Here is a 1,063,790-nt window from a genome sequence, read left to right as displayed (position 1 = left end):
TTCCTTAATCAATAACACTAGTTGACACGGACATAACTCACACGAGGTGCCAAGCACTTCACATGTATTGTCTTGTTTCACCTTCCGAGGGAGACACTACTGTTCCCCCCTTTTCCAGGGGAGGGAAGGGCCGCTACAACCTGGACAGAGGATGTTGGGTTCCAGGGACCATGACATCCATCGCTGTGCTATCCTGCATGCCTTCCTGACTTTCTTGTCCCCTCTCTTTAATGTTTAAGTGTGTAAGTAGTACATTAATATATCCACATGGTAGAAAAAATCCAGAAACAAAGTAAAAGTCCACTTTAATCCAACTTCCACTCAAGTACAACTTTCTTTCTTTTTTTTTTAATCCTCACCTGAGGGTACCTTTACATTTATCTTCAGAAAGAGTGGGAGGAAGAGAGAAAGAGAGAGAGAGAGAGAGAGAGAGAGAGAGAGAGAGAGAGAGAGAGAGATGTGAGAGAGACACATCAACTCCCACATGACCCCAGCCAAGGCCGAGGACGAACCACAACCAAGGTACATGCCCTTGGCTAGAATCAAACCCGGACTCTTTGGTCTGCAGGCCGACACTCTAACCACTGAGCCAAACCAGCCAGGGCTCAGGTCCAACTCCCTTCCGCAGAGGTAATCACTGCTATTTGTTTGCTATTTCTAGACCTTTTCTCTTTGTTTACATACATATATACATTCTATGCATGTATGGATATACACAGAGATACTTTTTTTTTTTTAAGACTGCTGTTCTCATTTAACAATTTTATAAAAGATATTTCCACATCTATGTATAGAGGTCTGTTTTATTCTTTGCTGCATAGTACAGATATAGTCCACAGTATGGATGTCTTATAGTTTAGTTAACCGTTTTTCTTTTGTTGATCCTTTACGTTGCTTTTAATCACTGTTACAAATAATGCTACATTGAATATCCCTGAATGTGTCCCTTTACCATTACTTCCAAATACGTATTTAGGAAAGACACTTGCAAACAAGATGGCTGGGGATGAAGTTGTGTCGCTTTCCTTTGTACTGGTGACTCACAGGCGCCGTCCAGCGAGCAGTGACCTTTACTGCCATTCACAGATGAGGGCTGAGGCTGCCGGTCCCCAGGAATCGGTTCTGGGCGCAGCACTCTCCCGCTGTGACACCGGAAGGAGAGCCAGGACCGCTCTCCTCCCCACCGTCTTCAGGAGGGAGGCCTTGTGATGTACGTTGCAGGACGAACAAGGTCCTTGAGGGAACCCACCGCGATTCCCACGACGGGAGGTGGCAGGCCTGGCGGAAAGGAACCTTTCTATGGGAAAAGTAGAGTGGAGGAAACTCTCTGTCTCCTCCTGAGTCTCTCTTTTTCACATTCTGTGACCTGCGTGGTGAGACCCAGTCTATGAGTGTCCCCTCACGTCTGACAGGTCACACTGGACAGGGCAGGGTTCAGGGTTAAGAAAGACAGAGTGAGCGGTTCAGGGAAATTATGCTCTAATCCCAAGGAAGATGAGGGTGAAGACCAGACAGGATGAGGACTAAAGATTTAGCGAGAGGTTGTCAGCGTGCAGTTGCCTGGAGGGTCCCTCATGCATCCACCTCTCATGCCACCAGAAAGTCACAGTGGCAGCGGCTCGAGGTTGTTAGTGGCCTCGGAACCCCTTCTCGTGAGACATAACCAACAGGCACTTGAATGCATTTCTTTCCTTCAGTGGTTTTAAAGTCTGATTCAAGTACTGCTGTTATTTTATATACGTCATGTATACTGCTATTTTCAATGTTCTTTCCATATATTATTTATAATGCTATTTTAAACTTAACCTCCCTGAAGGCACTCTTAGTATACAGAGTAAGTTGCTGTTACCCTATGAGCACTTCTGTGTTGTTTTTTTTTTAATTTTAAATAATAAATGCAGTTTCATCCTTCACTTTCACTGGGTGCTCTAATGATAACTAAGCTGCATTTATTTTATTTTATTTTTTTTTATCTTCACCCGAGGATATTTTTTTGCATTTATCTTCAGACAGAGCGGGAAGGAGAGAGGAAGGGAGAGAGAAACATCCGTGGGAGAGAGACACACCAAGTGGTTGCCACCTACGTGACCCCAATGGGGATGGGGACAAACTGCAACCGAGGTACATGCCCTTAGCAGGAACCGAACCCGGGACTCCCTGGTCCACAGGACGACGCTCTAACCACTGAGCCAAACTGGACAGAGCACTAAGCTGCATTTAAAAAATATTTTTTCTTTATTTATTTTAGAGAGAGAGAAAGGGAGAGGGAGAGAGAGATGAAAACATCGATGAGAGAGAACATGGATTGGCCGCCTCCTGCATGTCCCCCACTGGGGATTGGGCTCACAACCTGGGAATGTGCCCTGACCGGGAATGGAACCAGCGAACTCTTAGTGAATGGGTCAATGCTCAATCACTGAGCCACATTGGCTGGGCACTAAGCTGCAATTTTTTTTTTTTAATCCTCACCCGAGGACATTTTTTGATATTTTGTTCAGATAGAGTGGGAGGGAAAGAGAGGTAGAGAAAGAAAGAGAAATATCGGCCCTGGCCCGTTTGGCTCAGCGGTTAGAGCGTCGGCCTGCGGTCCTGAGAGACCCAGGTTTGGTTCCCGCTAAGGGCACGTACCTCGGTTGCAGTTTGTCCCCGGCCCTAGTTGGTTGTGCGGGTGGCAGCCACTCAATGTGTCCCTTTCACATCGATGTCTCTCTCTCTCTCTCTGTTCCTCTCTCTCCCTCCCACTCTACCTGAGCAAAAAATGGAAAAATGTCCTCGGGTGAGGATAAAAAAACAAAAAAAAAAGAAAGAGAAATATCGGCGTGAAAGGTACACATCGAGTGGCTGCCACCCGCACAACCCAACCAGAGCCTGGGACAAACTGCAACCGAGATACATGCCCTTAGTGGGAACCAAACCCGGGTCTCTCTGGACAGCAGGCTGATGCTCTAACTGCTGAGCCAAACCGGTCAGGGCACTAAGCTGCATTTTTAACATAAGATTAAAATTGCAGCACTGTCTGTCATCAACCTAAGTGACTAAATTTAAAATCGTGTAACCAGAGCACTATTAGCATCACAGTCTAACTTATTAAATTGCCAAAATCCAAATATGCTCTTAAAACATGTGTTTTTTCAAAGAAAAACAAAGGCATTTATGGCCTAATAGTTTTATTGGTACTTTTCTCTCTTCTATTTGGATTACCTTAAATATTTCAGTTCTTATCAGTAATTCTAGCTCTTTATCTGGCTAACACACACTTAGTAATTCAAAGCATAAATTCTATGGATGTTCTGCTCAAGTAGGGCTACCCATCTCTGAAACTAGGAAGTGAGACTGTCCTGAGTTTTAACACCCCACCTTCAGGACTCTAGTCTTTATTCGAGAACTCTAGAATGCTAAAAATAAATTTCATTTAGTTGCCCCCCTAAAACAGTTTCTACTAATTTAACAGACTCTGTACCAGATCTCATGCTAAGAACTGTGATGCTTTTTTCACTACTTATTCCTATAAAATAAATCTTTATTCGTAGACTCAGTCATTTGTTCTACCAGGAAAGGAATAATGAAAAGGTAGATTTTAATTGATTTGATTATTAAAGGAACAGAAGGAGCTAACCACAAAAAGAGCAAGAAAAAGATCGCTTCAGATAGGTGCACATACTATAGCTCTATATGGATGGGGGTGGGGAGGGGTGGGGGAGGCCTTGGCACGTTCATGTACTAGCAGGCTAACCACTGTGAGCGTGACGAGAACATAAACGACCTTGAATGGTCACACACTTCAAGTTGGACAGATACACAGGGACCAGATAAAAAAAACTGCAATTTTATTAAACTAAAAGTAAAGAAAGACAAAATTCACTTAAAAATTTAAAGCAGGCAAATGATGTGATCAGATTTACAGCTTATGATCACTTTTTTGCTGCTACATGGAGACGGATGAGGGGAAGGAAGGTGTTTGGGTTCGGACCTTCAAGGGGAGGTTTGGGCCGAAGATGCAAATCTCAGATCGGTTAGCATAATGCTAGCGTTTAAATACATGGAAACCAGGGAGATTGTTTTGAAGCTAATATATGAAAAGAGGAGAAGACAGCCCAGGAATGACTGTTGGGCAGTGCTGACATGTAGCAGGGGAGAGAGGGAGGAAGAGCCAGCCAAAGAGAAGGGAGGACAGCCAGGAGAGAGTGGTACTGAGTAAACAAACCGGGAGCTCTGTGCAGGGAACATTGTCACTTACACCAACAGCATGCGAGTAAGTGTTTAACAAAAGGCAGTGGTGGGGGAAGGCTGGTTTGCAGCACTTGCCGATTTCCATGGTCTAAATGCTCTCACCTTGACTCATTTCAAGCTACCAAGACGTCTTCGCTGACCTTGGAGCTGGAAAAGGATGCCCGCAAACAGCTATGAAGGATCATGACTGCTGGGCTCCAGGACAGCTCTGCGGTTGAGGGGCATGAGGTGAAGATGCGAGAGCGTGTGCTGAATCTGACATCGTGCAGGGCAGTAGCAAGGCCTTTCTGGACCACGGGGACAGAAGCCAAATTAAAGCCAGTAGTGGAGTGCAACGAAAGTGGAGGGGAAAGGCAATGCACAGCTTTCTGCGGAAAATGAATGGCAGCTGGAGGGAGAAGTCGAGATTGAAAAAAGAAAAAGCTCCAGGAGATTTAGATTTTTACGCTGGGCTGCATCAATTATATGATGGCGATTTTGAACCCAGGTTTGTGTGACCTAAAATGTATGCCTTATTCAGAGCTTTTTGGACCATCGCTCTCTAAACATAGAATTATAGATGATGTTTCTTTTCATATTTTTCTGTATTTTTCCATTAAGAAAATAAATTGCCTTAATAATCATAAAAATACTTAATAGATTTTATATTTGTAGAATAAATCATTAGCTAGTCAGGTTTGATGTAAATAGCACATTACCCAATAGTGCCACCTAGTGCAGAGTTTACTTCTCAGATAAACATTTCAACTTGCATGCCATTTCATCTTATAAATCAACACACATGAAAACATCTGTGCACTAAAGTACCTAAAGGTGCTACCTTCAAAACTCATGATTTCATAGATTCTAATTCTTAAGTGGTTTCACAACATCAGAAATTCAAAGGGACTGTGTCCTATGCTAAGAACCCTGTCACCGCTCAAAAGGTAATGAATAATGGTGGTGGGGACCGAAAAGGGATGTCACTTTTCTGTTAAAAAAAAAACAAAAAATCAAAGGCTCTTGCATCGAAAGACAAAAGAAATTATAATTATTCTTCTCTGGAATACAGGATACAATAAAGGAATAAGTTATTTAGGGACTTTATTGAATTTATGGGAATGTTTTTACTTTGGCTTTGTAAGAAGACGGACCTCTGTGATAAGAACAAGCATTCTTAGCAGAATAGGCAGGGGGTACAGTGCATGAGTGCAGACACAATAGATCATTGAGATTCTATTTTTACACAATTCTGTATTGTATCATTCATGTGTAAATATGATTACAAGGTTATAGCTGTATTTTTGGATTACAGAATGAAACTATTATAATGACAATGGTTTTGAGCAAATAGGAAATCTCATACTAGAAAAAAATTGTTTTTTAAGAGCATCAATATAATTATTCCTTTTTCTTAATACTTACATTTAATAAAGTTATATTTAGTTTTTTTAAAGTAGAGGAGATTTGTTGCTCTTTTAAAAAAGTATATTACTTGCAGATATGTAATTGTCTATTATAGCTGCTGGCTGGGTAGCTTGGTTGGTTAGAGCATTGTCCCAATATGCCAAGGCTGTGGGTTTGATCCCAGGTCAGGGCACATACAAGCAACTAATGAATGAATAAAGAAGTGGAACAACAAGTCCACTTGATTTCTCTCTTTCTAGAAATCAATCAATAAAAAATTATCTATTATAAAACCCATAAGCATTTATGGTAATACAACCTAAACAATAGAGTATGATCTAAAACAAAATAAACATAAAAAATCAATAGCTATCTTACACATCAGAAATAGTCTACTAGAGCCCTGGCCAGTTTGGCTCAGCGGTTAGAGCGTCGGCCTGCGGTCCGGAGAGACCCGGGTTCGGTTCCCGCTAAGGGCACGTACTTCGGTTGCAGTTTGTCCCCGGCCCTGGTTGGTCGTGCGGGTGGCAGCCACTCGATGTGTCCCTTCACGTCGATGTTTCTCACTCTCTCTCCCTTCCTCTCTCTCCCTCCCACTCTATCTGTACAAAAAATGGAAAAATATCCTCGGGTGAGGATTAAAAAAAAACAACAACAACAAAAAAACAGAAATAGTCTACTAGAAAATATAAGGAAAAATCCTATTTAGAGTATCATGAAAAGCTACAAAATTCTCAAAAATATCACTAGAAGTATTAAAGGCACAGTAGCTTACTAGAGTTGGACCACTTGGGGCTTTGGATCTGTCTGATGGTGGGTTGTGGAAAGATAAAGACGGGATTATATTTAGTTTTGCACAACTTCAAAATTTATCTCTTTGGTGAAATTTGCATTTATATAAAATTAGTATTCTTAAAAAATTTTTTATTTTTAATCCTCACCTGAGAATATTTCCCCATTTATCTTCAGATAGAGTGGGAGGGAGAGAGGGAGAGGGCGGGGGCGAGAGGAGAGAGAGAGAAAGAAACATCAATTGGTTGCCACCGCATGACCGACCCCAACTGGGGCCGGGACGAACCACAACCAAGGTACGTACCCTTGACCGGAATCGAACCCAGGACTCTTTGGTCAGCAGGCCGATGCTCTAACCACTAGGCAAAACTGGCCAGGGTTTAAAAATATTTTTAAATAATATTAATAGCCTTATTAAACAATATAGGATAAATAATACAGTAATTAACTTGGATTTGCCAAGCAGCTCTCATGAAATTATTTGATTAGACTGCCACCTACAGGTGGCAAGAAAAGCCGAGTGGCACTTTTACAATGTCTTGATCAGGTTTTGTACTAAAAAAAGTACAAATCGGTAGTCACAAAATAGTCTCAGGGATGTGAAGCACAGCAGAGGAATACAGTCAATAACACTGTAATAACTATGTATGGTGCCAGGAGGGTACTGGGAAGATCAGGGGAACACTTCGTAGAGTCTATGATTGACTGACCGCTGTGCTGTACACCTGAAACTAATACAAAATAATACTGAGTGTAAAAAAAAAAGTTACTAGGTTTGGAAAAAAAAATGGTAGGGTTGCCAGATAAAATACAGAACCTCCACTTAAAATTATTTTCAGTTATTTTTGTAGTATAAGTTGGTCCCAAATATTGCATTTGACATCAATACAGAAAAAAATAGTCATTGTTTATCTGAAATTCAAATTTAACAGGGCATCCTGTAGTTTTATTTTCTAAATCTGTCATCATGAAGAATGGAGGTAATAATGCTGACCATACTCAGCTGCTTAGCCCCTTCAGCCGTCTCTCACTGGCCTCAGGACATTGGCATGGCATGTAAGAACATTCGCGTCTCCAGTCCCGTCCTGCTCTGCCCACCGTAGCAGCAGCTCCCCAACAACGTCCAAACCTTTCCTTTGCTTAGGCGGCCCACTAGGCCTAGAATACAGAAGTTCCAGGTTTCTCTGTCTTTCAATATCGTTTATCATAATTTTATTACGTACTCACATTTTACCTTTGGACTTATTAAGAATGTCAAAGTTATAATAGCCAAATAAAATGAAACGATAATTCCTTCAAAGAGATAAAAACTAAGAACACACACATAACTTACATAAATATGACCTTGGAAAGACACATTGGAAAATATTTCATTTCCAGTGAATGTTGTGTTATTTAAATGTCAATAAAAGAAAAATTTCTAGTGGACTTAAATTGTACATGTACGTGTGTGTGTGTGTGTGTGTGTGTGTGTATCTGGCTATGTAACCTGCAGGGCCTCATGAAACATGAAAATGTGGAGCCTCTTGTTCAAAAGTGATTAGGAATTCCAAATGGTAAGAGCACAGCATTAACCTGGGCTTGGGCCCCTTCTGAGAGCAGGGCCCTGGCTGCACAGGTCACCTCCCTGTACATACATTTCCCCCAACTGAATTGACTTAGAATTGAAACTTCTCTAAGGGAAGTTCCTTTCTGTTTAAACTAGGAATCTCTGAGTGACTTAAAATTTGTGATGTTTTGAGATCTTGCTAAGTGGACCTACTACACTATAAGAACATAGACTTTGCAGCCAAATCAAGGCCTGGCTTCAATCCTGCCTGGAAGACTCATGGGTTAGCTTTAGAGATCTGCAAACTCCCTCGAAGGCCCTATGATCAAAAGTGTGTGCGCATACACGTGCGTGCGTGTTTGTGTGCACGTGTGTGTGTGTGTGTTTACATGTGTGTTTTTCAGGGGGAAGCTTTCACCTTATTCCCAAAGGGATCAGGAACCCAAAAAAGACAAGAAGCACTATTCTATGAAATTATTTCTCTTTATTTTGAATTTATTTCTCTGGCCGGCCATGCTTTTAAAGCAGACTCTGCTGGTAACTGGTTTAAAACTTTAAATATAAGGAATTATGTATATTTTTATAAGTACTTTTATTTCAAAACATAGAAGAGAAAACCATAAAAGAGAAATATTTTTAAAAACCAAATACATCAGGATCCCAGTCAGAGAAATGAGATCTGAAAGGATCTACATTAAACCTTCACTTCCTAGCTGCTTTCATTAGAAAACTTGAGATAGTCAAATTAATTGTTAATTGCAGTATTTCTTATGTAATAACATATAACATTTATGGACCACTTATCATGTGTCAGACTTTGTACCAATAGTCACTTACAGCTATTAACACTGTAACCCACACTGTAGACATGAGGAATCAGAGCAAAAAGAGGTGAAGACACTTGCCCAAGGACACACAGCGAATGGTGGAGACAGGCTTTGAATTGGCCACCGAGTCAATATTCTTATAAGCTTTACTTTCTTCATTATTTAGTAGGTCCACTTAGCAAGATATCAGTACTTCGTAGAACTTTCACTTCACAGGTATCAAGATTAGAGAAGTAGAAAACTGAACTTTTTCCTTCCAGAAAACATGTTTCACTTGGCTTGCTTCCAGGATACCACTCGTGTGTGTGTCTTCCACCTCCTACCGGCTGTTCCTTCTTCAGGCTTTTTGTGGGATTCTCCTCTTCTTCCCATTAGTCCTTGAAACTCTTCTTCCTCCATCTATAGAGACTCTTAGGTAAACTAATCCAGTCCCAGGACTTTAACCGCTGTTCACGAGTTGATGATTTTCAAATCTATATCCACTTTGGGATGCTACATTGAACTCCAGACAGGTGTATTCAGCTGCCTTCTCAATATCTCCATGTGAGGGTCCGATCAAGTCTCAAACTAACCATGGCCAATGGACATCTGGTTCCCCTCTGCTGAGGCTCCCACAGTCTTCTCCATCTCATCAAATGGCAACCCTATTCTTCTGATACTCAGAACAAAAACCCTTGGAGGCAACTCTGCCCCTTCTCCCTCCACACACTCCGTATCATCGGTCAGCAAAAGAGGTCAACCTAACCTATAGCCATTTGAATATTAGGTCAAAATTCATCTACTTCCTTAATCCAAGCACCTCGATCTCTGTTACCTGGATTATGGCAAACGTCTCTGTGATGGCCGCGGAAATGGGCCTCTACGACCCCCCCCATGAGGAAGCATAATGGAGAGGTGCCCCCAGCTGCGCTGTATTCTGAAATCCATGCCTGTGTTCACGCTGAAGCCAAGGTCCGCGCCAGCTGATGACAGCATGGCAAGACGGGGGACTTCTCGGATGGGTGACTGGCTCACGGACTCCCCACTGGCCTTGCCAAAAGAACATGCAGTTTCACTCTCCCTCCCAACCCTCCCATCCCCTTTCTATCCTGCACCTGGGCCACACCTGCACTTCAGGCTGAAGACTCTCCAAGCCTATCTGGCACCTTCTCCATGCCCCTCACAGGTGTTCCTGTTAATCAGACTCTTAACACCTTCCATCTCAACTTGGCTTTTCAGAGGACCCCGGCGAACACAGTCTCCTGACCGGTCTTCCTGCTTCCAGCAATGACACTCCTACATCCCCTTCACGCAGCAGCCGGAAGTGATCACATTGAAACTGATCTCACCTCGCCTGTACCACCTGGCCCTTACCCCCCGCGGATCTCACGTCCGCTTCGCTGACTCTGCTACGGGCACACAACTCTCCTGGCTATTTCCTGATGCATTAGGCGGAGTTTGCCTGCCTCCACACTTGTCTTTCCTCTGGGAAGCTTTGGCCCCAGACATATGGATATCTTGACCCCACCCCTCATTCAGGTCTGTCGCTCCCTATCCTCTTATCTGCTTTATTTTCTCTTCATGGCATGTAATCACCACTGACCTATTATATATCTACTTTATTTGCTTGACCCCCTTCCCCCACTACAACACAAGTGCCATGACTACAGAGACTTTGTGTGGTTTATTCATACAAAGGAATCAAGATTCACTCCCATAGCCCCAACCCAAAGAACAGTACCTGGCACATAGTAAGTGTCAAATAAATACATGAATGAATGACTGGATGAATGAATGAATTAATTAATTCTTACAAAAAAACATGTATAGGGTCATAAACATCAATAAAATGTATAAACAAGTTTGATTAAGAAAGTCTGAGTTTTCTGAAGAATGAAAACACAACTAGAAAAATTACTACCATCACTAATTAAGGACACGTTTTTATTTTTGCTGATTATACAAAACAATGCTGAGTTTTTATAAAACAAAATTCAAACTACACATTAATCACTAACCTAGTTATTATAAAATATGAAGTAGCATTTTATTTCAAGCAAACTCAAGCCACACATAATTAGCTGGGTTATAACCAGCAAAGTGTGAAAATGTCAAGGGAGTGAAATTTATCTTTCTACGACTTTCAAGAGAATAAGTGATACTAGGAAAAGGCTGGCAAGTCTATTTTTTTTTCAAGCACAGTGAGGAAAAAAAAAGAAAACACTGAAGAATCTCCCTAATGCTGGGAATACTTGACAGCAAATTAACTTACTGACTGTAATGAGAAATAATTGGAACTATATCTGAAATTTGTGGTAATTAATAGAACTGGAACTTTGAAAACACTTGAGATTAATTTTTAAAAATATCCACGTTCTAGTGAAACCCAAACCTACTTTCTATTCCTACCCCCACTTTTCTAGCTATATTCTTAAGGAAGGAAAAAATACTATTACATAATTACATTCTTAAAACCTGAGACCAAACTGTAGGTCAAAGGGCACACAAAACTCTAACATAACAGTCACATGCATCCAAATGGCAGGCGACAGCATGGAAATAGAAGTCCTGAAGTGTCTCTTCGGCAATCCGCCCTTCTCTGAATATTACATTTAGAGACAACTGACTGAAATGCAGGCCCTAGATCCTATCCCTGATTCACCGCACAGGAAGGTCAGAATTACTGAAGCCTTTAAAGGATTTAACTAATACTGGGAACCCTATGTCATTCTTGTCAAATGGTTAAAAGAAGGCAAGTAGAAATTACATTTCTGGTTTTGTCACTAAGCAATTGTACAAAATTGAACCAGTCATCTCTATCCTTCTAAATAAATAAATAAATAAATAAGCATGCTTTAGAAATGCTGATGCATTACTATATGGTAAGGACAAAGTAAATGTTTACCTTATCGAATTTTATTCTGCATTCCATGAGGAACAATGGCCAAGCTTTCATTTTATTTTGCCTGTGGAAAAACAGAATTACCATCCATTAAACATTTTCAGATCGTCACTAACACCTTCTGAATGCATGGCTGTCCTGTACAAAAGAATTCCAAGATACGCCAGAATACAGTGTGACCTCCTAGAACGCTGAGTTGAGTCAGGAGCCCTCTCTGTTTTCATTGGAAATCCGCCCACTAACTAGCTTTGTGACTTTGAGTAAGTTATGAAAACTCTTATTATTATTTATATTTTGCTGCTGAACACAAACGAGCTCAAACATTGTGGCTTAAACCGCAAACACGTATTGTATCTCCCAGCTGCTGTAGGTTAGGGATTTGAGAGCGGCTTATGGGGTTCTGGCTCAGAGATTCTCATGAGGTCGCCATCAACATCAGCTAGAGTTGCAGTCATCTGAAGGCTCGACTGGGGCTGAAGGATCTGCTTCTAAGCTCATTCACATGGCTGCTGGCAAGAGGCTTCAGTTCCCCACCACGTGGGCCTCTCCGTAGGATTGCTCGTGATATGGTAGCTGGCTTCCTCCAAAGTGAGTGACCAAGAGTGAGAGAGGAACCAGACAGGAGCTGCAGTCTCCTTTAGAACCTTATCTCAGAGGCAACATCACTTCTGCTATCTTCTCTTGCTCATGTAAGCGACCCTGGTACACTCTGGGAGAGGACCACACAAGCGTGTGAATACCGAAAGGTGGGGGTCATTGGGGAATATGTTGGAGGCTGGCTACCATGCTCTCTGACCTCAGTTTCCTCATCTATAGAGTGAGGTCTTTTAACTAGATAAACTTAAGGATTAGTGACCTCCTCTCTCCGAAACCCAGATCTTATCACTCTTATGTAGGAAGTCCTACTCCTTCTAGCTTTCAGCCATATGGCAGTACCTCCTCCACCCTCCATGTTGCTGTCATTTATATACTTCCTGGTCACTATTATCCCCATCACTGGGACTTAGCACCTGGCTTACATGTTCTTCCCACTCCAGGTCTTGCTAACATCGTAAGACTTCCATATCTTTATGAATGACCCATCCTTCACCATGGTCTCCAGTTCCCTAACCTCCTCATCTCCGATGCCCTTCCCATCTGGTCCATGTCAGAACCCATTTCACACCAACACCATGATCTGTCAACACCCAAACTGTTCAACTTTGTAAACAATACATCTCTCCCTTTCACTGTAACTTCCTAGTTTTCTAATTATCTAATTAACTTGTCCCAAGATGGGTCCCCAGCCTTGGTAGGAAACTCCAGGAAACTGTCCCATCTACTTTCTCTGTAGCACATTCCTCCTGTATTCACTTCGTCTACACTTCAACTGACATTTTAGAGACCATCACTTGAACCACTTTCTGGATAGATTAACTCCATTGTCTCATAACCTTTCTTTCACACCTGCCTGGAAGAGTCTCAGTTCTGATTGATTTCAACTGTCTTGTACCTTCTTTATGACCTAAAACCAGGTTACTGAGGCTCCTCGAGATGGGAGGTAATCGTTTAATTATTTGTGTTTATCTAGTGAAGAGAAATTCACCTGCTTGGTCATATGGCCCAGAGGCAGAGCAACTTATACTGCAGCCTGGACCTGACATAATACCTTGTATTGTTTTAGGGCCCCACTCAAACCTGGCAGCTTTTTGGGCCACTTGGTAAATGGGTCAGAGTACCATGCAAAAATGAGGTATATTTTGCCTCCAAATTCCAAAGAGGCCTACTAGGTATTGCACCCCTTTCTTCATGGTTGCAGGGGAAGAGATAGCAGCTTGTCTTTCACATGAAAGAGAGATCTTGGCATGCTCCAGACCACTGAGCCCCTAAGTTTTTGTAGGATATATTTCCCACCTCTTGGCACATATGTATGTCAAGAACACATATAGAGTTGTTGTTACCTTCTGCTTAGCAATCAGCAGAATATCATCAGTACTAGACCAGCATGATGTCCAGTGGAATGAGAGTGCTCAAGGTCTCTGCACACTAGGCCATGCCACAGGGGCAGAGAGTTGATATAGCTCTCAGCTAAGGCAGTGAAGATGTATTGCTGACCCCACCTATTGAAAACAGACTGTATTTGATCTTTACAAAAGGTAAGCAAACCATGGCCCAAAGACAAAATCTGGCCCACCACTCGTTTTGGTAAATAAAGTTTTATTGGAACACATGTCCACTCATTTACATATTATCTGTAGATACTTTTGCACTGCAGTGTAGAATAGAGCAGTTATGACGGAGACCTATGGCCTGCAAATCCTAAAATATTTGCCATCTGGCCATTTACAGAAACGTTGCCTATTCCTTGTCTTTATTAGCAGGTATAAAGGAAAACACATATTAATAGCTATAAGCCAGGCACAAGAGAATATGTTGATTTGCCCCAGCAATGAAAGCACATCTGGAATAACAGCTGCGATTGGAGTCAGTACCTGATTAAGCTTACAACAACTCATTATGGCTATCCAAGATACAGCATCTTCTGTAAGGCTGAATAAGCAAGTCTAATGGAGATGTGGTAGGAATCACCATCCCTGGATCCTCTCAGTCTTTAATGGTGGCACTAAACTTTGCCCTCTTTCCACAGATATAATATTGCCTTACTATTTTCATAAATTGAGGCAGTTCTAGTGGCTTCCACTTGTCCTTTCCTGCCATAATAGCACTCACTCCGTGAGTCAGAGAATCGATGTGGGAATTCTGCCAGTAGCTGAGTATGTCTATTCTGGTCATGCATTCCAGACTGGGCAAGTAATGACAGGGAGGATTCAGGTGTCTGCTGAGACCCCTATAAAAAGACCCTGAGCCAAAAATCCATTAATCACCTTTTATTTCTGAAGGTCCTATTCTACTATTGAACTACAGTGACATTTGTGGGTCTCTAAGAATTAGAGACAGTTCAGACCTAGTATCTAGTAATCTCTAAAAAAGTCTGACTCATTTTTTCTTTGATTCATATTTGCCTAGTATATATTTTTTCTATCCTTAATACAGTTTTTCTCTTCCCCTGTTTTAAATTTGCCCTTTTTAGAAAATATGGTTACTAGATTTTTTTTTTTAATCCAATGTATGCATTTCTGGCTCTTATTTGGTAAGTTTAGCCATTTACATTTACTATAATTAACAGAGTTTTTTTTTTTTGTTTTGTTTTTTTCCATTCTTTGTAAGGTAGAGTGGGAGGGAGAGAGAGGAACAGAGAGAGAGAGAAACATCGATGTGAAGGGACACATTGAGTGGCTGCCACCTGCACAACCAACCAGGGCCGGGGACAAACTGCAACCGAGGTACGTGCCCTTAGCGGGAACCGAACCCAGGTCTCTCAGGACCGCAGGCCAACGCTCTAACCGCTGAGCCAAACTGGCCAGGGCTAACAGTTATTTTATGCTTCTTCTTTACATATTTTTTTCTTTTTTCCTACATTCTATTGGTTTGAGAAAAAAATTATACTGAGCCTGAAAGCTATACTTTGAACTTTTATTTTTCTGGTGGTTACTCAGAATTAAACACTACATTTCCCCTTTCTTTCCCAACCACTTGGGTGTGGTTGTGTAAGTCCTGGTCAGTGAAATTCTAGCAGAAGTGTGGAACTTTCAGAAAGGATTTGTTAAAAGGGATTAACAAATTTAAAAGGTAACTTCTTTTCTCTGGCTTCCTCCTGCTACTATCCTCAAAATTGGTAACGGGAGCTCCAGCACTTCTGGGGGACCATAAAGGGACCTTAAATATGGCTGTGCTGGGGCCACCATGAATTCCTGCCCGCCTGCCAGGCAAACTTCTTGTATGTGAAAGAGACGGACGTCTTTAAGCCACTGCTGTTTGGTGTTTGTTTGTTTGTTTGTTTGTTTGTTTTTGTCACATGAAGCTGGACCTACTAGAGCACTGTTCACTTTCAGGAATGTTTTCCCTTTATTGTAACTTCCAGCCCCTAGGGTGAAGGTGTACCCCCTCAGTCCATACCCCATGTGGGGCACTTGGCTTTCCCTCTGGGCTTCTTCCATTCTAACTCCCCACACCGCGGGTTTCCTCCACAGAAGAGCCTGAGACAAAGATTCGACTCTACGTAGTTGACTTCAAATCCCAGGAAGTGAAGGAGCGAGAAGAGTAAAAACGGAGGAGAAGTGTAACAGGGTTACTGAGGTCACCACTGTGGTCAGGGGGTACTTGATCCCACTGGGCCCTCCCGAGACGGGTCCAGAATACTTCCTAGAACTGCTTCCCATCAGAGAGACAGGACGCTGGGGTATTTATCCACCCGGTTCCATCCTCCGCTGGCTCAGGGTTGCCCCTCGGACTTTACCCCACCGCGCCTTCGGAAGGCCGGCGGCTCAGAGGCTGCAGAGGCAGGCATTCCGACCAGGGTATTTGCAGCAGGTGAGATGCTGTCATCATGAGGTCAGCCTGAGCTTGCCCGGAACTGCCCACCGCCACTGCAATCAGAAGTGGGCCAAGGTGAAGTGACACCAAACACCAGAGGTGTCTGCTGTACTTGCCAAGGACTTTTCAGTGTGTACGTTTCTGAGCTCTGTCAGCTCCCTCTTGTTTCTGCGGCAGCTGCAGGGTTGGGTTCAGGAGATGAAGCCTGTGGCCTATGCCAACTCACTGTTTTCTTTTGAACCAGCCTCCCAATTTTATTTTTTTATTTTTTATCCTCACCCGAGGATATTTTTCCATTTTTTGTACAGATAGAGTGGGAGGGAGAGAGAGGGAGAAACATCGACGTGAAGGGACACATCGAGTGGCTGCCACCCGCACGACCAACCAGGGCCGGGGACAAACTGCAACCGAGGTACGTGCCCTTAGCGGGAACCGAACCCGGGTCTCTCCGGACCGCAGGTCGACGCTCTAACCGCTGAGCCAAACTGGCCAGGGCAACCTCCCAATTTTAGAAACTCACTTCTCCCTGAACTTCTTCCCAATGTTTACCTACCTTTTTGACTGTTTGTTTTTCAATGAATTCCTCTTCAATATCCCTATCCTTAAATCCTTAAGTTTGTATCTATTCTGTCTTTTTTTTCTTTCACTATACCATTACACTGAACTATTCACTTATTCCTATATTTCCATCTCTTTTTTAAAAACTATTTTTCAGTTATAGTTGCCATTCAGTATTATTTTATATTAGTTTAAGGTATATAGAAGAGTGGTTACACAATTATATAATCGATTAACATCTTTAAGAGGTGACTCTCAAATCTTTATTTCCAGCCCAGATCTCTCTCCTGACTTACTAATACAAAAGTATTGATCCATACTGGACATATTCCCATAGATGTCATCATATAGGTAAGCAAACCTAACAACAAAAACTCATCTCATTCTTTTTATACATCTCCATATTCCCTATCTTAATTAATGGAATCTTCACCTACCCTGATCCAAGCTAGAAACTCCAGCAACATCTTTGACCTCTTCTCACTCACTCCTTATATTTAATCACTTACAAAATTTGGTTGATCTCACCTCATCTTTCAAGTCTACCATGTCCTTCCTATTCCCACAGTTATTGACCCTTATAATTTCCTGTCTGAACTTTCAGAACGCACCAAAAATGGTCTGTTGCCTCTAGTTTCTCCCCTTGCCAAGCCAACTTTGGGCACATTAATTACGCCAGCACATTGTTTAGTCAAGAAATTTTACAAGGTTTGTTTTGAAAGCCCTTGTTCTTCCTCCCAAACTCCCAGTTTCCTGCTCCACAGAGGCAACCTTGTTCAGCACTTTGAGTGGACCCTTTTGTCACTTCCTGTCTTTAAATAATACTATGGCCAAATCTCATGTTTTAAGCAATATGGAATGTTTCCCCACAACAGAGGATTTAGCTCTTTCTCTCTCACATACACACCCCATTCCCACCTCCAACACACATCCACCTTTTCATCTTTCCACTGTAGCAATATTATCATTTTAGTGAGATCAGTGTTCACAGTATTATGGTTATGTCAATACTGTTTATATTGGAGCCACTATCCCATGATTACTTGTTCCTGCATCCTATTTTATTTTTCTTGGTGTTAATAATCTAAATTTTTTTCTTTGTATTTATCAGTAATCCAATATCAAACTCTACTTCTCTATTGTATATCTGCTCAGACTCATACAGATATCCCATCTATTAGTTTCATCTTCTTAAGGAACTCTCTTCTGACCTGCTCCAGTCTGGGCTGGTTGTTGGCCATCATGGCTTGATGCATAGCGTCATCCTGGGATTCTGCTTCACCATCATCCTGGAAATTTCCTTCTGATGGTGGGCTGCATTACCTAGTTCCTTCCTCTGTTGTTTTCCTTTGTCTTATTCCCTGAGTTTTGATGGAGCACAGGTTCTGATACCTTCCTGAGAAAGACAGCAAGGCAGAAATAAATTTCAACACCTTGCACATCCGAAATAAATTATTTTACCCTCATACTTAATTGACACCTGCTTGGTAACAGAATTCTAGATTGAAATTCTTTTACCGCAGAATTTTGAAGGCATTGCCTTCTTGCTTCCCATGCTGTTGTTGAAAAGTATATGTCATTATAATTCTTGATGCCTTTCAGATCTATAAAATTACATTGACTTATTAGTTCAATGATCTCCTCTCCCTATCTCTGCAATTATTCAGATGTTGGATCTGCTGGGCTGACCCCTTTGATTTGTACCCGCCCCCATGCTTCATCCCTATATCAATTTGCTGTAGTCTTTGTGAAATTTTTTCAAGTTTATTTTCCATCTTTTTAATGTTGTTTTAAAATTCATGTTATCATATTCTTGATTTCTAAATGATCTCTAAATGGTGTTTATTGAAAATAACATACCACTCATGTTTCACTGATGCAGTATCTTCTTTTATCTCTCTGGGAATAGTAATGACAGTGTTGTTTTTTGTTTGTTTTTTATTATTTAAGTTTTCTTCCCCATGTCTCCCTATCTGTTCAATGCAAGCAACTCTGTTTCTTCCAAGGTTCCTTTTTGTCCTTTTTTTTTTTTTCTTTGTGTCTCCACAGTAACGTTACAAGCTTTCTTCCAACTGCTGATGACCCCAGGCTGTCTGATTCTGTTTTAAAAGAGATACATGAAACAACAGTTTGAAGCTCCGAACATGGACAGAGCTTATCAGCTGAGGGCCGCACTGCAGACTCTGGGTTCCCTCCGCAGGATCGTAGGTCTATTCTTTCGGTCTGGAGCTTCTCCAGAGAGGACTCTTCCTGTTCTCTATCTGGAGAGATCAGCCTGATGCCTAGAATCTGAGCCAAGAGGACGATGAGGGTTGGGGACGTGTATCTCAATATTTACAAGGTTTATTTTCACTTAATTCTCTTCTTTTTTCCCTCAATAAGGAACCACTGTACTTTCCGGGAATGCATCTAATCTTGTACCAGGGTGGGAAAGGGGCAGTTAGCCAATAATCTTGCGGAATGGGGAGAGTTCTATCCATTTCTAAATAAACTTCTAATTCATTCTGCTACTTTTGGTCCCACTATTGTTTCCACTTGCAGAGGTACCTAAGACCACCAATTCCTGAGCCATTGAGAACTTCTGTGAATGTCTTAATGCATCACTTTGGTTCTTGTTTTTCTTAATTGTTGCCTTAGGCTGCAGTTGTTTTGTTTACTTTTTTAGGTCAGCCACACCACTTACCTCCTTTACAGAAACTTTCCAGTTCTCAAAATTATGTTGTTGTTATTCCCTGTCTTAATTTATTTGTCCTTTTGGGTTTATACCTTAAAACCCCTTGAAAAATCCCCTTAATTTTAATGGCATTTGGGGGAGGCAATGTTGCTAAATTCAATGCACATATTTAACCAGAAGTCTGCCAAAGTCTGAACGTAGGCATCATCTAACTCCATTTCCTCTTTCTGCCCCTTTCAAATCCATCCCAACTGAGTTTCAATTTCATGGATTTTTCTGTGTCCTCGCTGATTAATTCAGAGGAGAATTTAACAAATTCATTCACCCTGAGGTGTAATTAATGGCAGTGTTTGTTATCTCTCCCAAGAGTATTTTAGTTTTAGAAGGAACTAAACTTCTTATCTGGCTTAAGTTAAAGGCACAATCGAGGAGTCTCAGGCAACCACATATAAGGGTTTTGGAGGCCAAGGGAACCCTCCGTTATGCTTTCTCAAATCACACTTCCTCAAGGTAGGTTCAACTCTGTCCATGCATAAGGCAGGCAGTAATCTTAGTGCCACTACAGGTATTCTGGGATGAGAACAGGAGATAAGATTATCTGCTCAATTACAATTCTAGTCAGATTTGTATGTCTTGGAATCTAGACATCAGGTAATGAATCATCATCCTAAATATTGCTATTAATCTCGAGTAAAAGATATATTTTATTGTGTTCATTAGTACACAAAAACAGGCATCATCAAATGCATACAACTCAGGTATGCCTGTCTTACAGACTTCCCCATACAATTAGTGGTTGTGAGGCATTATGGAAATGCAAAATATCATATAAATGTAGGACAATTAGGACAGGAAAAATAATTATGGTTAATAATATGACTAACCATCTTAAACTGTGTGAATAATAATAACAATATCCATCATGGACTGTTGGTTGAAGCAGACACAAGTAGCCAAAATTCGGTTAGGAGCACATTTTAGTTTTTAGCAAACAACAGAAGACGTCCCGAGCATTCTGCAGGCCAGAACACAGAACATTAAGGTCCAGTCTACCTGCCATGCAAAGATACAAGCAACATAAACGGGAGAAAAAGAAGACAAAACAGAATGCACATTACTGGAACCTGGAGTTGAGAGGCCAGGCAGCCGCTGGCCTCCCAAGTGTAGGCAGTGTGCTACATGAGGGGCAACTTTCTCTAACACCACAAGGGTCTCTGGCCCAATGAGTGCAGTTTGATAGTAATCCTTGCTACAAGTGTGAAAAAAAAAATTTTTTTTAAATATAATAAAGTCTCCTCTTTAAATTTTTTATTTCTGGCCCTATTTTTGTTGTTGTTAAATACTAATATTGCTAATAATAATGATGATGATGATACCAAATACATATGCATTGCTTACTATGGACTGGGCACTGTTTTACATATATTAGTAAAATTCCACACAACCTCGTGCCAGGTTTTTTTTTCTTTTTTTGGTACGTGCCCCTAGCGGGAACCAAACTCGGGACTGTCTGGTCCGCAGGCCGATGCTCCAACCGCTGAGCCAAACAGGCCAGAGCTCATGCCAGTTTTAGAGACGAGGGAACTAAAGCACACAGTGGTTAAATAACTTGCCACAGTGATCAGCAGAGCTGGTTTTCAATTCAGGCTCCTGTCCAGAGACAGTCTCTTAACCATTCTGCACTGCTGGTGGCCACTCTGCCTTTTCTCAGCTCAGCAGCAAATCCGTCTTTCCATCCCTGGCTGTGCAAAACTTCCTCCACCCTCATCTTATCAATACTTAATGGTATTTCTGATGAAATAGCAAAACTAACAAAACAAGCACAAAGTTCTCCAGGACCTGAACGTATTCATCATTTGTATCAACTCGCCCTAAATTTCACCAGCCCGAACTGTGCTCCGAGGAGGCGTGACTAATTGACACTGTTGCATAGTGTTTAAGAAGCCTCCGTTCTAGTGCTTACACCGTAGCGACACTCATCTGTCCTGTGCATTTCCTAAAATCCCTTCCGAGTCTTTCCAGTGCCATCCGATAAGCTGGATGGAAAATGCTACACTGGATTCATTGCACCTGAGTATAACCCAGGTCACAAATGATTAAGGGCCTACCTTACCATTTGTCCGTTTGGGACTTCCTATTTTAATGTGTAATGACAGTGATATCTTTGCCAGTTTGCAAAGCCGTTTGGCCAGCATTAGCTGCCTTGTTCTGATGTTTAGCCTTTACACCCACGGTGCACTCTGCGTCGGGAATGCTGTGCTTTTCTTACCGTTCTCCAAATCTGCCCTGAAAAGACGGACACGGATGGCCCCGCCGCCCCACAAATCGGCTTGTGGCCTCCACCGGCAGCAACACTGGGCCTGGCTGCATTTTAGAAACGTAGGGAGCTGGTCCGAGGCGGCCCGCAGCCGGGAGGGCGGCGGCTGCGCTCCGGCCGGGTCCCGCCCCGGGCCGCGGCCTCCCCGCGCTCTGCGCCCCCGCGGCGCCCGGCCCCCGCCGCAGGGCAGGCCTGGCGGGGCTCCCCGGGCCGCGACGGCGCCCCCTGCAGGCCGAGGCGGGCAGAGCGGGCGGAAGGAACCTGCGCGGGGCTGCCACCGTGTCCCAGCCGGAGGGAGCCGCGGCCGCCGGAGCGTCGCGGGCCCCAGTCGCTCGGAACGGCCTCGCCGCCGCCCGCCACGTCCCCGCGCCCGCCGGAGCCCCGCGCCGCCCGCGCCCCCGCGAGCGCCCGCCGGCCCCTCGGCCTCCCGCTCGTCCTCCGCGCCCGCACCGGCCTTCACTCTGGAGCGGCCCCGGCAGCCGCAGCAGGGGCGGCGGCGGCGGATCGAGGAGCTCTCGAGGTCGTCCCGGGAGAAGCTGCTGCAGTCCCGGGACAGGATGTTCTCCAAGCTCGCCTTCATCCTGCAGCACGCCGTGGAGGCGGTAAGGCCGCGGCCCCGGGCGCCACAGGCCGGCATGGCGGCGGCCTAGCTCCTGCCGGCCTCGGCCCGGCTCCCCGGCCGGGCGCTGCCGGCTCGTCGGGGCGCCGGCCTCGGGCCTGCTCGGAGCGGGCCCCTCCTCTCCGGGCCCCTTCGGGACGGGGCGGCGGTGCCCGGAGGACCGCCGCCGCGGGGTCGGGGTCCCCTGCCGCCCTGCCGGGGACGGGGAGCCGGGAGCACCTGGCGGAGCCCCGGGCAGCGCCCCGGCTCCTGCCCGTCCGCCTTCCCCGGCGGAAAGCGCTCAGCCGTGAGCGAGACAAAAGAAACGGCCCAGCCCGCTCGGCCGGTTCGGTTGGGGTGGGCGAGCGGGAAGGTGCGCTCCTACCTGGGGCGACCCTGGCGAGGGCGCAGCCCGCCCGCCCCTGCTCCGTGGCCTCGCCAGCTTCTGCTTTCGCAGGCCCGGGGCCGCACTGGGCTGGACCCGCCTGACCGAGGTGACACCCAGGAGTTTGCAGGGTCCCGGCGAGTCCGGTTTGGGCAGCCCGAGCCCTGACCGGCCCCGGCCATCTGTTTCCTCCCCGGCCTCCTCTTCCCGGACGCCCCGGGTTATCCTGCCATTGTGCTCCCCTCCGAGCACCCGGGACCCCGCGCAGACACTGCCCAAGGTCCCAGCAGGCGAGCACACGAGAAGGAACTAAACATGTCTGTGGCTGTGTGGATAATAAGACGTCTTCGTGCTTTACTGTAGTTGCTTGACTTTACTCTGGGGGAACTGCCCACACCGAGAAGTGCTCCCTGCAAGAAACTATTACTCTGCTCATTTTTAAAAATGGCATTCTCTCTTCTGTGTTAGATTGTGGGATAGAGCCCATGAAAATCCGCACAGCTTTGTTAAAAATCCAGTGACAGTACAACGGTTTTTACTGCCAGATGATAAAAATAACATGATTTTTTAAAAAAATCAGTAATGAAAACAAGCTTTAGGAGAATTATTTGAAGTGACAGGTGGGAAATGTTTTAAGATCATTTGCTTTACTACTAGTTCTTGGGAAAACGTGTGTATCAAATCAAGAATGAAAGTGTTCATGAATGAAGAGCAGTATCACCCATGAGGGAGGTGAGAGTTTTTGGCTGAGGCAGCTTTTATTTGTCTTTTCTTGATTGTGCACAGTCAGTCTGCAGCATCTTTATGTTAAAAGAATTTAACTTAAATGTGTAAAAACAGTGACATCTATATTTTACGTTATTCCTTAACTTAAAACATCAACAAACATTTAATTTTAAACACTGAATACAGCTTAATAGTGAGATAATTGGGAATAAAAACGTACTACGTTATTTAGGTCCTTTATCTATCAGTCTTATATTTATAGAAATAATTACTTAGAAAAAGATGGCTTTCATCTTCACCCAGTAAAAACCCATTTATGTCCCTGAGGCCTGTGTTTTTAGTCCTCATTATCTTTTTATAATTGTACATGTTAGCTTCTACCAAATTACCCATGTAAATTGTCTGACTGGTTCTGTAATATCCAGGTTCTCTACTTTGCTGAGGTTAGTGAGAAAGAGTGGATTATATTCACTGGTCCTCAGAACTAACGCATTAAATTTAGAAATATATTGTTTTTATTGGCTCAGAGTTGATGTTTTCAGCTGCAATACTTCCCAGTTTACCTTGATATGACATTAAAGCTCATGAAAAAAATTCGGCATACTAATTTTTTTCTTCTAACATATCTCTTGACATACCTAATGACTCATACCTAATGACAAATAAGCCATCTTTGTGGTACTTGAGGAATATTTTTTTTCCTAGCCCAAGATTGGTTTCCATTTATTCAGTTCCATTTATTTATTTATTTGCTCAACATTTTTTTTCTATAAATTCATCTTAGCATTCCTCAGTTCATCTCATTAGCTTTTCTCTGTATTCCTTTTCATTTGTATGCTCAGTTAGTATGTTCTGATATAGTGTTACAATTAACCTAATTATCAGGATTATGCAGAGACAGGAGATAATCCTGTATGCAAACAGTGACATGACCTTTTTCAGTTTGTCATTGTCTGACTAATGTTTTCCCATTTGGTATTATTATATTTAGGTTTCTTTATTCAATTGGATCAGCCTTTGAGAGTTTTTTGAGAGTCGACCAGATACATATCCATTTAAGTGAGATTTAAAGGTAGAGTTTTCCTTAGTGTTTAATTGATGGTTTCTCTTCACTTCCTATTAACTGCTTACAAGAAAAAAAAAAAAACTAAGATATTTTCAAAGGTCAGTATTTGAAGATGTGTCATTAAGCGGATAGACTGCATTTTGAGTTGAGGAGAGAAATTCTTGATGAAAAACTAAACTTGTCATTCTTTTTTTGATCCTCACCTGAGGACATTTTTCTATTTATCTTCAGAGAGAGGTACCTGAGACCCTTTGGTCTGCAGGCTGACACGCTAACTGTTGAGCCAAACAGGCCAGGGCAAAACTTGTCATTCTTGTGTCTCTTTTCAGAAATGACAGTCTTCCTTAGCATAGAAATGATCGGCCAGTAAGAGTTATGAAATGAATCTGTTTTGTTAGTTGCACATGCCACAAATCGAAATCAGGCCTCTCTTGTTCTGAGGTTGGACTGGGTCATTTTAGTACAAATTCTCTAAAGGGTAAATAAAACACCTTCCAATTAGTGCAATTCAGTATTTGTTGAGGACCTAGTCTGTGATAGGTAATCTGCCAGGGACTGGTTCTCTTTCAATTCCAGCCAGTTCCATCCTTTGAGGGCAGACTTAGTCCAAGAGGATAAAGGGCAGTGCCAGGGAAGAAAGTTTTATTCATTTTAACTAATTAATGCAATTAAAGTCATCTTTCAGAATTGGAAATTAGAGGGATGATTTGGGGTTCCAGCAATTCTTAAAAACAAACAAACAAACAACAAAAAACTACTCTGCCCGGGGAATAGAAGTCTCAAATAAAACATATGCCCTGTTTTCTTAAGGATATTCTTTTCCAACAAGTGATTTCTAACTTAAGTCCTTGGGTCATTCAGCAAAAGTTAAATGAGCTCAGGGTGAAAGCATGGCACAGGGCAAGAGGAACAAGGTGTGCCTGTGCCATGGCCACAATGTTACCAGTCTAATTTGGGATACAGAACATAAATGCACAAGTTAAAGTATAAGGAATGCATGAGAGTGTGGCTCAGCCCTTAGAGCCAGACTGGACAGGGTTTCAGTCCCTAACTCATAGAATTGTGAAAATTTAAATGACCTAATGTACCTTAAGTGCTTAGTGCAGTGCCTGGCACATAGTAAGAGCTTAGTAAATGTTAACCATTATTATTATTATTATTTTATTAGTTGGGTGGCCGTTCAGCCAGTGAGCTCTAAAAGGGGAAGGGAGGAGGTACTTAGGATTGGAGTCGTTGGAAAAGGCTTGCTGGAGGAAGTGAGACTTGAGCTAGACTTTAGAGGCAGAGAAGAGAGGAAGGGCATTAGAAAAGTTGGGGGAAAGAAGCATTTTAAAAGATCTAGGCATGGTTCACAGTACAGGCGAGACAGTACGCAGATGTGGTTTTGAGAAGACTAGTTCTCGTGTGGATTATCAGAGTCCATTCTTTGTGCGGTAGGTATTTTGAAGAAAGACAGTCCGGGGTTTGTTATAAGCAGTGTTTCCTTGGGCAAGTCAGTTATCTGGCTTTGGGTCTTAATAGGAGTTTGTCTGGGAAAAGTAGGATTTTATTGTGAGAATTTAAGACTACACAGGAAGTGTAAACTTTGTAGCATATCACCTGGCACATAACTACTTATCAAATGTAGCAGTTGCTGTGTCCTTTATTTATTCACTCAAGCAATGTTATTGAATGGTTACTATGTGCCATCACTGAGTAGGAAACCGGGGATTCAGTGATGATAAAGATGACACGACTCCAGCCCTCATAGAGTTTACAGTCTGGTGGAGAAGATGGATAATTCCACAATACAAATATGGGGTGAGGCCTAGGAGAGGGGGTGCAGACTGGTAGAGGTTCTGTAAGCATCGTGGAAAAGACTATATCCTAGGCAGGGAGTCTGACAAGACTTTCCAGAGAAAGCTGTAGATAAGTTAAGCATTTATGTCAAATTTTGGTTGAGATAGTGATTGCATGAATTTTCAAAAATTGAATCTCTGTGTTGTTAAAGTTAACTCAAATTAGAATCTGCTCATTTTAATTTACACATCTCTTCCCCCATTGTTTTTATCCAGAGGATTAATGTTTGTACGCAATGATAAAGCAGATAATTTGCATGTTAGAATTAGGAATGAAAGAGGCAAGTTTACTAGGAAGTTTTACATAAATAAGGAAATTTACCCATGTTCGAACAAGATTGTTACTGAACTAAGTTATTAGCAATTTCTAACTGTTTCACTGGCTACTTAAGTAAGTTTTTTTCTTTAAATCAAACTCCTGGGAGAGAGGTAGTCATAAGTAAGCAACAACAGCCTCCTTTGAATTTGAGTATAATTACAAAGGTCCTGACACAAATCCTATAAGACCTCTGATTTAGTGACTTACCCTGGAAATGGATTTAAGTCCCATGGGTAAAATAATTTGGAACAAGGATGCTGTGATCTTATATACTCAGGAGTTTCCCTCAAACAAATTTAACAAATCACAACACTTATACTTAAGAAACTAGGTACATTTCTTGAAATGCCAAATTTCATTTAGGTTTGTCCCAGTTGTTAACATACTTAACTATATTTAAAGCTGGTATATTAAAAAACAAAACAGGTCTAAGAAATAAGAGATATTTTATGTTTTGAAGAAGATTCTAAAATTAAACAGATTAAAACAGATTTTTTTTTATTTAATCCAAAAATTTCAGGAAGATTATTTTTCTAAATTAACATTTTCATTCTTATTTTTCTTTTTAATTTTTTTCTCAGTCTCCCACAAGTGATTTCTCTCTCCATGTTCTTGAAGTATAGTATCCTAAAGGTTTTAACTCCCTTGTTAAAGATCCTAAAGTGTTGAAAATTTCTTCATAATATTCTATTTGAAAATGAGATGAATCCTTACATTCTCTTAATCGGAGCGGAATGAATTATTCAGAGCTGTATGAATGGGCAAGTGTGGAAGAGTTCGTGTTAAGATGATGAAAACCGATAAAACATCCTCGGGATAAAACATCTCCCGAAATGCATTTCATCTTCTAGATCGAAACCAGTGTTTATCATTTGCCCAATAGTCTGGAAGTTGTTTTCACATGGTTGCAAACTTTGAGCTCTCTGCTGGGAACACCAAGAAATCGAAAGGGAGCAAGTAGAAGTATAGGAGTAATGTGACCTGTGAGGTCGTCTGTCTGGGTGAAGTACATGAAATTGGAAGGTTATTCTGCCAGAGTTTAGGTTTCCAGAATAGAAACCTATTTGCTCTTAAGTGAGCTAGCTGAACTCTGTCCTTTCTGACCAAAATTTATTAGCAATGCTGGGGTGGGGGGAGGGAGATCAATCTCTCTCTCTCTCTCTCTCTCTCTCTCTCTCTCTCTCTCGGCAAAAGAAAGTGTTGAAGATATACCAAGTTTTTCCTACCCATTTAACAAACATTTAAAATACTTGTAGGTTTGCTGAAGGGCTATAATTTTTGTCTTAAAACCACTGAAGTAAATTTCAAAGCTAAAATGTAAAACGTTTTTTACTTTGTGGACTTTTAATTGGTAGTGTCTTATTCCCGTAGTTATTTTGCTGAAGATATGCCCTGCCTAAGCTAGGCTTAAAAAAGAAAAGATTTACATCTGTATGTCACGGAGAGTAGGGAACAGTTTTAATCTGATTACGGGGTTGACTCTGGTATATGTTCCAGTAGTGGTAACTCATTACCTAGCAGCATTTCTCTGTTTTAAATGTCAAAGTCCTCGGTACAAAGATCCCTGGTTACTGATAATTCCATTTTACTGATACTTTAGTAATAGAGTATCGTGTGTTTTCATTTCACACAGTTACTTTTGAGGCCATATGTAGTTACTAGTTTCAGGGGAAAGGAACAAATAGTACTGCAATTTAATAATAATGTTGATAAATGTGTGTTTCCTCTTTCTTAATAAATCATATTTACTCTTGGATTTGACTCACGTTGTTTCTCTTTGATATCTAGCATATGGAAGCAAATTAAAGCTCACCCCTTATTTTTATGTTGTTTTTGCATGATCAGTAGACAAATACAAAGGCATATTTTATGGGAAACTTGAATGCTGTTTTACTAATTGTGGTCTTTGTGTGTTTGTGCAGCTAGCACCTTCTCTTCCTTTACAAGAAGATTTCGTTTATCACTGGAAGGCAATTACCCATTACTACATAGAGACTTCGGGTAAGAAACAATGCTAATGTCAGTTCAACAGGAAAACTTGTGAAGTACTATATTATATTTCAGATAACTCTTCAGTTATTGTATATTTAAGTTGATAAACAATTTACTTTTAATTCTTCTTTTTGATTCATGAAAAATATATACCTATTGAGCACCTACTATGTGTTGGCATTGTTTTAGGCATTGGAGGATTGAACCAGCAAACAAAAAAAATCCATAACAGAGCTAATATATTGTTTGGGGGAAGCATACAATAAATAGACCAATATATACAGTGTTTCCATTGAAAATGTTAGAGAAAAGGCAGCAGGCTAAGGGAGATTGAAGTGTGTACGGGGGCTGACAGGTGGCTGTTTTAGGTTAGAGAGAGCCCCGTTGCCCAAGCTGAGCGAGCTGAGCTGAAGTGAGAAGGAGAAAGGAAGCAAGTCTGGGAACGTGGCAGGAAGACCTCATGCACAAACCCCAAGGCTAGGACAGGCAGCATGCCGGGCAGGTTCCTGGAATTACGGCTGCCTGCGTGGCCATGGCGAGAGTGAGCGTGAACGAGGGGAAAGTGGTAGGAGATGACATCACACAGGACCCTGGACGGCATTGTGAGGGCTTTGGCTTGTACGCTAAGGTGGGCAGCCATTGGAGGCTTCTGAGTAGAGGTGGAACAGAACCTGTGTTATAGGGATCACTTTGGCTTCTGTGAGAATTTAGGGGTGATGCCGGTTGAACAGTTAGGGAACTAGTGCAGTGGTTTGAGAGGTGATGGTGGCTTAGACCAGGGTGGAGGTGGTAAGAAGTGATTGTATTCTGGGTATGTTTTGAAGGAGGTTTTGTTGATGGATTGGATATTGGATATGAGAGAATAAGAGTCAAGGATAACTCCAAAATTTTGGCTTAGGCAGTTGAACTGGAAAAATAGAGAATGAGGAGACGGCAGGAAGAGAGATTTGTTTTTTTTTTTTTTTATCCTCACCCGAGGACATTTTTCCATTTTTTTGTTCAGGTAGAGTGGGAGGGAGAGAGAGAGAAACATCGATGTGAAAGGAACACATCGAGTGGCTGCCACCCGCACGACCAACCAGGGCTGGGGACAAACTGCAACCGAGGTACATGCCCTTAGCGGGAACCGAACCCGGGTCTCTCAGGACCGCAGGCCGACGCTCTAACCGCTGAGCCAAACCGGCCAGGGCAGGAAGAGAGATTTGAAAGAGACTTTTCAACATATTAAGTTTGAGATGCTCATTATCCAGTTGCATGTGTCAAATAGACAATTGGAAATAGACATCTGGAATTCTGGGTAGAGGTCTAAACTAAGGATATGAAATTGAGGGTCATGAGACTAGATGAGATTATCTAGGCAGCAATGATAGATGGAAGAGAGAAGGTGTTCAGGAACTGAGCCCTTGGACTCAACGTTTAGGGGCTAGGCAGATGAGAATAATAGTTAAGGAAACCAAGAGAGGGTGGTGTCCCAGCGTCAGGTGGGTTGCTGCCTTGGGGAGTGTTGGTGCGAAGGGAAGCTGAGAGATGGAGGAGCAGCCGAAGGGAGAGGTGGCATCAAAAGGGGGTTATTCTTCTTCTTATTTTTTATGGTTGAAAGTATTGCAATTTATAACTTGATGGGAATGATCTAGTAGAGAGGGAAAGTTGGGTGTAAGAGTCAGATGAGATCATTTCTGAGCAGTATCCCTAAGTAGCAAGAGGGGATGGGATCTACTACACAAGTGGAGCCTTCGTCTTAAATAGGCTTGTGGACAGTTTCTCCAAAAAATAAGGTAGAAAGGAGAAGGTTGGGTATAAATGCAGGAAGGGGGTAGATGTGGTGTAGGGAGACTCCAGAGGTTACCGTCTGGTTGTTTCTATTTTTCTCAGTGGAGAGGGAGGGTGGAGAGTGAATATCGGAAGCAGGAGTAGTTAGGTCGGGGATTGGCAAACCTTTTCTGTACAGGGCCAGATGTAGGTCATACAGTGTCTGCTGCAACTACTCAGTTCTGTTGTTGTAATGCAAACTGGCCATCAGTAATATGTAAAAGAATAAACATTCTTTTGGTCCAATATAACTTTATTTATCGAAATAGAAGGCAAGGTGGTCAAGTTTGGCAACCTCTAAGGTAGGGAAACACAGTAGCACCGGTTAGAGCTCTTGGGCTCCCTGAGGAAGGTGTAGGCAAACACTGGTGCATATGCTTGTTGGACACAAGTCATTTCACTGAAAGGAAACATAAAAACAGGTAAGTAGTTGATTTGGCAAGCTGATGGGGTCATGGGTGATTTGTCTGAAAAGAAAAAAAAATCCTTTATATTTGTGCAATGAATAAAAATCACACTACATATAGGTAAGTAGGTAGGTAGATATATATCTAATTTTAGATGTAAAATATAACTTTTAACTTTATTTGGATGTTAGACCGCAGATCTACAGGAGGACTTTTGAGAGGAGCTATCTTTTCAAATGACTCTTCTTAGCCCTTTTGAGTTTTTAACCGTTCTGCGGCTTTAAGGAAATGCTTTAAAGAAAGGCTTGAAGTTCTTGCCCTAAATGATTTTTTGCAATCTGGTAGCAGAAACAAGTGTGGTAGGGGACAAATAAGTCTTTGTCAGGCACAGAGAGAGGACAAAGGGAGAAACAGGAGGAGGCAGTGTTTGACCTGGGTTCTAAAGGATGCATAGGAGGTTGTGAGGAAGGAAGGAGGGCACAGGCACTTACAGGCAGACGAAACAGCACATGCAAAGGCACAGAGACCTAAATGTAGCCCAGGAGCTAGGGTTTTAATGCTATCAAGTCTAATTTACAGTTCATTTATTTCTCAATTTTAAAAGCCTGGTCACGTTTTCTTCATAAATAACTATAATGAAACCATGCTTGAATAGTCATTCTTTCCTGGAATGTTTATAGAAGTCTTCAGTTACAGGGGAAAAGACAATTTTAAAAATTAAATTTTAAATAAGCTTACAAATTATCTTTTATTAGCATTAGGCTACTTGTTTTAGAAGAATATGAAATGAGTTAATGTTTCCTGCATCCGTACTATGTGCTAAGGCACTGGGCTTACCCATATGAATTCCTTGGAATCATACACCAGCACTCACTGGTGTCAGTTAGCTCAATATTACAGAGGTTTAAGTAGTTTACCAACATCATCCATCTAAGTAGTGAATTTGAATCTAAGTTGTCTAACTCTTGGTCCCATATTTTTAATAACTGGTCAACACTATTTCAAATTTGAGACTTATGTCCTCCTGGAAAACAACAGAGACAATGTCTTTCCAGCTGTTTTCTCCTTAAGGCTGAGTATTATAGTCTCCTCTCTGTGTATGTGGATTCATACGTGTGCATACATACAGGCTAGGCAACATATCATCAAATACACAGCACACTGGGGTTGTGTTGTACAAACTATAGATGTACTAAGTATAGGCCCAGAGAGACATAAGTAAGAACTTGGCATTTCTGAATATATTTTGTACTTAAACACTCTATAAAACTTCACATTTTAGTAAGAGTAATTTAACCCTTGTATAATAAGAATAGGTTGATAAAACCACGTGATTTTTAAGTCCAACTGTGATATGTAAAAAGCGTCATTTAAATTTTATGTGAAAAAAATTAATGTTTAATAAGAATTCTCCTGATAAGCAGCTTTGACTTTGGGAATAGCTGTCAGTTAATAAGAGAGATGTCAGAAATTTTATTTATTTATTTATTTATGTTTATTGTTGTAAGTATTACAGATGTGCCCCCTTTTTTTCTATTGACCCCCTCCTTCCCAGCCTTTTTCTTTGGGCTCCTCATGTTTTCATGGATGGAGAAGAGTTAGGGGCTTTAGGTGTCTGACTTCCCAGTGTTAAGAAGTAATTCAGTAGCAATCAAAATAGAACCTGTCCTCTCTGTTTTCTAGGTTATTAAGTTTAATGTTCAAGGCCAACCTATTTCTATATAAAGATATTTAAATTCAGACTTTCTAACGGATAATTGAAAAAAAAATTTTAATTACAAGTACATACAAAATTATTTTACTACGTGTATTTTTCCTGATCATGTTCTATTTTCTCCCCAGTGGCTCTTATTTCTACATTATTATGCATGAAAATTAGGTTTATAGTTGTTTAATGGAAAATAATACAACAATTAATAAATAATAATACAAGATAAACTGTTTCGCAGACTCACAACTGTAAACTTACTTTTCCTCCACCGTGTATTTCACACTTGATTCAGTTTTTGAATAAGATGCCAAAAGCATCGTCTAAATTCTGGCAAAAATAACTATACCACGACTATACAGCTCCCCTAAGTGTGTAGTTCAGGTTTCTGTCAGTTCGAATAGGAATAGGGAAATACAAAGCGTATTTAATTTAAAATATGCAGTTTAATACTTAGTAAAATATTTACTTTACATATGCAGTTTAAAAATGTTTGTATGTTTGATGAACATTTTTGTTGGTTTAGATGACAAAGCCCCAGTGACAGATACAAACATTCCGTCTCATCTGGAACAGATGTTAGATATATTGGTACAAGAAGAAAAAGAACGGGAATCTGGAGAGACAGGGCCGTGTATGGAATATTTGCTTCATCACAAGATCTTGGAAACATTGTATACCTTAGGGAAAGCTGATGTAAGTTTTTAATCCACATCGTGTTCTTGGGCTTGTAATGCATGCATTCATGTCTTAGAGATAAAGAAGCTGCCAGGTACTAAATTTAATTACAGAGGTATGTATTCAGCATGGCAGGGTTTAAGTCAGTATAGTGAAGAAAAGGAAAGCATGCAGCCTGTATGAATATCTCTTTACACAGAGATCGCAGAACTCCCAAATGCTCAGCAACTGGTACTTAGACTGTGTAGAATTCAGTGTAAACAGATATGAAAATAAGTTCAAGTACATGTGCTCAGAATCAAAGGAAATAAGAAGGAACCCAATGAAAATGGGTTACAAAAATAGGAATTATTTTTCATAAGGCTGAAAGAGCATGTCACTGATTATCCTGACATTAACTCTACTAAGTAGAGACCATTCGAGTTTTTAGGCCTAATGAATCTTGAGAAATCTTTGCAAAGCTGGTATAATATAAATATCCTGTTTCACAAAACTTTCAGATTACTTATCAAGAGAGGTTTCAAACCACGCACTGCTCTGAGGGTAGGTTCGGGTTAGGAGGCCTGGTTTTGTCACTAATATACCATGACCTTCAGCAAGTCCTGTAGATCAGTCTTCCTCAGAACAAGGAGGTGATCACCATGTGGCCTCCTCAACTCGAAAAATCTGTGGTTCTGTTCTGTGAATTTCTATACTATGTGTGAAAATCAAACTGAAAAAAAATAAAAACAAAAACCCAAACTAATAGATACGTTTAACCACCAAATAGAGTAATGAATAATAGCTTAATGACATGTTCCTCTTAACTAATCTGTTATACCAGTTCACTTTTTTTGTGTGTGTGTGGTATGTGCCCCTAGCGGGAACTGAGCCTGGGACTCTCTGGTCCGCAGGCCAACGCTCAACCGCTAAGCTAAACTGGCCAGGGCCCAATTCACTTTTAAGTGGAATTCATTCAATTTATATTTTTCTAGGCAGCACAGCTCCCTGATACCCTGTAGTTTATTCCCGTTTCTTCTTTTTTCTGTCCTTTGGGGAGAGGGATTGTGCAACACTAAGCTGAATAAATATTCATTGTTTTTTGAGCGAATGTTAGTAATGGTACTACTAGTAAATATATTTTGATATAGGTGATTGTAACTATTAAGTGTTTTATCTGAATAATGCAAGGTATTTGCTATCTTAAAAAATATTGTGCTTAAGATTATAGTTTATTCTAATCCTGGATAGCATGTCTGAGGCAGTGTAAGTAGGATAATTATAGAACATATAACATCAATTCATACTCTTTTAGTTCACAATGTGAATAATCATCAGGTTTACCTACTTTTAAGCAAATATTTAAAACAACAGGCATGTTATAAAAACTTCATTATATATTAATTGCCTACAGTCATAATTTAAATAATTTTGCAACTAGTTTAAAAACAGCATTGTTGGACTTAATCATAGACGTTTATACCATAGGAATCCTTTCATTTACATATATGTGTTAGGCCTCATTTACTCTTACAGATATATGATGGAAAGTTATTGATTACCTGTCATTCATGTAAGAACAAGATTCTGGCTTTCCTTTGCCCAGGAGGTAACTGTAACAGTTTCGTGGCAGTGGTCCTCAACCTTCCAAATGCCGCGACCCTTTAATACAGCTCCTCGTGTTGTGGTGATCCCCATCCATAAAATTATTTCTGTTGCTACTTAATAACTGTAATTTTGCTACTGTTATGTCTTAGGCGACCCCTGTGAAAGGGTCATTTGACCCCCAAAGGGGTCGCGACCCACAGGTTGAGAACCGCTGCTAGGGTTTAGACTATACACAGGCTGATGTCACCTGAACTAAACAGATCTCCACAGCATGTTATCACCATGCTGTTTATAATTACATCAGCCTCTGGTCCCATATGCTCTGTTAGAGTCCCAGATGTCATTTTATTTCTAGACTACCAGTCATTAATAATTGAGTGAGAGTTTTATCCTGGCTAATTGCATTGACTCATGAGGGTGGAATTCATGCACATTCATTGTCTCTCCTATGAGGAAGTGAGTTTGTACTGTCTGTTCTTTCCTCGTTTGCTTTCCTTTTCTCCGAACTCAGTGTCCTCCAGGAATGAAACAGCAGGTGCTGGGATTCTACACTAAACTCCTGGGGAGAATCAAGCAGCCGCTGCTCCCGCACATCAACGTGCACAGGCCCGTGCAGGTAGCGTGTCCCCTCACGGAATTATTTGGTTAGATAGAATTTTATATAATTTTTCTAAGAGTAACAATAATACAGGAAGTTATTCTAAAAATAACATGCAAATTAGCAAACACGAGCTTTCTTTGATGTATAACATGGTATTCAATGTACTTCATGTCTTTATATTTATCTTTAAATATTTTCTACATTAATTTTTCCTTTAACTTACCTCCATGATATCTCAAGGAGAGTTTTTTAAATACTTCACTAATATGTTTAGGTTAATGCATTTGAAAAATGTACTACTAGCACACTTATTTTGATATCAGGGGTTGTAAATAGTGTTCTTTCTGAAAAATGCAAGCTGTTTGCATTATTTGAAGAATTTAAATATCCTTAAGGTACATGGATAGCTGTTTGCATACATGTAAAAAAATAACCTAACTTAAAACATTTTTGAAAAAAATTTTGGCAGAAATTGATTCGACTCTGTGGTGAAGTCCTTGCAACGCCAACGGAAAATGAAGAAATTCAGTTTCTCTGTATTGTATGTGCAAAACTGAAAGAAGATCCCTATTTGGTTAATTTTTTTCTGGAGGTATGGTATACTTACACTCTTCAAAGTATGCTTACACTAAAGTTGTTAAGAGAATTGACTATTCATATACTTTTAATGTCAGTTATTATAGTTTCCCTGGTATCAGAGTTTGTTCTTCGTTTTTTATTAAATCCTCACCTGAGGATATTTTTCTGTTTATCCTCAGTCAGAGTGGGAGGAAGGGAGAGAAAGAGAGAGAGAGAAACATCGATGTGAGAGAGGCATCACCTGGCTGTCTCCCGCACGACCCTGACAGGGGGACCAAACCAGCACTGACATACGTTCTCTTAACTGGAACTGAACCCAAGACTCTTCAGTCTGCAGGCTGACGCTCTAACCACTGAGCCAAACTGGCCAGGGCTGGTATCGGAGCTTTTGTTTTTGTTTTTAATCCTCACCCGAGAATATTTTTTCCATTTATCTTTGGAGTGCAAGGAGGGGAGGGGGAGAGATAAAAACATTGATGTGAGAGAGATGCATCAAATGGTTGCCTCCCGCACAACTTTGACCAGGGCTGGGGACAAACTGCAACTGAGGTACGTGCCCTTGGCCAGAATAGAACCTGCGACTCTTTGGTCCGTGGGCCAGTGCTCTAACCGCTGAGCCAAATCAGCCAGGGCAGGTATCAAAGTTTCTATATGCATTTTACTTTCTCCTGCGGGTCAATAAGCTCCTCAGGACAAGGACCCTGTTAGTTAATTTTTGGGTCCTCACTGCTTCTCTGGTACCCAGCAGTGCAGAAGAACTGTTGAATGAACACTTAATGAATGAATGAATCTTTAGAGAAATGCAGCTTTATTACTTGTAAGCATAGATGGTCACAAAAGTCCTTTGCAGTTCTCAAACATGTACCCCTGAGATCTAATCTGTATTAGATACTATATCATCTGACATATGCATCTACTCTGGGATAAATGCATATGCTAAATGAGTCAGACTGTCTTTGCCCGAAACGAGTTTATAGGCTGGTGACGAAGGTAAGACTGATATTCAGATACAGTACATAATCTAAGGTAGAGTAAGATGAATATCATAAGAAAGATGCAGAGATTACATCTGTTCTAGGTCATCAGGAAAGACTTCTTGGAAGAGATTATCTTTGATGTGAGCCTTGATGTGTTTGGATGAGAATGGGTGAGCATAAGGAAAGAGAAGTTTATGGTGTGTCCAGGAAATGGTATAATTTGGGTATGTGGTAAGAGGAGGGTCCGGACAGATAGACTAGGACTTGCCAAAGGTTTTGGATGGCAGGATGAGGAACGTGTGCTTTCTTGCAGCCGTTGGGGAACCATTGAAGATTTTGGAACAGGGATATTATTACGCGATGGTCCCTGTGCCTTCAGAAGTTGAATTGGTGGCAGCTCTGGTATGGTGGATCCCTTGAGAGGAGAGAAAGGCAGGGAAATGAACTTGGAGGCTGACGAGTGACCCAGACGAGAAGGAACAAGGACTGGAACTAGGTTGGAAGCCGTGGGCTGGAGTGAAGCGAGTCACCTGGGAGGCCCTGGCGGTAGACTCCGTGTGGTCTTGTGCAGCAAGCAGGGGAGGGATGAGCGCCCACATTCCTGACCCAGTACGGCTGCCCTGCTGGAAAGGAGGGAGCCCCGAGGAAGCGTATTTTGAGGGGAAGATGGTAATTTTGGTTCTGGATGCTTTGAGCAATCATCTTATCCTGATGGGAATACTTTAGCAAATCTGCAATTTGGGAGAAAAGTCTAGGTTTAAGAGATTCAGGGGTTGCCCTGGCCAGTTTGGCTCAGTGGTTAGAGTGTTGGCCCACAGACTAAAGGGCCACAGGTTCAATTCCCAGTCAAGGGCACATATCTGGGTGTGGGTTTAATCTCCGGCCCTGGCAGGGTGATGTGGGAGGCAACCAATGTATGTGTCTCTCACAGTGTTGTTTCTTTCTCCTCCCCCACCTTCCCTTCCACTCTAGCTAAAAAGAAATCAATGGAAAAATATCCTCTGGTGAGAATTAACAAAAAAAAAGAGAGAGAGAGAGAGAGAGAGAGATTTGGGGGTTATTTGGGAGTTATGTGCTGTGGGTACCAATGAAATCTCTAAAGTAGAAAGGAAATAGTTTCAGTAAGAACCAGAGTGCAGGAGAGAAGGCAGCAGGTTCTTGTCCCCTAGGGAGCCTTTTCAGAGATGCGGGTCCCTTGGCTCGCCTCCAGATAGCTCGTTTAGAGGGACGAGGTGGAACCGGGAATCCGCAATTTTAAACAAATGTTCCAGAAACATTAGTGTAAGGAGCGCTGTTCTACATTTATTCTTCCTCTTGCCATTCTTATCTGATATACCGCTCCCAGCAATGTGATTAGTATTTTGCTGGAATAAATGTTTTCATTCATAAACACCGTGATATGCAATGATTTTATAGGAAATTGGGGAGTCGTTTGGAGTATTTATTTAGTCTCATACAATTGTTTTCTTCTAATATATGTGCTATCAGCTCAATTTCTCAAGAAGATTGGTCTACACTATGCTTTTAACAGTAATACAAGTGTAATATAACTTGGGAAGTAGAACTTTGAATTCATTCAGCATTTAATGTACTTCTGTGATAGGCCCTATGGAGAAGCTGGTTCATGATGAATTCAGAATTGTGTGTGCGACTTGATTTTCACTCTTAACTTCGGATGGAGAGCAAGATACTTTTGCCTTGAAATAATAATCTACTTCAGTGAAGATTCTCTAGCTCTGGCCGTGTGGCTCAGTTGGTTGGAGCGTTGTCCCGTATACCAAATGGTTGTGGATTCCATTCCTGGTCAGGGCACAGGCCTGGGTTGTGGGTTCACTCCCTGACCAGGTTGCATATGGGAGGCGGCTGATCAATGCTTCTCTCGCACATTGATGTTTCTCTCGCACATTGATGTTTCTCTCTCTGTCTCTCCCTCTTCCTCCCCCCTCCTTCCCTCCCTTCCTCTTTCACTTCCTCTAAAATCAATAAACACATGCTCGGGTGAGGTTCAAAAAAAAGATTCTCTTTGTGTTTAGGGGGTGTAGGGAGGGGCCAACATTTCAAGCAAATCTTATTTTTATTTTTAAAAACAGTCATAAAAATATCCTCAGAGTATTGAGTTCTTTTTCTATGGGGCAGAAGTATAAGGAAACAACTGAGAAAAACCATCTTCGAAGACTCGGCGCTGAGGTTATATATTCCCGTAGCCCAGCGAGGAGAAAGCTGCAGTCGCGGCCTCCGGACCTTGTTATTCCACCGCGGTCACTTGTTTCTAGTAGTCGGACAGGTTTCACTGTGCTGTTCGTTGCTCATTGTCAGAGGAAACATTTCATCAACAGTGTGAAGTGCATCAGAAATTCCCCTGCAGTTTTAAAATGTCTAAAACACAGTTTGTAGAGTCGGAGTATTTTCATTTGTCAAAACACGCTCATCCATTGCCATGCCGGCTAGACATGGAATGCTAATGATAGGAAAACCTATTAGATCTGATTTCTGTCTCCTACGGCTTTTGATGTGACTCTTACAAAGCATGTGTTCCTTTCCAGAATAAGTTGAAATCATCGGCTTCCAAAGGAGCTGCCAGTGTAATTGCAGAAGACACATTAAAAGGTCAAGACTCCTTGTCAACAGACACGGGGCAGCCCTGCCGGCCACAGGAGCTGTCTGCGGCTGCCGGAACGGAACAGCCGGAGTTCGACCCCGAGCCCCCGCGGCAGGTGGACGACCTGTCCACGAGCCTGGATAACCTCAGTGTGACTTCGCTGTCGGAGGCCACAGTGGTTCGTCCAAACCAGGACTACAACCTAGTGAACTCTCTGTTAAATCTCACTAGAAGTCCTGTGAGTCGTCATCTTTAATTTTCCCCCCCTAACATGATCACAGTTATATGCATTTCAAAAAGAAAAAAAAGCCCTGGCCGGTTTTGCTCAGCGGTTAGAGTGTCGGCCTGTGGTCTCGAGAGACCTGGGTTCGGTTCCCGCTAAGGGCACGCACCTCGGCTGCAGTTTGTCCCCGGCCCTGGTCGGTCGTGCGGGTGGCAGCCACTCGATGTGTCCCTTTCACATCGATGTTTCTCTCTCTCTGTTCCTCTCTCTCCCTCCAACTCTACCTGAACAAAAAATGAAAAATATCCTCAGGTGAGGATAAAAAACAAAAAGAAAAAAAAATCTATTCTCATTCTAATGTAAAGCATTAAATCCTTTAAAGTTCTTTTTTTTTTTTCAAACAACTCGTGGGGTATCTGATTCGGGGATTGAAGGGGTGCGTGTTTCCGCTCAGGACGGCCGGATCGCGGTGAAAGCCTGCGAGGGCCTCATGTTGCTGGCGAGTCTGCCCGAGCCCGCGGCCGCCAAGTGCCTCACGCAGAGCACGTGCCTGTGCGAGCTGCTGACCGACCGCCTTGCCTCCCTGTACAAGGCCCTGCCTCCGTCGGTGGACCCCTTAGATATTGAGACGGTGGAAGCCATTAACTGGGGGTAAGAGCCGTTACTTGTGTTTTCCCATAAAAGTGATTTTTCACACCTGTCTATTTAAATCCATTTCTATTTTGCAATAATAAGAATCTTTCACTTGGAAACACGTAACATTGCTCATGATCATTAACTGGGATTATTTTGTGATGCTTGTTTTAAATTTATTATCAGTGGTAAGGAATAGGTTTGGGGATAACCCCGCTGTTAACAGTTAAACTACTTTGCCTTTGTTCATTTTAGTGATCCATCAAGACCTTAATTATATTAAGACCAATAACTTTATCTGAGATTTTTTTTAATCATAGAAAAGTAATCTCCTTTTTTATAGATGAGGTCCATGGCCCCTGGGGCAGTCTTGTATGTTTCATGGCCTTCTGTATAGAATCTCTCGTCTTGCCTTGTTCTCTCACCCCTTCTACACATCTTCTAGGGCTGCCCCATTGATTCTTATAGGGAAATTGTGGGACATTTATAAGTCATCAAAAGTATAAAGCAGACTTGGCCGGTCTGGCTCAGCAGTTAGCGCGTCAGCCTACGGACCAAAGAGTCCTGGGTTCAATTCCAGCCACGGGCACGTACCTCCATTGCAGTTCATCCCCAGCCCCAGTTGGGGTCGTGTTGGTGGCAACTAATCGATGTGTTTCTCTCACATCAGTGTTTCTCTCTCTCTTCCTCCCTCCCTTCTTCCTGTTCTATCTGAAGATAAATGGAAAAGTATCCCTGGGTGAGGATTTTTTAAAAATTGTTTTTTTTTATGTATAAAGCAACATAAATAAAATCACCCATAATCCCATCATCTATAAGCAGGATAATATTTTGACATAATAACCTATTGCTGTTTTCCTGTGTATTTTTGACCCTGCTTTGATTTTTACTTGTTTTTTCCCACCCTGTACTCTGCCAACATCTGTCGGGCAGACCCACCTGTTAGCTCTACTGGCTCACATTTTAAGGCGGGAAGAGAAGGAGGATAGTCATTTCTTCTGCAGATCCTTCTTTACCTTCCTGTTCTTCTCTCCCAGCGCTGAGAACCTCCAGCACTTCATTCCTGTTACTTGGTCAAGTTTACGGCACAGCTACGAGGACTGTGTGATAGTTTCCCTCCTGCAGCTCCGTTCTGCTTCAGCCCCTCTCTTCCCACATGAGGATGAAAATTATTTATAGCTCTTATTTAAAAGATTTCCTCTAGTCTTTGGCTTTCTTTTATAAACCCTCTCTGGTAGGCATGCTGCATTGCCTCCGTAAATACATCATACTGTGTGAGTTCATTGACGTGCCTTCATTTTTCCATATGTACCGAACTGGATTAACGCGTTTGGATAACTTAGCATTTCTTCTGTGTCCTACAGTCTGGACTCATATAGTCATAAAGAAGATGCTTCGGCATTTCCAGGAAAACGAGCCTTAATTTCATTTCTTTCCTGGTTTGATTATTGTGATCAACTCATAAAGGAAGCACAAAAGGTTTGAATATTTTTTTTTTGTTATTAGTCATTTAGAAATGTAAATGTCTATCACGTGAAATCTGAATCCCCAGTTTATGTCTCCAGATATATCTGAATTGTCTTAGAATAGCGCAGTTAGTAAAATAAATAAAACCAAACAGAAATGTGTATATATGTATATGTGTGTGTATTACAACTCTAGACTAAATTACAGTTCGAATTCTGCCTTTATAGTTCTTTAAGTATTCTAGTACAGCCCTTTCTGAGATAACATTAGCCTCCCTTTATTTCTCTTCTTTGGGAAGATGTTACTACCATAAGGTGATTGGCATAATATTTTTATCCTGTTTGTCTTGTTCTTGGAAATTTAGATAAGATGTAAAGAGCTTAATAACTAATGTCTGATCTAAGTTGGTATGCCATCAATGAGATGGTCAATAGACAGGTTTGTTTCCCGTACTAATTCAGGTGGAAGGTAGAGACCGATTTATTGATGTTATAAATTAATCTCTCTTTTCCATTAAAACTAAGATAATGATGCTTGTGTTATATTCCAGACTACTGCTGTTGCTCTTGCCAAAGCTGTTCATGAAAGATTTTTTATTGGTGTTATGGAACCTCAGTTAATGCAAACGTGAGTGGCCTCTTTACTTTAAAAAAAAAAAAATCCTTGTGTTTATGTTATGTTTGCCCACTAATTACCTGTTTGTTATGTAGTTCCGAGATGGGTATTCTGACATCAACTGCTTTGCTTCATCGTATTGTTCGGCAAGTAACCTCCCAAGTTTTGCTTGAAGAAATGGTGTTTTTTATCCTTGGAGAACAGAGGGAACCAGAAACTCTGGCAGAAATTAACAGACACCCTTTAAGACACAGGCTAATCGAACACTGTGATCACATATCTGATGAGGTAAGCTACGTAATGATTTTGAATTTGACTTAGAGTCTTTGAAATACTGATGTTAACATACGTTTGATGTTTTGAATACAACATCTCTTTTATGTGGCTTTAAAACCCGACACCATGACTTATATAGAATGGCAAGGAGAATACTTTATTTAAAGACAGTTTTCTGTTAGCCTTTATCATTTTTGGTTTCAGATAAGCATAATGACACTAAGAATGTTTGAGCATCTTTTACAAAAACCCAATGAGCACATTCTTTACAACCTGGTCCTAAGAAATCTTGAAGAAAGAAATTACACAGAATATAAGCCAGCGTGCCCAGAAGATAAAGATGTGGTGGAGAATGGGCTGATCGCAGGAGCAGTGTGAGTCTCTGGCCGGCTCTGAGTTTAGCATTTCATATAGAATCCTCCTTTTCTCCCTCCTCTTGTTTCCCTTATTCATAAAAAAGAACCTCTAACGGTTTGAAAGGTTAAAAAATAAAATAAAACTTAGATGTCTTACGATTACTGTCCCGTAAAATTACAAGTGGTATTATCTACTCATTAAATCCAACAAAATCACTGTATTCTCAATGTTCGTATAAAACGTTAATTTCTCTGTACTATAAATACAAATATAATAAACATAAATACATTATTTCTTAACTTTTTAAACAAAATTATGTAAGAATAGAATGATTTTGAAGAACACAGCAGAGACTCTTGGTTTAGAAAATGTAATGAGATGTTTTTGTTTTTTTATACATCATTCAATTAAACTTAGAGATCTGGAGGAAGATCCATTATTTACTGACATTTCACCAGATAACACTTTGTCAAACCAAGAGTGGCTTAGTTCTTCCCCTCCTGCTACTCCGGAGCACCCCAAAAATGACGGGAAAACTGAAGTCCACAAAATTGTGAACAGGTGAGTTGCCATGTAAATTTGACTCACGTCTCTTCTGCTTGTTTTTATAACAAAGAGTAGCTCTGCTCTTAGGTCAGTACAAAGGTACAATATGAGCTCAGTCTTCCCGTATTTCCTCTAAGGGTGAGGTCGGCTTTCCGTTATGCCTCTAGCAAGGGGGCTCCTCAGGGCAACTCTGCAGCCGAGAGAGGCTGCCCCTGATGGAGACATACACGCGCCGGGTAACGGAGCTGCAGAGCACCTGCTTGGTGTATGTAAACCATTTAGGCAGTTCCCAGTTGCAACAACATTGAGAATCTCCAGTTTGATAAATGGTACTTATTAGACATGTATTCATTATTAGACATGTATTCATATATGCTAAGCACAAGGTTATTCCTTTTTGTTTGTGTTTTTCCTTTTTTTTTTAAAGTGCCCTTTCTGTGGCAATTTTCTTCTTGTTCTTCCCTTGTGGTGCTATTACTGATATGCCTGGTTCTGTCTGATGGCTAGAGAACACTGCATGTCACTCAAGATGTAAAATTAGGCCCTGGCTGGTTTGGCTCAGCGGTTAGAGCATCGGCCCATGGACCAATGAGTTGCAGGTTCGATTCTGGTCAAGGGCACGTACCTCGGTTGCGACTCGTCCCCGGCCCTGGTTGGGGTCATGTGGGAGACAGCCACTCGATGTGTCCCTTTCACATCGATGTCTCTTTCTCTGTCTCTCTCTCTCTCTGTTCCTCTCTCTCCCTCCCACTCTATGTGAATAAAAAATGAAAAATTTCCTCAGGTGAGGATTAAGAAAAAAAAAAAGATGTAAAATTAGGATGCATGAAAATCTTAAATTCACTTACTTGAAAGCCAATTTCCTGAGGTTAACAAATATCATGGCAATCTGTCATTGTGTTGTAATGTAAAAAAAAAAAAAGAGTCATTTTAGGTTAACTTCTACTTTAAGAGGAATGAGTACTTTTTTAATAAAAGCTTTAATGAAAGAGTACTTGATCAGTAAGACTGATTCAAGTTAAGTACTTAGGAACATATAATTTCATTTATCAAATTTCCACTTGCAATAATTCTTGACTAAACTGAAGAGATTGCTAGATATTTTAATACATATAAAGATACTGAATTGTGAGAGTACTATGTTATTGATTATGGCTTTTTTCATTTAAGTTTTCTCTGTCTGGTACCGGATGAAGCGAAATCATCCTACCATGTTGAGGGCACTGGGTATGACACCTACCTCCGCGATGCTCACAGGCAGGTAAGTCTAGTCACTAAGCGGAAGTGAAATCTAATGGGTGTGCACCCGCACACCTGGTCACATTGTCCACAGTCCCTTCTCTGCGAGACCTGAGCTCCACTCTGACTGCCTCCACTTTCTGCAGGCGACCTTTGCATCTCACTGTGTCCGTCTCAAGGTGTCTCTTTCCCTCTCTCCGCTTCCCCCTCTCCCTCTTTCTTCTCCTCTTTCCTTTCTTTCTGTGCTTGACATTCTAGCTCCCCCAGATCCTTTCCCCTGCTAATCCAAAAGGTGATCTTTAAATGATTCTACTTACCACCGCCCTTGCTCCCACCCAGCCCCCTCTCCTTCCCTCCCCTGCACCACTGCCTTCCACATGCAGTGGTCTCCACACGCTGTCCCTCTGTCGCCCCCTCTCCTCCCCTCCCCTGCACCACCGCCTTCCACACGCAGTGGTCTCCACACGCTGCCCCTCTGTCGCCCCCTCTCCTCCCTCCCCTGCACCACCACCTTCCACACGCAGTGGTCTCCACACACTGTCCCTCTGTCGCCCCCTCTCCTCCCTCCCCTGCACCACCGCCTTCCACACACAGTGGTCTCCACACGCTGCCCCTCTGTCGCCCCCTCTCCTCCCCTCCCCTGCACCACCGCCTCCCACACGCAGTGGTCTCCACACGCTGCCCCTCTGTCGCCCCCTCTCCTCCCTCCCCTGCACCACCACCTTCCACACGCAGTGGTCTCCACACGCTGCCCCTCTGTCGCCCCCTCTCCTCCCCTCCCCTGCACCACCGCCTTCCACACGCAGTGGTCTCCACACGCTGCCCCTCTGTCGCCGCCTCTCCTCCCTCCCCTGCACCACCGCCTCCCACACGCAGTGGTCTCCACACGCTGCCCCTCTGTCGCCCCCTCTCCTCCCCTCCCCTGCACCACCGCCTTCCACACGCAGTGGTCTCCACACGCTGTCCCTCTGTCGCCCCCTCTCCTCCCTCCCCTGCCCCACCACCTTCCACACGCAGTGGTCTCCACACACTGTCCCTCTGTCGCCCCCTCTCCTCCCTCCCCTGCACCACCGCCTTCCACACACAGTGGTCTCCACACGCTGCCCCTCTGTCGCCCCCTCTCCTCCCCTCCCCTGCACCACCGCCTCCCACACGCAGTGGTCTCCACACGCTGCCCCTCTGTCGCCCCCTCTCCTCCCTCCCCTGCACCACCACCTTCCACACGCAGTGGTCTCCACACGCTGCCCCTCTGTCGCCCCCTCTCCTCCCCTCCCCTTCACCACCGCCTCCCACACGCAGTGGTCTCCACACGCTGCCCCTCTGTCGCCCCCTCTCCTCCCTCCCCTGCACCACCGCCTTCCACACGCAGTGGTCTCCACACGCTGCCCCTCTGTCGCCCCCTCTCCTCCCCTCCCCTGCACCACCGCCTTCCACACGCAGTGGTCTCCACACGCTGTCCCTCTGTCGCCCCCTCTCCTCCCTCCCCTGCCCCACCACCTTCCACACGCAGTGGTCTCCACACGCTGCCCCTCTGTCGCCCCCTCTCCTCCCTCCCCTGCACCACCACCTTCCACACGCAGTGGTCTCCACACGCTGCCCCTCTGTCGCCCCCTCTCCTCCCCTCCCCTGCACCACCGCCTTCCACACGCAGTGGTCTCCACACGCTGCCCCTTGGTCGCCCCCTCTCCTCCCCTCCCCTGCACCACCGCCTTCCACACGCAGTGGTCTCCACACGCTGTCCCTCTGTCGCCCCCTCTCCTCCCCTCCCCTGCACCACCACCTTCCACACACAGTGGTCTCCACACGCTGCCCCTCTGTCGCCCCCTCTCCTCCCTCCCCTGCACCACCGCCTCCCACACGCAGTGGTCTCCACACACTGTCCCTCTGTCGCCCCCTCTCCTCCCCTCCCCTGCACCACCACCTTCCACACACAGTGGTCTCCACACGCTGCCCCTCTGTCGCCCCCTCTCCTCCCTCCCCTGCACCACCGCCTTCCACACGCAGTGGTCTCCACACGCTGTCCCTCTGTCGCCCCCTCTCCTCCCTCCCCTGCACCACCGCCTCCCACACGCAGTGGTCTCCACACGCTGTCCCTCTGTCGCCCCCTCTCCTTCCTCCCCTGCACCACCGCCTTCCACACGCAGTGGTCTCCACACGCTGTCCCTCTGTCGCCCCCTCTCCTCCCTCCCCTGCACCACCGCCTTCCACACGCAGTGGTCTCCACACGCTGCCCCTCTGTCGCCCCCTCTCCTCCCCTCCCCTGCACCACTGCCTTCCACACACAGTGGTCTCCACACGCTGTCCCTCTGTCGCCCCCTCTCCTCCCTCCCCTGCACCACCGCCTTCCACACACAGTGGTCTCCACACGCTGTCCCTCTGTCGCCCCCTCTCCTCCCCTCCCCTGCACCACTGCCTTCCACACACAGTGGTCTCCACACGCTGTCCCTCTGTCGCCCCCTCTCCTCCCCTCCCCTGCACCACTGCCTTCCACACGCAGTGGTCTCCACACGCTGTCCCTCTGTCGCCCCCTCTCCTCCCTCCCCTGCACCACCGCCTTCCACACGCAGTGGTCTCCACACGCTGTCCCTCTGTCGCCCCCTCTCCTCCCCTCCCCTGCACCACTGCCTTCCACACACAGTGGTCTCCACACGCTGTCCCTCTGTCGCCCCCTCTCCTCCCCTCCCCTGCACCACCGCCTCCCACACGCAGTGGTCTCCACACGCTGTCCCTCTGTCGCTCTGAGTCCTCTGTCCCCTGTGCTCTGGCTTCCGACTCACTGACACGGCTTTGTCCAGTCTCTCCTCTTCATTAGCAAACTGAATGGCCTTTTCTCAGTCTTCTTTACTCTGTAGCATTTTACAAAAATTTTACAAAATTCCAAATTTTGAAACGTCTCAAATCTGAAAAATCTATGTTTAATTTTTATTTAAATCCTTGGGATTTAAATGTGTATTATATATAACTAACTTGTATATGCCTATAGTTAATTTATAATGCTTTGAGCCTGACTTCAAGCCCAAATTACTATATGAATAACTAGAGTAATGTACTTTCATGTAACGATAAGGCAGTAAAATAAGGACTAATCTCAGTAGTACCAACAGGATTTTTTTTCTCTTATTGATTTTAGAGGGAGAGGGAGAGAGATAGAAACATTGATGAGAGAGAACATCGATTGGCCGCCTCCTGCATGCCCCCCACTAGGAATCTGGTCCACAACCTGGGCATGTGCCCTGACTGGGAATCCAACTGGCGACCTCTTGGTGCATGGGTTGACGCTCAACCACTGAGCCACACCAGCCGGGCCCAACAGGATTTTTAAGCTGCTTTTATTTTTTCTGTAAAGTTTCATTTTAATTTTTATTAAACTGTTAACTATCTAGGTCAGAATTTCAGAAGTGTTAATATGAAAATGCTTTACTAAATATTGGGATGTGGTTTTAAAAGAAAATTGTCTCTTGAAAGCCAAATAGTTTCAAACTCAAAATATATTGAAGAAATTGTTCTTTTTATTATTTTATTTTATTCTATTAATTTTAGAGAGAGAGGAAGTGTGAGGGAGAGAGAGATAGAAACATCAATGAGAGAGAACATCGATTGGCCGCCTCCTGCATGCCCCCCACTGGGGATCGGGCCTATAGCCTGGGCATGTGTCCTGACTAGGAATCGAACTGGCAACCTCTTGGTGCATGGGTCAACACTCAACCACTGAACCACACTGGCTGAACCCTTTTTATCATTTTAAATATGTTTTTAAATGATGAAGTTAGTGCTTCATGGTGAGAATATGTTTTAATTTCAGGTAATTTCTAAATTAGAAAGGTCAAAGTAATTTTGCTTTATTGAGGAGAATCTGAAAAGGAAAAGAATATGGAGGAAAACTATGCTAAAAATGTCTTTCATTTCAATTCAAATAAATTACATATCGGAAGATTTTTTTAAATTTACTTTCATTATATGAGATATTCTTGTGCTTGTAAAAATTTATACTGTTTATCTCAGTGATAAACTCTGTATAGGGAATGACCAGTTTCTTACCATTTCCAATCTCAGAGACCAACACTTTGGTAAAATATAATAAAAATGAATTACTAGAAAAAGCACAAATGACAAGCCCCGATAATTACTTAGAGTCAACGGATATAAAGGGTCCTCAGTTAAATTGCAGTGGAGTTTGTACGTGCTCGCCCTTGGTTCTCGTGCTCACCCGTCGCCACGGGAGCCGTTGGCAGACCGCGCCGGAGCCGCTGTTCAGCTGTCAGAGCGGCGTGCCCCGTGCAGGCCAGTGCAGGCCAGTGCAGGCCAGTGCAGGCCAGTGCAGGTCAGTGCAGGCCAGTGCAGGCCAGTGCAGGCGGTGCAGGCCGGTGCAGGCCAGTGCAGGCCGGTGCAGGTCAGTGCAGGCCAGTGCAGGTCAGTGCAGGCCAGTGCAGGCCAGTGCAGGTCAGTGCAGGCCAGTGCAGGCCAGTGCAGGGGGCCGAGCAGGGGGCCGAGCAGGGGGCCGGCCTTGCCTCCTCGGCTGCTGCAGGCCCTCCGGCTCCCACGGGCAGCATGGGAGGAGGTGAGAGTGTGGCCGGACTGACCATGATTTGAAAGTGCTCACCAGACAGGCAGTGAAAATAAGCAAAGGGGTCAGGTCCCGAAGGAGGAGCATGAGCGCAGTAGTTGAAGGTTACTCTGCTCAACTTAAAGTCTGCCTGTTTTCTCATCAATCCGTATCGGTACTGTGATTATAATCCTACGTCTGCCTCCATCAGGGTGTTATCCGAGTCATTTCTTCTCCCCTCGCCCAGGGCACCTCACCCTGAGCAGCACCCCGCATTCAAATGGGTCTTGATAGTCCTATTTGAAGAAATCATTTCTAGTTCACGTCAGTTTGTTTTGGGTTCATTCTTTAATGATCCAAATGCTTTTCCCCTAGTTCCGGGACTACTGTGCTGTCTGCTTACGGTGGAAGTGGCCGGGGTCTCCGAAGGCATTGGAGAAGTGCAATCTGGAAGCCACTTTCTTTGAAGGTCATTTTTTGAAAGTTTTATTTGACAGAATGGGAAGAATTCTTGATCAGGTAATACGTTTTGCAGTACTCATTTTCCTACTGTTTTGTTACCGTTCATTATGGGCTCATCCTAAGTCTTAGTTTAGATGTTCAATGAAGTCATTTTATTGTTTTCTTTGTTTTTCCACTAGAAGGCTTTTTCATAAGGCTTGATTGCCAACAGCTGGTGGGTTTCTGATGCGCGCGTGATGCTAAGAGCATTTATTTGGCCTGACAGTTGTTACGGAATTGTATATTTCACCTCTCATTGTAGGCCATTCTCTCAATACCTTGAGTGTGTTTGGAAGGTGATCAGAGTGCTTTTCTTTCTGGACTAACTTGGAAAGGCTGTTAGTCCAGTCAGCACAAATACAAATAGATAAGGTTCAATTCGGAAGACCTCAGATGTCATTTCAGATTGAATCTTGATCTTGTTAAGTGCTTTGATCTTGTTAAAATAACAGAACAGTATTAGATGAACATGCTTCTTCAGACAAAGAACTTGTGAGTGATACTCCCTTTTGTAAGGGGGAGGTAAAATTAAAAAAGGTACATTTGCCTACTGCAAGGTTGGTAAAGATCACCAACTTTTTAAAATTTTTTTATCCTCACCGAAGGACATTTTTTGTTCAGATAGAGTGGGGAGGGAGAGAGAGAAACATCGACGTACAAGGAACCAGGGCCGGGGACAAACCGCAACTGAGGTACATGCCCCCAGCGGGAACCGAACCCAGGTCTCTCTGGACCGCAGGCCTACGCTTTACTGCTGAGCCAAACCAGCCAGGGCAAGATCACCATCTTTATGTTGCTATATGTTTCACTGACTGTCAGGAGAAGTGAGTTTGAGATTATAGACTCCCTTCCTCCCTCACTGACAGATAAACCAAGTGATGAGATAGCTTTGAAAAGCTTTATACACTGGGATGGACACTTGAAATAAAAGAACTTGGCATAATACTTGCCCCCACCGAATTAACCAATTTGGAATTCATTTAAAATTTTATATTAAAGTACTTGTCCTTTTTTTTTTTATTATTAGCATTTTAGTTACATGTTTATGTGAGCTTAGGGAGTTATAAAAGAAATCTATGTAAGCAGGCTGTCTTCAATAACCAGAAAGCCAAATAAAGAAATTATCATTTAAGAAGGATTTCACGCCCTGGCCCATTTGGCTCAGCTATTAGAGTGTCGGCCTGGGGACCAATGAGTCACGGGTTTGATTCTCGCCAAGGGCACGCAGTACCTTGGATGCGGTTCTTCCCTGGTCCTGGTGAGGTCCTGCGGGAGGCAACCAGTCTGTGTGTCCCTTTCACATAGATGTTTGTTTCTCCCTCCGTCCCTCCCTCCCACTCTATCTGAAGATAAATAGAAAAATATCCTCGGGCAAGGATTTCAAAAAAAAAAAAAAGAGCCCTGGCCAGTTTGGTTCAGCAGTTAGAGTGTCGGCCTGCGGTCCTGAGAGACCCGGGTTCGGTTCCCGCTAAGGGCATGTACCTCGGTTGCAGTTTGTCCCCGGCCTTGGTCGGTTGTGCGGGTGGCAGCCACTCGATGTGTTCCTTTCACATCGATGTTTCTCTCTCTCTCTGTTCCTCTCTCTCCCTCCCACTCTACCTGAACAAAAAATGGAAAAATGTCCTCGGGTGAGGATAAAAAAAAAAAAAAAAAGAGAAGTATTTTACTAGGTTACACTTTAATCAGTACTGTTTCTGATAGTAATCAGTAAAGAAAGTCTTTTTTCTTTCAACATCTTAACAGCATGTGCTATATTGCTAGTGTTTGTTTGTTTTATACTTAACAACCAAAGCATTTAAATTCAGTTCGTATTTTCTTAGTATATATCCCTGACAGCATCAGGATAACCGTGCTGGGGTTAAACTTTTAACATGGATAATTAATAAAGCAGCTCATTTCTGCAGATATAATTGAGACATTATGACATCAAGATATCAAGTATTTATAACACTGTTGTCTTGTCACAGTGTTAATTGTTTAAAATACAGTATAATATGAACGGTAGTGTTCATATTTAGTGGTGATTTTAAAAAGATAGCGAGATGCTAAGATTCATGGCAGAATGTAAAGAATCATGGAAAACGTAGGAGGCCAAGTTCTTGTCCCTGCCCTGACTGAGAAGAGTTTGACTTTGGGCCACTAACTAAACCACTTGTCACATTTTCTTATTGTTGAAGTGCAGTTGATGTTACTTACCCTAACCTCCTACTTAGATTTGCTCATAAGAATTAAATGAAGACAGTGCCCTGGCTGGGTGGCTGGCTGGTTGGTTGGTTGGAGCATCATCCGAACACCAAAAGGTTTCAGGTTTGATTCCTGGTCAGGGCGCATACGGGAGGCAAATCTGTGTTTCCTCTCTCTCTAAAAATCAATGAAAACATATCCTCGGGTAAGGATTAAAAAAGAATTAAATGAAAAAAGGTAATTTAAAATACTTTAAAAAATATAAAGTCTTGTTAAATGCAGTTATTGGACATTTCAGAGACTATAAAGTTGTTGAAATTTTTCAAACTTTAATTGAAGTCTTATTGTTTTGAATATCTGCATATTTGGCCTTTAGTAGAAGGGTTGAGACTGTTTGCTGGTGGCATCAGTATGCTGTTAAGTCATGATTATTGTCCTAAATGCAGACCATGTATTTCGTGTGGGCTCAGTCAAAAGGGGGCAGGTGCACTTGACATGTCAGAAACACCTGGTTAGCTTTCATTTCAGGTGAGTACTGTGTAAAGTAGAAAACAAAAGGGTCCAAAATAATAAATTATTATTCATACTTACTATTGACAACCTCATAAAAGGTCAACTTGTTTTCAAGTTATGGCCAATATAAAGTAGAGTTCATTTTACAGTATGTTGGAACAGTTTCTGTCTAACTAAAATTTACATTTTCACGTTAGAAAAAAACTTATCCACCTTAAATTTCTTAAACAACAGAAGACATAGCTTTTGTTCAAATAAAACTAAAAACCAAAGTAACACCATATAGAGAAGGTAAAAGTTTAAGTGGCAATATGTCCTTGTTCAGAGCCAAATTATTCATTTATGTATTTAAACACCTGCAGATGGCAGAGTTTAGAGCCCTAAAGAGCTGAACTACCTGAAATGAAGTCACTTGCAATTCTGCACTTTAGTTGTATTTTGAATGATTTTGTCCACATTTTAACCTAATGCATTCTTAAAGATTATTTTTTAATGTTTCCTTTGTGCCTAAAATACAATGTGAATTTACCTTTCTTTATGAATTGAGTCTTAGAAAAGGCTCTTCTGTTGCAAATGTTATCAAGTAGGAGAATAGGCTCTTCAAACTCTCTTCAATAGGAATGGTATCTCCTTTCATTTATCTTGCTTATGGCTAAATTGTGAATAAGGGAGTTAGGGATAGTTCTTTCAGAAAATCTGTGTTCATGAATCTAGCAGTAAGTAAAAACGACTAAAATTGGACTTATATGTAACACAGGACGAGCTTTTGTTCCTATAACAGTATCTTTGATGTCTTCTGGAGCATACGGAAGCATTTGTTGTCCTCTGAAGCCGAATTTTTCCTTCTTTCTTGGTGTTCATTGTGATGAGCTGCAGAAAAGCTGCTCGGTGTCGGAGAGGAGAACATTCAGACTCCGTGGTTCATCCCAGCTGGGTCCCAAATCCCTTTCCCCTCCCGGTGCTGCGAGGTGTTTCTCACTCCTCCAGTCCCGGTTCTTCTCAGCCTCTCGCTGAGTGAGCTCTGTCTCGGCCACCGGGGGCTTCACTGCTCGAGGGAAGCTGGAAGGGAGGGAGGAGCGAGTCCTGGTGAAGGTTGTAGGCACAATCCCAGCAACTCTGTTAGCATGTGCCTTTGCTTTGCCTTTGACATTCTCTGTAAAGCACCTCCAAGCTGCTTTCTACGAAGAATAACCATTAAAAGCTAGAAATCTAGTGAAATTGACACAGTACATTAAAAAAAAAAATGTGTGGAGAACTACACACAGACATACAGTGATTTGGGGAGAGTTAATGTTCTTGCAGTAACTGAGCTGACCCTCTGTAATCACCCTATGAATCATCTCTTTCACTCTGAGGCACACGGTGGTCGTTTCTGCCCCCAAGTACTTGCATTCTGTTGACAGGCTCTGTGACTTGACTTTCTTGTACACATGCTTTCGGTAATTGGTAGTAGTTGAATAAAAGATGAGTTATGTCCTTTCTAAAACTAGACCACTATATTTAAAAAGATTTTAATACATTCCCTGCTATCTTTGGTCTTATACTTAAATGTGTTTATAATTAATATTACTTATAATACTTAGGTGGGTTTTGATGGCCTCTTGAACCATCTCATTAATTAAAACAACCTGCGTGAAACAGACATTCTGACTCTGTTATGTATTTGTTTTTGCTATATGTTACATGCATGCTTTTTGAAAAATGTTTAGGACTCTGTTATATGCGCTTTGACTAAGGCGTTTAGTTTAGTGTCGGTATTTTCATTGCAGAAGAGCGTGTGGAGGGTAGATTTTTTTTTCTTGAAAAGGAAAAATGGTAAACAAAGTGCTCAGGTATTTATATGAACCATAATGTTAAATGTGTTTTTGTTTTTTCCCTCCCCCTAGCCGTACGATGTGAATTTACAGGTCACCTCGGTGTTGTCTAGACTTTCTCTCTTCCCTCATCCACACATACATGAATACCTTCTGGACCCTTATGTGAACCTGGCTTCTGGCTGTAGGTCTCTCTTCTCTGTAATTGTGAGGGTGAGTTGTGAGTTTTGTTCTATTCCTTGGGGTTGATAGACCTGTCTGATTCACATCTCAATGTCATTGCGTGTAATCAGTGTCACATAAAGAAAAGTTTGAGATATCTACTATTTAGAAGTAATTATTTTACTATAAAATGTGGAGGAAGAAAATAAAAATTTATTATTTTAAATCGTGTGTGTGTGTGTGTGTGTATGTGTGTGTGTATTTCATTTTAAGGAATAGATATGAGTCCTTTGTCAAAGATGGTTGTGTAAATAGTGAAAGGTGACATTCTTCATTTGGTAAAATGGTGTGTTTTTTAATCCTGAAAACCCTTATGTAGTTGACTTTAGGAACTGAGTTCCTTTTGTCTCTGTGATTCAGGTTGTTGGAGACCTTATGGTTAGAATCCAGCGTATTCAGGACTTTACTCCCAAGCTTCTGTTGGTCAGAAAGCGATTGCTTGGTTTGGAACCAGAAGGCCCAGTGTAAGTCAGCGTTTTACTTTTTTTTTTTTTTTTAATCTAAAAATTCCACCGACAGTTGACAATCTGCTAATATCTTGAATTGACGTGTTGCCTCCTTGTCCCTTTCCAGTATTGACCACCTCACCTTGCTGGAGGGCGTGATCGTGTTAGAAGAGTTCTGCAAGGAGCTAGCGGCAATTGCATTTGTGAAATACCATGCTTCCTCCACACCGTAAATAGCACCTTCCAAGTAACCAAGGAAACAGAACTATTGTGTACATTTCATCAAAAGAGACTCCGCTCCACCCAGTGAAGAGAGGAGAAAAAGCCTTTTTAAATGAAGTATTGCTATAAACTGGAGAGAACCATCATAAACCCATTGAGTGGGCAATTTCAGTAAAATGTTGTAGAATATTGTTTTCATTGGCTTTATCATAAAGGCTCTATGTACAAACTTGCACATCCTTGAATCCAGGATACAATCAAAGGAACTTCAAGAAATAAGAAAACGCCTGTGTGAAAAGCCGCAAAATTTCTGATGTCATGACTTTGATATTTCTGTTATTTTAATATCCTTTTAGGTAGCAAGGCATCTTTGACATTCTCTGGGACTCAGATGCTTATATTCTTTTGGATTAATAAGTAGCAAAAAAACCGACAAACAACTAATTTTATAACTTTTTAAGATCAGAATTCTTATCAAACAAAATATGAAAAACTGTAAATGAGAAAATAATACAATTCAGGGACCATCAAATGAGTTGAGTTAATAAGAGATAAAAATGTATAGAGAACCATTAACTTTCTTCAGCTTTTCTAATAACAATTTAATATGATAAAATTCTTGATTAATATATATATATATTAATTAAAGAAATGTTCTTCTACTCTTGTGCACATAGCCAGGTAAGTGATTAATTTTCATGTATGGGTCCCAGTTTATTTAAATTGTGTCATTTTTGCAACAACGTTGAATTTGTGCTCACCATTGGTAGTGTTTGCTAAAATAGTAGTTTTAAAGCTTATTTACATGTATTGGGTTGAGAACCTTTTATTTCTCTCTCTCTCTGAAAATTGTTTCATAAAATCGCTTTATAATTTAATTTTCTTACTGAAATGCATAGTAGTGTCTCGGTGGGGAACTGACCGATAACTCTTAGGCACCAGAATGCCCAGTGGCCTCCCAAATGTTTACTTTTTTTTTTCATTTTGTTCAGTCTTTTGTTTTAAATTATTCTAAAGAGAGTTAAAAACCAACCAACCAGTCTGTCCTGTTTACATGTGAAAGAATGTGGGTGACTTGGGAATGCGCCTGAATGGGGGTGCACGGAGGAACGGGTGGGTCGTTTGGCAGAGCTGGGCGGGGCACAGCGCTTGGACTTGATTTACACAATGATGTTTGCTAATCCACTCTCTGTTCTTCTGTAAGTGATGCTTGTCGCTCCGAGATACTGCTTTGAAGCCTTCTTCACCTTTCTTCCTTGAGATGTTAAGCAACAGCACTTTCCTCTCGCCTATTGAGGGACATTTGGGGGCGCAGACTGTCAGGCTTTCTGGCTGCAGAGGCGCTCTTCACGCGGCCCCTTCTATGAAGTTGTTTTGTGCAGCGTGTTTGTGTGTATGCGGTGTGTAGCGTGTGCACACAAGCATGTTTTACACCTACTGCTAATTTTGTTGTATTCGTTTTTCTGATTTATTTTATAGTTAGTTTTTGCTATTTATTAAGAATAGTATATCAAAAGATTATGAATATTCTTGGCTCTCAAACGCTTACCACTGTTAAAACAACAAAAAGACCAAATTTCTAATTTAATGCCAATCTTTGTGAGCTCCTTCTAAGAAATGTATCAAGCAGAGTAACAGAAAAAGAAAAGTGGGAAATAGTTACTTCGTGCGGGCTCCTCTTTAAAAGATGTTTAATGATGGGAAATCATTATGCAGTTGCTGTATTTATTCATTTGTCCAAGCAAGAACACTGCAACGTCCTCAGTTTTAGATGTGGTTATAGCCTACTTTGAGGTAGGTGCATTTAAAATACGGCATTAAGAGATATTAGATATTTCTGAATGTTGTCATAGTGTTCAGTAGGTGGAATAGCACTGACGGGACCTCTCCAACTAATGCTATTTTATCTTTGATTTCACAATGGGACCCTATAGCTAATCCATGAAACCAGGCTCAGAAAAGCTTTAACTCTTATGTTTCGTGTGTATGCTGCTTCTTAAAAACATATTTTTCTAAGTTATTGTAATGACTGTGATGTGTAATCAGCTAAAGTTTAAGGTATACTTTGTTTCTCTTCTCAGTTTCTCTCTCTCCCTCCCTCCCTTGCATTCCCTTTCTTTTACTCCTATTTAGTGCAGCCCCAGAGCCAGCACGAGTTCTCCCAGTAGTTGGATTTGTTAGTGAAACATTGTACTCCATTTTAGTCTTTTTCTTGCTGTCTTTCAGAAGCTAAACATTTCTAATTCTTGGTACTTGCAAAACAGTGACTAAAAGGTACTGTGTTGGGTAGAAAGTACCAGATTAACAACTGATTGCTCTTGCAAGTTCCAAACTGAATTTTAGCCTTGCTTCACATTGGTATGAATAGCTATACACATTTATTTTAAAATCTTTCTCTCTACCAGTATAGTCTTTGGGGTTATTTTTAGAAATGAGCCACATTCTTTACTTGATAGAACTCAGATTTGTTCTTAGCCAATTATCATTGCAGTACATTATAACTATGTAATGTTGCGTAATGTAACTGTGCAATATGGAAGCTATGAGTGGATTTATAGCTTTGTGGTTTAATTGTACATTATTGTGTGTGTACATGTGTATATATATGTATATATAATAAGGACCAAAATCCTTAGCTTGCTTACACTGTTGCTAGTGTAAAAATTGTTACACTTAATTTTACAGGGCACAAATTATGGAATTACCTTCATAACCCATGGTAACATATTTTCATAAATTATTGCATTAATATGCAATTACCATTTAATTATAAAGTACATAGGTATTGACAGAAATTACAGCAAAGTGCTAAAACCACAAATTATATGGTAATTATATCTTGTACAATTAATCAAAATATGCATGTCATTATGACACTTGATGTGTTAAAACATGATAGATAATCATATTTCTGGGCCCTGTAAAATAGTGTTACTGTAATAATCTGTTTGCCTCCCGCCTTGTTTACATTAAACAAAGGACATTTGGTAAATTTTTCTATTGAACATTGTGTAGATTACTGACAGTGTTACCAAGGCCTGGAATTCTTGGGCCATCTATGAAGAAACTCTTCAGATGGTGTGACTGTGTTCCCAGGAGGTTGTGATTAAGTCCAGTTTTTTGTGCTAACAGTGCATGCAGGACTAAGAGGGATAATCTAAAAATAAATCATGTAATTTAAACAAATGTCTTGTATTCTTGTAGAATTCTAATTGGAAACATTTTATTCACTGCATTGTTGAAAACAATAATTCCAGACACACAAAAAGGTATGGCACCCAACAATCAGTAGGTCAGTAGAACATTGACTTCACGGAACAAGAAAGAATATGTTCATGTCTGTGGAGGGGGATGTGCAGTTTGAAAGACCCCCTTGGTGAGCCTCATATATATAGTATCCACCCATAGTACCACTTCCCTAAAAGAAGGAATGTTTGTACAAGTTTTAGAAAAATAATGCACTGTGGGCATTATTTCTTATATATTTATAAAACATAAAGAGCTTAACTGACATTTAAAACAGACTCTAGGTTTATTCCACTCACTTGAGTATTTGCCGAAGTCCCTTAATTGGAAATGGAAAGATAAGTAATACATGACACATCCAGAAAGAGAGAAATGTAGCTATTAATCCCACCTACCCATGATCCTTTTCGACCAGTATTATTCAAAACAGTTTTGGAAGGAAGGAAAGAGGCTAACAGGTTGAAAGGATGCAGGTGAGGTTTCGGTGTTGCAGAGTTGACATTACCCTCCTTGCCTTAAGCTGCATCAGAAGGAAACTGCATCATAGGAAACTGCAGTCAGATTCCCAGTCCGAGCACCTGGTTCAGATCGCTGTTAATTAAGAATTTTGCAGCGTTGCACCTGAAAAACTAGTGACTTCAAGAGAATTTGAAGAATTCATATAGCCCAGCCGGTGTGGCTCAGCGGTTGAGTGTTGACCCCTGCACCAAGAGGTCGCTGGTTCGATTCCCGGTCAGGGCACATGCCCAGGTTGTGGGCCTGATCCCCAGGGCGGGGCATGCAGGAGGCAGCCAATCAATGTTCTCTCTCGTTGATGTTTCTATCTCTCCCTCTCCCTTCCTCTCTTTCTAAAATCAATTTAGCAAAAAAGAATTAATGTAAAATTATTAAAGTCAAAATGTTAGAGTAAAAGCATAGTGCTTCCGCAAAAAATAACGCAGGACACACACTCCTGACAGTGATGGCGCAGGATCCATGACAGAGAGGGACTAGGTTTTAGTTGGTCTTAAGCCGGTTAGGAAAGTAGTTGCCTAGCTCGTAGGAGACTGGTTAACCACTAGATCCAGCCCACTCTCCACACCAGGGAGCTGTTGCATTCACACTCACTACTCATGTGGTTTGACTATTGTCTGTGCAATAGCAATGTTCATGTTCTAGTAGCATTTCCAAAAATGTATCAGGAATTTTACTCATGTGGGGGATAAAAACTCGTGGACATGAGCAGCAGTGTGGTGGTGGCCAGAGGGAAGCGGGGAGGAGGTGGGGGCAGTGGAGGGGCCTAATACATAGAGACAGAAGACGATTTGACTGTGTGGTGGGCACACAGTGCAATGTACAGATATGTAACACAGACGTCTACGCCTTAAACCTGTGTGATCCTATTCACCAATGTTACCCCGATACACTTAATAAAAAAATAAATATGACACGTGTCATTCAAAAACAAAATGAAACAATGATTTGATTTGCTCAACAAATATTTTTTGAGAACTTTGTGTGAACCAGGGTTTAAGGTGCTGGAAAGCAATGAGAAGCAATTTCTGCCCTCAAGAATCCAGTCTCGAGGGCTCAGCATGCGGACGCAGATACGTTACAATACACGTCGGTGGACGCTGTTCAGAGACAGCGCCCTCGTGTGGCAGAGCACAGCGAGCAGTAGATCGCCTGAGGGACACCTACAGCTCCGGTCCTGACTGATTATATATCCTTCCTTGTGAGTACAGAAATGCCAGATATCCTGAGAAGTCACAACTGTAAAGTCAACTCAGCAAGAAGTAGAAGACTTCTGTGCCCTATTATATTTACCATGATGAACTGCTTCACCTTCATTCTGAGATTGGTATAAAGCACCGGCCCAAACAATTGTGCTTTTAGGCCCATAAATTCTCAGTGGATGAACAGTAATTACCTGTGCTAATTTAAATGATCTCTATCTAGAATTATTATATAGAGAAGGCAAAAGGTCTATTGAAATATTAAAACCAAAAGATTTAAGTAGGCTTAAAAAAATGACCTGGCCTGTCTGGTGTGGCTCAGTGGATTGAATGTCATCGTCCCATGCACCAAGAGGTTGCTGGTTTGATTCCTGGTCAGGGCACATGCCCGGGGTTGTGGGTTTGATCCCCAGTAGGGGGCATGCAGGAGGTGGCCAGTTCATGTTTCTCTCTCGCTCCCTCTCCCTCTCTCTCTAAAATTCTAAAATAAATTAAAAATATACATATATATAAATATATATAAATATATATATAAATATATATAAATATATATATAAATATATATAAATATATATATATATATAATGACCTGAACATTAGGGGTAAGATCCGGTTTAGAAAAAATATTTCTTGCTTGAGCTCAATGCTCCCTTGACTACACTCTTTACTGTCGCCTGGTTTGGGGCACAAGGTGGCTGCATATCTAAGAGAGAACCATCTGGGATCGATGGCAACAGAAGCCCAGAAGCCACCTGCTGGATATGTGTGAAGAGATGGAATGTGTAAACCTCCCCGGGATTCTCACCCCAGAACTCCCATCCATCCCCAAAATAAAACCTGGGGTCAGTAGGGGTCACACCTGTGGGAGACCATTTGCATGGCATCCATCTTGTTAAGTCTGCTCTGCTGTCTCCGGCCCCAGGGCGGGGTCTCTCTGCATACAGTGTCTGCATTCCTCTAGATAACTGTTTACTCCATTCTTTGCTTATCATTTGTTCCACCTGGGGTATTTGCTGGAGTTGGCTTCAGGTGGGATACTCATTAACTGTTTCACCTGTTTTCCCCTATATATTGTGTGAACTCCCCCTGAATAAACGAGACTTGATCAGAATCCTGTCTTGTCTTCATTTCTCGTGTCTCTTGTCCCACCTCATCCTCACTCCCCCTCTGGAGTCCTCATTGATCGACCTGCGGGCCGGGTCACACACCCACCAGGGAGCAAGACAACGAGACCTGACTTCTGTCCCCTTCCCCTACCCTGTCTTCCTGAGGGAGCCTCAAGGAAGCCTGATCCTCCAGGGTGAGTCTGAGGACGGGGGGAAATTCAGCAGGCTTATCGTTTTATATTCTGACCGTACTCTTCCCTCTAATTAGACTAGTCAAGGGACCAACAGAACTTCTCTTTGTTTTTTAAAAAGGGAGGGGGAGGGGCAGTGTAGTAAGGTAAGACTTCTCCAGACTGAGTAACTGAAGCGATGCGTAGGTAGGACCCAGGAGGACTGTCAGAAACCCCAGTGCTCCCACGGGGGACTTTGCCCTCCTGTGAGGAGGGAGAGAAGGAAGACACTCTTTGCGTTTCCTAGCCGTTAGTCTCATGACAGCACCCACATAATGAGCGCTCAGTCGCATGGTGACCGTTCTGGTCGTCTTAACAAACTGTTTCTTCCCAAGGAGCCGCTGAAGGCTTCAGGGACAATACTCTGCTCAGAGGACCCAAACAAGCCACATCCTGGGCCTAAACAGACCATTCTTTTTCAAAACGCATTTTAGGTTCAGAACCGGAACCAGAACCGCAAAATTGAAGAGCTGGATGCAGTTCAGGAAATAAATAAATAAATAAATAAATAAATAAATAAATAAAGAAGGAGGCGACATGCCCAGCCTGTGAGACCAGGGAAGACAAAGCCGACGCATCGCCGTCGCTACTGCCTCGGGCCTGTAATTTATGAGGAAGGAATCATAAAATCAATTTCACTGTAATGCAGAAAGATGAGACGGCACACACATTCACTACAGTCTGGATAAAGTTATATTTCAAAGCCCTGAAGATGAGATTCATTTATGTAATAACACGAGAAATGCATTCCCCGTTCCCACAAGTAGAAGAGCATGTAGGGTTTTAATTGATGAGGTTTCCCAAGAGAACCGTGTACTGAAGATTTCTAGAGGAAAACAAATTAGCCATTCCTTAAGCGTTGTTCTCTTGCATTTGAAATACCCTGTCCCTTCTTAAATCTCTGTATCCTGTTGCTCCTGTCAACAATGCAGCAAGTCACAGGGCATGCTGTGGCTCTAGAATCCTGGTGGCTGCTTCCATTGCTGGGATGTCCTGCGATCTTTCTTTCCATCCTGATTTATTTTATTTATTTATTTATTTTTTTAGAGAGAGGAAGAGAGAGAGAGAGAGAGAGAAACATCGATGTGAAAGGGACATATCGAGTGGCTGCCACCCGCACGACCAACCAGGGCCGGGGACAAACTGCAACCGAGGCACGTGCCCTTAGCGGGAACTGAACCCAGGTCTCTCAGGACCGCAGGCGGACGCTCTAACCGCTGAGCCAAACCGGCTAGGGCTCCATCCTGATTTAGAAATGATTTAGAAAAGAGACCATCTTTTTTCTTAAGTCAGCATGGGTGTTGGGCTCCAACAAAAATGGAAGTTGAGAATAAAATGTCTCCTTTTACAATATAAATATTACCCCAATAGTCCATGTGCCTTGGCCTCCTTGACATAAACAGGTTCCATTTTATTTTATAAAGACCCACATTTTCCTTAAAATGATTCAGTGTGATGAGCTTCACATAAACCTCTCCTTGAAAAGACTGTTGGTAAGAGCACATGACTCATCGGACTCTGGGGTCAAAACCACATCCTAAAAATTACAAAGTTGTAAATGCAAATGTGCCTCGCAATTTCTGGGTGCGTTTTTTTGGAATTTGTCATTGAAATAAAAAGAATTTTGCACAGTTCTTCGTGGTGGGAGCCTTTTCATACATAGCGTGTAATGTAATTGATATTCACTGAGTATTTCAAAGAAAACTCTGATACATATCTTGCCAAGTAGTGTTGCTCATTTATTATCATTTTTATTTCAGTAGAAAGAAAAAGACCAGGAAAGTGTAATTAATTGGACACAGATAGTTCTGGGCTGAGCATTTCGGTACCAACACCATTCTAAGGCTGTTAAGAAAGTTTTGTCCTGCCCTGGCCGGTTTGGCTCAGCGGTTAGAGCACCCGCCTGCGGTCTGGAGAGACCCGGGTTCGGTTCCCGCTAAGGGCATGTACCTCGGTTGCAGTTTGTCCCCGGCCCTGGTTGGTCGTGCGGGTGGCAGCCACTCGATGTGTCCCTTTCACATCGATGTTTCTCTCTCTCTTCCTCTCTCTCCCTCCCACTCTGTCTGTACGAAAAATGGAAAGATGTCCTCGGGTGAGGATAAAAAACAAAAACAAAAATAAAAAAGAAAGTTTTGTCCTCAATGTCCAGCTTGCATTGCTGCAGTTACTGATATGAGACTATTGAATTGTGGCCCTCCCTCCAGGGAGCTGCGTGATCCATCACTCAACTAATACCATGAACTCTTAGAACAGAAATTCTCACTATCAGCCTTTTTGGGATAAGAAAGATGTTGGTTAGATGTAAATGCCTGGCTTTGGTACTGATTCTTGGGTTATTTTTAGAAAGACCTCGCAAGTTTCTCAGGCCCTGCATGCAATTATTTTTTTATGTGTAAACTCTCCTGAAATCCCCATCACCATGGAAGCTGATCTCTGCCTCTTACAATGATTTTTTTACATTTATTTTTTTAGAGAAAGGGGAAGGGAAAGATAGAAACATTGATGTGAGAAGCATCTATCGACTGCACGTCACCAATTGAGATGGAGGCCGAAACCCGGGCATGAGCCCTGACCGGGAATCAAACGGGGACCTCTCAGTCCATGGGATAATGCTCCATCCACTGAGCCACACAGGCTGGGCAATGATTTTTTTTTTTTTGTAAGTTATTTTACAGAAGTAGATAAGCTGCCCTCAGTAATTCTATTCATCAGAACACCGATAGCGAGAGGCTACTCCACTTATTCAATAGGCAAGTCTCTGCTCCCCTGACATGACTTTGCAAAACGATCCTTCTTGGAGTGAAAAAAAACTTTCCAGATAGACACATGAAACATTATAATTGGGTGCGGTGTTCGTCGATGTTGAGGTCTGTGGTTCAACATGGATTGCATTGTCTCAGGATTACAGTGACATCATCCATGATACTCAGCCACTGTCTGCTAAGACCCTGTGTAGCTATGGCAAGGAGAAACGATTTCAAGGAAGTCCTGTCTTCGAGAGGTTTGCTTTAACAGTGGACGGGATAACGCCAGGTCAGTGCAGGCCGTGACGCTGGCCGGTTCCTCCGCTTTATCATGCTGGGCTCGGATTCCGCACACTAGGCTTCTCCTTCACTGGTTGGTTCCCCAAGGCTTGGTCAGTAAGGTCCCTGGAGGGGAGAGGGAGGAGGGGAGAAGGCACGTCTGAGTTTGCTCGCTGTTCCGGACATACCCCTCGGCAACGGGGTCTCGGCAGCTGGTTTCAGCCCCTGTGTCCCTTAAGCTTCCCCAGAACCGGCCTCATCGGGGCTCAGAGGGAGCGGTCGCAGCCTGGCAGGGCCCCCTCTTGGAGGCCTGAGCCCCAGCTTTCTATGGCCCTTCCTCCAAGCGTCTGGGTCTATTACCCCCGACTCTTTCTTATTTTCTCAAGCCCAGTAGTAGCTAGCTGCTTCCTAGGTTATTATTTCTGAGTAACCTCAGTGAATGACCCTTGTCCCTCATTCAGCCCTCCAACATTGGTGTAACCAAGTCTCGCGTGAAATCTTCTCTGCTGAAGTCTCTGTGACACAGTTTCTGTTTTCCTGCTTGGACGCATCTCAACGGTCCCATCTGCTACTATTCACCACAGCCCGGGAGGGGGGAGGGGAACCACAGAATGTTGCAAGGATGCCAGAGCTCCTGTCATCGATATAGTTTCTAATACCTTAGTGAAGAGACTGTCATCCGGGCCCATCGGGAGATATGGTTGATATTCATACCAATATAAATCCACATTCCGGTCGGCCCAAGTCTTTGAATTGGTTTCCTGCATTACACCAGGAGGTTCTGGCATCGCAGTTCACTGAAGGAGGCCACCAGGAGGGCATTATCCTCATTAAGTCAACCAAGAACACTGCTGCCGCCTTCCAGCTGGGTGAGCAAACATCTGCTCCAGACCCGGATAAGTGTCCCCAATACATCTGGACTGATGTCATGTTACGTGTTATCTCCCCTGACTCCATCTCATCATACATGGCTCCCACCTCCCTCCACACTGTCCTCTCTGGGAGCCAGTCCTGTGTGTCGCCCGCACTTAACAGTAGGAGAGTTCCACTCTCATCTTGGTGGGGTGCCCACATAAATTAGTTGGACAGAAGGAAGGAAGAAAAGAAGGAAAGAGGAAGAAAAGAAGGAAAAAGGAAGGAAAGAAGGGAGGGAGGGAGGGAGGGAGGGGGAGGGAAGGAAGGAAGGAAGGAAGGAAGGAAGGGGGGAAGGGGGAAGGAAGGAAGGGAGGAAGGAAATATTGATCTGCAAAAAAAATGTGTGTCTCCCCCTCATTAATTTATTAACGGAATCCTTTGTATCAGTATTGACTCCTGGGTATTTATTTTATACGTTGGATTATAACCCAATACCGCATAGATTTTGCTGCTCAGTGTTCTAGCTGTGGCCATGGGGAGCTCTTCCGGTTGGCTCCCGTGCCCCCGGCAGGCCCCCCCCAGGCAGGGATGCTGTGTGTTGTGGTGGAGCCTCCCTTTCGACCTGGCACTGCCGGGTGCCCCAGGCTCATCCCTGCGGTTCCTGCCCCAGACTAGGAATCAGCCCTTTCTTCAAGGAGCACATTTAACACACGGAGTTCCGCAGCAATGCATTGACTTGGCATGCAGCTTTGGGCCCAAATAGCCTAAGAAAGGCTGTTAAGACTGAATGCATGATATTTTTAAAGCCCTTCCAACCTGAGCATCGGTAAGACAGGCTAGGCCATGGGCGTCCTAGAAGAGCTATTCAGAACGAGTGAGAGAGTGGGAGAATACAGAACCTATTCAGAGACAAGCGTGTCCGTGTTCACAGACGGGAATCTCCACAGTCATCAATGTTATCAGCTCTCACATGGCTGCACAAGCAATTTCAATTTTAGACTTTTTATGCTATTTCCAAAGAAATCATGTCCTGACATGATTGAAAGAACTTTTTCAAATACAGCTTTACACCTGTATCTATGACCTATGGTGGGTGAACTATGAATTACAATTTTTTTTTACAAATCCCGTAATGAGCTTGCAATTAGAGCAATTATATTGCATGACATCTTTTGGGTTAACAAATATTAACTTCGAATGATAAGCATTTGCCATCAACTACAATTTTTATGAGCTGATTTTGACCTTTCTTTGTTTAAAAATTACTGGGACACTCAAACCGTGGAGGTGACCCAGGACTCTCCAGGCCACAGAGGTCCTTGCATATAGATTTTTCCTTCCTTCTGACAGAACAGATTTGCTTAAATCTGCACAGACGAGAACACAATTATCATAAAAGAGGAAAACCCACATCCGCTCCGTCCACTTCTGTTTGCTCTGCAAAGGGCAGCATTTATGTGTTGTAAGCTGTTTCTTGAAAGCGTTTCTGTCTCGCTCGCTCCCTTGCATTAAACATGAGACACGGGAGTGCTGGTGCCGCAGGGATTCAGCGGCAGGCAGCCCTGGGAGCCCGGCGCGACCCCTCGTGGGAAGGGCCCGCGAGAGGGCTGGGCGCCGCTGCTGTGGGTTTTGACTGCAGACCGACCTGATGCGTCCTAACTGTGATAATGGACCGTTCTCCTCGACCTCTGGGGAGGCACCCGCGACATGCTGTGAGGACATGCCTTGGATCTCTGAGGGAAGGCGAGACCCCTCCTCCAGCAGGGAAGAGAAGAAACGGGAAGAAAGGATGTAGGGGAAGTGAAAAAAGATCCAGAAGAAAGGAGCTGCCGAAGAAGGGACAGCATGAGGATGCAGAGGAGACACCGTCCCCAGCCCTCCTCTGGCCAGGTTTCTGCCATCCTCTGCCTGGTTTCCAGTCCCTGCCTCCTTTTCCTCTCTGCCCCTCTGCCTCCCTCCTCCCTCCCTCCCCACCTCATTCCCAGTCCGTTCTTCACCACCAGCACAGGTTTGGTGCCATCCCAGGCTCTGGGACCAGGCCTATCCTCGGGGAACAGAAGGTCCCCAAGGGGCTGTGCGGATTCAGCTTACGTGTCCATGACTCTGGTCCTGCTCTGCCATTTGGCACTGGACCTGGTAAGCACGGATTTGACTCGTTCCTGTTCTCAGCTCCTCGCACTAACCCCGACCTGGAATTGCAGTCCAGGCCCCACTACTGCCCAGCTCTGAGGCTTCAGGCACCTGCCACCTCCTCCCCGAGCCTCAGTTTTCTCGTCTGTAAAATGGGGATGGGACTGTCCCCCACAGAGGGTTTCTGTAAGGATTTAGAGGGGGAACCCTGTTGTAGCATCACACCTCGAAGGCCCTGGATTAATAATGGGCCCCTCTGACTGCTGCTTAACATCCCCTCGGATTCCTAGGCTGGTTGAGCCATAGCTGGTGGGAGCGGGGCTGGGCAGAAGCTTTCTGGACACACTTCCTCGGTGGTTCTGGTGTACAGTGAAGTCGGTGCGTCACAGGGATTAGTCCCTGCACACACGTGGGCTCCGGGACCCAGGTCTACAATATGGACCGTTGTCCCTGCTCACCCTGGTGACACTTTCTCCCTGAGCTGTCACTTCTCACAGCCTACCCTGCCTGCCTCGGATTTCTGCCCTCACACAAGGGAAAAAGCTAAACTGAATCTTCCTAAGAGTTTGTTTTGCTAGACATTTATACCTGCCCTCCTCCTCATGCCCTATAACAATTGACACGATTTCTTTCTGTAACGTTGTAGGAATAAGTCTAGCTCAGGTCAGCATTCCCAGCGTCAATAGGCAACTCTGCAGCTTTTACCTCCAACGGTTACTCCTGACAATTAACAACAAGTCTGCACACTGTGTCCCTAGTCTGTCGCTGACATGTCAGAAAAGGGCAAACATGTCAGGAAGGGTCCAACTCAAAGGATCTTTCAAAGGGCAGGCACACGCCCAGCCGGTCATTGGCTGTAAGGGGTGCAGGCTCTCTGGGAGGCTCTGCCAAGCAAGGGTCAGAGCAGCCTTTGGGCCTGTTTGCAGAGAAACAATCCCTGGGAAGGAAGAACCAAGGCATGGCCAAGCAATTACCAAGCGTTGCCACTGGAGGGCGATGTCTCCAAACAGTCTCTTTCCCACCAGGAACCGATGCCAGGAGGTGAGTTCCAGCCTGCGTTTCCAAATTCATGCCTTGAGTTGGGCATTTGGAAATCCTGAAGCTCCTTATTGAAGTCCAGAAATATGGATATGCTAAGCTTTTAACAACAAAATAACTGAATATGGATTTTTACATTTAATCAGATATTCTAGGTCAGTGGTTCTCAATCCTGGCTGAAGATGAGAATCATTGAAAAAGGTAACACAGCTGTAGCTGCCCAGAATCCACCAAACGCCAATTAAATCAGAATCTTTAGAAGCTGGGTCAGCAGTGTTGGCATATTTGTAAAGCTCTCTGTTAATTCTAATGTTCACTCTACGAGATTATGGTTGAGACGTTGGTGGCAGACATCAAGGGAAAGTTATGAAAAAATAAATTTTATTTTATTTATTTATTATTATTATTTTTAAATCCTCACCCGAGGATATTTTTCCATTGATTTTTTAGATTGAGTGGAAGGGAGGGAGGGAGGGAGAGGGAGAGAGAGAAACGTCGATGTGAGAAAGACGTATTGATTGTTTGCCTCTTGAACGACCGTGACCGGAGCTGGGGATCGAACCTAAGACCCTTCGGTCTGAGGGCCAACACTCTAACCACTGAGCAAAACCAGCCAGGGCAATCAATTTAATTTTAGACATTTTTTGTTTGTTTTTACTGAAATATTTTCTTTTTTATTATTATTATTTTTTTAAATCTTTATTGTTGGATGTAAAATGTATTACAGATGTTCCACATTTTTCCCCACTGACCCCCTCCTCCCCCCTCCCGCACCCCTCCCACCTTTTCCACACTATTGTCTGTGTCCATTGGTTATGCATATAAGTTCTTTGGTTTATTTCTTCCCACCCCCCCCCAACCCCTTTCCCTTTGAGGTTTGTCAGTCTAGCAATGAATTTGTACTTCTTAATCCCTTCACCTTTTTCACCCATTCCCCCAACCCCCCTCCCATCTGGCAACCAACAAAATGTTCTCTGTATCTATGAGAATGTTTCTGTTCTACCTGTTCATTTTGTTTGTAGATCCCATTGTTGATAGATATGTATTCATTGCCATTTTGTTTGTTCATATATTTTATCTTTTTCTTCCAAAAGGCCCTTCATCGTTTCATATAATAACGGTTTGGTGGTGATGAACTCCTTTAACTTTTTCTTGTCTGGGAAAGTTTTTATATGGCCATCGATTCTAAATGACAGCTTTGCAGGATAGAGTAATCTTGGTTGTAGGTTCTTGCTTTTCGTCACTCTGAATATTTCTTGCCACTCCCTTCTGGACTGCAAAGTGTCTTTTGAGAACTCAGCTGACAGCCTAATGGGAACTCTCTTGTAGGTAACTAGCTGCCTTTCTCTTGCTGCTTTTAAGATTCTCTCTTTGTCTTGAACCTTTTGCATTTTGATGATGATGTGTCTTGGTGTGGGCCTCTTAGGGTTCATCTTGTTTGGGACGCTCTGTGCTTCCTGGACTTGTATGTCTGTTTCCTTCACCAAGTTAGGAAAGTTTTCTGCCATTATTGTTTCAAACAGGTTTTCGATTTCTTGTTCTCGCTCTTCTCCTTCTGGCACCCCCAAGATGCGAATGTTGGCACGCTTGAAGTTGTCCCAGAGGCTCCTTACACTATCCTCATTTTTTTAGATTCTTTTTTCTTTTTGCTGTTCTGATTGGGCATTTTTTGCTTCCTTATATTACAAATCGATGGTTTGCTCCTTGGATTTACATACTCTATCATTGAAGCTGTGTAAATTATTCTTTATTTCAGTTGATGCCTCCTTCAATTCTAACTGTGCATCCATGATTTATAACTGGTCCTTTTTTATGCTCTTGAGGCCCTCCCTAAGTTCACTGAGGTTCTCACTAAGTTCATTGAGCATCCTTATAAGCAGTATTTTGAACTCAGCATCTGTTAGGTTGCTTATCTCCATTTCGCTTAGTTCTTTTCTTGGGGTTTTGTTCTGTTCTTTCATTTGGGACCTGTTTCTTTGTCTCCTCATTTTGGCTGCCTCCCTGTGTTTGTTTCAGTGAATTACTTAATGAGAGGTATGGGGCTCACTGAGACCAGATGCTGCTCGTTTGAAAGAATTTAGGAAAAACCTGAGGCAGGATCCAAGACAAGGCCAATCCTATGGTTAAGCAAGTGGCAACAGCTTGTGTGGGCCTGAAAGTTGGGTGGGGCGGGGCGGGGCCTCAGGGAGTCACCAGGGCGGGGCTACCAGTGTGAGCCAGGCTGCTGGAGTCCCAGATATGGAGACTCCCGGGGAAGGGCTCACCAAAGGAACAAAGGCCTCTGACAGCACGTTTGTCCCGGAGAAAGCCCCCTCTCCAGCCCTCGCTCCAGTGCCAAACAGCTCAGTTCTTCCCTGGATGTCTCTGGCGCCCCTCGAGCTGCCTCCCCTCCAAGCTCAGAGGGAGAGAGTCTGACAAGTCCGTGCGCGGGCCCTTTAAGGAGCTGCCTGGGGCTCCAGTCGCCTCAGCCTCCCTGAGCCCCAGTTCCCGCTGGTTTTTCCAGCCAGAAGTGATGGGGATTCTCTTCCTGGCACTGGAACCCTGAGCGGGGCCCCTGGTGTGGGACGGGGACCCCTCAGTCCTCAGGGAGGACCTTCCCAGCCGAGGTGTCCTCCTGATTTTTATCCGCCACACATGGGTGTGGGCCCAGCCCGTCTCACCGCTGTCTCTCCTCCGCCCCTTGCGCCCCCGCCCCTCCTACCAGTCTCGATGCGGCTGCTGTTTTAATTCCGTAGCTGTAGGACTGCCATTCAGCTGGATGTCAGGCGGTTCTGAAAGATGGTTGTTCTGTAGTTTAGTTGTAACTTGGATGTGGTTGTGGGAGGGTGCGATACCGGGTTTACCTACCCGCCGTCTTGACCGGAAGTTCAACTTTAGACATTGTTATCTATGATGTTTTCTTCTGCAAACTGGGAAATCACTACTGATGACCGGTTTAAAGGTAGAACTTCCTCACTGAGCTCTGGAAGGGGCCCGAGGTTGAGAACGTGTGTGGGAGGGCATCTCGCCTCTCTCTGGAAGTCTGTTTCAATAACACCCTTAGACACCTAGCAAGGTATTAACAATTGCTTATCAGATATCAAAATAGAATTCTGAGAAAATTGAGACCAGAGGGCTTAAATTTTTTTTTTTAAGAGAAGGGGGAAGAACATTTACTCTGGCCTTTTTCCTCCTGAATATAGACTTTTCTTGAAAAGTCAGAAAGTATTTAAAAATCAAACAAAATCATCTACCACCCCTTTATCACTACTGACATTTTTGTGTGTCTTCAGTATTTTATGCACATGTGTGTATTTTTTAAAGCTGTGAGGTCTACGTAATTTTGTTGTATCCGTTTTACCTTAACATTATACTATGAACTTTTTTTGATGCCTTAAACAGTTCTTTAGGACCAATATGAATGGCTGCTTAGAATCACATGACACGAGGACACCCCAGATCACACCCCAGTGGGCACAAGGGCATCTGTTCTGTGCCAGCCGCTCGCTGTGGACCTTGGTTCTGTGCTTCTACTGGAAAAGAGCTCCATACTGATTGTTAGGTTTGCATCTTCTTTCCAAGGGGCCTGGAGACAGAGGCTGGAATCCCTTGGACTCATGGACACATTCCCAGGAAAGGGACTCAGTTGGCCAAGCTTGGCTTGGGTGTGTCACCCAGTCCGACCAACTGTGGCTGAGAAGAGGGGAGTGGGGGTGAGGTCGCACCATTCTAGAAGCTGTTGGGAGCCCACTTCTGTAACCGTGGGGATGGAGGGTGGGGTGGGGAGAGCCCTGGGAGAGGGGAGCCTGAGCAGGTGGCCCCTGGGCGTTCCCACAATACTCCACTCTCTCTGGGCTTTTAGAAGCTGTGTGAGAAGCTGTGTAGGAGTCAAAGGATTGTCCTCAAAGGAGCTTAACATTCAAATAAGGAAATGTGACATACACGAAATGAGAAGTTACATAACAGTAATATTTGCTACTTGTTACTGAGCAGATAATACGTGCTAGGTGCTCTAGATTTATTATTTTACTTACTCTTCAGAATCGTTCTTTGACCAAGGTACCAATATTGCAGATCTATAAGCCGAGAGGTACAGTAACAGTTATTAAATGTAGACCTGGACTTGAACTCAGGCAGTCAAAGCCTCAGTTTCCATAATGCCAGGAAATCTTAGGCAGCCCATGATTATAGAATGACCTGGTCTTATTGTAAGATCCAGACCACTGAAGAACTCTCACAAAATTAGGCGTTAAAATGTCTCCTGGCAGTTTGGCTCAGCAGTAGAGTGTCAGCCTGCGGACCAATGAGTCACGGGTTCAATTCATGTACCTCGGCATGTACCTCGGTTCCTCCTTAGCCCTGGTCTGGGTCATGCGGGAAGCAACCAGTCGATGTGTCCCTCTCAAATTGATGTTTCGCTCTCTCTCCCTCCCACTCTATCGGAAGATAAAAATAGAAAAAATATCCTCAGGTGAGGATTAAAAAAACAAAATAAAATGTCTGCAAGAGACCCAGCGAACCATTAATCTCCATTTACCTCTTTTCCCTGAGACTTGACTGACGTAAGCCCCCAAAATCAGGTTACAGAAGGGAACTGAGCTCACCTATAAAATGCACTTATACCAGAACGCTAGACTGAGGTATTGGCAAATAAATCCATATGGAATGCTAACACACACATGCACACACACGTGCGCGCGCGTGCACACACACTCGGGCATTACATTTTTCTAGAAAGGTAGGGCTAGAAGAAAAATTATCTCTGAAATAGACCATTTGATAGTGGTTCCCAAATACATGCATGTATACTCCATACATCCGAATCACCAGAGACACATACTTAAAATACAGACACCTGGGCCCTACACAAGACTTATTGACTCTTTGGGAAGGGGCCTCTCCTTCCCCCAGTATCAACAGATGGTTGCTCAACTGCTTTCTAAGGAGCAGTGGGTGGGCTTAACTGCAGGGTTTGAGTTTTCCAGAGTAAAGCTTGGTGGATTTTTTTAAAAACAGTTTTCTTAAGATGTAATCCATCCATTTCAAGTGTACAGTTCAAGGATTTCAGGCTCTTCAGCTGTGCTACCATCTCCACAATCAATGTTAGAACATTTTCACTGCCCCCCAAAGAAACCCCAATTCCCTTAGCCGTTACCCTCAATTCCCCCATCCCAACCCCAAACCGCCAGCCTGCTTCCTGTCCTTATGGAGTTGCCTGTTCTGGACAGCCGCATACATGGAGTCACACGACGTGTCGTTGCAGAGCCGAGTTCGCAAGTTTGGGTCGAGCAGATTTACTGCGGGCAGCAGAGGAAAGTCTTCCCCACCTAACACCAGGGGTCTCTCCTGGAAATCGGTGGGGAAGACACATTTCAAGGACACTGGCTTGCAGGAGGCCCCGTGCCGGTCATCCCAGACTGCACACAGCTATCGGCAAGGGTCCTGTGGGCACGGAACATCCGAGGGGAAGCTCCCCTCCGCTGTTTCTTCGGCCTCACCGGGCAATGAGTCACCCGAGGGGCATGTGAAACACAGACCCCCGAGCCCCTTCCTGGGACTCAGTGTGTCTTGCGTGGGGGTCACGTGCCTGCATTTTAAGGGAGTATTCTGGTGATTCTGTATGTAGGTCAGAGAGGAGACAAAGGCTTCCTTTGCGCGTACATTTCCATGTCAATCCGTCTTCTTTTCTTTGCAGTAGCTGCAGCAGGGACTTTATTTCTGTACAAGGCCATGTCAATTATCATATGGAAATACCATTCTTACAGAGGCCAGGGGAAACTTTCAAGTGTGAAAATAACGGAAATCCCTGGAAACGCCTGCAGGCTGCGGGCCAGCTGGGCCGACGGAGTGGCGGGAGGACGGCTCGGACGCTCCAGCCACTGTTCCCGGACCCGTGAGGGTGTTTGGGAAGGTTCCTCCCGGCCTCGCAGCTCCCCTGCGCGGGCCTGAAATTCGCTTTCCCAGTGAGCGGAAATGCTTTCCTCGGCCGAGTCCCTTTTCATGCCTTTGATTTACAGAAGCTTCCCCACAAATAAATACGAGCTGATTACTGGGTCACAGACTCTTAGAGAGCTTTCCAAAAGCCTTCAAGGGTAAGGAAACTAAATTGGAACAATATTTGAAAAACAATCCCCGTTGTGTGTCTGTCACTTTTCCGGGGGCTGAGACACGGATTACATCGTGGCTCCGTGCCATCATCCCACGAGGTAGACAGGGCTTTGGAAGCTACTTTTTGCAGATAAAGAGAGGAGACTGAGAGACATTAAGAGAGACACCCCAGCTTACCCAGCTGGCCAGTGGCAGCTTCCTCCTGGGTCTTCGACCCAGCTCGCCAAACCCCTGGGCTTACCATAGTGCCTCCCGGTCATAAATCTTTTAGAAAAGCCTGCAGGATGGAAGAAAGTTCAGAGATTTTTGTCCCAGTCATTTAGCCACGGAAACTCGGTTTACAGGGTTGCTCATTCAATCTGACAGCAGCTTGTCATCTGCAGAGCCTCAGCAGGAAGAAGACGGAGATTTGTACATTTCAAGGATGGCCAGCCCCGCAGACCTGCCCAAATGACCATTCTAGGGCATCTCAGAGATCTGCTAGACACACACACTCAGGTTCACAGCAGACGGACACACAGACACATACCCAGACACACACATACAGCTTTCCCCTTCCTCTCCCTTTCCCCCCTCTCCTGGAAAGATCAAACATGACATGGTTTATTTGTACGTTTACTGTAATGGCTAATCCATTTCCAAGACAGTCAAAACCTAGTCATTACATCCTACTCTTGTGTGTGTGTGTGTGTGTGTGTGTGTGTTTTGCTTATGTGTTTGCAATCACTTTTGTTTAATGACTCAGCTTGTGGTTCTCCCTGTTGGCCTGAAGGTGAGCCAGGAGCTAGGGCTCGCTGACCCCGGTCAGCACTGAGCGCTTGCCCGTGAACAAAGAGATGCTCATGGGCTTCTGCTGAGCATCCTCAGCCTGGGCAGCAACTGCTCATCACCTCCCAGGAGCCAGAGAAACTTCAGCAGCAACCTCAGGCAGGCAACTCTCAGCGAAGGACAAGGCAGAACCCGGCCCCTAGCGTTTGTCTTTTTCACAGGACAAGAGCTCACACGGTTGGAGAACCTACTATGTGCCAAGCCCTTTGCTGGCATTCTTCCTTCTGTCCTCATCACAACCCCCATGGCACACACCCCATCTTACGGATGAGGACACAAGCTCAGAGAGAGGAGACAGACACGAAATGAATTGCTCTGGGTGCAGGAAGGACTGCAAAGGACACACGAGAAGATGCTGTAGCAATGGAAGAAAGATTCGGTCTGAGTACCAGAAACACCTCCTGAGAAAGACACATCTCAGCTGGACCCAGAAGGGTGGGTGGAGGTGAGTGGAGGTGCCAGGTGCAGGTGGGCAGGAAAGAGCCATCTGGGAGAAGGTCTGGGAAGTGCGAAAGACTCATGACAGGCTGGGGCATTGGAGGCCAGTGAGGCATCAGCAGGGGGCAAGGTAGGGAGGGGAGTTGAGAGATTGGCAGGGAGAGTGGGGGCCAGACTGGCGAGGGCTTTGGCAGCTGGGGATATTGGATCATTTTGTGATATTACAGAGTTAAGTAGTTTCTGTAGATGAAATCTAGAATAGCAGGGCCTTATACGACATTCTCCCGAAAATACTCCAAGTTGTCCACAGACAGATCCCCGAGGGACTTGGACCAGCCAATCGCGGTGACGTAGAGAGGCTTTGCCAATGGCGTCGCTTCTCGTCTTCCCGCCCCCGTGGTTCTCACCGTCTTATCTACAGCGTGACTCCTCGATTTCAAAGACATCGAGCTTGTTAGAACATCCTCCCCCAGCCCCTCCCCCTACAGCCCCAGTTATTTATGACTGCACGATTTGGATTAGGCCTCTACTTGAGAGTAAAAAAAGATAAGGCATCTGATGGGTCTGTCCTGAACGAAAATGAATGCAACATTCTGTCCCATCTTAACACACTACCCAATAGATGTGCTCATACCACAGGGCAAAAAACGGTTCCCTCAGAAAAGGTGTAACTACAGGGCAAAGAGACTGGTGTCCATCCTTCACAGACAAAGGTCCATCTGATTACAGCGGCATCATGTGCCCAGTGATTCGTCCATCACACTGTAACATGCCAAGAATGAATTAACACCTGCCTCATCATTAACACTCGGGGACAGCCTGGCTGGTGTGGCTTAGTGGTTGAGCATCAACCTATGCACCAGGATATCGCCAGTTCGATTCCCAGTCAGGGCACATGCCCAGGTTGTGGGCCCGATACCCACTGAGGAGCATGCAGGAGGCGGTCAATCGATGTTCTCTCTCATCGATGTTTCTCTCTCTCTCTCCCTCTCCCTCCCTCTCTCTCTAAGAAAACAAACAAACAAAAACCAGGGGACAGCTGTTGTACTTTCAATAATAAAGATACATTGAAACAATTGCAGTGGTGGTTGAGCTGGGATACATGAGGATGCAAGTGTCAGAAACTGAACCTGGAGTAGCTTAGAACAAAGCCGATTTATGGGGAGGTTCATGGTATGATGAGGTGGGATCTGAACAGAGATGGTAGCTCCCACCTGGCTCCCACGAGCCCTTCCCAGAAGGAAGGAGGTATTCTCTGGACCAACGTGAATGTCCACAAAAGGCGTCTACTGTTTCAACTTTGAGGCTTGTTCTGTCATGTTATCAGAACAACGCAGTGCGGTAAAAGAGAGCGTGACTTTCGGGGGGGGCGGAGTCAGGCAAAACCGAGTTGGGACCACTGACCTGCAACTTATCAGTGCTGAGACCTCAGCAAAAAACTTCTACTTTCTGAATTTGGTTTTCTTCAGCTGAAGAAATGACCATTTAGGGATTTCATGAGAGTGTGTATAAAAGAACATAGAACGTTGCCAGAGGCTTAGTAAGTGCTTAATCAATGTTTGCCCCATTCGTTAGGGAATGAGGATTAATCGCCTGGATCAAATGACCCATATGTGCGAAGTAAGCACTAGGACAGTACCTGATGCATGGCGAGCGCTCGACAAATGTTAGGGGCGATGGTCGTCGTGATCATTTCCGTTTTCCCACAAGAATGCCCCTAATAAATATGACGGCTTTCCATGCGGCCCCCCTTCCTGGGGGAAAGAGCAGGAGGAGACAGTGGCTTTTCTCTCTGTCCTCTTTTCGTGTGAATGCTGGGAATCGCTCTCGCCTTGCAGTGCCCGACAGACTTTGGACACTTCGTCAATATTAATTAATGATGTTGGGTGTTGATGTGCCAGCACCTAGGCACTAAAAATTTTTATGCCGACAAAGCCAAGGTAGAATTAAGCAGCTGAGCTGCACTCCTGCCTCAGACGGAATCACGATTCACTTTGTTCAACTTCCCCACGCTGTTCGTGACACTTAATTAGTCCGGTTCTGTTGCCTTTACACTAATTGTATCGATGCACCTTCAGGGGCCCCGTTGGGAATAATCCGTCCTCATTTTTCTCTCCTGGAGTGGTGGGTATTGCAGAATCCAGGCCATCTGTCCACGGGGGCGTGAATGCAACGTGTGGCGAAGAGAGTGTAGGGAAAGCGACCACGGTGCATTGGGTATCTCAGGGCTTCATTCATCCGGACCGCTTCCCTGTCATTGTCGGTCGTCAGAGAAAACCTTCCTGGCGACGAAAAAGGGTGGTGTGGACATGGTCCCAGGAGAGGGGCTTCTCAGGTTGAAGACCGCACTTTTCTGGATGGCGGTGTGTAAACCACCGTAATAATGTCATTGAGTGTTTAAGGTAGTGTCTTGATGAAATAAAAATAACAACATTTACTAAGTGCCACGGGAATGCGATCTCATTCTGAGCATGACCGACACATATACGTTATTTAATTTTCAAAACAACTCCATGAGATTGTGATTGTTATTATCCCCAGTTGATAGATGAGGAAACAGAAACATAAAGAGGTTAGGAAACCGGCAAGGTCACCACCTCTCCAGCACCAGCCGTACGCTTTCGGGCCGGGTCAGCAGGTGTTCAGTAAATACTGATATTTTTCTTTTGTTTTTATTTGCCAAGTGTCCTTTAAAGTTTTCTCAGAAAAAAGGGAAGACACATCGACTGAGTGACTACAGTGGACCAAATATGACAGTAGGTGTTATCACAGGCTCTCTCTCATTTGGTTTTTGGATAACCCTGAAAAGTAGATGCTACCTTCTATTTTAACAGATGAGGACTCTGAGAAGCACAGAAGTAAAGAATTTTCTTAAGATTATACAGCTAGTCAAGGGGGGGGGGTGGAGACGGGATTTGAATCCTCATAAATCTGTCTGAGCCAAAGGCCATAACTCCATGCATTTCCTGTACCTGCCTGCCTTACACCACAGATGGAAACCATTGGGCCATTTTCTGTGAATTTCCCACAGCGCTGTCCTTCAGAGGTATATTTATAAGGTAAAGTAGGTACGGATATATATATATATATATATATATATATATATGCACGTTGCCTTGGTTACTATACCATGTGAACACCATTCAAAGGATGCAGAAGCACCTCAATAATAGAAAAGCAACTCCTTTCCAAGATGGGCCATGGTTGTGGCCATAAGTGACACCACCAGGAATCACAGCGTTTTCCAGTTTTACACTATAATTGGAATAAATGAGTCAATGTATGTGAAATGTTTGAAAGACCACTGACCATGCCTATGATGAAGCCCCCATGGAAATCCTTCTGAGTCAGGGAACACTGTGCACCAGGAGGACGGAGCACGCCAGGACTGGCCTTACCCTGTGTGTGTCTTCATCTGGCTGCCATTTGTTTCTTCCATCATATAACAAACCCGTAAATGTAACTTCTAGGAATCTCTCCTAAGAAAATGATCAAACGTGTGCTCAGAGACGGGGTAGGAGGGTCCCTGCAGCGTTATTCATAACAGTAGGGACATTGTGAATGATCTACTTATCCCACATGGAGGGGATGATTAATAAGTTATGGTACTGAGCATACAAACATTTCTCATATTCCTGGGGAAACATTGACTGTTCTGTAATCATGGTAACAGGTACCATTATAACCAGTTTTAAATCCTTTCTATAGATCAACGCAACTTGTTTTGGCGAACTTGCTTTGGCAAACCCACCGACCGACTGACAGTCTCTTACGTCCCAAAGTCAGCCAGTTAGGAGTGGAGTTAGTCCCACAAATATGCTTCCCAATGCCAACCAATCAACAGCAGTCTCACTAGAATAACCACATTTCTAGAGTTGATGTCAACCTACTTTTGCCCCTGGAAATGTGCCAACCCCTGAACTCACACCTCCTAGAACCCGATATAAAGTATCAGTCTGCTCCTCTGGCTGACCAGCATCTCTCTCCCTTATGACAGTAAGCAGTCAATTTAGCTCACGTGTGTGTGTGTGTGTGTGTGTGTGTGTGTGCACGCACACATGTGTCTGCATCTCTGTATAGACACACTTAGGGAACACACATATGCATGCACATACAAACATAAAATATGAATTCATTAAAATTTTATTTTCAAGGACTCTATAACAAATAAAAGTATTCAAAACACATTATGTGAGAAAACTAAGTACAAACTATGCATTGCTTGATCCTAATCAGAGAGAGAGAGAGAGAGAGGAAGGGATAGGGTGTGGAGAGAGAGAGGAAAAGGTAGGGAGAAGTTGGAAAGAAAATAGACTAAAATGTGAAAAGTGATTACATCTGAAATTTGAGCCTGTGGGTCATTTTTATCTTCTCAAGAAAAACTGTGATGACCATTTATCATTTCTATAATGAGGGAGGAGGACGGTTTCTAAACAAGAAAATCTTGATTTAGCATTGTAGCACTAAACCGGTCCATTTTAAACACCATCTCCTCATGAGTCCTTGTAAGGTTCGGTCATGGGTGAAGCAGGTCACGATACAAATCCAAAGGACACCAAATCAGGCACTCAGACACTAAGAGTGTGGTCCCACTCGAGTGATGTAACACGCCTCTGAAAACCATGTGGAAAAGGACATTTTCACAAATTGCACTGAGCATCTCAAATTGCGTCTTTCCCATCAAACACGTTCCACTGCTTACGGCCAGTGGGGACCATCAGTGTAACCAGTCAATGCGAGGAGCAAAGTCTACAGGTGTTTGTTAGTCCGGACTGCAAGCAGTGTAATGTAGAACAATAAAAAACAAAACAAAACAGAAACAGCCTGGACTGGGTATCGAAGAGTGGAAAATAAGTTTTAATTTATCCCCCTATCTTTTTCTTTAATTTGGAGGGAGAGAGTGTTCGCTGCTTCTTTTCTTAATGCAAACGGCGCCAATGTCCTAATTCCACTTTATTAAGCCATATTTCTAATGCTGAGAACTTGGAAAGCCACACTGGAGCCTGCTGGCCCCCCTATCCTAATTCAGGCAAGCAGCGCTTAAATGGGTAAGAAATGATGATTGAATATTGTGCACAGACACAATAGCTAATCTCGCGTGAATAGGCGGTGGGAGGGAAGTGTGTTTGTCTTGGTTTTGTAAGAAAGGTTTTCATGATCAAACGCTGAAAGAGGATTTTCCCCATTTTCTGCCCGCTGACAATGCATCACTGATCGTTTGACTTAATGAGGTTCTTAGATTTAATAAAATAGGAACAAGGCAGCGAGCCATTCCCCAAAATGACTTGAAAGAAGTATTTGGCAAAAATAATTGCGGTGCAGAGATTCCCGGTAGACGAAGCCTATCCATCCCCCCGCACCAGGCGAAGCCCACGTGCGCTGCGTTGGCTGCTGATCCTAGAATCTATCCCGTCTGCTGCCCGCGTGGCAGCAACTCCACTTAGCACGGGCCATTCGTCATCAGCTATGAGGTGCTAAGGGATTAATCAAAATTTTCAGTGGGTAGGCAGTAAATGGAGAGCCTGTACAATCCTTAACGATACCGCACCTCCGTCAAGTCTGCTGGAGTTTACACAGTGCTTTCATGGACCATTACCTCATCCAGTCCTCATCCTGTGAGCTGGGGACTCTTATCCCGGCTGTACAGCTGAGAAAACTGGGGCTCAGAGTGCTCCAGCGAGTAGCCCAAGGTCTCACAGTGAGTCAGTGGTAGAATCCAGGCCCAGGGCTAGTGCTCTATCTAGTTCGCCTGAACTCCACAGTTAAAGAAGCAGAAAGGATAATTCAGATCTGACTGCCTGAGCCCCTGAGACGCTGACTCTCGTTAGCAGGTGACAGGAGGCCCATCGATCAACCGCTGTGAGCCCTTGTTTTCTCGTTTGTAAAACAGAGATAATCATGCCAGGTATCAATGGATTATTATCTTTCAGCTCCAAACCCACCCTTCATTGCCATGCTTTGTGGTACTGGAGATGGACCCAGTATCACAATATAATGTTTCTCCTTTGCCGGCGGGCACAGTGTAAACCTTTGTCAGGAGAGAGTGAGTAGGGATACTGAGGGGACAGAGGCTTCCTCTCCTGGTTCCAGGGTTAGTCTTTTCTTCTTGCTCCTTTGGCCTGTCTGCAAATGGCATGCATTATACAGAACAGCCAGGGGGCTCAGACTCCTGCAAGTTTGCATGGCACTGTGGGGAGAGGCCCATGGTTCCTGGCTCACCAGCCTCTGCCCACCGGCTGGTAACCAGCCCTAGCTTGGAGCAACTCAGCAAACTTCTGCACCACCCAGTGGGCAGCAGGGATCACTCCCCGCAACCCCCCTCCCCCGCCACGAGGTCTGAATCCCAGCCTACCTTCCAAGTTTGTTCTTTTCTTGGGTACTCTCCATGACCCCCAGGATATCCTTCAGAGTTCTCTTTTATCTCCTGCTAGATGCTGATTCCCTATTACCAGTTCATAATTCTTTATATTACATTTGTTTCCTCTACAAATTTCTCATGGTATTTCTATCTCCTAACTGGACCCTGACTGATACAATAATGATACCGTGTTGAGTATTTCACAGGGTTATTATGGTGCTCAAATGAGCTAATGTTCCTGAAAGCACTTTGAAATTTGCAAAGGTTTGGCAAGTTGCTGCATTAATGTCTTGTCAAGGAATCACCCTGATAACATGCCTTCTTGGTCCCCTCACGCAATGAGTCTGGTCTTAGTCACAAGATTTGCTTTGGCCAATGATACATCCACACACGGGATACAAATGGAAGCTTGAGATGCTTTGTATATTGGGGCCCCCCCTGAGGTTGCCATGAGGCTGCCAGGGGAAGAAGCCCAGCCTGGCCCCCGAGAGGAGGGACAGCCACATGGATGCCCCTGCCTGAGCGAGACCCACAAAGACTCCCCCGTCAAACCCACACAATCATAAAAACAAAAAACCTTTGTTGTTTTAAGACACTACGTTTAGAGGTGATTTGTGGCACAGCAATAAGAAATGATGCAAATGAACTGAGATAATGGCTGGAAAATATGTTATCATGTGGATAAGAGCCTCTTCTGTGGTAAGTAACTTCAACCTAACTCTTCCTGATATAAGTAAAGAGGAGGATTTCTGGGTTTGCAGACGGAAGGGCTGAGAAGTCAGTTAGGCACAGTTATATCCAAATGCTCGGACTGTATCATCAGGGTTCAGGGGTCTCACCTGCTTCCCTTCATCGCCAGGCAGGCCCTTTCTTCACGGTGGTGAGCTGGATTCCAGCAGCTCTCACCTCCTCACAGCTCCAAGGTCAGCAGGGAGAATCTCTCTCAACAGTTACTACAAAAATCCCTGGCCTTAGATCCCCTGCCCGTCCGGGAACTGTGGCCAAGGGGGTGGAATATAATGATTGGCAAGGCCTGAGTCACGTGCCCCGCCCCGGAGCTTGGGCTGGGAGGCCCATCAGAAACGCAGGTACTCAGAGTGTTGCCCCAGAGGAAATCAGGGGGCTATTACTGGAGAAAGGATCCCACTACAGGTATCGTAATACTGCGTCATGCACCACATTATGATGTTTTGGTCAGTGAAAGACCACATGTACCATGGTGGTCCCACAAGATTATAATGGATTAAAAGCAAAATGTGTGCAATGCCGAAATGAAGGGAGGGCTCGATGTTGAACTTACTGCTCGCTCTGGGTGGTTTGACTAGACAGAGGAGGCTCAGCCAAGTGTCTGCAGGAATGGGGAGGCCGGGAGCCCCTGTCCTCAGCACCCCTGCATGCACGCAGGCACATTTGCACACTCAGGAGCACAAACCACTTCCCTTCCTCCTGTTTCTCTTTATCTCCCCATGAACCAGGAGAACAAAGATGTGGGGCCAGGAAAGAGCTCAACACAGGGATCAAGCCCTGGCCAGTTTGGCTCAGTGGTTAGAGCGTCGGCCTGCGGTTCAGAGAGACCCGGGTTCGGTTCCCGCTAAGGGCACGTACCTCGGTTGCAGTTTGTCCCCGGCCCTGGTTGGGTTGTGCAGGTGGCAGCCACTCGATGTGTCCCTTTCATGTCACTGTTTCTCTCTCTCTCTCTCTCCCTCCCACTCAATCTGAACAAAAAATGGGAAAATGTCCTCAGGCAAGGATTAAAAAACAAACAAAAAAACAGGGATCAAGGGCCAGGAGTAGGCATCCAAGGGTTGGAGCAGAACAAAGAGAATGACATGAAGCCATGAGGCAGAAAACCTAAATCCAGCTGTTGAGACTCACTGTGGACTGCACCATCCAGGGTTGTGTGGGTGCGCTCTGTGGTGTGCACACAGCGACGAAACCCCCGGAGGAAGCGCTTCTCGGCACGTACCCTCACCGTTAAACAACGCGTGGCTGTCCTACCAATGAGGCGCTACCTCGGACATTGGTTCATCGGGGATGCTCTATTTCGATCTCTCTTCATCAGGAATATTTCAAGGCCAAGACTATAAATACTTGTAACTTAGGGAAAGGGCGGAGTTTATTGGAAGCCTCCCGGAGCATCTGTTGGAAAGCAAAGGGAGGGGAGGGAGCTACGTCTCATGAAGAATCGCATCTAAGAACTGGAGAGGCTGCTACTCTCCTTCTCCCCCTCCCACAATTACATGGCTTTTTATTTTTAATCTCTGATTTTCATTATAATTTTTTACTCTCCCATTTCCGTGAGGTTTTGTTGGACTGTCCAACTTCCTGCCATAGAGGTTGTGAAGACACACCTCCCAGACCAGCCAGTCACATTAGGGCGTCTCCCTGGCCTCGGTGATCGGATCCACCTTAGTTAAGGGATCCAAGCTGGGTCAGTCAGCGTCCTCCTGACCTTTTCGCCACAGTTATCCTGAATGCTCCTTCCCCAGGGGCTCCGAAGTTAATTAGATGTCTCTGTGGCCATGAGGGCTGACACAGGAAACACAGCTGGAGAGATGAGGAGAGAAAACAGCCTAATGACATGATGTGGGTTCTCAGATCCACCGTCACCTGAAGCCTTGGCCTGTCACATGCTGAGCTCTGGGCCAGTGCTTGGGAAACTTTTCAGAGTTTACCCACCTTCACTCAGCTGTCTGAAGGGGGTACTATTTCTCCTGGGACCCAACATTCCCCATCGAAGAGAAATTATGAGGAACAACTATAGAGGAGTTTATTTTATATCAAAGAAAGAAAGAAAGAAAGAAAGAAAGAAAGAAAGAAAGAAAGAAAGAAAGAAAGAAAGAAAGAAAGAAAGAAAATCTATTTCTTTAAAGAGACCTTACCCATTTAAAAGAATTCCAACTTGAAAGTCCCTTTTCCATTCCGGTGGTATTCGTTTTCTATGCCCTGAAACAACACGAAGTTATCTCTCACTCTGGAGGTCAGAAGTAACTAACAGGTCAACAGGGTTGCGTTCCTTCTGGAGGCCCTGCAGGGTGGGGCAGGAATCTTCCTCCTTGACTTTTCCAGTTACTAAAGCCATTGGCTGCCCTGGCCAGTTCCGCTCAGTGATTAGAATACCTGCCCTCAGACCAAAAGGGTCTCGGAGTTTGATTCCCAGTTAAGGGCACGTAGCTGGTTTGCAGGGTCAATCCCCAGCCCTGGTCAGGGTCGCCTGAGATGTTTCTTTCCCTCTCTCTCTCTCCCTCCATCCCTCCCTCCCTTCCATTCTCTGCAAATCAATGGAAAAATATCCCTGGGTAAGGATTAACCAAACAATAAACATAAAAATGCACTCCTGGCTCAGGAGCCCCTTCCAGAAATGTCATCACTCCAACTTTTGCTTTCATCACCATGTCTCCTTTTCTGAGCGTAGTCTTCCTCCTAAAGATCCCTGTGATTACATTGGGCCCACCGAGACCATCCGAAATAATCTCCCCTCTCAAACTCCTTAACTTAATCACACCTGCAAAATCCCTTTGCCACGTAAGGTTCGAATGAACAGGTTCCAGGTATCAGGACACGGGCATCCTTAGGGAAGTCATTATTTAGCCTGCCATTGACCAGTATACTCATTCATCAAGAAAGGTGAATAAACAAAAAGCAACAAAGCCCTGTATTGCCCAAATAATATTGTAAAAACAATCATGAGACACGTGAAGTCACCCATTTAAAGGAAATGTTTGTCATCTAAGCAAAAGTCTCCCTAACTCAGATGTTTGTCATTCTGCTTTAACCTGGGCAGGGAAGGGACACTGGGGATTTAAAAGCATATTTGCTTTTTCTGTAGAATTGATATCGTTCCTATTTTTTAAAATAGACTCATTTTAATTTTTACACTGCCCACTGGACAGTGCAGAAAAGTGGAATAAAGACAAAAACAAGACAAGATGGAAAGATTTGAGCAAGGTGCAGAACAGAAGGTGAACAAAAATTCCAAAGCAGCGTTGCAGCATTGTTTCAGGAAGGGAGGGAGGAAAGGGAAAACAGCAAAGGCAGACCCAAAATATTCGCCGTTCTCACAAATGGGACTGGAGTGGAAGGAAGGCGTAACCTTGGACCTGGAGGGTGCGGGGCCGAGGAAAGCTTTTTTTCATTTGACCACATTTCAGAACAGTACAAAGTAAATGAGTGTTTTTTAGAGTGAATGGCAAGGAGGATTGATTTTTAAATTACTTTTAAATCATAAAATCCCACGATTATAACATCATTTTGGGCAGTCATCCGGTTGTATACCAGAAACTTTACAGGAGAAAAAAAGTCCAGGAAGACAGTTAATGAGAAGCACTGATAAACCTATGTCTCTGTTGTACTAACGCTCTCTCTTCTCTTTAGTAATTGCATTTCCATCCTAGTAAAGAATTATTTATGAAAACTGAGCATTTGAAGAGTCTGCCCTGAAAACAGAAAATAATGACATTTTATAAGTTTGATAACCACATACAAAGAGATGCCCGGTTGAGAGTGAACTTCAAGGTTTTCTGTAACGTTGATGATTGGAAGCTTTAAAAACATACCAGTTGATTTCTCTAAGCAGGCTGTGTTTTACTCAAAAGGTAGGGATTTAAATTAAACACACGTTTTTCTCATTTATGTCAGTGCTCATTCCTCTTTAATGAAAACTGAATCACTTTTGGGTGAATTACCTGAAAATCAATTTGCCAAATGCTGGTTTACAGAAATCCAATTTATCCAATGACAATTCGTCAAGTGAACAAGTTTCTAAATTTATTGAATTTATTGATTTATCAAAAAACTTGGTTTTTAAAAAAATTAATTCAGTTTTCTTACTTTTCAACATTAAATTAAAGAGTATCCCAAACAAATGAGTAGATTATCACAACCCTGCCATGTATTAAATGCAAAAAAACTTTTATTTCTAACCAGAAAAAAATTGTATACATACATTTAGTAGCGGTTTATAGAAAATCATTTTTCAATCTGAAAAGGAAAATTATTCAGCTCCTTGGAAAGTGTCCTGGAAGGAGTTAACATAATGGACTGTATGATTAATACTTCAAACTTGAGTTACCTTAACCATAAACATGAAATTATAAAGAAATAATTTTTTAAAGGGTTAAAAATCTTAAAAAGACGAAGTCAAGGAATGAACCGGAAAGTGACAAGAATGATCACATCACATAATAACTTGGAGCCGCGAATAGCTGAAAATAAGAAACATTGATTTGTTGCTTGGAAATATGCAGAAAGTATCTTAAAAGTGCTACAATATTAGAAAAACAGAAAATTCTACTTTAAAAATGACACTAAAAAGAACTAGAAAATAGTACAAACATAAAAATTCCTAACTGAAATGTTAAGGTGTTGGTTAAGGTGATTGTTGCTATTAAATATATTCCCAGATGACTAAACCACTCTATAATCCAGAATGGCAGCTATCTGACCATTCCTCAGCGAGGTTCTGTGGAGACAAACAGAACCAGTCAGGGAGCTACCCCTCTGGAGTACAACCTCGCCTTTCCCTTCCCTCTCTTCGTCCCCCCAGGTACAGTTACCTTTGCCTTTCTCTCTCCTGTCTCCAAGGGTCCTCCTTTTACCTCTGTAACTTATTTCCTGAGCCCACAAAACCCAGCTGGCTCACCTTTTCTACCTCTGTGACTCTAAATCAACTTTCTCTTATAAATAAATAAAAACATTTAAAAAGCACAGAACCAGTCGTATAAAACATCACGGTCATCGTCACAAGCTGTTATAACTATTACATTCAGTTTGAGATGCTGCAAAAATCCATTATGTGTTGCTCTAAACATTATAAATGACTTAAAAAACAAGGTTTTGGTCAATGGATAGATACACTTATTGAACAGATCACCTTTCCGGCAGAGCATGTGACTCACATGATTGAAATCCCCTGGGGATTCCTCATTGCCTTACAAAAGTCCGAGCTCTTGACCGCTGTCTTCGGGTCTCCCGCAGTGAAGCCCCACAGACTTCTCTATTCTCATCTAACGTTCAGGCACACGTGCTGGCTCTTTTATGTTGTAAAAATTCCACTTCTGCTCTTTCTGGCTTCAAGATCTTTGTTCTTACTAGTCCCTCCCTATCAAGACTCTTCTTTCACTTATGACTGTCTCCTTCTCATCTTTCCTGTTATAGCAAAAACATCACCTCCTCAGGGAAGCCCTACATGATTATCCTATATAAAGTTTTCTTCCCCAGTTTCCCTCCAATTATCCTATTCCTGTCTCTCTTTCTTTTAAACCTACCACTGTTGGAAGCTACTGCATCTGTCTGTGTCTTTCTTTTTTTTTTTTTCTTTTTTATCCTCACCCGAGGACATTTTTCCATTTTTTGTTCAGGTAGAGTGGGAGGGAGAGAGAGGAACAGAGAGAGAGAGAGAGAGAAACATCGACGTGAAAGGGACACATCGAGTGGCTGCCACCAGCACGACCAACCAGGGCCGGGGACAAACCACAACCAAGGTACATGCCCTTAGTGGGAACCAAACCCGGGTCTCTCTGAACTGCAGGCCGACACTCTAACCGCTGAGCCAAACCGGCCAGGGCTGTCTGCGTCTTTCTTTGCTTATTATTCACCTCAATCGCTAGAATAGGAGCTCTGTGAGAATTACAGTCATACTTTAAACCTGGTATCTTTTCCTGGCATATCCACACTGATGCCATGTAAATTTTTGTTGAACGAGTCAACAGATAAATACATTTATCTTTGAGAACAGAACTGATTCTTGATTTTTTAAAAAGTTGCTTGACTGGGTCTTTGAGCAGTGCGAAACAGAGCAGAGAACTTTCAGAGTGGAGACTTCGGAGACAGTGCATCTTTGGCCAGTCATCCTTACCCCATGTCCAAACGAGCAGAAGACTCCCTTTCCACTTGAGAAACATGTCCCCAGCAAATGGAAAAGTACTTGGCTCCAGAATGCACTGACCGAAGGGATCCGGAAGCATCTCTAGCAGGCTGTCTATGAAGAGCCCATGTAAGAATGACTCATCTTGTGAGAGATGTCACTGAAGACAAATCCATGAGACTGCAGGTACATGGACCCATAGGACTCCACCAATGGCCCATCTGGGAATGGTGTCTGCTCTTATATACCAATACCTTTCTTGGGAGGCTTGGTTCCCCAAAAAATACTTCAAAGACAACAACTTAAATCCTCAGGATTGCCTCAGAGAAAGAGACCACTACTTCTGCAACCTGTGTGCCCCAGCCAACCTCTCCGACTCTTATCAATTCCCACTGAACTCTTGTTACTGAAGAAAAGCTAATTAGAAGTCAGAAGGGGGTTAAGCTCCCCAAAGACAGAATTTCAAACAGAAAATTAGGGAACGTTTTCCAAGACAATAAGTGTTTGATAGCTATTAAGGTAATCTCTCAGGTTCACCTTCAAGCAAAATTTTGAGGAAAAACTAGTGTAAGCCTCAATCTATATTTACTCAATGAACAGAAAGGGAGGAAGGGAAAGAATTTAGATATTGCCTGTCCTGGGTAAATCAATAAGGAGGCTGCTCTTTTTCCAAGGCCTGTTTGGGCTTAGTGATCCTCAAATCCTGAGTTCAGAATTCAAAATATAGATGTATATAATTATTGAAAATCTCACTCAGAAGCACTAGTTTAAAATAAAAGACTCAATAAAAATGCACGTGGAATACTGACGATAAATTATCATACATATTATCATCATCTATTCAAATATTTATCTTTTCTGGGGATTACGTGCCCATGGGCATTGGTAATGAGATATTGAGCCTTTTGCCATTAATATTCTGCCTCAAACTGAGCCCAGCTTTACAAGGGAAAAGAAAAAAAAAAAGCATTGTCATCTCAGCTTTCACTGGCTGCTCTTTGTGAAGAATCGGAGGATACTGTCAGAATCGGCTCTAGGAGGAAATTGCAAGTTGAGGCTGGCTTCTACTCTCTCTGTGCTCTCATTTGTCTCTTATTTCCTTCAAGTCTTCCTATCATCTCCCCACGTTCCTGAGAGTTTGTAGTGTACGGTTCCAACATGGTAGACCCTTTGCTGAGACCTCTACCTCCCTTCCCCCCGATCCATCAAAATATGTTCTTGCTGCTCTTTCGAAGGCAGAGGAACTGAAGAAAAACACAGTCTCTTTACTGTGGCTCTCACTGCTTCCTTCAAAACCATGGAAATGAAGTTGCCTTCCCAGAGTTAAACTATGAATGCATTCCTAATGGATCAGAGCAGAGATTAGTAAGTATCTTAACGGGACCAAATGGTTCCCAGGGCAGTAAGAATAGACATTAATCAGACTGAAAATATTCATATGTATCTAAATAATCAGGACAGGGGAAGGTTTGGTCAGCCAAGGATGTAGAAATCACTTGTCAGAGACAAGACCAGCAGTGCCATCTAAGCACTGATCACGGATAGAACCCTTCCAATTGCCTTCTTATGGTAGTCCTGGGTAGATGCCACCAAATGTCCAGATTATATATCTCCTGTCTCCCACCCCACAACTCCAGCTTACCCCAGTCTTTCCAAGCAAGTGTCTGATAACTTGATTTCTCATGTAGCCCGCCTACGTGGAAAACATTCACTGATCAGACCGACACAAACCTTCAGCATGTCCAATGATTATTTTTCATATTAAAAATTATGAGCAGGTACCCTGATTATATGACAGTGCGAGGTGAGCTATACAGGTGTATCACCTCCAGAACCCCACGAAGTTTCTGAGGCCCCCAGGCTAGGATGGTAGGAATGCTCCAAAGGTATCAGTTCACCTTGGTCTGCTATGGCTGGCTGGTAGAAAAATTCTAGACATAGACGTCACATGGTCTGTAATGAAAAGAAATGCAAATTGCATAGTTGTTATGGGTTGAATTGTGTGCCCCCAAAGATACGCTGAAGCTCTAGCCCTCCAATACATCCAAATGTGATCTCGTTTGAAAATAAGGTCATTGCAGATGTAATTAGTTAAGTTAAGATGAGGTCATGTTGGAATAAGGAAGGTCCTCAATCCAATATACTGTAACTGGTATTTTGTAAGAGGGAAGGAGATCTAACACAGACAGACACAGAGGGAAGATCACCATGTGAAGACCGAGGCAAAACTGGAGTGATGCCGTCACAAGCCAATGAACACCTGGGCTCTCAGAAGCTGCAAGAGGCAGGAACGGTCTTGCCCTAGAAATTTGGAGGGAGCATGGCTCTGCTGACACCTTAATTTGGAGCTTCTGGTCTTCAGAACTAAGAGAGAATGAGGTTCCTTTGTGCAAAGCCACCCAGTTTGTGGTAAGTTGGTATAGTAGCCCGAGGAAATAACACACATATTTAAGAAGAGAGGGCACCCAGTGGCTTTGTGAGTTCACAGCGTATGACATGAAGCATTCCAGAAGGAAACAGTCTATCAGACCCAGGGCTGACATCCAAGAGGAAGTCTAAAGACAAGAGGGTTTAAGATGGAGAAGTTAGTGAAGTCTCCTCTTAGAAATAAAATCTCAAAGCATGGAACTCATCTGGATTTCCACTGACCATGACTGAATGGAGGAAGGGAACCAAAAATTGGAACTTTACAAGTTCTTAATATCTGTCAGTGTTCCCTTTGTCATTAACAGTAAGGTCCTTAGAAACTACAGAAGTAGCAAGAAAATGTAGACGGCAGGGAGCTGTAGTCTTCAGAGTTAGGTAACTGGGGAAACTCTTGTACCCTATAGCCTGGTTTGGAGGAGAATTCCGAAGGAGAGATCATGGAGCTAGGAAGGGAAAACTAGGTGTTGTTGCCACATCTTCCCCTTAGAGGGGGGGCCGGGGAGACCACTCTGGAACTGCCACTTCATCGCTCCGTGGGCAATCTTCTTCTCTCTTTCCAAGTCCTACCCAGGCCTGTAAATCATACAACTGCTCCCTTCAATTTTCAAGCCAAATCTGAGGCATCCTTGAGTCTTCCCTTTCCTCCACTCACTCATCCCCACGTCTCAGGAAATCCCAAGAGTTTACCGCCAAGTACATTTCCTTTAGTCACCATCTCCATAACTCCCCTTAGTCCGATTTTTACCATCACTTGCCTGAACACCACAATGATCTTCTAACTGGTCTCCTCACTTCTGCACTTCGTCCTCTAATCTTACAACGAAAATCTGATTATATATCTCCCCTGCTTAAAACTATCTATTTCGCTGAGAATAAAAGCCCAACTTTTCACAACGGCTTACAGAGCATTTTACTGTTGAGTCCTGCCTCTCTCTCTGTTCCTTGGTTCTAGCTGCACTGTTCCTTCTTCAGATTCTCTGCCTGCAACTGTTTCCCACCACAGGGCCTTTGCACATGCAGTTCCTTTAGTTGGAATGTTCTTGGTGACCACTCAGCACCCCATTTATTCTTTCACAGTAGGTATTAAACTTTGCAATTAATTGATCTATCCCAATCTCTCTCTCTCTCTCTCACACACACACACACACACACATCTCTGCCTCTCTTAAACATATAAGCTCCATAAAATTAGGAACCATGATTGTTTTGTCCACCACTTTATCCCTAGCATCTAGCACAGAACTACAGTAGGTGCTCAATAAATACTGTTTGAACGAATAACTATTTAGTGTAGTCACAGTCAAACAAGTCTCCAGGACTGGATGTTGGAGGGATGGTTAGAACCATTTGCTTAGAAGATATGCATGTATGTGATGCTTAGTTTTGTGTCCTCTGGACTGGATCAGGGGATGCCCAGATATCGGCTTACCCATTATTCCTGGGTATGTCTACAGGGGTGTTCTGGATAAGATGAAGATTTGAATAGGTGGACTGAATAGAGTAGACAGCCCTCCCAGTGTGGCTGGGCATCATCCAATCTGCTGAGGAACTGATGGTACAAAAGTTGAAGGAAGGAGGAATGTGTCACTTTTTTCTGCGTCATTGCGGGAGCTGAGATATCTCATTCATCTTCTGCCCTCAGACTGGGAGTTACAGCATCAGCTCCCCTGGTTCGGGAGACTTCATATGCTGATTGAATTGCACCATGGACTTCCCTGGGTCTTCGACTTGCAGAGGGCAGACCGCGGGACTGCTCAGTCTCCATTACGCATGAGCCAATTTCTCACATAAACCTCCTTCTATATCCCGTTGGTTCTGTTTCTCTGGAGAACCCCGGCTAACATAGTGTAAGCATGAAGCATGCTTTCACTCAGTACGACAGTAGCTGTCTTTTCAATCCAAATTGCTGGGGGGAAATACTGTACTTAAATACGTTTGTTGAGGCATTATTTATAATAAATAGCAAAAAAGTTAAAATGTCTCTTGACTACAAGTGCAAAAAAGGGCATTTATATGAATAGTCACCATATGGAACTTTTAAAACTATCAAAGAAGCTATGTAGAAAGAAATCTCAATGTGATCTTTATCTGTGATATTAATCTGTCAAATTAAAGGTCAACTTTTGTGGGGCTTTTTTTTCCTTTTATATTTGTAGCTTAATGCAATGACACATTGACTTTTGGTTAACAACTTTGTATATGAATCCCGATGAAATCTAAAGTGTAGACATGTCTTTCACACCAAATTACAAGTGGACGCAGAAGTTTTCAGAAGGATATTAATGGCCCCAAAGCATTGCAACTGCCTTATAAGAGGAGACGGTAGAGACTCTAAGATGGCCGAAAGCAGGGGTTCTCAAAGTGTGGCCCCCAGACCAGAAGAAATAGCAAATTCTCATGCTCCATCTTAGACCCACTAAATCAAAACTCTGGGGGTGGGGGTGGGGGTCAGCAATCCGGGTTGTTGTTTTTTTTTTTTAATCTACACGCAACTTTATTATTTTTTGTCTTTATTGATTTTTAGAGAGAGTGGAAGGGAGAGGGAAAGAGAGATAGAAACATCGATGAGAGAGAACATCAATTAGCCACCTCCTGCGTGCCCCCAACTGGGGATCGGGCCTCCTGCCTGCCCCCCACTGGGGATCGGGCCCACAACCTGGGCATATGCCCTGACCGGGAATTGAACAGGCAACCTCCTGGTGCATGGGTTGATGCTCAACCACTGAGTAACACTCGCCAGGCAGCAATCTGGGTTTTGACACTCCCTTTAAGTCTCTCTGATGCACGTTAAATTTAGAGAACCACTGGTTCAGCAGCAGAACCAATGTCCAGTTCTGTGTTTACTATGATCTGCCAAAGGAATGAAGTTCTGTCCACTCTTCTTGAGCAAAGAAGGAGCCAATTTGCCCATGGACCCTGAAGAAGTAGAGTGGGACCCCCCCACACACACTTTCCATTTTGAGCAAGCCCCCAAATCCTGCCGGCAGTGGTGAGATTCTGTCCTCCTAAACCCCTCTTTGTCAGGGATCCTGTCCTTTCTACCCCACTGGGTCTTTGGAGGATGAGACTCAGTAATAAAGCTTGCGTTGCTTTATCCTCGCTTTGTGAACCTGAGTCTCTGGATACAAAGCCACTTTTTTAGGGAGGAAAAGCTGCTTTCACCACCTCCTCTGGAACTAGAAAACTAGTTCCTAATCTAATATGCTCCCCACAGTACTTGGATTAGATTGAGCACAAACAGCTCTAGAGCTCTCTAGAGCTAGAACAGAGACTCAACCCTCCCATTATACATTTTAGGAGGGAGGGTAAGGAGACCCAGACAGCAGGGTCTCTGAGGTTAAGCCCCCACATCCCCAACCCCTGTTTGTTGCTTCTAATTCAATACACTGGTGGCTCTACTCAATTCAGTGGCCCTTATTTCCAGACTTAACATCTCAGGGTTCTACTTTCCACATCGAAGGAGGGGGGCCTCAGGAGCGTGGCCTCTGTGAACGCTTGTGACATTTATACTGATCGAAAAGCCCTGCTGAGAAGTAGGAGTCACAGCCCTTGGCTCGGGGCTGCACCTGTCGGAAGGAGAGACGCTTTAACACATTTGGAAGCCCTGCTGGGGACTCTGCAAACACTGAGGTCTGAGCCACCCCTCAGGCCAATTAGAACAAAACCTCTGGGAATGGAGCCTGCTCTTCGTATTATTTTTAAAGCTCATCAGGTTCTAATGTGCAGCCAGCGTTGAGAAACACTGTTCAAAATGATTCCCAAACTGCGTTTACCACACTGTCAGTTCAGTGTCTAATCTTCCCCTTGTCATTGAAGGCAAGAGGCACTGCAGGTTTACTCAGTGATTCAGGTTGATATAATTGAGTCATAGCTACAAAAAAGCACAGATTGAGGATGTTGAGTATCTTTTCCAATATTGTCTGAGCCATTGATTCAATAGTGTATTTCAAATGATCTTAAAAGCAAAATCTTTTAGGGATAAAGACTATTCCTATACTTAAAGCCTGACCACTAGAAACTGGAAAATGAAGTCCTGTGTTGCAAAGCAAGGAGATTTGGGGGTAGGTGGGGATCATGTTCCCCTTCTCCTGGCTTCCCAGCCTAGGCCTACAGAGCAGGAATTCCAGGCTCTTGGGGATACTGACGGAAGGTTCTGCCCCACCTCTTTTGATGGCTTCTTCCCGTGGCGAGATTTCTAGAAGCATGTTGTTGGCGTCCATCTTTGCTCAACTAGCCTGTCCACAGGACACACATGTCCTTCACCCCAGGTGACAAGGACAAGGGCAAGCCCTCCCTGCAGAGTGCCCCCCCTCAGTGCGCATCTTGGGAAAGATGAGCAGGAAGTCTGCCTTTGTCATGTTCTAGTCCAGTTTTACTAGCGATACATTTCATACTTAGATCTCCATTGGACTCCTGGGTCTATTTTGCAACCTAATGCAGTAAAAGGGTATGACTGTTCAGCCCCCTGGCACCCCGACTATTGGATCTGCATGGCCAACATGACCAGCTCTACTGCCTTATTTGTTGTGATTCCACTAAACCCATGCAGCAAAGAGGTGTGCGCCTTATTACTCCACTTTCAGTCGGACCATTTGGTTTGGGCCGAAGGAAATGACGGCTGGATTAGCAGGGTCTGGAGTACTGGTCACCCTCACCGTACTCCAGTGTTGTTGAGCTTCGGCTGATGAATTCAGAATAACGCTTCTTTTGTAATGTTTTATAATGACTCTAGGCTGAACACATGAACGCAGCCAGAGTTGATTTATAGCTCCCATAAATGGACAGAAATTAGTTTGTGGTTGGTTTTTGGCATGCAGTAGTCAGGACTGGTAAAGTCAGGATTATATCAGAATCTTCATAATCTTTACAGTCTGCATCTCATTACGATTCCTGCTCTATTGGACAGGAATTGTTGCCGCCTCTCTCCAAAAAGGGCTGGGATGCAGAAGTTCTAGGTTTATTGACTAGAACAACCAATTTAATCTTTATTGTACTGAGATGTTTCCAATTGTAAAATAAACTTTTACTGGCTGAGTAATCTTGTAATCATTGCTACCATGGGACTTAGATTATTCAATAGCTGTAAAACTAGTAGAATATTAATGAGATTTTATGCCCCAAATCCATTAGATGAGAATTTTAAAACAATGTATAATAAACTTAGCTAATCTAGGTATAGAAACTGATTGAATTAAAGATATTTTCTGGATCCTAAAAGCCACAAATTGATATTTAAAATAATGATTCACTTTTCTTCCTAAGAAACTGAAGCGATTATAATGCTTCTCAACAGCAGGCTCAAGTTTCAATCTTATGATGAAGCTCAATTTCTCCGATTTTCAATTCTGAAGACTTCACATTGAAGGAAAATTGGATTTTTTTCAGCTACAATAATTGATTAAAAGAAATTTCTGGGAACAATACAATGATGAAATTATGCAGTCAAAGATTTAGGTAAATTTATGGGCAAAGCCTCTTTAATGTCCTCAGCCTACATGATGAATAATTTAGAGCCAAATTTAGGGCACTCCACCCAGAAAGAATTACATTATCCAATTTCTGTTACGTTATCTCGAAGTGTAAGCAGCAAACCCATTAAAAATTAATGAGGTAATCAGACAAATTCTATGACTATGCGTGAGCCCTCATTAATGTTTCACTAGACAGCACTAAGAAAGACTAAATAGACTGCACTAGATTTAGAAGTAATAAATGGACTTCAAAAGCAAAGCAACTTAATGACCTTCCAGTAAACACGGAGACTTGAAACAGAGAGGATGAAGGATTGTAAAAATCTAGCAGCTAATTTTTGGCAGCATCCACAACAAAAAAAGTTAAATAAAATAGGATCAATTACTTGCTTGATTTGATAAATATTATTTTGAAATAATGATTGGACTGTCATTAACAGGTTAAAGTGCACAGTTCTCCCTTCACTAAGAACTGTTTGAGTAGAGCATGGTTTCTTAACAACAACACAGTTTACATCTGGGCCTGGCTAATTCTTCGTTGTAGGGCAGAGTCCCCGGAGATTGCAGGATATTTAGCAGCATCCCTGGCCTCTACCCACTAGATACTGGTAACATCGCCCAGGTGTGACAACCCAAAATGTCTCCAGACACTGCCAAATGTCCCCTGACATTTGTACTCCACACTGGTGAAAGAAGTCATACCTGTCACCCAGAGGCAAAAACGCCAAGGATACAAATAGCACATTTCCAGTCAGGGTGGGGGTGGGGATCTACACGGCATTAAATGAAAGGATTAACTTGCAATTATTTGGTCAATTTGGATTTCGCAGACAATTAAACTAGTTAATTCGAATCAAAATTTCTTTTCCGGGACTCGACTTATCAGGATTGGCATCTACATTAACTCAATTAGTTGACTAACTACTAGGCATATTTCTAATTTGGGCTTCAGGTTTCAAGCTCAGAAATACTTCCAGTGCAGTGATCAGATGATCAAGGCTAAAAAGCAGATGGAGCAGCACTCATCAGTGTGATTCTATTTCTTGGGCCTTGTTACTGCTCGTAAGTGCGCGCTCACACACACGCACACACACGCGCACACACGCGCACACACGCTCCTCTTCTCCACGGTTCTTCCTGCTGGTCTCTGGTTACCTGGTTCTTGCTCTGATCTCAGTACTGCTCCTCCCCAACCCCTACACCTGTCTAATCTTGTCTGTCCCAGCTTGATTTACCTGATAGCTTGATAATTAAAAGTATGTGCTTTAAAGCTAGACAAAACAGTGTTGGAATTCTGACTCTATGATTTATCAGTCCCCCATCATGTAAAACAAATGAGATCAGTCATAATGATATATCCAAGGTTGTTGTGACAGTTATATGGTCAGGAGGTTAATGCATCTGCCAATGAGACCCAGCTACAAGGCTAAAGTAGATAAAGATTAATTTCTCATGGAGATTCTGATGGAGGCAGCGTGAGCTGGTACAGATGTTCTAGGGCGTCCCCAGGAACCAAGGCACTGTCTACATTTCTGCTCTGCGATCTTGAATGAGTGATTTCCGTCCTTCAGGATAAAAGATGGCGGTTGGCTCTCCAGATGTGATTTCTTTATGCCCACCAGGAAGAAGGAACGTCTAAAGAACAAAGGAACTCTTTCAAAAGTGCTTCTTGACTTCTTTTTGTACTCATTGGTCACACCTGTGAGAAAGACTAGGCAACAAAGTTTTTAAGGCAGCTCCGGTATCTTCGATGTTAGAGCAGTTTTGTCAGAGACAGAGAATGAGTATAGAATAAACACTACCAGTCTTTGTCACTTAGAGACTCCCTCCCTGTCTCCATTGGGTCATAAGAATCCAAGACCTTACTTGATTCTAGGAAAACAAGGAGAGCCCTAATTTCATGATAATTGCCATCTTTCCTGATGCTTCTTCAACTGCACAGTCTACTGCCAGGCGCCAGTGTTTGGGGTGCCACCACGAAACCTATTGGCTGGAGCCTGCTCCGTAAGCCACGGTGCTGGAGGGTCCGGCCCCACAGGGGCACCCATGCTGCTATTCCATCAGATGCCCAGCCGCCTCCCAGTGCTGGGTGCCAGTGGGCCGCATACCGTGCCGCCATGCCCTCCCTCCCTACTCAGTCTCAAGGAATTAAACTCTTCCATGTGGGTTCACTTTGTTTCTCTCTGAACCCCCAGAAACGACGCCTCTTTTCCTAATCTAGTGTAATTTAGGCCTCAAACCCCTTTGGGCTTAGGTTTTAAGACTTCAGGTCAAATACTTTATTTTGCAACTAAGAAAATTCAAATCTTCAACATCCAAGGCTGGGTTGGTTTATTTGGGTCAAGGGGTGGGGAGCACAGAAATAATATTATTATTGGGGGTGGGGATAAAAGATAATTTTACATTAACCAATTAATGTCCTTAGTGCTTTACATGGAACAGACAATAAAAGCGTACTCATTTAGGTGAGAGAAATGCAAATTATTTTATATTGTTTGAATTTTAGAATAAGTGGAGCTTTTTCTCTCCTTTCCCCCAATGTCATCGTCATGCTAAAAGCCTAACACTTAATGAGGACTGATAGTATCCACCAAAAGGTAACTTTCTCTTTATTTTTCTACAACTATAGAAACAGAAGTCTGTGCCCCTGGGTTAATGTTGAATGACTCGCTGTCTGATCACAGGCTTGAATTTTGCCCTTTTGAAGGAGAATGCTGCTTACGTAATGAACGAGGCATCGTGGGCTTCCGAAGTCTGTTTTACTCAGGAGAACAGTGTAAATCACCGTGTTCCGTAAAACAGAGTCAGTGTGGCAGACACACGTGATCCCTCCACGGCCCTTCTCCCCACCAGCCTGGAGCCTCCTTTCTTCCTAGTGGCAGAACCCTTACTTTGTCCAAGTATTTATCTTCCAACGTCCTCAGCCCCAGGAAATCCCGGACGTAACACTCTAAACAAATTATTTTAATTCCATCACTCTTGCTAATGATTGGTTTTAACATGGGTAGTGACACCCAATGAGCCAACTTTAAGATTTCTTCCCAAAAGAGCACAAATGAGAACTTGTCCCATCCAACGTTTGGATGTTGTAACGTGAGGCATGATGCAGCCGTCTTTTGACCGTAAAGAAAGATATTGCTAGTATCTTATGAACGGCAGAGCAGAAAAACAAAGGTGCTTGGGCCTTCATCACATGCTTGGCCTTCTGAACCAACTCGGAACCACCCTGACTTGGTGTGGTAGGATAAAATTTACTGTTTTGGGCTCAGCAGTTAGAGTGTCGGCCCACAGACCAAAGAGTCACCCGTTCAATTCCGGTCAAGGGCATGTACCTCAGTTGTGGTTGTTTGGTGCGGGAGGCAACCAGTTGATGTCTCTCTCTCCTTTTTTGTTCCTTTCTCTCCCTCCCACTCTATCTGAAGATAAATAGAAAAATGTCCTCAGTGAGGATTAAAAAAAACCAATTTACTGTTTAAGCCACTTAGTGTTAGGTACTTTTGCATTTGTAGTCAAAAGCATGTTAACTGTTAAATGACATAAGATACTTCGCTGTGGAAGAAGAAACTGCTAATTGCCTGTATAATATCTGATATCCATTTTTTCCTTATTAACAGACTCCTGCTTACATTCTTAGTAGCAAATGATCACATTGACCAGCTTCCTTTAAAGCTAGGGCTCAACTGAGCTATAAACAGAAATTGATGGGTGTGACTTCTGGGGCCAGTCGGTAAAGGACACTAACCCAGCCAAGATGCTCTTTCTTTTCCCATTTCTTTTCTTTTTTTTGCCTAGAATATAGATGTAAAGGTTGGTACTCTAACAGTCATATTTGGCTATGAGTAGACACTAAAAATAGAAGCTAATCACAAAAGATGGCAGAGCAGAAAGGAAGACGGAGCGTTAGTGTCTGATTGACTGTGGATCCACCGTGCCGGCTCCAGATTATCTCGGGCTTTTTCTTGTCTAAGCCACTATTCGATAAGGCCAATTTTATAAAAAACAGAAAAATAAAAATAAATAAAAATAATTGCCTGAAAATGGAAGAAAATAAGCCAAAAATGTTAACAGTTTTGTCTTATAGCTTTACTTTTCTTTATATTTTGTCATGGTTTTTGTAAAGAACATGTGGTTTTTTTAGCCAGAAAAAACTTTATAAAATTTTTAATATTGCTAAAAAATCGCAGTTGTTACAGGCAAGGGGTCTGGAGCCAAAGCCCTCCGCCCACAGTGTCCTGGGAATTCTTGGCTTTCTGCAGGCTCTTTCATTGCTGCTTAAAATTCTGCAGTTGATCGTAGTGGCTTTAGTTGCAGATTTTGAACCTATTAAAATGCAGATTCAATGGAAGGTCAGTAATTCTTAATCAGGAATGCTTATGGGCTTTGAAAAAAAATAAAAATCCCTGGCTCCTAACGCTGAGCGATTTTGATTCACTAAGTCTGAAATAGAATGAAATGATGTGAATCTTTACGCCCTCTGCACACCCTGGGGTGAGAACCATTGCTTTACGTTGTTTCCGTCATTTGAACCTTACTATAAATGAGGATCCAAAGAAAAGTTGGACAGGGAATGAGGGACATAAAAGGACAGTAGCACCTATAACTGCAGGGATGTGGGGCAGTCAGCATCAGCGAGAAGCACAAAAGCCTACAGCTGCATTCTCCCGGGACCTGCATGCGGAGATTATAAAGGAGCAAAAAGTATGATAATATCCCCTTTATAGCATTTCAGCTTATAAGGACAATGAAACAGCCAAGCCCATGTCTCAGAGAGGTAGGATGCAATGAAGAGAAAGAGAGAGAGAGTTTGGATCTTATGATGAACAATGTGAAATCATCTTGAATGTGTCTCATTCTTGAAGGCTTACATCAGGATCCAAGGTCAGGAGAGGGTTGCTGGAGACATATCCACAGGGTGTGATCTAAGTCTCCAGATATTATTAAAAAATTGGGAGATGGTGTTAAACACAGGACACGGCTTGCTTAGGTGATTTAAGGGACCCAGCTGGGACTCATCACAGTTTCAATATACAGCCAAATTCTGCTCCATCGTTTTCATAAATGACTCGCTATGAATGGTGTGTGTACGTGCCAAGATAGGTCCTAATCTCCATCTTTGTGGATCACGACAAAGGAAGATAGCGATGGGAGTGATTTTTCTCTCTTATATCTTGCCAGAACAAAGGAGATCCATCATCAGCCCTGAATAACCAACTGTTTATATTGGTAAGTTTTTGCAAGGTCTTAAAGCTCTACATTCCATTGTGTTCCAGTAATTTCTTTCTCAGTTCTTAATTAGAGCATCACTACTTGGAAAATAAGCATATTTTTTATTGCAAATAGAATGATAATAAATCTTATAAATTTAAACCAGGAATCAAAGCCCCACTGAGTTAGGAGGAAATCAAGGGACTGTAAAATGTATTTTATTCATTTTCGCCTGGGTGGTGCGATGCTTCCAATGTCAGGCCCTGCCTGTTCCCTTGTCATGATGGGCTGAACTATGCAGGTGTTCAACATGAGATATTACATTGTACATCAGTAATCATACACACAGAATTCTGATGCTTGCAAATGGTTAATGTACCAGAGGGGGGAAGGCCTTCATTACATACCTTTACATTTATCAGCTTCTAGGACTTACCCTCTTGAATTCAGTTTGAAAAGATGTATCCAATTGAAAAATTAATGTTTTAAGTATCAAAGTTACAGGAAACAGAAGAACTTCCTAAGCACAACATGATGAAAATTAGAATTCTTTGTAGGAGTGGAAATCGATTCGTTAGTGCCCTGGTGAGCCTACATATTTTCTTTTTCTCATCCCTAGAAATAAAAGAGAATTAATTTAGATAAAAAGCAGCCATTATCAATTCTATCCAGGGACGTGATTACCATATTAAGTATTCTCACAGCATAGAGGGTTGTAGTATCGCTGATAGGTGAGTATTTTATGTTAGCTTCAGTGCAAACTAGTAGTCTTTCTCTTCCCGGAAGTACCAAGTTAAGTACTTTACACAATCACAGAAAAGCTTTTTTTTTTTTTGGTAAGTGCAAGAAAAACAATGTTGTGTTATGCATTTCTAAGAAATATTCCAAATGCTGCTTCTCTTTCTCTGGAAGAACAAAATGTAGTTCCTTCGATGACAGTTCTTCCCTACCAGAGAAGAGGGAAGAAAAAGCTATAGTCTTACGGTGAAGCCCTGAACACTGATATCCAGTTACAGGTCCAGAGGCCAAGAGCATGTCCTGTCACAGCTGTGGCCAGCTAACCACCTTTCAGAAGAGACCTCCTTCCAAGAACACACACCAAAAGAACTGACGTCATCTGCAAAGTGAACCGTACTCCGCAGCCTCCTCCCCTCCCGAGCGGGGCGGGTTATAAATAACCTCACTTACCTACACTGCCGCTGTGTCTGCAAAGCAAGCTCTCTGCTCCACTACATCGACCTTCTGAATAATGAGACCCAACGTCAGCTACACATTAGGAAGCACTGACATGCTTTCTAAAAACCTGTTCATAAAAAACCCTGCCAAGTATGTCTCTTTTCCAAGCTATGGATAATTTCTGGTTGTCATGATGCCATCAAGTTATGGCATCCTTTTTACCGCACCCCCCCTCCCCCCAATGAAATAAGTGTGTCCTGGAGTCCTGCTGCCTCCGGCTTTGCATGCCTGGGTCTAGTGCTCAGTGAGGACCCCGGACTGATGGATTGTTCAATGACTGCAGTGTGGATGAGTCAGAGTAGGTGTCCAATGTCAAATGAGAGATAGTGACCCTACTTTGAACCCTCATTGGCAGCTAACCAAGGAATTTACGTTGCATCCATTCCAATTTCTGCAAGTTATAATGAAACACTTTCTGAAACTCATTAAAGGGAGAAAAACCTTGATTTAACACTACTGGCATTGCCTTCTGCCTTTGCTTTCTTTTTTCCTCTCTTTCTTCTTGTGTCCTCCCTCCCTCTCCCTTTCCTTTCTGTTTTACACCAGAAGCATTTATTGCTGGTACTGAGCTAGGAGCTGGGGCGTATACCAGAGATGTGTTTTCTTCCCCCACAACCTGCCTCAAAGGAGCTCCCAGTGTTGTGAGCTGCCTGTTATAACAATGACAGCTCCATGCATTGCACATGTACGTCACTCCAGACCTAGTTTACACATTGTACTCGATCTTCGTAACAATCTCAAGAGGAAGTCATTTGACCATCCCATTTTATAGACAGGCAAAAAGCTCAGAGTGGTTAATTAACTTGCCAGAGGTCACACAGCTGGTGAGTAACAGATCTGGGATTCCAACCTGGATTTGTTGGGCTCCAAAGCCAATGTTCATTCCACAGTAATAGTCTGTTCCAAGAAAGGAAAAGATGAGCCCTGGCTTATGAAATATTTACCACTGTACTGACAAGGGATCTCTCCTCCTCTGAAAATGTGCGCCTCCTTCGCTCGCCATTCATAAAGCACAGGATATACAAAGCCCAGAGGCTAAGGGTTAGCTCAGTGCTGCTTCTAGCCTGACCTACAGACCAGTGCGGTGGGTGAACTGTGCATTACGAGTCTGTGATGAGAGAAATACAGAAATGGAGAGTAATCACTCTGAAACTTTTACAGCAACTTGACAGAGTAATAACAATAATAATACGTAATAATATACAATAACATATTGTAATAATAGTGTGTCATTAGATTTGGGGATTTTAAAAATTTTCATTTTCCTAGTAGTTCATTTTTATTGTACTTTACAGAAGTATCAGCCCACCTGGACTGGGTGTTTTACAAAACCGGTCCTTCACCACAAATAGTTTTAGAAGAACTGGTTTAGGTCATTCTGAATATAAATAAGATTTAAATCATGTTAGCAAGATAGCAATATGATTTTCCAGGAACACCACTGAGATGCCCAGAATAGATTTTTCTCTTCCCTGCACTGACGGCTGGGCCTGTCACTGTGGGATTTGGGAGCTCGGGCCGCTGGTGGGGCACGTCCACCCTGGAGCTGCTCCGGTCTCAGGAGGCGCTCGGGGAATGTGCAGGGAAACCACCAGTGACCAGCAGTGACCCATGAGGCAAGAGTCTCTTCTGAGCTTTAATCTGTGTTTCTTGGTGAAAAGAGGAATTAAGTGCAGACAGGTCAGTGACCCTTCCGGTAATTTCGATCACGGGACAGACGTGGAAGACACTTACAAGCGGTGCCGTCTGCACACCGTGCTGAGTGGGAGTGATGCTCCTTCTCCTACCTTGGTGAGTGTTTCAGGAGGTGATATGACGCCACACGATGCTCTCAGGCCTCTGCGGGCAGAAGAGAGATGTAATTTGGTACTTGGGAAAGACATGCTGGACAATTTATGTGCCCAGGAGTCAGAAGTGGCTTATTCATGACTTCTAAGGGAAGTCATGCATTTAAGGAGTTGGTTATTACAACTGGTGATAAAATGCTGCTGCCAGCAGAAAATGTTATTTTATGAAAGCTTTTAGAAGAAATCGTTCCCCACACCCTGCATGATAATATATTTAAGATTTCAATTGCACGTGTCATTTTGTTATTTTCAGAGCTGTGTCCCGGCCGTGAAAACATCGCCTGCGTCTAGTGGCACCTTAACTGAAGTGGATGGGGTTGATTTTCTGCTGGGCGGTGACCGCACGGACCCTTCACGGGAAACTGAGGAATTGCGCTGTCCCCAGAGACCCGCAGCGGGAGCACGAGACTGATCTTTTCTCTGGGACCAAAGAAACCAGCAGGATGACTCAGAGGCCAAGGGAAACATGCTCTATGAGCTTCTTCTTTCAGTCCCTTCAATGGGGGGAAGATGAATGATGGCAAAGTCACAGGGCAGATTATAATTCTCTTCAGGCAGGGTGCAAAGATGCACTGACAAGTCCTGTGAGGTGGGGGAGACGAGGGAGGGAGAGAGCCAGATAGCTGCTTTCAAAGCCATTTATCGGAAAAGAAAATATCTCTCAATAAAATGACACCATGTCTGAAAATCCTTGCCTGGCATCCCTTTCTGTTATGTGCTGGAGTGTGAAATAAATGTGCCTTCACAGTCATCAGAAAATAGAATTATGCACAAGAAATATGTAAATATTAGATACATATATTTAATAAAACCAGCTGGCTTGTTTTAAACTCTGAAATAAATCAAGGCTGAAATTTCATATATGGGTTTGCTTGTCTATTTGATGAATTGCAGAGACTGGCAGCTTTATTAATACCATAAGTATCCCAGCTTTCTGATAAAATATGGAATATTTATTTTGTAATATAGATAGCAGGATCTCAATATTATTCTAAAAACTATATATGTGAGAGAGAGGGAGAGAGAGAGAGAGAGAGAGAGAGAGAGAGAGACAGGGAGATGTTCCCCCTGGAATAGTTATTATCAAAAATAAATTGTTTAGGTGTGATGTGGTTCAGGACATGCTACCCCAAAATATGGCACCTTGGCATATGAGAATGGCAGAGAAGGAAGGTCACTGCCCCCTTCACCCTGAAAGCAGAAGATAAATCTCCCAGACAAAAGGTACCCTCACTGTACCAGGAAGAAAAAAGACATTCTTATCACCAGAGAGGGGAATTTGGGACCGAGAAATCTACATGAACAGACCTTGTCAGACTAACCTTTATCTTTCAAACTACTTCTTCACCGTTCACTACCCCAGCCCAAGTCACTTTGTCATGTCAGTTCTTCATGAATCTATTATTTCTCTGTCTAAGAGGTATTCAAGCTTCCTGCTCTGGTCACCACTTTGGGTCTTCATTCTCTTGTGAAGGCTCCCATGTACATGTAAAGAGAAAAAAATCCATAAAATTTGTAAGCTTTTTCTCCTGATAACGTGTCTGTCAGTTTAATTTTCAGACCCAGTCAGGGTCCACAAGAGGGTTAAGAAAAACTCTTTCCTCCTCCACAGATAAGATGTAACCTTTAGCAGGATATACTAAAACACGTCAGTTCAGCCGTTTACCGAGGCAACCTGGTCAAACCAGATGTGGAACTGAACTTCCCGCTGTTCAGCCTAAGAAACAGTCACAGCCCAGCAACACTGAGTTTGAGTCGGAGCTTAACTGAACTAAGAGCAAATTGGTTTCTTTCCTTTCAGAAACTCTGTAAAGTAGAAGTAAATTTTATTTTGAAGGAGAATGACCAGGGCATTCATGGTTAATTAGTACTTGTTCACAGTCTGAGAGTAGAATGGAAAAGAAGAAGAAAAGAAGAAGGAGGAGAAGGAGAAGGAGAAGGAGAAGGAGAAGGAGAAGGAGAAGGAAGGAAGGAAGGAAGGAAGGAAGGAAGGAAGGAAGGAAGGAAGGAAGGAAGGAAGAAGAAAGAAAGAAAGAAGAAAGAAAGAAAGAAAGAAAGAAAGAAAGAAAGAAGAAAGAAAGAAAGAAAGAAAGAAAGAAAGAAAGAAAGAAAGGGAAAACTGGAATGTTATAGGTGCAGACCAGAACTTTATTATAAAGTCAATAGAGTAAAATGCATAATATGTGTTACTCATGTTAAATAGTAAAAAATAATTTTAGGATGTCATACTCAAGTTTTGCTTTTTCTGAACTGTTTCTCCAATTTATGGCTAACCATGTGAATCAAGAAATGTTAGCGGCAAGGCCTATCTGCATAATCAAGAAATGTAGGCAGGTATGTCTTGGCTCCAAAAATAAGAACATTTTTTTATTCTCTAACTAAGCCAAAACATTGAGATGTTGTTTTTCAATTATGGAATAGATCCCAAATCACAGATTAGGAGGGAGGTCTCCAAACCTTCTCCAGCTCACCCACCCAAATCAACCTTACATTTGAAAACGTGTAAAACATTGAAAAGGGAGATCATGATTTTCCTAACTCAAGTCAGTAGTAATAGGAAAGGTTGAGGCCTTCAGGACTCTGGAGATGTCAAATGACAGGGGTGAAGCCTTCTCCCTCTGCCGCCTCTAGGCATTGTCCATGCTTGAAAAGAGGCTTTTCATTCAAGCAGGTACTAGGAGACACCCATCACGTCTGTCCCTGCATCCAGCCTGAAACCCTTCCTCGAGTGGAGAACATTATCAAACGTTTGAAGGAAACTGAAGCCACAGAATGACGTTTCCTCCGCTTATGATAGCACAGATTATTAATCAACGAAGACAATTTGTGCAGGAATGTGAATATTTGAAATATTTCAAATCCTCAGAGTCTACTTAAAAACTGATATTGGTAAATGACTTTATTTGCAGTAGTGGTCAATATAAAAGTTAGTTCATGTGCCTATCCCAGAGCGAGTGCATTAGAAACATTTGTTGTAGCAATTAATGTCAGTACATAAAATAACATAAGAACAACCAGATACACTGTGTTACTTTAGGCTACGTTAAAGACAACATTTGACCCATGCCAGAGTAGCCTGTTCTATTGTATTTGTAATTTATCTAATATATAAGGTCATATATATTTAGTTTATATTAAAATATAAATATTTATTTTATTGTCATTTAATAAAAATCAATATTTATCATTGTATAAACTGGTTTAATTTGAAAATTTATCAGATGTTCTCAATACACCTTGATAACATTGTGTACATTGCAGGGAATCAATATGCCCTGTAAATAAATGTTACAAGAGCTCGAGAGTAATTAAAGGGATCTCTTATGGATTTAAAAAGCAAACAAACAAAAAATGTCAGGTACTCTTATTTTTTTTTTTTATTGTTTTTTTTATCCTCACCCGAGGACATTTTTCCATTTTTTGTTCAGATAGAGTGGGAGGGAGAAAGAGGAACAGAGAGAGAGAGAGAAACATCGATGTGAAAGGAACACATCGAGTGGCTGCCACCCGCACGACCGACCAGGGCCGGGGACAAACTACAACCGAGGTACGTGCCCTTAGCGGGAACCGAACCCGGGTCTCTCAGGACCGCAGGACGACGTTCTAACCGCTGAGCCAAACCGGCCAGGGCTCAGGTACTCTTATGTTATACATTGTAAAATATCTCTGTCATCTCAGGTCTTTCTACATCATGTCCCCTCTTTTCTACTTCTTTGCCCTATAAAGTTTTTACATTTATTTAACCTGAACTCCTACCTTGGGGGAAGGAGGACATACTAATTCTTTTTGCTTCTTAATATGAAACTGTGCTTTTTTGATAGGTCATATGGGCCAGCTAATGCATTAGCAGGTGAACTAGCTTTCGCTGCCAAATGAGTCAGCTGAAATGAGGACATTAATTCATTTGAATGGATGAGTTGACAATACCATAAAGAGGTATTGGTAGAGCTTAATGGAACAGCTGTCGAGAAAACGTAGGTTGGGTGTGCTGTGATCTGTCAAGCGTCAGCATGTTTCCGTGTTCACAGATCTCTGTTTCCTGGTCCAGACTGCTGTCGCTTGAATTCCTCTGCTAAAATGCAAAGACTCCCAGAGAAGCAAAGCCTTCAACCATTATCAGGTGTTACTTTTAGATGGAAATTAATGATATTCAAATGTTTTGACCTACAAAAGTGGTAGTTTTATTTGATTTCACATCATACCTTCTTAGGAATAGTTCATCAGATAGCTTGTTTTGGAACTGAAGAGAAAGAGGACAAGACATCTTTGAGACAGTAAAAGATCTGGCCCTGGCCGGTTTGGCTCAGCGGTTAGAGCGTCGGCCTGGGGTCCAGAAAGACCCGGGTTTGGTTCCCGCTAAGGGCACGTACCTCGGTTGCAGTTCGTCCCTGGCCCTGGATGATTCGTGCGGGTGGCAACCACTCGATGTGTCCCTTTCACGTCGATGTTTCTCTCTCTCTCTCTCCCCCTCCCACTCTATCTGAACAAAAGATGGGAAAGTGTCCTCAGGTGAGGATTAAAAAAAAAAAAAAAGATCTAGAGTATGAAGGACTGCCTAGAGGCAGGACCTGGTAAAACCTCCCTCACTCGGGACCAGCGAGTTTCAACCTGTGTGCCGTAAGAATTTTTAAAACATGCGATGCCTTGCTGTTTAGTCAGGGCCTGACCTCTTTCCCTTAGATTGTCAAATAAAACAACCACAACAGCCAACATAACCATAGCCATCCAGTGTGAATGAATCAAAACTATATACTTTTTTTTTTGTCAGATTGGCAAAAAAAATATACGTTTCGGTGTGCCGCAGAATTTTAGTAATTAGTTTGTGTGTGCCATGAGATGAAAAAGGCTGAAAATTGCTGCTTTAGACATAATTCTTATTGCTTTCCATATTACATTAGCTGTTCTGGTGGCCATTCTATACTATTACACTCCTATGAGGCTCGGTGTAGACTGAAATCCCCCAAACTTTTCCATTTTGTTAATTCTAAATCACGTTGTCTATGACTTGCCCTTGAAAATTGGTTTTTAGCATCTATAGTCTAGGATTTAATGTTAATCTCTGTAAAAATTCATTTAAATTCAACTTCGCTCTCTAGTCTATCTGCATTGGCTAGCGGTTACTGAGCACTGGTTAAGATTACAGACTTTGGAGTCAGGAAAACCTCAATTCTACTAAATCTAACTGTCACTTAGCTGCTGAACCTGCAGCAAGTTGCTTATTCTTGTTAAGCCTCTATTGCCTCATCTTTGCATGGCAGTAACACAGCTTAGGGTTGTTAGATGAATTGCATGTGGGTTAGATGAGTTATTGTGCTAATTCTGCACATTCCAAAGAAAAGACTAGCCCTTGACTGACTCCTAGATGACCTCTGAGCCTTGGGCACATCTGCCTGATGAGAATGTTTTAGTGCGTCTGAGGTCTTTGACTACACTGTACGAGGTAGACAAGATAGTTTACACTAATGAGATGAGTTATGGTGAACATCTGTTTTTATATGCCTGCTGTCCTGGGCCACATGGCATTAGTTTGAAGTCTGGGGGCTGGAGACTATGTTAGTCATCGAGGACTGTGTGCCCACATAACTGATCCCCAATAAAACGCCTGCACACCAAGGATCAGGTGAGCTTCCCTTCACACATAGTGTCACATTTCATCACCAGAAAAATTAAGCCCTGTCCTTGTGACTCCACTGAGACAGGATAACGAAGTTTGGGTCTGGTTTCTCCTGGCACCGCATCCTGGGTACTTTTTCCTTTGGCTGATTCTGATCTGTACCCTTTTGCTGTAGTGAGTCCTTCTAGCAAACCCAGTCTGAGCTTGGTCTTGGAGACCCCAGCACGTCCACTCACTGGATGCTATCCGTATACCCTCGGTCAAATGAACTCACCTCACTTAGTTCCATGTTCCTCATCTGTAAATGGGGAAGATGATGATGATGATGATAGTGACCGTGTAGTGGAGATGTTGCACCCAACCTATACTTTATCTTATCCACAAGCATAACTTGAGAGTCACTAGAGAAATTCTAGGAAACTATAAAGTGTCAGCACACAACATACCCACAATGAAAGAGTTCCCTTAAGCAATCTCTTTAGCAAGTTCTCGCATCTCCCCTCTCCTGACACCCCAAGATATAATGTTTTTGAACTAGGAGATCTAAGTTCAACTAGTCCATTGTTTTCGCCCCTCTTGGAATCATTCTCCCTGATAGAGAAGTAGGCAAAATAGGGGCTTTGCTTGGCCTGTGTCAGCCTATTGGCCTCAAGCAGTAAATCGATCTCTTTCTTGATCTCATTTTAAAATTTCTTTTTATTTTCTTTTGCTGTCTCTGGGATTTTCTTTTACTGTCTCTGGGATTTTCTGTTTCCTATTCCCAGATCATTTGGGCTTTAGCCTTTCCGGCCTTCTTCCTACATGTTTGTGATACTTTCTAGTATTCATGTTTTATTAGCTACTCTTCCTTCACTTTTTTCCTGTTTATTGAATTTATTGGGGTGACACTGGTTAACAAAATTATACAGGTTTCAGTGCCCAATTCCACAACACATCATCTGTACACTGTATTGTGGGTTCACCATCCCAAGTCAAGTCTCCGTCCATCACCATTTATCCCCCCATACCCTCTTCCCCCCCCACTTCCTCCAGCAATAACCACACTGTTGTCTGTGTGCATGAGTTTTTCCTTTTTTCTCAATCCCTTCACCCCACCCCCTACCAGCTGTCCTGTAAAGCATTATGCTAAGTGAAATCGGTCAGTCAGAGAAAGACAACTACCATACAATTTCACTCATATTTGGAATCTAATGAACAAAATAAACTAACAAGCCAAATAGAGACAGACTCATAGAGAGAAGACTGACAAGTCCACCTTCCTTTAAAAAAAGTATTTGCTTAATTTAAAAATGCATTTTATTGATACCATTTTTCCTATTTTTAAAATAAATGTATGGTCAAAATTAAAACATTAAAAATACATTAGAAAGAAAACTTTCTTAGAAGTCTACCTCTATAAAAACCACAATATCTTTCCTTTAGATATATAAGCTCACAGCAGAGCTCCAAATGCAACCAACCCCAGGTTCCTTTACTTACCTTCCCTGTTAAGATAATTCACACGGGAGGGGGCAGCGGGCTTCCTTCCGCAGCTCTCTCAAATTTCACACAATGAAACATGCCCACCGTTTCTCTGAATTTAAAAAATACCTATGCCTGTCTCAAGTCTATGGTGCAGATTTTAGCATCCCCAACATTCTTTTCTTGGTTATAACAAAAACCATTTTTGTGTTTCAGTTTTAAAATGAGGGGCTTGGACTGCATGGTGTGTAAGGTCTCATGAAGCACTGTTTTCTGCTTCTGCCCTCTCCGGGAGATTGCACAGATGAGCAACGATGGGAGAACCGGCGAAGCATCGCTTTCCCAAGCACACATGCCCGTGGCAGGGATCGGGTAAGTGTCCATGAACACAGCCGTGGAGGAGCTGGTGGCAAATCTGCATTAAAACCTTAAATTCTTATCAATTTTTGAGTCTTATTCATTAACACCCCTTGAAGGCACATGGGTAGTTGAGGGCAGCATGGAAGTTTGTCTAGAAAGTTGGAGTCGTCTTATATAGCATTAGGTAATCTTTTCTCTCTTTGCCTCAGTTCCAAACATATACAAGGAGATAAAAGCATTTGAGGCCACTTGGAATATACATGTATTATTTGGTGTGTTCGGCGCTCTACTATTCTGGGAACTGGCACTAACTCCCCTCGGTCCACATGGTTGTCTGCTGAGCTGCCGTGTTTGTTCCTCCATTTGCTCAACAACTATTTATTGACTGTTACATCTGACACTGTTCCAGGCCCTGGAGCGATGGACAAAACCTACAAAAATGCCTCATGGAGCTTACATGTTGGTGGAGGAAATACTAAATTAAACAAAATAAGTAAATATGTGGTATGTCAGATGAGATGTGCTATGGAGAAAAAATCAAGCAGGAAAGTGGGTGAGGAAAGTATAGGGCTTTCGGATGAAATGAAGTACGATGTTCTTTAAGTGTCCGGGAGTGACTTCATCTCGAATATTTTTGGAATTGGATCAAAACAGGACGGTTTAAACCAAGAATGTGGGATAAGGAGTAGAAAATTAAGCCTTTTAGGATCAAAAGAGAAGAATGAAAAAGACATAAGAAGGTTAGCATAAAAGGAGGATGTGGGGGGAGAGAGTGAATTAGAGAAAGAGAATTTTCCAGATTCTGCACAATATTCCAATGTAATTATGATGAATCATTTAAAAAATACCCTTCTGATAAAATCCTGAGCTGGTATGAATCATTTCCGTCACCCCCCACCAAACAGTCCTAACTCGTACACACATTAAGTATGAGAATCTGTGAATTCGAGGCTTGTCCAACGTCGAAGATATCGGTTGCTTCAGAAAATTAGAGCTTGGTGCTTCTGATGCCAAGAATACAGGCTTGACAGCAGAGTAGAATTAATTTGCTGTTCTCTAGCATTCCAGAAATAAAATGTGCAAGAAATATCCATTTGTTTTCTTTTTAATCAAATTAACTCTGATTCTGTACTGGGCTTGTGGAAGATTCAAATGGAAGCATTATTTCTCACCCCTCGTTCTGTACCCCCCTCCATTCTCCACACCCCAGACTCACAGCAGAATTAGGGAAGCTTACCGATGTCTAGACACTGGGTAAAAGCTCTCTAATCTCCAAGTTATCATTGCTCAAGTGTGCTTTAAACTTTCTCTTACAGTCCCTGGAGCTCTGCTTCTATGCCAAGGGGAGAGCACAGAAATCTTTGCTGAAGCTGAAAGGATGCTTTGCTCCCTACAGTGCAGCCAAGCCATCCCGTCTGAAGTCATGCTACCTGGAAAACCTTGAAGTAGGCTCAGATATTCACTAACCCTGGGACCTGTCAATCTTTCAGTTTCTCTCTCCATATCCTCGAAATAAGTATCTCCTCTTCTGCCCGTCACAACCATGCATAATGTTTTCACTTAGCTTAGACTTTTACAATAGACCACAAAAGTAAGGGATTTCCTTTTAAGAATTTCTGCTCCTTTTCATCCTGCAAAAACTCCCCAAAGATTTTCCCCCCTGCTTTTCTTTTTGTGGTACAATATGCATAAAGGTTCCCATTTTCACCAACGTACAGTTCTGTGGCTTTAAGTACATTTGCATTGTTTTACACCCCAACGTTTTAATGAGCGTATAGTGATCTGATTGAAATGGGGAATGGGGAAAATATAGGAAGAAATAAATACTGTTCTAAAACTATTGTTTTTTTCCATGTATTTGCTGAATTTCAAAAGGGGTCCCCTAATTGGTGAATCTGAGAAGCTAAGAGCCATAATTAAGATACTAGATATTAATGTGCAAGAGGATGAGGAGGAAGGGTGGCTGGAAGGAAACTTGGGGAAACAATGAAGAAAAATCTTATCTGTCTGACAATACTCATACCGTGATTTAATGCATCTAGAGCAGAGGTAAAATGAGGAATTTTTCTCCACTCTGCCTTGTGTCAGGATCAGAACCATGATCCTGAATTCTTTTGGGGAGTGAATATCTTCTAGAGGGCCTCGAGTGAAAAATAAAGCTTACTTTTATGATTTGCAATAATGCCTTTTGATAGCTAAGCAGTGTTACTGAGGGATGCAATCCACAGAAGAGTCAGACTTAAAAACCTCAGCATTAAGAAGAATTACACGTGGCTTCTGTGGGTTGGGAGGCTGGGCGGGGCGTCAAAATAAGCCCACGTGATTTAGCTTTGGCCGGGAGTTTCCTATGGGGAATTATAAGAACGTGTATCCATTTATTCATTTCCAAGTAGTTACTTAAGTGTGTGAGGCGCCCACGGACGATACAGCAGTGAACGAGGTAAACAGGCTCCTTCCTCTAATTACCTTCAGGTGAGTTTTCATTCGAACCCGTGAATCCAAGAGCACAATACATTGAATGAAACAGTGAACCAAGGGAGCCACGGTTCTTCACGAGGCTTAGCAACAGTCAGAATTTTAATTTTTAGTTTCCTATTCTTGGATGCCGGGTCCCAGTTCTGCAAGGGCGGCGGGCAGGTGGGATGTGAAAAGATTCCCCGCCGAAAATATACGCAGACTTGGTGTTTGGGTTCGGCATCTTAAGATTTGCAGTTCTAAATGATACCGATGGCGCCGAACTAACAGTACCTAAGAAGCAAACGAGATTACGGAGAAAAACCATTTACTCCATGACAGCCCTCAGAAGGAACAGCCACCGCTCAGAACAGCCCAGGAAGACGCGGGACTACAATTCCCACAAGCCTTTGCGGCCCCCTCCCAATCAGCAAAGCTTTGAAGTCTGGGAAAGATGAATGGATGTCGGGCGCACTCCGGTGGCGTCATTAGCGTGCGACTCAAGATACAAAACTGATCTGGGCTACAAAAGCATGGCAGCTGCTGAGACGGCGCTGGTGTCGTCGTCGTCTTTGGAAACCGGCCCGGCCCCAGCCCCTGAAAGTACAGGAACAGGTGCTGCCACGGCCGCCACCTCGCCAGCGACGGCTGCAGCCAGGACGGGATCCGAAGCCATGGTCTCCAAGGCCGCTTTGGCCACTAAGCTGCTGTCCTTGAGCGGCGTGTTCGCCGTGCACAAGCCCAAAGGGCCCACTTCAGCCGAGCTGCTGAATCGGCTGAAGGAGAAGCTGCTGGCAGGTACTGCAGCCGGGTGGGGACCAGGCCGAGTGGTGGCCGCGAGAGCACACGGGCTTTTTGCGCGTTCTCGGCTCAAGAGATGAAAGGAAAGGGAGAAGGACCACTGCGTTAGATCTGGACAGAAATCTGGGGCATCTCGGGCTTGGACTTGAACTCCTGTAGCCTAGTTGGCAGTTGTCGCTGTCGAGGAAACAAAACGAAGCAAACCCCACGCACACACCAATAAACCTCAGTCTTGAGCATGCAGACCGATTTTTGTGTGATCTGACCCCGGAGAAACCTTCTGTTTAGTTCACGTAGATGAACCCCACTCAAAGCAAGCAAACACCGACTCGATACCCCCAAAGTTGCATTCAAAATATGTTGGAAATGCAGATATTACTTTGTTAACCAAGATTTAAACAGTGGTTTTCACATAGCCGGCATAAGACTTGCTTAGGGTCCCTTGTACACGTGCAGATTCCTAATCCTTGTCCCCCAACCCCCACCCCGAGATTGTAATTCCAAGGGCCTGGGGTAATTTTAGGACACTATTTTAAAACTCTGGCTCCAGGTAATTCTGATGTCTAGTGTATGGACCACATTTTGAGCAAGACTAAATATAAGTTGGACACTTCTCTAAGACCTTTCTTTTTGTTTGCTTCCTCATATCCACTGAAAGAATATTAGGAAAGCCTGAAGGTTCTCACAGTCCATCTGCCTGACAGATCATTTCAGACGGTGGCATCAAGGAACCTAAGCTATATTGGACACTTAAAATAAACCAGATCTGTGCTAGACTATAGGGGTGTGAAGATGAAAGGTACTGTCTCATCCCTTAACTGAGCTGGTAGCCTAGTAATTTCTGCAGCCTTTGGTGGTAAAACTATTTAAGTAGATAAGTAAGGCCCTCCAGAGTTTGTCCCCACTTGTTTTTCCATTAAACCAGTGCAGGAACTAACTGTCTTACATTGTTTTGTATCCCCATGCAAACTTGACACTTTTTTTTAAATGCAAAAACAAATTATTCTGATAAGAATTTATTAATTAAAACGTACACAATGCAGATTAAAATGTTTATTGGCAATAGGTACCCTCTTGCAGATGTTTAATTCCAGTTTTATCTCTACTTCTTTTGTTAAACTTTTCTTATACTTTTGTTACCTGTAGAGATGGGTGATATAGGAGATGTTGAAAGAAAGAATTGCATCAAGGGTGAGCTTTGTAGTGTTATAATGTTTCCTTTCAGCAGAATTGCTGCATTCATTTGGCCTGATTTATTAGCTAAATTGAAGGTTTTGTTGTCATTGTTAATCCTCACCCGAGGATACTTTTTCCATTGATTTTTTATAGAGAGTGGAAGGGAGGGGGAGAAAGAGAGAGAGAGAAACATAAATGTGAGGAAGACACATCAATTGGTTGCCTCCCGCATGTGTCCCAGCAGGGGCCGGGAATCGAACCTGCAACCCAAGTACATGCCCTTGATTGGGAATTGTACCCATGACCCTTCAGTGCACAGGCTGATGCTCTAACCGCGGAGCTACACCGGCCAGGGCTGAAGGCTTTTCTGATTCTCAAGGTAAAGATAACCATTCTTTTTCTCAGACAGCTATCTGGTAGGATCAAAGCCATATCATGGCTTTCTGGTTAACCTGCCTCCAAGAACTGAAGTTTCATTTCGAAACTTGTTTAAAACTGATTGTGTCAGGGTAATGCTGTGCCTTCTGGAAGCCACTCACTCAGTGTAGACATTCTCATTGACACTCTCCATTTCTGTATTGCTTGTGATGGCCTATTCTGTATTTATAGTAACTAGACCAAGGCTTCCCAAATTCCTTTCTGACTGGCTATTATAATTACCTGGGGCTGTTCTTAAAGATACAGATTCCAGGGTACACATTCTAATGCCAGCCAGAGTTGACAACCACAGTCAGTGGTCATGGCCTCTATGTATTAACATTCCTTGCCTTTCCTGACATCCATTCATGTCATACTAAACTCCCTACTCTTCTTTGTCTGTTTGCATCTTTCAGAGCCTGAAACATCAGAATTTTATAGCTAGAAAAGACCTTACTAAATAGTCATCCATGAATGGTACCTGTGGGGTGAACCAAACTCCAGTATAGTAGTGGTGGTATGTCTTCGAACTTGAAAGAGGTAAATTTGGACACAAAGGGAAGACAGAAAATTCATAACCCTTCCTACTCCAAGGAATGTCCAGTTGAAAATACAAAGAGTTCGCCAAAAGTTTTCTATACACTAGTGGATGAGAGATCCATAATGGGTTGCAAGTGAAAGGGGAAGCGTTTCAGCCTAGGTCAGGCCTTACAGGTTTCTATGAGAGCGGTCAGTCAGGGCCTTCCAGGCATGGTGATGCTGTACTCAGAGAGGGGCACTGGGACTGTGGTCCAGACCCTGGGCTTCGGTCTCAGGGGGCTGGCTATTATGTGGCGAGGCTGAGCAACCCAGCATAGTGTTTTTGGCTTCTCCGCTATTGCTTTATTTTCCACCTTTTCCTTTTATTTATTTTTATTTTTTTGTCTTCTCTTTTCATTTTCTTCTGCTATATTTTCTATCTTCTTGGTGTCCGTGGTGATAAGGAAGGTTTGGTGGGCTTGGGTGGTATGGATCAATACGGCTGTTCCTGCTTCTCCCCTTTCTTACTTAAAGTCCAGTAGCCAATATTCTTTTCAATATATTCTTATATGCCATAATAATAACAACAACTATCTACTATTAGAGTGTTTGTCACTTCCAAAGCATGCTCAGATAACATTATTTCAATCTACCTTTGCAATAGGAATATGAGAGAGACCAGATTGACATCCTTTTTTTTTTTTAACTTTAAATGCTTCAGAGATTAAGAGGCAACGTAACTGTTACCTACTTCCCACATAATCTTTTGTTGAGATTTGCTTCTTTAAGGAATTAGGAGTTTTGGTTAGGAGAGGAGGATAATGAATGCAGATAGTTTGAGGACTTGGTGTTTTTAGCAGTAGCCCTGTATGAGATGTACTCACATTGAGTCGTGGGGTTACTGGCAAAGACCACTAGGAATCAAAAGAGGTTTAGAAGTGAAACTAAGGACGTTTAAAACTAGCTGTGTATATGACAACTGCCTTCTTTTCATCATTCTCTAACAGCCCACTTCTACCAGCAGTTGACAAGATTTTTATGGGTTAGCCTGGATATTTACCCACTTTTTTAAAATGTTATTTTTCCCGATGAGAAAATGAATTCTAGTTCCTAGACCACTAATTTTGGAATACTGTATTTTTGTAATTTCAGGAGTACTGTATCTGTATATTTTTAAAAACCCATTCTTTGCCAGTACTGTCACAATCTAAATATGTGAAGTTTGTATAATTTTTAAAATTGTTTTAATACCCTCCCCCATTTTTATGAAGATTCTACTTCATCATCTTGGTATTGGTAATTACATTTTTCACCCCAATTGCTCTCCTAGAAGCTGGAATGCCTTCTCCAGAATGGACCAAGAGGAAGAAGCAGACTTTGAAAATTGGGCACGGAGGGACTCTAGACAGTGCAGCCGGAGGCGTTCTAGGTAAGAGACGTGAACGGAAGTTTAAAGTAACTTTCACTTACTAAGAAAGAAATATTTATTGAGCACAGATAAAATGAAGATAAGACAAAGCCACGCCTTTTTCCATCAACTGGCATATTTCGGATCTAATGGCTTTATAGCGCCATCTTCTACAGAAGCTGTAAATGGCGTGGGTTGTATAAAGCTATTCCAAATAGCCACGTTTGTGTGGCCAGGACTTGGAGAAGGGGTTTGTATGTGTGCAGCAAAGAGTTAACATCAGCAGGCCCCAAATAAAAATATTTAGAAAGTCTGCTAAGAGAGCTTGCCCTTGGCTGGCACCTGGGAACTTGGATTTTGGGGAGTATTCCCACCCTTCTCTATCTGATAGGGGTTGTTTATTTGGCCTTGACTGTGTGAGAAGTGTGTTTATACTGAACACCTGCTCTTCTTCGAGTCTAGAACTTTGTCCCCCACACAAGCAGAGGATGCCTGAGTGACCAACCGTCTCGTCTCCCTGCAATGAAAACTTGGGGTGCTGAGTTTCTGATGAGTTTCTTGGAGCAGGGAAATTGCATACATGTTATTGCTTTGTCCATTGTTGGAGAAGGGCACGCACCCCAGTGTCCCCTGCACCCTCGTGGGAGAGAGAATGAGGATGCCTGTGCATGGGTTTCTCCAGTGTCTTCCCCTCTGACACAGCTGTGTAACTTTCCTGTCACCGTGGTACATCTCAGCCATGTGTGACTCCCAGCGTGGAGTGGTCGTGGGGACTCCAATCTAAGTATAAGGCTTTGTTGTTTTTTTGTGTGTGTGTTTTTTTAACTTTTGGGCCTATTTAGAATCTAATCTCTGAGATCAGCTCTCTTGAAAAGATGAATCTAATAGTTCCTGAGAGAAAGTCACTTTCTCTTGGAGACATATTCGTTGAGCATTTTATTGCTTGTGGAGGAAAATCAGTAGAATTGATTGAGGAGAGAAAAATAATTTCTTTCTTTCTTTGCATCAGGTAGAGGCTTTGAAGTCTACCTTTATAGACTACTGAAATGTGTATCAACAGGCTGGAGATATTTTACAAACTTTTTCTGTAACTGCATTCATTGTCACTGAAATACATACATTGGGGTTCCCCTCCTCTCCCCCTTCCCCACTAGAAACAAACTTTTATGGAACAATACTTAGATGCTCTGGTGTTTCGTACTTTATTCTGTTTCCTTTTTTAAATGCTGATTATAATCCACTAAATTGATTTCATGATGCACTAATGGGTTGTGACTCATGGTTGGTAAGTGTGCTACAGTATCCAATACATTCTGTTAGAGCTGAGCTTAGATACAAACAAACAACAATGAACCTGATCTGAGTGATCCAAAGGAAATGAGTACTTATTTAGAAGAAAATGATAAAAATTGGCGAGGGAAATTATATTTTTCAGAAAAATTAGAAACAAGGTATGATTTTGAATTTTCTAAAATTATAGATTTTTTCATTCATATTGGCAAAATATATTTACTTTGAGGTTAAAATGGAAGCAAGCACAAGAAAATCCATTTTCCTGAATTAGAGAATTTGAAGAGACAAATTCTGACAATTTAATGTTACTATTTTTAACTAATGAAAGCCATTTATTTGTGAAACACTTTGTATTTAGGACATTCATAAATTATATACTTCATTCCTTATTATAAATCTATAGGTATTATTATCCCATTTTATAAAATAAATGAAGACCCCAGAGATAAAGTAACATGTGCACGGTCATAGTGAGTGGCCAAGTCAGGATTTGAACTCAGGCCTGCTCGGTTCCAAAGCCATTGCCCTAATCTAGGATGGCAAATACCTGGCACTCTTGCCTTTGTTTCCTTCTTCCCATCATGGAATTGCCAGTCAGTTGCATCACTCTTTGCCATTGGTCCCAGATGTGGCTTCACTGTTCCTATCAGCTCAGAACTCCTTGAGTTGAAGCCTGTTTGCTCTAATCATTCTGTCCTACTGTTTTCCAAGGCACAACACCGTAAGTACAAAAAGAGAGAGGATAAAGTCTGCTTCTTATTTGTGAATAGACCAATTGCATTACTTTCTGGTGGTTATTAGTCACTGGTATGTAAAAAGTAGTGATATTCAAGGCAGTCAATTAAATAAGTTTATTTTTAGCCCTAAACCTAAAGGATCTTCTAGTTTAGTATTGTGAAGGGTGGCACTTGGCTGAGATTTGTATGAGTGGAAGAGGTCATATTGGAAATAAATTTTCATTTGGAGGCTTAATTTATATTTGAGCACCCAGGGACTTTTATAATGATATAATATGATGATATCATTTATCATGATGATATAATTTATGTTCATATGTCAAATTTATTATTTTTTCTTCTAAAACTGATAAAGAATAAAGTTTTCAGTGAGGAATAAAGTTAAAACAAAAAAATTGGTATTTAGTCACTAATTAAGGAGTATTTGTTGGTCTAAGTTAGTATTTCTAGAAACTGTTAAGATAAGTTGATTTTTGGGCTCTAATCTTACATGAGTGTGTGTACTGACTGCTTTTTGTACTAACTATATACACCCTGGGCCAATCCCATAACCTTGATGAATCCTCATTTCTTCATCTATTTTTCTGTTTTTTAATATCTGCTAAGGGTTTTTTTGTTTGTTTGTTTGTTTTGTTTTTAAATTGATTTTAGAGAGAGAGAAACATCAATCAGTTGCCTCCCTTACGTGACCTGGACTGGGATTGAACCCTCAACTTAGGTATGTGCTCTGACCAAGAATCGAACCTGCTACCGTCTGGTGCACAGGATGACACTCCAGCCAACTGAGCCTCGCAGGCTCGGGCTTAGTTTCTTCATCTTTTAAAGAGGGGTAATATCTACCATAACTCAGAAGGTTTATTGAAGTATCTTATGAAATATCTATAATATAGAGATATATACTGTACTCTGTAAAGTACTTTATAAAAATCATTAAAAAAAAAGCCAGACCTGTGTGACAAAATATACTTTTACTTTAAACATTTTAGAGTTTTTTGCTTTTTTTAAAAAATAATATTAATGGTACAAATTTAAGAATTTAGTTGACAACTTAAGACATGATCTGAAATTAAGGTTTATAATTCTGTTAACCTATTGTGTGTGTGTATAAAAACACATATAACCTATGTAAGTCTATAAGGAGGGCTTGCAAAATTCTCAGAAACCCTGTGGTAGGCGGAATGATGCCCCCCTAAAGATACCCACATCCTAATTCCCGGAACCTTTGGAAATGTTGGGTTACATCATCACAAAGGGGAGTTAGAGTTGCAGGTGGAATTACTGTTTCTAATCAGCGGCTCTAAGGTAGAGCCTCCTGGGAACCTAAGTGGGCCCAGTGTAATCACAAATCAGTTGTAAAAGTGAAAGAGGAGCCCTGGCCGGTTTGGCTCACTGGTTAGAGCGTTGGCCTGCCGTCCAGAGACCCGGGTTCGGTTCCTGCTAAGGGCACGTGCCTCGGTTGCAGTTTGTCCTCTGCCCTGGTTGGGTTGTGGGGGAGGCAGCCACTCGATGTGTCCCTTTCACGTCGATGTTTCTCTCTCTCTCTTTCTGCTTCCCACTCTATCTGAACAAAAAGTGGAAAAATGTCCTCGAGCGAGGATAAAAAAAAAGTGAAAGAGGAGGCAGAAGAGGGAGAGGCATAGCAATGGGAGCAGAGGGCGGAGTGGAAGACTTGCTGGCTTTGTGTAAGGACGAGGGTCACAAGCCAAGAAACGTGATGCCTTCTGGGAGCTGGAAAGGGCAAGGAAACTCCCTAGGAGGGCCCGGAGGTGGGGAACATCTGGCCCGAGGGCCCTATAAGGCCCGAGAAATCAATACCAGCTGACATCACACGCCTCGCCCAATTCGCCTGACCATATAGCAGGCTTATTTTTATTTATTTTTTGTTTATTTTATTTATTTTTTGGTACATGCCCCTAGCGGGAACTGAACCTGGGACTCTCTGGTCCGCAGGTCGACACTCCAACCGCTGAGCCAAACCAGCCAGGGCAGCAGGCTACTTTTTAGGTTGATAATTCTGTATGGCCTGTGGATGATATAAATATCCAAATGGCCCTGGGCAGAAAAAAGGTTCTCCCGCAGGACCTCTGGAAAATAATGCAGCATGCAGAGACCTTGATTTTTAGTGGAATAAAACCCATCTAAGACTTCTGATCTCCAGAACTGCAGGAAATACATTTGTTGTTTTACCACTGAGTTGGTAAATTATACCCACTTATAAATCACTTAAACTGGAAACTAATCTTCTGTATACCACTTAAAATTTTTTCTTAACTTTAAAGGTTATAAAATCACAGTGTAGAAATTAGGAAATATAAAAAAAAGTTGAAAATAAAAGTTATCCATTTTTCACCTTCTAGTGATAATTGTTACCATTTTTGCCATGTTTCCTCATAGCTTTTTATGCAAATTTTCAAAGTTGAGCTGTTTTACTGTATGTACATTGTATCCATTTTTAACTTACATAATAACATGAGCATTTTATCATGTTAATTAAAAAACTCTTTGTAAACTTTTTTTTTTACTTTATCGAGGAAAATTTAACAAATATAGTTGTATATATTTGAAGTGATGAAATTGTTGTCTTCTCTGACCACAATGATATGAAACTAGAAATCAGTCACAGGAGGGGAGCTGGGAATTCTCAGATGTGTGGAATTGAACAGCACACTTCTGAATGATTAGTGAGTCAGAGAAGACATCAAAGGAAAATCAGAAAATACCTTGAGACAAATGAAAACGGAAGCTCAACATACCAAAACTTATGGGATGCAGCAAAAGCAGTTCTGAGAGGGAAGCAAACATTATTTTTAATAGCAGCTTGAGGGGCTGACATGTGGATAAAATACAATTGACTTAACCATCTCCCTAGTCAGAGTCATTGAAGTTACCAGAGTTGTGTTAGTGGAACTGATTTTGTGAGAAACATCTTTATGATAAAAACTTTTTCTATGGATTATTTAAGATACATTTCTCGAAGTGGAAAAATACAGATCTTTTAGGATGATTGCAAGAGTGTCTTTGACAAATGGTGGTAGACGCTTCCAACTGCAAAAAGCTTCAGAATTACATGTGTAATACCCCTGCCTGTCCTCAAGTGGCTCTCGTCATAAATAAGGTCTGTCTTTATGAGTTGAGAATAGAATCCTAGGCCATTTGGATAGGTTTGGAAATAGTGGGTGTTCTACAAAGAAACATTTGAGCACAGTACATTTGGGAGACCGAGAAAGGAAACAGACAGATCGTGAGACAGGGCTTGGAAAACCCTGTTATTCATTTATTCTCTTGATCCTGCACACATTTTCAGACGGTTGCTCCTGCTTTTCTTTCCAGATGAACATTCCCTCTGTCTTCGGTGGCAGAGGTCCTCTTGCCTTTCCGGACTCTGGATGTCAAACTCCATTCTGTCCTATGTTTTCGTTCCCTCACCGGCCGAAACCAGCTCTTCTTACTCCTGTACCTACACAACAAGCACTGCATACAATTTTGATCGATTGAATGGGAAAAATTTGAGTAAAATTTTGGTCCAGTAAACTGTCCCTTGAATGGAAGCTGCATAGTTAGCTGGGTTTCAACTCCAGGGACCACTCCTTTTAGTCTTCCTAAAATTCTGCTCTTACTAACCCCGAACTTCAGTGGCCTTGGTTTTCTCGGATACAAAGTGCGAGGGTTAACCTGGGTAATTCTAAGATACCTTCTTATTTCAAATTTTGTTATTCAGGATTACAGAACCAGCAGAGAAATCAGGTCAGCATTTCAACCACACAAAGCCACACACGCCAGCCTGCTCTGAAGGCCCCCTGCTCTCTCACTGATAGATCCAGTGTGCTCGTCCTTGTATCTTTAGGGCATGCTCCAGTCTTCTCTGTGTTCACATCCTGTACATCCTTTAAGGCCTCACCGGCCTGGTTGAGATGCTTGAATGAAGTGTTCTTCAGCCTCATCAGCCGTTTACAGTGCTCCCTCCTGTACCTGCTACAGCACTCACTTGTTCTCTGTGTTCGTTTTGACACTTCTCAGACACTATCATATTGTTATTTAGTGTTTTCACTTGTTAATTCAGGCAACCTTTTTTTTTTTAGCACTTGTGATTTCCCTTGTCTGCATTTTATTTTCCCCATGAGATTATAAGCTTTTTCAAAGTCAGAAAATGTGTTGTTCCATTCGAAGTCTTCTTGGGACTGTGCACATAGTAGCTGCTCTAGAAATGTTGTTGGGGATTCTTTTTTTTTTCCCTCACCCGAGAACATTTTTCTATTTTTTGTTCAGATAGGGTGGGAGGGAGAGAGAGAGAGAGAGAGAGAGAAACATCGACGTGAAAGGGCACATCAAGTGGCTGCCACCCACACAACCCAACCAGGGCCAGGGCCAAACTGCAACCGAGGTACATGCCCTTGACCGGATTCAAACCCTTAACTCATTGGTCCACAGGCTGATGCTCTAACCGCTGAGCCAAACCAGCCTGGGCAACAAAAATGTGCTCGCTGTGCAGTGAAGAAATGATTATATCCTCTCATCCTCACCTAGTGAAATGTGTTATTGTATGGTTAAATAATATTTGACATTGAGGAGATAGTGGGTCATTGTTGTAATATATATATATATTATTTTTTTTTTTTTCTGTGTGAGCATACATTCTCCTGGCTCTCATTTACCATGTATTCTTCTTTGCATTGGGGCATTGGGTTGATTTGTTATGTTTCTGTTTTCTTGATTGTAAACTGCTGGGCAATAATCATCTTTAAATGGTTCATTACCTATGATAATAGCTTTTGCTTTGTTTAATAATGAACTCTGTCAAAAGATTATCTTACCATGGTTAATTGTATCATGTATTTTTCACTGAAGCCCATATAAAATTCCAGTGAATCCTTTAAGATTTTTCTAAAACTTGTTATTATCTAAATGACCTGGTTGAGGTTTCTGCCATGTTTTATAGTTTAAGAAAGAAAAAAAAAGTCTCTCTTCCATTTCCTGTTTAGAATTTCTTAGCTGCATGACAAGTTCAACTGATGGGAGTAATGGGAGCCCTCACATTATGCTCAGTGTATGCTCTTTCCAACTTCACATTACATATGCCAGGAAATTATGACCAGAATATGTAGATATTTTAAAAACCTACTTTTCAGAATAGAGTCTCATAATATTTCTTTTTTTGATTTATAGTGGTTGGAATTGGAAGGGGAACAAAAATGTTGACCAGTATGTTGTCAGGGTCCAAGGTAAGAATACTGAAATAGTTCTGTTTTTCTTTTTTTCTTGAATGTTTTTCTTAATGACCATGTGTTGGATTTTATCAATTAAAAAATAAACAATATTAATTGTATGGGTGTCAGTCCTGAGTATTCAACACAATGACTGTCTATAATCATATCTGAGAATTAAAATGAGACTATAAATTGGAAAGTCAAGACTGAACAACAAATTTGATTTATAGAAGTAAAAACTCTGCAGTGCCCATCATTTAAAAAAATTATATTTAGTTTTTATATAATAATTATATTTCTTAGATGAAAAGGAACTTATAGATCATAAATTCTATTGGCAGATTTTATTAAACCTTGGAATTTTTATAGAACAAGACCATGCATTTTTTGACAAAACACACGCTTTGTTCAATGGTTGCAGATGTTTGCTAAAGAAAGGAATTGGGCTTTTTTTAAAAATAAGTTTTTATTGGTTTTTCAGAGAGAGAGAGGCAGGGGGAGAGTGATGGAAACATCCACGTGAAAGAGACACATTGATTGGCTGCCTCCTGCACGCCTCCTGCTGGGGACCCAGCCTGCCACCTGGCCTTGTGCCCTGACCGGGAATTGAACTGGGACCGACGCTCAGCCCACTGAGCCACACTGAGCCAGAAGGCCGGGCTGGGCTTCTTTAAGATGATAAGTTACATCATTCACCTATTAGAGTAGCCTTGACTTTTTGAGGCTCTTGAAGGGAGAGAGGGAAGGGGTTAGGCAGACGCCAGGGCGGCCTGAAGCCTGTGGATTGTGGCAGGCCTTCAGCGAGTGACCCTCAGGATGAAACAGCAGGGTAAAGGAGTCGGGAAGCAAAATGTCACTGTGGTTAACCTCTTGGGCTTCTCAGTTTCTTCTTAGAAAAATGATTTGATTCTCTCTAGGATCTCTTCCAGCTCTAAGAGATGATACTGTCTGTATTCTGACTAGTTACTAGGTTATAGTAGTTGAGGCTAGGGACCAGTGAAAATGTCCGTGGGAGGAAAATTAATATGCCATTAGGTAGAGAAGAATTTCAGCAAGTTCCTGGACTAAACTTTCTGTTTTAAAACCCTTGCTCTGAATCTATATATATCTCTCTATCTCTATCTCTATCTCTATCTCTATCTCTATCTCTATCTCTATCTCCATCTCCATCTCCATCTCCATCTCCATCTCCATCTCCATCTATCTATCTATGCATCTATCTATCTATGTATCTATCTGTCTAGTAAAGGACCATTTAAAAATTTTTTTCAGTTCATTGCAGACCAATTGATGACTTTTGTAAAATATAATTAACATGTTACGGCAATGTCAAACCGCTGAATAAGTTTCTAAACACCCTCATTTTCTGAAATTAATCTTGTCATGGGTATTGGACCTTGGACCACACTTTGAGTGGCAGTGGTTTAAGTAAGCTTTTTTAAAAATAAAGAGCCCTGGAGAGCTTAATGCCTTTGACATCACATTTTAGTTATTAACTGACATAAACAAACTGTCTCTTTCATTTGAAATGGATCTTAATGCCTTAGATAAATGGAAGAATTTCAGTGTGGTTTGCTCTGTAATCTTCAGAATGTTGGTGTTGAAAAGTCACAGAATACAAAAATTGTGTTAGGATGCATGAGTTTGACAGTTTTACAGTAAATTTGTATGGTTATACTTAAATACTTACACATGGAGTTTAGAATCTGTTTCTGATACATCTTTTGCCAGTTGCTTAATACATGCTAGTTAACTCCAAAATATAAGCCATAGTAATTTTGATATAGGATAATGAACAATTTTTATTTATTTTTTGACATGATTTGGTATTTTTCAAAATCTTTACAATGAACAAATGACTTTTATAATAACAAAAAAGATATATTTATATTAAGGAATTTGTTTGGGGTTTTCCAAGATAAAATATTTTGAGTTCATTGGAATATTTATTATCCACCCTCAACCACAAATATGCAAAACGCAATATATGTTATTGAAAGGTTTTACGTGTAAATTCCAGGCACATTTCCAGAAATACGATGGCTGGAAATGTAAATACATTCTTGGCTCTGCCTTAAGCTTTATTTATCACAAACCATTTTGGTATTGAACTGGGAAAGCTGAATGTCGAAATCACTGACCCTCAGTAACTTAAATAGAAAGTCCCGGGTGCATCTTATTACAGACACCTAGGTTTTGGGTACTTCACATTTCAAAAATAAGATTATTGTGTCATTAGCTACTTGTAGTATTTATACTTTTAATTTTAGATTATGTATTTGTTGAGAAATTAAATTATTTAAATTTTACCTTTAATTTTGTTGATTATATTTTTCTCAAAAACTGTTAATGAATTTTTAAAAATAGATTTTGTTTTTAGCAGTGAAAGAGATTATAGAGATCCTCTTATTCAGTAGCTTTCAAAACTTTTTTGACTAAGACCCAGAGTAAGAAGTTTATTTTGCATCATGACCCTATATATATACATGTATAAAAAAGAAATTTTTTATCAAACAACTTTAGTCCTATGTACAATGTACTCTTGATATTTTTCTTCCTATTTTATTTATTTTTTAAATGGAGTCTGTAGTCTCAAACAGAGCTGCTGTTTGACCCAATGTTTACTCTTTTGCCACGTCCTACTTATACAGATGATTTTTTATTTGCATCACAGAAAATTAGACTTGTCGTATGTGCAGGGTGGAGTTAACTCAAGAGTAGGAATATTTAATCCCAGGGTGGCAGCTGCTCGATGTTCACGTTTCGGCAGGGTCACAGTCTACCCTTTCTTTCCTCACCACACAGTTCTAATTGGAGACATTGCTGCTTGAACATGGCCTAACACGCTTTTCTGTTGAACAAAGAAACATGCTTAGAATCTTCAACATAATGCGGCTTCATACACCCACTGTAAATTAATGGGTGGAGCACTGACCTTTTCAATAAAATCTTCAGACCATTAGATTATTTTGCTTCCATTTTGAGGACCCGAGACTGTTCAGACCACCCAACTCCTTTTTCATGTTTCTTCCCATTCAGATCAGCGTCAGATTTAAGAAGAGTCTTTCTTTGTCTTCATCAGCTTCCTCTTCTCTCCTGTAGAACGGTTTGCTCTATACCAACGATCATGTTTCTCTTGCCATCTGTTCCTGCACTGCATTCTCTGCAGATTACATGTATAATGTGTATAAAAAGCATCTAGGTTTTCTATACATTGCCTTGTATACAGAAGTTGCTCACTAAATGCTGTTATGACTATTCTAAGTCCTTCGTCTATCCCCACTTCTCTCTCCTGAGTTCCAGGTCTGTTGTATCTCTTAACTACATGTCCCATGGACACCTGACACTTATTTTATCCAAACAACTTCTGTTGGACATCGTGAATACAGCTCATTTAATTCCTTTTGTTGCTAGCTGTGATTTCTGGTGGCCTAGGCAAAACATGGCCCTCCTCGGAGAGAGGAAGCATGCCGGTGCTCTAAGGGAGAGCCAGCTCTCTGGACAGTACAGTCGGAAAGAAATTTCCTAGTGAGAGATATCGAATGACAGATAGATGGTAGTTTTCAAAAGCAGTCTTGCAGCAGATGTACAGGTGCATAAAATGACTTAAGTAAAATGCCTCTGAGAGAAGTTAGGCTACTGTGTCCCTTTGGCCTGGCCTGATCCAAGAACAGAATCACAGAATGTAGATTACCTGGAGGAAGGCGGTGGACACATCACCTCTGCCATCTGCCCTAAATTATACTTTGTCTGAGCAGAAGCTGGACAGCAGATATACTTGGAAGTAACAGATTTTGATGAGGTTTGGGAGTATTTACTAGCTTTCTATATTGCTGATTCAAGTTGGTTACTTATATATGTTTTAGAAACCAGAGGAGAGACGGAAGGGTTGCTGTTCCATTATGAAATCACTGATGCCATGTAAAGACTCTGACTGGCAGTTTCTGGATAAGAGGCTGCTCCCATGTCTGTGCAGAGATGCACCATAGTAGTGCCTGTCAGCAAAGCCAGCATTATCCCCTCCAAGAGTTGAACAGGTGTGATTGTTAGGGTAGGCAAGCTCTTCCCCCTGGATGTGCCCAGAGGACAGCAAAGTGCTCCAACTACACAGTAGCATTGTCAGGGTAGCTATTCAGTGTCACTCTGAAGTGTGACTTGAAAAATGCCCCTGTGAAACGCAGCCACCTCTAAGATTTGAGCTTTTCTAACCCACTTTCTCCAGAGGTTAGTCCATGTCTACCTCTTCTTTATACTCTGTTAATACTCACACATTTCATAAGTACTTTATTGAAAGTTTTGAAGGGTTTATACTTATGAACTATAAAATGACTTGTTTTTATTGAAGACATTCAAAGCCACATGTTTTTGGCTTGGTAGTGTGGTTTTTTTTAACTGCTGTTCTTCATTCTAAATAATAGACCTTTGTTTGTGAAACTTCGAATTATAAGCTTTCAAAATCAAACTTCAGACAAAGCAGTGCCTAGTTGAAATGGGAATAATTATGTACATTGTCTGTAATGTAAACATTTTCCTCTCTTCTGGAGAGTACAGAAGCGGATTTGCTTTAAAGTTGTCTAGGTGGGGTTCGGGGAACTTGAGGGTGAGAGAAGCAGAGAATAGAATAGTATGAGTATCTACGAGAAACCACAGATCCCACAGAGCGCACAGTTCAGTGGAAACTGAAAAATCCCACAGGACCCCCATTTGTTTTGTTGGAGTGAAACAATGTTGTAATGCATTCACTATAGAATTCAGTTTCCAGATATATATACATCATTGAGTGCAAACAACTCGAAACCCTGACTCTGTATAGAATGTAGGCCAGTGGAAAGTGCTGGAGACCCATAAGGTAAAATGGGAGGATTGTGTATTCACATCCCCATATCTTTTTTTCTTCTATCCCATAACTTCTTGGTGGTGAGGCTTTGTGTCAGCTGAAGGCATAACTGTCTGGGTGGATTTTTCTAAGTAGTTTGTGGATTATTGAACAGAATTGGAAGATAGTTATTGCTGGGTGCCAAGGCAAGAGAACGCTGGAGATCAGCGATTAACTGAGATCAGTTTACAAAGCACAGCTAGGGACTCCGGAGGCTTTTCTAGGAGTCTGTGGAAGTCAAAACTATTTTCATAGCTTTGCCGGTTTCACTTGTAATCTCATAAGTACTCAGCGGAGTTTTTTAGAGGTTACCTGATGAGCGCTGATCAGGGCTCTGCTGGCTAAAGGAATGTGTGTATGTGTAGGAGTGCTTGAACAGTTTTCAGCTTTAATTTCTAATGCAGTGAATGTTGACAGAATTCATATGAAAAAAAGTGGTGCCAGGGTTTCTCAATAACTTTCAGGTGTGGACAGGGTTCTGCAAGCACAGTGCTTGCGGACTGCGGGTTTAGGTATTATTTCCCCTACCAGGAGTCCAGCATGTAGCCAGATTCAGCATGACTGCAGAATGCAGAGTGATTTGAAACTTGGCAGGTACGATCGGAATGTCCAAAACTATGGGGAAATATGAAGAATTACACACATTGGAACTTCTCCAGCATGTAAATGAAACTTTTCCATCCAGTAAGAAACACAGTAGAACAACAATGCAAAATCCAAGGTAACGGAGTTTATAATTTGGGAGGATAAGGATCAACATACAAAATGTACTTGGAAAATAATGAACATCTGTGGGTACTCATGTGCCAAGCAGTATGGCATGAGAACTCCTTAAGATAGACCACCCAGAACAGATGTTGTCACCTATCATCACCATCGTACTGTTCCCCTTTGCAGGTTACCTTTATTGATGTTCTCCTGCTACACTGTAACCTTCCAGAGGCAGGGGACTCTTTAAAATATATTTTTGTATCTCTCAAAAGCTCATAGGGGAATGTTTTGTATAGTCATGGCCCTTAAAAAATATGATTGAATGAACATACTAGTAAATGAATAAATAGATTATGTGGGTTTCATATAGGCCTTCATTTTTTTTTTTTTTTTTTGGTAAGAACTTGTATTGAGCCCTACCCTTAGCTGTGCTGTGGGGTTAGGTGACTGGAGCTGCGATGGGTAACAGGGCAGCTTTGAAAGAGGTGAGAGCCTTAGAGAAGAGAGGGAGCTCAGTGCCAAGGAAGTGCCAGGTGCCAAGCCATAGGACACTCAGTCCAGGGACTAATGAGCATTGCATACTTGGAAAGGCTCCTGGTTAAAACCATTACATAGCAGAATAGCTCAAATATGAAGTCTACTTCCTGAATGTACTGTTTTTCTTATGCAACTAGACAGACTACTAAGACAAAACTCAGAGAGAGCATTGTGTTGCTTTACTGTTCCTCAGGGAAACTCACTGTGACCAGCTGAGTCACTCTAACCACTGATACTATGAATCACTTTACCTTTTTCTTTTTCTTAGTATAGTAACAATGATAGTATTGTTTTGTATTGCTTACCAGAGCCAGGTACTGTTGTTCTAAACTCTGCTTCTTTTCAGGAGGCACTGTTAGTATCCCCGTTTTAAGATGAAGGAAGCAAGGTTCCCACAGGAAAGACTAACGTAACCTACTTTACCAGTTGGGGTGGCGTGAGGATTCAGACCTTTGAGTCTGTGCCCTTTGCCCTCACTCTGCTTCCTCGAGGCTGATGCTTCCAAAACAGAAGCAGAAGCGGGCTGTTCCACCTGATGAGACTGCAAGACTAAGTTTTGTCAATACTAATACAGATTTTAAATAGTTAGCCTGGCCTATTGGCTCAGTGGTTGAGCATCAGCCCATGCACCAAGAGGTCACTGGTTCAATTCCCGGTCAAGGCACACGCCCGGTTCTTAGAAGTTACTTTGTTCCCTTCAGAGAGCTACATAATTAGCTTTTCTTTAAATGCGTAATCAAGTTACAAAGATTAGTCTTAGTATTTCATATAAGAGGTAGTAAATAGATTTATTTTAAAATTAACTTTAGCCCTGGCTGGTTTGGTTCAGTGGTTAGAGCGTGAGCCCAAGAACCAATGAGTCACGGGTTTGATTCTGGTCAAGGGCACGTACCTCGGTTGCAATTTGTCCCTGACCCTGGTTGGGGTTGTGCGGGAGGCAGCCAGTCAATGTGTCTCTCTCACATCAATGTTTCTCTCTCTCTCCCTCCCTCTCTCTCTTCCCCCCTCTATCTGAAGATAAAGGGGAAACAAAATCCTCAGGTGAGGATTAAAAAATAAATAAAAATAGAATTAACTTTAATTGTGTGGTAAAATTGTTGAATCTTGTGATGGCCGTGTGGTGTTAGTAAAATTCTGTATGGCTTTCAGGACACACATGATAGATTTTCCTGACCTACAGCCTGAGTCTCCCCTTCTTTCTCTTCCTCTAGAGGTACGTCGCCGTGGGAGAGCTGGGGAGGGCCACAGACACGCTGGATTCCACCGGGAAAGTGACAGAAGAAAAGCCTTACGGTGTGAAGTTCATCTGAGTACTCTTTACAGCGCCTAGAGCATCTCTGAGCGCAGACTCTCCAACCTGACGTCGCCAGTGCCTTCCGCTTTCAGTACATTGTTTTCGATGGCAAATGGTTTATCACATTTTATCTAGTATGAGTTTGCGAATAGAGATTTATTATAATTACCTCCTTTTCTCTAGTCAGTTTTTATAATTTTCAGAATTCTTCCAAAATAATTTCCTTTCCAGAAACCATTTATTGCTGGGATTTAGGACATTTTCCCTGGTAAATGAGAAACAGCGCAGAGAGACTGTCTTGTTAGTCTGCCTGTGTCTTGCAGTTGTTTGTTTGCTTTACAGTTACTGCTTAGCCGTCGAGACAAATGCACCGTGTTTAGTACCGTGACACTAATGTCTCTTGGCTTTTGGAGAACAGAAAAAGATGCGACAGAGGGAAAGCCGTTTCTCTGGAAGTGAAGCAGAACTCGCTGGGGCCCACCTTAATGTTTCTACTACTCCTTTTTCTCTTCTTACTACTTTAAGAAAGGATAGATTAGTGAAATGTTTCCTAGCAACTCTCCCAGTGCTCATGCTATTTATAATGCAGCAGTTTTGTGCAGTCGGTTCACCTACATTATTAGGTTATCAATTGTGAGTTATATGTAGGCTTCTGGGTTGGTTTTTTTCTGCCTGTGTTTAGTGTTATCATTTCTTAACTTAGCCAGAGGCCATCCCGCATCTGGCTTCCCTGGGATTTCGTGCTGAGCATCCTCATCTTATACTTCATGTTGTCCCAGTACTGAGACCAACCTTTTCCTCGTTCACAGTGGCTTCACTTGACCTGTTGATGTTTATTTATATGTAGTTTAGTACCTTACTTGATTAGTCAAACAACCTACTCAAAAGAGAAACCAGTGATTTACTTTGAGCCATCTTAGAAATAAATGTTGAACTATTCTTGATGTTTTTCATTAGGAAATGCTAGCAGACCCTCACTTAATGGAAACCCAGCCCTAATCCTCAACCAGATAGTTTTTAAGAATAAAGAGGTTCAGGACACCAGGAGGCCATAAGATTTCCAAAGTGTACTCAAGTGTGTGTCATACATGTATAATTAGAAGAACGGTGAAGAAGCGAGTGGGTGAGACTCGTTGATTGGATGGGGTAGTGAGGGAGAGGAAGTGTCAACCATGACCTCGGGGTTTTAAAACTGGTTACGCGATGGTGCAGTTCATTGAGCGGGGGTTCCAGAAGAGGCCCGGGGTGATGAAAACACTTAAACATACCCTTCCTTCCTGCCCTTCATATTTTGGTATTTAAAAAACTACTCTGTATTATATAATTTGTAGCCTTATTTATTTATCTTAAAGAACATGTAATTTGATAACATCATCTCATTAAAATGTTGGAATAAGTCATGGAGAAACTAACATTCTTTAGGCCCTAAGAGGAGCTCCCTGCATTTTATGGAATAGTAGTTGTAGTCCCAGAAAGGGAGAGGTCAAAGAATTTTGCTGATTGACATGATTTTTCTGTGCGATTTCAGTAGATGCTTGATATTTGCTAAAGCTGCTGTAGCAGGTAACAAAGGGAAGATAAGAATAACACCTCGCCGGTGTCCTTCAGGACCTCTGTCTCGTGGAGAGCCAGAGCCTCGGTTCTCAAGCCCCTGAGACCTGATGCTGAGACCTTAGCCAGCACTTTGTAATGCCTTCTTACTGTCCTGAGAGAAATTCAAGGTACTCTAACCTACCTGCACGTTAAAAAAAAAAAAATCCAAGTTACACAATAAATGGAATATAAAGAATAAGTAAAGGTGATTTATAATAAAAATGGCACATCGATATGTAAGTGCACAGATATCACTACACTGAAAGTCTTAGTGACGTAGATGTTTACACTTACGCATATACCACTGTGAACGTCACAAGCACAAGTGCAAAGTGATAAGGCTGTGCTGTATGACTCAGAACTGGAAAATTCAGTATGTGAAAACAGTATGGAAAACACTGTGTTTTAAAATAGAAACTGGAGTTAGGTTCCTGCCCCAGGTGATTATAAACAGGCTTCGCACCTACGCAGACATCTGGCAGACATCCAGAAAGCATGTCGTGTGCGGGACAGTTCACTGTGCCACACCATCCTGCAAATTGCAGGAAATCTAGCGTCCCCTGTGAGGTCATGTGACAATAAAAAGTGCTGTTCTTCATTGGCCTGTTGGGAGCAGCTGGCAAAGGGGTAAAGGAACGAAGGCAGCGCAGTGAATGGCAGACTCTTCGGTCGTTTTTGCTCTGTGTAGGCAAATGCCATTTTTAGCCATCGTTTTAGATTGCTCCACGGTAGCTCCGAGGAGGGAGAAAATGAGTCCCTGGCTGAGCCGACTCAAAGTTCAAACCATAATAACTGAGCCCCTTTCCTTTATTCTCTTTCATCACACCTTCTGTTATGCCTAAGTAGTGTTTTTCACCATTTATAAATACATATTTGCGTGTCAATCCCTGAGCGGTGGGGCTGAGACCATGTCTCTTTTGGTCCTCACTGTGGCTTGGTTTCCAGAACAGTGTGTGACATACAGAGCACAACGTTTAGTCTAGGAATACATAGGACAGGCAGACAAGGAAGGTGACTGCCAGTTAAGTCCCCGGAGAGGCAGAGCATCTTCCTACCTTCTGCTGCACTTTCTCATCCACATCTATTAAGTATCAAGATACCGAGTCTCAGGTACCATTGCCAGTGTCTTTCAGGACATGCCTTCATTGTGCTCATCATTTGGCCACTGAGCTCAGGGCACTAGGACCATGGCTTCCCAGGCTGCCTAAGAGGTGGGCCAAGCTTCTGAGAAGGCCTTACTGCTCCTGAAATGGCAATAGCTTTTCCTGTCTCTCTTGTGACCTTTTTAATGGGAGGCAAGAAATGTAAAAGGAAAGTTGTCTCTTATGCTAACCCTCTGTTTTAAACACCCCGCCTCTTAGTCCCAAGATAGGGTATTACCAAGGTCTTCTCAAGTGGATGGTGCTAATCTTAATGGGAGTGGCTCCCCCTGGACTCTGGTTGGCTGCCCACACTTCCTGGTGCAAGCAGAAGAGTTGGATTGGGTCTCAAACTGGGGTTTCAGCAAACAGGGAACACTAGGCTCATGTGTAGCCGGGTATCAGTGATCTGTGGTGTCTTTTGTTTGTGTTTAAATCTTTTTATTGTAAAGTATTACACAAGTAAAAGTGAAGAAAACATAAGCCTGCAGCTCATTGAACTGTCACAAAGCAAATAGCCATGCAGCTACTGTCTGGTCAAGAAATAGCAGGTTCCTAGCACCCCTATGCCCCGGTCCAGTCACGGCTCCAGAGGTGACGACTCTAACGTCCCACACTGTGGTGGCAGTTCTAAAACAACAGCAAGTTTAGCCTGTTTGTGAACTTGATATAAATGGAATTAAACAATATGTATTCATGTCTGAATTCTCCCACAGACATGATTCATCTGTTCATCTATTGCATTTATCTATTTTGTTATATGTATCAGTATTTTGGCCTTTATTTTTATTGCTGTGTATTATGCCACTGTGTGAATGTACCCCGCTGTGAAAAAAAAAAAAATATATATATATATATGATGTGTGTGTACATATATAGACACACACATTCTTCTGTTGATAGACTTTTGGGTTGGCTCCAGTTTGTGGCTTTATGAGTAAAGCTACAATGTGTATTTTGTGTGTCTTTTGGTGGATACATGACTCATTTCTCTTGGATATAGTGTACCCAAGTGCAATTGCTGGATCATAGCATAAGTATATATTTTACTGCACTAGAAATGAGCAGTTTTTAAAGTATCTGTACAACATTTCTTCTTGTTTGCATTTCCACCAGCAATAAATAAGTGTTCCACTTGTTTCACATCCTTGGCCATTATGGTAAATGCACAGTGGTATTTCACTGTGGCTTTAATTTGATTGCTAATGAAATCCAGCACTTTATTACATTTTATTTATTTAATTTTTTTGTGCCTGGTCCAGGTCTCTTGCTCATTTTGGGGGTTTTAATGTTTTTTTCTTTCCCTATTGTATCACCCACCCCCCAAAAAACTGACTTATAAGATCTTTATCTACTCTGGATACGTGCTCTTCTTTTGGCTCTGTGTTGAGGATATTTCCCCCTGTTCTGTGGCTAATCTTTTACCTATCTTAACTGTGTCTTTGGAAAACAGAAGTTCTCAGTTTTAATTGAGTCTAATTTATCAAGTCCTGGGTCACAAATCAAGCACCATATGGGCAGGGGTTTGTTTGTCTATCCTGTGCTAATGCCAAACTATTTTAATTGCTGTAGTTTTAGAATAAGTCTTGATATCTGAAAGAGCAAGGCTTCCTACATTATTTCTACAGATTCTTTTCTATAGATTTTATCAAAGTAAGGATGTTGCCCTCTATACCTAACTTACTGCTGCTGTTGTTTTTCAATCATGAGAAGATACTGAATTTTATCAAATCTTTATTCCATATCTATTGATTTTTCTCCTTATTCAAATATTAAACTAACTTTACATTTCTGGAGTAAACCCAAATTGATTATGATATGTTATCCTTTATATAAATTGTTGTATTTAGTTTGCTAATATTTAGTTAGAATTTTTGCATCTTTGTGAGTGAGATTACGCTGTATTTTTTCTTTCTCTTAATGTTCTTGATTGGTTTTAATATCAAGGTCATGCTGACCTTTTAACGTGGGTTGGGAAATATTCTGTTTTTTCTGTTCTCTGGAAGAATTTATGTCAGATGGGCTTTATTTTTCTAATGTTTGGTAGAATTTACTTGTAGACATTTGGGGTTTTCTTTGTTAGGAAGATTTTTAATCATGGGTTGGATTTTTTTACTATAGAACTTAATTTTTTTTTTTTTTATATCATGTCATTCTAGATCATTTTTCCCCTAGGAATTTGTTCATTTTATCTAATTTTCAAATTTACTGGTATAAAGTTGTTTATAATATTTTTTCATGACTTTTCATTTAGAAATAATATCAAATTTAGAGAAAAGTTGCAAAAATACAGCCATATTTTTATAGTTTTTAGTATATAGATCTTTCACTTCTTTTGATACTTACAATAGAATTATTTTAATGCTATCATAATGGGATTTTTAAATTTTTATATTTCTGATGCAAGACTTTAGAAATGGAGTTGATTTTTGTATATTGGTCTTTTGTCTTTCAGTCTTTCTAAACTCACTTATTAATTCTAGTTGCTTTTGTGTAGATTTCTTGTAGGGTGGGTGTAGAGTAGACTGTGCTCCGGGTCCAGATTAGCCCTACTCCTGAGATAGGGCTTTCCTAGGGTCTCTGTTGAATGCCTTGGGTATTCACCAGAGTTTCTACATTCTGCATGGTTGGAATTCAGACATCTTTCAGCCTTGTGGAAGCTTTGGTGGAGTTCTTTGGGTAATTTTATAGCAGCCTACTGGATATATGTGCAGCTTGGAATTCAGCCAAGTCTCAGCTGGAGCCCTATAGACATCTGTGTAGTCTCCAGTTCCAGCTGCTGCTGCTTCCCGCAGCCTGGTTCTGCTTGGTGGGATCACAGTGCTTTGTTTGGGAGTCCCCTCCCCGCACAGTTCAGAAAGCTCCTCCAAGCAGAAGCAAGTGATGGCGGGCCTTGCCTTGTTTCTTTCCCTCTCTCAGGGACACACAGATTGCTGCCTGTAGTTTAATGCTGAAAACAGTTGTTTATTCTGTTTTTCCCAGTTTAACAGCTGCTCATGGTGGCAGGGCTTGTCCAATAACAGTAAACTCTATTGTGGTCGTATTGTTTTTAACTCCATCATATTGTTTGTACTTCGTAGTTCAGTTAAGCACCAATTATCATGTTGTAAGTTCACTGGAAGAGGCAATACATTTTAAGCAAATAATAATGTATAGCATGATCTCGTATGAATTAATTTTATGAGAATGAGTTTTAAAAATTAATTTTAAATGAATACTGTCACATTGATTGACTCGTTTGCTAAGCAAATAATAATTACCCACATCCTACAGCACTTGTATCATACCCATCGCTTTTGCCAGATGTACTTCTTTGGGGCTAGTTATTGGATATACTTGCTTTGGAGATTTTATTCTCTCTTCCTTTTTGAATCCTATGGAGATAGTCTTCCTTCTTATATCATAGGGACAAGCATTATTATTTGGATTGAGCTGACATCATGTTTTAGATACAACCATCATGTTTACTACATATTCATATAGTAGTGAATATAATTTTTATTTATAATATTTATTACATTCACTTTTACTCTAAAATATTATATTCACTTTTATTGTAAAATAACTCTGCATAGGCTTTCTGTCTGATGATTCAAACATTAGCTGAATGATTGGCCTAGGTCACTTTTAATGCCCTTTCGACCTTGAGATCTATTATTCCACAGCAAATAAAAATCCAGCTAGACTGTCTTGAGTGCCACTACAACTGGGTACGTTACATGAGAAGAAAAGCTGGCTTTGCCTTTAAAGAGTTTAGAATTTCATTGTTGCGATACCTGTGTGTGTGTATATATACACGTATATCACAGTTAAAAATCGAGTATGATTAATTGCAGAATGAGCAACACAACCCATCAATGCCTGGGATGTTAAGTCAGAGAAAGAGACACCCGAGCAGAAGTAGAATAAGAAAGAGTACATCTTGTCATCTTGTGTGGGGTAGTATCAGTGAAAGAGCCATCAAAGCAGGACAAAGGAGGACACATTCGCAGGAATGTCAGTTAAGAGACCAGCCTAGCCGTAGAAAGCTCTTTGGTCTTATTTTAAAGATGTGTTGCCAAGTTATGAACTATTGCAATTTTATCAACAATGGCATTTCTTTCAGCTATTACCAGCATGGTGTCTAGATTGGAAGTTTTGCAAAACTAAGGTGCCACCAGTAATTATGTTTCATTGTTGCTGTAGAGTAAAATATTCATGGAAAATGCCTCATCTGTCTCATGAACTACATCTGTTTGAAAACCAGGACAAATTGAATAGCCTTCTGAGATCTGCCTTTTTGGAGCAGCTCGGTGTTGGAGAAATTCTTTTCAGTTCGGTAGCTCTTCTCTGTTTGAGTCTATAGTTGATTCTGGTCTTTTGTTCCTTTTTAGCTTATAAGGATCAAGGTCACAGTGATGTTAAGACTGTCTTGCTGTGTTGGCATTGAATCTGGATACAGTATTCCTTGCTGTCTTTTAATTTTTATTTTGACGATAGAACAGTAATTCAAAGCACATTTTTTTTGGTTAATATTATTCAAATAAACCCAAATATAACATGTAAATATCAGGAAAAAAGTTTAAATAAATTTCCTACAAAGCAAAAAAGAAGCACTGTAATTTCTTTCCATTAACTATGACCTAAGTTATAAAATATTTCTATAATTTAGTTATTGAATATGAAACATGTATAGTCATTTTAAGAATGAAAATCCCAAATAGTGGATTTCAGTGTGCTATAATTTTCAGTTGCAGAACTGTACATTAATAGTGTATCATTCTGTTTGAAGATATCAAATAAGCTGAAAATGTGACTAAGTGATATATTGAAAGCTTTATGTCTTCCTTCAAATTTTCTAAAATCATTGTTTAAAAATCGCACAGTAATCACGCTAAAATCCTTGCTCTGTAAATTCTCTTTTTGCTCTGGCTTATTTTTGAGGCAAAAGTCAGACTCCTGATTGAGAGTGCTCATTTAAAAGAACAGAAAACAGTGAAGGGAGGAAAAGAAACTGATAAATACAACTTTGCTTGGGGTCAAAGTTGAATGTGAGTGTGTAACATCTATATCACTCCACAGAACCGTTTTGAAACCTATTCAGTAAAAATTTTAAATGTTTAATACTTGATAGACTTTAATTCTGCATTAAATTATCTATAATATCTGATTCCTGGATAAACTTAGAAAATAACGGGGTTTTTTTCTGCTTTCTCATCATCTCATTTGTGATCACTGTAGGACCATCTCGATAGCTAATGCAGCATTTCTAAGGTCTGCTAAAGGCCATAAGAACCAACTAACTCCATTGAGATGATGGAATCATTTTTGTTGGAGAAGAAATGGGAGCAAAGGAAATTTGGTCTTAATGTTAGGCAATATAAGACTTTCTCTCTTTCTCTCATGAATGTATATTATATTCATCTTAACAAGATAGAATTTGGCCAATAATATATACACTATGGCATATGCTTTTGTCAGAAAAATGCGTAATGACTTTTCAGAGCTTTTGGTGCTGTGCAAATAACACATGTACTTCCGTGGTTGTTTTAATGTCACTTTTGTTGTTTATTTTTGGCAGATAAAATAACACAAGAAGATCTTGAAGGCATTTTACAGAAATTCACTGGGAACATAATGCAGGTACCTCCCCTGTAAGTTCAATTATTGAATTTGAGTACATGTTTAGTTTTATTTGCCAATGGTTAACATCACTTGAATGAAAAACATTGACTTCTTTTTATGTATGGTGAGGCACGTTTTAAATTCGATATAGCAAATGATCAAGACGAGCCTGACTTGGACACCAAGAGAGGTGGCGTGGTGCCCTCTATCCCTGGATACTGCCACACCTTGATGTCTTTGCTCTTGGTGTTTATCCGTTTTTCTGATTCCGTCTGCAGACACCAGGGCAGTTGTGGGACATAGAGAGGTCGTTTTCCCCAGAATCGCTGTGAAGAGGCCAGTCCAGTTGGGATAGGTGTCTGAGTTGTGAGGGTCCTCAGGTCTTGGACCATCCCCAGGATCTTATGCTTCATAATTCTCGGCAGAAGAGTTATAAGTTATGAAAAGCATAAGAATATTGATTTAACACTTAACCATAATTTTCGTGCACAATACCATTTCAAATCACTTGTTACATTTTAGATGGCTCAGTGGCTAGATGTTGTGTCAGGATACATTATTGATAATCCTTTAGAATTTAGTGGTAATTTTGTATTTTAAAATATGGTTTTTTGAATATTGAAGTAACTATGGGCAAGTGTTTCTTCATAATTTTGCCTCAAATGTAAAGATTTGCAAATTTTAGTAGGAGATGAATAAACATAATTTTGGATCATTATTGTTAAAATAAATTAAACATATTTATAAGAACTGTTTTAGAATTTTCTTCTCTGTGATTTTTCCAAGGATTTTGTGGTCTAATAAAATTTTATTACACAAAGTTAAGATCTGTTAAGTAGATTACTTGCTTATTTGCTTTTCAGAAACATTTTGGTAACTTTTATGTAGTAATGAATTTATTGGAATGGAAAATGTTTCAAGGAAATATAGCTGAGATCCCCGTGACCAGAGGCCTTGTGCCCTTAACTCAGAATGAGGTCCAGTGAAGACGTGACTTAACCGTCCCCAGGAAGATGGTTAGAGAATAAAATTGACGAGATTGCTTATTGGGCACCAGATCGAGCCCTACCTGTCTCAGAGATATTTAGGAACTCTGTTCCTGACTCCATTATGGAGTAGATGAAAACAAATCTCTAGTCCCTTTTTTTCAGAAGGATTTTCCATTTAAAGGACTGCTAGTCGGCATTGTCGTTCTCCATTCTTCTCTCCCTCCCTCTCTCATCTTGAAGCTATTCTGCATTAAAGAAAGATGGACAGAGGCTTTCCACGCTGATGAAGAGAGGGGAAGCAGTAGAGGCAAAACCCGCCAGGCCCGTCACTGTGTACAGCCTCTCCCTTCAGAAATTCCAGCCGCCGTTTTTCACGTTGGGTGAGATGGAGAAATTCGAAATCGTTTATGTTTGCATGTACTGTTATTTTCTATTCAGCTACTTTTGAGTGATTTTAATGGATTCTGAGGATATTGGAGAGTTTTAAAATTCAAATTTCAGGAAGGGTAGGCTTTGTTAATACCGTTTTGATAACACAGTTAATGAGAATACCTACAGCTGGAAGGCCAGAAATGCCTTTATAAATAGGCTGAATTTTTAAAATATATTGTATGATATTATCTTTCTGTAAAGTTGTAAGTAACATACCTTAGATCTCTACAGGGAAGAGTAGGGAAGGAGTATGCCTTTTCAGAATTTTATATTTTATAATTTATTGTCTTAGAGATACTGTTCCCTCATCAATATCTGATAGTTTACCTTCAGTTTTAAAATTCATGCTAATTTGTCCTTTTTAAACAAAGAACTTTTAGGTTTAGGACAAGAAATCTAGGAGTGTTGCAATTTTCCCCACCTTCTTAACAAAGTCATTGTCAAAGGTCATGAAAATATGGAAATAATGCACAAGGCAAAAATGTATTCTTGGACATGGGGTACATTTTAATTCAGGTTATCACTTTGAATTTATATAATAAAGTTAAAAACCAGAACATTTGTTTTGATTGTTTGGAAATTGTATGATCTCCTAGTTGCAAAAAAGTAGTAGCTGAAGCCCTAAACATATACAAGCTAGAGTTCTTCTAATTCTTAGGCTTCCTTGAATTGATCCTATCCTTCGTTTCATGGTGCATTCTAAATAGGATTCCTCTAATTTTCCCAAACCTTTTCCCTAAACATTGTGCTTTGGCATATTATCTAATGTATATTAAGTTCCGGTAGAGTGTGGTTTTTGTACAATTGAAAAAAGAAGTTACTCCTTTCTTCAGTTACCTGGTTCTAAATGTTTGACAAATAATGAGGAAAAACACACTAAAAGATATTTTGTTCCATTTCATGAAAATGCAGCACTGGGTTGGCACAGTAGATATTATCTATGAAAGTGAGAAAACCTCGAGCATTTAAGCTGTAAATATTTTATTCTGTTCACTGGAGGTTGTGATAGGCCAACAGAGTTGACTTTTCGCCAAAGTCAAATATAGTGCAAGAATGTTAGCACACCCACATTTGATCCTAGTGCTCATTTTTTTGTCAATCCTCACCCGAGGATACTTTTCCATTGATTTTTAGATAAAATGGAAAGGACGGAGGGAGAGAGAGAGAGAGAAACATCGATGTGAGAGAGAGACATGGATTGGTTGCCTCCCACAGGACCCCAACCAGGGCTGGGGATCGAACCTGCAACCCAGGTACGTGCCCTTGACTAGGAATTGAACCCACAACCTCTCAGTTCACAGATGGACACTCTAACCACGGAGCCAAACCCGTCAGGGCCTACTTTCTAAAAATTTTTTATCCTATTTGTAGGATACGACTAGAAACCACTGGAATGTAGTCCTTTTGTGTGGAAAGTTATCATGTTTTGTGGAGGAATAAAGATAATTCAGAACCCTGCTCTTAAGCAATAAACTTGTGTTATACTGTGTTAAGGAGATGTTTAAATATGCATTTAGTTTGGGGACATTGTGTAATTTTAGTTATTTTGTGATTTCTTTAGGAATATTTCCAAGGAAACATTTAAGTGTTCTGAGCTCTCCATGTAGTGTATTACCCTAAACATAATTCCTGTCCCTGAAAAGGATATTTTTTGTTTGTTGTATTTGTTGAGTGTACAAATCTGAAAATATTTTTAAAATTTGCAGTTCATGACAGCAAAGCCGAGATATCTAACCATTTCAAACCTAGTAAATGAACAAGGCATAGAAATCTGAAAATATTTTTTTGAATCTTCAGCTCATGATCACAAAGATGAGATTTCTATTTAAAACCTATTAAATGAACAAGGCTAAAGTATTAAAGTGGTATGATTTGCCAGTTAATTTAAAACGTGTTCATGAGTTTCTGTGGTTTGCTTTCTCCACACTCTGACTTTTCAATCTCACAAACACATACCCTGCAGGATGAATAATTTATGTTTTAGTGCATAAATATTTTATCACTCGATTGTTTGCATAGTGCATTTTTACATTTGTTTAGAGGCATCATTTCTATGTAAAGTGGATTTCATAGGAGGTTAGCAATTTACCCTGTTACTGTTAACGTTCCAGATGTTGAATGTGGAGGAGGTTTCTATATCAGAAGCTTGGTCAGTGACATTGGCAAAGGTAAGCATGAAGATGGATTGTGAATGATCATTTAGAGAGCCGTGCCCCTTTCTGATGAGAAGGGGGCTTTCTGTGTGTCATCGCTGAGTGCTGGCCGTGTACACTCCTGCAGCCTCAGAGCATTAGAGGCTACGGCAGACCGGGACCAGCACCAGCCGCTGCAGAGAGACGCTGTAACGGGAGGACAGAGAGGAGCAGAAAATGAAGATGGGAGTAAGGAATGGAAGGACCAGTGTTTTTCCAAGCCCAAAATATTTGAACCCAGAGTAGGGATAAGGAAAAAAAAAAAGATTTATCCTTCCAAAAGGTATTTTCATTGGTACAGGTCAAATTTTAAAAAAACTGGAAGCCATCGTCTTACAGAGGGCCAGGAAGTCGCATTGTGGCTCCAGTATTTGCCGGCCACTGTGACCCTGGACAGCTCATATTCCCTCCTCTGCCTCTGGAGTGAGAGTAATAGTTACCGCGTGGGTTCAGTGGGAAAGGTGTGTGTAAGTTTCTTGTAGACTCTGAAGCAGTAAGGTGATTTATTAAATAATGTTTTGCTATTTAATAATTTCTTTTTTAAAAAATGTGTTTTTATTGAGTTTTTAAAGAGAGAGGAAGGGAGAAAGAGAGAGAGAAACATCGATGTGAGAGAGAAACATCAGTCGGCTGCCTCCTGCACGCCCCCTACTGGGGATCAAGCCTGCAGCCTGGGCACAAGCCCTGACCGGGAATCACCCAGGACCTCCCAGTCCCTGGGACCAAGCTCAATCCACTGAGCCGCACCGACCGGGCTAATCATTTCTTAATCTCAAGGTTCTTGGTTCTTATGTTGGATTATTTCACACTTGGAGTGATTTGAATGGAGTTCTCCTCTCATTTGAAAGTGTAGACTGTAACGTACAGACTCATTTCTCTTGTGGATTTTCTTTTCACCTGTTGTTGCCCTAGCGCTCTCGTCCTGTGCCAACGTTCTAGAACTGACCCGCACCAAGCAGGGCCCGTTCACGCTGGAAGAGCACGCCCTTCCTGAAGACAAGTGGACCATCGATGACATTGCACAGTCTCTGGAGCATTGCTCGTGTCTTCTCCCAGCAGAGTTGGCACTTAAAAAACCAAAACCCGAGGAGTCTCATGAACAGGTTTTGAGCTGTGAATACATAACTCTCGATGAGGTGAAGAGAGAAGATGATGTAATTAAGACATGTTAACATTGGCATGGGTCCTCATTCCTTGGTTGACATTTGAATCCTGTGTACACAATGACAAGCTACGTGCAAAGAACAAACTATTCCTATTTTTTTTCTTTGGCATGAAGAAAATGTCCATCATTTACAGTTTCTATGGTGCACAGTTTATCTGCTACACATTACAAGCAGCCTTGCAGTTGTTCGGTTCTTTGCTGTACTCTGAAATGTTCTAGGATATTATTATGTTGTTGGATTGAATTCGGGAAAATCAGCTTTCTGATTTTAATCTTGCTTCAAAGTCGTTTCCTGTGAAAAAGCTGAACACATTTGCTAATCAAAGAAAAAAGACGTAGGAGCTACATGTTTCTTTGGTGGCAAAAGTTAATGTAAATTCCTGTTACTTTGACTTTATTTTGGCTCTCTGGTGGCTCTATTGTATTGAAATTCTTTAACTGTGTTTGAAAGGCCACTATTTAACTCTTGTTTATGTTTTGGAGAGTTTGCAATTAATAAGAACATTTTTTGGGGGGGTTGCATTTATTTGGTAATAGCTGTGTTTGCTTAGATCTTGGACACTAATGAACTTTTACAATACATATTTGTAATTAAACCTAATTATTGCTGCTCCCACTAAAGGGCTGTAAATCAAGACTAAAGGTTTAAATTCATCTCTACTCTGCCATTAGTTCCAAGGACAGCCCAGTGGCTTATATTTTGGCAGCTATGAGATCTTTTCCCGATATTTTCAACACAGCTGACCACCCTGTACAAGTTACCAAATAACAGTTTTTAAAAAGTAAGCTAAAGAATGTATCTTCAATAAAAAATGTTTTTATTCTCTAGTATTTATTTATACCTTTTTAAGGACACTGTTTTTTTAGTTTGCTTTCAAAGGATATTTATAGACTTTGAGATAGTCCCCCTATATTTCCAGCTAATCTCTTCTGCTCTACATATTTAAAAAGTGATTCGCAAACATTTTCATTCAAACAACCTACTGAAAATGTTCTCTCCCTTGTTATCATAATTTTGAGAGCACAGTCACATTGCAAAACAGCACATTCCCTCTGTAATGAGTGCTTCACGTGCTTGTCATGGGAAAGCAACCTGTTATGCAGCCAGTCTCCAGAAATGTAAGTCCGGTGTCACTTATTCGATGCCTAAAGATAGTTTCAAAAGGAGGAATCAGCATTTTCATAACACAGGGAGTTTTTATTTTTATAAGATTGCATTTCTTTTAAGGTGGTCGCCTACTTGCAACCTCTAACTTGAAAATTTTCAGTGTGAAAACTAACATGATTTTATTTGTGGCTAACCTGTTAGAAACCCAGTGTAAAAGTCAAATGCTTCAGGAGAGCGTTTTCATCACATTGGCAACATATTTCACATGAAAAGATTTGAAAGTAATTCTTCGTGTGACACAGAAAATTACAAGGAAAAGAGTTTGATATCTTGAGGTATTAACTAAAATGCCAAACACACAAGGTTGCAAAGTTTACAATTTTACTGATTCATATCCAGCGCCCTGCAGATTGTCAACCCAAAGTGGCAGTGGCCACTTATCTGTTGGAGGGGCCCAGGTTCGGGGTGTGTTCATGCATCGCCGGCCAGGATCCCAGTAGAGGAATATTTAGTGGGGCATTTCTGCTCTCCATCTCAATTTAAAAATTGACATATATAATTTATTAATGGAGAAGAGTAGAGATGATTTGAATAGACATGACTTTACAATAGTAACCGATCTTTTTCTTTTATTTGAAAACTGAAGAAAATTTTGCCAAATGGAAAAATTACCCACATTCTTCACCGCCCGGATGCAGTGACCTCAGCACTTTGGTTTGGTATTAATATTATTCCTTCTGTTCACATAATTAGAATCTTAAGACACCTATCCTTTTTAGTTGGCTGGTCTTTCATTTCCTATTATCTGGTGTAATTTCATTTCCTATTATCTGGTGTGTGATAATTATTATTTTAATCATAGTCATATTCAGTTTATTTAAACTATTTTCTTATTACTGAACATTAAGTTATTTTCAGTTTTATTAGGAAAAATTTGGGGGAGTGGGATTATTAAGTGGAATAATATGAACAATTTTATGGTTCATAATATGTTTGCCTTATTGCTTTCCCAAAGAGATGTGACATTTTAGCGTCACCATTTCAGTATTATCAGTTCACTAACAGTTTACTGCTTTGGGTGGGGGTTTAGTATGTCGTTGTTGCTAATTTAGTAAGTATAAAAGAGAGTTTAAAATTGCTTTAATCTGCTTTTGTGTGACTTTGTGTACTTTGTTCATTTATATAAATAAATGTCTTATGGTTTATTATACATTTGTATGAGTTATTTATGCAGGAAATACTGGGTAGAAATATTTTTATGGCCTGTGTTTTTTTTTTTAATTTAATTTTTGCTAATTAAATTGGCTAATTTTAATAATGCTTCACCTCTTATAATAGTCAGATTTCTGCGTATGAATAGTTAAAATTTGTTTAAACTTTGAAATATTATTCATAGCTCTCATAAGCAGCTGAAACAGATCAAGATGCTCTTAAAATCTTAAGACACATCCAAAAACAAATTCATTTTCTCCCAAGAGTCTACTATTTAAATACCAACATTTTTTTCTTTTTAACCAAAATGTTAAAGCAATGTCTGTTCCTTATGTATTTCTAAAGGCCTGGAAACTAGGAAGTGACTTCTTTTGTATCTGGAGCTCCTAGAATTTCAAAACTGTCATTCTTGACCTGTAAGAATTCATACAATATCAGTGGTTTTCATCTTACCTGCTTATATAATGACTTCCTCTTCCTTTCCTACTATCGGGAAATGAAACAATTCCTGTCTCCTCCGAGTTTATTCTGCCTTGCAACCTCAGTTGTCTGATGGGCTCCAGAAGCTGTCCAGATTTTTCTTCTCGTTGGGGTGGTGAGCACCCTCTTGCAACTATCATCCTAAGGGGAAGCATAGCCGTAAATAATGCTCTAATATTTCCCCCCAGCATTTATAGTTGCAAGGGTTTCGAGGTTATTTTGTCCACTATTTTTACTAGAAATGGAACTCTCTATATCCAAGGAGTAGTTAAACTGAGTTGAAACACCATTATAGCTAGCTTTATATCCTTAGAAAATAATTTTTTTTTAATCCTCATCCGAGGACATTCCTCCATTTTTTGTTCAGATAGAGTGGGAGGGAGAGAGAGAGAGAAATATTGCCGCAAAAGGAACACACACAGGGTGACTGCCACCCGCATGACCCAACCAGGGCCGGGGACAAACTGCAACCGAGGCATATGCGGGAACCGAAAGAAAGCTGGTCTCTCCGGACTGCAGGTCAACGCTGAGCCAAACCGGCCAGGGCCGAAAATAATCTTTTGATCTGTTGACTAATAGCAAAGCATTTAACAAATTAGCATTCTTTTTTTATTTTTATCCTCACCCGAGGACATTTTTCCATTTTTTGTTCAGATAGAGTGGGAGGGAGAGAGAGAGAGAAACATCGACGTGAAAGGGACACATCGAGTGGCTGTCACCTACACGACCAACCAGGGCCAGGGACAAACTGCAACCGAGGTACGTGCCCTTAGCGGGAACCGAACCCCGGTCTCTCTGGACTGCAGTCCGACTCTAACTGCTGAGCCAAACCGGCCAGGGCCAAATTAGCATTCTTATATTCAAAGTACTTTAACATTGATTGACTTTTAATTCTTCCATTCTAGGTGAGAAAATTAGGAAAGTAACTTTCCCCAACTCCAAATGCATGCATTAGTAGGGACGGGACTTACAGGCCAGATATTTTAAGTCATTAATAATCTTTTGGTTCACACAATTGACCACATGATCTAAAAAGGTGATGCCTGGGTGATTTTATTTCGTATCGTTTAAATGTGTCAGCCACCAAAGATACACGAGTGCCTTCGCGTGGGGGAACGATGAATGGCAGACAAGCCTCGAAGACGCAGGCCCGCCTTTGAACAGCTTTCACATTCTGCAGATGGGAACTCAGGAAATGTACCTACGAGAAGGTTAAGCAGTGTGCAAGGCAGTACTGTCAGAGAGGGGGATTGCCAAATGCTGGGATATTTAATGGAGCAACAGTTAATTGGTGCAAACTTCTGTTGCGCTGCGAGCAGTGGCCAGGACGGCCGCCTTGAGGAGGACCTTGACCAGCAGGCGATACTCAGACTTAGGAAAGGGGTTCCGGGGGGCAGAGTAGGTCTAGCGAAGATGGCAGAGCACCAGGCCCAGACAGGAAGGAGGAGGCTGGTCGGGATGGAGAGGAGCGTCCACATCAGTCAGTATGTGGTTGAAAAGGCAGCTTGGCGTTCTACTGTTTGGGACCTTGAAAGACAGAATTAAGTGACACCTCGCACGGAAGCTCTACGGTTCGGAGGTTCGCCTGGCAGTTGTGTGGCCAGAACCGAAGAGGCGGAGACACAGGGCTGGGGCCCAGTTAGAACTGAGTCTGGGGCCGTAATCTGGGATTGAGGCCATGAAAATCTCCAGACTAGCATATGATCACACACTGGATGTTTGAACTGCTTAAAGAAAAGTGGATGGTATTCAGTGATTTATTAGATAGTCGAGGGCCACGGAATGGTTAGCCATAGTCACCAGATAGTTTTTCTTGAAGCGAAGCTGCGTTTCGGAATAGCTAGCTGCTGCGTGGCCGTTGGGTGGTTGGTATAGTTGCCCGAGATAACGACGACCGTGATGCGTATTCGATTTTTTTCTTTAGAGCCTCGAGTTCCTCCGTGATCACATAGTGAGCCTCCTAGAAAGAACTGCTTTTTCACATCTCTCCAAAGAGCCTGGTGTACAGTAGGTTTGTTGAATTTAATCTATAGTTAGGGTTTCCCAGTTATTACTTGAGGCTTTATATCATGCTCGTGGTTGAGAACATGGGCTCCGGAGCTGTAGATTTCCAAGTTCTGCTTGTCATCAGCTATTAACCCAGTTTCCTCCTTTGTAAAGTGGGTGTATTAATAGTCCTCCTTTGTCAAATTATAAAGTCCAAATTAGGTCATTCAGGTAAAGTGTTTGGCATGAGTCTTAGACCGTAACAGGTAGTAAACAGAAGCCAATGCCACACACCTGATTCACGTGTAAGAGAAGAATGAATCTGAACTTCTGGTTTATGGATTCAAAGTACATGTTTTAAAAATGCTTTATAAGAAATTGTTTTGGTAGGAAGAATGGAGCTGAAACGAAGATTTTCCTAACAACCAAGATCATTCAATGGCACAACAGGCTATTGCTGCCAATAGAAAAAATCCTTATGGCATGTAGATGTCCACCTTTTGTATATTAACTGTACTAAAGTATACTTAGTAGACATACACACCACTAAAATTAGCAAACCCCTTTTATTTCCATCATCTCACTCGACCAGGCAGCAGACCTGGGGAGTAGGAAGGGTCCGTCAGCGTCTGGTTTTGGTGAAGAACTTGAAGGAGCCTCGAGCGTGAGGAACTTGCCAGGAGTCGCATAGCCAGAGCGGCGGAGCTGGGCCTCTGATCCCAAAAGGCTGTTCCTATGACATCTGGAGAAAAGGGGTCTGGAGCACAGATGTTTAGTGGGAGGGCTGAAACACGTGCTGTGATGCCAAAAAAAAATTGCTGGAAATAAAAGCAGAAAACAAGACATTTGTTTCTGTTCTAATAGGAAAGAAAATCAGGCTCTTGTGGTTTGGGCTGGAGCGTTCCGAGAAGGGGGTGGGGGGACCACTTTTGGAATACTGCATCTGCTTCTGGCTAGTCATGACCGAGCTGATGGAAACCAGCTGAGCCATGTTCAAAGACAAGCTCCGAAATGATGAAGGGGCTGATGGCATTGATTAATAAGGAAAGCTTGAAAGAATTAAATATGCATAGCTCAGCCCAGCAAAGACAGAGGAAAAACAAGGTCAATGTATACAAATATCTAAAATGTGTAAATATTAAATAGGGAGATTAATTATTTAGCATGATACGTGGGGGAATAATGTATGGTAGCAGGATGAAAATTTAAGCTGAGCATAAGGAAAACTTCCCTGATCATCTATCAAAGCTCTCTGTGGTCTGGCCCTTCCCTGGAGAAGCCGTAGACGTCTCAGGCCTTGGGACTTCTCAGACTTCCCTGGGAACTAGGTCTTAGATGATGTTGGAGAAGAATTATCGATTTGGTCAGGTGTGATAATGGTCTTGTGGTTATACAATCAAATATCTCTTTTTAGAGTTGCTATGAAATGGAGGGGTAGAAGAACATGGTGTAAGAGATTTGTTTAAAAATACTACAGCAAGGAAAGAAGAAAAGGGAGGGAGGGAAAGTGGGGAAAAAATGGAGGGAGGGAGAAAGAAAAAATGAAAAAATAGGACATGAAGCAAGTGTGGCAAAATGTTGACAATGTTGAATCGGAAAAAAGATAATATGTGAGTTCATCTTACTTTTTACTTATATGTACATTTGAAAACTTTTATCACAAACAACTTGAATGATATTTTCCCGGACAAAGCTCAGTAGTGGATTAATTCCTGGCCTCCCTGGAGAGAAAAGCATTACCGCCACACACCAGACTTCTGGTTGACCAGGGCCCATGATGGTAGGGATGCATGCCTGTGTTCACCATCTTGCTGGCTGGGGGGGGGGGGCTCTAAAACTGTAGGTAGAAATCCAAAAAGCAGTTCTTAGACTCTTAGGCCTCCAGTGGTAGCTTCAGGAGGTAGAATTTCTAAGGTGAAAGCAGAGAGCAGGATGGTTGAACCATTAACAACTGACCTCTCCCGCTCTCCTGCCCCTTGGTCATGGAAAAGCTGGCCACTGATCAGAGGTCTAGGTGCCATGAGAGCAGCCAAATCCTCTTCTCTTGAGTGAAGACACATTTTCCCCTTGTCAAGTTTAAAAAGCCAGAAAAGGGCCATGGCCAGTTTGGCTCAGTGGCTAGAGCATTGGCCTATGGACCAGAGAGTCCCGAGTTCGGTTCCTGCTAAGGGCACGTACCTTGGTTGCAGTTTGTCCCCAGCCCCGGTTGGGGTTGTGTGGGTGGCAACCAGTCAATGTGTCTCTCTCACATCGATGTTTCTCTCTCTCTCTCTCCCCCCCCCCCTCTATCTGAAGATAAATACAAAAATGTCCACTGATGAGGATTAAAAAAAAAAAAGCCAGAAGAGGTCTGGCTGATGTGGGTCAGTGGTTGAGCATTGACCCATGCATCCAGAGGTTGCCAGTTCGATTCTCAGCCAGGACACATGTCCAGGTTGTGGGCCCGATCCCTGGGGGCAGGCATGCAGGAGGTGGCCAATCGATGTTCTCTCTCATCAATGTTTCTATCTCTCTCTCCCTCTCCCTCTCCCTTCCTCTATCTCTGAAATCAGTAAAAGGGGGAAAAAATAAATAAAACGCCAGAAGAGGGATTCATTGATAAAGGAAAGTGAAAGGTTGCAAAACCTAGCAAACATCTATAAAGCTCTTCTTGCAGGTGCATGTTCAGGGAAGGAGATTTAGGGAGCATTTGGGATGTCTGCCCTAACTGCTTTGTTTGTTTGTTTGTTTGTGGAATATAATATGTTATCTGAATTTCACTGACGGCAATCAAGCATGAACACAGACCCAGCATTTCAGATCTGTCACGTCTGAATTTCCCCAGAGTGTACAACTAGGCGAAAAAATGGCAAGTCACAGGGAGGCTGCTTCGGGCGAAGCCAGGGCTGAGTGGTGGGCGAGCTTGGCTGAGTCTGTTTCATGACCGGACGTCCTTTCTCCAGCCCAGGTCTCTGTCTAGCTCAGGCCCTTATCCTCTCTCACCTGGGTTAGCAGTAGCCATAACTGAGCTTCCAGACTCTGCCCACTGTCTTCATGCTCCACCTTGACCCCAGAGTGGCTATTCTAGACACAGCTGATCATGACACTCCTCTGTTGAAATTCTTAGCATCTACATAATGAAGTGTGACGGGGACCACGCAGAGACATTCTTCAATGAAGATTCGATCCGATGCGTGTGATCTCGGTGCTACCCACTCTCCCAGTTGCCTGTCTGTGCCTTTGCACTTACTTAGCCTTTGCTCAGAAGGTGCCTGTTCTCTCTTGTCCACCCAGCAGTTTTTCAAGACTTAACATTAATAGGAATGCAGTCTTTTTTTGTGGGCCCCAGAATTAATCCACCCTCCTCTCAGCTGCCACGCCCCCCCATACATCCATGGCCATACTTAGCACCCCAATCTTAATCATGCATGTACTTCTCTTCTCCACCAGACTGTGGGCTCTTTGAGAGCAAATACTACATTTTCATCTTTAATTTCCCCAGTGCCTGGCACATTCTAAGCATTTGATGTCATCAGACACACCTTGGGAGTCACGATGCTCCAAGTATGGGTAGATAGTGGGCACCCAACAAGTGTGAGTGAATAAAGGTGGCATTCATTCAGCACGTACTTATTGACTGTTTAAAGCAGATGTCTGGCTGTTTTCCTGTCTGGAGTTCAAGGAGAACACAGTACACAGAACCAGAGATGTAGCCGATCTCCACGTTAACCTTTAACCTACAGCTGGTGCTTGATGGGAAAACATTTCCCCTCTTTTCTGTGGTTGGGAGACAGAATGATGCAGTGATACATGGTAGAAATATTTATTCCACTATCCTAAGCTGCCTTTCAACTTTAAGAATCTATGAAAGAAACAGGATGATATACAACTCATTCCAATTTGTGGTAACATTGTTTATTTGTTTCCTCTTTAAGGAGGAGGTGAAATTGGATTATTTGTTTGGTTTCTTTTTCAATAAGAAGCATCTCAATATAACTAGTCTGGACATCTGTCCCATTTTCAAAAATTACAAGTTTTGATCACTGCTAAATTGTACAGATCCCAGCCTGTCTGCTCTGCATACATTTGCATTTATAAAAGCAGAAGCAGACTAAATGTCTTTCTAATGCAATCCCCTAAATGCATGATGTGTTAGATTGCTTTTCCCCATTGGTTCGTGCATTGCTAAGGGCTTAAAAGGATCATTGATTTGAATTATTTAATGTGTACAGCAGGTTGAGTTTTCTTTCTTTTTTTTTTTTTTTTTTAAGCATCTTTAGGGACATTGCTTTAGTTTGTTTTTTTTTTTTATGTTAAATCACATTTTTCTTTGAAAATAAGAAGTTAAAATTGTATTTACTTAAGATCCCAAAGTGCCAGACTTTCTTTGTTTTTCAACCATCTAGGAAATGTTTGATTCTAATGAAACATTACTGCTGACATTGCTGGGCTGAAAATATAGTAATAACTGCTTATTATTATTCTGATGTTGTATTTGGGGGGGAGGGAGAGGTCACATCTATAATAAAAAGCCATCCTTGGTTTCTGTTGTCGATTTTGAAATTTAAGCTGGTTTTGACTAACATTCAGTAAGCGCAGTCCTGAACTTTAAATGTTGAACATTTTTACTGTGTAGTTTAAATTTTAGTTCCTATTGTTTTTTGACAGCTTACTGTTTCCCCATGGAAAGGCAGGCTGGTCCTATCGCCACAATTTGTGATGGTAACATCTGGGTGAGTGGATTTATTTTCATGTGTGTTGTGTTCAGAAATCTTGCCAACAGTGGGAACTTGTTTGTGACATCTAGTGCAGCTGCCTATAGCAAAGCAGAGTCTAATGGAATTAATTTGTCAGTATACTGCAGAAGTAAAAGATTGGAAGTCCCATCCACACAAGGCAGTCATGTGATGTAAAAAAAAGGTTAGGAGGGGGGATTAACAGGGTGTCTCTGTATCACCTGACCCAGATCCTTTGGAGAGTGCAAGGGGAATGCTAAAATAATTAAGAAACATCAATTGATCTACAACAGGTAGAAACGAGGACCACCCAGGACAAACCAGACTGCCATTGTCACGCTGACAGGAAGTCTGCCACTACCATTTTCTTGACTGTGGGTGGTGGCAGTCACTTCTCTTCTTACTTTATTAACCAGCCACAGGCCACCTTGGTGAGATGACAGAGAGGTCTCACTCCTCTAACATTTTAGTGTTCAGGTATGATGACTGTCACCTAGCTGAGTACCAGCTGTGTATGCAAACATTCCTTTCCATTGTATTCCAGGTTTTCAGGGTTACCGAGATAGAGCACAACCAGAATCTGTGATTCATAGAGGTTTCTAGATTAGAAATGCTTTAGCCCAGCCGGTGTGGCTCAGTGGCTGAGCACTGACCCACGCACCAAGAGGTTGCTGGTTCGATTCTCGGTCAGGGCACATGCCCAGATTGTGGGCCAAATCCCCAGTGGGGGGCATGCAGGAGGCGGCCAATCGATGTTCTCTCTCATCTATGTTTCTCTCTCTCTCCCTCTCCCTTCCTCTCTCTCTAAAATCAACAAAGAAAAAACAAATTTTAAAAAAAAGGGAAATGCTTTACCCTCCCACATCACTTCCACATCGCTGTCCATACATGTGGTCATACCAATGTCTGTCTCCTAGTTTGGTTTTGCTTATGTAAAATGTGGCCACTTCGGGGAAGCTGGGGGAAGGGCACACAGGATGTCTCTGCATTGTTTTTCCAGTTTCCTCTGAGCTTATAATCATTTCCAAATAAAAACTTAAAATTAGAGCTGGGAATTCTGGTTAGCCAATGACGTAGCTCTGTGCCAAGGAGCGGCAGGGCGGGGATCTAGTACACCAGGCAGCAAACACGTCCCTGGGTTTGTAGCATGTTAGGGCAAAAGACCAAGCAACTGGGTCTTGACAAAGGGCATACATGTTGTCAACCATCAACCTGCAGTAGCTGATGGTGCATTTTGTTGCTGGGTAAACAATCGAGTGAATTGAGCATGCAGGAGGGCACAGACGTTGACAGCCTCCAGGGAAAGCTTGGATTTGGGTTGGTTGCCGGTGACTTTGATTCCAGAATGAGCCAAGAATGTGAGCAAGTAAAACAAGTTTTCATTGTCATATGCTTCAGGTGCACCCACTGTCCTGTTTTCCTTACAGGAATGCCTTCTGAATTAATATACCTTAAAAATAGCCGCCGCTTCTCAAGTCTGCAAGAACAGGATGTGCTACTTGCCACACCCCTTTCTCCTGAGGGTCTCTGGGGTCCTTCAGGAACACAGTTCAATTCCGCAAATGTCAGGAGAACCAATGTGTAAGGCCTCGACGATGCAAAAAGAGGCGCTTTTCTATAACACAAGAAAATGAAGTTTATAAAAACACAACATAGGTAGGTGCCATTACAAAGGTCCATACATTAAAGCTGGGTGGTAGGTATAAGGATATCTATAACATTAGTCTATAATTTTCTGCATGTTGAAAATACCTTATAATTTTTTTAAAAACAAAAGGAATCTATATGTAATACAATGAAAATTTAGAGAACTGGAAAATTACACCTGGTTATGTTATTGGCAGGGTGCTCTCTGCACCCCCACCTGTTACTGTGGGAGTGGAGTTCTTCTGACATTACAAGGAAATGAAGTTTCTGAGACTGGAATGGGTGTATGAGTGATCTTCATTTCTGTGGAATTAAACCCCTGGGTTCCCAATGTCGAATTTCCCTCCGTCCTGCTATGGATAAAGTCCAGCTGTGTCTTTAGCAGGGCTAGGGTTAAGGCCATTGCTCAGAGTCTCTGCTCCATATTAAAGCACAGTCCAGCCCTGGCCTGTTTGGATCAGCAGTTAGAGCATTGGCCTGTGGACCGAAGGGTCTTGGGTTCAATTTCCAGTCAAGGGTTCAAACCTGGGTTGCAGGTTTGATCCCTGGCCCTGGTTGGGGTCGTGCAACAAGCAACCAGTCGATGTGTCTCTCTCACATCAATGTTTCTTTCTCTCTTTCTCTCCCTCCCCCACTTCCAATCTAAAAATCAATGGGAAAATATTCTCAGGTGAGGATAACAAAAAAAAAAAAAAAAAAGAAAGAAAATAAAGCACAGTCCGGTCCAACATCCTGTGTGTGGAGTCCACATGGCCCTGGGCAACTTGGTTGCTTAGGGCCACATGGTGGGCAGGTGCAGATCACAGAGCAGAACAAGAGAGAAAAAGCTCTTTGGAAATTTTATCCTTCTCCTTGTCTGGGGATTTCACCCTTCTCTTTGGGGGATTTCACCCTTCTCTTTGGGGGATTTCACCCTTCTCTTTGTCTGGGGGATTTCGCCCTTCTCTTTGTCTGGGGGATTTCACTCTTCTCTTTGGGGGATTTCACCCTTCTCTTTGTCTGGGGGATTTCACCCTTCTTTGGGGGATTTCACCCTTCTCTTTGTCTGGGGGATTTCACCCTTCTCTTTGGGGGATTTCACCCTTCTCTTTGGGGGATTTCACCCTTCTCTTTGTCTGGGGGATTTCACCCTTCTCTTTGGGGGATTTCACCCTTCTCTTTGGGGGATTTCACCCTTCTCTTTGTCTGGGGGATTTCACCCTTCTCTTTGGGGGATTTCACCCTTCTCTTTGTCTGGGGGATTTCACCCTTCTCTTTGGGGGATTTTGCCCTTCTCTTTGTCTGGGGGATTTCACCCTTCTCTTTGGGGGATTTCACCCTTCTCCTTGGGGGATTTCACCATTCTCTTTGGGGGATTTCACCCTTCCTTTGGGGGATATCACCCTTCTCTTTGTCTGGGGGATTTCACCCTTCTCTTTGGGGGATTTCACCCTTCTCTTTGTCTGGGGGATTTCACCCTTCTCTTTGGGGGATTTCACCCTTCTTTTTGGGGGATTTCACCCTTCTCTTTGTCTGGGGGATTTCACCCTTCTCTTTGGGGGATTTCACCCTTCTCTTTGTCTGGGGGATTTCACCCTTCTCTTTGGGGGATTTTGCCCTTCTCTTTGGGGGATTTTGCCCTTCCTTTGGGGGATTTCACCCTTCTCTTTGTCTGGGGGATTTCACCCTTCTCTTTGTCTGGGGGATTTCACCCTTCTCTTTGTCTGGGGGATTTCACCCTTCTCTTTGGGGGATTTCGCCCTTCTCTTTGGGGGATTTTGCCCTTCCTTTGGGGGATTTCACCCTTCTCTTTGGGGGATTTCGCCCTTCTCTTTGTCTGGGAGATTTCACCCTTCTCTTTGGGGGATTTCACCCTTCTTTTTGGGGGATTTCACCCTTCTCTTTGTCTGGGGGATTTCACCCTTCTCTTTGGGGGATTTCACCCTTCTCTTTGTCTGGGGGATTTCACCCTTCTCTTTGGGGGATTTCGCCCTTCTCTTTGGGGGATTTTGCCCTTCCTTTGGGGGATTTCACCCTTCTCTTTGTCTGGGGGATTTCACCCTTCTCTTTGGGGGATTTCACCCTTCTCTTTGTCTGGGGGATTTCACCCTTCTCTTTGGGGGATTTCGCCCTTCTCTTTGGGGGATTTTGCCCTTCCTTTGGGGGATTTCACCCTTCTCTTTGGGGGATTTCGCCCTTCTCTTTGTCTGGGGGATTTCACCCTTCTCTTTGGGGGATTTCGCCCTTCTCTTTGTCTGGGGGATTTCACCCTTCTCTTTGTCTGGGGGATTTCACCCTTCTCTTTGGGGGATTTCACCCTTCTCTTTGTCTGGGGGATTTCACCCTTCTCTTTGGGGGATTTCACCCTTCTCTTTGTCTGGGGGATTTCACCCTTCTCTTTGGGGGATTTCGCCCTTCTCTTTGTCTGGGGGATTTCACCCTTCTCTTTGGGGGATTTCACCCTTCTCTTTGTCTGGGGGATTTCACCCTTCTCTTTGGGGGATTTCGCCCTTCTCTTTGTCTGGGGGATTTCACCCTTCTCTTTGGGGGATTTCACCCTTCTCTTTGTCTGGGGGATTTCACCCTTCTCTTTGGGGGATTTCGCCCTTCTCTTTGGGGGATTTCACCCTTCTCTTTGGGGGATTTCGCCCTTCCTTTGGGGGATTTCACCCTTCTCTTTGTCTGGGGGATTTCACCCTTCTCTTTGGGGGATTTCGCCCTTCTCTTTGGGGGATTTCACCCTTCTCTTTGGGGGATTTCACCATTCTCTTTGGGGGATTTCTCCCTTCCTTTGGGGGATATCACCCTTCTCTTTGTCTGGGGGATTTCACCCTTCTCTTTGGGGGATTTCGCCCTTCTCTTTGGGGGATTTCACCCTTCTCCTTGGGGGATTTCACCATTCTCTTTGGGGGATTTCACCCTTCCTTTGGGGGATTTCACCCTTCTCTTTGTCTGGGGGATTTCACCCTTCTCTTTGGGGGATTTCGCCGTTCTCTTTGTTTGGGGGATTTCGCCCTTCTCTTTGGGGGATTTCGCCCTTCTCTTTGGGGGATTTCGCCCTTCTCTTTGAGGGATTTCGCCCTTCTCTTTGGGGGATTTCACCCTTCTCTTTGGGAGATTTCACCCTTCTCTTTGTCTGGGGGATTTCACCCTTCTCCTTGGGGGATTTCACCCTTCTCTTTGAGGGATTTCGCCCTTCTCTTTGTCTGGGGGATTTCGCCCTTCTCTTTGGGGGATTTCACCCTTCTCTTTGTCTGGGGGATTTCACCCTTCTCTTTGTCTGGGGGATTTCACCCTTCTCCTTGGGGGATTTCACCCTTCTCTTTGAGGGATTTCGCCCTTCTCTTTGTCTGGGGGATTTCGCCCTTCTCTTTGGGGGATTTCACCCTTCTCTTTGTCTGGGGGATTTCACCCTTCTCTTTGTCTGGGGGATTTCACCCTTCTCTTTGTCTGGGGGATTTCACCCTTCTCTTTGTCTGGGGGATTTCACCCTTCTCTTTGTCTGGGGGATTTCACCCTTCTCTTTGTCTGGGGGATTTCACCCTTCTCTTTGTCTGGGGGATTTCACCCTTCTCTTTGTCTGGGGGATTTCACCCTTCTCTTTGGGGGATTTCACCCTTCTCTTTGTCTGGGTGATTTCACCCTTTTCTTTGGGGGATTTCACCCTTCTTTTTGGGGGATTTCACCCTTCTCTTTGTCTGGGGGATTTCACCCTTCTCTTTGGGGGATTTCACCCTTCTCTTTGTCTGGGGGATTTCACCCTTCTCATTGGGGGACTTCACCCTTCTCTTTGGAGGATTTCACCCTTCTCTTTGGTTGTTTTTATCCTTCTCTTTGGGGGATTTTACCCTTCTAAGATTTCACCCGCTTGCAGTGGCTTCACCGTGCTAACCAATTATTTTTTTCCAGGTTAGACTGACAGCTCCTGTATGTCACATGACCTCACTGTGTATGCACCCGTCTTCCCCTTTGTTGGACCTCTTCCCCCAGTGATCAGCAGGGAATGGACCAGTGGTTCCCTGGGGAGTGTGAAGATGTAAGTTCCTGGTGAAGCTGCCCAGATGACCATGCTTATAGTGTCTGGCTTCCCCTTTGCTTCTTATTATTAATAATTAGCTAATTACGATGAGAACCTCTAAGGATTTGTGATGACTCGACTCTTCTCTGCAACATTCCATTCACTTGAAGTGTAACTTGGCTTCCCCAAAAACTCATGAAGAGTCTTATATTTCTCCCACACCTATTCAATCGTAGGCAGCAAAACACACATCCTTTTGGGTCCTCAGAACCTTTTCCTAGTCTTTGCCCTTAACAGTCTTTGATGTGAGGTTTATTCAGTCGCTGTCTTCTAAACTTGCCTGTCTCCAAGGCTCCCTTCCTCCTCACCCAATTCCTTGCCGATTAGTATGTGCCCACTGCTTGTCTTTCCCATGGCACAACTCCAGTCCAAGCCACACACACCTATTGACTGGACCCTCGCAGTGGGTTCCTTTCTCTCCCTGCAGAGTGGGTTCCTCTTTCTCCTCTGCACAACTGGCAGGGGTGAAGCTGGGCGACAAGCAGGTCTGGGACTCCAGAGGAGAGTAGGACTCTCTGTGCATGTGCTGGTTTGAGAAGTGTTCGCCACCCGAGAGTTGGCAATTTGGTGAGTCTCACGGAGAGAAGGGGGCTGATGCGCTGAGATTATCCAGTGAATGACTGGTGTTAAACACTTGGGATCAGGTCATCGTTCTGGGGAAAGTATAGATGGAGCAGCCGTGTGGCTTCCTAGTCCGCAGTCATTCTAAATCAGACCGACGTGGCAGAAGTAGAGCCCTGGAGAGTGGGATCCTGGGAATCCAAGGATGACGTATTTCCAGAAGGAGCGATGGGTCAGTACTGCCTTGGGAATTAGTCATATAGAAACAGAGGTGATCCTTGGACCTGGAGAACTTGAAAAGAGTTCAGAAACCACCTGGAATTATTTGCAAGATTTGTTGGGTATGTGCATTATTCCAGGCTAAAGACCAGAAAAGCAATAAATACTTATCAGGCAGTTACTGCATGCCCAGCACTGTGTTACCCCATTTAACCTCACAGCAACCCTCTAAGGACAGGACCATATCCCTGTTTCACAGATGATGACATCGAAGCACAGGTAAATTGAGTAGTTTGCCTAAGGCTACTCAGCAGATTGGTGCAGAGCCAGGATTTTAACCCTGGCAGTCTGACCCTAGAGCCCATGCTTTTAATTTCTAGACTGATGCTCATATAAGACTGTGACAAAAACAAACAACAACAACAACAACCACCAGTCCTGGACTAGAGAATAAGGAGTGTTCACACAGAAGAAAGAGTGAAAGCTGTGAGAGTGGGTGAGGTCAGAGAGGAGAGAGGAAGGGAAGAAGACTTACCAATAGCAGAGATGATGAGCTGATCACTGGCTGGGAATTACAGTAAATCCTTAAAAATATCTACATTTTCCAAAGTGACAGGACAAGGTACCGCTTTGTTTTCAAACCCTGTGCTCACTCCCAGACTGATCTGTGTGTACACACAGACTGACAACACACACACACACACACACACACGAACATCTCTGATTTGCCAGGTGGGAGGAGAAAGTTGAACAGAATGACCCATTAAAGAGAGGGTCAGCCGGAGACAGAACGAGAGGAACAGGGACAGGACTTTCTAATGCAGCCCAGGAGGTGAGATGTCTCCTCCAAGAAGACAGGGGCCAGCACTGTTGGACATGGCAGGACACGGTCCCTTCAGGGGCTGCTAAGACCATGTTTGCCTCAGTAATAAAACGAGTGCATGTTCAGCAGTTTCTGAAAGTGAGTATTGTCGTTACAAGCAGAAAACTTGATGGGGGAACATATTTTCAGTCCTTTAATGGATAGTAGAACAACAAACCTACCTAAGCCCCAAGATCCATTTTTCTTGCTTCGCCCAGAGACCTGATCATTAACACAGTGGTAACCTTGCAGAAGGAAGGGAAAAGCCCCACAGGCTCATTTTCAGCTGTCAGCGGAAAAACACAGTCAGTACGTCTCCACCGCACCTCGCAGGCTTAGCTGGGAGTTGTTTTCCAACTTCCTTCTGTTGCCTTTGAGATCTGCACGTTTTCCGACCCATTCTCTTCTGCGGGACCAGCACTGATCAAGCTCAGGGTGAGAGTTTGCGCCATCGAGACGCCAAGATCGCTCAGGAACGTGCTGAGCTCCTGCAGCCTTGAGCCAGCGTGTGCCTTTGAAGGGATGCGGTAATGGCCACATTCGAGTTGATCTCGCCTTCAACTAATGGACAGAAAGAGGCAGCCGACCCTCCGCTTGTAAGGGATAGTAACAATATAATAAATCACTTTTTTCCTCTGTCAGTTTCCAGCCCTGCCTTAATTTCATAGATGAAATCACATGTGGAGGACCGGAGGCAGTTCAGCTCTGAAGTCCAGAATGGCAGCAGGCAAGCACCGTGCCTTTTTATAGACTTGTTCCCTGATGTGTTAAATCACCCAGCAAGCTGGGGAAACGCGCCCCTGCCTGAGCAAGGGCACGAGGGTGCCCTCCGAGGAATATTCCAGCACTTCACAGTTGAAAGGCTGTCGAAGGTCTGGGAGTATTAATAATAACCATTATTACCTTTTTATTTTTAACCTCAGATGCAGGGAGTTGAGTAAATTACACTCTTCAGCTAATGGCACATTTTCATTGTTATGTCTTCAGTCCCCACTCAGGCTTCCTGTATTTATTTCCCTTCTCTCTTCTCCCCTTGCTGATCGCTCCCCTCATCGCCCCCCCCCAAAAAGAAGTTGTTCTAGTATGTTGGATGTATATGAATTTATTTGCATGCATTCTTACAGATTGTGTGAACTGGCATTATTAATCTGCATAATGATACTGTGTTATATATCTTTCTTTTCTCACTCAACTAGATGCTTGAGATTTAGCCTAATTTTAAAGCTGTGTTCTAGTTGCGGCAGAATACTCCGTGATTCTTCTCTCCTCATCGGGTGCTCATCCTATGCCAAGTTGAATATTCAGTGCTTCCAGTGAGTTATCTCGTTTGATCTTGCCCACAGCCCAGGAGCAGGGTACTGTCGCTTTGGCAGTCATCCCAAACTGAGTGACACAGTCAGAGTTAGGGACTCCAAGGATGCACGGCCGTGCTAACAGCCAGGCAGGGTCTGCTCGGCACACTCGGGCTGCCGCTCTAGCTGCTTCCTCCTTCGTTTCGTGCAGGTCTTTCAAAACTGCTGATTTCAGCCCAATTGACTTTCTTCCTTCCCTCTGGCAGTCACGTTCCTGTGGGTCAAACAGCAAGTGAGTCTTTGGAATCACCTGGTACCCAAAGACAAAGGAGCTACCGCAAGGCATTGGCTGCCCATTCTCTTGGAAGAACGCTTTTATGGAAGCCAAGGTGGCCCTAGTGCCTGTTGAACATCGTGTGCTCAGCCTGGGTCCAAGTTCTGTGGTCCAATAAGAAACTGGAGGAACTCTGGGCTGCAGAGCAGGATTCATGCATTCGGTGCTCTGACCAATTGGGTAAAGGGACGAGGGCCAGTCCCGTCAGTTTCTCAGGTGGGATGGAGAGATGCTGGGATGTGTCACTGAGTGCTGCCTAACCAAACCCGTGCACGAGGTTGGCTGTGGATCCTGAAACTGTAAACGCTGACGGGCTCCTTCTGCAGAATGTGGACCCCTGCACGGATGCGGCTAACGCGCTGGCCGTATGTTTTCATTGCGACATGAATCTGGGAGAATAAATATGCTCTTTTCTTAAAAAAAAAATTTTTTTTTGTCAACTATTGCACTTTTACAACTATTGCACAACTATTTGCAACTATACCACTATATCCAATATTACTCCCAGGTCATACTCCATAAAAAGGCTCCCAAACCCAACGCAGGGAGATTTTGAGCCGTGTGTGACAAAAGAGAGCTTTCTGCAGTATTGAAATTCTTCAGAGAAGTATTTGATTATGGTTTCTCAGATCCTATATTTTGTTTTTCAAGCCTTCATCTCTGTCTTGCTATTTATTTTGGAAGTAGTGTGTTTAAGTAAGATTTTCTTTTTTTTTTTTTTATCCTCACCCGAGGACATTTTTCCATTTTTTGTTCAGGTAGCGTGGGAGGGAGAGAGAGGAACAGAGAGAGAGAGAGAAACATCGATGTGAAAGGAACACATCGAGTGGCTGCCACCCGCACAACGGACCAGGGCCGGGGACAAACTGCAACCGAGGTACGCGCCCTTAGCGGGAACCGAACCCGGGTCTCTCAGGACCGCAGGCCGACGCTCTAACTGCTGAGCCAAACCAGCCAGGGCATGAGATTTTCAACAATTGAGTATCTTTGGAATAGTCTCTGGTTTCTTCCTTATTCTTGCAAAAATATATATATATTCAGGCGAGCTGATACCACGTTTCTTTGAAATCATTCATTTCTCTAACCCAGGACTGAAAGTATATTTTTATTGACTAGTTTTCACTTCTTGTCATCAGGCTACTAGTCTCTCACTGTCTTGTAGATGTAATTGGCTCTTCTAATGACGAGCTTCTAGCAGATTTTTTCCAATATGTCTTAACTTTTGACTGCATGCCAGTAACAGTGTTTGGATCCTTTAAATTTACAGAGTGTACTGACCACTTCTCTCCTGCTGAAAGCAAGGCCCGAGTCTAGTGCATTAATGTACTGTGTACCCAACATGGACACAGGACCAGTGAGAAGGAAAGAGGCCCCTCTGAGCCTAAGCAATGGATGATAGGGGTACTGGACCGAGGCTCTCCAAGTTCTTGAGGTGGAACAGAATAGTCTGAGTCCGTGAAGCACAGCGGAGGGATGGAAGAGACAGGCCTGATGAAGCTTGATCCGTACTGAACCCCTGGCTGTAGGAGCTCAGAGCTGCCCTGCTCAGCCCAGTGGTCAGAGAGGGCTTCCTGTAAGAAGCAGCCTCTGAGTTGCCAGCTCAGGGGCAACCCTAGGTCAGCTCCCCTGGCTCCATAGCGCTGCCTTTTCCACACCCACTCACTGATGTTGCAGTTTGACCACCTTCAGGGTCCTCTTCTCTGCAGAGCAGTCACACTGACATGGAACCAGGCTTCGGGGAAGGGCTGTCACCATCTCCTACTCAGAGACTGGTTTACTGGGGGGCCATGGGCCACTCAGACCTTCCAGACAGGTTTCATGAGAAGGCCTTCTGACTCCATCTTTGCCAAGTCTCCCTTTCCCTTCCTTAGAAGCCCAGTTTGGAGCAGTGTGCTGGAAGGGCATCCTTCCTTGCAGGGGAGACAGGTGGAAGGAGAGAGCAGATGGCAGGTCCGTCCTCCTGCAGGGGGTAGACTCTGACAGCCTGGGAGGACTGGACAGCGAGGGCATCAACACCTCCTTCCCTTCCTCCCGTCCCTCTGGGCTCTGTGTCTTCAGATCCTGATTCTGCCGTGATAGCTGCCTCTTTCCCTTCCCTGCTGGAGATGGAAAAAAAAAATAGAAGCCACTTGCCTTTCACAAAGTAAAATAAAAGAGCTAAAAACTGAGAGTAAAAATGAAAGTAGACATTAGGTAGTATACTAACAGCAAGAGAAAGGTACCTAACTCTTAATTAAAAACCGACAGGGAGAAAAGAAAAAAAGAGAAGGAAACAAAACAATGACCCAAATGACCTATTTTTAGAAAAACAACATCACAAAGAATAGATATTGTTTATGCTCGTGTGTATCCATAGAGAATAACATTTATAGAGAGATCTTATCTGTTTACTTTCTGAGTACACAGAGCTGGGAGTAGAAGTAAGAAGAGCTGGAAAGAAATGCAAAGGCGTGGCGGTGCTGAGCCTACCTGGAGTGGCCCCGCCTCCTCCAAATTACGTTCGGCTCAACCAAGTTTAAGGCTCAGCTTTGGCATATTTAAGATACAATGAAGACAGATGAGAGCAAGAACAAGCAAGCAGTTCATTGGCAGAACACTCGATGTCTTACTGCTCACTCTCCCAAGTCACCACCGACTCAGACGAGAAAGCCACTCCGTGAAAGAAGAGCTGTTGTTGTGGGAGGTTTACAATGTACTGCTGATCCACTTCCATCCTTCTAAACCCTTCCCAGTGTCGTACAAGAACGGATCCCAACCACAGGAAATGTTAAATCAGATTTCTGCAACAGAAAACACAAAATATTAAAATGTATTATGAAGTGACGGTAATTAAATCTGAACTACAGGAATAAACCAGCAGACCAATGAGGCAGACGTCAAGTCCAGGAATAGACTAAAATGCATAAAGTAATTTAATATAAGACAAAGGTAACAGAGTGGACCAGTGGGGGAAATTGATCATGCAATCATTGATATTGAGATAATGGGCTAGTCATCGGGAAAGAAGAAACTTACATCCGCCCTCATTTCTTAAACTAGACACACCGGAGATGGATAAAAGATTTTGTGTGTACTAAATACATTACAACAATTTTTTTAAAGAATATTTGCTGGAACCAACCATGCCACTAATCAAAGATGCAGAACTGTAAAACAGACTCAGTGTTTCAAAGCGTTTTTATATTAAAAAATTACATTTTAACAAATTCTGCATTGACTCACTGGAGGAGCATGAATATGGAACTTGGCATATCAGAGGATGAACTCAATCTTACATTCAATGTAGAAGCCTCTCATATTTTAAAAAATGAGTGGACCAGTCCTTTTGGCTCTGCTAAAGCTAAACCTTCTAACTGAAGGACCGGGACACTGGTAGTTCTTTGCACGTGGGGAGGGAGGATGAGAGTTGAAGTCATTCTGACCTTCATGAGCACCAAGCAACATTTGTAGAGCCTACCTGTTTGAAGGCTTTTGTGGTTGCATTTGTTTATTGAACCAATAGATGCAGTTTATATTGGGAATTTTTAGCATATCAAATTGATCTTGGCCTAAGCCTAACAAAATAATACATTTGTTTATGTTAACTATGTTCTTTAGCAGGCTGAATTTAGTTGCTTTTAAAAAACTACATCTACACAAACACACATTTTAAATTAATTAAATGTTGTCCTAAATGTCAGGGTACAGAATCATATCCTAACACCGGCCATGCATATAACAGTTGTATATTGTGTTTCAAGAATTACTCATAAGAATTTGATAATTACGTCTTAGATATGACACTAAAAGTACAAGCAGCAAAAGAAAAAAATTAGACTTCATAGAAATTGGAAAAGTTTGCACATCAGAAGATACTATCAACAGGATAAAAAGTCAAACCACATGATGGGAGAACTCTTTTTTTTTTAAGGTGCAGGGAGAACTCTTAAAACTCAACAACAGCAAAAGTCAAATAACTCAATTCAAAAAATGGGCAAAGAACTTAAATAGACATTTTCCAAAGAAGATACACTCATTGCCAATAAGCACATGAAAAAATGCTCAACTTAACTAATCAACAGAATATTATTCAGCCTTAAAAAGGAAGGAAACATGAAAGAACAAAGAACCTTGAGGATATTGGTTAAGTGAAATAAGCCAGTCACAAAAGACAAATACTAAATAATTTCACTTATTTGAGAAACAGTTAAAAGTCACACAGAGACGGAAAGTGGAATGGTGGTTGCCAGGGGCTGGGGAAGGGAGGAAGTGAGTTGTACTTCAGTTCTCCAGGATGGAGGGTCCTGGCGATGGATTGCAGTAATGATGGCCCATAGCATGAGTGTACTTAATACCACTGAACTGTACCATTAAGAGTGCTGAAGGTGCCCTGGCCAGTTTGGCTCAGCGGTTAGAGCGTCGGCCTGCGGTCCGGAGAGACCTGGGTTCGGTTCCCGCTAAGGGCACGTACCTCGGTTGCAGTTTGTCCCCGGCCCTGGTTGGTCGTGCGGGTGGCAGCCACTCGATGTGTCCCTTTCACGTCGATGTTTCCCTCTCTCTCTCCTTCGTCTCTCTCCCTCCCACTCTATCTGTACAAAAAATGGAAAAATATCCTCGGGTGAGGATAAAAAAAAAAAAAGAGTGCTGAAGGTATACATTTTAGGTGATGTGTATTTTACCACAGTAAAGAATTGAAAAAAATTCCTAATAAGAAAAATATCAACAGTTCCACAATCAACCATCAATTACCTGAGGGGAGATGAAATGGTTCAAGACTCAAAACGGCCTAATGAAATATGTCCAATAGGATGGAGTAAAGAGTAATAAAAGAAGACATTGGGGCACAGGCTAAATGAAAGCTGGAAAACAAATGATCCGAAGGATAAGACTAATATAAAAGACCACAAAGTAATAGCTAACATCTGCTGAGCTTGTACGATGACTGGTAGTAGAGGCACGGTTTGACCCGAGCCTTGTTCTCTGTCGCTCGCTGAGTACACGCACCATCAAGGTCGGCAGAAATGGGCCCCCAATAGGACTCTGTGTTTTCCAGTAGCCAACACAGCAAGTCTGATGAGACCTCACTTTAACAACAACAGCAAACCCTAGGCAGAGAAATAAACACACTGTCACGCCGGGCGTACCCTGCTCGTGTGTATTTATTTATAGGAAAACCTCACTCCTGTCCAGGTGGCCACACATTTGTGCTCTTCTGTCTTATAGACTCAAAATGGCTGGAGTTCAGGGTGGTTTCTAGGCCCTGAGGTTGGGTTTCGTTTTGTTTTTGGTTTTCCCTGTAGACTTTGTTATTTAGAACAGTTTTAGATTTACAGAAGAATTGAGAAGACAGTAAGTACTGAGTTCCAGTAAACCCCACACCCCGTGTCCACGATTATGAACCTCTTACATTATTAGTATGGCACACTTGTTACAATTCACGAGCCAATATCGGTACACTATTACGAACTAAAGTCCATCCTGGAGTCAGATTTTCTTGGTTTTTACCTAATGTCCTTTTCCTGTCCCAGGAACCCACGGGATACCACATAAAGTTTGGTTTTCGGTCTGCTTGGGCTCTTCTTGGCTGGGACTGAGTGTTTGCTGCTGTTAGAAGTCTTTGGACATGAGCATCATTTCTCTGAAGGGTGGCAGCTCATATATTCAAGCACTTTGCGAAGAGCCTCTTGCTCTGACGGCTCATAACGCTGTCTCAAGGCAGTAAGCGCCTGTTTTCTGTGCCAACTGCAAGAGCCGAAGCTCAGTTTCCTGCCAGATGACTAATTGGGTGTGCATGGGCATTTCCCCGGGTAAAGCATATTTCATATGATTTCTAAGCTGCAGCCTTATAGGCAATACTTTGGCCAATTAAAAGACTTATGTTCATATTTTAGCCATTTTGTTTTCACTGCCTATGCTCCAACTTTGATAAATACGGCTTTAATCACTCAGAAAATTTAATGAAACTGTAACGTTCTTTTCCACCGTCAGTTTCTCCTCTGTCAGTTCGTTCCCCTTTGCCTGGTTGCCTATAAACATGCTCGAGATTCTCCCAGGCCTTAGAAAGCAAAGAAAGAAGTTTCGTGCAATCCAGTTACTGTCTGACCCCCTGTTCTATTTATTGCTGGAATTCCGGAAAGCTGGGCTCGCTAATTGTTTCCATTTCTTCCCCTCGCTCTTAGTCTTGAGTCCAGGATAATGAGACCGCCTTCCTCACAGCTGGATATTTCTTCCCGAGAGTGACAAATCCCAAGCACAGTGGCCTTCGCTCGAGTCTGTTCCTTCTTATGCTCTTGGAGCATTTGACAGCGCTGGTCATTCCCTCCTTTAAAGTGTTTCTCTCTTGGATTTTTATGACACGAAACGATCGAGATTTCTTTTCCCTCCCTGGCCATGCCATTATCATTTTAGTTTCCTATCCTCCTTCCTCCTGTCAATGTCATCATTTCCCAGAACTGTCCTCACCTCTTTAACTTCTCTAAGACATCTTGTCCGCACGTATATCTTTACTGCATTTCCACATCTATGTCAATAAATCTGGCCTTTCTCTTAAGCCCCGGCCTCCCATTTGAGTCTCTCTAATACATTTAACCTGCTAAATACCCCACACGTAGTCCTCCGCACCAGTCCTGCCGGAGTGTTCCCAGTTCCCGGCAGTGCGACCACACTTCACCCAGGGGCCCTGCCTGCAACCTTGTAGCTTTCACCACAGCCTCTCTCTTCTGGCCCATAATCAATCAGCAAATGCTGTCAATTATCCCTTGACAATGTCTTTCTATCGTTTCTTCCCTGCTGTTACCAGTCATTCAGCAAATATTTATTGAGTGCATATTGTGGCCAAACATTCTGCCTGCACATTTTTGTTTTGTTTTGTTTGTCTTCCTCTCCCTAGTTCTCTCCCCCTCCCCCCATCCCCCGGCAATGAATTCAATAGTGTTGTCAGATGTATATTTAGAGTATTCCGTTCTATTTTTTTTATTTACTGATTTGAGGGAGGGAGAGAAAGAGAGAGAACCAGACACAGACACACAGAGAGAAACATTGATTTGTTGTTTCACTTATTTATACATTCATTGGTTGCTTGTTGTACATGCCCTAGAATGCGGATTGAACCCGCAACCTTGGCGTATCTGGACGGAGCTCTATCCAACTGAGATACTGGGCCAGGGCCAGAATATTCTAATTTCGTCACCTCCATGCTTTGAAAGATTTAATAACTGTCTTTTGCCTATTGCAAAAGGCACAGTACTCTGCAGAGCCCTAGGGCTCCATGGAGTTAGCTCCTTAAAGGCGCCAAGCCTGTGAGTGTAGTGGGGGAAAGCGCTTCAGCCGCACAGCTCGGCCCCCATTTCATAACACGTCATTTTAAAGAGCTAAAAAGAAGTATTGGAAACAACTGTTTAAGCCTTTGCCTGATATCTAATGTCCTTTTCAATCAAACCCTAAATGACTTTCCAACCTAATATGCTCCCAACCAACTACAAGTGACCCACTTTTAAACCCAATCGGACTACTGTTGTCACCAGTGAAATCAAGCATGCCCCGCCCCCACACCCCAGCCTTGGCTCACGCATTACCTTTGACTGGAATGCCCTGCACTCCCTCCACGTTCAATTCTGTACCCAACTTTCAAAGGTAGCTCGGTTTTCATGAAGACCTGTCCTTTTTTCTGAAAGTCTATGAACTTGGTTTCACAAATCTTTTTGGCACTCACTAAAATACTTGCTTGGTTTAGTTATTTGTATTCATTCCTTATATTCCCCCAAGAGTTTTAGACTCCTTGACAGTGAAAGTGACACTCTAAATGACTTTCTATCTCCCACAGTAGCTACTGTGCAGCTTAGCGATAGAAAGCAATGGATGGACATCTGTTGAATGGATGAACAAATCTGTTTTCCTATGGTCTTGCCCTAAAGGGGTCTGTATGAGTTCCTAATAAAAGAGGGTTGGGGGGGGGGGGAGGTACAACCTTCCGTTTGTATTCATGGAAAAGAAATCAAGAGAAAAGAAAAAGAAGACCATGAAAAGGAGGGGCAAATGAGAATAATATGTGCAAAAGGCATACTTTCTTACACAGTACTACCCGAGACAATAGGAGAGGTGAGTAACTTTAGTTAACATTTTGCACCTCTATTTTGCATTCACATAGGAGACATTAACTCATTAAGGCTTTCTGTACCCCTGGAGATAAGAAGCACTGCTGTACTCTTTAAATAGAGGAGGAAACTCAGATTAAAGCCACTTAAACAAGAACACCTGGCAAAGAAATAGAGCATAAATCACCAGGTGCCTGTTGCAGAATTCTGATTCCCAGCTGTGACCCTTCACCCTTTGACACTCTTCCCAAAGTTATGATCTTATCTTGTGCATAGGAAAATCATATTTGTTCCCCACCATCCTTAGGATTACAAGAGCTCATTTAAATCTCCCTTTATACATTCAATAACATCAACAGTCAGTGTTCTCTGAGCACTTACTGAGTGTATATTATTATGTGCACACTCAGCTCCCACTTTAACAGGGAAAATGCACAGGGCTGTATTCTCAGCAGATTGCACCAAGAATCCAGCCAACGCAGGTGGCTCAAATAGCTCAGCACTGCTGCGCCAATCTTGAGTATTCAAGAGATGCAAACATTTCCTTTCATTCTTTTTGCTGGCTTGTCTATTTTGCTCACTGAGGAGTGGCTCTTGCATCCATGTTGCATCCATGTAATGTGGGACTGTGCGCATCACTTGGCTTTTTTCCAAGCAGAACTTAGAGCTGATAACAAGCTGTTGCAGAGAAAATGAAGATTTTTCTGAAATCGGTTGTGCATGGAAACAGCCGACCACTTTCCGTTGCTGTAATGTAGCTCTTTTGCTCTCGGTTGATTTTGAGTAATAGCTTCACTTCTGTAGAAAGGAGATTTTATTTGAACTCCATTCAGAGATTTGGTTCAACATGCTGGACTACAGGTCTCAGAAAATCTCTTTTGAACCTTCCAATAATAGACTTTCTCATCTATCATTCCTGGAACGCTTCATCCTTCACAGCCAAGCGTATAGATAGTTTTGTTGTTCACTGTGTTCTGTGTTTGCCATTAAGACCAGCTTTGTCAACTGGGGATACAAACAGAATAGAATCTCTTTCATTTTTCTAATTAATTGCTTGAATTCCCACATTTCCTCATCAGCAGGGAGTTCAGTATTAATATAACCATTGAACAGATGAGAAAAATGAGGTTCAGGAAGGTCTGGTAATGTAGGCAGGTTCACTCAGCTACAAAATGAAAGAGCTGGATTTAAATGCATGTCTTGCTCCTTCCGCTCCTTCAGGCTCAGCACACAGCCGCACCTCTTTGCACACTCTCCTCCACCCCCACCCTGACCCCTGCACAGAGACACACCTGCCACAATCCAGCAGCAGACCGAAATTCGATTTTTCCCCAGATGGTTGCACTCAAGCTATTGCACTTTAAACCCCCTTATAACAGATATTTCTGAGCATGTTCAGGGGTAACCAGCATATTTTGCATTCAGATCTTATTTCTGGTTTGCTGCGACAAGGCAATTAAATAAAAGGTTAGGCAGCTTCTTAAACAGCCGAGTCAAACTTTAGGCTTATTTTTGCCTTGCTGTCTTTATAGACATTTTATCAATATTTATCACTATTCCCCGGAGGGAACCCTCAGATCTGTGATATTTGAAATAATAAAGCCTCTCCGTTGGCCCTTTAAAAGGTTCATGGTGAAACTGCACCATTAACATTCACAGTTCCTCATTTCTGAGGCCGGACCGCCCTTATTTCCATATTCCTCACTGTTTCTCCAGTGAGGATTTCACAGGATGGTGTTTGAAGGCCAAAGACTTCAAAGCAAATTCTTTACCATTTCTATCGTTAAAAATATTCAATATTTGTATAATTAAAGTGAAGCTTTCCTAGAGAAAATGACAACTCAAATCATCTTAAATGTACCTCCAAGAAAGAAACTGTCAAAATGACATTTACTTGTACAGCACATTCTCTAAGGCCTTTCGTCTCCTCCTGATTTCTTGTAATCTTTGAAGGTTATGCCACGGCTGACTTAGATCGCTTTTTAAATTCTTATGGCCTCCTTTCTATGTGAGTTCAGGGTGGGGGGGGGGCTCAAGCTTGCCTCTTCTGCTAGATTTTGTCTCTGCATTGGTACCAAGAATTTAAAACAAAGTAGAAGCCAAAACAAAATCTCCCTTGACCCTGTTTTCCCCACCAGCTACTATCCTCTCTCTCTCTCTCTGCACGAAAGGGTTTGAGCAAGTCTGTGTACCCTTTTCTTCATTTCCAATGACCTCCGACCTCATTGGCAAATTAGAGGGAATTTTTCAAGTTCTTTTTTTGATGGACTGTCCCCCGTCTATCTCCCCAGCTTTGACTTTGCACCCTACCCAGTGTTCGGGCATCCCCTGGTCTAGGATGTCTTCAGAGTAGCTGGACATACTCCATGCATCCTTGTACAAGGGGCTTGCTAAGACCCTGAGGGAGAAGAGGAGGAGGCTGGAAGGAGGTCAGGCCAGGGCTAGAGCAACGGATCCACCTCTAGGTGAGAGCACCTTGCAGCTTGACACTTGGTGTCCAAAAAGACTTGGAGCCCTGGCCGGTTTGGCTCAGCGGTTAGAGCGTCGGCCTACGGTTCAGAGAGTCCCGGGTTCGGTTCCCGCTAAGGGTATGTACCTCGGTTGCAGTTTGTCCCTGGCCCTGGTTGGTCGTGCAGGTGGCAGCCACTTGATGTGTCCCTTTCACATCGATGTTTCTCTCTCTCTTCCTCTCTCTCCCTCCCACTCTATCTGAACAGAAAATGGAAAAATGTCCTCAGGTGAGGATAAAAACAAAACAAACAAAAACAAACAAAAAGGACTTGGAGCCCTGGCCGGTTTGGCTCAGCGGTTAGAGCGTCGACCTGCGGTCCAGAGAGACCCTAGTTCAGTTCCTGCTAAGGGCACGTACCTCAGTTACAGTTTGTCCCCGGCCCTGTTTGGTCGTGTGGATGGCAGCCACTCGATGTGTCCCTTTCACGTCGATGTTTCTCTCTCTGTCTCCCTCTTCCTCTCTCTCCGAACAAAAAAATGGAAAAATGTCCTCGGGTGAGGATACATTAAAACAACAACAACAACAACAACAACCCAAAGGACTTGGAAAACCTGTGCTGGACATGGGCCAGTACTAGTTCTTGAGGTCTGACCCAGTGTTAAATAAGGGTTTCCAGGAAACGCCCATATTTATTCCGTGAGACTTTACCAGGCTCAGTTCTGTGTTAGGCATTGTGCTAGGCACAGGGGTTGCTTGGATAAGTAAACACAGGAGCTTTCCTTAAATTGCTCACTGGGGAATTAGAGAAACAGAAAAGTGGACAGACAAGTACCAAACAATATATAGAAAAGTACAATTAAGCAATGGTGTTCATATCAATGGCCATGGAGATAAATATCATTGACTTTGTTGAATCAGTTGTTCTTTTAAGGGTTTGATATGGGCCTTTTAGGTGATACATTGGCAAGGCATGATATGGACTGCTTTTCACAATTAAGCATATGAATAATTAAATAAAATGCATTTGTATTATTATAAATAGCTGTTAAGAGCAACTAGAAAACCAGGGAACTCTTAAAATCTTGCCCAGCTAACTTCCTCTAAAATATTTTATTTTGCACATTTCTTTATTGACAGAAACACCACTGTGTTCTCCATTGCTTATTCTGCTTAAACCTCACATCCCTCCATCAGCTCATAATTATCTACTCCCATCCATTAATTTCCTATCCAGAATGAAATAAAAATGCAGAATGTCTAACTATGGAAAGCAGATTTTGACAGTCAGTATTCAGAAGTAGAAGGACATAGTCAAGACAAATATGATAAATAGAAAAAGCTACTATTACAGTATAACAACTTCTAATTATACATTATAAAAAATTTAAGACCTCAAGAGATATGTCTGAAAAGGAGGACATAAAACTGTAATTGACAATTTAGAAAATAATAAGAACAGTACATGTTTTAATGTAAAGGGTGCAGTCAAAGCTGTGTTTATTGTCAAATTCATAACCTTAATGCTTGTTATTATTTAAAGTATAGTCTTTGGATTAGTCAAATCCCAATGATGACACTTACTAAATGAGCTTAAATGACTTTGCCACTCTCAGCCTCTATTTCTCTCTCTGTAAGATGGAATACCGAAGGCTTGCAGTGAGGAATAAACTTATGAAAAGTGTTGGGAATAGCATCTGGGGTGAAATAGATACTTGATAAGTAGTAGCTGCTATTGAGGATTTATTTAAGAGTTATAGTTTTGTATTACAACTATGTAATAAAAATTTTAAAATACACTTATATAATCTCCATGATTCAAGAGCTTTGAAGTAATCTAAATGTGTCATGCCATCTAAGAAACCCATCTTGGCTCATTTATTGAGAATTGATATGAGTACTTCTGGCAGTTTTTCATTAAGCCCTCACAGATTTTCTGTCATTGGTTACAGGATAAATAAATTATTTGCTAAGATCATATTCTCGCTTTCTTTTTGGACATTTCCTCCATAGAAACAGTTTATACATGGCAATGTTAAGCATCAAATCAGATTTTAAGTTACTGATGTTAAAAAAGGATTTTAATTTGAGAAGGGGTCCATTTGGGTTATTTAGATTCTAAGAACTGAAACAGCGTTGTTAGTTCTGTTTCTCTGGTTTCTGAACAGGAGGAGATAGGAATTCCATTAGCACCTTGGTGTTTTCTTTATCCTTCATTTCAATACAGGAGACGCTTCCTATGCAGAGCGGTGTCAGATTACATCAAAAGAAGGGGAAACAGTTCCTTGGTTTTAATTTTCTACCCAAAGGGGAAGGCATCCATGTTGCTCTGCTCTAATTAGCGTGAGAGCTAGCGCAGGACTTGGAGAGCAGGCGGATGCTTTGAAGGCCGCGTAACACGGTCTTCATCGGTCTCCTGCAGGATTTTTGCTTCTGCTGTGTCTAGGCTGAAGGTAAGGGCCCAGGAAGATGAGCAGTGAGGAGCCCTAACCAACCCCAGCCGGGTTCTACAAAGAACAATCGAGATGGTGACACAGTCCCATCTCACCGCCTCCCACCACTACAAATTTAGGAATGAAAATTGAGACCCACGCATGGGGGTTTGGGGCATGGTAAGGTTAGAAGGCTGCCCCTGGGTGCCCAATGCCTCATCTTCGTCCATCCCGACGTAGAGAAAGTCCAGCCTCGGCTTCATCAAGGCCAAAACAGAGGCCGATGTCCAAGGATTCTGTGTCCTTGGTCCGACATCAGTCTCAGTCCTGGTCCAGGTAGCTGAACGCGTTCCCAGCTGTGACCTTCGTTGGCGGCTGTTCCCAGGCTCCCGCTGAGCCCCCGCTTTGCTGGCAAGGCCGCGTGTTTGCGGAGGGAAGAGAATGCGCAGAGCGCACGGGGTGAGCCGTGTTACTGGGAGAGGGCTTCTTTGTTCTGTTCCACTAGCTTATATCCTCTCCCGCTTGGGAAGGACCAGGAGCTTTTCAGAATAACCAATCAGCTTCTCAAGCTTTCCCGGGCTTGCACTGGGCCCGCCCTCTAACCAGTTAGTTTCCAAATCTTTTGGGGTTCTGCCTCCTATCCAATCTGATCCCTTTTCCAGGCTAGTCAGACAGACCTCTATGGTTGCCACCTTGGCTCCTACTGAGTATGCGGTTACCTCCCCCTTTACTGTTCTCTCCCCCCCAGTGATCTATGGGGAGGAACCGGTGGTTCCCTGGGGAGTGTGCGAGGCTGTAACTTCCTAGGGAAGCAGGCAGGCTCAAGCTGATTAAGCTTACTAATATCTGATTTCCTCTGCTCCCTCCCTTTATTAATACCTACATACCTACGCTAACCCTGGGATTAAGTCTAGTTTTACCCACTTGTGGAGGAAGCCAGAACGCAGTCCTGTAGAAAGTTCACTCTACCATCAAATCTTTGCTTTTCTAATGAGGAAACATGCCCATCATGGTAAACTATGGATTAAACAACTATTAGTGCCCTGCTCCTTTTATTAAGTACTGAAATCTTAATTCAACAATAAATTTGTTTGATAGAAGGAGCTTCCCTAACCCACTGGTACTAGTGTGTGGTCTTCAAAGGCCCTGTGTGTCCATACCCACATCCAGAGGGGACTCCCTTCCACCGCCAGAGAGCAAGCCAAGAGGGCTGTGAGCGACCGTTTGCATCTCGTGTCCAGCAGAGCAAGAATGCCTGAGTTTTAGCAATGCCGTCGGTGTAGGTAGCTAGGTATTAATAATGCCGTCGGTGTAGGTAGCTAGGTATTAATAATGCCGTCAGTGTAGGTAGCTAGGTATTAATAATGCCGTCGGTGTAGGTAGCTAGGTATTAATAATGCCGTCCGTGTAGGGTAGCTAGGTATTAATAATGCCGTCCGTGTAGGTAGCTAGGTATTAATAATGCCGTCCGTGTAGGGTAGCTAGGTATTAATAATGCCGTCGGTGTAGGTAGCTAGGTATTAATAATGCCGTCAGTGTAGGTAGCTAGGTATTAATAATGCCGTCGGTGTAGGTAGCTAGGTATTAATAATGCCGTCGGTGTAGGTAGCTAGGTATTAATAATGCCGTCCGTGTAGGTAGCTAGGTATTAATAATGCCGTCCGTGTAGGGTAGCTAGGTATTAATAATGCCGTCGGTGTAGGTAGCTAGGTATTAATAATGCCGTCCGTGTAGGTAGCTAGGTATTAATAATGCCGTCCGTGTAGGTAGCTAGGTGTTAATAATGCCGTCGGTGTAGGTAGCTAGGTGTTAATAATGCCGTCGGTGTAGGTAGCTAGGTATTAATAATGCCGTCGGTGTAGGTAGCTAGGTATTAATAATGCCGTCGGTGTAGGTAGCTAGGTATTAATAATGCCGTCGGTGTAGGTAGCTAGGTATTAATAATGCCGTCCGTGTAGGTAGCTAGGTATTAATAATGCCGTCGGTGTAGGTAGCTAGGTATTACTAAAGAAAGGGAGCAAAGGAAAGCAGGCGTCATTTAGCTCATCAACTAGGGAGCCTGAACCCGCTTAACCAGAAAGCTACAGATTCATCCGCTCCAGGGGATAGCAGCATTGCCCTGCCAAGGGGATTAATGATGCCCCTCCCTCCCCCACCTAGGGAGGAAGGACCCGCTTTTCAATCTCCCCATCCACTTGCCCAGAGGATGGGAGGACTAGGAACCAAGGTGGTGACCATAGAGGCCTGTCATTTTAGCCTGGGAAAAGGGTTGGTTTGGATAAGAGACACCACCACCCTGGAAGATCTAGGAAATAGACTGGTTAGGGGGTGGACCCATCAGAAGCTGGGGAAAACCTGGAAAGTTGATTGGTTAGCTTGAAGAAGCTCCTGATCTGTTCTAAGCCCCAGATAATACAATCCCAGTTTAACAAAGAAGCGCGCGCTCCCTCCCTCTCTCTTTCTTTCTCTCACACTCTCTCACTCTGTCTCCCTCCCTCCCTCCCTCCTCCTCCCCCCTCTCAGGTTACATGTGCTCGTTCCTTTCCTTCACACATGTTCTCTCCATAGCAACCATCTGGCCTAGCAGCCACACAGCCAGTGGCCACGTGGACTTCAAGCCTGGGTCACGGATACATCAGTGCCAGCCGGCAGAGCACACCCAGGGATTGGACTAAGCTTGGATGCAGACTAAACTTTGGAATGGTGCAATATGTCTAGACACTGGCCTTGTTTCTGGTCTTGATGAAGACAAGATTGGACTTTCTCCATGGAGGGACACACTCCTTTGATTTTGCTTTCGTGATGAATCTCACCCCAAGTCTCAGCCTCCCACATGTGTCTCCTGGAATGCTTTGCTTGGAACCCCGTGAAAGAACACCACTTCCACTGGCAAGAAGGTCACCGACAGCCTCTATCATGCAAATGTTTAATCCACCGAATTCTAGTTAACTGAGCATCTACTTTGTTTAAGTCACTATGGAGATTCAGAGAGGAATTAAATACTGAGATTCCACCATATCCTATAAACCATCACTTTGGGAAAATATGTAAGCGTAGGTAAGCCCCCGGGCTTCCCTGAGGCTGGACGTCACACACTCGGACGGCTACAGAGGCCAGCTGACAACATAGATGGGTAATTCTGGCCGGATAGAAAACAATTAGGGTGTGGTTGGGGGTGCGGACAGTTTCCAGCTGGAGAGGGCCTGCCTGTTTCAAAGGGGCAGCTGCTTCTCGTTCACAGTCAATTGCATTCCCGTGTAGACAAGCAGGCTGGATAGGGCCAATGCTGCAGGCTTCTCAGGCAAAGCCAGGAGTCTCAACTCTTGTGTAAAATCTCTCAAATTTCCAAAAGGACTGTGTGGGCCAAATGTACGCAGCTCGGTTTGCAGGCGCTCGGTTGTCACGTGAGAACAGTCGCACAGAGCTGTGTGCCCTTCCAAATAGTCTTTCTTATTTCATCCCACACCTTCCCCTTCCTGCCTCCCTTTAACCTTCTCCCCCCACCCTGTCCTGCAGGCCCCGGCCTGGGTTCTGGGAAACATCCAGAGAAGGAACACTGAGCACGTCGATTACGGGTGCAGTCCATCAACAACCTCGAGTACATCCCTCTCGTGGTGAGCACCTCACTGTAGATTTTCAGTTTTCAGAAAGGCAATATTTATGATTTGCTTCTTCCAGGAAAGAGCTCTATCAGTTTTGGTAAACACTTCAAGGCTGAGACACATTAGGAAGGCTGTGCAGTGATGTGCAGTCAAGAATCCCATTTTGAAGTGGGTGAAAAAACATCAAATGCCACATGAAAGTCACTGCCCGAAGGGCTACGTTAGTATTAAAATGGGGTTAAAAAAATTCTAACGGGACCAATGGGCAAGCTATTAAAAGACCTACATACGGTCTTTCTCTCTCTCTTATTCTTTCTCTCTCTCTTTCTCCCTCCCTCCCTGTCTTAAAGAGATAATGTGACTATCAAAACATTAAATACAGACAGATAGCAGCCAATTGTATTTAAAACATCGCCTATGGCACAGGCACCAGGAGCTGAAGGTTAAGAATATCAGCTGGGGGGAGCACATTAGCGGTCAGTGAGAGGTGGGTAAATGGGGTCAGAAAAAAAGAGAATACTCACTGTTACCCATAAGCAGAGACCAGAGGGGTTCTATTGCAGGTACTGTCGTGAGAGCTGACTTTGGGGTACGAAATGGGAAGGTAAATGAAATCAATAGGGGATGATAAAGAACAGGTGTGAAAGTTAGGGCTTATGATATAGGTATCTGTAAACATATGCAGTGTTATACTGAAAATGGTTAACAACTGGTTCTCATGGGGTGGGGAGAAGCCTTGATTTGTGGCATTTACAAACTTTCGTGGTGTAAATACTCCCACCAGGACTGGTTTCAAGCTGTCAGTGTGAAGTGACCGAAAGCAGAGCTGGAGATGTACGCAACTGGTCCCCAGCAAGGTGCGAGGTCGGAAAGGTGAAATCAACAAGGTCAAGGAAAACTCAAGATCTCAAGGTGCCTTGGGTCTGAGAGAAGATGCAGGCTAAGGAGTGGCTGGCGTAGAGTGACTGCCGAGGTCGTGGAAACAGAGGTCAGAGAGGACCCCCAGGTCTGTGAAGTGATCGTGGAGGATGGGCTGGAGGATAGTGTTTATGATCCAGGTCTGGGAGCCAGCAAGGACATGTGGCAGTGTGCTCAGGTCAGCGGTTGTCGAGTGTGATGTCATGTGACACGGCAGGCCATCATTTGTCGCCAGTCATGGAGCCTCTTCTATGGGCATGACACTGAGTGGGCTATAGAGATGCGTAAGACAACATTCCTGTCCACTTTGTGGGGAAATGAGGTCTGTACACGGGGAATACAGAGTTTCATGTGACTGGTACAGAGAAGGTATGCAATGATTAAAAGATGAGGCTCTTACTATTAATGACAGACACCGGTTATTTGAGCCCTTACAATGGACCTAACGTTAGTACTTTACCAGTATTTAATTCAATTTTCAGAACAACCCATTTTGCAGATGAGGAAATTGAGTCAGAAAATTTAAATGCCTTTTCCAAGGTCACACATTTGGCAAGTCACCCGACTACTGCATCCTGCACCCCCTAAAGATAACACTGTGATGGAGGTAAAGGGTGTTACAATAGGAGATTTGGAGTTTCTTTTTAAAAAATTACTCAGCTTGCATATTCCTAAAGAGTCAGTCCATGTTAAGAAATAATTCCCCTTGTGCTCGCATGTGACATGTATTTTTAGGATCGGCTGTTAGCAAGTGTATTTTTGTGTGATTGAGTGGGAGATTGGGAGGTTTGCAGAGCTGTTTAAACCAGAATGCAGGGGGGCAGAGCAGAGACTGGAAAATCTCTGCCATCTAAGGTTTCGAAAAAACCACGAAGAAACCTGTCCTTGATTTATTCTCCTCTGTACATCCCCAGATGAATGACTAGTTAAAGGTATTGTTAAAGCATTTTAAACGACCCACTTCCAGCAGCGAACAAAATCACTTACTGTGCCAAGCCAACTGGTGTTTCTGAGATTATAAAACCACAAAGTGAGGAAAATGTTAAAACTGCTAAAGCAAAAACGATACACAAGAGTGGAGAGGGATAAAAATTGAGCTTAATCGTCTGTGCAGGCAGATGGCTGGCCACTAGGTGGGCCTGGGTGTAATGTCCAGGGTAATTGGTTGCTGGGGTTTTTCTGGCACAGAGGATCAGATTTCAGCTTGGTACCCAGGACCCTGGCTCATTCTTTCCTCGGCCCTGCTCACTGCCTCCTCCCCACACCTGGATCTGATGGTTGATCCAGGCACACAATTGAATCAGAAAGTTACCTTTACCTCAAAGTGCTTTTCTAGGAATAATGACATGAAAAGTAATTAAGGAGCCGGATTTCCTGCCCTTCGTTCTCTCCTGCACGTGCAATTATCTACAGATATAAAATTGCCTGCTTTGATAATTATATCCTCCAAATGAGGGGCAAATGGCTAATTATGCCCACACGTGGCCAACTGCACTCTCCATTAGCCAATTACGTGCACAATTATTTATGCATATAAATAATTGTACTTGTGGATAATAGTGGCCCTCCTTTCAAATCCTCCAGCTTGGAGTGGCTGATGGAGTAATTGTCACACTGGAAATGTACTTGGTGGGGAGTGAAAGATACCAGATACCAGGAAATACATAAATGACCAGAGCTCGCCCATGAAGCAAATGGCATGGGGGTCAAAGAGAGCAGGAAGGACCCCAGGAGAGAACAGGGCCAGCCTGTGAGTTAGGAAGCCTGCTTCTGAGGTTGGGTGAGTGGTTCATGTGTGGTGACCTTGGGTAAGTCCTTAACCTTCCTTCAGTTCTACTAGATTTGCATTCACAATGAGGATGATGATAATGCCCAGTTCCCAGCACTATGGTAGGGTGGATCAGACAACTCAAAGATCTGCAGTCTGCTCAGGTAAAAGCACTGCATAAATATGAGGCTCTGTCTCTGTGGATCAGTACATTTCCGACTGCCGAGCAAAGATATGACCCTCCGTGGCATGGCCGGACCACTGGCTTGGAGGGAAGGTAGGTTTGATAAAGAGAGCAAACTTGTTTCCACTAATAACAGAAAATGACACAGCCACACAGAACTCATTCATTCATTCATTCATTCATTCATTCATCCATCCATCCACCCATCCATCCATCCATTCATCTATTCATCTATTCATCCATTAAACAAATACCTATCAAACTCTTACTGTCCTGGGTATTGGAAAGCATAGCAGGCTCGGTCCCGTGGTCGGAGAGCACCAGCATGTGGCCTGGGTCAGCCTTTTACTACAAGCTGCTTAATTAGGAAATGAGAGGAACGTCTGCCTCACGTCTAAAAAAACCTGGCATGAATTCTCAGTTTGATTGACATGTAAATTCAATGCCTGTGAATTTTATGGGCGACCGTTACTTTTATTAACCTAAGAACTGTGCTTTTAATGCTAATGCTAACAAGTGGCATGTGTCACAGAGTCAGAGGTATGCTGAGAGGCAAGATCACAGCTTTGCCACGTGCCCGGTGCCCACCTCTCCTTTCACACCCAGTAGAAGGAGGCGTTCTACCTCATGGGGGTACAGGATGCTAAGCTAGTCTTGAAAGAAGGGACCTTTGCTAGAGGAATGGCCACGGCGAATGTGGCCACATTATAGGAAGCCAAGGCATGAAATCGCCAGTCTGGGGTTAAGGGTGTGCACTTTGAAACCAGATTCTGCCTGGGTTTGCGTCCTGACTGTGTGATACTGGGTAAGCTAATCAATCTCTCAGTGCTTCTAAAAAATGGGGATTATAATGTACCTGCATGATAAAGTTGGTATAAGGATCAAATGAGTAAATATATAAACAGAAGTGTTTAGAATGATGACTTACACAGAGTAAGCCCTATCTAATTGCCATTGTTTATACCAGTGGACTAAAAATACACACACACATAAATAAATAAATAAATAAATAAATAAATAAATAAATAAATAAATAAATAAAAATAGACACAAAAATCCATTTAAGAAAAGCGATACCGGTGGTCCTCAAACTTGAGTATATCTAAAAATACACAGGCCACTTATCAAATAAAGCAAATTCCTGGGTTTCATCCTCAGAGCGTCTCCTTCAGTGGGTTGTTCTAGAGCCCAGGAATCTTCACTTTAAACAAGCATCTCCCCACCAGTACCCCCTGATTCCGAGCAGGTAGCCTGAGGATGACACTTTGAGAAACAGAATCACACAGAAGCATCCCGTTTCTTATCTGGCACATCTAACATGAGACAAGGAGATTCTAACGCCTTTTGTCAAGGTCTCTTTTTCTGGGATGTCTGACCTTTCAGTGGGGCGTCTTCTGTGACGGCAGGGAAAGCCTGGAGCTGCAGGGGCTGTGCCCTCCGACGCCGGGCTGTGCGCGCTGTCGTGGTCCCAGGTGGGTCTTGCTGGGCACACTTAGCAGCTTCCTTCTCTTGCTCTTTCGTATTTTCAGGAGACAGGTTTTTTTAAACACTAACTTTTTTTTTTTAATGCAGTGAATTCCATCTCTCTGATTCTGTAAATAAGAGCACAAAACGCTAAGCACCTGCACTTTGGAGAACGAGGTGCAAGTTCAGTGCCTGCAGCCCTGGGGGAACCCAGCCCCGAAGCGGAGGTGGGCGTGGCCACCGCGCGCCGATCCGTCGCTGCGCTGTGTTCCCCACAAAGACCCAGTCTGCTCTGTGCCTCAGTGCTTAAGGGAGGCGGTTCTTCAAAATGCTGGTTTGTTTTTTTGCCTAACTTCCTTAAAGAGGAACAATCTAATGGTAGCAAAAATCAAAACTGCTTCTGGGTTCATTCAAAAGGGTCCCGGTGCTCAGTGGTTGTCACACACCTTTCTCCCTAGGTGATAAGTAAATGGGTGGCTGTGTGTATTTCATAACCTCTCCCAGGGTCCAAATGATGAAGCAATTGCTGAAAAGAAGCCACGCAGACTGGGCACTTACAGAAGCATTTTGTTGGCATGCAAAGACTGGATAGAGATAAATTATAATAAAAGTTTTCTTACTTAAATACTACTTAAAAAAGAAATTCGCTCACCGCAATTATCCTGAATCTTCATGAAGACAAGGTCCCCTAAGCTGGGGCCCCCTGGGCTGGCATGGTGCCCCCTCGGCACAGGTGCAGAAGAAAGGGACTCACACACCACTCTAACTGGATGCTGCTGGCTGCCATATACTCGTTTGCTTGGATTTCATTATGCTCATCTGTTAAAAGGAGGTGATAGTACCTACTGCACTTAGTCGTTATGAGGATTAAATGATAAGATGCATGTAAATGCAGTGAATAGTTCAAAGCCCAGAGTTGTGTAATGTCTCAGTGTACGGCAGGGAAAAAAAAATGTTTCCCTAAATACCCACGAACACCAGATTGTGCGCTATACTTTGTCATGAATTCACACAGACCTCAGAAACTCTTAGGAATAGCAGACATAGTTAAAGTCATCTACCCCCCACTGGAGGCCCGAATCCCTCCATTACATCCCTAAGAAGGGCCGCTAGCCTCTGCTGGGGATGGCATGTCCTCAGTCCTGTTCAGTTGACTTCCACTGAGAACACTGGAGGTGTGCTTCTCTAAGAAGAGCTCCTTAGGCTGGAGGGAGGGACTGAATCTAACAAGACAATTGTGATGCCAAATCCTAGACCCAAAGAATGCGGCATCGCATTTTGGAGAACAGCGGACATGAGCTTAGGTGACGGGAAGTTCTCTGCCTACCAAAGCAGCCCATTCCATTTGAACATCTCGAACCACCAGGACGCTCTCCACATGGCGGTCACCTTGCGTCCATTCTTGCTGTGGTCTGAAGGGCTGGCATGCCCTGACCGCCCCACCCCACCCCTTCTAAGTCCCTGTTCCTGTTGTCTCACCTCCCTCCTCCTGCTGACTGCGAGCCAGCCACACTGGGCCCTTTCTCTGGTCTTTAAGAAACCAAGTCCTTTCCTGCCTCAAAGTCCTGCCTCCCTGTCGTCTCCAGAATCGGATGTCTTCTCCTCACCCTGCTCCAGGGGGCCTCTCCCGGCCGGTCTCACTCTCTTTCTCCTTCATCACACTTGCCATAATGTATGTCTATTTTAATGTTTCAATTATATTACTTATCCCTGGCTGGTTTGGCTCAGTGCTTAGAGAATTGGCCTGCAGACAAAAGAGTAGAGGGTTCGATTCCAAGTCAAGGGCACGTACCTCAGTTGCAAGTTCGATCCCCGGCCCTGGTCGGGTTGTGTGAGAGGCAACCAATCGATGTGTCTCTCTCACATCAGTATTTCTCTCTGTCTCTCTCTCCCTCCTTCCTTCCCATTCTTTCTGGAAAATCAGTGGGAAAATATCCTCAGGTGAGGATAAATAAATATATATGACTTAGTTATTTGTTCACTGACTATCTCTCCATGTCTGCCTGCTCACAGCATGCCTTCATAAGCCAGTCATTTGAACTCAGTTCCTATTTATCAGACATATTCCTCCAGATAGTTGTATATAGTTTTTGGTCCATTCTGAGATAAAATTATTTTAATTGTACTACGATACAAAGAGAGCAAGAGAGTTTACTCATCTATTCTAACCTGTCGATGTATCTAAATGACTCAAAGCAGACATTTGGGGCCTCCTGTGTGTGGTGACGGGGCGGTCCTATATTCCTCAATAGCCAACCCTTCTGGCTCACTCTGCAGCTTGGGCGCGGCAGACCACGGGCCGGTCCAGACCGTGTGGCGCAGGAGCTGTGGCTCCCCAAGGCTGGCGGGGTGCCGCAGGGCTCACCCGTCACTGCAGGGCCATTGCCAGTAGCCCGTCCGCTCTGACCTGGTCCGCGGGCTGGGGCCATCGGGAGCTCGGAGCTGGGCACCATGGTATGGACTCCTTTCACAAAGACGGCCAAAGAGCCATCAGACAGAGTCGGTGACCTCTGATTTAGGTTTGAGCAGAGCAGGACCTTGGACGGTTTACGGGGCTGTGTCATCCTGGTTGGAAAACGCCCTCCACGTAACTGCCCAGCATGAGGAAGGAGCCGCAGGGGGAAAGACGTGGAAAGTCTGACTTCTCCTTACGTGGCGCTGGACGTGGAACTGGACTGGGAAACACTGCTTGGATTTTCTATCTTCATTGCAGGAAACACTCATTCATGCCTTTCCCATCCGTGCACCTGGCGGTCTCTGTCTCTCTGTCGTGCGAGCACACACACACACACACACACACACACACACACACGCTCATTGGCAGCAATAATAGAGCTGCACCTTCGCCTTCTGGAAAAAGACCTCACTCTGGTGAAAACCGCGCTGACTAACCTTGCTCTTAATCCCGGAGACAAAGCTTTGCGCCTTTGTCTCTGCCCAGCTGCAAGCCTGGAGCAGCAGTCCTGGAACGAAGTGAAATAGAGAGGCTCCTGCCCAGGGCTGGCAGCTCTGCAGCCGCTCTCCCCTCCCCCAACCCACAGCCTCTGAGGGAGAGAGGGAGCGATGGGCACCCACTTAAAGGGAGATGGGTGGAAACATGTATGTAGGGGTCAGTGGGCTGCACTGACCATGAATGAAAGAATCTTCCCCTCTAATGACTGCGTTAGCCCTTTGGTAATTGCTCCAAAATAACTTGGCAAAAATTCACGAAAACCTTTTGCAAGTACTAGAGGAACTTCATTTTTTAAATTACATTTATTTTATTTTTTATTGTTGAAAGTATTATGGATATCCCCCTTTTTTCCCCGTCGGCCCCCTTCTTCCTGCTCCCCCCTCCTCCTGCTTTCCCCAACCTAATGTTCCTGTGGATTGGTTGTGCATAGATGCATGTAAGTTCTTTGGTTTATCTCTTCCTGTCCCCCCCTCCCCAATCCCTCTGAGGTTTGTCAGTCTGTTCCCTACTTCCATGATTCTGGATCTCTTTTGCTCGACAGCTTATTTTGCTTGTTATGTTTCACCAATAAGTGAGATCATGTGGTACAGGTCTTTCTCTGACTGGCTTATTCCACTTAGCATGATACTCTCCGGGTCCCTCCATGTCGTCTCAAAGGGTAGGAGACCTTTCTCCCTTACAGCTGCATATTCCATTGTGTAAATGGATAGAGAAATGTCTTAAGACGGAGGCATTTCTTCTGTGTAGACCCGTGAGAATGCACCTTGCAGACTGGTCAGCATTCCGGCTCTGACGATGAGGACGGGGAGGACTGCAGGTCATGACTATACTCCCACGTTACAACGAAAGGTTCCAGTGCCTGGGTGTTCACCATGTGCCAAGGGCAGTGCTAAGTGCTTTCTTGTATAATTGCATTTACTTCTCACAATTACCAAAAAGGAGTGGGCGCTGAGCAAGAAATAATAAGGACATGTTGGAATAGCTACCCTCCCTCTTTGGGCCCCTGCAAACACAGTAACTATGTTCTCTTCTCCAAATGCTACCTAGTACTTCTATTCCTGATACATACACTGCAGGATGGAGACATAAAGTAGTAATGTAACAGAGTACTAATCAAGACAGCAACCTGGTGCTCATGGAAGGTGGGACCAGCAATTCCAGCTTCTCCACCGCCCAGAGTAAAGATCGTCCAGACTGAAGGAGGGCTGGACTTAAGAGCCTCCTCCTCCCAATTTCATACTCAATGCCCACCTGTGGATGTGCTTCTAGGTTCTTCCTGAGCCTCCAGGGACGGGTCCAGGCTCCTAATAAATAGGGGTAGTTCCCAGCAACAGAAAGCCCGGGCTTGGAACTCCTTGGATGTTACTCATGTTTCCTAATAACAGTGGAGACCTGAGCCATAAACATAATCCAAGTTCTTCAACTCATAAAGCCGCTCATCATTTGGAAGGGATAAAGCACCGGCGATACAATAGGCACCACTGTTTTTGGTCATCCATGAAATGAACATTCTGGGCAGATACAGTGAGCTGATGTGCTACCCTTGAGCAAGGCAAAATGAATACTCACAAGGAACACTTGGTGTTTTAACAGGATGGCAAAGGAAGCACAGGGGGGGTTGGGGCAGAAACTTTAAATAGATCTCCCCCAATCACACATTGCAATCGAAGATAATTAAATTATAATTTTAATTGAGTAAGCACTCGCGGGGCCCTTATTATTTGAAAATGAATTGCCTCCTAAATGTTCGTGGCAAATACGATACATTAAGCTTAAGCTATTTTAACAGAACATCAATTTTCAGAAGCTCTGGTCGGGTCTTCCAGGTCAGATTTGAAAAGCCATAAAGAACAAATGCCAACTCATATTTTCCCATGGTAATGGGAAATAAAGAGAAATGAGTTCATTCAAGCCCGGGGTTTAATTTTAGCCAGTGGTTTGTCCTCCCCTGCTGTCCTTTTACCCAAGCCGTTACCAGGTAACCACGTTGGTTGGCTTGCAAGCCACCACTTGGCGTGCGGCATTTCCCTGACCCTCGTGTGCAGAGACTTTTCATCTATTCAATGAAAGAGTGTTTGGGTAACGGGGGCTATCCCAGGAGTCCCTCGGCCTGGGTTCTGATTTCCTCTTTACAGTGAAGTGTGAGTGACCTGCAGCAAGACGCCTAAGGTCTGTGCAGACTCACAGGCTCCTCATCTCTAGGACGACGATTCCGCCTGTGTCTGGAGCCCACACTGAGAAAAAGATGACATGACAGCAGTTGAGAGCCTCATGGAAAGTTGTCTTATAAATATTATAATTGATGTTATCATTAAGCAGCGCTTCCATGCAGATCTTCCAAGCATAAGTCTCAGCTGAATAAGAAGTCACTTTTCCCTGGAGCAAAAATGAAATTTGAAAACGCAAGTTTGGGGAGCTTATGTGGCCACATATGATCGCGGAGGTTCTGTAACACATGGCACAGCTGAGTGGTGCCCAGACCAGCATCACGAAGATCCCCACAGAGGCGGTTAGAAATACAGATCCCTGGTCTGGCTCTGAAACCCCTGAATCAGAATCTCTAGGGGTACAGCCCTGAAATCTGAGTTTCAGCAGGCTCCCCTGTTCTTCTGATGTGCCATAGAGTTTCAGAGGCACCGTGTCCTGACTTAGACGTACCAGGGACATGACCTTGAGTGTGCTACATAATCTCATTGAGTTCGGTTTCCTCACATCTAAGAAAGGTCCAGTGATACCTGCTTCCCAGGATTGCCGTGAGGGTGAGTCAGGATGACAATGTGTGGTCAGAGGCTGCTATTCAATAAATGGCGATGTCCTTGTTTCTCTGCTCTGCCGCATACTAGCTGGTTAACTGCGAGCAAGTCATTCCGCTGTCCTCAGTTTAGGCTCTTCGTCCGTAAATAAGGGAAATATCTGTAACACTCAGTTCAGGAGGTGGTTATAAAAGTTCGCTGAAATTATGTGCATGACAGCTCTTTGTACACTATGAACGGATTAAGCACATCTAAGGGGTTAATAAGACCAGACTGATGATTTCTAAGCTCAAGTGGGTAGTGAGATTGACCCTGTTCCATCAATCTACAGAATATGCACATTTGAAACAAAGGTGTCATCTGGGGAAAGTGACACATTCAGACTAGTCCCCGAAGATTGATTAGTCCTCCAGTGGTGGTTTGGAGCCGACTTGTACCAGCTCATGAAGGCTGATTGCTAAGTTTCAGAAATGATATATACTGGCTGTTAAAAACAGCTATTACTTAAAATTAAATTCTATAAATTAATTTATAATAATATTAAATGAAAATAAAGCACAGGTAATAATGACTCCACACTCTTCCCTTCATCATTGTTTTACTATCTGTGCCTTGAGATTATTTACATTGATTGTATACATATGGCGACAATACTTTATAATGGTGTGATCGCTCCTTAATTCCACACAGACGGACTACGGCTAGAGGCTTGCTGTTGGCCATGGTACAGCTGCGGCATTTGCTCCATGGAGGTGGACCAACGCTCCAGATCGGACTGTTTATTTTCCCCTTCGGAGTGCGGTCTGTTAAAAATGTACCAACACACGACTGATCTTCCCCTTGTAATTTCCCACAGTCCAAGTTCCGACTACAGCCTTAGAAACCTAGACCTGTCAGCATGCTGAGGGGAGAGCCATTATTTTTCTGGGAAGGACTCTTATTACCCAAGCTCACAGACACACACACACACACACACTTGGAATATCAGTTTATTAGTTTATGGTGAGGAGAGTTGCCATAGGCGTTACCCCAAGTGAAGGTAAGAGGAGCTAATTTTGAATGTTTAATGACATTAAACCAAGATGACAGATTATCCATCTCCCTGGAGCACCGCTGCCTGAGGAAGGGTTAGGCTGAGTCTTGGGGCAGGGACACACTCTGATGGGCACTGTCCCTCTTGCCCAGGGAATGTTACTTACCTGGCATGATTGTAGCTGAATCTTTTTCTTTTTTTTTACTCTAGTGATGGACATATTCATTCTTAGCACATGGCAATGCCTCTGGTCAGGTTATACCCAGAAACTGGCAGCGATTCTTCCTCTTTAAGGCACAGTTTTTCAAAGAGAAGTTGATGGACTTTATGCCTCGGGGTCATTTGGATGCATCTTTAAAAGTGCAGATGCTCGAGCCTTCTCCAGATCTGCCAAGTCGGAATCTCTGCGGGTGGGGCCCAGGATCCTGTATCTTCAACGGGCTACCAGGGGATTTCTAGACACACCACGGTGTGAGGACCACTGCTTGAAGGTTTCTGTGCACATCTCAATTCAGTGCATAAAAATACTAACTTCTGAATTTCACTCCCAAGCCCTTGTACCTACGTTTCTGAGCCCCACATTGCAGGCCCGTGCCACTCACCCACCTTAGTCACAGGGAGATTGCAGGAGACGGTAGGAATACAGCTGGACCAACTTATCCTGTCTAGGGAAACAAAGTTCTAACCCTGACTTCAAGCCAGCGGTCACCTTTTCAGTCATTTCCATGAGGGGACCACCCATTATGATTCCACTAGAGGCACAGGCGTGGCATTTGCTTCGCGTGAAATCTCAGCGTGCACAGGCTGAAGTGCTTGAGTCTTGCTGTCTCTCGGAACAGAAAGGAATCAAGTTATGAGTGGAGACCGGAGCGTTATCAGACAGAGAAGCATTTTAGCTCAGTGGTCCTTCGACAGGGGTGAATTTGACTCCAGGGAACAGTGCAATGCTTGGAGACATTTGGCTGTCACAATGGGGGTGGAGGTGGGGTACGACTAGCATCTAGTGGGTTCAACATTCTACAAAGCAGCACCCCCATAACAAAGAATTATCCAGCCGCAAATGTCATTAGTGCCAACACCAAGAAACCTGTGGTAGCTTCCTTTCCCCTTTATATTCTAGTCAATTGTTATATATCCTTTCAGTGTTAGGATTCATCAAACAGTCTCTTGCCCCCGCAGAGAATTTGTAAAGCACTGAATCATTTTAATGTCATAAGAACAGAATAAATTTCACACGAAGGGATGGGTCATTTCATTTAATGGTGTTTTGCCTTTCATCTAGCAGGAGCTCAATAAATATTCTTTAAATTAAATAGATAAATAGATCAAAACATTACTTCCACATGTGTTTTAGTAAAACACAGGGAGATGGCTTCATAGATATGATTCATGTATATAATGTGTTCTGATGTTTGTCATGAGTGCATCATCAAACGCAGGCTATGTGCTTTTCCCTTTGAACAGGTCTTTAAAGAAGAAAGCACAGTGGCCGTTATTTGCAGAGAGTGTATTGTTAATAAAAACCAGCCCTGAACCCAACCCCCCAGATCTATTTAAAGAATTCAAAGAATGTCAGAAAAGTACGTGGCTTCAAGGTTAATGTGCATGATTTACAGAAACTTGAAAAATCTCTATGGCTAAAGAGAAAGTATGGGCTCTCTGCGTGCCTTCAGATTAGATGACAGACCAAACCAGTTAATTACAAAAACAGCTTATTGAGTAGGATGTTATATTTGCCTCCTGCCCCATCTAGCACTTAATTAATGAAAGGGGAGCTCTGGACCAAATTTGCTTCGTTGTACACACCCAGGTCAAATACTGAGTTTTCTATCTGCAAAGTGGGGGCTTCCACAGTTTAATAGTCAGAAAGAAATGGGAATAGAAGGAAAGCCAATGGTAGTGAGTAACTGAGGATAGAAGAAGTGAAAAGAAGCATAACTAGAAGGGCCTCATCATCATTATAACATCAATCATGGACTCTTAGAATTTACAGCTGATAGGATTAGAAACTTAGAGAGCCAATCATTCCATTTTTAGCTGGGAAAACAGATGGCCAGAGGCTAAATCACTTGCTTGAGAACAGGGAGCACAGACCACCCTAGAATGCAAAGTCAGCAAAGCATGCAAGGCTTTGATCTCCCAGAATTAACTAGTATTTTCTGCCTCTGTTTAGCACATTTGCCAGTCTGACGAGCTTTGGAGTGGTTCAAATATCTATCCCTTCTACTGTACCATAATCTCCTCATTCATCTTCATTCGCCAATGCCTTGGACTCAATAAATGTTGGTGAAACCCAACTGAGTCGAACCCTGATTTCCTGACCACAGTCTGGTGCACTGGAAACCAGGATAGATGTGATGTGTCTTTAAAAAAGCCTTTTTTTGCTCATATGGTTTTTTTTCCACATATAGATGTTCCACAGATGTTATTAAAATCTGATACAATGTGACATCTGGACTCTTATGATTAGATTTCTTCAATGTATTGTGCTCACTGCACCTCAAACTGTTTTGAATTTTAAAACATGACTGGATAAGGCTTGGGGATGTGTAAGACACCCAAATGTATTGTTGTTCATTTGTTCCCCTTTTGTTTGTTCCTTTTAATAACTTTTGAAAATTATAACACTAATTCCTGTTCATTGTAGAAAACTTAGAAAAGAGTAGATAAAGGAGTAAAATAAAAATAACCCGTAATTGTATCATCCATTCTGATTGTTTTTTAAGCTCTAGGTAAATGCTAGGAATACAGTGCAACATTGAAGGTTCAAGTTTGGAGAAGCATAATTGATATAGGAACTGATCTGGGCTAGACGTTTTCTTGCTAGGGTCGTTTTGCAGATGATGTTTCTGAGAGGATATGGGACTTGCCAACCTTAGAAGGCTAGAGGGGTTGGGGAGGATATTGGAACCCAGATTTCAAGTCTCCAAGGAAAGGGGGATGTGCTAAAAATCTAACATCTCTCTGGATGGACATGTATTCTCTTACTCCAGTAAGCTACCCGATAAGTTCTATGGGGTATTTCATCCTTCTAATATGTCTCCCCTATATTTAGAGTCTGATAATGCCACTATTAGAATTCATCGCTTTAAGAATAAAAGGAACTGAGGAACTGAAGAAAGAGGGTTGGAATAATCCATTAATTATATCCGTTAAGCTTCAGTTACAGCTAATAAGGAGTATCACATGACCACGGTGTGTGCTTGTTCTGAACAATGAAGGACACGAGGAAAGATAAGATTCAGGACTGCAGTGTCCTTCAGCACCATGTACGCAGCGGTGATGAAAGTCATTAGAAGAAAAATTGATTGAGGTATTTTAGTAAACAAAAGAGCGCACGGCTTACCCGCCAGGAAGTTATTGTTAAGATGGTGCTGTTCAGTCTACTGGAAGAAAATGTTTCTTCATGCTTCTCTCTTTAGCCTAATTCTTATCCTGTCACTTTTCAGGCAAAAAAGAAAAAAGAAAGAAAAGAAAGAGGATTGAAAATGATGGTCCTATTTTATTTGCTTCAAAAGAATAGGCTGTTGCATTGTGCTTGGAACAGTTTACTCTTGGCCTTGATGTAAGTGTGAAAGGAAGGCCATGTAATTGACGAGGCTGTCTCTGGGGAGGCAGAGAATATACAGGAAGGAGATAAACAGGCATGAAAACAATGGCTATTTGATAAAACTGTAGAATTTCTGCAGCGAACATGTTCTCGGCGTATTTTCTCTGAGACCGACTTGCTTAAAGGACAAGAGTAGAACCTGAAGCAGCTTGAAGGCATCGCCTTCTTTTGCATTATCAGATGTATAACCACTCACATTGGTATTATTACACTGAGGATTCGTAGCTTTTAGGAAGATCGGGAGCATCCCATACCCGACGTGTAGCTACAGTCTCTGAAGTCTTAGGTTTGAGCTAGACTCTTCTGTGGACTTCGATACCAGGTCTAAAAATGGAAGTTTCATCTAAGACTGAAGACAATGAAAAGAACAGATTCCAAACGAGAGCCAGGATTAAGAAAGTGTGTGCAGGGTGGAGTGGGTAGGGAAATTAGTTTCACAACTCTGAAGAATTTCACACTTGGTAAGAGTACACGAGGTGAGAGCTGGAATTCAGGAGAGCGGTTTCGGAGCGAGGTGTTGGTTTCGGAGCGAGGTGTTGGTTTTGGAGCGAGGTGTTGGCTTACTGGGAATGAACCCCACCCCTTCCCCCACGGAAATAGGAGAGCGGAGGCCTGCCCACTTCAAGCTTGGGGGGAAGAGCCTAACAGGGTCTTCAAGAGCCAACTGAGGGGAAACTATTGCTTAGGGAGCATCAGACTCTGGGTTCTGACTCAGCCAAAGGGGGAGAGACACGATGGCTGGCTGCGTTCACCGGGGAGTCAAGGTCCTCTGCACTGGAGGGCCTCTTTTGTTTTAAAGCCTCACCTAAGGTTGTGCTTTGATTGATTTTGAGAGACAGAGAGCGAGAGAGAGAGCAAGAGCAAGAGAGAGAGAGAGAGAGAGAGAGAGAGAGAGAGAGAGAGAGAGAGAGAAACAGCGACATGAGAAACACATGGTGCCCTCCTGACCAGGGATTGAACCTGCAACCCTTTGGTGTAGTGGATGACACTTCCACCAACTGAGCCTCCCGGCCAGGGCTGGAGGGCCTCTTGAGTGTTGCCTTAGGTCTTGTCCTAGAGGTCCCCCTGGAGAAACCAACACCGAGCAGCAGAGAAAAGCTGGAGGTACTTTCTGTACTGAAGGAGCCCAAGCGATTCATTGGAGCTTGGACTCATTCACCCTGTAGGGACAGTGACACAGGGTCGATCCCCAGTGATGGGAGTGGGGGTGTATCTAACAATTATGATGCTCTGGTACACACACACACACACACACACACACACACACAGTCCACCAATCAGCTTCAAAGACAAGCCAAGTCTTAGAAAACTCAGATAGGAAGCCAATAGCAGGATATAAGGCTTGTAAGACTTTTCCTGTTCCCCCTACCTCTTCGTCTCCCTTTCCTTTAGCCCTAGGGTTATAGAGAGGGGTGGGAGGAAGAGGGGAAACGCTGGTGGACAAGGCCAGAAACTTACCCTCCTTCCTCAGCTGCAGGATTCTCCCTGGCCTCCAGCTGGAGCTGGGGGAGGGGACGAAGGGGTCCTTTTAAAATAAAAAATTTAATGTTCTTATTTAATTGAAAAGCATTTTCTATTTTGACTACCTTGGGACCGGATATTGTAATTATTAAATCAAGAGCCTGTTTTGAAGCTTGAAGGGATCAGATAATTTTTTTATTGTTGCTGAAGAGCATCCAGCAAAGCCAGGCCTGCTGAGAGTTCATGCAGGAGCAGGGGCAGGATGAGGTCCTAGAGCAAATGCATGGGCAGCCAGAGCCTTCAGACGGGCGCAGACGTGGGGACCACAGCTTGTGTGGGGAGGAGAAAAATGGTCATCTTATCTTTCCCCATTCGCTCCTGGAGGAGGTGGCTCAGCTCGCATGAAAGCCCAGTTCGAACCCCAGTGGGTGTGTTCGCATATTTAAGCTAAGGCACGTCATGGAGGCGCCGGATTATGGCATTCATTATTCAAATGACAAGCTGTGGTGCTTTTCTCCCCTCGAATTTAACACATTACTTTTCCTCGGAAACTCGGTTTGGATTTTAAGATTTTAAGCTTTCATCACGAAAGATGACAGCTTGGAAGACCACGGTGCGAGGGTCTCAAGCTGGCCTCAGCCCTGCCAAGGACTGTGTGCGTGTTTGGGCTTCCTCCTCGCTCATACCTGTCTTTTTAAATATTTTCTTTATGTTTTGTAGGGTTTTTTTTTTAAAGAAAATTTTTTTTTCCTGTGGTTGAAGGACATGTCAAAGAATAGAGGACACACGTTTTAAATCAAAGAAAGTTTTAAGAGATGACTTTAGAAGTTTATCTGTCTTCGGATGCATCCCCTCCTTATGGAAGTGTTCAATAGCTCTGTGCAGCCAACCAGCAGTCTTTTTGTAAATGCAGTTTATTTCTCCTGCTGTAAAAAATATGTGCTTCAAAATGGGACCCTCAGCAGTCAGGAAACGGTGTGTGTGCACATATATATTTCAAGGTTCTCAAAATCCTAGACCCAATCATGAATAATTTTTCTTCCCAGATTGTATCCCCCCCACCCCCTTCCAGAAACTTTGAGGTTTCTTTGCAAGACACCAGGACCAATATCTTTTTGTTTTGTTTTAGAGGGATGAAGAGGGGTGCTAAACCCCACCCAGGTATACACAATTCTGAAGCCCCCATTTTAAACGTTGTTTTGCAAAGAGGCCCTTTTCTTTGGAAAAGGTAATTTGTTATCCACAGTTTCCTTTTCCTCACCCTATCCAGGGAACATTGCAGGCATCTTAAAGAAAGCTCCAGGCAACATTGTCATCCCTGAATCTTTGGGGAGTTACAAAAACAAACAGATTACTGAACCTATAAGGGAACATATTGTGAAGCCATTACATTTAAACATAAGCAAAATTTCCTCTTGGATCATTAAGTTATAGAAGAATGGAAAGATTACATTTTGAGATTCAGATAAAGCTAGGTAACTTATAAGTCAAATGAGTAAAATTTCACAATGCAGGGGTATTGACAGCCATTGAGTTTAATAGACTTCTCACATCCGACATTTAAACCTTCCTTCACCGGGCTCATAGAGGTACGGCCATAGCAGACATTGAAGAAGAAAATAAATAGAATGAATCAACAATTCAAAACTGTAATGTGTTTCCTGTTCATTCTCCCTCACATAAAATTTTAAAATCATCACAAAAGGTTCGAAAGAAGGAGGGGGCAGAAAATCCCCCATTCCCTGTCCCCAGCTACCTCCTTTCAATTTGCACCTTTTCCTCGGGCCAAAGGACCCCACAAAAGGGAAGTCTAGGTGACTCAGTCTGGATCAGACCAAAGCCCTCAACCCTCTCTCTCCTCCAACTTGTTCTCAGCCCTTGACTTTGTCTTGGTTCAAGACCTAGGATGTGTGTTGGCTTATGGAGCCGGGTGGTTAATGCTTCTCTACCGGCCTCCCAGGACTTTGTGAACACAGAGATAATGTTGGAAAGTTCCATACAAACGTAAAGTATTGACATGATTACTTAGAGTGGTGAACACCATGAATAAATATCTCTGACCGCTGTTAAAGGTCACAAGGAATATTGGGACCTGAGATACCCACTCCCCTCTTTCTACCTTGAGTTCTACAGCCATTGAGATACATGCGCAAGTCCAACAGATGAGGATGAAGCATCGGGTAGACCAGGGATGTGGTTTACGCGTGTGGCTCCAATGGCTTCTTAATACTGCATGACTGAATGAGACAGACTGACCCACCCCTTGCTGGCAGAGCGGGTGTCTGTCCCACACGGTAGCCTCTGACTACGTGGCCCTGGAGGAGAACGTCGGCTGAGGCTACTCCAAAAAGCAGAGCGTGAATGGCTCCGAGCCACAGCTGGTGAGGTCCTCATCCATTGGACAAACCAGTGAGGTGGTGAGGAAGGAGGGGCACGAACTGTTCCCAAGTTGTACCCCCCCCGGGGATCTCTGTAGGAATGCAGAGAGAGGAAATTGGGGAGAATACAGTTTTCCTCTTAACAGTGAGAATCACCATCTCTATTAGTATGGGAAGACAGGGATCGTGAGGAGTCTTTCCTCCACTCTTCCTGCCTCCCACGTGGCTGAGCTGAAGAGAGACATCTGTGGTTGCTGCGAATGCATTTGTCAACTTTGTGATTCCACGCCCACTGCTGAACTGCCCACCATGTGGCCGTACGACTTCCTTCAAATTATTCATTTAGAAAACAAAATGTGCTTCCTCTCCTATGAAATACAGTTCGCTGTCAGATGCTTGCACTGTCTGCTCCCTGATGCAACCCTTCCCCAATGTTGGGGCTGCCTGCTGTCTCTGTTTCTGTTTCTGTCTCTGTGGGGCCCCTCTGCGTCCAGTTGGGTGCCCGTCTCCTGTGGGCAGCAGAGACCTGGTGGAAGGGCATTAGGATACGAGAGCTAATTGGGATTTTGAGATGAGCTGTCATGGATGCCTGGCCCTGTCAATAGTGCTCAATAAGGCCACGAGGCCAGGGCTCCGTTCCGCATGCTGTGTGCCGAAGCAGATTTCTCAGTCCAGAGCGCTTTGCAGGCGGTCTATCCGTCTTGGTTCTTAAGTGGTCGACATCCCTAGTTGGTCTTCAACCCGAGTCTGGAGAATTGGGGGTTATGGCTGAGATTCTGCTATGATATCTCTGCCCTGATATATAAATAAATCTTTCCCCAGTTTCTGAGGTTCCTGAATCAGTTACTTCTGGTCAACTGTCTTTTCCAGTCTCCAAGAGCAAAAACTACACATTCTACCAGGTGTGGAGGACAGGAGAACTTCTAAATGTCTTTCTCCTTGCTCCCTCTCCGCCTCGCTGCCTCCCTGCTGGCCCCAGCCGCGACCTCTGTCTATACCGTTATGACGGCACCAAGCATGTCTGCAGGGGCTGCCCTTGACCTTGTCCTCCCAGGGGGCTGTTGCTCAGCTCTTCCTTCAGTCCTGCTCTTTCAGTATGTTCCTGTTTTGAGTTAAGTTGGCCAGCGTCTCTTTGCAACCAAAGAACTGAAAAAACACCAGCTTGCTGTGTGGCTTCCGAACTTATGCAGAATTTCCTGTCCAAATCCATTGACTAATCTTTAGCATTTGCTTTCTTCTATTGGGTAATTGTCTGTTTGTGTGCATGTCTTATCTCTCCAAATAGAATGTGGTCTTCTCAAGGGTGTTGGACCACGTTCTATCCATCTGTAGATGTCATATAGAACCTAGTGGTGCCTTTCACAAAAGAAGTCCCCAACAGATATTTATTGATTAATCGCTTGACTTTCTCCTTTATCCTCAGTCACATCAAACATCTCTATGGGGGTAGCTTGACCTGCAGCAATGATTCTATACCCAGAGCAGCTAAAAGAGGGCCCAGAGGAGCAAATTTAAATTCTGACCTGGCACCAGACTCTCAGATTTCTGAGGCTCCATAGCAAATAGCAGAGCTTGTGGGAGCTAATCGTCCCCTCTCCTACTTACCCATGTCCCCCACTCTAGGCTCGCTGTGGGGACTGAGCCCCTATAGTAAAGGGCCAGACACAAAGACAACCATTTTATTTCATCCTAGTGGTATAAATACTGAGTATTCTGTTGTGTGTTTATGATGAGCACCCCCTTCTTTGTGTTAGAGAAAAAGATTACCATGGGCATTATTCAGAAGTCTTTGATTGGAAGTGACAGACACTCAGTTCAAACCAACCTGAGTCAAGAAGGAAAACATATTGGCTCAGGTAACCTTATCACAGACAGGTCAGGGAGAGGGTGGAGCCTCAGGGCCAAGGGAATGGGACACTAGGGTTCATCCTGTGTGAGTCCCCGACCTGTCCCTGCCGTGGAAGTGGCGTGTTTTTAGAAAAGGGATGTGTGTCAGTAGGGCTAAGCAGACAGGAACAAGGGCCACTATACCATGTTGAAACTGGTTTCCTTTGATGTTCTCCTAAATTTTGCAAATGCTTCCACCAAAGTAACCCGCAGAGGAAGGAACACGGAGTTACACTAGTGGTGCTGTGCTGATGCGTGAGCTTGCTGCTTGCCTTGACCCGCTCGCCGCCTGTGCCTCGGCCGTGGGGGCCCTATGCTCAGCTCTCCGGGACTGCTCCCAAGCTTGGCCCCTCTTATGGTTCCCCCACCCCGATGCTTCACACCCATGCTCTCCCTCCTGTCCTGACCCCTGGGACTGTGGGCTTGTCTGCAGGGACCGCCTCCTATTGCTGTTTGTTCTGTCCTGGAAAACGGTGTCATCAGATTACCTTACACCAAATGAACAAATGCCAGTCTCCCACCTTCAGCGGGGCCACACTCCTCGGCCCTCCATCCTACCTGAGGTCGAGCAGCCCCGGAGAAGGAAAAGCCTGGTTCATGGCAGCCGCTCTAGAGACGGCCGGCCTTGGCCCGCTGTGCAGTGAATTCGCACGTTGGGACGTCCAGCCAACCTCAGCCGAGCTGACCCTGGACCGTAGAGGCCGAAACGTGGGATGCTCTGCAGCTATGTTTTGGGCATTTAAACATCCCCCAAAGGGTTGCTGAGGGCACAGCACCAAAACGAACCCCACGGCGTTTGTCGCTCCCATGGAGTTGGTTCGTGCAGTCTCGGAAGTGGAGCCGGTCTCTTGCGTGTGGCCCGCCGTCCACCCCCCAGAAGTCAGCTCTGTGCTCCGACGCCCCACAGGCAAGGCGGCGCCTGAATCCTGCGCAGGAAGCACCCCGGTAGTCCAGGCAGCGTCCACCACTGAGCCCCAGAGTCCATGATCGACTGAGAGAGACGTGAGAAAGCCGAGCGCTTCAGATGAAACTTACTTTGTACAAGTCCCCTCATTTTACTGCAGGATTGTTTTGAATCCACCGACAATTTGTACAATTTTTATGGAAGTCATTCACACCCAATTTCCTCTCATGCAACACTTGGCTTTGCTGATACGCATCTATTAATGAGAGCTGTGCTTCTCCAGTGTGAATGTTTGATGTGTGTTGTGGCTCTTGGCTTACATACAAAGGGATAGCAAGAACTGAACACTGACATTTTTTTCCCTCTACAGATGTAAAGAATTCACCGGGTGGATTGCAGTAGACTGATCCGTGAGTTTCTGTGCTCGCTTGTAATAAGGCATTCATTAGCTAAGGAACAGAATATACAATCCATGCGATTCAAAGAATAGACTGACTTTGCCTACTCTAAAAATAAGACAAAAGAAACTATGAAGAACACTATGTCTTTAATCAGGTCATTGAGGGCCTATTAAAAATGTTGTTTTCTTGATGATGACAACTGTCTTGACTCAAATGCGTTGTAAAGACCTCTCGGGCCTTCTGCATCTGTGCAGAATGGTGTCTTTGCCATAAACTCTCACCTGGCACAGGTGCTGAGATAAGTGCCCAGGCTTGGAGTCGTGTCTTCCAGGGAACCAAACGGAAGCGACAAACGCCTCGGAGAGAACACCTCTCCCATCCTTGGGGACGTCATTCCGCCAGGGCTCTTTCCAGCTACCTTTTCCAGTTCGTTAAGTGCGATCCCAAAGTCCCAACACTGCTCATCTTTCTTTCGCTTGTCGTCTGTTTCCGCACAGGGAACTACACATTCAACTTCTTGCCCTCCAGGCCATCCTCAGCCTCACTGCCAAGGTCTTCGAGGGGAGGAACTCAGCTCTTTGCAGCACCTGTATCCACCGCCATGACTCACACCCATTCAATAGTTAATTCTGTCCATAGACAGGAGACAGTCAAGAGGAGAGTGCCCCCTCCATTCTCGGTGCAGGAAGAAAAGCATTTGTGGCAAGACTGACCTTCCAAAGGTGCATTAAGGCTCCAGGGCGGTGAGGACCTTCTGTAGGTCATTCCTTTTAAGAAAAAATACACACATGTGCACACATTCACACAGCATTGCTGCAGAACAACTGTGATGACCGTTTACACACTGACCTGGCGATTTCCAAAGAATGTGTTTTTGTGTGTGTGTGTCCAATATCCTCTCTAGACAGCCAAGGCAAAAGACTCGGTTAGAAAAGTGCATTAGCTTTTGATTAAAGATTGGATGAGGGCCAGTTCCGTGTTTAAATCTGAATGAGCTTGCTGACTCAGGCCCCTTCGCAGCATAATGGACAGACAGTCCTCAAAGCTTTCATTAAAAGGGTTTCTGGTAACTGATGTCTAGAGAGATGAGTTGAAATATAATTCGCTGAATTACTCAGTTTCCATCCACAGCAGAATATGTAACCGCAAAGAATTCAACGGGCCTCTTGAAATTTTCAGGTAAAATTAAGTTTAAAGGGGCTGGAGTTTAAATATTTTGGAGAAAGGAGCGCTCCAGGAGCTCTGTGATTGTGTCGTTCTCTCTCTCTGCATCCTGTGTTTAATTCTGCGGGTTGCATTTCAAGTGCAGCTGCAGTTCCCAATCTGCTGAATCCGAAGTCTGCAGTGATTTGTGGGAGGTTCTCAGGATGTATCAGAGACCGATTCGATTTGCATTTAATTTTTAATTTTGGGTCCTCTCTGAACTCCACCTTCCCATTTTTTGTCTCGTTTTCCTCGGTAGTAGGAACAAATTGTCTTTGCAGAAACCTCCCCGGGAAGCCCGGCTACTAAATGACCATTGAAACCGCTCTGGCTTGGAGGCCATTTCGTAAATCAGAGCCAATAACTCAGCCTTTAGGCAGTAGCCTGGCACGTGTCCACGTTCCTTTGGCAGTGACCCTAGAGGTGAAGGTGCTGTTTCTTTTGTTTCTTGTGATAGTACGGAAATGATAGGTTTTCGGTTCCTTTCCCAGTCTGGTAAGGTCTTGTGCAGTGTGTGAGGTTATAGCAGTCCCTTCAGAAGAGAGGCTGCTTTAGAGAACGGGTGAGCCCTTTGCAGCCCGCTCCGAGTTGACGTTTTCTTGTATAGCTCGTCTTCTCCATTGGGCTGTGAACCCCTTAAGGCAGCGACTCAACCTTTTCCTCCTCTCTGATACCCCAGCTGCTCCCACGGGCCAGGATTCCAACAGTCAGCACCAGGCCATCTTCGTCTCTTTCTGAAACATGCAGCAGACCCTTTTGACAGTGTCTGCCCCGCTCCCAAAGACCACTGTCCTCTTTTGAAAGCAGCCGCAGAAGTCATATCTGTACCACATGGCTTTGCAGAGGCAACAGCTGATTGGAACAGTGATGGACAATTGCCACCAACCGGGCCAATCAAATCCTCACGCTCTCTTTCTTTCTCTCTCTCTCCCCCTCTCTCTAAAATTTCAAATTGAGATTCAGCAAGAGCCATGTAATCTCCGCATGTGGCTAGAACTGCAACATACGAATCCAGGGCTGTAGGGATGCCATAGACCCCAGCCTGCAGAGGGACCAGAGGAAGGCAGCCTGCCGGGGGGAAGGACGTAGCCCAGAGGAGCAGACAGGAGTTGAGAGCAGCCTGGCGCCTCCCTGGCTGGGCTCCACTTGGCGCAGAGGCACAGACGCCCTCCGGTGCGGCAGCACCACCATCCTCCTCTGTAAAGCCTCCGTGAACCCCTCCTCTGCCCCTTTGCATGGTAGCTGACGGTTTTATGTTCTTGAAACCCAGAGAATTCGAAATGATACAAAACGTCTGTTATCTAGAAAGTGGGATGGTGGTTGGCAGGGACTGTGGGGAGGGGGAAACGGGAAGTCATTGTTCCATGGGCATAGTTTTTGTTTTGCATGATGAGAAATTCCAGGGATAAGTTATACCGCAATGTGAATGTATTTAACACCACTGAACTGAATGCTCAGAAATGGTTAAGATGGGCCCGGCCGGTGTGGCGCGGTTGGCTGAGCACCGTCCATCGGGAGCTCCAGGAGGTCACCAGCTCCATTCCCGGTCAGGACACCTGCCTGGGTTGCAGACTCGATCCCCAATAGGGGGCATGCAGGAGGCAGCCAATCAATGTTTCTTTCTCTCTCTCCCTCTCCCTAAAATCAATTTAAAACATATATTTTTAAAAAGAAATGATTAAGATGGTAAAATCTTATGTGTGGTTCATCACAATTTAAAATACAGTTTGAAAAAGGTCTGCCATAGTCAGCTTTCTCCTCTTCCCCACTGCCCACGTGTGCACAACTATAGTTAGCAAGCTTCAGTGTCTCCCCACTTCCGCCCCCTGGAGTTTGGCCCCCAGCTATTCACCCTGCACGATGGAGCAGCACACATTCCTGGAACAGCATCCACACTGTGCGTTTCTCCGACATACACACTTCAGAGCTGCTCATTGACTTCAGAGCGGAGTTCCGCTCCCAGCCTGATACAGGGCACCCAACAGACCTCTGCAGCCCCCAGATCTTCACACTCCCAACAGGAAGCGACCCCTGGCCGGGCTGTTCTGCCACATCCCCAGAACAGCAGGTACTCACGCTCCTCCCCCGCCTTGTACAGTATACCCTCCTGCTCACCACACCTCAGTGTTCATTCAAAGCCTACTTCCAAGTCCACCTCTCCTAGGAAACCTTTTCTGACCACTCTCGTTCTCCAGGGACATTTGTTATTAGACTCACTCTTCCTAGTATTTAAATAGACACATTTTCCTATGCATCTGTTTGCTCATTTGCTAGTTTACAAATTGTTTGATGACAGGGTCTTACATGCTTTGATTTTTCCTAAATTGCCTACCAAGATACTGTATCTTTAATAATGCTTGTTGAATGAAGTCAGAAACAGAGAAGGGCTGGATTACCAGTTTGTCTCTTCAGGAAAAACACTTGCAGAGAAGTAGCAGAAACATTTATTGAACACTTAGTATTTGCCAGATACCATGCCAAGTGTTTTATATGGATTTTATACCTCATTTAATCACCCCAACAATCTTGTTACATAGATATGATTATATCCTCATTTTACAGACGAGCAAATGCAGGCACATAGTTAAATAACTTGCCCACCGATCGTATCTTCAGTAGGAGGCAGAGTCGTGATTCTGAGCGACAGTTGTTTGGCTCCTACACCTGTGCGCTTCCTACAGTGTCACCACACAGTCCACACTCTGTTGTCCTTGCCAGCTGTCTTGCCTGGTTTTCTTGTGAATTATAACTTCCCAAGGGCAGGGATCTTCTCTTAATTTGTGATAAAGTCTCACTAACTATCTATTAAAGAAAAGAAAGACAAACTGTCTGTCTTGGGACAGAAAGGGAGGAAGGAAGAGATGAAAGAAGGAAAGGAGGGGAGGAGGGGAGGGGAGGGGAGGGAGAGGAGGGGAGGGACAAGGGGAGGGAGAGTGAAGGAGGGAGGGAGGGAAGGATAGGGAAGAAGCAGCTTTGTGGTAGAACTTGTCCTGCTCCTAAGCTTAACAAGGTTCAGTCTTGCACGGGGCTTGTCTAGAAAACACCGGCTCATCTTACTTGATCATGTCCTTACTTTCATTCCCAACGTCATTCACCCCTTTCCTCTGGAGAGCTATTAAACCGCGTGTTCACTGTGTGGATGACAGCGCATGATGCATACTCTCTTGCCCTCTCTTCTGGCCCGGTTTCCTTGGCTTCTAGCCTACTTCTTGCTTGTTCTGAACAGATAGTACATGGCCTTTGTTTCTGTCTGGCAAATGATGAACTCTGACCTCTGTTAGCCATCAAGTCTCCAAATAAAAAGAAAAAATGTGGGGCCCTGGCTACTGTGGCTCAGTTGGTTGAGCGCTGTCCTGTGCACTGAAGGGTTTTGCTGGTTCTATTCCCCGTTAGGGTACATACCCAGGTTGCGGGTTCGATCCTTGTTTGGGGTATGTGCAAGTGGCAACTGATGGATGGTTCTCTCTCCCTGCCCCTTCCTTTCTCTCTAAAATCAATAAAAACATATTTGTTAAAAATGAAAATATGGGGCTTTCTGCCTACCTTTGCCCACCTGACATCTCCAACTGGCACTGCATGGGGGCTATGGAATGTGGATGGTAGCCATAGGGTTAAGGACGGGTGAGCAGATCACCTGTAGCTACAGCTTCATATCATTCTACTATTTGGAATTATTCCTCTCGGTTAAAAGTCTCCTCCCCCTCCTCCCACCCCATCTCAGTTTCCTTACCTATCAAAATTAGAGTTGCTGTAAGTTAATACATATGTGTGCTTAGCACAGTGCCTGTCACTCAATAAATAGTAGTTATTGTTGTTGCTGCAATTATTATTAACAGTTGTAGCAATAAGACATGTGATAACCAGGGAAAAGTAGCACATCAAGCCAGGATTAGTCAAGAGCGACTTCAAGGGGCTAGGTTTACTAGCCTTTGCGTGCTATCTCCCTACAGGATGGTTCATCGAGATGAGAAATGTGTAGACATGATTTACAAAGGATCTGGGGTCTGGATATGAGGGACGTCATGTATCCAGGTGCAGGGTGGGAGACGGAGGGAACCGGGGCAGGGTGCAGTATGTTCAGTGAGAACTATGGCTTGCAAATGACTGAAGGCAAATTGAGGTCCATTTAAACCCAAACTAGTTTCCATAAGGGTACGTCAGAACGGTACCGGGAGACTGCAGGGACCAGGGGGCAGGGTCCCTCCTCCAACTCCGATTCTTCTAAATTATACAAGGCTTTATTCTCTGTCTCTGCAAATACACTTTTTTCCATGGTAATGATGATAACGGACAACATCTATTAAGTCTTACCTTTCCAGCTTTGGGACCCAAAATACAAGACTTCCTCTCCTCTAGCGCAACATTTAAAAAGAATCCCAGGGCCGAGCACGTATGAGCCAGGCCTGGGTCACATGTCCCACTGTGGCCTTTGAGGTGGGGGATCCAGCGAAGCTCCCAGGAGCAGAGCCAAGTCGAAACTAGTCGAACAGACAACGGCAGATCCCCACTGACTTTATAGTATGTGGTCACAGAAAAGCTGCCATCCAGAGTCAAGGTGGCCCGAACATTTTCCTTCAGGCAGATGAAAACCCACATTCTTCCAGCTAAAAATTTTCCATTCTCTTTGCGAGGAGTTGCCGTGGAGAGCCTGGCTTCGTGGGAGAGCGTGGGAAGCAAACAACTCACGACGTTTCTCATTAGGGCGCATCGTTATTGCCATCCTATAGGAGCGCTGGTCCAGTCCTCCCGGGCTCACCGGCCCTCCTTATTCCGGCCTCTGAGATTTTTATTTATCTCCCTCCCTCCCTCCCTCCTTTCTTCCTCCCTCTCTCCTTTCTTCCTTCTTCCTTCCTTCCTTCCTTCCTTCCTTCCTTCCTTCCTTCCTTCCTTCCTTCCTTCCTCCCTCCTTCCTTCCTCTCTCCCTCCCTCCTTCCTTCCTTCCTTCCTTCCTTCCTTCCTTCCTTCCTTCCTTCCTTCCTCCCTCCTTCCTTCCTCTCTCCCTCCCTCCTTCCTTCCTTCTGCCTCCCTCCCTCCCTCCCTCCTTCCTTCCTCTCTCCCTCCCTCCTTCCTTCCTTCCTTCCTTCCTTCCTTCCTTCCTTCCTTCCTTCCTTCCTTCCTCCCTTCCTCCTTTCTTCCTTCCTTCCTCCCTTCTTCCTTCCTTCCTTCTTTCCTTCCTCCCTCCCTCCTTCCCTTTCTCCCTTCTTTCTTTCTTTCCTTCTCTCTCTCTCTCTCTCTTTCTTTCTTTCTTTTTTTTCTTTTTGCATGTTGCTTATATTCCCTCCCTAAAACTACTCTATTAAGAAGAATATTAGCCAAGTAGGCTGGTTTGATTATGTGCTGATTTAACTCATAACTGTATATCTGGAAAATAAAATGTCAGACACTTTGATAGCTCAGGATGTAAACCATGGAGTACAAAGCAAACTGCAGGCTTCTCGTCACCCACCGACAAACGGGACTGGAGTTCTGCTGGACCGGGCACGGGAAGAACACAGTGAAGAACAGCATTTAAATCAGTTGCTCCAATGCCCCATTTTGTCTGGGAAGCACCGTGGCAGTGGCCGATGGAAGGGAAGACATCAAGCCTTCAGAACAGTGTCTGTGTGTTTGGGGCTAAGAATTAAGTAATGAGAGAAAACACATAAAGTACAACTGTATTTGCTGTACCGCTAGGCCTGGCATGCGCTGTGTTTGTGACAGCACCACTGATTTGGAGACACTAGACATTGTCCTCCCCTATTTGACAAGGGCCTGACTGAGATGGAGAGAAACAGTCACGCTTTAGAGTTTGCAAAGAACTTCCCTAAACATTATTTTAATCCTTCCAACCAGCTTGAGGGGCAGTGATGTTATTCCCATTTCACAGAAGGGGAAATTGGGCTACAGCCCAGGAGGTTGGCTGGTGGGTATGGAAAGGTGCACATCAGTTCTTCATTTTACTGCACAGAAACATCTGGTGAGTGTCTGAAACACATATCCCTGTTCTCCACTATCAGAGTGTCTGATTGAGTCAGTTTGAGGAAGGGCCCGAGAAACCGAATTTTTTATCACGCTCCGCAGGTGATTTGAAATCTGTGGTTTACTGAGTATACTTAGGAAACCTTGTTCTAGGCACTCACTCAAGTAGCTGGAGTGAAAAACTAAAGCCCACATTCCATGGGACCAAGTCATTTAACATTTTAGAGCCTCGGTTTTATCATATGAAAAGGCGGTGATGATAGGAAAAGTAGCTAGCTGCCCTGTGATTTACATGTTATCTCAGTTAACCCTCTATGGACCCAGGAGGTTGGTGCAATTGTTGCCCCAGGTTAGGGGCTCAGATTCAGATCCTTTCTGCTCACTCCCTTTTTGCGTAATTCCCAGCAAAAAGAAGTAATTCATAGAAAGTACCTAGCACACCTTCCTGATGTTGAATGAATGGCAACAGCTGTTCTAACTAAACACAAAGACTGATGATTCCAACAACAGAGCCACTGCTAAGATGCAGAGGTTGAACCAGATGCTGTCTCAGGGTCCTTTCAGCTGGTACTATGCTGTGATTTCAGCCTACCAAGTATTCTGTATTTGGGAGAGCACCTACAAAGAGCACGCGCAGAGATGTAACTATACGAGTGACCCAATTCTTCCTTTAAATGTGACTTTATTGATTTTTTTAAAAAAATGTGTGAGCTTATGGACAAAGACTAGACAGATATAGAGAAAAATGAGAACTATTATGTTTTCATAGTATGGTTGTGGATGATCTTTTTTTATTTAAAGATTTCTTTGATGTATGTTAATATGGTTACTTTAACAAATTAAAATTTGGAAGAAAGGCAGGATATGCTGCCAGTTTGCAGTGTATTTCTTAGATGTACTTCAATCACGATCTGCAACTAAAAGTCCTCTATAAAAGAATGAAAAGTCAACAAAAGAAAAGTGTCAGAGCTAAAAGACTGCAGAGCTGACGGACCTAAACCTAGTGTACATGCTCGTTGGCCTTGGTTTATCTCAAAATATTAGAAGTAAAATGTAACAGCCCACATCGCTTGCACAGTGCAGCTTAAACAGAAAATTCTCAGAATAACCTGTACCATCACTGAAATACTTTGTTCAGTTCTTGGGCATTAAATTTAGTCTTTGGTTCCTGCGCTGTATCATTAAACAGCGATTTCAACTTCATTTCAAAGTCAACAACTGAGGCCTAAAGATGCACTTGTTATGTTGGACATAATGCATTCACATTTATAGCTGACCCTAAGTTTTCTTTGCCTCACGAGAGGCGTTGCTGAAAGAGGAAACCCCTCAGACCCTAGAGACTGTACACGTACAGGAAAATAATCTGAGTGTTTTAGTGAATGAACCCTTCAGACACTCTGCAGTCAAGTTGCTAACTTTATTTTCATTTGCTCCAGAATGATCTTTTAGCTTTAACAGAGTGACCTTGCCGGTTCATGAGTTGGGGTCAGAGAACTTGGTCACCGTAGCAGTGAGGGGAATAGCGCTGTCTCAAGTCCTGGATTACACTGGTGTTCCCTGGAGAGCACGGTGTGGAAGTGGGCCACAGAGGAGACTGGGTGACAGCGTGGATCCTGACCCACATGCCTGGATTCAAAGGTCGGTTCCGCCACTGCTCTCTGGGTGACCTTGGGCAAGTGAAACGAATCTTTCTGGGCCTCTGATTCCTTGTCTTTGAAACAGGGATAATAATACTGCCTGCCTCATAGGGTCACTGTGATAACTAAATAGACTGATGGTAACAGAGGAATATTAATGAACTAGTTTCGTTAGAACAGTGCCTGGTACAGATTAAGCGCTGAGTATTTGTTAAATGAATTCATGTTACAAAGAGCAGAATAGCCATTCTACATAGAGCAGTGATTGAAACAGGGAAAAATACCTCCTCTCATAGAACGTACATTCCAAAGAGAGAAAGTAAGCACAATAAGTGATACCGTGTATGTGTCAAGTTAAAACTAATTAAAAGCAGGGGTAAGGCAGATACTGCAGTTATAATCACTCGGGTGGTCACGGAAAGCTTCATTGAAAAGCTGGCATCTGAGCCAAGTCTTCAAGGGGGAAAGGAAGTGAGCCATGGGCTTTCTGGAGTCAGAACATTCCGGGCCCCAAGGCCCCGAGGAAGGAGCGTGACTGACATGCCCACGAAACAGCCAGGAAGCCAGTTGGATTGGAGCAGAGCGCAGGGGCCGGGGCGGGGCTGGGCCGGGGCGGGGCAGGGGGCGGAGCGGGCCCAGGGCGGGGCGGGGCGGGGCGGGGCGGGGCGGGGCAGGCGATGAGGTGATGCTGGGGGAGGCACAGAGCATGTGGAGTCTGATCGGCCACTGTAACTGCTTCAGCTTTGTTTTTTCTTTTCTTTTTTCAATCCTCCTGAGGATATTTTCACATTGCTTTTTAGATAGAGTGGAAGGAGAGAGGGGGAGAGAGAGAGAAACATCGATGTGAGGGAGACACATGGATTGGTCGCATGCGTTGCCTCCTGCGGGACCCCCACTGGGGCCGGGGATCAAACTGGCAACCCAGGTACGTGCCCTTGACTGGGAATCGAACCCGAGACCCTTCGGTCCAAAGGCTGATGTTCTAACCGCTGAGCCCGGGCGGGCAGGGCTTCGGCTTTCATTCTGAGCAACATGGAGAGCTGTGAAGGGTGTCTGAGGGGCAGAGTACATCACTCCGTGTCTGGAATACACTGCAGGGGACGAGAGTGCGCGCGGGAAGGCCAGTTAGACGTCGGCACACCGACCGGCTGAGAGAGGACGCAGGAGGTGGATTGTGGCTGTCAGGCTGATTCCTTCTTACATCCCCTACGCCTAGGATAGTGTTAGGCACATGGTAGGGACTCAATAAATGTTGTTGAGGGAATAAATAGGTTAAAGATTAATTTGAGTAAATTATCTGAGGCTTTCTTTTCTCACCTTTCCAATGGGAGTAGGGTGAGGGAGATGTTAATAATATCTACCTCTGAGGGTCCTTGTGGAATTTAAATAATTTCCCTAAAGTGCTTAGCACAAGATGATGCTAAGATGTATTTATGAAACATGACATAATGCTAACATGTGTTTATGAAACATAAGTAAAGCTAAGAGGTATCTTTTTTTCTTTATTGATTTTAGAGAGAGGTGAAGGGAGAGGAAGAGAGAGAGAAACATCGATGAGAGAGAAACATCGATGAGAGAGAACATCGACTGGCCGCCTCCAGCACGCCCCCCACTGGGGATTGGGCCCACAACCTGGGCATATGCCCTGACCGGGAATCAAACTGGCAGCCCTTGGTGCCTGGGTGGACGCTTAACCACCGAGCCACCCCGGCCGGGCAATGCTAACATGTATTAATAAAATACATAAATATAAAATATTTGGGGAAGAGTTTACCTTTGGAGAGCTGGTGGAAGGTGGACATTCATTCTTCAATTTATGTACTAAAAATAAAAGAAAAAAGGTATTGGAATTATGAATCATTTTTAACTTCCTTTTTGTGCTTTTCACGACTTTCCAAAATTTTTCTGTGATGAATGTGTGGAGGGAAGACAGAAATGAAAGGATAAGCTCACTCAGAATTGCACGTTTTTATAGAGCATCAGACGTGTAATTCTTTTCTGCTTCTTGCACATGGCCCATTTCTCTGACACTTTGAATGCGGGTATTATGCTTATCATCCTCACCTCTCCCTCTCTTTTCAGTTAAGAGTAAAGTGAGCTTTTGAAGCTATTACAAAACAAGAACAACAACCTCATTCATCCTCAAGGTCTGGAGCCTCTTATTCCTTCGAAAGAACGAACACATTTATTAACCGGGTAGGAGCTGAAACCACTCACCGCGGTCACTGTGGCCCATCTGTCTGAGGTATGTGATCACCACAGAAATGCTGTTCCTTGTTGGAATTTACAAACTGACTACCCAGAGAAGGCTTCTGACGCTTTCCAAATGGGGGCACCAAAAGGGAGAAAAAAGTAAGATGGGCAGAGGGTACAGGTCACAGGAGACTTGGTTTTCAAGCCTCATCTTAGAATCACACCAAGAAATAATTATGCCAGACTGAGCTCTAGATGCCAGCACTTCAGCCTGGCTCTCCCTGGGCAGCACTGGATGGTTTGCCCACCCTAATACGTCCACTGAGCCCAACCAGCCGGGCAACAGCTATAAGATTATTAATCTTAATAGCTTATATTCACCGAGCTTTAAATGTGTTGGCTAATTTAATTCTCAACTACAACTCCATGAGATAGTTACTATTATTATTATTAATATACCAATTTAACAGATGAGGAATCCAAGACACCGAAAAATGTCTGCAGTTTGCCGAGAGAGTGCTCAAGCTGAAATTCACACACGGGCCATCTAACATCAGACTAACCGGCCCCCGCTCTTCACTACCACCCCCTGCCCACCTGCGACACTGCGATCACAGGGGTGGTGATGGCCTTGCCACCTGCGCCTGTCTCCTTGTGAGGCTGAGCCATTCGTACCTTGAAAGCAGGATATGACTAATCTCTGCAACTTCTCTGACATAATTGGAACTAACCAAGAGACTCCATCCTCCTTTTTTAACGCAGTGCTAATTATTAACCTGTGTTCTGTGACTCCTTTTGGAATCTAATTCATGGACTAAATCCATGGCATGGTATCATACATTTCCTATAAATTGCTCATCAATCAGTGTGAGATGTAAGATAAAGCAGTAAGAATTTTCCTCCAAAGAATGGCCTTTCTGTTCGTGACAAATTATTCTTGGCAATGTAATTAGCCAGTTGGGTTATTGAAACAGATGGGAAGTGTTTCTCCCAAAATTTTAGAACTGAAATGATTCTTATTCTGTCTTGTGATAAATGTCAATTAAAATAGTTTTCTCTTCACAGGAAAAATTAAGGAAAAAAAAATAACTTAAGAAAACATCAATCCTGATTGCCAGGGGAAATTTGTTTCTGCAGTAAAATAAGCAAAACAAATCAAATCCCTTAAAATTGGGAACAGACTGTCTTCTGAAGTCAAATTCACATCTGGAGGTTTTTACAAAATTTATTGGAATAGTTCCGGTATTCTCTATTTTTAGTATAACAAAAAGATTCTTATTGTTTATTGAATTTGGTCTAAAATGTTACTTTTAGCCAAGTCCTGACACAGCTCCTATATGGCTGGAAAATATTCTCTGTGTTGATAAAGAAGCAAAGATCTCAGATAGGGAGGCCAAAGTGGACCATCGATCAATGGGACAATCTTAAATATTCTTTCTCAATTATGTCTAAAGCCACAGATTTGAACACCATGCAAGGAGCCAGCAATAAGAGCAAAATGAAAGAATCTGTGATAAGCACATTGTGTTTATTAATGCTCTTCAAATATATGAATTCAAGTTGCATTTAAAGAATGCTACTTATTCCCTGGCTGGTTCAGCTCAGCAGTTAGAACGTCGGCCCATGGATCAATGAGTCTCGAGTTCAATTCCAGCCAAGGGCACGTGCCTTGGTTGCGGTTCGACCCGGCCCTGGTCAGTCATGCGGGAGGCAACCAGTTGGTGTGTCTCTCTCACATCGATGTTTCTCTCTCCCCCCACCACCACTCCCCCTCTCTCCCTCCCACTCTATCTGAGGATAAATGGAAAAATATCTTTGGGTGAGGATTAAAAAATAAGTTAAAAATAAATAAAATAAAAACTGATATATGTAGTTAATCTACAAAGCATACTGGCAAAGAGTACACTTCCAGTGCTCACTCCTCCCCCTTTTTATTGAGGTATAACATACATACAGTGGAGACCTCAAATCTTTCATATACAGCTCAATGACCTTTTATATTTAGATACTTCCGTGTAACCACTACTCCAATCAAGTTATAAACATTTTACCCCAGAGCTTCCCAGTAGCTATCTCCACCCTGAGGTTACAATGATTTTGATGTCTAGCATCATCCATTATTTTTGCCCATTTCTTACCTTTATTTAAAAGGAATAATACAGTATGTAAGTCTGCTGTGCTCGGTCTCTTTTGCTCAATGGTATATTGGGGAGAGTCATCCACGGTGTTGAATATATCATAGTTGGTTTTTTCATTGATTTCTAATGTTCCGTGGCATGATTATACCATGATTAATAAATGTGTGTGTGTGCACGCATGTATTTGACCTACTGTTGTTCGAATTTACACTCTGATCAGTACCGTATGAAAGTTCCAGTTGCTCCACATCCTTAGAGAATCTTACGGCCACTCCAGATTGGCGGTCTCCATACTCTCATTTATGAAGCATCTATTCAAGTTTTTGTCCATGTTAAAATTGGATTGCTTATGTTCTGATGTTCACTTCTTTTTTTTTTTTTTTATCCTCACCCGAGGACATTTTTCCATTTTTCGTTTAGATAGAGTGGGGGGGAAAGAGAGAGAGAGAAACATAGACGCGAAAGGGACACATCGAGAGGTTACCACCCTCACCACCCAACCAGGGCCGGGGACAAACTGCAACCGAGGTACGTGCCCTTAGCGGGAACCGAAGCTGGGTCTCTCCAGACCGCAGGCCGACTCTCTAACTGCTGAGCCAAACCGGCCAGGGCTGATGTTCACTTCTAAGTTTAATATATTCACTAATAATCGGAAAGAGAGAATGCATATTAAAGTATAGATTAAAGAGCTATTCATTTAGTTCATATTTGTGTATCAAGTGCCAACTATTTTCCAGCACTATAAGAAGACATTCTCTGCTTTCTACAGGCTCACTGTCCAGAGAAGGAGACCGTATCACGTGCAATGATGTCGATGTTACTATATGGAGATGTATGGGGGTTCAGAGTGGGAGTGCAAGGTAGGGACAGGGGACATCATCTGGAAAAAGTGATTGCAGTGGAAGGTGGACTGAGTTAAAAATGGATTAGAGTGAGCACTACAGTTGGGCTCTCGGGGTTTCTAGGATCAGAGACTCACTCAAGCCAGCTCTGGTAATGGAATTATTGTATAAATATATTTCCGAGGTAGAATCTCATGGGCATCCCTGAATGGGAACCACTTTGAATCCAAGGCAGCCTTAGCATCCTCAGGAGTTCATGGCGCATCACTCTGCTGCTCAGTGAGCAACATGACTCAACCACTCTCCATGTGTCTGCTTTTGTTCTTTGTCTAATTACTAGCAGAGAGGAGCCACTTCATCTTCTACTCTATCATTTTCTGTGTCATAGTTGCAACTTCTCTGTAATTTTTTTCTTCCTTATAATTTTGACCTTCTCATGAAATGAGTTACACCTTTTTTTTTCTGTCCCTCCTCTTCCCAATGGTCAGTCTCTTTCTGCACAAATTTTCAGATTTAGTTTCTGCTTTTGATTGCTTGATTCTTCCTATATTTCCTAATTCAAATCCCCCAAAGTGAGAATTTAATTGCCCCAGTCCATTTCTGTTTGATTAGTGCTTTTGTGCCAAGTGCCTTTGTAAAACTGCCAGTGCCCCCCACCCAAATTGGTGCTGGTCTCTGTGCCAATTATCAGTCTCCAAGGAGAACACAATCCTGTGTACAGAACATGGCTGCCTAAGTAGCTTTATCATGAGGGTATGAAAAGGATACATTTCCTCAGAAGTCAAGGGCTTCGCTCTCATCGTAATTACCGAATGCAGGTGGTAAAGGAGTAGTGGGTTATTCAAAACCCACCATCATGGAAGTCTAGAAGTACCTAGATGTTTTACTTAACCAAGCAGATGATCACACCAAAGGTAGAATCTTGAGATTCTACGATTCTAATGCATCTCAGAAAGAAATAATTTAAATATAATCCTCCTGGGTATTGAGTTAGTCTTAACCCTTTTGGAAAATCATGTGGACATCATCACAAATGGTTCAAAGAATGCATGTTAAAGAGCAGTGGCCATCAAATACATAAGAAGCTATCGTGGTTTTAAAGGGTTGTAACATGTTGTGATACATTTACATTCAGTTTTACAAAGTGCCCATCCTACTTCTGAATGGCCTGTTCTGTTTCATCTTCTTCATATCAGAAAAATGACTGAGCTGGAGATAAAAAAAATAATAATAATTTAGACAGGAGCAGCTAAAATAATTACAGCCAGGGTAGCAAGATAGAACTCAGAAGTGAATGAGTAGAGCTTTTAAGTTGGGGTGGGGGAGTCAAAATCTGATTAGAGCTATAAAATAATAAAAGTTAAAGAAAAGGATAATTGGACATTTTTATTTATATTTAAAAAATTAAGGACTAAAAGGACACTTGATAAAATGAAAAAGCAGAAAACTTTAAACTAATTAGAGGAATTTTTGTTAACTCAACATTTAACTCCAGAAATTTAATCACGGGGTAATTGCTACAGATAGTTGAGGATGGTTCAGAGAGATTAGGCATTCATATGAATGAGGATTGCGTTTACAGCAACAGAGTTCCATGAAAAATAATGAGCACTAGCAAGTGTTGAGGCTTTAGGGAACACGCTGATCATAAGCCAGAGGAAATGTTCCCACCTGATATAATATTGTCAACCCGCCCGGACGGTCAGGCATCTGCAAGACTTCCGAGCATGTACGAGGGGGTTGGCCCTCCCTTCTTTGTTGGTTTCCCTTGAGTAATTGCACCCTCAACGGCATCATATCAACTCCATATTGCTGCCCTGTTGTTTATTCATACATATTTTTGGTATCTGGCTAGCTCAGAATGCCCATATTTTTTCCCTTTTAATGAAGTTGATTTCTTTTTCTTAGTTTGAGTGATCATTTCCAGTTTCAGCCCTTCCAAATTTTCTCTAATAAATATTTCATCTTGACTAGTCTGCATGTTTAAAAGAAGCTGGGTTGAGCCAAGAATCTGTCGGTAATGATGTTGTTATTTATGCAGAAGAGATTTGGGATAATCTCAGAGATTGACATTTCCTTAAGCATCCTCCTAGCCATTAAAAATAGTCAAGATTATTGCTGATGATTTCCTGCCAGACTTCAGGGTTTTATTGGGGGGGGGGGATTGTTTCCCAATGAAGACCTACCCTTTCTCCCCTTAAATTCACCCATTGTATAGTCAGAGATGCCCAAATCCTACTGCTAGTTTGACCTCTGCTTGGCAGGAGGTAGCTACCCATCATGACTGACTTGAGTTACAGGTCAAACCCACATGCAGGAGTCACTGGCTAAACTCCCACCATTAGTATTTCATTCCTTTGCTTTTTTCCCCCACATTGATCTTCTTCTAAAAAATATAAACCCTCCATCCATGGATGTCATGTTATACAAAAATTATAAAAGGGTGTTAGTGACTTCCCAGAGTCATTTTTCCTCGAATAGGCCAAATAGTAGTCAAAGAATGTTCATAATACGTTTGTGCTGTGTGTGTTCTGGGTAGGGGGAGGGGTTCCTGGCGGTGGCAATGCAGATGATACATCTTTATAGTTTTCTTATATTCCTTATCAAAACTATTCTCAGGGATAGGTAATGGTCATTTGTGCTAAGATGTTCATAATGACTGGTCCAACTAAACGTGCAAGACCTCATAGGCATTAGCAATAGAACAAGTGCCCCCCCAAACACGTAAGCTAAGGGACAAAATCATTGAGCAGGAGTTTCAAGTTTTAGCTAGAGGGTAGGGGTGGTGTGTTTTGTTCACTGGAGCCTTCCGATGGTCGCTGCAGTCCCTCCACACAGGTGCACAGGTGGTCACTTACCTCACCTAGTCACAAGGCAATGGGCTGTGAAGTTGCTGCCACCTGAGCGACACGCCACGGGATATCGAGATGCAGAGGAATTACCGAGTTTGCTTTCGGGCTCTCTGGTGTTACAGGCCCCACTGGGTCCTCGAGCAGTGTTCTCCAGGAAGGAATAGGAGCAGGCGTCACCAAATAGGGCTTCACAGTTTCTACAATAACTTGGACATCTGCTCTGTCCAGTGTGCTCAGTGGTTAGAGCACTGGCACCTAAGGGTCAAGGGCATGTACCTGGGTTGCAGGTTCAATCCCCAGCCCTGGTTAGGGTGCGTGCAGGAGGCAACCAATGGATGTGTCGCTCTCACGCTGATGTCTCTCTCTCTCTCCTCCCTCCCTTCCATTCTCTCTAAAAATCCATGGAAGAAATATCCTCAGGTGAGGATTAAAATAATAAATAAATACGCCCTGGCCGGTTTGGCTCAGCGGTTAGAGCGTCGGCCTGCGGTACAGAGAGACCCGGGTTCGGTTCCCGTAGGGGCACGTGCTTCGGTTGCAGTTTGTCCCCGGCCCTGGTTGGTTGTGCGGGTGGCAGCCACTTGATGTGTCCCTTTCACGTCGATGTTTCTCTCTCTCTCTCTTCCTCTCTCTCCCTCCCACTCTATCTGTACAAAAAATGGAAAAATGTCCTCAGGTGAAAGTAAAAAAATAAAAAATAAAATAAATAAATAAATAAATAAATAAATAAATAAATAAATAAATAAAATAACTTTGACATCTCACTTAAAATATTGATTCAACAACATTCAGGGAGGTCCAATATTTTTGCTGTTTTACAAAGGAAGGAGCCGAGGGTAAGCACACTGTTTTATTGTGGAGACTGGGACTCTTGGCTTTGTCCAGTTTTCTTTTCTTTTCTTTTTTTCAGATGGAGTGAGAGGAAGGGAGGGAGAGAGAAAGAGAGTAATATCGATGTGAGAGTGACACATTGGGACAGACTGCAACAGAGTTACGTGCCCTTGGTCAGAATCGAACCCGTGACTCTTTGGTCCACAGGCCGACGCTCTAACTGCTGAGCCATACTGGCCAGGGCTCTGTCCAGTTTCCTAAGCAGTCTCTTGTACTACCTCCATAAACTACAGGCCTGTGTCCAGTGATGAAGAACATGGCCATAAAGCATGTCGGAAAATGTGCGCCAGCCAGTGGTTTAGATAATTTAATAAATAACCCTCTTTCACATTCTTCCTGGTATGGATATAACATTTCCTCTGTTTACTATAGAACCAACTTTCCTAGAAAAATATATGTCCTCTTTATGTGCAGAAGGACTTTCAGACTACGTTCCAATTGAAAAGTGGAGAACTTAGACTCCTGCTTTAAACCAGCAATGTTCGTGCTGACTTTTTTCCCATTTAATTTAAAATTTCACTTCAGCTCTGGGGAGGGGTACGGGTGAGGGACTTACAATTAGAAGAATCATAAGGCTGGTTTTAATTTATTTGTGTGCATTTTCAAAATTACTGTGCCTGGAGTCTTCCAAGACTGATGTTTTTAATAAGTAGAATGTCATGTTATCGGGATTTGTGGGGCCTGGCTATCATTTGTCAGATGTTTTTTTCTTTTTTCTTTCTCTTTTTAATGTGAGTGTGCTGTTCTGTGGTTCTTCTTTGTCTCTGAGATCTGTTCAAGGGAACCTCACTGCCTCCTGATGACTTTGTCTCTCCTGATCAGAGAGTGCATAATTCTTTTTCATGCTCTTTTTCTTGTAAACATAAACATATTTTCCTGTGTCAGGACCTCAAGCAGTTTTCTAAAAGCTAGTATGTTATGGTTCTTATGAATTGTTTATTTTGCTTGGGAACTTTTGTATTTTTAAGTACTTCCTGTTCTTCCTACTGTGACTCACTTTTTCTTTAAACAGAGGGAACATGAAGCGAACCTCAATTTTACTCAAGGTTTCCAGAAATTCTACCTGGTTTATCCATACATGGGCAATGCTCTAAGAGTTTTATTGTAGCATTTGTTAGAATTTTCTCAAACAAACATAATCCTCTCTATTACTCATAGTCATAAGTGCCTCTGTGTGTTCAATGACCCTATTTTTCAGTGTATGTCTCTTCTTAAAGTTGGTTTATTTGGATGTAAGATGATACAGCATAGTGCCGTGATTCAGTCATCTTGAGAAATTAGAATGACCTACTGGGAAAAAAGAATGACTTCTGAATGTAAAAGAGTGATATTTCCTTTTCTGTTACCTGATCGAAAAATCTTTTGTTCATTTTTATGGACAACTATATTTCAAGAGCTCCTTTCTCCCTTTTCATGAAGAAAAGTGCAAAGTGCCAGCAAATGATGTCCCGGGCATGGCACAGAGAAAAGGTCCCTGCGCTGTGAATCTTCCCCCGTCCTCCTTCCTTTCATCATCCCAGCGAGGAGCGGCTAGGAAAGCCATTACATGTCTTGCAATGGCTCAGAGATTCCAAGTTTAGGCACCTTTCTTGACACATTCCATCAATCACTGGGTCATGTCCTTTCTTCCTCTGTTTTCTTCTCTTGTGCAAAGCTTTCTCCCATTCAGTAAATCAAATTCTTACATCTCCATTTTCAAGAAGAATTTTGCTGCTGACTTGGCTTGTCAAATTGCCTTTTTTTTTTTTTTTTTAAGCATACCTATTTCCTTTCTGGCTTTTCATTCCGTACTTCGGCAGGACTTGGTCAGCCAGTTGACTGGTATTAATGATAACGGGTGTGCTGCAGACCCTGAGCTGGGCCTTCAGTGAGCACCTTCAGTGGTGCTGGCTAATGTTCACTTGGCTGCAAGTTTTTGGTTCTACTTTTATTCTTTGGCTTCTGTTCTTTGTTGGGTTGGTTTTGCCTTGGCTGTCACTAAGTTGTGTGACGTTGGGCAAGTCACTTTTTTTTTTTTTAATTCTCACCTGAGGACATTTTCCCATTTTTGTTTAGATAGAGTGGGAAGGAGAGAGAAAAACATAGACGTGAAAGGGATACATTGAGAGGCTGCCTCCCGCACGACCCCAACCAGGGCTGGGGACAAATTGCAACTGAGGTACGTGCCCTTGACCGGAATGGAATACGAGACCCATTGGTCTGCGGGCTGACGCTCTAACCGCTGAGCCAAACTGGCCAGGGCTGGCAAGTCACTGTCTTTATTGAGCTCTGGAAGGCCATTCTGGAGCTAGGTATGGATGACTAACTAATTTGAAATGTTTTCTTATTAGCCTGAACTATCAGATCTAAGAGAAAAAAACAAACAAAATCAAAACTGGACTACATTTCAGGAGAACTAAGGTTTTAGACTTAGCTTTGCCACTGCCACTGTGTGAGTTTGGATACATTTCACTTTTCTGGGTCTCTGCAGCTCATCTGTAAAATGTGCTAGATCCATCTTTAAAATAGCGTAGCTGTCTTATAGCTCTGCCTGTTCTTTTGCATTTTGAATTTGTGTTTTGTGCCAACCCAAATCTCTTTCAAAAATCCTTTCCCTCACATGGGATTAGAATTAATTATTCCTAAGAGTAATTTTTGATGAAAGTTAAACCAAAGTTTGTATGATGCTTTACCATTTGCAGGTTGTTTGGATTCTCATCTCAGCTCTGAAATGGACATTGACAGGTAATTTGACTATTCCTATCTAACTGAGGCCCAGAGGTTACTGGATCATAAAAGGTAACCAGTATAAAGGTGGCCGGATTTGAAATCAAACTCATGTTCCTATGCATCTTAAGCAATATGCCACCTTCTTCTTCTTTTTTTTTTATAATAAACCCATATTTTTATTTATTACTTTGGGGTTTTTGTGTTTTTTTAAATCTTCATCTGATGTTTATTATTGAGAAGGATGGAGAGAGAGAGGAAAACATTGATGAGAGAGAAACATCAATTGGTTGCCTCCATACACGCTCTGACCAGGGATCGAACCCGAAACTTATGTATGTGCCCTGACCAGAAGTCAAACCTGCAACTGTTTTGGTGTCTGGGATGACGTTCCAACTGAGTCACACGGCTAGGGCAGAAATCATTTTTAATGTTCAATCAAAGAGTACTAAAAGCTTTATAATAAAACTCTGCATTTTTTGACCCTCTTCCCTATACCCTAAAAGAAAACAACTTTCAACTCTTTTCTTCAGTATAGTATATTTACACCGCTATTTCTGGATTTATCCATTTGGGATATGCAATTGCTTCTTATTAAGGAATTGAGAATTTAGCACTACACATCTTTACCCCTCTCCCATCTTTTTAATAGAGACATATTATTAATTTTTGGTTAAATCAATAATCAGTGTTTGTATTATTATGATTATGTATTACTCCTGATTCATCTTGTACAGGTTTCCTTTCTTTCTTTTCTTTTTAAGTCAACAATTGCTTCATTTTGTTCATTTACTTAGATTTCTGGGTGCTTATTCCATTTCCCTCTCAAATACTTCAAGATCTGTCACACATTATTAATATTTTTTTACAAAAGCTCAAATATTTCTAAGCATTCATGTCTACTGTTTTCCTAGATAACTCTCTCCCCAGTCCTCTGTTCCAGGTCAGACTGGTTACTCTGTCAGCATGGGGCACAGCTATCTGTAGTCCTGGGATATCTCTTTACAATTCTCTTATGGTCAGTCTCTTCCCCCTTTATTCCATTCTTCATTTTATTCCTTAAAAAGGAAATATATTTTCATGAATATTTGTGTGTCTGAAAATAATGTTATTTTCATACTTAATGGATAGCTTGGCTGGGTATAGAATTCTACGTAGAAACTAATTTTCCTTATATCTCTACTTACTTTTAGTTTCTAGGTTTGCTGTTGAGAATTTTAATATTATTCTTATTTCCAATCTATTGCATTTGTTCCTCTACCCATTTGTGAGTCTTTTGTAACTCAATGTTTTAGGCTGTAGTGGGTCATTCATCTGGAGGCTTAGTTCAGTTTTGGGAAATTTTCTTAGGTTGAAGAAATTGATACAAATTAATTTTGTATGTTTCTACAAAGGAGTTATGCATTAATGTACTATCACATTAATAAATGTACACATATTATAAATGCTTAATTTAAAATAATGTCTAGCCCGGCCCGTGAGTGTTGTCCCATGGACTGAGAAGTCCTGGTTCGATTCTCGGTGAGGGCATATGCCTAGGTTTGGGGCTCGATCCCTGGTTGGGGGCGTGCAGGATGCAGGCAATTGATGTATCTCTTTCTTATTTATTTATTTATTTATTTATCCTCACCCGAGGATATTTTTCCATTTTTTGTACAGATAGAGTGGGAGGGAGAGAGAGAGAGAAACATCGATGTGAAGGGACACTTCGAGTGGCTGCCACCCGCATGACCCACCAGGGCCGGGGACAAACTGCAACCGAAGTACTTGCCCTTAGCGGGAACCGAACCCGGGTCTCTCTGGACCGCAGGCCGACGCTCTAACCGCTGCGCCAAACTGGCCAGGGCCGATGTATCTCTTTCAAATTTATGTTTCTGTCACTCTCTCTCTTCCCTTCTCTCTAAAAATAAAATCAATAAAAAATATTTAAAAATAAAATATGTACAATAACAAATGAATCTTCTTATTTTCTTAGTTTTCTCCTCCTTGATAATAGAAGAAATGTTCTTTGTTTTTTCATTCTAATTTCTTGGAGATGTCCTTGTCCTAGACTTTATTTTCATAACTTTTTATTGCATTTTAATTTTGGTGACCCGATTTTTGTTGTTGTTGTTGTTGTTTGAATGTTCTTTGTTTTTTAAAGAGTATCCAGTTCTTGTTTCATGGTTGCAAACTCTTCCTTTATCACTTGACTGTATGACCTTTAATTTTCTTTGCTGTTTTTGTTTCTATCTTTTATGTCTAATGAACGTTTACTGCTTGTATTTAAGAGGGAGTCTTAAGAAAATAATTGGGGGAGGCTTCCTAACTAGCAGGCTGATCCAGAGGTCATCCATTTGGTTGGGAGACTTCAAATGACAGCATCTTTTCTTTTGGACTATTTAATTTTGCAAATAAGTGTCTTGCAGTTTTCTGCCTAGGGGCTTTTCAGTTAGCTGTAGGTGTTCTGGAAATAGGTAGAAGGGGGCAGGGAAATCTTACCATTCAATATATAGATTTTTTCACTTAATTTCTCCATTTTCAGCTGTGTACCTCATCCCCTCCCTCTATTATGCCTGGTGGGCTAAGCTTGGAGCCGCTCTGATTCAATTTCTCAAGAGATTAAACCTGTCAGAGTAGGGTCTAGAGCAATCTTCAGCTACTTGGGATAAAAAAAATAAATAAATAAAGGGAGGAGGGGACCATGGGTCCTTATATTGTTCTCAACCATTTTCCTTGTTTTCATATTAGAATCCCACCTCTGCTCTCCATGGTATCTCTTGCCTCTGAGTCCTAAGGTTTTCCTGGACTCTTCAGGAGAAACAGGCTTGATATTGTTACTTATCTGTGCAAGAATGTATATGTTAGTTAACATGTCTCCATTTACTTTCCTCCTTCCAACCCATTGACCCTTCCAAATGTATTGATTCCTCTCATCTACTAGTTGGTTCTTTTTTTCATTTTCTTTGTCGCTGTGAGTTTATACATTGAAATTAAAAAAAAAAAAAAATCCTGTCATGTTAGTAAAGTTTAGAGCAGAGGTCAATGCACATACTTAGTCCACTTTGTTTAGCAGCAAGACCTAGCTCATATTTTTATTTTTATTTTTTTTTATCCTCACCCGAGGGCATTTTTCCATTTTTTGTTCAGGTAGAGTGGGAGGGAGAGAGAGGAAGAGAGAGAGAGAGAGAAACATCGACGTGAAAGGAACACATCGAGTGGCTGCCACCCGCACAACCGACCAGGGCCGGGGACAAACTGCAACCGAGGTATGTGCCCTTAGTGGGAACCGAACCCGGGTCTCTCTGACCGCAGGCCGACGCTCTAACCGCTGAGCCAAACCGGCCAGGGCCTAGCTCATATTTTTATTGAATTGAATGTCACAAAAGTCAAATTTCTGCAATTGCCTACTAGCAATCAACTCCCTTCCCCCCTTTTTAAACAAGTTTGAATATTTAGGATTAAAAATTTAAGGATGCTTATTTTATTTCCCAGTTAAACAAAATATATTAGCCCAGCATAGTGAATTTAGACTCTTTGGATTTATTTCCTTGGATTTACTTATAACAATATGTTTGAAATGTGTTAAGTAGAAAAATTGGCAGGATCAGAGTGTATGTGTGTGTTTGCAATTGTGACAACAAGAGAAACTGGTAGAAGGAAAGAATGAATCTAACAGAAAGCAGTGTCAGATTTGGGGTGGGAAAGGGGGTGGTGTTTCAGATTATCACCATATAAACATTTTTAATACCATCAATAATTTCTTAATGAGCATCTGAAGTTGACTTTTTCTTTACTGTGTACTCTCACAGACTATTCACACTCAATCACTGTCTCAAAAATACTGCCTTGGGGGAGGGGAGCAGGAAGGACGGTGTCAACAGGAGAAAAAAGGAGGCACATCTGTAATACTCTCAACAATAAAGAAAAAAAAATACTGCCTTAATTGCAAGCTCTCAATATCTTGGCTGCTTTCAAAAGTTTCATATGAGTCAAAAAGTGAACAAATAACCAGAGTAGAGATCATTTTTTTTTTTTTTTTAATCCTCATCCGAGGACATTTTTCCATTTTTTGCTCAGATAGAGTGGGAGGGGGAGAGAGGAGGAGAGAGAGAGAGAGAGAGAGAGAGAGAGAGAGAGAGAGAGAGAGAGAAACATTGACGTGAAAGGGACACATCGAGTGGTTGCCACCCGCACGACCAACCTGGGCCGGGGACAAACTGCAACCGAGGTACATGCCCTTAGCGGGAACCGAACCCGGGTCTCTCTGGACCACAGGCCGACGCTGTAACCGCTGAGCCAAACCGGCCAGGGCAGAGATCATTTTTCAGTCAAGCAACTGAGAAGAGGATGCTTTGGTTTATTGGTCCCAACAGAATCTTTTACTTTCTGAGTAGCAATCGAGAGATCAGTGTTCCTATCATTTCTCTTCTTTAAAAAAAATCATTTGGATTTCCTTCAAACAATTTGGCAATGTGAGGTTTTAGGTTTTTGCCCATCATATTACAGTATCACTGTTAGATGGTATGAATGGAAAGAACTCCCCCAAATAGCTAAAGGTCCTGATATAAGGCTAGCTGTGGAGAAAACAAATAAAACAAATAAACTTTTCTTATTTTTCCCCTTGGAGAAATTTTAATAGATAATTCCGGTCTTAACAGTTCCATCTTACTTTAGTAAAACTGACTTTCCCCTCACTGTCTTTGGAGTAAATTTCCACATTTCTGCTGGATTTATGACTGCTATTACAATACTATGAATTACTGTAGTGTCGTATAGCATTGCTAGGATGCTGACTGTACTTCTTTGGGAAAAAAAGAGATAATATCATGTTGGAGTTTTACATTTCTGGGTCACAGAAGATATTGTAACATTAGTCAAGATTCTAGGCAAGCTTTATCACAGAGTTTTTATGTGACCATTGTAAATCACTTAAGTTTTCTGTGCCTTGTAAAATATGTCACACTCAAATGCATGAGGGACTCACAATCCAGTGAGCCTCATAGGAGATAAGCGTATCCAGAGGTAGGACTCAAGTTTTATTCATCTTTGTTTTCTCTTGCTTAAATTCATAATAGTTTCTCAGTAAGTGTTGACTGACAGAATTTCAAAGAAAAGTAGGACATTGGGCAAGTGGAAACCCTGTGAGATCCTAATGAGAATACTTTTATATAAATTTAATGTAGTCTGCTTGATTCTAAAGGCTATGTTGAGAGGAGGCCTGTGGGACTGCATGTAACATGAAGTACCGAGCTGATTATAGTGTAACAAGATTAAAGGAGATATATTTTAATGGGCAAATCCTTAGCTGGAATGTAGGCTGCAGTCAGTATGTGGCTGAGCGGTGATCTCTCTTGTTAAAGGGGCTGCAGTATACCATTTGAATTACCTTCACACTGGTGATGGTTTTAAGGACTTGGATACTTTCCACATGTTTGAAAGCAACTCTACATTAGATGTGAGAAAGATGTGGCCGACTTTAAACTTTGGCCAGGACAGGAGGAGAATGGAGAAGGCAGCAGAGATTGCTTATATATGGCTAATACTGAAAAGAGTTCTTCTAGATTTTATAGTCATGGAAATTAGAAAGTGTGATCCAGAACAATATCCTCCTTTTAATTGTTTAATGCAGAATGTTCTCTTCCCTTCTTCCCCTATCCTGAGTCGTCTCTAAGGAACATCCTGATATAGAAACTATGCAGAAAGAAGAAGGGGTTGTCCTAATTTTTAAGGCTTTGAGGATGTCATTTCTAATATTGGTATTATGGGAGAATCATGATTTTTGTTGTTGTTATATAAATAAAAATCAAGGAGCCACCTCTTTCTGGACCTTTGTTTTCCTCAAGTTACTGCTGAAGTATTTTCAAAACAAGCCAACACTTGAATTTTAGTCACCAAAGTAGAACAAAGCATCTGCTAATAGAAACAGCCTGGTAAATAGTGGGAAAAAGCATGCAACTCAGAGGGCTTGTATTTAAAGCTCAGTTCCCTGCTTACTCCTAATTTGCCATCGACAAATCTTTTAACCTTGCCAACTTTCTCTATCCTCATCTGTAAAATGGGGTTAATGGAGGATTTCATCTGCAGAGTGGGGATAACAGAGATTAAAAGAGATGATATGGGTCCCAGATGACATTATGTCCCAAATAAACATGAGTTGAATCTTAACAATAGTATTATGACTGTGCAGTTACAACTAAAACTTTTCTCCAGTTGCCATCAGAAATGCCTTTGGTAGATTTCAAATTCTTTTTCAAACAGCCTGTTCTTCTTTGGACGGGATCCAGTAACCTTGCTGAAACTGGAGGATACATGGTTGCAATTGGTAGTTGGGCTTGCTTTCTCAAGGGTTCAAATAGCCTGTTTAGAGAAGGCACAAAAGTACAAAGCAAACATTTCAGCATATGCCATCAAGTCTTGGAAAGTCATCTAAAGGAGGAAAAATCGCCGCTTTGGAAGGAAAACGGCTCATTTTGTCATTTTGGGCATCGTTTCTGCTCTTCAAAAAAAAAAGCCTCTCTGTTGCAATATTATTCAAGGCACAATACTGTCCCAGATGGAAGAGGAAACACTGACAAGCAGAAAGGGCGCTACCTGGGGTTCCGAGGCAGCTTTGGCAAGGGGTGGTGCGCCGGGGGATCTGAACCACGCGGACTTTAGATGGGGGCGGGGGAGTCGTTATTTCGGTGGAAAAAATCCCCCCCGCCCGGAGGTCCCTCCGCGGAGACGGCGCAGCGACCCTCACAGTCCCCAACCCCAGCCCCTCCCAGCTCTTGCCGACCCCACAACGTGGTCGGACTGCGGTGCCTTTAAGACTTATGCTTGCTGCACATGCTCAGCTCTTTGTGTGTTGTTGGAGTTTTTCTCTTTTAAGGGGAGAAAAAAAACCCGAAGAAGAAGAAGAAATAAGCCAGAGGACGGGGCGGAGGAAGGGGAAGCGCCAGGAAAAAGCGCTGCACTTTTGCAGCTGTAGACGGCGGACGCGAAGGCTTCTATTTTGCTGAAGCTGCGAAGCCGGTCCCGAGCTGATCTTTCGCTTGCGGGGCTCAGGAGGAGCGTGGTGCGAGTGGGGCCCGGCTCCCTCGCGCGCGGCGGGCAAGGGCACCGCGGGCACGCGGGCCACACCTGGGGGGTCAACCACCCCTCGGCTCCCGGGCCGGACGGGTGGGCGCGCGCGGAGGAGACCGGGGTCCCAGTTAAGGCGGGGCGAGACCACGGCGCTAGGCGTGTGGGGGTGTGCGTGGGCAGGAGAGAGACGGGGAGGCGGTCCCACGCCCCACGGGCTCCCGCCGCAGCGCTGGTGGTTGGTTAGCGACACGAAGGATAAAATGGCTGCTGGGGGGCCGTCGGCCGAAGGCCGGGCGGTGTGAGGCTGACCCCCCCACTTCCCGAACCCCCCTCCCGCATTGGGCGCGCCCACCTCGACGCTCCAGCTGGCCCCCGCCCTCCCTGTTGCGCGGGGCTGGGAGCCCAGGCAGTTGGCGCGAGCCGTGGGTGAGGCGGGTCTGCGCGCAGGTCCCCTCCCCCTCCCGCCGGTCCTCTCCCGCAGGTCCCCTCCGAAGCTCCCGGTGCAGCCTGTGCCACGCGCTCCCCGCCTCCGGCCCGGCCCGGGGCGCCGTGGCGGTGGGCTCGGCCCGCTGAGGACAAGGTCAGGAGACGGAGAGGCGATGCCCGAATACGACTGGAGGGAGCCAAGCGGAGGCCACCGCGGTGGGGATCTGTCCCTCCTGACCGGGGAGCGGGACTGGGGCAGGCGCCGGTGAAGAGCAGCAGAAGCGGCGGCGGCGGGGGCACGGTTTTCTCCAGCCGGATTCCCCTCTGGAGCATCCCTGTCCGCGCCCGCGAGCGCAGCCCCGCCGGGCAGGGGCGCAGGGAACATGGAGCCGGGACCCCCGGCCCGCGCTGGCCCCCTGCAGCCAGCGGCCCGGGGGCTCTGGAGGGCTCGGCCGGCGGGCGCCGGCGGCGGGGGCGCCTCCTCCTGGCTGCTGGACGGGAACAACTGGCTGCTGTGCTATGGCTTCCTCTACCTGGCGCTGTACGCGCAGGTGTCCCAGTCCAAGCCGTGCGAGAGGACCGGCTCCTGCTTCTCCGGCCGCTGTGTCAACTCCACCTGCCTCTGCGACCCAGGCTGGGTGGGGGACCAGTGCCAGCACTGCCAGGGCAGGTTCAAGTAAGTGCCTTGCCGGACTCCGAACCTCAGCCCTGCCCGCACCCGTCGTGGCCCCCCTCCCCCTTCCCCTCGGCCTCGGGTCCCCCGGCCAGGAGCGGACCCGCCGCCCCCTCCAGCCTAGGCGCCTCGGGGACCTCTTGCCCGGCGCGGAGCACTGACCTCTCTGGACACTAAGCCTTTCCCGATGGTCCAGATGTCCGCAGCGACTTCTGGTCCCCTGCTTATCAAGATTTCTACACTCAGTTACGGTGCCCAACACCATTTTGTTAGGACGCTATTTTTTAATAAAAAAATTAGGCAAGTATCTCATGAAGTACTTGAGCATTGTGAAACATTCAAACAATACAGAAGTGTAAAGGTTAAAAGTTATGGTCTCTCAGTATTCCCCCTCTGCTCATCCTGTTTCTCTCTCTAGCGGTAACCACTGCTAACAGTTTATTTAGTAATAATAATGATCATAAGTAGAGTTTATGATGGGTTTGTTATATGTCAAACACTATTCTAAGCGCCTAGCGTGCATTATCTCGTTTGTTACTCAGAACAACTCATCGAGTTACTAGAAACATTGTAACGGATTTAGAGAGAAATCAGGGCAACCAGTGTAAGTAATTTGCCCAAGATTACACAGGAGAAGGGCCGATTGGTGATTCCAAACCAGTCAGCTTAACTCTAGAATGTTTACTTTTAGCCCATATACTATGTTGGATTTGCTAGGACAGTCTTGAATTGAGAAATACGAGAGTGACTTTGAGTTAGAGAAAAGAATGAAATACCCGGACTTTTTAATGTGGTGGAGATAATGCAGTTTCCTAACTGGTTATTTCACTATCAGCTGTTGTATGGGAGCATCACTTTGGTTTTTCTGAAGTTCAAGGCCCTAAGCAGTGGTTCTCAACCTGTGGGTCGTGACCCCTTTGGGGGTCCAACGACTTTTTCACAGGGGTCGCCTAAGACATAACAGTAGCAAAATTAGTTATGAAGTAGCAACAAAAATAATTTTATGGTTGAGGGGTCACCACAACGTGAGGAACTGTGCTAAAGGGTCCCCGCGTTAGTAAGGTTGAGAATCACTGCAAGGAGTTTGCTTTACAACAGTAAAGATACTGTCTCCCTATTGGGTGATGTTGATTGCCTTGCTGCCTACTGTGAAAAGAAATGGGTAGATGTGAGGGAGCAGAAAATAAGATCCTTGAGGTCGTTAGGGTAGCTAGCTATCTGACAACTTGCAGTTAAGTCTGAATAAGTCAGCTTCTTAGACTACTAGATACTTAACATGAAGTTTTCTGGCGGGTTTGTGGCTCTGAAATTACAGTATGTAGATTACTAATATTTATTGTTAGGATGATAGCAAAATCTAAATGAAATGTCTCCTAGGCTCTAAGACAAAGGTAGGAATGCGGTTCACCTTAATAATGTATTATAGGAAAAATTCCTGGGAGTTGTAAACACAGCATGCTTTATTTATTTATTTATTTATATTTTTGCACTGTTGCTGATGAAAACAATGGACCTCAAAACTCCTTGTAAAAATGTATTTTTTTTAATGGCACTTTTTAATTTTAAGTAGATCCTACTATTTAAATTCATAAACAGCAGGTTTTTGGCAGTGAAATCTCAAAATGAAATTTCATGAAATTAATTTGTAGCAATAGGTTGAAATGCTTCCTAGCTTCACACTTTCACAAGTTAGGATAGTATATATTTTAAAAATTTATTTTTATTTTTTTCCCTTTTATTTAAAAAATATTTTTTCTTTATTGATTCTTTTTAGAGAGAGAGGAAGGGAGAGGGAGAGAGATAGAAACATCTATGAGAGAGAACATCAATTAGCGGCTTCCCAATGCCCCCCACTGAGGATTGGGCCCACCACCTGGGCGTGTGCCCTGACAAAATCAAACCGCAACCTCTTGGTGCATGGATTGACACTCAACCACTGAGCCACACCTGCCAGTCACGATACTTTTTAAAAAAATAAGCTTTAAAAAAAATTTTGGGAGACATGATAATGAGAAGTTTAGAAAAGGTTTTCAAGATAAGGAAAGATACCGTATTGAATTGTGCTTGTTAGTTAGCCTTTTTCATTTAAGTCTTCTCAAACTTTTGCTATGACTATAGCAGCCAGCATCTTTACCTAGCAGGAGAGATTTTGAACCTATAAACTGAATGCCAACAATAAAAAAAGCCATATCCATTTTGTACATCTTTCTGTACACAAATAGGAAGATTGCTTGATTCCTATGTAATTCAGGGATATTGGCCTTTGTGTGGGTGAATTAGCTCCATCTGTCTAAGGATAAAATTGCTACTGTCCTTCGAAGCTCCTATCTGCATTTGATAGTAGTGGACTCATGAATCTGCTAGATCAGCAGCCTGTAGCCTCACCAGCAGATGTTATCCCACCAGCAGATGTTGTCACAGTTAGTAGGAAAGATCACAGATCAAGTTAAAAGTAGCTTAAATAACAGAGAGACAGTGTTCATAAGCACAATACATTCGTGAGTAAAAGAGGAATAGCTTTTTAAATATAGATACAGTTAAATAACAACAAACCCTGAACTAATCGTTGAATGTTCATTATTTGCTTGGAAACTGTTATTTCATATGACTCATTGTATTCTATTGATAAGTAGAATTCATTTAATTTCTCTGTGGAAAGAAGCAATTAATTAGAGTAAATATAACTGGTATGGCTCTGTGTTATGTATACTCTTAGGGGTAAAGAAAACATGGTATTTAATGTTAAAGGGAGGAATCAAGTTAGAAGAAAAGAATTCTTTCTGATAAATTACATGCTAAGCTAAGAAAGGTTTATTTGAGGATGGTGGCTTGAAGTATTAACACAGTGGGAAAGATTTTAAACTGGAAATTCTCACTCCATTAATTATCTTGAAAATCTTTCACTAGACTGGAGGATAGCAACCCAAACAAACAGACATCAAAAAATGATCAATCTTGGTAAGCAGGTGTCAAAATTAATTGGCTGGTTCCATGGTAACTTAGCTTTTTTTTCTACTATAGGGATTTCGCTAGGGAGTAAGAGTGTTCTTCAAATGCTACTTTAGAATGGAAGATTGATGGTTGGGGGAGAAATGCAGGAGCAAATGTGGTATCAAAAGTGGTACTTCAGTTCTCTTAGCATCATTCTAGTCTTTCTGTTTCCACTTAAAAAGAATGAAACTCTCAGAATTATAAGCCATTCCTCACATAGGTAAAACAAAATGAAAACTGATCTTTAGCTTCAGCAAGACTGAAAGATTTAGGACTGAAAACAGAAAGGACAATGCCAATTTGAAATACAATAATCAAGGATGTGACATATGTTAATTCAAATAGTATTTACTTGAGAAGCTTAGTATAACATTAGGCTAGAAAACATTTTGCTATAAAATTAATTAGAATAAATGGCATAGTCTTTTAGAAGCTCATTGTTTAGAATTATTTTTGTAGGGTAGTTGAGGTTTATATTTATATACATTTATATTCTGTGTTCAAACTTGCACATTTTCTTGCTGATGTGACTTAGGAACCCATGACTTCTAATTTCTCTTAAGTAAACAAAATAACCTAAATTAATGCTCTGAGATGGGAAAACATCTCATATTGTGATAATTTGCAAATTTAAATTTATTATTAAAATATCTAGAGAACATTTTCCTAAAATCATCTATTAAATCTTATTACTTGTTCAGTGCATATAGATATTCTTTTAATCTCATAGGTTAGTCAAATATGGATACTTTCATTTGTAATGAAAGTATTTATTTCTAGAGACAGTGAAATGAAGATATAATATTAGGGATAAGGTTGTTGTAAACAAAGGGGCAGGGTTAAATGTGTAAACGTTTTTCTTAAGCTACTAGTAGATGTACATATACACACACATATACTTGGAATCTTTTTTTCTTAGTAGTAGGGAAACTTTCAGTAACTGTAAAGTTAAATTGAATGTTGCCTGTCCCCAGGTCTTCTTTATTTTAAACTAAATTGTAATATGTAATTTATATCCATTTTTAAAGATTGTTAAAAATGACATAGTAGAAAATTTATTTGTTATTGAGTGAGAGGAAGGGAGAGAGAGAGAAACATTGATGTGAGAGTACAACATCGACTGCCTGCCTCCTGCACACCCCCTATCAGGGATCAAGGCCAAAACCCCGGGCAGGTGCCCTGACCTGGAATCACACCAGCAACCTTTCGGTGCATGGTCTGATGCCCAACCAACTGAGCCAAGCCAGTCCAGGCCACATTGTAGAAATTTTAAAATAATTTAAAGTGAGTGTTTCTAAGATTCTAAATTGTTAAAGTAAGTTACTTGTAGCATGGTTTTCAAGGCCACTTGTCTGCATAATTTGGCTCCTTTAGCAGGTAAGACTCAGCCCCTCTTTTTCTGCAGTGGTCTTTTAAAGTTTCTTTACAGTATCACATTCCTTTTGACCTCAGCATTTCTACACGTGCTGATATTTCTCTCGGAACCCTTTTTTTCTATCTGAGGTTTAGTGTGGCTGTTACTAAACATCCTTCAAATATTAGCTTATACTAGTATCCATAGGAGGCTTTTCTGACTCTTCAGGCTATGTTACCACTTATTATGTACTCTTATAATACTATTTTTTCTTTTTAGTACGTTCAAATGAATATTTAATTGCAATTGTAATTTTATCCTTTAAATTATTTTTAAGAGCTTTTTGAGGTATAATTTACATGCAATAAACATATAATTTTAAAAGTTTTGACGTGTACCTCTGAAACTTACAACAATCAAGATTATAAAAATGTCCGTTATATCCGAACCTTCTCTTTCCTGCTGCTTCTCCCTGTCCTGACAACTACTGAGCTGCTTTCTGTCACAATAGGTTTGTTGGCATTTTCTAGAATTTTATATAAGTGGAATCGTGCATTATGTATTCCTTTTTGTCTGGCTTCTTTCATACACCATATTTATTTTGAATTCATTAATAGTGTATTAGAAGTTTATTCCTTTAAATTCTTGAGTAGTATTCCAATGTATGGTTACACTACAATTTGTTTATTATTCACCAGGTGATGGATATTTGGGCTGTTGCCAATTTTTGGCTATTCTGTAGAAAGCTACTCTTGGTAGAAGTCTTTGTATGGACATATGCTTTCATTTCTCTTGGGTAAATACCTGAGGGGATGGCTGGATCATATGGTGGATACATGTTTAACTTTTTAACAAACTGACAAACTATTTTCAAAGGTAATTGTATCCTTTACACTTCTACCAGCAGTATATGAGTGTTCTAGTTAATTCATATCCTCACCAGCACGAGGTGTAGTCAGTCAGTCTTTTAAATTTCTGTGGTTCTAATAAGTATGTAGTGGTATCTCATTGTGGATTTCATTTGCACGTCGCTAATGACTAATGTTGTTGAGCATCTTGTCATGCGCTTACCTGCCATCTGTAGATCCTCTTTGGTGAGGTGTCTGTTTAAGTCTTTTGCACATTTTTTACATTTCTTATTTTTATGAGTTTTTAAAATCTATTCTGAATACCATTTCCTTATCAGATATGTCTTTTGGAAATATTTTCTCCCAGTTTGGGGCTTGTCTTTTTATTCTCTTAACAGTGTTTTCAAAGAATGGAAGTTTTAAATTGGACAAATTCCAGTTTATAATTTTTTCTTTTCTGGATTGAGCTTTTGGTGTTATAGCTAAGAAAATCTTGCCTAAACCAAATATTTTCTTTGATTTCTTTTTCTAGAAGTTTTGTAGTTTTAGATTTTATAGTTAGGCTGATAGTCCATTTTGAGTTAATTTCTGCATAGGGTGAGCGGTATGGGTCTCATGTCATTGTTTCTGCATATAGATTCTAAAGTATTTCAGGACTGTTTTTTGAAAAAAACTATTCTTTCTCTGCTAAAGTATCTGTACCTTTGTTGAAACCAGTTCTTCATATATTCGGGTGTCTATTTCTGGACTCCTCTGTTCCATTGATCTCTTTGTCTATTTGTCTCCTAAGACCACAGTAGCTTGATTATTGTAGCTCTTTCTAAGTCTTGAATTCAGAAAGTGTAAGTCTTTCAAATTTGTTCTTTTTCAGTTATTTTGGCTACTAAATTCTTTTGCATTCTCATATGAATTTCAGAATCAGCTTGTTAAATTTCTAGAAAAATGTTACTGAGATTTTATTTGGAATTGTGTTGAATCCATAGATCAATTTGGGGGACAGTTGACACCTAATCAATATTGACTTTTCTGACTCATGAACATGATATATATCTCTTCTTTTTTTGGTTTCTAAAGGTCTTTAATCTCAGCAATATTTTAAAATGTTCAGTGAACAGGTCTTACAACTTTTTTTGCTAGATCTTTCCCTAAGTATTTCATATTTTTTTTGATGCTGTTGCAAATGATATCTATTTTTTTTTTTTTTTTTTAGTTTCAATGTCTATTTGTTGCTGTTATATAGAAATAGAACTGATTTTTATATATTAATATTGTATCCTTCAATCTTGTTAAGCTCATTTACTAGTTGTAGTAGATTTTTGTAGAGACCTTATGATTTTGATATGGATGATTATGTTGTCTGCAAATTAAGAGACCCTTAATCCTTTCTTTGCAATCTGGATGCCTTTCATTTCTTTTTCTTGCCTTATTTCACTGACTAGAAACGCTATTACAGTGATCTATACAGCTGGTGTGAATGGTCAACTGTGTCTCATTCCTGATTTTAGGGGAAAATATTTAATTTCTAACCATAAAGTAAGTTATCTGTAAATGTTTTGTAAATCCCTTTGATCACATTGAAGAAGTTTCCTTCTCTTCCTAAATTGCTGGGAGTTTTTTTAGAGATGGATATTGCATTTGTTAAACACTTTTTTTTTTTTTTGCATCTGTTAAGATTATATCATTTTTCTTTAAGTGTGTTGATATGATGTATTACATTACTTAATTTTTGAATGTTATACCAACCCTACATTCCTGAGATGAACCCCAGCTATTTAGAAATACAGTATATATTCATGAAGGATATTGATATGCACTTTTCTTATAATACGTTTGTCTAGTTTTAGCGTCAGTGTAATTCTGGCCCCATAGAATGATCTGGTTCCATCCTGTTCAGTTTGCTGGAAGAGTTTATGTAGAATTAACATTATTTCTTCATTATGTGTTTGGTAGAATTTATCAGTGAAGCCCTTGAGGCTTGGATTTCTTTAACTTCAAATCCAATTTATTTAATATAAATTCAATTTATTTAATACATATAACTACAAGTTCAATTTACTTACTATGTATAGGGCTGTATGACTAGACTTTGTTAAAATTTATTGGTCAGAATATTGTACATTTTGGTAAATATTCTGTGCACATGCAAAGTAGGTGTGTTGTACTATTGGTGGTTAGAATGTTCTATAAATTTCAATTAGGTCAAATTGGTTGTGCAATTTTTTTAACGCTTTTCTGATTTTCTATCTACTTCTATCAGTTATTGAGAGAGGTATATTGAATTCTACAATTATAATTTCGTATTTATCTACTTCTCTCTGTAGTCTTACCTGTTTTTGCTTCATGTATTTTTAAACTCTGTTGTTAGATGCATAACATATTATATTATATCCTCTTGAGAACTGACTCCTTTTTCAATATGAAATGACCATTTGTTGAAAAGGCTATACTTTTTTTTTATTGACATCTTTGCACCTTTGTTGAAAATTAATTGGATATCTCTATCTGTATGTATGCTTCTGTTCCATTGATCCATCAGTATGTCTATCCTTTGGGAGAGCCCTCTTTTTTTAGACTACTGTATTTTTATAATAAATCTTGAAATTCATAGTGAGATCCTTTCAACTCTATTTTGTTTTTGAAAATTCACTTGGTTATTCTAGTTCACACACTTTTTCACATAAAATTTAGATTCAGTTTATTAATTTAAAAAAACAATAATTATTTTGGGATTTTGATTGAGGATGTATTGATTCAAGAATTTTCCAGTCCTGCCCTGTCCAGGTGACTCATTTGGTTGGAATGTCACCCTGTATACCAAAAGGTTGCGAGTTTGATCCCTGGTTGGGGTGTGTAGAGGAGGCAACCGATTGATACATTTTTCTCTCTCTTTCCCTTCTCTCTCTAAAAATCAATAAAAACATATCCTTGGGTGAGGATTAAAAATTTTTTTTGTCAGCCCATCATCATGTATTTCTTTCTATATTTAGGTTTTCATTAATTTCTTGCATTAGTATTTTGTAATTATCAGATACGGATCCCACATATATTTTGTTAGATTTATACGTAAAGAGTTTTTGTCCTTTGATGGTACTATAATTGATAGTATTTCTTTGGACTTCAGTTTCCAGTTGTTCATTTTAGTTATGTGGAAATAAAATTGATTTTTGGATATTGACCTTGTATCCTGTAGTGTTGCTAAACCCTCTTAGTTTCAGTAGCTTTTTTGTAGATTTCTTGGATTTTCTTCATAGATAATTATGTTTTCTGTGAGTACAGTTTTACTTCTTCCTTTGCAATTTTATGCCCTTCATTTTTCTTCTTGCTCTGTCGTACTTTCAGCCTGATGTTGAATAAGAGAATAAGAGAGGATGTCCTTGCCTGTTCCCAATATTATAGTTGGAAAACATTCCATCTTTAAACATTGTCACACTAGTTGCAGGCTTTTTTGTAAATTCCCTTTATTCTTATTTTTTGAATATATTTTTATTGAATTTTTTAGAGAGAGAGGAAGGGAAAGACAGAAACATCCATATGAGAGAGAAACATCAGTCAGCTGCCTCCTGTATCCCCCTACTGGGGATCAGAGATGCAACCTGGGCATGTACCCTGATCAGGAATCGAACCTGGACCTCCCAGTCCATGGGCCAACTCTCATTCTACTGAGTCACACCGGCTGGGTTGTAAAAGGCCTTTATTGGGTTAAGGAATTTCTCTACTATTTCTAATTTTGAGTGTTCATTAAGTATGGATGTTGAATTTCATCACTTTTTTTTGCGGGGGGGGGGACTCTTGAGATGGGCATTTGGTTTTTCTTTAGTTTTTGGATATTGGTGAATTAGATTGGTTGATTTTCAAATGTTTAATCAGCCTTATACTTCTGGGATAAACCGCACTTGATCACAATATATTATACTTCTTATATATTGCTGGATTTGATTGGCTACTATTTTGTTGAGGTTTTTGCTTCTATGTTCATGAGAGATAGTGTTCTGTAATTTTCTGTTCTTGCAGTATCTTTGGTTAAGTCATTAAATGAATTAGGAAATGCTCACTTTTTTTTTTTTTTGTAAGAATTTCTGTAGAATCGCTATTATCTTTAATTTCTTAAATGTTTGGTAAAATCTATCGATAATGCCATATGGGCCTTCTTTGTGGGGAAGCTTCCAACTATGAATTCAACTTCTTTAATAGATGTATGGGTATTCATTTTATCTATTTCTTTTTGAGTGAGTTTTGATAGATTGTATCTTACAGAGAATTTGTCCATTCATCTAAGTTTTCAAACTTATGGGTATAGAATTGCCGCAGTATATCCTTATTATCCTTATAAAGTCTGCGAGGTCTCTAGTGATATTTCTTCTTCCATTTCTGATATTGATAGTTTACGTTTTCTTTATTTTTTCTTGCTTAGTCTGGCTAGACATTTATTAATGTTATTGATCTTTTCAAAGAATATGTGTTTGGTTTCATTGATTCCTGCTATTTTTTGTAGTTGATGTTTTCAGTTTCATTGATTGCTGCTTCCTTTGGTTTTAATGTGCTTTTTTCTTAATCTGGTGTCTTAAGATGTAAAGCTTAGATAATTAATTTGAGATGTTTCCTCCATTCTTTAGTTAGGAGGATAAAGGGAACTGAGTCTGTTGACGAGGGGCAGCGGTGCTTCCTCGTTGCTGATACTTGCTTAATGCAGTCAGAAATGGTTGAAGGGACCCCATCTCCACCTTCTTCCCCAGTGGGGAGGGCGAGATGTTTATTATTTTAAGAGGTAAAATATAAGCATTTAGAAAATAAAAGCACTGTATAAATTAGAAACAGATTCCCTATGTCTCATAAAAATAGATAATTTCAGAGCATTGTCCATATTTTGGTGTATTAAGTTTAATTCCAGGGTTCACTGTACTTTTTCATTTAGACAGAGAGAGAGGAGAGGAGAGGGAGAGAGAAAGAAACATGGATATTAGAATGTAACATTGATCAGCTGCCTCCTGCGTGACCCCTTACTGGGGATTGAGCCACGACCTGGGCATGTGCCCTGCCCAGGGTTCCAACCAACAACCGTTCAGAGCACAGGACGATGCCCTACCAGCTGAGCCACACCGGCCATGGTCATTTGTACTTTTTTGACAATATAATTCTGCTGATAACGAATTTTTATCTAGAAATTGGAATTTATTTTTCTATGTCATATAAGAACAGTATTAATGGCATTAAAACTAGTACTTAAAAACTTAAATTTTCAATTGAGAGAAGTAGTATAAGGTGATAGACAAAAAAGCTTTTACATAAATTGCCTTCTTTTATTACTGGTGAAAATCTTGAGAGGTAGATAACTGTTATTTTCATTTAATAGTGGGGAGAGAGGAGACAGACCTGAAGCAATTATTTATGCAGTCTGATGCAGCTAATGACAGCGAGCTGGCAAATCATGTCTGCCTGGCCCGTTTCCATGTGACTCCATCTTTTACTCTTCAGTGAGAGGTTTCTTCTTAGTTACACACTCATCATCTTCTGGGCGTCCAGATAGTGTAGGGGTTACTGAAGAGAATGAGTTTTGGCACCAAACTGATAGAGTTTTGAGATCTGTTTCTGCCAGTGTGCCATGAACTCTAGGTGCCTCTTCTTTGCTGCATTACTGACCACTGGATACATTTTATCTCATTGCATTTTTAAAACAGTGTTGTGGAACAAGTACTGCTGTTACACGTATTTCACACGCAAGGAGACGGAGGCTTAGGGAGGTTGAGCAACACACTCATTAAGTGACCAGGGTCAGCTGAGATCCTTGCAGCTCTTCTAAAGCTTGGCCTGTCCTTTCAGTTTCTCAGTCGTGTCTTCTGCATTCTTCAGTGAAAAAAAAACATTCTGCAGAGCTCATACTTGTCCTGTACAACATTCATCTGAATGGGTGCATTTTACGGTGCACAAAGATACCAAAAGACAAGTCTGCGCGTATTAAACAGTTCTTTGTGATGTAGCAATATTTAAAATTTCTCCAAGCTTGTTGATTATTTGAATGTATACTATAATGATTTTTTTTTTTTTAATTCTCACCTGAGGACATTTTTCCATTTTTTGTTCAGATAGAGTGGGAAGGATTGAGAGAGAGAGAGAGAGAGAGAGAGAGAGAAACATTGACATGAAAGGGACACATCGAGTGGCTGCCACCCGCACAACCCAACCAGGACCGGGGAAAACTGCAACCAAGGTACATGCCCTTAGAGGGAACCGAACCCGGGTCTCTGTGGACCGCAGGCCAACGCTCTAACCGCTGAGCCAAACCAGCCAGGGCTAACGATTGTTTTTGTCAGTTTCCTGTATGGGCTGTGAGTGGTTGGTGAATCCTCAGATTTGTATATGAAATATTATTTATATGAATTTTTGTAGGCAGGAGGGTATAGCTTTTGAAAGATTCTAAAAAGTGATCTCAGATTTTAAAATGGTAAGAGTCAGTGGATTATAGAAATAAAACCCAAATAATGGTCACTGTGTATGTACAATTAAAAAAACATGGGATCAGCCCTGGCTTGTTGCTCAGTGGTTAGAGCATCAACCTGTGAACCACAAGGTCGATGGTTCAGTTCCCAGTCACGGGCACGTATCTGGGTTGCCGGGTCGATTCCACCCCAGTCAGGGTTGTGCAGGAGACATCCATTCAATGTGTCTCCCTCAAATCCATGTATCTCTCTTTCCTCCTCCCTCCCTTCCACTCTATCTAAAAATCAATGGGAAAACGTCCTTGGGTGAGGATTAACAACAACAATATGTTTATATATATGATCAGGTGGACGGAGAACGCAGACCTGGGTGTGGGGAATGCCGAGTACACTGTGAATAAACAGGCACAGAGCAAGCCCAGCACAGGGTAATGTAATAGTGTATCAGTGTGCACAGAGGGAAAAGCTAAACCAATCACTAGAATCTGGAGGTCCTCTTTGTCCACTTTGTTTACAAAGGAATCAATGAGCTATTAAATCATATTTTAATTAAGAACACTGTTTTAAAAAAGACTTCCATGTGAGGATGGTGTACACCGGCAACCTGAGCGGATCCGACTACCCCTGTAGGGGCTATGCCAGCGCGTAAACCAGAGTCAGGCTAAGCAGGGCTCACTGCTTCGGAGGCTTTGTGATATTTGAACTATTGACTTGTCTCATGTTTTATAATGTCTTAATGAAATTTTTTATGCATAGCCAGGGTAGAGAACAGCACTTCAATCGATTGAATTTAGTTCTGTTGAATGTTTGTGCTGGTTCTCTTGTATTTAGCAGCGGCCGCTCCTCTGGTATAAACAGCCCGGCGTACGTATTTGATCAGGACTCTAGATCGGGCAGTTGCAGCTAGATGAGACATTGCAAGGCATCTGGGCATGTGGCAGGCATCTAGACAGGGACTGGCAAACTTCTTTCTGTGAAGGGCCAGATAGTAGATATTTTAGGCTTTGCGGGCCAGATGGTATCTGTTGCTGCTACTCAACTCCGTTCTTATAGCGCGTAAGCAGTCTTAGACGTATGTCAACTAGTGGGTGGAGCCGTGTTCCAGTGGATCTTCACTTGCACAAAGAGGCAGCGGGCCAGTCGGTTATGCAGTCCTGATCTGGGTTACCATGTCAGCACGGCTCTCCATTCAGGAATGAGTGCCACCGCACAGAATAAGCTAGTGGTTCGAAACCCAGAGAGCGTCCTAGAAGCCACGTCAGAAGCGGCAGTTACGTAGGACGTCTGTGTTACTTTTTAGGGAGCTGAAATGGATGCTCCCTAATTTCTGGACACCCCTACGCAGTTGGAATGTAAAGGCATTAGGAGTAAGAAGGTAGGAGAAGATGGAAAACCAGGTGTTGTGACGTTGGAGTGCCAGACTTCAGGACCCGAGGAGAGGAACAGCTCCTGCCTGTGAGGCTGTCCTCAGTGTGCCCGTCCTCAGTGTGCCCGTCCTCGGTGTGCCCGTCCTCGGTGTGCCCGTCCTCGGTGTGCCCGTCCTCACTGTGCCCGTCCTCGGTGTGCCCGTCCTCGGTGTGCCCGTCCTCGGTGTGCCCGTCCTCACTGTGCCGTCCTCGGTGTGCCCGTCCTCGGTGTGCCCGTCCTCACTGTGCCCGTCCTCGGTGTGCCCGTCCTCGGTGTGCCCGTCCTCGGTGTGCCCGTCCTCACTGTGCCCGTCCTCGGTGTGCCCGTCCTCACTGTGCCCGTCCTCGGTGTGCCCGTCCTCGGTGTGCCCATCCTCGGTGTGCCCGTCCTCAGTGTGCCCACGGGAGTGCTGGGTTTCAGGTGCCTGGGGCTGAAGGTGTGGATGCTGAGGAAGGGAGCAGATGCTGTGAAGGGTGGATTGCTCTTATCGTGGAAGTGGCAGAGGCTTTCCCCCTAGTCCTGTCTCCGGATGGGGAGAAAGGGCTTCCCATCCTTTTCATCTTGGTTTTTGTCAGCCCCCGTGTTTCTAGTAGGGGGAATGGCCAAGAGGAACCTTCTCGGCGGTAAGTGGAGGTGCAGGGGGACCTGGCCGGGGCTTTAGTTAGAGATGGAGATGAAGTTTGAGAAGGAGTTGAGGAGAGTAGCATTTTCTTTAAACTTTTTTTTTTCTTTGATTTTTTTTAGAGAGAGAGGAAGGGAGAGGGAAAGAGAGATAGAAACAACATCGACGAGAGGGAACATCGATTGGTAGCCTCCTGGGGATCAGGCCCGATCAGGAGTCGAACCGGCAACCTCTTGGTGCACAGGTCGACGCTCAGCCACTGAGCCACACCGGCTGGGCAGAGAAGTTATAGGGGTGGCTACTAGAGGATATGTTCCTTTGAAGGAGGGAAGATACTTTTAAACCAAGAGTTAGGAGTTGAGAAGCATAAGACAGGAGTGGGTCAGTCCTAGAATGGTGGTGGCAGAAAAGAAGAGGTTTGGGGAGAACAGAGAAGAGGCGGTTTCCTCAAGTTCGTTTTCAGGGGCGTATTCCCAACAAGGAAGATAGATTGTATTGTAGGTGATACTTGCAAAGCAGGGCTGCCTGATCGTAAATGTCCAGATAAAAAGAGTGATGTGTTTCATAATTGTGTATTCAAGTGCTTTTTGAATATGTGTAAGTGATATTCTTGCATCATAGAAGTTGAACTAGAAGTTAGCTGTGTAGGGTCATGGAACAAATTAGCACTTTTAAAAATATTAAGTCCCTGAGGCTCTGAACTATTATTATACAGTTTTAATTTATGTCTGATAATTTGTATCATTAGGTTCAGCCCAAATTTTGAGTTTTTTACAATTTAAATGAGTACTATTTTGATTTTAAGGGTTTGTTGCAACTATAAGTTAGAAACTTAGGGACGATTTTTCTTAGTGGGACTCTTCTGAGGGATCTGCACCTAGGCTTGGATCCAGAGGAAACTTAGACAAGATTCCCCCTGTGCTACCTTGCTTTTTGGGAGAATGGAAGTACTGAGGACTTTGAGGTTGTAATAAGAAAATTTCTAGATCTTTAGTGATGTACTTTATTTGTTGAAATAATCATTTTACTGGTTTCCTTGAGCTCGTCAGCGTATTTGAAGCAGTTGAATTAGTCTGTCTAGCAAGTCCAGTGTCTTGTGTTTCTGCAGGGACAGTTTGTTAACTTTTGTGGATGGTCCCTACTTTCTTGTTTCTTTGCATGCTTTGTAATTTTGTTGTTGTTGTTGGAGACTGGACATTTGATGATTATAATATGATAACTCTAGAAATTAGATTCTTCCCCCTCCTGAGGGTTCATTTTTATTGCTTGTGTGTGTCATAGCTATGTACTTGCTTAGCGACTTTTCTAAACTAGTTTTGTAATGACTGTATTCTTTATTGTGTGTGGTCTCTAAAGTCTCTGTTCCTCTAGCTTGTGGTCAGGTAGTGTTGTAATAAATGTCCCTCAGTGCTGGAGCCAAGACAAAGAAAGAACTCCCCCAGCCTTTGCAGATGGACTGTCGTGGCACCCTTTCAGTGTTAGACAGGTTGTTTAGGACTGCCTGAGCCCCACTTCCTTCTCGTTCTGAAAATGAGCCAGAGGCAAAAGTGTCCGAGTCTTGTCACCTCTTTTCTGAGCACGTGGTCTGCCCTGATGTGGCTTCCCAAATTCCTAGGCTCAAGCACTGGATAGCTTTCTAATGTCCTAATTCTTCTAAGAGTCTCATTCCCCACATTTTCTCCCCAGGATCTTGGTGAATCTATTGTTTGCTTTTACTGTAATTTTTTTTTACTCAGGCAGCAGGAATTGTTTCTACTTGCCTTTCAGTGTTTCTGTGCACTGCCTATGTCTAGCTGGGTTATTTTTGCCCTGAAGGGGGTTTATGTCGGGCCTGGGATGATTTTCGTACACTGTCATGTGTGTGCTGTATACTCTTTAGACATTGCTCCTTGATCCACTGAATCACTTGCAGTTCCCCAAAGATATCATGCTATTTCATAAACCTCATAAACATGTTACATGTTATTTTTATACACATTTTAAATATATATATCAGATTAAATTTGATATTTTGTTTAGGATTTTTCTATGAGGGATATTTGTAATTTTTATTTTTACTTGTATTGGTTTTGTCAAGTTGCATTTCATCTAAAATGTCAAATTTATTGTCTGTGTCCATTGGTTATGCATATATGCATATAAGTTCATTGGTTTATCTCTTCCTGCCTCGCTTCCCTCCGAAGTTTGGCAGTCTGTTTCCTATTTCCACGCCTCTGGATATGTTTTGTTTGTCAGTTTATTTTGTTCATTAGATTCCACAAATATCCACAATTAGAATATCTTCAGGTCTCTTTCTGTTGTCTGTTGGTTCTTATTTTGTTGTCTTGTATCTTCATAAGGCTAATTAGTTGTGTTCATGCTAGACATTTTATTTTAAAAATTATAGGTAGAAATAATTTGAGGCCTAGGATAATGTTATTTTTCTTTAGAGAATTTTTGTCTCACCTGTTTGGAGCCTTGGCACATTGGCAGTTCTAGTAGCACCTTTAGCCAATTGTAAGTCTTGGGGTTTTCTGTCACCTGGATGACTCGTAGCTGGGCTGCAGTCCGTGTAAGGGCTAGCTTGCTTTTGGTGCACCGTTACCCCAATAGCAAGTCATTGTGTCCCAAGTCAAAGTGCCATGTTGTTTATTCGAACCCCTACCTTATGTGGGCCATTGCCTCCAACTTCAGCCCCTTCCCCCCTCGTTGAGGCTGCCAAAAGCACTCTCAGCCTTTGGCAGTGTCTATTAAATAGATCTCTCCAGAGCAAAAGCAGCTCTGAATGCCTGGAATTTGCAACTTCTTGATCTTGGCTTGGCAGATCTTACCATTTTGTTCCTTACAGCATGCTTTTAAGATTTTAAAATTGTTCCGTAGCTTTTTATGTTGTCCTCAGTGGCGCGTTTGTCTGAATTACCTCATCTGGTATTATTGGAAGTGAAAAATCAGGACAAGTTATTTAACCTGTTATTTAACTGTGCTTTCGTTTTCTTGTCTTTAATATAGGATTAATAACTACTTACTATCTTGTAGGGTTTGGGGGATTTTTTAAATGAGTTAACACATTATGCACTAACAGTAGTACCTGACATTTAGAAAATGCTCAATTTATTATTACATCAATTTGAGAACATTGAAATGTGTCTGTTGCTCTTCAGAAACTTTTCTAAGCATGAATTAGCTCCCTTTTTGCCCAGAGTAAATTGTCAAGGATTATGAAAGATTTACAAATAACATTCATATTGACTGACCTTTCTGTCAACCCTGATTTGGGTAGATGATACATTTTTTCCCCCTGATGTTTCTAAGACTCTTTAATGTAAGGAAAATTTAATTTTATCTAAAACTAGATAAAGACCCTGATATCTGTGTATATATATATTTGACATGTAATTATATAAGGACTGATAAGCCCTGATGGATGAATGTGTTTTGTGTTTGTACGCTTATATAAATATATAAAAGCTAAATGGGAAGCTATTTTAATTATTTAAAATATGGTCTTTTGTTGATCAAGTAATTGGGCTGGCACTAAGGAGAACAAAATGAAGTAGAATTGGGATCCAGTTTTAAATATTTTTAAATTCTGAAAACTATATAGACAAGAGAAAATGATAATAAAAACAGGTAGCTGAACTCAATGTCTGGTGATAGCTACCTCAGCAGTCCGGGTGCATGGAAAACAAACACAGCTAACAGTGTAACTCTGAAAGTAGTATGCACACATACTATTTCTCTATTCCAAAGATCTCCCCTTGTCAATGTGTATTTGGTCTTCCTTCTTTTGTCTCCACCTACTTTTTGTGCCAGGGAAATTTAACTTCATGTGTTTCGTGTCAGCATTCAACCCATCAGTATAATATTCAGGCTTTCAGTGCATTTTCCCTCTTTGTAGAATGAAACAGTCCTAATACATCAAGGTTTAAAGAAATCCAAAATTATTTATTTTGAGATGTAGAGAGATACATGGCAATTTGAAAAGTTTTCTAAATTGTAATTCTGTTTTTGGTAAATTGCTACATCCCATTCCTTTGATTTAATTAAAATTTTGTTATGCTACTATATGTCTTAAAATTACTTTAAGGTAATTATTTTCATGATTTTATTTTCTAGGTTAACAGAACCTTCTGGATATTTAACAGATGGTCCAATTAATTATAAGTATAAAACTAAATGTACATGGCTAATTGAAGGCTAGTAAGTATACAATTTAGGTATGCTTATTTTATTCTGAAATGGTAAAGAAGATGATCATATTAATGTTAAAGCAGTCAAGTATAACAAATTTTTAATTATATAGCTTATTTCATTGCTTATTATTGGAAAAACATTATTCACAATGTTTTTATGGGATTTACGACTTTTAGATATTTAATATAAGTTACAATACCCATTCGCTTGTGATAATAGTTTAATTTTGACATATATTTTAATTTTGAGTTATATTAGTGTGGCATTAAATCAAGCAGGCATTTTTTGTCTTCTTTTAAACATCTTGTTATGGAGTTTGAAGATTTCATAGAAAGTAAAAATATTTCATGCTGAATTATACCATTGGGTCCTATTATTTAGCATTTTAGTTCTAAGGGTGTTTAAAAAAGAACATTTTGTAGAAAAGAGTGAATTATCCTTTTAGAGGTATTTTTCAGTAATAAGGGCTTGAGACTGAATTTGTCTATTTAAACATTGCGAATAGATCATAAATGAATTGATATGAATTGTTTGAACCATTTTATGATTTTTAAAGAGTGTATTTGGAAAACTGGTATTTTGGGGATTTTTAAAAAAGTTTTTTAGAACTTAAAAGGTATTAATTCCCTGTGCACTATGTTCTCATTTTGTTTGCTTGCTAATAGTGTGTCTTGTTGAGACCTTTTAATTAAAATTTGAAGACTTTATTAGGGCCTCTAGTTAAGGTTTGTGTGGAAATAAGAATAGTTGTTTCTTGAGTGTTGACTTTAAAAATTCAACTTTATTCAGGTACAATTGCATGAAATAAAATGCACCCATATTAAGTATACAGTTCAGTCAGATTTCAGTAATGTATATAATCTATGTAACCTCCACCTTAATTAAGAGGTAGAACATTTCCTGTGGACTGAATTTTTTAAAAATGATGAACACATATGGCCTTTAATTTTGCAGTTGCACATCTTTCTTACAAATTAGATATGACTGCTTATCAATCTCTTACACTGGTGACTTAAAGATTTATAGCAAAATTATCTGTAAATAGGTTTTAATATAATACTATGCCTAAAATGTCTTTAGACTGTGTTTTGTATATCACATATTAATTTAAAAATATTTTATTTTTTTAGTCCAAATGCAGTGTTGAGATTAAGATTCAATCATTTTGCTACAGAATGTAGCTGGGATCACATGTATGTTTATGATGGAGATTCAATATATGCACCTTTAATAGCTGTACTCAGGTGAGTGCTGATGTTTAATGGATGAACTTACAGTTTTAGAAAAGTAAATATATAATTTATTAATTTTAAATACATACACTGATCTGTACTTCAAAATAAATTGCAGAGATATTGACTGTCAACTTTGGTATATGTAATGCCAGTATTGATATAGCAAATATAAATAAATCTTTTATCAGAAATATAGATTTCTTAATGAATAGCCTTTAGTTTTGCTGAATATAGTGTATTCTTTTAAAGTGATTTGATGATGTTTTCAGAACTCTTTGGGTAGATTAACATGAGTTCTAGTTGATGAAGAAATATGTGTGTGTGTATATATATATAATATATTATAGTTGTCCTTTTATTTTAGCAAAATGATAACATTTTAAAATTTTATAAAAAGGTTATGCTTTACATAATAATTTAATAAAGAAGGTGTGTCTATCAGTTCTGAAAATTTGGAAATTTTGATTAAAAATATTTTATTAGATAGACTTAATTTTTAAATCACAAAATTTGCAGTATCAATGAAAAAATCTTTATGTATATATATACTATTATAAAATGTATTACAAATTGGAGAAAATATATTAGACATAGGAAAAATTATGAGCATTTAGTGTAGATTTTGTGTATAAATTAAGTAATGTGATTGTTGACCAGAGTTACTTATTACATTATTCCCTATTTTTGTAATATCTCTCATATGTTTGGTCATTGTTAAAAATTTAAGCATAGATAAAAGTTAATTTCTGTCAAAATTAAAAATTTTTTTTTTACTATTTATGTTGCAAATATTTGGTTTATCAAGACTGTGACGATTGTTTTTTTTTGGACAAACATGTAAAGACTTGTATTCCCAAATGACAATTTCAAAATGACTCCTTGGGAGCTTAAACACTTGTTCTGTGCTATTGCTATTGCCCAAAATACTTTTAGAACTTAATATTTGAAATGTTTGAAAAGAGTAGCCATGAATAGCCCTTCATCTAAGGACAGTAGATAGAAAATCGAGTACAGTCTCATGAATAATTACACTGTAAGATAATTCATCGTGACAATTAGATGAGATCCCAGTCCATACATTAATTTTTTAGCAATTTAGATGTCACTCTCCTATCATTACTCTATTTGTATGACAGCACTGACTGACCATCATTTAGATGTGTGCCTTTTCATTTGTTTTTCTAAGAGTTGTAATGACTTTGCATTAATTAACAGTGGTCTGTCAACACTCTTACCTGCCCTTCCTTGACACTAAAGGCAAGTTTTGTAAGACATTTAGCAGGATGGGATTTAGTATGTGACCATGAAGATGGAGTCCATGACTTTTCTTTAGCAAGTGTTCCTGTTAGCTGTCCTGAGGGAGTTGACAACATCATGAATATCCACTCGATGCTAAACACTTCAGTAGGCAGTTTAAATGTCACATAATCCATCGCGGCCAGGTGAGCATCGTCCCGCAAATCAAAGAGTGGCGAGTTCTATTCTTGGTCAGGGCACATACCCAGGTTTCAGGTTCGATCCCTGCTGGGTGCATGTGGGAAGCAACCAGTCTGTGTTTCTCTCTCACATTCATGTTTCTGTCTTTCCCTTCCTCTCTCTCAAATCAATAAAAAATTTTAGATGTTATTTAATCCTCATGAGGATCTTGTGGAAGAATTATTGTCATTCCCATTTTACAGCTGAGAAAATTGAGACTTGGAGAAATTAGGTTTTAGATATAATAGATGGTAGAGCCAGGATCAGGGCTTGACAGTTCACTGACTTAAAACTTAAACTGTATGTTGCTAAGAATTCAGAATCCAATTGTCCAGATTATTCCAGTTGTATAAATATTTGCTATCCGAGAAACATTGGATAACCTACTCAATTCCAGAGGCTATCAAAAGCCTGGAGGGCCCTGGCCGGTTTGGCTCAGCGGTTAGAGCATCAGCCTGCGGTCCCGAGAGACCCGGGTTCGGTTCCCGCTAAGGGCATGTACCTTGGTTGCAGTTTGTCCCCGGCCCTGGTTGGTTGTGCGGGTGGCAGCCACGCGATGTGACCCTTTCACATCGATGTTTCTCTCTCTCTCTCTCTCCCTCCTACTCTATCTGAACAAAAAATGTCCTTGGGTGAGGATAAAAAAAAAAAAAGCCTGGAGGATGTAGTAAGAAATCAGATATAGACCGTTGCATTTCAGATGCCCACCCCCTGGAGTTGGCCACACTTCAGAGGTTCAGTGCACAGCCCTCTGCAGAACTGCCCTTAGCTCAGACACCAGCTGCAAGCTCAGGGGTTCCCAGGTTCACGCTCCTGACCAGCTGGCTACAAATTTAGGGTTGTCCACTACCCCCTCAGCTTCAATAGTTCGCTAGAGTGACTCACAGAACTCAGGAAAGCACTATACATTTCATTATGGTTTTGCTATAAAGGGTGAAAATCACAACCAGCCAAGTGGAGAGACCCATAGGGAGAGGTATGGGAGGATCATGAACAGAACGTCCCTGTCCTCCGGGTGTGTTACCCTCCCAGCCCACGAGTGTGTCTCATCATCCAGGAAGCTCACCTCAGCTACAGGTGTCCAGAGTTTTTATTGGGGTTTCGTTATGTAGACATGATTGATTGTATCATTGGCCACAAGACCCAACTCAGTCTCTAGCCCCCACCCTCTCTCTGGAAGTCAGATTGATTTCTTGTGGCTCAAAGCCCCAACTGCATAAATCACATGGTTGGTCTTTCTGGTGTGGCCACCTCCCGTCCTGAATCATCTGATTAACTTCAGCTATCTAGGGACCCACCGTGAGTCATCTCATTACCATAAGCTATCAGGGCTCACCATGAATAACAGACACTCCTGGCCCTCGGGAAATTCCAAGAGACAGGAAGGTATATCACTACACAGTAGTTGGTACTGGTGGCAGCATGTAAACATTTTTTTTACACAGTACAATAAATGTTATGATCAGGTTTTGAAAAGAGTACCATATGATTTCAGAAGTAACTAATTCTTCTTGGTGAATTTCATTTTGAGTAGAATGATAGGCAAAGTACGAGGACCAGATAGGATATTTGATAGAGAAAAACATGAGTACAAAGGCATAGGTATACTAAAGCACATTATATATTGGGATCATAGATAACAGTAAGTAGTTACGAGTAACTTGATTATAGGTAATGTGAAAAAATAGGTAGGCACCAGATTACACAATCAAAAGTAATACCTACTGAATGTTCATTGTATGACAGGCAGTGTGCAAGAGAGGTCTTTATGTGCATTAACTCATTGAATCCTCACAATAACCCTTCAGTTAGGTATTGTTATTGCTATTTGATAAATGAAGAATCGAGGCACAGAGAGATTCTCTGAGTGACCCCAAGTTGCCTAGCTGGTAAGTGATGGAGTCAGAATACGAGCTCAGGTTTTATAATCCCTTCATCACTGTTGTATTGCTTTCTTGTACACTACACTAAAGACATTGGACTTTGCAGGCAGGACTTTTTAGATCGTGGATAATGGATTGGATTGGAGAAGTTGTTAATATTGTTTTTCTTATCGTGTGCTGGACAGTGATGTGCTGGGCCTCATGTTGGTAAAATCATATGTAGTAATAATTTGAGACCTAGAAAGAGATTATATTCCTACAGAGGATGCCTGGGAACGCTAGCAATTTACAGTCAACTGGACCCAAACCCAGGTATTAAGCTGATTCACATCCAAGCTGCAGTGCAGTCCCCTGGAGGACCTGGCTTCTACTAGTTCGCTTTTATTCTTTGGGGGTCCCAGGTCAAAGAGAGGGCCCCGGCTTCCACTTTTGATTTCCTAGCTCTGTACCACCACGCAGTTCCTTAGCCCTTCAGACCTCACCTCCAACTTCGAAATCAGCATATGCCTATAAGGAGAAATGGCCTCAGTCTCTTCTCAGTTCTCCAGTACATTCAGGTGGATTGGTTTGTTTTTATAGAATTTGTCATTTCTCTAGTTGACGTCAGTGGTGGGCTGGTTGGTCCAAATGGCTTGGTGTGTCATGCAGGAGGGTGGAAGCCTTTATTTATTTAATGCTTTTAAAGCACTCCCAAACAAACATCCAAGCAAGTAAGTCTGTTTCAGAGAGATCCATTATTTTTATTACACAGGCTTGAGAGCATTATTTTTAGCAATGTTCTCACTTTGATGTAATCTCCCTGTGACAAAGAAAAAATATAGAAGTGCAACTAAGACTGGTATTGTTGAATTTGAATTCTACGGACAGTCTTTTACAGTCTGTGTTCTTTCACAAACATAAGCTAGTAGAGGTAATCATCATTATTAAAGCATCTAGAGTTGATTACTTTTCTGTTTGCTTTTGTGATTATGTTTGCCAAGTAAATGATTTGACTAATACTTTATCTTGTTCTGTCAAATATGATTTGAATGAGGGGGTCCCTTTCCGGTGGTGTGTGGCTGGAAGCTGAGCAGTGTAGCGGATCGGGCTGTCCTGAGGAGTGGACTGTGTTCTTAGCAGGGTCTTTTCTGCCTCATCCTGCGTGTTTTCCGAGGCGGGAGAGAGTAGTGTGGTAGAAGTCAATGAGGACATTTAATTTTTCTCCATGAACAAATAGGTTTAAAAAGGGGGAGGTCCAGTTATTAGCTTAAATTCTTACTTTTGCACCTTTATCCCCTCCCCCAACTTAGTTTTCTTTTGTGTGCATATGGCCTTAAGTGAGTGACTACATTTTGGAATAGTTCTATATAAATATAATTTATGAGAGTATGCAACATTTTAAAGACATATAAAAAGCATGTATTTTTAGATGACCTAAAACACCTGATTAACGTATCAGAAGAGATCGGGTTAACTAGGCTGTCACTGTAGTCACTAAGCTCGTGTGGGATGTCCCTTCTGGTGTCACTAGAATTTTTAACCAGGGGGAAGGGGAAAGGGATGAGGCCACGTGCCCGAGCACCAAGGTGGCATTGAGTGAGGCTTCATATGTTAAGTTACGTAAGAGACCATCTTACCATGTCAGGCGGGATGGCCTAGCAGGACCCAGGGAGCAGTGGGCAGGGCCGTGCAGGGGGTGAGGAGAAGCCACGCGCGGTGGCCGGGTGGAGCCGTGGGCGAGACACGGACAGGAACCCGGTCAGCTTTATTCTCCAGCTGGTTGCCCATCCTCAGACACTGAGCCCTCCCTACTCGGGCCTTTGGCGTACGTGCGGCTGAGCGTGGCCCGTGGGTGCACACAGCGCTCAGCTCTGCTCTCTTGCAGCGGGCTGATCGTCCCCGAGACGCGGGGCAGCGAGAGCGTGCCCGAGGTGGTCACCACGTCCGGCTATGCGCTGCTGCATTTCTTCAGTGACGCCGCCTACAATCTCACTGGCTTCAACATTTTTTATTCGTAAGTACCCTTTTTCTCCTGAAATTTTGTATTGTAATGATTTTAATAAGTTGGCTTAAAAGAGTCTATTGTTGGTTTTTGCAACTCTCTTCGATACAAGGAGCGGGCTAGTGTGTGAAATTCCAGACGACACAGGGTGACAGAAGATGTAGTGACACGCCTCAGAATGCCAGCTAAGCTCGCCTTGGAGAAATTCCGAGCCTCGGGACATGGGGGTAGCATGCTAAGTTTGGTTGAAAATTAATTGCAAAATTTAAAGTTGGTAAATGATGAAGTAAACAAATCCAAGCGAGGGTGACTTTCCTGGGAGCAGAGGTGTGGCAGGGCGGGCTCGTCGCCTCCCGGTGCTCGGGGCTGGGGCGCTGAGTGTCCGCGGTCCGAGCTTCAGGAAGGACTGCACGCGCTGTGTGCACCGTGCTCTGTGATTCTCGACCCGACAGCCCTGGACGGGGGATTCCCGCCTGCACAGGAGGGAATCGGGGCTGTAGGAGACAAGGCAGTAGCTGTGTCACTGTCTCACCTAAAGAAATAATATTTATTGAGAATCTATTATGTGTACGATAACTTTATATACAGCTTTTTATCTGAAAGTCCAAGGGCAGAGGGAAGTAACCAGGGACGCCTTCAGGTGCCATCACAGGGATGGTACAGAGGGACTCAGTACACATTTTTTTCCCCTTTGGGGCATAGAGAATGATAACCAGGAATAGAACATTCTAAATATCTTGAATCAGCAAGTTATTACAGAACTGATTTGTCTCAAGTACATGTGCAAGGGGAATAAATATGCAGTAGAATATAATCGTTTAAAGGGCCTTAAAATAATATTTGACAAACATCTCATTTCTATATAACAGTGTATAGATGCTAGCATGCTATTGAAATATTATACAAGCAAGTTATATCTTGGCTTTTCATGTAGTTTCTTTTGGGCATTCATGAATTGTATTTTTTTCTGTAAAATATATATTCACAACATTTGCGTACTTAAGTCTTTACGGAGCATTGTGCTTGGAACTGTGCATATCCCGCAGACGCTGAGCGTAGTCGGCGGAAGTTTGGAGTTTTGGTAGCTACGCAAACTCACGGGATCAACTAAGGCCAGTTGCCAATGAATATAACTGCATTGCATTAGGGGTAGAAGGGCACAGAGTAAAAAGCTGAATTCCATTGTGAAATTGTGTTAAATGAAGTACGTAAGACGACATCAAATTGAAAAGCTTACAAAGTATCAGCCAGAATTCTTTTTCAGTTACCTGGAATTTGAGTGTATATGTGACTTATCTTTTACAGAATTAATTCTTGTCCTAACAATTGCTCTGGGCATGGGAAGTGTACATCTAGCGTCTCTGTTCCAAGCCAAGTGTATTGTGAATGTGATAAATACTGGAAGGGCGAAGCTTGTGACATTCCTTACTGTAAAGCCAACTGCGGCAGTCCGGATCACGGTTACTGTGACCTCACAGGAGAAAAGTTGTGTGTCTGCAATGACAGTTGGCAAGGTAAGCATGTGGTGTCACGGACCTTGAAACTGATTCGTATACCTAAGAGATGAAAACAAATCTGCGACTCATCTGTTATGCTGTAGTTTGCAACACCTGGATCTCATTTCTTGGTTTCGTTTTTAGAATGTTCATTTAACAGTCCACTTAATAGTTTGCTTCTTCAAAATAGTATTGGTATAGATTTTGTCAATATGCTGTTTTGAGAACCAAGTGAATTTATATATGAAGCTCTTTTTAAATTTAGTTTGTGTGATCATTATGATGTTATGTAATTTTTTTTTGTTGTTGAATCCCTAAAGATATGATGATGTGACTGAACTTAACACGTGCTGCCTTTGAATTTGATTTATGATGGGTAACAAACAAGGTTTATTGCAAACAAATAAATGCCTATATTAAACTTATTTCTTAGAGAATACTGCCCTCTTGTGGCTATTTTAAAAGCTCATAGCATATTTAAAAAGTAGACTTTCCTGAGGAAGAATTTCTAAACAATTTTTATAAGTATCGATCATTAAAGATTACTTTTAGACTACATTGCAGAGTCTTAGTTTACTTAAATATTTGGGTATAAAATCATAAAATTTTTATTGTGGAATTGAAGAGATAGGCCTGTTATTCATGTACTTACCCATCCATAGGTTACTTTGTGCTAATTTTATTTACATATTGAGAACTTATTTTGTATAAACATATTAATCCTGTTGATAGAGGGGACTGACTCAGGAAATACCTATTAGGAAGTGACCTGTTCATGTGTTATTATAATATAGTTGTCGCAATAGTTGCTATCAGACCTATCTAAAAACCAAAGGGAATGTGGTCCTCATAGCTGTATTCATCATTCTTGAGATACAATTTTAAAACATATTACTGAGTATGTTGAGTACTTCAAGGAATGATTAGGCTTTGTATAAATTATGCTCATCTTAACCCATACTATCTCATTAAAATAATTAGTTACTCCACGCAAAATACCAGTGATTACTTATTGAATTGAATTTGATTACCTAGTATGATTATGAAAGATACAAGTTTCTCAGTGTTCTTTAATTATAGGGTCATATCTTTTATTGAGTGGCTATTTTAATGGTTTGCGAACTTTCTTCTGTGAAAAAGGGCTTTGAGGTATCTTTATAAAATTTATTTTAGTCTTGAAATTAAAATTACATTCTTTTCTAAGGAGAGAAGAGTATATCAAGAATATATTTAAATTAAGGCCTGAGAAATACAGGTATAGCTTATACATTTAGTGTTTTTGCAACTGCTGTTAGTCTTCATTTTATTTCAATAGTCTTGAAAACAAAAGGGGAAAAACTTGTATAATACTGTTCTCTATAAACATATCTGTCTTTTTTTTGTTCTGTTCTTTTATTAATCCTTTTTTGACATGTTTTTTTTTTTTTTTTTTCTGGGGGTTTTGTCATAAGGATCTGGTTCAAAATATTATCTTTTGTTTTTCTGGCTTTTGTTATTGGCCTTTCACATTTTATTATTCTCAGTAATGCCTGAAGTCATAAAACGTCCTGATTCTTATATGTTTATAAACGGCAGAAATGAGGAGGCAAAAAGAAAATGACAACATGAACAGTTTTATATAGGGACACACATTTTTTTTATAAATTATAAAATATTACAGAAATCAAACACATTTTGTACCATCATTGCTCCTTTTTTTTTAATTAAAAAATTTTTATTTCTTCATTGATTTATAGAGAGGAAGGAAGAGGGAGAGAGAGCTAGAAACATTAATGAGAGAGAACATCGATTGGCCGCCTCCTGCATGCCCCCCACTGGGGATCGGGCCCACAACCTGGGCATGTGCCCTGACCGGGAATTGAACTGGCGACCTCTTGGTGCATGGGTCGACGCTCAACCACTGAACCATACCGGCCGGGCCTATCATTGTTCTTACCAGTTAAAGAATTGGTCTCTGAATGTATGTGGATGTTTGAGGGTAGAGTGCTGGGCAAAAGAGAGACTGTGCTTCTTCCAAGATAAACCGTGTGCAGACCGGTCCTTTGAGCTTCAAACCTGATCCCTGTGTCTGTATTAAGGAAGTTGGGATTATGACCAAAATCATTAGAGGGGAAATGAGGTCTTTATTTCAGAGATGTAGAACGTGGAGGAATCACGAAGGGGAAAAAAGAGACTTGTTTCTGGGACATCTGGGAAATGATCAAAGAACTAGAGATATTTGAAAATGAGAGCTAAGGAGGCAATCTTTCTGAGATTCAAAGTCTGGCAGTTTTTTTGTAATGTGTTATTAGAAACCGGATTCTTTGGGTTAAAAAAATAACAGGTTGTTATTCCACTATATTTTATCCCTTTTGTTGGTGAACTTTAGTTATTCTGTTTGGTTCTGTGCTAGTATACCAAAAAAGGAAGTGCTGCAGTCTAAAACTTGAGATTTTATTAAGAAACCCAGAGGAAAAGCCTCGCTCTGTATTAAGTCTGGAATTCCCTTCCTGACATCAGCGCTTGCCGCACTGGGCTTCTCGGCTCCGTTTTCTCCTTCAGTCTCTGCGGAGCCCCTCCTGAGACTTCCACTCAGCCATCACGGTACTTTCCCCCTCACTCTCTCATCTACGCTTTCCTCCTCCTCATCTGCTTCCATCTTTTCGCCTCTGGAGGCATTTTTCAAATTGCACAGGCGTGTATTTTCAGGCTGAATAGCACATCGCAGTCATGCCCCCCTCCTGGAGACCGCACCCCAGAACCCAAGAGCTGAAGCAGTGGAACGGGCTGAATGCAGCATTTGAAGAGCACACGAGTTTATCGTATGACGTTTAGTTTTGCTACAATGTATACCTGTCAGTGATACATGCTTGAGAAATAGGTTGCTTAAAGGATAGGGACCTGTGTGGACTCCTCCGCTTCTGTGCCGTTTTTCACATCAGACAATCTGTGTAAGCCTTAATCCGTCACAGGAGGGAAGGAGGCAACTTTGAAAGGCTTTTTTTTTTTTTTAAGATGACTTCCAAACATTGGGATGCATGAGGAAAGTTTAGAAGACCTCAAAATCCAAATATAACAAGCTGGATTTATGTTTGTAAGTAGAGGCTACAGTGGGACATTTATTTCCAAAGCAGACTCCAGGTATGGTGTTTGCCCCCCTGCACGTCCCAGTCAACTCCCTATCACACTGGCTGCACATTTCTCTCTTTGACATAACCTGGAAAAAAATCTGAATCAATGGAAGTCTTTGGTTGTAAGAGCAGAAACAGTTCTTAGCTGAGCCGAACACAGAGTTACTGGAGAGTGTGGCAGCAACTGTCTCCCGGCATCCGCCCTTCCCTTCTTTCTAATGATAGACTCGCCGCGGGTTTCTGGCTCCACACGCGGTCTCCTGGCTGCAAAGCACATTTCTCAGTCTCCCTTGCAGCTGGTGCGGCTGTTGTGCTCAGTGGAGGTCAGTAGGACCCCAGTGAAGTGCTGTGGGGGGATTTTGGAGCACGGAGACCTCCCCGATGGCTGGTCAATGGCAGCGATTAACCACTAGCACACGCCCACCTGCCTCTAGAATGTTTCATGGGCGAGAAGTGAACTTTTAGCTTATTTAAGCAACTTCCTTTTGATTCTCTGACCCTGCACCCTCACTAGTGCACAGGATATCAGGGGGCTCACCAAAGAGATGGAAGGCTAGAGAAACCGTGGTGCGAGAAGGGCGGGTACAGCAGAGGGCTAAGTGGAGTCCCAGCGAAGACGGGGTCCCAGGAAGGTGTGAGTAGCATCTTCCGGTTGCTGCCACCGCTGGCCTCCTTACTGTGCACACTGCATGCGGCGGGCCTGGCGAGAAGGACTTGTACGCTGTGAAGATACGCAGTCTTGCCAAGTAGCATCTGCTCGGCCGAACCTACCTCTCACCTGTACCATGGCTGCCTTGAGAAACAGAAGTAGAGAATTTGCCTGTTCTGATTTGTGTAGTGGGAAGGGATCCTGTTTCTGAACAAAATTCACACAATGAGAGCTTTCCCCAAACAAATGACTGAAATTTCCTACAGAAATACATTAAATAAAATATCGTAAAGGAGAGATCTTCACCATAATTGACAAGAGTGAGCTCAGTAGTTCTCTCCTGTCTACTCAGAAGAATTTTGCAGCATGAACTGTGGTAAGATCAGGTAGGTGAGAAAGAAGAACCACTAGGTTTCTGGGGACCATTTTTTTCTTAGTCAATTACCAAACAAAGAAAAGCATTCCCCCCCATTCTATAGAGATGAAAAACAAGTTGCCTTTCTTTCTTTCTTTCTTTCTTTCTTTCTTTCTTTCTTTCTTTCTTTCTTTCTTTCTTTCTTTCTTTCTTTCTTTCTTCCTTCCTTCCTTCCTTCCTTCCTTCCTTCCTTCCTTCCTTCCTTCCTTCCTTCCTTCCTTCCTTCCTTCCTCCCTCACCTGAGGACATTTTTGCATTTATCTTCAGATAGAGCAAGAGGGAGAGAGGGGGAAGAGAGAGAGAGAAACATGGATGTGAGAGAGAAACATCAACTGGTTTCCACCCACGTGACCCTAACTGGGGCTGGGGCCAAACTGCAACCAAGGTTCATGCCCTTAGAACCTGGGACTCCTTGGTCTGCGGGCTGACGCTCTAACTGCTGAGCCAAACCGGCCAGGGCAAGTTACCATCTTTTATACACGAGACGGTTACTTAGCCATTTGAAAATTGTCCCTGTTTCCTTCCGATTCCAGAATGTCCTGCTCGGTCCTATTGTTAGGATCTTTTGACTGTCTTTAGGGTACTTTATGTTCTCAGTATCCCTTTTCAACCCAGCTCAGACATAGCCTCATGTGAGGACTGGCGTTTTCAGCCTTTAAATACTTTGTCATGTGTTTTGATAGTGTTGTACGGTGCCTCTGGTTCTTCATTTAAAGTCACACTTACTTCCTGCATATGCTCTGTCCCTCACTATTTCAAGGCCATTCTTCTTTCTGAACTTCCTCCTGGAATAGCTTCACCCTGTCAGCATTCTAAGACCCTGTTATGTGTTGTCATGGGTCCCTACCTTATTCATTTGTAGCACCTGTCACATTTATGTGTGTGTGGCTCTTTGATGACCGTTCCTACTGGCATATAAGCTCCGTGAGTTAGGAATGATCGTGTTTTGATCACCTTAGCATCCCCAGCACTTTCTGTGGCATCTGACATCCGAGAGGCACTCAATTGTTTTCTTCTTTTTTGATTGAATGAATGAATTAGAGATAGGTTAGATTGCTAGTGTATGGATATGAGGACATTCAAACATAGATGTTTTAGAAGACTAGTGCTCCAATAAATCATGTCATTTGCTTGGCATAGAAAACGTCATTTCAAACATTGAGAAGAATGATCGAATTGGAGCCTCTGGTCCTTGGGCCCTTTGTCTGTACCTGTCGCAGTCCTCTGGTTTTAGATGCATGTTCGCCATAGGGTGGCAGTATTGACTACCAAAACCCACTTACACTCCATGGCAGTATTCAAGCTTGGAAAACTTGGTAGTTTTGTTCGTTTTAGAAAAATATAGTCTTTTAACTGAAACTCATGAATATTTTACCCTAAAGTAATCTCTTCTGAGTTAGTCATAAAATATATTTGGACATAATTACTTTAGGAGAGTGGGTAAGAGCTGTGGGTCACAGCACACCACTGAGTATTCCGTGCTAGACACCTAGGTTCCTTCCTCAGGGTTTACTTGATGTCAACATACTTACACGCTTGTTCTGTTGCCGCTTAAGTGGGATAAACAAAGTGTGCTCTCAGGCCTAGCTAGCTCTATATTTGCCATTTTCAATTAATCAGAGCCAAAGTCTGCTGTCAAGCTTTGATTTAAGCCTTCCACAACTCAGAATGATTAAGTTGGAAACCACATCTTTGCTCATAGAGGGGCAGCTTCTTTTCATACTACAGTGGTGTCATTGACCTAAACTGTGAGAACCAAGTATTCTTGGGGCAGACCTAGTTTAATGTTTACCACTCACACAGTTCATTGTTCTTTAAGGTAAAAGTATTGTTAAAACAGCTGTGGACACTTCAAATACACTAAAATGGATACCTGGCCTTTAGAAATTGGTTTTATGGGCTAGAAAATGTTTAAAATACTTTGGAGACGGAAACAAAATGAAATTTTCTAATGTTAGAAGATAGGACTCTTGCATCGATATTATCTTATTCGGCCTGTTATTGGAGAACTTCAGAATTGGTACACACATTAAATCCTAAGACTATTTCTGGAATGTTACAGGTAAGTTAGAGGTGCCTCTCTTAAAATCTCCTTTCTCAGCATATTTTCCCTTTTCTGTGAGTGATCCAGTTTCTGTTTGGGGAATTGCCTTTCACTCATTGAGAGTAGTCTTGATGGGCTATGATATCCAGATACCTGTCTAGTCTAAGCTCCGTTATTCAGCGTCTTTTTAGAATTCTCTGAATTTCCCCATATTTTTTCAGTAAATTCTCATTTTTTCCTAACTAAAATTAGTTTGTGTGGTTTAAAACCAAAGAAATCTAACAGCTATACTAACCCGAGGGACCCAGTTAGAGGGTGTGTATATATTTTTCCTGTTATTAGAGTTATTTAAAAATAACCGAAGCAGTATCTACAGTGTAGAGATGTTTGCAGAAATGCAGCTTAACAACCTGCATTTGATATAGTTCAGTTAACAATATTTATGTAATTTTTTTCCCCCTAGAGAACTGCAAAAAGAAGATAAATAAAACTTGGTCTTTTACCTATGTGCCTTAATAGAAAATGAGTATTTTTTCCATGATGGAATAGATTAAATATGAATTAAAGGTATGACCCAAAGCTGTATCAAAAAGAATTCTAAAATTCTAGAGCAAGATTTTTCTCTCAGAAAAATCCCTTATTTGACTGGGTCACTACCCCCCCCCCCCCCGCTAAAAATGATATAAAGAAGCTCCCCTCAGACTCATTCTTGCTTTGAGAAATCAAAGCCTGCTGTTAAAATATTAATCAATAAAAGGAACAATGCATCTGTCTCATTGTGGGAGGAGATAAAATTTTACTGCTAGGTTTTCCATTCTGCGTCTTTGTACATAGCAGTTATAGTTTTTCTAGTAATATCAGACAGCAGTATTTCAGTCTGTTCACAAATTTGGGGCACCTTAGGGGAATTTCACTCACTCGAAGAAATTAAATTTTTATTCTTCTTTATGGAAACAAAGTTATTTTATACATTTAATTTGTGTAAAACAAATAAAAATTTTTGTATAATTACAACACTTGGGGAAGGAAGAAAGAAAGTAATTTAGTAGTTCTGGGATTGCTTTGGAAAAACTTTCAAAACTTTGTAGTACTTTATTCTAGGTTAAGTCCTTTGCAATTATTTGCTAATTGAATTTACTTGTGATTATATGATTATTTTTGCTTGAAATTTGACTTTTTTTAGCACATATATTTATAAAATCTGACAACGCTAGTCTTCATTAACCTATTTGCCTCTACACTTAATTATACTTAGTATAATTGTGTATAAAATGAGAGCATTGACAATAATAACAATAAGATTACTATTATAAAGCATTTATTATAGTATTAAGTATTAAGTCCAATCTAATTTTATCATCACAAAATCCTACATTCTTTTAGGTGTAATCTCCATGATTAAACTGAAGCTTGGAGAAGTTAAGTAACTCATTCAAAGTTTCACAGCTAATAAGTAGGGAAGCTAGGTTTGACTACATGCTCATGTTCTTAATCTTGTATAGCTCTAAGGTTATATTCATTCATTCATTCATTCATTCATTCAATAAGTGTACACTGAGGCCAATCATGTAGGGGTGGTAGACTATATTATTTTAAGTCTGATGGGAAATTGTTGAAAGATTTCAAATAGGGAAGTGATAGGAGTGGATTTATATTTTTAATTATTCTGGTTGCAGTGTGGAGAGTTGAATGGAACAAGAAGGGAGTAAAAATGGAAATAAAGACACCAGTTTGGAGACTGTTGCAGTAGTCCAGGTGAGAGAGGCTGGTGGCGTGGAGTAGGATGCTAGCTGTAAAGGAAGACATCAGTGGTTGGAGTCTGGTGGAGGTGATAGAATTTTAAAATATTTATTATTGTTAGGCATGGATACTGAGTCACCCAGCCCGTTAGAGAGAATGCTGACCTTAGGCTGGAGCAGGAGCCTGGGTAGGCTGTGCGGTGTGTTTACTTGTCCCTTGTGGAGCGGTCTGGGGCATCTCAGGAGGGGCCAGGGAACTGGGAAGGAAGGCTGGGTACTTAGGTATGTGAGGCAGCATCCGCTTCATTGAAACATTTCCATGTTTCCACAATTGGGAAGGCCGTATCCCTGTGTACCTAATGGGTATCAGTTCAGGGTTTATTGCCGGACTGGATTTGGGGTATGGGAGAAAGAGCAAACTCGAGAATAGGATCAAGGTCTTTGTCCTGAGCAACTGGGTGAACCAAATGCCATTTACTGAAATGATAAACACGGGTGAAGGTGTCACTGTGGGAGAGAAGCATCCGGATTTTACTTGTGGACATGTCAAGTTTGAGATGATCATAGACACCCAAGTGGAAATGTCATGGAGATAGTTGACTTTACATCTCGAATTCAAGCGAGATTGTGGGACTGGAGAAATACATTCGAGAGGGATCAGTGTGTAATTAATTCTGCATTGTGTGATTATAAGATAGCCTTTCCCTGCAAAACCTGTCTCTCCGCAGCCTGGCGCTAATGCCTGAAGTCACAGCATTAGCAATTCATTTATGCTGTTTGCATTATTCAGCTACACGGAACCCGTGGGAAAGGTAGCATATTAAATCTTTATGAAAACCCGCTGTAATGTGAATTATTTCATCACCTCCTCTTCAAGACAGCCGAGATCTGCTTACCTTGAGGAGCTCTCCATGCCGATGGGTGGAAGTCGTGCAGGGGGTCCGTGCGGAGAACTAGTTCCTCTGCCTCGCTAGGCAGCGGGAGGGGGTTTCTCGCGGACATGTCTGTAAGAACGGCGTCATGTCTGTAAGAACGGCGTCTCGGAGGGCTTCATATGTAGACATCAATGTCAGATTTTTAATGGATGCGAAGGCTTTGTGTGTATAAAGTGTCTTTATAGTTATTTGTATTTTACATTAATATTCAGTTTATAAATTTACATCCTAAATCTTTTTAGTCGTACAATACAGAAAGCTACAAACTATGACATTCAGTTTTTGTTTTGTGTTTTTTGGTACGTGCCCCCAGCGGGAACGGAACCAGGACTCTCTGGTCCGCAGGCCGACGCTCCAACCGCTGAGCCAAACCGGCCAGGGTGACATTCGGCTTTTCTTAAAAATTTTAGTCCTATTCATAAATCTGTATTCTGTTTATAAACTTATTAATTTAGCGTAAAATAAAGACAATCCGTGGAGTTTGGCTGTAGACTATTTCTTCTAATAATTTCTATGAAATGTGGTAGTAACAAAGATATAGGAAGATTTTGACTGCTATTTTCTTTTGTGTAGAAAATAAGATATTATATTTATTTATTTATTTATTTTAATCCCCACCCGAGGATATTTTTCCATTTATCTTCAGATAGAGTGGGTGGGTGGGTGGGGGGAAACACTGATGTGAGAGAGACACATTGATTGGTTGCCTCCCGCATGACCTCAACCAGGGCCAGGGACCAAACCACAACTGAGGTACGTGCCCTTGACTGGAAATTGAACCCGTGACTCTTTGGTCCACGGGCTGATGCTCAAACCGCTGAGCCAAACCGGCCAGAGCAAAAATAACATATTTTAGATTACAGAGTAACATTTAAAAAAAATTTCTAGAATCCTGTTTTTTGTATTAAATAATATTTAGTTTAAATATATAAATGATCAATATTGCTTATTACTATTTCACCTATTTGCTTATCATTCTCTTCTTACATGATTTAAAATAAATCTACATTTCCTTTTTAAGAAAATGAAATACAGCAGTGTGACTACAGGCAGGAGGAGGGAGGTGGAGGAGATTATGGGGGGATAAAGGGTGATGGGCGGAGACTTGACTTGGAGTGGTGAATACACAGCCCAGTGTACAGATGATGTGTTGTGGAATTGTGCACCTGAAACCTGCATAATTTTGTTAACCAGTGTCACCCCAATAAATCCAATAAAAAGGAAACAAAACAAAACAAAATACAAAACATATCAATGGATACATTACCTATGTATAATGTCCATCTGCATTTGTTTCTCTTCAGTTAAATAAGAAGTTGGCAAATGTTTCTGTGAAGAGCCGTATAGTAAATATTTTTGGCTGTGTTGCAGCTACTCAGCTCTGCTAGCGTAGTGTGAAAGCAGCCACAGACCGTTCTTTAATGAATGAGCTTACTGAGTTCCAATTAAATTTCATCTATGAAAACAGGGAGTGGGCTGGGTTTTGCTCATGGGCTGTTGTTTGCCACCCCAAGTTAAATAAGTTCTAAGTGATTCAGAATTGTAGTTAAAAACAATGTTTTAAAAAAATCAGTGTGTTCCTTTAATTTCTTTGATTACCAAAGAATGGTTCAAAGTTTTGTCACTCAAAAATAATACTTTAAAATTTCTAGTTTAAAGGACTGTGTCATTATCAAAGACATAATCTAGAGTGCACCTAAAAAATTCAGAGGCATAGAATAAGCTGTGAAAAGGACTTTGAAGATGAATGAATGAGTGAATGAATGCATGAATGCATGAATGCTTGGGTGAGTGAACAGGTAAATAGATGAAAACTGTATGGGCTAATGTTTCTCCAATTAGGGTTGTTTTGGAAGTTTTAAAATTGTGATTCAGTGATAATCTAAAAGTTTCTGATATAATTACATTTAAGATCAAGTGATTGATCTCATAATTGAGTAAACATGTACTTGATTGCAATGCTAGCCTTTGTATTGACTGGTGAGACCAGGTAGTGTCCCTTAAAATAGGCTAAAAAAATATTGCAGTGTTCTGATGCTTTGTGACAAGTGAAGCTGAAATGATGATGTGGCATAATATATGAATTACAAAGGTTTTTAAAGGGTAGAAGAAAGAAAAGTGGTGGGAAAATTATGTTGTCAAAGTAATGTAGATATCCTAAAGTCATGTGGATAAAGGTACTGTTAAGAATCAATACAATTTTCAACCTAGGACCAGGGGTTTGGTTTGATCAAAACAATGTCATTTATCATATTAATAAACATTAAGTTTATTGTATTAAGTAGACATTTAGTTTATTATTTTTATTAAGTAAACATTAAGTGTATTGTTTTATAAACATTAAGTTATTGTTTTTATTACATATATAGTTTATAAATTTATATTGATTTTTATATTTATAAAAGAACTATATATTTTTTAAATTTGTTTAAAATTTTTCTTTATTGATTTTTTGAGAGAGAGGAAGGGAGAGAAAGAGAGATAAAAACATTTATGAGAGAGAACATCAATTGGCCGCCTCCTGCATGCCCCCCACTGGGGATTGGGCCCACAAACTGGGCATGTGCCCTGACCAGGAATTGAACCAGCGACCTCTTCATGCATGGGTCGATGCTCAACTGAGCCACACCAGTCAGGCTATAAAAGAACTTTATGTTCTTAGAGTTTTCTAAGTTATGAACTTAGAGTTTATGTCTAGTTTTTGTTTGAGCATATTTTAGTTTTACTAGAATTAAAAATCATTTATGAGCCGTGAAGTGTGGTGAAAATATATTTCCCTTAGGGGCATCCCTTCCATTTCTAAGGTTTGAGAAAACCTGATGTAGGCAAGTCTCCTGCATCCTACCGAGGAGGTAACCAGGACTCATGAGTAACATCATAATGTGGCGAGGAGACAACAGTGTTTTCGGCTTACAGTATTTAAGTTATCCTGTGCTAATTCGTGTAAGTTTAGTATACATAATATTTTTTTTCTGTTTGAGGATAATAAGTCCTCCCTACTGATGTCAGTTTTGGTTATTAATAAGCCAAGAAAGAAATGTAATATTAATTTTTATATTACTTTAGTAGTCTGTTTACACTTTGCAAATGTTATTATCTCCACTGTGTTAAAAAAAAAAAAATTGATAATAACCCCTTAGAGGATAGATTGTTGTTTCTGTTTTATAGCTGAGGGCTTTTGACGATGAGAAAGGTAAATTAGACTTGCTCAGTCACACGTCTTGTAAGTGACAGAACTGGGATTTGAGGACCTAGTTTTCATTTTAATATTCTAGTAGCCTAAAGTAAATATGACATTTTATATTATTTCAGTGATTTTTTTCAGGTTGTGATATTTATTTGAACATATGTAAGTCTGATTGAGTATATGATTTGTCTCCTCGTAGGCATTAGATTTCATGTCAGAATTTTCCCTGTAAGTTATAGTTTGGATAATTGATTATGTACATTTATTAATATGATGAGTATTGAATTACTAATTCTCTTAATCCCTATATTTTGTTATTATAATCTAAATTCTTTAATATATTGTGTTGTTTAATTTTTTTAAAAAATAGGTCCTGATTGTTCTTTGAATGTTCCTTCCACTGAGTCTTACTGGATTCTGCCGAACGTTAAGCCCTTCAGTCCTTCTGTAGGTCGGGCTTCCCATAAAGCAGTTTTACATGGGAAATTTATGTGGGTCATTGGTGGATATAGTTTTAACTACAGTTCTTTTCAAATGGTCCTAAAGTAAGTATTTTTTTTCTTCAGATTTTCACAATCTATTATTTAGGCTGATTTTTTTTGGCAACAAGACTATTCCAAATGCATATTTTATGACTCTCCAAATTTATGAATGTTTATTTTTGTGATAGTATCTATTTACTACATGGAACTTATTTGAGAATTTATGAATTCAGTAGTTAAATATTTGTCATTGTGCATATAGGTTTGTTTTCTATAGATACTACCTTTCTAGAGTGCTTTTAATAAATTCCGAGTAAGGAAATATTAACTTAAAGTAGGGTGAGGCCAGGCCTGTATTAGACATAATGAATCCTGCCACATAATATTTTTTTCAGAATGAAGTATAATTGCTTATGTAAAAATATTTTGAGTTTCACCTGTAAATTCATTTACCTGAAATTTTTAAATTTGAATTTATTTTACAAGCTTTTGTTGGGAGAAAGTACCAGTATTATAAAATAGATGATTCATTTGCTGTTGTCACAATGGAGATCGTCCTCTGCTTGGTTGGATGTTAAAGAGAATCACCTGGATGGCAGCTTTACCTGATTTCTTTTCAGCTGGTGATTGTATTTTATGAATGTTCAGTAACAGAATAAAAGAGCAAATAGGAAGAATAATTTGATTATCGGTGTTGTTTTCAGGAGTGATATTCATAATAGGTAACAACTGGTGCAACTTGGGCATCAATCAGAACTGACCCTGGCAGTGTTCCATAATGGTAGAATGAAGTATAAATGGTAGAATGAAGTATAACCCATTAGGTTGCTGGATGTCGCAGAGAAATATACAGGACACGCAGCAAAACTGGAATTTCAGATAAACAACAGCTAATTTTTTAGTATAACTAGGCCCTTGCAATATTCTTTTCGATTTTGTCCCAAATATTTTGTGAGTTCTACCTGTACTAAAAATTATTTGTTGTTTATATAAAATTCAGATTTAATTGGTCATCCTGGATTATATCTGGCAGCCCCATTCATTAAAAATATTAGCCCTATTAATTCTGGGTATTTAAAAATTCCGCTTGTAAGAGGAAATTGCTTTAAAACTATGATTGAATATGACTGCAATTAAAGTATGAAATGAATAAATTCTGTAGAGAGGGAGGGAGAGTTTTAGGTACACATTTAAGTTGACAATTAGAATTCTGTAACACAATATATGACAGATAAAATATAGTAGAAAGAATTGAAAAAGAGTTGGTGGGATTAAAATGAATTGCTAAGATATGAAAAGAACCTGAAGAAATGAGTTTTAAATGTGGAAACTAAAAGGAAATTAACTATGATTAATGAAAACGAAAAGCCTGTGAAAATAAAGTAAAATGGTTTTTGCATTTCTAATGGGCTGTAAGAAAGAACGAAGACGCATATGAAAGACCAGTGTGGGCCACGAAGCCTAAGATACTTACTTTCTGGCCCTCTACAGGCATAGTGGGCCCAGTCCTGATTTACAGTAACCTAGTGGGGAGCATTGCTTCGGTGCAGATGCTGGTAGGTAGGTAGAGGTAGTAGTGTGAGTCTGGGGAAGTTACATTCTGATTGATCCTGTTTCCCCATTTGTATCATACACACGCAGCCTCTAACTCCAGTGCAGGAAAGAAGTTAAACATAATGCTGAAAACAGTTTTTGGTAACCTTCCCTTTTTTGTGGGAAGGGAGCTTGCTGGCCTTCTTGATGAGCTGGAGGAAGAGACTGAGAGATGATAATTGGTAGTGAGCTTCTTTTTTTTTATCCTCACCCGAGGGCTGTTCAGATAGAGCAGGAGGGAGAGAGAGGAAGAGAAACATCAATGTGAAAGGGATACCTCAAGTGGTCACCACCCACACGACCAACCAAGGCCAGGGACAAACTGCAAATGAGGCACATGCCCTTAGTGGGAACCGAACCCGGGTCTCTCTAACCTCTGAGCCAAACCGGCCAGGTGATAGTGAGCTTCTTAAACAAGGTCCTAATCGGTTCTTGGCTTGGTGCTTCCTTTAGTCTGTTTGGCAAAGTGAAGAGATTCAAGGGTAGGCTACGGGGGTGCCGCTGGACTGGGCCTCTGTTAAATGAGCATTAGAGAGCCGCAGTCCAGAACTTCTGTTTTCATGTGTGTATTTTTAGACCAGAAGAACAAATATTAATTTTCATTTTTATCCTGTAATCCATTTGTACCTTATTTTTACAGAAGCTTCTATTTGACTAGATTCATTTCACACAATATCAAGCAAATGATCAGTAAACAAATGTATTTGTGCACAGAAAATAGATACTTAGTGGTTAATTTATATAATGCTGAGCTAAGTGCATGGAAAAGCATGAAAATGAATACCTAAAGCAAAAGGCTATTTTAAAAATGGAGAGAATTTCCATCTATTTTCACAAAAGAAGAGCACTTTTTTGCTTCTGCAAAATCACTTAATTATTATTATTATTTAATTGAATGTATTGGGGTTACATTGGTTCATACCATTATATCGGTTTCCAGTGTACAAATCTACAGTACATCATCTGTACATGGCATTGTGTGCTCATCATCCAAAGCCTAGTCTCCTCCATCACCATTTCTCTCCCCTTTGTCCTCTCTCACCTGCCTCCATCCCCTCCCCTCTGCTAATCACCACTTGGTTGTCTGTGTCCATTTTCTTCTTAATCCCGGCACCTGTTTCACCCAGTTCCCCAGCCCTCCTCCCCTCTGAGAGTTGTCGGTCTGTTCCCTGTCTTTTTTTCTTTTTTAATTTAAAGATGCAGACCAGCTCACTATTGTTCAGGCTAAGTAATTGGTTGAAATTATTAAAGCAATTGAACAAATTAACTCCAGTAATAAATAGCCTAGTCAAGTTAATGTCTGCTACACATTTAGATGCTTGAATCCTAATTTAAAGTAGATGTATCTTGAATGTCTTTATGAAAAATCTAAAATATGGTACATGAAATTATGAGTCTGCTAGCTCTAATTGTTTTAAATTGAATGAAAACTTGAATGCAGGTGAAGAAAGCATATGCAGATTAAAATAACAAAAATGCATTTTAGTTTATGAAGGTATTTTTGTCTCGTTTTAGTTACAATTTAGAAAACAGTATATGGAATGTGGGAACCCTGTCAAGGGGACCGCTCCAGAGATACGGACACTCTCTTGCTTTATATCAGGTATGGATCCTGCTTTTTAAATTCATAACAGTTTTTGAGTTCACCTTAGTGGAAAAAACTAAATCTCAGACTTATTTCATACATCTAATGAGAGCAATAGATCATATGGATCACAATAACTTGAGATGTCACAGACTCATATTCTATTTTAGTAAAAGAATAGATTTTAGTATGATCCCCATTGAACAAGAGAAGAAATAAAGATTGAACTTTTGCCCATGGCCTTTATTCACTTTTCTCTTTAATTGTGGTAAAATACACATAATATAAGATTTACCATTTTAACCATTTTTAAATACATTCAAATTGTTGTGCAACCATTAGGATCATTATCTCTGGACATGTTGTGTCTTAACGCTGAAACTTTATATCCATTAAGCAATTCCCCACTCCCCTCTTTCCCAGACCCTGGTGACCATCATTCTACTCCCGTTTCTGTGAATTTCACACCTCATATAAGTGGACTCACACAGTGTTTGTCCTTTAATGACTGGCTTATTTCACTTAGGATAATGTGCCCAAGGTTTATCCACATTGTAGCATGTGATAGAGTTTCTTTTCTTTTTAAGCCTCAGTAACAGTCCATTGTATGTATATACAACATCTTGTTAATCCACTTGGGTGCTTTTACCTTTCTGGCTAGCGAGCATAATGCTGCTGTGAACCTGGGTGTACAAATACGTGCTCCCGTCTCTACTTTCAGGTGTTTAGCTAGGTAGTCAGAAGTGGATGCTGGATTATATGATACTTCTATTTTTATTTTTTTGAGGAATTTTCATATTGCTTTCTGCAGCTGCTGCACCATTTACATTCCCACCAGCAGTGCACAAGGGTTTCAATTCCTCCACATCCTCATCCACACTTGTTATTTCTTGTAATGGCTTTATTGAGATATAATTGACATACCATATACTGCACTCATTCTAAATGTGTATACTGGAGTGGTTTTCAGTGTATTCAGAGTTGTGCAACTATCTCTTGTAGATTTGTGTCAAAGTGTGGAGTTTTGCAATCAAGTTTAGGACATTTTTATCACCTTGCAAAGAAACCCTGTATCTTTTAGCCCTCACCCCAAACCTCTTCATGCTCCCAGCCTTAAGCAATCATGAATCTACTTTCTATCTCTCTAGATTGTCTACTCTGGACATTTCATATAAATGAAATTGTGTACTATGTGACTTGTGATTGGTGTGTTGTAGCATGTATCAGTACTTCATTTTTATGCCTGAAATATATTCTGTTGTAGGGATATCACTACATTTTATTTATCATTTCATCCTTTGATGAACATTTGGGTTATTTTCACCTTTGGCTCTTATGAATAATGCTGTAAACATTTATGTTCATTTTTTTGTGAAGACATGCACTTTAATTTCTCCTGAGTGTGTATGTAGGACTGGAATTGCAGGGTCAAATGGTAAGTCTCTGTTTAACTTTTGCAGGAACTGCCACTATTTTCCAGACTGGCTATACCATTTTACATTCCCTCAAACCATGTATGATGGTTTCCAATTTCTGCAGATCCTCACCAGGTCTCATTAGTATCTGTCTTTTTCGTTATAGCCATTCTAGTGGGTTTGAAGTGATACCTCATTGTGTTTTGATTGCATGCCCTGTTGATTAATGATGTTAAGCATCATTTCATGTGCTTATTGGCTATCTGTATTTTCTTTGGAGAAATGTCTATTCAAGTCCTTTGCCCATTTTTAAATTGGGTTATTTGTCTTTTTATTATGGAGATGTAAAGTGTCCTTTATGTATTCTAGATACAAGTCCCTTATGGTTTGCAAATATTTTCTCCCATTCTGTGAGCTTTCACTTTCTTGATGGTGTTTTTTGAAGTACAGAACTTTGATGCAATCCAGTTTATCTTTTTTTCTTGTGTCGTTTGTATTTATGGTGTCATATCTAAAAATTCATTGTCAAATCCAAGGTCATGAAGATTTACCTCATGTTTTCTTTTAAGAGTTTTATAGTTTGGCTCTTACATTTAGGCCTTTGATTCATATTGAGTTAAATTTTGTATATGGCGTGCAGTAAGGGTTCAAAGTTCATTCTTTTGCATGCCACTGTTCAGTTCTCTTAGCACGATTTGTTGGAAGAGATTATTCTTTCTCCATTGACTGGTCTTGGCACTCTTGTCAGATCTCAGTTGGCCATAGATGTATGGATTTATTTCTGGACTCTCCAGTTCTATTGATTTATTTGTCTGTCTTTATGCCGGTAGCATGCTCTCTTGATTACTTTTACTTTGTAGTAAGTTTTAAAATCGTAAGTGTAAGTCCTCCAGCTTTATCTTTTCAAGATTGTTTGGATATTCTGTGTCCCTTGCAATTCCATGTGAATTTTGGAATCTACTTGTCAGTTTCTACAAAGAAGTCACCTGGAATTCTGATAAAAATTGCATTGAATCTGTTCAGTTTGGAGAGGGTTACCTTCTTAAAAATAGGTTCTTCTGACTCATGAACATGGGATGTCTTTTCATTTATTTAGATATTTTAAAATTTCTTTCAACAGTGTTTTATTGCTTTCAGAGTAAGTTTACAATTTCTTTTGCTAAGTTTTTTTCCCAAGTATTTTATTTATTTTTTTGGTGCTTTTGTAAATGGAATTGTTTTACTTAGTTTTATTTTTGGATTGCAAGTGTATAGAAATATAATTGATTTTTGTACATTGATCTTGTATTTTACAATGTGGTTGAACTCATTTATTTGCTTCTAATTGTTTTTTTATTTCTTACTATTATCTCTATATAAATTCATATCTTTATGAATTAGCAATAATTTACTTCTTTTCAATCTGGATGTCTTTATTCAGTTTTTGCCCATTTGCTGTGACTAACACCTCAGGTACAATGTGCAATATCAGTGGCAAGAATGGGTGTGTTTGTCTTATTCTTACCTTAGTGGGGAAGTATCCACTCTTGGGTCACTAAGTATTATATTAGCTGTGTGTTTTTCTTAGATGATCCTTATTAGGTTGAAGAAATTCCTTTCTATTCCTAGGTTGTTGAAATAGTAACGATTTGTATCATTTATCTATTATTCATTTTAGTCATATGTGACTAAAGTTATTTGTATAATTTATAAGTGCTATAAGCTCTCTGCCCATAGCTGTGGGGAATGGTAATAAGCGTGTGCTCCATGCAGTACACAGATGCAGTCTACCTTGTGTGAACTGTGCTTGGTGGAAGCAGTGAATGATCGAGAAGAGCACAAAGCAGCACACATAGATGGTAACCCTCCAGTGTAACAACCAGGGGCTCAGCAGCTAGGATAATAAAACATATGATTAATTGACTATATAATACAGTTGCTTTAAATTAAATATCTTCAAGTAACTTTTTGAAAACATGGTTTCCCCTACCCCCTTCTTGCAAGTAGAAGCATCATTTTTCATTACTCCTGTGTTCCCATTTGACTTCTTACAAGTAAGAACTATGTCTTATGTGTGTTGTGACTACTAAAACTTAGTGTTTAAATTTAGGCTCCACTTTAAATTAATGTATTGTTAAGAAGTAACTATTTTGTATATTAATACTTTTTTTTTTTAATTTATAGGAAAACATCTTTATGTATGGAGGCAGAATTGAAACCAATGAAGGCAATGTCACAGATGAATTATGGATTTTTAACATACAGAGTCAGTCATGGAGCACAAAAACTCCTACTGTTCTGGGACATGGGCAGCAGTATGCTGTGGAGGGACATTCAGCACATATCATGGAGCTGGATAGCAGAGATGTGGTCATGATCATAATATTTGGATATTCTGCAATCTATGGTTACACAAGCAGCGTACAGGAATACCATCTCTGTGAGTTACTTTGAAAATGTAACTCTATACTCTTTTCTTTATTGGTTGAGAATATTATTGAGATCTTCATATGAATTTAGTCAAAATGGTTAGCTATTTGAAATAATGATAAGCCAAGAATGAATACTTTAATATAAGTTTTTTTGGTTTGGGGTTAGATATGTCTTTCAATAATTAAGTTTATCTTCTTAGCCAAATGGGGGAAATATTACATAGTAAACATATGTCACATTTCCCAAGAATTGAGAATATTTTTAAATATGCGAACTTCCAGTAGATGGTGCTGTTTCTTTGGATTTTACTCGTGGATCCAGAACTAAAACTAACCCATCTCTTCTGTGCCTTCCATGGTTTCAGGATTTTCATTTTTCAGGGCTCTGTTCCTAGTTGTATACAATGTCTCTATGTATATATTACGTACTCTTTTATTTTTTTATTTTTGTTTTTAAATATGTTTTTATTGATTTTTAGAGAGAGGAAGGGAGAGGGAGAGAGAGGTAGAAGCATCGATGAGAGAACATCGATTGGCTGCCTCCTGCGTGCCCCCCACTGAGGGTTTGGCCCACAACCTGGGTATGTGCTCTGACCGGGAATCGAACCGGCAACCTTGTAGTTGATGGGTCGATGCTCAACCACTGAGCCACACTGGCCTGGCTGTTATGTACTCTTTTAAAGGAAGCTTCTTGACGGTCTGTTGGCTTCCATAGGAGGTTATTATCTGGTGCATGAAAGGGACTGGGGCAATATCCATATGACTTTCTGCACTGTACTCAAATACTCTGCTTTGTCTTTTGGGTACTTTATTTTAAAAAAAATTTTAAGAAATTTTCAACCAGTTTCATGTTTTTAAAAAATATTTGTCTTCAAATATATATACCCTGTAGTCACTACTTTGTTTCAAGAACATACTTCATTTCTGGCTCTGTCCAGTACTATGAACTCAGGTTTTTGTTCTTTTTTTGTGTGTGTGTGTGTGCAAAGACAACTATACAGGGTGTGGAAAAACTAGGTTTACAGTTGTTCCTATGGAAAATAATACAATAATGAATAATAATACAAGAATGAAGCCTGAATTTTGCATACTTACAAATGTAAACCTACTTTTGCCCCGCCCTGTATATAGCTGTTTAGAGCCCTTGTGCAGTCAGTCTTAATGAGAAAACTCATTTGCAGATCACCGTTAGCAATGACAAGACAGTGCTCATGGGTCCAGAGGAAGACTTCCCTTCTAAGGACGCCTGGCCCCCCACCCCCAGCGTCTCAGTGAGCTGCTTTCTTCTCCGCGTCCGCAGAACACTTCTCACTTCTCACCACCTTTTGCACTGTGTTTCCATACCTTCCTCCTTGCAGTCACTCGGCGTGAATCGTATGTCACCAGGCTGCGTACCTGTGTCTTCTTCCTGTCTGTGGTTGCTCCTCAGTTCACTGTGGTTTATTCCTCGAAGGACCTAGCTTCTGGCTCACAGGCACCCTGTCCCATATACTTAACCAAATATTTTTATGATTTCTGTACCCACTTAAATAATTCTTCCAGTACCTGGCTTCTCAATGTTTTGATCTCTCTTCCAAAGATCCTGTTTTTTATTCTGCTTGAGTCACTCTTGCTCATCATCCTACCTGCAGTGAATCCCATAATTTCCATTTCAAATATCTTACTCGGGCCACTGCTTACTCCTGCTCACTCCATCTAGCACTGAAACTGTAATTCTTCCCCCTTACCTGAGCATTTAGTTCACTGAGCCTCCTTCTGCGTTTTCGCTGTCTCCCGCTCTCCCTTGTCCGTACGTCTACACTTACCAGACTTCAAGTTCATAATCACCAGCCTGTCTTCCAACTCTTCATAGTGACGATTTCATACATTTTCCTCTCTCTTCAAACTTCTGACGTTTCCTCCTTCATCATAACTCTAAGCTGATGACCTTACTGATTATTTTACTGAGAAAGTAGAAGCACTCCAAAGAGAATTCCTACTGAAGGGAACATTTTGGAGTGTAATGGTTAAGCAGTGCTGTATTGAATAAACCTGCTTACATGCATTATTGTGGTAACACACTCCTGGTAGCGTGGGAGCTAGTGTGGATAGTGTTCTGATTTTTCAGATGAGCCCAAGAGTTGTTTAAGCAAGAGGTAAGCTACAGAGGTTCTATGTAGAAAGGTTTTGTTTGATTTTGCTATTAATTTTAATTTTATGATAATGTTCAGGGAATGTTTGTAGGTATTATTTCCATATTTTGTAAATTATTAAGATTTTCTTTGTGGCCTAATTTTCATAAATACTCTATGGACACTTGGAAAGGAGGCAAATCCTATCATTTTAAGGTATGGTATCTGAGATATACATATATCAAACCTACTTTATTCATTACACTGCTTAGTTCTTGTCTTCCTTACTTTTTTTTTTTTTTGGTAATAGATCTATTATGCTCTGAGAGTTAAAAATATAAAGTTAGCCCTGGCCAGTTTGGCTCAGTGGTTAGAGCGTCGGCCTGCAGTCCTCAGAGACCTGGGTTCGGTTCCCGCTAAGGGTGTGTACCTCGGTTGCAGTTTGTCCCCGGCCCTGGTTGGGTTGGTGGGTGGCAACTACTTGATGTGTCCCTTTCATGTCGATGTTTCTCTCTCTTTCTCTCTCTCTCCCTCCCACTCTATCTGAACAATATTATCTATCTATCTATCTATCTATCTATCTATCTATCATCTATCTATAAAGTTAAAGTCCACAAATGTTAGTGTATTTTTGCCTATTTCTCCGTGTATATTCTGTAATTTATGCTTTATGAAAGTTGCTGTTATGGATATTCATAACTTTTACTTTTATTGCAATTTGTATCTTTTAATGTTATAAAGTGCTTTGCTTATTTAATATTTTTGACTTGATTTCTGTCTGGTCTGATATTAATATTATGGCTCTTGGTTTTTAATGTGGGGGGAGGGGTGTCAGTCTTTTCCTGATATAATTCTGCCCATCTCTTTATTGTTACCCTTTCAGAATCACTTTGTTTTAAATCTCTTTCCTGTGTGCAATAAGAAGTTGGATTTTGCTTTGTGCTCCCATCTAGTTTTTGTCCATTTTCTGTACATGTATTGCATTTTTAATAATCACTCTTGTCATTATAAAAATTATATGTCTTCTCATGTTCCGAGGTAGCGAGGCCCAGTTTTGTGGGAATGAGCGTGGGAACTGAGATCTGCCACCAGAGATCTCATCAAGCCTGAGATCCATCGGGCTGCCTCTGGGCTCCTCGTTCCTGCCCTCAGCCCTGCAGTCGAGGGGGTCCCTCCTTCTGGCTCTGGGCTTTCCTTGCATTTTGCACTTGGCTTGGAGTTTGTGGGTTTTTTCATCCCTGGTTTCTCTTTTGCTCACCCCCTGCCCCCACGTTTCCCTGGTTGTGTTACATATCTTGTCTGGGGTGAATGGGAGATTCAGAATTAAACTATCGCCATGCTTGCACTTGAACCATAGGTTTTGACTTTAGAAGTTTAAAAATGAATACTTAATGAAGTCTAAAGTTAACCGATACTTTTACTCTCTGCTCAAGCTCCAATAGACAGAAAGAATACTGTTTCCACTGCCTTAATTCATCCTGTTTTGCTTCAAACACACTTGACATTGTCGGTATTTTATGCTAGGGGCCAGCAGTCTTTTCTATAAAGGGCCAGAGAGTAAATATTTTAGGCGTTGTGGCCCACGTGGTCTTTGTCACAACTAAGAAAAGCAACCCACAGCCTGTGTGAAGCAGATGGGCTTTGTTCCTGATTTTGCCCATGTCTTAGTTTGCCTTGTCCTGCTGCACAAAGAGAATGTGTGTGCTACCGGGGCCCTAGCAGTCCTGGGCCAAATTAATTTAAAATTTGGGCATGTAGCTTTTTTTTTGGACCTTGTATGTACAGTAAATTCATGCCCCCACATCTATGACCAGAAGTTCCCAGAAAAAATGATATTTCCCCCTTCACATATAGTCAAGGTGGAAAGACACATTTTCTGTCTGCTTTAGCAGAGCATATTAAAAAATAACTCACTTTTTCCTTGAGGATATAATCCTTCAGGGATCCTGACTTGAGATAGATGTTCTCTGATCCAATGCCACACAGGCTTACCTTCAGTACTGGCCATTAAAACCAGTCCACAGGCCATGGCATCTGATTGGCACGCACGTCCCCCACCCTGCCTTTCCTCTGCATCTAGTTCCTAGTCCTCAGAATGTCTCGCTTCCTTCATTCCACCCTCTTTGCGGACAGTCTCATTCAGCCATGAGACATGGTGGCAGTTTTGCTTTCCAGGGATGGCTAGGAAGGCACAGCAGATTAATTTTAATTTTCTCTGAATGGTAAATGTTGATATACTTTGCTTACTGATAAGTTTACTGGCTGGTAGGTTTTTGTTTTCATTTGGGGTATTTTGATTGCAGAATGTCAATTGTAGTTTTGGTAAATTTTAACCTGTATTCTATGGAGGTTCTTTTTACTTATTCTATGACCAAACTACAATTCCTAAGTAATTTATCAACAGGGTATTTTTGTTTTGAGTTTTGTCTTATTAATGTCATTATTTGTCAGTCACCGAATGAATATGGTCTGAGATGGAAATGGGAAGAGTATATGATTTATGAGCTTTATAAAAATAATGGGTGAATTGTGAATAGATTTTGAATTCTGTGAATTATTTAAGTTCAAAGTAAAACATTTTTTTTTCTGTAAAATTATATCTAAATAAGAAAATGAATTTATTACATTACTTATTTCTAATGCAGTTTGACTTGCTGCTTATATGCTGAAAGTATGTGGTATCAAAATAGTTTGTAATTACTCTCACTTTGAAAAGTGCTTTCATAGAAGAGTATATAAAACGATGGGTAACTATAATTTAAAGATGTCAGAATAGTTAAGTTGTATATACCATAGACAAGTGCTACTTTAGGGAATGATACAGTATTAAGTAGGGCTGCTTTGAACATAAGTAATGGGATAATTTATCATCTTAGTTATAAGTAAAGACTTATCTCTATAGAGACAGTTTAAAACATTTTTCCCCCCTGTTTATACTGGGATTGCAACACTGTGATGTCAGTTTAAGCTATTTTTGTCCTGACTGATTTTAATGGCTTCAACTACCCAAATGTAGGTCAGATTTACTTTGAGTATCCTTACATGTTAGTTATTTTATTTTTTCTTGTTGAAAGTATTACAGATGTCCCCCTTTTTTCCACATTGACCCCCTCCTTCCCGCTTCTACCCCCCTCCTGCTTTCCCCAACTTTATGTCTATGTCCATTGGTTGTGCATATATGCATGTAAGTTCCTTGGTTTCTTTCTTCCTACCCTGCCCACCCCCCATCCCTCTGAGGTTTGTTAGACTGTTCCCTACTTCCATAACTCTGGATCTCTTTTGATTGACAGCTTATTTTGTTCGTTATGTTCCACAAATAAGTGAGATCATGTGGTACTTATCTTTCTCTGACTGGCTTATTTCGCTTAACATAATACTCTCCAGGTCCCAGGTCCCTTCATGTTGTCTCAAAGGGTAAGAGATCTCTCTTTCTTACAGGTGCATAGTATTCTATTGTGTAAATATACCACAGTTTTTTTTTTTTTTTTTTTTTTTAATCTATTCATCTACTGATGGACACTAGGGCTGTTTTCAGATCTTAGCTATTGTAAATAACGCTGCTATGAACATAGGGGTGCAGATATTCTTCCTTACTGGTGTTTCAGGCTCCTTAGGATACATTCCAGAAAGTGGGATCACTGGGTCAAGTGGGAGTTCCATTTTTAATTTCTTGCGGAAACAGCATATTGTTTTCCACAGTGGCTGCACCAGTCTGCATTCCCACCAGCAGTCAGAGTCCCCTTTTCTCCACACCCTCGCCAGCACTTGTTGTGGGAGGATTTGTTGATGGCCGCCGTTCTGGCAGGTGTGAGGTGATACTGCATAGTCATTTTAATTTGCATCTTTCTGATGATTAAAGATGTTGGACATGTTTTCATATGGCTGTCTCTTGGCCATTTGTATGTCCTGTTTTGAGAAGTGTCTATTTAGGTCCTCTGCCCATTTTTTAATTGGAATGTTGTCTTCCTTTTTTGCCTGTTCTTGTGCCTGTACCAGACTATTTTGATTATGATGGCTTTGTAGTGTAACTTGATATCTGGTATTGTAATCCCTCCCACTTTGTTATTCTTTTTCAAGATTGCTGTGACTATTCAGGGTCTTTTATGGTTCCATATAAACTTTTAGAGTATTTGTCTTAGATCTGTGAAATATGCCAGTGGTACTTTAATAAGGATTGCCTTGAATCCGTAGATTGCTTTGGGTAGTATGGACATTTTTATGATGTTGATTCTTACAATCCTTGAACAAGGCATATGGTTCCACTTTTTTATATCTCCCTCTATTTCTTTTTTCAATGTCTTCTAGTTTTCTGAGAACAGGTCTTTTATCTCTTTGGTAAAATTTATTCCTAGGTATTTTTTTTTTGTTTTTACAATGGTAAATGGGATTTTTTGTTTGTTTGTTTGTTTATTTCTCTTTCTGAGTGTTCATTATTGGTGTATAAGAATGCCATGTTAATTTTTTTATCCTGCTACTTTGCCAAATTCATTTATTAGCTGTAGTAGATATTTGATGGAGTCTTTAGGGTTTTCTATGTAAAATATCATGTCATCTTTGAATAATGACAGTTTCACTTCCTCTTTTCTAATTTGGATCCTTTTAATTTTTTTCTTCTTTTCGAATTTCTGTGGCTAAGACTTCAGGTACTATGTTAAATAAGAGTGGTAAAAGTAGGCATCCTGTCTTGTTCCTGTTGTTAAGGAAAATGCTTTTAGTTTTTGCCCATTGAGTGTGATGTTGGCTGTAGGTTATTAATATGTGGCCTTTGTTATGTTGAGATATGATCCCTCTATTCCCACTTTGCCGAGTGTTTTTATAAGAAATGGGTGTTAGATTTTGTCAAATGCTTTTTCAGCATCTATTGATATCATCATATGGTTTTTTTCTTTCATTTTGTTTATGTGGTGTATCACATTATTGATACAATGCATCTCTGGTATGAATTCCACTTGGTCATGGTGAATAATTTTTTTAATGTATTGCTGGATATGATTTGCTAATATTTTGTTAAGGATTTTGGCATCTATGTTCATGAGGGATATTGGCCTGTAGTTTTCTTTCTTTGTAGTGTCTTTATCTGGTTTTGGAATTAGAATTTTGCTGGCCTCATAAAACAAGTTTGGAAGTCTTTCTTCTTCTTGAATTTTTTGGAATGGTTTGAGGAAAATGGGTGTTAGTTCTAAAATTCCCCTGTGAAGCCATCCAGGCCTGGGCTTTTGTCTACTGGGAGTTTATTGATTATATTTTCAATTTCCTTAGTTTTTATTGGTCTGTTCAAGTTTTCTGTCTCCTCCCGGTTCAGTTTTGGGAGCCTGTGATTCTAGAAATTTGTCCATTTCACCTAGGTTGTCCCAATTTGTTGACGTATAATTGTTCATAGTATTTTTTAACTACCTTTTGTATTTCTGTGGTGTCAGTTGTTTCTTCTCCTCTTTTGTTTCTGATTTTGTTTATTTGGGTCCTCTCTCTTTGTTTCTTAATGAGTCTGGCTAAAGGTTCATCAATCCTGTTCATTTTTTTATTCAAAGAACCAGCTCTTTGTTTCATTGTTCTTTTGAATTGTGTTTTTAGTCTCTATGTTGTTTATTTCTGCTCTTTTATTATTTCTTTTCTTTTATTTGCTGTGGGTTTTTCTTTTTGTTTATTTTCTAGTTCATTATGTTGTAGTGTTAGTCTATGAGAAATTTTTCTTGTTTCTTAAGGTAGGCCTGTAGTGTTATGAACTTCCTTCTCAAGACTGCTTTCTCTGCATCCCATAGATTTTGGATTGTGTGTTCATTTGCATTGATTTCCAGGAAGTTTTTAATTTCTTCCTTGATCTCCTTGGTAACCCATTCATTGTTTAATAATATGCTATTTAGCCTCCATGTGTTTGAATGTTTTTGAGTGTTTTTATTGTAATTAATTTCTTTTAAAAAAAATGTTTTTTTTTCCATTGATTTTAGAGAGAGAGGAAGGGAGAGGGAAAGAGATAGAAATATCGATGAGAGAGAACATTGATTAACTGCCTTCTGTGTGCCCTCCACTGGGGTTTTGGCTCACAACCTGGGCATGTGTCCTGATCAGGAATCAAACCGCCGACCTCTTGGTGCATGGGTTGATACTCAACCACTGAGCCACACCAGCCGGACTGTAATTAATTTCTAATTTCATGCCATTGTGATCTGAGAAGTTGGTTGATATGATTTCAGTCTTCTTGAACTTGTAGAGACGTACTTTGTGTCCTAACATGTGGTCTATCTTTGAGAATGTCCCATGTGCACTTGAGAAGAATGTGAATTCGGCAGTTTTGGGATATAATTCTCTGTAAATATCTATTAAATTCATTTGATCTAGTGTATCATTTAGAGTCTCTGTTTCCTTGTTAATTTTTTGTCTAGAGGATCTATCCAGCGATGTCAGTGGGTTGTGAAGTCACCTATTGTGATTGCAGTGCTGTTGATATCTCCTTTGAAGTCCTACAGAACTTTTAAAATATATGTTGGTATTCCTCTGTTGGGTGCATATATGTTTACCAAGGTTATATCTTCCTGTTGGATAGATCCTTTCAATATTATGTAGTGGCCTTCTTTGTCTCTTGTAATAGCCTTCCTTTTGAAGTCTATTTTATCAGATATGAGTATTGCTACCCCAGCTTTTTTTTTTCATTTCCATTTTCTTGGAAAAGTTTTTTTCATTTCTTCACTTTCAACCTATGTGAGTCTTTTGTTGTGAGGTGGGTCTCTTGTAAACATCATATATGTATGAATTATGGTTTCTTATCCATTCAGCTCCTCTGTGTCTTTTGATTGGAGCATTTAATTTATTTACATTTAAGGTTATTCTTGATATGTACTTATTTATTGCCATTTTTATTTATTATGGTTATGTTTCTCTCTCTATTTCTTCTGTTTGTTACAGCAGTCCTTTTAACATTTCTTGGAGTGCTGATTTGGTGTTAATATATTCCCTTAGCCTGTTTTGGTCTGGAAAGCTCTTTATTTCACCTTCTATTTTAAATGATAGCCTTGCTGGATAAAGTAGTCTTGGATTCAGATCCTTGATTTTCATTACCTTGAATACTTTATGCCATTCCCTGTGGCTTGTAGTGTTCTGTTGAGAAATCAACAGATAGCCTTATGGGGGCTCCTTTGTGGGTAACCTGTTGCTTTTCTTTTGCTGCCTTTAAGAGTTCTCTTTGTCTTTAATTTTTGGTATTTTAATTATGACGTGTCTTGATGTGGGCCATTTTGAGTTTTTCTTACTTGGGGCTGTCTGTGTTTCCTATACTTGTATGCCTTTTTCCTTCACCAAAGTAGGGACGTTTCTGCCACTATTTCTTCAAATATATTCTCTAACTCTTGCTCATTTTCTTCTTCTGAAACACCTATGATGCAGATATCGTTATGTTTCATGTTGTCCCACAGCTCTCTTAAACTGATCTCCTGTTTTTTAATTGTTTTTTTATTTTATTTTATTTATTTTATTTTCGGTTCTCTGATTGGTTGATTTTTTTCCCTACTAATCTGCACCTTCTAGCAGTCTCTATTTGGAGTCCTCTTTACATCCCTCGTTAAAAGGGTCCTTTCCAGCTGATCTTCAGTTGATTTTCCAGATGACTTGCCTTTATTTTAGTTGTAATTCCAGTCTGGTCCTGGGAGGTGATCTGTGTAGTTTCCATTCACTCTCTCACCATTTTTCTATCCTTACATGTTTAAAGCTTCTAGAAAACTGAAATGTTTATGTTTAATTAAAGAAGGGATTCTTTTTTAACCAGCACTGTGGAGAGGGTAATGAAAAGAAGGCTGAAAGTATAGCAGAGTAACTTATGAAAACAAGGTATTTTATTAGATAAAATTTACCCTGAATTATACTCTAAGGATATTGATCTCACCATTATGTAGAAATTTTAAAATAGACCCAGTGACATAGAAAGGAGTATAGTTCAGACTGACAAACCTCAGAGGAGTGGGGGGGGGGGGGGAGATGAGATAAACCAAAGAATTATATGCATGTATGCATAACCAATGGACATAGACAACATTCCTGTGGGTGGTGGGTGGGATAGGGAGGAGAGTGTCTAGGGGGGGGAAAAGGAGAAACATCTGTAATAAGAATAATTTAATTAATAAAATAAATAAATAAAAATGAGACAGAAATTTGCCATTTAACATACTTCAAAATGTCCACTTATTAAACTTCGAATAATATTATTTTCAAAATAACTATGAAGTATTTGTTCTAGTGCTTAGTACCCGAATCTTCTTTGAGATTTTTGTAATGATATGATTTAAAGCAAAGGAATTGTCTAGTTAACTTTAATTATCTTAGTTTGATTCTTACCCATTAACATTAAAAAGTTTTAAGATACTAGAGAATATTTATAACTGTTGAGTTAAAAATTTATAGGTGTTGTCATTGCTAGTGTGAGTTTTAGAGTGATTAGCTAAGGAGTACCTCCAAGTACTGATTGACTCTGGAGCTTGTTGGTTCCACTTGGTTCTAGACATATGCAATAATGCATGTCAGCAAATAATGCATCAGATATTTTCCCTTACCTTTGCGGAACTTATTTCTAGCTGGATGACCCAGCCAGCAAGTAGACAGTATAATCGGTATGTATGCCATATGATGTTAGAAGGTAATGCATTTTGTCAAAACAGAGCAAAGTAAGGGGATTGAGGGTGGCGGTGGTTAGGAAGGCCAGGTAAGCCTCAAAGAGAAGGTGAATTTTGATGAAAGAATTGAAGGAAGTGGAGGAGTTTGCTACCGAGATAACCTGGGGTGTGGGGCGAGTGTTCCCTAGAAGCTAGTTTAAATGCGAGAACATGCAGAGCATGTTCAAGGAACAGCAAGGAGTCTGGAGGAGAGAATAAACATTGACAGATAAGGTCAGAGAAGTAATAAGGAGCAAGATCTTAGGGCTTTTGCATGGCCTTTGTTTCTTACTCTGAGGAAATTGAGAGACATTGCAAGCTTTTGGGCAAAGCAATGACATGATTTGTAAATGAATCATTCTGGCTGTGTTGAAAATAAATTCCAAGGAGGAAAGAACAGAAGGGAGGAGGTCAGTTAGGAGGCTGTTACCATAATCTGAACAATGATGGTAGCTCAGAGCAGAGTGGTAGTACTGGAGAGGGTGAGAATCAGTCAATTTGTTCCATATGTTATTATTTTTAATTAATTTATTTTTGTTACAGATGTTTCTCCTTTTTCCTCCATGGACATCCTTCTCCCATTCCCGCCCCCACCCACACAGCTCTGTTGTCTGTGTCCACTGGTTATGCTTATATGCATAAGTTCTATGGTTTATCTCTTCCCTCCCTCCAGCCCCCCTCTTCTGAAGTTTGTGAGTCTGAACCCTACTTCTGTGTCTCTGGGTCTGTTTTGTTCATCAGCTTATTTTGTTCATTATAGTCCACAAATAAGTGAGATCATGTGATACTATATGTTCTACATGTTTTTCAAGTAAAAGCACTGGTATTTGCTGAGGGTTGGGATGTAGAGTCTGAGATAAAAGAGAGGAGTCCAGGATGACTGCAGTGTTTTTGCCTGAGCAACGAGAAAGATGAAGTCGCCATCAACTAGCATGTAGCAGATTCTGAAGCAGGTCTGAGGTAAAGGGTGTTGGAAGGTCAAGATTTCAGTTTGATGTTGATGTGTGAGATAGTCATGAGACATTTCAGTCAAAATGTCAAGTAGGCAGTTAGATGCATGAGTTTGGAGTTCTGGAGAGAGAGAGATTGGGGCTGCAGATGTAAAGTTGGGAGTTTTGGGTGTACAGATAGCATTTAAAGCCATGTGACTGGATCACGTCACTAGGGAAATATATGTCGATAAAAAGAAAAAAGGACCGAGCTCCAGGGTGTTCCAATGGTAAGAGGTAGGGAAGAGAAGGAAATAAGCAAAAAAGTGTGGTGAACTAGAAGCCAAGTGAAGAAAGATGTTGAACAGAGTCATCACCTCTGCCAGGTGCTGCTCTGGTAGGTCACGAAAGGACTACTAGGGGTGGACCTGAATTCAGGACTGTGCAGCTCATCGTGACCTGTGCAAGAACAGGTGTTGTGGCGCTTGGGTGAAAGCCTGCCTCGATTGGACTTAAAGGGATTGAGAGGGGTGGCTTGAACAGCTCGTGTAAGGACACTGCTTGCAAAGGGGAGTAAAGTATAGCAGCGACTGGCCAGGAAGATCGGGTCCTTTGAAAGCATTTTCGCAGAAGCAGACCAAGTGAGAGGATGTTATTTGGGAAAGTGCAGGTAACACCGTTAGGACAGTAAAGAAGTAGTGCAGGCAAGAGAAGGCAGCCTTTAAACTATGGTCCATTAATAAAGTCAACTACCAGAGTGCTAATGGAACTTAATTACTCAGCATTTCAATCAACATATAATCTTGGAAAGTTTCTTTTTTAATTATAAGATTTGTAGTTAGTTGATGAGTCCTGTGGGCTATGTTTCCAGAATGTTTCCTCAAAAAATGAAAAGTTGAGGTACCACTTGATCCAGTGATTCCATTTCTAGGAATAGATCCTAAGAGGTCTGAAACACCAATCAGAAAGAATATATGCACCCCTATGTTCATAGCAGCGCTACTTATAATACCTAACATCCGGAAACAGCTCAAGTGTCCATCAGTAGATGAGTGGGTAAAAAGCTGTGGTACATGTACACAATGGAGTACTATGCAGCTGTAAGAAAGAAAGATCTCTTACCCTTTGAGACGACATGGAGGGACCTGGAGAGTATCATGCTAAGTAAAACAAGCCAATAGGAGAAATACAAGTAGAAATACATGATTTCACTTATTTGTGGAATATAATAACAAAATAAGCTGATGAACAGAACAGATCCAGAGACATAGAAGTAGGGAACAGACAAACCTCAGAGAGAAGGGGGTGGGAGGGGTTGGGGGGGAGAGAGAAACCAGAGCACTTGTATTTATATATGTATAACCAATGGACACAGACAGTAGTGTGGGGGAGGGGAGTGGTGGGAGTGGGGAGCAGGGTGTCAATGGGGGAAAAAGGAGAGACATCTGTAATAAAAAATTAGTTAATTAATTAAAAGTTATATGCAGATTTTCAGTCGTGTGAAGGATTGGCGCCCATAAGCCCATGTTGTTCAAGGCTCAACTGTATATGGAAATGTGTGTAAATAACAACAGAGTGCTCCAAGAAGTAGCTTGTGTGGAACACACTAATAGGTATGGCCGAGGAATTTTTCCTGCAGATACCCTAGCGTATAACTTCCACAAGTGAAACATGGTTATCAGGTGCTTAGAAGTGACAGTAATTAACAAGCTTCATATACAAAATTATGGGGAAATTCAGGAAAATGCATAATGTAAAGATCATCTTGCAGTAAAGGCTCCATAAACTTTTGTTTTAGTAACAAAGTGGAGGTAGGGTCTATAATTGTATAATCATGAAAAGACTTGTTATTCTACAACTGTATTTTCTGCCTTTTTCATTTTCTGGAAGCGGTTTAATTTTTCTCTAGATTCTGTATTTTGTGTTTATAAATGACTATGAAACATGTACTGCTTTTTGATAGGTATTCTTTTTTGTATTTATATTCTTTTTCTAAGAAGTTAAGTTTAGGGCACAGATACTGCCGTGTCTCTCTTTGTATGTGAACTTTCTAGTAAAGTGCGTGTATTAAATGCGCGATAATTATTTGTGTAGGTAGGAATAGGGTCTTCAGCAGCATTTCTTTTCTAATACTATTATTTCTGATCTTTTAAATTTTAATACTATGTGGTCATCTATAACATTTATCTTCTCTTGATCTTCAAGATTAATATATTTGCTCAACATTTTTTAAGAGCATTAGCTATTGCCATTTTGTCAATAAATAGCACTTTTGTTTACCAATACATTACTGTCTACTTATTAAAAAACGTAGCCATTTGTTGGATATTATTTAAAATTTTTCTCTTTATAATTATGTTTAACTCAACTTTATTTGGTTATTATGTCATCAACATAGAAGTAGTGATATCTGACTAACAAAACCACTTCCAAAGTGTATTTGATGAGAGCATATTTATTTTAAAAAGCATAACCATTTGTTGTATTCCTTTAATTTTATCTCTATGATGCATATTAATGTATTATTTTTAAAAAGGTTTTCTGCCTCTCCACTCTTCTGAAATCCAGAAGATCTTATTTGTATTTGTTTTAAAAAATAGCTTCACCACATATTCATGTGTACTTACATGACATATTGTGTTATTTACTTGTTTTTGAATTTTTAAAATGGAAATAATGTTTCGTGCAGATATCAGAGGCTTTCTTTTATTTCATTCACTCTTTTACCAAGGTTCATTCCTGTTGTTAAGAATTATCACAATTAACTCCTTTGCATTACTGCCTTTCATTGTATGACTGTACCACAACTCACTTATGCATTCTCCTATTTATGAGCTGTTGGGTTGCGTACCTGTCAAAATTCACCCACAAAAGCAATTTTGGGAAATCTTGATAAAAATATTGTATTTTAAAAGGTGAAGAAAAAATCTTCAGGTTGTTCAGGAAGTAAGATGAAATATTGATAAGGCCGAGAGATTAGATTAGTATCAGATCTCTCAAAAGCAACATAAAAATCCAGGCAAACACGGAACACATTTTTCAAGAAACTGAAGGAAAGCAAGGATAGGCTAAGGGTTTTATATCTTGCCAAACTGTCCTTCAAGTGTCAAGGCTATAGAAAACACAGTTTGAGCTGCCCAAACTCCAATAATTCTGTATAGATGTAGCCTTACTTGAGAAATCTACTCGAGTAGAAATGTGCAGACATTTTTTTGGTAAAAGTCTAGATAATAAATAATTTAGGCTCTATGTGCTACACACTATCTGTTGTCACCACTCAATTCTGTCATTGAAGCTGTCCACAGGTGGCCATATAAAATACATAAATGAATGAGTGTGGCTGTATTTCACAGAGCACTGGGTGGGCTGGATTTTGTCTGTGGGCTGTAATTTGCCAACCCTCCCTTGTAGAGAATAAGCTTCACCTAATGCAGAGACGAATGGGAACACTTCAGGTAAAAGACTGACGGAAACATTTCATGTATTTAATTTTAGAGCTAAGACTAAAGCAAGGGTGGAGATGTTAGTAGACGACTAGTATGCAAATGTTATGTGTTTGGTCCAAGTAGAAAGAAGACAACTAAAAATGGAAGAAGGTAAGCCGCGTAACTCTCGGCATTCTGTAAGGTTACATATTAGATCCAGTTTTAGTTTTTCTTTTTCTTTTTTTAAGCAGGCCTAACTATCTGTGAAGACTATTATTTTGTAAGTTTCATTCTTAGATGTCTTCAAAAGAACAATGAGAACATTTACATAATTACAAAATGTAGACTATTCTGTCTGTAGTTATTAGATGGATTTATTGGACCCATCCATGTTTCAGATGAATAACACAGTCATTCTGAAAGGGGAGCCAAAGAACAAATCCACGTGGCTTTTTCACACAGTGTTTGACAGTATGCCCTGCATCTAGGTGTGGATGTGGGAAGAAATGCTAACAAGACTTTTAGGTTTATTTTTTGAAGGTTTTAGAGATGCAATTCTGAAATTCTTTTAGGTGTATTGTTAGACTGAAAAATGAGTCAATGTTTTGCTCTTGTGGGGAATTGAAGTTCTCAGTGTGGAAGACAGAAGATACGAATATGAATTGGGGAAGGCAAGGAGGAATCCTGCCTGAATGGATTGGAATTGGAGGTATTGGTGTGAGCTTATGATAAGATAAATAGACAGATAACTATAGATAACTATAGATGTAGATTCTTCTGAAAGAGCCTAGAAGCTAATGACCACACTAACCACCAATATTCCCTTATCTAATTTCTGAAAACATTCCCAAGAGAACCAAGCAGGGCTCCTTGGAGGAGTGGCTGATCGTAGGGCTGAGGCAGGGAAAGCAAAGATGAGCCTGTTGTACATCTTGTTCTATCAAGATAAGGAAATGCTCAAGAAAATGATGACCCCTGTCACGAAAACACAGGAGTCAGCTTGGAGGGTCCCATTGGTCAAGTCCGGGATGATTTGAGCAGCAAAATAATTTAGGAAAGTAATAACTTATAAGCTGGTGAAAATATAGAACCCTTGAGCTTACACTGATGATGGACAGACCGACAGACGTGAATAGAGGAGAGGGGAATTCTCTTTCTCACACAGGGTATTGACTGGCATTGTTGGAGTTAAAATGTCATAGTAAAAATTGGTTTGGGAAGGAATCATCAGTGGATGTGAAATCTATGGGGGTGGGATGAATTTTTGATGAGATGTGCGTGGTATCTAAGTGTCTTCCCCACAGATTGTTTATAGGGTGCAGGGGAAAAATGGTAACTACATAGTGAAGGAATCAGTCAGTACCTTGTCTGGGTGATCAAAATTCACATCATGAACCATGGGAAATTGGACATCATCGTGTGCCTCTGGGTATGATGCTGCTGAAACAGTCCCTTATAGCAAGGTTGGCAAACTCTCTCTAAAAAAGTCCAGATAGTAAATATTTTAGGTTTTGTAGATCATCCTGTCTCTGTTTCTTCTACTCAATTCTGCCATTGAAATTTGAAAGCAAGCCATAGATAATATGTACGTGAATGAATGTGCCCATGTGCCAATACATCTTTATGTGCAGAAATGAGCAGTAGGCTAGATTTGGCCCTTGGACTTAGGTGGCCAAATCCTGGCTTATAGTATTCCGAGTGGGAATGCATACCCAAATCTGATCACACAGACTTCAGAGGAGGGACCATTTGTTTTAAAAGCAGGGAATGCTTTATTCTTCAAAAATGCCAGTGTCACAGGAAACAGAAAAGCTGAAACAGTGTTTCAGATTAAAGGAGGCCTAAGAAACATGGCCACTGAATGCTATTCAGCGATTCTCAGCCTGTGGGTCGCGACCCCTTTGGGGGTTGAGCGACCCTTTCACAGGGGTCGCCGAAGACATAACAGTAGGAAAATTGCAGTTATGAAGTAGCAACGAAAATAATTTTATGGTTGGGGGTCACCACGACATGAGGAGCTGTATGAAAGGGTCGCGGCATCAGGAAGGTTGAGGACCACTGCTAGGTGACCCCAGACTGAATTCTGTACTGGACAACAAAACGCAATGAAGAGCATTATTGACTTAATTCACAAGTTGAAATATGTATGTGTTAAAGCATTGTATAAATGTGAAGTTTTCTTGCTGATGATAACTGTAATATGGCTACATAAAAAGAAAGTCTTTGTTTTTAAAGCATACACTAAAATATGTATCAGTCATAGGAATGATGTATACACTTACTTTGTGTGTCTACGTGTGTGTGTGTGTGTGTGTGAGAGAGAGAGAGATAGAGAGAACTAATGATGAAACAAATGGGACAAAATGTTAATAATGAGTGAATCTGTATAATGGGTATATATGGGAGCCCTTTGACGACTCTTGCAACTTGATTGTACCTTTGAAATTATTTTCAAATAAAGTGCTAAAAATAGATTAGAAGAAATAGATGTATGTTTTTTATATTTGATTGTATAGGAAATATATTTGAACTGAAATTATAAGAATTCCCATGAACTTGCTGTGGCGGTAAAAGAAACATCAGTTTGTCCTTTCTGCTATACTCTGAGTTACGGCTTTTAGGGAATCTATAAATCTCAGAGGGGAATTATTGGATGGTTTTACTAACTTAGACCATAAAGCTCTCTGGGTTAGTCCCCAGGGAAATTTATTTCACTTTAAGTTAGCAATACCTCATAAACTTTCTAAGAACTTCAATGTGAGTCTCAAGGTTAGTATAATATTAATGTTTTGCTTTAGAATTTTTCATGCTTTCAGAATTTGGGAGGTGTAGTTGGGAAGCCATCATTAATGTCATTTTATGTTAACATTTTTTCTTTAGATTTGAAAACCATTATATATGCCTCCCCCCCCCCCTTCTGTAAGTGTCATGATACTATGTGATTCACTTCAATTCTTAACATTATATATTTTTCAAAATTTGGCCCTGGCCGGTTTTGCTCAATGGTTAGATCAATGGCCCATGGACTAAAGTGTCACAAGTTTGGTTCATGTCAGGGGCACACCCTGGTTGGATTTGTGCAGGAGGCAACCAGTTGATGTGTCTCTCTCGTGTCGATGTTTGTTTCTCTCTCTCTCTCTCCCTTCCTTCTTCCCACTCCATCTGAGGATAAGTGGAAAAATATCCTCAGGTAAGGATTTAAAAAAAAATTTCTGTGGTGAATTTCAAATGTAAATGAAACTTTGCTGTCCAGTAAACTGGGGTCTGAAAAAGTAAATCTACAGAACAGGTGTATTGGGTGGTGGGAATTAGGAATTTTTAATAGAAGAAATCTCCCCTTTAGAACTAATCTAATCATAGGAATCATACACGAACTTCTGTTGTGTGTAAATTAGGCTTGGCATTTGTTGTGGCATTTTATTTGTAAAGAACTCTACAGGACTTATTAGGAAAAGTGAAACAATTTCAGTGTGATAAGGAAAATGTTCTAATAAATTGCTGCATCTTTGGGACAGAGGCTGCTAAGATTGCATACACTTTTATATGTTCTCAGTGTTTTAGAAAACACCACAAAGACTTTAGTTTTGGTAAATGAATTTCTTAAATCATATGCTTTTAAAACTTTATAGCCATATATATATATGAAAATATGCATGAGTTATATTAAAAAGTTTTAGTAAATGTGCATTGAGGGTGTGGAAAATTCTGGTCTTTCTGTCTCTGCTTCACGTTCTTACAGTGATGGAGCTATCGGACTCTGGTCAGGCAGCCGGCCTATTGTTTTATATATTTAAAATGTAAGAATTTATGTTTAAAAGAAATATGCCGTTGTCATTTGTGCTTGGTTTTTTGTTTTTTTCATGACTATATAGAACTCTACCAGTGAAATTTAATCACCCTTTCACATACTTGCCCTACAAATATTTTGAGATAGTATGTCATTCTTTATTCATTTCCTATTTTTTAGATAAGCATCCCTAGTTCCTTCAGTCTTCACATAACAAGGTTTTTATTTATATCTTATGGATAATACCTTATATTAACATAGATGTTAGTGATGTAAAGGATATTTTCTAAAAAAAATAAATTAAAAAAATAGCAATAATAATAGCAGCCACTAATGTTTATTGAAGCCTTCCTCTGTGCTAGGTGGTATTATAAGCACTTTTCACGTATTAACTCCTCAAAGCGAACATGTGAATATATGTTCTTTTTATCCCATTTGACAGATGAGGGAACTGAGGTTCCGATGTCTCAGACAGCTGGCCTTTGATCACTCAGCTAGTAAAAGGATTGTATAAGTTTAAAATAGACATTGCCACCTTTATCACCCTCTCTGGACAAACTGTCCTTTGTAATGACCCATTCAAACTTAATTTAGCTTAATAGAGCATGGTGTGTTACCTAATGTGGCACCATAACTTTCCCGTGTTCTAGAATTGACACTTTTATTAATATTTTTAATGCAACCTAAATTTATATTTCATCCTAATATTATGTTGACTTGTAGCTAAAAAAAACAAAAAGCCAAACTTCTTCCTTAGACTTTAGTTTTTGCTTTTTAGATAAATTCTTACTGCTTGTCTGTTTAATGTTGCAACATCAGTGAAAAGCTTGAGCTTTATTGTTAAAATAGTTCAGCTCATCATTGCTTTTGATCATAATTCTGGTATCTAAGGATTTAGTTAGCTCTCCCTTTAATGGGTCAGTGGTCATGTGTGAAGAACAACCTCTTTGCCATCATCCTAGGAATTGACAAAAAAAATGTTGATACTTAAACCTGGATTGTTTACTGAGCCAAAATGATTCCTTGTAGAATGTCCACATTTACAAATGCAAAAGTAATAAAAATGTAATGAGAATGTGAATCATAATCAATTTTATATTTTAAGTATAACACCTGTATCTGAACAAATTACTTCCTTCCTTTTTCATCTGAAACTACCATGTCACCTGTGGCTTCCTTGACTAAACTGCTAGTGACCAAACCTTGAGAAATACTGCTGCTGCATTTAAGAATATACACTTCGGTGTTAGACCTGAGTCATAGCTTAACCTACACTTTTAATTTTTTTAATTTTTCAGAAATAGTTGAGTGAAATACATATTTCATGATGAACTTTCCATTACTAGTAAGGTGAATATATATTTCTAAATTAAACTTTGAATTTTGAGATAATTTGTATACACTTGTAAGAAATACCACTGTGATCCTGTGTACCCTTTAGGCAGTTTTCTTTGGTGGTAACATCTTGCAAGTATATAGTATATCACACTCTAGATACTTACAGTGATACAACCTGTTGACTGTATTCAGATTTCTCCCGTTTCACTTGTGTGTGCATGTATGTACGTGTTTAGTTCTGTGCAACGTTTTGCATGTTGTTTCACATATCTATCAACATATAGTCAAGATACAAAATAGTTCTGTCACCACAAGGATCCTTCATATTGTTCTTTTAAACAACACCTACTTCCCTCCTACCTCACTTCTCTCTCATCCCTAACCCTGGACAATCACAGATCTGTTTTCCATTTCTTTAATATTTTTCAAGAATGTTATTTAATTGGACCATTTACATTTAAAGTAACTGTGATATTTTAGTGCCTAAGTCTGCTGTTACATCATTTGTTTTATTTCATGCGTGTGTGCGCGCGCGCCTCTGTTTCTGTTTCCTTGCTTCTTGAACAACTTTTAGAACTTCATCTTCATGTACTTATAATATTCTTGATTGTATCTCTTTGTATAGTTTTCTCAGAGGTTGCTCTGGACATAAAATTACACATATGTAGCTAACTATAATCTCGTAGTATCAACATTTAGAAACATCACGTCAAGTATGGAAGCCTTGCCTTCATTTAGATCCCCTCACCTTCCCACTTTTTAATATCATTGTCTTGAGTATCAGATGATGTTATAATTTTTGTTTGGTTTTTTCATCAAATATGATTTAGAAATCCAATAGTGTATACTCATTTTCTCTGCTCTATTTATCGATCATTTCTGATGCTCCAAGATTCCTTCTTTTATCGTTACATATCTGTTTGAAGTGATAAAGGACCAGCATAGTGCTAAAATTGTTAAGGGTAGAGATCATATAATTTTTTGTCTTTGTAATATCAGTGACTCAGAGCCTGTTACATAGTAGGCGCTCATAAACTGTTTATTACAGTTTTTTTCAGAATTATATACAAATATAGAAATGTATGTGAGAATACAGTTCTCCTTTTCCTTTTGCACACACAAATTTGGCATTTTCAATATTTCAGAGTTTAATCTACAGAAAGACCAATCTTACTTAACTTGAACCCCTGGTATCTAACATAGTAACTAGCTCAGATTTAATCATTGTTTCTTGATTAAATGAATATCAGGTATACCATATTCATAAAAATGTGGTGTTAGAATTAACTTGGTAGTTTGATGATATATTAGTTATATTTTTATTTTTTTATTTTATTATTATTTTTTTTGTGTGTGGATTTTTATTTTTATTTTTATTTTTTTTATGAATTTTTATTTATTTTTTTGTTACAGATATTTTACCTTTTTACCCCATTGGCACCCCCCACCACACCCCACCTCCGCCCCGTCCCCGGCTTAGTTGTCCATGTCCATTGGTCATGCATACATGCATATAAGTTCTGTGGTTTATCTCTTCCCACCCCCCCATTCCCCCCATCCCCTCTTCTGAGGGATGTCAGTCTGTGCCCTACTTCCATGTGTCTGGGTCTACTGTATTCCTCAGACTGTTATGTTCATTATATTCCGTATATAAGTGAGATCATGTGGTATTTGTCTTTTTCTGCTTGGCTTCTTTCACTTAGGATAATACTTTCCAGGTCCCTTCATGTCGTCTCAAAGAATAAGAGATCTTTCTTTCTTACCGCTGCATAGTACTCCATTGTGTATATGTACCACAGCTTTTTTATCCATTCGTCTACTGGTGGACACTTGGGCTGTTTCCAGATCTTAGCTATTGTAAATAGTGCTGCTATGTACATGGGGGTACATATATTCTTCCTGATTGGTGTTTCAGGCTTCTTAGGGTATATTCCCAGCAGTGGGATCACTGGTCAAATGGAAGTTCAATTTTTAATTTTTTGAGGTAGCACCATATTGTTTTCCATAGTGGCTGCACCAGTCTGCATTCCCACCAGCAGTGTATTAGAGTCCCCTTTTCTCCACACCCTCACCAACACTTGTTGTTTGATGATTTGTTGATTGTTAGTTATATTTTTAAATACTATTTGAAGTTCATGGCTTATCTTCTTTCTCTTACAGCATCAAACACTTGGCTTGTTTCAGAAACTAAAGGAGCTATTGTTCAAGGTGGATATGGTCATACAAGTGTGTATGATGAAATAACAAAGTCCATTTATGTTCATGGAGGCTACAAAGCATTACCAGGCAACAAATATGGATTAGTCGATGATCTTTATAAGTATGAAGTTAACACTAAGACTTGGTGAGTAGCTGAGTCAGATGTATGTTGAGAGAATTTGTCAGTTATATTTTATATTTATATAATAGTGGTATTTATCAAATATCTTCAGGGAGACATTCTTGGCCTTTTCCCATCTTTTATTTCAACTAATGATATTCTGTTATGTAGCAAAGATACAAGATTTCTATGTAGCCATCATGACTGCAAATGACTGTAAATGACTGACTTTAAAGTGGTTCCTGACCCTGTAGATACACGTGTTCTATAAGCATTACTGGTATTTATCAGTGCGGACATTATATTTAATTCAGACAGGAAATTTTGCCTATGAAACTTTAGGATTGTTATCTGTCTTGGGATTTGTTCTTCTTTGCACTCATTTTATTGTCATTTGTAAAATTTAAAAATGTTTCTTCAGTTTTATTATCTCATTGCCTGTAAAATACAAGGCTTTTGACATTTAGCTAGATTTTTCTTTTTTGTTGTTATAAAAATGCTACATGGTACATCTTGTATTGGTCTTCTTAATGCACAAATGCAAGAGTTTCTCTAGGGTATATACTTAAAAGTAAAATATTCATATCCCCAAATTTATTGCGTGTTGCCTAATTGTTCTTCAAGTGACGGTGGTAATGTATATTTCTATCAGCAGGGCATGAGTGTCCCTGTTTCTTCATATCCCTAGAAACACTTGGTAACTGTGAGGGTATTTTCTTTTTGTCAGAGCAATGGGTGTGAATGATATCTTATTGATATTTGAATATACATGCCCTGATTACTATTGTAAGTGTATTTTTATGTGTTTATTTGCCACGTGTGTTTCCTTTTTAGTGACTTGCCTATTCATAACCATAATTTTCTCTCTATGTTTGAAATATTATTAGTTTTTTAATTTATTGATTAACCTGGGACATGATTTCTTTGTTGTTTTAAAACACTACACATTCTTTGAAACTTTTAGCATGAAATCCTTTATGTGAAATGAAATAGAGTTTTCTACCAAATTGTAGAAAATACCCCCTTCACTTTCCAACATATATTCTAGTTTTTACTTTATTTGAAGAAAGAAAGATGAAAAAAAAAATGAAGACTTCTTTAGATGATTTTGTTAATTTTACATTTTTGTTGTATGTAATGTATACATGGCATTTTATTTCCTATTTTAATATTTCTGATATTTTTTTAATCGACTTTTTGCTATGATAAAAAGAAGAATTGTGGTGTAGTGACTAAGGCACTGCCGATCTTCTTAACATAGTTTTGCATAGATTATACAATTTTTCCACAAAGGAAAAGATAACTACTTCTGTGTGATAGAGGCTGCACAGTTCACAGTAGTAATAATAGGCACAGCAATGCTCAAGGAGAGGTGTTAATAAAAGTGAATGGAGCCCTGGCTCGTTTGGCTCAGCGGTTAGTGTCGGCCTGCAGACCAAAGAGTCAGGGGTTCAATTCTGGTCAAGGGCACGTACCTTGGTTGCCGTCCATTGCGGTTCGGTCCCCGGCCTGGTCAGGGTCAAGTGGGAGGCAACCAATCGATGTCTCTCTCTCTCTCTCCTTCCCACTCTATCTGAAGATAAATGGAAAAATATTCTCGGGTGAGGATTAAAAAAAAAAACCACAAAGTGAGTGGATAAGAGAAACAAGTATTATTTGAATAAAAGCAAAATGAGAGAATTAGTTGTTGCTTACCACTTGAATGAAATTTGATCAGATTTTACTGTGTTATCTACTTGAAAATTTCTCATAGTAAAAATTTGCATGTGGACAAAAGATATATGTAAGCATACAAATATAGTTTCAGAACAATAATGACGTTAACACCCTATCTACCTAAGCCAAGAAAGAGGACGTTACAATACCCGGGAAGCCCTCATGTGCCTCCATGTCGGCTCTCCCTTCATTATCCCCCAAAGAGGCAATCATATCGATATTGTATTAATTGTTTCATTGCTTTTCATTATAGGTGTTTCAACCTTCTATCTGTATTTGCAAACAAATAATTAATTTAGTTTGTCAGAATTTGATTTTTGCATGTATTGTTTAACATTGCACACTGTCCTTAGGGAGCTGTTTAAACATCACCTTTATGTTTTGGACATATATTTTAATAAGGAGAGGCAGACAAATGGAAATAAGTATAATGTATTTTAAATGATAAGAGCTATGGAGAAAGGAAAGCATGGGGAGAGGACAGGGAGTTTCAGGCTGTTACATTTAAACAGGGTGATCCGAGAAGACATTTGAGTGAACATAGAGCGAGATGAGAGAATGGGCCATGCCAGTATCTGAGGACAGGTGTTCTGGGCAGGGGGAAAGCCAAGGAAGAGCCTTGGTTGACATGGGAATATGCGTACCCTTTGGGATAGAAGGGAGCCAGAATAGCTGGGTTAGAGGATCTCAGAGTGGGTTGTGTGAATGGGAGAAATGACCTTCGAGTGGTCATATTTCTCTCTTCTTTGACATTCTGCTCAAGTCATCTGCCCATTTTATCATATCAGTTGTTTGTGTATGCTTTTTAAATTAACCTCTGATTGTTTGTACCCAGATACACCTTTTCGGTGGGACACCATCCAGCCTTTGTCAGATTAAAGAAGTTCTCTTTTGTAACTATTTTGTTGGGTGGTTCTTATTCGGAAAGGGTGCTGGATATTTTCAAGCTTTTTCTGCATCCATTGGAATGATCATTTTGTTTTTTCTTTCATTGCATCAATTGATTTTCAGATATTAATCCAACCATGCATTCCTAGTATAAATTCAACTTGGTCATGGCATATGGTCCTTTTTATATATTGTTGGTTTCTGTTTTCTAATATTTTGTTGAGGATTTTTATGTCTATTTTTATTTAAAAAGATATTAGTATACAGTGTTCTTTTCTTGTGATACATTGTCTGGTTTAGGTATCAGAGTTATGTCGTCCTCATAGAATGAGTTGAGTTGTGTCCCATTCTATTTTTTATTTTTGAAGAGTTTGTTAAGACTTAATAGTAATCATCTTTAATATTTGGTAAAATTTACCAGTGAAGCCATCTAGACCTCACTTTTCTTTGAGGAAAGTTTAAACTTTCGAATTAAATCTCTTTGTTTTAGGTCTATCCAGATTTTCTGTTTTTTCTTGTGTCAGTTTGGGTAGTTTATATCTTTCTTGGATTTTGTTCATTCCATACTACTGTTTGTAAATTTTATAAGGCTTACAGTTTAGTGTTGCATAATAATCTGTTATATTTCTCTATGATGGAAAGTTATGTTCCTTCTTTCATTTTTTATTTTAATAATTTGAGGGTTTTTTTGGTGTGTGTGTGTGTGTGTGTTTTTGTCAGTATAGTTAAGAGTTTGTCAGTTTTTTATCTTTTCAAAGAAAGAAATTTTTGGTTTTATGATTTTCTAGTCTATAATATATTATTTTCTGTTTAATTTTTGTTTTCTTTGTTCTATTTTTATGTATTTAATATCTCCAATTTAATGTTATTTTCAATATAGTTGAATTTATATCTGCTACTTTACTTATTTAAAATATATTTTTATTGATTTTAGAGAAAGAGGAAGGGAGGATAGGAGAAAGAGAGAGAGAGGGAGAGAGAAGAGAGAGAAACATTGACCTGTTGCTTCCCATATGCACCCAACCAGGGATAAAACCTGCAGCCTGGGTATGTGTGCTGACTGGGGATCAAACCTGTGACCTTTTGGTGCACAGGATGATACTCGACCAACTGAGCCACCCAGCCAGGTCTGTTTTACCGTTTTTAAATATTTTGTATTTTTTTGTTACTTTTTTCTTTTTTATTGCTTTTTCTTGAGTTAAGTAAATGTTTTCTAGTAAAATATTTATACCTTTAATATTTTAAAATACAATTATTTTAGTTACTTTCTTAGCATTTGTTTTAGGGCTCAGCATATAATCATAATTTAGAATATACTTCAGATTTATACTAACTTGATTTCAGTGAAATAGAGAAACATTACTCTTATATAGCTTATTTCTCTTCCCTCTTTTCTCATGATATTATAATCATATACACATATAAGACATCTATCTATATTGCAAATTCAGCAATATATTTTTATACTTATTAGTTTATATAATTTTAAGTCTTTAAGGAGACAGAGTAGAAAGGAGAGCAAATATATGTTTGGTCAAACTTGTTATTGAATATTTTTGTGGACTCATTTTATCATTTGTTTTTCTTGATTTGAGTTAATATTTGGCATAATTTCCTTACTTTAACCGAGCTTTGCTTTCATCGACCCCTTGTGCTCCTATTGCTAAACACAGGGGTGGGCTAAAGTAGGTTTACAGTTGTTGGTATGGAACGATATACAGGTTATGATTATTACAATAGCTGAAACAATTTTTTTCCTTTATTGATTTTAGAGAGAGAGGAAGGGAGAGGGAGAGAGAGGTAGAAACATCGATGAGAGAACATCCATTGGCCGCCTCCTGCATGCCCCTCACTGGGGATTTGGCCCACAACCTGGGCATGTGCCCTGACTGGGAATCAAACTGGTGACCTCTTGGTGCATGGGTCGATGCTGAACCACGGAGCCACACCAGCCAGGCTACAATAGCTTTAGTAATTCAAAGAATATCATCACAACTGTAAACCTACTTTTGCCCACCTCTGGTATATTACATTTCAATGTGGTGGAAGTCCGACAGTCCAATTATATATGTACTATTTTATCACAGTTGCTTTTCCTAGTACAGATGTTTTAGGAAAGAAAAGGGGAAGAAATATGCATTCATACCTTGTTTTATAATTACATAATTGCCTTTGTCAGCACTGTGGATTGGAATAATTGAAAACTGAACAACTTCCTTTGGTGTCTTGTCAGACAGACGTTTTCTTTAAGTTTGTGAATGTATTTGTAACATTTCTAACATTTATAATAGTTGCTTTGAAGTCTTTTTTTTGCTTATCCAACATCTGGGTACTCAAGGGCAGTTCTGTTCTCTCTCTTTCTGTATATGGGTCACATTTTCCTACTTTGTTGCATGTTATAATTTACTGTGAAAACTAGACATTTTAGATAATATATTGTAGCAACTATAGATACTGACACACATACACCCTCTGGGGAGGGGCTGTTGTACTTTTTTTTTTTTAGTGACCTGGCTGAACTCTTAGCAAAGTCTCTTCCCTCCTCTTCCAAAGGCATCTTCCAATGTTGCTCCTCAGAGGATGCAACCTGGGGGTGCACATAGTCACCCTGGGGTGGCTGTAACTTTAGCAGGGCTCTGTGGAGTTCCTCTGGCCTCTCTGTTAAGCTGTTTGCCTTGGTTTGTATCACATCCACCTGGCAGCCTCCACTAATTGCTGAATGATTGCTCTATTGTTTTCAACAATGCTTTGGGGCATAAATTGTTTCACAGTCTGTTTGAATTCCATTTCAGTCCCTGTTGGGCTCTCATAAGCTGTTTTCTCCCAGGTTCTTTCTGGTGAATTTTCCCCGCCCAGGGCTGTTGCTCTCCTGGAGCTACCAGCTATCTCTTAATTGCTCACAACCAAAACTTCCATTGCTTTTGAGAGTTCCCAAGGCTTGCGGTTTCCCACCCTCTGTTCCAGGTCAAGTCGGTTCTCCTGGAAGAGCTCTCCGCCAGAAATGGAAATTGTAGGTGGCATCCTTAGCCTGTTCTTCTCGGAGTGACACCACCACTTTCTGTGCAGGGCACGGGACCAGGGTGGCAGCCTTTGCTCTTCTCAGCTTGCCTCTTTCGGCAAGGAACCTCTTCCCTGTGAGTGAGATGGGGTGAAGATGGTTTGGCCCTTTAGTTCCTGGTCTGCTGGGCCTGGTGTTTACTTCCACCCTGTGGGTTAGAGAGGAAGCACTCAGACCTCTCCTGTTTCTCCGTGAATAGAATTTCTGTCCCCGAGTTGGGGGCATAAGTATTGGCCATCTTCTGCTCCTGGTTAGATTTCAGTGGCCTGGACTAGGGGAGCTGAGGGATGAAGAAGTTCTCTGTTCTTGGCTTTATGTGCCTACTTGGGGTGAATTGTGTTACTGAACTTGGTGTGTGTTGGGTGATATCAGGGGAAGAATGGGAGCCTGTAATGGGTTTAGATATATTGGACTATTGCTGTTCTTATTAAAATTTAGTAGATATTCTTGAGTAAATATTTATGGGTGCTCCTAGTAAATAATTTTTGAACTCTAAATGGTTTTGTTTTTGTTTTTTATAATTTTGACCAATTATACTTTTTGCCATGGGGGGAATGTTTGTTGAACTTCTTATATTGCCATTTTGGAAGTCAGCACCATATTCTTTAACCATTAATTGGTATTATAACCTATGGTTTTTGGGATACTATATATAACTACTAAAACCATACTGTACATACTGTGTTCACATTCCAATTTTTTGTATCAGGGATTTATTTAGGGTGTTTATAAAGCATTGACTTATATTGTCATGCACCTTTATTATATATCAGTTCATTCAGGTGAAATATGATTGTGAGAATATATCGGTATTATTTTCTCTCAGTAGTACTTTCATTAATTGAAAGAACATTTATATTTAATGTTTCTTAAAAATGCTTTGTGACTTTCAGTTATATACAACATATGGATGTATCTGAAAAACAATCTTGAGGACAGAATGTACAAATGAATACAAACTATATGATTCCATTTTGTCAAGTACAAAGACAGCAATACACATCTCTGCTAATAGAATCAGAATAGTGGTAATATATATATATATTTTAAATGTGAGTTAATCCTGTGAGAATTCATTGAATTTTAGACATATGATAAGTGCACTTTTCTGTATATTATATTATACTTAAAAAGTTAAAAAGTGTATTATGGAATCCATATGAGTTATGTAGTTTTAACTGAATGTAGTTCCAAGTAAATTTATTGTATTTAACTTTTTATTTACTTTGGTATTTAAAACTGATGATATTGGTCCTCTAGTTTTAAGAATACGTGTTTCCTTCTTTTATAAATGAAAACAAAATTCAAAATATAAATTATTATAAAATCATTAAAAATTATGTTTAGTATTGTGCTTCCTCAAAGCATTTTAAGGTATATGAATCTGGATATATTTTTCTAAAAATATGAAGATTAGAGGCCAATATATTTTAAATATTGAAGATTAGAGGACATTTATGTTAAAAATTGAGCATGTTATTTCACAATTCCAAATTAGATCCTTTTACTATAGATATATATATATATGAAATCAGGGAGGTCTTTTTATCTTTTGTAATACATTTTTAAATTTTATCCTGTAGGACTATTTTGAAAGAAAGTGGGTTTGCCAGATACCTTCACTCAGCTGTTCTTATCAATGGAGCTATGCTTATTTTTGGAGGAAATACCCATAATGACACTTCCTTGAGTAACGGTGCAAAATGTTTTTCTGCCGATTTCCTGGCATATGACATAGGTATGTATCTGTTAGGATTGTATGAAGTAGGAAATATCAGACAATTTCCATGTAGAGAGTCTCAAACACATTACTAGACAGCATGTGTACATGCCATTTCAGAGAGAAATCAGCAGCAGGTTATGGATGGGATTCTGTCTAAATTCAGCCCAGTGGGAGTACAAGGCGAGGAGAACACATGAACTGGGTGAATTAGTGGTGGGAGACAGAGGAACTGAGAAATCTGGGATGGAAGGTTCGTTTTGGAGGCTACCATACGTTCTACCCCTACATGAACACGGCATCAGTCTGTTTTGTTTGACTGTTACCATTAGTTTTGATGATGGATAGATATAGAGCACCATCAAGTTATGTAAATTACAAATAGTAATAATGCAAGCATTTTAGACGTAGTGGGGACAATTAAAGATGCATTTAAATTAAACTCACCAGATATACTTACTTGGTATAGAAAGATAATAGAATTAGAGAAAGAAATATAGAGACAGTGGAAATAAAGAAATAAGGTTTGGGGACAAAGTGGAAACTGAGAACTAGGAATGGAAATACTCTTTTGCAGAGAACCAGAAATACAGTGCATTAATATCCTTTATTTAATTTTAATTATACTATCTATAGTCCTATCAATTTCTGAATATTGAATGAATATATTTATTGAAATACCAAATTTAGCTATGCAACGGACTATTGTAGTAGAAACATTTCTTCCCTGTATATCATAGTATAGGTAAAACTTGGCTCATATTTAAAATATATTTACTAGTTCTTTAGGGTACTTTTTATTGATGGTGTAAAGTAATATACCAATTTTAAGCTACAAAGAATTTTCTTTAAATCCTCATCTGAGGATATGTTTAAAGAGAGGAAGGGAGAGAGGGAAAAAAGGTGGGAGTGAGGGAAGGAAAGAGAGAGAGAAAGAGAGAAACATTGATCGGTTGCCTCCTGTATGCCTGGGGATTGAACCTACAACCTAGGTATGTGCCCTGACCGGGAAACAATCAGAAACCTTTGGTGTATAGGACAATGCTCTGACCAACTGAGTCATCCTGCAGGGGCTATGAAAAATAATTTTGGATTGGGAGGAGGGTGTCAATGGGGGGAAAAGGAGAAACATCTGTAACAAAAATAAATTAATAAAAAAAGAAAAAGAAAAGAATAGTTTTGATAAGTAAAAATATAAGAGACTGAAGAATAACACATTCAGTAGATGGAAGAAGTATATTTTTGCTCTTAATCACTATGAAGGCACATAATCTACTTTGGAAAATTATTTCAAATGATAGCATCTAAAGGAAATTGTGACCTTTAACAAGCACTTTGATCTTTATACTACATCAGTTTGGAAGAAAATTTCTAGTAATGAAGTTAAGTGTGCATTCCAACTCTAAGCTATGAGTGTCTGCGAGTAATGAACAAGAATTCATTGTCTTTGGGAGTTTTAGATCCTAAATAATTAAATATTTACTTTTTGAAATAAAAATTTGAAGTGATGATTCATGATGAAAATGGGATTGTCTGGGCTTTGAGAAGCTTCTCAATCGGTGCCTGAGATCCAGAAAAAGGCATCGGATGACGGGGTGAAGGAGGCCGGCTCACGCTCTCGGCCCGGCTGGGCTGCCAGCAAGGTGTGTGGCCCGTGCGGGCGGAAGAGGCAGGAAGCTCAGTTCTCTGCGGGTAGATGGACGTTGTATTTGTTTCTCCTGTAAGAAAAATAATCCTAGGGAAGTGTAGAATTTTATTGTTATTGTTAAAAATCAATTAAGTGAGATTTTGGACTTTTAAATTTTGCAGAAGATTCTTCCAGGAACTACCACCCATTTTCTTTACTTTAATGAAAACTTAATGTTGAGGTATTTTTGTAGCTCACATATTGGGAATTTATTTCTTCCATATTATTCATGGTTACTGTATTTTACGTTTTACGTATCAAGAAGTTTACTGAGGTGAAAAAACATTAGAGGTGTTATTTTCAGAGAGAGAGAGAGAGAGAGAGAGAGAGAGACCAGATTATCTTTATTCTAATTTCTTGTTACTGAGTGTTTTCTGAGAGCTAGGTACTATGCTAAGGGCTAAGGGCTAAGGGCTTTGTGTACTAATATCTGTCATCTCTCTAATAACCTTGTAATTAGGTGTTAATAAACTTATTTGCAGAATGTTAAGCAGAAGAGAGTGAAAGGCAGTTGCCCAAAGGTATGGGGGTAGGATCTAGCTTTTGTAACTCCTAGAATTTGCCATAGTCTTTCCACTTGTATATATCGTGCTGTTTGGTTGGGTCCAATGTATATTCTTAATTTTTGGCAACAGATCATCAGACACATTATGTTTAATCATGTTTCTTAATGCTGTGGAAAGATAGAAGCAAGTATCAGTTTTATTTGCAAGCAGGTGTTCAGATTGAAGGAAAAATAACATATTTTAAATAGCATTATGATTTAACATAGGATTTGTTTTTGCCTTGTGCTAACACTAACAACAAAAACATAATACAATTCAACATAGGATAAATGTTTTTTATTTTATCTTATTTGATTATTTCTGGTCAGTTACCAGTAAATTTACTCTCTAAAATTTTTATTTATTCTTAGTTTTGCAGCATCAAATGTTAGAATATTTTCCTGGGAAAAGTATTTTTTTATATTTAGGAAGTGCCTTCCAAAATAATTATTTTCCTTATGCAGTATATTTTGTGGAAATAAAATACAATGATTGCATGATGAACCAACCATAAAATAGATCTGTTTTGAAAAGAAAAAAAAAGGCCATGTTGCTAATTTTTCTCTGTAGTACAGCGCCCTAGAACTTTTATTTTAGTATAATGCCCAGGGACTTTTATGGCATATTTTACTGGAATGCACCTGAACACTTAAGCTGATTGCCTTGTGTTATATCATGTTTAAACAAATAGGAATTTTTGTGCTCATGCTAATTTTTCATTGCTGTAAAATGTACTACTTCAGCCTTACTGCCATAGTAAATTTTACGCAGCGGATAACATTAATCTTGGCGGATATAACCATGCTTTCATAGTTCTCATTATATTTTACATGCTCGATGTAGAGGCCCACCGTGATTTTCAAACATGGCTGTACCTTGGCATCCCTTTTGAAAGTTGTAGGGAGAACAAATCCTATATACTTTGATTCTCTGAGATTAGGCACTGGGCATCTACATGTTACAAAAGTACCTGGTGTGCAGCTGCTATTGGCCGCAACTAGTGAGTAAGACCCGATCACCTGTAACATACACAATGATCTGTTACTCAACGTTCCAGTTTGTGAATCTAGCTTGAAGTCAGATTTTAAATCTGAAAGCTTTTTAGTTTTTGTGATGGTTAGTGGTATTAGGATTGCCCTTGATTCAAGATTAAAGTGATCTTTCTGGTGAAGATAACCTGCTAGTACATAATGAGGCTGAAGATGCGGTGGGAAAATCGTTTCTCCCTGAGTTGGCCTCATGGTAGTAGACATACTTACAGTTTGAAACTCTTTGACTATGGAAAGGGAGTATTGTCATAAAAGTTTTCTAGGGTCAGTGGGTTAAAAGGAATCAGGAAGTTTATTTGTTTTTCACTTTTCTTAACTGTCACTAGGTGATTTGACTAAGAGTTTCAACATTTACAGGGAAGATAATTTAATGAATTGAAACACGTTAAATTCGAAGTGAATTTTGAGACATCATTTTACAAGTATAAAATTATGACCAAGTAGGATTTATTCTAGGAACTTAAGTATGATTCAACATAGTTTATTACATAAAGACTGCTATTGAAGTCAACAGGAAATAACATTGTATGTTAAAACCCTGGTAAATCATTTCAGTTAAGATTGAGGCAAATAGTCGTGCTCCCTTTGCCTGGCAGAGAGTAAGACAAGTTTTGACCTGGTAGGGAAAACTCAGTAGAGCACCATCATTAATGGGTGGATGGAAAAATGTTTAGGCAACATCCAGAAACTCGTTTTTATTAAAAAGGTATTCAAATGGTTCATAGGTGGTTTTCTCTACATCCATCTACTTTTGAGTCTTTTTTTTTATTTTTTTATCCCCACCCGAGGACATTTTTCCATTTTTTTGTACAGATAGAGTGGGAGGGAGAGAGAAGAAGAGAGAGAGAGGGAAACATCGATGTGAAGGGACACATCGAGTGGCTGCCACCCGCACGACCAACCAGGGCCGGGGACAAACTGCAACCGAGGTACATGCCCTTAGCGGGAACCGAACCCGGGCCTCTCCGGACCGCAGGCGGACGCTCTAACCGCTGAGCCAAACCGGCCAGGGCTACTTTTGAGTCTTGTACAAACAACCTCTGTGTTCTTTTTAGTTTATTTCAAGTATGCAACCAAGACTGACTTTTGAATTGGTATTTCAAGTAGAATATTCAAAGAATTTTTATTTTTTATATTTTTTCATTAATTTATTTTTGTTACAGATGTTTCTCCTTTTTTTCCCCATTGACACCCTCCTCCCCACCCCTCCACCCCATCCTCTGCTTTGTTGTCCATGTCCATCAGTTATTCATACATGCATATAAGTTCTGTGGTTTATCTCTCCCCCCATACCCCCTCTTCTGAGGGTTGTCAGTCTGTACCCTACTTCCACATCTCTGGGTCTACCCTGTTTCTCAGACTGTTATGTTCATTATATTCCACAAATAAGTGAGATCATGTGATATTTGTCTTTCTCTGCTTGGCTTGTTTCGCTTAGGATAATACTTTCCAATCCATCCATGTCGTCTCAAAGGATAAGAGATCTTTTTTTACTTACAGCTGCATAGTACTTCATTGTGCATCTGTATCATAACTTTTTTATCCATTTGTCTACTGATGGACACTTGGGCTGTTTCCAGATCTTAGCTATTGTAAATAGTGCTGCTATAAACATGGGGGTACATATATTCTTTCTGATTGGTGTTTCAGGCTTCTTAGGGTATATTCCTAGAAGTGGGATCACTGGGTCAAATGGAAGTTCAATTTTTAATTTTTGGAGGTAACACCATAGTGTTTTCCATAGTGGCTGCACCAGTCTGCATTCCCACCAGCAGTATACTAGAGTCCCCTTTTCTCCACACCCTCGCCAACTCTTGTTGTTTGATGATTTGTTGATGGTGGCCATTCTGACAGGTGTGAGGTGATACCTCATTGTTGTTTTAATTTGCATCTCTCTGATGATTAGTGATGTTGAGCATTTCTTCATATGTCTCTTGGCCATTTGTAAGACCTGTTTGGAGAGGGGTTTAGCTCCTCTGCCCATTTTTTAATTGGGTTCTTTGTCTTCCTTTTATTGAGTTGTATGAGTACTCTATATATTTTGGAAATTAACCTCTTATCTGATGTATCATTGGCAATTATGCTCTCCCATACAGTGGGTTCGCTTTTCATTTTGATGGTTGTTTCTTTTACTGTGCAGAAGCTTTTGAGTTTGATGTAGTCCCATGTGTGCATTTTCTCCTTTGTTTCTGTTGCCTTAGGTGATGTATCAGTAAAATTCTGCTGCATATGATGTCCGAAATTTTGTTGCCTACATTTTCTTCTAGGATTTTTATGGATTCACGAGTCAAGTTTTATCCATTTTGAGTTTATTTCTGTGTATGGTGTAAGTTGATGGTCTAGTTTCATTTTTTTGCATATAGCTGTCCAATTTTCCTAACACCATTTATTAAACAGGCTGTCTTTACTCCATTGTATGCTCTTGCCTCCTTTGTCAAATATTTATTGTCAAATATAATGTCTTGGGTCCATTTCTGGGTTCTCTGTTCTGTTCTACTGTCTATATGCCTATTCTTGTGCTAGTACCAGGCTGTTTTGATTACAGTAGCTTTGTAGTATAACCTGATATCTGGTATTGTGATCCCACCTACTCTGTCCTTCTTTTTGAAGATTGCTGTGGCTATTCGGGGTCTTTTTTGGTTCCATGTGAACTTTTGATGTGTTTGTTCTAATTCTGTGAAATATGTCATTGGTATTTTGATGGAGATTGCATTGAATCTATAGATTGCTTTGGATAATATGGACATTGGAATAATGTTAATTCCTCAATCTATGAACAAGGTATGTGCTTCCACTTTTTTATATCTACCTCTATTTCATTTTTCAATGTCCTGTAGTTTTCTGCAAATAGGTCCTTTACTTCTTTGGTTAAGTTTATTCCTAGGTATCTTAATTTTCTTTTTTTTTTTTACTGCAGTGGTACATGGGACTGCATTTTTAGTTTCTCCTTCTGTGAGTTCATTATTGGTGTATAAGAATGCTGTCAATTTCTTGACGTTAATTTATATCCTGCTACTTTGCCAAATTCTTTTATTAAGTCTAGTAGATTTTTGATGGAGTCTTCAGGGTTTTCTATGTATAATATCATGTCATCTGCGAATAATGACAGTTTCACTTCCTCCTTTCCAATTTGGATCCCTTTTATTTTTTCTTCATGTCTGATTGCTGTGGCTAAGACTTGCAGTACTGTGTTAAATGGACATTCCTGTCTTGTTCCTATTCTTAAGGTAATGCTTTTAGTTTTTGCCCATTGAGTATGATGATGGCCGTAAGTCTTTCATATATGGCCTTTATTATGTTGAGACATGATCCCTCTATTCCCACATTGTTGAGCATTTTTATCAGAAATGGGTGCTGGATTTTGTCTAATGCTTTTTCAGCATCTATTGTTATGATCATGTGGTTTTTATCCTTCATTTTGTTTATCTGGTGTATACATTTATTGATTTGTGAATATTGTACCAGCCTTGCATCACTGAGATGAATCCCACTTGGTCATGGTGAATAATTTTTTTGATGTATTGCTGGATTCGTTTTGCTAGTATTTTGTTAAGGATTTTGGCATCTATGTCCATCAGGTAGTTTTCTTTCTTTGTAGTGTCCTTTTCTGGTTTTGGAATTAGAATTATGCTGGCCTCATAAAACGAGTTTGGAAGTCTTCCTTCTTCTTGAATTTTTTGAAATAATTTGAGGAGAATGGGTGTTAGTTCTTCTTTGAATGTTCGGTAAAACTCTCCTGTGAAGCCATCCGGGCCTGGGCTTTTGTTTGCTGGGAGAGTCTTGATTACATGTTCAATTTCATCTGTTGATATTGGTCTGTTCAAGTTTTCTATCTCTTCCTGGTCCAGTTTTGGGAGACTGTGTGTTTCTAGAAATTTGTCCATTTTGCTTAGATTGTCGAATTTGTTGCCATATAATTGTTCATAGTAGTTGTTAACAATCTTTTGTATTTCTGCGGTGTCAGTTGTTACTTCTCCTCTTTCATTTCTGATTTTGTGTATTTGGGTTCTCTCTCTTTGTTTCTGGGTAAGTCTAGCTAAGGGTCCATCAATCTTGTTTATCTTTTTGAAAAACCAGCTCTGTTTCATTGATCCTTTGAATTATTTTTTTGGTCTCTATGTCATTTATTTCTGCTCTCATCTTTACTATTTCCTTCCTTCTACTTGCTCTGGGGTTTTCTTTTTGTTTGCGTTCTAGTTCTTTAAGTAGTGAGGTTAGATAGTCTATTAGAAATTTTTCTTGCTTCTTGAGGTAGGCCTGTAGTTCTATGAACTTCCCTCTCAGAACTGCTTTCACTGCACCCCATAGATTTTGTGTTGTTGTGTGTTCATTTTCATTGGTTTCCAGAAAGTTTTTAATTTCTTCTTTGATCTCCTCGGTAATCCTTTCATTGTTTAATAACATGCTATTTACCCTCCATGTGTTCCAATGTCTTTGCATGTTCTTGTTGCAATTGATTTCTAGTTTCATGCCATTGTGATCTGAGAAGATGCTTGATATGATTTTAGTCTTCTTGAACTTGTAGAGACTTAGTTTGTGTCCTAACGTGTGGTCTATCTTTGAGAATGTCCCATGTGCACTTAAGAAGAATGTGAATGCTGTAGTTTTGGGGTGTAATTCTCTGTAGATATCTATTACATTCATTTGGTTTAGTGCTTCATTTAGGGTCTCTGTTTCCATGCTAATTTTTTGTCTAGAGGATCTATCCAATGATGTCAGCAGGGTGTTGAATTCCCCTGCTATGATTGTATTGCTGTCAATTTCTCCTTTGAAGCCCTCCAGAAGATTTTTAATATATTTTGGTTTCCCTGTATTGGGTGCATATATGTTTACCAAGGTTATATCTTCCTGTTAGATAGATCCTTTCAATATTATATAGTGGCCTTCTTGGTCTTTGATTATGGCATTCATTTTGAAATTATTTGATCACATATGAGTATTGCTACCCCAGCTTTTTTTTCCTTTCCATTTGCTTGGAAGATTTTTTCCATCCCTTCACTTTCAACCTATGTGAATCTTTTGTTGTGAGGTGGGTCTCTTGCAAACAACATATAGATGAGTCATGCTTTCTTATCCATTCAGCTACTCTGTCTTTTTATCAGAGCATTCAATCCATTTATATATATGGTGATTATTGGTATGTACTTATTTATTGCCATTTTTGTTTAGTGTGGTTCCATTTTTCTTCCTATTTCTTCTACTAATTACAGCAGTCCTTTCAGCATTTCTTGACGTGCTAGTTTGGTGTTAATATATTCCCTTAGCTTTTTTTTTTTTGGTCTGAGAAGCTCTTAATTTGACCTTCTATTTTGAATGATAGCCTTGCTGGGTAGAGTAGTCTTGGATTCAGATCCTTGTTTTTCATGACCTTGGTTACTTCATGCCACTCCCTTCTGGCCTGTAGTGTTTCTGAGAAGTCAGCTGAGAGCCTTATGGGGTTTCCTTTGTAGGTAACCTGTTCCTTATCTTTTGCTGCCTTTAGGATTCTCTTTTTGTCTTGAATTTTTGGCATTTTAATTACTATGTGTCTCAATGTGGGCCTGTTTGGGTTCTTTTTACTTGGGGCTCTCTTTGCTTCTTGAACTTGAATGCCTTCTTCCTTCACCAAATTAGGGAAGTTTTCTGCCACTATTTCATCAAATATATTCTCTAACCCTTGCTCATTTTCTTCTTCTTCAGGGACTTACTTCTATGATGCAAATATTATTATGTTTTCAGTTGTCCCACAGTTCTCTTAAGCTGTCTTTTTCTTTTTTAATTGTTTTTTTCCTTTTACTTTTCTGATTGGTTGATTTTTTTCTACCCTGTCCTTTTTTGTTTGTTTGTTTGTTTTTTAATCGTCACCTGAGGCCTTTTTTTCATTTTTTATTCAGATAGAGTAGGAGGGAGAGAGAGGAAGAAAGAGAGAGAAACATCAATGTGAAAGGAACATATCAGGCGGCTGCCACCCGCACGACCAGCCAGGGCTGGGGACAAACTGCAACCGAGGTATGTGCCCTTAGTGGGGATTGAACCTGGGTCTCTCTGGATCAGGGGCCGACGCTCTAACCACTGAGCAAAACAGGCCAAGGCTACCCTGTCTTCTCATTCACTGATGCAGTCCTCAGCTTCCTCTGCTCTGCTCTTTAGTTCTTCCGATGTGTTCTTTATTTCTGCTTTGTCATTCTTCATTTCTTCTTGGGGGTTTTTCATTTCCAATTGGTTGCTTTACAATGTTTCTATGTTTACTCATAGTGTTGATATTCTTACTCATGCTGTTGAGCTTCCTCAAGATCATGGCTCTGAATTCTAGCTCTGTTAACTTGCTTAATTGCATTTCATTTATCTCCTCTTTGGTAGAGGTGTCTTGTTCTTTCATGTGGGATTTGTTTCTTTGTTTCACCATTTTGGCTATCTCAGTGGGTTTTGGAGCCTGCCAATTTGTCCCTGTGGGTGTTGGTGTTCTGCTGTTTCTGGCTCCCTCTACTGGGTTTGGATGAGCCTGGATGGGCTCACGTTAAACACCACTGTCAAGTCTTACTTTCCTGGGCAGAGTTGCAAGCCCAGGAAGTGTTCAGTTATCCTCTAGTTTTTTGTCTGGAGGCTGTTAGTCTTGGTAACTTGAAGAGCCTTGGCTTCTCAGTTGAATGAAAAACTCTCTCAAGTGTTCAGTGTAAGGGGATTTCCTGAGGGTGGGGCAGATACTGGTTGTAATGAGCCCCAATTTGCATTTCAGTGTCCCACCTGGGTAGGGTTGCATTTCAGAGGGAGGGGCTGTCACCTCTCCCCAGAACCCTGGGAAGGAGTAAGATGGCCATGGTCCTGCGTGGCTGCAACTCAGCAAAAGCCCTGAGCACCCTTCAAATCCTGTGTCCCCACCTGGTTCCAGTCCAGTCTGCCCTCCCTCTGCCGGAGCCCAAGTTGAGTGGCTGTGGCTATTTTAGCGTCTGTCCCAGCTCTGCGCTGTGGAGCTGCTTGCGAGTTTAACCCTGAGGGCACTGCTTAAGCTAAGACCTATGCTGTCCATGGGTTCCCAGCCCCCTCTCTCGCCTCTGCAATTCTACAGGATCGATTCAGTGTTCCTGTTTATATGGTCCTCACCAGCTGTTTTTCTGATGCTTTTTCTCGATGATTTGTCTTTATTTTAGTTGTAATTCCAGTTTGGTCCTGGGAGATAATCTGTGTAGCTTCCATTCACTCTGCTGCCATTATGGAAATCTCTCAGTACTTTTGTTCTTGCTTAGAGCTTATAGTATCTTAAAAATACTGAAATCTAAGAAACTGGATTCTGGAGTTCGATGTTGGGGGAATCCCAGGGTTGGTTGTAGATACACAGCTAATCCACAACAGAAACAAAGGGGTGCCAAAGAATTTTTAAATGTGTCCCTAAAAGCATTTCAGATGTACATTTTCATGAAAAAGTATGAGCCTTTGTAGAACAATTTGCCAATGGATATGCATTTCCTTCCTGTACTATTTATGCGTAATTGATCAAATAAACCAGTCTCTAAATTTCAACTTAAGTTCTCAGTGTAATTATGTGGCCCTCATAGGTTAGTAGTCTGACAGCACAGTATTTTAGTTTCTGAAATAAGAAATTGAGAAAATAGTAACTGATTTTTGGATCTTATGTGTATTGAGTGTACAGTTTATAAATCAATGTTTTACTTTGTAGCACAGATTTTTAAAATAATCTGTATTCCAGAATGTATATTTCACTTGGTTCTTTATTCCTGTGTGACTTGTCTATGGTTATAGAATGGTATTTCTGTCAGTTTTCATGATGTCAACAACTGTGTGGATTTTGCTTTAACTTGTCTGGCTTTATGAAGTGACAGTGACCTGAGTGCTCTGGAAATAGATTTTTGTCATGGAAAAAAACATAACTATAGATTGTAGTCAGGCAGATTAATAATGTAAGAGACTTTATAATGTAAGAATGGGAACAGACTACTTGTAAACAAATTATATTAATTTAATATTGAGCTGTAAGGCATTTTATAACTTCTACATCTTACAGGAACGCCTATGTAAGCTTTATGGAGAATCCTGATCAAGAGTGTGAAAACTGAGCAATGGAATGCCTAGCCAACATTCTGTTTAGTAGTTACTGAAAAGGCTGGAAAGTCTACTTTAACAACCGTTCTATCTTTTTCTCTCCCCATTCTCTTGAAAATTCATGGCAGGTGGGCAAACATCAGCAAGCAGGCAATACTGTATCTTTAGATGCAAGCATTGGCTAGCTTTTCATAAGCTTAAAAGTTACATTCTATTATTCTTAAACAATCTTATGAGTGAAAACAATTTGCCAGGTATTTTAAGAACGTGCAGAGGAAAATGTGCGTTTATTGTATTGTATTGGTCAGGAGGTTAGGTTGTACTGTAGCCACCAAGATCCCTGTCCCAGTTCTGGTTCTCTGGAAAGCAAACCTTGTGACAATCTGGTGTTTAGGGTACTGAGTAGGTCCTTGGGATAGGGAGGGGGAGAAGCTGAATTGGGCGGGGGGGAAGGTCAAGCCCATCTAATGGCCTCAGTGCCCATCAGAGTTGTTGCTCACAGGATGAAACAGGCCTTGGTCCGCCATTATGTGCGGGTCACTGACCCGAGCAAGGACGTGGTGAGGAGCTCTCCAGAGCGGAAGCAATGTCTGCAGGGGCTGCTGAGCTGGACGGCCTCAGTGATAGTGACCTTAGCAATGCCCTTGTAGCGACGGGGCAACGAGCCTCCCTGAGGGTGCACTTCTTCAGCACAGTTTTATAGTCAACATAATTCATTCTTTGAGCCTCTCAGTCTACTTCTTCAAATACGTTTGTTGAGGGCTCCTCCAGGATGCCATGGCTTTCTTCCCGGGGAACACCTAGGTTATTGTTCTGGCTTCTGCAGCTGGGCTCGGGGTGGCAACTGATAGTTCTCAAGTCCCTCCTCCATTATTCATTCTCTGTGTCCCTTACCGCCAGCTAGAGCCTCTTCTCGTCTCTGAGTCCTGCCTGGTGGCATGACCCAGACCCTCACCGGGAGGTATTGGAGCCCCTGTCAATATGTACCTCCTAGTCTGGGTTACTGTACTTGCCCGTTTACCATCACACTGGGCTCTCAGGCCATTTCTCTGTCCACACAATGTGAATGAGGCACACTGCCCAGTTGGGTGGCTTTTTCCTTTTCCACTGTTCTTCGAGGCCACCCTGAGTGAGGATGTCTTCTAAGTGACGTCTGTTTTTCACTATTCTCACACATCAAGCTGACACACTTGTATTTTCCTCCTCTTGTTACCTGGACATAGAGGACCCCTATTTGGCCACAGCTGAAAAGTGAGGGATGAGTACTGGGCAGCTGTGGCGGAGGACAGGGGTCTGAGTGAGCAGCCTGCCTGGGAATGTGCTTGTGCATTGTGGTCTTGCTCATGCTTGATCTTGGGTAGCACTTCCATTTCATGTCCTTAAGGTTACTGGGGACAAAGCAGCTTATGATATAAAACTCTGCACACGTGGTCACTTGATAAGCCATGGCAGGGCATGATGGATTAGAGGGTGGGGATGAATAAACAGGAGATATATAGAAACCCAAGCGAAAAAAATGATTTTCAGGGAAAATAAAATGATATTCATGAATGAGAATATAATCACAGCATGCTGCATGGTTTATCTGTGAGTAATATCATATAATATTGATTTAATAAAAATTTCAATAGACAAGGAGGGCTAAGGGAGCAGGAAAGTATGTGTGTACCTATTTGTATGAAGGAAGTCAGAGATATTACCTGAAACTAAGAATAAAGTGTGCCATTTAGAACAAGGAGGTAAATATAAAAACAAACTCTAGTTTGTTATTTAGAATGAAAAGTGATTACTCCTGTGATTCTGGAATAGGCTTTGGGAAGACAGAGAAGGAGACTTTTTCATTATAAACCTTATGGGATCATTTGATTTTCAAACTTTGCACATATATATTTTTAGTTAAAAACAAGCAAAATAAGAACAAGCCACAGCAGGACAGAAATTTAAAAAGGCACAAATTACTAGGTCAGGGATACATGTTCAAAATGGTTCTGGGAAAGTTGGTCTGGAAATAACACTGAGAAATATCTGGAAATATTTATATGGGAAAAATTGAAATTAGATCACTGCAACAGATCCAAAAATAAGTTCCAAAAGATCAAAATAGTAAAGGCCAAACTGTACATCTTGAGAAGGAAATTAGAGGTAATCCTTATATTCTTGATTTAAGAATAAAAAAACTCAAATCACAAGTTTGACCAAGTTAATGTACAAATGTTTTGTAAAATAAGGTTTTGTAACTAAGTGAAAAGACAGAGCAAAGGAGAAGATATGGTAATGCATATGACCAGAAAAAGTTGGTATTCAGAACATTTCATAAACAATTATTAAGAAGAATATTCCAATAGAAAAATGGGTGAACAACTGAACTGTGATTTTACAGAAGAGTAAAAGCAAATGACCTATAAAGGTGAAAAGATGCTTGCTCTCACCAGTAACTGGAAAAAACCCCAAAATAAAACCACTCATCAGATTGGAGAGAATGTGAACTAAGGAGAGCTACAATGTGCTGCTGGTGTGAGTGAGTATAAGTCAATGAAACTACTTTGGAGAGCAAATTGACAAAATCTAGTGAAATTGAAATTATGCCTTTCTTTAAACCTAGTAATTTTAATCTTAGGACTCTACCTAGAGAAACTCTCAAAATGTGCACAGGAAGATGTGAATAATAATGAACATACCAACATGGATCGTGGTAGGGAAAGTCTGAGAAAAGACTAAATGACCATTAGCAAACAGGTGAATGGATAAATGTGGTATAGTCCTGAAAAGGCAGGTTATTACATGGTTAAAATGAACACATAACACTGCATAGATGCATAAATCTAAATGGGTTGTTTACTAGACAGTTCTCCAAAAAAGATATACAAATGGCCAATAAGGAATGAAAAGATGCTCAACATCACTAATCATTAGGAAATGCAAATCAACCCCACAATGTGATACTGCTTCATACCCAATAGGATGGCTATTATCAAGAACTAGAAAATAAGTGTTGGTGAGGATGTGGGTAAATTGGAACCCTTGTACACTGCTGGTTGGATTATAAAGTGGTACAGCTGCTTGGAAGAGTATGGAGGCTCCTCAAAATCTTAAACATAGAATTATGATATGATCCAGGAATTCCACTAATGCTAAGACTGATGTCAAAGGTTTTTTCTTTCTTTCTTTCTTTTTTTTTGGTAGGAGTTTTATGTTTTCAGCTCTTACATTAATATTTTAATCCATTTTGAGTTCATTTTTGTATATGGTATAAGAAAATGGTCCAGTTTTATTCTGATGCATGTAACACCCCAGTTTTCTCAACACCATTTATTGAAGAGTCTATCTTTTCCCCATTGTCTATTCTTGCCTCTTTTGTTGTAGATTAATTGACCATGTAAGTGTGGATTTATTTCTGGGCTCTCTCTTCTGCTCCATTGACTGGTGTGCCTGTATTTGTGCCAGTACTATGCTGTTTTGATTACTATTGCTTTTAATATAATTTGGAATCAGGAAGCATGATACCTTCATTTGTTCTTTTGCAAGATTGCTTTGGCTATTCAGGGTCTTTTGTGGTTCCATACTAAATATTTTATTTTGATGATTCTGTTTTTAGACATTATTTTACTGATTCTGTTTTTAGACATTATTTTGCTGAATATTATATTCCATTTAATTTTGTATGCATGTATGTAAAGTTTGAGTTAGTGATTTAACTTTCAATTAGGTTTGTCCAGTATTGACATTCATGCATCATTTTACTATATGAACCTTGGTTTATTTGGTAAAGATATGTCATTGAAATTATTTTCTAGTATAAAATACACACCCAATTTCTTTCATTTTCTTTATTTTTATATACTTAAATATATTGGTGGGAACTGTAGGCAAAAATCATTTTTATTTAAGGAATAATGCTAGTTGAGTAACAATACTAAATTGTAGGTCATGAAAAATTAATTAAAGGCTTCCTAACTTTATGTATTGTATCATTAATTTGGCCAATGATTGTTTTATAGTATTTGTCTTAATTCTTTTATTTCATTTAAAAAATTTGTTTGATATGTTTTTTTCTAGCTTGTGATGAATGGAAAATATTACCGAAACCAAATCTTCATAGAGATGTTAACAGATTTGGACACTCTGCGGTGGTCATTAATGGGTAAAAGAAATACATTTATCAGTTATACTATCCCATATTCTGTTATTATTTTTAAAAATATCATTTGTACTTAATGGCATTGGATTTTATGTATCCCTACTGTACTGTGGAGTACCTTTTGGATCATTAACCATATCCTTCATTCTTTTTTGTTTAAATATATTTGAAGAGTAGGGGAATGGTCAAAGGAAAGGTGTTGAGACAAAACTTCAGATACTTAAAAAAAAAGTCATCCTGCCTTCTCTCCCTTTTCCAGAGATCAAATAATGAATGGCCTCTTTAAAAAAGATCAAACTGAAATGATAGAATGGCTAGCCCCATATTTCTAGAGAAGAGAATAAGGATAGTGGAGAATATTCATTTTAGTTCTATCATGATTTAGTTCTATCTAAATGCATGATTTTTTGACAAGTCTCTTACTCTCTCTGGACTTTAATATCCTTAAATCCATTGGGAATTAGGATTGGATGATCATTAAGTTATCTTCCTCCTATAGGTTAGTATGATTTTTCTATTTTTGTAGCAAAAATTTGGTAATATGGACTGAAGTGACAATAAAAATATGCTAGCTCATTCATTATCTTAAAATATGTAATTCATAATGACATGTTTATAAGTTCATTTATTACCATTTTACTCAAATTAGGGAAAATTCTCCAATTGATACTAAAAGCAAGTAAAAGTTACCTACAGTGAAACTATGTACCTGATATCAGTTGGCTTTCAAAATAGTAATAAATGAGATTCAGAGTGTAAGCATATAACCTCTAGGCTTCTCTGTTGAAAAACTGTGTTTTGTTGAATTCCATTTTACTTCTTTTCAATAGTAAAAGGCATTATCGAAGCATTCTGTGATCCTTTCGTTTAGTGTATTAATATCTTTAGAAATGAAAGTGCTGTGTGAGAGCATGGTAAACGCCCTTGGCATTGTACCACCAATTCAATAATTGTCTTGGATTTTCTTTCTAAATTGAAATTTAGAAAATCTTTTTGATTACTTTACTGTTTTAAAAATTGATTTTAGGGAGAGAGGGAGAGAGAGATTTTTTTTGTTCCACTAATGCATTCACTGGTTGACTCTTGTATATTCCCTGACTGGGGATAGAATCATCAACCTTGTCCTATTGGGATGACTCTCCAACCAACTGAGCTACCTGGCCAGTTGTTTTTTTGTTTTTGTTTTTTTTTAATTTTATAAGAAAATAGTAAAACACTATAAGAAGATCTCCTTACCTAATTTCTAAGTTGTATGCCTGTATTAAAAAAATTAATATTTTAGATAGCAATTCTGAAGTATGCCTTATTATCCATTTAACTATTATCTATTTCTAAAAAAAGTGTTTCCTACCTTGATAACATAATGTGCAATGTATTCATAAATTTATTTTTGAAACTAATACATTAAACAGAGACTTTTGTTAATATCGTTTCTTTAAGATTCTTGTTTTGTTTTTATTAGGTCCATGTATATATTTGGAGGATTTTCTAGTGTACTCCTTAATGATATCCTTGTATATAAGCCTCCAAATTGCAAGGCTTTTAGAGATGAAGAACTTTGTAAAAATGCTGGTCCAGGGATAAAATGTATTTGGAATAAAAATTACTGTGAATCTTGGGAATCTGGGAATACGAATAATATTCTTAGAGCAAAGTGCCCTCCTAAAACAGGTAAAAGCATTTTTCCCTTTCCCTTGCCGTGTCTGCCACAAAGCTTCTCTGCTTGGCTAGAAGTGTATTCTGCTTATAAGAATTACCTTAGTAGCTTCCAGAAATTAAAAATTTATAATCCTCTAAGTAAGAATCTTATGCTTGGACTAGACAGCTATTAATAATTTAATATCTTTATTAGCTATTTTTAGTTTGCTTTTAAAAATTCTGCATGTAATATTACATATCAATATTTTATATATAACATTTTATATGAATTACTTTCCTTTGTAAGTAAAAAATGATTTCAAATAATCCTTTCTAAGAAATACTATGTACTTCAAAGAAATAAAATGAAGTAATTTATAATGCATTTGGTATTTTTTTTTCTTCCTGAATTATTGCCATGCCAGACCACAAAGTTAAAAAAAAATTGTCTACAATTTTGATGATTAATGTTCTGGTTTAATATTGTGTATAAAGTATTGAATAAGTAAATCTAACTTATGAAAAGTTACTGGTAAATATTATTTATAAATGAATGACTAGGATAAAAATTGTTCAGTTTTCTTTAAGTAGGTAAGTTTTGTACATTTTCAGTGTTAAAATTAAAAAATATATTTTTAAATTTGCTAATCTATAAATCAGATGTCTCTAAATACCTTTATGAAGAATGATAAACAGTATTTGTTGTAGTGTTTTCTTTTCGATCTATAGCAATATATTTTGCTCACTAAATTACCTGTGAGTCTTTTCTCCCTCCTCCATAACGTGAACATTTTAAATGGCTATAGGACCTGGTAGATTCAGTAATTAAGATGAGGGCAGGATGCATTTAAAACCCTGCAACACAATTAACTACAGAGTTGACTTCATACTGAAGAACTTATTTTGATATTGATGGCCATCTTTATGGTTTAAAAATGTCTTAGTGATTCTTAAACAGATGTTAAAAATGTGTGACTCGGGGAGCGTGACATTTTCTTTTTCTCCCATTTGTGTTGTAGCTGCTTCTGATGACAGGTGTTACAGATACGCAGACTGTGCCAGCTGCACTGCCAACACCAACGGGTGTCAGTGGTGTGATGACAAGAAGTGCATCTCCGCCAGCAGTAACTGCAGCGTGGTCAGTACGTAGGGTCGCGCGGTGCCCTTGCTGCTCTGTCGTCACGGCTCACCGCTCGTTAGCACTGCGGAGAGGGCGCCCACGCCGAGGCAGTTAGGAAACACGTAGGCAGTCGCTCTCTCCGGACGTTGTCCATCCAGTCTGCAGTTTGTTGCTCAGATTTGTTCGTGCAGATTCCATTTTGTATCCACTATCTTTTACTTCTTTTCTTTAAAAAATATTTTTTCTTTATGGATTTTAGAGAGAGGGGAAGAGAGAGAGAGAGAGAAACATGGATGAGAGAGAACATCGATTGGCCGCCTCCTGTATGCCCTCCACTGGGGAGCAGGCCCACAACCTGGGCATGTGCCTTGACTGGGAATCGAACCGGCGACCTCTTGGTGCATGGGTCGACACCCAACCACTGAGCCACACTGGCCAGGCAACTTTACTTCTTTTCATGGGTCAGACTGGAAAAATTCTTACAAAACTGAATTCTTTTTCATAGAAAGCCTACAACTATAAAGGCTGTCTTCTGTGCTGACAGAAATAGGGTTGTATAGATAAGTACTGGTATCATTTCCAGAGGGTTCTTGTCAGACTTGCTGTAATAGTGGTGTATGGTACAGTGTTGGGTTGCAGTCCTTCTTGTGTCAGTTTAACCTGGGGTGCCGACAGTGGTAGTTTGCCTTTTATCTGTCTTGAGATCAGTGGTTCTCAGTCAATGGCAGTTTTGTACCCCAAGGGACATGGGGCAATGTGTGTAGACATTTTCGGTTGTCATGACTTCACTGAGGCTGCTACTGGCATCTAGTAGGTAGAGACCAAGGATGCTGTTAGCCTACGGTGCGTGAACTGCCCTCCCACAAAAATAGTGTCTGACTCAAAATGTCAGTAGTGATGGGGTTGAGAAGCCCTACTTTAGGTAGACTGCTAACACAATTAATAAAATTAATCTTTATGGTAGATGAAAATTGATTAAGAGCAGCAAAAATTAACCTTTTAAATGGGCAGTAAAAAATATCCCATGATTTTTAGATGTCAGCAAATTGAAAGGAAAATTTAAACAGTATTAAAAAAAGTCATTTAATAGGATTAACATTTCCCCAGTTGGGCAATAGCTTGAATAACTGAATAATGTGCATATAGATTTTCAACTGAATGCAACATAAAATTTTTTTTTCTCCAAATTTTATTTAATCAAAAGTATCTTCTTCCTTTGCCAGATAGCAGGTCGTGGTAAAAGATAAAGAAAAGGGGGTTTGAAAACTAAGTAAAACACTTCTATTGTAGCATCTAAAATTGTTCTTCAGTACCTAGTCATATTTCAAAACATTATGTTTTAGGATTTTGTTTTACAATAATATTCAAAACTTAAAATGGGGAAAATGTTCAGTTAGTGACTTACCAGACTGAATCCTTGTGCTCTCATGCAGATAGTGTTGGTATGCGGGGTGGGGGTGGGGCGCAAAAGTAGGGTTACCGCTGTGAGTACACGAAACAGAGTTTATGCTTGTATTATTACTAATTATTGTATTGTTTTCCATACGGACAACTGTAAACCTTCTTTTGCCCCACTCTGTGTACATTCCAGTGATGTAAGTTGCTTTAATAACAATATATACTTCGACTTTCTTCGTTTTAATGTTAATATGACATGACTCTTCTTTGAAAATTTGAATTACTTTTTTTATACTTGCATTAATATTCATCTAGTGAGTTATTTTAGTGAGTCATGTGGAAATCGGAGTGAAGGAAGTAGTGAAGCATGGGAATAAGGGACTAAAATGGAGAGTGTTATTAGATAAAAATTGCAAGCAGATTTTATTTAAAATGGTGTTGAATAAACCTGAGTTAATTTGTGCTTAGACAGTTACACTAAGTGAAAATACACATATCTAAAAGGTTGTGTTATATAAATTGCTGTCAAGTATTCACTTTATGAAGTGTTTGTTTTTGCTTTATATTTTATTTTTGATAATGATATTTTAACAAGAAAAGCAGTGGGTGAGAGCGGAAGTGAGCAGATGGTACTCACTTGCAGTTTAGACTTCGATGTAATGTGTCTTTTAGACAGTTTTATCACAGCGTCTGGTGATTGAGCTAAACCAAATGCTAATGGATACAGAAAAGTCTGCGAGGCTTTAGTGTAAACGATGTCCATTTCATTATTGAATCATATTGACTGCAAGTTTTGTGCTCTCATAGTTCAAATAACCTGCTTACTTCTCACATATTTTCATTGTAAACTTATATCCATGTTAGACTGAAGATCAGTAGAATAATGGTCAGCCTTCTGTTTACAATGTACACCTGGTCATTAGGCCAAAAAATGCCAGCCATCTTTCAGAACAACAGTCAGTTTTTTTCCCATAATTGATTAAATCGGTGCTGTGTGTAACTGAAATAGAGTTTCATCTATTGTACTGGCTCAGTACCAATAAATGACTATACTGTTTTTAATGAAAAGTGGTATAGTTACTTGGTTGATGACTCTAATTATACCGTTGTTATTCTAAGGACTGGCCTTAATCAGTTATTTTTTCCCTTATTCTGAGATGGTTAGCCATTTTCTTGTCATTTTTATAGGTTATTCTATTTGTCAGATTATTCAGGTAAATTTATTTTTCTTCAGTTAGCTGACAAATGTTTAGAACTATAATGATTGTAAAAACTAATACTGAGATTTCTATGCAATATGAAAAGAAAAAGGCATGAATTAGAGTCAATAACAAAAAAGTATGTTTCTAATGAAAATGTGATGGTTGAGTAGGTGTCACAAAGTAATTTGAGATTTTGAAAAATATATCTTATTTTTTTCTAGGATGAATAAAGATAAACATGAGTATCTATGTACTTTTTATGTTACTTTATAGTATATGTAATTTGCTCTAAAGGAATTAACATCTTTGAATGGAGGTGACTGCAATGTGTTTTATGTAGGAAAGCATAGTAATTTATAAATAAATACTTGATGAGTGATACTTAAAGTACTGAAGAAGATGAAAATTGATTTAACTGTTTTTATATGTGGGATAGTTATAACTTAACTTTACTAACTGAAAAGAAATATTTAGCTTCCTTATATGAGAAAGCCTGAGGCAAGCATTATTCCTGTAGAGAAGAAAAAGAAAGTTGAAGTGGGTCTGAGGATGTAGCATGAAAGTCCTTTATGAATTTCTTTCAAAGAAGACTCACAGGAAGGGTTGAGCCAAAAATTGTAGCATCTGATTTTCACGAGGTCAATTTTACTGTAGATATTGGTAATATGTGAACCAACTGAACCTGGGTGTATGTGGGGAACTGCCACTCACGCTCCTGTGTGCCTGGTTTTTTCTTTTTTAAACTTTAACCTCTTAGTGCTAGAATTAGTTCAAATATGATTTCATTCTATAGTAGAATTGATCAGAATGTCACTTTTGCAGGTTATTTGCAGCCTGGATGAAGGCAATGTGACAAATATAGGAGAAACATCATTTAACCAAAACCAGTGTTTAATCTGTGGAAGTAAAATTAGTTTGAGTTATTGAGAAAATAATTTATCTTTTTAAATTCTATTGGATTCTGATAAAGCGTCTCTTAAATTTTTTCTACTTGTCATTTCAACTTCACTCCCAGGGATTTGCACGATCGTTTTATTATGACTAGAATTCTTTTATGTGATCATTACGAGAATGACTTTGTGCATTGGCCTTATTTATTGAATAGGAAGCCTGTTATCTAATTCAATAGAAAATGTCTTCATTAGATGGTTTCTATTTCAAATTGTGTATTTGCACATTTTTTTCCCCCAATAAGTACACGTTCCAATTCCAAGAACTGTAATTGAACTAAATAAATAAAGCAAGGTTCTGATTCATTAGAATTGGAGTTGGGGTTAGACATTTGTATTTTAAAGTTCACCAGGTAATTTATATACACTGACGTTTAAAAATCATTGCTGTGCGAAGGTGAAAAATAACATTTTATCTTTTAACTTTCTAGTCTGTGAAAAACTACACCAAATGCCATGTGAGAAATGAGCAGATTTGTAACAAACTTACCAGCTGTAAAAGCTGTTCATTAAACTTGAATTGCCAGTGGGATCAGAGACAACAGGAATGCCAGGCTTTACCAGGTGAAAATTTCAGTTTGGTAAATGAGTTTTATAGTCCACAGATGAGTAACATTATAGTCAAGAGCTTTTAGTAAGAACATTCCGTTTTCCAAATTGAACCAATAGCCAATAAACAATAACATTGGAGTAATAATAGCATTGTTTCTACAAGAATATTTGAATGTTTGCTTCCACTGCTTTTAAGATGTTTCAGGTTTCTTGTACTTTTTGTATTATTGACTTGATCAGAGTCCTCTTCCAATTCAAAAAAAGTGTATCTTAACACAGAAAATAATAAGCACTCCTATTGATAGCCACATTTTAACAAAGGTTAACATTTTGACATATTTGATTTGTTCTTTAAGTGCCATTTTAAAAATTCTGGGAATGATTTTGTACTGACTGCTTTTTTTAAAATGATGAGTTGTAACATTTATAATAAATATGTGATTTAATGAGAATCTAAGTTGTGTAAATGAGAGCAAAGCTCATTTTAAAAAGCAATTTCATTTTATTTCTTACAGTTAACACTGTTCTTAGGAGACCCTAACTACTATTCTTTTTAAGCATAAAAGAGAAAATCAGAAAATTAAAAAGTAATCTAGATCTTTAAGCAGTTTCATCCAATTATACAGAGAAACAGACACACACACTGGTTAAGTGACTTTCTGGAAGGTGCATGGCCTATAATGGCAGAAAGGAACTATTACCTGGGTGTGCTACATCATTTTAGTTTTTGTCTTGCCCTATTCCAAGCTTTTTTGTTTATTTTTTCATAAAAAAATTGGAAACTTATTGCAATTCTGAAATGTATGGAAAATTTCATCCTGGGATTCATGTCTTTCTTACAAGTCCATGTAATTCAATAAACATCAGATTGCTTTTAAAAATACCATTGAGATTTTGCAGTGTTTACTTATTCAAATTTTGAATTTTGTTTACATATTGACCTTTAGAGCTTTTGAATAGTGACATATTTATGTGTGTTCACTTTGAGAAAATCAGAATAGGAATGCAGTAGGCAAGATCTGAGAAGCAGTAGTGAGATGAAACTAAACTTGAAAGTAATATTGATTTCTAAGTGTTAAAGTCCAAAATCGACATATAGATCAGTAGAAATACGCACAAAGTCTCTTTTGAAAGACAGAGTAAATCCTGGCCAAAATAATATTTGACTGAAAGGAATGTGTGCATTTAAAGGAAGATTGCTTCAATAAGAAAGGGATTTGGTTCATAGTGGAAGTTTTATAAAATAACAGCAAAGTTATACTTGGTAGTTGCTACCTACTCATTGTCCAGGAAAACACTTTGCGCTCCACTTGACCAGGTTAATATTTTGAAGAATAATAAACACTAAAAGTATTTTTTTTATACACTAACTTCTCTTGTTCTCTGTTCATATTTGCTAAGCAGTTAAGTGGGTATGTATAGTATGGTTTTCTTTCAATGCTGAGAATGGAGGGCCCAGTCTATAGCAGGTGCACTTTTCCCTGGAAATTTGTGAATTGCATTCTTTTAATTGATCTCATGTAAACTTGGCAATTTGTATGTATCACACTAAACTCATTTAACAAATTAATTGCTATCCCTTTAACTCTAAAGCTGAGTTGATGCTCAATAATACAAAAGCTTACAACACGGAAATATTTGGTTCACTGGTGTAGTTTAGTGTAGCCTCAAAGGCCCATGCATCTGTTTCCATTGGTATAATTTGTCAACCAGGTATTTTTGGCCTCAGGAAAAAAAAAATCTAAATCCTTCCAAGATTCAGTAATGTAAGAAAAAGCCATAATTTAACAAAACTTGTGTACTTTTTCCTTAAAGTGACTTGGTACTTCAGATTCTGGAAGACAGGAAGGTTGCTATGTGTGTAGCTTGAAAATGAAAACAAAGGTGTTTAAACAGTCTCATTAAATGATAATTACTGTGTTCCAGAAACGATAAGCACTGTGTTCCAGGAACTGTGTCTTATTTGTGGTACCCAATTCAATAGAACAGCAGTTACTAGAGAAACAGAGTCCCTTGTTCACGGATCCTTTTAGCGGGTCCATGAGGTCAAAACTAATAATACTAAGACATTACTTGCATTTTTAATTCTCATTCTGTTATGAGTTTACTATGGTGTTTTCTAGAGGTTTTGTGATACATGATTTCAATAGATTGAATATAGAAGCAGATATGAGAATACGCTTATCTTATATTAAACCACCATTATAGAGATTTGCAAAAAATGTAAAACAATGCCACAGTTTTCACTATTTTGTTTTGAAGACTATAATTTTAAAAATTAAATATGCTCTTTATTTTAAATGGTAATATTTCCCCCTGAACATTTTATAGGGAAAGTTTTCAATATATAGAAAAATTGAAAGAATATTACAGAGGACACCAAAAACCCACACCCCAGGTTCTGCAATGAACATTTTGCTCTGCTTTATCCCTAATCTCTCTGTCTGCCCATCTCTTTCTCTACTTATCAGTCCATCTTAATTTTTGATGCCAAGGCCCTGATTTGAACTGTCAGGGAGAACACTTGCTAATAGATCTCCTTTGGGCCTGAATGTGGCATTGAGGGGCAAGACATCCTAGACACTGGGCAGGTGCATTTGTAATAAATTTTACTTATTTTGTTTGTTAAAAAAATTTTTTTTCAATTACAGTTTACAGTCCATATTATTCTATGTTCGTTTCTGTGTACAGCATAGTGGCTAGACAATCATGTGCTTTATAGAGTGGTCCCCCTGATATTTCAAGTACCCACCTGGCCCCATGTGTAGTCATTACACTTTTATTGACTATATTCCTGTGCTGTAATTTACATCCCTGTGACTATTCTGCGACTGCCAGTTTGAACTTCTCTTTTTCTTATCCTCACCCGAGGACATTTTTCCATTTTTTGTTCAGATAGAGTGGGAGGGAGAGAGAGAGAGATAGAGAGAGAGAAACATCGACATGAAAGGGACACATTGAGTGGTTGCCACCCTCACGACCAACCCGGGCCAGGGACAAACTGCAACCGAGGTCCACACCCTTAGCGGGAACCGAACATGTGTCTCTCTGGACCGCAGACTGACGCTCTAAATGCTGAGCCAAACCAGCCAGGGCCAGTTTGTACTTCTCAATCTCTTCACCGTTACACCTAGTCCCCCAAACCCACTACCCCCTGTTAACCATCAGTCTGAATTTTAAATTATAATTTTAAATAAACAAGTATGTCTTTAAATGATCAGCTTTAATTTTTATATGGTCAAAAACCAATCGATATAAAATGGGTAGAGAAAGTATCTGTGGAGTCCTCAAGAGTTACAGGGGTCTTGGACCAAAATGTTTGAGAACAGCTACTTAAGAAAAATTCCATGCAGGTCACACTAATGCAACTAAGGTTGAAAGGGCGGGAGGCACAGATTTACTTACTGTGATGTGGAAACTAAAATGTAGTCAAACTTTAGAGATCAGCGTGGTAATGAAACACTGCATTTGTTTATTAGCGCACACTAGTACATACCTTTAATATACTTATGAGTCTGTGTTTTAGAAATAGGTGCTGTTTTAAGTTCAATTTGAACTCTTAAGAATAAAGCACTATACTGAATAGTGGGTGGGTTTAAACTTTAGAAAGACCTGGATAGCTGTGTAAAAATGAATATTAAAAAGCAAGGATTATAGCTTCTTATCTAAATATAATGAAATGAGAATATTCTCCCCACAATTACAATTAAAGAATCAAAGAACCAAACTTATATCAAAATTGTACACCTGGACTATGGAAATGAGATTTGGAAGACAATTAGTTACACTTGTAGGAATAACTGTGAAATTGCTTTTGTTATAGGTTGCTTATTTTTTTAATTAGAGTGATCTTGTATTATGTGAACTAGACTTTGGGATGTAAATATGGTAGTCATTTTACTTGTTGAGGTACCATATGCCAATACACCAGAGTTACTGAGAAAACCTAGCAAATAGTCAATACATTTTAACAGATGTTATAGAGCCATAGCTTATCTTATGTTTAAAATTAAAGAAAAAAATTAGGATCTTCTGTTCTCATTCTCTACTAGACTATTAAACAAATTGTGTTCATTATATTGTATTGATGTATTTAAATATTTTATTGTTAAAATTATTTAAACAAATATAGAAATTATATTTAGAATTCTAAAATAAATGAAAAACACACATGCTTTTTAGTAATCTAAAAATAAGTTGTACTGTTTCTTTTCTAGCTCATCTTTGTGGAGAAGGATGGAATCACGTGGGGGATGCTTGTCTCAGAATCAATTCCAGCAGAGAAAACTATGACAATGCAAAGCTTTATTGCTATAATCTCAGCGGCAATCTTGCCTCACTGACGACCTCAAAAGAAGTGGAATTTGTTCTGGATGAAATACAAAAGTATACGCAGCAGGTAATAGCAGTACTTATTTATATTATAGAAATATGCTGATGATACTATGATTATTGGCAATGATTCATTCTTTTTGTAGTTTAGTACATTACTTTGACTACCTCTTGGAAGTAAACGTGGACCTGATTTCAGAAGTGAACTGGAGGAGAACTCATCCTGTATGTGTGTTTAGCAGGAAGGTTTTCTATATCACACAGTCAACCAGTACATTATCTTAGGAGGAACTCATGTGACTAAATATACTGAAACACATGGCATATGATTTAATAATTCATTTTGAAGTATTATTATTTTATAATTTGAAAAATCCCTCTTAATAAAAACATTAGACCAAAACCTTGGCTATATTTGTTTACATGTATATTTTGTGCATGTGAGTACATGTGTATATTGTGAGTTTTTGAATTACGCTATTTTTCTAGATATAGGCTTGTTTGAAATAATTTACTAATAGTTGGTTAGTAGGACTAAAACCAATATTTAAAGTATGAAGAAGATATTGGAACATGCAGCACTTGGAAACAGTTTCAATCTATAGAGTTGTTTTGTGGAAAATATTTCCATACAAGATGGAATATTTCCTTGAAAATTGTGTCAAAATATCATTTTATAAGAAATGTCCAAGAGGAACTGATATTATTTCTTATCTATTCTTGGGATATTAAAATGTACTCAATTCCTAAGAATATATTAAATAGGAGATTTGGAAATAATTTATCAAATCTTATTTTAAAATATTTAGGTCATATACTTACTTGAAATGATTTGAGGACATTTTAAAAATGGAAATGTGATTGACATATAACATTATATTAATTTCAGGTGTACAACATGATGATTCAATATTTGTGTATATTGTGAAAATAATCACCACAATAAATCTACTTAATATCACTATACATAGTTACAAAAAATTTTTTTCTTGTGATGAGTTTTGGGATTTATTCTCTCAACGACTTTCAAATATGCGATACAGTGTTATTAACTGCAGTCACCATGGTGTACATCACAGCTCCAGGATCTGTTCCATGACTGGGTGTTTGTGCCTTCTGACCCCCTTCACCCATTTTGCCACCCCTCGCCCTGCCTCTGGCCACCTCCGGTCTGTTTGTTCTCTGCATCCACCAACATGTGTGTGTGTGTTTTTTAAGATTTTTCATATAAGTGAGATCATATGGTATTTGTCTTTCTCTGTGTGACTTATTTTAGTTTGAAGTAATTTATTAAATGTAGTTTGTTTGAGAAATAGCAGCCTTATGGCTGAGGAATAAGATATACATGTAAGGAGGGGCGTATGTCATGTAGGAGAAACCTTTAAATTTTTTTAGTTTATTTTATATTTTTTTCTTCTGACACTTTTACTTTATTTCTCAAAGTATTGATGAATACTTTCTCATACATTAATCTCTTTGCAGCCCACCTCTTCTTGGACTACACACTGATCGGCATCCTTCAGTCATGTTTCCAAGTATTTACATACATAAGGAGAAACAGAAATATAGTTTTGTTTTTATGAGTATTCTTTTCTCTAGGTGGTACAATATAAATATTGTTCTGTAGTTTCTTTTCTTAAAACAAGTCTCTGGAAAGCCTTCTATTTTATTTTATTTTAACTTTATTTTTATTGTTGACACTGTGATGTCCCCATTCCCCCCACCTTTGCCCACCTGCATCAGCTCTCACCCCCACTTTTGGCCATCACCCCCTGTTGTCTGTGTCCATGGTTCTGCATACATGTTCTTGGGCTATTCACCTTTGGTCCAGTTCCTCCCCTCCCCTCTGACAGCTGTCAGTCTCTTCAGAATAATGTGACAAGGTATATTTGTAAAGTTTTATTTTTAGTCACATGGAGCATACAGCCTAAGATCTGTTTCTATTCTGGTGAAACCAGAAGCTTCATACCTTTAATTATAAAACCGAGAGACAGTTTCTAATGACCATTTGGAAATTAGTCCTACTGAATATGTATAACCTATAAAGAGCTTATTATTGGTAAATTCACATTCTTTGAGTTATAGAAAGTACTAGTTTTTGGCATTAGCACTCTATTGCTCTATTATTTTTATTTCTTACACTATAACCTTGAAGTGCGCTATTTTACAAGTTGCATATTTCAAGGATACTTGTTTTAATTGCTCGTTTTTTTCTTGCTTATTATTGTATGTCATATAGATTGGGCTATTATTTTGGATATGTGATGTACTTCGAGCCCATAGTTTGTGGACTAGCATGCCCTGCAAATGAAGAATGTTCTATTTCATTAGAAAGCTGAGCCTTAGCAAAATTTCAGAGGTGAAAACTTCTGCAAGGTGACATTCCATTAAGCATATCTTTATATAAAATGAATTATACTCTGAGTCATTGCAGTTGTATAAACTTGAGATAACCCTACCTTGGCAAATAAAGATCAACAAATTCATACACTTTAAAGAGATATCCTGGGTCAGATGATCATTTACTTATCGGAAATGGCTAATGAAATGTTGCAATGATTTATGGTGTGCTGTTGTACAATTTCTTAATATCGTAATTTATCTTTCATTTTCAACTGCCTGTCCAGTTCATTTACTGAGTAATAGTTACTTTAAATGTTTTATCAACTGCTTCATTTTTCTGTTCTTCTCTTCCTTGAAGATTCTTATCATGATGAGTTAGGGAGTAATACTTCATTTTAAATGACTTGTCTTTACTATGGATAGTTCGGAAATATAGGCAGAGTAGCTGTAAAGTGAAGCATAATCATTAATCTGAAATATCTATGTTGGATTGACTCCTGCTGTTATTATCAAGAACTGTAAAAATGTTATAGCTTCGTTGTTATAAAAGTATCTTTTAGAGTAATGTATGGAATATATTAAAATCACAAGGCATAGCAGCATGTATATATTTATAATTAGAAACATTATTTATTAAGCATTATCTCTGTCTCAGGAATTGAGTGTTGAAAAATAACTATCTCTGTTCTATTGAACTTTGTTCAGCAGAATTTATTGACTATCTACTATGTGTACAGGTTATATGAGATCTACTGTCATAGTACATGTACATTTTTTTTTAAGAGAGAGGAAGGGAGAGGGAAAGAGAGATAGAAACATCATTGAGAGAGAACATCAATTGGCTGCCTTCTGCATGCCCCCCAATGGGATTGGGCCCACAACCTGGGCATGTGTCCTGACTGGGAATCGAACCAGCAACCTCTTGGTGCATGGGTTGACGCTCAACCACTGAGCCACACCAGCCTGGCTGAATGTACATATTTTAATTTTATTTAAGAAGTATTTGTTGAGTGTTAACTATGTGAAATCTATTAAAATTTATTTTAAAGTGCATTTATACACTTGACAAATTTCTAGTTCTATGACCACCTTTATAAGCTCTGTCTGACCATTTGTGCAATATATTTAGAATGAATACTGGATATATATCTCATTTCTATTTTGTTAAAGAATCAAGTGGAGAGACACAGTCCACAATTAAAAAAAAAGGATGATGTGGAGTTTCGAAACCACTTAATATTATAATATAATTTTATTAGCTTAGTAACTTCGAAAACAAATATATCATCATGTATATTAAAGTAGAAGTGTTTAAGAAAGATGTTAGGAAGGCAGTAGAATGGGGGTTTTCAGTGCTCGTTTCCCTCACAGAAACATTGATTTGAACAACCATCTGTGTACAGAATCATCTTTACAAGAGTGAGGAACCCAGGTGAGTGATTACGGCGCCTGGGAGGAAATGCAGTGGTAAGAAAAGACTCATTAAAGAGGGTGGAGCACACAGTTCCTAGTACCTGCGGCACCCTTTCCCCAGGGCTGTGCAGGGCAGTGAGGCGTGTGAGAAACGCCCTCAGCAAAGGGGGAGAAGAGTGGAGTGAGCACCTGACCTGGTGGACACCAGCTTTAGGCTTGCCCTAATGAACCCTGGTGCGTGGCTGGTCCCCATGGACCCAGGCGGCAGCCATGCCCAGTTCCAGACTGGTTTCCATGCCCTTAGGCTCCAGGGTGGTTCCCATGGACCCAGCCTTTAGGACAGTTCCCTGTGGCCCTAGGCTTCAGCAGACCTGGGGTCCTGGTCCTCTCCAATAGACCCCAGCACTGGGCTGGCCCCTGTGGACCAGGTCCAGGTCTACTCCAGTGTACTCAGGCTTCAGTTCTCTGGATCCAACCTGCAGGTCTGCCCCTACAGTCCTCAGTTCAAGGCTCACCTTCATGGACTCAGGTTCCATATCTTCCCCCGTGGGCCCGGCACCAGGCCTGCCCCACTGGAGTCCTTGCTGACTCAGTACCAGGGCCATACTTGTGGGCACAGGTGTCAGGTTTGTCCTGTCCCAGCACCAGGAAGGTCCCCAAGGATTGAGATTCAAGGCCCACTCTGTGGACCCAGTCACCAGGTCTATCCCAGTGGACCCTTGTGCCAGGCTGGCCACGCAGACCCAGGTTTCAGGCTTGCCCTCTAGACCCAAGCATCAGGCATGCTCCTTTGAGCCAGGGTTCTGGGCCTGGTCACTCACTGACAAGGACTCCAGCAGTAGCCTACTCATGAAGCCCAGCACACAGCCTGCCAGACTCTCTGGGTAGGCTGACAGTAAAGGGCTTTTCTATAGAAGCTAGTCTGTAAAGACTGGAGGAGGTGATTGGTTCTTCAAATGCACAGATGGGGTCATGCCAGGGTATAGGGATCACAAAAAGTCTGGGAAACATGACACTGCCAAAAGAATTATGTGGAGCACCAGCAACCAACCTGAGGGAAATGGAGATGTGTGAACTGCCTGACAGCGTTTTCAAAACAGTCGCCTAAAAGAAGGTGCGTGAGCTACAACAGAACACAGATAGACAACTAACTAGTATTAGAAAACAATTCATGAACAAAATGAGAAGTTCAACAAAGGCACAGAAACCATCCAAAAGAACCACATTCTGAAGCTGAAGAACACAGGGACCACACTACACAATTCCGTAAAGAGCTTCAACAGCAGAGTCCATCGTGCAGAAGAAAGAAGCAGTGACCTCAACTGCGTCATTTGAAATTGCTCAGCCAGAGGACAAAAAGAAAAAAGAATGAAGAGTTAATAAAGCTTATATGATTATGATAAACCGTAAATGAACAATATATGCATTATGGGCGTCCTGGAAGGCACAGGAAAGAGGAAGAGATAGAAAGCTATTTAAGGAAATGATGACAGGAAACTCCCCAAATATGGAGAGAAATGAACATCCAGATCCATGAATTAAAAAAAAAAATTTAAGAAAGGGATAAAACTAAACCAAAAACAAAGAACCTCAAATAGATTAAACATAAAGAGATCTTTGTAAGACACATTATAAGAGGCCAGACATAAATCCATGCATTTATTATCCATTGTAACTTGGCAAAGGTGCCAAGAACACACAGTTGGGGAAGGACATCGCTTCAAAAAATGATGCTGGATACCCTCCTGCAGAAGAGTGAAACTGGATCCTTACTTCACACCATATAAAAAATCAAATGGAAACTGATTAAAGAGTTAAATGTAAAATCAGAAACCGTAAAACTACAAGAAGCAAACATGGGGAAACTCTTCTTGACGTTGGCTAGGGCAGTAATTTTCTGGATACGATGCCGAAAGCACAGTCAGCAAGAGCAAACATAGAATGGAATTGCCTCAAACTAACAGCAAAGGAAGCAATCAGCAGAGTGGAGAGACAGCCTACAGAACGGGAGAAAATGTTTGTAAACCATACATTTGATAAGGAGTTAATTTTGAAAATATATAAGGAACTCAACAGAAAAGAAAATAACCTAGTTAAGAAAAGGGCAAATTACATGAATAGACATTTTCCAAAGAAGATACACATGTCCAGGAGCTTATGATTAGTATATGGTAGAAAGTTCAACATCACTAATAATTACAGAAATGCAAATCAAAACGAATTGAGGTGTCATCTCATACTGACAAGCTAAGTTTGAATGGCTGTTATAAAAAAGACAAGCTAAGTTTTGGTAAAGATGTCTAGAAAAGGGAAGGAACCTTTGTACACTGTTGATGGCAATGTAGTCAATTTGAAAAACAGTATGGATGTTCCTCAAATAATTAAAAGTAGAACTACTGTATGATCCAGCAATTCCAATTCTGAGTATGTATCTAAAGGAAATTAAATCAGTATCTCAAAGAGATATCTACCCTCCCATGTTCATTGCAGCATTATTCACAACAGTCAAGGTAACAACCTAAGTGTTCATCAATGGATGTAAAGAAAATGTGAGATATATAATGGAATATTATTTAGCCCTAAAAAGGCAGGAAATCTTGCCATTTGCAACAACGTGGATGAACCTGGAGGACCTCATGCTATGTGAAATAAGCCAGACACAGAAAGACAAATACTGTATGATCACTTATATGTGGATTCTATACGATACTGAACTCATAGAAGCAGAGATAGAATGGTTTTCAGGGGCTGAGGACAATGTGGAGATATAGGTCAAAGGGTACAAAGTTTTAGTTATGGAGAATAAGTAAGTTTTGAAGATCTGTACAACATAGATATTATAGTTAATGATACTGTGTTGCATATTTGAAATTTGTTAAGATAGTATATTTTAAATGTTATCACCACATACAAAAAAAGATAACTGTATGGGGTGCTGTTATGTTAATTAGCTTGATTGTGGTAATCATTTCACAATGTATACTTATACCAAAACGCCTCATTGTATAGCTTAATAATGTACAATTCTTGTGAAGTATTTTTCAAGAAAGCTAGAAAAAATAAAAAATATCTCAAAAAAGGTAAAAGTGTAACTCTGAAGGAGAAACAAGATAAGAAAAAAGATAATCTGATAGAATTTTGTAAAGAGAGTAGCTTAGACCAAGAATATGTCATTATTTTTGATTATCATAAGACTAACATTTTAAAATTGTGTCATAATTAAAATGGGGTATGTAAATACAGATCATATGTTGTTTTCAAGCTACTTTTGAAATGTTAGTGACAGTACTAAGACTATTTAGTTTTGTGACATTTGCCAACCTCTGTAGGTTCAGTTTTAGGCACAAGAGTCAGATTGTATTAGTTTTCTTGATTTCTTTAAGAATGAAAATAGATGCCATTAATTTACCCAAAATTGTCTGAATGTCCTAATGTACTAGTAGAGGTCTGAACCAGGAAAGAGGCAGTTATTCTTCCGCCTTTTGAGAAACTGTTACAAAGTTTTCACTGAGCCACTCTGCCCAGTTTGTTTATTTTGTTTCCAATTTCCTCACCATGCATCTAATTGCAGTTTATGTTTAGATACTTATCTCTATAACTGATCCTATTGGTGGTGGTGGTGGTCGTGGTTGGAGTAGTCACAGTAGCAGCAGCTGCAGTAACAGCAGCAGAATATGTTGTTTTGTAATAATGATGATGTTGCTTCATAAGATAGGTGTTTATATCCCCTGTTAGTGGAAGAGGAGCCTGAGGTTCTCAAGGGCTAAAGAAGTAACCCCCATCATGTAGCTAACCATAAAGTATAGTTATAAACAGTGTTCTATTCTACATTGTTCTCCAAAATGTGCTGTGATTGTTGATTATCCTCGGTACCAGCAGTCATTAGGAAGGTGGTTCTGTATATTTTCAAATGTAATTTTTAATGCGAATGTACTCTGCTACGGAATATGGCACAGTATTTTTACATCTGACTTTTAACGCCCTCCTTTGCTCTTGTTTACAGAAAGTGTCACCATGGGTAGGCTTGCGTAAGATCAACATATCCTACTGGGGATGGGAGGACATGTCTCCGTTCACAAACACAACACTGCAGTGGCTTCCTGGAGAACCGAACGATTCTGGGTTCTGTGCGTACCTAGAGCGGGCCGCGGTGGCCGGGCTGAAAGCCAACCCCTGCACCTCGGTGGCCGACGGCCTTGTCTGCGAGAAGCCCGTGGGTGAGTAGCCCCGGAGGCCAGCGTGGCCCAGGGCCCGGGCCCAGCCCCGCTCGCCGCCATCCCTTCCAGGGCGGGTGGTCTGGGCCTGAAGTGACTTTTGCCATCTCTTTATGAAATGTATCCACATTCCTCACGCACTGTTAGTGAGCTTAGCATTAACTTGGGAAAGTAATGCATTTTGTTTTTATACAACCTTTACTTTTTTGGTTGAAATGGTGAGATTATGAACATATGGTGATAGTTCGTTCCAGTATACTAAGAATCTATTCTTAATTTGTTAATGTCTTTTATTTTTATTTTTTATTTTTAATATTTTTTTCTCTTTTTTTAAAAATTGATTTTAGAGAGAGAGGAGAGGAGCGGGAGAGAGAGAGAGAGAAACATGGATGAGAGAGACCATCGATTGGCCGCCGCCTGCCTGCCCCTCACTGGGATCGGACCCACATCCTGGGCATGTGCTCTGACTGGGAATCGAACTGGTGACCTCTTGGTGCATGGGTTGACACTCAACCACTGAGCCACATTGGCCGGGCTAATGTCTTTTACTTTTGTAATATTAGTCTTTGGAAGAAAGATTTGTCTTGACGATTAACAGCTAATTTAGGTCCACTTTAATCGTGTATATTATTTCAGTTGAAAAGTAAAAAGAAACATTTTTGTTACATCTTGTGAAATGGATTTTTGTTCAGTGAAGTGAGAAAAGAATATTGAATTCTTTTCTCTTTTTCAATATTGTATTTTTGTTGCATTAAAATACACATAGCATAAAATTTATAATTTTAACCACATATTTTCACTTTTATTGAGATGCAACTGAGATTTTAAACCATTTTCAACGTAGTGTGCAGTGTCTTTAAGTACATACCCTTGTTGTGCACCTATCAACACCATCTGTTACCCCCCCAAACTGAACTCCATGCCCACTAAACGGTAAGCCCTCCCACTGCTGCCCCACCCCTGACAGCCGCCTTTGACTTTCTGACTCTCTGAGTTGGGCTACTCTAGGCACCTCATATGTGGAATCATAAGGTCCATGTCCTTTCGCGATGGCTTATTCCCCTAGTGTAATGTCTTCAAAGTTCGTCCATGTTGTAGCATGTGTCAGAATTTCTTTTTTCCCCCTGAATAATTATCCACTGTCTGTGTGTACCACATTCTGCTTACCTATTCATCCACTGATGGGTACTTGAGTTGCTTCTACCTTTGGGGTATTGTGAATGGTGGTGCTGTGAATATAGGTTTACAAATAATCTGTCCCAATTCCTGCTTTCTTTAGCCAGAAGTGGAATTGCTATACCATATAGTCATTTTGTGTTGAATTTTTGAGGAATTGTTATAGTTTGCCATAGATGCTGTACCATTTTACATCCCTAGCAGCAGTGTACAAGGGTTCAGATTTCTCCTCATTCTTGTCAGCATTTAAAAAAATGGTAGTCACCTAATGGGTGTGTTGTATACTACATTTTATGTAAAGATTTTATAGTAAATTATTTTATTTTTATTGTTTATATAAGCAACATATTCACTGACATTTGCTTTGATAAGGTCTTCAATATTTATGTAATTGTGGCTAGGAAAGTAAATGATGATAGTGTACATGGTATTTAGCCAATAGATAGAACAGTTAGGTGATATATTTATATTGATGGCTTTTAAATTATACACCTTTATGGACTTTGTAAAGAATTGACCACTCCCAGAAATTATAAGAGTTAAATTTGAAAATAAATTTAAGAAGTATTAACATATCTTCATTAAAAATGTTTTATTGAATTTGTTGGGGTGACATTGCTTAATAAAAATTAAAAAGCTTCAAGTCTCCACTTCTATAATAACATCATGTATATATTGTATTGGGTGTTTCAAGTCATTTTTGCTTTTTTATCCATCTCTTGGCTTAATTGAAATATTCCCTGAACAGCAAAACACGCAAAACGCATTTCCATATGTCCCAGTGCACTGACACATAAAATGATTCCGTGTGTGGGTTTATTTCAGTTAGTCCAAATCAGAATGCAAGGCCGTGCAAGAAGCCGTGCTCCCTACGGACCTCGTGCTCCAACTGCACCAGCAACGGCATGGAGTGCATGTGGTGCGGCAGCACCCGGCGCTGCGTGGACTCCAACGCTTACATCATCTCCTTTCCCTACGGACAGTGCCTGGAGTGGCAGACGGCCACCTGCTCGCGTGAGTGTGCGCCTCGCGCGGCCTTCCTCGCGCGGCCTTCCTCGCGCGGCCACGGTTGAGAAATGAGAGTAGTGGCACACAGCTCGTGTGAAAACCTGTTCACTTTGCATTCCGCTGGGTATCTCACCTGCGTGTTAGCATTTGGCCACATTCGTCCTTCCTCTGGCTCTGCGTGTATGTCGCCAACAGCATGATGTTTCACGACAGGGCTCCCTTCAAGGATCAGGTTGCTTCGCTGTCCTTCGTTAGTGTCCTTTAATCTGGCCCAGTCCCCGTGAGTTCTCTTTCTTACGCGCCTGTGATAGTTTTTAAAGAATCTACGCCAGTGGTTTTGTAACTTTCACAATTTGGGTTTGTCTGATTGTTTCCTCGAGATTAGATTCAAATGAGCCTTGTGTAATCATTAGACTCAGGTTAAGCATTTGGGGGCAAGAATGTCATACCAAGGGCAGCACAGAGGCTCCAGGGGCAGGATGCACAGTGTTGGCATCACAGGGTGAGTCATGTCAGCGGGGCAGTCCGGACCCGCGGGCGAAGATCCCGGCCCCTGGTGGGTGTCATGTTGGATAAGGGCGGTAGGATGGGATGCACCTGACGGCGCCTCCTCGTACTGGGGACACTGTGGTTACAAGAGTGGCTTTTCTTGCAAAGACAGATTGCCTCAGGGTGTCAAGGCCAAGGGGATGGCACAGTAGCACTGATAGCACTTGGTGACCTCATAGGAATTTGAGACCCTGGGCAGCTACCTTTGCTGGGGAGGATTTAGAAATCGTTTGTCTCAGCGTCTCACTAGAGCGGCGTCCCTCCTGGAAGGAGCCGCGGGCGGGTTCCTAGCGGTGCGAGCCGGGACACAGCTCGTCTTGACTACGTCTGGACTGGCTGTGAGCCCCTTGGCTTCCTGGCTTCCTTCCCTCGGGGTGCCCACTGGAGTGTGGTGTGGTGGAGGGTGACTCGGTCTTCCTTTCCCCCTGAGCTCTCTTGGTTTTCTCTAAGAGCCACGTCCGCGAAGAGCAGCTTCATGATTCTGAGACCCCTTTTGGTGGTGAAACTACTGTTTTCAGGCGTGCCTTGGGGTCCAGTGGACCTCAGACAACATGGTCACCCAGTCATCCTTCTTGCTCGGATGAGTGACCTCATTCACAAGTGGCTTAAGGTGATGCAGGTGGAGACTGACTGTTTTTTCCAGACCTTCCCTCATTCCCCAGGGAAGATGTCTTTGACTCAGGGATCCAGCCAAACCCATTTTTGTTTTTTATTGGACCCCACTGTGCATGAAGAGTGACAAAGCAGTGTCACCATGCAGGCTGGAACTTTCAGGTTGTGGCTCCCGTGTACACGTGTTCTCCCCGGCTCTTGGCATCAAGTGGGAGGTGTTCCTGGGATGGGTGTGGCTGCATATATTATAGGTTGAGCTCCCTGCTTCTATTCTTTAGAGCGCTGATAAGGAATGGTGACATATCTGATTAAGATGTGGCAGTGGGGATATTGCAAACATAATATTGTCTTCCTGACACAGAAAACATCTTATAACCAGGCGCCAGCTGCCCAGGAGGGCTGAGTATCAGTGCTGGAGACCGGTGGGGAGTCGAGACAGTGCTCAGTCCATCTTGCTCCATAGTCCTGTTTGTCGCTCCGTAAACATTAATGTTTAGTGAAAGATGCCAGACGCAAAATATTACATACTGCCTGGCTCCATTTGCATGAATTCCAAAGTAGTCAAAGCTGTATTATATTGTTTAGGAATGAATATTTTGGTGGTAAAACTATAGAGTAAGGCAAAAAGTTATTCTTATAAATGTCAGTGGATACTGCTGGAAAAAAGATTGGGAGTGATGGTTAGGAAAAGGGTGTGAGGGAGGCAATGTTACCCTTCGAGGCTGGGTGTAGGTTCAAAGCATTTATTTACAATAATGTATTAGTATGTTACATTAGGTTGTATTATAGTTTATGTACTTCCTTGTATGTGTGCTATGTATGTGTTATATTTTATAATAAAAAGGCTAAAAGGTAGGGAAAAGGATACACAAGCTCCTATACTCTTAAGAAATTTATAAAAGTTATTTAGAATTAGGTCTAAATTGTCTTCTTTGCTCACAAATCTTTCCTACATTTCATTCCTTCTTTCTTATCTGTTCATCTTTTGGAGAATAGTCTTCAGTAATTCTTCCAAGTACGTTTGTGGCTGGTAAACATTTTTGAGTTTTTGCATGTCTAAAAGTGTATTTTCCTCGTCCACCCAGGTGGTAAGTGGCTGAAACGTGGAGTTCTAAATCATGCTTTCCTTGAACTTCCAGCGTCCCATGGGGTGAGAGTGGCTTGCCAATTTACATGTTTGTTTCTTTGTGGAACATTGTTTTCCTTTACTTTGAGAGCTTTTAAGATATTTTTTCTTTATGCTTGGCATTCAAATTTGTGCAATTTGTTTAAAGTCACTTTTCCAGCAGTTGATGTGGATTTTTAGAAATTGATTCTCATTGTTTTTCAATCTGAAGAGTAGTTTCTTCACCTGTTAAAAATGTTCTTTAATGTCTTAGATGATTTTTTCTTCTATTTAACATATCCAATAAAAGTATAATAAGAAAGAATAATTAGTTGTTGGAATTTCTAGATTTTTTTTTTTTTTTATCCTCACCCAAGGACATTTTTCCATTTTTGGTTCAGATAGAGTGGGAGGGAGAGAGAGAAAGAGAGAAAAACATCGACATGAAAGGGACACATTGAGTGGCTGCCACCCACATGACCCAACTAGGGCCGGGGACAAACTGCAACCGAAGGACATGCCCTTAGTGGGAACCGAACCTGGGTCTCTCTGGACTGCAGGCCGACACTCTAACTGCTCAGCCAAACCCAGCCAGGGCTAGATACCTCAATATTTCTTAAATTCACTTGTACTTTCCATCTCTTTGCTAAGTTTTTTGTTCCACAGCTTTTAAAATATGCCCTGTGCATCCTTGGGGAAGTGGGGCATTGCACGTTGTATCATTTGAGGTTTTCTAGTAAATGGAACTTGAAGGAAACTTCTCTTTGCAAATAAAAAACAAATACGGATTTTGAAATATTCTTTAGTATTTTCAAATTATAATATTGTGGTAGTAATGCTTAAAGTTCACAGATTGAAGAAAAGAAATATATTTCAAAACAAATTTTGCCTAATGGTTTCTAAAAAAGCTTTGCGAATAATGGGAACTATTAATAATGAATATATTTTAAGAAATTGGGTATTCTATTTGTGAAAATGAAATCCAATGAGATTATTTAAAGCAACAATAGAAGACTTAGTTCTTAATACATATACAAATAAAAATGTAATTAAACTGATATGGTAAAAATGGAATAAGAAACATGAGAATATAGTATACACCTCACAAATCTATATTTCTTTCAGTCTTTTACAGGATTATACACATGGTCAATTTAAACAATTTTTTTTTTCTTGGCAGTTAGGGAAGGCAATCTTTTGTTTAAATTAATTAAGCTTTCCATTTTAGAGCACGGTTGGGTTCACAACAATATTGAGAGAAAGGTACGGAGATTTCTCGTATGTGCTCTGCCCCCACACAGGCACAGCTCCGCCCGCTGTCAACAGCCCACACTAGAGTGGTACATTTGTTATAATGGTTTACCTGATTGACATGTCATTATTGCCCAAAGACTAGTTTACATTAAGGTTAACGCTAGTGTAAAGTTAACGCTAGTGGTACATTCGGTGAAATGTATAATGGCATGTATCCATCATTAATGTAGTATACACAGTAGTTTCACCACCCTAAAAATCCTCAGTGCTCTGCCTATTCACCCTCTACTTTCTCCTAGTTCCTGGCAATCACTGTTTTTTTTAAAATACTTTTTTGTTGTTGTATTGACATTGAAGTGTTTGCCTGAGATCAAGCATCCAACAACATTCTGATTGAATAGGTTTAAAATCATCTTAGTTCTTTCTTACTGCCAAATCTGGTGAGTTAAAGCACATTAGTTTATTTCTCTTATACCAAGCACATGTTCTTTATTTTATATTTTTATCCTTATTGTTGAGATGAATAAAATAGAACCAGAGGCATGGAAACATGGAACAAAGTGATGAATGAGATTAAATAATTTATGTGCATTTATGCATTGCCCATGAACACAGAAATAGGATGGAGAAGGTCTGGGGTAGGATGGGAACTGGGCGAAGGGGGTCAGTGGGGCAAGAAGGGGGTGGGGACATCTGTCATACTCTCAACTTATTTTTTTTTATCCTCGAGGCATTTTTGCATCCATTTTCAGATAGAGCAGGAGGGAGAGAGGGAGGGAGAGAGGGAGAGAGAAATGGATGTGAGAGAGACACATCGACTGATTGCCACCCGCATGACCCAACCGGGCCGGGACGAACTGCAACCCAGGGACGTGCCCTTAGTGGGAGCCGAACTCAGCACTTTCTGGTCCGCGGGCCGATGCTCTACCCACTGAGCCAAACTGGCCAAACTCAACTAATCTTTTCTGTTGTCTCTGTAGTTTTGCCTTTTCCAGAATGTTATATAGTTGGAATCATATAGTATGCAGCCCTTTCAGATTGGCTGCTTTCACTTAGTAATATGTGTTTACATTTTTTCCATGTCTTTTCATGGCTGGATAGCTTATTTATTTTTAGCACTGAATAATATTCCATTGTCTGGATGTACCGGTTTATTTATCCATTTACCTACTGATGGGCATCTCAGTTGCTTCCAAGTTCTGACAATTATGAAGAAAGCTGCTATAAACGTCCACGTGCAGGTTTTGGTGTGGTCATAAATTTTCCGTTTATATGTGTAATATCAAGGAGTGTGGTTGCTGGGCAGTGTGGTAACGTCTGTTTAGTCCCGAGAAAACCGCTGAGTTGTCTTCCACAGTCGCTCTGTTTTGCATTGCTGCCAGCGATGACGGAGTTCGTGTGGCTTCAAGTCCCCGTCCTCGCCAGCATGGTGTGGGCAGCGTTCCGACACTGGCCATCCTCACAGCTGTACGGTGGTAGCAGGGTTGTTTCAGTTTGCAGTTCCCCAATGACAGGACCTGGAGCTACTTTTCATCCTTGCTGTCTGTATATCTTTTTTGGTGAGGAGTCTTTTGCCCATTTTTTAAATCGGGTTATGTGTTTTCTTATATTGAGCTTTTTGTTTGTTTGTTTGTTTTTTATCCTTACCCGAGGACATTTTTCCATTTTTTGTTCAGATAGAGCAGGAGGGAGAGAGAGGAAGAGAGAGAGAGAGAAACATCGATGTGAAGGGACACATCGAGTGGCTGCCACCCGCACGACCAACCAGGGCCGGGGACAAACTGCAACCGAGGTACATGCCCTTAGCAGGAACCGAACCCGGGTCTCTCCGGGCCACAGGCCGACGCTCCAACCACTGAGCCAAACCGGCCAGGGCTTATATTGAGCTTTAAGAGTTCTTTGTGTATTTTGAATAACAGTCCTTTATTGATGTGTCTTTTTCAAATATTTCCTTTCAGTTTATGTCTTGCCTTTTCATGTCCTTAACTGTGTCGTTTTTAGAGAAGAATAAATTTAAATTTTAACGAAGTTCAGTTTATCAATTCCTTCTTTCATGGATTGTGCCTTTGGTGTTGTAACTAAAACATAACCAAACCCAAGGTCATCTAGATTTTCTTACATGTAGTTTTGCTTACATCGCCCAGCTGTTTTTACTTGCTGTCTACTTTATCCATTAAAGCCCACAGCCTATTAATCATAGTTGTTTTAAGTTCCTGGTCTAGTAATTGCAACATCCCTGTCATGTCTGGTCTGATGCTTGTTCAGTCTCTTGAATTTGTGGTTTTGTCTTTTGGTATGCCTTGCAATTTTTTCTTGATAGACAAATATGATACATGGGTAAAAGAAACTGCTACAAATTGGCCTTCAGTAATGTAGTGGTGATGTGGGAGGGCGGAAAGTACTTTATAGTTCTGTGACTAGGTCTCAGTGTTTTGGTGAGCCTGTGGGTGATGTGGGAGGGCGGAAAGTACTTTATAGTTCTGTGACTAGGTCTCAGTGTTTGGTGAGCCTGTGCTCCACACTATGAATTCACTAGTGCTTCTCAGTGTTTCGCCCCTGTTAGGTGATATAGGATGGACTGGAGGGAGCTGGAGGTTGTGTATTTCTCTTTCCCCAACCATGCTAGGCTTGGGTACCAGGTCAGGTAGGCGCAGGTAGGCGCTTATAAAGCCCCCGCTGTCTGGGCTCTGTTAAGTTCTTTCTCCAGCTTTGCTAAGAAGAACACAATGCTCTGGCGTCATTTAAGATGGTTCCTTTTCCTCTCCCCCTGCTGGGAGCACAGGGGGCTTTTTCTTTGATATTTACTGTGAAGACCTGATAGAGCCCCCAGAGGTAAAGCCCATAAAAGTGTGGGGTTCCTCTTAGGACTGGGTCCCCTGGAGAGTTTGACCCTCAGGTTGCCCACAGTCAGCCATCAGCAGTGGCTCAGTCACAGGTCGGGCTTCCTGACGCTGGCCCTGGTTCCTGCAGAGGGCACTTGGCAAGTCGTGATGTTCTCCATCCACCTGCTGTCTCTCCAGTTCTGGAGACAGTGGTTTCCTTCGTGCCCCCTTCTCTGATGCATCTAAGCATTGTTGATTTTTTTCAGTTTGTGCTGCTTTTTACTTTTTGTTAGACTGGAGTGGTGACGTCTAAGCTCCTTACCTGCTGGACTGGAAACCAGCAATCTTCAGTAATCATTTCATGACATTACTTTTTGCAGATTGATTTTTCAAATTCTTACAAATTTTAAAAACCATATTAAATATTTTACAACTTTGTCTTTCAAAAAGCCAAAACAAAATAAAAATGATTGCTCCAAATACTTGTAGCTCATATCTCTGTATCTCTATTACTTAGGAAACATTCCTGTTATTATTGTTTTCTGTAAGAAAAAGAAAAACCACTAGAGTCTGTCAGTTTTTGAGTCAGCATTAAATACTAAAGAATGAATTTTCTACAGGGTTAATATTAGTCACTTGTGTTTAATGACTCGAATATTCTTCCTTTTAAAATTTATTATTAAAGAAATATAGATGGTACTCATTTTCCCCCTTCCTACATCCAATCTCTGAAATGCTTAGCATGCAAAACATAACAATCATATTGTTAATCGATGAATTCTTTAATCTAATATTCTGTTATCACTGCACAGTTCTCTATATTGAATCCCTGATGTTCTCTGAGATCCTTGTACCTTTGTTTGTGGCAGTCTGAGGAACATTTCTGTTCTCAGTGATATTGAAACACCGAGTAGCAGTTAATTCATTATTACCACAACAATGACATTGAGTCTTTCAGAAATCTACCATTTCTTTCCATTGGGAAAACAGGTGACTGGAAGACATTGTTCATGATGCCTTGTCTTCGTGTCACTATCTTCTGTGGATATACAAATCCTAAGACAAAGTGTTCCTATTCTAGAAAAATGTCAATAAAAGTAATTAAAGAAAGTCACAGCCCAACATAGGATACCGTGATTGTGAATTAAAAATGTAAAACATTACACAGTAACTATTATAAATATGATGGCAGACTATAATAGGTTCACCCTTGGAAAAGGCATCACGGTATTGGTAGGCTTTGTTGAAGGTCATAGGTTATCCATCAATTAAACAAAACTGGTTGTGTTTCAGAGAGTGAGTCTCGGAGAGAGAGTCTGCAGCCCTGAAAGTCAGAGACAGCCTATCTGCTGGTTGCCCAGGGTATCTGGGTTCCATGTTGCCATTCAGTTTTTGTCTTTGGGTAGAGATTGAGTTGACTCATCACAGGATAGCCAAATACGTGTATCTTGGACCCTTGGAAAGAGCATCGTCCATGGGAGGCAGTCCTAGTGTGGCTCAGCCATCTGAGGGGATGGGCAGGCATCCTTACACTGGATGTTCCAAGGCAGGTGCAGATTTCCCTTGAAGGCCCTTGGCTCACATGGCTCTGCATCTCGGGCAATGGGAAATGTGGGCTGGAGGCCCCTCATTAACTCCCTGAAGGTCTTGATCCGGGCGAAGTTCAGGAGTTGTTAAGGAAGTTCTTACTTCCACATCATAGTCACCAACATTTTTAACCCTCGAGTCAGTCCATTTATCTCTTCTTTGTTGATGATGAATCTTTGTTTGTTTGTTTGTTTTAAGTAGTTACTGTCTTGGGCATCATAACAAAAATATTTAAAGAAACTATAGATGACCTTTTACAGTCTTTTTTTTTTTTTTCAGATCATATTTATTTTTCCACTAGCTTATCATGCCATTTGAATACGAAGTCCATGTAACCAATGTGTTAATGCCCCTGTCATGCAGCTCAGAATTGTTCTGGATTGAGAACCTGTGGACAGTGTCTGGAGCAGCCTGGCTGTGGCTGGTGCAATGATCCCAGTAACACAGGACGAGGACACTGCACTGAAGGGTCTTCTCGAGGACCCATGAAGCTCGTGGGAGCGCACAGCGATGAGATGGTTCTCGACACCAGTCTTTGTCCCAGAGACAAGAACTACGAGTGGTCCTTTATCCAGTGTCCAGGTAATACAGATATGATGATAACAGTTTCAGTTTCTCAAACTGTTTTTCAAACAATTTCAAAACCAAGAATATTTTTTTCTTTCTTGTAAGAAAGATTTAGAAAACAATAACAAAGAAGATGAGGCTCAAAATTCAGAGAGAGAAAAATATCCTCTCTCATATCCATCTCTGTTGTATAGATGGTATTCTGTTTGAAATCATTAGATAGACCAACCGGATTCATTGCATATCATTTTTAGATTTGGTTGCATGTCAGTTGTTAAGAGGAAATAGTATTGACTTATGCCTATTTTTTATCCTAGTATTATAATATCTTAGAATTCAAAGATAACTCTGAGGATCTAGTCAAACTTTATGCTAAGTGTGGGAATTTTCTCTAAAATACCTATGCTGGAGTCAACTTTCATCTTGAAAGTTGCTTTTGGTACTTGAAGGTCATTAATTTCTAGTTTTCAGGGTTCTTTTTTGCCCCACAAGAAATCTTTTCTAATAATAAAATCAACCTTCTTGAGAAATTAATTTATTCAGTATATTTTTATTGAGTGCCTACTATGTGCTAAGGAATATCTTAGATGCTAGAGATACAACAATTAACAAAAGAGACTAAAATCATTGCAATCACAGAGCCTATTTCTAATTGAAATGAATGCAGTTTACCACACGTACACATACGAAGTTTGATGGTGATAAGTGCTATTAAATAAATACGGCAAGGAAGGAGGAGTAAGGCTTGCCTTTGAAGGCGGCTGGTAAGAGAAGACCTTACCGAGAGGTGACAAGTAATGAACACTTCAAGCAGATGAGGGAGTGAATCCGGGGACACCTAGGGAAAGAGGGTTTGAGAAGGGGGAGTACCAGCCGGGCACAAAGACTGGGTAAGACAGTTTATTTGGGAAGTGAACCTTGGAAGCACAATGGATGTAATAAGGAGTTTCAGAGAAAAACCAGTAATATGTGCATCACTATGGTGGTGCCTACTCTGGGAAAGCTGGACTTAGACCCACTAGGGAGCTCTGAAGAACCATGTCGAAGGTTCCTCATTGTTAACTCGCCGAGGAACTGGGAGGGTGGGGGTATTGATCCATGAACTCTCGCCCCCTCCTCGTTGACTGATGCCCCTGGGGGTATGTGGTTCTGAGCTGGGCCAGCACGTCGGATGAAGAGCTCTCCCTGGTACTCTTGAAAATTCTGCAGCAGAAAAGTGAAGAGATGCACAGAACTCCAGACTTGAGGTGCGATGTTGACAGTTTGTTGCACAGAAACCAGATGTGCCGTATTCATGACACAGGGTGGAACCGTGCCTGCTACGTGAACTTGGAACTGCATGACAACAAAAACGAACAAACTGTTGATTCACACGACTTATCGAAATCTTAAATGGATTTTGCTAAGTGAAAGAAGCCCGACCCGAAGGCTACATGTTGTATTATTTCACTTATAAAACAATCAGGAACAGGCAAAACTGTGGGATGGAAAACAAACCAGTTATTTTCCAGAAGTAGTTAAAGGTGGGGATGGCCTTCGAGGGGGCCCCACAGTGGAGTTTTTCGGGTTAAACTGTTCTTTACGATACTGAGGTAGTTGATACATGGCACCAGGCACTTGTCAAAACCCATATTGTACATCACAAAAAACGAACTTGTTGAATGCAAATAAAAAGCCAATCACCATATCAGGGGATCCCAGGATGGAAAGATGGAGGGATGGAAGGATGGGATGCAAACTCTGACAAGTAAATTTAACTGTATTACAAATCCACCCCCGGCCCCTGCAAAATGAGCTGACCTAAATAACTTTTGAAAATAGTGTTTTGACTGGATACTTTAATGCTAAAGGGGAAAAAAAAAGAAAAAAACTGTACCTAAATATTGTATTCTGGTTAACACATTTGTTCTCACATGGTACAAGTAAACAATTCTAATAATACTTTATATGTTTACTAGGTTTGGACAGATAAGTAAATGAAGGGTGTTTAATGTGTGCCAGGTTCCCACTGTCAGAGAAAGAAGTTACAAATAAGTGGGGAGTGGAATACAGAGACCCTGTGGGCTGGATTAGGGTCTGAGACAGCAGCATGAACTCGTGTTTATACAAATTTACAAGTAAATATGGGCATGTGTGTGTACTTAGGTTAGTATATGTGCATACATTTCTTAGCTTTGTTTGCAGGGAGGGTATAGAAGCCATGATACCCCAATAGCAATGAGTATTTTCAGTGCCATATCTTGGTTTCTAAATACTGTTTTCTAGTGAATGGCTAGTTCTAGGCCTGGGGCAGGGAGAATACAAGGTGGTCCTGGAGCATTGTTTAGTGCTAGAATGTGCTATTAAAAAATAAAAACCAAGGGCCCTGGCCAGTGTCTCTCAGTGGTTAGAGTGTCAGCCTGTGCACCGAAGGGTTGTGGGTTTGATTCCCAGTCAAGGGCATGTACCTGGGTTGCAGGTTCAATCCCCAGCCCTGGTCAGGGCACCTCCAGGAGGCAGCCAATCGATGTGTCTCTCTAACATCAATGTTTCTCTCTCGGTCTCTCTCTCTCCTTCCCCTTTCCTTTTCTCTCCCCCTCCCTCTCTTCCACTCTCTCTAAAAATGAATGGAAAAAATAGCCTCAGGTGAGTATTAACAAACAAAGGATGGTGTAATGTCAAAGGGACATAGAGCCAACCAAAAAGAATTCTCAATAGATCTAATCCACCCCCCCCAAAAAAGTGATTATATTGGATTGTAACCCAAAGTACAACATACCCATGATTCTATTCTGATTTAAATGATTGAATAAATAATAAATTGGTGAGAATGGACAAATATTTTTTACAGAAAATTTTCAAATAATAAATGTAGAAGGAATGAGGGGGGAAAAAATCACTGTTAGAACTCCATGGTAATAATTGCTGTAAGAAGAATCCACTTAAGACTGTTGAAATTAGTGGGTGAACCTTGAAACAGGGTATTTGTGTAGCTTCAAAGCATCTCCCTGAGAAATTCTTATTAATGACTGTGGTGGTTTTAACATATATCTCCAGATTCTTTGACATTCCTAAAATAAAGAAATCCAGAGCCAGTAAGCCAAGAAATTAGTCAAAATGAAATAATATTTAATCCAAAAGAAGGTAGACCAAGATAAAAAGAATACAGAACAGATGGGACAAATAGCTAACTAATAGAAAAATGATAGTTTTAAGCTCAGTAATTTCTTTTTTTTTTTTTTTTTTTATCCTCACCCGAGGACATTTTTCCATTTTTTGTTCAGGTAGAGCGGTGGGGGGCGGGGAGGGGGGGGAGGAACAGAGAGAGAAACATCGATGCGAAAGGGACACATCGAGTGGCTGCCACCCGCACAACCGACCAGGGCTGGGGACAAACTGCAACCAAGGTACATGCCCTTAGCGGGAACCGAACCCGGGTCTCTCAGGACCGCAGGCCGACGCTCTAACCGCTGAGCCAAACCGGCCAGGGCTTAAGCTCAGTCATTTCAATAATTACCCTAAATGTAAATGATCTAATTACCCCAATATAAAGACTGACATTTTCATATTAGCTAGAAAAGCAAGACCCAGCTATAAGCTGCCTATACAAAACTTAGTTAAAATGTAAAGACACATACATTTTAAAAGTAAAAGAATGGAAGCAGATATACTGTGATGACATAAGCCAAGAAAAAGGTGAATTGGCTATATTAATATCAAACAAATAGTTTTCAGAGCAAAATATAGTACCTAGAATAAAGAGTGTCACTTTATAAAGATAAATGGACAATTCATCAAAGGGGCATAACATTTCTAAACATTTTCACCAATTAACAGACTTTCAAAACAGATGAAGGTTTTTAGTGGTGTATGATCAAGAATCCTCTTTTAATCTCCTTCTACTCTGATTTGTGTAGCTGGTACTATACCTGTTGGTTTGTTGGTTTGTTTGTTTGTTTTTCTCTCACCGCTTTTTTTTTTTTTTTGGAGAACGCATTAAATTTATATTGCAGCATAAAAAATGACCACAAACGTAGAGGCTTAAACAATACTCATTTATAGCTCACAGTTCTGTATGTTGGATGTTGGGGCAGAGCCTGGCTGGCTTCTCTGCTCCAGGTCTCAAAGCTGAAAACAGGTCAGGCTGAGTTTTTGTTTGGAAACTCCAGAGAAGAATCTGCTTCCAGGCTTATTCATTTTATTGGTGGAATTCAGTTCCTTGTAGTTGTAGGACTGAGGTGCCTGGTTTTCAGTTGGCTGTCAGCCAGTGAACAGCTTCTAAAGAATGCTCACATTCTCTCCCACGTGTCCCCCTCCGTCTCCAAAGAGCAAGGTAGAGTCTCAAAAACTCAAATGGGATCTTACACTCTTTTAATCTCTTTCTTCAAGCAGTTCCCTGTAATGGATCATCTGATTGGGTCCATCCAGGATGATCTCCCTTTTTAAAACTCAGCTGTGCCATGTAACATACCTACTCATCAAAGTGACTTATCCCATTATATATACAGATCCTTGCCATACGCAATAGGGACCATTAATGTTTGATTAAATAACTGAGTACTGTAACTTAGCTTCATTGACACATAAGACTATGGCATCATATAATTTACCCATTTAAAGTGTATAACTCAGTGATTTTTATTATATTCACAGAATTATGCAACCATTACTACAATCAATTTGAAAACATTTGTATCACCCCCAAAAAGAAACCTGATACTTACTGGCAGTCACTGCATGGCGAACCCCCATTTATCCCTGTCAGCCCTAGGCAACCACTGACCTTCATATCTCTGTGGATTGGCCAGTTCGGGTTATTATCTCTAAATTGAATCTTACAATTGTAGACTTTTGTGACCCTATGCATAACATTTTCAAAGTTTATTCATGTTGTAGCATGTCACAGTACTGCACTTTTTTTTTTTTTTTTAACCAAATAATATTCCATTATCAGAGTATACCACATTTCATCACTTCATGGACTTTAGGGTATTTCCAGTTTTTGGCTTTTTGAGTAATGCTTTTATGGACATTATTACACAAGCATGTGTGTAGACATATTTTCATTACTTTGGGAATGGAATATCTATCTGGGTCAAATGGAAGCTATGTTTAACCTTTTGAGAAACTGCCAGAATGTTTCAAAACAGCTGCATTGTTGCACGTTCCCACCAGCAGTGCACAGCGGCCAGTTGTTCCACATCTTTGCCAAACACTGGTTATTTCACGTATTTTGATTGTGGTCATCCTGATGGGTGCGAAGTGGTATCTTCTTATAACCGGCAATTTCTTGTTGGCTAATGATGCTGAACCTTTTTTTTTTAAATGTGCTTTTGGCCATTTGTATGTCTTCTTTGGAGAAATGTCTATCAGATTCTTTGTCCATTGTTACATTGGGGTATTTGTCTTTTTATCATTGAACTGCAAGAATTCTTTATTTATTCCGAATATAAGTGCTGTATCAAATATTGATTTGCAAATATTTCCTCCCATTCTGTAGGTTGTCTTTTCACTTTTTTGTTCTTTTCCCTTTTTATTGAATTTATTGGGGTGACACTGGTTAACAGAATTATACAGGTTTAGGTGCACAGTTGCACAACACATCATCTGTACACTGGATTGTGCGTTCACCACCCCAAGTCAAGTCTCTGTTCCTCACCGTTTATCCCCCTATAGCCTCCTACACTTCCCCCCACCCCCTCCCGCCAGCAGTCACCACTGTCCATGAGTCTCTCTCTCTGCTCCATCTCTCCACCTCTCCGGCAAGCTTCCCCCTCACCGGCAACCGTCAGCCTGTTCTCTACGAGTCTGTCTCTATTTGCTTGTTAGTTCATTTTGTTCTTCAGATTCCACATGTGAGTGAAATCACAGGTACTTTGTTTTTCTCTGACTGGCTAATTGCACTTAGTTTAGTGCTGTCCAGGTCCATCCATGCTTTCCCAAAGGGTAAGATTTCCTTCTTTGTATGGCCGAGTAATATTCCATTGTGGAAATGTACCACAGTTTTTTTTCTTTTATCCGCTCATCTATTGATGGACACTTGGGCTGCTTTCAAATCTTGGCTACTGTCAGTAACGCTGCCGTGAACATAAGGGTGCATATATTCTTTCGAATTAGTGTTTCAGGTTTCTTCGGATAAATTCCCAGAAGTGGAAGTGTTGGGTCAAAGGCAGTTCCATTTTTAATTTTTTGAGGAAACTCCATACTGCTTTGCCAGTGGCTGCACCGTCTGCATTCCCACCAGCAGTGCACTAGGGTTTTCTTTCCTCTATATCCTGTCTTTCCACTTTTTTGATAATGTCCTTTGAATCATAAAAGTTTTTAATTTTGATGATATCCTATTTATTTATTTTTTATTGTTTCTTGTGCTATTGGTGATATTCCTTTGAAACCATGAATAATATAAAATCCCAGGATTTATGCCTGTCTTTTCTTTTAGGAGTTTAATAGTTTTAGCTCTTACATTTAAGTCTTTGATCAGTTTTGTTACTTTTTTAAAAAAAGACTCTACCACGTTTGTTTCTTTTAATTGATCTTGGAGAAAGGGAAGGAGAGAGAGAAGGAGGAAGGAAGAGAGAAAGAAACATGAATGTGAGAGAGAAATATCAATATGTTGCCTCCCATACCTCCCCCAACTGGGGATTAAATCCACAACCTGGCAGTGTACCCTGATCAGGAATTGAAAGCACCACCTTTTGGTGTTTGGCGTACAGGAGAACACGCCAACTAACTGAGCCGCACCAGAGCGGGTTCTTTTTCTTATGTATTATGAGGAACGGACTTAATTCTTCTGCAAGTGTATCTAGGTGTCCCAGAACCATTTCTTGAAAAGACTATTCTTGCACCATTGAACTTATTTTTCACTTTGCATATTTTATTTTTCATCTTTAGAAATTGTATTTTAGTCACTTTATATTTTTCATTTCTTTCTCTCTTTTCTTGAGTATATGGATAATTCTTATAATAACTGTTTTAAAAATCCTTCTCTACTCATTCCACTTCTGTGCCATTTCTTTTGATATGTTTCGTTGTTGCTGCTGTTTTTACTGAATATGGATCAACGTTTCCACAATGCAGTGCCCTTTTGTGGTCTCTGTACGATACTCTTCGCATTACGAGGTCTCTCCACTTTGACCAGTGGGAATGCAGACTGCTCCTGGTCCTGCGGGAGGTCCTGGCCTTGTGTGACTTACTGTTTTCTGGTGGTGCTTTCTTCAACTTCATGGAGTTTCACTCTGTGTTCGGTCAGTCCGAGATTCAGTCCCCGCTGCGGATCGCTGTGCGCAGCTCTCCTGTCGTGCTTTGTCCCGCCCAGCCTCGCCACCACGGCCTCCCTGAACTTTGATCCTTGTTTTCTCAGCTGATGGCCTTTGGGTGTCCTCCCTCGGCTGCATCCTCTAATCTGCTTCCCGGTAGCGGGCAGGGCAGTCATATTTTATGTTCCTTCGCTCAGGCATGCCATTCCTGAGCTGCCTGGTATGTATGCGAAAGCAGTTGCTTCATATATTTTCTTGTTGTTTTCCATTAGAGGTAAATTATCTGAGTGGTTAGTCCTTCGTGGGCAGAGGGGGAACTCTATCAGTGTGATTTTATTTATAGTTATTTTCTTGTAAACAGCATATGTGTCTTATTTTCTTTTTGTGGGTTTTTTTGTTTGTATTTTTTAATCTAGTTTGACGATCTCTGTCATTTATCAGAGTGTTTAGTCAATTAAGATTTAATATAATATTGGTATAGAGTTTAATTCATACCATTATGGTATTTTTTTAAAAATTTTTCTTTATTTTTTTCTCTATTCTTCCTTTTGCCTTTTTTCAGATTAATTGAGTGTTTTTTAAGTCCATTTTTTATCACTTTCATTGGATTTTTAGCTATACCTCTTTTGTGTTTTTTTTAGTGACTGCTGTAATGATTGTAATAGTCATCTTTATCTTATCACAGTCTACCTTGAATCAGTGTTATACTACTTCATGTATAAGGTAAGAACATCACAATAGTGTGATTCCATTTGCTTTTTCCCTTTCCTTTGTGTAATTATTGTCATATATTTTACTTCTACATATGTTATTAACCATATAATATATTATTATTTTTGGTTTAAACAATTTTCTTATAAAGAAATGATAAGAAAAAAATCTTTTTATTTACCCATATATTGACCATTTCCTGTGATCTTCATTTTTTTCATATAGATCTGAATTTCCTTCTGCTGTAATATTTCTTTAGCTTCATGAACTTTAACTTAAATTCTGTGTTTTTCGATTGTGGCATTAAAATATAGCTTTCATATATATGAAACATGTTTTTATTGTCTATATGTGTCTTCATATTTGAAGGATATATGTTTTTTTCTTCTTCTGAAAATAGCATCCTAAGTTGGCAGATATATTTTTTCAATGATTTGAAGATGTAATTTCCATTTCTTCTGGCTTCCTCCATTTCTCTTAAGAATTTCTCTATCACTTTGTTGTTTATTTTTTTAAAGCAGTATGTCTTTTTCTTCCCTCTGACTTTCTTAAATAGTTTTTTTCCTTAATTTTTAGATGCCAGCAATTTTAATATGATGTACCTAAGTATTAGTTTTATTTTTTATTGCGATTATGAATTGTATGGCTTATTTTCTCTCTGGCTTTATGTTTTTTCGTCATTTTCGAAACTTCTGCCGTTAGCTCATCGATAATGCAGTCGTTCCATTTGCCCCTTGGTTTTCTGTTTGCAGGTGTTCACGTCACTTCTGCAGGCTTTTCCACTATGTCCCTTTCTTCCTGACTTTCCTGTATTTTATATCCTTGCATCTCCTTTGGTCTGTATTTCAGTGCACTAATTCTTTCTTTGGATGTTTCCAATATTCTCTTAAATCTATGTTTCAGTTATTTATTACTACTTAACGGAGTACCCAAGCTCACTGTATTAAAGAAGTTAGATCCATGATTCTGCATCATCTATTTTTGCTGAATTCTGCTAAGCAGTTCTAGTTTCTCCTGGTTTTTGTCATATGACTACAGTTATCTGGCAGTTTGACTGGTTTGGGATGGTCTCAGATGCTTCACCCACATGTCTGGTGGTGTGTGAGCTGACTGGTTCCTCTCGGGGTCCTCAGCTGCACATTTCTGCTCTCTGCTGTACTTACCTGTCATCCTCCAGTAGTATAGACGGGGCTTCTATGCACGGGGTTCTTAGACTAGAATTCCAAGAAGAGAGCAGAGTTTGCATACTTCTTGAGATCTAAGCCAGAATTTCTATATCATCACTTACTTCTGTTGTTCTGAAAAAATCTTGATGCCAGATCATGTTAAAATGGTGGGAAGAATCTAACTTTTTTGATGAAAACAAGGAAAAAGTAACATTATGAAACTTGTACACACGGAGATGGCAAAAATTTGTGCAAATTATTTTCAGCTCATATAATTCTATTTTGCTTGTTCATTGACATAACTCATATGCCACAAAATTTACCATTTTGAAGTATCTAATTCAGTGGTTTTTAAGATAATCAATAGATGTGCAACTATTACTATCATGTGGTTCCCCCAAACAAAGTCACATACCCTTGAATAGCCACTGCCTAGTCTTCCTTCCCCCAGCACCTGAAAACCACTAAATTACATTTTTTTTTTGTGTGGATTTGTCTATTTCGGACATTTCGTCTAACTGCAACCTTTTATTTTCTGTTGTGTCTGATTTCTTTCGCTTAGCATATGTTTTTAAGGTTCATCAATGTTACAGCATATATCAGCCCTTATTTTTGTTTATGGTTGAGTCATATTCAGTTGCATAACACATATTTATATGTTCATCAGTTGAGGGATCCTTGGCTTATTGCCACCTTTTTTGCTGTTGTGAATAATGACACTATGAGCATTTTAAATAAGTGTTTATGTGGATACGTTTTAATTAGTTAATCAGTTAATTTATTTTTGGTATGTCCCTAGGAGTGGAATTTTTATCATATGATGGATCTATATGTAACATTTCAGGGAATTGCCAGAAGGTGCAGTTCTAGAGCTACTGCACCGTTTTAAATTAGCAGCAGCAGTGTCTGAGGGTTCTGATTGCCCTGCCCTCACCTACATTAGTAATGTCTGTCATTCTGATTATTACCCCCTAGTAGGTGGGTAGCTTATTGTGCTGTTGAATTCCCTTTCCCTTATGACTAATGATACTTTTTAAATGTGCTATTAGCCATTCATATATCTTCTTTGGAAAATGTCTATTCAAATCCTTTGTTCATTTAAAATATTTTTTAATTGTAGAATTTTAAGGGTTATTTATATATTCTAGGTATGATCTCAAATATTTTCTCCTGTTCTGTGAGTCGTCTCTTCACTTTCTTGATGGTGTCCTTTGAGCCACAAAAGTTGATTTTTATTTTGATGGCCAATATATCTATATATTTTCTGTTGTTTGCTTGTTCTTTTGATGTCAGTTCTAAGAAACCCAATCCAAAGTAATGAAGATTGACATCTGTATTTTCTTGTAACATTTTTGTAATTTTAGCACTTACATTAGGTCTTTGATCTATATTTAGTTTATTATTATATATGGTGTGATGTATGGGTCCAAATTCATTCTTTTGCATGTGGATATTGAGTTATTCTAGTACCATTTGCTGCAAAGATTATTAATGTTCCCCATTTAATGGTCTTGGCACCCTTGTTGAAAATCAGTTGACCATGGTTATAAGGGATTATTTCTGGACCTAATTCTAGTCCAGTGATCTATATGTCTCTTTATATGCCAATCCATACTGATTTGATTACTGTATCTTTGGAGTATGTTTTGAAATTGGAACATGGCAACCCTTCAGTTTTGCTTGTCTTTTTCAAGATTGTTTAGCTAGCCTGGGTTCTTTGTGATTTAATATGAATTTTAGGATCTGCTTGTCTATTTCTATAAAAAAGTCTGTTGGAATTTGATAGATACTGCATTACATTTATAGATCAATTAGAGTGAATTGCTATCTTAACAGTATTAAATCTTCCAATCCCTGAGTACAGAACATCTTTACATTAATTTATTTCAATGATGTTTTATAATTTTCAACAAACAAGTTTTACATTTCTTTGGTTAAAGGAATTCCTCAGTATTTAATTTTTCCTGATATTGCAAATGGAGTTGTTTTCTTAATTTCATTTTTGGATTGTATGCCAGAGATTATATCTCCTGGGTCTGGCTTTCTGTAATGTGCCTCCTTCTTTGCTATTGCTACTGTATTAATGATAAGCTATGGCAATGACTCTTCTTTCTTTTCTCTTTTTTGTTGGAAATTTAGCTTGTGTTTAGGTCTAAAATAAACCCGCTTTCTGTGTGGTATATTCACTGCATGAGACATCAGACGTCCTTGTATCATACCCTCCAGCAGTTGTATGGAGGCATACAAGTGATATGCTTATAGATTGCCATATGGCCCCGAACTGCCTTTAGAACCTCTTACTTTTGAAAGGGATGCTTGAGTGGTATTATACTAGTGGTCTTCTCTTAATTTCCAGAGGTAATGCAGATTGCTGCTTTCTAGTTTTATTGGTGTAGTTGTTACCATACCCAATTTGTTGTTGTTGTTGTTTTGCTGATACGTTTCCTTATTATTTCAGTGGAAATTTATGAGGTTTAGATGCAGTTGCTAAACTTAGCCCTCTTATTCAGCAGTTAAAGCATTTGTTCTTCTGATGAAAAAATGTAGTCAGGAGTTTCACAAAATACCGAAAACAATCTCTTATTTTGATTTTTTCAGGTGATGCTTGACACACAGCAAGCACTAAGGAAATTTTGTTTTTATTTGAGTGAATGGACCTTATTGCTTTCACCAAAAATTTTCTATGAAACAATACCTTAAACTTTCAAGCACAATGTTAAAAAAATGAAGGTTAACATTATTATTTCAGATTATAAAAGTAATATGAATTGATTGTAGAAAATTGATGGTGCAGAAACATTTACTAAATAAACTAAGGTAGCCATCATTAACTTTTTCATAGGCATAGTTACACATTTAAAGACAAAATTGTGATCATTCTAAACATGATGCTTTGTATTTTTATGTTACTTAATTTGTCAGGAACATTTTCCTTTGTTATTAAACTTTCTCCTGTTTCATAATGTAATATGTGATAAAAGTTAAAACTTATATTAGAAATTTCCTCAATTTAAAGGATGATGATGATTTTACATTTTCCATGATAGCTCTGTGTCATTACAATACTATGTTGCAATAGAGTTATGTCTCTGAAAATGTTTGTAAGATAAAGACATTTGGTTCTCACTCTTTATGTGGGTGTATTTCTTCACCCATTGATGTTAACTAATGTTGATGACCTTATGCTAGCCTCTTGGGATTTCCCTCTCATTTCCAAATTTTTCACACAGTAGAGGTATGGTATTCAGTGTCTGGTCTTTTGATTCATACATCCTGATTATGCATTTCTTTCTGCCATTGATTAGCTGTGTGACTTTGGGTAGTAACTTAACCACCTAGGCTTCCTCATCTTAGAAATGGTCCTAAAAATGTTATCTTTCACATAGAATTGTTATAAGGATTAAATTATATAATTCATGTATAACCCATGCATATTACCTAGTACACTCTCTGGCAATGGGGTGGTATTTACAATATATTAACACTGATGTAATATGTAAACTGACCAATCAGAATACATGCCTTCCACACACAGTTGGAATTGCCTGAACATTGCTTTTCTGACTAGCGTGTCAGCTCAGTTAAATGCTATCTCAGTTGTAATAATGATGAAGGAGATTGTGAAGGTGATAATGAGGATGATGTTTGAACAAACAGTTACCAAAGTAAATTAATATTATGCTCCAAATAAGCAATGAAGGCATAAGGTTTCATATATGAACTTTATCTCTCATCTGAAATTGTTGGATTCCATTATAATATTAATGTGAAAATGTAATAAATCTCATATTATGAAAACACACACAAAAAACCTCATGCTTTGAGTCTGATTATGTTAGTTCGCATGCTTGTAGAATTTCAGTTAAGCCTTGAAGCTTTTCTTGCCCAAAGAAGTTAAACAATAACGCAAATTAATTTTACAGTACTATTTTTGTTCATTTTTTATGTATATTTTCTTGAGGTAAGAACCGGTTACCACACAATTTTCTAAAGTGATCAATCCTTTGTTATTATGTATAAATGTAATTAAGGTGAATTCTAATACTTATCAAAGCTGTATTATTCGGTCTTTTGTTTATGTAACTTCATAGACAACATACTTGTGAGTTTTTTAAGAATATATTTAAAACTATTCCCAGCTTAGCTATTACTTCTGTTTCAATTTACCTCTAACCATTAAATTTTATAGAATATAAGGCCAACTTTCTGAGTAGAATGTATTGTATATGTTGTCCTGCTTTGACGTTTTGAGCCACATATGTTATACGTCCACACAACGTGGGAAATGTCCTTGGACTAGGCTGACATTCAGATTTTTAAAACGCAGTCTTTTTCTTGATATTTTACTTGGCATTGTTACATAGATATTTGTTACATATATGTATTTTTTCTTTTACTGTTATTTTAGCTTGCCAGTGTAATGGGCACAGCACGTGCATCAACGACAATGTGTGTGAGCAGTGTAAAAATCTCACCACGGGGAAGCAGTGCCAGGACTGCATGCCCGGGTACTACGGAGATCCCACCAACGGGGGCCAGTGCACAGGTGATGCTTGTATTTTACTTCTGTGTGCGCGCGCATGTGTGTGTACTTACATACTTTTTAACTTTTTTTTTTCCTAATCCTCAGCAGAGGATATTTTTCCATTGATTTTCAGATAGAAGATAGAGTGGGAGGAAGGAAGGGATGGGGGGAGGGAGGCTGGGAGGGAGGGAGGGAGGGAGGGAGGAATATGTGAGAGAGACCAGCTGCCTCCCGCATGACCCCGACCAGGGTTGGGACCTAACAGAAACCGAGGTACGTGCCCTTGACCAGGAATCAACCTTGTGACTCTTTGGTCCGTGGGCCAAACAGGCCAGGGCGGAAAATATATCTTTTAAAAAAGAACCTTTTTCCGGAGTGTCAATATTTTTGGAAAATAGTATATTAGGGACTATGTAAACTATAAAAATTCTGATACACTTAAAAAAACTTCACTTTTGTTATTTCAAAATGAATTCGTGTTAATTATATGAAATTTATTAAATACAGATAGATTAAAGTTAACAATTACCTATAACCTCACTATTCAAAAGTAATCACTGCTGATAGATTGTTTTTTTAATGGAAATCTACCACTTTGACTTTAGCAATAAAATAATTGCAGATTTGTGTAAGATTGTTCTGTTTTGTTTGGACAGGGTGACAGTGTGGCCTAATGTTGAAGAGAATGGGTTTGGAATCAGTCCTGGGCTGAAATCCTAACTCTGCCACAATGGAAATATATGATCTGGCTCATTAACTTAACCCTCCAGTGCCTCCTTGTCCCTTGTCCTCAAATGTGAAGGGAGGTGATGATACTTCATCGGATTGTTGTAAAGGTCAAGCGAGAGCATACGTAATGTAGGCACACGTAATAGGAATTGAAACACATTGAAACAATATTTAAGAATTAGCTGCTCTCTTCACATTTTCATTCACTCAACCCTCCTTTTCTCTATTTCCCTCTCTACCCTGCTCTTTCTTTCCCCCTACTTTTAAAAGAATGTTGGTCTTTCCTTAAAAATTTTCCTGTTATGTTGTAATTTTATGGTAATCCTTTATCTCTCTAGATTGGTCTTTGATTGTTTCTCTCTCAGATTATTTATCTATTTTTTCTAAATGGAGATTACTTATATAGCGCCCACGGAAAGGTCTCAGTTGTTGGCTATGGAATGAAGAGGAAGCTTTAGAGAGAGATTTGGGCCTTAGCTTGGTCTAGATAAAAATTTTAACACTACCTTCCTATTAAAACTACCTGGACATCTTTGAACAAATATGGATGTCTGGGCCATTCCCTAAAATAATGACATCAGAATGTGGGTTGGGGTTTCGGGTGATTCTCAGGCATTGGTTCTTTTCAAAGGCTTCTCAGATGACTCTGCTATGCCCTCAGGGTTGAGAAACACGGAGAATGATGGGCTCCTTCCAGGCAACAGAATTGCTCAGCCAGTAATGGGCTTGGTGCTCATGAAGACCGCTGGATTGAAGTGTTGTGATATGGAATGAATGCATTGACCTGTTCGAAGCTCTAATACAGATGAATTGGCTGACCTTTTCCATTTTCTGTGTTAATGTACTCATAGTTTTATATTCATTATTGCATCTGAGCTTCACAATAACTGTATGGGAGGTATCGCCTTTGTTCTCATTTTACACACAGACCCATGCACAAAGAAGTTAAGTACAATACCAGAGAGTGTACTGCTAGTAAGAAGGAAAAGATGTCTGATGCTTAGGCCTTACTACTCTTCATGCAGACGTTATGTTAGTGCGGACAGGGAGGATTCAGTAGTCCTTAGCCAAAAGCCACAGCTTAGTGTTGTGTCCAAGATGCTGTAGTTATAGGCACAATGGAAGCTACAGAATTGAGGCTTCCGCATTTGGAATCATTGTATTTTGTTACTTTATGTTTATTAAGTAAATAGATCAATATACTGCAATGCCTCAACACTCAGTGCACTACACTGCTTTGCAATAAAGGAATATCCTTGACTTCCATCATTATTGAGTACTTACTATATGCAAGTACTGTATCAGGACTTAAACTTACATATATTGTATGGATGTTATAATAATGTGATAAAGAAATCGAATGATAGAATCACTGACAAAGAGATTAATTCTGATGGAAGGATCTGAGTAGGCCCTTGAGAGCTGAGGGCAATTTATGATCTTCATTTTTATGTAATTATCATGAGTTGTATATTTTTCATTATAATTTACTCCAAATGTAAGACAACTAAGCTATAACTTATTAATCTTAAAATATTTTATATCTTTATATATGTTTTACTCAATTATTCATAAAAAACATGTACTATAGGAAAAAAACTTCTCTAAATCATGAAATATAGAGACATTTAAAAATTTGCAGCCTTGGCCAGTTTGGCTCAGCGGTTAGAGCGTCGGCCTGCGGTCCGGAGAGACCCGGGTTTGGTTCCCGCTAAGGCTAAGGGCACGTACTTCGGTTGCAGTTTGTCCCCGGCCCTGGTTGGTCGTGCGGGTGGCAGCCACTCGATGTGTCCCTTCACGTCGATGTTTCTCTCTCTCTCTCCCTTCCTCTCTCTCCCTCCCACTCTATCTGTACAAAAAATGGAAAAATATCCTCGGGTGAGGATTAAAAAAAAAAAAAAAAAATTTGCAATCCTATAAGACTAAATCTTCCAAAACCAGGTTTTACTCTTTTGAATTAGTCCATTGCAAGGTATTTAATAGGCTTAGTTGGTATTATGAATTAATTCTTAATATTTTACCATTGTATTTATAATTGATTTTAGTAAAGTTTACTTTTATATTTATTAATTTATGTCTTTTAGTTCATTTTTATTCTTTCCCTTGGTTCTTGAATAATATCTGAATTTCTTTCTAATGTACAGGGATAGGCAAAAGTAGGTTTACAGTTTATATGTAAAAATAATATAAGAATTAATAAATAATACAAGATAAACTCTGTTTTGCATACTCACAACCATGAACCTAATTTTGCCTATCTCTATATAATGCTGTGCCTATCTGAAATTATATATATTTATACATATATATGTGTGTATATATATATATATTTATTTTTTTTAATAGTGATGAAGAAACTCTTATTATTTTTTAGTTTAGGGAAGAAACGGGTTCTTTCAGCACAGTGACAGCTCTGTGTTTTTGCCTTTGGTTCCTATGTTTTCCTTTTTGGCATATTTAGAACACCTGTCCATAGAGACTGTTCCGGAAGTACTGACGCTTTAATAAACACACTTGGCTATGACATAGATGTTCTCTGAGACTGGAGGACAGTAAAATGGAAGACTAACTCCTCTTTCTCTAATAGGATGGGAGAACTTTTTCTAAACTCTTCTCACATATTGCAGACTGTTCATAGAAGCAGAAAATTTAAAACAAATGAATTCGAGCATTTTAAATGTAAAAGTAAAATGTTTAATCTCTCAAACTGGGAGCATTGACCTGAATAATCTAAAGGTGCAGATAAATGAAACTCACTCGACTTGGAAATTTTGGTTTCATGAGTTGTTTTGACAGAACAAAATTAAAAGTTTGCATTTTCTGGGTACGCATTATCATCCTGTGTGTCAGAAAAGCCAGCCTGAGGTTTTCTGCATTCCAGAGAGAGGCCAGCAAGTGAATAATCATATACTTATATGGAGATATTTACAATGTGGTATAACCATGGAAATTATGCTTTGATCAAAGATAGTGTTCAGAATAGCATTCTTATATAAATCTAATCACATTAATTAACCGTGAAAGCCCTTTTGAATCGTGGAGAACTGCATGACCGAAAAGCAACTCTGTTGCCCCCGCTGCTGTCCCGTGTTTAACTGGTTTGCCCTCTCTCGGTACTAGATCTCTGCGACCCTTCATTTTCCTCCGCGGTGTTCCTCTCAGATGCCCACCCACGCTAGGTGTTCTCCACTCCATCTTCTTAGGTGCCCCCCGGTGACCCTTGTTTATGGGCATCGGAAGATGCAGATTACTGCTTTTCCTGTGACATGCCTTTTAAAAGACTTGTCTGTTGGCTGAGTTTCAGGAAACTGCTGGAAAGAGAATCCTTGAACCTTTGGGGGCTGGGGAACTTGCCCTGGCTGAGGTTAGCACCTCTCATCTAGTCCCCCCTTCCTCAAGGTCTCCCTCCCTATTTTTGATTGGCATAGACTTCTCCTTTCCATCCCAACTTAAACTCAACTTTGACTTCAACTTTTGACACTTGGTTAGTATTGAATAACCCTTACATCATCTTTCCTCCCCCTCTGCTTATTGTTTAGTTTTGGTTATAAGTTGATATTGCAACTTTATATTATAGGGGAACAGAAATATTGTGTGACCACATAATGGCCCTCTAGTGGATGTCCCGGCTATAAAATCATCATATAAAATTCACCAAGCAAAAGGCCACTGCCTGATTTCATGGGTGCTTATTCAGCATAAAAAGATAACCTCAAATGCTGACAACAACAGAATAATTTCAACACTGTCATGAAGCATAAATTTTAAACAATTGAATTTAAAATACATTTGTGCCATTTTAGCTCGAAGTACAGCACCACAAGGGAATTCTCTCAAAATGAGCTTACATTAAAAGGTATTTTAACACAATATTTTTTTTTTGCCTCAGAAATTATTAAAGCTGCTATACGATGATAATTCTTGTAAGAAACTCTGCAAGTGTTAACTATTTCCAGTACTGTCACAAAGGATACATAAAAGCTTCATCCAGGTTTAAAATAGTAATGTGCACGATGCCCATAGTGAAGTCCTGAATGCAAGGCAGTATTAACATGAAACTGTCCGAGTTATATGAAGAGACAGCATAGTGCATCCACTTACTGCTTATGAAGTTGCATGCGTGGTATCAGTATACTTCTGTGTCCCTTTAGTGCTTGACGATTGTTTGTTTGTTTTCTTACATTTCTACACCTTGTCATTCATTTCTGTAATTCTCACACGTTGTGTTTCCGTAGTTAATTCTACAAACCTAAGGGAAAATTACACGGGTTTATTTAAATATTCTTTATGAAGAAAAATTCACTTGTATATAGAAATCTCTTTCAGAAAAAAACCCAGGTTCTTAAAAATCTACCTAATAACAACTTATTTTTATGTGTGTGTAGAGGTGCGTATATTTACTCTACATTAGTTATCTATTTTTTAAAGCAAATAATCATAAACATTTAGCAGGAAACAGTGTTCTAGAATACTTTATATTTGATCAAAACCAGTGACTCAGCTTTTTTTATATGTGCATGTGAAACTGGACAAGACCACATTATTTCATTGTTGTCAATAGAAGGGTTTACCTGCAGGAGCACAGACAGCAGTTCTCATTAAAGGTCCTTAAAAGGGCTAGTGACATGGTGAGCCTTGTCTCTTTAGATTATGTCTCAGGACTGGAAAATGAGTTGGAGCGTAGAAATACTGAAGTGGCGAGATCAGATATGATTGTGTTGGTGTCAGTCAGAGAACATAAGTGACAGTGTTTGAAGATACTATCACAGTGAAAAGGAGGGGACATGTAGAAACTAGAACCTACCAATTCTTTGGATGTTGGGCACAACAAAGTGCTCTTTAACAAGGAATGTTGATCAAAGTAAGAAAATCAGTCGAGTTCATATAAACCAAATCGACTGTGTTTAGCTATTATACCATGTTATGTTTCAATTGGTTCTGGAAAACTAAAGTGGAGAATGACCTCAGAGGTTTAAAAGGACAATATTGGCTTCTTAGGATCTTTCCTGAGAAGTGGGATCACTGGGTCAAATGGCAGTTCCATTTTTTTTTTTTATCCTCACCCGAGGACATTTTTCTTTTTTATCCTCACCTGAGAACATTTGTTCGTTTTTTGTTCAGATAGAGTGGGAGGGAGAGAGAGAGAGAAACATCGACGTGACAGGGGCACATCGAGTGGCTGCCACCCGCACAACCCAACCAGGGCCGGGGACAAACTGCAACCGAGGTACGTGTCCTTAGCGCGAACCGAACCCAGGTCTCTCCGGACCGCAGGCTGATGCTCTAACCACTGAGCAAAACTGGCCAGGTGGCAGTTCCATTTTTAATTTTTTGAGAAAGCACTGTATTGTTTTTCATAGTGGCTGCACCAGTCTGCATTCCCACCGGTAGTGTACTAGAGTCCCCTTTTCTCCACACCCTCTCCAGCACTTGTTTGATGATTTGTTGATGGTGGCCATTCTGACAGGTGTGAGGTGATACCTCATGGTTGTTTTAATTTGCATCTCTGATGATTAGTGACATTGAGCATTTTTTCATATGTCTCTTGGCCATTTGCACGTCCTGTTTGGAGAAGTGTGTATTCAGATCCTCCGCCCATTTTTAAAATTGGATTGTCTTTCTTTTGTTGAGCTGTATGAGTACTTTATATATTTTGGATATTAACCCCTTATCTGAAGTATCATTGGCAAATTGTTTTCCCAAAGAGTGAGTTCCCTTTTCATTTTGATGCTGGTTTCTTTTGCCATGCAGAAGCATTTTAGTTTGATGTAGTCCCATTTATTAATTTTTTTCCGTTGAAGCCTGAAACACCAATCAGAAAGAATATATGCATCCTTATCTTCACAGCAGCACTATTTACAATGGCTAAGGTCTGGAAGCAGCCCAAGTGTCCATCAGTAGATGAGTGGATAAAAAGCTGTGGTACATGTACACAATGGAGTACTATGCAGCTGTAAGAAAGATCTCTTACCCTTTGAGACGACGTGGAGGGACCTGGAGAGTATTATGCTAAGCGAAATAAGTCAGTCAGGAAAAGACAAGTACCACATGATCTCACTTGTTTATGGAATATAATGAACAAAATAAGCTGACGATCAAAGTAGATCCAGAGGCATGTTAGTAGGAACAGACTGACAAACCATAGAGGGAAGAGGGGTGGGGGTGGGTGGGAAGATATAAACCAAAGAACCTACATGCATATATGCATCTCCAGTGGACACAGACAGTAGCGTGGGAAAAGCAGGAAGGGGGTGACTGCAGGGAGGAAGGGGTCAGTGGAAGCAAAAAGGGGAAACATCTGTAATACTTTCAAAATTAAGATGGAGCCCTGGCCGGTTTGGCTCAGCGGTTAGAGCGTCGGCCTGCGGTCCGGAGAGACCCGGGTTCAGTTCCCACTAAGGGCACGTACCTCCGTTGCAGTTTGTCCCCGGCCCTGGTCGGTTGTGCGGGTGACAACCACTCGATGTGTCCCTTCACATCGATGTTTCTCTCTCTCTGTTCTTCTCTCTCCTTCCCACTCTACCTGAACAAAAATGGAAAAATGTCCTCGGGTGAGGATAAAAAAAAAAAAGATGGAAAAAAAAGGGCAATATTAGGGCAAACAAAAAGACACTTTTTGCCCTGGCCCGTTTGGCTCAGTGGTTAGAGCGTCGGCCTGCGGTCCACAGAGACCCAGGTTTGGTTCCCACTAAGGGCACGTACCTCAGTTGCAGTTTGTCCCCGGTCCTGGTTGGTCATGCGGGTGGCAGCCACTCGATGTGTCCCTTTCACATCGATGTTTCTCTCTTTCTCTCTCTCTTCCTCTCTCTCCCTCCCACTCTATCTGAACAAAAAATGTCCTCGGGTGAGGGAAAAAAAAAAGACACTTTTTTACATAATATATAACTATATTTTTATTGTTGGAAGCAAGAATAAAAGAAATAATAAATGTATTAAGCGCTTGATCTGTGTTAGGTATTTTGAAATGCATTGCATCATTTAATTCTCACATAAATCCTGACGGCTAAGTGTGATTAGTTTCCTTTTGCAAATGAAGAAACTAAGCCTAGAGAGGTTATATAAATTTCCCAAGGTCCAATATCTAGGGATTATAGATGTACACTTTGAAGCTAAGCTGCTTGCCTCCAAAGCTCTTGTGCTGTTTAAGACCCATGTTACTGAGTAGTGTCCAAAGGAGAAGTGAAAAGAAGCCCAAAGAAGAATGAGATAAATACTCGGATCCATAAATACCCCAAGGACTTGAAAGAGTTTCACAAAGTTTTTAAAGACGTGAATGTACTTCCCTTTATTTAAAAACAACTTATATGGTAACCCTACTTTTTAGATGGGAAGAGGAAAATGCACGGTATGAAAATGAGATAATGAAACCTTCCCTGAAATGTGATACTCATTTGTGATGGAGAATATTCAGTATCATTTTGGTTTTGACTTTGCAGCTTGTACATGCAGTGGCCATGCAAATATCTGTCATATGCACACCGGAAAATGTTTCTGCACGACTAAAGGGATAAAAGGTGATCAGTGCCAATTGTAAGTAAAAATGATTTTTTTAAGAACTTTCGTGGGTTGCATTTGCGCTGCAGAAGTAATTTTTGTGGGTTTTCCCTTTTAAAGTTTAGTGTTGGCCTAGTTAAATAACTAGTATTATTGTAAGCTATATTTACTTGGGTTCTATCAATTCTCATAAAAAGTTAAGCCTTTTAAAATGACAGCTTTGTGGAGACTTTAAAACAGAGCCCATAGAGTATGTGTGTATTTTGTATCTTTTTAAAAAGAAGAAACATACTTTTTCTTTTTTTAAACTCATGTTACATATCAAATCTGCAGCGTCACCTTTCTAATTTTTCTTCATATCTCGTTAAGTCGAATCCAATGTTTTATGGTTTTCTTTCTTTTGAATCTTTCATTATTAATTCTGATATTTGTAGTCCTTTAAGCCTTTCAAGTGGTCTCTTATACCCGTCTTCTTTGTCCCTGTTATATCAGTGGTCATAAACCCACTTCTGTTGTGCCTCTGTGTTCTCAGCAGTGTTATGGATGATTATTGTCTTTTTAATTTGTTTCTTATCCTCCCCAGAGGATACTTTTCCATTTATCTTCAGATAGAGTGGGATGGAGGGAGGGAGAGAGAGAGGAGAGAAACATTGATGCGAGGGAGACAGATCGATTGGTTGCCTCCTGCACCACCCCGACCAGGGCTGGGGACCAACTTCAGAACCTCAACTGAGGAACATGCCCTTGACCGGAATCGAACCCATGACTCCTTGGTCCGAGGGCCAACACTGTGATTGCTGAGCCAAACCGACCAGGGTGTTATTGTCTTTTTATAATTCAATGGTTAGTCTCAAGATTTATTTCCTTCCCCAAAATAACTTTAAGAAGCAGTTGTTCCACATTGTTGAAATGTTTTTTTTTCATTCTTATTCATGCACTTCATATATTAAAGTGTTTTTGTAGTTTCGAATTGCACATATGCCAACGCTTATGTTTATATTAGATATAAATGTGCTGTATTTGACACAGACCTAGATGCTAACTATAATTATCGTGATAAAAAATCAATAAAAGTTTCTAAAACTAGAAATATACAAAAAATTATATCCAAAGAAGTCTGTTAACCATGGAAAATGATCATTTATTTTATTGAGAAGAAATATGTTTTTTTGCTGTAGAATTATCCTAAACATTTCAAGTTAGATGATTATGTCTTTGGCTAGTTACTGAGGTATCATAGGTTTTCAAGTTCAGAGAAGGGGTGAGCAGAACCAGTTTTTATTTCTTCTTCGTGATCTCTAAACTTAGAAATGAGGCCAGAGCATGAGGTTATGGGGAAGTCCTTATTCAGGAAGGTATTTGGTCTCATTAGCGACGGGATCACGTCCGAGCTCTATGCTCTACGACAGAGGTGCCTGCGGGACTTCGATACTGGGGTCACTGGGGTCAGGGCCAGGGCCAGCTTCACGGGCGTGTGGCCTCCGTGTTTGCACGAGGCTTCACGCTCACGAGGCTTCACGCTTACAAGGGCTTCGTGCTCACGAGGGTTTGTGCTCATGAGGCTTCACGCTCACGAGGTTTCACACTCACAAGGGCTTCGTGCTCACGAGGGTTTGTGCTCACGAGGCTTCACGCTCACGAGGTTTCACACTCACAAGGGCTTCATGCTCACGAGGGTTTGTGCTCATGAGGGATCACGCTCACGAGGGTTCACACTCATAAGGGCTTCGTGCTCACGAGGGTTTGTGCTCACGAGGGTTCACACTCACAAGGGCTTCGTGCTCACGAGGGTTTGTGCTCACGAGGGTTCACGCTCACGAGGCTTCACGCTCACGAGGCTTCGTGCTCACGAGGGTTTTTGCTCACGAGGCTTCCCGCTCACGAGGGTTTTTGCTCACGAGGCTTCCCGCTCACGAGGCTTCCCGCTCACGAGGCTTCACGCTCACGAGGCTTCACGCTCACGAGGCTTCCCGCCCACGAGGCTTCCCGCTCATGAGGGTTAACGCTCACGAGGCTTCCCGCTCACGAGGCTTCCCGCTCACGAGGCTTCCCTCCCGCTCACGAGGCTTCCCGCTCACGAGGCTTCCCTCCCGCTCATGAGGCTTCCCGCTCACGAGGGTTCCCGCTCACGAGGCTTCACGCTCACGAGGGTTCACGCTGCCTTCAAGCTCTGCTGTCACCATCTTAAAATTCTTAATACATTTTTAACCAAAGCCCTGCACTTCCATTTTGCTCTGTGTGCTTGTCCCCTCCCAGCCCGCCCGGCATGAGTTCCGCAGCAGGTCCTGGCGACATCAGCGCTGTTGGGTGTTGGGTGTGATCTGAGACCCACCTCGAAGCTGGGCGCGGCTGCCGCCCTGTGCGCACTCCTGCTCGGCGGCCGGCTGTCCCCAGACGTGCTCGTGGGTGCAGAGCTTGGGAGCATCGCTCTCCTCCGGATCAGAGGGCGGATTTCTCTTCGTTGAGTCTGGCTTCTCGCTCAGATAGTGGGCTCACGGGGTTTGGCAGACGCGTGAAACACTGAGAAGCAAATTCTATAGTTCTGAGTGATGGAAGGACATTTCCTCAGTTGCTTACTTACGACTTTTTATAAGCAGAGGAAAAATGGGACTACTCATTTGTAAAGTGTATTTGGTAGATAGAATTACGGTCACTGCTTTTTTGTTTTGTTTATTTAGCTTTTGAGTGTGGGGGGCAATGAAAGATGGGCCATTATTCCTACAGCAATGATTTCCCAGAGTGCGCTGGCCCGGGCAGAATGCTCCTGTTAGGCAGCAGAGCCCGTCATTTGCATCAGCACACGGTGACTAAGGGGGTGCTTGGCACTATTACCCCCTTAATGAAGGTAAATAACACATAGTTTTTGCTTAAAGGACCTTTCAAAGTAGCAGTGAAGACACTAGCCTAAATATACTGATTTCTTACATTCGTGATTTGAGATGCTTATCAATCCTTCAGGATAATTTCTGTTCAGCTCTAAGTATGTAGATGGCAATCACATATTCTTGTATATTTTTCATAACTTCCCGACCTGAAATTGGTTCTCAGCCCATTTGTTAATTTGTTCCTTGCATTACCTGTGTACTTGCCTGAATCCTGTATCAGAGTGGAATTCTGTGGGGACCATTGCATCAAGAGCACAATGGCAGTGTTCAATAAATGTATTTAATGAAATGGAATGAAGAAAGTATTGATGGAGCCCTGAATAGGGAGCGGATAATTCATCTTGGAGGGATAAGGGAAGTTTGCGCAGAGGGTATCTGAGCTGGAACTTGAAGGAGGAATTCAATTGTTCTGGGTAGAGACTATAGTAAACAGGGAAGCAAACAAGTGAAAATGAACATGGTTGGAGAATTTTCAGTGTTTGCTCAAGGATTTTGAGAGCTGGAAAGAGCTTCACTCCGACCTTTATGATGAAAGAAATGAAAGCTTGGCAAATGAAAAATTCATGAGTTTTCTTGAAAGCGTTGGGCAAATTGAGATTATGAGAACCAGTTTTACTGGGACGTGCTTAGTTATTTTTTTCCCGTTTATCACATTAAGGGTTTCAGGAAGTTCTGCCGGTATTCTTCAAATATTGCTTCTCCAACCTCTCTGTCTTCTTCTTTTGAACTTCAAAACATTGCATGTTTTATGTCTTTTTCTTATTTTTCCTCCTATCTTCTGACCTGTTTTCAGTTCACTTTTCTCTTTTTCACTGTGTCTAATTGACGGGTAATCTCATCTATTTAGTTCCTAATTTTGGTTACTGCATTTTCATTTTATTGTGTTTATTGTTGTCTGGTTTTATAAAGTCTTAACTTCATTATAGTTTCTGATTGTCTTTTATAGTTTCCAGTTTCTTAGGCAAGTTTTTAATCTTGTCAGTTATCTTCTTCCATGTTAAAATTAATACTTTGAAGCCTGTGTCTTTTCCCAGATAATATCTGAATTCCCATGGTTTTATTTATATGATCCTTTGTTTCCCCTGGTTCCTGTCTTGTTTTCTTATCAGTTGCCAAGCCTGGTTATTTTTCATTTTTTACTGGATATCATAGCTGCAAATCTATTTTTAGATAGTTTGAGACCTTAAATGGAATCTTTTTCCAAAAAGAGTTCAGTTCTAATGAACAAAATAGATCCAGCGACATGGAAGTAGGGAACAGAGTGCCAAACCTCAGAGGGAAGGCGGGTAGAGGGCGGAAGAGATAAACCAGAGAACTTACACGCGTGTCTGCATAACCAATGGACACAGACAACAGTGCAGGGAAGGCAGGGGGCAGGAGTGGGGTGTCAGTGGGGGAAATGGAGGGACATCTGTAAGACTTTCAACAATAAAGATAAATAAAAACAAATTAAATTCTGCTGTGTGCCTGAGGGGAGTAGTACCTTAAGCATTTTTAGCGATAAGGTTGATTCAAAGGAGATCTTCAGTCTCTTGAAGGACTTTCCATGTCACTATTAGTCTTTGTTACTTGGCTCACCAGCCTTTGGTGAGCCTAGATGTCAGTCCTTCTTCCTGCAAAATACTGTTTCCGTCCATAACCAGGAACAGAGGAATCTCCCAATAACCTGGGATTCCATCCTCTGCATCATGGCGTGGTAATTTTTCACTCCTTTGCTCTCCATTGCTTTTATGCATTAAAAAATAAATAAAAATCTACCCTTTTTAGTTGTCTTAAACTTACTATGATTGGATTCTGAAATCCATACTGCCTTATAATTTTAGGACCTGTACCTCCTATACTATTTGAGGATTGGTCATACCTTCATGTCTGAATTTTTATTTTCTATGATAAGTTGCCTTGGATATATGGTATCAATATTGATGCTGATATACCCCATATATATTTTTGTTAATATTATGATATGATTTTTATGAGTTTCTTTAGATTAAAAAAAAAGCAAAAGCAATTGTTTTATCTTGAGTCTAATTTTCATAATTTCTCATAAAAACACAAATGTATTTATTAGATTCTCAGCTGCTTTAATAATCTGTCATGATGTTTCAAAATTATAGCAATTAGATGTGTCCCCCCTCTTTTAGTTTATGAGTAGAAAAATTATGTGTCATGATAAAGTATAGATTCATATATAAATATTTAAATCAATAGGAACAAAATAAAATGCCATATTTTAACACTTCGAAATATGCTATATATATATTTATACACACACATACACATCATTTTATAGTGGCATTTATAATGTAACATGATCATTCATATAAATGGTAACCATTATTTAGGTGACATGTAATGACAATATTTACCCTTTCAAAATCCCTTTTAAATATTGCAGCTGAAATTTGTTTTCTAAAAAGTCCTGTCTATTTGCTTAGTTTGCTGAGTGGGAATGTAGAATGATTATCTCTTTGCTTAGACGCAGGAGTACTTTGAAGTGGTGTTTTTCATTAAGGCATGCCAAAGACTTCTGAAGGCGTTTAATGTTTGTATCTCATCTTTATACAGAAGGATTCTGAATTTTAAAACCATTACTTAGCTTACATATCAGAAATATTAATGTAACTCATGGTGCAAAATTAATTTGTTTAAAGCATTGTTTGTGTCTACACTTTTCCCTTCACGTTTTCTTACTTGTTATCTGAGTTTGAACTTGATCGAATAATTTAACTCCTCAAATTATTTATTATGTGAATTAGATTAGCGTTCATATCTCACATAAATATACTGATATATTTTATAATAGAAAATGTTGCATACAACAAAAGTATTATGATGGATGGATCCTAAGGTGACTACCAATGACCTCAGCCTTCTGGTATTCATGCTGCTGTTTAATTCCCTTTCCTTGAGTATGGGCAGGACTTGTGACTTGCTTTTAAACCAGAAAATATGGCAAAGGTGATCAAAGATCAAGTCTGTGATTGTGTTACAATATGTGATAAAGGTGATGTATGTCACTTTGATGACGATGCTTTAAGTCTGTGTCTTGCTAGATTGCTAGAAGACTTGCTCTAAAAACTTTCCCCTTTCTGTCTTAAGAAGTAAGTGGAGCTTAAGGTATCCTCCAGCCAATAATAAGAAGAAATGGCCCTTAGTTCTGTGGCTGCAAGGAAATAAAACCTGTCACAACCTGAAGGAACTTAGAAGTAGGTACCTCCTCAGTGGAGCCTGTGATGAGAACCCCGCCCGTGACACCTTGCTGCTTACAGAGGTCCCATTGAGTCTCTGAACCAGAGACCCCGACTGCGCCAGACTCTTGACCCATGGAAACTGAGATAATGCATTTGTGTTGATTAAAGTCACTAAGTTTGTGGTAGTTTGTTACTTAGTATTAGATGACGAGTACAAATATGTCCAATTGCTATTATTTTATTCACCGAATTATATATTTGTGAACAAAATATAGCACGTTAAGTGTTTTCAAACTATAGAGGGAATCTCTCCAGGCTTTGAAGGAGAAAATATACTTTCTTGAATGGGAAAATAATTTCAACAATGCAAATTAAGACTTTTCTAAAAAAACAGACTAGAAAGAAATTTTACTAAACACAGTGGTTTGTTACAGAATAAAACACAGTTTAAAACATTTTTTGTTAATCTAATCATTTTACGTTCATATGTGCAAAATTGCCTAAGAATTTAGAATTTCCTTTGTTTGTAATAATTTTCTCATTTTGTTGAAAATAGTTGTGTGTGAGATCCTCCATCCTGATTTTTTATCTTGATTTATTTAAGAAGTCTATGATGAAATTGAAGATTATAACAGTCTTGATTCCAGATCACAATTATTTTTGGTCACATGAAAATCTATAATGACTATGCTAAACATTTCGGTATATCAGCTGATTATATTTAAAATAGTTTAGCATAAATGGTTTTATCAATTGATTTTTGCATGTGGGAAATGAGATAGGACAGTCATTTGTTTGCATAGCACAGCATTAGGTCTAAGTGATACATTTACACGTGCATTTATAAATTTATACATGTATACATTTATTTGAAATTTCATCCCTTGTAATGAAGATATGTTTCTATGGGTGGTGACTCTGCTATTAGAATGCATTTACTTTACTAGTAAATAAGATATTGGATTTTGATTAGAAATGACAAGTAGACCTGAAATCTTTCTTACTCTCTTCTTTTTGTCATTTTTGAGTGGGTTAGGTTAAACTTGAGTCAAACTTATCTGATTGGACATGACATTTGTTATGAGAAGGAAAAATTGATTATTCTTGCCTGATCTCAGTCTTTACTATGATGATTACCAACTTCCATACTATCTCTTTATTTATGAATAAGTGCTCAAAACTGTGCTATAAGCAAGAGCTCTCCTTTCTCCACCATTTATTTCTCATTGGTATGAACACATGAATTATTATTTTTTCTAAGGATTTGTAATTCACTGCTATAGTTCATCACTTGGCACTCAAACTCTCCCAGATTTGTCCAGTGGGAATTACTTTAAGCTGGCTCTTGTTTTTTTGTGACATGCATCCATCATTTTGTGACAACTTATTATACCTGTCCTAACTCAAACCTGACTCATCAGCCCATCCCCATCCCTCCTGCCCCCACCTTTCTTAGGTAGAGCTCTGGTTCCTTGCAGTGGAGAATCACTTATAATAGAGGCCAGGATCTTTGTGCTACGTGCTCTTGGCTACGAGGTGCCTTTACTTAGTGGCCTGTTCAGTGGACAGAGCTAGGAAATACTCATTTCTGTACACAGATAAATACACATAAGTACAGGTATATGAAATACTTACATACAGATACAAATATACATATGCATGCATATACACATACTTCCGATTCCAGTCCACATCCACAAGGTTTTTGTGAACCTTCTCCAGTTCAGTAATTGTGTCATCTTTTTCAGTAAAAACACTAACCCCATGACATTAACACATTCCTTATTGGCTCAATTTTATAATATAATACACTTGAATTGTTTCAGAATTGCTTTGTCATTATTATTCAGTAAGCAAACCTACCAAAAGGATTTCCGAGTTTGATTCCAGTTTTCCCTTCTTCACCTCACACTGCCCCAAATTGAAAATGTTTTGTCAACTTTTTGAGGAACCTGCACACTGTTATTTTACAGTGGTTGCACCACTTTGCAATCCACCAACAGTGCACGAATGTTCCCTTTTCTCTGCATCCTTGCCAACATTTATTGTTTGTTCATTTATTGATGATGACTATTCTGACAGGTGTGAGGTGATATCCCAATGTGATTTGAATTTGCATGTTTCTGGTAAATAGTGATGTTAAACATCTTTTCATATGTCTGTTGGCTATCTATATGTTCTCTTTTGGACATTTGGAAAATGTCTTTTCTGGCCCTCTGCCAATTTTTAAGTTGGATTGTTTGTTATTTTGGTATTGAGTCCTTCATAAATTTTGATTATTAACCCCTTATCAGAGGAATCATTAGTGGATATCTTCTCCCATTCAGTAGGTTGTCTTTTGTTTTGTTGATAGATTTCATTGCTGTGCAAAAACATTTTAGTTTGTTGCACTCCTATTTGTTTATTTTTTCTTTTTCTCCTTTTGATTGAACTTATTAGGATGCAACTGGTTCACAAAATTACACAGGTTTCAGGTGCACAATTCTACAACACATCATCTGTTTCTAACTATTCCTTTGTAAACATTTTATTATGTCGAATGTAAACATAATAATTTTCAGTTTAATATAATATTACGTAATTTGAATAAACTAAATATTGTTAACAAAAATGAAAACTTTGTAATTTTCATATTGGAAACTAGATTTGTATCCAGAGCTCTTAAAGTCAACATATCGATCAATTGCAGAGTATTTACGTTCCTTGCCATTTGTCAAAGTAATTTTATTTTAAAATTATTTGTTTATTGAATTTATTGGGGTGACATTAGTTAATGCAGTGATATAAAATGAGTGATTTAGATTACTACAGGATCTTGAAAGCTGTCTGTCTAGCAAGTAAGATATACAGGGACTGCCCTGCATAACAACACAGGGCATATTTATGTTGAATATTTTCCTTTTCTAAAAGTAGGATTGAGATACCCATTTGCAACAAGTCAAGTTTATTTTTTGCTACAGCAGAAGGAATTATGATGGTATTGCTGATCAGTCCTGTCATGTGTGTGTATATACTGGGCACTAAGTGATGGAATTTCAGAAGGCAAGCCTAAAGGAAGGACCAATAGTAAAAGAACAGTATAGATTCTGAAATAATTAACCCAGCAGTAATGAGTATGATATTCTAAAGCTTGAAAGCCACTGTAGCTTTCAATTTTAAAAGTAGCATTTGGAGAAGTCATAGAAAACCTAACTTCCTAACTTTAATATATTTTTTTCCCCTTTACTGATTTTAGGGAGAGAGAGATAGAAACACTGATGAGAGAGAACATCATTGGTCGCCTCCCGCATGCCCCCCACTGGGGATTTGGCCCACAACCTGGGCACGTGTCCTGACCAGGAATCCAACGGGCAACCTTTTGGCGCATGGGTCAATGGTCAACCACTGAGCCACACTGGCTGGACAAACTGTAATGTCTTTATTCTTTGTTTTACAGAGAATAATGTTAGTGGTATATAGAGCTATCACATTTCTACTTTAATGTTGTAGTTAGTGTAGAAAAAGATTTACTTTTCAACTCTTTTTTTTTTTTTTTTTTTTGCATGGGTGTAAAATGCATGGCTGAAAAATGCATTTGGTGTTTAATCTGATTATTTAGATTACTCTCAACTGTGTGGCCCTTCATTAATTAAAATTTATATGAATTAAAATTGTTTCTCTGTTCTGATTAACTCTACTAAAACTAAAGACGTTTTCAAAAAGTCTTTCTCACCTATAAAAGTTTTACATATAATTTAAATAATAAGTCACTTTATTTAATTACCCTGTTGTATACATTTTATAATAATTTATTTTAGAGGGTGTTCCAGGAAGTAGCATTAGGCAAAATGAAGCTATATCTCTGTTTTACAGTTTCAGAGATATCAGAAGTAAGAAAATGATCTGTATTTATAGATTCCCATAACTTTCTTCCTATACATAAAAATGTCTCTGTATCTTTAGACTTTCAATTCCTCCTATTATTGATGAAGACTACAAATCTCAAAACTTATAATAGTTATCCCGTCTGCCTCCCAACATTTTCTGTATTCCTCTTGTGTATTTTTCTTCTCCACTTATTTTTTTCTCTCACTCATGTTCATTTATAGGCCTTTTACATTAATTTTTTTGAAGATTTGTTTTGAAAATGTCAATTTTATAGTTTTAAAAGTTGTTTTAATGTAGAATTTAATTACTTTGTTTAAAAATCAGGAGGCTTTGGAATTTTGGCGTTTAATAGTAAATGAGTTTTTTATTTCTACAGATGTGACTCTGAAAATCGTTATGTTGGTAATCCACTTAGAGGAACATGTTACTGTAAGTATTTTTATTTTTTCATTTTCATTTATTGGTTTGTATTATTAATTTTGGGTAATTTTGCAGATAATAAAATTCATTTTAAATAATTTAAGTTGCCCTGGCAGGTTTGGCTCAGCGGTTGGAGCTCCAGCCTGCAGACCCAAGGGTTGCATGTCAATTCCCAGTCAAGGACATATACCTGAGTTGCAGGTTTGATCCCTGGCCCTGGTCAGGGTCTTGTAGGAGGCAACCAATCGATGTGTCTCTCACTCTGATGTTTCTCTCTCCCTTTCTCCTTTCCACTCTCTCTAAAAAATATCAATGGAAAAATATCCTCAGGTGAGGATTAGCTAAATAAATAAATACAAACATACATACATATATATTGTCATTATTAGGTTACCATTTTTGTTTTTCTCAAATCTTGTTAACACAAAATGGAATAGCCAACATAATTATGAAAAGAAAGAACAAAATTGGAGAATAAATAGTACATGATTTCAAGGCATACTGTAAAGCCACAGTATTCATAACAGTGCTGTTCTGACATACAAGTAAACAAATAAAGTAATGGAACAGAATAGAAAGTCCAGAAATAGTTTTATATAGTCTTACACACATATATGGACAACTGATTTTTTACAAAGGTACAAAGCAATTCGTTGGTTAAAGGATAGTACATAAATGAATTTTGCTAAAACATTTGGATATCCATGCAGAGAAAAAAAATGGACTCATCCCTTAAAATATATATAAATGTTAACTCAAAATGGAGTATATACTTAAATGGAAAACCTAAAAATATAAAATTTCTAGAAGAAAACATAGGAGAAAATCTTTGTGACCTTAGGTTAGGCTAAGATCTCTCAAAAAAAAAAAAAAACAAACTGATAAGCTGAACTTCATCTAAATTAAAAATGCCATTCAAAAAATATTCTTAATAGAGTAAAAAGGCAAGCCACAAAGCAGGGAAAATATTTGCAAATCAAATATGAGACAAAGAATTTCATCTGAAATATATAAAGTATATATATACAAAATATATATTTTTATATATAAAATACATTTTCATATCAATAATATGAAAACAACCAATACAATATTTACAAGTGAGAAATGGAATTAAACACACTTTATCAAATTAAATATACAGATGGCAAAAATTCACATAAGAAATGCTGATATCATTAATTATTAGGGAAATGCAATAACGTGAGAATTAGATACCATTACGCGCCTACTAGGACACCTAAAATAAAGACTAACCATTTGACCATTTGAGCTATCGAGAGATTTGGAAGAAGTAAAACTTATGCACTACTGGTGGAAATGTAAAATGATATAACCATTTGGGAAATAGTTTGGTTGTTTCTTAAAAAGTTAAAGACACATGTAAGATCATTACCCAATAGAAGTTTATTTTCATACAAAATCTGTGCAACATTTTAATAATAACAAAATTTTCCCCTGTAAAAAATTTATCACAAAATTGTAGTTGTTCAAATTTGATTATAATGAAAAGATGACATTAAAATCCAGCTGAGTTTTCTCAGGTTCTATATTTTGTTCCATGTTCAGAATAAGATCTATTGTCATTTTACTCTTCAGAGTAGGAAAAAAATGCACTTAAGAAAATACAGCAAAAAGACTGCTAGAGTATATATAGTAGTATCTTGTGGTTTTAGTTTGCATTCCTTGTATGACTGATAATTTTGAGCTCAATTTCATGTGTCCATGCTTCAAACATGTTTTGTTAGGTGTGTAAAATAGTAATTTTATAATACTTTTGTTGCTTTTTTAATTAGTATTTTTAAAAATTATATTTTCTATTTGACATATAAAAATAAGATTTATTTTAGTACATTGACCTGATATTCATCAACTATTAATTCTAATATTACAGATGTGTTTGATTTTTAAGTGTAGTTAATTATATTGCATGCAAATAAGGACAGTTTTTTCCTCCCTACCAATTTTTTTTTTAATTTGTGTTGGGATCTCTATTTCAGTATTGAATCAAAATGATGGTAGTAAATATTATAATCAAGTAGAGACTTTGATATAATTTCTGGAATATTTCCTGAATTGAGTTCAGAGAATTCTTATTTATGTATTTATATTAGTGTGCTTCAGATTTATTACTCTTATATATTTATTTATAAATCCTCACCTGAAGATATGCTTATTGATTTTAGAGAGAAGAGAAGGGAGGGAGGGAAGGAGGGAGAGAGAGAGAGAGAGAGGGAGAGAGAGAGATAAAGAAATAAACACCCATGTGAGAGAGAATATCAATTGGTTGCCTTTCCCTAGTTGCCCCCACTGGGGAACAAACATGCAACCTTTCAGTATATGGGATGTCACTCCAACCAACTGAACCACCCTGGCCAGGGCAGTGTGCTTTAAGATTTAATCATAAATGTCTTTTTCCTTTACCTTGTTAAATGTGAAGTTGGCATTAATAAATTTTCTAATGTTGAACATCTTTTCATTCTGGATTAAACCAAACATAGTCATGGCATTATATGAAATGCCATTAAATATTACTTGTTTGTATTTAACTTAAGATTACTTTCAGTATAAATGAACATAGACTATATATATATTTTTTTGTTTTGTTTTGTTTTGGTATGCGCTCCTAGTGGGAACTGAACCCGGGACTCTCTGGTCCACAGGCTGACGCTCCAGCCGCTGAGCCGGTTGGCCAGGGCCATAGATTATATTTTGACATTACTTTTTCTAATGAAATGACCTTTGACTAATTTTTTAGCCTTTTTTTTCTATCTTCATATTGTGTTACTATGGTGATAGCTTTTGAAATGAATTTGAGAAGATTGTTATCTCTCTTTAAAACAGGAATAGTTAAAAATATTCTTAAGTGAACTTCAATGATTAGCTAAATTCCACCAAAATCTCTGGGTATGGTGCTTTTTTTTGTAGTTTTTGGTTCATCTTATTTATTTATCACCATGTTACAGCATGAGATTTTGGGTTTATTTATTCTTTCCACTAATTTTGATTTCTATTTCATCAAAGTCAGATTTTATCCTTAGTAATTTAAAAATCATTGTTTTGCTTACATTTGTTGTATTTTTCTTATTAAATTATTTTCAACATAGTTTATGGTTCAATTCTTATCTTTTTGTAGGTATATGTAAGAATTTTTAAAATTTCTAATTAAGTAGATATTTTGAAAACCATTTTGTAATTATTTCTCTAATTTTATTGAGAATGTGGCACATGAAATCCCAGATCTCATTCAAGTGTTTTTCTTGCTTATAGGACCTTTGACAGTGTTAGGTGGTCACAACTGGGCATGCGGCACGGTCCTATGAGCACGTAGTGGGCGAGGCCGTAATGCTGGTGCACACCTTGAAGTGCGCAAGGCAGCCGCCTCAGGGCTCAGAGTATCTGGCTCCTGGCTGCAGTCATGTTGAGGATGAAAAACCCAGATAGAGGTGTAATCAGTTTCAGATTTGATTTGAGACAGAACACTATTTCATAGGTGGTTTTGTGTTCTTTATCTTGTAGAAGCCCATAATGGCTGCTCGTCTCTCTTTGGGTCTTTAGCAGACACTGATGCTCAGCCTCTAGATTCTAATTGATCAGGGGTTGCAAAATTGTGATATTCCATTTTTTTTTTTATTTCTTCACTGGGACTCTTTTGTAAAACAAATTTCCTCTCATCCGACATTTGGTTACTCATTGCTAGAGTTCATATAGAGAAGGCATGATGAATGCTATAGACTTTCTTTTAATCTACCAGTTTTCAAAGCAAGGCATTGTTTGTTCAGTATCTCTCAAAGGTGACAACAAGGGTGTGTGTGTGTGTGTGTGTGTGTGAAACATACGAATTCATAAATACTTAACATTTCTCAGTCCATTATCAGTTATTATCCTTACTGATACTCAAATTATCTATATTCTGTGGCTTTCAAATTAGCTTTGTTCTTTATCTTTTCCACATTTATTTTGCTTTTCTTCTTTCAAACATCGTGGATGTTAAGGAGACATATTTTTGTCAGATGTTTTTAATTAGAAGTTCTTCCTTTCTTCTTTTTGAATCTTTAGCTTTTCTTGTGTCCCAAAGGAGTAACTAGTTACAGTTATGCAAACTTATATTCCAGTTTTTAGAAATAAGAAATATACTAATATTTAAGCCTTTTATGTTCAAGACTAAGATTGTTTTTCTTCTGGCTCTGTGCTGTCCAATGGGAACATAGTGTGAACCACATATGTGATTTAAAATTTTCTACTAGCTACGTTAAAAAGGTGAAACAGGTGAAATTAATTTTCATAATATAATTTACTTATGTCAACATATCTAAAAAATATCCTTTTAATATGTAACAGTATAAAAATCATATATGAGATAACTTTGGGTGTTTTTCAAATTAAGTGTTTGAAATACAGTTTCTATTTACATTCTATACTTAGAACAATCTCAGTTTAAATTAGTCATGTGCCATGTGCGATAGTGGCTACCACACTGTTCAGCTCATCTCTACAGAGGGCTCTCATTCTCTCAAAAATGTTAAAGGAACAGTCATAAAGCACTAGATGGCAGTCTTGTCATTAGTTTTGAGACCTTTAGAGATTAATGACATTTGAAAAAAATGGTGTTGAAAAAAAGAAAAGGTCAGTAGTTCTTGTAATACTGTTAATGGAAACTTTTCTGATTTTAAAGATCAGAGTGAAATTTAAAATGCAGGTCTACATGGTACCATCAAGCAGTTGAGTGCAATATGGTGTTAACTTAATTGACAGCACTATGCCAGCAGTTGTATTCTGTAGACAGTCTTAGTAGTTTTTCAAATGTCAGTTCAGAACCAAAAACTGAATGTATTAGAAATCTGTCATGGCTCACATGGAAAAAAAAAGAGTTTCCAGCAATGATTAGATTGACCCTTGTAAACACTGAATTGCGCAATTTATCTAAGCAAATATAAAAAGTAGTAGTCTTAAAGTGGTATAGTTTCTTTTTTCCTTAAATACTTAAAAAAAAATACCACTGGAGATTCCAAAATGGTGGCAGAGTGAATGGAAGCCACACAAACTGTCTCCCAGGACCAAACTGGAATTACAACTGAAATAAAGACAAATCGTCCAAAAAAAGCAACAGAAAAGCAGCTTGGAGGACCATATAACCAGGGACACTGACTTGATCCTGGATGGATTGCGGAGGCACGAGAGGGGGGCTGGGAGCCCTTGGACAGCAGTGGCCTTAGCTGTGAGCAGTGCCCTCAGGGTTAAACTTGCAAGCCCGCTCCACAGAGCAGAGCGGGGACAGAGGCTAAAATAGCCACAGCCATTCAACTTGGGCTCCGGCAGACAGAACTGGAACCATGTGGGGACACTCGGGATTTGGAGGGCACTCAGAGCTTTTGCTGAGTTGCAGCTACCCAGGACCAAGGCCATCTTACTCCTTCCCAAGGCTCTGGGGAGACATGGCGGCCTCTCCCTTGGAGACTCAACCCCAGTCAGGTGGGGCATTGAAATGCAAATTGAGGCTCATTAAAAACCAGCATCTGCCCCACCATCGGAAAATCTCCTTACACTGAACACCCGAGGGAGTTTTTCTTTCAACTGAGAGCCCAAGGCTCTTCAAGTAACCAAGACTAACAGCCTCCAGGCAAAAAGCTAGAGCATAACTGACACTTCCTGGAATTGCAACTCTACCCAAAAAAGTTAAGACTTGACAGTAGTGTTTAAAGCGGGTCCTCCCATGCTCATCCAAACCCAGTAGAGGGAGCCACAGACAGCATAACAGCAACACCCACAGGGACAATTTGGCAGGCTCCAAAATCCACTGAGATAGCCAAAATGGTGAAACAAAGAAACAAATCCCAAATGAAAGAACAAGAGACCTCTACCAAAGAGGAGATAAATGAAATGCAATTAAGCAAGTTAACAGAGCTAGAATTCAGAGCCACGATCTTGAGGAAGCTCAACAGCATGAGTAAGGATGTCAACACCATCAGTAAAGACATAGAAACATTGAAAATCAACCAATTGGAAATGAAAAACCACCAAGAAGAAATGAAGAATGACAAAGCAGAAATAAAGAACACATCGGAAGGACTAAACAGCAGAGTAGAGGAAGCTGAGGACTGGATCAATGAATTAGAAGACAGGGTAGGAAAATCAACCAATCAGAAAACCAAAAGGAAAAAAAACAATTAAAAGACAGGAAGACAGCTTAAGAGAACTGTGGGACAATTGGAAAGTAATAATGTTCGCATCATAGGAGTCCCTGAAGAAGAAGAAAATGAGCAAGGGTTAGAAGAATATATTTGAAGAAATAGTGACAGAAAACTTCCCTAATTTGGTGAAGGAAGAAGGCATTCAAGTTCAAGAAGCACAGAGAGCCCCAAGTAAGAAGAGCCCAAACGGGCCCACACCAAGACACATAGTAATTAAAATGCCAAAAATTAAAGACAAAGAGAGAATCTTTAAGGCAGCAAGATATAAGCACCCAGTTACCTACAAAGGAACCCCCATAAAGCTCTCAGCTGACTTCTCAACAGAAACACTACAGGCCAGAAGGGAGTGGCATGAAGTAATAAAGGTCATGAAAAACAAGAATCTGAATCCAAGACTACTCTACCCAGCAAGGCTATCATTCAAAATAGGTCAAATGAAGTGCTTCCCAGACAAAAAAAGGCTAAGAGAATACATTAGCACCAAAACAGCACTGCAAGAAATGCTAAAAGGACTGCTGTAATTAGTAGAAGAAATAGGAAAAAAATGAAACCACACTAAACAAAAATGGCAATAAATAAGTACATAGCAATAATCACCTTATATATAAATGGATTGAATGCTCTGATAAAAAGACACAGAGTAGCTGAATGGATAAGACAGCATGACTCTTATATATGTTGTTTACAAGAGACCCACCTCACAACAAAAGACTCACATAAGGTTGAAAGTGAAGGGATGGAAAAAATTCTTTCAAGCAAACGGAAAAGAAGAAAAAAGCTGGGGTAGCAATACTCATATCTGATAAAATAGATTTCAAAATGAAGACCATAACTAGAGCCAAAGAAGGCCACTACATAATAATGAAAGGATCTATCCAGCAGGAAATATAACCTTGGTAAACATATATGCACCCAATATAGGAGCACCAAAATATATTAAAAATCTTCTGGAGGACTTCAAAGGAGAAATTGACAGCAATACAATCATAGCAGGGGACTTCAACACCCCGCTGACGTCACTGGATAGATTCTCTCGAAAAAATTTCGCAAGGAAACAGAGACTCTAAATGAAGCCATAGACCAAATGGATTTAATAGATATCTACAAAGAATTACACCCCAAAACTACAGAATTCACATTCTTCTCAGGTGCACATGGGGCATTTTCAAAGACAGACCACATGTTAGGATACAAACTAAGTCTCTACAAGTTCAAGAAGACTGAAATCATTATCAAGCATCTTCTCAGATTATAATGGCATGAAACTAGAAATCAATTACAACAGAACATGCAAAGACATTGGAACACATGGAGGCTAAATAGCATGTTATTAAACAATTAATGGATTACCGAGGAGATCAAGGAAGAAATTAAAAACTTCCTGGAAACTAATGAAAATGAACACACAACAACACAATCTATGGGATGCAGCAAAAGTATTTCTGAGAGGGAAGTTCATAGCACTACAGGCCTACCTCAAGAAGCAAGAAAAATTTCTAATAGACTATCTAACCTCTCTACTTAAAGAACTAGAATGCAAACAAAAAGAAAACCCCGGAGCAAGTAGAAGGAAGGAAATAGTAAAGATCAGAGCAGAAATAAATGACATAGAAACCAAAAAAACAATTCAAAGAATCAATGAAACAAAGAGCTGTTTTTTCAAAAAGATAAACCAGATTGATGGACCCTTAGCTAGACTCACCAAGAAACAAAGAGAGAGAACCCAAATACACAAAATCAGGAATGAAAGAGGAGAAGTAACAAGTGACACCACAGAAATGCAAAGGATCATTAACAAATACTGTGAACAATTATATGGCAACAAATTCAACAATCTAAGAGAAATGGACAAATTTCTAGAAACACATAATCTCCCAAAACTGAACCAGGAAGAGATAGAAAACTTGAATAGTCTAACAACAATTAAGGAAATTGAAGAGGTAATCAAGACTCTCCCAGCAAACAAAAGCCCAGGCCTGGATGGCTTCACGGGGGAGTTTTACCAAACATTCAAAGAAGAACTAACACCCATTTTCAAAAAATTTAAGAAGACAGAATACTTCCATATTCGTTTTGTGAGGCCAGCATAATTCTAATTCCAAAACCAGAAAAAGACACTACAAAGAAAGAAAACTACAGGCCAAAATTCCTGATGAACATAGATGCCAAAATCCTGAACAAAATAACTTGCAAATTGGATCCAGCAATACATCAAAAAAATTATTCACCGTGACCAAGTGGGATTCATCCCAGGGATGCAAGGCTGGTACAATATTTGCAAATCAATAAATGTATACGCCAGATAAACAAAATGAAGGATAAATACCACATGATCATATCAATAGATGCTGAAAAAGCATTAGACAAATCCAGCATCCATTTCTGATAAAAACGCTCAGCAATGTGGGAATAGAGGGATCATATCTCAACATAAAAAAGGCCATATATGGAAGATCTACAGCCAACATCATACTCAATGGGCAAAAACTAAAAGCATTTCCCTTAAGAACAGGAATAAGACAGGGATGCCCACTTGCGCGCTTTTATTTAACATAGTACTGGAAGTCTTAGCCACAGCAATCAGACATGAAGGAAAAATAAAAGGGATCCAAATTGGAAAGGAGGAAGTGAAACTGTCATTATTTGCAGATGATATGATATTATACATAGGAAACCCTAAAGACTCCATCAAAAATCTACCAGATTTAATAAAAGAATTTAGCCAAGACCCTCAGAAGAGGAGGTGCATGTACGCATAACCAATGTACATGGACAACAAAGCTAGAGACAGGGTGTGGGGGATGGGGAGGAGTGTGTCAATGGGGAAAAAAAGGAGAAACATCTGTAACAAAAATAAATTAATAAAAAAAAAGTAAAAAAAAAAGAAAAAACCACTGTATTCTAAACACTGGGCTCTTGATGGCCATCTATTAGTTGACCCCCCGAGCACTATGTGAAACTGACATCTGGGAACATCAGGTGCTGATAAGGCAAATCTTACTAATTTCATTTTTTTCCTTTTTATTGTATTTATTAGGCTGAAACTGGTTAAATTATACAGGTTTCAGGTGTACAATTCTACAACACATTATCTGTACACTGTATTGTTCATCCCATGTCAAGATTCCGCCCATCACCATTTATCCCCCCATACCCTCCTACACCTCTGCTCTTAATCATAATAATACTTGTAACCAAGAAAACTCTAAATACAAAATGAAAGACTTGACCGTGAAAATGTTACAAAGATGATATATTTTCAGTGATCAAAATCAAGTCCAGAAAGTCACTTTCTATAATAATCTACTTATGCTACTACTATATTAAATATTTAACTACATGTAATATGAATGCTAATTATTGTGCTTTAGAACGTTGCCAAGTAATCAAACATATTTTGGCTTATTTCACCTTTCACTCTTTGAAAGATTACTGTGTTTTTGTTTTGTTTTGTTTTCAATTCCTATTGCTATTTAGAGTTCAGGGTGCAGTTTTGTGATGATAATAATATACTGCTTTTTAGAGTAAGGAGTTTAATTACTACTTTATATTCAGTGATCACCCCTATCATTCATCATATCTTAGTTTTTATTTGTGAAAAACAAAATATCCATTTATCTCACTGTAAACTCTTTAAATATTATTGATTTATTTAATTAATGTTTATGTCCTGAACTGAAAGATGTTATTTATAAGCACATTATTGGATTTGATTTTTCTATTTCTGATAAAGGAGAGATCATATTTTTAATAAATATTAAAACTAATAGTATTAATCTCAACTTAATTACTTAAAATGCCATGTCATACAAAACAATACAGTAGTTAAAACTTAAATTAATCTTGTACTTAGTGTAATTATTCTGTTTCGTTCTAAAACAGAATAAAAAAAATGTTCCTTTTTTTTTTAATCCTCACTTGAGGATTTTTTTTATTGCTTTTTAGATAGAGTGGGAGGGAGGGAGGGAGAGAGAGAGACAAAAACATCAATGTGAGAGAGACATATCGCTTGGTTCCTCCCGCAGGATCCTGATAGGTGTCAGGGATCGAACCTGTAACCCAGGTACGTGCCCTGATGGGGAATCAAACCTCTGACTCTTCAGTCTGCTGGCCACCACTCTTAACTGCCAAACCGGCCAGGGCAAGAATTTTCCTGTTTTAAACAAAATATATTGTGTTTTGTTAGTTAATGTTTTATATGACTTTTAACTACTGAATATAAATAGCTGTGTAAATACGATCTGGCTGGTCCATCTGCAAAAAGAGCAGAGTGACCTTGATGAACACAGAGAAGCTAGATTCTTGCATTTCCCAGATTGAAGACATGTTGGGTTGCAGGTTATCTGACGAAGCATAATTGGTCTGCATGATTGGCTTTTTGACCTTATTTTTTAATTCATCCGTGTTTTATTAAATTTCCTAACATTTTATGCCAGTATTTTTAGATGTTTATTTTCAGAATTATTGAATATTTTTGCATGTTCAAAAACAAAGGACAATATATGAGGAAAAAAGTAGCTGAAAGAAAAACATTGCTATTGAATTAACCTAGAAGAGAGATACACAATTTATGTGACCATATGTTTTATGGTAAATGTGTTATATTATTCTGGTTATGTAAATAACATAGACTCGCTGTAAAAATAATTGGAAAAAAACCAAAAAACACAAAGAAGTAAAAGGAAAAAATAAAAATGTGTGAAAACCTCCCTCTAGGGCTCCCAAGTGGAGTTTGCAGCCTGAGCTCTCAGTACAGGGGTCCAGCCCTGAGTTGGGGTGAGGGCAGCCCTGAGTTGGGGTGAGGACAGCCCTGAGTTGGGGTGAAGGCAGCCCTGGGTTGGGGTGAGGGCAGCCCTGGGTTGGGGTGAGGGCAGCCCTGAGTTGGGGTGAGGGCAGCCCTGGGTTGGGGTGAGGGCTGGCCCCTGTGCTCACTTCTCTCTCAGCCCCGTGGCCTGTGTGGGGCTGATGGTTCCACAGTCCTGTAAAGAAGCTCAATGGCTAAGGAAGGCACTGCATGCCTTTCTAAATAAATCATGTCCTGAGAATGATTTTACATAAAAGAAGTGGTAACATGTGTGATATTCTTATTGTGGACAACTTTTTTTCTTACAGATATACAGCTCATTATTTAGCATCATTTATTGAATAAAGTATAGTTTTTGCGCAAACTGGGGAACGTCTGACTTGTAAATAGTTAGAATACTACTTAGCTTTTGAGTGCCTACTGTGCTGGGCTGTCCGATGGTTTTAGTTTGTCTTAGCTTACGTAATTCTTGAATGAGAAGGGTACGCTTATTGTCCTCAATTTTCATTTGAGGGAACAGGGCAGAAACGTTTTAATTAATTTGTATAAGATCACATAGCTAGGTAATGCAAAGTCTGTTTTAATTCAGGCAGTCTGGGTCTGTAGCCCACCTTCTTTACCAAAGATGATAAAGCTAGAACAACAAAAATCAGCAATATAGCCCTGGTCAGTTTGGCTCAGTGGTTAGAGCATCGGCCTGTGGTCCAGAGAGACCCAGGTTCGGTTCCTGCTAAGGGCATGTACCTTGGTTGCAGTTTGTCCCCGGCCCTGGTTGGTCGTGCAGGTGGCAGCCACTCGATGTGTCCCTTTCACGTCGATGTTTCTCTCTTCCTCTCTCTCCCTCCCTCACTACCTGAACAAAAAATGGAAAAATGTCCTTGGCTGAGGATAAAAAAAAAATCAGCAATATATTTAACTCAAGAGTTATTTTTATAGGAATAAAATAAAAACATCATGTTAAAGGAAATAAAAAGTGCATCTAAATAATTAAAAATTTATACTGTTTTCTCAAATGAGTCTTCATTTAAAAATATGCCTACCAAAATTTATATAATAATTTTATGCAATTACAATTAGAATTTCATTCAGTTCTGTTTTTTGAAGGGTATGCATTAGAATAAATTACCTTACAATTTATTTTAAGTAATAAACTTTTAGAATATTTTGTAAAATTACATAAGAAGGAAAAGTGAGAAATTTCCACCTGATAGATATCTAGATATACTATAGCTCTAACAATACTGGTTCCCATGCTGGTGAAGGAGTCAATACACGAATACAGTCCAGGATTAGATTCCTGAACATTTGGGAATCTATGTGGCAGTCATTTTATTTTTGTAAAAGTCCTTAATGACTTAATCTGCTTGTTCTTAAATATCCCAAACTTTATCTTATATTGTGGCTTTTGCATTTATTATTTTTCTGCCTCAATTATTTCATCTCTAGCTAATATCACATTCCTACATAAAATGGACTCTCTTGGTATCACAATAACCTTTATTTTTTTCATCCTAACACACAGTAGAAAATTATCTCACTTGTTTATTTGTTTACTTGAATGCGGCTGTCTTTTTAGCTCGCTAGAATGAAAGTCTCTGAATCCAGGTCCTTCTCGTATTGGAACCCATAGTTAGAAAGCTGTGGTTTCTAGGCAGGCTTTTATTAAATACGTAGTGATAGCACACATATAAATTACCAGCCGATAACTGTGTATACATGTGTTGTGACTGTATGGGCAAGTATTTTACTGATGGGGTGCTTGATAAAAACTGTTTGGAGATCATGTTATTGGTTATAAAGTAAAAGTTGCTTTACATTTATTTTTCCATTTATTCACATTAAATAGTACAATTCATCATTGAAAAACTTTAAGCATCAGCCCTTCATTTAAATAAAAGTGGGTTTCAAGCTTTCTTCTTTAACTTTTAACATTTGCTTCAAGTAACATCTAAGCAGATTCCCATGTGTCATTGCGAAATAATGGAAAGTTTAGCTACTTGGAGATACTATGAAGCAGAGGAAGGCGGCTTCTGCAGAGCTCATGGCATGTTCTGTGAAAACCCCGAACTAGAATCATTGATGTGTAGGCAGTGGTGATCACCGTCCATCCTCTTTAATTCATAGATGGAAAAAGTAAGACTCAATGAGTTTTAAGTGTATATCTTAGGCCACACTCTCAGAAATTTTCAGTGTGGATAATAACAAAGATTCAGCATTGTTTTTGTTGTTTTTTCCCCCCGTGATATTGTATCTAACAATTGTTTAACTTGCAAAATTCGTGCAATAGATTTTACCTTTGGAACTTTTCTAAATGTTCCAGCTCAGTAGAAATTCTTAATTAATCATTGTAAGTATGGATAGTAGTGTTCAGCAAGTAGGGGAAATGTAGTTATTGAATATTTATAATATGAAAACAATTTAATATTAATTATTTCATTTTATACTCACAAGGGTGACATACTTTTTCTCGTTAACTTACTTCCTGAAGAGTTACACTGTTAGATCTTGGAAAGGTGTCGGCTGTTGGAATTGACCCACTTTTGTTTACTTATTCAGTGTATATTTCCTGAGTGTTTTGTTGACTCTGTGGATATTACAGAGAAGAAGCGGGTTCTGCTACATTGACGCATATAAACCAGTGGTGAAATAGATATTGAACCTGTATCTGATTGTTATAAGAACCCTGAAGGAGAACTATAGATGCTTTGGGAGTGTACTACGAGAGAGCCTGCCTGCCTTGTGGGAGAAGGGAGTGGGAGTGGGTGAAGCCAGAGAACGACGGAGCTCTGAAGTGAAGGATCACTTGACAGAGGTGTGAAGGTGAGAGAAAGGGAGACGCAGAACCAGCAGGCAGGGCACAAGGGCCCGTAGCTGAAAAGAACATGTGAGATGCTGCCACTGAAGCAAGTGGACTAGGGGAAGAGAGGCAAGAGATGAGGGGATGATGCACAAAATAGACCCAGCCCTGGCCGGTTTGGCTCAGCGGTTGGAGCGTCCGCCTGCGGTCTGGAGAGACCCGGGTTCGGTTCCCGCTAAGAACATGTACCTCGGTTGCAGTTTGTCCCCGGCCCTGGTTGGTCATGTGGGTGGCAGCCACTCGATGTGTCCCTTTCACGTCGATGTTTCCCTCTCTCTCTCTTCCTCTCTCTCCCTCCCGCTCTATCTGTGCAGGGAATGGAGAAGTGTCCTCGGGTGAGGATAAAAAAAAAAAAAAAAAGTCCCAGAGACATAGAAGTAGGGCACAGACTGACAAGACTCAGAAGAGGGGGATCGGGGTTGGGGAAAGAGAAACCACAGAACTTATATGCATGTATGCGTGAACATGGACATAGACAACAATGCTGGGGGGGGGGGGGTTGGGAGGAGGGTGTCAGTGGGGGAAAAAGGAAAAACATCTGTAACAAAAATAAATACATTTAAACAAACAAAAAGAGATGAGGGGATGAGATCTGCAGGATCCAAGTCACGCATTTGCCTTATAGACATGTAAGAATTTTGGTCTTTATCGGAAGAAAAGTGGGAAGCTACTAGAAAGTGTTAAGAGGAGAGTAAAATGTTCAGTTTTCAATGTAAAATAATCACTCTGCTAATAGTGTGCCAAACAGCTTGATGAGGGCAGTAGAGCATGAAAGAGACCATTTTTGTTCATTTTTCTGAGGCATATTCCTGGAGCTACATGTTAAATACAATAGGCCCTTGAATAGCAATTGTTCTGTTCAATGTTGCTTCGTTATAACATTAATCAGAAAAAACATATCAATTCTGGTGGGGGCCCCCGACTTTGTGGCGCTGACATGTTCTCTCTGTAGCTGTGTGGGTTTGCGGGAGGTCCTCGGCTTCCTCCTCATGCTACAGATGGGTACGTTTGGTGGATGGCGAGTCTACATTGTCCCAGTCTGAGTGGGTGTGGGTGTGGGTGGCCCTGCGGTGAAACGGCGTCCTCTCCAGGGTGGGTCCCGTCTTGTACCCTGAGCTGCCAGGAGAGGCTCTGGCCCCCCAGGACCCAGAACTGGAGTACGTGGGAGGAAATCATTGTCTTACTTGTTTATATATATTTCAGTGTTTACTGTTAGAAGAATTTTGGCTCTTTATTTAGAAGTTTGGTGATGTTTCTGTGACCAGAAATATGCTGTAGGAACTTAACTCTTCTTTATATCAATTAGCCTATGGTAAAATTGGTTTTCTTGTACCTTGTTTCACTGAAAGTCAAAGTTTCCAGCAAGTGAGGACTGACTGTATGACTGTGACATGCTGAGATTGTGAATAGGATTGAATTTATAGAAGTTTTATCATTTACTGAACAGTTCTCTCAGCAAATGTGTTTATACACATGCCCATTGTTTAAAACATATTTGAATTCTTAATGTTGTCAAAGTCCGTGTGCACCCTTTTCTAAATATATGGCCACGGACTCATATATTTATGAACAAATATCTAGCTCTGTATAAATACACATGTGAGAACCTGTTGGACTTTTGACCTCTTTAGAAGTCATTCAAAGCCGATAGAGTGAATAAAGAAAGTGGAAGAGCATCTGTTGAATGCCTGTATTTCACAAGCCAGTCTTCTCTAATCTGAGTACCCACCAGCACAATTATGTTTACCCCACCGAGCAGCCCTGTGAGAGGGCAGCCTTGTCCCCATTGTACCACCGACTGTCACTGAGGCCAGTTAACCTGCGTGACATAATCCCGTTGGTAAATGGGAAACTACAACTGAGGTCGTAAATATTGTGGCTCGTGCTAAATTAGAAGGGAACTACAATATCAAATGGTGAAGAAGCGAACCATTAGGCCTCAGTTTCTTTCTCAAAATACTCAAACTATTAAAAATGTATATAGTCATTATTCTGGTTCCCAGATGTGCTGGAATTTGTACGTACAGTGCCATTGATCTAGCACACACACAGCAAGGTGACTCTTTTGTGGTCCTGGCATGTTTTTCTTCCTGGATCTCAGATATATAGATATTTCCAATATACACTTTGGTAATTTTTATCACTGGTTACTATTTTCGTTCTTTTTTAAATAATTAATGGGAGAAGGGCATTAAAAAAAAGGATTTTTAAAGACACCCAACCAACTGGGCCACACTGGCCAGAGCACTGGTCATTTTTTTTTAATGCATTATTTTATGTAGCTTTTTTTGTTTTTTGATTTTTTTGGTACATGCCCCTAGCGGGAACCGAACCCAGGACTCTCTGGTCCACATCCCTACGCTCCAACCACTGAGCCAAATCGGCCAGGGCTCGTGTAGCTTTTGTTAAAAGGGTAAAACATGTACTTAACTATTTGCTCTTCATCACCCCAAATATATAATGTACTTAGAAATTTTATAGTTCAAGTTCTCTTTCAAAGTTCTTTTTCTATATACACATTTTTAGTCATCACTTTCCAAGTAATCATTAGTTTGGTGGAACATCTGACCTCTTTAAACATGTTTGGACAAGGTAAATGTCTGTTCATGTTTTATTTGCTTAAACTACTTTCATCATGCTGTGTTTTACTCACAAGCTTAATTTTATATATAACTTGTTATCGATCCTTCGTAGTAAATACAGCCACCTTTTTGCTCCGTGACCGTTGGTCACAACTGAGGGACCTGCCTGAGAGTCTGTGGCTTCACCCGTGGTCTGCTCAGGTCGCAGGAGACCAGGAAGTGAGACTGATTATCTTATATTTTTATTAGTGAATACCTAAGAATTGAGTGAATTAGAAACGACCTATGTCATTACTGGAAAGATATGTAATTATATAAGTCTAAATTCCTGACATGTAAGTGTAAATCACGTGAAAAACACGTTAAAGATCCAAGACCAAAAGAAAAAAGGTCTCCGAACTGTCCTTTTAAAATATTTCTCCCTCTTTGGCCCAATTATGAAAGTAAGGCAAATTCATTCTAAAAAAGATACTGACAAAAAGACAAATTGAAATCGCTGCTGATTTCTCTACTTAGAGAAAATTGCTGTTAACATTGTATTAAGTATGTTTCCAGTCTTTTATCTATGTACTGACACTTGTGGTCAGTTAATAATTATTCTGGTTCCCAAATGACCTGAAGTTTGCGTAAATGGTGCCATTGATCTAGCGAACACACGTCAAGATTAATATCATTGGTGATCCTGGTACGCTTGCCCTTCTACCTTACTTATTTGGTTATTCAGTCATTTGTTATCTCAGTGTGGGCCCATGGGTAAATATTTCATTTTATGGCTTATGATATAATTTATTTTATAACTGAAGTTGCTCTAGATTTAACCACTGGGGACCCATTCAAATTGGCTCCTGTATACTTTTGACCACGACTCCATAATTTTCTGAACTTTCTTTTTTTCTGGGACTACAACATATTTCAGACTCACCTTATACTTTTCCTGTCCTAGTCGTAGAATCAAACATTTTTTTCAAGAAGCCATATTAGAGAATGTTAGGAACCAAAATCTGGGAGCTAAGTATGCTTATTGGTTTTGGGGTGTTAGTCGTCCTTTCCTTTAAAAATACTATTTTTAAATTAAATTGCCAAGTATATTCTTGTTCTCTTTTTGTAACTTTCTTACCTTGTTTTAACTGAAACTTGTTTTATTCTTAAACCTGGCTGTGTCCTAAGGGAAGTGTTGACTGTTTTTTCTCTCCCAGTATCAATAACTTAGAATCTAGACATGGGAATAGTATCTGCTTTGCTCCCTTTGACATTGCAAGTCATTGCTTTGCTTTACCTGTTCATTAATTTCACCTTTTTTGAAGCACTGTTCCACCTGTCCTTGTTGCTGCCTTTCACTGAAGTCTGTGCACTCCACTTAGCATTTTATGCATTTAATACTTTACCTGCCTCATTGTCTTTCTCTTAATATCTTTCTTGACATCATTCTTGATTCATTTTGTCACATGCACTTTAATTGTATATTAATTATATTGTGTTCAATTTCTGAAAAGACTGTAGGACTCAAACACTCTGTACTCTCAGGACAGCTTTATTATCAGCAAAGGATATACGTTAAAAGTCTCTGGAGAGCTAAGATATTAGGGCTAACTATGTAGTTATAGTAATTAAGGCAGTAGGGTCTCTGTGTGTGTGTGTATGTGTGTGTGTGTGCACAAAGATAAGAATAGTTATTAATATCATAAAATAGGCTCCAAATAAGAGCTGTAGGTATTAACATTTTTATAGTGTATCTGGCCACATACTGAAATTGTTTGTTTTAGTATCTTTTTCATTGGTTTTTGTTGCTTGGTAAACAATCTGAGTTTAGACATAAAAATATAACTTTGTTTTCTTCTTTTACTCCAACCTGAAATCTGTCATTTATTCACTGCCAGACATTTTTGCTATGCTATTTCCATATTTGCATTTGTCTCTTAGTTTTAGTATGTGTATGGATTGTTATCTTCCAGATCAGAGTGTAGGTCATACACTTGTAGACTATTTCGTGCCTGAAAGTATGATCATGTTTTTCTACATAGACAGCATGACTGAGTGTACATATTTCATAGATATTTTGTTCCAGTCTTTTGATACTGTCTTTTGATATATATTATACTTAAGAACACTTGACATCTTGCCTAATTTTTCTTTATAAATAACTGATTTTTCTACGTGAATGTGCATGTGTGTGTCTGCGTGCACGCACGCTTGTGTGCACGTGCTCACATGGATATGCCTGAATGTCTATAGTATTTTTTAAATAATTTTATTGAGATATATGTACTGAAAATCCTACACTTTTAAAGTGTACAATTCAAAGGATTTTAGTATATTCACAAAATTGTGTAACCATCATTGCTATCTGATTTTGGAACGTTTTCATCACTCCTAAGAGAAACCCGCTACAGAGTAGCAGTCACTCCTCATCCATCCCTTCCTGAGCCCCTGACAACCTACTTTCTATTTCTGTGGGTTTGTTTATTCTGATGTATCATATAAATATCATGAAATGTGTGGTCTTTTGTGACAGGCTTATTTTATTTAACATAATGTTTTCAAGTTTATCCATGTTATAGCAGATATCAGAACTTCACCCCTCTTTATGGCTAAATAATATGCCATTGTGTGGATTATTGCATTTTGTATACCACCAGCCAGCTGATGGACATCTGGGTGGTACTTTTGGACTAATATGCATAATGCTGGATTCCTTTTATCTTTAATGCAAGGTGTTTCTTTTTAATAGTGAGATTCAATCTTCAACAGATTTTTTTTCTGTCATATATTTAGCATTTTATGTGCTTCTTTTCGATTTTTTATGATGTCTGCTATAACGTCATACATGCATTGAACATTTCTATGTCTGTTATTCCTTTTGAGTGATTTTCATCACTGATCAACATGGGAGGTTTCTTTATGGCCCTGATTCAGGCTTAGGTTTTAATATCATATTTTTTTATTATGCTATTATATTTAATTTTGCCATTATATTATTACATTTTGGTTTCTGTTCTGTTTTTGATAGTTTTTACTTATTTGGCTCTCTTTTTATTGTAGTCTTCAGTGTATTCATCTCATCTTTCATCTTCAGTTTTGTGGGATTTTTTAGATTTTTTTTTCCTCTGATGCTTACTGCAGATAGTTTAAATGACTAAACATTTTACTTGTATTAATAATTATCTATACTTAGTGTATTATTGGCAAAACATTTTTATCTTTTTCTCTCCTCACGATGCAGGTCAAAAACTAACTTAACAAAACAAAAGATGCCACCCTTTCCTTTCTCTTGGTTTTCATGACTGTTTTGTCTCTGTGAGTTGGAGCCCGAAGTATGAGCAGCTTCCTAGTTACCTTGTGGTGTCGCAAGGTTTTACAAGAAGTGCGAGCAGTGCCAAGACAGCGGCCCTGCTTTCTGCTCACTTTGCCCAGACGTGTAGACTTCACTGGGAAGTTACTGTCAGCCTCTTCCTGGACTTAGGAGCGACGGTGTGCTGACTGTTAGCCAAAACGTCTGAGCTGCCATTCACTGACAGTGGTTCCGTCCTGCAGGGCGCCGTCTGTGAACCTGAGGATTGGTTTCCACAGGGTTTGGTTTCCTCAGGCTTTGACTTAGATCTCTTTGCTACTTCCTCTATTCACAAAGTTTTCAGCTAATTGTTTCTTGTCAGTAATACATTTGATCATGCATAGTAGAGTTGATCCTTTTTTAGTTATGAAAATTTAAACTATGCTGAAAAATATATATAATATATTCCTTTCATATATATACCATATATACTTTTATAGTCTATAGAATGTAGTTTAAAAATCTTCTGCCTACTACTGAGCTTTAACAAACCTGACACTTTACGGTGGTCCCTGCAGCACCGCAGGCTCCGCTTCTGCTGACTTGGTGCAGGGTGGGTACGGCGGGCAGGGTTGTCTTAGGGCTGCCTTGGGGTTATGAATGTGTGGTGTTTCCAGTTGCAGCTGCTCCAGCTCCCAGGGAGAGAGAGACAGGACGTGAAAACAAAATAATGAAAAAATCCTCATACCCAGGGAACTCACCACTGGATAATCCCGTAAGTTCCAAGATTATTGCCTTTTACCTTTTAGGACGTTGTTCTAAAATTTCTCCCACCTCATCAACTTTTCCTTTTCTACGAAATTATTATTATTTAAAAAAATTTATTTATTGATTTTTTAAAGATTTTAGATTTTTTAAAATTGATTTTTAAGAGAGAGAGGAAGGGAGAGGGAGAGAGAGAGAAACACCATTCTGCTCCCTCCTACATTCCCCCTACTGGGGATCCAGCCTGCAACTCAGGCATGTGCCCTGACCAGGGATCAAACTAGCACCCTTTTGGTGCCCAGCCAACTGAGCCACACTGGCCAAGGCTTATTTACTGATTTTTAGAGAGAAAGGGAGAGAAGGGGGAAGAAAGGAAGAGAGAAGGGGAAGGGGAAGGAGAGAGAGAGAAGAAACATCAATTTGTTGTTCTACTTATTTATGTATTCATGGGTTGCCTCTTTTATGTACCTCTGACCAGGGATCAAACCCGCAACCTTGTGGTGTTGGGACCATACGCTAACCAACTGAGCGACCTGGCCAGGGCCTCATTTCTTGTTTATGCTAATCAGTATAAAAGCATGCTACTTCTGCCCGTTTAAAAACAAGCTTCTCACCTCTCGATCACACTCCTCCTGCTTTTTCATTTCTGTGCATTTATTGATAATGCAAGTTATTTGAGTTGATTTACACTCAGAGTCCCCTTTTACACCATAATAATAAAGTTGCTCATTAAAGCAGTATAAAAACTTAATTTCAAAATATGTCCATTTGTATAAACTTCACATAATTTAAATTTTAATGTTTTATGTTCTGTACCCTATTTAGCGGAGAACTACAGAGTTCATTTGAGCAATAAGGTACATGTTTTAAGCGCCAAGTAATTCATTATTTATTTGTAACACCCCTAAAAATATATGAGTGTGATTTTTAAATCAAGGGGAGAAATGTATCATCTCCTGTTTAAGTATGAAATTGTGCAGTCGGCTTCCGGAAGACTTTTTTGCAAACTAAAGGAAGCGTTTTGTGTAGGAGTCTAAACTTTCTTCAGTTAATAATAATTCACATTCGCCCTGGCCGGTTTGGCTCAGCGGTTAGAGCGTCGACCTGCGGTCCGGAGAGACCCGGGTTCGGTTCCCGCTAAGGGCACGTACTTCGGTTGCAGTTTGTCCCCGGCCCTGGTCGGTCGTGTGGGTGGCAGCCACTCGATGTGTCCCTTTCACGTCGATGTTTCTCTCTCTCTCTCCCTTCCTCTCTCTCCCTCCCACTCTATCTGTACAAAAATTGCAAAAATGTCCTCGGGTGAGGATAAAAAAAAATAATAATAATAATAATAATAATAATTCACATTCACTGAGGGGTATTCTTATTAGTCACTTGACTTGAGTAATACCCCACTAATTTTGTCTCGGTCAGGCTTATTTTTTGCAGCCCGGCTGACATTCGGATTGCTCATTGCCGTGCGTGATACACGTCGCGCTGTCCTGTACTTCACCTGTACTGAGTAAACAGAGGAATCGGGTCTGAGGCCTCCTCAGGAATTTGGTGGAACATGATTGTGACAGACGGGTGTAGCCCCCGAAAGGCCGGGGCACTGCAGCTTTGTCCCGAGCTGCTCAGGTGTCCCAAGTCACCCAGACCCTCCCTCCTAAAGGGTGTCTGCTCCTGCTGCTGCTTAATGTTTAGTTTCAAGCTGGAAAATGTAAAGCCAATTATGCAGACACATTCTTGAAAGTAGCTTCGAAGTGTTGAGTTTCTCCTAGTGGTGTTTTTCCTTCACTCTGAGTGGATGTTACGTCTCCTCAGTATTGCATCCCTACTTCTGACCCCATCAGCTGCAGTTGACTGGTGATCCCTCCTCTCCTCCTGCAACATCAGGTTTACCTGGCCCCGTGCCATTAAGTACTGGTTTTCTTCCCGTCTCATCCTCGGCCCTTTGCGGCTGCTCCTGGCCCCGCCTGAGGATCTGAGAGGCGCACAGTGGTGTCCAGGGCTCACCCCTCGGACCTCTTCTCTGTCCACAGCTGGTGATTTCTCAGCTGCAGGGCTTTAAATCCCATCCCACATGCTGATGGTTTCCAAATTGGTATCTGACAGCCATGCCCTTGAATTCTATTCAACATATCACTTGCATATTCTTAAACTTAACACCCTTAAAACTGAGCTCCTAATTATTCCCCAGCTCCCAACAAATAAAACCTCCTCTTCTTATCCATCTCAGCAAATGCTGATGTTGTGCTTGGTCTTGGGTCAAAAAAACAAAACAAAACAAAACAAAAGAAATGATACTATTCGCTGTTTCAAATGCTCCATCCATTTATCCAGCGAATCCTGTTTGTGGTACTTCCAAATGCCTTCCGTGGTCTGACCTCTCCTGACCTCTGCTGCGGCACCCTCGCCTCCGCCACCTCTCGCCCCAACTTGCCACAACCTCTTTCAAAGAACCGTAGTTAAGGCTTGTTCTTCCTTTGAGGTTTTGTACTTGTTTCCTCTGCCTGGGTTACATTTTCTCTACTAAACTCTGTGGTTTATTCTTGTACTATCTTTGATTTTCAAATGCTCCTTCTCAAAATGGCAAGCATGCTTCTCCCCGGACAACAGTTTCTCTCCTTTTCACCGACTGGCCATTACCAAAACACTTACCGTCCTCCGTTATGTACTTAAATTGCACATTACTTTTTGATGTCCATTCAATGGCATATGAGTAGCACGAGGACAGAAATTTTTATCTTTTATTGTTTTATCTCCAGTGCCTAGAACAATACTGGCTCATTGAATTTCCCTCTGTGTTTTCTTGCATTCAGATGAAAATAGGAAATATGACCTATTGTATAATTCTCATTTTCACAGACAGGGATGCCTATACATTCTTATCAAAACAAGTGTTGCCTTACATTTAATTATGTAAGAAATACATGGGATGGATCTTGTGAAGTATATCGTAAATAACATAAAGAATGACACCTTAGTTATTTTAACAATTATATTAGTGATTTTATTCCTATCTTTACTTTTTATTTTAACAGAATATAACGTGAAAAGTATGTATCCACAAATAGAAGTCATCTCTTTAAAATAACTTGAAATACTTTTTTATAGAGGTGGCAGTTTCCATTCTGAGTAATGCTTCACCCTTGTATAACATGTGAAGCCACCCTCGACATGTAACATTCAACTGCTTCACCTTGGCTTCAGCATCTCACGGACAACACTGAAAACTGTGTACACCAAATTCTTTATTTTCAGTTGTCAATGGGAGTCATTTCTGTAGAGTAATGTTTACCACAGAGTCATTTTAAGATTGCTAAAAGTAAAAATTATCACAATAATAACGGAACAAGTAAATTCATTATAGTATATAATGAACTATTATTTAGCTATTAAAGTTTGTGTTTCCAAAGAATTTTGATTTTATTACAGATATCAAAATGTCTATCATTCTATTTATAAAATTCTAACTAGAATAACATGTATCAAAATGTTTTGTGTCTTTCTCTAGTTACAGGATTATGGATGACTGTTCAAAAAAAAAATTTTACTTTTATGTAGCTTTCAGAATGCCTACAGTTTTGTAGAATTTTTATGACAACAGAGATAATAAATATGATTGTTAAAGAACTAGGACTTTTTTCTTATCTATATTTTGCTTTTTGTTGCTTAGTGACAATGATTTATAATTTGCTAGTCTTGCATAGCCACTAATAATTAATGATAATCATTTTCAATACTAATAGGCAATATGTGTTCAGCTAATTTTGTTTATCAAGTAGTTTTTAAAACTCCCTGTCGGGATTGTATCTTTTCCCCACAGACAGTCTTCTGATTGACTATCAGTTTACCTTCAGCTTATTGCAGGAGGACGATCGCCACCACACGGCCATAAACTTCATAGCAAACCCAGAACAGGTGAGAAGATGATTTAGCTTTTGTAAAACAACTATGTTTATAGCAAGGGGGGTGAGTTTTTCATTGTCTTTGCATCTTTACCGCTTGGAATGATCATACTAGAGGAGTTTTGTAGAAAGAGTAATCCTGTTAAAATTTTCACTTCATAAAGCTTAGGTTTCCTTGTGATTCAGAGAATTTGGGAGTTTGATATTTCAGACGTTGCAAAGAGTTTCACAGAGTGTTCGTGTTTGTAATTGTGCTCACGCTGGGAGGAGTCTTATTTGGAAATAGGACCCTTACATTCAAAGCATGCTTTGTTAAATATAGTTTCTTATTCTTATACACTGTTACATAGTAGTAGATTTTCATTGTCTTTTTTCCTAAATGTACTGGTTTATCTGATTTATATGAATGCTGGCTTGAGTTTTCTTAATTATTGTCATCGAAATCTAGATGACATACTAGATTGTGTAAGCTTAAATTGTACAACATGCTGATTTGATACATTTATATATTTCCATATGATTACCACCATTGCATCTATATAGCTAACACTTCTATGGTATCACATAATTATCATGGCTTTTTTATGGTGGGAATAATGAAAAGGAAGCCTGTCAACAGTTTGGAAGTTTACAATACAATACTGTTGTCTATAATCACTGCACTGTGCATTAGATCTCTAGGATTTATCTGTCTACTGGATGGAGGTTTATACCCTAACTCGACATCTTCCCAGCTTCCTCAACTCCCAGCCCATGGTAGCGACCATTCTACTCTGTTCTGTCAAATGTGGCTTTTTAGATTCCACAGATAAATTAAGATCATCCAGCATTTCTCTTTCTTTGAGATACCTCACTTCCCCTAAGGGATTCTAGCTTCTCTAACCACCTCACTGCATCCGTGATGGGGCTGAGGTCTCCGGGCTTGAGCCTTCTCTCAGTCTTGCAGAGCTACCCTGGCCTCAGTGAACCGTCTGCCTCTTTCCCTAGGGTAGTGCCCTGGAAGGCCGGGATGTCGGTGGCCCATTGCACTCTCTTCCCCCCTCCTTCCTCTGAGAGAAGCTCTGGGGTCCTGTGCCTTCTCTGCATCTCACACGCCCTGTTGGCCGTAGTGAGCTGCACACCCTGTTGCCCGTGGGCTGTCTACAGAACATCTAAGGTGTTGGATGCAGGCTCCACTCCTCTCCCTCCCTCTTTGGGGACAAGTCTCAGGGTTGTGCACCTTCTCCCCGTCATGCCGAGTAATGTCGTCTGCACGAAGCCACCCACTTGTTTTCTTGGTTCTTAGCTGCCATCAGAGGTCCACACCCTGCTTCTCATCTCAGAGTTCTGGGCAAGGGGAGACAGGAACAGGTCCTTTGGGTTGTGCCATGAAAGGCCAAGGATGTTGGATGTATGGCACATCCTCTTTTTCCCCTGATGGGAAAGTATATGCTGCAGTGATGACTCTGAGGCTGAGCCTGGGAGGGGCCTAGGTGGGTAAAGTGACATTGCTCTTCTTACCCGTTAAAATGTGGCCGATCTGGGTTCGTATTCATCTTGGGTACGGCAACCTCTCAACTGGATGATTTTGAGCGCTCGGAATGGTATTTGAGTCCGAGTGTTAAATGGGTGTTTTGTGGGGGATGAGGCTTCAACTTCTTATCCTGGCGTCTTACTGATGTACTCTCTCTGTATCTTGTGTATTCTTACTATATATTGATCCATCTTCGTAAACACATATCGTGTATTTTAATCATTTTTCAAATAGGTGGAACCTCAAAATATTTTCTGATGTTTGCTAACTTCTTTCCTCTAAAACAGTTTATAGGACTTGTCAACAAATACAATTTTTTAAGTTTTCCTTTTTTAGTAAAATAGGATCTTTCTTTCCAAAAAAAAGAATAGTTCATTTTATGTGAGTCCTTATTCTTTAGATTTTAAGGAATGTTTATATTATTGGGAATATATTTAAAGTTTTGACTTTTAAATAAGGAATTTTAAAGATGTTTCTTCCAAGTACAATCTCTCTTCACTGATGCTAATATTAATATTAATAATATGTCAGAAACTACATTTATCAGTGTGATAAGAAAGTTTTTATAAGTGCATTGTAATCATCACTTCTCTGTTATGGCAATATGTGCAGAAAATAAAACTGATCATCCTAATCATTTGAAAGTGTAAGATTGGTGGCATTAAGTACGTTTACAGTGTTGTGCAAACATCGTCACTATCACCAAAATTTTTCATCATTTCAAACAGAATCCCTGTATCCATTAGGTGGTAACTCACCAGTCCTCCCTCCAGCCCCTGGTACCTTTATTTCACTTTTGGTCTCCAGAATTAGTGTGTTCTAGGTATATGTATGATCATGCGATATTTGTCTTTTGTGTCTGGCTGATTTCACTTAGCCTAATGTTTCCCAAGTTGAGCCATGTTTTGGCATGTATGAGAATCTCATTCTTTATCATTGGCTTCTGGAATGTTTAACAGTGATTCTAAACTTGTTGAGATCTTTGAGCATATAAAAAATTTAATGTAAGTGGGACATCTAACTCAAAATGTAGGCAGGTATAATAATCATTTTTCAGTATGATCCATAGCATTCAGCACACAGGTCCAGACCAGCTGTCACTGTGGTTCGCTTCTCTCTTGACTGTCTTCTCCTCCTTCAGTCTCCAGCAATTTGTGAGTGCTTCCAAATGTCCCAGGATTCAGCTTTCTCACCACCGTCTTGTCCAGTTGAAGTCAGCAGCCTAGACACACGTTCTTTGAAAGGATGCCAAACTATCATGAGAGGGGCCACAAAGAATGCTTATAGCACTATTATATATAATTTATAATTACATAATTATCATTTGTTGTTCAAGAGTTATCAGTTTGGATCAACCTGTGATGTTATTGTGAATTATTGATCAGGACTTCCTACTTATCCTACAAAAATAAATAATAAAAAATAGATGCCTTAATTATTTCTGCCTTTGGTACATTTAGACAATACGTCTAATTTTAGCTCAGTATGTGTGACTTCTAGCCAAGGCTTCCGTGCCGACGACTTCTGGAGCGATTGCCTATGTCACATGATCTTCCCTAATGTATCCAGGTCTAACCAGCGACGTTCTAAATGACGGCCCTTGTCATTTACTGTGGTAATCACTGTATCACTTCATTCAGTCCAGCATTTTTGTCTCTTGACCTTAAAATGCATTTTATAGGGCTTTGGTTATGGTGCATATATTTCAGTAACGCCTAAACTTGGAATTGATAGAGGATGAGCTAAAAATTTAAGAAGAGTTTTATAGTTTTCTATATCAATTAGAATTTTTTGTGTGACCATTTTGGTAACAAGAGCAGTTATTCTTATATTTCCCTCCCCAAAAACAGTTACGAAGATGGGACTTCAAGATAAAATAATGACTTAAGCTTTCTGAGGAGTCCACTGTTTCTACCATGTTTGAATCAGTGCCAACTGTTTTTACTCATATTATCAAAGAAGTAGCAGGGTTTCAAGAAGTTGGGCAGTTTTGTGGAACATACTGTGGAAGGTCTCTTCACAGTTTATCGGTAGACCTTGATGAGTTAACTTCCTTCTTACCTTCATGGCCATTTATGAGGATGACTCTGGTGGATAAGGCAGTATCTTTCCGAAATACTCTCTATATTTAAACGTCCAGGCTCTATTTTTCTTAGAGTAGTTTGCATTCCCAGATGCATTCTCTAGCATTAATGAACACTACCCTGAAAAACCTGTGTGACAATCATCCAACATATTGTCATACATATAATTTTGCATGATCTTTGCAGATGACCATTCTTCTTGAATCTATATTTTCGTCCTGGAAACTATAGATAGAATGTCATCTGATAGTTATGGAATATTATTAACATTTCTTCATGGAGGCTAAGCTATCCCTCTGTCCATCCCTCTGTAGATGTTATTTTGAGGTAAAAAAAAAAATAGGATCTTAGTGTATCTTTTAAAAGGGATGACTGTGACACATCATCAGCAGCCTTTGCCTTTTATGGTGCTCCTCCTTCCTACGCCTACCCATCAAGAGAGGACCTCAGACATCTGTCAGTTTCTCCTTACAGCTGTTATGTCAGATATGGGGAGCTTAACTGCTTATCCACTAAGAGTCACTCAGAAAACTGGGGATGTATATTCTATTGGCTTACCTGTTTTATTTAATTTAGAAAAAAGTAATAATACTAAGGATGTGATTTATAGATTTCTAGTAGCCAGGTCTCACCTAGCAGTCAGTGCAACTTTTTGTATAAGTCTTTGCATATTTAACACGCAGCACAACACACTCTATATCTGAAGCTAAACTTATTCAATACAACAATTATTCTCTGCGCCTATGCAGAACTAAATAATTATAATCATATGTACTTTCTGTTCCTTGTCTCTTGTAGTAAGATAATAACAAATAACATATAAAGAAATTTTTTAAGCATTTGCTTTCTTCAAATTAAATGAAAGGGGTCTGTCGTCTACTAGTGAATGACAGAAAGGAGACAGGTTGACTGACAAGTTCTTCATTGTTTCTCTGTACAGATGTTTAAATGATGTGATCTTGTTTTTTTCCAAGTAGGTTCATCATTTTTACCTGAAATTTTTAGTTGACATAATTTAAGTATTTTTTATTTAGACAATGTGTGTATAATAATACAATATGCATCTAACAAGAAGCCTTTCAACAGAATAATATATTGCTGTGAAATTTTTGAATGAATCCAAACATGTATCATTTAAATGTGAACCACAGATAAGTAAAGATAATTAAAATGCAAATATTGAATTACAGCAGCCTCTGGCTAGATTTTAGTAGAGAAGAAAAATGGGAACCTTCAGTCTACCTTTGAATCTATTACCTATATGTATATTTTAAAAGAGTATAATTGGCATCTACACTTAGTTGAATATTGTCACAATGTATAGAATTTGAGAAATGTAGCCTGGACATAATTAAAACATTGAATGTATATATCTAATATCTGATTTTTTAACCTTAATATTTTCTTTTTTGGTAGTCAAACAAAAATTTGGATATTTCGATTAATGCATCAAACAACTTTAATCTCAACATTACATGGTCAGTTGGTTCAACAGGTAAGAGAATTTTGTTGACATGTGTCTTTCACATCAGCTTCTATGTGGAAGGTGTTCAAACATGACCTTTTACTATCAATTTAAATAATTGAAATTAAAATAATAATATATGCCTAATCATTGTGCATTTCAGGTAAAAATAGTAAGTAGCATTATTAATAAAGCTCCATTACTTTGTTAACATTCTCCCTTATTCAATTAAAATTAGATGAGGAACAAATACTGTACATGACTTAATTTTTTAAAAGTGGTAGTGTCATGAACGTCTATGATTTTAATTAAGATAGATTACTTTTTAATGACTAAAGAGACTGAGATTGCAATTATTTGACTTACTATTGAAACAGTAAATTTAATTATTAACCTTAAATTGATATAAAACAATGAAATTCTCTGGTGAATACTGATGAATTAAAAATGTATTTATTACTTTCAAATATAGAAATCTATCCTCCTATCCAAACCCTTGTCAGCTTCTGTGCAGAGAGAGGGTTAAAAGCAAAACCTACACTTAATATAGCTGCCATAATAAGGTTTATAAGTAAAATTGCTGACTTCTAAAAAATGTAACTAAAAAGTACAAATCTATATGTTGGATTATGAAAAAGTATGCTAACTTTTAAATATATTTATATCTTAGAAAATGCTATTGCCTTTTATTTTCTATATCAAAGATATACTGTTACATAAAAGTACTGGAAACTTTTTTTAAAGAACGTATTCCATTTTTGATTTCAGAAAATTAAGTAATGATGCTATTTAAATATGTAAGATCATAGAAACAGAATCAAGAGTGATTAGGTCTTTAGCATTCCAGAACCTATAATACATGTGTAAAACATGAGACATTCAAGCAAACATATAGATTTTTTTTTTTTCCCTCACCCGAGGACATTTTTCCATTTTTTGTTCAGGTAGAGTGGGAGGGAGAGAGAGGAACATCGATGTGAAAGGGACACATCAAGCGGCTGCCACCCGCACAACCGACCTGGGCCGGGGACAAACTGCAACCGAGATACGCGCCCTTAGCGGGAACCGAACCCGGGTCTCTCAGGACCGCAGGCCGACGCTCTAACCGCTGAGCCAAACCGGCCAGGGCATATATAGACTTTTTTTTTACATTAGTGCAAACATATAGTACAATCTTGGTACCATGAGTTTTATTAATTAGTAATTTATGGTGACTTGTACTGTTAATTTGAAGTTAGTTCTGTGTAGTAAACTAGCTCTGCAAAAATGTTAAGACTTGCCAATAAAAATATATAAAACTCTGTAGTCACTTTAGAACACCAATTTTAGTGTCCAAGAAATTACTTGTAACTTTCAGATAACCAGAAACAAATGTCAGAAATTTTTATTTATCAGGTTGGGAGATTGGGGTCAAGAAAATCTACCTTTTTTAGAAGCCTCCAAGGCAATTTTGGAATAATGATCAGTTAGAAATTAGTTTAGGCGTTCAGTGTACTAATTGTAATTATTTTTACTTCTTGTTAAGTGGAGGATCTTGGTAAGATTGTTGGAAATGCTTTATTTCATCCCTGGCTGGTGTGGCTCAGTTGGGTAGAGTGTGTCCCATGCATGGAAGGGTCCATACCCAGGTTGCAGGTTCGATCCCCAGTTGGGGTGGCACATATGAGAAGCAACCCATCGATGTTTCTCTCTCCCGCTCCCTTTCTCTCTCTAGAGTCAATGAAACACATTTCCTCTGGTGAGGATTAAAAAAGAAATGCTTCATTTCATTTGTTTAATTTCAGTAACTGTTTATTTAGTACTGATATTTAACTGAGCATTTCACTCATGTTTTACATTATAACCTCCTCCCAATTTATTCAAATTAGTGATGTTACAGTTTGTGGTAAGACAAATCAATTGATTATTTTTTCCATTTTTAATTTAATCGAGACATATGAAATATGGCTTGATTTATTTTGAAATGCTCTGTGGAGCAGTAAGTAGAAAGAAGTCAGTTTCTGGAGCCATATGTAACTGAGCTCCAAAGAGGAGTTGACCGTATTTGCTCCAGATACTTGGAGCAAGTGCTTTAGTCTTTCGGAGGCTCAAAATTCAGTTGGAACAATTGAGATGGAACTTGGAACACCTCTGGAATAAAAATGTTATTAGAAAAGAATAAAAGTCTCTAAGCCACTGCCTAATACATAGCACTTAATCAGTGGTATGATTTGTTAAAGATAATTTTTATACTAAATCTGTTTTATTATATTTATGACAAACATTTTTTCTTCTTTTGTCACTCTAAGCATGACTTTATTTGATAATTATGTTCTTATAAGTACAGTTATAAAAAGAATTATAGTATATACTTTAGGTTCATAAAGATCTCTCCTGATATGAATTATTTAAATTTGTTGTTATTATTTACATTTTAGCTGGAACAATATCTGGGGAGGAGACCCCTATAGTTTCCAAGACTAATATAAAGGACTACAGAGATAGTTTTTCCTATGAAAAATTTAACTTTAGAAGCAATCCTAACATTACATTCTATGTGTACGTCAGCAACTTTTCCTGGCCTATTAAAATACAGGTAAGTGTTAAAATAGCATTAAATCTAGTGACTGTTGAGTATCTGTGTTAGAAAAAGAATATGCCTTCTTTTAAATTGATGATATAGATAGATGTCTGTTTTGAATAATATGAGAAAAGAGTACACTAATGTTTGTGATTATTAAGATCATCATAAAATTTATAAAATAAAATTGACTCAACCAAAGAATGTACTAATTTTTCATGAAATTATGTGCTAAAAATGCATCAAATTTGAAATAACTAGAATATTTGGGTTTTCTGATTAATTGTATACTCTGGAGGTTAAATATTCTTTTCTTACAATCCCATTTGAAATTATTTGCTGTGTTGCCCTGGCTGGTTTGGCTCAGCGGTTAGAGCATCCACCTGCGGTCCGGAGAGACCCGGGTTCAGTTCCCGCTAAGGGTATGTACCTCGGTTGCAGTTTGTCCCCGGCCCTGGTTGGTCGTGCGGGTGGCAGCCACTCCTTGTGTCCCTTTCACATCAATGTTTCCCTCTCTCTCTCTTTTCCTCTCTCTCCCTCCCACTCTATCTGTGCAAAAAATGGAAAAATGTCCTCGGGTGAGGATTACAAAAAAATAAAAAATAAAAATAAATTAAAAAAAAGAAATTATTTGCTGTGTTTAGTTATCCCATTTTTGCTTTATTATATACTGAATGTAATTTAAGTTTTCATGAAAAATTAAGCATTAACAGTATTTAACAGCTAGTTCTTTCAGACCCACTGCCTTTTATTGTCGATCTCTTTATCTCTGCCCTCTGTATGTTGTCTGTTTCATTTTTATTGGGTTCAGTGATAGGCTGCTAACAGCTTCAGATTTACGCCAGGAAACATTTAGGATGTTCTTTCCACCTTGAAATGTTCATGGTTTGAATTCTTACTTTATGCTTTTATGAGAGTAAAGCCTATGCTTTATAATGTTGGGATTTATTCATTTATTCATTCTTTTATGACTGGTTGTTTGATTTGATTGAATTCAAATTAGTTTATTGAATAGCTCATATGTGCCAAATCCTATGCTAGGTCTGTTTCAACATCTTATAAAAATTTACAGATTAGCCCTGGCCAATTTGGCTCAGTGGTAGAGAGTCGGCCCGCAGACCAATGAGTTGTGGGTTTGATTCTGGCCAAGGGCACGTACCTTGGTTATGGTTTGTCCTCGGGCCTGGTCGGGGTTGTGCGGGAGGCATCCAGTTGATGTGTACCTCTCTCATCAGTGTTCCTCTCTCTCTCCCTTTCTCTTCCTCTTTCTCCCTCCCACTCTATCTGAAAATAAATGGAAAAATATCCTCGGGTGAGGATTAAAAAAAAATTTACAGATTATTTCTTTTTCTTTTATATTAATAAATGACAACTTATGATCTGTGTCTACAAATGATTGCATGTTTTATTCATATTAATTTGAATGTATTTTGTGAGAGGACTGATTTTTAGAAATCACGTTTACTGGAAAAATCTTTCTCCTTATATTATGATTGAAGACGACAAAAGGGCTCATCTATAGAGCTTATTAAATAGTAAATAAAACAAGTACAACTTATATTTTTAATTGTTTCATGCCCTTTATGTCTTTGTTATCTAATTATATTTTATTTTTAAGAATATTACATAGTTACTTTAGAATGCTTATGAATATTTAATGGTTAGAAATTAACTTTCTAAATTGGATTTTCTTTTGAGAACATACTAATAATATGTTCTGGATGCCAAACTAGAATTTGTGTAATAAAGTTGAAATATTCCTCTCTCCCAGAATAATAAAATGTGGAAAATAACTGTGATGGTCAAGATAGGTAGAGCTTAGCCCGGGCAGTGTGCCTCACTGGTTGAGCGTCGACCCATGCACCAGGAGGTCGCTGGCCAATTCCGGGTCAGGGCGCATGCCCAGGCTGTGGGCGCGATCCCCGGGGGGGGGCATGCAGGAGGCGGCCAGTCGATGTTCTTGCTCATCACTGTTTTTATCTCTCCCACCACCTTCCTCTCTCTCTAAAATCAATAAAGAAAAAATGTAAAATAAAAAAAAAAAGATAGGTAGAGCTTAATTTCTACTCTTTGATTAAAATCATAATATTAATCATGAGGAATATGTTTTACTAAGGTATATGAGTATGGGTGTTTGTTTATAGGACTGTGATAAACTTTCAATTATTAAACAGAAAATAGTAAAATTATTTCAATTGAGATTTATTTTCTAATAGAAGTTAATTCCATTGATTGATATTTGAATGTTTAACCAACCTTGCTATTCAGGGATAAGATCTACTTCGTTATTTTGTGTTATTGTTTTTATATATCATTGGATTTGATTTGTCATATATTCGTTAAGAACTTTTATGCCCATGTTATTGATGAATACTAGTCTGTAGTGTTCCATTGTATTCTCGTTTGACTTGGTATTGCGGTACTGCCTGCCCTACAAACGAATTGGCGATTGCGGGCTGGACCCCCTGATGCTTCTATCTCTCCCTTCCTCTCTCTCTAAAAAGTCAATAAAAACATATATATATATATATATATATATATATGTATATATATATATATTTTTTAAGTGAATTGGGCAGTAGTCCTCCCTCTGTAATTTTCCGAAAGAATTTGTGTATTATTTCCAAGATAAATTTTCTTAAATTATTTTAGTGGTTATTGTATGGTTTATCACAGACATCTTAAACTTTTCAGTGTCTACCTCCAAGTAATATTACAACACTCATCATTGGAACATTAGCTTGAAGACAGTATACTTTCATTTCCTTTGGTCTTGGTGCCATTGTTGAATACATTTCACTGTTTCATGTATTATAAAATCCACACCACACTTGCTGTTTTTGATATAGTCAACTGTATTTCAAGATATTAAAAATAAGAAATCAACTTCTATTTACCTACATAGTTGCTCTTTTTTGTAGGTCTAGGTTTCCACTGAATATCATTTTTCCTGCTGCCTAATGGATGTCCTTTAACCCTTCAGTGCAAATCCGCTGGCAATTTTATCAGCCCCGATTTCTGAAAGTCTGCATTTCACTTTCATGGGGATTAAAGAATTCCAAATTGTAGCCGTTTAAAAATGTGATTTTAAAGATGTTCTTCACTGTCTTTTGGGTTACATTGTGTCTAATGAGAAATCTACTTTTAACCTTATTGTTTCTTTGTATATAATGGGTCTTTTTCCTCTTTCTGCATTAAAATTTTTCTCCTCTTTATGATTGGTTTTGGCCAATTTGATTATGATGTGCCTAGGTGTGGTTTTCTTCATGTTTTCTTTTTTGTGTATGAGTTTTGTTGAACTTCATAAATTCATAAAATTATAATTTTAATCAAATTTGGAAAACTTTCAGCTATTATGTCTCAAAATTTTGTCCCAGTCCTCTCTTCTCCTTCAGGAATTTCAACTGTATGTATATTAGGCTGCTTGAAATTGTCCCTTGGCTTACTAAGGCTCTGTTTTTATTTTTTAATCCATTATTTTTTTGTTTCATTTTGCATATTTTTTCTATATCTTTATGTTCATTAAGCTTTTTTTTTTTTTTTTATATAGTGTTATAGTAATCCCATCCAGTGTGTTTTGCAACTCAAACATTACATTTTTTTACTTCTAGAATTTTGGTTGTTTTTTTTTTTGAAAATATCTTCCATGTCCCTACTTAATGTGCTCCATCTTTTCTTCTGCCTTCTTAAACATATAGATTCCAGTTACCACAACTCTGAGCGCCATTGTCTACAAATTGCTATCCGTGTATTTTTTGAGTTTCTTTCTATTGTTTAATTTTGTTCCCCCTTATTGGATTATACTTTGATTGGATACCCAACATTCTGAATTTTACCTTTTTGGGTGCTAGATATTCACTAATATTGATGAATTTTATCCTTATTCTGGGATGAAGTTAATTTACTTGGAAAATTTTTGACCTTTTCAAGGCTTACTGTTATGCTTTCTTAGGCAGGAATGAAACAGCATTTAGTCCAGGGTTCAGCATTTCACTCCTAAGCACGGACTTCTTGATACTCTACTCAATGACACATGAGTGACAAGGTTTTACACTCTGACTGGTGGGATCACAAACTGTTCCCGACTCCATGTGAGTTCTGAGAAATTTTCTTTCTGCTCCTTTCAGATCCTTCTTTCCCCAGCCTCTGATCATTTCTGAAGGTATTCACCTCAAGGCTCAAGGGGTACCCTTAGCAAAGCTCTGGAGCACTCTGGGAAGTTCTTTCCTCCCTAGTACACTGTCCAGTCAACTCTAGCCACGCTAGCCCTACCACATTCCCAGCTTCGTCTCTTCAGTCAGGAAGATTTCTGAGATGCACCTGTGCTTCCTGTCCTTTTGATGCAGCCTCAAAATCACAATGATCTGCAGCCTTTACAGGTCACCTCATCCCCCCCCCCCACTCAACAATGATTGTCCCGCATTGTTTGATATCCAGTGTCTGAAAATAAGTGTTTCAGATACTTTGTCTTTTTACTAGTTGTTTAGACATGAAGATGAATGTATTCCCTGTTACTCCATTTTGGGAGGGAATAGAAAATTTACACATAATTTTAAGTCCAAATAGTAAATAGAACAAACATAGTGACCATACGTTTGTTTACCAACTGAGGGGGCTGTTACTGTATATGTGATTTTATGTTTACTTGCAAATTGTTTTATTTAGTAGCTTAGATTTATGCTTCCAAGTACTTCTTAAAAATTCTCACCTGAGGATATTTACCCATTGCTTTTTAGATAGAGTGGAAGGGAAAGGGGGGGGGGAGAGAAACGACGATTGGTTGCCTTCTGCAGGACCCCACCCAAGGCTGGGGATCAAACCTGCAACCCAGGCATGTGCCCTTAGCCGGGAATTGAACCCAAAACCCTTCAGTCTGTGGGCAGATGCTCTAACCGCTGAGCCAAACTGACCAGGGCCCAAGTACTTTTCAGATAAATGGTAGTTAGGTCGCAGACATATTTCTATATATTTAGATTTCATAAAGACATTCCATTGCAGATGCCAGCAAGCTGCCAGTTGTATGAAAGTTTACGACCCACAGATGAAACTGTTCATAAATATTTACGAACTACACTCTGCGGAAGCAGTTATCTTAAAAAGTGACTGAAATAAAAAAGTACAAAAAACCCTAATTCCTAGTGAAAAATATTCATCACACCATGAGATACCAACGATACTTGTTCAAAAATAAATATCACTGTTTTCTCCACCACAAAATTTTATCAGTGAATTTCTAACAAGCGAAAATATTGTTTGCGATGAAAATTAACATTTAAATTTTATGACCATTTTTACTTAATTTATTTTAATATTTGGTTCAGTCGAGTTGTGCGCAGGGAGAGACCTCTGTGTGCATAGCTAAGACTAAGTACTTCGGATTCTTTCAGCCGTGTAACTTGTAATTTAATTCTTCTTTTTTAATATGCTATAGCATAAAACATGTATGAAGATGTAAATATTTAATTATTTGTTGTTTACATAGAAATCTTTGTATCATATCCTTTTTGTAAGCAAAACACTTCACACTGATTTTACTTCAATTAATATCAACAGCATTTTCATACTTATTTCATAAGCAGTTTTTTCCATCACAATTCTTTCGAGCACTTTTGGTTGTAGTGTTTCCATTGTATACTTGAAGAGATTGAATAGATCCATTTAAAAAATATTCCATGAATAAGAAGTTTTTGCTGATATGTGAAAAAGTAGAAAGTATTTCATTTGTCTTGATCCCATTTCAGTCCAACATTGCTGTTGAGATAAAACATTCTGGCATAATAGGTCTTTGTAAATTTCTACAAATAATGAGCAAAATGAAAAATTATAGTAATGGTATCTTCTGTAGTTCATCAGTCAAATGCTAATCTAAAGTAGTGCTTCTTGCAGAAATGTCAGAAATGGAACATTTATATAAATTTTTGGCTACACTTTCCAGCAGACGTCCCACTTCCATCATATGCAGGACATTTTTCTAGAGGATAAAGTAGTATACAAAGTAGTCTTTGCCTTCATGTAGCTCATGAAATGTATTGTCAGCATTTCTTCGGTTGTAGATAAAGAAATCCAACTTTAAATTAGCTTTAAAGTAAAACAGGGGACATTCCAGGCTTAGGAAACAGGACATCGAGAGGAAATGTCCTTTGGAATGTCAAGATCTCAACATCCCCTCCTCTGCTCATATTAACGAAACATCGTCCCTTTACATTCTTCATCTTGTCTTATACAAATAATTACTGAATTGTTAGTGGAATTGTTTTTTCTGTGTCTCTAGTTTCTGTTTCACATGTTGACCCTGTTCTATTTCCGTGGGGCTTATTGCACCCTAATTTTTTCATCCTGGAGAGAAAAGGGAAAAGACTCTCACTAAGAGTCTTTATACATATTTCAGGGACATATTTTGTTTTGGTTGACTTCATAAAATGTTGTCTGAGCCATTCAGTTCGGTGGACATGGGTGTGAATGGCATTTATGAATTGGAGACTCTAGATTACATATCCATCTCTGTGACTGGTACAGAGGTGATGAGTATAGGAAAGCTTCTTGGAGAAAGTTCTTTTGAGGCAAGATTTTGAAGGATGAATAGGAGGTCAGCAAAGGGACATGATGCATGAGAGGGAATTGCAGACGAGAAGAATGGGTTTTCATAGTTACGAAGAATTTTCATAAGGGAACAATGCAGACAGCGGATGGTGCAGGATGCGTGGGTGGTGGCGGGGACGAGAGGAGTGGTGGGAAGTGGAGGCAGAAGGAGGCTGGAAAGTTTCTTTGAAACCAGATGATAAAGTATCTTCAAAGTTAATGATAAATGTGCATTATATAGTTTTGAATTTATTGTTGAAAGTATTACAGATGTCCCCTCTTCCCCCCTCCGATTGACATCTTTCACCTCCCCCCACCCCAGGCCTTCACTGCACTATTGTCTGTGTCCACAGGTTATGCACGTGTGCATACAAGTTCTTTGATTAATCTCTTCCCAAGCCCCACCCCTCTGAGATAATCAGTCTGTTCCATGCGTCCATGTCTCTGGATCTGTCTGGTTCATCAGTTTATTTTGGACACTAGGTTTCACATATAAGTGAGAACAAGTGATACTTGTTTTTCTCTGACTGGCCTCTTTGGCTTAGCATCATGCTCTCCAGGTTCCTGCATGCTGTCTCAAAGGGTAAGAGAGTGTGCACTTTGGAAAGAAAATGTGGACAATCATCTGGCTGAAGGGTTAAGCTGGAAAGAATTTTATGAAATTTAATCTAAGTTGTGTGTGTGTGTGTGTGTGTGTGTGTGTGTGTTTTAATACGACATTTAAAAAAGTAATTTTGTATATTCTGAATTGATCACCAAAATAATAAGCTTGTCATTCAGGTCAATTTGACATATTCTAAGACAGGATATTACCACTTAGTTAAGAAAAATTGTTATTTCACACATAGTTTTATAGACCTGTCTAAATGATCAGAGAATGTTAAAATGCCCACACAAAGAAAGGATTTTTTTCCCTAGGAGTATTTCTGAATTAAAAGGGGATTTTCTCTTTTATTTTCATTTTCTTCAAGTCAATAAATGTTCATGCCTAGTATGTTGAGGCACTGTATTGCATATTAGGAGGAAATACATAATTACCATCCATGTTCTCAAAGAATTTATAATTATTCCTCCTTCTACTGTAGTCTGATTTCTACCCATACATACAGCTCCTTTGAAACTATTAAGGCATAAGTCACGGATACCCTACCGACACTACGTTTTCAGTTTCTTGCTTCAGTCTCCGTCGACCTGTCAACAGCATGCTTGACCCCCATGCCGCCACGTTCTCCTGCCCTTTCTTACCAAGTTGTCCTTACGTTTTATGTCATTTCCTTCTATCATCCTTTGGTTCCTGTGTTCCCCGGGGCCACGTTCTAGCTGTTCTGCTCTTAGACAACAAACTGTTTGGTGTCGTTTACTCTGCCGGCATCCGTGGTCACTTTCTATGCAGACTGTTGGCAAAGCAGTCTTTCCAGCGGGCCTTGCTTGTCGGTTCCGATACGTCTCCTCCGGCTACTGCTGATCCAGTACTGCTGATCCAGTACTGCTTGTCCCGGGAAATGGCACCGCCCGCAGCACTGCGCCCGAACCCCAGACCTGGCTTTTATTATTGCTTCAGAGTTCACCAGTGGACAGGAGCACAACATCCACGTCATTCAATTGCACCGGCAGTAAATATTCCATTTTTTTTTCTTTTAAATATCTGGTGAATCCATTACTTTTTTTTTTTTAACCACCTACTGCCAAGGTAATTAGACCACTGCCTCATCCCGTCCAGGCTGTCGTACCCGCCTACCCGCCTACCCGCCTGTCCTGGGCATTGTTTCCTCCGGGACTCCGAGATCCCGCCAGCTGTGTGCCATGTTTTAGGTAGGCAGTAGATCTTCTGGAAAAGTCAGAGTTGATGAACTACAAATAGATGAAATGCAATATGAGTGTGAAAAGTACACTACTTCAGATTCTTTTAGCTACTAGTGTGAACTGAATGTTGTAAGTGTCTATATATCAATAAATATAGGATATTACATACATATCTATATAAAATATAAATGTGTATTTATATCTATCTGTAGACTTTGGGCAAAAATAAACAGAAAATTGTTTAAATTGGTTCTATTACATGGAAAAGATGAGTGAAATAATCTTAGTACTTATATTACATTTTCATTGAAATAGTTGTAGCTTCTCTTTTTAATAATGTAGATTTGATTACAGGTTGTATTATTAAATATGATTATATTTTTTTACCTACCTGTTATTCCTTTCCTCAGTAATCCGTTAATGTTTTAAATGTATTTTTAAGTAATTATTTTATTATCCTGTAAAACATTTTAGTGTGAATTACATGACAAACAAGGAGTCCTATTTATTGAAGTAAAGGGGAAGTTTTATCCTATGCATATTGTTTGAAAAGTAAGACTTATAAAACTAATGTACTGATACAGATATCCTTGTGTAATTTTTCCCCAAATTACCCCAAAGAATACATATTATTATTGTTGTTGTTGTCTTCCAAATTGTTAATAAGCTTGAGGAATTTATCATAAATATGTTAAAACATACTTTTGTCTTTTCTGTTAAGCTTCACTTTTTTGTCATGAAAACTAGGTTGGCATAAGTTTAAGAAGTAGTATTTGATATTGCTAATCAATTTTATAAATTACTTAACTAATATATTATACTAATCAGAAAATAGAAATGTGAGATAAATATTAAGTGATACTTCAGAAAAATATGATTGTAGAGCTCAATGGAAAGATTTTATGGCAGCTAAGATATAAGATTGGTTATGATGGGTGCAAATGTCTAACGATTAAGCAAAGAAAGATGTATCATACCAAGTTGATAATGTCGTTGCTGAGTATTGAAAACAGATTATATGGCTCACAAAGCTCAGATTATTTACAGGCCTTTAACAGAAAAAGTTTGTTGACTCCTTATTTAAATATTACTACTAATGTTTTTATTAGCAATAAAATTATTAGAATTATATAAGGTGGCTTATGTGTAAAATATGGTTTTCTAAGAAAATGACTATTCAGTCTTTCCATTTATAAAATGAATCTAAGAACTAAAGAAATTCTCCCAGTTCTTTATAGTAGCAAGTTTTAAAAAGAAGTCTAAATCTAGTTAAACTCTTTTTAAAAATGTAATAAATTCTTGTTCAATACTCGTATAGCTGTATCAATATTTTAGATATTTGCCCTTATAATTTTATTTTATAAACTTCTGTGATTTTTATATAATAGAAAGCAAACAGTTTTATAATCTTCATTATCATTTTTACCACTAAAATAATTTTAACCAGGTCCTGCACCTGTATATTGTTGGAAATTTGGAGTTTTTAAAAAAAATGTAGCAATAAATAATGCATATATATATGAAAGAGGCTCAACACGACTAGCTGTCAGATGTCAAGTAAACCATGTGAGATACCGCTGCATACCCACTGCAGTAGCTGCTGTTAAAAAGAGTGAAAATGCCACCATGTGTTGGTGAGGATTTGGAGTAACTGGATTCACATACATTGTCAGTGACCATGTAAACTGGTGCAGAGACTTTGAAAACGATATTGCTTATCTTAGCAAATGTATCCCACATTTACCATATGGCCAGCAACTCTGCTCCTAGTTATTTACACAAGAGAAACAAAAACAGGCTGCACAAAAAAGGCTAATTGCAAATATTTATAACTCCATTACTCATAAAAACCCCAAACTGGGAACAGTCCATAAATATAGTAACTGGAGAATGGATAAGCAAATTAAGACATATCCCTACTATGTAATACTACTCCACAATCAAAAGAAATGAAATATTTATATAAACATTGACATGGACACATCTTAAAAATACTGCGGGAAATGAAAGCAAACATGAAATGTACATACCCTGTGATTTCATTGATACGAAATTGTAAAAAAATAAAAACTAGAGTGCTATAAAGTAGATAGGAGTGTCAGGGTCTGCAGAGGGTTCAGCTGCAGAGTCGAAGGACAACAGTTTAGGGTGATGACACTGTCCTGTGTCTTCATTGTGGTTGCAATTATATGGCTTTGTAAAAATTGCGGAAGTCCAAGAAAATATGCATTACAAATGTAGTGTAATTGTGTTCACATTATACCTCAGTAAAGGTATTATTGGCCTGTAATTGTGAGTGTATTTCAAATGTCATGATTTTTCCAAATATGAAATATTTGAGTATTTTTGTCATTACAATATATAATAAATGATAACATTTCAAGAAAGAAAACCTCTTGTTTAACTTGCAGTCATCTCAGATTTCCCATATGATATGTTTTCTTGAAATCCAAAATTAAAATGGTATACATGAAAATTACTACAGATTAAATAATCCTCTCAACTCAATAACTTTAAAAATATTTAATACTCATTTAAAGAGTTAATAGAACGAAACTGTACATTCATGTAACATAATCTCTAAAGAGCCAATTTCAAATACGGATGCATAATTTATTTTGAGTCATTTTCTAGGAGGTTCACTATAAGAAGGTAGTAAACAATATAAATCAATAGAGGCATTACAATTTTTAAAGTAAAACCCAATGAAAGCAAAATAAAATTAAAGTATGTATGAATTATTCATAGTGAATCAAGATAAAAATAATAAATATACATAAGTTTAGATTGTGTACATGTGAATATATGTAGAAAATATATCGGAAATAGGTCAGTATGTATGTATTCCATTAAGCTCATCTTTAGTGAGTCTGACTTTCATGTTACTATTGGCATACTTAGATTACATCCATTAAACATTGTCAGTTGGCATAATTGACTACTACTTTTGGTTTTCTCTCATTTTGCCCCAAATCCTCTTAAACTAAACTTTAACTCTTTATACTTACAGCCTGTTTTACAAATCACAATTTCTCTAAAAAAAATGGTTTTACAAGCATAAATTGTGTATAGATTTCTATCTTAGCTACTACTTTTGCTATTGTATATTCTTGATTAATGAATTAAAACCTGAGGCTCTTCACGAAACCTCATAAATATGCTAGTACTATACTTAAGAACAGATAACATTACAAATGCAAGGTTTTATTTTGTCATTTTAAGGGGTCTGTTTCATTTTTTTAGTATTTATAAATTTTTTTGAGAAATATTTTGAAAAAATAATATTCTTTAGCTTCAAGCAAAAATGTTTTTGAAAAATATTCTTTAACTTCAAGTAATATACTCTCTGGATAAGTAGATATAAAGTTTTACATATTTTAACTGACATAATTTTGATATAAAAGTAATTCTTGTTTTATTGCAAAGCTTAACCTTTAGTTAAAATGAAACTGTTTTAAAACTTGCTACTTAGAACAGTAAGATATATATCTTTAGAGAAGTTACTGCAATTTATTTACTAAGCATTTATAAGTCAAAATTCTAGGTTCTTTACCAGTTGCAAGAAATGTATAGCTAAGCATCATAATTCCTGACTTCAAATATCTCGAAGTCAAATGGAGAGATAAGAAAGGTAAACTGATGATCACAGTCCAGTGTGATACACAGTCCACAGGTTTTAGGATAGTGTCGAATGTAAGAGCTGGAGTCATAGCACATTGATTTCCATTTTAGCTCTGCTGCCTGTTGCCGGGGTAACCTATAAACCTTTATTTCCTCAACTATAAAATGGATTTAATTATATTACCTATTTTATGTAGTAATTCTGATGCTTCAATGACTTAGTCTGTGAAAAGCCCTTAGGCCAGTGTCTGGGCACTAGTGAACACTTTATGAATGTGAGAGCTGTTTTTTTGTTCCGTTGTTGTAGCAGTACTGTTGCAGAAGCATGTGGCAGGGACAACTGCAGTATAATTGAGGCCACCAAGCAGACAGGATCTGGAGTAGACCTGCCAGGCAATGAATCATTTGAACTGGAGTTCCCCAAAAGAAGAAAGTGCTCGGGTCAGAGAGAGTAGTTCCTGCCCAGCTAGGAACAGAGGTTGCCAGCGGATGGGAAGAGTTGGAAACTGCTAGTACTGCTATCTGATCAGACTGCGGAGTCTGTGCCGTGTGTGAGAAAGAAGCGAGGGCCACACTTTGAAGATCATTATACGCTATCTCAAGGGGGTTGGAGTCCAGGCTAAAAGTGACAGGAAAAGACCGAGGAAATTTCAGTGGGAATGAAGGACTGTGAAGAGGGGAATTACAGACATCTCTTTCCGATCTAAAAGAGCTTTTTTCAGCTGGGTGGAGTGACCAGAGGGTTATGAAATTGAAAGTCAGTTAAGTTTTTACATCAAACCAGGAGGGAAGTTCTGAGCGCCTTCACCAAGGCATTTATTTATTTGCTCTAAAAATAACTAAACCCATTAAATTTTCATGGACAATCCTTGAGGATTTATAATTATTGCAATTTGTGTATTTATACAGATTGGTTAATATGTTTATTCTTCAGAAATAGTTTTTATTCTATCTTTTAAATATTATTGTTTTCCATTTAACCTCATTGTTTGAAATATTACTTTGTCAGGAATGATACATATTACTATATCAATTAGCAGTGTGTTCTTTTCTGTAGGAAGTTTTTGCTTGCTCGGATAGATTATCACAGCTGATAATATCTAGTAATGGGCAATTTCATCTCCAGTTGCTTTAAATTGTTTAAAAAATTAATAAATAAAAACCTAATGAAATCTTGAAATTGCTTGCCTGAAACGTAACCTCGTTGTCTGAGATGTTACTAGTTGACTAGCTTCCATTATGTCTTCATTTTGAAAGACTGCAATCTAAATAATAGTTTTAAAAACCTCTCTTTTACTTTGTTAGATGAACTAGATAATTTTATCACATCTCTTTATACTTATTTCAAATATATCAGAATTTATTTATGGCAATCTGACATTTGCAGAAACACATGAATTTGTCCTTCATAATAAGAGCAAGTAAGAATATCAGAATAAGAATTCTGATATTTTGTGCTAAATATCAAGCTCTTAATCTGTTTCTCTATCCAAATGCATGTAATGCAACTTTATTTGTTGAATCATAGATTCAAAACGTTGATTGCTATTATTCAATGAAAAATGTAGCATTACTTAATTTGAGTTTAGACATGTATTCAATGTGAATTTGCATTAAAGCTCAAATGGACAAAATATATTATCACTGTTGCCATAGTTTCAGTTAACTCAGTATTTTAGCATTCACTTTATCAATTATTTGGGGGCAGTTTAAAAACAGGGCAAATGAGGATATTATTAAATTTTACTATTAATCGGTCTCTTGATTTTGATTAACTTTTTGAATAACTATTGGATAACTTGAATAAAATCATTACAGAAAAGGAAATTTCAAGGTACTTTTATGCAGACTTAAATTTTAAAATTAATTTAAAATATGACTTGAAAAATCTTTTTATATTTTTTATGGAAATGACCACAGAGCCAAAATGGTAACATATTGATATCTGTAAAGGGCCATGTTCTAGCCATATCACGTCTATAGGAATCTTTCTAAACTAAAATCTAATTTTAACATCTTAGGGTCAGAAATGTTCCATATTCTCCTAGAAAAGTACTGATTTAGGGTGTTATTGATTTGTCTCACTGTTTTCTAAGTGAAATTGGCTAAATGATCACTGTTTTTTGTTTTTTTTTTATCCTCACCCGAGGATATTTTTCCATTTTTTGTACAGATAGAGTGGGAGGGAGAGAGAGGAAGGGAGAGAGAGAGAAACATCGATGTGAAGGGACACATCGAGTGGCTGCCACCCGCACAACCAACCAGGGCTGGGGACAAACTGCAACCGAAGTACGTGCCCTTAGCGGGAACCGAACCCAGGTCTCTCCGGACCGCAGGCGGACGCTCTAACCGCTGAGCCAAACTGGCCAGGGTGTAAATGATCACTGTTTTAAGGCAATCTCATTTGTTTTTTCATTGGATAAAAAATATTTCAGGTAATGACAACTGTTTTAGATGAGTGTGATCTGATCTAATTTACTTTCTAAAAGAAGTTCCTAGAAGCCAACATAGTTAAATGTGTTCATTGTTGAAGGTATGGAACTGAGGTAAAAATACATAGGAAGAATACATATTTTTGATATCTTAATTTAAAAATGTTTTAGCTAAAATTATAAATGGTAGAGTTTATAACAATTTTGCTGTACTTAAAGACAGACAAAAACTCATAGAAACAGACCGCTTCTGAACTCTATAATAAACATAAATTTTATAAGTAAAATATTTAATAGTTTATGATATCAAATTAGCAGGTACTTATAGTCTATTATTTATGAAATTTATGAAAGAAAACCTTATAGACGATTTTAATGGTTTTCAGGATAGCATCTGGACCTACTTACTAGCATGGCTCTCAATAAGGATACATGAAATCTTAAAAACACCCTCTGACTTCAGTGAGACCATCCGTAACTGCCGGATCCAAATTAGCCACACTTCCTTTCATTTCATCTCATTACCTTTTAATTTTTTCACAACACTGATCACTGTTGAAAATCATGATATCCACTTCTGAGTTTACTTGGTTGTTACGTCACCTGCTATTGAATGCAAACTCCAGGAGACCAGGGACCTCATCCTATGTACAGGGGTCACCGGCGCTTAGAACAGAGTTCGCTGCCGCAGTGTTTCTGTGAAAAATTTCTCATGATCTAAATGGCTCAATAAATAATTTTATGTCTGCTTGATTAGATAAGTTTGGTAAGAGATCGATATTAAAATTTTATTTCATAGTTATGTTATTATCAAATTCTACTTGTTTGTCTAGACATTGTGTTTTTATTTGGCTGTTTTTGGTACATACAGGTTTATTATTGTTATGTAGTCTTTGTACTTTATACATTTTATTTGACCAGGTTTTGACTTTGAATTCTACTTTTCTGTAAATATTATCCTTTATGCCATTTTTGTTTTTATGTGCCTATTGTTTTCTTCATAATACCTCTGTATAAAAACATAAAACTGAATTATACTATTTATTTATATATTTTTTTAAAATCCTCGCCCAAGGATATTTTTCCATTTATTTTCAGACAGCATGGGAGGGAGAGAGAGGGAGGGAGAGAGAGATCGAGAACCATCGTTGTGAGAGACACATCAATTGGCTGCCTCTCGCACAACCCTGACCAGAGTCAGGGACCAAACAGAAACCGAGGTATGTGCACTGGATCAAAATCGAACCTGCGACTCTCTGGTCCACAGGCCAACGCTCTAACCACTGAGCACAACTGGCCAGGGTCTGAATTATGCTTTTTAATGTACTGTGGAAATCTCTGTCTTTCAATGTGGATTCAATCTGTTCATATTGAGTGTAGTTGCTTATATACTTTATCTTATTCCTTAATGTCTTATGAATTATTTATTTTATTTCTTTCCTTTTTTCCTTCTTTTTCCATATATTTTCTAAATTATTCAAACCTTTATTGCAGCCACTTTATCCCCTTTTTCATTTAGATGTTTGCAACACTGTCTAAGGTTACCTGTTACAATTTATCTTAATTAAACCAACTCTATTTATTATGATTTAAAAATAATTATTCTTTACTATCCTGTTAGTTTTCAGTTGCTGCATCTAGAATTCTCTTTTCATGGATTTAAATTACTGTTGACAATATTGTATGCTAAGCTCTGTTTTTAACACGCTCTCATGGACAGTCACCTGGGGAGAAAATTTACTTGAATGTTTTCCAATTTAAAAGAGGTTTTAGCCCTGGCCGGTTTGGCTCAGCAGTTAGAGCATCAGCCTGCGGCCCAGAGAGACCTGGGTTCAGTTCCCGCTAAGGGCACGTACCTCGGTTGCAGTTTGTCCCTGGGCCTGGTTGATCGTGTGGGTGGCAGCCACTCGATCTGTCCCTTTCACATCAATAGTTCTCTCTCTCTCTTCCTCTATCCCCCTCCCACTCTATCCAAACAAAAAATGGAAAAATGTCCTCGGGTGAGGATAAAAAGATTAATTAATTAATTAATTAATTAATTAAAGAGTTGTTTTGCTGTTTTTTTTTCTTTCTGAAATTCTTTAAGACAGTTTCACCCTTAACCAAATTCCCTGCAGCAGCAGTCTTTCCTCCGTTGCTGCATAAGTGCTTTGTTGTTCTTCAAATGCTTCGCAGCTTCTCGGCAGTGAATGTCACTACGCTTTCGTGTGTGTGCCAGATATTGAACCCTATTCTCAAACGACTGTGTTTTTTTTTTTTTTTTTTTTTTAATGTTAGAAATACTGATATTTCTCTTTTTAGAATGTCATTTAAATTCCTTAGTGTCACCGCCTTGCACTGGAAGCTAGGGCAGCAGTGAGGCTGACCTCCTTTGTCTCCTCACTCATGGGCTCTACCCTCCTCTGGCTGTGTCCAGTGTCTGAAGATGGTTTTGTTTTTTTAAGACATATTTCGTATAGGTTTCTAGTTGTTTAAGGCAAGAGAGAAATCGTATTCCCGTTAGCGCATTTCTGCTGGAAGTATAAATTCTATTACATGGTTCTGAAGATTTACATAAAGGTTATTAAAGAAAAAAGAAATTTCAGTGCCTTAATTCCTAATTGTTCAGTATCAGTCATCAGGGAAAATTTATTAATGTTTATCATCATCTTTATACATTTTAAAAGTATAATATTTAGTATGTTATATCTGCTATATGCCAGACATATGGCACGAATTTTATTTCTATTAATTCAGTTCATCTTTCTTCTATGAGGTAGGTACTTTTATTATCAGCATTTGACATATAGGACGACGGAAACACAAAATACGGTTTTCCCAAATATTGACACCTACTAAGTGAAAACCTGGATTTCAAAGTCAGATAATCTTTATTCAGGTGCTGCAGCGTTGACTAACTCAATATATAATTCTTCCTCAAGAAATGTGTTATAGTATAATCTCTGTAATGTGAACAGAAAGAGAAAAACTTTAGCTTATTGGCTGGTTGCACCTCTCAAAATTCATTTTTTTTGTGAACATGAACTTATAAAATGAGGTGACATGTTTGATCCTGTGAGTTATGTAACAAGATAGTTGCATGTAGGCCTGCGGATTCCCTAGACAAGAATGCGCAAGAACAAACAAATCCCCTCAATTTCCTTAATGGAGTTTGGCTTACAAGCAATGATCCATTATATTAATGGAAATGTGATTATTATTAGATGAAGAAATTCATTTGCATGATTTAGTTAGGCACATTTAATATGTCACAAGAGTTCACAGGAACTCTTGGCATTACATTCTGGAAGTCATTTTGTATTGGTTTCCTTAAACCATTTAATTTTAGAACTTAGGCAAATGTTATCATTAGTAGTTGAATCTATTAGATGTTCTGGATAAAAATTTGATCCCAGCACGAATGATTTCTGATATGATGATTCATTTTTCTTGATTGTTTAAAAGTATTGTATTTACAAAGGCTATGAAACATCATCACCATGTAGATTCAGTGAACTTCTAATTTTCTTTCACTTTGGTCTTTCAGATCGCATTTTCACAACACAATACGATCATGGATCTCGTGCAATTTTTTGTCACCTTCTTCAGGTAATTGCTTTTATTGACTTTGAATTTGTTAAACCCATATTTTGATGTATGTTCTGTCAATCTGTTAGGTAATTTATCAAGTCTTAAACCTGAAAATATCCTACATTGTGTCTTGAATAGTTTTATATGCTTAAATATATACCACAGAGCAGAAGAAATACACTTGAAATGTACTTTTGCAAGATTATTTTGCTGTTGTACTGTTTTAGTTAGTGGGTTCAGTGGAATAAGGATAACTGTGTTCCCTGTCACGTCAGTAATGAAAGCCTGCTATTGATTAGGGACATCTCCTCAAATTAAATTAATTCAATGGTTTCTTAGAAAATTATCGTATGTGCTTAGCAATGTGCTAAAACCTACAGGGGATAAGAAAAAGCATGTATTTTATGTTCGCAAAGAGTTTATAATCTGGGAGCACTAAATACCTAGGACATCAGTTATTTGAGATAGCAGCAGCAGGTTCATAAAAAAGGGTTTCGTAATTAACCAACTTTGGAAAATGTGTGTCCTAAAGTTACATAGGACCCTTTTCATTTGTTTTTAACTTAGATTACTTCTCAGAGTTTTTTATATGCTAATTGACAGTGTATCTTTCTAAAGGAGAGGAGAGAGTTTGAAGCATTTCTCAAAACATGAAAACTCTTTTCCAGGAACGTTTAATTTCTGTGAATGTAAACAAGGAAGCACTGGGCTAGGAGAAGAGGTTGAGTTCGGTGTTATAGCATCTTAGAGCATCTGGACTGGAAGGAATGTTCCTTCTGTTAACATGATCATGACATGGACAGCTTACATGGATCCGTGGGGTGCCTCTGTGCAAACTAGACAAATGTGACTCCTGCTTCCAGCAGACACAGCCCCACAGCCCAGCACACCCCTTTACAGATGGGGCAGTCTGAGTTTTGACCTTCACTCACCAAGTCGGCTGTGCTGCCTTGTAGGGTACCGATCCCCGCCCCAACACAGACGATAGGCACGCACTCCCCTGATCACAAAGTAACCGGTCTTGCTTGTCTTGTCCGGCCGCTAGACGGGTGTTCCCAGTGCCTCCCCACAGAGGTCAGCAGGCATTTCTGTGGGGGCCAGAGAGGAGACATTTCAGGATCTGTGGGCCATGCGGTCCCCGCTGCGTGTCTGCAACTCCCTTGCGGTGGCGCCGGAGCAGCCACAGCGTCAGAAACAAACGCCAGTGGCCAGGTTCCAGGACACCTTTGTCACAAAAACAGCTGGTGGCAGAGTCCGGCCCCAGACACGATTTGCCCGGCTCCTGGTCCAGCTCACGCCTGAATGCCTGTAATGACCGAAGCGCACTGTCCCCCGAGACAGCGTTTTCTATCTTCAGAAAACCAGTTGTTCTTCATAATGGAGATGAAATCCGTGTCCCTCTAATACCTCTTCTAATTCCTCCATACGGGCCCATTACACAGAAAGTCTGCTCTCTCCTCCCCCCGGTTCCCGGACTGACTTCTGCTGTCAACAGAAGTCAGTGGACCCCGTGCCGTGCTGGGGTCCCCGAAACACGCAGGCTTGTCTCCGTGCCTTGAGAGGGGGAATGTCCAGACTTGGATGCTAGGAACATGTTTATCACTAACATGTGTGCAAAGCCTATCTGTGCTTTACATTTGTCCCTTAAAAGTGAAATCTGAGGGAACATCTTAAATATATTTAATGTTTTATGACTTTGTACTTCTGAGTATAAATGGATTTTAAGGCTATTAATTACATTATAATATGTTTTTGGAAAGTATTAGAAGTTAGAATCAATTGAGCATTCTTTAATGCATCAAAGTAAAACTTTTTGATACAGAATAGTGTGGATGGAAATATACTGAGAAGTTCAGCTCTGTGTAAAAATTCACAATGCTGAATATATATGTAAATTATTTAAACGTTGAAGGTTTTATCTGAAGCTTTTGAATGTGTGTGCATATTTAAGTTTAATAGTTCTTTTATTAAATAAAAGAAAGCTAATGTTAATGTATGCCATGTCTTAGAGATGGTCTTATTTATTATGTTGTCATCATGAACAAAGTGAAAATAAGTATTCTAATCATTGAGTGAGAGAAAAAATATTTGACATTTTTTTTGTCATTTAAATTTCTTTCAGTAGTGAGATGTAAATTAGTATTAAAATTGACTCATTGTTAAGAAAAAACATGGACAGAATATTTTGAACTTTTTAGTTTTTTTTTTTTAAATAAGGCCAATGATAAATTTTAAAATAGAGTTTTTCTAACCAAGTTATTGAAGTAACAGAGGTAGGTGTGTCAGCTTTTTGGCTTAGCCATGATTCGATGGAGGCCAGTTCACAACTGTCAGTGTTTTGACTTTACATATTAGGCATAGTTCTGGTGGTAAATGTAATTGGGCCAGTATTGGGGAGATCATTTATAGACATAGCCTGGCTCTGATGTTAGCGTCCTGTGCCATCATCAATAGGTCACTTAACGTCTCTACATCTCAATCCTTTAATATATAGAATTAAAGAATTTTGTTGTTGTTGGAGTCTATGGAATAATAGAATAAATAATTAGAAAACTAAAAAATTATTTAAGAAATAAACACCTTCTTCTGGTATGCAAAATAGGAAAGTAAGTCTGTGTGAATCGGAAAAATCTGAATTATTTATTTTAAAAGAAGTTAAGGTTGATAAATTAAATGGCCATATCGCATTGCCCCTGCACCTTTTAGATTTTTAATGGTGGTAGTAATTTTCACTATCCCACTGGGTGACACATGTTTTTGACTTACCATCTTGACCAGATGGAGGGTAGTTTCAGAAGTTGCCACTTGGTCTTTCCCACTGTGATAGGTCTTACCACACAGGCCAGGGACACAATGTAGGGGTTAGTCTAACTAACTTGAATGTAAATTATAATTACACACCGGAGAACTAGGTAAATTATCACTAGGTAGATCCACAGACACAGTTGGCATGCTGTGAATCAGAATTTGCCAGAATATGTTACCCGGTCCCAGAAGACACCCCAACTCTGTAAAACAGTGCCATGATGACATTTTAGTCCTTGAATATCTGTGACATTTCTAACCCTATGTCTAATAGTAATCAAACTATCTACTTATTCCTCTTGCACTGTGTATATATAGAAATCACATAAAGGTCCCTTCAGGTATCATCTTCAAAATGTTTCAAGATGTCCTTTCTTCTATGGACCCAGCCATCTGTTTAGTCAGTGGGTTCTGGATTTGTAAATTAGCTAATCTGGGAACTGAGCAGAGGGTCATTGTTTTCTATTGGGGTGACCACCCCCAGCCCCCTGTTCTTTCATTCTTACTTAAAATAAAACTAAATGTTAAATAGTACCATTGTTTGCTGTCCACCTAGTATGCCCTTCAAGATACCTTGCATTTTTAATAATCTCTACAGCTCCATCCCAGCACGTTCTCTACGGTCAACTTCTCTTTTCCTTTCTCTTTCATATGCTAGGGCAACTCAGGCATTTCTGTTTCACTTTGCCTTGGTCATTACTTTCTCCGGGCTCCTAAGAGTCCCTCCGGCAACAGGTTTATCCATCCCCTGGAGTTCTCATTAGGGCATCACATCTCCTGTGGCCCTGAGAATATACACCAATATTCATGAATTCTTGCTTATTCATATTTACATTCCATCTGCCTTGATCAAATACCACCCAAATCCATTTGCTGTCATACTCCCCTGGCTTCCGCCAGCTCGTGCTAGCTAATTCTTGCAGCTCTTTCAAGTATGTGATTTCTTCCCTTTCGTATCAGGCCAGTATGGATTATGTTGTCATTAAACCCTCATCATCAATCCAGCAACCAAGAGAGGAGGTGGTGGCAGCTTGTTAGGGGAGCATCTGTTGGCTCTGTTACTAGAGAAGGGAGATATAGAGCCAGCATCCTCAGAGCATCCATCTAGATATTCCATTCCAGACATCCCGGTCCCAGGTTTTTCCAACCATGGCCCTCATCTTGCATAAGAAAACTGCTTTGGCTGAGCATCCTGTCATTTTTTGGAGCTCTGTAGCCTTGCAATTAGATAATCAGCCGGCTGCTCATCCATACTGGCTCTTCACTGTCAGAGATAAGGGCCTCAGCTATAAAAGACACCCTCTGGCCTACTATGTAGCCAGTGATGTTCATGTCCTTCAGTCTCTCATTATCCCTCTGCCCGTAGTAACACAACATGGTAGTCATCAACCAACTCTCTTCTGAAGGTGTTTTCCCTAGATCACCGCTGGTGAAATCTTTAGCAGTTGAAGCCTCTTCCAGAGACCGTCTGTGCCCCACCTACCAATAAGATTAGCATCTTTTTAGCCTGGTAGGTAATGAATGAACCAGTTCCAAATCCCCATTTTACCTTCTGATTACCCAGACCGCAAGTCCTCAGAGAAGAGGCACCAGAATGGGATTAGACATGCAATCAGTGTATCGGGGGAACTGCTCTAAGGGGAAGAGCAGGGGAGAAGGCGGGAGACCGTTTGGACCACATTGTCCACCTGACCCTCGTGAAGTCGAACAGGAGGAAAAGGAAGTTGAGTGGAAGAGCTTGAGAGTACAGTGCAGGTCTAAGAACGTCTGCCAGGACCAAGGGCAAGTCCTCGGGCCGAAACACCCGCGAGAGTTCTGTATCTCCCAGGATCAGGCCTGCCTTGCTGTCACTGCCGTGCTCGGTCACTGACCGAATAGCTCCTGGGATGTGTGGCTTCAGCCTGAACTGATGGATCTCAGAGTGCAGTAGCTGGACTGATTGATTAGGTATGCTCTCTGTAGTCAGAGATCAGAGAGACACGCTTTAATGGTTGCCACAACAGACGTGTCTGTTGCTTAAAGACTTGGTAGTACAGACCTAGAAAACCATATGAATTCGGTACAGTTTTTTTAATTTGTTTTTGTATTTGATGTTTTTGTGAGGAGACTTTTTAGTTTCTGATTAAATTATATTAAAATATTTATGTCTTTTCAGGTTTTCTGTTTTTCTTGATAGAGTTGACAATTTTCTTTAGGAAATGGCCCACTTCATTTTATTTTTCAAATAAGTCACAATTGCCTTCCTTTTTAAGGCCAGTACACTGCATGTATGTACCATGTTTTCTTCATCCATGTGTCAGTGGATCTTGAGCTGCTTCCATGTTTTAGCTATTTTGAATAATGCTGCTATGAACATGAGTGTGCAAATATGTAATCCAGACCCCACTTTCAGCGATGTGGGTATGTACCCCAAAGTGGAGGTGCTGGGTCCTGTGGTAGTTCTATGTTGAACTGTTTGAAGGACCCTCGTACTGGTTTCTGCAGCAGTTTTATCACTTTGCCTTCTCACCAACAGTGCACGAGGGTCGCACTTTTTCTATATTCTCACCAGCACTTACATTTTTCTCTTTCTTGATAGTAGCCTTCCCAATGGGTGTGAGGTGCTGTCTCCTCGTGGTTTTGCTTTGCATTTCCCGAGTGGCTCGCGAGGTGGAGCATGCTGCCGTGAGTTGTGTGTCATCCGTACAGCTCCTTTGCAGGATGTCCGTGCAAGTCCGTGCCCACGTTCGAATTCGGCTGTTTGTTCTGTTGTGGAACTATAGGAGCACTCTGCGTATTCTGGGTGTCAGTCCTTCTGAAAAGCTGATGTGGCACAGAAGAGTCTGGAGCAGAGGGGACAGCAGAGAGGGTGCTGATGGGAGTGGGCCATTCTCAGTTTTGTTAGCAAGGCCAAGAGTGTCTGTCGGTGCTGTTTGCTGTAAGAAAACCTCTGTGGGGAGAAACCTCATACTAAACATAAAAATAAATTCCAGGAGGAAAGGAAAAATGACGAAGTATTTAGAAGATAATGTAGGAATTCTTCTTCAGAACCTTAGCATAGGAAAATTTTCTTAAACAGGATACACAGAGTGCTACAATGAGATTAGACTACAGTAAAAGTAACAATTTTTGTCATTACATGTCGTAGTATTATGAAAAGTTAAACCACACAGAGTTTTAAAGTATTTACAACTTGTATAAAGGACAGAGGCCTTATATTCACAATATAGAACTCAGACACATCTATAAAAGCAGTCTGAAAACTCAGTACCCCCCCCTGTACCCCCAAAAATGCACTGTTAAGAGACTTGAACAAGCACTTCATAGAAGAGGATATCTTGGGGCTAACAAAATAAATGAAAAATGTGCCCAATTTAATTTTTACTAGGGAATGAAAATTAAAACTGCAATGTTATACTGTTTACTATACACCCATCACAGTGGCTAAAAGAAAAAGATAATACCAAACATTGGAGAGTCTGTGGAACTAAAAACACTTCTGGTAGTCTAGAAATTGGAGCAATAGCTTGGAAGACAATTCGACATATTAAATTTGAGGGTACACATACTCAAGTGATACACACACTTCCATTCCATCCAAAGCCATGGGACACATATTTACCCAAACGTGTTTTAAATGGCCCCAAACCTCAGAATATCACAAGTGTCCCCCAAATAATAGAATGGAAAGATTGGGGACAATGAAAGAGAATAAACTAATCCAAAAAGGATACTGTGGATGGCACTCAGAAACACAATGTTGAACAAAAGAAGCCAGAAACAAAAGAATAAATACTATAGGATTTTATTTGTGTAAAATTTAGAAATAGGCAGAACCAAACTGTGATATTAAAAATGAGTTTCAAAGTTACCTTTGAGAGGAGGGAATGGGTAGAGTACTGTTTCTTTGTCGGAGGGTGGCCAGGTGGGTATGGTCTCTTTGTCGGAGGGTGGCCAGGTGGGTATGGTCTCTTTGTGATAGTTCATTGAGCTGTTCACTGATGATCTCTGTGTGCATGTTACGTGTCAATGTTTTAGGGAATTGTTTTTATTTATTTATTTGTTTATTTTTTATTTATTTTTGTTACTGTTGTTTTTCCCTTTTCTCCCAATGACACCCCCCGCCACCCCCCCCCCTTCCCAGTGTTGTTGTCTGTGTCCCTTGGTTAGGCATATATGCATATAAGTTCTTTGCTTTATCTCTTCCCGCTCCGAGGAGGAATAGTTTTTAAAAAGAACATTTTAAAATATTAAGAGAATTTTGTAGTTAAAACTTCTTTTCTAACTACGTTTCAAAAGGTATTCTTTAAATGAAAATTGAACGTTGAAAGGAACTTTTACCATTTTTGTTGAAAGTTTGGATGATTAAGGTACTTTCCAGGTAGGTTATTTGCAACAGGAGTAGGTAACTAGGGAGATATTTCCTACAAGATGTTTGTCTTTCTAATACCTTGCCAGGCTTTCGTGGACTCCATCTTCTGTAAAACACTTCCAGAAAGGGTTGAAGAGTCAGCAGAGATGTTCTGTAGATTTGTGAATCTGTTAGCAGTTCTGGGGAGGTCCATCTGGGTGTTTTTTAATGCATTTATGTAAATGATTCCTGAAGTGGGTTTTATGGATTCTTGTCCAGCCTTCCCGTAACTCCTACCACCAGCTTAGTGGGCAAAGCCTGTGAGCGCCCAGACCTGGCGTAGCCCGTGGCTGGGGAGGAGTGGGCACCTGCCGTCGGTGAGGTGGCAGTCCTGGCACGCTGCCCGTCCTTGTCCTGAGAGGGAAACACGCCCGACAGTCAGGCCATGCGCAGCAGACTGTGGAGTTGAGAGTCAGAGACACTGGAGCCAGGGCCCTGATCACACAGACCTGGACGGTGTTCTTCCTTTGGAGTTGAGTAGGTCTTAGTCTGCTTCGTCTCCTCACAAATTGCTGCAGACTGAGCGGCTTTAACAAGAAAATCTGCTAAACCCCCCACGTCTGGAGGCTGGAAGGTTCGAGATCTCAGTGCCAACGTGGTTGGCTTCTGGTGAGCGTCTCCTCTTGGCGTGCAGATGCCTGCCTTCCTGCTGGTGTTCACATGGCTTTTCCGGTCCCTGTGCGAGGAGGAAGTCCACAAGCAGCCGGTGTCTCTTTTCATCTATTCATTTTTCTTTAACTCATTTATGTTTTCTTTAGTTAATTAATTTTTGTTACAGATGTTTCTCCTGTTTCCCCATTGACACCCTCCTCCTGTTCCCGCCCCCGCCCCAGCATTGTTGTCTAGGTCCATTGGTTATGCTTATATGCATACGTTCTTTGGTTTATCTTGTTCCTCCCCTCCCCCCCTTCCTCTGAGGTTTGTCAGTCTGAACCCCACTTCTGTGTCTCTGCATCTATTTTGTTCATCTGCTTATTTTGTTCATTATATTCCACAAATAAATGAGATCATGGTATACTTGTCGTTCTCTGACTGGCTTATTTCACTTAGCATAGTACTCTCCAGGTCCTTCCATGTTATCTCAAAGGATAAGAGATGTTTCTTTCTTACAGCTGCATAGTACTCCATTGTGTAGATGTTCCACAGCTTTTTTATCCATTCGTCTACTGATGGACACTTGGGCTGTTTCCAGATCTTAGCTATTGTAAATAGCGCTGCTATGAACATAGGGGTGTATATATTCTTCCTGATTTGTGTTTCAGGCTCCTTAGGATATATTCCGAGAAGTGGGATCACTGGGTGAAATGGCAGATCCATTTTTAATTTTTGAGGAAAGAAATATTCTTTTCCATAGCGGCTGCACCAGTCTGCATTCCCACCAGCAGTGTACTAGAGTCCCCTTTTCTCCACACCCTCGCCAACACTTGTTGTTTGATGATCTGTTGATGGCAACCATTCTAGCAAGTGTGAGGTGACACCTGTGATTTCTCTATCCAGTGGTTGGTTAGCCACATGCTTAGTGTTCTCTTCGGAACAGGGTTTCTCAATTCTTTCTGTATGGCTAGACTGAGAATTTCCCAAATCCCAAATTCTGGTTCCCTTTGGCCTAACAAGTCCTCCTTCAGTTAATCTGTCTCCTCTTGCATTTTACCCTGAGTAGTTACGGGGCGGGGCCACATCTTCAGTGCTTTCCTTACCAGCCTCTGATGCTGATACGCGCATTTCAGGGCCTGCAGCTCCACTTGCACAAACACCAGAACACCATTCGGCCACGTTCTGTGCTGTCGTACAACCAGGATGGCCTCTCCTCCAGGTCTGATAGCCTGTTCCGCATTTCCGTGTGACCTCACCACGGTGGCCCTTAACTTGCATCTGTGCATCAACGTTCTGATCCTGATTATTGTGTATTCTCTAAGAAAACAGTTCTTCTTTCTTTCTGACCTCTCACCAGCATTGCGTTTTAAGTCCGTGTTTCTCTCTACGGTCTCTTCACATTAATCTGGGCTTTTTCTAGCCTGCACCTCAAAATTCCTCCAGCCTTTACCCATCACCCAGTTCCAAAGCTGCTTCCACATTTTTAGGAATTTGTTGCAGCGGTCCCCACTTCATGGCCCCAAACCTGTCTTAGTCTGCTCATGCTGCCGTGACAATTACCAAAGACGGGGATTGCATGATAGAAATGTGTTGCCTCTTAGTTCTGGGGGCTGGTAAGTCATCCAAGTCAGATGAGGGTGCCTGCACGGCTGGTTTTGGGTGTCAGCTCTGTAAGGCTTGCAGGTGGCCGGCCACTGTGTCACTGTGTGTTCACATGGTCTTTCCTAAGTGTGTGTGCTGGGGGGGGGGGGGTAGAGAGGGAGAGAGAGATGGAGAGAGCATTCCCATGGCTGTCAGGTGTCTCTCTCTAAGAACATTACTTCTCTGTATCATGGCCCCACTTTTATGACCTCATTTATCTTCAGATAGAGTGGGAGGGGGTGATGGAGGGAGGAAGGAAGGAAGGGAGGGAGGGAGGGAGGGAGAAAGAGAAACATGGATATGAAAGAGACACATTGATTGGTTGCCTCCCATGCAATCCTGGGCAGGGCCAGGGATGAACTGCAGCCAAGGTACATGTGCCCTTGGCCAGAATCGAACTCCTTGGTCCGTGGGCTGATGCTCTAACCGCTGAGCCAGACTGGCCAGGGCCTCTTATGACCTCATTTACCCTAATTACCTCTTAAATTCCCTGACTCCAAATATAGTCACTTGGGGTTTTAGGACTCCCACATTCAAATTGGGTCAATACAGTTTAGTCATATCAAGGAGTACAAGGTCCATTTAGTCCCAATAGTGTTTAAAGCACTTGAACTAGGGATTCTGTTACTTGCATTTGAAATCATCTCAACTGATAGAGCAGCCTAAGGTACAGTTGCGTCTTTCTTAATGACCCTCAGAAAAGTTGGTGCCACTATAGGCTGGGCGCATATTGTTTTCCCAATTTCACCCTCAAGGCTTTGTCAGCTTTTCACCTTTGTCAATCTTATACTGGAAACAAGTACATTTATTTTTGCAATATACAGTAGTTGTTGTTTGCATTCTAAGTTAGTGATTTACTTTTTAACATTTTATTTGGTTAAAAAAACACCCTTCAACTGTTAGGAAGGTATTTTTAAAATCTTTGAAAGATATTTTCCAGGATAGCAGTTATTAGGAAATAAATTGCTTTTTAAAATAATATGTTTCTGTATTTCAGCACCGTTCCCTAGTTTGTAATATTTTTAGTTGAAATAAAAGATTAATATGCCCAAGTTGTCTTTTAAAATAGGTATTTATGACTTGATTTTTATGATCAATTAACTTAAATTGCTGTAAAATAGTGACAATATTCTCTCTCTTTGCATTTGGCCAAGTAGATGACCACCAGAGGGTATTTCTTCGTCACTCAGAGCCTGCTTTGCAGTACAAGCTGTACCCCACTGTGCTCATTTAGGAGATCTCCCGAATTTCCCCTAAATGAGAGTTTCTAACGAGCTCCATGTTTTTTAAATTTTAAGAATCCTTTCAATAATGACCATTTTATGAAGGTTAAAATCGAATTACTGGAAGCTCTCTCCCCCTGCGTTCCCATGCTCGCTTTCTCATCCTTATGCTCAGACGTCTGCTCTTCGATGTGTCCTCCCTCTTTTCTTCCTACTCCATTTCCCCTGGACCTTACTGAAGGGTGAGGAACCGCTCAGGTCTGATACTAGGGCGCAGCGTTGTTTGTTTTAAAGAGATACCAAGTATCCCCCGGCCCCCGCATCTCTACCAAGGAGCTGTAAACACTGTCGTGTAATATAGTAGAAGATCTGAAAGTGATGAAACCTCTTTCTCCTTTAGACTTACCACAATACCTGATTATAGGATGTGAATGTCTGGCATTACCCTTAAGACCTTTGACTTAAGAAATGTATTAGGGAAAAGCTAACTGGAACAGTTAAACCCATACAGTCAGTCATTTTGTGTCCTAAAGGTTTTTTTTCTCACGTGAAGCCCAGCGGGCAGGAAGGAACCGGGGAAGGGACACAGAGGTGTCGGGCGCTGCTCGCTCCAGGGTTCACACTGACGGGAGTCGGCCCCCCTCAGGCCCCTGGGGCTGGCGGTACAGACTGGAATTTTCTCTTATTTGTCAGAGGATGAGTGGAACTCTCCAACTACGCTGAATAAACATGTCACGCGATTTTGTTTGTTTGCTTTTTTATGAAGCAAGTGTTCTTAATACACTGAATTTTGTTTTAAATATAGATATTTTTAAAATATATAGCTATTTATAACTTTTGCAATATAATTGATTACAAATCAAGAACATTTACAACATATTCCCTTGATATAAAGCTAAGAATGCCAAATAAGACATTCATTGTCAGAAAAATGTTAAGATACTCAAATCAATTAAAAAACCAATTCCAGTTCATTTAGAAAAAGTGTAATGACAACTGCTACTTGCCAGGAACTGAGATATGTCCCATTGAATCTTTAATATTTTTTGGAGATTATTGGAATATTATTAGAATATTTTCTTAAAAAATTTATTGGTTTAACCAATTTATTTATAGCATCCTGAGCTCTATGATGAATTTGCATAGGAAGCATTAGCTGCAAACTCCTAAAGTGTATATCTCCTCTTTTGAAGATCAAGTTGAAATGATGATGACTGAATATTTTTATACTGGATTTCCACATCATTATAAAAGTGGCATTCTTCACGCGAGTCATGAAATTAGCAAGTCTTCACCATCTTAAATTGAATTGCTGTCATGTAACTGTTTTGACTGAGAAATATTGTGAATTACAGATTGTCAAGTAAAATATTTTTGCCGTTTAATTTGTATTTAATTATTTAATATGAGTGAATGTTGGTATGCGTGCTATTGTGTACTACTGCAGATACTCTCAAAGAATTAGTTGACAGAATTTGGTATCTGAGTATGAGAGATGATAAAATTGAATGGGCTTTTTATATTTTTTTTAGCTGAAAAGTAATGGTGAAACAAAGAAATTGGGAGAAAGAGAAGAACTTGCAACTAAATACTTTTTAACTTAGGCATTTTACTTAAGCTCTCCATGAGTTAGCTTTCTGATAATTTTTAAAGAACTCCTCACCCAAGGATATTTTTTTTATTGGCTTTTAAAGAGAGAAGGAGAGAGAGAGAAAGAAACATCAACGTAAGAGAGAAACATAGATTGGTTGCCTCCTATACACACCTCAACCAGAGATCCAACTTGCAACCTAGGTATGTGCTCTGACCAGCAATTGAACCCGAAACCTTTTGGTGTAGGGAACAACACTCCAACCAACTTAGCCACCCAGCCAGAGTAGCTTTCTGATCTTTTAAATCAGTACAGAACAGTATCCATGGTATATCATGTGTGATTATGGTAATTAAAGAAATAAGCCATGAAATACACCATAGTGCTTGGTGCATATTACTCAAAAGATATTAGTTGCTTTTATTTTTATGAGTGTTATTCAGGAGTTCAGTTTGAACATTGAGGTGATATTTATATCTATAATGTTAAAATTCTTAAGGGTATAATGGTAGGACTGAATTTCAGAGGAATAGATGCTTAGACTATATTTATTTATGTATTTATTTATTTTTTGGTGGTACGTTCCCCTAGCAGGACCGAACCCGGGACTCTCTGGTCCGCAGGCCAATGCTCCAACCGTGGAGCCAAACCGGCCAGGGTGATGCTTAGACTATATTTAAGTATCACTTGTCAGTACCATATTATAACAGTTACAGCGTTATGGATATAACAAGGGCACTGTAAGCACTGTGGTAATCACTCAGACTAGAATAGGGTTTCTCAGCATTATTAGCATGTTAATCTGGGAAATATCTTGGGGGGGGGGGCAGGCCTGTGTACAGTCGCCCCTCACCACTTGCGCTTCGACTTTCGTGGCTTCACTCTATCATGTGTTTTTCAAATATATTCATTAAAAAGTTGATTGAGACAGTGAAAATGATACAGCACACACTCGGTCGTCTGAGTCAATTATACACACACCCCTGTATTACAATTACAGTTACTGTACGTATGGACTGTAGGCCTGCGTATTCGAGCGCCCCCAGAATCCTTCACCGCCAGGTGCCACCGCTAGAGTCTGGAACAGATTAACCACGATAAACCAGGGCCGGCTGTATTGTAGGATATTGACCTGCATCCCATTTGGAAGCTCACCAAGTGATAACCACCAAAAATGTCTCCAGATACTGCCAAGTGTCCCCTGGAGGACAAATGTCTCCTGACTGAGAATCACTGGAGTAGAGAAATCACGTGGGCTTCTTCAAGTACATAAAGAAGTTTCAGCACACGGAAGAAGGAATGGACTGACTCAGTGTAACCCAGAAAACAGAAACGGCACTGATTGATAAAGACAATTTAATGGAAGAATATTTTCAGAGTTTGAACTAGCTAAAAATAAACTGCATTAACTTGTAAGGCAGCTTCTCAGCGACGAGTATTTAATTAGGCGCTGGGCCACCATCAGAATTGTGCTGAGAATTTCTTTTCTGGGAAGGGAGCTTGAATGAAATCATCTCTTAGATGCTCACATCTTGGCAAGCCTATCTAATGATACGGATTTGAAAATCAGTGCAAGTGAGGTCATAGTTGAAGCCGGGATAATGGCTGAGCTCTCTCTGAGAGCGAGGGAAGCTAGCATAATTGCCGTGGACTGAGTTGTACGGATTGTCTGTAATTTAGAAGAGGGAATCTGGAACACAGCCTACCTCCATGGACCCTGCAGTGTGTCAGGAGGGATGAAGGGGAACCAAGAAGAAAACGTATTCAGACAGAGTTTCAAAGAATGGATGGGTGGCATTGTCAGTTGAGAAGGATAGTCAGTTGACTGAGACAAGAGCAGTATATTTAATTACTTGGAAGTCACGGTGAGGAAAGGATCTTGTGAAGTGTTAAATATTCTACAAACATTCATCGTTATTAATATTAATGTTTTTATTAGCATACAAGCCAGATGCCAGATTCTAAAGAGTTAAATAAAGCTAAAGTTTGAGGAAATTGACATAGAGGTGAGTGCTTTGACCACGTGCTCAGTAAGTAGAGCTATTGTTTTTTTTATCCTCACCTGAGAACGTTTTTTCATTTTCTGTTCAGGTAGAGTGGGAAGGAGAGAGAGGGAGAGAGAGAGAGAGAAACATCGACGTGAAAGGGACACATCGACTGGCTGCCTCCCGCACAACCCAACCAGGGTTGGGGACAAACTGCAACCGAGGTACGCGCCCTTAGCGGGAACCGAACCCGGGCCTCTCCGGACTGGAGGGCGCCGCTCTAACCGCTGAGCCAAACCGGCCAGGGTAGGGCTATTGTTTTTATTTTTATTTTTTAGGAGATGTGGGACTTGAGCACTTTGGAAAATTTATATTTGGATGAAAAAAATTTGTAAACATTAAGAGAAAAGGTGATTATATAAAAAAATTAAAAGGTACCCTGGTGGTTGGAAAGGTTAAGGTCCCAGGCTTTATTTGATTTTATTTTTTAATCTTTTTAAAGAAATCTACTTCCTTTGGTCATGAGGAAAGAATTAGAGCATGGATGTGTGACTATAACTGTTGTGGGCTGGTGGGTCAGCTCCCAGCTCCCAACAGATGAGGCGCAGAGTCAGAGGCTTGCGTAGCTGGGTTTGAATTTTGACATTACCACTTACTCTCTGTGTGACTATTAGCAGTTTGCTTTGAACTCTGAGTATTGGATTCTTCTTTTCTAAAAAAAAAAATAATAATAATAATATATGCTATCTGAAATGTTATTATAAAACTAGATTCAATGATCAATGGAAAGTATGTAGCACAGTACCTGGAAGGTGCTCAGCACTCAGCGGACAGGTGCTAGAATTGCCATTATCATCCCTGAAGGATATTCTAAGATTTCTTCAAATGAGGCAAGGAGAAAAAAAATATATTAAGTTTTTGACAAGCATGGAAAATGTCAAAAATTGCACTGCTTTTCAGTGAATCAATTGATGAATACAAGGATTATCAATGAAGGGTGAAGACCAGGATTTTTATAGTGACCAGTGACTGGTGAATTTTAAGTGACTCAGTTCTGCTCACTTTCGGGTTTTTCACAGTTTAATCTCTGACCACAGAGCAAAGGAAGAGAAAATAAACATTGATACAGGGTTGGGAATTGAGTAATCAGAGTCACATAAATCGTTTATTTAGAGATTTGTCAGTCTCAAATTACTGCTAACCAAGTATCCTGTATTATCATAGCTTATTGAATGTTGTAACTAATACGTATAGACCACATGTATAAACTTTTTGCTGAATAATTTCTTATTTTAAACATTGTCATATACCAGGGTTTCTGAACTTCAACACTACTGACACTCGGGACTAGATGATTCTTTGTCCTTGGGGGCAGTCCTGTGCATTGCAGGATGTGTAGAAACATTCCTGACTGTAGTCCCTAGATACAAGTTACACCCCTCCCAGTCATGGTAATCAAAAGTGTCTCTAGACATTGCCAAATGTCCCCTGGGGGTGGGCATGGGGCTAAAATCATCTTCAGTTAAGAACCACTGAAATATTCTTATATCTAAAATAGTTGCTAATAAAGATGCAATGAATGGACATGAGACATTTGAATTTGTTAAATTGCCAATATAAGTCAACGATTCTAAATAGATTTCTGTTGCTTTATAAGACCAATAGAATTATAAATGTACATTTCTTTTAACAAAGGAAATCTTAAATATAGACTACAATGTATAGCAAGAAATATAAATAATTTTTCTACCTGTATATGTTGACTTTTCTTGAAAACATTTCCAACACTAATTTATCCTTTTGTGCTTGAATTATTTACTGGTGCAAAGTGATTCCTTCTACATATACAGGTTGGGGCAAAAGTCAGGTTACAGTTGTTCATATGAAAAAAATACAGTAATTAATAATTAATACAAGAATAGTCTGTGTTTCATGTACTCACGGCTATAAACTGACTTTTGCCCCACCCTGTATATATTTGCATCTCTACAGATTCTTTTCATTACATATATTAAATATTTTAAGCAAAGATTATTTGTGTTTTATTTTCCAGTTGTTTTTTATCCTTATTATTGGTGGCTGCTGTGGTTTGGAAGATCAAACAGACCTGCTGGGCTTCTCGGCGGAGAGAGGTATCAGTAATAGCACTTACTCTCTTGTTTAAAGATTCAAGCAAACATATGGGTTTCTATTGCTTAATTAACACGCACCTATCAAATATAGATTTGCACATCTATTTTATTTATTAAGTTTGAACTAATCAGTCGTATAGTTTTTAAGCTTCTGAACAAGCTTTACCACAGTCGTTTTAAGTCAGAATATGTAGAAGCTATGGTTAGTTGAAAAATGTTATTTTCAGTGGTGTTAGAATTTACAGGGAATACAAATATTCTGTTGATAAAGTCATCTGCAGTCTCTGTTATTTAGGTAATTAGTTATATTATAAAACCATAATTTATTTTAATAAACATCTGTGTGGCCATTTCAAAGACAATTCTGAATGACAAATACTTATTCAGGGTTTTTATTGCCCAGGTTTTTGTGTTTGGAATTCAAAGCTTTTCCATTTCACGATGATCTGATAGAGCGAGTATGTTTGGAGTGTACCTCAATTTGATACATTTCTGTACCAGAATCGATTCTGTATGTTTTCTGTAATCCTAAAATTGATAAAAAACATAATACTCTTCCAGAACAACTGATGATATAAATAAATTAGACAAATACTGGTTCCTATTAGATAATTGAAGGAAAGAAAGAAAGATAATAATCTGAGGAGTATAAGTATGTAGTCTATTTATTGTTCTATACCTCATATAATAAAACATTCCTGTTTTAACAGTTTTATATTAACATATTAGTATTAATATTCATTTTCTATTATTAGCATTCTCTTTGCTGTTGCATTTCCTAGTGTACTTTGTATGTATACATTTGTGTAACACTATAAAGTAGCCCTATATTTACTTACTTTCTTTTTTCCACATGCTAAAGTATATTTCCAGGTATTTAAAGGGAATCTAGAATATTCTAAGTTATACAATTATTGAGTTTTCCTTAATTATTCTTTTATTTTCAAACATCCACTATACCTCAGTGCCTTCCTAAAATATATTTACACGCTTGACACCCCCCACACACAAATTAATTATTCTATCATAACCCTATCTGCCCCTCTGATTTCTATATATGGACGGTTTAGTATCAATGAGTATTGACTTGATATGACCCTATGATAAAAAGTAATCCAGTTTAAAAGGAGCTTATTAAACATAAATATGTAAATATTTGGCAAGAAGGATTCTGTGTAGAGATAACCAGTCGGAATACACGTTAGACAATCTGTTAAGGTGAAATCACGGATTCACGAAGGGAAAGCAGTTGGTAGGCAGGCAGTGATGATGAAGGCCTTCTTGAATGGAATGAGGTAACTGACATGTGTGTCCCTAACCCTCAGAAAAGAAGCCAGGATCAATTAGGGATCCTGGGTTTCTATTCGTTACGACGAGCAACGTTTAAATATCTGATGTATCAAGTTTATAAAATGCAGCTGTATAATTGCGGGGTTGTGAAAAGATCGTGTACAACTTTAACTGGCTTCTGGATGTGGGTACGTGGTCTAACTGAATTTTTCCTCAAAAGAGAAGGGACTGTGCTATATTCCTAATTCCAAGTAGGAGGTTCCTAGAACCCTAAGAATGTTTGTATGTCATAACTAAAATTTAGAAGCTGTAGTAAATATTTCAGAAGTCTAAGGTGAAAAGTTCATTTACCTATAAAACTCAAACTTCTCAAAATGACAGTCTGCTTTTGGTCAATATTATATCACCCCAGTTTATTGCATATTATCAGAAGCTCTGAGAAGCTGATATTACTTTAATATAAAAATAAAAATGTGACTTTATCTTTTGATTAAAAGTCCAGATCTCTCCAAATATGTGTTGCACATGGAGAGAGAGAACAAGGGAGATATAAGAAGGGACTACTAGTTTAGGGACCACTGGGCCCTTCCAGTCTGTGCTTCTAAATATTATCATGTTCTTTATTCCCACAGTACAGGCCCTTTCCAACCCTATCTAGGTAGTTTCTGTTAAAGAACACAATAATAATGTTTCCATTTAACTTGCTAACTATACTGAAATACAAAATCTGTAAAATCTGTCTTGTTGAGATGTCATGCCAGGTTACAATATATATGTTAAAAAATATTGTTGAGAATTTCTTCAAATTTAATTTTATTAGATCTTTTAAGCACAAAATTCTAAATGTCTTGGAAACCATTCATATGTTGATGCCCAAAGTAAAGATGTTCTTATTTAGATGACTATCAGATATATATTATTAGATAATAATTTTTATATTATTAAAAGATTGTCATTTTGGTCTTAGAGGCCCAAAGAGTTTTAATTACACTAGTTGTGGCTTACATGATGATCCCCATTATAGACTTTATGTGAATGGAAGTAAAAATGTGTTTTGTTTGGATTGCCTCTTTATTTAGTTTTAACTATTGGATTAACTCTAATGTTCCCCAAAGGAAAAGATCCCAGGTTTTTTGTTTTTGTTTTTAATGTGTTTGTATTGATTTTTTAGAGATAGGGGAAAGGAGAAAGAGAGAGAAACATCCATCAGCTGTCTCCTGCACGCCCCCTACTGGGAATCCAGCCCACAATCTGGGCATGTGCCCTGACCAGGGCCCGAACTGGGAGAGCTTAGTCCACGGGAGGACGCTCAATCCACTGAGCCACACAGGCCGGGCTTGTTTATTGTTTTTTAAATGTGGATGTGTTACTTTCTCCAAAGCGTAGCACACCAGTTATTGTAACCCATAGAGAATACTTGTGATTAGTGCAGTGACAATTTATCTGAAACAGTGAATGAAAATGATTTAAAGAATTTTTCTTCCTGGTATCTTTATAATTATGTTACAGGAATTGTACTAGTTGCTTTTTCTAAATATAAGAATTATTTTAAAATGAAAATAATCTTTGTATATTTTAAAATATATTGTGTTAGTTCAACCAGGCATATTGCTTTTTTTTTGGAAAAAATGATTTGAAGCTTTGACTTCTGAGAAACACACAACTGCTTTTTCTATGCTATAATTTTAATATCAGAAGGCTATTGTTAATGTTATACCTTTGGAATACCACCCGTGGGAATTCAGGGACTTCTAAAAACACAAAAATGAAACTATAAAGGACTCCAATTTTAGTATTACCTCTTCATATAGGAAGTCCATACTCATTTCTATGATAACTCTATAAAGAATATGAAATTGGGGGGAGGGGCAGTGTTAATTAATGGAAACAATAAATGGATTTTGACCATTGGAAATATTGTAATACATTAGAAGGATGAACTCTTTTTTTTTTTTTTTTTTTTTTATCCTCGCCCGAGGTCATTTTTTCATTTTTTGTTCAGACAGAGTGGGAGGGAGAGAGAGGAAGAGAGAGAGAAAGAGAAACATCGACGTGAAAGGGACACATCGAGTGGCTGCCACCCTCACAACCAACCTGGACCGGGGACAAACTGCAACCGAGACACGTGCCCTTAGCGTGAACTGAACCCGGGTCTCTCTGGACCGCAGGCCGACACTCTAACCACTGAGCCAAACTGACCAGGGCTAAATTCATTTTTATAGTGTGTGCTTATTACAGAGGTATGAAAACATTAAGTTTTATTTTTAATTTATTTTTTCACTGAATTAAATATTGTTTATTATTGCAAATGAAATTAGAGCATAATAATTTACATATGCATATAATTTTTAGAAAATTTCTCCCTTAAAAGTCATAATCTTCATCCTTTTTTGAAAAAAAAAAGTATCTTTATTATTGAAATTATTACAGATGTGCCTCCTTTTTTCTGCCCTTGACACCGTTCTCCCTGCCCTGGTCCCACACCCCTTCCCCACACTGTTGTCTGTGTCCATTGGTTTCTTCTTCCCACCCCACCCCCTTCCCTCGGAGGTTCAGTAGTCTGTTCCCTACTTCCATGTCTCAGAATCGGTTTTGTTTGTCAGCTTATTTTGATTATTATATTCCACAGAGATCATGTGATACTTGTCTAAAACATTAAGTGTTAATGGCACATTCGATTTTAAGTAAATAGTTATACGGTATTACAAAAACATGTGTTAGGAGCAAGTATATGTTAAAAGGAGACACTTAAAATATTGTCATATTTTATAATGCTAATTTTTAAACTTTAAGTTGTTAGTAGGTATTAAAACTCCCTTGCACATTTACAGTCACACAGCATAAAAACCTAGATTTAAATTGAGCAGTATGAACCTGAAGTTTCAGTTAAAATCAGTAAACTAAAAATAATAATCTACAAGTAGGATTTTCTAAAGACAAATATATTATTTCCTTTATTTGTTTAATTGGCACAAAATCAGAGAAGTAGTTAATAATAAGTTATACTTTACTAAGGAAATGTCATGGGTTAGTAATAAAATATTCTCTGAGATGCTGTATTTGTGATAATTGGGTTCTCATCTAAATATTATTAATATATTGCAGCAGTATTTTACAAAGTGAGTTACTCTACTTCCTTAGACACCCAATTTATGGGGAGTGGGCAGAGTGAACAGAGTAATGAGAAATGTAATTTTGGGTGGAGAAATTAAAATTAATTAATTAGGTATGAAACTCCTTGTACAATATCTTAGTACTTTTAAGAATCTCATTTTATATAATGTTTAAACATTTTAATACCTAGATAAAGCTTTCCACAAAAGATGTTCTTTTGTCAAAAAGGCAAGTTTTTTAACCATTATTAAATGATGTGCTCATATACATGTCTGTCCTTGCAGTTAATGGCCTCACTGTTAACTTATTTTTGCTTATAATTTTCTTGTATTAAATTGCAAAATATGATTACCGTCGCTTTACTTTTATCACTTTATCCTATAAGACTAAAGATTAGAGATGTTCAGCATGCCTATTTATATTATCATAGTTTAAAAATTAGCATAAATCTACTTTAAAATAATTTGAATTGAGACGTCAAATATATATAGGAACATAAGATTTGAAAGTTAACTGATTATTGTTCGTAAACTTGTTCCCAGATATCTTTTGTAGATGTAATGCTTCCATTTTGTTCAATTAAAGAAAGATGTATTAATATCTTACAATATTCCAGAAAGATTGATCAATACTGTAGATAGAAAAAGACGTGAATTTCAGTTTTAGGGAATTTATAGCTTTAAAATTTTTTCAATAGGATACACACACACATACACACAGTTCTCAAAGGAACACATTGATTTACTTTATTGTAGTGTCATTTATAGGGAGAGATATAATATATTACAAAGTTTCCTGGAAGTTGTATTAGTAATGGAAATAAATGTGAACATAGAATTAATTTATAGAAAAAGAGAGACCACTTGAAAAGTTGTTTTTACTATCTATGCAATATGGAAATTTTGCCTGAAATCATAATTTTTATTTATTATATGTTATTATCTTTAATTTAGACCCAGTTATTTATCTGAATTAAGAAATGGTCAGGGATTTCTTTTCAAATTTTTATCTGTTTAACCATAAAATCCCATACATGAAACACACCAATATATCAGTATATGTATATGTTTTTATACAAAAATATATATATTTTTTAATCTATAATTCAAATTTAATTACGTGTCCTATGTATTTTCTCAATTTGGCGACCCTATTTTCAACACAAATACTCACCCTGGAGCGGAGAGGTGGTTCAACCCTGCAAACTCCACGTGGATGAGAGAGTGAGGAAGGACTCATTCTTCAAAGTAAAATTTTGATTTGTTTTCAAAACAAAGGAGACCTACACTGGGCAAGCAAAACTAAAAAATGTTTATTCTAGTATTATCTATCAAAATTAAAAGAAAAAATCTTTGACTCAACAATTAGATTTATAAGACTATATTCTAAAGATACATGCCTGCCTACTTTTCCAAACTATATTCATACAAAGATATTTATACAAGGTTTTTTGTATATCAGTACAATTTGTATCATTCAAAATGATTCTTTTTTTTTTTTTCCCCATCCTCACCCGAGGACATTTTTCCATTTTTTTGTTCAGAGTGGGAAGGAGAGAGAGAGAGAGAAACATCGATGTGAAAGGGACACATCGAGTGGCTGCCTCCCACAGGCCCCAACCAGGGCCGGGGACAAACTGCAACCGAGGTACGTGCCCTTAGCGGGAACCAAACCCGGGTCTCTCTGGACCACAGGCTGACACTCTAACCGCTGAGCCAAACTGGCCAGGGCTCAAAATTATTCTTGAAATAATTATCTTTTCTTCTAGTGGGATATTATGTAACCGAAAACTAAGAATGAAGCAGTATGTGTAAACATTTATTTCTTCATTCAGCAAATATCTATTGAACAACTTCTGTTGTTCAAACCATATTTTTAGATGAACACAGCAGTGAACAAATCGAACAAAAATCATGGCCCTCAAAAGGTTACAGATCTTGTTTTTTATTTGGTAAAGCTTGGTATGGGTTTATAATGTTTCTAGTTGTCTAAATCACCCACAGACATGCACACACGCACATGCATTATATACATGGACATTTTAAGATAATCACCAAGATTCTCTCTGGTTTCTGGGAATGGTATCTGTATTATTTCACAATTGTAACACAAACAACTAACTCAATTTTAGGAAAGTAAAGGAAACATGATCCAACATTTTGGAGTTGGGCATTTTACAAAAATAGTATTTAATCCTCACATTAGAAGATACATATATTATTTCCCTTTTAGCTATATAAGGAATTTGAGGAGAATTGAGTCCTGTGCTCAAAGCTTATCATTAGTAAATGGAAGAAATGGGATTTTAAATTCAGTCTGTTACTTTCCAAAATTCAAGCTCTCTCAGTAATACAAAGAACATAGAAAATAGCCAGAATTTCAACAAGTTTGATTCAATAATTGACCACTTGTTGTATAACCTATGGAGGGGGAATATGCTGCATTGTGTCTAATATTGTGACAGAGTCGATCATTATTCGATGAAACAGAAAGAACAGACAGTGCCAATTAAATTATGGCACAGAACTCTCTTACCACTAGGAATATTTATTTTATACTTATTGAAAGGACTTTTAGAGAATTTTTTAGATATAGATTTTATTACAACATTCACATATATACATTACAAGGAAAGTTGAAGCAAAATAAACTGGTTAAGGTGTTACTAAAACATGTTCACATTCATAGTCCAGCTTTTCATAAATCACTATTAGACTCAGGTAAAAATGTTTTGTTCCTTTCACAAGGTGTCGCTGACTACAGTAATCAAGTTTGTGTTTGTGCAGGCAGTGACAGCTACGTCATGGCTGCCATCTGGCCAACAGTGGTTGTACGATTTCATCAATCGTGCAGCACATCAGGTTTCAGAGAGATTAAAATGTGAAAACAGAATGTGTCTTATAATCAATAAAATATGGTAGGGCCTACTTGGTAAGGTCTTTAGTACTAAATAAGGTATTGTAAGTGCTCACTCCACTGCCTTTTACTTATCAGACTTCAACAAATGTTAGCTGTTATTGTTGTTGATATATAACATAAAGAGTAAGAACAGCTCCTCTATAGCTATGATTCTTCTCCTCCTCCATATTGACTTTGACTTTGGCTTCTATTCTTAGGGAGATGGGAAACCATTGAAGGGTTTTCAACAAAGGAGTTAAGTGATTTGAGTAAGGATCTGATTTTAAACTGATCATTCAGATGCTGTGTTGAGAACAGACTATAGATAGATAACTGTGGACACAGGGAAACTGGTAAAGAGATGACTACCATGAAAGATAATGATGGCTCAGGGGAACAGGAGGCAGTGGGTAGGGCAAAGTGATTAGATTACAGATATGTTTTTTAAAATAATCCCAGGATTCGATGAATGGGGAAGTGTGCGAACATATTCAACCAATCATGACTTCAAGGTTTTGCCTGAGCAACTGTAAAGATAGAGTTGGCATCAACTGAGATGGAGTTGATTGCAAGAAAAGTTGGTTTAGGGACAGGTGTTCAATTTTTACCTGTTGAGTTTGAGACATCTGTTAGACATCTAACCGAACCACTCAAGGAGGCAAGAGTTGGCTCTGTTAGGAGGAAACAGATCTCATCAGGAGAGATACATTTGGACATCTGAGTATATAGATGGCATTTAATGCCATGGGACTGGATGATATAGCAAAGAGAGGAGGATTAAACCAATGAGGTATTAAAATTTAATGTTGTGTACTGAGTTTTTGTGTCCTCTCCCAAATTTATAGGTTTGGACCCTAAACCTCTGTGATGGTATTTGTAGATGAGGCCTTTGGGAGGTATTTAGGTTTATATGAAGTTGATGCCCTTTTAAGAAAATGGTAGGATTAGTGCCCGAATAAGAAAAGAGGAGATCCAAAAAATCCAAGACGATGGAACACCTCCAAACTCATTTTATGGGGCCAGCATAATCCTAATTCCAAAACTGGATAAAGACACTACAAAGAAAGAAAACTACAGGCCAATATCACTGATGAACACAGATGCCAAAATCCTTAACAAAATATTAGCAAATCGGATCCAGCAATGCATCAAAAAAATTATTCATCATGACCAAGTTGGTTTCATCCCAGGCATGCAAGAATGGTATAATATTTGCAAATCAATAAATGTGATACATCACATAAACAAAATGAAAGATAAAAACCATATGATTATATCAATAGATGCTGAAAAAGCATTTGACAAAATCCAGCACCCATTTTTGATAAAAACACTCAGCAGTGTGGGAATAGAAGGATCATATCTCAACATAATAAAGGCCATATATAAAAAACCTACAGCTAACATCATACTCAGTGGGCAAAAACTAAAAGTATTCTCCTTAAGAACGGGAACAAGACAGGGATGCCCACTTTTGCCACTCTTATTTAACATAGTACTGAAAGTCTTAGCCACAGCAATTAGACATGAAGAAAAAATAAAGGGGATCCAAATTGGAAAGGAGGAAGTGAAACTGTCATGATTTGCAGATGACATGATATTGTACATAGGAAACCCTAAAGACTCCATCAAAAATCTACTAGACTTAATAAATGAATTTGGCAGAGTAGAAGGATACAAAATTAACATCAGGAACCAATTAACATTGGTTCTTATACACCAATGATGAAATCACAGAAAGAGAAACTAAAAAGACAATCCCATTCACCATCACAGCAAAAAAATTAAGATACCTAGGAATAAACTTAACCAAAGAAGTAAAGGACCTCTTCACAGAAAACTACAGGTCATTGATAAAAGAAATCGAGGAAAATATAAAAAAAGTGGAAGCACATACCTTGTTCATGGATTGGGAGAATTAACATCATTAAAATGTCCATACTACCGAAAGCAATCTATAGATTCAGTGCAATCCCCATCAAAATACCAACGACATACTTCACAGAACTAGAACAAACATTTCAAAAATGTATATGGAACCAAAAAAGACCCCGAATAGCCACAGCAATATTGAAAAAGAAGAACAAAGTAGGAGGGATCACATTACCAGATTTCAGGTAATCCTACAAAGCCACTGTAATCAAAGCAGCCTGGTACTGGCACAAGAACAGGCAGATAGATCAATGGAACAGAATAGAGAACCCAGAAATTGACCCAAGACACTATGCTCAGTTAATATTTGACAAAGGTGGCAAGAGCATACAGTGGAGTCAAGACAGTCTCTCAATAAATGGTGTTGGGAAAATTGGACAGCTACCTGCAAAAAAAAATGAAGCTAGAACACCAACTTACACCATACACGAGAAGAAACTCAAAATGGATAAAAGACTTAAATGTAACTTGTGAATCCATAAAAATTCAAAAAGAAAATGTTGGCAACAAAATCTCAGACATCATACGCAGCAGAATTTTCACTGGTACAACACCTAAGGCAACAGAAACAAAGAAAAAAATGAACACGTGGGACTACATCAAACTAAAAAGCTTCTGCACAGCAAAAGAAACAACCATCAAAATGGAAAGTGATCCCACTATATGGGAGATCATAATCGCCAATGATGCATCAGATAAGGGGTTAATTTCCAAAATATATTGAGTGATCATACAACTCAACAAAAGAAGACAAAATACCCAATTAAAAAATGGGCAGAGGAATTAAATAGACACCTCTTCAAACAGTACATACAAATGGCCAAGAGACATATGAAGAAATGCTCAATGTCACTAATCATCAGAGATGCAAATTAAAACAACAATGAGGTATCACCTCACACCTGTCAGAATGGCCGCCATCAACAAATCACCAAACAACAAGTGTTGGTGAGGGTGTGGAGAAAAGGGGACTCTAGTATACTGCTGGTGGGAATGCAGACTGTTGCAGCCACTGTGGAAAACACTATGGTGTTAACTCAAAAAGTTAAAAATTGAACTTCCATTTGACCCAGTGATCACACTTCTAGGAATATACCCTAAGAAACCTGAAACACCAATCAGAAAGAATATATATACCCCTATGTTCATAGCAGCACTATTTACAATAGCTAAGATCTGGAAACAACCCAAGTGTCCATCAGTAGATGAGTGGATCAAAAAGCAGTGGTCATGTACACAATGGGATACTATGCAGCTGTAAGAAAGAAAGATCTCTTACCCTGAGATGGCATAGAAGGACCTGGAGAGTATTATTCTAAGCGAAACAAACCAAGCAGAGAAAGACAAATATCACATGATCTGACTTATTTGTGGAATATAATGAACTAAACAAACTGCTGAACAAAATTAAGCCAGAGACATGGAGATGGGGTACAGACTGACAAACTTCAGAGGAGGGAGGGTTTGTAGGGGAAGAGATAAACCACAGAACTTACATGCATGTATGCATGACCAATGAACATAGACTACAAAGCTGGGGATGGGGCGGCGAGGAAGGGGAGGAGGGTGTTAATGGGGGGAAAATGAGAAACATCTGTAACAAAAACAAATTAATAAATAAAAAAATTTAAAAAAAGAAAAGAGGAGACACAAGGGTGCTTTTTCTCTGTTGTACACAACGAAGAGATCATGTGAGCACACGCAGAGATGGTGGCTGTCTGAAAGCCAGAAAGATGCTCCTTTCCAAGAATCAACTCTGCTAGCACCTTGATCTTGGAATTCCCACCCTCCAGAACTGTGAGAAATAAATGCCTGTTCCTTAAACGACCCAGTCTATTGCAAGAAGTCAGAGGGAAGGCAAATAATCGGCAAAGTATTGTGAAGTTAGAGAAAAACGAAGTGAATGTAGACTCCTGGAAGCTGAGGATACACCGTATAAAAGATGATAGACTTATCAGCTGTCTTAAAGGCTGCCGATGGGGAAAGTAAATTTATACCTGAAAATAGACCATTGAATTTAACCACTTGGGAGAAATTGGTGACCAACAAGAGCAATATTAATGGACTGAAGTGCGATGAGCGAGGATGGGGGAAGAAACTTCCAGAATGGCAGCAAGAGGAGCCCCACACACCTACACCCATAACTGACAGAAACCCATGATTGGTGAAAATTATTTAAATAAACAAGCAAACATCCATTTGAAATCTCTGGAATCTGTTCTAACTGTACATAACCAACAAAAAATATTCAAGAAAATATACTAAATCTCAGTTTATAAAAACAAGTCTGTAGTATTCGTGCTATGACCTGCCCTCTTCCTATTTTCTCTCAACTCAGTATGACCAGCATTTCTCACCCTCCATCCCATCCCTGCCCAGTTCTGCATCACAGAGGTTCTCCTCCAGGTCATCATAGCTGAGATCGCAGGCTCTTTCTTCGCCAGGATGGCAGCACTTCCCAAACCGACCTGTAGATTCATGTGATCCCTATACAAACACCAACTGGCATCACTGTAGAAAACGATGAGTAGACCATAAAATTCATTTAGAAAAGTTAAAGGACTCTGAATAGCCAAAACAATCTTGAAAAAGAACAAAGTCAGAAGACTCACTTCCTGAATTTAACTTGGTACAAAGCTTGGTCAATTTGGTGTGATGCTGCTATAAGACTGGACATATAGATCAATAGAATAGAATTGAGAGTCTAGAGATAAACCCTTACATTTACAGTCAATTGATTTTTCCAAGGGTGCAAAGATAATTACATAGGGGAAAGATTACTCTTCCAACAAATGACGCTGGGCAACTGGATAGTTGCATGCAAAAGGATGATGTTAAACCCATACCTTACACTATCCATAAAATTAAGTCAATAAGGAGCAATATACCTACATGTAAGAAATAAACTATAAAATCCTTAGAAGAAAACACAGCGATAGATTTTCCTGACTTTGAAAAGCCTTCCAAGATATGACACAAAAAGCCCATGAAACAAAAGAAAAAATTAATAAACTGGAATTCATCAAAATTAAAAACTTTTGTACGTCAGAGAACATTAAGAAAGTGAGAAGACAGTGTAAATAACTAGATAAAATGTTTGCAAATTATATATCTGATAAAAGACTTGTATCTAAATGATGAAGAACTCTTACAACTCAATAATAAAAAAAAATTACAATTTAAAAAAAGCAAAGGATTATAAATAGGCATTTCTTAATGTAAGATATATAAATGGTCATTAGCCATATAAAAAGATGCCCAGCAACATTAAGCATCAGGGAATTAGAGATCAAAAAAAGAAAAAAAAAGCACACACCAAAAAACAATGAAATACCACTTTATACCCATTAGGGTGGTTAGGATCAATAATAATGCATGTTATTATTCACCAGTAAATATCACCATTAGTCATCAATATTCATTATTAAGTATCACCAATTATCACCAGTAATAAGTGGTAATAATAAATGAAGTGATGATGTGGAGACATTTAATTTCTTATACATTGTTATTGAGAATGTAAAATGGTGCAATACATGTATGTATGTAAAATGGTGTAATACAGTCTTTCAATTCCTCAAAAGATTCAAGTTTCCTTCTGACGCAGCAGTTCACTCCTAGGTGTATAATGAAGCAATGAACATAGTTCCACACAAAAACATATACACCTGTGATCATTGCAGCATTATTTGTAATAGACAAAAAATGAAAACATCCCAGATATCTATCAACAGATGAATGAACAAATAAAATGTGACATGTTTTAAATGGACTATTTTTCTAGATTAAAAAAAATGGAATACTGATACATGCTTAACAGGATGAACCTTGACAGCATTAGGCAAATCTGTAGAGACAGAAAGTAAATTCATGGTTGTCGGGCTGTGCGTGGCTGGTGGGTGAGAGGGAGGGACCGGATGGCGAGCCATTGCTAATAACTGGAGTTTCTTCTTGGGCTGATGGAAATGTTCTAAAATTAGATTGTTGCACAGCTCTGTGAATATACCAAATACCATTTAATCTACACTTTATATGGATGAATTGTATTATATATTAATATCTCAAGATAGTGGTTAAAGGGAAAAAGAGAAAATGAATAGGAGGAGAGAACTTAAAACACCAAGTGTAGAAAACTCCTCTGAGGGTATTGACTCACCAGGGCCTTTGCACCTGCAGAGCACATGCACCTGCCTTCCTGTGTTTAGTTGCAGAAGAACCATCAGTGCTTCAGTCCCGAACTAACCCTTGCGCTGTGCCAGTTATTGAATCATGTCAATGAGCAAGTTGACGGAACTTAAACAGAACAGAAAACCACACATTTTAACCGCTTTTATTTATTTTAGTTTTGATGGTTTGTAATGTAAATGGAATCTTAAGTAATATAGTGCAGCAAATCAAGTAAATTACATCTCCTCCTTGAAGTCTGACATAACTGATTCTCACAGTTGTGTACGTGGTTCAATATTAAAAAAAAGAAAATAGAAGTTTAAAAGAGAAAGCCATTTTTGTTTTATTTAAATCTACTAGATGTTCTCTACCTAAATTTCTGATTAATAAGGAAGAATTTTCTGTTATCTGACTTTGCATTACTTTTGCTAAAATAATACCTTTGTCAATGCAAAGGTGTATAATTTTTCATGAAATGATAGAAATAGAATTTCTCTGAATTGTAGTAACATATAGGATTTGACGCATTGAAAGTTGAGTGTATAGGTGATAGTGTTAGCAGCATTCCATATTAGCATCATTTCTATTTTGTAAAATGTTTAAAATACAGAATTGCCCTCACTTAAATAATATGCCATAATTTTTATCTCTGTGTTTGAACATCCATTCTCCTACCACCACAGGGCCCCTGCAATATGCTTTTTTTTTTTTTTTTTTTTGCTGACCATGTACTGTTAACACTTGAGCATGTATATAGACATTTAATACTAATACAGAATTGAGTGGTATGTATAATTTTATGAGCTATAGTTTCTTTACTTTGTGAGCTTTTAAAATATATTCTAAGGGTTCTAATTTGAAAGAAAAAAACTGCTTCCTGCAAAATGATGGTACTATAACTCGAACATAGTCATTATAACGTTTTCCTTATTAATTGTCCAAAGATTAGGTTAGTCATCCAACAGTATATAGTTATCTTAATCACTCACTTTGTATTCTTATTTCAGCATAAACGTGCTTTCACAATAATATCAACATCCCGAAGAGTTGGTCTTCTCAATAATTCAACCATATTGTAAGAAACATGAAATATGCGCTAAATGGAAACATCCAGATATTGTACACCCTCTGTCACTAGTAATGGTTCACTGGAATAGGGGTTCTCAACCAAAGAGGACGTTTCAAAATAGTATAATTTGCAAAAGCCTACTCCAGTTTGATTTTGATATTCCCTTAAGAGGAGGAATTCTACTTTTTCTTTTTCTCATCTCAAAGAATCACAGCTATACTGAAAGTAAAACCAAATTCACATTTGATATGTACTGTTGTTATCTAGAAATTACCTGGAAGTCTTGCTACCTAGTACATAGATTGTATTTTTTAATTTTTTAAATTCTTTTGCTATCATCATAAGTATGATCTAATTTGGTTTATTGTCATTCAGTGAAATGCTTCACATACTTTAATCACGACATTGAGGGAAACCATTAGGGTATATTGAATGCACATGCTGTTAGATGAATCTACTATTGCAAATGTTAGCTGTTTTAGTATGTTCATTATTTTGAGTTTGAAATCCACGGTTATAGCCAATACTTTGAACACGGGCTGATTCTTTATTCCTGTAACCCACTTAATACTCATTTTGTGTGGCCAGTTTGTTCTTGTTCCTTGAACAGTGAGGGGCAGGCATGATTTTTTTTTCTAGACACATTTTCCATTTCGTTGGTAATTTGATATCACAAAACTTTATTCTAGCAGTGGAAGAGATTTTTAGAAGTCATTTTCCTCTCCAGTGGAAATAAACGTGGGCAGACTGCCATCAAATCAAGCATGATTTTTGTTCCTTTTACTTGTTTGCATTTTGTTTTAATATCTACTTTTAATGGGTGATATATCTGTGTTTCAAAATTGAAAATTTGCCCACCATTCTCAAGTCACTCAACTCTCTCCTCCCCAGAGCAAATCAGTGTCGTCAGGTGTGTGTGCGTGTGTATTCTTTTGAAGTTATTTTATACAAATACAAGTAAATGTGAACTTATATTCTTTTTCTACATTATTTACTCTAATTGCCGCATACTAGACTTCCTATTGACAGATTTTAGTATTTTAACTTACAAGTTCTAATAAATAGTCCTAACCCTAACCCTAACCTAATTATAAATTGTTACTACCTTAAAAATAATATTTGACCTCAGGAGGGGGTGGGGGATGGCTGAGATAAACCAAAGAACTCACTCATGTAACTGTAACCAATGGACATAGACAACAGTACTGGGGGCAGGCAGGATGGAGAGGAGGGTGTCTAAGGGGGGGAAAAGGAGAGTCATCTGTAACAAAAATAAATGAATAAAAATTGAAAAACAAAACAAAAATAATATTTGGTATCTATTATGAGGAATCAAACGTATAAACTAATATTTTCATGATATATCACATTTTGAGCATTTGTTATATATTTTTCTTTTTACAATTTATTTCTACAGTGGAGGCATGCACTAAGAATATTTTTTCAAAGAGATTTTTGTAAGAATTCCAGGATATCATTCTAGCCGTGTAATTCTGAGAAATAATTTTTAAAACCAGCTCCCATGTAGTGCCTCTCAAAACTCACAGCTCTTACTCAAGTTTATAAGAATCATATAGGGAAAATTACTAAGGAGTTCAGTAAGAAATTTAAGGCACACAAAACTAAATTATAATCTTAGAGAGCTAAATTAAAATATTGGCAAACTGCTTTAGACTATGGTGTAAAATCTTTGAACTGATAATAAATGGAAAATAAAAATAAAATTTGGCTTGTGCTACTTTTCACTTCATTTAAATTTCAAAAATCATTATATATAAATAACCAGTTATTACATCGGTGTAGAAAGACTATATAATTATATAGCCATTATATCATGTAATTATAAAATTGTAACAACATTGTGTTAGAATATGTTATAGACTCACGGTACTCAGTTACTAGTCTTCCACCTAGTGCATTTAGAGCAATATGTAATCACTTACCTTGGCCCTAATTCCTTGCTTAGGAAATTGACTTATAATTATAGCATCCAAATTTAAAATGTACCCATGGTCATTATTCTCAAAATATATGAGATTATAATTAAAAATCTAGAAGTCATCATTTATATTGGACATTTTCCCTGTGACTATCTTTATTTATTTATTTATTTATTTGCCAATTTGACTTTATATTGTTAAAAGTATTACCCTTTTGTCCCCATTGACTCCCCTCTCCTCTGGCTTTTCCCAACCTAATGTCTGTATCCATTGGTTGTGCATATGTGCATATAAGTTCTTTGGTTTATCTCTTCCCACCCCTCTCACCCCTCATCCCTCTGATGTTTGTTAGTCTGTTTCTTACTTCCATGACATTGGATCTCTTTTGGTTGACTGCTTATTTTGTTCATTAAGTCCCACAAATAAGTGAAATCATGTGGTATTTGTCTTTCTCTGACTGGCTTATTTCGCTTAACATAATACTCTCCATGTCCCTCCATGTCATCTCAAAGGGTAAGAGATCTCTCTTTCTTACAGCTGCATAGTGTTCCACTGTGTAAATGTGTTCTATGGCTTTTTTATCCACTTGTATAATGATGGGCACTTGGGCTGTTTCTAGATCTTAGCTACTGTAAATAGTGCTGCTGTGAACACAGTGGTGTATATATTCTTCCTGACTGGTGTTTCAGGCTTCTTAGGATACAGGCCAAGAAGTGGTATCACTGGGTCAAATGATAGTTCCATTCTTAATTTTTTGAGGAAACACCATATTTTTCATAGTGGCTGCACCAGTCTGCATTCCCACCAGCAGTGTGCTCGAGTGCCCTTTTCTCCACATCCTCGCCAGCACTTGTTTGAGAATTTGTTGATGGGCCACCATTCTGGCAGGTCTAAGGTGATATCTCATGGTTATTTTAATTTGCATTTCTCTGATGATTAGAGATGTTGAGCATTTTTTCATATGTCTCCTGGCCATTTGTATATCCTGTTTGGAGAAGTGTGTATTTAGGTCCTCTGCCCCTTTTAAAACTGAATTGTTTGACTTCCTTTTGTTGAGTTGTATGATTACTCTGTATAATTTGTATATTAACCCCTTATCTGATGTATTATTGGCAAATATGTTCTCCCAGAGAGTGAGTTCCCTTTTCTTTTTGATGCTGGTTTCTCTTGCCATGCAGAAGCTGTTTAGTTTGATGTTGTCACATTTATTAATTTTTTTCTTTGTTTCTCTTGCCCTAGGCGATGTATTGGTGGAGATTCTGAGATATTTCTGCCTACATTTTCTTCTAGGAGTTTTGTGGTTTCACAGGTTACATAAGAGTCTTTCATCCATTTTGAGTTTATTCTTGTGTGTGGTATAAGCTGGTGATCTAGTTTCATTTTATTGCATGTAGCTGTCCAATTTTCCCAACACCATTTATTGAAGAGATGGTTTTTTTCTCCATTGTATGCTCTTGCCTCCTTTGTAAAATATTAATTGTACATACCATCTTGGGTCAATTTTATGGGTTTTCTGTTCTGTTCCATTGATCTATTTGCTTGTTCCTGTGCCAGTACCAGGCTGTTTTTTTTGTTTTGTTTTGTTTTTAATCCTCACCCGAGGACATTTTTCCATTTTTTGTTCAGATAGAGTGGGAGGGAGAGAGAGGAAGAGAGAGAGAGAGAAACATCGATGTGAAGGGACACATCGAGTGGCTGCCACCCTCACGACCAACCAGGACCGGGGACAAACTGCAACCGAGGTACGTGCCCTTAGCGGGAACCGAACCCGGGTCTCTCTGTACCGCAGGCCGACGCTCCAACCGCTGAGCCAAACCGGCCAGGGCCCAGGCTGTTTTGATTAAAGTGGCTTTGTAGTGTAACTTGATATCTGGTATTGTGATGCCTCCCACTTTGTTCTTTTTCAAGATTGCTATGGCTATTTGTGGTCTTTTATGATTCCAAAAAACTTTTGGAGTATTTGTTCTAGATTTGCAAAATATGCCGATAGTACTCTAAAAGGAATTGCATTGTATCTGTAGATTGCTTTGGAGAGTTTGGACATTTTAATAATGTTGATTTTTTTTCAATCCATGAACATGGTATATGTTTCAATGTTTTTATATCTTCATCTGTTTCTTTTTTCAAAGTCCTATAGTTTTCTGAAAACAGGTCTTTTACCTCCTTGGTTAAGTGTATACCTAGGTATTTTTGTTGTTGTTGTTGCAATGGTAAATGGGATTTGTTTTCAATTTCCCTTTCTGAGTGTTCATAATTGGTATTTAAGAATGCCATCAATTTCTGGATTTTAATTTTGTATTCTGCTACTTTGGAAAATTCATTAATTAAATTTAGTAGATTTTTGATGGAGACTTTAGAGTTTTCTATGTACAATATCATGTCATCTGCAAATAATGACAATTTCACTTCCTCATTTCCAATTTGGATTGCTTTTATTTTTTCTTCTTGTCTAATTGCTGTGGCTAAGACTTCCAGTACTATGTTAAATAAGAGTGGCGAAAGTGGGCATTCCTGTCTTGTTCCTGTTCTTAAGGGAAATGCTTTTAGTTTTTGCATATTGAGTATGATGTTGGCTATAGGTTTGTCATATATGGTCTTTATTATGTTAAGATATGACACTCTGTTCTCAATTTGCAAAGCGTTTTTATCAGAAATGGGTGCTGGATTTTGTCTAATGCTTTTTCAGCGTCTATTGATATGATCATATGGTTTTTATTTTTCATTTTGTTTATATGTCATATCTATTGATTTGTGAATACTCTACCAACCTTGCATCCCTGGGATGAATCCCACTTGGTCATGGTGAACAACTTTTTTAATGTATTGCTGGATCTGATTTGCTAATATTTTGTTCAGGATTTTGGCATCTATATTCATCAGGGAATTTGGCCTGTGGTTTTCTTTCTTTGTAGTGTCTTTATCTAGTTTTGGAATTAGGATTATGCTGGCCTCATACAAAGAATTTGGAAATCTTCCTTCTTTAATTTTTTGTATCATTTGAGGAGAATGGGTGTTAGTTCTTCTTTGAATATTTAGTAAAACTCTGTGAACCTATCTGGGTATGGGCCTTTGTTTTTGGGAGTTTATTGATTACATCTTCAATTTTCGTAGTTGTTATTGGTCTGTTCAAGTTTTCTGTTTCTTCCTGGTTCAGTTTTGGGAGACTGATTCCAGAAATTTGTCCATTTCACCTATGTTGTCCCAATTTGATGGAGTATAATTATTCATAGTATTTGTTCAGGATCCTTTGTATTTCTGTGGTGTTAGTTGTTACTTCTCCTCTTTTGTTTCTGGTTTTGTTTATTTGGGTCCTCTCTCTTGTTTCTTGGTGAATCTGGCTAAAGGTAAATCAATGTTGTTTATGTTTTCAAAGAACCAGCTCTTTGTTTCATTGATCTTTTGAATTGCTTTTTTTTTTTTGTCTCTGTGTTATTTCCACTCTGACCTTTACTATTTCTTTCCTTTTACTTGCTCTAGGTTTTTCTTTTTATCTTCTAATTATTTCAGTTGTAGTATTAACTAGTGTATTAGAAATTTTTCTTGTTTTTTGAGGTAGGCCTGTAGTGCTATGAACTTCCTGCTCAGGTCTGCTTTCACTGTGTCCCATAAATTTTGTGGTGTTGTGTGCTCATTTTCATTGATTTTCAGGAAGATTATAATTTCTTCCTTGATCTCTTTGGTAACCAATTCATTGTTTAATAACACGCTATTTTGCCTCCATGTATTTGAATGTTTATATGTGTTTTTATTGTAATTTCTAGTGACATGCCTTTGTGAGCTGAGAAGATGCTTGATATGATTTCAATCTTTTTGAATTTATGAAGAGTTTGTGTCCTAACATTGATCTGTCTTTGAGAATGTCCTGTGTACGCTTGAAAAGAATATGAATTCTGAAGTTTGGGGATGTAGTTCTCTGTAAATATCTATAAATCCATTTGATCTAGTGCATCATTTAGAGTCTCTGTTTCTTTGTTAATTTTTTGTTAGAGGATCTATCCAGTAATGTCAGTGGGGTGCGGAAGTCCCCTGCTGTGGTTGCTGTGGTCAATTTTTCCTTTGAAGTCCTCCATAAGTTTTTTAAATGCATTTTGATGCTCCTATGTTGGGTGCATATATGTTTATCAAGGTTATATCCTCCTGTTGGATAGGTCCTTTCAATATTATATAGTGGCCTTCTTTATCTCTTGTTATGGCCTTCCTTTTGAAGTCTATTTTATCAGATATGAATATTGCTACCCCAGCTTTATTTTCATTTTCATTTGCTTGGAAAATTTTTTCCATCCCTTCGCTTTCAACCTGTGTGAGTCTTTTGTTGTGAGTTGAGTCTCTTGTAAACAACATGTATATGAGATATGCTTCCTTATCCATTTAGCCACTGTGTGTCTTTTGATTGGAGCATTTAATCCATTTACATTTAAGGTGATTGTTGATATGTACTTATTTATTGCCATTTTTATTTATTATGACTGTGTTTCTTTAGTTCTTCTGCTTATTACAGCAATCCTTTTTATGGTTTGGTGCGAATAATTTCCTTTAGCCCCCCCCCCCCTTTTTTTTTTTGTCTGGGAAGCTCTTTATTTCACCTTCTATTTTGAATGATAGCCTTGATGGGTAAAGTAGTCTTATATTCACATCCTTGTTTTTCATTACCTTGAATTCTTCATGCCATTCCCTTATGGCCTGTAGTGTTTCTGTTGAGAAATCTGCTCATAGCCTTATGGGGTCTTCTTTGTAGGTAACCTGTGCTTTTCTATTGATGCCATTAAGATTAGCCCTGGCCGGTTTGGCTCAGCGGTTGGAGCATAGGCCTATGGACCAGAGAGTCCTGGGTTCAGTTCCCACTAGGGGCACATACCAAAAAAAAACCCAACTGTTTGCCCTGGCCAGTTTTGCTCAGTGGTTAGAGCGTTGGCCTGCGGTCCGGAGAGACCCGGTTTTGGTTCCCGCTAAGGGCATGTACTTCGGTTGCAGTTTGATCCCGGCCCTGGTTGGTCGTGTGGGTGGCAGCCACTCGATGTGTCCCTTCACGTCGATGTTTCTCTCTCTCCCTTCCTCTCTCTCTCTCCCACTCTATCTGTACAAAAAATGGAAAAATATCCTCGGGTGAGGATAAAAAAAAAAAAGATTCTCTCATTGTATTTACTTTTTGGCATTTGAATTATGATATGTCTTGGTGTGGGCCTCTTTGGGTTCTTCTTACGTGGGGCTCTCTGTGCTTCCTCAACTTGCATGCCTTTTTTCTTTACCAAGTTAGGGAAGTTTTCTGCCACTATTTCTTCAAATATAATCTCTAACCCTTGCTTATTTTTTTCTTCTTCTGGAACTCCTATGATGTGGATGTTGTTACGTTTCATATTGTCCCACAGCTCTCTTAAGCTGTACTCCTGTTTTGTTTTGTTTTTTTTTTTGTTTTTTTTTTATCCTCACCCGAGGACATTTTTCCATTTTTTGTTCAGATAGAGCGGGAGGGAGAGAGAGGAAGAGAGAGAGAGAGAAACATCGATGTGAAGGAACACATCGAGTGGCTGCCACCCGCACGACCAACCAGGGCTGGGGACAAACTGCAACCGAGGCACGTGCCCCTAGCGGGAACTGAACCCGGGTCTCTCTGGACCGCAGGCCAACGCTCCAACCGCTGAGCCAAACCAGCCAGGGCTGTACTCCTGTTTTTTAATTGTGTTTTTTTTTTTTTTTTTCTCTTTTCGGTTTTCTGATTGCATGATTTTCTAATTTGCTGATCTGATCCTCAGCTTCCTCTAATCTGCTGGTATTTCTTCCAGTGTGTTCTTTATTTCTGCTATGTCATTCTTCATTTCTGCTTGGTGGTTTTTCATTTCCAGTTGGTTGATTTTCATTGCTTCTGTATCTTTACTCATGTTGTTGAGCTTCGTCATAATCAATACTCTGAACTCTACCTCTGATAACTTCCTTAATTCCATTTTATCTATCCCTTCTTCTGTAGAATTCTCTTGTTCTTTTATTTGGGATTTGTTTCACCATATTGGCTGTCTCAGCAGGGTTTGAAGCATGACAAATCGTCCCTGTGAGTGTCAGTGTTCTGCTAATTGTGGCTCCCTCTGCTGGTTTTGGAAGGGACCACGTTAAACACCAATGTCTAGCCTTACTTTCCTGGGTAGAATCACAGGCCAAGCAAAGATTCAATTATCCCAGAGCTTTTGCCTGCAGGCTGAACATTAGTCTCAGGTACTTAATGAGCCTCTGTTTTGTAGCCCTCAGCTGAATGAAAAATCCCTCAGATGGGCAGGGTAAGAGGATTTTCAGTGGGTGGGGCTATTGCTTTTTCCTGGGTTAAAGTTGCTAAAATGGTTTCTGCAGTGTGGATTATTGGCTCAGTGAAGCAATCCAGGCCTCAGCCTTCACAGCTCAGTCCCTACAGCCAGAACACTGAGGGTCAGGCCCAAGGTTCAAAGCCTTCAGAATCTCATCTCTGTCTACTGGCTTGCTGGTATTCTCTGGCTGTTAATAAGCCTCAGTTTGCACTTCTCCAGGCAAATTGTTGTTAAATTCCCAAGGGACGGGCATTTGCTTCTCCCCTGAGGCTACAGATGCTCTGGGAAAGGGCTCTTTGAGGAATATGGCTAGTGTCCTGTGGGGGAGTGACACAGCATAGAGCTCCTGATGGCCTCCTTCCCAGCTCTTTCCCCAGTGCCACGAATCCCCAACTCTCCTCACACAGTTACAGTCTAGTCCTCCTTCCCTCTGCTGGAGCCCAAGTTGAGTGGCTTTCGTTGTAATTCAGTGCACTGGCCCTTCAGGGAAGTATGGGTGTTACCTGCACCTGTCCTTGTTGGACAAAACCTCTGGTCTGGTGATTTTCTCAGCCAGGTGTTATGTGGGTGCCTTTCCCTGTTCTGTCACTCTTTTGAGGAGCCAACTTAGGGTTTTAACCCCTGACTTCTCAGCGGGAACTGCTCAGAGCTAAGACAGACCTCAGCTGCTGCCCATTGGCACCCAGCCAGCCCTCTCATGCCTCTGAAGCTCCTACCAGTCTTGATCTGGGCTCCTCTTTATGTCTCTGGTTATAAGGGTTCTCTCCAGCTGCTCTCCAGTTGTTTTTTTCAGATGACTTATCCTTATTTTAGTTGTAATTCCTGTTTGGTCCTGGGAGATGGTCTGTGTAGCTTCAATTCACTCGCTGCCATTTTGGATCTTCCCTATCTTTAGTTTTAATTCTCTATCAAGTTCTTCTACCAGTATCAAAGTATATCTTCCTTAGAACTGCCAAGTTATTACTGTGGAATAATAGTAATTTCAATAAAATAGAGATTAGCAAACTTCTACTTAGTGTATTTCTTTCTTTCTTTTTTTTTTATCCTTACCCGAGGACATTTTTCAGTATTTTGTTCAGATAGAGTGGGAAGGAGAGAGAGAGAGAAACATTGACGTGAAAGGGACACATCGAATGGTTGCCACCTGCACGACCCAACCAGGGCCAGGGACAAACTGCAACCCAGATACGTGCCCTTAGTGGGAACCCAACCCAGGTCTCTCTGGACCTCAGGCCGACGCTCTAACCGCTGAGTCAAACTGGCCAGGACTTAGTGTTTTTATTTTATGATGCCTCAATAAAAATATGAACTCCTTATTTCTCTTAGTACATCCTGAAGTACTGACATTGTGGACTCTAGTAGAGTTTCTCATTGGAACATTATCTTTGACTTTCATAAACCACACATAATTGTTCAAACAATTCCGTTTAAGGCCCATAGTTTCCTAATCAAAATGAGAAAAAATACACTATTCTTAGAAGCTGGTTTTACATCACTGAATATAAAAAAAATCTAAAATAGAAGTGGACAATTTATTACTTTCAGAATAGTTATTTGCCTAACAGATGAGCTAACATGAATTAAGCAGTAAGTCACTTTTGCTTCCTTTAGATAATTAGTAATTTACATATAACCTTTGGCTATTCTTTTATCTTTGAGTATTGATATAAGTTGCATAAAATTTTTTTGCATAGAAAATGCTTTGAAATGCAAAATCTAATTAGAATGCACTATTATTTTAGGACAATTGTGTTGCTAAATGATACTATTGAGACTATTATGTTTATTGGAGGAGTCTAAATAGAGTAAGGAGCTAAATCATAACCTTTATGGACTACTATGGGTTATTTTATCAATCAGTTGAAACAAGTGAAACTGACAAAGTACTTAGAGTAGTGCATTTTAAAAATATACACTTTATTTAAACATAATGCTATTATTACCATGTTGTGCTACCTATCCTATTTCATGTCAAGGTACACATTAAAAGGATAAGTTTTAAGGTGTACTAAAGTAAGTAGGTAAGGCTGATTGTGAAGGCAGGCCTTCTGGGCAGGGGCTCTGACCAGGTGTCCTGGAGGTTGCTGAAGAACTGAGCACATCAACCTATTTGCAACCCATAAATTGCACACTAGTTGGTGAGCCATACTTGGGTGGGTTCCTGGCAGCTGAAATCCAGTTTTGATAAGTGGTAAAACTGTCTGCCAACCATCTCATACAAATAAGTATTTGTCACAAATGTTTTATTTGCTTAATACTTTGTTTAGTAACTACCCAGTACTTAGAAAATTATGTGACATTTATTTGAAAACTTTGAAAAGTTCATGGTTTTTAAAAGATTGAGTGTAGAATTTTGCGGTGGCTGGAAACGTATGTGGCTCGTTGATGATAATATCCTGAATCACAGTTTGATGATAATATTCTGAATCATAGTTTAATAATCTTAACATTTTATAAATAGAGTTAATGCTCTTTTAGACTGCTATCCCTTTTTTCTTTAATATGTGTGGTAAAATTGGCTCCTGTGTTTTAATAATTCTTTGAGATGTATTGGGATAATTTTTTTCCAGATAAAAATATCTCCTTGTGTTTCACAGATTAATTCAAAATTAGGATTTGCTTAATTAAATTTGTGTTCCATTTAATATTGATGGATCCATTTGATGAGGAAAATATATATTAAGTAAAAGTATGTATCAGATGAGTCGTTCAGGGATACCGTGCATGGCAACAATCTATTAAAAAGATCAAGAATTAAGGTTCATTTCACTTTGATGTCTCTGTTGACAGTGTTAGTCTACTTTTAATTCAAAAGTATAATCATACCCTGATTCAAATTCTATGTTAAGATGTAATTTTAGATTAATGCTGGAACATATTTTTTCATTATTTTGTTTAGACATTCATTTTTACATCTTTTAATTAGCAAATTACCTGCTCATTAGTGAACAAGTAGAAGGTATTTTAATAACAGTAAGTTTAATAAGGATGGTGAAAACCAAATAAATTCTCCAGAAAGTGCTTGCAAGGAGAATAATGCATAATGAGTAACAATCACACTGTCTGTGATTTTGTTTTTGTTTAACCTTTATAAAACCTTTCTAGTCTTGCTACCTGATGAGTGAAATATTGGGTGGCAGTTGAATACTGTCATTTTTTATCTGGTTTTTACTCCACTTAATATGCCTCATTATTGTGTTTAGAATTACTTTTTATATTTCTTCAGATAACTGTTTGTTGGATTTCAAATGAAGGTGACTTTGAGGCTGAAAGCTGGCAGTTAAAGATAACAGTGGAATAACTTTTTATGAGTGTGGGTACACAGAATCACATTTGGCAGAGGTTATTGTCATACACAGTAAGTGGCCAGCACACTTTGTGCAGGCTATTAAATCTTGGTGATACGTATTATTTCAGCTAGAGGAAAAACGATATTATAAGTCCTTTCTTAATATTAAAGTTCACAAGAAAGAGAACACATTCTAATTGCTTCATCTTTTTATGCCAAAAAATTAATATTGAAAGTTAATTGAATGATGTGAATACAGAAGCATTACACATAATAAAGCCTATCCATTGAAGGTAGGATATCTAGTTACTAAAGTCATTTTCTAGTTTCTTGTCTTAGTCAAGATTTTATATTTTAAATAATTTTTCTTTATTGATTTTTTTAGAGAGAGAGGAAGGGAGAGGGAGAGAGACATTGATGAGAGAGAACATTGATTGGCTGACTCCTGCATGCCCCCCACTGGGGATCGGGCCCACACCTGGGCATGTGCCCTGACTGGGAATTGAACCGGCAACCTCTTGGTGCATGGGTTGACCCTCACACCACTGAGTCACACCAGCTGGGCTTATTCAAGATTTTAAATTCCAACAACATCACATTGGTAGCAATATTTTCAATTAGCATTGACCATAAAGTCATATTGGTCATGCCTACAGAGATTGGATCTTACCCTAAATTTCTTTGCCAGAATTTAGAACCTAAATATAAAGCAAATTCTCAATGTTTGGCCAAACACATACTTTAACTTAGCAAGAATATGATTTTGTAAGTAAAAAGCAAATGTAGACTCTTTGGGATTGTATTTTAAAATTAATTTTGCAGTGTACATTTTAATTTTAATTAAATTTCATTTTTATATAAATAATACATTTACATAGTTCAAAAATTAGAACAAAATAAAAATGTATAAATTGAGAATTTTCACATGTAACTATACCCAATTATAGTTTACTATAACAATGCTATGTTAGTTTCAGGTATACAACATAGTAATTAGACATTTATATAACTTATGAAGTAATCACTCTAATAAGTGTAGTACCCGTTTGACACCAAACATAGTAATTACAATATTATTGACTATATTTTCTATGCTGTACTCTACATTCCTATGATTATTATTATAACTGGTGATTAGACCATCAGTGTTGAGTGTTAATTACTTTAAACTGTTTTGCCCATCCCCCCACTCTCTCCCATCTGGCAACCATCAGTTTGTGTTCTGTATCTGTAAGTTTGTTTCTGCTTTGTTCATTTATTTATTTTATATTTTTAGATTCCACATGTAAGTGAAATCATATGGTATTTGTCTTTTTCTGTCTGACTTATTTCACTTAGCACAATACCCTCTATGTTTATCCATGATGTAGCAAATAGCAAGATTTACTTCTTTATTATGGCCAAATAGTATTTCCATACATATATACTTTATATATGTATGTACATTTAAGTTGTACACTTTGATGTGCACTTAAGTTGTTTCTATATCTTAGCTATTGTAAATAATGAACATAGGAGTACATATATTTTTCAAATTAGTATTTTTGTTTTCTTCAGATAAATACCCAGAAGTGGAATTGTGCTGGGGTGTATGGGAGTGCTATTCTAAATTTTATTTTTTGACTCACTTTTACAGAGCAAGAGGAAAGGGGAGAGGGAGAGACAGACAGAGAAGCATTGCTTTGTTGTTTTACTTATTTATACATTCATTGGTTGATTCTTGTATGTCTCCTGACGGGGGGGCGGGGGGTGTCAAACCTGCAGCCTTGGGATATCGAGAGGATGCCCTAGCCAACTGTGCTACCAAGCCAGGGCCAAGAGCACTATTTTAAATTTTTTGAGTGAACTCCATACTGTTTTCCAGTGGCTGCACCAACTTCTTATCCCACCCAAAGTGTGAGGATTCTCTTTTCTCCACACGTCACTAGAACTATTTGTTGATTTTTTTGATGAAAGTCATTCTGACATGTGTGAGATGATATCTCATTGTGATTTTGATTTGCATTTCCCTGATGATTAGTGATGTTGAGAATCTTTTCATATGTCTGTCGGCCATCTGCATGTCCTCTTTAGAGAAATGTCTATTCAGGTCCTCTATGCATTTTTAATTGGATTTTTGGTTTTGAGTTGTATGATCTCTTTATAAATTTTGGATATTAACCCCTTATCAGATGCATATGTAAATTATTTTCCAATGTTTGTAACTTGTGGAATCTTTTGAGATAATATTACAAACAATACATGGTACATTTGGTCAGACTCAATTTTAAAGAGAATAATTTATGTAATTCATAGGTAACACTTAAAAGTAGAATTGTAATAAACATTGCTGCTTTTTATGTAGACCAGTTAAACTCATTGTTTTACTACTCTTAATCTCAAGAATTTACAAATTATACTATTTTAAAACATCAGTGATTTAGGTAGAGCATATAATACATATCCATCTTTTTCCACTTAATGTTGAGTTTTAGGAAATGTATATTGTTAATGGACCATCTACTTTCAAGTCATTTGTTTACTAAGCTGGAACTGAGATCTGAGCCATTATGTATGTAGTAAACTCTTTAAACCAGAATGAATTGCATGAAAGAATGTTCATGTTCATTTGCAGTGAAGCCAGAGAAGAGTGTCAGGATTTTACCCTAAGTAGGATCAAGTTGAAGAGCAAACTGTGTACATTGTTGCATTATCATCATCTGAATGTCTGAAGGTTTAATGTTGTTGACATCGGGGGGTTCTTCAACTCGTTTTAAAGTGTGTTTTTTACTCTCTTTTCATTGTTGATCACATAGCCATTTGCTGTCCCTGTTAGTGTTTTTTTGTTTTTTGTTTTTTTGGTACGTGCCCCTAGCGGGAACCCAGCCTGGGTCTCTGGTCCGCAGGCCGACGCCCCAACCGCTGAGCCAAGCGAGCCAGGGCCCTGTTAGTGTTTTCAAGTGTTAGAAACCTTTTTCCTTTCTGCGTGTTAATGACATCTGCTTTCCACTACTGTATGTTTGCAGACATTGTAGATGTAGAATTCGGGAAGACTTCAAACAACTACAAGTGATTTTCTTACATGTGTAGCACTTTCCGTGTAGAGCATTTTTCAGGTGATTAGACCATCAGTGTTGAGTGTTACCGCTGTGGCTCCATCCAGCTCACAGTGAACTGAACAGCAGTTATCGTGAGAAAAGGCAAGTGAAATAAATATAAGGAACAGTGCCTATCGCTATGAGTGGTGATGGACAGTACTGGGAAAATAAAAAAAAAAAATTAGGATAAAATTAGGCCATGGCTATAACAAAGCATATTAAAATATCATTAAAAATTAGTAGCATGCTTATGATCTCTACAGCATAAGGTACATTCTGCCATTATTATCAAATAAGTGTGTGCAGGGGTTTTTAGTTATATGAAGCTGGAGAACTATTTAATCTATTTAAAATCAGTTACAAGTATCACATCATTTCACTTATGTGGAATCTAATGAACAAAATAAACTGATGAATAAAATCAATTACTCTTTGAGCAATGATCTTGGGCAAAAAGTCCTTATCTTTCTAAAGGGCTACCTATATCAGTACGGGGATTATCATATTTATTCACAGTCTTTTATCATTATATCCTTGCTTTGTCATTGGATTCTCATTTGCTTAATAAAGGAAGCACATTGAATTGTCCTAGGGACTATATTTCATTATCTGGCTCTTTGATAGGAACTGTGTAGTAGCTCCAGAACTCACACAGCTGGTCTTACATTCTTTTTATATAAAGACTACTTAAAATACTTTCAACAAAACAAATGAAGTTTTCTTCTTTATTATTTATTATTTGAGCATTTAGGATATTTTCTGGCCCCAGATTATCTATACATACCTCTGGATTTTTGGCAATAAGTTTTGACAAATATTAACAACTGACATTAATTTTTATTTTAATTTAGCATGACATTGTTTTGAATCAGATTTGTTTATGTAACACTTAATCTTTTTCGCAGTGTTTTGAATAAAAAATGTCAGGGTGGATATTGATGAGAGATGAGGCTGTTAACCCTCCAGAAGAGAGGTCAGGAGTCCATGGTCAGTAATAGTCTTATCAGACAACTCCATCGGGCAACGGGCCAGACAGCTTTTGCCGCTGCTTATCATTTTCTGTGTGAAATTAAATTATAGCTGACAAAGCTTTGTGTTGGTTCTCTGTAAAAAAAATAAAAGCTCCAATGTCGCAGTTTACTACTGCAAAATTCACAGTATACAATACAGTATAACAAAATAAATGAATTCATTGTTGTTCTAGTTAAATTGAAAATATTGACTCTACCAGCCTTAAGAATAAATTTGAATTGTAAAGCGTCTTGATTGTCAAATGACTGCAGTAATTTATTGCCATAGACAAGCATAATTAGAAAGGTTGAATTTTCTTTCGGGCAGAGATGCCCAGACTAATTTTACACGAATGCGTATCCTAACCAGATTAGCGGGCTTATTCTGGCCTATGAATTGTCCTTTTGTTCCGTGGAGCAGGCTTGTATCTTTAGTAGCAGCCTATTTTTATCATGTCCTAAGTGCTTTGATTTAGCGCTTGCCTTTCTTTGTGTGTATTAACCTTTAGTTGCCTAATTATTTTTGCCTTTGGTGGATAATTAATATCTTTCTGCTTGTGCTTGCCATTGTTTGTGTTATAAATCCATTGCTTGTACAGTGAGTAAATATAAAAAGAAAATATACTTTTACCAAGCGGGGAAGGGAGAAGAGGAATAATTATGAACAATAATAAAATTTACTACAGTCTATTTTCTCAGACATGGGAACTTGCCTTCCTTTTTGTGCATAAAATACACTCACTGCCCAGCTCCCTCCTGCAGGAATAAACTCAAAAGTCGCATCTAATTGTTTAATAGCTTGAAGTGAAAATGTCAGTTATCTAGCCGCCTCTTCTCCACACTCAGAATTCGGGGCTGAAGTGGGGCAGGATGGTCCTCAAACACTTTCAATGGAAAGGGACGGATGGAGGGTAGACAGCAGTCCCCGAATGTGGCGTTCCTGAGACTCCTGTTGGTAAAATGTTTTCCATCCTCTTCCCTCTGAGTAGGACGTCTTTGCTTCGGTTTCTGGGGGCAACTCCTTAATCCATTCTTCATGGCTGTTGGCTTTGCCCTCTCTGGGAAGTCCTTCTGTTTCCATTGTCACGCACGGTCAAGTCTGAAGAGGGCATTGCAGAATCGGAGTGTTGAATCTGAAACCAAGACAAGTTTGATATGTTCCTATACTTGCACAGATATGCATATATACACATGTATGTACACACATGCATATGTGTATATATTACACACATACATGTGTTAACGGAATCTGGAGAACTCTTGTGCACAGACAAGACTACTTGCTCACATAGCAGCCTGTACACTTCCCTATGCCTCATATTCCCACAGGGTGCCAGGGAGAACCTGGTGGATTCTGCACGTGCAGTGGAGTTTGTACCACAGGAGACATTATACCTTACCCCCCAACCCCCAGATATGGGAAGAGGGACGGCTAGAATGTGGACAGTTATCTCTGAGTGATATGTTCATAAATCTTCTTGGAGGTCTCCATCGTTAAATTCCAAGATGGTTTTGCCACTTAATCATCCTTTAACCAAGGTTGCCAGTATAATTGTTTTTCAGAAAGCCTTGATTACGCAGACACATGAAGATATTCGGGAGCATTGCCTCCTGACGTAGAGACATTTTCTCAGCCCAGCTCCTGCCTGGAAGGTTGGGGTCCAAAGGTAGTTCTTTTTTTATATAACTATTTTAATTAAATATAGGGTGGTGCAAAAGTAGGTTTACAGTTGTGAGGATGCAAAACATAGAGTTTGCTCTTATATTATGATTGATTAATTATTGAATTATTCTGCCTAGCAACAAGTGTAAACCACTGTTGCCCAGTCTTTGTAACTCCTACGCTAGGTAATTCACCCGTTTGAACTGTAGAGTTCGTTATTTTATATATATTCACCGAATTGTGCAACTGTCAGCACAATTTCAGAACGTTTTTATCATCCCCCAAAAAACCCCATGACCCAGTAGCACTCTCTGTTTTCTCCCACCAAGCCCTAGGTACTCACCTATTTTTGTCTCTGTGGATTGATTACCTATTCTGGACAGTTCGTACAAATGAGTCATGCCCTACGTGGTCCTCTGTGGCTGGTGGCTCTCACTCAGCCTCATGTTTTCAGCGTTCAGCCCTGTTGCAGCACGTCAGCACTTCGTTCCTGTTTCCTGCTGCACAGTATTAAATGGTCTTCTTATGTCTTCAGCAGCCATCGTCTCTTTTCATCCAGGATGGTGGCAACTTTGACGGCACAAAGGCCTTGTAATGTAGCTGTGATCGTTGTTGCTACTGTCTGTTTCTTTGACTGCAGTCAGATACACGTGCCTACTCACAGTTCTTTACAGGAAATGCCAGTGTCTGAGATCTCTGAATACCCACCCTCTCCCTTCATCCCTTCCTCCTCGTTGACCTGCCTCCCTTCCTCCGTCCCTCTCCCTATCTAATTACAGCTACTTTGTGCTTCTCAGGCTTCTTTGGTACCATTATTTTTGTTCGATCTTCTTATGACATTTTGTCCACGTGAATGGATTTGCTGGGACTGACTTAGTTTAGCCACAGACTTTAACAGAAGGCCTGCCACGTCACTGAATTTCTAACCTCTCTATTTTCTCATTCCTTCCTTCCTGAAAACAAGACATTTTTTTGAGCTCACGTCTTTATTACATTAGCTTCTCATTTTTAGCAATAATAACCAGTTCACATTCATACTGCTGTCCTTTGAGAACTGATTGTCCACCACCACGTATTGATTATACATCAAACAGTTTATTATGCATTAAAGGTTTATAGATTTACCCACTGACCTGACCTTGAGTAGCAAGGGTTGCCTTTTTCCAGTCCCCTGTAATGTTGCCTTCTATTTACCTCGTAGCCTTGAGGCCCGTGCTGTGTAGTTCAGTTTAGTGAAAAGGCACCCAACTTCTAGGTGCCATTGTTTTGTGATCAGCTTTTCTTGTCCCCAGTTGTAGCAGCTAACGAACCCACTCGGTGTCCTGTGCTGGCTGGGCAGTTAGCTGTGGACCTGCTCCAGGCAGCAGATGGCCCGTGAGTCTGTCTCACATTCTTTTCATCCTGAAACATTGAATGCAGGAGCAACTGCCAATCTCAGAGGATCAGCTGTTCTTAGAGCAGGGGGCAATAATAACAGAGATGTCAAGCCATCTGTCAGGACACAGCATATGTCATGTCTCCACACACTTCATTGACCAATGCAGGTAAATGATCAAACCCAAATCAACAGAATGGGGAGAATACTCCCAGGACACTTGAGAGGAGGAGTCATTGATAAGAGGAATATTGGTGGTCAAATAATCATATCTGTGTTAGAAAGAAAGAAAACATGATTCTTTTTCCTTTTAGCAGTGAGCAACTAACAGTTGCTGGTGGTTTTTTTTTTAAGAAAATGAATGAAATGATTAGTAGCTAAATAGCTTTTTCAGAACAGCTATTTCAGAATATTCTGTGTGGTTTGCAGCTACATTTGGTAGTCTTATGAGGAAAGTAATTTATTTTCTATCATGGAATTAAAGATATATTTGAAATGTGAGCTGATATATTGACAATAAAACACTAAAAATGACTGGATTATTGGGAATCTAAAAAAAATTCTTGAAATTTATTTATCTTCTGGATCAAACACAGTATTATTTTTTTATAATGTAGTTTGTCTGAGACCCATTCAGAAACATTAGCTCATTTGCCATTTTAGACTTTTACAAATATTTGAATATGTACCAGTCTATAAATTTTATTGAGCAAAGAGTTTGGTTTAGGGACACATAATTAATCTGAATGTTATTTGAATCCTATAGAGCATCTCAGAAAAACAAGTGACCTTGCTTTGAACAGATTACTAACAGGTGTATTTTTTTCTATCAATATCATATTATAAACATTTCCAACATGTCTCTATTTTAATGATAGAGTTTTAACAAGTATATCTAAAATGTGCATTGGAACAGAATTGTTGTTGGCACTTCCTTGTAATCATTCTGAGATTGTTGTTAAATGAGTAATTTTGTCCTACAAAATAAAGATTTTGCTCATACTTATATTATCATGTTCTGTAGTAAAGATTGAATTATCTTACCTTTTCCCCAGGTAGTATGTAATTATATATATATATATATATATATATATATATATAATCTATTTTAATTACCCATGATAAATGGGTTTTCAGACCTTAGTAGGAAATAAACCCTAAAACATATCATTGGACCAGTAAGATTCCAGGCATCTTTTTTTTATTGTTTTCATTGATTTTTTAGAGAGAGAGAAACATCATTGTGAGACAGGAACAGTGATAGGCTTCCTCCTGCATGTGCCCTGACCGGGAATCGAACCAGGACCTCTCAGTCCATGGGATGGCGCTCATTCCACTGAGCCACACCATCTAGGCCAGATACCTTTGTTTTTTATGTACTTCTATCCGCTAGAACACCATTCATATATGCTTTTACTGGTTCAGAAAAAATAAAATTGTATTTTTCTATGACTTCTCACTTAGCCCATTATTGATATCTGAAAACAATAAATGCCTCAATATTCTAAATACTATTATATATGTGTACATATAGCTTATGTGTAGATGTATACAATATCACATATGATTATATATTATAAAAAATACTATATGTGCATATATACCATTTTATATAGAGATGTACATATATTTTAAATTTAAATTATAAATGAAATATCCAATATTTCATATTTTCTCTTAACTATTATATATTATATCATTTATATGTTATTATATACATTTTAAGCTAAATTTTAGTGATTGTAGGGCCTTTTCATTTTTACTCTGGAGAAATCTCACCTTTGCTTCAGTAACTTTGCTTGACGGATCTGAAAATTTGAGTGAGGTGAAGAATCAGGTAGTGTGACTCTGGTGGGTCTTAATTTGCATATCCTTTCCGGGAACTCTGGGATAGGAGAGGAATTTCTCAGCCATGCTGTTTCCATGACATTGTCCAGCTCCTCAAAGACCTCACCCTGTGGCTCATGGCTCCACGTCAAAGCAGAGTTCTTGGAGTTCATGTCACCCTTCTTGAGTCACCGTCCCTTTCAGATCTCTAGTCATGGAAGTTAGCAATTCTGTGATTAAAAAGTATTTTTTTTCTTTATTAGCTCTTTATTCTGTGAAGTTTCTATAGAGGTAGAATCTGTATACAGAACATTAAATAAGTCAGAAATATATAACGATGCATTTTCACAGAACGAAGGTTCCTGTGTAGTCAGTCACCATTCCTATACATTTATAGAAAGAAATGAAGTCCCGCAGAAGGTCCACTGAGCCCCTCCCAATCACAGCCCTCTCCAAAATAATGACTGTTCTGACATTTTAATGAAAATCATCTATGGCTACTCTGGAAGTTTGAAAATACTTTTCCCTTCTTTTCTTTCTTTCTATTTTTCTTTCTTTTTTTTTTTTTTTAATTTAAAAGGGTCAAGTATGAGACACTGATATAATCTATGTAATATCATTCATTTCCAAATGGAAAATACGAGCATAAAGGAAATACGTTTCTACTTTGTCTGAGTATAGATCTCCATGAGATTTGTAATATTACATTTTATCCAGTAAAAATAGCTATTAAAATCTGCTGTGCTACATTTCATTTAGTAGTTTATTTATTTTTTAAGATTTAAATTATTATTTGGTGAATATATTAAGGAAATAGTTCAGAGCTCAATTTTTATGCAAAAAGTAGGGGTTTGTTTCCTTGAGCACTTCTGCATTACCTCCCCCTCCAGGTACAGCTGTTTATAATTTATTTTCTTTAAGATTCAGCTGTCACAATAACATCTGATTCATTTGAATCTTTTAAAACATGAAATTAGCAAGGTGACCATTCAGTATTTATACTTATAAATCAGCATTTTATGAATTGATTTATTCTTCACTGGAAGTGTTACCATTTGCTCTCAATTTGAAAGGTTAGAATTAATTATAACGAAGCACTAAGGATTGATAATTAGAATTTGAAATCAAAATGTCAGAATATTTATTGAGAAGTTACATGAATGGGCTAAGAATTTCATTAATATATCAATCACCAATCTTAAATACCTCAACACAGTTCTAAAGATAACACTGTCTTTACATTATGCATTGTTTCTCTTTGTGACTTTCTAACTGGAAAACAGATATGAGTTATGAGTGTGATTAGTAATTCTGATAATAAGTGCTATTAGTAACACAAATAGTGTACTAGATCTCAATGGTGGATTAGGTTTACCTCTTGAGGAATGCACAGGTCTAACTACTACTAATAAGAATGCTTTGGCCCTGGCCGGTTTGGCTCAGCGGTTAGAGCATCGGCCTGTGGTCTGGAGAGACCCAGGTTCGGTTTCTGCTAGGGGCATGTACCTCGGTTGCAGTTTGTCCCCAGCCCTGGTTGGTTGTACGGGTGGCGACCACTCGATGTGTCCCTTTCACATCAATGTTTCTCTCTCTCTCTGTTCCTCTCTCTCCCTCCCACTCTACCTGAACAAAAAATGGGAAAATGTCCTCAGGTGAGGATGATAAAAAAAAAGAATGCTTTGTAGTTGCATTTAACATATACATGTGTGTGTGTGTGTGTGTGTGTGTTTTATCCTCATCCGAGGACATTTTTTGTTCAGATAGAGTGGGAGGGAGGGAGAGGAAGAGAGAGAGAGAGACATCGACGTGAAAGGGACACATCGAGTGGCCCGCCACGCCAACCAGGGCCGGAGACAAACTGCAACCGAGGTACATGCCCTTAGCAGGAACCGAACCCGGGTCTCTCCAGACCGCAGGCTGATGCTCTAACCACTCAGCCAAACCGGCCAGGGCTATATATTTTTTATATACGTGAGAAAGAGAGAATATTTTATATGATGCACTTTTACATAAATTAAATAGTTATTCTCATCTTTAGATTTCAAGCATCTTTTATGTTAGAGCAGTGAATAATTAAATAGCCGTGTGTGTCTTTCCATATGTAGACACAGAAATCCACAGGCAAAATAGCAATGACTCTCATTCATCAAGAATCCAATTCTTTTATATTATGCTATTTCTGAATTATTTTTATCTTAATTTCTACAGACTGTGTTACTATATAACATAATTTTTCTAAATAAAAATTTGAGTGTCTTGATTTTACTATGCTAGCATGCAATATACAGACCTAATGGTTTGAACAAAAAAGAGAGGGAGAAAAAGAAGAAAACTGAGGGTATTTTATCTGAGTTGACCATATTATACTTGTGTGTTAAAGTCCAAGATCTCTTTCCTGACATGACCCCTCTGGAAGAAATTGAAATGTATTAGTGATGATTTGGCTTGTCATTTTGTAAATGTATGATGCTGTGTTTTTCAGAAATATTTTTCACCCAGACCCTTTAATTGAGAGGCAAAAGTTCAGATAGCAGTTATACAGCTTTGGCTTTGCATGTTTGATGCTGGGGATGTACATTTTCAGCATGGTACCGACAGAACTAAACGCACAGCTGCCAAAGCTGGTAATGAGAACTGCAGGCGTAGTTGAGTGCTGTGCTGAAAATATCCCCCTTCCTGCTCAATCCACGCAATCAAAAAAATTCATTAAGAAATGTTCTTATTTGCTTTTCATTTTCAAGGTACAACAAAAGAATATTATAGTCCATTAAAAACGAATGTTTAAGTAACAAATTTCAGAAATAAATGCTGACTTTTGGAGTTCATTTTGGGAAAATTTAATTTATGAAACATAAAACTCTTGAATATGGTTGTAACATGTCAAGCATTTTTTTTCTGTGCTTGCAATTATTATGCAAATATTATTGCTATAACAAAAGACCCTTGTCATGAATTTCTGTGTAATGGAACAAGGTTATTGAGCACTGTTTTTAGAATAGATGTGTCTACCCAGCCCCGCCCCCTTCCCTCTGGCCATCACCACACTGTTGTCTGTCTGTGGGTTATGCATATATGTTCCTTGGTTAATTATTTCACCTTCTTTCATCTAGTCTCCCCTTGCCCCCTCCCCTCTGACAGCGGTCAGTCTGTTCCAAGTTGTGGGGTGGGGGGCAGGGAGATGGGGACATCTGCAATAGTGTCATTAATAAAAATAAAATTAAAATTTTTTGAAATAGAAAATAAAATAGGTACATCTATGACAGTATTATACATAAGACCTGAAGATAAATTGCTGGTGGTCGAAGACTAAAAAAATACACCCACCTCTTCTCCCTCCTCCCCCAAAGAGCCAGAATTAACGATGTTTATCCAAATGCTTGAGATCAGTTTGCTTTATATTTTCTAGCCATACGTGTGGCTGTCAGTATGAAACAATGCTGTACTCAGCGTTCGTCTGTAGCTGTCACTAAGAGGGTGTCATAATGTTTAGAGCTAGGCTCGCTAACTGTCAGCATTCACTACAGTTCAGTGATGCGCGAGAAAGTGTGAGGGACATTGTCTTCCCACACTGTTGTGTGTATTAATGCAGTGATGCTATTTCCCAGTGACATTTTACTCAGGGTCAAAATACGGAGATGCATCTGTATGTTTCAGTGATCTGTTTATTAATCAATGCATTCTTCATCTTCAAGTTTGTTAGTTACTTTCTAAGTTTTGAGGCAAATATACATTGCAATTTAAAGAACTTGCCATTTTTAGTCATTAATTATATTTCATATCATCAACTATGCTTTTTCAGTTCATCTCTTAAATCAAACAGCTTTGCTGTGGTTGTTTTTGTTACTACCTATGAAGTGATGAGTTGAGGTAGAACTCTAGATTCCCTGATCTATTTTAATTCTCTTCCTGTTTATGATTTCAATGAATATAAAATTTATTTCATATAATAATTATCTGATAATCAGTCATTCTATTTATTCAGTAATCATCTCTTATTCATAGAGTGCTTTTAAGTATATAACTTACTTTCACAGGCAAAACTTACTTCCATCCTGATAACAATTCTATGTGGTAGACACGTAGCTCAGGGATATTAGTACCCCAAGCTCACACAGCTTGAACTTAAAGCAAGGAAACTTTTTAACTTCAATTCCAGTCTCTTTTCTTCTATTCCATTCTTGTTTGTTTATTTTTGAGAATGGGAAGATTGCATAGCACTGGTGTGAAATTACAACGTGTTTCTATAGAATAACAAGGTAATTGCTACTTTAATGAAATATTCACTGCTTCTGGATTCGCCTTTCTCAGTCACCACCCTAAGTGATGTCACTTCATCGCCTACAAGACGTCAGTGGCTTATAGCCATACCTGCTCGTCCATCATGTGGTCCTATCACCCTTTTCCCAGAGGGATATCTACTCAGAGAAGAGACGCCACTGTTTGTAGAGTCTCACTTACTGTAGTTGATTGTGTTTCACCAAGTAGAGCACCTATTGATTACAGATATTTGCATGTGATAATTATATTTTATTGATTTATGGGAATAAAGTGTATGCTTTGGGTTTAATAGCAGCTGTCATTAAATTACAGTGTACCTGTATGCCATAAATGGCCTTCAGCTTTTTCCCCACGCATTTTTAAACATTTTACGGACTCAATTTGCATTGAAAGTCACACTATCCAGTGATATTTTTCAAATCAGGCTTTGTAAATTTTTTAAATTCTATATGATTAGCAATGTTGTAGGTATAGGTAATTTTCATTACATATAACTACCCTGCCACAATGAAGTGTCCAGAAAAGCAAAGTGTATAATTTGGAATCTGAACTGTGCTGTTTAAAACTCCTCAAGACTAGTACAGGTAGTATCAAGAGGTGTTTTGAAAAGCAGATCTGAACTACGAAGTTCTGTGTCAGAATTTTGGTTTTGAAAGTTCTTTGTTGTACAAATAACAAGGATTGTGAATGCTTCGTACTTATGTAGATACTTTGGACAAAAGTTAATTATAACCTTATATTTAGTAGTGCAAATTTGCGACGTGGATTCACAGTTATCACTGAAAGCATGCATTCACATTTTCAGCCATTTAAATTATGATGGTCAGTAACTAGAGTTTTTGTTATAATCAGAGGTCCATAAAGATACCTCGTATTTGGATAATAGATATTACTGTCACTGAACAGAAGAGTCTTCATGGTTGGCGTGTGGAAGTTATTTTGCCACTGGGAAAACCCAAGATCTTAAAAGGATTGGGCTCGGCAGGAGTGCACACAGGTGAGGGCCATGTTTCCATTGTGCTTGGCTTTCCCTTTCGGAAGAGTATGAATTGACCTTTAAACTGGAAATAATGAACTCCTCAGTAGTTTAACATCTGAGTAGACAAAACGGAAAAAATTGTTCTAGCTTTTGTCTGATTTACTTTCGCAGGGATAATTTTTCACATGTAATTGTTTGGGTGATGCGAGTTTACTAATATGTATAAGTGTCTGTAGTATTAATATAAAATATATTATAGCCAATGGATGTAGTCACAGACAGAAGTTAGGTTGAAATGTTTCTTTTAATAATATTGCAAGGAGGGAATACTTCCAATGATCAAGATTAAAACAGTTGCATAGCCCTAATTCGCATGAGTTATGTGGGGTGAAAATTCTGAATTTTTTAAAGCATATCACTTTAGTAAGGCTGTAGGGGCCTCACTCAATCAGAACTGCGCTGCTTTCTCCACACGCATCACTACTTCCCTAGTGTCCCTGCAGCTGTGATGTGACCGCAGCCCCTGAGTACCTGACAGTGCAGTGGCCGGCTGAGTGCGCCGTGCCGGCAGCCGGGAGAGCCATGCGGACCACAGCGACGCCCCAGGACAGGGACTCCTGCCCTGCCAGAGGGGAGCTGTCCGACCACAGCGACGCCCCAGGACAGGGACTCCTGCCCTGCCAGAGGGGAGCTGTCCGACCACAGCGACGCCCCAGGACAGGGACTCGCTGCCCTGCCAGAGGGGAGCTGTCCGACCACAGCGACGCCCCAGGACAGGGACTCCTGCCCTGCCAGAGGGGAGCTGTCCGACCACAGCGACGCCCCAGGACAGGGACTCGCTGCCCTGCCAGAGGGGAGCTGTCCGACCACAGCGACGCCCCAGGACAGGGACTCCTGCCCTGCCAGAGGGGAGCTGTCCGACCACAGCGACGCCCCAGGACAGGGACTAGCTGCCCTGCCAGAGGGGAGCTGTCCGACCACAGCGACGCCCCAGGACAGGGACTCCTGCCCTGCCAGAGGGGAGCTGTCCGACCACAGCGACGCCCCAGGACAGGGACTCCTGCCCTGCCAGAGCGGCGTGCGGGAACCTGACCCTACCTCTGAATTCAGGGAGCGTAGGCTGTAACTACAAGTTGACAGTGTTTGGTTTAGAATTTAAAAAACAACCCATTCAGTTTTGTATCGTGAGCCCCTGTTTCATACCATCATCGAAACCGGGACAGTCCTTTAAGGAGCTTGCACTTTAAAAGAGGGTGTTTTCTGTGTTCGGAAATAGACACAGATGTACACAGATGTATGTTTCACACCTACTCGGCACGAGAGTGTCGAAGGCGCAGGGTCTGGGGCCATGGGGCCTTCAGGAGACGTGTCAGGAGAACACATCTCGCTGGCGATCAGGGCCCTGTGCTGGGCCTGCGGCGCATGCGTGTGCGCTCCTGCGAGCTGTCAGGAGTCTAACTGGGTGGACGGGTTCGGGCAAATGTAGTCAAGTTACTCACCTTTAACTGAACTGGACTCGATGCGAAGTGCCTTCTGAAAAATCCTACTCATTTTTTCTTCAGAACTATGAGTAGATCAAATTATGATCCCCATTTTATAAATCAAGCTTGTGGAGGTCTGGTAACTGCCTAAGGCGACGCAGATAGCAACAGAGAACCAGGAATGCAGGGCCAGGGTGTCATTGTTGCACGGCTGTGCTCTTAGCTGCTACTTCCCGCAGCTCTATACGGCCATGCGAGCCCACAATCAAACCACACGTGCGCAGTAAGTAGAATACACTTAATAGACAAATGGGAATTGTTTTTCATACTGTAGAATCTATGTGCCTACAAAAGACTTCGATTTTCTCATGGTAGTTTTATTTCTATAGAAATGATGAGCCAAAGCCCCATTGATAATTGTTTTCTTTTCCTGAACACTCCTCACAATGATAGTTCTTTTTGTAATGTCATTTGTATAAGTAAATTAATTTTGGTCATGATGAACTTTGACTAGAGAGAGAGTTAGAATAGTATGACTTTTTTTTTTTTTTCCTTTATTGGTTTTAAAGAGAGAGAAAATGAGAGGGAGAGAGAGAGATAGAAACATTGATGAGAGAGAACATTGATTGGCCGCCTCCTGCATGCCCCTCACTGGGGATCCGGCCTACAACCTGGGTATGTGTCCTGACCGGGAATAGAACTGGCGACCTCTCGGTGCATGGGTCGACACTCAAACACTGAGCCACACCGGACAGACTAGAATAGCATGAATCTTAAAGCCAGTTTGTCTGAGTTCGAATCTCAGTCATGTTCTTAAGCTCCCCTGGGCCTCAGTCTTCTCATCTGTGAATTGAGGACAGTAATGATACCTACAGCTTGCAGTTGTTGTAAACAGTTGATAAGTTGGTATGTGTAAAGTTCTTAGAACAATACTTGCCTTGTCTAAGGACTTAACGTTATTTAATTAGCAATTAGTGCTAAAGGAGACTGCATGTCAAAATTAGGGAATCTGAAGTTAATTCTATTTTTAGGAAAGTTTATCAATTTTGATTATATACTTAAGCAGCACTCACAGTGACAGAATGAAGACTATTTTATTGTAATATTTGGAGTTAATGAAGATTACCATGAAAAGAAAAGAAATAGAATCATTGACCTTTGCTTTGAAATATCCAATATATAGATGATATATAACATGAGTGTAGAGTTTCAAAATGTAAATTCTCTACAAATAGCACAGTTGTTTTCAAAGGACTTTTTTTGCTGTATACTTCATGATACAATGAAATAGGGAAAGAAAAGCTTAATAAGGTGGAACTGATTGGATTGGACATTTGTGTACCTCTGTGAGTATTGTTTAATTGTCCATGAGATTGAGTTGTTAAATAAGCAGATTAATGCAAGTAAAAGAAAGAAGATAAACAGTAAGAACATTGCAAAGATTTGATTTCTAATGTACAATTCTTAAGTATAGGTTGCATTTTGGGGCTTATGAAGTATGTATACTTCATTTGGAAAGAAATTTTAATTCTACTTGCATCAGGTTGTTTATATTCTATTTCATACAACCTTTGTTGGATTTTATAAAAATAAGGCATCTAAAGCAAGTCAGAGGTGGACGTCATAGAAAGTACAAATTGATAGAAGGCTACTGAATAGCCGTTTAGGATCATACAATTGAGTAGGTTTAGCTTAATCAACTTACGTAAGCTCCTGAAGGATTTAAGTCTACTGTCTTTCAAGTGTTTATGTTCTAATACAGATATCGATTTATTTTTATTAATTAATTTATTTTTGTTACAGATATTTCTCCTTTTTCCCCCATTGACACCCTCCTCCCCATCCTCCCACGCCCCCCCCCCCAGCATTGTTGTCTGTTTCCATTGGTTATGCGTATATGCATATAAGTTCTTTGGTTTCTCTCTTTCCTCCCGCCCCCCCCTCCTCTGAGGTTTGTTGGTCTGAATCCTACTTCTGTGTCTCTGGGTCTGTTTTGTTCATTATATTCCACAAACAAGTGAGAACATGTGATACTTGTCTTTATTTGACTGGCTTATTTCACTTAGCATAATACTCTCCTGTTCCCTCCATGTTGTCTCAAAGGATAAGAGATCTTTCTTTCTAACAGCTGCATAGTATTCCATTGTGTCTAATACAGATATTTATATAATGAAGGAGGAAGTATCATAGTTATAACTCGGTTTTTATTGATTTCAAAAAGCACAGTTTTAAAGGGCTAAATGGTGTAATATATGTGTTTAGTTAAATACTGTCAATTACTATCTAATTCTTATAAACATAAATAGCTTTTGATTAATATTCCTTAGTATTATTTTAATCATATTTTGTAACTTAGGAAAATGTATTACCCTAAAATCAGGGCCAGTGATATAGGGACTTCTGTTAACAGGATTTGTTAATCAGAGCAATCCTTCCTGGGTTCTGAAATACTGGATAAAACCTTAAAAATTTTTTTTAAAGCATCAGAAAAATTAATTGACAACATAGGTAGATAGTAACCACAAGGCAAACTAGAGAAAAGGAGATTGAGAGGTAAGAAGACGACTGGACAACTTTTGCCCTATTGGCATTTGTCCATACGGCAAACTTGACGTTCAGTTTGCTGACTTCAGAGTATGAGGGAGAACAAGGGATAGCACCCCGCTCCCCAGCATGGGGAACCGAGTAGGAAGTGTGCACCAGATTCAAGTGGAACCTCAAAGGGATGCCCATTCAGGTTAAGGGTAAGCTGGAATTCAGTCTGCAAAATTTCCACCATTTTGCTGTAACAAGCTCTTCCTTAATTACCTACATGATCCAAAAATATCTTGAACCTGGAATTTAGTTGGAAGTTGCTGATTGTTAAACAGTTCCTACCACACCATTGTATGAAGTATCTGATACATAAAACCAGTTTGTGTAATGCTGCCCTGTGAACTAATGAGGGGAGGATAAAGAGACTGCCTTCATTTGCATAACTTCTCCTTTTTACAAAATGTTTATCCTTTTCATTACACCTCCAGTGTCAAGAAGTTGGATGTGCTCTGTCATTAGAATCTGTATCCAGAGCTGTTTCCTAATTCCCTTTAGAAGACTGCCAGTTTTCAGGCAATCGTTATAGTATTGCAGTACTAAATGAAAACCCAAACAGGTGTGCCCTTTGAAATTCAGAGTGATGCTTTGGGAAGAGGGAGGTTGGGAAACAAGTTGTGGAGACTGGCAAAAACAAAATCACATACTCTGTCTAAAATCGGACAGGAATTCAATAAGTTACAAGGTGAGACTATGTGATATTTTACACTTTCAGTGGGCATCACATTTAATAAAAACATTAATATATTTGGCACCATGCATTTTTGTTCTTTAAGTCAAGTGTCTTCAGTAGCTGCTGGTGATCGGAATTTAGCTAGAAATTGTGTACGTGAATTTAAAAGAGTTGTCAGTGCACATTTCTTGAGCTGACAGAAGTTTGAAATTGCCTGAATTATTTTGTTTTGGAAATTCTTTTAAAATGCAGTAAAAATTCAAAGAAGCATCCATCCACATCTCCACACTCAGAATTAAATGTGATTAATATCTTGGCATTGTTACATGTGGCTTTGCTTTATCATTATTATTATTATTATTATTATCATTATTATTAAGAAAAATCACAGCCGCTGGTGTGGCTCAGTGGTTGAGCATTGACCTATACACCAAGAGGTCACCGGCTCCATTCCTGGTCAAGGTTTATGATAAATGTGGGTGCTACCTTTAGGAAAATAATTTTATTTCATTTTACTGCAGCTTAATGGAAAAACAGACACTAAAGTGAAACCAAAATAATTTTCAAATTTCAATAATTTAATATCATAAGGGATAGTAACTCCTAAAATATTCCACTATGATTAAAATAAGATAGTATGAAAAATTTCAACACTTGTGAATCAAATGGATTTTTTAACTGCTGGATTTTAGCTTTAGAGAATTTTTATTCCATGTTTTTAAAAAAGAGAATATTACTTCTCTTATCCCTTGTCCTCCTCATTTTATTGTTTGTGTATTTCGTAGATTACCTGGTTTGTAAAATTCACCTTCTGTCTGTGAATTCCTGCAGCTGGTCAGTATTAGTTATGTGTTTTGATGGCTCTGATGAGCGGTTCTTTCACCACAGCTGACTCTTATTTTGATTCATGTCAAATTGACTGTATTCTGTGCTCAAGCAGGATTGGGGGGAGGGGGGTTTGCTTTTAGATATTTACATGAGAGCTATATTTTCCAAACAGGGTTTCAAAACCTTTTCTGCACAAGCACCCTATTGTCTCAGCTGCTGTTACACAGTTGTTCTTAGCCCCAAAGAAGTACCTAATGGTTTTGTTTTTATCAAATAGATAGCTTAACGAATATTAAAATACTTAATAATAGCTTACCAAGTATTTATATCCTCATGACTGACTAGCTGTTCAAGAGATACACACAAAAGAAAAATATTTCATTCTCAAATAACCTCTGTCACTCGGGATGTGTGCCTACCGGACACCATGCGGCCCTTCAGGCTTGGACTCAGGCTGCGCTCAGCAGATTCCCTCTGCGTCTTGACTTTCACGTGCTCTCGCTTTCTGGACTGCAGGCCGATGCTCTAACCGCTGAGCCAAACTGGCCAGGGCCATGCTCTCGCCTTGTATCACGGCCTCTGCGGAAAATCCAGCCTCACAGAAATGGGGAACATCGAAGGAACGTAGCACGAGCTAATGTTGAAGTCGGGGTCTACTTCAATCATCTACGCCATGTGTCTGTAACGAATATCACCAAATATCCATTTAGCATTTGATGAAAGTTTTGCCTCTTGGATTGATATTCTCACAATCATTATTTGCTTTACTATCTGTAGTAGTTTCCACTTTTTGGTACCACAGTGGAAGCTCGGAAATTAATTGCTGTGTCCCTGACTTCCAGCCCTCGATTCCTGCTTCTGAGAGCAATTGAGCCCAGAAGAACCCAGGACACGGATGCTGAGGGGAAGGAGATGGCCCTGTATGTTATGTTGTCCACCTCAAAGAGCAGCCTCTTCCTTCTCCACAGGAGACTTCAGTGTCCCCAGACGAAAGCCCCTCAAGCAGCCCAACTTGCCCTCTGTACAAAGACCATCTGCCCTTACTTGACTGGTCCCCACATCTGCCCCTCACCCCCTGGATGTGTCCCAGCCGGCCTTCCAGCGCCGCTGTCCTATTACTAATTCCTGCTACACGGCAGATCTCCATGCAGCTGAAGCTGGTAGTGACCCGAAACCACATGCCCACAGCATTAAACCTTCCTAATTAGGTTGGACATATATTATTCATCAGTTACGGAGACACACACACGTTACACCACTTTGGTTGAGAACGTATTGATTATATTTAAGGAAAACTTAAACGTGATGACTTATATAACCTGTAAATTGTGAGGTGGATTTTTTCCCTGGGTTTGTTGTTTCACGGGGGAATAAAAAGGATTCGAAATAATTAATACTTGTAAGTTTCTCAATGTCCAAAGCAGCATAGGTTCATTTGAAACATCAGCTGTTCTGGTAATTATCATACTTAGAGTTAACGGTAATTTATCTCGAATAATTTATTTTGGGGCTCTATATAGCTTAAGCATCTGTCCGTGAATTAGGTTTTATAATGTTTCAATATGTCCTGGTTCATGTTTGGCATATTCGGTTCTGTTACATTAATGGGGTAAGGCCACTAAGTAAGCCCTTGGACAGTATTCATTATGTTCTTTCCCTTAGTTAGCAAATTATTTTGTTGTTCTTAATTTAAATTATTTATATTTGATACTAGCAGTGAACTTACAAATCAGTTTTTCAGAATACACAAACTAAATTAGATCCAATGTGAAATAAAAATAAGTGAATTGTCAAAGAGGAAAATATTTTATTACTGATTTATAGATATAATATAAAAATATTTTCCCTAACATAATTTATCACATTATTTGGGGCTTACATATAAGTAACAGGGAATGTATCATCTAGCTCATATAGAAATCATCGGTAAATATGGTATAGGCGTGATTAGCCACTCTTGAAAACCCTTGGCACAGGTATAGTTTCATATCCTGATGTTTAGCATGTTTCTTACCTCCATATAACCTCTCTATGATAAGCTTTGCTGATAGAAATATAATTAGGCAGATAAATGAGGTAATTAAAATTTTTCTTAATGAAGTGAAATTCACAAAACTTATAATTAACCATTTTGAAGGAAACAGCATCTTTTAAAGTTTTCACAAGGATGTACCACCACCATCTCCAGCTAGTTCCAAATCTTTTTCATCACTGAAAAATAAAACTACCCATTAAGCAGTTGTTCCCCATTCTCTCTCCCCAACCACCAGATCCCTGGTCACCACCTACCTAAGTTGTCTCTATGGATTTACCTACTATGAATATTTCATATAACTGTAATCTCACCTTTTATGTCTGGCTTCTTTCACTTAGCATGATGTTTTTAAGATCCGTTCCTGTTGTGTCCTGTGTCAGTACTTCATTGAATGTATAAACCACAATTTGTTGATGGACATCTGGACTGTTTTCACCGTTTTGCTATTGTGAATAGTGCCCACTATGGACATGAATGTACATGTATTTGATTAGTACCAGCTTCCAGTTATTTTGAGTATATTCGTAAGAGTGGAATTTCTGGTGAATACAGTTATTCTGTTTAACTTTCTGAGGAACTTCCAAAATGAACATCTGATATTCCCATCCGCAGTGTATAAAGGTTCCAATTTCTCCACAGTTTTACTAATTTTTATTTTCTGTTATTTTAAAATTTACGACTATCATAGTAGGTGTGATGTGTTATCTCACTGTGGTTCGGGTTTGCATCCCTAGTGACTGAAAATTCCAAGCATTGTTCATCTGTTGTTTTTTTTTACCATTTGCTTATCTCCTTTGGAGAAATGTCTGTTCAAGTCCTTTGTTCATTTCTTACTTGCATTGTCTCTTTGTCATAATTTATTCTGGATACTAGGCCCTTATCAGCTATATGATTTGCAAATACTTTCTCCCATCCTGTAGGTTGTCTCTTTACTTTCTTTAAAATGTTCCTTGATATAAAAAAAGTATTAAATTTTGCTGAAATGTCATTTGTACGTTTTTGTTGTTGTTGCTTGAGCTTTTGGTGTCATGTCTAAGAATTCATTACTAAATCCAAGGTTAGAAGGTTTACCCCTATGTTTTCTTTTCAGAGTTCTATGATTTTAGCTCTTATATTTAGGTTGACAATCGTCTTTCAGATAACGTTTGTATGTGGTATGAGGTAGGGTTCTGACTTCGTTTGTATGGGTATCTGGTGGTCCCAGCTTCATTTCTTGAAGATCCTGTTCTTCCCTATTGAATAGTCTTGGTGCGCTTGTCTTGGCCCCTAAGTTAATTGGCCATAGGTGTATGGGTTTATCTCTGGATTCATATTTCTGTCTCATTTGATTATATGTTTAACCTTACAAATGTATTAAGGCTAAATGAAATAGGAATTATGAATTATCCACATTCTTTTAAAATTACTTCTCTCTAATTTTTAATTAAGTCACAGTTGTGTAGATATTGTATTGTAGGCACTGTGCCAGGCAGAAGAAACAAAGTTGAATATGACACTGTACCTACTCTCCAGAAAGAGCTTAATGTTTGCTGTGGAGCCACATAAGTAAATCAAGAATTCAAGTTCAGTCTGATAATGCTAATATTGAGATGCTCATAGGATGCTATAGGAGTGAGGGGACATAAGAATTATTTACCAATGTTCATTCAACTCCAGATGATTAGTCTAAACCAGTTATGAATCCCTATCCCCCTTGTTGCTCCCCCCTCCCCAAGAATGGGCATGCCTAAGTCACTTGAAGCCAGGAGAGGCCCCAGGCGGGTTTACCGAGTAGTTTTGGAAATAAAGTTTTATCACTCCTAAGGGGAAGCCATATGAAGTTGATCTCTTTCCAGGGGAAATGAGAGAGGAAATTAGTTCGCCACATGGTTCCAGCAGCCTTGCATGATGCCATACTGGAGAGCCCAGGGATGAGGGTGGAAAAGTGCACTGGTCCTGAGGGCCTCAGTGCACCACTGGCTCAGACAGCCCTGAGGCGGACCTGCCTGCACGGGAGCTGTGCAGTCCCCCGTGCTGGGGGCGGTCTGAGCCTGCAGTTAGGGTCCTGAGGACGGGAGGTCAGGACTGCAGGGCGCCTCATGCCAGAGGCACACGTAAACATGACTGGGAGCCAGACACAGCTTCCCAGAGATGGGGGTATGTATGTATGTATTCATTTATTTACTTATTTATTTATTTTTATCCTCACCTGAGGACATTTTTTGTTCACATAGAGTCGGAGGGAGAGAGGGGAAGAGAGAGAGAGAGAGAAATATCAACGGACACGTCGAGTGGCTGCCACCCACACGACCTAACCAGGGCCGGGGACAAACTGCAACCGAGGTCATGTCCTTAGCGGGAACCGAACCCGGGTCTCTCTGGACCGCAGGCCGACGCTCTAACCGCTGAGCCAAACTGGCCAGGGCGAGATGAGGATATTTAAACTGAATGTTAAAGAATAAGGAGCAATTCACTAAGTGAAGAAAACAAAAATGGTATTACAAGAAGGAGCATGAAATGGGAATGACATGTGCCCTTCTAACAATGAGTTTCCAATATAATTAAGATAATAGAATATAGGTATGAAAAGATAACTCATGCTCTCACGTGTAATATGTCTCTTCATTTTTACAGCAACCCTGTTAGGAAGGTGAGCATAAGAATAGATAGGATGGACACTTGGAAATGCCAGAACCCAGCAGCAGCATGATGAATTAAACAAATAATTGTTAAGGCCCAATGTGTTGCTACCACATCTAGGTAATAACTTACCAGAGGAGTTTGCAAAGCTTCAAAGTCATAATCAAGGGATCATGGTATGTTCCAGTTAATGTCTACCTATATTAGTATATTAAATCTGTGACAAACTGTGCTGATAGCAAATCTAAAGTGATAATACCTGATTTTTTTTTTTTTTCATCCTCACCCAAGGATATTTTTCCATTGATTTTTAGATAGAATGGAAGAGAGGGAGGGAGAGAGAGGGAGAGAAAGGGAGAGACCTCAGTGTGAAAGACAAATAGATTGGTTGCCTCCCGCATGACCCTGACCATGGCTGGGGATCGAACCTGCCACTGAGGTACATGCCCTTCACTGGGAATCGAACCTGAGACCTTTGTGTCCACAGGCTAACGCTCTGACCGCTGAGCCAAACCAGCCAGGGCTTAACACCTGACATTATCAAAATTGCTTTTTTGAAAGGAGGAGAACAGCTGGAGACCATTTCAGTGGGATTCTAGGACTAAACAGTGGGTAGAGATATCCTGACAAAAATGACAATCTCATCTACTTAGGGTTATAAGTCGAGGACTTTGCATTTTGTTTTATTTCTCAGTGTGTTTTTAGTGTTGATCCTGATGAAGCAGTGTGGTGCATTGGTTAAGACGGCACGTCTGGGTGTTGGCACCAGCTCAGTCACATACTTAACTGAGAGCCGCGTAGGTCCTTTGCCTGTACTTTCATCTGTGTGAAGGGATGATAATTACAGAATCTTTCTAATTTAGTTGCAGGAATAAAATCAATCATCCATGTTAAGTTGCTGAGAACAGAACTTGGCATATCGTTAGTAGTCGATAAATGTTACTAGTATTTAGATCCTCCAGGACCAGTTACTTCTGAAGCACTGATAAAAGTGCCTTTCTGAGTCTTGACACTGAAGGCCTGAAGATGTCGTGCATCGGGACAGCTGGGGTCTTCCTGCTGAAAGATGTGCTTGAACAACGAGCCAGTGTCCTTGAGCTACAGCACAACCATCCCTACCGATCCCGTCGCCTTGGGTACCGCGGTGGACTAGGTGAGGTCATCACTGAGGGGAAATGCCCGAGTGAAAGTGATTTTCCCAACGGCTCAGAGCAAGTAACTGCTGGGCTTGGGTATGGACCCTGGTCATCCGACTCTATAATCCTGCGGTCATATTACTGTACAATGAAGATAGATTTTCTGTGGAAAGGCAACCCACTGAACAGGAGAGCATGATTACCAATGGTGCATCAGATAAGGGGTTAATTCCAAAATATATAGAGTGCTCATACAATTCAACAAAAGGAAGACAAAGAACCCAATTAAAAAAAAATGGGCAGAGGAACTAAATAGACACCTCTCCAAATAGGACATACAAATGGCCAAGAGACATATGAAGAAATGCTCAACATCACAACACCACTAATCATCAGAGAGATGCCAATTAAAAAAACTATGAGGTATCACCTCACACCTGTCAGAATGGCCGCCATCAACAAATCATCAAACAACAAGTGCTGGCGAGGGTGTAGAGAAAAGGGGACTCTAGTACACTGCTGGTGGGAATGCAGACTGGTGCAGCCAAAACAATATGGTGTTTCCTCAAAAAATTAAGAATTGAACTGCCCTTTGACCCAGTGATTCCACTTCTAGGAATATACCCTAAGAAGCCTGAAACACCAATAGAAAGAATATATGTCCTATTTTCATAGCAGCATTATTTACAGTTGCTAAGATCTGGAAACAGCCCAAGTTCCCATTAATAGATGAGTGGATAAAAAAGCAGTGGTACATATATACAATGGAATACTATGCAGCTGTAAGAAAGAACGATCTCTTATCCTTTGAGACAACATGGAGGGACCTCGAGAGTGTTATGCTAAATGAAATAAACCAATCAGAGAAAGACAAATACCACATGATCTCACTTATTTGTGGAATATAATGAACAAGGTGGGCTGATGAATGAAATAGACCCAGAGACATAGAAAGGAGTATGGTTCAGACTGATAAACCTCAGAGTAGGGAGGTGGGGGGAATAGATGAGATAAACCAAAGAACTTATATGCATGTATGCATAACCAGTGGACATAGACAACAATGCTAGGAGGGTGGGGAGGGGGGGGTCAGGATGGGGAGGAAGAGGTCTGGGGGGGGGGAAGGAGAAACAACTGTAACAAAAATAAATAAATAAAATTGGAGGAAAAAAACTTAGAAAAGCACAATAATAAAAAAGCTGTGGTACATGTACACAATGGAATACCATGCAGCTGTAAGAAAGAAAGATCTCTTATCCTTTGAGATGGCATGGAGGGACCTGGAGAGTATTATCCTAAGTGAAACAAGCCAAGCAGAGAAAGACAAATATCACATGATCTGACTTATTTGTGGAATATAATGAACTAAACAAACTGATGAACTAAATTGACCCAGAAACATAGAGGTAGGGTACAGACTGACAAGCCTCAGAGGAGGGTGGAGGAAGAGATAAACCACAGAACTTACATGCATGTATGCATGACCAGTGGACATAGACGACAAAGCTGGGGATGGGGCAGGGGGGGATAGGGTAGAGAGTGTCAATGGGGGAAAAAAGGAGAAACATCTGTAACAAAAACAAATTAATAAAAGAAAAGAATTTTTAAAAAATGTATGAATGCCTGGGTTTTTACTTATCAATAAAATGTTGGACATATAACTCCCCCCTCCAAAAAAAACAAAAAGAAAATAGATTTTCTAGCCTTCATCTGCTTCAGTTGTTCTCAGATTAGTAGGATTTACATAAGCAAGTAAAGTTAGATTTCCCCCAAAGTGATTCTGTTGGTAAAAAGCAGCATTTTTTAACACTCATCTTTTTAATTATGGTCATTCTAACAGGTGTGAGGTGATATCTCATTGTGGTTTAATCTGCATTTTCCTAATGACTGATGATATTGGGCATCTTTTCATGCACCTGTTGGCCTTTCCTATTTCTTTGGAGAAAATGTCTGTTAAGGTCTTTTGCTCACTTTTAAATTAAATTATTTGGTTTTTGCTATTGAATTCTTTAAATATTTTGGATATTAACCCCTTATCAGCTATGTGATTTGCAGATATTTTTGCCCATTCTGTAACTTGTTTTTTCACTTTTTTGATGGTTTTTAGCTGTGCAGCAGCTTTTTAGTTTAATGTCATCCCACTTATTTTTTATTTTGTCTCATGTGCTTTATGCGTGATTTCCAAAAAATCATTATTAAGAGCTTTTTTTCCTATATTTTCTCATAGAAATTTTATGGTTTCAGGTTTTACATTTTAGTCTTTAATCCAATTTGACTTTATTTTTTTGTGAGTGATATAAGATAGGGATCAAATTTAATTATTTTACATGCAAATATCCAGTTTTCCCAGCACTATTTATTGAAGAGAGTGTATCTTCTCTCAACTGAATATTCTTGGGTCCCTTGTGAAATATTAGTTGACCATAGATGCTGGGTTTGTTTCTTGGTACTCGATTCTGTTCCACTCATTTTAACAATATTAATTCTTCCAATTCATGAACATGGGATACTTTTCCATTTATTTGTGTCCTGTTTTGTTTCTTTCATCAATGTCTTGTAGTTTTTAAAGTAGAGATCTTCTACCTCCTTGGTTAAATTTATTCCTAAGTATTTTATTTTATTTTTTATGCTATTGTAAATATTTCTTTATCAGAAAAGTCGTTATTGGCATTTAGACATGCTACTGATTTTTGTATGTTAATTTTAAATCCTGCAACTTTACTGAATTTATTGATTAGTTCTAGCAGTTTTTTGAGTGAGTCTTTAGGATTTTCTGTATATATAAATCATATCATCTGCCAATAGAGACAATTTTACTTCTTTTGCAGTTTTGATGTCTTTTATTTCTTTTTCTTGCCTGATTGCTCTACTTGGAACATCCAGTACTATGTTGAATAGAAGTTATGAGAATAGACACCCTCATCTTGTTCCTGATCTTAGAGGAAAACTTTCAGTCTCTCACCATTGAGTATGAAGTTAGTTGTGGGCCTGTCATATATGACCTCCATTATGTTGAGATATGTTCCTTCTGTGCCTAATTTGTTAAGTGTGTTTATCATAAATGGATGTTGAATTTTGTCAATTGTTTCTTATGCATTTTTTTTTTTCATTCTGTTAATGTAATGTATCACATTGATTGATATGCATGTCAGACCATCCTGCGTCCCAGGGATAAATCCCACTTGGTCATGGTGAATGATCCTTTTAATGTGCTGCTGAATTTGGTCTGCTAACATTTTGTTGAGAACTTTTGCATCTATATTCATCAGGGATGTTGACCTGCAGTTAGTTTTCTAGAAGCGTCTTGATCTGGCTTTGCTTGGTATCAGGATAATGCTGACCTTGTAAAATGAGTTTGGGCATGTTCTCTCCTCTTAGGTATTTTGAAGAACTTGCAAAGTATTGTTAATTCTTTAAATGTTTGGTAAAATTTGCCAGTGAAGCCATCTTGTTCTTGGATTTTATTTGGGGGGAGATTTTTGATTACTGAATTTAATCTCCTTATTAGTAATTGGTCTATTCAGATTTTCTATTTCTTCCTGATTCAGCCTTGATAGGTTGTATGTTTTTAAGAATTCTTCCATTTCTTCCATGTTTCCAGTTTGTTGGCTTATAGTTTTTCATAGTTGCTTCTTTGATCCTTTATATTTCTGTGGTATCAGTTGTAATGTCTCCTTTTTCATTTAGAATTTTGTTGATTGGTTCTACTCTCTTTTTTCTTGGTTAGTCTGCTAAGAATTTGTCAATTTTGTTTGTCTTTTCAAATAACCAAGTCTTAGTTTAGTTAATCTTTTCTATTATTTGTTCTCTATGTCATTCATTTCTACTCTAATCTTTATTATTTTCTTCCTTCTGCCAACTTTGGGCTCAGTTCATTGTTTTTCTAGTTCCTTAATGCTTAGAATTAGGTTATTTATTTGGGAATCTTTTCTGTTTCTCTATATAGATTTCTATTGCTCTGGACTTCTCTCTTAGAACTTTTTTTTTTTTTTTTTTTTTTTGGTAATCAGTAAGTTTTAGTATGTTGCGTTTTTGTTATCATTTATCTTAAAATCCTTTTTATTATTTAATTTCTTTTTTTTATCCCTTGTTTTTTTTTCTTTAGGAAAATATTGTTTAATTTCCATGTACTTGTGAATTCTCCAGTTTTCTTGTTACCGATGTCTAGTTTCATGCCACTGTTGTCAGAAAAGACACTCAGTCTGATTTTTATCTTTTTGTACTTTTCTAAGACTTGTTTTTGGGCCTAACATATGGTTCCATATATGCTCATGGGACTGTTATATTCTGCTGTTATTGACTAGAAAGTTCTGTATATGTGTGCTAGCTCTGTTTGGTCTGCAGTGTCATTCAAGTCCGCTTATTGATTGTCTGGATGATCTATCCATTTAGAACAATTTTTGTTTCCTTTCATTAACATAAGCATCATGTATCATATACTTGTTTAACAAAATTATAGTAAACACATCTAGATTTCTCATAGCCTACACATATAATTTATATTATGTAAGGAACAGGCTGAGTGCGCTAATGGAGACCCTAAAGCCCCAAGGTGGAAATGTATTTGTCTCCCATAGTGTCCAGTGTAGGTGTTTCAGGGCAGGCAGAACTCTGTTCCACAAGCTCATCCAGGAACTAAGGCTTATTCTCTGTCCTCCTCTGCTGTGCTCTGCGGGACTGTCCCCAGTCACGGGCTGGGACTGGTTCCCAAGCACCGCATTTTGATATTCCTGCCACATGACCATGAGCAATGAGAAATCATACACTTTTCAAATTCTTTTTTTTAGTTATATTGATGCCTACAATTTATTACAGTGAAAGGATGGATACAAAGCAAAACCAGCAAAAAGGAAACACACATGGGTGAAGTCTGGAGGAAACTAGGTCCAAGCTTCTAAGACTCCTTTTCCTCTGGAGTCACACAGAACCTGAGTAATTCCTCCATAATAAACGTGTTCGGCAGGTGGCTGTGTGGTCTCAAATTCATTTTTAAAGAATACGTATTCGAACTTGCAGTGATCATTCAGTTCACATTCCCCTGTTAAAAATTTAAATACTGCCTGCATAGTATTCTGAGAAATATGGGTTTTAATTATGCAGTCCTATATTTGTCTGAAATTCAGGGACACTGTATTTTTATGACTGGGATAAGGAAAGCAAAGAAAATTAATGCTTGATTATTTTTTCTATAATCTACAGTGAATAAGGGGGTTGCCTGTATGTAAGAATTTCTTATCTGTTATATTAAAAATAAAAATAGAGATCAGAAAGAGGATGTTTCTTTAAATAAGCATTTAAGAGTTTTTAAAGAACCTCTTTGGCATAAGACAGCAGCTCTGTCTCATTCATTAAAATATGTTGCTGATTTTAGCTTAGCAAGATACCTACTTTTACATGTTGTGAGATATTTGGTGTACCTTGGGAATGATCAAAAACCATTAAGATAAAGGGAATATTTTCATCTGGTGATGAAATATGTTCCATTATTTATTTGTTGCTTATTACACTAGAAAACCCTAGTAGGTAGAGAATATTGAGAATATCATATAAACACATAATTTTTTATGAGTCACAGTATATAAATAATATAAAACCAAGTTTTCAAACACTGAATTAATGTTATAAATACAAATTCTAGGCCCTAGAGCTAAAATTTCAAGATACAGTCTTCTTGTCCATTATTCATCGCAAAAATGTACATATCTCTAATGGGAAACCCTTTTCTATCATGAAATTTAGGTGTGAGAGTCTTAGTTTTACCTATGCTAATAAGTATTTTATCACTAAATAAGTTTGTAGGTTTGGTTGTTTTGAGACTCATCTGGGACATTTTCTTTTCTATTTGTATGAATCTGGTCTATAGATTTACATGATAAAGAAATAAGCTTAATTCTTTTCTTCTGTAGAACTTTAGGGTCATTTCAAAGGCATGAGTTGAACGTTTTAGTAGCAGACATAGCAGACTATATACCCATGGATTCTGATTAAAAATAAGTTCAGTTAGGTCCTGGTCAGTTTGGCTCAGCAGTTAAAGTGTCAGGTCATGGACCAAAGAGTCACGAGTTCAGTTCCATTTGTGGTTCGGTCCCTGGCCCTGGTCGGGATTGTGCAGGAGGCAGCCGGTCGATGTGTCTCTCTCACATCAGTGTCTCTCTCTCCCTCTCCCTCCCACTCTGTCTGAAAATAAATGGAAAAATATCCTCCGGTGAGGATTAAAAAAAAGTTGTTAGTATTACTAATAAACGGTTACTTGCATTTGTTTCTAAGATAAACACAATGAATAATAACATAGTAGCATTGACCACCAAGCCGTCCTATTTAGGTATGTGACATATGCATTTTAAAGTTGTAGATACTCCAAGTAGGAGCTATTATGTTGTTTTTTTTTATTAACACTTTTGGCAACAAGTTCTTTAAACTCCAGGAATAATCAAAGATAGATATCCTTAGTACTTTGATACCACTGATAGGTTAGATTACAGAAGTGGGGAATGCCCAGCCTGTGGGCGGGACAAGGCCTGTGCAATCGATCCCAGCAGCATCACCCGCCTCACCAAAGAGAAGCAGCTGCAGTCATCGCATCAGGGGGAGCTAACAATGTCTGACCACACACAGCAGACTGATTTTTCAGTTGATACTTTTGTATGGCCCGCAAATGCTATTATAAATATCCAAATGGCCCTTGGCAAACAAAAGTTTCCCACCCCTACCTTAGAACATGAACCTTTCATATTTTTCTTGATAGTAGTGAGAAAAGCTGTATATTTGGTATCAGCTGTGGGTAATATAAAATTTTTACTTTTAGACTCTATTATTTTTTTATTATCCTCAAATCTGTCATCATTACTATAATACAGAAAAGGAGGGTGGGGCTAGTGTGATATGTAATATCTTGATAATGAAATAGTAATGCTATTAAGATTTGAAAATTAAAATTACTATCTATGAAAAAAATCAGCCAAACTAAATTTATCCAATAAAACATCTTAAATAACTTCAACTTTTGATATACACAATATAACATGATTATTGCACTTTTATTGTCTTTGCCAAATTATCTTTACCATTTTCTAAGTCGCTACAGTGAAACAGACTTTTCATTTCATGCTACACAATAGCAATTCATTAGTGTCTGTAATGGCACTTGAATTCAATCAACCATATTAAGCACTGACCTATTTCCAAGATTTTTTGAAGACTAGTGATACATATATTTGGATTTTGATAGTCTTAGAAACGGATAAAAATATTTTATGGATGATAAAATCCATACTGGAACAATGAGTTTAATTGACCACCAGACAATAAGCAAATAAGATGTCAAAAATCTGTATAATTTAGTAGTCCATTAAGCCTAATGTAGTTATATCCCACATAAACCAAAGGATATGAGTAAAATTGTATTATAAATAATCATCATCAATTTTTACTCTTTAATAAAATTTAGAAAAATGCTTAATCTAAAAGATTTTAAACTATTTGATTATTTTACTGTGTAAAAGAAATCATTATGCTCAAGTGTTTAAAACAAAGATGTAATTGATCACTTCTAGAGAGGTTATACTTCCAAATTTGAAAAAAAATAATTATTATTTATTAAAACATCTTTTCATGACCTTGGAGGAGACAATTATATCTTACACAGGACATAAAAATCATTAACCTTATAAGGGGAAAGTAATGAATTGGACTATATTAATATTATTAAGATTAATAACTTCTCTTGATCAAAATACATGATTTAGATAGTGAAAATATAAGGTGCAGAATGGGAGTATATATTTTCAGTGCATAAATCTGGCAAATGACTCATATTCAGAATACATACAGAACTTTTACAAATCAATTTAAAAAGATAGTTTGCCCAGGAGAAAAAGGGTTAAAGGGTTAAAAATAAAAGTGTGAATAGATACTTAACCAAAGAGGATAGCCAAATACCCATAAGGATATGTAAACTTTTTCAGTTTCATTAATCACTAGAGAAATGCCAAATAAAGCACTGCACATCTACCAAATGGCTTAAATGAAAAAGGTAGACAATACCAGTAATTGCCAAGGAAGTGCACAAATTGAAACCCTTCTTCAGCGCTATTCAGAGTGTAAATTGGTACAACTTCTTTGGATAATTGTCTGCCTGTATTTGTTAAAGCTGAGCGTATGCATACCCAAGACTGATAAATTCTGCTCCTAGATATACACCCAACATATCACTTGGCATACATCAGTTCATTGAAAACATATATAAGAATGCTCATAACAGCATTATGATTCAGGTTACCAGGTACCAATCAATAGTTAGAATTTTTAAAAAGTTAATAATGGTGTATTCCAAGAGGGGCACACATTGGAAAGAAAATGAGTGAACCACTACAGTTACATATAACAATATATGTGAATGTTACAAGTATAATGACCACCAAGGGGGGAAAATCCCAGAAATATAAATACTGCATGATTCAGTCTATATCAAGTTAAGAAAGAGAAAACGAATTCATACGTTATGTCAGGTTAGCAGTTATCCATGTAAGGGGCAGTGTTTCCTGACGCGGAATAAAGGAGCTGCTGAAAGCTGCTAGTAGAGGATTTCTTACTCTGGATCCTAGTTACACAGGTCTGTTCAATTTTTTTTTAAATCAATTGAGTCATATATGTATGATTTATGGACTTATCTATACTTTCTGCTTTAATAAAAAATGTTTTTAGGTGTTTGGTACTGACAGGGGACCAGCAAAAGGGATCCAGTTACAACAGGGAGACCAATTCTAGAAGCTTCTTTGTCCCTTAGGGTCTGATACTCTCGTCCCTCACACAGAGACTGGAGGCAGCCTAGAGGCACCAATAGAGGGATCGCACCACGTCCTTTTCCCACAGAGAGATATCCTGGGGCCAGGTATGGGGAATCCTTCCCACCTTCTCAGGTAACACTAGCAGGTACCAGTGGAGACCCCAGAAGCAGCAAATACACCGTGCAGACCAAGACAAGACTGCTAAGACTCTGAATATTAAGCTGCTGTGGGAGCCACAACCCCAAACGTATGCCGAGATCTAAACAGAGTGAAATCCTGCTAAAGCAGATTTACCTAGAACCCAGAGTCCCAACATAATCAACAAAATGTCCAGGATGCAATAAACAATCGCCCCTCTTATGAAGAACTAAACAGATCACAAGTCATGTGAGATCATCAACTTACGCCAGCAAAGAGGAACCAGGTGCTAGCATTCTCAAACAAGAATTTTAAAGCAGCTGTTTTGAAAATCTTCAACCATAAAGTACAAGTTCTCTCTAAGAAATGAAAATATAAGAAATCTCAGCAAAAGAAAAAAAAGCTATAAAAAAATCAATATACAGAATCTATAGTCATTCATGATTTAAAAAAGAAAAACTACCAACAATTTGGGAATAGAGTTAAATTACCTTAAGTTAATAAAGAACATCTACAAAAATCTATGGGCAACAATGTACTTAATGGTGAAAGACAATGCGTTTCCTCTGAGCCGGGAGCAAAGCAAGGATTTCCATCCCCACCACTTTAGGTTGTTATTTTATTGGGTTGTTATTTCAATTTAACTACTTTCTTCACTGACCTCCCCTTTTTATTTTCAGCACTGACATGATTTGAAGCACACATGCATACTGTGTAATATGATGACACTCTAAAAAAAAAAAAGCATGTGCTTGTTAAAGTAGAAGCAAAATGCAGTTACTTGCAGCCACTATTATTTTACATGTTCTGGAAGAAGAGCCACTATGACTAGGTAAAAAAAAAAATGTATGTATCAATGCAATCAAGTCTACTGAAAAGTCAGCAGAAACAATAATATTCACTACGGTGGATAATTACAGAATTCGTATGGAAGCTTTTTTATTCTTTGCCCTTGTAATAATTATAGTCTCTTATCAAAATATGATTTCAACTTAATTGTATAATCATTTGCTGAGCTGTGATGGTCTTCTGGGCTGGAGTATAATAGAAGCTGTCATATAACTTATTTAAGAAACTTTTCAGCAGAATAGAGAGCCCACAAATAAACCCATGCATATATGCTCTACTGTTCTTTGGCAAGGACAGCAAACATACAATGAGGAAAGAAGAGTTTCTTCAGTGAGTAGGAAAAACTGGATATCTATAAGCAAAAGAATGAAATGGACCCCTATTATATTACCACTCACAAAAATTCAATAAAAATGAATTACAGGCTTGAATATTAGACCTGAAGTTGTGAAACTCATAGAAGAAAACCTGAAAAAACCTGAAACACTGATTTGAAAGAATATATACACCCGTGTGTTCATTGTAGCATTATTTACAATAGCCAAGATTTGGAAGCAGCCCAAATGTCCATCAGTAGATGAGTGTATTAAAAAAGCTGTGGTTGCCCAGCTGGTGTGGCTTAGTGGTTGAGTGTCTACCCATGCACCAAGAGGTCACTGGTCCAATTTCTGGTCAGGGCACATGCCCAGGTTGTGGGCCTGGTGCCCAGTGGGGGGCAGGCAGGAGGTGGCCAATCGATGTTCTCCCTCATTGATGTTTCTGTCTCTCTCTCCCTCTCCCTTCCTTTCTCTAAACATCAATAAAAACAAAACAGAAAAAAAACACACACACACAAAAACTTCGGTATATTTACACAATGGAATACTACTTTGTCATAAAAAGGAAATATTACCCTTTGTGGCAGCATGGATGGACCTAGAGAGTATTATGCTAAGTGAAATAAGCCATCAGAAAAAGATACGTATTGTATGATTTCATTCATATGTGGAATTTAGTAGACAAAATAAAGAGACAAAATAGAAACAGACTCATAGATAGAGAACTGACTGACAGCTGTCAGTGGGGAGGAAGATTGTGGGGTTCGGTGAAAAGGTGAAGGGAGTAAGCAAAAAAAACCCAAAAAATACCACCAAAACTCACAGACACAGATCTCTTATTCCTTTGTGTATACTGAGCTCTGGCTCATTCTGTCCTCTTTTGTATGTTTTTTGAAACTTTAAAAAAAGAACAATACAAAATAATAGTGCAAGTAAACCGTAATTGAAAAATTAAAATAAAACTTCTCAAAAATAAAAAAGTAAAATAAATAAAACTTGCATTGTATATGCACTTAAGCCAAGAAATTATGGAAGATTTATATAAAAGGAATGATCTTTATTGAAAACATCTTAAAGTTATACAGATTTTAAGAAATAGGTATAATTATATCCTAATGTTCCTTTACCACTATACTTTGATATTTTATGATAATGGCTGCTATCACATGAACATGTGTGTCCATCAGGTCTGTTTGGGATCCTTTATTAGTTAAATAATGTGATAATGCAGATTTTAGAGACCAAAGGAATTAATCTCTCTCTCATGGACCAGTTTTACGGAGATATTCCTGTCAGTAAGGTAATTTCCTCCACGTAGTGAGCCCGGGACTCTGCCCCTTCCATCTGTGGCTCCCTCATTCCCCGAGTCTTTGGAGCGGAATGGGAATATAGGGTGCAGAAGGCACACCTGCTTCTTGGAACCATTGGCCTTGAATTGATGCACCGCACGTGCTGCCTCTCAGTAGCATGAAGTAGTCATGCAGTAGGGTACCCCTGAGAGCGCAGTTGTAGCCATCAGTGGATGGCCGGTCACCTCTGGCACTGACTCTTTCAAGGCAGGTTATTGCTTTAGGTATTTTCTCATTATGTGGCCCTGTAATTCGATACATTAGCAGGTTTGGTGAAATTTTGTTTTAATTCAGTGAAGCAGCAAAATAGCAACCGCCACCCTTTGTGTAGGTCGTTTGTGTGCAAGTTCCCACAACCAGTGCAAAAAGTCTTTCTAGCATGAGAACCAGGGCTGTGTTGCCTCCAGCACCTACCACTGTCTACTCCTGTGACCTTGGGGAAATCATTTAACCTCTCGGAGCCCGGATCTCGTCATTTGTCATTGAGGAGGTGTTACATCTCCAAAGGTCCTTTCAGTGTTAAAATTCTATGATATCTGAGTCATGTAAATTTTAAATATTTGTTGTGTTATTGTAGTTTCACTTATTTATTTGTTGCCTTAATTTAAATGAAATATAATGTCATTATCATTTCAAGTCAATTGTTTTCACCAAAAGAGTAAAGATTTGGTATTTGTATTTATTCATGCCTGGTTAAATTTAACAGCGACATGAAATAACGGATTACCTGCTTGGATATAATTTTATAATAAGGCCTCTGAAGGTCGTTTGAAATACTGCACTAATTAATGTTTTATTTCCAGCCTTCCTTAATTATTCTAGCCAGATGGTCCTTTATTTATGTTATTGCTAGAGGTTTCCAGCTGAGGTTGTTTGATTGTTGAAGAAAAATATGTGATGGCACCATAAGATAACTGTAATTGAATTGTTAGGTATGTTAGAACATTCCAGCCTTCTGTCCCTGCTCCATCCGCATCTGGGAAATAAGTTTGTTAACAAAGCACTTTGACACCTCATCTGACACCGGAGTGGGATTCTGAGCTGTGCTGCAAAATTCAGATGGGAAAATGACTCTGCATTTTATTGTAAAAGGAGGCACTTTGCAAATATCTCTCTGTGCAAAATTCATTTTGTGAATGATAAAAAATAAACTTTACAATAAGTACACTTTTAAGGACATGATCTGTTTTCCAGTGTCCTAATAACTTCAGGAATAAGCTGTTCCATTAAGGTCAAATTTAAAATTTGTGCAGATTAACCACCATTTAGGAAGCAGTTAAATGGAATTTTTATGGCATAGAACTTCAAAAGCCTAAATGAATTATCAGCCGAATAGATAGTCCAATAAAAGAAACAGACTTGAAGTGGAAGATAAAAGTGATAAAGTGACAGTGAATTAGAGAATAGAACGTACAGCTCCATTGTTATGAAGAACAACAATAGACCTCCTGAATTATCTGTGTTTCTTTAGAAAGTATCTCTTCTCCTTCCTTCATTTGTGAGCTTTAGAATTACTAAATAAATTAATAGCATTTGAGCTGGAAGCTTCTATCAGCCAAATTACATAGAAAGCCTTATTAACATGGCCATTGGCAACTTAACACTGGACCATTTTCTTCCGAGTGAACGTGATTTCATTATTGTAGTACTTAAGCTGTGCACATGCAGAATAAATCAGTTCAATGACCTTCTTCCCAATATGTTCAAAGACTTTGAGACCTTAGTGTACGCAGAGCAGATGCAATTGGACATTATCGTCTAAACATCTTGGTAGCTCAGTCTATATGCTAGTTGTTCACGTCACAGAGGCTGTATTTTCTTGTCTTTGCTTCTCATGATTTATATGTAAATAACATTTTATTGTTCAGAGGACTCTTTTCTTTAAATCAAGTGACTATTTGATTATCATATACTTAATGTATATTTATTATTAATGATTAAAGAGGTATCAAATCTGAGCGGTTATTTGATACTTAATGAAATAGACCAAGCAAAACAGTGAAGTAACTCCCAATAGAATGTACATATATGCACACACACAGATATTCACTTGAATAAAAATATTGACCATGTGGATATAAAACAGTGTTCAAAGAAATTAAAGATGAGAGTAGAATGTAAAGGGATTGGCTTGTTGTTTTGTCTTCTTTTTTATTTTTTCTATCATTCTCCATGTTTGCCAGTTAAAATGGAATGGCATACTTAAGTCAGCCATTTAATATACGCTGAATGCTGCTTCATAAGAGAAACAGCTTAATATAACAATGTTTGGGTGTTTTCCTTATTAAGTTGTCCCCCTTCTGGTTAGTTGGTTATTCCCACCTGAATAATTTCTCTGTGCAATAATTAGGCTTTTGGAACCATTCAGTGAAGTAAATCTAATTTCTAACCCTGAGCATTTTTAATCTGACCTTGTGGAACGTGTGCTGAGAACATGCACGTGTGTCTCAGTAAGGATGTGTAGTTCTGGGTAGAAGGGCAGTCAGCAGGACTGTCCTCTTGGCTTGCAGTGAAAAAACACTTAACACAAGCCCCTACTTCAGCTGTTGGCTGCCACCTGGTTTGTAAGGAGAAGACCAATGTTCCAAAGTCAGCATGGATTAAAAGAAAAGGTGTGTTTGGGAAGATGACCAAGGCATTCATGAAAGTCATATGGATCATGAAAAATTTGATAGGGGGACCTTTACATAAGCTTCTTGCTAGGAATTATTAAATGTGCTTCTATTGGGATTTAATGAGAGGATAAAATCGGACCTTTGGCAAATTTGCTTTATTTTGAAGTTGACTTTTCTAATTCTCTTGTCACTTACCAATGGTTAGTTGGTGCTGAATTAAACCCCATACACACACACACACACACACACACTGCATATGAAAGTTATAATTGGCCAACCAAATGATATTGACAGGAAATACACACTCTTTAGTTATCTACTTTGTGATCACCAATAAAACTATGGTTTTCTTGTTTAAAGTACTTATAAAATAGTTTCTAAGAATTTATTTTTTTCTGGATACCCAGGGACCATCTTGTTAACAAATTTATTGTAGATTTTAATAAATTTATGCTACAAAGTAGAATCGTAAACAATTGTTACTAATTCGCAGTTTTAGCCTTTCATATCATTTTGAATATTTTTATAGTTTTAAAGATAGCATTTCTCTATCTAGAAGAACCTGCCAGAAATCATTGTTTGTTTGTTTTACATTTAACTGATATAGTCTAAGGAAATTTGGAGCATTTATATTTTGTATTATATATTTGAAATAGTAAAATCATTCATCATTCTCAGTTACTAGAAAATAACTCCCGGAATGTGTTGTGAGCTAGAAGGTGGATACCTAGAAATTCCTGCACTGACCAGTAATGGGTCCTAATGCATATTTTGTCTTTAATACATAAAAAACCCACTTTTCCCCATCGATTTGTGAAATATACCTGGCCAGTGCAAGTGAGTATGGACAGATGGCTTGCAGAATGGAAGACACACTTAGGAGAACCAGAATAATGGAAATATGTATATAACCGTACCTGTTAGTTGATAATAAAATATCATTGATTTTCTTAAAGGGGAAAACCTTAAAGCAGCAGTATATTCAGGGTCTCATATATTCTAAAGGGTCAGAATGGAGCGTACTATCCTCTGTACATCTTATTTTTAAGAGACCTCAAGCACATAAAGATTAAATATTTGTTTGTAACGTTATATTGTTATACTATGACTAAGCCATGATGTATTATTAAGCCTAAAAACCATTAGATTAGAAATGTTTTCTATTTGTTTATCTAAATTTTATTTTGATACAGACTTTTTCTGAGTTTGTCTTATTCTAAATCATTATGGGTCCCTTATTACAGATCAATTATTAGAAGTTTATAGTGCATGTAGATTTTCCTTCAATTTAACAAAATGAAAGTCTATGACTACCACTTTAAATATTGTTGTTATATAGTTTCTAGTTAAAAATTAGAGCAGAAGCTATTGTATTAGTCATGTTTAACAGTTTATACTTGTCACGGCAGAAGATAATTATAACACTAAAACTGTAAACACTAAATCAATAGTAATCTAATAAATGCAAGCAATTGAAAAATACATTTGGCTCATAAATAAAAGCCTTCAGATTTATGACACAAAATTTAAAAGCTTTCACGTGCTTTCATTCTTGAGCTCTGATATGTGACTTTCCAAAAATATAACATTTTTATAACACTAAAAATGTTATACTGGCTGTTTACAAATATGCTTTTATATATGTGGCTAAACACATGTCAATATCCATCTAAGATTATGATGTTCATTTATTTTGTTTGTTTGGGCCTCCTTCAGTCAGAAATCCATATTTATTAGCATCAAATAAAAGTCACTAAGTATCCCTGGCCAGTTTGGCTCAGTGGTTGAAGCATCAGCCCACAGACCAAAGATTGTGGGTTCGATTTCTGGTCAAGGGCATGTATCTGGGTTGCTGGTTTGATGCCACACCCTGGTCGGGGTCGTGCAGGAGGCAATCAATTGATGTGTCTCCTGTATAGATGTTTTTCTCTCTCTCTCCCTTCCCCCCTCCCACTCTAGCTAAAATTCAATGGAAAAATATCCTCGAGTGAAGAAAAAAAATGGAAAAATAAAGGGCACTAAGTGATGCGATCATAGTAATCTCCCCCAGGCCTATCTCTCAATATGTTTCTCTGCCCCAGATTCTCCCCACATTCTCTGAAAGTCATACTGACTTTGCCCTGAATGCACCAGGATTTCTCTCTTCCAGATCTGTTCAGGAACTTTGCCTCTCTAGAATGTTTACTAATTCCTCCATGACTCAAAAATGGCCTCCGTTCTCACAGGACAATTACAACAATATCCTTCTAATGGACCTCAAGCTGTGAGGTCGTCATTGTCCTCTGGAGGCTCTTCCTGGGTGTGTCAACCCTCAGTCTGAGCCAAGGGTTTCCTGTCCTCTGCATTGGTCTGCGTTTACCCCTATGATGGGACGTCTCACACTGTTACAGATTTGCCTGTTTACTTATCTCTCTCCTTAACACGTTAAGCTCTGTGTTTGCACAGAGGATGTCTTTTTAAATCTTCATGTCTCCAGAATAATGCAGCACAGTGCCCTGCCTGGCACAGAGCGGGCACTCAATAAATCTTTGTTTCAATAGTGTGTATCAAACAAAATCATTTGGAAGGTCCACCTACAAATGCAGTCTTAAATGTGCCTGTGATCACATCGTTTTATGTGCATCATTTCTGGGTTTAGGTACTGTATCTTGAATACTAATATTAAATATGAATATCTGGTTTCTCTTGTGAAACAGTGAAGTAGCCCAATATATTGTTCTCTGAAAATGTGTTTATTCTCAGAACTGCATGCAATTTATAGTCTGAAACATTTTATTCAATATTGACATTTTGTCAAAATAGGGAATATTTTTGTGATTTTCACATGGAAGAGATTGGCATTGCTACTGTAGACAGAATGAAAATCTGTGGATTTCTAGTAAGTCTGTTTCTTATTCCTGTCATTCTCATTTTCTTCTTGGCTGGTTTAAAATATTACTTGGAGAACTATTGTTTAAATATTTATAGTTGCATTTTTCATTTTCTAGGTGAAATTTTTATTTCTTAAAGTAAGAGACTGTGTTTTATATAGCTCTTGGCATGGTACCTTACATGTAGTTGTTGGTCATGTTTAGGTGAGTATAAGAATTACAGACCAGAAAGAGAACAGTTTTTATTAACACTTCAAACAAGATGTGATGCATTTAAGATGACCACAAATTCGTTGACATTACTCAGAAAGGTGACATTATGTCCCCTGCACTCAGGGTGGGCTCTGTGGTGGCTTTGTTTAATTGAACACTGTGCCAGTGACACTGCACGAGGTCCCCGGCCCAGGCCTTAAGATACTGGTAGCTTCCCCTTCTTGTCTCTTGGAATGCTTGCTCTGAGAATATTTGCTCAGGGTAAGCCAGCTACAGTGTAGGGAAGTCTGTCTTCCCTGAGATCACCAAGCTGTGAGAAGCTCAAGGTATGTTGATAGAGGAGGCAGGGGGCTGGGGTGGGAGGGAGGGAGGGAGAGAGGGAGGGAGGCAGGGAGAGGAAGGGAGGGGGGAGAGAGAGAGAGAGAGAGCCCCCCCAAGAATCAAGATAGCAGATAACGTAACTGAAAAGCCACCTTGGAAATGGAATGTGCAGTCCCAGTTCCCTCAGGTGACACAGTGTGAATCAGGTGAACCACCTGTCTCAGTTGTTCCAAAACCCCTGAGTCACAAAATTGTGAATTAAGTATCAGTTTGTTAGGCTACAGTGAACCACAAAGGGTTAATAGCTTTAGACAAGACATGGACATGTTAGCATAGCTTGAAGTCTCTACTTCATGAGTAATAAGTATAGAAATATGTTTTCAGGGTCATTATTTTATTTTATTGGAAGCTGTTCAGGTTGTCGAATGCCTTTACAGCTTAAAGAAGAGCGGATCATGAATTATATCTTGAACATTTTTGATGACTATCATATGTTGCCAAAATTCCCTTTTATTATTTCTTATTTATGAATAAATTATTCAAAGTAAGTTCTTTTTCTTTAAATACCGGCATTTAAAAAAATGTGAGAGGCTCTAATGAATACAATTTTAGGGGATAAAGTAGAATCCAAGGTGACTAGCTCATCAGATAACTATCTCTTATGAATTCCGTAAACACTTTCTTTGATTTGGTTCTTATTGTTCTGAGACTTAATTTTACACCAGTTGGGCAAGACTAACCCAGTTAGGTGGCAACAGCCTAAGGGAGAGCAATTAAGGCAACAAAATGCTGCAGATTGCTAGTCATCTAAACCAAGGAGTTCTTTCCATAAATCAATGTTTAAAACTTCAAATGATGAGGCAATTTGAGTCCATGAAAACCCGTTTACTCACCCTGATGGTGATCGGGGCGGTAGAGGAACAAGAACATTTTGAGCGGTTTGGCTTCATTAAACTTTTTCTTTCATTTATAACTGAAGTCCTTTATCTTGTAATTTTATCCTTTGTCTACTGCAAAAATCTCTCTCTAAATTCCTCCATAGACCATCAGCTAAGTGGGAAAATGAGCCTGACCATATGCACCGCTGCCGCTAAATATTCTGCCTTTGCACATGGGTTTTCTCATTATGGGGTTATCAACATAAGCCAGGGTCTCCTGACCAGCGGCTCTGGGGATAGCACCTCTGCTATGGTATTAGCCAGCCCGTCTGCTGTATTTGTTGATCTCCAGCAGTTATTGGCTCCCATCACTCTTGTCCTTCCAAGAATTGAAACCAGTGATTCTCTGCTCCGTGCCATTATAACCAGTGCTTTGTAGTGCCCCCTTTATTAACATGCACTGGAACCTTGTTCCAGTATAACCTACATAAACACATGCTTTTGGAAAGCGGTAAATGCCCTAATTAAAAAAAAAAAACAAAAGGAAAGTAATTTATGAAAAATCAATCTGTATTTTAATATAAATGTTTGTCTGTGTCTGTGCTGTAAGACATAATGAAGTAGGCAGATACTTTCATCTATTCATAGGATCCCCACAAATAGGAGAGCCCAGATGCCGACAGGTAGAGGCTGTGGTATCGGTGACTCGCCCACGCGAACAGCATTGCAGAATAGTGGTGTGATTTTCTGAAGTGGCAAATGACTCATGGTCAAGTTAGGAACAAAGCAGAGAACAGTCTCCTCTTAAAATACATGCTAGTTGGATTCCCGAAAAGTTCATTGTTCATAACAACTGTCCAAAACACACTTAGGTGTTTATGTAGGAATGTAGTTAAGTGTTGGGCGTAGATAACTCTAAATGGATGCTTGGTAAGCCTGGACTGTCATGCAGGAATCAGGCAATTTGTGATGGGGCAAGTGTCTTGTGCACTGAAGGACCTTCAGAATTTCCAGCTTCTGCCCATTAAATGCCAGCCCAGTCATCTCTTCCGTTCATTGTAACACTTTTCACCGAGACACACACCCAGCACATTTTCATAGCACTCCTGTGGGATGGCATCCTGCCAATGAAGAACTTCTGCTTCAAACACGTCCTTTTCTTGTTCATCTTCTCTGTTTCTGCCCCAGCGTCTTGCAGATAGTACATGCTTTCTAAATCCTTCTAACTAAACGTAGCACAAAACGTTACCAAACGTATGTAATGACATAATTCTGGCTTTCCCTTTACAGTATCTCTAACCAAACAAACACATACAACTTTTAATACTATACCTTTGAAATAATATTACTCATTTTATTTTCAACTTAGACTTGGTTTCTCTCTCTTTCCTTCTCATTTATACTACAACCCTGTTTTTTAGGGCAAGAGCACATTTTATGGGAGCGATAGGATTGTAATAGGGTTGCAGAAGTTATCCACATAAAGTGATCCATCAAGGAGAAGGGGAGATGAAGGTAGTGTAGCCAGGGAGGAAAATCAAAAGAATATCATTGCATCCCACGCCAAGAAAAGGACACTGTAAGGAAGCTTTGAGAAGACAAGGTAAGGACCGAGAAGGGCCCAGAGAAAGAAACAACCAAGTTGAAAAAAAACCTTGACGAAGACACTTTTCAGTCGAGAGGTGGGGATGGAAACCACATTAGAGAAGTAAGATGTGCAAGAGCCAGGAGGGTGGGGATAGACAACTCTTTCAAGTGTTTTTTCTCTGTAAAGGAGAAAATATGAATGTCATTTTCGACATCATGGTGGCTCAGGGACATGGATGGTATGTATGTTTGTATATGTGTAAGGACACATATAAGTATGTATGTAAGTGTGTACACTAATGGAGGTGTCTTGATGTTTAAATGCTAACGAAAACAGAATTGTGGATTAAAGATTCAGGAAAAAGAGAATATAAATTTAGATTTCTGAGAAGGAAGGAGAGAAGCAGTTGTGTTATCATCAGTTTGTATTGTTCTTCCTGCTCGCCTGAGCCCCGAAAAAGGCAGACGCTTTACATTTCTGTCTCTTCGGCACGTGAAACTTTCCCCAGGAAATACTAGGGTCGTCTACATTTTAGTTGAAGAAAACAAGGAACAAAAGAGTTCACTTACCTTAGATCTCTTCCAAGATCCTGGGCCATTATTTCCATCGTATTCCACCCTCAAAAACTGGCAAACATATATTTGTTTCTTGTATATTTTATCTATCTAATTTTTTTAAATTACCCACCTAGGACATTAAATAACAATTTTGAAAGTTTTGAATTAGGATTAAGTATATAATTTTAGTGCTTTTCTCATATGCATTAAATGAAAAAGGTGAGAAATGGATTAAATCAATACGGTTAAATTTAATAAAATACAGATTGAAGAACCTGCATTATTTCTGCACTAGTATCAGTAAGATATGTGAAAAGACTTCTTTAATATATGTGTCCCAATAGTAATAGTAAAGTGGTTACGTGCAGACGATGTTTGATTTCTTGGCCCTGTATCTCACCTGTTCTATATTATTGATTTCAACAGACTCTAGTTGCTTACATTAGATTAGGTTGTATACCACCCACATGGTTTTCTGTCATACCAAAATTTCAGATTTAATAAACGATCAGAAGAAACCTAGATTCTTTAATAATAAATCATGATATAGTCCATGGGGCTTTGCTATGATGACTCAGTTAAAATGTAATTTCATCTCTTGATTGTCGGTGGGGCGTTGTGTGATGTATTCTCTTTGATCAGTCACGTGCTGCCAGTGGTCACTCTTTCTTTCTGAGGCATATGGAATAATCACATATTCTTAAAAGTACATTTTGAGGATTTTTGATAAAATACTTATTTTGAAATACCATATGACATGAATTTAGATTCTCTCCCTCATAACAGAATGTTAAAACATCAAACGTAGTTATTCTCTAAGTGATAGGAAAAGGTAAATTTCAACTACCTGATCATTCCAAAGATAGAATTCTTAACTTGATGGTCAGTTGATTTTTTTTATATAATGAAAAATGTTGCTCCAAAAAAGACAAAACTAATTTACTGAAAATATTTTTAATTAAGGTAAAAAGAAAACAATTGACATTAACTGATGAAAGTTAGATTAATTTGTGCTAACATTTAAAATAATAATGTTCAACATGGAAACTGGTAAGTAAAGAAATACATATTGTTATGTCTTCTGAAAAATGATTCAAATTTTCATTATAAATTAAAATTTAGTATGATTGTTGCCTGGCCCGGGTGGGTCCGTGGTTGAGCATCAACCCATGCACCAAGAGGTTCCCTGTTCGATTCCCGGTCAGAGCACATGACCAGGTTGTGGGCCTGATCCCCAGTTGGGGGCATACAGGAGTCAGCCAGTCGATGTTCTCTCTCATTGATGTTTCCATCTCTCTCTCCCTCTCCCTTCCTCTCTCTCTAAAAATCAGTTAAAAAAATTTTAATTTAGTGTAAGTGTTAAACCGATTATCTCTTTGGTGCATTGTTAGTGCATGTCAGGGCCCATACAAAGAGTTTTATATACATTATATTACTGATTCTACACAGAAACCCTCCTGTGAACTATTATTCTAATTTTACCAATGAGTAAACTGAGGTTCAGAGATTATATGACTTGATATGGTCATAAGCTAGTAACCAGGACAACAAGGATTGAGATCTGGGCTAGTCTGAGTTGGAAGCCAGTGCTCTTGACCACTACAGTGTGTGTGCTGCTCCCCCCCCCCCCTGTATGTGTGTGTGTACGTGTGTGTGTGTGTGTATATATATATACACACATACATACACGTGTGTGTGTGTGTGTGTGTATCCTGGAAACTTGGAGCATTTGACTTATACTTTAAGTATAATATTTATACATAAATAATGTATTGGTGTATTTGTTTATATATTTAAATGCATCAAAATACTATATATGTAGTTCCTATTATTATGCCTAGAACAGCACTAGTCATTATGGGTTTCAAAATGTATAATAAGCTATGTACTCTCAAAAATAGTCAGTCTAGCTAGGAAAGGGTGACATATATAAATAAAATAATGGTATACTATAAATTATATATATTATAAAAATATATATGATATAATGGTATAATATGCAAACATATGTTCATTAGAGATAATAAATCCTATAGGAGTTTTAAAAGAAGAGGTCGATGACATCATGAGGAGAGATTTAGAGAGGAGATGAGAACTAAGCATTAATGGATGTAAAATATTTGAGTTGATTTGGATCTACAAAATGGACTTGCTGAAATCCATCTGCTTTAGGATTAAGGGCCCTCCCAAACTGCATGGGACCATGCATTGTCTGATTCCAAGGTACTGCTAGCACAGTGGTCCCATATGTTACTCTCATGTAGTCAAGGGAGTTCATTTGGAATCCTTGCGCCCACCTTGGCTAATGGACGGATCTCTGCCTGGTCCATGCCATTCCCCACCTTACCCGAGCTCGATTCTGGAGGGTCCGCTCCGCTCTGCGGTATTCCCCTCCAGGGTGACCTTCTTACCACAGCATCCTGCCCTCATTCCTGTCCCATTGAGCTCACCTTGCTGGTTCCTTACCGACATCCCCCACGGAAGGGATGACTTGAGTGCTTGACAGCTCCTGCGACAGCTCTCGCTGAGTCACTGCGCAGGCCTCGCCGGCCACGGCGCGCGGTGCTGTCCCTGCTCGGGTGCCCTGGCCTGGCGTTCCGGTGGGGAGCAGCTCCTCCCGGCACAGCAAGGCAGTGAATCATCACACCATTTAAAACACCAAATGTCATTTTTCCTACTGAGCTATTACATGTGAATAATTATCATGTAGGAGGATAATATGTTGGTTTTGATCATTTCTATTTCTAATTTTCTCTGAGCAATACATCTATGGAAAGAAAATGTTTTTGTTCAAGAGAGTGACTCACTATTTTGCTTATTAATTTTTAGGTCCTGTCACCGTGTATAAATAAGAGTACGGCTTTGAAACAATTTTATTTTTTGCAATAAAAAAAAATTCAGACTAAAATAGTTGTGCCTTTTTCAAGTTAGTCTATTTTTGTCTCTAAGGTTTATAATCACTTTTCAATATGTGACAATTATCATATGAAAATTTTCATATAAAATGCTATTCTCTTCATGTTTAAAGGTTCATTTTTAGATGTAGAAAATAATCAGATTTCCCCCCCTTTCATTCCTAGAACTAGAATCCAAACGCCTTGCAGGTATTTGCTTTTACGTCCTGCAATTGCATCCGCTGGGGAAGTCCACAAAGCAAGGTCACCTTGCTCTATGTCAAGCTACTCCACTTTTTAAAAAAGTGTTTCTGCGTTCAAAAATCTGTTATAATGTATTACATACAGTCTGAGTTCTTGTTTATTTAATTTTAAAGCCACAGCTAAATTGTGTCAGCTTGGAAACATTATCCAAGAAATGTTATGTGCACTTGGTCATTTGGCTACTGAATCTGAAGACCAGATGGGAAAACAGCTCATGGTTTCTCATCAATCCAGAGAACACAGTGATAGAAGAAGCAGTATGTTTGCTGTGGTGACCAGCATGAAATTAAAAGTTATCAGGAACCTAATGACTGCTGATTTGGGGTGGGACGGGCGTTGGGGAGAGGGATTTAGGCATTATTTCTGTTAGAAGTATATTACAGTCATATATTTTAAAAATATAAAGATACTTAAATATCTTCTAGTAAAAACTCATTTTCCTAGAGGAAACTGAAACACAGAGAAAATAAGTGACCTACCCAAGAGGACCCAGCCCAATTATCATTAACCAAGAGTAGAACTCCATCTTATTACCATTGGCCAGTATCCTTTTGGCCTTAAAAAAAAATGCAAACACACCTTGTGTTTGGATGCACCGACATTGGGAAAAAAATATACAAGAAATTTTAACATTGTTACTTTGGACTAAAAGATGAGTTTATACAATAGTTTTTAAACTTTAAATGTAGAAAATGTATATATTCGTAATTTTAAATGAATAAAAGACACTTTAGTACATATATCCAAGATTTTTAAAAATATGTTTTTATTGATTTTTTGGAGAGAGAGGAAGGAAGAGAGAGAGAGAAACATCTATGTGAGAGAGATACATCAATCAGCTGCCTCCTGCACGCCCCCTACTGGTGGTTGAGCCGGAAACCCAGCATATGCCCTGCCCGGGAATGGAACTGGGACCTCTCAGTCCATGGGACAGACACTCAATCTACTGAGCCACACCGGCCAGCCTACCCAAGATTTTTAATTCAACATTCTCATTTCTCACTTTAAGTTTTTAATTGGGATTTGTCTAGTCTATGGATGTGAGCTACTTTTTGAGAAACTCGAGGCAACAATATTGTTGTTTACAGTAGTAACTTACCTCCAGGTACATTGCCAATGTGAAATCAGTAATATTTTGTGAAAACCAATGGTCTGTACTTTGGGTATTATATATATTATCTTGCCTTACAGAAATGGTTCTGAATGGGGTCAGGGTGCAATTTTGATCCCCAGTGGGTGTTTGGTAATGTCAGGTTAAAGTGTTGTTGTCCTAACTTGATGCTACTGGCATCTACTGAATAGAGGCCAGAGAAGGTGTTAACTATCCTACAATGTGCGAAAGAGTTCCCTCTGCTATAGACCAAATGTTTGTGTCCCTCCAGGATTCTTATGTTAAAAGCTAATGCGCCATGTGATGGTTTTAGCAAGTGGAACCTTTGGAAAGTGCTTAGAATATGAGGGAGGAGACTCAAGGGATGTATTCTCCCTGATTCATCTCGTCTGAATAGTATCCCCGCATAGGTATATTGAGCTATAATTAACAAATGGATTGTATATAAAGTATATAGTATAATTAGAAATATGTAGATATATATTTAACAATCACATTAATTGCACATCTATCATTTCACTTAGTTACCCTATTTTTTGTGGTGGAAACACTTAAGATTTGCTCTCTTAGCAAAATTCATGGTGACTGTTATTAACTATAGTCACCATGCTGTATATTAACTCCCCAGAACGTATTCATCTTGTAACTAAAAGTCTTTGTGTGCCCTTTGACCATCACCTTCCAATTTCTCCCATTCCCCAGCCCCTGGCAACCAGCATTCTGCTCTCTGCTTCTGTAAGTTTGACCTTTTTTAGATTCCACATATAAGAGATTTTACGATATTTGTAAGTCCCATTGACAAAAATGCAGATTCTTAAGCCTCACCTTCAGAAACTCTCATCTGGGAATGTGTAATTTTCAAAGAATTTCCAAAGGATTCTTAAGCACATTAAATGTTTGGAAACCACTCATATACTGTCTTTATATTGGATGTTATGATTAATTGATAAAGTTTATTTATATTCAATTTATTTTGTACCATACTTGACAACAGTTTTTTGTTTTTAGTGTATTTGTATTATTCGTGGCTTCCTTAACTTCCATTTATTGAGAGTTGGGTTGTTTCTTTGGAAATCTATATTTCTACAATTCTACATTTCCATAATTGTGCAATTAAAATATAATTGATAGTTATTATATGGAACTGCCTTCAAAGATGACTGGCCAAACACATAAAGAAAACAGCCTCACATGGCTACATAACTGTGCCTCGTGTTTTTTCCGCTGAAAAAATAAGTAGATTTGAGCCGTCCAGTGTAGTAGCCACTAGTCACATTTGGCTATTCAATTTTTAATTAACTTAAATTAAATAAAATAAAAAAATATTGTCCCTTAATCACACTAGCTCATGTAAAGTATCAATAGCCACGTGTTTTAGTAGCTATAGTGTTGAAGAGCACAAAGATAGACTATTTCCATCATCACAGAAAGTTCTAGTGGACAACACTGGTCTAGATTGGCCAGCTACCAAAAAAATAGTCTTTAGCAGCCTTAATTAAAATGAAATACTACTCCAAGACTTAAGGAACCTAACCTATTTAAAAATATTTATGTCACTTCATGGAACGTCTGAATTTTAGGGTTTTTTTTCTTATTGCTGGTAGAATATAATAGTTGTCTAAAGACCACATGATGTTTATAAATGGGGATGTAGCAGACACACTTGAATTGGAATGTATCTAGCTATAGATTTTTTTTTTATTGAGGTCACACCACTATCTTATTTTATTACAGCTAAAAGAAATTTGTATGGCTTAAGGTAAATGCTAACTTCGCAACATGTATCACTTTTGTAACTGACATTATGTGTTCAGGTTCATTGTGTTTCTGATATAGACCCATCATTTTCTTTCATGAGAAAATCTCTTCTTAGTGAATTACAGTGACTTTTTAATTGATGAAATACAAGTGCACAAGCTCTCTACCAAAGGAGTGCTTCATAATGGTAGTCCAAAGACGGTCTTCCTAGCAGTGAGTCATCTACACATTCGCTGGAGCACAAAAATATTTCAGTGATATAGCACATAAAATTGATATTCTAGTAGGATGGTTTTGATTAAATGCCCTCTCTTCTAAAGCTTTGGTAGAATTTCTGATATTTGATTCCCATATATAATTATGTTCTGAACTTCATATATACATTGTTATGTTTTCAACTGAATTCTCAGCTGACTATAAAAACTGAGAACAAGAAGTGTTATTACTAAGAGGTGTTTTTAACAGTTCTCCAATTTCATAACTTGTCATTTCCTTTTCTTAGATTTAGAAATGTGTTATGCTCCTGAAAGTTTTTGTATGTGATACATGCAAAGAAAAAAAAAAAAAAGAATAATTTGAGAGGGGTTATATTAGCATAGTGATTAAGAGCTCAGACTTTGAAACCAGACAGTCTGGGTTTTTAGTCTTAGCTCTGCCCCTACTTGCTTTTACCTTTGTGTATGTTACTTATCCTCTCTCCACCTCAGTTTCTTCATCTTTGAAAATGGGAATAATATCCATCTACATGGGAGAAAACCGCATAGCGTTGTCATGAGGATTAAGAATTACTACGTGTAAAGTGCTTAAACTTGTGAATATCATAGAGTACATTTGATGTGTTTGCTATCATATTTCTATTGAAAGAAAATGAAAATACATTTACTTTAGTCATTGAGCATAGTTCATTCCAGTCATTGTTAATTTATTTTATTTCAGTTTTCCTACAGGGAAAAAAATGCAGTAGATTCTTTTGCCATTTATATTTGATATTTTCAGTTGTATATATTTTTTTTTATCCTCACCCGAGGACATTTTTCCATTTTTTTTTTTTTTGTTCAGGTAGAGTGGGAGGGAGAGAGAGGAACACAGAGAGAGAGAAACATCGACATGAAGGGACACATCGAGTGGCTGCCACCCACACGACCAACCAGGGCCGGGGACAAACTGCAACCGAGGTACATGCCCTTAGCGGGAACCGAACCTGGGTCTCTCCAGACCGCGCAGGTCGACGCTCTAACCTCTGAGCCAAACCGGCCAGGGCTCAGTTGTATTTTTATGTTTATATATGAAATATTCCAGAATGCTTCACAATATGTTAGGTATGAGAAATTTAATAATAATTGGATGAGTAATATCTCTATTTCCAGAGACTCAAATACCATCCTAACTAGGGAAAGCACATTTTTGTCTTAACTACTAAACCAGTAAGTAGCTCTTTAAAATTATCCCATTTTGTAGGTACCTTATATGTTATTCTTTTAGCATGTAACGGTTAATACTTTTCTGTTTCTCACCTTGATTAAAGAGTAGGTCCTTGTTTTGACTATACAAGAGTATTCTTTTTTTTTTTTTTCAGTTTTATTAAGGAAATATTGACAGAATCACCATATAAGTGTGAGGTAAACAGCATAATGGTTTGATTACATATCTTGTGAAATGTGTACCACAATAGGTCTATAACATCCATCATCTCATATAGATGCAATAAAAAGAAAACAGTTCTCCTTGTGATGAGAACTCTTAGGATCTCTTCTCTTAACAACTTTCCTATATATGATCCAGCAGTGTTAACTATAGTCATCGTGTTCAATGTGACATCGCTAGTACTTGTTTATCTTATAACTGGAAGTTTGACCATCTTCCTTCAATTGCCCCTCCCCCATTCTTACCTCTACTAAACTACAAATCTCATCTCTTTTTCGGAGTTTAGTGCTTGTTTTGTTTGTTTGTTTGTTTGTTTGTTCGGATTCCACATTAAGTGAAGTCATATAGTCTTTGTCTTTCTCTGAGTTATAGCACTTAGGATAACACCTTCAAGGTCCATGCGTGTTGTCACAAAGGGCAGGATTTCCTGGGTCGTCGTTTTGTTTTCGGCTGAGTGACACTGTGGTGTGTGCAGAGTGAGCGCTGTGCCCGGCACAGAGCTGGGACGCTGCAGAGCGGGGATTTCACCGAGGTCGGCTCCGGGAGCTGGCTCCCTCCAGCCGCCCTTTGGGAAGAGCACCCTGACTGCAGGAAGTACTTACAGAAGCACCTCCGATTCTAGATTCGTAATTTCGTGTATTGAGTCTCAAATTATAGCATTGTAAAGAATGGTATATATAAAAAGTAGGATATATTCGGACTGGTGCAAAAAAAATGATTAAGAGGATAAAACAAATCCCAAGTAATAGTATTAATTTGAGCAAATTTAAGCTGAATGTGGAGAAGTTAAGAATATAAGCCTCTTAGATTTTCAAAGCAATATTTTTTCTATTTTTGAAAGCATTCAATTTATATAAGACACTGATTATTAAAGAAAAAACAAAGTTAGTGTAGTCATTTGTTATAAATGTCTCAGAATTGCTGAATTAATTATATTGGCCATTTTTTGTATTTATTACATTATTTTTGATCCAATGTTTCTACCTCATTTGAGAAAAAAGAAAAGAGGAAGAATGAAAAAGAAAAGCCCATCTGAATATTCGTGCATGTTGACGTTTGGGCTCATGTTAAATGCAGTGGTCTTACTCGTTTAGTGTAGGAAGCTTTGGGGTTTCTTTCCTCCCCTCAAACCACGCCCTGTTCCAGCAAATTAGTTCATCGACAAATCCTTCTCACTCGGCTCCCATTTCCAATCCAGTTAATATTTTACTGCTTTTGAAAACAAGATGAATATTCTCCAGAAACCTGCGGTGTTTCCTGGTGTTGAGAGTGCGTGGGTGTTGAAGTGTCCTGGGTATGGCAGAGGGGTGCCCGCAGGTGTCGGAGAGGCAGCCCTAAGATGGTAGGTAGTTCCACCCCCGAGCGATGCAACACCCACCTGGGAAGGAATAAATAGAAGGGCTCACCAGCCTTCTGGTTGACCTAGATTATTTATTTATTTATTTATTTATTTATTTATTTATTTATTTATTATTTTTAATCCTCACCTGAGAACATGGTTTTCATTGATTTTAGAGAGAGAAGAAGTGAGAGGGAGAGAGAAACATGGATGTCAGAGTGAAACATAGATTGGTTGCCTCTGAGCACGTGCTCCGACGGGGTCCCCCAACCAGGGATGGAACCTGCAGTCTGGGTATGTGCCCTGACCAGGAATCGAACCCACAACCTTTCAGTGTCCTGGAGGATGCTCCGGCCAACTGAGCCACACTGGCCAGGACTAGATTTATATTTTTATTCTCTTACTTCTGTGTATATAAACATTAAAATAGACATAATAATTTTCTGTCCTTATAAAGCTATGACACCAAAATTAAAATATCTTAAAAATTTTGAATAAAAGCAAAATCCTGAAATCCCGTTGAAAAATGTGAAGACCTCTGGGCTTCTCATTTCTCTTCCCATTCTATCTGCTTCTTTGGATTTGAATGTAATGCTCCTCTTCCTGGAAGCTTTTCATCATCGTCCTAAATATAATAAAATATCCCTCTCCCCTACACCTCTGAAGATCACACATCTGTCTCTTCTGGTTCTTATCACATAATGTTTTATGGGCATGTCATTACCCTATCAATCATCCTTTCCTTGAGAACAAGAACTGTATCTCATTTATCTCTGTAAACCGTAATGCCTTGAACAGTACATTTTTTCACATAGTGACTAATTCCTGATTATAAAAACAACACATGTTCATTTTTGCAAATTTGCAAAATAGAACCATTGAGAAAGGAAATCTTAATCTTCCACTGCTCCAGAGACAGCCACTACGGAAATTTCAGAGTATATCTTCTTATTCCTTTATTGCTGTAAAAAATGAATTAATAGCTTAATGACTTATTTGTAAGGGTAAGTACGTAAGGATATGTGTGTGTATATGTATTTTTTATTTATTCAACCAGTGCTTTTGATGATCCTACTATATACTAGTGTTTTCAAAGAATACTAAGATCATGCTATCTCCATGAATTGGTATGTTGCTATTTTTATTTATCATTATAGCCTAAGTATTTCCTCATATAACTATTCTTCAAAATATGTTTTATGACTACATACAATTACAGGTGAATCTTAAGTCCTCTGTTTTAATGACTTTTCAATTATGAATGTACACCCCCCCCATTTTATTTTTATTTACATTGGTGTAGATTAGTATCTTGCACATAAATATCTGTTGAATTGTATTGTTCCATTAATGAGTTGTAAGGCTGTGTGTCTGTAGGAGGGTATCTATGTATGCTGCACTGTTTGTGTCATTCAACTAGTATTCTGAGGATCTGTTTATATACCAGTTATAGGGTAATGTCTGAAAAACAGAATTAAATACAGTTTCTGCAATAAAGGGGCTTAGGCCTTTTAGAAAGAAAGACAGACAAATGTGGCAATGACAATACCATTAACAATGAGCCCAGGATAGGTTTAATTTACAGAAGAAAACTCACAATGGCGAGGTTTCCAATTCCCTTCCTAAGTTTCATAAAGCTAATGAAATTAAGCACTCAACATAATGCACTTAAAACCGAGACGCTGAAAGTTAAGGGATTGCACAACCCACGAGAGGAAACGTCATGTATCTCATGCCTTTCTTTTTCTCTCCTCCAACTCAGACCTCAACTTCGGGTTCTAGAGATTGAAAACTTTCTGTGATGGGGGTTCACTGGTTTGTGGAATGAATTCTTTCTGAACTATTGTCAGATGGCGTATTCCCTGTTTTCATCTCCACGTTCACCTCCATTTGGTCTTAATTGCTCTTACAGTGACCTAGGCATTAACTTTTTGTTTCTTTGTCATGCACATTTATCATTATGAATTCACTTCTGAGATACTCCATGATTTTAATTAGTAAAAAATAAACACAAGACAACTCTTCTAAGCAATAAAGAGCATTACGAGATTGAAACTTTCCCTCAAGTCATTTAAAATATACTACAACTATAGAACATTATATGACTTATTCATTCACTCTGACACATTTTTGGGGGGCCTGTTGTGTACCAAGATTTGAGCCAGGTCCTAGATAAATAGCGATGAACAATAAGGGAGATTTTCTGCTCTCGGAGAATTTATGTTCTGGTGGGTGATAGAAGTATACTCAAGATGCTGTGTTCATTTATAACTTAGTTTTAAAAAGTAGTAATGAATTTTTCTTAGATAATATGTATAAGGGGAGTTATTTTATAAGAACATCTTTAAATCATTTATATTAAATTTTAAAAATTTAGTGTTAATGGCTCAGTAGATTCTAACAACTCCCGGAAAAAATGTATGCCAAGATTCCAGTTGAAATGTATGTGACTTTTATCTCCTTATTGAGTAAATGCTGGGGGCCAGGATGCCGTTGGCAGAAGCAGTTACAGTAACAGCTGGCTTGCGGATGTTGCTGGACTGCAGTGCCAGTCAGATGTGGGCACGAGAGGCTCAGTGGCTGCAGCTTCTAGGAAACTGTGATAGAGGTGACAGAATGGGAGGAGAGACCGTTCTAGGTACCAGTGATTTTGTTGTTGTTGATCCATTGATTTGTACCATTCTGTGTACCAGTGATTTTGTTGTTGTTGTTAGTCCATTGATTTTTTTCCACCGATTTTTTGAGTGTGTGTTTTTTAGAGAGAGTGGAAGGGAGGGAGGAGTAGAGAGAGAAACATCCATGTGAGAGAGACACATCAACCTGTTGTCGGTTGCCTCCTGCAAATGCCCTGGACAGGGTTGGGATCAAACCCGCAGCCCTTTTGTGCATGGGCCATGCTCTAACCACTGCACCACACCAGCCAGGGCTACCAGTGATTTTTAAGTCACGTAGACTTAAGATCAAGAACTGTACACAACCCAATGCTAGCTAAGGTAAAAGCAAACCACATGAATATAGCCAATGTCAATATCTGTGCCAGACTTGGATTTCGAACGATGTTCACAATATCTCCGGTTCCAGGTGCTCTTTTTCAATGTTACTTTGTTCCTGCCTATTTACAGGTGGAATCTCATTCTTCTCCCCTTGAAGGTGGACTGGCATTTGCAATTCACTTATAACCATTAGACTGCAAAGAAGTGATGTGTCTGCCTTTCTTTTTAAAAAAATTTATTGAATTTATAGGGGTGACATTGGTTAATAAAATTATATGGGCTTCAAGTGTACACTTCTATAATACATCATCAGTATATTGTATTGTGTGTTCACCACCCAAGGTCAAGTCTTCTTCCATCCCATTTGTCTCCCCTTTACTCTCTTCTTCCTGCCCATCCCCTTTCCCTCTGGGAATCACCATAATGGTCAGTGTCTGTGGGGTTGTTTTTGTTTTGCTCAAGTCCTTCACCCTTTTCACCCAGCCACCAATACCATATGGTTTCACTTATATGTGGAGTGTCATGAACAAAACAAGCAGTATAGAAACAGACTCATAGATACGGAGAACAGACTGATGGCTGTCAGAGGGAAGGGGCGTGTGTGCCTTTCGAGGCTGGTTCGGAAAAAGCCTGCAGCTCCTTCCTCGGCCCCCTGGTTCTTGAAACACTTGCTCTCTGGGTGTTTCCTCCCTATCAGGATGCTTCCTCTCGGGCGCGGCCATAGCGTAAGAAGTCCAGGCCGCAAGACGGGGTTACAGGTGGACATTCTAGTGGACTCACCCAACCGGGCCCAGCCTCTAAGTCATCCCCGCCCAGACCAGATCTGTGAGTGAAGTTAGTTCTACGCGTACAAAAAAGAAAGCAAAGGACGATTTGGTGATCAGAATGACACGTGGCGACAGAGACAGGAGCGCTCACCGAATTCTCCGTGTGTTCTCCCCCATGTCTTAGACCCCTGACAGTTACTTAGGGCCAGTGACTGCTCCCGCCCAATGGGCTCAGAGCGGCAGTGACCCCGGCAGAGGAGAAGGAATGAATAAAGGCTGGCGGACCAGCTGATACTTAGATAACCTAGATCCTTAAGGCAGCATGTAGAGTAAAAAGCTTAGGCTCTCCTTGAGTAGTACACTCTTCATTCTTCATTCTTCCATTCCACTTCATCCCTCATTCATTACTTACAGCTCCGACCACGTGCCAGCGAAATGCTGGAAATGGCAAGATGACTAAGACGCCGTGGTCCCAGTCCTTGAGGGACTCAGAGTCTGCGGTGAACTCTTACTGTTTACTCGCCGCTCACAGACTTCCTCCAGAGGAGGTCTTTGAACGTTTAAGTTGTCCCACCTAGAACACCAGGCCTTTCGAATGTGGCCTTAACTCATCACGCTTGTATTATTTTCTGTAACACGTTCCAACCACACCAGAAATCTCCTTTTCCTAAAAAAAGAATGGCCTATATTTCTAGAATGCTGTGATTTTGCATAAGCTGTTAACTTTGTTTGAAGTGACCTAAATTATCTTTTCATCAAAATTCAACTGACTCTTTACAACTCAATGTAAATACATCTGCTCCGTGAAACATTTCTTCACCATCCCACCGAAGAGAACCCATTTCCCTGCTAAAACCTCAGTGACAATATGTGTCCATTTTTTTGTCCTCCCTCCTCACCAGACTGCAAGTTGCTTAGAACAAAGGCTACCTGTATATTTTTGTGTCCTATGTGTCCCCTAGAATAAAATGTCACACACACCAAGCATGCAACAAATATTTATCCAGTTGAACTGAGTTGAACACAGCACTTTGAACCACCCTGCATCATTTGTTCATGACTGCATCATGGGTTTCAGAAATATGGGAGAAATTTTGATGTAATATATAAAAATGGGGTTCCAGGTACTGATCCTTGACATTATTTTTATAAAATGAAGGCTACTGTATCAAAACTGTTACACAATTGAGGAGGGGAGAAAACCGAACATGCTCTTACATAAATACAAGTCCTATGAAATACAACATCCGTGAATGTAAAATTGCTCTATAAAATTAATCATTTATTTACTGATTTATATTAATAAATGCTTTTATATCAACACATTTCACCTCTTGGTACAGTTTTATTTTTTTGAGTACGGGGAAAAATGCACATAGCTACTTAGATGATTTACTCTGACTTCAAAATCCAATAAAACATGGAAATTAAAATAGATTAACATTTGGTGTGAACCAAAGACAATACACTGTTCATTAGTTTCTGATTGAAAATGTGCTTTTCTCTTCTGGGCCATATTATGTATTTGCCTAAGCCAAACAGACTCTTTAGGAGCTTCTGTCTTGCCTCATGTTCTGTTCCCTTGGAAATACGAATAATGAAGGTCCGCTCAGCAGATGTTCCTCTAGACCTGCTCACTTCTGAGGTTCATTGTTCATTTTATTCACCAGCGCTCTTTTTATTACAGCAAATACGAATGGGAAAATGCAAAAAGTCAGAGGACTTCTAATCCATACTGTGTTTATACACTGGACTACCTGTCAATGATGCAGTAATAGCTAATGTTAGTCAAGTATTCACTGTGTGCCAGCCAGTGTTTTAAGTGCTTTGCATATAACAGTCAATTTAATTCTCATAATACCCTCTTGAGACAGATTATCATTATCCCCATCCTGGAACATAAGGGTTAAGCAAGTTGCCTAAAGTCAAAAAGCTAGGAAGCTAATAAGCAATGAGGCAGGATCCCAGTATCCCGGGCTGTCTCTGGAGCCTGCACCCTTGGCAGTGTTGTAAGCAAGAAAGGAAATTCTAGAACCTGAGTTGTTGTTCCAAAATAACTTGGGGCACAATTTAGCAAACCAGTCTTTCTGGAAAGAAAATATTTCTTGAAAGAAAAGTAATTGCAGTAATTATTAACCGATAACAAAAATTTCCAGTGCATTTAATTACAGTCTCCTAAGGATCATTTTTAACTTAGATGATATTTACTCCAGCATGTGAAACCCCCCGCAGTGATGATAAGGAAAGGTGGCTGTGAGGTGTGTCATTGTTACAAACACTACAGAAAGCAAGTTTTCCAAGTGATCGTGGCTGGAACAAAAAACTGGTTAAAAAATAGTCTACATTTTTGTTAAGAATAGAACACAGGTTGACCTATTAAAGAAGATAGTCCAAAATATTTCTGAAGTAGTATCTATTTATGGAACAATAGCCTGGCTGGAAAGTTTATGCATATTTCTGTAAAAGTATTTACTCCATTAAATAAACAATCCTACTTCCGCAGTTTCACTTTGCAGACCAGAAAAGATGGTTAATTATATGTCTCTCTCTCTACGTGTATATTTAGACCTACCTATGGGCATAAGCTCAAGTCCAGTAATCGCGAGAATGAGAACATAACCCTGAGTGTTCTACCTTCTAATATGCCAGTATATATCATGTCAAATATACTTTTAAAAAGAAAGGTGTTAGGATGTGTCAGTGTAGCTTCATCGAGGGTAATAAATGTACCACGCTGATGGGAGAGAATGGGGGGCCTGTGAATGTTTGGGGGCATCGAGTACGTGGGAAATCTCGGTTCCACCCTCTCACTTTTTACTGTGAACCTAAAACTAAGAAAAAATCAAGTCATAAAAAAAGAAAGACAAAGGGCCAAAGTAAGTCGAGGGGAAAGGAGCATATAGAGAAAGGGGCGGGATTAAGATAAAGGATAGCAGTGGGGAGCTAGGGGAAAACAGGGTAGATGGGCAGAGTGGAGTGTCACATAAATTACAGCACCTGCTGAGTGGAGGTCCCTACACAGAACGTCCGTGTGCAGTATGTGTGAATACTGAACTCATTTCTGGATGTGTGTTTTTCCTACTGTATCGGGGGTAGTTTTAGCTAAAGAAAGTAGAAACAAAAGGTAAATGAACTCTTCATCTTAACATACCTTAAATTAAGTCACTATGACAATAATGTCATTCATTGAAGTACCATGCGGAGGATTTTTACATATATTATCTCAGTTGTTTCTCATAATGATCCTGTGAGGTAGTAAACTGATGGCAATCTGGGTCGGCAGCTGACCCAAGGTCACACAACAAGGAAAGGACTGGAATTCAACCCAAGCAGCCTGGCTCCTGAGGTCCCATTCTTTGTGTGTATGTGTTTATGTGTGTGTGTGTGTGTTTATGTGTGTGTGTGTGTGCGTGTGTGAGACCATTTCTTTCATTTATTTATTTATATATTTTATTGTTGAAAGTATTACAGATGTCCCCCATTTTTTCCCCATTGACCCCTTCCTTTCCACTCTCACCCCCTCCTGCCTTCCCCAGTCTAGTGTCTGTGTTGATTGGTTGTACATATATGCATATAATCAGAGGTCACATTCTTAATTTCTGCTGTGTGCTGTCTGCCCCGTCAGACAGAAGGCTGTGCTTGTGTTGGGTCACGGGGCTGAACCACGTTGGGGTTTTGTGTTGTAGACGCCAGCTCCGCAGTTACCACGTCATAGGCAGCGAGGGGGTGTTCACATTACACAGACCTGTTTCTTACTCTCCCCTCGACCTCGCCTTCACCCTTCCCCGTAGGGTGAATGTCTATATTCCTTAAAGCTGTACTTTCATGTTATTTGAATACATCTTCTCACCCACCACCTCCTTTGAGAAACACAGCTCCAGTAACTGTTTTGTGCTACTTAAGGAGACAGGTGACATGGAAAAGCAGTGTAGGTTTTCTGGCCCCAGGAAGGCTTACCACAAATTAGTCCTGACAGGTAAGGTAATGCCGATGAGTGACGGATTCGTGATCAAACAAGGCGTGAACGTGGAGTGCAGCCTCTCGTTGTTCTAGTGATATTTTTAGGCTGAGAGGCGAACGCTGGTTCTCACTCCAGCTGTGCGAGGAAGTCTCTTGGGTTTTCTTTCTCTTCTCTTTGACAGCTGGATGGGGAAATTAAATACAGGACTGTGCTCCAGCTTCACCACTTCATCACTCTGCAAGTTGTGGCCAGTGACGGTATGATTTGGTCTCCTAATCTGTCACAGAGAGAAATAAGAATGTGTACTTTGTGTGTTGTTGTGAGAACAAGATGAGTGACTACCTGTAACTGCTGGGAGATACGCCTATTTTACAGTAAGTCCTCCGTCCGAGATAAGACAGGACGGTGAGGACTGCTGCTGTGTGAGGGTGCTGGGGCCCCGCCTTTCTGTCCGATGCTCCGCCCGTGGAGTGCCTCCGGCAGCACGAAGTCAGCAGCTGGCAGTCCCGCAGCCTAGACGTCTGAGTTGCATGTTCCTTTACAAATCCGTAGACTGGGAGCTACGTTTCCTTTACTATCACCACAGGGCGCTGTTAGGAAAGGGATGGAAAGCGCAGAGTCTGCGATGAGATGACTCGAATTCGAATGCTGACTCTTCCTGTTACTGGCTGTGTAACTTTCACAAGTTATTGTCCTCTCGGGAGACATAATTTCCTCTCCTGTTAAAAAAAAAAAAAAAGGATGAGGGGACCATCACAGTCCTTTTCTCATTGAGTTACTATTAGGTACATACTAACTTTTCTTAGTGTTTGTAAATAACTGAACGAAGTTTTAACCATACTTTATCACATGCATTATTCCATATTAAACCATCTTTTCTAGCCCTGGCCGGTTTGGCTCAGCAGTTGCAGCGTCGGCCTGAAGACCAGAGAGTCCCAGGTTCAGTTCCTGCTAGGGCCATGTACCAAAAATAAATACATACATAAATAAATAAATAAATAAATAAATAATCTTTTCTATCACTTGACTCTGAGCCAGAAGACAAAGCAAAAGAAAGACACTGTCACTTATATAATTACTATTAATGATAAACAAGCTTTTCCTAGTATTGAATTTATTGTTTAACCTCTCTGAGACTTCATTTCATTATCTATAAGGAAATTATACTTCCTGAAGTCTGTACCCGCAGACTTTCTGTGATGCTCCTTGACATTGTGAATATGAATGTGCTGCCTCTATTCCGAGGACCTACACTCGGAAGCTAGGTGTAGGGAGAAGAGCCAGGCCAGCATATTTTTGCATGTCTAATATGTTAAATATTTTTATTTATTTATTCATTCATTTAATCTCAGAACAACCCCACTAACTACATCATTTACTAATAAAAATACTTGACTACAATTATGTAATGAATCACTTGTAGACTGGAAAAGTCACCCCAGATTTACCTCCAAAACCACAGAGAGTTCGAATCATTGTAATCCAGATAGATCACAGGGAATTGTAGAACCTAGTAACCAAAGTCCTAGGGTGAAATTTATATAAACATCAGTATTCTGAAAATATTTACTGTAAATTTCATAAACATTGATAAGCATATAAATGTAGACATAGCATGTAAGTCCTACCTAAGACAGTTTTCATTGACTGCTGTGTGTCTTAGTCCAGTGAGATTCTGAGATGTCTGCCTAGATTTTTGCTACATATAGTTTTGTCCAATAACGTGCCATAAGCTCTTCTAGGAATAATGTCAGTGTACAGTTCATAGTCGTTTCCCTATTTAGATATTGTAAATCTATATGAATTATTACAGACTAGTTTAGTTGAAAAGAAAGTATTTTTAGAAACCTGGTAATTTCTGTAAAATATGGTTTTTTTTGTTTGTTTTTGCTAAAGGTTTTTAATTTAGACTTCTAACTACTTGGCAATATATTGTTTCCTTAGTATATTTTATATAATATTTATATACTAATAATATATTTCTAGGGAAATAGTTTATCTTGGACCCTCCTAAATAGCTGCATGTTTAGAATATGTTACAACTTGAATGTGGAACCCAGCAGGAGACGTTATTTTGTTTTTCTAGTCACCCACAGTGAGGATTTTGTATTGTCTGTGTGTGTATATAATGTATTACAAGTAAACATTTTTAAAAAATTACAGCTTTTGTTTTGATTTTCCTCCAAACAACTTTATGTCTCTAAGCATTTTTTTATTCTTTGGCGAGAATATTTATATGAAGAAATAATATTAATAGGTCTTCATTCAAATAGAATTGAGTGTTTTTTATAATTAAGTATAGTTTAACTTAAAACATGAGCTTCTGAGAAATTATACTGTGGATTATATCAGTGACCTTGGGTTAATTATCTAACCTCTTTGAATCTTAGTGTCCTCATCCATAAAAGCTAGAATGACAGTGTGTCCGTGACAGAGTGATTGGGTAAATTAAGTCAGATACTATAAGTACAAGTGACTAGCAGGTAACAGTACTTGTCAGATGTTAGTCTCCGTCCTCATTTTCCCTAGTAGTTGTATTTGACTTATAGCTGCTTGCAAAATACAGTATATTCCACAATGAAAACATGTTTTTTTTCACACTGCTTTTCAGTGGGTAGCTACCAAAAGATAGAGCTGACTCCCTGCAGTACATCAGTGATTCCCACTTATCACTGTGGATGGATCCTGGGCTGTGGCTGCATTTTCACTCTGCAACTTGAAAATTAAGAGTAATAAAGTTATTCATAAAGCGAAATTAATTCCAATGAAATATTATGTTCGTTCTAATTGTTTTGTGTTTAACGATACCTTTCTTTGGGGTCATAGTGAAATAGTGACATTTGGTTTTTTTTTTAAATATCCTTTTACAGCAATATAAAGTTGTAACTGTCAGTGACCCAGATATCCTTTAAATAGCAACTCTGACACTACCTATGTGACCTGGGGTGACTTATTTAACCTCTCTCTGCATCAGTTTCTCATCTGTATAATGGGAATCCCAGTAGTAATTACCTCATGGATTATGGTTAAAATAAAAACAGATAATACATCAAGACTCTTAGTAAAATTCTAGAACATAATAAGCATTTTATAAATAGCTAAAATTGCCCTGGCCAGTTTGGCTCAGCGGTTAGAGTGTCCGCCTGTGGTCCGGAGAGACCCGGGTTTGGTTCCCGCTAAGGGCATGTACCTCGGTTGCAGTTTGTCCCCGGCCCTGGTTGGTCGTGCGGGTGGCAGCCACTCGATGTGTCCCTTTAACGTCGATGTTTCCCTTTCTCTCTCTTCCTCTCTCTCCCTCCCACTCTGTCTGTACAAAAAATGGAAAAATGTCCTTGGGTGAGGATAAAATAAATAAATAAATAAATAAAAATAAAATAAAATTATAGCCCTGGCCAGTTTGGCTCAGCGGTTAGAGCGTCGGCACGTGGTCCGGAGAGACCTGGGTTCGGTTCCCGCTAAGGGCATGTACCTCGGTTGCAGTTTGTCCCCGGCCCTGGTTGGTCGTGCGGGTGGCAGCCACTCGATGTGTCCCTTTCACATCAATGTTTCTCTCTCTCTCTCTTCCTCTCTCTCCCTCCCACTCTGTCTGTACAAAAAATGGAAAAATGTCCTCGGGTGAGGATAAAAAAATAAAATAAATAAATAAATAGCTAAAATTACTTTTATATCACTGGGAACTCTATCCATTCAGATAATTTGTCTGATGCCAGCATCACTTCTAAGGAAAGGAGAGCTTATATTTGCATATGATACAATACCTTTCACTCAGTGGTAGTCTTTGTAGACATATGAGATTGCTATTGAATTTGAAAGCACTTTACAAAATTTCCCTATTTTCAGCAATACATTTAATATTGTCATCGAACACCATCCATATGTAATTTGGTGATATTTTAAGGCCTGTCTTTTATTTTTTTTAATATATTAAACTAGGCTTTTGATGCTTATGTTAAGCCCCCCCAAACAATTTATGGCTACATTATATTTTGCATGTAATTTAATTATGAACATTTTTCTTCTTTAGTTTTTCAACATTTCTTAAAGCAATGCTTTTTTACATACCAATCACACAGTGATGAAGCCTACGTAGTTTTATTGCAAATAAAAATAAAGGATTGCCAAATCGGAGGTGTAACTTTTCACTTTTCTCACATTGAGTTACTCTATGTAGTTTATCTTGGAAGTTTGGAAAAATTAGAGCCGTGTTTAGAATTTGCTCTTTCTGCTGGTCTTGTGAGGCCTCACAAGAAGAAAAACGATAATTAGATAACGGATTCTTGTGTGTTCTTTGTTTTGTTTTGCATCACTTTAATTTGCATAGCATTCATTCTGTGTTCTCTGGAGGAAGTACTGTTGCGGTAATGTTGAATTATTCGTGCCATGCCCCACCCAGCGTGGAGTCAAGCCTGCAGCCACAGGTTTGAAGGTGAAGACAAAGCCTTGTCTTTGGAGGAGGAGCAAGTCCAGTTCAGCACATGGTCCCTTTACAGCAACAGACCTCGCCTCCTCCCAGGCTGTGTGGTGGAGGAGTCTAGTCTGACCCTTTCTGGAGATATGTGCATTTGAAAATCTCAGTCACATTTTCTAAAAAGCTTCGCCCTTTGTCCTCACGAGAGAATGGGAGGGGTTTGGCGGGAGCTGCCATTAATCTCTATTAATCCACAGTTTTTGCAGCGATAACAAAATTCAATTCCTGAAATGTAAGGTCCGAATGACAAAGACTCTGACTTATTAATCATTCATCCCTAGTACCTAGCATGATGCTTGCATGATACATTAGCAGATGCTAAATGAACATTTGTAAAGTGATACTGTTCAAGCCAACTGACCAAACCAGAACAAGCTAAATATGTGATTAATTTTAAGGCCTCTTTCAAGTGAATCTTTTAATTCAAGTTTCACACTCACAGGCTTGATATCCAGATAATCTTTTTCCAGTTGTTAGTGGGCATTTTGCAGAATGGATAGAAACTCTGACTACTGCATTTGGAAGACAAGTCCTCCAAGCATCTTACTGAGTGATGAATGTCAGCTACCGAACTTCACCAGAGAAGCACCTTTTATTTGTCACGTTCTGAAACTCTTCCCTAGAACGGCATAAAACAGTATCATTGAAATTCCTAATTCCTGAACAATGAAAGAAAACACTGTTCCCTCAACCACAGCAGAGCAAAGTTGTGGCTGTTAACAAACAGCTGAACTCTGGTTTCTAATGTGTGAAGCTGATAGGTGTTCGATGGGACCTCACTGCTCGAAGGACCTCCTTGCGACCAGGACTGTTCTTCTATCCCTAGAACCTTGAAGCAAGAGTTCAGGAGTGACTGTCAGTGAGCAAGGCAGGCAGGAGCCATGAGCCCTAGCTGTGTATTCGATATGTAATGGGGGGAGCTCACCCTATTACATTTATGAGCCAATGGGCCCTGGAAGGCTTCACTTGACAACAGATGTTAGCTTGTTAAAGCTCTTTTTAAAAATAGCCCAATAGAAATTCGTAGAATAGATTTTTTTTAACCTATTAAGAGCCAACATACTTAATACATAGGAAATAGTTATAAAGCCACATAGTAGTTGTAGAAAAGGTGGATATTTTAGAAAAGAACATTTGGACCCATTATTCAGTGTAGGCCTAATGCTCGGGCCCTTTGCATTTGCCCCATAGATATAATCGGTGCGTAAGGCAGAGTTGTCGTATTTCATGGCCTCTTGCAAATGCAGTGCTTCGAGTTGCCATATTCATAGCAAAATCATTGAAATTTGATACATTTATGTACTGAAACACAATTCCTGTGGAAATTTTTTTCCAAATTAGTTGGATTTTTTCCTATGTAATAGAATAAAAAGTGAATGTTTTTGTTGAAATAAGAGTATATCAGCAACCATTGCTTTTATGACATATAGCAATACTTTTGTGACTATTTAAATAGTGGAGATGTACTACTTCAAAATATTTCTTAATTTTTTTTATTATGGACATACGTTAAACTGGACTTACATTAAGGTTATTACTGCCCTGATTGATTTGGCTGAACAGTTAGAGCGTCGGCCTATGGACCAAAGAGTTGTGGGTTTGATTCCAATCACGGGCACGTATCTCAGCTGCAGTTCGACCCCGGCCCTGGTCAGGGTCATGCGAGAGGCAGCCAATCCATGTGTCTCTCTCACGTCGATGTTTCCCTCTCCCTCTCTCCCTCCCTTCTACTCTATCTGACGATAAATGGAAAATATCCTCGGGTAAGGATTTCAAAAAAAATTCAGGTTATTTCCAATACCCTTATAGCTATACATGCATCACTATCTCATCTGAGCAAATATTGCCTGAGATTTAGCTAATTTGTTGGACCAGAAAAATCAATTTATTCAATGGCTGGTTTACAGTTTTTCAATAGAATATTGGTTCTTACCTTTTTTTCTTTCTTATTTTTTTTTTAAACTTAAGTATTCTTTGTCAGCACCAAATTACTCATAAGCCTAAATGTAAAATAAATACAAGAAAACATGGTGTTGCTGTATTTGATGGGGAAGGCGGACAGGACCGGGGCTGTGCTGGCATCTGTCCTCCTGTCCCCAGCCCCACAGCTCTGCCACCAAACCACACGTTGTAAAGGGACACCTGCCCGAACTATATAATGTGTAAATTAAAGGACCGTCAGTGTTTCGGAAAAACTAATTTTAAGTCCTATTACAATCATAATACTGGTTTCTGATCTATACTTCTTTCTTTTATTTGCCATTATTCTTTCTGAAAATAATGAGAAATTAGTTACTAGGTATTTCTAGATAAAAATAATTAAAGAAAGAATGTCCCAGCAGGTTTTATCAAAACCCAGGACTGCATCTCCTCTACCTTTGTAGCCCCAGCACCCAGCCAGTCCCAGACCTGGAGTGGGGTGGTCACTGACGTTTCTTAAATCACTAGTGTGAACATGCAAAGGCTTATCGCTTATGCTCTTTCTAGGGTTATACCTATCTTTTCCCGAATGTTGTTTTCACCAAGTAAAGTAAAAAGGTATTTTATTTCTTTGCCTCTGGAGGTTGTCAATTAACGTGATAACGTCCTCCCCGTGTCTCTGTCTTTACCATCCAACTTCAGAGTCAAGAACCTGTAACCAGTCAGCGCAGCCTGAGCTGCTGTTCACATTGGCCCCGATTCCAGTTAACTGAACTGGAAAGGGTTTGGTCTCCATGTTTGGTGTTGTGAGTAGGCTGATGCCCAATAATGTGGGTAAAATACTGTTCCTATTATAGGAAACATGTGTATCTCTGAAGGGATAGAATGGTGAATAATGTAAAGAACTGGTTGTATTCTGCCACGCAGTGGGAATTTGTACTTCACAATATAAGCATATCATTTCTTTTTTATTTTTTAATTTTATTTATTTTTCTTTATTGTTTAAAGAGAGAGGAAGGGAGAGGGAGAGAGAGATGGAAACATTTGATTGGCCGCCTTCTGCATGCCCCCCACTGGGGATTGGCCCACATCCTGGGCATGTGCCCTGACCAGGAATAGAACCGGCGACCTCTTGGTGCATGGGTCAACACTCAACTACTGAGCCACACCAGCCAGTCTTATTTCTTTTTTAATTAATGAAAAATTGTTAGTGTTTTAGATACAGAATTACATCATAATCAATTTTTATGGATGTATCAATGATGGGGTATATTGTTATATGCTGTTTTGGAATTTCCTTTGAGTTAGAGGTCTTCACTTTCATACTACCTCGGTGGTTCATGTGACTAAGAAGACAAAGCCTTCCTTTGACTGGGTCATTGCTACTATGCTATACTTGGCCGTCCTTTGTGTTATAAATTAAAATAGATGAAGGCTGTCGAGCCAAGTCAATGATGGAAGCTAATTTAATGTGATATAATTGATGAACTCTAAATTGTCCCACTTTTCCTTATGAAACACTCTGAGTAGAGCTTAAAATTCCAGACAGAGTAATTTGATTTATGCTCCTGTTACATTGATACTGAGCAACTCATTGTAGTGATAGAGAAACAGGAAATAAATTTTTATGGATATTTCCATAGTTGCTGTGTATTTGGCTGCAAAGCAGTCAGAGAAATGGACCCACCTTAAATATACTACCAGAATGACCATTATGAAAGAGTGGGAGGGAAAGAAAGAAAGAAAGAGAGAGAGAGAGAGAGAGAGAGAGAGAGAGAGAGAGAGAAAGAAAGAAAGAAAGAAAGAAAGAAAGAAAGAAAGAAAGAAAGAAAGAAAGAAAGAAAGGAGGGAGGGAGAGAGGGAGGGTAGGGGGATGTAGAGTTTACCACGTTAATAATAATTCAGTTAGTTAAAGGCTATGAAAACAAACTACACTGAAAGAGAGAAAATTATGTAAAAAATGTCCAGATAGAATACTGGACTTGTACCACCATGACCTTATGAGTTTTGGTCAATCTGAACGCCCTTGAAGTAGATAGAATATGGGCCAAAGTTTGCAGGAGCAGAGCTCATGCAGGCTTCTCAGCCTGACAAAGCTCCTCGCATGTGGATGCTGATAGAGGTCAGCAGCATTTGAAAGATGCTGTAGTTGTTGCCAGTGTCCAGAAGCAAGGCAAGAAGGCAAACTAGAGCAACTCTCCGGAAATGACCGTCACCAGCCATGTTCTGTCCGGTGCTTTTTTCATTAAGTTATGTTAAAAAGACCTTCAGCAGTGCACATACACAGAATTGTGCTTTCTGATCACATGATCTGTGTACAATGGCTAACACAGAGGAACAAGAAAAAAAATATTAGCGTATAAAATGTTATAAAGCTTACTTGAGAAACATTAATGATGATCCATGGAAAGAATTACCTCCAGGATATGAGGATTCATTGTAGTAAAGTTATCAGCTCTACTCAAATCGAGGTACAGGTTTAATGAAATTCCCGTTGCAACAGGTTTTGTATACACTAAAAAATAACTTTAAGATTTGCATAGAGGAACAATGTGTCAAGAATATCCAAGACACTCTTAAGAAGAATAAGATTAGATAACTTGCCTTTCAGGATACTGAGCTATAAAGCTAGAGTAATTGAGAAAGGACCGTATTTTTGACAGGGATAGACAATTAGATCAATGGGAGAAATATGCTACGTGTTACTTCTCAAACCAGTAATACCATTTCATCTTGTTGAACTCACTGAGTTATTTTTAAACTTTTTAAAAATGGATATTTAGAGAGAGAGAGAGAGATGAGAGAGAAACATCGATCGGCTGCACATGCTCAGCTAGGGGATCGAATCCACAACCTGAGTATGTGGTATGTGCCTGACCAGGAAGCGAACCCACCACCTCGTGGTGTACTGGACAACACTCAGCCAACTGGCACACCGGCCAGGGCGAACTTATTGAATTTTATCTCAAGTTTCATTTAACTCTAAATCTGTCCCCCTCCTAGCTCATTGCTTTGGTTAATATTTTAAATTTTTAAATGTATCACATCATATTGGTTAGTGAAATATATATGTACTTGAAGATGTCTGCCATACTTTAAGGACGAACCCCAAAATACTTGTCAAGTAAAATATATTCACTATCCTATTTCTCTAAATTACTTAATCAGGTCACAGGTATTAGACAGAAAAGAGTCTGTGTGCGTTCTGTTTGGTTTCTTTCTGAATGATTTTGGTGACCTACTTTAGGCTTGAACATTTGAGCAATGATGTGTTGTTTATGGACATACATGGTTCGGGTCTGTCAGTGGAGAGAGTTCCATGGCCCACCCTATTGGCAGCACCTGGATCACTCCGGCCTCAGGTCCTCTTCCATTTAACTGTTGTATCAGTGTCCTGTGGCGACTGTGACAGATTGTTGCAGCTCGCTTCCCATAACACAGCCAGTTCTTCCCTAATGGTGCTGAGGCCCCGAGTCCAAAGTCCGTGCTACAGGACAAAAATCAAGGTGTCAGGGCACAGCCCCTCCAGAGAGTCCAGGAGTGAATCCGTGTTTCTTGCCTCTTCCAGCCTCTGCAGTGTCATTCCTCACATTCCTTGGCTCCTTCCTTCGCCTTCACCTACATCTCGCTCTGGTAGTCACCAGCCTCGTCTTCTGCAGTCAGATCTCCCTCCTCCTTCTGAAGGGACTCTGGCTACATTCAGGGTTTAGGTGGATAATCCAGGATCATCTCCCCAGCTTGAAATTTTCAATTTGGTCACAGTCTGCAGTTCCTTTTACCATAAAAAAATAACTTTCCCAGGTTTCAGGGATTAGATGTGGATATTGGGGGGGGGGGGGGTATTATTCATCCCATCACAGATGTCATCTCCCCAAGCCACACGATACACCTTTTATCCGCCACGGCTCTGATTTTATCCATGAGTTTATTTAGTACCGAAATTGTCCTCACATGTTTAGCCCTACTTCAAAATTCAGACCAAGAAACATATTAAGTGAAGACATCTGACTTATCACACTGACCACCAGATGGCAAACTTTGTCACTGTATTCTTAATCCTAATCTAAACGAATTTTGCAGCCTAAATAGTTAAACATGCCCATTTGAAGTCAGTTTACAGTGCCATGCCATTTTGGATCTTTGGACTTTTGGACTTTCATCATTCTAGATCACTTCTGATGGGAATGGCTACACACAGTCAGGTTTTTTAAATTGGTCTTTCGAGTTATTTTAATGACCACTGACACAGGGAACTGTCTTAGCTCTAACAGCAACAATTACACGCGTTGCCATTGAACCAAAGAATGCGTGTTCATGTGAAAACCTGTAATTTCTTGCTCTCTTTTCAACACTATTCATTTGAAAGGGTTAAGAGATCTCGTTATAGCAGGAGGGCATTATTTCCAATGACATTTTATTCCGTCTTCCTCTCCTTTTGTTCACACGAAAGAAAATCTTACCAGATCTGATACTTTATTCTCCGGAGGTGCATTTGCATAATTTCCAATTAAATGTTTTAAGTCAGCAGTATATGGTAAATTATCATAAATGTTATTGTAAATTCAAGCTGAAATGTTAGCAAGAGAGTTGCTAAAGGGTAGCATTTAAACTCTTACTGGCTCTGTGTATTTGCTAATGTCTGTGGTGTATGTTACTTTGACTGATGAGTTTACAGTAACTTCTAACTTAAATTAAAATATGGTACTTGGTTTCTCTTTTTGGGGGAACAGTACAACATTTAGATTAGAATAACATTTGCTTAGTTCATCACCTTATTGTTTTGAAGCAAGTAGATAATGATTTGGGAAAATAAGTTATAATTGTTTACTTAGGGTTCTACGAAATGAACGTACATATGTTTTGCTGAAAACTGTACCATTCAGTGGATTGAGTAATAATTTGTGCTACATCCTTTATGTTTATTATTGATGGAGAGAAGAGCTGGTTGAAAAATAACAGAGACCTTGCCCTGGCCGGTTTTTCTCAGTGGTTAGAGCATCGGCCTGCGGTCCAGAGAGACCCGGGTTCGGGTTCGGTTCCCGCTAAGGGCACGTACCTCGGTTGCAGTTTGTCCCCGGCCCTGGTTGGTCGTGTGGGTGGCAGCCACTCGATGTGTCCCTTTCACGTCGATGTTTCTCTCTCTCTCTTCCTCTCTCTCCCTCCCGCTCTATCTGAACAAAAAATGGAAAAAATGTCCTCGGGTGAGGATAAAAAAAAATTAAATAAATAAAAGTAGCAGAGACCTATTCCATTTTTAGGCCCATTTTAATAGTATTTATAAAATGTCATTCCCTTTCCAATAATCTAATTTTTTTTGAGTTTTGACCTGCTTGGCCTTCACATTGCCCATGGATATAAGGTGGTTTCTTACTTAACAATACAGTAGTAAAGCTTATGCCAAAGAAATCGTTGATATAATGTAGTTGTTTTTCAAATTCCAGTATCACAACCTTGTTCCAGTGTGTTTGAAGAGTAAAAACTTATTTCCTGTGGTCACTGTACTAAAAAGGAATAGAGAGGCAGATGAGAGAGTTGGAGAGATCCCAGGCAAAAGGAGGCAAGAAGTAAAACAATGTGTACGGAGTTTGACAAAAGAGAAGGGATACTACACAGGGAAGTATAGCTCCATGGAAGAAGGGCTCCATTTATTTTCATGAAACAGAACTGTGAGATAAAAGTATTCTGACCCAAATCATTATCTAATTAACATAATATGGTTCACTCGAGTCCTGCACATCCTTTGTGGGTCAACTTTATCTCACCGACTTCTTTCGGCCTTTAGTACCAGTCTAGCCCCTGGGAATAGTGTCTTTTTCTGAGATCACAGCATTTGTTTATGCTAGTCACTGAACAACTGATCACACATTTGCATTTCTGGCTTATTATGCTGTTAAAATCTTCTATTGTAAGTTAACCTTTCAGGTTTGCAGTCTCAATTCGAAGTAGAATGTCAGTCTGGAAGACAGGCACTCTGCCCTGTTTCTTGCTGGTCTCCACAGCCTTGGCCAGGCACCTTGCCTTGCACAGGACCCTCACTTTCCTCATGACTGACAGAGTAGAATATACTCACCCTGTGTTAAGAGAAAATGACAAAATAGCAGTGGAAGCATGCAGAGACTTGGGAGTAATGTAGATGCTTTGGAAAGTGTCACTCATAGCATAGTTATTTATTTTAGTCACGTGATAGTCCTGAGATGGAGAACCGGTGCTTGGGAGCCAAGGTAGTATCAATATAAGGATGTAATCAATGGAAACGTGTACGTGAATCAGATTACTTACATTTTAGAGATGGTATTTGGTATCTGTTCTAATGAGCACTGTACTTGATTGGATTCCAAAACATATCCCTTGAGCTGCAAGTGTGTGGAGTCACAGTTGCATGACCTGTGATAAGTTGTCTTTGTCCCAAGACAGATTACAAAGCTGGCGCCAACTCAAGGTGGAGGAAATGCAGGGGATAGAGACCGCGTGGGCATCGGCTAGAAGGTGCATTCTGCCGAAAGCTGAAGATATGATCAGTTCTTGACTCGCTTTACTGACAGCTTCAGCTCTCAGCAGGTAGAGAGAATAGTGAAAGAAAACTCCCAACCGGGTTGGGGGTGTGGAAGTCCCAAGAGAAGGAAAATTGATCTTGTCATTGTAGAGCACATGAAAGTAAGGAAACAGAATAGAGTAGGTCGATATAGACATACCCAGGGTTTTAGCATGGTGAGAGTTCAAATCATGTACAGAAAAGCTGTGTTTGATCTAGTGGCAGTCGATGCTAAAATGAAGTTAGTTATCCTAATTAAACATTCATTCATTTTTTCATTCATTTATTAACTAAAAGCAGTGATACTAGAAAGGTCTAAAGCCACAAGTGAGTTAAGGCTCTAGAACTGAACCTTTCTTCTCTTTTGTTAGAATTACTTGGCTGATACAGCAAGGATATTGTGCAGATACAACCTAGCTTGACCTCAGCAAGGGATTTAGCAATATCTGGTTTGTTTGTTTCTTGAAGTAGATAGAAAAATGGACACTGTGTAATAGTATAGATATTGTTGGTGGTTTCCGAGTAGGGAGGCAATCATTAGCACTCTTTTCTCTGCCTGGATTCTAAACAAATGTGAATAAACAATTAAATGGCATTGGGCATGTAAACCTAATGAGCTTGCTAATTATGAACTCCAGAGCCAGGCAAATGTTGCCACTTGCCATGGGTAATACTTGATTAGAGCATGCTTTCCTCAGCGGGGACCTTCGCAGATGAGAAGTCAGGGGATGAAGGAGCAGAGCAGAGTCGCATTATCTGTAGGCAAATTAGCTTCTAAGAGAAAGAGAGGCAGACCTGAGTTAAACACACCCAATTCATCAGCAGAGTAAGTCATCCCACCTCCTAAGGTCAACCGTGGGAGTGGTTATACATCCTGGGGTGGAGATCAGCAATTTTCCAGGGTGTCTCTGTTCCCACTTTCAGGAGGAAGGGTGCCAGTCCCAATCACTGCTTTTTTGGATATTCTTCTGACCCATCGTGGTCAGTTTTGATTTTACATCCAGAAAGCTCTGAAATGGGTTGGAACAGTACATATATCAAGTCAACTTCAATAGTCCTCTGTACCTAAAACTGGACATTTATTCCCAATCTATTCACAATACCAAATTATGTGTAACTGTTTCTATGGCCACATTGAATAACTCATTAAATACTAAGTTACATCAAATAATAAAATACATAAGTAATAAAACTCCAACAATATAGAAATGCCCATGTGGAATGAAGTCTCCCTATTTTGTCAAATTTTCAGGAGAACAAAAAATCGTTAAAGTTTAAAAGGTGGGGGGGGGGCAAAGAGAGGGAGGGCAATGGGGTTCACTGCAATAGCATCAACAAGAAAAGGAAAGAAAAAAATTAAAAGATCACATTTGTTTTCAACTCAAACCTATAAGTAAAGTACAAAATAAAATTAGTTTGCCTTTGTGAGTTAAAAAATTCTTCAAATAAATTCCAAAAGCTATTTCCTACTTCCTACCCTCTTTAGTCTCAGGCAGAAGCATTGCCCATTTGGAGTTGGGATTGTCTGTGTCTCACCAGCATGCACGGAAGTTCCTGCAGAGTCAGCACAGTTTTGTTAGTCCAGCGCCCAGCCCTTCAGATGGCCTTACTGCTGAAGGGGACAAGCCAGTCCTGGCACACAGGGTGTGTTCACAGCATTGGCCCCCCCTGGCATCTCATGTAGAAATAGGTGAGTCCAGGAGTTATCTCAGGGAAAACTATGTTGTCTAAACCTAGGTCTTCTTTTTTTTTTTTTAATGTTTTTTTCTTTATTGATTTTTAGAGAAAGGAAAGGAGAGGGAGATAGAAACGTTGATGAGAGAACATCGATCAATTGGCCGCCTCCTGCACGCCCCCCCTGGGGATTCGGCCCACAACCTGGGCATGTGTCCTGACTGGGAATTGACCGGCGACCTCTTGGTGCAGGGGTCCATGCTCAACCACTGAGCCACAGCAGCCAGGCTAAACCCAGGTCTCAGTATTGCCAAACATTATTGCAGAGTCTCAGTGGTATCTGAGGCAAAAAGTGTATGTAAGCCATCCAAAATCCATCACCAAGAGTTTAAGTCCAAGTGGGAGAAACCGCTAAGCAAAAGGTTAAGTTTACTTATCTCTTAGAGAGACACTATTGCCCTCTGGCAAAGTTTATAAATTCGTAGTGGTATTCAGCCCCAAGCACCTCTTATTCATGTACCCTTTCCTCCCAGGCTGTATGTGCAAAACCTCTTGGTTTCCATCCACCCCAGTGCTGCACTGAGAGGGCCTGTATTGGGCAGGTAACGCCCATGCTAACTGGTGAGCAGGCATTTCCATCTTGTTCCACTGTGGCGTTGGCCACTGCTTGTCCTTCAGACATTGCTTCCAAGGAAAATATGCCTGTCATATGTTATTAGGTGAGTCACAGACAACCTGAGACCACATGGTGGAGAGTGACCTTGAGCCTGTATTCAAGCTCCATGCTTCTAGGGTTCATCCAGAGGGACCTCCTTAGCTCTAAATTAATTCTTTAATTCAGTAAATATTTACTGAGTATCTACCATATACCAGATACTTTATAGATGCTGAGATTTTAACAGAGATAAAAAGCTGGTGTATTCTCAGTGGAGAGACCAACTATAAACAAATAATAAACAAAATACATAAGCCCAGCTGGTGTGGCTCAGTGGACTGAGCATCGTCCCGTGGACTGAGAGGTCCCGGTTCAATTCCCAGTCAGGGCACATGCCCAGGTTGCAAGGTTGATCCCTATTGGCAGAAGGCAGCCAATAGATGTTTTCTTTCTCACATCCATGTTTCTATCTCTCTCTCTCTAAAAAAAATAATAATAACATAAAAACGTATTTTTAAAAAATTAAAAAACTACATAGCATGGTAGATGGTAGAGAATGCTGTGGAGAACACAGGGCAGGGCAGGAGGGGCTGGGTGGCTGGGTGTGTTGCGTGCGTGTGTGACAGTGACTGACATTTTCAAGGAGTCCGTTAGCAAAGAAGCACAGAATGGAATTTCAGGCAAGGAACTAGTGCTGGCTACCTAGGCCTGACACGAATTATTTAATTATCCCTCGTGTTCTAGACGACGTGTGCAAACGTGACTTCTTTGCAGTTTACTAACAGCAAATATTGTTCTGCCCAGCAGTTTCTAAAGACTTTTCTTTTCTATACAGTTAAGTCACTGTCTCCACCTGCCTGGTTAGGAAAGGTGACACCTGAGTAATAAGTTGGACCTTCGCGCCGTGGCCCTACCTGGAGCCCAGTGGCCTGCGTCTTCTTTGTTATGTTGCCTCATTGCTTGTTTTATCCTCATTACCCTTAAGGAAGTGGAGCGACTCATTTAATTTGCAACTTTAGGTGAAACAGCATGATCGTAAAGATGATATTATATCCTTCATCTTCACTTTTTACTTTTCATCGTGTTCTTTTCCTAGCGGCTAAGAAGGGGCTACTTATTGGAAGCCTTATCAGAGACCCCAGCAGTTTAATAGATTTGTCGTTGACCGCTGGATACATGTCCATGGCTAGGGAAGGCTCTGATAAGGTAGAGCATTACTTTCCCCCAGATTCAGCTTAAGTTTTTATCAACCAGGAAATGAATATCTTCATTATAAAATTTAGAGATTTATAGGCAAATTGTTAGAAGGGAAATATATTGCATTAGAATAAAGGGATTGTATAGGTTAAGTGTTAAGAATATAGACTATGTTTGGTGAGAAATATGTTTGATATCGAGAAAATAATTATATAGTTAATTATATTTTGTTAGCAGAAATATACCATGAGCCAGTTGAGAGGGGAACCAACAAGACACATGGGAAGAAGTAATAGTATTCTTGGGAGCATTCTTGGACCATGAGATTGAATGAGCCAAAAAAGCTGTTTAGTCATCATTTCTGAGGGCCTGGCTAAGACTGAACTATGCAAGACCCTCTCTCAGTTGTCTCAAGTATGGGACACATTCCTTAAACACATATTTACAAAGTACATACATGAGGAATCAACAACATAGGATCCAGACTACTTCAGGGGAAGGTCTAGGGAGGGTATGTTTTGGATGAATTTTTACAATGGACAAAGGGTGACTTCAGAAGTTTGAAAAGTAAAGAAAGTGTTCCCTCGTCTGCTAGCTAGGGAACGGCTTAGGTACCATAGACCTGTTTTCTCCCAGAGTGGACATGTGGATACAGCCTGTGAAAATAAATCAGATATTTCTAAATCCATATACTCGATCTGTTCTATTTTTTCACAACACTATATGGAGGGAGCCCTGGAATATAAAAAGCAAAAGTCATTCTCTGGGTGGATGTTATGTTTTGCCTTGGATTACTCGCAAGTAAGGCAGCTCACCGTCTTGATGCTTTTCCTTGCATCAGATGGTGTTGACTCGGTCAAGGGAATGGAACAGGGGCTCCACACAGATGATAGTACGGGGAGAGAGAACTGTTATTGGAAGTCAGAGGATCAGAGACAATTCTTCCCTCAAGGAAAAAAATAGGTTAAACACAATAACAACAATAAAGCATGAAAAAAATTAACAACTACAAGTGAAGTTTTTAATTTAAATTAAAAAAATGTACTCGAAGAAGTGTTAAGTAGGGAATACTTGTTTTTGTTCAAAGTTTTTGTGTGAAAGACCTGGACTTGTTGATTGGGCCCAACACCAGAGTGACTCTAAAAATGAAGCAAAAGACTGTTGTAAGCCCTGGCCTTGTGGCTCAGTTGGTTGGACGTCATCTCATGCACTAAACAGCTATTTTAAAAATGCAAGTTCACTTGGCGTATGGTTAGAGAAATCATTCTACCAACTTCTGTACCGATCAGATCTCATCTAGAATATTGTGTTCATTTTACATTTTAAGAGGGATATTGAAGAAATGCTGAAAACCATGTTCCATGAGAAACAGTTTTGTCCCACTTATGAGACTAACCCTCCTGAAGGACAGGACTGTGTTTCTCATCTCTTAGATGCCTGCCCTGGCCTTGTTCTCAGAACCCTGGAGTTCCCAGAACATTTGCATAAATAATGGATGGACAGTGTAAGCCACCGGAATGGTTTAATTAAAGACATGAGAAAAGTTTCAAGTATATCATATCCATATATAAAGGAATTTTAGTAAATGAGGTTAGAAGTGTCCCATTTAACTTTAATGATCCAAAAAGAGCCCACGAATGTAAGTTTTCATTCAGTATATTGAACTTTTTAACAGTGTTATAAATCTTTGGGGGAAATACTGCCTTGCTAAAAAGTAGTTCTTTGGCTGCACACGTTGGAGGGGCTAGATCGCCCTCTGGCGAAAAGTCCTGGCGCTTTTCACCGCTTTAATGGGAAAACTGAACTCGGTAACCTCTAGGGTTCCTCCAGCTCCAAGAGCGAGTCACTCCAACGAGTCTCATGACCATTGACTTTCTTACATTCTGATCTTCGTGGTGTTAACACACCGTTCCGAGTACATGTGAAAGCCCATTTATATCAGCCATAATTAATCTATGCTGCTTTTAAACTGCCCTCAGGATTTAACATGTTAAAATAATTGAAATTAGTTTTTAAAAAATATTTATATATCCTTTTGCAAAAGATTGCAAAAATTGCAGTGCATATTTGCCTATTACACAGATTAGTTACTGGACATCAGAAGTGTCTTCCAAATAGAGACTTAAAAAAGTATAATTAGCAGATGTTTTGTTTCACAAAGAAGCATTTTACAAAAGAACCATTTTTGAGCTTCTCAACATTGAACTGAAAATGACTCCATTAGCTGATAGAAAAATAATCACATTTCCCTTAAAGGAAAGAAATATTTTAAAAATATTGATTAAGCTGAAAATGCCAGTTTCTGAGTCATTTATGTCTTCAGGAAGACTTAAGTACCTCTTGAAGAACTTCCAAATTATTGTCACAAACTACCTAAATGTTCAACATGAACTCCTCATACACTAAATGAAAAAGCTAAATGGATTATGTTGCATTTAGAATTTCTTAACCTAGAAGCTAGCTTGCTGTGGTTCAGAAATGAATCTTTAACTTTGTATGGATTCCCAGAATCAGGGAGGAAAAAATGTATCTTTCTTTAGTAAATTAATTCTTAAGGAGCCAGGGAGAAAACTACGGAAGAATTGATCGGAGTTTTATTGTATCAAGAGCCTCCAGTGATAAATTACGGACACACAAGCTGGAGTCAATGTGTCATTGCTGTTGTAATCAGCTGCTTTGATATCTCCACTCGTCAAGGTTGACTTGATCATATTGTGCAGCTCTCGGATGTCCAAGACATTAATTTGCTCTTCTCGAGAGCAGGGCGTGTTTCTCTTACAACTTAGACCTCGAACTTGGGAAAGTAATATATTCCACAATAGGACTGTGAGGGTATTCTGTATGGGAAAAAGTTTTTTTCCAAGTGCAAGTTTCAAAATGTGAAATTATCCAGCTTTCCACTTTGCTCTTTGAGGAGTAATATATATTAAGCATCCATTCTGGGGATGTAGCTTTTAAATGACCTTTTCGGTACTCATCCTTTTGCTCATTTTGATTTGCTCAGATAAATTGCAACCACCTGGTCTTTTGTAGTAAAGAAGGTTACATACAAAATTGACCTTTTGATACTTATTGGGAGAGCTAGGTTCATTGTATTTGAGATTAACTGCTGTTGCTGTTTTCTGGGGTATGTCTTAAAATAACTGTATTTGGATGATAAAGCCTATTCCTTTTGCTTGTTTCTTCCAAGCTACTTCTCACATTATAGGAATGGACTCTCTGAGCAATACAAAGAGAAATTATGTTTTATAAAACAATGAATCTGACTCATTTGGATCCTGTGGTGCCTGATGATTTATATATGTTATTTCCATATCTCTTAACCTTGAGGAAATCAAAGTTACCCTTTGACCATTCTGCTCCTTGCCACCTAGTTTAATAACCTGGCCTTTTCCTCTGTGTCTTGAAAACTCAAAGCTCATGCTTGCCTCGGGAAATTTGCATTTGCTGATCCCTCTGCCAGAAATGTTGGCTTCTCTTGTTTCCTTCCCCCCCCATCCCACTGTTTCTGGCCTTTGTGTAGTTAGGGTGGGCCGTGTGACCCCTTCTGGAAAGTGATGGATGTCACTCCGGTCTGAGGCATCTCTCCTGCACGTACATTCTCGGGATCCTGGGTGGAGAGGGCAGAGCCTCAGGACTGCAGCCGTCCCAGATGGGGAGTCACCTGGACCTCGAGAGGGTTTTCTATGAGCAAGAAACACTTTTCTGTGTGACACTTCTGAGTTTGGGGTGCGTGTCTATACTGACAGGGCAGAAGGAATCAGGTCAACTGCCATTTCCCCGGGTCCGTGATCACTGTCAGGCACTTTCTCCCACCTCTGTCTCTCTGTCCCCAGCAAGTTTACGTTTCCTGTAGTGATGTTTTTCTGTTACATTTTAATTTAATTGTTTATGTAAGAACAGGTTGGACAAACAAGACTTCTATGTACTATTAATTCTGATATTTTAAGGGCTCAGAGGAATCTTTAAAATTGGCAATACGCATTTCATTTTTTGACTCTTCGTTTTAATTTCAGTAAGTGCAAACCAAACAAGCTGAAATACTGCCCTGCAGGGTCTGTGGCACATCCCGTCGCTCACAGACAGGAGGGGCTTGTATCTCGCAACCGCTGAGTTTTTGACTCTTCTAGATGAATCCATCCTGTGTGATTTCTTTCATCCGGAAGTGAGATCATCTTTGGCAAAGTCTAAATCAGTGATGCCATCTATGTCAATAAAGGAAGGATTCCAGATCCAAATTTTAACTTTAAAATCGCCTGAAATAACCTTCCAAAAATTCTGCAATATCTTTACATACCTTCAGGTTTTACCCACTAAGAAATGGGTCAGGATTTGTAGTTTTCAAATCCAGGTTACACAAATCCAGGCAGACCTCAGAGATATCATGGGTTCGGTTCTAGTCCACGGCAACTAAAGCGACTATCACGAGAAAATGAGTAATGCAATTTTTTTTGGTTTTTCAGTGTATATAAAAGTTATGTTTACACTACACTGTCACCTATTAAGTGTGCAAAAAAAAAAAGTGTCAAAAGAACACTGTGCATTACTTTCATTAAAAAGTACTTTATTGCTCAACAATTCTAGCCATCATCTGAGCTTTCAGTGGGTCACTGTCTTTCTGCAGTTGGAGGGTCTTGCTTTGATGTTGGTGGCTGATCAGGGTGGGGACTGCTGAAGGTTGGGGTGGTTACAGCAGCCTCTTAAAATAACACAACACTGACGTTTGCTGCATTGGATGACTTTTTTTGTAGCAGGTGATGCTGTTTGATGGCATTTTATCCACAATAGAACTTTTTGAAAAGTGGAGTCAGTCCCTTTAAAGCTTGCCATGGCTTTATCAACTAAGTTTATGTACGATTCTAAATTCTTTGTTGTAATTTCAACCATCTTCTCAATACCTTACCGGGAGTCTATTCCATCTCAAGAGACCACCTCCTCACTCATTTATAAGAAACAGCTCTTCATCTGTTAAGGTTCCAACGTGGGATTTCAACAATTCAGTCCCTTCTTCAGGCTCCAATTCTATCCAGTTCTCTTGCTGTTTCCACCACATCTCCAGTTACTTCCTCCACTGACGTCTTCATCCCCTCAACGTCCTCCATGACAGTTCTTCCAAACTCTTCTTAATGTTGACATTCCTCCCAGGAGTCACAGATGTTCTTAAAGGCATCTCGAATAGTGAATCCTCTCCAGATGGTTTTCAATTTACCTTGCCCAGGTCTGTCAGGGCCCTGAAACATCACCTGGAAGAAAGTCATTGAAATAACCTAAACAAAGTTGTTATGACAAGGCACCCCCATAAGGTGCGGACTCCGTTATCTAAAAGCTGACTCAGACTGGAAGACTAGACTCAGAAGGTTCCCAAAATTCTGAAGAAGAGCTTGAGGACTGTGCCTTGCAGATGTCGTCCCATGAAATGATGGAATGCCACACTCTCCTAATTAAATAACACTAAGACACATCTCCACTTCCCTGGCTTCTCACACAATCCTGGCACCAGAAGAACAAAACTGATTGTTACTTATATCACTCTGTTCGATGTGTTTGTGTTAGTGATATAAATACCCTTTGTTCATTTTGTAGTGTAAACTTGAGAGTAATAATAAATCATTTTGATTGCTCCTTTTATACCTTTCCAAAAACTTAGGAATATAACTTTTACTAACAATATAAGTATATTATGATGATTTTATGGTGACTTTTATCATAATATTCTCAGTATTGCAATAAAGTGGATGAGGAGCCATATGAAACTTGATATTGATTTGAAATATAGGTCCACCAAGTTGTCCCATCCTGAAAAAAAAATTAATATCCATTGACTTTGGAGGGTAAGACATAAATTCTAAAATAATAAAGGATGTATAATAGTTTTAAAGGCAAATTCATAATATCATTTTTTTCATAATTTGTCTTCACTCACATTCAGATAATACACAGTTTTATTTTTATTTTTTTTTCTTTATTGATTTTAGAGACAGAGGAAGTGAGAGGGAGAGAGAGAGAGAAACATCGATGAGAGAGAACATCGATTGGCCGCCTCCTACATGCCTTCCACTGGGGATTGGGCTCACAACCTGGCCGTGTACCCTGACCAGGAATCGAACCGGTGACCTCTTGATGCATGAGTCGATGCTCAACCACTGAGCCACACTGGCTGGACCAGAGTTTTATTCTTTAATCCACTATTGAGTGGAAAAATTATCACACACACACACACACGATAGAATTAATGAGCATTCTTGGTTGCCATACTTAACCATAAGTTTTTATATTATTTTTAATTTTGTGATTTGTAAGAGATTTGAATAGTAAAACAGTTATGGGCAACAAACATTATACTAAGAACATCTCTTTAATTTTTAATTTTTGTTTATAGCAGTGTTTATGGCAGCATGATTATAATCTATTGTATTATGATCAATTTGCTCTCATGGCATTATTTTTCTGTCAAATAATTGGCAATAGGAAATCAGTTATAAAACAGATCATCTGTTATATGGCTTCCTATGGATGTACAAAACGGTAGACTTCTTTTTATGTAAAAATCATAATCACAAAATAAATTATTTTTGAAAGTTCTTAAGAAGGTAGTCCATATTCTCCTAATATTCAGGTTGGGTTTTCATCATTGTTAGTTGCAATTGGCAGAAGGAGTTCCAAATCTAAATGTATCTCACCACAATTACGACATTTTCCAACTGTCACATGAGTCTGCAGCATTTGTTAGAAGGGAAACTAGTGGAGCAGAATGTGTCACCAGTGCTGAAGGGACTGGGCCTGCGGTGATGAGTGTGCCCTCTCGAACGACCAAACGGGTACTTGAAATTGGCCTGGCAGTTGTGCCAGTGAACAGTTACTGAGTGCTCACAGTGTGCCAGCCTCTGTGCCCAGCATCCAACTGCATTTTCACTTTAGTCCCAACCTTACATTATTGTTATTTCCTTTTTAGAAACAGAAACTAGGCATTAGAAAGGCCTAAAAGGTAATTTGGTTGTGGTCTAGTAGGTAGCGGGTGGAGAAACTGGGACTCAAAACAACCCTCTGAGGTGGAGGTGGAGGTAGAGGTGTTGGCAGTGTTAATATCCCCACTTCACAGATGGGAAAAACTGAGGCTTAGAGACGTCTCAATAAGTTGGTTAAGCTGAAACAGCTAATAAGTATAAAAACTGGTATTGAGACACAGGGCTTTCTAAATCAAATGCATCTATATCGTCTGTCAGTATTTATACAAAATTTTGACAAATTTTAAGTTGTAAGCCTGCTGTTTACCTCTGCTTTGTTTCGATATAGAGGGGGCAGGAATTGGGAAGTGACACATTTAGAGACTAACCGGCAAGAGGGAGAACAATTATTGAAGATACTGAGGGTCAGAAGCTAGTAGCAAATAAGATTCTCCCACTATATTATTTTAGGCCCATCACCTCAAAACAAGAGGGTTTTAGGAGAAAGTGATTTACCCATCCTGAGTTTCACAGTCAGAACATTTGCATTAATTTTCCAAAGTCAGAAACGCAGTATGTCGGCCACAGACCTTGAACCAGCCCTCTGCTGAGGACCCTGGAGTAAATTCATTCAGCTAGTTCCCTGTCTGTGTTCCTTCCACCCTAATTATTTTTATTTACCATGTCTTGCTTACAAAGTGTAATGTTAGGTCCTGGGCAAGAACATTGTTGTTGTTGTTGTTGTTGTTCTTTTTTCTTCTTTGCAAAGAGTACTATACTAGGCATTCAATTCTTATAAAGTGATCTTTTATTTTTGTATTTACTAATAAAAAAATGATGAACACAAAATATGACTGTCACTGATTTTTCTTTATTATGAATGTTGAGGGCATCACGATAATATATTAAATTATATTCCAGAAAACTCTATTCTTTGTCAAAGATAGTGAATTTGGCAAATTCACTACAAATTTCTATTATAGTCTGTGACATCGACTATTCATTAATTATATTTTGTAGACCTTTTAGATGTTGGGGAAAGGTAAGATGAGGAACAGGAGTTGTTCTTTTTGTTAAAAATCATGTAATTATAGGGCCTACCATTTGTAAGCTGAGGACAACTAGTATTAATAAAGAAGCTTTTTAATACTAGAGTTAGAAAATTGTGTTCAAATGTAAACTATAATTTACAGTTTTCTCAAGGCCATTTGCATATTACTATAGGAAACTTTGTGTGTGTGTGTGTGTGTGTGTGTGTGTGTGTTGGTGTAGCTGTGTGTGTTTACCAGAGACAAAGAGCATGGTGTTCTCAATACTTGGTGTCACTTGGCGTTTGAAATAACATTATGTTTGCATTTTGCATGGATGCAGCATTCAGATCAGTTGGCTACTCCTGTTGAGAGAGGTGTAAACAATATCCCACTTTCTAGCAGCTGTATTTTTAATAATATAATTTTGAGTGTATATTAAAGCAAATAATTTGGTGGTTTAGATCACATTGATGTTTACTTTAAATGTTTTATTACATCTTCATAAATACACATTTATTTTAAGAAAAACTCATACCCCATAATAGTTGTATTGTTCCTCTCCCGTGTTGGCACGTGGATGCTCTCATTTTAAAAATAACAAAGCCAGGCCTTAAATTATAGGTTAGCCGCATACTTCATGGACAGCGTCACTGCTGTGTCACAAGGGTTAGAACAAAATGCTAAATAATGAACTGTCATCGGGTGTTGGCTGGTGTTCCTTCATCATCTAAAAGGGAACTTTATGAACAATGCATCTCAGTGTTATATACATGTATATTCAAAGACCAGTTGTTAACGTTTTAAGTTAATGCCATTGAATTTAAAAAACCTCAGTGAATAATGAAGCCATTCATTGTATTCAAGGATTTTGCCTTTCTTCAATGATACAATTATTTTCCCATTTAAAAGGATATTTAATTGCATCGCTCATCCACTCTTAATATTTAATAATAATTTTTCTAGCTGTATAGAATGAGAAGGGCAAGATTTGCAATATCTAGTGCTGGTCATCAATTTTTTCTTATCATGACTTCATGAATATTGTAATTACAAGGAAAGGCAGAAATTGAATTAGCTCGGAAGTTGGTGGGGACTTGCTTGTTTATGGCGTTAACTTGGCCAAAGCCCAGAATAGGCACAAGGAAAAAGAAACAAATATCTAGGGGTGAAGCCCTGGCACAAAATTTCTACAATGTAATAATCATTCCTCATTTTAAATAATGAACATAGAGGCTTTGAATAGTTCTAAGTGCCGCCAGTAACAACTGCTGCTTCCTTAGCAACTGACAGGGGATCCTGCTGACCTACAGGACTTAGTCTTGGAAGGCAGATGTTCCTTTCATCTCTATTAAAGCATTTTGGCAACTTTTCATTAACTTTTCTCGAACATTTATACTGTTGTTTGCTTTCAGCTAAGAGAAAAACACGAGTTAGAGTGGGAAAACTTGGCATAGTCATTATCATAATAGCATTTCTTCCTCAACTAGCACCTCTCACCTGAAGTTTTCAAAATGCTTTTGCGCATCTCATTAGACCTGTGGGATGGAGGTCAGGGAGAAGTTCTCCGCGAGCACCATATGTCTAAAGCCTCTCTGGCAATGTAGCCCAGGCCATGGCAAGAAAACAATCTTCATTTTTAGTCCTCTAGATACGGGTATGTGTAATAGACGATTTCTAAATTTGAATGTCATTTGGTAAAAATAGAGCCAGATATTGTTGCATCTAATGTGGCTTAAACCTATTCTGAAACAAATAATTTTTAACTCTCCCCAGCAACTGCTTCGAGAACGACAGCAGATGGCCAGCCGTCCCTTTGCTTCTGTGGACGTAGCCCTGGAAGTAGGGGCCGAACAAGCAGACTTTCTCCGAGGGCCTTTGGAGGTAGGAACAGTGGTGCTGAAAGTGGACTGCTGTGATTTGCATATTTATATTGCTTCTCTAATCTGCATCTACTTGTGAAGCCAAACGGAGTCTGATTATCTGGAGTTGACAAGATCCAGCTACATGTATGATGCCATTTTCAAGGCACACAGTTTGAATAGTATGACATGAGCTGCAACAAAAGCCACTGGAGAATCTATTAGCCTAGGCGAGAGTGACAGACTGCACACGGGCAGCCTTTCCCCGGCAGACAGGAACTGGAGGAATTTAAGACATAGATATGATGCAAGGAACCAAGCGCCTATATGTAGTCCTTGGAGTGCCCAGTGCCCCTTAATTATCAGTTCACATCTATATTAACAAAATGGACTATAAAAGGTGGGTGGAAATGAGGTGCATTTTAATTACATAGTTTCATTTTTGAATATTGAGAATTGTAGAATACAGTGAGTCTTTTTATCTGCGGTAATGACGGTATTAGTATATTCCTTTTTGCAAATGCAGAAATAGAACATGGTGAGACAGAAATTATGTGCAAGTAAATGTGGTATTAGAATCCTGAAGTAATGCACAAAATGGTTTTTAAAAATAATAATCCCCAAAGAAGAAAAATCCACAGATTATAATTAGTGACTAATCAAAGCATTTTGAGGCATAGTATTTTGAGACATAGTAATTTGCTTGTATGTTTATTGTTTTTTTATTTATATTTTGTATATAGTAAGATGATTGAGTAGAAAAATTAAGAAACAATGTAGAGCGGAAATATTTTATTCCCTTTGATAAAAAAAAGCCCTCATGTAACTAATTGCATGTTGCTATTTTGATATTTTGCTTTTCTTCAGCCAGAGCAAGGAATACAAAAATGGACTTCTTCCAAAATTAGGTACACATATAATTGAGTCTGTATAGCATTTTTGGTTATTCTGAAAACAAAAACAAAAAGTGAATCAGACCTCACGGGCACTATACAAAGGCCGGTAGTTAAAGAATATTTCCCTATGAATGTTTTCTAGCTTCTATATTGATTTTTTTACTACAGTAGCTCACAGGTTGCCAAGGAAGCGTAGAACGCTAGGGAGTTTACGTATATGTCTCCCATCCCTGGGGGAGACATGAGAAGAGAGGGCAGAACTGTTAAATGGAAGTTACAGTAAGTGCTTTAATTTCATTTTGGCCCCCTTTTCAAATAACTTAGTGAAAATCATTTAACACAGTGGTTCCCAACCTTCCTAATGCCGCGACCCTTTTTTTTTTTTTTTTTTAATCCTCACCCGAGGACATTTTTTCATTTTTTGTTCAGGTAGAGTGGGAGGGAGAGAGAGGAAGAAAGAGAGAGAGAGGGAAACATCGATGTGAAAGGGACACATCGAGTGGCTGCCACCCGCACGACCAACCAGGGCCGGGGACAAACTGCAACCGAGGTACATGCCCTTAGCGGGAACCGGACCGCAGGCGGATGCTCTAACCGCTGAGCCAAACCAGCCAGGGCGCCGCGACCCTTTAATACAGCTCGTCATGTTGTGGTGACCCCCAACCATAAAATTATTTTTGTTGCTACTTCATAACTAATTTTGCTACTGTTATGTCTTAGGCGACCCCTGTGAAAGGGTCATTCTACCCCCCAAGGGGTCGCGACCCACAGGTTGAGAACCACTGAACAAAATCTGAACTATTTGAATACAACTTCCTTTTTCTCCCTTATCTGTTTAAAACATTCTTAAATACTGCTAAAATGCAAGTAATGAGAAAAATAAAAGTAAACAATATATACACACAGGCCAAGGAGGAACAACAGAAGGTATTAGAGAACTAGAAAACTCACCAGCCTTCCCTGGTCGGTTTGGCTCAGCAGTTAGAGCGTCAGCCTGCGGTCCAGAGAGTCCCGAGTTTGGTTCCCGCTAAGGGCACGTACCACGATTGCAGTTTGTCCCCGGCCCTGGTTGGGGTTGTGTGGGTGGCAGCCACTCGATGTGTCTCTCAGGCTCTTCTTTCCTCTCTCCCTCCCACTCTATCTAAAGATAAATGCAAAAAAAAAAAAAAAAAACAGAACAAACACAACTCAGCAGCCTAAGGAACAAATGTGGTTACCTGCACAGGTGTGTCCCCATTGCTTGTCAATTGCTGCTTGATAGTGTTCAAGGATGCATTTCAGGTGTATATTTGCTCATACTCATTCTATCACTTTGTTTTATTTTTTCCAAATTGTATTTCCTTCTTTAATCATTGTGATGGTTCTTAACCTTAAATTTTATCTTTTTAGAGTATAAAATTGCCTACCTCACCTTCCTTTAGTTCATAGTTGCCTGCTAGTCCTTATTTTATTCCTTTCTTTCCATCTTCTTTTCTTTTTGTTTTACACTTATTCTTTGTACAACAGACTGGTTGCTTTTTATTCTCTCAGTCACTCTGTGAGTCTGTCTTTTGATTGGTGATCAATTTACATTGACAACAATTACTGTTCCACCAAGGCTTATTTTAGCTACTCCATTGTGTGTGTTTTGTTGTTGTTGTGACTAGCCTTGCTTCTTTTTGGTCCTTTTACACAGCTTCTTTGGGGTAAATTGATTTCCTTCTACTGAACTGAGTTTTTCACATTCTATTTCTGTGTTTCTCTTTGTCACTCCTTCTCAAGATTCATAATGATGCTCATTTTTCCCTATCAATGTCTAAAACTTATTATTGCACATCCCTGCCTCGCTCATCTCAACAAAATGTATATTGAGCATGCTTTCAACTCCCACTGTCCCTCCGACCTCATGCTAAGTGCTTGGAATTATTGATATAGGTATTATAGAGAGCATTTTTTCTTTATTATGGCATGTTTAAATAACGATGAACTTACTCTCCTTACTTTCTATATCTAGGTTTTTGCACATGGATTTGTTTTATTTTTTACTAGAGTAAATCCTCCATGAGATTTTTTTCAAAGAGAAATTTTATGTGGCATATTCTTTGAAACCTTTAATGCTTACCAATATATTTTGTCCTCACATGTAAATAACAGGTTAGTTAGATATGAATTCAGTTTCAAATATCTCCTCTTCAAAACTTTAAATATAGTACACCGTTGTCTCAAGTCTGATGTCAGTTTATTCTGCATTTTGTAAATTGTCTCTTTTTTTGCATCTTTCAGAATTTTCTCATTTTTCAATGTTTCTAGATTTCTCTCTGATATGTATGTATTCTCCTATTTGGCCCTCTGTGCACCCTTTAAGTCTGTGGACCTATGTTGTGTAAAATTCTGGCTAACTTTTGGTTACTCTTTCTTTAAGTATTTCTTTATTCTCTCTCTTTCTGGTATCCTAATAGATACTCTTGACACTTCTTTAGTCGTCTGCATTTGTTAACTGTTCTCTCGCTGCTTCTAAGGGCTTATCTCTTCCTGATGCCTCTGGGAACTTTTCTCCGCCTGGCCTTTCGGCACGCTGATTTTCTCCTTAGAGTGCACCTTTCTGCTGTGCAACCCATTGATTGACTTTGAATCAACAACTACGTATTTTGTTGTTAGTACCTGCAGTTTCTTCATAACTATTAGTGGATGCTTGGTGTTTCTAATACCCTTCCTTATCTTTCTGCAGCCATTTGTTATAGTTCCTTTAAACAGTACTCCGCCTCTTCCATTATATTTGACTTTCTTTGGTATAGAGTCCTTCATTTTTCTGTCTTTCCTGGTTCTTACAGTCTTCTGAGAGCTTTGCTTTTCATGTCTACATGTTATATTTGAGCTACTAATATCTGCTGAAGCAGAGGGACTCTCGGTTCTGTTCTTATGGGTAATTTAGGGGTTGGAGGTGAGGAAGCTGCTGATCGTGTAGAATATGGTGACAGTCACTACTGCGCACTTGCCACAGTGTCCCTTTGACTATAGAGAATTTCCTAGGACCCCCTTTCCAAGCATTATTCTTACCAGAGGGCCGCCTGTTTCAGGTGTGATTGCCAGGTGGGCAGTTGAGGTGGGGAGAAGTGAAGATTAGGGGTTGTCCAGCCTCGTGGGGGCTGTGGGATTCCCCACCCCAGCGGCTACGCTGTCATTGGTTCGCAGTCTCGGGCAGGCACTGGGCAGGTTCTGCTGCCTTCCTGGCCACAGCAGGCGGGTAGGCGTCCGTCCATCCAGCAAGGAGGTCTCGGCCTCTCCTAATGAAGGTCACCACTCACTCCCCACAAGAGGTCAAACCGTTGCTGTCTTTTCAAGTGTTTCTTCAAGATTTTGTGTGAATTGCGGAGCATGTCCTGAGAGTTCTCAACCTTCCTTTTGCTTATATGGTATTTCTGTATTTGAAATCAAGGAGGGTGTGTCATTTGTTGGCTATAGGACCATATATGCAAGTGCTTTGTACTCCATAAAGCATTATGTTAGTGTTGGTGGTCTTGCTAATTTTTGCACTTTTATTACAGGTTAGTAAATAACTGGCATGCCTCTATTTCATGTATACCACTTGTATTCAATGAGATGTCAAAGAAGAACAATATTTACTTGCATACTCTCATTTAGAAAGCCCTTTTATTTGGGAATCAAGTAATACTAATGTGTAGTATTGTTGGTTTTTTAAAGTAACAGCTTTATTAAAACGTAATTCACATACAAATCACCCATTTAAATTGTACAGTTTGATGGCTTTTAGTGTATACAGAGATGTATAACCACCACTAAAATTAATTTTAGGACATTTTCATCATCTGCAAAGAAACCTCGTGCCCTCTGACAGTCATTGCCCCATCCCCAGGGTCCCCCAACACTCCCCTCAGGCAAGGCGAGCACTAATTCACTCTTTCTTTGTAGCCTTTTCTATTCTGTATTCTTGTTCCATTTCGTATAAATGGACCCATACAAATTGTGGTCTTTTATGACTAGCTTCTTTCACTTGTCATAATGTGGTCAAGGTTCGTCCACATTGTGGAATGTGCTAGTAATTCCCTCCTTTTTATGGCCAGACAATATTCTTCTGTATGGATACAGCACATTTTTATGCATTCATTAGTCGACGGACATCTGAGTTGTTTCCACTCTTTGGATATTTCTGAAAAAAAAAAAAAAAATGCTACTATGAACAATTGTATACAAGTTTCTGTGTGGGCATATGTTTTTATATGGTAATTTTTAAAAAAATTCTCACCTGAGGATATGTTTTTGTTTTGTGTTACTGATTTTAGAGAAAGGGGAAAGAAGAGAGAGAGGGAGAGGGAGAAAGAGAGAGAAATATCAATGTATGAGAGCAACATCTATCAGCTGCCTGGTACGTGCCCCAACAGGAATCAAACCCACAACCTAGGTGTGTGCCCTGACCAGGAATGGAACCAGCAACCTTTCGGTATAAGGGACAACATTCAAACCAACTGAGCCACACTGGCCAGAGCTCATATGTTAACTTTTTATTGCTTATTGAAAAGACATGTTTTCCCCATGGATGATCTTAGGACCCTTATTGAAAATTAATTCACCATAAATATGAAAATTTATTTCTGGACTCTCAATATTGTTCAGTTGATCTCTAGGTTTATCATATGACAGTACCACACTATCTTGATTATTGTATCTTTGTAGTAACCTACAGATGGGAATTGGAAAATATGAGTTCTCCAACTTTGTTCTTTTTGAAGATGCTTTTGTTTTTTCTGGCTCCCTTGAATTTCCACTTAAATTTTGGGATATGTTTGGCAATTTCTGCAAAGAAGCCCACTAAATTTTGATAGGCGTTTTGTTGAATCTGTAGATCAATATGGGAGAATATATATTAGTTTAATATTTACTTTCTTAAGATACTAGTTTTGGCCCTGGCCGGTTTGGCTCAGCAGTTGGAGCGTCGGCCTGCGGTACAGAGACCCGGGTTCGGTTCCCGCTAAGGGCACGTACCTCGGTTGCAATTTGTCCCCGGCCCTGGTTGGTCGTGAGGGTGGCAGTCACTCGATGTGTCCCTTCACATCGATGTTTCTCTTTCTCTCTCCCTCCCGCTCTATCTGAACAAAAAATGGAAAAATGTCCTCGGGTGAGGATAAAAAAAAGATGCTAGTTTTGTTAATTGTGTACCTCCATGCTCCACACTCAAAACCCTAAATTCAGTATCAGATTTCCTTCATCTCGGTAAATAATTATGACTTCTGATATTTAAAATTCTTTATAGCCATATATGCCCAATGAACTAAAGTAAATCAACAACCTAGAAATTTTTTTAATTCAAATTGAAGACATGATTGTTCAGTAGATTTTTTTAGAGCTTAAATTGTTTACTTCTTCCTGTAAAAATTACACATCAGAAGTGAATTTCAGCAGCTAATTGCTCATTTCTTCCTTTGACATACATTAGAAAATAATAGAGGTAGAAGCAGAATATTTAAAATATATTTATTTTCTTCTTTGCTAAGCATTTTGTAATAATTACTATGAAATGGAAGTTATCTACCTGATATTTAATATTTTTTGAGTGTTAATAATGTGGTAAGTCAAGGAATGGATTTCTTTTAAATTAAACTTGGTTCTTATGTGCCACTCTGAGTTCCACACCTAGACAGTTGGGTGGGGGTGTGCAAGATGCAATATGAAATGAATTACCTTCGATACATCTATAGGTAATTGTGTGCTATTGTACTCCAGAATTTCTTATTCAGTGATGTAAATGAGTCCCTAAAAATGTTTGTGTATAAGTTAATTATATTTTTTAATGAATGAGGACTATTGAATCTTTATAGGACCTTCGTGTAAAATCGTAAGTCAAACGCTTTGTGAGTAAAAAAGGTTTACAGTATGAATAATCATCCTATAAATTATTTATTAGCAAGTCTGAATTGTATTTCTTATAGTGACAAATTAAAATTACATTATTAAAATTTAATAGACACTTGATATGTAAATTTATATACAAACACAATGTATTGGTTTTAAAGTATGTTTTTACTGATTTTTAGAGAGAGGAAGGGAAAAGGGGAGAGAGATAGAAACATCTATCATTCAGCAGCCTCCTGCACACCCCCAGTGGGGTCCAGAGCCCAAACCCCAGGCATGTGCCCTGACTGGAAATCGAACCGGTGACCTCTTGCTGCATGGGTCATAGCTGAACCACTGAGCCACACCAGCCGGGCCAATTTATTGGTTTTAAACTTAACTTATAAAGAGGATTATTTTTGTAGTAATTGTGTGATTTATAGTGTATACTTGTCATCTGTCTTCCATCAAACAATAACATGATAATTTATGGTAATTGTTCAAGAGATTTGTAGAGAATGTTTCCTAGGTCTCAGGCATTGTTCTAAGCATTTCCGAAATACCAGGGAACATCACAAAAAATGCAGCCCCGTGGAGTTTATAATCTAGCAGGAGAAAGTAACGTTTTTAATGTATTAAGAGGTGATAAGTGCAATGGACAAGAAGAAATGAAGCGGAAAAGGGCTTGGGGGTGCTTAGTGGAAATGGGGGAGATTGCACCATAGTGAACAGGGTGGTAGTCGGCCGACCTCACTGAGAAGGTGAGATTTGAGCAAGTCTCGAAAGAGGTGGAGGAGTTGACCAGGCAGCAGCTCCCCGGGAACATGTTCTGGGCAGCGGGCACAGCTAGTGAGCTGCGGGCAGCCTGGCCAGTTCGTGGGCCAGCAGGCAGGTGGGGGAGGGCGGGACACAAGGTGGGCAGTTGCCATGGGCCTTGTACAGCCCTGGGAGGACCTGGGCAGCTCTGAGTGACAGGAGGGCCACTAGGGTTTTGACAGGACTGCCGTGTCCTGAGTCTAAGAGGACCCCTCTGCCTGTTGGTTGGAGAATAGTTTGAAGGGCGACATTTCTCCTGGTTCCCAGAGAAGCAGACACCGAGGTGTTTGTTCACCCAGGACTGAGTTCCACGCTGTAGGGAAGGGAGCCATAGAAAGGACTGGAAGGCGGCCAGGCCGCTGTGGGCCGCTGGGGCTTCCTCCCAGGGGAGCAGCTCTGGGGGAGGGTAAAACATGGCCTGTTGGCGCCAGGGGCAAGGAAGCTGGTACCCTGCTCCTTCCCAGTGCCCTTCAGGCCCTGCTGAGGGCAAATGCCCGGAGGCTAGAGCAGGCCCAAGTGAGGACGCGCAGGGGTCAGCCCGCAGGTCAGCAGGGAGACCACGTGGTAGCCGAGGGCTGAGGCAGCCCACCTGCGGCTTCTGCGGGGCAAGGACAACAGAAAGACGTGGGAGGCTGCCAGGAAGCTGGCGAGAGACAGCGGGCCAGACCGGGGTGACACAGTGAGGTGACGAGAAGCGGCCGGAGTCGGCTGAGTGCGCGGTCACTGTGAGTGCAGGGTTCTCCTCTGGAAACTGCACAGCGGCCGCTTGTGCCTGTAAGATCCAGATCAAAGTGCAGGAAATGACCCGCCTGTCTGCCTGGCACGGGCAGCTCTAGCACTGCTGCTGCTGCTGTATGTAGCCACGGAGACGCACGATCCTCTCGACGTACGTTGTGTCCTCTCAAACAACAAAATGTGTGTTTTCCTAAAAAGCTGATAGAAACCCTGAGAAACGGAGGCCAAAGCACCTTCTGCCCCTAAGTGACTTTGGTTGGTTGGGCTTGTTAGAACTGGTATCACCACAAGTATAGCACGCGATTTGATAACAGACAACGTCATTTATAACCCTTCAAGTTGAATTGATGGCGATGTTAAAAAGTACATTTTTTTTATTCATGTTTCTTTGGGACCGGGTAGGCTTGTATACTACTGCTGGGAAGGAAGTAGGGAGGGAGTTGGCAGTTTTATAAACTTCGTATCTTTTCAGGTCATTGACAGTTTATGCTGGGTGACTATTCTTGGTTCTATTTTTATTTGTAATTATTTTTTAGCCAAGTATTCTTACCCTACTACTTATAATACTGAAAACTTGGAAAAGACTTTAATGGCCAATAATAAAGGATTTGTTCATTTATTACATGTTACACACTGGTATATACGCTGTGATCTAGTTTTTGATAAACATAGAAAAGGAGCACATTAATAGTTGTATCTAGGTGGGTGGTATATTGGGTTATTGTTTCTGCATGTCTGTATTGTTCTCTCTGTAATGGCATGCACTGTTTTTAAAACACACACACACACACACACACACACACCAAGGAAACAGTAAAAGTAATAAAGTGAAACTATAAAAGGTGGGTTATTTTTCCCCAGTTTTAAAACCCTTGCTTATATTGACTCTGTGCAATTTGGGGTTTGAAATTCTGCTAGTTGTTCAAAATGAATGTTCCAATCACCATTCTGTTTTAGGAAACTCATGCATATTTTACATATTTTGGACTTCCTTGTTACCCTTTTAAACCCACCATAATTCATTTATTCACATTTCAGTTTTTGAAAATGTAGATGAACATCAGTGTATATTCCACAAGATTAGTACTTATGTGTTCATCAAGCGTGCACTAGAGAGAGTTTTTCAGACAATAGAAATGAGGATTTATATGACAAGGTAAGGAGCTTGAACTTGATCTTCCTAGGTCATGGCAACAAATTAAATATTTAAATTGAATTTAAGATTCCATATGTTTAACGAGTAAGACACCATGATTTTGTTATTGTTTCAAAATTCATTTACATACACTGTCTCCATTTCATTTGAGCATTTGGTCAATCTTACAAGTAGGCCAAGCAGGTTGTTTCTCCTGTTCACTGCTGAGGCAGCCAGGCTCTTCCAGCTTCAGCCCTTAGTTCAAGGTCACGTATTCAGTCACCAGGCGAGCGAGAACCGATAGGTTCTCAGGCTGGCCCGAGTTTCTCTCCCATCCTTTAAACAGGCTGAGTTTAGTTCAGGATGAGAGTACATCTGACGCCCTGATGTATCTATGGAATATTTTTTTCTGGTAAATCTATTTATACGCAGAGTTACTTAAAGTTCATGTAGCGTTCTTCAATTCCAGGCGCTCAGATACTCATGAATAATTGAAATGGCCGAGTACCCTGAGAAACCTCTGGCCCAGGGTGACAGGCACCCTGAGTCCCGGCCAGGCACAGTGAGCCCCTGCGTGCTCAGAGCGTGGCTGCCTTGCCTCTCGGGGCACCGTGGGCCCTGTTCTCTGCAGTTGGCACAGCCGGTGACCCCTGGCACTTCCTTCCTGGCCTGACTTCTCATGGACAGCGGTGCCAGTGGCTGGTGACCTGAGCGACTTACTTTCCCCGGGTTCCTAATTTTTTAGAGTGTTATCGCTGTCTCGTGATAGTTGGTATTTGAATTATTTATTAACATTTACCATTACCATTCTGATTATATAAATAATAAATCTCACTATAAAAAATAGTTCAGAAATAATTAAAATTAAAATCTTCCATAATCCCACCACCCATAAATATTCACTGCCCGAACTTGTTTTCTTCCAGTAACATTTTCCTTTTGCATATTCATACTTTTAGAAAATCGAGAGTATATTCTCTATGTGATTTTACATTGTTTTTTTCTTTTCACAAAGTTTGATTTTGAAATGCCATGTTAATTATTTTGTAATATAACAAAAATTTATTTGCATATTTTACTATCAGTTAGCTTGATTCTAATTTCACACTATTATAAATAAGACCATCATTAATTTCATACATAACTCTTGATACTAACCTATAAAATTGCTAGATAAGGAATTATGTTTTATGGAGCTTGAAATATATTGCTTACTCGCTTTCCAGAAATGTCCTTATTAATTCTAACTTTATCAAAGTTTGAGAAGTCCTGTTTTCCTGCATCTTTGTCAAAAATCATTTTCAAAACAATTTAGTCAATTTGATACATGAAATGTTATCTTCTCTAAATCAGATTTCTTATTACTAGTGAAATTGACTGTTTTCATATTCTTTAACCATTTGTATTTTTCCCAGTTCCTTGTATTGACCATTATTTCCTAGTCCTCTTCCAGTTCAACAGCATTTACTGACTGTGATTTTATTACACAAGAAATTCTTTATCTGTTACAGAAGATATAAAAATGATAAAATATCTTATTTAATGTTTCTTCATCTTTCTATTGGAACATGCTTTGCTTCTTATTTATAAATAAAATATATTAAATATGCATAAATTTTCTATAATAAATATTTTCCCTTCTGGGTATCACTATTAAAATTTTATATTTTCTATTTATTTTTTGCTAATCATACTGTCTTAATAATATTGTCAGACATTACCCTTGATTTCTATTTATCCTGAATTTTTTATTGTTTTGCCTTCTTTGCTGGCTTTCTCTTGAATTGAAGATTTTTTTAAAAAATCATTATTCCCTTTTTCAACTGATTTGCATGCTATACGCTCTATTTCTCCTCTTTTAGTGATTACTCTTAAAATGTTAATGTGTTTAGTTTACACTGAAATTCAGGAACATTTCTAGCTCTTTCCAAACAATATAAGCACCTAAAAACAATGTAAAAACAAACTTTGATGTCATAATTATCTTAATGTTCTGTGAGTTTTGTCACAGCTCAAATTAAACTTTATTGACGATTGTTGTTTTATGTGATCAGTAAGTGTTTACATTTTCCTAAATACGTCCTATTTTCTGCGGTCATTTCTCTTTGCATTCAGAGCTTCCTTCTGAAATAAGTGTCCATCTTCCTCGTCTTTATCCTTAGAAATTCCTTTAGCACACATCTTTTGCTATTAAACTGTGTTGCCTGCGGCTCACTGCTGCCCTCTTCGGTCCCCCTCAGTGCCTTAGAGCACCCACTTGCCTACCATCTAAAACATGTTTGAACATGCACTTGATCAGGCATCTGGTTCTGTTGCACTGGGAGAGCGTGCTCAAAGACTGTGTTCGTATGAAAGTTGTTTTGGCTTTTGGCTTTCATGCTCACACCGAGAAATCTTCTGACGGTATACTAGTCATTTCATTGTAGCTTATCTAGCTTTTCTTCCCAATAGCTTTTAAAATCTCTTTGTCTTTCGTGTTCTCCAGTGTTATTATGATTTCCCTAAGCACGAATTTATTTGTTTTTATCCTGCTAGAATAGTTTGAGCTTCTTACGTCTAATATGAAGAATATAAAGGTGAAAATGAACAAGAATAGCCAAAGGATAAACCTGGTTTCACCTCTTAGTGTCTGATATGATAAACAGAAACAGTTACCAAAGGCTTATGGTCCTGATCCCCTATGTTCCTATTGGCTGTCATTTAGCAGAACAATGCACTACTTAAGGACACAGTCATATATATCACAGTTGAAACAATGCTAGCATGAACTATTTTTTATACAGAAGTCTTGCAAGTAAGAAGTGGCTATGTAAAGTAGGCTATCACATCATTTATTGGAAAGTCATAAATACAGTTTAGCAGTTCTTGGGGACAGTGTTCCAGCTCTGAGTAAAAAGACTGAATTTCCAACCCCACCTCCATACTTCACATAACTCTCAGATAAAAGATATATTAGGTCCATCAAAAAACTTGAGGTCCACAGAACAAACAGACTGTGAAACACAGTAGGGTATTTTGAGTACTGTCAAACACTTTTAACACACATCCCTGGTATATATGTTAAAATATTAATGCTTACTACATTAACATAAAACTTATATGCATATCTTAATACTGGTTAATGAGCAGCAATAATGACAAAAAGTAGTTATAATGTCTTTGGTTCTTTTCCTAATCGTTAGATAGTCTTGGAGCATTTCTTGTGTGGTGGCAGAAAAAGTAGTTATTTTATGATTTTTGTTTAAATATTTTATTAAGCTATAGTTTCCTATGACAGTTGTTATTACATTAAGTTTATGTTTCTGTTTAATATATTTTTGCTTACATTTCATGTGAATATCAGTTAGTAATTTAACTTGTATTCCCTACTTCTTTTTATTATGTACATTAGTAGATAATATGGTCAGGTTCATATCCTCAATGAAATAACAGATTGTAAGAATTCTATAAAATACTGTTAAATCAAATAGAAATCTTATAAAGTGAAATCCCAGATATTGGAAATACTGTACCAGATATTTTAAATGTAGAATATGAAAACAAATAATAATATACTCTAAGTAAACATTTGTATATGATCTCATACTTTGTTTAGAAAATAAAATAGCAACTAAGTCAAAATTTAGGATATTTGATCTGAAAATTTACCTCAAGTCTTAATTTACACTTTTCTTTTAATCAAGGATCATAGTTCTACACTTTTTATACCAGAGTCGTTTGTGCATATTTATTGTAAGCCTCTTTTAATTTTTGGTTTATGAAGAAAGGCTCTGAATTAACCATTGATGACATATAAAAATATGGCAAACTACCCCTGGACGGTTGCTCAGTGGTTAGAGCATCAGCCCACAGACCAAAGAGTCGCAGGTTCGATTCTGATCAAAGGCAAGTACCCCGGCCCTGATCAGAGTCGTGTGGGAGGCAACCAATTGATGTGTCTCTCTCATGTCAATGTTTTCTCTCTTTCTCCCCCCCCCCCATCTGAAGATAAATGGAAAAATATCCTAGGATGAGGATTAAAAAATATATATATTTTTTATATTATAGATATTATATATGTAATATATATAAGTATATGACAAACTAAATATCATGCAGGTAAAATTTTTCATGGAGAAGAAGCTATCATTTAAGACTTTTGCCATCTCCAGTACATCATAGGAAACAAAAACAAAAATGACCCAATGACAGTTTTCCATATTTCATAATGGAATGTCTGTCTTAGAAATTATATGCTATGAAAAGTTGGCTCAACAAATATTTCCCAATCTTACTATGCGCAAGGCATACAGGAGCTAGATATAGAAAGACATTGTGTATATCCTCCAGAAACTTATAGACTAATAGGGGAGATAAGATGTAAAAATACCTCTAATAAAAATTTGTGATTAATGTTAAAAGTAAAATAAACACAAACAAGAGAACAAAATCATTTAAAACCCAGAATGTTACTGAATGTTTCGTGAAAGGTTATAATTGATCTTGGTCTTTGGAGACAGATATAATTAACAGATAGAGGTGGTGGTGAGCCATGCCAAGTGGAGAGCAATATGAGCAAAGACAGAAAAGCATTTGCATCCGTGAAGCAGGAAAAGGCACAATGAGCTGAAGGAGGGAGGAACTGTGGGAATCCAGGGAGAAGATGTGGGAATAGAGCAGGGAAGCCCATTGTAACGAGATGCCAAGGATCCCATGGAAGATTTTTGAGCAGAAGATTTTGTGTTTGATTTTTAGAAAGATGATGAGCAAGCAGAGACTACTCTTTGAAGTTGATATTGTTGAAAGGAAGGAAGGAAATGAGATGGGGGTTTAAGAAATTGTCAGGTTCCATAGGAAGTTTCCTTGAAAGAAGAAATGTCGAGGGAAAAACGTACCTTAAGGGAGAGAGCAGAGAGCGGATCAAGCAAACAAGTATAAGGACTCATTTCCGAAAGGCAAAACGGAAGGGTTAACTTTGGAAGGATGAGAAAATGATGGGTAGATTAAAAAAAACAAAAACACGTGTTGAGTATTTCCAGGTGATAGAAGTTGACCGTTGACGATTTACCAGTTTTATGGTAATGTTTGAAGTAAGGTCACCCTCAGAGAGTGAGCTGAGGGTGTAGGAGATTTAAGAGTAACAGAGGAGGTGTCAAGCACCCCTCGGGCAGCTAGGTGTCTCCCCCTACTCCATTCTCCATTTTCCATCAGTCATGGAGCCTTGTCCGCTCTACAACTGAAATATATATTTTTAAAATATGATTTTGATTGATTTTTTTTTCTAGAGAGAGAGAGGAAGGGGAAGAGATAGAAACATCAGATGCCTCCTGCACGCCCCCTACTGGGGATGGAGCCTGCAAGCCGGGCCTCTCAGTCCCTGGGACAGTGCTCAATCCACTGAGCCCACCAGCCAGGCATCTTAAATAGATTTTAAATCCATCACTTCATCCCCACTCCTCCTCCTCTATTTCCGGCCTTCAGGATCTTTTGTTTTTTCCCTGAAGTTATTAAATTGCCCTCCTTACTGGCCTTCCTAACTCTATTTACCTCCCCACCTCTTCCAGGCTATTTTCCACCGAGCTCCCAAAGTGATCTTGCTAGGGTGCAAACCCACCCCATCACCCAGCCCGAATTCCCCACTGGTTCCCCTTCTTTTATAGTAAGAGCTCAACCCTCTGCATAGGGTACCTCCAGGGATCCAGTTTCTTTCCTCTTCCCAGCCATTTCTCCCCTTAGCTCCTAGTAGCCTGGTCCCCACCCAGTGTCTTCCCTCTGTTCTTGTTTCTGCTGTTCCCTTGTCCTGGAAGAACCTGCCTGTCTGGTAGAATTCAACTTTTTCTTCTAGTCTAAGAAAAGGAAGAAAGAATGCACGAATAAAGGAAGGAATAAACGAAAACTGTTACCTGAAGGTGGCAGAAAGGATCGCTGAGCTGCGGTGGAAACCCAGAGGAACTTGGCATGTAGTGAGGACAGGACTTTGTATTGTGATGACCTTGACGCTAAACTCATAGGTGAAGAAACAGGTAGTGGGGTTTACTGGGGTTCGATATTGGCAAGGTGACTAACAAAAGAGAGTCGGTAATGAGAGACCCTCGGATAGCAATATGAGAACCTCTTTTAAATTCTGAGGCTGGGAGTGAGAAGGTGAATGTTGAAGGCAAAAGTCTGTGGCTGACAGTATGGGTAGAAAGTTCAGATTAATGAATTAGTTAATTAATTGCTACTTAGATACTCATCTAACTCTTACTGTGTACCTCCTATATGTCAAGCCTTGAAAACAAAGAAATTAATATAGGAGCACAGTCCCTACTCCTGTGAATAACAATTTAATTAGGACGAAGGGAAAATTCAGTGTTTAAGATCTCAAGATATGAGTTATAAAGTAGTCAGGACTCCCTGATTTTGCCTTATTTATTGATTTTTCTGAATAAGGTACATCTGTGTTCTAATTACTCAATTTTTCAACTTTGTTTTGCTTTAATGCACTAAAACACACACACACACACACACACACACACACACACACACACAGTGTCTCAGACTTAATTTTAAAAAACAAACCAAAAACGACTTTGTTTAGAAAAGAATGACTTTGAGCAAACAGCAAAATCTTTTGGTAACCACATTTTAAAATATTATTCAACCAGTATGTTCTCCTAGGGAAAAAGTAAGTGTAAATGATTATGTACTCTATGTGAGTAAATAGTATTATTATACCTACATACTTTTTATGAAAACTTCATTCTTTTAGAGCAGTTTTGAGCTCACAGCAAAATTAAGTGGAATGTATAGAGATTTCCCACATGCCTGCCCCTGTCCCAGATGTATATCCTACATACATTTTTTCCTTAAAACTTCTTATTAGAATATTCACTCTTTCAAAATCATATGAATTTTTAAGTCTGTGTTGTGTATGTGGTCTTTGAATCTCTCTTTGAAATGATACATTACGACCTCTGTGTTTGTATTTCTGTGAATTTTTTAAAACTACATTCTCAAAAGAGAATAATTTTATCTTATATAAATTGAATTCCAAGCAGTTTCAGGTAATCGTTTATTAAAAGGACATTAAATGTTGATGACCTTGTTTATTTGGCACACACACACACACACACACACACAATACAATGAATGGTGTACTGTACTAGGCACACCAGACAACACGAAGGTGTTTCTAGTCCAGTCTGTGCTCTGGACCACCTCAGAATCTACTGGGAGCATGAATGGCCTTGATTCCCCCTCCCGCTCATTGTCCCCTTCTCCTACGGCTGCTGCTTTTTCCCTCAGACTAGTTGTTACCCCACATTCCCTCGGGCATTACAAAAAATCCCTGACATATGGTGATAACCCTGAAGCACCCTAATGCCCCAGAATACTTTTGATTCATCAAAAGGAAGTTTAGTTTGGGGATAATTAGTAATAAAGATGTTTTATTATAGTCAGATTACTATCTGATCACTTTCCACCATAACATTGGATTCATTAGAATGCCTCCAGTCTGTCTCCCACTGCATTGAATGCATACATAAGTGCATATGTAAGTGCACATACGTAGGTTTTATCAGATACTGAAAGAAAGTGTGGTTGACATTATTGACATTATTTCCTATGTGTTCTTGAATTATCAAGGCCGTATAGTTGTCATACATTAGATTTTAATTTTTAGGTGATGTTAGTTTCTTCCTCTGATTAGAAAATTAAAACATTCTAAGTTTTAAAAATTTTGGAAAATAAGGAAAACTAGACTATAGAAATAAAAATCCTTATTCATACTCCATCCATCCAAACAAATGTATCCAGTTGTGTAGTGTATACACCTCGACTAGAGGGAGAATGTGTTCATCGCTGCAGAAAGTTCCTTCAGGTACCTCTACGGTCAGTTCTATCCCTTTGCAGAAAACCCCTCGCGTCTTTGAGTCGGCATCATGCTTTCGGGATCCACGCATGTGAGTATCGATGTCAGCGGTCTGTTCTGTTGCTGCGTAGCATCCCATCGTGTGGGTGCACCACAGGTTATTTATGCAATCACCAGGTGACGGACATTTGGACTATTTCCAGATGGAGCTTCGTACAGGTCTTTCGCATACAGGTCTTTTATGGGAATATATTTCTCTTTCTCTTGGGTGAATACCTATCAGTGATATTTCTGGGCCATATGGTAAAAGTAGGTTTAACTTTAACAATTTTGCTAAGTGGCTGTATCGTTTTGTATTCCCATCCACAATGTATGAAAGTTGCAATTGCTTTGTATCTTTACCAGCACTTGCTATTGTTGATTGTTTTGTATTTTGGGTTGTCATTCTAATACGTGTCAGGGGGAAATCATTGCTGTATTTGGTTTTAAGGAGGCCTAAATTTCTTTCCTGTGTGGGTGGAACTTGTCTGCCCATTTATAGGTATGCATATCTTCAAATGTTAATTTTTTCATAGACATATATGCATAGACATTAACTGAGGAATATTGTAAAATAAAAGGCAGGGAGTGGGCGATATCTAATATATGTCTATAAAACAAGAATCCAGGAATGTAGCTTTGCAAAAACATCTTCTTAAAATAGTTGTATTTTCCAGCTGCTTATGAGGTCCTTTTTAGTGAAATAACTCCATTAAATGAGAAAGAAATATTAATATCAAAGATTAATTTTAACTTTTGTAATAAGCATATTTCAGCAAACAGAGAAATGAATCCTATCTCCCAGCCTTAACAATTGGTGACTCACAGCTAATCTTGTTTCATCTCCATCCCTCCTTCCTCGCAACTCCCCGGTGATTATTTTGAAGCAAATCCCAGGCATCAAAGATTAAATTTTAATTGAATCTCAGAGTTCTTTATTTATCGCGTTAGTATTGAAAATAACTTTTAAAATGTTTAGATTTAAAAAATTAATTTCTAGTATTTATCTCTAAGGTTCTAATTTTTCTTTTGGTTTATCCTATTTATACATAAAGTATAAAGTATTCGCTAGGTATATTCTTCCAGGCATTTATTCAATAAGCAATAGGAAATCACCAAACCTGAGTGGGAATAAAAACTCATTAAGTGAAATTGTTTTACTTTATTAGCATATTATGCATATCGTTACTTTAGTGTCATTGCGTAGACATTAAAATGTTAAAAACTGCAGGTTTTGCTTAATGGAAGATGCTACTTAACAGTATAGGTCATTTGATCTATTTTTTTATTTACTATATTATATTTTTAAATTACACATTGACTGTAATCCTAGGAGTACTTTCTTAATTCTTATTATAATGCTGATCTAATTTTTCTCATTGGGAAGTGCGTTTTCTCAACTGAAGTGCATAACCAGCTTTAATTAACAATTTTTATTTATTTATTTTTTCTTTATTGATCTTAGAGAGATAGGAAGGGAGAGGGAGAGAGAGATAGAAACATCAATGAGAGAGAACATAGATTTGTCACCTTTTGCATGCCCCCCACTGGGGATTGGGCCCGCAACCTGGGCATGTGCCCTGACCAGGGATCGAACTGGCAACCTCTTGGTACATGAGTGGAAGCTCAACCACTGAGCCACACCAACCTGGCTAATTACCAATTTTTAAAAAAGAGAAAGATCTTAGCAGTTGTAAATAGTGCTGCTATGAATACAGGGGTACATATATTCTTTCTTAGGATATATTCCTAGAAGTGGGATCACTGGGTCAAATGGCAGTTCAATTCTTAATTTTTTTAAGAAACACCGTGTTGTTTTCCATAGTGGCTGCACCAGTCTGCATTCCCACCAGCAGTGTACTAGAGTCCCCTTTTCTCCACACCCTCGCCAGCACTTGTTGTTTGATGATTTGTTGATGGCGGCCATTCTGACAGGTGTGAGGTGATGCCTCATAGTTGTTTTAATTTGCATCTCTGATGATTAGTGATGTTGAGCATTTCTTCACATGTCTCTTGGCCATTTGTATGTCCTGTTTGGAGAGGTGTCTATTTAGGTCCTCTGCCCATTTTTTAATTGGGTTCTTTGTCTTCCTTTTGTTGAGTTGTATGAGTATTCATAGCAGCACTATTTACCATTGCTAAAATATGGAAACAGCCCACGTGTCCATCAATAGATCAGTGGATAAAAAAGCTTTGGTACATATACACAATGGAACACTATGCAGCTGTAAGAAAGAAGTATCTTGTATCCTTTGAAAAGACTTGGAGGGACCTGGAGAGTTCTATAATAAGTGAAATAAGCCAGAGAAAGACAAGTATCACATGATCTCACTCATTTGTGGAATATAATAAACAAAAGAAAAAGCTGATGAACAAAACAGACCCAGAGACATAGAAAAGAATATGGTTCAGACTGGCAAACCTCAGGGGAAAGAGGCAGAAGAGAGGGATGAGATAAACCAAAGAACTTATATGCATGTGTGCGTATCCAGTGAACATAGACAACGATGCTTGCGGGGTGGGGGTTGGGGGGCGGGTTAGGGAGGAGGGTGTCTGGGGGCAAAAAGGAGAAACATCTGTAACAAAAATAAATCAACTAATGAAAATAAAAAACGAAAAAAAATGTACTTTACATCATTAGGAATTTGATTTTTGCCACTCCACACAAAATGGGATTAGTCAGATGTGAGAAAGGATAAGCAGCCATGGTAGGGGCGGCCTGTGACAAACTGCAGCGATTGGGGAGGTAACCTTGACATATTTCAGTCCAAGTGTGAGTATCTATAGTTAATTATATTCCAGACAGTATCCATTACCCAAGATGTAGGGCCAAATTAACTTGAATGCTGCACTCTTCACAAGACATTCCATAGCTAGCAATAACATTAAGATAATGCTGTTAAAATAAGAATTCCAATTATAAGGCAGATGAGTCTGAAAAACATGACAACCGTAATGAGCAGTAGGAGTTGGTATTCACTTTGATAGCAGCACACTTATCACGGATAGAAAGGGAACAAAATCCAGCCTGCAGCCTTTCCCTGTTGTCAAGTCACCCTATGTTGAGAGCAGCTTTGAGTTCAAGTTCATTTCTGTTCATTCTCCCAGATCAGTGCCAAGGTGGTGATCTTGCAGGTGTAGCTAGAACACCCTCATTTTCTGTAGTACTTCATTCTTCCAGATGGCTATAAGCATTTTTCTCTTATTTGTTTGTTTGTTTGTTTGTTTTACTTAAATTAATTAGGGTGACATTGGTTAATAAGATTATATAGGTTTCACATGTACGTTTCTGATACACGATCTGTATATTGCATTGTGTGTCCATTGCCCAAAATCAGATCATTTCCCATCACCATGTATTGGTCCCCTTTCCCCTCCCTCTGGTAAGCACCATACTGTTGTCTGTGTCTGTGAGTTTCAGGTTGATATCCCACACATGAGTGAAAACGTGTGGTTCTTAGCTTTTCTGAATGACTTATTTCACTTAAATGATATTGTCAAGGTCCATCCATGCTGTTGCTAGTGGCCGTATTTCTTGTTTTTATCACATCTTTGTTTTTGAAAAGAACTGTAATCAAGCTGTGAGTCTCTTCTTGCAGGTGGGAAAACTAGATCAGTAACTTAGAGGAAACCTCTGGGAATAGATTCCAATTACTTGAAAGATCACCAACTGCTTATTAGGGGATGATTCTAACCAAGGTATATGTCATGAATGTTACTCAAGTACATACCATGCTCTGTGTTGTATTAGACACACCCTTGTTTTTTACTTTACAGTGGTAGGAGTAGTAAGATCAGAGGAGAAAGAGGCTGCCATGGATAGCTGTCTGTTCTTGGCAGCCTGTCTGCATGAAGCCACTCTCACGGTGGCTATGCCATCCCTACTAGCATTGTTAGGCCGGCGGTGGGTCGTGTGCAGTGAAGTGTTGATTGATCTCCTGGTGTGGTTAACACAGAAACCTGCTCACAGAGCAAGTTGGCCCTGTGGAATCGCAGTCTAACCTGCCTTGAAGCGTCAAGGCTGTTTTATACAGTGGAGGGAAACCCAGAGGTCATCCTGCTCATCCGATCTGTGACTCGTGTTTTTGCAGTCAGCTGCATCATTTGTGCCTCTCTGTCGTGAGCTCTTAGAGATTGTCCTTTCTTCTCGTCCACTTCGTGTTTTTTCCATTTCATGTGCAAATGGACATTTTTCTTTGCATAAAGAATAAACCTATATGAAAATTTGTTCATATTTAAATATTTCTAAAGGTCAGGAATTGTTTTCTGCTCCTGGAAAATCTACATAGTGTTTTGGTTTTAATTTACTCTATATATCACTATTTATTCACCACTTAGAATTAATATAAACATTTCCCTCAATTTCTTTGTAAATACATTTCTCATAAAGCATTTTCATCCATATTGCTTGCTCTAGAGCATGACCAATTTTTATAATCCTTACTACAATATGCTGTATAATACCCATAATGCTGGTGCTGTCTACCCTCATATTTACTTAATCTGTCATCAAAGGGAGCATGGCTGATGCTTTAAGTGAACCAATCGATTATAAAGCATCATGTTTGGCTTCCACAAGCAGAAATTTTGTTTTCTCCCTTAGGAACCTTAATTTTGGAAATGAGCATGCCATCTAGGATCAGAATGTTCATTTATTAAATACAAATGTATATTAGTTTACATAAGACATATTTAAGTGATAGATCTATGAAGTAACAAAATTTTAAGGCAATTTATTAGCATCTATGATTTTAAAATGTAATCACAATGAAGCTGATTTTAACTACAAATATCATAGTGAATCTTTCAAGATGAACCACAGAGCTCAAAGTCAAAATGATGTTCTTCAATTCATCAGTCAGTAAATATATTGTCAAAGAAACTAAAATATAGTACCATGTTAGAGGAGCAACTTTGCTACGCAGATCTTATACCTTTTTGATGTAAGAACATAAGAACATAGTGGACTTCAACCATAATTACAATAATTTCATATATGTTTCTTTGTCATATCTATTTTATTTTATTTTTTCCTTTCTCACTAGAAGCAATGAACCAAGCATTCCAAAATCAGGAAAACTTACTATATTTCTTCTTGTTCATTTATTTTGTCCTGTTAATTGTACATAGAAACATAGCATTGCCATTTTCTTGGCTTCTTTTGTTATGTATAGCCTTTTGGTAGTATCTGAACATATGGATTTATATATATTTTAAAAATTAAACTTCACAGTCTTTTGGTAAAAAAAATAAGTAAGGTATAAAATAATAATAAAAACAGATAAGCATTAAACATGTTGAAGAAACACCTCACAATGTGTTCTTCTAACTATCTGTGATTACTTCCAGACATGTAATTAATATTATCACTCTCAGAATCATGTTTAAAAATTGGTCTGTTGAAAACGTTACTTCCGCTCTCGTGCCCTCCTTTTGGTAGAGAATAATTGTTTCATTTCATTATCAACCAGGTTTAGACTCTACATTTCTTGGATGAATGTTATATGAGAACTGAAAGAAAAATAAAGAGGGATAAAATCAAGACCAAGCATGTAGTCATTTTATCTCTGATGTTAAGAACATTAAATTTGAAGTCAGAAGACATAATTCCAGTCCCGATTCTACTGTTTACTATGTAGCCTTGAGAAAGCAACTTCAGCATCTCTGAGCTCAGGCTCCTCATTTACAAAGTGGAGGTAGGAACACCTTCTCTGTCGAGCACCCGGAGTTCTTGTCGACCAGACAAGGTTTGCTCTATTTAGATGGCAAACTCAACATTGCTATCTGAACGTGAGGTATTCCAGCAGTGATTTACTGTCCCACATTTTTATTTACACATTTTTAATAACGATTTATTGATTACCCTCAATGTGAAAGGAACACTGCTAGACACCAGGGAATAAAAAGGGGTAATATAATACCCAACCACTTCAAATTACAGTGGGAAAATGTATGAGCACATAATAAAATAACTTTAGTCATTGACTTTGTTGGTTGAATGTTTGCCAAGTACAAGTAATTATTATATTAATGAGAGATTATAAAAGTTTAAAAGAAAGAGCTAAAATGAAACAGAATTAAAAATCTAGATAGAGATCAAACTATGTGTGGGAATTTAGTATATGAAAAATAAATAGACAACATGATTGTCTATGTAGAAAAATCCAAAAGAATTAACAAAAACAAAAAATACTCTGCTAGAACTTATAACAAGATTGCAGGATACACAATTACTATACAAAAGTTCATTGCTTTCCTATATACCAGCAATGAAAAAGTGGAATTTGAAATTAAAAACACAATAACATTTACACTAGTACCCCTCAAGATGAAATACTTAATGTAAATGTAACAAAATATGTACAAGATCTATATGAGAAAAACAACAAAACTCTACTGAACAAAAGAAAAGAAAAAGCTAAATAAATGGAGAAACAGTCCATGTGCATGCATAGAAAAATGAATATGGTCAAGATACTAGTTCTTTCCAACTTGATCAGTAGATCCAGTGCATTCCCAACCAATCAAAAATACCAGCAAATTATGTTGTAGATATCTACAAACAGCATATAATCTGGTGAGGGAGGGGTTGCAGATAATAAATAAAAGGTGGCCCTGGCCGGTTTGGCTCAGTGGTTGGAGCGTCGGCCTGCGGTACGGAGAGACCCGGGTTCTCGGTTCGCGCTAAGGGCATGTACCTCGGTTGCAGTTTGTCCCCGGCCCTGGTTGGTCGTGCAGGTGGCAGCCACTGGATGTGTTCCTTCACATCGATGTTTCTCTCTCTCTCTCTCTCTTCCTCTCTCTCCCTCCCGCTCTATCTGAACAAAAAATGGAAAAATGTCCTCGGGTGAGGATAAAAAATAAAATAAAAATAAAATAAATAAAATAAAAGGTGAAGACTGAGAATCAACCATTAAATTTAGTCTTGTGCAGATCTTGTTTAACATGACAAGAGCAGGCACCTCCCTCTCAACAAGCTGCTCTAGTCTGCATGGAGGAGACAGACCTCTACATAGCCAGATGCCATGCAGTGTGATATAAACGATCTGCTCTCTAAGCAGCTTCAGTAGAGTTTGCATTATATTGGGCACATAAGAGACATTGAGTACTCAAAGTTTATTTTTTCCATAAACAGGCAAGAAGTATTATAAAATAACATGAGCATTTCTTTTGCACACATTTATGCTGTCCAGCCTCTTAAATGTTATATATAGTATTATTACTATTACTAAGTACAGTATACTGAAGATGGCAAACTTAAACATTATTTGACATAGCAGTAGATAAGGGAACACTTACAAACATGACTCATAAATTCCAACCTGTCCAGTTATCAAGGAGTGGATCTGCATCTTTTAACCTTAAAATGATTTCAATCATGGATCTTAGAACCTTAAAAATAATTTTACTAATAAATGCTAAGTGTATTTAATAACATTTTATTAGGTAAGGGATGTGTGTGAATAATTCTTCAGTCATGTGTACCATTTTGTTTTATATCTCAAGATTGTACTGTAAAGGGGGAAAATTCAGTTTGTTCTCCTCTGGAGATTCTTTAACTACATTAGTATCTTATTAATGACAACAAAGGGGAAAAGTAAAGTTATTGAGCTAAGATACAATAATTACTGAAGACTAGAATACAATTAACAATTCTTTTAAAAAGGAAATTGATTTTTATTCCAATATAAACACATACATTTGAAAAATAATAATACATATGTAACAAGCTGCATTACTTATTTAATCTATAGACAATGCTTGGTAAAAGAATTTCCAGGCTCATCCCCCAAATTCTGTAAACCCCCATACCACCTGTTTCTTTGCTTACAGGTTGGGAGTCCTTACTGGGAACAGTTACCTTTCAACAAAATGCATGGTGGTCACCCTTTTCATTTGGTTTGTTTTGCCAGGGAAATTTCATAGAAGGAGAATATTTCTAATACTTTAATAAATTGCGATGTCCAGATCTGCATGAGTTGGTCAAAGGCTAAGACAGACCTGAGAGACTCCCTCCTGCCACTTAACCTTAGAAGACAAGGCGAATCAGTTTACCTGTGGCTCCATTTCTTCATCTAGATGACAGGGGTGATAACACCTGCTCTCATGATGGTGCAAACATGAATGGGTAAAACGATGGTAGTTGATGTTATCAATGGCGTAGTATTATCAATAATAAAAACTTTCAGGTTAACTTAATTATAAACCCTTTTATATTTCAGTTCTTACAGATTTAGCATAAGTATGTTAAAAATAAACTAGTTCGTTTTCCTACTTTATAAAGTAGAATACATGGAACAGAATCGATTATTTTTATAAGGGTTTCTGTTATTGTGACAATATCAACAACAACATATTTGTATTAAAGTTTAAAAATGCTCTATTTCCATTTTCACAAATGCCCACTGTAATAGGCATTTCCCTGTCCCCATCTCAGAGATGAATAAAATGAGTCAGACACACCATTTTGAAAACTAACCTTCATTATACCACATTGCTTCTGCAGATGCAGAAGTTCTAGGTAGGTAGACTGTGTCCTGTCATGAGGAATTGGCATTTTAAAATACATTTCGATTTACCTTCATCTTTAAGCCAGGGTTTCCCAACTTGATGCTGTTGCCATATTGGGCTGGTGAGTCACTGCTGGGGGGTGGCAGCTGTTCTGTGAACTTGAGAATGTTGAGCGGAATCCCTGCCGCTACCATTAGATGTCCCCGTGGGGTGACTGGGGGATATTTGTGAGAGCAAATGGGAACCAGCGAGTGAAAGCCACTGCTTAAACTTTAGCATAAAGAAGTTTTAATTAGTTAGGTTCTGATTAATATGTTTTGTTTTATACTAAAAGGTAAAGATAATCATTGTTAAGGTATTTTATGATTTAGTCCCTAAATATTTGAGCCTATGAAATTGTTCTGATGAAAATTTACAGAAATAAAAAGTGAATTTTAGTCACTATAAAGTGAGATATTTGTATGTAATTCTTTCCATATACTTTGTTACATACAATTTATTCAACTCAGCTTCCACAAAACACTGCTCCTTACAAAGAAAAGGCTACATCTGTACTAAATATATTTGTGTTCTGTTGTCAATGGTTTTGGTTTTTTACTTATCAAATACTAATTAAATGTTAGGAGGGAAGAATTTTGATTTTTTTTGCTCTAGTACATACAATAACCATAGATATTTTTTCTATAATCACATGCCATTTTCCTTCTTATAAAAAAAATATGAATGAAAAATATATACATTGTTTTACACTTTTCACTGATATTGAATTTTAAATTAAAATAGTTCATAACTATTTTTAAGCACTTCTAAATAGTATGTCTAGAATATTTTAAATATTGAATAAAACAATTTGTAATTTAATTATATTGCTTATTAGGGCATATTCCCTGTTATCCTTGACTGAAAGAAAGATAAATATAAATGTTGCCTTATTACTGTAATTAAGCCATTGGATTTTAAACACCTTTTTTGAGGGAAAACAAAATGTGTATTTTAATATATATAGCATCACAGTTTTTTGTGTGCTCTGAGTATAGGAAATGCGTTTTATGTATATGTATATGTACATGTACATGTATAGGGTGGGTAACAGGTAACAAAGCTAGAAGACAGTGGCCGAGATCTCCGTCCTGTATACAGGCTGTAGAGTAGTAAGCAATGCCAGCAGAACATGAAAATGACCAGTAATCCAAGAGTCAGTCAGACCCAGTATGCAGTTTCCTGTATTTTTACCTCCAGAGGCTGGTCAGTTGTTGTACTGGGTTTGCCGTGGTCTCCCCGTGGGAAGCGCAGTTTGCGACGTTAGGGCTGGCTCAGTCAGTGGATTCCTTGTTACTAAGAGAAAGGATCCGAGGGAGGTCCCCCAGGAGTGAAGTCATGAGAAAGCACAGCCTTTCATGCTCACCACACGGCCAGGGAAGGAAGACTGACCTGTTTCAGGTGGAGTTTCAAAGACTGTGCCGTTGGAGCTCTTTAAAAAAAAAAAATCAATTCACACAATCAAAAGAAAGCTCAAAACGATAGCAAAAGGCTGTTTTCATTAGAAAAACTTTTTTTCTATTATAACACATTCTTTGAATTGCTTGACATTGGCCTCAAATAATATTAAAACATATTAAAGACATCAATAATTACGGTCTCTAAGTTACCCTTTCTCATCTAGAGAAACAACCTGAGGTGTGGGGAAGACGCACAGACTTGGATGCTATAAACTAAAACACACATCCATGAATAGTACGTGGCCTGATTTCAAGACAAGAAGGCGGCACCTGGTGATCTGTGTGTATGTTGACGAGACACAAAGACTGTAAATAATCTTCCCTTGGGAGGCATTTGGGCAAGGAAGACCGCACAGCCCTCGTGGACAGCGGCAGGATTTTCACTGTTGTTGTATTCTCTCCCATTTCCATAAAAGAATTGAGGTGACTCACAATGAAAGGGACAACCAAATAAAAACAGTTTTGTTGGTGGGGGATTTATTTACTTACCTACTTGCTTAAAGTAAAGAGTGTCAATAGTAGGATAAACCTGGGAGAGAACAGACTTGGTATAAATCCCAGGTTTTTCTCTTATATTTCTCTTGGGCAGGTTAATTGGGTTCTTTGAACTTTGTGTCCTTAAACAAAAGCAGGCACAAGAATGACTCCCTGAGGATTGTTTCGAGGACTAAATGAGCTAAACTAGGTAGAATGCCTGACATGCTCCCTGGAACAAGGCAGGGCTCAGTGATGGACACTTCATCTCCCTCTGCTCTTCTCTTCCCTGAGAAGATGGAGGTTTCGGGGAGACTTGCCCGAAAGGGCTCTTTTCTCCCCCTTGCATCAAAACCTTATTTTTGGCCCTGGCCAGTTTGCTCAGTGGTTAGAGCATCAGCCTGAGGACTGAAGAGTCTTGGGTTCGATTCCACTCAAGGGCATGTGCCTGGGTTGAGGTTCTGTCCCAGGCCCTGGTTGGGGTTGTGTGGGAGGCGGCCAGCTGATGTGTCTCTCTCACTTTGATGTTTCTCCCTCTCTCCACCCCTACCCCCACTCTCTTTGAAAATGGATGGAAAAATGTTTTCGGGGGAGGATTTAAAGAAAAAAGCAAAAAACCTTTTCTTTGAAGGATCTAAGACCACAGTGATTGAAGAGTATCTAAGTTGTGTGTGGAAGAAATGGGCCATTGGCAGCATTCATGTACTCATCATGCTCTTTTTGAGCACCTGCCGTGAACTGTGGAGGAGTTGAGAAGCTGTTGGAATGCCCCAACCAGCCGGACGGACCTTTGCTCCTTGGGAAAAGGAATAATAAAAAAAAAACAACTCATTTTTCTACCTCCTTCCTGTTTTAAAACTCCCAGTAGACCTGTCACTAAGCCTGGGAGCTGTATGCCTCCTGGCTGACTGCAGGGTGGTCGTTCTGAGAGCCTGCCCCATCTTGCGGCCACGTGCCAGCATTTGTCTGACCTCAACCATGATGGCTGTGACCTTGTAGAGAAGACAGATTAATTGAATGTGGAAAACCTGGCACTTCCTAGCTAGAATGCAAAGTTCAAGATTAAGGATTGGTTGATAGGATAGTCACTTATGTGAGAAGAAACAGCATTGGTAGAAAACTCATCTGGAAAAAAAATCAGGACTTTTCAATTCTACTTAAACTTAGAGACTGGATATACTTAGGAGACTGAAACTTACCAGTTAACGTCTCTTGATTGTAACATGAGTTGGGGAGAAAGGGTGCTTCCATATCCCATGTAAAGCAAAGCCTCTCAAAAAAATACTATGTAAAAGGATACTAGCCCTGGCCGGTTTGGCTCAGCGGTTAGAGTGTCAGCCTGCGGACCAGAGAGACCCGGGTTTGGTTCCCGCTAAGGGCATGTACCTCGGTTGCAGTTTGTCCCCGGCCCTGGTTGGTCGTGCGGGTGGCAGCCACTCGATGTGTCCCTTTCACGTCGATGTCTCTCTCTCTCTCTCTCCCCCCCACCTCTCTCTCCCTCTCTCTCCTTCCCACTCTATCTGAACAAAAAATGGAAAAATGTCCTCGGGTGAGGATAAAAAAAAAAAGTATACTAAAAAATCACTCCATACTTTAGAAAGTAACTATTAATAACTGATGTTGACAGATTCTAACCACAGAAAAAATTTAAATGTGAAACATTAATCATTAAAATAATCATTCTATAACAATTTATGAATTTCTTCAGTGGCTTAGAAAATGATAGCTTATGGTTTTTAAATTGTGTTTAAATATTGCTACCTACCTTTGTTTGAATTATTGGCATACTCTTCAAACTAAGTAAAAATCAGGTCTGTAGAAATACTAATAGTTAAGATATAAAGGTGTTCTATTCACATATGCTCTTCACTTCTTTTTATGGTATTTATATAATATTGGATAAAATTTCAGGTACATTGTGCAAGTTTAAATAACTGGTACAAGTTATTGTAAAAATTATAATGCAATAACTATAATGTACTCATTCTCATCAATGAGGTTTTTGTGTGTGTATACATTTCAGTTCTATAACTATATGTGATTTGTATGAAAGATTCAAATTCTTCAATGGATTAATACAATTATTTATAATTGCAGAATATTTATTGAATAGCTTGGCATTATGTTCAGGCTGCACATGAAAGAATAAAACTCACTGGCCCCCGAGGGCACATGTATTCTATGGAGGGAGAGACATAGACCCATGGCTGTGTGACATAATAATAAAGAGATGCACTTATTCTCTGGGAACAGAGAGAATGGAGGAGCTAATACGATCGGAGAAGTGAAGGAATTGTTTCAAGGAGAGGACAGTACTGGAGCAGGAACTCTAGGGAAGGAGGGAAGACGACTCCGGAGAGGAGAGGGCATGCTGGCCGGGGAGCTGCCCTACCTGCACCCGGAGGCCAAGGAGAATGGCCAGAGTGGTGTTGAGGGGCCAGCGTCTGAATCCCGCAGGCAGTGAGCAGCTGGAGAACATGTCACAGCACGACCCGTCTGTATGCTGGATACATCCTCTGGAGTCTAATGGGGAACAAATAGGAAGAAAAAGACGGCAGGAGGAGAAACGTTAGGAGGCTGTCGTTTTTGGGCAGAAAAGAAACAGGAGTAAATGAAGACGACTTATCAATTCCCTTGTTCATTACTTCACCAAATATTTCATCTCCAACTGTGCGTCAGGCACTATTCTAGGTACTAGAGATTCAGCATTGAAAAATCAGAAGAAGAAAAAATTCTGGTGATCTTGAATGTTGAATCCTAGGCAGGAAAGATTTCAGGGGCTCTTTTCCCAACCCCACTGCAGTTGTTCACCCAGGACAAGGGTGATTCCGAGGGGAACCTGTGTTTCATGTTCATTTTTAATAAATTAAGAAAATGTGCGCAGGTGTGTGTTGTGTGTATATGTAGAGATAGATAATATATACATACATTTATATACACAACCATATGTACAGATGCATGTGTACATAAGTATGTGCATTTTTTCAACCTTCTATGGCATGAAGATACTTTTAGAAAAAAATATTGAATTGTTTGTAGTAGTTATGAAGTTATTCATAGTCAATATTCAAAAGATCCAAAAGAAGGTATAGGGAAAATGAAAATTAACATTTTTCCACCTTGACCCCCTAGCCTCCTATTTGTCTTCCTAGAGGTAACCACCATTCCCAGGATGTTTGTGTTTCTTTACAGAAATGTTTTATACAAGTCTGTTATCAGTATTCTCTTCGTTATAGACGAGGTTCTCCACCGGGTTAGATAATTGTGTATTTGCACTGTGGACCTACCTCTTTGAATGGCTGCCTCGGGTTCTGTGGTACTAGCATTCATTGCTAGTACCTGCAGGTAGACACTTTCAAGTCATTAGCTGTTTCAAGCAACATTGCAGTGAGTATTCTTGTTCATCTCTCCTTATTAATCCCCCCTGATAGTGCTTATCATAACCTAATATACTGTGTGTTTTCTTTTTTCTTTTTTTTTCGTGTCCCTAGCAGGAACCGAACCCAGAACTCTCTGGTCCTCAGGCCAACACTCCAACCGCTGAGCCAAACCGGCCAGGGCCTGTGTGTTTTCTTTATGTGTCCCATTGGCAGTCCCCACTCCCACTCTGCACTAGATGGGAGCTCCAAAAGGAGGTTTCCCTTGCTGGTCTGTTCCTCGCTGGCATCCTAGCTCCTAGAATAAACATTCAGTGAACGTTTGTTGAATTCAAGACTTCTGCACATGCATAATTATCTAGAAAAAAATAGAATAGCATTATTTGTTCAATAGGAATATGTATTTGTAATTTGACAAGTAATTGTCTTTCTAGAGCAGGATATCTCAACCTTGGCACTATTGACATTTGGGGCCTGATAGTTTCATATTTATTTATTGTGAGGGGCCGAGAATTGTATGCTGTCTAGCAGCATTGCTGGGCTGTAGCCACTAGATTCTACTAACATCCCCAGTTGTGACAACAGAAAGTGTCTCTACACATCGCCAACATTCCCTGCTAAGAAGTTCTACTCTATGTGCCATAGGACCTCTGACAATTACAGCAGTGACTGTTTCCTGCAGCCCGGCCAGTACTTTAGTAAACAGAATCATCCAGAAAAAAAAAAAAATGCTATTTGCCCTTGTTTTCTTGTGTTAAAATATTTAAATATTGCAAATCTTTTCTAATCTTTAGACTGTTATGCTTTCATGGACTGCATCTCTTCTAGAATTATATAAATTGGCCTTAATTAGTTAACAAAATTTAGAGTAAAAGAAACTTAGATTTGAGTGCAGGTTTGCCTAATTACTAGCCGTGTGCCCTTCAGGAAGTTACATAAACTCTGAGCTGCAATTTACTCCTATGAAAATTGTGGATAAGAACATTTGCTCTCTCTACATCACTGGGTTATTATAAGAATTAATATTTTTAGACTGTTAAGACTTTCACAATTGCAACGGCTTAGGATAATTATTATGAAGGTTTGATGACCCACTGCTTTATCTTATGACTCATAGTGTCTCAAGAGTTTATCTCTTTTGAGTGCTTCAGTAATCCCATCAAACTGTTCTCACTTATTTATTTATTAAACATAGGCATTTTGTATCCTTACATACCTTTGTTCCAACTATGTAGCCTTAAATCACTGCAGTACAGTTTTCTTATAACCGAGTAAGTCCCAGATATGGTCATGGTTCGTTCATTCATTCATTCATTCATTCATTCAGTGCACACTAAATAAGCACTGTTAGCTTCCTCCAAACTGGCTTTCCTCTCCAACAGCTCTATTTGTGTCAGTGCCATCATGAATCTAGCCCTGAGATAGGAGCTTTGTGGTCATGGGGCCGGGAATCAAACCTACAACCCAGGTAGGTGCTCTTGACCAGAAATCAAACCCGAGACCCTTTAGTCTGCTGGGGGACACTCTGACCACTGAGCAAAACCAGCCAGGGCTCCATCTTTCTTCCTGCTCTGGTCTCTCTATCACTGGACTCTTATCTTCTTGGCCAGTTTCACATAGTGTATCATCTCAAATCTCAGTCCTGGTTGCACATCAGCATCACGTCAGGAGGGCGTGTTTCTTGGTCTCTAATCCCAGGACCACCTTTGGAGCCTAATTCTGGGTGGAGCTTAATCATAGTTTTAAAACTGAGTGGTCTGAGCTTTCTTGTGGCTATTTTAACTATTTTATTTTTTTCTTTCTCTCTCTTTTTTTTTTTAATCCTTACCCCCATTGATTTTCAGACAGGGATCAAACTGCAACTGAGATATGTGCCCTTGACTGGAATCGAACCCACAACTCTTTTGTACAAAGGCCGACTCTCTAACTGATGAGCCAAACTGGCCAGGGCTTATTTTTCTCTTTCTCACCAAAGATGTATAAGTACCTTGGAGGTAAGAATGCTAGTACGACTGGTATTTTGAGTATCAAAATGTTTCATATTTATTCCAGCAAAGCCTACGATTTGCATCCTCTCTTCCAGTTCCTGGCTCCGTGCTTTGTATATTCTCTTTTAGCCTCATGTATCTCCATATGTAAGATGGGAATAATAACATCTATGTTTCTAAATGTTATGAGTAGAGCTGATACACATAAATCGTCCATCATAGCTAAATAGTTGATAAATAGTGGCCATTTTTATTAGTATTGATGTAACATATCCTCTCTGCTCTTCTGGAGATGCTGGGAAACGCTTTTTCTTTCCAGCTTTAAGCTTCTGTTTTATGACTCGGTAGATTTGCTTATCTACAGTACTTTTGAAATCAAGAAGACAAGACATCAAGGTCCTATCAAATCACTGCATAATTTTTCCATCTTTTAAATCTAATTACATTTTTTGTTTTTAATTTCAAAGAACAAATGAGTGTCCCATTTTTCTTACCATCTACTCATTGACTTTTCTCTTGGTTGTAAGAGAATAGACACCATTACAGCTTTTTCTTGTCACGAACATTGTAAATCTCTGTATCCTATTCACATGCCCTGACATTGTCACGTGGCTGTTCTTTCCTTCTAACTGCGTGTTAAAATCATTGTGGTAAAATACCCATAACATAGAATTTAACATCTTGACCTTTTTTTTTTTAAGTACACAGTTCGGTGACATAAGCACATTCTCACTGCTGGGCACCGTCATCACCACCCATCTCCAGAACTCTTCATCTCCCGAAGCAGAAACTGTATCCATTAAACAGTAACAAGGGAAGATTTTTTATTGTAAATTTATAAACTTTCATTGTACAGTTTCAAGTTGTTTTATTTAATTTTAAAATTAAGAGAATAATAACACTATCCTCTATTTAAATATAGACTGTTAACATTTATTGTGTTCTTGTGAGAATTGGTAAGAAAACAAAGTACTTTGTTTTTCACAGAGAAAAAGTTACTATATCAATTACATTTATGAATTTTTATTTTTTAAATGAGTCATTTTTCATATGTTCTTACTAAGGAAAACTTCAAATTGTATTTTTTAAAGTAAAAATTATAGACATATGGAAAAATAAATATTAGGTAATGACTTGTCTCCATTAAGTTAGATGAAGACAATAACAGAGGAATTAACCAAAGTGGCACATTGTCAACCATAAAATGGGAGAAAATGTCCAGAGCAATTAAATGAAGGAAACCCTTTCTTCAACCATGGACATTTACCCCAGTTTTTCGGTTTCAAAGCTGTAAAAGTAATCTATGGATGCCACCCCCCCTGCACCGGAACTACAGACTCGACACGTTTATTGGGAATGCCTGTTAATCATGCAAGCTTTTCCCATAAATTAGTCAAACCGAAAAAAGCAGCATTGCCAACTAGTGAACATTTTCAGTTCCTAAAATATTTGCAGCTGAAATTTATACAAATGTCAACAATACTGAGCGCTCAGAGTTAGTATTTGAAAAAATGTGTGTATTGCCCTTCTTACAGTAGATTTATGGGGTCAGACAGATGTGTTTGATTCTCTTCTCACCTGTTGCATGGAGATACTGACACTTCATCAAATGGTTGGGAGGATTAAATACACTTAGCGGGTGACTGGGCTCAGTTCCTCGTGGTCATGGAACATGCTTCTTTGAGAAGGTGGCGTAGGGAGATGAGCAGCCCTAACTGCATACTTTCTTAAGAGGCTTTACTTTTCTGTGTCTTATAGTGGACTTCAGGTAGGATGTTTTCTGTTTTGTTTTTTCAAGTAGGATTTTTAAGGAAGAAAAAGTTTTTTGGTTAGTTCGGTGTTGAGTATCACTGACTTGGGAGTTATTCACACCTGGTTTTATGTTCCAAATCTATCAACTGATAGCTGGTTGATTTGGGCCAAATTGCTTAACTTCTCTGAGTTCAGTTTCTCCATCAATAAAATAAAAATAAATAGCAGCAGCTTCTTAAGGTGATCCTGAGCATTTAATAAGATTATACGTATAAGGGGCTTTCCAATACCTGGTACATGTTAACACTCAGCGAGTAGTAGCTGTATTGCTCTTAGTCTTACTACAAAATATAGTGTCTCAGGTTTTAGATTTCTTTGCACGCATGTCTTTGAATAATACAGAAGAGTCAAACTACTGTTCCCCAGAAGTGGATTGAGTCTGAAGCTAAGAAAACTTAGTCTTAAAGGCCCCTCACAAAGACTGGTACTTAAGCTGTATTCTTTTTTAATATGTTTTCATTGATTTTTTAGAGAGAGGAAGGGAGAGAGATACATCAATCAGCTGCCTCCTGCATGCCCCCTACTGGGGATTGAGCCCACAACCCGGGCATGCACCCTGACCAGGAATTGAATGGAGACCTCTCAGTCCCTGGGATGGCACTCAATCCACTGAGCAACACTGACTGGGCTTAAGCTGTATTCTTAATTTTATATTCTTTTTACTTTGAAGGATTTGTTGTTGGTGGTGGTTTAACTGAAAAATTCAGAGGAAAGTCTTTGTAAGGAAGTCCAAAAATGTATGCCATCTAATGAACAAATTGATTTCTATTAAGTTACTACTTGAAGCCCAAATTTCATAAATTCTGTATTATACATGCAACTTCAAAATGATGCTGCAAGTTAAAACAGCATGTCAAGCAATGGAAATGAGAGGTAACTTGAGAATGGCAGGAAAACTCAAAAGAAATGTAATCAGTGATAGAAAATTGTCTAATTTTTTATACTCAATATTTTCTAAGCTGTTTTTCAGAAAGAAAGGAAAATGGTTTTAACAGATCAGTGAGAAAGTTAAGTGATTGAACTTACTCAAAATAAATACCAGTCCTCTTCCAGTTAGGATATGGCAAAAGCATGAGGCATAGATCTTCTAACAAATTATAAATTAAACGTCTATTACTCACACATGCGATAATTGAAGCTGAGAAAATTACATATTTGAAATCAATAAAACAAACTCTGGTATGAAAAGTAAGCTGCAGTCCATGTAAAATATATTCCTATTTTTAAATGGTTAGCTTCAACACTTGAAAGAAAAAAAATACCTTGAGATCTTTCTGGTGACATTCATTAGTGAGTTTGAATAAAACCACTGAAAATACCTTGTAATTAATATTGTTCATCTTGCTCTTTAAAAGGGTTTATTGATGGATTTTCTTAATATACCTACATGTTCGGTTAGGTGTGAAATATGAAAAATACAATGTAAAACAGTTCAGAAAAATAATCTTGATTTACAAGTCAAGTGTTTTAAAAATGTGAAAAATGTGTGCCCTACTTTAAAAAAGTATATGAGATTAGATTAGCCGAAGGACATATGTGCATAGCCCATGGACATGGACAACAGTATGGTGAAGGCTAGGGGGAGGGTGTGGGGGTTGGGTGGAGGTAGGCAAAAGGGGCGGATGGGGGCATCTGTAATAGTAACAATAAAAAAGGTATATATCCACTTCAAGGTAAATAAAGTATACTATATTACAAATGTTTCACCTAAAAAATACAGTTTTTCAGCCTAATCAAACAGATGATACTAACTCTTCAGGAAGTCATATCTCTTAAAGAAATTTAAACACACTTAGTAATAGAAAAGATCTACTATTTTTTTTTCATTAAATATGTTATAGCATTGTGATAAGGAACATCATTCCCATTTTACAGACAAAAGAAATATAAGAATAACCAAAATTAAATAACTTTCCCAAGGTTATTGATGCGACCAGGGCTTGCTTTCAGTCAGTCTCTTAATCTTGTTAGGACACAGCCTCTCAGCATTTTAAGAAAATGCCCGTTTTATTATGTTTTGAGCAGATGTCGAATCTAATATACCAGCTTTGATCTTTTCTGTGCTTTCCTTTCTTGAGAATACTTGCAGGAGAGAAAGCAGGTAGAGTTTTCTGTCTCTTCCAAATAGTTAAAAACATAAAAGATCATAGATATAGTACATCAGCATAGGAGCTGGCTGACTTGACTGGGTGCTCAATTTTATTGTAATAGCCTAATCTGAAATCTTACCTGAAATGCTTACTCCTTCACGATTCTTTTCTAAGAATTGTTCCTAACCAGGATAATCTCGGGGAAAAGATGAGATGAGATGTGTCAGGCAGCTCGTGGGGCCATCACTGTTCCAGCTAACCATTGTTTACAGGAGTCGGATTAGCTGGAGGCTCGTGTCCACCGGACATGGGAACCTATCAGACGATGTCTTAGGTCGTGCTGTAGACATCAGGGTCAACAGTCCTCATGAATGAGAGCTCCCTTGATCATGGTCGCCTTCCGCGGCTGGAGACGAAGCTGCGCGCTAACTGAAAAGGAGCTTGCGGTTCGTGCAGTTGGATTCCACGGTGGGAAAGGAGGTTAACACATTTTGGTAAAATTCTTCACCAAGAATAGAAATTCATCCTGGCTGGTGTGGCTCAGCGGTGAGAGCGTCGGCCGTGGACCAGTGAGTCTCGGCTTCGATTCCGGCCAAGGGCACGCACCTCGGTTGCGGTTCGTCCCTGGCACTGGTCGGGGCTGTGCGGGAGGCAACCAGCCCATTGTCCCTCTCACATCGATGTTTCTCTCTCTGTCTCCTCCGCTCTCCCTCCCACTCTATCTGAAGATAAATGGAAAGATATCCTCGGGTGAGGAGGGATTAAAAAAAAAAAAGAATAGAAATTCCAAAATTATTGAATACAATGTTTATATAGCCAGTTTTCTACTTATGCCTGGGGCTGATGAGAACTACAGAACATATGTATTGTTCAATATTTTGGCAATTAATTACACAAGTCTCACTAACCAAGTCTAACTGAGTTAGTTGCTCCCTTACAACAATGTGAACCTTATTAAGTATATAACTCATTGAAATGGTCCATTTAAGATGCAATTTATTAGTCTGACCATTAACACCTGTTAGAGAAAGCTGGGAAATGAAAGATTTTAATTGAAAACAAATGGGATAAATTCTGGCTATTTTTTCTGGTTTTCTAAAAGTTGATATACACACGTGCGCGCGTGCGCACACACACACCATCAATCTCCTTTTCTCTGGACAATTTGGGTATATTTTCCCTATAAGCTAAAAGCTCATATCCCCGTAGATATATTTTTGCAAGTGAAATTACTTTCCATTTGGCCAAAACCAAACACGTGATTCGTACCAGCGTAGAGCACTCAAGGCCAGAGAGTGCATTTTGCTTGCGCTGACTGACATTTTTGCAGAGGAAATCAGACCTGCAGGACTCAGCTGCACCGAGATGCATTATGACGTGAACGGGGAGATTGGGAGGTGGGATAAAAAGCAGAAAGGGAAATTGTCTTGGAAACTGTGGCTAGTGACTGAGGTCAGAATCAACCACAGCCTATCAGCAGTTTCAACTGGCATTTTATAGGGAGACAGCATTTTCCTGCCGCCCCTTTGCATAAAGAGCTAACGAATACCATTCCGAAAGGGGGAAGCAGGAAAAGAGGGGCTTTCCTTTGCTCTGACAGGTGAAGACAAGGTGGGGAGCAAGAGCAGGGTACCTGGTTTGATTTCATCGTTTTCAGCTAGAGCGTTAAAAGTAGATCAGGTCACATTTTGTATAAAAAGAAAGGTGGCGAACAATCCATCACCAAACATTTCCCCTAAATGTTCACCGTTAGGAATTCTTTCCTCTTAAATTTCTTTTTTTTTTTTTTTTTATTGATTAATTTTTGTTACAAATGATTCTCCTTTTTTCCCCCAGTGGTTCCCCCCTCCCCCTTCCCTCCCCGCCCCTTCCCCCGATTGTTGTCCATGTCCACTGTTCATGCCTATATGCATATAAATTCTGTTGTTCATCCCTCTCTCAGCTCCCCACTCCTTAGGGGATTGTCCTCAAACTGTTATGTTCATTATATTCCAGAAATCAGTGAGATCATATGAAATTTGTCTTTCTCTGCTTGGCTTGTTTCACTCAGGATGATACTTTCCAGGTCCCTCCATGTAGTCTCAAAGGACCAGAGATCTTTCTTTCTTACCGCTGCGTAGTACTCCATTGTGTATATGTACCACAGCTTTTTAATCCATTCGTCTACTGATGGGCACTTGGGCTGTTTCCAGATCTTAGCGATTGTAAATAGTGCTGCTACAAAGATGGGGGTACATATATTCTTTCTGATTGGTGTTTCAGGCTTCTTAGGGTATATTCCTAGAAGTGGGATCACTGGGTCAAATGGGAGTTCAATTTTTAATTTTTTGAGGTGACACCATATTGTTTTCCATAGTGGCTGCACCAGTCTGCATTCCCACCAACAGTGTACTAGAGTCCCCTTTTCTCCACACCCTCGCCAACACTTGTTGTTTGATGATTTGTTGATGGCGGCCATTCTGACCCTAGGCAATATGCTCAATTAATATTTGACAAAGGTGGCAAGAGCATACAGTGGAGTAAGGACAGCCTCTTTAATAAATGGTGCTGGGAAAATTGGACAGCTACTTGCCAAAAAATGAAACTAGACCATCAACTTACACCCTACACCAAAATAAACTCAAAATGGATAAAAGACTTAAATGTAACCCATGAATCCATAAAAATCCTAGAGGAGACTGTGGGCAACAAAATCTCAGACATCATACGCAGCAGAATTTTTACTGACACATCACCTAAGGCAATAGAAACAAAGGAGAAAATGAACACATGGGACTACATCAAACTCAAAAGCTTCTGCACAGCGAAAGATACAATCATCAAAACGGAAAGGCTACCCACTGTATGGGAGAGCATAATTGGCAATGATATATCAGATAAGGGGTTAATTTCCAATACATATAGAGTGCTCACACAACTCCACAAAAGGAAGACAAAGAATCCAATTAAAAAATGGGCAGAGGAACTAAATAGACACCTCTCCAAACAGGACATACAAATGGCTAAGAGACATATGAAGAAATGTTCATCATCACTAATCATCAGAGAGATGCAAATCAAAACAACAATGAGGTATCTCCTCTTAAATTTCTTCATCAGGTCTTGGTCATCCGTTGCCTTTAAAATTCATACGCCCGGAAGGAGTTAAAATCCCCCTATACCCAAAACTTCCTATCCAGACTTAGTGCAAGGAGAACACACAGGGACTAGGGAATGGGGGCGTCAGAACAGTGGGGTGTTCAACAAAGATCACTGTCTGTCTTAATCTAGCCGACACCCCAGTTTTGCTTAATACTTGGTTTATTCTCTCCCGCTTTTGACATATAACCCAGTCATAATGGATCTCGGTCAGGACCAACGACAGTAATCTATGGTGCAAATGAAAATATCAAGCCCCTTGTTCAAAAGTTATTGCAAATTTCAAGATGGAGAATTTGGAGAATTCAGCAGAGCACTGAACCAAACATGGGGCCCTTCGAACTGCACAGACCACATGCCCGGGAGTAGTCAGCCTCATTCCCTTCATTAAAACAGTAGAAACCGTGAACTCTTAAGTTTGCACAATGAGAATGTTTCATTAAAGATATCTAGCTACTTTGTGATTTCTCAACATTAGTACCCCAAATTTGAAACCAAAATCTTTTTTTGAGATTAATTTGGGGCTTTAGAAATCATAATGTTTTCTTCCCTGACTAAATTTATCTTTTTTTTTCCCCTTCTACCTTATCTGCTTATTCTTCCTTTATTGCTGGACTTCTGTCGGACTGTAGAGTGTTCATGAGCTTCCACCTGACCTCTTCAGGTTTGGACCCCATGCCCTCACCCTTAAACCTGAGGCTCCCCCCTTACCATTCCTTGCCATGAGCATCAGTTCAGACAGGCAAGGAGTACGCCCTGTCACCTCCCAAACAGCACCAGTCATTTTCCCAGCCCCAGGCTTGAGGTTAGGGTGCAGGAGGATAACACCTGCTGTGCCAGATTCTGGACGTAGATTTTAATAAAGCTTGGAATAACCGTTTAAGGTAAATTTTCCTGAGATTCCAGGTAATAGGGAAATTAAGCCTGCAAGAGTCTTGGTCATCTAAGCTATAAAAAGCACCTCCTCAAAAACAAAAACAAACAACCCTGACAGTTTTTCTCAGTGGTTAGAGCATCAGCCCTCGGACCAAAGGGTCATGGGTTCAATTTCTAGTCAAGGGCACATACCTGGGTTGCAGGTTCAATTCCCTGCCCCCATCATGTTTGTGTAGGAGGCAACCAATTGGTGTCTCTTTCTCACATCGATGTTTCTCTCTCTCCCTTCCTCCCTCCCTTATACTTGTTCTAAAAATGAATGGAAACGCCCGGCAGGTGTGGCTCAGTGGGTGAGTGTCGACCCTGCACCAAGAGGTCTCTGGTTCAATTTCCGGTCAGGGCACATGCCCAGGTTGTGGGCCTGATCCCCAGTGAGAGTCATGCAGGAGGCGGCCAATCGATGTTCTCTCTCATTGATGTTTCTATCTCTCTCTCCCTCTCCCTTCCTCTCTTTCTAAAATCAATACAAGAAAAAAAAATTTTTTTAAATGAATGGAAAAATATCTTCAGTGAGAATTAACAACAAAAAAAGCACCTCTTCTGGGTAGAATAGGTTTCATGTTCCTATTCAACTTTGAGTGAACTGCCAGGTAAGCCAACATTCTTTTCTTTCTGGCGTATGTTTGACTTTAGTCCAGTTTAACACAATGCTTTTTGAGTACTCTATTAAATTCTTACTCTTTATCTTTTGTCGACACTCACTATAATTAACATTACATTAACCCCATCACTGACAGAACACCCCAGATGTTTTTCTTATTTTATTTTTCAAAATCAGGTATCGATGGTAACTCTTCTGACTTTCTGATCTTTTACTCTGTTGTGTTTGGAGAAAATGAGGTCATTCTTTTCATGTAAGGCTCTCTTTTCTTTCTCCCAGCCCCGGACCACCAATGAGGAAAGTTAAATGAAATGACATTTTTATGTTGTTGACTAATCGACACGAGACATTAGCTGAGAAATGAATAGCATTGACGTTTTGAATAATCAGCTGTTAATTTTTAATGTTCTACTTTAGAAAATGATAAATCCTACTTTTGATGAGAGTTGACCATTATAAACTCTTTTTAAAAGTAATATATATTGAATTATATATAGTGCAATTCTAAGTACACACTTCTCAAATATTTACCTCAAAAAGAAGAACCATAGCTTGTTAACATACTTGCAAGTCAATTGGAATAATTTGGGTAAAAAATGTTGAATCATTTTTGTAATGCTTAGTCTGATTTTTTTTTTTTTATCCTCACCCAAGGATATTTTTTGATATTTTGTTCAGTTAGAGTGGGAGGGAGAGAGAGGGAGGGAGAGACATCGACGTGAAAGGGACATATCAAGTGGTTGCCACCCACATGACCCAACCAGGTCCAGGGACAAACTGCAACCGAGGTACGTGCCCTTAGCAGGAACCGAACCCGGGTCTCTCCAGACCACAGGCCAATGCTCTAACCTCTGAGCCAAACCAGCCAGGGGCGCTTAGTCTGATTTTTAGAAACAGTTTTATTTAATCTTTTTAAAAAGAAAACAGCTAAATAAAATAGTCTTCGTTTTATATTCAAACCATTCTATGCAGAGTCTTTTATTTATGTATTTTTATTTATGATGACATTTTTTACATTTATCTTCAGATAGAGCAGGAGGGAGAGAGGAAGGAAGAGAGAGAGACACATTGATGCGCGAGACACACATCGATGTGAGAGAGACACATCAACTGGTTGCCACATGCACAACCCCAACCCGAGGTACGTGCCCTTAGCAGGAACCGAACCCGGGACTTTCCGGTCTGCGGGACGAAGCTCTAACTGCTGAGCCAAACCGACCAGGGCGTCTTTTATTATTAATAGATTACTTCAACTTTAGGAAACAGTACTAATAATATTTTTGTCTTCTATCAGAAAATGTTTACCCACTAAGTATCATTTTATAGTGTTGGATTATTCTATTGAACTGGACCTATTAAGACTTTACATGCTGTCAGTTATAGTCCAATATACCAAAATAAACATAAAACCAAGTTTCTGTAACAAAATATGAATTGTTATAATGTTTGAACTTAAGAAGACAAATGGAGTGTATGAACTTCAAAATATATGAGAAATCTGGTGGAATCAGGGCAATAATTTGCTTAAGACCAAGTATTTAGGAGGAAAGAACAAGGGAATCTATGGAAAAGTCAAATACTCTTTCATCGAAGGAGCTTCATATGGTGGATGTGATTTAAGCAGTATTATAAGTTTTATTCTTTCTTGATGGCATAGCCAATTAGCCTGTGATCTAGTCAGTTACCAAGCTTAATGATAAATACAAGATGACAGATCTTTAAAATAAATGAAACAGTTCAAGAGTAAGTAGTACATTATCTAGAAAGTAAATGCACTACCCAAATCAGCCTTGCTCCAAAGTAGACCCTTGCCTCCAGTTATATAGGCATGCTGATTCGGATGTGGGGTGTCTGTACCCAGATGTTAGCCACCACCCTACAAGTGCCAGTTGGCCTCTCTGGGAGAATATAAACCGGTGAAGGGTAAGGAAGTGTTCATAATAATGTACAGTTGCTAAATGATCAAATGAGGTTATCTTTTTGGTAGATTAAAGTTGGCTTCAATTTTGGGCCACTCCTTTTGTCCAGAGGCAGGATCTAGGGTTCCTGGTCTTGAATGTGGGTAGGCTGTGTGGCCGCTGGACCGACAGCAGGGCGGGGGAGCTGTCCGGCTGTAGGCTGCACGCCCGAAGAGGCTGGGAGCTTCCACATTCTGCTCCTGGGAATATTCGCTTTTGAAACTGGGCTGCCATGATCCGCGATCATTCTCTTAATCCAAACCTCCCAGAGGGCTCAAGCGAACCTACTCGTCAAGTTCACACTCTTTAGCCTGCTTTAAAGGCCTCCGAAATCCAGCTCCCCAGGGAGATGCTTGTTAAAATAAGATTCTGAGGCCCAGTCCCCTCCGATGTTTCAATGCAGCCAATTTCAGCAGGGTCCTGAGTTCTTCATTTCAGTAGGCCTCCCTGTTGAGTCTCTCCCCACTGTTAACGTCTCTGATCATTGAGAACTAGTTCTCTAAACGGCACTGTTTCTGCAACTTTAGCTGAAATGAAAAGAGTATAGAAGAGAAAGCTGGGGATGGAGCATGAGACTCAGGATGCTCTAATCCGAGCTACTCAGTTACCAATAGTCCTCTCTGGCCCGTTTTTTGAAAAAGTAATTAAGGATGTGCCCATTGTAACCCTGAAGTGAGCATAACAACTGGAAAAATGCCCCATCCCAGCTGGATTGGTGAGGGAGCGGGGACCCTGAAGAGGGCCAGTTTCCGGGGCCTCCTCACGAATCAAACCCGCAGCAACCTCTCGCCTCCGCAAGTCTCCTCATGACCAGAGAGACGCTTCTGAAGACCCAGGTCCTGGTGGGAGAAGCACTGATGAAGAACTTCGTGAATATGCGAGTCACTTATTTGTTTCAAGCCCACCACAAATCTCCAAAGCGACTCTCAGGAGACCCCGTCAGCCAAAAGCAGCTTAACTATGACTTAATTGGCAAATAGCAGCAAGCAGGTACCTTATTAGCGGTGTGGAGTGGGCACAAGGGGTAATGTCCATATATGCATAATTGTCAGCTAGGAATACTTAGGACCCATGAATTGCTTGGATTAATGGTCCCAAGAAACATGATGACGTCACTTACTTACTCCCCCCCCCCCATATATGTTTATCAAAAAAAAAAAAAAAAAAACTGGACAAAAGCACTATAAAGGAGCTATTATTTTCAAACTCGGGCCTACCGCCTGAAAACTGACATGGTGAGGGGAATACTTGCCTCATTTAAAGAAATGTGAGAGCCAGTACTTTCATATCACATTCCATAGGACACACACATGTATTTTGAAATACAAAGGTAGAGAAAGTTTAAAGATTTGAATTGCCACACCAAGAAAAATATTTCTAAAGAATTTTTGAGCCCTGTCCAGTTTGGCTCAGCAGTTAGAGCGTCGGCCTGCGGTCCGGAGAGACCCGGGTTCGGTTCCCGCTAAAGGCACGTACCTTGGTTGCAGTTTGTCCCCGGCCCTGGTTGGGTCGTGCGGGTGGCAGCCACTCGATGTGTCCCTTTCATGTTGATGTTGCTCTCTTTCTCTCTCTCTCCCTCCCACTCTATCTGAACAAGATATCAAAAACTGTCCTCGGGTGAGGATTAAAAAAAAGAAGAAGAATTTTTGAGCCCTGGCCTGTGTGGCTCAGTTGGCTGGAGCATTGTCGCATGCACTGAACAGTCATGGGTCCGATTCCAGGTCAGGGCATATACTCTGGTTGCTGGATCAGTCCCTGGTTGGGGCACGTATGGGAGGCTGCCAGTCGTATTTCTCTTTACATCAATGTTTCTCTCTCTCTCTTCTTCTCCCCACCGCCAAAAAAAATCAGTAAGAAACATATCCTCAGATGAGGATTTTAAAAAAAGGAATTTTTGACAGCCTATGTGGTCAGTGTGCTCACGAAAAGTGCCACCTGATCAAATTAAAATTCTCCTCAAAACAAATACGCTTGAACATTGCTTAGTAACACATCCTAAAAGTTTTAGCAATAAAATATATTGATGTTGGCCAAAAAATGGATTGATAAATGGACAAATGGATAGATATGTGATAAAGCAAGTATAGCAACATGTTAAGAGTTATAGAATTAGGGTGACAGGTATATGGTGGTGATTATACAATTATTCCAACATCTCTTCATGCTTGAAAATTTTCATAATGAAATTTTGTTGGGAAAAAACATCCTTTTTCTGGTTGGGGAAGCAGGTAGCCTGCAGACTTGAACACGGCATTTATAGCAAGACGACCAAAGCGGAATCCCTGTGCCTCCTCATCGTGTCTGTGTGACCTTGGCCAAGTCAATTTAATTGCTAAGATTTCATTTTACCATCTATCAAAGTAGTGTAACAATAGCCACTATAGAATGTAGATATAAGAATTTAATGTGAAGTATCTGACACCTAGTAAACATTTTAAAAGTTAACTTTAATTGTTACTAGTTTGTATGTCTACCAGTAACTAGTAAAATAAAATTATTTCTACACCATAATTTTCTTTAAATAATTTTTCTAAATTTAAAAGATTAATTTCAGCATAGGAATTGTGACTTAAATTATTATATCAAGAAATGTAAGGTTCTTGTGAAGCAAATAATATATTTCCTATAATCTATAAATCATCAGTAATTCTATAATATTTAGGAAAATTAATGGACATAAATTTCATGGCTTTTGATGTATTTTAAAATTGGTTTTTATCAAATTTAAATTTAACTGTAGTTTATTAACAAGAAAGGAGGCGATATCTAGTAAAAAAAAAAAAACTCTAGCCACAATTCTGTTTTCAACAAAACAGTTCATTAAACAAAAAATAGCTCTATGTTAGATGCTAGGGAACTTAACACAAGGCCTTTATCCACAAAAGACTTTCAGTGTGGTCAGGAAGACATAGCCAGCCCTTGGGAGAAAAGAACAAAGCATGAGTTAAAAATATGACATGTAACAAAGATGTATATGATGAAGAACCAAATGAATAATATAGAAAATATGTGCTGAGAGTTCAGAAGAGGTAAGAGAATCATTATGGCCTTGAAGTGAACGGGTGGGGGATTTTATGCCTATTTAAGCCCTTTGGAACACGAAAATAACTTTTTTGAGAACATGTGATTTTGATGAAAGACAAAAACATAATTGAGTAGATAGTCATGTTCAGGACAGGCCTTCCCTTGGGAACTATGAGCAAGAGGGAAGAATGAGAATAGAATATTTAACGATAATCACGAGATGAATATTACCCTTCCTTCATTTCAAGAGGCATTTATTTCGTGTCTAGTTGATATAAAGAATTAGGATAGGTGCTGAAGGCTAATGTGAATGAAATATTGTCACAAGGGGCTACATGTGACAATAACTAGAGCTATCTATTAAATGCCAAATGTATGCCAGGCTAGTTGAAGCTTATAGTCCGTTAGAAGAGCTAAGAAAGAAAACCTGTACTATACAATGTATAAAATAGCAAATGCCATAAAAAGACCAGGTAAAACGCTAGGTGAATTCAGAGAAGAGGGTTTTCTTGCTGTTAACATATAAAAGAGATGTTGATGCAGGAAGTAACCCTGAGTCGGTCTTTGCAAAGGAATGAGTAGAATGTATAGAGATGCAGTGAACAAGTAAGGAGAGGAACAAGAATAAACCAAGGCTCAGAATTAAAGCATGCACGTGAAACAGAGGATGTGATTCTTTCTGGAGACTGTATGGAGAAAGGGAGATTGAGCCAGACCACTAAGACCTTGAATACCAAGCTAAGTGATCTGAACTTGATTCTGTAGGCAACAGGAAGCCATTAAAGGATTATGAGCTGAGGAATGAAATGTACAGAACATTTTTGCTATTTTTTTTTAATTTGGTAGCCTGTGCAGGATGGATTGAAGAAAGAAAAGTGAGGTGCAAAATGATCATAAGGCAGTAAGAGTCTGAACCAGGGGCTTAGAAAGAACTGGATAAAAGGCCATGACCTTGCAGCTAATTCAATGTCAAGAGCATGGGGACAGCAGAGTGTACCAGATAGAGTGCAGTGGGATATCGACATTGTTTAGAATTCCCAGATTGCATGTAGCCAGGCAGATTGCGCCCCCCTTTCTTTGCCACTGCATCGTCGTGGAAAGCCTCTCAGATTTAAGCTTAACATCTGTTTGAGGGTGCTCTGAATAGAAATAGAAGTTAGAAAGGTCAAAGAGTAGATTGAGGATTGAGTTCAATTTTGTGCGTGTTAACCATGAGTTACTGTTGGGGTGCCTCAGTGATAAAGAATGTCCAGCCTTAGCCATGAGAGCGTGGGTGTAGCTCAGCTGGAAAGCTAAGGCAGAGGTCTAGCCCGAGGAGTCCTCTGCGTCGAGGTGGCAGCTAAGGCCACTGGAATGCATCCGGCTTTGAGGACCGTGATGTTTATAACTGATTGCCCGCAGTATCACCCACATATCTGGTCTCTAAAGCATATGGACGTTAAGCCAAATAATTCTCAGAATTTGTACAATTAGGGGCACCTGCCAGATATCTCCATGATGACTGCCTCCTTTTCAGATCCTACCAATATTACAGTTGAGATCATTGATGCTTCAAAGCTAAATATAAGAGATTTTGAAAAGTAAATAAGAGGTTTGGGATGGATTCTTTCTCTTTAGTTTCCCTAAATTCTATCACTGCAACTTAATTATTTAGAATTTTAAACATCAGGGGATAGTTGAGATTGACAACATTAGAATGTAATTTCCTAAAGCAGTTAGGAAATTAAGACAATTTGGAATTAGGAAAAATGTCTCTCCATCTGTGGATCTGTGAAACTAGAAAACAAGTCATCTAATTCCAAAACACAGTGGTGGGACGGACATAGGGTACGCACCCCCTTCCCAAAGGGGGAAAATGGAAGGAATAAATGGCTTTTGGGTCCAAACAAGTTTGAAACCCTGCAGAGCAATTTTTGTTAGATTTCAGTGCTTGAGAACAATCCTCTTTGGCCCAGTGCCCTGTCCTCTGTACCCGTGGTCACCCTCTCTGCCCTCGGAGTTCTTCATTTTATCCCCGCTCTGTCCCTTTCATTGCAAGCGGCAGTGTGTCTCTTGGTCTAAAGTCCTTGAAAACCTTATCAGTCTCTCTTGCAATGCAGGAGAGTTCACCCCATCAAACTAGAGGTTTTCCACAGAGAACCTTGTCTCGATTGCTGGCTTCTGCCAAGACTGGTTGAACCCAGCAGTTCTCAACCCGTGGGTCGCGACCCCTTTGGGGGTCGAACGACCCTTTCACAGGGGTCACCTAAGACCATCGGAAAACACATGTTTCCGATGGCGATTCATAACAGTAGCAAAATTACAGTTATGAAGTAGCAACAAAAATAATTTTATGTTGGGGGTCACCACAACATGAGGAGCTGTATTAAAGGGTCGCGGCATTGGGAAGGTGGAGGACCACTGGGTTGATTGGATCCATGAGTCACTTGCCTAATTCCTCCAACAAAATGTGTTTAACCACAGTCTCTGTTCTCTCCAGAGCGTGCTTTCTCATCTTTTGCAATCCAGATAGGCTGAGGATTTTCCAGCTGATCAAGTGCTGGTTCCTTTTTGTTTATTGCAGTTTGTGCCTCAAGTAATCTCTTTCCTCTCACATGGTCCCATAAGCAACAAGGAGAAAACAGGCCAGACCTTCCATGCTTTGCTTGGAAACCTCTGCTGATGGTCCAAGTTCATCATTTGCGTGGTCTACCCACCATCCAACGGTGGAACTCAATTCACCTAAGCGTTCTGCCACCTCGTAACAAGGATGGCTCTTCCTGCAGTTTCCAGTAACGGTCCTTATTGCCATCGAAGACCTCACCAGAAGCACCTTGAATGTTCCTATCCCCCAGCATTCTGTTAATGACCACGTAAGCGCATCTCGGAGACAGTAGAAGCTCTCTCCATAGCTCCCCACACTCCGTCTGAGCTCTCACCGGGAGCACCCTCCCTGTCCCTAGGTCTGCCATCAGGCGTTTCAAGAAAATCTAGGCTTGTTCTGTCACGTGCCTCCAGTTCTTTCAGCCTCTACCCATGACACAAAACCAAATTCACTTGCAGATCTTGAGAGGTATGTCGTGGCTATACCTCGCTTCCTGGGACCAAGATTTGTATTGGTTTCCCAGGGCTGCCGTAACTACCGTGGGCTGGGTGGCTTAACACAAAAGAAATTACTTTTCTGTCTGGAGGCGGGACGTTTGAAATCACGGTGTCGCAGGGCCAGGCTCCGCCTGCGGCTGGAGGGAGTCCTTCCTTGCTCTCCCGGCCTCGGAGGCTCCAGGCAGTCCTCAGCGTGTCCCTCTGCGGCCACGTCGTTCCCATCTCTGCCTTTGTCATCACGTGAACTTCTTCCCTGGTGTCTCCATAAGGCCTTTCTAGAAGGATACCCATTATTGGATTTAGCATCCCTCCTAATTCAATGGGACCTTCTCTTAACTAATTACATTTGCAAAGACCTTCTTCCCAAATAAGGTCACATTCTGAGGTTCTAGGTGGACATGAATTTTGGAGGGACACCATTCAATTCAGTTCAGTTTCTTTTAGATCCCCGATTCCCCTTCATCCTCTCTTTTGGTTGATAATACTAATATTAAGTTGCTCTGATGGCAGTTCATTCATTTAGCCTTCTGTCTGTATCCTAATTCCCTCTCTCTTTTCAAACTGTGTTTCTGAAATGTTAAACCTATCAACGGACAGACTGGTGGCAAGATTTTGAGAAATACAAACATTAAATTTATCTGGAGGTGGGGAAATCTCCAAGGTGAGGTCACAAACAGAAAAGCATTGTTTTTAGTTCATTGGACTAAATCTGTCTGCCTGTTACTGACTGTGTTTAAACAACAGTTTTTGTTTTTGTTTATTCCTGGCCCAAGTTGAAAATATCAAAGGTTCTTTAACTGATTCTCTCAACTGATATTTAATACATACTCTGCCATGGTTACCCAGCCAGGGATTTGTTACTTTAACATATCAATCAATGGCAAAGTCAATGTGTAAGTTGCCAGTTTTGAAAGTGTCTTTATGTTTAATAGCCTCGTACCTCGTTTGTAATTGAAGGTCATTCTATAAGAAAAGGATGATATCTCGGACTGTAAATTCATTGTACTTTCTAAGCTCTCGAGAGTAGAGATTTGCAACATCGATATGGAGCTGAGCCTTACCCACTCAGGCAACTAAGGACGGATGCTCACAGCTCATTATTTTCACACGATGCCGCTAATTCCCAGAGTATCATTATTTTACTTAGAAAATATATATTTATTTTATCATTTGAGACCTGTGAAGTAATACTGTTTGTTTAGGCAAGTCTCTTCCCTCACCAACACACTGGTTAGATTTTACTTGTCTTGTCTTAATAGTCTATGGACTAGGGATATTATATTTGGAAATTCCACCTTATACTAGTTATAAACTGGAGTGGTGTTTCCTGAGGTTCTTGATGAATACATACTATAAGCTCCTGTTTTACTTAGATACTGTTGTAGGCTAAAAGCTTCCCCCCTCCCCGAAAAAATGAATAAATTCCCCATTCTAATTCTCAGAACCCGTGAACGTTGTCTTATTTGGAAAAGGGGCCTTTGCACATGTGAGGAAGTTAGGGTTCTGGAGATGGCAGATTATTTGGGTGCAGCCTAAGTGCAGTCACAGGTGTCTTTAACAAATAAGGGAAGGCCAGGGGGAGATTCCATGATTGAAGAGGAGGAGAAAACAATGTGACCATAGAGACAGAGGTTGGAGTAAGGCAGACACAAGCCAAGAAATGTCATGCTCTCCCCTGAAGGCTCCAGAGGGAATGCAGCCCCCCCAACACTTGGACTTGGACCCAGAGAAACTGACTTGGCAGTTCTGCCCTTCTGAACCTAAGAGAATATCCTTATTGTTTTAAGCAGTCACTTTGTTACAGCAGCTTTAGGAAACTAATACAAACATGTAACATTTTCCCTTGGATGAGTGAGATACATCTACCAAACACTTAACTTACTGGATTTATGTATAGCAATTGTTTCTCAGTTCTGTGTCAGCACACGATCTGAGTCAGAATATCTTTTATCAGCAACAGCGCCCCCCCCCTTTGAGTTTAGGTGTAAACCCTAATCTGTTATCAGAATTCACTCTGAACTTCCATACAAAATTATTTCTTTTTTTTTTTTTTATCCTCACCCGAAGATATTTTTCCATTTTTTGTACAGATAGAGTTGGAGGGAGAGAGAGGAAGGAGAGAGAGAGAGAAACATCGACGTGAAGGGACACATCGAGTGGCTGCCACTCGCACGACCAACCAGGGCCGGGGACAAACTGCAACCGAAGTACATGCCTTTAGCGGGAACCGAACCCGAGTCTCTCTGGACCGCAGGCCGACGCTCTAATCGCTGAGCCAAACTGGACAGGGCCAAAATTATTTCTTAAACTGGAGACTGATTCAGTGATGTCTTCGAAAAAGAGGCTCATCTTTCCCCACCTGAATAGTATGCTTCGAGTTCATCTGTGTAAACATTCACAGTCTTTTCTAAAGCCTCAAGTTTCGTTTTCATTTTGCATTACAAATGACAAATTAAACCAAAGCCTCCTTCCTTTATGGGTGCAAAATTGATGGGACAACTAATTGTTCTCTCCAGTGGCTAATTATATTTCTAGTTGCCTACTTGAAGGTCTAATCAGCCAGTGGCCTACGCCTGTGTGGGGGCAAGGAGATTATTGGCATTCTCAAGCAGGTAATTACAAAAGCAATTAGTAATGCCCACAACTAATTACAAGAATGAAAATTGTACCCACAAAAATGGTACCAGTGTCGGCTGGGCAGAACACCGGGCCCTGGAAAGTGCCAGGAGGGGAAGGCGCTGGCAGCGTCATCGTGCGAGGCAGGAAAGCGGACCGTGCACTGGACCCCTGGGTCTGGGAGCAGCCGCTTGCAGGGGCGCAGGGGCTCAGGGCTCAGGGGCGCAGGGGCTCAGGGCTCAGGGGCGCAGGGGCTCAGGGCTCAGGGACGCAGGGGCTCAGGGGCTCGGGGCTCAGGGCCTTGCTGCCTCTGGCGAGGGCTGCTCGGGGCAGTTTCCCTGCTGGAGCAGTGACCTGCCGGAGCGCTGGGGCTTGGCCCTGCACCAGGCAGGAGCGCCATCATCTTCAAAGGTTCTTTCCTTTCCGGAACTTACATTTTGTAAAATTCTTTCTAGGGTAGTGGTTTTTGATGCTCTGTGCTATCAGCACCCACTTCACATGCTGAAAAGAAAGGGTTTGGCTCAGCGGATAGAGCGTCCGCCCGCGGCCCAGTGAGTCCTGGGTTCAAGTCCAGCCAAGGGCACGCACCTTGGTTGCGATTCGTTCCCCGCCCTGGCTGTGGTTGTGCCGGAGGCAGCCACTCGGTGTGTCCCTTTCGCGTTGATGTTTCTCTCTCCTTCTCATCCTCTCTCCCCCTCCCACTCTATCTGAACAAAAATGGGGGGAAAAAAGTCCTAGGGTGAGGATTAAAAAAAAAGAAAGAAAGGGTCCGATGAGGAGCATCCCTGTGTCTTTGGCTGCGCCCAGCTCGGGGGGTAAGAGAACTCGTCCAGTTTCGGCGAGTTCACCGCTAGCAGCGAACCCCCGTGGTCAAGGTCCCTGCGGACTCCAGGCCCCGGTTCAGCTCTGGGTTCTGTTCTCGGTACCTCATCTTAAACTAGTGCTTCCATGTGAACGCCGAGGGTTAGAAATAGGAAAAGGTGTTTTCTCTGACAGCAAGTCAAGCAATTTAGCTCTCGGGTAACAAGAAAATACGAGTTGTGGAAAATGTTGTTTTTCTAAATACCTGAAAATATTAAATCTGTCAAGGAAAATGAAAACGCCCGCGTTGCTCCCTCCCCTGTCACATTGCAAAGCAGGTGCACACAGCACGGAGTGCAGGGTGCGGGCTGGCACCGCCGTTAGCGGGGCTGGGGCCTCCCGTGCCCCAGGTCTTCCTGCCGAGAGGGCTCCCGTGTCGCGGTGCATAGGCCGCTCCGGAGGGTAAGGTCAGAGTTTCCAAACAACAGGATAAGTAGGCCAGGAGAGTGAATGATGTACCTGGAAGAAATGCCTTTGTTACCCCCCCGCCCCCATTTTTAAATCTCTTTGCCCTGCCCTGTATTTCTCCATCCTTTCTTTTGCCCGATCCTACTCATTGGCTTTAGTCAGGAGCCCCTGCTTTATAAGCGGGGCCAAAGTGTCCAGGACTATGGGAGAAACTTACCTTGAAGTAAAGTCAAAACAAACGCAAAGCTGCCACTATGGGTAAGCGCTGCAGATTAAAATTCATCAAAGTGTGTCCAAAAGAAATACTCAACTGAGAGGTTATTTTTTAAATTAGCAGTGATCTGAGGATAATGCAGAGGAAGGATTAAGTGCATTAATTACCCGACAGATAAGAAGAAGCAGACTTTGCTTACAATGTGGTGTAAAACAGTCTTGCTCTCCAGAGGATGAAGATATTTTTATTCCTTTAAACATTTGCTTTGCTTTCCCCTTTCCAGAATATATTTCACCTGTATGTTTGTATATACTTGTGTGTTTTCTACATCAGTGTTCAGACCATGGACGGTCTATGATGTCTCCTACCCAGAGCAGGACATCACCTAGCCTCTAGCTAGCGGTGAATTCAGTGACTCTCAAAGCAGCCTCCTTAGTTGCCCAAAAAGTTCTCTTATTATTTGAAGGAGCATCCTTACTTTGAATTGACTTCCTCTTTATGACTTCTGCCCACCCGGCCCATTGCTGCTCCCCGAAGCCGCAGGAAGGGTCAGACCCCAATGCAGGCTGCGACTTCCGACGGGAGCGGCCGGGTGCCCACTCTCTCCTCCGGCCCGGCCTCTGCTGGCCTCCCCGCTGCCACTGTGTCTCAGCTGTTCTCCGACAGGGCGCCGTAGTCAGCGTGGTCAACTAGAGGAACGTATTCCAGCTGCATGAGCGTAGAAAGACGGAGGGAAAAATGAAATATTCTCTAAAAACTAGAAACTTGACTTAACAAAACAAAACAAAGCCATTTTAACAGAGTGTGTTGGTGTCAGAGGGATGTAGCCTGGATGTGTTTTTGGAAAGTCCATGCTTAAGGCAATATTTTATTTACTTTTCTAGCTATATTCCCGTTCTCCTATCTTCTGCTCCTTTATTCTAGTCCGTTTAAAGTAGGAAACAACGAAAAGGCACCTGTTTTCTGTACTGTCAGTTTTCCCTCTCACATGTGTTTCCTGCTTTATGTAGAACTGCCATGAGTCCTAACAAAAACAAGGGTTAGGGGTTCCCAACGGGCACTCTCTCACACTGCAGGCTCCCACCCAGACCCTTTTCCGTGTGTCTTACATGGAGTCAGAGGAGCAGTTAAAGCCCTGAATCTGTCAGGTGACTACCAGCAATGGATGATTGTAAGAAAAATGGCTTATTACCTGTTCCTGTCTCAGAGTGTTGTACTTTCTGCTACCTCTTCCCAGAAATCTCCTGGAGGTCCCCGTGGCTCACCCTCCACCGGCTTCAGGTCTGTGCTCGTCCCCTTTCCAGTGAGTCCTTGCACAGGCTGGCTGTTTACGACAGTATTTCCCCTTCCTCCCATCCTCACACTGCCTGTCCTGCATCCCTTTTTTTTTTATCCTCGCTCAAGGACATTTTTGCATTTATCTTCAGATAGAGAGGGAGAGAGGGAGGGAGGAAGAGAGAAAGAAACATCGATGTGAGAGAGGTACATTGAGTGGTTGCCACCCACACAACCCCAACTGGGGCTGGGGACAAACTGCAACCGAGGTACGTGCCCTTAGCGGGAACCAAACCCGGGTCTCTCTGGTCCACAGGCCGACGCTCCAACCACTGAGCCAAACCGGCCAGGGCTGCATCCCTTTTCTTTATAACACCCATCATCACCTTCCATGTGCTTTCCCCATTTTATTACTGAAATAGATCATTCAGACAGGAGAGTGTAGAAAACAATGCGTGCACAGTTGGGAGCAAACAGCTGGATAAACACCCGCATCACTGCTACCCCAAGCGGTTCGGAAATAAGAAGCTCCCCAAGTGTTCTTTGCGGGGGTAACGGCTATCGTGACTTTTTGGATAATCATCTCCTCCCATTTCTCTGTTTTCACATCTATGTATGCATGCACTAATAATAATACATACTTTACTCATTTATTATAGTTAAAACAACAGACCTAGACACCTGGCCTGTTTTGTACAATGAATTTCTGAAACCCATTCTTAGCTATCTTCATTTTACCCCCAAACTCCCACACCCACCCAAATTGTATTCTGTAGTTTAGCATTTATTTCAACCTCTGATAGTTACCCTAGCCAGATATTCCGATTATTTTCCAATTTCCTTAACAGGACAATCTTCATTTTTGACTTAGCACAAAATCAACTAACCGTGGTAATCTAACTTTACTGAAAATAATTCATCCCTCGAAATTCAAAGTACATACTTATTGGGGAAAATGACAGGTAATTTCTGTCTTTTTTTCCCTCGTTCCCGAAACAAACGTAAGTGGTTGCAGAAGAGGGGAGTCGGGCTCGTCTGGACAGCCGACTTCTCTTTGTTCTTGCGCCAGTCTTCAAAGAGATGTTGCTTTGCTGAGGGTTATCACGTGGACCAGCCACAATTTTCATTTCGATTTATTCCAACGATTCTAGCAAGCATACTGCTTCCCAGATGATCTCATTTTGTTTTGATAATGTGCCCAATCATTTCATATACAATCAAAATGTGTAATCAGAGGTTATGCAAATGAAACTTCATCATCATTGGGACCTCTGCCTATTTGCAAGTGTCCTTCATCCTCATCTAGCTGAAGTTAAGCCATTATTCTCTTCTGCAGAGTTTTCGGGGGAACAGTGTCCACCTTTCCTTTGTACATATAGAGTCCAGAGAACGGCACTCATTTTCTTTTTATGTTGTTAGAATTAGATGTACCATTCATCCGTAATCTGCAATCCACAATGGCTGCAATCACTGTGTCACTGGCCTCTGACGTGAATTCCTGGATTCAGCAATCACTCCACTACCAACATCCATTAGGTGTAGCATCTAAATCTTCTATTGAATATTGCAGCTTTACCTCTCCAAGAGGGTGCAAAGTGTAACAGATGCATCCAAACCAACTTCCCTCGCAGCCTGGGTCGGTGTCCTGCCTTCTCTCTCCGTTGGTGGCATTTGACTTGAAACAAAAGTTGTGGCTCCATATCATCTTCTTACATAGTCTGGGTACTCCTTTGGGAAAAGAAAAAAATATTGAAAGAAATGCAATTTTGGGGCTTAGTTTTCTTTATTAGCCTCAATATTTTTGCATTTATTTCTTCACTCAAATGACAGGTTCTTAAATGATAGTTGAGATTATAATGGCCTCTGTTTAATAAACTGGAGTTTAAATAGGTAAAAACACACACACCAAAACACTGTACTTCAAAAACTATAATTAAAGTAGCAATTTTCAGTTTCAGAAATGTACTTACACCAAAATGAGTCTTTCTAGAGATCGTACCTATTTTCTGTGGCTAATTAATTCATTTTTTTGAGAGGCTTATTCCGGCCAAACATTTAAAAATAAGTAGCATTTGGGAGAATACAATTATATAAACGCTGGGATCCCTGTAAGTACTAAAATTGTAAGGAGACACTTCGAAGTGTAGGCTGAAATGTTTTCTCACCATGACCACACTATAATAACTTGACCACTTTTGAGAGTTCTGCACTGAATTGCCTGTGAAAAGAAGATGTTTCTCACAGGCTTCAGTGAAAATAAAATATAGATTATAAAAAAGTAATTGTATGGTTATGCATAATCTGCGCTCCTAGTACTTTTTTGTCATCCCGTTATGTTGAAGGACGTATCTTCTTTTATGTTTGTCTCCAGATCAATCATGTAATAGCTATCCTGCATTTGAAGAATTTTATTTAGTCTATCATCATAAAAGTTAATGGTAGGTTGCTAATGTGGCAAAGGTTGTAAGTTCAACAGTGCTGATTGTTATCATCTGTGTTAAAGGGACCTCAACACTTTCCAAAACATATTGCTATAATAGTAGCTCATCATCCATATTCTAGGAGACCCCAACAAAGAGAATCCAACTACCATGGATTTTATAAAATAAATGTAAATAAGTGGAAAGCTTCTTTTATTTCAGAACAAGGTGCTTGCAGGCATTATTTTGTTTTTTAATGGAAGTACAGAAAGAAAGGGAAACAACCATAAAGATGCCAGTCATAAATAAATAGCTGTACTATCGATCAGTTGGCAATTCATTCATTCATCAAGTAGTTATTGACTACCTACTAGGTGCTAGCCCATTCTGTATCAGTAGAAAAATAAGTAAGTTTTAAAAATAAAATTAGTAAAGATGGAAATGAGAAATGACTGCTAATGGGTATGGCATTTGGGTGGAGGTGATAAAAATGTCCTAAAATTAGATTGTAATGATGGTTGCACAACTTTGAATATACTAAAAGCCACCCAAATGTGCACATACATTTTAAGTGGGTGAATTTTATGGTATGTGAATTATATCTCAATTAAGCTATTTAGAAAAAAATGCTTTATGGATGGAAAACAAAACAAAAATAAATAAACACATGATGAAATTGATTATAATGGTGGCTTGGAGTGGTGTTGACCAGCTAGGCAAGTAGGCATCAATGTCGGGAGCATTCTGAAGAAGGTGACCACTTAGATTCGGGAATAGTCACTGGTCTACCCTGAGTACACAAGAAAACTCAGCCCTAATGACACACACTACTTTAAAAAAAAATCACAAGTTTGCAGAAAACGCATAAGTCAGAAAAAAGTTTTTCTAGTACCATTTGAGACCACCATTGCCACCAGAAAGCCCCTTGTCTCCCAGGACACACATCAGTGTATATTTCCTAAAAGTCTCCTGCATAACTACTATAGAACCACCAAGATGGAGAGATTAACATTGATCCTGAGGCCTCATTTTCAATTCACCGCTTGTCTCCATCGTTTATAACAAAATGGTAACAGAAAAGTCCAGTATAGGACCATGGACTGCATTTCGCCTTCCTCAGTCTGCAATAGTTTCTTGTCTTTTCCGGGACTTTTAATGAACTTGACACTTTTTTCTTTCCTTTATTGATTTTAGAGAGAAAGGAAGTGAGAGGGAGGGAGAGAGAGAGAGAAACATCGATGAGAGAGAACATCGATCGGCCACCTCCTGCATGCCCCTCACTGGGGATCAGGCCCACAACCTGGGCATGTGTCCTGACTGGGAATCGAACCAGCGACCTCTTGGTGCATGGGTTGACGCTCAACCATTGAACCACACCAGCTGGACAGAGCTTGACACTTTTGAAGAATGATTATATAACGGACTCTAGAATGTCCCCCAATTTCGATTTTCCCACATTTCCTCATGATCTCATTCAGGCAATGTAATCTTTAGCAACAACACTGCAGAAGTGATCCCATGTTCTTCTTGTTACATCTTGTCCAGATGTGCACAATTTCCACTTGTCCTTTACTTTTAATCATCTGAGGACAGTGGTATCTGCAAGGTTTCTCCAGTGTAAAGTTTACTCTTTTTCTTTTTATTATTAAGTATTTTACAGAAGACACAATTTGAAACTACATAAACTTCACATTCGCCATCAAACTTTCTGTTTCTTATTTACTTACAGAACACAATTTTCTGTTTTATTTGCAGTATAATAACCCATTGCTGTTATTATTTTGATACTCCAGTTGCCCCAAATGAGAACCTCTTTCAGGTGATATCTGTGTCCTTGGAATAAGTCTCCATATTCTTTGTTCTTCCACAGTCTCCGGCAGAGCGAGATGTTCTAGTCTCCTCTCGCGCTTTCTCAGCCCCCGTCCTTGCTCCAAGAAGTCCTTGCTCCTTTGGGTGGACAGCGGTAGGCAGAAGACAATGGCATTAGCTGTGCTCTTGCTAATAAAGTGGTGCTACTCCCAGGCCTGTTGGTGACAGCACCGGGAGATATGTATGTGTCATACACGTAGGGGTAAACGTGTTTCTCTATCGGTTATTGAAAACCATGAGGTCTGTACTTCTAGCTATAATTCCAGTTCGCTGTCACAGGAATCAGCTCTCTCTTTCCATATTTATAACTCCTTTCCTTAATCAGGTGATGACTCTGGTTTCCATTATTCTTAATATATTTATTTTTTTACCAAAACAGCTTCCTTTTATGTAGCCAGTCTCCTATCTGAGCTGTCACCATCTCCCCAGTGTAGAAACCCCTCTGTCTCACCCTGCTGGCCTGGTCCCTGACCCACATGGGTGCCCCCTCATGCTGCTCAGGCTCTCATACAAATTCCAGGCCACCCCTCCCCCCGGGCCCCCTCCTCACCTTGCCTGAGCCCCAGGACTGCAAATTCCAAATCCCTCCATGGAGTGGCCCCTTCCCTACACCCCTCCCAGGACACGCTTCTCATTCCACTTAGGCTCGGAATCCCCACACGTACATATCCTCCCCACCTGCTGGGGCTCTGACCCCATGGTAGGCGGCCTGTCTGTGGGTATGACGTCATCACTCTGCTTGGGACAGCTCCGCCCAGGCCCCCCCACATGTGGATGCTGTCCTCGCCCCTCTGGGCTGCTCGCACCTTCTGCACTCGGCGACTTCCTTCTTGCTCTGCCCCAGCGACTGGCCTCAGGACTGAACTGTTCAGAAAGGAAAGTGAAATAAACCAAAGGCAGGGGAAAGGAGACAGCGCACATTATGCTTTAACTGGACACGTCTTTCTCACCTAAGGGACTGAAGTCTGGGGAGCAAGGGACCACATTTATTTCTATATATTTTAATTCTCAGTTCTTAACAAAGTATCTGACACATAGAGGTAGGAAAGGAACTCAATAAAAGCTTGTTTAATTAACCTTATCCAAGTAGAAAGGTGAGAACTTATGTAATTCCAGGCTTCTGCTGTTATCGGTGATCTGGGTAGAATCTTCTGAGCCTTTTTATAGAGAGGAAGGCAGATCTTAAGCAGTTTTGCCAGTTGTCCTCCAAAGAGGCTATTTTTAGAAGAATACAACAAAATGAATTTATTTTTTTCACAGGGGCTGAATGTCCCATATACAAATTGCTGATAATTTGAACTGACTTATTTTGAAATCATAAATTTAATAACAGCAATGTTAGATGTACAACTTTAATTATTACTGGGAACAAAAATAATAGGTGATCAGAATGACGTCTTACCTCCTCCATTTACATAATACAGATAATTGGAGTAGCTTCTGTATATGGTCACAATTATAGTTAATCCAGGAAACATAATACAGTGAAGGTAAGTGATGTTTGGAATAAAACATCGCCTAGGAAAAACAAATACTGGGAATTTATTCTGAAATATAAGGTGTTGTTGACTTTTAATTCCTGTTGGCAAGCTTGTATTTGTTTGCATCATTCCTGGGAAACTCATTCATTCATTCATTCATTCATTCATTCACAATAAAATATAACACTTTTATTTTCTTCTATGGTCTCTTCTTTGGCCTGAATGTTTTATTCGCTATTTAGTTGTACACTTGGGATACTCAGCAGGCAGTGTGGGTTCATCGGCCCCAGAGGCACCTTGTGGAGAGGGGGTACAGACACATGTGGCCACCGCATGTGGTCTTTCCTCCGCCGTCACGGAGCTAACACTGGGGACACTGCAGTGGTGCAAACAGGCAAACAGGCAAAAACCTCTATGTCATGAAACTTATATTCTAGCAGAAGATACAATAAGAATGTGTGTGTGTGTAGCACTTGTTAGATCATGATAAGTCCTGTGAAAATAAACAAACCAAACAGGAAAGTGGGGACTGGCGTACTCCTGGGGTGTAGAGGTGGTTTGCTGCTTACAAGAGGGAGGTTAGGAACGCCCTTGAAGGTGACGCACGGGCCATGTGCACGCCCGTGGCAAGACTGCGGCAGGCAAGCGGGGAGTGAGTGCAAATTCTCTTCACTAAATGTTCCAGACTCTCCATTTGGTCAAGCCCAGTGTCCTCAGGCACCTTCCCCTCCCGCCGGCGATGCGCCACACGCTACACTTCCTTCTGTTCCATCTTCTTGCCCGATCGTTGAGATTCCTGCCCTCTCTCACCTGTGACAAGAAGAATCTCATCCCTGCTCCAGGTCTTTCTGACCTTCCTTTGGCTGCCCATCTTCCTTACACCTGGTGGTGTGCCCTCACTCAGAAGCCCAGCCTCGATGAAAATACAGAGGGTAGGGCCATGTGCTGTCTCCATCATACAGTAAGATCTGCCCCACACGCTACCTGAGCTGCTGAGCTGCTGTCACGGAACATCACCTGCACCTCTACACCTCTCCGCCTTTCCTCGTCCTGGAATATATTCTTTCAGTTTCACAGCTATTGAAAACGTGCTCATAGTTCAAATCTCAGTTCCAGTGTCCCCTTCTCCCAGAAATCTTTCCTGATCTGTCCAGTTAAAATGAGCTGTTTCCCTGGCTTCAGTTTTATGTCAGTATCTCTGCCCACTGGATAAGTTTTCTTTAAGTCAGAGATCCTGCCTTACTCATCTTTGCATCCATAATACCTGTTTGCTTTGTGCTTAGTATGTACTGAATGCATGTTTGTTTAATTTAATATTTATTCAATTAACATTAATTGCAAAGCAGTAAATCCTGCAGTAATGCAAATTAGAGTGATTTGAATTCAAACACAGAGTATTGGTAAGTGGCTCCCCTGTCTGCATGATCCCTTTACTCAAATTCCTCAGGAAGAAGAGGGGCTGGGGGACCCGGGAAACGTGGAGTCCCAGGTGATGCTAGACCAGAAGAATGTAGATAATCCTCTCAGGAAGCAGGGCGCTGGGAGTCGGTCCCCAGCGTTCTCCCAGCTCAGTCTCTGATCAGACAGTGAGCTGTGCACCGACTCACCAGGAGGTTTTTGGAACCACTGCAGCTGTCCGGAAGTCCCAGTGTCCCCATCCGTTTCTAAGCTGGGACTCTCGCCACTCTGGTGGCGCCAGACTTCAACCCAGAGTCAGCGGAGCTGGGATCAAGTGGACCCTGAACTCCCACCTCTGGGTCGTTCAGTGAGCCTTGTAACCATGCGCCCTCGAGTGACACACAGCTACACTGTTGAACCTTGTCTTAGTCCATTCCGGCTGCTTCTAACACCATACCACAGACGGATGGCTGGTCATCAATGGAAATGTATTTCTTGCAGTTCTGGTGACTGGGAAGGCCAAGGTCAAGGTGAGGGCAGATTCCACGTGTGGTGAGCACAGGCTTCCTGGTTCAGAGACGGCCACGACCGGCTCCTCACTGTGTCCTCACACAGCAGAAGGGACTAGAGAGCTCTCTGGGTGTCTTTTGTAAGGGCACTACTCCCATTCATGAAGGCTTCACCCTCGAACGAATCACCTCTCAGAGGCCCCTACTCCTAACACAATAGGAATTAGGATTTAACATATGACTGGCGGGGGGAGCAGACATTCAGTTTATAGCAGACACCATTGATTGTATTATGGCACGTTCTATTGTATCATTTTCTAAGATCTTATTATATACCAGCTACTGTTGGGCAGGTTATCTGCTTTATCCCTAATCTTTCTAGTGACCTGTAAGGTAGTAGGGTACTGCTATTTTTATTCAGTTGCTAAGAGCAGAAAAGTCCCTGGTCCCAGATTGTACATCTAAGTAAGTGGCAGACTTAGGTAAGAATGAATTCCAGCCTGTCTGAGTGCCCGTGATGGGATTAATGTCCTTCTAAGAAGAAGGCGCCAGAGGTCAGAGAGCCCCCCCCCCCCAGGTCAGCCGCCTACCAGCCGGGAGAGATCCTGTCTTACCACGCAGGCACCGTGATCTCAGATTTCCCAGCCTTCACAACTGCGAGGAACAACTGGTGTTTAAGCCACCCAGTCAGCGGTCTTTTTATCACACTGCTGAGTGGACGAAGACGGTGACTTCTTATTCTTTTTTTTATTTTAAAGGCCTTTGGCTGAACTAGACCAGTCTCAGAGGCAGGTCACCTCCCCATCTGCAGCCCTTGATGGAGGGCAGACTTGTTCTTTCTGGTCATTGTCCGCACCCGAACCTAAGGCTTGCCCATCCATCTTCTGGTCCTGGTCTGGTCCTTCTCTCTGGTGAGCGTTAGCCCTTTTCTCCTGCTTTCATGGCGAGTATGCTCCACTGGTGAGCAGCTCGGACCCTGCACCGGTAGGCTGCTAACCCTCTCTCTTTCTGACTTTAAATGATTGCCTGTTGGGAGCTTGAGGAATTCTGAGAACTCTGGGAAGTCTTGATGGCCACTTGGAAAGCCATAAGCTAGCGCAAGGTTCTTCACCGCAGAAGAAACAAATGAGGAGGGGAAGCGAGTCAAGATCCGTAAAAGGAATAGAAAATAAAACTTTGGTGCAGATGGTTCTGAAATTGTAGTGAATTATTATGTTTTGAGTTGTGTTTAATAAGCCATTCTGTCCTTTATTTGCATAAGGGTGTTGGAATATTACTATCTTTGAAATGCTAATTAGGTGGTTAGCCCTTGTTCACTTTCTAAACTCTTAATTATTTAACTGATGGGTGGTTTTGGGTGAGAACCACCATGGTCCACACCCACACAGCTTAGTGTCTACATCCTCATGGCTTTCCCGTTTTCTTCAGTAGTGTGACCTGACCGCTCTCCTGTCCTCATCAGCCTGATTTTCACTATTCCGAGAAACTCTTGTCCAGGAAGCTCAAAATTGCAACTCATTTTCTTGTTCCATTCAGGAACTTTTTGCAAATCCATTTAAAAGAATATTAAGCCACTCGACTTTCAACAGATAGCATCAGGTGACTGCTTGACCTCCAAGATGCACTTGGAAGTCTTCACCTGGTGTATCCGCCAATCCTAAACTGTTATATAGTAATCCTCAGCCCATCCCAGTCAAGCCCCCACCTAATGAAGGACTGTCTTAAACTAGAACCTTCACTTCAACTCCCCCTAAAAAAAATGTCTTAAACATCCTGTCTTTGCCCTCCTCTTCTGAGAGACTGCTGAGACTGTGTGAAGGGCTGTCTCCCTTGTGGTGGTGAGCGATGAATTCAGCTTTGTTATCAACAGGCTTTCAAACGCCCACGCTGTTGATGTTTTAAAGGCGTCATATTCAACATGGAAGTGACTGCAGCCACGTCTTCTCAGGATTATGAAGTTAAACTGCAAGTCTAATTCTGCCTAGAAAAGGGAAGCCCTCTAATCTTTATCCTGCAGAATCTGGGAGCATCATATATTTCTGTGAAAGAAAGGTACACTTACTGTCAAAAGCTTCCAGTAGTTAGTATAGGAATTGAAAACAGAATTAAACATTTTTGTCAGAGAAAACAGTAGAAAAAATATGCAATCCTCCTAAAAAGAATTCATTTGAAGTTACATTTTGAGATTATATTATTTTCTCGCTGGTATTCAGACACCTGAAATTCACTTTAAAATATGTTGGTAAACTATTCTCATTCTCCACAAGTACATTTTAAACACAGCAGTATTTCATAGCAGTAGAAAATGAAAATAATTGACTGTCTCTTGCCTTGTGGGACTTGGCTTTTAATCTAAATAGATATGAAACATAATGACATTCATCTGTATGAGACGTCTGTAGACTTAAGAGAAATTAAGTCACAACCCTGTAAGACTAGTTCATAAATCAGCAAATAGGTAAAACTTTCCCCAAAGGCTACCAAGGGACTCCTTCCTCCTTTGCAATGTATTACCTCTTTATGTCCTTTCAGGAAGGGTTTCTCTCCCACTGAAGGTTTGGAAAAAAGAATGTATGGAATAGAATTTACAAGAGCTTATAACATTTATGTCATTTTTGATTGAATGGTTTTAGAAGACTTGTTCAAAAATTACTCCTGATTTTAGTTTTCTCTGTAGTTTTCTGAAATGCTGCTGCTATCAGAGCATAAAAGCCATCTAGCTAGTAGTGGAAATGCTGTCATGTAACCATTAAGACTGCACTAAAAGGCAAACTGTGGCAGCTAAAAGTATTTTTAATGACTTGAAATTGCTTGGAGTGCTTTCCAGAAGTAAAAGGATGCTGATTTATTTACCTAGTATACTTACCTAAATTAATTTGGCAGGATTACTTTGGACCTAATCCTCTTACAATGAAATTTATATGTTAATATTTTTAAATGGTGCATCTTTTTTTTTTTTTTTTTTTTCCTGAAGGATATAATATATCACCATCACATGACTCCAGCAATAGTTATTAAAGAAAAGAGTAAATTAACCCATTGCTGAAACAGGAGCAAAGACTACATTTTTACATAGACTACATTTTTGATTTTCTGTGACCTTGCAGATAAAACATCACTATGTAAGCTGTTCATAAGCACAAATACAGTCTCATTCTGGTTTTAGTTTCTCCTGGTGTACATATTCCAACTAGAAATATAGAAGGGGCTTTCCTGGACGTAATATTTTGTCATAGTGTATTTTTCCATTTTAAATGAATGAGCTTTTCCTGTACCTTTCTGATTAAGCACAGTCTTTGCTACAGGCTGAATCCTAATGAGATCATTTTTCTGTGTATGTTTTTCTTCTTTTATGGAAATAGTAACCATAATTACTAACATCTAAATAGACTCTTCCAAGAGTGAAGTCACAACAGGTGTACTTTGGTATGTACATATTCACTTATTCTGGTTTTATATCTTGGGTTTTTCTCCAGTTATGGACATCTCCTTGGTCCTCAGGGCCGGCTGTGGCCTCGACAATAAGTAGAAATATAATGTGATGTTATGAACTGTGAAATACTACATTTTTTGATAATTAATCATTGATGTACATTTTAAGTGAATGAGTCAGATTCATATAGCTGACACTTAATTCATTGTTACTAATTCATCGTTACTGCATTGTTTGTGTCCCTGCCCTCAAATTCATTCGCTGTAACCCTGATCCCTGATGCAACAATAACCGAAGGCAGGCCCTGTGGGAAGTCATTAGGTCTTAAGGGTGGAGTGAATGGCCTCAGTGTCCTTCCGAAGAGACAGCTGATCGCTGTCCGCCATGCAGAGACAGGGAGGAACCGGCCTTCTGCAAACCAGGAGGAGGCTCTCACCCAGAAGCTGAGGCTCTGGAACCCTGATCTCCGACGTCCAGCCTCCAGAAGTGGGGGGAACGCAGGGGCTAAGCCATCCGGTCTGTGGCATTCCGTTGTGGCCGCCTGAAGTGCCTAGCATGGCATGTCACATGACTGTCTTTTCAGATTCTTCCCAGAACCATTGCTACCCTTACCCGAGAAAGGGACAGAATTGAAGTCAGAGAGCCTAAATAGCTCGTCCAAGACAGAGAGCAACTGAGAGGTGTCTAGGACTGAGTCCAGTTTGTCTGTTACTCCCTAGATGCTCTGCATTTCAGAATTAATTGTCTGGTTGTCCACGTGACTAATGTCTCCCTGGGACATGCAAACAAACAACAAAAGCACAGAAACCTTAAAATGAAAGCCCCAAGTTTTGGAGCGGGTTGTGATATTATGCAACAGAGGTAGGTTTTGTCCTCCCACACACCCTCCAAGTGGGAAACATTAAAATTATAGGGGAGTCAACTTAAAACTATTCACTCTGTAAATAATTTATTTCCACGACTCATTGGGACATATCTTAGTTTATTTTAAAGATGGTTAGTGTTGCCCTGGCCAGTTTGGCTCAGTGGTTAGAGCGTCGGCCTGTGGTCCAGAGAGACCCAGGTTCAGTTCCCGCTAAGGGCACGTACCTTGGTTGCAGTTTGCCCCCGGCCCTGGTTGGTCGTGCGGGTGGCAGCCACTCGATGTGTCCCTTTCACATCAATGTTTCTCTCTCTCTCTTCCTCTCTCTCTCTCCCACTCTATCTGAACAAAAAATGGGAAAATGTCCTCAGGTGAGGAGAAGGAAGGAAAGAAGGAAGGAAGGAAGGAAGGAAGGAAGGAAGGAAGGAAGGAAGGAAGGAAGGAAGGAAGGAAGGAAGGAGAGGGAGGGAGGGAGGGAGGGAGGGAGGGAGGGAGGAAGGAAGGAAGGAAGGAAGGAAGGAAGGAAGGAAGGAAGGAAGAAAGAAAGAAAGAAAGAAAGAAAGAAAGAAAGAAAGAAAGAAAGAAAGAAAGAAAGAAAGAAAGAAAGAAAGAAAGTAAGTTTAATAGTAGGTTAATTTATAGGTCAGTCTAACAAAGTATAGGTTAGAACTAAAAAAAATGTGCACATTCTGTGTATGTTGAGTGGATGAGGTGGAGGCACAATTCACCTAGGAGGTACAGTGTGCCTCCTAGGAAAATATGTGAAAATCTAGGAGGTACTGTTCAAAGGGGTACAGATTCCACGCCCAAACATTCTCCATCTCCGTACAAATGGAAGAAAAGGATGCTGCTTTGTTACTCAGCCCACAGTGCAGTAAGCAGTATCTACAGTCCTACTAGTCCTTCCTGTTCCCTGGACTCTAGGAAACTGCCAATGCAGGGACAACGTCCGTGGCTGTTCTCGGACGCTTCACTCTCCTGTGAGAGCACATTGTGTGGATTTCAAGATGCTGCCCTTTTTACAGGACCATGATTCTTTCCTTTTTCTCCACCTTCGAGTTCCTTCAACAGGCCCCTTCTCTCTCTCTCTCTCTCTAGTCACCATTTGTGATTCAGTAAATGTTATAAATAAACAATGCTCAGATAACCTGGAACTTCCTACAATTCGTGTTTTAGCTGTTCTAAATCAAACATTTACTACTCACCAGTTTTTCCATCTATTTCTCTCCGAGGCAGCATCACCTCCCTGCCTCTGCTTTGCTAGAGCTGTGTTGAGAGTATCGGGGAATTCAGTTCTCAGTAACATGACAGAACCAAAAAGCGATTTAACTTGACAGGCGTCTGGTTCCTCCAGCAGCTGGAGGGAGGATGTACACCAGGCCGCCTGCGGCTTTAAGCTGTAGCTGGCAATTTGTCAGTTAGGGACTTTCACAGATAGATTCTAACATCATCACAATAATAACCTTAAATCACATAAGAAAACTCTGCAATGGAATAGATTTTCACATTCAGAAATGATGTGCATTTTCTCAGCATGGTGTCCACTTCCCGATCACTTGACGCTCCATCAAACGATACATTATCCAGTGTGATCTAAAACCATCCGAAACATTTCAAAGTTTTATAGTCCAGTATTTTAAAGTTTACTAACTATTATATAAAATTAACAAGATCGTTTATACAGTTTCTTGCTTTATTGATTGTGGGTAATAACCTGCAGATGGGAATATAATAGAATGATGTGACTAACTGCCTTAAAAAAAACTTACTTAAACTTGAGTAATTTATTTCAGTGTTTCTCAGATCCCTTTCTCTTCTGAAGTCTTGCAGAGAAACGGTCAGATAATATTGAGCTGCTTTGTTCACTGAAAATTTTGTGCAGAATTTCTTTAAGGGGAGATATGGATTTCAATGCATAAATTTTTTAGACAGACTATTGAAGTTGAAATTTCATTTCAAGAGGCAGTCAGCTTTGTTTAACTCTATATTTTTAGTATCCACAGTTACTGAACCAGATTTTGCTTTAATTAATAACTATAGGATGTGAGGCAGTTCCAGTGCTGCGTTTTCTATTAACTTGCAATTTCCTGTAGGAAATTAATAAAACGAAAGAGGTGGGGGTGACCAGTGAGAATAAATACACGCTACAGTTGCAAGTCACTAAAATTCATCAGAATAAATTAAGCTGCATAGGTTTGTAAAAATTCTATCAAGTTTTCTAATTCTTAAGGCAAATTTGACAAAGAAGCTATGCCGTCCCCAAAAGTGACCAAGTTTACTATAAAAGGCATTACTTAATTAATTAAGATAAAACCTTTTGCTGTGCATTATCACTTAATGGTTAAAAAAGTAGATTCCAGAAACAGATGGCCTGAGTTTGCATTCTGGCTCTGCCATTGACTAGCAGTGGGAATTTGGACAATTTATTTAACCTTCTGTATCTCTCTTTATGTTTATAATGGGGATCATAATAACATCTGTCTTATAGGGTTGCTCTGAGGAGTAAATGGGTTAATATGTGTAGCATCTGGTACATCATACGTGCTGCATTTGACTACTCTTAGCATTTGCTTTTTCTTCAATATTAAAACTTTTTTTTACCAGCTTTTAAATTTAGGTATAAGCCCTTGAGCCAAATCTTTAGAAAAAATTTAAGTTTTTAAAATACTTCCAATTTTGTTTTGTTTTTCTGAGTCTTTCACCATGAATTTGCCTACTTTTTAAGTGTTTCATCTGGGAATCCAAAGAGCACACTCAACTGTGTGTGTGTGTATAATTATTATAGTCATACATACTTTTATTTATTTACTTATTATTTATTTATTTTTAATCAATGAGAAAGACATCTATTGGTTGCCTCCTGCACGTCCCTGACCAGGGACGGGGATTGAACTGCAACCGAGGCACATGCCCTTGACTAGAATCAAGCCCATGACTCTTTGGTTCGAGGGCTGACTCTCTAACTGCTGAGCCAAACCAGCCAGGGTATACATACTTTTTTTTCTTTATTTATTTTAGAGAGAGAGGAAGGGAGGGGGAGAGAGAGATAGAAACATCGATGAGAGAGAATATCGATTGGCTGCCTCCTGCATGCCCCCCACTACGGATCAGACTCACAACCTGGGCATGTGACCTGACCAGGAAACAGACTGGCGACCTTTTGGTGTATGGGTCGATGCCCAACCACTGAGCCACACCAGCCAGGCTGTGCATACGTACTTTGAAGTCGATGTCATGGGCACCGAATTCCAGATGTCTGATCATTTTTTCAGTAAAAGGATTCTTCTTGCTGAGATTCCAGAAAATCTTGAAAAAATATTTGGAAGAATAATGCCAGTTGACCAGGATATACAAGAAACACAGCAGCTGGGACCTTTAAGGGCCAGCATTTAGGTGTGCAACTCAACCCCTCTGGTAGCAGAAGGCTTTTCAGAGTGTGGCTGGTGGCCTCTCCGTAGTTACGAGTATGCTCATTCCGCAGTCAATACATATTGCCACTTGAATAAAAAGACTTAAAATGTAGAATTAAAGGCTATACTGCTTTGACCGTTTTGTTTATCTAGTTAATCGCATTAATAGGTTTTAGTTTGGGCTTCATTTGAACCACATGCAAGTGTCTATTGCGGGGCATACCTGAAATAACTTCTTGTTCTTTATTATTATGTACCTATGTGCTCACCTGAGCGTGTCTTGTTACTAGGATTGCCTTATAAAAGTTGCTTTTAATTTTCATGTTACTGAGAGATTTCTCTTACATTATAGGTGCCCTAGTTTTGAGTGGGTTTTTTCCTGGTGGGGAAGGTTGGAAGAATAATACCTTTTATCATTGAATCTTATATTATGTATCTTTGCTGTATGAATTATTAAGCTATTACTTTTTATTAAATAATAATGAGTGAGTGAAGCAGATGTTAATAAAATGACTGAAATATATATGCCAGCACATTCATCTGTTTTGTTTGCTTCTTTTTCCTTCCAAGCACTAGTTTAAATGGACTATACTTGAGAAAGACATGATTTGGAAAATGTTGCTAACTTGTTGTTATCATGTAAAAAACTACATTAGCAATCTTTTCAAAATGACACCTTTTTTCATTGTAGCACACTTGAACCAGAGCTAGGAATAAAGTTTTTCTTTTTATTGTGAATAAATAGAATTCCTTTAGTATGAACATTCTATAATTTATCCATCGGGTTATGGACTTGTTTCCAATTTGAAGCTACTAGGAATAAAGCTGCTATGAACTTTGTGGATAGCTTTTTTGTGTGAACATGTTTTCATTTTTCTTGGTTAAATACCTACGAGTGGTCCTGCACCACTGTAACACACAGATTGTATGTGTCTAACTTTACGCGACAACACCAAGTTGTTTTCCAAGGGTTGCACTGCTGCCCATTCCCACCAGTGGTCTATGGAAGTTCCGATTATCCTCCATTTCTACACATTTCATTGGAGCCATTCTATTGGGTATCTTAGTATAGTTTGATTTTGCATTTTCCTGATGACTATGATGTTGAGCATTTTTCCATTTGCTTCTTGGTATTTTGTATAACCGTTTTGGTAAAGTGTTCACTTTTTTGGACCAATTTCCTCTGGGTTATTTATCTTGCTATTAAGTTGCAGGATTGTAAGATTTTTAAAAATATACTTTGGATACAAGTTCTTTAGAATATGTGTTTTTTGCAAATATTGTCTCTCAGTCTGTAGCTTTTCTTTTTCTTATGAGTGTCTTTTAAAGAGCAGATGTTTTCTTTTTTTTATTTTTTATTTTGATGATGTTTAATTTATTGGGGTGTTTTTTTATTTTAGGAATCATGCTTTTGATGTCAAATTTAAGAAATCTTTGCCTCACTTAAGGTCACAAATATTTTTTTATATTTCCTTCCAGAAATATTAAGCTTTAGCTCTTACATTTCAGTCTCTATTGCACTTAGAGATTTTGTTTCTTTGGGTTTTGTTTTGGTTTTTGCTTCATATAATGTGAAATAAAGGCCAAATTCCTTTTTTATTTCTATAAATACCTAATTGTTCCAGCACTTTCCTTGCCCCCATTGAATTACTTGGCCTGCTGTTGCAGATCAGTTGACTATATATAGTTTATTGATACACTCTGTTCTCTTTTATTGATCTATATGTCTGTCCTTATGCCAGTTCCATAATGTCTTCATTACTGTGGCTTTATAGTAAGTCTTAAAGTAAGCAGTATGAATCCTACAAGTTGTGTGTGTGTGTGTGTGTGTGTGTGTGCGCGCGCGTGTGTGTTTAATCAAATTTGTTTTGGCTATTCTAGGTCTTTTGCATTTCTATATAAATTTTAGAATCAACTTTTTAATCATATTGAATCTATGGGAAGAGTTGGCATGTTAACAGACTCATGTCTTCTAACTTACACAATGATACTATTTCTTCATTTATGTAGGTTTTCTTTAACTCTCAGCAACATATCAAAATATTTTTTAAATTTGTACTTATTTCATTTTTAATGCAATTGTAAATGGTACTTTTTTCATTTCAATTTCCAATTATATAAAGTCATTGAATACTGAAGATAAGATTAATTTTGGTATATTGACCTTTTATCTTATGATCTTGCTAAACTCAACTTATTGATTTTAATAGCTTTTTTGTAGAGTCCTTAGAATTTTGTATGTAGAAAGTCACGCCATCTACAAATAAACAATTTTACTTCTTTTTTTCCCCATCTATATAACTTCTTTTTTTCCCTTGTCTTATTGCATTGGTTAGGACTTCTACTACACCATTGAATTAAAATATTGTGAGCCAACATCTTTGCTTTAACTTCAAATCTTAGGAGGAAAATATTCAGCCTTTTACCATTAAGTGTGATGTTAAATTTAGGTTTTTCTGAAATGTTCTCTATCAAATTTAAGACATTTTCTTCTATTTTAGTTTGCTGAGAATTTTTGTCAGAATTGGACCTTTAACAGTATTTTTCTATATTATTTTAGATAATCTCGTGGTTTTATATTTTAGTTTGTTGGTGTGGTAAATTAAGTTGGTTGATTTTCCAAAGTTAAACTGGCATTGCCCATTGGGGATTAACCTCACTTAATCATGACATTATCTATTTTATATATGGCTGAATTCAATTTACTATATTTTTATTATTGCCCCTATGTTTATTTGGTATACTGGTCTATAATATTATTTTCCATGTGTTTGTGCAATTTGGGTATCAGAGTAACACTGACTTTATAAAAATGGGTGGGGACATGTCCCCTTCTGATCAGTTTCTGGAAGTATGTATATAACTGCTCTTATATCATTCTCACATGTCCTCTAGAAATTACCAACTAAGGCTATTTGGTTTGGTCCCTGGGTTCTGTTTGTGTGTGTTGGGGGCGGGGTGTGAGGAGGCAGGGGGTTAAGGGTACATAGTTTTTTTTCCCTAATCCTTTAATATATGCAGGGGTGTTCAAGTTATGTAATTCTTCTTGAGTAAATTTTGGTAGTTGGTGGTTTATTTAGGAATTTATCATCTTATCTAAATGATCAAATTTATTAGTATTCCCTTATCTTTTTAATATTCCTTATTATTTTTTAAATATCTGTAGAATCAGTAGTGATGTCTTCTCTTTTAGTCCTGATATGACCTCTTTTTCTTGATTAGCCTTGCTACAGTTTTATCAAAATTTTTTATATTTACCAAGAAACAGCTTTTAGTTTTATGGATTTATTTGCTGTTTTGTATGTCATTGATATTTGTCTTTATCTTTTCCATCCATCCATCTTTTCATTTAATTTACTACTTCTTTTCTAATGTCTTAAGAGGGAAGTTTGGAACACTGATTTAATAAAACCTTTCTTATTTCTTAGTATAAGCATTTAAGGTATAAATTTTCCTCTAAACACTCCTTGGGCTACATTTTACACATTTTTATTTTCATTCAATTCAGAACATTTTCTAAATTTCCCTTTTACCCTTGAGTTACTTAGAAGTATGTTGTTTAAGTTCCAAGTATTGGGGATTTTTTCAGGTATCTTTCTGTGATTTGTTCCTAGTTCAATTCTGTTGTTGTCAGAGAATAATTTTGTATGATTTCCATTTTTAAAATTTTGTTGTGGTATCTTTTATTGCTCAGAAGATGACCCATCTTAGTTGACGGTCCAAATACACTTGAATAGAATGTATATTCTGTTCTTATGTGGAGTTCTAGAATTGTCCGTTAGGTCAATTTCTGTGAAAATATTATTCAAGTCTTCTATATCCTCAATTCTCCATTTTTACTGATCTGTCCTTACTCCTATGTTCTTACTGAGACAGAAGTATTAAAATATTCAATTATCACTGTGGTCTTATCTATTTCTCTTATAAAGTCTATCAGTTTTTGCTTCATGTATTTTGAAGCTCTGTTACTAAACATTGCACATTTAGATCGTCACATCATTTTGATGCAATGACCTTTATCATCATAAAATGTCATTTCTTTTTCCTGGAAATATTTTTTTGGTCTGAAATCTACTCTTTCCACTATTAACATACCACTTCAGCTTCCGTTTAATTACTGCTTGCACGGAATATCTTTTTTATTTTCTTTTAATCCTCACTCAGGCCACCCAGACCAGGATTGAACCCGCAACCTAGGTATGTGCCCTGACTGGGAAGTGAACCCCAAACATTCAGTACATACATGAGATGACGCTCCAACCAACTGAGCTACCTGGCCCAGAGCGTGGAATATCATTTTTATTATTTTACTTTTAACCTAGCTCTGTGTTTATATTTAAAGTGAGTTATTTTGGACAGCTATAATTAGGCCTTGCTTTTTTCTCCCCAATATGACAATTCTATCTTTTAATTCGTACATTTAGACCACTTACATCTAATATCACTGTCAATATGGTTGAGCTAAAATCTGTGCTCTTATTTGTTTACAAGGGCGTTGTTAGGGTGCTGGCCTACTTCTCACACGTATTTACAGTGTTCCTGTTCTCCTCCCCCACGTAGCCATTAAAGCTTATTCTCATTTCTTCAGGGGCCACATCCTCACAGTCCTCGGGTGTTTCCACAGCTGTTCTTCTTGCCTGGTGCACCCTGTCTCGTCTTCTCCCATTTCTCCACCTCACTTAATTAATTCTTACTCATCCTGCACATTGCAGGAGTGACGTCTCCCTCTGCCAGGGTTCTTACATTTCACATTACATCTCCCCTCCCCTCCCCTCCCCTCCCCTCCCCTCCCCTCCTCTCCCCTCCCCTTTCCTCTGGGGCACGTGCCTCTTCCTCCCTGTGTCACATACCCGAGACTGTCCCATTAGCCCTGCTTTTTAAAAAATTTTAATTTAAGCCGTCTATAGGAGTGTGTTAGAGAGTGAATGGGGTGTCATTCTCTTAAAAAGGAGACCCCCCCCCCCCCCAGCAAGATTGCCATGAGCATCTGCCACTCGGTCACGCTCTTGAAATCTCCTTTCGGAGGCCTGCTCCCCATCCTCTGGAGACCCCAGTTAGCTAGTGAGAGGCTCCCTGCCTCGCTTCAGGGAGGGCTCTTCATTACGTACAGTTTGTTTAATGACCATGCAGCTAGGCATTTTATTTCATTGTTTTTTTAAGGAATAAGACCTGAAGGAAGGTTCTCTTCCAGGTAATGTTTGTTTTTATCACACCAGAAAGTCTGTGTATACTTTTAGAAAACTGCAGTTGTGTTGCTAAGAAGTCAGGGCTGCTGTTTTCTGCTACTGTGGCCTGAACTGTACCCCTGGCCGAGCGCCAGCGTCGCATGGTCTGCTCCTGCGGCGGGGGCTCCAGCGTGGGCCCGCACAAGCAGCGTCCTCTCTGCGTCCGGCTGTCGAGAGCATTGAAACTACCTTTTCTAAATTGATTTTTTAAATTTCCACAACAAAATCCACCACCATTCCTACGTCAGATAGCAACAATCATAAAATGGTCCTGAATAATAGATAGATGTCTAAAGAACTATATGCAGTTTTTAAAAAATCCTTGCAAGACACATGACAGTAATAGGTATTGACGAGACATGTGGTTTATCTATTTATAGAAAACATAATTGTAGCAGACATTTTCAAGTATATTTTTTCTTAGTCCCTTAATTAACATTAATCAGGCATTCTTAGAACATTTTGTACCTACAGAATAATATCCTTTGACAACCAAGTGCAGTCTGAAAAGAAGAATCTTAAAAGAATTATTTATATTTTCGTTTGACTCATAACGGTGAGCTTCATTTTTATTATCTTGGTGGTAGGAAAGTATAGTTATTTTTTGTTTTATGGAAAGAAGAGAACATTGTATTCTGTTAAAATAAACCTTACTAATATAGGTAAAAATCCAGATCATTCCCTGAACATCACATAAGTGTAAGATCAAGCAACTGAATACTCTAATTCAGCCTTCTCAATATTTTTATACCTTAATTAGGGAGCAGGTATGAAAGTGTAATTAGTGAATCAGTTAATACTTCTTAAAATCCTATTTGAGTCATCATATCAGCCTTTTTGGGGGAAACATCATGATGTTGATTTGGTCAGCAAGGGGAACTGACCTCCCCAAATATATATATATTTTAATGAAAACAATTATTTCCAAATAGATTCTTCAGAACTTGTCATTGGCTCAAGAGTCTATGCTTGTTTTAATTATTTTAATGTATCTAATAGATCTTATTAAATTCACAATAGAGAGTTGACTTTTTGAAAATAAGTTTCTAATCTGCAGGAAGCTCCAGACAGACGGACACATGGGGAGTGAGCGCCAGCCAGGTTGGGTGCACGTGCTAAGAGCATCGGGCCAGCGAGGCAGACGGTGTGTTCCTCCCCCCGCGGGATGTGCAGCGTGTTCTTGAACGTGCCCTTCACTGCCGCAGAGCCTCAGCTCGCAGGGCTCGGGGTGGGCTTAGCCCAGGGAGGAAGACGGGGGAGGCGAGGAGGAGGCAGCGGCGGGTGCGCCTGGCCTGGAGCACAGCGCACGCGTTTTCTCCGACCCGCCTTCCTGGCCCTGAGGCCCGTGTGGGCCCGGACCTTCGGCCCCTAGGTGCCACGTGAGGACGCCATCAGGGCTCGGTTTCTCCATCTACTAAAACTGCCATAGTAGTGTCTGCTCACAGAATTATTATTATGTCAATTCCGCATTGAGGTGGGGGCGGGGGGAGACTCTTCACATGGAAGATCTGGGCACAGGTGTTCACGGCGGCTCACATGGACAACCGGTTAGAAGAAAGTCTGTAGGGAACATTTCCAGAATCGCCTGCCTGCATAACTGTGATGCGAATAGGTGGGAGCCCTTGAACAAACCAACAAACAAATAAACAGGCACTGAAAACTGAGTCCCCAGGCTGTCCACTGGTAGTCTGACATCCATGGTCTGTTCCTAGCCTCCTTCAGGCAAACCGGATAGAATAGACTCGCAGATGAGGCCGCGGGAGGAACACCTCCTGCTACACTGTGAGAACCCTGCATAGCAGAAAAATACAGGTTTATTATTTGAAAGCAATAAAATTACTCTGCTTATGTATTTGAATTTTATTTTGAGTACTGAAAAGTGAAGTTGCTATTGAAATTCACCACCACAGATCCAGACACTCACTGATGTGTGTGTGTATGAGTGTGAGCACACACATGTGCGTATAATAGAATATTCTGAACTTGTGAGTTTATTAATAGTAGTAGACTATCTTTAAGTGGAGGTTAACTTAAGAATACAGATTTCTTTTTCCTTTACTTCACATTTATCAGACAGGATTTAACAAAACAAAAATGTATACACATATGTAGCAGGAGTAAGTGGCAGTCGTTACAAAAGCCTCTAGACCTGCATCTGTTTCAGAAAGGCTAGAAAATGAGGACGTGGTGGAACTCTAAATAGACGTACATTTATCTTATCTGTGATTTCCTGCCTTATAATTTTTTCTAAAATCATATTTCAATCCTGCCCTGGCCAGTTTGGCTCAGCGGTTAGAGCGTCAGCCTGCGGTACAGAGAGACCCGGGTTCGGTTCCCGCTAAGGGCACGTACCTCGGTTGCAGTTTGTCCCCGGCCCTGGTTGGTCATGCGGGTGGCAGCCACTCGATGTGTCCCTTTCACATCGATGTTTCTCTCTCTCTCTCCCTTCCTCTCTCTCCCTCCCACTCTATCTGTACAAAAATGGAAAAATATCCTCGGGTGAGGATAAAAAAAAAAAATCACATTTCCATCCCAAATTGCCAGGTAAGAGGAGAATAGACAGCACATCAGGCTGGTACCGTGACCCTTCAGTACAGTTTCCTCTGAATACAGTGTGGGACCGGCTGTGTTTTCTGGAAACACTCTCCAGAAGCAGGTCTAGTGAGTTATAGTCTGGAGGCTAACCCAAGATGATTCTAAGCAAAACGATGCCCTCTTCAATGTGGCAGTAGAAAATAAGAAGCATGCATGTCATCACTAAAATTCAGTGAACACAAAGTTTAACCACTTCACACCTAGCTCTACCTGCCACCTCACTAGGATTTTCTGTTCCTGTGGTCATAGGACATGATTTGCCAGCTGCGGATTCTCACAATCTGCCACTTTGTTCTGCAAGGGAACCTTAGCTACATGGTGTCACAGTTAAGTTCTTGAGGCTGTTGCCACACATGGATGATGCTAAACAATGGAAAATTCAGTTGAACATCACAGTGGCTTAAGAATCAGATGTATTATAAGTCATTCATTCAACAAATAGTCATTGAGCACCTACTGGGGGCACACATTGTAAGGTTTTTATTTGGAATCTAAAAAAGTCAAATCATAGAAGCAGCAAGTAGAAAGGTGGTTTATTTACCAGGAGTGGGGAGATGAGAAAAATGGGGAGATTATGGTCAGAGGTACAAAGTTGCAGTTATGTAGGATGAATAAGTCTAGAGAGCTAATGTGTGGCATGACGACTGTAGTTAATAGCACTGGTCTGGCCGGTGTGGCTTAGTGGTTGAGCTATGACCCATGCACCAAGAGGTCACCGGTTCGATTCCCAGTCAGACACATGCCCAAGTTGTAGGCCCATTCCCCAGTAGGGGGCATGCAGGAGGTGGCCAATTGATGTTCTTTCTCATTGATGTTTCTCTCTCTCTCTCCCTCTCACTTCCTCTCTCTCTAAAATCTAAGGAAAAAAAATTTTTTTAAATAATAATAGCACTGTATTAAATACTGAAAATTTGCTAAGAGAGTACATTTCAGGTGCTCTCGTGACACACAAAAATTATAACAATCTATGGAGGTGATAATTAGCTTCACTGTAGTAATCACACACACACACACACACACAATCACCATATTGTGCAACTTAAACATATATATTTTTTATTTTTTTAAATAAATAATATTTCAATTCCAGGTTGGAATGACTGTTCTTTCATCCATAGCATATGCTATGGGAAGTGGAGCAGAAAATGAGTAACTGATCTATAATATAACTCTCAACTCTTTTATTGACAATTCGAACAGACTCATATCTAAAGGTGCACATGGGTAATAATAGGTATTTTCCCAGACCTTATTTCTCCATTACATCAAATAGGGAGTCTTTCTTTCTCCTAACTTTTCCTTTTCCTACTGCACTGTTGGATAATTTGTAAGGAAATCGATTCTCTAGCACAAACCTCAGGCCAGATTAGAATTAAGTAGTTTATAGTCCATTTTTAGGGACCGTGTGTCGTCCTGCCTCCTCGTCAGCATCCCCGTGCTTCCCGCTGCATGCTCGCTCTTACCAATGTGGTCCGAGAGCGAGGGAACACAGGGTCTCCACGGATATCCTCTTCGAAGCCAAGAACTTAAGCTCCACCCCCTGGTCTCATTTAAATAACCAAGAGCATACAGCATGTTTTTTTTCTCTTTGACTCTTTGAGTTAAGGCATAAATATGATGATCCTGGACTATTGTTTTTAATTTTTGAGAAAAAAAGTCATGAAGTTATGAGATAATAATAAACATGGTTTCGATTCCTAGTGTGGATTTTATGAGACTGAATTATCTGAGGGCTTCAAGCCCTTGAAAGGTCATCATTTTTTTAAATACACTAAGTCATTCTTTTATTAATTACACGGTAGACCACCTTGTGAATGTATCACAATTTTGTGCAGCCAGTCCCATTTAGGGCCACAGGTAGAGTAGTAAAGAACGTGAACTGCACTGTATTTTCCTGAAGTGATGTATTTGGGCGATGCACTTCAGTCGTTGAAGAGCATCTTTTCCTCCGGCAGAGGACATGATCATTTGCTGGGTGTAGGATTCTTGGTGGTGGTTCTTTTCTTTCATTGTCTGTAACTATTATTTTCACTTTCTTCTAGTTTCTAGTACTACAGATAGGAATTCCAAAACCAGTTTTGTTTTTTTCCCTTTGTAGTAAACTCATTATTTTTAGCAGGCAGCTTGTCAACTGTGATACATTTTTTAACTTTATGTTATCTGTGTTCCCATCTCTTCCTGGTGGCAGTGGAGCTTATGAGATATCTTGAAATTAAAGAATTCTAAGTGTGACCATCATAATTAGCTAGCTCATATTAATACAGGAAAAGAGCAAAGGGGGGGCAGACATTATAAGCATGATCTGGGCAGCCTCACCAGGAAGCTGCACGTTCTCACTCCCCAAGGGGAACCACCGGTCCGTTCCCTGCAAAGCCGTCATTTTTAAAAAATATTTGTATCGTTTCTTAAATCAGTATTTATTGAGCACTAAATATAAAATATAGGGCTCAGGCAAAAAGGAATGAGACAGAGCCTTTGACCTTAAATTTATTTCAATCTAATAAAAACAGGTATGCACATATATGATCGAAGGACATGAGTGAAGAGTGTACACACTGTACACAGATGTACACACTGATAAATACCTGAGTGCTTCCGTTAAGGTAGACCACATTAATCTTCGTTTTCCTTCTTCCACCGTTTCTGTTTAACTAGGAAAATAAAACCACCTCTTAGACGAGAAGGAAAAGAAAAGAAAAAGAAAAACTGCCAAGATGTTTCATGAGCTGAATTAGCACTTAGCACTAAATGTCTAAGCTAAACTAGCCAAAAAGAGTGGGTTTTGTATTGTTTTGTTTTTTAATTGAGAGATATTTAGCCCTGTAAAATAGGCTTCTTCCCAAAATACAACATTTTAGTATATGGCTTTGATTTTATGTTGTGTTATTTTCTGCTTTAATGTTCAGTCGCACAAACTTGAAGTTATGGCTCCCACAGAAGATTCTAGCTGTCGTTAGCCCGTGATTTATCATCAGGGAGAGACTGTTTTACAACAAAATTCCCAAACAGAACTTTCCCTCCGTCACGCAGTCCACGTTCTCCTCTCCTTCACCTTTAGCTGCTCCATCCGTCTGTGCAAATTGCCTGTATTTTATTGCTTTCCAGGGCTTCCAAGTGCTTGTTTAGAAACAATGTTTCTTAAGTCCAAGCTAAAGTCCAAGATTTATTTGATTTATTTTTCAAATAATCAGCCAACCCTTCACTCATTAGTTCCCGTTTCTGTGAATAAGAACCAGAGACGGGAGCTGCCGAGCCTCTGGGTGCTCGGTGTCCACTTGGCCCCTGGAGCCGCGCTGTGGGCACGTACCAGCCGCTGGGCCCGAACTGCTGCAAGTCAGGCAACCCTTGGAGCTTATTTGCCTCAGGATCTTAAAGTGACATGGCGCCGTATTGATGCCCTTGTTTGTGTGTGTTTAATACTTTTATTATAACTGTTTTATCGTGCGTATTTTCATATCTGTCTGGCAGTCAGCAAGAAATTAATATAATGCAACTCGGTTTTAGGTAAAGAAACTTGTCACAGAAAGGGTTACTGTCTAGAATCTGTGTCTGCTATGCTCTTCATTAGAGTTCTTTATATATATATTTTTATACTCATCCAGGGACATTTTTTCGTTTTTTGTTCAGCTAGAGTGGGAGGGAGAGAGAAGAAAAGAGAGAGAGAAAAAAAAACATCGACGTGAAAGGGACACATCGAGTGGCTGCCACCTGCACGACCCAACCAGGGTCGGGGACAAACCGCAACCGAGGTACGTGCCCTTAGCGGGAACCGAACCCGGGTCTCTCTGGACCGCAGGCCGACTCTCCAACCACTGAGCCAAACCGGCCAGGGCAAGTTCTTTATATTTGTAATATTTTAAAGCCTGTGATGCTATGCTTCTTTGCATCCAGCCACTCGCGTTGTTCTTTCCTCACGCTGCTGGAAATCCGCTGATGGGCAGCCCGTTCCTTGTCTTAGTTCACTCATCTGCGCCGTGTCGTTGTACTGCTGGTTACTCCTCTGCTGAGTCACTAGAAGTGTATATTAGGTACCACCCTGGTGCCAGGTGCCGTGAGTGTGACTGGGGAGGTAAACTGAACAAGACAGCCACGGTTATTGCACACAAGCTCTCATGATTCAGTGAAGAATTCAAAGAAAACAGGTACTTAAAGAAAACAAAACTCTTCCCTCCAATGCCATGACTTCATTCAACCCAGACTGTACCTGCCTTCTCAGCCCTCCCCATCGCGCGTTCACTGGATGCTCGTCCTCTGTGTTCAGTGCGGCTGTCACTGGCTTCCTTCCTAGGTCCTCGTTATGCTCCATCGGCAATCCCCTTGTCATCGGACTCCACGCCCCTCAGTGTGCCTGATGTTAGGGCTGATCCGCAAGCCCATCAGCCAGCAGTTCGCTCGAAATCTCCACCTGACGGTTCCTTTGGCGCCTCAAACCCAGCATGCTCTAAATCAGACTCATTAGCTTTCATTTCTCTTCCGTAAACTTGCTCCCCGCCCCCACTTACACTCTTTTCCTTCGTCGTTAGATCTGTCTCCCTAAAATAGATTCACAGCTGTTTTCCAGGAAGACAGAACTTTTTCTGACCAGGTCTGTCTCTAGTTTTTAATAAGTATAGGCATTCAAAATACGTGTTGAGTACTTTCAGAGGTTTTCTTGACTCTTCCGTCTCCTTCACCACTAACAACATGTGTCCAGGTGATTCTTTATTTCTGAGAATTATACCAGAACACTCACTTGAATTCATCCCTTTATCATGGTCTCCACAACATTCTACCTCGTTCAAGCCCTTTCTTTTATACTTTTAAGAGATTGTTTTTCTCTAGTGTCTGTTTCTCTCAATAGCACCCCACACCCCTGTGGTCTGTTCGCCAAATTAAACTTTATTCTGTAAAGCACCCAGTACAGGTGCAGTTGCTGGAGACACGCAGAGTTCCATGTGACATCACTGGCCTTTGTCACTGACACTAAGTAAACACTAACCATCGCCTCATCCCATAAGCAGATCTCTTTCTTCTTTCCCCATCTTCTTTCACTTGAAGGTAGAACCTGTTTCCAGGAAATATTTAAATCCTAATCCCTGTTGAAAGTGAGGAATGGGACCAAGTGGGTGCGGAGGCCGGGAAGTTGTGTTCTAGGAGTTGAAACCAGATGTTCTCACACTCTTACTACAGCCCAAAGTCCCCGCGTGGAGATAGACTCCAGGATACAACCCTCGTCCTGGCCGACCACTTGCTATTATTTTGTAAATCCCTTTAAAAATTTATTTATTTTTTGGGAGGAGAGAGTTAAGGAGAGGGAGAGAGAAACATCGATCAGCTGCCTCCTTTATGCCCCTGTCCTGGGGATCAAGCCGGAAACCCAGACATGTGCCCCAACCAGGAATCAAAGCAATGACCTTCTGGTGCCCTGGAAAACACCCATCCAACTGAGCCACACTGCCCAGAGCTTTTAAACCTCTTTTTAAGGCATGGATATGACATAGCTCTTTCTCTGATCCACACTCTGAAAATCACCATGGTTTTAACATTGACAGAAATTCCATAAATGATCTCAACCTGATACTCCTTTTCCTCTTTATCATTCCATTCTGTCTCACGTAAGTAAATGTCATCTTCCTGCCCATCAGATCCACTCTGGTACGGACCAGTGAGCTTTGTTTCAACAGAATGTCTTGACTGACCCCTCCAGCGGGGTACACCTTCCCCTTCCCACAGTCGTTCCTGCAGGGGGCCCATCACCTGAGGCCCTAGACCCATAATGCATCCTTCACCAGGATCCAGAAAGGAGGTAGAGCCATTTTTGGGGGGAATCCTAAGTGCTTTCTATAAGACACGTTAAGGCCTTGGATTTTTATGAGTTCGCACCTGACCTCTGAAAGCTTGTTTGTTTTTTCTTTCAATGTTACTTTGTGTTGGTTTCAGGTATGCAGCTCGTGGTTAGATAATCATATACTTTACCTAGTGTTCCTCTCGATATGACCAGTACCCAGCTGGCCCATACATGGTTATCATAATATTGTTGACTATATTCCCGGTGCTTTCCTTACATCCCTGGGACTGTTTTGTAACTACCAGTTTGTACTTCTTAATCCCCTCCCTGTTTTCACCCAGACCCCAAACCCCCTCCCCTCTGGCAACCACCTGTTTGCTCTCTGTGTCTCTGAGTCTGTTCACTTTTGTTTGCTTGTTTATTTGGTTCTCTAGATTCCACATATAGGTGAAATCATGTGATATTTGTCTTTCTCTGATTCATTTCATGAACCCTCTAGGTTCATCCATGCTGTTGCCAATGGTAAAGTTCGAATGATCACAGCATCCAAATATGAAATCACGTTATTCATGAAACTGTTGTATGACCCAGGAGCTCTGAAATATAAGTACTTTTCCTATTTACAGCTGTTGCTGTGCATGGGCACTTGGGTTGCTTCTATACCTTGACCACTGTAAATAGCACTGCAATGAATATAGGGGTGCATATATTCTTTTAAATTAATGTTTTGTGCTGGTGAGGATGTGGAGAAAAGGGACCCTCGTGTACTGTTGGTGGGAATGCAGACTGGTGCAGCCACCATGGAAAACAGTTTGGAGTTTCCTGAAAAAATTAAAAATAGATCTGCCGCCCAGCCAGTGTGGCTCAGTGGTTGAGCATCGACCCATGCACCAAGAGGTCACAGGTTCGATACCCGGTCAGGGAACATGTCCAGGTTGTGGGCTCAATCCCCAGTGGGGGGCCTGCAGGGGGCGGCCAGTGGATGTTCTCTCTTATCAGTGTTTTTATCTCTCTCTCCCTCTTCTTTCCTTTCTCTCTAAAATCAATAAAGAAAAATATTTTTAAAAATAACTAAAAATGGATCTGCCTTATGACCCAACAATTCCACTTCTGGGGATTGATCTAAAAGCTTGTTTTTTTCTCATGATGTCAGGCCTGAACCCTGTCACATCCAGTCACATCCGGTCACCGCGTCAGAGGGCTCCAGCCCCAGTGTTTTCTCCGTCCCATTGTTGCAGCCTCCGGGCCCCTGTCCCAGCTTGTTGTCTGAGAGCACCTCTCACTCTCGGCTGGGCCCCGTGTCTCACCTCTCTGAGCCCCAGCTCTCTCATTTTCTAAAACAACCTGCTTCGTAGGTCGTCATAGATGGTACATATGTTCATATATGTAACGAGCTTAGAAAAGTGTGTAGCGTTAGTACTCTTTCTTAATTAGTCAATTAGTACATTATGAACATGCTGTACCCTTGCTTAAACGTTTCCTTCTCCTCCCTACTCCTGTACCCTGCCCAGCTATGGCTTCTCATCACCTAAAAGATACTGAAAATTTTCAGTCCTTGGCCCACGAATGGCACCAAGTCCCTTTGCGACCGGTTCACAGTCTACCTTCCAGCCTGACCTCTCACTTTCTTCTGTATGTCCCCCGTGCGTTAACCATGTCAGGCCGCACGCCCGGCTCTCTCGGGAGCTCACGCTAATGAGGACTAGTCCTTTACGACCAGCTCTCGAGGCCCTGGCCCGTTTGGTCCGCAGTTGGAGCGTTTGTCTGTGGACCAAAGAGTCGCGGGTTTGATTCTGGTCAAAAGCACGTACTTTGGTTGCGGTTTGATCCCCAGCCCCGGTGGGGGTTGTGCAGGAGGCAACCAATCGATGTTTTTCTCTCTCTCTTTCTCTCTTTCTCTCTCCTTCTCTCTCTCACCCTCCCTCCTTCTGAAAACCAATGGAAAAATATCCTCGGGTGAGAGTAAAAAAATAAAATAAAAGACCCAGCTCTTGAGACGAACGCCCTCTCTCCTGGGAGGGTCCCTGGCTCTGGCAGCCAGACCCGCACGGTCAGTGGCGCGGACTCTGGACTGTTTCCCTGGTGCCTCTCTGGCCGTGCCGCCCACCTGCTGAGTCAGCGCCAGGCCCTCGGGCGCTCCGTAAGGGCGCTGAAGGGGGGGAGGAGGGGCGTAAGCAGTGATTAGTACACGTGGACGTGAGATCTTAACTTTGGTGGATTTTGTTTTTGGTTATTTTTTGTTACACATCTTGAAGCCTTTTTTGCAAGGTTGAACTATCATGAAATAGACACATATGATTTTAAAAAACGAGTTCCTTGGAGAGCTGCTTCCTGGGGACCCCAGGTGGTCAGCTCACCACGATTTTATCCCCGCTGCCTTTCCAGAAACGGGTCAGCTCATAGACCACCCGCCTTTTTCAAATCTGTTCTTTCGGAATTTCTCCTGAGTTGCTGGCCACTGCCATCCTCTATCCAGGTATCAAGACCCAAGGGGCTACACTTCATCAGATGAGCATCCCCGCCAACAGATCAGTGCATGAGACGAGGTGGGCCGAGCGCCCAGCTGCCTCAGCCTGCTGCTCTGTGCTAGAACATCAACGTGCCCAGTATCAGGGCTCCACCAAGCAGTGTCCCTGCCTTAGAAGGACACCCCCCAATCTGAAACCTGATAGCGTGGCTCCAACTCAACTGCTTTAGGAAAACAACTACGAACAACTAAACCCCCGACGCAAGGGCCAAAGAATTGCGGCTCAGGCGACAAATTGTGCAGACGACACCCCCACGAGCTGTTTAGGATAGAAAACTCGTGATGTTGGCCTGTGCTCTGGGATTTTAAACGTTCAGATACGCTTGATTAGTGCCTACAATTCGTGCGTTATCTAAGCACACACAGGGCAGTCTAGCACAGGATGCTGGCAGGCCTCACGCTGTCTCGGACCGTGTTCCCACATTTCGGGGCATCCATCTGAAGCCCGCTGAGGTCAAAGACAGGGCACTGGTAGATGTTAATGTTGATGATTGTCCAAAAGAATGACCACATCGTGAACATGTTGCGCAATGCGATGTGCATTTCACTTTCCTTGTGGACAGAAGAATTCTCACAACATCCTAACAGCTGTACCAAACTGCTGCCTAGAAGAGATGTGAAGTCCGAGAAGGGCGACAACCCACTTGTCAACAGAATGGCTTCCAAGTGCCACATGTTGGCATAGGTAAGAGATGATGTAAGAGCAAAGACCATTGTCAAATCCCGACACCAGGGAACTGCCCTGGACCCAGTAAGCCTGCGGGTGGACAAGCATGAAGCTCAGGCTGGCCTTAAGCAGTGGTCACAGTGAAATCACGGCGAAAGAATGTTCCCCTGGGGCGGCCTCCGCAGGCAGAACCCCGGGGCTACCCTCGCTCAGCTCCCAGGAGCCCTGAGCACGGAGCTGCAGCCCACACGGAGTGCAGGGCGGAGACCTGAACAGGGCCCAGCCCGTGCGCGATGGAATGAACACTTCGGGGAACAGCAGGCCTGGCACGAGGTCCGGGCACCGACCTGCCGCTGTGCAGACTGCGTGGGGAGGCGCCGTGGAAGCTGCAGGTCGAGCCTGGGAAGCGGAGCTTCTTCAGGGCTTGTCAATCACTTGACTCTAAAGGACGCCTCAATGTCAAGGCAAGGTTGGCATGGACGGGCAGCTGCCGGTCCCCAGTTGTGCTCGCTGTGACCCACGGCAGGGTGGCAGCTGTGTTCGTTTTTGTTGTTGATTTCTAATTTCTCAGGGTTTGATTAATGGTTTACCTTTCTGTATCCTTTGCACAAGTCATTATATTCAGCTCCCTAAATGTTATTCCTCTTCCACCAGTCTGTTGGTGGGCGCAGTTATTTGCTAACCTGGCCTTCTCGGGAGTCTGTTAAATGGCTGGCAGCTTCCACAGTCCCGTGCAGTCCTGAAGCATGTGTGTGCTTATCAGCCTGTTCACGACACATCTGAGAGTTTTCCAATACACTGAAAGAGTGTTACTAATTTTTTCTTTAAATTATTTTTTCTTTATTGACTTCAGAGATAGAAGAAGGGAGAGGGAGAGAGAGATGGAAACATGGATCGGGCCCACAACCCAGGCATGTGCCCTGACCAGGAATCAAACTGGTGACCTCTTGGTGCAGGGGTCGATGATCAGCCACTGAGCCACACTGGCCAGGCTAAATTCCCTTTTTTTGTTGTTTAATGTAATGTCCCATTGTTAGCCTTCTGCACATTCCTGATGTTGGTAGGGACCTCAAGGTGTATGTGTGGTGACAGCATGTACAAGGCCAACATCTTGGATCGAAGGTGAAGAGTTCTGACCTCTGCAGTGGGTGTTCTGGTAGACCACCTCTTCAGTCTTCCCCTCTGCAGAATTTCCCACCATAGCCACCGCGAGGACTGGAAGGTGGTTTATAAACCTGGTGGGGCATGAGAGAGACGTGCCACAGAGCACTTGAGGGGAAAACGTGCAGAATGAGCAGACCTTCAGCTCGGTGGTTCTTGATCCCTAAAAATGTCCCCTGGTTTAGGGGAAAAAAGGGTGGGGGTGGCCGCCAAAGTCGAGGACGTCAGAGGCAGCAGGAGGAGGTCTGGTGGGACAGAATGGAAAGGGGACAGCCCCAGCCTGGTGGGTTTTCACCGCAAGAACACAGAGACAGTCGCCGGTGAGACACCTAGGTGGGTGGGAGGGATCCTAGGAAGGGTTGTGCTGTGTTATATGGACAGCTTATGTTGATCTCCCCTTTTCCAGTGTTTCCTTTGGGGGAGTTCAGTCGGCTTCCTTCTTAAAATTGTTTTTCAAAAACTTCTGTCGACAGTAAAGGGACTGCCGTCCGTGAGGAGCTGAGCAGCAGGGCCCTGATGTGCGTCGCACCTTTGCCCTCCGGGGCCCCCTGAGTCTTGAGCCAGAAATAAAAATAAAAATAAATAAGAAGATATCCTTGCTGGAGACTCCACAGCTTGTGCCACGGAGGAACCCGCCAGGGGAAGTACCAGCAGGAACAAAGTCAACACTAGGTGGCCCTCGAGGATACACTCCTAACGGTTCAGCCTCTTGTAATAAGTCACCCTGGGAACAGCTCCTCGGGCTCCTACCGACACACAGGGATGCCACCTCCGCCCACTTCTCCTGGACGTTACATGACGCGTGCCCTATAATGTTAGTTACGCGTCGGAACTCACCTGAGTCTAGGCTGCGTGAAACTCTTCATATAGGGACTGACCCTGTTCTAGCGCAAATGCCATGTCTTAGCTCCTATTCCTTCATCGGGAGATCTGCAACAAGGTAATTCTTTGTTACTGCAAAACCCTCCTACCCTAATACTGCCGAAGCCTGCAGCTGTGGTTGCTCAAGGGCAGTGCCTGGGGCACTGGAGGTTCTGGGTAAATATTCAGTGTGTGGGTATGTGAGTGAACAAACAAAAGGTTTTTAGCAAAAACTCATTCATCTGGCCAGATGACCGAAGAATATGTGGAGACAGGGTTACAACCAGAATAAATACGCATTTGTTCCGAAGTTGTTAGAAGACGTTGAAGTAAGAGTTGCAGCAGCTCCTCAGTAGGAATTCAGCCAGACCAACCTTCTGGTCATACGGAGCAGCACACTGAGTAATAAACCTGGCCTGGCTACAGTGTCCTGCACTCAGGCTACGCTCAATAAACGACTATTGAATGGCTGTCTTGTTACCAGGACTTTGAAGCAATAAGCTTTGAGGTTTTAGTCTGACCATCTGCTTGAGTAGGATGCATTGTGATGATGATCATTCACACTGGGCTTGTGTTCAAACCCAGTTCCTAAAATTCCCGTGAGACGCATGCAGAGCCTTTGTCAGGAAGTATCGCAGTATCTGGAAACCTGTTCTTCCAAAGAAAAGGCACAGAGGGGGACTGCTCAGCGTCGATGATTTCAGGTGGAACAGGAGTGCCTGGAAACACTGACGAAGCTTCCCCAATTGAGCTTTCCCTTCGGGGAGCCTCGGCCGAAGCTTCCTGGTCATTTTTCTTGGAACACTAGATGCTTCTGGCCAGTCATGCTGAGACGGCTTCTTGACAGCCCTTCCGATGGGAGCTGATCTCTGCCCATCGGTCCTAGTGCCTGAGTGACTTTGCTCTAATTCGTGTGACCTGTGCAGGTGGGGAACCGTGAGGCTCAGCGCAGGACTTGCCTCTGATCCCAGGGCTGGGGGCGAACATTTAACTCCACTCCCGGCTTGTCTACTCCCTTCTCTCCTCCCACGTGCCATCACCTGTTTCCCACATGCGTAGTTTGTGATAAACACTAAGAAAAGCACTTTGCTGCATGAACACCCCACCTTCCCCTTGTTCACCAAGAAACGCCCAGATCGGCTTGCTTGGTGATGTTGGCTTACTTGTCTCCCTTTTCTGGCCGTGGTTCCGTAGCCTCTGGGAGGTTTCCCTACAAGTCATCACTGTTCCTAACTGGCGAGAAAGGAGAACGTGAACGACAAAGGATAGTAGTTTGTGGTTCCCTCCTTCCTCTGACACATCTCCCGACAACCCACAGTCTTACATCAATAGCGGGCAGAACTGTTAGAGAACTTGAGATCTAGAGTTTGTCACTGTTCCTTTAGCAAACAGGATCGCAGGAGAAAATCCCTCCAACAGGAGGGGCCCTGGGCCAGGTGCACGCCCAGGGAGCTAGCAGTGGAAGGGGTGTGTCTGTGTCCTGACTCTGGAGGCGGAGCTTAGCCTTTGCACCTGGCACCTGCCAGTAAAATACAGCGACTTTGTGCCCTGGAGATGCAACTCCCAGAGCCCCAGTTTGACCCCTGTGAAGTTGGGAGAGTAAATACCCCTCTAACCACCCCACAGAGTACCTGTAAGGGTCAAGCGAGAATTTTTTTTAAAGTGGTATTTTAAAGATTTTTGTCAATTGTTAGGTGCTAACAAAAAAAGTCCATAGAGTTTGTTATCGCTAAAGAAGCACTTTAAAATTGTTATACTGCCTGCAGTTAACTAAGGGCATTCAGCAGCTTTACAACTCATAGCAAGAAAAACAATCATGAATAAATTCCCTGACAGAGTCATGTCATTTTATTCATTTAGTCCTCTGAGGTGATCTCAGAAAATACGGAGCTATTTACAGAGATGAATAGGTCCTAACTTCCTTTCTATGGGGTAAATAAAGGACAAAAAGTAAAAGTCACAGACAAGGGGTTGTGGTAGCTAGAATTGGAGAAATTGGTTTATATTTCTGGGATTTTGTTTTTAATGTTTAGGTTCTGTGGAAAGGGAGCAAGTTCCTTCTTTTTTTCTTTATTGACTTGAGAGAGAGAAGAAGGGAGAGGGAGAGAGAGAGATAGAAACATTGATGAGAGAGAACATCGATTGTCCGCCTCCCGCATGCCCCACACTGGGGATCAGGCCCACAACCTGGGCATGCGCCCTGACCGGAAATCGAACCGGTGACCTCTTGGTGCATGGGTTGATGCTCAACCACTGAGCCACGCTGGCCGGGCGCAAGTTCCTTTTTAAAATAAAACTGTAGTCTGGGTCAGAGAGCTATCTGGTATCTGGAAGCCAGAGTAAAATAGGTAAGAACATGGGCTGTTTCACAGTGAGTTGGTGCTGGTGGCTTCTGCCCTGTGAGCCTCGTGGCAAGGGGCTGCCGGTCGCCTCTCGCCTCCACCAGCCCGCTGGGAAATTGGCCCCCTCACCATGACTCCGAGGGCAGTGCTGAAGGAGGCTGGGAAATCGCCGTTTGGAGGTTCCTTCGGCATTTCCTCTAACTGACATTCCTGTTGTTCTTGTCTCTTTCCTTCAAATCTCAGAATTTCCGCGATTGGAGCCTTGGACTCTGAATGGCCACGTGTCTGGTTGTCTCTTGTGGCATCTTGTAACTTCTGATGCCAGTGTGGAGAGGTGGGAGGAGCCGAGCATTATTACCGTGACAGGCCTGGGTTCAAGTTTTAGTTCTTCCACTTACCTTGCACAGGCAAAGGAAACATTAGGTACTCAAAACGTGTTTATCATCATCATGTGTATCACTTCTGAACCCACAAGGGACGTTATCCATCTGCTGACTCCCTTTGCGTAGGCTGTCCTTGCTTCCTGTCCACCCCTTTGTGACGTTCCTCTCTGCCTCTCGTCTGACCACTGACCCCTGGCTGCCCTGCCCCAGCTCTGGCAAGAACATGAATTATAGTTTCAATGTACAGAGATCTATGGTTGGGAGACGCAGTTAAGTAGCAAGGTAATTCCCTTCTAAATGGAAAATGACCATCACAAGCGTTTTCATGACAGTATTTCATTTTAGTGAGTTTTATTTTTTTTAATTCTTTCAGGACATGTGAGAAAGGAGAAAAGGGGAAATTGAAATCACAAGCTAAGAATTTATGGTGTTCAATGATAACAAGCAGGCCGACTAGAGGTACCATTAATTAAGGATGAGAATGGGGCTAAATTATCATATAGCTGCCATTGATTGAACACGCTCCCAATGCTGTGCAATATTCCGAGTACTTTACATACGTTTTCTAGTCTACTCACTGCAAAACCGATGAGTTATTGGCACTGTGATTATGCCCTTTTCATAGATGAAGCAACGTGGGCCAAGAAATGTGAGTCTGGTGGTCTAAAGTCACGTGATCTGTAAGAGGTTGAGTCAGAATTCAAACTCTGTTTTGCCTCTCATTGTGCTGAATGCAGAATCCGCATCCTCAAGGTGTGTGTCCTACCAGGGCCACTGATAAGCCCCTGGCCTGTCCCATCATGAATCAGGAGATTGATGCTACATTATAAGAATAAGTTAGTTATAGTATAAATGTACAGTAACTTCAACAGCCCATTAAAGAATGATGAAACAAAACAAGAGCTAATATTTATTGAACACCTGCCCTATGCCAGGCAGTACCCGACATGCTTTATAAGTATTAATCTATTTGATCTCCACAGTAGTTTGGTGGAGTAGATCTTATAATCACTGTCCTTTCACAAATGTGAAAACTGAGCCCCGAGTTCAGAAATGTGCCGCGTTCACAGCAGGTGGCGGAGCTGGGACCTGCGTCTCGCAGCCTGTGTCCGGCTGAGCTCGTAAACGCGGTCCGCACCCACCGCCTGCTTCATCCGACCCCTGTATCTTAATTTCTTTGACTTCGAATTTAAAATATCTTTTAAAGCTGCCGTGGAAGGATCTGCCTCATAAGCAGCAGCGACCTGCCTCCGAGCGCTGGTATTCAATATCTGGATGATTCTCGGCGGAGATGCTCAGGAGCGAACAGTCCTTAGGGAAAGATTCTCTGCGGCTCCGCCCTGCCGGCTGCTGGGTGCTTCACTGTGCGCGGAACACGCTGGACTGCAATGGACCGGTTTCCTGTCTGGTGTTACATCAGTTGTTACTGTGCTCTCAGGAGCCAGCTGTCTGTTTCATCCTTCTGGTGTACCTCAAGAACCTGCTCCCCACAATCAGCATGGTACTTCAGCTTATCTTACCGTCATCCTTTTTATTGTGTTTTAGATGACATCATTTAAACCTTCCCATCCCTTGCGCCGTACTGTTTAGATTCTCTCGTGGTGGGATTATACCTCTACTTTTCTGAGCTTTTTGAAACAAGCGTACTTGTCTGAGTTCACAACTCACAGTGCCTCTCCTTTTGTGACCCATTTTCCTCATTTCTTTTTTTTTCCTTTATTGATTTTAGAGAGAGAGGAAGGGAGATGGGGAGTGAGATAGAAACGTTGATGGGAGAGAACATGGGTTAGCTGCCTCCTGCATGCCCCCCACTGGGGATCGGGCTCACAACCTGGGCATGTGCCTTGACCAGGAATTGAACCGGTGACCTCTTGGTGTGTAGGCTGATGCTCAACCACTGAGCAATACCAGCCCAGCAGCCTCCTTATTTCTTGCCCCCAAAGCTCTCCCACTTGGCTTTAGGAACTCACAGTGTCATTAGGCAAACCCCTATATTTTCAGCCTCTTCAACCAGTCAGAATATTCTCGTTGCCTTTTTGCTCTGATTGCAACCCGAGGGGCAATCCCTTTCCACAGTGGTTCCCGCAGCCCTTGTCCCAGGAGACCCGGAAGCAGGCCGTGTGCCCCTCAGAAGCCACACCATCGCTGCCTTCAAATACTTGATTTGGATTTGATTTTTCCTATTCTGATTCCTACCCTCTGTATGTGTAGATCACTATCGCTGTTAACCTGTACATCGAAAATTCTTTTATCTCTGCCGGGACCTCCAACCCACAGACCCTACCACTTCCTTCGTGGCCTTCATTTCCCCCTTACCCTCCTTGGTGTGTTCTTGTTTACACCCCGAACCGCCGGCCTGTCGTTCCCACCTCCTCTCTAATCTTGGCTCAACCCAGCTCGCCCAGTCCTCCGTCTGCTCCAGGCAGGCAGCAAAATGAGGTTAAAAAGCAAACAACAAAACCTGTGCTTTCACTTCATGCCCACAACGCCGACCAAGTCTGCATTTCCCGAGCCTGCTCAATGGTGTTCCTGCTGGTGCTGGAACACATGGTTCCCTGTCCTTCCCACAGCCATTGTCGTTCCTGCCACTTCTGCGTGGCTCCCGCCTGCTCTTGGGCCATGCTTCATTCTCACCCCTTAACGTGAACCCAGCGCTCTCACGCCGCGATCCCCTTTAACCTGCTCTGATACTGCTTGTCACCCTTCCTCTTGATGTCATGTGGCATATTTATTTGTTTTGTTCTTTTAAACTCATCTTTATTGTTGAATGTATTACAGATGTCCCCCCTTTCTTTCCCCATTGACCCCCCTCTTCCCCAATCCCGCCCCCCTCCTGCCTTCCCCGCCTTATCGACAGTGTCCATGGGTTATGCATATATGCGGGGAAGTTCTTTGGTTTATCTCATCCCACCCTCCCTCCCCTCTTCCCTTTGAGGCTCATCAGTCTAACAACCAATTTATACTTCTTAAGTCCTTCATCTTTTTCACTCAACCCCCCAGCCCCCACCCATCTGGCAAGCCCCAAAAAGTTCTCTGTATCTATGAGTCTGTTTCTGCTCTGCTTGCTCATTTTGTTTGTAGATTCAATTGTTGAAAGATATGTATTAATTGCCATTTTATTGTTCATATTTTTGTACTTCTTCTCCTTCAAGAAGACCCTTCAACATTTCATATAATACTGGTTTGGTGGTGATGAACTCCTTTAGTTTTTTCTTGTTTGGGAAACTCTTGATATGTCCATTGATTCTAAATGATAGCTTTGCAGGATAATCTTGGTTGTAGGTCATTGCTTTTCATCACCTTGAATATCTCTTACCACTCCTTTCTGGCCTGCAAAGTTTCTTTTGAGAAATCAGCTGACAGTCTTATGGGAGCTCCTTTGTAGGTAACGAACTGCTTTTGTCTTGCTGCTTTTAAAATTCTCTCTTTGTATTTAACCTTTGGCATTTTGATAATGATATGTCTTGGTGTAGACCTCCTTGGGTTCCTCTCGTTTGGGATTCTCTGTTTATTTGTTTTTTTTAATCATCCTTTTCCCCTCTCTGAAAGGAAGGGTCTTGTCTGTCTTGCTGGCTGCTTTGTGCTTAGTGACTGGAACAGCCCTATTCAAAGCATATGCTTACAAAGTATCTGCAGGATGGATGAATTACTTTGTCTGGTACTAGAAATTCTAAAGAGTATGGTCATGCTCTTGAAAGTTCTGACCACATTCCTGTTCAGTTCTCTGCAGGTCAGAACCAGACCATAATATCTGCTTCTTTGTTTTTGAGCCTGAGAAATGAAACAGTCAGCTATGAAGTTAAGTTAGGTGATATGATCTGTTGCTACTTGCTTGAACAGAACGAGATGGCCAGCAGACATGTAGCTAGTGTGAGGTTTGGATGAAAGCACCACCCTTGTGTTTTCTCTCATGGATGTCTACATTGTAGCACTACAGTTCTGTTATTTCAGATCACACCCTAGTACCTTCCATCAGGTCTCCATCCTCAAGGTTATCGATTCTACCCTGGTGTGTACCTTCTTGCCTCACTGTGCTGGGAGGCAATCTTAATCTGAAAGGCATGAAAAGAAACATACCACCCCAGAGGGTTTCGTTTGCTTATAGAAAGTACTTTTACAACCAAATGTGACTTGATCATTTTCTGGGTTAAAAAAATATTGCCAATGCTTAGAACATGTATGGGTATTTAGCACGGTGTCCAGTAACTGCTTTTGAATCCAACTATTCCTCTCCCCAAGGGAGTGCTCAATAAATAATAAGTGAGCAATGAATAATGGCTGCCATTAGTACAGAAAGCCCTTGTAAATGTGCAGTTTACCGAAAAGAGAATAGGACTTAGCAGCAAACACAAGGAATGGGCGAGGCTTCTCTGCCATGCCTTGGGACTCTTCATAAAACCTCAGTGATATTAATTAATTATCTCATCTATCACTGTGCCTGAATGTAAAATAAGGATGACCTCTTTGTCAGGAAGCTTCATGACTTCACAGAAAATAAGATACATTGAGTCATTTGAAAAATAAGTACTAAGGGTGAGCAGTGGTTACTCAGTTCTCCAGACTATGGACCAAGCCGTGAAGTGAGCACTCAGGTCAGATCGCCATCAGAGCTGTTAAACAAGGTAGGGAAATTAGAGAGGAAAGTCACGGTCCAGAAGAGCAAGCATCTTAGGCAGATGAGCAACGGCAGCGACACAGCCGCTTCATAAAGCGAGAAGCAGAAGCGCAGATGTCACCACCCTTACCTGTGCCGTAACATCACATGTGAGTCTAGCTCACGAGGGCATTTAAAATATATATATACAAAAATATATTTTTTTCCTCTATTGATTTTGGAGAGAGAGGAACAGAGAGGGAGAGAGAAATAAAACATCGATGAGAGAGAACATCGATTGGCCGCCTCCTGCGCGCCCCCTGCTGGGGGGCAGGCCCACAACCTGGGCATGTGCCCTGACCGGGAATCAAACCAGCGACCTCTTGGTTCATGGGGTGACATTCAACCACTGAGCCACACCGGCCGGGCTAACAAGAGCATGTTTTGTATGAGATGATGAAAACTGGGATGGGGCCGGGATGTACTTTCCAGATCCTCTTTCAGGACTGAGCCTCTGATTTTCATGGTGCCCAGCTGAGTCCTTCCCTCTGCTGGGGGAAGCTGCCTCCCCCAATGTTACGCCACCTCTCGGGGGACAGCCTCCATGCACTGGGACTTTCACAGGCCTGGCCTCTTGCCTCAGATTGATGCCACTCTACAGGACCACCCCTCTGTTGCATCTGCTTCCCAGATTAACTTTTCTCTCTGCCGTCACCCAGATGTTCTTCCTGAGGGCACTTCCCAATAAACCCACACACAGGCTTGGTCTCAGGGTCTGTTTCCTAGGAAACCTGACCTACAACATATACTATGTCTATATTCTAAGGAGCTGTTCTTATGACTATTTCCAGTTTTATGAATGTCATCAATTTCATGGCAATCACAAAACTCCCATAACTAAGTGAATTTCCCCATTGACATTTGCCACGCTATGTGATATGTGGCTTATTTCTCCAAGGGAAGTCATTCGAACGACCCCAAAATAGGGTAAATGCCCTGAGGGACCAGTATTAGTCACCGTTTCAGTCTTATGCTTCACGATCATTTCCAAAAGAACAGAGGACGATGACAGCCAATCAGTCCTCTCTGGCCGTTCTGCCAGAGGTCACATTGCGGCGGGGGAGACTGTATTTGTTTCCCAGGGCGGCCGTAACAAATTACCACAAACACGGAGGCTTAAAACAACAGAGATTGGTCTTCTCGCAGCTCTGGAGGCCAGAAGCCCGAGAGGAAGCCCTGCAGGTCGGCTCCTCCGGGGGCGCCCGTGGGAGGCGGGGGTCCACGCGTCTCTCAGCCGCTGGCGGTTGCCCACAGACCTTGGCGTCTCTTGGCTCGGGGTTGCATTGCTGCAGTGTCCGCTTCTGTCTCCACATGCCATTTTCTTCTGCGTGTCACCCCTGTAGGACCTCTCTGTTTATAAGGACACGAAGTCCACCCTCATTCCGTCTGACCTGGTCTCAACCAGTTACATCCGCCAAAGCCCCGTTTCCAAACACGGTTACGCGGAGGGTGGGCATGAGCTTTCAGGGGCTACTGCTCAACCCCCTGCAGAGATCAAGCGAGGAAACTACCAAGATCCGGTCCCCCCTTGGCACCTGACGTAGGCTGTGTCGCCTGTAATGAACCCAGCGTTCCTGTTAGAGAGATGGCGAGGAGCCACACCCTGGACAGAAGGCTCCTCCGAGGTGGAAGCAATCCCATGATTAGGACCGAGAGGGAGCTGGCCGAGCAGCAGAGTCAGACCAGGGGAAGGATCATTACAGACTCCGGCCATTAATTTTCAGTCGTACTGGAAAAGGAGGTTTGGGGAAGAACCAGATTTGGAGGAATATTTTATTCACTTTTACAGAGCGCACTTTCTAAAGCGAACTGGGGTGAGGTGGTTGAGTGAACGCCATCAGATCCCTTGAGGGAAGGGCCGGAAGGCACGCAGATGTGTTTCGTTTGGACACACAAAGAACCGGCCTGTCTCAGGATGAGGGTGGGCAGCAGGTCCGTCCTGGGGACTCCAGAGAAGCTGGAGTGTCTGCGGGGTGACCGCACGCGGTCCCGTGATCCTGCTGAAAGCATCCTCTGCCTACCAGCCTCGTCCTTCTTGTTTTTCCCCTTCGTAATTCTCTTGATTATCATTATTAAGGACATTTAAATCTAGTCAGTAATAGCAAACGAGGTGCTGGGGAAAGAGTCTTCCCAACGATGCAGAGACACACAGAAGCCCACGCAGGACCCTTCTCTAGGCTTCTCCATCCATAAGAGAGTTCTCTGCTCTGTGTAAGCGGAAAGCTGTCAGTAGAATATTTATGTCTTCTAATATCTTTTCACCCTGAACCTTCCTCCACTTGTATCCATGAGTTATCTTCTCTACAAACTGGAAGCTTGGTTCCAACTTCAGTGCACAGACACCAGAATACTGGTCCCACCTTTGAAACCAAGTCTGAGACAATGAAAGATAAAAGGTCAGGACGCGGAAGCCTCTCTCTCTGTCCTCCTGCTAATCACCAAGACAAAGGGAAGGAGAAGATAAGGGGGAGCCAGATAAAGTGGCTTTGGACCAACACAAATTGCATTTGCAAATGATCTAATATGAACATTTAAATACTGGCTTCTTGCCAGGTACTATGTTCAATGTCTTATCCCTTTGATCCTCAGGTAACCTTGCCAGATCGGTGTTATAAACTCTCCATTTCCCATATGAAGAAGCAGAGGCATGGAAAAGCTGAATACTGTGCCCAAGACTACATAAGATTTGAACCCAAGTCTAGTTCACATTGACTAAAGTCATTTGGACCTGATGAAATATTTCTAGACTTTATAATAAGACTGTTCCCACTGTTGTCGAAATTCTTGAACTCGGAAAGGCTTCTCTGCTTATAAACTTCAAGGGACGTAGGAGGGTGGTTGCGAATAGTCAGAAAGATGTGTGTGGTCCAGGGGACGGGTGATGGAGAAATCAGGCTTCGAATGATGCTGACTGGTCACACCCCAGCCACAGCCACAGGGAAGAAGGCATGGGGGAGGATGAGAAAAGTCCTCAGGAAGGTCACTTCAAGGTCGCATCATTTATGAGTTTTACACAAATGCCCTCGTGTTACCCGCTGGCATTGGTGATTTCAGAGAAAACAAGAAAGAAAAGAAAAGGAAAGAAATCCCTAGTGCTATGGCTATCATGTACTTATTCAAACATGCATTTACAACTTCATGTATCTTCAGCATACTGTGGAAACCAGTATTCATAATGGTGATCACAGGACATGAAGACAGTGTTAAATGATGTTTAGTATGTTTTAATCTGGTTGAGAAGCAGAGCAATGGATATTAAAGAGGTTTCACATTAATTTGAAAATATCCTAAAATTGCAGTGTCTTAGTCCTTATAGGGTTAATGTTAAGCTTCCTGGGAAAACTCTGTTATCCAGAATGAATGGATCTCTGAGAGATTCAGGTAGGTTTCACTGCAGAGTCATTTCATACATGTTTGTAGCAAGTCAGATAAGCAAGTCACCCAGAGATTTGTCCACCCTTTTGTTACTTGTAATAGGCTGTGATTGGTATAATCATCATGGTAAAAGTCATTTACTCTGCTGGATCTGTTAACATTTGATTCCTCATTAAGAATATTGCCATATCTGCACTTTTGTTCTTCTGCTGACAGTCAGTTTTTTACAGTGCTTCTTGATTTAGTTTTATGATTGAAGTTTCAGAAATAAATGTTTTAATTTAATGTTCACTCGGTGTAACAGCTCTGACCAACAGTTTAATAAAAGAGCACTATGCGTTCCTGATAGAGAAAGGTTGGCGGGCGGCCCTTGGGGATGACGTGTACCATGTCTCCATGACAGTAACCCAGGGGCCCACTGTGCTCCGCGCTTACCACGTTCCCTCTGAGCATCCAAGCAGGCCTTTCCAGCAGGTAGTGATAGTCCCAGGAATGGCCAGGAAGAGTGCAGAGGGGTGACGAGGCACCTGGATGTCACAGAGGGCCCCAGTACGCCTCCATGGTCTCTTCTCATCCCTGCCTACTGACCTCATCCTAGGCTCTATCCACAGTGACCTTCCAGCAAATTTCCAAATAGCCATGCATCTTGACACCTCTGGGTTCATGCTTCAACTTCTGCCAGAAATCTCCATCCTTCTTCATTCTCCTAGTGACTCCTGATCATCCTCTGCAAAGGAAAGTCCTTCCCCAGGAGGGCTGCCGGGACCTTGTCTGCCTCCCCTGCGCCCTGCCCCAGAGCTCTGCACAGAACTCAGGGAGCACATTGGGCTCTGCCTTCCTCGTAGGTGCAGGCAGCTGGGTCGCCCTGGAGGAAGCTCACCAGGGCAGACACCTGGAGCATTTCACCCCAGCAGGAGGCCTAGCTCATCTACCTTTTAAATCGACTTGATCTGTCCACTGCATTGCCAAGGTCACATTTCGCATTGACATGCAATACTGTGTTTTGGAATGGACCAGCCTGGGAGTGAATCCCAAGGTCTCGATTTGCTACCTTTCCTGCGTGTTTATGTGTATCTGCCATACACTGAGCTGCTGTTGGTACCTTTTCGCCACAATATTTAGAGATTGGTAATGTGCACAGTTGGGAAATGATAAAACATGTACCCACACACCCTTGAGTTAGGTGCCTGGGAAGGGGTACTCTGTGTCGTACATGGTATCAGTCACATCAGACTCCTGGAGGAAAGCAGGGAACAAGGAGGGGGACCAGGCAGAGACTCGGCCGTGGAGCTGATGTGCAGTAGGGAGTTTGGCATTGAGACCAGCTTCTCCCCACCCTATGAGCCTTCAGTCACATGCTCTCCCGGAAGCTGCATTTCTTAATCAGTGCATTTCACGCCATTAACAGAGATTCAAACATATGGTCCCTGCCCTCAAAGAGCTTCCTTTTGAGTTGAATGTACTCTTCAGATGGAACACAAAAACAATTCTAAAGCAAAAGAAATTGGATAAAATGGCATAATGATAGCAGCTGACTTTTAACAGTACTGTGTACCACACTTTATACATATGAAATGAGACTGTTTTTAAAGCACGTGATACACTCTGAAAGTGGAGTTTACAACTGGATGACCTTGGAATCTCAGAAAGAGCATATATTTATATGAACCCCTTCAGTCCTCATAGCGACACCGAGGAAGGTACTGTCGGTCCTGTTGTGTGGATGAGAAGCTTGAGCCACGAGGCGGCTGAGTGATCCGAGCAGTCGCACCGAGGAGGACAGAGGGCAGGCCTCGAGCCAGCCAGTGGTTGTGAAGGTCGTTCTCTTCATTACTACCCTGCGCTCCCTCCTACAAGTTATGGTTGGAAAAATGAGTTTCTTCTAATTATTGAAACGGAGGCGAGAGAGGAGGTCCAGGAGGACGAGGAAGGTTTCTCGCAGGCGGTGAATTTTCAGCCCAATCTGGCAGAAGCGGTGGGCGATGGCCGGTGGTCCAGGGGACAGGACGACCCGGATGAAAGACACAGGGCTGGGCTGGAGCAACGTGGGAAGTGAGCTGATGGGAAAGGCGTCCGTCTCTCACACGTCCCGGTGTTTTCTGAGGTCAGGAAGGTGGCCCCAATTTTAGAATTATCATAGAAAATATGTATCGTGGCCTGGCCGGTTTGGCTCAGCGGTTAGAGCGTCGGCCTGCGGTCCAGAGAGACCCGGGTTCGGTTCCCGCTAAGGGCACGTACCTTGGTTGCAGTTTGTTCCTGGCCCTGGTTGGATTGTGTGGGTGGCAGCCACTCGATGTGTCCCTTCACGTCGATGTTTCTCTCTCTCTTCCTCCTCCTCCTTCTCCTCTTCCTCCTCCTCCTCCTTCTCCTCCTCCTCCTCTCTCCCTCCCACTCTATCTGAACAAAAAATGGAAAAATGTCCTCAGGTAAGGATAAAAAAAAAAAGGAAAGTATGTATCGTGATTGGGTTGCTTCTTGCACTCAGCTATTGAGAAAAATGCAGGTTGTTAAAAGTCTAATTACGGCAACTCTTTAATAGAGAAGCTCTTTAAATTTTTGAAAAATGCTGTCAGGAATCAACTTTTAAAGAAAATCTGTTCAAAGTCACCTCCTATTAACATTCACATTTATGGGCCAACCCAGGGCACAGCATTCTTCTGTATCTCAAAGAGAGATAATATCCTCATTCCCAGGACCTAAATACCTGAAAGAAATAGGGAGCGAAACTCCAGCTATCATCATCCCGCCTCCCCACGTCAGAGGCACGTGATTAAAGTAACAGCAAAATCCAGTTAAACTAGATGTTATACTAGGGATATAAACCCTGAATGTATGCACGCATTATGTGCGTGTGCGTGCGTGCGTGTGCATGTGTGCGTGCATGTGTGTGCACGTGTGTAGTGAGAGATTTTGAACGTGGAGGTATTTCAACAAAAGAAAAAAATCTGATACGCTATGAAAATTAAATTTACAGTTAGAGGAACTTGGGAACCTCAGAAGCAGCATACTGATTCTGTGAATATTAGGTTTGATTCCTGTCCCTAGTCCCATGTCAGACTTTATACTGTCGTTGAATTTGTTTCTAATGCAGTTTAACCCTGGTTTTGAGAGTGTCCATCAGCTTAATTTCTTTTATTAATATGAATTCTTCTCCTAGCAAGTAACACCAACTAATGTATGGTTCCCTTTATCATTTTCACGAAAAGCAAGCAGTGAATGAGGAAAGAACGTGATTTCCATTCCCCCCACCCCAAATCTAATCATAGATCAGAGGCTCTGTTTTGGGGATCTGGAACCTTGGCAATGTTGACCCTGTGGGACTAACACACTTGAAAGGCTGTGAGCCAGGACCTTGGGTTGCTCTCATTCAACACTACGTCAGTTGATTCTATTTTACTCATGTGACTGAACACTAAGTGTCATATCATATAAACACTCATTAAGCTGTAAACACCAAGTCATGCAAGCTGTTGGAAAGGACTCATTTTTATTTATAGATGGGTTTTGATAAGGATGGCATTAAAAATGTTTTCGTGGGGAAATGCTAGAGTGATTAATGTGCAGTTGTTTGCATTTTTAATATTTCACTCATATATCAGATTAGTATTTGTGCACACTGTCAGACTTTATTCTGTTCTTGTCAAAACACTTATTACTGCTGACAGGTATAACATACCCACATTAATCCTTAATTCCTTCATTCAATTTTCTAATTGCTTTTTTGGCATGCGATGGTGGTCGTTTAGTCTTATGTGATGTATTCATCATATGATATAATAATGTGCTTTAAAAATTAGATGTGTCATTTAAAGTACCTGAACAGGAAAAATAAAAAATTACTAAGGATTGGAAATTTCAAATTCCATTGTACTTAAAGTATCAGATACTGGTATGTCACACATTCTGGAGGTTGTCCATAAATCACAGTCACAGAATATTCAGGGGACCGAAAAATCATCCAACCTATGTGTTCATTTTCTAGTTGGGGAAATTGACTTAACAACATGCCCAGGATCATACACCTGAACAGTGGTAGAACTGGCTTAGGACTCAGGTGTGCTGAACCTGGTCAAAAATGGGCAGGTATATGCATGACGCTTCTGAAACTGGTATCTTCAGTTGGTTCCTGCTGTTAATTGCCAAGGTGAGAGAATGGGAGAATCTTTGTCTTCTTATGCTATACTTTTTAACAGTATTGAACAGTGGGTAAGAACCAAGATACTAGAATCATACAGATCTAAGTTCTAGTCCTGGACCTGCATCACTAGCTGTATTACCCTGAGAATATCACCTGACATCTCTGAATTTCTGTTTCTACACACACACACACACATAACACAATAATGCATGTAAAATGCTTAGCACAGTAGTTGGTACCTAACAACTACTCAATAAATGTTAGCTAATATTTTTGCTTAATAAAAATTACTAAAGATTGGAAATTTCCAGTCCTTAGCCAATGCTTTCAGTATTTTGGTGTATCCCTGTACTATCCATAATTGGGATAAAATGGAATCATGCCCACCAATTATCTTCCCGTGTGACAATTAGATGTATTCTTTTACTCGCTCATTCACTTACCATATGCAAAATGTACTCTAGTCGATGCTATAGAAAAACAAAAAAGAATCCAACACGCTACTTCCTTGGAGGAGCAGGAATCTAATAGTGACACAGAGCGTGGACATCAATCCCTACAGTGAAAGATTGGGAGGCGCCCATTCACACGAGGTAGTATGTGCACCATCCCTGGGCATTTCAAACAGGAAGTGAGAACAGGGTCAGTAGAGACAAATGATAAACTGGAACTGCCCTCAGCATGTTCCAGGGGAAAGACAGGACCTTGACCTACGTGTCATTCAAGACGGAAAATGAAGGGGGCCGTGAGAGGTGCAACTGAAGAGCTGCCGGCGGAGAGACTGGGTCCCTCCGACCAGGGTGGGTCCCTGGCTGACGTGGCTTCGAGAGTGTGATTGTAGGGAGCTGAAGGCTGTAGGGAGGGTCTCTGAGACAGTAGGGGTATCGTGAGTGAAGAAGGCACTTTCTGGAAACCCGGGCACAGTTGTTAAATAGTGAGCACTTCTTGGACGAACACGGAGCTGGTGCAGAATGGACGGTGAGGTTTGATGTGTGCAGACCAGGGCTGGCAGCCCTGACTGTCGCTTTGGTCTCGGCTCTACAGGGACCGCACAGTGGCAGCTCGCAGACCATTTTGGTCCATAGACGTGTCCTTTCAGCAGCACAGAGAAAGAGAGACGGAGAAATGTAATGTCTTTTAAAAAATCTTGCACTTTCTGGTTCGCTATGGTGACCATCAGTTTTCGTCTTATCCTGTAAGTTAAGATAGTTTTCTTACCTATTCCAGACAGTTGCATAGTGATTACACGTACACGCTCAGAGGATAGACATCACTGCTCCAAATTCGGGTTTGGTCACCTAGTAGGTCTGCAGCCTCAGTTACGTTCCTTAAGTCTTTGAGCGTCAGTCTCTTGTTTCGTAGAAGAGCAACGGTCTCTGCCGCACAGGGTAGGTTAAACCCATGTAAACCACAGCATGAGACAAGGCATAATGCAAGGATTTAATAAATGTTAGCTTTTACTAAGCTACTCACCTGGGCCTTGAAGGAACGTGAGTTTACGAGCCCTACTTTGGAACTACTAAAAGTCTGTGAGAAAGGAAATAACATCTTTTTTATCTTCTGAGTCCTGGAGTATTGGACTAAACCCAACTTAGATCCTAAATCCTACTTAGATCGTAACGACTATTCCAAGGACACAGATAATCCTGGTGAACTTCAGTGTAATTTCTAGAAGTGAATTGCTCCTCCTCCACTCACTCTTTTTTTTTAAATCCTCACCTGAGGATATCTTTCCATTGATTTTCAGATAGAGTGGAAGAGAGGGAAGGATGGAGGGAGAGAGAAAGAACCATCGATGTGAGACAGACACACTGACTGGTTGCCTCCCTCAAAGCCCCGACCAGGGCTGAGGACAAACCTCAACCGAGGTACGTGCCCTTGACCAGAATCGAACCCGTGACTCTTTGGTCCGTGGGCCGACGCTCTACCGCTGAGCCAAACCAGTCAGAGCATACACTCACTCTTTGAGAGAGCTCCTGGAGGAGGAAGCAGATGAGTAGCCAGCTTGGCCACTGGTCCCTCCCGCACATCCAGCGGTTCTTACGGCAGCAGTTCCCCAGGGTGGATGGAATGGTGGCCTCACCCACGGACCGTCCTTGTGAATCTGAAGAACCGCAATTGTGAGCACCCTCAAAACTCCGGCAGCCTCTCTGGCAACTTGCTTGTCTTTAAAAATAGCTGAAATTTGGAAAGAGTTTAACATAGAATTGCTCCCCCCACAAAAAAAACAAACAAGGACTTGAAAATATGAGCAAAATAGTTTTAAAAACACTAGAGCAAACAAAGAGAATCTTTTGCAGAAGGCTGCCTGCCTGCTTTACAAACAATGCCGGCTAATTACATAACTGTCAGGGATGCTTTCTGGCAGGGCCTGGCACCAGCTTCCTGGGTACCGCAAACAAGAAGATGCCCAGAAGTAAATCCCAGTTGCTAAGTGCTGTGGGCAAACAAACGCAGGCCTTATCTCTTTCAGAGGCAGCCATGGAAAATGCATGATAAATGGCTCACTTCAGTAAACACGTTATGTCATTGCGAAGTGATTTTGATTCATGGTTATGTATTTATCACAGAACAACTGACAAACCTCAAGGTATCAGAAATATCGTTCGTGGGGTTTTGCTATTTTCTGTTACAAAATTTAAATGCTATCAAAGTGTTTTTGTTTGTTTTCCTTTTTTATTCGAAAATATTTATTGAAAGTGAGATTTGTCACAGAGTCTTTGGAAATAATTTTCTTAATTACGTGAATTCTTGCCAGAAGTGTCAAAGAGCTGTGCTAGTCACTAATATTTTAAATATACTGAATAATTCATACTTTTGCTATTATCCTTTTATGAAAATTTTATAGCCAAAAAGAGACAAGGTTGTAAGCCAATTTAATTTTAAAATAGAATTATAATCTCCTTTTGCATGGCTTATCAATGTAAAGAAAAGTCTGAAGTTTTCTGTATAATAGCCATAGAACTAAGAGTGAGAACATTGTCCAGCTGGTGTGGCTCAGTGGACTGAGCATCATCCCGTGGGCTGAGAGGTCCCGGTTCATGCCCGGTCAGGGCACATGCCCGGGTTTTGAGCTTTATCCCCAGTAGGGGGCGCGCAGGAGGCAGCTGATTGTTGTTTCTCTCACATGGATGTTTCTCCCTCTCCCTTCCTCTCTCTCTAAAGAATTAGTAAAACCATATATTTTTTTTAAAAGAGTGAGAACATTATTTTAGGAAGATTTTAACAGATGTGACTTTCATGAAGCATAATTCCTTTTGCACAGTCAAGTTATTTCACTACAGCCCTGGCCGGTTTGGCTCAGCGGTTAGAGCTGCAGCCTGCGGACCAGAGAGTCCTGAGTTCAGTTCCCGCTAAGGGCACGTACCTCGGTTGCAGTTTGTCCCCAGCCCTGGTTGGGGTCGTGTGGGTGGCATCCACTCAGTGTATCTCTCTTGCATTGATGTTTCTCTCTGTCTCTCTCTCCCTCCCTCTCTCCCTTCTACTCTATCTGAAGATAAATGTAAAAATGTCCTCGAGTGAGGATTAAAAAAAGAAGATATTCCACTACACGGTGTTTATCTGTTGCTGCGTCTCAGAAGTTTAAAGTATTAAGCAATTAAGCCATTTTCCACCTGAGATTTACAGTTATTTTTTTTTACTAATTTTTCTCTTCAGTTGGTGCTTGGGCATTAGCATTTTAATGTTTCAAACCTCTTAGAAGCATCAGAAGATCGCCTGGCGACAGTATCCACCCCTGTGCTGTCAAATTGTTTCTTGTTTTTCATATTCCTGAACCAACAACGACTGCTTCTCAGCGTTTTTTTTGCTTGTTTGCTTTATTTTTCTGTAATCCTAAAAGCTGTCCAATTTTCATTATCCATTATGTTAACGTGCCTCTGGAGATCTTGAAGACAGCCGTTACCGCACTGAGAGCTAAAGACAAAATAGCAAAGACGGCCTTGCCCAGTCGTAGAGATGATAGATTATTCTTTAGGTATATTAAAAGGGATTTGGGCATTTCTAATATGTCACCATCATTTAAATATGAATTTATTTTATTTTCTCTTAGTATATTTTAACCAATTGACCTTTACTTATACTTTGCATTTATTAAATTAGAATAAATTTCAATAGCCTTGAAATGTGGCTCCAAAATTCCTAGTATTTTTCTTCCAGACTTGGAATATGACAAACCTATCCTCTAAATATTTACATCATCAGAGAACGTCTGTGTACTTATGCTGATTTTGACTTAACATTTTCAAAAATAGTCTGTTAAATTAAATGTAAGCTTTAAAGTGTAAAACCATAAATCATGGAACCTGATCCAGGTGTTGCGACCTGGCTTCCAGCACTTCCTTGGAAGAGTCGTATGCCCCTTACTTCTAATACGATGGCCGCTGTCCCCGTTCTGCCGAAAACTCCCCAAATGTGTGTGTATGGGGATAAATTTAAAACATGAGATTTATGTTGCCCTAAAGGAGAAATTCTTTCTAACCACATAAAACCATTGCCACCAGAAATTTCCATCTAAGTTTTACATGAAAGGGGGCATATTTTACCTTTAATGCCTCAGTAAACTTTCTGGAAAAGGTAGTATTCTAAAATATTCCAGGTGAACGACTACACATGTCTGTCTGTCTTCTGAAGAGTTCAGATGTCATCAGTGGAAGAAAAAACTAGCCCTTTGTTTTAATAATTAAAGCAGTGGTATGTTTTCTTCTGTTTAATTTTGCTTAGATGTTGCTTTGATATAGCAACCGTATCTCACCTGCAGCTTTTTGAGAGAAGTAGCCCAAACCACCATTTCTACTCTAAAAAGATATCCAAACCATGGAGAGAGTGAGAAGATGGGTAGTTGCAGGGATGCAGAGATGGAGCACAGGGATTTTTAGGGCAGGGAAACGACCTGTATGATATTGTGACAGTGGATACATGTCATTGTGCATGTGTCCAGACCACCCAGTGTGAACCCGAACGTCAACTGTGCACTCTGGGTGATTATGACGCGTCCGTGCGGGCTCATCGATTGGGAGAGTCCCACTCTGGTGGAGGACGTTGATAATGGGGGGTAGGCTATGAATACATGGGGGCAGTAGATACAGGGGAAATCTCTGCACCTCCTCTCAATTTCACTGTGAACCAAAATCTTCTTTTAAAAAGTCTATTAAAGGGGGAAAAAAGCTAAAAATAGAGCACAGCAAAGAATACTTTTCAAAAATTGCAAAAATATGTACCATATATAACTCTTCAAGAAAGGTGTTTTAAATATTAATGACCACCTCTACAAAAAACATGCATATTATTACAGTAAAATATTTAATTAAACTATTTGAAATGCACATGGTGTGTCCCAGCCACTGGGAATGTCCAGTTTAGCTGATTGAAGCCCAGAGAGAACTGTGAAATGACAGTGTCATGTCAAAGATGTGAGTTGAAAATGAGTTTCCTTTTTCAGGGGGCGCCCAAACCCATCGCCGTTGAGCCATGTGCCGGGAACAGAGCTGCGGTTCTGACTGTGTTTCTGTGTCTCCCGCGAGGATCGTCAGGTGCTCCTCCCCCTGGGCAGTCAGGTAAGATGACCCGTGGACCACCAGCGGTTTAAGCAAAACATGTTGACTGAACGGAAGAAATAAACAATACTACCAAACAGCACGGTACAAACGCATACATGGTTCTCGAGTGGTCAAATTTTATTCAGCTACACACTTTTCCCCAAATATCTAGATGTTTGCATTGTTATCAGTTAGATTTGCCAGTGTGTCTCTTGGAAATGCATGTTGAACATGTATCCGTTTGTATAATCTACACACATACATGTGCTCATCCCCCTCCCCCAATTTGGTGTTGTAATTACAATGAGAAATCTCACTTGCAGGGCAAACAAGTTCCTGACCCTTTGGAGCAGTTTTTTTTTTTTCCTTCCTGGTACATCCATCATACAGGGTACTAAAGTATACGTGTGATTAGAAGTTTGCTTTATAAATATGGAACCAAATTATGGAACTTACTTGCATGTTTGGAATGTTTTAGCAGCATCAAGATGATAGCTTGATGCAACCATATCACTATGATCAAGGTGTGTTCTTGTCAGCACCAGTCAGGTGGAGTTCATGGGCCGGGGGGAACCCTCTCCTTTAGGTAGGCATAGCCAATTGCCCTCCGATTCCCCTTGTCAGACATGAAAAGTGTATTTTGACTTGTGGGGCAACTAACCATATGTATCCTCCTAAAGGCTGTCTCATTGCTGTGATGTTGTCCATATTGCAAACATGCTCAGTGTTGAGTGTCACTTTGTAATTAAATCACAAACCATGCTTATTTCTCTCTTATCACATATCCTATTCCATCGGCTCCCAATTTCTAATTTTTTTCTCCCAATTGTTTTCTCTAAATACCTCTTAGTGAAACGAAGGCTTTTTGGGGGTAAGGGTAATTTCAAATCTGTCTTTCTATTCAATTCCTCCTTAAGCAGTAACAGGAACCAATGATGAACTTGCCTCCCTACATATTATACCTCTTCTTGGTTTCCTAGTTAGCTTTACCTTGCTCCTCACCTTCTTGATGTGTACCCAACCAGACACAAAAACAGAAGCTACTCTATCCCTTATAAACTTAAGATACTCTTGTAACAGGATTTTTCCTATAGGGGGACAGAGGGTTTCTATCGCCTTTAGACTTGTCGTGTAGGGTGCCTGACTTGTCATTTATGAGGCAGGAATTTCTACCCAAAGTTCATTTATAAGTGTTTACTCAGAGAAATCAACATTCTCTACACCTTCTCATACCCTGATGAATGCCTCCCTGTCCTTTTAGAACCTCCAGAGTAAATGGGATGCATAAGTAGAATAGTTTGGCACTGATCAGACAAGATGGATAATTATAGGTACTGTGCCCAGCTAATGGAAGTATTGTTTTAAGGCTGGGACGGTTTCCAAGGCAAACACTTCACTAATGAAAACAAGTCTATGTGATAGACACCAGTGTTCTTCTAGATCCTTGACAAGATGACGTACTGAGAGGCAGAGTGGAGGCATCTGCCAATACTCTGTCCCTTTAACCTTTGGAATCTTTGTAACTGGCTTGAAAGAGCCAAGTAGCGGTGTGGGCCATTACCTCGCTGTTTTATTACAGAGGCACTAGGATTTCTAACGGTAACGTGCGGAGGGTCACCAAGTGCTTTCCTGTTTTTCACTTGTAACCCTCATGACCAGGCTGTGTTAGAAAATTCACACTTTATACATGAGGAATCGAGACATAGAAATCTTCGTTATTTCTACACTCAGGAATAATTGGGAAATATTAGAGTATAGAGCAGAACCACAAAAAATGCCTGTTGCTAACATCCCGGGTAATTTTCCCTGCTGTCTGTAGCAGGAAGCGTATTTCTCTGTCGTCCATGGCCATGTCTTCACAAGGCCAGATGTGTGGAGCAGTACTGAAAATGTCCACAGGTTGATGCGAGTAAATAAAACCTTGAGCTCACTTACTGTACTTTTCCTAGTGCCTGCAGATTGAACTGTGTTGAATATCTGTGTTCATCATTCAGAATGAGCTTGCTTGTTGTTTAAAAAAGAAACAAACACATTTTTTACAGCTATCCTTATAGGAGTAGGAACACTCTTCAATTTTACTTTTTCCAAATACATTATTATCTGCTGTCTGCAGTCTACTTCGAAATACATCAAAAACATAAATTGACGGACGGGTGGTAGGGTAGGTAGATGGACAGATGTCACAAAGCAAGAGAAGTAAATGCCAGTGGTAGAATCTGGGTAGTGGGGATACTGGTGTCGGTTGTAAAATTCTTTCCACCTCGGCATATGTTTGAAATTTTTTACAGTAAGGTGTGGAAAACAATAAAAGAAAAATCTCTTAACATTATTGGGGGTGGGGGTGGGGAACAGTGTCTAGAGAGAGACATGTTCTGATGTTCACATCTAACAAGGCAGATTTCAACACCAGTATATAAACTGACTACTTTTTCCCCCCTTCATCAAGATATTTAGTGTGTACACGGCTAATTAAAACTTACCATCTGTGTGCTTATTACAAGGCCCTACACATAGGAAGCAGTTCAGAAATGCTTGGCATGGTGATGATAGGAGACCAGTGAAACGTGACCTTGAACAGCCTCTTCCGTCTCAGTGAACCGCAATGAGCAAACGGGCTGAAATTCAGTCGCTGTTCTCCGCTTTGCTCTCCTAGCAGCCCTGTGTTTGAAAAGCCTCCTGTTCCAGTGTTGGTGCAGGGTGAGAGATTTGGGGGAGCTTCATGGACAGACTCCTGACCTTATCCCCACCCTGGGCTAGCTCCGTGTCCAAATGTTAGCATCTCCATTCAGTGGTCTCTTAGCATTAATGATTGGATTAACGGTCCTCTTGCAGTACTTTGCACAATCTCAAAAACTTTTATCAGGCTCTCTTTTGAAATGTAGCTTCCTACGTGTCGAGGGATGCTTTTGTGCGTGCGCTTCTCACCGCCCTGGTAAAAGCTTTCAGGGAAGGAGCTGAGAAGATGGAACATGCAGAAGCCTCGACCACCACGGGGGTGTTCTCAGAATCCGCATGTCACCACTAACCAATCAGTGACTCCGAAACATCCAGGTGCTCATTTCGGCCATCTCTTTTGCGTGGCAGCTAGTACTTTTTTTTTTTTTTAAATATAACGTTGTCTTTGGACTTGATCCTCTCCCCACCAGCAAGCATCTCAGTAATCCCGAGCCGTGATCAGACCCTTTGGTGCCTGTCTGAAGCTGTGGAGCCCCTTCCATGGCGCCCATCTGCGCAGAGGCTGTCTTTGTGGTTGTCTTTCATGAAACAAATGTAGGTGTTTGCGAGCGATTCTCCTTCCTGGTGACTTCGAAGAGTAAAAGCGGAAGATGTGAAATAGGCTTTTTGCAGGCCTGGAGCCCGGCTAATTAGGTTCCCCGCTCCCCAGCCCACAAACCGCGGCTTTGCGCCTGGCTTTTCTGTAAGCGACCACTGCCAACCGTGCCCGGCTCTCTCGGGTTGATGTGGGACTTCTGCTGCTGACATCTGTGCACGGTGTGTTAAGTGGCTAGGAAACGGACGTCCCCATGAGAACGGCACGTCAAGTAACTGCCGCATGGCACGAAATGGCCGAGCACGTCCCCCGTCACCTCGGACAGCAAGGTCGCCACGAGTCAGAGCCACTCGTGGGGAGGAAATGAGGACAAACTACACAGAGCTCTGCAAAAGCAGCAACTGAAAAGGACGATGGTTGCTGTCCTCTTGTGATGACGGATCGTGGATTTCACCATTGATGGGTTCTTACTCGTGAGAAGCGCATCAACTTCTCTCCGTGGCCCGAAGCCCACTGCCGAGGAGGAGCTCGTGCCCCGGAGGACCGCAGGCGTCCCCTCCCCTCGCCCCCTCTTGATCAGCTCGAACGAGACCAGAAGGAAGACTCTAGGAGGCCTCAGGTTCTGACTTTTTTTTTCTTTAGGCTGAGAAGTTTGGGCAAGATGACTAGATTATTTTGAAAAATCTAGAAATATTGTATAACGTGTAAAGTGATAGTCTCCCCCTGGTGTCATGGGTCATGGAGACAAAAAGAGAACTTCTGCTTAATTAAAGAAAAGAGGTGGGAGAAAGAGAACTAGAAATTCTGAGCTTGTATACATCCATTATATACTTTGTATCCATCATATGCTTCATGTACATCTGAGCTTTATATACATGTATTATATGCTTTACATATACACATGTAGGGTGCTTTATATACAGTCACTAGTTCAGCCCTCTCAGTGACCCTGCAAAGCAATGATTATCATTCCAGTTTTACAGATTAAAACAGAAAAACTCAAGCCCTGGCCTGTTTGGCTCAGTGGTTAGAGCGTCGGCCCACGGTCCAGAGAGACCCGGGTTCGGTTTCCGCTAAGGGCACGTACCTTGGTTGCAGTTTGTCCCCGACCCTCGCTGGGTCGTGCAAGTGGCAACCACTCCATGTGTCCCTTTCACGTCGATGTTTCTCTCTCTCTCTCTCCCTCCCACTCTATCTGAACAAAAAATGAAAAAATGTCCTCAGGTGAGGATTAAAACACATACATACACACACATACACAGAAAAACTCAAGTGCAATAAAATGACTTGTCCAGGGCCAATACATCTAGTGAGTGAGTGACCAGAATTCGAACCCAGGCCCCCCTAGGTGCTCAGCCTGTGAGACTCTCCCTCATCACTGTGCTTCTCTGGGTGAAGATACAGGGCTACTCCACGCGGCCCGTATTCCTGGTAACCTTTCCAGACAGACTCCAGAGGAGGACTGGGAGGGTCCTGTTAAGCATGGGGCTGAAGGCGCCAGAGGGTAGATTTATCTTTCCTGGTGATTTGACTCCAGGGATTTGGGGAAATGCAAATGTGTACGAGCCAACTTCACATCTGCTCGCGAAGCCGTGGCCCAGCGTGTGTGGCAGCAGCGAGGGGCGTGCAGTTGTAGGAGAGAACGCTGGTGCTCAGGTGTGTGAGCTGTGGACTTGCAGGCACGAGTCCTGAGATCGAGGCCCAGCTCTGCCACCAGCCAGCCGTGGGACCCTGGGCCAGTCCACTGGCCTCTGTGTCCTGTTTCCTCATGTGGAAATGACACAATTAGATTAGATTCCCAGGATGCATTGCCCTCCAACCTCATTGTACGTGTCTAGCACGAGTCACGCCAAGCCATGCCACACTGGGGCAGGAAGAGCAAATCACCTGTCTCTAGATGGTACCTGGCTTTCCTTCCTAGCTGCTTGGGCCAGTCAAGAAACTATATTCCTATAGATTGCCTGTTAGTGATGAAACATAACTAGCACCACCCCTTAAATTAAAAACAAAATCTTCAGAATTTTATGGATAAAGACTAGTTCTCGGTCCTCTCAGCATGTTTGAAAGATGCAGATAGTGCAGATCGCCCCCATTTTGGAAGTAAGTGTGGGAAGCTCCAGCATCAGTGGGAGGCACAAGGGCCACGGCCATCTCAGCGGCGGGCTGAGCGGGCTGGGTGGGCTGGGAGCGGGCTGGGCCGGCTGGGTGGGCAGGGAGCAGGTGGGGTGGGCTGAGAGGGCTGAGCAGGCTGGGCACAGGCTGGGCACGGGCTGGGCGGGCTGAGCGGGCTGAGAGTAGGCTCGGCCGCCGGCTCGGCGCAGACATCCTCCTTCCTCTGCGGCCAGTTTGCTACAGCTAATTTACATTTCCCAGAAGCCACTGAGAGTCTGGCTTTCCTTCCATGATTCTGCCACTGTGTCTCCACACTTGCAGAAACACACCTGTCGATCTGAACTTGGCATTCTCTTTGTTAGAGGTGGCTGGGAGAAGAAATCAGACTACTGAATTGTGTGAAAACGTCATGATACAAACCTGGCACAGTGGTTACCTTCTAACCTCAAATTCATATGTGTCTTCACACAAAAGAGAGAAAAAAGGGGCACATCATGGCAAAATAAAATACGAAACTAGGCAGCAAGCCCAGGGAACAACAGATAAGATCAAATGTCTGAGATTATTGTTAATAAATATGACTCTGTGTCAAAAACAAACAAACCCCAAAACAACCTGATTAAAAAAGCCCTAAGATCAACAGTAGGAAATAATTTGATTTTCTCTTGAAAATACTGTCTTCAGGTCCCACCTTTACTCATTCAAGAACTATTTAAGAGTGTCCGCTATCCTGCCCCTCTCTGGATACACAGCCATGAACAATGCAGTTTCTTCCCTCATTCGATTTCCAGCCTTAGTGGAGATAAACAAGTAATCATGCAGGTAAACCCATAAGTGCAGACTAATGTAAGTGCTCTGGGCAAAGAGTAGACCATGCCACAAGGGAGGTGACCTAAAGCTGATAAACAATTGCTAAGCAGAATATCTTTCTATAGGCATGACACAGTGATGAGCATTGTCATTCAAATGCCCTTCCCCCGGTTCTCATTCACCATCACGTCTGCAGTGTTTGACGGGTGGATGGTCCCCCACCTTGGCCTCTATACCTTCTGGAAACTTCCCCTCTTCTGGAGTTCTATGCCTTAATCTACTTAAATTTTACTTAGAGATAATGGCTACTGAGCACCTGGCCTCTGCTCGTTGTCTGTTTCATCTGCCCCTAATTTAGGAGGCATCCCCAAGGTGTGGGCCCTGGCCAGCTTCTCATCTTCTGGACCTTCCCCGTTTAGGAGCCTGCCTGTCCTGCGTGGATGCCACACAGGGGGCTTCTCAGTGGCTAACGCCCAGCTCTGTACTCGCAGACAACACCTCACCTATGGAACAATAGCATCTCAGTCTGGATTTGCTACTCTTTATGTTTTTCAACCACTGTTTACATTCAGTATTAATTCCAGGCATATAGCACAGTGGTTAGATAATCCTAGACTTTACAAAGTGTTCCCCCGATATTTCCAGTACCCACCTGGCCCTTACATAGTTATTACAGTGTTGCTGACTATTTTCCCTGTGCCGTAGTTATACCTCCGTGACTGTTTTGTAACTACCCATCTGTCCTTCTCAATCACTTCACCTTTTTCACCCAGGCCCCCCGAACCCCCTCCCATCTGACAACCATATTCTCTGTAGCTATGAGTCAGTGTCTGTTTGTATTGTTCTTTAGACTCCACATAAAAGTGAAACCACTGGCATGGATTTGCTACCTTTTAGGTATGAAGTGACTCTTCCTTGCCCCTCCCCCGGTACCACGCCCTACTCCCCAGAGCGGCTCAAGTGCGAAACCTTGGAGTTAGCGTTCCTTCTCTCTCTCCCCCCTTCTCTTCCCAAGGAGTCACAAAGCTGCGGGGCTCAGCCCTGGAGCAGGTGGGCCAGACATCCCTCCCGCTGTTGTTCAGGCCCTGGTTGCCTCTCCCTGGCCTCCCCCGAGGAAAGCGCATTCTCACTGTCACTCCCTCGCTCAGAAACCTTGGCTGACTCTTGCCTGTTGAGGTAACACCAGACGTGTACTCTGGGTGGAAGGTCCTCTCTGACCTCTCTTACAGCTTCCTTCGGGTTTAGCACCCTCAGGCCCTAGGCGACCCCGGCCGACCCGCGCAGCACCCTTGGCTGGCTTTGGGGCCTGTGGTTCCTGGTCTAGACCATCGCTGCTAGGCCTGCAGTGCCACACACGCTTCCTCCCGTGACTGCACGAGTGTGCGTGTGTAGCCTGTCATGCGCACCCTAGTTCCTCGTGGGGGAGACGCCCTCCCGCCACACCTGCTGTTTGCAGAACCCCATCCACATGCCGCTCCCTGGTCCACGAAGCCCTTTCCGTGTCTCCCGCAGAAACTGGAACTTATGTTTTTATCACTCATGCAGGATTCAAGCTACGTAGCTCGGGGACTAAAATCAAGCCCAACACCACACCTTTGATGGAAAAAAAATCTATTAAAACTTAATTGCTCAGATTAAAGGTTCGTGGAAAATCAGTGAAAAGTGACACAGATGTCCACAGGTTAGTGACACTCAGGCCTGATAAGCTCACAAGCAGATCTGGCCAGTCAGAGGTATCCGTTGCCGTGGTTGTTGGCACCAGCACGAACCACCAGCGGGGCACCTCCTCCTTGCTCCTTCCTGTTTGTTCTTCCACAGACAAGGACAGCGACTCGGCCAGCTTTAGGACGCGCCCATGTAGCCACAGAGGAAGTGAGTGCTGGACAGAACCCGCAGCCAGATCTCTCACCACAGTGCTCTTTCCAAATCTTTCCAATTTGTTGTTGTTTTTTCCCAAGGAGGGGGCATATTTCAGTTATGGTCAAAGACCATTAGTCATGTGCTTTTGGTGATCACACTGGCTCTGCCTTTGACCGACCACGACACTGTGACGTCCCCTAGCCGCTGTCCTCTCACTTGAGATTTAAAAATGTACCTCGGCGCCGTCGTCCCCAGAGGGAAACTGATTGCTGTGTGAAGAAAATAAAGGCAAATGGGGACCAGAAATTTGAAGGCCAGTGAACACGACTAGCGAACACGCCGCAGAAGCGAGTGAAGTACTCAAGGAGCTCACTTAAGTCCTTTCAAGGTAGAGAACTGAGAAAGAATTGCACGTAAAAAGTCAGAATGTGCGGACATGAAAGATGCCGACACATTTTTCCTTTCTTTTCCTTCTCCCCACCTGCCACCCTTCCAGGTACTTCTGGAATTGACTGGTAAATAATTACTGTGGTCGGAGAGAAAAATAGGCAAAAGTAAGCACCTCAGCAAATCAACTCACAAAGCCAAAGGGGGAAATCAAGATTTGTTTGGAATAAGCAAGCTGCCTTTGAAGCAACAAAATAAGAATTTTGTGGGTGTAAATACAATGCACAGGCTAAATCCCCCCCAACCTAGGATTTGTTAGGATAGCTGACTCCAAGGTCTATGTATCAGTTACCAATTAGGAGGGCATTTTACTTATATACTTATAATTGGTCGTGAATTACACAGTCCTGCTTTACATAGCTTTAGAGGAATTGAACAGAAGCCTATCTCCTGCATTTAACAAGGTTGGCTGGGTAATCCTGAATGTCAGAGCATTTTAAAATTTGGGGTGCTTTAGAAGTGCCTCCAAAAGCATCTAGTTCTATCCCACCTTTTGCAAAGGAAAAACCCGAGGAGCCAGAGACGAGGACGGATGTGCCCAGGCGACTGCATTTGTAGCTGATCAGGGACTAGAACCAAGGTCTGTGTCTGCCACGCACCATGTTTATCACACCGTGTTGCCAAAGGGAATCGGGAAGACAGTAACACCCCACTTCTGACCGCAAGGAGTACTGCACACTTCCGCCACCGGGGCCCAAAACCACACGCAGAAGGGACTCGTTCCCTGGAACTGAAAAGGAGGTCACGGGAGAACATATGTCAGCAACTGACAAAAATGCTAAGGAAATGTAGGTCAAGAGCCCTGGGAATTCCTTCTCACATAAACATGTTTCCGGGGGCCACTTCAAAGGGCCGGTGGTCCTTGGGCAAACCCAGAGGGTGTATATTCAAGTTGCGATAAAAATTCTGTTGTGCTGATGGCTGATTTAATCTCGGACCCTGCCATTTACCGGAAAATGGCGCCATGGTTCCTAAAAGGCGGTTTGAGTTTGAATATTCCCTCCTCCTTCGAGAAAGGCCCAGCAAGGAACTCGACCAGAAAGAACAATGTTACAGTTCTAATTTACAAAGGTAACTGATTGTAATTAATTCCCTAAAGCCAGAATGGTCCTTCTTTAAGGGCTTTGAGGGAAAGATTTAATGGCCCTCTGAAAAGTGAGTAATTTACCCCCTTTTTACCCACCTTTTTATCTGCAAACAAACAGAACCCTTTGGGCCCACGTCCCTCACCAACGGGCAGTGAGCTCAGCGGTGGCGCCCAGATGAAGCGCTGTCCAGACTTGAGAGGGAGCTCACCCACTTCCTTCGGAGCCAGGGGACACGGTCGGCCTCAGCACTCCAAGGAGGTAGTGTGAGGAGTGCTGCCTGGTCCCCGGGACCATCGTTTAGAAGCCTTGGAGGAATAAATGGATTCTTGCCCCGTGACCCTGCTGTCGGCCATAATTTGAACTGAATCATGAAGGCCCTAAAAGTCTGGGTGCAGTGACCATCCTTCAGTCCCATTTATCCGAGGAGCCAGGCCAGGATCATCTAATCAATAACATGACTGCGCCATCTGCCTTCCCCTTGCTCACCATCATAATGAAAAATGAGTCCTTAAGTGTTCCGTGTGGCAATTAGCCCAGAGTGCAGAGCTGTAATGGGGAGAGGCCGAGTCACATTTGTATTCAAAACTTTACTAGTAAAATGGAAAGGAAACGGCTGTCCGTATTAATAGATACATAAAGTGTATAAATGGGATGATTTGGTTTTATTCTTTGTGTGCATAATATTGTGTAACTGCAGAAGCGTGCAGGTGGGAAGGGCGCGAAATGTCATCTGGCCCATCCAGCTGCTGGCAGCCACAGCTGGTGACCCCGGCCAGAGTCCGTTGGGACAGACAGACTGTTTCTAAAGACTTTCCCAAAAAGCAGGCCCACAACTTCCGGGACTAATTCGTTCTGTTATTTAACAGACTTGACTGCAATTTGATCCCATTTTCTTTCTTCTTCTCATCTGTCCAGAAATAGAGAACAGCTGACTGTGACCCTTATACTAATTCGTCACGAGGCAGAAGGCGGTTTTGAAATCAACCCCCAGCCCGCGGTTCGGGTTCCGTCCGGCACCCCAACCCTTTCGTCCCGCGGTAGGGCCTGGGTCTTCCAGCTTGGGTCACCGAGGGACTCTGAAAATGCTCTTCCAGCTTCCCAGACATCACTGGTCAGGAACCCTGGGGTACGAAGGGACTCTGGAGGTAGTTCTGCCCCTTTTTTTACAGATGCGAGACCGAGATTCACCTGGAGAGACTCCCTCCGCGCTCAGCACTGAGTGTGTGGCTGGTGCTAGAACCTAGAACCCAGGGGCCCTCTCGGGCTTGACTCTCCCTGTTAGTTTTTCCTCGCCCGACCTCTGTTGGAACCGACTGCCCCACCCTGCAGGTCACTTTCCCATTCACAGTTCTCTGGGACTCTCTGTCCCTTCCTGACCTTGGGTGCCATTCTGCAATTTGTATCTAAGCCCCAATTTTTCTTGCATTAGAAAAGAGAGACGTTAGTTTCTCTGATGTTTGAAGGTCATGTTTGGAGTTCAATCCTGTCCTTCTAAACACCGTTCTCATGCCCTGTGCCTCTTCTGTGTTACCTGCGAAGAAGATGACTTGAAGGAGATATTAAATGCCTCACACGGCTAGGTTCCTAGGGGACTTTGAAAATAGCCCTTGTTATGAATACTCCACACCCCTGTCCCTTTGCACATGCTGGTTCCTCTGCCCGGACTGTCCTCCCCCACACACCAACGTCCACACCTCCTTTGTTCCTATCAACAGAATCGCTCATTCAAGGGTCACCTCCTCCGTGACACCTGTCCCCATTACTCCCCAGCCACCGTTGACTACTTTGTTTTTTTTATTTACTACTATAAAAATTTTACTACGCTCTATTCTGTGCAGAAAGGCTAATGGCAGGAATTGTCCCCTTAATTATCATTATATCTCCAGGGGCTAAATGGTGCCTAGCGCATAATAGAAACTCCATCTATTTGCTTAATTATTTTCCTCCTTTCCCTAATTCACCTGTCTTTATCGATGCCAACTTCCCAGAGTCCAATACTTAAGATAGTTGTGAATGGATCATGTTTACTACCTTTTGTCCAGGTACTTGTTACATGTTTCTTACTATAAATTAATTCCTGGTGCTTCTCAGGTTTGACAAATTAGAAAAACTTCTTGATTTCTGGCCTAAAATGTGGCTTATGAAATAGAACTGAAGCTTTACTGTGGTTAAAATAACTAACAACTAATTTCTCACTAGAAACTAAGGCTGTTGTTTCAGCCCCACCCTCGAGACCTGTCACATGTCATGTCAGTCATTTCGCAATATGTGATTTTTTGTTCCCCTACATTAAACAAATGTCTTTGGTTCTTGTGTTGTTGTTTCATATATAAAAATCTCACTTTGATTGTTTGGTCATTCATAAGACCATTGTCTGATTCTAAGACCATCCTTTTTCTGCTCTTAAAATCGAATGTTTCATAGGTTTTTCTTTATTCTCAAGGCTTTAAGGAAGATCGGAGTCCCTATTGCTTTTCTTGCTGGCCTGGGTGTGAGTGAGAGAGGACTCTGCTTGAGCTGTTTGGACCATCCAAAGCCTCTTCCGACTCTTGCTTGGCTGTGTGGCTTCTATACCCTTTGTTGCGGGTTTTCAGATCACCGCTGTTCGTTAAGACTGAGATTTTTCAAAGACCTTGAGTCTCTCTATCTTAAACATTATTTTTTATTAGCCTTTTCTCTTGCATGTCAAAACAAGTCAATCCTTTAACACCTATCTCATGCTCAGTGCATTGCAGATTATGTTCCAGTTCCCTTATTTCTCCTGTGGGTCACTTGAGTCTTTGCATTGCTGCTTTTCACTTTCCCCAACACTTTAGCATCATCATCTTTTCCTAGGCTTCTTAAGTGACTTACAGTCTTGTCAGGGACTCCTAAGGTCCATTTTAGTTCTTCGTGCTGCTCTTAGCTTCCTGTTTGAGTGTTCTTTTTCCATCTGCGTTAAAAATATTTCTAAGAAATGCAAATTAAAACAATCCTGAGATACCATTTGTCACCTATCATTTCTTCACCTATTACACTGGTGAGAATTAAAAAGTACGACAGCATGTTGTTGGTGAGAATGCAGACTGGTACGGCCCGCTGGGGGGGAATTTGGCAACACCTAACCAAACGACACTTGCAGTTTTTTGACGTAGCCATCCCACTTCTAGGAATGTATTCCAAAAATTACCTCCAGCAATATAAAAATATGTCTGCATTGGTTACTCATTTCACATTGTTTGCAGTCACATCATCTTGGAAATGATGTAAATGGCCATACATAAGGAAGTAGTGAAATAATTGTGGTACATCCACCGATGGAGTGTACGTGCATGTGTGAAAAGAGAATGGGGGGGTGGTCTGTGTGAAATGATATGAAATTATTTCCAGGGTATAGTAAGTGATAAACGTAAAGTGCAAAGAAATATCTAGAGCAGCGATTTTCAACCTTTTTCATCTCATGGCACACATAAACTACGTACTAAAATTCAGCGGCACACCAAAAAAATATATTTTTTGCCCATCTGACAAAAAAAAAAAGGTATAATTTTGATTCATCCACACCAGATGGCTATTGTTGTGCTGGCTCTTGTCATTTTTTATTTTATTTGACAATGTAAGGGAAAGGAGGTCAGTGCCCCTGACTAAATAGTCCGGTGTCGCATGTTTAAAAATTCCTGTGGCACTCGGGTGGAAAATCGCTGATCTAGAGTATGCTGTCCTTTGAGTGAGAAAGAGGGAAAGCATACAGAATCTACTCCGTTTTGGAAAAGATTATAAAGACGGTAAAGCAAAAACTAACGAGACTGGTTACCTACAGGAAGTGGAATAGAAATTCAGTATATAGCCCTGGCTGGTTTGGCTCAGCGGTTAGAACGTCAGCCCACGGACCAGAGAGACCCGGGTTCGGTTCCCGCTAAGAGCACGTACCTTGGTTGCAGTTTGTCCCCGGCCCCGGTTGGGGTCGTGTGGGTGGCAACCACTGGATGTCTCTCTCACCTCGATGTTTATCTCTCTCTCTCTTCCTCCCTTTCTCCCTCCTGCTCTATCTGAAAATAAATGCAAAAATGTCCTCGGGTGACAATAAAAAAAAAATTCAATATACAAGTGGGGATAATAGGGGTGAGGAGGGAGAGACACTTTTAAAAAATATATGTTTTTATTGATTTTTTTTAAGACAGGATGGGAGAGAGAAGAGAAACATCAGTTGGCTGCCTCCCACACACCCCCTACTGGGGACTGAGCCCGCAACCCAGACATGTGCCCTGATCAGGAATCAGACCGGGACCTCTCAGTCCATGGGACAATGCTCAGTCCACTGAGCCACACCAGCTGGGCAACAGACATTTCTTTGAGTATAACTTTTTGTGTACCTCTGACTCTTAGAAACATTGTAATGCTTCATATGCCCAATAAGTAAACACAAAAAATCAGAATGTAGGGAACCCAAACTAATACACAAACCATAAAAATGAAGATAAATGTATGACAAATGAATAACATAGCTACCCTGAGGGGTTACAGGAAGAAGAGAGCGACCTAAGTTACTCTGGAAGATAACATTTTGACGAAGGCTAGGCAAAAAGAACCACGTGCGAACACTGTGCTAGTGGCTTGCACATTGTTTCTTCCGGGAACAAGGGCATGGGTCAGCAGTTCTGACACTATGTCTATGCCAGGCTGGAACGAAGAAGTGAACGCATTCTGGGTAACGAAAGCTAGGTTTCTCACTGTCGGAGGGAGAAAAGGATACATGTGAAGAAAGTGAGAAGGGTAGAATGAATTCTGGGATGCTGGATTGGACTTGGAGGGATCAGTATGAACTCAGTCACATGCAGGCGGACGCGTATAGAAATGCGGATGCTGTGTGTGGGTCGGTGGGCAGATGCGTGTTTCTTGGCCGTGCCCACCGAGAGCAGCGGGAAGCAATGGTACCTCCATGGCAGTGAGCACACTTAGCCCCCGTAACTTGGTTTCTTCACACCATTCTCCAGTGAAAGCAACCAGGGCTTTTTGGAGAAATGGTTGATACCAAGAGCAGAAAGGGGGAATGCAGGTGGAGTCTGAGATATCTTATGGTCCCAGAAAGGAATCGTTCAAAAAACCATGAAGACGTGTTGAAAAGACACAGGAGCCCAGCTGAAGGAGCACCCAGTTGCCAAAGCTGGGACATGTTGAACAAAATAAGTATGCTATTGGGTTATCATCAAAGAATAAATTAATATGCAATACTAACATAAGCATATAATTGAATAAATAAGTGGGAGGGAAGGGGCAGCTCTTGCTCACTGTATAATTCTAGTTAATGAACATGTAAAGGATAACAGAAAAAGAAAAATCACCATTAGACAAATAGCACATTTGTACTTATCAGGCAAGAACCACTGATGGAATCTGAAAGTAACGGGAGACAGTGTAATGTAAAACAGCGCAACTGCATAGACTCCAAGCATCTTCCCACAGACATTTATTACTTGCAATGGGAAACATGCATTAACAGTGGAAAAGTGCAGCAGATGAGACCTTATCCAAATGATCGAAGTTACTATCACCAGTAATAAAACATATAGAAATCACATACCCCCTGATGCATTGCACCGAGAAGACCAAAACGTCACTTTCATGGTATTCCTGTCACACACACACACCAATGTAATCAATAACAAAAGTTCAGAGAAATCCAAACTCAGGGACAGTCTACAAAACAAATGGTGCAGAACTCTTCAAAGATGTCAAGGTCACGAAGGACGAGCAACACCCGTTGGAGACTAACAATATCTACATGCGGTGAGATCCGGAAATAAATCCTGGGCCAGAAAGAAAATGTGAGTGAGAAAACTGCTGAAATTCAAATAACGTCCGTAGATTCCTCAGTAGCTTTATATCAATGTTCGTTTCCTGGTTTTGATCATTAGACTGTAGTTACGTGAAGTGTTACCACTGGGGGAAGCTGGATGAAGGGCACATGAGAACTCTGTCGTTTTCTGTAACTTTTCTGCAAGCCTAAAATTATTTCAAAGTCAACAGTTTATAAAAAGTATTTTTCTCAGGCCTCTTCCGCAAATGGGTCGTTATTCCAAAAGTTAGTCTATGGGTTCAGACTCTACTTTTTCATAAAAATTATATTTGCCTGGTTATATGGTTCCTGGGTCAGCCCACAAAAGTTCACTTAACCGAGAATTTTTGTAGGTATGTGTGCCTTTGTTTAATAACTAGTATCACGCCCTGGCCGGTTTGGCTCAGCGGTTGGAATGTCGGCCTGCGGTACAGAGAGACCCGAGTTTGGTTCCCACTAAGGGCACGTACCTCGGTTGCAGTTTGTCCCCGGCCCTGGTTGGTCGTGCGGGTGGCAGCCGCTCGATGTGTCCCTTCACATCGATGTTTTCGGTGTTTCTATCTCTCCCTTCCTTTCTCTCTAAAAAAATCAGTAAAAATGTTTTTTAAATAAATTAAAATATTCTTAAATTATGTTGAAATGGGCATGTACTGAACAACTACAGGGGGCTGAATGCCTAATGCAAATGTCGTTTCTATTATGGATTTTTCCCAATTTAGAAAATATATCTGTAAGCTGTGTAAATGTCCAAAATGAGCAAACACACACACACAAACATGCACACACACACATGCACGCCCCGAAACAAACAAACAAAACCCTACCGTTGGGTATTTACTATGAGTGAGTTGCTATATTGTTTTCATATATTTTCTCATTTAATGTTGTAATAATCCTCTAAGTTAGATACTACTATTTGTATTTTACAAGTTAAAAAAAAATTGAGGTTCAAAAAACTTGCCAATGGTTTATAAAGCTAATCACTGAAAGAATCAGGATTTCAATCCATTTTGTGTTTTTTTTCTGACTCCGAAGTTTATGCCTGTAAATCCTATATTTTAAACTTTCCCTAGCAGGAAGCATTAAATGCAGCCCAGAAAACTTAGAAGAAGAAAAAAAAAGGCACTTACATGAAATATGTGAAGCTTACATTTAATTCGCTCTATTTTATGATTTGAGTAAAAAAGAAAGGGATTTTAAAGAGTGGTTCAGAGATCAAACATTATTTTATCCCTTGTCCCCAAACAGCTCAGATCCAAACCCATGGCCTCGCTGCTGACGAGGCACAGCCCGTGTGTCTTGTGATTGGTCAGTTTACATCACATGTGTCCCCAGCAGCTTAAGAAAGGCACAGATGTCAGTTTCAGAAAAATCCTGGGAATTTCAGGCTTGCTCCGACTAATTGGTCCAATCGATAAAATGCTAATGAAAAAATAAATCTGCACCTTTACCATAATCACTCTGAATTCTGTCCACAAAGATGAAGTATAACTGCCTTTCTGAAACCGTCTATTATCACACAGTAAAAAAAAAAAATACTTTAAAAAAATATCTTTATTGTTAAGAGTATTACAGGTGTACCCAAATGTTTGAAACATAGTTGCCTTTTATAAAAACTATCAGTGTTAAACTGGCAATGCAAGGATTACCAAAATTCTACTGGCAAATGTTCCCTGTTTTATAAAATGAAACTCCAGTTACATTTTCTTAGAACAATAGAATTCCCTCTTGTCACTTGTTGGCTTTTATGCCGTCTTTATAGCACATCGAGGAATTTGAAGCCACTCACTGCTTCGGGATGAGGGCTCTCTAATGTCATCTCGTCAGAGGAAGCTTCATTTGTTTACACCATCCTTAGTAGCAGAAGGGTGGGGGGGCAGGAGGTCGGGGCCTGATTACTGGAAGCTGCGGGACTGCTGAGGGTTCCTGGTATGCTCCCCCACCCCCGAGAACTGTCCCTTTCCTCTCTTCCTGTCACAGTCTCCTTGGCATAACAGGATCAGACAGCCGGAGTGCATCTTGTGCAGCCCCCATCTTGTGCAGCTCATATTTTTAAATATATCCACAGACCGAGACCACATAGATTCTCATCATAATAATTTTCAGATCTAAATTCCTTGTAGTGCTTAAAATGGGGCTTCCATGTGATTGATTTCTTTTTCATTTCTTTATTCCTTTGAATTTATTGGGGTGACACTGGTTGACAGTACACAGGTGTCAGGTGCCCGATTCCACAACATATCCTCTGCACACTGTGTTGTGGGTTCACCACCCCAAGTCTCCGTCCATCACCATTTATCCCCCCATGCCCTGCTCCACCCCCACTTCCTCCAGCAGTCACCACACTGTTGTCCGTATGCACGAGTGTTTTCTCTTTCTTTTCTTTTTCGCTCAATATCTCTGCGCCCCGCCATCCATGTGATTGCTTTTTATGCAAACATACAAGAGCTTATGCACTGAGTTGGCTGCTGCCCCCTCCAGGCTGTTACGTGGCAGGTTCATGGGAATGGTGTGGATAGTCCTTCAGAGAGGAAGAGGACCAGTGCACTTGAAGTCCCTGCAGCTCCTGCCCCTTCCTTCCCCTCCAGCTTCTTCCCAGCCACACTCCACACACGGTGTCTTTTATCACCGTCTTCATTCACTCCCCAGCCCATTGTAATCTGACTTCAGCAGCCACTTCTCCATTAAATCTGCCCTGCTGAGGTCACCGGTGACCTCCATGGCCCTTAATGGGGATGATTTGGTGAACTGTTGTTTTCCCAAACCCACTCATTACACTAAAAGTTATTCTCTGTCTGCCACCATAGCTAGACAGCGAGCTCCTGCAAGCAGGGACCGTCCCTCTCTACGCCACTGTCCTCTGTCCAGGACACGGCCTGACGCGCACGCCCGCCGTCCTTGGCTGGACGGATGAAGGAGCGCCTCATGCATTGTGCCTTCCTCATTGTACCCGTGCGACAGCAGAGGCCCGGAGGGGGCGGTTTCCCCAAGGCCGGGCACTGATCACGGGCACAGCCAGCGCTTGACCCCAGTTCTTCCCACTCCTGGGCCAGTTGGTTTCACACCATATGGACGTAGCTCAAAATCAGTTCTGGCTTCCTCACTTGAATTGCTTCCAAAGCCCACAGTCTGTTCTTTTGAATATACGTAACAGCCAATCTGGACTCTCTTGATTGCTGGCTTCGACCTGTGGAACCCTTCTAGTGTTACCAGGAGCCTCTGTGTTCTGGCTTCAAGCCACGTTCCTCCACTACTGCAGCCTGCGGATCCTCGATCAGACGTTCGGAGCCTGACGCTTCCAGTCCCGGGCCTTTGCCTCTGGTCATCCCTCTGCCAGGACTGTCTTTCCTCGTTCACGCCCCAGTACCCACAGCCTACGCATCTTGCTTGTGTTCTTTGCAAAACAAGGATTTAACCTGTGAAGACAGAGAGTAGACGGCAGTGAGTATTGACTAAGCTCGTGTCTTCATAGATTTCATACCAGTGTATCCCACTACCGGGACGCCACAGGTGCGCTGGAATTCGGTGTTCAGTAAAAACCCGAAAGGAAGAGCCACCGAGTGTTACAACCTACGATGCATTACAGAAGCGTGTGCAGGTGAAGGACCCTCCAGCTCAGTTTTAGCCGAAAGAATTTAAGGCCCCTCTGTGACGCCACTGTCAGAGTCAGACTTCAGAGTCATTTGCTTAAAATCATGCATTGAGATGATTTGACTCTGTTTCTGTTTGTAGTAGGCAGGAATCCCCAATTGTTGTGGGGAAAAGCTCTGTGAGATTGGTCATTGGGGTTTGTATATGGATGTGCACACGTGACTACTCACCTGCACACACAGGTGCTGAGGGCCGAGGAGGAGGAGGGGTGCAGAGAGCTGAGACGTCTGCAGAGGCCTTTCTCCTCCTCCACCGCCCTCCCCACCACCCCCGGACAACTGCCTGTTCTCCCCCGCGGCTCAGGGTATCTGTGTGTTATCGGTTGGTTTTCTGATGATAAAATTTGTGTCTTTTCACTTTAGAACATTTTGAAGAGGAAAACCAAATCTTATAGCTCAGAGATAAGCAACAAAAGGCAGGTGTCCTCTCAGGACTTGAGACATAGAATTTTTCCTTTTAGATACGTGGCAACATTTTTTATGAAACTCTGTAGTCTGCTTTTTCCACTGAATGTTATATAATGAGTATTCCTGTGTCATTAAAAATTTTTCAGAAACATCATTTTAATGACTGCATAATATTGCATTTTATGGATGTATCATAAACATCTTAATTAGGCTCCTCTTCTTGGTTATTTGTGTTGTTTCCAGGCTTCTTCTTCTTCTTCATCTTTATTTAATTTTTTGGTGTTGTAAATATTGCTGTGATAAAGATTTCTGTGTTAGCCCTGGCTGGTTTGGCTCAGCGGTTAGAGCGTTGTCCTGTGGTCCAGAGAGACCTGGGTTTGGTTCCCGCTAAGGGCATGTACCTCAGTTGTAATTTGTCCCCGGCCCTGGTTGGTCATGCAGGTGGCAGCCACTCGATGTGTCTCTTTCACATCGATGTTTCTCTCTCTCTCTCTCTCTCTCTCTCTCTCTCTCTCTCTCTCTCTCTCTCCCTCCCTCCCACTCTGTCTGAACAAAAAATGGAAAAATGTCCTTGGGTGAGGATAAAAAAAAAAGATTCCCGTGTAAAACTGTTGTCCACATCTCGGACGACTTCCTTAGGATCTAATACTACTTCTGAAACTGGTAGTTATGAACCGTTAGGTTTTCAATGCATATTGTTAAGTTGCTTTTGAAGAAAACGTTACCGATTTATATTCAGCCAACTGAGGCATTGGGAATGCCATGTAACCACTGTGATGAAGTACAGGCACGTCCCCTTCCTAATGGAAATGCCCATGGGACACAGGGAAACTGAGAATCCACACCCAGGGGATTAATTGCAATTGACTAGGGGCGGGCCCTTGTGTTCAGTGATCCAGAAGCCGCAGGGGGACTCGGTAGAGCAAAGTGCAGAAGTCACCTGAGTTAACACAGGGCCACCCATGAGCACATGAAGAAGCTGGAACTAAAGTTTACCAAATATAACTTGTGCACTTGATGGTTTACACCTCACCTGCATCCCAGAAACTTTTGGGTGAGCACAGTTCATCTGGGACTGTCCTGACAGAGTGCCCCTGAGCTCCCCGACCTGCACACCTGAGCAACCAGCTTTCAAAGCAGAGATTATTCGCCTCATGTGCAGGGGGGTCTTAACCAATTCCTCTCTGCCTGATGGCTGATAATGTCATGAATATCTTTGTACATTAATCAAGCCTTTATGAAAGGCAGTAAAACATTAAACTGGTTACGAGCATAAATTCTGGAGCCAGACTGCTTGAGTTTTAATTCCTAGCTCTACCATTTAATAGCTGTGTGATCTTGGGCAGGTTCCTCAACATATCTGTGCCTGTGATTTCTCATCTAGAAATTGAGGATAATAATAGTTTGTTTCCTTTACAAGTGTTGTGAAGAGTAAATGGGTTAATACATGTAAAGCACTAGGAACTTATTCGTTAGTTCTCAGGCCCATAGTAAGTGCTGAATAAAAATCTCATATTTATTATTTCAAGTAAGAATTAACTTCAACTGATAAACTAATGTTCGATAATAAAAAATATCTTAAAACAACTGCTTGGGCTCTATGGATGAAAAGGAAAACTTTGCCAACTAGATTCTCAAGAATATTCTGGTTCTGTCCCTGAAAAGAGTTTTAGGATGGCTGTGCTTAGTAAGCTTTTACATTTCTCAGAAATATTTGAAAGTGGTATCTTATACTAGAGACAAAACCATTAGCATCACCATCCCATCTGGACTCTTCCCTCTAATATGAAAAATATATACACTTTATCATCAGACGTTTTGAAAAAAATCTAGCCCTCTGTTCTGTCCAAGGCAAGGAATTTCCTAAGTTAATACTGAAAAACCACAGGACTTCGCCCTAGTCTCACAATCCATACGTAACAGTGGCGATGACAACAAAAGCCATGTTTCTTTCAGGGCAGTTTTGTTTTTCAGTCATACCCTTCCTGCCAGATCATCGGACAAATCGCACTGAGGTTCTGCCTGTGCGCGTGGAACCTGACAGGTCCAGCCCTGGAAAAGCCCAGTCAGACTCTTCACTAGTCATTGCACTTCCGACAATGGACCATTCGAAATCTAATTCCACTGAGTGATCCTGGTGAACTAGTGAGCGAAATGAAGAAGCATTCAAGTAAAGGAACCGTTCAAAGAATCAGGAACTGCTTGACCAGCAGAAACTGGGCCGTGGGCTTGAGAGCCTGTAAACGCTGGGCCATAGTGGATAATTGAAAGGCATGGTCTTCCAAAGAGCTTTAATTGAATATTTGGAAATCTGTATGAAAATAAACTGAGTCAACTAAATGAGAATGAACACAGCTAAACTAAGCGGTATAAATCTTCAAAAGAAGAGCCCTAATTAAAAAGATATATTGCACTTTCTGGACTTTACTATTCTGGTTATTTTCAATATTATGCCACAGGGAAAATATGACGGTTTCTAATCAAATAATTTCAACTCCCCTGCTGGGGCTGAAGGGTGGGCTCTCCCATTTTTCTCTTGCTACTTGTCTTGGGGATAAAGCCGTGCAAACTATTCAGACACCAATCAGATTTATCATCCTGTGCCTTTTGATGACATCCATCTGTTTATCTAAGAGGCCATTAAAGAGTTATTGAGTTACCGCACTATGGAGAAAATTGGGTTATCATCTAGGTTAAATCCAATTCCTGCATCTGCCATCTTTTCGGCGTATGTGGTGTGTTCTGAAATTACCCTGACTTGCAGACCTGCACTACAAGAATACATTTGCTTCATAGCCTTTTTATGTCATTTCTCGAGAATTTCTAATGCATGAGCAATTTGCGGTTCAGGAAAATGTTGACAGAAAGCTTGTCAGTGCTTTCTCTTGTTAGAAGTTCAAAAGCTTAATAGGGACTGTGCCAGCTTACAACTCTTATCCAAAAGTGGGCGCCGTTCAGTTCCGCGGTTTGTACTTACACTAGGCTATTCTAAAGACCTTTTTTATTTTTTTTGCCTCTGGGTCACAAAGGGAGAATTGTGTTAATCAGAAGATAAAGATGAATTTTATCAAGTCCAAATTCAAATAGACAAAAAAAGTGAGAGCTCATCACAAACCGTGTTAAATAAATACCAGGTAAACTGATAAGACACACAATCTTCCTGGGGAACGAGAGCTAGGAGTTCAGTGCTTATCTCGTAAGTCAAGCAGCTTAAGCAACACTAAAAGTCATGTTTTCTGAGCTGGTTGAAGAGGCAGTGGACTGTGCGGAGAAAACTAATTGAAATAAAGTGAATATGTGCAGTTTCCTGGAGGTACTGTGGTGCACGGACTGGGGGGCTACAGGGGAAGAGCACTGAGAATCAGGCAGATGCGTCCCTTGGCTAATTTTTCGAGCATTTGCCAGAGAAGTAATGAAGACGCCATGACTAAAACATTTCCTTGATTTGTTTATGTAAACCAGGCCAGAATTCTGGGAAGCTTAGATTTTCTGGGAATCTTTAGTGATTACAGCATAGCTGCTCTTCTTAACATCTCGCTGCCTGTGCTGTGTATTGGCCATTTAAGCAGACCCTCCCGATCATGTTTCAGTGCTGTCAGTGTGCTGTCAGTGTGCTCTCGGTGTGCTGTCAGTGTGCCTCAGTGTGCTGTCAGTGTGCTGTCAGTGTACTGTCAGTGTGCTCTCGGTGTGCTGTCAGTGTGCCTCAGTGTGCTGTCAGTGTGCTGTCAGTGTACTGTCAGTGTGCTCTCGGTGTGCTGTCAGTGTGCACTCAGTGTGCTGTCAGTGTGCTGTCAGTGTGCACTCGGTGTGCTCTCAGTGTGCTGTCAGTGTGCTCTCAGTGTGCTCTCAGTGTGCACTCGGTGTGCTCTCGGTGTTCTCTCAGTGTGCACTCGGTGTGCTCTCAGTGTGCTGTCAGTGTGCACTCGGTGTACACTCAGTGTGCTGTCAGTGTGCACTCGGTGTGCTGTCAGTGTGCACTCGGTGTGCTCTCGGTGTGCTCTCAGTGTGCACTCGGTGTGCTGTCAGTGTGCTCTCAGTGTGCTGTCAGTGTGCACTCGGTGTGCTGTCAGTGTGCACTCGGTGTGCTCTCGGTGTGCTGTCAGTGTGCTCTCAGTGTGCTGTCAGTGTGCACTCGGTGTGCTGTCAGTGTGCTCTCTGTGTGCTGTCAGTGTACTGTTGGTGTGCTGTCGGTGTGCTGTCAGTGTGCGCTCGGTGTGCTGTCAGTGTGCACTCGGTGTGCTGTCAGTGTGCACTCGGTGTGCACTCGGTGTGCTGTCAGTGTGCACTCGGTGTGCTCTCAGTGTGCTGTCAGTGTGCACTCGGTGTGCTCTCGGTGTGCTCAGTGTGCACTCGGTGTGCTCTCAGTGTGCTGTCAGTGTGCACTCGGTGTGCTCTCGGTGTGCTCAGTGTGCACTCGGTGTGCTCTCAGTGTGCTCTCGGTGTGCACTCGGTGTGCTCTCAGTGTGCACTCGGTGTGCTCTCAGTGTGCTCTCAGTGTGCACTCGGTGTGCTCTCGGTGTGCTGTCAGTGTGCACTCGGTGTGCTGTCAGTGTGCACTTGGTGTGCTCTCGGTGTGCTTTCAGTGTGCACTCGGTGTGCTCTTAGTGTGCTCTCAGTGTGCACTTGGTGTGCTCTCGGTGTGCTCTCAGTGTGCACTCGGTGTGCTGTCAGTGTGCTGTCAGTGTGCTCTCGGTGTGCTGTCAGTGTGCACTCGGTGTGCTGTCAGTGTGCTGTCAGTGTGCTGTCAGTGTGCACTCGGTGTGCTGTCAGTGTGCTCTCGGTGTGCTGTCGGTGTGCTGTCGGTGTGCTGTCAGTGTACTGTCAGTGTGCACTCGGTGTGCTGTCAGTGTGCACTTGGTGTGCTCTCGGTGTGCTTTCAGTGTGCACTCGGTGTGCTCTTAGTGTGCTCTCAGTGTGCACTTGGTGTGCTCTCGGTGTGCTCTCAGTGTGCACTCGGTGTGCTCTCGGTGTGCTGTCAGTGTGCTGTCAGTGTGCTCTCGGTGTGCTGTCAGTGTGCCTCAGTGTGCTGTCAGTGTGCTGTCAGTGTACTGTCAGTGTGCTCTCGGTGTGCTGTCAGTGTGCCTCAGTGTGCTGTCAGTGTGCTGTCAGTGTACTGTCAGTGTGCTCTCGGTGTGCTGTCAGTGTGCACTCAGTGTGCACTCGGTGTGCTGTCAGTGTGCACTCGGTGTGCTCTCGGTGTGCTCTCAGTGTGCACTCGGTGTGCTGTCAGTGTGCTGTCAGTGTACTGTCAGTGTGCTCTCGGTGTGCTGTCAGTGTGCCTCAGTGTGCTGTCAGTGTGCTGTCAGTGTACTGTCAGTGTGCTCTCGGTGTGCTGTCAGTGTGCACTCAGTGTGCTGTCAGTGTGCTGTCAGTGTGCACTCGGTGTGCTCTCAGTGTGCTGTCAGTGTGCTCTCAGTGTGCTCTCAGTGTGCACTCGGTGTGCTCTCGGTGTTCTCTCAGTGTGCACTCGGTGTGCTCTCAGTGTGCTGTCAGTGTGCACTCGGTGTACACTCAGTGTGCTGTCAGTGTGCACTCGGTGTGCTGTCAGTGTGCACTCGGTGTGCTCTCGGTGTGCTCTCAGTGTGCACTCGGTGTGCTGTCAGTGTGCTCTCAGTGTGCTGTCAGTGTGCACTCGGTGTGCTGTCAGTGTGCACTCGGTGTGCTCTCGGTGTGCTGTCAGTGTGCTCTCAGTGTGCTGTCAGTGTGCACTCGGTGTGCTGTCAGTGTGCTCTCTGTGTGCTGTCAGTGTACTGTTGGTGTGCTGTCGGTGTGCTGTCAGTGTGCGCTCGGTGTGCTGTCAGTGTGCACTCGGTGTGCTGTCAGTGTGCTGTCAGTGTGCACTCGGTGTGCTGTCAGTGTGCACTCGGTGTGCACTCGGTGTGCTGTCAGTGTGCACTCGGTGTGCTCTCAGTGTGCTGTCAGTGTGCACTCGGTGTGCTCTCGGTGTGCTCAGTGTGCACTCGGTGTGCTCTCAGTGTGCTGTCAGTGTGCACTCGGTGTGCTCTCGGTGTGCTCAGTGTGCACTCGGTGTGCTCTCAGTGTGCTCTCGGTGTGCACTCGGTGTGCTCTCAGTGTGCACTCGGTGTGCTCTCAGTGTGCTCTCAGTGTGCACTCGGTGTGCTCTCAGTGTGCTGTCAGTGTGCACTCGGTGTGCTGTCAGTGTGCACTTGGTGTGCTCTCGGTGTGCTTTCAGTGTGCACTCGGTGTGCTCTTAGTGTGCTCTCAGTGTGCACTTGGTGTGCTCTCGGTGTGCTCTCAGTGTGCACTCGGTGTGCTCTCGGTGTGCTGTCAGTGTGCTGTCAGTGTGCTCTCGGTGTGCTGTCAGTGTGCACTCGGTGTGCTGTCAGTGTGCTGTCAGTGTGCTGTCAGTGTGCACTCGGTGTGCTGTCAGTGTGCTCTCGGTGTGCTGTCGGTGTGCTCTCGGTGTGCTGTCAGTGTACTGTCAGTGTGCACTCGGTGTGCTGTCAGTGTGCTGTCAGTGTGCTGTCAGTGTGCACTCGGTGTGCTGTCAGTGTGCTGTCAGTGTGCGCTCGGTGTGCTGTCAGTGTGCGCTCGGTGTGCTCTCAGTGTGCTTTCAGTGTGCACTCGGTGTGCTCTTAGTGTGCTCTCAGTGTGCTGTCAGTGTGCACTTGGTGTGCTCTCGGTGTGCTCTCAGTGTGCACTTGGTGTGCTCTCGGTGTGCTCTCAGTGTGCACTCGGTGTGCTCTCGGTGTGCTGTCAGTGTGCTCTCGGTGTGCTGTCAGTGTGCACTCGGTGTGCTGTCAGTGTGCTGTCAGTGTGCTCTCAGTGTGCTGTCAGTGTGCACTCGGTGTGCTGTCGGTGTGCTCTCGGTGTGCTGTCAGTGTACTGTCAGTGTGCTCTCGGTGTGCTGTCAGTGTGCTCTCGGTGTGCTGTCAGTGTGCGCTCGGTGTGCTCTCAGTGTGCTGTCAGTGTGCACTCGGTGTGCTGTCAGTGTGCACTCGGTGTGCTCTCAGTGTGCTGTCAGTGTGCACTCGGTGTGCTGTCAGTGTGCGCTCGGTGTGCTCTCAGTGTGCTGTCAGTGTGCACTCGGTGTGCTCTCGGTGTGCTCAGTGTGCACTCGGTGTGCTCTCAGTGTGCTCTCGGTGTGCACTCGGTGTGCTGTCAGTGTGCACTTGGTGTGCTCTCAGTGTGCTGTCAGTGTGCACTCGGTGTGCTCTCAGTGTGCACTTGGTGTGCTCTCAGTGTGCTGTCAGTGTGCACTCGGTGTGCTCTCAGTGTGCACTTGGTGTGCTCTCAGTGTGCTGTCAGTGTGCACTCGGTGTGCTCTCAGTGTGCACTTGGTGTGCTCTCGGTGTGCTCTCAGTGTGCACTTGGTGTGCTCTCAGTGTGCTGTCAGTGTGCACTCGGTGTGCTGTCAGTGTGCGCTCGGTGTGCTCTCAGTGTGCTGTCAGTGTGCACTCGGTGTGCTCTCGGTGTGCTCAGTGTGCACTCGGTGTGCTCTCAGTGTGCACTCGGTGTGCTCTCGGTGTGCTCAGTGTGCACTCGGTGTGCTCTCAGTGTGCTCTTGGTGTGCACTCGGTGTGCTGTCAGTGTGCACTCGGTGTGCTCTCAGTGTGCTCTCAGTGTGCACTTGGTGTGCTCTCAGTGTGCTCTCAGTGTGCTCTCGGTGTGCTCTCAGTGTGCTCCTTACTGAGATGAAACCTCTGGAACGGGAGACCCTGGCTGTCCGACAGCTGTGCGTCATCAGTCGAGACCTGCGTGCGGGATGTGGCTGGTTTCAGAAAGATACTCCTCTGTGTGTCTTCCTGTTTGCTTGGCTGTGACCTTCATACAGCTGTCTGCGCTGTGGGCAGAGAAGCTTGTTCTCTAGGTCACTAGTGATACCACAGTGAGAGAAAGCTATTGCCAAGGCAGGGGTGGCCAGGAACATAGACGCCAGAGCTGCAAATAGGAGGCAGCAGAGGCTCCTGGGAAGATTCCATACCCGACTAATAAACTCATCCAAGAGGTGAATTTGAGTTGAACTGTAAAAGCTCGTGTCCAGTATAAGAAGTTGACTACTTTATGATTTTTAAGAATCGTGGCCTTTCTTGACCACCCTAGTCCACCCATAACATACTTCCCTACCTTGCTCAGGTCTGAACTCCTCTGCCTTATGGCAATTTTTGGTTTGGAAAGAGGAGGAGTGAGAGCCCTTTGGGCCAGAAGGAGATAGTACTTTGTTACTCCAAAGCTTTTGTGTGGGATCTACTCTGTGTAATGTCGGCAATGTCTCTATCATTCATTCAAAGACAACTAGTTTCAGAACACTTACAGATTGGTTCACAACATTTTACTCAACAACTTCATTAATTTTAATGTTCAGGTAGGAACCATGACATTGAGAATTCTTTAAGAAGGTTTTCAATAATGCCATCGATTGATCAGCTCAGGTTGTTAACCCAGATACAAATAACTGCTGGGATGGCTACAGGCAGGCGTCTGAAGATGTAGTGGGACTTGCTGGGGACGATCGGTCTGGGAGAACTAAATGAGACAGCACAGCAGTCCCAGGACCTCTGCTAACACTCTCCTCTCCTCCCCTTCCTGTCCCTGGGCCTCTGCTTCTCAGTGAGGGGCAGGGTGGTTGCTGTCTCTCTGAGTGCCTACCAGAGAGGATCTGTTCCCGTTTCTAGCTGTCAGTGACATTCTCTTCCACATCGGGGCTTTCTCCTGTGGCTTCCTTAGAATTCAGGGTCCAAGGCCAGGGGTGCCTTGCACTGCTGGGCTGACTCCCTCCAGCCTGAAGAGCACCTCTCTGATTGCCCTGCCTCTCAGCTGAAAGTCCATTCTCGCACTGGCCAGTACTCATTAAGCAGACAGCAGAACTGACGGGTCACCAAGTCCCTGCCTTACTTTAGGCTGCCCTCTGGTACCGACTGAGAACGTGCAGAAGTTGTTTGCAGGTCTTTCCTGAGAGTGCTTCTCAAGTACTGTGTACCACTAAATAGAGAAATTAATGTGAATTATGCACCAACTTCAGAAATACAAAAGAACATTTAGATACTTTTCTGAAGAGGCTACAATCTCCTTGGGCAGACAAAAAATAAATGTGTGGAACTTCTATTTCTATAAAAAAATGAAAATAAGAGAGAAAGAAACCACTTACTAAATGGTATGGGCTGAATTGTGTTCCCCCAAATTCATATGTTGCACCCCTGACCCCCATGTGACAGCTTTTGGTTAAAGAGGTAATTCATGTAAATGAAGCCATGGGCCCTAGTTCTATACGAATGATGTCCTTGTGAGAAGAGGAGGAGACACCAAGGGTGTGTGCACACAGAACAGACCACGTGTGGACACAGGCAGGAGGCAGCCATCCACAAGCCCGGGAGAGAGGCCTCAGGAGAAACAAAACAAACCTGTTGACACCTTGACCTTGGACTTCAGGCCCCAGAACTCTATTCTGTTGCTAAAGCCACTTGGTCTGTGATATTTCGTTACGGAAGCCCTAGCAGACCAATACACTTCAAATGGAGTAGGAGAACTTGAGATTTTCAGTGAGGAGGAAGACTTGGCCTGACAATATGGAAGGGGAAGGTCAGTGTAGGTGGAGGGCTCATGAGCAAAGAAGAGTCTGGGGCTGGAGTGATGTAGAAGTGGGGAGTTGCAACAGCAGATGGAAGGTGGTCGGGAGGCCCTCACTCCCAAGATGCATTTGATTTTGATCTGGTGGGATTCGGAAAACCATTATGGGTTGTTGAGCAGGGACTGACCGTTAAATGTAGGGTTTTGAGAAAATTAACTTTGCTGCGGTACACAAGCTTAGCTGTAAAAGATTAAGATGAGCCGTGGAAGGCCAGTCGTGAAAAAATTACAGTGATCTGAACAGGTTACAAGGGTCCATCCAGAGAGTTAGTAGAACAAGAATGTATCTGATTAATTTGAAAGTTATTACAAAGTAGGAATTGATAGGACTTGCTGACAAAACTGAATTAAATTGACTAATAAATCATTTACTTTTGTGCATTTCAGCATTGTATGTCTGTACCAGTGAGCTCATTAAAGAGATTTTTATGTTAATAGCAAAGTTCTTAATATAAGTAGATTTGAGAGCTCTTTTCCAGTTGAAAAAAGTTAGCAAGCTATTGGAATTACCCTGAAGATCTTTGTAAGTGAGACATCATTAAAAATTAGGTCATCTATATAAATAAAACATTTATACAGTCGTGTATAATGAAATTTACTGTCATTACCCAGTTTGGGGAGGGAGAGGGTCTAGCCAGTGAGAGAGCATTTGGGGTTAGGTTATCCTAAGGGACAAATGGAAAAGAAAGTTCAGGGCCTTTTTTTTTTTTTAATTTTTTTCTTTATTGATTTTTAGAGAGGGAGAGAGAGAGAGAAACATCGATGTGAGAGAACATCAATTGGCCGCCTCCTGCATGTCCCCCACTGGGAATCAGGCCCACAACCTAGGCATGTGCCCTGACCGGGAATCAAACCAGCGACCTCTGGGTGCATGGGTTGACGCTCAACCAGTGAGCCACACCTGGCGGGCCAGAGCCAATTTTTTATAAGAACAGTTTGGAAAGTGACTCAAAAAGAACTCTCCCTAAACCAAGATATCAGTCCCTGAGACAAAATGGAACATGGAATGAGGGTAGAGATCCAAGGATCTAAGAAAAGTTCATTTATAAATAATATTGCTCATGTGTATTGAACACCCGTTCTGGGCGAAGGGCTTTGCAGAGACGGTGTCATTTACATGCTTTGAGCACTTACTGGGTGTTAGCTCAGGCTGAGTAAAACAGGAATGGTCCTGGCCCTTATGAAACATACCGCCTGCCGTGTGGCAGACAGGCGTCATACAAATCACACACGTGTGCCTGATTGCACGTTGTGATCGTTGCCGTGAAGGAGAAGACAGAAAGGTATGAGAGTTCCTCATTTAGATTTCACGGTCAGAGATGGCCTCGCTGAGAATAGACGTGACAGCAGAAACTGAAGAATGGCCAGGATTAGCCACAGACCGAAAAGAGATGTCAGGGCACAAGTGAGGCCAGTGATTTGCAGGGGCCGAGGGCTGGCTGTTGGCATCGCGGCCGTGGCAGTGCGGGTTGAGACCCAGTCTTCAAGGGACTTGGGTTCGCTTGCAGAGAGCGTGGTTCCTGAGGCCAGGGCCCGGCTGAACCAACCATTGAAGACCTGGGCCGTGGCTGACGGCAACATTCGATCGTAGCAACACTGAAAGACAAAGTAGGAAACCAAATACGAAGTCTCGGATACGGAGTGAAAATGGGGCGTCAGTGTAAGCTGATGAGAACTACCCGTGAGGCCCTCCTGTTGCTCAGCCCAGGACCTCCAGGCACGAGCGAAGTGGGAAGGGCAGTGTGGCTTCAAGGTCAGAATGTCGGGTTTGCAGCCACGTCCTCGGTGTTGTGTCCTGGGAGGGGCTCAGCCTTTCTCAGCTCCAGTTGTCCGTTTTGTGGAGCAGGGATAGTGCGGCCTGTCTCTTAGGGAGAGTGAAAGGCTCAGCCAGTTCATCTCCGTACCATGCCTAATCCATTTAAATTTTTTTTTTTAATCCTCATCCGAGGACATTTTTCCATTTTTTGTTCAGATAGAGTGGGAGGGAGAAAGAGAAAGAGAAACATTGATGTGAAAGGGACACATCGAGTGGCTGCCACCGCACAACCCAACCAGGGCCGGGGACAAACTGCAACCGAGGTACGTGCCCTTAGTGGGAACCGAACCCGGGTCTCTCAGGACCGCAGGCCGACGCTCTAACCGCTGACCCAAACCGGCCAGGGCCCGTGCCTAATTCGGCGCCCAGCAGACGGTGGGTGGTCTTTCTTCACGGGCACCCATTCCTTTGCTATTCATTTGGTTCGTATTTATCTGGGCAATAGCATGAAAATACCTACGTGCCTGGCAAGATGCATGAACTTTATAACCGACATTTACTTTGCTGCTCAGAAGTCGGTCTGAGTCTCTCAAGCTTTTTCTCCCTTTGTAATTGTGCCTCACACATTCCAGCTCCAGGAGGTGAAATCCCCAGGTTGGGAGAGGGTAAGGAAATCGTGTGTAAATTCTCTCAGACGTAGAATTCAGTGTGTGCTCAATTAGGGTTAGATGAATGGATGATTGCTAATTATAGAGATTTGACAGAGATGAGCATAATTAACTAATTGCTAAGACAGTATATATTAAACAATACGTTTAAAGCATATTTTGGTAATTTGTGTTTTTAAGTGGTTAGTAAACTGAATTCCAACCTCTCGCTCTCTGAATATTCTCTTAGCTATAAGCCTACCATGTTTTAATTAAAGTACTGTTCTGATGGTTTGGCAAAGAAAACTTTTTTTTTTTTTCTGTTTAAAACATTTCTATCATTTCAGCTAAGCAATTTTCAGAATAATTTTCCCTAAAAAGCATAGTAGACAATTAGAAGCATAGTACAGTGAATTTTCTGCCTTATGAATCCAAGCCAAGAGCCATACAACTTTTGTGCCTTCTAAGCAATTATAAACTAAAACCAGTAACTTGTATATTGCAATAGTGCTGCGTCGAGCTGCTAGTACCATAGAATACTCTTCTGGCTCTCTTAGAAGCCTGAGAATGAAACTGAGACGAAGGTGTCTATCTGGTGACTGAAGCTAGAACGCTACTTGCATTGTTCTTCGCTTTAGGCAGAATGGTAATCATTCGTTTGTTATTAATGTGCATAGAGAGATTGCTCCTTTTCAGAGTGTAGCCTGCAAAAAAGATCTGTAATACACACACCTAGAAACCAAACTGCCTGAGTAGGCTGAGACATCCTTGCACTTGGTCAGACCTTAGGAGACCACTGGGGAGTCATAGTGGGAAGACTGTAGATTTGCCGAGACGGTGATGTCTGTCAGGAGTTACTGACTCTTCCCCTTAGCTCGTTCTTCAGAATATGGGAGCACACTCCCAATCCAGGTAGTTTCCATCTGTAGGTACAGTTGGGTCAGGGATAGGTGAGTGACAGCAAGTCAGTAAGGTCCACTGGTATTCAAAAAGTTCCCCTGTGATTATATTTTTTGGACTTTGGGAACAAAAACGTTGCTAGAGAATATTTAAATCCTAATAAATAATAACAGCAAACAAAGTCAACACAACCACATAGCGATAAAAATGCTATGTCGGTTTAATCCCTCTAAAGACTTGGCAATATTTTTCCCATAACAAGTAGATTTCACTATTTTATACATTTATTCAAAAATATTTACTGAGTCCAAGCAAACTGCTAAGCACGGTGCTGGGCACTGAGTAAACAGCACTGGGTAAAATAAACACACGCCATCCTCTGGACTCTGACAGGCTAGTCCCGGCGACAAAGAGAAATCAGATGGTGCACCGTGTCCCTTCTGCACATGAAATCTTCGGAGGAATCACAACAGATAAAAGGGGAGCAGCTCCGATGGGAACGGGACAGGGCAGGGAATCTGCCGTCGCCCCCCTCACTGCCCTCCCCGCACACCCCTTCAGGGCTCGTGGGCCTGGCTTGGAAAGCACCTCGCATGTGCGGAAGGATGGGGGACCTGTGCTCTGCAGGGTCCGTCCTGGCTGAAAGCTATTTCAGAGCTTGCTGGCCAGCCCCACCGTCTGACCACACACCGCGAACACGGAGCCTCTCGCCAGCCAACCTAACGTTCCGCAGTTCGCTCTCCGCAGGAAGAGGCACTACTTCCCACTGTGGTTGAGGCAGGAAAGGATGCCGCTCGGAAGACACGTCTCCCAGAATGTCGATAACTATAAGAGACTGTAATTATAAGAATGAAATAGACACAGATAACTTGTCTCTCTCTCTCTCACACACACACACACACACACACACTCACACTCACACACACACACTCTTCTCAGCCAAATGCTTGGGACCTGCCGAAGGGGCCCAGACTTGCAGAGGATCAGATCATCAGATCAGGGTGTCTCCAGTCGGGCAGATTAATCTGGGGCGGGGCAGAAACCCTACAAGCAGTTTTGCTCCTTCTCTGTCCAAGAGGGACCTGGAGACTTGCTTTGTTTACACCGAGACTAGGAAGGGCCCACCTGACCTTTATTCCGGCCCTGGGTTTCAAGAGGCTCTGCTCTCTGCTGCCCAGGGTGTGAGTCCTGTCCGCACCTGCTCCGTGAACACCGGTGCCCTGACTGTGCCCTGACTGGCTTCTCAGCTCAGCAGCACCGTGGCCTGAACTGTAGAAAGATGTGCCTCCCAACTCCTCAAATACTCATGGCTGGATTGAAGGATTGCAGGATTCCAGTAGTAGAAATGAGAAAAGATCAAAATGTGGGGTTTTAGGCATAAAAATAGTATAAGGAAGAGAACAGGTGTAATGGCTATCACATACATGTTACATGTTCTATGCCAGATACTTTTTTTTTTATTTTTTTTTCTGTATTGATTTTTAGAGAGAGAGGAAGGGAGAGGGAGAGAAAGATAGAAACATCAATGAGAGAGAATATCGGTTGGCCGCCTCCTGCATGCCCCCCACTGGGGATCAGGCCCACAATCTGGGCATGTGTCCTGACCAGGAATTGAACCGGCGACCTCTTGGTGCAGGATTGACGCTCAACCATTGAGCCACACCAGCCGGATGACAGATACTATTTTAAAAGTATATGTGCACCCTGGCCAGTTTGGCTCAGCGGTTAGAGCGTTGGCCTGCGGTCTGGAGAGACTCGGGTTCAGTTCCTCCTAAGGGCATGTACCTCGGATGCAGTTTGTCCCCGGCCCTGGTTGGGTCGTGTGGGGGACAACCACTTGATGTGTCCCTTTCACGTCGATGTTTTTCTTTCTCTCTCTCTCCCTCCCACTCTATCTGAACAAAAAAAAAAAAAAAAAAAAAAAAAGGAAAAATGTCCTCGGGTGAGGATAAAAAAATAATAATAAAAGTATATGTGCATCCCTTCACATACTTACTCAAGCAGCCTACGTGGGAAACAGACTTCTTACTGAACATGTTTGGGTGGGAAGCCAAGGGAAAGCACCCACCGCAAGCCCTTGTCCAAGATCACCCAGCTCGTCAGCAACGGTTAGGCCTGGAACCTGGACAGTCTGGCTCTGTGGTGTCAGCACAGTTCTAGGGGTGCCCTCTGCGGGGCGTGTAGGTAGGGGGCAGATTTCTGTTTGTGTTTGTTTTTCTATCACAGTTTACATTGAATATGATTCTATATTAGTTTCAGATATACAGCAAAGTGGTTAGAAAACCATGTCCTTTACCGAGTGGTCCCCCTGCTGCTTCAGGCACCCACCTGACCCCCCACTTCCTTATCACACAGACCAGCCTTACCGCTGTTCGTGCGGGAAATCATACAATAATAAGTAACAACAGAAGAATAAGCTCTGTGTTTTGCGTGCTCAGACTGTAACCTTTCCTTTGCCCTGCCCTGCTCTATGGACTGTACTCGCTGTGCTGTGTCTCCGTCTCTGTGGCTGTTCTGCAGATTTGGGGGTGAGCTGAACGTGGGCAAGAACCCGGTGAGGCTGTATGATGGCATAAAGGGAGCTGCGAGGAAGGAGTGTGGATGGAGCGGAGGACGGGGCTACCTGGGGAGGACCCTGGCTGCAGCGGTTAGAACTGAAAATAAAAACAACGACCCTTCACGACTTTCAGTCCTCTTAGAAGTAGGTGGTAGGTCAACTGTAAGTGAATAGTAACCACTGTGAGGTTCTGAAAGGAACACTGGAGGGTCCGGCCGCACGGCGGCTCCTGGTGGCTTCAGGGAAGGCGCTTGCCCACGGGCACCCGGGAAGGGGCTGTGGGCGATGGGTGGCGAAGCCTGGTCACAGTGGAGCATCGAAAGTTGGGTTCAGGAGCCAGCAAAACGTTCAGAAACTAGAAATCAGAATTCACCAGATGGCTAACGCTAACACAGCAAAGCTGATGCCAAAGGGAGTTTGGAAATGAGGCAAAGACTGTCTCAGACAGGAAGCATCTCACGCCGGACCAACAACCCAAATTATTTCAGGGTGAAGTCATCTTCCTCGGCCCTCAGGCAGAGTGCTTTGCCAAGACTGGCAGGTGTTGTCGGCCCAGGAGGTGGCTCAGCTCAGACGAAGGCTCGTGTTTCCCAAGGACCCAGGGCTCAACCCTGGGTTCGGCCTCAGCCTGGCTCTGGGAGAGGGTGGGCCCAGGAGGGAAGAGTCCATGGACTGGCACCCAGCATGTGAGCTGCACGCTGGCCCACGCTCACCTTCTCTGGCCGTTCCTGTTCTCGTGCAGTGATGTGCTCACCCCGCCATCTGCAGCCCTGCTGAGGATCCCTTCCGCCTGTGCCTGGTCGGGGCGCAAGGCTCTGAGTGCGCCGGGACCATAACGTCACTCAGTAGCTTCTCCCGCAACTCTTTTCCTGTGTTCTCTTGTCTGCCTAACCAAAATATTCTAATCATTTTTGACACCTCCCTCAACCTCTACATTTCGTCTTACGCTAGTGTTGATCCCGTCTCTGATATCTCACGGACTATTTTTGTAGTTCAAAAAGCCAGGACCTTTTTATCTTTTACTCAGCGTAGCTTACCTTCCTCCTCTGTTGTGTTCGGTTTGCAAACACCAACTCAGATGCTGTGACAACGTAAGCATTTCGGCCCCGAGCGAGCGCTGCCCAGGCAGGTGCATCTGATTCCACACCCCGCGTGCAAACCCGTGTGCTCGTCAGTGGCTCCCGGACCCCTAGGTTTCCCTCCAGCACACACCCCTCCACCAGCCCAGCCTCCACACTGGGCGACAGGTGACGTCCACACACGTTCCGCCTGCCCTCTCCCTTGGAGATCTTTGAGTTGTATGAGTTCTTTATCAATGAAACACTGCTGTTTGCAACAACAGTAGATGGACCTTGAGAATGGCAGGCTAAGAAAAATAAGTCAGATGGACAAAGCCAAGAACCCTATGATTTCCCTCACGTGTGGGATATAAAACCGAAGGCAACAAACAAGACCGAAACGAAGACTCATAGACACAGACAACCAAGGAAAGGAGTGGGGGAGGGGAGGCGAGGCAAGTAAAGGAGTCGTCTATAGGGAGACGGTCGGAGACTTTGGGTGGTGAAGACACAGTGCCATATACCAATGATGTACTATAGAATGGCACATTTGAAACCTGTATACTTTTATTAACCAATATCACCCCCATACATTTAATAAAATTTAATTGAAAAAGAAAACACGTCTCTGAGGGCTCTAGCCATTTCTGACAAGGTCAAGGCAGCCTCGCTTGCCTTCCCTGCCTCATTTTTTAATCCTCTGGCCTCATCTCCAACACCCCCAGACTGAGACCAGCACCACCAAGGTCCTGAGCACAGACGGTACCTGGGAGACGCCTCAGGCTCAGCACTCAGCATCCACAGAGGTGTTGTCCCTGGAGAAGGGATTCTGGGGGTGGGGAAGCAAAGCCACAAAGGTTTTTAAAAATAGACCGAGAGCTGGGCAAACAGGCACATATTCTGCAACGCCTGCAGGGGCCAGACAAGCTGCTGTGTGTGTGGGTGGGGAGAAGCCCGGAAGGCAGGTCCGCCCACCCAGTGCTGCCGGGGCCTCGCCTAGATCGGTGGTCTTAGAAGCACCCCCGGGCCCTGACAGTCACTTCTACGCTCAAGTCATCCTGAAGGTTCCTGGTTTCCCGCAGGCACCCTGTGTTTCCACATTTCCATTCCTTCGCCCACGACATTCCTTCAGTCTGCAGGGCATTTTGTCACCTCGAAAAATACTATCATTCTTCAGGGTCAGCATCATTGTCACCTCTTCTCTGAAGCCTTCTAGACTCCTCCTTGGCAGTGTTTTAAAAAAAAAAAAAATTATATATATACACATATATATATTTTTTTGATGTTAGAGAGGAAGGGAGAAGGGGAGAGATAGACACATCGATGAGAGAGAACATCGACTGGCCACCTCCTGCATGCCCCCCACTGGGGATTGGACCCACATCCTGGGCATGTGCCCTGACCAGTGAACCACCCCGGAGCCACACCAGCTGCGGATCCTCCTTGGCCGTGTTAAAACTATTCGGTGTGGTTCTGTCACCCAGGGGAAGAGAACGTTTCAGGAGGAGGGTCTGAGCTGGGGAGTGAGAAGCAGAGTGGGGAATGGAATGGCTTCTGTTTCCTCCAGGCTCTGGGAGGTTTGCTCATCACCCTGCTCTAACATAACCATTGCCGGCTGGTTTTATAAGTAGCCAGATGCCTACACATACCTCAGGCTCTGCCAGCGAGGGTGCTTTAGACTCTAAAGTTTAGAGCCCCCTGGACCCCCACCCCCAGGCTGCTCGTTATTTCTGGAAGCCCCAAGAAGAATGAGCTGCAGCTACCACACGACCTGGGCTCTGTTTGAACCCTCTGGTTCCAGCTGTCCCTCGTCCCTGTCCCACTCAGAAGCCTCCCACTCCATGGCCCAGTAGAGTAACAGGTGCTACAGCTGTCCAAGGCTGCAGCCTCCTGCTGATCCCACAGTCTTCCTCTGGAAGGTGCCAGACCCGGCCTCGGCTTTGCGCAGGAGGGTGGGGTGCACTCTCTGCTCCTGGGCGGCTGTTCATTGCCGTCACGTGCAAGGACCTCTTAACCCTCGAGCACTGGCACTCATCCAGCCGCAAGCCCAGGGGAAGATTGACCATTGCCTTCCCCGTGTGCTTCCCACTGCATCGCAGACCCGTTCCCCCAACGTTCTTCTCTTCTGTTAGGAAAACAAAACTCTCACACCGATGAGTGAGTGAGTGTAAGCAGTTAGGCGTCAGCCGGCGGTTCTGTCTTTAGCTATAAACCCAACAGAAATATGTATCTGCAATGAACTCTCCTGGTCAGGGACTTGAACAGGACTGCTCATCACAGCATGATTCTAACAGCTCGAAGCTGAAAACAAGCCAAACAGCCATCACCAGTGGAGTGGATGCATGAAGCAAAGAATATTCATGCACAGGAATAGCATACAGCCTTGGGATAGCCAACCATCGCTGCATGTGACAGTGCAGGTGGACCTCACGTAAGACTCAACCAAAGAAGCCGGCCACGAGGGCGTGTGATTCCATTTATAGTCTTTTATTAATGAGACTCACTCATCAGTGGTGATAGGAGTCCGTAGTTGTCTTCGGAGAGGAGAGAGCAGAGGGAGCCTCCTAGGGTTCTGGTGGAGAACTGCGACAGTGGGGGACAAACGTGGTAAACTTGGGTCGGGCTCTCTGACCTGTTCGAGGAGGCCACGTCCTGGGGCCACAGGCAGTCTCCCTGGCTCCCCACTCAGCCTGAGGTGGGCACGCAGCTGGGCAAGTACAGTGTTCAGTAGCATGGTGTCCACCCTGCTCCGAGACACAGACCTGCTGGTGGATTGTCAGGACAGCCCCAGGGAAGCCGTGCGTTCCCATACGAGCAACACGGAGCCGAGGGGAAGGGACGCAGCCACGTCCCAACCAGGCACCAGGAGCCAGCATCTCCGTCTGGACCTCACCTTTACCTGGCCGCTTTAAGCATCACCATTCCAGAAAGGACTCGAAAGTGTCTTCTACCTCATTTCTCTTTACGTCTGGCCCGATACTGCTTTTGGTAATCCATGTTTAAGAAGCACGTGGAAACAGGACCCGGCCTGTTTCCAAGGGTGGGAGCTAGGGTCCACCAGCCAGCTGCAGAAAGGTTGGAACTGAGGGGGTTGCATTGCGCCGTGTGGAGCGGGGAAGCCGATCCCCGGCGCAGACGCTCCTGCAGACCCCGCTCCGGAACCCCATCGCTCCCAGAGTGGAGCCGGCTGTCAGGAGATGCTCGGCAAACAACAACAGAAAGCATTAAGCCGCTTCTTCCTAATTATGTCGCTCTCTAAATATCTAATTATCGTTGAGAACAAATTGCATGGTGCAGAGATAATATTATGGGGACCCATTAATCTGCTGGGCTTCTGCCTTTGAATTCCTGAGTCGGTGCTGCAGCTTCTGGAGCAAAAAAATTTACCACCTGGACACTTCATTATGATTTCATATTTAAATGCAAAAACTGCTGAAGAGAGGTTCTGTCTGATGGACGCGGCGTCTTCAGGCATTTGTGCGTAGATATACATCACATGTGCAGCTCGTCCCGTTTCCCAGGTAGCTGGGAATATTGGATAGCTGACCACTGAGAGGGACAGAATTATAAGGGAGCAGTGGCAACATTGCAATACCAGTGAGATGACAGTGGAATTAACTTCTCTAATTCTTTCTCTTATCGGTTCACAAAGGTCTGCAGCTTTTTATGACATTCCTCAGTAACTACATGGGATTTACTTAATAAAGGCTGATCCAAAAAGTACACATTCCCAAAGATTACCTGATAATTGCACCTACTGTAATATGCTCAAAGCTAATTAACATTCAATCTGCACTTGAGAGAATAGAAATTACCAGGTACTTATCCTATAATTACATCGTGGCGCATTGGCTGCTGTAATCCATGGCATTAACTGCATAATTAAATGATGAACAGTGACTATAGACATAAAGAGTACTTACATGAAATTTGTGTCTTGTCCAAAGAAAATAAAATAAACAGAGTCAAAGAATCATGTCTCATTGTAAATTCCATTGTTCCGAGGGAGACTGTCTAGCAAGCATGTCAAGGATTTATACTAAGACTGCTAGTTCCTTGGAGGTGGAAGATGATAACACTGTCAGGACGGTGTCTACTGTGGGTCATCTCAACCTGAAGGAAGAGTTGCACCGTGCAATTCTCAATGGTTTTTCTCTGGGTCTCCATCAAACAACAAGTACTTGGAAGTCATCTTACTAAATACGACCTGTCTCTAAGCTATTAAACCTAATAGTTCTGTGTCAGATGCTTTGTGTAAGAATTCTTTCAAAAAGTAACATTTTCATTTTATTATAATGCAAATACATAGTCATTGTAAAATATTGAAAAACACACAGAAGAAAATAGAAATCACTTATAATGCCATATCAATGTTAACTTTTTGTTGTCTATCTTCCAGTCTCCATGAATCTCTCAATAGACAGACAGACAGATGGCTAGAGAGACAGAACATTGCAACCTACTTTTTAAGCAGTGTGTTATGAAGATTTGAATGAAGTATTATTTCTCGTCATATTTCCCATGATCCCATAATACTCTGCAATATTGTTAGTTCCTAACTTATGTAACCATTTTTAACGAACATTTAGGCTACTTCCAGCTTCTCACCGTTAATAATTACTATTTTAGTCTTCAGTGTGGGAAGTCCCTCTAAGAGAATTTTTACATGTTGTGTCTTCATGAAAGCATATTGCAGGTCATCCATCTAAATAATTACCTGCAGACAATGTCATTGTCTGAGTTTGCATCTGTATTCAGTGTGCTAGAGCCGTTGCATGTCACTTTTATTGCTGTGGACTGATGAGAAAGGTCAGAGGTCGACTTAATGGGACAGGGATGGTATACTTAGTTCCACCAAGTGAGACCGGAAGGCTCCATCGTGCGCGAGACAGAGAGAGGTGCAGACAGACAAGTAGGGGCAGAATTAAGTCATCACGTGGTGGTAGCATAGATATGTCAAACTCAAAAAAAAGAAAACTCAAAAAGTTCATACCCCATTCACATAACAAGCAGTAATCAAGGTTCAAATGAATATCATCAGTCACCCTGAATTAATGCCGTTGATTTGAATTTTATTTGTTTTTAAATATTGCAATTAGTTTGTTGATTTGTTTTGAATTTGTTTGGGTTGTATAGTTGTGTGAGCACTATAATCATAAACAGTTATCGTGTGGATTCACACATTCAAGTAACAGTAAACATAATGCGAGTTGACACCGGAAGGGGGTGGTCTGAACGAGGTTTTCTTGTCAAGCGGATCCCCACATTTTCTCAGTTTGGGTTGCGCCGCTCTCGTAGCTACATCTTTATGCAAATCCTCAGAATAACTTATTTCCTGGGGGAAATTTCCTAGGCATAAAATTACCGATAAATGTTGAAACCATGCTAAGGCTTTTGATGTTTTTGTCAAATTTGAATACAGATTCTCCAAATTGCTTTTTCTCCCTTTTGTTTTGCCTTCGTTTGTGAGATTTTCCACAGAGGCCGATTCATGCTCAAGTCTGGCAAATGTTTGCCGAGCGGTTGGCATTCATGGGCAGCATGCTTGGCGCTGGGCTGGCAGAGGGGAGCGTGGCCCCTGCCCCGGGCAGCCCCCAAGGGGACAGCAGCCCTCCTGTGTTTGCTTTCACTTTTCAGAACGGTGAGGACCTCACAGGACTTCTGTGTCGTGGGTTGTATCTACGATATTTACTGTCCTTGAGTGTGGGATATATTCTTTACATGCCACAAGTCTTATTTCTCACTTTAAAGCTTCTGTTTTACCCTTGTCCACACAGTCAGTTGTCGTCCATGAAGTGGCCGGCATTTGTTCCTGTTTGAGGAAATGTGTGCTGTATGTCCACATCTGAACAACCATAATTTTTCAGTCATTCGTTTAAGATAAAAATGACAGCATCGCCCTCGGACCGAAGAGTCTCGGGTTGGATTCCCAGTCCATGGCACATGCCTGGGTTCCAGGTTCGATCCCCCGGCCCAGGCCAGGGCCGTGCGGGAGGCAGCCAATTGATGTATCTCTTTCACATCAATGTTTCTCTCTCTCTCTCTCTCTCCCTCTCTTCCACTCTATCTAAAAATCAATAGGAAAATGTCCTCGGGTGAGGATTAGCAACAGCCGCAGCAGCAGAAATGATGCCCCTCCCCCCAAATGCAGCCAGTGCAGCTGGTGGTCAGCCAGCCGTGGAAGCGCCCTCCTAGGGAAGCCACGCGTGTCCAGTCCACAGCCCAGGGCTGTGCGTGTTCGTCCCATTTCATCGCACAGAAGATCAGAAAGACGCATGCACCACAGTCCACATTTAATGGAGTAAGACATTCTTACGTGGAATTGGTATTATTTCTTACCATGAGCATGTAGCGGATGAGAAGTTCCTGACTCTGAATACAGTCAGGTTTGTGCTTAAACTCCAGCAATTTTACCCAGCGTATCATTTGCACTGTCGGTACAAATAGCTACACCACAGAAAATGCAGATGATGTCTCAGTATCATTTTGGTAAATGATGTGGTAACATTATGAAAATGGTTTTGACCTCGTGAACCCCTTAAAAGGGCCTCAAGGACCCGTTGGGTTCCGCGGACCATGCTTTGAGAACCACTGCTCTGGCGGCTGAGTATTGTGTGATGGGGGTGCACAGTGTGCTTTGGCAGAAGAGGGGTGCCTCAGTCTGCTTGGACATCGGGGAAGGATCCACAGCAAACTAATGACTAGGCTGCACCCCAGGGCACAGGGAACTTGCTTGAAGATCTGCCATTGGAAACAAAACTCTGGAACCCCACACGCGCCTCCCACTCATCCTTGGTCCCTCCAGTCCTCTTCACAGTAAGCTTCTCTGAAGAACTTTCTCTGTGTCCCACCCCGTCCTGCCTCTGGCTCTGTCATCCAGCAGAATGGCCTCCTCCCTGTTCCCTGAACACTCTCCTGCCTTGACGTCAATGTGCCGTGTTCTCCTGGCTTCCCCCCTTCTCTCTGCCCCTTTCTGCTGTCTCTGCAGGCGTACACCCCTCTATCCAGCCATTCAAAGGTAAGTGCCCCCTAAAGCCCGGCCCTGCACCCTCACCTCTTAGCACTCTGCACTCTCACCAAACCCGAGGCGGTGGCTCCAGATTCTCATACGTTTTAGCCACAACGAGACTTAGCCTCCAAACCCTTGCTGCCTGAGTGTGGTCTGTCGATCAGCAGTATTGGCATCGCCTATGAACATGTTTAAAACACAGACTCGTGGGCCCCACCCCCAGCCTCCTGGCTGGGAACCTGTACTGTGGCGTGAGGTCCAGATGGTGCGTGGGCGTGTCCGGGGTGAGGTGGCGCGTGGGCGTGTCCGGGGTGAGGTGGTGCGTGGGCGTGTCCGGGGTGAGGTGGTGCGTGGGCGTGTCCCGGGTGAGGCGGTGCGTGGGCGTGTCCCGGGTGAGGCGGTGCGTGGGCGTGTCCCGGGTGAGGTGGTGCGTGGGCGTGTCCGGGGTGAGGTGGTGCGTGGGCGACGTGTCCCGGGTGAGGTGGTGCGTGGGCGTGTCCCGGGTGAGGTGGTGCGTGGGCGTGTCGGGGTGAGGCGGTGCGTGGGCGTGTCCCGGGTGAGGCGGTGCGTGGGCGTGTCCCGGGTGAGGTGGTGCGTGGGCGTGTCCGGGGTGAGGTGGTGCCACTGCAACAGTCAGACCCAGACGCAGGACTGCTTCTCTGCTGGTTCCTCGCCGCTGTCTCAAAGGCATCAAACTCAACATGCTCAAAATAGAACTTCTTACTTTTCTTTCATATCAAGTTTTTCCCCAGTGGCATGCCATTCACTCAGTCATGCAAATGGAAGACCTTCCTCCATCTTATCCCCCACGTCTAATGCATCACCAAGTTCACCATCTCTCACGTCCCGCCTGGTCTCTCCATCTCCCTCCCCCCTGCCGCCATCCTTGTCGAAGCTCCCGTTGTCTGTCACCTGGACATTTTGCAGTATCTCCCCAACTGGATCCCCTGCTTACATCCACCTCCGCCAGTGAATTTTCTGTAATAAAGTGTGGGAAAGAGTGTTCTTTTGGATACACACATTGGATCTTATTACCATCTCACTCAAAACATCCCAGTGACTTTCCATTGCTCTCATGATAAAGATGAACATCGGCAATGTGGTCGTGTGAGGTCTGTCCCCTCCTGCCTCTCCACACGTGCCCCGCACCTTCTCGTCTGAGACATCCGTCCTCTCTCGCCACCGCTGCGCTTTATCTAGTCACTATGTTCTCAGACCTCATCAGTCACCTCTTCCTCAGAGATCCTTCTTTGGCCTCTCTACTTAGGTTGATTTCTCTTACTCTGTGATTCCTGTTATACCACGTAATTCTCCTGCATATTTGGCACAGTTGTAACTCAACATTCATGTGTGTGTGATTCTTTGATGAATGTCTGACTTTGCCATGAGACTGTCAGCTCCATCAGGACAGGGGCTGTGCTTGTTTTGTCGCCATCTCGTAATGTAGCCCAGGGCCGGGGAGATGACAGGTGATGTCCTGGAGGGTCTTCTCTCTCCCTCTTTCTCTCTCTCTCTATCTCTCTCTCTCTCTCTCTCTCTCTCTCTCTGGCGTTATGAGCAATTCTACCGTATGGACTTTCTCTCTCCCCCATTGTCACATGGCTAAGTAATAGCTGCCTTTCAAGTCTGAGCTAAAATGACATCTACATGTGGTCTTCACCGCTGAAATCCTGTTCAAATTGCCATGTGTGCTGATTATGTTCCTCAATAATTACTAAGTTCGTTCCCCTCCCCCCCACCCCCGAGTATCCATTGGTGTAAGTAACAACTAGTTGTTGAAAAGATAAACAAAAGTTGAATTTCTCTCACACCCAGCCCAGTGGGCTGACTAAAGCGGGGACTTCATTCATCCATCCTTCCGTCAGCGTCAGCGACTTGAGGTCTCAGCTGCCTTCTCTCATCGTGCTGTTTCCTAGTGAGGTTTCCAAGGGTGACACAGGGCACGGAGAGGCCTCATAGTCTATTCAGGGTCCCAGCCCAGAAATGGCATGTCACCTCCGCTGGACTAGTCATCTGTGCCCTCCTAAAAGGATGGGCCAATGGAGTGTAGTCTTCCCATGTGCCCCGGGAAGGTGCAGAACCAGCTACGATGAAAACTAGTCGTCTTTACCTGCCCACGAACTCCTAAAAGAGGACAAGACCTCAGTCTGGGTCATCTTTATAGAATACTGAAGTATTTCACCTTTCCCCTGTTTGCTAATTATGCTCATTGCTGGTTCAGTGAATCACTGCACCTTTTAGAAGATGGAAAGAGAGAGGGAAACAAACCAGAGGCAGAAAGGCAGACAAGGAACAGAACCGGCGGGCACTTCCTCCATGACCCCTCGCTGTCTGCTCCCCGTTCTGACACACATTCGGGCAGTGCTAACTAACTGTCAGCATCCTGAGCCCCTCCCCTCTCCAAAGAGAGCCATTTTTCCGTGTGATGTTGTAGCTCCCTATGCTGGGATGCTCTTAATGAAAACTTTCAGAGTAAAGTTTATGTCCGGGATAGTGGGCACTCATGTTGTAAGCGTACCGCATGCATCAGTGCCTTCAGCCCTTCTGCCGTCCAGCCGTTGCCAGCTCAGGGGTCCCGTGTTTTGTAGACCACACAGCTCACGCGGCTTCAGCATGTGGGCTCAGGTCTGTCTGACTCCAGGACCGATGTACGTGACTGCCACGTCACCCTTCAGAGTCTATGAGACATCGGAACACGTATCAACTCTGAGAACGGGTATGTTTAAGTCGTGTAATTAATCCACCCGTTGTAATCCCCGTGACCTAACTTGGGTAGGAGACTCTGAGGGATTACTTGTAGAATTTTGCCAAGACTGTAGGCAAATTCCAAAGCATCCAAGCATCCGTCTTTAATTAAAGTTACACATGCTAAAGCCAAGGTGATACACTCACAATTGGTGAATGTTTTGGATAACATGTTTCTGGTGTGTGTGTGAGAGAGAGACAGAGACAGAGACAGAGAGAGTCAGGGCAGGGTTCCAGCTGAGACAGTGGCCACAAAATACTGTCCTGTTGTCTTTGATGTATACATTCATTCATGTTTGCATAGATAAGAGTAGCCGTTGGTTTTATACTTAGCTTTATGCACAGTCAAAACACTAGACTGTGAAGGTGCACATTACAGGAAAGCCAGAGGGTCCCAGAAGCCCTTTTTTGGTTGTCTCTGCACCCACATCACAGTGGGTGGCGACCTCGAAAACACATGGGAATGGGGGCCGCCCGTGTGGTGTTAGAATGTGGAACCTAATAAGCACAGACTGGGAAGCTGAAGGATTCCATTTTTCATCGCTCTCATATGGTTAATTTTTTAAGTTATTTATTGAACACAGAGACATTTGATTGAGCACTTGGTGGGATGAATCTTTCCCTACCACTCGTATTCATCACCCATTTTCATCATCTTTGGTAAAATGTGCAGTCATGGTGACATATAAAGGGCCTTTCTGCGGCTCACAGCGCCTATGACATAAAATTTTTTTTCTCAGATCAGCTTTTGAAAATTGCTATTTCTTGTTAGTTCACATTTTCCCCCCCAAGTGCACTAAGTTTACCTGCTCCAGGAAAAGATTATTTAGAGAAACGTGTACTTTCTATATCCTTTAATAGCTGGGGTTACGATACGTTTGATAGCTCCTGAAGGATGCTGTCAGGTTTAAGCAGGGGCCGGTACAGTCAGGTACCAAGAAATACAGCCCCATAATGATGCCAACTCCTGTGCAGAGGTATTTTACCTGCTTAACGGTACCTTTCAGTGTCTGACACCTTTTGCTTTACAGGTTTTCTCAATGGCCTGTTTGTCTCTGTGCCAAATTAGTGTTGAGGGAGGTTTCCGACGACGAGAATGTTCAGTTTGGGTATTAGAGTTATGGTCATCCAGCTGGGGGCGGTCGGTCGGGTTTCTCTCCAATGGTACCTTTTATTGCTGATGCAGACTGGGGACTCATGAAATGCCAAAGGAACTCTTATTTGTCTTTAAAGGTGCAAATCAAGGTGTGTGGGCATGCGCCGGTGCCTCCAGCCCATAGCATTAATGGACTTTTTCTTTGGTAAAAAATTCTTTTTCTCTTCCCTAGGTAAAAATAAAATAACAAATTTTAGGTTCATATTATTTTTAAGATATGCTTTTAATGGCAAGTGCATGCTTGCAGTATGTGAAATAGTATGCATTGCTATATCAAACACATGGGTAGCCAAAAAGAAAACAGAGTGAGGACATTTGTGGAAGGAGTTTGGGTCAGGATACAGAGAAGTAAGGTATGCTGTTCTGGGAGCCCCGGGGAGGGGGAGGGCCAGTTACCCATAAACTGCTTAAGCCTGCAAGCTTCATCCAGGGACAGAGATGGGTCCTGGGCCTGTCGGTGGTGTCATCCTGTTTTGAAATACAGAGTTTGCAAATAAATGAGTTCTATTCCATGTAAAAAGTTCACACAGACTTCCCTGGCCGGTTTGGCTCAGCGGTTAGAGCGTCGGCCTGCAGTACAGAGAGACCCGGGTTCGGTTCCCGCTAAGGGCATGTATCTCGGTTGCAGTTTGTCCCCGGCCCTGGTTGGTCGTGTGGGTGGCAGCCACTCGATGTGTCCCTTCACGTCGATGTTTCTCTCTCCTCTCTCTTCCTCCCGCTCTATCTGAACAAAAAATGGAGAAAAAAAAAAAAAAAAAGTTCACACAGACAGTACATCAGGTTAATTGCACCTGGGATTATACCATGTTCGGAGCAAATGGATGTCAGGGGGGATCGCCAGGAATCGCCCCTGTCCTTGGATCTGGTCATCAGATCTGATTCCTCATTTTCTTCTGTGTCTACGTGTATCTTCTCCAAATACTGTAAGATCGTGGAGTTCTAATTTGTCCCTCAAACTGGACAGAAACTTCCAGTCATCACAAAAAATACAATAGCTTTAGTTTGCTTTCATTTCGATGATTGGATTATCTGGCTGAGATCTATTTGGCTTGGTCAGGCAAGGGAGTGAAAGTTTGTTTTTCCTGAATAAAACGTATACTGGTATGTTGCATGGATCAAATAATTGTATATATTCTGAATAAACCACAGTTTCAATAGGACATAATTAATGCAGCTCATTAGCTCAGTACAAATGTGTAATGCAGATACTCTGAATGATCAATTCAGGGTAAGGGAAGTAAAAACACAACTCCATCCTTGTATGGATGGTAAAACCTTATGAAGTAAGACTCGTGAATGTGAAGAGGGAAGACAGTTTATCTGCTGAAACCCTATCAAAGCATTTCTGGGTTTGTTTGCTTTTGTTTGTTTTCTGCTATATGTACCCAGTTTACTCTAGAATCAGGGAACATGAGGTTTATTTCTTTTCTCTCAGAAGGGTGTTTCTGAAATGTCAAGACGTTGCAAAGGTGGTTTTTAAAAAGCACAATGTGATGGCTTTTGTTTAAGAAATCTGCTAGACAGTGTGCAGACATCCAGTTGCCATTCCCTGTTGAAGGAGTACCGTCAGGTTTTGTGTGAGAGACCAGTAAGTTACCCAGTAAAGAGGGATTCACAGTTTCCAGTAGTGTCATCTAAAAATTATTTAATTTCCCCTGGCCAGTTTGGCTCAGTGATTGGAGCATCAGCCTGTGGACCAGAGAGTCCTGGGTTTGGTTCCCGCTAGGGGCACGTACCAAAAAAACACATAAAACTAAAAATTATTTAATTTCTCCTTGTAACCTAATTTATGTATCTGGTAAAACATTGCTTGCCCTGTTTAGCCACCGGTGATTTCAACACGTACAGGAAAACTTCCCAGCTTCTGTGTGGCCCAGCATCACTCCACTTGCTGCCCTATAATAAGACAATGGATTCTAGGTTAGCGTGTTTCATGCTGATTTTATATATTTTGTCAGACCATGAATGGAAGCAGGAATAGCAAGTATATCATTTAAACTATGCTGGATGTCGCCCTGGCCGGTTTGGCTCAGCAGTTAGAGCATCGGCCTGCGGTCCAGAGAGACCCGGGTTCGGTTCCCACTAAGGGCACGTAACTAGGTTGCAGTTTGTTCCCGGCCCTCGTTGGGTCGTGTGGTGGGTGGCAACCACTCAATGTGTCCCTTTCACGTCGATGTTTCTCTCTCTCTCTCTCCCCCTCCCACTCTATCTGAACAAAAAATGTCCTCGGGTGAGGATTAAAAAATAAATAAATAAATAAACTGTGCTGGATGTTGATTTGGGGAGGAAGCAAGTGGGGATTACGCAGGACCCAAAGCCCCTCAAGCCACCAGTGTTGATAGATTAGCACTGAGTGTTACGTGGGGTTGGACTCTGATAGAATCCTTGCATGAGCAGGAGGACTTGGAGGAAATCAGATGACGGGGAAAACAAGGGATTGAGTTGTTTCACAAGCCTGTGTTTGGCCTTGTGTTTGTAAAGGTAACTAACTATATTTGTACTGTACTGTAGGTAAGCGATCTAATTAAATGTTTCATAAACTGATAAAACATTAGCTCAAAATGGTTTCTGTTACAAATCAATGCCTTAGAAACTGTCGGGACAAGTTACTTTTATTTTTTTATTTAAAAATTTTTTTTCTTTGTTTACTGAGTTTTAGAGAGAGGAAGGGAGATGGAGAGAGAGAGAAACATCAATGAGAGAGAACATCGTTTGGCCGCCTCCTGCATGTCCCCCACTGCGGGTCAGGCCCACAACCTGGGCATGCGCCCTGACCGGGAATCGAACCGGCAACCTCTTGGTGCAGGGTTGACGCTCAACCACTGAGCCACACCGGCCGGGCAAGACAAGTTACTGTCAGAAAGTGCTGTTGAATTGCATGTGGACATGTGTGTCGTGAAAACCTAGGGAGGAGAGTGTCAAGGAGAGTGAGCGCAATCATGTCAAAGCCCTCAAGAACAGGAGGAGAAAGAATAAGAAAAGGCCATGGATCTGCCCCGCGGAAGCCACTGTGCAGGTTAGATTTTCACTGTGTGAGGGAGAGTAAGAGCTGAGAAAGCGGGAGGTGGAGGGAGGCGGGTGCAGGGCGCGGAGATTCGGACTGTGGCTCATTCAACAGCCAGGCGGCGCGGTGGGGAGTCAGGGAGGGTCCGGCCTGCGCAGGGAAGGGCTTGCCCGACGGTCCGTGCAGAGAGGAGCCAGGCTCTGGAATCGCACGCCGTGCGGCTTCGGACAATGTATGTAACTTCTATAAAATCAAAGTAATGATACGTCATTTAAAAGATTGGTAGGCTGATAAAACTAAATGCAGCTTATATGGCAGAATACTTTTCTTCTTTATATCTCGGCTTGCTTCTCAGAAGGTGGAGGGGTCCTGTCCAGTGGGAAGAGCTGGTGTCCTGCCGAGCACGCTGATGCCTTAGCGTGAGCACTCTGGGAGCGGGCTGGGGACTGCCGCGTGGCCCTGCATTTCGAACACAGATCCGGCTGCTCCCAGAGGACATTGAGGGGGCAGGGGCGGGGCAGCAGGGATGGCAGGGGGCAGTGGGAAGCCAGCAAATGGGACAGACAGCTGGCACGGTATGAAATGTGACTCCTTCCCCGGGAGTCCCCTCCAGAAACAACTTCCGTAATGTCCGCTGAACTCACAAATGCTCAGTCTGGATACATTTATGGTAAGAATGGAATAAGGATGTTTGTTTTATGCCCCGGTCAACACAACAAAGGAAAGCTGCTCAAGGAAGCCAGAATTCTAGGAAATTCAAAAGGCCCCTGTAACACCATCTTCAAGAATAAACAAGAACCCGGGGAAGGACTTGATGCTTCCACAGGATGAGGACAGAAGCAAGAGAAACACTGAAGATTTCAACAAGACTCCGGGGCGCGAACGCCCTTGAGCTGACTCCCAGGCTACATGGAAAGCCCAGCGCCTTGAACGTCATTGATGCAGAATCAATGGTGATAGTCAGCATCACCTTGGCTTGCAGATGCCCCAGAGGAGGTGGTTGATAGCCCACTGTCCACAAAGTGGTCCGCGGTGTGATGCCTCTGCTTTAGAGGCTATGAAATTAACGACTGGAACAGAACTTGGGCACCGTGTTGTTTTTCCTTAGGCTGTTCTTTGAGCAGTGACACTGAGCTTTGCTCGGGAACTTGCTGGCCTTGTCACTGTTTATCCAGGAGGCAATACTAAGTCTCACCTCCACAAAACTCTAAGGGCTTTAAAGTTGACTGCAGACAGGTGCAATGTATGTGAGGCAGTAGCACCTAACGCAATTGCGTTCCTTCTCAGAAGTCACAGTTACCAGGACTCTGGAAGATGCTGGAGTGATAATATATACATTCTGGCAATCTCTGAAAAATCCCAAGGAAAATACGTTTTTGAAGGAGCTAACCAGATGCTGACCAGTATTGCCTTGTTATAATGGTCAAGAATATGTTCTTATACAAGAAATCTTTGCTTAAGTTAACGGCAAGGTCGCATGGTGTCTGCGATGCTGCCACACGACATCCTGGACAGTAAGAGTGGCAACGTGTTTCCTTTAAAATCCACCACAGATATCTACCTCCTTCTGCTTAGACAAGGCGACCATAATGACTTTTGTTTCTGGCAGACTTAAATAACATGAGGGGCTAATGTAGAAACACTTGGAGTCTACAAAATGAGCTTTTAGTTTATCCCCCGGTAGTTAATTACTGCAGCTCCAGGTCAATTAGATGGCTCCCAGCCGCTCGGGTAACTGGGCTCTCACTCACAAGCTGTGCGTGGTAACTCCAGTTGACTCATCTTAAGTAAAACTCAAATCACGGTGTGTGTGAGATCCGGAATAATGATCAAAACTGAAGTACGCCAAAGTGGGCTATGTAATTAAAACAATTTCATCAAAAGCTTCTTATTTTCAATTGCTGTTATTTCCTTAATGTTCTCTTGGTTCCTCCAAAGATTATTTCTAATAAAATAAAGAAATAAAATGAAAGGAGCATTTTTACCTTCCTCACTTTCATGCAAATGATCAGAGATTTGCATGATCTGAAATTAAACAAGGGGTGGGAAGTCCAAGGTGGTGTATTGAAGGGATAGCCTCACACCTGCCCAGCTGGGGTACAGCTGGTCTCCTGGAGGGATCTGTTGGGACTCAGTGTCCTCTAGTGCACCCTGTACCCACTGCCAGAGGGCCCCCTCCAGTGGCTGGTTGGACAGAGTCTCATCCTGCTTTTCTTGTGGGAATGCAGTTTCCAGGTCGGGGATGCTCCGAGAGCTTATGATAACTTCCTCCACTCTTGCCTGAGTCCTTCATCTGAGAAGTGCCCAGTGAACGATCTTCTGCTGCTTCTGCCACCCCACCCCCAGGAACGCCACCCCACCCCCAGGAACACCACCACCCCTGCTCTGTGTGTTCGGCAAACAGTGAGCACCTGCGATGGAACAGCAGGCTAATAGCCGAAGAAGGCCCAGAACTTGTCCTCAGAGATGCTGATGTCCTGTGAAGGAGACAGACATTTGGACAAGTAATGACAGTAAAGTATGGTAACTCCTGGTCGAGATGTCCACACAGTGCCACGGGCAAAAAGAAGGGAGAACACCTAACTGTGTCCAGGGGTGATGTGCGGAAGAGAAATCGAAGAGGCCTTCACAGCGGAGCTGGTGCCCGAACTGGGTCTAGAAAGTTGCAAGGAAAGTGTTGGGTGGGTCAAACGGGTGGGATGTCACAGAGACAGGGAGGAGCTTGAGTTGGAGGCAGAAAGGATGGCTTTCCGATCAGCCAGGTGGATGAGGACACCATAGCCAGGAAGGGAATGCACAAGGAGAAAGTTGATGCATGTAGGGACCCCATGTGGACTTCTCTGTATTACTGTCACTGTCAGCAAACCAGATTTCCCTGATCCATCCCACTGATGCATTCGGCAGACTCACTCGAAAGGCCATAAGGCCCTTTATGTATGGATCCAGCTGTGTGTTGTCTTCCTAATGTACATGTTCTTCTCAATTATTGTGCTGCCCGTAATGTACTTTTTCTTTTCTTTTTTTTTTATCCTCATCTGAGGACACTTTCTTTTTGCATCTATCTTCAGACAGAGCAGGAGAGAAAGAGGAAGGAAGAGAGAGAAACATTGACGTGAGAGAGACACATCGAGTGGTCACTACCCACACGACCCCACTAGGGGCCAGGGACACACTGCAACCGAGTTACATGCCCCAGCGGAAACCGAACCCGGGTCTCTCCGGTCCACGGGCCGATGCTCTAATCACTGAGCCAAACCAGCCAGAGCTATGCTTTTAAATGATGAAGTAACTCATGACCCACAAGTTAGAAAGCTAAAGTTAACCAATAAAAACAAAATAACTTCAGAAAACTATATTAAAACTACAAAGTGCTACGATCCACCTGGTTTTATATGCAAATTGTTTTAAACCTTCAAGAAATAAGTAATTCCAGTGCTAATTAAACTATCTCGCAACAGAGCAAAATAAGTCAACTTTTTCTGGAGCGAGTATAAACAGAATGCAAAACCTAACAAAGAAAGCACAGTAAAAACAAACCTTGGCAAAATGGTTATACAGTTTATTTAAAATAATAAAGGTATAAAAATATCTAGTAAAGTGTGAAAAAATAATAATGAAACAAATAATGGAAAAAAAGAATAAGTATTCTAGATAATTAAACATAAAACTATAGAAATTATATAACAAAGTGGGGCAGAGACTAAACACACAAATCAATACAATAATACAGAAATACTCACATATGTATTGTAATTTAGTGCAATCATAAAGAATATCAAACAAGTAGGGGAAGAATGGTTTTTCAATAATTATTGAATTATAAGTTCAATAATTTTTCAGTAATAACATTTGGGTAGTACTATCCCCCGAAGATAGAAATTTGAACATCACTCCTTACATTAGAATAAGTTCCAGATGGATAAAATAACATACTATACGAAGACTGACATAACTATATTAACTTAAAAGATGAGTAAGCATTTTTACAAAATTTTAATTGGGAAGACCCACAGAGAAAAATTCTAATGGCTGTGACCGCAGTCTAACACATACATTTCAGAGCCAAAGTCACCGTGAAAGACGGAAACCCAGTGGCAAACTTCAGGACATTTATGACAGAGCCAATATTTCTAACTTACTGAGTCCTGATGAATTAATTTTTAAAAACAAATGTGCCAACTGGAAGCTAGACAAAGGAAGTGAGCAAGCAGTGGGCACACACACATCCCGGAGGAAGACACAGGAGTGGCAGATGAGAATATGACAATATCTGCAGCTTTGCTAATGGTTCAGGAAATGCAACTGTGACTATAATACTTGATCATTTATGACCCGTTGGATAAGCAGAAAAGAAACAACTTGATCATTGCCAGTGTCTCCAGTATTGGAAGAAAGGGGTCTGCTCAGGCGTCCTTGGAGGCATAGTTTGACAGTATTTATCAAAATGTGGAATGCGCCTTATCAGTTTCTTGGGCATTAAAGCTATTTGAACAGATATTCAAGGGTAGACTTAAGGCTGTTGATTTCAGCATGTTACATAATAATGAAAAGTTAGAAATAGCCTAAATGTTCATCAGAAGGAGCTCCAGTTTATCTAGGCGGAAATAAAAATGTAAATGCCTAGATATATCAGGACAACAGTTGAGTGCGGGAGTGGGTGGAGCCCATCTGGCCGGAGGGGACCAGAGGGGACTAGAGAGCATGACCTTCCAAAGGGACGGCCCTAGCATCAGCTCCAGCTATTTGTTGCCCTGAGATATTGCTGAGCCAGGCTGCTCGACTTTCCTGTTCTTCTGGAAGAGAACTGGAAGTCGGATTTGAAACCTGATTATGGAAGAAAACACCACGTGTATCATATACACATGTGAATTTGACTACGGCAACCAATTCACACTGTCTGGTTTCTACAGTGGAACCCTGATCAGCTGTCATTGTGGTGGATTATCTTACCCCACATCTGCCTTCCCTTCCCTGGAAGAGGAGTCTGTATCATCCTCTGCTGTGTGCCTCGGGGCGCCTCCTGTGGGTACTGTGGGTACTGCCCTACCCACTGCTACCGCCAGGCTCAGGCACGGGTCTCAAACAAATGTGAGTGGGGGTAACGCACACCATGTCCATCGCCCACCTTTCTTTCTGCCTGTCTTAAACGGGGGCTGCCTGGATCCTGGAACGGACAACATGCAAAACAGCCATAGCAGAGGACCCTCAGCCCAGGCATGTCATGCCCACAAGAAATACAGATTAGTAGTTAAAAGGCACTACCCCTTATTATTGCAGCAAAGCTCATGAATACAAACACTAGTAAAAATTATGACAATTTTCATTGACACAAAGTGGTCTCTATAATGTACTAATGAGTGGGTAAAAAAAAAGCACTAATAGCCCTGGCCGGTTTGGCTCAGCGGTTGGAGCATCAGCCTGCGGACCAGAGAGACCCGGGTTCCGTTCCTGCTAAGGGCGTGTACGTCGGTTGCAGTTTGTCTCCGGCCCTGGTTGGGTCGTGCGGGTGGGGGCCACTCGATGTGTCCCTTTCACGTCGATCTCTTTCTCTCTCTCCCTCCCGCGCTATCTGAAAAAGAAATGGAAAGGTGTCCTCTGTTGAGGATTAAAAAAAAAAAAGCACTAATGCACAAATGTATACTATGAAACTTTATGTAAAAATGTATATATTAATATACCTTTTTGTAGGTACATGTATTTTTAAAAATCTGAAAGATATGAAAAAATTATTGATGGTGATTACCTTGAGATATGGAATTTAGGACAGTTTTTAGTTTTGTTTTTATATATTCCTGTAGGTTTTATTTTCTATAACAAATCATCTTTATGAAAAGAAAATAATATTTTTACTTGGTCGATGGTTGAAAGAAGCTCAAGAGCCTCAAAGAGCATTATAAAACAACCCCTTTAAGAGAATTTCCTCCTTAAAATAGTAAATATCTGTCTTCTCATAAAAACTGGATTCTAGACCCAAAACTAGCCAAGGCACTTCCAAACACAACAAAGTGCAGAAATTGGCTTATCAGGATTTCAAGACTTACTCTAAAGCTATAGTAATTATGACAACTTGGAATCGGCACAATACGGGTACATAGAGCAATAAAGAGAATGTGGAGAGTCAACACCGCTCCAGAAACCTGATTCATAACAGAGTTGGCAGGTAGACCAGAGGGGAGGGAATGGAGTTTCCAGCAAACGGTACTGGGAAATTGGTTGTCTGTAAAATTTTCAAAAAAGGAAAGAAATAGGACCCCTCCCTCACATAATAACAAAATCAATACCATATGGTTGAAAGTTTTTAATATAAAAGGCAATATGAAGCATTTAGAACATGTATACAAAAGATTTTAATGACTTTGGGAGAAAGGGAGAATTTCCCTAGTATAAAGCTCAAACCATGAAAAACAACTGATGAATTGAACTACATTGGAGAACTTGTGCCCATCATAAGACTTCATTTAAAAAAACAAAAAAAAAACGCAAAAAGATAAACTACCAAACAGGAGATCTTTTTAAAACATGCAACTGGCGAATAATAATATTTAGCAATTTTTGAGTGCTTTCTGTGTGTTAGATACTGCACTCAGTGCTTTACATATAGTAATGAATTTCATTTCCACAGCTACCCTGTGAGACAGAGGAGTACTGTCACCCATTTTAACAGCACTGGGGCAAAGAAAGGTTAAGAAACTTGCTCAGATCCACACAGGAGGGAGTAGAACTGGGGTTTGGCAGACAGGGGCCAAAGTCTGTTTTTTTAACCACTTTGTACTACCTCGGCTATAGCAAATAAAAATGATTTCCAAAACATATAAAGGGTAACTACAAATAAATGACAAAGAGAGTGACAATAACAATGAAAAGGGGGCCAAAGATTTAACAGTCACTTCACAGATGAGGACACACTAGTGGTCAATAAACATATGAATAGTTCGGTTTCACTAGCAATCAATGAGAGGCAAATTAGAGCTACAAAGAGCCACGTGAGCTAAACCCTGCAGAGTGGCAAGGGTGTGGACTACCCTAGCCCAGGGAGGGACTGTAAATTCATAAATATACGCAAGTCATCCTCATAAGGGTTAAATAACTGATATTTTGGCCTTACTATCTAAAGTTCTTGTGAGGGGGAAAAAAATAACCAAAACCCTCTTTTTAAGCCACATTTTTCGTTATTTAACACAACAGTTTGTCTAACATGGTCACAAGAAATAATTCCATGAAAACTAGAAGCGAATCTGTTTCGATGTATAAAATATGCATATGGAGTTTATTAAATGGCTTGTAAAAGATAAAATTAGTCCTCAAAAATTGATGGAAAAATTGAGCCTCATTCAAGTCGATTTTAATTAAAAAGATGGTACCTATTTGAGTGAAAAATTATTTAACTCGTTCTTAAGAGCCTACTTAATAAGGATTTTTCTACCAACGTGGAGGGGCTGACAGACCCAAATGGTAATTGTTAATTCATGGCAGAGTTTTAGGCTGTGCTTTTTAAAAATTATCTAATCTGGCGCCCTTTGCCTTATTTCTCACTGTTCTTTGTATGATATTTATCTTAAAATATTGGATCAGCAAGGGAAGTGTCAGAGATTACAGCTCAGTTCATCTCAAACTACTGCGTATCTCCTCACTGACCCGCAAAAGTCCTGGTGATGTTATGAAAAGGCCAGAGAGGAAAAGAATTTTTTTTTTAAGAAAGCTTGCCTGTTCTAGAAAGGTTCCTAAGATCAGTGCTAAAGATCAACATGCTTTGCAGTATCATTTTTGACTAGATGGTCATGTTAGAAAGAATGCCCCTCAACCCCTTCAGCCCAGTCCTGCAGCATGAAGCCCTGGGTGGTGACTCCTGGGTGGTGACTCCTGTCCGGCACCTCCGAGGTATTGATCTGTGAAAGAATCCAACACTGTCAGCAGCTTATGGGGCCCCAAGTACAATAATAGGGCAAATTATGTTTTCTTTTCCGCATCTGCACACCAAGATTGTTTTGGAGATCTTTCAACTTAACTCATTATAATCAAGTTGTACCGGCCTTTGTTTTAATAAGATTCTAATCTCGGGGTCTATCCTTCGCATCAATGCCTTTACACACTGTTAATTGCTTTCTTGTCCTCCATTAAATTGCGGTTGCAATTGCTTTGCCTTAACAGGCACTTTTTGCTTTGTATTCTGCCCCGTGCTCTGCAGACGCACTCAGTCCCATCATCTCCCCAAAGAACAAAATTACCTATTATCCCTTTAATCTTGATGTACTTTTTTCTTCTTACGTATTTGGTTCCTAGCTAGTGTCCACCCAGGAAGCTACACGTGATCTTCCTTTTTTCAAAAACAGAAACAAAAACAATTTTTTATTTTAAGCAGCATAGTGTTGATGGCCAAAATGTATTTGTAGTTAGAGCTCCCATAGTACACTCATTTATTGTTTTAGAGAACCAATTAAAAAGACAAAGGGGTCTGTTCTGCCCTTGATCCACAAGAGGGACGTCCATGAATATGAACCGATGGGAAACACTTGCCTGGAGATGAGCGGGGCGTCCCGCTGGAGGCGAGGAGGGGCGGCCTCTGGGATGAGCGGGGGTCCCGCTGGAGGTCAGGAGGGGCGGCCTCTGGGATGAGCGGGGGTCCCGCTGGAGGTCAGGAGGGGCGGCCTCTGGGATGAGCGGGGGTCCCGCTGGAGGCGAGGAGGGGCGGCCTCTGGGATGAGCGGGGGTCCCGCTGGAGGTCAGGAGGGGCGGCCTCTGGGATGAGCGGGGGTCCCGCTGGAGGCGAGGAGGGGCGGCCTCTGGGATGAGCGGGGGTCCCGCTGGAGGTCAGGAGGGGCGGCCTCTGGGATGAGCGGGGGTCCCGCTGGAGGCGAGGAGGGGCGGCCTCTGGGATGAGCGGGGGTCCCGCTGGAGGCGAGGAGGGGCGGCCTCTGGGATGAGCGGGGGTCCCGCTGGAGGCGAGGAGGGGCGGCCTCTGGGATGAGCGGGGGGTCCCGCTGGAGGCGAGGAGGGGCGGCCTCTGGGATGAGCGGGGGTCCCGCTGGAGGCGAGGAGGGGCGGCCTCTGGGATGAGCGGGGGTCCCGCTGGAGGCGAGGAGGGGCGGCCTCTGGGATGAGCGGGGGTCCCGCTGGAGGCGAGGAGAGGCGGCCTCTGGGATGAGCGGGGGGTCCCGCTGGAGGCGAGGAGGGGCGGCCTCTGGGATGAGCGGGGGTCCCGCTGGAGGCGAGGAGAGGCGGCCTCTGGGATGAGCGGGGGGTCCCGCTGGAGGCGAGGAGGGGCGGCCTCTGGGATGAGCGGGGGGTCCCGCTGGAGGCGAGGAGGGGCGGCCTCTGGGATGAGCGGGGGTCCCGCTGGAGGTCAGGAGGGGCGGCCTCTGGGATGAGCACCCACGCGTTTCTCCAGCGGACCTCACGGGGAGCCAGCAGCTCAGTTCACAGGTGCATTTCCCTCCACGCTTCCTGTTTGTTTGTCTATTAAAGAAAATCAGCAAATAACGTTGAGGCGCTTTCTCCCTTCACAAAGCACTGGGATGTGAATTTGTTATTTTAACCCAAATGACACACCTAACAGAAGGGGTTCAGCAGAGGAGAGCAGTGGGGGGATCTGACAGTTCTTCCTGTCTGGGAGCCCTGAGACCTGCTTTCGGAGGCGACAGTAGAAATTGGTTACCTGAAGCTCTGTACAGAGAAGCTTAATTTTCCAGGGAGACGGCTGGCTGTCCCTGTCACACTTATCTGTTGACACATCTTGCCTGAAATGTATCAGAATCCTCGCTGCATGTCAGCGTCTGCGTCTTGGATCCTCGTGGCCCTCCTCTGCACTTCGCGCAGGTTTTACATTTCAAACTAACGTCATCCGACACCATGGGGGAAGTTTCTCTGGTATCATTTCATATTTTGGTTAATTGCTTTGGGAGTTAAATTACTGAAAGTGTGACGAGCTCTCCAATGCCATCTTTTCTTTAAAAATATTGACACAGTCACTTTGCATCTGGTGGACGTTCAGTTCAAATTAGATCTCAACCTTTGTGCTTCAAAGATACAAGCAGCAGACCGAGGAATGGCCTGTCCTTGCGTCTTTCAGTCTCTCAGGTCCTGGGTCTGGACTTGCATTCACCACGGAGGCCAGGCTCGGGGGTATAGCATGTGCTGCCTCCTGTCTCTCCCTTTCCGTGCTGCTGGGCACTAGCTCTGGTTGTGACTATTCGTCCTGACCTAGAAAGTGTTTCTGCGGTGGTTCCCACTTTAATTGCTTCCTTTCTTAACTATGACAAATTCTCTGCTTCATAGCTTTACCTGCAACTCTCTTTGTGGCCAAGAGAGATTCAACTCCTTTAGCCAGAGTTCCTATTTTAGCTTAAAATGTGACTGTTTCCCTGTCCTCTATTTATTACCTTCAATATCCTCTCTTTTGTCCTGGGATCCAATTCAACCTTAATCAGCTCTGGTCAGAATTCCCTAAAGAATCATCTTTATTTTCTCCTTCCAGCAAAACCGTGTTGTTGTTTTTTTCTTCTTCCATGCTTGGTGTTGTGAGATGATTTGTGTGAAATATCCAGAGGCATCTGGTGTTGTGGGAGGTGGAGCTGGCACTAAGGAGGCCCCATACGCATTGTATTTTAACTTTACACTTTGGGAATGCTTGCATTCCCGCTGCCATGTTTCAGTGTGTTCGTCCAAGTCCTCTGAGAGACTGTTACCTAGCTAAGGTTGGTGTGCAAGAGTTTTATTGGGGGAAACGCCCGTGAAGGATGGACTCAGGAGGCACGAGGAAGCGAGGAGAGGCGTCTGCAGTGTTGGCAGCACATGCCCAGTGGAGCCCAAGTCCACTGGGCTCCAAGCAGGACCCCTGGTACAGCCAAGCTGGATGTCGGGTGGTCGGAGCTCTGAGTTCTTGTAGCCCACAATGGGTAGGGGTCCCATTCATATCAGGGTCCAGATGGAATCCATATTCAGTTGTCCAGACTTACGGTTTGGGGCATTCCCGGCCCCTCCCAAGGGCATTCCCGTTATACCCCATTATCTTAGTCTTGACATAGCACTTGACGTAACTGTCACGGCTGACAGTGACTCCATATTGGATTGTCAGAAGATGTCCAAAAGTCCACTCTGCTCTTGCTCTAATATGTTAGGCATGGTGAGAATCTAAGGAAGTTCTGTACAGGTCTAAGATAAAGTCCTCAAGCTAGTCTCCTCCTAGAGAAGTCCCATTCGGACAGGAATGGGGCTACACGATTATTGCCACCAGGCTCAGCATTGCTGGGAGCAGCTAGGAAAAGCCTGGCATCAGTGAACACGCTCCTAGACCCACGGGGGTAGCACCTGGGGGCACCTGAGGCCTCCACACCAGCTGTTTGTTTCCCACTTGAAGCGTGGCCATAGCCCTCAGAGGAAGGTGTCAGCAAACAGTGAGGACGATGCCTTCTGTTCCTGCTGGCCAGTGCCCCAGTGCTCACCACTGCTCCTGTGGGAACCATCGTGAGATCACTGATGGGCATTGTAGATTCCTCCCGCCCAAAGCTCTGAAACTGATGGAAACCATGCATCAATTAAATTCGCTCCAAGGCCTTGCTGTCGCCAAGGCTGGAAATCCATTTCCTGTTCCCTGTTCCAAATTATATACAGCCACGTTTCCAATAGTGCACATAACAGGTGGTGGAGATCAAACACCGTGATGGTACTGTGATCATAGACCGCCAACACGAACATGCCCTAAGTCTGAATATAAACCTTCTACCATTTTCAAATTCCTGGAGAGAAATTGAAGTCCCAATATTTAATCACTTTACAAATGAAAGCCCAAAGACAACAAAGTCTATGATCAGGTTCTCATGCCCTAGTGAATTCAATTGTTTTTAAAGCTCGAAGTCCGTGCTTTCCAATTACATACGTTGCTGAGGGCCAACTAGTGGGGTTCTTAGTATCTAGGGGAGTTAGGGCTTCTTTAGCAGTTCTGTTCCGGTCTGCCCATCACCGGGATGGACATAGTTCTTTCAGTGCTTCCTAAATTACAAGCTGATTTTAAACGAGTCCAAAAAATTATAGGAGCCTCAAGACCATTACAACCCTGGCCTCACACTTACCCAAACTAGAAAAGAAACTAGTCCCCAACCCCTAAAGTAATTATCCCGGTACCCAAGGTTACCAGACCCACAGCAGAGATTCAGTGGTGAGTGAGTGAAGGAGAGTAGATGGAGAAAATCTTAGTTTTAGATTCCCAAGGGTTCCAGTCATTCTATGCCGAACACCTAGAATCTATGACCTGTGAGTATAAATTCAACTGGGAAAAGCCTCTCCGTGAGAGGTTGATGAGACCCAATACATTTATTTTTTTAAATATGTTTTCATTGATATTTTAGAAAGAAAGGAAGGGAGGAAGAGGGAGAGAGAGAGAGAAACATTGATAAGTTGCCTCCTGCACGCCCCCTACTGGGAATCGAGCCTGAAACCTGGGCAGGTGCCCTGACTGGGAATCGAACCAGGACCCCTCAGTCCATGGGTCAACACTCAGTCCACTGAGCCACAGAGGCAAGGCTAGACCCGATACATTTGTATCTGCAGGGGAAATCCCACCTGTGTAAATGTCCCACTCCAGTAAACGTTCTTGACCTGGTACTTCTCCTTCCAGAGCGCGTGACTTGAGGCTAAGGACTGTGTCCGTCATGCGCTCTGTGGAACCCCTGGCATCCCGTGCCTCACACATAGAAGGGGCTTGATAAGTAATTGTAAGAAAGTAGCACTTAATTCCTATTCATGTCATCCAAGCTCTGTGTCACCTTTCCTGAAGAATAGCCTTCTTTACAAGGTGACCTATTAAAAATCTGTTACAATTTACAGCCACGTGATGCAGGATTTTCTAAATACTATGCAACAAAAAGAAGAATGGAAATACATCAGCTCTGAGCCCATCCTCCAGCTCTGTGACTGTCGTACATAACCTCTGGGTTCACATGTTCATGTTCTCGTTGACAGCCACGTTATTTTCATTGATAGACTTTATGACAAAGAAAGTTTATTGTTTAAAGTGTAATGAAAAAGTTGTCAACAACTAATAAAATAATGCATTTAACAACAGATGATTTTTTTTTAAGCTAGGTTTCTGCTAATAAAGTTGGAAAACCACTGGTTCAACAACAGCACAATTGGCTTAGAGCCTGGGAATTTTATCTGGACTCAGACTTAACATATCTGAGACTCGGGTCACTCTGATCGCATGTATCGGAGATTGTTGCGAATCTGAAAAGCCCTCGCACTGGGTAGACTCTCTAGATCGTCTCTCTCTTCTAGACCAGTGCCTTCATACCAGCAGTCCCCGACGACCACACAGCAGCCAAACAGGTGCTGAATAAATGTTCTGATGGCCCTGGCCAGTTTGGCCCAGCAATTAGAGCATCAGCCCACAGACCAGAGTCTCGAGTTTGATTCCGGTCAAGGGCATGTACCTCGATTGCAGTTCAGTCCCCAACCCTGGGCAGGGTCGTGCGGGAGGCAACCAATCCATGTGACTCTCTCATGTCGATGCTCCTCTCTCTCTCTCTCTCTCTTTCCTTCCCACTCTGTCTGAAGATAAATGGAAAAGTATCCTCGGGTGAGGACTATAAATAAGTAAATACATACATGTTCTGATTAATTGTATTTTCAATATCGTAAGACAGTAATCATTCTAACCATAACTGGGTAAAACAGTTTTCATCATTACAATGAACCACGTTCCGGGAAGTTGTGTATTACTCTACATACACCTGTGTTCCAGCACGACCTTCCCTGGATGTCGGTGCCCTTGAAAGGGGTGTGTCCCAGGCTTCATCTTCACTTGGGGCCATAGAGTTTCAGTAAGTTCTGAACAGATAACTACTTTTAAAAATTCAGGAAACGTATATAGAGAAATGATGTACTGGTCTCTGTCATGGGTATGCACTTTGTAAACATCAACCCACTTCACCCTCCTAGCCCTCTGAGGTACCTGCTGTCGTGGCCCGGTTCGTGGGAGGAGTTGAGCCAAAGAGCCTCGGTGACCTAGCCTGGCCACAGCTAAGTAGGTGGTAGAGCAGCCCCGGAGCCCGCCACTGGCTTCTGTTTTCTTTTGTTAATCCTCACCCGAGGATATTTTTCCATTGGTTTTTTGTTGTTGTTGTTGTTGTTGTTGTTGTTGTTGTTTTTAAGATAGAGTGGAAGGGAGGAAGGGAGCAGAGAGAGAGAGAAAGAGAAACATCAATGTGAGTGAGACACACAGACTTGTTGACTCCCATGTGCCAACTGGGGCCAGGGATCAAACCTACAACCCAGGTACGTGCCCTTGACTGGGAATCAAACCCGCGACCCTTTGGTCTGCAGGCCGACGTGCTAACCGCTGAGCCACATCAGCCAGGGCTCAGACTCCGCTCTCTTGATCCCTGCACTGTGCTGCCTCCCACTAATGAAAATGATGATCGGAGAAAATTTTTTAAAAATAAAATAAGAAATAAATAGAACAAGAAAGAACATGATGATTGAATCACCAAAAGGGAGTTTCAATAGAAAGCTGATTGAATTAGTAGTAATTCAGTGCTAAAATCTGTATTGTGGTTTCCATGGTAACCTTAACCCTTCCTTCTTGGTATGTGTACATTACGAAGGAAGCCTCCCGGAGCGGAGCGCAGTGAGTTTAAGTGTGGTGTTCATGTATACAGAACCATCTTACCTTCAGCACTACGAGCAGTGCCTTGGGCCTGTGGAAAAGTTTAAGAACTAAGACAACATACTTATTCTAAAAGAAGAAAACTACAAAAACTGAAAATTGAGAGATACCTACAAAATGTAACATCATGCCAGTTTGATCAATTGTTAAATTTAGTATTCATCAACATTTGAACACACTTGCAAACAACCCATAGGTTTAAGCTGCTCGTTTTATTAGAATTTCTAAGTATGCCGGATAATCACAATCAAATATTATATCATACTTATAGTAGATATTTTTATAAGAAACATTTTAAGCCCTGGCCGGTTTTCTCAGTGGTTAGAGCATCGGCCCGTGGACCGGAGAGTCCTGGGTTCGGTTCCTACTAAGGGCACGTACCTTGGTTGCAGTTTGTCCCTGTCCCCGGCTGGGGTCGTGTGGGTGGCAGCCAGTCGATGTGTCTCTCTCACATTGATGTTTCTTTCTCTCTCTTTTTCCCTCTTTCCCTCCTGCTCTCTCTGAAGATAAATGCAAAAATGTCCTCGGGTAAGGATTAAAAATAAATAAACAAACATTTTAAATGTGGTATGACATGTAGAGGGGTCTATGACGGTCTTAAAGTGGCCTTGTTAGATTCACTTCATCTCCACGCTGACAGACTACCCAGCAAGACACCTGCTTCTCACACCCAAGCAGCCACAGAATGAGGCAGAGAAGAACGCACACATTGTCTTAGTTATGAGTTCCACAAGTAACCAATTGTTTTATAAACATTTTATTCAAAATATTTTCTTTATCAATTTGAGAGAGAGAGGAAGGGAGAGGGAGAGAAACATAAAAATATCAATGAAAGGGAACATCGATTGGCTGCCTCCTGCATGTCCCCCACTGGGGATCAGGCCCACAACCTGGGCATGTGCCCTGACCAGACATCGAATGGGCCACCTCTTGGTGCATGGGTCGACGCTCAACCACTGAGCCACACTGGCCAGACAGTAACCAATTTTTAAAGAGTAATAGTATTCTTTCTAAACATTATCATACAAATATTTGGATTATGCCTCCTCCATTTTCTCAGTTTGTAATTCTGAAAACAATGTCCTACAAGAAGCATTCTTCCTATGGAGGAAGAATGCCCAAACCACAGGAATACGCTGTCAGGGGATCAGGCTGTGAGAACAGAGAACAGGAGTTGTTATTACCACATTCTCAGCTTCAATCTTTGTCCCTGTGCCCTTTACATAGACCTCTGGTACTTTGTAAGCGCCGTGTTAAGGGTGCTCCAGTTGATTGTTCTGGGTGGATGGGCTTTTGACAGGTTGTTTTTCTCAACACCCGTCTTTGCCTCTTAGAGGAGCCCTCTGAGACCCAGGTGAGGCCCTCTCACCCCCGAGACCTCTGTGGGTGCTGCTGCAGTAACTGGCCACCCTCTGAGCTGCCACCTGCACACCAGGCTCAGCAGCATGTTGGGGAAGCTCTTCCTCACGGTCGGCACGGCCTAGGGCAGGTCATCCATGAATGTCTGCGAGCCCCTTTATGTGTTATGCAGAACATACAGGGGTGGGCAGAAGTAGGTTCGTAGTTGTTCACGTGGAAAAGAGCATCGGAACTAATAACAATACCTGAATAAATTCTGGGCTTCACCTGCTCATGGCTGTGAGCCTACTTTTGCCAACCCCGGTTTGTGTGTGTAACAGAATTTTCCTGCACACTTTTCACCACAACGTTTTGCTCATCAGACTCTGCTGGCAAAATAGAAGTCAGGTTAAGTGACTTCTGTGCCTGCTTTTTAGGGACATTTAAATGGATATCATGGGGCAAGGGGACAAGAGAGGGATGGGAGAATGAAAAGAACCCAGAGTAATCACCTGAGAAAAGTCATAGCTCTCACTCTGCTTGCCAATGACGTTTTCCTTTCAGATGCTAAGTATCTGCACCAAAACATCCATGCAAATGCAGGGCTGTCTCCTTTCTGCTCTCTACTTCTCAAGCTGTTTTTATGTTCGTTTTTTTCCACTTGATCTAGTGGCACCATCACCATTTTATTGATGGTGAGACTGAGGCCCAACGCAGGCACTTGACTTGTCTAAAGTAACAGACGGAGCCCGTCGGAGGCAGTCAGGAGAGAAGTGTTGGTCCTCCATCCGCCCATCCTCCCACAAACCCTCAGCAGGTAGCTGGGAAGTGCTGGGCACCAGTTACACACAGGGAGATGTGGATCCCTGAGCGCTGCCTCCTCCCCTCCCCGGGCTGCGGCCTTGCTCTTCCCAGGCCCGTCCCGTACCCTCCCCTGGCTTCCGATTCGAGCTGCCTGTTATTCAGGAACTCCTGCCACGCGCAGCTGGAAAGTCTGAAGCCTGGAGCGGCCTGCGTTGTGATTCATTTCCTATGTCTGCATACCTTAATCGGGCTCCGTATGGTGTGCTTCCTCCGTGTCCTGTTTTTCTTACCACCACACCATGTGCTAACATAAGACTGTTACATTCGTTCATTGCACGCCTCTGACTCAGACAGCTTCCCATCTATCGGGGTGTCGGGAAGAACTGGGTGGGAAGAACTACAGAAGACAGGGGCCCTCGAGTCCCAGAGGTCTTCGCTGATAATGAGGACATCAAGTGGCAGCTAAAGCAAGCGGGGAGAACCTGGGAGAGTATTTCCAACAAATATGCTAAGACACCGATTGTTTCTTAGAGAGGAAGTTACTACAAATAAGGAGAATCCGAGAGCAATACAAAAAGGGACAAAATACACAAGGAAGCAATTTGTAAATAGACTAATGACTAATAACAAATATTAAAAGCCTGTAGTCCAACTAGTAGTCAACAGAATAGATCGTAAAACAATGATCCTGCTCGGCTGACGCGGCTTGGTGGATTGAGTCGTCCTGTGTGCTGAGATGTCCCGGTTCGATTCCCGGTCAGGGCACATGCCCAGGTTGGGGGCTCGATCCCCAGGAGGGGGTGTGCAGGAGGTAGCCAGTCAATGTTTCTCTCTCACATCGATGTTTCTCTCTCTCTCCCCCTTCCTTTCACTCTAAAAAAATCAATAAAAACATTAAAAAAAAACACATACAATAATTCTTAATGGTCAAATTGGGGAAAATTTAATATATAAAACATGTATAAATGATGAAACCAGCACATGTTAAATGCTGCTGGCGGAGGTACAGTCTGTCCCTGCAAAATAAATTGAGACTGTATCAAGAGTTTCAAAGTAGCTCAGATTCTTGCACTTAGTTATTTCATGTTTAGAAATCTACTTGAAAGAAAGAGTCAGAGATGTTGCCAAATAATGAGAAACAGAGATGGTCAACCCAACGTTATTTATAGTAGTGGAAAATTGGAAATTTAGATAAATAAAAATGTACATAAATTACCATACAATTACATGTTATAATAATGCAAAGAATAGCTAATGACATGGAAGAATATCAAGTTATCAGATGTCAAAATTCCTTCGCCTGCAGTCTTGGAAGAATGTCATTGCTCTTCTTGTAGTGGGAAATGGGAACAGTGAAGTGGGGTGGTCGGGGTCTGGAGGCAGGGGGGACACTGGGCTGAGAACCAGATGCCCTGGACATTGCCACTTACTAGCCAGGGGCCTTGGCAGAGTCGCTGGACTGCCCAGCGCTCCCCATTCCTCCCAGCGCCCTCTGCCTTCACCCCCGCAGAACTGCCAGGTGTGTGTTAGCGTCACCTGGTGTCGAGGAAGCTGACTGCTTTAGCACAGAGTCCAGGCACTGGAGAGAGAATTGCTGGCGAGACGCATGAGAAACTGGGAGAGTACTTTATAAACTAAATTGCAGTGTATATAAAATAACACTTTAGCCAGTCCCTAACTTTCTTTCCTTTCCACACATATAGAGTATGCATCTCCCCAGCTGTTATTCATAGCTTACCCATAATGCCAGCTGTCTAATTACATGGTGCTCTCCACAAACAGTGCTGTCCTTGGATCACCCCCACCTACACCAGTTCCCCAGGGTGACTTCGCTTCACCCAGATCCCCGCGGGGTCACGCTGTGCTTGGGATCACCAGCTCTGGGGTCAGGACACCCGGTGCATATCCAGATCTGTCACACACCAGTTGCAAAACCTTAGCCCAGGTGCTTAATTGCTATAAAGCCACAGTTCCCTCAAATATAAAAGGGGGCCTGCAACCTCTCCTCGTTGGCACTGTGGAAGGACTATACAAAATAATCAGGTTAGGGGGCTGGCTAATGCAACACCTGGAACAGATCAACAATATGTGGTCGGTTTTACTATTATTACTGCTCTTATTTCTTGTTACTACTACGATTCTTTTATGACTACTAATAATTTTATTATTAAACTCCTAGAAGGCGTTCAGTTTGCAGTCACAGAATCGCAGACCCCCCAGCACGCTCCGCGTGGTCTTATTAAAGCGGGTAGGAGCAGCCTGCAGGGCCCAGGCCTGTGTCCCCCAGAACAGAGAGCGTAGACGATGTCACAGGACATGGCAGACAACCTGCAGTGATGTACAGACTTCTAGTGCTTACCTCCAGACCAGGATCCCCAAACTGGGGACCCTGTCACATCATTAGACGATTGGGATCCTGACGTAAGTTTTGAGTATAAGTCAAATTAGGAACGTGGTTGGCTTCTGAAAACACGTCATGCAGAGATTGGGAGGGACAGTGTGTCAGGGGTCACAGGACACCCTGGGGAAGGACAGGCATGACAGGTGTAGCCCATGAAACACTCAGACGTGATGGAATTCCGAGGCCATGTCACCAAAGAGCAAGCAGTTGGGGGCGGGGGTCCACAAACAGGCCCTCGTGAATCAAGGCAGATGGAAGCATGTGTAACGTATGTGCCCAGCTAGACGGGGCAGCTGTCAGCCAGCCAGCAGGTGAGGGGCGTGGCCTTTGATTTCCGGTCTGGACTTCCGCCAGCCAGCCAGTCCCCGGCCCTTTCCTTCTGGTCAGTTCCGGCCCCTTCATCTCACCTGCACTCCTACTAGGTGCTTCTCTGTGCTGACGCCCAGGGAAGCATCACCCTTTCTTCCTGTTGATTGGTGGGGACCCGTTCCATTGTACAAATGTGTTTCCTTTCCTTATGTTTAATGTTAAGCGGTGAGATAAGAGAGAAGAAAGTATGGGCATTGGAGTCAAAAGAGGATTCAAACCTTGGCTCTGCCCCTTCCTCCTCCTGCGCGCATGGGAAAGTTAATTTCTCTAAGCCTCTGTTTCTCTATTTGTAATGTAAATATGAAAAGGCCACGTCCCACCCCACCGCTGTGAGAATTCATGGAAAAAATGTATTTGTAGAGAAACTAGCATTCGTAGGCGGTTACTAAATACCTTCTTTCCCTTCAGTGGAGAAATGTTTAAGTGCAAATATTACATTTTATATGTTTGCAATGAAAGGCAAATATTTCTCATGTGGCTTCATGAATAGCTAATCCAATGTGCTTGCAAGTGTTTTGATGACTAAAAACATTTAAACAATTACGACCAGGTCAAGTGCTAAGGATACAATGATAAACAAGACACAGTTCTTGCCAGCTGGAGCTGTCCTTCTAGTTGGGGACCACAACAGATAATGAACATGTATATAAATGATGCACAGACAAAGATTTTTGTAGAAAAATGAGATAGTCATATATGCTTAGTCTGCGTCACTTTAAATGGAGATTCTTCCAGTTGATTGATGATGTTAGCTGGCAATAAGGGCATGTGAATGAAATCCCAGAATCCTAGGCATTAGGTCCTAAAGAGATTAGAGTGAGGAGGTGGATTTTGAGCTGAGAAGGATCACGTGTTGATGTCTAAGAAAATGCATTCTATAAATTGTGACACCTCGGAAAACGAAGTCAGCTGGCTTTCCTAGCCAGCAAATTGCTGGTGACCCTAGAGAATTGTGTGCGGCCACAATTTAATTGCACAAGCTTTAAGAGATCTGCAGTCTTTTATCCCATTAATTCAACCTGAAACTTTGTTCTCCTGTCCTTTTGAATATGCAATTCTCATTGATTTCCATGGGAGTTACACAGAGAAAGGAAAGAACTATACCTATTATCAGTTCAAAGCGGAGCATCGTGGGAGGTACAGTTCTAAAGTGTTTGCAGGCACATTACTGAGTCAGCTCCTTCTCACTTGTTTGTCCAGAAGGCTTTCCAGTATGAGTGGACCATTTTAAAGGGCACTCTCCTTCCCTAAAATCTCAGTGTCATACTCATGCGCCGGTAATTGGATTGTGACTGCCGAAGGCAATGACCTCACATTTTAGTCTCGATTTTACTGCTGAATTGTTTCAGATTTTAGCTATAGCCTGATCATAATTACCAACCCCAAATAACATTATAAATTCCTAGAATGCCTATTGGGCGCTGACTGGTGTTCCACACAGCCAGGCAAGTCGACCCAGCCACTGCCCTCAGAGACCTTGTGCTTGAAATAGTCTCAGTCCATCGATCATGCACCAACAAAGTGCAAAGAGGGAAAATGGTCGTAAATGTAACATTTAAAGCAACGGAACTTGCAAGGACAGTGAGCACAGCGCTGCGATTTCAGCTCTCCCTCACCTCTCAGACCATGTGTTATAGCAGTTGGCTACGTGGTAAATTTCTGCAAAGCCAATCTGGTTTTCTACTGATTTCCATCCTATAACTCCATGTGCATTAGAACTCACGAAGTCTTGTTTGGAAACTTCTGTGGGGGAGAGAGCCCAATGGTGTGGACTGCCAGACTTCCCCAGCTCCCAAGCTGCTCCGTGTCTTTGACGGACTTCTCGATGGTGGAAAAGTTGTGGTCCTGGGAGCTCAGAATCTTCTTGTTGCTGGGAGCTCTTTCTCTGACCCAGAGAAAGTTATTTCTGCCTTGCTTTGAGGTGCATTGACTTCATGCTCCAACACCCCTGCTTGATCCTTTGTCTGGTTATTTATAATGCTTTGGAGGACTAGTCAGTAATTGTCTCTAGGTGCAGCACCCTGATTGAGCTCAGCGTTTTCACTTTTGCAACACAAAGGAAGAGGGCTGCCATCCACAGCCATGCGGCTTGACAGTCCACTGCATTCATGGCCACACTGACAATGCTGTCTTCATGCATCGTGGTAAAGGGAATATTGTAGGAGCTTTGGGATGGGTTCTAATTCTGCCTTCACGTTCAGTAGCTAAATTTGAGACCTTGGGCCACCTCTGGAATTCCAAGTTTCTTCCTTTCTAAGATGAGGCCATAACATCTACCTTCTAGAGCAGCGGTTCTCAACCTGTGGGTCGCGACCCCTTTGGGGGTCGAACGACCCTTTCACAGGGTCACCTAAGACATAACAGTAGCAAAATTATAGTTATGAAGTAGCAACGAAAATAATTTTATGGTTGGGGGTCACCACAACATGAGGAACTGTATTAAAGGGTCGCGGCATTAGGAAGGTTGAGAACCACGGTTCCAGAGTGACTTGCAGACTAGATATGATGAAGTATGTAACAAGCCCGCTCGCAATGTCGTGGATTTCTGGTTTCTGTTTTGTTTTGTGTTCAGAAGGGTGATTTAAATGTATTACAGACTTTCCAAGGAGTAAAAAGTCCATTTGTGATGAATATTTCAAAGAAAAAATTCATTTATCTCTTCTCAAATGCTGTTTCATAGGAACAAAGACCCTGTGAAATAGCGCACCAAATACTAGGGTAACGGTCTTTTGTTCATGATAATGCTTGAATGGAAATTTTCTTCAGGGCCTGATTATTAACAGACCAGGTCAGCTCAGTGCTTATGCACCTGGTAATTTCTATGTAAACAAAATAAGGGGAGGCAACAAAAGCCGCTGCTATTGTAACTATCACAAGCAAATATTCTTTGGTTAGTTGACTTTTCTTATATGAAATCCTCTTTCTAATCATTGTTAATAGTAAATAATAGGCCCCAGAAATGAAGAGTACCATTATTTTAAAATCCTTTTCAACATGTTTCTTGCCTGCCGTAAAATGAAGAACCTGAGACTGGAGGGATTTACATCCTAGCTTACAGCATTCTTTTCTAGTGTCTTCTCCTTGCCTTCCAAGTAGTTATTGGATCAACAGGGAATGTTGGCTCCCTTCCACGGGGAATTGAGGGTTAAGAAATTCTCAGGAAAAGTTTAAATAATTCAAACTTTTGTTTCAGTAAATGTTAGGAAATAATTAGACTTTTGAAATTAAGCAATGAGTATTTCTACAGAAGTCTAGTGGGGTTAGGGATTTAAAGGCCCTCTGCAATCTTAGCTGAAAAAACAACAATAAATAGTAAAACCACTAGGTAGGTGCAGGACTTAGTGCAGGCTTCAGGCGTAAAGAAGTTCAGGAGAGACACTTTGATGACACCTATGGTAACCAGAAGAGCTTGCTGGAGAAATTAGGTCTCAGGCTGGGACTTCAGGGATAAGAGGACAGAATTTGGGCAGGGAGAGGAAGCATGTCTGTGTTTTACACCTGAGAGCCACAGTGGGAACCGGTGAATTCTTTCACATTTTGAGTGTATCAGGTATTTCCAGGGAATCAGCAAACATAAGAATTTCATTGTAAGTGGCTAAAATGATTGGCCCTTACATAGCAGGCGAACTTCACAGTGATGACCCCCTGGGAAGAGGAACGACTCCCACTGAGGCCCACCTGACCAGCTGGCAGCCAGAACGGCCCCCAGTTTTTGCAGACAGATCTTCAAAAGATAAGGGGTCAGCAGGTTGGGTTTATGCAAACGACATGTTCAAACTCTACTTGGGAGCACAAGTAAACAGTAAACCAGAAGAGCGGACCGTTAGCTGAATCAGAGCTGGCCGAATGCTACACAGGATGCGCTTGATAAGGAATGATAGGTCCCCGCGGCCCGGAGGAAGGCAGCGAATGGAGGGTGCTTCCCAGCCCAGCTCTGCTCGTCAGATCTCAGCTCGGACCTCCAGTGCAGAGCCGACCAGAAGCTCCGCATTTAGGAATCACAATATAGTTTATGCTTTTCTTCAGATAAGATGATGACAGAGGTATAGACTTTATATATATATATATATAATAGATATCTATAGATATATATTTATAGATGATATATGTGTGTATATATAGATGACATATATATAATAGCTACCTATAAATATATATTTATAGATTATATATATGTATATATGTGTGTGTGTATATATACACAGAGAGAGAGAGAGATGATGTATAAAATGAACCTTAGAGTTGCCCTAAGAGTCTGCCCACCTGTTTGTCTCCCCCAGCAGTCTCTCCCCATCCCCAGTCTCATCCTTCCTCACTATCTCCAAACCTAGACTCAGTGACGGACATTCTCTCCACTACTTCCCATCACTCCACGCCGCGTTATATTAGATTCCGGGCACCCTGCCAATTCTCTAGGTCTTTCCTATTCCATATGGGGACATTTATCCCTGGCTTTGATGACTATAGTGGTTTAAAAACATGTCCACAAGCTTTTTGATACCCTCTCTTCAAACGTGGGGCCCAGTTCTCCTCCCCATGAGGGTGGGCTGACTCTGACTGGCTTCCCCAGAGGACAAAGCAGGAGTCGCAGTGTGCGGTGTCGATGTGGGTCACCCCAGCTCCTCGGTCCCCCTCGATCACGTGCTCTGGGAAAAGGGCGCTCGCTGTGGAGAGGCCCACGTGGTGAGGATCTGAGGACCTGGTCAGCAGCCCCAAGGAGCTGAGGCCTCTTGCCAGTAGCCACGAGGGTGAGCCTCGAGGTGGAGCCTCAAGTCCCGGCTCGTAGCCCTGGCCAGCATCTCAGCTGCAACCTCATGAATGACCTTGGGCCAGAACCACTCAGCTAAGCTGCTTCCAGATTTGACTCACAGAATCTGAGACTAATAAATGCTTGTTATTTTCGGCATCCAAGATTGGGTGCAATTTGTTATATTATGGGTGCCGAGTACGATGACCTATCAGAGGAGCGTGCTGTGCTGAAGTAGAAACGGCAGGCAGTCAGGTGCGAGGGCCTCACTTTTGACAGGCCTTGGAAGGCCAGGCGGGTCTCTGCTCGCCCCGCCCTGCGCACAGGTGGGCGGGGCCTCGTGCTGACGCTGGCACCCGGCAGAGCCTTCTGACCCCGCCCCTGTCATCCTCTCTATCGTGGAACTCAGTCATCACAGCCCCTCCAAAGAAATGGCAAAAGGCGGATCGTGGGCGAGCGTAATATTAACTGTAATTCTGAGACCCCCAACCATGGCCTTTTGGGGTGTAATTGGACTTTTCTTCTGCCTTACAGACGCCCATGGCCTGGGAGGGGCACAAGATCCCAGCCAGCCCCGTCTGGCATGAGACTCTGGTAGAAACCCCCAAGGAGAACGCTTAGAAGGGGCCGGGCGGCCCCAAAGTCTATGAAATGGATTTAAGCTTTTCCTTAAAGTGACCTTGCATTTGCATTGTTTCACCCAAATCTGGATTTATTGCATTGTGCTTTTTAAGTAAAAATACCTTCATGACCTGAGATGGAAACACTAATAAAAAGAAGTCATACCAACCCAAATGCTTTATGGATATTGGTAGTAAAACTGCAAAAAGGAAAAGTTTGAAGAGAAAAATGAAGATGTTAAGAATTATCAAAACATCAGTACTTCTTTCTATAGCTGATGTGTATATAGAAGATATTTAAATATAAATGATTTATGAACCAAAACGAGAAGTTCAGCATAGCACAGTAATGGCATGGTTATTGAAACCACCTGAAATTTTTCTAGTGCCACCGAGTCAAATAAGGAAATGACAGCTGACGTTGCTCAGAATGAGAGAGCATTAGGCAGATTTCAGTAGACACTCTTGTAGTTTCACAAAAGGGGGTCCATGAGGACTGGAAGGTAGTTTAGATAATGCAATTATTTAATCAAGAATGACAAATACCAGCCATCACATGACCTGCTTTTTAAAGTGAAGGAAGCCAGGGACGAAAGGGGGGTGTCAAAAGAGGCAGAGGAAGAATAAATGACAAAGGGAAGAGAAAACATAGTTACACAGAGTCTAAAAGAGATGGGTGCAGATTGCTGTCACGCTGTTGTTTTTGTCTCAAAAGTTTATATATGACCTAATATGTATTGAAAGATAAAAAGAAAACTGTAAATGACAACTTTTTTAAAAGGAGGATAGAGGCTCTAGTTACAGCCTCTATTGAGGGTATGGCAATATCCATCATTGACCTCTAACTGTGGCTGTCTCCGTGGTGAAGTCTTACGGGGACTGCTCATGTGTTGAGAAAATCAACTAGCAGGTGCCATGGATGTGTACCTGGTATCAGTACCCGAAACATAATAGGACCGACCATCACGTCACACAGTAGTTGGCTTTCCAAAGTGCTGCATCAGTCTAAAGGATTGATGAGTCCCCTCATTGTGAAATGGCATGATCCTAAATGTAAAAACAGTTTTATAACTCTACCTTTTCAAATATGGTTAAATGAAAAGATTAACAGAATGTAGTGGATCATTCAAGGTTAACAAAAAATGCCTATGTTTCAAACCTAAGAGTGAAAATATTTCTTTAACGCTCGTGGGTTTTTTACCTCACTGATTTTGACTCACCTCATTACCCAGGGCTGTAGGTCAAGATGGTGCCGGCCCAGGGTCCGAAATCGCTCTCAACCCAGCCCCATATGTTCACCAAATATTTTGGCACCAAGATTTACCGGAAGTGAAGAATTCTGTGCTTATACATAGGTCATTTGGCATTGCCTGAGCTTGGGAAATTATTTTTCTTTTAAGCCTTCTCTGTTGGAGAAGCACTACAGTTTGTCAACTGGCATTTATATGCTTTAATAAAGAAAACAGTGAAGACTGGTAGCTAAGATGTAATTTTGGAAAATTTTCCAAAGATAAATAGCCCATCTAAATTACGTGTATTTTAAAATAACATAGCCTTCTTTCATATGTAAATAAGTAACCAGAATAATATTCTTTCTCAAAAGTCAGTAAAGAGTATCTCTAGCAAAAAAATTCCCCTTTTCATGCTGGCTTATGTGGTACTATAAGAGCAGATTTAAATTTTTTTTAACTAAGAAGTAAATCAGAAATAAAGCAACCTCTTTTACATAAAGAATAACATAGAGAAAAGAATAGAAGAAATTAAGTTTATTCTACAGAAACAAAGGTCAAATGGATTAAAAATTATTTAGAATTTTTAGCCCAAGGAAAATACAACCTATGTCCAGTAAGTAGGTGCATGGATTATTATCTTCATATCATTAAGATATTAGTGCTGCTTCTTTTTTTTTTTCATATTTTTTCTTTATTGATTTTAGAGAGACAGGAAGTGAGAGGGGGAGAGAGAGAGAGAGAGAGAAACATTCATGAAAGAGAAAATCAATTGGCCGCCTCCTGCATGACCCCCACTGGGGATCGGGCCCACAACCTGGGCATGTGCCCTGAACGGGAATCAAACCAGCGACCTCTTGGTGCATGGGTTGATGCTCAACCACTGAGCCACACCGGCCGGGTGGTAGTAGTGCTTCTTTACCCCACAGTAAAGGGAGAATATTAATTATTTTTGTGATTCAACATGTGTGAATCACAAAAAGCTCTTTGATTTGTTCTTGTTAAGACCATTCTGTGTGCACTGTATGTATTTTCTTGTCAAAGCCTTTACTTAAAGATTGAAATGTTTCTAATAATGGTGAAGTGGCCCCATGATATAAATTATTATAGCCACACCTTCCTGTAACCCAGTAATTAACATATGCATGTTATTTTCACTACATGCATACTATATATGCTACCCGCACAGACACATGTACACATATAATATGTTCCTAGTGGGTCAACACTTAGAATAACACTTCATTCAAAAGTGACTAATATAGTTTGAACATTTGCTAAGAATATAGTGATTACTATTGCTTTTCGTCATTTCTTTTGTATTTTCTTAATAATACTAAAATGTACGTTAAAGACAAAGACGACATAGGAACGCCTCCTATGGTAAGTGGGGAAGGTCTATTATCAGCAGCACTTAGGAGTCAAACGGCCTAGGAATCATAAGGATGATCTGTGACTCGAGCTGCATCTAAAAGCAAAAGTGTGATGCAACCCTGGCCAGTTTGGCTCAGTGGTTGGAGCGTCAGCCCACAGACCAGTGAGTCCCAGGTTTGATTCCAGTCAAGGGCGCGTACCTCGGCTGCGGTTCATCCCCGGCTCTGTCGGGGTTGTGAGGGAGGCAGCCAGTCGATGTGTCTCTGTCACATTGATGTTTCTCTCTCTCTCCCCCCTCCCCCCACTCTATCTGAAGATAAATGGAAAAATATCCTTGGGTGAGGATATGAAAAAAAAATATGTGATTCTAAGAGGGGAAAAAAAAAAAACCCAAAAAGACAAATAGCTAAATTAGAGAAATATTTACAATACAATACATTGCTGTTGAATTTTCTTTCATCCAAACCTTTTCACAGTGATCCAAACCTGTAAATGTATTTGACAGCATTTCAAGGACTTGTCAAAGGAACCCGTGTGCAGTGTAGGTGTTGGGAATAGTTTTAGTGCCGTGTTCATGCTTTACAAAAATAATCTAATTTCTGCGATAAATGTTTCATGTTATAATTCAGCTTCATCTCTGAGTTCAGACTGTGCTCTCAGAAACTTGGAGACAAGAAGTAGCTTGGTTGGGGAGGAACCGAAGTCATTTAGGAGCCAATTAGTCAGTCCTGGAATAATTCTTACTTTTGTGGTGGTTTCCAAAGGAGAAAATGGAAAAAAAAAAAAATTCCTCTTCACTGCTCTGCTCCCTGGACAGTTTGGGAGGTGGAACTCTTCTGTCCCCATTTGCTAAACCAGGGAATTTCTGAAATTCCTTCCAGCTCCAATTCTCCGGTTCTAAGAATATCCCCCTTCCTATCATTGCATCTCCTCCTCCTTCCAGAATGTTAACGCAGTGGCCTCTTATCTTACATCTATCTGTGTGAGAAAGGGTAAAGAAAACCTAATGTCGTTTCTTTGTGATTAATGCATTCGTCAGATTCTTTCCAAGTAGCAAATTAATTTATTGTGTTTTCTTCGTGAATGCAAATTAAAGCTATGCAAACTATTGTGTTAAAACTTAGCAGTCCTTTTTCATAAATTAGAGCTAACTGATTTAATGTTAATGAAAGGAACTATATTCAAATACAAATTTTAGTAACATGGGTGGAAAGAAAATCTTAGACTTCACAAGCTTTGCCTTACATAAAATTCATGTAACTTCAACACCAAGTCATTAAAATGTAATGTTCTATAGTGAAGCCTGAATGAACCGCCTTGGATAAAACTCGGAAAATGTCCTTAATAAATGTCTGGTTTTATGTATCCCTGAGAAAAAAGTTATGTATCCCTGACTAAAAAATTAGTCTGAATACTAATCATATTCTATTGATTAGTTACCTGAAACCAAGGGCCTCAGATTCAGTTTTTGATAATCACTGTCTTTTCTTTTGTTTGAATATTCTCATCGAAACTGGAAGTAAAACTCTTTATTTAAATGAGGAAGTATTTTGCTCATGTTCATACTGATTATACAAAAAGTACCAGTATAAATTAAACAAGGATATTTTTCAGCTTATTGGTCCTTAGGACTTAGTCTACCAACCCACGAATATATGTATGTATTTATGTATATAGAAAGTGTCTTTCTTAGTCCGATTTTAGGAATGTATCCTATGAGCTTCATTCTCTCCCATGTTTAAGATGATCTCAGTGTACTTCCATGGGACTGTGGGAACCACACTGAATCCCTGTGTTTTTTGCCATAACTCTCTGTAAGCTCCCGTTTCTAGAATATTTATCCTGAAGAACGTGAGAGAATCAAAAGCAGTATCCTCTCTTGCTTTTTGTATTTTAATTGCATTTCTGCTTGGTTTTCACTCAGTTCAGTGAGGAGAAATTTTGACTTTTTTATGGTAAACTTTACGCTTTTATTAAATGTATTGACTTTTTATATTGACTAAATAAGCAGAAACTATAGGGGTTAATTATGCTCACATTTTTAAACGGGAACATTGATAGAAGCAAAGTTTGACTACATCTGTTTCATACTGGGGGTTTGGAATTTTCGTTTAATTAAAGTACGTGGGGGCCTGGCCAGTTTGGCTCAGCGGTTGGAGCGTCGGCCTGCGGTCCAGAGAGACCCGGGTTCGGTTCCCGCTAAGGGCATGTACCTCGGTGGCAGTTTGTCCCCGGCCCTGGTTGGGATCGTGTGGGTGGTGACCACTCAGTGTGTCTCTCTCACGTTGATGTTTCTCTCTCTCTTCCTCCCTCTCTCCCTCCTGCTCTGTCTGAAGATAAATGCAAAAATGTCCTCGGGTGAGGATAAAAAAAAATTAATTAAAATAAATAAATAAATAAAGTACTTGGGTTTTTAAGATGAATGTTTGCAATGTTCACTAGATGTAAGAGGTGGTGCCGCACTTACCTGGTAGGGGAGATGTCATGATCGCACAGGTGCTTTCCCGGGGCAAGACCCGCCCTGGCCCTTCGGGGTCGCTGCCTCCCCCCCTTCCCCGCCCCCCCCCCCATGATCCCCTGAAGGCGGGAAACTCCGCTGCGAAATTTGTGGTGTTTCTAAGCATTCACGCTCTCCCCTTAGAGAAAAATAAAATAAAATAAAATAATAACAGGTAGTGCCAGGTTAGATTTAGTGCTCACTTAATCCTAAGGCTAATCATTTAAATTGAGAAAGAGCACTCTAATGTGTAAATCTTGGATACATTCCATACTATTTTTATGTCATACTAAAAGTCATAAAAATTAATAAAACAATTAAGTTAAAACTGAAATACATCCAAAATCCTTTTTGGCTCCTCACCTAAGAACTAGAGAAGGGCCCGGTATGAAGGCTCCATGCTTGGGTAAGTCAGAGGGCCCGGGTAGTCGATCCTGCCTCCATGGTCCTCATTGTTGGGTTTTACTTTAAGAGAACGTGAACTCCCGGAGGAACACCCCAGCCTTTAATGAGGAACATATGTACTATTTTTCACCCACATTTTAGCTTTTATCTTGGCTTCCTTAACATCTTCTTTCAAAATGTCAGCAGTGATTAGACTACGTTATGGGATAATTAATATGAACTTTTATAGTAAAGCTAATTTTGAGTAATGGTAGAACAAAACACACGTCAAGATGTTAAAGATGGAGATTTGCACAGATGGCTTTTGTATATAAAAGAATAGATATTCTCTCTCTTCAGTTCACCTTTCTTTCCCGATAGCAAACCAGCACAAACGTTTGAGGAAGGTTGAGTGACCCGTGTGGAAGAAGCACCTTGTGGAGTTTGGTGGTTCCTGAAACCCTTTCGTAGAATATGGACCAGAGTCACGCATATTCTAATGTTGGCCATTTCAGGGAGCTGAGGAGATCTTCTCTCATGTCCTTGGACTTGGGCTGTGGCTGGGCTTCATTAGCTGTGTCCGATTCACACCTGAATACCAGTGCTCCATGTGTCAAGTCCCCTTCATGGAGCATCCTATGCCATTTTCTTCTTCTAAGCTGGCCTTTCCCCAAATTTGTTAAAATTACCGAACAGTCTGTTTCATCCCACAGTAATTCTAGAGATGTATGGGATGTTTCCCCATAGGTTGCGCCTGCCATGTAGGATGACACCTCTGAACACTGGCCGGGCCCAGAGTCGGGGTGTGACACCTCTTCACGTTGGGCCATAAGCCTCAGGACACAATCTGGTCCGACCACGAAGGCACCGTTGCTGGAGACTGGTCTGCACAGTTCAGTCAAACAGCCAAGCAGTTCAACAACCTACAATTTAATCATTGCTTTTATTGGAATTAAAATTTAATTTTAGATCTGAGCGAGCTAAGCTGTTCCTGCTTCAGCTGGGTCAGTTCAGGCCACGGAAGGCGTTCTGCACAAAGACAGGCATGTCATCTCGGGCAGCTCCGCGATGTTTGGAGATCACTGTTGACCGCCTCCTGCAAAGGACGCTGTGGATATGCCGCCGAAAGTGATCGCTGCTGGACCGTAGATATCTCGTCATGAGTGTTAGGATCTGTCTTTTCTGTACACTGACCTTCCCTTCTTGCAGATTATTCTAGCTCTCTGGGGAAAAAAATGATATTCCTTTGGCATTGTGGCTCATTGGCTCCAGAACAGTATTTTTACTTCTCCATTCTCTTCTCTCAATGAGTAGTTGGTCAAAGAAATAAAAACAACTGGTTGGGCCCTGGCTGGTTTTCTCAGTGGTTAGAGCATTGGCCTGGGGGCCCAAGAATCACAGGTTCCAGTCCTGGTCAAGGGCACCTGCCATGGTTGCAGGCTCAGGTTCAATCCCCAGACCCCAGGGTCTCACATCAATGTTTCTCGCCTTCCTTTCCTCCCTGTCTCCCTCTGTGTCTCCCTCCCTCCCTCCCTCTCTCCTTCCTTTCCTCCCTTCCTCCCTCCCTCCCTCCCTCCCTCCCTCCCTCCTTCCTTCTCACTCTATCTAAAAAAAAAAAAATCAATGAAAAAATACCCTTGGAGTGAGGATTTAAAAAACACTAGTTGACTATGTGCAACTCCAGAAAGTGAAATGGGAATGTAATATAATTAATTCAAATCTGAACTTATTCAGAGGATTGTCTTTTGTGCTGATGATCATGATCCCAGTTTGTCCAAACACTTCTCAAAAGGTGGTCTTTTACCAAAGAAAGGGGGTGACTCAACTTACTTTGTCATTTATAAATCAGCTATTTATAGTTTCTCCTTTCAAGATCCTTTTTGATATTGTTTAGGGAAAGTCCTAAATACCTTTGCAAATAAAAAGTATAATTTTCATTTCTCCAACTTTAATAATTAAGGATTTGAAGTAAAATAATATGAAACTAAATCTGATGAAATAGATCTGCTTTTCTAAAACTTTGTCTTTATTGTTGAAAGTATTACAGATGTCCCCTTTTCCCCCATTGACCCCACCCCCACTTTCACCCCACTATTATCTGTGTCCATCGGTTTTTTAAAGCTTGATGGCACTTCTGCTATATTTCTCTACATTGTTAATAAATACAATACCTCTAAAATGTAAGTGTTTCCTTTACTAACAAAAAAATTCTCTAATTATGGGAACTCATTGACCACTGGGCTGAATGTCAGCGGCATCTGGGTGGTGCACTGGCCCCTTGCCCAGACCTCAGAGTAAGACGAATTTGAAAACCCTTTAGAGAATGCAGCCCAGAGCCCACACCGCTCAGAAGACCCTGCTCTAATCTCCATTGATCATAAGAGACTTCCTTTATTGACCTGGAAGCAAGTGTTTTCATCTTGGTGCCAGCTACGGCACTTACTGAAAGTAGGGAGATAACATCCAAAGTGAACACGCCTAATAAAGTGGGCAACGTCGTCCATCTCGCTGCAGATGACTTTCTGATTCTCCCTCCAGCAGCCGTCTGTAATGACATGTGCCGATAGGAATTTCTATCCCCTTCCATCTCTTAACCCTTTCCATGGCCACCTTCCGAGGGACCTGCGGTGAGCAAGAAGACCCTTTTACAGACACACTGGGCAAATCACTCAGGAAACTGGTCAGGGATTGTGGAACCAATCTGTGAGAATTCTCTCTGTGGCTGGAGACAGCTTGGCGTGAATTCAGGGCCGTGTTTATCCCCCTGGATATAACATCAGAAAGTTCCAGATCTCTCAAGTCTGCTCTCTCCATGATTTACCCGCCTGTAGAGTTTAAAAGGTTCCCACTAGTGCTGACTCTTTGTGACACTTCTCGGGTTACAGTAGCTCGGAGGCCAGGGCTTTGATTGTCCCCAAAGGCAAAGTGGGGTAAAATGATACTTTTTTTTTGCACAGAAAGGTTAGCATTTATGGGACATGCTCAGTCAGACTCCCAAGATTGCTTTGGAGAATGAAAGCTTCTTTTATACGACCCTGATAGATTAAAGAGGGTCATTTAAACAAAATCCTTTTTGAAAGTCCCCGTTATGAATTACTGGGGAGAATGTGTGCTATCTGGGCCCTGGACCACTTAGCAAATGTCAGCGGAATGGTTTGAAGTCTGTTCTGAGAAATACACTGTCCAACTACACCGCCTTTTCCTTCAGCAAAAGAAACTTAATCAGGGATCATTTTGGCCACAGACATCTGTTTTTGTTAAAATGCCTTTGGCCATTAAGTTATCTGTAATAACTTTTGATAAGGTCTAAGCAATTTATAACAACATTCATGGTAAAATCGGGATTCTGTGTAGCATTTTTTTCCTCCGTTTCATCCAAATGGCTACAAGCGAGGATTTGCATAATTGTATCTCTTCCCCCACCCCCCCTTATGATCTGCGGGTTTTATATAAAAGGCATACGTCTATTTTACCCCTGGAGTTTGTTAAAATAGTATTTTGACTTTGCAGAGGCAGTTGTGTATTTTCAGTTTCTTTTCATGTTGACATTATTTAAAAATAGTGATTGCTGCGAACACAGGGCAGCAGCAGCATCACCCTTGGCAGCGCTGGGATTCACCGCTGTGGCTGCTGGCTTGTCTTCTGACGTTCAGTGTCCTGTCCTCCCAAGCCCTCTTACATACGTGCTGTGGACAGCAATACTTCCCATCGCCACCCGACACTATTTTACCCTGCTTTAAATCTTAATCTGGTTTCTTATAAATAAGTATCTGAGCTACAAGCAAAATGCGTTTGTGTCTCAGCATCTCCAGGGAAAGACTAGAGCGTGAAAGGCGAACCAATGTTTCCTCCTGGGAGGTGGTTCCTTCCGGAGCCCAGGGAAGCGGACGGCGGGTCTTCCAACGAAGATATTGGATCGTTGAGCTGCTTTGATGCCAAGCAAGTGTGGCAGCTGTTTCCATTTTTCCTCACTGTTGCACACACAGCCACGGATATTAAAGCCGTTTGGAGATGGGTTGACCACGGCGCTGGGCGGAGCCCCCAGTCTGCTCTCACTGTCGGGGCGTGAACACGGCTGAAGCGCAGCTGGCACCGTGCAGGAGCATCTCCCCGGTCACCTTGGGCTGTAGATTAATACAGCCACACAGTGCTGCAGTGTCACCCCCTCCCCTGACCCTGCCCTGCAGTGTCCCCACCGTCACCCCCACCCTCACTTAGTACCTTCTCTGCAACTAAATGCCAGGATTAGAGAAACATAGGAGAACCGATATTTCCAAACACCTTGAAGGTAAAGTGACACTGACTCTTCTAATCGGAAGCCCCTTCCTTAGCAGCACAGAGCATCGTGGTCTATCACCGAGTTCTCCTTCCAATATCATGTGTTGACACCTCTCTTAGACTAAGTATGGGATAGAAAGGTGAATAAAGCCCTGGCTGGTTTGGCTCAGTGGTTAGAGCATCGGCCTGCGATCCAGAGAGACCCGGGTTCAGTTCCCGCTAAGGGCATGTACCTCGGTTGCAGTTTGTCCCCGTCCCTGGTCGGTCGTGCGGGTGGCAGCCACTCGATGTGTTCCTTTCACATCGATGTTTCTTTCTGTCTCTCTCTCTGTTCCTCTCTCTCCCTCCCACTCTACCTGAACAAAAAATGGAAAAATGTCCTCAGGTGAGGATAAAAAAAAAAGGGTGAATAAAAACATAGTCTCTATCTTCAAAGTGCTATCAAGAGGGGTGTAGGCAGAGATTTAAAGACAAAATTGCATAATAATGTAAAGAATTAGAAAGCTAAACTTTAGAAAATTCTTTTAGGTTGTTTGGAGATTCCGAGACATAAGATCACGTCCCAGCCTGATCATGGACACTGCCCAGTCTCTTCACTCCTCTGGTAGGAGACTTACAGCCAGTTTCTTGACCCATGTTGTTGACATCATAGAACCACACCTAACAAAGTACAAACCATGCCTGCTATCACCAGTGTGGTAGAACTATATCCAGTGATCCGAAAGTCCTTAGCTAGCAGCAATAAATGCATAGCCCTAGCAAGAAAGTCCTTGAAGCCAGCCAGCCCCTGACTTCACCTGTGGCAGCCCACTCTGCTGCCCAGAGAGCACCCGTGGGCGAGGAGGCCAGCGGTGACATCCAGGTCCTTGCTGCTGGCCTGCTGAAGCCATAAATGCGTGGAGCCAGAAGTGACCTAGCAGCCACCTCCTCCAACTTCCTTCCAAGAGAAATCTCTCAAGAGACATTCTGGATTTTGCATCAAGTAAAGCTTGGAAGCCACGAACCCGGCTGGCTTACAGTTGCCATGGAATCTGGGGACTGTTTGTTGCAAACAAAAACAGGATGCGCAGGTTGTGAGTAGCCACTGACTGGTCTTAATGGGTGTGTGGAGAGTCTCAGTCCTGTCATTCTCCTACCCCTCAGGGTGTTCCCGTCTTCTCGTGGGCATTCCTCCTCCGTCATCAGTCCTCTCTTGGTCTTCTCTCCTTCTATTCTGTTCTTTGTGCCAGGGTGGCCTCATCCACTCCGGTGGCAGAGACTGCTAGCTCTCCACCCAGGATGTGACCCCTCCCCCCGGAGACAGTTGTCTCTGGGAAGTAGTACTAGCTGATGATATTGAAACAGAATTATGAGCTTATCCAGCCCAAGGTGGTCTGGAAGGAGGTTTTCTACCTTCTCATCTCCCACCTGCCACCAAGACGTCAACACCCAAGGCAACCGTAGAACCCAGACTGAAGATGGCAGAAGCATCACCATTCTGGGTCCCTGAGTAACCACACAGACAGATGCTGCTGCGGGCCCTTCCCCACATGTACCTGCTGACACCAGGCAGGATCGCCCTCCTGGGACTTCCGGTAGTGAGAACCAAACTTCGTGTGGTTACGTCACTATGACTTCAGGTTTTAACTATGGCAACAGTGGTGGTACCTACTTGTACAAGTCCAGGGTCTGCAGAGTCCATCCATGCAAATAACCCCAACTCTACACATCTGGGCTGGACTTTATCCCTGAGCTTCACACCTGCACATCCAACTAGACATCTCGGCTAAGATGCCCCACGCCACAGGTACATCCAGAACTGAACCAATGGTCCACCACCGTTCTGCACACCCAGCTCTTCCTGTTCCTCCTGCATCTGCTCAGCCACCCAAGCCAGAGAGCTGGAAGTCATCCAGATTCCTCCCTAGTTTTCACCTCCCCTATTAATCTCTTCTACCTATCTGTCCTATTCACCCCACTTCTCTGTCCTCATTGCTGCTTTCTTATCTGGTTTTAATAATAGTAGTGTTGTCCAGTGGTGTAGCTCGCTGGTTGAGCGTTGACCCAGGCACCAAGAGGCCACCTTTGATTCCTGGTCAAGGCACATGCCCAGGTTGTGGGTCCGATCCCCAGTGGGGGGCATGCAGGAGGCGGCCAATCAATGTTCTTTCTCATAGATTTTTCTCTCTCCCTCTCCCTTCCTCTCTCTCTAAAATCAGTAAAGAAAAATATTTATATAGTTTAAATAATAATAATAATAATGATAGTAGTCTCACCTGCCCACACACACTCCAGTCTATCCTTCTTGCTACTATTCAAGTTGTCTCTTTGAAATAAAAGTCTGATGATGCCTCTTCATTACTGAAAATCATTCCATGGCTCTTTCAGGCTTGCAGATTAAAAATCTATTGCCCAGTTTGATACCTAAGGCCGTTTTATGGCCCCCCTTCTGCATACCTGTCTTCTCTCTCACCGTTCTCTTATTTACACCTGTGTTCCAGCCATGGCAAATGTTCTGAACTTTCCCAAATACTCTCCTCTTAATACTGTTGAATGCGTAGTTCCCTGTACCCAGAACACACCACCTCCCTTATGCTAGGGTTCATCATCTGCCTAGTTCCTTCCCATCTTTCAAACCTCAGCGCAGAGATCATGTCCACAAGGAATCGTTGACCTCCACACCCGTCTCAGAGATTTCACCTCTGTCTGTCCTCCATGCCTTGTGCCTACTTCATAGAATTTGTCTCTGTGCAGCTGTTAGCAAACCTAGGAGCTCCTGCCTTCTTGCCCTAGCCTGATGCCATTTGGTAATAACTCTTTGAGAACAACCAGTTTTAACTATGCTGCCTGCAACATGCCCTCAATACATGTTTATGGATATAACCTGTATTGTCATCCACTCCTTTCTGCTGCACAGATGGGTAAAATATGCCTCCAAGTGCTGAGGGCAGTGTGTGGCGTTTAGTAAGCATTCAATCAATGTTAACACAATAGTTGTTTTTCATATGATTATACTTGTTTTTATTACCATCAGCATTAGTTAATGCCTTTGCCTATAATTGATTTCACACCCCTACCGATTTTTGTGTTTCTTTTCCTTTTGATTCAGAGTCATTTGTACCAAAGCAGCAGTTTGCTTCCAATGGCACTAAAGTCAGTAGAGTACGAGTCAAGGGACCTGGAGTCCTGGGTTTGGATCCCACCACTACCATGGGCTGTGTGAGCCTGAATTAGTCATGTAATCATTCTGTGCCTCTTTGTGGCCATCTGCACAGCAAAGATAAAAATAGCTTCCTGACCTACTTCTAACAGAACAGTCTTAAGGAACAACCTGGATAATGAATGTGAAATTATTTTTAACTGTAAAAAATGTATAACAGTTCATTATTAGTAATATTTCCAGCAATACAAGCAATATTAACATAAACAATGGTTTGTTCAAGGCTGTCATTCTATTTTCCCATTATCAGTTTCAAATATTTTTGCATTTTTAATGAGTGGGAAGCACTCATAAGTCATCTATATCTTCATGAGCAAGTTCTCAATTTTATTATTCAAGACATCAAAATAATTTGGCTTGAGGACTTAACACCTCATTGACAGTGTTGCTCTAAATGGATACTGTCTGTTACTCCATGTTTCTTTCAAGTGTTGTCCTTCATTTGGCATTCCACATGGTAGGCATACTACGTTATGAAGGAAGGAAGGAAGGAAGGAAGGAAGGAAGGAAGGAAGGAAGGAAGGAAGGAAGGAAGGAAGGAAGGAAGGAAGGAAGGGAGACTAGGTTATGAATGAATGAATGAATGAATGAATGAATGAATACTAGGTTATGAATGAATGAATGCATGCATGCTACTAAAGGATAGAGACAAAATCTTGAGTGCCCGGTGTTTTGTCTACTGCTTCCTATTTGACTTCAAATTTCTCACTCGTTGATGATGATCATCATCATGATGGACATTTTTAACATTTTGATTTTCAATTAGTATTGACATTCAATATTATTTTATTAGTTTTAGGTGTGCAGCATAGTGGTGAGACAATTATATAATTTACAAAAGGATCCCCGATAATTCTATTACCAACCTGACCCCATACCTAGTTACTACATTATTGACTGTATTCCCTATGCTGTACTTTACATCCCCAGGACTGTTTTATAACTACCAATTTGTACTTTTTAATCCCTTCAGCTTCTTCTCCCATTCCCCACAAACCTATCCCATTTGGCGACCCGCAGTTTGTTCCCTGTATCTGTGAATGTGTTTGTTTTGTTTGTTTATTTTGTTCTCTAGGTTCCACAGATAAGTAAAATCACATGGTATTTGTCTATTTCTGAATGACATTTCACTTGGCATAATACCTTCTAGGTCCATCTGTGTTGTCATAAATGGTAAGATTTCAATCTTTTTTTTATGGCCAAGTAATATCCCATTATATATATTAGCACAGCTCCTTTATCCACTTGTCTATTGATGGGCACTTGGGTTGCTTCCATATCTTGCCTACTTTAAATAATGCTGCAATGAACATAGGGGTGCATATATCTTCTCCAATTAGTGTTTTAGATTTCTTCAAATATATACCTGGAAGTGGAATTCCTGGGTCATATGGTAGTACCATTTTTAAATTTTTTAGGAAACTCTGTACTGTTTCCCTTAGTGCTGATTTGCAATCCCACCAACAGTGCATGAGAGGTCCCTTTTTCCCAAATCCTTGCCAACACTTGCTGTTTGTTGATTTATTGATGATAGCCATTATGACAGGTGTGAGGTGATATCTCATTGTGGTTTATGATGATTAGTAACATTGAACATCTTTTCGTATGTCTATTGGCCATCTGTATGTCCTCTTTGAAGAAGTGTCTGTTCAGGTCTTTGTCCATTTTTTAATTGGATTGTTTGATTTTTTTTTTTTTATCCTCACCCGAGGACATTTTTGCATTTTTTGTTCAGACAGAGCGGGAGGGAGAGAGAGGAAGAGATAGAGAGAGAAACATCTCTCTATAGAGATAGAGAAGGGACACATCGAGTGGTTGCCACCCACACAACCAACCAGGGCCGGGGACAAACTGCAAACGAGGCACGTGCCCTTAGCGGGAACCAAACCCGGGTCTCTCTGTACCGCAGGCCGACGCTCTAACCGCTGAGCCAAACCAGCCAGGGCGGATTGTTTGATTTTTTTGGCGTTGACTTGTACTAGTTTTTTTTGTTTGTTTTGTTTTTATAAATTTTGGATATTAACCCCTTATTGGATGTATCATTAGTGAACATCTTCTCCCATTTAGTATATTGTCTTTTCATTTTGTTGTTGGTTTCCTTTACTGTGCAAAAACTTTTTAGTTTGATGTAGTCCCATTTGCTTATTATTTCTTTTATATCCCTTGCCTGAGGAGATATTACAAAGAGAAATTTCAGAAAGTTTACTGCGTCTGTTTTCTTCTAGGAGTTTACGGTTTTGAGTCTTACATTTAAGCCTTTAATCTATTTTGAGTTTATTCTCTTACATTGTGAAAAAGGTGTTCTAGTTTTATTTATTTGCATGTATCTGTCCAATTTTCCCCACACATTTATTGAATAGACTGTCTTTACCTCATTGTATATTGTTGCCTCCTTTGTCATAGATTAATTGCCCATGTAGGTGTAGGTTTATTTCTGGCTTCTCTATTCTAGTCCATTGATCTAAGTTTTCGGTTTTATGCCAGCACCATCATGTTTGATTTCTGTAGCCTGGTAGTATTGTTTGATATCAAGTACCATGATACAACTTTGTTCTTTTTTCTCAAGATTGCTGTAGCTATTTGGGGTCTTTTGTGGTTTCATATAAACTTTAGGATTATTTTTTCTAGTTCTGTGGGAAAAAAATGTCATTGGTATTTTGATAGGGATTGCATTGAATCTATAGATTGTTTTGGGTAGTATAGACATTTTAATGATATTAATTCCTCTTATCCATGAGCACGGTATATGCTTTCATTTATTTGTTTCTTTTTTAATTTCTTATAATTTTCCAACTACAGATCTTTTTTACCTTTTTGGTTAAATTTATTTCTAGGTTTGTTTGTTTTTTATGTAATTGTAACTGGGATTGTTTTCTTAATTTCTCTTTCTGCTAGTTCTTTATTGGTGCATAATAATGCAACAAATTTCTGAATATTAATTTTGTATCCTGCTACTTTACTGAATTCATTTATCAGTTCTAAGTTTTTGGTGGCATCTTTAGGGTGCTCTCTCTATAGTATTGTGTCAGATGATGGACATTTTTGAGCTCTTATGTGCGGGACATATTTCTAAGCCCTTTCCATTTAATCATCATAATAACTTGGTCAAAAGAATACATGAACTTGATCCACTGTAATGTAAGCTCCATAAAGATCAGAATCTTTTAGGTCTTGTCTGTCTTATTCACTGCTAAATCCTTACGGACCACAGCAGTACCTAGCATATATATAATAGGCGTTCAAGAAATAATAGTTGAATGAAATGCTTTGCTCTACAAATAATATTTTATCCTTAGGACTTTGGAATTTTCTGGACATTTGTGATTTCATATTATTAGTAGTAACGTACTGTTTTATAATGGAAATGATTATCTTTGTATAATACATTATTAATACAGTTTATAAAATACTCTCACATATAGTCTCATTTAATATAAAACAACCAATGGCATTTTACTACTAGAAATGCTAAAGTAAAATGTCCCTACCTAATGGAAAATGAATTATTCCTGTTATTACAAAACTACCATAGTTCAACATCTTCAATGTGCAGTAAGTACATTCGTTAAATTAAATTAAGGATTATTAAGGCCTAAAATAAGGAGTTATCATATATCAGATTTTTTAAATTAAAAGTAGAAAATGTTTTCCCAGTTGGCTTAGAAAAAGGGAATGTTATTTGGAAATTTAAAAAAGAAATATTTTTTTCTTTATTGCTTTTAGAGAGGAAGGGAGAGGGAGAAAGAGACGGAAACATCAGTGAGAGAGAATATCAATCAGCCACCTCCTGCATGCCCCCACTGGGGATTGGGCCCACAACCTGGGCATGTGCCCTGACTGGGAATCAAACCGGCGACTTCTCAATACATGGGTCAATGCTCAACCACTGAGCCACACTGGCAGGGCTGGAAATTTAACAACTTTGAAAGGTAGCTGCAAGGCTGATTTTTGTAGTGTTTGTGGCTCTTAAAAAAATCACAAATTTTTCAAAATAAAATTTTCTGGTATGTAATTAAAATGAGAATTGATAAGATCTGAAGGAAGATTTACCTATTGAAACCATGAAGATTCGCATTCAGCAATGACTTGAGCCAGTAATGGTCATTGTTTACCCAGCCCATTGTGACCACTGAGAGAACAGTTCATATAAAACTTAGGGAGTACTTGCCAATGATCTAGAAAGTGGCATCTGGGGTGCTAGCATGGGGTTACATTTCCAAGAACTTGTACAGTGTGTCTTTAAATGAAATTTTAAAACAGTATGATAGGTTCAAGGCCAAACAAAAATTTACAACCAGAATATATTTATCATTTGTACTCAAACATTAACGTGTATAGTTGTCATTGTCTTTTAGTAGGCGAAGAGAAATATCTCTTCAAAATCTCGGACAAAAGGGACCAGTCCACTTGTCATTCCAGTGTTTTCAGCACTTGCAGCATTTTAATTTTTGTTCAACAATGTAACCTTTTGGAGTTTTGCCTAACAATGACTTCAGCTGTGCTGGCCTTCCAAAAGATAAATTAAAATGGAAATGCATATTTCCTAATTATGCATCCAGGCCCAGTTGCGTATTGGCAGGGGTGGCCACACTGAATGTTACATTGAGTCGGCACAAGAGACAGAGTCTAAGTAACATCAAAGTTTCCCAAAGTCTCTTTCTCAGCCGTGCGAAGGGTAGCAGAGGCTCTGATTGGTAGTACGCAGCTATAGACAATCAGACAGAAAACATTTAAACATCCCAGCGTGGTATTTCCATTTAAATCTGATTACAGTGAAATAAAACTATAGCCATTAACGGCTTAGAAGAATTACAAATACAAGCCGTAAAAGAAGACAGAGAGTAAATGAGGTAGTAAAGCATTTCGGCAGGAGGAGCTGGCGACGGCACTCGTTCAAGTCTTCCCGGAGCCGACTGCAGTTCAGGGCAGACCTTGCTCCGTTCCCTGAGCGCCACTTAAACCTGCAATTAACCTTTCACGCCTAATGAAGCTGTTTTTCTGGAAAATTAAAATATATAGTGCAGCCTGCTCTTACGCAGACTGGGGAGGACGGCATGCCAAAATGAAGGATTTTTCCGAGGCTTTGTTCAAATGCAAAATGGAAGTGCTGTGTTTGTGTATAGAGTGAGAATATTCTTTCCAAGGCAATTTGCTTTGATGTGCAGCGTTTTAATCACTGTACTTATTAATTGTTCTGCATAATTGTCAAAACAACAACACACACACATCAGTAATTTTATGATTAGATTGTTACTGTTGGAGTCTACTAAGATCATTCTACTTCCATTAGGAAAAACTAGAGTTTTTTTCCTAAAGATAACTAAATTCCTGATGTTTCTTTCTCCTCGGTGGTTTTCATTGCAAATTTGGCGGTTTAAAAAGGCGTTTTCACCATCCAAATATTTAGCTGTTAGACATTTTCATTGCATTTTCTGGAGGGCATGTCGACACGTGGTTATGGAGAAACAGAGTTCTGAAATTTTAGGAAGAAAATATTGTTTTATTTCAAAGGCTATGGGTAAAGACCTGACTTGGGCACATCTTCTACTTATGAGATTATCTGTGGTAGCTCCTCGCATCCAACCCAGCAATCCGCCAAGGGGCCGTGGAGAACGGAACAGGAAACAGAAGACCACACTTGCTTTCGCAGGAGGTGTACGATTCATATTAAAAGAATCTAAATGCCATAGTGTCTGGTCTTTAAGAACTACAAGTGCAGAAAGGTAAAATTTACAAAAAAAACTTAAGCCCTAGCATTTCTATCGAATCTCCCGGCCTATTTTGACAGACACGCTGCTAGCCCGCAGCGTCTGGGCATCGTCCTGACATGGTAAATGAAATTCCTTTAGACCACCAGTCTAAAATAATGAATTGTTCCCCCAGTTAATTGTATTGCTTTGATAACAAGGAACTATGCTAGGCCTAGAGAACACAATAAGTGGATTTCATCGGATGATTTGTGTGACGTTTTGAAAAATGATCCTCTGGAGTGACCTGATTTTAATGGGACTCTAACGGCGCCAGCATGAGCCACGGCGCAGAGTCCTACTGGGAGGCAGGAAGGACTTCCCCCTGCTGCATGGGGGTCGGGGGTCATCCCCCTGATCACCGCTCACCAGGAAACAGTTCCCCGGGAAATCTAAACCAGGAGAAAGCGTTTGCCTCTAAGGACATTGCAGAGAAATTATTTCTACGGTGCTTTTATTTTATTGATGTGTGTGTGTGTTTTTTAATCCAGGAAGGATCCCAAGCTGTGTTTAGCTCTTTGTCACCAGTATGAAAATAAACCAAATGACAAGCAAAGGCTATTTATTGAGAACTTGCTATATATAGCCAGGGAGTCGGGCAGCAAAGCTCGCTTGTTCTTTGGCAGAGACATGAACAGAGGCACACGTGTGGGAAGTCTTTAGGGTGAACAAGGAGAAGGCTTGCAGGGTGCTGTCGGCCTGCGGACGCTGGAGGCAGGCTCCTTAGAAGCAGGGTGCCCTGTGTGGTTGTTAGGGGAGCGCATTTTCTTTTCTCTGATTGGTCCCCAGGTCAAAGCAGGGGCAGAAATGACAGAAGCTGTCAGTTGTTAATCAAGTCCTGGGTGTTTGGGGCCCGAGGCTCAGGGCTAATGATTTGATCTTGATTGTGATTGTAGAGAGCGGCCGACCTGGCCGGCTGGCTTCCATGCAGGTTATCGTAGATCCGGGCTTGGCTGCCAGGCAGCTGCCGCAGCTGTGGCCAGCGTTCTGTGTTTGCCCCTGGTCTGGCCGTTGCCTGTTTGTATGTTCCGTCTCCCAACAGCATAGAGATACTACGTCGCAGGGAAAGGCAGATAATACTGTCTTTTTGAAAGAGCTACTGACGTGGCTTTTTTTTTTTTTTTATCAATTAAGAAAATTAGATTCCTGACAATAAAGTATGCTGAAGGGAAATGATGGAAGTTACTTTATTTTGTCTTTCTCTCTTTTTTTAATGAGTCTTCCACTCACTAGACAATTCCGAAAGACAGGGACCTTATCTCTCTTGTTTACAGTTGTGTCCAGGTCCTCTTGGAGGTTGAATGAGGACTTAGCAATTTCTGGGTGGTTGTTGTGTAAAGTTCCCCAAATTTTAAAATATGAAGACATGCAAGCATACTAATAAAATCTTGTGCCCCCCAATTTGACACTTAGGTGCAATCACGCGCACGCACACACACACACACATAGCTATTATGATTATTGTGTTACTTATTAATAAACTTACAGGATTTATGAAGCAGAGTAACTCACATTGTGCCCCAAGCTACGTGGCGCAGTAAAGGACACAAGCTTAGATCTGAAAGGCAAACTTCACGTGGCCCATCAAGAAGGTCCAACCTGGGCAAGCAGCCCTTAGAGCACCCTCTGAGTCACCTGTGGCCTCTGACACAATGGGGGAGGAATGGGTGCTTTCCTCCACTCATGCTGCTGTTGACACAGAACCTGGAACTGCAGCTGAGTTTTCATTTTCATAGGAAAGGGGGAGGGGGAAAAGCTGTCAAATTAAAAATACGCATGATTTGCAATTTCATTTGTAAATTAAGAACTGGAATACGGTTTATGATTTATTATTTTCCACTGAGTGTGTTTCCAAGCTTACAGATCATTAGTAAACCCAGGAAATGTTGTGAGAGACACCACTTTAATTAGGCTTTGGACTTCATCTAGCCGGAAACACAAAGGTAGAGAGACAGCTTCGGATTAGCATAAAACGCCCTGTTTTGGCAACTCCCACTGTTTACTTCTCTCCGGGCACTGCGCCTTCCGAGAGGGAGCGGCCTGAACAGCCGCAGGGCAATGGGCTCGTGCTGGACTTTCGGCACCTTCGGGCGAGGTCATGCCACGGTTCAGGGAACAACATGATCTCCTGTTTGGATGCTGCGATGGTGGAAATTAGTGTAAGTGGTCTGTCTACATTAAAGGAGATAGATACATATTATTTGTCATATTTGGCTGTCTCTGGGTAAGAGCGTGTCAGGAATGGACGGACAGGAGTTCATAAGTCAGGACAGGAGTATGCCGGGAGGTCTCAGGGAGCTGGAGGGCTTTCTGAGTGACTTGGCTAGCAAAGCCATGGTCTGTGGTTTTTCTCTTAAGTAAAGTGCTTCAGCTCCCTCCCTTAAAGAAATAACAAGATAGGTATTTCCCGAAGCCGAGTAAGTGGTTAAAACATCTGCGTTGGGCACGTAAGAAGTTGATATGTGCTTTGACCCTTTGATCTTGTATTACCTCTAAGAAATTCAGGATAATACTGAATATCTTGAAAGAGTACATTATTGAACAGCAACCCTTGAAAGGTAAATATGTAAGATTATTAGTTTAGCTGTAATTGTTTAAATCCCTTCCCTCTCATACCATCCTTCTCCACAAACAGCCTCTCTTCTGTTCTCAGACGTACGCAGACAATCATATACATCCACACATATTTCACCCAACCTTGTTGTTTCCCCTATAAACCAGCTTAGAATAAACTGACCCACAGGAATGACATAGTCGAACGGAAAGTTACGCAGGGTAAGATCCATAGCATGGGAGAAGATGCCCGTGAGCATCTTGGTTCAGCTCAATCAGTCAAGTCCCCAAGACCCCGCACAAGGCAGGCTGGTCTCTTGGTTCAGTATGGTGATTTGGTATATTTTGTTTTACTCAAGAATTATAGGGGACTCAACAGAAACAAAAATGATTCATGTGTAGCTATGATAAACCACAGTATCTGTTTGAGCCATTGCTTTTAAAATTTAGGAAATTCTTTGCTATCTCCGAACAGCTTACCAAGTGTTGCCATCAATCAGTGGGCACCACTACGTAACTCAGTAGTATTCTTTTATTGCCCATGAGAGCTGGAGGTCACTTTGGTGTTGATAGTCTACTGGTAATACTCAAGGTCCTTTTCTCAGATTTAAGACCTTTATCAGCTAGATTTCTACAGGCCCTCTTTCTTCCTTGTCTACTTGTGCATAGCACAACTGTATCCCTGGGGGTTTTCTTTCTTCTTCGTGAAGCCAGTTGAAGAGAATGAAAAGATAAGCCACAAACTGGGAGAAAATAACTGCAAAGCACATATCTGGTAAAGCACTGGTATCCAAAGTGTAAAATAAATCTCTTAAAACAACAATAAGAAAACCATTAGCGCCTACATTTACACAATGGAACACTATGCAGCTGTAAGAAAGAGAGATGTCTTACCCTTTGAGATGACATGGAGGGAGCTGGAGAGCATTATGCAAAGCTAAATAAGCCAGTCAGAGAGAGACACCTACTTGATCTCACTTACTTGTGGTATATAGTGAACAAAATAAGCTGACAAACAAAACAAATCGAGACATGGAAGTAGGGAACAGACTGACAAACCTCAGAAGGAAGGGGCGAGGGGGGGATGGGAAGAGGCAAAACAAAGAACTGATATGTATATATGCACGACCAATGGACACAGACAAAAGTTTGGAGAAGGCAGAGGGGGATGGGAGTGGAGAGGAGCGCGTTAATGGTGGGGAGAAAAGGAGGAAATCTGTAATACTTACAATAATAAAGATTTTTTAAAAAAGAAAAGAAAACAACTAGCTCCATTAAAAATAGGCAAAAGATCTGAGCAGACACCTCACCAAAGAAGATACACATATAACAGAAAAGCATATGACAAGATGCTCAACATTGTGTTACTGGGGAATTGCAAATTAAAACAACCATGAAATACAGCCTATTAGACGGGCTAAATTCAAAACCCCGACAACACCAAATGCCGACAGGGACGCAGAGCACAGGAACGCCCATTCACTGCTGGTGGGACTGCTAAAGGGCACAGCCGCTCGGCAAGACAGTGTGGCAGTTTCTTTCCAAGCTGAAACATAGGCTTTCCATGCACCTCAAGGATCATGCACCTAGGTATTTATGAATTGAAAACTGTTCACACAAAATCTGCACATAGATGTTCATGGCAGCTTTATTTATAATTGCCCAAAATGGGAGCAATCAGGATACCCTTCAACAGATAAACAAACCATGGTCCATCCACACAATGGAATGTTACTCAGCAGTAAAAAGAAATGAACCATTGAGCCAAAAAAAAGATTCAATGCAACTTAAAGGCATATTTCTAAGTGAAATAAGTCTACCCCCCCCCCCCCACACACACACACACACACTCCGAAAGGCTTATATTTCAATTATATGACATTCTGGAAAAGGCAAAAATATAGAGACAGTTTCTAAAAATCAGTGATTGCCAGAGGCCCAGGAGAAGGGGAATTGTTAGGGCTGGGAACCGATTCTGTGTGATGCTGTAATGGTGACTATATGACATCATGCATTTGCCGAAACCCATAGAGCTGTTCAATGCAAAGTGTGGACCCTACTGTAAACTATGGACTTTAGTCGATTATCATGTATCAATATTGGTTCTTTTTTTTTTTTAATCCTCACCCAGGGACATTTTTGCATTTATCTTCAGATACAATGGGAGGAAGAGAGAGAGAGAAAAACATCAATATGAGAGAGACATCAACTGGTCACCACCCACATGACCCCAACCAGGGCCGGGGACAACCTGCAACTGAGGTACGTGCCCTTAGTGGGAACCGAACCCAGGCCTCTCTGGTCCGCAGGCCGACACTCTAACCGCTGAGCCAAACCGGACAGGGTTATATTGGTTCAATTTTTATACAAACCTAAAACTATCCTAACATTTTTAAAAGAATCTGTCATGCCCTGGCCAGTTTGGCTCAGCAGTTAGAGCGTCAGCCTGCAGACTAGAGAGGCCCGGGTTCGGTTTCCGCTAAGGGCACGTACCTTGGTTGCAGTTTGTCCCCAGCCCCGGTTGGGGTCATGTGGGTGGCAACCAGTCAATGTGTGTGTGTGTCTCTCTCTCCCGTTCTATCTGAAGATAAACGCAAAAAATGTCATCAGGTGAGGATAAAAAAAAAAAAATAGAATTTTTCATGCAATAACCTTTGTTACACACACACACACACACCAGTACACCAGTCACACTGAAAATTCCTCGTACATCCAGCACAAACCTGTGTTCAGACATGGAAACTAAGCTGTGGGTCGCATACACTACTCACTGTGGTATTGCGTCACACACTGGATGTGATGCTCTGAAGTCCGAACCAATAAACCTCGTTGGATCGTTGATCTTTTCTTTTTTTTTTTTTATCCTCACCCGAGGACATTTTTCCATTTTTTGTTCAGGTAGAGTGGGAGGGAGAGAGAGGAACAGAGAGAGAGAGAGAGAGAAACATCGATGTGAAAGGAACACATCGAGTGGCTGCCACCCGCACGACTGACCAGGGCCGGGAACAAACTGAAACCGAGGTACATGCCCTTAGTGGGAACCGAACCCGGGTCTCTCAGGACCATGGGCCGACGCTCTAACCGCTGAGCCAAACCGGCCAGGGCAATCATTGATCTTTTCCGCAGGCGAAGTGCACGTGTCCAAGTTAAGACCCACTGCACGTAATGACCCACTACTTGCTAACTTCCCACAGACAGCTAACTGTTTGATGACCGAATGTCAGACAATAAGAGCAGGACGCTGAGCCCTCCCTGTCGCCGTGCTAGAAAGATCTAACCCAACACTTAAGGGTCTTTTTGCTTTTCTTCCAGGCCTTGCCATCGCCAGTGCCCTCGTAGACATTTCTCAGCAGAAGCCTTCGGATAGTAAAGACAAGACGCCGGGGGTCCGGAATCGCAAACACCACCTCTCGACACGCCAAGGAACGTGTGTCTGAGGAACAGGAGCTCCTCCGGGGTCCTTCGTACTGTTCTACCTTGTAAATGGCTTCCCTTAAGGCTGGCCTACGGCCTCAAGTTTTACGGAGGTGAAACTGTATACACGGTCCCAGGACCCGCGTGCAGTCCCTCCACGTGGGCAGCAACCCAAGTGGCCAAAGAATGTTCATGAGTTTTATAGAAGTAGCAGGATCAAAGGTCGTGGGTGATCCAGTCAGTTTTACGACTCTTGTAGGCTTATCCTAGATAACTTTAAATTACTCTGGAAAAAGATGTATATTGTTTCTTAATGCAGATGAAGAATATGTAATTCGTATAATCCAAACTGTTTATATCCCGAGATATTAAAGAAAGACATTTTATAATGCCTGAACGATGAGACGTGTACAGTTTTTGCCTCGTAAGCAAACTTAAATCCCTTGTATATGAGACAGGAAATGAAGACATTGCAATGGCTTTAACTGCTGTTTTATCTCACTCTCGATGTAAGTGCCAGATTTTGATTTGGTAGGATGTGGGCACTGTATTTCCATCTTTCCCATGACGGTATCATGTCCAAAGTCAGAGCAAGTGAGTGCTGTCCGCCGACTGGAACGCGGACCTGAGTGAGTCCGTGGGGATGGATGGCGGGTGCGACTTCACCGGCGGTTCCTTAGAACCCGAGGGAAGAGGACCTTCTGTCATCCGTGCCAGCTGCCTAATCCTTATCAAGCCGACGGAGCATGGAAATGCCTGTCCAGCGATCCGTTTCCCCTCCTTCCCAACAGCCTCCAACACCACAGCCCTGAAGAGAGCTGAGCGAGTTGTTTTAGTGTGTGACCTGCCGCTCCAACGTGGTCATTCGTTCCTTGCCAGGGAGCCCCTGGATCAGAGCTCTGATCCACCTGCCTTTTCATAAGCATGGACCTTCTCCTTCCGACCATCTCCTCCTAGCTGCTAGATGTCCTCTACCTTTGACACGTGATGAAAAGTATTCTAGAGCAACACCTCCCGAGTCCTAATATGACCCAGGCTCCTTCCCGCCCACTCCATTGCTGAGAATACGGGCAGGGAAGGGCTTGGCAGGCGAGCGCCTACAGGCTTCTGGTTTCCAACATGAACCCACTGGTGTCGTGCACGAAGTCTCCCGTCAAACACCAAGGTCGGTATTGCCTGCATTCAGCCTATCCCTAAGGACTCAAAACTCTGAATTACGGCAGAAAGGAAAAGGGATGCCAAACAGTATTCCCATGGGGACATAGGATCATTGCTGTCCTCATTTTGAGCACAGTTCATGAGAACTCAGTAGCATTACAGATCTCGTCGGGAGCTGTAGGCTCTGAACGTCAGGGTGGCTCCAGGATACTGGTAGAGAACACAGAGATGTCCAACGCGGCTTCATGCGATAGAGTTTTGTTCGATCTGAAAGCCATTTAAACGTCATCGATGTGTAGAACTACATATGTGCTTTTCATGTTCTTTGGATTTCTGGAAGGTAAACTTCACTGTTTACACGAATGCACAGTCACCCGCGTGTGACGGCTGTGCAGTGGCGGGCCACACACTATTGTGACACAAAATGTTGGTTTCATAATGCCATTTATACGTAGTCCACTTACTTTGATGAGGATCGAATGTAATATATATCAGGAATGGCCATACAATATGTAGTTGCATTGTATATAAAATTGCTAGGTTGCATCTAATCATGACTATGTCATTGTTTTAATAATTAGGCATTTATGAGTTATGGTATATATTCCTTATGTTGGCATGATATTTTGCTATTTTCCATGCATTAAGAATAAGACTAATTCTTAGAGTAATTTTATCTATGGCCTGTGGTTTTGTTTCTGTTTCTTTGTTCCTGTTGTTGTTTCTTTTTGAGGGGAGGGAGCAAAGCTGGTTTTTATCTCCCTGTGATATTTTCTCTCTGAAAAAAAGGGAGCCACGTCTGTAAATGTCTCCTAAAAATAATCAAGCAATATCATTCACTTTTTTGGGGGGGGGGACCCTTTAAATGTTCTTTTTTTCTTCTGGAAAAATAAAGGGACAAAACTGATTATTACAAAAATATAATCATTTAAAAATAAAATGAATGCCCGATTTGTATAATTCTCTAATGATTGTCATGAGAGAAAGCTTATATAACAAAAACATAGAGTTGTATCAAAATCTGTTTCAGCTGTATCTTTTGAGCGTCTAAGCAAGAGGAAGTACTATGAAAGAATTGTTAAGCTTCATCCACCTCGAATGCCATCAGGTTCTGAAAACTTGAAAGTTTGAATTTTAGAGAATTATGGGATGCAATGCAATGTTAAAGTCACACTATACCTTCCTGGGCCGAGTGTTGCTCACTTCGTGACTAATGATGCAAAATCTTCTCAATTTACCAGGTTTTTGTTGTTGGTTTTTTTTTTAATCCTCACCTGAGGATATTTTTCCCCGTTTATCTTCAGACAAAGTGGGAAGGAGAGAAAGGGAGAGAGATGAACATAGATGTGAGAGGGACACATCGACTGGCTGCCTCCAGCACAACCCTGGCTGGAAATGAACCTCAACCGAGCGAGGTACGTGCCCTTGAGTGGAATCGAACCCGTAACGCATTGGTCTGCCGGCCGACGCTCTACCGCTGAGCCAAACAGGCCAGGGCCCAACTTAAGAGTTTTTTACTGGCAATGAAATTCTTCACCCTCAGGTGCAATGGATGGAAAAGACCTTAGGGATAATCATTTCGAGTGTGTCGTGTTATTTCCCCCCCACATCACAACGTTAATTGTGTGTGCTTCCATTTTCGCCTTTGTCTTAACCAAACCACAAGTACATAGAAACTCTCCATGAAGTTAGCAAGTAAAGGACCGAGTCTCTTGAAAATGACCTTAATGGAATTCTGTATATAGCCGTTTAGAATGACTTTGAAAAATTATTTAGATTTTAGGATTTATTACTCTTCCACGTATGAATATTTTTGGTTAAATAGAATGGAGTTTTTAAAATGAGCCCGGGGCACTGTATGGACACGACGAGAGAATGCTTGTCGGAAGATTGCACATCCTTACAGATTCATTTCGTAAACAGTAAGAGGATTGGGGTTTTTGTAATTGCTTTTAAATGAAGATTTATTCTAGGGGAACACATAGAAGGAAAATGTACGCCATGCACTGTCGTATTATGTTCAGGAAAACCTGAAACTGGACACATTTCAGGGTGTGATCGATACTTACTGCCCCTGCCCCCATCTCATGGTCTTTGGTCCCGGTAAGAGAGTGACGGTCCTACTGCGGGGTCACTCAGAGTGCAGACTGGTGGGAGGGCCTGAGAACAGGTGTCGGAACAGCTGTGAGCTGCGTGGTGCTGGGCAGGTGTTAACCGTGGACGTCTGAGCCTTCTCACCTGGGAGGGAGGCGGGGTGCCCCCTGGCAGGTGTGCCAGGAGCCTGGAAGGAAGTGAACAGAAGCCCCAGCAGCGTGGCAGCTGCTGTAACAATCTCGGGGCCACCAGGCCCCTCTTTTTCTACTTATTGTTTCATTAATCCATCTTTCCATTTTTCATCCATCTCTTCAACCCTGGGGAAAAGCCAGATACATTTTTGAAAATGAAGATTTCATAAAAATCTTGAGTAAGTTCCTAAATTTCAAGGATATAGAGATTTCTCAAGAACGACTGTGATATGTGGGTCAATAGAGGATTTGACTCTGTCAAAATACATATGGTTTTAGTCAAGCGTCTTGCAAACGGCCACCTGGTGACATTAGACAGGGACATCAGTTGCCGCTTTCACTTTCAGATTAGGCAAAAGACACATCGGTCCTTACAGTTGGTTGTCACACATGGGCCATCTTTCTTTCGTTCAACAGAAACTGTGATGCGAAGTGTTTTATAGAAAAGGTTTTAAAAATTAAAACGGATCAAATGAACCAATTGTCCCCACATACACTTTTTAAACAGATGGACTTCCAAAGCCCATTGGCCATTTCCCTGGGTGGGTGTGGAACTTGACCATGGAGCCGTTGGGCTGGTGCAGATCCCTACCTGTTCCCTGGAGACTGGGACTCAGAAGGACTGGATAGGACCCTGGAGATTAACACGCTTCCTAAGCACCTCAGCGATTCTTATGCTAAGACAAATTAGGGAAACACTGCCCTGGGCCAAAGGGCTGCTTTTCTGAACAGTCAGAAGCATCTCTTTCAGTAATGAAGTTATCACTCTAATTCGAAATGCTTTAAATATTTTTCCAAGGAATCTAAGCCATCTGGTTGGTGTTACAGTGGTGTCATTATCATGTACATTTAACGTTTAAATTTTCTCAAATTTTTTTTTTAAAATTAAGAACTAGAACCATAGCAGTGTCTCTGTATACAGGACTGCATGCCCGTGTTGAAACGGATTGTGTAAAAGTTCACAGCTGCTTAGAAAGCGAACATTTTATGATCTCATGTACTATGAATCAGGAGTTTCATTACTGAAATAAAAACATTGGATCTCCCAAGCCCCAAGGCCAAATGTAGTTCTGTTATTCTTATTGTTTACCCTTCCAAGGTCATACAGGGAAAAGCACTCAACCCCTGAAAAAGCTGCCCCCTGCAACCCACCTTCTAAGACTTGGTTGTAAAATCGTGTTCTCGAAGTCCACATTCAGATACATTTTCTCTTCCCCTCTTCACCCAATTTCTGTTGGCTTCTTCTGCACGACTCAGAACAGCGTGCCGAACACGGGATGCTCCTGCCTGGAAGAAACCCCCAAAGCCCGAGCAGCCAGGATGCCAGCTGTCACCGACGGTCTCTGCCCTGACCACATATTTTGTGTTTACATAACTTGTTCTTACAGTTAGCGTCCCCTTCCTGGGCTGGCACAGCTGTGGTATAGCTGAGGCATGGTGTAGAAAAGGCTGCTTGTTCCTTGGCCTGCTGTGGATGGAGCCCCCGTGTTGGCCCCTGTGTCGCGGCCTCACTCAGTGCCACCGCTCTGCTGGGTCTCTGTCTGCAGCTACCGAGAAGCAGCAGCCAGGAGAGCCCATCGCCCCTCTTCTCTCCGGCCCGACAGAAGGACGGTGCGGAGGTGACCCAGCCTGGACGCAGGTCCTCGGGCCGGCTCTCTGCCTCCTCGTCGGAGGCTGGTCCTGCCTGTGTTCTAGAGGACAGATGGTCTCCGCGGCAGCCCTTCCCCGCACCGCCCAGAGGTCAGGCCAAGGGAGACGCTGGGACCAAGCGGCCCACTCAGCCCTGAGACACATGCCGGCCCGGCGGCAGCTCCCAGAAGCTTTAGAAAAGAAAGGGCCACTTTTGGAGGGGCCAGAGGCTGATGTGCCCAAAGGAAAGAGCTCAGTGTTGAGTCCCCGGTCCTCTGCCTTCCAGCAAAAGGCAGCCAACTCTGGCCATCTGAGCCTTGCACGCATTCCTCCGCAGCTTCCTGGTGGGCCAGTGGCTAGATTGTCGGAGATTTTAGCTCAAGGCTGATTTTTCTCTGCCCTGCAGAGGTTTCTTCGTAGAAGTCAGCTGTGAGTGTCCAGAGTGAAGGGTAGTATTTTCTCAGCCCTAACCCACAGCCCTTTCTGGTGATCTTACAACTCCCTCTGCAAAGCCCCCTGGGTTTCCCGACTTGGTACCTCGTGGGCCAGAGCAGCCAAGGTGCTGAGCACTAATAAATGAAAACAGCGAGTGTTATGTTGCACCCCAAGCGTCAGAGGACTTTACAACTTGGGTGGAGCTTTTGTAAATTGCACCCCCTCCCCAATCCCAATTCAGACCACGTCTGCCTACCAGGGGTCCCGTCCTTTGTTGAAATAGTTCTGCTATTTCAACAGGTGGAGCAGTGCTAATTGAACAAGAAACCAAACCCTCATACCACTGCAGAGACTCTGTGTTCTACTCACCATCAAAAGGGTTGACAGATTTTACATTTGGCAGAAGTGACATTTTCCTTCAGGCGAGATAGCTATTTAAGCCTAAGCTTTCAACCAGCTGTGTGCGCGGCCAGGCGGAGAAACTGCTGGAGAAACCCACCCAGGAAAACAGCATCAGCGAGCACATTCTTGTGACAGTTCTTTGTGCTTCTGTAGCCCCTCGACCAAGAGCTATCTTAAATTTTGTGCTTCCCGGTGATGCACAAGTTATCTTAGAGTAGGTCCTATCTGGGGACACACTCGAGTTTTAATGTGAACTCAAATGCCTACATTTTCTAACGCTGGGGGCCAGTTGTCTAAACCAGTTTTAAGTCAACTGGAATAAAAATGATCACCTATCCAACCTATGTGTTGTGATGATTTTCGGTTGTTGAAATGGGAAAGAGATCAGAGTTAAATGTTTTCTCCTTTTACTTTGAAAAGGTTCAAGGTTAAATTCAGGGAATCACAAGCACCGATTTTTCCCGAGTTTTCTTGTGGGTTTTTTTTTGTTTTTTTGTTTTCCCCCGGTAACACTCAAGTGCATAGATGTGTCAAAGTTCCCAAATGATCAAATTGCAACAGAATGACCAATGACATGTGTTACCTGAGTTGTGCCCTTCAGGATTGTTACAATGTCTGCTCCATATTTCCCATATTATCTTCCTCAACTTTAAATGGTAATTGGACAGCAAATACTAAGAGACTGTTGGATTTCCTTTCCCATCATCACACATCCCCCCCGACCCTTCATCGACTGGCCCGCTCATTTCCCCCAGCAGCCGACTAGCACTCTCAGCCCTGTATCAACGCTTTGAAAATAAACACCATAAACTAGGCCCTGCACATCTTCGTCCCCTGCGACCACGCCCACTGGCAGCAGCGATTTTTTCCTGTAGGTCAGCGTGTTTGAAATACGGCGGCACTTCAAAGCAAGGCCGGCTGGAAGGACAGCAATAAAAATACTAGCTCAGCTTAAAACAATTTGATTTCAACGCAAAATGAATTACCTTGCAACACAAACAGATAACGGCAAACAGAACAGTCTACTTATCAAGACTACTCCCTGCTGAGAGTCAGAACTCCGGGTTCATTCGGACAAGAGAATATGGTCTCCGGAACGTTTCTGTGCAGATGAGCTAGTTGGAAGGGGCTAAAAAACAAAACAAAACTGGGTACGCAACCTCCGCTCCTGGTTTCTAAAGTGACGGCTCCAGTTTGACCTTTCAATGCAAAAGGTCAGTCGGTGTTGGCTACTAAAGAAATCGGAATTCTGTAAGGGGGACTACCAAATAGCACCTGTCCGTTTCTCAGAAAGCTCATCTCTGATGAGCTTTACAAACTAGAAGTTTGTAAGGACGTGTAAGGATGTCTGTTTGTGTTGTTATACAAAACAATGATTTAGTGACCTGACATTTCTAAACAGTATCCAGAAAATGGTTATGTGGCAGACTTTCTATTAGTAATTCTTATTTTGATAGTATATATGAACCACTTAGGTTTTGTGCATTAATGAGTTGAGGATTATTTTGCCCTAAGGTGGAATATCCAAGGAAAGCAAGTGCCTTTATGGGAGCACCTTAGACATTATTTTGCTTGTGTTGCAAAATATTATAACCATGCTTATATCCTTCCATACTGCATTAATGATAGCCTTCCTCCTTTTTTTCTTGGTGCAGATTATTTTGTGTAGATATTCTTTTTTAATTTTTTTCTTTATTGATTTTTTTTTTAAGAGAAAGAGGAAGGAAGAGGGAGGGAGAGAGAGAACATCGATTGGCTGCCCCCTGCACGCCCCCCACTGGGGATCTGGCCCACAATCTGGGCATGTGCCCTGACTGGGAATCAAACTGGTGACCTCTTGCTGCATGGGTCAACGCTCAACCACTAAGCAACACCGGCTGGGCTGTGTAGATAATCTTGATGTAGTCTTGATAATGGCCCCTATAACGTAGTCTCTAAGGAATTATTTATAATATTTGCAAAGATTATGGCAATGTCAAGTTTATTGTCTTAGTGGCATGTAATACAGGTGTAATGATTAATAACTTTTACACAGTTTGAAGTCCACTATGACTACTGGTATTGAGTTGTATTCTATTTGTAAAACAAGTCACTCATGTCGCTCAATATGAAATGTACTTTGCCAAAATCAGGTCTCAATCACATTCACATCGATCTGAAGTGGCAGCATTTGGGACTGTTGCTCTGTTTATGTTATATGAACTAGTCTGGAAACTATTACTGAACCAAATATATTCAAGGACATAGAGGTCGTTGACTCAATTCTGAAAATGTTTATTTATTGTTGACAGTATTACAGATATCCCCAATTTTCCCCACTTGGCTCCCCTCCACCAGCCTCCCTCCTCCCCCTCCCTGCCAGGCCTTCCCCACACTGTTGTCTCTGCCCATGAGCTATGCATATGTGCATGTATCTCCTTTGGTTAAGAACATATGATCTAAAGGTTAAAGTGGAGATCTGGGAAAACTAGAATAAAAGCCAGATTCTATCTTGCAATGAATGACTAAGCCTTGCTGTATTTTATTTGCCTTGTGTAGCAAAATGAGAATCCTGCTTCCTTCCTTTCAGGATGCTTGGAAGAATGTAGGATATTCCGCCCGGCTTGTGTGGCTCACTGGTTGAATGTCGTCCCACGCACCAAGAGGTCATTGGTTCTATTCCTGGTCAGGACACATGCCCAGGTTGTGGGCCCAATCCCCAGTTGGGGGCATGCAGGAGGCAGCTAATCAATGTTCTCTCTCATCGATGTTTCTCTCTCCCCCTCTCCCTTCCTCTCTCTTTAAAATCAACATAGTTCTATACCACTGTCGTCACCAGAAAGCTATCCATACAGCCTGTGCATATGCCTTTGGCAATACTTTTTAAATTGTCATAACACCAACCTGGCCGGGTGGCTCAGTTGGTTGGAACATAGTCCCATACACCAAAAGGTTGCAGGTTTGATTCCCAGTCAGGGCACATACCTCGGTTTGGGGTTTGATCCCTGGTTGTGGTGTGTACAGGAGGCAACTGATTGATGTTTTTCTTTCGCTCTCAAATCAGTAAATGGTCAAGGGGGGTAGAAAGGGAGGCATTTGTAATACTTTTAACAATAAACATAAGTTAGAAAAAATAAAATCAAACATATCCTCGGGTGAGGATAAAATTAAATAAATAAAGTCATAACACTTATAACAATTTGATTTCCTAAACATATTCCCATAGTCAATGTTTTCTAGATTTCAAAGGCAGAGGGATGCATCATATCTCACTGACCTACAGAAGCTCTTGTAACAATTGTCCTGGCGTATAAAGAAATGAATGACTATATCATGATTTGAATTCCCATTTGTAGCTGGATTTTGTGAAGCTTAAAACCAAAGTGGTTTCTGTCCCACTGTTAAATGATAAAGTTACTCATCAGTACCTATGCATCTGAAATGATACCAGGTAATTACATAAATGAACTATTTTACACACAGCATTAAAATGTGTATTAGAAACAACAGCTCCCATTAATTCTCGATCAATATTGGCATGTGTAAGGCACTTTTAAAGCTCTCAACAAAAGAATACACTAAACCATGTTTCTCTCTCCCTGCTAGTCATCATGCAGATATTTTTCTTTTAGATAAACAATCTACAGTGTTTACTGACGTTTGCACCGATAGCCCTTAATAGTGTTTGCAACTTGAGTTTTGTTCCAGCAGCTACACGAAATGAGTCCACAGCGCAGTGCAGGCAGGGCCCTCTGGAACCTGAGATTATTTGTTCTCTCGCTGTTCTAAAGGTAATTAAGGAGCATTGCATGTTTCTCAATTAATGATTTCTCATTCAACGGGGGATCTTTGATGCTAATTTGTTTTAATCAGGGCAGAGGCTGCTCAAAAACTCCAAACAATTCAGTGAAGAGGAACTAGGAATTTTTAATCAAGTGGAAGAGATTTAAATGCTCTGAGGGACCCATCCATCATGCACTTCCAATTCCTGCTCATTTAAGTATGTTCTATTGAGTTTTATAAACCAGTGTGAGAATTATTAGAGTATATTGTATCACACAATATGATTTTCCTTTATAGATGTGTGTGACCATATCATGAACTGCATTTAAAGCCAACTTGTACACAATCTTTGTTTTTCTCTCTAGAGAAGGTATTCATGCATACATCTAATACCCTTATTTAGTATATACACTTGCAAATGTAGAACATGTATATGTAAGAGTGTATTTATGTATATGTAGCAAAAGAATAATGGAAGATTTGTTATAAATGAGCATTAGGTATAAAGCATTCTGTTCATCCCTTGGACGACTGTCCTGAGAGGCTGGCTGTTCACAATTTGAGCTGCTCAATCAAACTGCATTATGTACATGAAACACTTACAAGCTGTACAGCAGTTGTCCCTTGAAGAGCCATTACAGTGCGATCAGGCCCTAGTTTGTGTAGAAAAATGACTTAACCGGGTGACTACGTCTCATGGAAATTAATCTTCAAAGTCGTTAAACTGCAACACTGCCTTTCTTTCCTGAGGATCAGGTTCTGATCACCTCATTCTGATGTCTTCTCACCAGGACTACTTTGCAGGAATGCCGGTCATGCACACAGTAGGTGGGTCGCTGTTCTCTCCTTCCTCTGAATACAGAAAAATCTCAAGAAATGCTCGACAGACCTAACTAGTGAAACACGTACTGGTCCCCTGTACGTGGGAAAACAAACTTGGTTTTTTAACCCACGGTTCTCACACTTTCGAGTCGATCCCAGTCACCTGGAGAGCGTGTTAAAGCGGCTTGCTGTGCCCAGTCCTGCCGGTTCTGGTCCGGTAAGTCTGGAATGGCGCCTGAGATGTTCATTTCTAACACGTTCTCGGACGATGCCGGGGCTGGGGCTGGCGACCCGACTTTGCGAACTCCTGTTAGAAACCAAGCAATCGGATCGAGGTGGCCAGAGTTCCAGCGCAGCCCTGAGCAGGGGCTCCGTGGGACGTAAAATCGGGGGATTTTCCCCAGGCTCACTCACTCTGCCAGCAGTAGGCGAGCCTGGTGTGACTCTGAGTGAATCCCGGGGGGCTGGGCAGGGACTGAGGGGTGGACCTGGGCAGAGGGGTGACATTGGGGCTTGCGTTCTTATTCACGGAGAGTCCCCTGAAGGGCTTTGCGGGAATGGGGAACATGTGGAAACAGATTTTTGAGCGGAGATGACGACGTAAGACACCTGTGCTAATGGGTCCTGGCAGAAGCCAAACGGGCTTGTAGAAAACGAGACCAGCATGTTCCCTAGCCCTGCTCATAAGGAACATGATCTGGGGTCCCTGTCAGACACCTGTGTTCTCAGTAAAAGCTCCAAATAATTCAGCAAACGAGTTTGGGGAACTCTACGTAAGAACCCAGTCCTTGATCCTTAGGATGACTCTTCACAGTGATATTAAACGGCCTCACTGGAACTTCAGGGAGGCCCGTTCAGAAAGCCTCCGTCCGGGGCCAGGGCCCACCCATCACGCAGGCCGCCAGGCGCTCAGCTTCCCTGGCGTGGGGCGTAATTGCATCGGTGGGCCAGGAATTGGTCCAGGGGCCTCTCAGCTGTATAATTATTGCACATGGTGCGATGAATTCAATTATGACTTGGTTTGATTCTGTCAATTATGGTTTTTTTCTGACTCTCCTACCATAAAGTAGTTTAGGAATGGAGGATGGGACTAGGTTCTCATGCACAGGTATGAACGGTGATTTCATTGCATTTACATTTGTTCTCTTTTTTTTTTTTGATATTTTGTTCAGATAGAGTGGGAGAGAGAGAGAGAGAGAGAAAAACATCCACGTGAAAGGGACACATTGAGTGGTTGCCACCCTCACAACCCAACCAGGGCCGGGGGCAAACTGCAACCGAGGTACATGCCCTTAGCGGGAACCGAACCCGGGTCTCTCTGGACCGCCGGCCGACGCTCTAACCGCTGAGCCAAACCGGCCAGGGCTACATTTGTTCTTAAAATGAATGGGTAGCCACAGAGTCAAGTGCTTAAAGAGGAACCTGTGTTGAAACATGTCTTCTGAAAGTTCAGTCAATGGTACCTGGTGCCAGGCACTGTGCATGTTATTTAACCCTCCTACGACCAGTGAAGGGGGGCTGTTGGAATCCCTGTTCGCAGATGAGAAAACGAAGGCTTAGCGCCTAAGCCAGAGAGACCGCAATGGGGAAGAATCCGCAGAGTACGCTGCCGCCCCCCAACCTGCTGGAGATGAACCCACGCGCGTCAGACAACAGCAGGAAAACGGTCAGAAACTCTGCCGTCATTCCCTGCCCGTATTTTCTAATGCCAGGAATATTTTCAGGAGGAGGGATATTTCCCCTTTTCTAACGAGCAGTCTAATCCTTTGGAATTATCACGGTTCTCCCACGTAAAGTCTCAGACTTCCAGATGCCCTTGACCCGTGGTGCCCACGCGTCAGCCTAGTTAATCACCCAGGCACTGTGGGAGTCCATGGGCTGGCTTCGGACCTAATCATGTCACGTCCTTGGGTCACAAAAGGGCTAGTGATCTAATCAAAAGTGACTGCAGTTACAGGTTACATCTTGATGTGATCGCATTGCTCAGTATCTCGGTTTCCTGGGACTTACAAATCCTTACACTGTGGTTGGGATGTTTGTGAAGACTCAGGGCAGCGGTTGGACCCCTGGCGACGACTCACTTCTCCCTTGTGACTACTTAGTTTGGACCGTGTCCAGCAAACCATTTTCCTCTACTGTCCTGCACCCTTTACTGTGCAGTCCCCCTGTGCTGGATTGTGTCTGGCACCCTTGCTCACCCAGCTCTTCCCCAATTCTGAGCACAGAGAAGGAAGCGCAGGCGGTACGGGGTGCTCTCCATCTGTATCGGGTCGAATCACGTTGCAAGTTGCTCTGAGACGCATCAAGACTCTTTCCGAGAACTCGTATGTTGCTGTCATAAATACGACCTAAGCCTGGAGTCTTTTCTTTACACGGATCCCACAATTGGGACACAGCACTTTTCAATTAAGTGTGTTCCTGGGATTGGGTAGGAAACTTGTTTTTCTCAGCTTCCTCGTCTGTCTGGTGAAGGTCCATCTCAGGGCATACTGGCTGGTTCTCTGAACTTTTACTGGATGGCAGTGCTATTGTGTGTCTGAGTGGCTGTGCCTTAGATGTTTATGAAATCAGCTCTGCATTCTTAAATGGCACACACACCTTCATGGGGTGGCATCACAAGGTCAGCGTTTTTGTTCTGTAATTTTAGACTACTCTGCTTATCCTTTGGATTGGCATGATAGAGAATTGCAAGAACGGGGGTTTGCAGCCTCCTCCCAGGATGCTAACAGGGATCCTTGGAATTGTACATCAAATATTCCTTATCCTCCACCACCAAAATCCTCACTCTTATTTCTTAGCAAAGCCTAATCTCTACCCAAAGGAGAGCGTATTGGGACTTCACTGTTTCAGCTGTGGTTCCACCTTCATTGCCCCGAAAGGGACTTCAGGAAATACAGTCTTTCTACTCAGAAGATAAAATCAGATGTGGAGAATTCACAAATTACGGGGGCATCAGAAGCTGCTAGATAAAGAACGGCTAGTTAACAGAGACAGGATTGTTCATGTTCTTCAGTCTCCTGAAAAAATTGCTGGAGCTATTTTTGAGACAGCCAACTTTCAGAAGAAACATCACAATGATCCCATGATTATATTGAAGAGGAATAATTACTTCCACGTGGGGCCAAAATAAACGGGAAACCTCCCTCCAGCACGGCCTTAACCCTTTAGAAACAGACAAATACTAGGTAATGAGCTGGTGTGTTTAAACGCAACATGCAGATGTATGACCTAGATACATCTCTGGAAATTAATTTAACGACGCTGCACTGGGCCTGGCTAATACTCTAACCAATTTTTCCCCCTTTAATGATGCGCGTAAACCCTGGGGGCACCATGTTTGATAGAAGTGACAGTTCTGAGAGACATCAGCTCCTCTTAGAGTCAGAAGCAGGAGGGGGGTTGTCAGACAAATTAGGAACCTTCTAGATTAAAAGGTATGTAGCTAATCAGTGCTGCCGGCATACTTTGACCATATCCCAGCGGAGGCTGGGCCTTCCTTAAAAATTAAAAGGAAAGTCAGTGTAGAACCCAGAATCTGCATTGCAAACTATCCCAGGTCTTTCTCCTTGGACTGCCAGATGTATTTTGGATTGCACAGCAACTGAATGAAGGAGTTTGTTTCCCTTCTTCCTTCTTTCTTTCATCACCCTCTTTGCCTCGAGAAAATTCATTACGTTCCTGAAACCGCATGGGACCTTGAAATCTCGGTCTTTCGGATACGCTTAGAAATAAAATCTCAGGTGTGTGTGTGTTTCTGAGATGTTGCGTAATTAGGTCTGAGATCAATAAGGGAATTGAAACAAACAGTTCAGCAAGAAATATAGGTATTTATGTCTGTTTGCCTGGGGTTTTCTTTAAAGTAGCTTAAGTGACCGTCAGGATTAATGAGTCCCGTGGCCGGCTGGGAGGCAGGGAGCGGGGGAGCGAGCGTCCGTGTGATTTGGAGAGCAGGCTGGGAACGTGCGTAGCCCGATGACAATAAGCAAAGCGAAAGGACACGCATGACATTGCTAAGGAGGCGAAAGGGGAGATGGGACTTAGGTGGGTTAGCAGTTCCGTGTCAGCATCAGAATCCCAATGCTATTAGGTAGGGTTTAACCAACTCAGGTTTCATTATACTGGAAGGGAAATCTGAGTCTGTGGCTTGTGAAAATGACTGAGAGATTCTCGAGACTCTGGGACAAACTCGGGACCGAGAACCACAGGCACTCTCACATGTCGTAACTCAGTGGACAGGCGCCGCGAGGGGCTCAGAGAGTCATCTAAAGCTGCTCCTCACCGTGGACGATGGGTGGGTCCCTCGGCACCTTCCGAGGGCACCGATTCCAGTGCTCGTGCCTTGTTCCCACTGCTGGGTCTTCTCCAGGATCCTGCTAGTTTTGTTGTTGTTGTTTTGTTTTATCCTCACCCGAGGACTTTTTTTTATTTTTATTTTTTTGCATTCATCTTTAGATAGAGCAGGAGGGAAAGAGGGAGGAAGAGAGAGAGAGAAACATCCATGTGAGAGAGACATCGCATCTACCTAGTTCTTCTGTAAAGACACCGGATGACCACTTGTTCTGGTGACTATCACCTAACAGTGGGTTAAGCCCTAAGGCATTTCTATTTCACTTAACACGAAAATCTGGCAGTGAGAGTCCTGGGGTTCTGAGGCTCAGAGGTGTTTCCCTCCCCGTCCTCAGAGGATGGGCTTTATCCTCACTGTGTTCATCCTGGTCCCCAGAGGCCGCCCCACTCGGGGCCCCGCCTCCTCCCATGACATTGTACAAGCAGGAAGGGAGAGAAGGCTTCTCTTCTAGAACACCCTTGTCTTGCATCAGGAAGGAAAATCCTCCTGAGAAGCCAACCCCGCCCTTCATCACACCTCTTAGCTTTCATTGGCTAGGACTGACTCACATGCTCACCCTGGACCAATCCCTGGTACGGGGCAAGTAATTAGCATGATTGGCTCAGATCTTCTCCACTCAAGGTGTGATCCAAGGAAGAGCGCATCACCTCACCTGAGAGTTGTTGGAGCTGCACCCAGACCTACTGAGCCTGCACCCGCACTGCAAGAGGGTTCCCTGGTGTTCAGGTGGACAAGAAACTGTGAGACACTCCAGCTCTAATGATGCTTCCTCGGGGCAGGGCATGTTTCATTTGGGAAAATCTATGCTAGCAAGAAAGGAGGGAGTGGCTTCGGAGGAGGCCACCATCAGTGTCTACCTCGTTCTTCTGTAAGGACACCGGGTTGTCACTTGTTTTGGTGATGATTACTTTTTCTCCAAAATACTCTGGAAATAAAAAATGCTGGCTGATTCTGTTATATGTTAGCCCAGAGGACGGTTTGGGTTCACCTGAGCGGCCCTTGGGTCAGGCCAGGATTCTCCCGAGGGCTGAGGCCTACCCACTGCCGTTGGCAGAAAGATCCCTTCCACAGCAGGAGCCAGGCTGGGCAGTGGCCCCCAGAGACACCCATGTTCTAATCCCGGACACCCGGAAATATATGGCAAAAAGACTTTGCAGGTATGATTAAGAAGGATTTTGAGAAGGGAAGTTTATCCTGGATTATCCAGCCAGGGCCTAAAGGTAATCATAATGTCCTTAGCGGAATAAGCAGAGGGAGGTTTGGCTTTGGAGGGGATTGCAATGTGGCGACAGAAGCAAAAAGACTGAGTGATGCGCCACAGCTAAGCGGTGCCATCTGCCACCGGAAACCGGAGGAGGCGGGAACAGATTCTCCCCAGAGCTTCCAGAAGGAACTGCCCTGCCAAAGACTTGATTTCACCCCCATACAACTCATTTGTTCTTGTTTTTTAAATCCTCACCCAAGGATATTCTTCCATTTGTGTTCAAATAGAGTGGGAAAGAGAGAGAGAGAAACATGGACGTGAGAGGGACACATTGACTGGCTGCCTCCCACACGACCCCAATCAGGGCTGGGGACGAACCACCACCCAGGTACGTGCCCTTGACCGGAATCAAACCCACAACTCATTGGTCCACGGGCTGATGCTCCAACCGCTGAGCCAAAGCGGCCAGGGCCATACAACTCATTTTGAGCTTTTGGCCTCCAAAGCTGTAAAAAAGAAACCCATAAAAAACATTTCTTTTAAGCCACTTGGTTTTGTGGTAATTTCTTACAACGGCCACAGGAAGCCAATCTACCCATCTTACCATCCCTTTTCATTATTTTAATATAGCTTACTGATGGAATTTTAGATTATATTTTTTACAAGACATTCAAATATTGTCGAAATGAGATTGGACTGCGATCATACGTCAGACCCTAAGAAGACTAGAGAGACAGCCACCTGCTCGTCACAGGTTGTCCTCGGTCACCATCATCATCTAGGCCCCAGCAGAGAAAGAGCATGAGGGTGAGGAGGTGGGGAGGGAAGGGGAGCCACAGATGAGCACCCCCCCACACACACACACACACAGCTCGACTTGGTTAAGCAGCTCATGGCGTAGAAAAAGGCAGCACAGTTAGAAAACCAACTTCACACATGCTTCCAGGCTCCCGTCTGCAGCGAGCCTGGTACCTTGCACGGCCTTCCACCAACACCACTGGACAAGACAATCAAGACCGAGAGGTCAAAGCAGAAGCTAAACACGCCACCAAAATGAATAGAGGGCGGTCATCAGCAGCGGGAAGGGACATGAGCTGGATCTGGAACAGACTGAGGGGCCAGGTCTCGTGCAAAGCGGGGCCAGCAGCCCGGCGGGCGGGGCTGTCATTCCGCGGGCCTGACCCCAGCACCGAGGAGCCGCTCCTGGCCCCGCGCGTTTGTGCTGAGGGCGGCTTTTCGAGAGCTCTTTGGACAGTGTTCATCTCGGGCCATTTGGATGGAGATGGATGAGGGTCTGAAGTGAGGCAGACTAATGTGAAGAATCATTGTTTTCACTGCTGGGAAGGAGGGGGGAGAAGCTGTCACAATCTTGCAAGCACAGCTTTTTCTCCGAAATGAGCTCGCAGCCCTGAAGTCGGCTCGGGAAGTCCACGCGCTGCTAAATGGTGCTAATGACACGGGCTCCTCCCAGCACTCTGCTGGGGGGTCAGGGCTCCAGGCCCACCCCCGCCGCCAGCGCTGCTGGGCCCGGTCTCACCCGCCCTGACTCCTGCGGCTGGAAGGTGCCGGGCCCGCGGTCATCGCTGGAAGGCGCCGGGTCCGCGGTCGTCGCTGGCCCGGCGGCGCCCAGGTCCACCAGGGGAGAAGGCTGCTGGGTGAAGTTGACGGGGTGGGTTTCTGTGTTTGCCTAGTGTTCTGGATTCTGTCACTGAAATTTCTTTGTTGCCACGTGGGGACGCACCTCCCCAAACAAAACAGGTCTTCGGGGAAAGCAGACCTTGGCTCCTTGTCCCCAGGAGAAAGAAGGGCCCAGTGAAATACCACACTAAATAAAATACATTAATATTCTGCTCTAAATTTGGAGATTTCCAGGGCCCGAGGCCTAGCACTCCACAGGGTTGACCGAGCGGTGACCAACAGGCTCCTGCCCTCAGCCCCCTCACCCGGGGACAGGGGCCTGAAAGATGCCGACGTGGGAGACAGGGAGAATCTACAGAAGAGGAGCGAAGCCGGTGTCCCCTCTCTAGACGAAGACCACGGGTGTACGAGGAGTGTGTGCGCACACAGGTGCACTCTGGGCATCCATGCAAACCCAAGGCCAGTGGAGGACCATCTGCTTCAGCAGGTACCAAGGGGAGTAGATGCCGACGGTCAGAGAAAAACAGGGTGGTGGCCATCCCCAGAGGTGCCACCATGGACAACAGGTAGTGGGGACGGAGAGCACCGTCCCCGTTGGCATGGAGGCACACCCCGTCCTTGAGGGTCTAAATGACGGGAACCCTAAGAGACGTTCAAGTAGCCTGGTTTCCTCAACCTGCCTAAGATTACCTGCTCCCGTTGGAAGGGACGCTCGAGAGGAAAATAGTATGAGTAGCTTATGAATGATTATTATACGCAATGGGCCCAGTTTATTCCACCGACCCTGAATTAAAATTTTACCTTAAGCTCCAGATTTCAGCTCGCCATCTGGTTCAAACCCACTTCCTGGCCCTGTGACATTGGGCAAGTCACTGAACCTTCTGAACCTCTTTGAAAAATAAGAATATAAATTTAGTAGTCTCCTCCACTTTGGGGATGATGTGAAGAGAGAATGTTAATACTGTGTAAGCCTTAATGACGGTTATCATCCACCAGCATCTCACACCAAGGTACCGCTTAGCCTGGGACCCAGGGCCCAGCACAGTGCCTGGCTCCCAGCAGTCACTCAGTATAGTTTTGAGAGGGTGAAAGAGTGACCTGGAACACCCCAAATAAGAACTCAGGAGGCTAGGACCAGGGCGTAGCCAGGGAAATCCATTTTCTCCCCTTTCTTTGCTCCCAATTTGACTCTAACATGGCTTAACAAATTCTTACAAGCCAGTTTTATTGACCAGGATGTCACATAAATTACTAGTCTGCTTCATTCCATATTGGATTCAAGGACAGCCCCGAACATCCATTCATCTCTTCACCCATCGCTGCATGGCATGTCTATTGAGTTTCCAGTATGTGCCAAGTCCTTTTCTGGGCACTAGGATATAGCAGTGAACAGAACAGACAAAAGTCCCTTTACTCATGGAGCTTACATTTTAGTAGAAGGAGACAGACAACAAATGCAAGTAGCTAAATAGTATCATGTAATAGTAGGTGACAGCTATTCCAGAGAGAACTAAAGCAGACGTGGGGGCGTGGGCACCAGGAAGGGATTTGCTGAGAAGGTAACATTCAAGCAAAAAATCAAAAAAGGCAAGGAAGCAAGGCTTACCTAAAGCTGGAGGAAGAATGTTCCAGGAAGAGGGGCAGTCAGTGCAAAGGCCCTGAGGTGAGCACACACCTGGCTTGCTAGAGGCCAGTGCATGTGGAGCCCAGTGAGCAAGGGGAGGGAGTAAGAGGAGAGTAAGTTAGCTTTGACTCCGAGTAAGGTGGGGCCATTGGAAGATTTGAACATAGCAGTGATATGACCTGACTTTCCCTCCTCTGTATCAGGGGTATTTGGGATGCTCTCAATCTGTACGCTCAACCAAATCTTATAAAACAGTTGGCCTGAAAAACTACCATTAAAAATACCATATAGAGTACAAATACCAAAAATATACAGTGAAAATAATAGTGTGGAAATCGTTCTACTAATACCAATTTTCTCTTACAACCCTGAACCACTCGAATTTAAAATCACTCATCTCACACACACAGGTCCACAGGACTCAAAATTTGCACCAAAGACTCTGTGCCCCTTGCAGGTGGCCAGCCACAGAAGTTTTTGTTGTTTTCATTACTATTTTAAAATCTCACTTTATATATTTATCTCAAAGATTTTACACTCTATTGACACACACACACACACACACCCCCTAAGGGTATGTAGCTGGATGACATTTCTCAAGGTAAGCATACCTCTGTAACCAGAACCAGGTGGAGAACCACGGTCCGGCATCTCCTGGGCTGTCCTACGGCTTCTTCCCATTATTACTTTGGCCTCACCCACGGGTCATTTCTTTCTTGATTTCCACCTTTATAGACTGCTCTGGCCTGTCTTTGAATCTCATCTGAGTGGATGATGAGGTCTAGTCTCTCTAGGGTCCGGCTGCTTCTGTTCAATGCTCCGTTTGTGAGATTCATCCATGTTGGGCACATGGCTCATTCTCTTTGCTCTGTCACTGTCTGCTCTTCTGGGCCCATCCAACCAGTGGGGCTATGAGCATTCTCATACACGTCCTCTGGGGAAGCTATGTACACATTCTGAAGTGACACCATGGGTTCACAGTCAGCTTTGGTTCTGACTTATATTTCAAGGGAGCCACTCTGGTTTGCTGGGTTAAGAACAGGCTCAAACACGGCAAGAGGCAAGGGTGGACCAGAGGACCCAGTGAGAAGGCTTAGGGGACAGTCTGGGAGATATGAGTGCTGCAGGGACAAGGATGGGAGCCACCTGAGGTAAAGAGGGTCCGGGGCCTGGATGTCCTCTGAAGGCTTCTCAGGAGGGGCTGTGGTCTTGCTGGTGGTCGGTAGCCCAGCAGTGGCTTGTCACTTCAGGAGAGGAACCATGTCAGGGGGACACAGAAAAGTATTTCATGGCTTTGTCTTAATGGCCCTCTCTCTGGGCCTTCAAAATGCCTGTGCAGCCTTGGTCGGTTTGGCTCAGCAGTTAGAGTGTCGGCCTGCGGACCAAGAAGTCCCGGGTTCAATGCTGGCCAAGGGCATGTACGTCGGTTGCAGTTAGTACCTGTCCCCAGCTGGAGTCGTGCGGGTGGCAACAAATCGATGTGTCTCTCTCACATCGATGTCTCTCTCTCTCTCTCTCTCTCTGTCCCTCCCACTCTGTCTGAAGATAAATGTAAAAATATCCTTGGGCCCAGGCCAGTTTGGCTCAGCGGTTAGAGCATCGGCCTGGGGTCCAGAGAGACCAGGGTTCGGTTCCCGCTAAGGGCATGTACTCCGTTGCAGCTTGTCTCTGGCCCTGGTTGGGTCATGCGGGTGACAGTCACTCGATGTGTCCCTTTCATGTCGATCTCTCTCTCTCTCTCTCTCTCCCCCCCCCCTCCCACTCCACCTTAACAAAAAATAGAAAAATGTCCTTGGGTAAGGATTAAAAAAATATATCCTTGGGTGAGGATTAAAAAATAAATAAATATACATGGAGGGACCTGGAAAGTATCATCCTAAGTGAAACAAGCCAAACAGAGAAAGACAAATTTCATATGATCTCACTGATTTGTGGAATATAATGAACATAACAGTTGGAGGAATGGGGTAGTCCCAGAGACGCGGAAGTGGGGTACAGACTGACAATCCCCTAAGGCGTGGGGAGGTGGGGGAGGGATGAACCACAGAACTTATACGCATGTATGCATGAACAGTGGACATGGACAACAATCTGGGGAAGGGGCAGGGAGGGGAGGGGGAGGGGGGAATCAGTGGGGGAAAAAAGGAGAATCATCTGTAACAAAAATTAATCAATAAAAATAAATAAATAAATAGATAAATAGATAAATAGATAAATAGATAAATAGATAAATAAATAAATAAATAAATAAATAAATAAATAAATAAAATAATAAAAATGCCTGTGCACACCCCACTCCCTGAAGCGGTGGCCACAGCTATTACCACCATCTGCCCAACGGAAGCCTCCCCGGAAGCTCTGGCGGCCGGTGGCAGAAGACAAAGCAAGACTCGAGAGCAGCCTTTCGAGTGGTTTTCTTCCTGCAGACCCTGACCGCCATTCAAAGCAACAAAGGTTCGTGTATAAGACCCTTTGCTCGGGTCTCCAAGGAACTGACTTGGAACTTTGTCCACGTGCAGCTCGTTTTCCGAAAGTTTTTTCAACCACAACAAGAACCCACGGTTGCCCAGAACGCAGGCCCCTCTCGGGGTCCTAGTGATTTCCTCCAGCACGTCCACCTTCCCACGGGCGACCACTGCACTCCTCCACCTCCAGTGGGGCTCCGGCCTCCTCTTCACCCTCCACGGGAATCCGTGTCTGCAGGCGTCCAGCGTGGAAGATCTGGAACTCTCTCTGGAGCTCCCCACCTGCACCCCAGTTCCAGGCACTCAGGCATGTGTCTCTCCCCGTCTGCGTTTTATGAGAAAGGTTGCCCACTCTTTGCTGACCATCATTGTCACAGAATTTTCTGGGGTTTTTTTTGTTTTTTTTTTCTGAAATGACTGAGACATGAGGAGAGCCCTTGATTTTGTTATTTTACCCCAACGACTTTCCAGCTCTTGTATGTTAGCAGAACTCTTTTTAACTCCTGCAAAGTGTCTCTTTCTTGAAATACAAGATCCTTTCTTCTTCCGAGTAAACAGGGTTCCCTACACCTGCTGAACTCAATCCATAAGCAAATGGATTTTCAAGTTTCCTTCAAATAAATAGCCTCAACCACTTGACTGCCAACGTGAGTGACATCTCTGAACTAGATCTGATAGGGAAAGATTGGAATCACCGATTCCTGTGTGTGTTTTCTCTTTCCCGAGATAAGAGGAAGCTTGAGCCTTCAGACAACGCTATCATTGATTTCCAGCCTTTTATCCTCCATGAAAGAGAATCCCTCGTCCCAGCGTTAGCAAAATAGCAAACAGGTTCTGCATCTATGCCAGCCCTGTGTGGGCCCCCCAACCCCGGAGTTGAGGCGGCACGGACCCTGGGGTTGTGCGATGGATAAAGAAACTGGCCTCAGACCTGCCCATCCTCTGTGCTCCTTGTCACCTGTTGGAGCCCAGTGGGGTTGGGGACAGCAGGTTGTAGGGTTCTCACGGTTTCTGCTGAGAACAGATGTAATGGAACACCTGTTGAAGAACAGTGAGGTATGGCCTTCAGCAGATATAAACACACATATAATAGGCACCAAAAGATGGGGGAATATTCAATTATTAAAGACCAGTGACATGGGCATTGACTAAGGAGCTCACAGCACACCCCGTGCAGCTATGGGAAGAGACGCCCTAGAGGTTACCCTGCAAGTGGACCATTTATCCAAGTCCGCTTCTGATCAGTGGTCCCTTCGCCCTGGACCCTCCCAGGATTCTGGCTCCTCCCTGGGACCCCTTGCAAAGGAGCAGCTAATTATTCCACCTGACCCTCAGCACCTCTGAATAAAGGCCGGCCAGGCAGCCTGCCTTCTCTGTCGCACCGAAAGAACCCAGGAAAGACTTGCTTTCCCCCTCTCGAACTTCCTGCAGGCAGGAGGAAGCTGGGGCAGCCTATGGGAAAGGGGCGGGACTCGGAAGGTAGATGTAGGAGTGGCCAATGGAGAGCAGACACCTGAAATAGAAGGAACCATGACAACGGGGCAGGGGACCAGGAGCAGAGGCCAGGGCCAGGATGCTGGGAAAAGCCATCAGAGACGTGTGAGGGGCCAAGAGCAGTGTCCAGGACATGGCATAGCAGAGGGCAGTCTGCGGGCCAAGGGCTGGTGCCAACCCTTGGCCCAACCCTTCCGTCTTAGGATGGAAGGGGCAGGAAGTGGAGGGGAGACCCAGACACAGTGGGGTGCATGCTTTCTGCAGGCCTTCGAAAGGCTGGGGGTCCCCTGCTTCACTCTGTGTCACTATGCTCCATTCTGCACACCCTGTGAAGGTGTAAGTGACATCATGTCACCCTGCGACTCAAAACCCACTGTTGCTCACCCGCGAATTTAAACACTCAAGTGCTTCCTGGGGTGTAAGCTGCGGGTCTGATGTCCCCTCTCGCTCTCCAGCCAGCTGTCCCTGAAACCCTCCAGCACCGTCTGCCTTCGGCCTCTGCCCTGTGTCCCTCGGCCCAAAGAGTCTCCCCTAGAGATGCGCGTGCCCCCCTTTCCATCATTAGACCTCTGCGCAGATATCGCTTCCCACGCCTTCCCTGATCACCCACCTAAGGTGCAACCCCATCTCTCTCCCCCTCATCCTGCTTTATTTTTCTTCATAGTAGGTATAACTTCCCATAATTGTTTCCATTTTTCTGATATAACCTACATATCAAAATCCACTCCTTTGTCCATTCTCTGAGCGCTGACAGAAACATCCAGCCCTGTAACCACCCCCACAATTAAGACACGGGTGCCGGCCAGTGTGGCTCAGTGGACTGAGCGTCGTCCCAGGGACTGAGAGGCCCAGTTCGATTCCCGGTCAGGGCACAGGCCCGGGTTGCGGCTCCATGCCCAGTGCGGGGCGTGCGGGAGGTAGCCGATCCATGCGGGAGGTAGCCGATCCATGTTTTTCTCTCACATCCATGTTTCTATTTCTCTCTCCCTTCTCCTCTCTCTAAAATAATCAATGAAAACATATTTTAAAAAAAGATATGGGAGTTTCATCACCCCCCCCCCATTCACTCATGCCCAGTCCCTCTCTCAGCAAACGCTGATCTGTCGTCTGCCTTTTCCAGAGCGTCGTGTACGAGGGCTCACAGCAGCGTGTGGCGTTCTGGGTGTGTCATCTTCATTAGCACAGGGCACTTGGGACTCATCCGTGGCACTGGGAATCGCGGTCCACTCCTCCTCTGCAGACCGTTCCCTCGGGCGGTGCCACCGCCCGTGCATCCGTTCCCTGTGAGGAAAGGTGGGCATGCCTGATGCAGCTGCTGTAATCACCTGTGATCAAGCTTTGTGTACATGTAAGTTATTATCTGGGGGGCTACGTACCTAGGAGTGTGTTGTTGCGTCGTATGGTAAGTGTGTGTTTCCGTAAGAAGAACCTGGCAACCCTTGTCCGCGGTGGCCGTACCCTCGTCCATCTCCACCAAGCCGACCCTCACCCTCCGTCACCTGGTTGCCACTTCCCTGCCCATCTGAGAGCCTCCTGCCTCTCCCAGGGTTTGGGCACGCTCGGGGGGTGCAGGGGTGCCTTCCAGTTCTTTCTAAGGTGCCTGTCTGCCATGGAGAAGGTGGAGCTCGGAAGAACGCCTGCACGCGGCTCCCGTGGAGGAAGCCAGAACCTTCTCTGCTCTTGGCAATGCCTTGTGAGCAGGGAGGCCCGTTAGACTGAACAGCACCCTCTCCCAAACGGTGCCAGTTCTCCCTGGGAACGTGATTTATAAACCCTTGGTCTGAGTGCTCTGGAGCGCCTCTGAGCTCGAGGGCTTTCAAAAGGCCCTTCTGGAGTCAATTCTCAGAAATTGGACCTGCAGAAGCAACAAAACAAAAAAGCCGATGCTCTGGAGTTGAGCGAGGTGGAGCTCAGCCCTGGTCTCTGCGGGGTCCAAGTCTCAGGAAGGCTGATGGGGCCAGGGATTAATGCTGCAGGGGGGCCCTAGATCCCTGGAGGGGCCCCATGAAATCAAACAATAAAAACAAACAACACGATACAATGCCAATATCTGTATCTATCTCTATGTCTGAGGGTGGCTTTTATTTGTCACTATATGTAAGATTTATTTTCTTAAAAATGTCTGATTGTTGCTTAATCAGCAGTTGCTTTGTGTACCTCTCTTTCACCCCAGATTAAGTATTTAGTGTTTTGCAAACTGAGATTTGAAGATGATTTTTAACAGAGCTCCGATCCTTTTGTAACGTGACCCATTTCAAGCTCTCTGTTGGAAAACCAGCTACTGGGTATAATTGTTAAGAACAAGTTAAGTAGATCTTGCAGGGAGAGAGGGAGAGAGGGAGGACCCCACCCCGACCCTGAGACCTGTCCCCATAAGAAGCCTCAGCTCAAAGGGACCTGAGCATTTTCAGGACTTTGTAGGTGGTCTGTGGAATGGGCTGTGGATTTGGGCCCTTGACGTGTGGATGAGGTAACAAATCTTCACATTCCCTATGTCCAGGCAACTCACAGCGTTTGGACTTTGTGGCTCAGGCAGCGCTCATAGCATTTATTATTCTCACTCCACACGCCGGCTGTTACTCTAGGCACACGGAGGCAGGCTGCCGTGGGGGAGACAGGACAGTGCTCGAAGCGACGGCACCTCTGGCCTAAGATTTGGGGCTGCATTTTGGGAGGGAGAGATTTGTATGAGGTTTGTTTCATTTCTCTTCTGTTCATTGGCTATTTAATTAAACATTTTATTTGGTAACTCTGTATGTAAGACACACTTCAGGCCCTGGCCGGTTTGGCTCAGTGGTTGGAGCGTTGGCCTGCGGACCAGAGTGTCCCGGGTTCGGTTCCCAGTAGGGGCATGTACCAAAAAAAAAAAAAAAAAAAAGACACTTCAGGGTTCTGTGGGGAACAAAAGGCTGGTTAAGTTATGGACTTAATGACTTAGTGAATGAGTGTAAGGATAGACTGATGGATGTATAGATGGGTGGATGGAGGGAGGGTAGGAGGGAGGGATGAATGGATGGATGGGTGGAGGGATAGAGGGATGGATGGGTGGATGGATGGGTGGATGGAGGGAGGGAAGGAGAGAGGGATGAATGGATGGATGGATGGATGGGTGGAGGGATGGAGGAAAGGAGGGAGGGAGGGAGGGAGGGATGAATGGATGGATGGGTTGGTGGATGGGTAGATGGAGGGAGGGAAGGATGGAGGAAGGGAAGGATGGAGGGAGAGAGGGAGGGAGGGAGGGAGGGAGACTGAATTCCTGGAACATGCAGGTGTTGGGCTGGGGACCTGCACGTTTCTCTTTTCATCTGCCCACCAAAGACTTCCTATGAAGCATCTTAAGACACGACGAAACAGGGGCTCACTGAGGGCTGCTAAATGAGTAGCCAAGACAGTCTGATCCCAGCTGAGAGGGCTCTTAGGGACAGTGAGCTCCTGCACACGGGCAGGACTAGTGACGTTTCTGTGGGCCTCCGTGCTGCCCATCCTCCCTTGTCCTGCCCACTGGGGAAAGCAGCCCTCGCCGCTGACTGCTGAGCTCCAGGGGGGCGGCAGGAAGGGGGGTCGCCTCCAGCGAAGGAGTCCCACGCCAGCCTTCCCTCCGCCTGACTTTCCCCTGGAGCTTCCAAACGATATTCTGATCCGACACCTTCCACCGCCTGCATCAGTAATGACCAGCCCCCGGCCTCGCTGCTGCGCCCCGGTTTCCCTGACCCAGCACTTTTTCCTCGGTGCATTATTTTCCCCCCGATTTTCAAATTCCCCGTGGACGGTAATCAGACAGCAAGCTCCGCACACTTGGCAGGTTTTGAGTTTTAATAAAAAATCATGTTTATTCCAGTGAAGACTTTTTTCTTTCCCCATGAATTCTCCTAACAAATGCTGTTTCTTCTCGACTCGGGCTTTTCTCTTGACGTGTTTTCTGCAGGCTGACTCTGTGCCCAGCTTCTTCTGCTCTCGTGAGCCAGAGCCCGCCCTGCGCCCCCACAGTCCTCCATCCCGGGGGAATTGTCACCCCCCTTCTGGGTTGCAGTCCTAGTGTGTCCAGTGGGCTTTGGAACACTGAGGGTCACTGAAAAAGGAGAGAGGAAACCACCCTGCTTGCATGAGGGCGGCCCCAAGCCCAGGCTCCGTGTGGAAAGACTCGGATGTCGGATGTCGTGAGCAATAAAACAATAGCACCTTGTGTTCCAGTCAACAGACGGGGGACAGCAGGCCATCAGACTGTCTGTGGCCCCCAGTTCTGTCCTGGGGTCACCTTGGCAGGGACCAGTCCCTGTTACTATGACACCAATACAGGGAGCACGAAGTCCACAGAGGAGCCGTGGCCCCTTCGACTCAGCCCTTCCCCCATCCAAGTCACGACAAATTGCTACATGCACTTTCTTGCTTTTCCCCCTCCCCGTCCCAGCTCTCAGCTCTGGAGGTGACTGTTGGCGAGGTGGTGAGAAAAGGGGATGATTTCAAGGTAGCAAGAAGGGTTACAACAGACCTGGAACTGTCCTCCTGTGGCTGAGGACTCAGGAGGTACGGGGACTGGGGCATGGGTGGGAGGCTATGCATGTCCCTTGCAAAAAGGCCCGTAGTTCTGTTGTCGTTATAGTGAGCTGGGGTGGAAACGGAAGACAGGAACACTTGGGGATGGGAGGCAGCAGGCTAGACTGGTTAGAGCCGGTAGCCGCGGAGTCAGGCCCCGGCTCCAGTTCCGGTTCTGCTCTCACTAGCCTGTGGCCACGGGAATGTTTCTCCACCTGCCTGCACCTCGGGTGCCACCTCTGCAAAGGAGCCAGTGGCCCCTGCTCAGGTGCATTCCCAGGACCGCACGAAGTAATGTGTATTCGTGATTAGCACAAAGATGGTGACCAGAGGCGCTTTGCATGTGCTGTGTGCTATTACTTTTCATTTTTACGTATTTCAGGGCAGGATGGTCACCAGTTACTCTGTGACGGGAGAGACAGCATCCAAGAGCCCCAGCCCCGGGCAGAGATGGCTGTCCAGCCATGGACGAACGATCTCTATAGGCCGCAGGGTCCCGATCTAGCACGGGCACGCCTGGGACGCTTACGTCATGGGACTGAGGCAAAGAGAAGACGGGGCATGCTCGGGGTGCCAGCCTGGCACCAACACACGGCAACGGCTCCCTCAGTGTTAGCCCTCAGGTGGTTCTTCTGTTGAGAGAGACAGAACCGTCGATTTATCGGTCCACTTATTTATGCATTCGGTGGCTGATTCTTGCATGTCCCCTGCCTGGGGATCAAACCTGCAACCTTGGTGTATCGGGACGATACTCTAACCAGCGGAGCTCCCTGGCCTGGGCCTCAGGGTGGTTCTTTAATTACCGTTAGGAGGTCCAAGTCATGAGGCTCTCTGAGAATTATAAAGGTGAATGGGTAGAACACTGAAGCTTCCCTGAGCACACGGTGGGCAGGGAGGGGACCCTCTGTCCTTGAGTTGGGATGGGGGAGACGTCAGAGAGGCTGAAATAGCTGCCCCCTCCCTCCCCTGCCCCCACGCCGTTTCAAAGGCCCGTTGTACCAGAGGTGGGACACGCGCGGAAATCACAGCACAGGTGTACATTTCCACTGACCATGAGAAAGGACTTTTTACAAGTAAATTTCATTGTTTGGAAAAGGCGATGCATGCACATTGTTCAAAAACCAAAAGGAAAGCGTGTGTCCGCACAAACACCCGCGCTCGGACCTGCACAGCAACTTCATTCAGAGTGGCCAGCACGGCAGCCAGAAGATGGCCTCGGGAGGGGATCGGATAAACAGACATTTTCAGCACTGAGAAGAAAGGGGCTAGCAAGCCGTGAAGAGACACTGAGGACGCTGAAATGCAGGTTATTCAGTGGCAGAAGCCAGACTGCAAGGCTGCACACGGCATGAGCCCCGCTGTATGACATTCTGGAACAATCGAAGGATCGGTGGTTGCCAGGGACTTAGGGTGGGGAGGGAAAAATAGGCAAAGCACAGAGGCTACTTAGGGAGTGGAACTACTCTGTATGTTACTCTACTGTGGACCCATGTCGTTAGATATTGTCCAAACCCCCAAGAGGGAACCCCAGTGTAAACCACGGGCTCTGGTGGTGTGATGGGTTCGTGCCGGTCCTCGGGGGGGAACAATGTACCACCGGGTGGGGGATGTTCACAGGGGAGGCCAAGCATTTGAGGGGGGGCAGGGCATATATAGGAAACCTCCACCTTCCTGTCAGCTTGGCTGTGAGCCTAAAACATCCATCAGATAAAGTCTTTTTTTAAAAATCAAAGGGACAAGGGAAGGGATGCGAGGACAAAGTCTGCTGACACCCTTCTTGTCTGTCACCCCTCCCCCACCACGCCCACTCTCAACTTTCATTGTTTTACTGAGAATTCTCAGTTTTCCTCATGCAAACTCAATCAAATCCACAACACGTTCATCCTTTCTTGCACGAAATGCGTCATGCTCTAGACACCGTTTTACACATTGTGTAGTCTGGTTTTCCTTCTTAAAATACGCGCTGGAGACACCCCGTGGCAGTAGTTCCTAGTTCCCTGTGAGCCTGTGCGGGGTCCTCCCTGTGAGCGGGCCACGGTTCTCTGTCTCCACTGACTGGCTTGAGCGGTTTCCAGTGCGTTATGACTGCAGACAGCACCTCCTTACCTAGCCCTGACTGCATGCTCATGAGCTTGTTTGGGGGAGGGGGACACGGGGGTATAGATCCAGATGTGGATTGCTGAATCATAGGTTACACAGATGTGGATTGCTGAGTCATAGGTTACACAGATGTGGAATTGCTGAGTCATAGGTTACACAGATCGGTCATGTTGATCGATGTAGCCAGATCGCCCTGCATGGGATCCCACTCAGTATTCTGAACTCCCGTAAAAAATGCCCGAGAATGCCATTCACCACAGAGCCCTCACCGATGACAAGGTTTTGGATACTTGCTGGTCTCAAAGGTGAGACATGGTATCAGCAGCATGATTTTAATTTCTGTCTCTTTCCTGTATGAGGCTGAGCATCTTGTGATTGGTGTACAACTCATCTGCGTTTCTTTTCCTGAGAACTGTTGGTCATGTATTTTGTCCATTTTCCAGGTGAGTGGTGGTTCCTTTTCTTCTCGATTTCCAGCAGTTTTGTATGAAAAGGGCGGGAGGGAAGAGAGCGGCCCATCAGCAGAGGCATTGGCGGGTGGGGCTGGCTGGAAGGGCAGGTGAAGTGAGCAATGACAACCTTGTTATTACCCATGAGTCAAGGCTCAGCTCAGATCCTGCCTCTGCCGAGAAGCTTTCCCAGACCTGCCCAACCAGAATGACCCCGGGGGTCCATCCCAGGGCCCGGCTCTGCAGGCGTCCCAGTCCGCCTCGCGCTGGTGTGTGGTCGGAGGTGTAGGAGAGCGTGTTGGGGGGTGAGCTGGAAGATGAGAAACCTGCATCCCAGCGCTGGTGCTGCAGTAGTTAACTTTGCTCATGTCCCTTCTCCCATCTGGGTCTCCGTTTGCACACCTGGACAATGGGAGAATTAGCCTAGATTGTTGCCTGGCAGAATCACCTGGGGAACTTTTAACATCACTTTAGCATGCCTGGTCCAGACCTCAGATTTGATTGGCTGCAAGGGGGGGCCTTTTTTTTTTTAGAGAGAGAGAGAGATAGAGTCATGGATTGGCTGCTTCTTGCATGCCCCCCACTGGGAATCGCCCTGACCGGGAATCGAACCGGGACCACTCATTCCATGGGATGACGCTCAGTCCCCTGAGCCACACTGGTCGGGCTGCAGCCTGTGTATTTTTATGTGTGTCCCTTGGTTGAGACCAATTGGTGAAAATGATGACCGTCAGGATCCCTCATCTTTGGGAAGCGTGGTCCGTGTGCCTTTGGCCGAAACTGTAAACCCCTGGGAGTCTGGCCCTTCCTGGGGCAGCACCCCTCCCCCACCCATGGCAGGCATGAGGGAGACATTTGTGGAATCAAATAAACGAAGCCGTCTTCTTCCTTAGCGCCATCGGGTTGTTTCTGCTGCTTATGAAAATACATGGGTGGGAACAAACAATTGTGTAACCTCTACCCTGCGTGGATTTGATCCATTTACAACACAGGGTTAATCTAGCCCGAGTTAATCACCCTGAAGCCATTAGCCGTTCGGAATCTTGCTCCAAAGGGACAGAGGTCGTGCATTTACAACACGCGGGCCTTATGAATAATCGTTTCCTCTGCCATGCTGAGCTTGTGTTTTCTTGATGAAAAATTCATGACTCCCCCCCCACCCCCCACCTGATTAGAGGCTACTCTTCAAACCTGGAGTCCTCCCAGCCCTGGCTTTAATAACTCTGGCCTCTTTGACCTTTCATCTCTGCTTTCCTACGCATGCCCCTTGACGCAGCAGAGATCCGGAATGTGTGTCCAGCCGACGGCCGCCAGGGGACCCGGCTTGTGGGCTCCCTGGCTGCCTTTTCCGGGGCTTCCACGTTGTAAATGCTCCTAGGCCAACAGCCGGCAGCCCTGGTTACTGGGGAGCTGTGGACGCTGAGCCGGGGCCTCCGCCCCGCGATGGGAGCACTTCCAGCCGCCTTGAAGCTGTGGTCGGGGCCGTGGCCCATCAGGTCTAACCAGTGCTCTGGCAGCTAATGAACTGGTTTGAGGCTTAATTGGCCCGAGGCTGGTACGTGCAGCCCAGGTTTGTTCCCTAGAGCACGCACGTGGCATTGCACTTGGAGAGCCGGCAAATTGCTCCAGCACGGCCCTGTCCGTGAGGGACAGAGCCCGGGTGCGGTGTTCGCCACGCCTGCTGCCAGGCACGCACCATGGGCTTGCTGGGTCCCGTGGCACGCAGCAAACCTGGGATGACGAAAAGCACCTTATGTCCCAACTCAACGCGGTGCTTTGCCAGGACGTTTCTCGCCCACACATCACCCCTAAGCATAAAGCGTGCATACGCAAACATTTCTTCCCAGTCAGCCTTTCTTTACTGCTTTGTTGTAAAATAAATGACAGCGGGTCCTCCCCCACCCGTTAGTGGGTGTAAGGGGCACTGATGGAAATCAGACAGCCGGCGGTGGACCTGGCTCTGCCCCAGTGTCCTCTATGACCTTGACATTGCCACTTGACCTCTCCCAGCCTCAGTTTACCTGTGGGGAAATGGGAATAATAGTGCCCATCCTGTCTCTCGCTGGCAGTGATAAAAGTCGAGTGAGAGCAATCTCTGAGCCGTGGCACCTCCGAAATGCACTGTGTTCTTAACTCCACTACTTTTTCCTTTGGATCTTGTCTGGGGGACGTTTTCCCACCCGCCGCAGAAAGCGTCGTCGGAGCTGGTGTCCGTAGCAGCATTTGTCACATTTCCTAGAGAAGGTCTCTGTACATCATGCACCAATTTGTTGGGGGCAGTTATCCATCAAGGTGGAGCCCGGATCGTTCATCTTGAGGCTTGGCAGCTGCCAACGACACAAAGCGAACGCTGCCCTGGGGGCTAGAAGTGGCAGAGACACCTCCGAGAGGGAGCCCCGCACCCTCCACTCGGGATGTGTGCACTCGGGGAACAGACGCAGACAGCAGGTTCTAGCCCCAGACCCCGGACCCGACTCCGTCCACCTTTTGCCCGAGTCTAACCCTGAAGAAGGGAGGGATGCGCTCAGAGGCTGGTCGGACTTCCTGGTGTCTTAAACGCCGACATCATCGTTGTTATTCAGTTCACAGGGTTTATGGAAAGCTCGGGTGAAGCTTTTGTGACCACTCGAACTTGGAGGAATTAGATGTCATTTGTGCAGTGACGGTTCTGAGTGTGCTCCGCTCCGGAAATACAAAGGCGAGCAAGCCAGACAGAGCCCGTCCCAGAGATGACAGTCCAGCGGAGGACAAGATGACAAGTAACAGGCGATCATCGCATAATGTAACCGGGAGACGTAGCGGCTCCAGGAGCACCTGGATGTGGAGACTCAGCGAAGCTGATGGGGTGTTAACTGGGGCTGGGTGGGAGTCGCACGTTGGGGTGGAGGCAGGGTCAAGGCAGAGGGAGAGCAGGTGTGAGCCCCAAAGGGTGTGGGGGGGTGCTGTGTTAGAGCGTGGTCCCGGGGAGCACCAGGGCCTCCCCTGGGAAGGTGTGGAAATGCGAACCTGGGGCCCCACTGCAGGCCTGCAGAATCAGACCGGGGCGGGGGGCAGAAGTCTGCTTTGCACAAACACTCAGGGGAGCCCGAGGCACAGCCCAGTCTGAGAAGCACTGTTAGGGACCTGGAAAGCATTGAGTCTAGTCTGGAGTTTAGCCCAGCTGAGCATCTTGCCTTCTGGAAGACACATTGCCGCCATCTTTGCCACTGTGGTGGGACCCCCTCCTTGCTCCCTGCACCCCCGTAGTCTGTCAAGATGCTGCCCTTCCCTGCCAGGGTCAACCACGGTTTTCCTCTCAGCTCCTGGAGGATCTGGTACTCAACCCCTGACCTGCACTCTCCTCCTAGCCCAAAGGACAACAGAGAGACACAGACAGGTCCCCAGTTACAATCGGAGACTTCATCACCTCTCCTTCAATCACTGAAAGGAAAAGAAAAAACACAAACTCAATTAGGAGGTAAAAGACTTGAACGAGAATATCACCCAATCAGTCGACATGATAAAACTGGAAGAAACCAAGGGACAGAAGAAACAAAGGCCTTCCTACGCTGCCTCGCGTACGTGTCATACAAAAAGCGGCCCAGCCAACGCTGTCACTTCTCCGTCTTCCTGTCTCTCCGAGACTGCAGCGCCCACCGCTGGCCATGCTCATGGAGCTGCAGAGGCAGCCGCCAGACAGGGTGTCGGGCTCCCAGTCGAGAGGAGACGGGAGACCATCGTGCAAGGTTCCCAGGAGGAAATGGCGAGACCTCCTCCCGGGCCAGGGGGAACTGTTTGTGATGACATTCCAGGTGCATCTAGAGAAATATGGAGATGTCAAAAGTCAAGAGGCGAAGGAAGTGCTTTTCAGGGGCATGGACCCAAGTGTGGAGGTGGCACAGCTCAGGGCTGGAGAGGCTCAGGTGCTGTCCCGGGGCTGCTGTGGCAAAGCACCCCAGGCTGGCGGGCAGCCTAGAACACTAGCCCCCCAGCACTGGAGGCTGCAAGTCCGACATCAAGGGTCAGCAGGGACCACTGTCTGAAGGCCCCTCCTTGCCCATTCTAGCCTCTGGGGCTGCCAGCAATCCATGGTGTTCCTTGGCTGGTGGCAACACAACTGCAGTGTCTGTCCCCACCACCACATGTTTGTTGTTCCTCCGCACGTGTCTGAGTCTCCCGTGAGGACACTGATCATTGGAATGGGGCCTACTCTGATCCAGCACGACGTCATCTTGACAAATGACATCTACAAAGACCCTATTTCCAAATACAGTCCCAATCTGAAGTTCTGGGAAGAAACACATTTTGAGAGGATGCTAACCTGGTCCAGGCTCTGTGAAGGATGCATCAACGGAATGGGAGCAGAGCAAGCATTTTAATTAGGGCCCGATCATACAGACTTATGGACGCAGACCTATCGAAGGGGGTTGTGGGGCATAGAGGCCATGACAGCAGAAGGGACCCGTGGTCGCCAGACTTGGAGTGAAAGCTGCTCCCGACCCAGCTCCCCTCACACCGCAGCCACGTGCCAAGGAGGCTAGCGCCCCCTGGAGTGGGCCCTGGGCCTCGAGTCCTCGCTCACTGACCCTGGTGGCCCAGTGCAGCGCTCAGGCTCATGTGTTTGCCCGCCCAGCTGCCTTGTTGCAGAGGGACTTCTTGGTGGGAAGTGAGCTGGGTGCCTGCGCCCCGGATCGGTGCGGCGTCCGCTGCCTGCAGGTCCACGCATGGCACGCTGCCAGCTGGGGTGTTCTCCCGATGAGAGCGAGATTGATTACAGGCGGCCAGCAAAGACTCCCATTCATGAATTTGGGACCGTGCGGTGGTGAAGACAGAGACAAATTAGGAGTGCTTACACCCGTGGCGCCTGTCAGAGGAGGACGCCAACCGCGGGGCTGACGACGCGTGGACCGCGGCCCCTCTGAACTTCCTCTCTCCCCAGCAGGGACGCTTCCCAAGGAGGGTGTGGGTGCAGAACAGGAATGTCTGCCATCTGCATTTCAAAATCAATGCCACGACGAACGCTCAGGGACTCAAAGAGAAGTTGGAATAACTATCTTGTGGAAGTCACTTTGAGTCACTGCTCTGGAGGCCGGCTCATCAGTCCAAGCTGCAACTGTTCCTGACACACAGCTTTCATCCATTAGGTACGAAAGCAGAGCCAGGAGATCCCAATGAATGTGCGTTCTTTCCAGCCCGATAAGCTACTCCCAGTGAGTGGGAACGGGTGAGCTTGAGAAGGGAAAATGATGAGGCGGATTTAAAAAGCTGCGCTGAGCCCTGGCCGGCTTGGCTCAGAGGTGAGAGCATCGGCCTGCGGACCAGAGTCCCGGGTTCGGTTCCTGCTAAGGGCACGTGCCTCCGCTGCAGTTTGTCCCCGGTCCTGGTTGGGGTCGTGTGGGTGGCAGCCAGTCGATGTGTCTCTCTCACATCAATGCTTCTCTCTCACATCGATGTTTCTCTTTCTTTCTCTGCCTCTCCATCCTGCTCTGTCTGAAGATAAATGCAAAAAAAAAAAAAAAAAAGTCCTTGGGTGAGGATTAAAAAAAAGCTGCACTGACCTCGTCAGAGGACTTTGGGACAGTAGTGTGGCAGTGACTTTCTGAGAGAAGACTTTTCCCTAACGGATGGGCATGTTGACAAAGTCCTACCCCTGTCCAAGGCACTGACTCTGAAAATTGCCGGGTGTCTGCAGCCTGAGGTCCCTGTTCTCTCCAACTCCCTCAGCTCCAGCGAGCCACACGGGCCAAGTTCTGCCCTTGAGGGACCTTGGGAAGGCAGATGGAGCTGTCATCTGGGCAGGAAGGAGCCTTGTCGGTGGGGTGAGGGGTAGAGTAGGGAGGGGCAGGGGTGGGGTGCAAGGGAAACCAGCTAGGTTTGAATACAACTTCTCCACGTTAAATCTTAAATTCTGCCTCTGGGTTGTCACTATTTTCCCAGCACTGAGAACGCAGAATGGCCCATACCTGTGGTTGGGTAAATGACCTCACATCTCTCCCCATCTCTCCCAAGTCTTTCTGCAGAGCAGTGGTTCTTAAACTTCAGTACTTGCTCATTCATGGGCCTTACTGGTAATCTGTTGGGTTCAAATCTGAGGGTGGGGCTGGGATGGAACTAAAATAGGCGTTTTCACAAACTCTAGGCTCCACAGTCTGGTCTGCATTGTTTAAGATCTTAAAAGGGCCTTTGCTTCTGGAATTCAAATGTAATGAGACACCCAGGGGCCAGGACCTTCACAGAGTCTTGCAAAACATAGCATCTTGTTCTTGGCTTTGATCTGTCTCATCCGTAAGCCAGTTACAGACAGTTAGAAGGAGGGGAGGCATTAGACTGTCTCTCTGTTTGGTACTGTGAATAAGCTCTTGTATATTCTATTTTTGACTGCAAATGAAATTAACCAAAGGCAGACCATCCTGCTTCAGGAGAACGCCTTCCTTGACTGTGAGCCCTTGCTGAAAAGCTGACGCAGGGCAGGGCTGTGCTCACTTCTCTCCCAAGCACCCTGCTCAGTGAAATCACATGGGGGGCGTGAAATTGACCGTGGTGGGAGTATTTACACCACAGAAAGTGGCAAGGGCTATAAATCAGGGCTTTGGTTAAGCGCTACCAGCACACCTGTGATTCTGGGCTGGTCAGCCGATCTGGTGAGGCGGACGATCTTACTTCTGCGTTCAAACAGGCTGCGCTGTTGTCACTGGAGCCAAGGCTAAAAGCACAAATGTGTCCCTACAGGATGCCAGGCTGGGAGCACCAATGTGACCTGGGAAATACTTGGGATTTGGGGGCCCCCGCTCCCCACGCCTCTCTGCCTACACTGTTCCCCTCCTCTGACGACCCCCCACACTCATCTTCTTGTTCATCATGTTAATCCGCAACGCCAGCCAGCATGCACTTTCCGAACACGTATGGGCCTACCCTTATAACTGGCACGGAGGGTCATGCAACAGGGTTTGAGGCTCCGTCCCTAAAGAAATTGGGGAACGAGGGTGGAGAAAAGAGCTAAAACCTGTGAGCAACTTTCGGAACAGTGAAGAGGAAACTGGCAGCCGCTGGAAGTTAGAGACGACAGCCGCCCGTCAGGGTGTGCTGGGAACTCTGAAGGGGGCCCTGTTCTTCTGTGATCCTGCAGGAGCTGCGCCTCTGTCCTGCTGCTGCAACCTGGCTTCCGTGGAAAGCCCGCTCACAACCAGGCCCCCGCTCCCGCCTCTGGGCACACGCGGGGGTCGGGTCTGCTGTCTCCTGGTGGGAGGATGGGGCAGTGGCTGGACGTGGACCTGAGGAATGGGCGGCGCTCCCAAGTCAGGAGAGAGCTGGGATTCCAGACAGAAGAGCAGCAGAAACAAAACTCTTGAACAAGGTTTAAGCGGGGACCCTGAGAAGTCCCCGCACCGGGTGCTGCAGGTGCCCCCTGGGGAGTGAGATCCAGGGGAAGGAGCAATGCAGGTGAGCTGGGACCTGGCTGAAATCAGAGACCGGCTAATTATATTCTTCCAGAGAACCGCAGGGCACTCCAGAGGCGCTGGGAGCTCTGTAAATAATTTAAATTTAATTTTCCAAATCACGTAGTTTATACAGTAATACAATTACATCGGCACATGCAAATTGGGTTTACACTAAATTTTAACACATTGTCGACCTCCAGTCAGTTAACTTGTGCTAGCCAATCAATTCTCCGAATGACACTCTGGCCACAGCTGTCTAATGGAACACTGTTCTGAGGTTGCAGCATGTGCTATTAAACTGTAAATGGTATCAGTTTTACTGATTTGAATTGAGATTTTTCTCCATTTTACGCAACTTAAATCAAATACGGAAATAAATTACACGCTGAGGCTGATAGAAGATTGCCTTTTCTTCCATAAACCCAGATTTCAAATTTTTATGTTCGTCGAAACCGCCTCTTCATTCTCATTGACTGACTTCATTGTATTCACAAATGTTTAATCATCGGGACTTAGGAAATACATTCATATTAATGTTGCGGGGTACCTGAGCAGAAAAGTAGACCCCCACATTTTTGAAATCTTATTGGGCTAAAGCTAAAAAGCAACCAAGAAAACTCAACCTGCCTTTTAAAAACCAAAACTGATTGTCCTGTGAGAAGTGAGGATGTCAAAACTCCTTTGGGGTAACTAGTTCTTTTTGTTTTGGGAAAAACAACCCAACTGGGACCTATAATTATGGAAATGTGAAGACCCTCTTCCAAAAGACAGATGTTTGAGATGCAAACCATAGCTGGTGGGAGCAAGGAGGGGCCTTTGCAGAGGCTGGGGGAGGGGCACTGGGAGAGGTTGGGGACAGAAGCAAAGAGGCTTCTGAGTGCCTACCATTCATTGGTTGAATTGTCTCTGACAAAGGGTGTTGGATTCCTGACCTACGGTAATTCAGACTGTGACCTATTTTGGATGTAGAATCTTTCCAGAGGCGATCAAGTTCAGATGCTGTCAAGTTCAAGGTCACGAGGGTGGGCCCTGATCCAACATGACTGGTGTCCTTATAAAAACGGGAAGTATGGACCTAGGGACAGACACACGTGCAGGGTGAAGGCCATGTGAAGGTTGTCAGGTCCCCACCAGCCAAGGAACTGCCAGAAGCGAGGAGAGAGGCCTGGGTCAGACCCCTCTCCAGAGTCCTCAGAGGGAGCAGGGCCCTGTGACCCCTTGTTCTGCGGCCTCCAGCCTCAGCTGAGAGACTGGATTTCTGCTGTTTAGACCACCGTGTGTGGCCCTTGCTGCCGGCATCCCCAGACCTAATGTAGGAAGTAGCTGGGGCTGCTTTTGGAGGAGGTGGAAGAGGGCGCCAAGGCATCCCTGCTCACTTAGCGCCCCCGGTGGGAGTTTAGCTTCTACAACTAAGAGAGCAGAGGAGGTCAGCACCCCAGGGAAAGCTCTGAGGGGAAGTTCGGAGCTCAGGGCCCAGTCCCATCATACACTGGGATTTTACACAAAGCTGCTTGAAAAAGGAATTCTGCTATTATAACAAATGTTTTCGGCAGACCGTAGGGAAATTTGGAGCTTGGGGGGGGGACAAAACAAAGAGGTATTTTCGGAAGTGCATTTGTAGTGGTATACAATGTCACTGAACAGCTGCCAGCACACCCCCCCCCCGGCGCCCCCAACACGGGGACACAATCCAGGCAGCTCAAATCACCCAGCAGGGGCCAAGGTGGTCACACCTCCAGTCACTTGGGGTCTACCCTTGCGCCAAACACCAGATCGCCTGGAAAGTGACCGGACTCCAAGCAGGAAGCTCTCAGGAGCCCGGTCACCATCCAGGGTCAGCCTGCACCTTTTGCTGACTTCAGAGGCTACTGCACCGTCACCAGTGAGGCCTCCTGCTCAGGACTGGTCAGTTTTTAGCCATCTATCAAGATGTTGACCTTGTCAGAGGGAGGCCTACTGTCCTGAGTACCCTGTCCCTGACCGTTCCTTCCCTTTAACCTACACCTGGAGATGGAAGGGGAGGGGGGATGGAGCAGGGCAGAGATCTGGTCCAATGGGGCAGTTGCTCTGATGGCCTTCTGAGGGCCCCTTCCCAAGGAGCTGGGTTCCCCTGAGCCTCTGGCAATGGTTACCTTGACCTGGGATGGGAGGGCCACCTTTTAACCACTCGCCCACCCCCAACTATGAGGTCACCTGACTGTTTATCATGCTGCTGGAGGGCAGGTGGTTGTTTGGTACTCTGTGGCGACACCGCACCAGTCACAGTCTGCGTAGTGTAGGAGAGCCTTTCCTATGACTTCCCGTCATTCTTACTCTTTGTAAAAAAATGTGGTTTTATTGATTTTTTTTTTTTTTTTTTAAGGGAGAAAGAGATAGGAACATCAATGTGAGAAACATCAATCGGTTGCCTCCTGCACGCCCCCTACTGGGGATCGAGCCTGCAACCGAGGCATCTGCCCTGACCAGAAATTGAACCCGGACCTCTCAGTCCATGGGACAATGCTCAATCCACTGAACCACACCGGCTGGCCGGGCTAAATATACTCTTTTTAATGAAACTTATTATAAGTGTAATTCGATGGGATTTTGTGTTTATACTTAGTAAAGCTTCACATAAAAATTTACACACAAACATCCATTGTCAGAACTGAAGTCCCAAATGTGGTTTTAAAAAAATTTTGTCTGTGCTGGATGGGAGACCAGAACACTGGACGTCGGAGTTCAAAGGTGCTAGAAAGGTCATCACAATACCTGCTCCATTATCAGACAGTTTTTTGTGAGGCCCAGATAAACCCTTTGCAATCTCCAAAGCGTGTGGTCATGTAAGGATTTGCTGTCTAACAGCCATGACTTGGCCAAGCAGCATGGTTAATAGTCTTCACACCCTTTAATGAGTTGGGTTAAATGGTTGCTTTGCTCGATTTCAGCACTTGGCTCCTGCACATTTGCCTGGTCCTTGTAGTTGGTTACTAATGTGGCACCATTATTTCTTCAGAACTTGTATAAACTCAGGAGAACGTTGACTCCAAAGAAGAAAGGAGGAGCTGAAGCTCCAGGAATGGACTGGAAGGCATGGCTGCCTGGTGGCCCAGGGCTGCTTAGAGTAGCAGACCATGGGGTTGGGTAGGACCAGCTCTCTGCTCTCAAACATCTCATCCACAGGCCTGCACCAGGGCCAGCATTCCTATTAACATGGTGTGCTTTGGGGCTCATTAATGGGCTGTCACTTTGGTAGAGAGGGCTCACTCTTGCTGAGGGCAGTTACATTGTGTAACATCTGGGGTAGCTGCTGAAGTCATTGGTCCTTCACCCCACACTGCCAGGCATACAACCCAGAATGGGGATTGGACAGGTGGGTCTTAGTGAAAGGGGAGGATGGCAAGGAGCCCCCAACAAATGGCTTTCCCAACCCCTCCTTCCCAGCCTCAGGGGTGAAGCTTCGTAGAGTAGGTAGGGCTGTAGGACTTGCCCTGGACTGACTACAGCCCTCAGCTTTTAACCAAGTGCTTATTAGATACTGATAATTTTATGTGTAAAGAATACTGGCCTTGGGCTCTCTTGAATTCCTTAAATTAGTCTCTTTCTCCAGCTTTATTTTTTTATCTTTAATAGAAATTTCTGTGTTTTAGCTCTTATCATCAGCTAGCTGAGAGTTACTTGCAAGCAAGGATGGTGGATTTTCCTGGCAAGGGTGTATTTTACCTGCAAGACTGAATGAGCTTTGCCTTGTCTTAGTGCAGCGAGAATCACAAAAGGAAACCCTGACTTCCTTGGCCATATGTCCCAGAGCAACCTTGTCAATGATAGTCACAGTAAACTGTATTTATGGAAATTGTCTATGTGTCTAGGTTTGTGTTGGCTTATCTCATTTAACTCCCCGAGTGGCACAGCTAAAATTGAGCACTTGAAATGTGACTAACGTGAACAGAGAGAAATGGGCTATCAGTGTATAATGCCCACTGGATTGAAAACACTTTATTTATTATTTTGGATCTTTGGGGTTAAATAGTATGTAAAAATTAATTTCACCTGCTATAAAATTATTTTTTAAGTCACTACTAGAAAATTTTGCATTACATATGTGCATGGCTTGCATATGTGACTCATATAAAAGTTCATCAGAACTGTAATCACAGGTGCTATTCTCATTTTATAGGTGAGGATAGTTGGGCTCAGAAAGGTTAATAAATGACTCAAGGTCACATGGATTCTAATCAAAGAAGCCAGGATTTGACCCCAGGTCTGTCTGGCTCTACACACTATACATGTGGCCACTTTACTCTCTCTCAAATGCATGACTCACGAAGTGTTATTTGGCTTCTAAACAAGAGATTAAAGCCTCCCCATGGGCTAAGGGAGGAGGGCGTGTTTATGTGTTATACAGCAGCGTCATGTATGATGAAAGTCTCCTCACTCCTTGGACCAGCCCAACTGGGACCTCTAGGTGTCAAGTTTGACCACTGGGTCTCAGCCTGCCCTCCTCGGGCAGTTGGCTGGCTTCTTCTGCGTGTTCTTCGAGGAGCATGGCATTTGTCTTCACTCTACACGAGTTTGTTGATTGATGTAGGAGTAAGTGGAGGAAATTTTGCTCTAATATTCTCAAGGTCAGCAAGAGGTGAGAATGACAACTGCCCTTGGCAGACAGAAAGGAACGGGCCAGGGACACAGTCAGATTTGTGAATCCGTCAAGATCTTCCAACCTGGCCCTCCGATCTAGCAGCTGTTAATAAAAGGCTGTTCTTCTCCCTGATGGCCAGAAGAACAATTTCTACACCTGGGGTTTGGACTCTTCCAGGAAATTAGCAATTTACCCAGGGCAGCTGGGCAGGGGAAGGCGCGAGCACTAGAGCGCCCCCTGGAACTCGTGAGCAATTTCTAGACGTGTTTTCGAAAACACCTTCATTTCAAGAAAAGGCAAGAACAAAGCAGCCCGTGAAGACAGAGCTCTTATTGCTTGTCTCAAATAACCCCGAAACGCAATGGAGTTGTACAAGAGTCACAAAAGAAATTAGGTTTCTTTTTTTTTTCCTGCGAGAACCAATGTTTATTAGTGTGTCATGTGCCAGGTCTCATGGTAAGGAACGTAGAGGAAGGGTTTTGCTTTGCTTCCCACTCAGAGCCAAAGGGAGTGAGAACTGAGCACGTGTGTTTGGGAGCTTGGGGCCTGGGAGCTGGAGATTGCTTAGAGGGGAAGATTAAAAAGTAGTCCCCCTTTTGTCTGCCTGGCTAAAAATCCAATGAAAACGTTCCTGCCCGTTTGTCAGGCTGCGGAGAACAGGTTCCGTGTCACTGAGCTCTGGCTGCTGTCCTCCTAGAAACACAGCGTGAGATTTCTAAACGGGCCTGGTGTTAACCAGCGCCCCAGGGGATGGAGCCGCACAGACGGCCAGGGGCCCTGGTCCAGTCCGTTCGTTCATTTATCTCGCTTTTCCCTCCGTGTTTGCTGTCAGCTGCAGAGCTAAGTACTGAGCCATTCCGAGCTGGCTAACTTCTGCCGAAGCCAAGAAAATAGCTTTCCGAGCCCCTTATCACCAGATCAATCCATCTGGTACACCCCGAAAGGAAAAGGAAAATAATATGCTTCCGAAAATTCTCTTCTGGTGTTTGACAGCCCTGAGAAGTTTTGAGTTTTGTTGTGTGTTTTTTTTTGTTTGTTTGTTTTTTCAATTTAGATTAATTTACTGCCTTTTTTTTTTTTTTTTTTTGCAAATTGAGTTTTTATATCCCCTGTTTATTTTCCAAAATTCCTTGGGAGCCCCATGTGGATTGTTCTGGGTTTGAGGCCGATGCTGCCCCGGCCCTGGGTTCTGGGTGCTGACCGGGAAACCACTAAGCCCACAGCACCTGGAGGGTGCCTTCGATGACCGTCCTGGCCTAGAGGCCTGTCACCTGGGCAGTCGGTACCCCTGGCATACCAGGGGAGGGCAGTGGGCTGTGATGTGCTCCTGGCGTGGACTGAGGGCCGAGGGGGGAGGGTGCCGAAGTCAGGGCCATCCAGTTGAAAAGGAACCTGAGCCACATGGGTTGCTCTAACCACGGAGACAAACCAGCCAGGGCAAGTGAGCCACCTATGAAATGATAAATTTTTTAGTAGCTATATCAAAACGAGAGAGGAAGAGGTGGCATGGTTTTTAATAATACATTTTCTCTAACTCAGTGTATTCAAAGTATTACTTCCACATGAAACAAATTATTAATGAGCTAGTTCATATTGTTTTTAGTAGTCAGGCTGTGAGATCCAATACATCTCCATCCAGCCTCACCGCATCTCCAGTGCTCAGGAGGCACCTGTGGCTGGTGGCTAGCACCTGGGGTGGCACAGGTATAGGTTAACAGGCTCCCCTGTTGATGCCAACTGGCTGGTGGGGAAGAGCCACGTGACTCAGTAGGATTGTGCTGAGTCAGCATGGGAAGTAGACACCATGCCCCTGTACTGGATTAGTAGGAAGACATGAATAGAGTGATGGGGGGTGGGGACAAGAAAGGTTCCCAAAGGAAACAGGACACAGAAGATGTCCTTATATAACCAGGGACAGAGGATCTATATGCCGAGCTAGATGCATCAGCATCTCCCCACAGTCTGGATCCCAAGTCCAATGCCCAGGGACACACGGTCGGGCAGCCTCCCCATTCAAGGTGATGCTGTGATGTAGCCACTGTGACAATGGCTTTCAGAGACACTCCCTGTACAAGCAAGGGCTTTGCCATTGAGCAGCTGTGGGCTTTGGGCAAACGGTTTAACATCTCAGTCAGTTTGCCTCACCTAGAAACAAGAACAACATCAGCACCTCTTCATAGGGTAGTTGATAGGCTTCAATGCAGTCCTTGGTGCGGGGCCTGGTTCCCCAACGCGGTAGCTCTTCTGTGTTGTTCAAAACTGTAAAAAGGGGTCAAATTGCGGTGTTCCTATTGCAGGCAGTATTAGCAGATACAATGTGTGATCACGGATCACAGGTTCTCAAGACCTGAATGACAGGAGACAGAAGGGGGCCAGGTTACAGGGGGCTCAGTTGCTTCCTGTTGGTCGTTTGCATGAAGTGCCATGTGATACATTCGGCTGAGCACGGCTACCTTCCTTCCAGACTCACATGTTATACCCGTGCGCATCTCTGATGGTTTCAGTTTTGATCGGGCAGTCCCTCGTCACAGTGCTCTCTTTAAAACCGATCACTGATGGGAATGTATATCCTCCTTTCGGAAGGAGAAAAAGGTGCTGGGAATGATCCTTCTGGTATCATCAGTGAACATGTGTATGTATGTATGTGGCTTGTCATTTGCGTTTGTGTGTGCGTGTGTTTATGTTTCTAAAACAAGAGCCCATTCCGAGGGGTCAGGGTATTTTTCACAATGCCTACATTTTGGATTAGTTGTGCCTTTGCTAGTAGGGCTTATAGTTTCCTTGCAAGCTTGATCTGGCCTTATGTCTCATCTGCAATAGGCCTGTGTCCAGCCCTGGGTGGGAGGAGGATTGGGGCAGGTCCCCTCCTCCTCTGGATGCTCCTTCCCATAGCGTGGCCCTTGCCTCCTGCCCCCGGCGCTGTGGCCCAGTGTCCACGAAGCAGCCCTGGCAAAACACCTCATGCCAGAGCCCGCTTCACCAGGGCCACGGGCCACTAAGACCCTCGTCACTCCTTTGCTAAGTCCCAGTAATCTTCACTGTGATCATCTCCGCCCTGTGTTAGCTTGTACGATGTGCCAAGCAGTTGCATGAGGTTTCTCTCATCCTCAGCACAGCCGAGCAGGTGGGATGGTCTGCCCTGGCCCCGCGTCCGACTGCACGAATGATCCACTGCACTCCAGGGACGCGAGCTGCAGCCTCCAGTTACCCTTATCCCGAGAGAAATAAGCCTTGTTAAGATAGTTCTGTGGGGGAATTGACTACTTCCAGGCTTTTATCTGCTCTGGGCGCTATAATTCTGACTGCAGAGCCAGGCAGGTTTCGCTCAGTTCAGATACTTATCTGTAACGCACATCCAAGTGCTCTTTCACGGGGGACTTTATAAAGACAGCCAGCAAATACCTTGAGAGTAACTGAAACGGCAGTGTGGTGGGAACTACATACAATTCATCATGATCAACTGAAATCTTGACTACAACTACTATTCTTCATCCTTCTCCTCTTCCTCTCTTCTTTCTCTATCTTGTTACTCTTACTATTATTACTATTATTGTTATTATTGGGTTCAGTGAGGTTCTGATTCATTTCTAGTTCTTTCTCACTGAAGAATTAATAAGCATTTTGATAAAAATGGCTAAAAGAAGAAGAGACTTGGTGATCAAAGAGTGAAATGGCGTTTCAAGCATCCTTTGTCCATGTTCTCAGAGTCTCTGTCTCCTTATGTTTTTATACTTGGCCCTCAGATGTTACTATATCATGCTAAGCATCTTTCTCTCAGCCTCCACTTTTGGATTTGCTCAAATGTAAGCACACACTTATCAATTCCATTGCACTAGAGACCGTGTTTTCCTCCAAAATACCCCTCTCCAGCCCTGGCCACTTTGGTTCAGCTGTTAGAGTGTAAGCCTGCAGACCAAAGTGTCGCAGGTTCGACTCCAGGTCAAGGGCACATGGAGGTTTGATCCCTGGCCCCGGTTGGGGTCGTGCGGGAGCAACCAATTGATATCTCTCTCACATTGATGTTTCTCTCTCTCCCTCCCTCCCTCCCTTCCACTCTATCTAAAAATCAGTGGAAAAAAGTATCCTCAGATGAGGATTAACAAAATACCCACCTAAATGCTGCCTTCTGCTTTTCTCATCACCCCAAGCACAGCTCCTCGCTCTCTTGGCTTCACGCACAAACCCACCTGAGTCCTTTTGGGTTGCATTGTTCTCTACATACTGCTCAATGCCATGATCAGTAGCGGATGTTAAACAACTTTTGGGACTTAAACTGAGAAGGGGCTCTCTCATTGGACAAAAATATGAAGACCACGTGTGACACTGTTCAACATTTTCCTCCTAGATACAGAAGCCGAGGGGAGTCTTCTCTTAACGTCTCATGCTCATTTGCACATCACAGTGGTCAGTGCGAATGGAAGAGGGAGCATGTGGTCTCACTGTTGTCATCTGTTCACTCTGCAGCTGTCCTGAAACCAATCTCTGATGAGGCTAAGGCACCGGAAGAGCTGGAGGTCGGGGGAAGGGTACAAAGTGTTCTCGATCCAGAGTTCACAACCTAGAGTGGCGGGGGGCAGGGGAGGTAAGGTTGACAAACCCAGAGGACACCGTTTCTTCAAGAACAGAGTTGCATAGGGCACCAGAGTGAGCACCAGGTGAGCTCTCCTGGGACCTGAACAAGCGGAAAGCACAGTTGAATGAACTATCAGTAAACTTCCCGGGAGAAAGCAGGACAAGGATTGGACCAAGAGGGATGGGTAGGCTCTGCCAATAGGAGGGTGGGAAGGACAATCAGAGGAAAGGGATAAGCAGACAATGGAAGTTTCTGGTAACATAACCCATTCAAAAGAGATCAGTGTGGCTGCAAAAGAGGGTTCATGCTGAAGACAAGTAGGAGAAATAATGGGCAAGAAAGGCCAGTTTCCATGAGGTTGTCCAGGACTGTGATGTCCACCATGGCAGTGAGTAGTCATATGTGGCTATTTAAATTTAAGTCTATATTAATTAAAATTTAGTAAATTAAAACTTCAGCTCCTTGGTTGCACTAGTCACATTGCAAGTGTTGGATGGTCCCATGTGTCTAGGGGCTACTGTATGGACAGTAAATTATGAAACATTTACAATCTAAGGTTTTTGAATGCCAAACTAAAGAATATGGACTTTTTCATGAGGGCCTTGGGGAACCATTTACGCTACTTAAGCGGGTTACATGAGGGTAAAATGGCTTCAGTTTTTATGAACACACGTTGAAGATTTTATTGAACTCATGAATTAACGAGGGAACCTGTAAGATGTTACAACCAGTTCAGTAATTGATATTTTTTAATTTAAGTGAAATTCTCATGACATAAAATTAACCATTTTAAAATAAGTAGCTTAATTTTCACTTGTGGTTGAGAAGAATTTTTAAAATGTTAGTCTGATGGACGTGTAAGGATGTCCCGGTGGGGCAAGAGGGAGGAGGCAGGGGAGCCAGCCGGAGGTCTGGGAAGGGCTCAGGTCTGAGGGCGGAGCCTTGTACCAGGAGGGCGAGGTGGCTGGGGAGGAGGCAGCAGCAGGTGTGAGCAGAGCAGCTCAGACTTACTGACTAGGTGGAGGCCTAGGTGAGGAATAACACTCTAACGTTCCCGAGAAGTGGGGAGGCTTCTGGCTTGGAGGGGCAGATACGCTCAGATAGGCTCTGATGAGAAGCCGCCCAAGCTATGGCATCTATGAAGCACTGGAGATGGAGTAGGAGAGAGAGCAACACGTGGGCCAACATGCCAATGACTGTGTCGGGGGAGGGTGTGTGGATGTGACAACACTGAGAAGGGAAGGCAGGCAGAGCCTGGGCGTAGAGGGACATCTGCAGCTAGGAATGTTCTGCAGAAGAAAGGGAGCAGGTGGATTCCCAGGTTGTGGGCCAAATCCCCAGTGGGGGGCGTGCAGGAGGCGGCCAATCGATGTTCTCTCGCATCGATGTTTCTCTCTCTCTCTCTCTGCATGCTCATGGTAGAAATTCAGCGACTGCAAAGGTGTCCCCTACCCTTCCCAGAGGGAACTGTGGCTCCAGCTCCTTATACCTCTTCCAGAAATGCTGTGTCCGTCCGTATGCAGCTGTGTGTGTGTCTGGGTGTGTGTGTCATCCTGGCCTCCTCCTTCACTTACACAATTGGGAGCACCCACTGTTTTCTTTTTTTATTTGACAAATACAGCTTGGAGATCATAATCTATGGGCACACGGAGAGCCATCTAATTACACTTAATGGCTATGTCGTCTTAAACGTCCTGGACTCTTTGTACCAGCCCCACACTCACGGCCACTTAGGTGGTTGCCGGCCTGTCGCTGTTACACACAGAACTGCAGGGAACATCTACGAACATTCCCCCTTTCTGCTGTTGTGATAAAATACATGTAAAATCGACCATGTTAGCCATGTTTGATGGTACAGTTCAGTGACACTGAGTACGTCCACTTCAGGAACAGCTGCAGGGGGTCCTTTCCGGGGGGTGGGGCCCGGTGAACAGTGGCTGCTCGGATGCCCCCAACCTCTTCTCCAGCATCGTCCCCCAAAGCAGCCCTCGCCCACGGTGGTAAGTACATTTGGATAGTTGGCCAGCAAGACTTTTTTTTTAAGTGGTAAATATAGTCTTGTAGACTGGGAAGGGGCTTGGGAAAAGTCCTTCCCTCGCTCTCTGCCAACTTTTGATTCGGGGACAAATGAAAAGCCCAGTGAAACCCTCAGTGCGTTTTTCTCTCACACCATCACCACCGGCAGGCAGCGCCCCCGCTCCCCATGGCCCCTGCCACAGGCGGGTGAGGACCCGAGTGGCGCCTGTCAGAGCTGATGCTACACAGAGGCTGACGGCCTCCAGGAGCTGCGGTCCTTTGGTTTCATTTTCTCATCAGCGGCCCGAAGACCCGCGTTCCCGCAGCCCCAGATGTCATGATGACCCTCACCCACTGCCTTCCTCTCGGGGGTCACCAGGAGTTCAGCCGAGCTGACAGAGAAGGACACGTCTCCCGGGGCTCCCTTCCACAGCGGACATTCCCGGGAGGAGCGGACTCTGCAGGTTGCATTTCTGCACCTGGAGCTCGAGTCCAGGCGTCGGCAGTGGAAACGCGTGTTTATTTCCCACCAGAAGGGGCGGGAAGGCTGCTGCTCACATGCCCTTCTCCCTGGAGATTATCTGATGAATAAACTCGCCTTCTACAAATCCATGTTGCCAACAGTCTTGCACCATTCGGAGCCATTGCTATAATTCACAAAACAAGTGTGTAAATGGGATGCCTGTCTCCGGGGGGAAGGATCGGGGAATCAGGATTTACCCATGTTCCGGGAAGATCTTTTTCTTGAGTTTGGGACCCTCAGTATTTGGAGCTTACCAGTGTCCTTGGAAAATACAGCAGCCCCAAACCTGGCCGCCTTCCCACTTTCATGACCTTTTCCCTTGAGATACAACGCATTACGTATGATGTCTGATATTCTCTGCTAGATAATGCTTTGGGCTATTTTTTAAGCTGAGCATTTAAGCCGATAAGAGTCATATTTTTTCCCATCTGTATTTCCAACATATTGCCAGAGGTTCTGGGCAATAGATATGTTTTTGAGTAAATAGAATACTAAGTCGAGGCAATGGATCATAAGTTTAAGGCAACAAGCCTCTCTTTGGCATCCAATAAAAAAGGTCACCAGATGATGAGAAAGAAATGGAATGGTGGGAGAGAAAAAAGTTTTCCTGCCCTGGCTGGTTTTGCTCAGTGGTTAGAGCGTCGGCCTGCAGTCCAGAGAGACCCGGGTTCGGTTCCTGCTAAGGGCACGCACCTCGGTTACAGTTTGTCCCCGGCCCTGGTTGGGTCGTGTGGGTGGCAGCCACTCGATGTGTCCCTTTCACGTCGATGTTTTTCTCTCTCTCTCTTCCTCTCGTTCCCTCCTACTCTAGCTGAACAAAAAATGGAAAAATGTCCTCGGGTAAGGATTAAAAAATAATAATAATAAAATAAATAAAAGGTTTCCTAATGCGGTCACCAGGAAGATGGGTCCAGCATTTCCTCCTCTCCCTGGACCTGGGAAGATGAAGTCCTCGTCAGCGTGCAGGACGCAGGCTCATTTCCATCCCAGAGGATGTGTGGTTCTGGGATGGATCACGGTCCCTGCTCTGATCTCCTGAAAAGTCATCAGACTTGTCTCTCCTGGGTTTGGGACTGGAGTCCTTGTCCTAAGGAGGTAGAGGGAGGCAGTCATGTGTTGCCTTTTGTGTGCTTTTTTAAAAACAAGTGGGAGCAATTGAATCTTTTTTCCTACCAGCTGGAAGAACTTGATGTCTAGGTGACAGGTCACCGTTGGTGGAGGCGGGGGCAGAACGGGGTAGAAGTACCCGCAGCTCAGTGGTGGCTGCGTGGAGGCAGGGAAGAAGGCTAAGAGTCTGGGACGTATCTCCTCTTTTATGTCTTACCCCACAGCAAGCCTTGGGGACGGTGAGCAAAGGCAGAAGGGCCAGTGGGCTAATGGGGATGGGAGCACAGGCGAGAGCTGGGGTTCTGTCTCTCCGCCTGTCTCTTCTTGGGGTGCCATCATCACCCCACCTCACACCTTGACATTCTGAATCTTGGCCTTGTTCTCTCAGAAGTTAAAAAAGGAGTAGCTGATTTTTTAAAAAATTAATTAATTCAGCCCTGGCCGGTTTGGCTCAACAGTTAGAGCATCAGCCCACAAACCAAAGAGTCGAGGGTTCGATCCAGGTCAAGGGCATGCACCTCGGTTGCAGTTTGGTCCTGGCCTTGGTTGGGGTCGTGCAGGAGGCAACCAGTCGATGTTCCCCACCCCCCACCCCCATCTGAAAATAAATGGAAAAATATCCTCGGGTGAGGATTCGAAAAAAAAAAAATTAATAAATTCAGCACCAGTGCCAAGATGTTGATTGTGAATTGCCTCCTGCAACACAGATGCTGCCATTAGAAAGTTCTGTTGATCAAATAAACAAATCGCTTTTTCCTATTACAGCTCCTAGCCCTCTGATGGCTCAATTCACCGTGTTTACGTCTTCAGTTCTAGCAGCAATAGGCCCATAACACAGTGTCTTGGGAAGTTAGCTTCTGTCTTGGGTTGAACTGGCATCTGTGACTTTGCTAAATTTTTTCAAACCTTTTTTCCCCTCTCTCCTGCTTCTAAGCTTTATGGGATGTTTAATTTAATATGGCGTGCAAGGTGTTGGTCTCCCGTCCAAATTGCAATTTTACATCAAAACCGATTCTCTTGACAGCTGAACGTGGGTAGTTCGTTTCTGAAGCTCACACGCTGCCCTGGTCCTTGTTGGGAAAATAGAATGGTTCACCTACCCCAAGACCTTGTCCATAAGAAAAAAAAGACACCCCCCCCCCCCCAACCAATGTGATTAGTCTCCTTCAAGTGCTTGAGTGCAATAAGGGATCATGTTAAAATACTTCAGACATTGCCTGGCTGGTGTGGCTCAGTGGTTGAGCATCGAGCCATGCACCAAGAGGTCACTGGTTCGATTCCCGGTCAGGGCACATGTCCAGGTTGTGGGCCAAATCCCCAGTGGGGGGCATGCAGGAGGTGGCCAATCAATGTTCTCTCTCATCGATGTTTCTATCTCTCTCTCCCTCTCCCTTTCTCTCTAAAATCAATAAAGGAAAAAACACATACGTCAGATGTTTCCCAAGAAATGCGTCCATCAGCAGGTTAGAGCTACACTGTCATGCATCCTGAACATTAGCAAGAATCTGGGGTTACTGAGGCAATTATATATTTATTTTTTAGTTTCTCCTTCACAAGAAATGGGTTCTGCCTGGCCTCCTCACTCTAGGTGGAAACTGCAACTTGGTCGCAAGCTTTCATAGACTGGTCTTGCTAATGACAGGTGGGCCAAAGCCTCAAAAAAAAAAAAAAAAATTAAACCCAAGGTAGGTATCTTTTTATCTCTAGCAACCTATAACAATGGATTCCAAAATGGTTGACTATGAAAAATAAAATTGTGCTTTCCGCTGTACATTAATTATTGTTCTTAAGGTGGCAGTGAACAGAAATGCCCCTTTCCCCATGGAATGCTGGAGGGAGGCACTCGGCTCTCTTTAAAGTGTGGCCGATTAGCTTTTCTGTTTCATCTCCCTCTGCTTTTCCTCTTTGTTGATTAATTTATTCACTGTGTGCAACCAACATCACTGGGCGTCTCCCGTGAGCCAGACACTGTGGTACTTAGAAAACTTCCCCCACTTTTCTCTACCTGAATCTCGCCATCCTTCAAGGTCAAGGAACGTTTCCACTTCTTCTGTGATGCCCCCAGGCCACAGGGGTCTCTCCACACGCCTCTGCATTTCTCTGTAGAGCTCACTTTGCACCTGTTCTTTCTGGATCCCAGGTGACTGTGCCAGGTTTCTGTGTCGAGTCACCAACGGGATCATTACGTCCGTGCGGACTGGCCTGGCCTCTGTCTTTCTCCAACTCACAGCGCAGAGTGGGTGCCGAGCGTGGTTTCAGTGAGTGGTCCTTGGAACCCCGCCGCGTCCTTCCCTGACCCCAGCGTCCCTCCCTGACGTCCCTCCAAGACCACTGCTGCTGGGGAGCTCGGTTGCACCGCTCCACTGTCTCACTGTCTGGACCTCTCTGCTCCCCGTCATCGCGGGACGTCCTCCCTTGTCTCGCAGGTCTCTGCTCGGTGTCCCTCATCAGAGAGGACGCCCCGACCACTCTGCGTGAAATAGCACCGCTCCCCTTCTGCTTAGTCCTTCTTTGCCACTGGCCGCCGGACATACCGTCGCTTGTCGGTGTGTTTGTCACCTCTTGCTAGAATAGAAGCCCCTGGGCTTAGCAGAGTGCGCCTCTTTTGTGTGCTGCTACGTGTCCAGTGTCCGGGACAGTCTGGGAGGGTGCGCTTCTGGGTTTGTCGCCAGTTGGTCCTGCTACGACACAGAGACGAAGGCAGGATATGGGAGTGAATGGTGATGTCAAGAGCCAGTGAATTTTGAGCTGATTGGCTTCGAGGAGTTCTCTCCTAGGCTGTTTGGACTACGTGGACAGTTCCACTTTTGCTTTTTATTTTTATTTATTTTTTGTCCTCACCTCAGGATATTTTTCCATTTATCTTCAGGTAGAGAGAGAGGGAGAGAAAGGGAGAGAGAGAGAGAAACATTGACGTGAGAGGGACACATCGACTGGTTGCCTCCCGCACGACCCCGACCAGGGCTGGGGACAGACCTCAACCGAGGGACATGCCCTTGACCGGAATTGAACCCAGGACTCATTGGTCCGCAGGCTGACGCTCTACCACTGAGCCAAACTGGCCAGGGCCATGTTTGTTTTTAAATGCTCCTTCCATGCCCTTGTTCAGACCAGGGGAGGGAGATGAGGGTCCCGGTGCTTCATGGTAACAGCGTCGTCTTGTTCCCGTGGCCAGCACAGTGTGTTTCCTGCAACCTAACTGCGCAGGGTTATTACACCCTGAAGACACGCCCGGGGCCTGGGGCCCAGCAGCTTCCCCTGTGCATGCCAGGAACCTGGCATCAACCAGCCTCGGGGCCAAGCAGAACTAACTCAGGGCCCACCCGCCCACCCATCTCCAACAGCGGGTATCGCTCTTCACATGGTGCCTATTTTTCTCATTATCCGAATTTAACATGTGATTAATTCTCATAACTATAAAAGATATTGGACTTCTTTTTCTGTTGCCCATCGTTAGGTTGCCTAAAAGTAATTTTCCTTCATTGGCCCCAGATACTCTTCAAAGACTCATTTGACCTTGAGAAGAAGAGTCATTTTCTTAGTCAATTTGACAGTAGATTTGAAAAATCACCGCTGTGCCTCCTCACAGAACCTCTCGTTGGGAAAAGCCAAGGAAAGCTGAGAAATGATGTGTAGACTCTCTTCAATCATGTTTCCTCAGAAGGCAGATCCCATCACGAAATGAGGGAGCCTGGGGGAAAAGATCAAGATGGAAAAAAAGGAAACAGAAACCTGAAGGTGTTTCATTGTCCTGATCCAGTTGAGACATGGCGGTTAGAGTCTTTTCTGGCGGGCTCCCGCTGACATTAAATGTTTTACTTACCAGAAATGTAAATACACAGAAAGAAAACAATGACCTGTTTGTGTCTTGGGAGTATCTATTTTTATTGACAGCACCTCACTCTTTTCTTGAAAGTGGCTGGTCAGCCAGGGCCAGAGCCTTCAGGAGAGGGACAGACAAGTGTTCGAAGAAAGGATGCTTCGACATGCCCTGGGTTCCTGGCCCAGGCTGCTGGCTCTGCCTCATTGTGAATGTCCCCGTTTTGGGCCACTTGATCACAGGAGAGTACTGAGTAACAAAGTCTGAGACAGAATGATTTGTAATGGTTAAGAGAACAGTCTCTGGACCTGGATTCAAATCCTGGTTCCTTCATATATAAGTGGTTTGTTCCTGTGTGTCAGTTGTTGCATCATTAAAATGGGAATACTGGTCTGGCCGGTGTGGCTCAGTGGTTGAGCGTCGACCCCTGCACCAAGAGCTCACCTGTTCCATTCTCGGTCAGGACACATGCCCAGGTTGTGGGACAAATCCCCAGTGAGGGGCATGCGGGAGGCAGCCAATCAATGTTCTCTCTCATCACTGTTTCTACCTCTCTCCCCCTCTCCCTTCCTCTCTCTCAAATCAATAAAGGAAAATAAATAAAAATAAAATAAAGTGGGGATAATGACCCCTCCCCAGGAGTCGTGGAGGCTGGAATGAGATCATTCAGGTCGAGGACTTAGTACCTGCCTCTGTGCAGGTCAGAGGTGGCTGCTACTGGCCCCCGTGTGTCCCTGATAGAGTGAGTCTTTGGATACAGAAGCGGAGAATTCCTGGAAGCTGGACTTGGGAGACTTTTCAGGCATAGAATTCAAAGACATACATATTGTTTTGCTTCTGCTTTTCCGTTTCTATGCCAAAATCAAAGTCTGGATTATAATTTTGAGGACACATGTTGACCACTCTGGGAATGGTAATTTGTGTTGATTTTAAGCCCACAAGTGACCACTGACGGATCTGAATCCCATCTGAGTTGGACATGGACAGTCTACACGCCGTCCTGTCGTCCTGGCCCTCTGTCCCATGGAAGGAGTCAGGCTTTGGGTCATGTCTGTCTGGAGGGAGACAGTTCACAGCAGTGGCTTCCAAATCGCAATTATTTTCAAACCCCCTTTGTGTCTCCTGCCGTGTCTAAATAATACCTGTACTATAATCTACTCATCGTTACTTCTTCACCTGTGCCTAAATATACTGACGCTTTTATGACTCTGCCTCATTCCAAGTAATCCTACCTGTGAAATTACATTTGGATGTGCTACTTGTATTTTTAATAACACACGAGAAAGTAACTCCATAGCGATTAAAATGGAACCTCATATGTGGTCTTGTCTACCCCCTTTGGAACACACAACACCCTTTAGGGGGACACAGCCCTAAGATTCTGGTGGGACAGGGAGTTTCTAAGGAAGAATGTTCTATTTGAGGCGGGACCGTGACCAAACAGTCCTGCAAAATGGTGGCCCTGGTCCCTTCGGATCTGCCCTCCTGACAGCCCAGGCCAAGGACTCCGGAAGGATAGACACAGAGGAGACGTTCTTTGCCGGTGACAAGAGCGTGTGTCTCAGACAGCTGTCACCAAAAAATTAATGTTCAAAATGAGATCTCAATTACCAAACATGTGCTCTCATGAGCTAGGCCCTCGACTCATCATCCAGAGCCACCATTAGACACGAATAATCTATATTCTCCATTCATAAGTCTCTCCTCCTAATGCAGTCTGGATGCGTATGATGTATGCTGTCGCTGTTGACTCCTCGCAGTTGGAATTGTTAACATGTTGTGGAAATACGCACAAAATCATTCTTTCCAAGCTGACTTAAAATGAGAAAGACCAGTATGAGTTAGAGCAGCGTGGAGAGGGGGAGAGGTCATCGGTCTGGGCTTGGGAACACCCCTGTGACCCTGCAGCCAGGAACCCCGCTTTCTCCTCCACCTTCCTGTGCTCGCGATAATACGGACGGTGGAGGCTGAGAGGGAATAAGGGGGTATTTCAGGATAACATGATTTTGATTTGAATGTTTTCTATTTGTGTGAACGAATAGACTTCACCATTAGAAATTTGACCCACATGATATGCGTTTGGTTTATCGAGGGGGTTTTAAGTGAATTTTTGATTCCCTACCTTTTGATTTGCTGCTCATCCAAAAGAGAGGGAAAGAGTTGAGCATTAAAAGAAAAACCTAGACAATGTACATATTTAAAAAAAATTTTTTTGTCGCTAAAATTAAACGCATATCTATTGAACGTACACATACCAAACCCATCTGTTCAGATCTGAAACTTGGCTCTGGGGACTCCCAAGGGACCAATGAGTCCTTTGATTTTGAAAAAAAATTGGGATTTTTGTTTTAACCGTTGTAATGGGATGAAAACTACTTTCTTGCTCCATTAGGAAAATAACCATTTTCCGTTCCGCCTCCTGTCCCCTCTGAGAATCTCGGGACCGTTTCTTCTCTGCCACTGTTCCATGGGCACTTGGTCCCATGAAGCCACCGGGGCAAGGGGCCAGGCATCCCCGTAGCTGCAGTTAAATGTGCTCCTAGCTCTTCATTCAGGAAACATCTGTGACCTACCCGTCTCAGAACTGAGTCCAAAAGCCCCTTCCCAACCCCTCCTCACCACTGAGACAACTCGTGTCATTTTTCCATGACCCTCAGCAGCCCTTTCCTTCCTCAGGGGACAATGATGCCATCTCCCCTGCAGGGGCTCTAGCATTTGTCGGACAGCACCTTGACCTGGGAGTCTAGTGGGGTGGACATCTAGGAACCTGCAGCCTGCCTTGGTGAACCCCCAAAGCTTGTTTGAAATGTCAACACGATTCTTGCTTTGAATGTTAAGCAGAGATTTGTTACAGATCAGCAGAGAGTTGTCCGTTCGTCCTGCCTCAAAGGAGTATTTTAAAACTCGAGTATTTGAGTCCCACTGAGCATTAATGAGAACTGGAGGGTGATGGGAAGGGAGGACGTTCCCATAAGCACATATAATGAAAAGTTAACGTCATCCCCAAGCAGACCACCCAGATGAAAACATGCCTCCTGTACTAAGTGAGGGGTAGCGGAGACACTTCTCATTATGCGTTCAGCCCTCCATCCAGAGCATTTTTAAATGTTTGGTTTCACTTTGGATATTCTGCAAAGATAACATGAGGTTGTGCTTAACACAAGACTCTCCATTAATATTTATTTCTACAGAGTCTGGGTTTAGGACCTGGTTCTCTCTATGGGAAAGTAGCCACCCAAATCCCAGCTACAGCGTTCTCTCCGGACGACTTTCTCGATTGCATAGAAGAGTGGATTATTTAAAACTGCACATAATGTTTCAAGGAAACATACTTTCAAAGTTAGGATAACCTGACAAGAAGCACTTGTAAAGTTGCACATAATGTTTTAAAGACAGATACCTTCCGAGTTAGAATAACCTGGTTAGAAGAAACATCTGTTCTGTGATTCAGCAGACAGCTCCGGGGCCTGGACTGGAGGGACTCGGAGCAGAGCTCTGGGAGTCCTGGATGGAGCCCTGCCCCGGTCAGATCCGCTGTGAGCGCGACGTGCTGGCCGTCTTTGCTTAAGCACTTCCCTGGGTGGGGTATCGATCAGAAGCTGATATCTGGTTTTACTGCATGTCCTGACCATCCCAGGGGATGAAGTGTATTTCAGACAGACAAGCTGGAAGGCTGCGGTTTAAATATGCAGAACAGCAGAGCAGGAAGTCCATATGGCACGGAATAAAGACACACACACTTCTGAAAACTTAAAAGGCTGTCATCTGCTAAGCCTGCCCGTAATAGCCACTCAGGAAGATAATTGCCACCCATGTGTCCTTGATGAAAAGTGCATCACGCTGCCCAGGAAAGTGGCTTAAACTGCAACAAGAAAGACTTAGATGAGCTGAGGCAGAACTTCCTCCCGAAGTGACCCTGGGTTATGAGAGGAGGGGCTGGGGGTGGACTCTGGGATGGGCCTGTAGGTCTGCAGACTCCCATCCCTTCTCCTTCTCTTTGGGCCTTGAGCATCTCCTCAAGCTGTAGCGTAGACAGGTTGTCGCTGTCTCCAGCGTAATTGGCCATGTGGGAACATGGATTTTAAAGAGCTGAGCTTGTTTCCTTCTGTCTCATTTGTGCAGCTGACGGGATCGGCCTACAAAGGTGGCTGAGACGGCACTGCTGGGCACCGTGCTGGGTGCTGGGTGGCTGGCCAAGGAGGCCAGGCCATGGGCACACTGCAGCCTCACCCACAGGCAGAGCTTCAGGAAATGAGAAGAGAAAGGGCCGGTGGTGGGGAGCATCCCCGAGGTTCACCCATGGAGCAGGACACCTTCGCGGTGGGCAGGCGGGGAATGGCGGGCTGGGCGATGGCGCCATGGATGCAGAGCCGGACTTGGATTCGAGAGTTCCCAGCCCAAGCCTGCAGGGGACAGGGGCGTTGCAAAGGGAAGCAGCCCAGGTATGATCACGGACACCTTGCTGGTGGGCCCTGCAATCGCCATGCACTTTGACCCTGGGGTCACTGCCATCTGCTCCTGCAGCTCCCAGAGGCCTGAGAGGGGACACTGGGGACAGGACAGAGCGGCCAGAACCCGTCTCTGCATATCTGGAGCCGTCTCGGTGGCCTGTCCCCCTCTCGTGAGTCACACAGGCTTCTCATGCTGAATGTCCCTTGGTGCCCACCCATGTCTTCCAGGGTAGGGGGAGCCAGAGTAGCCATAAAGTCTGCCCCTCTGCACCCCGCTTCCCTTCGGAGCCCCAAATGCCCAGACAGGAGATGCAGGTGTAGCCTGGGCATCCTCCTGCCAGCCAGACAGCAGGATCCAGGGCCCCACGCCTCCCCCAGTCTGTGTGCCAGGCCCGGGCACTGTTTGGGCGGCCCTGGTAAGCGCCCTCGAGCAGCTCATTGCTCTCCTGCCTCAGCGACCAGAGTGTTGGGAGGATTACGAACACTCCTTTCTGTGCATTCTGGGTTATTTTGCCTATTTGGGGGAAATAATTCTCATTATGCTTTGTGGTCCTTTTTAATAAAAATGACATTCCCCTTATCTTTAAAGGTTGAAATCTCAGCCTAATGTATGACCCACACTCTCCTTGGAGAGTTATAAAAATTAGATTATATAACCTCACATTTCCTGCTAATGAACATGGTGATGCTTCGGCCCAATGAGAGGGAGACAAGAGATGGGGATTTATGCTTTAATAATCCTGCTTAGATTGGTGTGTGTGGCCGCGGGCAGCGCACCACCGATGGGCACAGCGGGCACTGTGGCTTTCCTGGCCAGCAGGGCAATACTTTTTATGGCAGTAAATCTCTCTGGGTGAGGGTTTCTCATACTGTACCAGGGGACAGCTGTGGCAGTGGCTTTGTGTATGAAATTGCTCTGGAAATAAGACTATTCTTATCACGTAGAAAAAGGCTACATGGCACTGCCGTTCTTTGGGTCTTTGTGTAGAAGCTGCTCTGGGCACCCACTGGTACGAGGCATGATGCTGGTTGCCATACATGCAATTTTCCCCTTTATTCTTCATGATCTTCCTGTGAGACAGGCATTGTCCATCTCCTCTTTTTACAGCGTGGCCTTCCTCAGGGCAGAGACCGTGTCTTCATTTCAGGATTCCCAGTGCCTAGGACAGTCCTCAGCAGGTGATTAGTCAATGTTGCTGAAGGACAAATGGAGACCTACGGTGGTTAATTTTATGAGTCAATGTGGCTAAGCCACGGCACTCAGATATTTGGCCAAACATTATTTGAAATGTTTTTGTGAGGTGTTGTTTTTTGGATGGGATTAACATTTATATCAGTGGACTTCGAGTAAAGCAGATGGCCTTCCATAATGTTGGTGGGTTCATCCAATCAGCTGAAGGCCTTCCATAATGTCAGTGGGTTCAGCCAATCAGCTGAAGGCCTTCCATAATGTCAGTGGGGTTCATCCAATCAGCTGAAGGCCTTCCATAATGTTGGTGGGTTCATCCAATCAGCTGAAGGCCTTCCATAATGTCAGTGGGTTCATCCAATCAGCTGAAGGCCTTCATAGAAAAAGACTGGTCTCCCAGAAAAGGAATACTGCCAGCAGACTGCCTTTGAACTGAATCTGCAACTCTTCCCTGAGCCTCCAGCTTGCTGGCCTACCCTGCAGATGTTGAATTTACCAATCATGGGCAATCGTGTGTGCCAATTCTTCAGAATCGGGGAGAGAGGGTCTATATAGTTATTTCTCTCTCTAGCTAGCTAGCTAGCTATATGGATATCTCTGTATCTCCATCTTTATATCTGTATATATCTTCTGTTGGTTATGTTACTCTGGAGAATGCTAACTAATACAAGAGCCAACATATTTTCAAATGTGAATCACATGGGAAGTACCTAGGGTGTTTTTTTAAAAAAAATACTACTGTCCTGGGCCCCATAACCAGATACTCTGATTTAATTGTCAGGGTATAGATAGGAAATCGGCAGTTTTTTAAAACCTCCCCCAGTAGCCATCAGAGAAATGGAAATCAAAACCAGAGCAAGGTAGTTCATACCCACTAGGATGGCTCTAATAAAAAGTAAGCGTTGTTGAAGATGTGGAAAAACTGGAACCTTCATCCATTGCTGGTGGGAATGGAAAAATGAACAACCACCTTGGACAAAAGCCTGAAAATTCCTAAAATGTTAAATATGTAATTACCATATGACTCACCAATTCCACTGCTAGGTATAAGCCCAAGAGAAATGAAAATATACATTCACATTAGAACGTGTACATGAGTGTTCATAGCTGCATTATATGCAATCACCAGAAAGTAGAAACAACACAAATGCCTACCGTCTGATGAAAGTGACTTTCCTTTGCTCTTGAAAGATATATTCGCTAAGTATAAAATTCTAGGTTGACAGTCATTTTTCTCTCAGCACATTGAAGATAGCATTTTATTGTCTCCTAGTTTACATTTTTGCTGCTGAGAAATTAGCTATCAGTTTTTTTTGTTTGTTTGTTTGTTTTATTTTGTTCTAATCCTCATCCGAGGATATTTTTCCATTGATTTTCAGATAGAGTGGGAGGGAGAGAGGGAGGGAGAGAGAGAGAGAGAAATATCGACATGAGAGAGACACATTTATTGGTTGCCTCCCATATGAACCCAACCAAAGCCTGGGATTGAACCACAACCTAAGTGCAGGCCCTTGACCAGAATCTAACATGAGACTCTTTGGTCAGCGGGCCAACGCTCTAACTGCTGAGCGAAACCGTCCAGGGCAGCTATCAGTTTTTTTTAGGTGGTCCGTCTCTTTTCCCTGGCTTATCTTTTTAAAAAACGTATTCATGTGTGCTAGGGTCTGGATGTTTGTGCTCCCCTACCCCACCTCAGTTCACTTCTTGAAATCCTAATGTCCAATGTGGTGGTGTTAGGAGGTGGGGGCCTTTGGGGGGTGCTTAGGTCAGGGAGATGGTACCTTTATAACAGACCCCAGAGAGCTTGCTTGCCCCTTCTGCCATGTGAAGGTACAGCGGGCAGTCTGGGACCCGGACGAGGACCCTTACCTGCTGCCACCCTAATCTCATATGTCCACCTGCAGAACTGTGGGAAATAAATTTCTCTTGTGTGTCAGCTCCTCAGTCTGTGGTATTTTTGTTATAGCTGCTCACACTGACTAAGACAATATGGAAAGTTTCAAAGAACACAGAATAGTATAATGAACCTCAAAGCACTCTGGTGTTTGGTGTATTAAAGTTTCATATGTATATATTTCTTTTTATATAGATTTGGGGGGGATTCATAGGGATCAATTTCTTTCACTTCTTAATATATTTCTTTTGCTCCATTTCCTCTATAACCTAAGTCATGAGCTTAATTTAGACCCAGAATTCTCAACCTCAGCATTACAATTATTTATTGTGCAAGGCTGTGCAAAACACTGTAAAAATTTTAGCAGCATCCCTGGCCTCTATCCACAAGATGTCAGGAGCATACTGACAGCCAAAACTATCCCCCGGAGGGCAAAGCTGCCCCTGGGTGAGAACCAATCTGATTAAGACATATACCTTTTCATCGATCCTCCCTGTTTTCTGCACGTCTTGTTCATAGATGCCAAACCTTTGTTATTTCTGGATAATTTGGGTAATGTTTTCACTACTTTTCTCTTTAGTTTTATCTTCTTGTTCATTTTTTAAATAGTTTCCTTGTCTCTGTTTATATTCAAACTGGCCTTTTCTTTCTACAAACATCTTTTTATTTTTGTCTCTGTTAATTTCAGGATCCGAAGTTGTTCTTGACAGTTCTTATTTATGGTCCCTCATTTCCTTGTGTGCGCATTCTTTGGAAACTTTGTATGTGGGAAATTTTTGTCTGTGGACTGGAGGCGGCTTTCCCCAGGGATGTTTAATTTAGCTTCTGCTGGATTCCCGGGATTGCTCTTAATCCGGCACCACTTACGTCGTTGGTGCGAGACTTCAGCCTCTAGATCATAAACATTCTGGCGGCAAACCTGAGCGAGGGTCAGCTTGTGGGTGTCAACTCCCAGGCTCTCTTCCTCTTCCCCTCTATTCCAAGGTTCAAGAGAGGAAGCTTTTCCAGTAGCCCGTTGGTGGTAAGAAGGGAGTGAAGTTATTTCTAGTTCACCTTCACACTGAAAGTTCAGCCCCTGGGGTCCTAGTTTTATTAGTTAGGGTCTTTCTTCGACCCCCTTCCTTCCCAGACGGCCCCTGGACTTGTTTCTGGTGCCCCGTGAAGCTGGGAAATCTAAGCTCAACACGCCTGGCTCTGCAGGTGCTCCAGGGCTGTTCAGTTTCCTGCTCACCTCTTGGGTTCACACCTTCACTTTGTTTTCCGCCCTCTTGCTCTTTACTTTCTCGCCAGTTCACACAGCAGGAGATGATCGCAATGTCTGGCCAGCATTGTAAGCTATTTTCAGTGGGGAAAATTGGTGAAGGTACCTCGTTTGTGATGTTGCTGGCAATGGAGATTGAGTTGCTCTTTTTTCTTTCCCTCGTTACAGAGCAGCTCCAACTGTTGCTGTTTTATCCCCCACCCACAGCTCGAATTTCCTAGGTTGGTGTTTTACAGGACTTGCAGATGGAGAGATAAAGCAGGAACAGTGTTACACTGTTGTTTTCCCAGGCTTTTCCTTTGCCATTGACTCTCTGGCTGGAGGCGATTACATGTGTGAACTTAATGTAGTCCGGTTACCGAGGCTTGCCCAGGGCCTGCACCGGGAGTCCACTGTGCAAATCCCTGGCTCAGCACAGAGGGGGGCTGGGCTGCTCAGTTAACGACTTCCCGCATCCAGAAATGATTCCTGGCATCTCCACCTTTTAAACTTGTTCCTCGGTGATTGAATGCCACTTTTGAATGCGCTTGGAGTGTACCCACCTGTAATGAGAAATAGAAAAATATGCCAGGGAAACAGTTTGCTGTTACTGGCTGGGAGGGCAAAGGCAGTAGCAACACCAGTAATGAACATAATGAGCATGACAACGACTGGTGTTGACTCTGTGCTGTTCCCCGTGCTCAGGACTCAGTCTGATGAACAATGCAGATGATCTCATCTAATTAATCTCATGAACAACTGGTCCTACTGTTTAATTATTGCCAGAATCAAAACCGATCCTAGCTGCATAGCTAATGAACCACCTCAGCAGCTCCTCTTGGCATTGACTTTGGCAACTGGCTCATGTGGGTGGGACCATTAGCCTTGTTCCGCATGGATCTTTCAATGGTGTGTTTTCTGGGTGAGGTAGGTGTTCAGTTTTCCTAATGCAAAAATGTCCTGTAATAAAATTATTTCAGGTATGCTGCATGATAGAACTTCTATTCCTATTTATCTGACAAGATGTTTTGGGGTGTGTCCTAAGAAACAGCTTGGCTCTGTCTTCAAGTCCATTCTTGGTCGCCTGTGAATGGAGATTGTCACCTCCTTTTATATATTCAGGACACTGATATGCAGCCCATGCATTCTGCTGCACCAGCGATTTTCAAACTTTTTGTAGAACAATCTCAAACCTCCCCAAAGTTTGATAAGCACCCTACAAATAACCTGTTTGTCCTAACATACTTGAAAGTAAGTTGTTTCTAAAAATATATTTCCTACACATGCACACATTCATTCACGTTTCCACAACTCTCCAGCAAACTCAGGAAGTTACTGTGGGTCCATCACCCACCATCTGATCCTCAGACTTAATTCTGATTTCATGAATCATCCCCATAGTGTCTTTTATAGCAAAAAGATCTGGTTCAGGGTCACATGTTGCAGTTTGCTATCCTGTCTTTTAGTGTCTTTTTCCTTGGAAGTTTCCTAAACTCTTGTGACCATGACCCTTTTGAAAATTACAGGTCCGCCCAGCTGGTGTGGCTCAGTGGTTGAGCATCGACCCACGCACCAAGAGGTCACCGGTTTGATTTCCGGTCAGGGCCTGATCCCCAGTGAGGGGCATGCAGGAGGCGGCCAATCCATGTTCTCTCTCATTGATGTTTCTCTCTCCCTCTCCCTTCCTCTCTAAATTCAATAAAGAAAAAAAAAATTTTTTTAAGGTTTAAAAAAAAAAATTACAGATCGATGTTTTGGAGAGTGTGTCTCAGTTTTGGTTTGCCTGATGTTTCCTCATGATTAGACTTAAGCCATGCATCTTCAGCAGGAATGTCACAGAATGTCATTGTCCCCATTCTCCCTATCAGTGTTGAGTCGTCCACTTCTGATGATGCTCACTCTCACTACTAGACAAAGGAGGCATCTGTCAAGCTTCTCCACTGTCAAGTTACGTCCCCACCCTTTGCAACTGCATTTTTGAGACTATGCCAACACCCTATTTCTCATCAAACTTTCAATCTGTGCATTTAGTTATATCAACACTGGCCCATGGTTTCTTATTTTATTATGTATATATTTTGATCTTCAAAAATTTTCCAGATGTGGCCAGTGGTCGCCTATTTGACATGCCCCCATCATTCTTTGAGTGTTTCCTTACTTTCTGGCCAAACAAGATATCCCAAGATCATTTATCCTTGTCCTGGAATCAGCTATTTCTCCAAAGAGCACTGGTTTCTTGCAGAGTAGAATGGTATTTAGAAACCAAGATCGGGACAGTAAATGTGTCCACTGCTATTGGGGTGTAATTTCCAAAGCTGCTCATCGAGAGAACAGAGGGTCATATGTATGTATATACATACACATACGATTACATCTATACTTATTACAATATCTATATGCTTAAAACCATGAGCTTACACTGAGTTCCAATTCTAATTCAATCCCATCCAGCTCATTCTGATTTTCCCCTTATCTGTAACCACAACAGTGAAAAACTTGACTCCTGTTATCCTTACTATACCAGCTTATTTGACCAGTCACCTGCAGGTAACCAGTCTCCTGGCACTGCTACCCGCCGTACGCCCAGCATGGCCTCCCTCCTCCCCCCACTCATGGGTTAGCATCCTTGCCATGGCATCTCGCCCCACACGAGTCCTCCAGTGTGGGGGCCCTGCATAGGCTCTGGCCCCCAGTGAGCCCTGCGTCCAGCCCAGAAGCCCCTCACCCTTCTCAGGAGCTGAGCCCTGTCCCAGCAGCCTTTCTCCCCCCACGGGGATCCAACACCATATGCACAGAGCTGCTCCCAGCATGGACATCCTCTCTACTCCTGCTGGTCTCCGACCCCTGCCCAGGCCCCGGATCACCATGCTCCCCCACCCCACCGGGGTGCTCCCCTCCCTTGCTCAGGCCCAGCTAATGTCTTTCGGAGTAAATTGCTGGGGAAGGAGAAGGACAAGTTACAAAATGTATAGCCACAGATTGCTTCTTCAAATGAAGTCTTACACGGACCATCAGTATAGAAAACAGATTTATATGGCATGTTAGCAAATTTACATAAGTATTTTACCACATACGTATAACACGTTTATATACAGTTAATACATGAAAACAATGGGGTTGTTAAATTTTTGAAAACTTTTTATACTGAAACAATTGTTGATATGCAGCAGAGTTGCAGAGATAGCACAGGGACAAGTAGACCTTCCATCAGTTACTCCGATGTCAACCTCTGACCCGTCCCGCAGGTCGAGCAACGAGGACTCTAGAGGGGGAGTGAGGATGAGGAGGGACAAGAGACACGAGAAATGGAGACAAGACAGGGTTCTGATCAAGTCTCGTTTATTCAAGGGGAATTCACACACTATATAGGGCAAAAAGCAGGTTAAACGGATAATGAGGATCCCACCTGAAGGAAATTCCAATAAATACCCCAGGTGGAACAAATGATAAGCAAAGAATGGCTAGCAGAGTAAATGATGATCTAGAGGAATGCAGAGACATTGTATGCAGAGAGACCCTGCCTGGGGGCAGGAGAGGGGAGAGCAGATTGTAACAAAATGGGTGCCATGCAAAAAGTCTCCCACAAACCTCATGTGTGAGCTCAGGGAGGCTGTGCATTGGGACATGTGCAGTCTTATTCTGAGGGAGCCGGACCCTGGGGCCTTGCGGGTGCATCTGGGCTCCAAAGAGCGAAAGGCTGTGACCTGTCCTGGGGGCGCACCAGGGCCTCTGTGTCCACCCCAGCCTTCTCTGCCCGTCTGCTGCCCCCCCGCCCCCTCCTTCAGGTGCTTTCTTGGTCAGAACATCCGTTCCTGAAAAGGCTGGGCCCTGAGCCAGCTCTGTAGCGAGAGGGTAGAAACGGTGGTCCCTGCAGCCAGACTGTGTTGGGATCCCAGCCCTGCCACACGCTCACCACAGAATGAAATGGCCTCCTGAGGCCCGTCTGTAAAATGGGGACCACTGAGCACCCTCCAGGAAATGGCTCTGGAAACACTTAGCCACGTGGATGTGCGTGTTGGCTACGGGGAGAGACAGCTTGGCTCGGCCAGAGCTCGGCCACAAGGTACTGCATGGGTCACAGCCTTGCTCATTTTCTGCCCAATTTTGTACCTTTCCCTGGACTTCTGATGTCTGGACATGCTTCACCTAGCCTTGTGCTTAGACAGCCTGTCTCTCCTCCCAGGAGGGGCGACCCCAAGCTGGGGCGAGCTGTGACAGGCGCCTGAATGGCCACGCTGGGCCGTGAATGGGCAGAGCTGGCAGGTGCCATCTGCTCAGCTGACCCTGTGTCACTGAGCTGTTCAATTCCTCACATGGTCCGGGTCTCACCCACGTGGGCACGGGTCGGGGAGTCTAACTCCCCCCACGATCACTGAGGAGTGAGAGGCCGGTACTAGCCTCACCTGGAAAGCGGAGGCACCAGGTAGATGTCCCCCTGGCTGTGCGCAAGGAAAGGGGACTGTGCGGCCGCTGCCTGCGGGCCCCGACACGCTGAGGGCGGGCCCTGAGCTCCGAGCCCTGCGACCAGGCGGCGAGGCAGCAGGACGGACCGGCCGCCACTGGCCCTTCTCCCCTTCCTCAGGAGCTGGCTGCCAACTGCCGTCTAGAGGAATCACGGCCACGGGTGATTCCAAGCCGACGTCCCACCTCCCAACCTGTCTCCAACCCCTCGGTGGGTTTTCCCACCAACACCCTTGGCCAGCAGGTTAGACGCCCTGGGCCCACCGTCCTGTGCCTCCTCACCCACCCCCACTTCTGCCTGTCCCTCTCTGGAAGCGTCTCTGAGCGTCCTCTGCCCTCGCTTGCCAGGCAGGGATGAAACATTCTCTTAGGGGACGGCACCCCCCAACCATTGACATGTGAGGAGGATGGGAGCGTGGAGCGGGAGGGCCTCCGGATGAGGAACCCTGCCTAACCCCCATCTGGGCATTGACCTCGGAACTCACAGCAAAGCCTCTGGGCCCTGGGAGCAGTGTGAAAGCCCTGCCTCCAACAGCGAACACTGCCCCCTAATGGTCTCGCCCGGCTCTGCCCCGGCCCCTGCGACATGCCCTGCCAGAGAGGACCCTCGTTACCGGGTCTCGCCAGGCTCACTCACTGCCCGGTGCCTGTCTGGGGGAGCCCGCCGCTCAGCTGGGTGCCGCCGGCTGCGTGACCGTGGGCAAGTCCCTTAATCTCAATCGCTCGGTGTCCTCATCTGTAAAATGGGATTGTCGTGAGAGTTCAGATGTGATATCGCCTATAAGAGACTCAGCTCCGTGCCTGGCACATTACTAAGTGTCCAGGAAATCTCACGCGGCAATCTACCTGCTGTGTACACACATCATACCTTCCTTATCCAGGTGTAAACAGCCTCGAACACGTGCAACCCAGTGCTTGGTGTAGGGCCTGACACGCAGTGTTTGCTCAGGGAGAATCCGGACTCCTACGGAGCTGTGCAGAATTCTGGCTTAGGGCTTCCAAGTCATTCTCTCTCCAAGTGAGGGCTGGAGACCACCTATGTCAGAATAACCCTGAGCGTATGCAGATGTCTAGACCCTATTTCAGACCTACTGAAAAAACATTTCTGGGGGGACCCCAGGAATCTACAACCCAGCGTAATATTCTAGGGAGTCTTATGTGTCCTGCGAAGAACCCATGTGCTCAATCCTTCTCTCTGGTTCTGTCCTCACCGGACCTCTCCCAAGGCTGAGAGAGTAGTTCTTCGGTCCTGTCCCATCAATCTGTCTGCATCAACATTTAATCGCAAAGCCCTCCTCCCACCCCATGCTGATATCATACAGTCAGCTCCCTGCCAGAAATACTGACTTCAACCCAAAGAATTACAGCCAAGTTAATCTTCCTTTGGCTTCAGTTGAGATGATATCTTGGGGACCGGGTCTTTGAGTGCCCGTGTCCCGCGGGTTCAGTTCAGGAGTAACATAAAAGGCTCTTCACGTTGGAGCCACTTGCCTTCGCTGTGAAGGCTTATTTTGGTTCCATGGAGGCAACTAATTGATGACTTAATGTTCGTTTGTATTTTTCCCAACAATAGGCCACATTTACACCGTGGAACAAGCCATCCATACAGCGTGTGTCATAATTACTGTTTTGCAGTTGCATACCAGCAAAAAAAATTTATTAAAACTTCACGACTCATTAATAGTAAGTGATCATAATCACGTAACAGAAGGAAGCTGTGCTAATGATGGCGGCTTTGATTAACGCATTTGACCTTAAGTCACGAAGTCAAGGGAAATGAATGCGGCTGAGTGTTGAACATAAGTTTCTTCCAGCGCACGCCATCTCCATCATCATAAAAGGCAAACAAACTAGTTTAGAGTTTGACTGGATTTGGAAGCCTTTTAACTCCTCACAACAAATTAAGGGAATGGGAACACTAATGAACTGCCATGCAATGACAATTAAGTGACAGGATGTGAGTCGACGCAGAAATGGCTCTCTTGGATCAATGCTGGGGCACGGCCGTCCAGTTGGCTGGGTGCACCGCAGCCGTGTCGCCAGGGTAGAAGCCTGTCTCCGAAGAATTTAGTACGTGGGAGGGAGGGACTTGGCGGTCGTTTGAAGACCTCACCCTCTGCTATCCAGATCAGCGAAGGGGGGTCTAGGAGACACTGAAACGCAGAAGAATCTAATTCCACTGATAAGAACCAGCTGTCCCGGGGATGTCACAGACTCCGCTGCGTGTCCAGATGCAGAGCTGATGGAATGGCCCCCTATTGGGACGGAGGCTCTCTCCTGCCCTGTGATGTCTGCCTTCTTCGGGGCCTGTGCAGAGGGAAGAGAGAAAAGTACACACACTCCCAAGAGGGCAGAGGATGGTCCTCTGTTCCCAGAAGATAGTGTCTGTCCCATGACCAGCCTGCGGTGAATTTGCTAAGGAAGGATCTTGGGAGAGACTCGGTCGTTCCTTCTTTCCGGAAGGAGCCAGAGTGTGCTCAGGGCCCCACGGGGTGCATGGCATGTGCCCCAGCCTCATCGGGCTCTCCTGTCCGGGTCACCCTCATTGTTCTGCTGTCAGCCTCTCTACGCAGCGGCCAGCACAGGTCCTGACAGCCGCCCCTGCGACAGTCTCCTATTTACTCCATTTGACAGCTGGGAAAGCGGAGTTCAGAGAGGCCCAGACACCTTCTCTCTGGAGTCCACACTCTCCACCACGCACCGGGGAAGGAAAAAGACTGTGTCTTCCCTTTGGGGTCCCTGACTGGGGAGGGGAGGCTCAAGCACATAGTAGTAAGTGACAACGAAGGGCCACCTGTGAGCCCAGGAGCTTGTGAGGTGGGCTGTGAGCAGTGGCCCCCGACGATGGGGCACAGTCAACCGGGCGTGGTCGGTGACGGAGAGAAGGCAGGGAGTAGGTCTGTCTGTTTGGGTGCAAGGAGAAAGCAGGACAGGCGAGGGGTACTGTGGAGTCAGGGCCTGGGTGACTGGAGTTTAGGAGAATCCGCCTGGAGAGCCAGAGGCTGAGAGCCCGCGGGGGTGCCGAGAGCCCGCGGGGAGGCCATGGAAACTGCGTGAAGGCCGGACACAAATGACGCTGAGCCCTGCTGGCCAGTGGCTCCAGGCAGGGGAGAGAGGACTGGGTCACCCTGAATGCTGCAGCTTGAGGCTGGTGGCCGGGCGGCAAAGGGTGGGGGTCAAGGAATCCCAGACTCATCGAGAGGATTTGGATCTCTTCCCCTCCACTGCTGCTCCCCATGTGCCCATGTCTGCCAAGGGGCCACCATTCACCTGACTGCCTGGGGGTCCCCATGCTCACCTTTCACCTCCCAGCACCGGGAGTCCCGGCACTGTCCCCGTCCCTGTCCCCGTCCCCGTCCCCGTCCCCGTCCCCATCCCCATCCCCCATCAGCCAGCATGAATGCTCCTCGGTTGCTGTGTAAGCCAAGGAGAAGAAGGCTGCCCTCGCCCACCCTCCCCTCGCCCTGCCTGGAAGCAGCTGGAGGCACTGGCAGGTGCTGGGAAGGCCACAGCTCGGGAGGTCGAGGGACCAGGACGTCTGCTGTGGGCAGGCCGGCTGGAGGAGGAAGATGGAACAGTGGCAGCCGAGCACGGCCTCACAGACGGCAGCCCGAGTCATCTGTCCCGGTGGCAGCTGACGCTGGAAGTGGGGACGGGCTAGGCTCCCTGAAGGGGGCTGGACGGCAAGAGCGGAGCAGGGGAACGGAGACCGACCCTCCTGGGCAGGGGCGCGTGTGTGGCACCAGCAAAGGCTGCAGCCAGAGCTCATTAAAATGTCGCCAGCAAAACCATCGCCTAGAGGGCCGTTCTGGTTCCCTGTCAGCAAATCCCAAATTAAGAAAAAAATCCAAATGCACACGTTCGTTCTTCACATTACAAGAGGATTACGCGTTGCAAACCCTCGGGTCTCCTTAAAGATCTAATCCCTCCGTGGCTTTGAAAAATGATGTGATGGATGGGCAGGAAGTCTCTCCTGGAGCCGGGCTGCCAGGGTTCAGATCTCGGGGTGCCCTCTGATCTGCGGGACTTCGCTAAGGTACATGACCTCTGAGTCTGTGTCCTCGTCAGCAGAGTTGGGAGAGCAGCACCTGGTTCACAGAGCTGCAGCAAAGCTCTAAGATGATGGTCAGTGTGACTTAGAAGAGTCAACACTCAATGAACGGAGGACCCAGGGGAACAGGTTTCCGACTGGCAGTGTGAAAAGGCACAGAGCAGCCGGGGCCAGAATCGAAGGGGGCTCCGGGGTGGGCTGTGGGCCATCTGGAGGTCCCGAGCGGTGCCTGAGCCATCCGGGCTTTGCTGGCTCCGTGCGGGTTCGTGGGTGAGGCCAGCTGGACGCGGGTTCTGCTTGCAGGGCAAGGCCAGGCCAGCTCACCCAGCACCTCGCGGTAGGTGGTCTGCCAGGGGGCGGTCCTGGCATCTACCTCGTCACCGCTGCCCCTCGGTTTGCAACCTGAAGCATCGCGGTGTCCAGGGCGGAAGCCACCGTCTGTGCCTCTGCTGCGCATGTCTCACCGAGGCGGGGACAGAGCAAGTGAACAGCACACAGCGAGATCGCCTGGCAGCCCGGCGCCCAGTGTCCCCTGGCCTGCAGCTGGTTATCCCCCGAATTACAGTGTTCTTCAAAAAACACTTAATACCCTGCAAAAATCGCCTCGAAAAACTCAGTGGAATAGAAAAATAGAGTCTGTGGATGTACTCAGCAAAAGCTGGTAGTCAATTAAAAGAGTCTGCAACTCCTGCGTGGGTGGAAGGAAGCCAGGCAAGGCAAACAGGGTGCTGAGCAAGGTCAGCTGGTGGGGAGCTGGGGCGAGCTGCCCGGCCTCTTCCCCACCCGTACATCGGGGATCATCACCGACCTCACCTGCCGGACAACGTGTGTGGGAAGGGGCCCCCCACGCTGTAAAGTGCTTCCGAGGTTAGGAGACATTATCTGAGTACCCGACCATCTCCAGGGACAGAAACATTTTGGAAAAATGAAAACAAAGGAGGTTTGTATCCGAGTCTGGTTGCTTTTTTCCTATTTAAAAAAGTCACCCTAGGATATGTTTTTATTGATTTAAGAGAGAGAGGAAGGGAGAGAGAAAGAAACATCGACTGGTTGCCTCCCATCATGGCCTGGCTGGGGTTGAACCCGCAGCCTTTCGGTGTACGGGATGACACTCCAACCAGCTGAGCCACGCGGCCAGGGCTGGCTGCTTTCCTTCTGTAACACTGGTGCCCAAGGACGATGCCGACTGGACGGGAAGCAGACTTAGAGGAGAAACCTGCATCGCAGCAACTGTTTTCTGCTCAGTGTGGGGACTGTTTTCTGAAGCTCCTCTCCAGGAGTTGGAATGAAATCCCTGCCGATCAAGGAATAAAACCCACTCCCCATCATCACTCTCGCCCTGCTCCCTTCAGAAGCCCACACCGCGGTCCTGAGACAAGACGCAGGTGACTGACTGTGTGCTCTCTTCCCCCGACATCTGCCAGTTGTGGGCAGAAGTAGGACAGGGCACAATTTAGGGCGAGACAGGTCCTGGGGGCTAAAAGGGTTTCCTAAGCCACCCGCCTGCCCGGGGTCTGGTCCACCCGGGTCATCACCTCCCCACTGGCAGGAGCTCCCAGTGTCTGCTGTCATCCTCAATGAACTGAAGACAGAAGGGGCCCAGGGAGTGGCAGCTGGGGGTCTGCGGAGGGTGGCGGGGCACCCCTGGGAGTCGGAGCTGGGCTAGGCACGTCCAGAGTTCTAAGTGACAGGCCAGCGACATTTGTCTGGACTGTGTGTCGGTGCATTAGATCTTTAAAACCACTTAGGCCTGCTTTGGTCACTCAGTGTTAACTTGTGTACGTGGCAACTACTTTCTTTAATTGGTTCCACGTCTGGGATGAGGGACCCCCAGGGGAGCAGTCCGGGCTCTCAGATGGCTTGTCATGTTTCTTTTTAAGTCTGTCCTTTTCCTTAAGGTGAGGGAGGTAATCTAGTTGTCTTTCTAAGACACGCTAATGCCGCAGTACGCCAGCTTGGGCCGCTCTCATGACGGGGCCCCAAGTGTGGGCGGAGGGGAATGAAGTGGGGATGTGAGGACATGGGGTAGACCTGTGACCTTTCCTGCCCAGAAGCCAGGGACTTTGCCCTCCCCCCTCAAGGCCTGGGGGCAGTGAATCACTTCAATGGGAACTTGAATTTGATTTCCACTTTGTCTCCCTTGGCTGTGTGGCTTTGTACCAGTCACTTGCCCTCTCTGAGCCTTGGACTCTTCAGCTGTAAAATTAGATCACGTCTATCTTGGGGTTGCTGTGAGCACGGAAGTCATGGGCACAGAGCCCATCTGTCCTGGCACTGGGAATGTGTGGTGAGCTCCCAACAACCAATGGCTGTTATGTGTCACCAACCTCAGAGTGAGCTATTATTCAGAAACCCTCCTGGGCACACAGCACACACAGGTGCCTCCGTAAGGTGCCTCTTCCCTGTGTCGTGGCCATGACTCTCCAGAGAGGTTCTGTGGAGAGGCTGCTCGCTGCTTCCAGGCTCTAGGGGCACTGGGGACGCAGCGAGAGACTCGAGCACTCGGAGTGCTGGGCCAGGCTGCCTCTGCCTCGCCCCCCAAGAGCAGGGCCAGACCTGAGCTGGGCCCAGTGGTCACACGGCCCACCCTTCCTTCCTTCTCATTCTTTAAAAACGATGGGTAAGCCCTGGCCGGTTTGGCTCAGCGGTTAGAGCATCCGCCTATGGTCCGGAGAGACCCGGGTTCGGTTCCCGCTAAGGGCATGTACCTTGGTTGCAGTTTGTCCCCGGCCCTGGTTGGTCATGCAGGTGGCAGCCACTTGATGTGTCCCTTTCACATCGATGTTTCCCTCTCTCTCTCTTCCTCTCTCTCCCTCCCACTCTGTCTGTACAAAAAATGAAAAAATGTCCTCGGGTGAGGATAAAAAAACAAAACAAAACAAAAACGATGGGTAAAAAGAATATACAGATGTAATAAAACCTGCATATCTAGGTAATATCTATCCATCATACCTCTATCACCTACCTGTCCATCCATCCATCCATTAATCCATCATCCCTCTATCATCAATCTATTCATCCATTCATCATCAATTTATCTGTCAATCCATCTATCATCCCTTTATCATCTATTATCATCATCATCATCATCACCATCCCCATCATCATCATCTATCATCTTTCTATCATCTATGTTTTTAAAATGTACACAACTTGGACCATATGCTTCATTATCCTGTATCCTGCCTCATCACTTAATGTTCGACAGTCCACTTTCAGTGTCAGTGAACATACATCTACTTTTTTAAAAGCAGGAGCTTGCTAGCCCCGCATCTAGAGGCACCATGAGTTCTTTAACCGACTCTCTGCTGTTAGACCTCAGTCCCAGGTAGTGTGTACTGCAGGTTATTCCGCAGTGAATCCTTTCGCACGGGTCTTGGCAGGCAGTGCAGGGTAATTCCCCGCCGTGGAACTGTTGGCTCAAAGGGGATCTGGACTTTAAATTACAGTACACATCGTCACAGTGTTCTAAAAAAGGACTGTCCCTATTTATATACGCACTCAAAGTCTTCTCGGGCCAAACACTCACCTTCTTGCTCAGAACGGTGAATTGTCTGCCACCAGGGCGGGAGAGACCGCCCCGAGGATGAAACCCATCGGGACAGCCGTCTCTGCCCGTTCGTGTGACTTTTATGGCTCCTCCTGCCCTATTGTTCACATCACTGTTTTCGTGTGCGCTTTATTTCTATCACCACACACAGCGTCTGTCTCTTGTTTCTGTCGCCGTTTTTATTCACTTTCTTGGCATTTCTCTCGGGGTTTTATTAGTCATTTCTTGTCCCAGCTCCTGAAGTCTATCCCCTGCGTCCCGGGGAGTTGGGTGCAGTCAGGTGATTAGAATACTGAGGGACCGTGGGAGGAGGCGCCAAGTGCCCAGAGCACGGCTCTCCGGTTTCTGTCAAGGGAGGATGTCAGCATCCTCTCCTCTCCCAGGGCCCAGCCGCTCCGGGTGCGGCCACTCGGGGGCTCGTTTCTCTGTGAGCAGACTTGGCATCTGTGCTCAGGCTGCCTGAGCACCCCCGAGCCGCAGGGATGCCGGGGGCTGTGCCTCTAACAGCCAGGCCCAGCGCCAAATGCTCCCCGTCTTCGCCTCCATGGTGGCGTCTGGTGGAAATCATTCTGCACTTGGTCATTTGAAAGCAGCCCCGGGAGGCAAGGGAGGAGGGAACCCCAGCGGGATGGGAAATCACAAAGAACCAAACTTTGTCCTGCAGCCTCTCAGGGGAAACACGGCTTCTGTCCTACAAGGCAAGGTCTCCCGGACGGACAGGGGACCGCAAGGTGCAGACTGATACCGGCAACAGTGGCAGAATTAATCACCGTGCTTGCGTTTCAGCATTTTCCCTTCAACACCCCGGTGGAGGCACCGGAGATGATAACCGGCCCCGGGAGTGGGGGAGACATATTTTGAGCTACCTCAACCGTGATGCTGGTTCTAACGGGTACACGCGAGCCTTGTGTGTGATGAACAGTGAGTCGTCCTTGCCAGGCACTGAGCTAGATGTTGGAAATAAGGCAAACGGCCCATTCTAAGTCTCTCCCTTATATCAAAATACTATTTACGAGTTTGTACGAGGAATTCAGGACACGTGTGGTGGTAGGGAAACCCCCAACCCTGTCTTCTCATTAAAAAACTGCATGTTGAAGGTATAGAATAAATGAGGCCACCGGAACCTGGCTGCCTTCGGAGCATACGTGAGCCCTCGGTTGTGTCTAAAACGGCTGCTCTCATCAAGGGGGTTTGCCTCTTCCCCCTCCTGGGGGGTTGTCAATGTCTTGGGGGTGCCACTGGCATCTAGTGGGTAGAGACCAGAGATGCTGCTAAGTACCCTGCAGTGCACGCACAGCCCTCCTGCCCCCCTCCCCATGCCTGCAACAAAGACTTCTCCGAAAGCCCGCGTCAGCCACACACAGGGCTGGACTGTCACAAGTCATCCGCTGGGCACCCCCGTCCTGACCCTGGGCTCTCTCTCCACGTGTGTGTGGCTTCGAGCTCATTTCCCAGCGAATCGCCATACAAGAAAAAGACACCATAATCATCCTGTTGGTTTTTTCCTACAAAAGAAACCATTTATTAGGGTATTCTGGGCGGGCGGCTGGCTGGAGGGACTACGCACGTACAGTCTGGAGTGCCTGAGCAAATGCGAACAGAAAACTCAAACATCACAAAACCACTTCCAAAGTCCAAGGAGCAGAACGTGTACGTCGAACACGGGGACGGTCCTCCGTGGGGTCGGCGGTGACACACGCTGCACACAGCTGTGTGAGGAGGCCGCGGGGGTGCCCCCGGAGAATGCACAGGTTCTTTTCCCAGGGAGCCAGATACACGAGACGCCGAGATAAATGTATTCGCTTCCACAGTGGAGACCTCAGGAGACACACACTAGGACACAGAAACCAGAAGGCAAGCCGCCCATCCGCGTCCGCCCCCCGCAGGAGGCCGCAGGGAAGCCCCCTGTGCCCCTCACCCGGCTCTGATGAACCTCTCTCCCAGGACAGAGCCCTAAAACTATCCTAAAGCCCAGAATCCTTTTTATTCCACCTGTATTGTTAAACTTGCAGGAAACAGAAAGAACATAAGCTGAGACATACCCTCGGGTTAAGGGTAAAAATGCAGCGCCATCCAAGAGGACAACCACCCCGCGTCCTAAATCTCACACAGCTTCTCGGCGGGGCTTGGATTAAACAGGAGCAAATAATTTCAATATCAAGGGGTACCGCGTGGGAGATGAGAAAACTCTTTAAAGCAAACCGCGATGAAACGTGTTTCCCCCTCCCCCGGGGGACAGAGAGAGGAGAGAAAGGATAGATAATTAGGAGGACTGTAAGGCCCTGGATTTCAAGTTTCTGAAGCTGTTTCTTCAACCCTCTGAGGACGACCAGCTACTTCTGAATCCAGAAAAGCACAGCAGAATGGTCTGACTGCCGTGAAGCCATGGCCAAATAAGGCAGGGCATTCTGGGATTTGGTGCTATGGTTTCTGTTCTCTTTTCCCCACGTTTTAGCTAAAGCTAAAGAGTGAAATGACAAAATCCAGATCAAGCGCACTTTGCACGCCAAACGCAACGCTGGATCACACCCTCTGCAGCACCTGGAACAGAGAAAGGGAGCTGCATCTGGGACCTAGGTGCGGAGAAAGCCCGGAGCACCTTCCGCTGTCCCTGAGAGAGACGCCCTGCCTGCCCCAGTGACAGAGGACAGACCTTCACCCACAGAACAGCCGTGTTTCCCACACCAGGGCATGGATCAGTTGTTCCAATTCTTCATCCTACTTCAGCCTTATGATCTATGTCGTGTTTGACAGGGGTTAGGGGTCACCGTGCGTTTAAAGTTTTGCTATTTTGTTTTTATTTTATTTTCCTTTATTGATTTTAGAGAGGGAGGAAGGGAAAAGGAGAGAGATAGAAACATCGATGACAGAGAACATCGACTGGCTGCCTCCTGCATGCCCCTCTCCCCCACTGGGGATCAGGCCCACAACCTGGGCATGTTCTCTGACTGGGAATCGAACTGGCGACCTCTTGGTGCAGGGGTTGCTGCTCAACCACTGAGCCGCACTGGCTGGGCAAAGTTCTGCTATTTTGAATGAGCACTGCTGTTTGCTTTTCTTGGCCAAAGCAGTTCTGGTGTGTCCCCTTCTCACCTGCACCATGGTTAGTACCTGACGGCTGGGACAGTTCACTGGCACGTCCCCTGGCCCCGCGGGAGGCCCTCTGAGGCTCACTCAGGCTCAGGGTGGTTGTCTGTCTGCTCCATCATGGGACAGCTGGGGGAGGGTATGCACATAAGCTGAGACTTACTTCTTAGAGCCTGAAAACCAGCTTTGTGACTATTTATACAGAGAAGCCAGATTCTCCAAAGGATACCAGAGTGAAGGATTCTGCCAATCTTGAAAAGATGGGTGTTTCTCGAAGCTGCTGTCGAGAGCCCCATTTTACCACGTGACTCCTGGGGGACCTTCAGCTCCAAAGGATGGTTCACTGAACTAGAGCAGACGTTCAGAAATGTGCTGAATTGGTAAGCACCTGTGTTTGTCCATCCCCGGGGTTGGTCTGGGACTGGTGGGGTGGTTCATCTTTACTTGCCAGCATCCTGCTCTTGGGCAAATGAAAGTATCAGCAGACTCACTGGCTAGTTTCCCATGAAATCTGGCTACCCCACTTTGGGTCCTATCCTTTCTGGGATGGGCTGGTCATGCTCAGCTCCTGCTGGGGACAAATGCTAGTATTTCATCTCCCATCAGGGAACAGTGGGCAGATACAAAGCTGCTTTGAGTCTAATGCTTTCTTCAACTCTTCCTCCCAAGTCAGCCCCAGTAACCTCAGGAGAACCCTTCAGTGCGGACGTGTAACAGCTTGGTGCCCTCAGGACTACGCAAAGGGACCAGTTCTTGTCACTGTTTCAGAGAATCATGCCCTTCAATGTCCCAAAGTTTTTTATTCTCCCAGTGCTAAGTACCTACGACGGGTCCTGCTTTCTGCCAGGGAAGGCGGGGCGAGTGGGAGGAGATGTTAAAACAAAGGGAAGGGCTGATGGTCTCCGGCTGGTCTCTTGGTGCTTTTGACAAAATAAAACAAACAAAATAAAAGGGTGGATTGATCGGCAAGCCCAGCCTGGGATGAAGAGAAGAAAGTCGAGAAAACCTTTGCTTGATGCTGGTGCAGCTGCCCTGGGGCAAGAATAAACTCCCGTGGCAGCGTGACAACATGCTGACGTTGGCACCCGCCAGAGGCAGCCAGCCGAAGTCGCAGCTGCACTGGCCAAATGAGCCTGGGGACCTCAGGGGGCTGAGACCCATGGCTGTAGCAGGCTGCGGTGCTCTGTAGGCGGTTTATTGAAACAGGGCTGTGGGCCTCCTCCTACCCGCCCGGGCTGGGTCTCAGAACCGTCAGAAGTGCAGGTGGCGTGTCCCGCTGAACAGCCCTCGCTGTCCCCAGGATGGAAGGGGAGCTCATCAGAGAGCCCCGGGCAGCCAAGGGAGGCCTGGAGAGGATGGAGCAGGTGAGACTGAGCTAAGAACAGGGAGCTCGGGGGAGGGCTGAATGGACGAACTTCCTACCCTGGGATTAGCATCATCTTCAGATCTCCTGGCTCCTAAGAAAGGCTTTGCCACCTTCAAAAAGCCAGGGTTGACATGTCATAAAGGCATTTGATGGAACTAGAATCAATTTGGGCGCAACTAAATTTAGAGTGACTAGGATGAAGAATGGATGGGAAGGGGTCCTGTGAAATACTCAGGCGATAAGTAACAAGGGTAGAGGGCGGGGCATCAATAATCAAAATGAAAGAGAACTGAAGCAGCCAGTACCTGAACACACCATCCCTGTGAAGTGAAATGTCCCCCTAGATATATCCCAGGTCGGAGGCAAAACCCCCAGATTGAAGGCCTCTGCAGCGAGGGTGTGTTCCAGAGGCAAAGCCCTCGTGAAAAGTCCGAGACAACAGACTGAAAACAAATGGTCACTTGAGATGTGTCCAACTCAGGACACGCCAGACCTATACATGAGATGCCTGTTTTAGGAATAACAGAAGAATTCAGCTTCTTAGTGCATCCGAGCAAATTCCCAGCTGTTGTTTTACTCTTTTAGAATTTCTAAAAAAGAAATGATTCTCTCTGTCATCCAGATATTAGCTCTGGCTTGCTTCCCGCAGAGGCACGGATGTCTCATTCAAGGAGCTCTGACTCGTTTGTGAGGACAGGTTCCTGTCAGGATCCGAGAGGGATGCAGGCAGACTGCGGCATCCATGCGCCCACAGCAGGTGGCCCCTTGTTGCACCTCGATTGGCCTCCACTCTCCGAACTCCCCGAGGTCAGTGCAGACGGGCCCTTCTGCTGTGACCCTGCCTGGGCCACTTGTCACGTACTCTTGTCTGATGCCACTGCTTTTGGTCTTCCTTGAAAGGATGGGTGTCCCATGGTCTCCTTTGCTGTATCAAAGAGCAGAAGCAACAAAGACCACAGGGGCATGAATTCGGGAGCTCGAGAACAGCGCCGAAGGAGGACTAGAAAATGTGAATTCACTGAAGCAGGCCCGTACTGGCCCAGGGAGACTCGAATAAGCAGTCCATGCCTGACTGCAGGAATGAAAACGTCTTCTTTGAAGAGACAGCTCCTCCGAGGACACCCTTTTGTAAATAATAACAGCAGGAATACATTTCTGCTGGATTCTAAGAAAAGAATGTGCTAATTATCTTAACTCCCATCTCCTCTCCGGAGCTCTTTCCACTGACTTTGAAATGCTTCTGCTCCCCCACCTCCCTAGTTCAGCAGATGGAGTGTTGGGGAGTGTCTGGTTTGGAGGACAAAGAGGCAGGTGCGAAGTGGGAGCGGATGGGAAGGGCACCGTCCTTGGAGCGTACGCAGAGCAGGATCAACCTCGGAACAGACCAAACCGAGGGCCACAGCCGCTCTGGAGGGACCCTGACCCGGATCTGACGAACGCAGACACACGGCTTCTAAGACATCTTTAACTACAAGATAAACAATTATTTGCGCGTGTGTGTGTGGTGGTGTTGTTTTTGTTTTTTTAATTCATTTTAATGGAAACCACACTCCTATCACACATTGGATACAATTTGCTACATACTCGATGAAAAATAACCTATGTTGTTCTCAACTTACATGTTTTCTACTAGAGGCTTGGAAAAATTCAGATATGGAAAAATAAAGATTCAGGTGGCGTTCTGAATTCCCTCTCTTTCTTGTGCATTTCTTCCTTCGTGTGCTCTGTTACAAAGATACACAAACACAGACCGGCCACAGACAGTCGACACCGAAGTGGAATGAATGTGCTTCTAATTGGTTTGGCAGACTGCCTTTCTTTTCTCTCTGAAATAAGTTGGGCAGGGCTAGGCTTGATCTGAGAGTCCTGGGCTACATGAACAGACATTACTGCTTTTGTTTTTCAAAGTCAGCTCCAATGGGATGCTTTTTGCAAGGGGCCCACACCTCAGCAGATAGCCCTTGTGTTGGGTGGTTCCCTAAACGCAGGGACTGCAAGACAAGAGGTAGTGAATAACTTTTGCTTTTAGCATTGCAAAGGCAAGTCAGACAGGTAAAAGGTGTAAGTCACTTGCCTGCTCCAGTCCTGGGGCAAGTGATGGTGTGTCAGGGCCACCAAGTTAAACTGAGATCACACCGAAGGGCAGAAACACTTGCTTGGCAGGATTTTATAAGACTCTCTCGAATGTGTTGTCACTGAAAACCCTCCCCCACCCCCCGTGATTTAATCAGCAATTTAGTTCCAAATTGAGGATTTGGTAACTCGACTATGCTTCTATCGCTGACGAAAAATGAGATCTTCGTTGGTGATAGATGAAGCTTTTCAAAATTTAATTTGTGTGTTGTACATCCATGCGTTCACCGAAGGATCCCTTGTTAGCGCTGACAACTCCCATTTCCTCTTGGTCATCTGAAGCTAATTAGAGCTGCTGTTTACCGCAGAAGGAATCAATAGCTTTCCACAGTAGATCACATCGAGTCAGACCTATGTGCAATTAGTCCAGCGTGGATACACAGGGATATCTTAATCACGACAAAATATGCTTCGGAAGAGCTGTGCTTTCATAGATGACGGGGCTTCCAAATATTTCGACACAGCTAATGGTTTTATCTAAAGTCAGTCTCTCAGAAACCTTTCACTGATCAAATTTGTTTGATGAATTTCTCTTGAAACCATTTTGAAGTGAACAAAGTTGGTACTAAGTATTATCCATTTGTGTTTATTAACGTTTGGATATAAATGCACTTTCAAACACCCATAGCGCTGAAAGACTACGCCTTCATCTCGGGATGAATGGATTTTCCACCCCGGTAATGTGACTACTTCTTACAAGGCAAACATCAGCAGGCAGAGGGGATCAGTACGACATGGGCACCACGGGTACCCTGCTGCAGCCCCTCTACTGATGTGACGAGAAAGGCAATGTCCCCAGCACTCTACAGAAGTGGGGTCTCCTCTCCTCTCTCTGCTTCTGGAAGAACATGGCTTCCAGCACCCGGTCACTTTCGATTCCGAATCTCTCCCTTTCAACCAGATTCCAAGGTGCACTTTAGGGTCTACTGAAGGAAGGGGACGATGGAAGATGATATTCTGTTCACCAGCCAGATGCCCCAAACCCCGAGTCCTGTCCTGTCCTGTGTATCTGTGCCCAGCAGGCTGCGGACCAGTGTTGACCTTGAACCACACACCCTTCCTTGCTGCCACGTCGGTCGTGGTCTCTCACGGAGGATGCAGGACCAGACGCACGCCGACTCCTGATGACCTTCAGACCAAACTGTGCTCAAGCGCGGCCAAGCCACTGCAGTCAGGAGAAAGACGACCTGGAGCCTGGCACGGATCTGCTTCGGAAGAGAGGCAGCACGTCCCCGTCCCCGGTCCCAGTCAAGGCCACGTGAACACAAAGTACTGGGTTGTGTCCGTGGCAAGGGCACCGTTAGCCACGGCGGGACATTTACGAGTGGCCACGGGTTTCCACGCAGGTCTGCACGCTTGCATTTCAAGCGATGAAAACAGACAGCGCTTGGCTGCTCCGTCTCCGCTGCCCGTCCACATGACGCGCCGCAGGGCCCTCTGCTCAGCACGGGGCTCCTCCGAGTCTGCTTCTGCGGCTGGACCGGGCGGTCAGTACCGGAGCTAACACTGCGTAGGAGGGGAGAACAAGCTCCGCGTATTCGGTATGAAACCATCAGTAAAAAATGGAGACGATATCATGACTTTCAAAATATAGAAAGCCAGGGCTTGAAATCAGTTGGTAGTAAATTTCTTTTCTACATAGACCCTCATACATGTAAAGAGCATTATCAGAGAGATGCGTGAGCTGGGTTGGACTTGTTCGTGGAGGGCTTCTCACCTGGCTAAGGCTCAGGACAGTGTCGCCGGATGACCGAGGCCCCGCGCTCACTCTGTTTCCGCTGGAAGGCAGACACTCCCCCTGGACGGGACCAGTGCTCCTGGTTTTGTAGGAGAGTGCAGAACTGTCTACAGAACACAAGCATCGGCGTGGGTAGGCGAGCACACAGGAAGGTGAACACTGAGAAGCTTGTTTGCACAGAGTCCATCAGGAAGGAGCCTCTTGATGAGAATCTTTGATTCACGACCACAGAGCTTGTTAGGCTGCGGTCACATCATCAGAAATCAAAGCCACTGCATGACATGTGGAAGATTCTTGAGCAATACTAACTCCTTTGCTAGCTAGTAAAGGCCAGACTTAAATTGTTAACATCACCATCCTCCTCCTCCTCCTCATGAAAAACACGCCCCGGTTAGCTTTGCAGCCACATTCAAAACTGTCCCTTCACAATACAAGACCCCGAAGCGTTCTGAGTTTGGAATGTGGCACTGCATCGGGTATCCCACAGAAGCCCTAAGGATCACAAGAAGCTTTCTTAAAAAAAAAAAAAGAGAAAAAGTTTCAGTTGTATGAAACTGTTTTAGCAATGTCTCAACTGAGTGCCTAAAACTGGAATTTCAGATATACAAGAGGACAGGAAACAGATAACTTGGTTTGTTTTGTTGTTTGTCTTTTTACATGTCCATGTTTTTGAAATGCAGCTACAATGTTTCTGCCAAACACAAAGATAACAGGGTGGACAGGGCGGTTACCACCAGAACCAGCCGTGGACTCAGACCGCAGCTTGGAGGAGCAGCCATTGATTTTGTGGTTATGTGGCTAGAAGCACCGGCGAGACCATCCTTTTTGTAATCGTGCTGTAAGAAAGAATGTTTTCATTACCGTCCACCGCATGTATTCGTTCTATCACAGTGTGTTTTAACCACACATCTTTCTCTCTCCCACCATTCAACCCCTAACGAGCTCTCTCTCTCACCAAAGCTGACCCAGGAGTTTACCAACTCACTGGCTCGTGGTTTTACGGGAAGCATCATGCATCTGGGTGAGAACTAGACACTTTGATACACTGTCTGCTCACCATTTTCTTGCTCCTGTTACAGATTTTAAAACCCACTTGGGGGGGAATGTGAACTGCCAATCCCCTCTCCCCACTGCTCAGATCCTCCGGTGGCAACACGGAGCCTCTCTCCTCTGGGCACCACTGACTGGGGAGGGACGCCGGTTGTCCTCCGCCACCATGGAAGGAGGACAGGAAGAATCACCTGAGAAAACCTGCCCAGGCCAATACCAGTCTATGTAGACGGGGATCGCAAATCGCTTCAGAGACCAGCTCAGCAGGCGATGGTGACCGATCCCTCCACTGGCCATTCAACCCTGGATTTTATACATGGAGCCTGCCTTGCTGGCCAGGAGAGCCCAAGCCAGAACCCAGGCTGCTGGGCTCCCAGGGGCACAGCTGTCCCTCCCTAGGATGCGTCATGTGAACCCCCTCCAGCCCCCACTCAATCCCACTGTGCTGCATCTTGCCACCGTGAGCTGTGATCATGACAGAACCATCCGTCTCCTCGCCTGTAAATTGGGGATAGTAACGTAGCCTGCCCCAGATACCTCTGGGTTGCTATGGCAATGAACGGAACCGTAGATAGGACATCCGGTAGGCAGTGAGAGTAGTTTTCTGCCGGATGATGGTGTGTGACTGTCATTGGGACTGTGGTATTTCACGCTGGGTTCAGTTCTGAGATGAGCCTGGGCCCATACTTAGTTCTAACTTTGTGCTCTGGGAGCCGATGACTGTACCTTGCTCCAAAGCCAGAGTAACAGGGTGGGGCAGGGGGGTGCGGGGGGGGGCCTTACATTTTTCCTGGACCACAAACCTTTTTGTCTTCAAGCTCATCACATCATACCCTCCCCAGGGGCCCAAAGGCTCTGTCTCTACAGTCAACGAGACCCAGAAAGAAACACAACTTACATCAGACAGACAGAGGTGTGTGTTGCCCGACACGTTGGATTTCAGCTTCTGTGCCTGGGGAGAGAGAAACACACACATAAAATCACTCCTACATAATATTAAAGAGTAATTACTGATGATCCATTAATTAACCCTCTAGGGCAGGGCCACTGAAAAATATGTGAGCACCATAAATAATTTAAAATTGTCTTGTAACCACAGAAGTAAATAGATAACAGGTGAAGTTAATTTTAATAACGCATTTTATGTAATCCAATATTTGCCATCTAAACACGTAATCAATATAAAAATTGAGATACTTTACATTCTTTATAAAAACTTTTTTTTTATTAATTATAGAGAGAAAGATGGAAACATAGATGAGAGAGAACATCAACTGGCCGCCTCCTGCATGCCCCCCATCTGGGGATTTGGCCTACAACCTGGGCATGTGCCCTGACCGGGAATTGAACCGGTGACCTCTTGGTGCATGGGTCGACACTCAACCACTGAGCCACACTGGCGGGGCAAGATACTTTACATTCTTTTTTCCCCATATCACGTCTTCAAAACATGACACAGCACGTCTCACTTCAGACCTGCCCCGTTTCAAAGACTCAGTAGCTACCTTGGGCTCTTAGAGGCCACACAAGATGAGGTTACAAAAGACAAAGTTTTAAAGTCATATATATTTTGAACTCATTTACGTTTCTGAATGTTAATGTCTGGGAAGTGACTTCAAGGTAAAAATGCTGCAATAAAAATCCCCAGTTAGTAGTAACATAGAGATAGGTGCTCCTGAAGGGTGTCTGCTCATCTGTCTGTTCATAGCTCCAGTCAACACTTCCCGAGCTGTTTCCCAGTGCTGGGCATGTGGTGATATGAACAAAGGGATGAGTCCCTTGGCCAGGGGGTTGCCCTCCAGTGAGTAGACCACTCACTGCTTGGGAGCTAAGGCACAGGACAGGAACTCTTTCGGACGGGACCCCTCGAGGAGTCGTGCGGGGCATCACAGACCCCCGATCCAGCACTAAAATTCAATTGCGAGGGGGCCGAGCTGTGAGAGCTTTAGTTCCCCAGTTCCTCCCAACAAGAACAGGTCTCCACTGGCTTCCGCCCGAGAACTGAGTTGAAGGAAAGGTTCCATTGCTCAAACAACTGCAATGAAAACCACTGACCCAGGGAAGCCCTCTTGTTTAGTAAAGGGAAACAATTACGGTGCAGAGAAGTTAAGTGACTTATCCAAGGTCACACAGCCATTTACTTGTGAGTCAGAATACAGATCAGGTCTCTAAAACTCGTGAATGAGAATGTGCTCCTTCCTGCATCACCTTGTTTCTGCCAGGGAAACCTGGCACGGTTGGCTCTTCATGCTGGACCTGCCCCCAAACCCACGCAACCCTCCCAGGACCTCCACCCACCCAAATAGGAGCCCAATGACACCGAATGTCCGAGAGCTCATTTGCCAACAGGATGACCCTGGTGAGGCATCACTCCAGAACCAGGAGAGTCTGGGCAAGCAGCTCCCTGTGAATGGCACTGGCAGGCCAGGCCGTGGCTGCAGGAAGACCCTGCGGCTCTTTGAAGACACGCTAGCTGAAATGATAGCATCTCCACCCAAGGAGTAATTTATAGGCCATGATGCTACTTGGCAGGCATCATAATCTTTACCTATATTTGCATAGGCCAGCTGTGAATATGAAACGGAAACCTTTAAACAGGCATCAAGAATAAGACACTGCGAAGCATCCCCCAGGCTGTTCAAAGGTCACTAAATGTTATGGATAAGAAGATCAGAGGAGAAGTTGGAAGAGGAATGGAACCTCCCTCCAAAGCCTACTTTGAATTTATATTAATAGCGAATCAGGTCCTTTGCATTGTTCCTGCAGAGAAAAATGTGTAGGACTTCACATGTTTTATTTCTGCTCAAGAAATAAATGGGAATTGTGCCCAGACACCAAAATGGCCCTAAAACATCACATTCTGTCCTGTCATTTCTAGGCCATAATCTACAAAAGACATACACTGTTGTGTGTGTGTGTGGGGGGGGGAGCTCTTTGCATAACTAAGAAGTTCACTCAAATGTGTAGCAAAGGCAGCCTGACTTCTAGTCTGGGCCACATCATACCTTCAAGTTCTTTCTGGACTTGTGTTCATAGCCAGACTGCCCACAGTGGCCTCTGAGGGTTCTAAGGGCTGGGTAGGCCGCCTGCTGACTTAGTTCTGTGTGACTGGCACCAGGACCCCGCATCTTCCTCATTGCATGCACAGCCAGAGGCACCCACTGGCTGTAAGTCTTAGTCACTTCAGGTACCTGTTGGAAGTAGTGGTATAACGCCCACCACCATTAAATGATGGGAAAGAGGATTCCTCCACTACACTAGAAAAGTTTCCTACCTTAATAGATTTTCTTAAGTGGATTCTGGATCTGCATAGGCAGATCTCTGGTCCTCATTAGTCACTGAGTGTCCAACTGTGCACAGGATTATAGGCACACAACCAGGGAGACAGGCACAGGTCCAACTTCCCAGGCTCCTCCCCTCTGTCTGGGAGTGGCCGCGATCAGGTTCAATCTCACGGGAAGATGCGTTTAGACCAGTTCCAGGCCTGCAAAGTCTCTGCGCTCTTCTCCCCGCCAATGGCTATCTTGTTGGCCTCTATGGAAACGAAACGGTCACCTTCTGGCCTTGTCTCCCTGTAGCCCCATCGGCTTCACTAAACTTGGAGGCTGCAGCCCCAAACTCCTTTGCCTTGAGGACCATTCCGGTTGGGGTGATTGGGTGAAATGCTGAGTAACAGTAATACTGTGTAGCCAGGCGCTCCAGAGGCCCCGAGAGAACAGAATGCCTTCTCCCCTGTCAGACACCTTCGCGACCCACAGCACTGGGCACGCAGAGCCCGGCAGTCCACGCACGCAGGCCTTCAGCGCTCTGCTCGCAGTGTGTTCACACGGCCTCCCGCTGAGCGGAGCAGCCCCGGGTTCCACCTGCACCGAGCAGGGATGCAGGCAGGTCCGGGAGTCTGATCCGCGCAGACAGAACGCTGCCAGCTCCAGGCAGAGCTCTGACAGGCTCGATGCCAGGCGGCTCTCGGCGTTCACGAGCTGCGGAGGGAGGGGCAGAGCCTGGGCAGTTAGACGGGTGCAGGTCAGGCTGGTTGCCTGCTTGTCAGTCCTGTATGCATCCTGAACCCCGCCAGGGGCCCCTGAGGTCAGAAATCCACCTGTGCCGCTCCAGAGTCCACCTAAGAAACTCTGGCTCTTAAAGCCCATTTTAGAAGCCTGGGAATCCTGCTGTTTCCCCATTTTAAAGGCTTTTATCTTGAGCATTTAAAAAAGTATCATCAAGCTATCGCTGACTGCTAGTCAGGTATGATAAATGCTAACATCAAATTACAGGGTGCCCCCCCCCCAACTCTTGCAGAGTACTTACATACTTTAAATACTATCTCAGTTGATGAAAACTGAGACAGTCCCAGGACAGTTAAAAAACACCAAAACATTTCAGACCTTGTAATGCACAAGGTAAGGTGGAAACCGGGAGGGCCCCTTCTATCGTGGGGTTCTGAACCGGTGAAACCAAAAGCAGAATCACGGAAAGTGCTCAAGGTCACTCACGGCAGCCTGCCCGTCCACGGGATGTGCAAGGACACAGCCCCAGACGCGAACCCCTACAGCGTATGGCTTTAAAATATGATCGCTCTTAAAAAAGGAGAGAGGGGGAAGAGAAGAGAACAGATTCATTTTTCTAAAAGTCAATTCTAACCATTGTTACAGCCTGTTGAAAAATGAATTATTTAATCTCTTTTAGGAAAGAGTGTTTGCTCACAGCTAATTCACAGTTATATATGGTTCTGGGGGAAGATGCCCGACTCCCAGCTGGGGGAAACATCACCCCCAACACACAGAACAAGGTTTTCATCTTGCAAATGGAGAGACGGAAAGGATACCAGAGAAACCCGCCTCCAGTTAGCCACCTTGCTGTCCCTTCTGGAAAGCCAGGGAACCTGTTCTTCGGGCACTGCATAAGCCTGTCCAGCAGTTTCCTAAAATTGTCACTGGCAGTCGTCTGCAAGTCCAGGCACGTCACAGAATAGAATTTCCACGGCGCTGTAATTGCGGGGCCAGACCTCACCAGTCCCTGGCACTAGAGGGTTAATAAATGCATTAGATGCTGTTAACCTCTGTTACCTGGAGTCAGACTGCCGACTCCCTTGCTTTTTGCTCCTGTGATTAGCATTTGGAAAGCCTGCCAGGGTGCCAATGGCTTTCCTGTACAAAATGCACAGCCACACTTAATTTATAGCTCCCAGTCGAGCCCGCTCAACAGCCACTGCGCATGTACATGCAGTTCTGCCCACAGTAGGCCCTCCCCAGCCTCGGACTGTGGTCAGCTTGGAGCTGCACGCTTGCTGTTCGTGCAACCGGAGACTTAGAAGTGCACCCAGTTGGAACCTGGCGTTTGCGGCCCCAGGACTCCATTTCTGTAGAGAAGCCAGTGTTTAATCTCGGGTTTTTAGGCAGCTGTCAGCAGCAGGGTATGGAACATTTCTCCACTCTCTCCATGCAGAAGAAAAGCCAGTCTCTGCTCTACCTCCAGAAAATTAAACCAGAGGAAGCTGCCCAATCCAATAGCAACAGACTGTCCAGGCTGCAGCCAAATGGTCATAATTAATGACGCTTCTGGTTCTTTTCTCTCTTGCTTTACTGATTAGAGGGATTTGCTATATTAGGAACCTGTTTGCTTAATGACAGAATACAAGCAATAAACAGAGAAATACACAGACTGTAAAATGCAATCAACTTTGCTCTCCAGCACTCACTAAGTACCTGGCTGCATCTATCACACGTATCAATAGCCGTTTATTAGCATATGAATCTCTTCTGCAGCATAAATTGGACCTTTGCTAGGGAAAAATCATTGCACGAGTTCTTCCCGAAACAGTCCAGAACTCACAGCCATTTCTCAATTAAAATCTACCCACCTTACATTTTCCTGTAAGGCAAAACACGGGAAGAAGGATGTGCCCCTAATTCTGAAAGATAACGGAGCAGACTGACCTGCTTCAGAGTCTGCGCTTTTCGCATTGCGTTCAAATGACATCGACTCACCTGATTACGTATTACATACGTGGTATGCAGGTACACACACCTGATTTTACGGGTAGTACTTACTATAGAACAGCTCTATTGTGCATTTGATATGCATTTGCCTGATCATTTCTGCACAATAAAAAAAGAAACAAGAAGCTGCCTCCAAGCTGAGGAATGGTGGTCTGCCCGGCGCGCCGTAGTCCGATGCTCTGTTCAGCTGTTCAGATTTTGCCTGTTGGATTTGAGAGAGCCCAGGGAGGTTTTACGGCTGGTCTGGTCACAAGCTGTTGGTCAGCCTTTCTGAAATCCCCTCACTGTCCATTTTGAAACTCATCTTCCTGGTGATTTGTTTTTCCTACAAACTTGGTAACAACCACTTGCAACCACTGGTCTGAATAACGCGCAGTCGAGTCAGAGACAATAAAACATGGACGTGCAGGAGGCCTGCTCGGAGCCCCTGGGCATGCGGTTTTGTCTTTCAGAGCCTGTGCTTGGCAGGGAAGGGATCCATGTTGCCCATGCTGACTCCTGCCAGGCCATGGACCCTGGCACAGGTCAGGAAGGGCTGAGGGGCTACAAGGAGGGCAAGGGGAAGTGGGGCAAGTGTCCTTCTGAGAAAAGCGTGGTGATCATCCTTGGGCAGCTTTTCTGCCCTGTCTCTTCTATCCTCTCCCTCCAAGACGCTGTGTCTACACATTGCCTGAACCTCAGCCAAAAGGCTTTCATTACATTAAGCTCTAAGAAGGCCTTATAAAGATGTTTCACTCAGCACAGGTTTAGGAAGGCTCTCAGGGCGCCAAGATTTGTTAGTCTGGCAGGCTCTGGGCCTGGTCAAAAACTGGGGATGAGGAAAAGTCTGGAGGCCTGAAGTCAAGCTTCCTTATCAGGGAAAAGCTCAGGCTCCGACCCCGGTGGGGTTGCCCCAGAGTGGGGGTGGGGTGGGGCAGGAGGTGGTGGCCTTGAAAGTGGTGTGTTCAGTTTCTAGAATCTGGAAGTTCCTGGATTCCGAGTTTAACTGTGCTATTTGGACTGAGCCTAACGTAGAAACCCTCTTACCCGACAGGACTGGAGACGGAGCCTATGGGTCATCGGTCAATTGAAAAACCAAAGATCAAAACCTTAAAAACTAACATTTGTGTCAAACAGTCTTAAATGTCAAAGCTTCTTTTTAATTATGGTAAGTAGACTTCACATGAGATCTAGCCTCTTAATAATTTTCAAGTGTGCAATACAGTCTTGTCTCTGCAGGAACAGGGTCGTATCTGGGTCTAGAACTCACCTGTCTTGCCCTACTGAAACTGCACACCCGGTGAAGAACAACTCACACCGCCCACCCCCGCCCTAGCAACCAAAACTCTATCCTTTGTGTCCCCGAGTTGAACTGTCTCAGGCACAGCGCATAAGCGGAATCGTGCAGTTTGTCCTCCTGTGATTGGCTTATTTCCCTTAACACAACGTCCTTCAGAGTCATTCACCTTTCACATATTGCAGAACTTCCTCATTTTTTAAGGCTGAATAATATCCCATTGGACATATTGTATCAAAAAAAATTTTTAATCCTCTCCTGAGGATATTTTTCCATTTATCTTCAGATAGAGTAGGAGGGAGGGAGAGAGAGAGAAACATCGATGTGAGAGAGACTTATCAACTGGTTGCCTCCACACAACCCCGACCAGGGCCGGAGATAAACCACAACCGAGGTACGTGCCCTTGACCGGAATCAAACCCACGACTCTTTGGTCCATGGGCCGACACTCTAACCACTGAGCAAAACGGGCCAGGGCTGTATCAACATTTTTCATATAAAATCTGAATGTCTTTGATTTACTGATGTTTAGATACATGAGCAAGGCCACCATCTTTGAAAAGTTTTTTTCAAGAAAGAGTTTGCTGCTCAGTTTCCTGGATTATGCTCTGCACAAGCCACACCTACAATTCATGGTCTGCAATCTTCATCTTAAGTTTCTTCAAAACAGGAGTGACGTTTGTTCGATGCGCACAGAGGAATCTCCATGCGGACTCTGCGTTTGTGTAATGTCCTCACACCCACCTAACTCAGGGGCTTCTCTTAAAAAAGGAACTTGCCTTTTCCAATGTATTCAACTTAGTTTTCATGGACACAACTATGCTTCCTTCTGTACTTGTATTTCAATCATTCGTGTAATATTTAATTCAGTGATGCAGGCAAAATACCAAATGCAACAGCACAGAGAGGTTTGAGAAGTGTCATTTCTAAGCGACTAGACAGAGCAAAGGGCGCAGGTGAGCAGGAGGCCCGTCCTGTCGGGCATTCAGTCTGCCTTGGGCCTTGGGTGTTCACAGGGGAATGGAGAGGTCGGCTGCTGGGCTGAGCTGGTTAAGATACAATGGGTGGAAGTCCTTTTAAAACCCAGTCTGCTGTTGAGCGTCTCTGAGCCTCCCCGCGGTCCCTGTGCTGGTGGTTCTTGGATTCAAACAGAGGTGGAAAAAACGCTCAAGCTCATTTGGCTTGTGAACGTAACATTAAATAGAACTGGCTTGTGATCTTCTGTTTCCTTGGATGTAAAAATGAATGCGGCGAAAGAGAGACAGTCCTGTACGACAGATCAACAGGCCCCCATTAGCTACGCCGCCCCCCGGGCTTGCCTGCCAGTCTCTGGCACACCATAAAAGGATGCTGCGGCCCCACACTCGTAATTGGACGCTAGTGGCAGGATGGGCGAGCAGCGCCGTGCGCCCCGTCTGCCAGGGAGGCGGCGTGTCTGCAGCTGCTTCGCGGGACCCCCTACGTCTATTTCACGTTTCTCCAAGTTGGGGCGAACCCGTGTTGCCAACGACACCCGGAAGGTGTGTGTTTCCAGTCCACGGTTAACTTGCTCGCTTGGTAAAATCTTCAAAGCAGCAATGACGAGCTGTGTTTTGGAAAATTACGCCCAATGAACAGTGAGATGATGCCAAACAAAGTGTGAAGGACATTTCGGTTTGGGTGGGGGAAGTGCTTTGGAGAGCAGACCCGGGGCCCTAACCGTGCAGTGGCGACCAGGGGGTCGGGCCTGCAATGACGCATTTGTTTCCACGAAACGTACACATCGGAAATGCCAACGTGCAGGACAGACAGAGCGGAGTCATCCTGGTCCCTGGTGCATGGGCCCTGTCGCATCCGACACGGGGCCTCAGCACCACCAGATAATATGGATCAAGCCTCTCACCCTCCTGGGCATTGAGGAGCCGCGGAGTGCACCCCGTAATGGCTCCGTAACTTGGGGTGCTAACTGGGGTGTGAGAGGAAGCACCGTGGTCTGGAGACTCACAGACCCAGGGCGTTCCTTCCCTCCGGTTCGGAAGATGGAGCACTCTCGGTGCTGCAGGAGACAGGGTGACAGCAAAACATTTGAAAACGTTTTAAAAATGTGCCTTTAGTAGACAGGGAAACATATTCTAGAAAACAGAGGAAAACCAAGAGGCTAATAGTGATGATGACTGTGACGATTACTTTTCTTTTTAACACTAGGCTCCACTGATGTGATCCCAGTTTTTAAAAAAAATTCTCACCTGAGGATATTTTTCCACTTTTCTTCAGATAAAGCAGGAGGGAAGGAAGAAGGGAGTGAGGGGGAGAGGGAGAGAGACAGAGAGAGAGAGAGAGAGAGTGAGACAGACATCGACTGGCTGCCTCCTGCACGACCCCAACCAGGGCCGGGGACTGAACCACTACCGAGGTACGTGCCCTCGACCGGAATCAAACCCACGACTCTTTGGTCCTCGGGCGGATGCCAAATGGGCCAGGGCGATCCCAGCCTCCTTACTGCGTGCTCCCAAGGATGGAAAGGACTTTCTGAGGGGAACGCCCCCCTTTTGTACAGATTGGGGGTTCTGTCGTCGGGCTGGGACATGCCCATTTCTGATTTGCAGTGGCCGCAGAGACTTGGGCCCCACTGTTCAACTCTGACATCCACACACTTGGACTCCACACGAGACAGGGCTGCATGACCTCCCGTAACCTTTACATCACCCCTGGAAGTAGTTCCTGTTTTCCCAGCGATCACGGAGCTGGGTTCTGATGATCACGGAGCCGGGTTCTGACGGTCACGGAGCAGGGTTCTGACGGTCACGGAGGAGGGTTCTGACGGTCACGGAGCCGGGTTCTGACTGGGTTCTGACGGTCACGGAGGAGAGTTCTGACGGTCACGGAGCCGGGTTCTGACGGTCACGGAGGAGGGTTCTGACGGTCACGGAGGAGGGTTCTGACGGTCACGGAGCTGGGTTCTGACGGTCACGGAGCCGGGTTCTGACGGTCACGGAGCCGGGTTCTGACGGTCACGGAGCCGGGTTCTGACGGTCACGGATCAGGGTTCTGAAGGGCAGCAATAAGCCCAAGGTCCCGCAGCTGGTCCGGGCAGCCTGGATGCAGCGAGTAGCCCTCAAGCGGTACATAGCCCTAGGGGGTCCCTCCAGGCCTCACCCCAGAAACCAGAGCAACGTGTGCAGATGTGACTTCTGCCGGGGTCAGACAACAAGCCGGCCCTGGCGGGTTATTTTCCCCAGAGCCCAGACGTGAACACCTCTTATGTCCTACCTGAGGGGCCTGCTGCAGAGGGCCAGGCAGGGGACAGCTCCTCCAGGGAACCTCCCACAAGGGCCCCTCCTGCCCCCCCGTCCCAAGCTTCCTCGCTAGGCAGCCTCACCTATGATGGGACTCCTCTCGGGCCTCGGATAGGAGGGAGGGCAGCCTTCACTGAACCTCATCCCCACAGAGCCAGAGCCGTGGTCTCCCCATGAGTGCACCAGGCCTCGGGCACAGGGCAGAGCCGGCTGCGCAGGGCGGCCCGGCTGTTAGAAGTCCCAAGGATAAAAAGGTCAGCGGGGGACACAAGAAATTGGATTTATTTATGGTACGTGCCCTAAGTGAGCTCAGAGGTAGGTTACCCAGAACAAGAGAGCATATTTATAGCTGAGATGATACAGACGCCCGATTCCTTTTTATTAAGCATGTTTATTACCCAGAACTGGGTTAAGCAATCAACTGACTCCTGAATTACTGTCCCTGTGATGGGCCAGCATTACTGTCCTGTGGGCCACAGGTGCAGGTGACCTAACCACTCTTCCCAGAATGCACGAAGGGACCCCGTCATCCCATCCCCGTCCTTAAATTGTTATTCCCATTTTTGAGAAAATGTTTAGGAGAAGACACCCATCCTAAATGGGTGGTCATAAGAATTAGTTCAACCAAAGGCCCACTTCTGCGGGGTGCACCCCCTCTATGATGCCCAAGTTCATTTCCCGGATGAATTTTGGACTAAAGGCCCCTTTAACACAGGATTCTTCTGTCTCATGGTCAGCACTGACCAACCAAGATTTAAAAAAAAAAAAAAAAGAATAATTACTGTGCTGGAGGCTCTGTTACTGTGCTGAAGAGTTTTAATTTGTGTAGTGACCACAGCTCTCCCAGACGTAGTGCTCATTATTCCCACATTACGGCTGATGGATCCAAAATTAAGGAGATTGAACTACTCGTCACTGGAGCCTGCAGGAGGGTTTGAGTTTATTGCAGCAAAAGCCCTGATCCTTCCGTGGTTCCTACTCTTCAGCACTGTGAGAACAAGTGTGCTGTTGGCCTACGGTCTGCGGGGCCCCTTGTCAAGCTTTGGCCCAGCCCATGCCTAAGCTGTGTGACTCACAGGGAGCTTGGTTATGGAGGGTGCTGCCTCCACTTTCCGTGGGACCCCTGAATCACCAGATGCTGCCTCTCGCCCTGTTATAACGGAGGGGTTGTTTTAAGCTGGGGCAGAGGACAGGTGGAGACAACATTTGAAACCTAGAGCAAATGCCTGTCCCTGGCCAGTAAGAATGGATTCCGGCGGTGGCATCATTACTGAGACGTCTGTGACCTGGCAGAAGATACCTAGTATGTCCTTGGGGTGGACATTGTTCCAACGTCACCACCTTTCAAGCAGAGATTCTCCGGAGCTGACACAGACGGATGAGGCACCGAAAGAACTGAGTGGGGGACAGAGGAAAGGGACCCATATCCTTTCAGGACGATGCAGGAGAAGGGTTCTGGCTGCTGTGGGGGACCTCTGCCCAACTCACTTACCAGGTGGGTAGTTCAGAGTCAACTTCCCTGCCATTCCCGTGCCGGGCACCACTGTTTATAACACAGAGTGGCAACAGGCCGTGTGCCCCAAGCCCCTGGAATGCACCCAGAGAGGAAGGAGCCCAGCCACCTGGGACTTCCCCTGACTCTTGCCATTTCTATGCACCAGAGCTGGGCCGCCCAAGAACCACACTGCACTCAAGGGTCCCAGGACTGTACTCCCAAGGGGTACCTCAGGTACTCCAGAACCGTGCTTGTGCACCTGGTCCAAGGCCTCCCCTTGTACTGCCTTCAGTTGTCTGACAACTTTCCCCTGGAAAATCCCAGAAATATAATAACGTGAACTGTAATTCCAACGACAACATGAGAGAGTGTCTTCTCCCTTATGCTATGTGCTGATACTTTTATCACTCCCAGGGATAGTATATAATACGATTAGAATGTAGGGCCCCCCAGTTAGCCACTCACTTCCCAGTATGGTGAAGTGCAGGTTACCCGGGGGCATTACTAAGACTAGAGTTAGGAGCTGGGGCTGGCGCGGGATGATCAAGGGGCCATCTGTACAATGACAAACCTTCTCAAGAGAGATCCAATGTGTACCCTGTTCCTGCCGACGCTCGTCTGGCCTAGCGGGTGTCCACCTGTGCTTGGTAAATAGGCTTATTGGAGCTATAGAGATTAGGGAGAAAAGGAGGAGAGACAAATGATAACTCAGAGATACTGCACGCTGCGTGCGTAATTTGGAGGGCTTTGTGGTTGCGAGGAATAGATGCCGTGATCCGCCTTTGCTGAAAAGGTGACATCTGTGTTCGTGAAAGGGGTGCGCTAGATTTTGAGAAAGGCTATTTTTCTTAGTCATTAAATCAGTTTTTAGGAACTTTTCTTCATTTGAACAATTATTAAACTATAAAATGGAATGGCCCAATTGCTAAAACCGTAATCTGAAATTGTACAGCCAGCTATAAAATGCTATATTATTAAACTGTACTAAAGATGCTCAAGCCCATTACAACTTTTTAAATGAATTATAAAAACCTTTACTGCTGATAAAATAATCTTCAATTACAGCATTGTGTATTCTAACAATATGTTGAACCGAAGTTTGCTACAACGCTAATGTGCCAATCACCAAGAAATCATTACTTGAATTAAATTTGCAGAAGCCCGGAATCTGATAGCATCTGCTTCGAGAGGCAGAGAACACCTGACGCCGGTGTGCTGGCGGGAGGGGGCTCATCGCCCTCGCCCAGGCAGATGCCCTCCCCCTCCTGCAGCCACAGGATCAGCTGAGTCAGCTTGTCTCGTGGGCTTCAAAGCCTACACAGTGACACTAAGCAGGACCTGTGGATCAGGAAAGGCTCGTTGTGCTAACAGCCTTTTATCCCCGTTCACGTGGCCCCAAAAGTGCGATTTTAAAAGTGACAAATGTTTGGTTACTGAGTACCTGTCCTTTATAGGCTGAACTGTGTGCCTCCAAATTCATAGGTGGGAGTCCTAACCCTCAGTACTCCAGAATGTGACTGTATTTGGAGGCAGTGTCTTTAAAGGGGTAGTCAGTTGCCCGGCTGGTGTGGCTCAGTGGTTGAGCATTGACCCATGCACCAAGAGGTCGCCCGGTTTGATTTCCAGTCAGGGCACATGTCCAGGTTGTGGGCCCGACCCCCAGTGGGGGGCATGCAGGAGGCGGCCAATCGATGTTCTCTCATCCATGTTTTTTTCTCTCTCTCCTTTCTTCTCTCTAAAATCAATAAAAAAACCAATATTTTTAAAAAGTAAATAAAAATCAAGGGGTAGTTAAGTTTAAAATGAGGCCATTCGGATGGGCCTTAATCAAGTTGGGCTGGTGTCCTTACAAGCAGGGGAAATGCTGACACACAGAGAGACCCGGGGATGCTCACACCGACGAAAGGCCCTGTGAGGACACAGGAGGCAGCCACGTGCAAGCCAAGGAGAGAGGCTCTGCTCAGGGGAAACCAGACCTGCCGACACCTGATCTCGGGTTTCCAGTCTCCAGAAAGGCAAGAAAGGGATTTCTGTTGGTTAAGCCCCCCAGTCTGTTAGGGCAACCCCAGCACATGAACACAATGCACGGCACCGCCCGCTGTGATACGCGCGTCTGCCACGAGGCCCGGCCCTCAGGATGAAATCCCTGGTTGTTGGTACCAGTCCTCCTGCACGCTCCCATCTCCAATAGGGTTTGAGTCCAGAAGGGAGGTGCATTTCGGCATGCTGGGTGTTCGGCCGCCTTCAGGCGGGAATGCCCGACTCTGAGCAGCCTGGACGGAGCTCTACCCAGTTTTGAGCTCTGAATTCAAGTACTCTCCTGGATGAAGGGCTTTGAAAATTCTCTATGAGCAGTTATTTCAAAAAATGTTGCCACAACAGCCTCTTTCCTGCCAGGGCAAATGTGGGTGGATCCCGGGATACAGCTTCCCTCTGAGCTCATCTGCGGGCGCCGGGAACCTGCGAAACGCCCAGGGGCCTCCGCGGCCTCTCCAGGCTGGGAGGAGCCGGGTCCATGGTGCTGGGCCCCGGGCTACTGGGCAGCCAGGTCCAGAGCTCTGCGGTGAGGCCTGCAGGGCAGCCTGGGCGGGGCTCCGCAGCCTAGCCCTTCTGCTCGGGGAAGATCCCCCCACAGCTCCTTTCTCCCAGAGTGGGGAAATCCGCTCACTCCGAGCTGGCGACCATTATGCAGAGGAGACGCTCGGTGTAGGCAACATCTGAATTTTTTTTTTTTATCCTTACCCGAGGACATTTTTTGCATTTATCTTCAGATAGAGTTGGGGGGGGGGAGAGAAACACTGATGTGAGAGAGACATACAGACTGGTTGCCACCCCAACCGGGGCCAGGGACAAACTGCAACCAATGTACGTGCCCTTAGTGGGAACTGAACTCGGGACTCTGGTCTGCGGGCCGACGCTCTAACTGCTGAGCCAAACTGGCCAGGGCAACATCTGGATTTTTTTAATGAGACCAAAACAACAGTGGGTGCTAGAAAACATTCTGGAAGACGCAGAAATGATGGGATCCTCACAAAGACCATAAGCCAAATTGCACGAGCACCATGCGGCACCACGACCATTTTCTTAAACAAAAGGCTCAGGACACAGCATCTGTGTGCCCACAGTCATTTAGAGTCAGGGCTTGGACATGTCTGGCTCTGGCCATAGGATCCCAGACAATTTTCTCCCTATCCCCAAATGCCCTCCGCCAAGTCCATACATGAGAAACCCCACTGTGGTTGGTATAAACACCTCCATCCACTCTGGTCATCTGGCAGAGTCTCCTTTGAAATGTCACCTGTAGGGTACTTGTCCAGGGTGCTGTGCGAATAAAACATCACCCCAGAAGGGGAGGGTGTGAGGCCCTGAAGGCGGGGGCTCCTGCAGGTCCCTGGACGAGGACAGCGAGGTCCAGGGCCTCGGCCAGCAGCACGTGATATACTGTCCCAGGGTCCCACGCTGAGCGAAGCGCTGCCTTAGGAAAACCAATTTTAATGCCCCCAGATGAGCACTAGATGGTGACCACAGCTCTGGTCACTGTCCCGCCTGTGCTACCTAGGAAAGGTCTGGTCCGCTGCACAGTCCACTCCGACCCGTCCTCTGCTCCTCACCACTCAAGGAGAAGGAGGCCTCACAAGACTCTCAAACGCCTCCATTCCCGTCAGCAGAAAGGAAAGGGGGGACTCTTGGGTAGACCCCACTCAATTCCTGGGCAGTGGTCCTCAACCAGGGTGATTTTGCTCCCCGGGGGACACCTTCGTCATCACGACTGGGTACTGGCATTTAGAGGGTAGAGGCCAAGGGTGCTGCTGAACACCCGACAGCCCCACCACCATTATCCAGCCCAGAGGTTAACAGGGCCAAGGCTGGGCAAGCTACCTGGAGAACTGTTCGAGCCCCAGCCAGAATCCATCAACTAGACGAGCCGTACTGAAGTTTCCAAGACTGGCACAGAAGCGTGCAGCCTGCCTTCCGCAGAGAACGCCGGGGAGGCAAGTGACTGCCAAGGGAGGAGTGTCCGACTCTAAGTTACATTTCAAAACCACCACTCCCGACCTCATCTTACCCGGGACAAGGCTACGGGTGCAAAGCCCCACTGGCTACCCAGTCTAGAAAAGCCCCTAGAAAACTGGACCCATAAAGCAATGCATTTCAGCCTGGCCTTCAGAGCCTTTCTCCGTCACCAAAGGTGACCGGTGACTCCAAGTGCCGAAAGCCCCATAAATGTACCAACAATAAAGTCCTGGTAGCACCGGCTCGGAGCTGGGCGCTGTCCCCAGCATGCTTTACAGACCGGATCACGTTTGATCCTCGACACCAGGAGGCTCTAGTACTTCATCCCCGTTTCATGGATGAGGAAACTGAGGCAGAGAGAATAAATGATTTGCTCAAGGTTTCATGGCTGGCTAAGTGGTGAAGTGAGCATGCTCAGAATTCCAGCTCCCCCTCCCTGATGAGAAGTTCCAGTTTGTCCCTAGAATTACAATTAGAATTTGACTAGCTTTTGTTCCTGGTTTCTGGGAGATAACCTCTAAATCCTCGGATGTTCTTGAGTGATAGGAGTGTTTTGCTCCTCAGAAGCCCTTTAGAGAATACCTGAATTTAATGAGATGATCCAGGATGGGGGTTGTCACTAGAAAGCCCCATTGTGGCTCCAGGGGTTGGGGCTTACAGCCGGTGAGGTCAGCCCGGCCTCCTGACCTCCAGGGAGCAGAGACAGCTGGAAGACTGCATTCAAGTGCCCAGTGGCTCAACCAGTCGCGCTTTTATCATGAAATCCCAAGTAAAACTCTGGCCACTGAAGCTCGTGACACTCGCTGGTTGGTGAACACATCGGTGCGCCCTTGTTCTGTAGAAAATGCCACTGAAGAGGACGCAGGAGCCCTCCCCTGGCCTCCCCAGCTCTGTCCCCCCCTCCATGTGGCTGGTCCTGATCTGCACCCTTCACAATAAGACAGTGATTACAAGTAGTGCCGTCCTGAGGTCTGAGTTACTGAACCCAAGGGGGTTGTGGGAACCCCTGGATTTGTAGCTGCTTAGTCAGAGCGCAGGTGGCCCGAGGACCCCTAACATGTGGCTGGCATCTGAAGTCAGGGCCACCTTGCTGGGGACCGTGTCCTTAGCCTGTGAGTCGGTGCCAGCTCCGGGCCCGGCGTCAGATCTGAGTTGTACTACAAGACACCAGTTGGTGTCAGAACAGGCATCATTACCTTTCTTTATGCTGGTTTATGAACCAGTCCGGCACGTCAATGTGCCAGATGTTCAATGAGAATCTAATCTATGTGGAGTGAAGAATGTTATCCAGAACAAAAGGTGACGTGCCCGGACTTCGGTGGTGCAGTGTAGCCCTGGGAAACGCAGGGAGGGGAAGGCAGCCTTTCTGGTTCCCCGCCCCGATCCAGCCGCTCTGTCTCAGGTTATAAAAAACAAAACCAAAAGAAACAGGAATAACAGCAGTACTGACTTCCCGAGGCTCCTGTCAGGATTCGATGTGTGTGTGTAACACATATACATATATATGTATATAATGTTATGTAATATATGTCCAATGTTCATATAAATATATATGTATTTAATGTGCTTAGATCAGTGTTCAGCTCCTGGGAAGTGCTACATGGACATCTGCTTTATTAACACCAGACCATACAGAGCAGAGGTGATGCAGGGCATCAGGGCAAATAGTTCTGGGATCTATGATTAGTCCTATGATTAGACTGTTCATAATGTTTCCCAAAGTGGGGTCTGGGGAGCACTGGTGTGTACGAGATGATTTAGGTGGCCTATGAACGTTCTATTGTTTTACATTTAGTATGTGCACGGAGAGCTGGCACACCGGCCCACATGTGCTCCACACACGGTGTGAACCGTAGTCTGTGAACAGTGTCGCTGAGTTTGAAGGACAGTATCGAGCCCGCGCCGGTGCGGGTGGAGGCGGATCTGGGCGAGGCCGCGAGGCCGGGTCTCTCAGGCTAGGAAGCAGGGCTAGTTCTCAAACAGCATCTTCTCTGCAGCTGCAGCGAGGAGTGTGTCCTGTTTACCACTGAGTCACCTCTTCCCAATGTCAGCACTGGCTACAGGGACGTGGCACCAGCCCCTGGCAGACAGTCCCCTCTGACTGTCCCCAGGCGGGACCCAGATCTGACTTCAAGTCGGGACTCCAAGAAGCTGACCGTTAGGAGGTAGCTCCCAGGAGACTCTGGGCACAGAGATGGAGTTGGGGCAAGTGCTAACCCCTCCGACTTGGTCCTGTGTTGACTGCCTTTCGGTTTCCTCCCTTCTTAGCCTGGTGTCCAAGGACTATCCCACCCTGTCCCCTCCTTCCTTGGAACTTTCTACAATGACCAGGAGGATATCACTTAGTTCAAACATTTCTTATAAATTAAAGAAGCAAAATCTAAGGAGCTCCATCTCTTTTCCCTCCATGGCCACCAGCCCCTGGCAACAGCCTTTGCTCCACGCCCCAGTGTCCACGGTTAAAGCTCTAAGGCATCCCTTCAGTCACAGTAGGCCTGGTGGCCACTCACCAAGTGCAGAAGGCTGGTCAGTCCTGCTGGGCCCTACAGGCACTAGTTCTTTTATCCTCACAAGCAACCCAAGAGTGGGTGATGTTTTACAGCAGACATTCAGAGAGGGTAAGAAACTTGTACCAGCTCACACAGCAACAGGAAGTGAGCTGGGATTTTCACTCAGATCAACCAACTCCCAAGCTCATGCTCTTTCCTGCAAAGCAATTCCTAGACGGTCAATCACAGGTGACAAAGGGCTGAGGAGGTGCCCGCAGGGTAGGTCCGCCCAATGGAAGGGGCGGCGTGTATACACGGGGTGAGCGTCTCCATGCCAGGGGCCTGGTTTGGAAATCAACACTTCCTCTCTCCTTCCGGCGCCCTGGCCGCCCACCAGTCACGAGACTCCCACCACCCTGGCCTTGCGCACAGGCACCTCTTCCAGTGGAAGATTAACGGGATGCCAAAGCACCCCATTGCTCCACTAGCATAAATTGCAAGAAAAACATTTAGAATATTGATTAAGTGCTTCATGCTAGAAGATTTAAATTTACCTCCTGTATTTCCAGGATTAGCTGACATAATGGGGTCAGTCTGCTGGCACAAATGATTTACAGAACACCCATTGGCAGCCTTCCTTTTAAAACTCCACACTTATAATTTCCACTTGGTCACAGCCAGTGCATCCTGGGCATTTAGCAGGTTTGGATAATCGCCCTCCTGCCACATCCAGGCTTTCGGGGTTTGGCCCTGAGAAGAGTTTCGGAATCACTTCCGGTCTGGTCTGGCCCTGTCCTGTACACACGGGCTTTGTTTTGGTCTCCTGAGACACAGTCCTTCCAGGGTGCAAAGTCTTGTTTCACATAGAGATTATTTTCAATATTCTAATGCAGTATGCAAATGTTCAATATTCAAATTCTCTACGGAGGAGTTCAACGGGCAAGAAGAGGGGGTACAGGTGGGCCGATCCCACCTGCCCTTTCCACACCTCCTGCCTCTGTAAAGGTGGAGGTGCCGCCCACAGGTGCCCAGCTCACTTCTCTGAGCTTCGCACTGTACTCCGGGAAGAGAAGGGGCTGGAGTGAAGCTTTCCGGGGAGGCCAGGGAGGTGTGGACTTAGACTGAAATCCAGTGGATGTTGTAGGTCTGTTGCTCCAGAAAGATGCCCACCCCGTGGTCCACAGAGAGCCATTGGTGTCCCAGCCATGGGACCCCTAGAGCTAGCACGGCCGGACCACCAACGTAGATGATGCAGTCACTGAGGGGGAGTGGACAGCTGGCCTTTGCATTGCTGCCTTACGCAGGAAGCACTCTTGCAAAGGCTATCCATCGGGACCCTGCTCACATCTTTCATGACCGAGAAAGCTGCCTTAAGAAGTCCCATTACGATGGGGGCCGGCACTTGAACTTGAGACCTACACACACTTGCCCTCCGTGTCTCAGCCCACAGATACATATTACTTGGCTCCCAAAACAACTGACTTGGCATATGGCCTGCCCTGCTCACCAGAGCTCACATGCACTGCCCATAACCGTCCGGAACCCGTCCTGCGGGGCTTGGCTCCGAGGGTGTGCCCTGATCCATCAGACGTTCTCCTCTCAACCCCCCATTGCAGCTCTTTCAAGGAAGGGAGCAGAGGGAGTTAGACTTCTCAGGGGTCTTCAGCCCTAGTCCCAAGCCTATGTTCCCCAGTCCCTAACCCTGTTTGACCTTGGAAATCAGGGGCTCACAGATGCCACTTTGAGAGTCTTCACCTTATGCCATCAGAGTTAAGTGGTGTCCAGTGATACCACAGAGAGATTTTCCCAATACTTACACCTCCCCAAGATCTTTACTTTAAATAAATGACAAGCACAATCCATTTGGTTGATGTAGCCTGAGCTTTTTCCAGCTACCAGACCGCTCAAGTGCACTGAAGACAAAATAACTGGTAGACTTTTAAATATTTCTTTGCTTTTCATGTGACCATTTTGTACAGCGTCAAAGAGATGTGTCAACAATAGCATCGTCTCTGTCACGCTTGTTACTAATACGACTGGCAATTAATCCCAACATGGGAGCTTGGCGGGCTACCCAATACCTGGTATTTTAGCACCTCGGGGAGCCAGCGCTTGGACATTTCCATGACATTTTATACTAATCAATCAGTGTTCCTTTTTTAAGGCCAGCCTTTCACAGGAGCGGCGGATGAGTGTGGTGTGCACCACACCCAAAGCTACCATCTCCCCAAGCACAACGGTGTGTGGTGTGCTGATAATCACACTTCGAAGCTGACTTTTGAAAATGTTTATTCTTATTTATTCCCTTCCAAGGGGGAAATCTATCTCAAATGTTAAGACAGAAACTCGAGTCCCCGAGCGTCTTCTCATATTATTGTATATTATAAAATATTACAAGAGGGTGCTTCTCGAGGGAAGTGAACTTTGGAGCTGCCAAAGATAGTTGACTTTCTCCAAATCCGTTACCAATGGGTCCCAAGCTGGTTTAAGTCGGTTCTATTCTGAGCAACGACACATGAGCCGGGACAAAGGCCATTCGAAGATATTTCTAGGACCCCCTGGCAAATGGTGATTTATCTGGAGACAGCCAGGCAGGCAGAGGAAGGACAGATGGGGAGAATGAGTCTCCTGGGGGCACTACGTCAAAGCAAGTGCCCTGACTCGGTGCCAGGGACCACGTTCTCGGGGGCTGAGGCCCGTCTCTCATCGCTGGCTCATTCCCAATCAATCCTCTGGCCTCCAGTGATTCTCTCCACATTCTTCATCTAAGTCATCCTAAACAGATCATCAAGCCGCAAAAAGTTTTGCTGGCAAACCTCCAGCCCTTCCTGTCCCCGTCTCCTGGAACTGTGGCAGGAAAAACCCAGCCCCAATGCAAGCTTCGTGTTGGCCCCTCGTGTACACTCCACTGTCCTCAGGAAGAGCTGGGCATGTGGCTTGCTCAGAACCAGCTTCTTTCTCATCTTTTCTCCCCCCTCCAACCTCTGAGTTACCACTGACGGATAAAACTGGTACGTCTGTAGGGCCTACGATGTGACGTTTTGATCTATGTACACATTGTTTACCACAGTCAAGCTAATTGACACACAGTTACCATTTGAGGGGTTGTGAGAACAAGGAAGATCTCTCTTAGCAAAATTTAAGTATACAAGACAGTATCCTTAACTATGGTCACCATGCTGTAAAACAAGTCCCCAGAACTTATCCTGCAGAAGTGAAACTTTTTGTACTCTTTGCCCAACATCCCCCCACTTCCCCTCCTCCAGCCCCCCACGCACTATTCTACTCTGCTTCCCAAAGCTCTACTTTCTCAGACTCCGCCGAACCCGGAGGACATTATGCTAAGTGAAATAAGCCAGACACAGAAAGACAAATGCAGCATGACCTCCTTTTCTATTTTTTACTTCCTCCTCTCTGTCCATTCCTAATTCAAAGAAAGAGCCCAGGTTGTCCAAGGTCATGGAACAAGGCAAGAGCCATGACCGTGGAACAAGGCAGACGCACACGGGCTTCGGAGCCGGAACTCCCAGCCAGGGAATGGCCGTGTGAGCTCAGGGACGTCACTAGCTTCTCTCTGCTCGGCTGCCTCGCTTGTAAAAGGGGACGATGTCTGTCCTACCTGACTCGTGGGCTGCTGTAAGGGGTAAAGGTGAAATGTTTGGAAAACATTAAATATACTGTCCACCTGTAAGGCTAACTCACACCAGTTTTCCCTAGTGCAACACCCACCCCACGCGAGGCACAACACCACAGCTGTTTACTGTTGTAAAGGGACCGAGTGGTCAACCGATGTGGGATCAGACATCGCGTGTGACACCTCTCAAGCATCATCTGGAGCGTTCTCGTGCCCCAAGCACTGATGCGTTGCCTCATGTAACCCCCGGCCCCAGCAGCGAGGCGAACCTCTGGTTTTCACAGCTGAGGGAATAGGCGTGGAGAGGCCCTGATGCTGGGGGCACAAGAGCCTGGGTCTGAACACAGGCATGGCTGCCAAGCCCACGCCCTCACCCCGCCTCACACATGCAAAAAGCAGGAGCCATCTTAGAAGAAAGGCAGAAGCTCTGTGGGCCCCAAAGGGCTCCCTGCAAGGGAAATGCTGCTTGGCTGCGAGGGATGTGGCCTCTGTGTGTGTGGCACTGGGGAGACAGGTGTGGCCGTCACCCCACTGTTCCGGAGTCCCACGCCTCCGCTCCCCTCTGGCGGGAGAAGTTAAATGGCAGCCCTCAGATAAACATCATGCTCTAATTTTACTTTGTCCCTCTATTTATGAGGCCCAGTTCTGATCACTAACACAGGAGAAGGAAAGGCTCTGCTTCTTGGGAATAGAGCTCGTGTGTCCTCTGACGTTGCCAGGGCAACCCTGCATGCAGCACAGAGTCCTCCTTGCGGGGAGGGGTGATTGGACAGATCTGTGTTGGAGGCAAATATTGTGTGGACAAGCCATGCACCGGGTCATGGGAAACAGAAGTCAAGCAGTAAGGGGGTGCAGAGAGCGGGAAGGAACACCTCCGGTCCTACTCATGGGGAAATTAATGTTGTGGTTTTCCAAGGATAACTATTCCTCTGTGATAGCATTTATTAACTCAGTCTGACTTTCCAAAAACGTTGATGAGCTGCATCCTGCCTACGATGTGTAAGTTCACAGAGCACAGATTTTTTGTTGAATGTCCCTCTTCACAAAGTTTCCGAAACACAGACAGAGCTTAATAAACAGCCGAAGGCTGCCTCTGCAGCCACACTGTGCGCTCAGACGTGTGCAGGACAGACCCTGGTTTTGCGGCAGCAAAGCTGGCCCCTCTCCCGGTCAGGACCCGCCCTGGGCCCACTGTTACCGCCTTATGATCACAGGGTCCCACCCTCCTCTGCCCACTTGTCTTTACTGATGCTGGATCTGAGGCGGACCTCGGAGGAAGCAGGACACCGAGCATCGGCCAGAGCTGAAGAGGCTCTGTCTCTGAAGAGCTGTGCTTAGCTCCAGACCCACCCCCACCAGGCTGGGGGGCTCTGTGCAAGTGCGTCACTGACCCTCCCCGAACCTCAGGGTCCTGGGGCAGGATGCCATAGCACCTCCCCCACCAATTTCCTCCCAGTTCGGCATTTTCTGCGCAGAGCCTTGGAGATGGGAAACACTCAAGAAATGCTTTAGGAATAGGAAGAACATCTGGTCGACCTGAGGCTGTGTGGCTGAAGGTTTACACTGTGACCCAGGAGGACATCCCAGAAGAAGCGTGAGATGTTGGCGTGAGAAACTACCAAGCAAATCAGAAGTGGAAACACATCCCCAATACTTTCTAGAAACACAGCCCCAACACTTTCTAGAAAGGGGCCAAAGTGGCTGTGGGTTTAGATGACAACAGACAAAAGAAGGCTCTGGTAAGCACTCCGGTGAGGGAAGAGAAGGGACGATGCACTCCAGGGACAAGTGTGAGGTAGGATGGGTATGGGAGCACAGTGCTTGGGAAACATCCCCTTCTGCATGAGGCAGAAGTCACCATGTGGTCACCGCTACCCCAAAATGCAGGAAGAGCCCTGAAAAGAACACGAGGCTCCTGGACCCCCAGCGCTGGTTCTGTGACTCACCAGCTCTGCCGGCTCCAGCAAACGCGTCACCTCACCGAGCCCCGTGTCCTCAAACGAAAGAGCAAGGTGGACAAGACCACAGTAACGGCATCTCTCCCGCCGTCCAGAGGATAACACCCCAAGAGGTCAAGTGCAAAAATGCTTGGTGAACATAAACATAGGCAACGTCCTGCCAAACAGCTGAATACTCATTGTGATGGAAAAATCAATAAAAAGGCAGAATAAGCACCCTGCTTTGACGAAAGTCGAGAAAGCACTGTTAGTATGGGTGGTCCTGCCCTTGGAGATCTGGGTGAACCCGACGACGTCTCTGGGTGAGCCCCGCCGGACTGGGCTCCCAGCAGGGCTTCGGCAGGGCAGCCCCTCACCGCTCCCCTCACCGCGGAAGAGCATTGCTCTTCTCCCTGAAGAACCAACCAATGGGACTCCAGGTTTCAGCGGATGCTTCACTAGCAACACGGTCTCTGGTTTCCCTTTAGATAGTAACATCCTTCGGTGTAAGCGGCAGTGATGGGGACCAAACAAAGCTCCTTTCTTTTCAATATGCTGCTGCTTTGTCGAGAGCACAGAATGAGCTTAATGCATAAAGAAAAAGCCAATCTAGCTCGACCAACCCACAAACAAAAACTGTGAGGACCCATCTACCCAGCCCCTCCCCCCCCCGCCCCATATTACAGGACACCAAGAGCTGATAGATACGCAGGAGCCTTGGCCAAAGCCCCGCCCCTAGTGAATGGCCGTCAGTTCCCAGGCATCTTTCGCTCTGCTCTATGGCTCATGGTCAGAGTCACTGTGAAGGCGCAAACCTGGGCATCATTCCCAGCCATCTCGAACGAAAATGAGTCTGTGTCCCGCCAGAAGTGAGCTCCAACAGGGAATGCGAGCCCCGCTCTTACCTGTAAATTTGCACAAGGTGGTAAAACATGAGTGGGGATCTCATTCTCGGACCCTGCTGGCCCCAGGGGCTGATTCTTGACCCGGAAGGCTGTGGTGGTGGTGGCAGCGGTGGTCTGAACTGGGAGGGCTGGCTGCCAGACAGTGACATCAGAGCCATTGCCAAAAGCTTGAATCGCGTTTTCTGCAGTGAAACAGGAGGAAATCCAATTTCAAAGTCCAGCAGCAAATGTACCAGACAAGCCACATAAAGCCAGAGAGGCACACTAGAAATTCTGAATATAGCACTGGAGTTCCCTGAACAAAACCCATCCAACTGTCTACCCTACACGCGCTGAGAGCCAGCCATCGGGTCAGATGTTCAAAAATCAATTCATTCATTAAACACCGAGCTGGACACTTGGATGCTCCAACCGCAGCCCATATTTATTGTGTCCCTATGTATGCGCCAGGTCCTTGCCTTGAAATACTCATCACTGAAGCCCTTTGAAATCCAGACCTATTATTTGGGATTCTGAGAAAACCTTTGTTTTGTGTCAAAATTCTATACTAAAAGCAAACTTCTTAGCGCTTTATTTATTTTTTTTAAGTACAACATCGTTAATAATGAGACTGAGAAGGCTCAGTGGTGTTGACATTCATCTGTCAGACAGTGAAATCAAAGAGCAAAGCATGTGATTCACTAGCACGCAGCATCTTCTATGAAGCTGGCATCGCTCACAGGGCAAATGAAACCAGTTTCTTTAAAGAAAAACCTACCCTGAACCTCTGCAATCGTCTAGTGAAAATTCAAGTAAGATTATTTTTTTTCCCCTCTCTGTTCCCAGTCTTCTAAACAAAATCTGCATAATTAGGTAGGAGCAGCCCAGCTTAAATGAAAAGTTTAAAATGTAAAACTTTAAAAGCTTATTACAAGTTCATGGGATTAGATTGTTTTTATGGCAAGAGTAAATTGGTTGTGTGGTTCCCCTCCCCCAAATGAATAAAAAAAAAAAAACAGTTTAATCAGGTCTTTGGGGATTTGGCCTGGATTTAGAAATTTTTTATTTCATATTCATTGTATAAAAAATCAAACTCCTCCACTTGGGACCTGAATGTGCAAATTGTTAATATATGACTCTTAGCTGGCATTTTTCAATATACAAGACAGAATAATTTAAGCCTAATGTTCCTCTTAGAAGTGACATTTTGTTCTAAAATTGTTATCCTTTAAATTCAGAAAATTGGAAACCTGTTTTCTACAACTTTACATTTTTAGGGCTGTAAGAAACAGCTTTAAATTAATATAAATGCTTTTTGTGCTTCTAGACATGTTCTGTGGCCCAAAGGGTGGGTGAAATGTAGAGGAAGGTGTTTGGGGGACTGGTTTTCTGGAATGACCCAGAGCAACAACAAAAGAAAGCAGAGCCTTCCTTTCTTCTACTCAGACATGTAGACTTAAGAGAACTTTTGCCATCGCTGAACCTACGTGCACTTTATGGCATGCTGGCATTGGACTCGGGAGGTCATTGGTTTGCTTGCTCATTCATTCATTCATTCATTCACTCACTCATTCGTCCATTCATTCATTCACTCATTCATTCCTTCATTCATTCAAAGGTAGCGGAACAACCGCTATGTGCCAGGCACTGCTCTGCGTTGGGGATACAGCAGTAAAAGGCCAGAGTCCCTGCCCTCAGGGAGGTCCCACTCTGGTTGGAAGGAAAGAAGTAACATATACAATACAGTAGGTGGTGAGAAACGCTTGCAGAAACAGGAAGCAGGTGGTTGGTGTTTGGGGGGTGCTGGTGGGAACAGGGAGCTGCAGTGTGGATGAAGTGGTCCAGGGAGGGGAAGGTGGCATCTAACAAAGACGTGAGTGACGGTCACAGTCACCTCCACCGTCAGCTCACTCTCCCATCTCTCTTCCCCTGACATCGGTCACACACTTTGGTATAAAAATAACTGTCTTCCCCCTACACCCAGAAGTAAACAACAGGTTGGAGTGGTGTTCATGATTGTGGAATCTGGGGAAGAGTTGGTTCATTTGAAGAGAGCAGAACTGGGTTATTGCATTTGGGCTGGACTGTACAAATTCCAATTCCTCCAGCCTTTGCTAGAGGCTGAATTTACAGCACGGCGTCTCTGGATACGGTGCCCCTTCTAAACGAAGTAAAATGGAATGACTATAGAACAACCTCTGGCTGGCTTTGGTCCCCGTTGAAGACCAAATGCATTTATTTTGATTGAAAAGTCATTAGCAATAAGATACCAGACTATTCTCCCCTTCACCAAAATATTATTAAGCAGGGACAACTTGAGCGTCTCTGCGAGGGAGCGGGTTTGCAGGCAGCGCGGGGATCTGCTTTCACGCCGACCTCTGCTGTCATCGCTTTATCTTCATTAAATCGGGTGTTCTGCCCGAAGAGCATGCAGGAAGCGAAAAAGAGGATATATAATATATAAACTTTTTTTTTTTTTAAGTCAAGACCAAACAAGAGGTCTGCCCAATGCCTGGGCACATCACTGTGCTTAAGATTAATTCTGTGGGTTTGCATTTCATTTACATTTCCAAAGGCGTGCGTTCATTGGAGCGATATGGCTACAGACACATAACGGAAGGACCCAGCGAGCAAGTCACTTACATTTGTCTTTTCTAGGAAACAAGGAGGAGGTTTCAGAAGTAACACTGAAAAGCTTTTCCAATGGACACAGAGCAAATTATCAGCTAATTCTTTAGGAATCAGCCACCATGCACAGCGCCTCATGGAGAAACTGTCACATGAGGACAGCGCTCTCAGGACGGTCGCTGACCTTCGTTCCTAGAAACTTGGTCCACACCTGCCACCAGGAAGGCATACCTGGCCCCTGATGTTCAGGTATGTGTCCTTGTCCAACAGACCCTTCCATAGCAGGCATGACACAAAATCCTTAGGGGACATGGGGCTGTACAAGAAGGAAGTGAGGCCCAGGCCCTGTCTCTGGCATGGATGTTCTATGTGAAAACCAGCCATTTATTCAACTGCGAAATGGAGATAACAATACCGCTTGTGCAGATTACAGTGAATGAGATCATGTCTATACTGGACTCCCTGCAGAGTGAGCAGAAGACACCCAGTAAGCTCACAGTGGCTGCCACAACATGTGAGTGAGGGATGCGACATCTCAGCAGAGCCGTCACCTGGAGCCCCCGTGTCTCGGTGGAGAGAAGGGGGACCCGGCACAGTGCTTCTGAGGTTCGTCTAATGAATGTTGTTCACACCGGGTGTTTCTCTCCCTCTCTCTCCCGTTGGGAGACACGTTTCCCACTCGCCTAAAGGCTACTGCAATAATAACTGATACTGTTTCCAAGCAGGAGCCCCTCCCCCTCCCGTGCTCGTCTCTGCCTCCCGAGATAACCGACCACCCTGAGGCTCCAGCTGCACAGCCAGCTTCTCCACTCAAGAATCGCTGCTTCTCCTCTGAGCCAACCCGAACGTCATGGGGGCTGTGGATGTTAACATGCTCGTTTTTCTCGGCGCGCTCTTAGAGGACTGCCCCATCTAATCTGTCTGAGCGTCTCACACTGTCTATTGCACTCAGGTTTTAAGAACATTTGGAACAGACTTTGCGCTGGTTGCCAAGATCAAAATTTGATCTGTGGGTAGAAGTGTTCCTTCCCACATAATGGACCCTCGGTTATTAGAATCGCTTGCTCTCTCGAGATTTTGGAGTTTCAGTGTTGGCAGCACCCAGCTGATCACTTGCTGTGCTCCTTGTTACATTAGATGATGTGGCCAAAAGGAGCCGGGTGCACCATCACGGTGGGGGGAGGAGGGGAGAAAGGGAGAGAGAGAGCCAGAGGGAGGGAGAAGGCAGACACAAGAAATAAGAAACACAGAAGTGGGCTTTGAGCTCAGAGAGAAAAACACGTTTGTTTCCTTTTTCAATAAAAAACTTACTAAGACAGGTATTGTCCTTGAAGAAATTCAGAAACTTCAAGCACTCTTCCAGGTCGTTGCCACTGTTGCTGCAGTCACACCACGGGGCCACGCTGAGGCTACTGGAGTCTATGTAGTTGGGGGTCATGACTGTACCTAAAAGAGTAGAAACCAGGCGTTGGATGCTTGTGTGACGACAAGGCCTCTCCACAGCCTGAACAGAAACCAGTGTTCCTCTGACGGCCGATGCACTGTGGATAATTACAAACGCCGTGTTTGCAGAGTGGGGAATTATGTTAAGCAGTGCATTTTCTTGGCCATTTATCTTGAGCACATAAAATAATTTGCACATTTACTTAAAAAATTACAACAGAGCTCCTTGAGCTGCACTTAGGGTATTCTTTTCTCCGCACAAATGGTGCGGATGTCACGGAGTCGGAGAGAATTAACTTTGAATGCATGAGTTGCCAAACCCCTTACATTTCCTCGAAAATGTCATTAATCTTCATAAATAGATAGAACTGGTTTTCCATATCTTAAAAATCCTTTTAGGATTTTGCATCGGCTTCCCTCAGAAGCAAAGGGCTTCTTCAGGAACACGAGGGAAGCTTCGGAGCTGTCTTTGTGGGGTTACCCCACATCCTGCGTGTTCGTGAGGAGGGCTCTGCACACCAGGCACCGGCTGATGGGAATGGGGCCTTCCAAGTGCAGAAGGAACTGGAAGCAAACAGTGGGAATGAGCTGGCGGCTCCTGGAGCATTGTCCTCAACAGTCCTCAAAAGTCCTAAAAGAAATACTGGGTGGCCCTGGCCGGTTTGGCTCAGCGGTTAGAGCGTCCACCTGCGGTCCGGAGAGACCCGGGTTCGGTTCCCGCTAAGGGCATGTACCTCGGTTGCAGTTTGTCCTGGGCCCTGGTTGGTCGTGTGGGTGGCAGCCACTCGATGTGTCCCTTTCACATCGATGTTTCCCTCTCTCTCTCTTCCTCTCTCTCCCTCCCACTCTGTCTGTACAAAAAATGAAAAAATGTCCTCGGATGAGGATTAAAAAAAAAAAAGAAATACTGGGTGGTCTCTCTTACCCACATCTTCCTGTGTCCCTGGTTTTTCTGATGAGTTCTGTGCTGGCACAAATAATGCATTTATATTTAATACAACCCGAATGTCTTCTCCTGGGTGGCTCACACCAGGCAATGCCCAAGGATGCCCAGAAGCCTTCAGTTTTTATAAATTTTGTGGAAGTAAGAAGTAATAGATGGTCAGTGATCCACAGGGTACATTTGGTTCACAAACAGAAAAAAAAAATTTTTCTTTGCAAGCTCTTCTGGGTCAAGGGCACATCTCCTTTGCCTTACATTCCTTACTGACCCGAACTTAGTTACATGCCATTTATACCTTGAGATGAGAACTTTGACCCACAACAGAGAGGGAGGTCCTAACTTTGGGTGAGAAAGGAACCAAGTAAAAAGGTTGAAATGTATCTACTAGGCATACCTGACACCACAGTACATACAAAGAAGTAGGAGCAAGCTATGTCCTCAAAGCAGTTTAGAACCCAATGACCAGTGTGGAAAGAGAGATCCGTACCCAACAGAGAAATAGATTTTGCTCTGCAGAATGCATTGCCTCAATTATTCCCTTAATGATGAGCAATTCATCATCCTCAGGCATGTAACAGTTTGCCTTAGCCATCATGGAGGATTTAATGAGCATGTGTGCCTGGAGGGATAGGGACGAAGGTGTTAATGCCAATTACATCCGGGAGTGGACTTGTAGATCCTTAATACTGTCTCCTTTGGGTTTCTCTGTATTCTTTTAAACTTCTTACAATGAGCATGCCTTAATTACTTGTTATTTCTTAAACCTGTAATTCAACAGTTGATAAGTAATCCCTCCTAGGGCCCAACTTTTCTAAGAAAAGTAGAGTGAATGCCAATTTGGAATACTGACTTAAGGAAGATACACTCATTGGACATATCCATAAATATGGCCAACAACTAGTGAAAGGCATTATCCAACAGAGCACAGGTATCCTTTCAAAACACACAGGCATGAGTGTGCAGACACCTGTAATACCCCTGCAGTATGTGCCGTTGTCGATTTTCCCACGGCTTTTGCTGAAGACGCGCTGGTGACAAAGAATTTAGTCTGTGCTGTCATGTTCGGTGGGAAGTTCTTCCTGCCTGGTGATGCGTGTGATCCTGGCAGGAACATACACCCTGGCTGAGCCATCATGCTTCTGACAACTGTGATTTCGCTCACCCTCCCCAGCCTTCACTGCGTGTTCCTTCCCAGACGTCAAACGTGATGGAGCCCTGTCCCCAAGGCGTCCATGGTCCCTGGTACCGGGGGCACCCACCTGCCCTCCTGCCTGCCACGCTTATCCATGGGCACAAGCCGGCCTCAATTCTGCCTCTCCTCCAATCCACCGGTGCCTTGTCTAATGGCACTGTTCTCCTGAATGCTGAGAACCTGCTTCTGCAAACGCCTCCGGTCTTGAAAGACGAAAAGTGCTGTTTCTACTATGTCTGTTCTCGGGAGAAAACACGGAGGCTAAACCACCCCCTGCACACCGGGAGCTGAGCTGCCCAGAATATTAATGGTGAGAAGGACCTCAGTAGTTAGGGGTTTTCTTTCCAAAGGGCCATTTCTGAGAAAGAGCCTTTTTGATTTCCCCGGAATGAATGACTTCCAAGTTCCCTAATTCAATGAACTTGGTTTGACTCGCTCTCCTCTTCCCGAACCAGGCTTTTTTCTGCCCGCGGTCCGCTCTCCAACTGTGAGGCTTACAGGTCTTCACACTGCTGTCTTCCTGCTCGGTAATAATCCCTGCTTCCTGCCTTTGCCTTTGAGTGGCCATCAGCCTCTTTTTTTTGCTTTTTATTTTATTTTTTTACAGGCGAGTCCTAGAGGCCTAACATCAAAACCCCAGCACGGAGGGTCACAGGGAGATCGTCACTGTCACAGGTAGTGGCGGCTACCGTGGGGAGAGTCTGAGTATTTGCAAACCAGACTCCGCTCCTGTCCTGCTTCGCCCTGGTCTTACCAATGAGCCCCGAGTAGGCGAGGAGGCAGTCTGCGTAGTTTTCCTTCAGACAGCTGCTGACCGACCTGGACTCCGGCTGGCAGTTGGTAAAAAAGTCAGCGAGGCGCGATCTGCAACAGGAAGAAAAGGGGAGAGGATGCTTTAAAAATCCGGAGCCTCTAGACAGACACAACTTTTCTCTATCCCTTTGTTGATATGCCTTTCCCACCCCCCAAACATAGAAAATGTGAAGTCTTACAATGTTGGCTCTCATACAAACTCCCAGCCCCCCCTCCCCCAGCCCCCACCCACCTGTGTGCCTACTTATGTGCAGAGAAGTCTTCAGGGCCTACAACTGGAGGAATCAGGGCGCTTTGAAGTTTTCATTCAATATTTATTTCTGACTCAACTTATTTGCATCTTTGGGAAATATGCTTCTCGGCACACTCACTGGAGATCCACACTGGGAAAATATTTACTTTATACAGAAACATGTCCCTGGCATCCAAATCGGCTCCTGCAGCCCATCTGCTCCCATAATTCCTACTGGCTTTAAAATGTATCTGTCCTGAATGTCACTTCTCATCCACCAGCCGAGGGGCAGTGATTATCCCAGCCAAGTGGCAATGAGGAGAGCCTGCCTTCCTGGAACTGAAGGGAGAGGCGGGAGGCAGGCTCTGGCCATGGTGTCCCTGGCTCTGGCTGGGTGCAGTGGGCTGCAGTTGGAGGTGGTGCCTGGAGGGCCCCGTGATCAAAATGCAGCATCTGTCTGTAGTCTGGGGACTCCCCCGTGGGACAGCACAGTCCACTTGGAGGCCCTGGGTGCTGGGGAAGTTGCAGAGACCCAGTAGTGGTGCGGGACCGAAGACACTCTGGTCTGGGGAGGAAGAGGCCTCTTTGTGACCCTCTGGCTGTTTTTCAATCTGAAGAGGGTACTGTTGGAGAAATCCTGAATGAGAGCTGGGTCCCCTCTGAGGTCATCTCAGCAAACAACAGCTCTGCTTCTATGTGAAGAACACAATGGACTGCCAGGGAATTTAAATTCTCTGGCAATTACTGCAGACAATGCACAGTTGTCTCCGCTTTCCTCTCTCTCCCTCCCCCGAGCCGGCAGCCAACAAACCCAGTGCTGTTTCTTACTTCTTTCCATCCAAGAAACTGTATTTACTTAGCATGTTTGGTGGTATAAACAAGCAGACAGAGCAGGGTGGGATGTGGGATGATCACCAAGGTGAGTAAAGGCCTGGAGGAAGCACACCTGTGTCCCTTTCGCACAACTTGAAGTAGCAGGGGATTGAAAGGGCTGATGGCACCGTCCAAGTTCACAGCACACGGCAGAGGCTGGGCAGTGCTCCGGGGAGGTTGGTCTCTCCTTGAACCACTGTAAACCAGGCCTGTCTGAGCCTCCCTGTCTGTGCCGATCTGCACGCTCCGTATGGCAGGTGCCTGGTTCCATCCCTGTGAATCCCGGGGCAGGTGCTGGAGCTCGGCTTTATTGCCTTCGCACCGCACCTGACACTCCTACGGGGCCCTTTATATGGCTCTGCAGGCAGGGCCCTGTGCTGAGCTAGTGACTCGCTGAACCCTCCACGAGGCCCAGGCATGCATGTGTGTGCCCCTGGATCTCTCCCGCAGCTCAGCCTACCTGGTGTTTTCCGACTCTAATGAACACACCGAGGCGCATAAAACCTGGCCGTTTTCTGTAGCCGGGTCCAAGGATTTATTTTTCGGAGAAAATCCCCGAAGGTGGCTCAGGCTTACTCAACCGGCTCCAACGGCATCCAGCTTGGATTGAGCGTTAATTTCAGAAGTGTTTCCTGGTCGTGAAAGTTAATGATCTAGCAGCACTGGGCTTTGAACTTCACAAAAGCCAACTGGGGTTCAAGCAGCTCAGCTGCAGCTCCGCCTACAACCCGGCAGCGCTCCGGCCCGCCCCCCAAAGACAGATGACAGGTCCCTCCATGTACGTGACTCCGTTTCTCATGGTCTCTGGAGCGGACTATTAACTGAGCAGCCCCGTGCTGTGGATTACTGTCCCTCAGCGAGAGCCTACTGCCACCAGACTCATTTTGCTTAACAACCTCAGAATTGACTCACAATTGGACTCTGGAATGGAGGGCTAATTGAGTCAGTCTGCTGCACAGAGCAGAACCCTGATGGAGAGGGTAAAACTGTGCATACTGCTCCGAGCAGACACTGGGCAGGCTGGTGTTGGAGAGACCAGCAGGGCAGACCTGGCTCTAAGACAAACGCAGCCCGTGCAGGGAATGAGAGCTTCGAAATCACTGTGAACACACGCAGCTCTGCTAAGACACCACCATTTCCACGGCTCCTGCCCACGGGGCCCGGCTCCCCGTAACATTTCTATCTGGAGACAGGGCGGTCACATTATGGGATCACACTTTACAGAGACAAAAGCTGAAGTGGGGAGAAGGTTACACCGTGGTGCGATGGAGCCAGCTCATCACTGGCTGACTGGTAAATGTTCAGGAATGTTGTGAGTTGGTTAACATCACAGTGATAGCTTGTAAGCAGCCTCCGTGGGAGTATTTACACCACGGTAATCAGCACACACCACAGATCAGGGCTCTGTGTTGTTCTTGGAAGAGGTTTTAAATATTTACCAGCACAGCCCTGTTTAAGAATCAGTATGATTCGGTCAATCCCACCCACGTGTCAAGTCTTGGGAGTCAATTCCAGTCCTTCCCAGGCAAGGTCCCCCCGCACCCCCAGTCACCTTTGGCCCAAAGGAAATGGTGTAGTACCAATTAACTTCTGGTCTTCTGCACCTTCCAAAGAAAGGAAACAGGCCTCCCCCAGAGACGCTTCCTTCCCAACATCTTCTCTTAACACAGTCCTCTGAAATCTCTTAGAGCAGTGTGTGCAAATGCTTCCACATTCTGACAAAGCAGCTAAATCTGTGTCCGCCCCACTGACTGGACGCTGTGTCAAGTGCTTGTGACCTAATGATAAGATCCCTGCCCCTGAACTCAGATAACTCACAGTCCTGAAGCTGAGAGAAACAAGTAGAAAGATTATAATGACACAGTGGCTAGTTCTTCATAAAAAGGTCAGAAAGGCTGCTAATAAGAATAGTTAACATGAGTGTCGTATTTCGTACATGCTAGGTGTGTCTCTACATACCGTGTATTTTTTCCCAACAACTCTAACAAGGTGGGGACTGTCGTTTTACTCTCCTAATTTTACAGAGAAGAAAACCGCAGTCTGGCAAGTTTAGACCAGAGAAAAACAGTGAGTCGTAGAAGCAGGATTTAAAACCACACATTCTGATCCCACAACTTAAGCTTTAAACAGGACGCAGCTGCAGAAGCTGGTTTCAGAGACACTGTGATCTTGGGACTGAGATTTGCAGGATCTTGAGCACAGGTGAAGGAAGGTATTCCAGCCAGAAGGAAGAGGCACGGGATTAAGTAACCACACTCGTAAGAATCCCAGAGTAAGAATACTCTGGTGTCTGCACATGCTAGGCACTGATCGAAGTGCTGTGTTCACACATTTAATTCTCACAACAGGCTTAGAGGGTGATACTACGGGCCTCATTTTACAGATGAAGAAACTGAGTCAAAGACAGGATGAGGACTCCTTGAAGGGGTAGAGCGACTGGAACGTGACCACATTCCGTCCGACTGCAGAGCTGGGGCTCATTCTCTGTCAACACAGGCATCATCCAGAAAACTCAGCCATTCACTGGGGACGGCAGGACCACAGGAGCAAATGCTGAGTGCCGGGCAAGGCTGCAAAGAGCCTGCAATGACTGACCCACGAGTTTGGATACAAGCAATGGCAGCCACTGAAGGACTTGAAACAGAGAAGTAACTCGATCTGATTTGCATATTAGGAGCACCCCGGGGTCTCCCGGTTGTTCAGCAAAGATTTGTTTAATGCCTACTCTGTGCCCTCGCTGTTGGGGAGAGCAGGGCACTGGATAAAGATGGGAGAAATGGTTACTTGGGAGACCACAGCCAGGGGTGAACCAGAGGGAAGAACCGAGGGCCAGAGGAGAGGAAGAAAGGATGCACTGAGCGGTGGGCATCGCTCAAGCAGAGGTGAAGACTGCACAAGGAGAGGGCGGAATGGGGTCATGGACCACTGGGCAGACAGTGCTGCCATGGGGCAGACACTGGGATGCCAGGTCTGCGAGGAAGGTAGTGAGGTGGGCTGGAACCACGCTGAGTTCACGGTGCTGTGGGGAGCCAAGTGTTGTTCAATCACCAACCACAGCCTGAGACCTGCTAGCCCCGCCCCCCCAGCATGCCAGCCCCTGTGCACATGTCCCCCTGCCCACTGGCGTCAGGAATCACCAATCACAGCCTGAGACCTGCTAGCCCCGCCCCCCCAGCCCCTCTGCACATGTCCCCCTGCCCACCGGGGTCAGGAATCACCAATCACAGGCTGAGACCTGCTAGCTCCACCTCCCCAGCATGTCAACCCCCTCTGCACATGTCCCCCTGCCCACTGGCATCACGAATCACCAATCACAGCCTGAGACCTGCTAGCCCCGCCCCCCCCAGCATGCCAGCCCCTCTGCACATGTCCCCCTGCCCACTGGCGTCACGAATCACCAATCACAGCCTGAGACCTGCTAGCCCCGCCCCCCCAGCATGCCAGCCCCTCTGCACATGTCCCCCTGCCCACTGGCGTCACGAATCACCAATCACAGCCTGAGACCTGCTAGCCCCGCCTCCCCAGCTTGCCAGCCCCTCTGCACAAGTCCCCCTGCCCACCGGGGTCAGGAATCACGTGCAGCCTGTTCGAATGGCTTCCCTGCCGGGGCTGCCAACCCAGAGCACTTACACACCCAGTGTGGGATTAACAGAGAAAATCCACAACTGGATTTCTTCTGGAGACATGAAATCTCCATGACGACAGCAGTGATGACCATGATGTTTTCCTCTGACAAAATGGAAATGAAAAGAAGAGGCACTGGGGGAAAACCTGTCTCCCTCGGAAGGGAACTTTCCCGCTGCGGGAGGAGCCGAGTGCCGGCAGCCGCCACGTCCCCGAATCTGCGGCGGAGGAAACCGTGGTTTATGCAGAAGAGATCATATTGAAGGAAGCATGCTGCTAACTGGAAATAGAAAAACGATTATAATGATAAAATCTAACAGCGTCTTCTCCAACAGCAGATGGTCTTTTGACAGTGGGGGGAAATCATTTACCTACTCGTTTTCTAGTACTTTTAGGAAAACAGAGTTAAGGTGAACAGGTACAAATCATTCTAGAAATGCCGTTTAACCCAGGCTGGATTCCCTACTGTCGTCAACGTCTCTCCAGGTCACACCCCGCACTTGGACACAGGCCGTGTGCTTGGTGGAACAGAGCCCTGGACTAAGCCTCGTGAGATCTTGAACGCGATCCAGACTCTGACACTAATTAACCAGAGTTCCTAAATATGTTGCTTAATTACTCAGCTCTTGGATTTCCCTCCCACTTGGAAATCTGGTCCGTGGGACACTCGAAGCTACTTGGGGGAACAAAGCCACTTGTTTTCAAAGCATCATTATCACTCTTACCTATGACTGCATCCCACCGTCACACATGACTTCAGAGTTGAGGCATTTGGTTTCCTTTGCATCTAGAAACCAAGACTTTTCTAGAAGATGCCCTCATCTCACAGAGAAGCTCAAGGTCAAAGAGGTTAGGGTCCGCCCAGAGTCACCTACATGGTGGACGGTGGCCCTCAGGGCGAGAGGAACTGCCAGCCGCCTGTGACAAAGCCCCAGAAGGGAGAAGTGTGGAGGGTCCTGGGCTTGAGTTGTTCTGGGGTTGCACTGACGTCATCAAATACACGATTGCTCTCCCTCTGCCCCCATTGGACCAGACTGTTCTTCGGAGCCTTCCTCCTAATGGGACTCAGCCTCAGTGAGCCCTCTGAGCCCACGCAGGGGCACAGCGGGGCCTGCTCGGTGCTGAGGCACTTGCGTAAAGGGTGGTGAGTCTGTCCTTGAACTGGGCTTCCCTTTCCAAAGGGCCTGCAAGACTTGACTCCCCAGGGGAAACCTAAGACCTGGGGAAAAGATCCCTTCATTAATCTGCTTGGGTAAGACATCACCAGCATTTTTTTCTCGGAACCCAGTGGGAGCATAAGGGCTTTAAAGTCTTGGTTTTCAATTCAAGCCCCTCGATGGGAAGCAATGTGTGACAGGCCAGGAGGGACACTTGCCTGTTTCTGAGCCCAGCCCCACCTTTTAAGCTCTTACACCTTGGGGAGCTATTTCCCTTCTCCACCTGGAAAATGGGACCAATGCTTGACATGGCTGCTGTAAGACCTAGATGACCGTACATCAGGTGCCTCACCTGGAACCCAGGGTACACATTGCCCAATAAATGTTTACTTCCCATCCTCTCACCTTTTCTCCCCGACCCCCAGTCCCTTCCCATGTTAAGCCCTTGCAACAAAAACACACACCAAACACACAGAAACATACATCTTCGGCTATCGTCTGCTGGCTTTTATAGCATATTCTCCGGATGGGCTACGTGTGTGTGACTCAATTCAGCGACTTTGGCCCAAGCATACTCAAGAAGTCCCAAGCCGGGGACCCAGTGGCCCTGACTTAACACATCTCAGCCACGTGAGCTCATAAAGTAGAAGCATTTTAAGAAAAACTACTTTTTCTTACCCCTCGGGTTTAGAGAGAAAAAAAAAAACAAGCCATATGTTTAAAATAACTAAGTATCAGTAAGTTTGTTAATACTGCTAATCTCTTATGCAGAATAAAAATAATTTGAAAAACATGCTGCTGATATTAGACCCAGGACGACAAAACAAGAACACAGTCATGGTAATTTTCTGCTGTAGTGACACAGAGCAGATCCCTCCTGTTCTGTTCCTAGTACATTACCTTAGCCCTTCTCCCCACGGCCCCTGGAGAGCACATCTGGAAGGCAGCCTTTGGCAAATCAGAGCCTGTATTAATACATTTCGCAGGGGGTGGTTTCTGGCCTTGCTGCTCCCACTTTGGGTTCCTTGGAGCGAAGGCCCAGCATTTATGGGGGTGGGGAGGGGGGGCTCAGGCCACCCCTCAGAAAGCCCGGGCCCTCCCCACATCTGGGGGCGGGCATGTCTGTGGGGCACAGGCCCTGGCTCACACACCCCAGGCACCGATGCCCGAAGCTCTGCACATCGGTGTCCCTCAGCCCCTTCACCTGGCCCCCACTCCTCGTGGGATGACAAAAGCCTTGGCCGGTGGACATGTTTCTCGGTGACGTAGCCAGGCCACGGCCCGTGCTGTTGGGAAAGAGCGCTCTAGGTCTCAGAAGCCTTCAAGATTCTGTTTCCGGGGACAGGAAGGGCTCTGTGGCCAGAGGTTAATGTCTGTTCCCCCAAATCCCTGCTCAGCTTCATTTCAACACTTGAGAGGCCACAACCCATCAGAAACGCCCGCTCTCCACTTGTCCTGAGGAACCCTGATTACGCTGCTCGTCGGGCTCCCCTCAGCCCCTAGCCCAGCATGTGGGGGACCGGGGGCTGGGGTCAGTGCCGCTGAGCTTGGCGCCCGGGCCTGTGAGAAAGCATCCCCCACAGAGGAAGCAGGGCAGGGAACCCAAGTAGAGCCATGCATCGCGGTCGTCCCGTGGTCCTGCTCGGGGTGTCCCTCCAGGGGAAGGGTTTGGTGACAGCAGGCTGCAGGGCAGAGCTGCGATGCTTCCTTAGCCTTCTGATCACATCAAACCGCAGCGGCCCCGAGGGAAGTCTGGGACAGCATCTGATCAGTGTCGGCACCCTCGCCTGAACACCGACAGCCATCAATCAACATCTGCGGAGAGGCTGACAGGGCCTGCCAGCGAATCTCTGCGTGGCACATGCGAAAAGCAAGTTAGAGTAGTTGGCGAGGGGATCAGTTTCAAACCAGAGAGGGCTCTCAGCAGCCTCTGATCAGGTGCCTCACAGCAGCCCTCCGGCCAGAACCCCTCTCCACCACCTCAACCACTCTTGCCAGTACACCCCCTGATGTCCCAGTTAAGCAGACAGGAAGTCATAATGGGAGCACAGAACATTGCAAACAGCCCCTGCGCGGCGTTGCCAAGTCAATAAAGTTGTTTTGTACTGTCCACGCTTCAGCATGTCCATTAGTGTAGAAAACCTCGCCTTGGCAGTACTTGCTTTTATGGGAAGAAATGGAGAGAGAAAGACATTGGAGGTTTTCTGGATGCTGAAATTAACCAGTAGCTTTCTGATGGAATAAGAGCAGATGACAAATACGCCGTGACTCATAAAAGTAAATCTTATCCAATAAGCCTCTTATATTTCTGCAGGGAAACTTTGGAAATTGGTGTGTGACTATGCCACGAGGAAAAACAGAAATCTGGATGTCCCACCGCTCTCCCAGCAGGGAAGCAGGGTTTACATCTCCAGAGCAACGCGGTGTGGATTCATTTCATGCAGAACCTGCAGGAGTGACTTACAGAAGCTGCCTCATAGCCATCCTGGAGCCCGAGGAGCTCCAAGTCACCTGCTCAGGAACCCCGGGCTACAAAGGGCACCCACTAGGCTCCCACTGAACTATGTATGCCCTCTCCTGCTTCAGAAAGAATTTTGAGATGCATTCCGATATAACGCGGATGCAACAGAAGAAACCTAAAAAATCAGTGAGGGAATTGGTGGCCGTAAAAAGATAAGCCAGAGGTAGAAGACGGCTGGTACGAAATGCACACACCCCTGGCTAGAGGAAGGTGATGCATTTAGTTCCGTGCTTTTTAGCAACTTCTGGGAAGAGAGGTTCCACTGTTCATGATATACCAAAATTAAAATCAAGATAGGTGCTTGGAAGAAACATTACTTATGGCAGGCAGAACAAGGGCACCCGAAGATGTCTCCAGTCTAATCCCCGGAACCGAAGACATGTTTCACGACAAAAGCGCCTTTGCAGATATGGTTAAGATTGTGGACCCCGAGGTGGGGGGATTATCTTGGATTGTCCAGGTGGCCCCGATGTAATCACAAGGGTTCTTGAAAGTGGAAGAGAGAGGCAGTTGAGGAAGTCAGTGATGTGAGAAGGGCTGGGCTGGCCTTTGCTAATTCTGAAGATGGAGGGAGGGACCGTGAGCCAAGCAATGAGGCAGAGAAAAGGCAAGAAAGTCGATGCACCCCTAGACCCTCGGGAAGGAATTCCGCCCTGTGGACACCTTGCGTCCAGCCCAGTGAGGTCTGTGCAGGCCTTCCGACCTCCAGACCTGGAAGAAACAAATTCGTGTTGTTTGAAGACAGTGTGTGCCAATCCATCAAGCCAGCGGCAGGAGACTGCACCACACTACTGCAAAGCCGTCTACGGTGAGGTTCTGAGCACAGACTTTGAAAATGGGCTAGGCCTTCACTTTAATTCAGTTCTATACTAACCATCTCATTTTTGGCAAGTACCTTAACTTCTCTGAAACTTAATTTACTCCAGTGGAATGTCACTAAGTCTTTCAGAACGTTCCTGGAGAATTAGGTGGAGCTGGTACCTGGCAGCTGTTTACCACTGTCCCAGGTTTCCTACGTACATGAGGACAAAACTCATCAGCACTGGTGTCTTCTGTTCTGCTCTGGACCCGCCCGGGAGGTCCACTCGGACCCTGAGACCTCCACGAAGCCCTAGGATAGAGCTGACCAGACCACACTGGTATTTCCCTTAGAATATATCTGCTGATGACTTGGCGTCTTTGGTCTGAGATCACAACCCACCTGTTCAAAGCCCATATATGCTCAATAAACTCACGATCAAACCCTGGCCAGGGTGGCTCAGTTGGTTGAGAGTAGTCCTATGCACCTGAAGGTTTGATTCCCGTTGAGGGCACATGCTCCCGGGTTGGGGTGTATATCGGAGGCAAATGACCAATGTTTCTCTAGCACATCAATGTTTCTCCCTGTCCCTCTCCCTTTCTTTCTCTCAAAGAAAATCAATAAAAATGCATTTAAAAAAATCTCATGACTAATATCAGGAGAGATTTCTCCTGTGAGTCCTCCACACCCTCGAGCAGAGAAGCGTGTTTTACAGGCCAGTGGGACCTCCCCCATGGAAACAGCTGGCGCAGTGCGACTGGTCCCTACACGTGGACCCCACACGACGCCCTCTGCTGGCTTGGCTGGCATCAGGCCTGCGTAAGTGTAAGGAGGTGCTTTCTGCACCCCAACAGGGAAGCATTCCCATCATGACGTCTGTGGCCAGAAAAACTGAAGTCTAATAACATTAAGGAAACACAGGTAAATTCTAGAAACTTTCCCAAATGCTGCCTGGCCTCTTTCAGTCAAACTTGGCTTCTCTGAGGGTGCCCAGAAGAAGAAAAATTAAAATTACACAGGCTCTCTTGACTTGGATCATTTGAAAAACTCCTCCCCCTGCCCCCATCCCCAAAGGGCAAGCACTGAATATCTCAGAGGTACCTGCGCCCCCAGCTCCAAACTCGCCGGAATGTTCATTTACCTTCAGGACCTTGAGGAGCTGCGTTTCTGTGTGTCCTGGGAAGGCGTGGGGAACAGGGCCGACGGATGGATGTCTGAATGGCCAACAGCCTGCACTTGCACAAGCAGACTTACAGCAGAAACATATGAAGGTAATATCCCCTATCAATCTTTAATAGGGCTGCAGCCGTCCTAAGGAAAATGATGCTCCACAGTAAATTCACAGTAGGTCACTTTCCTTCCAGGCACGTTGACTTAAGGGCAACAACGGCTTTGAGCTTCGCAAACAGCTAGGACCTGCCTTCCTAGTCCACTGGTGGCATCACTTTCTCCATCGCCATCAGATAAGCCTCCCCTGTTCAGGAAATCCATAACCCTTCTTGTAGTCCATTCTCACGTTTAACATCCTCTTCTGGACGGCACCTTCCCCTCCCGTCGCGCCGCCAGCCTTTCGACGTTGTATCCTGGAGCCCCCAGCTATTAAAATGGCACGCCCCCTCTTTCCCGCAGGGCAGTGGAGCTCACTCCGTGGTCCACACCAGCCATGGTGACAATAAACTGTCCCCCGACCACTCTACCCAACCGGGTAAACTTCAGGTTTATTTGTTTGTTTATTTTCACCAGAACATCACATATATTTATTTCGGAGGTTACAGCAATGTTAAAATCAACAAGTATAATTCTTAACTGCATCAAGTAAATTTAGCCATGTAAGTCACTTTTAAAGTTATTTTCTCCAAAAAACTAAGGGACCTTTTCTTTTCCATCCCACATCCCACGGTTCCCCAGTAGTTCTGAGTGTGGAAAACTTTCAACTGACTGCTTTGGGGATATTTCAGACTTCTTTCCCCAAATAAAAACTAATCGGAACAAATCGTATACTGCCCAGATTGCTCTGCAGGTTATTTTGGCCTATTCCCAGTGATCTCAAGGGTCTCCTTGGGCCCCCCACTGGCTCCGAGCCCCAGAGAAGGCTCCTGCTTCGGCCTTCCTATCCCCACCTCCTCTCCATCCCTTTCTGCTTTACATCTTCACTTTGTTAACAGTCTTGTCTTCATCGTGAGAAGGTGGGCACTTAGAACAAGGCTCGGCATAAAGCAGATGTTTACGAAATGTTTGCTGACGGAGTGACGGAGTGAGTGAGTGAGGGAATGAATGAGTGATCTGTGGGCATGCACTGTGGCTCCCATCACCTACAGATCAATACTCATCGCAGACATCTGGATGTCACAGGTTCAGCACAGACGCGGAGAAACCGCCGCTGCATCTAATTGTTCCAGACACTGTCCCCAAAACAACGGCCTGTGTTCAGAGCCAGTCACAGAGCCCTGCGCTTCACGGGCCTGTGCAGTTTCACACCCAACAGCCTGGCCAGCAGCTCGGCCTTTCTCTACAGTGGAGGCCAACGTTCACCCGAAGTCATAGAGCTGGTAAGTTAGTCAGGGTGCAACCTGAAGACCATAGATTCTCAAGCTCATACCCCAGAGCACCGCAAGCAGAAGTAATATCAGATTTGTCAACTTTAGCTCTTGGACTTTGCTGTCGTTTTGATGTGAACTGTGTCCCCGAGAAGCCAACATCTCTTAGAAGTACATCTGAGTGATCTTGACCAGACCCACGAAAGTGTCATGACAATGAGCGGGCATTTTTTTGTTTGCTTGTTTCATTGTGCTTTCAGTTTAAAAATATAGAAATATAAGATGTGTGTTACCCCAGCAGCCTAGGTCACCGGGTGGACATTTCCTTAAAAAGTGATGCTCCTAGTGTGGACCCGGACCAGCATCCTCATCACTGACAATGTTCTATAATGCAAATTACCATCCCCCACCTGGACCCCACACAGCTGGAGCTGGAGCACCGCAGCCCTGCAGCGACGGCTCCAGGGAGAGTCCTGACACCGCCCCCCCCCCCCCCCCGTGTGTTCTGCCGGCAGCCTCTGGGCTTTGGACCCCGCAGAGCACCTGGCCTTCCAGCCCTGCTGAACCACCAGCCACTATGCACAGCAAAAAGCAAACTTCCTAAACCGCAAACCTTACTTGTAGCTAAAAATGTGTCCACCTGAATTTTTGAACTCAGGACGTGAAAGAGGTGATTCCCATTTACTTTGGTCTGTTTGGACAGGAAGGCTGTCTAGCCGGACGGTGTCGCTGGACTCAACGCTCTTGGAGAAAGGGCATCCTCTGTCCCCAGACCCCATCCTAAGACGTGCAAAGCTGTTCGATGGAGCCAGTTAACTCTCCAATCGGCAGCATCCAACGCTGGGCGCACCCAGGAATCTTGAGCTTCCAGCTTCCTGGCATTTCCGACTCTATGGGTTATCCCTGGTCCAATGTCACCATAATCTCTCAGCTCTTACTGTGGCAAATGGCCATGGAGCGGGAAGAACGGAGAGGGGCTGGCTGTACCTGAGATGGTCAAGGTCTGCCACCCTGTCCACATGCCACGAAGCAGGGCTTACCTGTGACACTGTCCCCAAACCCCCACCTAAGAGAGAAGCGCCACTGAGTCCTTCTGGACACAGAGGGTGTGGACACATCAGCCCAGAGTTCTGCCTGAAGGAGCTGAATCGGATGCTGAAACCCTTTGCAGTGCCCAGAAAGAGGAGGAGGGCTGTCTGGAGGGCATTCGCAGAGCCGGAAGCTGAGCTGGGCCAGGGACACCGGCAGCCACAGGGACGGCTCCGCAGTTCCGGAGTTCCCAGCGCCCACTTCCACCTGGGAAGGTCCGGGGTCAGTCCCCCACGACACCCCGCAGCCCCGCCACCTGACCTGTGGAGCTGGATGGGACCGATGGGCACAAGGCAGCCACCGACACCCAGACTGTCTTAGCTCAAGGGACCCTTGTGCACACACGTCTTCTAACCCAAGATGATTCTGGTCCTCCTAGTGCGGCCGTTGTCCAAGTGAGGTCCCAGCACCCCGGCGATCTCAGAAAGCCTTTTAGGGTCCGCGAGGTCAAAACTAATTTCCTGGCCACACGAAGTTCTCATCCACCTTCCCCACCTTCACTCTCTCACCACGGGTGTGTCCGGAGGCCCACGACATGGGAGACCGCGGACGGCACGCCGGAGCGCATGTCAGAGACAGACCCGTCCAAGTGTAAGGCAACGCCAGCTCCTCACCAATAGTTTTTGTTTTGGAAAATATAGTGATTTTTAATACAAATACACTCTGTTATTTATAGTGACATGTAATGGGCTTCTGGTGTTATTTTTGAATAAAGTGATAAATGCGTAAACTTGGCTTCAGCTTCGATTCCCAACATGGTGAGTATTGACGGACCCGTCCTGCAGAAACACGAGCCCTTTGGGACCGCCGGTCATTTTCAGACCGTCAAGGAGTCCTGAAGCCAAACAGTTCGAAAACCACTGTTTTAATGCAAAGTGAAGTACGTTTGGTGAGGGGCACTTAAGCCCTTCTTGACAAGATTCAAAGGTCTCTCACTTTTTGTTTTAAAATGAATAGTTACAGAGAACAGAGTGATGACTGCCAGAGGCGAGCGATTAGGGGCCTGGGTGAGAAAGGGGGAGGGGTTAAGAAGCACAAATCGGTAGTTACAGAATAGTCACAGGATGTAAAGTTCAGCACAGGGACTATGACACTGTAATAACCTCTGCAGGGTGCCAGGTGGGTGCTGGACATATTGGGGGGGGGCACTCTGTAGAGTATATGATTGCATAACCACTATGCGGTCCATCCGAAACTAACACAAAATAATCTTGAATGTAAACTATAATTGAAAAATAACATTTTTAAAAAAGCAAATTCAAAATGAATAAATAAAAGTGACACCAAAGTCACCTCCAGGATCCAATTCCACACACCCAGAGAGACTTTGGAAAATCACATGGGTGGTCAGCAAGGTCCCCGCACCCCGTCCCCGCCGCGGCGGCCCGACGGGCCCTCCGGGTTTCGTTCATGGCATCCCGGGGTGCCTGCAGCAGGTGCTCAAGATCAGACCTGTCAGCAGTGAAACGGGGAGGGTGACGACAGCCCCCGCGTCCAGGGTCGCTGGGAAGTGCTCAGGACACTGCCTGGCACACAGTAAATGCCAACTAAAGGCCGCTGTCCTCGTCATCCTCCTCGTCACCATCACCGTCATCCACATGTCCCGGCCGCCACGTCCCTGGCTCCGCAGATTTGGGGCTCCCGAGTCCTGTCCATGAGCCACTCTGCCCCCGGTTGTGGCAGGCTTCCCAACAGGGTGACGGGATGACCCACAGCACAGACCCACCCAGAGGCGCGGAAGGTGCCGATTCAGTGGCCCTGAGTCACTGACTGCCCTTTGCTGGGTGGCTCCCGTCACTGACTCAGACTCCAGCACCTCTAAGGAGCCTCTCTTCACGGCTACGTGGGTCACAGAAATGGCACACGCCCCACGAGGCTGCCAGCGGTCCCCCCACTGCCTATTCAGTTGAAACAATAGTGAATCTAGGCCTCCAGGCCCAAGCATCTGTGGCCAGCCCCACTCACGCCTTCCTGTGTGCAACTCTGCGCGTCAACACGGTCTATTCGGGACAGGACTGCCCCTGAGCTGACACACGCTCCAAGCACCTCTGGACTCTGTCCGCCCCCACCTCCGTCCCCCGGTCTTCCCTGACGGTACGAGACTGAAAGATGCTGATGTGGAGGGCTGAGCAGCAGGGCCCCGCAGACGGCTGACATTTCCACGTGCTGCCTGACGCCGTGGGCGCACCCGGGCGACGGCCGAGACCTGCCCCTCCACCCACAACCCGCGGAAAGTCTGTGCGGGCAGCTGGGGGGAAGTGTTGCACTTGAAATCTTAGGCTTTCTTTGTCCTCTAGGATGAAACGTGGAAGGAGCGGGGGAGAAGGGACAGAGTGTTTGCTGTGTGGGGTGGCAGGCGCGGTGTGACACACAGCTGTGCTGTGCAGACGGAGCCACCACCCCCATTTACACACGTGACGCTGAGCCTGGAGCGGCTGCGTCCTAGGACCAGCCGACCCGATGCGTGCCCAGGCCCACCTCACTCGCAAACACATCTACAGCGGCCGGGGAAGGAAAACACATCCCAGCTCCAGCTCAGTGTGGTCCTTTCCACGTTGGTGGTTTTTTTAAATTCTTGTTTTTCTTGGAGGCCACATTTTCTGCATAATTAATTACTTTTGAAAATTACAGAGCAATTTCCCATTCACTGAGTTGGAAACGCCCATGGAAATGGAAATGCCGATGTGACTGCAGAATGTCTAATGGGGGGTAATGCCTGGGTGGGTCTGGGGTCTCCTAGGGTAGAGCAGAACTCCACGCTGGGCTGTGCGACCTGGGCGTTAATGACACATGACAGCCACGCAGCCAAGAGGGGGCTTATCCCCCCCCCCCCAGAAATGAGCCTGCTCTGGGTCCTGGCTACGGGCGCTGGCCAGCACAGGGTGCCCTGCGACCCCACAGGCTGCTGTCTGGATGAGCGGGCAGCCTCTGAGGAATACTGGGGTCTCCCTCTTCCCTGTTCTTTCGACCCATTCCTTGCTCAGTGGATGAAATGCATTTGAGTATGAAACAGAAGCACTCCCTTCCTTTGGAATGAAAGAAAAAGAGAGATCTTAACATCTGTGTTCAGTCTAGGCGTGAAGGGGAAGCTAGTTTTCCCTGCCTCTGAATTTCATGGGTCCAAGTACACGAAATGGCCTCTGGGCGGAACAGAAGGACCCCTGTGAAGAGGAACAAGCCCCATGAGGCAGAGGAGGGGTTCCCTCGGGGGCTCTCCCAGCTGCCTGCAATCTTACACCAGGTGGTCTGAGTCTAGGGTCCCAGAGACCCCTGCACGCCCCCCACCCAGCCCCACTTTTGCCCATCTGGGAGTGATTTCAGGTCTCTCTCCCTCTGCACCGTTCACCAGCGCTGCACTCAAGACGCAATCCACAACACAGACGCTTTCCCATGACCGATGAACACCACAGGGCGAGGAGGAGGCAGGGAGGCAAACACCGGGATGACCCCAACGGGTGACGTAACCATGGATGCTTTAGAGCTGGCTGTCACTCTGTGACAGCAAAGAATTCAGCTCCCGTGAGGTACACAGCCAGGCCCCTGGATCTGTCACCTTGGGGGAGCCGAGGGCTGAGGACTTGGAACTCCAATTGAGTCCACCCAGCTAAGCAGGGGCTCCTGGGAAAGGGGCGCACGGTTCACACACCGAGGCCCCTCGGAGTCAAACAGACTGTGCTCCATAAATGTGACTGAGTTCGTAACAATACTAAAAAACCCACTGTGGTCTGGGAGGATTTTCTCCGATTGTAGAAATGACTCTTGCAATCACTAAGCTGTCAGAGAAACCACTCTGATAGGGAAAGAGTGCTCAAAAGGAAATTAGAGAAAGTAAGAACTTAATGAGCACGTATTACCTGAGTAGTTCTTCCTTTTAAATGATGCTAAGAGGTTCTGATGGACATTATGTCCTAACTCTCTGGGAAAACTGTCATTACAGCTGATGCTGTCTTGGCTGCTGAGCCATACCGAGCGGCGGGCCCAGAGGCTGCAGGGATTATTGTTCTGCCTGTCTGGAACCAAAGGCAGGAGGGCTGAACCGTGTCAGAACATTGTATTCGTGTCAAGAAAGACAATCGTTTGGAAATGGTGACAGAAATCAGGTTTCAGAGTGAGCAAGGCCAGGTTGATGTCTGAATCCTCCACGTGGGAGCTGGGCACTGCTGGGCTGGTCGCCCCTCTGGTCGTCCCCGTGAGGAGCGGCAGGGCTGATTAGAGATTACATTTGTGAGCTGCTTGTTGTCAAAACCCAGCTCCCAGCTCTTGTTTTCCTCCTGTGCCTTCCCCAAGCCCATAGCCCCCGGCCTCTGTCCTGTTCCCGCTCATCCCTCCAGCCCAGCTCAGATGGCAGCTTCTGCAAGAAGCCTTACTGACCCACCAGGCTGAGCTGGCTGCTGTCCCAAAGCACTTTGTACCTGATCAGACTGCCCCTCCATGCTGTCACGATTATGTGTGTGCCTGCCTTCCGCTCTGGAGTGGGGGTGAGAAGCCAGGTCTTTATTCCTGGCAGAATGACTGCAGGCCTGCTGATGGATGGATTGATGGGTGGGTGGATGGAGGGATGGAGGGATAGAGGGATAGAGGGATGGAGGGATGGAGGGATAAAGGGATAGAGGGATGGGTGGATGGAGGGTTGGGTGGATGGAGGGATGGAGGGATAGAGGGATGAAGGGATGGGTGGGTGGAGGGATGAAGGGATGGAGGGAGAGAGGGATAGAGGGATGGAGGGATAGGTGGATGGAGGGATGAAGGGATGGAGGGAGAGAGGGATAGAGGGATGGGTGGATGGAGGGATAGAGGGATGGGTAGATGGAGGGATGGAGGGATAGAGGGATGGGTGGATGGAGGGATGGTGGGATAGAGGGGTGGATGGAGGGATGGAGGGATGGGGGATGGGGAATGGGTGGATGGGTGGATGGGTGGATGGAGGGATGGGTGGATGGGTGGATGGAGGGATGGGTGGATGGAGGGATGGGTGGATGGGTGGATGGAGGAATGGGTGGATGGAGGGATGGAAGGATAGGCTAATGGAGGGATGGAAAGATGGGTGGATGGAGGGATGGAGGGATAGGCTAATGGAGGGATGGAAAGATGGGTGGATGGAGGGATGGAGGGATGGAGGGATAGGCTAATGGAGGGATGGAAAGATGGGTAGATGGAGGGATGGAGGGATGGAGGGATGGGTGGATGGAGGAATGGGTGGATGGAGAGATGGAAGGATAGGCTAATGGAGGGATGGAAAGATGGGTGGATGGAGGGATGGAGGGATAGAGGGATGGGTGGATGGAGGAATGGAAGGATAGAGGGATAGATAGATTTCCAGTGTGCTAAATCCTGTGTCACTAGAGTTCTCCTCCTCCGCCTGCCCTGTGAGTGACTGACACTGATGCCCACCACCCTTAAATCCTAGGATTCTGTTTCCTGCTGGCTTTCTTGGTCTTTGCTTGGTTCTCCAACTCTCCAACTTCCTGCCCAAGGCCTCTTCATACACTGTCGCCACAGATCTGGTGTTCCCAAAGGTCCGCCTCTGGCTGACTTCTCTTCTCGCCCACTTTCCCTGGGAAACAAACCCTAACACGTATCTTCGACAACTTCCATGTTGATGATTCAAAAACCTACCCCTCTGTCCCAACCTCTTTTCTGAGATCCATCCATGCTTTAAATGTGTTCATTCACTCACTCATTCAGCAAATGTTTAGTGAATAAAGACCGTTGTCGGGGCACAGATTTCGGCACTTGGGAGTATCACAGACCGAGAGCCTGACTGTGGAGCTTACAGTACAGGAAAGACCAGAAGTGATATCAAAGCAAACAGCAAATTATAGAGTGTGTCAGCAGGTGATAAGTGCTTAGAAAAAAAAAAAAAAAGAGAGAGCCGGGCCCAGCCGGCGTGGCTCAGTGCTTAGGCCCTGACCCTGCACCAAGACGTCCTGGTTTGATCCCTGGTCAGGGCACATGCCCGGGCTGCAGGCTCGATCCCCAGCAGGGGGCGTTCACGAGGCAGCCAGTCGATGTTTCTATTTTACACTGATGTTTTCTCCCTCACCCTTCCTCTCTCCCTAAAATCAATAAAAACGTACACTTTTTTAAAATAAATGAGAGCCGAAGAGGTGGAGTAGGAGCAGGCGGGGGCTTCCAGTATTCAACAGCGTGGCCAGGGTGAGCCTCAGCTGAGACTCAAGGAGACATGGAGATGAGGGAGTCTGCCTGACAGCAGCTGGGGAAAGGGTGGTCCCGGCACAGAGAACAGCTAAGAGGCAGGACACGTCTGGTGCACTGGAGGACAGGCAAAGGGACCATGTGGCTGAGGCAGAGGGAGCAGAGGCAGGATGGCTGAAGAAGGGGCCAGACGGGGAGGGTCGGGGGCAGTCCAGCTCGGATCTGGGGCCATGTAAGGACTGTGCCTTCACCCCTAGTCCCCGGCGGTGCTAGCTTTCCATCCCCAAGTGGCCAACCCTCTGCCTGCACCCCGCCATGGTTTTCAGAGCCCAGCACCCCTTCTGGACGTCTGGGAGGCTACTGGTGCTGGCTTCCCCTCGCCTGTGACCGCAGTAGTGTCTAGGGATGGGGACATGGGCCAAGCGAGGCCGATCCAAGTCCTTAACTGGGAATTCAGCGGGGGAAGAGTCTCTTCCTCTTTGATCATGATATGGTGGGACCTGCGCATGGAGCTGCTGGTGGCAGCGCTCACCGAGAACCAGCACAAGAGAGGGGGCAGACAGGTGAGGGGGAGCGGACAGGTGAGGGGAGCGGACAGGTGAGGGGAGCGGACAGGTGCGGGGAGCGGACAGGTGAGGGGGTAGCCACGCCCAGCCGTCCTCCTCCCCAGTCCCATGAGTCAACACAACCCTCCTTTTTAGCTCTAGTGAGCTTAAGCTAGGTTCCTATCATGGGTCAAGCGTCTTGGTGAACAAACACACCCCTCACACACAGCATGGCCGAAACAATTCACGGGCAGGTGAAGGAAGGAGCGAGGAAAAGGAGGCGGAGACTCTGAGCTTGGGCAGGCACAGGGAAGGAGCCAGCTGGAGAGAGGAGAAGCCGAGTAAATCTAGACAAGTGTTTTTTTAAGCGACAGGCTCCAACAGGAACAGACAAATGGCTTTACACTTGCCTCTGCCAAAGAAGAGATAAGGAAAGAGATAGGAGGCCACAAGATAGAGCAAGTTGAAGCAGGCTCCTGCCTGATTCACAGCTCAGGTCGCCCCTGTTGGCCAGGGAGATGGCGAGCTTTGTCCTGCAAGGCTCAGCTGGTGCCAAATGGCCACATGTCTCATCTCAACCCCCAGGCTGGGGCTGGAGACCTGGAAGAGCCCACAAGGAGTATGCTCCTCCCACCCGCTGGGGTCAAGTAAGAAGAGGTGGCAGCAGAGGTCAGAGGTCATCCTTGCTCTTCTCTTGGGACCCTGATAACCCCTCTCCCTGCAGGAGTCCAGGGGGCCTCTGTCCCACAGGCTGGGTGGCAGGCAGCTCACACAGGTGTAACACATGAAAAACGAGCCATTGGGCGCTCTGAGCACATTGCTAAAGACACCCATGTAATCATTTGAAATGAACACTGCTCAAATGAACTGGAAAATGTTTTACTTGTATTTTCTCACATTCCCGAAACTTTCTTTCCACGGTTCAAAAGTTTGCATTGTCTAATTGCTGATTTCCATTTGTGAATGAATCAGTGTAAAATAAAATTAAGTGCCAAATTAATCTACCCATCTCGTCGCAGGCATTAATTATCCTCTGCGACATGTTCTCCCGCACTTGCTGCATGTCGAGACGAACCGGGTGGAGCAATGCGGAATCCGGCACTCCGCTCGGAACCGAGCCAAGCGGCGCACGACCACCTCGGTCGCCAAGACCCCATTTACTGTGCGAAAGGGGTCTGATCCCAGGCACATAGAACAGTCTCCTCACCTCTGAACGCTGCCCTCATGCTGTCAGATCGAGTAAGTGACGGAGCAGAAATGTGCTGCATGGTTTGGTGACATGTGCCCCCCACTGTACCGTTTAGCAAACTAACAACAACACATTTCCTCCAGGCTTCAAAGGTCAGCCTCAGTGTGGAAAATGTGGTGCTGGCGAGGGCAGAATTCTGAGACCTTCTTGGCTCTGCTAAAACAAAACAAAAACGCTACAGACGTCCAGGATATAATTATAGGGCCCTCAGTCCCTGGGAAAGATAGCATCATATACTTGGTGACTCGATCACAGCCCCCACTCCTAGAAGCTATGGGGACGTAGAGGCTGGTACCAGCAGGGCCGGGAAAGCCTTGGAGATAGCAGGCACACAGGCCCTGATCCCCTCCCTTTTCAGGTTCAGCATTATCAGTCTTTCTAGAAGAAATGAGATATCCTTGACCAAGCAGTGCTGTAGCCTTTAAAAAGAAGGAAATCTTGCTGTATGCAACAATGTGGATGCACCTGGAGACTTTGTGCTAAGTGAAATAAGCCAGGCACAGAAGAAGAAATACTGCATGATTCCACTTATATGAGGCATCTAACATTGTCAAGCTCATGGCAGCAGAGGACAGAATTGTGGGGGCCAGGGGCTGAGGGGAAAGGGAAGCAGGGAGTTGCTGATCAATGGGTTTCGAGTTTCGGTTCTGAAAGATACGTGCTAGAGATCTGCTGTCCAACATAGTACCATAGAGACAGACAAGAATACTGTATTGCACTTAAAATCTGTTAAGAGGGTAGGTCTCATGTTAAGTGTTCTTACCACAAAAGAAAGGAGGGAGGGAGGAAGGGAGGGAGGGAGGACAAGCAAACAAATACACTATTCAATTCCATCTAGATGCTCTGCCAGGAAAGGGAGAGCCTGGGATACAATGTGTTCAAGTTGGAGGGCTGTGTCTGGCTGGAAACCATCTAGCCCCCAGGGCGAAATGGTGTGCTTTGGGAAATGGTGGCTACATATGAAGTATGGACTAAGACTTGTTACTCTGGAGCCCAAGGATGTAGCACCTATGTTGCAGAAGGGCCAAGAAGGGATCAGACCCTGAACCACCAAGCATTCTCTTGGCTGCTTCCAACAGCGACACCGTCCGGCAGCAGCTGAAGTCACAGGCAGGTGGGCTGGTCAGCAGCCTCAGGCTCCCTCCTTGCTTGGCACTGGAAGCACCATCGCTGGGTTTGGGAATATAACACTGTAATTCTCCGATGAAAACTAGGAGGGACCTCTTCAAGAGGAAGATGCTAGACATCTTGGTAATGAAAAACAGCAGAGACCTGGCCAGTGGCTCAGCTGGTTGGAACATCGTCTGAGCACCAAAAGGTTTCGAGTTCGATTCCCAGTCAGGGCACATACCTAGACTGCAAGTTCGATGCCTGGTTTATGGCACATATGGGAGGCAACTGATTGATGTTTCTCTCTCACATCGATGTTTCTCTCTGCATCTCTCTCCCTCTTCCTTTCTGTCTAAAAATCAGTAAAACATAACCCCAGGTGAGGATTAAAAAAATAAAATAAAAACAGCTGAGGTGTCTGGGTGATTAATTGGAACAATAAAAGAGAGATGAGCATATCTGCAGCACCCCAAGCCCAGTGCTGAGCTTATTCTGGACATTAGAGTTTGGGGAAAACGAGGTAAGGCACGTGTTTAGGTTACGTATCTATATAACAAGTCTCAGGAATAAGGGCTTATGCTTCCTTTATGGCCAAACTCAGTTCTGACATCTCTCCAGGCACTAAGAAAGCAACCAGAAGAAAGCGGCGAGAGAGACGGGGCGCTTCAGGGGGAGAATGAGAGGCTTTCACGTTTCATCACACCCTTCTAACAATACCTGTGCGTCTGCTTTTCTCTAGATGGGCTCTGAGGCCAAACCCGTCAAACCCTCACCCTCCTCAACCGCCCGGGAGGAATGGAACCTGTCAGCTGCCCGAGAAGGGAACGGAAGAAAGAAAAGCAAGTCGAAAGGGAAAGCTAAAGTTGCTTCTCCTCTGTTTGAAGGCACCGGGCGGAGAGACAGGTCCTGCGCGGAGGCAGGCTGGACCCGGAGGCAGGCTGGACCCCGGGGCAGGGCTCCCTCGCTGGTAGCTGGGGGGCATCAAGTGCAGGGAGCCTTAATGAGCTGGAGCAGCCCTTCGATAGTCACTCACGTTGAGACGGAAATGCAGCCTCTGAAAGTGGGAGCTTTCGAAGACTATGGTGTTTAGGAAGTGATTTTCCCTCTTGCCATCCCTCCTGCTTTGGGGATATTCAAATAAAACCTGAGTCATCCCATCAGCCACACGCCCTCCCTGCGGATGGGGGATGGGGACGGGTCAGAGTGCTGGGAGGTAAAACCCCACAGAAGCCCCAGCTTCAGTCCCAGCCGCTGCTCTGGGTAGTAGCAAGGGTCTCATGGAGATGGATTGGGGGTGAGGGGAATAAAAGGCATAAAATTAAAGACAAGATTAATAAAATCTAATCAAAGAAAACACTGCTACATTACCCAACAGCTTAAATTACATTTACCACAATTTACAGGGAGGGGGTAGTCATGAGTAATAAGCCCGGGCTCTGGAAAGAAATTATGGGCTAAATGATGACAGGTAACACCAGGGGAAGTCACTGATTCACCTTCCCAGGGAAGACTCCAGACAGGGTGTAAAACCCATCAATCACACCAGGGCTAATTTCACTTGGTAGAGTCCCTGGACAATCTAGGGTCTGGATTCCCAAACAGCTTCTGAGTTCTTCCTAGAGCCAGAAATGAGGCAGCGGCACAAGGACCACCTCCAGCTGACCTTCACCCCTCTGCGTGGTGGCCCTCGTCACATCCCTGCCGCGGTGCGACCAGGCACAACTCAGCTGTCTGGCCAGGGCTGCCCCTTGTCCACTTCTGCCTCACCAGCCGAGGCCACTATACAACTGGGGCTGTCTCAACACAAACGGTTCCTGGGACCTTCCTACCAGGTCAGCCTGAGACCCCGGACAGCACCCAAGTCATCCTGTTATCTTCAGGCTCCTCTTGCTCCTCCCCACAGCACCTCAAATTCCCCAACTCCCCGCTATTTCTGACTAGTTTATCAGGAAAGCAATCTGACTTGACTAATTCACATCAACCCTGAAAGGATTCTCTCTCTTCAGAAGAGCAAGCCAGGTACTGCAAATGGGCCACTCAGGGTGGGCTTTCCGCCTGGGGGGGGGGAGGGTCAGGGCCTCCTCTGGACCTCATGTGCCAGGTGAACCTCATCAGAAGAGAAGGCTCCACCCCCACCCCCTCCCACCCTCCCCCACCTCCCATCATTGCCCCGTGGGCAAAAGGCTCACCCACTGCTCCCTGTACAGCTACTTCCTGGCTCGGACCCTTCAGCAAACAGGGTACCTTTTACTGCAGAGACAGGGAGACCTACAGTTGTCTGGCTTCAAGCCAAGGAAGACCCTGGAAACCCAGTCCTGCTCTTAGAAGCGGGATCCCTTCTGTTCAAAGACTGAACTTGACCCAGGAATTTGGATTTCAGATCCAGAGGTTTGCAGAGTCTCTGCTCCCCGACATCCTGCACCCTGAGCAATGCTCCTCCATGTACTCCCCTGTGCCCTGCAGGGGGGTCCGTGACTCCCTGGTTGATTGGCGCCCCCAGGCCAGAAGGGCGCTTGCTCTTCCCAGGACCCTTCCAGCACGGACATCCCCGATCCTAGTCTGCAGCTAAGAGGGTCTCAATGGAACGAAGAGACCTTGGAGAAGCTGCCCTGTGGGAACACCCGACTCCTCCCCAAGACCCACTTGGTCACCTGTGCTCTTCCTCACATAGCAGCTCACCTGCTTCCAACTTAAAAAAAAAAAAAAAAGAAGAAGACGGAAGGACATTACTCTCAGAAAATCTTCAGCATGAGAGGGTTCCACTTTTTTCCTTTGGTCACTCTTAGAGCTAGTTTGAGGAAAGACAGGGATCTCATTCTACCAAAATAAAACTTAAATTGGCCAGAAACTCAGCTCACCAGCATCCTTAAAATATCAGACTTTTCTTCCTTCCTTTTTAGACATGGGGCATCTCTAAGAAACCAAGCACATAACACGCCCTCATCTCCCTGTCCGCCGTGGACATGTACTGGGTGCATAGGGTTTTGTCAGAGACGGTGTTTGAAGGTTCCTGGCTCTACCCGGGGGACAAAGCACAGGTATGGTCAACATGATGTCTCTGAACCTCCAGCCCTGGATCCAGCCTTCATGTCTGAACGTGGCGCCAGCATCGCCTGAGGCTGCAAAGACTTAACTCTCCGCTCATCAAAACCTGCTTGCTTCGATCAGCAACTGAATTCAGTCTTAAACTCTGGAAGGAGACACATCAAATTGTTGGTAGTGACAGGTGGGGACAAGTGAGGGCAGTGTGAAGAGAGGCCTTCATTTTCCCTCTACCTAATTCTATATTGCTTAAAAAAGAAAGAGAGAAAATGTGTTCAGGGACTCCTTCAATCATTAAAATCTTGTGGCCAAAAGGAAAAGGAAGTGGCTGTTTTCAAGAACAGGGCCCATGCCCGGCCTGTGTGGCTCAGTGGATTGAGTGTTGTCCTGTGGAATAAGAGGTCCCGGTTCCACTCCCAAACAGGCACATGCCTGGCCGGTGTGGCTCAGTGGATTGAGTGTTGTCCCGTGAACTAAGAGGTCCCGGTTCCACTCCCAAACAGGCACATGCCCGGCCTGTGTGGCTCAGTGGATTGAGTGTTGTCCCGTGAACTAAGAGGTCCCGGTTCGACTCCCGAACAGGCACATGCCCCTGCCACAGGCTTGATCCCCAGTAGGGGGTGTGCAGGAGGCAGCCAATCGACGTTTCCCTCTCACATCAATGTTTCTCTCTCTTTCCCTTCCTCTCTCTCTCTAAAAAATCAATAAAAACATACTTTTTTTTTTTTTTAATAGCAGGGCCCAGGTCAGCAGGGTGTCTGACGGAGGCTGACATCTGGAAGCATGGTGAGCAGGAAGGTGACCACTCCCCCTGACCACATTGATGACTGACTGGCCCAGAACAAACCCAGGGATGCTAGAAGGTCTCTTCAGGGCTCAGACGCAGCTCAGTCCCTCTCTGGTCTCCTCCTGTGTTCTGACCTTGATGGCCAAGGGCCGGCCTATGTCCAGCCCACCCCTCCCTTGACTGACTTACTCCCTGTGACTCCTGGCAGCATCTCGGGCTGGTGGAGTGAGCAGGTGCGGTCAAGCTCACCTGGCCACAGGTGCCCCTCCCTGCTGGCTAAGCGCAGTGGTATTTACCGCATTGCAGCACCTCTCAAAGCTCTCCCTGGGTTAAGCTGGGAGCCCTCCCCAGCACGAGAGCCTGACCCGCTTCTGAAAAACCATGTGTCCCATGCAGAGGTCGGTTCCTGGCCAGTCCTTCCAACGACTGCCCGCCCCTCCCGGGAGCTCGGCCACAGAGGCGGCCGCAAAGGTCCTCCCACCACCTCCGTCATCGCCGGGCCACCGGCGCACTTACCTGCAGATGTAATTTGTCTTGCAGGAGTCCTGCAAACTCAGGCAGTTGGGCTTCTCCCTCTCCTCGTAGGAGCACACGGGCACGATGGTCTGGCGCCGCCGCTCGGTGCAGGCGATGTCCCGGCAGGAGCAGAACAGCATTCCGTAGCTGTGCTTGGCCGGCACCTTGTCGAAGAACTGCCGCAGGGCCTTGTGGCATTTGCGCCGGTTGCAGACCTCGTTGGACATGCTGGTGGTACACGGGGTGATGTACGCGGACCTGTACTTCTTGCACGTGTCGTCCAGGTTGCAGGCCTTGGCGGCGTCCAGGCAGTTGTTCCCTTTGGGGATGTGCTCCACTGCCAAGGAGAGAAAGGCAGACGTGTCACGTGCGGGCGCCTGGGCTGCGGGCGCCTCCTGCTCTCATCCAGACCTTGCGTCTACCTAGCAGCGCTGGGAGCTCTGATCAACTCTGTTTTAAAGCTAATAACTTAATGAGTTCAGGACAAGGAGCAAATAGTAAGAGTGCAGGTGCTGGGATCCCACGGGAGAACACTAGCTCCCAGCACTCTCTTCGATGTACACTTAGGAGGTACTGAGCGAGGCCAAAGGAGCCCGGGCACCTGCCCGACTGCATGTAAACAAGGCAACAGGAGGAGAAGTTTCCAACTCCTGGTCGGTAAACTGAAATCAGGATAAAAGAAAAAAGCAACAAATTATATACTTGTTCATTATACAGTATATAAAATGATATGCTGACTGTAAGTATAATTGCCATGCAATCCGCCAGGAATATAATTATGTAATAAATGCGTATAGTATATGCTAATTACTATATGATTACAGAGTAATTACGTGGTTATTTGAGCCCAGAAGACAAAATATTATGCTAGGCTCTTTAAACAGGAAGAAGCAACTACAGCGAAGTGGTATTTAAGTTCTGTTCACAGGCCATTGGAAGAAAACCAGAATAAATTACACAAAAATTCACAAACCTCAATTACCACTTAACTTACCACCTACCAAACGTGGGATTCGTGAGTGTTTGGGGCTGCAGATGAGAAAAACCGGGCTAGTACTTTGGATGGAATTTCAATAGGGTTAAAAACCACAGGTCTCTGGACTCTCACGAAACCTATGTCGCCTTCTGCCCAAGCCTCCTGCTGTCAGACACCAGGGCAGTCCACTGCTGTGCTGGCCAGGTGGCCTGCAGAGAGAGCCTGCTGGAGGCAAGGCCGGGAGGGCAGGGGCCGGCAGAGCCAAGCCCAATGGGTCAAGTTCAAAGATGAGTGGACAAGGGAAACGAAGCTCAGACGCCGTAATACAGGTGTTTGCACAGGGAGAGGAAGTGATGGAAAACCTTCCAGAGCCAAATTATAAGCTGGTCCGTGGGAAATTGATTATAAGGGAAATACAAATCAAAGCCACAATGAGATACCACCTGTCAGAACGGCTAACATCAATAAGTCAACAAACAACAAGTATGGGCGAGGCTGTGGAGAAATGAGGACCCTCAAGCACTGTTGGTGGGAACGAGACTGGTGCAGCCACTGTGGGAAATAGTATGAAGAGGAGAACTACCTTCTGACCCAGCAATTCTACTCTGGGTATTTATCTGAAGAAAGTGAAAACACTAACTCAAAAAGATACATACACCCTGTATGTTCACTGCGGTATTATTTACAATAGCCAAGATATAGAAACAGCCTAAGAGTTCTGTCAACAAACAAATGGATAAAGAAGGTGTTTGTATGTACACACACAAAAAATACTACTCAGCCATACAAAACCAGGAAATCCTGCCATCTGTGACAACATGAATGGACCTCAAGGGCATCAGGCTAACTGGAGTAAGTCTGAAGAAGACAAATACTGTATGATCTCACTTATATGTGGAATCTAGAAATATATAAATGAATAAATAAATAAAACTCAAAGGAAAAAAAATATCAGACTCGTGATGACCAGAGGCTGGAAAAGGGGTTAGGGTATTGGATAAAGGCGGTCAAGAGGTTCAAACTTCCAGTTATAAGCTGAATAAACCATGGGAACCTAATCCGCAACGTAATGACTACAGTTAACACTTCTCTGTGGTATTTTTAAAAGATGCTAAGAAAGGCTGGCTGCAGTGGCTCAGTGGGTTGAGCGTAGTCCTGTGCACTAAAAGGTTGCCAGTTCAATTCCTGGTCAGGACACATGTCTGGGCTGCGGGGTTCGGTCCCCTACAAAAGGCAACAGATCGATGTTTATCTCTCAAAACAAAAAAGGTGCTGAGTTGTCTTCACAGGGAAAAAAACCTTTTCTTCTTCATCATCTGTCCGAGGTGATGGATGTTAACTAACCTAGTAATCCTTTCACAATGTATCTAAGTCAAGTCATTATGCTGAACACCTTAAACTTAGGGAGTGCTGTATGTCAATTACATGTCGGTAAAACTGAAACCCGCCTAGTGTGTGCTTCCTTTTTGCAGCTGTCAAAACGGCATAAACTACTAATTAGTTATTTCCTTCTTGATGGTACCAAGAAAGAAAAGCAAAAGCTTTGTACAAACTGGGAATAGGATGTACCATTTTATGTCCAAACCAGTTGCTCAAGTGAACCCCATTTAGCAATCGATGTGACGCTCAGCCTCCCTTTCAGCTGACTGTTCTCACTGATACATACGCTGCCAAAGCACCATCTCCTCACCATTATCTCAGCGCCCGTGACAAACTCCAGGATGCACGAGCTCGCAGTTCAGGGAGGCAAAATACTATTAATTGATTTGCAGCTCACGGGTCAATGAGGGACTTCCTTTTTGTTTCTGAGTCTCATTTTATACAAAACATTCTCATGACCCTTTCTGACTTAATATATGAGGCCAGTTTTACCCAAACAGCAGAACCTGACAAATGCAAAAGAAAAAAAACAATTACAGACTAATAGTCCTTACAAATATAGATTCAAAAACTTCAGTGTATAGTATTTACCAATATGTTAAAATGATAATGCGCCATCACCGACTGTGGTTTATCCCAAAATGCAAGGTTGGTTTAATATTTAAAAATCAACTGAAGCCCAGCTGGCGTGGCTCAGTCCCATGAACTGAGCGTCGTCCCATGCACTGAGAGGTCGGTTAGATTCCGGGTCAGGGCACATGCCCAGGTTTCGGGCTCGATCCCCAGTAGGGGGCGTGTAGGAGGCAGCTGATCCATGTTTCTCTCTGACATCAATGTTTCTCTCTCTTTCTCCCTCTAAAAAAAAATCAATAAAAAAATATTTTAAAAATATCTACTGAATTCACCATATTAACAGACAGGAAGAGAACCATATGATTATTACAATAGGCAAAAAAAAAAGTCCTTCAACAAATTTCAACTCTCATTCCATAATAAAAAATGCTGAGCAAATGAACAATAGAAGAGGACCTTCTCAATCTGATAAGGGTCATTTATGAAAACCTACATCTACTATCATATTTAATACTGAATTATTGACTGTATCCCCCCTAAAATCGGGAGGAAGGAAGGATTCCCACTCTTACCACTTACAGTCACTGTCCTGGAGGTCCTAGTCACGGCAATACAGGGATGGAAAGAAAGAAAAGACAGGGAGCTTAGAATGGAAGACATCTCTATCTGCAGACGACTTCAAAAACTCGAAAGAATATACAAAACAACTGCTAGGACTAATAAGTGAATTTCTCATAGTCAGAGGATACAAAGTTAATAGATTATAAAACAATTGATCTTTATATATCTACAAAAATTTAGGAAAATTTTTAAAAATGAAATTCCACCTACAAGAGTACCAAAAATAGACCAAAAAAAAGGCACCTAGGAATGATTTTAACAAAAGACATGTAAGACCTCTCTCTACTGAAAACTAACGTACATTGTTGAGAAAACCTCCTAAGTGGAAATTATTACCATGTTCACAGATCAGAGGTCTTCATATTGTTCAGATGTCAATTATCCCCGAATCATAATATGTTTTGAAACTAGAAAACCGGTTCTGAAATGTATGTGGAACTGCAAAGGACGTTAATGCAGCCAAAGCGATTTGGAAAAGAACAACAAATTGAAAGACTTTACACTGACTTCACGATTTACCATAAAGCTACAGTTACCAACACCGTCCGGTGCACAGCAGAGGCACAGGCAGAGAAAATAAGGGACAGAAAACAGAGCTCAGAGTAAATGTGCCCACACCTCTACCATCACTTCATTCTTGACAAAGTCACAAAAGAAATCCAACGGAGAAAGTCTTACCAACAACTGGTACTCAAATGACTGAAAATGAATGTAAAAAACAAAACGAAACAAAAACAAAAAAATGCAACCCCTACTCCACACCACACGTGAACAGTAACACAAGATGGATCACAGACCAACATAAAAGCTTAAATCACAAAGCTTTTAGAAGAAAATATAAGACAACCTTGGAAATGAACAAAGAAAAATTCATTCTTTCAGAGGATCACAGAAAGCCACAAACTCAAAAGAAAAAAAATGATAAGTTAGATGTCAGCTAATTTAAAACATCTGCTCATAAAAGACACTTAAGAAATTAAGATAAACAGACAAATCACTGACCAGAAGAAAATATTTGCAAGACATATATCTGGCAAAGGACTCGTATCTAAAATATATTAAGAATGACTAAAACTAAATAATAAAGAAAGAAAACAACCCAATTGAAAAATGGGCCAAATATTTGAAAAGATACTTCACAGAAGACATTCGAATGGCCCATAACCACATGCAAAGTGTTCAACATCGTTAGTTATCATGAAAATGAGAGCCACAATGAGATACCCATACACCCACCACAGTGGCTAAAATTAAAGTCTGACAATCTAAATGTCACCAAGAATGTGGAACTTCCAGAATCTCACATTGTTGGTGGGAATGTAAACTCACTTTGGAAAAATGTTGGGAGGCTTTTTTATAAAACTAAACATACACCTACCCTTTCCCCCTTCGAGGTGTTTATTCAAGAGAAAGGAGAACACAGACCCACAAAAAGCCTCGCACAAGAATATCCTAAGAGATGGTTCTAAGAGATGGAAGAGGGATTGGCTGGGAACAGGCAAGAGGGAATTTCTAGAGTGATAGTAATGTTCTCCATCTTCATAAAAGTTGACTCTAAACTCAGACTGGTACGCTTAAGGTTTGTACATATATAAATTTTGTCTCAAAATGAAAAAAAAGTCCGGTTGGTGTGGCTCAGTGGTTGAGCATCGACCCATGCACCAAGAGGTCACCGGTTCAATTCCTGGTCAGGGCACATGCCCAGGTTGTGGGCCTGATCCCCAGTGGGGGGCATGTAGGAGGTGGCTAATCGATGTTCTCCCTCATCAATGTTTCTCTCTCTCTCTCCCTCTCACTTTCTCTCTCTCTAAAATCAATAAAGAAAATTAAAAGAAAAAAAAATTTAAAAAACCAAAAACCTCACTAAATAATGAAAACTGGCTGATGATATGTATGCTGAAGCATTTAGAAGTATACTGATGTCAGCAATTTAAAAACTTAATGGATTCAGAGATGGACACAAGGGTAGATCCTTAAAAAGCAATTACTTTCACACTTAGTGGTAGAATCCAGGAGATGGGTTGATAGTCAAATGTTTTCCACTGTTCTGTATGAAAATGTTCAAATAAAATATTGGAAAAATAGATGCATATCTATCCTATTCTTTTTTTAAATTTTTTAAATTAATTTTTATTACGTATGTTTCTCTTTTTTCCTCCATTGATACCCTCCTCCCGATCGTATTCTTTTTTTTTTTTAAGTTTCACACGCACAGAGTGTGGGAAACAACGCTCAGCCTCCACCCCCTCCTCAGTCTCCTCACAAATTCACCTCCTACTCTCAGCCAATGCTCCCTTCCCTGCTGCACTGAAGTTCAAATGAACACCCCTGAAATCCCAGGGCACAGAAATCCCAGTTTTCACGTGGTAAGACGACTGATCCCCTACATCTATTAACACGACCCCCCCAGTGTCCCAAAATGCTACCTCGATGCCTGGGGGCAGAGGGAGGGCCGAGCAGGATGATTCCGTGGAGGCCACGCGTCACGAGTCCCCCAGCAGCTCACTGGGGGTGGGGGGCGGGCACAGCCCATGTTTTACAGTCTGGGCACAAGCGCCCCTCCCCGCGCGGGGAGGCTTCCGAACAGCTTTACCATAACTCTGAGTGCCACCCTCTGCACGGCTCATTTTAGAGCCCGGCACTAAAACACCGCTTCCCCCGCTCCCCTCCACCTCTAATCTCTGCCTCCATCTGCTGTTATTCATTCTTGAACTCGGTAGAATGCTGTGGATGCTGTCTGAATGGGAAGCATTCTCAGGACGAAGGCTGTTTACTAGAAATCCCTTTTCCTTGGGTGTGGGCTGTGCCGGCTAGCGAGCTCCTCCCAGCACCAGCCCAGCACTGCGTTATGGAGAATGCCATTTCATTCGCTTTGCCTTTCAAAGTTCCACAACCACCACATTCACTTTGCAGGTTACACACTGCTTTCTCCATCGCCCTTCTCAGCCTCCCGGGCTGTAATCACACCTGATGTGACTTGTTTCCCGTTTTCCCGGGCCTGGGAGGTATAAGCTTCATAGCAGCCAACCGATGGCCAGCTCCCAGATCATGGAATAAAAAGGGGCGGGCGCTAACGAAGGAGCAAGGAGTAGGAGTCGGAGGATTAAATGGGGTCCGAATCACCTGGGTGTCTCTGTACAAAGCAGCTTTCTCCCAGTGGGCCTCAGTTTCTCCATTTGTGGGATGATATATCTAAGGTCCCTTCAAGCCTCAAGCTTCTTTGGTTTGATGGTTATAAAATAAACTGCCTTTTCCGATTCTAACATCAAGGATGCCCAGCGCTGAGAGGCAGGCACCAGACTCTTAGCTATTTGCTGCTCCAAAGAGTACATGGACCAAGGATTTCAACCCTGACCTGCAGGCAGAGCAAATGCAAAAGGCCCTTCCAATCAAGGGAGATGTAGGGCTGTCGGGATGAATTATGCACCAGGAGAAGCTTTCACATTCTAAATTCCTCCGGAGCAAGAAACTGCCTTTATTCCAAGCACAATCCTCACACTGTCCCAAATCAAAGAGGCTATCACTGTGGCCGGCAGCCTCTCATTATTTATACTTAGAAAATGCCACTGTTATTGGCAATCGCTGGGGCCAGCTAACCAGTCCAAAGGACGCAGGATGAAACACAGATGCAAGCAACTAGAAACTCCCTTCTCCGGATTATGAGGGGACATGAAACAGCACACATGTGAAAATCTGTGTGGTCTACACGGAGCAGAAAGTTCACAAGACACAGTGAGAGAACGTTGTTTACAAACGCTTGCCAGTTTCCGGGGATCTCTCTGCCTTTCTCCTTTGGGTGGCAGAATTAGATTCGCAACTGGTTTCCTCTTCCCTCTGACTTGATTAATTACCATGTTCACATAACGACTGTTCTTCTTCTAATAGGTTCCCTCTAACATGTTATCCCAGCAAATAAAAAATGGACAAAAAGCTCCAGGATCCTCACAGAGGTAGCTCACATTTACAGTCTGGTCTTCTGAGAGCCACGTGGATCAGATGGCAAATCGGATCATACAGGTTGCGACCCTTGTAATCAATCCTTCAAGAGTTTGGTCTTTTCCAGATGGGATGCTAAAAATTACATTTAAAACGCACATGTTGGCTCCTGAGAGCACATTCTGTCATTCAGACACTGTTTCAGGCATATTGTATTACAGGGTGATGAATTTCCTCCCCAGCCTATTTTTCTGTACCTTACAGGACTACATTACACCTCAGGCCATCCCCAAGTTTTCTCTGAGGTTCACAGTGACTGAATTAATCTGGATACTTGTGAATTTGGGAATAATTCTTTCGTCTGGTGAAGACAGTGCCCGATGGGAAACACCAGTCCCGGGTTCACCTCGTGCTCACTGACCCGGAGCTCACCGGTGAATGCGTCCTTTTCCAAAATGCACAGGCTGTGGCCCAACTCCCCATCCACACCCTAAAAGATTAGATGCCACCTATCTGTGGTGTGCAAGTCACAGGCTCACTGCTGCGAAATGATTAATAGTGCTGTCTCAGCAAATGGGATCATTACATTTTTAATTAACCTTTCCAACCTCCTCCACCTTTGCTTTTTGTTATACATTGGCTTTCTGAAGTTTTCTACTTGTTTATGTTCAACACAGTTTGCAACAAAAGCATGAAAAATGAGCCCTGGCCGGTTTGGCTCAACGGTTAGAGCACTGGCCTGTGGTCCAGAGAGACCCGGGTTTGGTTCCCACTAAGGGCACGTACCTCAGTTGCAGTTTGTCCCCAGCCCTGGCTGGGTCGTGCGGGTGGCAGCCACTCAATGTGTCCCTTCCACGTCAATGTTTCTCTCTCTCTTCCTCTCTCTCAGTCCCACTCTATCTGAACAAAAAGTGGAAAAATGTCCTCGGGTGAGGATTGAAAAAAAAAAGAGTATGAGAAATGAGGGCAGGCGCTGCAGGAGTGGGTGCCCCGGTGAGCTGCCCCGTGAGGAACAGTGCCTCCTTGTAGGCAGGATAGGGGGGCAGACAGGCGCTCAGAACTTGGTGGCTGGGTTCCCACCTAATTTTTGTTTTGGCAGCTTAGCATTATTTAATGGCCTTGGCTACCAGGAAACTGGCTTTTGAAAATCTCTTTCAAGCTAATTATAATTACTGTGTATAAATCATACAATGATCAATTATAAAAATCTCGGGTTCATAAATATTTAACTTAGCGTTTAAATCCACACTGCGGGAGTGCCCGAGAATTCTGAGCGCTTCTCTCTGCAAACAACTGCTTTATTACAGTCCCAGTGCCAATTACCGAGAACTGAACCCTCCCGGCTGGCAGCAGCTCGCTCAGGCACATATCTGAGCGTCATGCCTTCGCCTGCATTAGGACGGCGCAACTCAGCGACTCCGACAATGCGCATGCCTCTCGCTAGAAAGATATTTTGCAACGTCTTCTACCGTCGTCTTTTCATTCCTCAAGTATGGAGAGGCCCGGTGATGATATTAGACATAAAAAACACTCATTAAATACATTTTTATCTAATAGAAGATTGATTCCGAGATAATTGAGGTCAGATTTGTTTGGAAAACGCACGGTGACGCGTGCACACACTGATGGCAAGAGGAAATGATCTTTCGGGGAGGATGGGAGCAAAACAGCTAAATATTTTTCAGCGAAATCATAAAGCCGTAATTGGATTTCAATTTAGTAATAGTCGACTTAAGACAGGTCATTTTTAATCATCTAATTATGTTCGGGGCCTACCCCAGAGCTCAACGACTGCTTCAGAACTATTAATTGTACTCCATCCTGTTGCATCGTCAACCATGAAATTTGCTATTACATGTAGGACTGGCTCTCAGCTATGAGTATTTTTTCCCCAGTCTCAGATAATCTTTATAATATCCACAAACGCCTCTGCCTTTAATTTCCTAAAAGCGCAATCTTTTCGTGACTTTCGCTGGACCAGAACACTTGCTCCCCAGCAGCTGAGAATTGTGGTATTTCTACAGCGAGCAGCCAGAATGGGAGCTATAATCATCTCCCCCATGCTTCTGAAGGCAGAGGCAGCATCCCTTGCTTTCGTCTGATTTTCATTAATTAAAGGTATTTAATTGCTCACATCTCATTACCAGAAAAATTAATGAGTACTTCAACTTCAGGAAGAGATCTGCATGATAATATAAACCTAATTCATTTCATGGGGTACATACTGAAGCGCCACTGATATTGAGACGTTTCAGCAGCCCGGGGCTCATGAGGTCTTCAAGACCTGCGCTGTCCTTCCCCAGAGAACACAACAAACGGGCCGACCGAGGAACAAAGCGTCCCCTCACGGCTGCACCAACGCATTGCCACGGAGAGGGCTAATGGGTGAAGTGGAAGGGAAACACGAAGGGGTTGGTTTTTGTCATTTTCTACATAAAACCACAGCCTTAAAAGAATGTGTCTGAACTTTTACACAAGCGTACACAAATATAGACATTTCTGGCCACGCAAAGTCATCGCTCTGAGAAGCTGGACACTTATCCCAAGGAGGCTGCCAGCACTCCAGACATTTCACTCCCTCCCCTAGGAACCTGAGGCGTGTTCTTGGGAACACCGTGAGCAACAGACCACCTCTGCATTGGCGGGGATGGATTTTAAAAGTCAAATGTCATTTCGCACTAAATGTGGACATGAATTAGGTGCTGATATTGGGCAACGCTTAGGGGTAGTAAATAAACGGTGAATATCTGTAAGGATTTTTTTTCCATGTGGGTGATTAAAATACCCAGGGAAGTGTCTTTAGTGAAAAGATGCCAGTGATAGCACTGGAATGAGCGTTTTGCTTCTCAAGGTGACTACTTTGGAGGACAAAATTCATTTGGCGGAGTGTGTTCTTGGTAGGGCCTTACACACATTTGCCACATTTCTTCAACGAGCTAGAACACAAGGATGCCACCAGAAGGCAGGGTAGGGGCCCAAATGTCACTTTTACGACACAATCTACAAAACATCGTTCTGGCCTCTGATATACATCAGCAGAAGAAAAAGTATGCATTCTGGAGCCAAAGCACCAGCTGAAACAATGAAAAATGAAGATGCTGAAGATCCTGTTAAGTAGCCTGGATGATGCTGAGATAATAATGAATCATTGAGGATCTTGGCAGTTGTCAGGGCCCTCACGGTGCGGGATTTTCAGCAAAGATAAGCTAAATATCAGGTCTTTATTTTTAGTTAAAGAGCATAAAATGCAATGCCTTTCCTCCCAGGAGCCTATTTACATACCTGCTGTGCTACCTCTTTGCCTTCACCTGTTTCCCAATTAATACCCCATTAAGCTGCTCCACCTGCAGTGGCTTTTACCTTCCCCGCAGCCCTGCCGCCGTCACTCACCGCCGCTGCTCAACTGTGTCCTTTGGAAGATAAACAGAAGCCTCGTGAATGATCATGGCAGGACTTGGCATCTGCAGAGTGTTCGTTCAAAAGACGGGGGCCAGAGACAGAGGCCAGTTTCAGACGGAGAAAGCCCTGAGCTGGGCAGAATGGCTTGAGTTGAGTGTAGCCACATCCCAGAAGGTTGTGCAGAGAAGGAATGGCCGTCTTAAGTAGTCAGATTTTGTGAATTCCAGACCACCACACACACACACACACACACACACACACACACACTTCTTAAAATGGTGTTCTGTTTTCACGTCAGGCTGGGTTCATCATATTTTGTGGGGTTGAGGGTCCTTAGGGCACCTGTTTTAATGAAGATGAGCACGGTATTTCTCTTTTATGCAAACAGGCTGTACGGGTTTGAAAAGTTGATTTCTTCCCGCACACCTAGGGGGCATCGGAAGCCACTAGAGACTAAACTTTAAACAAACAAACAAAAGATTCCTGGGTCCTGTCCCAGCCTCTGAGAATCTGGATTTTGACAAATTTCCCAAGTCCTTTGGCTGATCAGACCTGGAACTCCCGGATCAGGAAATTCAACGGTTCCTTTCTGCTACCCACCTGCACACCCACTTATTTCCCCAGGAATCTCAGCTTTCTGGCTGGTTGTGGAAGAAATGCCGACCCTGAGAGGTGCCCCCAGTGGACAGCAGCTCATGCAGGGACCCTTCCGGAAAGATCTTGTCGGTGAGAGGGCTTCCTTCGCCCGTGTTCCCAGTGTAACTTGAATTAAGCCTAGACTAGATTAACCAGGTGGCCCAGCACAGATACTTCCACGGTGGGCTAACACAAAGCCCCCCAAACACTCCCCCACAGCCCCCCTGAGCTGCAGAGGAAGCAGACACCAGAGCGGGCGTGTGTGAGCCCATCTGCGTGCCTCGGTGAACCTCTGTGTTGCATTTTAATGCTACCTTGGCAAGCGTTCCTGCTCAGTTCATTTCTAGCTTTTAATGGGTTCCAAACGCGTTCACACATTTACCCTCCTGAGCCCCAGTATCATTGGTGTTAGATCCCTATTTGGAGGACTACACCAGTTCGCTCAAGGATTAAGGGTAAACTTTGGAATTTCTACACTGAAATTCCTTAGTCAGGACCTCCGCGGTGCCCCTGCAACCTAATCTGCGGCTCTGTCTCCCGCAGAAGTGCAGAGCAAACACAGCCATACCTGAGTGCGCTCAGCGGGCACCAGGCCACCTCTCCCCGGGAGGTGCCCCCCACCTGGCTCCTGTCCACCGGAGCCTGTGAGTCTGGCAAGGCAGGATGAGGCCTGTGGGGAGCCCAGCCTTCTCAGGCTGCTTGGGGAATGTGTCTGTCCTCAGTTTCTCACACAAACAGTCATCGAGGGAATGGCCATGTCTCTGCTGTACATGTGACTGGAGGACCCTGGGCTACATGAGAATAACCCCAGCTCCTGGAGCCTGACCCCGCCACCAAGCTATCTGCTTAGTGAAAAATAAGGTGTATCAGACACAAATGCATGTGTTCTACCCCAAAACCTCTTTAAGCTTTAAAGCGCGCCACTCCTGACAGAGATCTGGACCGGGACCCTGGCTAGTTAGCGTAAGCAATGGCCCCTGGAACAGTTCTGTTTCACCCGGGGTGAGTCTGAAGCTGGACGTGAATATTGGGGTCAAAACAAGCCCATCAGCTTTACACCTAGAGCGATCAGAAGGACACTGAACATGAGCGCCAGGGTACAGGTCGGCTGTTAATACTGCTCTCAGCACCCCGGGCATGCCAGAGGTGCATGGCCACCCTTCTGACAGGGCATCTGTGGACAAGTGAGGAAGGCCGGCCTCCGTGTAATGAAGGGATGAAAATCAGCGATGAATTTCTGCCCTGTAGGAGGTCAGCCTGGGTCCCCAAACAACCCCACACTGACGGGCGAGGCTCTGTGTTGCAGAAACAGTTTTCCTGCAGGAAAAACCACAGGAAGAATCAGACCAAGTTAGTCCTCACAGCTCGGTGCTTTAGCCTTGTTACCATGAATTGTCAAACACAGGTATTAGCCTCTGACCCTTCGGCCTTAAAAAGGGAATAAGGAAGAGCTCCTGAGAAATTCCTCGATGTGTCTAGAGCTGCCCCATTACCAGAAATGCCCATCAGTCTTCTCGCAGGGCCCTTGGCTCATAAACTCACCCCAAAGAGCTAAGAAAGCTCCAAAGGTGGAACATGTCAGAACCATGGTCCTAAGGAGAAGCGTGACGGTGGACATGGGGCAGGTGCGACTCAGGAAGGAAGCGGGCATTCCCAGGACCACGGTGCACCCTCCCAGAAGTTCTAGAAACCAAAACCAAAACGGAAGTGCAGTGGGCTGTTCAGGGGGGGGGGAGGGGGGGGGGGGGGGGACGGGGACAGGGCTTTCCCAGTTTCTATGTGATTCACTGTACAGGACAGATGATCTTCAGTGCTAGATTTAAGAGCTGCTTGTTGGAACTGAAGGGTTTTCTACAAACCCTTCAAGGATTTTCCCGTGAGCAGTTCTGTGCAGTATCATCAGTGAGACCTCTTTAGTGATGTGTGGGGTTGTAGTGGTGGTTTATGCAGTTCCGAGATTTGGCTTAGGAATATATTTGTAAAAAAAAAAAAAAAAATTAAGCATAGCTTTAAGAAGATAGGTCAAAAGCCTAATGACAGAGAACCAACGTTTTGGAAATCTAACCTACGTCCTGAAATTGGGAATTCATTTCTAGCATGGTACCTGCGTGTTGGAAAGACAAGCAAAAGAAACTTTCTAAATCTGTTTTTTGACACCAATGAGAGATCCTCCTTGTGTGGGGACTTCTTTAAAGTCCCAGTGACTCGCCCTGGCCGGTTTGGCTCAGCGGTTGGAGCGTCGGCCTGTGTTCCGGAGAGACCCAGGTTCGGTTCCCGCTAAGGGCACGTACCTCGGTTGCAGTTTGTCCCCGGCCCTGGTTAGTCGTGAGGGTGGCAGCCACTCGATGTGTCCCTTCACATCGATGTTTCTCTCTCTCTCTCTCTTCCTCCCGCTCTATCTGAACAAAAAATGGAAAAATGTCCTCGGGTGAGGATAAAAAATTAAAAAAAGTCCCAGTGACTCAGGCATGCGTCTGCATGTGAGCGGGAATGGAGGGGAAATTATACATGTTATTACTAACTCCGCACTGTCTCGCTCCTCTGCTGAAGCCGAAGCCCCCAGAGGAGGACAAGGCAGCCGCGGGACAGGAGTGTGTCAGTAAATACATGAAGAACAGAAGTCCCACATACTAGACATCTGAAGAACAAAGCTATCCATCAATGTCCTGGCACAGATCGATCAAACAGAATGCTGCTGCTAAAAACCTAATAGTATGATGGCAATAATGTAGCCATAAAACCTCTGGTCTATAATTGACTGCTTCCACTTGAAGCGAGCATGTCTCCAACAGTGACTAATGTTCACCTAAAGATTTCACTTGTGTTGAATGACAATCCGTTACACCTGACACTAGTCTCCCTGGATGGTTTGTGCTAGATAATGGCCCAGGGGCAGACACCAAGTCGGGTGGGGAATATATTCCCAAACAAGCCACGCAGGTCTGTGATGCTTAAACATGTGGATCTCGAGTATGTTTCCTCTTGGCCTTTCGATGTGAGGAGGCTGCCACTTTCTGACAAAGTAATTAGACATGAAGCACCCAGTACCATTATCGAAAGTTCCTCAGGGCATCCAGGTTTTGGTTGTGGAGTTTTGTTTAGTGAGCATATTACCATAAATTAACTTCCAGACCATAAGAGTGTACGGTCTCCCTCTCGCTCTCCTTGCAATCAGTAACCGGAGGCAGAGAAGCCAAGGGCAGGGGGCTGTGGCGGGGGACAGCATTCATGTCTTGGCCTTCTCCCCCCTTTTTAAAGCTCCTGTGAGTTCTGGGTACCAGTGTGGTGAATAATTTGGTGAAGTGGGTCTTCCTGGATGTGAAATGTTGCTAGGCTATCGGCAATGAGATCCAAATGTTGAGAGGAAAGCTTACTGCTACTGCTAGGAGACTAAACAAAAGATGATTTACCTTCCAGCACAAATTCAAGCCCTTCAGTAGAACAATGGCTCAGGGGAGGGGGTGGGGGGGCAGGGACCACTCAGTATAGGGTTATCAGTGGTGAGCATTTGCCACAAGGAGATCGACCAAGTTCAACAGTGCCTGGCCACACAGCAGGACCTAGAGAGGGCTGTGACACACATCTTAGTGTTTGGCTTTGTATTTAAGCTATAACTGAAAGGGGATCCGTTCCCCTACAGTTTCATTCATCCCTGGTGAGGTTTCACCTACAAACCTGAAAGCCACGACCGCTTTGCAGATGCTTCATTTCAAATCATGGGAACTCTTCTTCCCATCCCTTCAACACACACACAGCAGAGAAGCCCTCTACACCTTCCAGGAGTTAAAAACCCTTCATATATTGGATTCAGGTTAAAATGAAGTCATCCTTGGGTTTCATTATGGCAAAAATCCCTAAGACCTCTCTGCGCCCAAATAAATTTGCACGTTCCTGCTTTTCAGTTAGCCAGTAAGTTACCAAAAGCAGAACATTGTATCCATGCTGTAACTAGAAATTTTAATTAATATGTCTGGTGGCTTCTAATGGACTTTGAGTATACATCAGATTGCTTTGTGCCCTTTGATATATACTTAAAGGTAATCGGGGAGTCTTTCTGATGTATTTTTAAAGAGCTAACTATTGATTAATAACGTTTCAGTATTAATATAACCACTCTGTGTAGATCAAGAAACATCAATAGCAGAAAACCCATATTTATCTGCAAATTAACAACTCTATATAGATCTGTTACTTAAAGCTAAATGGGGTGCATCCCTCATTCCATTCCAGTGGGACTGGACTCCTCATGATCGAGATTAAAGATGAAGCTGGCCCTGTTTTTCCACCGCCTGAAATTCATGCGCTCACCACTTCATGGCCAGTGCAGCTAAAGAAAGACAGTTGTAAAGCACAGGTCCGCGTCCCCCTCCGACAGGCTGATATTTTTAATACCTTCCTTGATAAAAACATTTCATACTTTAGGAGCTTTAATTGATGCCACTGCCGAGCAGAATGAAATAAAAATGATGGTACCACTCAGGATGGAGGTGGGGATGATCCTGGCTTTATCAATGCTTCAAACAGTTGTGCTGAGCATCCACCTCAAGGGTCCCTTCCGACAGTGGATTACTGCAAAGGGGAAACGCTGTAGAATTTTGGAGACTTGCCATGAACCAATTCCTGAGGCTGGGTTTTAGGATACTGGGCAAAGCACTTCTCACACAAATAGGAGCTGCTGTTCTTTTGTTTTCTTTTTCTTTTAAATACCTAGAAGGCCTAATGATTCCACAAAAGGGGTTGGTTTGAACAGCATCCTTTGGTGGTCTTTAGCATGGCAGTTTGGGTCCACTAACCTTCAGGCACTTGGTGTAAACAAACAACTATGTGAGCAGCTAAGAAACCTATAAATAATGGCAGCGATGGCAGGCATCACACTGGGACCCCAAGCCCAACTTCTGCAAGGGTCACTTTGCTCTGAGCTGATGACAAAATACCCCGACACTGCAAATGCTACCTGAATGTTATTTAGATTTATGGAGAGAGAAAAAGACAGCAGCTGGCAGGACTCCTTGTCCTAGTTTAATTCTCTCTGTCTCCTCTACAAGAAGCATGGCCAATTTAACTGGAACTCCAACATGCTGGAGCAGCCACAGATGGGAATTAGGATACAGAGAACTGAGGAGCTGCACAGTGAGGTCACACGGCCCGTGGTCTATACCCTCAGAAGACTGGAATGTCACCATCCAGGATCCTGATCCCAGGCCAATGTTCTCTCCACTCCAGTGTGTCCTACAGGTCTGTCCAGTGGCTTTGCTATAAGAGCTGGCTGGCCTGGATGTCACTGCTCTGTTTGGGAGAACATCTGACCAGGACCTCTGAATGACAGTTCATTAAACCAGTGACTCTTCCATTTATTGGGAACATAAGAATCTCCTGGAGAGCTGGACTCCCACCCCCACAGAATCTGATTTAGTGGATCTGAGGTGGGGCCTGAGAATCTGCATTTCAACACACTTCCCATGATTCTGCTACACTACAGTTTGAGAAACACTCCTAAAAGAAAACGGTTGTTTCCTGGAGAGTTAAGTCCATTAATAAGACCGATTTTCTGCATCCAAAGAATAAGTCAATAATAATTTCAGCTATAATAAATATCCCTTAATAATTCTATCACACAATTCATTCATTCGTTTACTCATTCATTCAGAGTGTTTATGCTAACATTTACAGCGTGAACTACCATATAAATGTTGCCCCTTTATTCTAAGACCAATCTACCCACACACATCCAGTACAAGTTAGTGAATATTAACCAAATAAATGCAAATGGCATGGTATGAGTGTGCCAGTTACCTGTGAATAGTACAAGATAATGTCAGCTAAGGAAAAAAAATAGCTCCTTCTTGTTAAAACTCAAGGAGCAAATACACTCAAGGAATAGCACAGTGCTCGGTACATATGGGATTTGGCAGAAACAATCAGCTGCCAAAGGATGAACTACTTAAAAAACAGTCCTGCAACAACTAGGTATCCCCTTGGAAAAAGAGTAGAAAATATTTTTAAGGCATCCACACACAAAAAATAAATTCTGAGTGGATGAAAGAATAAAATGTGAAAAATAAAACTTGAAAACTTTTAGAAAAAAACATAGCAGATTATCTTTATACTTCGAGATAGGAAAGAAATATTTATTTTTAATCCTCACCCGAGGATATTTTTTTCCATTTACCCTCAGAAAGGGGGGGGGGAGAGGGAAAAAGAGAGAAAGAGAGAGAGAGAGAGACATCGATGCGAAAGAGACATATCAATTGGTTGCCTCTCGCATGACCCAACCAGGGCCGGGGATCGAACCACAACCAAGGTACATATCCTTGACTGGAGTCGAACCTGCGACTCTTTGGTCTGTGGGCCAATGTTCTAACTGCTGAGCCAAACCTGCCAGGGCTGGGAAGAAATATTTAAAGAAGACACACATCCTCCCAAACTATAAAGAAAAATTAATAGAATGACTGTATTAAAATGAAAAACTTAGTACAACAAAAAAATTCCAAAAGGAAAATACAAAGGTGACCCACAGACTAAGAAAGATACTTAAACTCACAAAATGGCAAAAGAATGATACCCAGAAGTTATATAGAACTCCTATGAATCAATATGAAAGATAGAAATATGATGAAGTGATCAATAAAAGACTGTCAAGCGTAAAAATACATTGCATGACAATGACATTCTGCATATGGAAAGGAATAAAATTTCAAGTTCAAAGGGCAAAGGAGTGATAGAAACTTTCTAACTCCTAAGGACATCTTAGTAGTATATTACTTAAATGAATGCGAGTGAAAAATCATTACACTATTTTCAGCTCACTGAATTTTTTGAAAAGAGTGATCTTTAGTTTTATCTTTAAATATCTATATTACAATAGTATGTAAATTAAATCCTTTCCAACAACATAAACATATGCTGAAATATTTCAGCTGTCGATTAGAATCTGTATGAGGAAGTAAACAGTTTTCCAAAATTCTTTTGAGGACTATCTGAGCAAAAGAATCTGAAGACCACAGTTATAGAGGATCTCTCATTTGTATGAATGACTATGAGATTTCATTATCTAGTGTTTACTTCCAATTAATAACTACTATAAGCCAAGTGCCCACTGACAGGACAAATACACTATGGTATATTCACACCACAAAGTACTACAAATGGCAGTGGAAATGAATAAACAAGATGTATATGTGTCAAGATGGATAAACTTCAAAACAATGTTTGAAAATGAGGCAAGTTGTAGAAATATATGGACTGAATAGTATTTGTATAAAAAATATATATGTATATATTCCCCTGGGACATCTAGCAATGACTTAATACATGAAATAAACTGGGACCCACATAAATACATCCCACTGAGCCCATATAAAATAAGTTATAATGATGAACACCAAATCAAGAGGGGAATAGAATCCAATATCAGGAGACCCCAGGTTTTATGGAGACACAGCATATATAATTTAGGATGCTTTCTTTAAAACATGAATACAGAGATACAGAGTTTGTTTGTTTGTTTGTTTTATTGTTGTTGTTAATCCTCACCAGAGGATATTTTTCCATTGATTTTTATTCTTTAGATAGAGCGGAAGTGGGGGGAGAGAGAGAGAGAAACATCGATGTGAGAGAAACACATCGATTGGCTGCCTCCCACACGACTCTGACCGGGGCTGGGGATCAAACCTGCAACCCAAGTACATGCCCTTGGCTGGGACTCAAACCCCATGACCCTTCAGTCCATGGGCCGATGCTCTAACCGCTGAGCCAAACCAGCCAGGTCAATAGAGTTTTGAACAGAAAAATATGATGTGTTTACCACTGTATATGTTACATTTTCACGCATATTCCTGATAGAAGGGCACTTCCAATTTGAGTAGGTGTTGATTTGAGTAGAAGCATTTACTTATCACCTGATATGCTTAATGATTTGACAACATTTTTTCCCCATGGACTAGTCTTTAGCTCTATACCTTTCATACTTTGTTTCTCCTTGACTGCTCACAAACATCAGCTGTGGGCACCACAGGACATATTCACATGGCTTTCCGCCCTCTGGTCCACTGGCTTCATGACACATTGCTGATGAGTGGGACCGTGGTGGTGGCAGTAGTCCTGGGAACCACGCACTTTCTTCCACTGCGACATCTAGCGATGACTTAATACATAGAATAAACGGGGACCCACATAAATATACCCCACTAAGCCCAAACTAAATGCACTCCTTAGCCAGATGCTCAGTTAGCCGAGACCTGTCGAATCCTGCTGGACCCGGGACGAACGTGTGACCGAGGAAAGGTCAGAGTGGAAAGAGTCGGGGATCGTCACCCTTGCAACCAAAGTCTTAGCTCTGCAAACCTGATACATTTTTACAAAAACACATAATCATGTAAACACATTGCTTGAGCCTCTCCTAGGGCTTGTGGAAGGAAGGAGCCAGCATCTCCAGTTTCATTAGCTTCCCAGTAAATCCACCCCTGGGAATCTGGGGATGAAGAAGGGATCTGTAATGATGTGTGTGTGTGTGTGTGTGTGTGTGTGTGTGTGTGTGTGTGCGCGAGAGAGAGAGAGAGAGAGAGAGAGAGAGAGAGGAGAGAGAGACAGAGAGAGAGAGAGAGAGAGAGAGAGAGAGATCTCAGAGGCATATATAGCAATATGTCCAGATTTGATAAAGCTGGGTTGGTGGGTACGTGTGTACACTTATATTTCTGTTTACATTTGTTTGTATGTTAGAAATGTTCCAATAAGAGAGAGAGAGAGAGAACATGCTGAATGTGCGTACATCCTGAGGTCTCCTGGGACACAACCAGTGGAGAATTGCTGGGGGTGGGGGTGGCAGCCTGACAGACCTTGTGACAGCTGTCAGTCACCGAAGGTCAAGCTCTCTGCTCTACTGGTTGGAGCTGGGAGCTCCTAATACACCACTGCATTAAAGAACCCATGTGTGCCCTGGCCGGTCTGGATCAGCGGTTAGAGCATCGGCCTGCGGTCCAGGGAGACCCGGGTTCGGTTCCCACTAAGGGCATGTACCTCGGTTGCAGTTTGTCCCCGGCCCTGGTTGGTCGTGCGGGTGGCAGCCACTTGATGTGTCCCTCTCACGTCGATGTTTCTCTCTCTCTTCATCTCTCTCCCTTCTACCTTCTACTCTATCTGAACAAAAAAATGTCCTCCGGTGAGGATAAAAAATAAATTAAAATAAATAAAAACCCGCGTGTGGCACATCCTTCTTCCAGAAGAGACCAGCACGGCCCCCACTCCTGACTCCCCCCCGGAAAGGGCTACCTGTTTTATCAAGACAAAAGAAATCGCTAGCGCCAAGCATGACCCCGCCACCGCATGTCACTTCACATCGCCGGGCACGTGTCACAGAATGACACAGAAAGCTGCCACCTGCCACCCTCGCACAGAGCACATCAAACGTCGTTTTGTAAAACACTTCAACGGCGACCCAGAGGCAAGTCCCTCTGAACCGCAGCGCCGCCTCTGAGCCTGAGCGCGAGGTGAGATCCGTTCCCTAGAACAGGAGACAGCGACAGCCACAGCGGAGGACCACGCAGCTCTGCAAGCTCCCCCGTTAAAAATAGGCCCTGCGCTCCTCCCAGCCCCACGCCCCTCCCCCACATATCCGCTTCCTGGGGACCACAGCGGAGGCGGCAGAAAGCCACCTGCAGCCTTTTTTGGAATATGAGTTGTAACAATTTCTGCCTAAAATGACGAGTATTATAGGATGTGATGGCTGGGCTATTTTTCACCCTGCTTTCATCCAGAGTGAGAACAAAGAAAATTATCTGTAGGGGGCGGAGGGGCGCGGGAGGATGTTTTGAGAATTTCGCCTTTTGCCTTCTGGCTTAACCTTGGAATACTTTAAAATAATTACCAAGAATTGAAAACTCTAGGCCCTAGAGTCTAGGGCCAAATGTGACCTCAGAGAATCCAGTCTAGTATTCTTATAAAGGTCGAGAACCACAGGATTTCGCTTACAACGTGAGATATAAAACTGAAAGCAACAAATGAACAAACAAGATAAACAACGAAAAACTCATAAACCCAGACAACGGTGGTTACCAGAGGGAAATGGGATTGTGGGGGAGGGGGATAGAGAAGGGTAAAGGGGGCCCTGGCCAGTTTGGCTCAGCGGTTAGAGCGTCGGCCTGCGGTCCGGAGAGACCCGGGTTCGGTTCCCGCTAAGGGCACATACTTCGGTTGCAGTTTGTCCCCGGCCCTGGTTGGTCGTGTGGGTGGCAGCCACTCAATGTGTCCCTTCACATCGATGTTTCTCTCTCTCTCTCCCTTCTTCTCTCTCCCTCCCGCTCTATCTGTACAAAAAATGGAAAAATATCCTCGGGTGAGGATAAAAAAAAAAAAAGAGAAGGGTAAAGGGGGTCAAATCTATGGTGATGGACAGAGACTTGACTTTGGGTGGGGAGGACACAGTGCAATATATAGATGATGTGTTGTAGAATTCACACTTGAAACCTATATAATCTTATTAACCTATGTCACTCTAATAAGTTTAACACAATTTTGAAAAAATTATTAAACACAGCCCCCTCCCCAAAATAAAAATAAAAGTGAAGAAAAGTAGCCACTTGCCTAAAGCCACACAGCCAAGAAGGCAGAGCTAGGAGGACTCAAATCGTCCCACGATCACATGACTTTGGGCAAGATACAAACCTCTGCTTTCCCATTTCCTCATCGGTTAAGTGGGGATGTGGTAATAACAGTATGAACCTCATGGGGCTGTAGTGAGGTTTTACAGACCACGCACGCCCAGCGCACAGCCGTGCTAACCGTGCGACTGTTTTCGTTTTGTCGTGAACCGGTCACAGGCCCCTTCCACACCGTCACGACCCCCCCACCGCAGGCGCTGGCCCAGAACGAGCTTCACTGGGGGCACACACAGAACGACTCACAAGCAGAAAACACTCGTGTCCACGCGGTGACTTCTGTAAAAGAACTGACTTCGATCTGAAGAAAAAAATCCCGAACCACGAGGATGCAGCTCCTTCCAGGACAGGGAGGAAAGAGATGGTGAGAGAATGAGGAGTTGAGATCTCCAACTAGAAAGGAGACAAGTGACCCAAAATGCATCTGCACACTAATGGGATCACTTTTTCACTTGATTCCAATTCCGTTTCGAACGCAATCGTTTTCTCAAGGAGAGAAATTGTTCCAACAGCGAGAGCGCACTGGGTCCAAGGAGAGCCGCACACACCCAGGCAAGGGCTGGCTGGGACGTCACACACAAGCGCCCCACAAGCCTTGGGCCATCACCAGCAGATTGTGTGAATCATCAAGGTGATTCCAACACTATGCACATCTTTAAAATATGCTCCCGAGGTGTTCCTGGGAGACAGAGCCATTGTCCTGTTGGAGAACTTACAGCGAATTAATAAGAATCTTGACATGCTTGAGAGTACTTGGGGTAGAACAATGAAGCCATTACTCTTTATCTCGTTGAATTCCAAGAAAGGGAGAAATAGCAGCACAATAAAAAAATCTTTCATAAAAGTTGATTAGAAAATATAGCCTGCGGAAAAGCAGGCTCTCTGCCGTCCTTTGCACATTAAAAATCCAAATATGTTCGAGAACCTGGGATTTTTAACCCCCCACAGCTTTCACACAAAGAATCACATTAATAAGATACAATTTAGATTTGCATTTTTTAATAAGCTTGGGATCAAAGGGAATGCATAGCTGAAGGGGTATTAAGCTCTGTGCACACAAACCGCTCACACCACATTGGAGGAAGAAAACACGTTTTCCCCCTGCAGGAAGACACCTATAATTTGAGAAGTTGAAAATGTATTCTTTCTTTGATACATCATGGCTGCTTCACAATTCCCAAGCATTTCATCTCGATCCGGGTAGATTCACCTGCCAATCACCTAACGGACTCGGTCCATCCTGATGTTCCAGCACGTTGACTGGGGATATCAATGAAGGAACTGACTCAGGACTGTCCCTCTTATGTATATTTCTCATTACGTAAGCACGGGAATCAGGTCCTTCCTTCCTCAGCTTGGGTAGGCTATGAGTGGGGTTTACTATTTATGAAACCGTTGTTCATGATCATGAAAAACACAACCACTGCCATTTTTAAAGCTTGAAATCAGGGTCCCAGGGGCCAGGAGCCTCACACAGAAATCCTCCTTCCTAACATGGTGCAGGCACTCCGAGAATGACCTCACTGGGGACAGTGCAGTGACGGCCTTCTAATGGTTATGTTTGTTCATATTTACTGAGGGTTCACTATGTGTCTAGCCCAGTACCAGCTAAGATCTCTCAACGCATTATTTTACTCTGTTCTCCCCATTTTAAAGATGAGGAAAGACTATGTGGTGAGGGGGCTGGGATTTGAACTCAGGCAGATGCTGAACCTCTGGGCCAGCTCCATTCCTCAAGGCCTATGACTCCTCCTCTCTCGCCCCCGCCCACCACATCCCAAGCCATCTCAGAGGCATTCAGTCTGCATGGCTCCTCCTCCTCACAGCTCGGTGAACAAGCTTCCTCGGGCCTCCTGCTCATCGTGAAAGGAAAACCCTGGTCAAACAGCATTTCCTTCAGGAAGCTTCCCAGATCGGGGCTGGCCAGCCTTTCCTGCTAATGTTTCTTCCCGATATATGAACTCCTAGGAAGGGGACCTGGAATGCCCCTGAGAGGTTCCACAGTAGGCATCCCCCTGGGTGTGGACAGTCCACATCCCCCTGAAAACTTTTCACATTCAAAAAGCCACCCCCTGCTAGTCCCCCACCAGCCACATGGGCCTGAACCAGAGATCAGCACCTGGATCAATCAACTCTTCTGTTTATATTGAGAACAGATATCAGGGCACAGCTCCTCAGGAGTCCCACAAGTGCCCTCTGGTCCTCGGTTTCCGTAAGACATGCCTGGGTTCTTATTCCCCAACCAACAGGCCGTGGTCTAGGCAACCTTCCCAAGGGGAGCCTGGGTAGTTTCTGTTACTGCACTGATGACATGAGGAAGCCCCTCCCCGGGCTGGAATGCTAGGAACACCCACACCTGACAAAAGACCAAACCACTGACCCTTCTCTCACGGGGGAGGGAGCCAATGAGCGTAACTCTGGGAGTGGAGCAGTACCTTCTGTCACTGGATAAATGGGATTCAAGGAGACGCTTGAATAGAAACCACGAACGTGCCGGGGTGATGAGAGGCTGCTGGTGACTGGCATCAAAGGGGACAGAGAGCAGGCCTGGGGGTCGGCGAGAGTCGGGTGAGGAGGAGACATATAGGAGGATACCTGAAGACCGGGCAGACTGGTGGCCTTAAAACCCAGGGTGGGGAGAGGCTGATAACAAATGGTCATTCATCTATTGAATCGGTTCACGAGCATCGAATGTGTCCCAGAACTGAACCACAGGTTGGATTCCAGAGGTGAAGAGAAGTAAAGCAAACAAACAAATACATAAACAAGGTATGTATTACAGCGGGAATAATATGGTCAGATGAGTGGTCAACTCCATCACCCAGTTTAGGAAGAGAAGTCAGGGAAGAGCTCTCCCAGCAGGTGGGGGTCGAGCCAAGCCCCAGGACAGGGAGGAACTGGGCGATGTGGGGACACGAGAAGGACACTTTGTGTCTGAGTGCAGTATGGAAGAGGGAGTGGTAGAAAAAGGAGGTCGGGAGAGCTGGCAAGTGGCAGATAGGCAGATCCGTAAGCACGGGGAAAGCTGGGATATTATTCCAAGTGCAAAGGGAAATCACTGAAGGGTTCTGAGCAGAGAAGGACGATCCAGCTCCCGTCTGCCGGGTGGAGACTGGATGGACGTGGTGGTAGCAGTGGACCAGAGAGGAAGCCGCGGTACCACTTGGGAGGCTCTTACGATAACTCAGTGCCCCACGCGGTGTGCTCAGCCACCACCCTCTTCACAACCACCCCGTAGAAATGTTCGCCAAGAAGCACAGCTCTATCAGCACATTCGCCCCCTCTGCAGAAACCGTGTGTCCTCAGATTTAAACATTGTAAGGCAGTGTCTTTGGCATATTAATTAATTTTGGTGATGTCTCAAAATCACACTCACACACACACACATTGCTGCCAGGATCATCAGGCAAAGCTGCTCGTGGGCTTCTTAACTTAATGTAGACGTCTTTGAATATCTGCCGCAGCAGATTCCAAGCGAATGACATTTATTATTCAGCAAGTAATTACTGTTTATTAGGAAGAGATCAGAAGACACGTCCTTTTATGGAGCCCGGAACTGCATGCCAACAGTGGACTGAGTAGTTTAGAAACCCAGTCTTATTTAATGGTCAGCGCAGTCAATCAACCATCCATCCATCCATCCGTCCAACAAATAAATATTGAGTGGTCCTCTTTATTACCCAATTCTGCATATCAAGAAACGGACTCAGGACAGTTGAAGGATATGCTTAACACTACACAGCCGGTAATCTATGGAGTTCCTGAGCCTGGAGAGGTTTGGATGATGGACACAAAGGTTTTCAGAAGACACAGAGTAACCAAAGGGCCTGTGGAACAAAGAATGAAGTCTTTCCCAGAGCCCCCAGGGCTACCATTCTGCCACCCCCCCTCCCTCTACACAGCTTTCTGAAATTCCTAGAGCAGGAGGCGGTTTGCACAGATGAGGACTAGGGCACTTGTGAACAGTTAGCAGTGTCCTGTGGCTGCCTGGTCAGGGCCAGGCCCTGCGCAGAGCTACAGGGCTTTGTCAAACACACCCCGCCTAAACCAGGCCAGCGTGCCTGCCGTGTTGGGTGTTATCTGCTGCTTGGGAAATTAAACTCCACCACCTTAAGACATCACTTTGGATAACTTTCCATTTATTTCACAGCTCTTTAAAAAGTAGTGACTCTACTAACTGTGAAAGTAAATAATAAACCTTCTAGAAAATAGGAAAGTATATGAATGACCTGGGGTAAGCAAAGATTTCTTTTTTTTTTTTTTCATCCTCACCCGAGGACATTTTTCCTTTTTTTGTTCAGGTAGAGTGGGAGGAAGAGAGAGGAACAGAGAGAGAGAGAGAAACATCAATGTGAAAGGAACACATCGAGTGGCTGCCACCCGCACAACCGACCAGGGCCGAGGACAAACTGCAAGCGAGGTACGCGCCCTTAGCGGGAACCGAACCCGGGTCTCTCAGGACTGCAGGCCGATGCTCTAACCGCTGAGCCAAACCGGCCAGGGCAGCAAAGATTTCTTAAAGCACAAAGATCCCCTATCATAATGAAAACTGATACGTTGGGCTACATTAAATAAACTAACATGTTCATCTAATGATACTCTTTAAAAAGTGACAAGTCTGGGAGGAGATATTTGCAGTACATTTGTCTGAGCAAAGATTGTACCTGATTTTGTAAGCAATCCACAAAACAATCATAAAAGGACAGACAACCTAGTAGCAAAATGGTTCGCACTCAAACATACATTTCACAGAAGAGAATATTTGAATTCCAGAAAGAAAAACAAAAGCATATAGAAAGGTTCTTAGCATCTCTAGTCACCAGAGATGTCTCTCTCTCTCTCCCTCCCTCCTTCCCACTCTGTCTGAAGATAAGTGGAAAAGCATATCCTCGGGTGAGGATTTAAAACAAACAAACAAGATGAAGCTCTTATAGTTAGCTCATGGGAATGTCAATTGGTACAACCACTTTGGAAAAATAAAACTGAATGCATCGTCTTATGACCTAGCAATTTTACTTACGAGAAATATGCACAGGTGTCCACCAAGAGACAGACACAATTGTCACTGCAGCATTATTCACAGTCCCAAACTGGATATGACCAAATGTCTGACAACTGTGGAACAGAGACTGTGATGCAGTCATACGATAGAATACTACACAGCGGTGAAAATGAACAACCTGTCCCTACATGCAACAACATGGTTGAATCTCATGAGCATAATAATGATGAGCAAATGAAGCCAGTCTCAAAAAGTACCTATGATATCACCCCATTTATGTAATGTTCCAACGGACAAACCTTCAGGCTAACAGGAGGCAGAACAGTGACAATCTTTGGGGGTGGAGGAAACGGCGAACAGGAGGGGTTAGGAGGGGCTTCTGGATCCTGGCAACGCCCTATTTCTCCATTGGTGGGGCTTACGTGGCTGTGTTCACGTTGAAATACTGCATCTAGCTGTACAGCTATGGTATATTCACTAGTGTGTTGACTTTAATAAAAAGTTACCCTAAAAATAGTGAAACCTAACATCTTCATCATAAGAATTTATTGAGCACCTACAATATACCAGGTCCTGGGCTGGGGTGGAGAGGAGAGGGGATCTACCCATGCACAAGACCAGGTCTCACCAAGTGACCCTCCAGCTTTGAAGTCCCCGGGCCTCTCCCCCTTGGCTGCAGCTGACTAATCCATAGCCTGTTAAATCTAGAGAGACTATTAACTGGAGACTCACCAGGGGAGACCCTGCTCAGAGGAACTCTAATGGTTCTTCGAAAAAGGGAATCACCCTGAATAACACAATAAACTGCCCAGGGCCTTCCTGTTTCTAGCGTGGGTGTTTATACATCAGATACAGGAAAGCTGAAAACACTTTCAGCTTCACCTGTAAAGAAAAACATGTTCAGCCCCACTGTAAAGTGATACTATTGTTATTAGCCTCTCAGAACTCCTGTGTCAAGAACTCGAGGTCATTTCATCCTCCCAACAATCCTATGAGATCTGTGTTATTCTTATATTAAAAATGTAGACACAGATAAAAGCCGGTGAAATCACCTGCCCAAGGTCATATAGCTGGTGGCAGGCACAGCAACTGGATCTAAAGTCAGGTTCTTGTGCTTCCGTGTCCTTTTCTGAATTGGAGCTACTATTCCCGACACGGTGGCATCTGGTCCCTCTAAATCTTTCGCCTGCTCAAGTGGCAAGCGACAGAGGCCACCTGTTACCTGCCTTTCACTCAGAGGATGTTAACAGGCAGCCCCAAGATGAGGGTGATTTGCTTCAGGTCCCCTGCAAACGTCCAGAGGAGGCCCTGGTGAGAGCAAAGGTCTTTCTTCTGGAGCCCAGCCGCTGATAAAACTTTCAAGAAATAAGGATGATACAATATGATTTGTTTTTTATTTTTATTTATTTATTATTATTTTTTTGGTACTTGCCCCTAGCGGGAACCAAACCCGGGACTCTTTGGTCCACAGGCCGATGCTCCAACCACTGAGCCAAACTGGCCACAGCAACATGATTTGTTTTTTATTTTATTTTTTTAATCTTCACCCAAGTATATTTTTCCATTGATTTTCAGATGGAGTGGGAGGGAGGGAAGGAGGAAGGGGGGAGAGAGAGAGAGAGAGAGAGAGAGAGAGAGAGAGACATCGATTGGTTGCCTCCTGCACGACCCGACCAGTGCTGGGGACTGAAATGCAACCAAGGTACCGGCCCTTGACCAGAATCGAACCCGCGACTCTTTGGTCCACGGGCCAATGCTCTCACTGCTGAGCCAAACCGGCCAGGGCAATACAACACGATTTTCTATTTCGCCTCCAAATTCGCTGCTTTGCTGAGCAACTTTTACCCTCTGAGCACCGTCAGGTTCAGGGAACCGCGGTCACAAAGGCAAAGCTCTGGAAGCAAAGTGCGTAGGAAAACGCGGAAAAGCGCAAAGGTTCCTCCAGCTGCTCGTGAAATAGGGAGGGTCTGGCTCTCAGGGTGTCGACAGCCCTGCTTCTGAGCTACCCAGCAGCGCACTGGAAGGACAGGCAGTGCCAGAGCCGCCCAGGCCGGCGGATTTGGTGCAAAACTCATCGTGGGGACCAACTCGGGTTTATGAATCTGGCGGCTGGGGAAGAGCTGGGCCCCCTCCGGAACAGGCTCTCCAGCACGCCCACTGAAAATGCTAAAATTGAGGCTACCGTGGGGCCCCATGAATCTGTTTCACCTGAAGCAGGTACCAGATGAGAGTGTTTTTGTGCACAGATGGGTCCCCTCAAACGTGGAAGGAAGCAGCGCAGGCCCCGCGTGGAACCAGGCCACACAAAGGGGCCGCTCAAGGCGGGGGTGGAGCCGGAGACCAGGGTGGGATGCTGGGTGGTGGACCGGCAAGGACAACACGAAATATCCCTTTTAATGAGGACGATCTATCACCACTACATCAATCTGATTAATGTAATGGGGACTATTTCAAAAGGAGGAAATGACAGGTCATTAGGAGTGATCTCAAATTAAGTTACGGGTTCAAATGATTTTCTTCAGTTTTCTGAAGAATTTCCCGAGGATTTTATGTTTTGCATGTTTCATTCACGGGATGAACCGTATTTACACGGTTTCCCAGACCTCTCTGTGCAGAGAACTGTGTGGAGGCCCGAAGTTGGAATCCCACTAAAACTGTTTCCACATGCGCCTCGCCTACCTGCGGCCCCCACGCGGCGTCCTCGGGTTCCACCGACCCTGTCTTCCATCCCTGCCTGTTCTTTCTTTATTTTATTCGGCGATAAAACCAACACCTCAACTCCAGGTTGTTTTCAAAACAGTTTGATAATCTGATTCCAATTAAATGGCTGAGAAGTACAATAAGAACAAAACGATAAATCATGTTAACCATCTGGGTTTGCCTGATAAAGGCAGCAAATGGAAAGGTTAAGTTGACACTCTGCATTTAATCTACGCTATTGTAGAAGGAAAACCCAATTAGAGATGGTATTTCAAGGCGCGCTTACACCGTTTCCCTTTTGTTCTTTAATTTGAGTTGTACTATTGTGTTACCAGTTGGGAGGAGGGGTTCATTGTCTCCTCTTCCAACGTGTTGCCCGGGGCGCCCTCATTTATAATGATCGTTGCCAGTGCCCGCTAATTATAACCAGTTACTCTCAGCTGCAAATCACAACTTTGCAGGGTTAGCAGCAGAACTGTCTTCAAACCTCCAGATGACAATGGACTCAGCTGCAATCCGCACTGCTCTCCCAGGTATGAATCAGGTGGGAACTCAATGTTTCTTTCAAACATTAAGAAAGTTGAGAAAGGGTTAATCCAAACATCTCAGGCATTAGCTCTCTGGGTGTCACATGGGGTTGGACCGTGAAGTCTGGAGGTAGAACATTTGGAAGTTGTATTTTTCTTTTTTTAACTTATTGATTTTTAGAGCATGAAAAAGGGAGAGAGGAAGAGAAACATCAACTTGTTGTTCCACATATTGATGAAGTCATTGGTCGATTTCTGTATATGCCATGACTGGGGATCGAACCCACAACCTTGGTGAATCAGGATGATGCTCTAACCAACTGAGCTACCCAGCCAGGACTAGAAACTCTGCTGCAAATTGCTCTCCATGTGGGTTCCAGAGGAGAGTTTTAGTAACTTCTTCTGAGGGTCCAATACTCAAAAGCTGCTAGACCTGGGCATCAAATGGCCAGGAAGGTGGACATGCTGTTTCTTACACTAGCCACCTGGGGAATGCCCAGCACACCAGAACGGTGGTGACTGTTGGCAGTGGAGGGTACCATCCGGCTTGTCGCTCTCCCCAGCATCTCCAGTTCTGCTCGCCCCAGCCTTATTCTTCTGAACTTGCTCTCCCTGCACCTTCACCACCTCCTTATCCTCTTGGTGATGTCCTTGAAGAAAAAGCCTCCCCTGCCTTCTGCTCCAATGAGGCTCTTCCTCCTCCCTGCCCTACCGTACCCTCATGGCACCAATGACACTTGTCCCAGTTATCTGTTCATGTGTCTGTCTGTCCTGCTAAATTGGGAGTCCTCTACTACCGAAGTACTTTAGTAAGCCTAACATTCTCTGCACCGTATACAACAGAGGACAGTCTGACGAAGAAATGAATGAATGAATGAACAGACCCCCACAGTCCAGTGTCTGGTGTCGAACCTCAGCGGTGGTGAGGGGGGCATCTCTGATATGCTCCGATGCCCCCTGGCTTTGCACAAACACTGCAATCTGAGGAGACACGAGCCTTCCATTCCTTCCTTGGTAAGCCTGGAGGGTCTGAACACCGTTATAAGAAGGCTCCTATCTCTGGGTTATTCCCATGAACTAGGCCTGGTGGTAGGATGTATCATTCCCACTTCATCCAGGATGGCCCCTGAGTGGTGCTGATGCAGAACTCCTAGCAGATCCACACCCCACGGGGGAGGCGTCAGAGGGACTCAGAGGAAGCAGTCCCTGGGCTGGCGGGCGGTACTCTTCCTGGTCAGCGTGCGGCCTGGAAGCAGAGTACTGAGGGCTACTCTGTGACTGAAGATTGAGTTCCCCCAGGACTGGGGTCACCAAGTGCATACAGAAATCACATGACCAGGTTCCGGGCTGGGGAACCTTTTTTCTGCCAAGGGCCATTTGGATATTTATAACATCATGCGTGGGCCGTACAAAATTATCAACTTACAAATCAGCCTGCTATATTTGGTCAGGCTCATTTGGGGAGGCGTGTGACGTGAGCTGGTATTGATTTTGGGGGCCAGATGTTCCCCACCCCTGGTAGCTGGACTGTACGCTCTATGAGGGCTGGCACTGAGGATGGGCAGAGTACCCGAGTCCAAAGATATTTGTTGAGTGAATGAACGATCCATGCAAAAACCTTGGGAGGCTGGCAGGAAGGTGCTTTTCTCTCCATTTCATTCATAAGAAGACTCTGTAGGCCCAAAGAGGCTGCTGGAATTGACCTTCAGGCCTCCAACCAGGAAGGAGGCTTAAGGCCCTGGCGTGAGGCCTGTCCGCGGAGACCACCACTCCAGCCAGTGCAGGGAGGACAGCGTCAGTACAAGGACAGCGGTGTCTAGGCAGTGCCCAGCAGGATGTGGAAAGCCACCACCACCGAGGAAGGGGAGAGAGATCTGCTCCCTAGCCCCCAACGGGCGCTAAGAGAGAGGAACCAATGAGGCCGTTCGTGGAGAGCTGGAGCCCCGGGCCCAGGGTCTACCTTGGTGCAAAGGCAGTGGGTGCCCAGAGGCAAGCTCACAAGGGCACAGGGAGCCCCAGGTCCTGTCGCAGAGCCAAGGACCCCACACTGACGCAGGTTCGGCCCCAGGAGCAGTGCATGTGGCCCTTCGAACTGCTCACACTCTGGACCCCTGGGTGCCAGCAAACACAGGGGCTGCATCCTCCACAGCAAACCTCAAACCTGGAGGAGGTGGCACACAGTCACACTGAGATACGAAGGTATGATACAGCTACACTGAAGAGAAATGCCAACGCGTATCCTGACTGTATTCAGCTATGGGCAATGCAGCTACGGGCCCAAATCGGTAAGTATAGGCCAAAATGCAGGAGGCAAGCAAAACAGTCCCGATTGTGATTAAAATGAAGGTCCCAGGTGACCTTCTTCCCCGGCCTCTCTGCGGGGCAGAATGACCAGGAGCCCCTCTGGCCCATCTCACTCCACTTCCATGGGTCTTCGAATGCAGCACTTTCCAAATGTGCTCCTCGAAAGTGGAGGAAGGGCTCACGAGAAAAAGGTTTCCTCAGTCAAATAAACGTGGGCCCTCCTGGTTGGAAAGAAGCTAAGCACATCTCTGTCTCTGTTCTTACTTCCACTTGCCTCCCTCCTCCCACCTCCTTCGCCCAGTTCCTCTCTCTGGAGCATATTTCATCATTGCAGAACTTGTCAGTGCCTTTATATGGTACCGGGTGGTGGACCCCCAGCTGCTCTTAGGTCAATTCAGAGAACAAAAAACAAAAACTACCTATACTTTCCCGACTTACAAATCACATGTTAGCAATTACTCCCACCTCCCATCAATAACTCAACCATAAAGATTTCAAAATACAAGACATTTTTCTGTATAAAAATAGAATCATGTGAAATTTACCTTTATCACTAACCAACGCATCAGGGACACAAGCAAGTGCCTCATCCGTGCCATCAACTGCATTCCGCTCCCTAGTGAGAACCATAACGTATTCCCCAAACCCCTACGCAGCACATAAAAGGCTTTTGGTTTTCGTCTTTTGGTTTTTATTAGGTGTTGTTGCAAAAAATGTTGCAGTAAGCATCCTGGAATGTATGGCTTTGCATGCCACGTGTTTGTACACTAAGTTCCTAGAAAGAGGATTGCAGAGTCGAAGGGAAGAATATTTTTAATTTTACAAGATAATGTCAAATGACTCTCCCAAACTGTTGTAACTGTTTTACATTCCTACCAACCCTAGGGAAGGCTGCTTTTCCATAAGAGCTATTTGGGTATATGTCTTTCTCCCACAACCAGTCAGAAAATGCCTGGAAGGCAGCAGACATCACTTATCCATCTCTGTATCACGTGCTTGGCGTCTCATCTCACTCAGTAGATGCTCCAGGAATATTTGCTGGATGAATGTCAGTAAGAAATCATCAGGCATCATTCAAGTGCCTCGGATGAAACCATAATCCACAAGCAATAAACTAAGATCCAGTGTTATACAACATGACAAAGACCTACAATTATCTGTAAGAATAACTGTCCTAAATGGGCTGGAGATCAATGACCAATTAATGGGCAATATAAGTTTCACAAAAGGATGTATTGCCTTTAACAAATCATGCATTTAGACAACCCCCAAGAGGCGGGGACCACCAGGCTCACAGCCATTAATGGATCTGAACATCCACTCACGGGCCGCACTGCATTCGACACAAGCCAGGGCCGGTGTCTGAGCTACGTGGAAAGGACACCTGTCAATAACAATGATGAATTATTCATTCCTTGGTTATAGGATCTTAATTTACTGCTCACCTCCTCATAGGAAATCCATGCATGTGCAGAAACCAGGACATACCTAGGACTCCTGTCTCCTTCCCAGGAGAATTCTGGGCAGGAGGGCACCAGTAGTCAGAGCCAGAGGGTGGTTTCCAGCCTGGAGGATGGGCCTGGGGGACAGAACTCAGGTGGAAGGGCCGTGGGGCCGACTTGGGGAGGAGCGGTGAGCCCTGACACCTGTGCTTCCCCCAAGAGACTAACCAGATGGAGGGATGGTGGGACACGCATCTCGAACTACAATCCTGGGAAGTTTCAACTAGAAAACACACTTTCCCTGATCTTCTGAAACTTGGGTTTTCTTTAGCATAGTCCCCAGGAAGCCCAGTTCTCTCATCCTCTGCTTCCACCCTTACTTGTGGCTTTATTTTTTATTTTTTCAATCCTCACTCAAGGATATTTTTACATTTATCTTAGAGTGGGAGGGAGAGAGAGAAACATTGATGCGAGAGAGACACATCGATTGGTTGCCACCCGCACGACCCCAACCGGGGCCTGGGATGAACCGCAGCCAAGGTACGTGCCCTTGACTGGAATTGAACCCAGGACTCTTTGGTCCGTGGGCCGACACTCTAACCGCTGAGCCAAACCGGCCAGGGCTGACTTGTAGCTTTTGACGTGCCGTTTCTCCAGCTCCGGACGTGCACACCCCTGTCTGTGATGGATCCCACCACATTCTACAGGAACGCATTTGGAAACAGCAACATTTCTGCTACAGACCCTGGAAACTTCTTCTGTGGAGAAGGAAACTGATTACAACTATGCCCTGAAAGGGTACATCCGATGTACAAGTTTACTACTATTGAGCAAGAAAAAGCAGGCCAGTATGCAAATGGGTCATATGGCCCTGTGTAGGGCCATTTTAAACACTTAGAATTACTGTAGGCTACCACTCAGATAATAATACCCAGCTGAGCCCGGCCAGTGTGGCTCAGTGGTTGAGCATCGACCCATGCACCAAGAGGTGGCCAGTTCAATTCCTGGCAAGGGCACATGCCCAGGTTGTGGGCCCAATCCCCAGTTGGGGACATGCAGGAGGTGGCCCATCAATGTTCTCTCTCATCAATGTTTTTATCTCTCTCTCCCTCTCCCTTCCTCTCGCTCTAAAAATCAAAGAAAAAAAATTTACAAAAAATAATAATAATACCCAGCTGAGGAGGGGCTGGTTTTCCACACTGTTTCCTGCTTACTGCTTCTTTCTCGAGCTCCAGGTTTCTGACCAGGATTATCTTTCTTTTTTTCTTTTTTTTTCCTCATCCAAGGACATTTTTCCATTTTTTGTTCAGATAGAGTGGGTGGGAGAGAGAGGAAGAGAGAGGGAAACATCGATGTGAAAGGGACACATTGAGTGGCTACCACCCGCACGACCTAACCAGGGCTGGGGACAAACTGCAACCGAGGTACATGCCCTTAGCTGGAACCGAACCCGGGTCTTCCTGTACCACAGGCCGACGCTCCAACCGCTGAGCCAAACCCGCCAGGGCAGGATTATCTTTCATAACTTTGTTTTCTGGGATTATTTCACATGCTTAGCACATCATGATGTATGGGCTTGCCCAGAATCTAAAGGGTACCAAGCCCGGGATAACCAGCAATAGTTGGACCCGGAGTCTATGCAGCCAGGCTTGGCCTGCCCTGTACGTATCGTGAACAGGAGGAGGTCAAGCAGAGACCAGGTATTAAGGTCTGGAGAGAAGTCGGAGATCAGGGGTCCTCTGAGAGCAGCACTAACTCTGGTGTCAGAGATCAGGGTATGTATTTCTCCACCAGCTTAAGTTCTGCATTAATTATGGTCAGGAAGTGGTTGGAAGGTTGAGAAAGCCCTGATGTCCTCCTGGGAGGGCCGCCTTCCCAAGGTTGGCTGGCTCTGGGGTCGCTTCTTGCCAAGCTCATGTGGTCAGACCTCACAGTCCACTCCAAAGAAGCTCATCTGCAGAGGCTCTGGAGAATGCACATCTACGTGCGCGCACACACACACGGACACTTCCCTTCATGGACAAAGCTCACAGGAAAGCAAATATCCCATGTTGAAAACTTTCAACCATCAAAATAGATTTCTAAGGAGACAATGATTTTATCGCTCAAAGGTCTCTGTGTTGTGTGGCTGCACAACCTGTGAATACATTAAAAAGCACTGGAAAGAGCGACGTCGATGGTAGGTACATAAGATCTCAACTGTTTAAAGAAAGACTTTGACTCAGATTTCTTTGCAAGGGCTACACATGCCTTGGGTGGATGGACAATCTGACTAGAGGCACAAAGACAGCCTGGGATCCGGATCTCCTGTCTTAGCAAAGGCAACTCTACCTGCACGAGGAACAGGTGGGAAGACAGTCACCTCCTCACTGTAATGACCACAAGGCTGCTGACCATTCTACTGCCACGTGCTGCTGCTGGCAGGCAAACCCCGGTCCCCAGTGTGGGAAAGGCCAAGTGCCCCGCTTTTAATCTCCCTGGGCCTGGATGAGGAAAATCAATGTAATGATCCATAAGAGGAACCCACTCATAAAGAAGGTCACTAAACACCTCTAGTTATTCGCTGGCTCTTTAGGAAAGAAAATACCATAAAATTCTATGACTAGGGCATAACTCCATGCTCCATTAACACGTGATCTGGGATGAAGAGGACTCCTGGGCACTCGTGCTAACATTTTCTTCCTCGTTTCTGTCCACATCAACTGCCCTGGCTCGGACCCAGCGTTCCCTAAGTGCCCATAGGCCAGCACTCGCTTGAGAAACATCAGACGCCAAAGCACAACCAACACCAAGACAAGCCTATTTGTTCTCCACACACTGAAGACCCTGTCGAGAAACAATGTATCCACAGACCCAGATTTCCAGTGTCACTCTGAGGGCTGTTTCACGTGGGATTGTCAGTTACTTAGTGCAGACTCCAAGCCGCATCTTGAAATTCATGCGAATTCATGAATAAATATGATTTGCTCCAGGAAACACGCCTTGGCTGCTCCCAGGAGGCCTCCGTCCCTGGGCTGTGCTGTGCCATCTCGGTCCCCCAGCATCAGATGGCCTGTGGCGGGTCCACTGGACCCAAAGCACACGGTGAATGTGTGAGCCACAGAGGGAGGGGCGTCTAGATGAGCCCGCATCTCACACTCTGCTCAGACCTGGGCCATTGCTTTCCTTCCTGGGCCTGAGTCACCCAGGGATTCTAACTCATGCAAATCCTCAAAGGTCCACGTCAAGTCTGACTCGTCTTTCCAGCACCAGGGAGACGTTCGACACTGAACACCACCAGACCTTGTGCCGTGGTCAACAAGTCCTTGCTGTAGACACTCCCTAAATGCACCCACTTAACCCCTCGGGGCTTCTGTTCAGAGACACCATTCCTAGTCCTGAAGAGGGCTGCCGCAGCCCTAGGTCAGGAGAACCTGGCCTCTCACTCCCGAGGGGATCGACACGGGACAGCCCACCTTGTCACACCAACCCTGTGTGTCACAGATAGACGCTGGCTGCCGCAGGCTGGCGAGGCCAGAGATCAGACTACTGGGTGACCTGGCACACCCCAACTCCTCGTTCCTGGATTCTGACTGCTCTGTTCCAGTTAAGAGCAAGGCCCAACCCGGGGCTTAGTACCATCCTCTGTTTAAACATGAGTAGCGCCCTGTCCAGTTTGGCTCAGTGGTTAGAGCGTCAGCCCGCGGACCAATGAGTTGAGAGTTCTATTCGGGTCAAAGGCCCGTACCTCGGTTGCAGTTCATCCCCAGCCCTGGTTGGGGTCATGCGGGAGGCAGCCACCCAATGTGTCCCTTTCACGTCGATGTTTCTCTCTCTCTTCCTCTCTCTCCCTCCCACTCTATCTGAACTAAAATGGAAAAATGTCCTCGAGTGAGGATAAAAATAAATAAACAAACATAAGTAGCACCTCTCAAATTCTGCATTTCCCTTTAAATAAAAAACAGTACCGACCCCGTAAAATCTCAAAATGTTTTTGTTTTTCAGTTTGTGTGTGTGTGTGTGTGTAACCAATTGTGTCTTTTGTGATCATGGTCCGGCTTTGGTTCGGGTACGAGTGAACAGCATTTAAAATGAAGGCATTGTTTATTCACAAATCAAATAAGCTCCCGACAGCTGCCCCAGTGGCTTCCTCATTCAGTTAAATTAATGCCCAGGGCCTCAGGGTGAACGGGCTTCTGGGGAGAATGTGGGCATTTATTTTCAGATTCCCATTCGGCGTTGGGTCTTTTAAGGCCGAATCCTATTTAAGGTACTCGTGTTATGTTAAATGGTGTGCAATTTATTCTAGGGACTACCTGGCTGAATTCATACTATTAAAACCAAACCCGATTTGCACTTGGAGAGTAAGCTCTTCACTTTCAAACACAGTAACCCCATGCTGTCCTTAGCAGTTTCAGGCCCCTAGAACCTGCCTCTGTCTGAACCCGGCCCTCGTTTTTTTCCCAAAGACCACTGTCGGAAAAGGTCATTTAAAAGTATCACGGACATTGTGTTCCTAACTCATGAAACCATTTCAATGACATTTTTAAGTGTCTTGCTTGTTCCTTTTAAGTACAGAGCCGGCACACCTTCCAATATTGTACTTGCTCCCTCTACCTTGCGCAGGACAGATGGTTCTTAATAATGTGTTATTGAATTTTATAACTGTCCTTTGGACGCTGTATTCTGTGCAAACACCGAGCTTCTAAGAACATTTGGTCATGAAACCTCTGGGTCCGCGGTGAGTTTGCATAAACCAGAGTCTTCATCGCGTCAGTGGCTCCATCTCAATATCCTGGCCGGCCTTCAACACATCGTCATCCTCACAAGCATCTCAGGAATGTGCATAATAGCAGACACGGGGAGACATGGTGTTGCAATGTTTTGTTCTTATCACTCAACCATCCTTCTCCTAGCGTGGGTAATAAGAAATTACTTAAATATTCCTAAAGTGTTTGGAACATTTTTCTACTGATAACACTGAGGCTGTCCCAAGAGAGCAACTCTTCCTCAGTAACACTGTCAGGCTGTCACTCTCGTGGAATCACACTTCCTGCTCGCTCTCCCTCCCGGTAGTTCAGATCAGCTCTCCAACCGCGGCCATTAACACCATCTCTGCTCTGGCCGGTTTGGCTCAGCGGTTAGAGCGTCGGCCTGCGGTCCAGAGAGACCGGGTTCAGTTCCCGCTAAGAGCACATATTTCGGTTGCAGTTTGTCCCCAGCCCTGGTTTGATCGTGCAGGTGGCAGCCACTCGATGTGTCCCTTTCACATAGATATTTCTCTCTCTCTCTCTCTCTCTCTCCCTCCCTCCCACTCTATCTGAACAAAAAATGGAAAAATGTCCTTGGGTGAGGATAAAAACAAACACCATCTCCCCTGGCTCCTGAAATCACTTCTCACCAGGGTAAGTCTGGTGGGTTGTTGTTACTCTCCCAGGTCATGAAACAATCCCAGACCTCACTGTGCATGCGTGAGGTTTCCAATCTCTGGCTTGGTCTTGGTTTCCTGCTCTCTCTCTCTCTCTCTCATTCCCTTACACACACACACACACACACACACACACACACACACGGCATGGCTATTGAAACTCACTACACTAATGCTCCCAGATGCATACTGCTTTGTGGGACCTCTTCATTTCTCTCTTGCATCAGTCAGACCCTCTCTGTCCACCAAGTCCTGCTCTGTGCACAAACACAGTGAGACCTGCTTCACTAATGCACCTTCCCCTCACTCCTCCCATTGCCGTCTAACTCCACCTGCTCTGTGCACAAACACAGTGAGACCTGCTTCACTAATGCACCTCCCCTCACTCCTCCCATTGCCGTCTAACTCCTCCTGCTCTGTGCACAAACACAGTGAGACCTGCTTCACTAATGCACCTTCCCCCCACTCCTCCCATTGCCGTCTAACTCCTCCTGCTCTGTGCACAAACACAGTGAGACCTGCTTCACTAATGCACCTTCCCCTCACTCCTCCCATTGCCGTCTAACTCCACCTGCTCTGTGCACAAACACAGTGAGACCTGCTTCACTAATGCACCTTCCCTCACTCCTCCCATTGCCGTCTAAAACTCCACCTGCTCGTGAGACCTGCTTCACCAATGCACCTTCCCCTCACTCCTCCCATTGCCGTCTAACTCCACCTGCTCTGTGCACAAACACAGTGAGACCTGCTTCACTAATGCACCTTCCCTCACTGCTCCCATTGCCGTCTAACTCCCGAGCCTCCGACCGCACCATGGAGTCCGGGAGAGAGGCACTCGGGCTTCGAGTCCTTCCCTCACCCCAGCCCCTCCCGTCCCGAGACTCTGCCGAGGAACTTCCTCCCTTGAAGGATCTTCATAATCTCCTTAATCTCAAATCCAACAGTGTTTTCTCCGACACATTTTCTTTAACCTTTAAGTAGCAGAAGACTGTCAACTGTCCATTTTGTCATGGGCTTTCCCTCCCTGACATCAGACGCCCAAGGTTTTCCTAACCGGCCAACTGCCTTCCCCCATCAACACATTGACTCAGAAATTCCTTGAACGTGAACGTGTCCGCCCCACTGTCACCAACTGTTTGACTCCTACCCAATGTCGCGGGTGCAGCAACCTGAGCCCCGAGGCCTTCCCTCTGGTGTCCTCCATCCTTCTCTCCCCAGAACAACGGGAACACTCTGCGACACAGCCCCCTTCCGTCCGACTTCACGGTCATCTCCATTCCCGCTTGCTCCCTTGCCAGATCCTATCCTTATTGCGGGTGAAGACGGTCTCAATTCTCTTAAAATCTCTGTGCATTGGCCCGGTGCCTGGCATGTGGCGCCTGCGGAATGCTGAATGAGTTCATTTTCAAAATTAGTTGTAACGGAAGTCATATATTTCCATCCCGTTTTCTTTGGGAGACTCTCATCTGGCACATGTGTGAGCAAAGCTCTCAGTCTTTCCTGTGCACAGTCAGACCTGAGGACAGCAGGGAGCCAGGCTGCACTCAGATCATCTGAAGCAGAGGGTCCAGGGTGGACCCCAAGGCTCCACTTCCATCACGTGTTCCAAGAGACCAGGCCATGCTCGGAAGAAGGTTGTTTCATAGCCATCATCCCAATATAAGCACTGCCACGAAATACCCATGAGAGTTCACCTGTGGGTCAGGTGCAGAACTCAGTCCTGATTCATGAAACTCCTCGTTCTTGTTAAGAGTCAATGGTCAGAAACCTCACGGATTGTCCTTTTTACGTAAAATAGGCACATGTGATTGTCAATCAACAATTATTTTTTGAGGGTTTGCTAAGTGCAAGGAACTGTTCTAGGCCCTCGGAACGTAGCCGTGAGTTAAACAAAGGGGATGTTCCTGCCGCCTTCTGGCCGAGCCTGGGTGCAGGGCACCCTCGACCATGTTACTACTTACCCCAGTCTCGAGACAGGACAGAGAACAAGGCAGGACAAGAACTGCTCCTGAAGTTTTCAAGAGGGTCAGAACACGAGTGTTTCTGTCGCCTGTGAAACAGTTTCCACTCTGGGCAGCCTTGGCCCAATGTCCCTCTGAGTCAGCTACTTGCTTTCCCACATGTCTGCCTGTCTTTGTGTCACAGCTTGGACCTGTCCTCGCTCTGCCTGATCCCCAGGCCTCCAGCGAAGGCGTGGGTGCTGGCCTGTGGTAGGAAATGCTCAAGCCCCTACTGGTCCACCAGGGCAGGGGGGTGGGGTCAGGCGAGCTTGCGGGGTCTAGGGGAGGAATTCTCCTACGGTCCCAGGGAGTCTCCCCTCCGCTGTGTGTCAGGTAGAGACGGCGGGTGCAGAATCTCCCCTGGCTGCCACTGGAGCTGTTTTATTCATCACTTTCACTTGATCCAACTGTTTCTGGAACCTCCCTCATCCAGTATGCAGATCATATGCGTACCAGATTTTCTTTCAAAAATAAAGCTCACAGTCACTGCTATGTAAACAATCCCTCAGTGCTTCTGAGCACTTCAGCCGCTTCCCTTTGAAAACAAAACTCTAAGTGGTATCTGGGTGGGGATTCCAGACGGGGCCCTGAACGGACTTGCCCTGGGAAATGAGCAGCAGCCTCAGGGCTGGAGGGCCCATTCCCTGGCCCTGCCTTTTTCCCTGGGTCACCTGGCATCCCACTCCCTGCGGGATGGTGGCCCTCACCACCCAGAATCCTGCCTCCAACTTCAGGGCACAGGGCTGGCTCCAGGGGCACTAAAAACTCACCCAGCGGCCCTGGGCGCATCGAGATTCTCCTAGCCTTGACCGGTTTAGTTCCCTCTTTGCCTTCCAAAGACTCTCCAGGATCTTAAACTTTAGAAAGAGAGACAAAAAGCTCCTTCCCTTAAAGCTGCTCCCAATCACCCAGTCATCAGGGGCCCCCAGTGAGCTCACTTAAAGGTGAAGACCAGGAGAAGGCCACCAGGGTCATCCACAGTGTGACGCTGAGCCAGTCCCGACAGGGACTCCACTAATAAAGAGGACAAATGGGGGAGAACCCTTAACTATTTTTAGTATCTACCAGGTGGGTGCCATCGAAAAGGAAAGGTCAACTGCAACCCCTCTTTGGGTTAACTGCTCACAGGTATTTCACTTTCAAGTTTTCTATTGAGATAATTCGCATAAAAGGCCTGGAATATGACGACCTGGACATCAAAGCTACTCAACAGAGGAGGGCTCCTCTCACCCTTCGAAACTCCTCTTTTGGACCAAATCTAAGGGAAGCTGCACCTGATTTGTTATTGGCTCCGTGGCAGAAGCCTCTTTCACCCACTCTTCCCGCACCCCTGCCCTTAAACCCTTGAAATGCAGGCTCTGTATCTCGTGACTTTGGGTGCCCAGCAAACATCTGATGGTTAGTTATTCACATTCATCCGGGCCTTGGGAATTCGGAGCTAAAGGCTCAAGGAGACTCAGAAGTCCATTCGCCAAAAGGCCTCTGCTTCTCCGAACCCCATCTTAATAAATCCAATGAAACCAACTATCCTGTTTATGTAAATTTAAACCTACCAGTTGATAAAACGGAGCTCAGATGAGCATGCAAACCCCCAAGAGCGTTGCGGAGAAGGCACCAGACAAAGGGGCTCCTCCAGGAAGCTTATCTGTCCTCCGGGGACCTTGATTTCAACGGCTGCTGGAACCTGACATCTGAATGCCCTGGGAGAATTCATTTAAATGTTTCAGTGTTCACAGGACACTTCCTTTTGCTAAGACGCCCTGGCCAGGGTTCCAAAGCCGTCCTCGCAAATATTTGCAGGTCAATCTTTCTCTGTTTAGTTGTAAAAGCTATCAATTAGGAAAACCTTTCTCTCTGACAGTCCGGGGCCGCATCCTCTTTGCCTGTACACAGACTCACAATGAATCACGGGTCTCGCTAATCCTTTAAGAGTGTTAGAGGTCCCTCGGGGCTGTTCCAATGAAGGCAAACCCTGCCCTGTATTATGCTATTTCCTACTAATCCTAGGAAAATGAATGTTAATTTATCATGAAAAAAGGGTTAATTATGCATTTATTTCCGGCGTAGGTACATGAGATGAGGCTCAGAAATAATACTGAGTATAATTTCTCTGTTAAATGAGGATTCCATTTTAAGCTTTTTTATCAGACGCTCAACCCAGAGCGACTGCACCAAAGCAAAAGAGTGACTGGGTAATGACAAGCCCCAACTATAATTTTAATTAACCTCCTGATCCTGCTTAAATGTATTTTGCCTTGTAAAAATCTGTAATAACATCTATCTCCCTCTCCTCTGCTATTAGTTATTAAATTGAAAATGGATGCCTAGACTGATTTGGCAGAGAGATTCATGAAACTTTTCTTCATTCTCTCTGGTTTATTAAAGTAATCGTTTGTAGCCTAAAAAGGTCTCTGATTAAGTAATTTAGTGTAATGAAATCACCAGATGTATTAGGCCTCGGACACAGCTGGAGAGATGGTGACGGCGGCCGAGGCCGAGCCAGGTGCACATCATGATGGTTGGTGGCTTTCCTCGGTCTTCCCTGAGGATGCACCGGCTCCCCAGGCCCTCTCCCAGGGTCTCTGCAGGTCTGAGGGCCTCTGCTAGGGGCCGTCTCCGGCTCCCAAGGGAAGAGGAGCCCTCAGGAAGGGCAGGTGCAGGAATCAGTGCGGAAGGAAGCAGAGGGGGGTGTGGCAAGGAAACGCCCAGGATTAGCCCGCAGCCAATGGTCTCAAGATGCAGGTTGGTCCTTTCTCCTCTTCCCTCCTCCTGTCTCCCTGCAGAACCCCAACAGCTCCATTCTGAGTGCCTCTTCTTCCCGAGGCTACCCTTCAAGACTTTAGCCTTGTCTACCGTCAGCCCTGAGAACCTCTTGGAAGATGGCACCAGGTGAAACGTCCCTAAGCCAGATTCTGTCACCTTTCCAGAGCCTTTGGCGTTTTGCTGCAGGAAGAGTGGAAAGGACCTGAGAGAGCACAAATCTGAGCAGAATATGCAGACCCTATGCCCTCTGCAATGCTGCTGTCTCCTGACAACTGACACGCTAGAAGCTAAGAGGGAAGATGTGGGTGCTTACCTATCTCCACCCGCCCCCCCCCCCACCAGCATTTACTGGGAGCCTCTGCCGTGTCTCCCACTGAGATGGTGAAGGGGAGAAAGGAAGGCCGGGCCAGCCTACTCTCAGTATGTCCAGAGTCCCAGAGGAAGGGAGACACGAGACCCAGACAACATAGTAAGGTCGTCAGTGGCCAGGCAACTAGAGGAGACAGATTTAAGAAGGGGCCCATCTGGAAGCCCAGAGCCTCTTGCTTGGCCGTCGCAGACACCCAGAGGTTGAGGACCAAAAACTGATATGAAAACACCCTTCGTGGGCTTCGAGTGGCACCTTTCAGGGGTCCACTTTGAAGGAGACGATCTTAATTTTGATACATCAATTCATCCACTAGCACATCAAGCATCTGCGGAACATATTCTATGGGCCTGATATTGAATACGAATATTTATTTTTAAGACTGGAAACTGTGCCATGCTCAGTGTCTTACACCTATACACCTTTCAAAGCACCTCCATGGAGAGGACCGGGTCTCGTCCACACGCCCCACACCTGTGTACCGAGCACCCTTCAGCTCATGGGGAACGGCGCTGTGCGGCTGCTGCTTGTCTTGGCTGCTGAGCTCTAGCTGCCTTCAGTCCCTGCAGAGGAGGCAGGATTACCATTCTGAGGTTGCATCTGACGGAAGCATGCTGGGTGTTATGGCTCTCATTTTACTGATGAAGAAACTGAGGGTCAGCGTGGCCAATATCACATTAGTCCAGAGATGGAGCTAAGATATGGTGGCCTTTTCTAATTTTCCTAGTGCAGGGGTTTCTCCTGGACTATGTCTCTGGCATAAGGCACCTTTTATATTTTAACCCATATATGCCATAAAGAATATACTTACTGTTTTCACAGAACTGCCTTTCCAATAACTACACATGCCCCTCTGAAGAGCACAAGATACAATACCTCCCAAGGGATTCAGGAAGCCTCCCCTATTCTAAATTGAGGCCCCTAATCTGATAAAACAACAACAACAACATTGCATTAAATACCAACCTGAACGAAAGAAAGCTTTCTGTAATGTGTCTGTTTAGTTTGGACTGAATAGGTGTTCTACAGGTAAAAAAAAAATAGTCATCCAGTGGCCAGATCTGCCAACCCTAATCTTTTAGATGAATTAAGCTCCTCAAAACAAACAAACAAACAAAAAATTGCTTTTCTTTTCTTCTTTGCAAATGTACAAAAAGTGAACGTGCCCTTGTAGGCTAAAACACGATTCCAGTCTATTTCTGATCTATATCAATTTCCCACGTAACCAAGAAGGCTTTTGCAGGCTCAGATACATCTATATCCCAGAGAAGAGTGCTCAGTGAATTCTAACGAACACAATGAGCTAATTTTGTGAATCTTCCAACTAAGTCTTTTCCCTGCATTCTTCTCCTTAATAACCTATAAATTTTAGTCATGAGAATCATTCTTCAGTGTCTGAAGCAGTAAAACTCTTGCTAAAAATCAATAGTCTGCCTACTTGTAAGACTTCAACGTGGTGTTGGTAAGCAGCAGAGGCTTATTTTTTCATAAAACTCCATAATGACCTGAAGCAGATTTGATGCCAGAAATCAGAATTCTCACACTAACAGGCTCTCATTTCAGAAGGTTTTCCTCACGGAGGACAGATCACCAAACGGGTTAGACTTTTCAATTTTATACCTTAGTCCGTAAGTGCTCATTTCTCACTGAAACAGCCAGATAATATACTACCCGGTACCACCAAAACCTCTGGTCACAGTTCTGAATTATTAATTTAAAAGGTTATGCGCCAGCACTAATATAAATTACCTCTGAAAACTATCTATATGGGTAACATTTTAATAAGCTTTAAAACATGATTTTTCACTCCGGGTGTTGAAAGCAAAATATAATATATAAATGGCTCTCAGAGAGCTATGGATTTATTGTATTTTTTTTTTTCCCAAAAGATTTGCCCAACCATTTCCCATAACTGATGAGAACTAATGCACTGTCCTAATCAATTTAAGGTGGCAGGTGTTCCTCGCTCCCTCCATCCGAGGACTCGAAATGAAATCTCCGGCTTCCCCAACCTGTTAGAAACCTGGACAGGCCTTCAAGCTTCACCTGAGCACATCACGGGGAAGAGGCAGGATCCGGTCAGGCCCCCAGGGAAGCCAATAAAATAGCAACACTGCAGAAATGTCAACCTCCCTCCAGGTTCACAGCGTCTGTTCTGGGCCCGGTGCTGAGAGGTGCACCAGGCTCTCTCCTCCTCGATGAGCCCTCTCCTTGAGAAAGAGGATGATGACTCGGAGGGAACAGGTGACTTCTTAGCTGCCTAGCTACGTGCCAGCTCCAAAAGATGGCTTGACATTTATCAAAAAGCCTGAGCAAAGCAGGAGCCCAGCAGGCTGCCTTCCGCCAAGGACAGACGCAGAAGATAAAAAACGCAGCGTTAGATGACCATGCATTGATCATTAAAGGGCGAGATTAATGCTGGTTGATTTTGTGCTCCTTACAATCCTCACTTGGGAACCTCATCCGGAATGTTCTTGCTAGCCTTTGCTGTGTGAGCTAAATTAGAAACTTCGGAAACATCAGTAAAGGGAGCTGGCCCAGACGTCGGCCACCCTCAGGGTCCCTTTGTTTTGCCATAGTGCTACCCCAGGGAGCTTGCTTGCCCCTCACCCCTCACTGTGGGACCGCGTTCCATGACATTCTTACAAAATGTGCACGCGATATGGAAATTCAAGGGAACAGAGAATTCCCCCGCACAGCTTTTCAAATTCAGAAGGAAATGAAAGTCGTCTTGTTTTTTTCTCTTTTTATGTCCATTGCCTTATTTCCCAAAGGGACCTGCCCATTTCAACTGTGTGGGGCCTAAAGCATTAAGTCAAAAAGCAGGCCCGCTGGTGTGGCTCAGTGGACTGAGCGTGGTCCCATGCACTGACAGGTCCCAGTTCGATTCCTGGTCAGGGCACGTGCCCAGGTTTGGGGCTGGATCCCCAGTAGAGGGTGTGCAGGAGGCAGCCAATCAGTGTTTCTCTCTCACATTGATGTTTCCATCTCTCTCTCCCTTCCTCTCTCTCTTTAAAAAAAAAAAAAAATCAATAAAAACGTATTAAAAAAAAAATCAGACCCACATGTGAGATGGAGTTCCCAGCTGCTTACCAAATGACTTTCCTTTAGCTTTTTCCTAAGTAGAGGTGGGTTTTTGTTGTTGTTTTAACTAGGGACTTCTAAATGTCTGATGCAGGCAGACTGTTTCCACCACCAATAACCCAGCAAATGCACTATTTTTTTTTTTTAAAGATGACAGACAAAATCTTTCATTTATAAGCAAGAGAACAGCAACCAGTTGCCTGGTTTTTTACAGCCCAAGGATTTTTAAAGCACATTTCCCACAAACATATGTCTGTCTGCAAATATTTACGAAGAGCCTATTCATTACATGCCAATGCTCCTGGTTCAACGTGGACCGGGAAACAGAAGGCACGTGACCTCCGCAGGCATCTGGGAGACGGGACCGAAGTGCCTGTGTGGAGATTTTCAGGATTCTAGATGGAATTCACGCTCTCCTTCCTTCCTCTCTCCGCATTTCTCCCTCCATCCTCTCTCTTCCTCCCTCCCTCCTTTCGTTCCTTCCCTCCTTCCTTCTATCTATCTATCCGGCCAGCTCTCCTTCCAACCATCCCCGCCCCAATGATGCCAGGCCTGCCGTGGACGGGGCATTGGAGGTTACAAAGAGGAGACTCGGTGCCAGCCCTCAGGAAGTGAGCGCCTACTCACAGGCCAGTGGACGAGCGGGGTGGCCAGGCCGCGGCAGGTGCTGCGGGACAGGGTCCACGTGCCCAGCTTCCAGGAGGGCCTTGGAGCTGGGTCCTGGCGGGTGACCTGCCATTCACTAGGTAAGCAGGGCAGACAGAGGTCAAAGGACAGCATGACGAGCACAGAGGCCGTCGCCTCTGGCTCGTCCGGGGAAAGGCAGAAAGTCAGTACGTCTGGAACACAGACGACGCTCAAGATCATGAGGCTGGAAAGGAAGGGGGGGCCTAACTGTGAAGACCGCCAGAGGCTCCGATAAGGAGTGCAGGCTGGAAAGGAAGGGGGGGCCTGAAGACTGCCAGAGGCTCCGATAAGGAGTGCAGGCTTCGTCCTCGGACAACAAGGAGTCAGCCAGGGCTCTCAGACTAAGCTACCATGTGCTTCTCTAATGGGCCAGGCAAAATAATGAGGGCCTGGGCAAAGAGAGAGGACAGGGGACTGGAAATGAGGGGAAAGATCTGAGATAGACCCCGAAGGGAGAATGAATCCCAGGACCTGACAAAGGTCCAGTGCTAAGCAGAGGAAGGGAGGAGGAAGTGGAGGAGGTAAACAGGCTGACTCCGGACTCCGGGCCAGGGTGGTGCCACCATCTGCAACAGAAAACACAGGAAGAGGGCTGGACTGGCTGGGGCAACGAGGTGTCTGCAGAGGCTGAGGGAGGAGCACCAGAAAGAAGGATCTGGAGCTTGGGAGCAGGGTCTGGACCAGAGCTGGTGGTTGTCGAACTACGTGGGTAACTGGAACCATGGAGGCAGACGAGAGTGCGCAGGAGGAGAGAGGAGGCACCAGGCAACCCCTCCCACCCTCCATCCTCCACTGGAACCCGAGGTACCATCAGGGAGAGGATAATTAGCAGAGAAAATGAACCACGTGAACACACAACAGTAAAATTGCTTCCTGCCTATCTGAGTGGTATTGTTACCTGCACAATAATAACCTGGTTTTCATTTAACAGGAAAGGAGTAAAGGAAAATGAGCTAATTGAATACTCCAGGTCTATTCCCCACATGGGGGAAGGGTGTGGACAGTTTAAGAAGCAAGCCCAGGGAGGCCTGAGTGATGAGGGAGGTGCCTACCTGTGTCACACCTGGAAGCCAGTCAGTGGCCAAAACAGGCATGGCCTGCACAAGCACGGGAAACCGGAATATCTCACCTCCTGGACAAAGGAGCTCTTGCTTCTGCCCTCTCCCTCTCCGGCTGTTTGAGCCAGACTCCCAGCTGTGGGGCTCCCATACCTGCACCCGCCACCTGAGACCCATGCAACAGATTAATGGACTGAATCTGGACTGCTCTGGATCTGGGCACAGCTGCGCCATGGAGCGGACACTCTGGACTCTGGCTTTACTTCTGGCCTTACTAAATCCACAACTGCCCCTCTTCCAGGACTGGACAGAGGGACACGAGACTTCACAACCCCCGAAGTGTAATTCCACGCCAATAAAAACCGTCCATTCGCCCGTGTGAGTCTTAGAAAATTCATTTCCTAAAGATGTCATAAGAGCCTCCTCTCCCACAAACATCGGAGGCCTCTGGCCCCCTCTTCCCTCCGGCAACAGTATCACTATCAATTAGACACCTCTGCCTGTCCCCTGCGATTTCTTCCTACTGACCAATAACTATACACACCTACACGTCTGGGCGCACTGAGGACAAAGGCAAATGTCCCGGTCCTGAGCTGGGGGGAACATGCCATGAAACAGTGTCCACCGAAGAGCCCGGGCTCCTGACAACGAGGCGGGAGGCCCTGGAGACCCAGTTCGAGCCCGTTCTGCCACACCCACAGCTACTGCCACAGTCTTGCTGTCAAAGTCGGTGTTAGGTCTCTAAAGAGAAGAATGCACATTAGACTTACAAAGGGCACACTTTCCAAGGCGGGACCGCTCTGCCTGCAGGACACCGACACCTAGATGAAACTGCAGAGATTTTGTTTGGGCTTGGCGTCTTCCCGACAGGTAAATCATGATGTTTCAGGTACAGCTGAATATAAACACAGGGATCTTTGCTGTGCCCGAGCCCTGCCCTGGAGCACTCCAGCCCCAAAGGGGCTGGTGCGGGGATTTTTGCTCCCCTCAAACTCACAGGCATTGTCTTTACTGTCAGTACTGTTAATTAACTACTTCTTGATGCCTTATTATTTCATTGTCATGTAGCCAGATGTCAGGCTCCTGGAGAACGGGCTGAGTTCCACGGTTCGTGCACCACAAAGCAGGTACTGAGTGAGCACACCACTTCAGGAATCCAGATCAGCAGCTTCGGGAAGAGAGCCACGGTTTCCAAACTGGGTGCGGGAGACGGATTCGTATTCGATGAGTAACTGCATAAGAGCTTCAAAGAGGTGGCAACGGTGTGCAGTGGATGCTCCAAAGACAGCACGTTAATTCCCCACCTGTGATCCGATTGGGGTCCCCCATGGTCTGGGTCTTTGCTAATGTCAACGAACACACTCAAACCAGGGGAGCCCTGAGTGGGACCCAAGGGACACTGTCCCAAAGGGAAGAGCCATGTGCAAACGGAAAGGCATGGTCCTGTTTCTTCTGCAGACAGCAGGCTCTCTCCCACCCTCTCCTGTAGGGTTCCTCCCCGTGGATCACGGACACAATCCTGGTCCTTAAGAAGCCGCCATGGGCCTGGAGCACACCTGTCTTCAGGACCAGAGTCCCCCCAGCCAGGGCTGCTTCCCTAGTGCCCCCCCCCAACAAGGCCAGCTGTGCATGGTACAGGGTTCGATGCAGAGGGGGGTACACAGAAGCCTGAGGTTGGCTGGCTGACCCCCAAGCAGCTTACAGTTCAGACAAGAAGACCAAATACAACTTCAAGCTCGCCACCTAAGCCCTCAGGACCAAACAGCTATATCCCCAGGATTTGTTTAACATACCGTATACGTTCAGCACTGATCTAAGCACTTTACAAACAGCAACCGACTCACTCCTCACACAAACCCTAGGAGGAGAGGACTTTCGTCACCATGTGACCAATGAGGAAACTGAGGCACGGAGACTAAGTGACCGGCTAGTGGTCACGTGATCAGTAAGCTGTAGATCAGTAAGCTCTTCTCACCATCACAGTACGTCGCCCTTTACCCATACAGACACCTGGGCCAGACTGGAGGCCGAAGATGCGGCCGGCCCTTCGGGTAGAGTGGTCTGAGACCAAGAGGTGCGCCTTGGGCCTGGGATCATGAATGGACGTAGATAAGAACAGAGGGCCAGGAACGGCCACTCCTTCCAGAAGAGACGACAGGATGCGAGCCAGGGAAGTGTGCAGAGGGGACCACGCCCGAGCTGGCTTGGCTGGGGTGTCGGGAACATGAAGTGAGTCCGTGGGAAACAAAGTCGGATCACGTGCTGAACCCAGAGCAAAGGGCTGCCCCTAAACGGCAGCAGGAGACAAGGTATCTCCCTCCCGAAGAGCCACAGCACCCGGCAAACACTGCACACGGACAGAGGCACGTGTTTCTGCCGCGCAACGGCAGGGCAGATTCTAGAGTCCCAGGACCCATCAGCCCAGAGAGGCTGGTCCTGGGTCCTGTCCCCTGGAGTGAGACAGAGTCTAGGTGTCACCCACCAAGCTGACCTTGCAAAGGAGACCTTTCGCCTCCCATACCATAAATCCTGAAAACTCTGGCAATCCGTAATCCGTCAAGTGAATTCGATTCCTCAATAATCATTATTCCAATGCATGCCAGTCAGCAAATATTTCTTTCCAAACAAATACATAATTAATTCAGACAACACCTTTTTGACTCAAAGGTTTTAAAGTGCCTGGCTGAGGTGAGCATTCAGGAAAAATAACGGTATTTCCGAAGGAAAATTCATACATAGTTCAATTTACAATATTGTAATAAGACTCTGCAGCATAAATTCTAGTACACTGGACAGAAAAGCTATTTGTGTAGCGTGTGAGAACATAAATAAAAGCCAAATACTTATACTGTCCTCACAAATATGAAATTTTCTTTTGTGAATCTACACTCCTTGACACATGTTCCAAGAAAGTTGGGTCCCATGATAAATATTTCGACTCGAAAGTCTTCATCAATATCAACTCTCTCTCTCATTATTCAGTTACTAAATAAAAAGGATGGTAATAATAGAGTAACAAATAACAGAATAACATAATTAAAGTTATGCATCAACTTTCATTCAATACTCTGTCACGACAAATTCTGTCACCAGCGTCTTAACTTTTCTTCCCAACGAGACGAATTATCTCATCCTTGCTGTTCAGCTTCTCCACTCCACATGGCCAATCACTGGCCTCTTTTTACCTGCTGTTCAGCTCCTGCTCTCCTCTTCTTTCAAGGTTTCTAAGAGCTCGGTTTTGGTTTTAAATTATGGGATTGGAGCTTCTTTGTATGTTCCCACCAGAAGCCCCACCCCTCTGTGTTCCCACAGTCCCACCATTCACTCCCTCCAAATAAAGTTATTTCTAGACCCTCTGGAAATCACATCTGCAGTCCTGTTCGAGAAAGCATCCTTTTTCCAAGATCATTGCTCCATTTCTGAAGAGTGTTTATAAGCCTGTTAGGGACCCACAATTTTAGCAAGAAAGGGCATTGGGTTCAGTCTTTGCCCTCCTCCTAAATCACTACAGGCACCACCATCACCCATGAATAAGGATCCCTGGCAGAGAGCTGATGTTGAGGAGGCTCCGGAGGCGGATGATAATAACAAACTGGAATAAGCCTAGAGGACTCCATTCGTGAGAACCTAGGAACAAAGATGCTATAATTCTCATGCCTATATTAATACCGATGATGATCATATTCGCCTGGTTTTGCTGTAGTGTGCAGGGGCACTGTCGTCTCTTGCCGAGTAGCACAGAGAGGAAACATGACTAGACGTGATCTGTGAGCACAGTCATAGTGCAGAACAAGAGGATGGGGTGAGGAGAGACCCGAGGCCCAGGAGCCCAGCCTCTGCCCAAGAACGTGACAAGGATGCAACCACCAAGACAATCAAGGCCAGACTCTTTACAGGCTCAAGTCACCAAGGGAGTTGAAAGGAAGAAAGAAAATTGAGGTCACGGGCCTAGAAGTAAAAAGGGTACTGGCCCAGAAGTCAAGAGTGAGGCCTGGCTCTGCTGTGCACCTCGACATTTGTGTTCGTGCCGGAAGTCTCGCGTGAGGTATCTGTGAAATGGCCACAGTAGTATCTCACTGAACTGGTAGGCCACTTTGCTTTTTTCCCATGAATTTATTTAAAAGTTCCTGCAGAAGAAGAAGCTATAAATTAGCTGTAGGTACAAAAACATGGGTTGATCCCTTAAAGTTTTGAGTGGAAATGGTAAGAAATTGAAAAAGCACTGTAATTTTATATCTGTATGTTTTTTAAATCATAGGCACACAGAAAACCATCTCGTTCAAGGATACACACCTACTCAAGCGCGTACATATTCAAAAGCGCGGATTAAGCCCATAAACAGGGACAGAGGAGCAGGGGAGGGCAAAGTTGGGAAATCGATGGGGGCCAACGACAGGGGCTGCCCCTTTGACAATGCAATGAAAACAGTCTTCAGTCAGGAGGACAGTTATCTGACTCTGATGACCAAATGATGATGCTAATAATAATAATTAATAATAAGGAAACAATAACTTTCTAGCTGGCCCTGGATTTCGTTTAGGAGCTGTGAAAAGAAAACGTATCTTAAATGTTTAAAGAGCAAACCTGTTCCAAGCAGCAAAGTCTGGACTGAACGTCATTCTGTCTTGTCATCATTCTCTCCCTACCCCCAAGGCTCAAAAACCTAACAAAGCACTTCAGAAAGTTGCTGAGTGAGCAGCTCCAAAGAACTCTTGATTCTGTGGGTAGTAGCATTCCCTGAACCACATTCAAGAAACCCTCCAGAAGCTAACGCTGGTTCCAAAACAGAGCAAGCTGGTCCCCATCTTCCGAGCTGGAGATGACCCGGAAGGAGCTCAGTGACTCCGGAGCCAACAAAACACCATCTGCATCACGTCTCATGTCTGGGAGCACTGGAAACCCCACTCGCCCGGTTCCCAGGATCATAAAAGGAAGAAATACAAAGGGCCTGTCATCCACTTTGTCAGTCCTGAGAGGTGCCCAGGCTCATGCTTGGAGGGACAGCAGGAAGCCAGGAACGCCGCACTGGATGTTGTAGTCACTGAGATAAAGGACCGTGACATCCACCTGCAAGTCTCACCAAGAGCTGAGCACTCCAGGAAGACATTTCACAGGGCCCCCGAGATCCTGTTCGCTCCAGGCTTCCGGCCAAAAGCAGCCCAGTAGTGTGTGATGACCCCACGCTGTGCAATTTATCTTTTGGAATCAAGGTCACCCAAGGGCCTTCCCAAAGACCTGGCCCTCTTCATTCTTCTTTACCTTCCTGACTTTCCCCAAGTCATAAGTATTGAAGGGGAAACAAGCACTTTCCCTCTGAGAGAACAGGCAGGGTATCTGTTGACTGATTTCCTTTTCTTTCACCATTTCAAAACCATCTCATCAGTGCTCACTGGGCCTGGAGTTCAAGGCTGATCCCCTCAAGTCAGGTAATGCCTGGGGGTGGGGGGAGGACAACACTCACAATGGGAGGTTACCCACCACTCAGCGAGCACCCGGTGGGGCCCACCCAATTCTAAAAGCTCTTACTCAAGGAACGCAGTGAATGCCATGTGCCATGTCCCCTAAGAAGGTTAAACGCTTATCATTGTCTCATTTAATCACATAAGTGTCTCAGTAGCCCGTGAGCTGTCCTTTATTTTACTCATTCCATAAGGGAGCTTAGGTTCGAGATGTTACCTTGCTCAAGAGCAAGAAGGTGTATGTGAACACTGGCTGGCCCAAAATCATGCTCTCTCACCCCACTTTCAGCACTGAGTGGACAGAGCCCAATGGATGGAGAGCGAGATGCTCGCCTGCCGTCAGTTGATAAGGGCACGAGGGGCAGATCGAGACCACCACCACGGGCGTTTTTCCCAACCCCCTCCTCTCCGGGAAAGTCCCAGGACTCTTGCAGGCTGGAATGAAATGTTCAGCTTCTGATTCTCCCTTTTCTTTCATCCCCTCCCCCCTCTTCCTCTTCTCACTCGTCTACTCGTTCTCTGCGTCCACTGTGTCTCTTGATCAGAGAGGCCAACAGAAGGTGATGCTGCTTGACCCAGCATTTTGGTGCCAGATCTCCCATGTTTGGTAGCACACGAGGACCCCTGAGGTGAGCATCACTGCCCACCTATCAGTCCGGCTTCTAATCAAGCTCCCTGCAGGCTGGAAGAGTGTTTGCTCCACTTGGCATCCCCAGGGACATGCTCCAACTTCACTATCAGGACCTGGGACAGAGCCCCAGATGCTCTTTGCAACATGGCACTGCCTCCCCCTGTGCCTGGGAACATTCCGGGGTGCTGGCTGCTGCAGGTACTTCCTGAGATGGCACGGAGCATTTTTTCACAATTCGTGGTGCCAACCCCACCTGGAAGCCGAAGAAAGTCACTTGCTTTCGCCTAAGCCTAATTATTCATGACATGCACACTGTTAACAATCCTTTGATTCTCCCGATGCTGTAAAAATAGCCGGGAAGGGCAGCTTTCCCGAGCCTCCAGTAACTAGCTCATGCAATCTCCACGTGTACGGAGGAGCTGCCAGCCCAGGCCCCCAGATGGCTTAGGGGAGCTCCTGAAAATCATGGGCTGCCAGGACCAGTTACCTCCTGGCCGGCTGTTAATGGGAGAGGTCCACATAGCTTGGAGGAGGATGGATAGCAGACTTCTCTCCAGGCCCACATGCCAGCATCCATCAGCTTCCCAGTTCTCAGCGCCCTCGCTCACCACGCTGACGACGAATTACAGCATTTCCCCAGACGAGCAATGTGTGTCCTTTCCAAGGCCTGCCAGGGACCTGCAGCGCCCAGGTACAGCCCCATAGCTGGGGGACAGGCTGGGGGTGGCTTCTGGACACCGGAGAAGGCCAGCTCTCTGAGTCTCCCCCCAGGCTCTGGTCTCCAAGAGGAGGTGGCACCACAGCTGGGCTCCCTGGCTGGCTGCTCAGCTCTAATTGAAACGTCTCCTCAGAGGTCACAGCAGAAAGAGGCCCCCTCAGTGCATCTTCTCCGCCTTGACACGAGGCTGGATGGAGTTCTCAAAGCAGGAGGCACAGGGAAAACTGGCCACATCAGTCACCCTGGCTCCTGGCTGTTTAACCAGGGCCCTGCTCCCCGGGAGCTGGGCGCTTCTTGGTCCTGGAGCCAGAGACACCTCTTCCACCAGGTGCCCACATGGCCCCGAGAGGCCTTCATCTGAACTTGCCCTGGCTTCCTCCACCTCTCTGTCCTGCCTCCCCTGCTCCCTACTAGTTCTTCAGGGAGCAGTTCCTTAAGCAATCGCACGCGCACGTTCTCACCTCGGAGTCTGCTGAACACCAGCAGGACAGGGCTGGGCGCATCGTTATCGTCACTATTGTAACTATTACTGTGCCCGTCAGTGTCCCTCCCACAGGACTGAGCCTCTCTGGTTGATACCTAGGCATGGGCCCTGTGTACCTCCAGGTACGCTCACGTTTTAATCCTTCTTATTTTATTTTACTACACTCTTGGGGGGGGGGCATTGTGGGAGGAGGTACCAAGGGGAATTTCTTTCCAGAGCCTCAGAACGCAGGGTCAGCCAGCAGCCGCTATTCTGTGGTTTGACCACAGTTCCGCACAGGACCACAGGTCCCAGAAATGGCACCAGAGGAATCTGGGCTAACAGGAGGTGGCAGCCAGCAGCGGGTCCCAGTGACAGTCCTTGGGAAAGAGCTACTCCTGAGGGTTCGAATGCGGTTGAAACGGTCCTGGACCACCTTGCCGCTTTCCAAAGAGGTTTCTGTTTCACCGGGGATGACGCGCGACTCTCCCTCCGCCCCGAGGAACCAAGTGACAAGAGAAAAAGCCACGCTGCCTCACGCAGAGGTGGTGGCAGTTCCTAATTACTGATGCACCACTAAGCAAGGTCTTGCCAACAGCCAAATGAGCGGGTGCACTTATAAAATGAGGGCACGTCTCACAGCAGATGGGTTTACACATGCGTCCGTGACATGACACAGCTCACAAAGGCCAGCCTCTCTATCTGCAGGAGTCAAAGGGGGAAGGCTCCTTTCGAAAACCCACATTCAAATGCCACATTGTTTCCTCTCCAATTATCTCTGTGCTCCGTACACAGACGGGGAAAACGCTGAATGTTCACTTTACGTTTCATCTATCATCTGCTTAATTAATCGCAAGCAAACTCCTATTTGCATTTCAGGTGAACAGAACATAAAAGAATTGAGTTTTTTTTTTTCTTCTTGCAAATGAAAGTACTGTATTTATAAGGAATATGACACCCCCCACACCGAAAGAAAGACTGTAACTGCAATTTGTGTCTGAAGTTCCTGTGAGCTCGAAGCCAACTTAGGGTGCTTCTTCCCCTCACGGGCCTCAAGCTAATGATGTCCCTTCGAGCGGTTAACCGCAGAGCGGGAGGGTGACCTGTCCACATGCGGTCCGTGACTCAGGAGCCAGTGATGTTCCTGGGAACCTGAGTGTCAGAACTCAGTGAGGGAGGAGCGTGAGGTTTGCAGAGGTGAATGCAGATAATTGCTGTTTAAAGATCACAGCTCTGAACTGGAACGGAACACAGGGCCTTAAAGGCAACAGGTATAGCCCTGGCCAGTTTGGCTCAGAGGTAGAGCGTCGGCCTGGGGACAATTAGTCCCGGGTTCGATTCCGGCCAAGGACACGTACCTCGGTTGTGGTCGGGCTCATGTGGGCGGCAACCAGTTGATGTGTCCCTCTCACATCAATGTTTCTCTCTCTCTCTCCCCCTTTCTCTCCCTCCCACTCTATTGGAAGATAAACAGAAAAATATCCTCAGAGGAGGGAGGGAGGGAGGGAGGGGGGAGAGAGGGGGGGAGAGAGAGAGAGAGAGAGAAAGAAAGAAAGAAAGAAAGAAAGAAAGAAAGAAAGAAAGAAAGAAAGAAAGAAAGAAAGTCAACAGGTACACGCTGGTTACTGCAACACCTGCATCAGTGAACAGAGGCACCAAGGGTTCGAGAAACAGACTTAACTCTTCCCTGATGCAAACAGTTGTGAACATTTAGTATCTGTAGATATGTTTTTTCATTCAAAAATCTGGAGTCATGCTCCGCCAGTGTGGCTCAGTGGATTGAGCTTCATCCCATGGACTTAGAGGTCCTGGTTTGATTCCCGGTCAAAGCACATGGGTTGTGGGCTCGATCCCCAGTAGGAGGCGTGCAGGAGGCAGCCGATCAATGTTTCTCTCTCACATCGATGTTTCTATCTCTCTCTCCCTTCCCCTCACTCTAAAAAAATCAATTAAAACCTAAAAATAAAACTGGGGGTCATGAGGCCAGAGCCCTAGTTTTCAGTGCCTGCTTGGCCCACATCTCTGGACAGCTGTGACATCCCCGGTGTCACCTGCCTGTGAATTTCTTTTCATACCACGAGTAAGTGGGACTAAGTGTTCAGGGAGACCCTTGGGAGACTTCAGCTTTATGCAAAGAGTTGTTTTAACTCCTCAGGCCTGAAAACTGCTATCTTACTTTTACTATTAATAAAATCTAATTAACATAATAATCTAGGAGTTAGTGGCTTGGTATTCGATAAAGAGCTCATCCATACGGCATTTTATCTGGCACAGAACACCGGGACTGACTATTCTGCAGTAGGTTTCAGCTTTTCATTGTGTTCTATTTAGGGACGTTACATTGTTCACCTTCTCTGAGCACATCCGTGGGGGGGGCCCGAGCGAAGCAGTCAGGCTGGGAGGGGGCAGTGTGGAATGCACACGTTTGTCACGGGCATCTACGTGAAGGCAGCAGACTCCAACAAGAACGGCGACGTTCAATGATACATCAGATAAGGGGTTAATTTCCAACATATATAGAGTGCTCATACAACTCAACAAAAGGAAGACAAAGAACCCAATTAAAAAATGGGCAAAGAGTTAAATAGACACCTCTCCAAACAGGACATACAAATGGCCACGAGACATATGAAGAAATTGCTCAACATCACTAATCTTCAGAGAGATGCAAATTAAAACCACAATGAGGTATCACCTCACACCTGTCAGAATGGCCGCCATCAACAAATCATCAAACAACAAGTATTGGCGAGGGTGTGGAGAAAAGGGGACTCTAGTACACTGCTGGTGGGAATGCAGACTGGTGCAGCCAGTATGGAAAACAATATGGTGTTACCTGAAAATATTAAAAATTGAACTGCCATTTGACCCAGTGATCCCACTTCTAGGAATATACCCTAAGAAGCCTGAAACACCAATCAGAAAGAATATATGTACCCCCATGTTCATAGCAGCACTATTTACAATAGCTAAGATCTGGAAACAGCCCAAGTGTCCATCGGTAGACGAATGGATAAAAAAGCAGTGGTACAAATACATTCAACAATAAAGATTAAAAAAAAAAAAAAGCAGTGGTACATTTACACAATGGAGTACTATGCAGCTACAAGAAAGCAAGATCTCTTATCTTTGAGATGACATGGAGGGACCTGGAAAGTATCAGCCTAGGTGAAACATGCCAAGCAGAAAAAGACAAATACCACATGATCTCACTTATTTGTGAAATATAAGGAACATAACAGTCTGAGGAATAGGGTAGACCCAGAGACGTGGAAGTGGGGTACAGACTGACAACCCTCAGAAGATGGGGTAGTGGGGGGAGGGAAGAGATAAACCACAGAACTTATATGCATGTATGCATGACCAATGGTCATGAACAACAAAGCCGGGGACGGGGCGGGGCGTGGGGGTGGGGAGGAGGGTGTCAATGGGGTAAAAAAGGAAAAACATCTGTAACAAAAATAAAATAAAATAACAAATAAATAAAGAACGGCAGCACTCATCTCCAAGGCGCTCATAACACAGCTGCACGTATGACCTCGTCCCGGTACCTGGCCAAGGCTAGAGAATGAGAGATTCCTCCCCCCTCCCTCCCCCCTCCCTCCCCTTCCCTCCACCCTGCAAGAGCTCACCGAGCACCTACTGTGTGATAAGCACCGGGTTCCACTCCAGATAGGAGTCTAGACAGTAAATATCCCAGTCCGCTCAGATCTTAAAGTCTTGTAGACCGATCAGCCAATGAGGAGGAAGCCATAGCCTGTATATATAATCACACACTGAGACAGGAGAGATAGGGCAACACCAGAGTACAAGGGCTGAGGAAAGAGGACCCCGAAATTAGAATGGTTGGGGGCGGAGGCCTCTTTGAGGCGACCTAAGCTGAGACCTGCAGGGTTAGGGGTCCAGTTATATGCAGAGGTGCCCATGGGCACTGAGGTTCAGCAGAATGAAGGCTGGCGTCCCTGCTGCCTGAGCTCCAGGCGATGGTCAACCAGACTCCAAAAAAGTAGGCAAGAGTAAAAGAAGCCAGAGGCAGAAGGACAAATACTGCACAGTTCCACTTACATGTGCTACCTAGAATTGCCAGGTGCAAAGAGACAGAGGTAGAATGGAGGTTTCCAGGGGCTGGAGGAGAGGGGATGAGGAGTTGGTGTTTAATGGGGACAGAGCTTCCCTTCGAGATGATGGAAAAGTCTGAAGATGATGGTGGTGAGGGCAGCACACACTGCGCATCTAGTCAACGCCACTGAACTGTGCAGCCCAAATGATGAAAATGATGTTTTATGTTCTGCATATATTACCATGTTATTTTTGTAAAGGTGGGCAAGCAACTGGGCATTTTTGATGCACCTAATAAGCAAGCTCCCTGGGTCAGTCAGTGAGCCCACCTGCAGATAGACTTGGTTCTGCCTCTTCACTGAATACATGTCTTTCCCCAAAGAAGGGCAACTCTTTGAAAGGGCAGTTCTCACCAGGAGGCACCTGGCACAGGGTGCTTCTCTTCTTCCAAATTGTAGCTCAAGAAACACATCCTCCAAGGACAGGTGTCCTTCCTTGATGAACACATCTTGTTTCCTTACCAGAAGAATCGCCTCCCCTCAGCCTAGCATGCTCTTTGGTGCTTTCTTCTATGTTTGTCTTCCTACTGGTCTCAAAGAGCATCATCCCTCTCTCCTTCTTCCTCTCCTCCCACCCCATCCAGCTACTCTCTAAGCATATTTTACTCTTTGCAGCAACATTTACATTTTCAACTACATAAATGAGCTATCTTAAAAGTTTAATTCTCTTTAAGTGTCAATCATGGCAGAATTATCACTTGAACATGCTCTGAACTTCATTCATTCATTGATACCTAAAGAACAAAACATCTCTTAAGCAACAGAAATAAGGAAAGTAGGTTGAAAACCATTGGTGTTCACATTTTATTCAATGCTTTGAGTATGATTTCCCAATACAGTTTACATTTCTAATTTTATCCAGTACAATGCTTTCTTCCAAGCCAAAGACAGAATTTTCTATGAACCACGGATATGTAACAGTTATCTATTTCTCCATTTATAGCACTCATCATTTTAGAAGGTCAAGGCAAATGCATTAGGCCAGAGGTTCTTTTAAGGTCTCTTTTCCTGATGAAGGTAAAGATGGTCATGGTTCTCTATGAGAAGACAAATGCCCCCCAGGGAGGCATTTCAAGCCTGATGAGAGCCCCAGGTGGGGCAGAGAGGGGACAGCGCTGGGGAGGGCACCCCGGCACAGCTGAGGGGAGCCCTGATGAGTCAGGCCCGGAACTGACACGGCCCGTGAACGTAACAGCAGATTCCCTCTGCATGGGAGAAGAATCACTTACTCAGCACGTCGACTGAGCTTCCTCTCAGTGCCCATCATCACCCAGAGCAGGTGCACACAAAACCTGATGGATGTTTAAACTCAAAATTTTGGAACTAACGCATCACCAGTCTGCGCTTCTCTCCACCTGGAAAGGACAGGTGAGCAGTGCAGCCCTCTTGCTGGAGTTCAAGAGTAGTGGGTCCCAGAAACTCGGGTCCACCCCCAGCCAGTGCTCTGCAGACAGGAGATGGGAGGAAGCTGGATTCATGCACCTTTCTCCTCGGCTCCCCAAAAGGCGCAGGCCCAGGACCTAGAGTCCCTGCAGAGACCCCAAGAATGCTGCCAGGCTCCCCCTTCTTGTGTGAGGGGACTGAGTGTAGGATGTGTGTTTCATTCAGTCCTTCCCAAGAAGTCTCAACCAAATCTTCCCCCCAAACACAGAACCGTGATCTACCAACTCCCCAAAGCCATTTCAAGAGGTTCTGAGAGTCAAAATAAGGAAGGGAGGAGAGAGAAGGAGGAAAGAAGAAAGAAAGCTGGATCTGACTTCGCCTAAGGGAAATCAAAACCCACAAAGCCTCTCCTCTCCTTCTCTGTCCCCCGACGAGCGTCGTTTGTTTGGTGACAAAGCTCTGAATGTTAATTGAACGCATTCAGGGCATAATAACACAAGCCAGAGAATTGGTTTTGCTATATTTTTAAACGTCCAATGTGCCTGGCTACCTACAGCTGACGAAGAGCAGGCAAGAGATCTTCCTGAAATGAAAACGAGATGGTTCGAGGGGGAGCCAGCACCTACTTGAGAGTTCAGAGGGTGCCCATGGAGAAAGGGCTACTGCCTGGTGCAAGACGGTTTGGCATCAATGCAATAATTTCTGGAAAGCCGCCAGCACTAAGGTTAAAAAGCAATATTACAAGGCTTCTATGATGACAGCCTACTGGGAGACATTTGTTGAAAATTGCTTTGCCTATCATTTAGTCAGCAAAAAAAACCCACAGTACTAGTTATGCTCGAACTCTGTTGAGTGTGCATCTATAAATGATTCAAATTGTAAGCACATAAAGCCCCCATACAGGTAGATGTAATCACCATAAAAGCCCAGAGCCTCAGCTCTGTTCTTTCATATTGATAGGCCGTATAAATTTTCACCATATGTTGCCAAATAAGAGGCACAATTATCAGGAAAGTCTATTCTCAGTTTTCCATTCAGCTTTCCAAAATGAAATCAGAATGACATATTTTTGGCACGAGGAAATAAACTTTTCAGCAGCCACATCATGCAAAGCTGACATCCTCGACTGTACAGCTTCCTACAGCCTGACTTCATTGAACTGTCCCTTTTCGTCCAGCAAGAGGAAGGGGCCACTTGCACACCGACACGGGGAAATGACAAGGTTTTACTCGACTGTCTTCTCGAGTCTCCAAGTAGCTGAAAACATCTGAAAGTGAGCTAAAGCATTTAAAAGAAAAATCAAGAACTGTTCTTTCTGTGATCAGGGCAGGGCGAACAGATCCAAGGTAGTCCGCAGTTAACGGGAGGTGAGGTGCTGCCTGACAGCCCTGCAGAGGCCTAAGGAACTCTTTCTTTTGCTCCTCCCCGTGATTTAAGGGGTAGTTTCATTTCTTGGTTATTTGGGGTTGTTTTGCCTGCACTGATATAACATTCCTTGCTTTGACTGAGTACCCCTAATTCCTTATCCGACGGTCCAGGAATATCTGTCTTAGCGCAAACCAGTAAATCCTCATTCGTACAAGACTCGGAGTTGGGGTTTGCAGGTTGGATGCCTTGAGACCTCTCGGCAGTGGCAGGGGTAGGGAAGGCCTCTGCTTGCATGCCTGTCCTGGACCCACAGATGTGAGGGCCAGGCCCGCCCTCAGCACTATCAATAGCCTTGGAAAACTCATACAAGGTCTGCTGAGGGTGAGCGAATCATCCAAGGCAAACACGGAGCTGGCTACGTTTGGGGACTGAATCCACAGTCACACTGAGACTCAGAAGAGGCCACCTGGTGCCCCTTCACCCCAGAGGCAACCCCCTTGCAAAGCTCGCAAGCTCTTGTCCATCCCGCCGCAGCCTGAGCACATCGGCTCAGAAGCTCAGCTCAGAAACACACAGGAAGCTCCCCGTGCGCGTGGCTGGGCCCCCAGGTGCTGAAGATCCAGACGGGCCAGCCCAGCAAGCAGTCCCAGGCACCAGGAATTGGAGGCGCGTCCCCCTCATTCCCTGGGGAGACGAAGGCAGGCCCAGGGGACGGCCGGGAAGTGTGTACCTCCCTTCACGCTCCCTTCGAAGCGGTCAAGCCAAGGCAGAGTCTGCTGCCATCTGGGAGTCGAGTCCCTGTGCCGTTTTACAGCTCCTCCCCTGCATGTCTCCCCAGCCCCCTACACACCTGCATGCACGCACACACAGCCCACCCCCACGACCAATGAGTTGTTCTTTGATCGAGCTGGGAAACCGTATTTGTCAGGCCAATTGCTGGAAGTTACTAAAGTGGCCTGGAAAAATGGAAGCCAAGGGAGCCTCCAGAGCACAAAATAAAAAGAGATTTTTTTTTTTATCGAGGCATTTTCAGAGCAATTATGTTGCTGCAGTCGTAACAGCCGCTTGTGCGAACAGCGGGCTTCGGAGGCACAAAAGGCTCCCGTCACCCCCACACCGCTGCAGGGGCCATCGCGTGCGGGGAGGGGAAGGAAACAGAAAGGATTTGTAAGACTTTGAGGTGTTGTTGTTTTTTAAGACGATTCTTTAAAATCTATTAACATATTCTTTACCATTGAAAGGAAAATAAAACCAAACACACTTTGGGGAGGCGGCGTGGATAAACCACACATTGGAGATGAACGAGAAAGGGTTTCTTCAAGTCCCAGGTTCACGGAGATGCCACCAATCCTTCACCATCAATCACATGTGCTTTGTGTTTTCTGATGTAGCCAGCAGAGCAGGACTGGTCTCCCACGAGACACAAATCCTGCTTTTGTTGGGAAAATTCTGTGCTCTGCTACCTAAGATGGTCAGTCTCTCCGCCGGACCCAGGGAGGGTACTCTGGATGGGGAGGTGCTCCCTGGTAGCCACGCCCCCACCGCCCTGTTTACCAGTCAACAATCTGTCAAAGGGAAGCTCATCCTAAAATCTTAAAGGAGGAGCCTCAGGATGGCCTGTGAGTTTCTAACAATTTGCTATTTCTGGACCTGCTGTATAGGCAGACAGTAGCTTCTAAATATTCCCATGAATGTGTTTTGCTATTTACAAATTGGGTCTGCTGGGTACATCGATGTTGCCAAAGTTGACTGATAAGTAAGGATAGGAGACCTAAAAATAACCACATGAATTCTTTCCCACCAGAAAGTCAAGTAAACAAAGCCGTCTCCAGTGGATCATTCTGGACTCAGCTCACCTTTCGGGGTCTCCTTTAACCGACCCCCCTCTGCAGATGAACCCGGCAGACACTCTGTGTGCGCTCCTTTCCCCCGAAGAAATCAAAAGGGAGTTTTAAAGGTTAATTAAAATTTCTACTCTAGCTCCTGTCGATATCTAACTAGCTGGATCAAGGACTGGGTTTCTAAATAATTAAGTATTCCAGTTGATAAAGAATTGCCCTATAACCATGGGCGCTCAATAATTAGAATAGGAACAGAACCACTGAGAATTTTTTTTTTTTATGATTCCACTGTTAGCCTCCTGATTCACACATAGCAGGGCATCAATAAGCACTTGCTACATGACTAAATTAAGAAGATACTTCAGCATTTGGGAGAACTGGTAGGCTCATTTCATCCTTCTATCAATATCTTCATCTTAACTCCCTAAATAGATTAAGAATCATTTCTGAAACTTCTGACTTATTATGGCTTCTGACCAAATACCTGCTATAGACAAACAACCTCCGCAAAGGCATCCTACAAAGGGCCAGATGATACATGTTTTCAGTTTGCAGACCACACAATCTTCGTAGAAACCATTCAACCCTGTCACTGTGTTGAACCATACGCAATATTTAAATGAACGGGTGTGGCTATGTCCCAAAATAACTTTATTTTCAAAAATAGGCAGGCCATGGTTTGTCAACCCCTGCACTAAAATAACAGTTTCTTTTCCTTCATGGTCAAGTTTAGACAACACCTCCCCCGTGGCGCCTTCTTTAGTGCCTTCCAGAAGAACTCTTTCTCTACTTAAATTGCCCTATTGATTTAGTTCTTTCTTTTTTTGTTATACTTCCACAGTCAGACAGAGATATGTGGCAAGGCCGGGCAGACTGCTTATTCGGTGCCTTTCAAACGCGCAGCCTTTAAATAGCTTCTTGGCATTCCTGTGCAGGGAGACAGAGTGCTGTGTCGGGACGGGTGAGAGACCATCCGTGGGGCACTCAGATTCCCCTGCCTCGTTCCCAACAGTTCAGCTCAACATGCAGATCTGTTTCGTGAAGCCTGAGCCTCGCTAAGAAGGAGAGTTCCTTGGGGTTCTTTTTAATCCAAATTCCCTGTCAATTTTTTTTTCATATACATCCTATACTCTTCAGAAGAGTCCGTGCAGTCTTTCCTAAGCCAGGTCTGATGGTTTAGCCCCTTACAGACGGGTGCCCTGAGCGGTGACTGGGCTGGCCCACCAGTCACCTGCAGACAGTGGTATCAGTCTAACACTAGTCTTGCCTTCCTTACAGGATGGTAAACTCCTCGAGGACCGGATCTATGTCTGATTTTATTTTAATCCAGCATACCCACTTTGTGCTTCCCACAGTGTCTGACATATAACGGATGTTCCATAAACATTAACTGGATGAAAACAAACATAATCCTCTACCCAAGTTACCCTCTTTCCTTCAGTCTTTGACTCTAAGGGTAAAGCCCTGGTGGTCTGTATTAGTTTCTCATTGCTGCTGTAACAAGTTACCAAAAACGCAGTAGTTGGAAACAATACAAACGTATTGTCTTACAATTTTAGGGCTCAGAAGTCCTAACACCAAGGTGTCAGCAAGGCTATGCTCCTGTCAGGGTTTCTAGGAGAGAACCATTTCCTTCGTCTGTTCCAGCCTCTAGAGCCATTTGCATTCCTTGCTTTGCGACTCTTTCTTCAGTCTTCAAAGGCCAGCAGCATAGCATCTTCAGTTCTCTCTCTCTCTCTCTCATTATTGCATTGTCATCTCTCTTTCTCTGACACTGATCTTCCTGCCTCCCCTTTATAAGGACCTTTGGGGTTGCGTGTGGGCTCACCCAATTAATCCAGGATAATCTTCACATTTCGAGATCCTTAAATCACGCTCATCGTCAAAGGTCTTTTGCAAGTTTCAAGGGTTAGGAGGCAAATACATCTTTAATGGACCATTATTCCGACTACCAGACTATCTTCAAAGTCTAAGGGAAGAGGTGGAGTAAAGGCAAAGAGACAGGCATTCAAGTTTCAGAAGGAGAGGTGGGCTGCCGGCTGAGCCTCCCCCCACTGGAAAGCCCCACCAGACACAAAAAAAGGGGTGACACGGATCAGCACACGTGGCTTAGAAACCTTTCGAGTAAGGTTTCGGAACCTCCCCCCAAATCCTAATTGACTTTTCAGAAACATACATATCACTATTTCAAGGAGCAAGTTCACAGAAAGTATTTAGTCCTGAACTGTTCCAAAAATCTTAGCAGTCTCAGGATGACTCACACTTATCGAGAATGAGGTTAAAGATACACATCCCCTCAGCTAACCCTGCCACTTGGGACGCAGCAACTGAGGAGAGGCTTGAAATCTAGGTAAGAAGGAAGATGCAGATGGAGGGAAAGACAGGTGGAACTGTTTGGAGTATTAAGACAGAAGTGGTTACTATCCTGGCCGGTGTGGCTCAGTGGTTGAGCATCGACCCATGCACCAAGAGGTCGTTGGTTCAATTCCTGGTCAGGGCACATGCCCAGGTTGTGGGCCCGATCCCCAGTGGGGGACGTGCAGGATTCAGCCAATCGATGTTCTCTCTCATCAATGTTTCTATCTCTCTCTCCCTCTCCCTTCCTCCTCTCTAAAAATGAATAAAGAAAAAAAAATTTTAAATACAGAAGTGGTTGGAAGTCATCATTTTATAGAATAATAGACTCTACAGAATGAATCTTCAAGATGCTGACTAACCCCTTTATTTTACCAATGAGAAAAGTCAAGCATCAAAGCTGAGCTTTCTGATATCATACAGTAGTTAGGTATGGTGCCCAGAAATGTGCCAATGCCCTCTGATAGCAGTCTACTAGCGAATGAATGTTCTGCTTTGAAGCTATACTTCTTGTAGGTTTTAAAACAACCACACTTCAGTGGATATGGAACACATAAGGAAAAGACAAAGATTTGCTACACTGCGGATCAACTCCAACACGTAAACCATGACACAGCCAGCCAGTGGCCTCCTTACAGAACGGAATGCTGATACGTACCTTCAAAGTGGTCACATACATAGTCATTTTTCTAAATTCCATAGCAAGTTCTTTTTCAGAACTGTCTTCACTATAAGGCTCTTAGTCAATCAACCAAATATCCATCAAATACCTACTGTTACTGGCCCTGGAAATAAAATGACGACGAAGATGGGTCCCTCCCACAAGAAGTTCGTGGTGTAGTGGGGAGGACACGGGACAGCCATTCTGCTAGCCCTGACGCCCACCCTGCTTCTAACCCCGGTTCGCAGGCCTGATCACTTTATTTAGTAAAATGAACTTACCTTCAGCTTGTTTCCAAAAGACAGATTCATCCTCAAATAATCAAGACATGCGCTAGGAGAGAATATTAGAAAACCTACGCTACATACTATTTTTTTTCCCTTAAGAACAAAACAAGCTTTATTTATTTGCCAAAAATAAAAATAAAAAATTCAGGGCTAGGGGGAAGACACGTGTAATAACTGTCTCGTCCACCCGTCCGTGGGTATTAGATCTGAAGCCACAGAGGACGATGGGGTACCCAGAAGCTAGATCAGTCGTGCTAGCACATCAAAACATACTTCTTTAATAAATAGTTGACAGTGTGTACATTATTTACCAAAAAAAAAAAAAGTTAAAACTGAATTGTGTATGTGTGGGGAGAGAGGGAGAAGCTGGTAGGTGGCAGTACGTAGACTAGTAAAAAGCAGGTCCAAACTAGTTCTGTGGGAGCCGATGGGGACAGCTGGTTCAGCCATGCGGGGGGAGTAGCAGAGGCAAGAGTGCAGGACAGACAGCAAGCATTTGTCAGGAGTCAGATCTGCAAGATGATCGATCCCAAAGCCAAACAGCAGGTCCCAGATAAAATCTAATGGATACTCCAGATGTGCTAGTAACCAAGGAAAACAATCAAATCCCGTTTTTCTTCCCTTTGCGGGGAGAAGAGCAGTGTCCCCCAGAGTCCCAAGCCCTCTGAGCGGCAAGCCCTCCAGTCTGTAGCTGTACACCCACCCGTGGAGGTGTGGATGGCAGCGGGTTCCCTCCCCCAAGGACAGGCCCCAGGGGACTGCAGTCTCGCTGTGCTGCGGTGCCAGCGAGCTGCATCTCTCTGTGCCTGCCTGGACTTCCTCCGCCCGCAGGGAACCAGACCCCTTGGGAAAGGTTCTAGTTCCCATCTGGAAGGTATAAAATGAACCTGGGGGTAGGGGTGGGGAAGGAATTTCAAAATAAATTGTAGATGCTAAAAATAATTCTTTCGACATAACAAAGCTGCTGTGATGGGGTCGAATGAACCTGAACTTGAGGACCAGACATCCTGAGTTTGAATCCTGACACACTGACTTTTGTACATGTGCTATGAAGAGACGAAATGAGCCCTGGCTAGTCTGGCTCAGCAGTCAGAGTGTCGGCCCAGGACCAATGAATGGGTTACGGGTTTGATTCCCGTCAAGGGCACGTACCTCGGTTGGGGTTCGACCCCGGCCCAGGTTGGGGTCATGTGGGAGGCAGCCAGTCCAACTCTCTCACATCAATGTTTCTCTCTCCCTCCCTTCCACTCTGTCCAAAGAGAAATGGAGAAATATCCTCAGGTAAGGATAAAACAACAACAAAGACGAGATGGAATAAAAATGGAGGGTAGTGTCTGGGGCGTAAACCTTCAGCAAGGATGGCCAGGGAAGGCGGCTCAGCGAAGGCGTCTGCTTGACAGAGTAAGTAGCCTGCTGCAGGAGGAATGTTCCAGAGCCCTGTGGCATGAGTGAGCGCAGATGACAGGTCCAAGGATCCAAATGAAGACCTGAGGAGGTGACGAGCAGGTGGGGGACACACTAGAAGGAGGCGAGACCAGAGCCTGCCGGGGCCAGATCCTGGAAGCGGATATGAGAACCAAATGTGGTCAAAAATCTCAAGAACTCCTTTGCGTGACCTCCCCCTCCAGGGCTCAGAACCCACCAGAGAGAGTGGGTGGTCCCAGCTCAGGGAGCCCCAGGCCACCGCGGGCCTCTGTTCTGAGCGCGTTCATTTCCAGGCCTCTGCCCCGCCCCTTCCCACGCAGGTGTTTTCCTGATGCAGGATATTAGCTTTCAGCAGCTGCAGGTCCCTAACCTCCACGCCGGCCTAAAAGGCTTCCTCAGGCTTGGATGAGCCTCAGATAAGGAGCTGAACTTCTGTGGGTCTATGAGAACTGCACCTCCAATCCTTCAGAGATTTGCTCATCACAAACCTTAATCCGGCTCAAATAACACCTGTGCGTAGGGACGTGGTTTCCCACCGTGGCTGCTCGGCAGGGAGGAGCACAGCTTCGTCTGCGTTGCAGGAGCCTCCTTGGTGGACCACAGGCCCCTGGATTTCATTTCCGAGATTTACATTTCAAGTCGTTAGGATATTCGGGAGATAAATGGATAGAGAGGCCGAGGGTGGAGCCACAGCCCTTTCCTGGGAAACCAACTGACCAGTTCTCTCCTCTCCCAAGCCCTCTTCCTCTTACCAAGTTTAAACCGATTTCCTTCTCCACCCTCCTTGGGACCCCTGCCTGGCTTCCAGACCTCCACTCTCTTTCCTGCCCCACTCCCATAACGCCCGCCGTCCCTTCATTGTGGGACCCTCGGATCAGATGATCACCTGTCACGGTTGAAGAGTGCCCCCCCCCCCAATTCATGTCCACCCTGAACCTTATCATGAGATCTTCTTTGGAAACAGCAGATGTCATCGAGTTAAGAGGAGGTCACACTGGATTAGGGTGGGCCCTAAAGCCAAAGACTGGTGTCCTCACAAGACAAGACACACAGAGGACAAAGGCCACGCAATGACGACAGAGATGGGAGCGATCGAGCCACAAGCCCAGGAATGCCAAGGATTGCAGGAAGCCTGCAGAAATTGAAAGAGGCAAGAAGGGGTCCTCGCCTAGAGCCTTTAGAGAGGAGGTGGCCCTGTCCGCACCTTGATTTCACACGTCTAGCCTCCGGAACTGTGAGAGAAGGAACATCTGTTGTGTTAAGCCATCACAATTGTGGTACTTTGTTACAGTGTCCCAGGGAATAGCAGAGCATCCAGAACAGGGCCTCCTGGAGCCTCCTCCTCACCGGAAGGCCTGCACATGAACCCCAGCGCCTGCCTCTCCTTGGGCGGCATCCAACCTGTGAGTGACCTCTGCCTCCATGGTCACCCAGGCCACATGTTCTCTGTGGATATAAAAAGCCCCAACCGGGACTTCCTCCCCGCCCCCTCAACATTTTACTACAAAAATTTGAAAGAATTGACAATGAGCCCCTGTACACCCACCACCTACATTAACCACGGACCTTGCACTAGACCTGCCCGTCCACAGTTATCCCTTTACCCACCCTTCAGCCATCCACCAGTCCGTTTTCGTTGTTTGGACGCATTTCAAAATGAATCACAGACATCAATGCACTCACCCCTAAATATCTCTGTGCGCACAGCATTAACCAGGGTTCAATATTTGTTTATAGTTTTTTTTTTCTTTTAAGATAAAATTTACATAAGTGAAACACAACAATCTTCAGCGCATATTCTCGGAGTATTAACAAATGCATACACCTGCACAGGCCAAACCCCTGTCAAGACAGAGCATGACCTTGAGCCAGAAAGTTCCCTCTTGCCTCTTCCAAGTCAATCTCCACTCCCATTTTCCTGGAGGCAACCAACATGCCGAGGTCTGTCCACCACGGGTTAGTCTGAAGGATTTTATAGAGAGGAATCCACATGGAGTGTCCTCGGTAGCATTGTTTCTGGGCTCAGCCTTTGTTCCTTGTTCTCTGAGTAGTGTTCTGTTCCATGAGGAGACTATAGTAGTTGATCCTTTCTCCTAGGGATAGGCGGCTGGGCTGTTTCCAAGTTCAGGCTATTATAAATAAAGCTGCTGCGAAGACTTGCACATGAGTTTTCTAGTTGAATATATGCTTCCATCGCTCTGGGGTTTGGCTGGGACCTCCTGCCCGATCCCAGCCCCGTCTATCCTGACCCATCAGTGAGCACACCCAGTCTCTTGGTCCTTCCAAGAAGACCTGAGTGATGTGGTGATGGAGAATTCAGACGAAGTCCAACCGCCTGGGTCTGAACTCCGACTCGGCCCTTCACTGGCTGGGACACCTTCTGTAAAGTAAAATGACTTAAGCTTTCTGTACCTATTTCAGCGTCTGAAGGATGGGGATAAACATGGAGATACGTGAGTGTGGGAACCTCACAGGATTACTCTGGGGGAAGGTGAGTTCACGCATGTACCTGGCACATGCTAAGTAAGCAGAGGCCGTCCTGAGCGTCTGCCACCCAGCAAACAGGTTTACTGTGTTCTCTTTCTCTGCTCGAGAATCCGTAATGGCTTTCCTGACCTTCCCAGAGCAAGTCGAAAGTCTGCTGCCTCAATTTTAAAATAACCAACACAACCATTACTCTAGCTATCTACAATATCAAGCTAGTTTTTTTAGTTTTTTTTTTTTTTTTTTTTTTTTATGGACTGTAATTTCATCAACTCAGAGGCATAACATTCACAGTGCAGATCGGGAATACTGATTGGCTGATTGGTCACCCTTGAGTAGCCAAAGGAGTAATAAAATCAGTAATAAAAGATGGGAGAACTCAATAACCAATAGCATTCATTTGATAGATAAAATCTTTTCAATCATACTGGGAGTGTTGGGGGTCACGGGGGAGCAGAGGGGTTTCTGACAATCAACAGGTGGGGAAAGCTCCGTAACTGGCCCCAAGCAATCCCCACACCGAACCTGTCAGGCTCACGGCCCTCCCGATATCCCATAAACACAACACTATGTTTGTGTGTGTCCCCACCTTCCTTCAGGCCGTCCTTCTCCCACTGGACCACCCGCAGGCCTGCCCTTGTCCTGCCCACTCAGATCCTCTGCTTCGTTCAAAGCCACCCTCCCAGCAGTGCGACCCCTTTCCCAGGGAGCCCTGTCCTCTGTGACTCCCTCCAGCACTGGACGGCACGGCACCCAGTGGCCCAGACTGACTAGCCTCGGGTCTCCAGTGAACTCGCCAGCTCGAGAGGTGTGGACAGCGTCTGCTGCATCTCCCGGGCTCCTGGTCATGCCTTGCGCAAACCCGAGCAGCTGAATATCTGCTGACTCATTCTAGGTCCGAACACTGTCCCCTCAAAACAACAACAAAACCTGGTGGGGAAGGTGCAGAATGGAAAAAGATGTAAGGACTGAAGAATAGGAAAAGAGATGGTCAATAGCATGAGCATCTATTACACTGTCAGGATTCTGTCTCAGCTTTGTTGAGGAACTTAGACTGGCAAACATAAAAGAAGCATGTACATGTCCTCACACATGTGCGCGTGCACACACACGCATGCACACACACCAGCCATGCACAAGAGCTTCATTCCTCTGAGCCTTATTTCATTTCTACTTTAAGTTGTCGAACATCTACTGAGTACCTACCATGTCCTAAGCACTGCATTTGGTGCTAAAGATTCAAAATAAAGGACAAGGCTCTTTCTTCTAGGAGCTCAGCGTGGTGCAGAAAAACTGATGATTAAACAGATCATTACAACAACGGGAGAGAAGCCCCGACGGAGGTGTGAGCAGGCGTGGGCAACTGCGGCGTGGAAGGCGGAATTCCCACCTGACCTGGCGGGCGAGAGGCGGGGTGACCTGCCAGAGAGGAGTTGGGCTGAGTTTTGAAGAGCGAGGAGGGGCACAGACCTCTCCAGGAGGGGAACCAAGTGGCTCTTTCTCAATGATTTCCAGGTAAGATGTCCCAATGGTTGCGAATATCGTAATAACAAGACATTAGGGGAGCATGTGAAAATGAGACTCTGCATCTCAGATACACATGGGGGGCATCAGCGTCAGGCTGAGGACCCGCAGTGCCCACCCCTGAGGCTGCTACCATGATGGCAGAACCAGGTACTTTCCTGACAGTGGGTACAGAACAGGACAAGGTTGCTGAAAAGAGGAGAAAATATTCCAGATAAACAATCAGCAGATGCCAAGGCACGGGGTGCAGATGAACATCTGAAAGAACAGGGTTAATCTGGAACAGTCTTATGGTGATGAATGGGACGAGATGGGGGAGGGGTTCCCAAAATGATGGGCGGGCACGGCTCCAGGAGGTCTGGCCCAGTGTCCCCTAGAAGAAACTGCTCTCCAGCCAATGCCTACATCCAGCCCTCAGCCTGGGACACACCCTCAAACCAAATCAAGTCCAAGGAACAAATTTCTATCCACTCACAAGATGCTTCCCAAAAGATTGCTTCATCTACGAACAAAACATCTGAATGAATCAACAACAATTGTTTGTAATGTTCTGTGGCTTCCAGCAAGCCACGCTCCCAAAACAACAGGAGCTCCCCGGCATCATGGGGTTCAAGAGCCCCCCATTCTCTGACGGAAGCCTGCAGGAGACCAGGTGCACCCGAGGCATCGAAGGCATTGGCAAATGGGCCCCGCCTATCTCCACAAGCACTGCCATCGGCTGGCTGATGAATGCAGCCATCACAGGCAGCCACCCCGGGAGACCATCCTCTCTGCCTGGCGGGGATTGTGCACCAGCCCAGGCATCTGGGAAAGGATGTCAGAGAGAGGAAGCAGGGGAAATCGGCGGACGGTGCCAGCCCAAATAGAGGAACATGCGCCACCTTCCCACACACCCTCCGGCCCAAGCAGGAAACACTCAGCCTCATAATCTGTCCCCAGGACCAACTCAGCGACGTACAGAACGGGTCTATCTTGCACCCCCATGAACAGCAATCAGTCTAAGGAAGGTGCAGGGGGCTATAAGCACTCAACAGCTGGAAGACATAATCAGAGCAGCTGTGGTGGCCCTGGCCTGCCCAGGCTACGGAACAACGTGCAAACGTCTTAGATCGAAAGGCACAGCAAGCCTGGATCTGGTGTGTGAGCAGAGGGGCACTGTGATGGACGGATGTTTGTGTCCCCTCCAAGTTCACAGGTGGGAGCCTAACCCCCAGGGGGATGACATTAGGAGGTGGGAGGTGGTCAGATCAGGAGAGGAGAGCCCTCATGAATGGGATTAGCGCCCTTACAAATGGGGCCCCAGAGAGCTCCTTCCCCTTCCCACCATGGGAGGACACAGCAAGAGGACCACCATTTATGAGCCAGGAAGTGGACTCAGCAGACACCAAATCAGCCAGCACCTCGGTTAAGACTTCCCGCTTCTGGAACCCTGAGAAAGAAATGTTTGTTGTTTGAGCCCTCGCCGTTGATGGTCTTTTGTTAAGGAAACCGAACTAAGACGGGACCCAGCAGACACCCTTCTGCACCTGCGCAGTCATGTCGGGACTGGGGAGGCTCAGGGGCCTGTGACTGTCACGCAGGGGCCGATGAAGGCCTTCTTTAGGGGTCAGCTGAGCAGACTGTAGGACCTGAAGCCACGCTCCACATTCAGGCACAGGTGTCTCACCCTGGGAGTGGGAATGTACAGATAAGCAGGGGGAGGAAGCGAGAGTGATCCATGTCGTCATGGACAAGAGTTAGAGACGACAGTAAGAACCCATGCGTAAGTGAGTGTCCGTACAGCTGGTTACAGACGGAAATAGTTATGAGTGCGCATTTACACACAGGTTAGCGCACACACGTGTCTTCGCTCTGTCAGCTGAGTGGCCTGAAGAGAAATGGCACTCCAGCAGCAACAGCCTGTGCACCTGGTACCTAGCTCCCGGTCTCTGACACCATTCTGCAATCGAAGTACCCAGGACCCCCGGAGAAATGCGTGAATCCAGGCAGCGGTGGGAGCCACATGAGATGACTGTGGAGCATCTTGTCGAGCAGTAAGTCCGGAAATGCTCAAAAGAGAAATGACGGGGCATCAGGTACCAACAAAAGAGCCCCCGATGGCCAACGCCCGAACAATGCTGTCCAAGAACTCCGAGAGGCCGAAGCGAGAACATCGATAACGTGGGATTGCATTAGAACCCAACGCATAACATATCCACGAGTCCATACTGATCTAAATAAATGACTGAATATAGTCATAAATGAGGACGAAGAGCCCAATCTCCCACACAGAAGGATAACTCATGTGCATACTGTCCCCTCGGGGAGCTGGATCATGACTCCCCACTCCTTCAGGGAGGGCTCTGTGTAGATTTCCTTGAAAACGTGCAGGAGCCCTGGCCGGTTTGGCTCAGCGGTTACAGCGTCAGCCTGTGGTCCTGAGAGACCCGGGTTCGGTTCCCGCTAAGGGCGCGTACCTCGGTTGCATTTTGTCCCCGGCCCTGGTTGGTTGTGTAAGTGGCAGCCACTCGATGTGTTCCTTTCACATCGATGTTTCTCTCTCTCTCTCTCTCTCTGTTCCTCTCTCTTCCTCCCACTCTGCCTGAACAAAAAATGGAAAAATGTCCTCGGGTGAAGATTAAAAAAAAAAAGAAAGAAAACGTGCAGGAATAAGGAACTCTGCAGTGGGGGAACCTTGGCGAACACTAAGTGGTAAAGATCCACATCAGTGTTGTAGGTCACGGTCAGAGCAGGGGCCTTTGATGGGACGTGCTACAAGATGTTCCCCAAAACCCGTAACTTCAATCTAAGCATGAAGAAAACATCAGACAAAGTCCAAGAGAGGCGCATCCTACCACATAGTCCTCAAAATAACTGCCCTCCTCATAACTGCCAGGGTGTTCAAACACAAGGGAAGTCTCAGAAACCGTCACAGCCAAGAGGCGCCTAAGGAGACATGACAACTAAACATGATGTGATCACCTGGATAGGTTCCCAGAACCAAAAAGGGACAGTAGGTAAAAACGAAAGGAATCTGACTGAACAAGCTATGGACTCCAGTTAATAAGAACGGATCAATGTTGGGTCACTGATTGTAACATGTGCACCATACTAATGTAAGATTAATAATGGAGGGAACGGGCGTGGGGTGTATGGAAATGTTCTGTACCGTCTCGTTTCTATCTGAAAGTCTAAAACAGTTCTAGAGAACAAAGTCTCTCAATTAAGAAACAAAACCCTGGCTCTATCGCTCACTAGTTACACAGCCATTACTTGGCCGAGTCCACTCTGCTTCATTTGCTCCTCGCAAATGGGATTACGGGTTATAACACCTCCTCCTTACAATGTGGGGCAGATTCAACGAGACAATAGCGTCAAGGGCCTGTCCCAGTGCCTGGATTAAAGGAGGTATAGAAACCCTGGCCGGTTTGGCTCAGCGGTTGGAGTGTCGGCCTGCGGAGCAGAGAATTTTGGGTTTGGTTCCCACCACGGGCATGTACCTCGGTTGCAGTTTGTCCCCACCCTGGTTGGGGTCGGGTGGGTGGCGACCACTCGATGTGTCTCTCTCGCATCGATGTTTCTCTCTCTCTTCCCCCTCTATCTGAAGATAAATGCAAAAATGTCCTCGGACGAGAATAAAAAGAAAAAAGGGTAAGAAGTATTGGTGTCGTCATTATTATTCCTATTATTATCATCATCCCAATAAAATAAGATTTTAAAAAGACAAACTTCTCTTCGTGTTAGCAACCCTCTGAGCAGAGGATGCGAAACGTGTCCCACTTTATTGAGGTAGCAATTCTGCAACTCAAGTCACCGGGAGAGGCTCTGAAACCTCACCCCAAGCTCATGTCCTGCGACTGCAGTGGGTACACCATGAACCTGCTACCACAGAAAAGCCCCCCAACATCACCCAGCATGGGGCAGGCACCCGCACGCCCACAGGAATGTGATCGAGCATGGGAGGGAGCGGGATTATTTACATGTGGTCATTGTCCTCCTCATACATCACACACCAGGCAACGTGACCGAGTGAAATGAAATGGTGATGTCGTTCATTTGCGCGGGGAAGATGGATGCATTCCCTCCATGCCTCCGAATATTCCGCCGGTTCTGGACCAAACGGGGGTGATTGACATGCGCAGTACAGATCAGCGTGTAGGAAATGAGACCCAGGAACCAACCAAATGCCACCATCATGATGTGAACGTGTTTTCCTCATTGGCTAGTTAACATCATAGGCCAACTTGGATTTTCTACCTGGAGATGGTAACGCCAGATTTAATTTATTCCCACAAATCCCAAACTCATGAAGAAAAGATTTCACAATCTGTAACATTACCAGAGGGACCATAATTCATAGATAAAGGGTCCGAGCTTTGTAACAGATGGGTTTTCAAAAGTGGTTGGGAAAAACCTAAGATCCAGCCCCAGCAGTTCAACCGAGAAGTTTGAAATACACAGAACTCAGGTCAGGCACGTTATGGATGGCGCTGGTCCCTGTCCCCACAAGCCCACCCCAGCAATTAACAGGCTTGGCGGGGCTGCCAGGAGCCAAACGAAGATTGATCTTTCTGTTCCGACGCGTAAAAGCGGTGCCCTCCATTGTGAGTGCCAGTCTTAATCCACGTGGGAGGGGCCGCTGCTTCAAAGCGGACATGTGATTAAGCCACACTTCTGACACTGCAATTCTTTTCACATTAATTCTCAGCCACGTGGGAAGCCTCTCTTTCCCCCGATCCAAACCTGTGGCATGGGCTATTTCTGTACGCTGGTAAGGCAAGTTCATAAGACAGAGCGTGAACAGGAAGCCCAGCTGTGCCAGGGATGTCCCCGACTCCCATTTCACAGATGGACACACTCAGGCTGCAGGCAAAGCAAAGGGTCCAAGTTCCCCACAGAGGCAGCCACCCTGCTGGGAGCCAAACCCAGGTCTCCTAAGCACCTTAACATACATCTGTCTTGATATGTCACACACAGGATACACATGTGTGTACGTCCTGGAAAAAAGTGGCTCTTTAAAATCTAAAGACACATACAGGAATACTTAAATGAGGCCCTCGATAAGCATTATTTTCCAGCCTCCAGGAGAGGAGGTGTAAGTCACGGGCACAAGACTCCCCACAGGCAGAGTGCAGAAAGTGTGGCACTCAGCACAGGGGAGCGGCTGGGAAGGGGCCGCTGGGTTGGTCCCACTGCCCAGGACTGCAGAGACCAAGCTTGGCGACTGTTAGTATAAATAAGACCAGGCCACTCTGTTTAAAACCCACCACTGGCTTCCTTCGTCCGGTCCCCAAACAGCCTCTCCTGCCCTCCTCCGCTGGTTCACTTCACACACTCTCCTGCAGGCACAAGTCCAGCACCTATGGCTTCCTCCGGCTCCTGGAATACTGGGTGCTTCTGCCTAACAGGCTGCTCCCTTGCAAGTTCCCCTGCTGGGCCCCCATGTCCTCCAATAGCTGGTCCTTCTCTGGCCACCCCATCTCAAGTGGCCCCTAGCCACAGGCACACCACCCTGTGCCATTTTCTTCACCACGGGCATCCTTCTAGAATGGACTGATTTTGCATGCTCGGCGCCAATGTGCCCCAAGCTTCGCTGAGTTCCATCAGAACAGGGCCTTTGCTGTCCTGTCTACTTACTCCCTTATCCTTGAGACCCAGAAAGTGCCTGTTGCATAGTTACCGGTTGTAAAATACCCACGTGCTCTACGTTCCAGAGGTATCAAAAGTTGCTTGAGCGGGAAGAAAAACCTCTCCAATAGCAAGAGCCCCGCTTGAGCTGGGAACGGAGGAGGGGGAAGGGCTGTGTCTCTCCGGGCTCCGAGTCTGTGAGGGACTTCAGTGCACAGCGCAGAGCAGAGAACTAACGCAATGGTGAAATCTTTGTGCTGTGCCCGCTTACGCTTTCAAACACCCTGCTGAGTGGCATCGCTTGATTTCCAGGCCGCTTGCTCAGTTTCTGTTCAATTTCAGAATCAAGGTTGAGCCCATGGAAGAGCATTTAAAAGGTGCTTCAGTGACTTCAAATGAGGCGTGTGTGTGGTCCTGACTTCGTTATGAAAGGACTGGTATAAAAGTGCTCTAAAACTCGAGATTCTGGACACGTGTGCACACACGGCATTTCCCACTGCATTTGATATAGTGAAGAGCAATTCTGTGGCACTTTGGAATTTCTGAGAGCCATCTGATGGCCACAAGCACTGTGGACAACAGGGAGCGTAGGTCAAGAAAGGCTCCTTGAAAACATAGTCCTGTGGCCCTGGAACTTACACACGTGGAGGGCCCAGCTGTCGGCCCCCTGTCCTCGACAGTCCTCCTGCCCTGGGTCTAACGGCCTCAGCGAGTGGTCTTTACAGATGAAAAGAACCAAAAAGCACCCAGCACAGACACAGCAGAGAAAGGCCCAGCGGTAGCTGCTGCGCTGTCACCTGCTATAACAAGATTGATCTGCAGTGAAATAAAAGGTAATGCAATCCACAGGAAATAACCAGTTTCCTCCGAGAACGTCCGACGTCGCCAACCCGCAAGCCTGCTTCCCTCTTCTGCCTGCCAAGGTGCACAGCAGCCCAAACATGCACGGGCTCCTCTGGGCAAGGATGCCACACTCATCCCTGCAAGAAGCACACACTTGCAAAGCAGCATCTCTCCCAGCCGCCCAGGACTCCTGGGACAAGCCAGAGCAGGCGGGGCCTGGATGCCACGACGTGCTCAGGGGGCCAGAGCCTCCCGCAGTTGCCCTGTGCAGACAGGCCTCAGAGACGACCCCGTGGCGTCTGTTCATCTGAAGCCACGTGGTTTTCCGAGTGTTCACTTCTAGCACAATGCACGGCCCCCAGGTTCCAAGAGAATGGCATGGTTCGGGGACCGAGTTTCAACCACAGACAATGTGCTGGAGTGGTGGCTTCGGATTCTGTCTGCGGGACCAGAACCTTTCATCTTGGCTGGATGCGACTGTCCTGGTACATTTTTACTGCTGCAATTTACTGAGCACTAACTTCCCAGGAAGAATGGCCAGAAGCAAAGATAAGGGGGAGGAGGTGCCGGCTGGCAAGTTCTTTGCCATCATTTCAGAGAATGTCTCTCCATCCGAAATGATCCTCTGAGGCCGGTGCCATGTAAATAATTCACAAAAGCCAGCTCAGTTCTCTCCGTTTGAAATCCTGGTGATATCTTATAAGGGACCTGCCACCCACCAGCGTGCAGGGCACCGGGTAGCTGGCAGCTTCCGTCTCTGGAAGGTCTCAATAGCCAGTGATTTGCAGATGATTATAACTTTTGCTCTGCATATCACTGTTACTGACAAGCAAATGCCATCCATCAAATGACATGACGGATTTAAAAAGGAGGCAAACTTGACATAGGAGGTCTGAAGGGCCATTTTTTATGCCGGTGACAACCACCAGGAACGCGCGCGCACTCCAGAAAGACCTCCCAAACTCAAGCGTTCTGTGCCTCGGAAGGAGAAACGCCACTCAGCACTGGGTAGCACGTGCAGTCTCATCCACGGGAAAAAAAACCCAATCCCCTCCCAGACGTCCCCCGGAACCCCCAATTTGTCAAGGAACAAAGCACACTGCAGTCAGCGGCCCCGATGGCGACCCTTTCATTCCTCGGCTCCTTCTCAATTTTGCTCATCTCTTAGTCTCTAGCCAAATGGAACGTATTACTTGTAGCTTGCTGGGATTTATGAATTATTTATAAAAGTAGGTCTATGACTGCAGACTCTTAAAAGACAACGGTCCCCTCACTGTTATCCACGACTGCGCTTTCATCAGGGGAGCGGGCAGACGCTCCCCACGCCGGGCGCGCCTGTCGGGGGCGAAATGATAGCTGTGGAAATAGCATGCCTCTAAGATTATTTGGAAGCTATTTATGGAATGCCTGGATGTATTTTTAAACCCGTCTCTTATTCTGAGCCAGACTTGGATTCGAGAAAGGCGTAGCAGACTGAGCTACAAACATAATTCCCAGCTTGAATACACACAGTTGCTCCCCGCCACTTTGCCCGCGAGCTTCAGACTGTGATGAATGGAGAGAGGGTGCTTCCCTTTCATGGATGTCTAGCAGGTTCTGTAAGGCCATGCCCATGGGTCCCCCAGAGCACGGTGGCCATGCATGCCGAGAGGGGACAGAGACACGCACCAGGAGACGCGGTTGGGGGTAAGCTTTCAGGCTCCAGCTCCCCAGAACACATGACCTTGTCTGGGAAAAACAGACAAGACACTGCTCACCCCCTTGCCTGATCCTGTTTCTGTTACAGGCCCAGGTGGGGGGTTGTGGGAATACCTGGGTTGAAGGGCACAAAGCGACCAACCAGCTATGGTCTCGCCCACACCTCCAGGACAGAGACACGTTTGTCTGGCAAAGAAACGCGGGTGTGGAGCTGGCATCGGGGGCCCTGACTAAGCTCCAGCCGGCCCTGATGCAGGGGCCCTGAGGGACGGGGCTCCACCTGACCCCCTGCGGAGACACCTGCTCTTCACCCTTCTCACGAGTCCTACAGCATCCCTGCCCCCCGACAGGGGCTCAGCCATCAACCCCTCCCCATGTCCCTCACCCAGATGCCCCGTTCCCACCCTGCCCCCAAACATGGTTGAGGGGAAGAACCAGAGGCTGAGTGGCACTTCAGGTCACCTCAGGCCATTGTCCTCATGATGCCTCCTAGAGCCCCCATGACCCGTCCGGAGGGAATGAGAAGCCCAGGACGCTCTGCACACAGACTCTACACCCTTGTCCCAAAAAAGCAAAGCCAGCAGGAGCCAGTGGACTTACCTTGCTGAAACACATCTGCCAGGAGGGAGGCAAAACAGGGACAGGCCGGGGAGAGAGAGAGGAGAAAACAGGATTAGTAATAATGTCGAACGTGACGATGATGCTCCTCATAGCTAATGCGTGCTGACTGCCAAGCACTCTTCACACGGTAGTCCCTTGAACTCAGGGGCAGTGGTTAAGAGCCTGGGCTCTGGAATGAAACCGGCCAGGCTTACACCCTGGCTCGGCACCTTCTAACCCTGTGGCTGACGTTCTCTAAACCACAGAGAGATACGAGTCCTGGGGAGATGAAACAGTGCGGCCGATGTTTTACGGGGCTTACAGCACTGCCCAAGAACTAGTAGACACACAAAATGTGGCTTTATTATTAATATTATTAATACTCCCATCTTCACAACTCTGTAAAGTAGGTCGTATGATCACGCTCATTTTACAGGTAGGGAAACTGAGGCTCTGGAAGGTTGAGTAATTCATTCTAAACCACAGTAAGTAAGGGGCTCAGGAGTGAACCCAAACCCGTCAGATCCCAAAAGCCATCTTCTTACCCACTTCTGAGCCGCCTGACTGGTTTACAAGCAACAGCAAAACAACCAAGACACACAGAGGAAGCCTACAAGGGCACTAAGGTTCTGCCTTGAAACCAGATAAACAAAACATTGGTGTGAATTCTCCACATCATAACTCACAACTAATAACACAACGTCTTCATATTCAATCCTAGGTTGAAGCCTAGGTGAAAGGTGAAAAAATTTCTTTCAACAAGTATTTGCAAGGCTACTATATGCCAAGCACTGTGCCTGGCACTGGGCACATCCAGCCAACAGCATAAACCAACAAGCAGAGACTAAAACCCGCCTAAGGGGAACCACTAGCTGGTCTTCTAATGCCTTACATTTGTTTTGACTACTTCTGAGTTTTATATAAATGGACTGACACAGTGTGATTTTTTTGTCTGTGTCCTTTGTTCCACAGTGATGGTGGGTCCCATGCCTAGTACGTAGTAGACCATTCCTGCTCACTGCTGTATAGTATTCCGCTGTGTGATTACATCACTCTTTCTTTAAGCTCATGGAAGCATCTCTGTAGTATTCCAATGTTTAACAATGAACACACCTTACATTTATAATCTGAACTTTAAAATGAGTTATTTTCATCTCAAAAACTGAATAAGAACTAGATCATCAACATCTAAATTTGCTGTCAGTCATCAGGGAAAACATCAGCTCCTACAAGGTCACAAAGAGCCAAGGGCCCATGAATGGTGCGGATGAACCATGGTCTGGTGGGTTAAACAGGCCGCAAGGAGAGAACACCTGTGGGCGCAGTTTCCAGTGGGGCACAGAGGAGCCCCAGGAGGAATGTCATTCGCACGCAATACACCACCCTTTCTCTTGCACTCACGAAAGCCAGCTGGGACGTAAACAGCCCCTATTGGTACAATTATAGCACAACTTCAACTCTGCTCTAATACATGTGCTAGACATCATTCTCTAACCTCAGTAATTCATCACAAGCCATCCTGACTCTGTCCAGAGACTGAGAAGACGTGCAGCTCCCTGAGTATATCCCGGCTGAGCGCACTCGCTGCCTGGAACACAGGTCTGAACCGCCCACTCTGACCAGCCGCACACCTGCAGCCCCCGCCCCCGCCTTCGAATGTCACAGCCACTGCGGAGTTTCTCAGAGCCTATCCCCACGGAGAGGAAGCCACTGTTTCCGCCCCTGTGCTCCTGGAGTAATTTGTGCACATTGCAGTGAGAGCTCCTATTATAATTAGTTATTTATGCAGACCCTGAGCTCCTGAGGACAAGCGCTAGGTGTCTTAATCACTTCTGTGGGTCCTCCCTGCCTGGCGCCGGATGCTCTCACACAGGAGGGAAGGAAAGAGGGCTGGTCTGTCTGAACACCCACCCTGGTCCAAGCCCCTCATTTTACAGATGAGCAAACTGAGTCCCAGAGATATGAGATTCTTCCCAAGGCCACACCTGGCGTTCAAGGCTGAGCCGGGAAGACATGAGACTCATTGAACCTTAATGAAACACAAAAGCTCATCCCTGTTATTAGCAAAGTACAAATTAGAGATTTATCATTCTCCTCTAATGAATACAGACAAAAATGTCCAACCTTGAAAACATTAGTGAAATAAGATTAGTCTTTCAAATACGGATCCAGTCTCGACATCCGTCCAGAATCCTCAACCTCGTCTCGGTGGCTTTTGACGGGGAGCACGTCCTTCGAAATTCAGGACAGATTCGAATCACTGGAAAGCATCCGAGTGGGCAGGAAGAGAGGACATTCAGGCAGGGATCTGGGGACTTTATTCCTTCAAAATCCACTGTGTTTCATGCTTTAGCAGGCAACTCTACACAGAGTACTATTCAAGTCTTTGCTTCCAAAAAACGCTCCTGATTTCCATATACTGTACTTTAGATGTTTAAAAGAACTCTTTTTCAGCTTCATTTACATTTCCACCTTTTTATTCAAATGTAAATTTTAATAAACACGAGTATAAATATTGCAACAATTTTGCCCATGAGTTATCTTGTAATTTACACTCTAAATTTATGTCTTTTGTAGTCTGTGGCATAAATCATTTTGTTCTTAGCGTTATTTAGCTCTTTGCTCTGTATAATAATGGCTTGGGTACCTTCTTTAAAACTGTACTTTTCCAGACTGAGCCAGCCATCCAGGCTCAGGCTCAAGTGACCCGTGGACACAAGAACAGAAACTAAGTGAGAAGACGGTAAATTCTGGGACCTTCGGCTACATTTTACTCCCCCCCAAACTTGTGGCCTTCACACAATATTCGCCACAAAAATACTCTTACCCATCTTCTACGCTGGTGTCTCTCTCGCAAACCACAGGGGCTAGTCCTTCTAAAAATCAAACAGCCTCGAATTTGAGTGTGATGTTCTGTTTGTCTAACCAACCACTAAGAATCACTTGGGAGTCAGCCACGCTCCCGGGCTTGAGTTTCCTCGTGGCTGAGGACCACGGTGTTGGGAGGGTTCAGGTGGAGCATTTACACGAACACTTTCCAGCCGCCGCCGTGGAGAACGACTCTGAGAAGCGGGCACCGTCTTCTCTCCGTCCCTGGTCCTGGGGATTGGAAGTCACGCGAGTCCTGAGCTGGGACCTCCCACCCTAACCACAGTCAGGTTGAGCCCAGAGGACTCCAGGGACCGGGTGCAGCGGAAATGAACTCCTCAGACAAAGCGCTGCTCTTACTCACTTCCCCAGGGAGAGAACCTCAAACCCCAGTCCTTCAAGGGGAACAAAGCAAGCCTGTTCTCCACCCCACCCCCACCCCCACCCCCTGGAGCCATTCTGGTCCTATAGATAGATAAAAAGCCATGTATAAGTTGGTGACTCATATGTGGGAAGCAGAAACTAAGAAAGAAGGAACTTAGATAAGCCTCAATGTCCAGTTTCTTCAGTGACGAATGAACGTGAAGGCCGTGTGCCCTCCTCCCCCATCACTGCTGAGAGATTCACACCCCAGAGATGTTTAATGCACTGAGTTCTCCGGAGACAGGGGCCATAAAAAGACTAGATTATTTATTATTATTAATAAGTGATGGCAATGAGGCTGGGTGATTCGTAAACGTTGCTGATTAAAAACTTTCTTGAGTGCTCCTCATCCACATGGCCAGTGTTTACCTCTATTAAAAAATGATTTAACTACACTCTGGGTGAACCCCTCTCTTGCGCCCAGGTTAATAATTAGCAGCGCACACAGCCACGAGGGTTAAGTGACTTGCCTCTCCTTTATTTATCTATTGCTTTGTTTTACGAGCAGAACTGGATGGCAGTCTTATTGCCCATTCAGTCTGCTAAGAATAATTTACTATTTCAATCCACAGTCCATAACCATGGTTAGAAAAGCTCTCACTATTATTACAATATCACGCTCAGCTCATTCGCAGCATTAAAGGTACGCCAAACAGTGCAAGTGCACACGGCTGCCATAAGACCAAGGTAAGCAAAGCGACTAGTTCTCAAACAATGTAATCGTACTACTCTTTCCACTTTGCTTTCTTTTCTAGGTTAAATTATATATGAGGGGAGTTTGGTTTCTTGAAAATGCATGCACTTAACTCCCATTTAAGAAATCTCACCTGGGGAGACAGCTGTCTTGTGAGTCCTCCTGTGGTTTGAGCTACAGAAAGAAAATTCTCTTTCAAGTACAAGTGCTTTTACAGTAAAGCGCTGTAACTTTTACTGGGACCCACCTAACCGGAGACACAGGGAAAAAGGCTGGGAAGCGTAGAACGAAGACCGATTCCTAGGACGGGCTCACTTTCACCACTGGTCAACGTCAACTTCAAGATGGGTTAGGTGGCCCCTCGCCAAATTTCAAAGACCAGCAAGCCCTATACATAACCAGTAAGAGCACGAGAATCCAGCCTGTGGTTTTCGTGCCCTGCAGATCTCTGTGAATGAAGTGAATTCTCTCCTTTCCATGTTGAGAGTAGGTCCCTCCCACGCCTCCCTCTGGCTGAGGGCCAGCAGTCCCGAGGACACCTCCTCCACACTGACCAAGGCCTAGGTCCAAAGAACAGGGTTACCTCCTTCTCTTCCAAATACAATCCAGTGCCATGTCACCACGTGACTGTGGCCACTGGATCCCACAACCTAAGATTGGGTCCCAATTCCTCGTGAGGAGGAAACCGGGGCTGGAGCGGGGGAACCCCTTGCAGCCTGTGTTCTCATCTATAAAATGGGGGTGGTAGAGATAAGCTTTTCCCCGCCACAGGGATACCATGCGGACCAAGGGAGATCATTTAATCAGCACAGAGCCTTGCTAGTCCACCATCTAAGCCATCGTAGGCTAGCTATTTAAGCCCGTTTGGTCTCCACTTCTTCGTTTATAAAGTGGGGACAACCTCCAGGCCGGTGTGGCTCAGTGGTTGAGTGTCAACCCCTAGACCGAGAGGTCGCTAGTTCGATTCCCAGTCAGGGCACATGCCCAGGTTGTGGACCAAATCCCCAGTGGGGGGCATGCAGGAGGCGGCTCATCAATGTTTCTCTCTCTCCCTCTCCTTTCCTCTCTCTCTAACATCAACAAAGAAAAAAAAAGTGGGGACAACCAAGATCATATATGTAAAGCTCTTATTTGACACATGGTAGCAGGTTTATGGTACATGTGCCGTAAGTGAGTTACCATTATTATCAGAAGAAGCAATAAAACAAGGTAGCAAAGAGCTCAGGCCTTGAAGTCAGAGTTGGGCCCACGTCCTGCTGTGTGACGTTAGGGAAATAACTAAGCGGCCCAAGCCCAACTTTTCTCATTGTCCACATGGAGATAATCACAACAGCTAATTTTGTGTTGCCTCGTAAATCACTACGGAGATTAAATGAGGAAATACAGATACGAGTACACAGGAATTAGCACTCAGAAAGACTTCTGTAAGTCAACAAACATTTACTGATTGCCTAGTATTTGAAAAACCTTTGCGGCTTTCTATAGGGTGGTAAAAGTTACCATAAGAGGAAGTCCACTAAAATAAAAGGATCGTTTTCATTTCTTCTGGTCATTGCGGAACTACGCGCCACTAAGAAACTAAAGAAGTTCTGAAATATTACCTTATGAATGAATTCTTTTTCATCTTTGAGGTCAGAGGTCCAGGGACATCCTATCTTCAAACGTCAATGATCTAAGGGGTTGTGATTAGAAGTTCCAGAGACCCAGGGCCCAGTCTTTATTTTTGGCACCACTCACTCCTCTGACATGTCTCCTCTGGGCCTGTCATTATTTCCCGAGGTCGCCCCGTAAGGGGCTCACCCAGGCCTGCCCAGGGCTTTGATCAGTGTCTCAAGCCACACTCTCTGGAAGCCTAGGTTTCCAAAGAGGTAGGAGCTGCATGGGGGCAGCGGACTTGAAAACCTCTCCTTGGTACAGCGGGGCTCTATGAAGCATTTGTCTGGGAAAAGGGTTCCGCTACTTTATTAAATAAATTAGTTGACGTTTGAACACAACAAAGCGCTTGAACAGAGCCCCTTCCTGTCCAGTGCAGGTCTGTGCTCTCCTGGAGCACAGCCAGCGTCAAGGGCTCCTCCACAGTCCCCGCGTGGTCTCGGTGGCACCACACAGGGGCTATGATTAGTTTCCTGTGTCTCCAAAACCAGACAGCGCGGGCAGTCGGGTGGCCACACAGCCGACATCCACGCCTCTCCTGCTTCCTGCAGGCGCTGAGCGATGCCAAGAATGGACCCATCCTTTAAGGCAGGTGGTCCTGACTCTATGGAGACTCTCTCTCTGCAGGCTGGAGAAAGTCCTATCATCTTCCTTGCTCCTGGCCTCCCCTTGTATCCCGTTAGAAATGAAGACCACTACCTTGCCGTTCCTTGTCACACCTCTGAAGGCACATGCATTTGGTAAACGTCTTTTATTTGTGAGCAAGGAAAAAAAAAATGTTTTAAAGCTCTGAAGTACCTTCCTGCTACATTTTCTAGGTAATGTGCTACCAGCATCCATCTTAAGCCACGTGCTTATAACCCATCAGCCTACACTGATTTGGGAGGGCCATGCAAGGGACGAGAGCTAGTAAGTCCCTAACATGTTTATGACGATACATCTTCAGTATATCCCATTTGTCGCACAGAGGGATAAAGCTCTTAACTACTGAAAGAACATAAAAAAATAGATTTAGGAATAATACTTTTTTATGATTGCATTCTGTATACTGTGAAAGTTATGTTCAAATCTGCAGTACTTTATGGAGCTGATAAAGTAGAACAGGATGGCTTCCCAGCTAACAGTGTATTTTATATCCATTTGAAATGTTTTCTCTTCAATTGAATTACTTTTTGAGTAATTATAATAAGACTAATCTGGGCTTAATGAATTCATGTACGAATACTTTAGACAGCATTATTAAAACCTCTCTGATAGGAAACTATATTACACTCCATCCTTTAGCAGCCAGTGTTTTCTTTGAAAAGCACAGCATACGTGACTGGCTCTGAATCCCTTTAAATCAGCTGAGAAGTCATAAAGAGCCACATTAATAGCGCGAAAAAAAAAGAAGTTGACAAATAATTTTGTTCTAATTTCCCTAAACTTACATAATTGAGTTTTAATGAGGAGTCACAGAAAGTATTTTTATTAAGCATTTACATATGCCAAGGGCTGAAGGGTTGGTCCAGCTTCCCGAGAAAATCAGTTCTAGCTCAGATCAGTTACAGCTCTGATCAGTTACAGCTCTGATCAGTAATAGCTCTGATTAGCAATGACATAAAACCATGCACAGTAAAACACTAAAAATGAGTCTGTGGATATGAAGCCCGATTTTCTACAGTCTCCAAACCCTGCAGTCTAAATATCTGGATTCTAGCTGGAACTCTGGGCAAAGCGACACATCTCCGGGATCCAGTTTCCCCATCTGAAAGCTGATTTGTACTAGATGATCTCTGAGGTCCCCTCCAGTTCTAAAACATGATGGTTTCAAGTTTAAAATTACACACATTATATCAAATGGGCTGCTATTGCACAGAGCTTATTTGTCATCTTATCCACACTAAATTATAGTCACAGAAAAAATTTTCATTCCCTGCAATCACAGACATCCACAAACACATTCATAATACGGCTGGTGACTTCGGATTTATCCCAAGATATTATCTCGGTGGTAAAGCATTTTTCCCATTACAGATAAATTATAAACCCGCTGAAACCTTTAAGGTCACAGGACCTTCTTGAATCAATTTCTCCTTGCACCACCCACCACCACCCACCCAGCACACACTTCTGAAAGATGGTCGGTCCTCTCCATTTCCAAGTCACCTGATTAGTTTCATCGCACATATATTCCTCAGGCAGGTCTGTGAGATCCAGGGTTTAATAGGACTGGTTACCCAGTCTCCTAAATGCAAACGAGGTATTTACAAATGGCCAGCAGAATAAATCTCTCTCTTTGCCAGGTGATCATTACCAGGATGGACAACTCTAAAGGAAACATAAGACAATGGTCATCATCATTATTCTGACGGCTTGGCACAAATTACGATCAGGAGAGCTTCCAGGAGCCAGAGACAATTAAAGTCTGGGTACTGAGAAGCTGCCCCCAACATCAAGCACTGCTGATTAGAATGATTTCGAAGTAAATATATTTCAGCAAATTGGCCCACGTCTTCAAGGAGGAAGTTTGGCCACGAGATGTGTTCTGGCCTGACTTGCTTCAGGAGACACAGGCTCAGGCCAGGCCCTGCCATGAATCCTCTGAATAAATGGCGATAAATCATTTAAGCCTTCTGGGTTCTGAAGGTCTGACCGAAAATTCTGCGGTTGCTTCCGGTTCTAAAGCTCTGTGATGAATCTTTCACTGGGACCCTCTGCTATATGCCCCCAAGTTACCTGCACATCTTCTTGGTGCACAGATATCTACTTGCAATTTTCCCTCCTGCACTCTCTCTCCAAATAAGCTGGAAGCACCCTAATGCCAAGGATGTTTTGTCCACTGCAGCCCCAAATGCAGGGCAGACTATTAAACACAGTAGGCACCTTTTATATGGATAATAACTAGTATGTTCTCAGAGCTTTCTATACACCAGACACTATTCTAAGTATTTTTCATAGACATCCTTAATCTTCTCAACATCCTAAAAGATAGCTCCCATTATTACCCTCATTTTACAGATAAAGAAACAGAGGCCCAGAGAGGGTCACTAAAGTTGCCAAAAGTCGCAGAGCAGGTGATCTGGGACTCCACCTGAGCAGTCTGGATTCAGAGCCCACTCTTAACCACTATGCTACACTGCCTCTCATGAACACCCCGCGATTGGGTGTGTGGAAGGATAGACAAGCAAAAATGCCCGATTCCTTCTAAAACACCCCGAAGGGCTAACTTGAGCCACACCTATAATATTCTTCTAATATCATAATCATCCTATTTCCAGAACTCTGACCACACGTTTTCTGTACCTTGATAAACTGCAGATGCAGAAACCATCTGGATGTGTCTTCACTTTTTAAAACTTTTGCAAATTGTCTTTTTCTGTTTTAAATATGCAACTATCTCAGTAGGTTCATGGCAACAGCTAAGATGAAGACACGTGGAAAGGGGGCGAGCTGGATGAAGAGATGCAAATTCCAAGAAGAGGGTGGCCGGGGAGGGCAGTACGAGGGCATTGGACAGAGCCACAAGGACCTGTGCAGCTGTGTCTGATGCAGCCGTCAGCCCACGGGAGTCAGGAGGAGGGGGTGTGAGCGGTGCGGGAGGGAAAGGCCGAGGGGAAGAGGGCCCCGCGCAGGCCTCACACACAGGGGCTCTGCAGTCCGAGCTCCCATCCTGGCTGCATCTCCAGGACTCGGCATCGCCATCACGACAGGGGCTGCTGTGGCTTCGAGGAGACCAAGTCCACCAAGACGGAACACAGTGCCTGCCGCACAGAAGGCACTCCAGGGGAGCAGGTAACTTGGACAGAGACTTGGGAGAAATTAAGTTTCAGGATATCATTCAGATCAACAAAATTCTTTGGCACCCCTGCAGCCATGCATGTTGTGATGAGTAAAATCACTTGCACGGGATCTGAAACTGAAAAACCAGAGGAGTCGGGGGAAATCGGCCAGAATCCACACCCCAAGGCCAGCAGCCCCAGCACAGAAGGACGCCGCCGAGAGGAGAGATGGGAGAAAACATCCCCGGCAATGGAGTGCTCATTCCCTCGCCATCACACCTGTCCCTTTGGAAGCAGGATGAATGCTTATCACCTGAACAAACATTAAACCCTGCAAGTTCTCCCCCACACTCTATATCACATAAGTGCGAGTATTTTCCAGAGGTAGTCGGGAGTAAGAAATTAAATGTGAACTACAGGCTCTTTCATGACTGTTCCGGTGCACAGGTCTTTCTCCCGGAGGGCAGTGCATTTTTTAAAGTCACCCGCTCACAGGCTCAGGAGCTAAGGGGCTGCCCTCTCGCTGTCACCCCACCTGCGCGGCAGGACCACACGCTGGGCTGGGCTCTTCTACACTGAAGCCGGGCACCTGCGAGGGGCAGACACGGGGAGAGCCGGGCTCCTTCCGAGCGGCCTCTGCAGCTGTAAATTTTCATCCTTGTGAAGAAGAGGCAGCAAGCAGTAAATCTGGTTACCACGCAGCATACCCTACTGAACACCTTTTTAAAAAAGGGAGAAGTTCATTCTGCAGTTTAAGATTCTTTTAAACCTGCATGATATTATTCGGCGGCTCAACACGGTCAGGGAATATAAATGTCACCTTCATGAAGGATCTGGGCAGCGGGCTTGCCCTGAAAAAAATTTTTTTTCAGCATCTTACAGAGCTGAAGATATTTTTAGCATATATATATATATATATATATATATATATATATTTTTTTTTTTTTTTTTTTTTTTTTTTTTTTTCTCAAACATCGTGACTCTTATTCTTCAATCCGGAGAGGTGGATTCTAGTTCTACCTCTGCCCTAACTGGCTATGGCTGCTGGCTCAGTCTCTCTTGGGGTGCCTTAATTGCAGTTAAAGCTTGCCTTAACTAATTCTTCAAGGGAAAAAATAAGACAGTGGATGTGCTCACACTATGAAAAAATAAAATTGAAATTTCTTAGACTCTGTTAGTATCCACTGGAGCTGATACACTGTAATGAGCAATTAATGGACCCAAAGGAAGCTAAAATCCAGACCGGACAGTCAAAGAGCTTATACTAAAAAGGAAGACACACTCAAGGCAAGAGTGCTACATTCTCCATGGCAATGAAAACAGGACAGTGAGGAAGAAAGAAAGTTGGGGGGCGGGGGGGCTCTGAGCAGTCTCCATGGACCAGGTACAATCTGAGCTGACTCATGACAGACGGTCCTAAACAAAGCTAATATTTATTAAGCTCTTGTTTCTTAGGGCTTTACTTAAATATTTCATATGATGCTAGTCCTGGCCAGTTTGGCTCAGCACTTAGAGCATCAGCCGTGGACTGAAGGGTCATGGGTTTGATTCCAGTCAAGGGCACGTACATTGATTGCAGTTTAATTCCTGGCCCTGGTCACAGTCGTGTAGGAGGCAACCAATTAATGTGTCTCTCTCACACTGATGTCTCTCTCTCTCGCTCCCCCCCCTCCACTCTTTCTGATGATAAATGGGAAAACATCCTTGGCTGAGGATTAAAAATATATATATTTCATATGATGCTCCCCCAAACTCTATAAAGTATATATCATTCTCATCTTCACTTTACCAATAAGTTAATTTCCCAAAGATCCTACAGGTACTCTGACTGTAGGGCACAGCCCCATCACACTGCACTACAGGACTCAAAGGGTACGAATGGTAGACAATGGAGCAACAGGACAAAAAATACAATGGACCCATGGAAAACCGAGGACAACCTAAATGAGTGAGATATATGCCATATTCACAGACCGAACGACTCCATATTATTAAGACCTTGCTTCTCCCCAAACTAATCTGTATATCCAATACAATCCCAATAGTAATGCCACCAGATTTTTGTAGGAAATGACAAGACGATTCTAAAATTTATAAAACTATAAGAATCTAGAACAGCCAAAGCTATCTTGATGAAGAACAGCAAAGTCGGAAGACTGACACTACTTAACTTCAAGACATATAATAAAGCTCCAGTAATTAAGAGTGTCACTGACAGACAAGCAGATCAGTGGAGTAGAATAGAGAGCCCAGAGACAGACCTGCAATTTTACAACCACTGGATTTTAGGCAAAGGAACCAATGCAATCTAATGGCGGAGAAGCCGGTCTCTTCCACAGATGGTACTAGAACACCCATACCGAGAAAAACTACTACCTCACACCATGCACAAAAATTAATTCATGACAGATCATGGACCTGGAGAGAAATGCTTAAACCATAATGTTTCTAGAAAAGAAACATAAGAAAATAACCACATTACTTAGGAGTAGGTATAGGTTTCCTAACTGTAGAATCCAGCGGGTGGGTATTTGGGTGTTTACTATATAGTTCTTTCAACTTTTCTTATGCTTGAAATTTGTCATAATAAAATGTTGGGAAAATGAGCTCACAGAATTGGGTGTTAATAATATATAGTAGTCAAAGATAGCATTATAATAAATACTCTACTTGTAATGCATCATTGATGTTTTTAAGTTTGTGTATTTTAGGTGCCTATTCTTGAATAAATTCCCTGCACATCTGATTCTTCTAGTGCATCAAAGGTGATTTAACGACTCTGTCCATTTTCCCTCTGGATCTAACAACCTGCTATTCTCTGTATTACCAGGCCGGTAAACAACAGGGGTCCAGGTCTTTGCAAAGTTTCACAAAATACAATGATGTCTCTGTAGAGTAGGAAAGGAACCACATCGGAAACAGAGTCGCGTTCATGGATCAGAAGACTTAATATTGTTAAAATGGAAATACTCTCCAAACTGATATACATACTCAACACGATCCTATCAAAACTGCAGCCTTCTTTGCAGAAATTAGCAACCTGGTCCTGAAATTCGTATGGAATCTCAAAAAGTTCTGAATAGCCACAACAATCTTGAAAAAGAGCACAGTTAGAGGACTCACACTTTCAGATTTCAAGACTTATTCTAAAGCTGCAGTAATCAAAACAGTGAGGTATGTGCAGAAAGGACAGACATCCAGATCAAAGGATTAGAACTGAGAGTCCAGAAATAAACCTTCATAGTTATGGTTAACTGAATTTTAATAAGACAATTTAATAAGAAAAAATAGTCTTTTCAACTAATGGTGCAGGTACAATTGAATACCTACATGCAAAAGAATTAAAATGGACCATATCGAATACCATATTCAAAATTAATTCCAAATGGATTAAAGAGCTAGAACTATAAAACTCTGAGATGAAAACAAGATATAAATCTTTGCAACTTTCAATTAGGCAATAGTTTCTTAAATATTACATCAAAAGTACAAGCAATGAAAGAAAAAGAGATGAACTAAACATAGTTAAAATAAAACTTTTATGCTTCAAAGGACCACATCAAGAAGATAACAATACAATACAGAATTTTGTAAAATTATTGCAAATCATATGTCTGATAAGGCATTTATACCTGGACTATATAAAGAACTATTACAAGTCAAAAATTAAACAGACATATACCCAGCCCTGGCCAGTCTTGCTCGGTGGTTAGAGCACTGGTCCATGGACCAAAGTCTCAGTCTCAATTCCAGGAAATCAATGAAAAAATACTGAGTGAGAATTTAAAGAAAAAAAGACATACAGCCATTGATGGATCTAGAGACTATTATGCTAAGTGAAATAAGCCAGTCAGAGAAAGGCAAATACCATATGATCTCACTTATAGGTGAAAGCTAATCAACCAAATAAACTGACGAACAAAATAGAAACAGGCATGAACACATGGAACAGACTGACAGCTGTCAGAGGGGAGGAGGGTGAGGGCACTAGATGAAAGAAGGTGAAGGGAATAAGCAAAAAAACATATATACGTAACACAGACACAGACAACAGGGTGGTTCTCGCCAGAGGGAAAGGGGGGGGCTAGGTGGAGGTGGGGAGGAATGTGGACAGAAACGTCTGTTGGGGCGATGGGCACGTGATGCAGTATGCGGACGATGTTTTATTGGGTTGTACACTCGAAACCTGCATGTTTTTGCAAACTATTGTCACCCCAATAAATTCAACTAAAAAAATGGGCAACGAATCTGAATAGAATTTATCCAAAGAAGATGTATAAACGACCATAACCACATGGAAAAATGCTCACCATCATTAGGCATCGGGGGAATGCAAATCAAAACAACAATGAGAAACCACATCACCCCCACTAGGATGGCTTTAATCAAAAAGACAGATAAAGAGCAAGTGCTGGCAAAGATCTGGAGAGACTGGAGCCTTCATGCACTGCTGGCTGGAATGTAAAACGGTGTAGCCACTTTGGAAAACAGTCCCGCAGATCCTCAAATGGTTCAATATAGAGGTCACCAGATGATCCAGCAATTACACTCCCAGCCACATACCCGAAAGATAGGAAAACATATGTCCGCACAAAAACATGCACACAGATGTTTACAGCATCACTGCTTATAATAGCCAAAAAGTGAAGACAATCCAAATGTTCAACTGGCGAACGTATAAATAAAATGTGTTATATCCATACAACAGAATCTTATTTCGCAATGAAAATAAAGTACTAATAGATGCTCCAACACGGATGAACCTTTCAAACATTGTATCAAGTGAAAGCAGCTAGACAGGGGGACCACATATTGTATGGTTCCGTTTACATGAAATGTCCAGCCAGGCAAATCTAAAAACTGAAAACAGATTAATAGTCACCCAGGCTAGCGGGCATGAGAGGAGGCGAAGGGATGACAGCTAAGACGTGCCAGGTTTCTCTTTGGAATAACAAAAAAGTCCTCAAATTGAGTGTCTGCTGGACACACAACTCTGGGAATATATTAAAAGCCGCTGAACTGTACACTTTCAATGAGTGAGTCGTACGGAATGTGAATTCCGTACGAATCAAGCTGTTTGAAGGGGATAAAAGGAGTCCTGGGTTGTGATTAGCACTGTCAACCTCTGTACCTCTGCGGGCCACGGCCGGGCAAGCCAATCTCGTGACCGTGTGAAGCTCTTCACCCTATGAACACATCTGAAGAGCGACGCTCAGGGGGGGCCTGAGAAAGCTCAGCGCAGAGGCAGACCGCGTCACCATCGCCTGGCGCTGCGGTGCCCACCCAGCCACCCGTGGCGGCTGAGCAGCCGAACACGGTGACGCTGGACTGAGATGCGCTTTCAGCGTGAAACAGACCTCGGATTTCAAAGGCTTGGTTCGCGACTCAAGGAACGTATCTCGTTAATAACCGTTCGTATTGAGTTACGTGCTGAAATGACATGACGGATAAATGGAGTGAAATTAAATGTTATCAAAATCAATTTCACCTGAGCTTTGTAATTTTTCGAAGGTGGTACTAGAAAAATTGAATTAAATATGTAGCTTGTGTTCTATTTCTGTTGAGTAGCACGGGTTTAGATTTTGAAATATAAATAAATCATCAAAACTTTCCTGATCCCCTGTGTTTGGGGGGGGGGTATTTTATGCAGACTTCTAAATGGTAATTAACTTTGAAGTCCACTCAGCAGTTATATAGTGCCTGCTGCCGGCAATTAGGAAGGCACAAAAGGTTCCTTGTTTGCTGCCCTCTGCCAATTGGTCCCTTGGATTAGAGTTAAAGATGCTCAGTGTGGCCTTTTAAATATTGGCGTGCCCAAGTCTTCACAAAGCACAAACGTTTCCAAACAAGGCCGGCCCAGAAAACTTCCTCTGCGCTCTTTAAGAATCGTGATCAAAAAGGGGTTGCCTTTTGAAACTGATTAAAGTTCAGAGGGAGATGATGGACCACTGTTCACAGGATGAAAATGTCTTTTCAAAGGGGTTTTATCTGGAAAAGGCTTTGCATGTCATCGGGGAGGGTTTCCCCCTTCACCTCTCACTTGTGAGCCCGGAATTGTTTTTTTTTGTTTTTTGTTTTTCCATTTTTTGTTCAGATAGAGTGGGAGGGAGAGAGAGGAAGAGAGAGGAGAGAGAAACATCGACGTGAAGGGACACATCGAGTGGCTGCCACCCGCACGACCAACCAGGGCCGGGGACAAACTGCAACCGAGTCACGTGCCCTTAGCGGGAACCGAACCCGGGTCTCTCTGCACCGCAGGCCGACGCTCCAACCGCTGAGCCAAACCGGCCAGGGCTGAGCCCGGAATTGTTTAGGGGGCTTCTTGCTTCTCCTGCCCTGGGTTCCTCTCCGATGCGCAGGTCCGGTCAGTGAGAACAGGGCTGGGAGGCAGAGGCAAGCCCTAAACTCTGGCCCGGCTGAACCCGCACAAAACTACCCAGAGATACATCTGCACTCCAAAGAGGGCACAGAAACCAACCTGAGATGCGGCATCGCCTGGGGAGAAAGATGCTATCACAGAGAAGCAGGCATCTGGTCGCTCCTTCTGTACCCAGCCAATGCTCAAAGGACTGAGTCAACCGAGCCTTCACCCTCTTTGCTGGGTGAAGAAAGCAGGTTTGGAGATGCGGTAGCATGGCCAGGGTCACGTGCCAGTACGTGGCACAGCCACAGTTCCAATGTGGGTCCACCGAAGCTAATGCCCTAAGGAACACCGACCACTTCGCCCACAACACTCCACCTGCTGCCTGCTGTGGGAACAGAGGGCTAACGTGTTTGGGGTGGTTTCTTTCAATACATGGCCAGGGCCGGTGTTGCTCAGTTGGCTGGAGTGTCATCCCACACACCAAAAGGTCACAGGTTCAAGGGCACAAACCCAGGTTGCAGATTTGATCTCCAGTCGAGGCGCGTGCAGGAGGCAACCGATTGCTGTTTCTCTAACACATCGATGTTTCTCTCTCTCTCCCTCTCCCTTTCTCCCTCTTCCAAATCAATAAAAGCATGCTCTCGGGTGAGGAGGAAAACAAAACTCATAATAAAAAAACATACATGAACTAGAATCCTGCCTCTTCCACTGAGATACTCTTAAATCCCTACACCTACTTGTGTTCAGAATCTCCTGTAATAGAAGACAGTTTCGTTGGCTTAACTGCCTCCATTGTGTGCCTGATGGACCGGACGCAGAGACAGAATATCTCTGGGTCCTTCATCTCCGCTGGGCCACACCGGGTATAAGTGGAGAACATGGTGCTCGATGCTGTGTCTCGTCACCTTCAAGCCGTTTCTTCCACTGCTCAGGTGCTGGCTCCACGCAGGACCTGGGAACGCTAAGCGCAGAGGTCAGAGCACATCACCGTCGCCCGGGGCTGCGCTGCGCACCCAGCCTCCCAGGCGTCATGCACGGGGCAGCGTACCAGCCAGCTGGCCCCGCAGCCGGGGCGGGCCTTCACCGCGCTGGGCACGGGGCCGCTCCAAGACGAATATCCCACAATCTCTGCCTTCTAGGATGTGCCTCACGAAGTGTCTGTCAAGTTATTTTCAAGGCTTGGGACAAAGTGTGCTGTAACGAACAAAGCTCATTTCTGGAGCTAGCTTGTGGCTTGAGACGTCTTCAAATTGGAGCAGTTGTTACAAAATGTACCTGGACTTAACAGTTTAAAAAGAACGGGCTGTAACATGGCTATTTCTAGACGGACTGTTTCTGGGCCGAGGTATCAAAGCTGTCATTTTCCACTCTCCTCCCACCTCTCTCATTAGCCGCCAGGCCTGGCAGTCGGTAAACAGTGGGCTGGCTTAGGAGGCCCGGGCTGGCACGACTTGGAAAGTTAAAGAAATTAGGATGGAAATGTCACCGTAGGCCACCGAATGTCTGGAGGCCTCTGATGAAAAGATGTAAAGGTGCCTCAATCATCTCCTGGCCAGAGGCACCTACGAAGCCAGGATGGCTCCAAAGGATGGCCAAGGGCACCTCCTTTCTCTGTGGTGGGCACAATAATGGTCCCTGGAGACGTCCATGTTCCAATCCCTGGAAACTGTGTTATCTTACACACCAAAAGGGACTTTGCAGGTGTAATTAAGAGTCTTGAGATGGGGGGATTTTCCTGCATTTTCTGGACAAGCTGATTCTAATCATATGAATCCCTAAAAGCACTTTCTCTGGAGAGACGTTCAAACAGAAAAGCAGTCAGATGATGCTATGTTGATGACTTCGAAGATGGAGGAAGGGAGCCAGGGGCCCAAAAATGCAGTGGCCTCTAGAAATTGGAAAGGCAAAGACACGGATTCTCCCTTAAAGTGCTCAGAAACTCCACGCCACACTGACCCCCAGTGTTAGCTCAGTCAGACCCACACTGCACATGCGACCTGTGCGGTGACAACTTTTGTTGGCTAAGCCACTACGTTTGGGGTGATTTATTATAGCAACAACAGGAAACTAATACACTGGTTTTACACAGGCAATGAGGTCAAGTAACCAGGGCAGCGACCGCAGTCAGAACAGACAGCTTAACCAACTAGTCGATTGTGTCCAGAAGAAAGCTCCGGTCTGTGGAAAGAGCCGTTCTAAGGGGGACCACAGGCATGCACACGGGCACAGGAGCACTGTGCACACAGATGGAGCCGGCACTCTGGGCTGAGGTCCGCTCTGCGCCCTACAGAACCCTCCCTCGCCCCTGGATCCCCGGGGTCTGCTCAGCACCAACAACAGTCTCAGCCAAGCCTCTTCTCACAGGGAAGGAGGTAAGGGAAATGAAGGGTAGTGCTCCCAGAGTCTTGTTCCTAAGACTCCAACCCTCCTCAACCCTAACTCATTGCAACGTGACATGTTCAGTGCAGACTGGTTCTCGGAGTGACTCATGACGGCGAGGAGGTGGCTCTTTCCTGACTTAAGGCCGAGCCCTGTGACACTCTGTGAAGACAGTCCGCTGGAGGGCTGTCCTTCCCCAAGTACATACACACGTTAGCACCGGGACTCTGCGGAGGCTCACATTCATGACGGAGGCCTGGGTGGTTGGAGGGACTGGGGGTGTCTTCCTTCCTCTTCTTTCTTCCTTAAGAATGAGGTGGTAGTTTATCTTAACCAGTTGTCACTGCTACAAATGTATGTGTTGGACAGGAGGCTGTTTCACAGTCTCACCTGTGCCCACCTGGCACCCGTTGGGGTTTGCCCTGAAAATCTAGGAGCAAATCCCTGGCTGTGTCTTTGGCTCAGGATTCCCCAAGAGCTTCTTTTGGCCATTTTATATTGTATCCAACCATCCATCCACGGGAGTAGTCACCCCACCCATTTGTGAACTTCCTTGAAGTTTCAGCGTTTAATCTCATCAACCCAAAGGGCATCGGCAAATAGAAATAGGGTAATTGAGGACTCACAGGTTGTCTAAACATGATTCCTAACCAAAGGAGTTCCCTTACAGCATGACGGACCTTCCCATCATTTCCTGAGTGCCCATCCGATCCTAAGCACTTCCCAGGTATTTTCCCAGGTGTACTCCTCACAGCATCCCTGAGAGACGAGTATTATTATCCCATTTTAGAGGTGAGGAAACAGACTGATAGCATCCTCAAGATCACAGTGATAGTAAAGGAAGGAGCTGGACTCAAAACAGGCATGAGTTCTCATTCTGCTGCATCGACGCCCAGGATCGAACCACCTGCTCCCCACAGCCTCTGGAAAAGTAGTGCAATGAATGTACATCTACACAAAGCTGCCGTATGGCAATTCCCAGTTGAAATCTGCCTCCCTGGCTAGTTAAGGGAAGAATTCTTGATGATATAACTAAGCCTGGTTTCAACTCTAGAAATATTGATTGAGCAACTACTAGACAGAGGCCATGCAGATAAACAGAACAGAACCCCTCTTCACTATTAAAGAAACCAGGCATGCATGCACTCATGTGCACACACACAATTATAATGAAGATGGAAAACAAGCATTTCCTCAAAGGTATGAGCAAGAAAAGTGTTTCAAAAATAAGCAGCGGCAGCACTATTTACAACTGCTAAGATCTGAAAACAGCCCAACTGTCCATCAATGGATGAGTGGATAAAAAAGCTGTGGTACATATACACAATGAAATACTATGCAGCTGTAAGAAAGAAAGACCTCGCATCCTTTAAGACGAAATGGAGGGACCTGGAGAGTATTATGCTGTGTGAAATAAGCCAATCAGAGAAAGACAAACACCACATGATCTCACTTATTTGTAGAATACAATGAACAAAAAAACCTGATGAAACAGACCCGGAGACATAGAAAGGAGTACGGTTCAGACTGACAAACCTCAGAGGGGAGGGGGGGAGGGATGAGATAAACCAAAGAACTTACATGTATGTGTGTATAACCAATGGACATAGACAACAACACTTGGTGGGGGATGGGATAGGGAGGAGGGTATCTGAAGGGGGAAAGAAGAAACATCTGTAACAAAAATAAATTAATTTAAAAAAAACAAAACAGTAAGCAGTAGCCACAGCCATGTATTCGGCGAGCTTCAGAGAGGAGGTAACTAGAAGCAGACACAGAAGGAAAATGTAGGGGACACACACAACTTCTCTGCATGGACGGAGCACCTCTGTTTGTAGAGGAAGTGGGAAGGTAGGGCAGGGCTAGGTTACAGCTCGGGGATGACTGTGAACATGATGTTAAGGGACGTTTGGATTTTACTTCCTATTTAAAAATACTATCTGTGCCCTGGCCGGTTTGGCTCAGCAGTTAGAGCGTTGACCTGCGGTCCAGAGAGACCCAGGTTCGGTTCCCACTGGGGGCGTGTGCCTCGGCTCAGTTTGTCCCCGGCCCCAGCTGGGGTCGTGTGGGTGGCAGCCAGTCGATGTTCACAGCTGGGCTTTAAGGGCATTCCTGAAAGAGATACAGGGATTGGCAATGGCCGATGGATCCCAAAGAAGGTGATCAGCCAGGCACAAAACCTGCCTTCGTGACTGTTCCCAGAGTCAGTGAAGTATGAGACAAAGCCTAGATTTCCAGCCCCAACTCTTTCACTAGCTGGCTCTGGGACACACATGAGTCAAGTTGCTGCAACTTCCTGAACCTCAGTCCCCTCGTGTCTGCAATGATGCGGTTGAATTAAATGATCGCTAAAACCGCATCTACCTCTAAAACGTTATGATTCAAAGGCATACATTTCTGCACACCACACGAAACATGCCTTTGTATCCAATGAAGCTCAGAGATAACTCGTCTTAAGATCACTTAGACCTCCTTGCGGATGCAAACGATATAATTTATATGAAGGATTGTTTGCAATGCGTATGTGTGAGGTGTATCCAAGTGCAAGCTTCTCGTTGTGAATGTTCCCTAGATGAAATCTCTTGTTCTACTCCCCGTCTTAGAAAGTATTCCCCATTTCCCTTTCCACACTCTAGACCTCTGTCTTAACTAAAAACAGCTGCCCACCTTCTCTCAACTCACCTGCTTAGCGAAGAAAAATAATCTGTTGGAATATACCCATAAATTTAAATTCTAACTCCAATATAAAAGCTAATGCTCTGCGACAGGCATTATTTCACGTTTCCACGGCACCTAGTCAAGACCTGGGCACACAAGCTTATTTAAAACGAGTCAAACTAAGTTGTGAATGAACCGCATTTCCTTCTGCAAACAGGACCGTAGCAGACGGATCCGTTCGAATGTGGCTACAGGGCACGGGTGGAAGTTATTCCTGGGACTCTATCAGGGCACTGTATGCAGAGGACAGGGGAGAAGGCACACTCATCTCTTTCCTTCTCAAGGGCTCACTTTGTCTTCACTCCCAACAAATATCTGATGGTTCAGTCTGGTATGAGGATCAGGTAAGCAGGCTGCTCTTTTATGTCCAAGTGTCCGAACCTGCTGGTGGACTCTGGAAACTGTTCAAATAAACAGGTTAAAACTGAAACAGATTCCACAGGACTTAGAAATAATGTGAGCAAAACACACCAGCGACTTCATCCTCCCGGGGAATATACATTACAGACTCTAATTTGGCAGCCCTCCAGGATCTTGTCTTAAAGAGCTGTTGGGTGATTTAAAGAGATGAGTATTTTAGTGCCTTGACTTCTCTTTAAATATACACCGTTTGAATGAATCCATTTGTTGTAAATATCAAGGCATTGTATTTAAAATTTCATATCTCAAAAAAAAAAAAAAAAGTTCTCTGCCATTTTTCTTCAAACCTTTCAAGATACTTAAATGATTCCTAATTTTAAAAAAAAATACTAATCCCGGTGTGTAATGATGATAAAGGACTTGTCTATTTTTGTAACAAATCACCAGAACAAAAAGCTATTATGGAGTAATTAAACACCACATTCAGCATAGATACGGAGAAAGGGAGAATTGCAAATTACTTTTTACAGCTTGTTCTGAAGTTTTCTGAAGTGGAACACATTTAATCATTCAGCTCCTTAAAGGTGTTAAAAAGTAATCAGGAGCCTTATGGGACAACCTTCAGTTCCGAAGCCCAAAGCCTCCGATCTTCCCAGGGCTTCGAGCCAAGGGCTGTCCCCAGTCTGAGCCCCCATCTTTGGTAAGCCCATTGCCCATTCAGAGGTAACCCCTGGAAAGCCCACTTTTCATGTGTTTTCCTCTTTGGGGAAAAGGGGGAGAGCGGAGGGGACACAGAGATCGCTAGCCTGTAGTTAAGCGTAGTTTGCTAGTTCCGGCCAAAGAACAGGTTACTTTAAATTCAGGCTGAACCGAGGATTCTAAGAAGCCACCTGTAGTTCGTTCTTGTTATATTTAAAGTATACAATTATTTTTAATTGTGTTAGCTTTCTGAGTACACCCTGGAGTGAGCAAGCAGATTAAAATATAAGGATTCCCTTTCTTAGGGAATTGAGCCTCCTTCCCAGCATCTCAGAGCAACCCAGCTAATGAAGCATCTTCCTCCTTCAAGGGCGTCTATCCTGCCCATTCGGCTTCCTCTTTGAAAACTGAAGGATCTAAGTTCGGCGCCTGGTTTCTTTTAACAAACATACCTGATTCTCCCCCTCCCCACTTCCACCCCCCGCACAAGTTATATATAAAGGCCCGTGTTACATAAAAGAGGGGGTGATTGTTTTCCTTAGACCTCATTAACATGGCTTTGGGGACGAGTCTGTCCTTTACCATAATCGACATCCCTCAGGTGGATGCAGGAGACCGCGGTTGTGCGTGGATTCATTCTGGGCTCTGGCTTCCTTGTCCCCTTCAGCCCTGGGCTGAATGAGCATTTTAAATCTCCCTGCTCTGCGGGAGCAGGCAGGACTGTCCTTGTGTTTACAGCCCTGACAAGTGCAGGCTTTCTGTGCTAAACCAGAACAGAGCTGATTATCCACTGTCTAACTGTGTTTTCAGGGGGGCGTAGGGGATACACCTTTCGCGGGCAATGCCGACGACCCGGTTGCCTTTGTTTTCCGCTCCAGTGAAACAAACGCTGAAGGGCGGGAAGAACTTCTGGCGATGGGAATCCATTTAATCCTCATCTGGCCGGGGTCAAACCCACTGTTAACCGAACATCACCTTGGGATCCAGGGAGATGAAGAGACGAGCATAAAGAAGATGCCAGCTCCAGCTGGTGTGGGGACACAGGGGCGAGAACCCTAAAACGGAGCCAGCCTTCTCACCAGGAAGGCGTGGTTCTGAATCCCGTCTCTGCCAGGCCACGCAGAACTGGGAGCAATTCCTTCCGCCGAGAAGGAGGCGGGGGGTGGGAACATTTACCCTCCGGTCCCAAAAAGAAGGCTGCCGGCACCTTCTCGGACATAAAGGAGAAAAGTGCACAACGTTTCATGCTTGTACAATTAGCAACTAAAGACAAATCACTATGAAGAAAACAAGCCAAATTAATATAGTTCCTGCCTTCCAAGAGGCAGGTGATCTGAGAAAAAAACAGACCCAGAGGAAAAAAAATATTAAAAGTAGGCAACTGATGAAAACTACTAAAAAAGTCCCCACTCTGTGTACAAATTAAACATACACTATGTGTGGCCCATTTGAGGGAAAGAGCAGCTGTTAGGACTCAATAACATTTATTTAATCAAGAAAGGAGTTAAGCCCAGCCGGTGTGGCTCAGTGGTTGCACCAAAAGGTCACCGGTTCGATTCCTGGTCAGGGCACATGCAAAGGCTGTGGGCCAAATCCCCAGTGGGGAGCATGCAGGAGGCGGCCAATCAATGTTCTCTCTCATCGATGTTTCTATCTCTCTCCCTCTCCCTTCCTCTCTTTCTCTCTAAACGCAATAAAGAAAGAAAAAAATTTTTTTAAAAAAAAAGGGAAGAAAGAAAGGAATTAAAAGCCCAGTTGGTATGACTTAATGGTTCAGTGTTGACCCATGCACCAAAACGGTGGCCGGTCCAATTCCCGGTCAGGGCACATGCCCAGGTTGTGCGCCAAATCCCCAGTGGGAGGCACGCAGGAGGCGGCCAATCGATGTTCTCTCTCGTCCATGTTTCTATCTCTCCCTTCCTTTCTCTCTCAATATTGATTGTTTCTAATCAATAAAGAAAAAAAATTTCAAAAGAAAGGAGTTAAAAGGAAAATGGTACAATCTAGCCACCACATTTGTGAGGCTCCCTTTCTTCCAAAAAGTCAAGGTATGACTTCATCTGTGCTTCCAGAACAATGTATACCTTACCTCGCCCCACATGGGCTCTATCCTGTGATTATCTGTCTTCTCCACTAAACAAGAAAAGTTCACTTCTACGCAACTATGTTTCAATGTTACCCCCACAACAATAATGTTAATAAAAACATAACTTCAGTTTTTATTCAGCCAGACATTGGGATAAGAACTTGAAGTGCATTATCTCATTTAATCAGCACAACAAGCTTACACAGCTAAGCTATTGTTATCTTATAAGATGTAATATATTTATACGGTTCAAAAACATTCAGAGAAGTCTCCCTCCTACTTCTGTCCAAATTCCCACACCCCTTTCACATGTAACTATTATTATTAGTGTCATATGTATCCATGCAGATGTATATATGTGTGTGTGTATTTATATCATGTTCTAGATAAAAGGTAGCTTTAATACAAGTTGCTCTGTACTTTGACATTTTTACTTGGAGAGATATACCTTTTACAGCTGTATAATATTCCACTCCAGTTGCACCATAAAGTATTTAAAATTTTTACTTATCTTGGAGAGCTATACTTTTTACAATTGTATAATATTCCACTCTGGGTGCACCATAAAAGGTTTAACCACACCTCTATTGATGGATGCCTCCATTATTGTATTTCACAGCTGGGAAAACATGCTCAGAAAGGTTAACCGACTTGTCCAAAGTCACACAGCTGGCAGAGGAAGGACTGAAGTTGATTAAATTCAAGCCTAAGCTCTTACACAATTTCCTGTATGTATTGCAAAACACCTGATAAGTAACAGATACTCAATAAATGCTTGTTGATTAATGAGCCAACCTTCCAGTAGGAAAAGAACAAAGTGGTAAGAGGAGCGATCCTGCTCTTTCCTCGCCTTTCACTGCGATCCCTGCTCCTCTCTTTCTCTCTGTAGGTATCTGGTCCACGCCCTTCCAGTCCTGTATCATCAGAGCAGTAGAACAAAAAGGTTTCCAGCCATTCCTGGGTCCTACCTGGTCGCCTCGCAGTTTAATCCTATGCAAGCCCTGGATAAAGGACATCCTGGAACAAACCCAAGTGTCACCTCTGCCTGGCCAAAGGCCCCAAAGATCTGCTGCATGAGGTCACGAGGGAGTGGGGAAAGACAGTTCCCGGGGCACAGATCCCTCCCTGGGCGTCCGCGGACATAGCTGGGCGTCACTGCAGATTACACCGCCAACGTCCACGCCTTTCTCCGGGGCTTCACAGCAGGTGTCCTCTGCAACGGGACACCCTGGAAACTTTCGCCTCCTAACAGTGCCCGGAAGCTGGCCTGCAGCCTCGTTTGCACACTGCAGTGTGTGCGGCTCAGCCTCCCACACAGTTAACGCAGGAATTAGACACACCACCACGTGCGTTCAAACACAGTCACACCTTCGCTGGCTCTCCGGGAACAGCTGCTGGGAAGGAGCCGCATCTGGCCACAGGGAGCTGTGTCTTTCCGCGACCCAGGCCCTGGGGGACGCTGCCTGAAAGGTAACCTCCCCGCGACCTCGCGGGGTATCAGAACGGTTCACTTCTGGCACGTTTTAGAAGAACACTGCAAACTGTCCCCTGCCTTCAGCCTTCCAGTCCCTCAAAAGATATGAACCGCCCGGCGGTGTGGCTCAGCGGTTGAGCTTCGGCCCAGGCACCAAGGGGTCGCTGGTTCGATTCCGGTCAGGGCACATGCCCAGGTTGTGGGCCTGCTCCCAGTGGGGGGCGTGCAGGAGGCAGCCCATTGATGTTCTCTCTCATTCGTGTTTCTATCTCTCTTTCCCTTTCCCTTCCTCTCTCACTTAAACCAATAAAGAAAAAAGAATTAAATATATATATATATATATAAACAGCTGTCTTTGAAAAGCCCGGGCTTAAAATCCTTCCGAAAATGATACACCCCATTCCCTGCCCATGTTCTCCATACACACTCCTATACATATGCAGTTTCTGGAAAGTGGGAGACTGCATGGGAAAACACACCCAGTCTTTCTGCTGACACTTTGCTGTCGTGTTTGATACTCAGACATACTTATTTCACAAGAGCTCAGAATTACAACTTAATTGGTTGTAATCTGCTCAATGAAAGAATAATGTCCTCTACAATTATTCTAATCGAATCCATTTAATCTAAAAATCTATGGGACATTACAGGTTTTTCTGAGACAGAATATTTAAAATCTCCCCCTCCACGTTTAATTTAAATTATTGACCTGCAAGAGAAATGACCATTCTTTTTAAGGGCTGCAATACACACACAAAAAGTCTATCATTTTTGCCCATGTTTTTGCTTGCTAACTCTAGGATTCGTGTTTCCAATTCTCCTAAAGCGAGAAACTTTCCAAGCTTATGTGTTTTTCATGTGTTCCCTCCACTGGGCTCACACTGAAACATGGGGACAGAAATCTCGGGGCAGGAGTTCCCGGAGCCAGGTCCCGCTGAATCAGAAGCAAACAGGAAAAGCCAGCCAATCAATCCACCAACAGGTTCATGTTCATTTGTGGGTTTCCATTAAAAATGTTTATATTTATGGTTCTTCCCCACACATCATGCTGAAGAATTCTGTTCAGACGAGGCCTGTGTCTAGCTAAGCACTGTTACACTTTGCACACTCTGTGTTTCTCGGGTTCCACGTAATAGTCAAAATGCAGATCACAATGGAACAATTTCTTGACATTTCTGTTTTATAATTATTATTATCACATGCAGTTCTAGTGGGTCTCTGCCGGATATACATCAGAGGTGAAAATCTTCTTCAAGTAAATCATTATAAAATCCCTTTCCTGTACACCGTGTTGGAAGTAGCAGTGTCTAAAGGTCTTTCGGGAAAACAAATAATGGATATTTTGTTATTGATCTCATAAAGAGGCAGTGAATCTAATGAGTTATTGTTATTTTACCCACAGCAAATATTATGAGATCCAACATAATAACATTCAATTAAAGAAAGAAAGCCAGAGAGGATGCAAGATAAAAACATGACCTAACAATGAGTTCCTTCCCGTACTTCCTAAATCCTAATTTAGCCTGTCAAACATTCAGGATGAAATTCTTTTTTTCAAGTCATTTCCCATGCCACCGCCATAACTAAAATGGTTATTTATCTTGTGATAGACAAGTATCATCTTCACCAAAAGGTCACTGATCTTCATTAGAAGAAAAGTTATATTTGTTTTTTTTTTTATCTAATGACAGTAATAAAACCTTAAGCTAATAGTCAAGTTTCCAAAGATTTATCAAAATTTTTGAAGAGTTCAACTTGAGCAAAACTATAAAAGCAATTTTGAAAGTGTGGCCCAATAAAGCCCAGTCAGCATGGCTCCTCATTACATGAGTTGAGGGTCATGGGACTAAAAGGTCACAATGTGTCCCTCAGAGTTTTTCTAGATCCGGGAAATCAGAGTCTTCCACACAGAGGCAGAGGAGAGACATCTACAGCAGGTGTTCGTCTGATTTCTTCATGGTGTATTATAAAAAATGGGAAGCCATTGCATTTTTAAATCATGCATCTGGTTTATGAAGCCATCAAGGCACTCCGAGTGACTTGAGAGTTTTAGGGAGCAGCTGCCATAACCTCAAGTCTTCGGGACAAAGCTCACACTGTTCTGTCACAGGCTGACCCGACGCACTTGCTGTCGACCTGCACTGTTGTGACTGAACTGTTTGGAAGCTCGGTTCCTACTGGATGGTGAGACCTCCCAGCACTGGGCTCAGCTACTCCACTTCACCCCTGCATCGCCCTTCCTGTGCTCAGAGAACACCCCACCGCCTCCCCAGGCATGGAAAATGAAGACTGAAACCTTGACACCCAATGGTTATTATTACTTTCATAAACAGTAACAAAACCACATGTACAAAGAGGCATTTTCTAGAGATGGATTTCTCTTCAAGGGGATGAGTCCTACCATCTCTCAAAACTCAAAGCAACTAAAAGGTGACCGACTCACTTCGAACTTCTGCCCTTTGCGGCCACCTAACACAATACGTGGATGGAGTTAAAGAGAGTCAAACAGAGGGAAACGCCTAGAAAGGGTATGTCTACTTACCCTCCCCTCACCACAGGGTGTCGCAGTAACTTTCACCTGCTTTTCTAACCCATTAGTCCCAACCTGTTGCTAAAGGAGAGAGACTAAATATGAATTGCTGCAACCTGGCATCCTACACAAATATCTTCAGAACAAATAAATAAATAAATAAGGAATAAATGAATGAATGCCAGCCAGCAGACAGTGCTCCATGGCAGGGATGGCACTAAGCTTTTAATCTTCAAGACAATCCCATCGATAGGTATAATTAAGATGATCCCATTTTACAGATGATGAAAGTTTTAAAGAGGTTAAAATTGTCCAGCTAAGACTTAAACCCTCTCCTCTAGACCTTAAGTTCTCAGCCTCTATGCTAAAGTGCTTAACAGATTAATAAAATGACTCTCAGTCTTCAAAAGCAAGTCCTTACTTAAATGCACCTACTTCCACATAAAGGATAATTTATGATTTCATAACACACTGGATTTCTAAAATATGTGTTTTTTGCAAAACAATCATCTTAGATATTGAAACAACAAAGCGTCTTTTGCCAGAAGAACTTAAAGAACTTTTAAAACCAACAACGGGGATAAAACCAATTCACATGTATCCAAGAACCTGTCACCAAGAGGTTCACGGTCCCCATGCTTTCATCCAACTCTCATGTGAGCATTTCGAATTGTCTGGAAGAGACTGAGAAAACAGAGAGGCCTTGGAGAACCAAATCTGTCAAAACAAATCCCAACCACGCAATTTCTCAGTTCTTATGGTGCCTTCATTCAGATGCAAAAATGCAGAGTCTCAGGAGGTCTGTGAAGCCTCCCAGCTGAGTGTCTGCATTGTTTCTCTTCACCACAGTTAGCATCCTCAGCTGATCCAAGCAGCAGCTCAATGGGTGATAATACGTATTGCCACATGGTGCAGATGAGTTTGGGAATGGAATTAAAATGCATTGGCTGAGGTTCCACTTTGGCAGTAAACAGAAGCTCATCAGAAGCAGGTACCATCTGGAACTGCTAAGATGGTCAAATTGGATATTTCCCTCAACGTGGGAGTAATCTCAACGTGCTATTTGTGATTGTTAGATACAGGTGAACACTGAAGCTTTTGTATGTGCAGGATTTGATAGCACTGGGTAGACTACTGTGTATTTTCTCCAGAGGCTAGCTAGAAAAAGCTCTTGATTCAGAAAGAGGTTTCTTCAACACTAGGATTAAGAAAAGCAACTGGCTCCTTGGCCATTTTCACTAAAAGGCAGCAAGTGATATCCAAGGATCTGAAAAGTGGGCTCAAGGACACAATTCCTGAGCAAGAGTTTTGATCTTGAAAAACGGTGATTTCCAAAATGGACATTTAAAAAGAAAAAGCCGTCAATCATACAACAGCTGTGTTTATACATACACAGTGAAGTGGAAAACTGAGGCCATCACTCAGATGACTTCAATCAAAACATCACCTCAACTAAAATATCTAGAAAATTTAAGCTATAATATGGGGAATTCTTGTTTTTCGTCTTGTATTATCCAGATCATTGCTTCATCTCTCCACTGTTCATATGTAGACACAGTCTAAAACCCATCCTATGCATTGACAGTTGAAAGTACATTCTTAAGGACGCAAGTGCCTATGGTAACAATTATATGTAGATGTAACTCAGCATAAACTAGAGTCATGTCTGACATTTTGTAACCCTGTTTTGACAATTTAACTATAAACAGAGTAGATCATTCCTTTTAAACTCCACCCCTGTAATAAATCACTCAAACAGATAATGACAATCCATGTACAATTTTTAAAATCCACATACAATAAAACATGCCTTAAAATTGCCCTATTTTGATCCTTTCATTATTTGAAGAGAGAAAGCACCCATGAAAACATTTTTTTAAATATGTTTTTATTGATTTTTTTTAGAGAGAGAGAAACATCAATAGGCTGTCTCCTGCACGCCCCCTACTGGGGATAGAGCCCACAACTCGGGTGTGTGCCCTGACCAGGAATCCAACCAGGACCTCTCAGTCCATGGGATGATGCTCAATCCACTGAGCCACACTGGCCAGGCATGAACACATTTTTTAATAACAAAGAACCCTTTCATAAACTGGCCCCTTTTTGCTTCAGAAATCACATTTGCATCAAATATGTTTTCTTAAATTAAGTAGAAAAAAAAAAAACACTTTTCTTCTAAATATCATTTCTCCTCACCTTGATTTTTGAACAATCTATTTTATCCACCCCCCCAAAAAACAATTTCCATCATTTCTTATGTGACATTTAAAATCTTACTACATCTATACCCCCCAAATTTAACTTATTTTGAAATATATTCTCCAACTGCAGAATATATTCAAATATTTGTATCACGAAGGAGAAGCAGAGAATGTCACTAACTCAAATTCAGCCCCAAACTGTAAAATCATTTTAATTAAAGATAATGCGATAAGCACACATGCTGAGAGAAATGAATGGGGAGGGTGCCATAAAAACAGTTATCTTTTGCAGAGAAATTAAAAATTGCAGGAAGAATTCAGAAAGCCAGGGAGGCCTCTTGAAACCTTCTGTTTGAATCTTTGTATCCAAGCACCCTGGTTAAAATTTGGTGTTTCTCATTTCTGATCCATATGGTAACCTAAACTGACCACCCTCCAGAAAAAGAAGAAGAAAAAAAGAGACAATCCAAATGTAATGTAATTTTAGAAAATAAAGTAAAATAAGATTAACATGAAAGCAAGAAAAAACTGGTCATATGCCAATAAGGCAATCATTTTCAACTTGGGCCACACATGTAGAATCATCTGGGAGCTTTAAAAATATCTCTGGGGGTGCGGTCCAGGCGTTGACTGAGAGTCCCCAGGTGATTCCAGTGTGCAGCCCATCTTGAGAACCACTGTGACAGGGACATGAAAAAGCAGCCACCACGGTCACAGGCCCTTGTCCAGGAAATTCTCAAAAACCTCATTGAATGAAACCAGCAGCCAAGAAGATCCAGATCTTGAAAACAGGCCCAGAGTAGCTGTGCTCACTGGTATGAGGACAAGACCCAGAACGAGGCTTGAATCTCGTAGGAGTGTGGAGTCCCAAGGGCATTCTTCACATGCTATGTGGATTCCAAGACAAGAACATCACTTCAAAATGGCCCATACCTCACTAAGACCTGTAAGGCCCAGCCAAGTAAATACAGATTCTTCAAGACCTCATGATCTTTAATGTGATTTCTGAACTTTTTTTTTAAGGGGGCAATTTTTGAAGGGATTCTCTGTTATTAAATACTCTGTTTTCATGAACACCGCCTCTCCTCAAATAATGAAAAAAAGCAAAGTAGGGCAGTTTTAGGACACGTTTTATTGTAGATGGATTAGTTGGGGAGAAACAAATTGTCATTATCTGCTTAAGTGATTTTTTTTATAGGGGGTGGAGTGTAAAAGAAATGATCTCTAGCCCGGGCTGGTTTGGCTCAGCGGTTAGAGCACTGGCCTGCAGACTGCAGAGTCCTGGGTTCGGTTCCTGCTAAGGGCACGCACCTCGGTTGCAGTTTGTCCCCACCCCAGTTGGGGTCATGTGGGTGGCAACCACTCGATATGTCTCTCTCTAGCATCAATGTTTCTCTCTCTCTTTCCCCCTCTCTCCCTCCCGCTCTATCTAAAGATAAATGCAAAAATGTCCGTGGGTGAGGATTAAAAAAAAAAAAAAAGAAAGAAATGATCTCTGATTTAGGTCAGATTTTCAAAACTTCAGGTTTCCAAAACTTTAGACTCAACTCTGGTCTATGCTGAGTTACACAGCCTTCAAAACCCTATTTGGGGTCCCTAGGGAAAGCCATTGTCACTAAACATGAACTTATAGTTGAAATATTAAAACAGATAACAAACTAAACAGTCATAATAGAATTTGCAGGGGCAACAAATGGGAGAATGAGATAACAGGTCAATCTGAAAAGAGGCTTAAAAATATGTTCAGTGGGATAGAGGAGAAAATGGAAACCACAAAATCACATCTTATTAAAATAGATCATATATATATGAATTCTAAAAGGAAAATATATCGTTGTTGAAATAAATAACTCAATAGATGGGTTCAATGAAACATAAGAGAGAATTAATGACTAGGGAGATAAACTAAAAGACCTGACCCAAAGCATACCTCAGAGAAACAGAGCAATAAAATATATGAATACAAAGTTTAAGAATTGGAGGAAAGAATAAGTGCTCTGTCTTCTATTATAAGTTCAAAATAAAAGAGAATTATTAGAAGAGATAATCATTGAATTTTGCAAAATTAAACAAAGACATGATTATAGAAAAAAAAGAAAGATCATACCTAATACTAATCAGAAGAAATTTTTAAAAATCACACCTAAATATCAGTGAAATCAGTGAACTAAAAAAAAAAAGAAAGAAAGAAAATCTTAAACTATTCAAAAAAATTAAAATAAAAAGCTCAAAGAAACAATGATTAGACTGACAACAGACTTCACATCAACAACAGATGCCAACTGGCAGTGGGATAATAGTATAGAAGAGTTAAAAGAAAATAATTGCCAAACTAGAATATTATACCCAAGTAAACTATTCAAAGATAAAAGCAAATAAAGACATTTTCAACATTAAAAAAAAAGATGCCCTGAAACACACATCTGATAAAGAATTTATATCTAAAATATACAGAGAATTCTTAAAACTTAACAATAAGAAAATAAGTAACCCAAATAAGACACACAGATGAGATGTTAAACATCATATGCCATTAGGGAGTTATAAATTAAAGTGAAACAACTATGATACACACTATACGACCTTAGAATGGCTAAAATCCAAAAACCTGACAATACTAAATGCTAACAAAGGTGCAGGGCAATAGGAACTCTCATACATTGCTAATGGGAATGCAAAATGGTACAGCCACTTTGGAAGACAGTTTGACAATTTTTACACAGCTAAACACAGACCTAAAAACATAATCAAACAATCAATCACACTCCTACATATTTACCCAAATGAGTTGAAAAATTTTATCTACACTAAACTCCAATGTTTATAGCAGCTTTATTCATAATCTCCAAAAAGTGAAAGCAACCTAAACCTCAAGGGAGATGTCAGTAGGTGAATGGATAAACAAACTGTGGTACATCCGACAATGGAATGTTACTCAGTGATGAAAAGAAATGAACTATCAAGTCACAAAAAGACATGGAGGAACCGTAAATGCAATTACTAAGTGAAAGAAGCCAATCTGAACACCTATATGATTCCAACCATATAACTTTCTGGAAAAGGCAAAATTATGAAGGCAGCAAAAGGATCAGTGGCTGCCAAGGGCTCAGGGTTAAGGGGGAGATGAACAGGCAGAGCTCAGTAGAGTGTTAGAGAGGTGAAACTATTCTGTGTGATACTGTAGTGATGGATACATGGCATTATATTTGTCAAAACCCATAAAACTATATATATATATATATACACACATATGTGTGTGTGTGTATATGTGTGTGTATGTGTGTGTGTGTGGAGAGACCAGACCAGTAAGGTTAAATATGGATTTTAGTTCATAGTAATGTATCAATATTGGCTCATTAATTATAACAAATGCACCACACTAATAATACAGGATGTTAAATTGGGAGAAACTGTAAGGGATGAAGGCGTATGGAAAGGAAACCCTCTGTACTATTTGCTCAATTTTTCTGTACATCTAAAACTGTTCTAAAAGTATAAGAATTGGGAAAAAGTGAAAACATGACAGTAATTCCTATGCAACGACACTTGATAAAATAACTATTAAAAGTTATGCATCAGCACAAAGAACATGCAACCCAGAGGGTTAGCAAAGAAACTGGTTAAATATGTTAGTAAATTGAAAGATGTACTGACGACTTTAAAATAAAATCTAGCTTTCAAGGGTTTAAAAATAAGGTGAAAATGTGTGTCCCTGTGTATTTTAAGTGAATTATATCTCAATAAAGCTGTTACCAAAAAATATGCATGGCCCCCAACTCAGTAGTTCTGCTTCTAAATATAAATTATACACACACGCACATACACACACGCACGCATAGAAAGGCACAGTGAGAACATTACTGCAGCATTATTTGTCTTGCTCAAAACAAAGAGATAACCTAAGTGCCCACCCAGAGTGGAATATTGTTCATGAAAATATACATGCAGTAAAGCATAACATGTGGACAGATGAACAACAGCTCCACAAACACTGAACTCTGGAGAGGCAAAAAGGAAGATATTCTTGCAGGCTGAATAAGACAGATCTGTAGTCTTGAACTTTTCCCTTCCAGAATGTGGCCCAGGTAGGGTGGGAGAAAGAAGGGATGGGAGGTAGAGACCAGGAGGGCCTTGGGCTTTGTCTTTCTCTCGCTGAAAAGATGGAGGCTAGTCACTCACAGCCTCTAGACTTGAGCTCCATGCAAGCACGCCAGGCTCTCCCAGCAGGTGGGAAGACGAGCAGGTGTTCCTTTCCCTGGAGCCTACGGGGCATGGTGGGGATGAGCTGCTCACAGATCCCCAGCTGGTACACAGCCTCCACAATTCACATCTCACCTTCCAGAGTCTAACCCAAGGTCCCTCTGATCCCCAAATTCTAGGCCTCAGTTTCAGACTGTCTTGAATCCATATCCCTTGAAGAAAAATCAAAACCAAAAGCAACGTGAACTGCAAAGTTCCGAAAGCAGTTTGCCACGTGTCCTGTCATGCAAACCTGCCCGCCTAGCCTATAAAGTACCTAGGGCAGGTCTGAGCATGACCCCAGCTCACAGTGGAGGAAACTGAGGCTGGAAGGGTGAAGGGGTGGGTCAAAGAGAACGGGGTTGTCATCGACGAGCAAGCGAATTAAGTCCCTAGTCTGCTGGCTTTTGTGCTCCAGCAGCCTCTTTTCCCCAGATGGGTGCAGTTGGTCCTTCTCAAATGTGACAATGACGACAATAGGCTGAGAAAACCACACAGGCCCCACAGTTCCTGCCACGGTGCATTCCGATGCCGAGGCGCACAGGCTGGGTGTGCAGGCCTGCTCCCCCTGCCAAGTCCTAACCAGCCCGAGAGGACTCTTCCGTCTTTCACACTGGCCTTCCTCCTCGCTGCCCCTCCCACCACTGGGCCTCTCCCTTTCTCTGCCTGGAATGCTCTGCCCACCTGGACCAAGTCGGCCCCATCCCAGATCCCAGATGGCACCATCTGCCCCTCCTAGAGAGCACTTTCTGCACTTGAACTTCTCTATGCATTTGGATCTCTCTCCCCTGCGAGGCTATAAGCTCCATGAAAACAAGGCCAGTCTGACTGTATTCACCATTCTATCCCCTCGCCCGGGATGGTGTGTGCAAGACTGTGAGGTCTGCAAACACTGAGGCCTTTTTGTGACCATGAGGGAGGGATGTGGAGCTGCTGGAAGACGTGACTCTATTGACCCTGGAGGAGACACCTCAACACAAAGGGTAGATCCAAAAGCTGGAGGTCAAGAGGTCATGTTCTTGGTGACAATGCTAAACACCTGTCCCAACTCTGGACCACATTCAAATCCCAACAGCCAGACCTGTCAGAGGTGAGTTTTTTTGTCACTCACAAGCTGAAGGATCTCAATGACACCTCTCTACCAAGGCTGCAAGCTCCATCTCAGCAGAGTTTTGTACCCTTCCGTCCTGTTTCCCCCAAGTGCTGGGCCCCGAATAAGTACTGAAAGACCTGTGTTCGCCTGGTACTGAATGACCTGGCTCACACTCACTGCGTTCTCATTTATTCACTTATTCATTCAACAAAAACTTGCCAAGTGCCTACTGTATGGCTTTCTAGGACTGGGGACAGACAGACAGTGAGCCAGATAAGGTCCTTGTTTTATGCAACTTAATATTCTAGGAAGAGAAACGGGCGAACAAGTAAATGGACAGCGTGACTTTGGAGAGCTACACGTCCCATGCAGACAACGGAAGAGAGAGATGGAATAAAGAATGAGGGGCAGATGGCTTTGGAAGCCCTCTGGGTGGAAAATGACAAGGAGGAGTCAGCCAAGCGAAGATGACAGAGAAGAACATTCCAGATAAAAACATTCCAGACACAGAAGAACATTCCAGATAACAACGATGACAGAGAAGAATGTTCCAGATAAGAGCAAAGGCTCTGAGACAGAACGAGCTGATGTGTTTGAGGGGCAGGAAAAAGGCAGAGCGACTTAAGAGTCTGTGACCCTTCCAAGGGAGAACAGGACAAGGTGAGGCCAGAGAAATGGGCAGGAACCAGATTATTTAAGAATTCTTCCGAGGGCACGCCAGATGCCTGAGAGGACAGAGTCTTCACCTCTTTGTTTTTTGTGGTTTTTTTTTTATCCTTACCTGAGGACATTTTTCGATATTTTGTTCAGATAGAGTGGGAGGGAGGGAGAGGGAGAGAGAGAGAGAGAGAGAGAGAGAGAGAGAGAGAGAAACATTGACATGAAAGGGACACATGGAGTAGTTGCCACCTGCACGACCCAACCAGGGCTGGGGACAAACTGCAACCGAGGTACGTGCCCTTAGCAGGAACCGAACCCGGGTCTCTCTGGACCGCAGGCTGACACGATAACCACCAAGCCAAACTGGCCAGGGCCAGAGTCTTCACCTCTTTGAATCTCCCCATCCTCCACCTTCTTGCTTGGACATCCCACATGTGTCCGTTGAGGAGAGAAGAGAGCGAGGGACTTAGCTCCAGAACCAGTTTGTGCCCTGGCAAGTCCCTTAACCAGTCCAGTCTTTAATTCTGTCATCCATCCGTCAACCAAGGGCCTGGACTCCGAGGTCACAAAAGACTCTTTTGACGTCAGTGTTCTATAATTGTTTTCTTCGTGTTGTCTTTTTAAAAAGAGCCAAAGCAATAGAAAACATAAACCCGACCCTGAAAGAGAAGTATCACTTAAGAATTACGTTTTGAACACATGCGATGCAAGTGCCACAGGGCAGTTGGTCACTTTGGTCACACACAAACACAAAGTCTCTGGTTTAGATACAGCTGTTTTGCAGGCCTCTCGGAATTCTCCAGTGGGGACATGCAGCCATGGGTGCCTCCTGTGTAAGGTACACGCGTCCCCCTGAAGCAGGGGCAGTGGCCCTGAAGCCTCCTAGTGCCCCCAGACCTCCAGCCATAGCTCCCTCCTGACCCCTGCTGGTAGCCTCGCCCTCATCCGGCCCCTGCCCTGGGCAGCGCAGATCATCACTGACAGAAAGGCACAAGGCTCCAGCCACCTGGCCGCCCTGTGTGCGGAGCCTGCACCAGGCTCTTGCCCACCTGCGGGACTTTGTGATCTACTAACTGCACTTCAGCCAGTGCTCAGACTGGCCGGTTCTTCCTTGTCATTTAGGTCTCAGGGCAGAGTCACCTCCTCAGAGTGTCCCTCCTGACTTCCCCGTGCCATGGGGCTTACCTCTCTGCCCTTTCTGCTGTCATAACGGCCTGGCTTCTTCAGAGTACTTACTGCCATGGGAGACCACCTGTTTGTTTCAACTCATTCTGTCTCCTCCACTAGACAAGGGTCTTATCTGCCCTGTCCACGCCCATTTCCCCCGTGCCTAGCACAGTGTCTAGCCCACAAAAGGTTGTCTTGGGCCCTGGCCGGTTTGGCTTGGCTGTTAGAGCATTGGCCTGCAGTCTGGAGAGACCCGGGTTGGTTCCCGCTGGGGGCACGTATCTTGGTTACAGTTTGTCCCCGGCCCTGGTTGGGTCATGCGGGTGGTAGCCACTCGATGTGTCCCTTCACATCAATGTTTCTCTCTCCCTTCCACTCTATCTGAACAAAATATCGAAAAATGTCCTCGGATGAGGATTTAAAAAAAAAAAAAAAGGTTGTCTTGGTGTCTTGGTAAATATTTGTTGACGGACTGAAGGAAGAAGCATCCAAATATCCTTGGGGAAGCATCAGAGAGCACGTGGCATGAAGGAACTGGGAAGTTCCCCGGGAAATCATCTAAGTGTGGCAAACGATCTTCACCTGAGACAACCCATCTGGGGTGGGGGTGGGGAGAGCCATCAGAACATCATACACCTTCCCCTCCGGACAGTCGGACACAGATGCATGATGTCGCCAGGTTAGGAGCACGGCTGCGGCCCCTATATTCTGCTCTGCCAGAGGGGAACAGAAGGAAACGAACTTATTTAATGGGATGTTCAGCGACTCCAACCCAGGCGTGTGATACCTGCAAGGAAATCTCCGGTCCCCAGGGCCAGTCCTCTGGTGGTTTGAACACCTGGGTCAATAGAACCCCCTCACCTGGAAGCTGGGCAGGAGGCAGGCCTGCCCACGCCAGCATCCAGCACCCTACGTACAGACCCAGGAGGTGGGGCCTGGGCCAGGGCAGGGCTCGCAGGGCAAACCGCCAGCCTCACTGGGGCTCGGGAGGTGCGTATCGGAAGGGGGACCCGGGCGAAGGCTCACTGAAGGGACAGGTCAGGGAGGCCACTGCTTCGTTGCCATTCCTGGTTACAAAAGGTACTTCAGAGGAACTGAAAACAACTCATGTTTTTAAATAATGATCAAGTATAAAACGCTGCGTGTGAAATTTTCTATCTTAGGGTTTCTAAGCAACGTTTAGCTTAGTATGTGTTTTACATCGTAAGTAACACTTGCGGGGCATATCCGGCTCACCTGCGTATTGACTGAAAAGGCTGGTTCTGCTCTGGACGGGAAAATGCCCCGTTCCGTTCGGAAGACCCGCCCAGTGTGGGGACCCCTGAGCACCGCCCTCCCTGCGTCTCCAAGGCGCACCCAGGACGTGAGCAGCCAGGACCTGCGCCAGAGCCCTCTGGGCGTCTCTGTGCAGACTGCCCTTTCTCGTAACCAAAGGAGAGGGATGCAGAAGCCAGTCCATGGCTGCCCCACGCTCAGGTGCACTGCCTGGGGTCTGCCCGCTGCCGGGAGGCAGGACCGCAGATTATCAGGAGGGAGCACCCAACTGGCTCACCCCGCGTGCTGTGGCCGCCCCGTGCGACAGGCGAACCAGGCCGGCAGTGTGGGTGCACATCAAGGGGCACCTCAAACTGCAAAGGCACTAAGGTCTGCAGAGCAGCCACCAAGTGCGACAGGAAGTGAAGGACAAGCGTGGCGACCACATGCAGTGAATGTCCGGAGGTGGATGAGTGAACTTGCCCTTGTTCTCTGAAACGAGAACTATCACTTTAAAGAGGAACTGTAACTACAGTGTGGCCGAGCGCGGAACACACCGTCTCTGCACTCAGATCCCATCCTCGGACGACCCTGCGGGGACGTGGTCCGCATCGGAGACTCAGGACACCGCGGCTGAAAGCTGAAATGAGTTGCCGAAGTTATGGAACGATGCCGTCGGGTGGCAAACTCCACATTTTTTCCACGACAGCATGACTCCCACCCCACCCCCCAAAAGATAAAAATACCTCCCCAAGATTCTAACAAGCCTGTTCCTGGTTCCTCGGGTCTCAGAGAGAAGGTGAGTTCAATATGGAGTGTGACTGAGTTATGGCCAAGGCAGCCGGATGGATGGGTCTAAAAGAAGCTTCCACCAACTGAGACTGCGGAGACTCCAGGGTCTTCCCAACCCCATACGGGGACACTGGTCAGAGCAGGGGCTCAGCAGAAACTCCAGAGGTTGGCGTGGACACAGGTGGCAGCAGAGACCACGAGAGCTCCCACAGCCTTGGAGGGTTACAGTCACCCAGCCAGGGCAGACGCTCAGCAAACCAAACCAGGTCCAGAGCGGGGAAGCGTGCAGGCGAACTTCTGACCAGGTCCACGGCCTTCTCCCGAAGCCATTCTACTACTAGAAAGATGTCGCCGTTTCTTGTTAAAATACAAAATAGTGCTTAGGCCAGAGGGGGCAGAGAAACCATCTTGCATTTGCCCGCTTTTGTTCTTGACCTAACACTCAAAAAGGCAATGAGCAGAGTAACCCACAAGGAACCAGGCCACTGTCCTCGGACAAACTTGGCTGGAATTCAGAATCTCCCAGCAACTAACTCACTGTCTGGCCTTAGGCTAGTCTCTGGACTTCTCTGAGCTTTGGTGTCCTTTTATGTAAAATGTGGAGGACCCCTCCCATCCCCACTCTGGGCAAACACTCGGGGCTTTTGTGAAGATTAAGTGAAATAACCTCTGAAGGCATCTCCTATCTTACTGCTGGGTGCCCGGCAGACATTCCACAATTAATGTTTTCACAATTGTCCTCTGGCGATCACAGCCAGCTCTGACACTGACCTCGGGGCTGGGGCTTGAGTTCTTGGGGACCATCACAGCTAAGCCTCCAAGCCTGAGGAGTCTTTCCATGCAAAGCTCAATCCTCGCTGGCGATGCCTATTTTCCTAATGAGGACTCTCACCCCAAGAAGGGTATTTCCATGAGCCAGATGTTTGCTCGAGGTACGTTTGACCAAACAGCCAGCATTCAAGAAGTGGTTGCCACCAAACCCAAAAGGAAGTCATTTCCAGAAGCAGCCCTTCTAAGAGAAGATTCTGGAGGAATCTCACACCCAGCCAGAGGGGACAGGGATGCACAGGTGGTGCTCAAGGATTCTGACCCTCACCTGACCCCATGCACAGTGTAGCAGCAATAAGTTCACTGTCTCTGCAGTGACAGAGCCACCAACAGCTGTGGAATGTCAAAAACAAGGCTGCTTGGGTCTCGAGTCGCCCCTCCTCCGCCACGAGAGGAAGGAAAACACATTTCGGAGCCTATGCTTCTTTCTGTTGTGCTTATGAGGAACAAATGTCGACCAGATCGAGGGTACGCTGCTGTTTGCCACCAAAACGCACGGAACATAATTTTACATGAAGCTACACCCGCTTAATTGTGATGCATTAAGTATTATGTTCATTGTTTCTGAAACTGAGTAAAATGAATAATTTATTTCAGACAAAGGAAACTCTTGAATATGAAATGCCTCATCTTTTAAAATTACAATTTGGAAGACAAGAATGAAAAAATACCCACAGTCAGTGAACCTTATCCTGCTAATAGAAAACAATGCTTCGACTGCTTCTACTATGTTTGCAAACATAACATTTTTTTTTTTTTGGTAAACAAAATGTACTACAGCGTTCTTGAGAATAATCAGGAAAACACAGCCTAGGTTTTCACCATGCTCACAGCTGCTCAGCGTAGGACTCAGCACACCAAATAGTGACTCTCTGAGCTGGCGGGGCTCCCTTTCCTTCCCCACAAATTTCCTGGGCTCACCTGGAATCCACTCCTCATCTCCCTGCACCCCAATCTCTGTCACCTCCTTCCAGAGCTTGCTTTCTGGCATCCAAGTTCCCTCCGTCTCTTTCTCCTGCCCTCCCCGCCCACGGCCCTCTCCCTGCTCTGCTTTCTTCCCGGGGCTCCATCATCTCCCCAGCAACCAGCACAGACCAGGCACAGAGCAAGTTCTCCGAGAATGCGACCACTGTTATTTTCAGAGAAGGTGATTGTTTTGGACTGAATTACATTGGTGATTGTCACTTCCTGAATGGCTACTTCTCTCTCTCTCTCAATCTCTTAGACACACACACACAGCAGAAGAGACCTACACCCACTCAAATAATCCACGATTCTTATTTCATGCTAATAAGTTGGGAGAGGAGGAAGGAATGTCGGGTATTTATAAAAGGAGGAGCCTGGCCGTCACTCCCTACCAAGTACTGAGCATTTTCAAGTGGTCTAAGTGCTACCACCAGGAACCATTTTTTTTTTTTTATCCTCACCCGAGGACATTTTTCCAATTTTTGTACAGATAGAGTGGGAGGGAGAGAGAGGGAGAGAGAAACATCAACGTGAAAGGGACACATCGAGTGGCTGCCACCCGCACGACCAACCAAGGCCGGGGACAAACTGCAACCAAAGTACGTGCCCTTAGCGGGAACCGAACCCGGGTCTCTCCAGACCGCAGGCCAACGCTCTAACCACTGAACCAAACCAGACAGAGCACCAGGAACCTTTTGAATTGGATACTATTATTATCCTCATTTACAGATAGAGGACCTAGAGTAACTCTTTATTTATTTTTATTTATTTTTCTATTGATTTTAGAGAGAGGGGTAGAGAGATAGAAACATCAATGAGAGAGAACATCAATTGGCCACCTCCTGCATGCTCCACCCTGGAGATCGGGTCCACAACCTGGGCACATGCCCTGACGGGGAATCAAACCAGCGACCTCTTGGTGCATGGGTCGACGCTCAACCACTGAGCCACACCAGCCGGGCTAGAGTAACTCTTTAGCCATGGTCGCACAGCTAGCAAGTGCTGTAATGTGGAACTCAAATCTGGGTGTGTTTCACCCCCAAGCTTTGCTTTGTTCCACAACTAGTCCGCATTGCATAATTTCCTAGGCCCATCAGGATCTCATCCCCGGCCCCTCCCAGGCCCACCCCAATCTCTGGAATGAATGCAGATGGTGGACCTGGAGGTTTTTGATGTAAGAGAGTGTTGGCTGGCTCTGGGGGTGTTCCTACTCAAGATCAGCTGCAGACATAAAGGGCAGCACCTCCTCTTTCCTCCCCCACCCCCACAATGTCACTAAAACAATGTCATAAACACACCCCAGACGCAAGGGCACACAGACAGGGTTCAGTAACGGCTTAGAAACCAGCTCTGTGAGTTGTGGTCATTACTGGCTGCAGTCCCAACAGCCTCCCCCCTCATCCTTCCCTCACCAGCATGCCCTGGGGTTAGCGGGCATCTCTTTCAATTAAGACAACTCCCTGCATTTAGAATCTTAGAATCTTGGAGGTTTTTTTTATCCTCACCCGAGGACATTTTTCCATTTTTTGTTCAGACAGAGTAGGAGGGAGGGAGAGAGAAACATCGACATGAAAGGGACACATCGAGTGGCCGCCACCCACACAACCCAACCAGGGCCAGGGACAAGCTGCAACCAAAGTACGAGCCCCTAGCGGGAACAGAACCCGGGTCTCTCTGGACCGCAGGCCGATGCTCTAACCGCTGAGCCAAACCGGCCAGGGCTAGAATCTTGGAGTTTTTATTCAGACACTTTTCGGTGAAATGTTCTGAAGCAAGTTGAAAATTTGGCAGAGATCATTGCCACGTGAGACACAGGACTGGGGAGTTAGAAGAAGTCAACAGAATATAGAAAATAAATGAAGAAACAAGCCCATACATCAAGTCCACTACCCATCAGGGTGACAAAGGTCCAGAGAGAGGTTGGGTAGGGCCATCCCTGCCTGCCAGGAGGACAGTGCTGGCCTGGGGACACACTCACACTTGCCTGAGCCACTGTCCCCAAGTCCAAAAGCAGAAGCCCAACTGAGTCCAGGACAGAGGGCAGCGTTGGGGGTGGGGGAGTGCAGAATGGCAGGTGGGAGCCAAGACTGTCCCCATTCCCACTGCCCACCAGGGGAGGACTCCTTTTACCATCCAGGCCACTCAATGACTAAGGGCCCACTGAACAATGTTCAGTGATGCCCGTTCTCTTACCACAAGCCAAAATGTTTGTCTCCTACCACTCGAATCAAGACCCTTCGGGACTTGGCTCCAGACTACTCTGCTTCCTGCCGCCACCTCTCTGCTCTGCTGTCACCTGCTTTACTCATGCCCACCCACCTTCCCAGGACTACCCTGAGCCCCAGGCTGCCTCAATGACTCCTGCTCCTCTTGCCTGCTGCTGGCACCGAAAGGGGCTTTGCACACTTGATCTTTGCATCCTGAAGCCGTGAGAAGGTGAGTCTGGGAGAGAAGAACCTGAACTTGACCTACACTTGCTCTAAGTCCACCAGAAGCTGAGGCACATAGCATGGTGCGCCTAGCCCCATTTTTATTTCCCCAGAAGCTACCTTCTGTGATGAGAAGCTACCTACAACAGGCCACTTCTGGTCTAGAAGCATCCAGGGGCCCCAAGTATGCTTTTATGACCCAAAACTATATTAAGTTGAACCATATGAAATTTCTGCTAATCCACTTTGCTGACCTACCGGGGGAAAAAAAAAATGGCAGCTTCATATGATTCAGTCTAGAAAATTCCATCAATGCTGAGATACATTAACTAAGATCCTTCCCTGGTTCTGCTGAGACAAAGTCCAAGCCCTAGAGTGTGGCAAACATGCCTCTCTGGCCAGTTCTTCTCCAGCCGCAGCCCACGCCCAGTGCTCCAGCCACAGCAAGGGGCTTATTACTAGCACCTTGGACACTTGGTGCCTTTGTTTATGCTGTTGCCTCTGCCTGCCTGAAATGTCCTTCCCCACCTCTGCTTAACAAACTCCTATTCATTCCTCAAAACCCAGTCCAAAGTCACCTTCAGCAAGCCTTCTCTGACCTACAGCTCCATCTAATCAGTTATTCCCTCCTTGGGGCTACATCTGAGCATTGTAAGGAGTTCTACTCATTCACCTACCACTTTGCATCACAATTTGTTTTGTTTGTCCCTATCCCTAAACCAAAAGGAGAATTTGTAGAAAGCAATGGTAAAGTCCTGTTTACTTCTGAATCACCTAGGGTTTCGCCCTGAGCTCACAGCCCTCAATAAACATCTGATGAATGAATGTGGCAGAAATGGCATTCCATCACACTGAAAACTGATCAGAGAAACTGACCAATTCGCCCTTCATTCTGAAATTGTAAACAAACACATGTATCATATAGATGTAATATACATGTATATATATCATACACATACATATGTTATACATCACTCAGTAGACTGCTCAATACTCCTTGATAGCTCCTCTTTAATAAAAGAGCCAGGTCTGTGCTAAAAATTTCACCCCGGAACCGGAGAAAGAGCGCCTCCTTTGGAGATGCAGGAACAAGATGTGCATCTGAACTTGCACGAACTCTCTCCTGTTATGTGCATGTAAATGGTGCCACAGCATGGCTTTGGAGCCAGATTTCCTGGATGAGATGCTCTTCCGATACCTGCCCGTGTGCCCTTGGACAAGTTTCTTACTTGGACCTGTTTCCTTACCCATCAAGTGGAGCCACTAGTTTGAGTATTTCACCAGGTTGACACAAGTTATTACCTACGAAACACCGAGCTCAAGGCTTCTGACAGTTGTAATATCACTTTTATTTCTCTTGAGGGCTCATGGAGAGTGTAGCCATTGCCAACCAGGAGTGTTTAGAGTTTCAGCCTGGTCACTCCTTTTTCTATTCAAATGCCACTTGCCATTCCTCAGCACCCAAGCAAATAACGGGGTTCCATGGAGGACTGGCCAGAACTCACTGATCTCCTCGTATCTCCTTCAGGAGTTTATTTGAAACTGATATAATAGGGATCAATGAAACATTTCATAAACATAGACTTCAAGAAAACTGCTGGCCTGTTCCTACAAAGAATGTGATCGATACTTATTTTCATACATTATTAACTGTACACAAAGCGATCATGTGCAAAAGGCAGCGATGGTCAGCGCGGTGCTTCCTGGACCACTGGGAGGGCCGAGAGGGAAGTAGCAGCAGCATGGTGGACAACGAAGGAAGAGCATATCAGGTCACCTTAAAGTGGAACTAGCTATGCATGCCTTTCCTTACCACTGCGTAATGCTATTTATATGACAACATGACAAAAAAGGGCCCCAGGCACTTTGCTAGGCTTTAGAAGCCTCCCATCCCACACAGAAATGGAAAGAGAGACGATCCAAAAAGTGCTTCTTTGGTTAATATTTCTGCAGTTCTGCAGGAATGCTTTTCATAGTGTGTATGTTCAATCCGAATGCTGGTTGCCAATTAGGAACGCATCAGAATGCAGGGGACATTTTTTAAATAATAGATATCTGCTTATATTTCCACTCCAAAGGTCCTTTGTCTAACAGGGATTTCAGTGGAAGACCGGGGAGAAGAAACTAGAAATGCGGAGGGAGAGAAGGGACTTGATAGCTCCTCTTTAATAAAAGAGCCAGGTCTGTGCTAAAAATTTCACCCCGGACCCGGAGAAAGAGCGCCTCCTTTGGAGATGCAGGAACAAGATGTGCATCTGAACTTCCACGTACCAGCTGTGCGGGCCTGAGAGAAAGACTCAACCTCTCTGAGCCCAGGTTTCCTCCTGAAATCAGAGATGATTCCTAGCTTTTAGCGGTGGCTGGGAACCAAAAGGAAAGAAGGCTCAGGAACAGGCTGCCCAGGGTGGGGCACTCAGCAGGGGCTCCCAGGGGCCTTCTTCTCCCTACACTTAGCTCCCCTTTAAAGAGACGGAGGGGCCCTGGCCAGTTTGGCTCAGCAGTTGAGCGTCGGCCTGTGGACCAGAGTCCTGGGTTTGGTTCCTGCTAGGGGCATGTACCACAAAAAAATAAATAAAATAAAGAGACGGAGGGTCTGGAGATTACAGAGCTCTGGGACCAACAGGCAGAGTCCCAGAGGGAACAGTGGTTTGACCAAAAATAGGCCATTTGACTAAATGATTAAAAGTCTGTCATATGCTAATGCTTGGACGGGGCGGACCTTGGGCCAATTTAGTAGGAGTAAATTGCAATTGATTTTCGAAGAAATTGCTTGTTCTCTTGCCTTTCCTCAGCTGTGTCACACTGTCTCACACACAGCTGCCTTTGTCACAGCCAGAACCCTCTGAGCACGTGACCAGGAAGACTTTTTTGAAGCAAAATGTTGAGTAATAGACATCCACACTGCCACACACACTATAAATGCATGTACACGTGAGCAGGCATTTACACAAATGTCCCAGTATCTGTGTGCACATGTTTATACAGATGTTTAGAGGGCGCAAATTTAGAAATGATTCCGCACCACGGTTGTATCATTCTGTAGGTTTTGCAAATTCCTCTGTGGTTGGAGAGCTATCCTGAGTCATTTTTATTTTTGCAACAACCTGAATAAAGATCATAAAACGACACACCCCTAAAAGCTCACTATACATTCCCAGCCCTGTGTACAGGAGACCCTGGAAATGAAAACGGTTAAAAGATCACAGAAGCTGAAAAATCATAAGAATAAAGGTTAACAATGGCTGCCTTCACCCCTAATTTCTGATATGGTGATAGGCTCTCTTAGAACATTAATTAGAATGGAAAGCGAGATGAAAGAAATGCCCAGGGGACATAATAAATTAGCCCCTTATGCAAATTACCCATTCGTTTTCATCACTGACCCAGCTAGTTGAGTCTCTAAATTACGGGAAGTGGTTAGCTTCTTTAACAAAAATTCCAGATAAAAAATTATTATTATTTTTTTTTTCATCTGAGGGCTAGGGGGCTTAAAGCAACAAATAATCTCTCAGTTTCCCTTGCAGGCAACTCTGAAGGCGGCCAAAAGATAGGCAAATTAATGTTCCAGCCACTGGTTTCTGTTGTCAAACAGACTTGTTCATTAACCTTAGAAATAATTTCAACACAATGGACGACAGCTCCTATATCTACAGTCGATGGCTGGGATTCTCACCCTAACTGCGTCGACGCAGCGTGTGGCCGTCTAAGGGGGGCGCAGACCCGGACAGGTCAAGGACAGCTTAGGGGAGGTGGGGGGATGCCAGGATATGAAGTTTCAAATCTCAACTTAAAAACAAACGCACACCTAATTTTACTTGTCATCTCTGTCCTAGACAATTTATGTTATACTGCCACAGAAATTTATGGAACTCTCTGTTTTCTTATCGGTAAAATAAGGGGATTGGACTAGAATGACCTCCAAAAGTCCTACTGCGGCTACAATCCAGCGATTTTATTTATCCCTTTGTACAACAAACACGGCACTTCTGAACATTTAATTTGTTTAAATAAAATCTTATGACATGCCTTGTGTCTACTGAACTCGCTCCTGGTGCAGGTTTCTCTTTCCTGCTCCCAATTTCCCTCTGTCCCGAAGTTCTCCACTTCCTTCCTTCTTGTTTTGTTTTATCTCCTTCCATGTATACAAATGAGATAATATAAATAAATTCTGGTTCAGAGTAGTATATATTTGATAAATCACCCTTTAAATATATATATTTTTTAATTTTTTTCTTTATTGGTTTTAGAGAGAGAGGAAGAGAGAGAGAGAGAGAGAGAGAGAAACATCGATGAGAGAGAACATCAATTGGCCGCCTCCTGCTGGCCCCCCACTGGGAACTGGGCCCACAACCTGGGCATGTGCCCTGACTGGGAATCGAACCGGCGACCTCTTGGTGCAGGGGTCGATGCTCAACCACACCGGCCGGGCTGATAAATCATCCTTTATAAATGTTATCAATATGAAAATTTTATGTGCCAAGATCACAAGTTTCTTTGGTAGGAAGAAAATACTAGAAGAAAAACAGTAATTCTCAGAGTAGTACAAGATTCAACAAGCAGGCCCTGAAAAGGGAAGGAAAGTATTTAAAGGTGATTCTTGTCCCACCTTCTTTTAAATAAAAGGATGCCTCACAGGAGGGGCAGACACTTGCCCGAGGTCACCCGGCCAGTTAGAGGTAACGTCGGAAGCCTGACTTCTGGACCAGTGCTCTCGGGACCAAACAATCCTGATTCGATACTTTCTCTTGAGAATGTGTGCCATGTCCCAGAGAACAACAACAAAAAGCATCCTTTGGAAAGAAAGCAGCAGCTTCGACAGCAGAAAATTAAGAGATGGCAGAAAGCAACACTTCGAAGGACTAAGTGGAAGAAGTGAGGACATTTTGGCTATAAATCATTCTGAACCTTGTGACAATACTTTGTTCATACAATTACTTGTCACTCACTGATGTTGTATCTCCCCTCTGCTGGTAACAGGACCTACGGCGTCTCTACCTCCCGGGGACACTCAGGCCTCTGCCACAGGGATCTAGCTCCTGGGATGACCTGCTGCTTCAGTCACCAAACTTCTCCAAGTTGGCAGTCAGTCGTAACAATAAAATCTGCCTTTAGGAAGTGGTCAGTATCACAAGAAGACAGATTCCTCAGGACATCAGGTAATACCAAAGGATATGTGGCCCTGACCCATGTTGCTCAGTGGTCAGACACTGGGCAGTGCACTGAAGAGTCTTGGGTTCAGTTCCCCATCAAGGGCACACACCTGCGTTGTAGATTTGATCTCTGGCCCTGATCCGGGTCAGGGCAAGTATGGGAGGCAACCAATCAATGTGTCTCCTCACATCGATGTTTCTCTTTACCTCTACCTCTCTCTCTTTCTCTCTCTCCACCTCCTTCCACCCTCCCTTCCACTCTCTCTAAAATTCAATGGAAAAAAATATACATATATATCTTCTGGTAAGGATTAACAAAAACAACAACAAAACAAAACAAAAGAAAGTATATGTGGACTATGACTCCATTTTTGTAAAAAAAGAAAAATATGTGTGTGTGTGTGTACACACATATATACACATTCATATACATAGGAAAAAAATCTACAAAGGGCTCATGGCAACACATTTGCAGTGATTATCTTTGGGAGCTGGCACTGTAGGTGATTTAAATTCATTTTCCTTTTCGACCTGTTTGTAATATCTTATCGTTCCACAATAAAAATGGATTGCTGAGGGGCCGGAGAGGGAGAGAATAAAAGCCAAAAGTAGTGGCCTGTGAAAGTGAAATGTAAGTGTACTTAGCACAGCCCGTGGAGGCGGAAGCATCTCCCAGCTGTAAGGCATGCCCTTCTCAGGGAGCAGTAATTCTTCCTGCTCGGAGGGGCACTGGAGGGAAGATTTATAGGGAGAGGTTAGAAGAATGGGAATCAGTCAAGCTGAGAAGGGAAGGCTGATCACAAGAATCCTTAAGCACAGGAAGAGCCCCCACCCCGGTGATCACCGGCTGCAGCCAACTCACCTCCGACCCAAGAGCACAGGGAGGGCCCCACAGGAGCGGGGGGTTCAGCACAGCAATGAGAAAGACTTTCCGCAAAGGGGAATTAAGACTCAAACTGGGTTATGAAGAGACAGAACTCTCCTCCAGGGCCCGTTAGACCGAGGGTAGGTTTTTCATTTTTTGTCCCAGGTAGTTTATGAATAGCCTTCCCAGAAGTTCAGGATTGCTATCCTTTTTGGGACACGGAATCATAGTTCCAAGATCAGGGAATATGGTTTGCTAAAGAGTGTCCGTCTTGGACCTAGGAACAAGTCAACAGCTAACATATTCTGGGCACAGCATTACCAATGACTGAGACTTATCAGGAAAACATATGTTTCAAGCATTTTACATATTGCATCTTTAATTCACAGGCACCTATAAGGGAGGAATTACCAACATCACATTTTACAGCCAAGGAGCCTGAGGCACAGTAAGTGCAAATGACATGCCCAAGACAAAGTGAGCGGCAGAGCTGAGATGCACCAGGTGGGTGGACCTCCAGAGCACGTGTTCTTCCTGCAGCACCAGCGTAGACAAAGCTGTGGAGGCACGAAGCTGTCCAGAGTGCTGTTGGGACAGGGTGGCGGGGGCGAGACAGAAGATGAACTCACAGAGGAATGTAGGGAGGAAGACTGAAGCCAAGTCACCAAGGCTAAGATAAGACCTGGCAATGAGGAGGCCAGGTGAGACGGGGAGAAACTGGACGCAGGAGGTCAGTAAGAAGGTTGGTGCAAAGTTCAAGTGAGAGGGAAGAAGAGAATGGAGAGAAGGCAGGTCATTTCAGTGGGGCTTGGTGATGGCTCCAGCTGAAGGCATGAGGATGGTATGGGGGTACAGCTGACCCCAAAGGTTATCACTTAGGTAGATAATGCCACTGTGTAAGGCTGGGGAAGGAAAGGCTGTAAAAAGGAAGCTGGAGAGATGATGCGATCCACTGTGGATATGTTGATCTTGGAGTAACTGAGATACATCCCGATGGACCCATCCAGGACTCAGCTGGAAATACTGGATTCGAGCTCAGGAGAGGTTGGAAAAAGAGGGAAGACTCTGAGCCATGGGCGTTAAGTGGTAGCTGACGTCCTAAGAATGGATAAAGTTTGTGCAGAGAACATGCAGAACAGAAAGAAGCCAACACTGGGCTCCTCTAAGGCAGCGACATATCCTGGCAAGAGTCTTAGAGGTGACCCTTCAAGCAGTGTGGCCCTGGCCAAATTGCTTCCCCTCTCTGCGCTTTGTAAACACAGGGGGTCACATGGGGCCCTTCTTCTCTGATATTCAAACACTCATGGTTAATGGGATGCCTGCTCAGGGCCAGGAAGGATGCTTCATGCTGAGAAGACACCTGGCATGACACGCCAGTCCTGGGCTTTCTAGTGGGAAAGACAGACACCTCAGTAAATCCTCTCGCTACGCTGTGATTAACAGCTGTCATAAAGGCAAGAGCAAAATGCAGCACGAAGGAGTCCTGAGTGGAAGTGCCTGTCAGGGAGAATTGCAGCATGGCCCTTGCAGAAGAAATCTGATCTTGGTCTTGAAGAACTAATAGAGACTTCCCAAACAGAGGCAAAGCCATGTGCAAAAATCCGAGAACGTGGATGCATCCGGAGTACCTGGGCATGGACCGCTCGGCCAGCCTGAGAGGGCGAGGTGGCAGGGCCAAGCTGGCTGCTAAGAAGTTTACCATAAGCCAGAAAACACAGCAAGCAAAATAATGAGCTGTTTCAGAGAGCTGGGTGGAAAGGAAAGGACCGCTCTATACCCCGAGCAGCCGGCTTTTTTTTTTTATCCTCACCCGAGGACATTTTTCCATTTTTTTGTTCAGATAGAGCGGGAGGGAGGGAGAGGAAGAGAGAGAGAGAAACATCGACGTGAAGGGACAGATCGAGTGGCTGCCACCCGCACGACCAACCAGGGCCGGGGACAAACTGCAACCGAGGTACGTGCCCTTAGCGGGAACCGAACCGGGGTCTCTCTGTACCACAGGCCGACGCTCCAACCGCTGAGCCAAACCTGCCAGGGCTATACCCCGAGCAGCCGGCATTTAGAAACAACCCTTCTTTCTCATGGTGCTTCATCAACACATCGGACGACCTTATACGGCCCTTCATCAACATGTCAAATTTTTAAGAAAGTTTTTTTTAATAGTAACATAAATATGATGGTACACTGTAACAGAAATGCTACGTGTGGCTAATTCTTCATAACATCATTCAGGAATTTAAAAAAAAAAAGGAGCCAGATTCAAAAGAGAATTTAGAAGCATCTCCTCCTGGAGCAAACCATTCCTTGGGAACCCATCTCAAGGTGCCCAGGCGCCCTGGGAAGGTCTAAGCCAGTCCTAGAATTTGGGAGGAAATAATGACAGAGCCAGAGAGCAGGAAACTTCTCTTCCACCAAATTAGATTTAGGCTGTTCAGGTCCTAACATCGCTCTTTCCGCATTTGATCTATCCACCTGGTCCTGTTTGCAACTCCACTGGCTTCGATTATATTCTAAGAAGGTCTGGCATCACTTGACTCTTCTCTACAAAATCCACCCTCCTGATCAATACTTTTAAACCTGGGAGCCCTCTTTTTCTCTGGCTGCTGTGGAGGTGCCTACACCCTCTGCCTCTGATCCCTCCATCCTCGGCTTTTCTTGGCGCCCCGCTCTGCGTTCAAAATCCCTCTCTGCTTTGTTTCCCCCTCCGGAGGGTCCAAAATCATTGCCAGCAAGTTGATCTTTCTTTCAAATCACTATTTACTTCTTGCTGCTTCTTGAACTTTAGTGAAGAAAAAAAACGAGGCAGAATGAAGGTTAAAGAGCTGAGAGTCACGGGTGGCAGAGACATGGGTGTGAAACACCATAGGGTGGCCTCCACCCCCCGGGCCTCCAGCCCCCCTTCCCGGTCCCCAAGACACTTTCCTGTGCTCTTTCCCCCCTCCGACATCCTCTTGCACTGGCTCACTTTGCCCCTTTGTGTATTCTCACTCACTGCCCGATGCTGCGTGTCCGAGACCCCTAAAACCCGCACGGCCATCAAGCCACAGTACAGGCCACCTCCTGGAGCCCCCAAAAGTGCTTAAGAGGCCAAAGGCTTCCACTGTCAGGCTTCCACCAGAGGGGTCCCCCACCTCCCGCGGCAGTTCTCGCCTGACCAGGCTGCCTCGTTTCCCTTCTGCAGCTCAGCCTTCAGAACAAATGACAGTTTTTAGACCCGACCTTCCTTTGACCTCACTATGGCCTCTTAATGGTGATCAAGTAAACAATGGCAAAGATGGCTGTGGGTCTCGAGGAGTGGAGGGAAAATGGAAACTCGAGAACGTCAAACATGTCTTGTACGGTGAGAGGATTCAGCTCACACTTAATGTACGTGGATAAACAGTCTCGTCACATTGGGCAGAGGAATCCAAATATGGAAACTCTCGTTGCTCCCCTATCTGTAAGAGGCGGAGGCCCTGTTGTCCTGGATTCCTCGGAGAGATTTTTCAAGACAGAAGGGGTGTTCTAGAAAGTCAGGTTTAAACCGCGAAAAGCACCATTTATCATCCTGCTCCTCCGTCCTCCATCCTACAAGGGCCAAACTGAAGAATATGCATCATTCGATGACTTCGGCCTCTCGGCTCCATTTGGCTTTCCTCTGCCCACTTAGAGCAGAGAGTCACTGTCAAAAGTCAAAGCTCATCAGTGTTGGGACCTAAATTCAGTGCCCTTGAGTTGTAAGACATCGCTCTAGACAAGGCCTTCCTGGCTCGGATTAATTTGTCATGACGTCTGGTTTGTCCCAGGATGGGTCTCACAAACCCAGGATCACATTTGCTATGCAATGACACCTGAAGGAGGGAAGGGATCCAAAGAATGAATGGGTGAAACTTGGTCCATGCAGAAGAATTTCCAATACTCATCAAAGAAATTCAGATGAACCAGTGGTACCTGAGAATAACCCAGCGACCTGCACTGTACCATGATGGCAAGGACCGAAGAGACCATGCAAGAGCGCAGCAGAGGCATTCTGGGGTGACCTTGATCTTCCCTCAAAATCATGGACTGTCAGGACTGGAGACTGTTCACTCCAGTGACCTCATTATACCAGAAGAAGAGAGATCCAGAGAGGGAAAATGAGTCTGTTACAGTCCCATAGCAGTTCTGAAATTAAAACCCAAATGGTCCTTCCTCCTCGCCCATTGCTTCCCTCTCAGTGGCCATGGGAAGATCTATATCCCTCCAGGCATCAGGACGAAGATGGAGGAGTAACACATCCATGGGGTAGGCAGCAGGCAAAAGGCACTGCCCTTCAAAAGCACTAGGAAGGCCAAGTTCACTTCTGGTACCCCATCTACCACACCCCATCCTAGCTCCTACAGACCTGCCCTGAGAGAGCCCAGATGGCCACATACACTTGTTCTTCCTGGGCCAAGGGGACAGAGAGCATTAGTAGGGATTTGGAGTGGACATTTTCATCATTCTTCAGGATAATGTACGAATGCCTGATACTAAACTTGTATCCTTATTTCTTTTCCTAACACAGACACACACACTTTTCCTCTGAATCAAAAGACAGAATAATGCAGAGGGGTGCTTCTCAGACTTCATGAGCATATGAAGCATCTAGCCCAGAGATCTCCTTGAAATGCAAATTCTGCCCTGGCCGGTTTGGCTCAGTGGTTAGAGTGTTGGCCTGCGATCTGGAGAGACCTGGGTTCGGTTCCCACTAAGGGCACGTTCCTTGGTTGCAGTTTGTCCCTGGCCCAGGTTGGGTCATGTGGGTGGCAACCACTCGATGTGTCCCTTTCACGTCGATGTTTCTCTCTCCTCTCTCTCTCTCTCTCTCCCTCCCACTCTATCTGAACAAAATATCGAAAAATGTCCTCGAGTGAGAATTTAAAAAAGAAAAGAAATGCAAATTCTGATTCAGTGGGTCTGGATTAGACCTGAGATTCCACACTACTAACCACCTCCCAGGTGACTCTATGCTGTAGTTCTGAGCCGCACACGCTGTAGGGGCAGTTGCTACACAATCTCAGAGTAAAACAAATCTGGGTTTAAATTCTAGTTCCAGCCCTGGCCAGTTTGGCTCAGAGGTTAGAGTACTGGCCCTCAGACTGAAGGGTCTCGGGTTCGATTCCTGGTCAAGGGCATGTACCTGGTTACAGATTCAATCCCCAGCCTCGGCCAGGGTCATGCAGGAGGCAATCAATGATGTGTCTCTCTCACATCAATGTTTCCCTCTCTTTCTCTCTTTCTCTCTCTCTCCCTCCCTCTCTCCCTTTCACTCTAATCTAAAAATCTATGAAAAAAATATCCTCAGGTGAGGATTAACAAAATAAAATAATAATAACAATTTCTGGTTCCACCATGTAGGAGCTTTGTGATTTTTGGACTGATTCCCTAACTTCACACCGCCTCGACCGCCTCATCTCTAAAATGGAAATAGGAACACCTAAGAAGCACTTGATGATGATTACATAAGTTAATGATGTGAAGCTTTTAACAGTATCTGGCACAGTATAATACGGGCTTGATAAATGTCCATTGCTGGCTGCCTCTAAGATTCATGAAGGCAGGGACAACATCTGTCTGGCTCACTGCCAAAAGCCTAATGGCTAGGACATAGTAGGTGCTCAATGGATGCTTGTGAACGAATAAATGTATCTCTGATATACCCACACACAAGCTCAATATTTACACATTTTCTTGGTTCTGTGGCTTTCTGCAGGGAAACATAAAACTTTTAGTACACCAGAACACTCTCACCAGTAACAAACCATCATCTCATGGAATCAAATTCAACATTAACCACCATGCATAACCACTGAAAACATATCATTTGTGATGGCTATATGTACTTGAGAAAATATTTTGACTGTAAACAAAGACAACATCAGTCAAGAATCTGTACATCTTTAAGAGAGATTACTGCCTCACTCATTATATATGTGGCTGTCTAAATACAAAATATTATAACAAACTTAGTTATAAAACTAAGTTCATTTTCAAACCAAACGTAGAACTGCAAGGACAGACAAAACCAGCCATGGGAAGCGAGGCTACTTTTTAAAGAGCCACTAGGACGGTAATACATTCTCTTACATATACACACACTTGCTCGGGAAAAATTACAAACACAAGAACTATTAACAAATGGCAGAGCTTCCTCTCTTCAAGCAAAGGCAGACAAATGAATAAACGCAAAACTCTTCAACACTCTCAGATTATCTTCAAACACCTCACCAAGTGGCATCATTTAAACAGATCCCATTGCAGGGAGTACATAAAGAGAATACGATTGCCACCTACAGACAGAACTGGCACACCCTTTGCACGAGCTGGCCAATCATATTTTAATGTGAACGAAAAATTCAACCAAGTCACCTCCCTCCAACCTCTTCCAAACCACCACACCACATTACTTCATTTAGAATTACTTTCAAGTCACACAATCATCTCTAGGCATTCTGCCTCTTCATTATCATCATCCTATTTCTAATTTCCCAGAAACACTGCGCCATTCAACTAGCTTCTTATACACTATTTCAGAGCCAAAGAGAATGCAAGCCAATAGATTTCAAGCAGGCAAGGGCCCCAGGGTGGAAGTATAAATCTGCTTACCTGGTATGAAGGGGACCACCCGGAATATATCAGACAATCTGCTGTTAACTGGTTCATATGGTGAATCTTCCAGCAGATCATTTCCTAAAACAACAGGAAGACTGGGCTCAGGTCTGGAACACAGACACATTTCAGGCAGTTTTTGTTACTGAATCTGAATTCTAATTATGTTATGATTGTGCAACAAAAAGATGCTGAAACTTTCAAAGATTCCAAATGCCTCTATTTGGCGATGGCTGTTTTTCATTCCCTCTGCCTTTGTTATCCTTGCTCTCCCACGAGTACCATGAAAACACTAACCTTGCCAGAAAACTCTCCCACTTTTGCAAAGGAACAAAATCAGAGAGGAAGGAACCAGTGATATCACATGCCCAGCTCTCCTCCAGGAGCCAATGGAAGAAAGGTGACTCAAAGGAGACCCCATTCCTTTGCTCCTGAACCATGGCGTGTGGCCAGAAAGCAGGTACCCTGGCTATTAAACAGTCAGTCTTTGAAACAGGTTTTCACTGGTAGGTTTTGGAGGAAGTGGTGGCTGATGGGTCAATTCTGTTTATTACGCTTTTTTGGTGTCTCGGTGGAGAATGGATGCACTGGATGTTTGTATTACATTTACAACACGAGCCACATCTATCACACAAGGACCAAAAAACTGGCCTTGAAAATGGATGGTTGTGACAAGTGGGCCTTTTCCTCTCTGAGACACTTCTGTGTTAACCAAAGTTGAACCACACCAGCTGGTTCAAGACTCAGCTAATCTAAGATGACAAATGGTTTTTCCTACATCACCCTTTGATCAGGTCTGAGGGGGGGTAAAGATAGAATAGATTCTACTAGACCTTTAAAGCTTAATTCTATATCGTATGTCAGAACGGACGGAAGGACAGAATAAAGGGGGACACTCCAGGCAAGATGTTAGGCAAGTCTTTGTATTATTCTGTGAAGCCAGCCCTCCTTACAGAGAAGTTGCAGTTCCTCGGTGGCCTTTAATGGTTACTCCTACTCAACTCTCTGACCAGGTTTCAAAGAGGTCAATGGGGTCTCGGAGTGTCCCCCACACCCCATTATGGGTTTTTCAACAACCAGGCCCCAACAATACAACTGGGGAGGCAGCAAACACCAGCTGCTGCTGTCCCTGGGGGCCCATGAAAGGTCCTCATTCTGCAGCTGGGAGAAGTGAGTGGAGGATGAGGTCAGCCAGACGGGGTGAGAGGCCCGCCTGCCTGCCGGGGTGGGGGGGCGGGGACGGTGGGCGCGTACCCTGCAGGCTCTGGTACATGCTCCAGTAGATGCGCAGGCAGTTCTTCTCTTTCTTCATACCCCGCTTGCAGCGGCAGTTGTAGAGGGACTTCTGTTTGAGGGCCTCCATGGCGCTGCGGCACTCGTCCTTGGCCTCCAGGCCGGATGTCAGGCTGAAGTTGGTCTCCTTGCCCGCCACGCACTGCCTCAGCGTGCGGTACTTGGTGCTGCAGCTCTGCTCCTTCAGGCACTGATCGCTGGCTTTCACGCAGTCCAGGCGGTCCCCGCCGCTCACCTCCGCCGACAGGAGCACGTCTGCGGGTGGAGGGGCGGGAGCGTGAGTGCGGCGAGGCCAGGCGGGGGCCGAGGTCACGCCCCGGGGGAGGGCGCGTGCTTGTCTAGGCTTCCCGGGCGCCCCGCGCGCCCACTGCACCCGGGAGTCCATTTTCCGGCCCTGGGACCTCCTGCTGCCTCGGTCTCCCCCCACCCCACCTGCCAAGGCCCTGAGGCTCTGCGGACTTTTCGGGGTCTGCCCGGGAGCCCTTGCTGCCCACCGCGCGTGCGGGCTCCGCAGCCCCAGGGCAGACCTGCCGGAGCCCCGGGCTCCCGCCGCTCGTTCGCCCGGCTCGCCTGAAGCCAGGAGGGGAGAGCGGCGGTGGGCTGGGCGATGGGCGCACGGCAGGCAAGCCCCGGTCCGCAGCCCGCCCGTGCTACTCGGGAAAAGTTTTCCCTTCGAAGTTTGTCTCCTGGCCCAGTGCTCGCTTACACCCCACCTGCCCGCCGCACCTCTGCGAGCTCCCCGGGACTCTCACGGGGTGTGGGGTCCCGGGCTGGAGGGCTCGCACCCCTTTATTCCTACCAGGCTAAGTCATTAAAAACCACAGAAAATAAAAAGCAAGCACGAAAACTGCGGGCAAGTGCGCGTCGACACCGCCTCCCCAGCCTGAGGTGCTGAAGATTCATGATCCCCTTCCCCAAAACGAAACTTCACCCTCCCACACCCACCGCACCCCGCGCCGAGAGGACTCCTCGGTAAGACTCAGGGGTAAGGAATCCAGCGGCAGCCTCGACTTACCCAGAAGCGGCAGCACGAAGTACAGAGTCACCAGGAACATGGTGCCGGCGCGCAGCTGGTGTCCACCTCCCCAAAAAATCCCGAGCGTCTGCTGGGTCTCGCAGAGGGAGCTCAGCATGCAGCGATCCCCAGACGGCCCTGCTGCTCTGGCTGCCCAAAGTTCAGATCCATCCAGTGCCAGAGGAAACTCCCGAGTCCTTCTGCCGCCACAGCCGCGGGCGACTCTGCTCCAGGCCGGCCGCTGGCGCGAGGGCGGGAGGCGGTTCCGCTTTTAGGGGTTCAGGTCCGACCCAACCTGGAAGGGAGAGCCCGCTTTGAAATGAGAGCCTAGGACGCTGGAGCCTCTCCCCCTCCCCTCTGCCCTCCTCTGCTCCCGCCTTGGAAGACTTTCCAGAGCCCGGGCAAGGGCCCACCCCTACCCGGGTCTGGGCGCGGGGTGGGGGGCGGGTATTCCGGGGAGCCTCCCGCACCAACAGAGGGAGGCTGGAGAGATCGGACGCGGGCTCCCAAAGTCCAAGGGGCTGTCTATAGGGTCCAACCCGAGAGGCTGAACGCAACCAAATAAATAACGTTACTTTCCGAGCGCTGAGAGCGGAGCCGGCCGCTGCCTGGAGTCGAAGCTCTCCGCGGCGGCTCCCTCGCCAGCCCTGGCGCAGAAAGAGCCCCTTCTCCCGGGAAGTTCGCCACCCCCTCCTCGCGCCAGCTCGCTGGCTCAGCCGCCAGCCCTCCCCACCCAAACCACCAATCGCTGCCCCCCATCACAGTATCCCCTCCTCCCCGGTTCGCCTTCGTTCAGAGGCAGCCGGGCAAGGAGGAACCGACTTCCCGACTGGAGCTGAAACCCGGCTAGTGCGCCCCACCCGCCGCACGTCCTCCGCTCCCTCCCCAGCGCCCGCTCCGCTCACACACTAGCCCAGCGCCCTGGACTCGGACGCATCAGTGCCACCAGCCAGGGCAGGCGCACCCGGCCCGCAGCCCCGGAGCGCCAGGGCAGGTGCAGCCTGCCGCGCACCCCTCGGCCCCAAAGTTGAGGGGCGCCTGCAAGAGAGGAAGTGGGGTGTGGGAGAGCGGGGATAGGTTCCCATATCGACAGAATTAGAGAACTCTCTCCAAATGCCACCAACCTGGACTCAACCGACCGTGTCCAGCTGCAGCGAGGAACGAGTTTATTTATTTATTTTAGGGGGTGTCCCCGCCCCCTCCTTCCCTTTCCGGGCTCACTTGTCTGCGCTAGGAAGAAAGATGCGGTAATCTTCGAGATCTCAGAGGATCTAGTTGGGCCAGGACGGTTTCCGAGCAGAGCCCCCTAGGGCTCAGATGCGGGTTAGGGATGTTAGCGGTTACTGGGAGCTGCGAGGAGGATAGCGGGTTCAGAGACCAGATTTCTTTGCCAGGGACCCTCCGCCTGCTCCTGCTCCCTCCGGACCGCAGCACACTGCCAGCTGCCTCCGATACTGGCCCTGAGGGACGCCGCAGATGAACACACTCGCCTGAGGTGGGACTCGGGGACGGACCCAGCTCGCACGCACAGGACACGCAGGGCTATGCAGCCAGCCGCGAGCGCGCCTCTCTCTCTCTCTCTCTCTCTCTCTCTCTGACACAAAAGGGCACCATGCACGAGGACTCTTACGCCCTACTGCAATCAAACCAGACCCTTCTTCCGGACATAAAGTTTTTCTCCACGTCACTCGCGGCTGTGACTCAAGACTTGGCATGTTTAAGACACACTCAGACCCAGGCCCTCAGAGCCGGGGTCCGGATGCGCCCACCCACTCTTCCACCACAACGGGCACACACTTACACCCACACATGCACACACAGTCTCTCTACCTCTGTCTTGGAGCTTGAACAACGAGACAAAAGCGGAACACAGTGCATTTAAACCACGTCAGATCTGGCTTTGGGAAATTTATATGCGGACTTCCATTTTGACTTTCAAGAATAAATTTTAAAATAATAAATTTAAAAGCCCAGCTACACAATCCTTCACTCCAATCCCTGGGACCACTCGTTCTCAGTTTAGCTGCTGGCCACCCCCTAGCCCATCCTGAACACAGGCTCCCCTCCCGGCACGCCCGTAGGCACCCGGGGCACCGAAGTCTACACTGGGTCTAGACAGGGGTCTGGAGGACAGCCTGCAGTGGCGGACGGCGGTTATGTCGCTCAGAGCGTGTATTTGGGATCCTTGCTGATGTCCAAGTTCACATCTCTGGGAAACCGAGTTTGAATCAAGTCTGGGAGAGCCCAGCTGTCAAATCTGCAAATCCATCACACCAGACAATGGGCTGTGGAGGAGAGAAAAGAAACGCTCATTTTGATCGAGGGGGGTTAATTGAAAAGGGCAGGGGCTTTGGTTGAAGTTTGAGGCTGGGGTGTAAGGGCGGGGAGAAGAGGAGGAGGAAAGAGGAGGCGTGGGTAGCTCTCCTTTCAACTGCACATCAGCCAGGCGCGCCCTCAGCTGCAGCGGCGGCTCCAATGCGTGCAGTGCATTGTTTGGGATGTGTCTGCGTCTGAGTGAGCGCCCCAACCCCCGGGACATCCGAGGGTCTATGCTCCTGTGCACGTGTTCCCCGGGGGCAGGAATGAGGAGATTGATTCCCTCATCAAGCACCCCCCTCAACACACACACACACACACACACACACACACACACACAGTGGCACCATACGTGGATTTCTCCTTCAGTGTATCAGTTTACACTTGGTTGTTGAGTAAACAAAGCCAACATATGCCACATTTTCTTGACAGATGGTTTAAACCAAGGGCTACTTAAGTTCTCTTTTCCTAGCATGGGTAACAGTCTAAGTTACAGGGTGGACTAGGCGGAAATGTAATTAAATCTTTCAATCAGTTTCCTCACGTTAAATAAGTTTATTTCCAAATTTTCACATACAAACCAGAGAAGTCCTAGGGAGGTGGTTTCAATAAGAGAAGTGACAAATTTATCGTTTGTTATTCTTCATAGACACCCAAAACATAAAACCCTCTTTTGTCATCTCCATTTTATAAGTGGAGCGGAATGTCTCCCTTTAGAAAATCAGTAATTGGAATTCTAATTTTCAGTAGATAAACTAGAGTCTGTCATTGATGAACACATG

At 43.0% G+C, this 1,063,790-nt stretch overlaps 4 protein-coding genes, 1 non-coding gene and 1 pseudogene across 9 annotated transcripts; 5 read left to right on the top strand and 1 right to left on the bottom strand.

The window, feature by feature from the left end:
• Nucleotides 1–20,416: 20,416 nt before the first annotated feature.
• LOC118632809 lies at nucleotides 20,417–20,567 on the top strand. The gene has a single exon (XR_004960072.1). It is a non-coding gene; the product is annotated as a small nucleolar RNA SNORA62/SNORA6 family (small nucleolar RNA).
• Nucleotides 20,568–21,860: 1,293 nt separating this feature from the next.
• On the top strand, nucleotides 21,861–58,696 carry FAM160B1 (family with sequence similarity 160 member B1). Of its 4 annotated transcripts, XM_036265195.1 has the most exons (18): nucleotides 22,950–23,230; nucleotides 24,328–24,408; nucleotides 28,482–28,560; nucleotides 33,002–33,171; nucleotides 35,252–35,356; nucleotides 35,811–35,933; nucleotides 39,441–39,734; nucleotides 40,174–40,370; nucleotides 41,717–41,831; nucleotides 42,370–42,446; nucleotides 42,530–42,722; nucleotides 42,915–43,084; nucleotides 43,485–43,628; nucleotides 44,784–44,874; nucleotides 49,771–49,914; nucleotides 54,480–54,620; nucleotides 54,990–55,093; nucleotides 55,203–58,614. In XM_036265195.1, exons 4-18 carry the CDS (start codon nucleotides 33,052–33,054, stop codon nucleotides 55,306–55,308), a joined length of 2,124 nt encoding a protein of 707 aa, XP_036121088.1. In that variant the 5' UTR covers nucleotides 22,950–23,230; nucleotides 24,328–24,408; nucleotides 28,482–28,560; nucleotides 33,002–33,051; the 3' UTR covers nucleotides 55,309–58,614. The 4 variants fall into 4 exon arrangements, with proteins under 4 accessions (XP_036121085.1, XP_036121086.1, XP_036121088.1 ...); XM_036265192.1 differs by lacking the exons at nucleotides 22,950–23,230; nucleotides 24,328–24,408 and adding an exon at nucleotides 21,861–22,229 and having other exon boundaries at nucleotides 55,203–58,611; XM_036265196.1 differs by lacking the exon at nucleotides 24,328–24,408.
• A 57,111-nt stretch (nucleotides 58,697–115,807) lies between these two features.
• TRUB1 (TruB pseudouridine synthase family member 1) lies at nucleotides 115,808–148,138 on the top strand. Its single transcript, XM_036265398.1, has 8 exons — nucleotides 115,808–116,089; nucleotides 119,535–119,633; nucleotides 126,806–126,861; nucleotides 134,182–134,263; nucleotides 142,557–142,629; nucleotides 143,830–143,969; nucleotides 146,133–146,189; nucleotides 147,126–148,138. Exons 1-8 carry the CDS (start codon nucleotides 115,825–115,827, stop codon nucleotides 147,383–147,385), a joined length of 1,032 nt encoding a protein of 343 aa, XP_036121291.1. The 5' UTR covers nucleotides 115,808–115,824; the 3' UTR covers nucleotides 147,386–148,138.
• An 84,258-nt stretch (nucleotides 148,139–232,396) lies between these two features.
• On the top strand, nucleotides 232,397–778,230 carry ATRNL1 (attractin like 1). Its single transcript, XM_036265661.1, has 29 exons — nucleotides 232,397–232,689; nucleotides 250,438–250,521; nucleotides 251,646–251,759; nucleotides 256,974–257,102; nucleotides 258,396–258,604; nucleotides 271,036–271,210; nucleotides 274,256–274,343; nucleotides 277,904–278,159; nucleotides 300,538–300,721; nucleotides 307,943–308,097; nucleotides 323,454–323,538; nucleotides 324,998–325,206; nucleotides 326,193–326,311; nucleotides 330,275–330,407; nucleotides 334,613–334,794; nucleotides 342,487–342,700; nucleotides 344,699–344,887; nucleotides 353,174–353,392; nucleotides 366,898–367,035; nucleotides 375,180–375,273; nucleotides 385,557–385,609; nucleotides 409,876–409,970; nucleotides 414,971–415,049; nucleotides 417,437–417,594; nucleotides 435,541–435,602; nucleotides 451,867–451,945; nucleotides 566,914–567,021; nucleotides 676,661–676,775; nucleotides 776,150–778,230. Exons 1-29 carry the CDS (start codon nucleotides 232,397–232,399, stop codon nucleotides 776,272–776,274), a joined length of 4,143 nt encoding a protein of 1,380 aa, XP_036121554.1. The 3' UTR covers nucleotides 776,275–778,230.
• Nucleotides 756,639–756,813, top strand: LOC118632836 (annotated as a pseudogene).
• Nucleotides 778,231–860,470: 82,240 nt separating the features above from the next.
• Nucleotides 860,471–1,062,080, bottom strand: GFRA1 (GDNF family receptor alpha 1). Of its 2 annotated transcripts, XM_036265512.1 has the most exons (11): nucleotides 1,061,817–1,062,080; nucleotides 1,060,693–1,060,987; nucleotides 1,059,639–1,059,932; nucleotides 1,058,382–1,058,465; nucleotides 1,002,123–1,002,137; nucleotides 919,144–919,480; nucleotides 892,848–892,957; nucleotides 889,827–889,961; nucleotides 885,909–886,090; nucleotides 861,783–861,836; nucleotides 860,471–860,670 (listed from the first exon to the last, which is right to left on the bottom strand). In XM_036265512.1, the coding sequence occupies exons 2-11, from the start codon at nucleotides 1,060,808–1,060,810 to the stop codon at nucleotides 860,515–860,517; spliced, it is 1,485 nt and encodes a 494-aa protein (XP_036121405.1). In that variant the 5' UTR covers nucleotides 1,060,811–1,060,987; nucleotides 1,061,817–1,062,080; the 3' UTR covers nucleotides 860,471–860,514. The 2 variants fall into 2 exon arrangements, with proteins under 2 accessions (XP_036121405.1, XP_036121406.1); XM_036265513.1 differs by lacking the exons at nucleotides 1,002,123–1,002,137; nucleotides 1,061,817–1,062,080 and having other exon boundaries at nucleotides 1,060,693–1,060,894.
• Between the last annotated feature and the right edge of the window lie 1,710 nt (nucleotides 1,062,081–1,063,790).

Source organism: Molossus molossus, unplaced genomic scaffold (assembly GCF_014108415.1).
Source record: "Molossus molossus isolate mMolMol1 unplaced genomic scaffold, mMolMol1.p scaffold_m16_p_17, whole genome shotgun sequence".
In the NCBI taxonomy this organism is placed as follows: Eukaryota; Metazoa; Chordata; class Mammalia; order Chiroptera; family Molossidae; genus Molossus; species Molossus molossus.
This window is presented reverse-complemented; position numbering and strand designations above follow the sequence as displayed.

Excerpts from the sequence above, each read along its gene's own strand:
- TRUB1 (XM_036265398.1), top strand. The coding sequence starts at position 115,825 with ATGGCAGCTGCTGAGACGGCGCTGGTGTCGTCGTCGTCTTTGGAAACC. Across the intron at positions 134,264-142,556 it reads GACAGAAGAAAAGCCTTACG|ATAAAATAACACAAGAAGAT; the intron begins GTGTGAAGTTCA and ends TATTTTTGGCAG. Across the intron at positions 143,970-146,132 it reads GCCGCCGTTTTTCACGTTGG|ATGTTGAATGTGGAGGAGGT; the intron begins GTGAGATGGAGA and ends TTAACGTTCCAG.
- GFRA1 (XM_036265512.1), bottom strand. The coding sequence starts at position 1,060,810 with ATGCTGAGCTCCCTCTGCGAGACCCAGCAGACGCTCGGGATTTTTTGG. Across the intron at positions 1,059,933-1,060,692 it reads CTTCGTGCTGCCGCTTCTGG|ACGTGCTCCTGTCGGCGGAG; the intron begins GTAAGTCGAGGC and ends CTCCACCCGCAG. Across the intron at positions 1,058,466-1,059,638 it reads CATGTACCAGAGCCTGCAGG|GAAATGATCTGCTGGAAGAT; the intron begins GTACGCGCCCAC and ends CTGTTGTTTTAG.
- ATRNL1 (XM_036265661.1), top strand. The coding sequence starts at position 232,397 with ATGGAGCCGGGACCCCCGGCCCGCGCTGGCCCCCTGCAGCCAGCGGCC. Across the intron at positions 417,595-435,540 it reads CCTGGCCTATTAAAATACAG|ATCGCATTTTCACAACACAA; the intron begins GTAAGTGTTAAA and ends TTGGTCTTTCAG. Across the intron at positions 567,022-676,660 it reads TTCTCCGAGGGCCTTTGGAG|GGGGCGCCCAAACCCATCGC; the intron begins GTAGGAACAGTG and ends TTCCTTTTTCAG.
- FAM160B1 (XM_036265192.1), top strand. The coding sequence starts at position 22,185 with ATGTTCTCCAAGCTCGCCTTCATCCTGCAGCACGCCGTGGAGGCG. Across the intron at positions 43,629-44,783 it reads GTCCACAAAATTGTGAACAG|TTTTCTCTGTCTGGTACCGG; the intron begins GTGAGTTGCCAT and ends TTTTCATTTAAG. Across the intron at positions 49,915-54,479 it reads TGGGAAGAATTCTTGATCAG|CCGTACGATGTGAATTTACA; the intron begins GTAATACGTTTT and ends CCCTCCCCCTAG.